The sequence below is a fragment of the Sciurus carolinensis genome, chromosome 3 (genome assembly GCF_902686445.1).
Source record: "Sciurus carolinensis chromosome 3, mSciCar1.2, whole genome shotgun sequence".
NCBI lineage: Eukaryota > Metazoa > Chordata > Mammalia > Rodentia > Sciuridae > Sciurus > Sciurus carolinensis.
In genome coordinates this window covers 86,407,221-87,476,817 of record NC_062215.1, presented here as the reverse complement: position 1 = coordinate 87,476,817, position 1,069,597 = coordinate 86,407,221, and the positions used below count along the sequence as shown (strand labels likewise).

Genomic DNA, 1,069,597 nt, shown 5'->3' with positions numbered 1-1,069,597 from the left:
AATGAGCATTTGTCACATAGCACATTGACTGGCTCACCCCATCCCTTCCTGACACATCTTAGAGCTGCCCTGCCTTCCTCTGATTTTATCTGCTTTATGGGGCACATTGAGATGAAGACTGGGACTGAAAATAAAGACAGAGATTGATCTAATAGCCAAGATCTCAGACACGTCTTAGGGAGGCTGTTCTTTTATCCTCACAGTCTGAAAGAGAAGCTGCCCTCCATGGATTGCAAATGGGAGGTTCTGAGGACAGATGCAGAAAGTGTCAGGGCAAGCAGCAGACCTTGTGTACAGAAAGAAGTGCATAGTGCCCCCTGGGGAAGAAGACAACTGTGACTACACAGGGATGGAGATGAAGTGAATACTGAGGGGGTTCCGGGAATGTAAAGGAGGATGGACCCAGCTCTGAAGAGACTCAGAGAAAAGGAAACAAAGACTCTGGACCCAGGGAACAGAACTGGGGGACATCATAGATAAGAAGTGAACCACTTTACAGTATGGAACCTTGTGAGACTGTGCCTATGCTGTACCTTTGCCTAGCTCAAGAGCACAGCCAATTTGGAGGTACTATGGGCTGTGGGGGGCTTCTTAAGCAAGGTGAGGGCACTCACTCTAACCATGCACCCCAGTATCACGCCTTCCTGTTCCTGTCACAGAGGTACATAAATTCCAGATACTCTCTGATGACTAATAAAGTTGCTTTTAGTAACCCCAGATCCCGGAAGAAATTCATAAGTTTTCAAAGAAGCCTACTTTCAGAGTTAATCACAGCCTAACATACATTTCTCTGGGAGATCTTCCTGTGACAAATGTATATCCTGGTACATTTTCTTAGCTATGGATTGGAAAAGGATTTTCTGCCCACCCGTCTTGCTAATAAATTGAATCTCTTCTTCAGACCCTTAAGTGAAACATTTAAAATATAGTTTTTTTACAAATAAAAGTATGATACACTTTAAATTATATGCCAAGTCAACATTCTTGAGATAAAAAGGAAAAATTCTCTTTACTTGCAAGGTTCAGAATCAAGGACCTCAAATATCAAATATAGATTGTGAAAATAATATCTCATTTTCTGTTGCATAATATTCACCTGTCTCATTTCCCCATTTATTCTTTTGAACTGGAAAATTGCAAGCTCCTTGTCCATCCACCAATCTGAATATCCACACCAGAAAAACATTTCATTTCAAAGTTGTTGTCAGTTGTTTCCTGTAGTTAAGGGTGTTTTGCCACTGCAGCTGTTTTTATTTACCATCGGGAAATGTCACTTTTGCTAAAATGCATTCTAGGTTTCAACCACCAGCCTTACCTCAACAGTTTCTCTTCCAGCTCTGTCAATTCATGGACCTAGGGTTTTTTCTATAGTGGAAAATACTATTTTCTAGAAACTGGCCTTTGAAACACCTTAAATTATTGTTAATTATTCTGCATTTGTTAAAATGTTCATATTTCACAGTCTCTCTGTTCTTACGTATCTATCTCTCCTACAACCAAATTTCTTCATTAGATTGCAGAACCTCTGAATACTATAGATGTGTGATAGCTGTGTTAGCTTTCTGACACTGTAAGAAAATACATGAGATAATCAGCTTATACGCAGAAAATGTTTATTATTATAAAAGGTTTTGGAGGTTCCAGTTCATGACTGGTTAGCTCTATTGCTTTGGGGCCTGTGTCAAGGCAGCATATAATGACAGGAGCATGTAACAGAGCAAAACAACTTACCTTATCCACCAAAAAGCAAAGGTGAAAGGGTCTCACAGTCCTCTTTGAGGACATCCCTACAGTGACCTAAGACCTCTGACAAGGTCCCACCTATCAAAGTTCCACAGCCTCCCAATAGTACCACCCTGGAGACCAAGCCTGTAAAATGCAAACCTTTGGAAGACATTCAATACCCAATAGCTGAAGTCTGTTTAAGAATGATTCCAACATAATTTTGACTTTACCTACAAAATGAGCTCAAGAAAGCCCCAGTGTGGTACCTAAAGCTAGCAAGTTTACACATAAATGTCACACTCATAGCTCAGTCTTCCTGGTTGTAACTCCAGATTGCTACACTTCAGCTCTAGAGCTACCTGAGCATTCTGTAAAATGTCTTACCTGCCTTCTCTGTAATATTCGCTTTACAGAACTATGACTTAATGCCTTAGCATTCATCAACCGGATGTTCTATAAAAGATATACATGACAATGTGCTGCTGCTGCTTTTCCTGTTTTAAAAACTGGCTATTAGGAGTTTTAGGGATGATAATTGCAAATAACTGAGGAATAGGTATTTCATATTTCATCACTGTATGCCTCTTTCCTTAGTGGCACAATGACAAAACTAGTTCCTAATTAAATAGCATTGCTTAAGTGTTACTCTGTCCCTGGCACTTGGAAGTGTGTTCACTAGTTTCTTAAATTCCCCATGGACATTAGGAGCCATCTTCCACCCTGACATTTGTCTACCCTAGTGTACATGCCTGTCCTTTGTCTAGCCTAATGCTTATCTCTGAGGCCCACTTGGTTCCCCATGCCTGGGGCAACTTGTAAGAATGATTTTCTGCCTTGGCGTTCTGTATTACAGTGTGGTTTCAAATCAGTAGGGTTAGTAGAGGTCAAGCACCTGAATTTGTTAAAATAAATCCTGCTGGTATCACAATACCAGACCTTAAACTCTACTATAGACAATAGTAACAAAAACGGCCTGGTATTGGCACCAAAATAGACAGGTAGACCAATGGTACAGAATAGAAGACACAGAGACAAACCCACATAAATACAGTTACCTCGGGCGGGAGGGGTTAGCGTTAGGGTTAGGGTTAGGTTTAGGGTTAGGGTTAGGGAGAGGGGCAAGAATGGAGGAAGGAAGGACTGTATAGAGGGAAAAGAGGAGTGGGTGTGGTGGGGGGGAAGGGGGAAAAATGGCAGAATGAATCAAACAACATGGCCCTGTATAAATTTATGATTACACGAATGGTATGCCTTTACTCCATGTACAGAGAATCAAAATGTATCCCATTTGTTTACAATTAAAAAAAAAAAGGAGATTTGACAAAATAACAACAACAACAACAAAAAATACAGTTACCTCATACTAGACAAAGTTGCCAAAACCATACAATGGAGAAAAGATAGCCTCTTCAACAAATGGTGCTGGCAAAACTGGAAATCCATATGCAGCAAAATGAAATTAAATCCCTATCTCTCACCCTGTACAAAACTCAAGATGGATCAATGATCTAGGAATTAGACCAGAGACATTGCACCAAATGGAAGAAAAAGTAGGCCCAAATCTTCATCGTGTTGGCTTAGGGCCAGACTTCCTTAACAAGACCCCTATATCGGAGCAAGAATCAATAAATGGGATGGATTCAAACTAAGAAAGCTTTTTATCAGCAACGGAAACAATCAACGTGAAGAGATAGCCTACAGAGTGGGAGAAAATCTTTTCCACACACACTCTTCAGACAGAGCACCAATCTCCAAAATTGATAAAGAACTTTAAACACTTTACACCAAAAATACAAAGAATCCAATCAATCAATGAACTAAGGAAATGGGTAGGCACGTCACAGAAGAATATATACAGGTGATCAACAAATATATGACAAGGTGCTCATCATCTCTAGTAATTAGAGAAATGCAAATTAAAATCACCCTAAGATTTCATCTAACTCCAATTAGAATAGCTATTATCAAGAACACAAGCAATAATAAGTGTTGGCATGAATGTGGGGAAAAAGGCACACTCATACATTTCTCGTGGAGTTGCAAATTAGTACAGTCACTCTGGAAAGCAGTATGGTGATTCCTCAGAAAGCTTGAATGGACCCACCATTTGACCCCTCTATCCCATTCCTCCGTCTGTTTCCAAAGGACTTAAAATCAGCATACTACAGTGATGCAGCCACATCAATGTACATAGCAGCTCAATTCACAATAGCTAGATTGTGGAACCAACCTAGATGCCCTTCAACTGATGAATGAATAAAGAAACTGTGGTATTTATATACAAGGAATATTCCTTAGCGATAAAAAAGAAAAAATTATGGCATTTGCTGGTAAATGGATGGAATTAAAGAATATCATGCTAAGTGAAAAAGCCAAGCCCAAAAAACCAAAGGCTGAATGTTTTATCTGATAAGTGAATGGTGATACATAATGGGATGGGGCAAGGAAAGAATGGAGGAACTTTGGATGGTGTAGAGAGGAATATGGGGTGGGAGAGTTTAGGGGAAGGAAAGATAATATACTGAGACAGATAGTATTATCCTATGTACATGTATGATTACATGAATGGTGTGAATCTACATTGTGTACAACCATGGAAATGAAAAGTTGTACTCCATTTGTGTACAATGAATCAAAATGCAGTCTGTAAAAATAAAAATTAAAAAAAATTTAAAAGTAAGAAACTAATGAATTGATGCAATTAACATATTGTATTAAACTAATATATGAAAATAATTTAAAAATTGGCATGAAATAAATATAAAACATTAATGATTTTTCTCCCCCTGAAAAATAAAATAAAATAAATCCTGCTGGAGTTTTGTTTGTTTTAAAGGTTTTTTTGTGAATTATGATCACTATTTATAATTAACTACAAAACATGTTGAGTTTCTAGACCAGTGCCATCCAACAGAAACATAAGTCACATATTTAATTTTTATTGTAGCAAAGTAAACATAAAATTTAACATTTTAACCATGTTTAAGAGTACAGTCCAGGGTCATTAAGTATATTACATTGTTGTGTAACTATCACCACTGTCCAGCTCCAGAACTTTTTGATCATCACATATTGAAATCCATTAAATAGTAACCTCTCATCACCCCATCTTCCTGTCCTTGGTAACCACCATTCTACTTTCTGTCACTATGTATTTGACTACTCCATGGCCTCTTGAAAGAGGAATCATACGGTATTTAAATATTTATTCTTTTGCATCTGACTAGTTTTGCCTTAGCATCATGTCCTCACAGTTTATTCATGTTATAATACATACAGGAATTTCCTTCCTTTTTCAGACTGACTAATATTCATAGACAACCGTAGTTTTTTATACCACATTTTGTTTTTCCATTTCTCTCTTCTTAAGCACTTGAGTTTTTTCCTACCTTTTAACTATTGTGATTAATATGAACATGAGTCTACAATTATTGTTTGGAATCTTGCTTAGAATTCTTCAGGATATATGAACAGCAGTGGAATTGCTGGAACAAATGATAATTCTATGTTTAATAATTTGAGAAACTACCATAGTGTTATCCATAGTGGCTGTAGCATTTTGCATTCCCACCAAAATTGCCTAAGAGTTCTCATTTTTCCACATCCTTACCAACACTTTTTGTTTTATGGTGGTTTGTTTGTGTTTTTGTATTTTTCTGAGATGAGGTTCTTCCTATCATGCCCGTACTGGCCTTGAATTTGTGCACTCAAGTAATCCTCCTGTCTCATCTTCCCAAGTAGCTACAGGCATACATCCTTGCGCCTGACCTGCCTTTTTTTTTTTTTTTTTTTTTTTTTTTGGGTGCTGGGGATCGAACCCAGGGCCTTGTGCATGCAAGGCAAGCACTCTACCGACTGAGCTATCTCCCCAGCCCCCCTTTTTTTTTTTTTTTATAATAGTCATCTTAAATGACTGTGAAGTAGTACTTCATTGTGGTTTTGATTTGCATTTCTGTAACGATTAGTGATGGCGAGCATCTTTTCAGTTGCCTGTTGGCTATTTGGATACTACTCATGTCCATTTTTGAATTGGGTTATTTGCTTTTGTTGTTTTAGGAGTTCTTTATTTGTTTCTGGATATTAATCCCTTACCAAATATGTGATTTGCAAATGTCTTCTCCCATTCTGTGTATTCTTGTGGTTTTGATTTGCATTTCTGTAACGATTAGTGATGGCGAGCATCTTTTCAGTTGCCTGTTGGCTATTTGAATACTACTCATGTCCATTTTTGAATTGGGTTATTTGCTTTTGTTGTTTTAGGGGTTCTTTATTTGTTTCTGGATATTAATCCCTTACCAAATATGTGATTTGCAAATGTCTTCTCCCATTCTGTGTATTCTTTTTACTCTGATAACTTCACACAAAATTTTCAGTTTTTGATAGGGTTTGGTTTTTCTTTTTTTCACTTTTTAAATGTTCATTCTTTTAGATGTACATGACAGTAAAGTATATTTTGACATATTATACATACATGGAGTATAACATTCTAATTAGGATTCCATTCTTGTGATTGTGCATGATATGGAGTTTCATATATGAACATAGGAAAGTTATGTCCAATTCATTCTACTGTTTTCCTATTCTCATCTCCTTTCCCTTCCCTTCTTTATTTTTTCTCTTTTGTTGCCTATGCCTTTGATGTCAGACCTATGAAATCCCTGCTAAGTTCAATGTCATGAAGCCTTTTATGTTTTCTTCTAAGCATTTTATAGTTTTAGCTTTTATGTTTCTACCTTTGATCCATTTCGGGTTAATTTATGTATATTGTATTAGCTAAGGGTTTTATTTCTTGTTTTTACATGTGGATATCTAACTTTTCACAGCGCCATTTGATGGTAAAACTCTCCTTACCCCACTGAATGATCTTGTCACCATTTTTGAAAGTCATTTGAACATATTAATAAAAATATATTTCTGGGCCGTACATCTGTTATTGTACATCTGTATAATGTTGTTTTGGTTACTGTCACTTTGTAATAAATTTTGAAATCAGAATATATGAGAGCCCCAACTTCTCTTCATGATTGTTTTGACTGTTCAGGGTCCCTTGAGATTCCATATGAATTTAAGAATTTTTCTGTTTCTTCAAAAACCACTTTTGGAATTTCAGTGGCATTGCATTGAACCTGTAGATTATTTTTGGTAATATTGACAAATTAACATTATTAAGTGTTCTAATCCATGAACATGTTTCCATTTATGTCTGTAATTTTTTAAGCAGTGTTTGTCATTTTTAGTCTACAGGTCTTCCCTTTTCCTGGCTAAGTTAGTTCCTAAATATTTTATTTTGTTGATTAAAAATGAAATTGTTTTCTTAATTTTCTTTTCAAGTTGTTCATTGTTAACATTAGAAATGCAACTAATTTTGCATGTTTTATATTTTGCAACTTTGCTGAGTTTATTAGTCCTGACGGTTTTGGGGAGGTGAATCTTTAGGATTTTCTACGTGTAAGATCATGTCATATGTAAACCAAGATAATTTACTTTATCTTTTCCAATTTGGATGTCTTTTATTTCTTTTTTCTTGCCTAATTGCTCTGGCTAAAAATTGTAAAATAGTGTTGAATAGAAGTCTTGAGAGCAGGTACGCTTTTTTTTTTTTTTTCCTTTATCTCAAAGGAAAGGCTTTCAGTCTTTCATTATTAAATGTATTAGCTGTGAGCTCTTTATATATGGCCTTTATTATGTTGGGGTTCTTTCCATTCATTCCCAGTTTGTTGCGTGTTCTTATCTTAAGAAGGTATTGAAGTTGGTCAAATTCTTTTCTGCATCAAATGAGATGATCATGTAGTTCTTGTTCCTCATTCTGTGGTGTTTTAGTCAGCTTTTTCACTGCTGTGACTAAAGAACTTGACCAGCACAACTGTAGAGGAGGAAGAGTTTATTTGAGAGCTCATGGTTTCAGAGGTCTTAGTCCACAGAAGGCAGGCTCCGCTCCTCAGGGCTGGAGGCAAGGCTGAACATCAGGGCAGGAGAGTGTGGCAGAGGAAAGCAGCTCACATGGTGATCAGGAAGCAGAGACAGAGACTCCACTGGCCAGATACAAATATATATATATATACCCTATGTCACACCCACAATTAACCACTTCCTCCAGCCGTATCCCACCTGCCTCCAGCTACCACTCAGTTAATTCCATAATGGATTAATTAACTGATTAGGTTAAGACTCTCAAAACCCAAACATTTCTCCTTTGAACCTTCTTGCATTGTCTCACACATGAGCTTTTGGTGGATATCTCACATCCAAACTATAATGTTGTGTATCATTACGCTGATCAATTTTTACATATTGAACTATCATTACATTACTGAGTGTATTCCAGGATAAACTCTCCTTGGTCATGGTATCTAATTCTATTAATATGCTGCTAAACTCAGTTTACTCGTATTTTCTTGTGCATTTTTACATCAGTGTTCGTAAGGGATATTAGTCTGTATTTTCTTTTTTCTTTTTCTAGCTTTGATATTAGAACAATACTGGCATCATAGAATGAGTTAGAAATTATTCTCTCTCCTTTGATTTTTCAGAAGAGTTTGAGAAGGGTTGGTACTAGTTTTTCTTAAAATATTTAGAAGGATTCACCAGTAAAACCATCAGATTTGAGCTTTGCTTTGTTGGGAGTTTTTTTTTTTTTTAACATTTCCTTTTTTTAAAATTTATTTTTATTGTAAACAAATGGGATACATCTTGTTTCTCTGTACATGAAGTAGAGGCATACCATTTGTGTAATTATACATTTACTTAGGGTAATAGTTTTTGAATCATTCCGTTATTTTTTTCCTTCCCCCCACCCCTCCCACCCCTCTTTTCCCTCTATACAGTCCCTCCTTCCTCCTTTCTTGCCCCACCACCCCCCATTATGTGTCATCATCCGCTTATCAGTGAGATCATTCATCCTTTGGTTTTTTGAGATTGGCTTATCTCACTTAGCATGATATTCTCCAATTTCATCCATTTGCCTGAAAATGCCATAATTTTATTATTCTTTATGTTTGAGTAATATTCCATTGTATATATATACCACAGTTTCTTCTTTTTTTTTATTATTGTATACAAATGGGATACATGTTGTTTCTCTATTTGTACATGGAGTCAAGGCATACCATTTGTGTAATCATAAATTTACATAGGGCAATGATGTTTGATTCATTATTTTTTCCCTTCCCCCACCCCTCCCACCCCTCTTTTCCCTCTATACAGTCCTTCTTTCCTTCATTCTTACCACCTCCTTATCCCTAACCCTAAACCTAACCCTAACCCTAACGCTAACCACTCCCACCCCCCATTATATGTCCTCATCCGCTTATCAGTGTGATCATTCGTCCTTTAGTTTTTTGAGATTGGCTTATCTCACTTAGCATGATATTCTCCAATTTCATCCATTTGCCTGAAAATGCCATAATTTTATCATTCTTCATTGCGGAGTAATATTCCATTGTATATATATGCCACAGTTTCTTTATCCATTCATCAACTGAAGGGCATCTAGGTTGGTTCCACAATCTGGCTATGGTGAATTGAGCAGCAATGAACATTGATGTGGCTGTATCTCTGTAGTATGCTGATTTTAAGTCCTTTGGGTATAGGCCAAGGAGTGGGATAGCTGGGTCAAATGGTGTTTCCATTCCAAGCTTTCTGAGGAATCTCCACACTGCTTTCCAGAGTGACTGCACTAATTTGCAACCCCACCAGCAATGTATGAGTGTACCTTTTTCCCCACATCCTCGCCAACACCTATTGTTGCTTGTGTTCTTGATAATCGCCATTCTAATTGGGGTGAGATGGAATCTTAGGGTGGTTTTGATATGCATTTCTCTTATTACTAGAGATGTTGAACATTTTTCCTTATGTTTGGCGATTGCTTGTAGATCTTCTTCTGTGAAGTGTCTATTCATTTCCTTAGCCCATTTGTCGATTGGATTATTTGCATTCTTGGTGTTGAGTTTTTTGAGTTCTTTATAGATTCTGGAGATTAGTGCTCTATCTGAAGTATGATTGGCAAAGATTTTCTCCCACTCTGTATGCTCTTTCTTTGCATTGCTGATAGTTTCCTTTGCTGAGAGAAAGGTTTTTAGTTTGAATCTATCCCAGTTGTTGATTCTTGCTTTTATTTCTTGTGCTATGGGAGTCCTGTTAAGGAAATCTGATCCTAAGCCAACAAGTTGAAGATTTGAACCTACTTTTTCTTCTATAATATGCAGGGTCTCTGGTCTGATTCCGAGTTCCTTGATCCATTTTGAGTTGAGTTTTGTGCAGGGTGAGAGATAGGGTTTAGTTTCATTCTGCTACATATGGATTTCCAGTTTTCCCAGCACTATTTGTTGAAGAGGCTATCTTTTCTCCATTGCATATTTTTGGCCCCTTTGTCTAGTATGAGAAAATTGTATTTATTTGGGTTTGTGTCCATGTCCTCTATTCTGTACCATTGATCTACCTGTCTATTTTGGTGCCAATACCATGCTGTTTTTGTTACTGTTGCTTTGTAGTATAGTTGAAGTTCTGGTATTGAGAAACCTGTTGGGAGTTTTTTATTACTGAATTAATCTCTTTCCTATGTATAGCTCAATTGAGGTTTTCTATTTTTCTTGATTCGGTCTTGGTAAATTTTGTTTCTCTTTGATTTTTTCCATTTCATCTAGTTAGTCCAACTTATTGGGGTAAAATTGTCCATAGTGCTCTCATAATCTTTTTTGTTTCTGTAGAATCTGCATCAATGACCCCACTTTCATTTCTGATTTTAGTAATCTGAGTTCTCTCTCCTTCTCCCTTTCCCTCCCTTCTTCCCTTTCTCCCTCATTTTATCTACCTAAAATTTTGTTAATTTTTTTTAAGAACTAAGTTTTATTTTCATTGATTTTTTCTCTTTTGGTGTTCTGTTTTCTATTTTTTTTTTTAATTTCTGCTCTTTATTATTCTAGCTTTAGGTTTAGTTCTTTTGTTTAAGGTGTTAAATTAGATTGTTTCTTTGAGATCTTTCTTCCTTTTGTATGTAAGCATATATAGCCGTAAGTTTCCCTTTTAGCATTACTTTCATTGTGTCTCATATATTTTGATATGTTATGGTACTTAATTTCCATAAAATATCCAGTTTTCCTTCCATTACTAATTTTTTACTTTATCCCATTTGGAGAAGATACTTGGTATGATATCTATCTTAAAATCTGATATTTGGTTTGTATTCGAACATATGGTGTGCCCTGGAGAATGTCCTATGTACTTTTGGGAAGAATGTGTATTCTGTTGTTGCATAGTGTTCTCTATAGTTGTGTTACATTTGCAGTTTATTGGGTTGTTTCAGCTCTCTATTTCTTTATTTGTCTGGTTATTCTGCCCATTGTTGATAATTGAATGTTGAAGTCTCCATCTATTACTTTATTTTAATTTCAACTAAAACAGCAAAAGAGATCATTTGTCATACATGCATTACACTCAGCCACAACTGAGAACAGAACTAGTCCAGAATGCCAAAGGTCCCAAACAAAGGACCAACATAGACTGTATGAGCAAGGTAGGTCTTCTCTTCGAGGTGGTCTTGGTGATCAGATGGTAATGGAAGTTCTAGAGTTACCAAGACAAATTCTGGACAGTATAGCATACAGTCCAACAACTTGTACTAGTGACCCTAGCCTCTGGCATTCCTAACTTCTGCTCCTTAGGCCTCCACAGTTTACTCAATAGTTTACTTGGACCTCTGCCTCATCTTTCTTCTTTGGCACTTCAGCCTGCACATTTGATTCTTCCCTCCACTTGGCTCTTGTGACACAGAGGTTTTCCAAGAGATATCACTAAGGCTGAGAAAACTCCACCTATTATTTTTAAAACTCTTTCTTCCTTAAATTCTGACAATTTTTGCTTCACATGTTTATGGTCTATTAGATACATACATGTTTATAATTGTTATATTTTATTGCTCTGTTGAACTTTTTGTTAATATGTAATGTCCTTCCTTGTCTCTTATTACCTTTTCTGATATAAAGTCTGTTTTGTCTGAAAATAATACAGCTGCCCTACTCTCTTTGGATTACAATTTGCCTTGAATATCCTTTTCTATTTTTTCAATCTAAAGAGACTCTAGCAGTTAGCAAATAATTGGATCTTTTAAAAAAATCTTCTACTAAGATGTCTTTTGATTGGACAATTTGATCCATTTACATTTACTAACAAGGAAGAACTATTTGTCTTTTTTTTTTTTTTTTTAATGCTGGGGATGCAACCCAGAGCTTTGTGCATACTAGACAAGCACTCTACCACATGAGGCTGAATATTCAAAATGTGGCTACTGAGAACAGGGAACTGAATTTTCAATTTTGGTCAAGTTTTATTTAGTCTCTTGTGGCCAGACAACTTGCATCTAGCTGGGAAATTGCTACTGAAACAGAAGCCTCCACTGGAAATGCCTCCACCACTCTTGAAGACTACATCTCACCATTGGGAGTGAGCACTTATGTCTTCCAGGTAAAATGATGCTCCAGTAAGGATAGGAGTACACTGTTCCTTGCTGCATGTTGTCCAGTGTGAGTGTTCATCCAGAATTAGTGGAACATGGTGATCAGGAAGCAGAGAGAGAGAGCCCCCCCTCAACAAGGACAAAATATATACCCCAAAGACACACCCCCAGGGACACACCTCTTCCCACCACACCCTGGAGATCAAACCCAGGGCCTCATACGTGCTAGGCCAACTCTTTACTATTGAGCTATATCCCCAGCCCTGGCCTACAGTTACAACCCAGTAATTTCTATCAGAAGATTAAAGCACCAATTAGTTTAAAGGTCTCATAACCCAATCATTTCAATTCTAAACTTTCTTGCATTGTCTCACACGTGAACCTTTGGGGGACACCACATATCTAAACCATAACAACATGCACTTCAATGTGGGTGCTATCACAAATAGAAAGTATAATATAAGTAAGCAAGGAAGAATAACATACCCTGATTCTTAAGGCCAAAAACATGCAAACCTTCATGCTGTATTGCTTAGGAATACATTCCTATGTGGTAGGACTACAAAAAAAAGGCACTGACTAGCAGAAAAGTGAGAATAGTTACATGTTTTGAGTTGGGGGAAGGGGCATGTTATCAAGGAAGGACCACCAGCTTCTTTAGAGATAATGTTCTAAAACTACTTTTCAAGTCACAGGAATCATTAGCATTCTTTAATACCTTTCAACATAACATCTTTGGAAATCTGAACTATGTCATTATAGAAATGGTATCCAGGGCTGGGGATATAGCTCAATAGTAAAGAGTTGGCCTAGCACGTATGAGGCCCTGGGTTTGATCTCCAGCACTGCAAAGAAGGAAAAGAAATAGAAATAGAGGTAACAGGAAAAAGAAGATTTTTAAATGCTGGGGGCAATGAAATGAAAACAAGATTGCAAAACTTAAATGGCAATGAAAACTTAAAATTTTCACAATATTTACCTCTGAGATTACAAACGACCAAGGCAAAGACTAATTTCTAAGAGGGTTAAATAGATCATACTGTCAGGCTATAGAAAGCATATTTGTACACTAGTAGTAGAATTTTTATTCCTGGCCCTGAGTTTTGAGAGGAGTCTTTGAGTTAATTTAAGGAATGGCATAGTCTGATGCTAATAAGAAATACACAGAGCGTCCCCACATTGCTAACTTCTGATTTTACATTTGCAATAAAGCCCAGGATGTAATGTAAGGGGTATGACTCTAAATGTAAGCCTCAGGGTTGGGAGTAAGGAGAGGATAGAGGGACCCATCCAGGCTTATAGTTTAGTGTCAACTGCCTTGATCCCATTCCTAAAGTCACTCTAGAGGTCCAAGCCCAAGGACATTGTCTGGTTTTACTGCACAACACAACTTGTTTGCTTTTGGGCTCTGCAAAACCATTTTTAGCACTGCTTCTAACTTAGTATTTCCAAGACACTCCTTTTGTCATTTCACCCCTCTGTTCAAAAATGTTTCACTGACTTGCAAGTTCCTTACAGTATGAAGTCTAAACTTATTAGCTTCCTGTTTAGAGCCTTATAACTAGACCGCTGCTGACTTTAATGTCCTAATCAACTTCTACTCTTCCAATGATTGTTCTTAAACTGTAAGATTCATACTGTAGGTTTGTGTGGAGGGATGGGTGGGAGAAATTTGAAACAACTGGGCAAAACAGTATATCTTACTTAAATGGCAATTTGCTAGACAACAATTAAATTATTTTTATGCTAAAACAAATGAAGATGGAGTTAGGATAGAATGCAACACTAACATGAATTTTCAAGTTAAAACTTCAAAGACCTTTTTCAAGATGTTGGTATGCCAAATTTCAAAACCTGAAGGGTATCAGTTCCTTGCTGTCTCCAAACTCTCCTAGTCAGTTGTTGGAAGCAGATGATGAAAACTGATGGTGGAATCACCTTTTGTAAATTTCCACCTCCAACCTTTTACACGGCCTGTAACTTGGGCTCCTCTCCCCAACAGCGTTTCTTTAGGTCCTACCAGTTTTTCCTAACATTCCTGACCCTGTTGGGAAGTCATGCCAATTACTAGTTATTCTGGATGATAGCTAGCATAAAATGTTCCTGGTTATCATTTAATGGTACCATACTGTAAGCACAAAAGTGACCAAGACGGGTGCAGAACTCACAAATTCAGCAAAGCCTTTATTCAGCAGCAGTCGGACATCAGATGGACACACTTTCTGGGTAGAAAATGGCACTGATTACAGGGGAGGTATGGATTTACATAGGTTACACTGGGGATGTCTTAGTCCTTGAAGACTAACAGGACATGGGCAAAAGGTTGCAAACATCTGGAACTTGTTCCTTCTAGGCACAGTTTTTAAATAAGTGTTTTTACGGGGCAGGGATGGAGGGTTCAGGGTTCAGAGTCCAGTGCTCATCTGACCTCCAGGGGCCATTGTATTGCCACAGGGACAGGATCAATGTGTAGTTTCACTGTCATGTCACTGAGAAATTATTTATTGGAAGGATTAAAGCTTTGACTTCCTCTCCCTCCCTCCTCCCAGGTCACACTGTCTTGGGTGGTTTATCAATTCCATATTCTTCACATACTTCCAGAAAAGTTGTCAAGGATCATCTAGTTCCATCCCCATCATATAACGGAGAAATGAAGCCCAGGGAGGGAAGGTGAACCCTCTGAAGACAGGGTTTGGTGTTCTCTTTTCTTTAACCCCTGCAGGTCATTCCTGGTACAGAGAGGGAATATTACCATTACCTCATAAAGAGCGCTTTCACATAGTCTCTCCATGTGGCAGATATTGCACAACCCTGTTGAGGTGAGCAGGACAGGTAGCCTCCATTCTGGAGCACAATATCTAAAGGCCAGTTATACTAAGGCCTACAAGAGCCAGGATCAAAATACAAATTTCCAGATACAGGCCTTCATTCCTCGGGTGTATGGTAAATAAGGGATGATTCAATCGAGTCAAGCAACTGCCCAGAGCTGCGTACATTTGGCACTAATTGGCAAAGGATCAAATACCCCTGCACCTGTCCAGAAAGTAAGTACCAAGCCCGGAGGCTGTGGACAGGTGATCACAGCCACTGATTCTGTCATTTCCAGCGTTCCTAGTGCAATAAAAAAAAAGGCAGGCCAGGGGGCCACAGTGCAAGCTTGGTGGGGAGGGCATGCAAACCCACACTCCTTCAAATCCTGTCAACCACGTGCAGGAGCGCATTTCAGAGTGCAAGGGTCAGGGGGTGGGGGGCATGGCAAAGCTGTGTGCTCCTCTGGAGACACAGAACCAGTCGAGTGCAACTGCTGTCCTGATGCTTCACTGGCCTGGACTCTGCAGAGGGGCCCAGCGGGGATCACAACCAGCTGGGTGCTGCACGGTGACAGAGCTGAGGACCAGGAAAAGCAAGATGAGAAAAGGCAAACTCTGGCGGAGATTCACACAGGGGAGGCCGTGTGTGGGAGTGGGACTTCTTTATGCAAGGGGTTGGGCAAGTCGAAGGCCAGGAGCAGCCTGTGCAAGGGTGGAGAGGCCAGAGTCCACTGTATAATTGACAGGTGGGAAACCAGTGTGAGGGGAAGGGCAGGCTAATGAGGGCAACACCTTCATTTGAACAAGAGAGTTGCTGAGGGTAATGATAATACATAACAAACATCAGGATCAAATTTGGCACAGCTATACTGGGTGTTTTACATAAATAATTTAGTATTCACTATACTATTAGTGTACTTACTCATCTTTTATAGATAAGGAAACTGAGGCTTAAAGATACTGGCTTAAGCAAGGAGACAGCTAGGATTCCCAAGTTGGCAATCTAACTTTAAGGCTCAAACTGTTAAGAACTCTGCCTTACTGCCTGCCCACTCAAGGTGGATCAGGGTTCAGGAAAGAAGACTAGAATAAATGTAATTAACCACATTGTTGGCACACACATAATAAAAAGTGGAAATAAATTCTGATAACTAGGTGGTTGGGTCCTCACAATACGAAAGCTCTGCAGATAGAAATGGGATGGGGAGAGGCTAGAGCAAGGTGACAATGTGCCATCTCTGCAGCTGTTGGAAGCTTGCAGCTCTAGATTAATAGTGAATGCAGAAAAGCTTTTCTCTTTGTGGTTGAGTGAAGTTGGAACATTTTAGAAGCACAACAATAATATAGTACATGGAACATGCACAGTTGCCTCCCACTGCCATAGAATACCATAGACAGGGGGCCTTAAACAACACATTTATTTTCTCACAGTTCTGGAGTCTGAGATGTTCAAGGTCAGTGTGCCAGGTGGTTCCTGATGAGGATTCTTCCTGGCCTGCAGATGGTCAGTCACCTCCTCTCTATGTCATTGCATGGTTAAGAGTGACCTTTTCCCTTTCTCTCTCCTTAAGAAGCTATTAATCCTATTAGACTGGAATCCCACTTATGACTTCATGTAATCTCAATTACCTTCTAAAAGTCTTATTTCTAAATATGTTCACATTGGAGACCAGGACCTCAACACATAAATTTGGAAGGGAGACACAATTCGGTCCATAGCAATAGTTTATACTCAACAAGAAAATAATGAGGAGGAGGTTCAAGATGGCGGACTAGAGGGCGGCTGCATTTCATGTTGCTCCAGGACTCAAGATTCAAAAGAGGAGATAGTGACTTGGGACCAACTCAAAGCCGCCGGGTGAGTTTCTCCCATAGGGGAGGCGTCCCGGATGGGGCAGTAGCCCCGGAACGCAGAGAACTTTGTGAAGTAGAGTGACTCGGCGGGAGGCCCCTCCCCCACCGGAGCGGTAAAAACGGACAGCGAAGCGGAGCGAAAAATGGCGGATTGAAGTTTCCAGGACCGCGGTCAGATTCTCTAACCTAAGGAGACTTGTCTGCGAAGGGTGAGGCTCCCAATCCCAGGAGGGAGGTCCGGGCCCCTGGGAACGTTGACTGCGAAGGCTGCCCTGCCCAGGCGGCAAGACACACCTCCCCCGCTGGAGCAGTGAAATCAGAAAGCGGGGAACTTTGCAAAGGAGGTTGTGCGACACACCGCTTGGTTTTGAAGCGATCTGCCAGGGCTCCAGCGGCTGCCAGAGAAAGAGTGGGGCGGCAAGTTGTTTGGATCCAGCAACCGCCTGAGCAACGGGGAGGGGGCTGCCCAGAGGAGGTAGAGGTACGCAGTGAGTGGCTTGGTCTCCAAGCGCCCACACAGAGCACCGGGTGGCTGCCTGGAGGAAGAGACGAGCGACGGGTCACTGGGGCTTGGAACATATGTACGAGGCTCCAAGTGACTGGTCAGAGGGCGGGTCGCATAGCCAGGCGATTAGGTGCATAGCAAGGTCCGGTCCAGGGACGTAGGCACCTTTTCTTGAATGAACTACACAGAGACAAGCTGAGGGGCGAAGTGAAGGTTCCAGGACTTCGGGAAGCTTCTCTAAGAAGGGACAACCTAAGGAGACTGGTCTGAGAAGGGTGAGGCTCCCAGGCCCAGGAGGTAGGTCTGGGCCCCTGGGAAGGCTGCCCTGCGCAGGCAGCAAGACACACCTACCCCCGTGGAACAGTGAGCTCGGAAAGTGGGGAACCTTGCAGAGGAGGCCGAGCAGCACACCGCTTGGTTTTTTGGTTTTTTGGAGCAATCTGCCAGGGCTCCGGGGGCTGCCAGAGAAAGAGTTGGGTGGCGAGTTATTTGGATTCAGCAACCGCCTGAACAACGGGGAGGGGACTGTCCTGAGGAGGTGGAGGTGCGCAGTGAGTGGCTTGGTCTCCAAGCGCCCACACAGAACACCGGGTGGCTGCCTGGAGGAAGAGACGAGTGACGGGTCACTGGGGCTTGGAGCATATGTACGAGGCTCCAAGTGACTCTTCAGAGGAGGGGTCGCATAGCTAGGCGATTAGGTGCAAAGCACGGTCCGAGCCGGGGATCTAAGCACCTTTTCTTGAAAGAGCTACACAGAGACCAGCTGAGGGGTGGAGCGAAGGTTCCAGGACTGCGGGCAGCTTCTCTGAGGAGGGGCCACCTAAGGAGACTCGTTTGCGAAGGGCAGGGCTCCCAAGCCCAGGAGGTAGGTCCAGGCCCCTGGAAACGTTGCTTGGGAAGGCTGCCCTGCCCAGGTGGTAGTTGTGGACTGAGGGGAACCTCTAGGAGGGGAACGCACTAGCGAGACCTCCCCACCGGGTGGGTCTTCCCTGCCGAGTGAGGTTTTCCCACAAAGACGGTAAAACCAGAGACACAGGCCCAAACAGGCATTGCCTCAGCCTGCAGTCTAGTTCCCCTTTGGATGACCATTGGTCAACAAGTAGAGGCACCTCTGCCCTCTAGCAGGGAATATACCCCACCTGAAGACCACCACCCCTAGAGAGGCAGCTACCTAGGGGAACACCGAAGTATCAACTTCCTCTAAGACTTCAGGCTACTGAAGGATAAGAGGGGATACACTAGCAATCTTCAGGGACATTATAACTCAATAGAGGAAATCTGCAACATCTCTGCAATCCACTGATACCTGAACAATATGAGAAAACAAGGGAAGAAAATGCCTCAAACAAATCTGGATGTTATATCAATAAAATCCAATGACAGCATGGCAGAAGAAATGTCAGAAAGGGAGTTCAGAATGTACATAATCAACATGATAAGGGAAGCAAATGATGAAATGAAAGAGCAAATGCAGGCATTGAATGAACGCACCAATAGACAGTTAAAAGAGCAAATACAGGAAGCAAAAGACCATTTCAATAAAGAGTTAGAGATACTGAAAAAAAAACAAACAGAAATCCTTGAAATGAAGGAAACAATAAACCAAATTAAGAACTCCATAGAAAGCACAACCAAAGGATAGAACACCTGGAAGACAGAACCTCAGATATTGAAGACAAAATATTTAACCTCGAAAACAAAGTCGAACAAACAGAGAAGATGGTAAGAAATCATGAACAGAATCTCCAAGAACTATGGGATATCATGAAAAGGCCAAATTTGAGAATTATTGGGATTGAGGAAGACTTAGAGAAACAAACCAAAGGAATGAACAACCTATTCAATGAGATAATTTCAGAAAATTTCCCAAATCTGAAGAACGAAATGGAAAATCAAGTTCAAGAGGCTTACAGGACTCCAAATACACAAAATTACAACAGACCCACACCAAGGCACATTATAATGAAAATACCTAACATACAAAATAAAGACAGAATCTTAAAGGCTGTGAGAGAAAAGAACCAAATTACATTCAGGGGGAAGCCAATACGGATATCAGCAGATTTTTCAATCCAGACCCTAAAAGCTAGAAGGGCCTGGAATAACATTTTTCAAGCCCTAAAAGAAAATGCATGCCAACCAAGAATCTTATACCCAGCAAAACTTACCTTCAGATTTGACGACGAAATAAAATCCTTCCATGATAAACAAAAGCTAAAAGAATATACAAAAAGAAAGCCAGCATTACAGAACATTCTCAGCAAAATATTCCATGAAGAAGATATGAAAAACAAAGAAGCAAATCAGCAAAGGGAGGAGATATCCTAAAGGAACTCTCAAATAAAGAGGAACCAAGTCGTGTCAAAAATAAGCAAATAAATGAATAAAATGAGTCAAATGACCGGGAATACAAATCATATCTCAATAATAACCCTGAATATTAACAGCCTGAATTCATCAATCAAAAGACATAGACTGGCAGATTGGATAAAAAAGAAAGATCCAACAATATGTTGCCTGCAAGAGACTCATCTCTTAGAAAGAGATACCCATAGACTAAAGGTGAAAGGATGGGAAAAAACTTACCATGCACATGGACCCAGCAAAATAGCTGGGGTATCCATCCTCATTTCAGATAAAGTGAACTTCAAGCCAAAGTTAATCAGAAGGGATAAAGAAGGACATTTCATAATGCTTAAGGGAACCATAAATCAGCAAGACATAACAATCATAAATATCTATGCCCCAAACAGTGGCTCCCCCATGTATGTCAAACAAATCCTTCTCAATCTCAGAAACCAAATAGACCACAATACAATAATACTAGGTGATTTTAACACGCCTCTCTCACCACTGGACAGATCTTCCAAACAAAAATTAAACAAAGAAACCATAGATCTCAATAACACAATCAATAATTTAGACTTAACAGACATTTATAGAATATACCATCCAACGAAGAGTGAATACACTTTCTTCTCAGCAGCACATGGATCCTTCTCTAAAATAGACCATATATTATGCCACAAAGCTAATGTTAGCAAATACAAGAAGATAGAGATGCTACCTTGTATTTTATCAGACCATAATGGATTGAAACTAGAAATAAATGAAAGAGCAAAAAACAGAAATTACTCCAACACCTGGAGATTAAACAATATGCTATTATATGAGGAATGGATAACAGAAGATATTTGGAAGGAAATTAAAAAATTCTTAGAGGTAAACCAGAACAAAGAAACATCGTATCAAAATCTCTGGGACACTATGAAAGCGGTACTTAGAGGAAGATTTATTTCATGGAGCGCATTTAATAAAAGAAGTAAAACTCAAAAAATAAATGACCTAACACTACAGCTCAAAGCCCTAGAAAAAGAAGAACAGACCAACACCAAAAGTAGTAGAAGACAGGAAATAGTTAAACTGAGAGCTGAAATCAACGAAATTGAAACAAAAGAAACAATACAAAAAATTGACAAAATAAATAGTTGGTTCTTCGAAAAAATAAACAAAATTGATAAACCTTTAGCCACACTAACAAAGAGAAGACGAGAGAAAACCCAAATCACCAAAATTCGGAATGAACAAGGAAATATCACAACAGACACAACTGAAATACAAAACATAATTAGAAGCTATTTTGAAAATCTATATTCCAACAAAATAGAAAATTTCGAAGATATCAACAAGTTTCTAGAGACCTATGAATTGCCTAAACTGAACGAGGAGGACATACACAATTTAAATAGACCAATTTCAAGTAATGAAATAGAAGAAGTCATCAAAAGCCTACCAACAAAGAAAAGTCCAGGACCTGATAGTTTCTCAGCCAAGTTCTACAAAACCTTTAAAGAAGAGCTCATTCCAATACTTTTCAAAGTATTCCATGAAATAGAAGAGGAGGGAACCCTCCCAAACTCATTCTACGAAGCCAATATCACCCTGATACCTAAACCAGACAGACACATCGAGGAAAGAAAATTTCAGACCAATATCCTTAATGAACATCGACGCAAAAATTCTCAACAAAATTTTAGCAAATCGCATACAAAAATGTATTTAAAAGATAGTGCATCATGATCAAGTGGGTTTCATCCCAGGGATGCAAGGTTGGTTCAACATCAGGAAATCAATAAATGTAATTCACCATATCAACAGACTTAAAGTCAAGAATCACATGATTATTTCAATAGATGCAGAAAAAGCATTTGATAAAATACAGCACCCCTTCATGCTCAAAACACTAGAAAAAATAGGGATAGTGGGAACGTTCCTTAACATTGTAAAGGCCATCTATGCTAAGCCCATGGCTAATATTATTCTTAATGGTGAAAAACTGAAAGCATTCCCCCTAAAATCTGGAACAAGGCAAGGATGCCCTCTCTCACCACTCCTATTCAATATCGTCCTTGAAACTCTAGCCAGAGCAATTACACAGACCAAAGAAATTAAAGGGATACGAATTGGAAAAGAAGAACTCAAACTATCCCTATTTGCTGATGATATGATTATATACTTAGAGGAACCAGGAAATTCCACCAGAAAACTCTTAGAACTCATAAGTGAATTCAGTAAAGTAGCAGGATACAAGATCAATGCTCATAAATCCAATGCATTTTTATACATAAGTGATGAATCTTCAGAAAGAGAAGTTAGGAAAACTACTCCATTCACAATAGCCTCGAAAAAAATAAAATACTTGGGAATCAATCTCACAAAAGAGGTGAAAGACCTCTACAATGAGAACTACAGAACACTAAAGAAAGAAATTAAAGAAAACCTTAGAAGATGGAAAGATCTCCCATGTTCCTGGATAGGCAGAATTAATATTGTCAAAATGGCCATACTACCAAAAGTGCTATACAGATTCAATGCAATTCCAATTAAAATCCCAATGACATACCTTACAGAAATAGAACAAGCAATCATGAAATTCATCTGGAAGAATAAGAAACCCAGAATTGCTAAAGCAATCCTTCGCAGGAAAAATGAAGCAGGGGGTATTGCAATACCTGAACTTCAACTGTACTACAAAGCAATAGTAACAAAAACGGCATGGTATTGGTACCAAAATAGACAGGTAGATCAATGGTACAGAATAGAGGACACGGACACAAACCCAAACAAATATAATTTCCTCATACTAGACAAAGGGGCCAAAAATATGCAATGGAGAAAAGATAGCCTTTTCAATAAATGGTGCTGGGACAATTGGAAATCCATATGCAACAAAATGAAAATAAACCCATATCTCTCACCGTGCACAAAACTAAACTCAAAATGGATTAAGGACCTCGGAATCAGACCAGAGACCCTGCATCTTATAGAAGAAAAAGTAGGTCCAGATCTTCAACATGTCGGCTTAGGACCAGACTTTCTCAACAGGACTCCCATAGCACAAGAAATAAAAGCAAGAATCAACAACTGGGATAGATTCAAACTAAAAAGCTTTCTCTCAGCAAAGGAAACTATCAGCAATGCGAAGAAAGAGCCTACAGAGTGGGAGAAAATCTTTGCCAATCATACTTCAGATAGAGCACTAATCTCCAGAATCTATAAAGAACCCAAAAAACTCAACACCAAGACTACAAATAATCCAATCGACAAATGGTCTAAGGAAATGAACAGACACTTCACAGAAGAAGACCTACAAACAATCAACAAACATATGGAAAAATGTTCAACATCTCTAGTAATAAAAGAAATGCAAATCAAAACCACCCTAAGATTCCATCTCACCCCAATCAGAATGGCGATTATCAAGAACACAAGCAACAACAGGTGTTGGCGAGGATGTGGGGAAAAAGGTACACTCATACATTGCTGGTGGGGTTGCAAATTAGTGCAACCACTCTGGAAGGCAGTATGGAGATTCCTTAAAAAACTTGGAATGGAACTACCATTTGACCCAGCTATCCTACTCCTTGGCCTATACCCAAAGGACTTAAAATCAGCATACTACAGAGATACAGCCACATCAATGTTCATTGCTGCTCAATTCACCATAGCCAGATTGTGGAACCAACCTAGATGCCCTTCAGTTGATGAATGGATAAAGAAACTGTGGCATATATATACAATGGAATATTTCTCAGCCATAAAGAATGATAAAATTATGGCATTTGCAAGCAAATGGACGAAATTGGAGAATATCATGCTAAGTGAGATAAGCCAATCTCAAAAAACCAAAGGAAGAATGATCTCGCTGATAAATGGATGATGATACATAATGGGGCGTGGGAGGGGTTAGTTTTAGGGTTAGAGTGAGGGTTAGGGAGGGGGGCAAGAATGGGGGAAGGAAGGACTGTATAGAGGGAAAAGAGGGATGGGAGGGGTGGGGGGAAGGGGAAAAAAATAACAGAATGAATCAACCAACATCACCCTATGTAAACGTATGATTACACAAATGGTATGCCTTTACTCTATGTACAAACAGAGAAAGAACATGTATCCCATTTGTTCACAATAACAAAAATAAATAAATAAATAAATAAAAAAAAAGAAAATAATGACTAGTAATTCAACACTGAAGAAAGTGAACACACATGTACCTGAATTAATATGTACCTGAAGTACTCACAGATCTTCCATCTCTTAATGAGCGTAAGATTTGCTGTGCTGCCATGTGCTTTGGCACTGGAGAGGAATTCTAAGGAGAACCTGGGCGGGAGGTCATGGTTGTACCTCACGCAGCCCACCTAAAGAAGTCTGGAAGAGTGACACCAGATGTCCCAGTTGTGCTTAGTAAATCTGTCATTTTCAGATTTATCTAAACTGTTCTTTAACTATGTTTTTTAACCTGTGCTACTCCTGAAATAATGCGATCCACAATTACCACCCACAGGCAAGTGAAATAATCATTTTTTGTCCTGTATTGTTTGGTGTTGTCATTCTAAAATTTGGTGACCCAGTCTTTCTCTTTCACCCTATGTACCCTGGTAGAAGGAAGAGTCATGAAATAAAAAGCTCAAGGTCTTGGGGTGTGGTAGAGAGAGAGAGTTCAAATCCCGTGTTCAGCCACCTGCTGAAGTGACCTTGGGCGAATTACTTAGCTTCTCTGAGTCTCAGTTTCTTTATCTACAAAATAAGACTGATAAAAAAATATTGCCCATGCAGGGTTATTGTGATGTTATATGAAAATAATTTGAAACCATTGGAGAACTGGCCCTCGGACTAGATATTTCAAATCAGGGGACCTCTCTACCCATTCCTCTGAAGAAGAGAAACCTCTGCCTACAGCCCCCATATCTGACTGGCTATTTATTCATTCCCTAGAATTTTACTGAATGCCTGTGAGATGCTGAAACCTCTGAGTCCTGAGGACAAGGAAGAGCAAGACAGGGAAGGTTCTTTCTTTTCTGTAACTTATATTCCAGTGGGAAATAGCAATAAATTAAATAAGTTCAGATAGTGCTGAAAGCTATGAAGAAATTAAATGCAAGGTAATGTGATAAAAGTAACTTAAAACAAGGCAGAGTATGTGTGCGAGGGCGGGTGGGGAGGTAACCAAGATAGGGTGACTAAATAGAGGGACAGGAAGTGATCTGAATCCTAAATACTGACTTGACATTTCTGAGGCAAGGGAAGCAGCAATTGCAAGACCCAAGCTGATTTAGGTCAGGCTGGGTGCCGACCAAACAAGCTATAGGCTGTCCAGTAATCTATTTTAAAAGGAGAGGTGATCCTAATCAGATTTTTTTCTTCCTTGAAATTTAGAACTAAGAAACAAAGGATTTTTCCTTGGCAGTAGAAGCTGATGTTAAGTGGTAGGGGGTGCTTAAGGAGCCCCATTCAGGCTAATGTTTTGGGTTAGCAGAACAATGAGTAAGCCAGGGAAGTCCATCTAGCATGAGGACTGAGGCTCCATCTGGCATCCACCTGAGCAGGAGAATGATGATCCATGGTGTTTACTTGTTGATGAGGTTCCTGGAGCTGTCTTGAAATCTGAGCTACCTTGCAGTTCTGCCTGCAACACATCCCACCCTCCCAATAGCCTGGGTCTCTGTTGTCCACAAAAAGTCTCAGTTCTTAGCCTCTCAATGTGCATCATGTTCATAAATCTCCATTTTGTTTATGCTTATTTACTTATTGCAACCAGGTAAACGTGACTAAAGCAGAGCCCAAGAGACCTGGTGTTGGGACTAATAACACGTTAACCAACTCAGGCTGACTCCTTACTTCCTGGTGGGTGAGCAGGATCAGGGCCTCAAAGGCGGTTTCAAGGGTTGGTGACGATGAATCGGACCACCATCAGGGATTGGTTAACAACAGTTCCGTGAACGTGATCAGCTCGTGCTTGCCATATAGTCCTGTGGAACTCTCGCCTGCGTGAACCCTGTGCCTTGCTGACCTTTAAGCTGATTGGTTCCTGCCTAGCCCCCACCCTATATAAAAGCTGTGTGACTTCCTCAATAAACTAGTTCCTGCTGTGACTGGTCTCCCTGACGCGTCTGATTGTCCTCCGCCCGGAGGGCAGGGAGCGGGCGGTCAGTTGGCCCTACCTATCCCGGTCTGACCTTGTTGGGGAGTGTCCCCTTCCCTTGTCGCTGATCGAGAAGAGCAGGGGGGCTTAAGACCCCGACAACCTGGGTTTGAATCCCTGGTTTTTCTTGTTACTGTGACTTTAAACAATTATTTAATTTCTTATTTTCTTTTTTCTGGTGCTGGAGATTGAAACTGGTGCTTCATGCATGCTAAGCAAGCACTCTATCACTGACCTGCATCCGCCAGCAATTATTCAATTTCTGTAAGCATCAGTGTCCGATAGCTGAATCCTTATGGTGTTATACAGATTAAATAAGATAATAAAAGGGCCTGTTGAATGTTTAACTTGTGGCAGGTACTCAAAATTTGTTAGGCTCCTTTCTTCATGTTCCTTTTCTTCATGTTTTAAAGTTTTTTTCTATTATGTGCCTCACTCTCAGTATTGAATTTGTCCTGTTTTTTCCTTTTTTCCCTTCCTTCCTTCCCTCCCTCCTCTTCTTCCTTTTCCTTCTCTTCTTCCTCTTCTTCGATTTCTTCTTAACCCTCTCCCTCTCCTTCCTCTTTTTTTTGTATCGCTCTTCTTATAATAATCATTCAATCTGGGTAGTCATTTTAACTGCCCCTCAAATGTAATTAGAAAAACATCCTGGAAACTGCCCTTTCCTTCATAAGTGTATTGACACTGTCCAGTCTAACTGAGGCCAGTGTAGCAAAGATGGATTTTAGATTTATTAATATTAATAAAATGAGTTTTAGACTTATTTATATTTGAACTTATTTGGAAGAGATGGACAAGCCAAATATCTTAGAGAAGTAATTCCCAAAAAGAAAAGTGTGGGAACCAGGGTGGAAGAGTCAGCCCTCCAAATGGTGACTGAAGGAAGAAAAGGTATGTAAAGACTACCTCAGAGAAAATTAGTTGCTGAAGAGAAAAAAGATAAAATAAACATGGAGAAAAGTTATTCTTAGACCTTGGCCTGGCAAAGACAGAGAAATGCTGTGGTCTTAGTATTGGGAATTTGCTGCAGCCAGAGCTCAGTGACTGTGAAGAGAGTTCTCTAGTCTGGAACCAAACAAAATCCTTCTTCCTTAGCTCCTTCTTCCTTCCTCCCTCCCTCCCCTGTTCCCTTCTTTCCTCCCAGGACCTCAGGCATGGTAGGCAAGAAAGTCCTCATTTCATAACTGCAAACCAATATCCCTGATGAACATAGATGCAACAACTCTCAATAAAATTCTGGAAAATCACATACAAAACATATTAAGAAGGTAGTGCACCATGATCAACTAGGGTTCCTCCCAGGAATGCAAGGTTGGAAATCAATAAATGTAAATCATCACATCAATAGACTTAAAGACAAGAATCATATGATCATCTCAATAGATGCAGAAAAAGCATTTGACAAAAATACAGCACCCCTTCATGTTCAAAACACTGGAAAAACTTAGTAGGCACATACCTCAACATTGTAAAAGTTATGTGCTAAACCCAAGGTCAACATCATTCTAAACAAAGAAAAATTGAAAACATTCCTCTAAGAACTGGAACGAGACAAAGAGGATGCCCTCCTTTACCACTTTTATTCAACATTGTCCTTGAAACTCTAGCCAGAGCAATTAGATAGAAGAAATAAATTAAAGGGATACAAAGAGGAAAATAGAACTCAAACTATCACTATTTGCTGATAACATGATTCTATAAGTAGAAGATCCAAAAAAATTGACAAGAAAACTTTTAGGACTAAAAAATGAATTCAGCAAAGTAACAGGTTATAAAATTAACACCTATAAATCAAATGTGTTCCTATATATCACTCATGAATCCACTGAAAGAGAAATTAGGAAAACTATTCCATTCACAATAGCCTAAAAAAAAAAATACTTGGGAATCAATCTAACAAAAGAGGTGAAAGACCTCTACAATGAAAACTACAGAAGAAAGAAAGAAAGAAATTGAAGACCTTAGAAGATGGAAAGATCTCCCATGTTCTTGGATTGGCAGAATTAACATTGTCAAAATGACCATGCTACAAAAGAGCTATACAGATTTAATGCAATTCCTATTAAAATCCCAATGACATTCTTCGTAGAAATAGCAAAAGCAATCATGAAATTCATTTGGAAAAATAAGAGACCCAGAATAATCAAAGCAATCCTTAATAAGAAAATTGAAGCAAGAGGCATCACAATATCAGACCTTAAATTATACTACAGAGCCATAGTAACAAAAATGGCCTGGTATTGGCACCAAAACAGACATATGTAGACCAAGGGTACAGAATAGAAGACACAGAGACAAATCCACTTAAATACAGTTATCATACTGGACAAAGGCACCAAAACATACGTTGGAGAAAAGATAGCCTCTTCAACAAATGGTGCTGGAAAACCTGGAAATCCCTATGTAGCAAAATGAAATTAAACCCCTATCTCTCACCCTGCACAAAACTCAACTCAAAGTGGATGAAATACTTGGGCACTAGACCAAGTACCTAACAGAAAAAAAAGTAGGCCTAAAATCCACTATATCGGATTAGGAACTGACTTTCTTAACAAGACTCCTAAAATGTACGAAGTAAAATCAAGAATCAATAAATAGGATAGAATCAAGCTAAAAAGCTTCTTCTCAGCAAAGGAAACAATCAAGAATGTGAAGAGAGAGCCTACAGAATGGGAGAAAAATCTTTACCACATGCACTTCAGATACAGCATTAATCTCCAGGATATATAAAGAACTCAAAAACTTAACACCAAAAAACAAATAACCCAATCAATAAATGAGCTAAGGAACTAAACAGATACTTCACAGAAGAAGAAATACCTCTTATTCCATGCACACAATATAACAATATCCCCCCCCCCCAGCACTTCCTCCAGTCTTTCCCCACCTCCCATCCCCTGGTCCCTTTCCTCTATTCTACTGATCTCCCTTTGGAAAGTTCTTATTTCTTGAGGTCAGAAAAATTACTAGGAGGCAACTCTGTTTGTACTGGAGAAGGAGACTAGGATGAAAGCTATCTGTAAAATAGGGCTGTGTATATTCATTGGTGCCTGTTTAACAAAGCTTGTAATTCTCTGCCCGTGTGCCTTGATTTTATAGGACTTCACGACAGGAAGCAGCTTTGGCAGTTGCCTGCTCCATTGCAAAGACTTGGGGGAAAGAATGCTGAAAAAGTGATCACAGGCAACAGCCCTGATCCCAGAGTTCCTGTCTTCAGGAGGAAAGCCCCCAGCCTTTCATACAGGCATTAGAAAGGTATCCAAGCAGCAGTTAAATAGCAGGGGAGATTCAGTTTGGGACTTTCTTGGGTGCATTCCGCTATTTCTGAGAAATGTCATTAAATAGATTGCATGATTCTGGTGTGGCATCATGTGAATATACAAATGATAGGGAGAACATAGTTCTCTGCTAACAGAAAAAAAAAAAAAAAGTGTAACACAAGGAGAAATTTTGTGACGAGCAGACAAGCACGAGATGGTTCTTAAGTTCCTCTGCAGATCCCAAGCCCTTTCTTGGCTCAAGAGAGAACCACCATTCTTCTATTTTGTTCTCCTAGGTTCATGGCTTATAAATCCCTGGAAGTTGGTGGCATCTATTTCCCTTCCCATCCTATTCCTTCCAGAAAGATTTCATGATAAAGCTATACCAAATTTTGGAGGCTGGCAAGATTGGGATATTTGAGAGTCCAGCTGGCACGATGAATGTGACTAAAGAGGGACTATGATTAAGACAAATTCAGGCAGCCCTACATGCTTTCGCTGCTTGCCTATGCAGATTTTCATGGTTCAAAGTTAAGCAAAGTAGTGCCTCAGTTTTTCATTCTAAGTAATAGTCACTACCTTTATTAAATAATTAAACACAGACCCAGGGTCCGAAAAAGAAAAGAAAAGAAAACAAAACAAAACAAAATTAGGGTAAAGGCAATCAAGAATTTAAATGGCAGTGGAAACCATTGCTGAACTTTCCAGATAAACTGAAACTTTCCAGATTTCTCCAGGCACACAACTGCTTTGATGTTGAGGAAAACAGAAACGACTTTGGCTTTTTCACATATTAAACATATTAAACCAGGAACTAGGTTACCAAGTGCCAGAGGGATCCAATCAAGGGCTGCTAAGTTTTCCCTTCCTGGCCAAGAAAGAGGGAGGGATTTTTTAGAGGTTAACTGTTGAACATAAATAGAGTTGTGGTGAGTGGTTCCAAGCTTCTTTCCTGCATTTTTTATAATACATTTTATTCCACATACAATGCGATAGTAAAATGTATATTGACAAAAAACACATGACATTCCCCTAACTAGGCCCACACCCCCTGTTGGATAAGGACCAGTGGTCCTCAACACTCTGTCTTTGTCATCTAACAGGGCATGACAAGGTTGGCCCATAGGAGGCTTTCTTTTTTCTTTTTCTTTTCTTTGTTTTTTCCAAGATGAGGTCTTACTATGTTGCCCAGGCTCTTGAACTTCTGGATCCAAGTGATCCTCCCACCTCAGTCTCCCAAGTAGTATATGCCTGGCCTCCATTTGTGGTGTTGAATCAATGAGTAAAAGAAAGTGACTCCCCCCTTTTCTCTCACTTGCTGAGGAAATGCATCTCCCTCTCTCCGGATGACACACAGATCTCCTGGGATAGGAAGATTGTCAACTGGGATCCTCTATTTTATTCCTTCAAATACAATGAGTGGGAGGGAATAAGTGCTAACAATGAACAGAGTTGTTTACGACTACAGTGTGTGTGGTTTTTTTGGATAGTATTCTTTTGTTTTTTGTTTTTTTTTTTCTTTTGGTAGAGGGGATTGAACCCAGGGGTGATTCACTACTGAGTTACCTCCTCGGCCTGGTTTTTAATATTTTTTTTAAATTTTGAGACAGGGTCTCACTAAGTTGCTAAGGCTGGCCTCGAATCTGCAATCCTCCCGCCTAAACCTCCTGAGTCACTGGGATTAGAAGCCTGTACCACTATGCCCAGCTGGCAATTTTACTTTCTAATTAAACCCAGCTCTGTATGACTTCTTCACCTACCAAAGCACTGAAGTATTTCTGGGGATCAGTAGTGATTCCTAATTAATAGATTTGGCTATTTCAAGTCTTTATTTGTCCACTCATAACATTTTATATTGTTGAACATATTCTCCTTTTTTGCTTACAGTAATTTTTAAAAATTTAAATCAGGCTGGGGTTGTGACTCAGAGGTAGAGCGCTGGCCTAGCATGTGTGAGGCACTGGGTTCAATTCTCAGCACCACATATAAATAAATGAATAAAATAAAGATCTATCAACATCTAAAAAAATTTAAATCAAATAATAATTTATGTCATCAAAGAAGTCAGACTTATCAAACAATTCCTTGGGTAGGCACTTTCGGTTCATTTAATGGTTTGCTTTCCTATATTTTTTATTGGTGCACATTGAATGGTTTCTTAAAGGAATAGACTCACATAGCCTACAACTAAGTTATGAGCTTTTGCTACCATATCTTGATTCATTGTTTTTTGTTGCTGGTGCCTTCTATTTTGATAGGTAAGACGTATTGTGGATTGAACTTAGGGGCACTTAATCACTGAGCCACATTCCCCAACCCTATTTTTTGTATTTTTATTTAGTGACAGGGTCTCACTGAGTTGCTTAGTGCCACACCATTGCTGAGGCTGGCTTTGAACTTATCATCTTCCTGCCTCAGCCTCCCGAGCCGCTGGGATTAGAGGTGCAGGCCACCACACGGGGCAGAACAACTTTCTTAACATCCCTTTTCCCTCCCTGGCCCCATTCTTCCAATATAGTTACGGGTTTGTAGTCTTTGCTAAGTTAAGTAATGTTTTAGTCAGTTTTTTCTCTTCTGTGACTAAAAGACCCAACCAGAACAATTGTAGAGGAGGAAAAGTTTATTTAGGGACTCGTGGTTTCAGAGGTCTCAGTTCATAGAAAGCAGGCTCCATTCCTTGGGGTTTGAGGTGAGGCTGGTGGAAGAGTGTGGTGGAGGGAAGAGGCTTCAGACATGGCACAGGATTCCCCTCACCACTGGACAAAATATATACCCCAAAGGCATGCCCCCAAGGACCCACCTCTTCTGGTCACACCCTTCAGTTTTCACTCAGTTAATCCCATCAGGGGGATTAATTCAACTGATTGGGTTAAGGCTCTCATAACCCATCATTTCTCCTTTAAACCTTCTTGTCTCACATCCAAACCATAGCAAGTAGTATGTTATGATGATTTTTTTTCTGCAAACAATATATTTTCTTTTCTAAAGTTAATAACTGACTTTTAAAAGTGTGTTTCATTTTTACCATACTTAAGCCAGTCTCTCCCATATCACCCAGTGGATCTCAGAAAATGACTACCTTATTCTCCTTAGGCTGCCATGACAAAATGCCATAGACTGGATGACGTAAACAACAGAGATTCGTTTCTCACAGTTCTGGAGTCTGGGAAGTCAAAGATCAAGGTTCTGGCAGGGTTCAGGTTCTGGGGAGGGCTGACTTCTTGACTTGTGGATGTTTGCCTTCTTCCTGTGTCCTCATGGGGAGGTGAAAGAGATCTGTGGGTCTCTTCCCTTTTACAAGGATGCCAATTCTGTGGGGCCAGGGTACCACACTTACAATCTCACTGCAATACAGTCACATGAGGGGTTAGGTTTCAGATGTGAATTTGGGGGAACATAGTTCAGGCACGGCTATCACAGCTCCAGTTTTACCCTGGAGACATCCTTCTAGAGGCTTCTGTCCTTCTCCTCTAATCTGAGTTAGTAGCTCCTAAGACCCACTTCACAGCTTTTCCTGGGGAAATCCTAGGATTTCCCATCCTCTTTTAAAAAAATCAACTTTGAGTATAATTGACATACAATAAAACTGTAACACTTTTTTGGGAAGTGGTGCTGTACTGGGTATCAAACTCAGCACTCTACCACTGAACTACACCCCAATCCAAAAAGCACTAATACTGAAATATATCATTTTTAAGTCCACACGTTCTGTGAGTTTTGACAGATATAAACACTCATACTACCATTATCACAATCAAGATCAACATATTTCTATCACTCCCAAAATTTCCTTTGCTCTTGGTCCTTGCTGTTCCTCCACTCCAAAAGCCTAGCACCCACTGCACCCTCCCTGAAACCCCAGAGAGTTATTAATCCACTTTCTGTCTCTGTAGATTAGTTTTATCTTTCTAGAATTTTATAAAACCAGGAATCATACAGTCTGTACTCTTTTGTGTGTAATTGTGTGACTATACTCTTTTGCTCAGCAAGCATGATATTTTGGGAATTCATCCATGTTGTTACATATGCTTTTCTTATTTTTTTTCTATCTGATTCCGTGTTTCCTGGATTCCATATATTCTTGTTGATTTCCTTGTTTTGGTAGAGCACATTCTTGAGAAGGGTTACATAGAAGGTAAGTGTTTGAGGGTTTGTTGTTCTGAAAATGTATTTTTTCTGCTTTCTCATTTGACTGATACTGATAGTTTGGTTGGGTATATAATTCTAGCTTGAAAATAATTTTCATGATTGTTGTTGAGAAATCCAGTGACAGTCAAATCTTAGTCCTTTGGGACCTGATCCTATCCTTCTCTAAATATTCTGGTCTTTTCTTTATCTTTTATGTTCTAAAATCTCATTTTAATGGACCTGATATGTATGTGTTTGATTGCTTGTGCTGAGAACTTGATGATCCCTTTCAATCTGGGGGTTGCTACCTTTCAGTTCTGAAAAATGTTCTTATATTTGATAATATTATTCCTGTGTTTGCTTTATGGTGCCTCCATTTATTGTGTCTCAGATCTCCTGGTTAATCCTATAATTATCTTTCTTCTAATTGCCCTTTTCTTAGGGAATGCTGATTTGTTTTTGTTTGGAGTTTGTTTTTGTTTTAAATTGTTTTTCTTTTTCTTTTTTCTTTAACTTGATTGACCAGTCTTTCTATTCAGGTTATTTCTGTTATCATATCTTTATTTTTTGTGAACTTGTCCTCATTCTCTGATTTTAAAATAGTACCCTGTTTATGTTTCATGGAAACATCTTTCTGAGGATGTCCATTATAGTAGCACTTTGAAGATTTTCCCCCTGCTTTGTCTCTGTGTGTTTTCTGTTTTTTCCTCAGTCTGGGTGAAAACTTGCCTTGCATGGGTGAACTTTGGTGGTCTCTTGTTGGTGTGTAATGACTGGAACTATCAGACTGTTCAAGGTGTCTGTGCCACAGGCTAGCCTGTGGGCTGGAGGTCTCAGGATATGATAAATCTATAGATTTTCCCCCTGAAGCCACTCAGTTTCTGTGGGGAAGTCCCCTCTAAACTCTTGCCTTGGAATTCCAGCCTGACAGGGTACCTGAAAGTGCTCTGGGAAGTGGCCTGAGCAGCGGGTTTGCCCTCAGTCTGCTCTCAGTCTGGACTTCTTCCTCCATCACACTGTATATTATTCTTGTGCCTGCAGGCATTATCTAGGGGATTCTACACCTCTGTATGCCCAGTCACAAGATCAGTGATTCTATAACCAGGCATTCAAAATGAATGAATTTACTTATCTTGGCATAAATTTCATAACTCTTTTATCTGATATGGTACTTCATGAAACAATAATACCCCAAACCAGATGTTCTGTGACTATTTTATTAAGCTTATTTTATGACAGAGGTGAATATTTCATTATACAGCTTTTGTGTGTGTGTGTCTAATCCCAGGAGCAGTTTGCCTTTGAGCTACACCCCCAACACTTTTATAAATTTTTGAGATAGGGCCTCGCTAACTTGCTGGGGTTGTCTTCAAACTTGCCATCCTCCTGCCTCAGCTTCCCAAATCACTGGCACTACAGGCATGCACTATATAGGTCCAAAATATACATTTTATTTTTTTAATTTTTTAATTTTTTAATTTTTTTATTATTTTATTGTAAACAAATGGGATACATGTTGTTTCTCTGTTTGTACATGGCGTAAAGGCATACCATTTGTGTAATCATAAATTTACATAGAGTAATGCTGTTTGATTCATTTAGTTATTTTTTTCCCTTCCCCCCCACCCCTCCCACCCCTCTTTTCCCTCTATACAGTCCTTCCTTCCTCCATTCTTGCCCCCCTCCCTAACCCTAACTCTAACCCTAACACTAACCCCTCCCACCCCCCATTATGTGTCATCATCCACTTATTAGCGATATCATTCGTCCTTTGTTTTTTTGAGATTGGCTTATCTCACTTAGCATGATATTCTCCAATTTCATCCATTTGCCTGCAAATGCCATAATTTTATCATTCTTTATGGCTGAGTAATATTCCATTGTGTATACATACCACAGTTTCTTTATCCATTCATCAATTGAAGGACATCTAGGTTGGTTCCACAATCTGGCTATTGTGAACTGAGCAGCTATGAACATTGATGTGGCTGTATCTCTGTAGTATGCTGATTTTAAGTCCTTTGGGTATAGGCCAAGGAGTGGGATAGCTGGGTCAAATGGTGTTTCCATTCCAAGTTTTCTAAGGAATCTCCACACTGCTTTCCAGAGTGGCTGCACTAATTTGCAACCCCACCTGCAATGTATGAGTGTACCTTTCTCCCCACATCCTCGCAACACCTGTTGTTGCTTGTATTCTTGATAATCGCCATTCTAATTGGGGTGAGATGGAATCTTAGGGTGGTTTTGATATGCATTTCTCTTATTACTAGAGATGTTGAACATTTTTCCTTATGTTTGGCGATTGCTTGTAGATCTTCTTCTGTGAAGTGTCTATTCATTTCCTTAGCCCATTTGTTGATTGGATTATTTGCATTCTTGGTGTAGAGTTTTTTGAGTTCTTTATAGATTCTGGAGATTAGCGCTCTATCTGAAGTATGATTGGCAAAGATTTTCTCCCACTCTGTAGGCTCTTTCTTTGCATTGCTGATAGTTTCCTTTGCTGAGAGAAAGGTTTTTAGTTTGAATCTACCCCAGTTATTGATTCTTGCTTTTATTTCTTAAGCTATGGGAGTCCTGTTGAGGAAGTCTGGTCCTAAGCCGACATGTTGAAGCTCTGGACCTACTTTTTCTTCTATAAGATGCAAGGTCTCTGGTCTGATTCCAAGATCCTTAATCCATTTTGAGTTTAGTTTTGTGCATGGTGAGAGATATGGGTTTAGTTTCATTCTGTTGCATATGGATTTCCAATTGTCCCAGCACCATTTGTTGAAGAGGCTATCTTTTCTCCATTGCATATTTTTGGCCCCTTTGTCTAGTATGAGAAAATTGTATTTATTTGGGTTTGTGTCCGTGTCCTCTATTCTGTACCATTGATCCACCTTTCTATTTTGGTACCAATACCATGTGGTTTTTGTTACTATTGCTTTGTAGTAGAGTTGAAGATCTGGTATTGCAATACCCCCTGCTTCACTCTTTCTACTGAGGATTGCTTTAGATATTCTGGGTTTTTTATTCTTCCAGATGAATTTCATAATTGCTTGCTCTATTTCTGTAAGGTACATCATTGGGATTTTAATTGGAATTGCATTGAATCTGTATAGCACTTTTGGTAGTATGGCCATTTTGACAATATTATTCTTCCTATCCAAGAACATGGTAGATCTTTGCATCTTCTGAGGTTTTCTTTAATTTCTTTCTTTAGTGTTCTGTAGTTCTCATTGTAGAGGTCTTTCACCTCTTTTGTGAGATTGATTCCCAAGTATTTTTTTTTTTCGATGCTATTGTGAATGGGGTAGTTTTCCTAATTTCTCTTTCTGAAGATTCATCACTTATGTATAAAAATGCCTTAGATTTATGTGCATTGATCTTATATCCGCTACTTTACTGAATTCACTTATGAGATCTAAAAGTTTTCTGGTGGAATTTCCTGGTTCCTCTAAGTATATAATCATATCATCAGCAAACAGGGATAGTTTGAGTTCTTCTTTTCCTATTCGTATCCCTTTAATTTCTTTGGACTGTCTAATTGCTCTGGCTAGAGTTTCAAGGACGATATTGAAAAGAAGTAGTGAAAGAGGGCATCCTTGCCTTGTTCCAGTTTTAAGGGGGAATGCTTTCAGTTTTTCACCATTTAGAATGATATTAGCCATGGGCTTAGCATAGATGGCCTTTACAATGTTAAGGAATGTTCCCACTATCCCTATTTTTTCTAGTGTTTTGAGCATGAAGGGGTGCTGTATTTTATCAAATGCTTTTTCTGCATCTATCGAAATAATCATGTGATTCTTGACTTTAAGTCTATTGATATGGTGAATTACATTTATTAATTTCCTGATGTTGAACCAACCTTGCATCCCTGGGATGAAACCCACTTGATCATGGTGCACTGTCTTTTTAATATGTTTTGTATGCGATTTGATAAAATTTTGTTGAGAATTTTTGTGGCGATGTTCATTAAGGATATTGGTCTGAAATTTTCTTTCCTTGATGTGTCTCTGTCTGGTTTAGGTATCAGGGTGATATTGGCTTCATAGAACGAGTTTGGGAGGGTTCCCTCCTCTTCTATTTTAAGGAATACTTTGAGAAGTATTGGAATGAGCTCTTCTTTAAAGGTGTTGTAGAACTCGGCTGAAAACCCATCTGGTACTGGACATTTCTTTGTTGGTAGGCTTTTGATGACTTCATCTATTTCATTACTTGAAATTGGTCTATTTAAATTGTGTATGTCCTCCTCGTTCAGTTTAGGCAATTCATATGTCTCTAGAAACCTGTTGATGTCTTCGAAATTTTCTATTTTGTTGGAGTATAGATTTTCAAAATAGCTTCTAATTATGTTTTGTATTTCAGTCGTGTCTGTTGTGATATTTCCTTGTTCATTCTGAATTTTAGTAATTTAGGTTTTCTCTCGTCTTCTCTTTGTTAGTGTGGCTAAAGGTTTATCTATTTTGTTTATTTTTTCGAAGAACCAACTATTTATTTTGTCAATTTTTTGTATTGTTTCTTTTGTTTCAATTTCGTTGATTTCAGCTCTCAGTTTAACTATTTCCTGTCTTCTACTACTTTTGGTGTTGGTTTGTTCTTCTTTTTCTAGGGCTTTGAGCTGTAGTGTTAGGTCGTTTATTTGTTGAGTTTTACTTCTTTTATTGAATGTGCTCCATGAAATAAATTTTCCTCTAAGTACTGCTTTCATAGTGTCCCAGAGATTTTGATATGATGTTTCTTTGTTCTCATTTACCTCTAAAAATTTTTTAATTTCCTTCCTAATATCTTCTGTTATCCATTCACCATATAATAGCATATTGTTTAATCTCCAGGTGTTGGAGCAGTTTCTGTTTTTTACTCTTTCATTTATTTCTAACTTCAATCCATTATGATCTGATAGAATACAAGGAAGTGTCTCTATCATCTTGTATTTGCTAACATTAGCTTTGTGGCATAATATAACGTCTATTTTAGAGAAGGATCCATGTGCTGCTGAGAAGAAAGTGTATTCGCTCTTGGTTGGATGGTATATTCTATAAATGTCTGTTAAGTCTAAATTATTGATTGTGTTATTGAGATCTATGGTTTCTTTGTTCAATTTTTGTTTGGAAGATCTGTCCAGTGGTGAGAGAGGCGTGTTAAAATCACCTAGTATTATTGTGTTACGGTCTATTTGGTTTCTAAAATTGAGAAGGATTTGTTTGACGTACATGGATGAGCCACTGTTTGGGGCATAGATGTTAATGATCGTTATGTCTTGCTGATTTATGCTTCCCTTAAGCAGTATGAAATGTCCTTCTTTATCCCTTCTGACTAACTTTGGCTTGAAGTCCACGTTATCAGAAATGAGGATGAATACTCCAGTTTTTTTGCTGAGTTCATGTGCATGGTATGTTTTTCCCCATCCTTTCACCTTTAGTCTATGGGTATCTCTTTCTATGAGGTGAGTCTCTTGCAGGCAACATATTGTTGGATCTTTCCTTTTAATCCAATCTGCCAGTCTATGTCTTTTGATTGATGAATTCAGGCCATTAACATTCAGGGTTATTATTGAGATATGATTTGTATTCCCGGTCATTTGGTTCATTTTTTAAATTTTATTTATTTATTTATTTATTTGACACAACTTGGTTCCTCCTTTATTTGACAGTTCCTTTAGGATAATTCCTCCCTTTGCTGATTTGCTTCTTTGTGTTTTATCTCTTCCTCATGGAATATTTTGCTGAGAATGTTCTGTAATACTGGCTTTCTTTTTGTAAATTCTTTTAGCTTTTGTTTATCATGGAATGATTTTATTTCGTCATCAAATTTGAAGGTAAGTTTTGCTGGGTATAAGATTCTTTGTTGGCATCCATTTTCTTTCAGAGCTTGAAAAATGTTGTTCCAGGCCCTTCTAGCTTTTAGGGTCTGGATTGAAAAATCTGCTGATATCCGTATTGGTTTCCCCCTCAATGTAATTTGGTTCTTTTCTCTCACAGCCTTTAAAATTCTGTCTTTATTTTGTTTGTTCGGTATTTTCATTATAATGTGCCTTGGTGTGGGTCTGTTGTAATTTTGTGTATTTGGAGTCCTATAAGCCTCTTGAACTTGATTTTCCATTTCATTCTTCAGATTTGGGAAATTTTCTGATATTTTTTCATTGAATAGATTGTTCATTCCTTTGGTTTGTTTCTCTAAGCCTTCCTCAATTCCAATAATTCTCAAATTTGGCTTTTTCATGATATCCCATAGTTCTTAGAGATTCTGTTCATGATTTCTCACCATCTTCTCTGTTTGTTCAACTTTGTTTTCAAGGTTAAATATTTTGTCTTCAATATCTGAGGTTCTGTCTTCCAGGTGTTCTATCCTATTGGTTGTGCTTTCTATGGAGTTCTTAATTTGGTTTATTGTTTCCTTCATTTCAAGGATTTCTGTTTGTTTTTTTTTTCATTATCTCTAACTCTTTATTGAAATGATCTTTTGCTTCCCGTATTTGCTCTTTTAACTGTCGATTGGTGCTATCATTCAATGCCTGCATTTGCTCTTTCATCTCATCATTCAATGCCTGCATTTGCTTTCATCTCATCATTCAATGCCTGCATTTGCTCTTTCATCTCATCGTTTGCTTCCCTGATCATTTTAATTATGTACATTCTGAACTCCCTTTCTGTCATTTCTTCTGTCATGCTGTCGTTGGATTTTATTGATGTAACATCTAGATTTGTTTGGGGCATTTTCTTCCCTTGTTTTCTCATATTGTTCAGGAATCAGTGGGTCCTTAAGATATTACATATTTCCTCTATTGACTTATAATGTCCCTGAAGATTGCTAGTATATCCCCTCTTATCCTTCAGTAGCCTGCAGTCTTGGAGGAAGTTGATAATGCGGTGCTCCACAAGGAAGCTGCCTCTCTAGGGATGGTGACCCTCAGGTTTGGTATATTCCCTGATGGTGGGTAGAGGTGCCTCCACTTGTTGACCAATGGTCATCCAAAGGGGAACTAGGCTGCAGGCTGAGGCAAGGCCTGTTTGTGACTGTGTCTCTGGTTTTACCATCCTTGTGGGAAAACCTCACCCGGCAGGGAAGACTCACCCAGTGGGGAGATCTCGCTGGTCAGTTCCCCTCCTAGAGGTTCCCCTCAATCTACAACTACCGCCTGGGCTGGGCTGTCTTCCTCTGCAATGTTCCCAGGGGCCCGGACCTACCTCCTGGGCCTGGGAGCCTCACCCTTTGCAGTCGAGTCTCCTTAGGCTGCTTCTCCTCAGATAATCTGCCCGCAGTCCTGGAAACTTCACTCTACCCCTAGGCATGTCTCTGTGCGGCTCTTCCAGCAAGAAGCCGGTCCTGGGACCCTGCTCTGCACCTAATCGCCTGGCTATGTGGCCCCTCCTCTGAACTGCCACCTGGAGCCCCATACAATAGCTCCGAGACCCAGAGACCCACCACACACCTCCTCCTCTGGACAGCCGCCCAGTTTCTAACGCAGTCACTAGGAGTCCAAGCAACTCACTTCCCGTCTCCTCCTCCCGCCAACTGCCCGTAGCCCTAGGCAGTCACTCCAAGTCCAAGTGACCCGCCCTGTTCCTCCTCCTCCTCGGGGTAGCCCTCCGGGTGTTCAGGAGTGGTCGCTTTGAGTCCAAACAACTCACCACTCGTCTCCTCTGGCAACCACCTGTGGCTCTGATGCAGTCACTCCTAGACCAAGCGACCTGCCGTGCTTCTCCTCTTCCTCCAGGCAACCCCCCGGTGTTCAGAAGCGGTCGCCAAAAATCTACATTTTAAAAAATATTTTTGCAGTACTGGGTACTGAACTGAGGGTCTCATACATGCTAGGCAAATTGTCTACTACTGAGATACATCCCCAGTCCCCTCCAACCTACAATTTTTGTTGTTTTGTTATAGGATATAGAACTATGGGGCCTCAGTTGTCCTTTCGTCTTTGTATTAGAGGGCATCCAGGATTGATTTTGGAAGATAACTTTAACCATTCCCTGAGAAACTTGCTCAGTTCACTTTCAAGAGGAGGGAAGAGGCTCTGTAACCAGAGCCACTGAAGCCTGTCCCAGCTCAGTGGCAGCTAAAGTTCAAGGCTACTCATGTCACAGGCAGCACAGAATGGTTGTCCCCAGTTTCTGCTGGGGAGTGCTGCCCAGAGTTTGGCCATAATTGTCTGCCCAAAGTTGAGAAAAATGGTATATTTGGGCTTTTCTATAGTTGTGATCCATCTACTTATAGGAAGTATCATTCTGGCACAGGGCCTTTTCAGATTTTGGCAAAAACTGAGAGATTCCATGTCTCAAAATAATGATAATTTTATTAGTATTACTACTTAATAATGGCAAGAATTATCTAACTCCAATTGCTCACTTATTACATACCAGGTGTTCATTTGATCCTGCTGTAGCTATTAAACTTTATGTGTATTAACTAAGTTAATGCTTGTATCAACTCTATGAGGAAGGTTTCTACTATTATCATTCTTGTGTTTGCATATGTGGAAATGAGCCTTGAGAGGTAGCCAAAGGACCACAGCTGACAAACAGAGGAGCCAGGATGTAACAGAGGCAGCTTGGCAGTGGCAACTGATGCTTACTCTCTATGTTGCCCATTTCCCCAACACTATGCTCGCAGGCTGTGCTCACAGTGCACCCAATCTGGAACAGGTTCAAAACTCTACTCTAGATACTCAGGGATGCCTCTGGGTTGAGCAGGTTCAGAGAGCAGGTTCAGAAGGTCTTGGCACTCCAGATACTTGCTTGAACCCAATCACCCTCTGGACCCCAGGAGCAGCAGCCTGTGGGACTCACTTCAGGCCCCTCTCTAGAAGAATTGTGTCAGTTTACAAGGGCTCCATTCCTAGTCCCACAGACTAGAGGGCTTAAAAACAGGAATCTATTACCCTGCAAATATGGAGGCTGGAAGTCTGAAATCAAGGTGTCAGCAGGGTTGGTTCCTTCTGAAGTCCTGACAGAAGGATCTGTCCAGACCCTTTCTCCCTCTGTCTCATTATTTCTCTTTCCTTCTATACATGTCTGCATCCAAATTTGCCCCTTTTTACAAGGATACTAGTCTTTATAAAGGATTAAGGTCCATCTTAATAGACTCAACTGATTACATCTGCAATGATCCTACTTCCAAATAAGGTCACATTCTGAGACACTGGGGTTAGAACTGCAGCATAGAGATTTTGAGTAGATATAATTCAACACATACCAAGGACCTACAGAGGAAATTTCTGATCTTTAAATCAATCATAAGGGTTTCCAGAGCAATTTTTTAAAAAATTTAAACACTAGGAGTCATATGACTGATCAAGATGTAGCTGTACTTTAGTGGCACTTTGAGTCAAGTGTGTCTCCCCCTTGGCAATCATATGGGATTTCATGCTATGTGGTTTTTGGCCTTCATTCTATCTATCTATCTATTTATTTATTTATTTATTTTTAGTTGTAGACGCACAGAATGCATTTATTTTAGTCACTTATTTTTATGTGGTGCTGAGGATAGAAACCAGTGCTTCACATGTGCTAGGCAAGTGCTCTACCACTGAACTACAACCCCCACCCCCTGGTCTTGATTCTCTGGGGAACTATTTATGCAATTTCTTACCACTGTCTAATTATGTTAATTTGCATTATTTATATAAAACCTGATAAACCATTTTAAATTCTTTTTAGAATGGCCAACTGTATAATTAAAAGGATTGTTTTCCTGCTTCTTGAGCCAATTTTTATTTCTTCCCTTTTCCTCCTTCTATTAGCTATTCTATTTCTAATTCCTTTTCCTCTTCTGGGTAGTCTTAGAGCATCCTCTAATTTTTAAAGCCAGAGCTTCTTTGAAGCCCTTGTTAACATGGGGAAGCCTTCCTTTTCTGAAGGTCATTTTTCCTCCTGAGGGGAAAGTTATTGAGTCTCATTTGTAGGGCTCATAACTTTCAACTGAAGAAACAGCAAGAAGAGACTTGACTCCTAGAACATAGGGCTAGTTCCTTAGATGGTGGGAAAGACCTGTCCATTTCCCTCTTCTCCCTGCCATGAAAGAGGCCCTGACACCCTGAGGCCTGATGGAGGATTGGACTGAGTCCCCCAATTTGTGAAGAAGAAAAAAGAAAGCCACTTGGTGGAGCAATAGAAGGTGAGACTTGGGCTGGGTATGGTGGTGCACGTCTGTAATCCCAGCATCTTGGGAAGCTGAGGCAGGAGGATCACAAGTTTAAAGCCAGCCTCAACAACTTAGTAAGACCCTGCTTAAAAAAAAAAAAGGTTAGGAATGCGGCTTGTTGGTTAAGGTCCCTGGGTTCAATTCCTAGTACAAAATAAAATTTAAAAGTTGAGATCTGGGGTGGGGTGACAAGAAATGAAAGTGATTAAGGAAACAGTTTCATTGATTATTTTGGATTGATTCTACAATTTAGGCATTCCATGTTCTCTGCTTTTGCAAAGCCTCGTAGCTCTTCTGTCAGTTTTCTTGAATGTATGGTGCTGTCCCTTTGCTGGCTTTTTAGAGTTACTGTCAACAGGCCTCCCTCAATCATTACTCACCTGGGTTCCCATTCTTTACTCATCTAAGAGCCTATGTGGCAATGTGGTTCAGGGGCTGCAAACTCAATTAAGGAATGAATTTGATGGAAAGGGAAGCTTTGGGAGGGAGAATACAAGTTTCTGTGCTGAGCAACAAGGCCAGAACCGCAGAGGCTGAGGGTCTGGGAAGGGGCTGCTACAGCAGGCAACCTGAAAAGTCCTGGTTTGAGTCTCCTTTCAGCAGCTTCACCTTCTAGGAGGAGCGGGCCAGAGGAGGAAGTGGGAAGAGTGCCTGCGGCAGATCTGCCACAAGCTGCAGCTGGAGTATGCAGCCACGCATATTCTTCTGGTTCGTGACATCGGAGAGGCCATCCATGGTCAGGTGCCAGCAGGGTCACTCTGCCTAGACTCTGGGGTCAGGCCAGGGCTGCAGACTCCTCTCCCATGTTCTGGTTATGGCCAAGTGCTGGTTAATAGGTAAAAGTGACTGCTCTGTCCTTGGCAGCAGTTAGCTGGAACCTGATTCCATCAGGGAAGTGGGGGCCCCAGTGCTGAGACTTCCTCCTCTTTCCCCGCTCCAGCCCTCCCACACACAGAGAGGAAGAAAAAGGAAGCCGAGTCTACTTCACCTTAGTAGGAGGATGCTAGGGCAGGCGCAAGGGTGAGCAACTAGAGCATGACTCACCCCATGACTCTTGCCCACCACAGCCATGCAGGGGCTCCCAAGAAGGCAGAGAGACTTGTGAAGCATCTGATGAAAGTGTGCAACAGTCATCTGCCCCTTTCTCTAAGCCAGAGTCCTTCTCAGGGTTCATAAATGTTGATAGCAATCGTGGCCAGCCTTTACTCTCTGCCAGTCCCTGGCCTCTCATGTATTGACTCAGTTTCCCTCACTACAGGTTAGCAGTGGCAGTAATGGAAGCTGCACCCCAGCCAGGTGCTGTGCCTTGGAGGAGGCCATAGGTAGGTAAGTGTAGGGACTAGGACTTGAACCCCGGCAGCCTGGCTGTGGATCCCATGCTCTCAACTGCCATACTGCACTGGGTGAAGTTTATGACCCAAACCATCAAGGAATCTCTGGTCCAGATGTGTAGGTTTCTACTTTACGAACTTCACCTGATGGGAGGTGAATAGCTTGCCACACCTGGGCCACATGACCCCTCCTGAGTTCCTCCTTTTAATCCCCAACCTTAATTATTACCTGTGTCCTTTGAGTGTCACTCTAGGTGTAGCCCTACAAGGAAAATGAAAAAGGGCGAAGTGGAGAGATTGTGGGGTTGTTCCTGCTGGGGGCGAGCTCATCCAGGAAAGGCCATCCAGGGAGCTGGCGTGTGAACTGAGAACTGAAGGGTAAGGAAGAGCCATAGGAAGGCCTGGAAGCAGAGGGTTCTAGTCAGAGACCTTTATGTGCAGTAGGCTGTAAAGCAGAACAGGTATGCGTGCTTGAGGAATAGAAAGAAGGCCCAGGTGCCAGAGCAGAGTAAATGAGGGAGAGAGAAAGAGAGAAGAGGAAGGGAGGGGAGGAGAGATCAGTGAAAGCAAGTAGCAGTTTCTGTAGAGCCCATAGACCTGGTTAGGAGCTGGGTGACACTCTCAGTAAAATAGAAATCTGGGGAGGGTTTAAGTAAAGGAGTGACCTGCTGACTCAAGCATTAGAAGAGTCTTTCTGACTTTGAAGTTCATGATTCTTCCCCAAAGGCATAAAGGTTACTAAAGATCCCTCATGGCCTCCCGCTTGGAAGAGGTCTGCCCTGATCCTGGATGGTCATGACAGATTTCATATATCCCATACTGTCAAGAGTATCCCCTGTGTCTGTCAAGAGTGTAACTCCAAAGCTGGGTGTGGTGGCTCACACCTGCCTATAATCCCAGCAACTCAGGAGGCTGAGACAAGAGGATCAGGAGGGTCCCAAGTTTGAGACCAACCTCAGCAACTTAGCAAGACTCTGTCTCAAAAAACAAAAAGGACAGAGATGTAGCTCAGCAATAAATCTCCCCTGGGTTAAATCCCCAGCACCAAAAAAAAAAAAAAAAAAAAAAGGGTAATTCCAAGGACTGAAATTACATGAACTTTGAGACATGAATCCAGCCCCTTCACGGTCCGGGTACAGTGCACCTTCTGGATTCAGCTCCAGCCACCCTTTTCCAGACACCAGTGTCCCACTACCCTGGCTCCTCAAATGTGTCACGTACTCCTCCCAGTTCTTCCTGAGGATTTGCAAGTGCTCTGCCCTCTGTCCAGGTGCTGACTGGCTCAGAACACCCCAGGCAAGCTCCAGTCCAAGCTTTCACTGCTGCTCTGTGGCACCTGGGAAAATGTGAAGAGAAAGTTCTCTCTGAATGGAGAAGGATGAGTGGAAGAGGAATGAGGATGACTCAGAAAAAGAAAATACAAGTAAGGTGAGATGCAGGCTCCTTGGGTACTTCTGTGTCTGGGCCTCCCCCGCCCCCCCCCCCAAGAGAATTTGACTGTCTCCATCTGCTTCCCAGCCTCCTGTTGATGAAGAGCTTTCAATCCATAGATTCCATGGCTCCCCAGGCCCAGAGCTTGACCTCTTGTTGCTAGCTTGGCTGGCTGGACCTGACCCCTGGGGAGGCCCATTGCCCCAGAGCACCAAGGAACAGCCATTCCAGGCCAAGGACTTCCATGGTTTCTGTCCCCAGAAGCCATGGTAGTGGAAGATGAGAGGTGGGCCAAGCTAGAGCACCCTGCCCTTCTACTCCTTCATAGTAGTTTCTTCTCTTCCTGATTATATTTTCATTTGCATGGAGTACAGTGAGGTATGTATGACTGACACTTCTCAGATTTAAAAATACTTGGTTTCATTCAAGACTTCTGATTTCTATTGAAAGTAGGTTTCATTCCCCCTATTTTTCTCTTTTTCCTCTCCTCATTCTCTAAATCCCACAATAGAGAGTATCCAGCTTAGCTGCCTCTCCCTTTGGGGGGATGTGTGTCCTCTGACATGCTCTCCCCTGGTAAGGGATCTTTGCCATGCCAAGATCAGCACTCGGGTAATAGCTTTTCTAGGGCTCCCAAGCCCTCCGAAGGGGTTGGATTAGAGGCTGAACCTGACTAATGGGAAGACTTTCATCTGTGGGTATTCCTTTGAACTTCTACAGTTGCGGTGGCTTGGGTAGTCCCTGGGCCCCTGGTCAGATGAGCGGTATGTGGGTTGATGTTACCTTGCCTCAGGTGTATGCATTTGCAGCCACTCCCTGTTTCCTCAGGCTCTTGGGCCGTGGTATGCCTTGATGTGCAGAAAATATTTCGGGATGTTAGAGTCCCCTCTTTGAAGTTCCCTACTTATGACCAGATTTATTATTGCATGGGTACACTCCCAGCTGACCCAATTTGTGCACAAAATACACAAAGAGGACCTTTGGCAGGGAAACCTGCTTGGCTCCCTCAGCTCCTGGCAGGTACTTAGAGGCAAGATGTCAGGCCAGGTGCCATCTTGCTCCTGTCCCTGTGCCTTTGTCTCTCTGGTTCAGGCACAGAAAGACATGGCTCTGAGGCAGGCTGAGCAGTGGGAGCATAGTCCCTTCCCTGGCCTTCTTGCTTCTTGGAAGGAAAGGAAGCAGGCTGGTGAGATCCATGAGTTGCTTGTGCATCATTTAACCAGCACAATTTCTTGGCTTCTTTCTTTCTCCTGTCTTTCTGAGAACAAATACATTAAAAAGCCAGGTTCCATACAGTTTATCAATGACCTCTGCCTGGAGATACAGAGAAGCAAACACTGCAGGCCTCTGGAACGTGTGTGGCTGGCTGGCTAGGCAGTGCTGGGGAAGTGGGCAGGGAGGAAGTGACAGAAACACTCTGGTGAGGTCAGGCCAGGGATGTGAAGATGAAGACTATAAGTATCTTAATGGAAATAATGGGAGAGCAGGCTTTGATTCCCTCCTTAGGCCCTCTCCTTGGCAAAGAGTATTTCTGCTTTCTGGACCAGTGTCAAGGCCCAGTCCCTGGCTTGGAGATGGTTTTACAGGTCTCTAGTGGACATATTATATAAAATACCAGGATGTTCTGATAAGACCGCAGTAAGAAGTGCTTGGACAAGTCTTGGATGTGAAGTGTCCCCCAAAAGCTCATGTGTAAGACAAGGCAAGAAGGTTTAGGGGAGAAACGATTGGGTAGTGAGAACCTTAACATAATCGGTGAATTAATCCCCTGATGGGATTAACTGAGTGGTAACGTAAGCGGGCAGGCTGTGACTGGAGGAGGTGGGTCATTGAGGGCATGCCTTTGGGGTATGTATTTTGTATTTGCCAGGTGGAGCCTGCTTCCCTCCACCACACTCTTCTGCCATAATGTTCTGCCTCACCTTGAGTCCTAAGGAATGGAGCCTGCTGTCTATGGACTGGGGCCTTTGAAACCATGAGTCCCAAATAAACTCTTCCTCCCCTAAAATTGTTCTTGTCAGGTCTTTTAGTCGCAGCAGTAAAAAAGCTGACTAAAACAGGTGTTATAGACAGTACCCTTTGGGAACAGATATAGATGTTACCAGATTCACTTTTGGCCCCAGAGACAGTTGTGGCCCTTCCTATCTTTGCTCCCTACACCTGTACCACCAACAGAGAAGAACAGAGCTGAGAAAAACAAACTGAAGAGAAGGAGTAGGAGACATGAGGTACCTTCCTCAAGCAGATGCTGCTCCTCTGGGTCAAGATCCTGGTGGTGATGGAGGACATGAAGCAGTTAGTGACTTTTGGGGAGGATGCACAAGCCTGTCCCAATTTGTAGAGCTGGCTTTCCATTCCCATAGTCCAGGTTAGCACTCTGGAGGTGTGGGAAGCAACTCTTGGCTCTTAAACTCATTCCCCTTTGTTGGGGGCTGTGCCAGCCAGAATGGCGCCTGATCACATCAGTGGTGGGGAAGTTAATTAACATAAGCACACTCAGGTGACTTATCACTGGCCATATTCAGTTAAGTCCACGCACACAAAGGTGTTCCTGAGCGCGCCTGCTCGGGCCTGCTTGTTTTAACCCTTGCCGTGATAGGGCAGCTGGCTCCCCGCCCTCCGCCTCCTGGAGGGAATATAAGCGGGCGGTAGGCGGGGTGCGACACGAAGGAGCAGCAGTAAGAGCAGCAGCTAGCAGAAAGGAAGAAGAAAAGGCAGCAAGCAGATAGAAGCAGCTTGCAGAGAGAAGCAGCAGGCAGCGGGGGAAGGCAGATCACAGAGCGGAGAATTGAGAACACACCTCTAGATCACAGATAGGTAGATCGCAGTATGCAGGACACATCACTAAGAAGCACCTCAGATAGATGCACCCTTAGTTCACAGGATGCAGGATGCACCTTTAAGAAGCAGCAGCAAAACTAAGAAGAAATAGATCTCTGATAAGCATAGAAGCCTCTCTTTATCTAAAACCTTCTCTCTAAGCAAAGTTTCTCTTCCTGATAAGCAAAGTTTCTCTTCCTCTAAGCAATTCTCTTCCTCTAAGCAAAGTTTCTCTTCCTCTAAGCAAAGTCTCTTTTCCTGATAAGCAAAGTTTCTCTTCCTCTAAGCAAAGCCTATCTTTCTCTCAAAGTCTCTCTTCCTCTATAAATTAGTGAATATAGGAAAAATAGTTTATTTCCAGGCCCCTCCAATAAATACCTGCACAATTGTTGCCACGGGCGGCAACACCCCTTTTGTTTGGAAGCAAGCCCCACCCCCCAAACATTGTAGCAGGCTGACAGTCACACTGCACAATAATGACACAAAGTCATTCTCTCCTAAAACACAGGGTCAGAGGAAGCCCAAGGTTCTTGGTTGCAGGGCCAGGTGGCATTATTGGGGACAGTAGATAGGAGCCAGGAAAGAGTGCATTCCTAGAGAAAGCACAGTAAGAAGATGCCAAGGCAATAACTGAGCATAAACACATTTCCAAATGACTTTTCAGAATGACTAGCCCAACTTACACACCTGCCTATAGCATATGACAATACTATCACCTTTAGACCTGCTATATCTTTAGACAGGAAAATCTGCTACTTTGGCAGGTCAAAACTGGTATCTTATGGGATTGGAGTGTAGCTCAGTGGTAGAGCACTTGCTTAGCATGCATGAGACTCTGGGTTCAATCCCCAGCTCTGAAAAAAAAAAGTATTATTATTTGGTACATATAACTTAACTATTTCCTTGCTGCTTCCTTTAATTTTAATTTGAGTGACCCTTGGAAATAAGATATTATTTGTGGAGAATTCAATGCAATCAAGAAAAGATTTAAGTGGATTTTAGAAGCTGTAGAGCAATCTGTTGGTAATCACATTAAACATAGTGAAATGCTCATTAGTGTGTCTCTGTGGTGCTCACAAATATAAAAAGACCTGAGTTGTTATGATCTTGAAGTTTTAATACATTTTTCACTTTATTTTTGCCTCTATGTATTTCATTTAAATAACCTCATTCTCCACACCAGGACACTGGAGCCCAGAAAGGTGAAGTGATTTATCTGTTTTCTCACTGCCAGTGAATAATAGAACCCTTACTAGAATCTGGGCTAAGTCAGGTTTCCAGTTTCCTGAATTTTCACTTTGTTTATCAGTATTATTTTCTTTTAAATTTTTATTGATGTATTAGCATGCATGAGACTATTATATATAATAGTGGGATTTACTCTGACATCTTCAAACACACACATAGCATAAATGGGTCTATTTCATTCCCTGGCACTTACCCTTTCCTTGTATTCCTCCCTCCCCGCATCCCCTTTCTCTATTCTACCAGTCCCTCTTCTTTCTTTCTTTCTTTCTTTTTTTAAAATATTTTTTAGTTGTTTATGGACCTTTTTGTTTTATTTATTTATTTATTTATTTATTTATATGCGATGCTGAGAATCAAACCCAGTGCCTCATGCATGCTAGGCAAGTGCTCTACCACTGAGCCAAAGCCCCAGTCCCCTCTTTTTTCTAGAGGTTCCTTTTCTTTCCTTTTTTTTCTCTCCAGCTCTTGCATGTGAAAAAGAAATTTTCAATACCTTTATTTTATTTATTTATTTTTACATGGTGCTAAGGATCAAACCCAGTGCCTCACATTCTACCAGCATTCTACCACTGAACCACAACTTTAGCCCCATGATGAAAATTTTTCACCCTTGTTTTCTGAGTCCGAATTATTGCAGCTATGCTCTCCAGGTCCATCCATTTTCCCTCAATGCTATAATTTCATTCTTCTTTATGACTGGCTAAAACTCCATTGCATACACACAACACATCTATTTTATCCATTTATCTGTTGACAGGCATCTGGGTTGGTTCCATATCTTGGCTTTTGTGAACTGTCCTGCTATAAACACAGATGTGCAAGTATCACTGTAGTACGTTGACTTTAATTCTTTAGGATAAATACTGAGGAGTGGTATATCTAGATATTGTAGTTCCACTCCTAGTCTGTTGAAGAACCTCCATACTGATCTCCATAGTGATTATACTAATTTATAATTCCACCAACAGGGTAAAAGTGTTTCTTTCCCCTGACATACTTGCCAGCATTTATTATCATTTGTATTTTTGATGGCTGCTATTCTAACTGGAGTGAGATGAAATCTTAGTATGGTTTTGATTTGTATTTCCCTGACAGTAAAAATGTTGAACTTTTAAAATATATTTACTGGCCATTTGTATTTCTTCTTTTGAGAAATGTCTTTTAGTTCATTTGCCCATTTACTTCTTTTTAATCTTATTTATTTAGGTATGGGGGATTGAACACAGTGGGACTTAACAACTGAACTACATCCCCAGCCCTTTTTTTAAAAAAAATTATTATTATTTTGAGACAGGGTCTTGCTAGGTTGTTTAGGGCCTTGCTAAGTTGCTGAGGCTGGCCTTGAACTTGGCAATCTTTCAGCCTCAGCCTCCTGAGTTGCTGGTATTATAGGCGTGCACCACCATGCCCAGCTCATTTGCCCATTTATTGATTGGGTTGTTATTCAGGTGGCAAGTTTTTGAGTTCTTCATATAATTTTGGATATTAATCCTCTGTCAGAAGAGTAGCTAGTGAAGATTTTCTCCCATTTGTAGTCTTTATTCATGCTCATAATTGTTTCCTTTGCTGTGCAGAAACTTTTTAATTTGATGCCATTCCATTTATTAATTCTCAGTTTTGTTTCCCAAACTTCTAGATCTTACTTATTGAGGAAGTCAATGCCTGAATATGTATATTGGAGCATTGCTCTTACTTTTTATTCTAGCAGTTGCAGCTTTTGGTCTTATTCCTAAGTCTTTGATTCACTTTGAGTTGACTGTTGTGCAGAGTGAGAGATAAGAATCAAGTTTCATTCTTCTACATATGGATATTCAGTTTTCCTAGCACCATTTGTTAAAAAGCCTATCTTTTCTCCAATGTATACTTTTGGCACCTTTGTCAAGAATCAGATAACTGTATCTGTGTGAGTTTGTATTTGTATATTCAATTCCATTGATCTACATGCAATTTTTGTTACATGAAGTTTTGGTTACTCTGGTTCTGTAGTATAATTTGAAGTCAGGTATTGTGATGCCTACTGCATCACTCTGATTGTTCAGAATTGCTTTGGTTATTCTGGGTCTTTTATTCTTCCATGTGAATTTTAGGATTTTTCCCCCTAATTCTGTGAAGAATGCCATTGGTATCTTGATGGGGATTACACTGAATCTGTATAGTCCTTTTGGCAGTATGGCCAATTTAACAATATTAATTCTGCCTATCCACAAGTATGACAGATCATTTCATCTGGAAATGACTCAAACAAATAAAAATTCAGTTGAAAATATCACCAATAGACTAGATCATGTAGAAGACAGAATTTTAGGCATTTAAAACAAGGTATATGAACTTGAAAACTTGGTCAGCAATAAAGAAAAGAAAAGAAGGAATCATGATTGACTACATGAGAAAGTTGGGATGACCCTAAGAGACTAAACTTAAGAATCATTGATATCAAAGAAAGATCCAAGATACAAGTTAAGGGCATGGATAATCCTTTCAGTGTAATAGTTTCAGAAAAATTTACCAAACCCAGGGAATGAAATGGACATCCAGATAAAGGTAGCAATCAGTACCCCAAATAGACAAGACTGAAAAAGGACCTCCCCACAACACATTATAATTAGAATATATAACACAGAGAACAAGGATAAGAATTTCCTTTTCTATTGGTGCATTATAATTATACATAATAGTGGGATTTTTATATATTCATACCTGATATAACAATATAATTTAGTCAATATTATACCCCAGGACTTCCCCTTTCTCTTCCCTCCTCTTTCCCCTTGGTCAAGGGTAGAAATTTAAATGAAAATGTTTTCAAGAGAAAAACATCAGGGCACACTTAAAGGTATGCCAATCAGAATTACTTCTTATTTCTCAACAGATACTCTATAAGCCAGAAAAATAATTGTCAATCAAGATTGCTGTATCTTGCAAAGCTCTTTCAGAATTGAAGTAGAAATAAAAATCTTCCAAGATAAATACAAACTCAGAATTCATGACTGCTAAACCAGCACTACAGAAAATGTTTATCAATATTCTTTTAACTGGAAAATCTTTTTTAACAACATATACCTAAGAATTTTCAGAGTGCCTTTTCATTTTACTAACCCCAGTACCACTCCTCAACCCTCACTTGGATAGAGTTGATCAAACCCATATGGCTGATAAGGAAACCAAAGGACAGAGAGGTCAGACAGCTTTTTCAGAGCCACACAGCTGGGAATAGCTAGGGCTGCCTTATAGTCCATCAGTGGTTTTCAGCATTTGAAGGAATCATGGAGGCCTTAGGGACTACCTTGGGTACTGAGATAGGACTTGGCAACAGGGGTTCCACTTTCCTCTCTTACCCCAACCTTGGTTCCTTCTGGAATCAGGCTAGCTCCAGTTTTATGTGTTTCATATATGAAACATCTTATATAAAACTCCTAAGAAAATTAGTGGTGCTATGCTGTACTTCTTCTCTTGAATATCCTTATGCCCAGTCCAAAAGGAAATAAACCAGTTCACATCAGGACATAGATGAACTGTGCAAATTTGCTACAGGACAAGCCCCAGGCCACCTCTTTCCCTCCAGCTGGTACTGCTCCCCTGCCCAATGCTGCTGTACATGGCCACCTGGCAGGCCACAGGTATCCAGCTGCAGGTCAATCATTGAGGAGGCGCACAATCAGATCAATACTGTCATGGACATCCATAGCCCAGAGGTCAGAGTTTCCAGGTGGGTAGACCTCTCCTTACCTGGGCCCACCATAGGATAGAGGTACATAGGTAATTCTTCTAAATACCTAGACCAGGTTGACAACACCAACCTGTTTGATGTAGAGGCCATTACCTTTTAGTATTAGCACATCAGCTTTCCTTCTTATCACCACCTGTGGGAGATACCATGTTTAGACTAAGGAAGGAACAAAAGGCAAATTCCTTCTGCCCTCAAGCAGTCCAAGGTCTGAGGATCTAAAATGTAGACATATGTAATGACTTAAATCAATATATCAGCAAGAACAAAGTGATCTTCAGTCTATGGCCAGGGGTTACAGGGCACCAAGCAACTCAGGCACAAATGGAGCCTCCAGTTCCTCCCCAGTCCTTTCTATCTCTCTTCTGGCACATCTTTCCTGTGGGATTTTGGACAGAGGAAGGTGATTTTGTGTTTGAGACTCAGGTTCTATGTTGGGGCTGAGCAGGGTGAACACATAGCTGGGTCTGCCTAACTCTCTGCCATCTTCCCACTGGAGCCTTGGGTTGGATGGCAGCCCCAGATTTTGCCTTCCTGGTTGTACATAACCAGCACTCCCCATGATGGGGTATGGCCCCTGTCACTTGAATCACAGCCTAGTAATTCTATTTTTTTTTTTTTTTTTTTTGGTGGTGCTGGGGATCGAACCCTGGGCCTTGTGCTTGCAAGGCAAGCACCCTACCGACTGAGCTATCTCCCCAGCCCAGTAATTCTAAATTGATAAATATAACTACCTCCATGGATGGAGTACTTACTATGGTCTGAGTGGAGTGCCATTTGCGAATAAGGAAAACAGACTCAGGGAGATTACTTGTGCTGACAGGCACAGGCTACCCACCAGTGCACCAGTAGTGAATGGCAGAGGAGCCCATGTTTGAACTCAAATGCACCAACTCAAGATTCTGCTTTCTCCCCTTCCTGCTTGCTTTATTTACTCAAACAAGTTTTTCTCAACTTACCCATTTTGGTCACTGTCACTGGCATTATCCCCTTAGACTGACTGGAAATGTGAGTCATCCTTGATAACTTTCTCCCTTTTGTATCCCACATCCAAACAGTTGCCAGACCCAGTGGCCTAAAATAGCTCTTGAGTGACCCAGCTATTCACTCCCACATCTACAACTTCTGTGCAGGATCTCTTTCTCAATCTCTGTCTCTCTCTCTCTTTCTCTCAATCTCTCTCTCTCTCCCTGCCCCCCACTTCCCCTGCTTCTTTCTGTCTGCTTTCTCTCCCCTTCTTTTAGTTTGCTTTACAAAGGACAAGAGAGTGAAACTTACCTGAAGACATCCTCTTTGTTTTTTTTTAAATTAAAATATTTTTATTTTTACAGACACATTTTGATTCATTGTACACAAATGGGGTACAACTTTTCATTTCTATGGTTGTACACAATGTATATTCACACCATTCATGTAATCATACAGATGTATAGGGCAATACTGTCTGTTTCATTCTACTGTTTTTCCATTCCCACCCCCTCCCACCCCTTTTTCATCTACACCATTCAAAGATCCTTCATTCTTCTCTTCCCCCCGCCACCCCCAATCATTATATATTGTCATGCACTTATCAGAGAAAACATTCAGCCTTTGTTTTTTTTTGGGCTTGGCCTATTTCACTTAGCATGGTATTTCCCAACTTCATCCATTTACCAGCAAATTCCATAATTTTACTATTCTTTATGGCTGAGTAATATTCCATTGTGTATATATACCATAGTTTCTTTATCTATTCGTCAATTGAAGGGCATCTAGGTTGGTTCCACAATCTGGCTATTGTGAATTGAGTTGCTATGAACATTGATGTGGCTGCATCACTGTAGTATGCTGATTTTAAGTCCTTTGGGTATAAACCGAGGAGTGGAATAGCTGGGTCAAATGGTGGGTCCATTCCAAGTTTTCTGAGGAATCTCCATACTACTTTCCAGAGTGGCTGTACCAATTTGCAATTCCACCAGCAATTTATGAGTGTGCCTTTTTCCCCACATCCACGCCAACATTTTATTATTGCTTGTGTTCTTGATAATAACCATTCTAATTGGAGTTAGATGAAATATTAGGGTAGTTTTAATTTGCATTTCTCTAATTACCAGGGATGATGAGCACTTTGTCATATATTTGTTGATCACCTGTATATCTTCTTCTGTGAAGTGTCTGCCCATTTCCTTAGCCCATTTATTGATTGGGTTCTTTGTATTTTGGGTATAAAGTTTTTAAAGTTCTTTATAAACTTTAGAGATGAGTGCTCTGTCTGAAGTGTGTGTGGAAAAGATTTTCTCCCACTCTGTAGGCTCTCTTTTCACATTATTGATTGTTTCCTGTGCTGAGAAAAAAACTTTTTAGTTTGAATCTATCCCATTTATTGATTCTTGCTTTTATTTCTTGCGCTATGTGCAGAGACATGTTTGGGTAGCCCTAGGATAGCGGCTGGCGTTGAGCCAAGAGGTGGCGCATAATTAATGTTAACACGGCGTGATCTACTTTTGCCTGATTAGTTAATGTCTCCTCTGCTAGTGGTCAACAGATATTCCTCATTCTTTCTTGATTGGTACCGAGGGGCGTGCTTCAATTGTGCTAATCCTAAGCTGATTGGCTGTCTTAGGGTATATAAGACACACACCTATAGGAAGCACCTCGGATAAGCAGCACCTCTGATAGATCACAGAACGCAGGTTGCAGATCACAGAACTGGGGACTAAGCCACACCTCTAGATCACAGGACGGAGAACTAAGAACACACCTCTGGGTCGCAGGTTGTAGGATGTATGGCCGCATGCTGCAGGCCGCACCTCCAAGAAGCGACCCACCTTTAAGAAGCAGTAGACCTTTGATAAGCGTAGCCTCTCTGAAAGAGTAGCATTCTCTAAAATTAAGCAAAGTCTCTTTTCCTTTAAGCAAAGTCTCTTTTCCTGAAAAGCAAAGTCTCTTTTCCTCTAAGCAAAGTCTTTCTTCCTCTCAAAGCCTCTCTTCCTCTAAAACTAAAAGTAAGCAAAGCCTTTCTTCCTCTATAAATTAGTAGAACAAGCAAACAAGCAAGGAAGCAGCTCAGTAATAGAAGTAGTTCAGTTCCAGTCCACCTCTGATAAATTACCGCGAGATTGTTGCTGCAGGCGGCAACAACTATGGGGGTCTTGTTAAGGAAGTCTGGTCCTAAGCCAACATGATGGAGATTCAGGCCTACTTTTTCTTCTATTTGGTGAAGGGTCTCAGGTCTAATTCCTAGATCCTTGATCCATTTTGAGTTGAGTTTTGTACAGGGTGAGAAATAGGGGATTAATTTCATTTTAGTGCATATGGATTTCCAGTTTTCCCAGCACCATTTGTTGAAGAGGCTATCTTTTCTCCATTTTAAGTTTTTGGCACCCTTGTCTAGTATGAGGTTACTGTACTTATGTGGGTATGTCTCTGTGTCTTCTTTCCTGTACCATTGATTTACCTGTCTATTTTGGTGCCAGTACCATGCTGTTTTTGTTACTATTGCCCTATAGTAGAGTTTAAGTTCTGGTATAGTGATACCTCCTGCATCACTCTTCATGCCCAGGATTGCTTTGGCTATTCTGGGTCTTTTGTTCTTCCAGATGAATTTCATGATTGCTTTTTCTGTTTCTATGAGAAATATCATAGGGATTTTAATTGGAATTGCATTAAATCTGTATAGTGCCTTTGGAAGTATGGCCATTTTGATAGTATTAATTCTGCCTATCCAAGAACATGGGAGATCTTTCCATCTTCTAAGGTCTTCCTCAATTTCTTTCTTCAATGTTCTGTAATTGGTTGGATTGATTCCCAAGTATTTTATTTTATTTTATAGGCTATTGCAAATGGAGTTGTTTTCCTCATTTCCCTTTGAGATGTTTCATCGCTTATGTATAAAATTGCTTTAGATTTATGCCTGTTGATTTTATAACCTGCTATTTTGCTGAATTCATTGATGAGGTCTAGAAGTTTTCTGGAGGAGTTTTTGGATCCTCTAAATAGAGAATCATGTCATCAACAAATAGTGACGGCTTAAGTTCCTCTTTTCTTATTTGTATTCCTAAGACATCCTCTTTGGACAAACATTTGTAGGCTCCAGTCTCGACATCTCGGCATTCATAGCTAAGACCAGGCACCAAGTTCCACGTGTTGTTCATGCCACTAAGTGCACTCCAACCTTCCCCTCAGCAAGCCCCAGACTTCAGTCACCTACTTTTTGCCTTTGCTTGTAGGATTTTTTTTTAATCTAGCAGTTAATTTTTCAAGGCCCAAGCTTAGATGCTGTCACATGGAAGGACAGCAAAGGGGATGTAATTTCCATTGCACAACCTCAGAGAGATCAGAGCCTTTGAGACACATTTGTGAGGAGGCCATGCCTGTGAGGCTTGCATGGTGGGGAAGCACTGTGTTGTGAGGAAGGTGGCAGAGATAAGGACATGGACAAGGCTGCGTGCTAGGAGGCTTTGGGCTCCTCTGCAGCAAACAGTGAGTCATTCTCCCTGGGTGATAGAAGGTGGCTCTTTTTCTAAAATTTAGCTTATAGTTGCTTCTTTTTCACATGTGCCTGCCACTGCCCTTGGGTTTGCAGTTACAGTGGTACCGTAAGAGTGCCCTGGAGGGAGCCAGCGTCACCCTGTCCTGCCTCCCTCACTGCTTCCCTGTCTTCTCTCCCTGGGCTAGGGAGGAAATGAATGTGGGCCATCTAGGGTCTCCTGCTCACAGCTCCATCTTATTCCTTTCCACTGCTCCTTCTCCTCCTGATTTAGCTTTTTGATTTTATAGATTGCTAGGGAACAATTTAAATGGACTCGATTTCAACACTTCCTGTACAACCTGCAACCCAGGTGACCAAGGGTGAGTCAGGAAAGAGGGAAGGAAGAACCTGTCCATGGGACCTGGGGAAGAACGTGGACCTGGTCTCAGGAAGCCTCCTCCCCATCCTGCTGTGCACAGTCCTGCAACCCCTGTGGAGGAGGGTCAGGTCAGGGCCCTGTGGCCTGCTCCCCTGCTAATGCGATTGAAGGCTTCCTGTCACTCTCACCACTGCCATTCCTTTCCTCCACCCACCAGAGAGGGATCAACCTTCTCTCATTTGTATAATTTTAAGTTGTAATATGTATTTTTTTAAAAAAGAATTACATTTTCATTGTAGGAAGTAGAGACAAGCAAAAGTGGGAAAATAGATTACAATTTTACTAACAGAAGATTCATGTTAGTATATATCACTATAATAATCTTTATATATAATTTTCATATATGTGCATGTGTGTTTAAAAAAAAACAAAAATGGAATTATCTCTGCATGCTGTTGTTATAATGTGCTTTTTTGCTCAGTTATAAAATATCGTAAATATTTTCCCCTGTCGGCAAGTATAGATTTATTTTACCATACTCTGTTCTTCTCTGTTCTAGAGAGTACTATGATAAATCTAACTGAATCTCTGCACATTGATTATTTTCTTAGTCTTCACATCTTGAAGTCTTCACTGGTTGACATAAGGTTGGAATTCTAAAAGCAGTAGTTTCCAGCTTCAGATGCTGCCTGGGATCATCCCTGTAGCTTTCCTATATTTCTGTTTTTCTATTTTGTATGTAATTCATGGATTCTTGTCCTTTCAGTGTGTTAAAGTTACTTATAGTCTTTATTGTTTTTGATGCTCAAATCATCCCAAACTTGGCCAATAGGAGGCCTCCCTACCCCCACCACTGGGGCCTCTGGTACTTTGCACAGGATCCCCACAGTCTTGATGCCTTATTACTCTCTGGAGCACCAGAATGTCCCAGATTGATATGCTTGCCTGGCTCCAGAGCTGAATCATTCATTTCTCCAAGTCCCTGGTCTTTCAGTGGGGGAATATACAGAGATCTGGGTGTTAGTGACCCTAGTGCTCCCAGATTGTCACTGTTTATGGGGCATTTCATAGACCAATCCAGGAAATGTGTTTTCAAAAGAATGAATCTGCAGGCTAATTCTAAACCAAAAAGAAAGGATTAATTTATTTGACCTTGTATTGTATCTCTTTTTCTCAGTGCAGTTGGAGTATGGTGGAATAAATCAACGTGTACTGACTGACAAGGAAAAAAGTTTATGATGTTTTGTTGCTGAACGAACATTTGACTTTTTATTAACATTAACATAACTACTGATTTGCTTTATCCTACAATATACTTCAAAATGATTTTGAAATTATAATACAATGTTGCTTCTTTAAAAGTAAGTATACTGATTGACACTGCATTTCTTTACCTTTATTTTTTGCCCTGTAAGAATAGAAAGTCATGAAATCAGGGATTTTTCTGTGTGTTTTTGTTGTTAATCAGGTAGCTGGGGTTTTGTTTTTGTTGTTTGATTTTGCTTTTGGTTTCAGTTTGTTTTCAACTTTAGAGTTTACGTTCTTCCTTTTTGACTTAATTCTTCTGTTTTTAAATATATAAACATTTATGTGACTCAAAAGTCATCAGAATACAAAAAAGATATATTCAGGGAAGTCTTACTGCTATCCCTTACCAACCTATTCCCCACTCCCATAGTTAATCATTTTTATTAGCTTGTGCTTTATCTTTCCAGTGATCTCCTCCTACAAAAAATAAGCAAGTATATACCCTTTCTTTTTAAATTGACACCAAAATTGTTGAGATTGGTTTTTCCTTATGTATGTCCCTATAGATCACTCACTCTTAGTGTGTAAGATGGCCCATGTGCTCTAGCTGGCTACCCTTTAGGGTGAATGTAGTATATAGATCATGCAGCAAGTCTTCTCTGATGACAGTCTCGCTATTAGAAATAACTCCCCAAGAAAAATTCTTGTGCATCTGTTAATTGGTATTTGCAGGCTATATCTTCAGGGTAGACTTCGAGATATGGAATTTCTGGGTTAAAAGAAATGAAACTACATCTAACTTGTTAAATACTGTCAAATTCCTCTCCTTTGGGGTTGTAGTTATTCTGTATTCCACCAGCACTGCCTAAGAATGTCTGATTCTTCACAGAGTGCTTAAACTTGAGGGTTTTGGCCAATTTGGTACGTAAACACCCCAGAGATTCTTATTTGGTGGTTTGGGCAAAGTTCTAGCTAAATGGATATTTAAAAGTCCTCACTGTGATTTGGATGTATAGCCAAGGTTAAGAATCTCTGCCAAATTTGCCAAATTTCTTTTTTGCTATTTCCACAAGCAGTTTAACAAGGCTTCCAGCATTGATGGTCATTAACATTTTTTCCCCAAATTTTCCTCAACCTTTTCTTTTAGATTTTTTTTTTTTCTGTTGTGTGTGTTTGCTGCCTTCCAGCCCAGACTTTTCTCTCCCCTCCTTACCTAGGCCCTCCCCTGGATCTCTAAGAGGTCACAAAGCCTTGATTGTGGCCTGCAGGGGTCTGACTTTGGGGAACAGTTGATGGCACATGCAAGGATGGAAGCTGAGTGAGTGGTGGAGTTTTCTTGAGGTGAGGATCCTGGTCTGGGGTGGGCGAGCACATACCTACACCCTGGCTGCTGTTGTCTTGGTTTAGCCACACAGTGGGTCCCAGGCTGAGGAGGCCACAGGATGGGACCCATCCAATTGTTGACTGACTTACCAGCTCACTCCCCTACTCTCATGCTTTGTGGCCAACTGTCTGCAATTCTGCATTGCCCACTTCTATTGTGGCAGCACGGAGTGAGTGTTGTAAGTTGCCATTTCTGACCTGGGGACCTGGGTGGGGAAATACCCTTCCTTGCAAAATAGTCTATGCCTACTGTTCTCAGCCTCTCCCTAGGTCTCACCAGGTCACATGATCCCTCCAGATGTCATCCTATCCCTCATCATCTGCAGTGGGCCCTCCAACCAGCAGCTAGAAAAGAGAGAGTTGGCAGGTGCCTATCAGGAACCTTCCCACAGCGCCTCTAAGGCAGGAGACAAAACTCTTGGGTACAGGGCTCGGGCCAGTCCTTGCATTGGGGAAATTGGTGAGTAGTATCTATGTGGATGTTTACGAGGGAAGGTCTGAGCTACCCCTACACCTTGGCTGCTGAAGAACTTCTTAAAACTTACAGGGGGGTAGAGTTGTAGCAACTCTGAATTTGGCCCCGTGGAACATGGGCAAAATTAGTCAGGCCATATGATGGCAGGGAGGGTGCCCTTCAGGACATTGGAGTTGGGGAAGGGAGGGTTCAGTAGCATGTTAGTAAGCTTCTGGGGTACTGGCATTGGAATGGACCTCATATACCTATTTTTTTAAATTTATTTTTATTGTAAACAAATGGGATACATGTTGTTTCTGTTTGTACAAGGAGTAACCGCATACCATTTGCGTAATCATACATTTACATAGGGTAATGATGTTTGATTCATTCTGTTATTTTTTCCTTCCCCCACCCCTCCCACCCCACTTTTCCCTCTATACAGTCCCTCCTTTCTCCATTCTTGCCCCCCTCCCACCCCCCATTATGTGTTATCATCTGCTTATCAGTGAGATCATTCGCCTTTTGGATTTTTGAGATTGGCTTATCTCACTTAGCATGATATTCTCCAATTTCATCCATTTGCCTGCAAATGCCATAATTTTATTTTTCTTTATAGCTAAGTAATATTCCATTGTATAAATATACCACAGTTTCTTTATCCATTCATCAATTGAAGGGCATCTAGGTTGGTTCCACAATCTGGCTATTGTGAATTGAGCAGCAATGAACATTGATGTGGCTGTATCTCTGTAGTATGCTGATTTTAAGTCCTTTGGGTATAGGCCAAGGAGTGGGATAGCTGGGTCAAATGGCGGTTCCATTGCAAGCTTTCTGAGGAATCTCCACACTGCTTTCCAGAGTGGCTGCACTAATTTGCAGCCTCACCAGCAATGTATGAGTGTACCTTTTTCTCCACATCCTCGCCAACACCTATTGTTGCGAGTATTCTTGATAATCGCCATTCTAATTGGGGTGAGATGGAATCTTAGGGTAGTTTTGATTTGCATTTCTCTTATTGCTAGAGATGTTGAACATTTTTTCATATATCTGTTGATTGCTTGTACATCTTCTTCTGTGAAGTGTCTGTTCATTTCCTTAGACCATTTGTTGATTGGATTATTTGTATTCTTCGTGTAGAGTTTTTTGAGTTCTTTATAGATTCTGGAGATTAGTGCTCTATCTGAAGTATGGGTGGCAAAGATTTTCTACCACTCTGTAGGTTCTCTCTTCACATTGCTGATAGTTTCCTTTGCTGAGAGAAAGGTTTTAGTTTGAATCTATTCCAGTTATTGATTCTTGCTTTTATTTCTTGTGCTATGGTAGTCCTGTTAAGGAAGTCTGATCCTGGGCTGACATGCTAAAGATTTGGACCTACTTTTTCTTCTATAAGATGCAGGGTCTCTGGTCTGATTCCGAGGTCCTTAATCCATTTTGAAATTGTTTTGTGCAGGGTGAGAGATATGGGTTTAATTTCATTCTGCTGCATATGGATTTCCAATTTTCCCAGCACCATTTGTTGAAGAGGCTATCTTTTCTCCATTGCATATTTTTGGCCCCTTTGTCTAGTATGAGAAAATTGTATTTATTTTGGTTTGTGTCCGTGTCCTCTATTCTGTACCATTGATCTACCTGTCTATCTTGGTACCAATACCATGCCATTTTTGTTGCTACTGCTTTGTAGTATAGTTGAAGATCTGGTATTGCGATACCCCCTGCTTCACTCTTTCTACTGAGGATTGCTTTAGATATTCTGGGTTTTTTATTCTTCCAGATGAATTTCATAATTTCTTGCTCTATTTCTGTAAGGTACATCATTGGGATTTTAATTGGAATTGCATTGAATCTGTATAGCACTTTTGGTAGTATGGCCATTTTGACAATATTAATTCTTCCTATCCAAGAACATGGTAGATCTTTGCATCTTCTGAGGTTTTCTTTAATTTCTTTCTTTAGTGTTCTGTAGTTCTCACTGTAGAGGTCTTTCACCTCTTTTGTGAGATTGATTCCCAAGTTTTTTTTTTTTTTTCGATGCTATTGTGAATGGGGTAGTTTTCCTAATTTCTCTTTCTGAAGATTCATCACTTATGTATAAAAATGCCTTAGATTTATGTGCATTGATCTTATATCCTGCTACTTTACTGAATTCACTTATGAGTTCTAAAAGTTTTCTGGTGGAATTTCCTGGTTCCTCTAAGTATATAATCATATCATCAGCAAACAGGGATAGTTTGAGTTCTTCTTTTCCTATTCGTATCCCTTTAATATCTTTGGTCTGTCTAATTGCTCTGACTAGAGTTTCAAGGACGATACTGAAAAGAAGTGGTAAAGAGGGCATCCCTGCCTTGTTCTAGTTTTAAGGGGAATGCTTTCAGTTTTTCACCATTTAGAATGATATTAGCCATGGGCTTAGCATAGATGGCCTTTACAATGTTAAGGAATGTTCCCACTATCCCTATTTTTTCTAGTGTTTTGAGCATGAAGGGGTGCTGTATTTTATCAAATGCTTTTTCTGCATCTATCGAAATAATCATGTGATTCTTGACTTTAAGTCTATTGATATGGTGAATTACATTTATTGATTTCCTGATGTTGAACCAACCTTGCATCCCTGGGATGAAACTCACTTGATCATGGTGCACTATCTTTTTAATATGTTTTTGTATGCGATTTGCTAAAATTTTATTGATAATTTTTACATCGATGTTCATTAAGGATATTGGTCTGAAATTTTCTTTCCTCGATGTGTCTCTGTCTGGTTTAGGTATCAGGGTGATATTGGTTTCATAGAACGAGTTTGGGAGGGTTCCCTCCTCTTCTATTTTATGGAATACTTTGAGAAGTATTGGAATGAGCTCTTCTTTAAAGGTTTTGTAGAACTCGGCTGAGAACCCATCTGGTCCTGGACATTTCTTTGTTGGTAGGCTTTTGATGACTTCTTCTATTTCATTACTTGAAATTGGTCTATTTAAATTGTGTATGTCCTCTTCGTTCAGTTTAGGCAATTCATATGTCTCTAGAAACCTGTTGATGTCTTTGAAATTTTCTATTTCTTTGGAGTATAGATTTTCAAAATAGCTTCTAATTATGTTTTGTATTTCAGTCGTGTCTGTTGTGATATTTCCTTGTTCATTCCGAATTTTAGTGATTTGGGTTTTCTCTCGTCTTCTCTTTGTTAGTGTGGCTAAAGGTTTATCAATTTTGTTTATTTTTTCGAAGAACCAACTATTTATTTTGTCAATTTTTTGTATTGTTTCTTTTGTTTCAATTTCATTGATTTCACCTCTGAGTTTAACTATTTCCTGTCTTCTACTACTTTTGGTGTTGGTCTGTTCTTCTTTTTCTAGGGCTTTGAGTTGTAGTGTTAGGTTGTTTATTTGTTGAGTTTTACTTCTTTTATTAAATGTGCTTCATGAAATAAATTTTCCTCTAAGTACTGCTTTCATAGTGTCCCAGAGATTTTGATATGATGTTTCTTTGTTCTCATTTACCTCTAAGAATTTTTTAATTTCCTTCCTAATATCTTCTGTTATCCATTCATCATATAATAGCATATTGTTTAATCTCCAGGTGTTGGAGTAGTTTCTGTTTTTTACTCTTTCATTTATTTCTAACTTCAATCCATTATGATCTGATAGAATACAAGGAAGTGTCTCTATCATCTTGTATTTGCTAACATTAGCTTTGTGGCATAATATAACGTCTATTTTAGAGAAGGATCCATGTACTGCTGAGAAGAAAGTGTATTCGCTCTTGGTTAGATGGTATATTCTATAAATGTCTGTTAAGTCTAAATTATTGATTGTGTTATTGAGATCTACGGTTTCTTTGTTCAATTTTTGTTTGAAAGATCTGTCCAGTGGTGAGAGAGGCGTGTTAAAATCACCTAGTATTATTGTGTTACAGTCTATTTGGTTTCTAAAATTGAGAAGGATTTGTTTGACGTACATGGATGAGCCACTGTTTGGGGCATAGATGTTAATGATCGTTATGTCTTGCTGATTTATGCTTCCCTTAAGCAGTATGAAATGTCCTTCTTTATCCCTTCTGACTAACTTTGGCTTGAAGTCCACATTATCTGAAATGAGGATGGATACCCCAGCTTTTTTGCTGAGCCCATGTGCATGGTATGTTTTTCCCCATCCTTTCACCTTTAGTCTATGGGTATCTCTTTCTATGAGGTGAGTCTCTTGCAGGCAACATATTGTTGGATCTTTCTTTTTAATCCAATCTGCCAGTCTATGTCTTTTGATTGATGAATTCAGGCCATTAACATTCAGGGTTATTATTGAGATATGATTTGTATTCCCGGTCATTTGGTTCATTTTTTAAATTTTATTTATTTATTTATTTATTTGACACAACTTGGTTCCTCCTTTATTTGACAGTTCCTTTAGGATAATTCCTCCCTTTGCTGATTTGCTTCTTTGTGTTTTATCTCTTCCTCATGGAATATTTTGCTGAGAATGTTCTGTAATGCTGGCTTTCTTTTTGTAAATTCTTTTAGCTTTTGTTTATCATGGAATGATTTTATTTCATCATCAAATTTGAAGGTAAGTTTTGCTGGGTATAAGATTCTTGGTTGGCATCCATTTTCTTTCAGAGCTTGAAAAATGTTATTCCAGGCCCTTCTAGCTTTTAAGGTCTGGATTGAAAAATCTGCTGATATCCATATTGGTTTCCCCCTGAATGTAATTTGGTTCTTTTCTCTCACAGCCTTTAAGATTCTGTCTTTATTTTGTTTGTTTGGTATTTTAATTATAATGTGCCTTGGTGTGGGTCTGTTGTAATTTTGTGTATTTGGAGTCCTGTAAGCCTCTTGAACTTGATTTTCCATTTCATTCTTCAGATTTGGGAAATTTTCTGATATTTTTTCATTGAGTAGATTGTTCATTCCTTTGGTTTGTTTCTCTAAGCCTTCCTCAATCCCAATAATTCTCAAATTTGGCCTTTTCATGATATCCCATAGTTCTTGGAGATTCTGTTCATGATTTCTTACCATCTTCTCTGTTTGTTCAACTTTGTTTTCAAGATTAAATATTTTGTCTTCAATATCTGAGGTTCTGTCTTCCAGGTGTTCTATCCTATTGGTTATGCTTTCTATGGAGTTCTTAATTTGGTTTATTGTTTCCTTCATTTCAAGGATTTCTGTTTGGTTTTTTTTCAATATCTCTAACTCTTTATTGAAATGATCTTTTGCTTCCTGTATTTGCTCTTTTAACTGTCGATTGGTGCTATCATTCAATGCCTGCATTTGCTCTTTCATCTCATCATTCAATGCCTGCATTTGCTCTTTCATCTCATCATTCAATGCCTCCATTTGCTCTTTCATCTCATCGTTTGCTTCCCTGAACATTTTAATTATGTACATTCTGAACTCCCTTTCTGTCATTTCTTCTGCCATGCTGTCATTGGATTTTATTGATGTAACATCTAGATTTGTTTGGGGCATTTTCTTCCCTTGTTTTCTCATATTGTTCAGGAATCAGTGGGTCCTTAAGATGTTGCAGATTTCCTCTACTGACTTATAATGTCTCTGAAGATTGCTAGTATATCCCCTCTTATCCTTCAGTAGCCTGCAGACTTGGAGGAAGTTGATAATGCGGTGCTCCACAAGGAAGCTGCCTCTCTAGGGATGGTGACCCTCAGGTGGGGTATATTCCCTGCTAGTGGGCAGAGGTGCCTCCACTTGTTGACCAATGGTCATCCAAAGGGGAACTAGGCTGCAGGCTGAGGCAAGGCCTGTTTGTGCCCGTGTCTCTGGTTTTACCGTCCTTGTGGGAAAACCTCACCTGGCAGGGAAGACTCACCCAGTGGGGAGGTCTCACTGGTCAGTTCCCCTCCTAGAGGTTCCCCTCAATCTACAACTACCGCCTGGGCTGGGCTGTCTTCCTCTGCAATGTTCCCAGGGGCCCGGACCTACCTCCTGGGCCTGGGAGCCTCACCCTTCACAGACGAGTCTCCTTAGGCTGCCTCTCCTCAGAGAATCTGCCTGCAGTCCTGGAAACTTTGCTCTGCCCCTAGGCGTGTCTCTGTGCGGCTCTTCCAGCAAGAAGCCGGTCCTGGGACCCTGCTCTGCACCTAATCACCTGGCTATGCGGTCCCTCCTCTGAGCCGCCACCTGGAGCCCCGTACAATAGCTCCAAGACCCAGAGACCCACCACACACCTCCTCCTCCAGACAGCCGCCCGGTTTCCAACGCAGTCACTAGGAGTTCAAGCAACTCACTTCGTGTCTCCTCCTCCCACCAACCGTCACTCCGAGTCCAAGTGACCCGCCTGTTCCTCCTCCTCCTCGGGGTAGCCTTCCGGGTGTTCAGGAGTGGTCGCTTTGAGTCCAAACAACTCACCACTCGCCTCCTCCTCTGGCAATCGCCTGAGGCTCTGATGCAGTCACTCCTAGACCAATCGACCCGTCGCACGTCTCCTCTTCCTCCGGGCAACCCCCCGGTGTTCAGAGTGGTCGTTCTGAGTCCAAACAACTCGCCACGCAGCTCCTCCTCTGGCAACCGCCTGTAGCTCTGATGCAGTCACTTCTAGACCATGCAACCCGCTGCGCTTCTCCTCTTCCTCCGGGCAACCCCCCGGTGTTCAGAAGCGATCGCTCTGAGTCTAAACAGTTCGCCACGCTACTCCTCCTTAGGCAGCCGCCTGGAGCCCCAGTGGTTGCTCCGAGTCCAAGTGCTGTGCTGAGCCGCCTCCTCTACGATGATCCCAGTTGTCCGTGTTTACCGCTCCTGTGGGGGGAGGGGCGTCTTGCCGAGCAACTCTACTTCACAAAGTTCCCTGCATTCTGGGGCTACCGCCCCATCCGGGACGCCTCCCCAACGGGAGAGACTCACCCGGCAGCTTTGAGTTGGTCCCAAGTCTCTCACTATCTCCTCTTTTGAATCCTGCGTCCTGGAGCAACATGAAATGCAGCCGCCCTCTAGTCCGCCATCTTGAAACCCCTCCAGATTTGGGAAATTTTCTGATATTATTTCATTAAATATATTGTTCATTCCTTTGGTTTGTTTCTCTGTGCCTTCCTCAATCCCAATAATTTTCAAATTTGGCCTTTTCATGATGTCCCATAATTCTTGTAGATTCTGTTCATGATTTCTTACCATCTTCTCTGTTTGGTCTACTTTCTTTTCAAGATTAAATATTTTGTCTTCAATGTCTGAGGTTCTGTATTCCAGGTGTTTTATCCTATTGGTTATGCTTTCTATGGAGTTTTTAACTTGGTTTATTGTTTCCTTCATTTCAAAGATTTCTGTTTGGTTATTTTTCAATATCTCTAACTCTTTATTGAAATGATCTTTTGCTTCCCATATTTGCTCTTTTAACTGTTGATTGGTGTGATCATTTAATGCCTGCATTTACTCTTTCATCTCATTCTTCAATGCCTGCATTTGCTCTTTCATCTCCTTGTTTGCTTCCCTGATTGTTTTAATTATGTGCATTCTGAACTCCCTTTCTGACATTTCTTCTGCTGTGCTGTCATTGGGTTTTATTGCTATAACATCTAGGTTTGTTTCGGACATTTTCTTCCCTTGTTTTGTCTTATTGGTCAGATATCAGTGGGACTCTGAGATATTGCAGATTTCCTCTATTGGCTTATAGTGTCCCTACAGATTTCCAATATATCACCTCCTAAACTTCAGTAGCCTGAAGTCTTGGAGGAACTTGATAATGCAGTGCTTCTGAAGAAAGCTGCCCCTGGCCTGCCACTGGGTGTGGGATTGGGGGACTGGTGTGCTCAGAAAGCCTCTCACTAGGCGGGTCTGCTTGGAGAAGCTGGCTGTGGATCGGGCCTGCCTCCAGGTGGAGCCAGGCTGCTTGGGAAAGCCTCTCGCAGCCCTGCTGGGGTGTGAGAAGTTGCCTGCAAACCGTACTGGGGCCCACAGCTTGGGGCTGGGTGTGCGCGGATCGCCTCTCACTGGGCGGGCCTGCTCCGAGAAGCTGGCTGTGGAACAGGCCTGCCGACAGATGGAGCCAGGCTGCTTGGGAAAGCCTCTGGCCGCCCTGCCCTGCTCTGAGAAGCTGCCCACTGTCCCAGCCTGCTGCCCGGGCCGAGCTTCACCTAGTGGGAGCGACTCACCCAGCGTCTCTGAGTTGGTCCGAGTCTCTCAATACCTCCCCCTCTTGAATCCTGAGTTCTGTAGTGACAGGAGATGCAGTCACCCTCTAGTCTGCCATCTTGAAGTCTCTGGGATAGGCTTTAATGTAGGATGGGTCTGCAAGCAGGGACAGAGATTGCAATGGTGTCTCAGGAGAGGGAATTCACACTGAAGAAGAGCAAAGATTGAAGTTCTAAAGGATGAGATGGACAGAAAATGGGGAGAACAGCTTGACTAGAGAGGTGGATTTGTGTGGCCAGTCATGGAAGACTGGAAGGGATGTGGCTCAGCTGCCAGCTGTATGCAAGTACCTGTTTTAGGCCACTTTTAAGTCTAGGTGGTTAATTTTAGGGTGCTTGGGAGGCAAAGTGATGGCTAAGAGGCCTCTGGAAACTCCATTTGGCCCTCATCTAGAATTCTTCCTGTCTGCTTATGTCTCCCTAAGCAGCAGAGGAGGAGGAAGAGGAAAATGACCTCCAGCTGCAAGTGCATGTTTTCTCTAGTGCCCTAGACAGATGAAACTGAAGAGTGAGGTGATGATTAGAAAGGCTGAATGTTGGGGCTGGGGAGATAGCTCAGTTGGTAGAGAGCTTGCTTTATAAGCACAAGGCCCTGGGTTCGATCCCCAGCACCCAAAAAAAAAAAAAAAAAAAAAGGCTGAATGTTGGCACTGGGAGGGCAGCTGCTTTCTTGACACCTTGAGATTGGGGGGGTGGGGAATGAGAAAGAGAGGTAGGGACCTCCCAGGCAAGCTGGTTCTGGCCTCAGACCCCTGCCCTTGGGGTATAGTGGAGGGTCTTTAAAACCTGAGAATTGAGAGTGAGCAGGTGCTTCCAGCCTTTTTCTGAACCTTTTCTGTGGGCAGCATTGTGGCGTCCCAAGAGAGGACATAGAGCTCTAAATGACACTAATTAAGCCCCCTGAGGACATATGTTTTGAGGGGAGAATAAACCTCCAATTTCATGTCTGGGGTGCGATCTGACTTACTGCATTTTTAACCAGCTCTGCTGCCAAGGTTGGCAGAGACGCCCGTCAGGAAGGAGCATTGCAGTGACTGGAGCAGGGGAGCAGAGGAGCAGAGGTTTGGAGTGGCAAATGGAGGATGATGATATCGTCCCAAAAAACAAAGGCCTAAATCCCCAGAAGGCTGATGGGGATGGTCCCTCAGTACTTGGAGGATTTACCTCTGGCTTTACCTTTGAAAGCCAGACCATAGGATTTTCCCTTGACCTGGATTCCTTCTGTCCCTGACACTCCTGCCAATTTTAATATCTCTAGGGACACAAAATGTTCAGCATTCCCAGCAGGATGATGGGAGTTGAAGTGGGTTGGAACCTCAGGACAAAGAACAGAAGTGGTCAGGTTCAGGTGGTCCAATATGGCCACAGGGTTCACAGAAGAGTCACACTGGACTTGAGTTGGGACATAGGAGTTCTCTTAACATGCTGTAGTCCTCTGTGTCCTCATCAGGAACATGAGGGGACCTGCTGGTTCCCTGAGAGCTTTCCATTCTTGCCATATGATGGTCTTTGCCCCAACAGGTGTAGATAGCCCCCCTAAGCTTCTTGAGACCTGGACAGCATGATTACTTGATCCTGTCCCAGGGAAACCTTTTTATTGACTACCTCATTTCACTCAGCCAGTCTGACCCCTCAGGGAGCAGGGCCCAAGGATGAGGGAGGGCACAGAGCAGGGAGCAAACTCTGGGGAGGCAGAAAGAGAAAGGGCAGGGTTAAGAGCAGCCGGGCAAGAAGAGGAGAGAGTGGCCACATGGTGGGTGGGCCTTGGGCATCTAATACCCTGATCAGTGAATGGTAAGGGGAGGCTTTCTGACAGAAGACTTGGCTAGCATTGGTTTTAACTTTTTCTTTTCTTACTTCAGAACGAAGAGGTATTCTGACTAATGTGCTTCAGAATCCTACAGATTCCTCTGATGGCTCCCATATCACTACCCTGACCCCAGACTGCCCTTCAGTCTTCCCCTTCCCTTCAGTCTAGCCCCTGGTTCCGTCTCTTTCATCCCTCTCCATCTCCATCTGTTCCTGCTCAGAGCTGGGGCTCCCTAGAAAGTAACTCAATGCAGCAAAGAAGGTCATTGGGTGGTAAGTCTGGAGTTTGAACCTCAATCCTTCTGCTGGTTTTAGCTGTAAAATCTTGAGTAAATTACTCTCTGTGCTGTACTTTCTCCTGTAATAAAGGGGAAGTTCATCTGCCCAGCATGCTACAGCATCCTCTGAGGATTCCTGGAGGCTCATAGGAGCTGACTTGGATCCCAGCCCAGCAGGGGCTGTCAGAGGGAGCACAGCTGTGGTTTACACTCCTTCCTGCGCTATAGCCAGTCACTCTCCCTCCCAGCCTGCTCGGTCTCCTGACTTTTAGCATTTTTCTTTTACTTCTAAAATGTTTTCCCGTGAAAGCAATTACAAGTCACACAATTCCAAATTTCAAGAATCCTCTGCATGTAATCACATTCTTCTTAGTGTAATTTTAATAAGGACTTTGGCTACATTTTACTGATGTGGGGCAGAGCTATATGAGTCCTTTGGAGAGAACATCCTATGCCAGATGCTGGACATGGAGCTATAGGACTTGTTTGCCCAGATGGATTTCAGTGTTTCTTTGGTCCCATCCCTTCTTAATATGCCCCTATTTCTCCCCTTTGGAATAGAAATGTTTACTCTGTGCCATTACATATTGGATGCATGTAACTTGCTTTTGATTTCTTATAGGAGCTCACAGCTAAGAGTTTGCCTTGAGTCTCAGATGAGATTTTGGACTTGGGCTTTTGGGCAATATTGAAATTATTAAGAATATGGGGACTCTTGGAAATGAACTAAATGCATTTTGCATTGTGAGATGAACATGAGCTTTTGGGGGCCAGAGGCAGAATGTCATGGTTTGGATATGAGGTGTCCCCTGAAAGTTCATGTGTAAGACAATGTAGGAATGTTCAGAGGAACATGATTACATTATGACACCTGTAACCTAATCAATGGAGTAATCTATTTGATGGATTAATAATTTGAAAGGACTACTGTATTGGGTGGTGACTACAGGCAGGGCAGATGTGGTTGGAGGAAGTAGGTCACTGGGGCATGACTTTGGGGTTTATATTTTGTCCTTGTTGAGCAGAGCTAGTGCTCTCTCTCCCTCTCTGTCATGAACTGAGCAGCTTTCCTCTGCCGTGCCCTTCAGCCATGGTGTCCACCTCAGGCCCAGAGCTATGGAGCTAGCTCATCATGAACTGAATCTCTGAAACCATGAGCCAAAATAAACTTTTCCTCCTCCAAGTTGTTCTTGTCAGGTCTTTTGGTCACAGCAAAGTAATGCTGGCTAACACGTGGAAATGACCCAGCTGCCATAGTTCAGTGTGGTAAATGCACTAACACAAAGTACAGTGGGATCTTAGAAGAGCAGTAGGTTCCCTTGGTCCCCACAAGTCATGGAAAGTGTGACAAGGGAGTGATGATTGAGGGCATTTTGGAGAACATGTTCAACAGGTAGAAAAGAGTAGGGAAGTCTAAATTTCAGCTCTTTCATTCCATGGGTTTGTTCTAATTTTCTTCCTTCTCTTTCTTTAGATCCTTTTGTCTTCCTCTGTTTGCTTCTCTTGTTTCTAATTTGCTTTCCCAGAAACCCTAAGAGTAAAGGAGTTGGGTTTAAGCTCCCGAAGGTTCAACTCAAGTGTAGACCAGCTGTGGAAGGAGAGCCCCCAGATCTTGGATGGTATGGGGTTGACTGAGAGAGTGGAATAATGGAGCTGGGATAGTGTGGGACAGACTCCAGAGGGGATGCAGTTCTGGGGTGTAGGATGAAACTTGCTTGCGTGAGGAGGGCTGGGACCAGCCTCTGTGGCCTGCTGGAATGCTACTTGGACAGGTGTGTTTGTTTGGATCATATTCTGCATAGAGCAGATTCTCAGTCCAAGTTCTGTGTTTGTAGAGTCCCAGAGAAACTGCCACCCCTTCTTCTGGGTGGAGGAACAGGGAAGACTGTGGGCTTTTAGACAGACCTGGGTTTACATCCTTTCTTTGACACTGACCAGCTGTGTGTTTTACCTTTGGAAAAGAACTCATCTCTTGGGACCTCAGGAAGGTGGGCTTGCAGTTATCCTACAGGACTGAGGTGGGATGACAGGATGGGCAGACAGCCTGGCACAGTGTTCCAGTGTTGCTTCTTCCTCCCTGACTGGGGTCTTTTTGTCTGGAGGGTCCCCATACTCTTGTCTTTTCCACATCACAATGAAAAGAGCCTGAATCAGAAGGCATAGGGAACAGGATGCTCCCGGTGAGCCCTCCCTGAGAGATACCTCACTCCATCCAAAGAGGCTCACTCTTCAGGGCCCTTGGGGAGGAGAGGCCCTGGGACTCATTGTTGAGGCCATGATAAAAGACTTCCCTGACCAATGGAACCTCTTTCTGGATGCCTGGGATGTCTGGTCCCTGCACCAGAGTTGCTGACTATTCTCTAGTCACCTTCCACTCCCTCCAGGCCCTGCCTGCAATGCAGAGTAAGGAAAGAGCCCTGGCTGTGTGCCCTTGGCAAGTGGTTTGCCTCCTAGTCCACCTCCTGTTCATCAGCAAACTCACAGAATTCAGTAGGGTACAGGAGGGGGCCTGGTAGACTGGAAAGGCCCTTCACACATGGAGTTGGCATGACCATTATTGTCCCTGTAGTGTCATTCTCTAGTCCTGACAACTTATATTCTTCAACTTATCCCCATTTCCCAAGCACTCTCCCTATTTCCAGACCATGTCCCCTGCCTCTCACTTCTTTTTAACCCCACTTCCTTGATGCAGAGAAGCCCATCTCCTGTTCCCTGTGGACCTCTCCTCCCTTCCTCTTCCTCAGTTTTCAAGTCAATCATTAGTGACCCTCGATGGTGACAACTGGCTGGGAGCAACTCACCATGGCCATCTTGGAGAGGATAGATTCTTTTAGTCATGAGGCAGAGGAGGGGTATCTATACTTGTGGTTGGAGTAGGGGCTGTGGGGGGCTAGAAGGTGGAGGGTGGGAAGGGCTGCAAAAGGACAGACCTGGGTGTGGGGGCAAGAGCAGACCTGTGTTCCAGGGTCATGAGGGTCTAAGGAATGGGGAGGGTCAATGTATTAATTAGCTTTCTGTCACTATAACAAAATAGCTGAGATAAATCAATTTAAAGAGGGAAAGGTATATTCTGGCTCACAGTTTCAGTCCATGGTCATTTGGGTCTGTCACTTTGGTCCTGTAATGAGGTAGAGCGTCATGGCAGCAGTGTGTGGTGGAGGAGGTTTGTTCACCTCATAGTACTGGGAAGCAAAGAGTGAGAGAAGAAGGAATATTGGGACTCCAGTATTTCAGGGCACACCCTCAGTGACCTAACTTCCTTAGGTCCCACCTAAAGGCTCCACCATCTCCCAGCGCATCATTGTTGGGGACCAAACCTTAACACATAAAGGTGTGGGGGACATTTAAGATCCAAACCAAAACAGTTACCCAGGAGCAGCAATAATGTCAGAGCATCTTCTATTTGCTTAGTATTTTAGGCTTTATGGTGTGCTTTGCTATCTGTGGTCTTAATTGAACTTCTCGGCTCTTCCTTAACAAAGTAAAGCTGGTAATTGCATATAGTAGAAGGATTATTGACCTGTGAGTCAAACAATATTCAAGGGCATAGTGTGGCTTGAGGACTGTGCTTGGCATTGGGGACCCAGAGGTGGGTAGGAAAGGGGAGCACCTTCCCTCCTGGTGGGAAAGGCTAGTGTCCCTGCCCTGGCTGTTCAGAGTGTTTCCCAGGCCAGGTGTCTCAACCTCTGTGACATCTTGGTTGCCTCACTTGGGAAGAGGCAAAAATAACCTCTGCCTCCCAGGAGGGTTGATGAGGATCAGAGGGTGCCAGGGAGGGTACTTTGTCAACCCAAAATGCTGAACAACCTGGTAACTGTTGTTCTCCCTATAAAGAAACAAAATCCAGGGGGATTTGGAGTCTTAAGCAGATTACTGATGTAACTGGCAGTTGGATTCAGCTTTTCTTTTCTTTTCTTTTTTTTTTTTTTTTTTAATTTCTAATCTTGTTTTTCTGTCTCTGAGCAACACTTATTTGGGCTCAGGGTCCCTAGACAAGGGAATTTGGTTCTAGGATCCTAATTATTAGCAAATATTTACAAAGCCCCAGTGATGCGCAGAGCTTTGTGGATGGCAGCTTATAGATCAGCATGATGCGAGCAGGCATTCTCGCCTTATGAATTCAGTTATTAGAAAGAGGTACTTAGTGCCCACAATGCCACAGGCCCCATGCTGGTCTCAGGGTCCTCGTGGGAAACACACAGTGCCCCCTGCTAGGGTGGAGGTCTCAGGGAGTGAGTTGAAACCAGGTAAGACTTCACTGAACAGCGAGCAGGTCTGTACACCTGCTGGTGGGGCCCTGTGCGGGCACTGGCGACCTGCAAGACAGAAAGTGCACCTGAGCTTTCTCTGGTCAGGAACAAATCAAACAAATACGCAAACAGGATCCCTAGTGACTGTGCTGAAGCTCTGAAAGAAAGAGGCAGGATGGTGCACCAGAGAGAAACTCAGGTGGTCAGGGCAGGCTCAAGAGCCATTGTCTGAAAGAGGAGAGTGAGACAGCCTTTTGAAGAAGCAGGGAAGAGTGGACCAGATGCAGAAAATAGGAGATGCAAAGACCCTGAGGTGGAAAGGGGACAGCATATACTAGTAAGCAAGGATAAAGATCACTGAGATGCAGAGGAGGGAGAGGGAAGATGATGTAATTGTGCTTTTTTCCATTATGCAGTTTTGATTTGAACATTATACAGATTTAAGGAACTGTTTTTATTTGACAGCTGGAAGTGGGAAATAGGTGGATCAGGGACAGTTTCTCAGGGTAGGATGATCCCTACACTAAGAGGCCGAGAAAGGAGATGTGCAGCTTTCCTTCTCTAGCTCAAGCCCCTGTGCTATCAGATTGCTGCCTTATCCAGACCTCTCCTCACCCTGGGATCAAGAGGACAGGTGGAGAGGAGGGGGACAGAGGGAGAGAGTGGTAGCTGGCAGTTCTATTCTCCAGAGGGCACATGACTGTTCCATCTGATGCCCTGACTTCATTCCAAGCTCTGATGACTTCCCTCCCACTTAGCCCAGGCTTTCCTGTGTGAATTCTTTGGCTTCACCCTGCAGACCTCAAGGAATCCCAAACCAGTGAACATTGTGCTCTTGTCTGTCTTAAACGCTGTTCATGAGGAATTGTGGGAGATGGTGGTGAGATGGAGGTCCCTTGCAAAGAGGGGTGCACTTTTCACTTTAGAGGCAGCATGGCTAAGTAGCTAAAAGCTCATATTTGGCAAGCCAGACCACCTGGGTTGGAATCCCAGCTCTGCCATTTACTAGCTGTGTGCCCTACACTAAGTTACTGAACCTCTCTGTGCTTCTGTAAAATGGCACTATGGTGCCTTCCACAAAGGATATGGATATCTATCAAAGGATATATTTTATATATATATAAAATAGACATATTATGTGTGTGTGTATATATATATATATAAAAGAAATATATATATATATATATATATATATAAAAATAACAGGGGATTGAGTCCATGGTACTTTACCAACTAGCTACATACCCAGTTCTTTTTATTTTATTTTATTTTTGGAGACAGGATCTTGCTACATTACTTGCTGAGGGCCTCACTCTCACTAATTTTCTGAGCTGGCATTGAACTTGCAATCCTCCTGCCTCAACCTTCCCTATCACTGAGATTACAGGCACGTACCATCATCCCCAGCCTCAAGGGATAATTTTTGAAAGACTTATTTTTAAATATTTTTCTACTTACAGAAGAAGTACAAAAGGAAAATAAGCAACGGTACAAAGAATTTCTGTATCCTCTTTTTCTAGATTCCCAGATTCACTCTTGTAACTCCCATAACTGGGAGACTGAGGCAGGATGAAGGCACATTTCAGGCCAGCCTTGGCAACTTGATAAGACACTGACTCAAAATTTAAAAAACAAAACAAAGAAAGTAGCTCAGTGTTAGAACACCCCTACATGTTTTATTTTATTTTGCGATGCTGGAGTATCACAAAATGAAATTTAACAGAAAGAACAAATTCCTCGACTCTTAACATTCTCCAACATTTGCATTATTGTTCCCCTGTCCCCTGTCTTCATATATACATACCTATTACTATTTCCTTTTATGAATCATTTCAGGAAATTGCAGCCAAGATGCTCATTTACCTCTAAATACTTTAGTAGGTATTACCTAAAACTAAAGGTTTTCTCTTAAATAATCATAGTATAATGATCAAAATCAGGAAACCAGCATTGCTCCAGTACCATCATTATCTAGCTTAAAGCCCTGATTCAAAAACTGCCAAGTGTCTCACCACTGTTCTTCAGAGCAAAAGAAAAAAATATATTGTTCTGGTCCAGGATCTAATTCAGAATCAAAAGTGGCATTTAGTTGGCATTTCTCTTTAATCTTCTTTAACCTAGAACAGTTCCTCAGTCTTTATTTCTTGTGGTTCTAACACTCCGAAAAAGCACAGACAATCTGTTTTGTAGAATGTCCCTCCTTTGTGCTCTGTCGCCTATTTCCTCATGATTAGATTCAGCTTCTGTATATTGAGTGGAAATTCCACTGAAGACACGTGTGTCCTAGGGTTTTGAGGGTTAAAGATGTGCAACAGCTGAGAACAGTGCCCACTGGGCACCCTCTAGGTGTTGGTTACTGGTGGCCTTGATGTTACTGTCCCCAGGGCTTTCCTCTCCAGTGGCCCTCCCTGCCAGGTTCTCAGAACATCCTCCCCCACAGTCCAGGCTATCATCAGATATTCACTGAGCCATGCCACAGGTAGTATCACTGGGGAGATGCGACACGTACAGGAAGAATAGCCAACTGCTCAGAGGAGATGTAGGAAAGACTGCGTGGTGGTCCCTGAGACTCTGGCTGCTTGGGCAGCTGGGACTAGTGTAGAAGGAGGGAAGCAAGCATTCCCACTTGACTGTTACATTCCCAGCTGAGAGTCAAGAGCACAAACTTCTGGGGTAGGTCTGGACAACCCTCAGCGGTCTGGTTGCACTGGAAAGCAGAGATCCTTGACAGGGAAGTAAACTGAACCCTTAGCTAGCACTTGGGTACAGATTGGATTTAGGGAATACAGATAAGAGGGAGGAAGATGCCCTGATGGTTCCTGGATTTCTGGTGTGCCCAACTGGAAAGATCATAGCGTTTTCCACCAAAGCATAGAATCCATGAGAAAAGGGGGAAGATGAAGAATTGGCACCCACTTTTTAATTTTTTATTTTTTTGGAGTACTAGGAATTGAACTCAGGGGCACTCGACCACTGAGCCTCAGCCCCAGCCCTATTTTGTATTTTATTTAGAGACAGCATCTCACTGAGTTGCTTAGCACCTTGCTGTTGCTGAGTCTGGCTTTGAACTCGTGATCCTCCTGCCTCAGCCTCCTGAGCTGCTGGAATTACAGGTGTGCACCACCATGCCCAATTTGCATCCAACTTTTGACAGACGGGATTGGGTGCCCATGGTACACCCAGGTGGGGATGTCCAATAGCCAGGGAGACCTGGAACTCTCATCTGGGCTGGACATCTGGATTTGGGAGCCATTATGTTTTCCTATGTAAGATGGGGATGGTACTATCTATCTTAAGGCCTTAGTGTACAAACCAATGAGATAATGTGCACATGGCTGGCACAAACTAAGTGCTGGTGTGGCTAAACAAGAATGACAATGATGACCAGGACGAGTGGAAGCCAGTTGCTAAAGGAGGACCTGAGAAGAGGGACTGAGGAGAAGCCCTTCAGGTGCTCAACTAGTCCCTGCTGGTCAACTAGACAGGAACATCCCTTTATCTACACGGAGGCAGCGGTCTATCAGTCCCACTAACACCTACCCCTTTCTTGAGGATCTGAGTTCTGGGGTGAGTGTTCCCAGCATCCCCCACAGTCTCCTCCATTCTGCCTCCTCTTACTTCAAGTCTTAATGGCAGCCCACCCACAGGAAGAATAGAAAATCTAGTTGGCCGGTGGACCACTGGCACCTGCAACTTTGTGTTGGGCCCTCTGGTAGCTCTGCATTTGTTGATCCATGTTGAGTGACCTCTCAGGAAAGGTTTGGATGACAAACACTCCAATCAAAAGAGCCTGGCATGAGGCAGAGGGCCTTGAGTTAAAGACTCTTCCTAGCAGGGGCTGGGGAATCCCCAGCCTGTTCTTTGTACTTATGGCTCCCATGAGCCCAGTCCCAACTTTTAGACCCCTCAGTCACTGACATTTTTTCTTCGTTGTCCCACCATTAAGTCACACACATCCAGAGCTCACTCTTTGCTCCCCTGTCCCAGATGGGCCCCCTTTTCCATCTGTCCATTTTGATCAGTTTCTCCTAGACTGAAACTCTTGGCATCATCTGTAAGTCTTTCCACTTTCATCTCTTCTCCTCTAATTAGCCATCAATCCTGTTGATAAGGTGCCTCGAATTTGTTCTTTCCCTCCACTCCTACCTCAGAACAACCCTTCTCTGAATTCCTAGTGTGTAAGAGTATTTCCTAATCTATAGTGTAGGATTTGGAATCTCAAGACTTTGCAAAACTATGATTTGAATTCTTATTATCTGGAATAATTTGCTTTTTGGGGGGGAACTGAGGAGATAGCTCAGTTGGTAGAGTGCTTGCCTTGCATACACAAGGACCTGGGTTCAATCCCCAGCACCACAAAAAAAAAAAAGATAGAATAATTTGCTTTTTAAATTGTATCTTGCCAGGTTCCTCAACTGGATTTTAAACAGTTCAAGCCTAGGGGACCATGTTTTCCCTCTCTTTCTTTTCTTTCCCTTTCCTCTCCCTCCCTCTAAACCCCTGGTCCTGGGGAAGCACAGCAGGCACTTGGCACACCCTAAGCTGTGGCATTGGCACTGTACCTGCCATAGGACGTTGCTCAGCATCATGCCCTGCAACACCTGAAGATAGCTCCAGACCAATTGCAAGTCGATGCTACCACACTCACCAACCAGGACACGTGGCCCAGCCTCAACCTGGTGATGGTGATGGCATTCCCAGGAACTCTGCCAGCATCTGCCATTGCTACAGCCTCCCCATTTCTCCCAGGCCTTGTGATCGCCTATAAAGCCTCCTCTCTGTCTGATCAACTTTGGGGAGGTTTCATCCTCCTTGTCCTTGTCCTCACTCCTCAAGCCCATGCTTCAGGCCCTGCTGTTGCCACCACCATCCCCACAACAAAAGTTCACCATTCCTCAGGCCCCATTTTCCCTTCAGGGCCTTCCTGGGACTCTGTTTCCACATCAGGCAAAGAGGATGAGGTAAGGAGAAGGTAAGTTCCCTGCTCTCCACTACAGGAACATCAGCAAAGGGAAGGGGGTCTGGTCTGTAGCAATATCTACTTAAGCAAGATTACTTAAGAGAAAAGGAACTGGCTTCCAGCATTTGGATGCCATCCTGACTTTTTTCCTATAGTGTTACTACAACTGCATTGTGGAAAAGGTCCTTCTTGCTTCCTCTACTTTACCTATTTCCTATCCTTACCTTTCTCTTCTCTTCCCTTCAAGTAATAGGTAATGCCTTCAAATGCACCTCAGGGGGCAGTGCTCTCAGTTACCTCCTTTTGCCTATTGCAGACTTTCCTCCTTTATCTGCTACTCCAAAACTGACTAGCCTGAGGAAAGTAGTCATTTAAGATCTGGTGAAGTGTCTCCTTGCCTGCTGACAGGGACAGCAGGGACATGCCCATGAACTCTTCAGTGCCCTCTCATTTGAAGGGAGGACATTCACAGAGGGAAGGACTCCAGGGAGACGGGGCAGGGGGTGGGGGCGGGCAAGCCACCTTTCTATCTTTACTGTTTGTCCAGAGCACATTCCTAGGTTAGGGAGGACAAGCTCTTCCCATTCCCTGTCCATCCACCACCCAACTGGATATCCTGAAGGTAAAAGCTAGCATTCAGTGGAAAGATAGTCTCTTGAGAGACATGATGCTAGACCTATTCTAATTTAAGAGTTTTATGAGGGGGAGCTTCTGCAGGGGACTGAGAGGGACTGACCTGCAAGGGTATCACAGGGGCCTACAAGGGTGTCAGAGGATTTGCCTCTCCTCAACTTCCCTCAGAGGGACGATGCAGGACCTCAGAGGCTCTGGGAAGCTTAGCTCCTCTTCCCCCAGATTGCAGGTGGAAATCCCTGGCCCAGGGTCATTTCTACCCCTTGGGGTCTCTGAGCATACTTTTTTGTTCAGGATAACAATCTGAAGCTGGATTACCTGAATGCCCTTACCCAGATGACACCCATCCTGAGCAACCAGCCCATCACCTTGCAATATAACACCCTATAGAGCTAAAAACTCTAGACTTCATGGTTTTAAGTAGCACTCAGGAAGTAGAAGGGAAGGAGGGGAAGATGGATTCCCTAGGAAACCATTTATGGGCTCTTAGGCTAGGCCTGAAGGAAAGAAACCCAGGTCTTCCAGTTTCTTTTTCCTACCTTAGTCTTTCCTCTCCTCTCCTCCAGGTGGGGGTGAGTACTGTGGGGCCAGTATGGTTGGGAGTGAGAGAGGAGCTGTCAGTCAGAGCCCAGTCACTGGAAGTCCCTGAAGGTTTTATGTCCCACCTTGTGTGAAGGAGGAGGGGGATAAAGAAAAGAAAATGTGTTATCATCCTCTTGGGCTCTGTGCATGGGGATGTAGGGGGTTGTCACAAGATCTAATAAGGGAGAAGCGAATGAACCTCTAACTCTATAAGGCCAAAGATCAGGAACATTCTCACTGACTTCAGGTAATAGTGTGCCATCCCCTCTACCTTTCTTGATTCCTTGACATTATCTTGGCTTGATTTCACTTCTTTATCTCCTAGTCCCTTCCCACCTCTCATGTTCTGCTTTGTTTTCTAGTATACTCATTCCCAGGTAGTAGTAGATATCTACTGGACAATGTTATTGCTAACATAAAGAAATTCAGTTGAATTTTGTGAGCTGAACTTATATTATCTTAGAATTTTTTGTATGCGTGTCTGTTCCTTGGGATTTCCTATGTAGAATAGGAACAATTTCTTCTTTCTAATCTTAAGCCTTTTATTTCACTTTTATACCTTACTGCACTGGTGAGGACTTCTGGTGTAATGTTGAATAGGAGTGATGAGAGTAGACTTCCTTGCTTTATTCCCAACCTCTGGCACCAATCAGAGGCACAGACCCTGGGGCAAAACTTTGAGGGCAATCTAATCAGGTGATCAAGGAGCCCAACTTCATTATGCAGGAAATTGGTCTCCATCTCCAAAAAATCAGCAACCTGGCAGAGCAGTCAGGACATGTAGGAATAGGGATCCAGTGTGAATCTTTCTGTTATTGTCTGGTAGGCTACAAGAATCTTTTTGCTTTCAATCATCTTCTCTGTTCAGTTTGGTTGATTTTTGTTGATCTGTCTTCAAGTTTATTTTTTTCTCTGATATCTCCATTTCTTCTAATATCTCTTCTGCTGAGCCCTATCCAATTTTGGATTTCTCAGTTCAAATTTTTCCTATATCTTCCATGATATATATGATATATATATGATATATATTTATATATATATGTTTATATATATCATATATATATTTATATATATATATATATATATATATATATAGTCATAGATGGACACAATACCTTTATTTTATTTGTTTATTTTTATGTGGTGCTGAGAATCAAACCCAGTTCCTCACACATACAAGGCAAGTACCTTATCCCAGAGCTACAACCCCAGCCCCAATATTTCTATTTCTTTGCAGAGATTTTCTGTTCCTGTATTCATTTCAACAGTGTTCACTGTTTCTTTTTGGAATGTTTGTATAACTGCTTTAAACTTTTTATCAGGTAATACCAACTTCTCTTTGCCCTTGACTTTGGCATGTCCTTTGTCTTTTCCCTTGTGATCTAACATGTTTATGGTACTTTGCATGATGAGTAACTTTGGATTGTATCATGGACATTATAATTATGAAACTGAGTTTCCTTTAAAAGAGTACTGATACTTCTGTTTTAGCTGGCAATGGACCTGTTTAACTTCAGGCTGCAATTCTGACTAGGCCTTTGTAGCTTGTTATTTGATGGCAGGTCTGAGTTCAAAGCCTTTGCTAATGAGTTTGTGCTACCAGTGGCCAGTCTGGGACCTGGGCGCTGGTCTATCCTGTAGTTCTGCCCTTGAAGTCTTTGGTGTGCTGTTTTAGGAGCTTTTAGTCAGCTCAGGAGTTCATGAACAACTTCACAGGATTACTGAGCTTTTCCTTCTCTGCAGCCTCATTGACACTTCACAGTTCCCTGGGACTCCCTTTTCCCAGTTCTCTGGCCAGAAAACTGAGGCTTTAGTTACCCAGTAATGCCAGATACTTCTGTGACTATACCTGTATCTGGTGCTAAGGAGAGTAGCGCAGAGAAAAAATAGAGCAATAGGAATCTCTTCATCCTGTGGGGGCCACAGTTACTCTGAATGGAGAATCATTTTTCCTTCCCTCAGAGTTGTGGCTACTCTAAGCTCCTTCTGGGAGCTTGTTTAGGGCCTGCTGCTTTAAAGACTGGAGAAAAGAAAGAAATGTGGGATTTCTCCCCTTTTTTCAAGCATTTTGAATTCTCTTCCAGGCCCCTTGAGCACTAAATGTAGGGCTTTTCTTGCATCTCTGTCCATGGCCCACCATTGCTGGCTGTCACCTACAGGTCTCTGGGTTAGTGAGACCAGTAATTCTCTCCTCCTTTTCGGCCTCTGTTTTGTTTTGTCTTCCTCTTAATTTCCTGAAAGCTCAACTATAAATTTTAAAAAATATTTTGGGTATGCTTTATGTGGTATTTATAGATGTCTGTAGTGGGAAGTTTGTTATCTTCTCTATTGCCAGACTTAGAAGTCAGGGTTTTTAGACTTATCAAGAAATATTACAGGGTCATGATCTGCACAGTGGCAGTCTGGAAGAGCACAGTGCAGAGTTCCTGGATCTGGGAGCCTGGCATTGCTTGACCACTTGCCAAGTCATTTGAACCGTGGCCACTCACTGAAGCAAAGCCCTCTAATTTTATCATCCATAAAATTTTCTTCTATTTTTAAATTTAATATGTCCTCTTTTCTCTTCTTTCTGTTATATTATGTGCAATGTTTTTGAACTTACTTTGCATGTTTCTTAACTTTTATATTTCCCATCTCTTTGTCCACTTTGGGAGAATTCCTGAGCTGACTATCCTCTTACAAATGCACCATTTTGGCTGTGGTTATTCTGCTATTCAATCCATCAAATGAAATTTTACTTATTCTTTTTTTTTTTTTTTTATGAAACAGGTGCTCTTTATTTTCTTCTTCTTGTTGGTATAATATCTCAATAGCTATTACTTTGTCTTATGGGAATCCTGCCTTTTCTTTGTCTATATTTATTTTTAATATCAATCTTTGAATTTCTGAGCACTTTAAAAATTAACTCAATATCTTTTTTAATAAACCTTTCTGGAGGTTTGATTATACTCTCTAAAGTTTTGTCCAGGTTGTATTATTAACTGTGTCTATGAATGCTAGGATTGTTTGTTCCTAGAATGTGGTTCTTTATTTTTGGTGTTAGCTTTCCCAGGTGTGTGCTGATTCTTGGTGGTGCTTTCTGGCATTTTTGTTCTAGAGAATTCTCTGAAAACAATGCTTATTACTGCAACCTGTCTTCAGTAATTGTGGGAGAACATACAGGGATATGTGAACAGTCAGATGTGTCGATAGCTCATTTTTTGAATAGGGGGCCCTCTGCTCTTCCTGGGTGCTCAATAAATATTTGTTTGGCTAATATGTAATTTCTTCCAAGAAGTGTGCAAAGCGTAGCTGTTTGTGATCATTGTTAATTAATACAAGCCAATGTATATCTAAACAATTTTATTCACAGCATAACTAGGATAACTATATGTATTTTGAAAAAATGTGACCTTCTTCAGCTATACTATTAGAAGGTGACAAAGTTAGAAGCTGTAGATCTTACATGGTAGAACTGAAAGGATGACCTTGGTCTCCCTAGCACTGTGTCATCCACTGGCCTGCTAGCTCTAGGAGTCTAAAGAGAATTATTCAGACACACAGCTCATGTCATCTTTACATGATGTAAACACAATGCAATCAGTGTACTTTGAATGCGCAGAATGAGATGTGGGAGGAGGGCGGTCAGGCAGGGCCAGGAAACCACTGCCTCCTCATCTCCATTTTGTGCCTCACAGCAGGAGAAAGGACCAGGTGAGGATCTCAGCCACCCCTGCCTTGGGCCACATGTTATGTCAAGTTTTCAAATTCAAGCCAGGAGCTTCCATCTGAAAAGAGGTCTACACTTTTCTAGTCCCACTTCTGCTCAGCATTGAGGATGATATCAAGGTGGTGAAGGTCCTGGTCACCTCAGTCCTGCCCACCCCAGGCCTGATTCATCCCCTTTTCTGCCAGAGCACGGTCATCTCCTTTGGCTCCCTCTTCATGAGCCCAGCCTTAGCTGTCCACTCTGCATCCACCTCTTTGGCATCATCCTCTGGGCTGTCCCAGGTACTTGGTGCCCTCTTCATGGTCTTCCAACCTGGAGAATCTCAGGAGTGGAGGTTGGGATTCCCTTCTCATTCCATAGGCCTGTGGAGGGGACCTGACTGAGTGCACTATTGTGATTGGTTGGTCATCAGTCACACAGGTGTTCCCACACACCACACTCAATGATCACATCCAGGAAGTAGAAGAGACATGCCAGTTCCTGGTGAGTGCATCTCTGAGAAAGCTTGGTCACAATAGTCACACTGGGGACTCAACAACAGGCTTGGTGACCAAAGAAGAGAGCATCCTTCAGCCCCTTGGTTTTCATTGTTAATCATCAGCATATTGTGAGAAGCCACAGTTGAAATGCCAGTCCCTGGTTCTCCATTGTTGATTGTCCAACTTTGCAGTCTTTGCTTCAGAGGCTAGGAGGTCCTGCCAGGTTACTGGATGATGAGGGGACTGAGTTTGGGTTAGAGTGGGAGGAAGAAATGTGGGCAGGAGTTGTCAGGACTTTAGGTCAGTTATCATGATGTTAAGGGTCTGTGGTTCTTACAAAATCAAACACAGACTAGAGATCAGGAATCCTTGAAAAGTAAGTGATTGACGGCTTTGTAAGTTGGTTAGGAGCTATCACAAGTAATCCTAAAATTGAGAATCACTTACCTACAAACAGCACTCTACAAAGCACTCTGACATCCATTACCCCATTGAAGTCTTACAGTTATGTGAAGGGAAAGTGGGAAGGTTTCATTTATTTTCTTTCTGTATTGTTTTTGGCTGCTTGGAATGGAGCCCAGGGCTTTGCATGTGCTAATCATGGCTTACCAGTGAGCTACACCCCCAGGTTGTGGTTTGTATTTCAGCCCTAAAGATAAGAACAATGAAGCCAGCAAGTGTCATGGCCAATGTCCAAACCTGGGTCTCCCTTACTCTCCTTGTGTGCACGAAGTTCCCACTGAGTCTGTGCTGTTGCTGGGGTGGGCAGAGCAGGCGCCTCTGAATCTGCTCATTTAAGCCCTTGAAACTGGCTGAAGACAGACTGCTGCTGCTGTGGACAGGGCGAGCAGCATGGCAGTGAGATCTCTGGTAGAGTCCCAGGACCACCCTCTCATGGTCAGCATTGTTCATCTTTAGCTCTACAGGTCTGCATAGGCAGACATCTGCTGATGGGAGAGTTCCTGTCCCAGAGCTTTGACTTCCTAAGAATCCCTCAGCCCTTCCTCAGAGCAGTCAATTTCATAGGTAAGGCAGTCACCCTGCAGATTCCCCTCTCCCTGCTTCTTGACCTGCTCACCTTCGAAGACACAGCCAAGGTGAGATGGAGGTGGTTGCCTCCTTTCCTGGCCTTCACCTGATTAGAAAAGTTGATTGGTTTATGAAGACTCAGGGGAGGCAGAGGAGGCTCTGCTCCTGTACCCCAGCTCTGGTGGGTCCCCCTCACTCTCTCAGCTCTGCTTTCTGGGGAGGAGAACTATATACATTTGAAGGGAGAAAACAACATGGCCTGGGCTGGGGTTGTGACTCAGTGTTAAAGCACTTGCCTCACATGTATGAGGCCCTGGGTCGATCCTTAGCACCACATAAAAATGAATAAATAAAGATATTGTGTCCATCTACAACTAAAACTATTTAAAAAAACATGGCTGCCACTGGAACACTATGGATTTTCCAAATTACTTTTGTTTCAGACGACAATAGTGGTATTCATTAATGTTAGAAAACCGAAATGATTCAGATCAGCAAAGAGAAGAAAACAAATAATTCCAAAATTCTGCCACTGGGATTTAACTACTACTAATATTCAGCTTGTCAGAGCAAAGGCTCATATGTAATTGGCCATTGGATTATAATGATTGGATATTAATAAAAGTGCCAGTGATAAGAAAATAAAATTTCCCAGGACAAAACTCCTTCTGCCCTATGTTCCTCAAAAGAGATGAACATTTTTTAAAAATCAGAAATCATGGTCAATAAGTTAATTAAAATACTTCATTTTTAATTTGGCTGCTTCTAGTAGAGCCCTTTGATTTGGATATTAGTTAGTTTGCATATTGGTCAACTGTGGATGAATTAAAAAGGAAAAAAATATTAATGAAAAGAATATACTACATAGCCACACAGGTGCATGCGTGCACAATACACACATACACAGTTACACGCACAGACACGGTCACATACACACACACACACACACACACACACACACATGCTTACATAAACACTTTCTAATATTGAAGTTTTGTATATTTTTTCTCTTGCTGTGGCATAAATGCATATGATTATATATCCTTTATTATTATTACTAATTATTATTATTATTATTTTGATATTGGGGATTCAATCAAGGGTGCTTTAACACTGAGCTACATTCCCAGCCCTTTTTATTTTTTATTTTGAGACAGGGACTTTCTAAATTACTTAGGACCTCTCTTAAGTTGCTGAGTCTGACTTTGAATTTGCCATCCTCCTGCCTCAGCCTCCCAAGCTGTTGGGATTATAGGTATGTGCCACTGCACCCAGCTCAATATTATTTTTAATGACTGCATAATATTAATTCTGTTGTATAGGTAGATTTATGAAACGATTTATCTATCTATCTATCTATCATCTATTTATCTATCTATCTATCTATCTATCTATCTATTTATTTATACATACCAGGGATTGAACCCAGGGGCACTTAACCACTGACCTACATCCTTAGTTCTTTTTATTTTTTTTATTTTGAGACAGGGTCTCGCTAAGCTGGGCCTCACTCAGTTGCTTAAGGCCTCACTAAGTTGCTGAGCTGGCTTTGAACTTGTGTTCTTCCTGCCCTAGGCTCCTGGGTGGCTAGGATTACAGGTGTGTGGCCTTAACACCCGGAGAAATAATTTAATCAGTCCATAGTTTTCAATATTGAGACTATGTCACTTTTATTGATTATCTTTAGTTATATATATAAAACATTAGGATACATTTTGGCATAACCACAAAAGCATGGAATATAATTTGCTCTAATTCAGTTCCAGCATTTTCCCCTGCATCCCTCCTTCTGTTCCTTGACTCTACTGATCTTTCTGCAATTTATTTACAGTTTTTTTTTTTTAAATTAGTGTTTTGTGGATATGCTTGATGTTGGGATTCACTGTGTATATTCATGTATGTACACATGAAAGTTTGGTCAGATTCATTCCACTGTTCTTCCCTTTTCCCATTTCTCTCTGCCCCCTCCATAATCCCTTTCATCTACTCTGCTGATCTTTATTTCGATGAAATCCCTCTCCTTTCTTTTTCCCCTTTCTGTCTCTCTCCACCCACCACCCCCCTATTTTGGATTAGCTTCTGCATATCAGAGAAAACATTAACCTTTGACCCTTGGGGACTGGTTTATTATGCTTAGCATGATGGTCTCCAGTTTCATCCATTTCCAGCAAATGCTACAATGTCCTTCTTCTTTATGGCTCCATTGTGCATATATACCACATTTTCTTTACCCATTTATCTGTTGAAGGGAACCTGGGCTGGTTCTATAGCTTGGCTATTGTGAATCGTGCTGCTATAAACATTGAGGTGGCTGTGTTACTGTAGTATGCTGTTTTTAGATCTTTTGGAAAAATACCAAGGAGTGGTGTAGCTGGGTCATATGGTGGTTCTATACCTAGTTTTTTGAGGAATCTTCATACTGTTTTCCAAAATGGTTGCACTAATTTGCAGTCCCCAAAAAGATGTAAGAGTATATCTTTTCCCCCACATCTTCACCAACATGTACTATTATTTGCATTCTTTTTTTAAAAAAATGTTTAGTTGTAGATGGACACAATACCTTTATTTTATTTATTTATATTTGGCTCTGAGGTTTGAACCCCATGCCTCACACATGTGAGGCAAGCGCTCTACCACTGAGCTACAACCCAGCCCTTATTATTTGCATTCTTGATAATTGCCATTTTGACTGAAGTGAGATGAAATCTTAATGTAGTTTTGATTTGCATTTCCCTAATTGCTAGAAATATTGAACATTCAGAAAAATTTTTTTGTTGACCATTTGTATTTCTTCTTTTGAGAAGTGTCTGTTTACTTCTTTTGCCCATTTATTGATTGTGTTATTTTTTTTTCTGGTGTTAAGTTTTTTCCGTTCTTTGTATATCCTGAAAATTAATGCCCTGTCTGAGGAGCAGGTAACAAAGATTTTCTCTGTAAACTCTTCCTTCATGTTCTGATGGTTTCCTTTGCTGTGAAGGAGTTTTTTAGTTTGATGCATCCTACTTATTGATTTTTTATTTTATTTCCTGCCCTTTAGAACTCTTGTTAAGGAAGTTGGTTCCTGGGCCAACATGCTGGAGTGATGAGCCTACATTTTCTTCTAGCAGTTGCAGAGTTTCTGGTCTAATTCCTAGGCCTTTGATCCACTTTGAGTTGACTTTTGTGCAAGGTTGCAGTCGTTAAACCTTCATGATTATTTCATTAAAATAAATTTCAAGTAGAATCACTAGACCCAAAAGGTATGCAAAATTTTAAGGACTTTAATGTTTATTGCTCTCTAAAAAGGTTGAATTATTTTCTACTCCCACCAGGACTGTTTGTGAGTATCATTTCTATAGACATTTAATGCTAATCTTGGGTAACACTTTAAGAATCATTACCAATTGCCTAAACTGAACGAGGAGGACATACACAATTTAAATAGACCAATTTCAAGTAATGAAATAGAAGAAGTCATCAAAAACCTTCCAACAAAGAAAAGTCCAGGACCAGATGGGTTCTCAGCCGAGTTCTACAAAACTTTTAAAGAAGAGCTCATTCCAATACTTCTCAAAGTATTCCAGAAAATAGAAGAGGAGGGAACTCTCCCAAACTCATTCTATGAAGCCAATATTACCCTGATTCCTAAACCAGACAGAGACACATCGAGGAAAGAAAATTTCAGACCAATATCCTTAATGAACATCGACCCAAAAATTCTCAACAAAATTTTATCAAATCGCATACAAAACATATTAAAAAGACAGTGCACCATGATCAAGTGGGTTTCATCCCAGGGATGCAAGGTTGGTTCAACATCAGGAAATTAATAAATGTAATTCACCATATCAATAGACTTAAAGTCAAGAATCACATGATTATTTCGATAGATGCAGAAAAAGCATTTGATAAAATACAGCACCCCTTCATGCTCAAAACACTAGAAAAAATAGGGATAGTGGGAACATTCCTTAACATTGTAAAGGCCATCTATGCTAAGCCCATGGCTAATATCATTCTAAATGGTGAAAAACTGAAAGCATTCCCCCTAAAAACTGGAACAAGGCAGGGATGCCTTCTTTCACCACTTCTATTCAATATCGTCCTTGAAACTCTAGCCAGAACAATTAGACAGACCAAAGAAATTAAAGGGATACGAATAGGAAAAGAAGAACTCAAACTATCCCTATTTGCTGATGATATGATGGTATACTTAGAGGAACCAGGAAATTCCACCAGAAAACTTTTAGATCTCATAAGTGAATTCAGTAAAGTAGCGGGATATAAGATCAATGCACATAAATCTAAGGCATTTTTATACATAAGTGATGAATCTTCAGAAAGAGAATTTAGGAAAACTACCCCATTCACAATAGCTTCGAAAAAAATAAAGTATTTGGGAATCAATCTCACAAAAGAGGTGAAAGACCTCTACAATGAGAACTACAGAACACTAAAGAAAGAAATTAAAGAAAACCTTAGAAGATGGAAAGATCTCCCATGTTCTTGGATAGGCAGAATTAATATTGTCAAAATGGCCATACTACCAAAAGTGCTATACAGATTCAATGCAATTCCAATGAAAATCCCAATGATGTACCTTACAGAAATAGAGCAAGCAATTATGAAATTCATCTGGAAGAATAAGAAACCCAGAATAGCTAAAGCAATCCTTGGCAGAAAGAGTGAAGCAGGGGCTATTGCAATACCAGATCTTCAACTCTACTACAAAGCAATAGTAACAAAAACGGCATGGTATTGGTACCAAAATAGAAAGGTGGATCAATGGTACAGAATAGAGGACACGGACACAAACCCAAATAAATACAATTTTCTCATACTAGACAAAGTTTCCAAAAATATGCAATGGAGAAAAGATAGCCTCTTCAACAAATGGTGCTGGGAGAATTGGAAATCCATATGCAACAGAATGAAACTAAACCCATATCTCTCACCATGCACGAAACTAAACTCAAAATGGATTAAGGACCTCGGAATCAGACCAGAGACCTTGCATCTTATAGAAGAAAAAGTAGGTCCAGAGCTTCAACATGTCGGCTTAGGACCAGACTTCCTCAACAGGACTCCCATAGCACAAGAAATAAAAGCAAGAATCAATAACTGGGATAGATTCAAACTAAAAAGCTTTCTCTCAGCAAAGGAAACTATCAGCAATGCGAAGAAAGAGCCTACGGAGTGGGAGAAAATCTTTGCCAATCATACTTCAGATAGAGCGCTAATCTCCAGAATCTATAAAGAACTCAAAAAACTCTACACCAAGAATGTAAATAATCCAATTGACAAATGGGCTAAAGAAATGAATAGACACTTCACAGAAGAAGATATACAAGCAATCAACAAACATATGGAAAAATGTTCAACATCTCTAGTAATAAGAGAAATGCAAATCAAAACCACCCTAAGATTCCATCTCACCCCAATTAGAATGGCGATTATCAAGAATACAAGCAACAACAGGTGTTGGCGAGGATGTGGGGAGAAAGGTACACTCATACATTGCTGGTGGGGCTGCAAATTAGTGCAGCCACTCTGGAAAGCAGTGTGGAGATTCCTTAGAAAACTTGGAATGGAACCATCATTTGACCCAGCTATCCCACTCCTTGGCCTATACCCAAAGGACTTAAAATCAGCATATTACAGAGATACAGCCACATCAATGTTCATAGCTGCTCAATTCACAATAGCCAGATTGTGGAACCAACCTAGATGTCCTTCAATTGATGAATGGATAAAGAAAATGTGGTATATATATACAATGGAATATTACTCAGCCATAAAGAATGATAAAATTATGGCATTTGCAGGCAAATGGATGAAACTGGAGAATATCATGCTAAGTGAGATAAGCCAATCTCAAAAACCAAAGGAAGAATGATATCGCTAATAAGTGGATGATGACACATAATGGGGGGTGGGAAGGGTTAGTGTTGGGGTTGGAGTTGGGTTTAGGGAGGGGGGCAGGAATGGAGGAAGGAAGGACTGTATAGATGGAGGGGAGGGGTGGGAGGGGTGGGGGGGAGGGAAAAATGGCAGAATGAATCAAACAAGATTACCCTATGTAAATTTATGATTACACAAATGGTATGCCTTTACGCCATGTACAGAGAAACAACATGTATCCCATTTGTTTACAATAAAAAAAAAAGAAAAAAAAAAAAAAAAGAATCATTACCAATTTGATATGTGAAAAATTCTCTCTTATAATTTTGATTGATAATATTTTTAAAAATCAGTAGCCAGGTTACATTTTTTTCTTATGTTGATTAGCAATGCATATTTCATTTTTGTAAAATTAATTGTCTTGTTTCCCTTGTCCATCTTTCCATTGGTGTAGGAACCCCCATGAAGTTTAATACACTGGGCTCATGCTCAGCTCTTTGCCTGCTGTCAATAGTTTTTGGGTCACAGACACTCTGAGGGTTGTTCTTTTATTAAGACACTGGCATCTAGGTTGCAAGGCATCTCTTAGATATAATCCTTGCTAACTTTGGTTTACAAATACTCTTATTCATTACTGAGCCTGCCAAAAGGGATAGCCCAAAGGTCCAGGAATTCTGGAAGGATTTTACATCTGTCTGATTTTTAGGATTAACAACTAAGAGCATAAACATGAATCACACACATGAGGATGGTGTGCAGCTGATACAGGATAGTGAATCTGGGCTTTGTATATCCGCTCTGGGTTATACAAGGGGTTGTAGCAAGATCAGAGGATGGGGGCATTTCTTAAGGACATGTTTCATTATTTTAAAGTTTTTTTTAACCATATAAATTTAATATAGAAAAACAGAAAACAGAGAAGTGGGGGAAGAAACAAATTATTTGTTGTCTTTCTAGTAAGGTACAAACACTGCTATCATTTTGGGTACATATCTTTCCAGTCACTAAACATTTACTGAGTGCTGCAGGTGCTTCTGCTGCAGCTGTGTTCAAGTCAGACATGGTCCTGCCCCTACACAACTTGCAGTGATGTGTTCTTTTTCATTGCATTGAAATATTTTAATATTAATTTATAAAAGAAATACATGAATATAGTGTTTTTACAAAAAAGGAGAAAAGGTTCATTTTGGCTTGTGGTTTCAGTCAATGGTTGTATGACCCTGTTGCTTTGGGCCTGTGGTGGTACAGTACATTGTGCAGGAGTGAATGGTCGAGAAGGCCTGTTCACCTCATGGTAGTCAGAATGCAGAGAGAGATGACAAGGGGCTAATGTCCCAGTATCCCCAGTATCCCTTTCCAGAGCTTACCTCCAATAACCAAACTTCCTTCCGCTAGGTTCCATGTCCTAAAGGTTTGTTATGGTTTGGATGTGAGGTGTCCCCCAAAGCTCACATGTGAGACAATGCAGGAAGGTTCAGAGGAGAAATTATTGGGTTGTAAGAGTCTTAACCAATCAGTTAATTAATCCCTGATGGGATTAACTGACATGGTAGGGTGTGGTTGAAGGAGGTGGGAATTAGGGTGTGGTTATTTGGTATATATATATATATTTTTTTTTTTTTTTGAGCTCCAAGTACAAACTTTATTTCTATTACAAGGAAGCTGATAATTATAACAGTAAAATAAGAAGGGAAGGGGGCTCTGACACTTGGTTTTCAGATCAAGTGTAAGACTGGGGCCTTAATCCTGATCAGGGCAGAGCCCAGTGTGGCCCTAGTGGGAACAGGAAACCCTCAGACCTCCCCATTAGAGGGCAGTGAGGACAAAGGAGTCACCATACCCATGAAGAGCAGAAGGCAGTGATGCCAAATGACAAGGAAGCAGCTTGAAACACAGACCCTAGTCCACATACCTCCAGCCAACTCTTCCAAAGGCCTTGAACCTAACAATGAAACTGGCCTGAGCACTTTCCCAGAGCTGCTCTATACACACACCACAGGCCCAGAATCTGGAGTGAGCAGGGACAGTACAGGGGAGAAGTTGCCCAAAAGCCCCCAACTTAGGACCCCACAGTTAAGAAAATCACTTCATGTTGGGAACCAGATTTCCAGAACCCTCTACTCCTTCCACCAGGACCACAAAGCACCAAGAAGCAGTGGTGATGGTATTTCAAAAGGTGGAGTTCTGGTGGGCCAAGAGGCCATTATCTGTACCAAAAAGTGGCAGCTAAGGCTGAAACAATTCCCAATAGCCTCCCTGCTAACCCTCCCTCAAACCCCCAAACTCCCACAGCACAATTTCAAAAGACACAAAATGGCGGCCGTAACCTAGAAAAAGAATAATCCGGAAAATCTCCCCTGCCTAAAGAGCCAGAGAGGTGGGGCCTGCACCAAGGCAAGGGCTGCTATGCATAGGTAGGAACCAAGGCGAGGGTCTCTGCAGACACCACTACTCCTCCTCTTCTTCCTCCTCTGCATCCCCAGCTCCCTGCTGCTTCGGGGGCTTTGCCTTTGCAGTTCTGTTGCGGTAGTTGGTGGCTACAGGGGTGATCCGTGAGCTTCTGCCACCTTCACTCCTACCACTTGCTCCATATCTCCCAGCAGGCCCAAGGGGGAAAGAGGACACAAGGTATTCTGGGCAGAGATTTCAAACTGGGCATGTGCCAGTGTCCATGGCCCCATTCTGGCTGCTTCTATTTCGCCCCCGTATGTCCTGGCTCTCTGAGTTGCTGAGTTTCAGAGGGTTGGGCTGGCTCCCCGCTGTAGGGTCTGATGTTGATTTTGATAGTCGGTTACAGGTAGTTGTAATATTATTAATGGGTCTGCTGGGGGGCAGAGGGTAGATGGGTCCTTTAGCTACTTCCTGCTTGATATCATCCATGTAGCCAGAAGACAGTTCTCCCTGGTGTCTGACACGCCTCCTGGGCAGCTCTGGTGAGGTCTCTTGAAGCTGGGAATGCTGTCTAGGAATCTCCTCGATCACATGGTTGTTTGCCATGGCTGGGCGTTGGTCACACTGGTCCTGGTGATAGAATAGCACCTCTTCTTCCAACTGTACCCCACAGAATTCACATGGGATGATAACACTATCTTCCACAGGGGGCGAATTGCTCAGCTCCATCAAAGAGTCTAACTGGTTATTTGTAGCCTGTTGCAGAAAGTTCTGGAAGATGACATCAGGATCCTCCACCCCACTGGAAGAAGAGCTGCTGGTATTGAGCGAAGGTAAGGCACGTGAAGGGTTACAGCTTGTCTGATGCTCAATCAGCAGTTCCTCTGGGTACAGCTCCTCACAAAATTCACAAGGCAACATGGTCTCATCAGCTGCACCCTTCATGTCACTCAGGGAAGTGGGCCCACCATGAGACTGGTCTGCCTCACAAACAGCCCTCCAGAAGTCCTGTTCTGCCACAGTGGAGGCCTGGACCTCATTTTGCAGACTCAGGGCCAACAAGTCCAAGTTTGCACTATCTTCACCACCCTCTTTGGGAGGCTGTCGGCTTCTATTCCTTTCCTGCCTTTCTTGTTCTTCAAATAGATTATTCTGAATTGGAAAGGGGGCTGTCATATTCCTTTGGTTGGTAGTCCTATTGCAGAAAAGGTCTGATTCAAAGGCTCTCAGAGGCCTTTGGGGTAGCCTCATGGGAGGGTCCAGAGCTTCAATTTGTCTCAGGAGCTGGGATGCAATCCAGATTCCGTCTTGACCCCAAGACTCATTGTATATATTAGGAGATACAGCAACCTCATTTCTCCTTTCCTCCTCCCCTCTCCCACAAACTTCAGGGTGAGACTTCAGGTCTTTCACAAGGACATTGCGTCCACAGTTGCCACATAACTCTGTCCGGGCACCACAGTAGTCTTCACGTTCCTTCAGTGTGAGAACAGAAAGTTCCAAATCAAGTGCTGGCAGACAGCAAGCCGCAGAGGGCACTCAGTCTCCTCATGCTTCTTTAATTGCCTCTTCTCCAACTTCTTATGACATTTGCAGGTCACCTGACAGTGTTCTGTAGCCATGTGAATCTCCATGTCAGATTTGGGAAATGGTTCCTTGCAGATAGGACACATACCAATGTTCCTTTGACAATGGATCTCATGGATGGTAAAGTTAAACACAGGAATTTCTTTTTTGCAGTTGTCACACAGTCGAGTATCCTGGTCATCTAGAAATTCAGCCATCTTTAGCTCTTCCTGGAAACTAGGAGGAGTACAGGAACGCCGAGCTATCGGGACAACCACAGGCACCGAGCCTCCTCAATCAGTCCCAGCCTTTGGTATATATTTGTATGGCAAGTGGAGTCTCTCTCTCTTTGCTTTCTGATCACCATGATGTAAGCTGCACCACCCTCTCCCGCCATGATGTTCAACCTCATCTTGAGCCCCAAGGAATGGATCTGGCCTTCTATGAACTAAGACCTCTGACACTATGAGCCCTCAAATGACCTTTTCTCCCTTACACTTGTGCTGGTCTGGTTATTCAGTCACAGCAGTAAAATTTCTGACTAAAACAAGGTTCCATCCCTCCCAATAGCACCACAGGCTGGAGACTAACCCTTTAACACAAGACCTTTGGGGAACATTGGAGACCTAAATTATAGCATTTAACTTACAGGCATTTGTTTTAGTTCTCTCTCTTTTTTAACCCAGAATTTATGTGCTATGATTGTTGTTATAAATCTTCAGATTTATACACATTCCTCACCACTCCTTTTTGCTTCTCTGACCATCCTTTGGGCACTAGTTTTCTTCATCCCAGAGCACATCTTCTAGAAATTTCCAAATTCCTTTGGTATTAATATCTAGATTTCCACCCCTCCCCCGCTTTTTTTTGGTACTAGAAATTGAATTCAGGGGAGCTCTACCTCTGAGTTACATCCCCAGTCCTATTTATTTATTATTGAGGCGGGGTCTTGCTAAGTTGCTGAGGCTAGCCTTGAACTTGTGATCCTCTTGCTTCAGCCTCTCAAGTTCCTGAGATTACAGGTGTGCATCATTGCACCTGGCAAATAGTGTGCTTTGTTTGTGCTTATTTGTTTTCAAATATTTCTTACTGCTATTCTTGAAAGATAGCTTTACTAGTGACACAGTTCTGTACTAACAGGGCTTTCTCTTGGTGCACTGGAGATATCATTATTATTATTAGTGTTTCCTGACTTGCTTTGTTGCAATCTGATAGTTTGTTCCCACTGCATCTGTCCCCTTTGGCTCGAACCCTTGGCATGGAGTAAGCAGAAGGAAGAACAGGAGATGAGAGTAGCAGTGGGACCAGAATCATTCTGGGTCTTCCAGTCATGGTAGAGATTTCAGATTTTACTCTGAATGTGAGAGCTCAACAGAGTACAGTCCTTCACCCCTGTAAGTGGTGGGAGTGGGCATTGGGGTGTCTGTGACAGTTGGTAGAGCAGTTTGAAATGGAAATGAACTTCAGTGATTTGCTCTTCACTGTGTTCCATGCCACAGCCTCTTTTCTTTGATGCAGAGACAAAATTAAAAGAATGTTTGCATTTATGAGTAATACTTCTAAATCCTTTTGTATATAAGAATGTATGTGTCTATTTGAGTATCCTGACGTGGATGTCACAGGCTTGCTGTCCTTGCTGTTCTAAGTATTGCAAGTGCTGATCTCCAGGGAGTTGACCTTCTGGTTTGAATGGGGCTAGAGTGCCCCAGTGCCTGCTGGGAGATGATGTTTTGGATGTGCTGTTTTGGGATTGATAGTTCAAAAGAAATACCTGGAAGACAACCAGGGATGAACAAGTCCTTGTTTCTTTTATGGTTTGTGCACATTTCTCTATCTAAAGAACAAAGTTTTGAATCAAATCATTTTTAAGGATCTTTTTTTCTCCAAGTCAGTGAAATAGTGAAAAACACAGGCACCAATTAGTCAGACCAAGCTCTATCAGGAACCAGCCACATGGACTTGGAAATGTCACTGTATCTCTGTGCCTCAGTTTCTTCATCTGCATCAAGAGGATGATGGTGCTGATCTCAACCCTAATTTAAAGACTAGTAAAATGCATGGAAAGCCCAGAGCTTTCCTCAGCACATAGATGCCCCACAATACTTTTTTGTTGAATAGACTACAGTTTCTGGGTTGGGGAGGGGACGGTATTGAGGGAAGCAGGAAGGGAATATACTTGGAGCTGTGGTCAAGGAAAAATGGATTTGTGGGTTGGCTCACAGAGAGCAACTGTGCTACGTCAAGGATACTAAAAACTAAAGAACAGTACCTGTCCCCTTTGGCTCTAACCCTCGCAGTTCTGACCCAACATGTCGTACTGCTGGTGCTCCTTCTTGATTTTACACATGAGGTCTCCACTGTGTAGTAAGCCCCTTTCCTGGACACCCCAGGAGCCTCAGGAAAGTATATTCAGTATTGAAACCCTCCTCCCCTCAGTCTACCAGAGACTTCGCCACCTTTCTTATCGCACCAGCCTCCAGCAATGACTGTCCACATCACCTAGAGAGCAGGATGCTGTTCCCCAAGAGGCAATCCTAGTTATGCTTATGTTCATATCTAGTGCTCTTAGGGTCAAGAAATGCTTTGCCATCTTTTCTGTTACAGCTTAAGCCCAGCTTTTTTTTTTCTGTTCCAAGTCTAAATGAAATCAACATGATGCTATAGACTGGTGGATCTGAAGACCTAACACCAAAACTTTTATTGAGCTAAGATTCTTCCTATTGTCCTTATCCTTCTAATCCTAGGAGATTTCCTGTCTCTATCCCTACAGTTTCCATCCTGAGGTTCCACTGTTCCCTAACTGCACCGCTTTATCAACCCAACACCTTCTTCTTCTCTATTCTATTCTCAGAGTCCCTTTAAAACATGTACAATGGATCATGTCATCTCCTTGCTTAAAACCCTTCAACAACCTGGTGCCTGCATGATCTGACCTCTGGCTGCCTCTCTCTACCCTTACCTACCTCACTTCTCTCCCCCAGGAGCTACAACCACCCTGGGACTTCTTGCAGTATGAAGAGTCCACCCTGTGTCCTGTTGGGAATACTTGTGCTTTGGGTCTTCCTGTGGTTGGCAAATCCTTCAGCTCTTAGCTCAAACATCATCTTCTCAGAGAGCATTCCCTAAATGGTCCATTTACAGGTTCCTTTCTGGTTATGTTATCTTATTAGTTTGATTTCCTTTTTTGTACTGAATTTGTATTTCCATTTGTCTTCCTCTAGTAGAATATTAACTTTTCGAAGTTGGGAAATTTGTCTGTTTTGTTCGCCACTGTATCCCCAGCACCTAGCATAGTGCCTGGTGATAGTAAGTATTCAATAAATAGTTGTCAAATGAATTAATGATTATTACTTTTAATAGGGAGAAACTATAAATAATCTATTCAGTAATGGGGGCTCAAAAATTATTATAGAATCACATGATTGGATATTCTATTGTATATAGAAATGTTTTATGGGAAAAAATGTTCATCCTATTTTATAACACAAAATTTTGTCTACATTAGGTATTTTGAAAATATTTCAAGGGTCAGCACCAAACTAATTAACTAACTAACTAACAAACTGTTAACAGTGAGTGATTTTTCTTCCTTTCCTTTTTCTTTTTGTTTTGAGATAGGGTCTCACTACATTGCCCAGGTTGGCTTGCTCAAGTGATCCTCCTGATTCAGTCTCCTGAGTAACTGGGACTACAAGTATGAGCTACCACGCCTGACTTTCTTTCCCTTTAAAATTTTTTCCTTCCTCCCTCTTTCTCTCTCTCTCTCTCTCTCTCTCTCTCTCTCTCTCTCTCTCTCTCTCTCTTTCTCTCTCTCTCTCTCTCTCTCTTTCTCTCTCTCTCTCTTTCTCTTTCTTTCTTTCACTGGAGATTGAACCCAGGGGCACTCTACCACATAGCTATATCCCCAATCCTTTTTTATTTTGATACACAGGGTCTAAGTGCTTAGGGCCTCATGAAGTTGCCAGGGCTGGCTTTGAACTTGCAACCCTCCTGCCTCAGCCTCCCAAGTTGCTGGGATTACAGGTGTGCACCACCATGCCAGCTAAAATAACAATTTTCTACAATGAAAGAAATATTACATTGACAGAAATGATTATGTGATAACAGTTTGGCATGTGGGATCGGAAACTGTGGAGTTTGGGTGCATGGTCCTTAGGAATCTGAAGTCTGATTTGACCTCCTTCTGGTTTTAGCCCTTGAATGTGTGAAGAGTGACCCCTTGGAACCTGCCCAGTTGATGGTATACCATGCTATACTGGCAAAAGCTGATGAAGATGTGAAGCCCTGGTTTTCCTGTACTTCCGTGCTGAGCCAAATGAGCAGCAACTACCTTAAAGATTCTGGCATCACGGCTCTGGAGAGAAAGAAATGCATTTTTAGGACTGTCAAACAGCAAGGCAATAATGGTGACAATCAGAAAAAGAAAATCTGGAATTGGTTTCAAGGTTTTCCAAATTCTTTATGCAGATGGCACAATGGATGTGTGGGAAACACTGATTATAATTTGCAACTTATACAGAAGGTCATTGGAGATACAAATACTAAATCTAAAAGTCCAACTAGTAAAGTTGAGTCTGTCTAAAATCCAGCCTTAGGAGTTCCTGGAATATTTACAGATGGGACCAAAGTTCTTGCCTGGTGTTTGTTCAGATATTCTGAGTTTTTCTCTAGAGTTGTCCCTCCTATCTTTTCTGTAGCTGGATGGTACTTTGGATTAACTTTACAGAGTCAGTTTGGGTCTTGGAAGACACATTATGCTTCTTGTCCTTTATCTCCCGAGAGGATTGTTGGACATTAGCATTTGTCAATGAAATTTATTCTCTCACTCTAAAACAAGCTGGTTTCCATCCTAGTTCTTAGGGATTAGAGTAAACCCGAGTGAAAGGAGCAGCTCTAGAAGCATGTCTTTCAATGTTCAAGAAAGGGTCCCACAACAAAATGGAGGAACAGGGTGACAGAACAGCATGGAACTTAGTTTTTGTTAATTTAATTTTTAAAATCTGTTTTGTACTTTCACATATGCTGGATGAAATTCCCATGCCTGACACACTTCCATGGGCATGTTCAGATTATAGGTTGGAGCATAAAAAGGAGAGCTGTGGTCATGAACAGTGGAATGTCAATAACCCAGCTCCCTGTCACTCAAGAAAGCAAATCCAATTACCACTGACATTATTATTGAGATAACTTGAGTCCTTTCTAATGTATTTCATTTTCTATTGACAACTTTCATCCAGTTTTTAACCACATCAGGGAGAATCGAATGTCAAATTTTCTAAATGGCAATTTTTCTACAGCAGAAGCTAGTTAGTAGTCATAACTCTCAAAGAATAAGCAATTTGAATTTTTCCTGCTTCCAAAATGTTTATCAAATCCTGTATATTTCACAGGCTTTGAAGCACATAGAAAATAAATAAGAAATATTCCAATGAGTGAAACATACCAAATGTCAGTGATAAGCAAGACATTCCTTTGGGGACATAGCTGTTAAAAAAAAAAATCAGTCTTCATTTTTTTCTTCTTTAAAAATTCATTACTCCTAAAATAGCACAAAACAGAGAGTGAATGACTAAAAGGTCAGGAGAGGAAGGGAGAAGGGAAGGGAGCACACACTATGAACACAAAAAGAAGTAAAATTGTACAAACTTAAGCAGTTTATAAGACTAGGGTTATCATATTCCAAGATAACAAGACTGGTTGAAGAAATTTACCATTCTGCAGAAGGTGGGGATTTTATGAAGATCAGTGAAGGCAATTCACTGCCTTGGAGCAATCCCTCTTCCCACTCCACATCCTGGTTTCTGCAGCGAGCCTCCATGGGGAGGGCCTCTTATTCCTCCACCCAGCCCACCTCCAGGGCCTCCAGGGCCTCACAGCGGTTATCTCCACAGTCCCCTTCCCTGGCAGCTTGAGTCTTCTTCTCTTCCACATTCAGACAGACTTCACCTCTGAACACAATGGGCCTACTGCTAAGGATCCTCTGAATGGGCTCAGGATCATCAAACACAGCAAAACCAAAATTAGGTAGTTTTCTACCACAATTTATGCACAGAGTCACCACATTCCCATAATTTTGTAATTAAGTTCTAATTTGTCCACCTTATGAGGCAGGTTGCCAAGGGGAGAGTTGTGACTACCAGGGTGTCTCACAGTTCTTTGGGGCTCAATATCATCTTGCTCACCAGCCTCACAGATTGGTCTGGGTTTCCCTCTGAGGAGGAATATTTATTAATTATTCTTATCCTCTTTGATCTCTCTGAGGCCTCTGTGGAAGAACTGAGATTTTCAGGCTTAGACTCTGGATGGGGCTGCGAAGCTGGTTCTTTAATAATGTGAGGTGGTATCCCAGTAACAGGAATAGCTCCTTTAGAAGGAAGGTTCTTACTGATCACAGATGCCCAAGAAAATGTCCTTAAGTCTTCCTGTACTGTCTGAGCCATATATGTAGGTGCTGGAGAATAACTCTTCTGAGCATCCTCAGGAGTAGCTTCTTCTAATACTAGCTCAGACTTTTCCTCTTGAATTTTAGGTTCTTACTCTGGTTCTGGTTCAGGATCAGGCTCTGGTTCAGAAACAGTCTCTGGTGTTCTTCCAAGTCGTTGCTGACAGTCTGATGTAGAAAGTTCTAGAACCATCAGGTACCACCTCAGATGTCTGCTGTCTTTTTGCAGTTCCTCTATTTCTTCCTCAGATTCTTCCTGAGGATCAGTGACAAAGCCACCAAGAACTCATATTGGTATCTGAGGTATTATGAACACAGAATTTATTTGCAACAGAACCCTCAGGGACAAGGACAAAGGTTTGCATGAATCTCCACAAAGCCTGGTTGTTGTTTGATAGCCTCCCCATCACCTGGACTACCACACCACCATTTAGAGTAGCATGGGCATCAACATGGCAAATCTCGGTGTGGCTGTTGATGTTTTGTGACATCACTTTCCTGTGAATTTGTTTCTGTCCAGAGACTGCGTCTGCTGGCTTTCCATTTGAATCCAATCCCTCATGGACACAGGAAGAGTTCTTTCCACAAAACCTATGTAGCATGTCTGGGGCCTGATTCAGCAGCATGTAATACTGTCTCATAAATTCTCACTCAACCAGCAGGGGACTAGGCTTCCCACAACCATTGTTTTGTACAATTCAACCTGTGCAGCTGAGCAGAAGAGAAACAAGCTTTGCTTCACAGTACAGAAGGTGGCAGAAATTCCTTACGCAAGTGTGTCTACCCATTTTTTATAATTTATTTTAAAAAATCATCCTTAAATTTTGTTTCTAATCCTGTTTGCTCTGTTATGTAGCAATTTAGGGTCCCTGGGGTCTCCCACTTTGTCTTGACCAAGGAACACATGGTACCTCAACTGCTCTGTGACCTGGCCTACTGCACAGTTTTGCAGCATACTTGAGCCAGCACTTGAGAAGAGAAACACAACCCCTAATTTAGACTCTGATTCAAAATAAAAAACAAGAAGGGCTGGAGATGTGACTCAGTGGTAGAGCACCTCTGGGTTCTGCAGAGAGCCCTAGGATGGCGGCTGGCATTGAGCCAAGAGGTGGCGCATAATTAGTGTTAACACAGCATGATCTACTTTTGCCTGATTAGTTAATGTCTCTTCTGCGCTAGTGGTCAACAGATGTTCCTCATTCTTTCTTAATTGGTACCGTGACGCATGCTCCAACCATGCTACTTAATCCTAAGATGATTGGCTGCCTTAGGGTATGTAAGACATTCTCTTTGCCTGGGAGGAGATCGCAGAATGAAGGATCGGCAGGACTAAGCAGACAACTCTAGATTGCAGGTCGCAGATCACAGAACGAAGGACACGGTATGCGGGATACACCACTAAGAAGCACCTCTGATAGCACGCACCTCTAGCACACACCTTTAGGACGAAGGATGCAGGATGCACCTGTAAGAAGAAGCAGCAGAACTCTAAGAAGAAGAAGCAGAACTCTAAGAAGTAGCACCTCTAAAATTAAGCAAAGTCTTTCTTCCTCTACGCAAAGTCTCTCTTCCTCTAAGCAAAGTCTCTCTTCCTCTAAGCAAAGTCTTTCTTCCTCTCAAAGCCTCTCTTCCTCTAAAACTAAAAGTAAGCAAAGCCTCTCTTCCTCTATAAACTAGCGAACAAGCATACAAGCAAGGAAGTAGTCCAGATAAAGTAATAGAAGTAGTTCAGTTCCAGTCCACCTCTGATAAATTATCACGAAATTGTTGCTGCGGGCGGCAACAGGATTTAATCCCCATGACCGGAAAAAAAAAAAAAGATATAAATCAATGGATGAATGGATAAACAAAATGTAGCATATACATACAATGGAAGATTTATTTAATCTTAAAAAGGAAGTAAGGAATGACACATGCTACAATGTGAATGAACTTTAAGGGTGAGTACATTAAATGTATTAGCCAGGGTTCTCAGTTAATCTCATTAAAAAAAAAAAAAAAAAACACCTTCACAGAATCATCTGGAATAATGTTTGGCCAAATATCTGTGACTCAGCTACATGGACACAGAATTAACAATCATAGTATGTTAAGTGAAATAAGTCAGTCACAAAAAGATACTGTCTGAATCCACTTATATGAGGTCCATAGTCAAATTCATGGTGACAGAAGGTGGAAGGACAGTTGCCAGGTGGGTGGGAGAAGTAGAGAGACAGGTAAGTGAGTAAGTTTTACCACAATTTAAAAGAGAGAGAGAAGAACAGGGAATGTTTACCTTTAAGAAATGCCCACATTTGGAGGCAGGGAAAGGAAGATGAGCAAGATTAATCAGAGAAGTGGAAAGTAAATTACCCCTGGGATCAAGCCCCAGAAGCATAAATTAAAAAATAAATAGGGCTTATTTGTGGTTTTGGGTTCTGGGGATTAGACTCAGAGGTGCTTGTCCACCGAGCCACATCCCCAGCCCTTTTAATTTGTATTTTGAATCAAAGTATTACTAGATTGCTTAGGACCTCTCTATGTTGCTGTGGCTGGCCTTAGCACCCAAGTAGCTGGGATTGGAAACAGTTCCTTTATAAATGAATAAATTGGGTGCAATGACTATGGAAAGTAGTATGGAGATTGCTCAGAAAACTTAGAATGAAACCACCATTTGACCCAGTCATCCCACTCCTGGGTTTATACCCAAAAGACTTAAAATCAGCATACATAGCCACATCAATATTTATAGCAACTCAATTCACAATAGCCAAACTATGGAACCAACCTAGGTGCCCTTCAACAGATGAATGGATAAAGAAATTTTGGTACATATACACAATTGAGTATTACTCAGTCTTAAAGAAGAATGAGTGGGCTGGGGATATAGCTCAGTGGGTAGAGTGCTTGCCTTGCAAGCACAAGGCCCTGGGTTCAAACCCCAGCACCGCAAAAAAAAAAAAAAAAAAAAAAAAAAGAAGAATGGAAGTATGGCATTTGCTGACAAATGGATGGAACTGGAGAATATCATGCTAAGCAAAATAAGCCAATCCCAAAGAACCAAAGATGGAATGTTTTCTCTATATTCAGATGCTAATTCATAATGGGTGTGGGGGGAGAATAGAGGTACTTTGGATTAGATAGAGGGGAGTGAAGGGAGGGGAGAGGGTATGGGGGTAGGAATGATAATAGAATAAATGGGAAATTATTACCCTATGTGTGTTATAATTACGTGACCTGTGTAACTCTATATCATGTACAACCAGAAGAATGAGAAGTTATACTCCATTTAGGTATGATGTGTCAAAATGCATTCTACTAATTAGAACAAATAAAAAAACTTAAAAAAATAAATGAAGCAATTGGCATAAGTGTAAATTTCATGATCATGCATTTGTAGTGAGCTTGACACTTTCTGAGTTTACTCAGATAGTTGAACTTCTGGTCTGATATGCCAGTCATGTTTGAATAAATGAATGTCAAAGTTAGGCTAGACCCTTAAACAAGATACCCTTGTGAGGTACTGGCTCCTTGCTTTTTTTTCCAGAAGAGCAAAATTACATTTTACTTTTTCTTTCTTTTAAAAAATTTGTTCTATTTAGTTATACATGACAGCAGAATGCATTTTGGTTCATTGTACACAAATGGAGCAAAACTTTTCATTTCTCTGGTTGTACACGATGTAGAGTCACACTATCCATGCAACCATACGTGTACCTAGAGTAATGATGTCCATCTCATTCCACCATCTTTCCAACCCCCTCCCCTCCCCTCATCCCCTCTGCCCAATCCAAAGTTCCTCCATTTTTCCCTACTCCCAGCCCCTGTTATGTGTCAGCATCCACTTACCAGAGAAAACATTTTGCCTTGTGGGGGATTGGCTTATCTCCCTTAGCATGATATTCTCAGCTCCACCCATCTATCTGCAAATCTGGCTCTGCTTCTAACATGAATCCCCTATGTGCTTCCACTAAAGTTTACCCACTGAACTGTATAACAGCTCAAAAATAGAATATTCACATTCCCCATCAAAACGCACCATCAGTCTTGACTTCTTTAATTTTGCTGTGCTAATTACTGAAGGGTTTTTTTGTGTGTGCGTGTGGTCCTGGGGATTGAATTCAGGGGTGCTCTATCACTAAGCTACATTCCCAGCCCTTTCGATTTTTTATTTTGAGACAGAGTCTCACTAACTTTTTCAGGCTGTCCTCAAACTTGAGATTCTCCTGCCTCAGCCTCCCAAATTGCTTGGGTTAGAGGCATGTGCTACCATGCCGGGCTTAGACCTAAATTTCAGTTTGATTCATTCAGTCAGGACTAACTTTTTATTAATTTTTGTTCATTTATTGTTAGATTTATATCACAGGTATTTCTAAAAAGAAAGCTAAAGGAATAAAGTGGGATAAAAGCAGATGGATGATAAAACAAATCCTGTTGATATTAGTAATAGCTAACATAATTGAGTTTTTACATCATGGCACACAAGATGTTAAGCCCTTTATGTTACCATGATTTCTCAGTTTATCTCTCAAGAATCCCATAATATGTCCTATTATTCCTATTCTACAAGTGAGAAAACTGAGGCTTATGGGCTTAAGGTCCCATCCTCCCACCAAATCCATAGACATTCTTAAAGCTTAACTCTGGGATCATTTGAACAAGTCAATTCTTGTTCCTTGTCTAGAATATTCCCACTTGGTGGGAGCTGGAAGCTACAATAGGGACAGATGGTTCTGTTCTGAGGGCCAGGAGGACCCTGGACTGCAGCATTCAGTCCCTTTGACTCTTCTGGGTCCCTTGCTTCTCATCTTGATCCTGAACTCAGATCTGTGTTCATGGACCTAACTTCTATTCTCTTCTGTCAAATGTGAGCCTTCTGTGAAATAGTGCCTGCCTGGCATTGCCCTGAGAAGCCTGCTGCCAGTCTAGCCCAGCCGCCAGGCCTGGCTCGTGTCACAGACACTGAGATCTGCCAACAGCCCAGATGGCAGGGTCTCTGACCACCCTCCTGACATTGAAAAAGTCTGCTCAGGAAGGTCTTTATGGGGAGGGCTCAAAAATCCTTCTCAGGGTGGTCAGCTCCAATCCTTGCATAAATACTTCCCTTGAATGTTGTACCTGAAGGAGAGACATAGCTCCACAGGACTGCAAAGTCCTTAGCTCCAAAAACCTTGAAACCCTTTTGCCTGACCCGTGCAGGTGTAACCTGAACAGCAAGCAACTCAACAACCACATGAATGCCAGAATTTCCCCCCAGCACTTACCTATCAGTGACTCTCAGAAACAGTAGCAGCCCCAGGTAATTTGCTCCCAGGGGCCACAGATCTGACCTTGCCTTCCTCTAAACCACCTTCCACACAGCCACGTGGGTGGTCATGATAAAACACCAAGTGAGCATGGCTCTGTTCTTCCATTATTAGTATCATTAGGATGCTCAGGACCAGCTGCCACATTGGGGAAATGCCAGTTCTCCATACCTTAAAATACAGGCTTGTTTCTCATTCCTGGAAAACCCTTCTCCATCTTCTACCTACAACGTATGGAAGGAATGTGATCCTCCAGGTTTGTCATGCAGGGAAACAGTGACTTTGACCACCTTGTCACTTTCACTTGCAGTCCATTGGTTTATAACGCCCTATAGCCAGGGGGCACTGGGAATGTTCTGTGGACTTCTCTACCCAAGTTCAGTACCTCTCGTGGCAGAGAAAAATGTGGGCAGTTTACCCCCAGAAAGTCTGCAGGACTGTCTCAGGGTGGAGTTCATCAAGTCCATACTTTCTTAAAAGGTATTCAACAGTTCAGACTTTGCACTCTGCTCCGTTACATCCATATTTGTTTCAGTATGAAAGTCTTCGTAACTTTCAGGAAATACCACCCAATCCTTTGGCTCTGGGGAAGATGCTCTAAGGTGCTCCCAGTTTCCGTGCATAGGGCTGGAAACACAGTTTCAGGCTGTTTTTTCTGCCTGGAGTCATAATGTGTGAAGGGCACAAACTTAAGCAAGTATATGGTTTCAGTTAGCAGGTTTTCTCCATGCTTGATGATCTATTTCAAATCAACTCCTGAGAGAAACCCCACATTTACTAAGAGGTGGTGGTATTACCTTTTGCTTCTGGGAGATGTTCCTATAAGTGGGTCTGATTGCTGAGAGACTAAATCTCCTCTGTCCTATGGCTGAATGACCTACTTACCTTCTCTCATCATTTTAGGGAAATATTTAAAAGTTTTTTTTTTTTTTAATAAAGGTAGATGACTTAGTGGATGATGATACGTAACAGAGGTGGGTGGCAGAGGGGGCAAGAGAAGAATGGCAGAACTTTGGATTGTGTAGAGGGAAAGGGGAGGGAGAGAGTGGGGGAAGAAAAGATAGTGGACTGAGACAGACATCATTACCCTATGTACATGTATGAATTCATGAATGGTGTGAATCTACATTGTGTACAACCATAGAAATGAAAAGTCATACCCCATTTGTGTACAATGAATCAAAATAGTCTGTTAAAAAAAAAAGACGGCTGACTTTCCTAAATGTCTCATGTTAATAAGTCTTTAAAAACTACTATTCACAACTATAAACATCCTTTCTTTCTTTGTTCTGATATATATGTGTACACATATATAAGACATCTTCAGTAAAACTCCACAATGAGGCATTGCACTGTTACAGGAGTTCCAATAACTTTACGCTCCACCCACACCAGGTGAAAACTCTTATCCTAGGTGGGAGAAGAGGAAACATGGAGGTGGGGGTGGGCAGGTGGCAAAATGGCAGACAGTGGGCTTTCATGGGGTGAGAGGCAGAAGGTAGGTCTCTGCTTTCCCCAGTCAGTCATAAGATCCAGAATTGTCCCAATCCATATCTCAGTTGGATCTCATGGCCAGAGCCCTGAGCTGGACTGGGCTGGGCTTGCTGAGCAGGTTTGCTGCGGTCATGGTGGTGTCGTGATGATGCCGTCCTACCTCTGCTGGGTTAGAAACTTCAGCTGAACTTAGTGTGTGAAAGTGTATTATTTTTTAAAAATATCAAAATCAACAGGAATATACCTACCACCTACCTTTAGGTCCTATCTAATTATATCTTCTTTCCTTCTCCATGAACAGGGTCAATTTCCTGAATTACATGTAAAGTTTCTCCTCAGGGCAGTACTGCATATGTACATATTCCTGTTAAATTATGTTTTGTAGGAGGTCATGAACTTAGACTGAGCACCCATACTGGTCACAACAGACCAAACCAATACAGTTTAATCGAAGTAACTGAGCTTTACTTGGTAAAACACTGACTAGTTAAACCAGAACCAGTTTGCTGGTTGATTGACTAGTCTGTAACCAATTAAGTTGTTATCAAAGTCTCGCCTTTTTCTATAATCTGTTCAGGGAGCTTTTCAATTCATGGATCATTTTTTGTTTTGCTCAGATAAATTCTAAATGTAATTGGTCCAAGAAATCTTCCCTCATCAGTTTTGATGTAATAAACACAATCCAAAGCAGAGTGGTAGCAACTCCCAGTAGCACCAGGGAACCAGGAGTAGATCCCTCTGGGTCCATAGCACTTTCTTCTTGCTGCATCTGGGAATGGTGGGTAAGTTCTCTCTCAGATTCATCTTCTGAGTTGTCTGAATTTGAGCAAACTTCTTGGTCTGGACTGGGTTAGGAATCTGTGACAGAGAAAGGGCTGGGTCCTGTAGAGAAGTCTCAGGTGTCTGCATCAGATAGGAAAGGAACTGGGTTCAGTAGGAACAGGTCCAGGTCTTGTGGCGAGGCCTCGGGTGTCTTACTGGGTTCAGTAGGTAGGAAAGTTTGCTAGGAAACAGGAATCATGATTCATCTGGATCCAGGGAGTTTAGAACCCTGCATTCTGGAGCTCCATCCAAGGGGAGTTCATGATGTGAGAGAGCACCTGACCTTGGGTGGTACCAAGGATTGGTTTGAGGATAAGAGGGCATGTGACCTTCCTGATGGTTGCAGGGTCAGAAACTGGATTCATCTAGGCCTGGGAGTGTTTCCATTTGGAACTCTACCCAGTTACATGTGTAAGAATTCTCAGAGGTGAGCGCAGTGGCCCATGCCTGTAATCCCAGTGACTCAGGAGGCTGAGGCAGGAGGATCACAATTGCAAAGACAGCTTCAGCAAGTTAGCAAAGCCCTGTCTCAAAATAAAAACATAAAAGGACTGGAATGTGACTCAGTGGTTAAGCACCCCAGTACCAAAAAAGAAAAAGAAAAATCCCAGAATCTGTACTATTTTAGAAAAATGGGTAAACCTTAACAGAAATAATTTGGAGGATTTTCTTTTTTTCTCTTTGGTGGTGCTGGGGATCAAACTTGGGGTCTTGCGCATGCTATTCAGAAATATTTGGGAATTACAGTGGCCACAATGAGTGTGTTTTTGCTTATTTTTAGAGTACATTAGAAAATCAAGGATCAAAAACTGTACAGAACCTGGGCATGGTGGCTTGTGCCTGTCATTCCAGTTACTGGGGAGGCTGAGGCAGGAGGATCACTTGAGCATACAAGTTCCACACTATCCACAGAAACAATGGTTTGAATTTTTTTTTCCTTGTGGTACTGGTGACTGAACCTAGGGGTGCTCTATAGCTGAACTACACCCCTAGTCCTTTTTATTTCTTATTTTGAGACAAAGTCTCACTAAGTTCCCTGGGCTGGCCTTGAACTTGTGATCCTCCTGCCTCAGCCTCCCGAGTAGCTGGGATTACAGGTGGGTGCCATGGGGCATTACTGGGATGCACTTTTAAATGATCACACCCAGGCTTTTGGAAGCCAGAGTGAGCAGCATTGAGGGGAAGAGTCACTTTTAGAAGGTCACTCCTAGGCCATTGGGTCTCCTTTAACCACCTTTATGCCCTGGTTAAGATCTTAAGCTTGATCTTATATCCCGCTACTTTACTGAATTCACTTTTGAGATCTAAAAGTTTTCTGGTGGAATTTCCTGGTTCCTCTAAGTATATAATCATATCATCAGCAAATAGGGATAGTTTGAGTTCTTCTTTTCCTATTCGTATCCCTTTAATTTCTTTGGTCTGTCTAATTGCTCTGGCTGGAGTTTCAAGGACAATATTGAAAAGAAGTGGTGAAAGAGGGCATCCCTGCCTTGTTCCAGTTTTTAGGGGGAATGCTTTCAGTTTTTCACCATTTAGAATGATATTAGCCATGGGCTTAGCATAGATGGCCTTTACAATGTTAAGGAACGTTCCCACTATCCCTATTTTTTCTAGTGTTTTGAGCATGAAGGAGTGCTGTATTTTATCAAATGCTTTTTCTGCATCTATCGAAATAATCATGTGATTCTTGACTTTAAGTCTATTGATATGGTGAATGACATTTATTGATTTCCTGATGTTGAACCAACCTTGCATCCCTGGGATGAAACTCACTTGATCATGGTGCACTATCTTTTTAATATGTTTTTGTATGCGATTTGCTAAAATTTTGTTGAGAATTTTTGCGTCGATGTTCATTAAGGATATTGGTCTGAAATTTTCTTTCCTCGATGTGTCTCTGTCTGGTTTAGGTATCAGGGTGATATTGGCTTCATAGAATGAGTTTGGGAGGGTTCCCTCCTCTTCTATTTTATGGAATACTTTGAGAAGTATTGGAATGAGCTCTTCTTTAAAGGTTTTGTAGAACTCGGCTGAGAACCCATCTGGTCCTGGACTTTTCTTTGTTGGTAGGCTTTTGATGACTTCTTCTATTTCATTACTTGAAATTGGTCTATTTAAATTGTGTATGTCCTCCTTGTTTAGTTTAGGCAATTCATATGTCTCTAGAAACTTGTTGATATCTTCAAAATTTTCTATTTCTTTGGAGTATAGATTTTCAAAATAGCTTCTAATTATGTTTTGTGTTTCAATCGTGTCTGTTGTGATATTTCCTTGTTCATTCCAAATTTTGGTGATTTGGGTTTTTTCTCGTCTTCTCTTTGTTAGTGTGGCTAAAGGTTTATCAATTTTGTTTATTTTTTTGAAGAATCAACTATTTATTTTGTCAATTTTTTGTATTGTTTCTTTTGTTTCAATTTCGTTGATTTCAGCCTGAGTTTAACTATACCCAAAGGACTTAAAATCAGCATATTACAGAGACACAGCCACATCACAGCTGGTCACTTCACAATAGCCAGATTGTGGAACCAACCTAGATGTCCTTCAATTGATGAATGGATAAAGAAACTGTGGTATATATATACAATGGAATATTACTCAGCCATAAAGAATGATAAAATTATGGTATTTGCAGGCAAATGGATGAAATTGGAGAATATCATGCTAAGTGAGATAAGCCAATCTCAAAAAAACAAAGGACGAATGATATAGCTAATAAGTGGATGATGACACATAATGGGGGGTGGGAGGGGTTAGTGTTAGGGTTAGAGTTAGGGTTAGGGAGGGGGGCAAAAATGGAGGAAGGAAGGACTGTATAGAGGGAAAAGAGGGGTGGGAGAGGTGGGGGGGAAGGGAAAAAATAACAGAATGAATCAAACATCATTACCCAATGTAAATTTATGATTACACAAATGTTATGCCTTTACGCCATGTACAAACAGAGAAACAACATGTATCCCATTTGTGTACAATAAAAAAAAAAATTCTATATTAAAAAAAAAAAAAAGATCTTAAGCTTGGAATGATAAGGAGAGGCACCTTCATTTGGCATTGGCTTTGACTGCCCTGTCATTGGCAGCCCCACCCTGAACTCGCTAAGTTGGGTAATACTGGGCAGCTGCCCGTTTTTGTCATCCTGAGGTGTATCTTTAGTGAAGTAAACTTTATCTGTGGAGAAAGTCTCCCTTTGTAAGGGTGTCTCCCTCTACACCTGGAGGAGAGGGAAGAGGAAGTCACCTAATGCCTCTAGAGTGAAGAGGCAGAGGCTCAGGTGTGCAAGGAGCCCCCTTTTGACCCTTCTGTACTGACCAGACTTCTTACCTGTGCTTTTCTGGTCTTGGCTGAAAATGGAGTTCAGGCCTCAAGTTCTGAGCAGCCATTAGGAAGGTCAGTCAAGAAAAGGCAAGGACTTTTGACTCAAACCTCTTGCTGAAATAGAATAAATGGTCAGAGGTAAAGAAAATATTCTCAGAATAAATGGTTCTGAGAAAGATGACCAGACCCTGAGGAAAAACAGATGGTTTGTAACAAGGTCTGCCTGGTGGTGGACTCACCACTCCTGTGAGAGCAGTTTGTCTTCAGAGGATTGACAATAGCTGAGTCCCTCTGCAAGGGAATGCAGGGGAACTCGAAGTCTTGTATTTTGGTGTTTTTCAAGAGCCCTTAATCTCAAGTAATCATACACTAATCCAATCTATTTTGGAGTGATATTTCCCTTCGTCCTTCAGTGTGTGTGTGTGTGTGTGTGTGCATGTGTGTGTGAGTACGCACGAGCACATGCGTGTTGGGAATCAAACCCAGGGCCTTGTGTGTGCTGAGCACATCTTCTACCTCTCAGCCACACCCCCAGCCCCTGTGGTTAATTTTTTAAATGTGCAATTCGAGCCTAATTAAGAACAAGTAAGTCAGGTGATTGAAAATTATGGAAATTTGTAGGTGAGTTTCTTATAGATCAGGAATCTCTTTCAGTAACTTGAACTTTAAAGTTTTGTTGAATTAAGTGGTAGATTTTTATGAAATGTCTGAGTCATTTTTAAGAAAATCAAAATACTAAAACTTGTAGAATAAACATGATTCTGACTAATGGTAGATTTCCTGATTCCCTTCGTTGATTGGGGTAATCAGGAAATTACTGAAATCTAGAAACTTCTGAGAAAAAAAGTTATCCACTATTTTTATTGAGAAAATATGGAATGTACCTTGACTAGTTACAAGACACTGAGTGACGACAAGTTGACTGAGGCTGAGAGCAATGCCGGGTACTTAGCAGATGTTTGGCCATCTTTGTGTAGGATGTTCTCCTAGAGCCAGGGATGTGACTATCTGAGCAGCTCTGGTTCCCTCCCCCATGGATTGTCATAGGAGAAACGGACACTTACCAACAATATAAGAAAACAGAAGCTAGTACTCTGTTGAGCACTACAAAGAGGCTCGCCCATCTCCACATAGCTGGATGACTGAGTTGAACTCAAGATAGTCATTTTTTTTGCATTCTTTTATTTGTTCTAATTGGTTATACATGACAGTAGGATGCATTTTGACACATTGTACACAAATGGAGCATAACTTCTCGTTCCTGTGGCTGTACATGGTGCTGAGTCACACCAGTAGTGTAATCATACATGTATACAGGGTGATAATGTCTGTCTGATTCTACTGTCCTTCCCATCCCCTCCGCCCCACCCCTCCTGTCCCTCCCCTCTGCACAATTCAAAGTTCCTTCATTCTTCCCTGTTCCCTCCCCACACTATGCATCAGCATCTACTTGTCAGAGAAAACATTCAGCCTTTGGTTTTTTGGGATTGACTTATTTCGCTTAGCATGATATTTTCTAGTTCCATCCATTTACTTGCAAATGCCATAATTTCATTCTTAAGGCTGAGTAACATTCCATTGTGTATATATACCAAAGTTTCTTTATCCATTCATCTGTTGAAGGGTGTCTAGGTTGGTTCCCTAATTTAGCTATTGTGAATTGAGCTGCTATAAACATTGATGTGGCTGTGTCACTATAGTATGCTGATTTAAATCCTTTGGGTATAGATCAAGGAGTGGTATAGCTGGATCAAATGTTGATTCCATTCCAAGTTTTCTGAGGAATCTCCTTACTGTCGTCCAGAGTGGTTGCACCAATTTGCAGTCCCACCAGTAATGTATGAGTGTAACTTTTCCCCCACATCCTTGCCAACACTTATTGTTGCTTGTATTTTTGATGATTGCTATTCTGACTGGAGTGAGATGAAATCTTAGTATAGTTTTGACTTGCATTTCTCTAATTGCTAAAGATGTTGAAAATTTTTTCATACATTTGTTGATCAATTGTATTTCTTCTTCTGTGAAGTGTCTTTTCAGTTCCTTGGCCCATTGATTGATTGGGTTTTTTTTTTTTTTTTTGGTGTTAAGTTTTTGAGTTCTTTATATATCCTGGAGATTAGTGCTCTATCTGAGGTACATGTGAAGATTTTCTCCCATTCTGTAGGCTCTCTCATCACATTCTTGATTGTTTCCTTTGCTGAGAAGTTTTTTGATTTGAATCCATCCCATGTATTGATTCTTAATTTTACTTACACTTTAGGAGTCAAGGAAGTCTGGTCCTAAGCCAACATGATGAAGATTTGGGCCTACTTTTTCTTCTGTTAGGCACAGGGTCTCTGGTCTAGTGCCTGAGTCTTTGATCCACTTTGAGTTGTTTTGTACAGGGTGAGGGATCGAGGATTAATTTCATTTCGTTATGTCTGGAGTTCCAGTTTTCCCAGCACCATTTGTTGAATAGGCTATCTTTTCTCCAATGTATGTTTTGGCACCTTGTGACAGTCATCTTTGTTGCTGTTTATTTAATGCCAAACATAGTGCTATTCTCAGTTGATAATAAATTCTGCAAGCAGAGAAGTTTGTGAGGAAACTTCGTTTCTAAGGGTTAGAAAATGTGGGACTTGGGCTGTGTAAGTAAGTGGCAGAGCACTTGCTTAGTTCTTGTGAGGCACTGGATTCAATCCTTAGTACTGCATAAAATAAATAAAATAAAGGCATTCTGCCCATTTACAACTACCAAAAAAAAATTACAAAATGGTTGTCTACTGTTGAGAGCAGAGTGGTATCTGTGCTGCTAACTGTCTCAAGGACAAACAGGACTGCTGGGCCCCTGTGCTTACCAAGGTTGTTAAGAGATATTTGTCCGAGGAATGTGCGGTTGCCTGGAGACCTTATCTGTCAAGGACGGGAGCGGGGCTTAGCCCCGACTCATCTCCTGCATAGTTCACCCCTTCCCTCCTCCCTTCTTCCACTAGGACCGTTCAGTTCTGGCAGGACCCAATGAGAATCAAATAGATTGGCAGGACCCAACCAGAGGAGGACTAACGTTTAGCTGTTCAAATGTTAACCAATTAAAAGAACACTGTAAAACTGCTTGCCTTTCATTATAAAAACCCTGCTAACGAGGGCTTGGGGCCTCTCTTAGCGTCACCGGTTAAGGACGCAGAGGACCAGGCTCGAGCTTGCTAATAAATGACTCTTTGCTGCTTGCATTGATCGTGGTCTCTGGTGGTCTTTGCGGGGTCTCGAGCCTTTGGGCACAACATCTACAACATCCTATCAGAAAGCAAGCAACTTTGAACTGTTTTGTTTTCCCTAGAAAATAAGGTTACTAAGAATTAAAATAATTATACAGTAATTAAAACTAGAAATAGTTCCTTATGAAAGCAAAGGAAGCTTTGTCATTCAGTTTAGCTTCTTTTCAAAAAGCGCTTAGTGAGCTACAGTCCAAGAAATTTTTTGTTGTTGTTATCTTTGAGAAGTTTAATGGGAAGGACTCTGACAAATATGGGTTATTGTTAACGTTGGAGTAGGTAAGAGGAGACTGATTGTTCATAAGACTGCTAATCCAACATCAGGCAGAACAGGATTGGATTGAATAACAGGAAAATGCATTCTCAGATTTTTGTGCAGGGTCAGTCAAGGCTAAAATAGGTAAGATGTACAAATCAGACTCCTTAAACTTGATCCAAATCAGATTGCCCCTGGTGACCTCTTTCATGGATAGTGCTTGGAGATGGCTCTTCTCCCCTTAGGAAGGGACTGTACCAAATTCTCCCCACTCACGCTGCAGAAGCTTTGTAGTCTTGAACGGTGGGTCAGTATCTTATAATATAAGGGAACTTCTCTGGATTCCTAGAACTGTACACCTGTTGGAGAATTTAAAGTAAAGTTTACTAAGGAAAAACTTCCTTAGAAGCAGATAGTATCTTAAGATGTGAACAGTTTTCCTAAGACATTGAAATTAGGCTACTCCTCATAATAAGACTTGTAGACCTTTTTTTTTTTTTTCTTTACAGGACTAGACTAGCAACAAGATACATTCTCACCCCATGCTTTAATTTAACCCAGTTATGGGATGCCAGATTACTTACTGGCTAAATAGAAGGACTCTGTGCCAATAATTTTTGTTGCATGTGGGTAAATTTATTAAGTACTGGGGACACTTGATTTTAAAAACTGGTTTAGTTTAAGCAGATCGACTCCTTATCTGGCTCATTCTTTGATAATTGGGTTTGGTTGGCTTGGTGCATAGGGACCCTGGCTAAGGAGCATGCTCCAGACTCTTGGTATTCTCCTCTTTGTAGTCCTGACAGCAGTCTGCCAAGTGTGCTGTATTCTCTGAGGCTTCAAAGTCAGGGCACATCCATCTGCTGAGTGCTAAGTGACCTCTCTTCAGCTAGGACAAGAACTCAAAGAAATGAGTCATGAAGACACAGTAACCTGTGGATGATGGGTCAGAACTGGAAAACCCGAATGGTGGTGCTAATGCCCTGGGTTTTGGTCAAACTCCCACTGGGTAAGAACATGACCAAAAAGTAGCAGGGGGTGTGGGTGGGGGATTGTTAAATAGTATTTTTAGAGGCCTTGGATTTGGATAGGGCACCTGTACTGGGCCCAACACACCAAACCAATGTAGAGCTTTGTCTCAGTAACTGAGCTTGCTTGGTTGCAGAAGGCCCTGCAGCCACTAAGCTGCAGCCAGTTAGGCTGTCACCAGTGGACAGGCCGGATGACTAGGCTATAGCCGATGAAGTTGCTCTTACCTGTTTTCTATTAATACTGTCTGATCATGTTGGAATTTCCAGAATCTGCTCTGGCTCTGGAAGTTGCCAGATTTGCTGTTTGGTTTTGTTTTGCTCAAATAACCTGATTGGTTGAAGGAATTTTCTCTTTTAATATCTCTAAACAATCTATTGTTGAGAGTTGCCTGTCACCCTTGAGGCAAATGAAATGACATGGCATGAATGTCCCTATGATGAGGTTATTCCACTCATGTTTATGTTTCACCTACTTTCATTGCTCCCTGGATTTTTCCATAATATAATCATCTCTTCTCATCAAGATTTCCAGTCTGGATTTTGTACAGTGTGCGTGAACAGAGATTTTTGTGTCTCCTGTGGTCACAAGTATGAATGTTTCTCTGAAGGAGTGGTTCTCAAACTTCACCTGGTGGGCTTGCTGAACAGATTACTGAACTCCACCCCAGGATTTCTAGCTCAGTGGGTCTGGGTGGCTGGAGAATTTCCATTTCTAACAAGTATCCAGGTGACTAATGCGCTGGTCTAGGGACAGCACTTTGAATATAACTGCCCTAAGGATACACCCAGGAACAGTTACTGCGATGTAGTGTATGTGCTTGATCAAACTCTATCAGGGAATGTACGATTATTTTCCAAAGTTACACCAATTTGTACTCCTGCCAGCAGTGAAGAACTCCTATTGCTTGAAATCCTTGCTAAGTCTAACATGGGCACCCATTTCATATGCGTGAAACTATATCTTGTTGTGACTTCGATTTGCATTCATCAGATCACCAATGAGGTTGAACATCTCAGTGTTTTGTTCGTTTCTGTATCCTCTTCTGTGATAGACCTGTTCAGATCCCTTTTGCTATTAGGTTTCTAGTCTTCCTGATTTGAGGAACGGATCCTGAGCACTGGTCAGTGTTGTCTGGGTGTGTACTTTCCTGTCTGTAGCTTGTCTCTTTATTCTGTATGGGGCTCATGAATATAAGTCCTCAATACTGATGCGATCAGTTTTATCAGCATTTCCTTTATGATTCATACTCTTTGTGTCTTATTGAAGACTTTCCCACTCTAAAGTTCTAAAGTGACTTTCCCACACAGTATTCTAAATGTTAACATACTTGACTTTTAAGAGATTGGTTTTTGAGTAGGAGTGATATCAAGATCCAATTTCATTTATTTTCTATCTTATGATACAAGGATGATACCAAGCACTATTGAATATTCCACTTGCTGTCTCTTTCAAAACTTAACTTTCCGTATTGGTATGAGTTTGTTCTATTAGACCAAACCATCCTACTAATTAGCATAGCATTATGCTGCCTGAGTGGCTCACAGAGCAACACCCTGGCTTACTGTTCTTTAGGATGAGCTTGACTGTTCATGAACTTTCGTTCCTCCATACATATTTCAGATTCTACTACTGTAGTTCCACGAAATACAAACACAGGCATGGCCTTTGGATTTGTTTGGATTATGCAGATCTTTGTGGGGAGAATGGGCATTCTCTTGATTCTGCGTCTATGTACGGACAATAGCCTATCAGCACATCTTTCAGTTGGTCTTAACTTTCAATAAAGTTTCATGCTGTTCTCCTTTGAAGACTCTTGCATATCTTTTGCCAAATTTACTTGTTTTGCTGTTATAAGTTTTTTAAAAATTAAAATATATGCAGTATCAGTATGCATTTTTAAAGCTTTAAAATATTTTATCCAGTATTTTAGTTACTAGGGGTTTGATTTATTTTCAATTTTTAATTTTTTTTTTTTTTGTATCTAGGACGCCTTTTTCTTTACTGCAAAGCTTTGATTGCATGACAAACATCAAGACAATTATCAGTAGGTCTCTACCATGCCAGTTCAAATTTGAAAACAAATTTCCTAAATCAGTTCCATGACCATTTTGACAAATTCTTTCCTGAGAAATGGCCCAATATAGCTTTCCCCTCCTCATCAGAACACAACAGAGGGAGCAAGAGTAGAATCATTCATTTTTTATTTAATGTGGATTTATTAAAATCTTGGCCTAGAAAACCCAATATCGATAATGGTTGAATCTGGGAAAAGAATGGACACAACTTTACAGAACTTCCTTGTACTATCCTTCACTCCAGATCTGAAATAACTCCCAAATAAAAAGCTCAGTCTCCAGGAGTGACACAAGTCGTGGACACGACAGGCCGAGGGCTGCCACTCCTCCTAAAGGGCTCTTTCCTGCTGGGGAGCGTGTCACACCCATGACCATCTCCCAGCCACAGCTGATGGATGACCCAAGAGAGGGAATGCGTTGGCCACCAGCAGCCCACAACTCGTGACCAACAGGCTGGACAAAAAACAGCAGAGGCTTGGGAGGTGGTGACGTGGGAAGCAGGAGGAGTGTAATAAACAAACCAAGACCAAGAGGAAGAAGCAGACTGGCACAGAAACTAGAACCCTGGAGCCAAGTCACACTTGCAGTTGTGTGCGGGGGTAGGACCTGTAGATTCCTGGAGCTCGGGTTCCCCTGAGCTGATCAAGTCCCAAACCACCTCCAGCCTCTAGATGCCGAGAGGCCAGGCCCCATGATAACTGTTTCCTTTCATGGTCCCCAATGTCCCCCATGAATCCTCTTCAAGCTAGTGGGGCTTCATTCCTTACAATCAAAAGTCATCAACTAAGCCAGGCCTGGCCTGGTTGTTCATGCGTACAGTTCCAGCTTCTTGGGAGACGAAGGCAGGAGGTTTGGAAGTTTAAGGCAACTTGAAAGGCAAGACTCTCTCAAAATAGGAATGAGGATGTAGCTCAGTGGTAGAGCGTTTGCCTAGCATGTGCAAAACCCTGTGTTCAGGCCCCAGTATTGTAAAAAAACAAAATAACTAGATTCCTATAAACCAATAGTTTTCTCATAAGGCTGGAGGCTATATATGACCTTTATGTAAATATATACCTAAAGTCATTCATAAAGTTCTGCCACTAGGTATATTAGTAGGGATATTCATTATATGTAACTATGTCACTAACCAACCAGTCTTTCACTTAAAACCATCCTTTTGTTAAATCTCTTCTTTCCCTTCTCTAGCTTTCTTTATAGGACCAAGTTTTCACAAAGAACCGAGAGCTCCCACCAGAGGCAGATGCTGGGCGGTCAGCTAGGTTCACTCCCACCTCCAGGCACGATCCACACTTGTGTCAGCCGGATGGCAAATGACTCCATGTCACAGCTACTATGTACTGCATCCCAGGCACACATGTGAACAGAAGCGTGGCCGTCCCTACATCTGCCCTGCTCTTCTGGGCTTGACCTTCTCAGGGGATTTAGTCTCTCAGTTGAGAGCATCTGAGAGGTCATTGCTTGCACCACCCCCACCCCAAAGAAACAGGAGGAGCATAGAAAGGCAGTGAAGCCTGGCTCAGGGGCGCGTGCCTGAAGGCTCAGCTGCTTGGGAGGCTGAGGCAGAGGGATCGCTTGGGCCCAGGAGCAGCAATACAGCTGGACCCCATTTCCTTGTTTGTTTTCAAGTATCTTTTAAGACCCTGTCTCTTAGGAGAGAGGGATAAAAAAGAGAAAAATATCCCTAGGCTCCGGAATCAGTCGCTGACACTGTGCGAGGTCCAGCAGAGGGGAGGCTCTCGCCACGGACAGGGCCTGCAGGGACGGGGCCAGCCCAGCCTGTGAGCCCCCAGGTCAGGGCTCAGCACAGCCGGAGCTCTGGGTCTCCTCACCCCCACCCCCGACCAGGCTGCTCTGCGAAGTTAGGACTTCAGTCCCCAGAATAGCTGGGAACGTTTGGGAAATTCACACTCTAAAAATATTTCCTTTTTTCACATAGGCAATGTAACGCAGGAGTGACGGTGGTTTGCTAAGAATGTGTTCCTGCCTTATGTAACAGGGGAAAAAGTATTCTCATCCCAAAATAGGGCTAAGAAAGGAATGTGAATAAATAGCTCCAACAAGTCATTATTTACTCAAAATGCCAAAGGCCTGGAGAACTTTTGTTCAGTGTCCTATCACTTATTCCTCTGGTCTGACTGGCCACTGGCAGGCCCATGTCCCTCTCCTGACAAAGGCTGACCATGAGCAGAGGTGTAGGGGCCAGGGATCAAGGGCAGGCGGGCAGCAGAGGGCTCCTCCTCTTGCCTGGCTGTGGCACCCCGGCCACACTGGATGGGTGTCACCGCCAGCTTGTGTGTCGTGCACTTGGACAGGGTGCAGTTCCCTTCAGAGTGCCGATGGGGTCACGGGGAACCACAGACACAGTGCGGGGGCTGCCCCTCACAGCTGGCTCCTTGAGGTCACAGCCGGGCACCCAGGGCATCGTTTCTCATTGCCCACATCCAGTCCTTCAGCAAGTCCTGCCCATGTCACTTGCTTACTTTGTGTCTCCCCAGCGTCACTAATAGGTTGAGACCACTGCCCCCTCTCACAGGGATGGCTGGTGGCTAATGGTCAGTCTAGTCTTGATCTTTTCCTCTGCTGAAAACCTTCCAAAGTGCCTCTGCTTTCTGAGAACAAGGTCCCTGCTCCCTCACCAGTGGGCAAGGCTTGCCTAGAGTTAGCGCCTCCGCAGCCTGGTGCCTGTCCTCCTCCCCTCCAGCTGCCGCTGCCCCAGCCCTGCAGGTAATTCCAGCCTGGAGCGCAGACACTCCTCCCGGAAACCCCACCTTCCCTCCACCTCTCCAAAGCCCCTTGCCTTGGATGTCACTTCTTTCCTGAAGCCTCTGTGACCCAAGGAGGAGAAAGGGAACAGGGGGCATGAAAGCAGCCCATTTGATGAGGTGGAGGAGGTTTGGGCCCCAGGTCTCTGAACACTGGATTGTTCTGTGTCCTCACATTAAATGGAGCATAGAGCTGACAACTAATCATTCATTTATAACTGCCACTTGGGACAGTTTAAGCAACTTGCTTTTTAAGCAATTAAATACCCTGCTAGGTACACCTTAAACATTATCTCCTTTAATTATAAAAAAAAATTTTTTTTGAGATGGGGTCTTGCTGTGTTGCCCAGGCTGACCTTGAGCCCCTGGGCTCTAAGTGATCCCCCTGCCTCAGTCTCCTGGGGAACAGGGGATACAGGCATATGTTGTTGTGTTTGACTTAATTTTTATAACAGCTTGTTGGGTACATATTGTTGTCCCCATTTGGCAGAGGAGGAAACAAAGGCCCAGAGAGGTGGGTAACAGCCTGGCACCTGTGGTTGATAAGGAGGCCTGAGGTTGAAGCTGAACTTCACAGAACCAGGACCCATGCTTTTATACAGCAGACTCATGGCTTACACCAGCCAAAGATGGGCACCTTTCAGGCCAGTGGCTGTTGGAGGTTGGTTTCTGCCCTCCCTACCCTGCATCCATTAAAAAAAAAAATCCTCACCCCTACTACTTTGGGATGTGACCTTGTTTGGAAATAGGGTCACTGCAGACTCAGTGGTTAAGGTGAGCTCATACTGGAGCAGGCTGGGTCCTGAGACAATACGACTGGTGTCCCAGGAGAAGAGGTCCTTGACAGAGCAGAGCCTGCAGCACCTGCAGCTCGGTGCTAATGGCCAGCAGGAGCTAAGAGGAGGCAGAGGGCTCTACCTCCAGCTGGGAGGGAGCGTGGCTGACACCTTCATCCCAGACTTGAAGCCTTGAGGACTGTGAGATGAGTGGGCCAGTTTGTGACACTTCATCATGGCAGCCCTAGGAAACTAATGCCACAGCTAAAAATTATTCTCTTAGGAGACACCGCAGACAAGCACCACAGACAAGGATCAGCTCACCCGGCTCCAGCCCAGCTGGCAGCTTCTCTGGTGTGATCTAGCTCAGCCCCGTCTCTGTCCCCCTCACCCACCGCCACCTTGTTCTGTGTCAAGATGAGGATAAATCTGGAAACAGAAACAAAACCAAAGTTCTATCTGGTTTTGCATAAAATAAATTCCATCTTGACCCAGCCTGACAGAAGAAATATTAAAAAAAAAAAAAAGTTTCCCTCAGAGAGGCTCATTTGACTGGCAGCAGCAGGGAGCCGCTGAGCTGAAGTGACATCTTGGCCAAGTGTGGCCCAAGGCCCTGTGCTGCTGGGCCCTGAGCCTGAGGAACCAGGGCCCAAGAATGGGTGTGCCTGTTGACTGACTGCCTTGGCTGAGGAGCCAGCCTGGGAACGCTCCCCGCAGCAGGTGCGACTGCTTGCTTGAGAGGGATTTTCCCTGAGCACCTGTTAGACCTCACAAGCTGCTGGGAAGAAGAGCTGCAAAAGGGTTTGTGATCACATGACCCAGATTTAGTTTGTGTTCCAAGAAGTGGCCAAGTCCAGCTTCACAGGCCAATGTCAAGTCCCATGCCCCAAAGCTGGAGAAGTGCCACAGCAGCTCTTTGGATTTAAGGAGATGATATTCTGAGGTGTTCCAGTTCCATGGTGCCCAGTGGTCAAAGATTCAACACAGCAGTGGCCTTCTTTCTCCACAGAGGCATCCATTACAGCGTGCCCAGAAAAAAGGAGCTGGTAGCCAGAGTAGGGGCCCTAGGCAGGATTAAATGTGAGTTTGAAACAGATTGGACAGTGGCTTCCCCTCTTCCATACCCTTCCCGCTGGTTCCTGGCAAGGAACAGTGCACAGCAAACAAAAGCAAGATGCTAGCTTCAAGTGCGCCTGCCAGAGCCAGGGAGGGCCTAGGGCATGCCAAACTTGCCCCTCAGCAGCCACTTCTCTATTCTTTCCAGTAAGAACTTCAGTTTATCGCTCTGAATGGATTTCTTACTTTGTCACACAGGTATGAAACTGTCATTGTTGGTCTCCATCTTGATGTCTCAGTGGCATTTGACACAGTTGATCTCCCACATTCCTGAAATATTTTCCTCTTGGCTTCCAGAACAGCACACTTAGGGTTTCCCACATTAGTGGCCACTTCCTCTGCTGGACCTCATCCTTGTCCCTGGCCCAAACCTCAGCACTCTTCCCTATGAGATCACTTCTCAGGTAATCTTAGACTGTCCCTTGCATAATTTATAACAAGTCATAACCTTTTCCTTAAACTCCAAACTTGAGACAACCAACCACTTGGGTAATAGTTATTTAGTGCTGAGCAACAAATTACTCCCATATTTAGCAGCTTGGAATTAATATTCCACAATTTCTGAGAGTTGGTAATCTGGGAACAGCTTAGCTGCATGGCTCTGGTCAGTAGACAGAGTCATCCAGAGACCAGAGAGGTGCCTCTTCCAAGTTCACAAATAGGGCTCTTGCAGGAGCCCTTGATCTCCCATCACATGGACCCCTCCCTAGGGTTGCTTGTGACAAGGCAGTTAACTCCTCACCAGGTGAGGGAGAAACTAAAACAGAAGTCTGTCTTTTCAACCTGATCTTGGAAGTGATATACCCACACTTAGTTACATATTCTGTTGGTCACAGACAACCCTGGGACAATGGAGTGTACAGGGGTACTGCAGAGGCAGGAGGAAGGGACCACTAAGTCACCATAGAGATCTAGTTGATAGCTCACAATTAACATGTCCTAGCTCACAATCTCCAACCAGCCCAATCCTGCTCCCTCTCCGCCCCCGCCCCCTTTTTTTTTCTTTTTTTATACCTGGGGATTGAACTCAGGGGCATTCAACCACTGAGCCACATCCCCAGCCCTATTTTGTATTTAATTTAGAGACCGGGTCTCACTGAGTTGCTTAGGGCCTCGCTGTTGCTGAGGTTGGCTTTGAACTGGAGATCTTCCTGTCTCAGCCTCTCAGTCACTGGGATTATAGGCATGCACCACCATGCCTGGCTCTTCCCTGTCTTTATCTCAGTAAATGACAGCAACTTCACAGTAACTTAGGACCCAAAGCTCTAAGTCATCTTTGACTTGTCTTTCTCGTGCTCTTGTTGAACCCATCAGCAAATTCTGTGCATTCTGCCTTCAAGACCCATCCCACATCCCAGCACCCTGACCCTCCCACTGCTACCACTCCAGCCGGAACTGTCGCCACTTCTAACTTGCTTCATTGCTTCCACCCCACCTCTGCAGCATATTCTCCACACAGTAGCCAAAGTGCAGGTTTTTAAAATGTCACATCATGACCCCACCTGCCCTATTCAGATCAATGTGTTGGCTGCCCCTTTTAGCCAAGAAAACAGACCCAAACTCCCAAGGTGTGATGTAATCTGGCCCTGTGCACCTGTCCAGCTTGCGTTCCTGTTCCCTTAGTGTGCTGCTGCTGCACTGGCCTTTGCTGTCCTGCAGCACACCACCTGAACTCCCCGCTCAGGGCTTTACGTTGCCTTCTGTCTGTCCTTTCACAAGGCCTGTTGCCTCACTTTGTTCAGGTCTCTGCTCAAATGTTTTCAGCGCACAAGCCAACCCTTCAATCTGCGAGTGCCCTCTCCTCCCTTCCACAGGGTTTAGCCTTGGCTTCCCTCACTGTCAGCCCCATGAGGGCGAGGCTTTTCATGTGTTCTACTCACGCCAGTCTCCCCAGTGCCTAGAGCAGTGTCTGGCACATAGCAGGCACTCGGTATCTATGGGTTAATGAATGAAAGAGAAACATAAAGGGCTAGGGTTTAGTAATTCCAGCCTGAAGAAAAATCTGAATTATTTGGTGGATTAGGGATGCTTGGGTGGAGAGTCCCAAAGTGAGGACATTCCATGTTGGTCCCAGAGCATTTGTGCACCTCTTTGGAGCACAGTACAAAGCATATAGGAAATTAACAAAATATATAATTACTATCCTCTTTCCAGGGAGCTTATAATTTAGTGTAAGATCTTAACCTTTCCACTCCATCTGCTTGCTAAATTGTTAAAACCCACCATGTTACTCCCCTGCTTGAAACCCTTCAGTGAACACTGCCCTGAAGATACGGCCTGAATTTCTTGCTAGAAATTTCTTTCATTTCTTGCCAATTCCTACTCTGGATAGTACTCCCCCCTGAAATGCTGGCTACTTCCCAAACATGCACTTTCTCTTGTTTTGGGGTTTCCTCTGCTTGTGACTCCCCTAGCACTCCTGTCAGTTCACTCTGCTGCACAATGCACCCCCTGGCTCTCATTTCTTCAGTGGGCTCTTTCGGCTGGTGGTCTTGGGGTTCTCAGTGGGAAGATGAGCCCCAAAGTGCAAGTCCTTTTTAAGTGACTGCATGCATCACACTTGCTAATGTCCCACTGACCTAAGAGAGACATGGCTAAGTCGAGATGGAAAGGGTGGAGACATAAACATCACTTCTGAAGGAAGCAGCAGCATAATCACAGGGAAGAGAGGCAAGCACAGCAGATGGGAGAATTACTGCAGTTCTCCGCAAGGCTTTCCTTGCTTCCCACTCCTTTGCAACTCCTACTTGTCTTCTGATTTTAATCCAGAAATCACATTCTCTGGGATGATTTTCCTGATCCTCAGAGCCTGAGTGAAAATGGTTTCTCAGAATAACTTATACTAATCATGGCACATCTCTAATGAACGCACAAATGGATTTATGATACACATCAGCCCTCCCAGTCAAACCCTCCTCTGTGTTCTCCATTGTATGGCAGCGTGTCTTCTCTATATGGCAGGAAGGTCATGGAAAAGGGGGTATTGTATAGTTTTTGCCTTATTGCTGAGTATGGTACCTAATACAAAGTAGGTACTTTAAAATGTCTATGAAATAGGGCACATAATAATAAAAATGGGGTAATCACCTTTAAAAAGGCATAATGTTCTGAGACCAGGGCTGTGTAACACTAAATACATTGCACTTTTTTGGGAGGGGGGAACTACTGGGGATTGAACTCGGGTGCTTTCCTGCTGAGCCATATCCCCAGCTCTTTTTATTTTAAGACAGGATCTAAGTTGCTTAGGGCCTCACTAAGTTGCTGAGGCTGGCCTCAAACTTCCGATCCTTCTGAGCTGCTGGGATTACAGGCATGTGCCACTGCGGCTAGCAATAGGATGCAAATCTTAATGAAGGACCTGACATAGCACAAAACTAAGGAAAATAACACTGAAGTGCTCCTCAGAAGAGAGAAAAGAAAGTTAGCGACAGAAGCACCATTCTCCTTTTATTAGATTCACAATACTCTTTTAAAGTCCATCCTCTACATTACAGTTTTTGTTATTAACACTCTTTGAAAGTAGACACTTTCTGTCCTAAAGAGAAACGTCATGTACTTGGTCCAGTCCTCAGGCCTGTGTCTGTGTCATTTAGTGGTAGCAACAAAACCCAGCATCTCAGAAAAGCACTACAAAGGTTGGGAGGTCACCCACCAGGCCTTTCCTCCTTCCTCTTCACATACAGACACGTGTGGAGACACACACTATATATATTCATATGTATAGACTTTTTTTTTACAAAAATAATGTTAACAGTTTACACAGCTCTATCAATCTTTTAAAATTATACAGGAACAATTTAGGCTTCAGTGTAATAATTTTTTACTTTGGATTAAAGTGGGAATTTTAGACCTAAAAATAATTTAAGATTGCTAAACAGAGGCCATATAGCATCAGAGACTGAATACATCCTAATCCTCACAAAACTAAAAATACAGTGGTGTTATCCTTACCCTGGGTGCTCTACATCCCCAGAGATTATTTTCATTTTAACTAAAATGCAAAAGCAAAATAGTGCATTAAAGTAATCCTCTACTCATTACATTAGCACACATATCAAATTATACTAACTGCATGATCGTCTCTATGTAACAAAGCTCTACTTTTAGCATGTGCTCATCTCTACTTCATTAAATACAGTACCCAGCAGCAACTGCCAAAGAGGACAGCATGCTGCACGGCAAGAGAAAGGAGAACTTTACAGGCTGGTAACTTAGGCAACCTAAAGGAGAACCAATGACAAAACAAATCTTACAAGATATATGCAGAACTAATGTACAGTGACATTTAATGTACAGTTTTATAAGAAGGAGTACATTTAGGTTAGTCACATGGAAAAACAAATTGAAATTTTAGGATTTTTCCTAGAATATTCTAAATGTTCATCAAAAGTTAGTTAGTGGGGCTGGGGATATAGTTCAGTTGGTAGGGTGCTTGCCTTGCATGCACAAGGCCCTAGGTTCAACCCTTAGCACCACACACACATACACAAAAAGTTAATCAGTATAATACAGATGACCACCAGATGATTGAATAAACAGAATATGGTCATGTATGTAGTAATTTAAAAACACAGATTCTGGGACTAGAAGCTACCACCAAAATACCAGAAATTTGAATTAACAGATACTATATTTTGCATACTTGATCCTAATAAATACAACCATTAAGTGTTTACACAGACTATGAATGCAAGTAATGGCCCAGAGGACAGTCACAGAGGAGAAAGAGATAAACTATCCCAGAAGAGTGAGGACAGAGCTCCTCCTGATTTCTGGTTTCCCCCATACACAAAGTCCATCTTTTGAGTCAGAAATCTTTCAACAACTCAAGTCCATTCCCTCTGCCCTACCAAGGTACAAGAGAGCCTAAGCTTGGTGGTGCAAAGTCCTTTGGATGCTGGTGTGCCTCCTGATCTCAGCTCAGTTGGGCAGGGCCATCTGCTGTAAGGCCTTTCAGATTTTCCCAGCATTCCTTCCCACGGAAGCAGGCGGCAGTGCCTCTGAAGCCCCCACTGAGGTAATGCTGGGAGACTCAAAAGAAGGAGGTATCAGATGAGAAGGCACCTGCAAGTCTAAAGTCCTCTTTGGTGAGAACGCTGTACATCCGCTGAGGCAGAGCTTTGGAGTAAGGTGCAGGGCGTGGCACGGTGGTGCGCAAGATGAGTTCCCGGCCAGCAGGAGCAGGGAAGTCGGACACCGAGTTGTGCCTTCTTTCCTCTGGGCAGCCCACTCTCTTCAGTTCCTCCTCTGGTGGAGCCATGGCTGCAGCCTTGAATAGAATCAAATGCTAAATTCAAAACAAGTCAAATGCTAGACTCAGGTACTTTTGAAGGACAGATGAAAAATGTGATATATACACAAAAATGTCCTACATTACTCAGTAATGTAGTCAGCTGTTATTATGATTGCTCAAAATAAATAATACAGAAAATGCCAGAAGCTTGAAACACTGAATGAGCCGGTATTAGTAATAGGCAGAAAGGAAATGATCGCCAGGCAATCTGCTTTGAAAAGTGAGGGCTATGCTCAGACATCTTATGAAAAGGAATTATGGAGCTGTGCTGGTTTCTATGTTTCTTCAAGCAATGACCCAAGTCCAAGTCAGAGTCCTGAGTCTGTAAGGAGCTATTTTCTCTCCAGAGTCTGGAAAGAAGATTTTTATCTACACTTTCCGTCAATTCTGTGTAAGCTTAACTCACCAAATGAAAACTGGGGGCACGGTTTTGTTTGCTGGGTAGTTAATGCAGTCAATACAGGAGTGATAGAGGTCCATATAGCAATGGCCACAAAAGAGTTGCTCTCAAAGGCATCAATTTTTTCATTGTCATTGCACAAAATATATTAGAGCCTTTGTTTTTAACTCTGGTTACTATACTTCCATGGTACCATTGCTTTGGAAAAAGAGTGATTGTTTTGTCAATGGAAACATGAATTATGTTAAGCTAAACACCAGCAAGAAAGCTATGCCAAATCCAGACTGTTAGGTGGTTAGTTTAAATGACCTTATGAAGTTAGAGGAATGGGAAGGAACAAGGAACTATGAGGGACAAAAGCTATTTTGTTACCTCATCAGAAGATTCAGTCAGCTTGAGAAAGAGTGAGAAAAGAAACAGTGATGAAAGGGAACAAGCAAGATGGTTTAAAAAGAGCTAGACAAGAGCTTTCCAAGATTATTTCAGAGACAGCATGCACTACATTAAGGAACATGATCCTATCAAAAGAATATTTAAGATGAATAAAGTCACACCACATACGACACACCTCGCTGTCAAATAGAGCAGACACATCTCACTACTCATGCATCTGATGGTTCAACAGATGACATAGGGTGTCATTTAATGAGGAAATGATTTAACAAAAACCTAGTTCTTTCTGAAGAATTAACTGCCTAAAAAAAGTATGCACAGCTTGAAAGATAGATGTTCCAGTGAATGTGAATGTTCCAGTCTTGGATTTAGCAAGACTGAAGCAAAAATCCTATCATTTTATGCTGAATTCCATTTAAATATGTACATACCTATAATTAAGTTTACTAAAATTTTAATTTTTTTTTTTTTTTTGCGGTGCTGGGGATTGAACCCAGGGCCTTGTGCTTGCAAGGCAAGCACTCTACCAACTGAGCTATCTCCCCAGCCCTAAAATTTTAATTTTAAAGAAAAATTTTAAATACATATTATAGGCTATAGAATTCTCAGTGAAATGTCATCACACCTTTTTTAAAAGTATAAAATCTTGATTTATTTGTAAAATTGATATGAAGTGTCAATTATGAGAATTTACATGAATAAACTTCAGCAGTTTAGTCAGATATTTAAGAGACAAGTTTAAAAATGTACCAACCAGATGCTTGTTATATGAATTATAGAAGTCTACAAATTCCTTAAACATATTCCTTGCAGGATCTGAAAAACTGAAATCTTTTAAAAAATTACATAATGTGGGATGAATTTACAAATTCAATGTCCATTAAAGGGGATTAGCTACACAAGCAGAACAATGAAAAATTGATACATTGCTTTATTTACTGATTTTGAAGTCCTATCAAGTGGAAAAGAAGAATATGTTAAATGTTGTTATCAGTGAGTAGGAAAATTGTTATTTTTTTCTTCATAATTTTGTGTTGTCAAAAATTTTATAAAAATGCAGCCTATGCATAGTTGAGGAGGGAGCAAGGAGGTTATTTTCATTTTGAGGAAAATAATTTTGCTTCACTGTCCAAAACAAGTAGTAATCTCAATACTAAAAGTATAAATACTTTAAAATTTAAAATCTCTTAACAAAACTTTTTTTTAAATGATCAAAGAGTTTTGCTATATGAGGAAAATTCATAGTAATGGTTAATAAGGACACATATGCCTGTAAAGTTCTGTATAGGCAGCTGATGAAGGATGTGAAAACCAACTCCACTGGTTTTCATGCCAGAGAGGAAAACAAAATAAAGCAAGCATCTATTGTTTTCTAGATGTTTAATTTAAAAGGAAACAGAATATTTGGTTTTTAACTTGAAATTATTAAATCTAGGGAGCAACTCCATAAATAATCTCAGTTGTTAGCTCTTGCTAACAATTCAGAGCAGAATATTTGACCATGATTTTGAATATTCTAACTAGATGTACTCCAGACCAACTCAGCAGGAATTATTCTGTGTGTAGACCAATGAAATCTTTGCTTATGAGAACTACATTCTCTAAACTGAACTGGTTTGGTTTCCAGTGCTATCTACACTCCCAGGTCAGGGGAACCTGTATTAGTGCACATCATAATACTTTAATAGTAGTATGCCCTGAGATAATAATCATTTTGGGAAGCCAGTACCTCTTAACAGTAACCAAGGCACTGTATAATTATAAAAACTTACTTTCACTAGCAGAGGTAATGATGATGATAATTTTTCAAACTGGGCTTCCTTTCTGTGCTGAAGCCTAAATTTCCATAGTCCTAAAAAATCTGAAATAATTGTCTTCCTTCCTAGGAAATCTCTAAAGTTAGATCTCTTCACCATTATTAGACTAGATTTACAATTCAGATTGAGTTATGAATCTGTTTTGAAGTACACAGGGTTTAAAGATGGTAAAACTGAACTGTAATTTGAAAGTAGGATGCTTTTGTTTCCCGTAGCATAGTTATGTCCAGTTTCTATAACAATGGATTTCAGACTTTTATTTTCTGAAATTTAGTTCCTAAGATGTACTTATCTTACTTAAATATGTAGGAAGCTTCTGAGTTCACTCAGAAGTCAGAATCATTGTCTCTTCAGCAACCAAACCCAATGCCCAGACTTCTCAGCAGCTGTGTCATCAGCCGCAGACAGGACTCAAAACGATGTCTTCCCAAGCAGAGGTCTGGTGAGATCACCATAGTCAGTAAGCAGTCTCACGTACCCTCTGAGCATTCACGAACAACTTGTGAATGATCCTGCCAGCATGTCCTCTTCCTGCCCCGGTGACTAACACTTCAGGCTGTTCCAACAGGCAACTCACAAACCTAGAAGAGAAAAGTGGTGAATGGATGGGGTGCAGCTGCTCAGGGCACTGTTTGCATTGTTTCAGATGAATTTTGTTGACAAATCTTTAAATTGATATTGGTTAAACTTATCGAGGCTAGAGTGGAAATTTCATAGGCTAGACAGGACATTTAGAATTAAAATTAATTGACAATCTTACTGCTCTTCTGTTTTCATACAAACTTTAAAAAGTTTACCTCTGTCAATGTAAGAAATATTATCTGTTTCATACCAGAAATTTAGAAAATGCTACATTAAAGATCAGTATAAAGATTTTTAGACAATAGAAACCAAATTTTATTTATCTAGCAAAGCAATGATTCTTATTATTTTTGTTTTTTTAAAGGAATGTGTGTGAGCTTAAAAATCTATGTTTTTAGTGGGCAGGGCTACAGTTGTAAGCTGTGTGATAATGTGCAGGAAACACTGAATTTCCAAGCATGTCACAGTATATGGTGGAACTAATAGTTGAAGGCACAGAGCCACCAAGCAGCACTAGCTGCTCACTAATTCATACTGCTATTTTAGGAATGATTTCCTTGATTAGAGCTTGTTCTGATCATTTAAAAGGAAGGATTTTCAAGATAAAGTAGGCTGAGAGAAATTTTCACTCAACAAAAGATAAGAAATTCAAACAAGAACTTGTTAAAAGCTATAGCAAACGCCTTGTCACATATTTAGCATCAATGACTTTTCTTATGAAAAAGCTGTTGAAAAATTTTAAATTTTGACAGGTTCAGACTTCTAGACAAGTTTATTTGGAAACACTGTCACATTAAAACAACAATGTGCTTTCAAGAAACATGGGCAAAACATGGACATGAGCTTACAGTGACAGACTCTGCTGGTAAACGTATTGAGTCTCATAAAACTGAGAGGCTGCCCCAATCATTTGCCTCATCTGGGACAAGCTCTCTTCACTATTTCAAAACATATTTGTAAGATACATAGGATATATGCCTTTGCTATGACAAGTATTGTTTAAAATAACTAGGAATAGAGAGCAGGTGTATAGTTCCAGAACACTGCATGATGGTTGAGGAACAGGAACTGCTGAGAGCCAAGTGTGGAGCACTATGAATAATGGAGTTAACAGTTCCACCACAGGAAACCTCAGGCACCACATCTCCAGAAGCAAAGGACCCTAGAAAAGAGAAGCTCTGCTAGACCAGTTCTGAAAGTGGGAGAAATGGAAACCCCTGGCAGAAACTCGGAGCGGAGTTCAAACCCTAGGATAATTATTTCTCTCTCTAGTGAATGCTTGTTTCAAATAAAGTATGAACACCACAAAAGAATCTCACTATTCTAAATTTTCGAAAGAGAATGGTGGCTAAAGGGACAAAACTGAGGTAAACAAATTGCAATTACCGTTCAAGATCTTCCTTTTCCTCCTCTTGTTCACATTTCTCAGTTCCAAATTTGGCTTTCAAGGACCGGGCTCTAGCAATTATAGCTTCCACATTAGTAATTTGATGGATGATCTCCTAACAGTGGAAAAGAGAGAGACATACATTGAAAAACAGCAAAAAGCAAAGTCATTTAAAAACATGTCTTTAAAATAATTATTGCCAAGTAAGATGAACATGTGGCAGGATTCTGAAACTACATTAAACTTACTTCCAATTTCTTGTCTTCTGGATTAGGGAAGTGCAAAACTTTACTGGAATGAGATATGATCTGCTTTATAATCTTCTTAACAGAAGAAATATTTTCCAGAGTTTCTGGTTTCAAAAAGATCAAAGTCATTGTTAAATAAATTAAGCCTAATATACTTCCATTTTAGAAAAGAAGTAACGACTCATCAAATAAGACATTTACCTTCTTCCTTTACCTTGAGTACAGCTGCATGAATCACACAAGGTAACAGGTGCCGAGTGAGGTCTGCAGGTTTCTGGAATGCTAGGTAGTGTAGCACCTGCAAGGCACAAAGTTACATGATGATCACTGCAGATGCCAAAGCATGAAGCAGCCACCTACCAAAGTACAGAATTCTCCACCTCAAACACATCCTGGCAGGAGAGAACAGCTCTCTTCTGTTGCTACCTACCACTACTCACCCATGTAAGTACCACTCCCAAAGGTAAGCATGTTGACACTGAAAACACTTAACTTCATCTATAATAATACCAAATATTCTCAATTTTTTCCTGCTTCCAAGTCATACATGTGAATTAGGAAAATACAAAGAGAATGGCACAGCATTTTCATTCTAGAATTTTTTTTTAAAGGAATATATAAAGGACACTAGTATTAAATATGTAAAATACTGTTTTGTAACCTGCTTTTCTCAGTATTTCTAAATATTAATGACCTTCCACAAATTGTTTTAGTTGTTTTGGTATTAAGTTTTTTCCCAAAATGAAAACTGCTTTATTTTTTTCTCATTATAAAAACACAGAGAAGTATGTGCAATACATGGACTCTACCTTTAAGCTACTTTTTACCAATAGTGGTAAAAACAAAGAAGTATAATTTTTTAAAGTAAGCCTAACTGATAAATGATCAGATTTCAAAAATAAATAAATACAGGAAGCATAATGTGGAAATTCTCCTTCCCAAGGAACAACACATCTTTGTTTCTCTTCCTAGACATGTTTCTATGCCCATTTAAACAGACATATGGATGCATATGGTATTTAGCACACTTATAGATTTATATGCTACATGTACATGGATATAGGTTTTCAGCATATTTTTAAGGTTAAATAATTATCACTATTATCTAATTCCAGATAGTTCCACTAGATAATTTCATCATCTAAGTTTGTTCTGGAAGTAGTAGCCATTCCCTCCACCCTATCCTACCCTCAAACCCTATCCCCATTCCCTGGCAACTACTTGTCTTAACTTTCTGTCTCTCTGATTTCATACAAATGGAATAATGTGGTATGTGACTTTTTTTCTGGCTTCTTTCACTTAGTATAATCTTTCTGAGGTTCTTCCATTGTTGCAACACATATCAGTACTTTGAGTTTATGGTTGAAGATTCCATTGTTTAGAGAGATCATTTTTCTTTCTCCATTCATCAGCTGATAGACACTTGTGTTTGTCTGATCTTTTGGTCATTATAAATAAAATTGTTAACATTCATATACTCAACTTTCTTAGACTTTATCTGTCCTTTTCCTGTTACAGGATCCCATCTAGGGTATCATGTTACATTTTATAGTCATTTTTCTGGGCTCCTTTTGGCTGTGACAGTTTTTCAGGCTTTCCTTGTTATCGACCTTGACAGTTTTGAGGAGATCAAGTTGGCTATTTTGTAAAAAGTCCCTCAGTTGGGCTTTATCTGATATTTCTCTCATGATGAGTTACGTGTTTTGGGGAGGAAGACCAAAGCAGTAAAGTGCCATTCTCTTCATATCACATCAAGAGTGTGATATATGGCTTATCCTTGTTGTTGATAACCTTCATTACCTGGCCAAGGTAGTGCTCTGTCAGGTTTATGCACTATAACTTTCTTCCTTTTGCACACTGCATTCCTTGGAAGAAGTCACTTTGTAAAGCTTGCACCTGGAGTAGTTACTCTCTACCTCCTTAAGATTGCTTAGAAATCTGCACAGACCTGTCTCTTCTAACTCATTTATTTATATCAGTATGAACTCAAGGATATTTATTTTCTACTTTGAGTTACAATGTAATTACCCCTGTATTTGTTGCTCAAATTGCTCATGTGATGGCCACTGGGAGCTCTGTCAATTGGCTCCTATGTCCCTTTAACATACCCTCAAAATTGTATGGAGTCTTTTTTTAAAGCTCTTTTAAAAACAGAATGTTTCTCATTTTGGGTTTATCTAATGTTCCCTCATAACTGGATTTATGTTATGCATTCCTGGACCAAACAGTACCCTAAGTAGTATTGGGTCTTTCAGAGCATTACAATTCTCATGTACATGATCTCCATCTGCTCTTTACTGGTGGTGATAGTGTGATCATCCTTTGAAAGTACTGTTCCATTTTGCCAGAGTATAGCCACTATTTATTTCCTTGCAAAGCAGAATCAATCTTTTTTTTTTATTTTTTTTTATTTTTTTACATTTACATAGGGTAATGATGTTTATTTTATTTTTCCCCTCCCCCCACCCCTCCCACCCCTCTTTTCCCTCTACACAGTCCTTCTTTCCTTCATTCTTGCCGTTGTCCTTAGCCTAACTCTAAACCTAACCCTAAACCTAATGCTAGCCCCTCCCACCCCCCCATTATATGTCCTCATCCGCTTATCAGCGAGATCATTCGACCTTTAGTTTTTGAGATTGGCTTATCTCACTTAGCATGATATTCTCCAATTTCGACCATTTGCCTACAAATGCCATAATTTTATCATTCTTTAGGGCTGAGTAATATTCCATTGTATAAATATGCCACAGTTTCTTTATCCATTCATCAACTGAAGGGCATCTAGGTTGGTTCCACAATCTGGCTATGGTGAATTGAGCAGCAATGAACATTGATGTGGCTGTATCTCTGTAGTATGCTGATTTTAAGTCCTTTGGGTATAGGCCAAGGAGTGGGATAGCTGGGTCAAATGGTGTTTCCATTCCAAGCTTTCTGAGGAATCTCCACACTGCTTTCCAGAGTGGCTGCACTAATTTGCAACCCCACCAGCAATGTATGAGTGTACCTTTCTCCCCACATCCTCGCCAACACCTATTGTTGCTTGTATTCTTGATAATCACCATTCTAATTGGGGTGAGATGAAATCTTAGGGTAGTTTTGATTTGCATTTCCCTTATTACTAGGGATGTTGAACATTTTTTTATATATCTGTTGATTACTTGTACATCTTCTTCTGTGAAGTGTCTGTTCATTTCCTTAGCCCATTTGTTGATTGGATTATTTGTATTCTTCGTGTAGAGTTTTTTGAGTTCTTTATAGATTCTGGAGATTAGTGCTCTATCTGAAGTATGATTGGCAAAGATATTCTCCCACTCTGTAGGCTCTCTCTTCACATTTCTGATAGTTTCCTTTGCTGAGAGAAAGCTTTTAAGTTTGAATCTATCCCAGTTGTTGATTCTTGCTTTTATTTCTTGTGCTATGGGTGTCCTGTTAAGGAAATCTGATCCTGAGCCAACAAGTTGAAGATTTGGACCTACTTTTTCTTCTATAAGATGCAGGGTCTCTGGTCTGATTCCAAGGTCCTTGATCCATTTTGAGTTGAGTTTTGTGTAGGGTGAGAGATAGGGGTTTAATTTCATTCTATTGCATATGGTTTTCCAGTTTCAGAATCAATCTTAAGAAAACACTTTAAGACCATGCAAGTATGGTGCTCTTTACCCAAACTTTCACTTAGACTTAAAAGTTAGTGATGTCTCTTGCCTAAACCAATCGTCACTATGCATATGGTTGTAAAACGAAGAGTTTCCAACTCCAACATATCCTCCACCTTTACCAGTTTTCTTTGTTCTACAAGAAATGCTCTCCCTTCTTCCCCATTTCTTTATATATCCAATGGTTTATAATTCATTATTGTCCTTTATTATTTGGCAAACTGCCCCAGATTAGCCAATAAGAGTCTCTTCAATCTAGCTCCTTATGAAATACCTCCCTCTTTTTTTTTTTTTTTTTTTGAGTACTTCCTTACTTTCTAGCAATATTCATATTCCAGGCTCATCTTATACCTTCCCTGCTCCAACCATAAAACCAGCAGTTTTCCCTAACCCCTACTTCATTACTGGAAATCGAACTCAAGGCCTCTTGCGTGCTAGGCAAGCACTCTTTCCATTAAGCAATATTAGCCCTTATATTTATTTTGAGACAGGGTCTTTATAAGTTGCCCAGGCTGGTCTCAGACTTGTAATCTTCCTGCTTCAGCCTGCGTAGCTGGGATTACAGGTGTGTGGCACTTTGCCTATTTAACCAGTCATTTCTCTGAGAAAAAGCATGGTAACTTTTAATAAACGGTGTTTTAGATATCAACATATATGTACCCACTGTTAATGTGGTGCCAGTGCTTTTAGAAAACCTGTGCTAGTATATCTAATATACCTAATTACATATTTGCATACACTCATATCTATCCTTATTTTAGAAACCTGTAAGTCTACATTAATACCTCCCAGTTCCAATTCATTGCCAATGGGTTCTTCCTTGCCTTTTTCAATCCCATACTTGCATCTCATTTTCACAGTGAGAATTGTGGCCCCCAATAGCACCAAGGTATTTAATTACTCATTTACTCTCTAATACATTGTTTCACTCATATCATTACCAAAAAATAAAAAAATAAAAAAAATAAACCAAACCTAGAAAAAGAAGGGTTCAAGATTTATTTGTGTCCTATCCCTATCTTGGATGTCCATAGCTCACATGGATTAGATTTTTTTCCTCCCACCTCAAGCCCCCTTCAGTGTGGTTACACTGTGCATGTGAAATACAGCTGAGTTAATTTGTCTCTGCTTGCTTTCAATTTTAGTATATTTCTCTTCTTCCTAACCTTATTATTTTAATATTTTAATACAAAGAACATTAACATTATTCTGTAAGTCAAAAGCATACAGAAAGTACATTCTTTTCTAAGTATCATTCCCTTTCATATTCCTTCTATTTTTTCTCCCTTCTAGGTAACTAACCTCAATATTTTTGTTTATCCCTACTGAGTTTCTTCTTGCAAAGAATATACATGATTTCTAACTGCTCCTTATTTTACACAAAATGTAGCATACTATATATGTTCTTTTGTTCACTTTTCTTTTAAAAACATATCCTAGAAACCATTTCCCATCAGTTAGTAGAGATCTCTGTGCCCCTGCCCTCCATTTTTTCACAGCTACATAGTATTCCATTATGTAGGTGAACTATGGTTTATTCAACAAAACAATGTGACGTTTAGGTGGTCTGATATTTTACACTTTACAAGTAATGCAGAAATGAACAACTTATAAATGAACCTAGTACATTTGTATTTTTGTACTTTTAAAAGTACTGGGGTGGGCTGAGGGTATAGTTTAGTGGTAGAGCGCTTGCTTATTAGCATGTGCTAGTACAGCCCCAGCAAAGGGGGAGGGAAAGGGGCTAAATTTGTAGGAGTGGCATTCCTAGGTAGATGAGTAGATTTTGTAAGATATGGCCAAATTCCCCGCTATGGGGGTTGTACCATTTTGCCGACTCATCAGCAATGTATGAGTGCCTGTTGCTGAATGGTCTAATAGAATTTGTTAAGCCTTAGAATTTTTGACAAACTGGTGTGTGAGAAATATTAATTTACTTAAGTTTTAATTTATATTTCTTTTATTATGAAGTAGAACATCTTTTGATAGGTAAGGGTAATTATTTTGGGTGAGTTATTTATTCATCTCTAGTATTCTGGCTCTTTGTGATATACAAATTTCTCCTAGTTTATAAATACCTGTTTGTCATTTGCCATTTAACTTGTTTGTCTTTGTCATGCAAGAGTTTTCTTGAGTGTGGTATGAGAGATATAATTTTACCTTTATTAACACCATTTATTAAGAAGGTAATTTTTGTCCCAGTGACTTGAGATGCCATCTTTATCACATACTAGATTTCCATAAGTATTTTTAGACTTTCTAAACTGTTTCATTGGGCTATTTTATGTACCATTAACACATAATTTAAATACCAAGTACACTTTAATATCTGGTAGGACTAGTACCTCCCCTACCCTCACATAGTTCTTCCTTTACAATCTGTTCTCAGTAGTCTTGCATGTTATTTTAATAATAATTCACCCATTTAAAGCAGAAAATTAAATGGTTTTAGGTATATTTACAGTTGTACAACCATAATTAACTTTAGAATATTTTCATTACTCCAAAAAGAAACTGATTAGCAGTCACTATTCATGTCTGTTTTTCCAAATGAACATTAGTATAAACTTCTCTAGCTCCATAATAAAGCCTCTTGACATTTTTTTTTATTAGGAATGCACTAAATTTATAACTTAATTTAAGGAGAGCTGACCTTAATGATGTTGAGGCTTCCTAACTAAGAACAACAGGTATCTATTTGTTCAGATATATTTGGGTAGTGTTTTATTTTTCCTTCCTTCAGATTTCAAACCTTTTATTCCCTCTTGTAAAAAAATCTTCTGAATGATGACTTATGCATATCAATCTAGTGAGTGCTGTATATTAGTTTTATATCCTGCTATCTTGCCAAATTCTTTTGTTAGATTTTTCTAGGTACGTACACTGTCACATCATCTACAGAGTTCCTCTAGATAATTTTAGGTCTCTGCCTTCTCTCTAATTACATTGGCTGCTACCTTTAGAATAATGTTTAATGGCAGTGGAGGTAATAGGCATCCTTGTTTCTTCCTTAGATCTCTGGGGTCTCCCCTATCAGAGGGTTAAGGACCAAAGTTCGTATATATTTTATCAAAGGGTTTTTTTTTAGCACCTATGAAGATAATGATATAAAGACCCATTAATGAAATGAATTATGTAAATAGACTTCCACATGATCACCCTTATATTCAGTCAACATGTATCATCTTCTAAACATTCTATTAAGAATCTGTTCACTTGGGATTTTTGAATCAATTTTCTTAAGTATTACTGGTCTATTCTTTTAATATGCTATCTGTATCAGTTGATTAGTTACCAGTGTTAACAATTAGTAAAAATTTGGAAATTTCCTCCAATTGCTATATTTAAACAATTTATGCAGTGTTGGGACTATATGTGGTTTTTCAGTATTTAGTTCAATTTCTTTTGGAAGCAATCTGGGCCTGATGCTGTTTTATGTGGTAGGTGATAACTGTTCTCTATTTCTTCTATGGAAACTGGTCTGTTTACATGCTGTTTGGTATACTCTGTTTTCCTAGGAAATCATGCAATTTGACTTGGTTTTCAAATTTTTTTATACACAGAGATGTACAAAGCAGCTTTTAAAAACAAATATTTCCTCTATCAGTTATTTGTCCCTTTTGTCATTTATTTTGTATGTGTGCTTTTCTTGATTCAAATAGCTAATGGTTCATCTTTTTTTTTTTTAATTTAGAAAGAACTAGGTTTGTTAAATCTGCTTTTCTGTTTTTGTTTTTTTTTTCTTTAGGTTTTACTTTGTTGTTTTCCTAGGTTTTTGAGTAAGGAATTCATTTGTTTTCATTCATTTCTTTTTAGTAATTACTATGTGGAGCAGGGGACCAAAACTTGACTTTTACATGCTAGGCCTCTGAGTTGTATCCCACTCTAAGTTATATCCCAGCTCTCTTTCTTTTGTTCTTATTGGTAAATATTTATTGTTTTTTTCTTTGCCGTCTAAAAAAATTTACTTTGATATTTGGAAGGATTTACATTTTTATTCTAATGGATATCCTTGCCTTAGTAACTTTTGCGATGCTCTTAATTCCTTTATACTTTTAACTCCTTTATAATATAGTCTAACAATTTTAAATGGCATCCTCTGATTACCATCTATTTTCTGTGTAAGAATCAATGATTTTTCTATTTATCTCCTCTTTTAGTACCATTTTTTTAAGTTGTATTCTATGTCCTCACCTTGAGTCTTAGCTCTAAATTAAATAAATAAATGACATGTTCACCATCAGTCCTTTGCCAAAGTTTTCTCAGTCATCTCTTAATTGCACAAGATTCATTCTTCTACACTATATTATTCAATAAGGTTGTCAATGGACACATGTAGCCATTTAAAAATTCAGTTACTTGTGATTTCAAGTATTCATGGAAGCCATGTGGCCAGAGGCTACCATTTTGGACATCACAGATACAGAACATTTCTAATACAGAAAGTTCTGTATGACTCTACAGCTCTAATGGATTCCTTAGGAAGGATTCAGTATGTAGTACTGAATACGCAAAAACTCAGGAAAATGTTTTTTATAGGTTTGGTAATAGCTAGATATTTTGGCTGGATATAAAATCCTTAATTCACTCTTTTCCCTTAAATTTCTTTGGAAAGGTTGCTCCACATTGCCTTTCTTTGTATGTTCCTTTTGAGAAATTTAATGTTCTTCTTTTATTTTTTTACCTGGAGGTCCTGAAGATTTTTTAAAAATACAATCTAGTAGTTTTATAATGCTGTCTTTTGGATTTATTGCTTCTGGTCAGTTTCTCCCTGTCCCTAGTGAACCCTTTCAATATGTAGATTCAAATTTTCTGGGAAAAAATTGTTTCTTAGGGTTGTGATTTTTCTTCAAGGAAACTAATAAAATGAACATAAGGACACTTACAAAAATTGTTATATTCTAGCCTTTCATTTCACTTCTACTTTCTCTCCAACTCCTTTATCTCACTTTGATTCTCTTGGGCTGTTTTCTAGCTTTTTCTTAATGCCTTTGATTAAATATGAATCTATTCTCTTTCTAGTCCCCTGTAATTGTCATTTTTGATATGGTTGTCTTTTTCTTTTATCCCAAGTAAAATTAGTGTAAGTTTCATTTCTTTGTGTTTTTTTTTTGGGTCCATTTCTGCTCTAAAAATACAGCATTCCTTCATGCTCAAAACACTAGAAAAAATTGGGGTAGTGGGGACATTCCTAAACATTATAAAGGCAATCTACGCTAAGCCCATGGCTAATATCATTCTAAATGGTGAAAAACTGAAAGCGTTCCCCCTAAAAACTGGAACAAGGCAGGGATGCCCTCTTTCACTGCTTCTATTCAACATCGTCCTTGAGACTCTAGCCAGAGCAATCAGACAAACCAAAGAAATTAAAGGGATATGAATAGGAAAAGAAGAACTCAAACTATCCCTGTTCGCTGATGACATGATTATATATTTAGAGGAACCTGGAAATTCCACCAGAAAACTTTTAGAACTCATAAGTGAATTCAGTAAAGTAGCAGGTTACAAGATCAATGCTCATAAATCCAATGCATTTTTATACATAAGTGATGAATCTTCAGAAAGAGAAATTAGGAAAACTACCCCATTCACAATAGCATCGAAAAAAATAAAATACTTGGGAATCAATCTCACAAAAGAGGTGAAAGACCTCTACAATGAGAACTACAGAACGCTAAAGAAAGAAATTAAAGAACACCTTAGAAGATGGAAAGATCTCCCATGTTCCTGGATAGGCAGAATTAATATTGTCAAAATGGCTATACTACCTAAAGTGCTATACAGATTCAATGCAATTCCAATTAAAATCCCAATGATGTACCTTGCAGAAATAGAGCAAGCAATTATGAAATTCATCTGGAAGAATAAAAAACCTAGAATAGCTAAAGCAATCCTCAGTAGCAAGAGCGAAGCAGGGGGTATTGCAATACCAGATCTTCAACTCTACTACAAAGCAATAGTAACAAAAACGGCATGGTATTGGTACCAAAATAGACAGGTAGATCAATGGTACAGAATAGAGGACATGGACACAAACCCAAATAAATACAATTTTCTCATACTAGACAAAGGTTCCAAAAATATGCAATGGAGAAAAGATAGCCTCTTCAACAAATGGTGCTGGGAAAACTGGAAAACCATATGCAATAGAATGGATTTAGTATTTCTTATTAAACATCCTCCTTACTTGTTTGGACTGTAATGGTATAATTTTCTTCTGCTTTGTGGCTGCTGAAATGATCTGCTTTGCATATTTTGTTTTTTAAAGTAGTTCTGTATGAACATGATCTGTTCTTTTCTTTTCTATTCCTGGCAATGTCAGTCAATTTAAAAGTGCCCCCTTTGGCATGGCTTCTTCAATGGAAAATGGGGTTGGGGAGGTTCATAGTCCTCTTTTTCTTTCATTTTTGCAGGATCCTTAATTTTTGCTTATTTTTTTATTTAATTTTTCAGTGGATGTCATTCCTTCTCTGTATACAGTCATGCATCTCTTAATGACAGAGATATGTTTTGAGAAATGCATCATTAGGCTCTTTCATTGTGTATGAACATCAGACTTGCACAAACCTAAATGGTATGTCAATCACTTGACAAGGCCTCTTGATGCAATCAAGAGACATGGTAAACATGAGACACATGAGGTTGCTACCTGTGTAACATGGCTATTTTACAGTAACTTTTATATTTTTTAAGCTAGGAGTATACTCGCAAAGTACATACATCTGCAACACAGTGATCTATTATAAAGTACTGTTTGTAATTTATGTGCTATACTTTTACACATGGGCAGCATAATTGGTTTGGTATTAACACCACAAACACGAGAATAATAAATGCCTTGCACTACAGTGTTCTCATGGCTATTAACACTAAGTAATAGGTGTTTTTTGACCCCATTATTATCTTATGGAACCATATTGGTATATGTGGTTCACTGATGACTAAAACATCATTATGCAGCATATGACTGATTCTCTCCAAGACTCCCCTTTCAGTCCTGTTTTTTTTTTTTTTTGGAGGGTGGTTCCAGGGATTGAACTCGGGACACTCAACCACTGAGCCACATCCCCAGTCGTTTTTTTTTTTTTTTTTTTGGTATTTTATGTAGAGACAGGGACTCACTGAGTTGCTGAACACCTCACTGGCTGAGGCTGGCTCTGAATTCGTGATCCTCCTATCTCAGCCTCCTGAGCCTCTGGGATTACAGGCATGCACCACTGCGCCTGGCTTAGTCCTGTTACTTTTAAACCTCTTCCTTGTAGCCAGTGCTATAAGCTACCAAGTCCTACCTGGTTTTAGTGTTTTGGCACCTGATTTAAAATTCTTTCCCTTTGGGAATGACATTTAATTTCTGTTTATTTCTTGGCTCTTCTTCTTAAGACTCCCTGTCCCCACTTGCTATGTTCACAGGCTTACAGCAGCAGGAGCTCCACTGGAATTTGGTTTATTGCACCACTATTAATTTGAATGTTACTGTAATTTTTACCCCCTAGTAAGGCTGAAGGCATAGATTTATTTAATTGCTGAATTCATGGATAGTGGAGGATGCAAGATGTGCAGGGCAAACTGTTATCAGGCAGGTGCCACTATTCTCCAGAACCCCAAATATGTTTTAATGGTTTGCAAAGCACTCTCCTACATGGAGAGACCATAACTTATTGAAGCCTCTATTTTTGGAAACTTTAGTTGTTTCATTAAAGAACTTTTTTTAAAAAAAATTATTTTAGTTGTTGATAGACCTTTATTTAATTTATTTATATGCAGTGCTGAGAATTGAACCCAATGTCTTACACATGCCAGGCAAATACTCTACCTCTGAACCACAATCCCAATGCAAGAACTTTGTTGAACAGCATCATACACATACATCTTTGTATGTTTCTCATTATATCCTTAATAATTTTTTGGTAGAAATGCTAGGTCAAAGGACATGCCCATATTTAATATTTGATATATATTTTAATACAATATAAAGGTAAGCATTTCATATAAACTCTGCCTTTTCATTGTTCCTCTTGCCACTAGTTCTAAATTTAAATGTGAATACTAGATATATGAAAAGGCTGATTGAATTTCAATGATTTGCTTGTCACATGTGTCTAAAGCTCTTGTGCCTATGATAAGTTTCTAAGATTCAAGAATAATAATGAGCATGCTAGTATTGGAGATCCAATACTTAGTTACCTTTTCTGCTTCACGTGTATCATCAAAGAGCCGTCTTTGCCTTCTAGCAGGAATTGGTTTAGCTGTTTCCCAGGCTTCTACCCACATATTGCTTGGAATCTTCATTCGGGCACTCAACTCTCCTTTTAGAATCACATCACCCTTTTCATCAATCACCTCCTCTTCAATGTAGTCCCGGGGTGAATACCATCTCACAAAATCTTCCAGAACACATCCTGGATTAGCTGCCTAAAATGAGGCAACAAATTCAGCAAAATCAAATAAAAATCAACATTTACTGATAAGCTTGTTTGCAAAATCATACTTTCATGTACACACACACTTCTAAGTTTTAAAATCTAATGAGTCTGGGTGTCACTTTTAAAGATTAGATGTTCAAGTGCCAAAGGCACTCTATTTTTTGCTATCTTGGTTTTATTGAGAAAGAAAATATTTTCAATTGATGTATTTGGAAAATCTTTATGTGAAGTGAAAATAATTTTATTAATCAGATTGTTTCATAACAGTTTAAAATTAGAACTGCTCCATACTTAGGTAAGAAGCAAACTGAAGTAAATTAAATAATACACATCATGATCAAAATAGCAATATAAAAGTTCTGTTTTCTTCAATAAATCAATACTGGTTCTGTAATAAATATCACCTAACTTCAAACTCATTCTATTCAGCTATCAAACTCTTGTGCCTTATATAGCGGATTATCATCATATAAATTGCTTTTGTGCTATTAAGGAATTGGAATTCAAACTATTTTTCAGGTTTCTGGAGCCAAATGTATTAAAAGTTTTATTTAGTGGACAATTCTATAGAATTAATGATGATGTGTGCCAAAAATCTTTCAGATTCTACTTTCAAGCAAAAAATAAATAAAAATAAAAAAGACTTCACAGTGCTGTTGGTAAGTTTTCAAAATTGTCAATATTGTACTAGAACACTAAGGAGAGGCATGAAAACCAACGTTATGAGAATGGTCTGGGCTAAATATGAAGAACAAAACTGTTGATTTTTTCTCACTGGGCTCAAGGGTTACCAGTCTGAGGATTCCTACGGCTTCAGGGAATCCTTCTGAGGAATCAGAGAAAGGTCAACTAACTCAACAATGTAAACTCCTAAGGGCTATATCATAGTCCAAGGCAGCAAAGAACTGCTGAGAAGTATAGTGGGTCAAGGTTACTTCATGATAGTGACTCAGGATTCACATACAAAGATCTGGATCTTAACCAGGCAACACCATAGCCATTTGATTGGAGAGAACAAGATTAATAAGAAAGTGATATTGAGTTCCTGCATTATAGATTGTTAAAGATATTTACCCAGAATTCTTCTTTCTGCTTGTCCTTACTATACCAGGCTGAAAATACAACTACTAAGAGAGGGTGGAGGCTTACTTTAGCTATGACTTGCTTCATAGATATGTTCTATAAGGGCAGGCTCCAAAATAGGTCCTGCCCTTGTGGAATTGTGAGGGGCCTTAGGTACAAATCAGTATTCATCTAATGCTCTGGAGAGTCTCCCAAGGGCCCCTAATACTAAGTCATTCCTATATGAAAAAGGCAACTCATTTATTTTAGATTGACTATGTATTTCCTTAAATACATTATCTGCTTTCTACATGGGGCACATTGGTAGGTTGGCTATTTGAAATACAATCTATTTTCTGATAAAAACAATGTTATGACAGATTTGCTGGTTCCCAGGTTAGTTCAAAGAGTTTAATGACCCATGGTTTTGGTCATAATCAGTGCTAAAGTGTCTGTACAGAATTTTAACATGAAGGACCAGTATGTTTGTAGGGGGAAAAATTCTTATGGTTCCAATACAGAATCTCTTCCTGTACTTACCTCTGCAAAAGACATAGTAGCAGCACAAGGACAGATAACTAGAAGGCAGTTAGTGATCAGATGGAAAACAAATAGCTGTGCAGGCTGGTATTTCCTGCTATGTGCACAAACCCTCAAGCAGTTCCACCCCCCACCTTTTTTTCCAGTACTGAGGATTTTTCCAGGGCCTTGAACATGCAAGATAAGTACTCTACCACTGAGCTACCCCCAGACCTTTTTGACACAGGCTCTTGCTAAGTTGCCCAGGCTGGCCTTGACCTTGTGATCCTCCTGCTTTAGCCTTCCAAGTAGCTGGGATTATAGGTGTGTGTCATCATACCTGGCCAATTTCCTTCTGTTACATTTCTGGTTTTCTATCTGCCCTGAGAGACAGTTGGCTTCTCTTTATCCATTGTATCAACCTTTTTTTTTCTTGTCTCATGGCAGAATAAAAGATTTTCTGTATCATTTAAGTCTCCAAAGAAAACATACAGCCCTTTAGAGGTTTATTAAAGATTTTTTTTCCTTTTAGTAAAGATGTAGAATTTTCCACTGTGTTGTCACGTCAGCACTGAAGAAGTTTTAGATTTTGGAACATTTCAGATTTTTAGATTGAGACTGTTCCATTTGTGAGGGGACCTGCTATTGCTTTCAAATAACAAATAACTAAAAAACTAAATTAAACTAAATTCATTCCTGGGATTTTATACTAGTAAGCCATATTTCACTATGACCTGAATCCTGTGTGTTCTACATACAGGCCTAAACCTAAAATATTCTTTTCCAAGTAGCAAATACATACTCATCAAAAATGTGTACTCCTCTGAGAAAACTTTCCTGACCCACTCAGCAGTCACCTTTTTGCCCTTGCCTTCTTATGAGAACTCATCACAATCATTTACACATCTCCCTTGACCTCAGACTGTTACTGAAGGTAAACACTATTTTCTTACTCATCTAATTACAGTGTGAAAAAAACACTAAGCACCCAAAGGTGTGTTGAGTGAAGTGACCCACATCAAATCCTAAGGGTTTCCTAAAGTCTTGTATTAAATTGGCTGAACATACACAAAGGAAGAAAACATCCCAATACACACAGAGAAATGATTGAATTCTCAACTTTCGACTATTAGTATCAGGTTGGTTATTTTCTTTTTTAAACTTAAGAAACAAGTTTGACTATGTCCTTGGGGGGATGGAGGTAGGGTGTTGTAACTATTAATGAAATCCAAACATTAAAAAAAAAAAGACATTAGGGTTTCACAATACTTTGTAAAGTGACTTTCACAGTTTCATCCCAGAATAGCTCAAAATAGACCCCAGAGCTTTGCAAATCTGCCTCACCTTAAAAGATTCCATATCTGAGAGCAGACAGGCACTCTGCATGCGTGCTCGAAGGTGAGCCCCTTCTGCCGATGTACCTAATTTAGCTAAGACCTCAGACTGCTCTTCTAGCAGATCTTCTGTCATAGGTGCTGGTTCCTGTGAAGTACAAAAGGACAAAGCTCACGAACAGCTCTTTTTAGACAAAGAGTAACTATAAAAATAGAATAAAGACAATTATTTCTGCCCTAGTAGTCACAAGACATGTATTTGAAAGAATTCAGAGAAATGCACAAAAATTTCAGAACCTACATAAAAAAGGTAAAAAGGATAAATATGACTTTCATGTCCCCACCCAAGATTATCAAGGTTTCCCTTAACCAAGTATTGGGAGCTAAAAGAGAAATTTGGGTCTATTGCACATTTTTATGACTATGATACAGAAATGAAGTTCTACTGATATATGTCATCGACTAGTTGCAACAAGGTTTTTAAGTAACAGAAAAAATGGAAGTGACTTGCTCTACAGTGATTCCTCTCTGGTTATGGAACGTGAGCTTTTATTTTCTTTGCTCTATGATGAATATGTATCACTTAATTACCTGACAAGTACTAAGCAAGAATCTTGTGCTGATACTCAGGGTAATGGATAATCATTAAGGACATGTTGGCAGTGTTAGAAGTTTGGGCTCCAGAGATAACATGCCCATGCCTGAATTCTAGCTCTATGACCTTGGGTAATACTTAATTTTTTGGAGACTGGTAGTGAATAATAAATCCTGGCACATGCTCAAGAAACACTAATAATTAAAATACTTACAAACTTCATCCCCTTTCTCTTTGACAAAGGTGAACTATGCTTATTAAAATACCCAGTTACTTTTTTTTAAAAAGTAACATACCTAGTTAAGTTCACAAATTACATGGATTTCTGCTGAAGCACTACACTTAAGAGCAGAGGTAGTCATTCCTTCTATTAGGAAGGTGATACTTTTAATTGTCTTATAGCCCTAAATTAGACGATGGGAAGGAAGAAAGCAGATGGTGAAAGGATACTGATTAACTCTTCCTACCTAGAAATCTCAGCCAAGTGAAACCAGAGAAGAACATGAAAAAGAGAATTAGCAGCATGAGGACCACATATTTTCATATATATTACTTGTGGATATGTTGAAAGTCTTCTCATATACATGATCTCATGTGATCAATGAGAGGGGATCAGGTTGTTTTACAGGTGATTGAGGTGTAGAGAAAAAGGCCTTGCCCAGTAGCAAACTGAAGAAAAGAATCCAATACATCTGTCTGACAATGACTTTAAGAACTAGCATGGTTCTGATTCACTGGTTTAAGACTCCTAACCAGATTCCTCTTCTAGCTCTGTCTCTAGAATATTAGGTAAAATCTTTAAGCTTTTCTAGCCATACATTTTAGGTCAATCTACGTCTACATGAATGGAACACAGGAGAATATTTGATTTCTTATGAAACAATAGAATATGAAGTCTATTATTATTTTGTGAACTGGGCAACTGACTAATAGTCATGGTTGTCCAGAAAATAAAAAAAGAGGAAATACAAAATAACAAGGATATTATAAGAAAACTTAAAGGCCAGTACCTCTCATATATGGGTATAAAAATCCTTCAAAAAAAAAAAAAAAATCAAATCGAGCCAGGCATGGTGGGACACACCTGTAAACCCAGTGACTAAGGAAGCTGAAGCAGGAGGATCTCAAGTTCAAGGTCAGTCTCAGTAATTCAGTGGGGACCCAAGCAACTTAGTGAGACCCTGCCTGAAAAAGGGATGTGGATCAGTGGTTAAGCACCCCTGGGTTCAATCCCTAGTACAAAAAAAAAAAAAAAGTCCAGCTATAAGAAAATGGGAAATGCCTAAGTGGGCCTTATTCCAGGAATGTATTATTATTATTATTTTTTGTATCGGGGGTTGAACTCAGGGGTACTTGACCACTGAGCTGCATCCTCAGCCCTATTTTATATTTTATTTAGAGACAGTCTCAATGAATTGCTTGGGGCCTTGCTTTTCTGAGGCTGGCTTCAAACTCGAGATCCTCCTGCCTCAGCCTCCTGAACTGCTGGAATTATAGGCATGCACCACCACACCCAGCTGTAAGGATGTTTTAATCATCAAAAACCAATTGCTGCAATTCACCACATTAACAGAATAAAGGAGAATAAAATATGGTTACCTTAATATACAGGAAAAGCATTAGATAAAATGAAATACTTATTCATGAATTCCTGGCAAATTAGGGATATAACTTTCAAAATATGATATCTACATCAGATAGATTATCCATGATTATCACACACTTTCCTTATAAGGTTGGAAGGAAGAAAAAGATATCTAGTATTCAACCCTAATACTGGAGGTCCTATTCACTGTAATAAGACAAGAATTAAAAATTAGAATTGAACTGTCTTCATTACTAGATAACATGATTTTGTATACAGAAAATCCCAAGTATCCTAAAACTACTAAAAATAATAAATGAATGTATCAAAATTGTTAGATTAAAGGTCAAAACTCAAAAGTCAACTATATATATAAAGAAAAAATTAGAAAATGAAAAAAAATTAAATACTACTAATAACAGTTAAAAAATACATCTACTGTAAAGATAGGCAAGACCTTTACATTGAAAACTAAAACAGATGAAATAAAAGTTACTTTAATAAGATCAAAGAGTATTTCAAGGCCTCAATATTGCTAAAATGCCAATTCTCTATAAATGGATCTATAAACTCAATGCAATAAGAAAATTTATACTAGAAACTGACATGTTGATTCTCAAATTAACATAAAAATACAAAGGATCTTGAATAACCAACATAGTCTTGAAGAACAAAGGGGACTCATACTATCAGATAGAAAGGCCTATTATCAAGCTGCAATGATAATGACAGTATACTATCAGCACAAGCGTAGAAAAACCAATGAAATATAATAATCTAGAAACAGATGAACACATATAGTCACTTGACTTACAAAAAAAAAAAAAAAAACACTACTAGCCACTCACTGGGAAAAGGTAGATCTTTTCGATAATGGTGATGGAGTAGTTTAAAACAATCTTAACCTCTTCCTCATACCAGATAGAGAATTAACTTGAAGTGAATCACAAATGTAAATGCAATAGGGGAAATTTTAAAGTTTCCAGAAGAAAACATGAGAGAATATCTTTAGGACCTTGAGGCAGGTGAAGATTTAAATGGAATCAAAAAAGTACTATTCACATATGAAAAACTTCATTAAAATTAAGAACATCTATTCCAACAAAAATCATCAAAAAAGTGAAAAGACAAGCAACAGACTAGGAGAAAATTTCTGTAATACAAATATCTAAGGACGCAGAACATATGAGAATTCCCACAAAGGAATAAGAAAAAATAAATAAAAACAAAACAAAAAGACTCAATAGAGGCCTTCGGCAGGTACTACATCAAGAAGACATCCAAAAAGGCAATAATACGAAAAATGTGTTCCATAATAATATTCATCAGGGAAGTGTAAAAACATGAAGTATTATTTCATTTCCACCAGAAAGACAAAATTAAAATGGTTGTAAATATCATATGTTCAGAAGAGAGTTAACAGGAGGACTGGGACTGCTATCCTTGGAAAGGGCTATTTGCAAAGTTGGCCCTTCACTAGCATCTGGGAACTTAGATTTTGGGAGGGTCCCCACCATTTCCAGAACTTGTAAAAATGGCTTACTATATCTAAATGGTTTGTGCAAACAAGATGGTTCATGCTGAACACCTGCTTTCCTTCCAAGAGTCTTGAATTTTGGTATGTAGTAGGTGAAGGGTGCCTACGTGACCAGCCCCTAATAAAAAGCCTGTCCACTGTACCTCTAACAAGCTTTTCTGGTAGACAACATTTCACACATGCAGTCACAACTCATTGTTGGAGGAAATAAGCACATCCTATGTGACTACACTGGCAAAAGATTCTTGGAACATGTGCTTGATTTCCTTCAATTTTAATCACATGAGACTTTTCCCTTCGATTTTGCTTTATATCCTTTTGCTACAGTCAATTATAGCCATGAGCAGGACTACATGCTGAGCCCTATGAGTCCCCCCAGCAAACTGCTGAATCTGAGAGTGGTCTTGAAACCTGATATATCAAGCAGAAAGGATTATATAGAATAACCACACAACTATACATTGTTGGTGGGCATATAAATTAATTCAGTCACTTTAAGAGACTGTTTATAAATATTTACTAACGCTAAAATACTTTAAAACATAAATAGGTAACTCAGAAAAAAGGATGGCCAAGAAATACAGTAAAAGATACTTAGTTTCATTAAAAATCAGGGAAATAAAATTTAAAATTTGGAATACTACTTTTGATCATCAAAACTGGCAAAAACTTATATTTATTTAAAAAATAAATTATAAGTAACATGAGAGTAAAATTGTATTGTAAAATTTGTTACTGAATTCCCAAGGTCTAGAATAGTGGTTGGTATACATTAGGTACTCCATACATATTTTGAAGGGAAGAAAGTGAGGAAGGAAAGTTGGGGAGAGAAGAGTTGTTTCCTTACTCATATACCACTGATGGAAGTGTAAAATGGGTACACCTTTTTAAAGAGCTTGATCTATTTAACTAGCAATTCTATTTCTCATTACCTTTCTTAGTGGAACTTATATGTGAAAACATAATATATAAAAACTACAAAGATTTGTATTATAGCACTGCTTGTAACAGTAAACACTTTCAAATAACATGTGCTGTGATCAAGAATGGAATAAATTATAGTTTTTCTATGCCATGGAATATTATGAAGCACCATGGAATACTGTGTGGCAACTAAAAAGAAATGAAGTAGATCTACATGTAAGGACATGGAAAAATCTTCAAGACATGTTAGGTTAAACAAAAATGTGCATACCAATGAGCACGTTTAAAAAAATCCATAAAATTATGCATCATGAATGCATAAAATAAATATAAGAAATAAACCCCAAATCAATAATAGCAGTTACTTTTATGGTTAGTTGAATTAGTGGTGGTTTGCACTTTTTCTAGACTGAATTTTTCACAATAAAATTTATTTCACATATTACTTATGCAAAAACAAACCAACAAAAACTATTGTTCTTCCTTAGATATTGCTATTCTAGGTCCTAATGGTATAAATGGCTTCAAATTACATGTTTGAATAGATTCAAAACTAACTGTATAATTGAAGAACTGTTTTTTTTCTACATTTTTGGATTTTGTTCTTTAAACACGAGTATCCAATAATCGATTTAACATACAGCCTGTGCATGATAAACTACTCTCTCCTTAAAATTCAAAATATCTTGCAATTTTAGAAATGGGAGACTTAAAATCCTCCAAAAGTTAATGTATATTTCAAACCTTACATCTTTAACATAGACTTTTTAAAGAATTTCCCCTACCCAAAACAATCACTTCCTTCTAGAATGAAGTTATAAAAATAACAACGAAAAGAAACTGAAAGAGCCAGCACATCCTACCTGAGTAACTGGAATGTAGAGAGGCTCTCCATTATGTAGCAGTGTAAGTTTCCCATGCTGATGAAGACGTCCTTCTGGCTTTAAATTTGCCATTTCCTTAGGTCCTCCTTTTTTGCCACTCTCTTGTCCATTTCCCTTCAGTTCTTCAGTGTCACTTAGGCACTCAAAAAATTCTTCATCACTGTCACTCCAGGAATCCCAAGATTTCCCCACCTCTCCCTTTTCCTTATCTGTATCTTTACGATGGTCTGGCCCCAACTGGTCTGCAGCTTTTCCAGCATTCCCTGGATATGTGTTAGTTACATTTTTCCCCTCATCACGGGCCTTCTTTCTTTCAATACAACAATTTAACATCTTAAGAAAACAAATAATATTTACAGTCGAATTAGTTACAGAAAAATTAAAATCTAACCACTGCTTGAATACTTCATTTTTCATTCTCTACTTCTCAGGACCTTTTTGTGAACTGCACTGACTACAAGCAACCTATAGCAGCATGATGAAGACAATCTATGACCTATTATTTTATTCAACATTAGAATAAACTCCAACTATAGCAAGACCACATTTATATACCATTACTGGGAAATCTTTACCTGTAGTTTCTGATGCAGTAAACAACATCTTAGATCTGGGGGTCCACTTGTTAACCTATCAAACAATGAGAAAAAAAAGTTTAATTTCAGGAAAATTGCTTCAGATATGTCTATTTTTATGTTATCATAAATTTTAGCTATATTGATAAGAAATCAAAATTAGATTCAAGTTCTAGAAGGCAAGCACATATGATTAAAAGATCAAAGTTATTTTATACTCAGTTCACCACACCAACAGCAAATATAATACTTGAATTGTAACAGCAAACTAGTAATAGTTTTCAGATTAATTAGAAACTTAAAATGAGAAAAAGTCTCTAAATCTACCCCCTGGACTAGCATACAGTGTTTCATACCATATAAAGTAAATCAGTCTGTGTAGTCAGTTTTCAATTATTATGGTGAATTCTCATAAAAAACCCTCCATTTTGCCAGTGTGATTCTAGACTCCCTCTGGTTCTAAACTACTAGGTTCTTGACAATCAGTCAAAGATACTCCCTTATATTCAGTATGCCTCTGGATCTGTAGTAAGTTCTAGAATGAAACAGAACCAAGAGAGAATCCAGAGAATGACAGATGACTTAATAGTCAACATTTCTGGATCAATCACCATTACATGTCACATCATTATTCCTCTTCCTTAGCATGGGTAAATAAACATTAACTTATGCAATACTGACATATATACTAAAATTTACTTGATTAAATGTCAGTATAAATTATATAAAATTATAGGTAATGTTTAATGTCTGAACTTATAATGAACTCTAAAGACATTTTCTGTTCAGTAATAAATATATGTTCATTATAGAAAACTTAGGAATTACCAAAGAAGTATGAAGAATAAAATAACAATAATTTCTCACCTGGGAAAACTACTATTAACATTTAGCAGTATTTCTTTCCAATTCTTTTTTTACACATGTATCAGCATAATCAAAAGCATTCTGTATATAGAATATTATACCTAATTACAAATATTATAATGCTTTGTTAGTAAAGATTCTTGAAGCAAAATTTGTATTGGAGCAATAACTTTCTATTTTTCTATTGTAGAAATAGAGAATTATTTATTCTTTATGTGGACATTTAGGTTGTATTGTTTTCTCCCTATAATAAATTTGCTGCAGTGAACACCTCTGATTGTAAGTCATGTCCTAGTTTCTTACAATTTTTTCTGGGCAGATTTCCTAAAAGGAGAAAACTTAACAGTCAAAAGTCAAGTGTTGGTTAACAAGCAAAAATTCTATGTAACAACTGGTAACTGAAATTATTACCCTGGAATCAAAAAGTTGTTTTCCCATCTGAAGCGCATTTCAAGAACAAATTCCTGCCAGAGGTGTGCCACTCCTTTTAAGCCTCCATGGTAGAAATTGATCATACAAAGACACAAAGCCAATTTGTATGTTAAACTGTCAGATGGTGCAGATTTGAACTGATTGTAGAGATTCTAAATTTAACAAAATGGAAACAAAGCAAAACTCATTAACAACATATTTATGTGCATAATCAAAAAGTAAGAGATTTTAATATTAAAATTAACTTTGCAAAAACTAGTTTTTATCAAAATATATCATGACTACTGCCTACATTGTTCCTATGCAGATCCATGTTTTCAAGATTTCCACTGCGATCCAAAAGTAAACCTATAGTTTAAGTGAAGTTAAAGTTACAACTTTCATTTTCTTCTCTGGAATCTTTAAGATGCATTTCAAATTTCATGCATTGTTCTAAAAATCTTTTAATTATAAAATGAGTACATACTTGTCAAAACAAAAACACAAAAGTAGAACTGTATAAACTGAAAATATAAAAGGCTCTGCTTTTCCACTCCATAAAAATCTACTTTTCAAGAACTATTTAAATAGTTTGATCTATGTCTATACCTATCATCTAAATGGTCTCATTTCTCAATTTCTCAGATAAAGAGAATATGAAAATTTTATTTCATTTGTTTCCAACTCACTGTCCAGTTTTGAAATATACACAATAATCTGTTGTAAAACTAATAATTTCACAAAAACGCTAAAATGATGGAAATCCCAGAATTAGGCACAGTATGTCTATGCTTTTTTCTCATTGTTTCTTGAAGTTCTTGCTACCAAATATGTACTTATGCCAATGTTCTACAAGAAACCACGCTCTCCACTTAATTTTCCAAAGATGATTTTTAAAATAAAAAGATACTTAGGTTATCAAACTAGAAATATATCTAATTCCTATAAATTCAATGCATTTAAAATATTTTAATATTGAACTCTAACTTACATAGTCTTCACTCTCTGACGGAGGATTACTGTTGTCTACTGAAGTAGTTCCATCTAATGGTTTCTCAGAAGCAGCATCTGGGAATAAGAACTGGGGGCCAGCGGGGAAGGAAGGGAGATAATCACATAAGACCACATTTCCCATTTTGTTGATTTTTATAACTCATATAGACACTATCTGACTTTTCAGAGGCTGTGCTATTTAAAAATGGGAATGTTTTCATTGTACTGATTACTTGGGTCTATGTTCTCAAAAATTTTAAATATTTTCCACAACAATGCACCAGATTTCTGTGACTAGCCAACATAAGAAATCAGGTATTTTTCCACAAAAGTAACCACCTGATTCTGTGGGAAGAACAATGCAAAAGCAAAATCTTTTTACTGTGATTTCATACTTACCCACTGCTATTAAAAATTTTAACAGTATTAATACTATTAAATGCAAACAAAAATATTAAAGATTTAAAAATACGTATCTATTCATGAGGAAATGTAATAGTATTATCCACTGGTTTTCCTATATGAGATACTAAAGTATATTAACGATCCATAACTATAGGACATATCCCTAGAAAATGAAAAGCAGCCACAATGGTAATGATCAATGTATTTTTTCCACATGGTTTTGTGTGTGTGTGTGTGTGCGCGCGTGCGTGTGTGTGCACGTGCAGTAGGTAGGTGATAAAATTCAGTGTAAAAGAAAACTGAGCTTTATAATTTGAATAAAACCTCTAAGAATATGTTGTTAAGGAAGCCTTTTCCTTTTCACTCCTTTTATTAGAGTTCATTTTTTAAAACTGACATTCAACAGAATTTTGAAAATTTGTGGAATGTGCTTAATACTAATACTAGGCATATTTATAAACATTATCCTATTCTCATACCACTGTGAACTAAATATCACTGCCTATATTTTATAATGTACAAGCTAAAAATTTGGCCAGGAGTCTTGTTCAGGTAAATGGCAAGATGTCTACCAAGATTAACATCATGTTTCAAAGTCCAGTATTCGCTCCGTTAAACTACTCTTAAAAGTTTTCCCCAAGGGTATCGCAATACCAGATCTTCAACTCTACTACAAAGCAATAGTAACAAAAATGGCATGGTATTGGTACCAAAATAGAAAGGTGGATCAATGGTACAGAATAGAGGACACGGACACAAACCCAAATAAATATAATTTTCTCATACTAAACAAAGGGGCCAAAAATATGCAATGGAGAAAAGATAGCCTCTTCAACAAATGGTGCTGGCAGAATTGGAAATCCATATGCAACAGAATGAAACTAAACCCGTATCTCTCACCATGCACGAAACTAAACTCAAAATGGATTAAGGACCTTGGAATCAGACCAGAGACCTCGCATCTTATAAAAGAAAAAGTAGGTCCAGAGCTTCAACATGTCGGCTTAGGACCAGACTTCCTCAACAGGACTCCCATAGCACAAGAAATAAAAGCAAGAATTAATAACTGGGATAGATTCAAACTAAAAACCTTTCTCTCAGCAAAGGAAACTATCAGCAATGCGAAGAAAGAGCCTACAGAGTGGGAGAAAATCTTTGCCAATCATACTTCAGATAGAGCGCTAATCTCCAGAATCTATAAAGAACTCAAAAAACTCTACACCAAGAATGCAAATAATCCAATCGACAAATGGGCTAAGGAAATGAATAGACACTTCACAGAAGAAGATATACACGCAATCACCAAACATAAGGAAAAATGTTCAACATCTCTAGTAATAAGAGAAATGCAGATCAAAACTACCCTAAGATCCCATCTCACCCCAATTAGAATGGCGATTATCAAGAATACAAGCAACAACAGGTGTTGGCGAGGATGTGGGGAGAAAGGTACACTCATACATTGCAGGTGGGGTTGCAAATTAGTGCAGCCACTCTGGAAAGCAGTGTGGAGACTCCTTAGAAAACTTGGAATGGAACCACCATTTGACCCAGCTATCCCACTCCTTGGCCTATACCCAAAGGATTTAAAATCAGCATACTACAAAGATGCAGCCACATCAATGTTCATAGCTGCTCAGTTCACAATAGCCAGATTGTGGAACCAACTTAGATGTCCTTCAATTGATGAATGGATAAAGAAACTGTGGTATATATATATACAATGGAATATTACTCAGCCCTAAAGAATGATAAAATTATGGCATTTGCAGGCAAATGGATGAAATTGGAGAATATCATGCTAAGTGAGATAAGCCAATCTCAAAAACCAAAGGACGAATGATATCGCTAATAAGTGGATGATGATACATAATGCGGGGTGGGAGGGGTTAGTGTTAGAGTTAGAGTTAGGGTTAGGGAGGGGTGCAAGAATGGAGGAAGGAAGGACTGTATAGAAGGAAAAGAGGGGTGGGAGGGGTGGGGGGGAAGGGAAAAAATAACAGACTGAATCAAACAACATTACCCTATGTAAATTTATGATTACACAAATGTTATGCCTTTACACCATGTACAAACAGAGAAACAACATGTATCCCATTTGTTTACAATAAAAAAAAAAAGTTTTCCCCAAGATTGTCTTAATGCATAAACTGCCAGAAGTATAATTATAATTACAATTACACTAAGACTAGCTATCATTTATCAAAGACCTATTAAATGCCAGGCAGTTGAAGGTCCTTTAATTTTCATGACAATCTCAGTTTTGCTAGCCTCATTTGATATGAGGAAACTAAAGTGATTATTAGAAGTTGTATGGTAAGTCAGAATTAACCTCTGCCTATGTAGCTCCCAGGCTGAGCCCACTCCAACCACACTATGTCTAGGAGCCATCCTAGCCCTCTACATTCCTTTAGTCCTCACTATAAAGATTTCCCTAGACTGTTGTCAAAGAAGCCTTTTGAAAACACATTTCTAATCATGTTGATCATCTGCTTAAAATAGTATTAAAATGTTAAGATAAAGTGCAGCACTTCAGCATGGCAGGTTACCTGCTACTCTCCAGCCTCATCCCTGATCACTCCCAAGGAAATAACCTACAAAAAACCAACTATTGAACATGCTATTCCTCTGCTTTAAAAGTCTTCTTTAATTCAAGACTCAGTTCAAGCATCCCTCTTCATGAAGCATTCCCTGATTCCCACTGCCCAGAGACAGATGTACCTCCTGTTATACTGTCACTGCCCCTTTGCCTGACTTTACACATACCAGATGGGATTGCAACTATTATTAACTTACTTTCTTCCCACTAATAAGTGAGAATTCTTCAGGGAGTTTGTTTTATTCATGTTACATTTCCAATCTAGTGCTTGCCACATAGAGGGGACTGAATATATAATGAACAAATGTTATACATAGAGACATACAAAAATAAAATAGTTACCAAGAGAATAGTATTGAGGACATCATTGTTTAATGGTGACTCTTCTATACCTCTGTGTTTTCGTATTTTCTTCTTTGCAGTGTGTACCATATTTGAAACTGATAATTTATGAATTGGAACTGGTGTTGGCTCTGTCAACTTTGACAACGCATGAGTTATATCTGCAATTTCTATAAAAAGAGTAGATATGAATACAAATTATGTTACCAACCTTAGCAGGTTAGAGTGATGAGCAAATCAATCAAGAGTATAGAATATTTCTTTTCTCTATAGTGTTATGTGGTCTCAGAATTACATTTAGTCCACATAGTCAGTTTTGTATGCAAGCATGAATTGCAAAAGTGTCATACAATTTATTTCTCCCTAGAAGACTTAATCTCTGAAACCCTGCTTTTCAAAATATCTTACATTTTTGGTGAATTTATTAAATGCCCTTAATGTATAACAGGCTCTAGATAGAGCCTAGAAAAAATGGCAGCTGTCTAGTTCATTGAAACTTACTTCTCCAACTTAATTCAAAGTAAGAAAAAATAGATGAAAAAAATCAGACAATGTGCCAAAGAAATTGGATAAGATGTTTGAAATTATGTTGAAAAAGAAAAGTAGGTCACCTCTTCCTTCTTCCTCAAATGTGGATCGTCCAAGAATCTCATCAGTTGATTCCTTTCGACGGCAAATTTTAAAAAATTCAGTGACAAAATCACCTATATAGAAAGAAAATGTTACTTATGTCTGCTACTTAACTGAAAGAGACCAGTCATATAAAGTACATATCCTCTCATAAAAGCTATTAACTAAAATATAGGAGAAAAAGAAATCAGTTTTTTCCCCCAAAGAAAATTAAAATTAATATTATTTCAAAACTAGTCTTATTCTTCCTTCCTGTCTCCCCACCAGGATATTGAAAAGTTTTTCCTTAGAATTCCTTCTAGAATGAAAGGGAAAAAAAAATTTTACCAAACAACATTAAGTATTTTTTATATGCTTCAACAAGACAAATACTGTCTACTTATCTTAATTGTATAAGTAACAATATACTACGTGTATGTAGTCTTCTTTCTTTGTATCTCATAGAACTCTGAATCCATTAAAAAATACAAATTAAAAAGAAACTTTTAAAAAGATATGTTTCTAGTAAGGCAAGGTAGTACATGCTTATAATCCCAGTGACTTGGGAGGCTAAGGTAGGAAAATCACAAATTCAAGGCCAGCCTCAGTAACTAAATGAGGTTCTAAACAATTTAGTGAGACCCTGACTCAAAATTAAAAATTAAAAAGGGCTGGGGATGTGGCTCAGTGGTAAAGGGACTCTGGGTTCAATCCCTAACCCCTCCCCCAAAACAAAAGATATTTCTAGAGGATTAAGAAATCATGTGGGATAAATATTTTAGCTTCTGTTACATATTAATGCTACGCTTTGTGTCCTTGATATGAGAAGGTAGAAAGAGGTTTGATAAATTCTAAAGAGGTTCGATGAATTATGTTTACACCAAAAATTGAAGTTTAATGAGAATCTTTAGTAATAAAATAAGGTATACATCTAAGTTTTAGAATTTACCAACTAGTTCTGAATAAATCTAGAACATTTTCCAGATATCTTCAGAAGGGCAGGAAAATTTTATTATCTAGTCATAAAAGTTAGTCAAAAAGGTAGGATGAAATCATGAAACAGTAATTTGAAATGAGAATACTTTCAATTCTAAGGTCATCTGAAATTATGCAAGTCAGAAGATGAGAAATACTAAAGTATAAGGAAATAATTTAGTAAGTAAATTTAATGAAATAATTCAATGATAAAACAACAGAAATCATTTATTGTACTGTTACTATATGACAGGCACTGTGTTAAGTGGGATACATATACCCATATGATTTGATTTGATCCTCCCAATAATCCTGTGAAGTCTGCACTCTTGTTACCTATTTTATTGATGAGGATGCTGAGGCTTAAAAAGATTAAGAAAGTTGGTCAAACTGGTAGGACCAGGATGTGAACCTGTCTAACTCTGAAACTCTTCATATCAACTATAAGGCCCCAAACTCACCAAGGGCAGGAAATTTTCTTCACTAATAGCACAAATGACAATTGCTAATTATCATCTGATGAATATCATATGATAAATGATAAAGAGCTCAACAAAGAATGCTTTAGAGAAATGCATTGTCATTAATAAATAAATATTTACTAACTCCATCAGTTGAATAGTAATACATAAGATGATATGCATGCAGTTAAGGCACCATGATCAAAAAGAATAGAATATTTTCATTTGTACAAATATAAGGTGGAAAACATGGAAAGGTACATGGAGGAGAGGGATTAAGAAGACTTCAAAAAAGAGATGCACCTATAAAAAGGGAGAGAGAGACAATTCCAAACATGGAACCTGAAGAACAATTACTACTTTTTGAAGTACTCCAACTTATTTTAATTCACTTAATTCTTCAAATAACCCTGTGAGATACAAAAGGTGTATTTACAACTCTTTTCTCATAAAAGAATATAGGTTTGCAGATATGATACAATTATACAGAATCACAGGGGCTGTTATCAATGCTTTATCATCACACACCACAGGTCCAGAGGGACAACAAAAGAAACAAAAGGATCTATTAACTAGGAGATACAGACTAAGCCACTGAAGGAAGATAAGGAAGTAATATGAAGGAATAAGAAAAATTAAAACAGCGATATAATACTGGAGAATTCTGAGGTATAGATGCATTAAAACAGAAGGATAATCAGAAATCCTGCTACTGCTATTTAAAAAGGATTCAGTACTGTCAGCAAAGATTTTTTTCTACATGGTGTTAACTGAGGAAGTCATAATGTTAAAAAAATTTTTTTTGATAAGTGAAATAAAGTATAAAGAATGTATTCAGTATTCCTAATTTGGAAAATAGGTAGATTGATGGCATTTCAGAAAAGGAACATATTACATCTTACCTAGCAAACACTGAGGATTATCAGCTTTTCGAACTCTAACAGACCAATGGGGTGCTTGAATAGGATCCAAATCACTAGAATGCGAAACAATAAATAAATTCTAATTATGACAATCTGCAAGAATCATGAAATTTTCAAAATACAGTCTAATGAAAACATTCTATAGAAGGAAAAGCAATTCGTTTTGCTTCTCTTAACCTACTGTTATTCAGACATGGCCATTTAAATAAACTTTTAAAAAGTAAAATTTTAATAAATCAAGTTCTTAGATCAAAACAAAAAATTTGGATAAATGGAATACCAAAAATCAAAATGTTAAAATACATAAAAATGATTCTGAATAAACAATTTACACTAATAACCTAATGAGATAAATGCATTTTTAAAAGAATAAAAAAGGAATGACAAAAAAAGTATGCACAATTGTCTCAACCTGTTTATCATATCACTGTTTCACAAAAAAAATAAAAAAAAGAAAAAGAAAAAAAAGACCAAAAAAAAAAAAAAAATCTGTACAAAATCAAAAAGTACCCTGTTTTCTCACATAGATCACAGTGGGTTCATCTAATGGGACACTATGCAGCCATAAAAAATAGGTTAATTGGCACAAAGGATATAAACTTTATAAAGATAAACCATCAAGATATTGTCTATTTTATTAAATAGGATTATAGTAGCTTTACTTTTTTTACACCTAAATAATCTAATTAAGAGTTTTCAACTTAATTTGACCATCAGCGAATACAACAAATGTACTTCATTAAAAGAAAAAGTATCCTATTTCTTACTATTTTGCATCAAATGAGAAGATATTAGATTGCCTTCTTCTTTGGCTACATTCTTCCTGGAGAATGTCTGCTATAATTTTGAAGTCATTGCACACACAGAAGTAAAGAGCATGGATGTTTTATTATTGACAACATTTAATGATCAAATATTATTCTCATACATTCTGATGATCACCATGTCTTCAAATTACTTATGAAATCCTTCTTATAAGAAAAATTCAAAAGAATTATACACTGAATCTTAGAGACATCTTTGCTAAAACACAGTGAGATTCAAGTTGTTCATTATTCTTAAACTAAGGAAAACCAGCAACCTAAAATGCTTCTCTAATCCATATTAACAAAAAATGGCTATTCATCATAAATTGGCTAAGGAACTGAACAAACACTTCACAGAAGATATACAATTGATCAACAAATATACGAAAAATGTTCAACATCTCTAGTAATTAGAGAAATGCAAATCAAAACTAGGATTTCATCTCACTCCAATCAGAATGGCAATTATCAAGAATACAGGCAAAAATACATTAAGTGTTGTTGAGGAATTGGGAGGAAAAGGTACACATTGCTGGTGGGACTGCAAATTGGTGCAATTTGCAGTAAGGAGACTCCTTAGAAAACTTGGAATAGAACCATCATTTGAACCAGCTATCCCACTCCTAAGTTCGTACTCAAAAGGACTTAAAATCAGCATACCACAGTAGTGATGCAGCCACATCAATGTTTACAGCAGTTCAATTCACAGTAGCAAAACTATGGAACCAACCTAGGTGCCCTTCTACAGATGAATGGATAAAGAAAATGTGTTACATATACACAATACTCAGCCTTAAAGAAGAATGATATTATGGCATTTGCAGTTAAATGGATGGAGCTGGAGAATATCATGCTAAGTGAAACAAGCCAATTCCAAAAAATCAAAGGCCAAATGTATTCTCTGATCTGTGGATGCTGATCCATAATGGGCGGGGGCTATTGAAGAATGGAGGAACTTTGAATTGGGCAGAGGGGAGTGAAGGAAGGAGAGGGGATGGGGGAAGGGGAAGGATGGTGGAGAGAGACAGACATTATCACTCTATGTATGATTACACTACTGGTGTGACTCTGCCTCATTTTACAAGCAGAGAAATGAGAAGTTGTGCTCCATTTGTGTACAGTGAGTTGAAGTGCATTCTGCTGTCATGTATAACTAATTAGAACAAATTTTTAAAAAGAATTTGAAAAAACTTAACCAACCTTATTAGAAATGAATATAAAAAAATGGGAAATGAGTATAAAAAATGGAAAATAAATAACCACTTGGTAGTTAATTTATTCTGAAAGTTTTTAAGTGTACTTACGAATAAACATCATTATCCACAATGATTCCTTCAGTCAGATGAGGCCATGTAGTTGCTAAATGGAGCTCACTTAAAATAAACAAAACATATCAAAACCTTTGATATTTATAGGTATATCCTCTGACTCAGTAATTCTACTTCTAGAAATATGTCCTTGGGAAATAACCAAGGATGTACATAGAAGTATGTTAAAAGTGATGTTATGTATAATAAACTGAAAACAACTGGTTTATTAGCAAATGGCAGCACATCCACATGAAGTTCATATTTTGCAGATATAAAAATCATCATATATATATATACATAACCAAAAAGTATAGATAACTCAAATGTCCATTAACTGATGAATGGATAAACAAAATGTGGTATACACTATATCCATACTATGGCATATTTATGGCTATACGAACAATCAAGTACTGATTCAAGCCACAAGATGGATGTACCTCAGAAAAACCATACTAAGTAAAAGAAGTCAGATACAAAAGGTCACATATTGTATGACACCATTTATATGAAATATTCAGAATAGGTAAATCCATAGAGACAGAGTAGATTAGTGTTTCCTTAGAGATGGAGTGGCTGAAATGATTGAGGAGCAGATGATGGCAAAAGTTTTTTTTTTCCTTTTTTAGATAACGAAAACATTCTGTCTGATTAATCAGTGATAATTGTTGCAAACTATAAATATCAGAGAACACTGAATTGTATACTCTGGTGAATTTTATGATAGGTGAATTCTATCTCAATTTTGAAAAATCACGTTATAGTCAGGAGTTGGAAAACCTTTTCTACGAAGGGCCAGAGATTAACTATTTTATGCTTTATAAGACAGGTACCATCTCCAATATATTCTTAGACTTTTTTTCTTTTATATTCCTTAAAAATACAAAAACCATTCTAAGCTCACTGGTCACACAAAACAAAACTACTGGTCAGATTTGGCCCATAGGCCAGTCTGCCAAACTTATGACAGAAAAATACTGAATTTCAGAACGTTTTCATGTAATATTATCAATTAAAGAAAATGGGTAGTTCCCTATTTCCAGTACTATATTCATTCCAGTAGCCTACTATATCAGAAAGCATGGTAAAATCAATATCAATATAAATTTTAAAAGTAAAGTAATCCTATAATTCAAATGACAGTATGAAATTCTCACCTAATAGGATCTTCACAGGCACCAAATGGTAACTTGCCAAACTCCAGGCCTCCAACTTCTCCTCCTACAAGGGCATCTATATCTAAACAAAATAAATATTTTTCCATTATTTGGCAAAAAATAGAGTAATAACAATCTAATCTAGTTAGGCTAAGCCCTTTGGAAGATAACAGCTTTAAAAGTACCTATAAAAGAGTACACAGAATAACATTGTTTGCAAGTTAAAGCATGTTACAACACAAAGGCAAATATTAAAGAAATCCCCTGAGAACAAGTAAAAAGATTTACTTATTTCCTTCTGTGTTTCAATTCATGCATTCTCAATTTTACCAACCTGAAATATTCCTTAACTATTACTCAAAAGAATATTATTACTATACTTTTTTACATATTCTGAGAAAGCTATTAACATAACCTAAAAAGAAAGATTATCTGAGTATTAAAAACTGTAATCACCAACCTACATTCATCAGTTTTGTTATCAATAATTTCAATAATTTCTGAAAAACAAATTAGCAGATCTGTCTTTATTAATAAAATATTTTGGTTGACAGTTGATGGAAATATCTGAAGTTCAGAAAAGAATCTCCTTTCCACTATGAATGCTCCCTGAGACCAGGGGAAAACTGAGGGTAAATCACCCTTCTCAGTTCCATTTCTCCTGAGGAACTAATAAATGCTTCTTTTTCTTTTGGTAGTTGTAGATGGACATCATGCCTTTATTTGTTTATTTTTTTATGTGGTGCTAAGGATAGAACCCAGTGCCTCGCACGTGCTACGCAAGCACTCTGCACTGAGCTATAGCCCCAGCCCCTAATGCTTCTTAAAAAGACATTAAAAGGATTTATTTCTCTGAAATAATACAGATGGTGGGTTTTAATTATTTATATTACAATACAGATTCCTAAAATTAAAGTCTTCCAAGATTTGCTTAATTTATCTTTGACAATTATCTATACCCTAAATTACTAAAATTAGTCATTAATATGGTTTAATTACTTGAGTCGTTAAGTTTTCTCCAGCCAATTCATTCCATTTTCCTAACTAAAGTATGCTTACAATACATATCACAATGATTGGTTTATTATAAGATGTGAATTTTTAAGAGCCTCAAAATTGCAAAAAAAATTACAAGAAGCATTTTTTATAAAATTAGTGTTAAAATATTACTAAAATATAACTGTACAAAAGTTTTAACTAAATTACAGATTGAGAATAAAAAATACAAGGGAATTTGAGTTTGACTAGGGTGTCAATGCAAAGTTGGTCAACTTGTGACCCCATGACATTAGGCCAGTAACTCACTGTTCTTTTTTTTTTTTTTTTGGTGGTGCTGAGGATTAAACCCAGGGCTTTGTGCATGCAAGGCAAGTACTCTACAACCTGAGATATCTCCCCAGCCCAACTCACTCTTCTTTAAGAGACATTTTCTAAGAAACATAATACCTACCTCATAGGTAAATGAGAATTACATAAAACATTATATTAAATGCCAAGCACAGCATCTAGCCACATTAAATGTCAGTCCCTTCCCCTTAGAAAAGAAATATGAAGAATTTACATGGCCTTCAATCCTCTGAGGTACTTATTATTTTTATTCCCAATTTTTAAAAATTGTCTTATTCATATTTGTGTCCTTGGTACAGACTGGCCTATACTGGCTAATATTTAACGATTATTGAAAGAATTAACTGCATCGAGTAAGCAAGTTGACTTTGAGTATATTTTTATAAAATGCAAGTTAAAGTAAAAATATTCTTTTATTTTCCCCTTAAATGTGTGTATATACATACATACTTTTCTTCTTTCCTTTACTTAGTACTCTTCAAACTATACTATGTAAGGTTTTCTGCCTGTTGGTTTATGAGGGTGGCTTCTCTCATTATACTCTTAAAACAGACATTTTTTTAACATTCACTACATAGTATTTTATAGCACTACATAGTAATTTATAGCACATGGGAGCTTTATAAAATAGCTTTTGAAGACAAACTGTCAAATAACGAGCAATGCTGTCTCTAGAAAATCTACAGAGTGTTAAAAGAAAAAAAATCATAAAGTAATAAAATCAGCAATATTTAAAATGAATTACAAGTCAGGTACAGTGGCACATTCTTATAATCTCGGCAACTCTGGAGGCTGAGGCAATAGGATTGCAAGTTCAAGGCCAGTCTTGGCAACTTAGCAAGGCCCAAAGCAACTTAGCAAGACCCTGTCTCAAAATAAAAATAAATAAAAAAAATAAAGAGGGCTGAAAATGTAGCTCAGTGGTAAAGTATCTCTGGGTTCAATCTCAAGTACAAAAAACCAATTACATATTTCCATGTAAAACACTGAAAGCATTGTTAAATGTTTTAAATTTCTCAATATATTTTCATTTCCATTTATATTCGACAATTTAAATACAGTTCTAAATGATCTCACCTGGAGGTTGCTGAGGCCAAAAGTACTGCTGCCAATCCTGAAGCACATAGGTAAATCGAATAGCAATACTAACTGGAGGCAATGGAGTTAAAGGACATCCCTAGGAGATACATGAAAAGACAATAATATGTGAATGATGAGACCCTTCAACATCAAAATTTCAAACTTACAGAAGGGCTAAAATACTGCCCTTATGAAACCTAGCATATAATATTAAACAATAGTATGCATAATCTTGCTGTTAAAAAGGAAAAATAAATCACTGAAATTATTAGGCCAAAGGTACAGAATTTAGGAAATCAAGAGGGAAACTGAGGAGTGGGATAACTGGGTCAAAAGGTGGGTCCATTCCAAGTTTTCTGAGGAACCTCTACACTGCTTTCCAGAGTGGCTGCACCAATTTGCAACTCCACCAGGAATGTACAAGTGTGCCTTTTTCCCCACATCCACGTCAACACCTATTATTGCTTGTGTTCTTAAAAACAGCCATTCTAATTAGAGTAAGATGAAATCTTAGAGTTGTTTTAATTGGCATTTATCTAATTACTAGAGAAGTTGAACACTTTTTCACATATTTGTTCATCATCTATTTATCTTCTTCTGTAAAGTGTCTGTCCAGTTCCTTGGTCAGTTTATTGACTGGGTTCTTTGTATTTTTGGTGTAAAGTTTTGTAAGTTCTTTATAAATTTTGGAGATTAATGTGCTATCTGAAGTGCATGTAGAAAAGATTTTCTCCCACTCTTTAGGCTCTCTTTTCACATTATTAATTGTATCCTTTGCTGAGAAAAAGCTTAAAATTAGCATACTACAGTAACGTAGCCACAAAAATGTTTACAGCAGCTCAATTCACAATAGCTAGATTGTGGAACCAACGTTGATGCCCTTCAACAGATGAATGGATAAAGAAACTGTGGTATATATACACAATGGAATATTATTCAGTCATAATGAAGAATAAATTATGGCATTTGCAGGTAAGTGGATAGAATTGGAGAATACCATGCTAAATGAAATAAGTCAATCCCAAAAAACCAAATGCCAAATGTTTTCCCTGATAAGTGAATGATGATACATAATGGGGGTGGGGTAAGAGAAGAATGGAGGAACTTTAGATTATGTAGAGAGAAATGAGAGGGGGGAGGGGGCAGGGGTATGAAAGATGGTGGAATGAGACAGACATCATTACCTTATGTATATGTATGATTACATGAATGGTGTGAATCTACATCGTCTACAACCATAGAAACGAAAAGTTGTACCCCATTTGTGTATAATGAATCAAAATGCAGTCTGTAAAATATAAAAAATAAAAAAAGAGGGAAGACCCTAACATAAGAACAGTACTGGCAAATGTTACACCTGATTTTAAAAAAAGGAAAAGTAAACTCTTCAAAGAATCACTGTATATTTGTTTACATATTTGTGTATACAAGGATTTCTACAATTTCTTCATATTGCTTCCACAAATGTTTTCATTTGATGAAAAGATTGTGTAGCTAAAGAAAAAAAGGGGTAAGGGGATAAAAATGATTTAATGTGGGTGCATACCTATAGTCTCAGCTATTCAGGATGCTGAGACAGGAAGATTGCTTGAATCTAGGAGTGGGAGGTCCACAGAGGCAACAGTGAGAACCATTTCAAAAAAAAAAAAAAAAAAAAAAAAAAAAAGCCAGGAAGCAAATTACTTTAAAATAAAGTTGCTTACACTTCTACCAGGAAATGAAATTAAGCAAAATGATCTTTCAAAATACCTTTTACAGTTTTTTACTATTGATTTCAGATACTGAATGTGAAAAAAAAAAAATAACCACCTTTTAAATAAGATAAAACTATTAAAAAGTGTATGACTAGCCAGGTACCGTGGCCTACAATCCCGGTGGCACAGGAGCTGAGGCAGGAGGATCACAAGTTCAAAGTCAGCCTCAGCAAAAGTGAGTAGCTAAGCAACTTAGTGAGACCCTGTCTCTACATAAGATACAAAAAAGGGCTGGGGATATGGCTTAGTGATTGAGTGCCTCTGAGTTCAATCCCAGTACCACCACCACTGTCGCACACACCCCCAGGAAAAAAAAAAAAAATGTAAGACCAGGTTTGGGGAGATAATGTCTTTTTTCTTTTTAAATGAGAATAAATACAAATTTAAGCTAGTCTGGAATATTTTGCTAGAATTTTAGATTAAAACAAACTAATGGTCACTTATGCAAAATTGATTATATTAATGAACCAGTTAACAAGACTTAGATTTATCTTTAAGTTCACTAAAAATCATAAAATTAATACCATCATCTAAATATCTTGCGATCTCAGCTTCTTTTCATAATGCTTAATATACATTAGTAGAACTGGACTAAAATGAATACAAGAATCACTGAGGGATCTCTTGAAAATGCAGATGGAATACCTTTCTCCATATGTAAGTATTTTATAGGTGTTGCTAATGCTACTGGTCTGGAGACTTTAAGTAGCAAAGTAAAAAGTGACATTTAGCTCAGCAGCAGCATCTATAAATGTCACAGGTAGCTTTAACTGAATTCAAACTCATACTGAAGTCACAATATAAGGTGTGTGCCCCCACAAAAAATGAATCTAATTTTAGGCTGCTGTGTCCTAGACAAGCAGGGTAAGATTTTGACTGGTCAGGATATATATCATCTTTTTAGTCAGGCCCGGATATCAAATGAACATTGACCCATAATAAAAAGTGTAAACTGTCAAAGAAGCCATAACAAGGTCAGTTTGACAACCTCTGCTCCAGTCACAAAACAATGTGGCTAAATACAGAGAGGCATCTACAAAGAAACAGCCAGGATCAGACATGACCTAAATATCTTTGTGGACCCTAGAAAAGGTACAAAAAGCCCAAGGGGATAAGTGGGGTTCAAGGCATAAGCCTAGTTAGCTACAGGTAAGAAAGAAGGTAGTGACAGCATAAGATACAGACTGCATTAAATGGAAGGCACCAAAGGATTCTACCCAGAATAAGGGATTGCATGCTTCTTTGCTTAAGTCAGACACTGGGTAGGGCACTCCTGCTTGGTACAATGGCTATGGTATTAGAAGCTATGGACCTGGTGGTGCAGGGGTGGGAAAGTGTACATTACTGTGTGAGAGGGGAAAAAGTCACTTTCATACATGAACAAACCACCCAGGATTCTTAGGCTAGATATGAAATGTACCCAACATTACCACAAAGCAAGAGGCTCCAAACACCACTTTATGACCTGGTTCTGAAATATCCTGTAGGTAGGCAGCAACCAATAAGATCATCAGATGGATATGAGTCAAAGTAAAAATAATTAAATAAAACTTACTCAGAATGAGTCTACAAACAAAATGTCTCCAGAAATGAAAAAAAAAAAAAGTAGTTTTAAAAGAGACAACTATCCAACTCAATAATCATGTTATAAAACCACGAAATGTAAGGAATCTGCAAGAACTAAGAATATTTAAATTGGAAAAGTTTACGAGTTTTTATATATCTAGAATATGGTATTAAAAGTTGCCTTTTATGTGACTACAAATAGAAAAACTGGGTCCCTCAAAAAGAAGCCTATTCTAAGAATCAGATCTCAGTGACATGAAATAAACCACCAGTGAAGATGTGGCACGTCTATGGCACGTAAATAGATGTTGTTTAACATCTGTTTAGTAATTTTTTTTTTATGGTGTTGAAGATCAAACCCAGGGCCTCATGCATGCCTACTAAGCAAGCATCTATCATTGATCTACATCCCCAACCTAAAAAAACAGTAAAGATTACTCTTTAGTTAAAAAAAAAAAAAAAAAAAGTCAGAGTAACTTTAACTATGTAGGAAACTTCAAAGTACTCAAACCAGGTATCAATTATTTTAAGTTCCATTCCTTTCAAATCAATTCTGAGAGAGGTTTCACATCAGAAGAGTGAATTTTGTTAAAATTCTGATAGACTAACAGCTGATGTGATAAGCTGATTAGGATCACTTTTGAAAGTAAAATCCGTAAATCTAAGTCAGGCTCCACAGATCAAGGTAGTCCCTATTAACATAGAGAAGCTGAACTACATCAAGGGGTGACAAAAAAAGATCTGAAAGTAACATTCATTAATGTTTTCTTAAGATGCAGGAATAAAGTAATATTTGCATCAGACCATAAATTTGACTTCAAAAGTTTAAAAATATTTAAAGATGTCTGATGAGAGAAAAGGAAAACTAATGGAGTTGAAATTAAGACATACTTGACTTTTCCAAAAAAATTTTCAAAAATATTCCATGTAAATTAAGCAGTATTTATATATTTCAGAACCCAGAGTGTTTTTGAAAATTACATACATACATGGCATGCTCCAAAATATATGCTGCTACAATTTTTATTTATTTATTTTTTTGGAGATAATCACAAGAAACTAACAGTAGTTATTTTGAGAAGAGAGAAGAGGACAAAGGAAGTTTTACTTAAATTTTCTAACCTGGTACATACATTTTTTAATGTCAAAGGGTTTATCTAGATGGTAGTCATCATACCACTACACTGAAAACACATTTTTCTTTTCTTTTTTTTAACTGGGGGGGAGGGGGGAGAGTGTGCTAGGGATAAAACCCAGGGCCTTGCGCATACTAGGCAAGTTCTGACACTAAGCCACATCTCCAGCTCAAATTCTAACCCTAAATGTTTTTATAACAAACAATATTTACTAAAAAGGAAATTTCAGTAATTATTTCATTAAAAATTTTTAAAACCTTCAGAAAGGTTGGTGAACTAATATAATGAACAACTATATAACTTTTACCAAGTTCATTATTTATTAACACACATGTGCCGCATCTATTTCCTACCACTCCAACACTTGACATGGTTCTGTTGGAGTAGAGGATCCGACACTTGACATGGTTCTGTTGAAAGATCATCCTCCCTCTTGGGGGACACAGGCGTGGCATGTTTCCATATGCAGTTGCTTTTAATACTAATAATATATCCTTAGATTCAGATTATAGAGAATACTGGGAGATTTCATGGTGCTGGGATACAAAATAATGTAAAGTTTAATATTAATACTTAGATGAAATCATAAATAAGCCATTATGATTTGCTCAAATTTGTAAGGAGCCTGTGATTTCTTTAGTATACAAATTCTCTAGAAGTTATATATGAGAATGTATTTGTCTGAGGCTTTGATGTGGTGTTTGGTCTTCATTGCTTTCTTAGTTAGTGTATATGATTAAGTTTAAGGATATTTTTCCCACTTAATAAAAAAAAATAAGTTAATCATAAGTACAATTTGTATTCTTCTTATGTCTAGTTCTTTAAAGATCAAAATAGAGTTTTAGTCCGCCATTGAGTATATGAAATAGAATAAATATTAACAATAAACTGATTCCTCTATTCTCTGTTAGTAATAACAAAAACTTTCCACTGTTAATAACTAACATTAGAGTTCTTGGAAAGGGTAACTTCTATAGAAACTTAATGATGTATTCTTTCAGGGAAATTAAAACTAAATGGAGCATGGTGCCCTCTACCTTGCTGGGAACTGTTTTTTTTTGTTTGTTTGTTTGTTTTTTAAATTTAAACTATCATGCAGTAATGCAGTAAGAACATGTTTCTTAAAAAAGATCATTAGTTATACTCTTAAACCATGAAATGATGCAATCAATACCAAAGAAAAAAAACATACAAAAAGATTCTGTGAATAATAAAGATTTAGATTCAGCCTCAGAACACTTGGTGTCTCTGTATGCTGTTTCTCCACCACGCCAATGCCTCCCATCCACCTAGGACCCCTAACCGCTGCTAGCGCTGGACCACGGCACACATGCATGAATGATTTTTTTTGGCTGAACTTTTTAAAGTTGTAAGAATCATGACAGTTCAGCTTTAGTAATACCTAAGGACAAGGACATTATCCTACACAACCATAACACAGTACACTCAAGTTTAACATTGATACTGTTTTCTAATAGACTGTTCATGTTAAAATTGTCTCAATTATCCCAAATCAGATTCTTAATGGCTTTGTTATTTTGCTCAAGTATTTAATCAAGAATCATGCATTGCATTTACCTATCATGCATCACTTATCTTTTAAACAGTTCCCACTTTTTATTTTGCCTATCACAGACATTTAGAAGATACTGACATTTTTAAGAACCCAGATCAGTTACTTTATAAAGTAGGACTCACTTTGAAATATGTCATGGTTTTCTCACATTTAATTAATGGTAAACATTTTGGCAAGAATGCTACACAGGTGATGATGTATCCTGTTCAGTGTTGTTATGTCAGAAAACACAGTTCGTTGTTTTAATATTTTTTTTTTTTGTGGTGCTGGGGATTGAACCCCCAAGGGCCTTGTGCATGCAACGCAAGCACTCTATCAACTGAGCTATATCCCCAGCCCTTAATTAACATACATAGACCATTATTTGATGTCAATTTGTTAACCAAATTTGATCACTTATGTGAGATGGTGTCAACTTTAACAAAACCCTAATTTTTCCTGAAGAGCAGCACAGGCAAGTCCTTCATATTTCTGTGATAGTGTTTTTATAGAACACCAAAGATATATTCAGCACATCCCAGCTAGCCTTGCAACTATCAGTCACAGAATATAAAAGAGAGTAAACCTAAAAATCAAATCAAGACTTGAAAAAAAAATTCAGAACCCAAAGGGAGAGCTCACAGTCAATGCCTCAAACAAGCAGCCACCTGAAGCCACTAAGCTGGGGAGACTGGCAATGACTCTCAGAGATCAAGGAATGGAACACAGGCAATAAACATTAACAGAATGAACAAACAAAATTAGTTCCTAATTGGGTGTTTTGTTTCTTTAAACATAGTAATTTGTTAGTCAATTATATTTTCTTATAATCAATTACATTATTGAGAGTACAGAGCATGTTTCTATAAGCTCAAATTGCTATTACTTTTATCTGGCTCTGAAGTAAGACCGACAATATCAATGCCAACTCACAATCTTTGATTTGAAGATATCCAATAGACCCGACAAGTGAGTGTACTGATTTGGCACTTTTCGAAGATGAACCATTTCAAAATCAGTTCGGACACCAGGACCTTGACATTCTCCAACATACATTCTTCGCCATTTGTGATGAATTTGCACAAAGAGTGGTACTTGACTGCAGGTGATTAGGAAGAAAATGCAAATCATTAAACACTGAATAATTCCGAAACCTTAAAATTTTCCTGTGTCATTTAAATCTCAAATGTTTAAAAGTAGATTCTGATTTACCACAAAGATACTTAAGGGTTTCTGTTCTCTTTATGCTAATAAACTGAAGAAACTATCTTCCAGTGGTACTTTAGTCAGAAACTTTTCTATTTAAACATGAGTAAAAGTCATAAAAAGCAGCATGAAAAATTTCTTGAGTGATTGTATATTAGTCTTTCCAAATTCATATTAAAACCTGATTCATGAATATTAAACAATACAAATTAAATCAACTTGGTGATAAAATATTTCTATCATGTGGTATTGATCCTTACCATTCAGATTTCCATAACTGCAAAGTTGCCTACTCACTAAATTTATTTGTAATTCCAAAATCAGTACTCACAAAACATTCATTGATAGACATGGGCTGAACATCAAAATTTTGAGTCATCTAACATGCATATTTCCAGCTGAATTCAACTAAGATAATGTTCTGCCTTCTTGTTTCACCCAAATGTAAATAAGTATCCTTTTCATGATCTATTTAAGTGCTACTTTTATGTGTGTGTGTGTGTGTGTGTGTGTGTGTGTGTGTGTGCGTGCGCGCGCGCGTGTGCACACCCTTTTTGTTGGTGATTTCACTCTTTAAAATGACCCCCAGGCATAGTTCTGAAGGTAGTGTTCCTGTGTACAAGAAAGCAGTGATGTATCTTTAAAAAAAATTTTTTAGTTGTATATGAACACTATACCTTTATTTTATTTACTTTTATGTGGTGCTGAGGATTGAATCCAGTGTCTCATACGTGCTAGGCAAGCACTCTACCACCAAGTTACAACCCCAGCCCTGTGATAAGTCTTACATACAAAATCATGTGTTAGGTGAGTTTCATTCTGGCAAAAGAATATAGGACTACTGGCTGAGAGTTCAATCCTCCTGAACCAATAATATGTATTATAGCAGAACAATTCACAATAGCTAAGCAATGGAGTCAATCCAGGTGCCCTTTAACAGATGAACAGATAAAGAAGTTGGGGTATATATACACAATGAAGTATGACTCACCCATAAAGAATGACTTTATGACATTTGCCAGTACATGGCTGGATCTGGAGACTATCATGCTAAGTGAAATAAGCCAATGCCCGCCAAAAACCAAAGGTCAAATGTTTTTGCTGATATGTGGAAGCTAAACCATAATAAAGGGCAGGGGCAGGGAGTTTAGTAGATTAGACAAAGGGAAATGATGGGAAGGAGGGATAGGAATAGGAAAGACAGTAGAATGAATTTGATCTAATTTTTCTATGTACATCTATGAAAATACCTAAATGAATCTCACCAAGAATGGGGTCCTAATTAGAATAAGATATAATCCATGCATGCATAATTTTATCAAAATGGAGTCTACTGTCATGTATAACTAAAAAGAATAAAAAATAAAAATAAACAGAAACAAACATAAAACAAGGTAATGTATTAACTGATGGACAAAAATGTTGTGACCAGAGGCTCACAAGAACCTAACTCTCTGTAATTTTCCTAGGAGCGATGGTTCAGGTTTTAATAATTCAGTGTGATGGTTTTATAAAACATAACTACCTTGAATAACAAGAACAGGCTATATAAATACATTCCCAAGTTAATACTGCTATGTTAGTAAATATTCTAGTCATTCTTTTCATTTAGAAAATGAAAGGGGGAATAATTATTCCCTTAGGCTATACTGTGAAGTATATACACTCTAATACATTAATTTTTTCTAGCAAGTTTACATTTAGAGTCTTTCAATGCAAATGAAATACAATTAAGCAAGTTTCATGTTCTTAAATACTTCCATTTTAAAGTAGGGTCTAAAATAACTTAAAAATAAGTTTCTGAAAAGTTACTCTAAAAATTGTATAAGTGTATCCTCAAAATTTAAAATTAGATACTGAGATACAATTTAATAAACTAAATTTGTGAAAGCAAAGCACAAAAATAATACAATTTAGTCTTTGTTTCAAGTATGCATTGAATATTTTAATATAATTCCCTTTAGAAATGACATTTTAAAAGGTTTTTATTAATTGTCCTTATATACCAAATTCCATTATAACAATATCCAAGTATATGTACTAATTTTCTACTTTTAGTAAAAAAGTATCATTTAATCATTTACCTTCATAAATTATGACTAAAAATAGTTTTCAGCTTATTGTCTAGGTTTATCAAAATGTCCACCTACCAGCCAGTGTTTCCCAAAGCAATAGAGACAGAACTCAGAAGAAGGTTGCACTTAGATTCACTGAGAACTGCATCACTGTGTGCAGCAGGGGCAATCACCACAAACTCACGTAGACCATACCTTAAAGAAACAATCACTGCATTAAGTAGGAAATATCAAGATACAAAAATCTATTAATTGAAAAACACAAAATTCTCCCTATAGGGAACTGAAGTCAGATTTGCACTACAGGTACCCACCCAGTTTCTACCCACCCACCCAGGGCAATTGAACCTACAACCTGAATTTTCTTTAAGAAGCACTTCCATCATCTATCTACTAATCCTCCTATATTCTTTACAAATTAGAAGCAATTTGCTGGAATCACAAAGATCATTAAATGACATTTTTGCCTTAGAAGTTTTCAACATAAAAAAAGCACTGAAATCTTGCTTTAAATAACTGACAGCATGTGTCCATCAATGTGGAAAGTAGTCTGATTACCTGTATGGCAGGAAAATATCAGTTATGATGTATGTATACTGTCTAAAAATGAGAACACAGTTACCAAGTATCCTAATTAAGGAATTCTTGTATTCTTTTACTTGGTAACACACATTTCCCAGGAGTCACAAAATGATCAGAAAATAGCTTATTCCTGCTATGGCATCCAAATTAATGAAAACATCTTAATTGCCAAGTCATTTAAAACCACAAAGTTGCTGCCAAACTTAAAAAAAAAAAAAAGAAAGTCAAGTTGGTGACTGTTCTTGCCTACTAAAAATTCATCTCCTAGCAATTCCTCATTTAATAATTTTTTAAAAATAAAATAATTGAGGAAATGCATTATTTTTTTGCCTAATTTACTTTAATCTCTGGACATGTAGGGTTATGAAGGCTTATTTTAATGAACATTTTCCTCAAGAAATACCCCAAAGGGCTGTATGTCAACATTTTTTAAAAGTCTAATTCATAATCTGTTCATTGTTTAGATGAGCCTATTGCTTTGAGATGATTTGAGAATATCCCTCAAGGGTTCTTTCATCAGGAGCTTGGTTCACAGTGTGGTAGTGTTGAAAGGTGGTGGGATCTTTGTTAAGTAGGGCCTATTGGAAGATCCCAAACTGATCCCTCCCTTCCACTCTGCTTCCTGTCTCTCCATATAATCTTTCCCTCTCCTATGTGCTCCTGCCATTGTGGTGCCATCCAACCATAAGGTGATATGGTCAGGGAACCCTCACTGAACTGGCACTATGCTGCTTGGACTTTCAGCCCCCAGACCCATGAGCTAAACAAACCTCTTTATAAGTACCTAGCCTCAGGTATTTCATTATAGCAAAGAAAAGCAGCAGACTTGGGCTGGGGCTGTAGCTCAATGACAGAGCTCTTCCCTAGCACGTGTGAGGCACTACGTTTGATCCTCAGGATCACATAAAAATAAATAAAATAAAGCCATATACAACTACAAAAAATAAAAAAAGAAAGAAAAATGGACTAATTCAGATGAAAAAACTTATTTTCATCTCCTCAGTTCACCTTTACCCTTCTACCCCTGAAATCAAAAGTATGTAGACATAGCAACAAATAATTGAAGGGAACCCAGAGCAGTGAATTATACAAGCTCTAAAGATCTTTAAAAATAGTTTTCTTCAAAGGTTCTTGGAGGAAAACATGAATATTCCCCCATGCCATTCCCCACGCTAGTGTGAAACCACTATTGATGGTTTCTTGGCATTTTTCCAGAAATGTTCCTTCTGTCCATGACCATCCTATTTCCAAGTAAGATCATACTATATACTTTTGTGCCTCTTTTTTAAAAAATTCATATTTATTGTAAACAAATGGGATACATCTTGTTTCTCTGTTTGTACATGAGGTAGAGGCATACCGTTTTTGTAATCATACATTTACCTAGGGTAATAGTTAATTCCCTCTTTATTAGTACTCTGTTTCTAGTTTTATGCTATTGCAATAACTATTCAATGAACTATTTCCACAAATATATTTGTGGAGTAAATTCTTAGAAGTTGATGGATATAAGGACATTTGCATTTTCAACAAACAAGTTATTACTGATATAATAACTGTTGCTATCCAAATCAAACTCCTTTTTAGTTTTTTTTTTTTTTTTTTTTTTTTTTTTTTTTTTTTTGGTAATATGCCTTCTATTCCCTGTGCTTTGTTTCCTCTGTTTGGAATGCCCCTCTGCCTCCACCAGTCATATACAGTCTCTATTGCCATCACTGAATATCCAAATCCTTTTTAAAAAATTTATCTCAAATACTACCCTCTCATCCTCATTATATATACTCTCTTCTCTGAATTTTAACATCTTTTTCCTGTTATTACAATCTTTAAAGTGTCAAGGTAAGTAATTGAGTAATTTTCTTTGTAGGTCTGTCTACTTGAGACCTAAGGTTAAACCCACATCAAATCAACAAACATTAGTGGAGATGTTTAAAAAAAAAAAAAAAAAAAAGGCAAAAGTATATAACTAGAATAGGCATTATTCCAAGGAAGATAAATGAATGGCAAATAAGCACATAAAAAGACGTTCAACATCACTAATCACTGGGGGAATGCAAATCAAAGCCATTGTAAGACCAAAAAAGTAAGTCTTTTCAATAAACGGTGCTGAAACACTCATTAGGATGACTATTGTCCAAAAGCAAAAAACAAAAAACAGAAAACAAGTGCTGACAATGATAAAGAGAATATGGAAAACTGGAACTTGTACTTCTGCTGGTAAAAATATAAAATGGTACAACTACTGTGGAAAACAGTATGACCATTATTTTAAAAATTAAACATGAATTATCATTTATTCTAGAAATTCCATTTCTGGGTATATATCCAAAAGATTCAAAAGTAGACACTCCCAGGCTTATAGCATGATTATTCACAATAGCTAAAACAGAAATGACCCAAATGTCCATAGACACATGAATGGATAAACAAAGTATAATATATTCATCCAATGAAATATTATTTAACCTTGAAACAGAATGAAATTCTGATACATGCTACAACATAAAAGAACCATGAAGACATTTTGTTAATGAAATTAGCCAATCACAAAAGGACAAATATTGTATGATTCTACTTATATGAAGTATCTAAAATAATCTAGTTCATGGAGATAGAAACAAACCAACATAACTATGTTAATGATATTTGACAAAGGTACAAAGGCAATACAAAGGAAAAAAGTAAGTCTTTTCAATAAATGGTGCTGAAACAACCGGGCATCCACATGCAAAAAAACAATAAAACTAGACATGGAACTTATATTCTACAAAAAAACTAACAAAATGGATCACAGATGAAAAAGCAACACAAAACTATAAAACTCCCAGAAGATATCAAGAAAATATCTAGATGACCTTGCTTTGTCAATGATTTTTCAGATGCAACACCAAAGGCACAATCCATGAAAGAATGAATCAATGACTTGAACTTCAGGAAAATTAAAATTTCTGCTCTGCAAAAGACACTGTCAAGAGAATGAAAAGGCAAGCACAGACTGGGAAAATGTTCACAAAAGACATACCAGAAAAGAACTATTGTCCAAAGTATATAATTTTTTAAAAAGATCTTCCTTAAAACTAAAAATAAGAATATAGCAGCTGAAGCTGGGCACAGTAGAGCACACCTGTAATCCCAGTGGCTCAGGAGGCTGAGACAGGAGAAACTAGAGTTCAAAGCCAGCCTCAACAAAAGACTGGCACTAAGCAACTCAAGGGAGACCCTGTCTCTAAATAAAATACAAAAATAGGGTTGGGGATGTGGCTCAGTGGTCGAGTGCCCCTGAGTTCAATCCCCAGTACCTCCCACCCCCCCAAAAAAGAATATAGCAACTCAATTCGTAATAGCCAAGCTATGGAACCAACCTAGGTGCCCTTCAACAGATGAATGGATAAATAAAATGTGGTATGTATACAAACGAAACATTGCTCGGCAAGAAGAACAAAATTACGGCATTTACTGGTAAATGTTTGGAACTGGAAAATATCATGCTAAGTGAAATAAGCCAGTTCCAAAAAATCAAAGGCAGAATGTTCTGGTATGTGGATACTAACCCACCACAAGGGAGGGGAAGATTAGAAGCTCATTGGATTAGATAAAGGGGAAAGAAGGGAAGGGAGGGGAAATGGGAATAGAAAAGACAATAGAATGAATTGGACCTATCTTTCCTACCCTCATACATAAATACACAAACAATATAAATCCACATCGTGTACAACCTCAGTAATGGAATCCTAACTGGAACATGTCATACTTATTTTATGTATGCATAATATTTCAAAACATACTCTACTGTCATGTAAAAAAAAAATTTTTTTAAAAGGGTTGGGGTTGTAGCCTAGTGGCAGAGCACTTGCCTAGAATGTGAGGCATTGGGTTTGATTCTTAGCACCACATAAAAGTAAATAAATAAAATAAAGGTACTCTACTCATCTACAACTAAAACATTTTAGTAAAAATAATGAATAATTCAATTAAAAAATAGATCAAAGACCTTAAACAGGCACCTCACCAAAGACATACAGATGGCAAATAAGCACATAGTAGGATGCTATATATCACATTGTGAGGAAAATGCAAATAGAAAGAGAAATCATTACACTCCTATCAGAATGTCCATAATCCAGAACTCCCAAACATCAGCAAATGTTGGTAAGGATGTAGAGCAACAGGAACTCACTGCTAATAGAAATGCAAAATGGTACAGCTGCTTCGGAAGACAGTTTGGCAGTTTCTTACAAAACTACACATTCTTACCAAAATGATCATGTTCCTTGGTATCTACCCAAAGGAGTTGAAAACTAACGTGTATACACACACACACACACACACACACACAAACTGCATCTCACTCCATGCAGTTTAAAGTAGCTGTGCAGCAGACTGGCTTTGCTGCTGAGAAATTTCTTCTACCAGATATACTTGTCACAAATTATGCCTTCCACAAAGTCCTAGGGCACAGAATTAATTCTGCAAACTTATTTTCAACTATATTACAAAGATGGCTTTTATTCCAGTTTCTAATACCTTATTCCTAATTTCCATCTGAGGCCTCAACATGATAGCCTTTGCTGTTCATATTTTTGTCAACACTCTGTTCATGATCACATAAGTAATCACTAAGAAACTCCAGGCTTTCTCTAGTCTTTTCTGGAGTCCTCATCAGAATCTTCATTAACATTCTGTTCACCACAATACAAGCTTTATAGTTGTTTTTCTAGATTTTTCCAGTTTCTTCCCTTATGTAATTCCAAAGTTACTTCCACATTTTCAGATTTTTTTTTAGTAGTTCAGATGTTTTTTTAATAGTAATATTCTACTTCACCAGAACCAGTTTTCTAAGTCCATTTTGTGTTATTAAACAGAATATCTGAGACTGGCACTTTATAAAGAACAGAGATTTATTTCTCACAATTCTGGATACTGTAAATTCCAAGATTAAGGTGCCAGCATCTGGCGAGGGTGTATTGCTGTGCCAGAATAGGTAGAGAGCATCCATATGATGAGAGTGAGAGAGCACGTTAAGTCCAGGTCTCTTTTCCTTTTTTAATAAAGCCACTAACGTCACCACAGAAGCCCTACCTTCATGATCTCATCTGACCTTAATTACTTCCCAAAGACCCTGGCTCCAAATAATGATCAATATATTAATCTGGGGATTGTTTCCAACACATGAATTTTGGGGGATACATTTGAACCACAGCACTAAGCAAAATAACTCAAACTAGGAGTTCAGATGTATTGATACAAGTAAAAATCTCTCTATGATACTTTTTAATGAAAGAACTGTTTTATCTAATATATTATACATGTATACTAAATTTAAATATAAATGTTCCTTAACATGTCATCTTTCTACAAAGAAAGGTAAGATAATAACCATTCATTTTTGGTGTTGTTTGAAAAAGCCTTTTTTCCTGCTCCAATAAAGATCAAAGCAACAACTAAAGATTAAACAACATTTGACATGCATGTTGTTAATCTCACATAGGCAATCATAGCACCATACCACCTACTTTGAATGCAACCATTTTACAACCTTCATGTATTACTTTAGAAATATATTCAAAGTCTCTTCAAATAGTACAAAGAATATATGCATAAAATACTATTATCACCAAAAATGGTGGTGAAAAACAATGAATAAAAAACTATTTCTTAGACATAAATACCTAGTACCTATAAAATTCCTGGGAAGTTGGAGTATTCAGTAAACAATTCCTATTTTTAACTGCATCTTGGGTGTTCTTTAGATATTGCAAAATGCATCTTTAACATAATCTACTCAGGTTAATTCTGGTAAAATCTAACAATTTACAGAATATAGCTCCATTCCCTCTCCTTTTTCTTTATGTAATATTTTCATATGCATTACATATACGTAACAAACCCAATACAGTGCCATAAGTATTGCTTAAGAAATCTTATTTTTTTAAATTAAGAGAATATATCTTTTGAATGTATATATTTCCAATGATTCAAGTTACCATCTTTTTCCTTTAGTATTACCTATAAGGCAGATCTGCCTGGAATAAATTCTTTTAGTGTTTATGTGACATCAATATTTGATCTTTATTTTTGAAAGTTTTTTTGCTGTATATTGAATTCTTGGTTGACAGTTTTTTCTTTTAGCACTCAGAATACTTCAATTCCCTCTAGCCTCCACTGTTTCTAATGGATGTCACTCAATATTATTGTCTTTTGGATGTAACAATTTTTCCAGTGCTGCTTAAGATTTTTGTCTTTCGGATTTAGAAGGGCCTACACCGTGCCTACATGTGGTTTTCTTCACGTTTATCCTACTTGGGATTTACTGAGATTTCTGAGGGAAAGTTTTCCATCAAATTTGGGAAGTTTTCAGCCATTATTTCTTTGAATTTGCTTTTTCTTCTGGAATTCTCATTACTTGTATACTTTAGGACACTTAACATCGACCCACAGATCTCTGAAGTTCTGTTCATTTTTCTCTATACTTTTTTCTATTTTTTTGGATTGAATAGTTTCTGTTAATCTTTCAAGTCTACCAACTTTTTCTCACTCGCTATCTCACATTTGCTTTTCAGCTCATCTGATGAAAGTTTATTGCAGTTATACTTTTCAAATCTAGAACTTCCATTTGGTTCTTCATTACAGTTTCTGCTTAATGAAATTTCCTATTTGACTCATTATTAGTATATTTTTAATTATCTGAGTACTTTTTCCTTTAATACTTTGAATCTACTTATCATAACTGCTTTAAAATTATTGCTAAATCTGGTATCTGGGATCACTATTGTGAAAATGTGTTCTAGGTGTGTTACCATAAAGTGATCTCATGAGGCTAAAAACCAAACTGTCAACAAGACTGCAGCAAATGGAGGACCAAGATAACTGCTGCTATCCAGATTATTCCTCCTTCTGCTTAGGAATGCTAACCAGACTACAGACTACAATCCTTTTATGCAGAGAATAAAATCTATGCAGAGAATAATTTGGTAGATTAAAACAGCAACCAGATGGTTTTAACACACCATCAGTGACTTTTTTCCTTTCTCTTATTTTCCCCTCATAGGATAGGAGACGGGACAGGTGGGCACTCTAAGTGGGGAGATCTACGTGCTTTTGCTACCACCTAAGCCTGCTTAAGTTTCCCTTGAATAAATATTTGATAACCTACCAACCTAGATTGGTCTGCCTCTTTTTCTGGTCTGTGCTTTCTCTCTGCTTATGGAGGGTGGTGTGTAGTTCTGAGAAGGAGTTTCCCCAAACCTACAGAGAGTCAGTTTCTATTGACTACTTTTTCCCCTGTGGATCACTCTTTCCTGTTTCACTGCATAGTTAGTAATTTGTAGTTGAAAACTGTACACTGAGATAATACTGTAGCAAAATCAGGTTCTATTTAACTTTTCCTAGTTTTTAAAAAATTTCTTTGTATTTAGTAACCTGTCTGGACCTGAATACAGACTGCTTCCCCAGCACTATACAGCCTCTGAGGTCTCTATTCCGTTGTTTTATTCTTACTTTTATTTGCTTGCCTGGGAACTATCCCTAGGAAGCATTCCTTGTCTTTCTAGTTTAGTGGTAAGCCAAAAATTGGGACAACACCTGAGCTCATTATGCTCTTACTTTCTGCTAATGGATCTGTGTGTGTGGGTTAGGGAAAGCATTCAAAGTCACAACCAGTTTTGATGTTTGGTCCTTTTGGGACTCTGATGCACATGTGTAGTTTCCCTGACATTTAAGGATGTGCAGAAAGTATATTTAAGCCCTTTTATGGCTCTCACACAGGATCTCCCCATTAAGTTTGTCACTAATGCTCCACTTGACTTGAATTGGGACGCAACCTTAGCCTAGCAAAGGTATAGGTCTTCCCTATTTGTTCCAACCCCCTTGGCCATTTTTAGTTGGCAAAGTCACAAGTTTCTTACTCCCCAGTTAGAATCAAGTTTGCCCACCTTGCAACAGTACCAGTGGTTTTCACGGCTAGCATCGATTAGAAAGCTAAAGTTCACTAACACAGATAACAAAGAAGAGGAGAAAGTGACAGAAAGAGTTCCAGGAAAAGGGGTTATAAATGGTCTATTTATTTATTTATTTATTTATTTGCAAGGAATAACCATCCACTTCATGACACCATTACGAGAAGTCCTCAGAATGGTAACCCTAAAAATAAATATTTTTAAAAAAGTTATAATTATTCAACTATACAGTTTACAAGACTGTGGATTGTTTCTTTACGTTGTTGCTATTATTTCTACGTGTAACCAAAGTGTGACTGAAGCTGAAGGTCGAAAGACAAGGCTGAACAAAGGCAAAATCATGGAGACAAAATCTGTACTGTTAAATCCAGCCATCCTTTCAATGTAGTTTTCGACTCTAATTAAAGCTTCCCCAGACATCTACAGCTTTCATGCTTCTACTTTCTGTATTATTTTATATTGCTACTATAACAAATTGCCACAGCCTTGGTAGTTTAAAACAACACAGATTTATTATCTTACAGTTCTACAGGTCAGAAATCTGACATAGATCTACCAGTCTAAAATCAGTCCTGGAAAAACGTTTCTTTCTGAAGGTAACAAAGAATTCATTCCTATATCTCTCCCTTTCTTTCTCTATACCCAGGGCTCCTATTATATATATGCTTTGGACACTTGACACTGACCCCACAGATCCCTCAAAAAATTTTTTTTTCTTTATTCTTTGGATTGGATGATTTCTGTTAATCTTTCAAATATGCTAACTCTGGTATATTTGATACCTGGATGAACTTGAGGTTCTCTAGGAAAGAATTCATTCCTTGTCTTTCCCAGGTTTTAGAGGCTACCCTCATTCCTGGGCTACTGAAGCTCTTCCAAGCCAGCAACACCAGGCTGAGTTCTCATATCACTCTTATACTGACTCTTCTGCCCCGCTTTCCCATTTTTAAGAATTCTCTGACTACATTGGGTCTTCTCATAATCCATGATAAATCTCCCTATTTCAAAGTCAGTTGGTTAACCCTAAATCCATCTGCTCCTTTGACTCCTTCTTCCCACTTAACCTATATTATTGGGTTCCGGGATTTAGGGTGTAGACATCTCTGGAAGTGGGAAAGGGAGAATTCACTGTCCTACCAAACTTCCTATTAAAACATTCCCTCAGAAGAGATCTCATAAATTTACATTTATGCATACATTTCTGCTATAGCTAAAGTGTTATTGCCCAGGTTACTTATGTTAATATTAGGAATACCAATCAAAAAAATAAATCTCATGATAGCTTTAGGAAACAAAACTTTAAAAGGTGTTTAAAGGGAGATGGAGAGGTATCCAAAAAATTACATCATTAAGATAAATTCCCTTATCTAGGCCATAAAACTAATGATGTCAACATATCTTTTAAAAACCCTTTTTAAAAATGTCCTTTAAAAAGTTAAACAAACTTAAAGCTAATATGGGAGGTCCCTGATATAAAAACTGAAACTGGAAGATATCAAAACAGGTATAGGTCAATACATAAATTTCAATTACCAAAACTGAACATTTGAAATAAATGTCAAAATTCTATTTTAAGTTTGATTTGAGATGGGGGTGTACCTTAGTGGAAAAACACTGGCTTAGAATGTGTGACACGCTGGGTTCAATCTCCTGTACGGTAGTGGGGGAGCAGTGGGAGGGATAATCTGAAAAATTTAAGTTCACTAAATACTTTCATTTTGACAGTCGACCTGATATAAATTAGTATTTTTTAAATAAAAACTATTCTATAGCAGTTTTCAAAATTTTACTGTTGTTACTATAATACTAACTTTAATTTAAAAAGAAAATATTTATAGGTGAAAACTTCTGTTGCTAAGAAGTATGATACAATTTGTATCCTTGAAAATGTTAAGAACTGAATTTTAACAAGTACAATAAAATATATATAATATATATAAATATATGTCTATATAAAACAGAATTATGAAATCTTTTTAAGATGCCAGTTTACATTAGGCCCAAATGCTGAAGTACAGTAAAGGGGTGTTATTCCCAACCCTCTCTGCTGTACTCAGGCTTACCAAACTACTTGCAAGTTTTAAGTGCACTCAGGTATCATCACCTCTACTAATGCTCTATTATTTAATGTTTAATAAATAATAAAAGGAAATACATATAATTTTAATATGCTTCATTTTCAAGTTATACTCAAATGCTTGTTGTCTTTCTAATCTTTATAAAAGATCAAATGAGAAAAACCTGGAAGAAACTACCAGCAATATGGCAGATTGACATGACAAAGACCCCTCTTCCTGATATTTTTAAATACACAACTTGAACCTCAAAGAATAAAAAGGAGATTATTGGGTGACAGAAACAAAGAAGGAACTGAATGGCAGAAGAAAGCATACAAGGTAACTGAAAAATCTCAAAGGATTATCAGTTCTAGATATAGGGCATGACAGCTAAGGACTGGGAACTGGAATTTTTATAGGATAACTCTTTTAGCTGTTGAATGTCTTTCTGTGACTCACAGAGGTGTCTACAAAACTGACTATGTTGTGTGATGAACAGGGGGACTAAGAATGATGGAAGAAAGGTCTGCTTATTTCTGCAAATACCATGTTTTAGCCTAGCAGTCATAATGTGAATCTATAACTCTAAAATTGATAAGGTGTACCCAGCCCAGGGAAGGGGGTCTCTAAACACATATCCAGGCTGAGTCATGTCCAAGAATGTCCCAGTCTAATAATAAATATAAGTAAGTGTGGGAAGCCATCCTTATCTAGCAGAATCAGACAGAAGAAGCTCCTCCCAGTCTTGCTCCCTTTACCTGTAAATAAAAGAGTTGGGTTACTCCCTGTTGTTGTTGTTAGAGGCCAGAGCTGGTATGGTCAGACCCGTCAGGTCCCCTCTCATTTAAAAAGAGTATTGGCTCTTGTGTGTTTATTGAGTAGATAAGTTTTTGGGCAATGGATTGATGGACAGTCAATATCATCCTCCAGCAGTTAATACTTTTCTCATCCTCGCGGGATGTGGCCCTCCACAAATAAGGCTAGGCCTAAAAACTATGCTTCCAGAAGCACAATATCAGTCAGATGTTATCATCCACGACTGTGCCCTCTTATGTGGCAGTGATATTAGAAAGCTGTATATCTTTTAGGTAGGTCAACAGTCTCTCCACTATGACCTAAACACACTGGCTTCCTTCTGAATCATTTAAATTTATTCAAGTGTTGTTTGTATATGGACTTCACACCAATTCAAATCAGTACAAATGTTGTAATGTTCTGAATGACCCCTCAGACAGATTAGTGTATATGAGGCAGTGAACACTGGAAGTGAGACTTCTGCTTAAAGAATCAAGAAAATGAAAACTTCAGGATCAGTTATTTTCAATGGCAAATTCTGGCAAACAATTTGTGCAATCAATTTTATACAATCTCTTTCAGAAAACAGAACACTTCCCAACTCACATTATAAGGCCAGAGTACTGATACCAAAAGCAAAGTATGAGAAAAGAATATAATAGATCAATATTCCTCATAAACAAAATTCTCAAAATTAATAGCATATCTAATCCAGCTCTGTGTATATATATATATATATATATATATATACACTAATACAAATTATACTATGAAGAAATAGGGTTCATCTTCAGAATGCAAAGCTGGTTAAATATATATAAAATCATTTTTAATTACTATATTAAAACAATCTAAGGAAAAGCTGGGCCCAGTGGTATAGATATGTAATCTCAGCTACTCAGAAGGCTGAGGTGGAAGGATCACAGGTTTGGGACTGGCGTGGGCAACTTTGTGAGATTCTGTCTCAAAACAAAAAATAAAAGGGCTAGAAATGTAGCTTAGTGGTAGAGCACCCATTGTTTCAATCCCCAGTACTGAAAAAAAACACAAACAAAACCAAAAAAACAAAAGAGAACAAAAACTAAAGGATAACAATTAATTGATATTAATTTAAACAGAAAAAGCATTTGATAAAAATTCAACATCCATTTAAAAAAAGAAATCAAAACCAAAGCCTCTCAGCAAAGTAGAACTAGAAGGAAACTATCTCAACCAGATAAAGAAAATTTATGAAAAGCCAACAACTAATATCACCATTGTAAAAGACTAATTGCTTTCTCCTGAAATCAAGAACAAGGCAAGACATTCAATATCACCACTCCTATTCAGTATTTTACTGGAGACTCTCTTCAGTGTTAAAAAAGCAGCGAGAAAGACACAAATGGAAAGTAAAAAATAGAACTATATGGATTCACAGATGACACAATTATTTACATAGAAAATCTCAAAGAAACCACAAAACTACTAGATTAATTGAGTTTAGCAAAGTCATAACCACACAAAGTAACACACAAAAATTGGTCACATTCTTACAAAATAGCAAAGAACAAATGGAAATGAAAAATTTTCAATACCACAAGTTTTATTTATTTTAGTTAATTAATCAATTTGGGGTGGGTACTGGAGATTTAATCTTGGGGCTCTTTACCACTAAGCCACATCCCCATCCCTTTTTATTTTTTGGTGTTTTGTTGTTGTTTTTCAATCTTGAGATAAGGTCTCATTAATTTGCTTAGGACTTTGCTAAGTTGCTGAGGCTGGCCCTGAACTTGTGATCGTCTTGTCTCAGCCTTCTGAGCCACTGCGATTACACATATGTAACCACTGAACCCAACTATAATAGCTCCTTTCAAAAAGAGAATAATTAAGTATAAATCTAACAAAACATTTACAGAATCTATATACTGAAAACTAAAATACACTGATGAAAAAATCAAGGAAAACGAATAGGAAAGACCTATTATGTTCATAAAATAAAACAATCAGCATAGCAGAGATGTCAATTCTCACCAATCTGATCTATAGATTTAAGGCTATCCCAATCAAAACTCCCAGCAGAATATTTTGTAGACAAACCAATTCCAAAATGTAGAAGGAAAAGCAAAGAAACTAGAATAGCCATGACAACTTTGAAATAGGAAGCATAAAGTTGGATGATCCAATTTTAAGATCCTACTATAAAACTACAGAAATCAAAAGTATCCAAACATGCTCACATAAAAATGGCCAAATGTTTTTTCAGAAGAGTTCAAAAGGAATTTAAGAGAAAGGGTACATTTTTTAACAAATACAGTTGGATCAACTTAACATCCATGTGCAAAAAAAAAAAAAAAAAGAACTTTGACCTGAATGCCATAGTTTGTACCAAAATTAACTTGAAAAGTATAATAGATCTAAATATAAAATGTTAAATTTCTACAAATAAAATAAGAAGAATCAGCCAGGTGACCAAAGTTAACAACACCAGGAATTAAGTCACTGATAACATGTACCCTCTGATATCGTGATTAAAAGAAACCCATTATCCCCAGTATAATCATAAGAAAAACATAAAATGAATCCAAATTGAGGAAGATTCTATGAAATGCATGACCAATACTTTAAAACTGACAAGAGATGAAAAATAAGAGTGAGAAACTTTCACAAAGCAGAGACTAAGGAGACCTAACCAGTAAGTTCAAAGAGGCATCGTGGATTGGGTTCAGTAATAGAATATGAACATTAGTGGGACATTAGTTAAATGGAAATTAGTTAAACAGAGCTTAGCAAATAACATACCAATGTTGGTCTCTCATTTTTGGCATATATATCAAGGTAACAAACTGTGAACAGTAGGGGAAATCAAATGAGTGGCATATAAGAATTATCTGTAGTATTTGCAACTTTTCTGTAAAACTAATATTATACCACAATTTTTTGTTTTAATTTTTAAAAACAGGAGAAAGCTTTGTGACCCTGAATAAAGAATTTAGACACACTGCCAAAAGCATAATCCATAACATTAAAAATTGAGGAACTAAACATAAAACTTAAAAAGCCTTTCTCTCTGGAAGATATCATTAAGAGAATGAAAAGAGCCGGGTCTAGGTCACACACCTGTTATTCCAGTGATTTGGGAGGCTAAGGCAGGAAGATTACAAGTTCTAAGCCAGCCTCAGCAATGTAGCAAGACCCTGTCTCAAAATAAAAAACAAGATGGGCTGGGGATGTAGCTCAGCAGTAAGCAAGCCTGGGTTCAATCCCCAGCTCCCCCTGACCAAAAGAGAGAGAGAGAGAATATGAAAATAATATGATCTGAGAAAAAAAATACTTGCAAATCACACGTTCTTAAAAAGGATTTATATACAGAATATATAAAGAACTTTCAAAACTCCACAGTAAGAAAACAAATAATCCAATTTTAAAGTGTGTAAGAAAACAATCCAATTAAAAAGTGTGCAAAAGACCTGGACATTTCATCATAGAGAGTACATATAATGGACAATAGACACATGAATGATGTTCAAAATTAAAGTTAGAATGAGATACTGCTATATACCTATTAGACCGGCTAAAATAAAAATATTGACAATATTAAGCACTGCTTAATGTAGAGCAACTGAACTGATACATTGTTAATGTGAATGCAAAGTGGTACAGGTAGTCTGGAAATTGGTTTGGCATTTTCTTATAAAGTTAAACATATATACTTAATGCATGACTTAGCAATCCCATTCTAGATATTTACTCAAGTGTAAAGTGTATTTGTATACACAAAAGCCTGTGTACAAATATTTATAGCAGCTCTATTCATACCTGCAACATCTAGAAACAATCCTAATATCTTTCAATGCATGAATCAGTGAGTTATCAATTGGGGTACACCCTTATAATAAAATACTACTCAGCAGTAAAAAGGAACAAACTGTTGATACAAAGAATTATTTCAAAAAGGATTTTACAATACCATGTTGAGTCAAACAGTCAATCTCAAATGTTTACACATTATAAAAAACTTAAGTACAGTGACCAAAAATAGATCTGTGATTCTAAGAATAACAAGAATGTGTGTAAGGTGTGACTATTAAGTAACAAGAGGTGTTTCTTAAGGGTTAGAGAACTACTCTATATCCTAGTTGTGGTAGTAGTTAAAAAGAAATCTAGCAGGTGTGATGCCTGTAATCCCAGCCACTCAGGAGGCCTCAGCAACTTAGCAAGACCCTGTCTCAAAAAAATAAATAAGAAGGGCTGGGGATGTGGCTCAGTGGTTAAGTGCCTCTGGGTTCAAACCCCAGGACACCTCACCAAAAAATAAATAAATAAATAAAACACCCTACATATGTTAAAATTCAGGAAATATTCACTGCCTTTCCAAAAAAAGGTCAGTTTTAATGTATTTAAAAAACAAAATTTAATAAAAGTACAAAGTTTAAGAAGAAACCTAATAAGTGGTTTTCATTAAAACATAGATTTATTCATTCACCAAAGACAATGAGTCAAAAATAGTTTTGGGAAATGTCTAATAAAACGTTAAACAGAAATTATATCTTAATGCTTACAACTACCCAAAAAGGTGTATATTTTTTATTATTCTGACATTAACAATGTGGAAACAAAGTCAAGAGAAATTAAGTAATGTCCCAAAGTTGCAAAGACAGTAAGTACCTTTAGCTAGAAATCAAACCTGTTCATCTAATTCAGACCTGCCCAACAGTAAGTGTTCAATTAAGGTGAATAAAGGCATGTGTACGTGGGTGCACAGCTCCTGCTGTCTTCTGATATATTTAGTCATGTTAAATGTACATATTCACATTTTAGAAGACCAGAAAAGAATCTGGAAGGATTAAATAAAATGGGTAAATAACTGTATTTAATTTCCTTCTTTTAGCTGTTTAAACTCACAATTATAAAAGATTGTACCAAAACAGGAATATTATCCAACTTATATGTACTTGCAAATAGTTTTCTTTTTTTTTAAAATATGTTACATAGTGCATTCCCTACAGTAATTACAATGAAAAGAAAAAAGAAGCAGATATAATTTCCCCTCCCTTAGAAATTACTCTTTAATTAAAAGGAAAAAAATCAAAGGACCAATTCACACCAAAAAGAAAAATGTTAAACCAGTATATAAACTTCCTTCAACTAGATTTCCTTTCTTGACCATATATTATGGTTTTGTGATACATTTTTAACCAATATTTTAAAGTTCAGAGACTCAATTAAAAAGATGAGAGACCTTGTAAATGTGATGTGTCTCTTAATGTATCACATTTATAGTTTAGACATAAGTTGACTTTATCACATAACTTATTTTAATTAAACTTCCAACAATACACATTAAATTTTCTATGATATTTAAGGGTTCTATGTTAGTCATCAGAAGTATAGTTTGGCACAACTTTAGATTATGAAACATATTGTGCAGAAAAGTTATCAGCAGGCCTGTAACTGCTATTCTTCTTATACAAAGCTGCTAACAAGGTTGGCTCTTGACTAGAATCTGGATTTGGCAAGGGTTCTCACCATTCCTAGAACTGATAAAAGTTATTCACTGTGCCTAAATTGTTTATGCAAACAATGTGGTTTATATTCAACACCTGCTTTCCTTCTGGGAATCTGAAATTTTGGCATATACCAGTCAGAGAGTGCATATATGATTAGTCTCTGATTTAAAATCTTGATAAAAGCCTCCAACAGGCTTCTCTGATAGACAAGGTTTCCTACAAGTTATCATGACTTATTGCTGAGGAAATTGAGCATAACCTGTATGACTCCATTAGTAAAGGACTCTAAAAAGTTTACATTTCCCACTGGACTTGGCCTCATGTCTTTTCCCTTTGTTGATTTTGCTTTGCACACTATTGCTGTAATATCAACTATAAGTAAAACTAGATGTTGAGTGTGTGAGTCCTCCTAATAAATCATTGAACCTGGAACATTCTTGGTGTCTCCCTGACACATACTAAAAGTCATCTGAATAAAATGTATACATACCATCTTACCAGGCAATGTGCTCTTGGAGGAAAGTCATTATTCATACATAGCAAATCTTGCATAGATTGTGGAATAGCATCTATAAAAATATTTGATAATGAAAAAGGATGTTCATGTTAAGGCAGATTTTATAATATTTTTTGAGGAAATATGTCTTATTAGCTTGTGTAGTTTTGCAATTGCTTGAAGATTTATATCTAGGGCTAGCTCTAAGATTTAAGGGGACGAAAATCTGTCTGTCCATCTGTCTCTCCCTTTCAAACAAAGCCAGCCCATAAAAAAGACATACCATTCTTTTGTTTGTACATTTTTTTGCTTCCAAATCATTGTCTCAAACAATTCCTCACCCTTTCTGATCTGACCTTGTCTCTCCTTTTCTTCGAAATTCTACTTAGAGATCTGTCAACTCCACATTACCACCCATAGGCAGCCTTTTCTATCACCCTGACCTCTTAATCTTTTTGTAAAACCTCTATTCAGTGTCTCACTCCTAAACCATGTATCTTCCAGCAGCTGAACTGTAATTCATAATACATCAATTATCATTTATATTCATAAATACATAATAAATTAAAAACAAAAATATCTATGTTCATATAGATACTTCCTTTTTTGGATAGCTATAATTGTTTAGCAAATTTATACATTGTTAATTGCTAAAAGAATAGGATAGCATTAATGACATGACACTATACCTAACCAAAAATAAGTAATTCCAAAACAACAAAAAATCAGTGTTCAAATTCTAACCTCTGATAACACAGTTTTAAGTGTGTAAATTAACTGAGTGATGATTTGCTTGTAACTTCCACATTATAGTTTTAATCACAACCAAAAAGAAAACTGTATAGAACACATACATAAACAACAATGCCTTAACTATCTTAAATTCATTCATCTCATATCATGGTACCCTTCATCTGTTTAGTATTCTCAGAAACACTGATTCTAAGTGTTCTTACTCTAACAGTTTTTCTCTTAATATATGATCTTTTCTCAATGGAATTTAAAATTTCTCTGTCTTGAACAGTTTCCTTCATTAATATGTGGAACACTGGACCCAAAATTCCACTGTTATTATCAGATCTCCTGCTAATCACAAACATTCCCCTCTCCCCTTACTCCTGTAATATACATATTTGTATTCTGATTTAATTATTTTATTTTGCTTTATAATTATCTTACATATATGTGATATGGTCAGTGTTCTTTGTCTTAGTTTATGAATCTAAATGCAGACCTTATCTAATTGTTCTGTTTGTAGGAATAAATAAAATAGAAAAGGTAACATAATGCTATTCCTACACAAGAAAAGGCACACACATATATATATATAATTTCCACCATTATTATAGTTTCAATCACAACCAAATAAAAAGAATACTGTATAGTACATACACAAATCAACAATGTCTTAACTATTCAAATTCATTCATCTTCTCTTATACCATACCATTCATCAGAAACACTGATTCAAATTAAATTAAATCTCCATACTAAACCTCCAGGTAGTATTACTTCATTGAAAAAAATGAGGTGACTTAAGTTTAGAAAGGTCAAATAACTAGCAAGTAGAAAAATCTAAATTTTAATCCACAGTCTGACTTCAAAATCCAGAATATAATCAAAATACAACACTATCTAATCAATAGACAAATTCTCCTTTATTTGTAATCCTTCAAAGGCCATCTTACTTGCCTAATTCTCTATAAAACTTCTGATCTTTCCTGACCAAGTGACCTTTTCTCCACTGAACTTTAGTAGAACTTCATCTATCCCTGGGATGTCATTTATCACTTTCTACCTCCTATTACTGTTACTTAAAGTTCTTATTTTTCCTACTGGGATGCACATTTCATTTAAGTTTGGGATTCAACAGGGTTCACATGTTAGGTACTCAATAAACAGGTGCTGATTCAGTTAGGATGAATGGCACTGTAATTCTTTCTCTACTTCAGATACAGTAACTCATACTGTACTCAAATGTGAAACAACTTTGCATATTGTAAATTATTTGAAAGTAGACTACTGCATTATGAGAACTAAATTAATGAAAAATTATAACTACTTTTTTAAAAGTTGATATTTTTAAAATATGTTGTAAAAACTTACCTTCTAATATTTCATCCTTTCCTTCTTTATCAGTGGTCTCTTGTACAAGATAATGGTGAGTGACTGAGAACTTGAAGTCAGCAAAGGAAATTTCATCTGATTTCTCTTCCCATGTGCCAGAAGTAAATACACCCTGTATTTAATAATAAAATAGGAAAACATCCACTTAAAGTATTCAATAATTTCTATTATATTTATTAATCACCACAGTGATTTTCCTTTTCCTATCCATTCATCTAAAAGTTCCATCATATGACTCTCCTTCACATAATAAAAGAAACAAAAAAAGCATAAATGATTTATGACAGTGGCTCTTTAAAAGCCTCCTAGGACCAATTTAGGTGCACTTCAACTGCTGAATGAATAAAGAAAATGTGGTATATAAACACAAGGGAATATTATTCAGCCATAAAGATATTTGCCAGTAAATGAATGGATCTGGAGACTTTTATATGAAGTTAAATAAGCCAATCCCAAAAGGCCAAAGGTTAAATGTTTTCACTGATATATGGAAGTTAACCCACTAGGTGGGGGATAGAAGCCTGGAGTAGACAAGAAGGGAAGGGAGGAGAGTTGGGAAAAGGAAAAGACAGTGGAATAAATCTGACATAACTTTCCTATGTACCTATATGGATGTGCCACAGTGAATCTCACCATCGTGTACATCCACAAAAAAATTAATTTAAAACATTAACTATGGAAAAAAATCTCCTAGGATATTAATTACCAAGTGACACATAAAAATTATATTTTTCAAATAATTTTCTTAAGATCCCCTATATAAAAGCATGAATACACAGTAAATTCCATGCCTGTTAACATGTAAATAAGAATCTATTTACCAATAGCAGCTTTTTTTTTTTTCATACCAATAGCAGAATTTCTACTGGTTACTTTTAAGTGAAAATGATTAAATTTTAAAAATCAGGAAAAATTACATGTTATTAAAATATATTTTAATAAAAATCTTATACCTGATAACATCTGTTTAGTGTTATTCAACACCAGAAATTGTTTCATAAAGCAGTTTATATGATCAATTCCCCAATCAATTTCTGAAGATGATCTATAAATTCAACATAACCATAATTAAAATTTCAGAAGACATTTTGTCAAAATTGACAAAATGATTCTAAAACTAATGTGAAAATTCAAAGGACCTAGAAGAACTAATTTTGATGAATAAGTACGCTACCTGATTTTAGTATTTATTTGGCTATAGTAATTAAGACAGTACATTACTGGCATAAATACTGACCAATAGATCAATGAAACTATTCCAGAAATACATTCATACTTTTACTTGATTTTACAACAGAGGTGTCACAGAATTCAGTGGGGGAAAGGATGGTCTTTACAACAAATGGTCCTTGAATAACTAGATATTCACAGGAAAGAAAGCATAAAATATTTTGGGATCCTGGGAACCTTGGGAACCCTGGGATAGACAAAGATTTCTTTAATAGGATTAAAAAGGACCAACAAGGAAATTTAAAATTGAGAAAATGAACTTCATCAAAATAAAACCTTTGTTTACCAAAAGACACTTAAAATTAGAGAAACCATGGATTGAAGAAAAAACTCAAAATACATATCTGAAAAAGGATTCACATGCAAGATATATGAGGATAATTTTTTTAAATTAACTAATTCAATTTTTAAATGAGCAAAAGACTTGGACACTTGGCAAAAGAAAGTATGGATGACCTATAAACATGTAATTTTGATGAATTATTAAATGATTATTCATTATCTGTAGTCATCAGTAAAATGCAAATTAAACCACAATGAGATAGCATTTCAGAGCCAATAAAATAACTAAAATAAAATCTGACAATGCCAAGTATCAGGAAGAATGTGGAGCAACTTGAAATCTCACGTTGCTAGGAGGATAAAATGATAAAACCACTTTAGAAAACAGTTTGGTACTTTCTAATAAAATTGAACATTTAAATACCCCAATAACCAGCAGTTCTACTTCTAAGAATAAACCCAAAATTATCAACGCATATGCTTACAAAATCATTCACAGAAGCTTTATTAATAGTTTAAAAATGCATATAATTTAAATATCAACTAACAGGAGAAAGGGTAAATATATTAAACTCATAAAGAGTTGATATGTGTAACAACACAAAGAGTATACACTGTATGATTCAATTTATACAAAACTTGAAAGGCAAAATTAATAAATAGTGGAAGAAATTTAAACTGTGGTTACCTCTGGGACTGACTGGAGAAAAAAGGAATCTTTCTGGATTTATTTTGATTTGGATGGTAGTAAACAAACCATATACTGGAGTTCTGTACAGTTTACTGGGTGTAAATTATAACCTAACAAAAAAAATCAGTAATACAGTCCTTTAAAAAGAGGTAAGGAAATAGAAGGGAAAAAAAAAAAAGGTTTTCATTTCCGAGAAAAATTTAAGAGGGAAAGAAAGATGCTCTTTTTCCATGAGAAAAGAAAGAAGATAATGGCAATTAAGAAGAACAACATAGTATTAAATGCCATCATAATTTGGACTTAACAATCCTTTATCTGTCAACCTACTATATAAACTTTAGGTAACTAAGATATATTCTAAACCAGGGCACAAGACCTCTGCAAGATGGAAGATCACTCACTGCCTTAGTTGAATCCTTCACAATATATGAACTAGACTAGTTTCCCAGCTTTCCATCCATTTCCACATGGTTAACATCCTAAAATTCAAATCTGATTTTGTTTCTCCCTCCATTTAAAATACTTCAATGTCTTTAAACTCAGAAAGTCAAAGGTCATGTGCTGTCTCTCAAATGTGGAAACTAGAGGGGAGAAAAGGGAAAAGAAAAGCTGGGAGATCTCATGAAAATTGAAGGAAGACTAGTAAATAAAGTGAATAGGGGAGGGAGCAGAGGAGGGAAAGGGGAATTACTGGGGAATGATACTGACTAAATTATATTGCTAAATTGTGTGCATGTACAAATATGTAATGATGAATACCACTATCACATATAATTATAATGCGCCAACCAAAAAAAAAATGGGGAAAAATACTTCAATGGCTTTGTATAACCTATGATAGGGGCTGCTCAGGTTTTTTAATCATGTATTCTATCAGTAAAATTTTTTGAGTTGCTGTTTGGTGGCACATGCCTGTCATCCCAGGAGCTCGAGAGGCTGAGGCAGGAGAACTGCAAGTTCCAAAGCCAACCTCAGCAATTTAGAGGCCCTAAGCAACTCAGCGACATCCTGTCTCTAAATAAAATACAAAAAAGGGCTGGGATGTGCCTCAGTGGTTGCGTGCCCCTGAGTTCAATCCTTGGTACAAAAAAAAATAGTTTTTGAGTACATACATGCATATTTTTATTTCTAAATTGTGTATCCCTGTGTTGGGAGAAATCCTAGTTCTTGGATAGCAGCAGTGAATGTCTCAAGTGTGTAAGGAAAACTTGCAGAGAGAGCACTCCTACCTTAGGAAAGTAAACAAATGCTCCAAGTTGACTCAGTGTTACCAAGGGAATCTGTATAGGAATTTGGTGGTCTGATCCCCGTGGCACATTGTGATTGGGCAAGAAACCTATAAAATGTATTGCTGTTCCCCCAATAAACGAGTTTGCAGGCTACTCCCCACAAGCCTGCTTCCGCCCAACTCCTGAAGTCTGGGCTCTTGACTCTGCGTCCTTACCAGCATCTGAGCTAGCCTGGCACAAACTACATCCTGTATTTAAACATTATGTATATTATACATAAAACAAATATTTAACCTTAAGAATTAAAGATGTAATATTACATTTGTGTAATAATACACAAACGTTCTATCACAAGCACTTCCAAGAAAGCCAGCTATTCAATAGTAGAATTACAAAGCCTACACCTTTCCAATTTTATTTCCTACAGCTATCTCCCATCTACTCTGTGCTACAATTATGCCTTAAGTCTTGTATTTCCCCAGCAGTATGATTTCTCTTTCATACCTGTGGATAGGCATTAGTACTGCTCTTCTCTACTTCCTTCTTTTACTCATTTTTCAAAATTCAATCTAAGGTTCACTCCTGTTTGATTATATCAAAACAGCTAGTGATTCCTTCTCAGTATCTTGTTCAAATCACAAAAATTGCACCTTATTCTAATTATTTTTGTCTATTTTTTATCATATGTTGAAAAGCAAAATCTATATTCTTTGTATCTTTGCAGCCCAGTACTCACAGTACCTGCACACTTAATAATAAGTACTTTAGGAATTATCATTTTTTTTCAGGATCCATAAAAACCTCCCTAAGTTCCAAAGATAATAGGAGGTAAACAGTACATTTCCAATATATTAATATATTTATGACCTAGTCTAACAATTTGAAATAGCACATGCTCTCATCTGGAAGGTATTCCCCTATACTTTGAATATCTGAAACAACTGGATATCCACGTGCAAAAGAATAAAGCTGGACCCTTTTCTTATACTAGACAGAGAAATTAACTCAAAAATGGATTGCAGGTGTAAAAGAGCTAAAACAACAGTTACTATCAAGAAAGTAAAAGGACATCTCAAAATGATACATACTATAACAGAGAATGGGAAAAGTATTTGCAAATTATATATCTCATAAGGGATTATATTCAAAATATATAAAGAATTCATAAAACTGAATAATAAACACCATTTAAAAACGGGCAAAGGATTTGAGTAGACATTTCTCCAAAGAAGATGTATATATAAATAAGAAATAAGAACAAGAAAAGGTGTTCAACATCACCAGCCATCAGGAAAATGCAAATCTGTGGAGAGTGGTGAAAGGATGGGAGAGCAGTGACTGAAAATAGGGGTTCTCTGATGACCTCATGGCTGTGGCATGTCTGGTGCCTGGAAATGTTTCTGTGCAAGGACACAGAATACTTAGCAGCTGTGGCAATACCCTGCATGAGGAGGCTCTGTGCAAGAGTCCTATCAGCTCTGACCTAGATCTCAGACACACAACTCCCGGGAAGGAACTCTTTCGCTAGACAACCACAATGTTTCAACAGCTCTGCTTCTCCAGTTCCTGCCTGTCTTATAGTAACTTTTTTTAAGTTAAAATGGACTTTCTTGAGAGCTACACAAAGCTCCTTACTGCACTTGGCAACTGTGGATTGCAACTACAGAAAAGCTACATGTCCTAGTTTCTATAACTTTCCTGAATACAAAGAATAATGGTTGCATAGTCTTTAACCTGATAATGAGACATATATAAATAAAGATTGCTGGTGTAACTTCAGATCTGCATCTCCATCAGAGAGCAGAGCTCCACCTGATTGAGCTGGCTCATTCTTCAAAATCTGAGTGAATCTTTATTTTCCAATCCCCCTCCACCCCTCACCAGACCCGGGAGTCTGGTTGCACTGGTGGTGACACGAATGAAAACCACAATGAGATACCACTTCATACCCATCACAATGGCTATAATAAAAAAGGTAAGAACAAGTGTTGGTGAGGATGTAGAGATTCAGACCTTTACATTTGTAGTAGAAATGTACTATATGAACCTAGAAATTCTACGACCACATAGACACTCAAATGAAATGAAAACATACATCCATATAAAAACTACCACATGAAAGTTAACAGCAGTATTATTCATAGTAACCAAAAGGTAGAAGCAACCTAAATTTCCCATAATAAACAAAAAAAAATTTTAAATGTGCTATATCCATACAATGAAATAATTTTTCAGCAACAAATAGGAATGAAGTATGGATAAATGCTACAATATGGACAAACTTTGAAAACATATGTTTAAAAAAAGCTAGACATAAAAGATCACATACCATATTATATGATTCCATTCATATGACCTCATCTGTATGTAGAACCTCATCTGTATGTGTGTGTATCTTACATGTGTGTATTTGAGGTAAAATATTAATCCAATTGCATATACCTGAAGTCATTACAAATATTTTTAAAAAGTAAGAATAGACTACAAATTCCTTGCCTCTCAAGATAGGAATGAAGTAAGTACTACTAAGCCAGATAATACAGGTGTGCATACACACATACACACAAAACCTTATAACACTATGATGTATTAACTCCATTTTATAGATTAAAAAAAAGATTAAGAGATTAAAAACCTTGCCTAACATTATGACACCACTAAGTGGTAAAGCTAGATTTTGATACACTATGACCCTGTTCTGTTCACTAGAGGCTAAAACATATATATTTACTATATAGTACTTAGATACTATAGATTCAATAGTTCATATAAGAACAAGATAAGCCCCGCACAGTGGTATACACCTATAATCCCAGAGACTAGAGAGGCTGAGGTAGGAGAATTCCAAGTTCAAGGTCAGCCTCAGCAACTTAGTGGGGCCCTAAGAAAGTTAACAAGACCTTTTCTCAAAAAAAGAAATGAAAGGGGTTGGGGATATAGCTCAGTGGAAAAGCACCCCTGGGTTCAATTCCCAGTATTGAAAAAAAAAAAAAAAAAAAAGAGCAGTCAGTGAGATCAATGGGTCAGAATTTAAGGAGACGGTTGGGTAAATGCCAAATAAGTCAGAAATGGGTCTGTACAGAAAATTGGATTTCAGTTTGCCTTAAGTATGGTAAAACTAATAAGGAAGAATAGACAAGGTGCTGGTGCAGGAAATTGGATACCAGATTTAGGGAACAAACAGCCTTATTTAGCTGAAGCTTCCTATAGGGGAGCAGAAAAACAGAGAAGAGAACTGACCATGAAGACTAGAATATCAATTTAGGGTTAACCTTATAAACAAGGAGATTCATTGAAATCTTCTATGAAGGTTTATAAAATGATGACAGCATTAGAATTCCCCTGAGCACACTGGAAGGAGAGAAAAAAGAACTGAAAAAGGCAGAGAAGGTGAAAGCAAGAGGAGGAAACTAAAAAGACAGTGAGAAAGTAGTATATCCCAGTGATCATAAAAAGAGAGCTTTATCTGAGAGCAGATTTCTTGGGTTCACAGAGTATTCTTTTTTTTTTTTTTTTTTTTCCCACTGCAAGATAGAACTGAGGGGCACTTAACCATTGAGCCACATTCCCCCATCCCTAGTATCTTTCATTTTGACACAGGCTCTTAACAAGTTGCTTAGGGCCTGGCTATTTTGCTGAGGCTGGCCTTGAACTTGTGATCCTCCTGCCTCAGCCTCCCAGCCACTGGGATTAATTGTGCTCCACTGCACCTGGAATTCACAGAGTAGTTCTTATCACCTACTAACTTATTAATATTGGGCATATTGATTTTCTCTATGTGCCTCAATTTTCCATCTATAAAATGGGAATAATAATAGTTCCTACTTCCTAGGATTGCTTTTGAGGATTGAGATGATACATATAAAGTGCTCACAAAGTGCCCTGTATATAGTAAGTACTCAGTAAATATTAGATTTTTTCATATCAAAAATTCAGAAGTAATATGATCCAACAAAACTGAGTAGTTATTAGAAGAAAAAAGCCAAGAACTTGGAAAAATATTGCCAGGAGATGTTTCTCTTTTATTAGGTAGTATTTTTTTTTTCCTGACATTTGATTAAATTTGTTAAAAAAAAAAAGTCACAATTTAAAACTAAATGAATGTAACTTAAGACAATCCTTGATTTACAAATATTCTGCATGTATGAGCAGTTTTTAATGGAGAGGAATCTATTTTAAAACTAATATAGCAAAAATAAAACTGCAAGAAAAACTTGGAAAAGAAAATAATGGGGTGATATTTGTTCTGTACGATTTATAGTAATTAAAATAAAATGCTAGAGCTGGGGAAGTACTTCAGTGGTATAGCATTTGCCTAGAATACATGAGGTCCTGGGTTTAATCCCCAGTACAGGAAAAAAAAAAAAAAAAGTATATTTACAGGAAGAGATAATATTCAGAATCCACAAATCCAGAAACAGACCCAAGTATATATGGAACTAATTAAATGATAAAGGGAAAATTTGGCTAACTATAGGAATAAAAGACCATTGTCTCACTTCAGTCACAAAAATTAATTCTAGGTAGATATGTAAATTTTAGAACAAAAATAAATCTCTTTAAAAGAATAAGTACTAAAAAAAAAGAAGAAATTTATAATCTTGAGGTACTAAGGTCCTTTCCTACATATAATATGAAATCTAGACTTCATAAAGTACCTAACTACTTAAAAATATAAACTTTGTTACTTTATACCATACACAAAAATTAAACTAAAGATCCACAGTTTAAACATACAACTTAAAACTGTAAATCTCTTAAAGGTACACATGGAGAGAAAGTTCACTGTCATTGGATTTCACAATGACTTATTGGACATGATACCAAAAACAGGCGACAAAAGAAAAAAGTAGATAAATTGAACCCTATTGAAAATAAGTTTTGTGCACCAAAGGATATTATGTATCTGCAGAGTGAAAAAGCAACCAATGGGATAGAAGAAAATCTTTGCAAATCACATATCAGATAAGGGATTAATATCCAATTCTTTATTCTTACATAAAGAATTCTTACAACTCATCAACAAAAACTAAATAAATAAATAAAAAATAAACAAAGGGCGGGGCACAGTAGGGTACATGCCTATAATCCCAGTGGCTTGGGAGGTGGAGGCAGGAGGATCACAAATTCAAAGTCAGCCTCAGGAAAAGCAAGCCACTAAGCAATTCAGTGAGACCTTGTCTCTAAAAAAAATAAAAGTATGGCTGGGGATGTGGCTCAGTGTTCAAGTGTCCATGAGTTCAATTTCCAATATCCCCACCAAAATAAATAAAGCACTTGAATAGACATTTCATTAAAGAAGATACACAGAAAAGCAATAAGCACAGGAAAAGATGCTCAACATTACTAATCAACTGGGAAATGCAAATCAAAACCACAATGGAATACTATTTGAAATCCATCAAGATGACTATTATTCGAAAACATCAGAAAATAAATGTGTTGTCCAAGATATGCATTGCCAGTAGGACTATAAAATAATGCCGCCACTATAGAAAACAACATAGCAGCTCCTCAAGAAGTGAAAAGTATAATTACCATATGATCCAGCAATTCCACTTCTGGTATATACCCCCAAAGAACTGAAAAAGGAACTCAAACAATATTTGTATACCCCTGTTCATAGCAGCATTATTTCAAATAGTCAAAAAGCAGAAGCAACTCATGTCCATCAACAGATGAATGACTAGATTAAAAAAATGTATATACATACCATGGAACATTATTCAGTCTTTAAAAGGAATGAAATTCTGATTATGCTGCAATATAGGTGAACCTTGAAAAATCATGCTTAACAAAACAAGCTAGTCACAAACAGGCAAATAGTGTATGATTCCTCTTACATGAGTTTGTTTTTCTTGACTTAGTAGAAAATTTTTGTTAGGGAATGATAAAAAGTTTTGGATATGGATGGTGATGATATTTGCACAACTGTGTATGAATGTATTTAATGTCACTGAACTATATACACTTAAAATGGTAACTCTTATGTGATGTATTTTGCCATAGTAAAAAATACATAAACTCATAGGAAGTAAAAACACATTCAAATTAAAAGAAAAATGACAGACGGAGAAAAATATTTGCAAGAGATAGCACTCATAAAGACATTAAGAGTCCTTCAACAATTCAACAAGATAGCAGAAAATTGGTGAGTGTACATGATAAGCCATCAGAAAAGGGAATTGTAATGTCTAATAAACACAAAAAAAGGCTCATAAGTGCTCAGGAAATATAAAGATTAGGTAGTTTTAGTTCAACTTACTGGTAAAAATATAACGAAAATAAACAATGTTGGAGGATCAGGGCTCTGTTTTCTCCCCACACATTTGTGTGAGTGTAAATACATTTAATTATTTTGACAGAAAACATGGCTGTATTTCTTACATATAAGAATCACATTCTCTCTGAACTGGTTCTTATAGAACTTTTTATTACAGAAATAATCATACAAACATGCAAGGGTATACACAGTCATGCTTACTACTCTACCATAATACCATAACTGCAAAAACTGAAAAGTAAATATTCTTCAATAGTACTATACACAAACATTAAGATATAGTCACTCAATGAACTATAGTGCAAGCATTAAAATAATGATAGATGTTTTTGTCCTATCTTGGAGAAGTGCCAACAAGATATAGTTTTTTTAAAGGCAGTTGTAATAAAAGAATATGATCATCTTTGTTAAAAATGTAATAAGTATCAATTGAAGGGCATCTAGGTTGGTTCCACAATCTGGCTATTGTGAACTGAGCAGCTATGAACATTGATGTGGCTGCATCTTTGTAGTATGCTGATTTTAAGTCCTTTGGGTATAGACCAAGGAGTGGGATAGCTGGGTTAAATGGTGGTTCCATTCCAAGCTTTCTGAGGAATCTCCACACTGCTTTCCAGATTGGCTGCACTAATTTACAACCCCACCAGTAATGTATGAGTGTACCTTTTTCCCCACATCCTCTCCAACACCTATTGTTGCTTGTACTCTTGATAATTGCCATTCTATATGGAGTGAGATGGAATCTTAGGGTAGTTTTGATTTGCATTTCTCTTATTACTAGACAAGTTGAACATTTTTTCATGTCTGTCGATTGCTTGTAGATCTTCTGTGAAGTGTCTGTTCATTTCCTTAGCCCATTTGTTGATTGGGTTATTTTTTTCTTGGTGTAGAGTTTTTTGAGTTCTTTATAGATTCTGGAGATTAGTGCTCTATCTGAAGTATGAGTGGCAAAGATTTTCTCCCACTCTGTAGGCTCTCTCTTCACATTGCTGATAGTTTCCTTTGCTGAGAGAAAGCTTTTTAGTTTGAATCTATCCCAGTTATTGATTCTTGCTTTTATTTCTTGTGCTATGGGAGTCCTGTTAAGGAAGTCTGATCCTAAACCAACGTGTTGAAGATTTGGACCTACTTTTTCTTCTATAAGATGCAGGGTCTCTGGTCTGATTCCAAGGTCCTTAATCCATTTTGAGTTGAGTTTTGTGCAGGGTGAGAGATAGGGGTTTAGTTTCATTCTGCTGCATATGGATTTCCAGTTTTCCCAGCACTATTTGTTGAAGAGGCTACCTTTTCTCCATTGCATATATTTGGCCCCTCTGTCTAGTATGAGAAAATTGTATTTATTTGGGTTTGTGTTTGTGTCCTCTATTCTGTACCATTGATCTACCTGTCTATTTTGGAAACTGTGGTATATTTATACAATGGAATATTACTCAGCCATAAAGAATAATAAATTATGGCATTTGCAGGCAAATGGAAGAAATTGGAGAATACCATGCTACGTGAGATAAGCCAATCTCAAAAAACCAAAAGAAGAATGATCTCACTGATAAGCAGATGATGACACATAATGGGGGGGGAGGGGGCAAGAATGGAGGAAGGAGGGACTGTACAGAGGGAAAAGAGGGGTGGGAGGGGTGGGGGGGAAGGGAAAAAATAACAGAATGAATCAAACGACATTACCCTACGTAAATGTATGATTACACAAATGGTATGCCTTTACTCCATGTACAGAGAAACAACATGTATCCCATTTGTTTACAATAAAAATAAATTTTAAAAAAATGTAATATGTATACCCAGAATAGAACAAACTGTTAAAAGTTGTTAACTGTGGGAAGTAGATGAGCAAAGAGGAAGTGATGATGCAGAGATTATCACTTTTTAAAAATATAAACATCCTTTAGTTTGGTGACATTATTTTACAATTAAAGGTATTTAAAATTTTTCAAGTAAAATATTTGAGATTCAAAAGTAAAAACTGAAATAACAACAAAGGACAAGAAGAACAAAGGACAAGAACAAAATTAACTTTAGGAAAGTTACTCCACAAGAAAACCTCCTAGACCTTTTAGACGGACAGATCCCTTGTCCAAAATATTTCTCCAAACTATATAAAAGTGTTTACTTTTCTTACATTTCTCTGAAATATCACAAGCATTCTTTTAAAAACTTGAGGACTAAATGGTGAAAAGGAATTCCAGTACAAGAGCCCAAAAGCAGTTTAGAGGATTAATTTTAGTCATTTAGATAAGGAACTCTGTGCTTAGGAGAATAACAATGTCAATTTCATTTTTCTTTTTCCTTTAGTATTTTAGTAAAATACAAAACCAAAAATAATTTGTAATTTTTGTGAGAATATTTATTATCCAATTTTTTTCCCCCAGTGCTGGGGGATGGAACACAGTACCTTATGCATGAGAGCAAATGCTGCATCCCTTGCCCGTCAAACCTTTTAAATAAATTAATAAAACGTTTTTTAATGATGGAGATTAGCATTACATTTGGCTATGGGAGTGAAGATGGGGTAGAAACCAGAAAAGAAGGAAAGAAGTAGGAAATTTTGGAGCATTTAACATTTAAGGGCTATCAAAATTTGAAGCTGTGGGCCTCAGGGCCAGGATAACAGAAACCAGTAAAAATGGCTAAAGACAAAAACAAATTTCATCAACTAAAAAATTACTACTTCTGTATATAAGAGTAAAACTATGGCTTCTACACAGTCTTTCAGTCTCCATCATGCAAACTGTACCAAAATTTCAAGTTCAAGTAAGACTTTGGATATGTATTCTTGCCAAAACTAAATACATTAATTTTAAAAATAATAAAAACATACAAAAACATTTTAAACAGTTTTTATTAATCTGTTTCTGGGTCACTTCTTTGGTTACCTAATAAATGCTATGAACCATTTCCCAAGAAATATGCATATTCACATTCAAAATTAAGTCTGCATACAACTTAATGATATAAAAATGTCTGGGTTAAGAGCTCCCTTTATATATGGTGGTGATTTTTCTAGCCCCCAAGGATTATAAATCCTTTAAACCAGCTGAACTCTAATTTTAATAGTACTATAAAACCTAACTTCTACTGTAATTTTCTTAGATATCTGGTATGGATTAACTGCCTGAACAGCTATGAGTCTCTAGTTAAAACTTTCCTGGAGAAAGGAACAGAAAGACTACTGACAACCAAGGGATGAATAAACGACCATAGAGCAAAAGCAAAAGGATTCAACAATCTGGAAGTGAGGAAATGCTAAGGGAGAATGTTGTTTTAAGAAACACCAAATAAGGAAACGATTTCTGATACACAATAGGCACTTTCTAAATGAATGAATGAAAAAATGAACAGAACAAATAAATGAAAAAAGGAAATAGCTGAAAAGAAGAAGAGAGTCTTATAGCCCCAGAAGTAGGGCAAAAACTTTAATATGTTATGCTAACCTAGAAACACATTTAAATATTACTCCATACAGAAAAATGCAACTGAATTTCTAAACAACCACTTAACAATTTTTTTAGAAAAGGACTCATCCATAAAATGTAACAATTGCAGTGCATATAAAATTAGAAAAAAATCAAGTTACTAAATCAAAGTCAGAAGGAAAAAAAGGAGAAAATTAACTAATTCAAAAAGGGAAAAACTAAAAACTAAAACCAAAACAAAGAAAATACTTACAAAACTAAAAACAGAAAAATTAAACTACACAATTTACTTACTTTAAAATGTACCAGACATAGAAAAAAAAGACTTTCTACCTTTTGCGTAATGCTTAAGAAAATGCCATCATCACTATATTTTAACAAAATCTCCAAGCAACCAAATATAATCTGTTAATGCTGTGTATCTTTTGCAAATGGAACATGACAAGTTCAAGGGGTTAATCATATATTCTGGGGAGACAATCAGCTGATGGTTGATTACTAATGACATACCAGGCAATGTGTCATATGTACTTAAATCAATCAGCAAATTAACTGTTATTACTAATGTTACTAGGTTATATCCTCTATAAGCCAGACACCCCCACTCAAAAAAAACGATAAAGAGTCAAAGCACTGGAGATGTAATTGCCAAAATCCCCCATAAAATGATTACAGCTTTATTTCTTGTAGCATTTGTAATAACAAAATGTGATCTATACTAAACCAAGTGGCAAAATTTAAGTTAGAATGTCATTTAATGAAATTAAATATTCATTAATAGCTCACATATAAAAACTGATGTTTGTTATTTAGAATTATGTTGCAGAGAGATTTCATTACATAAAATAAGTGAGTAAATGGTTTTGGCTAAGACTTTTAAAAAAAATATTTGCATAGTTCTATTTACTAGTTTTAATGGTATATGCCCCGTATCAAATTTAAGTTCAACATGAAATTCGTGATGTATATTAAGAACTTACCACACTGAAAATTTTACCAATCATATTTAGTTGTCGTGCTGTAACTAAACAACAAGCAAATCTTCCAAACAATGCCAAAGAAAAGAATTAGGAGATAGATCTAAAAATGTCTGCAGAGACCTCTCATCTGTCTTAAAACTAAACCCAAGCTTTCAGTCAGTATACTTTACATACATACATAAAGCACCCCGCTTCCCTCCAGCAAGGTGTTAGGTTTTTAATTGCTAGATGCTGTAAGGATCGATAATAATTTTTATTTGTAGGAGGTGTTAAGTAATTCTTCTTGTTTATATTCTTTTCTACAGCTTGTGGGCATATGTTAAGAGAGAGGGCTAAAACTAAGGGTTAACACTAATTGGGAGAGTACAATGGCACGAAGCAAATAAACAAGCTAAACATTCATCACTATGCTATGCTGCCTCTAGAAGATATCTCTTGTCATTTTATCTTAAAAAATAAAAATTCTGACAACACTAACATCAAAAACTCCCCAAACTTTAAAAGAAATAAAATCAAATGTCAATTATTTTCCTCTGTACAATATCCAAAGATGTTACAGACACCATAAATACTAAAGAAAAAATGGAGGAAAAACCAACATAAACTTATAATAGTCCTATTCCTTAAACACTGTGAACAGCTAAATGTTGCTTTCATTTTTATTCATTTCAGAAACACTGCCTTTCCATCAGTGACTGGCCCTGAACTTTCTGAAGTTTTCCCAAAAACTTCAGCATTAAAAAAAAAAAACTCATGGCTGGGGAGATAGCTCAGTCGGTAGAGTGCTTGCAAGCACAAGGCCCTGGGTTCGATCCCCAGCACCACAAAAAAAAAAAAAAAAAAAAAAAAAAAAAAAAAACTCTACTCCTCACTTTAATGATCATAATACACCCAAATGTTCTGAGAGAATGGAAATAAGGAGTCTCAACTATTTATAAGGTTTGTATCAATCCCAAGATTTGACTTATTGTTATAACTTGGTTTGAGAAGTTTTTCAAACTAGAGAAAACGTTTGGTTCAAATTTATTTTAAATGTATTGTATGAAGCCTAAGCACAGAAGTGTCATTTGAACGTGTGGAGTGAGTATGAAAAATATGAACTCATTTCTATACTTTTTTAAAGTTAATGATTCTTCCAAGAATTTTTCAGAGGGGAAAGAGCCAGTCACTGACTACATCATTCTATTACCACCACTTCATGACATACCTAAATTTAACATTTCATAAAAAGTACTTTTAATTTTTGCTAGCTGCATTGAACCATAAAATTACAAAGCTAAAAGGAATTTGAAAGTTTAATGCCCTTTCCTTCAAGCAGGATACTTATACCACCAAGATTTTTATTTATCTTATCAAGTCCAAGACACTAAATCTAAAATCTGCCTTAGAAATCTTCTTTATTACTTTTAAGTAGTGCTATGTTTACTTAAACTTCTGAAGTCAAAGACAATACAGAATTAAGAAATCTGTAGGTTCTGAAGGCAAGTGAGACTTAGGTTAAATTCTGTTTATACCAACTACTGGCACAATGGTTGGACAAATTGCTACATGAACTCAATGCTCATTTCTTATCCATAAAATTACTGAGGAAGCCGAAACTATAAGTTAAAAAGGAAGGGTCTTGCAGTGTAGTTCAGTGGTAGAGCATGTGTTTAGCATGTACCAAGAACTGGGTTCAAACCTGGCACCCCCCATAAATATTAATTTAAATATTAATTTAATATTAAATATTTAAATGATAATACACTTGTTATATGTTAACATAAAGTTCTAGTTTCCAGAAAAAAACGTTAACCAGTAGCCTTATTTTACATTTTTGCAAAACTTTTTACTGTATAGTTTTTAAAAAGACAACAGGATCCTCACATGTGCTTCTGCATTCAACATTTGCAATCCATTGTTTTAACTGAAATACTTACAGAAAGAAATTTTGGCCTGACAAACATAATGCAGTTGGAAAAGGCAGGGCCTTGACAACCCTTCAGAAGCTCTTAGGGACCAAGAGGAATTCTTTAGATCATACACTACAATTGCTGATCTAAGGGAACTCTAATCTGTGCACAACTCAGGTCAGCAGAATGATAAACTTCACTGGATTTAGTCAACAGATAATAGAACTCAAGGCAATTCTAAAATTGAGGTGAAAAAATCTTGAAGGAAAGAAGTCAATAAGGGAGTAAACCCCCAAATCTGATTGCATGTGCAGTGGAGACTAGTGGATATTTAAGTGCACTGCTGGCATCATTAAGAATGGGATGGAATTTTAAAGCAGCTAAAATAAGTGTTTGCTGAATCAAAAGAACAAAAACAAAAATTCTTCAGAGGAATCCAACAGAATGAGTCATATGCATGAAAATTTATGCTGATGTAATTCTCATAGGAACACAACAGAAATTTTATCAATGAAAATTTATGCTTCCATAATGAAATATAGATTATACTTGTTCTTTACATTTCATTCATAATGTAAGCATAAAATTTAAAAATTACTAGATACACAACCAAACACAAAAAGTCAAGCAAATAAAAAAACTGAAAAATGTGACTTACTTTGAAGGAAGAATAAAAAGTCAACAGAAACCAATTCCAAGATGATCTAGGTAATACAACTGGCTTTAGACTAGCCATAATAAATACATTAAAGGACTGAAGAATACTTCAAAACAAACTTGAATTGAAATAAGTAATCTTAAGAGAAGCAAATTATAAGAACCAAATGGAAATTATAGACCTAAAAGGCACAATAACCAAATTGAAAAATATACCACACAGGGACTTAACAGCAAGTTGAAGGTAGCAGAAGAAAGAGTAAATAAACTCAAAATCATAAGAAATTATCCAACCTAAAAAAGAGAGACAAAAAGACTGAGGTTAGCAGAACGGTAGAGACTACCTTTGGGGCAGTACTGAGGCCAAACATAAGTACAACTCAAGATGCAGAAAAAGAATAGAGGATGGGGCAAAAAAATAAACATTTGAATAAATAATTGCCTTAATATCTCCAATGTCATGAAACACACCCAAAGAAATCTTATCCAATATTAACCCCAAGCAGGAAAAACATGAAGAAAACACACCTACATATATCACTGTCAGAGAACATAAAGTTCTAATGATAAACTAATGAGAAAACCTGTAGAAGAAAACATAAGAGTAACTTTACAACCTGGCAAAACTACTATCTGATATATTCCATGCTTTTATAGTTCTGTCAAAATGAATTCTATTGCATGTGTAACTAAAAAGAACCAATTTAAAGAAAAAAAGTGAGAAAAAATTAAAAGTATAATATAAAAAAAGAACTGCCACTCAGTAAAAACACAGCTTAATTTTTAAATGAACAAAGAATTTGAACAGACATCTCACAAAGGAAGGTATATAACTGCTACTAAGCACATGAAGTATCAATATTCATCACAGAAAAATTAAAACCAATGAAAAATACAAATAAAATCACAAACTACTTATCAAGTAGGATGATCAAAATGTACAGAGCGAAAACAATGGTTGATGAGAAGGTAGAGCAACCTAAACTTTCGCGTATGACTCTTGGGTGAATAAATAGCACAAAAGCCTTTAGTGTTTTGTTTTGTTTTGTTTTGTTTTTACGGTACTGGGGATTGAACTCAGGGCCTTGTGTTTGCGAGGCAAGCACTCTACCAGCTGAGCTATCTCCCCAGCCCCTTTAGTGGTTTTTTATAAAGTATACACCAATCTTATGGCCCATTAATTCCACTTCTAAGTATTTACCCAAAAGAAACAAAAATGTAAATACACAAAAGACCTCCCATAAGAATTTTCTACTTTATTTATAACACTGTCAATAAGTAAAACAAAGGGCAGTAGATTCCTACAAAAGACTACTACATGGCAGTAAAATAAAATTAAATACTGATACATGGGACAATCTACATAAATCTCAAAACATTATGATGAGTAAAAGAAGCTAGGTACAAAAGCATATACTGCATGATAACCAAACATAGTAGGCCCTCCACAAGTACAGGTTCTGCATCTATAGATTCAACCAACTTTGGATCAAAAATATTTGAAAAAATTCATCTTTATTGAATGTGTACAGACATTTTCTTGGTCATTACTCCCTAAACAATACAGTGTAACAATTACTTACATTGTATCAGGTACTATATATTAAGTAATCTAGATATGATATAAAGTATATAGGAGAATGTTCATAGATTCTTGCAAATACTATACCATTTTACGTAAGAGACTTGGTCATCAGATTTTGGTATTGAAGAGGGTCATGAAATTGATCCCCCACAAAAACAGGACAACTGTATATGAAACTAGCACAAAGAAAAGTGATCTATGGTGCATATAAAATAAAATAAACAGTAGATGCCTGGGGACATGGGGATTAATTAGAAAGGGTCACTAGAGATCTTTCAAGAGTGACAAAATGTCCTTTATCTTGGTAGGAGTGTGAATACATCAGTACAAGTATTTGTTAAAACTAAGCAATTACATTTTGTTTATTACAATTGTAGGTAAGTTCTGTTTTTAAGAACTCTTTAAAAACCTTGTAGGAGTAAGGAATTGAGCAGAGGTACTACAGAATAAGAAATGGCAGAATATTATTGAAACTGAGTGATGGGACTTATGGGGTTCATAACACTATTTTGTAAACTTTATATATTATTTGAAATTTTCCATAAAGTTTTTAAAACTTTTTAATTCCTCCTCAGTGGGAAGAGGATTAGTAATTGCTGTTCTTCACATAAATTAAAGTCTCTTATTAAGGCCTTATCTAAACTATCTTTTCCAAGACAAATAATCCCTGCCATTTATGCTTTCTTTAATCTTATCTGTAATAGTTTCTATAGCTCACTTTGAAATGGCTTGTGATTTCCATGTATATCTATGTACTATCCAGTAGGAAGAAACCAGCTGCAACTAGTAACACTTCTTAAGTCTCTATGTGCTTAGTACTATGCTACCTACTGTAAATACATTAACAATTTAAATTCCAAATTGAATTTAGAATCTAGTATTTTAATCTGATCTATTTACTTCTTTATTACTTCTCTCCTTGACTAGAATTTACCTTTAACAACAGCATGGACCTGTTCACTCCTTCTCCCATCTGGCACATAGCAGTACAGTAAGTGCACATAAATCAAAGAATTAAAGAAGATAATATTAGAGCTCATAAGTACCTGGTTCAACTCTCTTTCTGATAATGCAAATCAAAAATAAGCTATATCCAGCTTATTCTGCCTTTAATTTTATTAGAATATATCGTTATGTATTTATTTCAACTGGAATAGAGTAAATCAGTTTGAGAGTTTCACATTTTCTCTTTATTAAAAAATTTAAACAAAAAAACACAATATAGTAAATCAATTTACATAATCAAAAAAATCTTTAAATGATGTGTGATTTCTATAGGTAGTGTTACTTTTTCTGCTCATATTCATATGGATAAAGAAAACACCCCAATGTGGTTTTTTTTTTTTTTTTGCTTAATAGCCTCAAGTTCTGTATCACAAGCTAAAAACCCCTACAAATAATGAGAATTGAGTTCTTTACATAGTGTAAATTGCAGTTAAACTATTACTGAGTTAATAAATAACAAAAAGAATGACTGATTTTACTTCAAATGAATTTAACATATTAAACACCTACATAAGTTAAGATCAAATTGTTAGATTTCTTCAGTAAATCCAACAAAAAACTAGGCTTGTTCTCAGGATACATTTTTAAAAATATTTTTTAGACATTGATAGACCTTTATCTCATTCATTTTTATATGTGGTGTTGAGAATTAAACCCAGCGCCTCACACATGCTAGACAAGTGCTCTACCACTGAGCCACAACCCCAGCCCCCAGAATACATTCTTTAGGAAACATTTGAGTGTGGTTTGTGAGTAAAACTATCAGTACTTTTGATTAGAATTAGAGTTCTACTTCGATATTGAATAATTTTTTCATTCTTTCGTAAAATTCTAAAAAACAATTAAAATAGGTAAGGAGGTGGTTATTGTTAGTGGTATCAAAATACAAAAATTTGGTAAAATTTCTGTTAACTAACAGTATATTATAAAACCAAAATTTTTCCTCATTAATTGGGAGGAAACTATGAGTGTTTCCTCGTAAAACACTCTACACAAGAAGTTGGTAAGTGCAATTTTTCTGTGACCAACTAAAAAACTTTGAAAAAAGAATTTCTAACATTCCAAGGGATAAGGCAAGTGAAAAGTCTCTGATGAAACAAATAAAATCACTCACAAAGAATGACATCATATTATATAAAGCTTTATTATTTAAAAATCACTTCATAAATGTCATATCATTTGCCACAAATTCTACAGATATCTATAGATTATACGTAACTTTAAAATCAAATGTTTAATTCAAATGTGCCAAGTACAACTGAGAACTTAAAAACAGAGGTTTCAGAGTAAATACTAATTCAATGACATCAGCAAATAAATCTGACCTTTTCAAGTGGCCTTCCCAAAGAGTTTCCAATCAGTTTCCAGTCATTCAAGACTTCTTCAACTTTAGAAATAAACCTAAGACAGAGGAAAAAAAGGGTTTCTCTAAATATGTAACTGCACATTTTTTTCCTATTATACAATTTTTTTAAAAGATAATTTCTATATTTTAACATTTTGATTATAAAAGGCTTATAAGTTTAATAGCCTGATTTATGAATACAGAATAAAAGCAGAAATAATCTTGTTTAGCTCAAGTTTTATAGAGCTTCAAAGTCTTAACATTTTTTCAGTTCTACTCTACGAACAAGAGCATAAAAGCCAAAAACCCAATTTCCTATTTTGTGATGATCCTCATAACAATTATTTCCATATGAAAAACTAAAGGATTTAATATTCAACTTCAGAATATTTTAATATTTAACTAGGGAAGTGATCATTTTTCCATTCAAAACACTGTTTTCTCACCCCACCCTCCAAAATTCAAATTGCTTTTTCTAACTACCTTCAAGATATTAATTTCAAATTCAACAAGTCCAAAACTGCTCTGTCACTCTGACACTTCTTTATCTTCATTCTTTTAGGCAAAAAACTGCAGTTCCATGTTTGATTCTCTCCACTCTCATACATATCAAATTCATTCATCTAAATCTCCTTTGAAATATCTTATAATTCTCCTTTCTAATTCTCCCTTAAAATCAAATCACCACCCTAACAATGAATCAAGGCAAGATGCTCGCTTTCATTTTGCCTCACCTGGCCACTCTAAAATCAAGAGTCTCGCATTACTTTTTTAAGCATTGGTTCTTTTCTAAGTGTGGTCTCCTCATCAGCAGGATCTGCCTTACCTGGGATCAAGTTATAAAAGCAAATTTTAGGGTTCCACCTCAGACCTACAGAATCAGGGATTCTGAAGTAGATCCAAGCAATCTATGATTCTAATGCACACTAAAGATTGAGAATCACTGGTCGAAAGTATAGAACCTAGATTCCTTCACTTAGCTCTGGAGGTTATCTACAACCTGGGCTCTCTCACCTTCCATATTAATCAATTGTTTCCTGTCAATAGGAGATACTTCTTCATGAAGTCAGAAAGGTTCATTCTCACCTGTTTGTCCTAGTCAGATGTCTATCCCTTCTCATGTCAAACCAACCCACTCCCTATCTGTCTTGTCTATTTTGAGTCAGGGTCTGCTATGTTGCCCAGCTGGTCTTAATCTCCTGAGTTTCCCAATTAGCTGGGAATATAAGCACCAGCACCCAGGTTCTACTTCCTATTTTCAAATCGGTTAATTTCCTATCTTTTCTACAAATATATCTCCAGCAATGTTGTAGTTCAAAACAATATCATCCCTATTTAAACTACTATTTTTATAGTTCAGTGCCAATTGGATTACATTTTAACTATTTGCAACTATTTTGGGTTTTTTGTTTTTAAACATAAGGATGAAGTGGGGAGGGGGTGGTTCCCTTTGTTGCCACTCAGGACTCTGGAAACACTACCAGCTCAGTATAGTTTTGTCAGTGTGGTTGTCTTACTGACTGAGAGGCAGGGGAACACTACAAGTCAAATCATTATTCCAGCAGGAACTTCTTTATATTTTCCTTTGCCATCTAATTACATATTCACAAATTTTACCTCCCAATCAGAAAGTATGTAGATTTCAACAATCTAAATACTGACCTCAACACTGACAAAACTGAAGGGTTTCTGTGACACCGAACAAAACCTCAAACTAAGCTATCACTCCCCCACAAACCTGGTTTTCCACTAATTTCAGTGGTACAACAGTTCCACTCACACAGCTGTTCCTCTGAGTTTGACAGGCACAGGAAGCCTGGGCACATTACCCACTAAAATGTTACAACCCAAATCAAAACGTTCCAAAGCCATATGCAGACTCTGTAAAAAGGTTATTCTAAAAGACAGGATGGAGATGGTGGGAGCGTAGCAGATGGACAACCATCAAACACTTGAGAAAGGCCTCATCCTGAAAATGGTATACCAATATCCACAGGAAGAAAAAAAGCAGCTGCGAAGTATATTGCTTATGATTAAATGAATTAAACAGAAATGAAAATAGGAATGGTAGTGGTAGTCTCGGAAATGATTTTTGCGTGTGGACAAATGTGTAGTAAAAGTGGTATAAAAGTAAACAAAACTTTTTCTAAAAGCCTGTCAAGTCAGGGTTCGGCCGACGGGGGCGGGCCGGGACTTGCCAGACTCGGGACGCGGAAAAGGTCTGTAGCTAACCAAAGAAGGGATGAGGCAACGACTTCGAGCCCACGGCTTTTACTTTTCTCACAGAAGCGACGTCACACGTATTATGTTTGGGGTAGGAAAGTGACGGGGGCAGGCCGGGGCCCAGGGTACTGGTGACCGGAGATGCGACTCACCTTTCCCATTCCGAGGCAGTGGTGAAGTCTGTGATTTCAAATACTTCGGACTCGGGCTGCGGGAAGGGGAAGAAAAGAAAGATACTGAGCTCCAGAGCGATGACGTGGAGACGCGAACTTAGTGACAGGATAGGTAGGAAAGAGAGAACTCACCTCACTGTCAGCCGCCATCTTGAGGCGCGCCGGGTCGGTCGCTGGGACTGCCGGGAAGAAGAGCGCAAGAGCGAGAGGCGGGGGGCGGTGAGCGACAGTGGGCGGAGCATCGTCTAGACCACGCCCCTGAGGCTCGGCCTTCTGCTGGTGAGTCCTCAGGCTGGAGAATGCTCTTTGTTCCCAGGGGAAGGAAGGCTTTAGCATTCTCTTCCTGTCTTGATGGGTTAATGATATTTGAAAATTTCTTGTACAGTAAGTGATTACAGGAAAGTACCAGAAGAAAGGTAGGGCAAGGTCCTAGATTCATGTGGATAAGATTGTCTTAAAAAACCGAAAGCACATTGGGATTATTTTCATTTAGACTGTTTTTTGATTGCCAGGCACTGAAGTAGGTGATAAAATCCCACCAATTTCTGTCACCACACCCCCTAAAGAACTTATCCAGTTTGGTTAAGTGATGAAAAATCATCTGGTTTGAGGAAAGAACAACATGCCGTTCAATGAATGCTTCATTTTAAGCCATTGAGGAACAGAAGGAATGCCAGCTATAAGAATTCTATCTCATACATACTGAAATATTGCAGGTGAAATGATACCTTGTCTGAGATTTGCTTCAAAGTAATGGAAAGGGGAAATGAGTGGGGATGGGCGTGAAAAGATGTGAGTCAAAAATTGTTTAAGTCAGTAATATGTACGTGGGTGTTTATTGTATTATTTTCTATACTTTGTTTTAGGTTTGAAGCTTTTCATAATTAAATTTTTTACAATTTAATCTTATTTAATGAAATTTGCAACCCACAGAAAATCTGGAGGTGGTTGACTAGGAAATACATCTTCAGTCATAAAAGACTTAAAGTTAGGGACATAAAAGATGTGGTGGTATAGACAGAGTAGATGAGAAAACTAAAGGTCAGAAGAATTTTGACAACAATTATTGCCAGTGCCAAATCTTGCACTCCTGTCTCTTGGTGCTCCTTCTAGTTTCTGTCCAGTACAAAAGTGAGGGACTGAATTACTACTGCAGTAATCTGTCCCAAGAGGTTTCAGTTTGCACTTTTATTCATTTACAAGCATTTATTAAACTATTACAAGTCAGTCTCTATGCTAGCTTCCAGGAATGTGAAGATATATTGTGACTACAACCTCTGGCTTCTAGGAACTCAGGGCCTATTAGGAAAGCTGGAAATTTGCTGCATGAACAGGAAGAGGTACAATCTGTATCAGTATCACTATCAGCAACATAAAGGTCAAGGTAATCTTGACAAGGAGCATCTTGGAGGAGAGCTGAAGGATAGAAAGGAGGCAGCCAGGTTAGGGGTGGGAAAGGCTTTGAGCATGTCTAGAGATTGGAAGGTAGGAAAATCTGCTCTGTCGAACTGAACAAGGGTCTTGTACCTAGAGCACAACCTCTGTGATGAAGTTGGAGAGAGAGGAATGGGCCAGAACAAATAGGGGCTTCTAGAACAGGGTTGAATTTTATTTGAAGTACAATGAAGGTCTAGAATATTTTAAGTAAGAGTGCAATGTGATCCAAATTACATTTTGCAAAAGTCTGGATACCTTGTGAATAATAGATGGGAAAGGGGCAAAAGAAGAAGTAGAAATAGCAGGAGAAAAAGAATTCAAGAGAGATGGTGCTTAGGCTTTGAGGAGGGTGATGAGGTAAGGTAGGAGTTTTGGAGATAGGATTAACAGGCCTTGCTGATGGATTGAATTCAGGAATGAGGGAAATGTAGGAATCAATAATTTTCAAATTTCTAGCCTAAGCAACCATATGAGGGAAGGTTGTAAGGAGCATGGAAAAAAAAAAAAAAGAGTGCAGTCTGGCAGATGTTAAGTTTGACAAGCTTGTAAGATACTCCAGGGCAGTTATGGAGAATCAGGTAAGGAATAGGACTCAGGCAAGACCTGGGGTGAAGGTATAAATTCATGAGCATTGGTATTTTCAATCACAAAAACAGGAGAGGTGATTTAAGAAAAGAATATAGAAAGTGAAGAAAAGATCCTTCACATTAAGCCCCGAAGAATTTTATATTTAGAGAATGGATAGCACCCAGCAAAAGATAAAGGAAATCAGAAAACTTGGAATGGAACCACCATTTGACCCAGCTATCCCACTCCTCAGTTTATAACCAAAGAACTTAAAATCAGCATACTGCAGTGATGCAGCCACATCAATGTTTATAGCAGCTCAATTCACAGTAACTCAACTATGGAACCAACCTAGATACCTTCAACAGATGAATGGATAAAGAAACTTTGGTATATATACACAACAGAATATTTCTCAGCCTTAAAGAAGAATAAAATTATGGTATTTGCAGGTCAATGGATGGAGCTGGAGAATATCATACTAAGCAAAATAATTCAATCCCAAAAAACCAAAGGCCAAATGTTTTCTCTGATAAGCAGATGCTGACCCATAATGATGTGGGGGTGGGGGTCTAGGGAAGAATGAAAGAATTTTGGATTGGGTAGAGGGGAGTGAGGGAAGGGGAGGGGTGTGGAGGTGACATGGGGGAATGAGATGGACATTTTTACCCTATGTACATGTATGACTACCCTACTAGTGTGACTCACCATGTACAGCCAGAGGAATGAGAAGTTTTGCTCCATTTGTGTACAATGTGTCAAAATACATTCTGCTATCATGTATAACTAGCACAAAATTTTTTAAAAGATAAAGGAAGGGAATGGCAAAAGAAATAGGAGAAGAACAAAGATGGCATAGAACCTGAGAGAGGAGACCATTCGTAAATGGTAAATAGGGACTGCTGCTGAAAAAGCAAGTGAGAGGAATGTAAAGTCACAGATGATTGGTTGGTTCTTGGCTTTTTGTTCGTTCACTTTTCAGGCAGAGAACAATATACATGTTTGTATGCTGATTGAAATGGTCCAGTACAGAGATTGATGTTGAAGGAGAGATGGGAGGGTTGAAGGAGACTGTTCTTAATAAAGTGAGAGGGAAGGAAGTCCACAGAAATGGTGATCACAGAACTCCAGGAAACACTACTCCCATGTGTCCTGAAATCTGACTATAGGCGCCCCCTACAGAGACCACCTTGTGAATAGCACCTCCTGGAGTTGTGCAGCAAGGGAACAGGAGGAATTCAGAGCATGTGCAATAGGAGGAAATGAAGTATATGTAGTAAGGTTGACTCTTTTGGAGAAGAGCAAGGAGGAGAAAAAAACCTGGATACAAACAGGGAGATTCCTATGTATAAAAGGAAGAGTTACTAGTTCACTTTTTAAGATTCTCACCAAATGAAATAAATTCATGGCTTTTAGGATCAAACAGTTCTGGGTTCAGACATTTATTAACTGTATGACTTTGGGTAAATTACTTAACTCCTGAATCTGATTCTCATTAGAATGAGCTTTGTACCACCTATACTAGATAGCAGACATTAAGTTCTATGTTCATATGTTCAACAGCACAATGTCTTGGCATTGAATAGATGATCAGTTATAGTAGTAGCATTATGATGACTGAACCATGAAAAACAAAGTGTTGCTCACTTGCAAGACATGACTTTTCTCCCTCCTTTAAGTACATACCAAAATCAAAAACTTAAAAAAAAAATCACGAAGATTTTGCTGCATAAAGTTAAATTTTAGAAACTTTAGGAAGCAGCTCTACCAGGTTGCTAGGTGAAATTTTCTTCCAGGATATTTTTGGCTTCTCATCTTCTCCCTGGAGAAATTTTTAAAATAAGTTATTTGTTAAATCGAAGTGTGAAGCCAGGATGCTAATGATGTAAAATACCCAGGGGAGACACACTTTTATTAGATTTCCACTGGTTCACAAAGCAGAAAGGATTCTGTTTCTTCAGTATTAAGAGCTATTTTGCTCCATATCCAAAGGCAAGAGCTTTTCCTTGCAAGTGCATTTCCTCTCTGGTATAATTCAGTTATTTCAAGGTGTTACCAATAATGGCCATGGGGAGATATTTTGACACATAGGCAATTTAAGAGATTAGAAGCCTGGAAAAATCACCCTCAGCTTAGTCCTCAGAGAAATGTGGGAGCGTAGCGGTTTAATTAGGTCACAGTGATAGAGCAAACATTGTTTGTGAAAGGAGCAACAGCTGTGGGACTACACCATCTTCCTCTGTCTTGATGCCCCGAGCAGAGAGAATCAGGAACTCTCTAAGATGCTGCCATGGAATAATTGCAATAGAAGGTACAGTTAGAAGAGGAAGACACTAAGAAAACAAGAAACTTTGAAGAGAAATTCTCTAAATAAAAATTATTAGCGTATTTTCATTCAGTCAGTCATATTTATCAAGAGTCGACTGTCATGGCACTGTGGTCAATCCTATGGAGGGATTCAAAGAATAATAATCCCTGCCTGCTGGGGTTTCACAGTCTGAGGACTGAGAGATAAGACGTAAGTAAGTATAATATGGTTTAGAAAGGGATGAGTGATGGTTATCCAATTTCTTAAAGCTCTTTATAAAAATCAATGGTAGAAAAATATTCTAGTGACTTTTCAGAATATACACGTAATATCTTACATTCTAAAAATTAAGTCCTCTATTTCTCAAATCAGAAAGCAGCCACTCAGGTAAGGGATCTCCAGAGAATTCCAAGAAAAATAATTCTGTCTACATACACTTACTATTCATCCAGTCATTCAGTAAACATTTGTTAAAAGCAGCTGCTATGTGCCAGCACCTTTCCAGAAACTGGGAAACAAAATTTAAAAAAAAAAAAAGTTCCTGCCTTCAGGAAATTTAAAATATAAAGTGATTGAATTCTTCTAGGTGATAATAAATCAAGAACAACCAGTTCCAGTCTTTATATCTGTAACTTGTCTGGCAGATTCACACAGGACAATGCTTGCTGACAGGTTGATTTAGTTTGCACAAGTTTTGTGTTTCTGTTTTTTAGATATTTTCATGAATCTTGAACCCAGAGATGGGAAATAAAATAACTGGAAAAAAAAAAAGTCTTAAGAACTGAGTACAAGTTTACAGAACATGGATTTTCTACTAAGCATTATGTTTGTGCACATATCTGTGTACAACTAGTGACTATTTTACATATGTGCATTCTTATTTAATCTCCAATCTTTCCTTGCTTGAGATGGTGAAGTATTCCCATTACAGATGGTTAATAAATGCAAAATCTTAGATCTAATCCTGGTCTTCTTTTGTGTCACACTGTTCTGAGTACCACCAACTACTTTCACAGCAATAACATCTCCCAGGGCGTGATGATCTTTTCCTTTGGATATTTTGAACATTCACTTTAGTCTAATATTCAAGAATTTCCATCTCTACAGCTTCTGCTATGTTTCTACGGTTAATCTTGTATCTTCCATTTATGTCTGTTCTTTGGAGATATTTATTATTGTATATCCCCAAAGATAGACCCTGGGAATCTGTGTTTTAACTTAGATTATTTAAGTATTATGCAAGTATGAGGAATGTCTTCTCATTGTAAGAGGTTTAAATAATATGCATTAGATAAGTGACCTCCTTTACTGACCTTTCAATTGCAGTATCCCCAAGATACAATCACTGGACACCAGTTGTGTGAATGCTTTCAGATCTTTCCATAAGTGTTTACATGCATATCTGTAAACAGAGAAATATTTTTAATCTCATTTTTAATCAATGTATCTACACAAATAAGATGGTATGTCACTCAATTCTCACAAGAACCCTATGAGATGGATACTGTTATCATACATCCCTAATTTACAGATGAGGAAACTGATGCAGAAGGAAGATAGCTTGTCAACTCACACAGCTGTTCAGTGGTAGGGCTGACTCCTGGGCATATTCTCCAAACCTCCTCATCATATCAGTATCACACTACATACATTACTTAGCAACTCACTTTTTTACTTAAATATATAAGTTGGAACCCATATATTTAAAAAATCTCTTTCTTCCTTTTTTATATTGCTGCATGGCATTCCAAAATTCAAAGTATGGATCTATTATTTTTTAACAGGTTCCTATGACTTGACACATAGACCATTTACTATTTATTGCTTCTACTAACAGTATTAGCTAGATGATGGGTGAATGGGACTTTATTATACTATATTGTTCACTTACCATTTTTATAATTTTCTCCATAGTAAAAGTTTTTTTAACCTACTAGTGTAAAATTTCGTTCTGCTGACACCTTCATGATCATGTATTAGAATAACTTGAGGATAACACTGAAATGGAAATGCTGGGTTAAAGAGTATGTGCATTTTTAAATGTAGCAGATACCAACAGATTGTAATATACAAAATGTGCTTTACTAATTTACATACTCACTAACAGCATTCTAGAGTATTTCCCCCACAGCATTTAATGTTAACAACTTTTTGTAATTTTACCAAATGTGAACCAAAAAACAGTGGTTTGATGTGTATTTCCCAAATTCCCAATGAGGTAAAACAATTTTACATGTGTGTTTTAGCCATTTGTATTCATTTCCTGTAAAGAGTTATTTCAAATATTTTGGTTGTTTTTCTGTGAAATTATAAGAACGTGTGTTTTTATAAATTCTTTCCAGATGAAGCTGATGACCAATCATATTTGGGAGCCGTGGCCTCCATGTCATAGAGTGGAAGTCCTTCCTCTTCATGATGGCTTTCTGAGTTGCAAAATATGTTCATTAATGAAACCAGTAGCCATTCATTCAGAATAGCAGGAAATCCCCTAACTCTTAGAACTCAATGATCTGCCTTTTCTCTCTTCTCAGCCCACTGAGATGTCCTATTTATCATGTCTCTTTTCTTCTATTGCTTTTTCCTTCCACTGACTTTCTAAGGATTTTGTTCTTTAAAAGCAATAGATTCCTGAAAAATCGTCCACCTTTTCCCACAACTCTTTTGGAAGGGACAAATAGGTCATACTTAACATGCCAAAGATGCAGCTCAAATTCAAACCACTGCTGCCTCAGCAGAAAAGCTCTTTTTAAAACTTTAAAATCCTTTAATCCTTCTCTACTCAATACACACTGGGGTGGCCCAAGCATTCCAAAATTACTCATAGTGTTCTCTTACAGCTATCATTGGATTTGAAACTATAATTGTCATCACTTTCAAGCTTTTCGTACAGCATCTCATATGACACTAATGTTTCCTGAAATTATTTCTCCTCCTCTCTACCCAACCAGAATGTAATAAAAATATAGCTCTGCTGAGAACCTGAGATTTTCCTTTAGTGAGCAAAATGCCCATGCATGAAATCCCACACTGTTTTAGAGCTCTCCTGGGCATATTTTCAGTTCTAGAAACATTTACTGAGAACCTTCTATATGTAAGACACAATGGAAGAAACATAATTAAAACACATTCTGGTCCTCCAGAAGCTAGAATCTAATGAAGAGATAAAATAACTCTAAAACAAGGATGGCTCTGTTAAGTGTCATAAGGGAAGTACAAAATGATCTAGGAATAGAGTGGATTGGAGGGAGTATATTGGCTCGCAGAGGCCATCCCTGGGAGTAAGGCTGTGTGAGGGTGGGCTTTTGAACATTTTGACTACTGGAGAGAAGATTTTCCCACTGTTTTATGCTTTATTTCTTAGTTTTTCTATATAAAAAAATTGTTTGTCTTATTTACTATTTTGGAATTCCAGGTTTTTAGAACCTGAGGGTATTTCTTAAGTACAGCTTTCATTTTATAAATGGAAAAACTAAGCCCAAATCACATAGCTAGATAACATTGAGGGGGAGAGCTCAGTGATCCTAACTCCCATTCTAAGGCCCCTTTCATCAAAAATATTATCTTTGTTGTCTTCAGTAATTTATTTTATCTTTTCTTCTTTCTCTTGAAGTTATTAGTATCTTATAATGGGTGGAGATTCAAAGGTATGTTTCAAAAGTAATTGCATTCAGTAGCCAAACAAATTGTGCATGAGAATATGAAGGATCATATCAAATCAGTCTTAAGTAATCAAAGTTGGACCTAGGATCAAGTTTTACTAGTAATTTCAGGAATATAGTCAGTCAACAGGCACAGGCAAGCAGTGAGAGATCTGAGACACAAAGGACAGCTTCCAGGTTCTTCCTTCCTTCCTTATAAGACATATACATGCTCTCTATAATGAAACATTTCACTTTATAGTCATATGTGAATACATGACATTTTTCTGGAAGCCATGCTTCTTAAATCCATAGATTTATCATAAGCCACCCTGCAATTGGGGGTATCCTGCAAAAAAGCATTCCATAGATAAGGACTAGCAAATAATGTATTTGCCAGGAGGTCCAGTTATCAAATGTTTACAATATTGAATCATTTACTTTTCTTTCTCTCTTTCTTTCTTTGAGCCCCCACCTCTATCCAGTAATGATAGAAAAATGGATCACAGACCAACTGCCTCTCCTGCCCAATATTTATATAGTTAATAAAAAGTGATTTATACTGGTGATGGAACTGTAAACTGGTACAATCATTGTGGAAATTGGCCTGGCGGTTCCTCAAAAGACTAGGCATGAAACCACCAAATCACCCAGCTATACCACTCCTCCATATTTATTCTGAAGAATTAAAGTCATCTTACTACAGTGATACATGCATACCCATGTTTATAGCAGCACAATTCACAATAGCCAAACTATGGAATCAGCCTAGGGGTCCATCAATGGATGAATGGATAAAGAAAATGAAGATACATAATCACAATGGAGTTTTATTCGGCCACAAAGAAAAATGAAATTAAGGCATTTGTTGGAAAATGAATGGAACAAGACCATCATGTTAAGAAAAGTAAGTCATACTCAGAAGGCCAAGGGCCATATGTTTTCTCACATGTGCAGAAACTAGAAAGGAAAAAGGAAAAGAAAGGTAGGATAGATCTAAAAATCAAATGGAGATCAGTAGAGGAAAGGGATGAAGGAATGAGAAACAGGGAGTGAAGGGAAAAGGGAGGGGGGATCATGCTGGGGAGTGATATTGGTCAAATCATATTGTGTTCATGTACAAATATGCAACAACAAATCCCATCAATATGTACAACTATAATGCATGAATAAAAAATGTGGAAAAAGAAGTGAATAGGTCCCATTTGTATGTATCTCCCATAACATTGCCAGATCATCATGGGAAAGAAGAAAAAAGCTTAAACCTGTAGTTTTCCATATTTAACTATAATCAAAATGAAGGAGAGATGAAAGTGTTAGAATTTCGGATCTAGATCACCTTTAATTATACTGTGTAAAAATGCTATCCATAATTGGTTTCTTTGAGCCAAGTAAGTGACAGAGACCCTCAGGCAAACAGTCATTTCCCAAGTCCCTTTATTTCATTTTGTTTTGGTTTCCATAAAAATGTACTAATAGGAATGTCCTTCAACTAAAAGCATTTTTACAGTTATTTACATTTTTTTGCCTAGAACACTTCCACTTATTGATAGGTACTTGTGACTTCAACAATTTCTCTCTCCCTCCTCATCCCTATCACCTAGTCTACCTCTAGCATCTCTCTCTGGATTATCATTGATGTCTTCCCCACAGTCCCCCTGTTTTTCCCATTGCTCTTAACCAATATGTTCTCTTGATTGTGGCTCTTGCCATGGGAAAATTTGTGTGTGTAGGGGGGGAAGGGTTGGCCTATTTTTGTTTCATTGGTTTATGCGCTTACTTTATTATTTCCTTGCTTCTACCCATTTGGGTTTATGTCATTCTTTTTTTAATAGTTTCTTGAGGTAGAATCTTTGAAGGCCAAAGGCTTCAACCCTTTATTCTTTTCCAATAAAATTATTGAAGGTATAAATTTCTTTCTAAGCATTGCTTTTACTATATCCCACAAAGTTTGTTATGTGCATTTTTATTGTTATTCATTTCAAAATATTATAAAATTTCTCTGGTGAATTCTTTGTTTCCTGGGTTTCCGTGAAGTGTTTGTATAATTTCCAAATATTTGGGATTTTACTAGATGTCATATTATATACTTTAAAAATTTCAACATTTTGAAATTTATTGAGACCTGATTATGACACAGAAAGTGATCTACCTTGATAACTATACCTAGTTCACTTGTAAATAATATATATTCTAGAGTTTGGGGGTCTAGAACTCTACATTTATATATTAGGTTAAAGTGATTGATAATGCTGTTTGGATATTCTTTGTCTCTATTTTTCCTTTATCTTTTGCTTGTTTATTTATTTATTATTCCCCAGAGGGGGTGTTAAAATGTTCAGAGATAGTTGTGGAATTTTCATGTTTTGTCTCTTAATTCTGTCAATTTTGTTCCACATTTATGATTTTTATGATTTTTTAATAAACTGAATCCTTTATCATTGTGAAACATTTTTCTTTATCTCTGGAAATACTCTTTGTCTTGAAATCTATTTTATTTAGTGTTAATATAACCACACCAACTTTCTTTTGGTTGATGTCTTTATGGTGTATTTTTTGCCCTCTGTTCACTTTCAATCTATCTGTATTTGTGTTGAAGATAGTCTCTTATATCCAGCATATATGAGGTTATATGTATAGATGGGTATTCTTCCTTATCCATTATGACAACCTTTACCTTTTAATTATAGTCAATATAATTATTCGTATGACTGAGTTGATGTTTAACATCTTACTATTTGTCTTCTATTTGCCCATCTATTCTTTGTTCCATTTTACTTCTTTACCTTTAGGGTTAATTAAAATTTTTTTAGAATTGCATTTTAATTTATCTCTTTTTGGTTTGCTAGTTTACCTCTGCATTAATTTTGTTAGTTATTCTAGAACTGAAACTATTCATTCTTCACTTTTCACTATTTATGTACATACACTGTATCACTTCTAATAAAATACAAGAACCTTCCAACTACTTAAGAACATTTACATCACTTTCCCTTTTATATTTACCCCCACATTTAGTGTTTTGGCTGTTCTTCACACATTCTTATCAGTTTGAATCTCCATCTGGTGTCATTTCCCTTCACTCTGAAGAACTTCCTGTGTACATTTTGTAGTGCAGATCTACTGGTGACAAATATTTCCTGGTTTTGTTTAGGTAAAAATGCTTCCTATTCAATGTCTTTCTTCTAAAAATTACTAGTAGACATTTTAAAATTTTTCAAAAAAATTGATATGAAAATACACAGTTTCCAAATTTCCCTCCCCTCAAAAACAATTTTCCCTATTACTTACATCTTCTATTGATGCAATATACATCCATTGATGAATCAGTATCAATATGTTATTATTAACTAATTGCTTAGATATTAAAATCCAAAGTTGACATTAGGACTCAATGTTAGTGTAGGCATTAATGGATTTTGACAAATGTATACCAACATGTACCTACCATTACTTTATCATTGAATAGTCTCACTGCCTTAAAGATCTGTGCTGTATTGTTTATTAGTTCCAAGAGGTGTTTTTTGTCAATTCTTTTAGATTTTCTGCATAGACAATCAAACAACCCTGCAAGGAAGGCACTATTATTTTAACTGTGCAACTGAGGGCTCTGGAGGTCAACAAGTAGGAGTGCCAGATTTTAAAAATAAAAACACAGGACACCTAGTTAAACTAAATTCCAGATGAAAAACAAATAATTCTTTAGGGCTGGGGATGTGGCAGAGCACTAGCCTAGCATGTACAAGACTCTGAATTCAAACTCAGTACTACAAATAATAATAACAATAACAATTATAATAATTATTATTACGTTTAATATTTTTTATTATTATTATTTTCTTAGAAGCATGTTCCAAATAAAAACTATTGATCATTTAATTTGACATCTCTTATTTATCAAGGTGATTTTTATCAACTATTTAACAGATTGATAAACCTATTAGGGAGGTTAAATAAACAACTGTGGAGCTAAGACTGAAACCCAAGTCTGTCTGTCTTGCAGGTTTGGGTTCTTTTATCTCATCAGCTCCTTCTCAGGATGGATATCAAAAAAAGAATATCTTGAAGTTAAAATGAGAAATTGACCAAATAATGAAAATACAAAAATTAGCATGGATAATCATAGAGAATGAAAACAAAATGGAAATAAGGTTTCATGTTTTTAATGTCATCCCAAGAATTATCGGATATAAATCTGTACCACCTTTAGTTGAGAATACATAATGATACAGTCTTTATTAGAAGAGAAACCACTGCATCTCTTAATAAGTGGCAGGAAAAAAAAATCTAGCAACACACAAATGTCAGCTGACCTTATGTTTTAGAGGGCCCTGGGTCTACTTCCTAATGAGTATGTTTTTGTAGTCATAGTCTTTTGCAGTGAGCTTATTGCCATTTATGAATCAGACAAAAATGCAATCAACTTACAAAAGATTTTGCTTCAGAATACCACAAGCTTGTCTAGCTTGTTCTAATGTAAGGATTTTCCATTCAGTGTTGCTTTTTCAAGCATGGATCCAAGAATACAATGAGTTCACAGGCAATCTATTGGATTCTTGCTCTGTGACCTATCCTCAGATTTGGAAGGGAACCCTTTTGGTACCTGACAAGGATTACAAAACTATACTTTTCCCAGATATACTCTCTGTAAGTCAAGTGATAATGGTAATTGTGTCAACCATGGAGGTACCCAAGGGCCCAACTTTTTTTTTTTTTTTAAGCACTCAAACAGCAACTCGAAAGGGTGTAGGACATTTGTTTTCCTTCCTAGAGGAGATTGTTCTGCTTTCAATTCTCTAAGCTCAACACACAGTGGATGGTTGCCTGGGTGACAGCCTGTAAACTAAGCAGTCACCTTGCAGCCAACTGAAGGGTTTGTGCACGCAAAACCAGTTTTATTAATTTTCTAAAAAAGTATTTGTGTTGTGCAAACTGGAAAAAAATCAGAGAAAAAAATCTAAATCTATGCTGTATTTAAATGGATTCCTAGTTGAAGTGGGGGTTGACAGCTGGCCTGGAAATCAGTGCCACAGTGAATTAGGATGATGTTGACTGCTATTAGACTTGGCAACTCTTCAACTGTGTACCAACTCCTTCAACAAAACAAACCGTAGGTAAGCCAGATCTCCACTTTTTCTCCCATTTTAGATAATACCATGTGTTGAAACTTTTTTCTCCCCAAAGGATGTCCTAGAGGAAGAATAACAGGTAAATTGATGGAGAAAACTGTGTCCTAATCTCAAATAATTATATCCTTTGAGTTGTAGTAAACTGTTTTTGACTTTTCAAGTATTGTGACTTTCCTACCAATAAATGCAAACACCTGTAGACCACGGGATAAACTACTAATGACAAGAAAAACATATAAAAAAGACTTGCTTCCATTGAATCATATGCACGATGACGTAATCCCCTAAATATTTGTAAATTTTATGTGGTATAAGTCTTGTAACTACTCAATATTATATTCATATATTCTTGAACACATTTTATTAACATAAAATGGAATTCTTGTTGCTTTAAGTCTTTATTACATAAAAGTCCAAGCCAAATATACAATATAATAAAACCTTTTGACTTTACAAGTAAATAAACAGGCATACAATTAAAACTAAGACTGGGCTTCAATAGAGACTAAACCAGAAAGTCCTGCGAAATGAAATATTATTAAAAATCACTGCTCAAAACAGTTCTAAATGGGAAATTGAAAAGTTTTCTTGTGAAGAAACTTAAACTGGAAATGTACAGATTGAAGGTCAGAGGAAGAAATGGAGCTCACTGAACAATGTGGGTCTGTGCATCATAATTGAAAGAGTAACTTGTGTGTAGGGATATTGCTGTGGGCCCATTTTATCCTCATTCTTTCACTGAGCTCATGAGAGAATGAATGACCAAATAATGACCTTGTTGCCTAGTATTATAGTAATTTGATTTGATAACTTTGGGATGGTGGTTTCAATAAATCTAAATTTTTTTTTTTGTTTTAGATGGTACATGCAACTTGTGAAATATCCTCAAAGATTATGTGAAAGAGTTAAACAACAAACTTCATAACATTTTCCCTAAGTAATAAACTTAAATATTTTTGAGGTTTTGTTTCTACTTTATTCATAAGCTAGTGATATAAATAACTATTCTTATCTAGTTGTTATTCAAATATGATTTTTAGCTTTATTGACAGACATGTTTTAATTACCCTTTGTTTCTGAAAGCATTTTTAAACTGAAATGATATTGCAAATACTTTTGCATTTTCAAAAACAACTATGTATATAAATCCAAGTTACAAAGCAATTTGTTAGAACAGATATTTATACTGGTTTGAAATTTTTCTGTAACCTGATTTTGAGTATATCACCAGGTCTTTCTGCCCTTAGTAAGGTTCCAAGTAATGACTGGAATGATGAGTAAGTGACAGCAATCAAACAAGGATCCTCTTCTCTTAGAAAAGCTTAAAGGAGGGACGGGGATGTGGCTCAGTGGTAGAACACTTGCCTAGCATGCACAAGACCCTGGGTTCAATCCTCAGTACTGCACCTGCCCCCCCCAAAAAAGACTTGATACAGAATTTGCTGGTAGAAGTGTAAATTGATAAAGCCATTCTGGAGAATAAGCTGCCAGTGTTTATTGAAATTAAATACCCTACCCATTCATAGCAGAGAAACTTTTGCCCAGTACACAAGAAGGCCCATTCAGTGTACTTATTACAGTGTTGCTTGCAAAGTAGGATGTCAGAGGCAACTTAGATGCCCATCATCAAGAGAGAAGATAATAAATATAGTGAATGCATAACAAACAAACAAAACCCCCAGAGACACATATAAGTACAAGGATAAGCTTAAAAACAAAGTTTAAAATAAAAAAGTAACAAGTTCTACAGTACAATATCATTTGTGTAAATTTAAAACCTGTGCACACATACGCTTAACAGCATCATAAACCTTATAAAGATACACATGTATCTGAGGATATGTCTCAGGTACATTAGATTGGATTCTTGTGAACCCTGGCAGAAGGGAGGGCCAGAGGGCAATAGAGCTGAAAGGGGAAAAAGAAAAACAAAACAAAAGGAAAGCCAGTCCAATGCTGCCTAATGAGTGTGATGAATTCACCCCATCTAAGCTCCAAATATGGAAAACAGGTCTATTCTGCAATTGCTCCTTTAAATACTAGTTCCATTAAACCCTTTTGGGCACTAGCACTCTCATCTCTCCAGTGTGAGATCCTACTTCACTAAGGCCTGCATCTGATTTTCCTCATATGTAAAACAGTGTGTGGCACATAGTAAGTCAATAAGCATTGAATATTAGTACTATTGTTATATTATTATTATGTAACATCCCTTTGAAAAAAGATCTAGGCTTGAGGAATTTATTCTCTATTTCAAATTATTCTTTGTTAGAAATTGGGAGAGAAAACTATATTGATCCTTAGACAGTTAAATGAAAAGTAATAACAGGTAGTAATGATAAACGTCAATTAGAAAATAAAGAGGTCTGCAAGAAAGAAAAACCATAGATTGATTTACGATCATAAGGTCAGTTGACTGTTGTTAGAAATTACCTTAATGCTTGATTTAAAGGGAAAAAAAGAAGAGCCCTTCGAGAAAATAATTCCTTCTGAGGGGTCCATTGGGAGGGATGAGGGATGAATAGGCAGAACACAGAGGAATTTTAGAGCTGTTAACTATTGTGTATGAAACTGCAATAGCAAATGCATGGATATATATCATTATACATTAGTCCAAATTCATAGAATGTACAACACCAAGAGCAGACACTAATGTAAACTATGGACTTCGGGTGATAATACCCAATGTATAGGTTAATCAATTGTTAACAAATACAGAACTTAGGGACAGGAAGGAGGAGCAGGACATAAACTTAAATGCTGCTCAATTTTGCTGTTAATCTAAAAGTGCTCTAAAGAATAAAGTCTATTTTTTAAAGTATATTATTTTTTTTTAAAGGAGAGTCCCTAGCTTCAACCCACCCCTACTAAAGGAACTTGGAAATCTTTCTTTATAACAAGGGGACAGGTAATTTTATGCTCAAGCAAATTTAGGAAACTGCACTGATGAAAGACCACCATTTCTTTGAAAACCAAGGAGACAAAACTACCCTGTTTACCTACTGGCTCTGTTGCTGACCTCATCTATTATTCTATATAAGAAAGACTTGCCTGCATCCCCCAGCATCGAGTCCTCCTCAGTTCCCAACCCTAAACTTCTTGAATTTATTTTTTATTTTCTATGGCCAATCAGTCAAAAATTCTGTTAACCATTTCTTTCAAATTTTTGTTTCTGCCTTTCCATTTTCTGTCACAACAATCTTCCTAAAGTGCCAGCAGTCCTAAAAGACACTGCTATAAACTCTCCATGGACTTCTCAACCTGTTGGGGAATATAGTATAGACTTTCATCTGGTTCCACTCTCCCTTCCCTGGCCCTGGGTAGGCCTTTGCTCAGGCTCATCTCCCTATCAGAACTGCCTTTTCTCCTTCACTCTGACTCTCCAAATATTGTTGATGCTTTCTTTCCAGGGTATTTCAGCCCACACTGTCATCCCCATTCTCTGGCATCTGTAAGATTCATGAGCAGTTGCTTGCATTGACAATCATGTATTTTGTTTCTTGTATTTTGTTTTAACTAATTTAATGTTCCTTGCAACAGGTCAATGAAAGCTCCTGAAGGGCATATAACATCTTCCTAATGAATGGATGAATTCACAAAATAGTACTATTTCTGGAATGAAATAATATTCTTTTTTGAGAAAGAGGGCTTTATGTAGTTGGCCTGTGAATTTGGAAAGCATTTGTGTGTTTAGAACATTGAAGACCAATTTTAGACTTTTTCTTGTTTATTTTTCTTATATTTTTTCCCCACAAAGCTATACTCTGAGATGAGCCTCTTATTCTTTGGCTTTCAACCTAATATCAGATTACTGTGATTAAACTTCCCCTTCGATGAAAAACACATGACCACATACAATGACTATGGAGTCAGAAGCAGAAATTGGACTGTGGAGTCTGATTAAGGATTTTATGTTGTTTCTAACAGCAATATGCTCTATGGAAAAGGGGCAGTTTTTGGAGATTGCAATTGTAATTTAAGAAATATTTCAAAGATTTGGGAAACTGAAATGGGATATTTAAAACTAAGACTTTCCTGGAAAACCTAGAATGATGGCCTCCATGTTGCTTAATGACGCACTGTGCTAGAATTATGAAAGATACAAAAGGGTAAAACATGGAATGTCCCTGCTGTAGAGGAGCTTACAGCATAATTGGGGAGATAAAGACGTCCATAAAGAAAATCATAGGGAGGTTAATAAATGACACTAAAGAAATTAAATTTTAACAAGAATTTTCACCTATAAAATGTGCCAACAGTTTGCATGTAGTATTTCAGATCCTCAATCTTTTTGAGAGGGATCTATCATTTGCATTTTAGAGATGAGAAATTAAAGCTCAGAGGTGAGCAATATGCCCAAGATCACACACTTGGTACTCTTTGGAGAAGTAATTTGTACCCATATTCAGTCAGGCTCCAAAGCCTGTGCTCTTTCCATTCTGGTGTTCATCTATCCTGTCTTCTCCTGTACCACAGTAGATCTTCCAAAGTAATGGTAAAGTTATTATTGTTCCTAACTTAAAATATGTGTGCAAAGAACCACACCTGTTGGAAATGTAGGGTTTTCTCCCTTTTAAAAAAATGTTGTGCCATGCACAGTGGTGCATGCCTGTAATCTCAGTGGCTCAGGAGGTGGAGGCAGGAGAATCACAAGTTCAAAACCAGCCTCAGCAATTTACAAGGCCCTAAACAACTGAGTGAGACCCTGTCTCTAAATAAAATACAAAAAAGGGTTGGGGATGTGGGTCAGTGGTTAAGTGCCCCTGGATTCAATCCCCAGTACCAAAAATAATTTGCTTTAAAATCTATTATAATGCTTTTAAGAGATGAAAGAAAGAAACAGGTGACAGTAAAAGCAGAATATATTACATTTGAACCACCCGCCATTTTGCTGGCTCTCATATAATTAAGTCATTTCTTTTCTCTTGAAGGCAATTATATGGAACAAGCAAGATGAATAAAAATAAACTGATTCATGATTTCCTGGAAGTTGTTTCAAGAGGTGATGTGGAACTCATCTGTGACCGTATTACTAAAGTCCATTCAATCCTGGGAAACCTTGACTTTCAGCACCCAAAGACTGGGAATACTCCTCTCATTACGGCAGCAGAAGAAAATCTAACAGAGGTACAGGGGGAGGGAGAGAGAAAATGGCACCCAATAAGCAAGGTGTATTTATGTTTAGTTTCCAGAATCATGCCTCCTTCTTATTGCTCAACCTAATGAACTTCCAATATCTAGAGTTCATCCAAAGCCCTGTATCATGAGGCAAGGTCATTACTACTAACTATCTTTTTTCAGCTTCCGGGACTGTTTAACTTAATGGCCAGAGTCACATTACTTTCTAACTGCATCAGTGAGATTTGCAGCCTTTGATTAACACAGGCTTGACCTGACATTTTAAAAAAGGAATCTACTTTACTCTAGGTCATTTGCTGCCCCATTATCATGACATCTTTTAAGTTTTCATCGAGTTTTAATGTAAGGGTTAGGGGAGTTTTCCAGGACAGTGGGACTAATCACAAGAATTTGAATTTCTTTGGGTCAGTTTCTCACTCTCTAGTGGGTCACCTGCAGGAATATTATGAACCTTAATCCAGGCCAGGAAGAGCCTGAACACTCACCAATGTCTCATCAATGGTTTCCCATGGGAATTTGTCTGTGTTAGGGAACTCTCCCCAAGAAGTCCAAATCTCCCTTACTTAGAGCAGGCAACACCTCCTAGGAAAAATTCTGAGACCTTTCCGTAATCTCCACATGGATACAAGGTTGTCCTTAGGAAGCACTGAGCTAGAAGACGGCTCATATCAATTTGATTTTCCTTAATGAGCACTATGTACCCCAGCACCCACCTCCTCAGTGAACCTGTCAAATTTGGAAGTTTGGATGGTTTCTGTTCATATTAGTCATGAATATTTCTCCTTTTTCACTTCTTGCAGTAAAGATGCTTATCTTCATAACTGTTGTCCGAAAGGGGGTAGAATCTTTTGCCCATGCACTAAGGATCTTGGCATTAATGTTACCATGGCATGAATAATGTGGATCTGAGACTAATTGCCAGATTGGTGAGGAGACAGCACCCACAGAAGAATTAGCGAAAACAGGGTACTGTTTGAACAGTACCCATTGAATTTATTTCCTGTTAATCAGCCTGCATCTACCTCTTAGTTTATCCTCATTAAGCCAATAAAGTGGAGAACACTTCTTGTTTAATTGGTCATACAATTTGGTCAACACATTTGATATTATTTCCCGTGAAGTTTCTTAAAATCCTGGTAATTAGCCCACAAAGCCTTCATTCTTCCACAGTCATTCCGGTCTCTCTCATCATCTCATCCTTTAAATTTTCATTCATTCTTTCTTCTTTTTAATCAGCTGTCAACTGTGAAGTATCTGAGTCTTTTTCTTACTTGGAAGCTAAGAAGTTAGCCTGCCAGAGAGTCATAGACTCTGACAGAAAACAAGAAATTCTTGGATCAGGGAAAAATCACAGTTCACTACTTTTATTACTAATAAGAGACTGGATATCAGCATTTCCTTCAGTTTCACAAGGTCCAATTTGCCCAGGGCAAATCGAAGAGGGCCAGGTGATACCAGTACATAAAATGGGTTGTTTTATAGAAGAATCCTGAGTTCAGGGAAACTTAATCTTTTACAGCGGATCTTTTAATCTTTTAAGCATATCTTTCTACTACTCCAGAAGGAGACCCTATTTCTATCTTCCAAGACTTTTCGCTATTCAAACATCTTTGAAAACTTAGTCTAGAACAAAGGTAGTTAGTACCTCTGCTCTGCTCATGAGACTGCAGAAACACAAACCATGGAGGATTGTCTTCCAACAGCCTCTCTAAAGAATGATCTACTGATTTACCCTCACTGCTCCACTTCCTCACCTATTTGAACTATGGTATTCTGGCATTTTCCTCTACTATATTATTGAAACTGTTTTTGTCAATGTCATCTACAACTTCCTTGTTTCACTTTCAGGTCTTAGTAGCATTGGACACCAATTTTTCTGAACTGTTTTCTTCCACTGGCTTCCTTCTGGTTTTTCACCCTGCTTCTGTGGCAACTTATACTCAAATCTCCTTTGTGCATTTTTTCATCCCTTGAATGTTAACATCCCTCAATAATATGGGATACATGTATGTATGTATACATATATATATATATACATATATACATATATATATATATACATATATAGCACCTGCTATAACTCAAGTCAACATCCCTCTCCTGAACTCCTGTATATATAGTAGATTCAGCTTCCAACTGAATCTCTGCACTTGGATGGCACAAACATTCCAAATACAATATGTCCAAAACTGTCTTCATTTTTTTCCTGTACCCAATCCATATAAGGAACACCCATATCAGTGTTAACCATCTCATTAAATAGCAAAACCATCTATAATCTTCACCCATTCAAAAAATATTAATTTATAAGATCTCTTGCCCATAATGAAAATGAAACACAACAAATAAGGAAATAGTCACTTAAATTACAAATTGTTATTAGTGCTTGGAACTAACCAATAGAACAACTTCTTTCTTGTTGATAAGGTGATCAGGAAAGTCCTTACCTTAGTGATGTGTTCACATTTATGGTAAGATATAAATAATGATAAAGGACGACATTTAAAGAGCAGTTGGGGGAGAGGGAATAAAAGGAAAAAGGTTTTAGGTTGGAAAAAGGAGTGTTTATTTGGGGTACAGAAGGAAGGTTAGACCTTGAAGAGGGAGAGTGAAGTACGGCACAGATGAGACTAGACAGATAGAGGACAGATCATGCAGGGCCATGAAGGTATGCAAAGGGCATTTAATTGAATTTTATTTATTTAGTACTAGGGAGTTTAATTTTATTTATTTAGTACTAAGCCCAAGGGTCCTTGACCACTGAGCCACATCTCTATCTCTTTTTATTTTGAGACAGGATCTTGCTAAGTGGCTTAGGGCCTCACTAAGTTGCTGAGACTGGCCTCAAATGTGCAATCCTCCTGCTCAGCCTCCCCTGAATCACCACACAAAGGCACAAAGACATTCTTAAAAAACATCTTTATTGAAATATAATTCATGTACCACACAATTTACCCATTTAAAGTATGTAATTCATTGGATTCTAATATTGGAATGTGCAATGGATTCTAATACATGAGTGTGCAATAATCACCATAGTAAAAATTTTAGAACATTTTCATCACCTCAAAAGAAACACCATCACCCCCAAGACAGTGACACAACCCCTGTGCCCTTTTGCTGTTCCCAATTATCCTTTCCCCAAACTACTCACCACATGCCTAAGCAATCATTAATCTAATTTTTGTCTCTGTAGCTTTTCCTATTCTGGGGTTTCATATAAATGGAATTAAATAGTATGTGGTCTTTGGTGATTGGCTTCTTTCACATAGCATAATATTTTCAACATTCATTCATGTTGTTAGTAAGTATCAATCTCTACTTTTTATAACCAAATAATATTCCATCCACATCTCCTTCCTTCCTTCTAGCCTGAGCTCCAATCGTATGCAATTCCTTCTAGAGTTTGAATGGTACTTTTCCTCTTGTTCACAGACCTTTATTCATATAGCTTCCCTTGCTTGAAATAATCTTTCTCCCAGTCTCTGTCTTGTTAAATGAGTCTAATTCCTGGGGTCTCAATTTAAACATCACTTCCTCCCAGTCTTTCTGGACTTCCTAAGACAGCTCTATTGGTTTCTTCTAAGTGTACTCCACTTCTGCCTCCTCTAGTCACTCTATCTTTACATTTATCCCACTGTGTTGTAAATGCCTTTTCCCCACATTTTTTAATGGGTACTACAGTTGTACATAATGGTGGGATTTGGGGATTTGTTGTTACATATTCATACATGTACACAATATAACAATATAATTTAGCCAATAACCCTCCCAAGCACTTGGAATTTCCTTTTTTATCTGCCTCTGTTCCACACTAAACTAAATTCACTGAAGGCTGGTACTTGTCATTTTTAGAGGCTCAGCACCAAGGAGAGTTCTCTATGCACACTGGGCACCTGATTCATATCTGTTGAATAAATTATCAATTAACTATTTGGAATTAGATTTTATTTCTCCTAGAAACACTTTCAGGGATATTTGTAGCATTAAAGAATATATAAATCTGAATATTTGGGTTTATATTCTAAATTATAGACTTATAAAACTTCAATATTGTGTGTGGTTTTAGCATAATACAATCACAGATCTCTAGTCTAGCAAAAAAAAGTAGTACGAAGAAAGCATCCATATGACAGAAATTTTTATTTCCAAAATTTAAGAAGGCAAGTGGCAGTCATCAACATCTAAATCAATCCTGTTTTTTTTTTTTTTCTTGTACCTCAGGTATTATGCATGCTATGCAAGCATTCTACCAATAAGCCACACCCACAATCTGTACTCCTCCATTTTTATTCCCTTCTAATTTTCCTTTCCTATTCCATGAATCAGAGTCACACCTGATTCAGATCAGTTTTCTACCCAGATCTGAAACTGCTTTAGTACACAAAAATATGAAATTAAAAATGTTGTTGTGCTGCAGGTTGTTGGATTTCTTCTGGAAAAGGGAGCAGATGTTACCCTTTGCAATTACAGCAACCAAACTGCGATCCATGTAGCCAACCGTGATATCCAAAGACAAATCTTGGTCAGTGGAATCCAGGATCCCCAAATGAAACTTCTACAAAGTTCATGGCAAGGTGATCTTGAAAAACTTCAACACTTACTGGTTAGTTAAACTGATGTTTATTTCAACCTTTGGATGGGTAGACAGGTGATAAAAAGAGCACAGACTATATATGATTCCTTTTAAAGAGAAACAAGTTATTTTCAAATGCAATTCCAAAAAGTTCCATGCAGGGAATACAAGAAAGAAACAGGATCAGACAGGAGGCTGAGGTGGAAAACAAGTTAATAAAAGAACATAGTCCTTCAGCAGAATGCTAGAAGAAGTCATGCAGCCCACTGGGAAATGATATGCTCCCAGGAAGCCTCCAGAGGACTACTGTCAACTTGCTCAGAGGAGTTCCCTTGACATCATTGCCATTTGTACAGTTGCTGTTTAGATCCCTTTGGACCAGTTGCAGTTATTACCTTTATTCTGAAAAAGGAATGAGACAGCCTAAGCCTTGCATAATATTTAGTTGTGACTAAAGGACTTAAGAGGACATATTTTTTAAATGTCGTCTTTGGGGGGGTACCGATCCTCTAGTTTAGATTTTCTACCTATAGATTCTTTTTCCCAGAGTGCACTATGAAATCATATGCATAACTAAGGACATTAATTATTGGTGACTGGCAACTGCCTGCTCTTGGCATTTACCTTCAAAGATACTGTCAGGCCCACGTGACCTTCCAACTGAAAGAAAATCAATTGCTGCTAGGAAACAGTTTCTTCTAATCCCTTATGATAAAGACACAAACAGATAAAGAAATAATGAAAGATATTCCAGTCATGTACAGTTCAAGGATAGCTAGAACAAAACCAAAGGATACTTTAAATTCGTTTGTTGTACTAAATGATAGTCTGAAATTGCCATGCATCATCAATGAGGCTTGGAAATTTTTTTTAAACACAATACATTTTATTTTAATGTTATTCTCAGCAGTTGTAATTATAATCCAATGTCTGTTTTCATAACCACATTTTTCACCCCTAAAGATTAGCAACCAAGCTTTAAGAAACTAGAGCCTATAACTGAATCTAGAGCTTAATCAACAGAAGCTAAATTAATGTGCTTCTGCAAGACTATTGTCAGCTTAAAACTTTCATGCTGGTTCTAACTAATAATAAACATTCATATAAGAGGCAATTTCTTTTCAGCGACAGAAAAAAAATATTAACTAATTAATTCCCACAGCACCCTGCTGAAGTAATATCATTATCTCTATTTTGTCCCTAGAGAAGCTGAGATAGAAACAGTGACTATACTGATGGCATAAAGTGAAATAGAGATGGAAATTAGTGAGTTACCTTGGTCTATAAAATGAGCAATTTGGATATTTTGGCATTCCAATAGCCAACTCAGTTCTGAACTGTGTCAATTAAATTTTACTTTCATGAAAGCAACTAACACTAAACCCATTGTGTTTGACTATATAAATACAGTTAAGTGAACTGCTTTATTATTGTAAATTATTCATTGATTCAGTAAGTGTTTATTGAATACTACTATGTGTCAGACACTCTGCTAAGTGCTTTTCATATTTTGTCTCTAATTATCAAAATAACTCTGCAAAAAAGTTGTTATTATTCCAGGTGTACAGCAGAAGACTCTGAAGGTCAGCAAGTATAGGGCTGGTAGATTTTGCAAATAAAGATACAGGAGATCCAGTTAAACTGAATAAACAGCAAATACTTTTTTAATATAAGTGTGTCCCAAATGAAAGTTATTCATCATTTAACTGGCATCCCTTATTTTATCAAGGGTTGATTTTATCAACCATACAACCAGGTGTCTGTGATATAATCTAGCAGGGAGGTTAAATAACCAGCTAACAGAGGGAAGGCTGAAACCCAGGTCTGTCTGTCTGTCAGGCTTGTATTCTTTCACCTTTTCAGCTCCCTCTCAGATAGATTTTGAGAAAGAATATATTGAAGCTAAGGCTGGGGTTGTAACTCAGTCACAGTGCATATGCTTATAAAAGAGGCCTTGGATTCAATCCTCAGCACAAAAATAAAATAAAAAAGAGAGAAAGGAAGGAAGGAAGTTAGTTAAAGTGAGAAGTTAGCCAAGTGCAAAGATTAGTATAAATAGGCATGCAGTAAAACAACAGAAATAAGACCTCTTATTTTTAAAGGCATCTGAAGAGTTCCTGGATATAAATTTTCCAAACCAACATGGCTTAACCCCTCTGATGCTGGCTGTGAGAGATGTGGACCTGTTTGAGAATCTTGACATGCTAACCGTCTATAGACCAGAGGAAGTTCTGTTGAAGCTCCTTAGGCATGGCGCGTGAGTATTAGTGGTCAGTCAGCACTAGTTGAAAGGCATCTATATCATTGTTATTTACAGAAATCACATGTGAACATAGACATACAGATTGTCTTCCCTTATATACATTAAATGCACATGCATCATCCAAAAACTGACAATTGCAAAGGAAAGGTATTACAACTGCTTATCTATTATTCTTAAGATATCCAACTCTTTGGTTTTGTTTGTTTGTTTTGAGAGGGTTGGGTACTGGGGATTGAACCCAGGAGCACTTTACCATTGAGCTATATCTCCAGTCCTTTTTATTTTTTATTTTGAGACATGGTCCCACTAAGTTGCTTAGGTCCTCACCAAGTTGCTGAGACTGGCCTCCAACTTGTGATCCTCCTGTCTCAACCTTCTGAGTAGTTGGGATAACAAGTATGTACCACTGCGCCCAGCCAGCTCTTCATTTGTTTAAATACTTACTATTTTGGTAGTTACTGGGAATGTCAAATAATTCTTGACCATGCAGCTGCCTACCTCCAAGATGTCATTAATTATTTCGAAAATCATTGTCAATCTATCAAAAGCAATTTATTGTGATTTTCAGTTATCTGAAAATAACTATATACCAAATGCTCTTCTAGAAGGTGGGAGTTTGGCAATTACCTTTTAAAAAGGGGAGGGTTAATTAAGAGTCTCTCATGTTAGAATTGCAGTTTCTATGGCTAGTACCTAGATATCTTGTCATCAGATAAGAACAGATGGCCCAGCTCTTTCTCAGTATTTCATATGAATTTTGTTTAAAAACAAAAAAGAGGAAGGAGCTTCAAGAAGAAAAGTATGGTCAATGACATGAATTATAATAAAAGTATCAGCACAATGAAATGAAAATGAAATTTTGAGGCTACCTCAAACTTTAGTGTTAATAAATTGAGTAATTCAGACAGTATTACCCTATATTTATATGTATGATTACATGAATGGTGTGAATCTACATTGTGTATGACCAGAGAAATGAAAAGTTACACCCCATTTGTGTATAATGAATCAAAATACAGTCTGTAAAAATAAAAATTTAAATAAAAAAAAAGAAATTGAGTGATTGTTAAAAATGCAGATTACTGGACACCCTACACACGATGGTATTCAACAGGTCATTGGGACCCAGAATACAGGAACTAGTGGAGAAACACTAGTTCAGACAGATGAGCAAACTGAGATTCCAAACAGAGTGACTTGCTTAGAGTTGCATATCAAAGCAGTGGCAGCCCCCAATTCTTGGTCCTATGCTATTTCTTTTGGAATTATGAACTTTGCCAAGAAAATACTGTGTTGCAACTCCTAACTTGTTACTGTATCCATGATGACAAAGAGACTCAAATTGGAAGGTTATAGGTTGGAGACCATGATCAATTTGCTCCTTGTCCTAGAATGCAAAGAATAAAGAGAGTTGTTTACCACACTATAATTTGTTTATAGACTCCCTTTGGATCTCTGTGAGCCAATATCAAAAGCTAGGATTCAGTACAGCATGGAGAGGATAAGAAGATATTTGTGTTATTTCAAAAAGCCCTAATACCAGCTGCTTTAGCCTAACAACTATGGGACAAGGGAAGGAGGAATGAAATGACCTTGTGCAAAGGGACCCTTTGGATATTATGACAAGATGGCTCCACTCAACCACAAGCCTGTGAAAAAAGCATAATTAATTTTCTTTTGTTTTGTTTTGTCATGTTGGGGATTGAACCCAGGGCCACGGATATGCTGAGGAAACACTCTACCACTGAGCTACACCCCCAGCCCTAGTTTGTTTGTGAATGTGTGTCCTAGTTTAATTTGAAAGGCAGATTCTGTGCAATTCCACTATTGTGAATGATGAAAGAGCTAGCTGTTAGCATTTAGAAAAAAGCCAGCAATTAACTAAAGCTTTGGAAAGAAAAAAAAAATGAATGTAACTATCTAGGATGATAAAACAGTTTTATCTTTTCTTAATTTATGCACCCTTGAATTATGAGAATTTTTGCCCAAAGCTGGAAATGTTCTACAAATCTTAGAATCTTAGAATCTTTAGAATGAGGGTGAGAGTAAGATAAAGAGAATATTCCTCCTATTTTAAATCTTGAAAAATCATCACCCTCTGTCTCACATATACATTTTGAAATCATTATTATTATTCTCACTTTGTAAGATTACCTTTTTTTTTTCTTGGTGGTGCTGGGGATTGAACCCAGGGCCTCACACTTTTGAGCAAGCACTCTACCACTGTGCTACTACTGTGTAACATCTCTAGCCCTGCAGGATTGCTTTTTATTTATTTGATCTTGATGTTTTTCCCTGCCATATTTGTTTTCTTTTTCAACAAAATATTTGACTAAATAAACTTTGATATTGATTCTATTCTTCCTAGAGATCCTAAACTCTGTGATTTTAGTGGAAAATCAGCAGTACATTATGTATCGCAAATAGAAAGTTTGAAGAAACAGCAGTTACTGGACATTCTAATGAATTCTATGCCAAAACCAGGTAAATATTTCTTTTCCACATGCATCATTCTCCAACTGAAAAATGCCTGTTCTGAGTCTTTCTTTTTCTACATCTTTTTGATGAACATATTTAAATAATGACTCTTTATTGAGCAGTTACTCTCCAAGGACCAGGACTTGTTGCTCTGAAGAGTGCTAAGAAACAATGTCAAATTGGGAAAGAGATTCCAGGGCAGACATGGGGAAGAAGTGAGAAGTCTCAGTAGCAACCTGGAGGAAGAAGATACATTACAAAGAATAAAGAAGGAAAATGTGGTGAAGAAATGGAAGGTCTAAGGGCAGGTCACATGTTCAATTTTGTTTCAGTATCAAGATAACTGGAAGAGCCACAGGAAAATGTTCATTTCATTGATAGAGCCCAGGCTTTTTTGAAGATGTCAGGATAGAAGAAGGGGGATGCATACAAGAGCAATGTCCCTCGGTAATAATTGGGAGTCTATGGTACTCAGAACTCTACCAATTCAATGTGACTTCAAGTGCTAGAAGGCAAGTGTGCTTGGAGTAGCTGAGTGCCTTTGTTCTTGGCAACTGTAGATCAAATGTGATTTTGTGCTCAGTGTTTAGGGTTTCACTTAGTTACTTTGCCTAAAACAAACCAGTGAACCCCAAATGTTTGAAGGGATAATAGTGGATCACTACTTAACCTCACAATGTCTCCCCTTCCACCCACTAAAGAAGAAAGTTGTGTCATCTAAGATTTTAAAATTACAGGATGCTCTGTAAATCCTTGTATTACTCATTTCAGTTGTTAGGTTGTGTTGAGATCATCCTTATTCTCCATGAATGCTACAGGGCAGTATGGAAATTCAGAGAAGGAAAAAACAGTATGTTCAGAGGCAGCATGAAGTCTTCACTATTCTGACCCATGCACAGAAGTGTCCCAGAATCACTGGAATAGATTTTTCTCCAACAACCTACCAGTGGAAGTTCAAGTGAGGGGTCATCCTTCTGAAAGGTGAAGAACAGATGTCCTTCCTCCATTCATGGCTCTCTGGAGAAGAGGACTTCCCAACACTGAGCCAAGAGCTGATGTTTGAATGGTTGAAAAGCTCTTTTTCATATCCTAACACCCCAGAGGGGTTGCAATGAGGATGTAGACATTATATATGAATTGATTTGGTTAATGTCGAACCAAAATCTGACTCTTGGTAACTTTAATTCTTCATAGAATTTAAGGGTCAATAGGTACTCAAATGTTGATTGAACTTTAACTTAAGTATTTCACTTGCTCAAAAACTCAAGATACTTGTTTATTTCTTTATCCTTGAATGATAGCAGTTACCACCAAGGCCTTTAAAAAAGTTTTAATCCATTCATTCTATGAATTCCTGTTGTTCCACATCTCTTCTTGTGAAAATTACTGCTGAAGTCTCATTGAGATCCTGTCCCAATGCTTCAGGAAAATTTGACAAGATGGAGCTGATTTTAAAAACTAGAACCATATCATCCTGTGAATTTTTTGGAGATTAATCTTATCAAAACACAGTATTATGTCTCTTTTTGACAGAAAAACATGCTGAATCATTGCTTGACATCTGTCATGATACAAACTCTTCTCCAACGGATATGATGACAATTACCAAAAATCAAAACATAATCTTGCAAAGCGTCAGCAGCAGTGAGGTAAGATGCTCCTTTTAAAGAAACAAACTGCCACTTCATTTGTGAGGCTCAGATACTTTGTAATAATCATATAATTGTATTTTAATGTAATCATTAAAAATGTAAAGCGCAATAAGTAAGACACTATTTCAAGTTTACTCTAGAGTAGTAATTAGTCAATTTTGAGTCTCATGTATAATGTGCGTGTGTGTGTGTGTGTGTGTGTGTGTGTGTGTGTTATCTTAAACTGCTATAACAAAGTGTCATAAACTGGGTGGCTTATAAACAACAGAAATTCATTTTTCACAGTTTTGGAGGCTGAAAGTTTAAGATCAGGGTGCCATCCTGGTTGGGTTCTGGTGAGGGCTGTCTTTCAGGTTGCGGACTGCCAGTTTCTTATGGTATCCTCACATGGCAGAGTCACAGCTAGCTAACTCTCGGCATCGCTTTTATAAGAGCACCATGAGGACTCCATTCTTATGATCTAATTACTTCCTCAAAGTCTCACTTCCTAATACCATCACTCTGGCAGTTAGGATTTCAAAAATACGAATCTTGGTAGGACACAATCATTCAGTCTATCCATAACTGTGTGTGTGTGTGTGTGTGTGTGTGTGTGTGTGTGTGTGTGTGTTTAATACCATAGAAGATTGTTGCAGCTGAATTCATACTAAATACTACATAATTCCATTTACTTTACATCTTCTTCAATTTTTCAACAATATTTTATATTTTCAGCATAGAGGTATTTCATTGTCCCATATTTTTGCAGCTTCCAATGATGTTTTTAAGGACTCTAATGGGTTTTAACTCAGAGGTAGAGTGCTTGCTTGACTTGCATGAGGCCCTGGGTTTGATCCCTAGCACTGCACCAAAAAAAAAAAAAAAAAAAAAAAAGAAAAAGAAAGAAAGAAATCTGGTGCCATTCTAGTTTCCTATCCTTTGTACATTCATTTTCTCTCTGTGTCTGTCTGTCTGTCTCTCTCTATCTCTCTCTCTCTACTTCCTCCGTTTCAGCTTTTAGGATCTTCTTACAACTCCTGTACTTTAAAATTTCATAATACTTTTGGGTGACTTTCTTAGTCATTATCCAGGAACTAGATGAGCCCTTTAAATTTGAAAATTCATATTCTTTGGTTCTGGGAAATTTTCATTTTTTTTCTTTATTACATTTAAAGTTATTTTTCCCAGCAGGGCACCTGCAGTCCCAGTACTTGGGGCTGAGATGGAAGAATCACTTAAGACCAGGAGTTCAAGATGAGCCTGGGTAACATAGCAAGACCCTGTCTCAAGATAGATAAATAAACAAACATATTTCTTCCCTTTCATTTGTGTTCTCTATTTTAAGTGCATTCCTTTTTTTTTTTTCCTTTCCTTTTTGTTATGTTAACTCTATCTTTCACATTGAAGATTTTCCTCAAATATCTGGAGATCTTTGACTATTGATTCGTATTAAAGGAGACACTAAAATCTGACTAGAAGTTCTCTATGTATGATGCAGTTTATCTATTGGTGGGCTTTATTGGGGTTGATTTGATAGTTGTCGCGTCCCCTCTGCCCGCAGAGAGAGACACGGCAAACGTCTGAAGCTTTGGAAGTTTATTGTGCACAGGTTCTTTCCTACGCTTCTCTTACCCCTAGCTTCTTCGCACTTTCAGCTTTCCTTTTCCCAGCTCCTTCCACTCCCGCGTACTTCCTCCTTCCAGCTCCGTTCTCGCTGCTGTCGCCGCCGCCGGTTCTTCCGCTTCTTCCATCCCTTCCTCAGCTTCCCCCTTCCTTCCTCAGCTTCTCCCCCTACTCTCCCACCCACCAGACTTATATACACTTCAATCAGGGGAGAGTACACGAGATAAACGTGGACAGCTGCAGGAACAGGATGGGTGCACGAGGGGGGGGCATGCCCTAGTCACATCATTAACTAGCCAATTATTGGAATTCACTGGTTGTTTACTGTATAGCTGGCCACCTCTGGCTCAGCGTCAGGCGCCATCTTGACCATGCCCGAGGCTGGGGTTCCCGGAAAACCCCACAGATCCCCCTTCTTTAATATTAAACTAAGGCTCGGGACCGTGTCTGTCTTAGGCTGAGTGGTCAGCATATGTCCTTACCCGTCATCAGAGCCTGCAGAGCATGCTGCAGCTCCTGTCTTAGGTCGGTACACAGCCACCTACTTCATTACCCGTCCTTGACTACCGATCCAGCATCAAGAGCCATACTAATGGGGGGCTGTCGGCCTTTAGGGCGGTCATGGCCTGATGAAAAATAATTTGATCTCTCTATTGGCTAGTTTGCAGATGCATGCCAAAACGAATGAGGAGAAGAAGGCCAAGGCAGAGGGGTACCACCATAGCTCCTAAGCTTGCCCACTGTTTGACAATTCTATAAACAGAAGAGGAACCTTATAGCCATATCAAATACAGAAACAATATACATCCCAATAGAGTTACAACATGGGTAACACAAAGCAGCTCTCAGGGAATAAACGCATCCCAGTCCCAAAAGTTCTTGCAAAGCATCCACTTGTTCTTATAATGAGTCCACTCTCTGATAGAGTCTCTATGGTCTGAAAGGCTGCAACTGCATTCTCGGCCGAATGATCGTTGTTGTGGTTATGTCAATGCTGCTACTGCAAGGACTGTGGTGGCAGTGATCACGGCTGTTGCAATGTCAAAGCTTCCCCTGCTTCTTGATAATAGCACTGGCAATTCTATATCTGCAACAGAAACTAGGACTAGTAGGAAGATAGAAATGTGCAAATTGCACAGGTAGCAAAAGAACCATTCCAGTATTGTGAGAGATAGGACACAGTTAGTGAACAGTTAAGAGGTGTTATTAGAAATGTTAGTTGGTAGAAACATAAAAAAGAGAAAATACACAAGCTGACGTAGGAGGAAAAGCAATATCACAGCTAGGGTCAGCAGAACGAGTTGCTCTACTCTGGGTCTGATCTGTAGCATGACTCCAACGGCAAAGTGCAGAATTTCTCCTGTTAAGGCAAAGAAAGGCTAGAAATATCCTTGTCACCAAAAACAGCATGACCTGAAAAATCATCAGTAGAAGTGATAGACTTGTAGAAGGATTGGTGAAAAACAAGAAAAGGAAGGATAAAAAATATGTTAGTCAGAAATGAAAAATATGGCCAGGCTAACAATGGCCCATAGGTTCCGGGTTTGCCTTTCCGTCTGAGTTTTCATTATTGGAGGAAGGCTCAGACTCGCCATTGTGAGGAGGAGCAGAATCACTTGCATGCTGTAAAACTCTGACCAGCCTTTCTGGAATCCAGACTGGAGTCTGTTGATCCTGTGGGAAAATACAAACAGACCCTCGGACCCAACGAAGGACTGGATCCGGTCCTTTCCAACAACCTGTCAGGACATCTTTCCATTTTGCCCATACTTGAGAAGTATTATGGGGATTATAATGTCGATCAGCTGCAGAATGGCCGTCCCTATCCAGAGTTAAGAAATTTAGAATGAAAAGAACTAAATTAAGTTTATCTTTAGGAGACTTGTAGGAGGCTCCTATTCCCCCTTTTTGTTTATTTATACATTTTTTTAAAGTAAGATGTGCTCTTTCCACAATGCCCTGTCCCTGAGGATTATAGGGGATGCCAGTGACTGATTGGATGTTAAATGTTTGTAAAAACAACTGGAAGCTTTTGGAAGTATAAGCAGGACCATTATCTGTTTTAATAACTTTAGGTATGCCCCAGCCAGCAAATGCTTGTAGGCAGTGTTGAATGACATCTTTTACCTTTTCTCCAGAATGAGCAGAAGCCATAATGACCCCTGAAGCAGTGTCTACTGACACATGTACATACTTAACAGTACCAAATTCAGAAATATGGGTTATATCCATCTGCCAAATATGGCCAGGCAGCAGTCCCCTAGGGTTAACTCCAAAGGATTGCACTGGGATTAAAGGAGCACAATGTTGACAATTTTTTACTATTTGTCGAGCCATACATTTAGATATAGGAAATTTTCTGCTCAAAGTAGTGGAATTTACATGAAATTTTTCATGAAAGAGTTTTGCTTGTTCCTCTATGGAAAAAACAAAAATTGATTTGGTGGCCATATCTACCAAGTCATTAGCATTGGTCAAAGGTCCTGGTAAATTAGAATGAGCTCTAATATGTCCTACATAGAATAGATGTTTACGCTGTAGGATAAGGTTTTGTAGTGTAGTAAAGTAAGAAGCTACCGTGGACATGGAAGAAATATGGGGTACCGTCTCAAGAACCTGTAAAGCGTTAACGATATATAAGCTATCAGATAGAAGATTGAATGGCTGATTATCTGCTAATTTAAAGGCTAATATTACAGCTGCAAGTTCAGTAACCTGTGCGGAGTTGGGTGGAACTATTATGGTGTGAAGTTGTTTACCGATAAGTACTGCACCTACTCCATTTTTGGAGCCATCAGTAAAAATGGTTACACAATCTTTAAGAGGCTGGACACTAGTCACTTTTGGAAAAACTATGGGAGTATTTTTACAGAATTGAATCCAGGGATGTTGGGGATAATGGTTATCGAACTGAGCTGAAGTGGTACAATATAATACTGACCAATCATCATCATTATTAATTAGCCATTTAATTTGCTGAGTGGAATAAGGAGTTACAATAATAGACGGATGGATTCCAAAAACAGTAATGCAAGATTCTATTCCCTTGAATATTACCTGAGCAATAGCTTGGGGATATGATTGCAATGTTTTAGCTGGAGAGCTAGGGAGATTTACACTTTGCAGAGGTCCTCCTTGCCAAACTATGCCAAAAGGGGTATGCTTTTCTGAGATTATGATTAAACTTAATGGTTGAGTAGGATCACAACAATCAACGTAACACTGCTGAAGTCTATTCTCTACTAGCTGTAAGGATATCCGTGCTTCAGGAGTAAGTTTCCTAGGGGAATTCAAGTCAGGATTACCTTTTAATATATCGAATAAAGGTTTTAATTCCCCTGTGGATAATTTTAAATAGGATCTGATCCAGTCAATGTCACCTAAGAGTTTCTGAAAATCGTTCAAGGTACTCAATTGATCTGTCCTGATGGTCAACCTTATTGGTCTGACTGTAGTAGCAGTGAGCCTTGTACCCAGATATTCTTGGATCTCCTCTAATTGTAATTTTTCAGGGGCTATCATTAGTCCTCTCTTTTCTAATGCTTGAGTCATAAATTGTAATGCTTCTAACAAAACTTCTTTTTCTGGATGGCAAATAAGTATGTCGTCCATATAGTGATAAATCAACAATCTCTTAAACTTTTGTCTAGTAGTTGTTAACGCTTTATCTACGTATACTTGACATATAGTAGGACTGTTAGCCATACCTTGAGGCAACACAGTCCATTCGAATCTCTGGTCAGGCTGAGTGTGATTAAGAGAGGGCAAAGTAAAGGCAAATCTCCAACAATCATTTTTGTGTAAGGGTATAGAGAAAAAGCAATCTTTTAAATCCAGAATAATAGTAGGCCAATTTTTTGGTAGTGCAGTAACAAGAGGGAGTCCACATTGGACGGGTCCCATAGGGTACATTTGTTCGTTTATGGCTCTTAAATCATGTAATAACCTCCATTTTCCTGATTTTTTCTTTGTTAAGAATATTGGAGTATTCCAAGGAGAGGTAGAATGTTGTAAATGACCTGCTTGTACCTGCTCTTGTACTAACTTATGAGCTGCCTCTAGCTTTTCTTTTGTTAGGGGCCACTGTGGAATCCAGCGAGGCTTATCATCTTTCCATATTATAGGGATTGATGGTTTATCAGTGGCCCCTAGGAAAAACCCAATCCATGAGAATCATTTTTTGGTGGGGGTAAAGGCAGTGGTTGGGTAGATCCTTGGCTATGTCTTCCTAATCCTTTTTTATCATCATAATCCATATTTTGTAACATATTTCTTACAGGAGTCCCTTGGTAAATCTGGTCAGTGGTGAGTTTCATATCCATTTGCTGCAGGACGTCTCGTCCCCATAGGCTAATAGGAACATTACAGACATATGGTTGAAATATACCTGTGTGTCCCTCTGTATCTTTCCATGATAATGAAGAAGCACTTTGATTGGGGCTTTCTGCTACTCCTAAGCCTCTCAAGCTCTGAGCTGCTGTGATCAATGGCCAGTGCTTTGGCCAGACCATTGCACTGATAATACTTTTGTCTGCTCCTGTATCTAACAAACCTGTAAATTCCACATTTCCCACTTTTAATTTTAGGAGGGGCCTCTGTTCCATATCCATAGTAAGGTTTATTAAAGTGGTTCCTGTTGATCCAAAACCTCCTTGTCTTTTATTTGTATTTTTACTGGGCCACAAAGAATGTCGACTGGGCAATATAAGCATTTGTGCAATGCGATCCCCTGGAGAGATGACCGTAATTCCTTTTGGTGAAGAGACCAAGGCTTTTATTTGTCCAGTGAAATCAGGATCAATAACCCCTGGGTGTACTATAAGTCCTTTTAGTGTTGAGGAACCTCTACCTAGTAATAGCCCTACACTGTTCTGTGGGATTTTTTCATGCCAGTCGGTATCAACCATCTGCACCCCCATATCTGGGGTTAATATGAGTCTGGAGGTGGCACAGATGTCCAATCCTGCACTCCCTGAGGTGGCCCTGCGCTCCCCTTCTCTGTGGGAGGATACCACCGTCGGGGAACTTGTTGAATTACCCCGTATATTTGTTGCGGGCCCCGGGGAGGGCCCTGTCTCCCGTTTTTTTGAAGTTTAGGATTTAAACCTAAAAAATTACCTTCCCTATCTCTAATAGACTGACAGGCACTGCTCCAATGACTTCCCTTTCTGCATCTTGGACATAACCCAGGTCCGGTTCCCGAACTATTCCCTGTATAGATGTTCCCACCTTGAGCAAGGAACAGCCTTTTGTTTGGACAAGTGGCTTTTAGATGTCCCATCTGTCCACACACAAAACACGATCCTGAGGACTCTTTATTAGTTCTTTGAGGGGGTCTCCCCTGGGCTTGTGCAAGTGCGGCAGATAACAAGGTGGTTTGTCTGTCTATGGCTGCTACAAAGGCACCGCTCTGCGCCGAAGTATCATTTACATCTCTACACACTTTTAAGTAGGCGGACAAGTCTTTGTTTCTCCATGGTCTTATGGCCTCCCTACACCACCTATTAGCTTGTTCGTAGGCCAGTTGCTTTACTAAGGGCATGGCTTGCTCTGCATCTCCAAAGATGCGTGATGCCGTCTGAATTAGCCTATCAACGAAATCCGCATAGGGCTCATTATTCCCTTGAGTTACCTTTGACAACTGGCCCTGCAAATCTCCTGCTCCTTGTAATGTTTTCCAGGCCTTGGTTGCAGCCACGGCAATTTGTGCATAGACTGCTGGATGATAATTAAGCTGTGCCTGAAGGGTTTCATACGGTCCTACACCCATAAGCATGTCCCTATCAACCTGGGGATTTCCCGCTGCCGCATTCCGGCGGGCGGTATCCGTAGATATTTCTTGCCATGATGTTTTCCACATGAGGTACTGTCCCCCAGACAGAGCGGCCCTAGCAAGATTAGTCCAGTCCTGGGGCACTAAGTTTAATGATGTCAAAGTATCTACCAAGGCTATAGTAAAGGCTGACTGAGGACCATATGTACAAACTGCCTCTTTTAACTGCTTGACTATTTTGAAGTCTAGGGGTTGGTGGAATCTTTGATTTTGAGCATCCTCAAAAACAGGATACGCTACAGATCCAAGATGACTCCATTCTGTGCGTAACCCGAAGCCGGACGCTTCATGAGGGAGTTCCCTATTTATGGGAGGTGCACTAGGCGACACGGACACTAGAGGGGGCTGTTTACCTAGTTTTAATCTTTGTACTCTTTTTTCCAATTCCTCTCCCGATAATTCTCCTTCCGATAGTTCTTCATCCGAGTTAGTTCCTTTTTCTGAATTTTGAGAAAGATATGAACGCTCCTCTTTTATTTCTTCCAAAACCTGTCTTCCCTCAGCTAAAGGCTCAATGAGTGAAGGTTTTTTGTTTTTATCTTGCAGACAGGATTTAACAAGAGACCAAATAGCCATAGTGCCTACTGGCAAAGGATTTTGCCTATCTGCTATACGAAGGTCTTTCCCCAGCCGTTCCCACTGTAGGGTATTCAAAAGGCCCTCCTCCAAAAACCAAGGGGAAATTCTTTCCACAGTATCAAGAAATACTTTAGCTGTCCTCTCCTTCAATGGGGTTCCATGGTTTTTCAATAACTCCCTAAGGGGTAACTGCATTCTGAATTTAGACGTTTCAGACCCCATTGTTACTAATTTGAATAGCTTTAGTTATGGTAATTACAATAACAGTGGCCTAGCTACCAGGAACAAGAAGATTGCTGGAGGGAAAACTATCAAGTGCACATTAAAATTTTTATAGCGGCTTTTCACGTAGGACCGCTTCAAACGTGTTTTTACTTTCACTTTAATTAGACCGCGTTCCACGCGCCAGGACCGCCGATGGCGTGTCCCGATACCGGACCACCTTCCGTGTGTCCTTATTTTTATTTTAATTGGACCGCATTCCGTGTATCCGGATAGTCGCTTTACCGCGAACGTCGAGGCGCCTCTCCTTTACCTGTTTACCTTTTTTGACTTCTTTACCTGTTTACCTTTTTTGACTTTTTTACCTGTTTACCTTTTTTGACTTTTTTACCTGTTTACCTTTTTTGACTTTTTTACCTGTTTACCTTTTTTGACTTTTTTATAACCGGTTTAGCTTGTTAAAAAAATTTTTTTTTTTAAGATATCTTACCTTGTCCCTTTTATAGTCCCGGGTTTCGGCACCAGCTGTCGCGTCCCCTCTGCCCGCAGAGAGAGACACGGCAAACGTCTGAAGCTTTGGAAGTTTATTGTGCACAGGTTCTTTCCTACGCTTCTCTTACCCCTAGCTTCTTCGCACTTTCAGCTTTCCTTTTCCCAGCTCCTTCCACTCCCGCGTACTTCCTCCTTCCAGCTCCGTTCTCGCTGCTGTCGCCGCCGCCGGTTCTTCCGCTTCTTCCGTCCCTTCCTCAGCTTCCCCCTTCCTTCCTCAGCTTCTCCCCCTACTCTCCCACCCACCAGACTTATATACACTTCAGTCAATCAGGGGAGAGTACACGAGATAAACGTGGACAGCTGCAGGAACAGGATGGGTGCACGAGGGGGGGGCATGCCCTAGTCACATCATTAACTAGCCAATTATTGGAATTCACTGGTTGTTTACTGTATAGCTGGCCACCTCTGGCTCAGCGTCAGGCGCCATCTTGACCATGCCCGAGGCTGGGGTTCCCGGAAAACCCCACAGATAGTGAAGTGATTTTGGGGGGACTTATAAATGTCAGTATCTGTAGATCTATTCTCCAGGGTCATTAAATATCTTCAGAAAAGGATCTTACAAACTTTTGACTCAGGAGTATAAATTGGCTGCAGGCTGGATAGGACCTGGGTCAGGAAGAAGGATGAATACAGTCTTTCTGCCAATATTCAGACTTAAAGCTTCTACTTTGACACCTTGTTCCCACTCTTCATCATGCATGTTGTCACTAAGTCTAGACCTTCCAGTTCAAATGATCCCTAACTAAGTCTTCCTGCCTTCTCTGGGGGTGGAGGTGGAGCAGTGGCATGATTACAAACAGTGAAGTAGAATGTTGGAGACCTCCCTGCTCCTTATACACACTTTCAAGCAAACCCTCTTTTTCTAACCTCCTGCTAACTCCCAACTTCTGTAGTACCCGGTGCTGCTAATTCCTGAGCTCTTCCGTAGTTCTTGTGGTACATGATCTTGCTTCTCATTGACAGCTCATTTGTGGACAATTTAAGTTTTACCTTTCTCCATGCTGTCGAATCATTTACCACTTCTGTGTTCACTTTCTGACATCTAATATGACCACTTGGGTTTAGCGATGTATTCCACCATGTTTCCTTTAATCTAAGAAACCACCTATTATAAAATAAAATATCATCAAATATACCATAGAAAATGACATAACAGTGTCATAGCATGTGACTATGACAGTTGTGGCTTTTTTTTTTCCTTCAGTCCTGAGTATGGAGCCAGGGCTTTGCAGATGCTAGACAAGGGCTTTACCACTAAGCTACACCCCCTACCCTGACTATGACAGTTGTTGTAAGATGTCTGATTTCAAAGATGTTAAAATGCAAAATATGCATCTTATATTAATAGAAGCTAATTTAAAGAAAGAAGTTCAACAAACTTTGTTTTACAAATGTGTGAAAGTAATTCAGTGGAGGAAAGAGCTTTTGAATGATGCAGAAATAATTGGATATCAATAGACAAAAATATATATCTCAATGTAAAACTCATACTTTATACAAATTAACTGAAAATGGTCATAAGTCTAAATGTAAAACATAATAACTATAAATGTTTTAGGACCTAGGGTTGGGCAAAGAATTTTTAGGTATAAGGCCAAATTTATGATCCATAAAAGAAAAAAAATGAATAAATTGCTCTTCATCACAATTTAAAATATGTTTGATACAAGATTAAAGGATTTAGAAATACATGTCAAGTCTTCTTATTGACTAAGAGAAAATATTTGTGAATCACATATCCAGAATATATAAAGAATTCTCTAAATCTAATAGGAAGAAATCAATCAATCCACTTAGAAAATGAGCAAGACTTGAACAATTTATACTAATGCTAAACAAACACATGAAGTGTTCAACATTGATTATGAGGGAGACACAAACTAAAGCCACAGCAGATACTACTACATACTTATTAGAATGGTTAAAATAAAAAATACTGACAGTAGGGGATAAACCAATAGAAAATGGGCAAAATTCTTGATCACACATGTAGCCAATAAAACACATCAACTTTTAGTCATTGGATAAATGTAATGTTTAACCACATTGTGATAATATTGCACACCCACCACAATGGTTAAAAATTTTAAAGTTGCAAATACCAAGTGTTGGCAAGGATATACAGCAACTGGAATGCTCATGCACTGCTTCTGAGAGAATGAATTGTTGGAATCATTTTGGAAAGCTGTTTGTTAGTGTCTGTTAAAACTGAATATACTCAAGCGAGTGGAGCACCAGTATATTAATATTTGCTTTCTTCCAAGACCCCTGGTTCCCACTGCTGCCCCTAAATTGTCAAATTTGAGAGGAATTTTTTAAAATTTCACAATTGTTTGAAGAAATGTATAAATAAAATCTACTTTGAGGATTTTACAAAAATAAAAACCCTGAATATATGCATACTCTATGAACCAGCAATTCCACCTGTATGTACATATCCAGTAGAAATATATACAAGTTTACAAAAGATACATACTAGAATGATGTAGCAGCACTATCATAATATGGAAACTACCGAATACTATCAACAATAGGATAAATAAATTATGGTGTATTGACACAGTGGGAAACTATACACAAATGAAAATGGATTATTTTAAATGGCATGCAACAATACAGATGAACCTCACAAACACATGCTTAACAAAAAAGTCAGACATAAAAGAGTAAATACTTCATATAGATTATTTCATCTATATAAAACACAAAGGAGGTGATGTTGATAGTGTTCTTTTACTTGATTGGGGTCCTGGTTACATAACTGTGTTTGGTTTATAAAAATTCATGAATCTATACCCTCATGATATGTGCACTATTCTGAGTAATGTTATACTTAAAAGTAGTGCCTTCAAATATCTGACAAACGAATATTATTTTCAAACTAGGATTTTTAAACCCAAACTCGTAAATGAATATTAGAAATGAATAAAGGCACTTTTTTCAGACACCTGAACTCTTGAGTTTTTTACTTCTTATACATCTTTTTTAAAATATTTTTTTAGTTTTAGGTGGATGCAATACCTTTATTTTTTTTTAAATGTGGTGCTGATGATAGAACCCAGTGCCTCACACATGCGAGGCAAGCACTCTACCACTAAGCTACATACATCTTTTAAGAAAATTACTTGGGCTGAGGTTGTAGCTCAGTGGTAGAGTGTTTGTCTAGCACAGGTGAGGTACTGAGATCTATCCTCACCACCACTTAAAAATCAAATAAATAAAATAAGTAAAGGTTAAATTCTTTTAAAAAAAGATAAAGGAAGAGTATCTTTGATCTTAAAAAAAAAAGAAAGCTACTAAATGCATTTAAAATCAATTAAATTAAATTAAGAAAGGAAAAATGGGATTTATCACTCAGTGGTTCTGGGATCTAAAACAAGATAGAAGAGGGAATCATTTGCATAATGGAGAATACAGTGAATTCTACAAGGACTTCAGCCCTGTAGCAGGTCTAGAGAACAAAGAGTTTAGATTATTGGCAGGGGTTGGAGAGGGGCAGATTAATGGAGAAAGGAAATAGAACTGATATATTATTTCATGTATTTGACAAAGTGGAGAGACCACTGGAGGTTGGGAAGATTTAGGCATTAAATAAAGATGTGCGAAAATGAACAAAATAGGTCAATTAGAAATTTTAAAAAGGAGATTAGGGGAAAGCAGGGTGAATAGGCAGAACACAGAGGATTTTGAGGGCTGTGCAACTGCTCTGTGTGATATTATAATGGTGGACAGAAATCCAAACCCACCGAATGCACAGCATCAAGAGTGAACCTTAGCCAGGTGCGTTTGCGCATGCCTGTAATCCCAGTGGCTCGGGAGGATAGTGAGTTTAAAGCCAAACTCAGTAAAAGTGAGGCGCTAAGCAATTCAGTGAGACCCTGTCCGGAAATAAAATACAGAACAGGGCTGGGGATGTGGCTCAGTGGTCGAGTGCCCGAGTTCAATCCATGGAGCCCACCTCCCCCAAAAACGTGAACCTTAGTGTAAACTGTGGACCCTGGGTGATACTGATGTTCCGGCAGACCTACCACTCTGGTGCGGATGCTGTTCATGGAGGAAACTGCACGCGTAGGGGCAGGGGTTTATGGGAAATCTCTGCACCTTTTCACATTTTCTTGTGAACATGAAATTGCTCTTAAAAACAACAACAACAACAACAACAACAACAACAACAACAACAAAAGTTCATTTGAAAAATAAGGTTTTGTCCAGGGAGAAAAAAAAGTTATACTACAACACCCACATATTCCTAATTGTGCTTTTAACTATTGATTTAACAACAAAAAGATTTATCCAGAGGACGGGAGCAGGGCACAAGAATGTTAAATCGTCAACTAGTCACATTACTTGTAATGTCGCACGTTGGTGACTCCAGAGCTACTATAATAATTATTTAGAAATATCAAAGAAAACAACGAAAGAAACAACTGAAAATCTAGAAAAGACAGGAAAGACTTTTTTTGTTTGTTTAATTCATTTACCCCTACTTGATTTTTTAAAATTTGCAGTTTGATTTTGATAAAAGTTAAGTAAAATTAAAAACACAAAAATGGTTACATCAAGACTTGTTCTGGGACATGAGGTAAGATGATTTAGAATAGGAACTTTTATTTTTTAATACTATTTAAATATTTTAACTTCACACATTTATCATTTTTCTAAGTAGGTTAATCTGCATCTTACCAAAGTGACTTTAGTATCCTGATTCTCATGGGAGGTGATTTTGCTCACCAGGGCATTGTTTACAGACATTTTTGGTGTCATAACTAGGGGAGAACAGAACGGGCATTTAGTGGGTAGAGACCAAGTTCACTGCTTAGCATCTTGGAAGGCACAGGACTGCCCCATATTGAGGAATTATCTAGCCCTAAATGTTAACAGCACTGTGGGGCTGGGGGGTAGTTCTGGTAGAGCACATGCTAACTCAAGGCCCTAAGTTCAATCCCCAAGACAAAAAACAAACAAACAAAGAAAAAAAAAAAAAAAAAACCGAAAAACAAAAAACACATCGCCAAACCCTGCTAAGTACTAGGTTTTGTCACAATATTGAAGGCTACATTGGTGTTTGTTTGTTTGTTGGGACTGGAGATTGAACCCAGGGGTTCTTAACCACTGAGCCACATCCCCAGCCCCCTTTTTAAAATATATTTTATTTAGAGACAGGGTCTCACTGAGTTGCTTAGGGCCTCCCTAACTTGCTTAGACTGGCTTTGAACTCACTATCCTCCTGCCTCAGCCTCCCGAGCAGCTGAGATTACAGGAGTGCACCACTGTGCGGGGCTCACATTGTTTTTTGTTACTAATACTAAATAATAATAGAAATAAAATACCTAGAGGTCAATCTCTAAAGTGAATGTTATGCATTAGAAACTAATAAACATGGATACTTTCAATTTTTAAAGGACTAAAAATCCCTTCATATTAGTACATTTTTTTCCTGTACTTTCAAAGACTTTTATTGAACTTACACTATATATTTTTTCTTATTGTGGTTGAAATAAACTCTGAACTCATTTTGAGGGTGAAATAGACTTTTTCACTGTTGGACTTGCCTTTTCTTCCCTAGTGCTTTCTCTAGGGTTTAAACAGAAAAACTCAAGATCATCCATCACTTCTTTTCGTTGAATAGATGCTTGCATCTCTTTTTGATTGTCTGAAATAGGTTTTTATAGTGTACAAATACAAGTGGCTGCCTTGCTCGTAAGACTGCTTGTGAGAGGCTCTGTACAGACTCTCCCAGCCTTTCTTCATCTGAAGAGACACTTTCCAAATTCGTTGCCTGTGATTCTGAGGACGCTTTTCTCTTCTGCTTGGTGATCCAGTATTTGCAGTTAGAATGCTATGCTCTATTTCTCATCCATCTTGAGCCTCCTGGGTTGTTGTCGGTGGGTTATGAAATCCATCTGTGTTTGGGAGTTGCTAATGTTTTCTCTTTTTCACTTACTACTAGATGTCATTATTTCATTTCTCTTCCTTGTGACCCCAAGCACCTCTTGAAACTCTTCATGATTAGCATTCTGTAAGAAATTAGAAATGGGTATATTGCTCAGTTCATAAGAGTACTTGCCTGTCAGGCATAAGGCCCTAGGTTCAATCCCCAGCACCACATGTACACACACAAATGTCTGACACCGTATATGTTAGTCATTTATATGTATTTTGTAGGTAGATAGGTATGCCTGCATTCTGCTGTCTTCCAACTCTTCTTAAAGGACCACATGCTAAATGAACTGAGCAGTTGAGACTGACCAGAGCTCATTAGTCAACATAGAAACTTGGCATGAGAACCAGTAGTATATTTAACACTTCCAAATGAGGTTTCTATTTCCCCAAAGTTTAGCGTAAAAATCTCATTGAATCACCACTTCAACTATATGAAATGGTAGAAATATGTTTTACGGTCTCATAGAGTATTCTAGACTAAGAATCTGAACACAAATTAGGTATACTAAAGAAAAAATTTGAGTGATCAGTAAGTGTCTAAAACTATCTCTAACTTTCCTATACATTTGAGTGTTTACATTCAAATAATAATAAGATAACCAATCTTATATATTACATTAATAAAAATGAAAAGTGATTATAATTGATAAGGGAGGAGATTTAGTCGAACACACACTGCTGATCGAGTATAGTAGGTGTAAGCTTTACTTTTAAAGTAGTATGTGTAAAAAAAGTTAAGATTTTTTTCATGCTCTTTGTATTAATAATTCCTTACCTAGGAGTCTACTCTAAAGAAATAATGTGAAATTGTGATTTTCATTGCAAAGATGTGCACAGCCCTATGTGTAATAATGAAGAATTAAAAATGTCCTAACAAGCATTATGGCTCTTATAGTGGTAGACTTGAGAGACTGATTACACAGAGACACTTATACAACCTTCTGATTGATACAAATTGAAGAAAAATACTTAATTCCATTAAAATGATGTTTGCTTAATAAATTGCTTATAAATGTATGCTAATCATTTTTAAGTTATAACAAGAAGGTTCAGAGTCCACATCTAAAGATGTCCTTCTTGCTGGCAGAGACCCAAGGCAATTCAGGGCATTACATGGTGAGAGACAGGGAGCACTTATGCTTCACTTAAGTGAAAACAAAAACAGATACAAAATGATATGATGTAACTCGATTTATAAATACTTAGGAGAAATATAAAGGAGAGATGTTTTCTATGTTAACAGGGTTTGCTTTTTAGTTGTCAGGTTACAGTTGATTTTCTTTTATCTTGCTCTTTAGAAAATATTTTTGGTATGTACATACATTGTGAAAGGAGTAGTCAAACCCTCCTCCTTTGCAAGTGAATGGGAAGGAGAGGAATTGGCTAGATTTGGTAGAATTTTTTGAAATCCAGAGAAATTGATAACAGTCTAGGAGAAAGATGAACCCATCTGCCACAGGTGGACAGTAGAGGCTGAGATAGGACACCACAACTGTGCCAGGAGGGAGACAATGCTTTAAAAAGTAGGAACTACAGCACAAAAGTAAGGAGAGATCGCTAAGTTATCATGATTGAATACCAAAAACTATTTTCAATGGCAGTATCAATGGAGAATTTTACTTTTATTATTTTCTGTGATAATTATAACAAGTAAAGCAAGAAAAAAAAAATTCCAAGCTGTCTTGGGAATGAAAATGAAATATCAAAGACTTCTGGGAATCCACCACTTGTCTGAACTGTCAGATGACAAGCACCTGAATTTAGGGAAAATACTTTTTATCCAGAGTCACCTGAAATAGGTGCTTACCCAGATCATAGGAACAAGAGAGCTAACTGGAAAATTCAGGTTGTGATGGGACGTTTTTACTACTATTTGCATCTGTTTAGTTCTAGAAATGTTGGTGGTAGTGGTGTGGACCGTCTACAGGGACTACTGGGGATTGAACCCAGGACTTCTCGCATACTAAGCACATGCTCCATCACTGAGCTGCATATACAACCTGGTTCCAGAAATTTAAAAGTACAAAAATCTACAAGAACAACTGACAACCTAAAAACAGCAATGAATTCCACTAAGAAAACATTTCCTCTTTAGAGAAAGCTTAGAGCACTTCTTATAAATCAAGTTTGTTTTCAACCCCGTTTTTCAATGTAATGATCATTTTCTAAAGGTCACAAAGGAAGTTTGAGAAGTCGTGCACCACGACTGGATTACAAAGCCATCAGAGTGAAAACTCTAATCAGCTTCGCTGCTTCCTTCAGTGTAGGGTCATATCTGTAGCTTCCACAAGGGGCAGGGATTTCCATCCTTGCCATTCGCAAACAATGCCCCAAGGAGGCATTATGGAAAAGATCATGTTCCTTTGGGTCTGTTCACTGTGACTGTGGCCGAAGGATTCTTTCCAGTTACCCATCCAAATGGAATTTGTGGCAGCTTTAGCAGCCTGAATGCTGAAATGAGAAAGTCTAAAATATTAAATTTCTTTGTGTCTATGTGATTTCTGCTTTGATCTTCATTTTTGATTATGCAATTAATAACATCTGCAACTATCTGAGCCTGGTGCTCCAGGGGCAGATACTTCCCTATTATTTTAGTACTAAATTCGTCATCCAATTTAAAAAGAATCCACAGTGTGAAACCCAGCCTTGAAAAATCAACATTCACCCTGCCAACAAAGTAGTTACATTGAATAACTGAATTTTTATTTTATGATGTTGCAGGAGTTTGACCTAGATGAAGACTGCAGTCATTCCATTTTGGTTAATGAAGAAGGAGATCTCAGGGGTGAAGGACAAGACTGGTCACCCAGGACAGAAGGTATCCAATTTTTGTCCTTACTGTGTTTACAAAAATAATATTGATTATTTGGGTTTCTCCCCCAATTTCCGTAGTGCTCAGTGAAACTTTGAAAATACAGAAAAGCACAAGGGGAAATAAAAACCACTCATCATTCTGTCCTTCAGTGAGTAAAGGCAAGTTACCCCTCCCTAAATGGGCAAATCTCTTCTGGTTCTCCACCACTTCTGGTACCAGGAATTTTAAGCCCAGCAGAAGTTAACTACCAAGCCACACCCCCTGTCCTTTTTATTTTTTATTTTGAGACAGGATCTTACTAAGTTGCTTAGTGCTTCACTGATTTGCTGAGACTGGCTTTGAACTTGTGAGATCCTCCTGCTTCCGCCTCCCAAGTCACTAAGTTTATAGGCCTGGCTTCCTGGATCTTCTTTTTAGTCCACTCTATTCCAGCTCAGTCTACCATTCTCTGTCCCTTTCCTTTTTGTATAATAACATCCTTTCCCCATTTCTTTGCTTGGAATCTTCCAACAGCTCCAGGAATCTGTTCTCTTCTAGAACCCAACATTTCTCTATCAGTGGTGGTCCCTGAGTTATTGTTCCCCTTGAGGGGAAGGTGGGAGAGTGAACCTGTGAGGCTTTAAAGCAGGAATTTCCCATAATAACACCTACTTCAAATATGATACCCTGCAACATTCCTAAGTGCCCTTTGTAGACCACAGGTATTTGCAGATTCTTGCTCCAGAAGAGCCACCACGTATTCCTCTATAACTTTCACAAATAAAATGATTATTTGAACTGCTCCAATTTCTCTCTGGCAATTTTCTGGTTTCTATGTCTAACACTCCAGGGAAGCTGCTCTCTTAGATACCTGTTTTTCTCACCCCTTTCCTTCTCCCTGAAGGCTGCAGCTTTATCCTTGCCTCCATCTCCTTCAATTCCTTGTGCCTGCTGCCCTCTGCTGGTTGACTTCCTGCCTTTCTCAAATTCATTGGCACTCTCCTCTTCCCAGGCTGAGGGAAGAGACTTAATTTAGGAACAATTTATATATGAACACTATTAAGCCTGGAAGAGCTCATTAAAATAAACAAATCCTGAACCCCTTCCAAACAGTCCTTGTGGTCTGCCTTTAATATCCATTGACTTCAAAACCAAGTCCTCAGAAGCTTAATGGGCACCTTCCAAGAGATAAAATCTTCTATTTATTCTGCTTAACTAGGAGCCAACTTGCCATTGAGGTAAAAGTCATTCTTTTCAAATTGATCTGTAATACTTTCCATTTCACATTGGAACCATAACACTTTGGCAACATCTCTACTGAATTCCTGCAGTTTTAAGCTTTAATAATTTGGGTTATACATTTCTAAGAAATGATGATCTTACAAAAATTCTCCTCAGAGTTGATAGATTTTAGTTGGATTGGTAACTTTTTTCTGTCACAAAGTCTGAAACAAAAGAGTCTTTGAGCATTATTGTGCATTTTTATCTTAAAAATCATGTATGACTCTTTAAATATCAATTTAATCTCTTTAAATACCAATTACATGTCATTTCTAGCATACCCCATTATTAATGTTCAATGTGCTCCCATACTTTATGAACACCTTACACATACACTATGTGACTGTTTATTCTGTTGTAGATATACATATTTAATCATTTAATTCACATCTGCTCATCATATTATCCAACAAAAGGAAACATCACTAATTAAAATACATATAAATTCCTAATGTTTAGATCACATCCATAGACCTCAACATTCATGAAGAACTTTAAAGATGCATTTGCTTTATTATGGGCTTTTACAGAGGATAACGTGTAAAATACAGTTTACAGACAAAAAATAATTCACCTTTTGCTTTATATGAGATCGTCTTGCCTTTCTCAATCATCTATTTTCCCAGAAGATATCATGCACAGACTTTGTAGACTATAAATTGAACCTGTAAACTTACTGTTTTCATGAGGGAGTAGGAGCCTGTTTCCTAAAATTACTGGGCTTAAAATCCTGATACAGGATTCAGGATTCTTAGTTTCAGAACAGAACCTACCTTTAATTGGGTTAAAAAGGAAGGAATTTTTAAAAAATACATGAGAAAGTTCATAAATCATTGAAAAATCAGAGAGGAAATGTCTGTCCTCTCTGGCTGCCATAACAAAGTACCACAGTCTAGGTGACTTAAATGACATTTATATTCTCATAGTTCTGGAAACTGGGAAATCTAAGTTCTGGCAGGGATCATCTTCTGGTAAGGGGCTCTCTTTTTGGTCTGCAGAAAGCTGCTTTTCTCTCAAGTGGTCTTTTCTTTGTCCACACGGAGTGAGAAAGTAGGAGAGAGTAGGAGGGAATGAGCTCTCTGGGATCCCTTCCTATGTAGACACTAATTCTATTGGATCAGGGTCCCATCCTTATGACCTCATGACATCTTAGTTTCTTCATTAGAGGACCTATATCCAAATCCAGCCACACTGGGATAAGGAAGTAAACATATGAATTTTGGGAGAACATGAACTGTCCATAACAGGAAGACTCTGGATTGGATTATCAGGAAGAATTTCCATAACTACAACTCAAACCTGGCTGCTACAGACCCCCAAGTCAACCATGCTGCCTCTGCCTTAGCCCCAGAGCTGCTCCCACTACTAACCAAAGACCCTCCTCCCTCTACTGACACTCACTTAGCACAGAGGATGTCCTGCACATGGTTGTTTTCATGCAATCCATGTGCCTTAGAATCTCAGGTAAGTGTTCTGAACTTACAGAATTGTGGAAGATAGATTTTTAAAATAATCTATGTTGAGAGTCACAATTTGGGAAATTATCAAAACGTGGAAAGACTATCAAAGTATGCCGAACCTCGATGTACACAACCCAAATGGATATGCCCATCAGTTTAAACAGAATAAAGAGGACATACAGGAAAGTAAGACATTTCTGTAGATAATGATTTTTCTGCATGAAATAAGTTAGACTGAGCTAGATTTTAAGTTCCCATTTTAATAAAAATGACTTTAACAATAATTTAATGATCATTTTCTGACTTTTTATGAATATCATTTTCCCCTCTTCTGTGAAGAAAATGTGTTTCTGGCTTTCTTGAAATGTTGCCTTTGAATTTCTTCCTAAGGTAACATTTTCTGGCAGGATTAATTTACACTTTTTTATGTGAAAAATGCCCTTGACCATGATAAAACACTCAAGTGCTCTATTTTAACCTGTGACAAGATATCATCTTTCCTGACCTACTGGGGAGGTTCAGAGGCCTTATTCACAGCTCCTTGGCCACTCACAATATTCAGGAGACAGAACAAAAAGAATGTTTATATGTTTCTAAAAGACTTCAGAGTCAGTACATTATGTAGTTCCCCTAATTCCCATTTTGAACCAATAATTAGGATGACAGCCATTCACGTAACAATTTCTAAAAATTCAGATTTTTTTAAACTTGCTTCTTGTGTTTTTGTTCCTTGATTTGAAAAATAAATCAGTCAACTGGACTTTTTGAGTACCTTAAATTTGCTTGAAAACATTCTGGGTTTATAAGTACATTTTGAAGTATGTGCTCACATGAACACACCGAGTTTTCTAACTTCCACAGTAAAGATCTAAATGCACCTAACCTTTGTCCCAGAACATCCTTTTCACTGACAGTTTAGATATTAGGAATGTATTCTGTGTGTTTTTCTCACTCTAACATGTCAGCTAGGTTTTCACACTCAAGGATGACTGCAAAACTGTTATGAAAGACATTCATCTTCCTTTCAAGTTGAAGAGTGACCTTCAGCATGTCATACAGACTCATGGTTATCAGTTTCTTTGTCTCTAAAATGAAGGGCATGGATCAGATAACCTCTAAATTCCTTCCAGTGCTATAATTCCAAATCCTTCATTCACCCTATGTAGTGTGGTACTAGGATCTTTGAAAAGTTAAAAAAATAATAATAATAATAACCATTCCAAGGAAACTTCATTTTTAAAGAGACATATCTTCCTATTGCATAAAATTAGAAAACATGCAGTCAAGTTGTTCTGTGTAATAAACATGAAGAAAACTAATGCCAGATACACTTTCGTGGTACCACAAAATATGTTGGATGATAAAGATCGTAAATACCATTATCATTTGCCTGATTGTAAGTAAAACTTTGCTCTTTGGAAACTTTTAATTTTTATATGCATTAGTCTCATTAAAGAGTATGAAACTAAACAATAAAAAATGCTGTCATGCGGGGTATGGTGTTCTACACCTATAATCCCAGCAACTCAGGAGACTGAGGCAGGAAAATGGCAAGTTTGAGGCCAGCCTCAGCAATTTAACAAGACTCTGTCTCAAAAAAAAAAAAAAAGAAAAGAAAACAAACAAACAAAAAAACCACTGAAAAACTACAAAGGTCTGGGGATGAAGTTCAGTAGTAAAGCTCCCCTGGATTCTATTCCACCCTAAGTACCCTCCCCCCTCAAAAAAAAATCTATCACCATGGTGGTTCCTATGTATTAGACAAAATATCCAAAGTCCTTTAAAAACAGTAAAAATATACTAAATGAGATGATGATGATGGTAGCTGTGAGCAACTTCAGGCCACCCAGGAAGTGGCAGAGGAGGCATGTCGACCCAGATCTTTCTTATTCACTCCCCTTCCCTTATTCCCCTTGTGATACTTCATTGTCAGTGGAACTTCTAAAATGAAATGCATGGATGGAAACAAATGCCAGGACAATCGCCGCATCCTCCCAGAAGGACACTCCTCTGTGCTCCCACGACCCTGCCCGCCTCTACCACAACACTGACTATCCCACTGCATTCTTTGCTTTCTTCTCATCTCTACTAGGGCCATAGCCCCATCTTGTTTATTTCTTTGTCTTCATTCCATAGCATTGGGTTTGGCATATGTTTAACAAAAGTTTTTCAAATGGGAAAAAGTGAATGACTGAACAAACCTTGGAGTACTGGCAATTTTAGAGTGTTCCACACTAGTTTTTTACATAAATCTGTGAACATGATATTATACTGGGAATCATTCTGTGGAATCAAACGGGAGGTAAACAAAATTATAAACACAAGCAAGTTGCTTTGGGGCTATATAAATTCTCTCAGTTAATCCTCACAATAGTCCTGGGAGGTGGGTATCATTGGTTACACGTTACTGAAAGTCTTGTTTTCTCCACCCAGGGAACAGTATGTTCATCATAAAACTATTTTACATCTGGAAATTTTTATTATACAGATTCTTTCCTGTTTTTTTTTTTTTTTTTTTGTACCGAAGATTTAACCTGGGGTAACTTTACTACTGTACTATATCCCCAGTCCTTTTACTTTTCATTTTGAGACAGGTCTTGCTAAGTTGCCCAGGCTGGTCTGGAACTTTTTAAAAAATGTATATATATATATGTATCTTTTTTTTTTAGTTGCCAATGGACCTTTATTTATTTTTATTTATTTGTATGTGGTGCTGAGAATCAAATCCACTGCCTCACACATGCTAGGCAAGCACTCTACCACTGAGCTACAACCCCAGCCCAATAGTGTGGAACCTTTGATCCTCCTGTCTCATCTTCCTGAGTCCCTGGAATTACAGGCATATGCCACTGAACCTGGCTCAGATATTTTGCTCTTTAAGTAAGCATTCGTTTAGGACCTATCATATGCTAGACAAGAAAGATACAAAAATGGCTAAACTCAGACCCTGGTTAAAGTCTGTTCTCCCAGTTACCACTGGAATTCAGTACTTTCTTTGTTCTTCTACTAATGTCATGCATTTTTATAGGTGTTGAGATTATTGTGACTTTTCCAAGAGATATCAGTCATCCCCAAGAAATCAGCCAAGAAGATTTGAAAGAATGCAAGTAAGGAATATTCTTTGAGGTGTTTGATTCAAATTTAAGTAGGAAGTGATGGTATTTATGTGGCAACCTACATTTTCAGTAATTCAATCCAATAAATGCTCTAAAGCAAGGGTCACAATAAATATTATGTGGCAGGGGTCAAATAATAAATATTTCAGATTTTGTGGGCAATGATTCAACTTTGCAACTGTTGCTTCAAGGCTGCCGTAGACAATATGTAAACAAATGAGTGTATCTGTGATCCAATTAAAGCTACAAGAACAGGCTGAAGGTCAGACCTGTCCCCAGGGCAATAATTTGCTGATCCTGATCCAGAAAAGTGCCATCTAAAATCTGGGTCTTAAATGTATGATCAGTTCGTGATAAGATCTGAAGTTGTATAGCAATTTGACAATATAATCTTATGTTCATTGATTAGATGATGAAAAAATTGGGGATGATTTTCTGCAAGTTTCTTATTTTTCTTTCACTTTTATAGTAATTTACTTTTACTATATATTATAGAAGTATCATTCCACAGTGGATTGGGAAATTTAAAAACTTGTTCTTCACCAAACAGTTTGAGAAGTACTGAGCTGGTTAATGCCTTTGGAGATTCAAGGCACAGCTCCTGCACCTGCACTCTGGCTCTGATATCTTGCTTCGTGAAATGAAGACTAGGAAAACTGAAATGGACTAAAACTGAGTCCATTCAGGTTTCTGTTCTGGGTACAGAGAGCAGAGGAGGTGGGGAGTGGGTCACAGTGTGGAGACCTTGTCCTCTCAGGATACATTCGACTCAGTCACACTATTTGGAAAAAGTTCTCCAAACTTTCCAGTAAGATCAGACTGGGAGATCTGAGAATGGGAGATCAGGGAGACATGGTGAACATAACAGTCAGCTGTCCATTCCTGTGACGAAACCTGAGATAATCAACGTAAAGGAAGGAAGATTTATTCTGGCTCACAGTTTTAGAGTTCTCAGTCCATGGTCACTTTCGCTCTGTTGCTTTTGGGCCTTTAGTGAGGTGGTCCATCATTGCAGGGAATGCATGGAGAAAAGGGCTGCTCACCGCAAGCAGGCCAGGAGGCAAAAATAAACACGACCCCCCAGCATTGGCCTAACTTCTTACCAAAAAGTCCCGCCTCTGAAAGATTCCACTAGCTCCCAGTCGCGCCACAGGCTAGTGACTAAGCCTTTAATACATGAGCCTTTGGGAGACATTCCAGACCTAAACTATAGCAGGAAATGGATTTTAAATCAAACTGTTTCTCCCCTTTTAGTCAGATAACCTCAGTGCATCAAGAATGGGCAAAAGCAAATTCTGTTTCTCTCCCAAATGAAATTGAGATGGTGGACCTTAGGACAAAGATGCTGACCATGGAGCCTTTACTTCCAAAGAAAGAAGAAAGTTCCAAGGATCTCTGTGATGTGAACTTGGACTTTTTATTACCCAGACCTTGCTTAGAACCAGACATCTCCAAGACTATAACCAAGAAAGAGGCTTCTCATTTTCTGAAGGGGCAGCAAAGAAAATTAGAAGGTAAGTTAAGCATTTAATTCCATACGATTGCTTTGTATTTGGAAAAAAAGTATTTATTTATTATACCAGAGATTATTCTAAATGCCAGAGTTATAGCAGTGAACAAGACACAATAACCCTGCCTTTGTGCACTCCACATTCCCAAGGGGAGTGTGGAGGAGGAGGGTAGACAATAAACTAATAAGTAAAATACATAGAACAGCAGATAATGATAAATGCTATGGAGAAAAGAAATGGGCAGGGGGAATGGGGTTATCATAACAAAATACTGTAGTCTGGGTAGCTTCTAAACTAACAGATTTATTATTCTCAGTTCTACAGACTGGGAAGTCCAAGATCAAGGTGTCAGCAAATTTGGTGTCTGGTGAGGTCTCATTTCCTGGTTTGTAGATAGTACCTTCTTGCTGTGCCCCCACATAATGGAAGTAGCAAACAAGCTCCCTTGGCCTATTTAATAAGGGCTAAAATCCCACTCCTGAGGGCTTCTCCTTCATGACCTAATTGAACCCCCAAAGCCCACCTCTTAATGCCATCACTTTGGGAGTTAGGAATTTTGGGGAAACACAGACATTTAGACCATAGCAAGTGGTTTGAAGTTTTTAAATAGGGTGAATGAGAGATCACATCATTAAGAAGGTGACTTGAACAAATAGCTGAAGAAAAGGAAAGACATGAGCTATGTTTATATTTCAGGGGAAAATATTCCAAGGAACAAGTAGAACAGTGTAACTAGAACAGAGTGAGAGGGGGTGAGTATGAGGACAGGAGATTTGAAGTGTAATGAGGTGGGTGTAGATTATACAGGGCCACGTAGTACATGAGAAGAATTGTAAGTGACCTCTGGAGACAGCTGAGGGTGATCTAAATTACAAGTTTAAATAACCTTTTAAAAGATGCTTTAAAAATAGGTACAAAATGACCAATTATTTTATAGTTCTATTTTTCCTGAATTATTCACAGTCTTGGTTAAGAATCTCCAGTTTAGATTATATATTAGTACTTATTTTTCTCTCTTCTGTATCTTGTATTCTGAATTTCAAATTTTCCATTTCCTTTTTTCTCTGGGTTCCATTTTGGGTAATTCTATTTTTATAAGTCCTCCAGTTCACTGATCATCTTCAGCATTACTTAATCTGCTGTTAAATCCACCCACTGAATTTTTTCCTCTATTATTTTATAATAATATTTTCCAAATATACAGCAAGTTGAAAAAAATGTTTTACAGTGAATACCTGTATATTTAATACTTAGATTCCTCATCTAACATTTTATTTTGCTTTATCATATATCTGATCCATCTTAATTTTTGTTGCATTTAAAAGTAAATTGTAGATATAAGTATACTTTTCCCCAAATTGTCAGGATGCCTATTACTAATTAGAGTTCCACATATGTTTGAAGATTTTTTTTCCAGTGGGAAAGGAAGTGTACATTGATGTACATTCATTATTTACAAATATATTTGCTTAAAACCCAAAGTCTTAGCAAGATAGAGAACATTAACATGAACCCCAAAATGTTCTCTCATGCTCCTTCCCATTCCATACTAAGTCAACTATGTTCTGAGTTTTTTCCACCATAGATTAGTTTTGCCTGTTGTAGAATTTCACATAAATGGAATTGCACAGCACATATTCTTTTATGTGATCCTTTTTTTTTTCTCACTTAGCTTGACATTTTTGAGATTCTTCTAGATGGTTGTATATACCACAGGTGATAGGGTAGCTGTATGTTGTTTTTAAGAAATGGCCAGAATGTTTCTGAAGTGGTTGTACCATTTTATGATGGCACAATGAAGCAACAATCAGTTGCTTCACATTTCCACAAACATTTGGTGTTGCCAATCTTCTTCACTTTAGCCAGTCTCATTATGGTAGTCATGATATATGGATATATGATGTTCATCCTTTTATCTTTTTTTTTTTTTTGGTATGGGGGATTGAACCCAGGGGCAAATAACCACTGAGCAACATTTCCAGCTCTTTTTTTTTTTTTTAATTTTATTTTAAGACAGAGCCTAGCTAAATTGTTTAGGGCCTCACTAAGTTGCTGAGGCTAGCTTTGAATTCACGATCCTCCTATCTCAACTTCTTGAGTCACTGGGATTACAAGTGTGTGCCACCGTGCCCAGCAGATCCATTCTTTTTTTTTTTTTTTTTTTTTTTTAGGGTTTTGCTTTCATTTTAATTGACAGTTTGCTCAAAAGTACAGAACAAAGATCATCTTAATGGCTCAATGTTATAAGGTTAAACAAAATTCTTAGGTCAAATTGTTACAGTATCCCTCAGTTATTTCAGATTAAGTGCAGGTTGTTGAAAAAAGAAAAATATCAGTGCTGTGCTAAGTAGACACAAGATAAACATTTCAACTTCATAACAAAATTAAATCTAGCACCTTTTAAAATAAATAGTAATAACCACTCTATAAATATGGAAGTGTCATTTCAATAGGGGGAAGAATACAGTTCACCAGCAGTGCAAACTAACAGCAGCATTTTTAAAAGCTGAGATTAAATCTGTGTAAACACACAGCAGCCCACAGTGGAAATACACCTCTTGGTTGAATAGGGCTCCTCCAGGGCTGAATAGGGTTCCTGCTGAGTCTCAAGTTCCCAGTCTGAAAAGTTACCACAAGCTTTAGGCCGTGGGCTAGAAAGACAAAGGAGATCAATGTGTCTGAACGTGATGGAGTTCTTTTTCTGAGGGACCAACAAGTTACATTTCCAGTCCGGTCCCAGAGCCTTTTATGCCAAGGGCACACATGGTAACAGGCCTACCTGATGTGACACTGACTTCCATGGGGACATCCATGTGCAAAACTGGATGCAGGTAAAGAGTCACAAGCCCAAGTTCCCCACAGTGGACACCGCTTTGCAACCAGGGCATTCTCAGTCAACTCAGTGTAATGAAAAATGTGATTTTTAATCTGTTGTGACCAGATGGCTCTAATGCAGGGGATGTCTACAGGTTAAGCCTTCCTCTTATTACTATTTCAAGCATTCATGGTTAGTCCTTCCCAGTGTGTTCTTGCAAACACAGGGTTACCATGTTTTCTTTTTTGTGAGCACTCCATCTTTGCATTGAAACTTGGAGCTCCTGGTCTTTTGACAAGTACAGTCAGACATAAAACAAAACATTGAGAAGCAGACCCAGCAGCCAATTATTTGCATTATGATATTGGGGGAAAAAAATCACTACTAATAGGTATTTTTTCTGATTAATTTAGCTTTTACCAAATGCCCAAAGGCCATTTCCAAGTAGAAAAGTTCTGATTCCAACTTCTCCATTGGCCCATGTGCAACAAAACTTACCCTGTTCCCAGAAACTTGTGGCAGAACTTGCTTGTTTGGGGGTTACCCAAGCTGAATGGGCTTGTAGACACAAAATGCCACAAGGATGATGGTCACCGGCAGGATGCTGAAAATGGTTCCCGTCAATACTAGGTTCTGCCGGCACAGCACTGCATACGGCCGGCTCCACTGGAGCAGGGTGCTGGCTTGGGTCCTCAGCCTGCCCAAGCAGGAGGCTGCACAGGCCTAGACACAGCCTCCGCCGCACCAGAGGCAGCATCTTCTGTGGCACTAGTCTCATTCACTTTTTAACTTAGTTTTAATTATAGTTTAACAATTATATTTCAATTTTTAAAGTTCCATTTTTTTCTTCAAATATGCTTTGTTCATTTTTGAAAATGTCTCATTTTGATTTTATCTTTAACTTCTTTAAACATTTAAGACATTGTAATTTTATATGCTGTATTTGATAATTCCCAAATCTGAAATCCCTGAGAGACCCAAATCTGTTGTTTCTGGTTTCCACTGATTTGAACTATGTTGGCTCTATTTTTTTTTTCTTTCTTTCTTTTTTTCTTAAAATATTTTTTATTTTTACAGACTGCATTTTGATTCATTGTACACAAATGGGGTACAATTTTCCATTTCTATGGTTGTACACAATGTAGATTCACACCATTTGTGTAATCATACATATAATAGGGTAATACTGTCTGTTTCACTCAACTATCTTTCTGTCCCCCATCCCCTCCCACTCCATTTTCCTCTACACCATCCAAAGTTCCTTCATTCTTCTCTTCCCCTGCCACACCCCCTTATTATATATTGTCATGCACTTGTCAGAGAAAATATTCGGCCTTTGGTTTTTTGGGCTTGGCCTATTTTGCTTAGCATGATATTTTCTAATTCTATCCATTTACCTGCAAATGCCATAATTTTATTCTTCTTTATGGCTGACTAATATTCCATACTACAGTTTCTTTATCCATTCTTCTGTTGAAGTACATCTCGGTTGGTTCCACAATCTGGCTATTGTGAATTGAGCTGCTATGAACATTGATGAGGCTGCATCAGTATAGTATGCTGATTTTAAGTCCTTTGGGTATAAACCGAGGAGTGGAATAGCTGGGTCAAATGGTGAGTCCATTCCAAGTTTTCTGAGGAATCTCCATACTACTTTCCAGAGTGGCTGCACCAATTTGCAACTCCACCAGCAACGTATGAGTGTGCCTTTTTCCTCAAATCCACACCAACACTTATTATTGTTTGTGTTCTTGATAATAGCCATTCTAATTAGAGTTAGATGAAATCTTAGGATGGTTTTAATTTGCATTTCTCTAATTAATTTTCTTTTTTTTTCCCCTAATACTTCAAAGTCTTTATTGTGAGCTCATGTTTCATTGGTGTTTATCTGTGGAAATCTTGGGTGCCTACACCGAGGATGCTTTCCAGCACAAGGATTTGAGTTTGTGTCTGCTAGCTATCAGGATCCTTACTGACTTAAGTCCACTTCAGCCTCATTCCTGGATCCCCAAATTAGCGTGAGAATCTAAGAACCAACTTCCAATTACATGGAGCCCCAAACTTAGTTACAGTAAGATAGCAGCTCTCATGTCAACCTTTCCTCATGATGGAACAGGTTGTTGTTGGTATTTGCTTACTGCTGCTGTCCTAAACCCTTCAGCTAAACCACCAGGAGACATCTACCATCCAACAAGTTGCATCAATTGACTCATTGAAATGAGGGAGATTGCACTCCAGAGGAACTGTGAGGCATCTTTCCAAGTGAAGGAAAAAAATATGAATTTTGGGAAAAGGGTACAGTTTAAGTAAATTTTAAATGAGTATTGCTTTAACTTTAAAAAATTATTCTGGTAAAATGTACATAACAAAATTCACCATTTTATCCATTTTCAAGTGCACAGTTCAGAGACATTAAGTACATTCCCATTGTTGTGCAAACACCACTGCTATTTACCCCCAGAATATCTTCATCTTGTGAAACTGCAACTCTGTACCTACTAAAAATTAACACCCCCCTCATTGCACTCCCTCAAAGCCCTTGGTAATCACCATTCTGTTTACCATCTCAATATAAATTTGACCATTTTAGGTTCTTTATTCAAGTGGAATTATATACTTTGTACCCTTTGGTGTTTAGTTTATTTCATTTAACAAATGTTGAAGCAGTGGTTTGAAAGACTGTGTTTAAAGGTATGAACATCAAGTCTGGACTACAAAGTGGATTCACAGTCTTGTTCCTTGAAATCTACAAAGTTGGCTCCCCAATCTGAGCAATCACTCATTAGTCTCATATCTTGCCATTTTCCCTCAGCATATAATAAACATTGGCACTACAAAATGCCTTCCATTCCCTGAACAAATACTGTTTTTTCTGTTGGAATATTATGCCATCTTTCAGGTCTCATCTTAGATATCACTTCCTCTGGGAAATCTCCCAAACCTCCCCATGAATGGACAAGTAGCCATTCATTTGAACTCCCATAGGGTCCTGATCTTACCAACAACATAGCACCCATCATGCTGAATTGTCACTATTTGTTTATGTGCCTGTCTTCTTCAAATTCTAAAGGCAAGAATCATCGTACCTCCAAGCACCTAGCATCATACCTGGCACATACCTGTGCATTTTCAAAAATGCATTGTTGTATAATAACCATTTATTGTGTACCTGTGATTGCAAGGCACAAATATCCACTAACATTATTAATATCCAATATTTTAGGAATAAGGAAACTGAGACCGAATGACATAAGTGTGTGTCCAGGATTCCTTGTTAGTGAGTTACAAAGGGTGGGTTCAGACTTTGGCTGCCTGTCTCTGAAGTCAGTGTGCTTAAGCACAGTGCCAGCTCTGTACAGAGTTCAGCTTCTACTTTAGTTATGATGGAAAAAAAAATAAGCTTATTTAGTCTCAGAGTGAATATGATGAATTCAGAGAAAAGAGGGTTAATTGGTGCAGGTGGAAACTAGAGGGGAAAGAGAAAACCTCTAATTTCCAGATGAAAGTTTATTTCCCAACCTTTTCTCTTTCACCATTACCCATCTCTACTCCCTTCTTTGCCAAATGGAAAGACATGTGTTCCTATATCCCATTTGTGTAATCTTTATCAGTCAGGACTCTTGGATGCTAGCAAAAGAAATCAACAATGGCTAGTTTAAGAAGAAAAAGAGTTCGTTGAAAGTATTTTAAGCCTGTCAAGAATTACAGAATATCTGGAGAACCAAGCTTATAAAATGTGCAAAAACTAAGAGAAGTTAGGCAATTGGAGTCACAGCTAAGGCCATATCATAGCAACTGCTGCCCCCAACTGGACACTGAACACTGCCACCACTGCCAATGGACATGACCACTAAGCTTAATAAATTCACTTACCCTGGCTTTTGTATCACTTGCTGTTGATTAAAAACCAAATGTTGAATAACCAAACTTGGGGTGGGGAGAGCAAGGGCTTAGGGGATTTTGTAGATGGAGGGTAGGCCCTGCCTCCACCAAGATTCCTACAGAAGATTTTTCAACCTAGAAACATACCTTACTCTTTGTTCTAAAGACATTTACTTATATTTCATAGTAAAAACCTCAGTCAAAAATAGGCCAACATGCCAACCTCTCTGTAATACCGCTGGAGTTTCATTTCAGGGTTCCCTCCTGTGGTGCACCCCCAATGCATAAATATTGGTAAAAATATGCCTCTCATCACATCACTTTGTGAGGAATTGGAATGTGGGGAACTGATATTTTGATGCTGTGTGAGTAATAAATGGTCTGATCTCTGATCCAGAGATATTGCATTTCAGTCAGAATATAGTTGTTACCCCTTATCTAAGGAGGATCCATTCCAGTAGCTGCCCGAAACTGTTGATTAGTATATATACTGTTTCTTCCTATACATACGTACCTATGATAAAGTTTAATTTATAAAAAAGGCACAGTAAGAGAGTAACAATAACTAATAGAAATATAGAATAATAACAGCAATATAGAGTAATAAAAGTTATGTGAATGTGGTCTTTCTCTCTCTCAGTATCTGACTGCACTGGGCTCACACTTCTTCCTGTGATGATGTGACATGATACCATGCTTATGTGATGAGATGAAGTGAGGTGAATGATGTAGGTGTTATGACAGAGCATTAGGCTACTACATCAGGGTTACTTGAACACAAGGACTGTGACAGTGGATCTGATAACTGAGATGGCTATGAGTGACTAATGTGTGGCAAGTGTATAGTGCATGGGTGCTGTCCTGGGCAGGACAGAGCAGAACCCCATGAGATCTCATCACATTACTCAGAATGGCATACATTTTAATGCTTATGAATTTTTTATTTCCAGAATTTTCCATTTAATGTTCTCAGACCTCAGTTGAGCAGAGATAGCTAAAACTGGGGAAAGTGAACCTACTGTATAAAATAAATCCTGGTGGCAGTTGTCTGAAGTTCTGTATAATCACTCCATACCCACCTCCATGTGGGTTACCCAGGGAAAACCTCTTAATTTCTAACCCTTTCCCTCAGACCTTAGGATCTAAATTACTCCATCTGTGAACTCTGACTTAAGACAGTGCTCCTTCTAGTACTAAGAATATCCAATTATATTTTTCCTTCTTGCAGATTTTTCTACCTCTGATATGAAATACAATAGCCGAAGAATCGAGGTAAGATTAGTTTTAGCATTTTTGACTTAATTAAAAATCAAAGAACTTTGGTTGTTAGGGACAAACTCTATCAAACAATTCAGAATCAAATTCTCAGCAATTATAGCTTGGAAAAATAAGAACTTATATAGATTAGATTATAGGGTGGCAAATCATTCCTGGGAAAATTATTTCTTTCCTTGTACCTTGCTTTCCAAGCTGTTTCCTGTCCTTAACATAATGAGTCAAGGATTTTTTTTTCAGAGATATGTAAGTTATTTTTATGAAAACATAAAGCATGAAACATAGTACAAAGTTAAGAAGGTAGAAGAGGATATACAGTAGAGTGAAGAATCTCTTATGTGGCAAGAATATTATACACATTTTCATCTGACATCATTTTATCTTGTGTAGAAACTAGGTAATTCTTTTTTACAGTGGTGAAAAGTTATTCTTAGTTGTCTAATTTATAAGTAAAGCTTTTGAAAAGATATTGGAATGATTTAGTTTTCTCAGGCTCCCTCACCTTTTTGTATCCTATGAGCTTTCCAGAAAATACTTACACATCAATACTACTTAGTGTCTGAAAAAGGATCCTGTTTGCTTATAAACTGAGTGGCTGTTACTAGGGAGATGTTTAAGTACCGGGAGAATCTGCCTGCATTTCCTAAGTTATTTTTGAGAAATGAAAAAAAAAAAAAATCATCCAGACAATAAAACTGGGAGGCCGAGCTGCATTTCACCTCCTAATGCCTGAATTTCTAGTCATGTTCCATTCCCTTCTTTCCTACACATAGGTGGCAATAGAATGAAAATTAAATCCATAGCTCTCAGATTTCACACATGACCCAGGCCTATAAATATCCTTATACAATTAGATGTAGAATCTATACATAGGAAAAGATCACAATGAGAAGTACTGAATAGTCTATAGCTTAAAGCCAAATGTTACATTGGGTAACACTGACCTCTAGAGGTTGGTAATAATAAAAAGATCTCAGTCTGAAAACAGTAAAAAGGAACAAAAAGATGTCCAGGTTGCTAACTTTCAAATGTAAAGTGTGGCACATTTACAAACCAGCCTCAGCAAAACAACTCAGCAAAAAAGTTTGAGTATTTGTGTTCCAGATACAAACTCTGAGCTAGTCAATAATGAAATGATTATTGTTAAAATAGTTGCAGCCTCAATTTCTGGTTATGCTTAGAAGAATTAAAAATATATTAATTCTTATGGAAAGAAAAAAGAGAACAGAAAATGTTTCTCATCTTAAAAACTTTAACATTTTACATTATTGATATAGCTTTCATTTAAAATACATGACATACTTTAATTTTGGTATCTTACTTTAGATCTTAAAAAAAATTGGAAAGGAGATTTTAGGTTTGTTTGTTTGCTTTGGTTCTGGGGATGGAATGCAGGCCTTCTACATGCTAAGCACATCCTCTGGCACACTTCTGGCCTGAGGTTTTAGTTTCAAAAATTGCAATCTCTAGAATGGATAGGTTTGTACTTTAAAGGCCTTCCTTAAGAGAATATTAGAATCTTTACTCAAGACTTTAAACCAGTTAACATATTATTTATTTATGTTTTTACAATCATTACTTTTTTTCCTCTTTCCTTTTAGTTACCTCTGCCTCCACTGTCACTCTTGCCTATGAGATCTGGTGTCCTCACTGTCCCCCAAAGTTACAAGTTTCCAAGGGAGAGAGAAAGAAATATTTCAAGCCTCACACCCTTCATCCCTAAGCTCTCAGAGTCTGTCAGTTCATCTGATGAGTTTAGTCCATCGAACCAGCAGCAGGAAGCCCCACTGAAAAAGTTGGCAGATCAGACGCTCAGGTTTTCTGATAGCTCCATTTGGTCAAGAAATATGTGCTCTTTTCGGAAGTCCGACCATCACAGGCAACACCTAGAGGTGGAGGTCAATTGCAAATCCAAGGAAAGAGAAGGATGGGACAAAATGGAAATCTCTTTCTTTGAAAAAGGGAAGTCTTTGGTGTGCTTTGAGAATTTTAAGGAAGGCAAACTTTCTACAGATAGGGAAAAGGATATTGAATGCCATGGTAATGAAGTGAAAAAAGCAGAGGAGAACCCTCAAGATCTTTCATCAAGAAAGAAAGAGAATTCAGCAGCCAGTACGTCTGATTCAGAAACTGTGTGTACCATTCCAAGCAAGCTTCAAGAAGCTCAGCATTCAGAAATAACGCCAAATGAAGACGAAGAGATTAGAAATGATAAAATTGATTCAAAAAACTCTTCAGTATATAAAGATGAAGCAATGAGACCAAACAATATTTTAGAAGAGTTTACAGAACTTCAAAGCTTGTCCAGTGTAGTCCCTGATGGCCCCTTTGGAAAGCTTCCAGAAGGTCATAGTGACATGGGGACAAACGAAAAAATATCAGTAGCAGAAGCAATCAAACCAGAGATGAATGGGCTGGTGCCGCTTATCCACATCACTTTCCCTGGAGAAGGTGTCCCCAAGGAAACAGTGATAACCAAGCCAAGCCTCCAAAAAAGGAAGAGCACCATTCATAACAATAGCTTCAATGTTCTTACACACCAAGAAAATGACAAACGTAAGATGAGAACCCATAGAAGTAAGTTGGATTCAAAGACCAAGGGAAACAGGACACCCCAGAATTTCATGATTTCCATTCAAGCTTCTATTAAGCCTAATATGCATAAAACTAGCATAAAAACCCAAATTTTCCCTGCATTGGAGCTTGTCGACTCCAGGCCTCAGCAATTACCCAAATTTCAAAGGAGAATGACACAGTTAGAAAAGAAGCAATCCACCTATTGGACTCAGAAAACTAAAAAGCAATCATTTCCTTGTATATGTAAAAATCCAGCAATAAAAAAGCCATGTGTTCCTCTCTCTGTTCAACCAACAGAGCCAAGACTACATTACCTAGATCTTAAGTATAGTGACATGTTCAAGGAAATCAATTCAACTGCTAATGGACCTGGAATCTACGAAATGTTTGGGACCCCTGTTTATTGTCACTTGCGAGCTGAACGACATGAAAACAAAGATTACCATGAGATATGCTCAGCTCCATCAGGCAGATGTATCTCCAATAAATGTCGATCTTCACACAGTGAGAGGAACAACAATAGCAAAGCAAGACTTTCTCAGAAAAGACCACATATTAAACCACCAAAGCCTTCACTTGGCCTTAAACAAAAGCATAAAAGTTTGAATACTAAGGAAAAGGGCTGCAAGGCTATAGGTAGCCACCTACAAGACACTGAAAATAGTAATGATATGTCAGAAGCAGACTGGCAGATACACTCTTCAGGAAATGTCTTTCTCTCTTCCAAAGATAAAGTTCAGTCTATGAACTTGGCCCAAACTCCTGAGCAGTCCCCTGAACAAAATGAGTTCCTTTCTGCCCTAGATTTATCCATAGTTGAAGAAATATCTATGGAAGAGTCTACGGATGAAGGTGACATTTCCTGTAATCAAATCCTTGCTACAAGTCTTAGAGACCTGCAAGAACTTGAAGAGCTACATCACCAGACCCCATTTGTCCCTTCAGAAAACAGCTGGGTCATGCCCAGTGAGAAGAGTTCTAATAAGCATGCATTTCAAGAAAAGAATAATATGGCACCTCTTCATAAAATAGATTCCAGCCAAATGCTAACAAATTATTTAGAGTTAGATAGTGTTTTGGATAAGCCCAAAACACTTGAGGATTTCTCTTTCCAAGAGGAACAAGAAAATGTGTCTTCCCAAATATATCAACACTGGGTACATTCTATGGATCATGATAGTTTAGCCAATAAGTCCATCACATATCAAACACTTGGAACAACTTTAAATGATGCAAATTCAATTTCCCAAGAAATTCTGGACTCAGTAAAAGATGAAGAATTGACAGATGAACTCTTAGGTTGTCTAGCTGCAGAACTGTTAGCTCTTGATGAAAAAGACAGTAACTCTTGCCAAATAATGGCAAATGAAACTGATCCTGAGAACCTAAATCTTGTCCTCAGTAGGAAAGGAAATACTACAAAAGAATTGGGCAGAGAGACAACGAATGTCAAAATACAGGTTGGTATAATTAAAGATTTATCAGGATTGGAAGGAACTTCAGAGACAATCTGGTTCAAACCCTTTATTTTCAAAAGAGGAATCATAAGCTCCGGATAATTTAATAGTTTCTTCAAGGTATCATTGTTTGGTTGCAAGGTTAGAGTCAAGGTCTAACCCTCCAGGCCAAGATTCCTTGCTTCTAGAATTGAGCTATCTTGTCACTACAATGAAATCACTTGGGATAAATTAATATAGCTAAACTATTTATATAAATAGGTCTATATTTTATCCAATAATGGCATTTTTCAAAGAGCAGATCCTTTTCTATGATCAGCAAAGAGATCATTACAGGCAAAACATTGCTTTAGATGGTGTTTAAGAAAGAAATAATCAGTACCAGTTAAACAGCTCACTGTTCCATTCACATGAAGACTTGAAATGTACATTTCTCAAAGAGTCCCTGCACCTGAGCATTTGCTTTCAGATGGTTAATTTATCACTGATACCTACTGTGTTTCTGGCACTAGGCTAAGAACTTGGGGGATAGTGTGTCTGAGATTCAGCTATTGTTCTCAAGGAGGCATAACAAAAATACTGAAAAAAATTTTGCTCAGCTTGGGAGTTAAGGGTGGTGGGAGGAGAAAAGAATCTCAACAGATGGTCAGGTCTTGTTTGTTCCAGTTTTAAAGGCAGAAACAGTAGATTAAATGTTATTTATTGAACAGTAAGCCAGGTTATATTACACTATATCCACACTATATCAGGATCAGGTATATTTATTTTAAAAAGTTGAATAAAGGAACAAGTAAGGTAAATAATTTTGTCATAGCTAGGTTTATTGAGAACTTACTACTTGAGAGTCAGGCACATTGTATTCTCTCATTTTATGCTTCATAATAGGTCTGTAAGTACTATAGGTACCAATATGTCTCCATATTGAGGAAACTGAGGTTCAGAAAATCATGGAGCTAGTAAATGGTGGGGTCAGGCTGTTTCCAACCCCAGGGGAGATAAGAAAAAAACATTTTGGGTGGGTCCCCATCAACCAAGTGAAAAAAGTAGTCTAAAGTACTGCAAAGGGATACTTGTTTCCTGACTTCAGGGGCAACTGCTCTCAAGGTGTACTGTGAACATAATCTCTTGGGGATCCTGTTAAAATGTGGATGTTGATTCAGTCTGTTTGGGGCCTAAGATTCTGCAGGTCTAGCAGGTTCCCTGTAGTACCAGTGCAGCTGGTCTATAGATCCTCCCTTGAGTGGTAGGAGTCTTCAGGATTATGGGTCTTCAGCCTCTTGTGGCTGGTCTTAACCACTTGAATTCCTTGTTATGACTGTGTGTGTGTCAGTGTGTATGAGAGACAGAAACAGACATAAACTACTGATATGTGTTTGTATGTAAATGTGTTTGTATATATATATATATATATATATATAAATGTATGCTTATATGCTTGTATATATATGAATGTGCTTGAGTGTATGTGTGTATAGTGGAAATAAATTAAGTATACAAAAAGGTTGTTTATTCAGAGTTTGCTGTAACAAGGGAGTCAGTCACTGGTACTTGCACTTTGGCACTTAGAACTCACAGGCAGGCAGAGGAGATGGAAAGATTTATAGTGGAAAAAGTGATGGCTGTAGGTGTGTCTTTCAGTACACATGTGTATGTGTATATGCGCTATCTATGCATGTCTACATGTTTACAGATTATGTAAGACCTCCTTCTACAAAATATATGAGACAAAATGTGTAGAGATGTGCAGTTAGTAAGCCTGAAGCCTACAACTAAGATATTCTATGTGGTTAGTTTTGTGAAATCTGTGTGTCTGGAGGTTACTCACAAACAATGAGAAGAGCCATGGACAGGTGCATTTGAAAGACAGACTTCATGGTACTCTGCACCCCTTCTCTCTATCCCAACCACTCAGAATTCAATGGTGATCTTTCTTTATGTCTCATTTTCTAGAAGTGTAGTAATGGATTCAGGATATATGACAGGGAGGAGAAATTTCTCAACTCAAATGAAAAGAAGACATTTTCTGAAAATAGTTTAAAGAATGAAGAATCTATCCTGTGGACTAAGGGTGAGATCCTTGGCAAGGGAGCCTATGGCACAGTAAGTTATCATGAAAACTTGAAATCTGAACTCCCTTCTCCTACTCCACCCCTCTCTTCCTAACTATCTTCCCCCACCCCTCCTGCTCACACTCTTACTTGAAACACTTTCAGTTGGAAGTAAGAGAAAACCCAACCCAAACTGACTGGAGGGAAAGGACATTTATTGCTTTATGTACTTGTAAGGTCGGGGGTTGGTCTGACCCTTGTCAGAGGTGATTTCAGGAGTCAAACCAGGTCATCAGGATCTGGTCACTGTCTCACTGTCCACCTCTCATTCTTAGGTCCATGTGGTGGTACAGTGGCCATTACATTTCTAGCTTCTCATCATTCTACATTTAAGCCCAGGGTAAAGACATGTCTTCCTTCAGTAGCCCCAGATGTTACCAGACGTTAGGATAACTCATTGCTGGGTGGCAAAACTAAAAGGTGTCCCTTGCATTTTGTGAATTTCATAAAAGAGCATCTAAAATCTTAGTAGTCTTGATAGTATTTACATAGATGGGTACAGACTGACCCCCAAATAAGACCTGCAGAGTCTCTGACTGCAGAGGTTTCAGGAATCAGTGAGAAGTGGGAGAAGACACAAAACCCCTGAGATCACATCAAGAGGGTGACTGCCAAGACCTGTGTCTTCTCCAGGGACCTTTAGATCTGAACTAATCTAATTGTATTTGTTCATTGAATAGCTTTCCCAAACAACCATAGGCTATAATCATCATAGACATCTTTGAGGCAAATAGTTTTACCTTAGTTTTACAGATGACAAAAAGTGAAGTCAGAAAGATTACACAACTTACTCAAAGTTATATGGCTGGAGAATGGTGAAGCCACGATTCTAATCAATCCAAGTCACTTGACTCCAAGTCATTATGGTGTCACTTTCAGAGCTGCTTGCTCATCCTGCTCTTGGCTCCACTGAAACAGCATTTGCTTAAGTATCTGCATTTGGGGACTGTAGCAACTTAGAGGAACACAAGATTTTGGAGGAGATGGGAAAGTCAAATGTCACATGAGGCATTTTGTAAACATGCCTTTTTGTTACTTTAATTTAATAATAAAGTATTGGTTTGCTTTTAGGTATACTGTGGTCTCACTAGCCAAGGGCAGCTAATAGCTGTGAAGCAGGTGACTTTGGATACGTCCGATAAATTGGCTACTGAAAAAGAATACCGGAAACTGCAGGAAGAAGTAGATTTACTTAAAGCACTGAAACATGTCAACATTGTGGCTTATTTGGGGACCTGCTTGGAAGAGAACATTGTAAGCATTTTCATGGAGTTTGTTCCTGGTGGCTCAATCTCTAGTATTATAAACCGTTTTGGGCCATTGCCTGAGATGGTATTCTGTAAATATACAAAACAAATTCTGCAAGGTGTTGCTTATCTCCATGAGAACTGTGTGGTCCATCGAGATATCAAAGGAAATAATGTTATGCTCATGCCAACTGGAATCATAAAGCTGATTGATTTTGGTTGTGCTAAGCGTTTGGCTTGGGCAGGCTTAAATGGCACTCACAGTGACATGCTGAAGTCCATGCATGGGACTCCATATTGGATGGCTCCAGAAGTCATCAATGAGTCTGGCTATGGAAGGAAATCAGACATCTGGAGCATTGGCTGCACTGTGTTTGAGATGGCCACAGGGAAGCCTCCACTGGCTTCCATGGACAGGATGGCAGCCATGTTTTACATTGGAGCCCACCGGGGCCTGATGCCTCCTTTACCAGACCGCTTCTCAGAAAATGCATCAGATTTTGTGCGCGTGTGCCTGACCAGGTAAGAAACTGAAAGTAGGAAGAGAAAAAAATGCCCAGAGATTCCAAGCAACTGTCACTGGCCTTGTATTTTCTGGTCCATTAAAAGCTGTTTCAGTTATGAAATTAAGCAGGGAATGATTTTGTGCTGAAAGTAAACATGACCATATTGGGTGACTGTCATTGTATCTAGGAATAGGGGGCGGTCCATATGCCAAGAAATGTGCCTTCCTTTCACAGCACACATTTATCAGCCTGTCCTGGTTGATTTTAGGATGATCACATGGGCCAGAGTGAGAACACATGCTCTAGAGGGTAGTTCTGGCACTGCTAGATGCAGACTCATCTTAGTTATCCCAGTGTAGATTTTGTGGACAGAGCCCAGGCATAGAACTGCCCACCTCCCTGAACACACACACACACACACACACACACACAATGGTGTTGAGAATATCATATGAACCAAAACTAGATGTAGAGATTGGTCTTCTACAAAACTCTAGTTGCTTTGCTTGAGTTTAACAATTACCTATTATTGACTCACAGTTAGAAATCTCATTTTCTTTCACTTTGTCATTGTGTCACACACACACACACACACACACACACATAGGGCTTTAAAGAGAGTAGAATCTTTTGTGGCTTTCCTTTTGAAACATTGCTTCATAAACTAAGCAAATACACAATTCACACCACTAATAATAAATTAACAGAGTTGTGAAGTGAAATGGTGTATATAAATTGTGTATGGGGCATACAATTAGAATCTCACAGTTAATAACCATTAGGGAGATCACTAACACACCTAATGAGCTTCATACATATACATATAATTACCTCCTGAAATTCTATAGCAAAGACCCTAAGGATTCCAGCATCTCACCTAGTGCTATAAGAATGTTCCTCAGAGGTGTGCATATAAAGGGTGAGATGTTCTTAAAAACTCAAGAAAAGAGGTGATCTGGTATAGACCAGGAGCAAGGCCTCAACAGGACAGAAGTGAACCTGGGAAATTGGTAAGAAATAAATGTGGATGGGTGTAATGCTCTTAGCATTAAAATATTTAAAAATTACAGTGGCTTGGGGCATCATTTTAGGGGTAGAGTGTGTGCTCAGCATGTTTAAGTCCCTGGGTTTAATCCCTGGCACCAAACAACATTAAAATCATTAAGTGTTGACAGTTATATCCAAGAAAAATTAGAGAGCTGAGGAAAATATTTTTGAAAATGCTCACTGGGGAAGCTAACAGAGTAAGCACAGCATCAAGTCTAGTGTGTAACTGGAGAAAGGAGGGGAGGAAGGGAAGGAGGGAAGGAATGGAGTTGTCTGAGTTGGGGAATCAAGAGAACAGAGTTCCTTGTAAGTATAAATGGAGACAGTTTCTGGTTGGAGGGAGTAGTGAGTACTTCAAATGCTGCAAAGATGACGAGGAGGATGAGCTTATTAAATCTGTTTAATATCAAGAGGATAAATACTACAGGGAAGGGGGTCAAATAACTAAGTATGTAGAGGAAAACAAGTGTTGGGGGAAAAACTCACTAAGCTTGGACATGTTAGGAACATTTGGAAGGGATAAAAGAAATAGGAGAGCAGTTAGGTGGCAAGGAAAGGATTTTTGAGGAGAGATTTCTATTTTGAAGGCAGGAGAAAGGATCTCTGATGGTGATTTTTATTTTGAAATGATATACTAAAAAAAAAAAAAAAAAAACTGCAAGTATTTTATTTCCATTTTCACCTGAAAAATGATGTGGTGGTCATTTTACTTTCAAAATTATCAAAAGTTAGAATGCCTTTGGAATAGCTCATTGGGGCTAATGATTGACTTTCAGTAGTTTGCCAATTTGCTTATTGACTGATGTTTCAAAAGCTTTTAATTTCTTGAAGGAAAAAAACCTAAATTGCTATAGTACTCAGCAATGGTTTCCTTTTATTTTATGTTCATTCAAGAATGCCCAAAGTGCTATTATTGTAATTTATTACCAAAGTACATTTAAGTGTCAACTTTCTAAAATCTTTTCAATTCTGGATTCTAATGCTCTAAATTTTAAAAGTAAATTTAATGCTAATTTAAAGTACTTATTGCACTATACCTATGAAAGTGTGAATTTTAATTGTGTAAAACATACTCCAAAGAAATTGAACAAGGGAACAATGGAAAAGTAGGGCTTAGTTTTAAACCAAAATAGCTACTTTTTTTTTTAACTACTACAGAGCTACCATTTAAAAGCTGGATCTATGTTATTTAATTTTCCCAATGAGTTAGGTATTATTGTTAACTCCCCTTTACTGATGAGGAAAATCTGAGTCACTTGTTTAAGATTACATAGTTGAAAACGAGTCTGGACTGAGCTCAGGTCTTTTGAACAGTTGGTGGTGGTTCTTCCATCTTCAAAGTCTGCACTGAATCAAGTGCATCTTATTGGCACATTACTGGGTGCTGCTTCTAATGTGTTTTCCCTTCTTAGGGACCAGCATGAGCGACCTTCAGCCCTCCAGCTCCTGAAGCACTCCTTCTTGAAGAGAAATCACTGAGTACACAAGACTTTCTCCCCAGGCCCATGTAGATGCTGTTGTTGCTTAATTGTGGGGAATGATGGTTAAGGGACCTTTGTTTTCCTCTTGAAAATTATCTACCCCAACTTAACCAGATCCTACAGTGTTACCAATGGCAAATGCTAGATACATATTAGCAACCTCAAGCTTCAGGCATGATTATTCATGTGTATAAGAAAGGTTTCTTAAACAATCTGTTCAGTGTTTACAGTTTTGATTGTCCAGAGAACTACAATCTCTATTGTTTTATGTATTTCCTTTTGGCCCCTCAGTTTTAATTTCATTAGTACACAATAAATTATAGACATATTGATCTTGTCTTGGTGAGTAAAGACTGTTACTTAATTCTTATAGTCTACAAGAAGGTGGGAAAGTTAAAAGAGATGACTAGATTGTTTACTTTGGCAGCAATGCTAACCTCAGATTCTGGGAGTCTTGAGGTCTACCAGGAGGGAAGGGCCTGGACATTCTATTATGAGAGGGTCCTGAACTCCTCAGAAATCTTCAAAAGTTTAACTTTTTAAGGTGGAATCATGAGGCTCTGGCTGCTTTCTCTGTAATTAATACATAATATGATTTGGCAGTTCTGCCTACCACACCTAGAACTAGCTAAGCCTAAACCAGGTGGTAGGACAAAAGGTATAAGAGAATGAATCAGCAGCATGAAATTTTAAAACTTTGGTCACTTAAGACCATCCTTCTTGAGGTCACTTTTCAAACACTTCTATTTTTGGGAAGAGTAGTTAGAATTATTACAAGTCCTTTTAAGTTGGTGGACTATTTTTGACAGTTTATTCCTGTGGGTTCACCCGCTAAATTTCATTACATTTACTGTATTAGGCTATATATCCACAGAATCTTTCAGGATGGCATAACTACAAACTAATTGCAGGTGCCTTCTAACAGTAGTGTCAGGCTTTGCCAAAATCAAGCTGCTGCTTTAGTTTTTGAGAAATGTGAAATGTAGCCCAGGTGAAGTAAAAACTGATTTTATTTTGACCAACATAACAGTCTTTATTTTCCTTCTCTCCAGTTTGCAGTTCCTTTTTCATATTTGGTATGAAGAGATGAACCTTCCTTAGTTTACTTACATATCAACATGATCAGAAACAATGTGATTCTGTAAAGGTAGGGCTTAATTCCCCATTTTGGTGAGAAATTCAGTCTTTTTTAAAAGTCCAGTTGTTGGGTCTGATAGTACAGCTCAGTGGTAGTTGGTCTAACCTCCTTAAGGCCCTGAATTGATCACCAGTATGGGGACAGAGATCTGGTTATTATACCAAATTTGGGAGCAGTTAGCTATTTATATTTCAACCCTACTATAAACCATATAAAGAGAGTATAGAGAATAAGATGTGTTTGTACTGTGTATACAAGGCCGTGATAATGGACATATTAAGTTGATAAAAGAATCTTCCCCTTTTCTGTTGATAAGGAAAACTGAACACAATTTTGAAATATTTCTGAAAAGAACCTTCAAAATAGGGTTCAGAGGTAAATTTTCTCAAGATTACTAAACTGGTAAATGCGAGTTGGGATTGACACCCAGATGTGTACAACCTGAAAGGTCTTTTCCTTGTACCTTTCCAGATTCATAGTTTATAAATACCAACCAGTATTTGCTCAGAATACCAGATATAAAGGCAGAAGTCCAGATTGTGATTCTGTATACTTTAATGGTGTGCAAAGCTTTCCATTTTACACTTAGCAGTTATACTGCCTTCCCATCCGTAAGCTTCACCATTTTCACCAAGAACTACCCAAGTTTTCAGACCATCACACTTTAAAAGTTCATTTTGTTTAAATCTTCTTTTATGTTCTAGGTCCAAATTCAACCAAAGAAACTTTAACTCCCAAGTAAAGCTCTAAAAAGCAGTTTATTGTGAGCCCTGATATTGTGGACCTTTCCCAGTGGTTGAATTAGGAAGTGACAAGGAGAACTCTAGTGTATGGGACAACAGGTACACCATTCCATGTACAGGCCTCATCCACTCTCTCTTGTAGGACCACTATGGCAGTCCTGGGCCTCCTGTAGAAAAAGCAGCTGCAAAACATAAAAGCCCAATCTGTTCAATGAGCAGCTCAAATACTCCAGCACTTGCAAGGTTCTTTTTTCCCCTTTTACTGTGTTCACAAATATTCAGTTTAGACAGGTGTGGTGGTGTACATCTAGCTCAGCTACTTGGGAGGCAGGAGAATACGAAGTTTGAGGTCAGCCTGGGCAATTTAGTAAGAACCCGTCCCAAAATTAAAAAGGGGATGGAGACACAGCTCAGCACTAACACTTACCTAGGTTCAAGCCCCAATTCAGGTGGTGTTGGTGGAGGTATACTGTTTAAAGCAGTAATTTAAAAGCAGAGAGCTTGTCTTAAAAAAAAAAAAAATTCTCAGGTGATTATGCCAACTTTAAAATCCAGATATAGGCACCTTTATCTTTATTGATATGAGTGCAGGGAAATTTGGAGAGCAGTAGTATTAAGAAACTGACACTTTATGTGGAACCAAATGAAGATACAAAATCAAGTAATTCACTTAACATCACTGTATTAAGTGGTGGGGCAGAGACTAGAATGCCGACCATCCAATCCTAGAGGTGGCATTTCTTCATGATGTATGTATAGTTACTTGGATGGTCAGTTGTAGCCAGGTTTAGTGGCACATGCCTGCAATCCCAGTGACTTGGGAGGCTGAGGCAGGAGGATTCCAAGTTCAAGGTCAACTTAAGCATGTTAGCGAGGCCCCACCTCAAACTAAAAAAAAAAAGGGGGGGGGTACTGGGGAAATAGCTCAGTGGTAAAGTGCTGGTGGTTTCAATCCCCAGTACCTCCCCAAAGTCAATTAGAGACCACATTTCCCAGGGACTAAAAATTATTTGATTCACATTAATTTAACAAGACATGTTAGAGCCTTGGATTTATGTTGTCAGTAAACAAATTTTATTAATTCCTTATATAGATACTGAGAAGCTGAAATTCAGTGATTAATTCATGCCAGTATACACATATTCCTGTTTTGAACTTTTCTATCAGCAAACATCCCAACTGTCCTTGGGGGCGGGGGTTAACTGTTCAGAAAATGAAATCCCCATGTTTACAATGAATTAGGTTCATTTTGTTTTTCTAACCAAGTGAAGCTGCTTGAAAAAACCTTAAAAACAGGAATATGCTCATTAACTAAACAAAAAGCAAATCAAACTAAACTACTAAGTGGAAGCATCAATAAGGAGAATTTAAGTGAGGCTTCCTCTTAAAATTTGGAAATAGAAATTAAACAGCTCTTAGAATGAGATTAATGGATAACAGTGAATGGGTCACTTTATGAGAACAAAATTGTTTCTAGCTGTGCAACCTTCAATACATCTTAGCAACTTACCTAAAAAATGTCAAGCAGAAATGTGGGTAAATTACAGAAAAGAGAAATCAAGAAGCAAAAGCTGGTGGGGCACAAATCAACACTGGAGTAAAAAGTGAAAGCACAGTATCAGAGCTAAATATTGAGCACTGGCAAATTCATCTTAACTGTAGAGATACATATTTCAAACTTCTTATAAAACAAGCCACCTTCTGGAGTGACTCTTACATCTGTTACAGCTTACATCTGTTAACTTGTAACAATCAAAATGTCCTTTGATTTTTAGATATAAATGTAGCCACAAATTCTCAAATTAACATACTAGTATCATAACTTAGTAGCCCTAGGAGGACTGTGATACAATGTGCTGCTTTTCCAGTGTTTGGAAATCAGTCTTCCTTAAATATATGGGAACATGAAACCTGAAACATAAATTCAAGTTGTCCCAGAGGGTGGAATTTGTTGATCTTTGTGTAAATGCAGTTAATGAATCCTATCATCTTCCATGGAAGTCAGTTAAGGGATAGACTGCTAAATGTAGAGAAATACTAAGTCAAGGATCCTTTATAACAAGAATTTCCAAATTTTTTTAGCAAAGAAATCCTAAAAATCACAGAGCAAGTTAAACACAATAGGTGAGAGACACTGCTTTTCATTTAGATAAAATTGGGAACAGTGAATCTTAGGAAAAGAACTGTCTTCCTTTATAGAAGTTACCATGTTTTAAAAAAATATGTATTTCCAAAAATGAAAAACACTAAATCTCTAATCAAGTATGTGTAGTGTATAATAATATTCATGACTTAAAAGCAATGGTTTATTTCTAAGGTTTGTTAAGGAATAAATAGCAGCAATTTAATTTCTCAAATATAAATGAAAATGTGCTTGAAACCTTTTAAGGCAAGGTATTTGTTAACTAACAAAAACATCTTACATTGGTTATCTGAAGTAGACCTCAACAAGTAATTTCTTTAGTTCAAAGAGGACAGAGGCCCCAAAGGTAAGGGATCCTATATAATTAAAATCTGTTGGTACAAAGTAATATAAACATCCCCTAGTTGACATTCAAGAAACCATATATCCTGGCAGAAATTTTCTTTAAATGACTGTGAATAACCTGAACAAATTCACATACATAGGGGTAAGATCACGATGCATGCATGTGCAACTGCTTTCAAAGAGAAACCTAGGACAAATGCCACTGCTTTTCAGGATTTAAATACAGGAGACTTTGCAAGTCTTAATCACTAATGGGTACTACCGGTGATTTTGTAAGGTAGGCCTCTGAGATGTTATCGACCTACCTAAAGAGTACGTCAGGCAACTCTTGAATATGAACAAACCCTCCTTTTTTTTGGTTCTGAAAATATAAAGTAGCTAAGGCAAATATTTAGGGGGCACAGCACAATATTGGAAAATTGAGTCAGAGGTAGAAGTAATGTTTTTGTTTGTAACGTGCTTCAGCATAAAGGTTAACAAATCTGTGATCTGGGGAAAACACAACTTAAAAATGAATCACTCTTTTGTAAGATGTTTGAAGATAATGCTTTTAATATTTCAAATATTTTTAAAAATTTCATAAAAAACGTATCACCTTAACAGTACTTTGCACATGTGGAATTTCATACCTAAATCTGATACTATTTTGGTTTATTTATGGCTACTTACAAGAAGACTCAAGGTAATAATGTCCATTTGTCTGAGTCTTTTTCTTTGGTAGAGCCTAACGGGACCAGGCAGATGAACTATTTTATGCAAACAATTTGGTTAAAGCAAATTCACGGTAATATGAATTATATGGTTTTTTGTTTAATGGAAATAAACTTAAAAGGATTTCCACATTTATCCCCATTGTGGTTTTGGAAGCTTAATATCCTGTTCAGAGGTTAAGGAGTTTGAATAGTTCACACGATCCTGTAAAAATCACAACTGGCTGCCCTTTAATAAATAAAGTCATTGTAAAGAATTACATTTACAGAGTGAAAAGTAAATACATAGCATTTCAAATTCAATTTTGGAAGTACTAATAAGTACTGACCCATAACAATATACACTAGCTATCTTTTTAACTGTCCATCATTAGCACCAATAAAGATTCAACAAAATTACCTTTATTCCCACATCTCAAAACAATTCTGCAATTCTTAGTGAAGTTTAACTACAGTCACAGACCTTAAATATTCACATTGTTTCCTATGCCATACTGAAAATAAATTCACTACTTTTCTGGATATTCTTTACAAAATCTTATTAAAATTCCTGGTTTTATCCCCAATTATACAGTAGCACAACCACCCAATGTCATTTCACATGATAGCTCTGTAGAGGTTTCACATCTAAAATTACCAAGAACAAAACCCTTCCCTCCCTCATCTTGCACTCAGCTTAATTCTATACTAGTCCTTGGATTATGTACCACTGTAAAAGTATAACTATCAAAATTACCATGTTTATGGATACAATATTATGCCATACAGAGCAACAAAGTTACATATAATGACAAAGATTACTAAAGTTATGCAAGACAAGAACAAATGTGGACATGCTAGCTAGGCAAAGTCCCTACAAAGAGGCTCCTAGTTTATCAAGTTCAAATAACATTGACAAAAATAATTAACAATTATCTTAAAAAAATTATAAGCTACTGGCAAATAAGGTAACTGCTAAATAAAAGTAGAGCACAAGATTAAACTCTAATATTTACAACCACAAGATTCTTGAGTAAAATTACAATTGTGCACATATCAGTGGCTTTGTAACAAAAATACTCATATACACAGAGGAAAAATTAAGACAGTTTTCAGTTCAACAGAAGTTGAATCCAACCCATCTCAAAGATACTCAACAGCTCGAAGTTATACCACAGAATAAATTCAAGATTAGCCAATAAACAAGAGCCATACTACTGGTGTTTAAGACAAAATTTAAACATGTTAAAGTCTACTATTCAATCAGGAGTCAGATGACTGTGCAAACTTTACCTCAAGAGGAATATACTGAGATGTGCAAACAAATGTAAAACCTCCACTAGTGGTTTGACTGGAGGCTGAACTTTTTTTTTTTTTTTTTTTTTTTAAACAGAACTTTCTGATAACAATCATGAAGTATGAGTACAGGTACAATGCACAGTCAGTGATCTTCTTATTGTTAGAATATAAAATAATTTAGAGAGCATAGGTTTCATTTCATTTTTATAAGGAAGACTGCATTTACCTGAAAAAAATATGGCATCACACACAACACACTTCAGGGGAGGAGTATATTTAAGAATATGGTGTCATTCTGAATGCTAAAGGAAAAGTGATCCTTGTTTACTGTTAAAATATGTAGTGTTAAAACTTCTTTAAGGAAAAACTTACTAATTCTTCACTATGTAAGTTTTTGTGAATTTAGTTTTCAAATCACAGTAATCCACATATCCATTATTAATAGCTGTTTTGTAGTACTGCAACAAGCCAACAAACACTTAAATGCACTTCACATCAAGAGTATGTAAACTTTATTTTTCCTCTTTAAGCCTTCAGAAAATTAGGGGTTATTTCAGCAGCCAATCTGGTCAGAACCTCTGAAGGCAAAAATGGAGTGCCTCACAGTGTAGACCATCTGTGGCACTGCATACCCATCTGGTAGTGAAGTGTCCCCCTCTAATGGCTTCCAGTAAGGCCTAGAGTTTAAGGTTAACATGAAAAAGTGCCACCTTTGTTTTAGATTAGTGATGGACTCTGACAAGAGAAAATAAAGTTATTCTGTATATTGTTATACTTACAAGCAGCTCCAATCCTGAGTATTTATGGTAATATCTAAACATACAAAAATGTATGTACATTTTTCTCCACTTTCTTGTAAACAGTTGTCAGTATACTGTTTTATCCCTTTATCATTTAAACATGCAAATCATACATACAAGTATAAATACACAAAAGAAAACAATTTACACTCATTCAAAAGCCAAGCAACAAAAAATAGCTACAGTATTCAAATTATAAATAATGGATGCTTGAGGCATCTTATATTCCTAGAAGCAGCCAGCCATTCATCCTAATGTTCTTAGCTGCAATTGTAGAAATACTGAGTTTTGCACCTTCCATGCTTTTACAGTATTTATAACACTATCATATGTGGAGATAAAGACTTGTTTACTATAATCTCTTCTTTTCAGAATGAAGAATAAAGCAGCACTTACAAATATTGAAGCAGTGGCAGCAATAGCAGGTGTTACCACTGCTAGATCAGGAGGAAGTTTTCCATTCTAACCATTTTTAAATTAAAAAAGTAAAGGAAAAATTGACCTAAACAAATGATTACATGTTCATTCCTTGGGCACTTAACAGCGAGTCCAGCATGTCGAATGTGTCTTTGTAGTCCATATGCTGGCTGTTTGTACTGTACTCGTGATTGGCATCAGGACCGTTGGTCTCCACTGGCTTCTTGTCCAGTTTCACGAGGGTGCTGAGATGTCCGTAGCCCACCTGGTATGTGACAGGGGGAGGAGGGGGTAAGGGATGGTTAAAAACAGAGTTGTGAGAGGATATATACTGCTTAACAGAGGAGGAAGAACTAGATGAACTACCTGAACTTTTGGAACTTTTGCTCATTTTGGAGTGATGGTTGTGAGAGGCATCATTGATATGCAGCTTCTTCCTTGAAGAACTGGAACTAGAGGAAATGCCGTCACTGCTCAGGCCAACAGGACTCCTCAAAACAGTGGGTGGTATTCCATCAGCACTGTGTTTACTGCCACTGCTGCTGCTGCCACTATGTGAATGGGAATGCTTGTGACTGCTGATGTGGTGACGGTTTGCAGGATGCTCCTTGTGCTTTTCCTTATGGTCTCTGCTAATATGTGGGCTTGAATGCTTGCTCTTCCCACTGCCTTCATCAGAAGAGCTGTGTCTTTCTGAGGATGAAACTTTTATCTTCATCTTCAGTTCTTCTTTACTGGCGCCTTTATCAGTGGGTGGTATTGGAATCCGTAATTTCAGTGATCCACTCTTTTCCTTTTTCTCTCCTATGTATTTTTCAGGTTTTTCAGTATTTGTGATGGGAATTTTCATTTTAATAGGAGAAGTTACAGAACTGCTGCTGGCTGCCTGTGACTGCATGTGTTTGTGTTGTTGTTCTACCTGGGCAGCTATATAATGATCCCTTACATCAAGATCTAGAGTTTCTAGCTTGCGTTTTTCTCTGTATTTATCTAAAGACATTTTCTGAGGAATTACTCCAGGAGTAGCAGAAATAGGCCCATGGTGTTTACTGCTCCCTGCTTTATGAGTATATTCTTGCTTAATAGAAGAATGATCAGAAATTTTGTCAGTTCTATGATGTAATCCTGAATGCAGTGATATAGAAGGTCCCTGCTGGAAGTTGATGTTGTACTGGCTACCAGACAAAGATGTCTCCTGTTTCTGTGAATATATTGGTTCTGTCCTTGTTGATTCTTGATGCTGAGGCCATTCTTGGTGTGATGACAAACCATATGAGGTACTGGGCATTCCTGCTGCTAGCACTGACAAATTATCAGATGTATGGCTGTCCTGAACAGATAAATTTCCTGAATTTAGAGGTACCGGTGCAGGGAATGCTGATGTAGATGGTTTCTGAAAACTTGGGTTTGTAGGCACACCTGTGACACTATCTACTAATATGGAATTCTGGACCAAAGATGAGCCAAGAAGTGGTGTCTCTGAAACTTGTCCATCTACTTTTGGTTTCTTAGCCGCCTGATTAGCCTATTTACATAAAACACAAAAGAAGTAATGACAACAACGGAATTCAATATAAAATTTCTTTGTTTATAAAAGACTGCTTCTATATGAGATACATGGAAATAAAATCACCTGTGGTTCAAGGTTTTATGTTGCCAGTAAATAAATGTTTTATTTGGAGACATACCAAAAAGCTATAAAATTGAAAATACTGGTTTTAGAGTAAGAATTAAATCTTAATCCAGCATGAGACAGTAATTTATCTAGGATTCAGTTTCAATTGAAAAATGAATATTTTCATCATGATCAGTGAGAATTAAAAATAAAAAGTATAATGTACTTAGAAAGGTCTACACCAAAGTAGTTGTATAAGCTATGAATGTATGATGAATATATGTAGCTTATGGTATGCTTTAATTATTTACAAATACTGGAAAGATGATTAGCCATATCATTTCAAATTGGTTAGCTATGTAATAGTTAAGGGACAAATTGATATTCTATTAAATCCTGCCAATTTTCTTACCCTCCAGTTTCGAATCCTCTTCAACCTACTAGGTGTTTTCTCCAATATTTGTAGAAATTCATGTGTTAGCTCTAAAAATAAAATTTAAATAAAAACTTAGAAGGTATCTTTAGGATTTAAACTACTCTGAAGTGAGCAATATTAAAAAGAGACCCTAAGAGTTAATCTCTTTCATTGTTAAACTCCTCTTCATTCTTCAACACATATAGAAGTAGATATAATTCTGAACTGGTATTTTCAAAGCCAAATTCTCTCTCTCTCTCATTTTAAAGGAATACTTCCATCCACTGCAGTCATTATTACTTGCTTAGAATCTCTGGAAAATTCTGTAGCACTTTATATAGTGTCCCTGCCCCCAAAGTAAAAAAATTTCATTAAATAAGAAATATAGTAATATTTGTTGAAGTAAAGATTCATCAATGGATCTTTCATCAAGAATTCATCAATGAATTGTTTTAAATTAGTGGGTAAAAGTTTTGAGGAAAAAGGATATTTATATAATCACAGATATCTTCTCCAGGGCATTTAATAATTACAAAGAGAAAAACAGTAAATTGATAGTGGAGAAATTCAACAATACCACCTAAATCAAATGCTCATCCCTAGTGATAAAGCTTACTTTTAGAGTTTTCTCGCCAAAATCAAATAATTTAAATCTAATTATGAAAAAATATTGGATGAACCCAACTAGGAAATGCTCTGTAAAACAACTGACCACTATTCTTCAAAGTATCAAAGTCATGAAAGAAAGATTGAAGAACACTCACAGACTGAAAGACTTAAAGCAACATGTAAACTAAATGGAACATGGACTCTGGGAAAATCTGGAAATAATCGGTGATTTAGCTTAAGAGTATTATACTAATGTTTAATTTTCTATTTTTGATATTCATATTGCTACATAAGATAATAATACCAAGAGACCCTGGGTGAAGGGTTATACAGAAAATTGTATATATTCTTTTGTAATTAAAGTTTTAAATCATTTCAAAGTTAAATGTTGAAAAAGTAAAAATATATAAATGGATAAATCCTCCACCTATACTCATACTTTCCAGCAATCAACACTATTAATATATATTAGCAAATTATATATTAGCAAATTATCCTGGCCATAATTTTATCCATTTTCTTAAATTTAGGGTGAGAGTGAGATGACCCACTTTCCAAAGTGGTATGATTACTTTTTAGTACAAACAGCATGCTTTTGTGTAAACTATTCTAGGCAAATGCTAAGACTGACAATGAAAACACATCACAGAATGTCTCAAAAAAAAAACAAACAAAAACACACACAAAAAAACATCAGAGTATAGCCAGGTGTTGGTGTACACCTGTAATCCTAGCAGCTTGGAAGGCTGAGGCAGGAGGATCAAGAGTTCAAAGCCAGCCTCAGCAACATAATGAGGCCCTAGCAACTCATTGAGACCCTGTCTCTAAATAAAATATAAAAAAGGGTTGGGAAATGGGTCAGTGGTTCAGTGCCTCCAGGTCCAATCCCCGGTACCAAAAAATCCCCAAACCTAAAAAACAAAACAAGCCACCAAAAGAGTATACAAAAAGTCTATACCACTGTTTACCAGCATGATGACTATACAAAACTAGCCTCTTAAAAGTAAATGCCAATAACTACCCCATGAATCAAAGTATCTATTAACTTTTCAAGATGTAACTTTCTTGACAATTTCATGACTGCTCTGTTATTCTCATGAGTTTTTGATCAACTTTGGATAAAAGTCAGTACTTTCACTTCTTTGGAAAAAAGATCACTTTTCTACATGACACTAGCAAATTCAAAGTAATTTTGGGTCCAATATTAATGAAAAATTGTTTTGACTTAGTTTAACAACTTGGTTGTCACACATTAAATACACACAATGTTTACCAGTCCAAAACCTGGGGCCCAGCAGACAAAAACATAAGCCTTGTTTTTTCTATGTATCCTACTCTATTAATTTTTTTTTTTTTTTTTTTTTTTTTTGGTATTGGGTATTAAACCCAGGGGCGCTTAACCACTGAGCCACATCCCCAGCCATTTTTTGTATTTTATTGAGAGACAGGGTCTCACTGAGTTGCTTAGGGCCCTGCTAAGTTGCTGAGGCTGGTTCTGAACTCATGATCCTCCTACCTCAGCCTCCAGAGCCGCTGGAACTGTAGGCATGTGCCACTGCACCTGGTTCCATTAAATTGTATCCAGAGAAAAATAGAATCTGTCAAATAATCTGTTAATATAAATAGTGGTTACATTCACAATAGCCACTGTACAATGCTTAAAAATAGAGGCCCTTCTTTCTCAAAGCCAACAAAAAGAATTTGTAATACAAAAACATGTTAAGGATGCTGGGTGCTGTGGTATATGCCTGTAATCTCAGTGACTAAGGAAGCTGAGGTAGGAGGATCACAAGTTCAAAGCCAGCCTTAGCAACTTAGTGGACACTGTCTCAAAATAGAAAATAAAAAGGGCTGGGATGTGGTTCAGTGGTTAAGTGCCCCTGGTTCAATCTCCAGTATCAAAAAAAGTAAGGGCTCAGATTGTAGCTCAACGATAGAGTGCTTTGCCTGGCATTCGCAAAGCCCTGAGCTCAATCCTTTAAACTGCAAAAAAAACACCACCACGCATGTAAGGGTTTATTAATCAGAAAATATATATAAACACCCCCAAAACCTTACAGTTAGGCTAAGTCTAAGCAAACGTGTTTCTGGAACACAGTCATTAAATGAACTATTTTAGTAAAAAATAAGAATACTTCAGACAGCAAGCTAAAATTCAGATACATATGAAATTTTAAGTACTTAAGATTTTATGGGTGACAAAACAGAAAAATAGCTGCTACATAATATGCTAAGAATCTTAATGTGTTAAATTTCTAAGATCCTTATTCAATCACTCTCCAAATCAATAATGAACCTGAACTTTTTCAGAACTGAAGTAGAGGAATATTTAGGTGGATCCTACTGTGTTAAAAACAAAACAAAACAACAAAACAAAAAAAGAGTAACAACTTACCTGTGACCTAAAAGCAGGATAAAAGGCAGATTATTTACTTGTTGTGAGTTTTATTTCCATAATATGTATATAAACCATTTTTATAAAAATCATGCCTACTTAATCTATTGACTGGTAAGGCAGGAATATATAGATAACCTTATTTTTAAGCTACGGAACAGATGAAACAGATACAAAACCATCCCCCATAGGTTTTTAGGTATTATTTCAACATACTGAAGATTTTCTTTCCTCTGTACAAACTCTGGAAACCTCTAACAGTTTAAGAAAAATAGCATAATCAGGGGTCAGTAAGCATGAGATATACACTCTAGGAGAAATTTTTCTCAAGGAAAAAAAAAAAAAAAAAGAAAAGAGAAGGCAAAGAAAGGGACCTAACAAAGAAGCCAAACCTTACAATAGAGATATGGCCCATCAGCCAAACACAGCCTTACTGTCTGTTTTGTAAAGTGTTTTACTGGAACACAGTCCCACGTATTTATTTACAAACTGTTTATAGCTGTTTTCTTGCTGTAACAGTCAAGTTGTATAGTTGTAACACAGACTATATGGCCAACAAACTCTTAAAATAACTACTCAGGTCTCTCATTTTATGAGATGTCCTCAACAGTAACAAAAATGAATCTTGTTTTCCCATTAGCCTCAATTTTGAAAAAAGGAGCTGAGAAAACTCCCAAAAAGAATAGGTAGGAAATCTGACATATCAGTTGTTTAATCTTCAAGGTAAAAATGTTATCTATTTGGTTAAAAATGTCCTAATCCTAATTCCAGGTTCGTAATTTATAGAACTTGTTTAACCAGTACTTAAGACTTCACTTTTGCCTGCAAATGTCCAATGGGTAACTAAAAGGATTAAAAAGTTAGAACTTTGCCTACATTTTGCATCTGTCACCTATGTTCAGCATCACCTTGAATTTCAAGAAAAATAGATCTCGATTTATAAACACCTTGATGACTCAAAACTAACTCCTAAGGAACAGCAATTTTCTGAACCTGCCTATCATTCCTGAGATAATCATGGACCAGACAATGCCTGATCAAGATCAATCAGCTGCTTTGGCAGCTGTATAAACCCTGCAGCTATGAAAACCTACAACTCTTGCCCTCATTTCTATAAAATCTCAAAGTGATTGTCAGCTCCTTGGAAAGAAAGGGTTGAGACACTTATCTCGCTTTGCCTCAAAATGGTCACACTAATTAAAGTTCCTTTCCTGATTTTCACCATTACTTTTTTCCCTTCAGTTTTTCTAGTCAGTGATGACCTAATTTGTTGGGCCTCAGAGGCAAGTTTCCTCTAGCCTAGGATTCTGCTAACACTCATATGCCCAATTTTTCCTTGTCTATTTATGTTCAATAATGCACACCAACAATGGCACTATAGAGCAAGGAATGTTACCCTGAAAAATGCCTCTAGCTTATTGCTTAATATCTTATACAAGCTCACACCCAGCTATGAGTTTACACCTTTTTTGGGTGGTGCTGGGGATTCAACTCCTGAACATATGTTAAATTGTTAAATACAAGTTAAATTAAGAACAATAGATCTGGATCTATAAACCCACTTTTATTCCCTTAGTCCCAGTTTACACATTGAAACAAAATTAGTGTACCTTATATAGGTATTCTTATCCCATCAACGTACAGCATTTAGCATTTAAAATCATAATTCTTAGAAAAGTTCTGAAATAGCTTTATATGTTCACTGATGGTTAATATACATTGCATTTTTCCATTAGGATAATGAATCCTTATTTTCAACCTGTTCATTTGATGATGTAATTATACCTTTAAATGCTATTATCCAATTACTAAAATGGAATTGTTTCTAAAGTCTTTAATGTCTGAAATACAAATATTAATAAATGAAATATTTGGGATTAGTATCAGGATAACTGTGGTTAAGTGTTGGATTGCCCAGAATCAATAAATGTTCAGGTGGCTAATGGGTATATAGAAATTTACTATTCTAAAAATCTACACAGAAATGGAATTTTTCCACAATAAAAAGGTGAAAAAATATTTTTAATGTAAAAAAGTTTTTTTCCCTCTACTTACCATCTAGTAATTCTAAAGTAACTGTAGGATCCACATATTCCCACCAATGCTTTCCATCAGTTGACACAGGAATCTCCCAATTGGACCATTTGCAAGCCAAATGAATGCATACACATGCTATCACTGTTGGTTTGTACTGAAGACAGAAGGTCGTAAGATGTAGACTGTTGTACAGCAGGTTTGCAAACGGAGAGCCATAGAAATTTACATATGTAAAACAAAGAAAAACATTTACCAGTAAGAGTAAAGCAAAAATAAAATTATAGAGGTTTTCTTCTGTAAATCTAGAATATATAACCTTATTTTATGAAATTAAAAGCTAATAGCAATAAAATTCTTATAAAAACCTATAGATTATGAAATGCTTCCCTCCTCACTCTCCATAGCATATTAATATTTTATCAATGCTAATAATTTTTTGAAATGTTTTTATATCTAAATTTGAAGTATTTTAAAAAAGAAGGGGAAGATAACATATTTGCAATAATCACTAGGCACAAATAACATTTTAAACCTTTGCAGCATTTTTCTTTTGTAATGTCATGGCAAAAATGTAAAGAAAAAAGATGACTAATTGTAAAAGCAAACTAAATAATTTCAATGTCATATTATAATCAAGGATTAATTATATCATTTGATGTAGCTTAAAAGACAATTGTCTAGTAAAGAGAATTTAACACTTAATCTTTGTAAATCTGTGCTCTTTTCAGCAAAGCCCCAAAGAGAACTTACCTTTTGTCAAACAATTTCATGACTCAATGTTAAACACTACAAAAATACTACCTTTCTCCTCCTATATACCAAAAATTGGGCATGTCACATGCTTTTCTGACCAAAGTTTTAAATTTAAGTCTACTTTTCCCTCAGATTTCCTAGGAATAGAGGTCAAATCCCAATAACATATATCTCAGAAAATTTTAAGTAAAATTTATCAGTGTCACAAGAAACTAAGAATCACATAGAGCTGATTTGGTCCCTTTTCCCCCAATAGCCCACTTAGAAGACAAATTCATATTTTTAATATCAATCCAGAACAGAATTATACATTACTCTTCCAGGTCAGTTTCAGAGTTTATGAAATGTTTACTGATTAGCCACAAACACCATTTATTGCTGTATATAAACTGAAAAGGAAGCTATATTTTTAATAAGTAAAAATTCTATTTATGTAAATCCAGGCACTGATAGGACTTGACCACTTCTAATTTACTATTTGTGAGTATTATCTGGAAAAAAAACCCCAAGTTATATAAATTTTATTTATTAAAAAAAACTTTAACAATTATTTTAAAATTAAGAGTGGATCAATGTGAAATTTAAAAAAAAATTGTCATTTAACTATAATTGTAAACTAGAAATAGCTTTATACTTACCAAGTTGCTCGAATTTCTACGTTAAGTTTAGCTCTTTGTAATCTTTAGCTGCTATTCAGGCTACCAATTTTAGACTTATGCACTCACAAATCGAGAATATGTCATCAGAAAGCACCACTACACTTCACATTGTGCATTTAACCCCTCTGTGCCCAAAGTCCCTTGTACAATACACCGCAAAGCAAACAGGAAGGTACCACCACAGTAGATGGTCCAGTCTCCTGTTGCAACAAGGGTAAGAGACACATTGAGGGGGCCCTGCATTAAAGGAAGCTATAGTGTGCTACAACAGTGCAACAAAGAGGGTCAGGATAACAACCTGTTGGTAGCCATGAAATAGGATGTCTGTGCCAAATCCTTGCTTGCTGTAAGAAAAGAAAAAAAGAAAAGACAATACTATCAGCTTTAACATGCTACCATCAAAAAGTTCTCAACACAACAAAACTTCAAAGATTTGTACACAAAAAGTAAATTTTACTTACTACTTACAAATATCACAAGAGCGCCATCATTTTCTATACTACTGAAAATCTTCAACAACATTCACTCAAATGTTTCTTGCTATCCCCCAAAGATCTGAGAAACAAGCCGATTTGCTTTTAGCTAGCCAGTTACAAGGGCTAAACTTGTTACTAAGTTAAGCATCTAGTCAGCTAAAAGTTGAAATAAAGCATTCTCCTGGATTTAAAAAAAAAAAAAGAAGAAGAAGAAGAAGAAAAGATTTTTGAAGTCTAATACAAAATACAAAGAGTTGCCTGCCAGACTTAATCCTCAGTCATCATATTTAAGTTGGCTTAAATACTTCCATCAAAACAAAACAAAACAAAACAAAACAAGCCCCCACCCCCCAAACTCAAGAGCATAAACTGCTCAGTTTTTTAATCATGCTATTAAGCATCGGCAGAATAAACAACCAAGAAATACCCTAAGGGTGTAGATACAGGAAGCTCCACTGTATTTATTTTTTTTAATTAAAAAATCCAATTAAAGGTAACACTTAGAAAAGATATGAGAACTCTGGGAGGAATCAGGATGCTTCACACTAATTCCCAACAGAAAAACAATTTTTAAACTAGCTTTTAAAGACACTGAAAACAGTTTACCCTCCCCTTCTGCCTGGTATTCTTCACAGCAGGAATGCCCTTGCTATAGTTTCCCTATTTCCCCCCAATTACATTCATAATCACTGCTCATTTAGGATCAGTTCACCTGAACTCCCCCCTCTCTAACAGGCCTCAAATTCCTTCCCCCCTCCTGTTTTTTATTCATGGCACCTGTAATCCCTGCTGCCCCATGTGGATCATCAACATAAGGGTTTTACAAAAGGGATTTGGGTTTGGCAGAGTTGTGCTAAGGAAGAGTGTCAAAGCATCAGATGTCTTGGAGGCAGTGTGACTTAAGTATGTCATTCTTTCCTGGTGGGGAGGGAAGGAGAAATCACAGAAGTGAAAGGTCCCTGTAAAATGACAATAGCCAATTTTGTAGCAAAGTAGTATAATATCAACTCTCTCATCTCCAGTGGGGAAGAAAAGGACTTTACAGAATCAAATTTATCTACCCCTCCCCCCAAAAGAATAAAAACATATGGAAATGGAAAAATAATTTTAAATTGCCATAGCAGTTTTCACCTAGGAATGTATGTAAATTAAATAATCTATAAACAGTCACTATGCAACAAATAAGAATGAAGGGGAAATGTTCTTGTTAGCTGAAAGTTGTAACAAAGCTTAGAAAAAGAGACACACCAAACGTGGAAAAACATTTTTTAAATGGAGCAAGAGATAACTAGGTTAGTCAGACAAAATGAAGTTGAACATATATGTATGGTTTATAAAATTTAAGGATGTCATGTTTTAACATTAACAACAAAAAAAATCAGATTTAAATGTCGTTTTAGATGATATATCAAATCTGTAGCTTTTAAGAATGATTTAAAACCCAGTTTTATTTTCTACTGAGTTATTACTATACATAATTTTTAAAAACATACCATAATATATTCCTTTAACTAGTATTTTTAAGGTAGTTTCATTAGGCTCTTGACTTAGAGCAGATTTTATAATTCTCTATTATTCTTATAAAGCTTACCTTACTCTTTCAAGGTTTCAGGAAAATAAAACTAAGCTTTTTTCCCCTTAATTCAACATCTCTACAATTATTTATTTATACAATTCTGTACTATACTCTAATATTGGGGATGAGAATATACTATAAAATGTATTTGTATAATCATGAAGAATAGGAACCTAATTAACTACATTCTAGTTTACAAAGTGGTCTAGTGATAACATATGCTATTAAGTTAAAAAAAAATGTGATTTTTTATAAGTCTACTTCCACAAGGACATATCAGATTACAGCCTTGTTTTTCTTTTTAATGCAGCCATTAACATAATGAAATGCTATCTAGGCATAAAATAAATTCAATTTAGAATGAATACGAGGTAAGACTATTTAGGTAGATACTAAAAACAAAAACAAGGCCTTCAAAAATCTTACTCATCGTGTTTAGAATAAACCTAAAAAAGGCTGTGGGTAAAATAATGAAATAGCAAAGTTTCCTTTTCAAAAAAAGAAGAGGAAAAAGCACACTAAAGGTCCCAAGTGGTTGCTGTGAGTATATAACAAACGGGACACAAGAAAGAAGAGGCAGCACAACATGCAACTGAGTAAAAAAGTATTTCTAAGACTACAAGAACAGATATATAGGATTTATTAACAGGAGTAGAAAAATGTTATACCACAAGCTTTACTCAGAGTAAAGCAAATAATATAAAAACTTCCTATTCCCATTTATAAAAGGTCTAACACGCATACCACAAACTGTATTTATGCATCATGCTTTATAACGATTTCCCCATTAGACACAAAGAAAACACTTTTAGTAATGCTAAAAAACTTCAACAAATGGACTAAATCAATTTGTTTAAACGAATATGGGCAAACCACCTCCAAAAATGACAAATCTGCTAACAGACAAAAATTTTATCAGAAGGATTTGAGATTGGTCTCAGAATTCTTAAACTTTAATCACTTCTCAAGAAGCCAATGAAAATTTGAAATGAATTAGACATTATTTTCTGCACCTAAGTACTAATAGCGTACATCTCGAATATTAACTGAAATGGCACTGGCAGAGCCGAAAGGGGGAGAGGATTCCTAATATTTGGAAGTCCTCTAATTTTTTAATGAACAAAAATTCATCTAAGTTTAAAGGAAGTTAATACTGAACCACAGTATTAAATTTCGTGGCTGAACCACGAAAGTGTAAATAGGTAGATGTAGAATGCTAAAAAATAATGCTTCAAAATGACTTTTACCTCATTTTAATAAAACACAACAGAAGGCTAGAAGAAGGAATTAACATTCAAACCAATTTATAGATGATAAAAAGCATTAATACTTAGCTTAAAAATTTCAAAGATCACTTACCTCTTACTAACTGGGTACATTTCACCACATCTGTGTGTGGGTGTTCAATGGTGATCTCAAAACCTGAAATGATAAGCACTTTTTTTCCCAACCACTTATACCACTACCAATACTTGCCTCAGAAATGGCATCATTACAACTGTAAATATATAATACATTTGTCCATGTTTAAAAGAAATCTAAAGACAAAATTAAAGTTTCTCATCACTGACATGCTCATTACAACTCCAAAAATGAGAAGTAATTAATTTCTTTCTCAATGTCTCAATAGATAAGTTATTTCAGGACTAAGGATAATTTTATTCAAAATTTTAAATTATCATTAACTTGGGATTATCCTCAAGTTAAAAACAAAATCATAGCGAGTGACAATTACTAAGATGGTAATTTAAGCAGGGAATTCAATTTAAGTATTGTCTTTGGATGCCAGGATCAGTGGTGCATGTCTGTAATCCCAGAGACTCTGTCAGGATGAGGCAGGAGGATCACAAGTTTTTGACTAGCCTCAGCAATTTAGCAAGACCCTGTCTCAAATAAAAAATAAAAGGCCAGGGATATGGCTCAGTGGTTAAGTGCCCCTAGACTCAATCCCCAGTACCACCCTCACCCCCAACAAAGTACGATATTTGTTTCAAAAGATGTGGAAAGATCACTTCTCATAAATGTAAATGTTGGGCAACAGTGGTAGAAATGAACTTTTAAATGATACAATCCTTAATCTTTACTATGTGTTACAGTGAAGGGTTTCAACCAGTTCACTTATAACACTTCACTAATAATTAAAATCACACAGCAAGCAAACCATGTAAGTCTCATAATTCTTTAAATCACAATTTCTAAAACTAAAGATAAAATGTTAAACAGCTTCCCATGTTCAATCCTTATGTATGGCAGGGTTTATACTTTTATAAAGAAGGAAGGTTAAATCTAGTATCTTCAAAGCTATGAGTGAATAAAAGTCTAACAAATGGATAATCTTGATTAAAATATTTTAAAGTTGTTTTAGGTTTTTATTTATATATTTACTATAACTAAAGTATGCAAAATAATACTTCATTCCCTTAAAATAATGCTTTTCATTCTCCATGCTTAAGAATGTGTCATGAATAATACATGTTACACAATGACTTTTACAATTTTTCTTTATGGGGGCTGGGGTTATAGCTCAGTGGTAGAGTGTTTGCCTAGTACATGTGAGGCACGGGTTTGATCACCAGTACCACATAAAAATAAATAAATAAAATAAAGGTATTGTGTTCATCTACAACTAAAAAAGATATTAAAAAAAATTTTTTTTTATGGTGCTGGGGATATAACACATGGCCTTGTGCATTCTGGGTAAGTACCCTACCACTGAGGTACACCCCTACACCCTATACGATACCTTCATATAATAAAGTAACATTATAGTAGCTTACAATGCTTTCTAATTTTTCATTTTAAATTTTATTGCATAAGTGTTTTATAACTACCCATAAATTTATGTAAATGTGTATAACACAGTAAGATGCCAAATCATTATATTTGAAGGTATCAACATCCAAACTTGTATCTTTTAATAACAAATATGAGTTATATGCCATTTCAAACAAATTTGTTTTATACTAAGAAGATTATGCCATGATGGATAGCTATGACTTATATTTCTATTCAATGTCTGGGAATTTATAAATAAAATAAAAATGACAAATTTGTAATGTAACACACAACCATAGAATGAAGGTGTAGCAGTTACAGGAACTTTGTCCAAGTTTACAAAGCAAGTCAAATGCCTACAGATTTAAACTTAAGATTATTCCCCCCCTTAAGTCCAAAAATTGCCCTACCACATTGCTACTAGGTTCTTCCATAAGAATACATGACTTTAAACAAGTCATAAACTTTTTGGTTTAATATATATTTTTTAGTTGGTGATGGGCACAATACCTTTAATTAATTAGCTAATTAATTAATTTTTATGTGGTGCTGAGGATTGAACCCAGTGCCTCATACATGCTAGGCAAGTCCTCTACCACTGAGTCACAACCCCAGATCAAGTCATAACCCTTTTAGAACTCAATTTCCTTAGTGAAGTAAAAAAAAAATTAGAGTAAATAAACCTAACAAAGATTTAACTTTTTAAAAAGAATGAACATTTAATTACTATATCATGTCACTTTTAATGTGATATAGTAATTAAATACTGACTATAAGCACTGGAAGAGTAAGGACTGCCATGTATGTTCGTATATATCACCATCATCAATTATCCTAGAGGACACTCCAGGGCAAATCCATAGTGAAGTATCATGCTTCACATATCTGAAAACCTAAGGAATACTATGGTTAGCTATGTTTACCATTTAATTAAAATTAGGTCAAATTGAATTAAAATTTTGAAAAACGTTTCCTTATTATCAGGCAATACTTTTGTGTCGTACTAGAGACTGAACTTAGGGCCTTGTGCATGCCAGGCAAGCACTTTACTACTAAGCTACGTCTCCAGTACTTTAAAAATTTCTGAGATCTTGCTACATTGCCCAGGCTGGCCTTAAATTTGCAATCCTCCTCCCTCAGACTCTTATTCTGGGATTATAGGTCCCTCCCCAAGCTGGGATGACAAGTGTGTGCCAGCACACCAGACTGGACAATACAGTTGTGTTTTAAAATAACTTTCTTCAATTAAATTATAGAAATCTTTAATTTAAAATATTGCACTGAAGAACACAAAACAACTAACATTAGTACATACCTAGTGTTTGTAGCATTATGGTTTCAAGTAAAACCAGTTCTTGAGTCTGCTGAAGGTAAGCCTGGCAGATAAAAATATTGAAATACTTAAGATAAAAAATACTATTAGACTAGTTAAATTTTACATCTCATGAGAATTATAGATCAATTACAAAAGAACAACTAACTGTAGTTTGCAAATATGGGAAAAATAAATCTCATGAGAATTATAGATCAATTACAAAAGAACAACTAACTGTAGTTTGCAAATATGGGAAAAATAAATCAAGGGTGACAGAGAATACCCATTTTTTTTTTGTAACAAGTCTAAACTGAATCACTTTCCAGTTTACAAAGTGTACAAGGCAAAACAACAACAACAACAAAAAAAAAAAACACCAAGAAAAAACAAAACAAAAAACATCCTTAATAATACACAGGTTAACAGAGGAGAGATCTATACAGTACCTTTAGTCAAACTTTTACCTAGGCATTACAGCTTCAAGACACATTTAGAACAGAAGCACCAAGCTAAATAAGAACATCAAACTCAAACCTGCATTTGAAGAAACTTAGGACACTTTATGTGATAATTCCTTTAAAGTCAAAGTAAGTCAATTTTTAGAACCGACATTTCCTCTCTAGGAAATGTAAAATCAAAACAAAATATCAAATCTCTAGATTAAAGGAGTTCAGATATAAAATATGAAAATAATGTATGTTATACCCATGGAGACATAATTGTCAGAGAACCTTCTCCCTAAATATCAAGAAAGCACTCTCCATTGCACAAAAAAAAAAAAAAAAAAAAAAAAAGAGTAAGAGAACTTTCTGCGACAGCATTCTTAGATCATGACAACTGACTTGGGTGATAAGAAAGTACACTTAAATTTATTTATGCCCCATTCTGAAAAGTCATTTGAGCTAATATTTAAAACACGAATTTCTAGTATTTGAGCAATACTATCAAGCATTCACTAGAAATAATTCTGAGTTTGTAAAGGTAATGGAAACTATACGAACTTTCTTTGAATAAACACAAATTCCTTACTATTTAATAGGTATATTAATATTTTATTCCATTAAAGTCAACATTTATGATAAAGTTTGTTAATAAAAATCAGATATACTTCTATCAGAGCTTAATCTGAACTTGAAATGATCTAAATTAAACTGAATTAATGTAATTCGTTAGTCATTCAGTGAGAAAGGTTTCTAATTAAATAACTCACCTATAATAAAAATGCTAGAAAAATTAAAGGCCCACAATCCCAGCTTCCATTTTATTATAAGGAACAGCTCTCTCTCTCTCTCTGGGTACTGGGGAATTGAACTCAGGGACACTTAACCATTAAGCAAGGTCCCGGACCTTTTTAATTTTGCGGGGGGAGGGGGGTGTATTGGGAATTGAATTTAGGGGCACTCAATCCAGTAAGTAACACCTCCAGCCCTGTTTTTTATTCATTAAGAAACAGGGTATCATTGAATTGCTTAGTGGCTCACTTTTTTTTCTTTCTTTTTTTTGCGGTACTGGGATTTGAACCCAGGGCCTTGTGCTTGCAAGGCAAGCACTCAACCAACTGAGCTATATTCCCAGCCCTGTGGCTCACTTTTGTTGAGGCTGGTTTTGAACTCAAGATTCTTCTGCCTTAGCCTCCCAAGCCACTGGAATTACCACTGCACCCAGCCTTTTAAAAAATATTCTGAGACACGGTCTCGGCTAAGTTGCTGAGGCTGGCTTTGAACTTATGATCCTCCTGCCTCTGTCTCCCAAGTCACTGGGATTACAGGCATGTGCCACACCTGGCAGGAACAATTCTTTAAAAAGACTAATTTCTGTTCTAAAGGTAAATCAGAGCTTTCCTCTATCTTCATCTGCTAACAACATAAGAGTTCTTTATCTTCTGGTCAAGGACACTTATCAATGACTTACCCTCTTACATAATTCACAGGTTTGCTGTGAGGATAGACAACATGTGAAACACTTGAAAGTACTTTGAATCAAAGCTTTATACAATTCAGAATGACATCCAAATTCAGGAACATATCTGAAATGTTTCTGTCAGATGGTTTCCTGGTATTATATTCCTCAGGGGCAATAAAAAATAAGCAGCATTTGGAAGTCTACGCTAACTTTATTTTTTTTAATACTAAAATATGAAAAAGTATCAAACTTCTTTTCATTATTTAAAACATTTTTTTTTTTTTTGGTGCTGGGGATTGAACCCAGGGCCTTGTGCTTGCAAGGCAAGCACTCTACCAACTGAGCTATCTCCCCAGCCCTAAAACAATTTTTTAAAAAGTCTCAAACTTCTAAAGAAAAGCCCCAAACACATTTTTTAACATACATCACATTTTGTATCCAGCAGTGGCTCAAGAGGATGAAGACAAGCATGTGCTACTTTGATAACATGTTCAAGTTTCCGAGCCTGTTCTTCCACTTTTGCAGCCAAAAATAATGCAGTAGGTGATATTATCTGCAGAAAAGAGAAAAATTTGATGATTTAAGATAGATTTTAGAAAAATCCTCTACTTTATAAGGGGGAAGGTATGCAAGGAAAGAATACATTGTTAATACTATGAATTGTACACTGGTCTATGAAAAGATTGATGAAAGAGGTTTTTTTTTGGTGCTGAGGACTAAATGTAGGGCCTTACACATGCTAAGCAGGAGCTCCACCACTGAGCTATATTTGCAGCTCCAATGTGAGAGCTTTAATCATGTTATTCATTAAACAGAATTAGTTATCCATTGATACAATGTGTTTTACTTGGTTTGCAGGTAGAACAGCAAAAGGCATAAGAGAAAAAGATTCTTGTTTAAAGGGCAGAAAAGGTACCCTCAGAAAAGATTTCCAAACTCAAACTGGCTACCTAGTATCTTTATTATTTCACTATAGTAAAAACAGCTAAAAAACCAGGGTATAAGCATGTAATATAAACCAACAGATTAGAAACTTTGCTAAGTGCAGATCCAGAAAGTAGCAATTTTTTTTGGATAACTTAAGGTCTTTGGGATATAAGTACAATAACACAGCACTAACAAGACAATGACTAAGAGAAATATAAATTTTTTTTTGGCTCTTGATAAAAATTAGATAAGGTATTTTATTTTTTAAATTAATCTTTAATCTTTCTTAATATTATTTTATAAAATTATCATATCATCTTTTAGTGCATATGAATCAGTTAACATAATTTAACATTATATCTGAAACATGAATTAAACAAGTCAAGAGAACTTTTAATCCTCTTTTGTGCAAAAATGGCAAAACGTGTTTACATCCCATATTATCAACCTTCAAATAAACTAGGCTATCCTTACTGTCTTTTAGAAATATATTTAACTCTCAGTGTAGAGTGTAACACAATTTTTTAAACTTTTGACAGATTATTTTATCTAATTATAAAATATTAAATCATATAAATAATTTATTAACTAAATGTGTTATTTTTAATAGACCATTGGTACAGAGAATACCAGTTTTTGTAAAATGTTCTCCTAAACCTTGTTTATTTATTTTAATTTATTTTTACTGTAAACAAATGGGATACATGTTGTTTCTGTTTGTACATGGAGTAACAGCATACCATTTACATAATCATACATTCACATAGGGTAATGATGTTTGATTCATTCTGTTATTTTTCCCTTCCCCCCACCCCTCCCACCCCTCTTTTCCCTCTATACAGTCCCTCCTTCCTCCATTCTTGCCCCCCTCCCACCCCCCATTATGTGTCATCATCCGCTTATCAGTGAGATCATTCGTCTTTTGGATTTTTGAGATTGGCTTATCTCACTTAGCATGCTATTCTCCAATTTCATCCATTTGCCTGCAAATGCCATAATTTTATTATTCTTTATAGCTAAGTAATATTCCATTGTATAAATATACCACAGTTTCTTTATCCATCCATCAATTGAAGGACATCTAGGTTGGTTCCACAGTCTGGCTATTGTGAATTGAGCAGCTATGAACATTGATGTGGCTGTATCTCTGTAGTATGCTGATTTTAAGTCCTTTGGGTATAGGCCAAGGAGTGGGATAGCTGGGTCAAATGGTGGTTCCATTCCAAGTTTTCTAAGGAATCTCCACACTGCTTTCTAGAGTGGTTGCACTAATTTGCAGCCCCACCAGCAATGTATGAGTGTACCTTACTCCCCACATCCTCGCCAACACCTGTTGTTGCTTGTATTCTTGATAATCGCCATTCTAATTGGGGTGAGATGGAATCTTAGTGTAGTTTTGATTTGCATTTAAGAGAAATATAAATTTTGAAAAAAAAATTTACCCAAAACATTGGCAATAAACCAAACACCAAGTAATTACTAACCCAGAAATTAGACATACTTTATGCTCGAAATATATTTTAAGACTACACACAAGAGCTGGGCGTGGTAGTACATGCCTGTAATCCCAGCAACCTGGAGAGGTGGGAACAAAAGAATTCCAGGTTCAAGGCCAGCCTCAGCAACTTTGCAAGACCCCGTGTCAAAATAAAAAATAAGAAAAACTAAGGATGTAGCTTAGTAATAAAATACCCCTGTGTTAAATCCCCAATACCTAAATAAATAAGATTATACACAAGAAAAGTATTTTCTAAATGTCAAGATTTAGGTCTATATTTTTCAAGAGATGAAGATCTGGGTCTCACTGTTACCTTGGGTGGGAGGGGTGTCAATCATTATATAGAAATAATGCCAAAGGGGAGGTAGGGAAATAGAGGTATAATTTTACCACATAATTTAGGTAATTAACAAAGAGATCCTTGTCTTTTGAGAGCTTTTTAAAAAACAGACATGGAATTTAACCACTGGATTCTGGATCTGAAAGGAACTTTCTATAGTTTTGCAGTAAGTAAATAAAAATGCCTTCAAAAAGCTCTTTTTCTGTAGTATTAATCTTTAAAACAGACCTAAAATAAAATGAATTTGGTTCCTGTTATATATTGAGTGCTACCCAAAAGTCCATGTAAGGTTTGGTCCTCAGAGTAGCACTACTGGGAGGTGCTATGTACTTTTAAGAGGTGGGGACCTAGTGGAAGCTTCTTTGGTCACTGGGAGGATTATGGGATCCTGGTCTCTTTCTCTTTGCTTTCTGTCATGAAGTGAACAGCTTACTTTGACTTCATGTGCGGCCTTCTACAGAATCCCAAAGCAATGAGATCACTTGATATTGGAATGAAGCCTCCAGAAATATGAGCCAAAACAAACCCTTTCTCCTTTTAAGTTAACTGCCTCAGAGATTTCACCACAGTGACGGAAAGCTGATTAATAACTACTCTCAATAACCAGAAATAATGTTACCTTAAATAGGCTTAATAATTTCAACATGGACTTTAAACTTATTTCCCCTTTCTAAATTAAAATTTTAACATGGAAAAGATAGGAAAAATTGAGAATGTTTATAAGATTAACAGTTTAGAAGCAGCTTAAACACGGACTGTTATTTGTGTTCCCATTTTCTAGCACTGTGACTGCTGTTCAACGTTTGCTGTGCATGAGATATATATAAGGCATTGATATTAAAGTATTCCAAATGCCAGAATAGCAAATTCAACCTTCAACATGCTAAAACTCTTTGCATCAAGAGTGAAGCAACAGAAGCCCAAGTTAAAAGTCAAATAAGAGTGAATTTAATACTTAAATTTCCTTAACTGCCAGATGATCCAGAATTTTAGTTTCCAAAAAGGTACTTATAAAAGTTTCCAATGAATTTTTCTTCATAAACTCCCACAAAATTCCTAATCATAGCTCCATCCCCTTCAAACATTTTGTAGCAGTGCTACTATAAGCCTCAACATCAACAAAACTTTGAAACTTTTTTCCCTTTAAAGATAGTCTCAAAGGACACAGAGTGAGTACTAGTGATTCTAAAGTTCTATACTATACATAAATTAAAATGTAAGTATCTAGGGAGCCAAGCAATGATCTTCAGGAAAGATTTCTGGTTTATTTATCCACACTGCTCACAGAAGTCTTTCTGTTCCCTTTAAATAGGGCTCAAGCCTCATCCTACTCCAGTGCAACACTAATACCCAACACTCCTCCAAAGTTCCTGGTGAAATCCACTAACTATTCACTTTCCTCCTTTACGGCCTGTACACATTTTACTCCATCAGGGCTGTAGAAACAAAACAAAACAAAACAAAACAAAACACCTTTTTAGATAAATACTTGGGTGAATGAATGTCCATGTGAGGCTTTAATTTTAAGGATGATCAAAGATGGTGATCAAACTAGATATTACTACCACCTTTTGTATGAAAGGCTGACTTTGTTGTGTGGCTTAAAGGAAGTCCTGAAGTTTTGAGTAACAGAAATATTACTAGTTGGTATGGTTTTTAAAGGTGAGCATACTCTTGAAGGCAACATTCACCAGCACATGTAAATCTGGTTTAAAGTCAAAGAATTCACACCAGCAGTACTGCAGTACAATCAAACAACTGAAAACTGAAATCCAGTTTACTAGGGACAGGGATCATGTACTGTCCATTTTTGTGTTCCAATACCTAGTTGATTTAACAAAAGGAACAGTAATAAAAATTTTGCAAATATCTCAAAAACAAAACAAAGCTGATTTTTAAAGTATTTAGTTTGTTAAGTTAGTAGATGTACAACTACTGTCAGGGAATGTTACAGTTTCAAAACAAAGACAAATTTGTACTGAAATATATATACAAATTATTGAGGGGTGAGGTAGAAGTGATGAAGCCAGTTGTAGCACGGTAGTCAGACTGAGTGGAATCTTGGCTTTTTTATCTGACAAGTCTAGGCAGTACTTATTCTCTCTGGCTCAGTTTCTGCATGTTTAAAACAGGAGAAATAATATCTGCTTATAAAGATGTGATAAGGATTACATGAACCAATATATGCAAAACAGAACGGTGCCCCACAGGTATATAACTTAAATATTATTATTACTATGTTGAAAAATTAAACAATTGTTAGTGTTGGCCTTAAAAAATGATTGAACAGTTTATTTTTTAAATTCCCTTTTTCTTGTTCACTTCTTTCCACAGTTAATTAAACTCAATTCTGCTAAGGTTCTGTTGCAGATCTAACTAAGCATATTCAAATACTGAAATTATGATACTCAAGATTACTACAATGATTTATACCCATATTCCTTTCTCCCCTTCTCCTTTTCTATTCTTTAGTGTTTCCATTCCTACCTCTTGATCTGACTACTATCCTTCTCCATCTTTTCTCCTCCTGCCCATTCTTGGTCTCTGTCTCCCCTCTCTGCCATAATGCCCTCACTGATGACATTCTTTATTCTCCAATGCTGGTTTCAACCTTACAGTTGGAGGCAAGGTCAGGTTGAATTAACAAAAAGCCTGGGTAATTGTTAAGACACCAAAAATGTTATTAGTCAGTTTCAAATGAATCATTCTGGTCCTTATCCTTTTAATAGTCTTGGTGAATATAATTTGGTATATATCTATACATACTAACTAGCCATGGCAGTTTTATCACTCTTTGACTTTAAACCTACTAATTGAAAAATCAAGCCTAAGACAAACACACAAAAGGCTTCCAAGTTTGCTAATACATTCCCAACAAGCTCATTCTAATCTCTTCTTGTGTTTTTATCTTTAGGTCTTGCATACTAGTCAGTCAATCTTTCCCTGTCCCTTAACTTTTCCCAAACACCTTCCCACTCCACCCCCAACTAAGACTATGATAATTATTTTCAGCACCTTCTAAAGAACTCCATTAATAAATATTTAGCTAGCTTCAACTGCCACAGCTCAAAATTTGAAAATTACTTGCCTAGGCTATAGTTTAGGAAAAGTATTAGTGGTATAAGGCTCACAACAAAAATGTAGAATAAGTCAAAATGCCCATTTGTTAATATGAATGATCACCAAGCTTCAACTAACTGAAACAAAATTCTAATACAACATTAAAAAGTGGTCCACATCTATAATTTTGCTGCACTGACATTATAGTGCTTCAGCAAATGTCATTAACTCAGGCTGACATTTTAGTTGTTTTCTCATTCATGAGAATTTACAATCTGGCACTTAAAAAATATCTACTGGTGAGTACCTCAGTATTATGAATCTGATTCTAAAATGGAAAATATGAACTTACAGTTTAAAGTACACCTATTTCATAGTTAACGTCTCTATTCTCTATACAGAGTTCCTACAGCCTACCATGAATACTTAAATACTTTTATATAGTATTGTAATAAAGACATTAACTTCACACAGATTCTCAAATATTCATCAGAAATCTAAAAAAAGGCCACTTTCCTTCAGATGGCTATGAATATAGCAGTCATTATTCCCCAAAGTCATCTACAGATTCAATCCCCATCAAAATCTGGTTTTTTTCCTTCTTTCTTTTTTTTTTTTCTTTCCTTTTCTTTTTTTGGCAGAAACTGACTTCTGGATCCTAAAACTAAGGACTCAGGAGAGTCAAAATAATCTTAAGGAAAAAACAAAATTGGAAAACTCATACTTACCGAATTCAAACTAACTAAAAAGTTACAGTAATCACGTAAGACTGTGGGATGGGTAAAAGGGCAGACATAAAGGATCACAGAACAGAAAAACCGAGAATCCAGAAATAAACCCTTATATGGTCAATGGATTTTCTACAAGACTATCAAAAAAATTCAACAAACGGTATTAGGGCAACTGTATAACTAGATTAACTCAAAATGGATCACAGACCTAAATTTAAGATCTTAGATTACATAAGTTTCTTAGATGACATCAAGAACACAGTAATAAAAGAAAAAAAAAGCATTAATACATTGGATGTTTGTGTTGCAAATACCACCAAGAAAGGTGGGGAAAAAGCCAAACCCACATTCAATGGGAGAAACCATCCACACCTACTAGGATACCCACCCCCACCCCCCAAACACAATTTTAAGTATGGAAAAGACAGGGAGTTATTGAACCCTCATTTATTTCTTGTGGGAAGACAAAATGGTGTGGCTACTTTGGAAAACAGTTTGGTATTTCCCTGAAATGTTTTTACAAAGCTCTCCATTATCGGAATCTATAGTTACCTTATAACCCAGCAATTCCACTCTGAAGAATTTAATATAAGTGAATGTTTACACAAAAACTTGTAATTGAATGTTTATAGCATTATGCATAACAGACAACAAGTGAAATCAACACAAATGTCCATCAACTGTCAAATGAATTGTAAAGGACAGCTACCCAAGGGATAGAATATTATTCAGCAACAAAAAGGAATGAAGTCCTAGTATGTGCTACACCGTGGTTGGATCTTAAAAACAATATGCCATGTGAAAGACCATATATTGCACGATTCCATTTATATGAAATGTCCAGAACTGGTAAATCAGTGGAAACAGAAAACTATTTAGTGGTTGCCCAAGGTTGGGAAGAGGAAAGGGATCGATGAACAAACTACTTATGTGTATGAGGCTTTTTGGGGGGGTTATGAAAATGATGGCTGTACAACTCCATTAACATACCCTTTGAATTATGCATTCTAAATGAATAAATTTTATGGTTTGTAAATGATACCTCAATAAAGATGTTTATGATAAGAGATATTTATTAGATCTCTTAAATAGTCATAGCATTACAAAATACCTATTAATACTCACCTGGGGATGAGGAACTTGGAAAATTATGGTATCTTTTCTGACATGACCATACCATTTGTTATTTTTGTTTGTACTAAGAATTTAACCCACAGGCACTTTACCACTGAGCTACATCCCGGTTCTTTTTGAGATAGGTCTTACCGAGTTACTGATGGTCTCCTTAAATTCCTGAGGCTGGCCTTGAACTTGTGATCCTCCTGCCTCAGCCTCAATTGCTGTGATTACAGACATGTATCACTGTGCTCAGCTCACTATACCATTTAGAGACTGCCCCCTCCAAATCCTCAGAATCTCCTCTCTGACCTTAAGTTTTTTTTAAAGCATTAAACCATACCAGCTTTTATTATCTTTAGATTCTTAACCACAAAAGTCATCTTTCCCACTTTTAACCCTCTAAACTGAATTGTATTAAAATTAGTTTGAACATGCACATCTACCCATAGAACAAAATATTGTAGTGTGAGATCCAATAATTATCTTATTTGTTGATGGGTATACTTATACCCCAAACTAGTTCTGCCATAAATATAAAACTAGGAACCAGTCAAAAAAAAAATAAACAATGGGGAAAAAACCAACCAACCAACCAAACGAACAACAACAAAAAACAATGGAGCCAGGTGTGGTGCCACATGCCTGCAATTCCAGCAGTTTGGAAGGCTGAGGCAGGAGAATTACAAGTTCAAAGAGAGCCTCAGGAACTTAGACCCTGTCTCAAAATAAAAAATAGAAAGGGCTGGGCATGTGGCTCAATGGTTAAGCACCCCTGGGTTCAATCCCTGGTATCAACAAAAACCAAACCAAACCAAACCAACCCAACCCAACCCAACCCAACCCAAACCAACCAACAAAGCAAAAAAAAAAAACAAAACAAAACAAAAACAAATAAACAAAAAAAAAAACCCCACAGTAAAACAAAATCTGGGAAATTAATGTATTTTATTTATTCCACTAAAATAGAAAAAGTATTAAACTGTGATATTTTATATTTCCACCACGTTAAGAATTCAAAATTTACTCTTAAGCTGACACATCATATCTTAATTCAGATGTTAATATTTCAACAAAGCAAAATGCAATTCTACCAAAACAAAAGTTGTGCTTAATAGGAAAATATTTTACATTACAGTTCCTTGTACTATCCACATTTTAAGTGCTCAACAGCCACTTCCACTTAGGGTCTATCATATTACACAGCTTCAAAACAAGAAGAGTGAAACAAATGGAAAACCTATTAAATGTTCACAGGTATACAAAGTATCTCAAATTGACTACTGTTTTTAGCCATTTCCACCATAGACAAGTTTAAAGTAAGCCACTAAGTAATTTGTTTTTTTCTCCCACTAGAATAATATGACCCTTGGGGAAAGCACTATTTATGTCTTATTTATAACGAAAAAAGAGGGGCTAGGGTTGTGGCTCAGTGGTGGAGTACTTGCCTAGCACGTTGTGAGACAGTGGGTTCGATTCTCAGCAGTACATATAAATAAATAAAATGAAGGCCCATCAACAACCAAAATATATTTAAAAATTTTTAAAAATCCCACGTTTGCCTGTCATGTAAATATATGACATACAAACCACTGAAGCCATTAACTTCACAGTTTTAAATTTTAACACTGATCAAGTAGGCAATTTTGTTGCCCTCATTTAGAGAAAACCTCCATAGCAGAAATATTTCCTTAAATATGGCCATACAGAGAACTTAACATGATGGCTTTATACTTAGAACTGAAATTTATTTAAATGTAAAATGTTAGGTGTCAACTGTTCCCAAATACTGTAGAAAAGTAAAGATCATCCCCAAATTTCCCCCATTCCCTAGAATATGTATATGTTTATAGAACTTATAATTATCTAATTGGTTTTCACCTAGAAACAACCATTCTATGTACTACTAAAAACAAAACTCCTGTTCTTCCAATTATGTATAATTATAAGACACTAATAAAATATTTTTAAAAAACTGTTCTAAAATGGCCTTGAAAGTTTAGTTGTAAACTGTAGCTTTAGCTAATGCAAACACTCAATACATATTTGTAAATATTAATACTCTGTAAATATTCCTTCTCTATTCTGGACACCTGAATTAGTTTAGAATCTCCTAATGATTTGGATATGTCCCAGAATGTAATTCTCCAAAGCAAGAGAGTTAGGAGGTGGGGTCTAATGGAAAGTGTTTTAAGTCATGAAGGCTTGAAAATTAGCCCTTACAAATAGATGTTAATACCATTATATAAAGGGCTGGGGATGTGGGTTTACTCTCTTGCCCTTTTACCATGTGATCTTCAGTAGGAAGGCCCTAGCTAGATGTTGAATCCTAGATCTTAGACTTTACAATTTCTGGAACTGCAAGGCAATAAATTTCTATTCATATGAATTACCTAACTCATTCTGCCACAGCATCACAAAATGGAAAATTATTTCTTAAACTGGGGCGTAGTTCAGTAGTAGAGCACTTGCCTAGCATGTGCAAGGCCCCGGATTTGGCCCCCAAAATGGAAAAAAAATTTTTTCTCAATTCTAGGTCAAATGGGAAATGGTCATTAAGACAAAAGAGTCACTACACTCCGTCTGTAATTAGGCAGACAAGAGCACTGTGGTACATGCCTGTAATGCGAATGGCTCAGGAGGCTGAGGCAGGAGGATCGCGTGTTCAAATACAGCCTTGGCAAAAGTGAGGTGCCAAGAAACTCAGTGTGACCCTGTCTCTAAATAAAATACAAAAAAGGGTTGGGGATGTGGCTCAGTAGTTGGGAGTCCTTGAGTTCGATCACTGGTTCCCCTGTGCCAAAAAAAACAAAAACCACAACAACAACAACAAAAACTTTTGGGAAATTTTCTCAGTTGTTTTCAGAATCAGTTTGAGAAAAAACTGATTTGTGCTTTGTAATATCTTATCTATGAATAAGTGAACTCTCCCAGACAGATCACCTTCCTTATTTAATGGAAAAACTTCAAGTGACTTAGAAATTCCTTAAAAAAGCCCAAAAAAGGAAAATCAACTTCACTTTCCTAGAAGGATTTACACCTATTAAGTACATTTCTTTTAATACAAATATTTATTGACAGCAGAATAACTAAAATTGAGATAGTTATACAATAGAACATTACACAATAATGAAAAAAGAATGAACAGTTGCTACACTAAAAACATAGGTTCCTGAAGCCCTTAAAAAAACAAAACCAAAACCAAAACAAAACAAAACTATATGAATGTATTTGGTCCAAACAGCAAAATTAGTATATATGACAGATACTGGAATAGTAGTTTCCTTTGGAAGGATATGAAATGGAAGGGACATGACAGTTTTCTGTGGTATTATAAATGTTCTATATTTTAATCTGTGTGAAAATTGTGTGTTGTGTGAATGTGGTTCATAAGCTGTACATTTATGATTTGTGCAATTTACTGTATATAAAATTTACCTCAGAAAGAAAGAAAGAGAGGAAGGAGTGGAAGGAAATATAATCAAAGTGCATGGATTTTAGAGCCAGGCAGAACCAGTTCAGTTCAGACGATTAGCTAGATGTGTGATACTGGACATGTAATCACCTCTGAATTGCAGTATCTGCAGATGAGAAATGGGAATTTTTAATACTTCAGACTTGAAAGAGATTGTATATGTAAAAGCACCAAGCCCTTCCTAAGTGTTCAATAGGTACTAGGCACCCCCTTCTAAGTTTTTCTTTCTTAAAAAATTTTATTTGTTCTAATTAGTTATACATGACAGTAGAATGCATTTATGCATTTTGATGAACCATATATAATGGAGTATAATTTCTCATTTTTCTGATTGTACATACTGTAGGATCACATCAGTCATGCAGTCTTATTTAGGTACATTGAAATGATAGCCTACTGTAGTGTCACCAGAAATTAGTTTATCACTGAACATGACTGAAGCTGGGTCACACCTGTATTTCCAGTGACTCAGGAGGCTGAGGAAGGAGGATTGCAAGGATTGCCAGGCTCAGCTACTTAGTGAGAGCTTGTCTCAAGAGAAAAGTAAAAAGGGCTGGGGATATAGCTCAATGGTAAAACATCCCTGGGTTCACTCTCTACTACCACACACACAGAAGACAATAATGAAGATAGCTGACCAAGCATAAACCTTTAATAAATCTTCTAAAGGTGGTGGCAAAGGCAATTCTAAATTCCCACAGAAAAACAGAGCAACAAGATAACAAAATCAAAATTCCCACAAATACTTACAACCCAATCACATTACAGGGCATTCCTAGGAAATCCAAAATCCAAAATACAAATGGGTAAGGACAAAAATAGGGTACTATAGAGTCACAATACCTAGCACCTGTGTAGCAAGAAGCAAAGAGTGATAAAAGGGCATATGTTGAACCCAATGACAGAAGAACCTCAAGGGTCAAAGGTGTTCACATGAAATCATGGCAGGCCAATATAAGAGACTAAATTGAGAGAAATTTTGCCAGTCCAAGAAGTGGGTGGATGAAAGAGACCTACAGTAAAGCTTAAATGGTTTAAATTAACATCTATTAAGTTTTGAAAATGATCTCCCAAGGTTGTTTTCCAGGACTTGCACTGAAGAGAAACTTGTGGGAGCAAAAGCACAACTGGCAGGATAAGCACAACAGAAGATAAAAATGGGAAAAAGCAAATCTTCACATTTTAAAATAGTACATGAAAATAAAAAAAGGAGGCTGTGAGATTAGAAAGACAGGAGCACATCTTATTAAAGTCCAGGAAAGCTAATTACAAAAATGTATAACAGAAGAATATTTAGCTCATACAAGGATAGTATAAAGATAAATTAGCAGTGATGTGCCTTCTATTTAAAGCAACAAAATCACTAGAATTATTTTCAAAAAAGAAATGGTGGTGGGAAAATTGGATATTCACATGCAAAAGAATGAGCTGGAACCTTACCAACCTTACATATACAAAAACTAACTAAAAGCAAACCAAAAAGATAAACATAAGAATTAAAACTATAAACTCTTCTAAGAAAACAGAGAAAAATGACATTGACATTGGATTTGGGAATGGTATCATGAATAAAACCACATGCATAGGTAACAATAAGAAAAAATAAATTGCTTTCATCAAAATTAAAGCCTTCTGTGCATAAAAAAGGGCAAAAAGTCCACGGAATGGGAGAAAATATATGCAAATCATATACCTGAAAAGAAATGTATATATAAATAACAACTCAACAACAAACAACTCAACTAAAAGATGGACAAAGGACCTTGATTAACATTTCTCCAAAGAAGATACAAATGTTAGTACACTGCTGGTGGAAATGTAAAATGCTACAATATGGTAAATTTCTAAAAAAATTAAAAGTAGAATTCTATAATCCAGCAAGTTCACTTCTGGCTATATATTCAAAAGAATCAAAAGCAAGTCCCTGAATAGCTAATTGTCTACCCATACTCACAGCAGCATTATTTGCAGAAAAAAGGAAATTCTAACATTAAGACATGGATGAACAAACATGCTAAGTAAAGTAAAGACACAAAAGGACAATTACTTGATTCTGCTTAAAATAGTCAATTCACGGATAGCCACTTATAAAAGATAAATTCATGGTTACAGAGGGCTGAGGGCAGGAAGAGATGGGAAGCTGTTTAACAGGCACAGCTCCAGTTTGTGAAGAAAAAGTTGTGCAGATGATAGTGGTGGTGGTTACACAGCAGGTGAATATATTTAGTACCAATGAATTGTACACTTAAAAATGGTTAAAATGGTTATTTATGTGCACTTTGCCACATTAAAAAATTTAGAATTACAATGTACTTCCAAACTAGTAGATGATTAAACAACAATTAAAGCACAAAATAACAGGAGTTAGATTTGAAATCACGTAGTGAAAAAAATACACAATGCACCTGAGTAGAACCACCATCAAGATATATTATGGTAAATTTACTGATTTTAAATCCTTTGACTGCTTAGGGAAAAACAATTTAAAGAGAATTAGATCACCAAACTGTTGGCAATGCTTTATGTGAGGGGGAAAAAACAGCAGTAACATATTTAAAATATCCAAGGAAAGAATGTATAGTCAAGAATTTTATAAACACAAATCTAATCTTCAGTATGAAGAACACAAACTATTATCAATATGCAAATTTAAGAGAAAACTGTTTCCATGAACTTCAAAAAGAGAAAAAATCAAAATAGAGACTTCAGCATAAGAACTGGTAACAGTCACAAAAACACTGAATTGTACTCAGTAATTATAATGGTGGTGGTAGGTACTACTATTGTTCTGAGACTTAGTTGGGCCCTGTGGGATGATTTAAGTTATTAATGATTGATTATAGAATACTCAAGTTCTATTTGAGAAACAGGATTTCTGATGTGAAAGAAAGGTGACTGAGATATAATACAAAAAATGTTATGTATAAAAAGTCCGCTGCCTTGAAACAGAATGAACTTATGAGATACTTCATTTTTATGGAAACTGAACCTAGAAATCTCACACACAGGCACTCTACCACTTAGCTATGGCCCAGGCAAATACAACATCACTCTCCCCCACCCTCAATAAGGTATTTTAAATACTTCATTCTAGTATACTCTCCCCCACATAACCACATCCACAGATGCTCAAGTCCCTTACAAATAAAATAATGTAGTAACCGAACATAACCTATGCATACCTTTCTGCATACTTTAAATCACCTCTAGATTACTTATAATACATAGTACAATGTACATGTCATAATACACTTAAATGTGTAAATGAATAGTATTTATCAACAAGGTGAACAAACATATACATATCTTTACTCTATATGGATGTATGTGTATATGTGTGTACACCACAGTATGTATTTCCTAGCTATGTCCATTGAAAATGGCTAAAACCAGTGACTAACAAGTAACGATAAAGATCACTAGTGCCTGGGTTGTAGTCTTCTTCTATTCTACTGATAGCAGATTTTCATAAAGAAATGGCTAATTTTGGCTTTGAAATTTTTTGGAGCAGAAAAAATTAACAAGGACCTGGAATATCCTCTAATAATAGATAATGAGGAAGTTATTCAAGATTACTGGGGTCTAGTATATGATCCAGCAATTCTCCTGGGTATGAACCCAAGAGAAAGCAAAACATATGTATCAATATTCAGAGTTACAATATTCCTAACAGCCAAAGTCTAGTAACAACACAAATGTCCGCCAACTGATGAACAGATATATAAAATGTTGTCCATTCAGACTGTGGAATGAGTGGTTCAGCAAGAAAAATATGTGATGTACTGATACATGCTACAATACAGGTGAACTTTGAAAAGCATTATATTAAGTGAAAAAAGTCACAAGGGACTACATATTGTATGATTCCATTTATATGAAATGTCCAAATAGGCTAAGGGAAAGAATGGACAGAGATGGACAGAGATGGTGAGTGGGTGTGGGGTTTCTTTCTGAGGTGATAACAACTTCTGAAATTGAGGTACAAGTCCAAATATATTAAAAAAGCCCAGAGTCACAAATTTTCAACAGGTGAAACATAAGCTATGTGAATTATATCTTTAAGAGGTATTAAATATAGAGCAAGAAGCAAATATTTATTGTAGATGATATGTGCACCACTGGGTTTCAATACAGTAGATGAATCAAAGCGTTTCAATATAAACATTTTCAAATTTACACCTGTAACCCAGCAGCTCTGGAGGCTGAGGCAGGGATCACAAGTTCAAACTTAGGAACTTAGGCCCTAAGCAACTTTGCGAAAACCTGTCTCACAAAAAAAATAAAAGAGGGCTGGGATATGGTTCAGTGGTTAAGCACCACTGAGTTCAATCTCTGGTACCAAATACAAAAACAAAACAAAAACTACCCCAAAAGCAGCTACACCTAATCCCCTTTCTACTGTTTTCATTTGCCATATGCCTATAATAATTTTCAATTAAAAAAACATTCTAAATGCATCTATGTGGAAAAGGTGTATTAGGAAAATGCAGACTATTTTCTCTATGTGAGGTAGCCTTCTAGGCAGCAGTAATGTAAGCGAGTAAAAGAAAAACTAACAAACAAAAACCCTGCCCTTACATTCTATCAAGTAGCTTCTATCAGACAGAACAGGAGGTACACACTTCTCTTGATAGATTTTTTTAAAAATCCTTCCTCAGATATCACTGAAGTCTTTATAGGGAAAGAAAAGAATGCCAGATTATCTTTAAATTTCCAATGATATTCACTACTCAAGAGCCAAGTTAACTGAGAAACAAAAATTGTGAGCAAAAAGTGAAAATCAAATATTTGCACAAATACAAATCTACCTATGTGCAACAAGGGACCAAACTAATTTACATGCATAAAATGAAACTCATATATGACACAGATCACATGCATTCTCACTAACCATTATAGTCATTTCTTAATATCATTAACCCCAAATGCTGTCCTTTACTCATCATGTACTCTTGGGCTCTTAAACAGAACCATAATACATTTAAAATGTGCATATTATCTGTAGTGCTAATTGCTCAACTCAAGAAATAGGCAATCCTTTTAAGGAAAATAAAGTACATCAAATGGAGAAGTGCTATGACAGCAGAAAAACATAAATACTTAGAAATACTTAAGAGAATTCACTGGACTTATCTGAACATAGTGGTGCATACATTTTAATTCCAGTGGTTTAGGAGGCTGAGGCAGGATGATCACAAGTTCAAGGTCAGCGTCAACAACTTAGAGAGGCCCTAAGCAACTTAGTGAGATCTTGTCTTAAAATTAAATATAGAAAAAGGGTTGGGGACGTAGCTCAGTGGTAAAGTGCCTCTGGGTTCAAGCCCCAGTATCTCCCCGTGCCCCGCCAAAAAAAAAATTTTTTTAAGGAAAATTTACTGGGTGTAGTGGTACATGACTGAAATTCCAGTTATTCAAGAGGCGTAGACAGGAAGATGGCAAGTCAAAGGCCAGCCCAGCAACTTGGCAAGACAGTCTCAAAATAAAAGTTTTGAGGATTAGCTCAGAGTGCTTGCCTAGCACATGTGAGACCTTGGGTTCAACCCCCAATAATACAAAAAAGAAAAAAAGAAACAAATACCATCATAAACTTGACTAACCAAATTAACTAAGAGTCTGTAAGAGAGACTGAGTCAATATCTACTACTAAGAGTGATGCTGGAGGGGACTGGGGATGTAGCTCAGCGGGCATCACATTTGTCTAGCATGTGCAAGCTCTGAGTTCAATCCTCAGCACCACCAAAAAAACAAAACCTGCTGAGGATGCTCAACCCTCAGTTTATACCTTGGAGGCACTATCAGTCCCAGGGCCTTTATACTTTCCTAGACCTATCTTAAGTATGATCTAGAAAATCTGCTCTTTAATTATTAATTGCAATTACATAAGCCTCTCTGCACTCAGTAAACAAAGGGTAGATTTACCCAATCAGGCTACTGATGAAAAGCCATTTACTTTTGATAGTGACTCAATTCTATAAGAGAACTAACAAAAAAACAAAATGATAAAAAAGACAGTGGGTCAGCAACACAGGCTGATAATGATTTTATTCTTAAATACAATAGCACTTCACTTACAGGGTTCTTTTACAAATTTGTTTATGTGGGAAAATAAAATGAAGCGACAATTATATTTAACACTTGACAGTTTGTTCTAGCATCTTAAAATCTAAGCTTGTTATTCCACAAGTCCAATTTACTAAATGGTGTTCAGTATGCTATGTGAAAATTCATGCTTCTGTAAATCCACTGACATTTGATTATAACCCTCTAAAAAAAAAATCTTCCCAATGATGTGGGTGAATATGAATTTAAGCCCAACTCATATTCAGTTTGAGACACCTCTTTTACCCTAAAGGATGGGGGAGAGGGGTGCACAAAAGAGTAAGGTTGTGAAATTGATTCAAATACACAAACACTAACATTAAAATCACTTTTGAGACTATAATAATGAAGGTAAAAAGAACAAGTATTATATGAAGGATGCAATGATACTTTGCAAAACAAATTAACCTAAGATTTCAATCTTGCTGATGACAATTAAATATAAAATGCTGAATTTATCATCATATACACATAAGACATGAATAAGAATAAAAAAAATGTTTTGGCTATTTACTGAATAATGTCATTTAAATAAAACAGTGAAAGCTAGAATAAAAATGACGTAGGCCTTACCAATCAATTTAAAGTTGTGAATTTTGGCCTGGCCTTCAGCAAGATATCTGTTTGAAAGCACACCAACCAGGTCATAAAGACAAATTGTTAATAAGGAAAAGCTTAAAAAAAAAGTGAAGACGTGATGAGATGATCATTTACTGGAAGCAGAAAAGTAAACCCAATTCACCAAATGGGACATCTATAACTGTATGAAGAATTTCCAGAACTTACTTTGACTTTTAATTTTTACCAGCATTATCCATGACTACTTAAGAATAGCAAAATTTATGTTAGTATTCATTAGTTCCCTACTGCCTTTGTTGGAGATAATTTAAATAAAAATGTAATTCCTTTAATCTAAGTGTTATTCCTAATCTCCTTTTTCCTCCTCAACATTATTCACTAACTTAAGAGTCATACCTAAAAAAATAATCAGGAAACGGGAATCAACAAAGCAAGAATCACAGATTTAAGAGGAAGCATAGAAATAAAGGGAACTGCAAGAGACCCAAGTCTACACGTACTATTCAAGATAAATCAATTTGATAAACCAAATTAGATTTCTGATCAGAAGAGCAAGAAGCAGGAATCAATTTAAACTATCTTTCTAAAATAACATTCTCAAGGACCCTAAGACTGTTTTCTTAGCAAAAGAGGTCCTAATGACTCCAAAATAGTGGTTAAGGTCTCCGACACACATTTTTCAAGACTAGTATTCAGAAAATAATAGGAAAGAGAGTAAAAAATAAACATAGTGGGGCTTGGGAGATAGCTCAGTCGATAGAGTGCTTGCCTTGCAAGCACAAGGCCCTGGGTTTGATCCCCAGCACCACAAAAACAAACAAACAAACAACAAAAAAAAAACAGTGAAAATTAAGCCAGGGTTAAACATTCTAAACAATATGCATTTTTTCCCTTGACTAACAAGTGCAACACACGTTATTCTGAAAAGAAATAAGTACCTTAGTATTCCAGTGCCAAGTTTTCCATCAAAATTAACCTATATGAACATACTCCTGACACAGAATACTTGAAGCAAGAATTTGACATTTCAGTCAACTTAATGCTTAATTAAGGAGACAACTATTACTAATGTACGATAAACAGAAATTGTGACATCTTAAGAAATCATTGGTAAATGAAGAATTTTCCTTAACAGCTAGCTTTCAGTGTCACTTCAAAGGAGTAACTAAATTAATCCCAGTTTCCAATATTTGCAAGAGTCCAATAAAATTAAGATTTATCACTGAATGAACAGTCTACACAATGATTACTCAACGTATTCAAATGTAAAATATAAAATTTAAATAAAGAAAGTCGAAGTATTAACCCCGAGACAAATGTTTCTTATTTTTCAGCTTAAAAGGCCTCGCAGGGCCTATCACAGTGCCTTTAATTCATTATAAAATTTTAAAACACAAAGAAACCTAATTTGAAGCAAAACGTTCACCACGTTATTTACTTTTACCGTTAATTCGGAACACTAAGTTCAACAGTAAAATCAATGACCAACTAACTTTTTGTTTCTGTTCGATTTAAATTTTGATAGCAGTAAAAACAGACAATAAAATAGTACTTACATTTCTACTGAATTTGGTGAAAGAATGGTGCATATAAAACCTGTGCATATAAACAATCGCAGTGTTTATTGTAAGTTGAGAGCTGGAATGTTACATTTAGGAAATAATCTGAGAAAAACAACATCTCATTTCCAAAACAATTTTGATGGAAAAATCACTATCTAAAATCCTTTTCTAGTGCTTCCAATTCACTCAAAACCAAACCCAAAACAGGAAATAAATAAAAGCCTGAGGGGGGGAGGGGAAAGGGAATAGGCTTGATGCCAAATAAATACCAAAAATAATACCTGCTGAGCACTTCACCCTAATTTTACTATTACGAGAGCGCTCAACTATTTATTAGTGGCTACAACAAAAAAATTAAGCAGTTGAAATGCGCGCGCACACACACTCCTACAAAACCACGCCAAGAACATAAAGACCTCCAGTAGTGCGCTTCCAAGGCACAAGAGAACCGCCATCGAGCCGGAGAGGAGCGCGAAGTAAGGCCTCCGAGAATGTTCAAGCCTTCCTATCGCTCAGCCTTCCCACCTCTCAACCCCTTCTGGCAACGGGAGACGTCGAAGGAGCCGCCCCTTTCCTTCGATAAACCTCAGACTCCGCTCCCGCCAGAGAGGCACTCCCATTCCCTGCCGCCACCACGCGCTGCCCCAAACAGATTACACAACGCAACCTGCCGGCCTGCGTTCCTCTGCTTCTCTCTATCCCTCCCCTCGTCCACTGCCTTCTCGCGACTGCCCGAGCCTTAAGCTTCCCCTCACTCACGGCACAGCCAAGGCCCACAGAAGGCCAAGGCGGCGGCGCCATGTTCGCGGGACACCAGGCCCGGCAACCCGGCGAGGGAGACAGGGCGTGAGGGGCGAAAAGGCCAAGAACAGGAAAGGATACACATTGAGACGCTGTCCCATGTCCTGGATGAGGTTGGCCGCCTGCTGGCGGTACGAGAGCTCTTTATCAGCCTCCACTCCGCAGCGGCGGCTCGGCGTGTTCTCCAGCTGTTCCCGAGTAAAGAACCAGCGAGAAGAACCTCCACGGCCCGACGCCATGACACTTCCTCCTCCGCCCGCTCCCTCACCCACCCCCCTCCCCTCCCGGCTCGCGGACTCCCCGCCAAGGCCGCGCGACCCCGCCCCACTCCGCTCGCCGTAGGCCACGCACCGCCCCCTTTTCCACCCCCCGCCTCCGCCCGTGCGCGTGCGCGGGGACCGCCCTACCGGCTCGCCCAAGTCTTTTGCTTTCTTTTTCCTGCCCCCGACCTCGCTCCTGCGCGCGGGACCACAATGCTCTGCGCCACTTGTCATTGGGAGGCGCCGAAGGTGGGGGTCACTAGGAAGGAAAAGGTCGGCGTGATGCATGCCGGGTTAGGGATTGGCGGAGCGGAGGGCAGTGGGTGGAAGTGGCTGAACTCCGGTTGGGTGAAAAGAGAGGCGGGCGGGCGGCTGCGCGGTGAGCCCTGGGCGTGGACTCCGAAGGCCGGGAGGTTTCTTCCTGGAATCTGACCCTCCTCCTTTAAGAGCAGAAAAGCTTTTTCTGTCGCTATCGCATGCCGTATCCTCCATTTTCCTTTCGGGTTGGTCTGTTTATTTTCGTAGCCGAGTGACTCCAGTGTCCACGGAGAGCCTTCGCCCAAGGGACGGCTCTGGGAAAAAGCTAGGTAGAAATGAGTGCAGAGGAAATAATGTTCTACGTTTGTTCGCGCTTGAGTACCCCCACCGCCCAAAACCCACGCCGCATACCTTGTGTTTTTTAAAATACTTGCCAAATACGCAGTTAACTGGAGGTGCTGACTCTCTAAATTAGGTCTTGAGGTCAGAAATGGGAGTGTGTTTTTAAACTGCGCTGTGGTTTCTGCGAGAAAAGGGTGGGGAAAGTGAATGATGCAAGAGGAATTGAGTGAAAATGTTACCCAAAGGTTGGTCTTCAGTATCTGAAAAAGAAACATCTCACACACCTGTTGATTAATCCACTTCTGTCTCTATGAGAAAATGCCATAGAACTTGTGAGCTCCTGATTAAAGCTCCAGGCTTTTGTTTGTCATTGTTTTGGGGCTTCTATGCTCAGCCGAGGGCAGTATCTGCCTCCATTGTGCTATAACACTGATTTGATTATAGTAGGCGGTTATTAGGGACAGTTGGCTAAATAACTTAATTTCTTACTGGCCTTAGATCTTATGTTACTTAGAAGTTCCTAGATTTATTTAAAGCAACGTCTTAAAAGTGCCTGCCTTCATCACCCATTTATAATTAATAAGCAGGAATACAGAACTTGGTTAAGAGCATCTAAAAAAAAAAAAAAAAAAAACCACCTACAGCCACACATAATACTTTATGATGAGAAAATAGATTCTTTCCCCCAGAGATCCAGGAGAAGGCAAGAATGTCCCTTCTCTGGACTACTCTCATGATTGTACTGAATGTCTTAGCTAATACAATAAGACATGGAAATAATGTGGAGATTGAAAAATAAGTCAGTCTTTACACAGATGACATAACTGCTGATTTAGAATATTTCAAAGAAATAATAATCACTTTTGCAATTAATCTTGCAATGATAGCGAGATTTTAGGATATCAGGATATTTTAGGATATCAGCTTAATATGCAAAAGGTCAATTGCATTCCTGTATACCAGCAATAAATAATTGAAATTTGAAATTACAGGCAGTGGTGCATGTCTAATCCAGTGGGTTGGGAGGCTGAAGTGGGAGGATCAGAAGTTCAAAGCCAGTCTCACCAACTTAATGAGCCCTGTTTCAAAATTAAAAAAAAAGGCTGGGGATGTGGCTGAGGTTAAGTGCCCCTGGTTTCAATCCCTGGCACCAACACAAAACTTAATAAACAAAATAAAAAGCACTATGCCATTTACAAATGTACTCCCTCCCCCAAAGTATAAGTAGGTTATGAATCTAAAATATGTATAAGATTTATATGCAGAAAACTACAAAACTGATGATAGAAATCAAATATCTAAAAACTGGAAGGATGTACTGGCTCATGGATTACAAAACTCAAATTTAGATGTCTATTCCCAACTTGATATTTACATATGTAAATTCAGTGCAATCCCAATCAAAATTCCAGGAAGTACTTTTGCAGATATTGACAAAAATGATTTTAAAGTTTATATGGAAAGTCAAAAGACACAATAGCCAAGGCAGTATTGAAGAGCACATTGGACTGACACTGCCTGCCTGACTTCAAAGTTAGACTAATAATTGAGGTGGTGATGGTAAAAGAATAGCCACACAAATAGTCAACCAATGTATGACAAAGGAATTAAGGTAATTCAAGGGAGTAAGGAATCTTTTAAACAAATAGTGCTGGAACAACTGGACATCCATTAAAAAAAAAAATCTAATACACCTTTTATAAGAGTTAACTCAAAGTGGATCATAGAACTAAATGTAAAATGCAAAACTTCTAGAAGATAACAGGGAAAATGTAGGCGACTCCACATTTGTCAATGAAGTTTAAGGTACGATACAAAAAGCACAATCTATGAAAGAAAAAATTGATAAGTTGTTCTTCATTCAAATAAAGGCTCTATTCTGTGAAAGAAAAAACTTTTAAGATGAAAATACCAGGAGGAAATATTTTCAGAACACCTGATAAAGAATTTGTATCTAAAATATGCAAAGATCTCTTAAAACTCAACCCACTATTATGTATAATTAAAATGCACCCCCAAAAAAAATCTTAACAATAAGAAAACAACCCAATTTAAAAATGGGTGAAAGATCCGAATGGACACTTCAGAAAAAAGACACAGCAAAATAGCATATGAAAAGATGCTCAACATATGTCATAGTATATTCTTAGCAGCAGTTTGAAATTGTAAAAGACTTGAAACACGGATGTTCATTAATTGAGAATTGGATTATCATGGTGCATCTATGTAATTTTCATTCATAGTATTCCCTCATTAAAAGAAAGGAGGCAGTTTCCAGCCAGAATGGTGGCACACATCTGCAATCCCAGCTACTTGGGAGGCTAAAGCAGGAAGATCACAAGTCCGAGGCCAACCTCATCAATTTAGTGAGAACTTGGCTCAAAATAAAAAGAACTGGGGGTATGACCAGTAATAGGGGGCTTCTGGGTTTAGTCCCTAATACTGTGTCCTTCCTCCTCAAATAAATAAATAAATAAATATGTATATATATCATATAAGTATTTTAGTGTAACAAACATGCTTTTACTGTGATGTTTTAAATGGATAAAATGCTTATCACAGTCCTTGACTATTACTGAACTTTGAATAAATGGCAGTTATTAATAATTCATTAAAAGTAGAAATTATAAACAATCTTTTATAAACTAGTTTCTCTTTGTTTTTAATAAACTTTATTGAATGTATTTTTTAAAAAAGGAGACATCTTATATGTGAAATGACTACCAAAAAGCAAGAATCTACTGTGGGTAAAATAAAAACAGGAATATATATATAAATAAGATGTATATTTTATATATATTTATAATATATAAAATGACTATATATTATAGTGTATGTTGTATGCTAGTATATATAATATATATTGCATAATATATACATTATTATATGTATTTGTATAATCAGACTAGGAAAAACAAAACAACAAAAAAGTAAAATTGGTTTCTTTTGGGGGTGGAGACTGGGAGACAAGGTACAATTTGAACTGTTTGGACTTTGTCATATTTTTGTGTTGACTTCAAAAATGAACTAATTTTTTAATTAAGTTGTGAACTTTTGTGTGTCAGAAATGGAAACTTCAACTTAATGCTTTCAGTTTTGATTGGAAAAAATCTTTAGAATTGTCTCTAAGTTAAATTTAAAGATGGTATTTATCTTAATCAGTTCATCTTAAGTGACTATCTTGAATATAAGTTTAGGTTTTCTGAATGGGTGATATGAATTGGGTTGAGCCAAAGCTGGCTTCCTTTTAGGCGTGATAGGGAAATGTATTGTGCAAGGAAAATAAAGGAATGCTTGGATAATGGTTGCCTCCTTTGGAATCTGATGGTGGTGTAATTTTTTTTCAAGGTATATTTTGGAAAAGTGCAGTAGATAAGGAAGGAGAGAAAAGGATGAAAAGGTAATTTTCTTGGGAGACTCTTCTAGATTCTTGTGTGAGCTCTGTTTTCTGTGGCCAGGTAATCAAAATGGTACTGAGAAGGCTATTCTCTTTACCTTTGCTCAGAACCCTGTGCTGTCAGTGGCATCTGAGAAGAATGTCTGCTATCACTGATTAGTATCCTTGGCATGGAGGTTGCCAGGTTTGAGTGAATACATATAAAGCATCTGTTATAGGCTGAATTTTGTCTCTCAAAAATTCATATGTTATACTACAGAGATACAGCCACATCAATGTTCATTGCTGCTCAATTCACCATAGCCAGATTGTGGAACCAACCTAGATGCCCTTTAGTTGATGAATGGATAAAGAAACTGTGGCATATATATACAATGGAATATTACTCCGCAATGAAGAATGATAAAATTATGGCATTTGCAGGCAAATGGATGAAATTGGAGAATATCATGCTAAGTGAGATAAGCCAATCTCAAAAAACTAAAGGACAAATGATCTCGCTGATAAGCAGATGAGGACATATAATGGGGGGTGGGAGTGGTTAGTGTTAGGGTTAGGTTTAGGGTTAGGGATAAGGAGGGTGGTAAGAATGGAGGAAAGAAGGACTGTATAGAGGGAAAAGAGGGGTGGGAGGGGTGGGGGGAAGGGAAAAAAATAATGAATCAAACATCATTGCCCTATGTAAATTTATGATTACACAAATGGTATGCCTTGACTCCATGTACAAATAGAGAAACAACATATATCCCATTTGTATACAATAATAAAAAAAATTCATATGTTGAAGCCTTATTCTAGCACCTCAAAATGTTACTCTATTTGAATATAAGGTGTTTCAAGAGTTAAAATGAGGTAAATGGGGTGGGCTCTAATCTAATATGGCCAGCATCATTGGAAGAAATTAGAATGAAGACAAAGGGAAGACCATGTGAAGATAGAAGAAGATGTCCATTTATTAGCCAAGGAGAGAGGCCTTAGAAAAGTTAACCCTACTGCTTCCTTGATCTCATACTTTCAGCCTCCAGAATTGTGAGAAAATAAGTTTCTATTTAAGCTGTCCAGTTTGTGGTACTCTGTTATGGCAGCCCTAACAGACAAATACAGCCTTTATTTGGGGATCCCCAGAAGTAATTGGAGTGGAAAACATTCTGCCAAGGAGTTACCACTAGGATAGTGAAGATTCAAACCATTACAATAGTTATAAATTCATGAGGCCTAGCCATTTGGATTATACTCAGAATGTATGAATTCCCAGCATAGGAATTTCAACAGTAATTAGAAGAATTGACTTCTAACTCCTGTCTTTGCTCATCTTAGGAAAATCTATTTTTAAAAATTAGGTTTATTGTTTTTTTGTTCAAGAAATGTTTATGGAGACATTACTATGTGCTAGCAAATTAAAATTGTATAATCAACTACTCAACTTCACTGTTTGTATGTCTTAAAAGATTTAAAATTCAGCATGTGTAAGCTGGGCATGATGACATACAACATATAATCCCAGCAGCTCAGAAGACTGAGGCAGGAGGATCTCAAGTTCAAGGCCAGTCTCAGCAACTTAGCAAAACCCTGTCTAAAAAACAATTAAAAGGGGTGGGGATATAGGTTAGTGGTAAATTGTCCATGAGTTCAATCCCCAGTACAAAAAAAAAAAAAAAAGAGGAAAAGAAAAAAAAATCAGTGTGTCCGAAAACCAAATGTGCACTCCTGCCCTTCAAATCTTTGTCTTTACTCTCTGCCTTTTGCAGTGAATGGCAATTTACTTTCATTTACACAAGTCAGAAAACCAGGGGTCATCTTTGATACCTCTAATCCTCACCTATATCTAGCCCATCATGAAGGCCTTTGAACTGACTCTCCTTAAAATCTCTGGACTCGGGCTGGGGAGATGGCTCAGTCAGTAGAGTGCTCGCCTCGAAAGCACAAGGTCCTGGGTTTGATCCCCAGCACCAAAAAAAAAAAAAAAAAAAAAAAAAAAAAAAAAAAAAAAATCTCTGGACTCTACCTCTGGTTCTACCATCACCTCCATCCAAGTTATCCTACTTAAGCTCTCCTGCAAGCCAGGTGGGTCTTTTCAAAATTCAACTCTTGTTAATGTCATCCCCTACTTAAAAACATTCTTACTACTTTTGGATACACAAAATTCCTCAGATAACCTACAGCCTTACATGATCTTGCCAATTTAGATTAAGAATATATTCCCAAGGGCTGGGGAGATAGCTCAGCTGGTAGAGTGCTTGCCTCCAAAGCACAAGGCCCTGAGTTCGATCCCCAGTACTGCAACAACAACAACAACAAAAAATATATATATATATAAAACATATATATATATATACACATATATATATTCCTTTCTCATTTTCATCCCTAGTGGCTCATTTTTCTTGCCACAAGGCTTTAATTTATAATATTCTCTCTACCTGGAATACTCTTTCCTCTCCTCTACTTTTAACTCTTGTGTGTCTAAGGAACACTTTTGAAAAGTCTTTCCCTGACACTCTTATAGGACAAAACCCTTATTTTAAACTTTCTACACAGTGCTGTTACACACTGGCTTTCTGAGAAACTGAGGCAGTCCCAAAGCCTCCCCCCACCCTTCCCTCTGATTCTTGTGATCTTGCCATAAATGTTTTGGATGTCATTCAGAGTAACCAACATGCGTCTTTTATGAGCAATAGGAATAGGGAAAAGGGAATATTCTCAAGAGAGACGGGGTCCTCTCAGAGAGAAGGTGTTAGGGTCCAATATTGACTGGTCCCCAATATCAAATGATCCCCAAAGAGTCAAAGTGCACACACGGTAATGCAAGACACACGAGGTTTTATTGCAAGTTCGAGCCTGGACTGCAACCAGCCTCTCAGACCACTGCGATGGCTGAGTGGGGAGCGGCCCGAGGGGTGAGAAAGCCCTCTATTTAAGAGATTTCCAAGCATTCACACACAAAGACCTGTACGTTATTGGTTAACATTTGAGCAACTAAACATTAGTCCTCCTCTGGTTGGGTCCTGCTAATCTATTTGATTCTCATTGGGTCCCGCCAGAACTAAACGGTCCTAGAGGAAGAAGGGAGGAGGGAAGGGGCGAACTATGCAGGAGATGATTTGGGGTTAGGCCCCCCTGTCCTTGATAGATAAGATTTCTAGGCAGCTGTATATTCCTCAGATAAATATCTCTTAACAACCTCCATAAGCACTGGGGCCCAGCAGTCCTGTTTGTGCTGTATTGGCTCTTGAGGGTGCAGTTGCAACTGCCTGCATCCTGGTGATTAAGACAGTTAGCTGCACAGACATCACCCTGTTCTCAACAAAGGATGGCACACCCTTCTTGCCCTCCAGTTTTATGGGAGTCCCAGGGAAGTTTCTAGAGTCCTGCCTAAATTTAACTTCTGACTTTTGACAGTGTAGGAACTGCATGGACCACTTCCAAAAGAGAATGTTATGATGCTCAGAGTTTGAGTTTTTAAGGCTTTGGGGTTCCCCTGTTTTTGTCTCAATTTTCCTGCCTCCTTAATTGATTCATTACCCTTTGAATAGCCCTCGTCATGTATTCTTTGTAAGGGTCTTGATGTTTTGGCTGTCAGGGTGATGGGAGTTGTGACATAATTTGATGATCAGGGAGGGTCCTGAAGACTTGGTTACAAGAGTTAATGATGACATGGTCCAGAAATAGTTTTTCTTAATGAATACTGGGGGAGAGGTTTTGACATATAAGCCCCAACTTCCAGGTGCTTATTGTTAGGGGCTCTGGTTTTCAGTTGCCCCCTTATTGTCTTTCCCCTGCTCACTCATTCATGGCTGACTATATACCTAACACCTCTTCCTTACATTCAATTCCTCATTAAGTGCTGTTTGTTCTACCTACAAACACAGCTCACCATCCTTGTTCTATTCTTCTTACCTGAGTTACCATCAATTCTTTTCTTTCATTCTTGACCTTCTTTAAGTAATTCTCTGTGTAGTTAATACATTTTTTATTTTTATTTATTTATTTATTTATTTATTTTTATTTTTTTGCGGTGCTGGGTATTTGAACCCAAGGCCTTGTGCTTGCAAGGCAAGCACTCTACCAACTGAGCTATATCCCCAGCCCCTAGTTAATATATTTTTATTAAACATGTCAGAACTTGTCACAGATGTATTAAAAATTTTCTACAGCTTCCTGTGAAACAATATAAAAATGTAAACTCTTGACTATCATCTGCTAAACTGGCCAGATTTTTGGTTTCATCTCCTACCTCTTTCTTCCTTGCTCACAAACTCTAATCACAAGTACTTTGCTGCCTCAGTGCCTTGGCACTTTTTGCCTAGAAGGAAGGCTCCTCCCCTTCTAGCATTCAAGTCTTAGTTCAAAGTCCTCTTTATTATTATTATTTTTTAACTTTTATTTTAATCAAACCCTTGTGTGGAAGGTCACTTCAATAGATTTCAGCCAGGGAGCTGCTCTGCTACATACAATCCCCCTTCCTAGAAGCATGTCCTCTATGAATGGTGTAGTGCCACCCAAAAGTGGATTGCGTGATGACAAGAGGGCACTCCCCTTTACAGCTACATCCTGATCGAAATCCTGTTTAAAGAGGCTTTCTCTGACCCTACAATTTAATATTTTATCTCCCATTTCCCAGTCACTCTTTATCACATTTTCCTGTTTTAATTTCATTATCAATAAAGAAAAATTTCCTTCTTTTTTCCTTTATTCATCCATTCTTTTTCCTCCCTTCTATGTTTGTTTATGTTTCTCACCCCCAGACTGAAGGCTTTGTCAGAGAAATAATTTTATCCTCTTTGTTTACTTCCATATCCCCAGTGAAGGATATGAAAAATAACAATCCCCAAGGAAAGGGGGAATAACAACCCCCAGGGAGAAAGGAGGACAATATGTGGGGAGAAGAAGCGGGGCAAACAGTGGACTCTGGGCTCTGGACTTTCACCCTCTCCCAGCAACAATGGGTTTTGGACTTTTGCAACTGTTTACCCTGATTTAAGCTTTGAACTTGCACAACGATCCCTCTGACTACCCAACTGATGCATGACTTTGCCATGATTCCAATCTCACTTGTTATAATTCCAATCTCACTTGTTATAATTCCAATCTCACTTAAGCCCTATAAAAATCAGACCCTAGTTGTAATTAGTCGCCATTTTCTCCCCTGAAAATGTGCCATACCGCTGCTTAATAAAGAAAGCTTGCTGACCCATTCAGGTCTGTTCCCAGTTTCAGTTATTTTTGCTTTCACCCAGTGCCTGGAGCATGCCTACAGTACTGGCACATTAGAAAACACTCTTGTGAATATACTGGACCCCTTCACTATATTGTACATGATACTGAATAAAGTTACCAAGTTCCTTTTTATATAAGTCACTAAATACTGTATTCAAAGGGTTGAAATATGAAATTTCTCCCAAAGATTTGGGGATGAAAAAAAACAATAACATGCTTCATGCTGTTATGTTTCAGAGCATGAGCCCTCTGTGAAATCTAGGCAGCATGAAGGACCCCACTTCAAACCCTGATACTTTTGATCAGGCCAGAAAGATTTCAGATATGTTGCTCAGAGTTTATAAAGGGATAGGAAAGGGAAAGGGACACTCAAGGTAGAAGGAAGGTCCTCACCAGCCCTCCTGTTCTGTTGGAAGTCCTGAGGAAGTTTCCAGAGTCCCACCTAAGTCCACCTTCTGACTTTTGACTGACAGCTTGGGAACTGCTTGGACCACCTCCAAGAAAGGTATTGTACTCAGAGTTCAAGTGTTTTAGGACATTGAATTCCCCTGTTTTGTCCCAATTTCTTGTCCGCTTAGTGGGTTTTTTACTGACCCAGTTTTTGCCTCAATTTCCTGCCCCCTTAATCAGTTTATTACCTTTCGAATAGCCCCCATCAACTTTCTTCATGAGGGTCTTAATGTTTTAGTTGTGGTGAGGTGAGGCGAGGGAGGCATTGGGGTTTGTGATAAGAGTTCAGACACCTGGTATGGAGTGACATGAACTTGAAACAATAGTTTTTATTAAAGAAATGTAGCTATGACTGGGGGAAGTTTTAACATACCAAGCCCCCATCTTCCAGCTGTTTATCTGTCAGATAAGGCTCCCTGTGGTTTTTAGTCACCCTTCATTGTCTTTTCTCTGCTTATCCATTTGTGACTGACTAGCTGCCTAACATTACCTTGTCTAATTTTATTTTTCTCTTTAGGCAGATTGAAGTAATAAGAGTGGTCAGTTGGCAAAATCCTAGAAAGCTATAGGAGGCTGGGGCAGAGAGAGGGAGCGGGAGATGGATAAACTATATAAAGTGAAAATAATGAAATGGGACTAGTTAGTAAGAATTAGATCTCTTCTTTACACTGAAGAGTGGTCAACACAAACTATGTGTCAATACTTTTGATTTTCTGTACTATGAAAGGGAAAGAAGTATGAATGAACCTAAAGCCAGAGGATTGTTTAGAAAATTTTCATTTGATTTTGGAATTCAGCCAGATTTATATGAACTACAGTTGTTCATCACCCTTCCCAGGACCAAGTCCCTTTACAGTAGCCCAGGTGGGACTATAAATAAAGTGAGTAGAACAAGGATACCCTGGTATTGGCCAGCTCACTCTTGATGGCTAGTTTTAAATTAAAAGATAGCCAGGTATGGTGAATCCCAGTTACATAGAGGCTAGAGCAGAAGGATTTCATTCCAAGTTCAAGGTGAATCTGGCAATTTAGCAAGACCCTCAAAATAAAAATAAAATAAAAATGTAGAGGTGTAGCTCCATGATAGAGTGCTTGCCTAGCATGTGTGGGGTTGTGAGTTCAATCCCTAGTTCTTGGGGTATGGGGATTTGAAAAGGACTTCTGGTAAATTTATAGGCTGGAACTTTTCTCCAGAATGGATAAGTTTCATCCAGTCTGAAATCATATGTATTTTCCTGTTGTTTGCCTTTCTACCTGTTTTCTATCCTCTCAACCTAGAATAAGCCTTATCCATCCTCCTATCCCAAACCTAAGTTCCAACTTCTATGAAGATCTACCCAACCATTTAAGACCAAAATGTTTTCTTTTTACTGAAACCTTTTTGAACTTTGTGTTGTATGACTCAGGAATTATTCTGTGAACATGCATCTTGCTTCTTTAATTGGGCTGTAAACTCTTTGATGTTTTGGATATTCTGTATAAACATCAGTTGTTTTGTGGAGGCATTTCCAGACAAATTATGGGCAAATGAAAAGAGATAAAAAGTGAATACAACAGGTTATTTGGACTCAATTTACATATATCCTTGATCAAAATGAAGACCCTGCCTGAGCCCTTTAAAATAAATCTGGTGTTAGTCTTTCTCTATATAAATCATTAATGACATTTATTTTTTTTATCTCCTCCAGAATAATTTAAAAAGGCATTGGAAATATAACTTCTGATTTGCATGTGAGATAATGTACTACTTTTCAGAATGAAAGCACTTGTGAATCATTTTTGTTATGAATAATTTAGGGTGTTTGGGGATATTCTATTTCTGGGTTAAATAATTCAAAATAGAATTTTAGTAACGCATCTGTGATACATATTTTAAAACGTGAAATATCTTCTTGAAAATTTGTTTTTGTAGTGAATTCAGTCATTCAAACTGTTTTCTCTCAAGATTCAGAAATGCCAGGGCATTACCAACTTTGAGTTTATCCTAAAAAAAGAAAAGAAAAATTCTTATATTAAAGCATTATTGATTGTTTTTAAAGTACTTTTTAAATATTGTCACTGGGTTTTAAAAATATCAACTCTCCAGTAGGACAGAAAATTATTTGCAAGTTATACAGTGAGTCTCTTACCAAAATCCTCTGACCATGTTTTGACCCATTAGATGAAATCTAAATCTGAAACTTAATGGATAAAGACAATGTGGTATATATACACAATGGAATATTACTCAGTCAAAAAGAAGAATGAAATTATGGCATTTGCTGGTAAATGGATGGAACTGGAGACTATCATGCTAAGTGAAATAAGCCAATTCTAAAAAACAAAAGGCCAAATGTTCTCTCTGATATGTGGTTGCTAGGGAAGGGAAGGGAATAGGGAAGACAGTAGAATAATTGAACATAACTTTCCTATGTTCATATATAAATACACGACCAGTGTATCCACATCATGTACAAACTCAAGAATAAGAAGTTATACTTCATGTATATATAATATGTCAAAATACACTCTACTGTCATGTATATCTAAAAAGAACAAATAAAAAAAATTTAAAAATTTGAAACTTGATTGTAGGAGTAGAGGAAAAGACTTACAAGGGGGGAAAGCCCTTCTAGGGAAGTGCCCTTCTTTAGAAATCCTTAGTGGACACTCCAATAGGTTTGAAGGATTATTTGGAGGTAAATACAGAGAAAAATGTACAGTTTAGGTCTATGGGACAAGATGGTTAGAAAAATAGTGTTGAGAAGTAAACTAGCCATTCCCTAGCTTCTAGGCATATGCCTTGTCCTTTCATATTGTCCTAAATAGAAGGTGAGGTCTTTCAGAACAAGAAAAGGGATATAGATGAAGGGTCTCAGAGGGGAGTACAAATTTGTATATCTTTAAAATTTTATATGAGGAAATAATTCTGTCATTTTTCTCCACTTCCTTCCTGGTCATAGACTATCAACTCTGTAGAAAGAAATGATTTGAAGAAAAACTTGCTTTGTGATACCCTAAGTGATTTGTGTCTAGCTTGCAAAGAACAGGCATGTAGCTGAGGGTAGAAGGAAACATGTATGACAGTTATATAACATCCATACTGCTAATATATGGATGTCACACAACTTTCCATATCATGATTACCTTGGGGCTCCTGCACAGCCTTGATGAATGGGTGATTTGGGGTAGTGACCTCTTACTCAGGGTTCTTCCTTGATTCACACTTGGGCTAGCTTCCTTAGAGGTACATTTTAGAAGTGACTTGTCACATAGAGAAACCATCTCTTTACCTTTTAAAATATGCTGGTTCAAAGTATGTTTCCACATCATTACTCTTTTGTGTATTAGAGTCGAGGGATTTGGGGTTACCTCCATGTGCTATAACCCAAGTTACATCACTTTTGGCAGATCACTGAACAACTGAGTTTTGTTTTCCTCTTCCACATCTTCATGGTGGCACATATCTGCCTGAATACCTCCTAGTGTTGTTGAACTCATCAAATGGATTTATTTATTATACTTTAAATTTGCCTTAAATTTAAGGTATTTACCTGCTCATAGTTCAAAAATCAAAAGGTAAAAAGTGGAAACATCTTTCCACTACCATCACTCAACTACCACTTTTTCTTTCTAGAGTTACCAGTTTATTATTCTATCAGAATATTTTTTATGCATATGCAAATATTTTATTTAGGTATATAGGTATTCTTTTCATTAAAGGGATAGTATAGTATCTATAAGTGGAAATACAAATCATTTTGCATCTTACTTTTAAAAACAATCTATATTGGATATTGATTTCTAATATTTTTATGACTATAGATTTTATCATATATATATATTACTTATTTTAACCATTCCCCTAAAGCTTGTTTTCAATATTTTATTACAGCATTGCAATGAATAATCTTATACAGAATGTCATTGTGAATTTGTGATAGTATAAAATTTTTATGAAAATTTAAAAAGCAATAAAAACAAAAGAATAAACTAGAAGAGGCATAAAATAATAATCATTCTATTAAAGTCTTAATCAGGATACTTGTAGTAATATGATTTCTGTTTAATTTTAGTTAACATTATAAAAAGTTTTTCAATTGTAAACTGAGTTGTAAAAAAACCCCAAAACTAAAAACAACAAAAAAGTCTTCCAAAAACATACAATGGAGAAAACATAGCCTCTTCAACATATGGTGTTGGGAAAACTGGAAATCCGTATGTAGCAAAATGAAATCAAACCCCTGTCTCTCACCCTGCACAAAACTCAACTCAAAATGGATCAAGGACCTAGGAATTAGACCAAAGACCCTGCACCAAATAGAAGAAAAAGTAGGCCCAAATCTTCATCATGTCAGCTTAGGATCAGACTTCCTTAACAAGACTCCTAAAGCTCAAGAAATAAAATCAAGAATCAATAAATGGGATGGATTCAAACTAAAAAGCTTCTTCTCAGCGAAGGAAACAATCAATAACATGAAGAGGGAGCCTACAGGGTGGGAGAACATCTTTACCACACACACTTCAGATAGAGCACTTATCTCCAGGATTTATAGGGAACTCAAAAAACTTAATACCAAAAATACAAATAGCCCAATCAATAAATGGGCTCAGGAGTTTAGCAGACACGTCACAGAAGATATACAATCGATCAACAAATATAAGAAAAAATGTTCATCTCTTGCAATTAGAAAAATGCAAATCAAAACTACTCATCAAAACTAAGATTTCATCTCATTTTAATTAGAATGGCTATTATCAAGAATATAAGCAACAATAGGTGTTGGTGAGGGTGTGGGGAAAAAGGTACACTCATACATTGCTGGTGGAGTTGCAAATTGGTGCAACCACTCTGGAAAGCAGTATGGAGATTTCTTAGAAAACTTGGAATGGAACCACATTTGACTTGGCTATCCCATTCCTCAGCCTATACCCAAAGGACTTAAAATCAGCATACTACAGTGACACAGACAGCCACATCAATGTTTGCAGCAACTCAACTCACAGTAGCTAAACAATGGAACCAACCTAGGTACCCTTCAACAGATGAATGGATAAAGAAAATGTGGTATATATATTTATATGCTGGAATATTACTCAGCCACAAAGAAGAATGAAATCATGGCATTTGCTGGTAAATGGATGGAGCTGGAGAATATCATGCTAAGCGAAGTAAACCAATCCTCAAAAACCAAAGGCCAAATGTTTTCTCTGATAAGTGGATGCTGATACACAATGGGGGGAGGGTAAGGGAAGAATGGAGGAACTTTGGATTGGGCAAAGGGGAATGGGGGGGTAAGGGGGTTGGGAATAATAGTGGAATGAGATGGATATCATTATCCTATGTACATGTATGATTGCACGAGTGGTGTGACTACATCATGTACAACCAGAGATATGAAAATTTGTGCTCCATTTGTGTACAATGAGTCAAAGTGCATTCTGCTGTCATGTATAACTAAATAGGACAAATTAAAAAAAGTGAAAATGGCAACAATTATATAAAAATATTCTACCTCTTTAGCTATCAGGGAAATACAAGTCAAAACTCCCCAGAGATTCCACCTTTTTCTAGTTAGAATGGCAATCATCAGGAATACAATTAACAATGATTCTGGTGAGGTTGCAGAAAAGGAAACGTTATACACTGTTGATGGGAATATAAATTAGGGTAGCCATGTGTAAATCAGTATGCGGATTCCTCAACAAACAGAAATGGGACTACCATAGGACCCAGTCATACCATTCCTGCATATTTATCTAAAATAATTAAAGACAATATACTTTAATATTTTAGCTAGGAAGGTGTCTCAGTGGTAGAGCTGTTGCCTGATATACATGAGGCCCTGGGTTTGGCCCCCAGCACCACCAAAAGAAAAAAAAATTATCTATTTCTGAAGATAAGTAGTAGTTCTGGGAATATTAAGTTCAGTGGTTTCTCTGTTCTTTGTTATTGTGTGTCAAAGTGCTCTGACACCAAATTCAATTAGAACAGGAAAACTCAGGAAGAAGACCACGAAATGAAAGACATATACCTTTGTTTCTTCATCAAATTCTTCAATGGACTCTATTAATTTCCCGGGTTCCAGTTCACCTAGTGGAAAGGGGTAGTCAGTTCCCAAAATAACTTTGTCCTGAAAAGAGAAGGTATATTTTCATTTGTAAATTTGTAAAACTTGATAAAATAGCCCCCTATAAACGATTTTGTATTAATTATTATAAACACTCTCATGGTAAAATAACAAATGTCTTCCTGATCAACAGAAGCATGAAACTAGTCTAAAACTTTGAAGATTTTTATTGTTCAGTTTTTAACATTTTTCCAGCAGGTGTCGCTATTAGGTCTCCTAAAGTTGCAAATCAACCCCATCCTTCCTTCTTTTTTAAAAAATTAACTGAAATGCACCTACTTTCTAAAAAAAGTAACTGAAATGCAGAATACTGAAATTTAAGACATTTACTAGAATAGATACATATTTGGATGAAATTAAGGATTCTTTCTTTGAATGATACATTGTGATGGATCCCACAATTACTGAAAACATACTAGAGTTAAAAGCAAAAATGAAAAACAACTGTATAAAAAGATTCTTAAAGACTGGAAACACAAAGCAAAAATAGACAAGTGCGATTACATCAAACTTAAAAAATTCTGCTCAGCAGGGAAAAGAATAACAGAGTGAAGAGAGAACCTACAGAATGGGAGAAAATATTTGCAAATTACACACACATCTGATAAAGAGTTAATATCCAGAATATATAAGGAACCCCATAATTCAATTGCAAAAAAAGTCTAATTGTACATTTGTATTTTTATGTATTGATTAAAAATAAATTTAAATTTAAGACTACCATGACTATCTATCATGTAATGTCTGTTTCCAATTCTAGATGTTAAGTAGTAACTCTGATGGTTTTGAATAACATTTTTGCCACTGTTAATTAGAAATTGTATCTTGAGTTAATTAGGTAGTCCCACAAATTCTAATTTCTGATGCACTGAAGTTCTGGTATGCTATTACCTAAAAGGATGACTATAGAACCCGGTAAAGAACTATATATTTCAAAAAGCTAGAGTAAAGGATTTTGAATGTTTTCACCACAAAGAAATGGTATATGTTTGAGAAGATACATTAACCTAAACCTGTTTTGCTTTTTGCCCTAACACAGCCCTGGAATCATGTTGAACTCATCCTGCTTTCTCACTTTTGGCATTTCATGAGTCACTAAACTCTTTGGATCCTATTTTGATATCATTTCTTGTTTCCATCAACTTCTCTCTAATTCCCCAATTCCTCTGTTAACTCAGAGTCAGACCTTCACCATCTCTTAGCTTAGCCAAGCATGACCTCTGTGGTACTGAAACATCTTACATGTATTTTATTCAGAGCACCTATTATATTGCTATGAGACAATGTCTAAAAATAATAACAATATCTAACATTTATTGATTGCTTGGTATGTACAAAGTGCTATTCTAAGTCCTTTGCATTTATTAATTCATTGAATCTTCACAACCTTGTTATGAGATGGGTTCCATTATTATTACCATTCAATAGATAGGGTACTAAAGATGATAATGAACTTTTATAGATTGTGCAGCTGGTTTGCAATGCAGCCAGGTTTGTGTCTTCATCTCCACACTCAGCTAAGAACTGGGACAGAAACTCTGTCCCTGGCTGTAAGCACAAAGCCTGCCATAGATGAGATGTTTATTGAATTAGACTGGGCTGCTACTATCATTTTCTAATTGATCTTCCTGATTTCAAACTCATTCACTTCAAGCAATATTAATCACTGGAGAGAATCATCATTTTTGTTTGTTTGCAGTACTGGGGATTGAAATGAGGGGTGCTTTACTATTGAGTTGCATCCGTAATCCCTTTAAAGAATTTAACTTCGAGAGAGGGTCTTGCTAAGTTGTTTAGGGTCTCACTAAATTGCTGAGACTGGCCTTGAACTTGGGATCCTCCTGCCTCAGCCTCCCAAGTCGCTGAGATTACAGGTGTGGGCCATTGTGCCTGACTCTTTAAAATACAAATTTGATCATGACTTATCCTTGTTTGAAGTTCATCAATAATTTCCTTAGCATGAAATAAGTGGCCCACAACAAATGCAGAAAAAGAAAGTGGTCCTAAGTCTGAGCTGGCACAAGACCTATGATCCAGTCTAACAATAATTATCTGTCTTTCCTTATAAAATACCTCTTCTAAGAATGATTCTTTTAATTGGACTTTTGAGAAGGCCTCTTCTTTTGTGATGTTTGGAATGTAACTCTGACTCATGCTTGTAATCAATTTGAAAGTTGCTTAACGTGTGTATTGAAGGAATAAATGTTTGAATGTACAAAAGAGGGAAGTATAACTTTAAATAGACCTAGAATATCAAATATATTTGAAATAATCTAAACAGCTTTTGTGAGGGCAAATAACCCTTTGATTTTTACAAAAAAAGATTTTCTTAGGTTTTATGACTATATTCATATGAAATAATATGGGAAAGCACATAATACAGTTCAGGAATAAAGTCATGATAGACTAACAAATCTATATTTAGATTTCTGTAATCATTACTATGTGAAACCAAGCAAATACACCTGCTGACTGAAGCCCTAAAGACCCTAAGTTATGTCTATTCGCATCTGTGCCAACAGCTGATCTCGTTCTGAATAGTCTGCTTGGTATTCGCTGGAGGTTCATTTGTCCTCATTTCTACCTCCTCTCACTAAAGCTGTTTACAATTCCAAAACACAACATAATTCTTGAAAGTCCCATGCTTATAGTACATTTGTCAGGTACATTAACAGGAAAGTGAAATCTAGAAATTAATTTTGCTTTCTATTCAGGAATTCTTCACCTCCCAGTATTATGGCCTTCTCAGTAATAAATACATTTTAAGAGGGGTCTGTTCTGTTTTAATGTGGAGAAAGCAAATGATTCTAAAACAGGAATGAAAATCACTCCTCTGCAATTCATCCTCCTGATGAAGATATATCTCTGGTCCCCCCACCCCCAGTTTGCTTTTGGATACTTACTGCAGACAATCAAATTCATGGTTTGGCAACATTTAATTATTATTACTCACAACTCCTCTACATAGGAGTTTAATTATCCACTTGTGATTATCTGATGGATGAATTTTTCTTACCTGCTCTCTATACACCTTTTATTGAATTCTGATAAACTTTTGAACATTTCTAGCTTGCTAGTAATTTCATATTCTAGTTTGTTAGTAATTTCATAAGGGAGAGGGAAATAGGGATAAAAGGACTGGAAATGAAATTATTGTTAATAGTGTTTCTTGTTCTGAGGGAGAAGAGAGCAGCAAAAAGGAGAGTGCTTGAGTTGTATGGTTCTGTAGAATGAAGCTCACACACTTCTGTGCTTAATACCAGTCTCTACTTGATGGATGCTTAATAAATACTTGAGTTAAAAATACTTTTTCTGGAACCAACCTAGATGTCCTTTAAGTGATGAATGGATAAAGAAACTGTGGCATATATATACAATGGAATATTACTCCGCCATAAAGAATGATAAAATTATGGCATTTGCAGGCAAATAGATGAAATTGGAGAATATCATGCTAAGAGAGATAAGCCAATCTCAAAAAACCAAAGGACGAATGATCTCGCTGATAAGCGGATAATGACATATAATGGGTGGTGGGAAGGGTTAGCGTTAGGGTTAGGGTTAAGGAACGGGGCAAGAATGGAGGAAGGAAGGACTGTGTAGAGGGAAAAGAGGGGTGGGGGGAAGGAAAAAAATAACAGAATGAATCAAACAACATTACCCTATGTAAATTTATGATTACACAAATGGTATGCCTTGACTCCATGTACAGAGAAACAACATGTATCCCATTTGGTTACAATTAAAAAAATACTTTTTCTAATGCTGTATCTATTACCTATTATCTCATTGCAAATTGGTTTTGTTTTAAATGAATTACATGAAGGATTCTGTGTTAAGAAAACATACAATATGACCTTAAATGACCTTAGATGACTGTGGCTCCATTTTTCATGGGCCTGGGCTCTCTGGGATATTCAAGGCTCTCATGAAATCTCAGGTTCCCAAGTCACATAACTGACCCTGACTTCCCCAAAGCTGAACCTTCTTATCTTCTTGATGGTGACCCAAGATTCTATTCCTTTGGGATCCTCCATGATCATGAGGATCTAATGTGCTAATGTACCACTTCATAGCATCACATTTTAGTAGGTCATTTTGAAAAATTCTATTAAAACCAAAGGAATAATTCTAATAGTGGACATTTTAGGTACCATGCTGCCTCTTCTGGGATCCCCAAATTATACCTTCTAGACAAATACTGGCTTTCCTTATTAGGCAGTAAAGCAGTGGATAATCCTGATGAATTATCAGTACCAACTCTGTGTTCTAACATACATTTCCCTATCCAAAGCCTGCAGCAGTGCACATCTCCCTATGAGGTCAAAGACTTACTGAGCTGATAATAATTGTGATTAATATTCCTGCCAGGGAAAAGGTATAAACTACTCACCTGCTGGGAGTCATTCACTTTTTCACATTTTCAGAGAGTGCTACAAACACTGAAAGATGTGGCTTACTAAGTAAGTTCCAATTGTGGAAGAGAGTTTCATTTTTCTTCTGGAAAAGGAACAATTAACTATCTTCTCATTAGCATATTTCTTTAGTAACATTTGCAGCACATGCAACATGTAACAACATATCTTAGAAATTCAGGTATATCAGGGATTTGGTTTGATCCTTGACACATTTTCCTAGAGAAAAGAGCCTGGTTTAATTTAACCAGTGTAAAATAAGATAAACCTTATATCCCCCAAGATCATTGCACAATTCAGTTAAATAAACATTAACTTAACACCTACTATTTGTAAAGTGCTAGAATAGATGATATAAATCTCTGACATTTGTATAGTCCACTGGCATGGTATTATACTAACTCTTTACATCAACTCTGCCTGGTTATCAGCAACATTTGACAGTAATGGAAACTGGGGCAAGATAGATAATTGACTTGATATTAAAGATCACTCAGCTAAAAAGTGGTAGGACCAGGACTTGAACTCTCACTGAACACAAGTTCTTGAGAAGATAGTAAGTTAAATTCTTGTCCTCAGGAAGTGTAAAGGCATCAGAGAAGGGTTCTGTTCTACCATAGACTGCGCTGCAAAGGAAGACGTTACTTAACCAAAACATTTGGAGACTGACATATTAAACGTCAATGTCAAGTTAGGTGAGAAACTCTCTTTGTTTTAAGGAATGTTGGAAGTATTTCTAATACATGTGGCATACTCTACCTTCTGCCATACCTCTGGAAATAGTGAATTTTTTTGATGATAAAAAAATTTTTCAGTGCTTCCGGACCATTCTTTTAGAACCTCTTAAATGAGTGTTAAACATATGGAAAGCACAGAAGAGGGATGGAGAAGCATTGGTCATTGGCCTTGACTGGTCTCCAGCTTGGGTTCACATTCTGACCTATAGATTCAGTGCCTAAAACAAGATTACATTTGTGTCTACTCAGTTCCTTAACCCACTTATTGACTGTGTTATTTGGATTCTTGGTGTAAAGTGTTTTTAGTTCTTTATGGATTCTGGAGATTAGTGCTCTATCTGAAGTGTGTGTGGCAAAGATTTTCTCCCACTCTATAGGCTCTCTCTTCACATTGTTGATAGTTTCCTTTGCTGAGAAAAAACTTGTTAATTAGAATCTATCCAAATTATTGATTCCTGCTTTTATTTCTTGTGCTTTGGGAGTCATGTTAAGGAAGTCAGGTCCTAAGTTGACATGATGAAGATTTGGACCTACTTTTTCTTCTATTAGGTGCAGAGTCTCCGGTCTAATTTCTAGGTCCTTGATCCATTTTGAGTTGTTTTGTGCAGGGTGAGAGATAGGGGTTTAGTTTCATTTTGCCGTATATGGACTTCCAGTTTTCCTAGCACCATTTGTTGAAGAGGCTATCTTTTCTCCATTGTATGTTTTTGGCATCTTTGTCTAGTATGAGATAACTGTATTTATGTGGGTTTGTCTCTCTGTCCTCTATTCTGAATCATTGGTTTACCTGTCTATTTTGGTGCCAATACCTTGCAGAAGATTTACAAGCAATCAGCAGATATATGAAAAAATGTTCAACATCTCTAGTAATAAGAGAAATGCAAATAAAAACTATCCTAAGACTTCATCTCAACCCAATTAGAATGTCAATTATCAAGAATACAAGCAACAATAGTTGTTGGCAAGGATGTGGGGAAAAAGGTAAACTCATACATTGCTGGTGGAGTTGCAAATTGGTGCAACCACTCTGGAAAGCAGTATGGAGTTTCCTTAGAAAACTTGGATTGGAACCACCATTTGACCCAGCTATCCCACTCCTTGGCCTATACGCAAAGGACTTAAAATCAGCATACTACAGTGACGCAGCCACATCAAAGTTTATAGCAGCTCAATTCATAATAACTAGATTGTGGAACCAACCTAGATGCCCTTCAATAGATGAATAGATAAAGAAACTGTGGTATATATACATGATGGAATATTACTCAGCCACAAAGAAGAATAAAATTATGGCATTTGCCGGTAAATGGATGGAGTTGGAGAATATCATGCTAAGTGAAATAAGCCAATCCCAAAAAACCAAAGGCTGAATGATTTCTCTGATAAGTGAATGATGATACATAATGCGGGGGGAGGAGGTAAGGGAAGAATGGAGGAAGGATGGATTGTGTAAAGGGAAATGAGGGGTGGGGGGAAGGAAAGATAATAGAATGAGACAAACATCATTACCATATGTACATGTATGATCACACAAACAGTGGTGACTCTACTTCGTGTACAACCAGAAAAATGAAAGTTGTACCCCATTTGTGTACAAAGAATTAAAATTAAAAAAAAGAAAAAACGATTAAAAGATTTGTGCCTATTGTAAAAAAAATGATACTTTTACTCCTAAAACATTTACTGTAAGATAAAACACTTTTACAGTGAGATCAAGTGTTTTCTATTTTGCAAAACAGAAATTTCTGGTTTCTCCTTTAAAAGAAGAACACACTAATGGATGTTTTTTTAGAGTAGCTGAAAGTCTAATTTGCAGAGAGAGGCCTCTTTACCTTTTGAAACGAGGTGAAGTTCATATAACATAAAATTAAACAATGAGAAGTGTACACTTCAGTGGCATAAAACACATTCACAGTGTTGTGAAACCATACCTCTGCCTTGTTCTAACCATATAAAATTATCTAAAAAGATCAACAACCCAAGACTTAGACACTAAAGCATTTCACATACCTGAAGTATAGACATGTGAGGAAAGTTTAATATTTAATATGAAAGATTAGACTTGGAAAAAAGAAAATCCACTTGGAGGAAGACTTGCAAGGATAAGTAAATTTCCAAAAATTTTTAGTACATTCAGAGAGATAAAAAAGTATCACATCCACCTAACAAGAACAGTATGTTAAAAAAAAAAAAACAGAGGTACATTTAGAAGAAAAATAAAATTAAGCTCTTGGATTTAAAAAAAGGTCAAAACTAAATAGAAGGCTTTATCAATAAAGTTGAAGAAAGTGCTGTCTGGTTTCTTATTGTTGCTTACAGTAAAATGCAGGAGAAGTGCTTTAAAGAAAGGACTATTAAATGTAAGGAGACAGGAATTGTTGGCAAAGATTAAAACCAGTGCACAATCAGAAAAACAGTGTATAAGTGAAGACAAGATGTGACTATGTCTTTGTTATGACCTGAAATGACTTAGGCAGCAAAGAATCAGTTAAACAATAAGAGCTTCTAGGGAACTGAGGCTCAGCAGCTTTACAGAAACCTAAGGTAGAAAAGGACTTTTCTCAGAGATTAGAGGGTAAAGTTTTTGCCCCAAAGTGTGAAACTTAATAAGATTCATAAAAGACCCCACAAAGTTTTAAAGAGAATTGTAGTAACAGCTTGGACTCAAAGGAAATGAAAATGAAAAGAAACATTTGCACTCCAAAGCTTGTACAGGCATGAAGCAGTCTATAAAAACTACTCCTTTATAAACACAGCCTAACTTTTATGGAAAAAGATGACTCAGTTTGTAGAATCAGGAACCATGGTGAATCATTCCTATCCTTTGGGTTCTAATCAAGGAGATGCCAATATGTTCCTGATGGATTTCAGATTTACTAGTGGCTAGAGACTCTGCTGAACCTCCCATTTTTCCCCTTTTGAAACTGGAGGGTATGTAGCAACTATCCTATGCCTGTCCTACCATTTTATATTAAGTATAGGGAGAGCAAAGGGATTTGTCTCTTTAGTTTGCAGTTTTTTATATTGAGAGAAATTGTACAGGATGAACTTCATCCACAAGTTCATTTAAACAATGAGATTCTGAACTTCAAGGTGATACCATAAACCATCAGACTTTTGGGGCAAGCTTAGCAGGGGTGAGGATATTTTCATTTTTGAGGAATATAAGTAATATGTGGCCAGAGGGTAGAATATGAGTTTTAAAATAATTCTATGTAGCTTCTGAGTCTAGGTCATAAATGGATAGATTTGTCTGGTGGACTCTCTTTCTATTTTTCCCTATCTACAAACCCCTATTTTTCTCTCTCATTCTTGGGTGAACCACCTGACACTTGTTAGGGTGATCAAACAGGCCTCTAGAGAGACCCACCTGGAAAGACTCTGAGGATTCCCACCATGAGTAAAATCCATCTTGGAAATAAATCTTTCAGTCCTAGTCAAGCCTTGGGTGACAGTAGTTGTGATTGACACTGCTTGCAAACTTTTGACAGACCTTGAGGCAGTTAAGCTGCTTCTAAATTGCTTGCACACAGAGACCATGAGAAATAATAATTGTTGTTTCAAGCTGCTAAGTTTTGGAGTGATTACTTATACAACTGTAGATTACCAATTGGGTGTAGCTAACATTATGATATAACCATAATGGGTAGATGAGTGACCTCTAAAAATCTATCATACCCACCCACACACACACACATGATCATAGAATACATACTTTATATATACATATGTATTTAGGTACTAAAATGTTTTTTTTAATATATGATATATATATATATTTAGTTTTATAATACAGTTTAAAATTGTGATTTATCAAAGTAACACCTATACAAAGTTAAGCAAATATTACTAAAATGTATTATCAAAAATAGTCCTGTGCCACTTTCTTAACTCTTATCCTCCAAAGCAGTCACTTTTACCTTTTTAACTTGCAACTTCGAATAACTACTTTCATATTCCCTGATAATAAGCTTATGCTATCATTTCTTGATTCATTAACTTTGGAGAATATTTACTGGTTTCCCACTTGGTCATTGAGAATCTCTTCCTTATACTCACCTTCTCTATTTTCTTGATAGACTTACAATTTTCAGTAAAACTAATATTAATATTTATACTTGTATGATAATAACTATAGTGCTGATTGTTTAGTGCTGAGTCAAATAATGTACAATGATTATCTGCCCCATAAAGATTTTTGTTTTCTTGGAGTTATTTCCTTTTCTTTCATTGGTTTAATTATCTATGTATGTACTGTTTGTTCCTAATATACCAACAGCTCTATTTAATGTCTGGAAATAATCATTTACAACTCTCAAATGCATCAAACAATCCACCAATTTCATTTTTTTCCTTCCTGGGGACCTCCCTCCTCAGCAAACTGTTTTCTTTCTCCAATCTGGATATGTTACTCTATAACCCAGATATACTGTTAGGACTTTCCTTAGCCATTCTTGATTTGGAGTTTGTTTTAGAAAGAGAATTTGCTAACACGAATATAACTTGAGAGGGGAATCTTTAATATTTTAAAGAGAATCCTAAATCATACACACACACACACACACACACACACACACACACACAGAGATTCATCAGCCTGTGAGGTCACACAAAATGAGGCTACATTTACTTTTTTAAAAAAAAGATTTTTAGTTGTAGATGGACCTTTATTGTTTTATTTATTTTTATGCAGTGCTGAGGATCAAACCCAGTGCACCACACATGCTAGGCAAGTGCTTTACCACTGAGATACAGCTCCAGTTCCAAGGATACACTTATTTACTTTTGATGCTCAAATTTCAGTAGTTCAAGCATTCACAGTTTGAATGCAAAACCTCAGTATAATTATCTTTGCAAAATGCCTTCTGAGTTTTACTAGGGAGCACTGTTAGAGGTGTACTGCCACATGCTCACCTAGTTAACCCTCTGGTTATCCTAAGGTGCTTGCCATTTTCTTCTGCTTTGGCTTCCTGGTTAATGTGTATTGCACTCAGTACGGTTTGAAGGTGCTAATAGTATTCCTCACTGCTTATGGTATTACTTAGAAGATGGGCTTTGAATGTGCCAATGGTATTTTCTCCTGATGTTTTCATTTCCAGGAATACTAGACTTGGAGGGATATGAGAATGAAACTTTCCCCAAATTCTTACCACTTTTCCTCCCCTCCTCCATTGCTGAAAACTAGAGCCCACAAAGTCTCTTTTAGCTTCTCCTCTGTGTAACTTCCTGCTTACATACTTCTCTGTCATCCTCCATCCAAACCAAAAAACAATCAATAATCACAATCAACTGCTGGTCACCCATCTCTACAGGGACAACACAGAAGTTAGATAATTCAGAGGCACAGTTTAACTACGTACAGTAGTATTCCTCACTTGGTATTTTGCTTTCCATGGTTCAGGTACCCTTGGTTAATTACAGTAAAGTAATATGAAATGGAAAATTCCAGAACTAAAGTTTATAAGTTTGAAATTGTATGTCATTATGAGTCAAATTATAAAATCTTGCACTGTCCCACTTTGTCCAGCCTAGGATGAATTATCCCTTTGTTCAGAGTATCCACACTGTTTGGACTACCCTCCTAATACTCACTTGGTAACCATCCTGTTATCAGATGGACTGCTGCAGTATCTCAGTGTTTGTAGATAGGAGTTGTTATTATCTGTGGTTTCAGACATTCACTGTGGGTATTTGAATGTATCCCTCTTGGATAAGGAGAAATTAATGTAATTTATTGGCAAACTAGAATTTTTAACATTTATATTTTGGTGATTTTCTTAAACTAGAAAAACAGCATTAAAGTAGATGGAGTGAAATATCTATTCCAGAGATAGAACACTACTTGCAACTTTCAAATGATGGGCCTCTTTTTACTAGAGAGCAAGATTTTTAAAAGTATTTTTTTTAGTTGTAGGTGGACACAAGACCTTTATTTTATTTATTTATTTTTATGTGGTGCTTTGGACAGAACCCAGTGTCTCACAGTGAGTGCTAGGTGAATGCGCTACTGCTAAGCTACAACCCCAGGTCCGAGAGCAAGATTTTAAAAGACTTAGAGTTTGATCTCAATTGAAGTACTATATTGCAAATCTTTCAAATATGTCCATGTACTTTTTAAAAAGTGCCGCCTCATTTTTTTCATGGGAAAATTGGGAAACCATCTATAGAGAGCTGTAAATAATAAAATGGAACTGAAATATGGTTGGTTGGTCCTCTGTATCCGCAGGTCCTATATTCCAGGATTCAACCAAGCATAGATTAAAAATATTTTGGAAAAAAAATGCTTTTGCACTGAACATGTACAGACTTTTCCCCTTGTCACTATTCCCTCAACAGTACAGTATAACAACTATTTACTATACTAGTATAGTATAACTATATTGTTTATTTAGTATTTACATTGTATTAGGTATTATAAGTCATCTAGAGAAGATTTTAAAGCATACAGGAAGATGCGTGTAGGTAATATGCAAATACTGGGCCATTTTACAAAGGGTCTTGAGCATCTGAGAATTTTGGTACCTCTGGGGATCCTGGAACCAATTACTTTTGGACATCAAGGGACAACTATATTAAATAGTTCAGTTTTTTTTTTAATAAACTAATTCACATTGGCCTTTTCCCTGAAAATTATCTAACTTGCCAAGTAACTGGTTGCTGATTCAAATTTGTGCTCTGCATATACTATCTAAATAGCAAATCCAGCTTACCTTTCCCATGACATCTATTAACAGCTTGAGGGATCGAGGATCATGAACCAAGGAATCTGTGTAAAAGGAGCCCAGGTATTTCTTTGGATCAGTTGGATTGTCCAGGGCACATAGATCTGGACGCATGTTGAATCCATGGGAAATTCTTCCCACTGTGAAAGGGAAAGCACCACCTGCAAGTAAAACTCATTACTGAGGAGCTAGTGTTGATTAAAAAGGATTCCTTTTGTTGGGTGCAGTGGTGCACACCTGTAATACCAGTGACTCCAGCGGCTGAGGCAGGAGGATCCTAAGCAACTTAACAAGACCCTGTCTCAAAATTAAAAAATAAATAAATAAAATAAAAAGGAGTAGGTATATAGCTCAGTGGCAAAACACCCCTGGGTTCAACTCCCAGTATTGAAAAGGATTCCTTTAAATCCTGATGTTCTAAGGAGAAGTTCCCATAGCCCAGCTGGTTAAGTATTTCTAAAGGACCTGCTAGGTTCCAAACGCTGGAAGATGAGCATGGAAAAATGGCATGAAGGCATCTAGAAATTTAGACTTGAGAAGTTATGCCAAAGAGAGTAGAAAAGTATGTAAGGAAATGTAGTGTTGTTATCATAGTAAAATACTGAGGTGACTATCAGCTGAGTGATATCAAAATCATGGGGGCATATCCACAAAATGTAATGCCATGCATGAAGCTATCAAAAATGAAGCTATCAAAAATGATGGTGCCCTGTATTTATTGACATGGAAAGATATCTTCTCTATGCAGTTGTGAACGAAAAGTTGGTCAGTGAACTAGATGTAGAGTTTGATATTATGTGTGTATATGTGTGAATGTGTACAGAGTCACAATCTCAATTACATACAGAGACCAGGCAGACAATGAAATGGAATGAAATAGGTCTATTTGTAAATAGTGGAGAGTAGTAGGGACTGGAGAGCTCATAGTCTGATAGAGTGATTTATTTATATTTAACATTATTTTATTAGTGCATTATATTTATACATAATAATGGGGTTCATTTTGACATAATCATACGTGGAATATAATTTGCTCCATTTCAGTCTCCAGTGCTTCCTCTTTCCCACCTCTCCTCCCTCCCCATTCCTTTTTCTCCACTCTATTGGTTTCCCTTCTATTTATGTATGATTTTTTAAATTGGTGCTTTATAGATATACATAAAGGTGTAACTCACTGTGGTGCATTCATATATGTACATAATATAATTTTGTCAAATTCATTCTACCTTTCCTCTCTTTTCCTATTCCTCCTCTCTCCTTCTCAATCTCATTGCTCTACTCCACTGGTCTTCCCTCTATTTTCATGGATTCTGCCCCTGCTTTTCTCCCTATTTTGCTTGACTAGAGGGATTTAAATAAATTAAAAAAATGAAATGAAAACTGTGCCAACCAAACTAAATTTGCTTACAGAAATGGAATCAGGTCCTCCTACCATCATATGACTAGAATGATGACTGGAAGGATGTTAGAACTGAACTGTATCCCTCCAGGATTCCTGTGTTGAGGCTCTAACCGCCAATGTGAGTGTATTTGGAGACAGGACTTTAAGGAGGTAATTAAGGTTACATGAGGTCAGAAGGTGGGACCCTTAATCCAATAGGACTGATGTCCTTATAGGAAAAGGAAGAAATATTAGAACTCTCTTTCCTTCCCCAATCGCCCCACCCCACTCCCTGACCCAAGCATGCACAGGAAAAGGGTCATGTGAGGACATTGTGAGAAGGTAGCCATCAGTAATCAGGAAGGAAACTCTCACTAGAAGCCAACCCACTGACTCTTTGATCTTGGACTTTCAGCCTTCGGAACTGTGAGAAAATAAATGTCTGTTGGTTAAGTCACCCCATCTGTGGCATTTTATTATCACAATCTGAGTTGACTAATATAAACAAGGTCTTACCTCCATGTGCAAAACACACTTTTAGTTTAGGAAACTTCTCAAACACCCCACCCATGATCATGGAACAAATAGCCATGGTGGTCTCTGCTGGCATTCCTGAAAGAGGAAATAGTCACAAGGTTCAGGCTTGTCACCTTGAGCAGGAAGAAGCTCAGTGATTTTAATGGCTGGGGAATAATAGCTAATAGCCAGGGAATTGTCAGTGCCAAGAAACATAGGGTCCCTGAGTCCTAGCATGATTCAGCTGTATACAGGCCATTGCTTTAGCAAGAAGAATCATTTGAAGTTTCCCATTTACCCCTTACAGAGAGAGTTGTCTAGTGACTAGAGCTGTTGAGGAACCAGAGGACCTAGCTCTTGTCTTGATTCTCCTGACTTCAGTTTCAGATGCAGTGGGGCAAGCAGAGTGTAAGGAATCTGGGCTGAATACTAGCTCCTGCAATTTTTTACCTCCTGGTCTGTGATAAGTTACCTTACGTCCCTGGACCTGTGATTCTTACCTGTAAAAATGAAGACCTTGCTGCCTATCTCGCAAGGCTTTTGTGGCGTTTTGCAAATATGATGTCAGCAAAGTTCCTGGACAGAATGTCACATTCTGTCACTGGGCTCAACAAATATTAGTTACCTTTCTGTGCCTTAATTTCCTCATTTGTTAAACAAGGATAATAATGGCCAGTTCCTGTGATAGGCTGTTTTGAGGATTTAGTCGATAGCACCTGGCATTCAGTTATTGCTCTCTAAATATTAACTATTATTGTTAGTCCCACCAAATATCTGCTGCCGTTTGGAACTAATGTTGAAAATTACAGGATTAACATGAGTTATTTCAAGTGCTTTGTGCTTCTAGAAGAAGCAACTGGTCCATGTCTGATGCCTTCACCCCTAAGGAACCAGTTTAGGCTACATTGCCAGATGACTGCTTTTCCAACTGTGACTCAAAGATCTCTGAATTCTCCACAGTTGTGCCCTGCACCTTCTGGGGAAGCCTGACTTTGGGCTACTGACTGGGATTTCCCTGGATGCTTGTTCTGCCCATCGATGCTCCACACGCAGAGATACCTCTAGCTCCCCGGCCTCCTGGGAATTCTGAAAAAATGATGGATTCACATCCATCTGGGATTGAGATAAGGGCCGAGTTTCCTGAAAGCTGGGAAATGAACAGCACTGTTTCCTTCTGGTCTTGTGATTCTGCTTTCCATTACTTACTTGAACCACAGTCTCACAAGACATCCTCTATTCAGGAGCTAAAGTTACATTTACAATAAGAATCAGACTGTAACCCTTCCCTTCTGGAAATTGTCCAATCCACTAACATCATTTTTGCTTTTACAATAACATTCTGAAATTGACCTGTTTGTATGTTTATGATTGGTATACTTGTTTATCATTTCTTTCCTCTAGCCAGAATATAAACTCCACGAGGGCAGAGGTTTTGTTCGTACCTACAATCCAAGTGCCTTGTACAAAGCTTGACACTTTGGAGGGGATCAATACATACATGTGTTGCATAAATGAAGGATGAAATGACTATATGCGAATTCTGTTTTTCATGTGGAAAGTTGCGACATAAGTAAGTTTCTGGGACTTGTCAAAGTTTTTGAATCAGGATGAGATTACCTTGGAAGCTGGATAGAGCTGAGCCTCTTAGATTATCCCTTCTTATTGTTGTTCGAGAACTTGGTAGGGGTGGGTAGGAAGCTGTCTTATTAAATACTTGGGTCTCTACCAGGAATCACAGGACCATATAAAGTGTCAGAGCAGAAAGATAACTTTGAAGGAATCTAGATCAGTTTTGTAATTTTACAGATGAGGAACTGGAGCCCAAGGTGATGAAGTGGTTTGCCTGGGATTACACAGTGAAATAGAAATTAAGATGCAACTGAAATTCTGGTTTTGGCTTCCAATATATTGTACTTCATTTAATTCTTCATGGTGGTTGCCATTTGATTACTTCATAATTACTAATTGTACTAATTAGGCTGGGGAGAGAATGGATAATCCCTCTCCAATAAAGTCCAATATTTTTCATTGAGTTTTTGATTAGCTGCACTTTTCAATTGTAGCTCCAGAATTTTACATCTGTTCTCTATCTTTCCTTCCTATTGGGACAAATAATGAGAGATTGGATAGGACAAAGGGAGGTTTCTTCTCTTTCTGTTTCCCTCACTCTCCTGTGGAACCATGAATAACTGGTACCGGGGGAATAAAACAGAGCAAAAGAGAGAGCAAATAACAGGATCATTGACAACACAGGTCTTCTACAGTCTAATGTTTCAGATTCTCGTGTGGAAGAAATTAACTTTCTACCTATAATTCCAGGTCCTCACTTATAACAGCTGATGCTATTACCAGCTTCTAAAAAACTTACTTTTTAAAGTCCTCTTTGGAAGTTTGTGTAGCAAGGTAACTATGCAAACAGATATGTGCAAATTCCATTTTTTCTTATTAACTATATGATGTGGACAAATTACCTAACCACCCCAAGACTTAGTTCTCCATCTGTAAAGTGGTCATTTTAAAATCAACCTTGTAGAGTAAATATATTATTTATATATGATGTGACTTATTTATGATCATACCGGGTATGATTCAAATCAAACAGTAATATAAACAACACTTATCAACTCAGTAAAGGGTAGTTACTATTATTTTCAGTTATGTTAATTATTCATACTTCCTTGACAAGAGGGTTCCAGAGATGATTGGAAAAACCCAAGAGTTGGGGTCTGGAACTGACACAAACCTACGAGCCAAGGAAGCCAGTATTTGGCCATCCGCCCATCCATCTGCATGTCCCAAGGGTGCACAAACAGGGAGCAGTTCAGCCGTTCGGCCGCCTTCAAAGAAGCAATGAGAAAGAGAGAGGTTATTTGGAGGAGCCAGCAAATACAAGGAACTTTTTTGGGGAAGTTGTTTTTCTCTGATCTGAGTAAATAAACTAAATTATTGTCGAAGTGGTTTCTTGATCTTTATAAAAGAATTATAGACAAACTCGGCTACTGCTTGGGAAAATAAAAGGACCTTTAGAATTAACAAAAGGAATTGGTGGATTTGCCACTGAGGTTGATGAATTTAATATATTGTTTGGCAGAATAAGTCACAGGAAATAGCCATCACTCAAAATGTTTAAGAACTAATCCCACACTTCCAATGTGGGGGCAAATTTCCCTGCTGACACCTACATGGTCCTCTCTTTGGGATGGACAGTTGAGATGTGGTATTCTTTCTTTTTTTTTTTTAATTTTTTGGTTGTTGATAGGCCTTTATTTTATTCATTTATTTATATATGGTGCTGAGAATTGAACCCAGTGCCTCACACATGCTAGGCAAGTGCTCTACTGATGAGCCGCAACTCCAGCCAGAGATGTGGTATTCTTGAAGTCAGGGCAGGAGTGCTCCCTTCTTTTTCCCACTTGGAAACTTGAGGCTATAGAAAGTGAGGAAATGATGGTTAGGGACCAGCATCTCAGGGCTGGGCTGAAGTAGGCTGACATGAACCACCGAGCCATTGAGAATCTAACTGTGGATGGGAATTTCTGGGGTCTGTAGGCACTCACACAGTCCCCAGATCCCAGCTGAATCCCTGAACAGTCTGCTGTGAATGAGATCACCTCAGAGAGGTAAGAGCTCTCAATGTCTGAGCCTGGCAGGTTTTAGATAAATGTCATGGACGAATGTGCTCCAGGGCCTTCTGGGAAATGGAAATACGATCTGGATAGAATGACCTTTATTCAACAGAATGTTTAATTAAGATAAGTTCTCTCAACAAGCATTGAATATTAGTGCTTACCAAGGTTCAAAACAGATTTTCTTTCCAAATGTATTGGGGTACTGGAGTGACTCATCCCACCTTCACCCATAAATATTTGTGCTAACTGGGCTGATGCAATGTGACTTGTGTACATAAGCATTTTAAAAATGGAAAAAACAATTTTGGACAAAAGGGAATTCTGGAAAAGCCTGACAAAGGGTAAACTGAAGAAGATTTATAACTCAACAGATTCTGGGGAGCAGAGAAATACAAGCCTTTTGAAGGGAGAGGAGCTAATTGATTTCTGATAATGGATGCAGTTTTGAAAGAATATCATCTTAGGGATAGTTTGGGTTTGGCAAAGGTACATCTCAGTAGTATTTGAGTCCTCATTAAGATAAAATTTTATGTGCCTATTATGGTTTACTTAAATTTAATTTATTTTTTAATTTTTAAAGAAAAATGTTAATTTGTTCTATTTGGTTATACATGATAGTAGAATGCATTTTGATACATTGTACACAAATGGAGCATAACTTCTCATTCCTTTGGCTGTACATGATGCTGCTTCAATTCAATTTAAATTAACATTTAAAAGGTCTCCTTATATACATAAGGCATTGTAGAGAACAAAGTCACTTACACTCTCAAAAACACAGCTAACATTCACTGAGAACTTACCATGTGCTGAAGTTGTTTTAAGAATTTTACAATTATTGACTAGTTTAATCCTTTATGAGATAAACACTCTTATTCCCTTCATTTGACAAAGAAGGAAATTGAGGCAGATAGAGCCTAAGTAACTTACTCAGCCCTCCTGGCAGATAAATGGTAGAGCCAGGCAATCTAGTACTCTCATTCCTCTGCCTTGTAGCAATAACATGTCATTTTTGTACCTGAAAACTGACCTAAGCATGTATATCTGATCTACTCACTAACAACAGAGGTCTCAGAGTAAAATTAGGGGGATAGTTAGATGCTCTGGAGCACGAGGCTTACCTTAAAATGACAAATCCAGTTTGGCTCTCAGAAATTCCTCATTTGTTTGAGCATGCTACTGACGCAAACTGGAGAGCAGTGAGGCAGGCATGCCTTGCTAACCAAACAAATGTGCTGTCAAACCCAGGACATTACAAGTTCACTGGGGTCAGGATGTGCTCCTGAATCCCTCAGAGACTGGCAGTCTCTCACTATTGTTAGAATGATTGATGGGCTGAGCTAGTCACACAAGTGAAAATATCAATGTGGACTCCAATTTGCTGCTGTTACTTTCTAAGCCTCTTATTAATTCATGTATTTGATTCCAATGAATAATAAAATGACTTGCAGCTGAAGTCTCACTCACACTGTGCTGAAACAACTTGGATGCACAAGTAAATAAATCCTTTTTCAAAGCTCATTAAAGTTTCCAGAAAACACTACTGCATCAACTAAACCACTGCAGCCAATAAGCTTCAGGGAGTTCAGTATTTAGAGGAACATGAAATGTTTCAAGTCATTAGGAGGCAATTTAACAGGTAATACCCCAACTGGTGAGCAGTTGCCATAGATACAAGGATGAAAGAATTTTTGCATGTAATTAGAGCTCAATAAATATTAAATAAATTAAAAATAATAAATAAGTAACAGTGAGTATGGTGCCTGGTGAGTCCACAAACATCTATTTAATACATTATTAAAGATTTTGCATTTACAATGAAAAAATTACAAAGCGATATCAGCCATTGTAATTCTAGGAGGGAAGTAACAAATTTAAAAATGCAATCGAGTAAAGAATCATGAATCTTGAGTTCTGAATATTCAGGATAGCAGGTTTAGTTACAGAAGGAACAGAAAGAAGAGAAAGGCTGGTGATAGGATTGTGGAATGATACACGCTTGAAGTTAGGTTCTTCAAAAATGGATAGCACTGGATTTTTGAAAATTATTTTATTGTGAAGTATTTAAAATATAGAAATAATAAACAATAGTTCAACAGACATTCATATTCTCACCATCTAATTTCATCGAATGTTAACAATTTCATGGCATTATTTTTCACTTAGGATTTTTACTAATACATTTTCAAAATATGTGGCTCTGTAAGTTTCTTAATTGAGGATAGGTTAAATAAATAAAAATAAATCTATGTATTGGAATATTCTGCAGTTAAAAATCACGCTTTAAGATAATTTTAATTTAGTCTGGAAGTTCTCAATTAACATACAAAAACATGTGTAAAAAAATCCCAGTTTTGTTAAAGTATGAATATATGCAGTTTTTTTTTTCATATTAGGGATTGAACTCAGGGGCACTTAACCACTGAGCCATATCTACAACCCTTTCTTGTATCTTATTTAGAGACAGGGTCTCACTGAGTTGATACTGCTGTTGTTGTGGGAGGGGGAGGCTTGGCCCATTTGTTGGGGAGCTGGACAGGAGCCTTCCCCACCAAGGTGATGGTCTGAAGTTTTGCACTCACCCAGTAGCTAAACATGATGGGGACGGTGGAAAGAGCTTACACTGATACTCGCTAAGTTGCTGAGGCTGGCTTTGGGGTATATGTGGTCTTAAAAAAATGAAATGTACTACAGCGGTGGTTACTGTGAGTGGCAGGATTAAGGGTGATGTTTATTTTTTTCTTTATATTTTTTCTGTATTTTTCATAGTTTCTTCAAATTTATTTCATATTTTTGAAATATATTAAGTATTTTTCCTAAACAAAGAACAAAAATTTTTTTTGGCACGTCATTGACATAGTTCCATACACAGTGCTTGTGATGAGGTTGATATTTAGGCTTCCAAATAAAAGATTAAAAGGAGAACAAGAGAGATAGAAAGAAGAGATATGTCCTCACTGAGTTAACTCAGAACTGGCTTTAGGAGTATTTACATTGTCCTTCTTCTGTAGAATGGCCCATTCTTTTTTGGGAGGAGTTTTGGTAGGAGGTTTCCACACCTCTTGTTTACATCTAAGTCATCGACATTTCTGTCTCCTACCTCAGTGGAATGGCACCTGAATATTCCCACCAGCACCTGGCAAGGTGCCTAGCCCCAGCTAGGTGTTCTGGGGCTATGCCTTGGTTGAGTGACAGTTGTGTACTCACCTCATAGACTGGGAAGAATTTCTGCTCATTCAGGTTCCACTTGTTGATGTGGGAGCCAATTTGGACCCCCGGAAAGCCCAGCTCCTGCACACAGCGCTCCATCTCCTTGATGGCCAGTTCTGGAGCTTGCATGGGCAATGTTCCCAGACCCACAAACCTCCTGGGGTGGCTGGCAACAGTGGCAGCTATGTCATTGTTTAATAGTTGGCACAGGTCCAAAGTGTCTTGAGGTTTGGCCTGGTAGAAACAGGAGGGGAAATAAACAGGCCATTCAAAACCTACTTCTTTGGTCATTTACTCTAAACAATACTTTCTCTTAGCTAAACTATTTATCCTTCTCAAAGGCTTCACCCATCAGAAAGCTGAGGTACAAATTGAGAAAGGCACTTCCCACAGAAGATCTAATCTTTGCAAAAATCAAAGAAAACTGCCAGTGTATACTGATCACTTAGAAAAATTGAGGCTAGAATAGATTGCTGAACCTAGCATCCTAATTACTGGGCCATTCCACACTAGAGATGAAATGAGAATGGGCCATCACCAACTGTAGACAGATCTTGATGGCCTTCTCAGTTAGAAGCCTGGATTTGACCCAGTGCCTGAAACCATCATCAGGTCACTTTCTTGTCACTCTTCTTTGAGGGATGCTAGTCTTGCTCACAGACCTTTACCATTCCTGCCTGTCCTCTACCTATCCTTCCTATTGGCTATGACACTCAGGGCTGGCCTCAGCAAAAGGCTAAGGCAGATAAAGTTTGGTTTTGGTTTCCTTAACTCTCCCTTCTGCACTATTTTCTTCCTTTTGACATCACCCCACTACCAGGAATTTGGTACTCTACTGCTATTCCAGTTGTCTGATAAGAGTGATGCCCACTTTGATAAGTTCAGGCATACTGAAGTTTTAAGGCATTTCATTTTAAGTAGTGAATCTAAACACAAGAGTGAAGAAGGACTAAACCACTAATACTGGACTTATGAGCACAGGTGGGGGAAGTATGTAGAGTGGGTGGTATTTCCATTGCTTCTTAAATCCTAACAGGAGTGAATATTTACTTGGTTGGGCAGGTACTTAGTCCAAATTCAGCTCTACACAGAAATTTCCATCTGTAGGCTCCAAATCATGCCTGAAACTTTCAGTGCTTGAGATTTATTAACTTAAGGAAAGGTACCCACATCCAGGACTTACACTTTGACTTGTGTATTTCCCTGGGAGAAACAACATATTAGGCTGTGATCATCTTTTTTCAAAATCATTCTCACCTCAGAATAAATTGACTTGTCAGTTCCCCAGCAAGGTATTGTAGGAATGAGTCACCAGACAGGTACATTCTGGTGGAGATGAAGGCTGAGTTCTAGTGGAACTTTAATGTGAGTCATATAGCATCATACTGGCTACTGGACTGGAGCAAGGACATGGCTAAGAAAACAGCCTGGAAGAGGATACTGCTGTTGCTGTGGGAGGGGGAGGCTTGGCGCATTTGTTGGGGAGCTGGACAGGAGCCTTCCCCACCAAGGTGATGGTCTGAAGTTTTGCACTCACCCAGTAGCTAAACATGATGGGGACGGTGGAAAGAGCTTGCACTGATACTCCTAGACACAGACACAAAAAAGGCAGAGCTGGTGAGAAGAATAACCCAGGAACTACTGTCTTTCCCAGATTTAAGAGGCCAGCAAACCTCTACCCCAACCTCCTCCTGCCCTCCCTCCGTCAGTGCTCCTCTCTGTGCACCTTCTCTAAGGCCTACCTCATCCATCAGCCTAAGATCTCAGGAGAGAGGTAAAGGTTGGACAAAAATTAGGTCATTCAAGGAAAAACAAGCTGGTTCCATTTTCCAAAAGTTTCTTCCACCCTCCTTCCTGTGAAGTTTTATTTTAGCAAGACATTTTCCTCTGTCCCCGACCCCCCAGGATTTTTCATCTTAGGTCACACATGACAATGTAGCTCTTAATGCTTTCTCCTATCTCCTTAATTTAGTTCCTAAAACAGCCTAGGTGGAGTTTCATTGTCTGAAATATCCAGAATGGGATCTTGAATTTGGCTCTAGAATCTAGGATGCTAAGAATCTCTTGTCTTCAAGAGAGCCTACCTCCTGGAGCTGTTGTAGGAATTAAATAAATCAGAACAGTGTGTGACACAAAGTAAATGCTCAGTAAGGATTAGTCATGATTATTTTCTCAAGGATGGTCATGGATTGGAACAACAACAGCAAAGAAATGTGTACTTCATCTACACTGCAGCCATAAATGATTTTTGATACTAGTTAGCCAAGTCTCATTCCCACTAGTTTTCTCCTTCAAAGGGTGGGCTGTTTTTCTCTATTTACATTTATAGCAAAGCCTTGCTCTTTTTAAAAAATTTATTTATTTTGATTCGTTGTAAACAAATGGGGTACAACTTGTTTCTCTGGTTGTACATGAAGTAGAGTCATACCATTAAAGCCTTGCTCTTTGTTGTAGATCTATGAAGTACGTTCTTCTCCAGCTCCCCTCCCATTCCAGTACACTCTTAGAACAGGGGTTTATATACTGTTCTGTGAAATGGTCTACATAAATGCTTCAGGCTTTCTGAAAAGTTTCATTTGAATGCTACCTAGTAATTGAGATATATATATATATATATATATATATATATATATGTTTTTGTGTATGTGTAAGTATATATTATATATATATATTATATATATATATATATTAATTTTTTGGTACCAGGGATTGGTACACTGGTACCAATTAAATCCAGGGCATTTAACCCCTAAACCACATCCCTAGCCCTTTTTATTTTTTATTTTGAGACATTTAAAATTTTATTTTATACTTAAAATACTTAAATTTAAAAATATTAAAAATATATAAAATATTTATATAAAATATTTTATTTTAGTTTGAGTTGCTGGGATTAGAGGCATGTGCCACCATGCTGGGCCATCTAGATATATTTTAAATTATTAAAAAATATAGAAAGTGGGGCTGGGATTGTGACTTAGTGGTAGAGCACTTGCCTAGCATGTGTGAGGCACTGAGTTTGATTCTCAGCACCACATACAAATAAATAAAGGTTCATCAACAACTAAAAAAATATTTAAAAAATACAGAAAGCAGCTGGGCGTGGTGGCATACATCTGTAATCCCAGTGACTTGGAAAACTGAGGCAGGAGGATTGCAAATCTGTGATTTCTTATTCTAATTGATTCTATAATAATTTGAACTAAAAGTTTTAAATAATAAAATGCAACTATTATCTTTTTGATGATATAGTATTCTATTTTAAACAGAACACAGCTAATTGTAAAGCATTTTAAAGCCACACTCTAAAAGCATTGTAGTAGAAGCCCCTCTCTTTCCCTACAGAAGTTGAAACAGCATGGCCTGGCAAAGAAAAGATCAGAGTTGTTATTGGGTAGGTCATGCCAAAAGGTCAACAAACTTTAAAGGCAGACATTGCTTTTATATCAGATACAAACACTGGTAGCATTTCTCATTTTAAGTACCTTTCTGATCCATTTCTCTAATACGAACTTCTGGATCCCAACAGTTCTCTTGGACCACTCTGAAGACCTTCCCATCTTTCATCATCTTTGCTTCTCCCTGGAACAGAAAGCTCACATTAGTAAAAGGTACCCTAAGTCTATTTGGATTAATTTTTCTTTTTTAGGCTTTCAAATATGTTATTCTTCTAACGTTTTTAGAGATTTTTACTTAATTCATATGGAAATAGAAATCATTCACGTAACAGGATTCAGTTTTTCTTCCTCATGCCTTTCTTTGGCCTGGATTTGAAGGGGTGTGTTCTGTGGGTGTCAGTGACAGGACACAGAGAGGGCAAGGTCATGGTCATGGCCTTTCTGACCTGCATGACTGAGGAGAGATGATTCTCTTGCTGATCTGAGCTACTGGCTACAAGACCCGAGAGGATGGCCCAGTATCTGGAAAATGTTCAATTTAGAACATTTTAAAATTGGAAAGGACCTTTGAGATAGACCATTAGTCCAACCCTTTTGCTTTATTGAGAGCAACATATGGATAGTGAAAGTAAGTGATTTGTTCAACAGAGCAGGTCACACTGATGTCAACACCTGTAGAAGGATGGAACGATGAAGTGAATCCACCTAGAAGAAGGTACAAACTTTTATGTTGAGCTGCTCACTTCCACTATGCATCATGCCTGACTGTGTACACTACCTTTTAAAATATTATCTATTTTAGCCAGGGGTGGTACACACCTGTAATCACAGATGCTTGGGAGGCTGAAACTGGAGGATTGTGGGTTCAAAGTCAGCCTCAGCAACTTAGCAAGGCCCTAAGCAACTTGGTGAGATTCTGTCTCTAAATAAAAAATAAAAAGCCTGGGGATGTGACTCAATGGTTAAGCACCCCTGGGTTCAATCCCTGGTACCAAAAACAAAACAAAACAAAACAAAAAAACCATATATGTATATATAGTAGATAAATCTTTAATATATTTATGGCATATAATATGATGTTGTAATGTAAGTATACATTATAAAATGGTTAAATCAAATTAATATATCAACTACTTCACAAATTTAATTTTTGTGATGAGAACATTTAAAATCTATTCTCTTTGCACTTTTCAGGTATATAATACATTATGATTAACTATAGGCACCATATAATGCAATGAGTCTTTTGAATTTATTTCTTGTAACCAAAATTTGGTATCTTTTGATCTTTCCAGTCCCTTCCTATTCCCCCACCCCCAGCCCCAGGTAACCACCATTTTGTTACCTATTTCTATGATTTTGACTGTTTTAGATCAACGTGTATGATCATGCAATATTCATCTTTCTGTGCCTGGATTATTTCACTTAACATAATGATCTCCATGTTCATTCAGGTTGTTGCAAAAAATGGGATTTTCTTTATTTTTCATTTTAAAGAATGAATAGCTGGGTGTGGTTGCACAGATCTATAATCCCAGCAACTCAGTAGGTAGGATGATCTCAACTTCAAGGCCAATCTCATAAACTTAGCAAGGCCCTAAGACCTTCCCCATCTCCCATCTGGAGAAGCCAGCCACTTTTCACCTTCAAGTGCTGCAGTCCATTTCCATCTGGCTTACATGAGGAAGACCCAGATATTCACGTTCTCATTTTTCAGGGGCTGGGGAACAGGTTAGTGAGCAAGTGACTTGTGTAATTGGGATAAGTGTCCATATCCCTGAAGAGCTGGATCTCTGACATCCAAACATCAGAACTGATATGCCTCTTTTCAAATTCTCTGTTGACCATGCCAGCATCTGAACCACCTTCCTAGGTTGGGCAATCTTCTATAGGAATCTTGGTCAAGGCAGGGCCTACCCTCCATCTACAAAATTCCCTAAGCCCTTACTCTCCCCATCCCAAATTTAGCCATTCAGTGTTTGTTTTTTAATCAAGCAAGTGATACAGAAGTCAGGGCAAGTGAATTTATTCTACTTAGTGGTCATGTCCATTGGCAGTGGTGGCAGCGTCCAGTGTCCAGCTGGTGGCAGCAGTTCCTATGATATGGCCTTAGTTGTGACTTCAATTGCTGACTTCCCTTAGTTTCTGCACATTTTATGAGTTTCGTTCTCCAGATATTCTTTAATTCTTGACAGGTTTAAAATACTTTCAACAAACTCCTTTTCTTCTTAAACTAACCATTTTTGATTTCTTTTGTTAGCAGTCAAGAGTCCTGACTGATATAGATTACACAAATGGGATACAGGAACACATGTCTTTCCATTTGGCAAAGAAGGGAGAAAAGATGGGTAATGGTGAAAGAGAAAAAGTTGGGAAATAAACTTCCATCTGGAAATTAGAGGTTTTATTTTTCTCTTGCTTTTTACTAGAAAAGCTTAATCACCATAAAGTACCGATATAGCAGAGTGTCAAAGAGCATGGTCTTTGCAATCAGGCAGACTTAGGTATAAATCTTATTTATTTAGAAGCAGTATAATTAGTTAATCTATGGGTCCTTTGAGTTTCAGTTTCACTTTTTCTATCTCTAAAATATGAATAAAAAATTTCATTTTATGATTCTTCCTTCCTGAGGTAGAATCCAAACATTTGTTTCCCAGTCTCCTTTTGTAGCTGGACTACCGGCAACTACCCTAGGTGCTGCTGATTAGAAGCATCTGTCTTGGACTGGTTTAAAAGTGAGCAGTGTGAGGCAGCAGGTATGTGCAGGGTCCACTAGTAGATAAGGGTGTTGTCTGAAGTGTCACATATGATTCAGCAGTGGCAAAGCGTCTGGTTTCTAGACTCGGCGGCATCAGCGTGAATGTCCTGTCTAACTGGGACTGGTGACACTCACATCTCTGCAGGACCAGCTCATCAGGTGTGATGTGGGCATTGTTCAGGTAAGCACAGCCTCTGAGCTTGATCTTTGGCTTTCCCAGGAAGTCTGTAAGCTGGTTTTCCAAACTAGCTCTGTTGTTTGCAAATAAGAACAATGAGTGATACAGAAGATTCATTAATACAATGTTTGTAAAGAACTTAGCACCAGGCTAGATCACATACTCAATAAATGGCAGCCGGATTTTACCACATATTTAATTTTAAGGGAAGAAATTGCTTTCCTCTGGGAGATGCTAAAGGATGGATGTCAGACAAAGCAAAGCATGTTAAACCTAGAATGGATGAGTTAGTTCAACTCTTGGTTTTACCAATGATTCCATATGTATCAGTGACTTCTTCAAGGTTATATACTTGGTATAGAGCTAAGAATCCAAGTATATAAAGCCATTTTCCACCCCACAGGGCTGATATTTGGCAATTGATGTCTATCTAGAAGGCAAAAGTTATTAGCATAATTTCTCAAAGAGTTTGATCTTTTTCAGGGAGAGGCTGCTCTCTTTACATGGCAAATATTTACATGGTAGAAAAATCTGATTCACTAAATTTCTTTTTCTACATTTCTCTTTCTACTTTTCTAAATTTCTCTCTCTAGATTTTTCATATTGAATCCATGGTAAGAAATGAGGGGTGGTTAGGTCCTTTTTTTTTTTTTTTAAATACTAACCTCTATATCAACTAAGATCTTAAACTAAACTAATAACCCAGTAATTTGAGCAAGCCACTCTAATTAATTAATCAGAATCTAGGCCCATTTTTTCTAAACTCTCAAAAGAAAACCAAGTATATTTAAAGAATTTTCCCAAGCCACCATTACTATCCAGATACCCATTTTAAATTTACTTCTAATATTTTTTAAGCTAAAGTAGTGTGGTATAGTGCAAAGTGTGATACTGTGGGGGTAAGGAGCCCTGGATCCTATGTGTGAGCTACTTACCATTTGGGGACCTCAGGTTCTAATGCTTTAAAATAAGAGCTTAGGGTAAGCAAAGTTTAAGGTCTTTCTCCAGGCAGATGCTATGCTGTATCTCTCACATGCCTCTTCAGAAATAAAGGACTTAATTTTCCCAGCTGCTGGGAGTATTCACAGCATATATGTCGCTCTTGATCCCCATGGGGACTGCCTTGGTTGAAGAAACTGCTACTCTCACGGTCCTGCTCCATGTCCAGGGCAGTTCACTTCCACTGACTGATTTCTGTAGAGGTCTAAAGACCCCTCTCTTTTGCCCTCTTCCTCCACCAACTTGGAACAACTCTGAATGTTAGCTTTAGGTTCAGTTGAGGCCTCTTTCAGAACTATAACCCAGCTTAACATTGCTCTCTGGTTGAACCTTCCTCCTAAAATATTAGAAGTACATTTAAAATTGTTATCTGGATAGTAATGGTGGCTTGGGAAAATTCTTTAACTAAATATATTTGGTTTTCTTTTGAGAGTTTAGAAAAAATGGGACTGGATTCTGGTTAATTAATTAGAGTGACTAGCTCAAATTACTGGGGATATTAATTTAGTTTAAGATCTTAATTGATATAGAGGTTGGTGTTTAAAAAAAAAAAAAAAAGGACCTAACCAAGAGTAATTGCTGATACACTTCTGGCATGCTAATCTCAGTTCCAGAGTCTGATTCCTAGAGAGTCTAACCTGTGGAGTTACTGATTTTTAAGTTCAAGTCCTATTATTATCCCCAAATAAGTCCAAATAATGCACTTTCAATATCTGGTACTACAAGTGTCATCAGAAATGTATTCTCAAATTTAGTATTTCACCATCATGTTTCCATTCCCCTCCCCTACCTCTAATGTCCATTCAGGCTACCCCTCTGGACTATGCAAGCTGTCACGCTGGTGGGGTTTGAGGTGTAGAGCTGGCAGGAATGGCCCAGACCCTGTCAATAATGAGCAAACTCTGTAATCACTCTACCTCCCAGACACTACAGTTCTGAAGGACAACTTCATGGGAAGACACTACTGCAACCACCTCAAACTCAGCACATTTAACCTGTTCATCTCTCTCAATGATCTGCTTGTCTTCTTGGTGTGGCCACTTCTATCCTTGATGCCTGCATTATCTTTCTCAGTATTGAGACTATTTCAATTCCCTTTGAAATATGCCACCATCCAATCCATTTCCCAATGCCATTGATTCTGTCTCTAAAATATAGCCTGCAGTGGTCCACATTTGTCCACTTCTACTACTCAGTCATTGTCTAAGTCCCCATTCTCTCTCCCTGAACAACTGCTCAGCCTCCACCTGGATCTTTTGGCTTCCTCTTTTGACCCCTTCTAACCATCTTCCACAAAGCAGTCAGAATAAGTTTTTAGATCCCTAGCTTGCTACTAACCCACTTAAAACTCTTGAATAGATTTCCATTGCCCTGAAGATAGAGTCTAAACTCCTTAACTTGGTTGGTAAGACCCTGCATGAACTAACCTCTGTAATTTCCTCACATACCTACACCTTTATAAATAGTCTCTTAACTCTTTTCAAAGTATTCTAATTTAATTGCCTCATTTGTTTTCTGTTTTGAACTTGATTGAGATAGTTTTAAAAAGAATCTAAAACATATTAAATAATACTATGTCATTTCTACAGGTGCCTGTGCATGTAAATAAAGTCATAGGAAAATACCTGGAAAGATAATCACCAAATTGTTAGTAAGGATTACTTTTGAGGATGCAGAGTACTGGTCCAAAGGAATTGTAGCTTTATCTCTAAATACTCAAATTTATTTATTTATTTATTTATTTTTTACAGTTGCATTTTAAAATTTATTTGCTTTTTATTTATACAGACTGCATTTTGATTCATTGTACACAAATGGGGTACAACTTTTTGTTTCTATGCTTGTGCACAATGTAGATTCATACCATTCATGTAATCATACATGTACATAGGGTAATGATGTTTGTCTCATTCCACCAACTTAAATGCTCAAATTTAAAAAGGAGAATTTACACAAAAAGTCATTATATAATTAATTAATATTAACAGCAAATATATGAGATAAGAGAATTGTGCTAGATCAATGGCTTTCAGTCAATGTTGACTGTGAGCTCACATAAAGAAATGTATTTTTCAAATACTTGGGAATCAATCTCACAAAAGAGGTGAAAGACCTCTACAATGAGAACTACAGAACACTAAAGAAAGAAATTAAAGAAAACCTTAGAAGATGGAAAGATCTCCCATGTTCTTGGATAGGAAGAATTAATATTGTCAAAATGGCCATACTACCAAAAGTGCTATACAGATTCAATGCAATTCCAATTAAAATCCCAATGATGTACCTTACAGACATAGAGCAAGCAATTATGAAATTCATCTGGAAGAATAAAAAACCCAGAATAGCTAAAGCAATCCTTGGCAGAAAGAGTGAAGCAGGGGGTATCGCAATACCAGATCTTCAACTCTACTACAAAGCAATAGTAACAAAAACGGCATGGTATTGGTACCAAAATAGAAAGGTGGATCAATGGTACAGAATAGAGGACATGGACACAAACCCAAAAAATACAATTTTCTCATACTAGACAAAGGGGCCAAAAATATGCAATGGAGAAAAGATAGCCTCTTCAACAAATGGTGCTGGGACAATTGGAAATCCATATGCAACAGAATGAAACTAAACCCATATCTCTCACCATGCACGAAACTAAACTCAAAATGGATTAAGGATCTTGGAATCAGACCAGAGACCTTGCATCTTATAGAAGAAAAAGTAGGTCCAGAGCTTCAACATGTCGGCTTAGGATCAGACTTCCTCAACAGGACTCCCATAGCACAAGAAATAAAAGCAAGAATTAATAACTGGGATAGATTCAAACTAAAAAGTTTTCTCTCAGCAAAGGAAACTATCAGCAATGCGAAGAAAGAGCCTACGGAGTGGGAGAAAATCTTTGCCAATCATACTTCAGATAGAGCACTAATCTCCAGAATCTATAAAGAACTCAAAAAACTCTACACCAAGAATGCAAATAATCCAATCGACAAATGGGCTAAGGAAATGAATAGACACTTCACAGAAGAAGATCTACAAGCAATCAACAAACATATGGAAAAATGTTCAACATCTCTAGTAATAAGAGAAATGCATATCAAAACCACCCTAAGATTCCATCTCACCCCAATTAGAATGGCGATTATCAAGAATACAAGCAACAACAGGTGTTGGCGAGGATGTGGGGAGAAAGGTACACTCTTACATTGCTGGTGGGGCTGCAAATTAGTGCAGCCACTCTGGAAAGCAGTATGGAGACTCCTTAGAAAACTTGGAATGGAACCACCATTTGACCCAGCTATCCCACTCCTTGGCCTATACCCAAAGGACTTAAAATCAGCATATTACAGAGATACAGCCACATCAATGTTCATAGCTGCTCAGTTCACAATAGCCAGATTGTGGAACCAACCTAGATGTCCTTCAATTGATGAATGGATACAGAAAATGTGGTATATATATACAATGGAATATTACTCAGCCCTAAAGAATGATAAAATTATGGCATTTGCAGGCAAATGGATGAAACTGGAGAATATCATGCTAAGTGAGATAAGTCAATCTCAAAAAACCAAAGGACGAATGATATCGCTAATAAGTGGATGATGACACATAATGGGGGGTGGGAGGGGTTAGTGTTGGGGTTGGAGTTGGGTTTAGGGGCGGGGGGCAGGAATGGAGGAAGGAAGGACTGTATAGAGGGAGGGGAGGGGTGGGAGGGGTGGGGGAGAAGGGAAAAAAATGGCAGAATGAATCAAACAACATTACCCTATGTAAATTTATGATTACACAAATGGTATGCCTTTACACCATGTACAGGCAGAGAAACAGCATGTATCCCATTTGTTTACAATAAAAAAAAAAAAGAAATGTATTTTTCATTATGACCCAGAATACTCATCCATATATATTTATACAGATACAAATTGAGACAAAAATTTCATGAAACAATGTTTACTCTTACCATGAGCAATGCATTTTGCTATTTTGTTTTATGATCTATTTTCCTTTTTCCCTTTTTAAGCTTGCCTAACCCATTACACTGGTATTATGATTCACTGTTGTGTTGTAACCCATGTTTTCAAACACTAGACTGGATGATCATTAACACGACAGTTATTTAATTCTTTATCTTCCTGAAAATTGCTCCCTGCCTTGAGCTCTCCACCTTCACTGAACTCTCTTACTATTTACTATCTATTTTTCTCATTTGGTACAAAATTGCTGCTGACTGTATATTCTTCATTCATGTGGGTGAAGAGAAAAATCTTCTGAGTAGGCCCCCTGTGAGTGGGTGTCTTAGCTTGGGCTGCTATAACAAAATACCAAAGACTGGGTGGCTTAAATAAAATTTATTTCTCACAGTTCAGGAAGCTGTGGAGTTCAAGATCAATGTGCCCACTGACTCAGTTCCTGGTGGGCCCTCTTCCTGGCTTGTAGTTGGCTATCTTCATGCTGTGTCCTCATATGGTGGTGAGAATACAGGTTCTCTGGTGTGTCTTATAAGTCACTAATCCCATCATGAGGGCAGCCCCATCATGAGGGCAACCCTCATGAACTTATCTAACCAAATTACTTTTCAAAAACCCCATCCCCAAATACATCTGTTGGGGTTTGGGGCTTCAACATGTGAATTTTTATGAGATGCAAGTATTTGGTTCATAACAGTTGGGAATCAGGCAGAAGTATGTGTTTAAAAATACTAAGTATAATGTAAATTTTTATGTGATGTGAGAGGGGTGTTTACATGTGTATATTTGTGGCTCCAAGGTCCTGTGAAACGCTCAGTGGATTTTTTTAGATATTGCTGACCTACAGATTTGAAATGGATCTTATGTCTACCTTCCTGAGTTATATCCTTTAAAATACTTTCAGGTGTTCTAACCACCTCCATCCTACGTAGCTCCTGACAGGTCATCATACTAATCAAACGTTGACTTGCTACTTATATTTTTGTAAATATTCAACTAAAAGGCAGGTGATATTTTACAATTCTGAGCAAGGCTTTACCATGGGAAGCAATTACCCCCGAATTTATTCTAGGAGCACCGAAAAACTAAAGGTTAAAAAGAAAAATAGGGCAAAACAGAGAATGTTTTGGAAAGATCTTTCAGACAACAGAAATCTCTAAGGTAAATCAATCATGTGGGCAGAATATATTTGTTCACCAAAGGAATGTAGGAGAATCAAAAGAATTTTGAAATCCTAAACACTGGATTGTCTCATTGCTCTTGTCTAATTTACATAATGGTATACATTTACTTGTCATTTTCTAGTGACTGTAATCCCTCACCACTGTAATTACGAAAAATATAGATTTGGTTGTGTTTTGCTTTGCTTTGTTTCTGAGAGAGAGGAAAAGGGAATGTTCCTGTTTGGTTCTATTAGGCAATGACTGTAATCAGTTTTGCTAGAGGTTAAGTAGGTCAGTAGAATGTGACAGGAAAATATTATCTGTCTTGTTTTCTTTTGGAGATCTGCTGCTAAGTTTATGAAATCTCTTGACATTAAAACAAAATGAAATGAAAGTCATTCAGATCTAGTATTGAGGACAAACTGCAACCTGGGACATGGAGTAAGGAAAAAAAATTCACAGGCTGCCTGTCCTCCAGTGGGGGTTTCCTTGTAGCCTTGTAGTCAGCTCTACTCATATTAAACCTTCTCTCAGAGAGACTTAAGGCTAGCAGAGAGAACCAGCTCTCCAGCTAGAAACTAGTATTGGGAATGGTGGAGCGTGGCGGTGTTGAAATTGTCACTTAGTAGACACTCTTTGGAGAAGAATCTCAGGGATTTTGGGGTTTAAAACTCTTTCATGACTTCCCACTGCCTTCAGGATCAAGTACAAAGGCTTAAAACCATTTCAGGACCTAGACACCTAAGTCCTTCAAGGCCTGTCGGATGAGGCTTCTACCTTCACTTCTCCAGTTTCTTCCCACCACTTTGTTCCCCAAACTCTTGCCTGCCTCTGTCTCTTCTCCATAAAGCAGCCCAAGTTGTCTTTTAAAGTCATTAAGAATTTTCAAAGAATTTGCATTGCTCTGAGGATGAATTCTAGGCTCCTAGCATGTCTTTAAGTCCCTATACAATGGATCCATTCCTACCATCTCTTCCTTTGGCCACATTCCAGCCACATCGCCCTCCTTTCTAGTTCCTAGACTCTCCCCCACTTAAGACCTTTGCTGTTCCTTCAGCCAGGAACATTTTTCAGGTTTTACTTTCCTTTCCTCCAAGTCTTTACCAGCTCACTGACCAGCCAGCCAGACTGTTACTCTCTATTGCAGCATCATTTTTTATTCCATTCTCTGAATTGGTGGTATTGAGCACCATCAGGGCAGGAAATATCTCTGTCTTGTTCATCAGCATATTCCTAGTTCCTAGGTGAATAGGCCTGGCACAAAACAGGTTTCAATAAAAATTAGTTGATGAATATATGAGTCAGGGGTTCTTAAACTTGAGTGTGCAACAGAATCACTAGGAAGCTCTTAAAATGGACAGCTCCTCCTCCTATTCCCCTGACAAAGTTCCTGATTTGGCAGGTTAGTGGTATGGCCCCCTAATTTGTATTTCTCCCAGGTTACCAGGTGATGCTGTTCCTGCTAGTCTGGGGACTACAATTTGAGAAATAACTGTGCCAGCTATAGCTAAGTGCTTGAGTTCTGGGTTCACATGTTTAATATTTCCATGACTTTGGTACCTGAGTTCTTTTTCTGGAAAATTGTTTCCTTTAGTCATTGAACAAGACTGTACCCCTGCTTCAAGACTTAGAATGGGTATCATTTTCTTCAGGAGGCCTTTTCCAGTCCTTGGTGTTCAAATCTGTGCCCTTTAGCAAAGGCATCTTAACCTTATCATACTGCATTGGGTCGACCCTGTGCATACTGTTTTTCCAGACCATGAATACACCAGGGCCTGTTAGTCATGTCAATATTGTAACTAGAAGCTTAAGAATGTTTCCTTTGAACTCAGAGAGAGCATCTGATGCCTCTGAAAATGAACTCTGTGCAGGTCTGGATTCCCAGTTCACTCTCAGGCCTCATTATTTGCAGAATGCTTGTCCTGTACCTTCCTCTTTTTGTATCATCCTCATCCCTTAATAACAGTGGCTTCTCCCTTTTGTCTCCAGTGTTTAATTTCTCTAGCTTGTGTTCAAACCTAATTGTTCCATTTATTTGGTCAACCTTAATATACTGTAATAACCTGTGCAGAGGGTCAAGTCACTTCCTTGAGGAATAGCAATAAATGCCAAAATTGGTTCCAGGCCAAAAGAGAGAGGGCAGGGGAGATATTTCTCAATGGGTTCTCAAATTCCAATTTTATCTTCCTAAATGCCACTATTTGAAGTCACCCCCATTTTTCTTAAAAATTTTGAGAAATCATGGTAGTGTTTCCTTTCTTACTACAAAGTTAATTCAAGGGCAGAAAAACTGAGTTCCCTGCAATAAGGTATCTTAAGGCTCAGGATGTCTCTGGGTCCTGCTCAAGCTCACACTTTGGGAAAAACTCACCTTGCTGTGGTGTTGGAGCTGCACCCAGCCTCCATAGCCGAATCTCTGTAGGGGGGAGAAGCATAGTTAGACTTGAAAAGCAAAGAAGAGAAGACTGCAATAAAGTGGGCATCCTCAGGGCAAAGGATCCTAAGCTCCATTCTTTCAGGCATAATTTTTCCACTTGTCCCTCCATCCCCATTTACCACTTATTCAATATTTATATTTCAATGTACATTTTCCTTTAAATATATTTATATAGAAAGAAAATTCTGCATCTCAATGGTGTTATCTTTTAATGCAGTTTGAAATTTTAAAGCAAAGATTAACATTGAGAATATTTGGTTATGTATTACCTAAAATCATCTCATGGAGTACCAGGAGTACATGGACCCTAAGGATTACACTTTAGGAAATACACTGCTCTTCAGACTGTGGGTTGCAATCCATGAATAGATCATGAAATAAATTCAGTGACTAGGCCTAGACATTTTAAAATCATGGGATAGTATGTGTTGCAGATGCTAATAGTATGTAACTCATATTCCCTCCCCTTAATGCTCCTGGGTACAACAGCCCAACTCCAAATGTGAGTATCTGTATTTCTTTAAGAACTTCCCTTCTTCCCCTGGAAACTTCTTTGATCAAACCCTTCTAACAGGTATGAAGTACCACCTGGAAATTAGTCCACCCTTGCCATCGGCCCAGCAGATCTCAGCCAATGACTGAGAAAATTTGAATATAATTATACTGAATACACTAGTACTCCAGTCCTGGGCAGGATAATTCTGAGGCAAGGCACACATTCTACAACGAATAACAAACCATTTATTGACTGCCTTGCGTTTCCCTATCTTACCTCCCCACTATACTGGTGTTTTCCTGGGGTCACCTCCAAAGTAAAGTACTTGCATTTGAATCCTTGATTCAAAGACTGCTTCTTTGAAAACACAAAATAAGATAGTAAAAGAATGGAACAGAATGAAATAGAATAGAATAATATCTCCCATGTAGTAATAGTTTCATAAAAAATTTCTCATTATGTATGGAAATGTTTGCACTGAGTCATAATATATAAAATATATCTCTTCCTGGGAGTCATAAATTAAAAAATTTGAAAGCTTAAGAATATATCACTTATTCAATATTTATTGAATACCTAAGAATGTTGGTATATATGACTCGTAAAATATTTCTTTTGTTCGTTCATTCATTCTCCAACCCCTCATAGAGTCTCATGACCAACCTTACTAGAGTAGAGAAAATAAAAGAGGACAATTCCTGCCTATATGGAGCAGAGCGTTGAGAGGGAAGGGCCAAGTGAACAAGCAATGGAAGAGCTGTACAAGTGTACAAGATGCACTGTGATAGTGCTGCACATGCTCTCTGGGATCCTAGAGGAGGATGCTGATCCACACCTTGAGTCAGGTGGTATCAGGGGAGGGAGGTTGGAAAGCTGACTGGTATCAGATTGGAGAGAAATTTCTCATTCAGGATTTCTGTGCTCCAAAGCCTGATGCGTAATATGTGAATTAAGGAAGGAAGGGGTAGAAGCAAGAGACAGCTAGATGAAGGAGGTCATCACCAACTCCTTAGACTATCAGCAACAATATGTAGATGAATAAAGCAAGCTGAATCTCATTTACATTTTTCACTTATATTTGGGTAAGGCCAGGTAACAGTGGTTGGCTTTCATGTCATGACCTAGGAATGTTACTTAGAGGGAGTCAGGTCTTGGTGGATCCCTCTTCCTAGATTCCTTATTACCTCCAGACTGATTAGAAAGGTCTGGGCCTGGATCATAGTATAGCACAGGAGTGTTCATCTGTGACTGGGATCTGCCTCAACAGGCTTCTGTTCTTGAATTTAGCTCCAAATAATCATGTTATCTCTGGAGAGTTGTGTGCCCCCTCCCTAGTGACCTGCTGTTTAGCAGGCTGGCATGCAAGGGAACTGGTTGACCAGGCCCCAGCTTCTCCTCCCTGCACCAGATTGCTCCTTTGCCTGTGCCCCCAACCCCTCACTTTCCTCTCTTTGTATATTCAATACCTTTATACCCTTCTCTTCCCTTGGAAAAAGCTTCCAAGAGATGTATGTTGGAGGAGGAAGTAGAATATGACTTCCATCAGTTACACTTTAGAGTAAATTTGAGACTAACAATGTGCTCTTGAACTGAACATTTGTCATTGAAATCTTATCTTTGGTATAGAAGAAAAGGTTGCATTTCCTTATTCCATCCTTCCCACTTTCTTTCCTTCCTTCTTCCCTTACTGTTACTGTTTCTTAATTCTCTAGAGAACCTTAATCTGTGTGTTAACAGGTTAGAGGCATATTCCATTTAGAGAAGAACAGGGAGGCAAAGCAAAGGGATGAATCTGGCTACATGCAACAAATCACATCCACTTGACTTTGTTGAAGTAATTTAATGTCTCTAAGTTTCTATTTCCTTGCGTGTAAAATGGAGTATAATAACCATAGCAGAAACATAGGGTGTTATGGGAATTAACTGAGATAATGCACATAAAGCTATTGACATAATGTCTGACTTACAAAAAGGGCTTTATCAAAGCTAATTATGCTGGTAGTGATCATGGAGACGGTGGAAGGGAAGCGGTGTTGTTAGAGTTGGCAGTGGTTGTAATGGCAGTGGGGGAGAGAGTAAGCTGGTAGTGGTAGTGGTTGTGGTAGTCAGTGTGGTGGCAGTGGTGGTGATGGTGGTGGTCATAGCAACAGTAAAGGCAGCAGCAATGGTAGTAGAGGGGGAGGTGAGGTGTGGCAGTTGGCGAGGGTGATGGGGATGGCAGTCATGATGAAGCCTTATTCTACCTGTAGGTAGAATACCTTGGGCTCAGACACTAAGGAAAGCTATGAAAGAAGGAGGCTTTGTCACTCTGTGTTCCTTCCTTACTTTCCTAAAAGGCATAAAGTATTCAAGTTACTCCACGAGCCCCTCACAGACCTAAACTATTTAGGGCAACTCTATTCTGCCAAAGATCTGGGCTCCACACAGTTCGCCACCTCTCATCCTGGATTGTGTCAAATTTTGGGTCTCAAGTATGACTCTGGAAGTGGCTTAGTCAGAACATATGCCAGGAGACATTTACAGTCTGAAAGTGTTTGGCTGACACTGGCCAGTGTCCCATAGGTATTTATAGCATGACAAATTAAAAAGAAAGTTTTTATAAATTAAGAGAATTTAGTTTTATATACAAGAGGTATATTTCTGATTAGGTATATGTGAATCAGAGTGAACGGACTGAATGACTTTTTTTTTGAGACGGGGTCTCATTGTATTGCCCAGACTCCTGGGCTCAAGCAGTCCTCCTGCCTCAGTCTCCAGAGTAGCTGGGACTACAGTTGTACACCACTGAGTCTGGTTCCTGAATGACATTTTCAATGTCCTTGAGACCTCATGTCTTCACATGGTAAATAATGAACCTCCTGGGTAATCAGTTATCTACTTCTGAGAGCAGTTGTTTAAAAGTCAAATTATGCCTGGGATTTTGTCTCTGAAAACCTTACCTTGAACAAGTGTAGTTAAATCACTGCTAATGAAAAGAGATACAAATATATGCTTTTAAATTAAAGGCTAGATTTTTTTTTTACCCCATTTAAAATTAGAAGAATCTTTGCAATTTCTACTATTGCACACATAGTAGGGGGTCAACAAAGCCCAGCTGAAGAAAAAGTCAAAACCTTACCATCATCATTGTTGTTATGAATAATCTCATTGTAGATCAACCTGAAACATCTTTCACTATGGCTTCATGGGCCAGGATCCTTCTTTGTGACAGTAGAGAATGTGGGTCCTGATTCATCAGAAACCATTTAATTAAGTTCCCCCGAATCTATTGATTTCCCATCTCAGATTTTTTAAAAGGATCCCGACTGTAACTCTGACTAAAATCATCATTAGCAAGTGAAAATGAAAGATTTCCCCAATCCTGGTTCTTTGTAACCATTAGTTAACCATCAGCCAGAGTGTGTTGATTCACTTTTTAGTTCCTTCATTGCATAAGGTCAAAGTCATGGAGGTGTGTCTATTAATATTTAAAAAAGAAAGGTAGGTTTGAAAAGAGACATTACTTCTTCCAAAGGGACTTCATCTTCTCAAGTAAAAATGTACTGGCTTTTTCTTTTCATTCTTTTATTGAAAAAATAGTGAGAAAAGATCAGAGATTGATTTTTAAAATAATATTTTCCCACTAAGAAACAATTTTAAATTTTTTATTTTATTTGTTCTAATTAGTTGTACATGACAGTAGAATACATTTTGATAGATAATACAATTTGAAGATGAAATTCTGCTACAGTTAATATCACATTACTACACATTCTCCTCTGACCATATAGACTAGAAATGAGGGGGCAGAGAGAAGGATCCCAGTCCCATTTAGATGTGTCACTGATCTTAGTTGGCCAACGTGGCTGTTTGGGACTAGTTGTTTCATCACTAGCTTTCCAGCATTCAAAGGGAAACCTCTAATACATAACAGATTTGATTCCTGTGGGCTGAAATGCAGGTTCCAATGACCCTGTGACAAAGCCGCCCTCCGCTGGTTCATGTGAATGTGAGGAGTTGGGGGGCAGTCTGATGTCAAGGGGAGAAGCGGAGAACAGAGGGAAGAGTGGACATCCTTTACAATAGGAATATGCTCCCTTGCCAGCTTTCTCAAGTTGGATGGAATGATGATGCTCTGGAAGGACTATTGTGTTTCCATGCAGCTCTGGGTTCATTCCTGAATATCAAGCCTTTCATCTCTATTGAAAAGGGTTAATGACATAAATGTAATCTGCACATGTCACAAGGTTTTATATGAATCAAATATTTATCTCTGGTCTCTCTCCCTGGAAGAACAAAGTATTATGACCATTATTATCATTATTATTCTGATGAAGCATGTCATCCATGTGTTTGCAGCATATGAGACCGCCGGATAAGAGAAAACCTGCATATTGGGACAAAATACCTCTCTCTCTTTCAAGAAAATGTCTGAGAGTAGGAGGGGAGGCAGCGTCAAGAGTCAAGAGGACAAGTGCTTGGGAAGTTTCCAGTGACAACTTGTGTACCCCATGCTCTTTATCCCATTGTTTAAAGCAGTTTAAACAAGGGCTTTAGGGCCTTGCATAAGGCAGGATACCTAGAAACTGTCAGCCCTAAGTGCTTGGGTCTCTGCGTAAATGGAGGAAGGCTTGGGAGTAGGAGGTAGGTAACGGGAGGTTAGGTTGTGACCCAGACTACTGATAGAGAACTGTCTCTACTCTGCAAAGAGGAGGCAACATTCTAGGCCCCTGTGGGTCTTCTGCTGGGGAAGAAGGCTGGGGCCTTTATACTTGTGGCTTATTTAGGAACAGCTTCCAGTACTCAGAGGGAATGTCTCATTGGGACCTAGTTTAATAGGAAGACAACCATTCTTCCCAAGACGGAAGGGTATGTTTCCCAGAAATAATGAGCAATGGATTAAATCAGTTTAGGGGTTTCTGAAGCTTGTTTTTAAGTTCAAATTTCACGCTATGAATGAACAAAAACAGATAGACTAGACTGGTTTCTCTTTTTACACCTGTCTGTGAAAGAAATGGAAATTTTTTTCCTTAGTGATGAAAATATTTTAGCTGTGACTGGCTACCCCTCTGTTGTCCATTTGGGCTGCTATAACAAAATGCCACCAACTGGTGGCTGATAAAAAACTGATATTTATTTCTCACATTTCTGGAAGCTGGAAACCCAAGATAAGTCTCTGGCAGATTTGGTGTCTGCTGAGGGCTCATTCCTGGTTCCTAGATGTTTGAGTCCTCACAATAGAAAGAGCAAGCAAGCTTCCTTGGGCCTATTTTTAAAAGGCACTGTATCATTCACAAGGGCTCTGCTCATATGACCTAATCACTTCCCAAAGGCCTCATCTCCTAGTACTATTGCCTTTGGAGTTAGGATTTCAACATATGAGCTTTGAGGGGACACAAATATTTAGCCCATGACACTCTCTGAGCCTCAAAATCCTTGTCAGGACAAGGAGGTGGATGCCATGGAGCTTGGAGTCCCTGTTGTAGTGACTTCTCTAGTGGATGGGTCATGATGGCTAGCTCTCTCAGGTATAGTGGGCATTGTCCTCTGGAGACTGCCACAGTAGTTCCCAAAGCATTTCATGTGGAGTTAATACTCTGCTGGGGATAGATCAAGAGCTATTATATAAAATATCACCTTCTAAATATTTTTTCTAAAACTATCAGATTAGGAAGTATAACCTATTCCTTTCATTAGCTGTATCATAAATTAATTGTGCCATTCCTGGTAACTACTCATAAGTGAAGGGCAGAAAATGGTGAGTACCCCATTTGACCAGCTGTCCCCCTCCTCAGTCTATACCTGAAGGACTTAAAATCAGCGTACTACAGTGATGCAGCCAATCAATGTTTATAGAAGCTTAATTCACAATAGTTAAACTGCAGAACCAACCTAGATGTTCTTCAAAAATGAATGGATAAATAAACTGTGGTATATATACACAATGGAATATTACTCAGCCTTAAAGGAGAATAAAATTGTGGCATTTGCAGGTAAATGGATGAAGTTGGAGAATATAATACTAAGTGAAATAAGCCAATCCCAAAACACAAAAGTCCAAATGTTTTCTCTGATATGTGGATGCTGACCCATAATAGGGTGGGGAACAAGGGAAGAATGGAGGAATTTTGGATTGGACAGAGGGGAGCTGAGGGGAAGGGAGGGGGCATGGGTGTGGGAAAGATGGTGGAATAAGATGGACGTTATTATCCTAGGTACATGTATGATCACACAAATGGTGTTACTGAACATTATGTGCAACCAGAGAAATGAAAAGTTGTGCTCCATTTATGCGCAATGAATTGAAATGCATTCTGCTATCATGTATAACTAATTAGAACAAAAAAAAAACCCAAAAACCAAACAATAACAACAACAGCAAAAAGAAAATGGTGAGTAGCATAAGAAATAAGAAACTGCATCACAACTTCCAAATGAGCCAGTGCTCCTGTGAAGTAGCTGGGGTGTTCACTTCATAAAATCATTAGCATCCTGAAGTGGTGTTTGTACTTTAATAAGATAGGAGGATGATGACAGACAGCATGGAGAACATCATGTTCCCATGTAAGCATTTAGACTCTCTTGGTGGGGGGAAGATTGGTAGGGTTTGTTTTTACTACTAGCTGTAATAGCTCAGTATCATTTGTATTTTTTGGTCTGTGTGTCATCACCCATTTTACCTAAGATATCAATGAACAAAGGAACACGTAAGACCAGCAATTGTGTAGGAGATAACTATGGGACGATTACTTGTACAACAGATCACCCATTTTAATTAGAATTTGGTTAACTCATTTTTCCTCATTTGGGATTAAAAAAAAGATAAAATGTTATCAGGGATATGAAAATACTTGCAAATGCTTAAGATTGACTAACACCTAGGTCTAAGCCTGAGTAAACTTCTAGCCAATTTAAAGTTTTCCTTATGTTCCCTGCCTTTTTCTCTTTTAATATGCACTCAAAAGTTCTTAATCACAAAAGGAAATTTCCATGTTTGGAGAAGCCTAGAGAATACTCTTTAGAGACACCCTTGTGCAAAGATTTCATGTCATTTATTCTAGGGTTTTTGATGTACCTACTTCCTAGTTCTTCATAACAAGGATTTACAGCTTAAAGATCAAAAAAGAAAGGTTTCAGACAGTGTCCTAAAATAGAGTAAAATTTTTTCACAAAGCTATCTCCCGGTGCTTCTAAAGCTTATTTTAAACATTTTGGAAAGGAGAGATAGATTTTAGAAGTCCTCAAAACTTATCACATTCCATTTTTTAATAGTCTTTAGTTGAAATTGTAACTTTAGATTCTATAGTCAGCATGTATCTTTCCAGAAGCTGAATATGTGATTTAAAAGGAAGTAAATCTGCTTGGCTTAAATTTTCCAGAAATTTAAAAGAATACTTCATTTGAGGGGAAAAAGAGATTTTGAGAAGATAGTTATTTCATTGCTCTGAGGTCTTTTTCAAAACACATGAAAGTCATTTTTAAAAACTAGGAAATTAGAGCTGCCAAGACATTTAAAATCATCCCCAGAGCAAAGAAACAAAACATCTAATTCCCCAAAGAAAAGAAAGGTCTATAAATAGAGACATTGAGAAACCTTGGAGAAGTTCCAGAAATAATTCAGCAAATTGATTATCATTACCTTTTCCAGATCTGGCCATTCTTTTGGTAGAATATGACTATGGATGTCAATTTTCATCTTCACAGGATCAGAGGGAACACATGTAAAAGAAAGTTTGCTATCAAGAGATCTCCACAAAAGAGAGGTTGATTGGTTCACTCAGTCCCTTTATGGCTACCTTCAGGTACCAGTCAAGAGGCCTGGCCAGCCCTGTCTTGGTCTATTGGAACTGCCCTATTAAAGTTCAAAATTCTGTTTATCAAGCTGGCTTTGTGTCAATACTCTTTGGTAATCAGAACTCAGCACAAAATTAAAAGAAAAAAAAAAAAAAGAATCGTACTCAACCTCTGAGTTTAAAAATACTGCAGGCTTCTTTGGGTTATAGTACGTCAATAGCAAGACTAGTCTTATACTTAAATTATTTCAATTTTATCAAGGTATATGTAGTCCAAACTCACATAGTACATGGTTAAAAATAATACAGAAGTTTTTGGTTTTTGTTTAGTTATTTCCATTCTTTAAATAATATTTTATAATTGGTTTGTTTATGAAAACTTAGTGTGTTGAAAGGAAGTTTCATCTTTATTTTTCTAGTTTTTCTTTTTTTTTAAATGGTGCTGGGGATTGAACCCAGGGCCTTGTGCATGGGAGACAGGCACTCTACCAATTGAGCTATATCCCCAGCCCTCATCTTTGTTTTTAAACTGTAAAAAGTATCCACTCTTCATATACACTTTCCCTCTAGTCTCTTTGTCTCTTCACTCACTTGTTCATTCATTCATTCATTCTTGCATAAATTTAACAAACTTATTGAGAACTAATATATGCTGAGGATATAAGATTGAAAGACAGATAAGATAATGCATATACTATAGTAGATAATTGCACACAGCCAAAGCATAGGGGAAAGAAAACAGTAGTCATTTCCATGGGGATTTATCTGGTCTGCTGGGGAGAGCTTCCACTGGAGCATAATGTAGGAGTCATGGCCATGTCTCTAAAGAGAATCTGTAATACAGCTGTCCTTTTGTTCTGTGTTTACCCTTTCCTCTTCCTGGAAAACTTAACATGTTTAAGGGACCCTAGGGTTCCTGGCAAAGCCTTAAACCTGCTTGGAGATGTTCTCCTCAACTCAGTCTCTATAATATAGGACGAAGTAGTCAAGAAGTCTTCCTGCTATAAATCAACTAGATTCTGTATAAATTATAACTGATGTACTTGTAAATGATTCTCAGCTTGAAGGAAAATTTTTTAAAAGTTCAATGATTTAAAACCCAATGAGTGATCCTTTAACATAGAGGCAAATGAGTAAATGCCAGAACTTTTAGAGTACTTCCTATGGGACAGGCACCATTACAAGCAGTTCATTTAGTGCCGGTAACATTATTATGAACAATATCTACTTATAGAAGGGAAAACTGAAGTACAGAGTAGTTAAACAGCTTGCTCATGGTCACACAATAGTAAGTGTTAGAGCACGAATTTGAACCCAGCGTGGCTCCAAAATTTATATCCTTAAGAATTTATAAAGATTAAAAAATTAATTTCTAAAAACTTTGTAATGAAACTACAGAATACCAGTAATAAAGATAAGATCCTAGACAGAAAGAGAATGCCTTCAAAACTCAGCATTTGATAGCAGATTCTTACAGCAATGATGGGAGCCATAGAACAATAGGCTAATATACTCAAAAGGCCAAGAGACATTAACTGTCAAGTTAGATTGTACACCTTGTAAAATTTTATTTTAACAATGTGGAAGTAGTAAAGACATTTTCAGATTAGAACTGAGTTTGCTACCAAAAGATCCTCACATAAGGAATTTCTAAAACTATGTTCCAGAATTAAGGAAAATAACTCCAGAAAGATGATCTGAAATGCAGGATTGAATGGGGAACAAAAAGATCCCATATAATCATATATGCCAGTCTAGATATGTTAAATACTAAAAATAATAATAGTACTACTAATAATGTTTACTTTAGGGAACTGAGGCACTAGCAAAATATTGTCCAGTCATAGCTTTGGCTTTTCTTTCCAGGGCATGCTCTATTGACAGTGAATCTTAATAATATCATCTTTTACAATCTGAATAAGCTGAATATTTCTTAGATCATTAAGTCCTGTTTCCTTTGTGCATACCAGTTTTTCAGTTAATCCCTTCACTCTTACATTTACCATAAACAGCAAGAAAAACCAGGAACTACCTTTAATACCGTGCTTGGAAATCTCCTCGGGTAAACATCCAATTTCATCCTTTATAAGTTCTGATTTCCACACAACTGTAGGGCACACAATTAAGTTTTCTGCCACTGTATAACAAGGATTCCCTCTCTTCTAGTTTCTTATGCATCTCCATTCCCTTCTGAGCCCTCACTCCTGTTGCTTTATATATATATATATATATATATATAAAATAAAATACAATCATATTTTATATATAAACATATATAAATATATTTATACATAAACATATTTATGTATACATGTTTATATTTAAGTATATATATTTTTAACCAAATATATGTTATGATTTAAGTATTATCTAAGACAGTACTTTCCCCTGTATCATACTCTGTACTACCCTTTGAGACCTCACCGGAGGAACCTTTAACATCCACCTTTGTATTTCTACTAACAGTCTGTTCAAGGCAATCTAGGATTTTAAATAAACTTATTTGCACATATTTTATACTAAATTTATTCTCATGCCATAAGTTTTTGTTTCTTCGATTTCTTCAGAGATTTTTTTTTTTTTTTCCTTTCATGCAGTCTCCTCCTCTGGTTTAGGAACAGTTTGTTCCTTTTCAGTGAGGATCATCTCAATTTGGCTGGGGAAATTCAAGTGTGGGTTCATCTGACAATGAACTCTGTAAGTGTGTCAGTCATCTGGGCACTTTGTTCAGCAGGATATGTTCAATGACGAGAAAAATCTCCATCTAAACCCTCAAGTTCAGCATTACTTTGCATGTTCAAGAATGTGTAGCAAAAATTCAGCACTGCTTTTGGGTCACTGACCCTGCGTTCAGCTACACTGTTTGGCCTAGGTGTACTTCCCAACTTCCCTGTTAAAGAAGCAGCTGGAATCACATGCTGCTTCTTTAAGTGACAACTTTCAGATATTTGGTGGCTTTTCAGATATATGTGCCCTCAATGGATTGGGAAGTTTCACAGGTGTTCTTTTTTTTTTTTTTTCATATGTTTTTAGTTGTCAATGGACTTTTATTTTATTTATTTATTTATTTATATGTGGTGCTAAGAATCAAATCCAGTGCCTCACACATGCCAAGCAAGTGCTCTACCACTGAGCCACAACCTCAGCCCTTCATTGGTATTCTTAAAGTGAAGATTTGAATTTCTCAATCTGCATGATTTTGTGGGATTTTCTGGGTCAAGAGTGTAATGAACCATTTTCACAGATTACCTTAGGCCACCTATAGGAAAAAATGCAGTCTAGGATTTTTATATCGGTCACTCAATATTCTTCCACTTTCTGCCCAACTCCAAAGCTGATAGCACATTTTTGTGTATTTGTTACAGCAGCACCTCACTTTCAGGTATCAAAACTTTTATCTGTATCTGCATAACAAGGATCCTCTCTCCTCCAGTTTCTAATTGTCCTCATTCCCTTCTAAACCCTCACCACTGTTGCCTTTAACACACACACACACACACACACACACATTTTAACCAATGATATCCTCATTATGATTTAGGTATTCTCCAAGATAATACTTCAACCTCTATCGTATTCTGCCAGGGTCCAGCCCTAGCAGGGGTCGTAGTGGTCACAGGTGATGGAGTAGGCGTCGGCGAGGTGGAGAACAAAGCAACACAAACTCAAGGAATGGATGCTAAGTTCTAAATTTTATTTTTCCCAGTCAGCTTTTTATACATTAAAAGGTAGGCAGTTACACATGTTTTTTCAGAACAGGAAAAAGTCACAAGGAGAAAAACAAAAATATTTTGTATGATCATTACTAGACTAGACAAGGAAGTATTCTAATTATTCTAGTAATTGTTTACTTGTGATAACCTATAACTAAACAATAAGACATGTTAATATTTAACTGATCATAAAGGTTAAAGCAAGTTCAGTAGGGTTGAATAAACGTCAGTCGTGTGACTACTGCTGTAGTTAATAAATACTAGACATTTTAAGCTAACAAATATATGATATCATCTTATACTGTGTGAACTTAACATTGAGGAACACTTTATTTCTTCTGTTCCTGTTATTCCTTCCTGATGGGGTTGGAATTATTTGCCTACGTGTTTCAGGTCATCTGAGAGTAGTCAACAGGGGATTGGCAGTTAGAATCTGTTTTTGTATTTTCTCATAACATTCTTGGTTACTCAAACTTTCATAGCAAATGAGTATATCTGAAATCACTGTTCCATAAGAAGTCTGATTTTTATGTTCTAACACTGGTTCTGTTAAGACCCCTATTTTCAGGGAAAACACATAAAACATCAATAGTAAACCTACACATATTAAGCAAGCAAGGAAGGAAAACCCGCAACCCAAATTCCCAATGAGAAGAGACTTTGCAAACATCTTTTTTACTCAGTGGAATCCTTGTCAAGCACTGAGGGGAATTGCAGGTGGCGTAACAGTATTCCTTATTGCCTTTTGAGTCCTCACTGGTCGAAACTTTAACATCTACATTTACTTTTCTATTAGCAATTCATTCAAGGCACTTGTTGCTCTAACAAATTGCCACAAACTTAGTGATTTAAAACAACACAAATTTATTCTCACATAGATCTGGAGGTCAGAAATCTAAAATAGGTGAGCAGGGCTGTGTTCTTACTGAAGTCTCTCTCTCTCTCTCTCTTTTTAGTACTAGGAATTTAAGTCAGGGGTGCTTAACCACTTAACCACACCTCCAGCTCTTTCTCTTTTTAAAGTTTGAGACAGGATCTCACTAAATTGCTTAGGCCCTTGCTAAGTAGCTGAGGTGGGCTTTGAAGTCACGATCCTTCTGCCTCAGTCTCCTGAGCTGCTGGGATTACAGGCATGCTCCACCACACTTGGTGCCTGCTGAAATCTCTAGAAAAGAATTCCTTGCTTCTAGAGACTATTCGTACCCCTGGTTTGTATCTCTTTCTTCATTATCAAAGCCTAAGTGTAGTATCTTCTAGTCCTTCTCTTTGCTTCTGTCAACATACTACCTTTAAAAAAATTTATAACCCTACTGCCGCCCTCTTATAAGGACCCATGTAATTATATTGGACCCTCCCTATATAACCCATAATTTTCTCATTTCAAAATCCTTACTTAATTACATTTTTAAAAGTCCCTTTTACCATGCAAAGTAACATATTCACAGGTTCTGGGGATTATGATGTGGACATTTTTGAGCAGGACACAGGAGAACATTATTTAACTTACAATTAGGCATGATGAATTTCCAGAGTAGCTACTAAAAGAACTTAAATGTGGTACCTAACTTTAAAGTCAGTTAGGTAAGAAGTGGAATAAGAAATAATAATCAATTCAAAAGAAGGCAATAAAAGAAGAAATAAGAAAAATATTAAAAAGTCGGCCTCAAGAGATCCATGATGGCAGATTAGAGGGAGGGTGTATTCCTCGTCACTTCATAACTTTGGGATTAAAGCAGAGGAAATATTGTTTCTCTGTGAGGCAGTTGTTGCTGCCCACTGGTCTCCTGATGTTTTCATCCTTCATAATTGCCTGCCATCTGCCAGCATATCACCTGCCTTTGAGTGAAGATCGCTCACTGACCGCCACCTATCAACTGCCTTTTGCCTGTTTGTCAGCCTCTTGCCTGCCCATTGCCAGCCTTTCACCTACCCATCACCCACAGTCTGACATCCATTTGCTGATTGTCCCCTGTTAGCCTGCAGACTCCATGCAGACAGCCAGCAGATTGCCTGCTGCCCGCTGTTGCCTTGGAAGTTCATTGTCACAGTATCCACAGGTTTGCTTACACGCTGCTGCCATCTTGGGACACCTGCCAGGGTCTGCAGGTTTGCCACTGCCATTGCTGCCATCTTGGGGCATGGTCACCTTGGTCTGGGGACACAGGCCAGGGCCTGGAGATATATTGGGGTACCTGCAAGTCTGGTTGCACCTGAGGTCTTTCTGCTTGGTGTGGTAGTGGTCACCATCTGGCTGCCTCTTTGCAGCTTTGCTCCTTTGTGTGAGCACATCCCTGATGGTGTCTCTGCAAGTTGAAAGGGCATTGAGATCTTGGGACTGCAGCAAGACAGGGCCTAGGGAAGCTGAAGTGTAGGTCCATCAGATTGTAGCTGGGCTTTTGTGGGCCAGTCTGGGTCTGACAAGCCTGTGGAAAACTGGAGACTAGGGGCAGTTCTCTGGGGAGAGCATGGGTTGAAGAAGCTGGAGAAAACTGGGCTCTGTTCAGCTCAGTTAGTCCTGAAGTGTGCAGAGATGGAAGAGGCCAGCTACAATGGGTGGGAAGACTGTAAGAGGGTGTGAAGGCATCTTGCTATCGGCTCACCCACCCAACCAGTTTGGCACCCACTGCACCGAATCTAACATTAAACTTCAGACAACCCCACCTACTGGTGGAGAAGGAAGCTAAGAAAAAAGTTGAAAACCAAGGGAAGAAATCATTCAATTTTCTGTTGAGACTTCCCTTCTTTTTTTTTTTTTTTTTTTTTTCTTTTTTCACCCTCTCTCTCACACCTCTACCATCTTTGAGTCCAAATATTTTTCATGCATAAATTTATTGAGGAATGGGATGTCTGAATAGTATATGACACTTTTGTTGCATATTCTTATATTTTTACTTTTTAAAAAAAATTGGTCACTTTAATTAAATGTCACCTCAGTTGGGTCCATACTTCCTATATATGAAAAATTTAAAGCACCTCTCCTTCCCATCCCCCTTAAAATGTCTTACTTTTTTGTCATTACAAAACCATATTTTTCTTACTATAACATAACTATATGATAAAATTGCTTTATCACCATTATTTATTTGTGTGTTGTTTACTTCTGCTCATAAGAATGCATACTCTATGAGTATAGTGTACTTCATTTTGTTCATGAATGTACCCCAAATGTCCAGAACAGTACATAGTAGATGGCACATAGTAGATGTTTGACAAACATTTTTCTCAATGAATAAATACATTTTAAACCAAAAAAAAAAAAAATTGGTATATATTTTTTTCTCTCATCTATCTGTCTCCCTGGATTCTCTTACTCACTTCTTTCATACTAACAGCCAAGTTCTATGAGTTCATCCCTCAGTCTTACTATAACATTTTACCTCTATCTTCTCTCCCTCTCCCTCATAAACATCACATCTTACATTACTTCTGTTCCCTCATTGTCCATCATTTGAAATGATAAGCCCTTTTAGTAAACTTACAGTTTATATTGTAGATAATAATTGAATACTTCATTTTTGTTTATTGTGACAAAACTGTAAATGCCTTAATTGTAGTCATTTGATTTAAGGTGATATACTGTTTGCATTGGATGCTGTTAATATTGGTCTCCCCCTTAAAGGTGAGGTACTGGCAGCCTTCAGGGACACTATAAGACTACAGGGTAGAATCTGTACTGCCTCAGCTCCATACCGCTAGATGACAAGACACACAAGCAACATGAAAAAAAAAAAAAAAAAAAAAAAAAAAAACCAAGGGAACAAAGTGCCTCAAACAAACAAAGGTGTTCCAATAATAGAATCTATATGCAACACAGTAGAAGAAATGTCAGATAAGGAGTTTAGAAAATACATAGTTATATTGATCTTTGAAATAAAGGATGGTATTGGAGAAAAAAACAGGAAGTGAAAGATCACTTCAATAGAGGCAAAGATTATAAAAAGGAATCAAGCAGGAACCCTCAAAATGAAGGAAACAATAAAAGAAATTAAAATTTTAATGGAAAGTATCACCAACAGACTAGATCACTTGGAAGACAGAACCTCAGACAATGAAGACAAAATATGTGTTTTTGAAAATAAAATTGACTGTACAGAGAAGATGGTAAGAAACCATGAACAGAACTTCCAAGAATATGGGTAATATGAAAAGACCAAATTTAAGATTTATTGGCATAGAAGAAGGTGTAGAGATACAAACCAATCTTTTCAATTACATATATTAGAAAACTTCCCAAATCTAAAAAATGAAATGGAAACTCAACTACAAGAGGCTTTCAGGACCTCACATGTACAAAATTACAGCAGACCCACACCAAGGCACATTATAATGAGAATGACTAACATACATAATAAAGATAGAATTTTAAAGACTGCAAGAGGAAAAAACCAAATTACATATAGGGGGAAACCAATTGGGATCACAGCTGATTATTCAACCCAGGAGATCCTGGAAAAACATATATCAAGCTCCAAAAGAAAATGGATGCCAACCAAGAATTTTATATCCAGCAAAATTAAACTTCAGATTTGAAGATGAAATAAAAACCTTTCATGATAAACAAAAGTTAAAAGAATTCCCAACTAGAAAGCCTGTACTACAGAACATTAACAGCAAAATATTCCATGAGGAGAAAAAAAAAAAAAAAAAGTCACAGGAGAAACTATGTCAAGTTAAAAACCAAAAATAAACCAAAATGACTGGGTATACAAATCATATGCCAATAATAACCCTGAATGTTAATAGCCTAAACTCATCAATCAAAAGACATAGACTGACAGAATGGTTTTTAAAAAAAGACTCAACAATATACTGTCTTCAAGAGACTCAACTCCTAGGAAAAGATGTCCACAGACTAAAGGTGAAAAGTTGGGAAAAAACATATCATTCACATGGACGGTGTAAACAAGCAGGGGTTTCCTTCTTCATATCAGACAAAGTGGACTTCAAACCAAAGTTAGTCAGAAGGGATAAAGAAGGACATTGCTTACTACTTAAGGGAATCATAAAACCAACAAGACATAACAATCACAAATATATATGCCCCAAACAATAGAGCATCTACATACATCAAACAAACCCTTCTCAATTTCAAGAATAAAATAGACTACAACACAATAATACTGGTGACTTTAACACAACTCTCTCACCACTGCATAGATCCTCCAAACAAAAAATAAACAAAGAAACTATAGAATTAAATAATACAATCAATAATTTAGACTTAACAGACGTATATAGAGTATTTCATCCATCATTGAGCGAATATACTTTCTTCTCAGCAGCTCATGGATCCTTCTCTAAAATAGACCATATGTTATGCCAAAAAGCAACTCTCAGCAAATACAAAAAAGTAGAAATCCTACCCTGCCTTCTATCAGATCATAATGGAATGAAAATAGAAATTAATGACAAAATAAAAAATAGAAGCTACTTCAACACCTGGAGACTAAATAGCATGCTATAGAATGGATAAAAGAAGAAATCAGGGAGGAAATAAAAAATACTTAGAGGTAAATGAGAACACCAATACAATATGTCAAAATCTCTGGAATGCTATGAAGGCAGTGCTAAGAGGAAAGTTCATTGCATTGTAATCAAACATTAAAAGAATAAAAAGTCAACAAATAAATGACCTAACATTATATTTCAAAGCACTAGAAAAAGAAGAACAAATCAAAACCCAAAGCAGCAGAAGAAAGGAAATAATTAAAATCAGAGCTGAAATCAATGAAATTAGAACAAAAGAAACAATTGAAAAAATTGACAAAACAGAAAGTTGGTTCTTTGAAAAAATAAGTAAAATTGATAAACCCTTAGCCACACCAACAAAAAGAGAGAAAACTCAAATTACTAAAATTCATGATGAAAAAAGGAAATATCATGATGGACACTACTGAAATACAGAAGATAATAAGTAACTATTTTGAAAATTTATACTCCAATAAAATAGAAAAACTTGAAGACATTGACAAATTTCTAGAGACATAATGATCTACCCAAACTGATGCAGGAGGGCATACACAATTTAAACAGATCAATTTCAGGCAATGAAATAGAAGATGCCATCAAAAGTCTACCAATCAAGAAAAACCCAGGACCAGACAGATTCTCAACTGAGTTCTTCTATATGATCTTCAAAGAAGAACTAATACCATACCCCTCAAAATATTCCTTGAAATAGAAAAGGAGGGAATCCTTCCAAACTATGAGGCTAGTATCACCTGATACCAAAGCCAGACAAATACACATTAAGGAAAGAAAACTTCAGACCAATATCCCTGGCGGACATAGACACAAAAGTTCTCAATAAAATTCTGGCAAACTGTATACAAAACATATTAAAAAGATAGTGCACCATGATCAAATGGGGTTCATCTCAGGGATGCAAGGTTGGTTCAACATACAGAAATCAATAAACATAACATATCACATCAATAGACTTAGAGACAAGAATCATATGATTATCTCAATAGATGCAGAAAAAGCACTTGACAAAATATAGCACCTCTTCATGTTCAAAACACTAGAAAAACTAGGGATAGTAGAAATATACTTCAACATTGTAAAAGGCCAACATCATTCTAAATGGAGAAAAATTGAAAGTATTCCTTTTAAAAACTAGAACAAGACAGGGGCACTCTCTTTCACCACTTCTATTCAACATCATCCTTGAATCTCTAGCCAGAGAAATCAGACAGACAAAAGAAATTAAAAGAATATGAACAGGAAAAAAGAACTCATACTATCACTATTTGCCAACGGCATGATTCTATATTTAGAAGATCCAAAATATTCCACCAGAAAACTTCTAGAGCTCATAAATGAATTCAGTAAAGTAGCAGGATATAAAACCAATACCCATAAATCAAAAGCATTTCTATACATAAGTGATGAATCTACTGCAAGAGAAATTAGGAAAACTACCTCATTGACAATAGCCTCCAAAAAATAAAATACTTGGGAATCAATCTAACAAAGAGGTGAAAGACCTCCACAATGGAAACTATAGAACAGTAAGAAAAAAATTGAAGGTCTTAGAAGATGGAAAGATCTCCCATGTTCTTGGATAGAGAGAATTTTATTGTCAAAATGGCCATACTACCATAAGTGTTATACAGATTCAATGCAAATCCTATTAAAATCCCAATGACATTCTTCATGGAACTAGAAAAGGCAATCATGAAATTCATTGGAAAAATAAGAGACCCAGAATAGTCAAAGCAATCCTTAGCAAGAAGAGTGGAGCCAAAGGCATCACACTACCAGACCTTAATCTATACCACAGAACAATAGTAACAAAAATGGCATGGTATTGACACCTAAATACACATGTAGACCAATGGTACCAAATAGAAGACACACAGACAATCCCTCATAAATACAGTTATCTCATATTAGACAAAGGAGCCCAGGATATACATTGGAGAAAAGATAGCCTATTCAACAAATTGTGCTGGGAAAACTGTGCTGGAAATCCATAAGTAACAAAATGAAATTAAACCTGTCTCTTACCCTGCACAAAAATCAACTCAAAGTGGATCAGACTTAGGCACTAGAACAGAGATCCTGCACCTAATAGAAGAAAAAGTAGGCCCAAATCTTCACTATGTTGACTTAGGAACTGATTTCCTTAACAAGACTCCTAAAGCACAAGAAGTAAAATTAAGGATCCATAAATGGGATGGATTCAAACTAAAAAGTTTCTTCTCAGTGAAGGAAACGATAACATAAAGAGGGAGACCACAGAATGGGAGAAAATCTTTACCACATGCACCTCAGATAGAGCACTAATCTCCAGGATATATAAAGAACTCAAAAAACTTAACACCAAAAATACAAGTAACCCAATTAATAAATGGGCTAAGGAACTGAACATACACTTCACAGAAGAAATACAATCGATCAACAAACATATGAAAAAATGTTCATCATCTCTTGCAAGTACAGAAATGTAAATCAAAACTACTCTAAGATTTCATCTCACTCCAGTCAGAATGGCAATTATCAAGAACACAAGCAACAATAAGTAAAAAAGAAAAATAAGAAACAGGTACACTCATACATTGCTGGTGGGACTGCAGATTGGTGCAACCATTCTGGAAAACAGTATGGAGATTCCTCAGAAAACTTGGCATGGAACCACCTTTTGACCCAGTTATTCCACTCCTCGGTTTATACCCAAAGGAGTTAAAATCAGTACATCATTGTTTATAGATGCTCAATTCACAATAGCTAAGCTATGGAACCAATATAGGTGCCCCTCAACAGATTAATGGATTTTCAAAAACATGTGATATATACACAATGGAATATTACTCAGCCTTAAGAATAAATTATGGCATTTACTGGTAAATGGAACCACAGACTATCATGCTAAGCAAAATAAGTCAATCCCCCAAAACCAAAGCCGAATACTCTGTCCAATATGTGGATGCTAACCCACAACAAGGGAGGGTGAAGAGGGGAAGAATAGAAGTCCATTGGATTAGACAAAGGGGAACGAAGGGAAGAAGGGGAATGGGAATAGGAAAGATGGTAGAATGGACAGGACATAACTTTACTGTGTTCGTATATGTATACATGACTAGTGTAACTCCACATCATGTACAACCACGAGAATGGGAAATTGTTTTCCATGTATGTATAATATGTCAAAATACATCTGCTTTCATGTATATCTAAAAAGTACAAATAAAAAAAGAAATTATAAAAAAAGAAAGCTATGATAGTTGTTTATCTTAAACACCTCGGGGTAGTAAGAACATATCAGACAAATGAAACTAGCAGAAAAGCATTTTTAGGGTAAAAGTGTATCACTACATAATAATAAAAGGTTAACTAAATAAAAAGCTATAATAATTCTAAATTTGGTAGAACAAATTACCTCAAAATATATAACGCAGAAATATATGTATGTGTGTGTAACAAATCTTCCAACATGTGCCTCTTAGTTATTGATAAGTCAATCAAGTAAATTATCTAGAGGGAGCTGCAGAGGAGAGTCTCAGTGCTGGGGAACCAGCAAAGAGCTTCAAAAGCATTCCATGAGCCCAAAGGGAGAGCCTTGTCAGTTCCAACCTGGCACATAGAGCTCTGAGCCATCTTACCATGGGTCAGTCAAGTGAAGACTTTCCTATATCCCTAACAATTCCTCCCCTTGCTTTGACCTTGAAGGAAAAAGAGATCAAGATCAGGGAGAGGAAATGCCAGCAGGGGAAGGAATAAGGATAAAGTGCCCATTTTTAAGGAGAAAAGCTTTACCCTCCTGTTATGGTCTAAGCTATAAGGGCAATGACCAAACAGGCTCCATTTTATCCTAAAACTCCATGTCATGTAAGAAATGCTTCTCCCATGAGAAAACTCCACATCTGTACCTACCAACAGTTGCTTAGCATATGGTAGTTCCTATACAATGTAAAATTGTTCTCTTCTTGGTTCCCGTTTTTCTTGGGCAATGTACTCTAACCACATAGAATGTTAATGTTTGTCTAGACATTCTGTAAATTGTACTCAACTGTGTCATTTTGATCCATTTCCCCTTCTGCTTATGATTTTAGATCTCAAGATTTTTGTTTATGTTTTGGAATCATAGCAACAGTCACTTAGGATTAATGTACTGACATGGTTTACTTGTGGTATAAAAGGTGTGCTCTAACCCCTGGAGGTGGTCAGAGAATATAGACTGCCTTCCATCCTGACAGCTGGTGAATCTGAACTGCCTACTGGTGAATAAAGATGGTTCCATCTCCTGCTTCAGGATTGACTCAGTGTTGTATTGCAATCTTGCCATAACACTTTCGAGGCTCCAGTGAGATGCTGGTGCACTGGAGTCCTGAATCCTCTGAAGCACAGAGAGGTGCCCTCCCTCTCTAGTTGTGAGAGCTCGCTGCTTTGGGAGAGTCTGGACCTCCTGTGGTGACCAATTCGAGTCTGCCCATAGAAGAAGCTCTGATGCGACTCACATCTGTAAATCTAGAAGCTTTGAAGGAGGATATGGAACTGCGTGTGTTTGAAGGTAACTCATTTGTTCTCAACATTTGATTTGACTGTAAAGACTTACAGGTGTTCTGAGTGCCTGATTGTAAATCTTTCGAAGTGTATTAGGGGCTCTCCTCTGGGGGTGTATCAAGTGCTTGATTGTAAAGCCCAAAGGTGTATCAAGTGACAAGGAGTCTAACCAGACCCTGGGGTCAATGCCCAGAAGCTTTGGTAAATAGACCATGATGACGGTCTGGAGGCTGGTATTAAGTGAAGGAAAGAGTGTCTTGTGTTTTTATCTTGTCCTGTTGTTGTTTGTTCCCCTTTGTTTATGTTAATCTTCATCTCAGTTTGTTTCTGATGTTCTTTTCTACTGTTTGCCCTAGTGAGACTCTTTCCTTTTTTGACAGAACGAACTCATCAGTGAATCGCCAACCCACCATCCTTGGACTCAAGTCACACTCAGTGTCTTGTTAAATTCTTGACTTTTACCCTCCTTTTACTTCTGCCTATTATTACTTAATTGTTAGCCTTATCATGAAAAACCTAATCCAAACCTGGCCTGATTATCAAATGGAAAAAAATGTTTAAAAATTCCTATCTCACTAAGTCTTACATTGTAATGTAAATGGCTGCGCACAGGACTGGATTAAAAATGTTGGTTTAACTTCTCCCTGTTTGCAGCACAAAGAGAATAATTATTTCAGGACTCTCTTTCTTTTCCTCTCTTTCTCTCTTTCTCTTTTTCAGTCAGCCCCAGATAGCACATCCAGCTGATAAAGCTACAAAACGCCAGGCTAAAATTTTGAAGGCCACTATTGGAGGTGGCCCAAAAGGTTTTTAACCATGACAGATCCAAGAGACCAGAAAAACTGATTTAGAACAGGACCCCAACCTAAAGAAGACTGCTGTCCCATAGAGACCGTTGAAAGCAGACTCCCTTGCTGCCTTTGTCTATATTCCCTTAAAATTCTGTATTTTTTGAATCCATAATTTTGATCCAGCATGCCTAGGTTAATGTGTTTTTCAGATCAGACCTATTTTATCCAACTATAAAGGGTTTTTTTTAGCATTCTGCTTTGTTCAGAAGCCAATTTACAAGGGTTGACTCTAAATCTATAGGTTTTAAAAAGGCCTTTGTCTGTTTGTTTTGTATGTGTATGTAAACTGGTGTATTGAGATGTCTACATATGTTTGGCATCAAAATTGGCATATGAGTTCATAAATTAAAATTTAAAAAATGGATCCAAATACCTTTGGTTCACATGACTTGAAGGGTTCAATTTAAATCAGGTATAAACAAATAAAAGTAAAGATGTTTATAAAATGTCTAATGCCCATTGTTTCTAGGATTTTTTTCTTCAATAAGAAAGAGGTGGCTAATGCTGTTCAATACTCTTGCCTGATACCTTGGTGTTTAAAAATAAGTAAATTGGAATTTGACATATTTGAGATTAATTATAAATGTGTTTGTTAAAAACATCTGATTAATTTATAAAGTTAAAATGCTAATTATTAACTCTTAACTCTTTAAATTCCATAGGATAACATACTTAAACATTATTGGTGTTTTCATAAATTGGTAAATTTAAAAAGGCATCTAAAATTGCTTTGTGTCATCACTAAAAATAAGGTAACTCAGAATTAAAAGTTCCATAGGTATAGTTCTATATACCAAGGGTCCAAAATTTCAACTGTGTTTCAAAAAGAGTACTGTAAAGAATATATTTCATCTTATTAAAATGAAGTTATTTGTCTAAATTCAAAAATTTATAAAGGTTGTTTCAAAATGTAAATTAAAAAATTAAAGGTTCTAGATATAACAATATGTTTAGTAAAAGGAAAAGAGAAATGTTTCTAGGTAAGAAACATTTTATGTGGTAAAGTAGAGTTGTAACACATTACAGTAAACAACAAGAGGGTCTAATTAAGTGATTAAAAATCTGTGTAAATAAAGGGTTAATTTTAAAAAGTTTGTGTGTACTAAGTTGATTACATAAAAGTAACCCAAACAGTTAAAGCTATTCAAGGTTGTTCTGTAAAGTCAAATATTAATGTACTGATATAAACCAAAGTTTAATCTATGAGTTAAAATAACAAAGATTTCTTAAGACATTAATTTGCTCTTAATATTGTGTCTGTTAAGTTTTATTCTCCAGAACAACTAGTCTTAAAGACATTAAGGTTCGTACAACTCTGGTTAAACAACAACTGTTATTTTAGAGTACTGTACTACATTACAAAGTCTAAATTTTCTTTAAAAACTAAACTTTCTTAATATATGAACATCAATGTAGTTGTGGTGCTATTACTCTTTTTTGTATATTAAGTGTTTTCATGTCTTCCAAGTATACAAGTCTTTAAAGTAAAAGGTTTAAAAGATCATTTTGTCAAGCTGGCATTCTCCAAACTAAGGTTGTCTGTAATTGTAATTTTTGACTTACAAGGATAACAAATTTTATTAAAAATTTATTTATATCATTTAATATTCTGGAACCAAACCTAAACCTTATGTTACCTTTTACATAGAGATAAAAATGTAAATATATTTCTAAAAGATAATAAGAGCCTGATATGTTTAAAGGTTAATAATGTAAAACATAAAAACATTTTGCCACTTTTCCATGCAAAAGGAAAGTTAAAAGCTCTCTCAGTCTTTCTTTGATTCATGTTTTAGATATAATGTCATAGTATGTTAGCTAACCTTCATATACCTCAGAAAACAAAATATGTAAACTTTATAAAGTGGTATTTAGAAAAAGACAAAGATCAGTTTCAGAACTAGAACACCTTACCTAGGATTTATAAAGAGGCCCAACTTACCTGAGCTAAGGCTCTGCCACCCACCTTACTACATGTTAGAATGGCTCCAAAGTAGGCCAAACTTCAACTCATCTAAAGTTGTATTCAAAAGATTAATTTTTATTGTAAAAATTACTGTGACCTAAACAGGGGATATAATGTGTAACTCAGCCAAGGTTCAAGATTATGTACAAAGTAAATATGTTTTACTCATATTAAGTTAATTTAAAATATTAGGCCATCATATGTAGACAGATAGTAAAAAAAGGATAAAAATAACTATAAAGTTACAAACATTAAAGCTAAAGTCCAGTATTCTTACTTTAAGACTAGTAAGACTGACTTGCAGGATGTTTAAGACCAAGACTTAAAGATTAAGGTTAAAATAATAGGGCCAAGAAAACCAATATATGATTCTTGCCCTCTGAGTCAGCTTGAACCCAGGGAACAAGGGGAAGATCTTTACAACTCTGGGTCACATGACCTCCCAATCAGGGAGATTACTGGGACCCTAAAAAGAAAGCAATCAGTGCATATACTGCAAAAAAAGGAGAGTCATTGGAAAAGAGAGAGATCTCTGATGCTTCCAAGGGAAGCCACATGGTCAGTGAGACCTTGACCCATCCTAGTGCAGATGGCACTAGTGGAGCTAAAAGGCTGCTCACAAGTTCCCTAAGAGCGAACCCCAAGAGAACTAAGCTGACCCTTAACATTAGATAGGAAGAAGGTCAATTTGACCAGCTTGATCTTAAACACCAAGCAAAAACAGTTAAGACCAAAACACAGCCATTCCTGGACATTTAAAAAAACAATAGTTATTTTAATGTAACTTAAGATGTGCACTGTGTTAGCCCCCCAAGAATAAGTAAGATTGGAGGCAACAAAGGAGAGATTCTTAGGCATGAGTGCCTGATAACTATCAGGAGAAACTGCCAGAGTCAGAAGTTTTTAGTCAGTTTTAAGGCCTACAGATCTTCCTAACCTCCCACACAGGTAGGTTTAATCAATGTTTGCTGGTATGATTATCTAGCTTGAAGTAACAAAAATAAAGGGATCTCTAATAAACACAGAGGTCATGCCAATAAAAAGATATTTTACAAAAATCAGATGACATTAAGTAACTTAACTAAATGTTGTGTTTACATTCTTTATAACTCTGACAATGTTAAAGATTTACATTCCCGATAAAGGCCTGACCTCTCTGGCCTTGTTAGGCTTTGTTAGGCCTTGTTATGGGGACAACTTCTCAGTTCTTATACCTCCTGGTGAGAGATTATCAATTCATTGACATGTTTCAGATACTGCAATATTTATTTTGTATTAATTTCATTTCAGTACTCATGTCTTTTTGTTTCTCTCTCCCAGAAGCACCCACCCCCTGAAGACTTTAAAACCTGTTCTTCCCGAACCAGACTTTTATCATGGACCCTTTGACTGACCTGATTTCTAAAAGGGTACTCCAAACTGCTTTTCCCACCCCACATCACCCGCTCTCAGTTTGAGGCAGCAACAACGGTCATCACCTTTTCCCCTACAGCAGTAAGGAGTCACTGAAATTAGAAGGGGAAATGAAGCAAGAATTACAGGTAATTGGTAATTGGGTCAGAAAGTTGACTGGCTTGGGTCTGTATGTCAGTATATTAAACCAAAAATGGAGGCTGGCTTGAGTCCAGAAAGTTGGAGACTTCCTCTGGGGGATTAAATCTGCTTCTCTTCCAACCTATTGCTAGGTCTCTCCAACAGGTTTGACTTAAAGCTCATAAATTCCTTGGAGAGAACCAGCCCCAAGAGACTATTGATTTCCAACACCATCCAATCAAGAGACCAAGTCTATGTCAAACGGTTCCAGAAAAAATGACTGACACCCAGCTGGAGGGGACCTTACTCATAGTGTGGATTCATCACATTCAAGTCAAGACAACAAAAGTGACTCTTACAGAAAGAATGGACAGCTCTCAGAGACCACAACCACCCTCTAAAGATAAGACTGAAAAAATTTAATCATGTTTTTTTCTCTTGTTTGGACAATATTATAAGGCCCAAACTGCTAAAACAACCTGTTTCATCAGTCAAGTAAATATATATGCATGGTAATTACAACACCTTACCTATTTCAAAAGATAAATCAAGGGTTTGATTGTTTCTAGAAAAAGGGGGAATGTTATGGGTCAGGCTATGTGGGCAATGACCAAACAGGCTCCATTTTATCCTAAAACTCCATGTCATGTAAGAACCCGTGAGAAAACTCCACATCTGTACCTACCAACAGTTGCTTAGCATAGCTTGTTTGGCAACACAAATGGCAGTTCTTATATAATGTAAAATTGTTTTCTCTTTGGTTCCCATTTTTCTTGGGCAATGTACCCTAACTGCATAGAATGTTAATATTTGTCCCTCTAGATCTCATGATTTTTTGTTTATGTTTTGGAATCATAGCAACAGCCACTTACAATTAATGTACTGACATGGTTTACTTGTGGTATAAAAGATGTGCTCTAACCTCTGGAGGGGGTCAGAGAATACAGAATTGCAGTCTGCCTTCCATCCTGCCAGCTGGTGAATCTGGACCACCTACTGGTGAATAAAGATGGTTCCATTTTCTGCTTCAAGATTGACTTGGTGATTTATTGCAATCTCGCCATAACATTCCAAAGAGAATTAAAGAGATTAACATTGTATGAGGCATTTTTACTTTCTGATTTGAGAATGGGCTTGAAGTTTAAAGCTACCTTAGGAATTTTTATTACCTAAAAGTGAGTTGAGATGTTTTGGAGACTGTGAAGTTTTTCCAACCCCATTCATTGCATCTCAGAACCTTGCTTCCTCCTCTCTCACTTTCAGGACCTCATTATCTCTCTTTGGGGTTCTTTAATTGCCTACTAATGGCCTCTAGCTCCAGGCATGGCTCACTGTACTCCATCCCTAAGATGCCACTCTTGGGTGTGGCAATTTCTCCAGAACACAAAATGATCACTTCTCCTTCCAGCTAAACACTTGTGTGATTTTTCACTGCCAAGTCCAACTACCCAAGAGAAACAAGGCCCCGATGTAGTTGGTCTCTCGTGTCTATGTTTTGCCACTATGTCCCATGCCCCAACCACAATGAGCCCTTCATGACTCCCCACATGTAATGCATTCCCTTTTCTCTACGTAGGGCTCCCTTGCTCTGTAATATCTGAAATGACCTTTCTTTTCCCTTTCTTTTTTTCTGCCAACAATACTCCTAAAAAAGACTCAACATTTAGCTTCACTTCTTCTGTAAAGCCTCTCTTGATGGCTCCCATACTCCTGTGTTAAAGGAACCACTTCCCACTGGAGCACTCAGCTTGGGGAATGAATAATAGAAATGACCCTGTAAAAGCTATAGATGAGTTTTGGTTTGCCTTCAAAGATACCAGAGTCCTTTTCTGCTACCTTTTCCCTGGCCCCTTGTTCTTAGCATCTAGAAATCTCTTGTTTTGTTGTTGTTGGTTTGTTTCTAGGATGGGGATTGCATCTAGGGGTGCTTTACCTCTGAGTTACATTCCTAGTCCTTTTAGAAATATATTATTTTGAGACAAGATCTTGCTTAGTTGCTTAGTTGCCTCAGACTTATGATCCTCCTGCCTTAGCCTCCCAAGTTGCTGGGATTACAGGCATGGGCCACCTCACCCAGGTATCCAGAGACCTCTTGGTCTTTCTCCTCCTTATCAATCCTTATTATTTGAAGAGGAATTGGTTCCAGTGTTTTGCACTTGAATTTGTCTACATTCAGGCGCTTTTGATTTAATGACGTTTTGAGTAAGCACCACAGAAACAGGGACTATGTTTAACTTATTATCTATTACATTATCAGTGAAAAGCCATCAAGTAAGTAGGTACTTGTGGTTAATTTTTTATGTCAACTTGGGTGGTGCATAAAACTCAAATATTTCATCAAACACTATTCTGGAGGTTTTTCTGTGAAGGTATTTTAAAAGTGGAATTATCATTTAAATTAGTAGACTTTGAGTGACGTGGTTTATTGTCTATAATGTGGGTGAGCCTTATCCAATCAGTTTAAGGCTTCATAAAAATAGACTGACTTTTCTCAATTGGAGGAAATTATGCCAATAGACTACCTTCAGACTCAAATTGAACTATCAACTCCTCCCTGAGTGTGAAATCTGCTGGTCCACCCTGCAGGGTTTGGACATTCCAACCTCTATATTCATCAGAGTTAGATTCTTAAAATAAATCTGTGTCTGTATCTGTTCGTGTATCAACCTACCTACCTATTTATTATGCTTAACAATAGAGAAGTGTTCTGGGAAATGTGTTGTTAGGTGATTTTGTCACTGTGTGAACATCATAGAGTATATGTACATAAACCTGGATGATATGGGTCAATCAAAAGACTTGGTAATCACAAGATGTATGAGGCCCCTGTAACATGGCATACTATTTTGTGATAAACTTTTTTTTTCATAAGTAGGAGTACACTCTAAAATAATGATGAAAAACTATAGTATACTACATATGTAGACCAGTAGCATGGTAGTTTATTACTACAGTCAAGTATTATGTACTCTACATCATTGTATTTGCTGTACCTTTATACAACTGGTAGCATACAAGGTTCATTTCCATCAGTATCACCACAAACATGTGAGAAATATATTGTACTTTGACCTTAGGACAGCTACTACCAGCCAATAAGAATTTCTCATTATAGTATGATGGGCCACAATTACATATGTGATTCCTCGTTGACTCAAAGGTTCTTATGCAATGTGTGGCTGTACAGCCTATTGGATGTGATTCTCTGAAGATTCCTGACTAATACGGTATTTTACAAATGTTTCACAAACATTGGATGAAGTAGTTAAAAATAAAGTGAACATGAATAAATGGACACAATGTCTTTTTCAGGAGCATTTGTCTAATCCTGGTGTGGAAACATTACATGAAAGTCTTTAGTCCTTAGTCAATGCTAAGGAGCAATAGGTGCCATTCCTAGTATTTTTTTTTAATCCTTTGGCCCTTTTTATATTTGAATAATTAGATATTCAAAGATAAAAAAGAGAAAACAGCTCTAGGATTTTAGTTTTAGAAGCCTCAACCTCAATGGTGCATGGAGATTTTGAATTATAGATGAGGAAGAATCCAGGGTTGAACCTGTTTTTACCTACCCAATTGAATAAAAGCCTCCCAGACCAGGTGGAGGGGGGTCAGAAAAGAAGCAGGACTGTGTGGCTACTGTGGGTCCCTGAGAAGGGGATCCCTGAACGCTGCTGTCCAGGGCCAGAGTGGGGTGGAAGAATCCCTGGATGGATGGGGAATCTCCATCTGGTAATGGAGGGGAGCTGTGTCTTGATGCCCAGGCAGAGCGGGGAAAGGTAGCAAGAAAAAGTGATTGAATGTTGTACTGGACCCAGATGGCTTTGGATGGGTAAACAGAGTGTCCAAAGCTCAGCAAGGCAAGAGAGCTATACGGTGATCCCAAAGGCAGATGAAAGTAGCTGAAGCCAAGTTAGCTGTCAAGGGGCCTTGGGATGGACCGGGATGAGGCATAAGCCAGCAGGTACTTGTGTGTGTTGATAATTAGAAGACACATCAGCAGACCCAACTTCCACAGTGACTCAAACAAAATACTACCTCTTCCTGCTAATGCCTTAGGCTACGAAGGAGAGTAAGAGGGTCTAGGGTAATGGTTTAGAGTATGAACTCTAGCATGAACATATGAATTTCATTTTTTGGGGCAAATTTACTTAATTCTCTCTCTATCATTTCCCTGCATGTAAAATAGGACAGTGATGGTAGAACCTACCTTGGGTTGTTGTAAGGATTAGATTAGTTAAGACACAGGAGGCATACAAACAATGGAAGCGTAGAGTAAGTGGTACATATTTTTCATATTATTATTGGCAGTTTAGCCTGCCAGAATTTAGATAGAACCTCCAGGAAAATGTATACTGGGATAAAAGAAATCCTGAAATAACTAAGATTAAGTTTTTGCCATCTGCTGTCAGAGAGTTTGATTAAAAATTGAGCAGAATTACAGGAAAGTAGAGAAAGTTACATTTTGTATTCATTGGTACACCTACAAGGTTTGCTTTTTCACCTAGGAATTCTAGACATCATTATGCATAGGGAGGTTTTAGGGGGGAGGTTGGGATTAAAAATCAGAGGCCATGTTATCAACAGATGTAAACTTTCTGAGGAGGCATGGAGCTATGGGAGACTAGGGAACAAGTAGAAGTTCAATTCAGAAGAAAAAGGGGTGAGGGTCCCCAGGTGGAGGCTTAGCTTTGAAGAGGAAGGAGCCTGGTTTTTTTTTTTTTTTTTTTTTTTTTTGGTAGCAGGGATTGAACCCAGGGCTCCTTGACCACTGAGCCCTTCTTTATTTTTCATTTTGAGATAGGGTTACCTAAGTTGCTTTGGGCCTTGCTAAGTTGCTGAGGCTTATTTTGAATTTACATCCTTTTGCCTCAGCCTCCCAAGTCACTGAGACTATAGATGTGGGCCATCACACGTGACTCACCTGTTCTTTTGAGGGTGAAGGAAAAGATAAAAGGATTTGAAAGGACCATGATGTATTGAACTGAAGGCAAGCAACAATGGAGAGTTGCAATTATTTATGGTCCCTCTGGGATAGGAGGCAAGGTCATCCACTGAAACAGAGATTAAAAAGAAAGGAACAGATTTAAAATGGAATTTGGGTTGCTTACTAGGTGACAAACAGCAGCATCAGGGGTACGGTGTAGCTAGATTTTAAGAATGTTTAATGAACCACCACTTGGAAACATGCAAAAGAACTCTTTTTCAAAGTCTAGAAGAAAGTACAGCCAAATATACACCACGGTTCTATTCAAACAGCAAGATTATGAAAGACTTTCTCTCTCTGTATTTTCTAAGTATTTTATAACAAAGTTATAATAGTCTAATTATTCAAAATATTTATAGATTATATTTAAAGAGAATTTAGGATGTGTCACATTTTCAATGTTCTCAAAAGTCACTATCACTAGTGCCATCCTAGGAACACAATGATTTATCTCTGAATGGTTTAGTCATCATTTAATCCAATTTTCTCATGCACTCTGATATCCTACACATGATATAACTTACCTATTTGCCTCGATAAGTGAATCAGTAACCCCACAGTCCTGTTCTTTCCACTCTAATTGCCTCTGAACTCCTTTCAATCAATTGCAGTAACCAAGAATGGAGATTCAGTCCAGGGTCTCCTCTGATTGCTTTAGCTTTTGCTGATCAGTGTATCCTAATAAGGCTCTGTACTTATAGAAAGAGCTATACTCAGGAAGAATGATTGGCTCATTTTAAGTCAGAAACATGAGTGGCACCTAAAACTAGTGGTACACTGAAATTTTATTCATCTTTTTCCACTGTGACTTTGACTCAGTTGTCAGCTTTCTTCTAAGCCTCTTCATTCACTATAATTGATGATTAATTCATAAAAGGAGTTGTGGGCATTTACAGAATGGGAGATTATGTACTATTCACTCAAATGACAATGCTAGGGTTGTCAATCATTATATCCTTTTATAATACTATAAAGGAGAGGCATAAAAAATAAGTGAGTTGAAATCTACCACCTCATATGTATTCAGAAAGAATGAATACCACTCTATACTTAGAGCTCTCATGACAGAAAATAATACCTATTTTTCCTGTGGGGTTGAGGATGGATTGGCAAAATTAGAGTTTCTTGATATTAAATCTCAAATGGGTGATTAAAAAAATTTAAATTTGTTCTCATTAGTTATACATGACAGCAGAATGCATTTTGATACATCATACATAAATGGAGTATAACTTCTCCTTTTTCTGGTTGTATGTGTTATAGATTCACACTAGTCATGTTATCATATCTGTACACAGGGTAATAATGTCCGATTCATTCTACTGTCCTTTCTACCCCCGTGCCGCCTCTCCACCCTTCACTCCTCTCTGCCTAATCCAAAGTACCTTTATTCTTCCCTAGCCCTCCCACCCCAATTGTAAGTTAGTATCTGCATATCAGAGAAAACATTTGACCTTTGTTTGTTGGGGATTGGTTTACTTTTCTTAGTATGATGTTCTCCAACTCCATCCATGTATTGGCTATTGCCATAATTTCATTCTTCTTTTAGGCTGAGTAACATTTCATCGTGTATATATAACATATTTTTTAAATCCATTCATCTGTTGAGGGACACCTAAGTTGGTTCCATAGTTCAGCTATTGTGAGTTGAGCTGCTATAAACATTGATGTGGCTGCATCACTGTAGTATGCTAATTTTAAGTTCTTTGGGTATAAACAGGGATAACTGGGTCAAATGGTGGTTCCATGCCAAGTTTTCTGAGGCATCTCCATACCACTTTTCATAATGGTTATACCAGTTTGCAGTCCCACCAGCAACATATGAGTGTACCTTTTCCCCCACATCCTGGCCAATTCTTATTATTGCCTATATTCTTGATAATTGCCATTCTGACTGGAGTAAGATGAAATCTTAGAGTAGTTTTGACTTGCATTTCTCTAATTGCTGAGATGTTGAACCTTTAATCATGTATTTGTTGATTGGTCACATTTCTTCTTCTGTGAAGTGTCTATTCTTTCCTTAGCTCATTTATCAATTGGATTGGTTTTTTTTTTGGTGTTACCTTTTTTGAGTTCTTTATATATCCTGGAGATTAGTGCTCTATCTGAGGTGCATGTGGTAAAGATTTCCTCCCACCCTGTAGGCTCCATCTTCACGTTCTTGATTGTTTCCTTTGTTGTGAAGAAATTTTTTGTTTGAATCCATCTCATTTATTGTTTCTTGATTTTACTTCTTGTGCTTTAGGAGTCTTATTAAGGAAGTTAGGTCCTAAGCCAACATAATGAAGATTTGGGCCTACTTTGTCTTCTATTAGGTGCAGGGTCTCTGTTCTAGTGCCTGTCTTTGAGTTGAGTTTCATGCAGGGTGAGAGATAGAGGCTTATTTTCATTTTGTTACACATGGATTTCCAGTTTCCCCAGCACCATTTGTTGAAGAGGCTATCTTTTCTCCAATGAATTTTTTTGGCACCTTTGTCTAGTATGAGATAACTGTATTTATGAGGGTTTGTCTGTGTCTTCTATTCTGAACCACTGGTCTATGCGTTTGTTTTTGTGCCAATACCAAGCTGTTTTTGTTACTATGGCTCTGTAGTACAGTTTAGGGTCTGGTAGTGTGATGCCTCCTGCTTCACTCTTCTTGCTAAGGATTGCTTTGGCTATTCTGGGTCTCTTATTTTTCCAAATGAATTTCATGGTTGCCTTTTCTAGTTCCATGAAGCATATCATTGGGATTTTAGTAGGAATTGCATTGAATCTGTATAACAATTTTGGTAGTATGGCCATTTTGACAATATTAATTCTGCCTGTTCAAGATCATGGGAGATCTTTCCATCTTCTAAGGTCTTCAATTTATTTCTTTAGTGTTCTGTAGTTTTCATCATAGAGGCCTTTCACCTCTTTTTTTTATTAATTTTTTTTTTATTTTTACAGATTGTATTTTGATTCATCGTACACAAATGGGGTACAACTTTTCATTTCTATGGTTGTACACAATGTAGATTCACACTATTCTTGTAATCATACATATACATAGGGTAATACTGTCTGCTTCATTCTACTATCTTTCCATCCCCCACCCCCTCCCACCCCATTTTCCTCTACACCTTCCAAAGTTCCTTCATTTTTTCTTCCCCCCTGCCACCCACCTTCATTATGTATCATCATCCACTTATCAGAGAAAACATTTGGACTTTGGGTTTTTGGGCTTGGCCTATTTCACTTAATATGATATTTTCCAACTTCATCCATTTACCAGCAAATGCCATAATTTTATTCTTCTTTATGCCTGAGTAATATTCCATTGTGTATATATACCACAGTTTCTTTATCCATTCATCTGTAGAAGGGCATCTTGGTTGGTTCCACAATCTAACTATTGTGAATTGAGCTGCTATGAACATTGGTGTGACTGAATCACTGTAGTATGCTGATTTTAAGACCTTTGGGTATAAACTGAGAAGTGGGATAACTGGGTCAAAAGGTGGGTCCATTCCAAGTTTTCTGAGGAATCTCCATACTGCTTTCCAGAATGGCTGCACCAATTTGCAACTCCACCAGCAATGTATGAGTGTGCCTTTTTCCCCACATTCATACCACCACTTATTATTGCTGTATTCTTCATAATAGCCATTCTAATTGAAGTTAGATGAAATCTTAGGGTAGTTTTAATTTGCATTTCTCTAATTACTAAGGATGAGGAGCACTTTTTCATATATTTGTTGATTACCTGCATATCTTCTTCTGTGAAGTGTCTGCCCAGTTCTTTCAGCTCTTTTGTTGAGTCCCAAGTATTCTGTTTTTTTTTTTTTTCTTGAGACTATTGTGAATGGGGTAGTATTCCTAATTTCTCTTGCAGTAGATTCATCACTGATGTATAGGAATGTGTTTGATTTATGGATGTTGACCTTAAATCCTGCTACATTACTGAATTCATTTATTAGTTCTAGAAGTTTTGTGGTGGGATTTTTTGGATCTTCTAAATATAGAATCATGTCATCTACAAATAGTAATAGTTTTAGTTCTTCTTTTCCTGTTTGTATCCTTTTAGTTTCTTTCTTCTGTCTGATTGCTCTGGTTACAGTTTCAAGGACTATGCTGAATAGAAGTGGTAAAAGAGAGCATCCTTGTCTTGTTCCAGTTTTTAGAGGGAATGTTTTCAATTTTCTCCATTTAGAATGATGTTGGCCTTGGGTTTAGCATATACAACTTTTACAATGTTAAAATATGTTTCTATTATCCCTTGTTTTTCTAGTTTTCAAATGGGGGAATTTTAAAAAAATACTGATATCTGTCTCCCCTGGCTCAGCCCCCTCCCTATCTTCTCACAGTTGCCCAGTAATGCCTAGTTAAACTTGAACCTTAAATAAACAATGAATAGTATTTTCAGTATATTTCAAATATTTCATGGAACATATTTATTCTAAAATATTTTATAATGTATTTAATAATATTTTCATCAAAATGTAAGATTTATAATATATTTATAAAGATATAAGATTTTAAGAATTTATTTTTATTTGCTTTATTTGTCATATATACACCCCCAAATCAGATTTAGAATTAACAGGTCTGATTTTTTTTTAAGTTCCTCAGATGGTTCTAATGCGCACCAAGATTCAGAAAGATGGCTAAACCTTGAAAGGTCTCCTCTGTAAGCTGAGGTTGGCAGAGGGCAAACTAAAATAGGAATGAGAAGGATAGGAAATAATTTTTAAGATGGACCAGTAGAATCCATCCCAGCTCCTTTAAAGTCTTCTCTTTTATTATCCTATATTCTCTATGTTACTCTGTATTTATTATAACCTACTAAGGAGAACAATCATGGTGTCTGCTACCTCCACAGCCCTCCTTGACTGCCAGAACCTGAGCCCCTGCCCAGTGGGCAATTCCAGGTGCTTATTATGAGACCATGTGTGACCAGGTTCCATATAACCCTCCTCTCCTTTCCAAATGTTGGCCACTGAGGTAGGAGCTCCCTTAGGACAGAACCTAAGGGAGACACACAGCCTCAGACAGTTCACAGTTTGGACGTGGCCTATGAGGGGGGATGGTATAAGAGCTCTGCCTGATAGGGTGATGATGATTAAATTAGACCAGATCCTCTGTGTGCATTTTATTTCTGGATATAGAGAATCAGATGATAGATAATGAAGAAGAATCAGAGGGGTGGATCAGATCAGAGACTCAAAATTTAATGACCATTAGAATAATTTGCAGGACTTAATAAAACACAGATTGCTAGGCTCTACCCTCAGAACTTCTGACTTAAGTAATTCTGGAACCAAGAGTTTGTATTTCTTACAATTTTTCAGGTGTTGCTACTGCTGCTACTTTTTAATTTGGGGACCACAGTTTAAAAATTATTGGAATTATAAGCTCCAAATCTCAGTGGCTTAACAAAACAAAATAGATTCCTTATTTGTGTCTTGTGTCTATCATGTGTTGACTGAGTTCTCTCATTCAAAATATTTATTTCTGGGTTGGGGAGATAGCTCAGTCGGTAAAGTGCTTGCCTTGCAAGCACAAGGCTGTGGGTTCGATTCCCAGCACCACAAAAAAAAAAAAAAAAAAAAAAAAAAAAAAAAAAAAATTTCTTCACTCTGGAACACAGGTTATAGAGAACTATCTAGAATATTTTGGCCACCAAAATAGAGGAAAAGAAGAAATCTTGGTGAAGCATACCTTGGCTCCTTAAGATTCCCTCTGGGGGTGACATGGTGTCTTCTACTCTATTTCATTGGTCAAAGAAAATCATACAGTCACGCCTAGTTTCTAGTGGAGCAGTTACGTATGACATTACCATTAGCTCGGAAGGAGAGAGAGCCAGAAGATTTGGGAACTGCTCCAATGACCACACAGGGGCTGAAATTAGAAATGACAGACAGAAAGAGAGCAGCATGCTGGCCACGAGAATACAGGAGTCACAAACTGAGGAAGATGCTAGCAAGTTGATGGGTAGTAGAGGCAGAGGCATAGATGAACAGAGTCATATAATGGTAGGAGGTGTGTGTGTGTGTGTGTGTGTGTGTGTGTGCATTGACCAGATAGTGCTGAGGGGTTATGATATGTTGGTTGTTGAAACAAACACATCTAAGTTTGTTGCACTAAATTCTGGTCACCATGGCATGTATTCATTTGACTGTTCCCTTGTTCTTAGAGATTTCAAGCATCATTATTTCTATATACACCTGGAAGTTGGTGAAGCCTTCATCCATTGGGTCTAGTCACACTACCAAGTCACCACCAACAGAGTGTATCCCAGCAATTAAATGTCACTTCAGTGTAGCAGGTCTCCAACATAAACCAAAACAAAACATCATATATTTTCTTTAAATACATTTCTTCCAGATAAAGCCTCATGTCCCCACTTCTTCCCCAGCCTCAGGCTTTGGATTTCTAGTATTTTTTTCCCTTTCTCTCTTTTTTTTTCCTCTCAATTTTTCATTTTAAAATCTCTAAGGTCTGATTTAGAAAACAGAGGTAGGCCCAGTCAGCATCCTCTTTGGTGAGCAGGGAGAAGAAAAAGTCTGGGGATATACCTAGGTAGGTAATGGGACCTCTCACAGCCTTACAAATTCCATTACTTTAGGTGCCTGGGGGACATTGAGTTCCTTGTAATCAAGGGAGCATAAGCAACCCATAAAAAGACACAGGAAAGAGCAAATAAATTCTAAGGGGGAAAATGCAGTGAGGATAGGGAAGTTCAACTATTCTGACACAATAACAACAAAGGAGAATGGTAATTTTCATCATTATTCACCTGCCAATTATTTAAGTTTGAGCTTAGACATAGCTAAAGAACCACCACTGTGTTGGTTCTGATCTAGTTGCTTCCCTCACTATTTGCCTATCTGACACTTGAGTTCACCATGATTCTTTTTTGGGTACTGGGGATTGAATTAAGGGGCACCACTCAACCATTGAGCCACATTCCCAGCCCTATTTTGCATTTTATTTAGAGACAGGGTCTCACTGAGTTGCTTAGCACCTCACCATTGCTGAGGCTGACTTCGAACTCACGATCCTCCTGCCTCAGCCTCCCGAGCCACTGGGATTATAAGCATGCGACACTGCACCTGACTCGCCATGATTCTTTTTTTCTCACTATTCTTTTCTGTTCATTAAATGATTGATTGAGCTGGAACTCTGCATTATCCATTTCCCAGGATCCCTTTTGTGAACACTTCTGGGGAAGGCAATATTATTTTGGAATGGAGAAAAGGGAATTCCTTCTCTAGGCCTCATGCATTAGTAGATTTTGGCTCTGGCTCTCTTTTGACCTCACCCCTCCCCCTAGGTCAAGGAGTTCCAGAGGCCAAGAGGTCATGCTCACTTATAACCATCCCTCTTCCCATGTGAACTATGGTCCTGGAATTCTCAATGGCCTTGAAACTGCTGCTAGAATCTGCCTGGACCTCTGGGTTCATCCTCCTGCAGGCAGGATATGGCACTCCATGCAAACCCCTAGACCCACAGGGTGGCCAAGAATGTCTATTCATGGGTTTATAGATGGAGATTGCACATGTGAGCTGAAATTTTTGAGGCCCATTATGGCATGAAGGGGACTTGGGGTGGGAAGAGAAGGAACATAGTTCTTGGGCCAGAGACTGGACCTCTCTGCAATTTCGTGTTTGGCTCAGAACTTTTGGGGATGAAGAATTTTAACTTTAGCCAGGCACGGTGGCATATACCTGTAATCCCAGCAGCTCAGGAGACTGAGGCAGGAGGATCACGAGTTCATAGCCAGCCTCAGCAACTTAGCAAGACCCTAAACAACTTAGTGAGACCCTGTCTCAAAAAATAAGAAGGGCTTGGAACGTGGCTCAATGGTTGAGCAACCCTGGGTTCAATCCCTAGTACCAAAAAATAAAATAAAATAAATAAAATAAAATAAAATAAAATAAACATGGCACATTCACATTGTTAAAAGTCAGATATAAAAGTATGTACTTTGAAAAATCTTTCTTACCTCCCTATTCCTATCCACCTCATTCCACCTACTTTTGGTGGTTTTTGGTATACCCTTCTAGTACTTCTTTCCTCAAATGTAAGAAAATATGAATGTACTTATTTAATCCCTTTTTATATACAAAAGGTAGCACATTCTTTGTATAATGTTTTAGACTATGCATTTTTCACTTAAAAGTATATCTTTGTGTGTGCGTGTGTGTGTGGGATTGAATCCAGGGGTGCTTAACCACTGAGACATATCTCCAGCCTTTTTTTTTTTTTTTTTTTTGGTGAGACAAGGTCTCACAAAGTTGCTTAGGGCTTTGCTAAATTGCTGAGACTGGCCTCAAACTTGTGATCCTCCTGCCTCAGCCTTCCAAGTTGCTGGGATTACAGGCATGCAGCACTATGTCTGGTTTAACAGTGTATCTTGAGATTTTTACTCTCTCAGTAGATAGATTCCTCATTCTTTTTTATAGCTGCATCTTGTTCACTGCGAAGTTTCTTTCACTACTCCACCAGAGATAAACAATCGGATTGTTCTGGTATTTAATGAACAAGACTGCTGTGAATGAACTTGAACATAAGCCATTTCATGCAAAGCAGGCCTATCTGTAGGATAGAGGTTAGTGGAGTATGTACATTGACAATTTTGATAGATAATGCCAAAGTGTCCATAGTGGTTGCACCATCTTGCATTTCCTTCAGAAATGTATGAGATTTAATTCTTGTGAACTTTTCACTCAAATTATTTGTCTGCTATGTGGGTCCAATAATGGTGCCCAGTTGTATTAGCTTCCTTCTTCTCTATACCGTGTTACCACAGACTCGTCTGTTTTAAACAACACGATTTTTTAAATTTCATAATTTTGGAGGTCAGAAGTCCAAGATCAGTGGGTTAAAATAAAAGTGTTGATAGATGTGCATTCCTTTTGGATACTCTAGGGGAGAATGGGCATCCTTGCTTTTCCCAGCATTCCTTGGTCCATGGCTCCCTATCAACCTGATTTCTGCTTCTGTTGTCACATCTTGCTCTGATTCTCCTGACTCCCTCTTATGAGACTATTGTGATTTCACGGAACCCACTCAGATAATTCAGGATGTCCTTGTCTCAAGATCCTTAACTTGATGACATCTGCAAATCTCTTCTGCTGTATAAGAACATAATCACAGGTTTAGGCTGTAGATGTCTTTGGGGAGCCACTGTTCTGCCTACTACAACTGCCTGCTGCAAAGAATGTTATGAAAATCAAGACTGAGAAATTACCAAGGAAAGGTATACACTTTTCTGTGTCCTTGTGTCTCCCAAGGAGTGTGCTGCGTTTGGTTCAGCTCATTGGTCTTTGTCTATGACTGATACCACGTAGTAGACCCCTATATATTTAAAACTTTTGATGTTTGAAGGAATTAATTAAATTCTTAGAAAAATATAAAACATTATGCAAAAAGGCCATTATTATTTATTTTTTAAAGGGAGAGCTATATCCTTGTTGGAAAGAAAGCTTATCTCATTAGACAGAAACAGAGATTAAGACAACCATACATTCTTGAGCCATTAACTTGTCAACTTTGGGGAATCAGTAATACAATCTGTTCTTACTCAAAATGTATGCTTTATATCTCAATGAAGCAAAATGCATCTGCTTGCAGCTCATAAATATATATATTTTTTCAATTTCAAATTAACATGGAAATAGTCCATCTCACTTTTACCAGGCTCATGTCACTGAGTCACATGTCCAAGGACCCAAGGAACAGACAGGAATAAAGCTAAGAATGCATAAGCAGGGAAGAACTCAGTATCTGTGCACTGAAGGGAAGCAAGAAAAATTGGTGGTGACAGCTATGAAAAAAAGCCACGTGCTCCCACTTCTCACCTGTCTATCTGGGTCTTTACTGCAGGGCTTTCTTCCTTTTTGTCACCTCACTAATACAAACTTTCTTGCACCTGACCAAGCCTGACTCCATGTGCCCTGGTTTTGTGAGGTATAGGAAAATACTACAAAAAAATTAAAAAAGATGGGCTCTGTATAGACCTGGGTTTGAAATTCAATTCCAATACAAAGTGATCTGGAGTACAGTATTTAACTTTCCTAAAACTGTCCCCATTTTTTGTCATAACATAATAATAGTATCGCTCTTATAGAACTGATTAACTGATACACCGTTAGGTGTTCAGATAGTATCTCAATGAAATTATAACAAGTCACTTTTATTATCTGTCCCAGAGTCAAACCCGGGGTTTGAAATCATTAACAACCACAATGTCTTTGTCATCTCCATCGTACCATCCCACTTGGACCTTCACCTTCCTCCTTCCACTAAGCGTACCACTTTCTCACCATCCATTGCCCTCTATTTTCACTTTCCTTCTTTCCCAATTTAGATTCCCAAACACAAACTGTACAATCCCTTAACACCTTTGACTTTCTTGGTATTGCCTCTTATATCTGCCTGGAAGAACCCTAGCCTTTGTTACACCCAGCTACTTGTTTATCCCAGAACTTAAGTTGTTCACAGCAAATGGAGAAAGTCACACATCGGTGCATATCAAAACTATTTAAATACCAGGCTACTATTTGCCTTTTTCATTATATTGACATTTGCACTTATAGTATAAAAGTAATGACTGGTTAAACTAATTTTTTTATGGTAGTAGAAGCAGGATTTTAATACAATATTGAATTCTAGTATTTTCCATTTACAAACAATTATTAGCCCCACTCCATCAGTAAACATGGTTTTGATTTCCATACAAATATTCAGTTGCCCTTCTCATACCCTAAATACTCCTTCCCCCAAAAGCCCCTATCTCCTAAAGCCCAGGATACAGTGGTGAATGGGACTTTTCAATGGCTTGAGATTCCACACCAATGGGGCTGTCCTCAAGGCCAAGTGAGGAGTGTGGTCCTGAGAGCACTTCTCTCTCTGCTCCTAGTGAGGGCTGGATACATTGTGGGCAAGATGGCCCCACTCTCAGTTCTATGATAAACGTAGAAAACAGAACTTTTTGAGACCAAGTTGAAGATTTAGAAACTCAACCAGATCTTAGTAATATCATCATTTCCTTCATCAACAAGTTTTGATTTGAGTTCTTCAATTTCCCCAATTTTGTACACCTTGATTTAGCTTTCTGTATTTTTCTTAGTGCCTCTGAAATTGTATTAGCTTTGGGCTTCAGAAACCCTGGATTTGCCTCAACCTCACCCTCCCTTGAGGGTGAAATGAAAACGTGCAATCTCTATCCTCAAGAGATTTCGGTCTAGTGAGGGGACACAGGTGGGCAAACAGAGGCAGCCTCCCCACAGTCCCTACACAGTAGCATCCTGAGTCCTGCACCACCTCATGCATGTGTTCTCCATCATAGTCCTTGTAGTATTTGTCCTGTCAGCATCTGACTTCCTCCTCACCAGGAGGAAACTCAGTCATTTAGGAGCTCCTGGGGTCAGGATGTAGTGTCTTTGATCACAGGATCCCTCACCCCAAGCAAAGAGGAAGAGAGGAACGACTGCCTGAGAGTGGGGAAGGCTGTAATTGATCCCCACAGATGGTGCAGAGGCAGCAGGAGGAAGGCGCTCTGAAGTAGTTAAGCTTTCTCTGTAGTATTTTATCTTTCTTTGGATTCATGGGAATGGGATTAAAAGCCTGGAAGTATGTATGACATGCATGTCACCTTTGTCAAATATAAGATAAAAATAGAACAGAAAAGAGCACTTGTGGGGGCTGGGGAGATAGCTCAGTTGGTAGAGCGCTTGCCTTATAAGCACAAGGCCCTGGGTTCGATCCCCAGCACCAAAAAAAAAAAAAAAGAGCACTTATGTATTTTTCACATTACACATTACACATTATATCAGGCTTGCCTGGGAAGTTGTCTTAAAAATGCAGATAGCTAGACCTTGCTCTAGGACTACTTGATCAGACTTTCTATAGTTGGGACCTATATCTGAAATTGTAACACTCCATAAATAATTCTAATGTCCACTGCTAATTAAAACCCACAGATTTATTCTATGTAACATGTTTACAAATAACTAGAAGAGATATTGCATCACCTAGCTGTTGGTTTTTGCCTGCCTATCATCTCTTCCCCTTTTTCTAGTGATAACACCTGTCTTCCCTTTGGGGACAGCCCTGTTCCATTCTAAGTTGATGTGGTTTAAGTAAGACTGACCCCATGTCTGGCCACATATCCTGTGGCCAGTACTGGCCCCAGCAGTGGAACTGATAGCCCATTCTGGCCCTTCTATGTGCCCCATCCCCAAGCACATGATATTGGTTGGCTCAGAGATGGGCACATGATATCCATTAGTCCAATGTGATGCCATCCTAAACTCCTTGTGGGATGTTTTGGGAAAGAGAAGTCCTCTTTCCATTGGCATGGCCAGATGAAAAGAGGTCAGTCTGGGACTGTAAGAGAAACTGTTGGGGGTGAAGCTGACAGGGAAAATCAAATCCAAAAAACGGTGAGACAGGGCAAGTTCTGTGACTTTCTTTAAACCCTCAGGACCAACTTTGCTCACAGATGACTCTACTTAGAACCAGTATAATGGGTTTGCAGAAGCCAACTTATAACTGCAATTGTGTGACAATTTACATTTTTTTCTGTAAATTTGTTAAAAAAAAACAAATGGAATAATTCTTATAGTGATAATAAGAGTTAATATTTATTGAATACCTGTTATGTGCCAGTCACTGTTCTAAAAGCTTTATATACATTCAGACATTTAATCCTCATAATAACCTACAAGTATCTCCCTATTTTACAAACGGAGAAACTGAGGCACTTAGCTGCATTTCCATCAATCCCAGGTTCAACATACTTCCTGCTATTAGATCAGGATAATATTATAAAGATCATGCCTGCTATTTGAGAAACCATCACTTAAGTGAGTTATTGTATTTTTACAGGTTCACAGATTTATTCTATGTAACATTGCAGAAGTGTCTCGAGGAGGACTTCAGAGGATAAGAATGACGGTGGCTGCAGTTCAAGGTCACTGGTAACGTCTCTTTGTGCAGGAGGAAGGTTGGAAGGGTTCTTTTCTCTCTGCAAGATTAACTAGATAATCAAGAGTAGCATACTACTCTCAGAAATCTAGACTCCCACAGAAAGAAGACGAATGAGGAAATAGCAGCACGTTGCCATGGCAGAGAAGATGGGGAGTTGCCTTCTGGGCTATCTCCTGGCAACCATTTGACAAGGAGCTGCTCTTGACTTTGAATTACAGGCTAGGAAGGGACCACTTGGGGATCATTTGCAAGAGAACTTTAATCAAGCTTACCTGGGTGTCTCAGGAGCAGCCCGGATTTATTAATAGAAAATAAATATAACTTCAGGCACCCCTCAGTGGACCATTTCCTCAGTCTGACTAGTCATGAAAGCAAGAAAGGTTTTGCTCATACAAGAGCCTTCTACTTCAATTTTCTGAAAGCAGCATGTCCAATGCCAAGGAAAGATGAGCCCTGATTTGCAAATGTCTCTACCCTGGGGGTCAAACCATGAAAATGGTAGAATCTGGGATACATTCTGGAAGCAGTTGCCAAAAATTTTGCCCTTGTCCAATGAGAGGAAGACATTCTCATTTAGAACAAGGAACACTGTATGTAGTGAATCAGGTAAGTCATTCATCCTGGCTTACTTGGAACTTTCCTTGTTTTAGCACTGAAAGTCCAGGTCCCAGGAAACCTGGAATGGTTTGCCAGGATTGCCTCCTCTTAAAAGGGAAAATTCCACATCTCAGTTATCTCAGGCTATTGGGGCCGCTGTCACAAAATTCCATACACTGGGTAGCTTAATTAATAGTCCAGTATCAGGAGATCTGGAACCATTGTGGTCAGGCTCCGGTGAGGTGAGTCTTGGCTTGTAGATGGCTGCTTTCATGATGTTTTCTACATAAGAGTGCGAGAGAGAGAGAGAGAGAGAGAGAGAGAGAGAGAGAGAGAGAATGATTTTGAGATCACTCTCTGGTTTCTTCTTAAAAGAATATTAAGCTCATCATGAGGACCCTACACTCAAGATCCCATCTGATTACCTCCCAAAGGGGGCCTCAACATATGAATTTTGGGGAGCACCTTCAGTTCACAATATGAGGCACACTGGGACAGTTGGTCATCTCTGGGTGACCCATCTTCTCCAATGGTCACCTTTGTAATGCTTTCTTAGAAATAAGAGTATACCTCTCCAACATGTAGATGTATTTCCTTTCTCCTTTTGACTTTCCCATTGGCTCAGCCCATTTGGACTAAGCATCAAATGGACAATTGTCTGCTTGCATCTGAGGTAATTAACCAATAAATTAAACAATAACCTGTCCACCTTGTAAACACAGTCTCAAACACACCTCAAACTTCACCTGCTTTGAGAAGCCTTTCTTGACCCTCTCGCCAGCAGTCTGCATTCTGTTCTAAAGGATCCAGAGCACAGCTGGTGCTAAACAAATAACTAGAAGGATAGTCTCTCTAATTATGTTTGTCTTCCAAGGTCTTTCCTTGCCTGTGTATATTTTTACAGTCTGGTCCTGTACCTTCTCAACTCTGAGGTCAACATGTATGTCTGCTACCTCTGACAATAACTTGTTGTTGCATGATGGTGGCTTCGTCAATACCCTTTCCAGATACCAGCCTTTGCAAGGGATTAGTGGTTCTGAGGTGGTTAAAGTCTCTCAGTCAGGGTTTGACTTTAGAGACCCAGGGGATACAGACACAAAGAGCAGAGGTTCTCAACCATGACTGCACATTGGAATCACCCTGAAAAATTAACTCAATCTCTAGATATGGGACCTGAGCATCAACATTTAAAAAATCTCCCTGGGTTTTTCCTACATTCAGTCAAGGTTGAAAACCACTGGCCTGAAGATCTTTGAGGACTATCAAGAGCTACAGGACATAATTATTCTAGGAAAATTTATCTTTTCCAGAATAAAACCCATAGATGCTAGCAGTGCTTTAGCAAAAATCTTGTCTTCTGTTTTTAAACATATACTGTACTTATTTTTAATTACAATAATTACAAATTACCTGTGCAAAGTTTCTAAAGTTTAAAAGTCCATAGGTTGATTTTTTTAAAGCAAAAAAGTCATTTTTTTCTAGCTCCTATTCCAGAAGTAACTTTCTTATTAGTATGGGTATATCCATTCAGACCTTTTCCATTGCTAATATATTTGCATTTCTCTGTGTATACACACAGATTTTTAAAAAATATATTTTTAGATGTTGATGCACCTTTATCTTATTCATTTATTTATAGGTGGTGCTGAGAATCAAACCTAGTACCTCACACATGCTAGTAAGGGCTCTACCACTGAGCCACAACCACAGCCCCAGAATGTTTTTTATATAAATGCAATCATGCTTTTTACATTGGTTTCAAATTTTCTTTCTCATTAAGACATCGAGTCTTCTAGATATTTCTAAGCTACCCTATCTATGTTCACTTCATTCCTTTTGATTGCTTAATCTCTTAAATTGGACAACCCATAGTTCATTTCACCATTCCTAGTTAATGGGCACAAGCTGTTTCCAGAGTTTTGTTGAAACAGACACTGCAGCTGTTACCAAATGAGGTGCTTTTGCCCCTGCATAGTATGCCAAGCTCTGAAATGATGTTTTGCAAAAGGCAAAGAGTTTACTTACAAGGCAGCCAAACATGAGGAAACAGGGATGCTAGAATCAAACCTGCCTTCCTAAGGATAGGCTTTGGGGTGTTTATAGGATAAAGAAGCAGGTGGTCTAAGGCATGGGGGAAGGAGATTGGAGGTAAGAAAAAGTAAAAGGGGTGTTCTGCACATGTGTAACCAAACCTCATGACACTTCCTAGAATAAGTGTCAGAAAATGGCAGCATTAGCGGCTCTGAGGGTGGAGTTGGCCTGCTGATGTCTAAAGGTCATCCCTCCGACACTTGCTCAGGCCCAAGGGAAGGGTCAGTGGCTTTGACCAGTTGCAGAGACACAAAAGCTGCCACCAGGTTCCTGAAAACCAACTGAGGCAACTGTTACCATTGTGACCTCCATGACAAAGGTGTGGAACATTCTGGAAGGCATGCCAGAATGTGAGTGATGCTATTATAGAAAGTACAATGGATTTCATTTAATAATTTGGAAAAACACACACACAAACTCCAGTACTTAATTATAGAACCCATATGTTAACCCGTCATACCTTAGAAGTCTTGCAACAGAGAACTTTGAGAACTAGGATAAGGTCATGGAATAAGAGCTACCAAACTGACACCAAATAACTCTTTCAGATCCAGGTGATTCCTGCTATTATCACTAGTCATATTCAATTAAGCTGCAGCTGACAGAATTGGCAAATCCTAAACAATTAATTCTCCCGAGAATAATACAGGCTAGGCTCCTCTCGACTCCGGTCACATTTTTTTTTTTGTCAGCCAATCAATTCATAACCTTGTTCTGTGTGTGTTTCTGTTCGAAGGCACCACATTTAATATATATTGTTGTTTCATGAACTTTGAACTCATGGCTACTAGTACCATGACTCACACCTACGTGAGGTTTACCTAGCACGTGTGTTTTCTCAGTAAGGCAGATCCCTGCCTTCTTAGGCTTAGGAACACTAAAGAGTGCTTCAACCCTATGCTTTGGGTCTGTTTTAAGCAGTAAAATTATCATCCAAAACATGAAAATGTGGTAATAGATAGATCATGGAACGGATACTTGTTTACAGTATGAAACAAGAAGGCAGAGTGTCGGCTTGGTTGACCACAGCTGGGGACTGTGTCAAGGGGAAGACTCAGAATTTTTAACTGCTCTGTGAATGTCTATGAGTGAACCAGAAGTAGTCAAGTATTGATTTTGGGGTTGCAAATACATTTTGGCAAGTAGGCAAATTCACAAGTACAGAACCTGCAAACAACGAGAATTGCCTGCATTTTGTTTGACTAGCATGGTGATGCCAAAAAAAGAAAGAAAGAAAGAAAAAAGAAAAGAAAAGAAAGAAATTTGAGTTGATCTGAATGAGATTGCCACGTGCCTTCTCCAGCTCCACACATTGCCCACCACTCCGTTATTTACCGCTGACTGCTTCACACTTTTATCCCCACCCCACCCCACCCCCACCCGGCCGAGGGGCTCCTGGGAGGTGAAAGGCCTCTTCTTCATAGATGCATCGGATACACTGTCTTCTGTGTTACTTGGTCCCGGTGAAAGGGTGAGGGTAAGATCAAGGGCAGATTTGGAGGGGAAGGAAGTTAGAAAACAGCCCAGCAGGGGAAGGGGCGAGGACCCCATTCCCACCTTCTACTCACAGCAATTAAGTAGCCCTTTTCTAGACTCCTGAACTGTGTCCATGGAGACAGTTTAACACAAGTTTACATTTCTAGCCATCTGGGAGGAAAATCTTTTGATAAATATTTTGCTTCATTGCTGGATAAAATGATGATAAAATAATATAGCATCACCTGGAACATGAGATAATTCCTGCTGCGGTGACTTCCTCACTGAATGCCCCCAGCCATTTTCCTTTCATGTATCTTTTGTTAGGTTTTTGTATCTTCTAACTGGTTGGTATGTGGTTGCTCTTTGCTACTCACAGGGTAGACTTAGCACAATGAACCTGAGCTATTTAAGCCTATGGAGGCTGAAGGGAGATGTTTGGAAACCCTGGAGTGGATACTGCTTGGGTCTGCTTGTCAACCAAGTCCCAGAGGTCTTGCTCTGAGTTCCAGAGGGTTAGCTCTTTAGCCTCTTCCCTGGGTCTAGTCCAACCTGTGTCATGGTCAGGACTTTCAGTGCTAAGACAGAGACTGATACTCCTTCCACTTTGTCCTGGATTTGGCCCCCCAGGGACAGACTCACATGCTTTTGCCAAGCTAGGGTCTTTATAAGCTAAATGACTTCACTCCCATAGCTCTCAGCCAAGAAGAGGTTTGTGGCCACTCTTGTCTCCATGGCTCACTTACCTGATGGTGCAGTCGTTGAGGGCAGTGCTGCTGGCCAGAGATGAGTTAGAGTTATGCAGTTGCAAAGTCATATCCTAGAACTAGGTTTATCTCTCAGATGTGGATAAATTGAATGGAAAGGTGAGGAGGATCACAGGTGGCAGACTTTTCCCCTGAGAGACTAGAGAATGAAGGTAAAGGAAAATAACTGTCCTAGTCCATTTGGGCTGCTATGACAAAATATCATAGGTGGCATCAACAACAGACATTTATTTCTTACAGTTCTGGAGGCTGCAAGTCCAAGATCAAAGCAGATTTAATGTCCGGCAAGGGCCCTCTTCTTGGTTCATACATAGCACCTGCTTGCTGTGTCCTTACATGGTGGAAGGAGTGAGCTAACTTTCTCGGGTCCCTTTTACAAGGGTAGTAATCCCCATTCATGAGAAACCCACCTCCGTGATCTTGTCACCTCCCCAAAGCCCTGCCTCCTGATACCAATCTTGAGGATTAGGATTTCAACGCATGCATTTTTGGGGGATATAATCGCTCAGTCCATTGTGGTAACCTCAGAGTACCTGAACCACCTGCAGCAGTTTCTGGAATGCCTAATGAGGTGCTACCTCCAGGAAAGCGAAATTTCTAGCAATGTCACAATCAGTAAAATAAACACGAAAATTTTCCTGCCCTGGAACCAATGTCAAAATTCTACCATGCATCAGCTTCCTGCCACAAGCAAACTCCTTGTGAATAAACTATGTCCTCCTTACCACTGAGGATAGCACCAGTGCTCTCTCTTCCTCCCGTCACTCAAGCCAGAAGCCAGGGACCCACAGTAGACATGTCCTTCTCCCTCACTCCCACAACAGACCTGTCACCAAACTCCACCACTCTGCCTTGCCCCTCTGATATCACTAGTATTTGTCCATCCTTACACTGCCTTGTTCCAGGTTCCAGCTTCTGACATTCCTCCCCAAAGCTGTCACCAGAGAGACTTTCCTAAAAGGCCCATGGGATCATGTTCCCCTTGCGCTCCTTCTTGATCTTGCCCACAATGCATTTGCCAGTTGTCCGCTAGGGGCCCTCTACCAAACTCCCTGTTTGGTAGTTTCTGTAGGGTTAGAGGTAGAAAGATCTGGTTCTGAATCCCAGTTTTACCACCTACCAACTCTGTGACCCCAGGTGAGTCACTTGACATTTCTGAGACTCAATTTCCCATATGTGAAATGGGAATAATAATATTTAGCTTTAATACTTACCAAACTGTTAATACTGGTTCCTTTTGGGAAATAGAATCAGGTAAAGTATGAGGAGGGAACTTATGTTTTAGACATTTAAGTTATTCACTCGTTTCCTAAGACCGTACATTACTTTTGCCAATAAAAGTGTTCAGGGATTGAAAAAAAAAAAAGTGTCTGATGACATGGCATAGGATGGCGGGTAGAAGCATAGACTCTGGAGCCAGAATATGTGGCTTAAATTCAACTCATCCACTTGCTGTGTGATTGTGGGCAAGTTGCTTAACCTTTCTGTGCCTGTTGTACTAATTTGTAAAATAGTGCTTACCTTGCAGCACTATTGTTGTAACAAACAAATAACATACATGAAGAATCTAAGATGGTGCTCCCACATAAATAGTACTTGAGAGTTTGTTGTTGTTAGTAGTGAGTGGTGAAACACAGTATGAATTGAAATGCCTGGTGTCCTCTGCCCTTGCTGCGTATTTCATAGGGTGGCTGTAAGTGTTAAGAAACAGACATTGTGATCCCATATACATGTATGACTACATGACCGATGTGATCCTGCAATATGTATAATCAGAAAAATGAGAGATCATACTCTATGTATGTATGAACTCTGAAAATGTATAAATGCATTCTACTGTCATATGCAACTAATTAGAACACACAAAATTTAAAAAATTTAAAAATTTTTTAAAAAGGCAGCATTTAAATATTCTAACCTCTTCTGCTAATGTAATAAAGGCCAAAATTGATGCCAAAAAAAAAAAAGGCACTTGGTTCATGCTGAGCACTTCATACCTGCTGACTAGAAGTGAGTTCCCCTCCCTTCTGCCTTCCCTTTCTTTCAAAGCTCAGTTCAAGGACTTTTTCTTTGGAAAGGTTTTCCCATCCGGGCCACCCCCACATTTTCCTATATTAGGACACTTTCCATTCTGCAGTGCGGTTACTGGTTTGCTTCCCTGTTCTGCCCCAGACTCCAAGAACTTTGGTGGTAAGGATTGTATTGGTTTGTCCTTGTAGCTAGTGCTCAGCACGCTGCCTGACAAATAGCAAGAGCTCACTGTGTGTTTGCTGTACTTTGCATGAATAAATATGTCTCTACCTTCTAGCAGTTTACAGTGTGGCTAGGGTGAAAAGACAGAAACATCCAAAAGTCATTCGTGTAACATGTGAGACCTGTTTTTGATAATATCATGGGCATGTGGGGCAGGGTGTTCCTGGGCAGCCCTGATGCTGAGGTTTCAGAGACTCAGGGACAGTGGCCTAACCTCTTTAAGATGGGGCTCCCTTTGCTGTAAAAGATGCAGAAAATACTGCTGTGCCCCATGAAAATGCTCCATAAACACATTGGTGATGAAGTGTCAGTCTTTCCATTTCAGACCTTCAGTTTCTGAAGATTCTCATAGAGGAAATAAATCCATTTTGGCCTTTGTGTTCCCCTTGGTAACTTGGAAGAGGCAGAATCTGAGTTGTGTGGTGAGAGGGTGGGCAGGGACCCGGAAAGTGGAGGGGAAAGCAGCCAGGCCCCGACAGAATATTGAAGAAGAAAAGGCTTAAAGGAAATGAAGAGGCAGAAAAGAATCAAATTTCTTTACTATCTTGTCCCAAAAAGAATTAAAAGGAAAGGCTGATTGACTGGTACATACTGGCATTTTATTTCCTTTTTCTACTTTAAAGGAAGGAAGGGCAAACACTTCTCCTAGATTATAAAAGACAAAGGTGGGGACGGGGCAGGGGACTGTCCAAACCTGGAGACAACTGCGACTCCAAAATCCAATGACAGTGAAATTTGCTTTTTAAAGAAATAGCACACTGTTGAATTGAAAAGAAGCCAAAAACGACGGATGCAAAGCTACGTAAGCTGATAACAAGTGTTCTTATTGCTTCAAAATTTAATTTTGTTTAGGTGCATTTTAATTTTCTAAATCCGTAACTCAGTATTTTTTAAAAGAAGGTTTTTTAAAAGTAAAACACTGACATTTAGTTGTTTCGTATTGAGCTTTTAGGAATTGAAAGTGACTTACAAACTCTTTTGATCACTTACCTGTATTTCTAGTTTTTCTACAATGTGACATTATCTTAGTAATTTTAAAAGTTCCAAAATACAAACAAAGGTAAGTTACCATAAGCTCCAAATTTCTTGAACCCATCATCTCCTTTCTGTGGTTAATTTGTCTCCTACATAGAAATAACCAGAAATAGAACAATTGCAATGGCAGGGCCTCCAGCATCCGTGTGTGATTGTTTCTGCACCTTGTCTACATTGTTCGTGATAGAGTTGCACAGTAACAGTGAACTTAGATACCATCTCTTTTTCGTTCAACTTTTATTTAAGTCAGGGCCAGTGCTGAGTAACAGAGATCCGGTTATTAATGGATATTGCCCCCTAGTGGAAAATCCACAGGCCCAGACACATTTGGGACAGCTAACTGGGCACAGTGCAATTTTCAAACCACTCTGGAATGCAAGAGAGGGGAACCTCTCCAGTTTCAAGCTATTCTGTCAAACTGGTTGTAGTAGACAGAATGGTGGCCCCTACAGATGCCCATGTCCTTATCCTCAGAGCCCCGTGAAAGTGTTACCCAATAAGGGAAGGAACCTTGCAGATGTCATTCAGTTAAGGATATGGAGATGCAAAGTTACCCTGGATTATCTGGACGGTCCCCATGGAATCATAAGGGTCCGTATTAAGAAGGAGGTAGGAGGGTCAGAGTCAGAGGAGGAGACCTGATGGAAGCAGTGTGGAGGTGGAAGGCACCATGAGCCAAGGGAACAGAGACAGCTTCTTTGAGCTGGAAAAGAGAAGGGAAGGAATTCCCCAGAGCCTCTGGTGGGAACCAGGCTGGCTGACACCTTAATTGTAGCTCAGTGAGACCCATTTCAGAGTTTCAGACTTTGAAACGTAAGATAATAAACCTGTGTTGTTTTAAGCCACCAGGTCAGTGGCAACTTGTTAGAGTGCAATGGGAAATGATGGACTGGTCTGGAGAGAAGGAAGCACATACAGGCATGCAGCTGGGGGGCCTGAACCCTGACCCCCGCACTGCCGCTTCTGTGACCATCACCCAGGAAGAATGTGAAATGGATCCTTGGCAATCATTACACTATGAAGAAATGATATTTTACTGGTCTTGCCCAACAGGAGAGTCAAGTGATAAAGAGCACACCACTGTTGTCTGTTGACTCGAACACAATGTTTCTGGGAGGAAAGACATTTTTTTTCCTCTAGACTATGGATACATTATGCATACACTGTAGAAAACCTGGAAAATACAGACAAGTGCTCTATTGCTCATAACTCAACCACTCAGAAAATCGCTATGTTGGCATTTTTCTTCTAACCAGTTTTTGCGATTGTTAAAATGATACAGTTTGAACAATTTGGAATTCTTTCTTATTTAATATTGTATTTTGAGCATTTCCCACATCATTATAAGTTCTCTGAAAATACTGCTTTTAATGAAAACACAATACAAGTTTATGTTCTGAAATTGACTTAAAGTTGCCTTGTTGTTGAGCATTTAAGCCGTTTGTGGCTTCCAGAATATTGAATAACAGTGCAGTGAACATTTTAGCAAAAATCTTTGTCTGATCTTAACTTAGTCCATTTTGGGTTGCTGTAATAAAATACCTGAGGTCTGGTAATTTGTAAATAAAAGAGGTTTACTTAGCTCACAGTTCTGTTGGTTGGAAAGTCTAAACAGCACAGCGTCTGATAAAGTTCCCCTTGACTATGTCACAACACAGTGGAGAAGCATGTTGGGTAGTTTGCTTTATAACAACCCATTCTCTTGAGAACTAACCCAGTCTTGTGAGAACTACATTAATCCTTTCCAAGTGTGAATCCCCCTGTGTCCTAGTCACCTTCAACCAAGCCCTATCTCTTAAAGACAAATGACCTTTCAACATTGCCATACTGAGGACCAAGCTTCCAGCACATGGACCTTTGGGGGACAAACCACATCTGAACATAGCATCTGAGTTTTGGATTATTTTCTTAAGATAAATACCCAAAGAGGGAATAACTGGTTTAAAGGTGTGAATAATATCAAGGTTTATGAAACTTACTGAAGAAGTATTTTCCATTAGGTTTGTACTAATTTCCTCTCCTATAGTAGTATATATTGGCTTGGAATTCTGCATATAATGATCTTAGATCAGTGATTTTCAAATACATCTAAGTGTAGTGAAGCCTAGAAAATACATTTGGTATTACAACACAACACATACACACAACCCAATTGAAACACAGTTTTCTTTTTCAACATATAATAGATTACTTTGATGTTGTGTTTTCTAGCATCTCCTATTTTAAAATGCTGTTTTTAAAAATATTTTTGGTTGTAGACGGACGCGATACCTTTATTTATTTATATTTATGTGGTGCTAAGGATTGAACCCAGTGCCTCACACATGCTAGGTAAGTGCTCTACCACTAAACTACAACCCCAGCCCCCAAAATGCTGGTTTTGATTCACAAGTTTATTTCAGGGTCTACAAAAAGGTCATGAACCAGTTTCAAAAAATGCTGCTATAGATCATGGGAGTGGACAGAATTGAGTGTAATACATGTGTGTATTTAGGAGGATCACAGGAACTACCCTTTCTAAAAATAACTCAAACCCCCAGTTTCCTGCCACTTCAAGGAACACACTTGTCTGATGAAAAGATCACAGCACTAGATTAAAAACAACATCTGCATTGAACAGCTGACCAACCTTTTAAAATCTGCATTTAGCTCTACCTCGAAGTCTAAATGTCAGCCCCATTAGTTCTACATTTTGGATGTTTGTTAATTCAAGCAATTCTCACAGGTACACATCTTGTGATTTCCGTGCATTTAATAATGGGAGACAAAGTGGCGACCGCATATTCTTAAAATTCTGAATTCTGTGAGATGTTGATGCAAGTTGCACCTTTGGTGCTATTGACACTTCTGTGTATCTGTGAGTTCTTCCAGCCAGGCTTTAAAAAAAGGTTCCGATTTCCTCGCTAACATCTGGGAAAGGGGAAAGAAAAGCAATGGGTTTTTAAAAATAGCAAAAAGGACATAGAAGAAAGAAACTAACTCTATTTTTAGATAGATGTTAGATTAATTTTCTGGATTCGGGTAGAAGAGAAATTCTCATATGTTAAATGCTACCATTGTGATGAATTAAAAAAAAAAAATCTGCCGGCAAATATATTAAACACTGTAGACCACTCAGATGTAAGTTTTATGAGAGATTAATAATGATGGCCTGGCACGGTGGTGCATGCCTGTAATCCTAGCGACAGGGGAGGTTGAGGGAGGAGGATCTCAAGTTCAAAGGCAGCCTCAGCAAAAGAAAGCTGCTAAGTAACTCAGTGAGACCCTTTCTAAATAAAATACAAAATAAGGCTGGGGATGTGGCTCAGTGGTCCAGTGCCCCTGTGTTCAATCCCCAGTTACCCACCACCCCCACAAAAAAAGATAAACATTTCATGTAAGATTCCTTTTTCTTTTTCTTTCTTTCTTTCTTTTTTTTCAATTAGCAAATAAATGGAGAACACCAGAAGACAGACAACAATAGTCAAACTTTACAGATTGTGGGAAAATTGCCTCAAAATTATATTGTCTTTTATTTATAATACACATTTTCTTCAAGTAATTCAAAAAGCTTCATTAGACATCTTCCCCATTTCTTTCCATAGTCATTAACATAAAACAACCAACCAAAGAATTTTCTATCTACAGTATAGACAGACAGATTTAAGGGAACAGAAGTTCGTAGCCCAAGGGCCTGCCCTGATTCAGAAGTCTGGAAAGAAAACTTGTTTTTAAATTCTAAATCATCATTTCACACATGTCCTGTGCTTTGATCCCAAAACCCTCAGGAGCTTGAGGCTTTGAGAGCAAAGTGTGTTAAGAACTTACACAGCACCAATTGCATGCCAGGTACCCTTCCAAGTTTTTTCCAAATATCAGCTCACTGAATATTCATAACAATGCTATGAAGTGGGGATTATTATTTCCATTTTATGGAGGAGGAAACGGAGGCACTGAGGTATCAGCAACTTGTCCAAAGTCACAACCTCTCAGTGATGGAACCAAGGTTTAAAGACTACAAGTCTGGCTTTTTGGGCCTAATGATTATACTCATTGCTCCCATGCAATAAAGCAAATGAACCCTTGTCCTTTTATTTGAAAAGTAACATTCTCTAGGATTTTGTTGTCTGGTATTTTGGAGCATATTGTGACATGGTAATTTTTGTCTGAGAGAAAATTCAAAAGTCAGTGTGTGTGTGTGTGTGTGTGTGTGTGTGTGTGTGAGAGAGAGAGAGAGAGAGAGAGAGAGAGAGAGAGAGAACACACACCTATGTACCCTTCATATATAAAGCAGGTTAGAGGTTTACACACTATAATTCAGGTGCTCCCCCCACCAAAAAAAATGTAACTTTATATTCACTGAGCCCATTCTCCTCTACCTTCTTGTATCTGCTGAGGAAAAAAACTTAAACCTTGTTATTATACTTAACTCAGTCTCTTCCAGTTTAAAGCTGTCAATTGGGGGTAAACTGTAGATCTGTAGATTCAAACTCATATTTTCTCTTCTCCAGGCTATATCTCTGCTCTCTGTGGGCCCCTGGTTAGAGGCATATGTCCTCTGGAGTCCTCCTGCTGTCCACTAGATGGCCCTCATCCTGCAAGTTCTGTGGGGCATTGAGGAGTAAGGGGTCCTCATTGGAATTTTGGAAGTTACCACAAAAGTTGAGGGTCCTTTCAGTCATGAAACCCTGTGCTCTGTGGCCTCCTCTTGGGTACCCAGGCTTCCTCTGGTCTACCAGTCCTCGTAGCATTTCTACATCCCCTGGGGTACTTGTAGCCCTGTATGTGCCATACAGACTACGGTCCACTGGGACCTCTAACTCCACTTGAATGAAGTCCCTCCACTCTCCTGTATCATTGAATGAGGACCACTGACTCATGTGGGACACCTTTGAGTGTCCTGAGGTGTACTCCAGCATAGACCGCCAGTGTTCTCAAGTATCTCAAAACATGAGAGTGGTTCCTTACACCTGCCTCTTCTGGAAGTTTCTACTCCACAGGACTAATTGAGATATTTGCATGTTATCATTTGACCCTCCTTCTTTCCCCTTTCAAATGTTCCTCCTTATCCAAGTCTTCCCTTCTCTATGGTCTAAGTTTTGCTTCTTCTTATTTGAAGGGAAGGGTTCAGAATTTAGAAAATACTTTTGTCTTTCAAGTCTTGCTTTCAAGATTATTGTCTTCACCATGGACTTCAAATCTATTTGAAGCTTCAAGGTGGGCGCTAATTTCTTTGATCTCAGTGGGATCTTCCTTTCTCAGAAGCAAAGAAAGCCTCTGCTTCAACAGGTGGGGAGTACTCAGCACCATGATTTACCAGGAAGATGAATAGCATTCCTCGATTCAAGTCCTAGTATGAGAGGATAATGAGCCTTCAGTTTAAAAAAACATCTTAATTATAGATGACTTATGGAGGAGACTGATGTTACAGGTAAATAAACCTGCATATACCTTGCTTTTAAAAAAATGACCTCATAAACCTAGCTTTGCTTCTGGTTGAATGATTTTTACAAAAATATGCTTGTAAAAGTTCCTTCTCTATTTTAAATCCTTTGATTTCCTATCACCTTCAGAATCAAGTTCAATATCCTCTGTGCCTGGGCTCTGCCTGAAGCCTCAGCTTTGTCAGGTGTAGCCCTATCCTCCACCCTGCATCCCCTGGGTCATCCTGTGCCCTGCTGCCAAAAAGCCCAATCACCTGCAGACCCCTGGGCTCCTGCAGACACAATAGCAGTTCCCCACACATGCTGCCAACCTATCTCAACACCCTTCATCCTGTTCCTTCACCCTGGCCTGGTGGGTTGGCCTTTACGATCCAGTTCAGTGGCATCTCCCCAGGGAGTCAGCCTTGCAGCCTCTGCATATTTTGATGCTTCTCCTCTAAGCTGGCTGATGACTCTGTATCCTAGTAGTTAGTAAGATGTGTTTTAATTGTCTGTTTATCTCTAAAATATTTTATCCAGTCCACATATCTTAAATACCATTTATTATGGTTTGAATATAAGGTTTCCCTGGAAAAGCTCAAGCGTTAAGTCATGCAGGAATATTCAGAGGTGAAATGATTAGATTATGAGAACTGTAACCTCATCAGTGGATTAGGCTTGATGGATTAATAATTCAAATGGACTACTAGGTGGTAACTATAGGCAAGTGGAACTTGGCTGGAGAAAGTAGGTCACTGGGGTGTAACCTTGGACTTTATCTTGTCCCTGATGCCTCTCTCTCTCCTTGTGAGGCAGGCCCAAGATGGCTATAGTTAGGCTCACTCTGACTTAGTATGTAATCAAGGTACTAAATATCCTGATTCAGCACATATATTAAAAGTCATACTTATCTGCTTCTGAGTACATTCTCACTTATGTAACCTTTCCCCAGGGTCTGAACCCCTGCCGGGCACTCTCTCTGCTTCCTAGCTTCCATAAGCTAAGCAGCTTTGCTTTACAATGCATTTTTTGCTGTGAAGCTCCACCATACCTCAGATCCAGAGCATGAAGTCAGTCAGTGAAGGACTGAAACCTCTGAAATTATGAACTCAAAATAAACCATTCTTCCTCTAAATTGTTCTTGTCAAAAAGCTGACTAACACACCATTTCTACCAAAGGGAATGTATTTCTAACCACAAATCATGTTGATTGACACGTCACTAATTTCATCATTAAGAAGCAATTTCTGATATTCACTATTCTAATTAGCAAGGTGTTGATGAAAACATGGATATCAGAAGCGCCTGTCATGGCCTATGTGATGTAAAGCCAAGCCGATCACCCCTGGATCACACATATTCTTGATTAGGACAATGGACATGCTTAGAGATGCCATTTGAACCAAAGGGCACATATGTAATCACTCCAATTTATGACAAAATGTGTAAAGCTCAGGAGAATGTGCTTCAAGGTCTTAAGAACATCTATTCCTAGGAGCTTTCTTGCTATTGTCAAAGTCCCTGCTTCTGGAATGGACTTTAGAACAGCCTTGAGCTGTATGTGGAGATAGGACCCTGATCTCTATGCCACACGTTGTGGCCTGGCTATTTTAGTCCGCTTTTTTACTGCTGTGACTAAATGATTTGATCAGTACAATTATAGAGGAGGAAGGTTTATTTGAGAACTCATAGTTTCAGAGGTCTTAGTCCATAGAAGTCAGCTCTATTTCTCGGGACTGAAGGTGAGGCAGAACATCATGGTGGAAGAGTGTGGCAGAGGGAAGCAGCTCACATCATCAGGAATCAGAGAGAGAGGGACAGAGAGTCTCCACTTTCCAGGTACAAAATATACATCCCATAGGCACGCCCCAATTCCCACCTCCTCCAGCCACACCCTACCACTTCAATTAATCCCACCAGGGATTAATTCACTGCTTGGGTTAAGACTCTTAACAACCCAATCATTTTTGCCTCTGAACCTTCCTGCATAGTCTCACACGTGAGCTTTTGGGGGAAACCTCACATTCAAACCATAACACTGGCCTTGAAGCAACATTGCCCATAAGAATACTACTAACCTTTATAGGATCTTTGTGCACCTTAGATCTTTCCTCTAGGTAGGTGTAGCCAGTGCCCAGCACTTCACTCAGTGAGTAGCAGGTGGGCTATGTGTTAGTTCCCACTCACTCCCCTGGCCAGGTGCCCTGTGGGGCAAAAGAAAGGCCCCAACTGTTTATATATAGACTTCTATAAAACCTCTCATAAAAACAGTTCCTTCAATTTTTCCTTCAGATTCCCATCTTTTGCAAACAATCTTCAAGTGCATTCTCTCCTCCAAAATATACAACACACACACACACACACACACACACACACACAAGTAAAGAAGCAATCACCCATATGCAGAAACAATCATTGAGGAGCATGCTGGTTTCTCTTTATGGACAGCCAAGGAAGATTGTTCTTCTCCTCCCTATACCCCCAATTTTTCCCACTCTCTTGAAAAGCAAAATAGAAAATTCAGAGTAAGACAGGCTTGTCTTATGACTTGTTATATGATTGGATTTGAACATAAAAAAAATCAAGTCCATGAGGCCCTGTATCAATTAGGATGCGTTTAGTGGCAATGAACAGAAAACACATCCCAAAATGGGATAGCTAGAATGAGAATGTATTACCTTACTTAGCAAGAGGGCCTGAGGTAGGGCAACCGTGGGGCTCTAACAATATTATCAAAAACCCAGATTCTAGGGTTGGAGTCAGCTCAGTCATAGAGTAATTGCCCAGCATGTGTAGGGCCCTGGGTTTGTTCTCCAGCATCAGAAAACAAAAGCAAAAGCAAAACCAGATTCTTTCCACCTTTCCACTTTGCCATCCTGTCATATCAATTTAGCTCCCTCCCTGTTACAAAATGGCTGCCAGGGTTCCAGGCTTCGCATACAGACATGACAATGCCTAGCAGAATAAGAGGAAATTTTTGTTTAATGTGCTTTTTAGTTCCCCTTTCCTCTCTTATTCCCCTACCCCCCTTTCCCTTCTGTTTATTTTTTAAAATTTATTTATTTATTTATTTTGCCAGAACTCTATTCCATGCCCATGCTCAGACTCACCCACAAGGGAATCCGGACCACCGTAATTGGCTTTAGGTGATATCACCGTTCACCCCTGGAGCTGGGATGTGGAAGAAGGAAGGGTCTCTCTGGCCGCCTGAGAGGTAGGCGGCTGGTGTGGAGCATGCAGAAGAGGGACAGGGGCACCCATGCTTTGTTGAGGAGTTGGCCTTCATTTCACCTGTCGCACTGTTAGCACTTAGAACCCATTTGTGGAAATAGTCTTGAACTAGAATCTGTACTTTAAAAGGAAACTTTTTCATCCACCACTGCTTTCTACTGTGTATCGCCTAAGGATGCCTAAGTGAAAAGGGAGAAGATCCCTTATCTCACCCCATTTCCTCTGGGAAAGACTGCGGGGTGTCAGTGAGATCGTCTAATGGAGCCATTCATAACCGCAGGGCTCAGGCACTCCTCAGGGACCCACATACAGGCTTCTTCAGGAAGCCACAACTAGACCTGAGCAGGGTCCTGATCCAAGAAACCCTCCAACCAGGGGGTGGGGACTACCCTTCTTATCTCCAGGCCACCTGCAGGTGCCATCCTCACTGAGTGTACCTGACTGTCTGGGCAGCTTCACGAGGCACCTACATCTTCCCCAAAAGAGAGTTACTCACATTTTCCCAAATTAATCTTGCCCTGGTAATTTTTATTTTGAAAAATTTTTAGATACCTGGACTGTGACTTTTGGTCTTTGCGCTTCACATCACTTTCTATTTTAGTATGGACTGTAAATTCCAAGGTAATGACGTGGAATTTCTTTTCTGGTGCACAGTTGAAGATGCTAAAGGAGAAGTGTATCACCAGCTGACCTTCTGAGGTCCCAAGAGGAACACATACTGAGAGGGTATCTGCAAGGACCAGGCTGGTTGCCCTGCACAGGGGAGGGAAATAACATTTGCTGTGACCCTACTGCAGTCCAGGGACTTCGCAGCCATATCTTTAGTCTGCCCCACAGAATTGACACTTGGGTTCATATCATCCCCCATTTGCAGCATAGAAACTGAGTCTCAAAGAAGGCTGAGGAACTTGCTCTAGGTGGGATTTGAGCCCATGCATGCTGCTTCTAAAAATCTGAGCTTTTACCAGTGCATCATGCCAAGATCTCACAGAGTGAATAAGGCTAATTGTACTAACGTCATTGTGCTGAAAGGTGACTGACCTCCATGGTAATGAAACCCCTGAGCCTGGGGTCTCTGTGGCCGGCTCATAGTCTTACCTCATCCTGGCAGGAGCAGCTGGGAGGGTAGGGCAGTGTGTGCCTACGTAGCTGTGGTGTGGAGGGTGTTGGGACTAGTAGGTTTTGCTCCACACCCTTGATCTCCTTGCTAATCAGTATTTGGAGCAGCTGCTCCCGGGGGGACTCTCCCTTTGGGCTTCACATTTGCAAAGAAATTCAGGCTAAAGGCAGGCAGGCTGTGAGTCCTGAGCTTCCAACTAGATCAGGAATAGAAAGACAACAGCTCCCCTCTGAATGAGATGTTCTGGGAGCTGAAAAGACACAATGAATTCCCGGAGATTTTTTTTCTCTCTTTTGTCTGAGATGATTTTCTCTTTCCACTGTGAAACCACTGCAGAATAACCTTTCCTGAACCTTACAGTTTGGGTGAGGAAGCAAGTTACTTGCTGCCACAGCAACGCCTCTCACTTACCCAATAAGGGGCAGGGTGGAAACTCCAGCTGGAGGTCTGTGAGGATGAGGCAGGCACACTAGCCAAGAGCCTGTTACTTGTTTAGGCACCAGGTGCCCGAGGTGCATGCGCAAATCAGAAACCCGGCATCTACTCACCAGTTGGCATAGCTACGTGGACACACAGCCCAGGACCAAGCACTGACCATCCTTGGGCAAAACAGAGTGTCCCTGGGCAGAATCCCTGCATTTGGAATGGTGACAGGACAGTGATTCTCCACCCTTTCGCCAGGCAAGCAGGGGGCTGCCTTCTCACATTCCTTCATAAAGTAGAAAAGCAACATCAACTAATGATTTTTGAACATTGGACAACGTAACAAATAGGTACTCTACCTTGGCAAGAGTCTAAAAGTAAATATGTCAAAGGGTTACAGTGATTAGTGCTTAGTTTCTTTCTTCCTTCTCTCTCTCTCTCTCTCTCTCTCTCTTTCTCTCTCTCCCTCTTTCTTTCTTTCACCAGAACTCAGGGGCACTCAACCACTGAGCCACATCCCCAGCCCTATTTTGTATTTTATTTAGAGATAGGGTCTCACTGAGTTGCTTAGCACCTTGCCTTTGCTGAGGCTGGCTTTGAACTTGCAATCCTCCTGCCTCAGCCTCCCGAGCCTCTGGGATTACGGGTGTGTGCCATGGGGCATAAGTGATTATTTTTGATGAAGGAAATTTTTATTTTTGATGTTTATTTTCTCAAAGTTCTCTAAAATGAATGTGAAATAAGTTAATCTTTTTTCCATGATTTTTATTGGTGAATTTTACTTAATTTTTTAAATAAACAAATGAATGCATGCACTTGGTAAATAGAACTAAACAAAGAATAAATTATGCAGTCAGTTGTCCAGTGCAAATCACCAAGGTAGATGTGCAAGAGTGAGATCTGGCTTTGTCAGTGAGTGACCATGTTCAAGCTCACGTTTTGTTTTGTTTTTGAACCCAGAGTCACTCTACCACTAAGGTACATTCGCAGCACTTTTCATTGTATTTTGAGACAGGGTCTCGCTAAATTGCCCCAGCTGGCCTTAAATTTGTGATCCTCCTGCCTCAGCCTCCAAGTTGCTGCAATTACAGGTATGAGCCGCTATGCCAACTTAAAGCTCATGTTTTAAATGACATTTCTCTGATTTCCAATTTTAATCTCTGGTTGGTCCCCTCTCTTGAACTCAAGATTTAGATTTATAACTATATACTCATCTCCACTTGACTGTCTTACAGATTCTCAAAGTTAACATGCCCCCAACATAATTCCTAATCATCTCTACCACCCCCAGGCCAAATCTGCTTCTTTTGAAGCTCTCCCCCTTCTCCAATGGAGGCAGCTGCATCTTTCCAGCTGGTCAGACCAAAGCCTTTGGAGTTATTCTTAACTTACCACTTTCTCTCACATGTTACACTCAACATGTCTGTAAATCTGGCTGGCATATGTATCATAGCCTGTCATCTCATTAAATCCAATATTTCTCTTCACCTCCACTGCTACTATGAACCGTGCAATTCCCTTCTACTGCCTGGATTTCTGCAGCTACTTCCCAGCTTCCTCCCTGGCATTTTAACAGAATTCTAGTAAATACAGATCTTGCTCAAAGTTTGTCTAGAGGCTCCAGCAGGTTTACATGGCCTACAAGATCCTCCACCAGGTGCCCCTTCCCAGCTTTCTCCAACCTCATCTCCTACCATATCCCTTCCTCTTTTCCAGTCACACATCATCCTAGTCTCCAGGAATACCCTTACCTCTTCCAGCTCTTCTCACCAATGCCCCCTTCCCAATGAGAGCTTCCTGACTTAAAATCCCCTCACCCCAAATCCAGCTCTCTTTTACCCCCTTTCCAGGTGTCTCTCTGTAGCACCGATCACTATCTGACATTTTTGACTCGATTGATATAAGTCGTTTGTTATCTTTCCCTCTAGCTGGTTGGGACATTTATGAGTGAGGCTTTGTGTGTCTGTTGCCACTGCTGTATCTTCAGCGTCAGTGGGACATTTATGAGTGAGGGTTTGTGTGTCTGTTGCCACTGCTGTATTTTCAGTGTCTGGGTCAGAGTAGGCACCAGCACAGGGAAGGTACTTGTGGTAGGCAGGATGATGATCCCCCAGAATGTCTGCATTCTAATCCCCAAACCTGGGATTGTTACCTTACATGGCGAAAGGGACTTTGCAGATGTGATTAAAATAAGGATTTGGGGATTGGAAGATTTTCTGGATAGATCCAACATAATCAAAATGTCCTTATAAGAGGGTTGGACAGAGCAGAGAAGGAGAGAGAAGGAGATGTGAGGATAGAAGCAAGGTTGGAATTGTGCGATTGTTGGAAGAGGCCATGAGCCAAGCAATGCAGGCAAACTTTTTTTTTTTTCAGTACCAGCTTCTAACCCAAGGCCTCTGCATGCAAGGCCAGTGCTCCACCACTGAGCAACAGCTCCAATGCAGTAGGCAACCTTTTGAAGCTAAAAAGTAAAGGAAATGGATTAGAGCCTTCAGAAAAAGGCAGCCTTGCTGTGGCAGTTGAGACCTCTGACCTTCAGAACTGCAACAAATTTGTGCTGTTTTAAGCCACTGGGTTGGTGGTAATTTGTTACTGAAGCAATAGGAAACCAATGTAGCACCCAAACACATCTGTTAGGTGCTGGGGGTGTAGCTCAGTGGTAAAGTGCTTGGTTAGCACCCAAGAGGCCCTGGGTTTGAACCCTAAACTGCCCTTGCTCCCCACATACACATAAATTCACATTCCCTTGTTTGTAAAATGGAAGATTTGGGCTCCGTGAATGATCTTTTATGCTGAATCTTAATAAAGTTTGTTTGCTTCACTGAAAAATGAATGCATAGGGTACAGTGGCTCACGCCTGACATTCCAGGAGGCTGAGGCAGGAAAATGGCAAGTTCACGGTGCCTCGGCAACTTAAAAGAGACCCTGTTCCAAAATAAAAATTAAAATTAAGAAGGAAAAAGGACTGGGGATGTGGCTCAGAGGTAAAGTGGACCCCCCAGTACTTCTGGATGTGGTGGCATGGACCTGTAATCACAGTGACTTGGGAAGCTGAGGCAGGAAGTTCACAAGTTTGAGGCCAGCCTCAGAAACTTAGCAAGGCCCTAAGCAACTCAGAAAGACCCTGTCTCAAAAAAAAAAGCGGGGGGGAGGGCGGTGCTGGGACTACAGCTCAGTGGTAAAGCACCCCTGTGTTCAATGTCTGATAAAAAAAAAATGCATGTACTTGGTAAACAATTCATAGTCTGAATAAAGTGTATGATAAAGTAAGTTTCTCTTCTACCTCAAACTTACTGTCCTTGATCTCCCTGCTCAGCTGCAGGCAGGTGCCAGTTTATTGGCATGCTTTCAGAGATTCAATGAATATACACATTGGCACCCTCTTTGCCCACAAATTACAGTTTAATACACACATTGCTTTGCTCATTGCTTTTGTCAATAAAAGATATAATGTGAAGATTGCTCTTTTTTTAACTATTTTTTTTTTTGTTTTAGTTGTAGGTGGACACAATACCTTTATTTTATTTTTATGTGATGCTGAGGATCGAACCCAGGGCCTCCTCACACATGCTAGGCAAGCACTTTACCACTGAGCCATAACCTCAACCCTGAAGATTGATCTTTATCAGCACACAGAAGGAGCAATCATTCTTTTTCATAGCTGTAAAATGTTCCATTCCTGATACAGTAGTGCCTTGATCTGTTTATTCACTTCCCTAGTAAAAGAAGTTAGGTTGTATCTAGTCTTTAGTTCTACAGTCTTTGAATGTATATGCATGCACTCATGGACGCACATCTAAAGGGTGAACTCCTAGAAGTGGAAGCCAGGGTCAAGGGATAGATGTACATTTTATTATAATATTGCTAAATTCTCTTCCAAAGAGCATGCACTTACTAGTACCAACAAGTAGGAGTCTGTTATCTCACAGTCTTACCAAAATTTTATTATTAAATTTTTATTATTTGTCAAGCTAATAGATGCAAAATGATATTGTATAGTTGTTAGGATCACCACCTTTTCTGTAGTCACAAGTCCTTTGTATTTATATTTATTTTCCCCACATTTTTATGGGTGTGTTATAATTATAAGATGAAATTTGTTGTTACTATTGGTACATATACATAATATAATGATATAATTTGGCCAATATCTGTCCCCAGTATACCCCCCTCACTTCCCTGGTCCCTTTCCTCTACTGATCCTCTTCAATTTTTATGAGTCTGCCCACACACTATATTTATATTTATATGGATTTTCTATTCATGGTATTGCTTCTCTTTGTTGTTGTTGGTTCCTTGACCTTTTCTTAAGATTGACTTAGAAGCACTCTCTACATTAAGAAAGTTAATATTCTGAGAGTTATTATATAGATATATTTTTCAGTCTGCAGTTTGTTTTATTTTACTCATGATATTTGTAACTGTGTAAAACATTTTAATTTTATCAAGTCAAATATATCAATTCCTTTATGGCTTCCAGCCTTTGATATTACTTAGAAAAGCACTCTACATTTGTGTATTACAAAATTCTCACATTTTGTTATTCTTTGTTCTAATGCTTTTATTATTATTATCTTGTATGTTTAAATCCATGCCCACCTGGAATTTATTAGGTGGAGGGATCACTTGAGGGATTCAGTTCTTTTTCCCCGACATTGGTGCCCAGTTGTCCCCTAACTTCTTTTACTAGGGAAGTGAAAGATTTGTCTTCTCCTTCCCCAGTTTGAGGTGCCATCTTTATTCAAAAACAAGTTTTCAGAAGCCTTTGTGTCTACTTTAGGGCTCTTTTCTGTTAAATTGAATTGAACTGTCTGAGTCACTACTCAGGTAATTTTGTTAATTATTATGGTTTTGACAGTACATTTTAATACCTGCTAGGGTTTGCCTTCTCTCATTCCGTTTCCTTTTTGGAAAATTATTGTTTATTTTAGGATGTTTATTTTTCCATATGAACTTTAGAATCAGCTTGTTATATTAAAAAAAAAGCCCCTGTTGGTATTTTCACAGGGAAACATTGTATTTATAGATTTTATGGCACACGAATGTATTTACAATGCCCAATATCCTTTTAAATTGGTTTTAAATGTCATTTTTATTATAGATATAATACATGTTCATTGCAAAAAACAAAAATTCTGGCAATTCTGTAATGTGTGAGATCAAGTACAAAAGTCCCATTTCTTTCCCTCTAACCCTTCCCTTAGAGGCAACCACTGTTGTTTTCTGGGTTTTTTTTGGGGGGTGGGTATGGGGGATTAAACCCAGGCGTGCTTAACCACTGAGCCACACCCACACTCCTTTTTTTGTCTTTTATTTAGAGACCAGGTCCTGCTGAGTCGCTTAGGGCCTTACTAAGTTGCTGAGGCTGGCTTTGAACTCACAATCCTCCTGCCTCAGCCTCCTGAGCTACTGGGATCACAGGTGTACGCCCACACACCTGTGACTTAATAAACACATGCATACATATACATTCTAGCATGCATATCATTTGTTATACTGCTATGTCTAACTTTATATCACAATACCATTTCTAACCCACTTAGTTCATCAATTGTGTACCATGTCAACACCTATCGATCTACCTTATTCTTTTAAAGATGACACGATGGCCCACTGTACGGGAAAACAGGGATACCATAACTAATTTACCCGTTCCCCCTTGATGAATATTTTCTTCATTTCCAGTTTTTCTTAATTATAAATAATGCTGTTGTGAATAACCTGTATGCACATATCTCAACTACATAAATTCCTGGACATAGGACCCCTGGGTTAAAGTCCAAAGACCCTTTCAATGATGAACTGTCATGACATAGAAATGACCTCTCCATTGTCTGAGAATGTCCCCCTCCCAAATTCTGTGTTCCCCAGTCCCAAATGGTGGCCACTGCCATTTATCTAGAACTCAGAATTCCAGGGGGAGTGCTCTGTCCATTTAGAAATGCTTATAGGTCCAGTTGTTGGATGAATGAATGGAATTAACAAGTTCTGGTCACAGGGAGTCTTGGTCCCACATATGGGGCTGACATCGAAAACTAGGACTACCTTGGAATACATTTTCCCATATGAAGATCATAATAATAATGATAATGGGAGGTGACATTCATCGTACGTATTGATATGGCATTAATGCATGACTTCAGGGATTTTAAAAAACAAAAAGGCTTTGACAATGGAACCACTGTAAACAACAATTCTGATAAAACAGTATTATTTTATTTTATTTTTTTGCCAGTACTGGGATCAAACCCAGGGCCTCGTGCATGCTAGGCAAGCGCTCTACCACTGAGCTATATCCACAGCCCTAAGACAATGCTAAGTTCAAACAACTAACTAAAATATGAGTTTTGTGGGCTGGGGAGATAGCTCAGTCGGTAGAGTGCTTGCATTGCAAGCACAAATCCCTGGGTTCGATTCCCCAGCACTGCAAAAAAAAAAAAAAAAAAAAAAAAAAAATGAATTTTGTGGTTTGGGGGTATAGCTTAGTGGTAGAGTGTTTGCCTAACGTGTGAGGCCCTGGGTTTGATCCCCAGCATGAAACTCATGCACACAAGAAAACAATAATAATACTTAAAAAATGAAAGAGTTCTGTAGCCACTCATGAGTTGGAGGCTGTGAATGGAAGACATCCTTCCTGCTTCACCACTTCCCCCCTTCATTTCCAGCCTCACTTCCTTTCCCTTTGAAGATTCTCAGTCTCCCAGACCCTGTTTGTGGTCCCTAGGACAGTCCATGTAATTTAATTATATCCTTTTATTTATTTCTAGTCAACTCTTTTTCCCCTTCAAATCCTCCTCGCATTTCTTATGCCCTTCACACAGCCCAGCCCTATTGTGACTGGATGGCTTCATCTCCTATATGACCAAAAAATCAGACCATTGGGCTGAAACTGCCCTAATTTCCTGTCTTCCACCATAACCCTAATACCTCCCTCTGTACAGCCTCAAAGGACGACCACTGCGACAGGCGAACCTGCGCTCTGGGTGGAGCCCTCTCTTCCTCTCCACCGGTAGTTGCTCCATTCTTGGTTGCATGGGAGTTACGGCATCGTACAGCTGCAGGAGTGCCACTCACAATACTAGTGCTGTGTGAATGACCTGGGGATGGCCCTGGACAGTGCTGGTCTGAAAATCCTACTTCTCTACTATCCCTTTCCCCCAGTCTATCATATTAACAATAACAACAAGCTCCTTTCCTTCTGTGCCCTTTAACTAATTTAACTAATACTCTTGCTCTCTCTTCTCAGCCATAACGCTAATAGCTTACCTTTTCAGATCTCAGCCTGAACCTTGCCTTTCTAAAGGGGATGTATTCAATCCATCACTCTGTCTCATCACCCTATTTTAATTCTCTGCATCACACTAAATCATATCCTGGAGTTTTTCTTGTTGGTTAACTATCTCTTTTCACTTGAATATAAGCTTCTGATGAGCAAGAACCTTATGTTTTCTCTTGCCAAGGCCCTCCCACGACCAGAAATAGTGTTGATGTGGAGTAAGCAATTGATAAACAGTGATTGAACAAATCAACATCATTAACAACAATAATAGCAGCTCTTTGAGAGCAGGCAGACTTAAAGGCACTGATTTAAGAACCAGCTACTGATTGAAGTGTTTACAAATACCATTTTAGTTCTCTAAAATAACCCTAAATTCGGATATTATTTCCCCTATTAACTGAGAAGGAAACGAAGTTTAGAGATGTGAAATATGTTCCCTGCCACATGGCCATCGGGGTGCAGAGCAGGGCAGGCCCCGGGCTCATCTGATGTCAGCACTGCAGCTAATCTGTATCTGGACACGTATCTCTTCACCTTTGGTTGACAGGCAGGAAAAACTGATCCACCAAGTTGAAGGTAGTGACCTCAGGCTAAAAAATCTTTGTGGAAGCCCAGGGCAAGGCCCCTTTGTTCCAAGTAGAGATCCGTGAGGGCTTGAGGGGCTGCCACCAAGCAAAGGCTCCACACACCATCTTGATGAATCAGATCCATCTTCAGAGGTTGAGTTTTCACATCCTCTTTTTGAAACTGAATTTGCTTCCTTAAACACAGTTGGCTTAATCTTTTACATAATGCAAATCCTTATTCTTGTCTTTTATGAAACCAGTGTGCCCATGACCTCCACGTGTATGTCAGCTAAAGCACTGACTGCTTTAGACAGTTCAACCACAGAAGCTAATAATAACCCAGAATCACTTAAGTACTTCCTTTTTTCCAAGCACTGCCCCATCTCGTGTCTTCCTTGCAACAGTGCCAGGATGATATTTTGGTTAGTAGTCCATTTTATGAATGAGAATCCTAAGGCTCAAAGGAGTTAAATTATGCACCCCAAATGACATAACTTGTCAAAGGCGGGACTGGCATAGGGGATGAATGTAGCTGTTGACTCCTAATGCCTGTGCATGCCTATGCAGCATGCGGCCAGAATCATGCATTATATGATGCTTGCTATTACTTCTGCTACTGGCACAAAATCTTGATGCTGACAATAATAACTACAGGCATTGTGATTGGCATGAAATGTATTACATCATAATAGCCTTGCAGGGGGCATTGTTGGACCCCACCCATATCCCTTTTAATACAAACACCCATCCTCCAGCTACTGTGCATATTGGCTGCTTGCAGCTTAGCTGCTTCCTTCTTCTGAACTCTGAGCTAATAAGTGTCACCTTGTCTAGGAATGTCTGCTTTCCCTGTGAGAGTGGCCCCAGCCAAAACCCGACAGATAAGCATGCAAAAGGCTGGTCCCTCGTCTCAAGTTTGTGTAACTCTGCCCTCTGTTTGGCAGAGCTCCTGGTGGGATCAGACTGAGCTTAGAATTCAACTGACTCTACATTTTTTCTTGTTTTGTTTTTTGTTTTTCCTCTGTTCTATCACTTTCCTCATTCCCCATCTCCTGAGGTCACTCACACCAAGAATCTCTGCCTTGGGTCCTGCTTTTGTAGAACCTCCAACAGCCCTCAGTTCAGAACTACTCTCTGGTTTTATAGAGAGGAATCTGAAGGGCGAGGTGCTTGTCTCCACATAGGCACACCCTCCTTCTAATGGAGGTGTGGCATGCCTCTGGGCTCCCTGCTCATGTAGGCAGTGTTCTTCCTTAGCTTCCCTCATTGAAGCCCCTGCCTCCCAAGGATCAGAGGAGCAATTTCACAGGCAATCCATCTCTGGATTCGCATTTTCTTGTTCTCATCACTTCCCAGGCTTCTGTCTTATCATTATCTATCACCTACCATGGACAATTAGATACTCACAGAGAAGCTGGAGGCTGAGGTAACTATAGAGTGTTTTTTTGGCCAGAACAAGTTTCCTCCTGTCCCTTCTTCTGATAGCACATCCTGTTCCCCCTTTCCCCACTAGCCATGGGTGAACACATGTCCCAGGCTAGACCAAGGACCATTCCCTACTGATTACAGAGATTGGACCCTGGATGATCTTGGTCAGCCCAGCTCTTTACTTTCTTTCTAACAATTTCTGGGCAGAACATACCACAAATGCAATATCCTGAGATAAGAAGGACATGTCCGGAGCAACCTGGGCTGAGTTCTCATTCTTCCTAGATCAGAGTGTTCTATAACCCTTGCTTACAGTGATTTCACCAGAACCCAGGGTGGAGCACTTTAAGGGCCACTCAACTATAACAGCTGTGGGGCACCTGCACAAGAGATTCTGTTTACTCTGAACTTTGAAAGACTGGCTTGGCACATACCCTGGGCTTCTTTTGATTCTTACTGTCTCTCTGTTGTGATAAAGTTGTCTTTCCTGTCTTGTACAAGTGTTTTATCTCACTGGACTAGACCCAAGAATACCTAAAAATGTTAGAGGGTTAGAGTTATAGCTGTTCTCATGGTGTTGGGCCTGCTGTAGCAGCTGGGGCTGCCTTGAATCTCTGACAGAATAAAACTCTGGAAGAACTCTGGAAGCTGGGTTTGTGCAAAACATCCTGCCAGACATGGAAACATTTGTGTACATGACCAACCCAGGATGATCAGAGCCCTTCAAGAGTAAAGATGGCCTCCTGCCTCTGAGATGCTAAAAGTATTCAAATCTGGGGCTGTTGGGGCCATCTTCCCTTCCCCCGTGGAAAAAACTCTCCTGGAGTAATAGAACATTAAAACCAACATACAGGGAGCAAAGTGCCAAGAAGTGGAGAGAGAGAACACAGCTGTTTCAACAATAGGTAGACAAACCTGGTCCACCACGTCTACCCAACCTGTCCTTCCAATTCACACAAGCCAAGGAAGACTTTCCTTATCCTCTTTCTTCATTGAGTTAGATGTTGCCTCCACCTGAAAGAATTCCAGGAGAAAGGCTATCTTCTCCAAAGGGTTAGCAGCACCTTCATGGTTGGAAGGTGAGAATTAGGAGGAGAAAGCAGGTATCCTGATTTAGGGGTCTTATTCTTCCAGCTTTTCCAGGGAATAATTACCAGACCTTGCACCTGGGTGGTAAATAACTAGGATTCCAGATCAGCTAAAAGGCAGAACCATCTCATCTAGGTCTACTCAGCAGCAAAAGTCAGGAGCTGATAAAAGGCATGTCTCAGGGATATTTTTGATCTTTGTACCTCATCCAGGAACAGTATCCTTTTGGGGCTTTCTGTGCTATTTTGGTTTTCCTTCTATGTTTATATCTCTGGAGAAAATTTAATAGTCTGCTCAGGGTGAGGTTCTGATCAGTGAGTCTGTGCTGATGGGAGATTGCTATGGTGCTGGTCCAGGGTGAAATAGAGATTGCCAGTTTTCTTTCTGTGCTCACCTTCCTCCACATTGTGTAGCCTGCGTGTTGTGTGCTCATGCCTTCCCTACATTAAAGTTCCTTCTCAGGAGAGAATATGAGAACTATCAGTCAACAACAGCTTTATGCAAATTTGAGGTATTGCAGATTTTCTCTAAGAGAATTGGAAACCAGATCTTTAATTGTGTAACAAAAATATTGTTCCTCACTGAAAAATTTCAGGGAGTGTCTTAGTCCTATCAGGCTACTATGAGTAATTACTATAATCTTAGTGATTTATAAACTATAGACACTTGTTTCTTCCAGTTCTGGATATCAGGAAAGCCAGGATCAAGGCACAGGTGGATCTGGTCTCAGGTGAGGGTCTGTTTTTTGGTTCATGGTTGGCATCTTCTCACTGTGTCCTCACATAGTCGAAGGGGTGAGGGAGCTCTCTTGGGCCTAATCTTTAGCAGTGGCCCCACCTGCTAATGCCATCACCTTAGGGGTTAGAACTTCAACATATGAATTTCAGGGCAGGGGGCCACAAACATTCAGTCCATGGGAAGGAGTAATGGGCATAGGGGGTATTTCTTGGTGGGACTCGGGGAAGTACCTATTTTTATACATAAGGATATGGTTGGCTAAACGTGCTGTGGAGGTCTTTGTCCTCTTCCTGAAAGTACAAATCTATGATCACAGGTGCCTTTTGGAGACTATCCTCACTGATACTGTCAGTTCTGATGGACTGATTCTGTCTTGATCTGAGTTGCCCCAGAGGCAGATCCTGATAAGGATCTGAGGGCAATTAATTTATTTGAGAAGTGATGTCAGGAAACAGATTGAGTAGGAAAATGAGACAGAGAAGGGATGGAAACAATTGTGTAGCACTTTAGCAAGTCAGCTACCTTGTGGGCAACTTGGAGAACTCTGAATGAGTGAATGAATAAGCTTATGCATAAATTAAAGCAATGACTTCTGAATAATTGAGGTAGATCATGGAAAGAGCTGAGTTCAATGCCTAGATCTGTGCAGGACAGGAGAGGATAGAAGCAAAGAGAAGAGAACTGCTGTAGGAGCTGAGAAGTCAATAAAATTAGCAGTTTCATGGTGGTAGAGACTCGGGGGCATAGGAGAGAGGTGGCCTGAGAGGCATATGGGACATTAGCTGAATCTTGCATAGCATATAAACTTCTCATAGAACCTGGGATGGGTACTCATTTTCATTTTACTTAGTCTCAACAAAGAGGCTTCAACTGACATCCAGGCAATAGGAAGAGAAGAATAGTTGAGAGACCTTGGTCCTAGGTTCCAAGACCTGGCCCCTCATATGGTATCAATTTATGTAAATCTCTTTATCCATGTGGTAAGCCAGATAACAGCCCCCAAAGAAATCCACATCAAATCTCCAGAACCTTTGAATGTAACCTTACATGGCAAAAGGCACTTTGCAGGTATGATTAAATTAAGGGTCTTGAGATAGGGCAATTATCCTGGTGGTTTTTTTTTTAATTTGTTTTTATTGTAAACAAATGGGATACATGTTGTTTCTGTTTGCACATGGAGTAACAGCATACCATTTGCGTAATCATACATTTACATAGGGTAATGCTGTTTGATTCATTCTGTTATTTTTCCTTCCCCCCCACCCCTCCCACCCCTCTTTTCCCTCTATACAGTCCCTCCTTCCTCCATTCTTGCCCCCCTCACACCCCCCATTATGTGTCATCATTCGCTTATCAGCGAGATTGTTCGTCCTTTGGTTTTTTGAGATTGGCTTATCTCACTTAGCATGATATTCTCCAATTTCATCCATTTGCCTACAAATACCATAATTTATTATTCTTTATGGCTGAGTAATATTCCATTGTATATATATACCACAGTTTCTTTATCCATTCATCAATTGAAGGGCATCTAGGTTGGCTCCACAGTCTGGCTATTGTGAATTGAGCAGCTATGAACATTGATGTGGCTGTATCTCTGTAGTATGCTGATTTTAAGTCCTTTGGGTATAGGCTGAGGAGTGGGATAGCTGGGTCAAATGGTGGTTCCATTCCAAGTTTTCTAAGGAATCTCCACACTGCTTTCCATAGTGGCTGCACTAATTTGCAGCCCCAATCCTGGTGATTTTAATAGTACAGATCCTTATAATAGGGAGGCAGGAGAATCAGAGAGAAGAAGGTGATGGAAGCAGAGACTGGAGAGATGCAACTGGTGGCCAAGGAATGCTGGCTGCCTCTACAAGCTGGAAGAGACAAGAAAGTGGCTCTCCCCCTAGAGTCTCTTCAGCCCCTTGGAGACCTCACTTTTAGCCCCACAAGACTCATTTCAGACTTCTGACTCCTGAAATTGTAAGGAAATAGATCTGCATTGTTTTAAGCCACCAAGTTTGTGGTAATCTGTTATGGTGACCAAAGGAAACTGTTACATCCCGATATGACTTGAGTTCCTTGTCTGTAAAGTAGAGCTTCTGAGACCCCATTTAGCTCCTTTTCTCATGTTCGTATTCAATAGTTATTCTCTTGGTTTTCTTTTGGGCTAGGAAGAATAGGTATCTATGAATTGATTTTTTTTCAGACATTAAGAAATTGAGGTCCAGTGAGGTTTAATATGGACTCCCAGCTGTGACCAGGGCAAACTAGAATCCAGCACTCAACTCTCCACCTCCATTAGTTTAGAAAGCCATAGAAGAGATCTTTCTTATGTTTTGTTTGAAAATAGAGCATTTTGAACCTATTCCAGTGTCGGCATCATAAGAGAAGAACTTCAATTCAGTCTCAGAGAGGACTTGAAATTAAGGTAATGAGCAACAGCTCCCCTAATGAGCAGTTATGAATTAGAAGCAATTTTTGAGTTTATAAACAGCTACAAAACCTCACAGCCTCCGGAGCTGGTATCACCCAGGATTACTATTTTAGAATTAAAGTATGATCAGAACATTTTTTAAAATCTATTAAGGGGCTTTTCATTTAAAGATTTTGCTGTGCACATCTACATAATGAATACTTATAATTTCCAGTCTCCACATGAGAAAAGGGGAAGAACCCATTACAGAGGAGAGGGAAGAATAAAATGTTCAGCCCTTATGAATAGGCTCCTTGGAGAATTGGGTTCTAAATCTTTCTGGTAGGGAGAAGATTACACTGAATTCTTTAAGTAGAATAATTGTTAATTTACTGTTTATTTCATTAAACCAACAAATATTTTTCTACTTTGTAAATGTTTATCTACTTATTACAAGCACAGTTCTAGGCACTTATGATACACTAAACTGGCCAATCCCCTTGTCGCTGTGCATTACCCATTCAAAGATATTTGACGGAATGTGGCATTGTGAACAGGTCATTGGAATACAACGTGACCAATGCTGGAAACACCGATGACTGTGGAATTTCTGGGATTTCTTCCTGGAAACTGAGTCACTTTGTCAGCTTGACTTTCCAGTGGCCTGAAGCTCCTTCCCCACAGTCTTGTAAATACATTTAAAATTTTTCTATATATTATGTCTTGAACTCTTTAAAAACCTTTCTGGCTGGAGAGAGACAGCCTTCCAGGGATTCGTCAATTCTTAGATGACAAAGGGTCCAGCTCCAGGGACCTGTCTTTGGTATTCTAACTAATTAATCCAGAGTTCTAGCTCCTCTATCTAACCCCTACACCCCAGGAGGCATTATTCTTGGGTCTTAATCATTGTAGGACCAAGTGTCAAGCAACTAGGGACCAACACTATAGCCCAGCGCCCACCAGAATAATTCAAACTACTCAGCTGTAACTTATTTACCCTGCCCTGCCTTGCCTTCTGAGGAAATCCCAGTAAAAGCAGCCTAAACCTTCCCTGGCTCCTATCTTCTGCTTTCCAGCCATCCTGGTGTCTTCCGCACGTGGCCCTTCGTGGTGAGCCTCCTGTCTCCAGGACCTATGTGTAATACGTTTGTTTTCCTGAGCCTGTCTGGTGTCCCTACTTGACTGACCATCATGTAGAAGAACACAGAACATCCTCCTGACCCTCCCTGTCACTCAGCCCCAACTTCTTTCAATGGATGAGTACAAGGCTGAGCAGGAAAGGCTGCCGCTTGTGGATCCAGATTCTATGGTTGCAGTTTGGGCTCAGGTGCTCCCTGGCAGTGTGACCTCCAGAAAGTTACTTTCATCCTCTCTGAAACCTCAGTTTTTTCCTGCAATCAAATGGAGGTGATTATTACTTTGTATTGCTATTTGGGGTGTTAAAGAATGGGAAATGATTGGCCCAGAGTAGCCGTGAGTCTCACCTGTTCTGATCCCTAATTATAGACTGGATAAGCTCTGGTATAAACAATTACTCTGGGATTTAAATAGACGTGGAAGACAGTGCTAAGGGAATTTCAGAACTGGGAGAGCTAAGCCCATTTGTGGGTGATAAGCAGACAGCAGGCACTGGGCATTGGGCATGGTAGGAAGAGGGTATGGTATCCATTCATGCATTGAACAAATTGTTCACCAAGCCTTGCTGTAGGCAAGTCAGTCATTGCTCTGGGTCCCAAGTAGGCTGAGAGAAAAGACTGGCACAGCCAGGAAAAGGAGACAGGTATAAAGCAATCACAATGCAGTGAGACACACACTCTGAGAGAGATGTGTACTGATGGGCTTCTGGAAAGGAGGGAGTCTGTCTCCCAGCCTGGGCATGCAGAGTGTCAGAGAAGGTTTCCCAGAACATCCCTGCACAGAAGGCATTAGCTCAGTGGAAGGGTGTTCAGACAGGTGGGAAGGCAAGGATGAAGGCTTGGTGGAATTGGGGAACTAGGATGTGAGTGACCAGAGTTTAAGGTCAAGGTAGAAGATATAAAGGTGAAGAGATTCTCAGAGGCCAGAATGTGAATGACTTTGGATGTCAGGCTAATGAGCTTATAAATACAAACTTGATATGATGAGGAGATATTGGGGGTTTTTAGCAGGGAAAAGACAAGACTGAAGTCATTTTTAGCAATGTCAGCCTTACTTCAATGTGGAGGATGAGAGGGACTGGAAGAGCACTAAAGGCGGAGACAGAGTGAGCCAGTAGGAGGCACTTTCCCACTCTGCTTGAGACACCTTGGCTGCCCATCTCAGGAAAAATGGTGAGGGGGCTGGGCCTGATGCCCAGGGTCCATACCATATTAATCCATGCAGACATCTAGGGAGGCCTGACCATGAATAATGATTGGTTGATAATTGGTATAATACTTGTATATATTTATGCACAATATATATATATATATATAAAGCACAATGTAATGCTTTGATAGATGTATACATTGTATAATGATCAGATGAGGATAACTGGCATATTCTTCACCTGAAACATTTCTCACTTCTTTGTGAGGAGAACATTCAAAACTTCTCTTCTAGCTCTTTAGAAATATACCATATTTTACCATTGACTGCAGTTACCCTCCTGTGCAACCATAACTTATTTTTATTAACTATAACTTGATACTTGTTGATTATCTTCTTCCCTTACATTCCTTCATACCTCCCCCAGCCTCTGGTAGCCACTATTTCTTTTTATTGACTTTTCTACTTCTATGAGTCAACTTTTTAATATTCCACACAGAAGTAAGATGATACAGTATTTGTCTTTCTGTGACTGGCATATTTCACTTAACATGATCACCAGTTCCATCCATGTTATTGCAAATATCAAGATTTCATTCTGTTTGTGAATAAATACTATTCATTGTGAGTTATGTACCATATTTCTTTATCCATTCGTCACTTGATGGACACTGAGTTTCCAATTCTTAGCTATTGTGACTAGTGCTACAATAAATGTTGGAGTGCAGATGTCTCTTCTACATACTGATTTCATTTCCTTTGGATATATACCCAGTAGTGGGACTGAAGGATCATATGGCAGTTTTATTTTTAGTTTTTTAAAAGAACTTTCCACACAATAGCCAGACTGTGGAACCAACCTAGATGCCCTTCAATTGATGAATGGATAAAGAAACTGTGATATATATATATATATATATATATATATATATATATATATATACATACATACATTGGAATATTACTCAGCCATAAAGAATAATAAAATTATGACATTTGCAGGCAAATGGATAAAATTGGAGAATAGCATGCTAAGTGAGATAAGCAATCTCAAAAAACCAAAGGACAAATGATCTCGCTGATAAGCGGATGATGACACATAATGGGGGGTGGGAGGGGGGCAAGAATGGAGGAAGGAGGGACTGTATAGAGGGAAAAGAGGGGTGGGAGGGGTGGGGGGGGAAATAACAGAATGAATCAAACATCATTACCCTATGTAAATATATGATTACGCAAATGGTATGCTGTTACTTCATGTACAAACAGAAACAACATGCATCCCATTTGTTTACAATAAAAATAAATTTAAAAAAAAGAGAACTTTCCATAGAGTTTCCCATAATGGCTATTCTAATTTATAAATCCATGAACAGTGTAAGGGTTCCTTTTTCCCAACATTCTTGCCAACACTTCTTCTTTTTTTTTTTGAACAATAGCCATATAGCAATCCTAATAGAAGTGAGGTGATATCTCATTATGGTTTTCATTTGCATTGCCCTAAGGACTCATGTTGTTTATTTTTTCATATAGGTGTTGGCCATTTGTATGTCTTCCTTTGAGAAATGTCTACTTAGATCTCTCTCTCTCTCTCTTTTTTTTTTTTTTTTACAGGGGACAGGGTATGCAAGGGATTGAACCCAGTGAGCTACATTACCAGCCCCTTTTCAAATTTTGAGACAGGCTCTTGCTTAGGGCCTGGCTAAGTTGCTGAGGCTGGTCCAAATTTATGATCCTCTCACCTCAACCCAGGTTCAGGTATGTGACACCACACTTGGGTTTTTGCCCATTTTTTTTAGTTGGGTTCTTTTTATTACTATTATTACTATTGAGTTGTTTGATTTCCTTAAATATTTTAGGTATTAATTACATATCCTTATTGGATGTACAGTTTGTAAATGTATTTTCCCATTCTGTAGATTTTTTCTTCACTCTGTTGATTATTTCCTTTGCTGGGCAGACTTTCTTTTTTAGTTGAATGAAGTCCTATTTGTCTATTTTTACTTTTGAGGTGCTATTAAAATTATTTTTGAGGGACATGGGCATTTATATAAAACTCCCCAGGTAACTTCAAGGTGCAGTCAAGGTGGAAGACACTAAGTTACAGAGACCGGAAAGAGGAAATGTCTTTAATGGTGTTTCTCAAAGTGTGGCAATTTCCCTTGGTATTACTTGGAAATGTTTGGTAAAATGTATGCTCCCCAACCCCATCACTGAATCTATCTCTGAACCCTGGTCTTAGAATCCGTGTTCACAAGTTAATGATTCTTAAACTCCCCAAGATTGGGAAGTATTTATCTACATGCACAAAACAAGGGAAGTAGCGATCTATCAGAAGCAAGCAGGCAGATGGGAAGAATCTAGGAGGAGCCACACTGGAGAGCTGTCCATCAAAGGTACAGGAGGACACAGGGAAGACATGGCCCAGGAGTCACCCAGATAGACATGGAAAGTCAAGGAGGCTCCATCTGGACCATTCAGGACTTCCCATCACATACTTGGGATTAGGCATTGTATTAATCATCTAGGGCTGCTGAAGCAATGTACTACAGATTGAGGGGTTTCTCCCAGTTCTGAAGGCTAGAAGTTGGAGAAAACATCTATAGAAATGGTTCCTTCTGAGGTATCTTTTCCTGTCTCATCTGGGATTTTCACCTGATTTTCCCTCTGTGTGGCTCTGTATCTCGATCTCTTCTTTTTATGAAAACACCAGTCAGATTGGGTAAAGGCCCACCTATTAACCTTGTTTCACTGAGTTTCCCTCTTTAAAGACCCTATTTTCACATATATTGTGAGGTGCTGAGGGTTAGGATGTTAACACATGAATTTTAGGGGGACACAATTCAGCTATAACAGACACCTCAGAATTGGAAGGGGAGAGTCAGATATATAGGCTCTGGAACAGGGGACAGGGGAGGAGGCAAGGAAGAAAGGTGAATGGACATGATCAATGCACGATGTGTGCATATATGGAAATATCACAGTGGATCTCCTCAATCTGTACAATTAGTATGTGTTCATAATTGTTCAAGAAAAGACGTACAGGCTCTGTCCACCACAAGAAAAGAAAGTACATAAATAGATTATTTCCACCAAGGACAGGTGAGGGACACAGGCCTGAAGGGGGTTTTAGATAATATTTCAGAAAGCCTCAAACAGGAAAGAACAGGATGTTGGAACACCTTCTTCAGGGACTGAGTAACCTATTAGGAAGATGAGTAAAGGAGACAAAAGTTATGATAAAAACTAGGAGCAATATTATACAGAGAAAATAAAGAATTGTATTTAGGTTGAATGCAGTAGTTGGGTTATTTAATGGAAAATTCCACATATCAATATTCTGTGGTAGGAGTCTAGATCACTCCCAGGTGACTTTCTAGCTAAGAGTCTACATGTGTTTGAATGATTTTGGGCTTGAAGGCAGGGGAATAGGCTGGGGGACTCCTGGGCTTCATTTCAGTCCTGTGATTCCATCAATTTCACATATCTCCTTGACCAGATAACATTTCACATCTCCCAATCTGAATTCTGTTACTGCAACTGACTCTTATTTCCTTTCAATCTAAAGCGACAATGAAATATTTACTACTTTCTTGACAGAGGCAGTGTAACTCATACCTATATTAAATGAAATGATAAAGGAAAAGGACATTCTTTTTTAAACATATTTTAAGTTGTCAAAGAATTTTTATTTTTTATTTATTTATATGCAGTGCTAAGAATTGAACTCAGATCCTCACACACGTGAAGCAGCCTGAAAAGGACGTTCTTTATATAGATACTGGATAGAATTGTATCAAGACAACTTTTTGTTTGTATTGAGCATTGAACCCAGAGGCATTTTATCAATGAGCTACAGTCCCAGTCCTTCATTTTATTATTTTTTTTAATTTTGGATCTAACTAAGTTGCTGAGGTTCTTGCTAATTTGCTGAGGCTGGCCTGGAACTTGTGATCCTTCTGCCTCAGCCTCCCAAGTCCATGGCATTACAGGCATGAGCTACCATACCTGGCTCTCTAGTCTGCTTTTAAAGAAAATTGTGTGCTCTTGTATTCATGAACTTTAGGTACAGGAAAATCATTTAAAAATATCTCTTCACAAAACTACTTTACGGGCTGGGGAGATAGCTCAGCTGGTAGAGTGCTTGCCTCGTAAGCACAAGGCCCTGAGTTCGTTCCCCAGTACCGCAAAAAAAAAAAAAACAAAAAAAAACTACTTTACATTTTCTGTTTAAGGTATTGTTCAGTGGCTGGGGATGTAGTTCAGTGGTAGAGTACTTGCCTAGCAAGTGTGAGGCCCTAGGTTGTATCCTCAGTACCTCAAAGATATTGTTCAAAATGAAATGGTCAACATAGAATTTTTGTGGAAGTAATTTTAAAATAACCTAAAAATTCATCCTTTATGAAAATAGATCAATTATTGCTTACTAATGCAATAGGATACCTTGCAAAACCTGAGATTTATATGTACATAAAATGGTAGAATAATGTGATTCTATTTTAGTTAAAATTAAATGTATATGTTCATGTATATGTGAATGTGTGCTTCAACCAAAAAAATACACCCTCAAAGGATATTCAGAGTAATGCATAACATGGTGGCTTTCCCAGCATTCATTCCAACTGTACGTCATTGTGTAGCAGCCATTTATGTGTTGTAGGTGGAGTTGACCCCACATCCAGCTCCAGAGGTTGACACTATTCATGGGGTCAGCTAGGATAGTCACATCCTTTCTGCTACAGAGATTGATTTGAGAATGGAAACTAACACAATCCATACTTACCACTTGCCAGACTTTTATGCTGGCTCTAGGGTACATGGCCAAAGCTGGACCACTCAGAATGAAGACTAGAATGTTCACTACACAGTGGTTGTGTTTCTTTCTTTCTCTTTCCCTATTTCCTTTTCTTTCCCTCCCTACTCCTCTCTGATGAAATATATTATCCTGTTGGCAGCTATTTTACAACCATGAGCGAAGCCAGTCTTAGGTTGAAACTGATACCTCAGAAGGCAGAGCAAAGAGCTAGAAAGAAACTGAGTCTTGGATGACATTGTTGTGTGATTTAATTAAACAAATCCCAAAGCCAACCCTGCCTCTGGACTTTCAGCATCTCTTCATGCTTTCTGTTTTAGAAAGTTCAAAATAAAGTGATCAGTGTGACATTGCTTATAAGAGCAAAACACTGGAAACAACTTAAATATTCATTCAGAAAGTAAGCCAATAACTAATGTGAGTCAATATATTCTCTTATTGTTTTGTCCACTTTGAGCTAGTTTCCCCTTACTTGTTATGTAGTCTTAATTTACACATGTACCAAATTGTTATGTGTTTAACCTTGGGAATGATGTGTGTGTGTGTGTGTGTGTGTGTGTGTGTGTGTGTGTGTGTGTTGGAAAGTGGTGGTCAGAGTTGGATGGGGGAAACTCTTTCGCCTTCTGTACTTTAGTGCTTCTGTTTGTTTGTTTGTTAGTTTATCTTTGTGGTCCTGGAGATCAAACTCAGGTGGATCAAACCCAGAGTCTCATACATGCCAGGCAAGTGGTCTTCTACTGAATTATATCCCCAGGCCTTTTTAATTTTATTTTCAGACAGGGTCTAAATTGCCCAGACTGGCCTCAAATTATGATCCTCCTGCCTCAGCATCCTGTGTAGCTAGGATTATAGTTTTAACTCTTTACAATGAGCACATGTTGCTTTCCTTTATGATTAAAAAATGACTTTTAAATAAATTGAGTTGGAAAACACAGAAATATTAGAATAATTTGTGTCAAAGTCATGTTGAAAATATTTCAGCCTCCTTTTTGGGAGGTGTTAGTGACTGGAGGAATAAAGGAGAAGCTTTTGAGGATACTGGTAACATTCTATTGATTGAAATGGTTTCATGTGTGTATTCACTTTGTGAAAATTTATTGCACTGTAACCTTAGCATTTGTGCATTGTCCTACAAGTATGTTAAACTTCAATAAAACATTTACATAAAAATATTGTAACCTTTGAGAAGGAGCTAAAGGAACTGTCAAGTTTAAAGTCATTCAGTCTCAACAGCATCTACCATGTACATACTGTGTGGAAAGAGAGGTGGTCTCTCATTTCTAATAGGGTGGTAAGAGTTACATGGTTTTTCAGAAAGGTTCCCCTTCTTAGCATTTCATAAGCTTTCTCTTTCTTTTCTGACTGAAAGAGGAACTGAACTGCTTCAGTGATTGACTGTGCAGTCAGTCACAAATGATCTCATTGGTTCAAATATCTAAGGATCAATATGGGAGCAAGCAAGAGTTTATCCATTTATTTCTTCCATCATCTTTTCTTTCTTCTTCTTCTTTTTTTTCAGGGCACTTACTTTCTGCCTTAATTGTGGTAAATGCCTGAAACACTAGGATGAATAAACTGTGCTCTTGCCTCAAGAAATTTTCCATCAGACAGAAAGAAATTGGCATGTTAACAAAATTACAGAAATAAAATGTTATAGGGGCTGTAACAGAAATATGCATAGAGTATAAATTATGAGTAAGAAACAGAGGGAAAGATCATGGTCCCTTAGTGGGTGGTATATAGGAAAGATGTGTAGAGAATGGAACTCTTGAAAGAGCAGAAGGGACCAGGGTTGCATTTGGCTAGGATTGAGGGACAACCTAGAAGGTCTTCCAGGATGAGAGAATATCAAGGGCAAAAGGCACAGAGGTATGAGTGAATCATTCAGGCAAGTTTGGGAAACCAAAGATACGTTGTCCAGTTGGAGAGATGGGGGCTGGAAGACATGGATAATGAGGGTTTCTCCCAGCAACATAGAAGATTTAAGGCTTTATTCTAGAAACAATGGTGAATAGAGGAACATCATGGTTAGAGTGATTTCTTAGAGAAAGCACTATAACAGGAATCTTCACAGTGTTGGAGGGAACTGAACTGGGGAACACAGACTGGCCAGGAGACGGCTGTAAAAATATACACAAGTGGGTGGTGGGGGTCTGCAGTGAAGCAATGGGAACTTGATTAAAATCAAGGACTGTTAAGATGATGGAATCAACAGAGATTGGTGCTATGGTTTGGCAATAAAATGTAGCCCACAGGCTGATGTGTTAGTCTTGGTTTCCAGCCTGTGGTGTTGTGGGGAGGTGATGAAACGTTTAGGAGGTAGGGTCTAGTGGAAGAAAGGCCACTATGGGCATGTCCTTGAGGGGGAACCCCAGTCCCTTTCTCTCTCTCTCTCTGCTTCTGGCCACCGAGAGGTGAACAGATCTCCTCTGCCCTGTGTTCCTACCATAATGTACTGTTGTTGGGCAGGTCCAAAATGGCTGTGGTTTGGCTCCCTTGCCAAGGTTTCTACTGGGCTGTGCTAAGTTTATAGCATGTAGCCAGGACTGGGAATCGGCTATGTTATGGTTATTCAAGGCCAGAAACACTGATCCAGCATGTAAATACAAGGTCATGCACAGTAAGCTGTGAGCATGCAACCCTTATGTAACCTGTTGGCAGTGTGCCTTCTTTATTTGGCTTGCATATAAAAAGGGCCTATGCAAAAAACTTGGGGGTTAATTGGGGACTTAATGGAACTGACTTGAGGCTAAAGTTGAAGCTGGAGGTTAAAGGCTGTTAACACCTTTGAATAAAGTATGTCTACTATCCTAACTGTGCCTTGCATTGTTCTCTACCTGCTGAGCCCTGAACCTTTTTTCCTGGGTCAGAGCCCCTGCACAACTGTGCTGCCACAGACCCAAAGCAGTAAGGCCAAGTGTCCATGAACCCAAAACTTTTCTTCTTATAATTTGATTATCTCAGGTATTTTGTCACAGTGATAGAAAGTTAACTAACAAGGATGATCACCTGCTGCATATAGGGGTGAAGAAGAGGTATTTCTAGGATTTTAACACTGGATGGATGGCTTTGCAATTTGTTAACCAAAGGAAGTTGAATATGCATAGATTTTGGGTCTGATTTTGGACATATTGAGTTTGTGGGGGCAGATTCAGCTGTAGATGTTTAAAGACAGTTGAACTTCTGGGTCTGGGGTTTTGGGGAGAGACCAGATGGGTAGGAAAAGGATTGGGGAAAGTTGAAGCCATAAACTTTTTTTTTGCATGAACAGAAGAAAATGAAATATTTTTGAGCTTATGTAATTCCCTTTTCATATAGCAGATTCAGGTACTAACTTTGACTTTATTCTTTTTAATACCCTATTCCTCCATATCTGATATTCTCCAATGAGCTGAATGAGTCCTGCACAGGCAGTGACCCCTAGCAAGGTTAGTGACTGGGCTCAGAACAAACTGCATTAGCTAGAGAAGACCCATCCCTCTCTAGATATCTGGTTATTCTGCATACAATTTTTAAAAATTATTTTGATTCAGACACGAATGGGGTACAACTTTCATTTCTCTGGTTGTACATGAAGTAGAATCCTACCAGTTGTGTAATCATACATGTACATAGGGTAATGATGTTTGTCTCATTCCATTATCTTTCCTTCCCCCAGTCTCAGAAGTCCTTTTAATATGCTGAATCCCAATCCTCCTTTCCCTTAAAAGTTATTGTTACACAGAGAAAACTATGGATATGTACATTTACATAAAGTTTTAGATAATTTTATCACAAATGCCCACCATCACCCTTTCCTGAGATACCCTCCCATCCTTGCAAACGTCTATTAGCACTCATCCTACAAGCATACCTGGGCTAACCTTAGCTAGGTTATGAATGTCCATTCTCTGCAACCTATGTGCTATATTGAGGAGTCCAAGAGAATAATGTGTACTAGAATTTGCCCCCTCTCTGTACTGCATTGCTGGCTATATTTATTTGATTTTCTGTCTTTTGTAATTTTGTCCCCACATCTACTGCCCCTTACTGTACTGACTCTATTGTAGACTATCAGAACAGAAACAAAACCTTCTGCTCATACTTTCAGACCCTTGCCACTTAGAGGATGGTCCATTTCCCAAAAGTACTAGTATCAACAGGGAGCTTGTTAGAACTTCAGAAAATTGGGCCTCGACCAGACCTGAATTAAAATCTGCATTTTTACCATGATCGTGAGGTGATTCTTGTGCACAGTCAATACTTTTTCATGGTTGGTTGTACATTGGAATCATCTGGGGATCTTCCCTAAACACTTAAGTCTGGGTCCCCACTCCCAGGGATTCTGATACAATTTGTCAGGGGAAGTGGGGGTTGGGTATCAAGATTTTAAAAAGTATCCACATAGGGTGACTGAGATTGGGGGAGACTTCCAAGACACTGAAACTTCAATGCTAAAACAAACATCTCTAGTGAAGGAGAATGAGACTTTTGCTCTATCCCTGGCAGTGATAAAGTGTAGACAAAGTTGAGACCTCCTGCTCCAGAGAGTGCCTGGAAAAGGCAGGCAAGACATAATTATACCATCTAGTTTAGACTGTAAGTCCCTTAAAGGCAGAAATGGCATTTAAACATTGTTTTGGGGCAAGGTGCAGTGGGACAGGCCTGTAGTCCCACCTATTTAGGAGGCCGAGGCAGGAGGATTGCAAGTTTGAGGCCAGCCTGGGCAACTCAGTAAGACTTGTCTAAAAATTAAAAAAAAAAAAAAAAAAAAAAAGGCAGGGAGATGTGACTTAGTGATAGAGCACCTCTGGGTTCAGTCCCCAGTACTATAAAAAAGTTCTTTTGGGATGTTATATATTATAGTTGTCCCTTGGCATCCTAGAGGGATTGATTCTATGACCCCCTTGTGGATACTAGAATCCATGGTTGCTCAAGTTTCTTAAAATGGTATAGTATAGGGCTGGGGATATAGCTCAGATGGTAGAGTGCTTGCCTCACATGCATAAGGCCCTGGGTTCAATCCCCAGCACCACAAAAAAAAAAAAAAAAAAAAAAGGTATAGTATAGTATTTACATATAACTGGTACACTTCTTTCTGTATGCTTCAACCATCTTTAGTTTTCAATGATACCCCATACAATGTGTTATGTGAATAGTTGTTATTCTGTACTGTTTAGGGAATATGACAAGAAAAAAGTCTACATATGTTCAGTTTAGATGTAAGTTTTAAAATATATATTTGTGCTTTGTGGTTAGTTGAAACACAGATGCAGAGCCCATGAGGACTGACTATACAATATTTTGCTCACCAAACCTCTAAATAATGCTTATCACCAATATGGGTGTTTCTCCAAATGTTCTGTAGCCATATCCTCGTTTACATTTTTTTTAATGGGAAAGGGAGTTTATAAATTTAACACTTATACCTGCAGGCACAAGTACATACACACAACTCACTCTCCAAAAGACCTTAGGGCCCTTCCTATAAATAATGCTGAGGTTGATTTTGTCAGCCAGCTGAGACACTCTACTACTGGACAGCTTCAAGTACCCAGCTCAGCCCTGAAGCTCATGTCCGCCATGGGCACACTAGCTCTTAAGTGTTACTTGTGTTTCTTCAAGACTTGGAAAAGATGATTAATGTGCTTATATTTGGTTTCCCAAAGCCCACACAGTGCAAAGTAAAAGCAAGTATACCTTAGTCTGAAAACTGATGTAGCAGTATCATGTGCAGAAGTCTGATACTTCCAAAGACAACATGTGGTGCAGTCATTAAAAGTAAGCCTCAAGTCTCAACTTCTTAGTTCATTACCAATGTTATTTAATCTTGGCCTCAGTTTTCTTATCTTTAAAATGGGGATACTAAAAATACCATACCTGCTTTATAGGTTTGTGAGAACCAAGTGGATTCTTGTGTATATTGTCTTTAGAATACTCCTAGGCCTGAGCAGGTGGCTCCACCAGAGGTAGCTGTGACTTTAATTCCCATCTGGAGCTCTACCTGTCTACTTTGTTTCCTTTGACCTCTTGGTCTGTCTTCCTTTCCTATGTGTATCTCTGGGATTGGAGCTTTGGGACATTACTGAAAACGAAAGAAGAAATAGTTGAGAACAAAAGAAGAAACCACTCATCTTTAAATAGTCAGGTTTTTTGTCCACCTGCTCCTACCTACATAAGACTTTCTAAAATGTCCTGATAGAAGCCCACAATTTTAAGAATTTTAGAGTTCATGAAATTAACAAAATTCTGAAATCCTTAAATACACAAAATTGAGACCTAAAAAAAGTCAGTGGAATTGGTTTGAAACTATGAATTCTTGACTGACAAGTTTGTCATATTCCATCTTTCTCACCAATGTTGATGAATGTCTTACTCCCCACAACCATATTAAAGTTTCCATTGTGTCTATTCTCCAATGGGAAAAGTTCAAGGTTGGAATGTCTATCTCATTCGAAAGTCAACCTAGCATCTTCCCCCATTTTAATTTTTTTACTTTTTAAAAGTAGACTTTATTTTTTTAGAATGGTTTCAGATTCTTATAAAATTGAGAAGGCAGTACAGAGTTCAGTATTCACCACATCCAGTTTCTCCTATTAATAGTATCTTATATTAATTTGTATTTATTATAATCAATGAACCACAGTTGAAAAATTATTAGCTGAAACCATACTTTATTCAGTGTTCCTTAATTTTTACCTAAGGTCTTTTTTCTGTTCCAGGATCTCATTCAGATTTTGGGTCTCCTTGGAATCTTCTTGCTATAATGATTATCTCCCTTTTTGTAATAATTCCTTTGGATTATTCACTATTGTAATTATGAAATGAATTCATGGATAATACATACATTCAATTTAAAAATCAATATGATGATCTAAATTACAACAGAGGAGGAATAGAATCATGCTATACATAATTAAACGGGCATTTGGCTTTTATAAATGTTCACTCAGAACTGTACTAGAAGTTATAAAGAAGTAGTTAGGTATTTGGACCTACTTATAACTTCACAAAGAAGACAAGATTCTGGAATGTTATTGATACTTTCCTTCATTTTTGACATTTTGAAACAAGAACTGAACAAATATATTCAAGTACACATGGAATTACTAGGCCTGTGGTAGTTGTACATGTGACAGGCACAGATGTGTTGACTGCTTGCTCAGATGCCATGAGTGGAAGTGACTTCAGTGTCCTGATTTTCCTAAATGGAAAGCAGTACCATCTTTTCTAGACTTTCATAATAGATGTATTTCCAGAAAATTCTGTGTATATTCAAAAGGTACAAACATATTTCACATTTATATGTAAAGAGTTAAAGTCCTAATGTAATTAGAAACATATTTTACCAGAACCAAAGGTCCAATGTAACATATGAGAACCATGTGGAATACAGACAATGGTCCTAGTCCTAATCCTGGGCCACCTCCCACTAAATGCCAGCAGTCCCCTCCTCCCATCATTGTTATAACCAATGAAAGCACCTGCAGTTTTCCAAAGTTCCCTCTAGGGGGCGGTACTGCTGTGGATTGTGGTGCTAGACAGCTTAACAGGAAGCCTTGGTTTCTTTGTAATAAGAGTTCAGCAGTTGCTGAGTGCCAGAGACAAGGCATATAAAAACACTTACCAAGGTTCGTACTTGGAAAGTCTTCCAAGAATGTAAGTTAATATCTTCCAGTTAATCAGCAGGGTTTTTTCGGGGAACACAGTATCCTTGGCATCCAGGTAGTTGTGTGTGAGTGGGGAATGCAGCTCAGGCAAGCACTGCCATCCCTGCCTCACACATGAAATAAGCAGTGAATTATTAATCACTTACATTTGGAAAAGGGAGCTCCCAGGAGTGAGCCAGAGTCAGAGAAAAATTTCTGGAGAGGACAGTAGTAGTTATTGAATCAGAGCAGCTGGATCATGAAGGCAATATACATTTACCCTATGAATAAAAAATAACTTCTCAAAGTGTGATCTTCAGACCAGTAGCAATGACAGCATCTGTGTGTGTGTGGGGGGTTGTTAGAAATGCAAAATCTCCACCTCTATCCCGTCCTACTGATTCAGACTCAGCAAGAATCCCAGGTGTTCACAGGAGCAGAAAGGGTGTGGTCCATTTTCCCACCCATCATAAGGGTCATGGATGACACCCCCATAACAAAAGACAGGTTAATAGAAGAAAAGCACAACAAATTTATTTAATCAACATTTTACACGACACAGAAGCCTTCAGAAATGTAGACCCCCAATCTTAGGGGAATTGTTGATTTTTATGTTTAGATTTAATGAAGAATGGACAGTCATGTAGGAATGTGATTGGACAAAAGGGCATGCCTTAATGGTAACCGACTGGGAAACCCAGCAAGTCCTTTCTGTTTGGATTCTTCTTGGCTTCTTTCCGTTATTTTTTCCTCTTGGGTACAGAAAGGACTCATTCTGGAATGGGGTCTTATGATATAGCAGACAAGGTAGAGCAGGGAATTTCTATTTGGTCAGCTCTTACCCAGAAGGGCTGAAAAGTCAGAATGACATTTCTAGGTTTTATGACTGGTTTTGAAAGATTGAAGAGGTGTTCCAGTTTCTCTGGACCACCTGGGGGAAGAGGAATTCTATTGTCTCTGGACTGCCTTGGGGGGGGCGTGGGCAGACTGGGAAGGAAACCAGGAGAAAGTGGGGAGAAGCTCAGAAAGATCTTACTTCTGAATGCTTCTTCTTTAGTTCACAGTACTAAGCATGCAAAGATTTTGGGGTATTGTATTCTGAACTCCAACATGTTCATCTGCAAATTCAAGTTTGAGATTCACTGGACTATAAAACCAACTGAGGAACCAGAAGAATGAACAATAATACTGTTTCCTTTTTGTGAGATCCTACTGTAGACCTAGTGTGTGTGTGTGTGTGTGTGTGTGTGTGTGTATGCATGAATGCAGTAGAGCTACATTGTGGAGAATAGTTAAGTAGTAAGAATGACGATAATAGTCCCAGAACACTCTACCTCATAATATGTCTCTCTCTCTGTCTCTCTGTCTCTGTCTCTGTCTCTGTCTCTCTGTCTCTCTCTCACTCTGTGTGTGTGTGTGTGTGTGTGTGTGTGTGTGTGTGAGAGAGAGAGAGAGAGAGAGAGAGAGAGAGAGAGAGAGAGAGAGATTCAAAGATTCCTGGTCAGACTTCATCTACTGAACCAGAATTTCCAAGAGTCAGAGAGGAATGGGTATTGAAACAAACAAACAATAAACCCCCAAGCACATGAAGACAGGGGAATGTTGGCCGGTGGAAAAGCCTGTGCTTAGTACGCTACAGGGTACTGGGTTCCATCCTTGAACAGAACAAAAAAACAGATGTCTCAGAATGGGGAGAGGAGCCTTACAAAATAACCATGTCAAGACCTCAGCCCAAATCTATCACATCAAATATGATATCAGAATCTCTGGCAGTCGTGGAGGCCTGGGCATTTTTGTTGTTAGTTCCCAAGCAATTCTTTGAGAGTCATTGACTAGAGGATCAAATGAATCCTCCCGATAACCCCAAGAAATAAAATAGATGTGTGTATGTGGGGGGCGGGTAGGGGGTGTCTACAAATATATCTGAAAGACTGTCTACTTAGAGGACAGAAGCAGGATTCGTGGGTAGAAATTTTCAACGTTTTTCATTCAAAGAATCATAGCGTTTTTCTTTTTCTTTTGAGGCAAGAAGAGACATGCGAAATGACCTAGTTCATCTCTTTTAGTTTGTAGTTGAAGAAATTAGTGGTCAAAAGATAAAGGAAACCAAAGTCAACTCCTATCTGATTCCCATCAGCAACAACGACAAAATAAAATGAGTCCCTCTTTCTCATTTCTGCGATCTTTCCACTGTGTCACAAAGGCATTTAAATTCCACCCTGATTTCTATCACAAGTAAAGCGGAAATGAGAAAGGAAACTGGTTACTCTTCAAAAAACAGGGTGGATTCCTTTAAAAGAGGATTTGGCAATTTAGAGTACTCAGATTAAATTTAGAGACTGATACCAACCTAAAGATGAAATCTAGATTCTAGAGCTTGGATGTTGATACCATTAAACGCAAGCTCAATCTGTTCAACCGCCGGGTCTTCTCTGCGCCTCTCCGGTTCCAAGAGAGCAGGTGTCGGCGGGGCGTGGACTAGGCTGCGGCCTCGCTGGGAAGACCAGTCCGACTGCTCAGGGGTACAAGCTCCGGGTGGTCAGAGGTGGGGAACGACAATCGGACTGGGGCAGGCGGGAGAGGCTTTTATGGGGAGGCTTCGACTCGAGTACTGCAGAACCGATTCTGGATTCTCGGAGGAAGAAATGAGCTGGTGAGGGAACAGGTTGGGAAAGACACAGTGATAAGTCGCAATGGGGGAGCCGTGGGGTCCCAGCGTTTTCTGGAGCGCCTCTGGTCCATCAGACACTCCACCTCTTGGCTAAGTTGGTGCTCGAGAGAAACTGCGAGGGACGTTAAAGCTCTTAGAAGGCACGAGACAAACAGGCTTTGGGGCAGGTGAACCCCGTTTTCCCGGGATGGACGGCGAGTGTGGCGGCCCAGGCAGGCAGGGACCCGGTACAGCCTCTGAAGCCTGTGCGGCTCCAGAAAAGAGGGATGCCAAATGAGGGGCGCTGCTTGCTCTCCTGTCCCCGAGTTGCAGCTGGCTTTGAGGACCGCAGAGGAATCGGGTCCGAGGGATCCCTTTGCGGCACCAGTCCGTGGCGCGGGTGGGTCGCGTCCCCCGTCACGCCCTCGCCAAATACTACCCGAGCCGCCTGCCTCTCCCAAAGATACCAACAGTCCCCCTAGCTTCCACGCGTCTGACCAGAATCCGTCCCTCGCTTTCAGCCGGCCTCTGTGCACCGACCTCTGTGCACCAGCTCAGGCTCAGCGCCTTGAGGCGGGTCCCAGTCACCCACACCTGCCCCCAGGGGCGGAGCGCGGCGGCGACAGCGCGGCCCCAGCCTCCGCCACCGGTAGCGCTAGCCCTGCTGCTTGCGGACCTGCCCCCCATCCCCGCCCCCGTGCACCTCCACTCCGCGGTTCCTGCCCTCCCTTCCTCTCCACGCGGTCCGTCCGTCCCTCCGCCCGCCAGAGCCGCGGCGCCTCGCACTTCTGACTCTAGTCTCCGCTGCGCTCGCCGTTGCCGCCGAGATCTGGAGCCCCGCGCCATGGAGCCGGTCTCGGGCAGCGAGCGCCGCAGCCCCTCGGGCCCCGCAGTCCCGCCGCCTCCGCGGGGCCATGCGCCCTTGGTTGCCGCCCCCAGCCCTGGCCAGCTAAGCAACCCAGCGCGCGAGCCGCCGCAACCCGAGGAGGAGCGACAGCCGCGAATCAGCGAAAGCGGCCAGTTCAGCGACGGGCTGGAGGATCGAGGTGAGCGGGCACCGCCCAGGGCCTCCCGGGCCCCTTCCCCGCGCCGGGCTTGCTCTAGATGGGAAGCAAGCTCAGGGCCTGTCTCTCCCTACTCGCGGGTTGAGCCGGGGCGGGCGCCACGGAGCGTGCGGGGGCGCGGAGCCGGGACTTCCCTGGGAAGGCGCGGAGAGCTGAGGGCTGCAGCCCCACCTCCGCGGCCCGCACTGCCTCGGCAGCGGCTCCTTCTTGCAACCCTGAGAAGCCGGCCCGCCTGGGCTAGCTCTCTCCTCTCGGCCAACCCCAGCCCCTCCGACGCCCGCTGGAAAAGTTTGTTGGAGCCGGTTTCTTTCTTTTTCTCTTTCTTTTTGCCTTCGTTGTTGAGCTCTCCCGGGGGACTGCGGGATCCGCTCAGCTCGGAGGGACTTGGGTTCCTTACGCCCTCTTTCCGAATCCTCATCCGGTCCCCGCCCGCTACCCAGGAAAACTTCGCCCTGCGGGTTCGGCCTCGAGGTGTTTTCTCGGTGACCGCTGGGACCAGGGAGGCGAGCCTGGGTCAGGACTGCTCTTGGACCCCGCGCCCTCACCGGGGACCGGGGTTACCGTAGTGACTGCCCCGTTGTGTGTGATGGGGCAGCAGCCTGGGATATTTGCGGGGTTTGGGTCACTAACCTCATTTGAATGGATGCCACCGAAACCTGGTAGTTCCCGTAGAGCGCATCTCCAGCCCTTTCAGAATCCCTCCCAGGACACTGGCCTCCTACTCCTCACCCTGAGAGGCCAAACTCTACCTCTGACCTACAGCCAATGTCCTCTTTGAGTTGCCCGCATGGAACGCGAGGACTTCTGTTCATTCCCGCGTTTCTTTCCTCTTCCTCCATCCCTCCCTCGTTTCCTCCCACTTGGATTCTTGTGGAGAAAACCCAGCTTTTGGCCGCGTCTACACCTTTTCTGTTTCTTGCTTCTTCCAAATTGGACCCTTCGAAAAGAATCAATGGTTCCGCTAAAACCGCTAGTGGCCGAAATTGGATCCTTGCAACCAGGCCCTTCCTGGGGAGCCGGCTCTTTGCACCTCCACCCCCTTTTCTTGGAAGCTTTATTTTGTCGACTGTGGAGGGTTTATATATTTTAGTCTTAGCAGGTTTCTGTCCTATTCTTAGTATCTCCTGTACATTTTTATTCCGTTTCGTGTTGGGATGCACGATCTCTTTCTCCGTTAGAAATTCTAAACTATAGCATGTGAAATAGAGTGACATGGAAACAGTGATTCCCGTGGAATCGCTAGAGATGCTCTGCAGGAACTGGAGCTGCTCAGGTTGCAATGAGTCCTGCACCTAGATTGCGGTTTCTCCCCGCTCTTCTCACATAACTAGATATCCTTTGAGACCTGACGACTGGTGACATTACCAGTGCCCAGCAAAACTTGACATTTTATCACAGGGTGTGTTAAATTACCTTTGCCCCACTGTAATTAATATTGTAGGATTTAAATTTTTTACTTTGAAGAAACAGAAACGTGTGTTGAGCTTAATTTTGTAGCATTGCAGGTCATCAGCAAGAATTGGCTTGTTTCTCCCCACCCCACAAAATGATAGGAGGGGGAAAAAGTGCTAGGGTGTGTTAATATTTAGCATAATTTTGCAGCACATGCTCAAGTGTAAAAAGCCCTTCTGAATTCATTCTTAAGATTATTTGCCAATGGTCAACTGAATTTTATTTGCTATTATATTGTAGCCTGAAAGCATTCACTGTTCATAAGCTATCACTGTGTGAAAGCATTGCATATCACACACAGCCTCTCTGTTAGGATGAATCCTGTCCCCCAAAGAACCCAGTGCCGTGTGCCATTGAGAGCTGACTGAAAGTCAATGTGACATTCTTTTGTTTGAAACACTCCTGACAGCAAAGAGTTAATTATAAATGAGTCATTTCAGTTAAATAAATCAGAAGGTTACCTGGGAGGAGGATTGTGATATTTTGCGTTTGTGTTACTTTTTTCATGTGGGGTTTCATCTTTCCAATATCGATTTGTATTATCCCTGGGGAATGGCTCCAGTGCTGCTACTTCTTTCCTAATGGTGAGAGGATTGGGGAAGAGGAAGCCTGGGCAGTTGGCAGCTATGTAGCTCTCAGCCCTGCCAGGCTGGCTTTCTTCTGGGCCTAGATACCTATAGTATCTGGGGGGATGAATACTCTTGGTGTATACCTATATTGGGCACTCTCTTTTGTCCTAACTTTCTTCTGAGTATTTGGACTCTGTTGTGGACTACTTAAAACTCCAATGAAAGGGTTGCTTTATAATCTCTGTGTTGGGATTTTGGAGACATTCTCCCCTTAGAAGTGACATGGACTGGTTCCCAGACACCTTGCCATCTCAGAATGTCTGTAACTGTGGTGCCATTTGGTTGAGCCTGTAGTTGAAGGAGCAAGAGCTCTGTGGTTTAAGACCTTTAGGAGCTAAACACACAAAAAATAGGCCAAGTTTGTTCTAGATATTTCTCCCTCCCACTTTTAATATTCCCTTTTCGCCCCATAAGTGTTTTCCCATCTATTTCCCAAACTCTATGGTGTGGTTTAACCAAAGAGTTATATATTTCAGTATTTCTCACTAGCTTCCTATTTAATAAAAATTCCTTTTCCTGCAGATAATTAAAGTTTGACAGACTCTTAGGAGAAAGCAATTGGAACTAATTCATACCAGTATGGCATAAACCTCCCACAGATATTTGTACCCCCGCCCCCCGCAAAGGAATCAGTTCTTCATTAATAAAGACCTATGATTAACATTAAGAGAGGACCCAATTGCAAATATGTGAAATGTGAATGAAATTAGAAATTCAGATGTGGAGGCCAAGCATGAGTAGGGAGGATATAGCCCTGCTTGCTCTGCTGGCCCATTCTGCTCCACACTAGCCTTCTACTTCTATACAAGTTACCTTGCAAATTGTGAGTGTGCATACACCCAACTTGGTGTTCAGGTACCTGATTGGACCATTCACTTATGAGTCAAGTCTTTAAGGTCTTCATGTTCCACTTCTCTTTGAGAAGTGGAAAGTTTTCCATTCTTGGTTTTGGCTACATTTTTAGAAGGAAAATTAAACAGGAAATAAGCAAAAGTTGGCTGGAAATGGGGAAGTCTTTCCTCTTTTGGTTAGTGTTCCCATTGTAATTATTTTAATTAAAAAATTTTAAAAATCTTGTCAGGAAGGCACACCAAGAATCAGATGTGGGGGAGAATCTCCAGACCTACTGATGAGAACACCTAAAGTGCCACCTTAGCAGGCAGTACTGCCCGTGTTGCTGCCATCTGTAATTCCTTTCAGGGATGCACTGGCCTGGTGGGTGAGGTGTGTAGATGGGTTTACATGTGTGGTCCAATCAGGTATATTATTGAGATGAGCTTGCTTTGAAAGAAAAAAATGTTATATGGTAGAATGGAAAATCCAGATCATGATTGTGCCTCTTGGAAAACTAAATTTACTTGGAAAAGGAACCTTGTTTTTGCCTCCAGTGGATCAGCATCTTGAAATTGTTCCTGTCCATATACCTACCAAATGAACTGCTTAAATCAGTACTTAAACGTTATAGCTTCACTTCTGAAAATCAATTGACTTTCTATCATTTGAGAAAAGGAAAATAAATTATTGGGATGTGTGGCATCTGTTACTTTAGGTTATGAATTCACCTGAAGATCATTATGTTTGTAGTTAAAAATTAGAATGGGGTGTTTTTCCAGTAGCTAAGGAAGAAGCAGACAAAGGGACATGCTATCTTTTCATTTACAATCACCTGTACCTAGGGTGGAATTTGACAAGGGTGGAGGTTTGTCTTTTTCCCATCCAAGTGCATTTGTGAAGGAGGATTTGGGGAGACTTTTACAGTGAGATGATGGCAATGGGGATTATACTTACCGTTTGCATTCTCATCTACCTTTGATCCTACATAAGCCCACAGGTTTCAGTCATTTAAACATCCTCTGGGCTGTCACTGAGCAGCCTTTGCAACACTGCTGCTTGCTTTGCTGAGTGCTTGATACTTGGGTCTGGGAAATAAATGGAACCAAGAATTGTTAGCCGGGTCCTTGATATAATTTTTGAACATGATGTGGTTTCTGGCCATGTTGGGGCTCAGAAAAATGATACCCCAGATATGACACTTTGGCTTGCTGAATCCTGGGCACTGAAGGACACTGGAGGGCCCTTAAATAAAGCAAAATGTCTTCTGCCCTTCTCCTGCCCTTCTTCTTTCTGTTTCCCCTTCTCTTCCAAGGCAGAATTCCTTTTCCCCAAGGCAGGTTATAGAAACTAAAGTCTTCTCCCCTAAAACCAACCATAACACCTAGCAATATTATTCTGATTTCTGCCCACCACCTTTCTGTGTTACAGCTGATCATACAGAAATTCTCTATCTTGCCTTATGATAGCAAATCATAAGATCTTCATTCCAGAATGGGTCCTGCCTCACACCCAAGAGGAAGGAATGCCATGCAGAGATACCAAGAAGAATCTGGACAGTTCTTGCTGAGTTTCCATCCTCAGTTTACTACCATTAGCTCATACCACATTGTGCAATCACATTTCTTCATGGTTGTTTTTCACCCAATCTAAGCATAAAAACAGATAGTTTTCCCCCAGTCTTTGGGTCTTCATTTTTGAAGGTTTCTTGAACCTTCAGAATTCTGATCAGATAAGTTTGTTATGCTTTTTTCTCCTGTTAACCTGTCTTGTGGGCAAGTAGGCCGTGCCCTTTATTATAGGTGAGGAAAGGTACTACATCCTTCCTGCCCCCATAGCAACTAGAGGCTTCATGTGGTGGCCAGTCAGACATATGAGGCGATGTGTAGGAGTGATATGTCTCACACTGTGATATTTTACAAATGGGCCTGAGCTTTGACTACCAACTCCTTCATTATTTGGAGCTGGTGTGATAAGGCTGCTCAATCTCTAAAAGGAATATTGTGGGTTGTTTAACCAAGGATGGTATAATAAGCTTCTGCTTACATATAACACATGACTAAAAGTTTGATTGTAACCAGGAGATGCCATTTATGATTTATTTCAAAGAAGAAGAAAGAAATATAAATCAAGATCATACTGAGGATGTTTTAGTCTTTGACCCAAGGCAGGTGAAGCTTGGGTATTGCCTGAGATTTGTCACAGATTTCTGTTGTCAAGGACTCTCGAAGTGCAAAACAGGAGACAAAAATAAAATCTTACACATGGCCTACCTAAGAAGCTCCCTCCTTAAGTGGAGCAGTTTTACTCCACTTAAATATTCTGAGAATTTTTTGGTGTGTGCTTGGTCCAAAGGGAGGAGGAAAGAAAACATGGCATATAATGTGGGTTGTTGTTGGTTGTAGTTAAAGAAAAATGGTGCATTTCCTTCTGTTAGAGGGTATGGTGAGGGCTTTTGTAGTACGTGATTCTTTGCTTTGGGTAAAACCAGGCCTCTCGTTGGGACTGTGTTGTTGGATCAGGGCAAATTAGTGCCCACAGCTAAGGAGCCTGAATGCTTGACTGAATGTCATACTGTTTTTCTAACAGAAGGACCTTGTTGGATGGAGCAGCATCTACCTGAGACATACAAGTTGGTGCAGGGGCAAGGGAAAGATCTGGTGTGATGTCAGGGAGTGATGGGGTCTGTGGAGTTTTTACTGAAGAGGACAGCTGCTATCACCTTGTAGAAAATACACGCCCCATATTGCCAGTGCCTGTGATTTCTCAAGGGATGCCAGAAAGCTTGATTTTCATGTGAAATCTCCTAATTGTGAAAACACAGTGTGGGCCAAACAAAACACATCTTGGCCCACGGGCTGTCAGTTTGCAATCTTTGGATAAGAAATTGTAGCTCTGGCTGTGGGTTTCTTAATAAGGAAACGCCTAACTTCCTTTTCTCCTTGTTTTGTCAGGCTTACTAGAAAGCAGCACCCGGCTGAAACCTCACGAAGCCCAGAACTACAGAAAGAAGGCATTGTGGGTATCCTGGTTCTCCATTATTGTCACACTGGCCCTTGCGGTGGCTGCCTTCAGTGAGTATCAGGAGTCTGCTGATCAATACGTGCTGGTGTTGCCTGTCTTATTGTCTAACCCTGTGGGATGCACTTTTGCTTTTACTTGACTGTTATTGATGAGTAAATTTTTTTTTTAGATGGTTGGATAGTCAGGGTACTTATAAATTAGTAAAATGGCTTCTCTCCTCTGCAGAGGGATGAGGTATTATGAAAAAGAAATGGAAAGCAATGCTGAGAGCCTTGGCTTTCATCAGTATGCGGGTTTGTGGAAGTAGATTCTGGCTGCCTGCTGGATAGTGAAAATATTCTCTTGGATGCCTTTAGCATGGCCTGACATGTGACAAATATATATCCTTGAGCTTTTGAGTCTAATGTAACAAGATGAGTGCAATATTGCAGCAAGCCCCCTCCCTGCTCCTGCCAATTATATCTTGTACAAGATTTGGAATAAGATCATATTACATTTTAACGAAAGAAAAATGGGAGGGTCTTCTCTCAAGTTTTCAGTATCCACAGAAATGCAATCCTGTGTTAAAATCAAGGAAAACTATGAAAATGGAACAATTTCTGCCTACAGATAATCCCATTTGGGGTTTAGGGAAGCCCTGTGGCATGTGTTTTCTTAGTCAACATTTGCAACCTATGGAAATGTGCATATGCTATTTATTCTTATTAATCGTGCGATGATTCATAAGCCTAAGTAGTGACAGCTACAGCTAAACCTTAGTAGAATCCATGCTTTTGTTGTTGTTGTGTTTTTTAATGATGGGGGAAAGGAAAATGTATTTCGTGTATTTTATGATAAATTTATTACCTAATAGAAAGATCTGTATCCCAAGTGATGAGCATCATACAATGTGCCTCAGAGTAAGAGAAAAAAAGTATTGTGTCCATCAGAAGCTATAGCTCTGTGTCTGTTGTTTAAAATTCTATTCTGCCAGGTTGGATCTGCTGCTGGAAGGTGGGATTGACTCCCAGGAGGGAATATTAGAATTTGACCAAATGCTTCCTGCAAAACTAGGCATATATTACTTGAAACAATTTATACTGAAAACATTGTACCATATCTTGGCTGTAGAAAAGTCAAACATTTAGAAGCAGAGAGTAGTGCATTTCAGGAAATTTTAGTGAGCCAGAAATTTAATCAAGAGGAATTCTGATTCTTGAAAATAGCCACTCCTTCCCTTTTCCTCCCCTTTAAAAAAATACTGAAACAAGAATAACAAACCTATTGATGTCCCTGGAGGGTAATTTGGTTGTGGTGGCTGGTAGGGAGCTCTGGATCAGACACCGTAATTTGCATATGTAAAGGAAGAGGAATGGAACGAAGGGAGGTGATTTACAGATGGAATAATAGTTACTCAGACTTGTGCATGAACCCAATAAAGCTGTTATTACTTTATCATGTGGGTGTTTGAATAAGGACCTGAGTGTGAAGAAATCATGAGCAAGTCTTTCCTTTGGGTGAATAATGTTACATTTGATGTATTTAAATTTCACAATAGAGAAAAATTATGAGGAAATTTTGTTTTCACTTGATATACTTGATCAGTTGTGTTATCTTAAAAATGTTTGTCCATTTCCTTTAGGAAAAACTTGCATAATGCATACAGAGTTAGGATGTTGCTTTGGGCAAAGGGTTTCCTTTTTCTTTTAAAAATGATTTCACCCCTTAGTTGCAGCAAGTATTTAAATACTTGCTAACCTCTTGCCTACAAAATGTGGGCATTGGCATATAATATCAAAATCTGTGTTGTTTTCTATAGTGCATTCAAGTTGTTTTCAAGCTGCTTTCAACTTGTTCTGATTTAGTTAAACCAAAAAATTTAGAAGATGAAGTTTTCTCCACTTGAACTACAAAGTAGCTTCGGTGTATGTGTGTGTGTGTATGATCTCTGATTGTGTTGTTAGAGTTGTTGGTTTCACTCTTTAGTTTCCTAAATGTATTTATAATGTGAAATATTTAAAATCCTTTGTTGATAGTTTTTTTGGTAATCCTTTTCATAGTTTAGAATGGAAAGAAAATAAATAGGGATTAAGCAATAGAAATAACTTTTGAAGTTATATTTGAGTTAGTGTTTAAAGGAAAATTGTACATTTCAGAAATGACTATATATCTATAATTTTAAAGTGTCACAGGGAGCCCCCCAATCTTGTTCTTCAAGGGGATGGTTGACAGAGAGGGATGAAATGGAAAACTGGCTTGGTGAACTCCTGTCCTAGCCAGTAAAATTATCAGGTTGAACCAATTAGCATTATTAATAGAATTACTACAGATTACTGTAGGTGATGCATTTTTGTGTCAGAAAAGTCTTTGGAGTGTGTGCTATTGTATACGCACACATGAGTATATATGTCATGTGTGTTAGTGTGTGGCTTGCTGGGGGGTGTTAATCAGGGTGAAGAGAAGTGGGCTGTATTTATGTTCATGGCTTTTTTTCCACTGTTGGGTGGTAAAAATTTGGGGGCATGCCAGGCATTCATCCTTGCTTAGAATCTGTAGTTCAGACTGTCAAATGAATGGAGAGAGATGTTAAAAATCTTTTTTTTTGTAAATGTTGATCAGAAAGAAAATATTTCTTGTTAAATGATAAATTTTACCTAAATGTTCATTTCAGTACCAGGATTAGGTCTTAGTTACAGTTTTTGGAGACATTCATGTCATCCTTGTGGACATTATCTTGCTCAGGGCAGTGTCTGGCAATTGCATCTATTGGGATCAGTGGGAATTCTTCACCTACTTGATTGCCATTTTCTATTTATTTGTAAATTTTTCCAATATGTTGTGAATCCTCAAATTAGTAGTTTCTAAAATACCGATTGCTAGTTATTTGTGATAAATCATTTGAAAAATTAGGAGGACTTTCAAAGTTTGTGACTTAAAAGTGCATTGAATGATAATATGCACTATTTTTTGATAAGACTTTTGGTAATACAGTGATTTTGGCCTGTTCAAATGCTGATATGAAACCAGATGGTAACACATCTTGGAATCAGACAGAACCCTAGTTTGGTTTTAAAATTGATTCTGTTTATAATCAGCAGGCAGCATGGAAAATGGCAATCCTGTTATGAACAACTGTGGAAAAATATCTGTTTTAATAATGAGGCTAGAGAGGGAACAGAAGTTCGGTTTCAAAACTCAGGGTTTTGACATTATTGATGTCTTTATTAGAATGATTGAGGAAAATATATTCTGATTCCATTTTTGAGGTTTGAATACAAGTTAATTTTTAGGCACTCAGTGCTTGTTCTGTGGGAAATGAAGATATATTTGAAATATTCTCAGGGGAATGCTTTTCTAAGATACATAACTCCATTAAAGAAAAGTACTCTAGACCAAAAATCTTCCCAGAAAAATCCACTCAAAAATTTAGTGCATCAGCAGATTTAAGAATTAGAAAAAAAAAATCTTTGAAGGATGCGATTTTCTTTTTATATGTGGGGATATAAAATAATTTATTCAACTTTAGTATAAACTCTTAACCTTTAAAAATGGTAGAATAATGCGTACTTATCCTTTTTGTTTCTAAACTGTGAGGCCAAGAGTTGAGAGATGGATAAAATGAAATTATATGACTTGTTCATACACTCAGCAAAAAAATGTCTGGCAATTTTCTAGGGAGTTCTCTCACCTGGCAAACACATTGTCAGGTAGAAAAAGGCCTGAGACTTCCCGGGGACTTTCTGGGACCCCGAGAGTAACATCTAAATTGTTATAGTGGCCTTAAAGGTCCAACCTGACCTGAAATTTGACTCTCTTTCTTGGGGATCCTTTACTTCTTGTCAGAACTGGAGCCCATGTTCTTTGGTTCAGCTCTGCTTCTCAGGGGTCTCACATAATGAACTCCTCCTCAGAGAGGCCTCCCTCACCACGTGGCCTCATCCCTCGGAGTGGTCTTATCTATTACATTGCCTGTTTTTTTTTTTTTTTTTTTTTTTCCTTCACCATTCTTCCCTTTGTGCTCCCTCCTCTGTTTGGTAATGAGGTTTGTGAAGCCCTCCTGGTCTCTTTTGCCTGAGAGCTTCTACCTCTGAAATATTGCCATGAACCAAAGACTTAAGCAGCATACTTTCTGCTTGTAGAATGATCCTTTGTGTTGTTTGCTGGTCTCATATTTACTAGTTTTTTAAAAAAGCAGTGTATGAGCATGATAAAAACTTTGTGAGACCATGGATACATGATGCACATCTCTGACCATCTTGCAGTTTCTGTCTCCTTCCTGCTCCCCACAGACAGCCTTTCTCATCAGTGCCTTGTGGGGTCTGTAAGACATTTTTTGCAAACACAGAAGCCCAGGTGTGGTGCCCACACACATTTTCCAGTTGTTACTACTGTTAGCTGTAGTATATATATATTTTAAATCTTTTTTAGTTGTACATGGACACAATACCTTTATTTTATTTGTTTTTATGTGGTGCTGAGGATCGAACCCAGTGCTTCACACATGCTAGGCAAGCGCTATACCACTGAGCTATGACCTCAGCACTGGATGTAGTATCTTATCCTTGCTGGTCTTTTATACAGCCTGAGCTTTGTCACAAGCAACTGCTTTTGCTGTTTTGTGTGAAGTGGAATGCAAGCAGAGAATCTTCAGGAATAACCTCCTGATGAGTGTCTGCCTGCTGCTGCTGACCCGCGTGATGAGGCAGTGGGTTGGGGGATGTGGCCAGGAAGCTATAAACCACATCCTGATCATGTTTAGTGGGATAACTTGCTCCCTGTAAGTATGTTCTTCAGATGATAACTATGGAGGCTGCTTCTGAGAGGTGGAAACCAGAGGGAGGACCAGGCAGAAATGAAGTTTGAGAACCTCACCATGAAAACTCTCTCTGCTTCTGGGTTCCTCCTTTATACCTTTGTGGTCAAGTCATCAAAGATACTGTGCTGGTCACTCCCTGTGCTGCTAGCTACTGACAGCATATCATAGAATGCCGAACAGTGTTTTAGTCTGGCCCTTTGCTTCCTGTGAGGTCCCTCATCATCTTGCCCCCTTCTCCCTGGTTGGACTCATCTACTCCCATCCCCTAGCTTATGGCTACTCCAGCTCACAAAGGCATCTTATGGTCCCCAAAGGTATATAACTCTGCTCTTTGCCCTCTTATTTATACCTTTTCTTTCCTTGGTCTCAGACGTCTGTGTCTCCTGATCCCACCATCTTTTTCTAGCTAAATTTTACATATTCCTCAAAACTAAGATGAAAGATCACCTCTTCCAGGAAGCCTTCTGTGGTCCTCCAGGCTGATTTAAATGCCCCCTTTCCCTCATGGCCCCATGGACACCATAGATTAGACACTTGATACACAGTACTTGATCTTCTCAGTATTGCTTCTGCTCTAACATGCACTCCTTAGTGCTGAAGCCTCTGCCTTCTGTCTGTGTTCTCAGTCCTAATACAGTTGGTCTGCAGATATTAGCCGAATGGAGTCAATTTTGATGAATTCCTCTGGAGGCCACTGTGGGTGCAGCAGGTTGAGGATGGATGTTTACAAAGAGATCTCAGACAAAGGAATAGCAGCTTTCTCATGTGAATGGAAGCAAGGAGGGAAACTGCAAGTTGGCATCTTCAACTTTGTAAATGGCTGGGTTGCAGGAGCTCATTCTCTCTCTTTCCTGCTCCCTGCCTGGCTCCCTGATTTTCCTTCTCCCTCCACTGCCTCCTGAACTGAAAGATCCAGGCTTCCATTAACAGGGACTCGCCGCCTGACTCTGTTGGAGCACATCTTCCCTAGTCTCCAAGCTCACAAAGAGCTGCTGTTTCTAGTCAGGAGTGGAGGCGTGGTCTCAGCAGCTGCCCGCCTGTTCTGTCTCCCTTCTCCTTGCATTCTGCATACAGCATCTAATTAAAAGTGTGACCAGAGCACATTAGCAGGAGGGTATCCTTGCCTCACAGCCAAGACAGGGGCACAGGGTTGCTGGGTGACAAACCCAGCTAGACTCCTCATCAGGCCACGTGGGCACACTGCCTTCTTGTTTGGGTCCAGAGGGGTGGCGGCCTCTTGGGAGCTCTGTGAGGTCTTTCCCTTTTGCCTCTCTGTCTCTTTCTGATCATATTTGTTAGCCAGTTGGACAAAAAGGGGTTTTCTGGTCTGCTCATATTCTGGGCTGTGATTTGATCCTCTGAAAACTGCCCTTTTAAGGTGAATATCTGTGGGAAGTCCTCCTGGATAGGAAGTGACTTTACAGGTCCTGTGCCTTGTTCTGAGATATAGGAATGCTGAGATTTGGAAGGCACAGATGAAGCCAGAAGGGAGGAGAGAACCTTCTTTCACTCCAGTAAAATAAGCTGTTTCTCATTTCCACCATCCTCCATGCCTGACACCCATCCCTCCTTCTGGCTGGGGAGGGTATTCATCCAGTCCTTAGTGATTGTCACTGCCTGTCAGTGAAGAACACTCTGCTGTGCGAGGCACCACACAGGATGTCAAGAAGCCAAACTGTCTGTCCCCTTGAAGAACTTGGGTCTTAGTGGGCAGGTGGTGACCAGGCACTGGGGTAGTGAACCCAAACCTCCAACATTGGTTGCACAGGGATGCTCAGGAGAGGGCATCACTGACTTATTAAAGATGGTCTGCAGCACCCAAAAGGATGACGTGTGTGTTGGAGCTGTCTGTGTAGAAGCCAAGGATGCCCTGGGGTGGGAGGAGTGGGGAAAGGTGGCTGGCCTCGGTAAGAGGAGCTTGGGTTGTGATGTCCACGTGGCTGCATTAGTGTGTCCAGACTGCTACAGCAGAGTACCACAAACTCAGTGACTTAAACAACATAATTTCTCATACTGGAGGCCAGAAGTTTAAGGTCAAGGTGTCCGAGACTCTTTGCTTGGCTCATAGCCCTTTGTCTTGTGCCCTGTCTTCACACAGTCTTCCCTGTGTGTCTGTGCCCTAATTTCTTTTTCCTATAAGGGCACCAGTCATGTTGGATTAGGGCCCACTGTAATGACTTCATGTTAACTTTTTCAGCTCCTTAAAGACCGTGTCTCCAAATACAGACAATATTCTGCAGTATAGGAGTTTTAGAGTTTCAGCACATAAATTTTGGGGAAGATACAGTTTAGCATATAACAATAAACTTACCCAGTATCAGGCCTTTGGAGGAAGCTAAGATCCCAGAGTAGAGTAAATTCCTCAAAAGAGCATCACCTTAATGAAAGGGAAGACTGAAATAAATACATGCATCATCCCAGGAGGACAATGAGGAAGCTCTCTGTTTAGTAGCTCTGCATGGGGTGAGAATGGGGTAGGGGTGTGGAGTCTTTCACTAGGATTTATAACCATGAGGCACACCTCATATACATTTATGTTTGGAAGTTTCCAAGGTCAATTCTTTGGGAAATAGACCCTGAGACTCTGAGATGTACTGGAGGAGGTTTATTGAGGGTGGGATCTAAGGGTTGAAAGGAGCTCTTAATAATAATGCTTGGAAGGGAACCAGGGGAGCAGGAGGACAGAGGGAAAAGTGGAATTGCCTGTTGCCTTGGAGGCTCATCCTGTAGAGACTTGGAAGCTGGGATGGTCCTCTAGAGATGTCCAGTGGATGTCAGGAGGTCAGACTAGTCCTTGGAGTAGGCTGCTTCAGGGACCAGTGGTGTTAAGGAGTATGTGAGAATTACGAACCACCACGCATATTGAGGGAAAAAAGGATCCTTTAATGAGCATGCCAGGTAAGCCGTGAGGGAGGAGGCTAACACCTCAGAGAACTCCCAGAACCTGAATTTTGGAAGTACAGAGTTTATAAAGGCAAAAACCACGAAAACTGCAAGAACAATTGAGGCACATGTAGGTCAGAAAGACCCTGTTTAGACAGATTTTTGATTACATGAGAGAATCGTTTTGATTATACATTTCAGAGTTATTTTGTTATTTTGTCAGGGACAAGTTGGAAGGTCCTACTGTACTGTCAACATAGATACAGCTTCAGGAAATTGAAAGGAAAACATTACAAGCGAGCATACAATGGAGTCAGGTCAGAACAAAATGGCATTACTTTGGTTCTTTTCCAGACTTTGGGAAGCAACTTCCTTTGGTGTAGGACTGTTCTGGATTCCAGGAGAGGAATGCAGTCATCACAGCACTGGCTCCTGGCAGCTAGGGGAATGTGCCTAGGCCTTGAAGAAGGGTCAGGGAGTGTGCCATGGCATCCACTCCAGGGTTTTTTTTTTTTTTTTTAAGACCCCCACCCCCACCAACCCCCCTTGCTGGGGATGGAACCCAGGGTCTCACCCATGCTATGCCAGTGCTCTACCCGCAGCCCATTCTAGGTTTATATTCTCTATTTCACCTGGAAACCCTCAGTCTTATCTCAGTTAATGCTGAGCTATTACCATGAATGTGGTCCCAGGTTGTAAATACCACTGGAGCATCTGCAAGAAGCCGGTGAAGAACATTGATCAAAGGCCTGCAGATGTCCTACAGATGTCACCATACCAAAGATAAGCTCACGGTCCAATATTAGAGAGTTCCCAAGAAAAGGGTCCCTTATGATTGAGAGCCATACAAGCAGCATGATGAGAAATGAATTCCAGATGAGAGAATTATCTGACAAAATCTGTAAAATACATATGTTTACTATGATAGATATAAATCATGTTAATTAATATCAATAAATCAAGCACACTAAAGATGACAATGAACAGAGCAACTGGAAAGTAATCAATGTATTTTTGATATTTTTATTGAAGTTTTAACCTGAGTGTAGTTATAAAAAAAATAAGAACTACAAAAATCTCCATTCTCCTGTTTCCCTCTTGTCCTCTTAGTAGAAACCACTTTACTTATGTAGTTGATTCTTTATTTACCTATATGTGTATAAATAACAAGCTGCTAATGCTAATTCTTGATTTTTTTTTTCAAGTTTAGTTATTATTTGTTGACTTCCTAAGATGAAAGAAGGCAATTTATTCTTTTATCCTCCTGGCCCCACATAAACCTGCTGATTTCCTGAAGTTCCCTCCATGCACAGTAACTATGGTTTTAATTATTATGACTATGCACATCCTATTCAGTGAGTCTTCAGTGAAGCTTGATTACTTCTTTGTTGCACAATTTTTGATTTTTCTCAGGGTTTAATATATTTTATTCCTGTGTTTACTTTTCTGTGAATTTATTTCTTATTAAGCTCTTAATTCATTTTCTATTTCAATCTCTATTTCTCTGAGATACTTTCAGATGCACAGATAATTCCATTCATGGAATGGATCCAATTGGATCATTTGGATCCATTTGAGTACCACTAATCCATTCTGGTTGCCCTTTGTAGTGCACAGCTATATCCTAGCATCACTATGCTTTTTTGAGGATGACCTTATTTTTCTTCCTTGTTGGGCTGCCTTTTTTGCTGGATACCTGGTTTTTCTGTTTGGTTCACTCTCTATTGGGGGGGGGGGTTCTCCTACCTCCCTAGTAGGTGTAACTTTCAAGTTGTATAAGGCCTGAAATATCTTTAATATAGCCTGACATTTGATTGATGGGTGGATAGAAAATTCCTGGGTAGGAAATAATATTCTTTAAGAGTTCTGAAGGTTTTATTCTATTTTCCTATACTTTCTAGTGTTGCTTTTAAGTCCTAAATTACTCCAAATCCTAATCCTTTTCATGACCTTGCTGTGGTGGGGGTCTCATTTATCTATCATGCCCCTATGTTCTCTTTTTTTCTTCCTGAGAAATTTCCTCAACTTTTCCTGTCTTTCTATTGAGAACCATTTTCACTATCAAATTTTGTTTTCTAATTGTTGAGTTTGTTTATTTTAAAAATTGTATATGTCTTATTTTAAGGATTTAAAAAATAGATCCTTTCTTATATTCTGGAAATGCTTCTGTTAGTTTATTTTTATTTTTATTTTTTCCTTTAAAGAAAGTTTTCTGTTTCTTGCACTGGTATTCTGCTTAAATTAAGAATGGGTACCCAGTATGGTGGTGCACACCTGTAATTCTAGCAACTCAGGAGGCTGAGACAGGAGGATCTCGAGTTCAAAGCCAACCTCAGCAACTTAGTGAGGCACTTAAAAACTCAGAGACACCCTGCTTCTAAATAAAATATAAAAGGGGCTAGGGATGTGCCTCAGTGGTTAAGTGCCCCTGGGTTCTCCCCCTGGTGCCAAAAAAGAAACAACAACAACAACAACAACAAAAACGTAATTAAAAGACTGACTGGATATCTGAGTATGTGGTTGCTGAGTATGTAGGGTGATGTGATTGGTCTGTTTTGTTGGTAAATTCCATTTGGTACTTCCAGACCCTTCTTCTTGTATCCCTTCTCTCAGTATCTGGTAGGGGAATTGTGGCTGAGTAGGTACTGCCCTTCTGTGGAAAGGTGGGGAAGGAATCTGGAAAGCTGCTTTTTTTTAATTTTTAAAACTAGAGCATTTAAATTGTACATAGTATTTGGGTTCATTTTGACAAAATTATACATGCAAGGAATTTGATTTCAATCCCCATTCCCCCCCACTTTCCTCCCCTTCTCCCTTCCCCTTTTCTTCCTCATCTACTCTACTATTCTTCCTTTCTTCCTTCTTTATTTATTTTCAATTGGTACTTTTTACATACACATAAAGGTGAAATTCCCCTTGTGTTATGGTTTGGATGTGAGTTGTCCCCCAAAAGCTCATATATGAGACAATGCAAGAAGGTTCAGAGGAAAAATGATTGGGTTGTGAGAGTTTTAGCCTAATCAGTTAATTAATCCCTGATGGGATTAACTGAGTGGTAACTTGAGGCAGGTGGGGTGTGGCTGGAGGAAGTGGGTAATAGGGGGCTTGGTGATGGGGTATATATTTGTATCTGGCGAGTGGAGTCTCTCTGTCTGCTTTCTGATCATGATGTGAGACACTTCCTTCCACCATGATGTTCTGCCTCACCTTCAGCCCTGAGGAATGGAGCCTGCAGTGTATGGATTGAAACCTCTGAAACTGAGCCCTCAAATAAACTTTTCCTCCTCTTTATAATTGTTCTGGTTGGGTTCTTTTAGTCACAGCAGTGAAAAAGCTGACTAAAAGACCTTGGTACAGTTATATATGCCTACGACTTGATTTTGTTAAATTCATTCCATATTTTGCCCTTTCCCTTCCTTCCTCCCTCCCCCTTGATTTCCCTCTACTCCACTGATCTTCCCTATATATTTATGATATCTGATTCCCTCCCCCACTGCCTTCTTTCCCTTATTTTGCTCTTGCTTCATATGAGAAAATTTTCAACCCTTGATTTTCTGAGTCTGGCTCATTTCACTTAGCATATTTTCTCCATTTCCATCCATTTACTAGCAAATGCCATTATTTCATTCTTCTTTATGATTGAGTACAACTCTTTTTTTTGGTGTGTGTGTGTGTGTGTGTGTGTGTGTGTGTATCTATATCTATATCTGTATCTATATCTATATATTACATTTTCTTGATCCATTCATCTATTGATGGGTATCTGGGTTGATACCATAATTTGGCTATTGTGAATTGTGCTGCTATAGACATTGAAGTGGATATATCACTATAGTATGCTGATTTTAGTTCCCTTAGGTAAATACCAAGGAGTGGGTCCTATGGTGGTTCCATTCCTAGTTTTTTGAGGAATCAGCACACTGCTTTCCAGAGTGGTTGTACAACTTTGCATCCCACCAACAATGTATGAGTGTACTTTTCCCCCACAGCCCCTCGAGCATTTGTTATTATTCATGTTCTTGATCTTTGCCATTCTGACTGGAGTGAGATGAATTCTTAGTGTAGTTTTGATTTGCATTTCCCTATTGCTAGAGTCGTTGAACATTTTTTCATGTATTTGTTGGTCATTTGCATTTCTTCTTTTGAGAAATTTCTGTTTAATTCTTTTGCCCATTTATTGATTCAGTTATTTGTTTTTTTTTTTTTTTGGTATAATGTTTTTTGAGTTCTTTATATATTCTGTATATTAATCCCCTGTAGGAAGAGTAGCTGGCAAAGATTTTTTGTCCCATTCTGTAGGCTCTCTCTTTACTCTCTTAATGCTTTCCTTTGCTTTTCAGAAGCTTTTTAATTTGATGGCATCCCACTTATTGATTCTTGGTTTTATTTTTGGAGCTTTAGGGTTCTTGTTAAGGAAGTTGGTGCCAGCACCAACATGATGCAGTGTTGACCCTATGTTTTCTTACAGCAGTTGCAAGGTTTCTGGCCTAATTCCTAAGACTTTGCTCCATTATGATTTGACTTTTGTGCATGGTGGGAGAGAGGGATCTAGTTTCATTCTTTTACATATGGGTTTTCAGTTTGGAAAACTGCTTTTTAAAAAAGACTTTGAACACTCTCATCTTCTCTTTATTTTATGTCTTACCAATTCCCCCCTTCTTTTTTGGGTGTCCTGAGGTATAAATTGGGTTGCTTTTTTTTGTTTTCATGCTGCTGTGTTAGGAATTTGCTTTCTGGAGCCTGTTAAATCAATTACCACTTGCCCATATGTTTTGTAGCTTCTAAAAATTGTTTTTGTTGCCTCTTTCCTTTTTTCCTAATGGGTTTGTCTTCTTAAAAAATTCCTCATCTCCTAGTTTAGTGGGATGTTTAGAAGAAGCAAAAGTAAATGTGAGGAACCATCTTGCCATATTTCCCTGGAAGTGTCAGAGAACACTTTGTAATGAAAAATATGCTAAGCGAACCAAAAACCAGACGTAGCTAGTGAACCAAAATATAGAACGTACAACAAAGTGATTCTTCTCTCTCTTGTTTACTAGGAGACATGGAAGACAGGATAAGTTCCAACATGAACAATTAAGAATTCCAAGAGCACAAAGAGAGGGAATGGAAAATAGTCAATGTTTTAGAGGCATCTGAGACTGGATGGAGACTGATGGAAAGGATTGAGGACATACCATTCAAATCATGGAAGGAAAAAAGAGTTAGAGCACTTACCTCATTAGGTAGATGACAAAAGTGAAGTAAATGACACAGAAAAAAAGTATATACTCTGCACAGTAAAACGTAGGGAAAAAACCAAACATTTCTTCAATTACAGAAAGTATAAATGGATTATATAAACCAGGTAAAAGAGAAGGGGGCTTAAGGGTGTAACTCAGTGGTAGAGTGCTTGCCTAACATGCATGACGTCTTGAATTTGAAGCCTTGGGTTTAGTGCCAGCACTACCCCCCGCCAAAAAAAAGTCAGAAATAAATACTAGTAAACATTTTTGTAGCTATACCAATCAGAGAAAAAAGACATGAAGACTAAAAGCATTATTAGGCATAAAGGGTGTTACTATAGAAATAAAAGATTCATTTTACCCAGAACATAAAAACACTTGCAAATATTAAACAACAAAGCCTCAGAGCACCCAATCAAAAATGGATGGAATTAAGCCGGGTGTGGTGGGGTAGCCTATAATCCCAGGGGCTTGGGAGGCTGAGGCAGGAGAATCGAGAGCAAAGGGAGGCACTAAGCAACTCAGTGAGACCCTGTCTCTAAATAAAATACAAAATAGACCTGGGGATGTGGTTCAGTGGTCGAGTGCCCCTGAGTTCAATCCCTGGTAACCCCCGCCAACCGAAAAAAAGGATGGAATTATAGGTATAAATGAATAGATCATAATTTTAACTGTAGACTTTCATAGACCTCTTCTACTACTAGATAGAAAAGACCAAAAAATTAGTGAAGACATGAAAGGTTTGACTTATATAGTTCAGTGTGTTTCAACGTTTTTGACTGCTATCTATGGTAAGAAATGCATATGTGACTTAGAAAACTTATGTGTATACTTACTCTATGTCATCATATCTAAGACACTTTTGGTTATGATGTGATATGATTTTTTGGTGTTACTAGGAAATAAAAATGCTGCCATTAAATGATATCATGCTGCTCATTGTGTGAGCTACTCAATATCAGAGTTGTTAAAATGTGAAAAAATATGTTCACTTTGATAATTTCTATCCTCTCTCATTTTAAAAACTGCTAGTCATAACCTATCAAATTGACTTTATGCCCCAATAGTGATTGGTAACTGTCAGTTTAAAGAACAGTGACCCAATGGGTCAATTTGGAACCATGCATCCAACAAATATGCTTCAACATCACGAACGTGTATATGGTGTCACACCTTCCATCATCAGGAAGTCTCATTAAATTTTCTAGGAATCTTTATTTTGCAATGTTCCTTGATCATGATACAATGGTAATTTGAAGTTGAATTTAGCTAAAATACTCTTATATAACTATATATGATGGGAAATAAAACAGCACATTTCTGAGTAGTGAAGGATGAAAATTATTTTAAACATTAAGAATTATTTAGAAATTAAAATGAGAAATTGAAAGTTGATAAACAAAACTATCTAAAACAAGAAGCTAAGAAACAGTAAAGATGTCATGAATGTAACAGCTACAAAGAAATGATACATTTAAGAATACACTTAAATGATACATTTAAGGAAGCAAAAATGAAAGAAAATCAGTAAAACCTTGGGCTGGGGTTGTGGCTCAGTGGTAGAGACTTGCCTAGCATGTGTGATGCACTGGGTTCGATTCTCAGCACTGCCTATAAGCAAATGAATAAATAAAGGTCCATCAACAACTAGAAAAAAGTAAGAAAAGAGAAAAAAAAAAGAAATTCAGTAAAACCAAAGCCATTGTTTTAAGTCTAGTAAAACAGCCTTAATTCTGATAAGAGTAATTTAAAAAGAAAATGAATGACTGAAAGGTAATTAGAAATGAAATGAGAGGTATAATACATAATGAAGAAAAAAAATTAGGAACTGAGATTATTTTGTATAATTTTATGCCATAAATTTGACAGCTTAGGTGAAATGCATAGTTTCCTAGAATAATAACCTGCTCTGATTGGCTCAAGGGAAAAGAAAATTGACCTGAGTGGTCTGTGACCACTAAAGAAAAATCACTGCAGTGGTCACAGACCATTAAAGACTTTCCTCCCAGCCAGTGGTTCTCCATCAAGGGTGCCTCCGTACTTCCCTCCCTTCCCAGGCAGCTTCTTTCTTCCTCATGAGACATTTTGGTTGTCACATTTGGGAGTGGAGGGACTCCTGGTATCTCATGGGTAGAGGGCTGAACATCTTACAATGCACAGGACAGCCTCTATCAGAACAGAGTAACCTGACTCCAAAAGTCATTAGTGCGGTGGTCGAGAAACTCTACCCTCATGCTCACAATTAGGAAGGCAATGTAATAAAAGCAACATTTCTCCTTAGATTAACCTGTAATTTTACTAAGAATTCTAATAGTTTTTTTTTTAATGAAGTTGGTGAGCTCTACAATAAATATATGAAGGAATAAAAGACTAAGAATAGATAAGGTAATTTTTCAGAACATGGTACATGCTCTTGTCAGAACTTCTAAAACTAGAGCAGTGGAGATTGTGATATTTTTAGGGACATATAGACCAAGGAAGTTGACTAGGGAGTCCAGAAATAGTACCACTCAGTTATGGAAATTGGGTAGATATGAGGCTGCATCATACATTAGGGAGGGAATAATGGTACCAGGACAATATACTGGCTATCTAGAAATAAAGAAAATAAATTCAGCCTCCCATGTATACAAATATAAAATCCATGTGAATTAAGAAACCAAACTTGGCTGGGTTTGGTGGCACATGCCTGTAATTCCAGCTACTCAGGAGTTCAACCTGGGCATCTTAGGGAGACTTACCTCAAGGTAAAAATAAAGAGGCCACACACAGAAGCTGAACCTGAACAGTAAGGATTTAGAACTTAAGTAGATGAAAATAAGAGACTATCCATACAACCTGAAGGTAAAGAAAGATTTCTTAAGATGCTGAGAGCTCTTATGTATGAAAGAAAACATGGATACATTTTATTAAGCATACCAACAATTTTGTGCATTGGAAAGCACCATGTAAAATATTGGGCTGGAGTTGTGGCTCAGTGGTAGAGCACTTACCTGGCATGTGTAAGGCCTTGGGTTTGATTCTCAGCTCTGCATATAAATAAATAAATAAATGATTCACTGACAACTAAAAAAGAAATTTAAAAAATAGTGCACAAGATATTTACAAAGTATTAACTTTTGTGTGGGTGAGGAAATAGACAAGATTGTGGTAGCACTTTTGTTTGTAACAGAAAAAAAAAAAAACTAGGAGGGAGACAGAGGTCTGTTAATAGGAAATTTGAAAGACATACTGCATTGTCTTAATACAGCGACTCTATCTTTAGCAGCGTTGTTCTGCTCTCTCAGACCTAATGTACCTTTTTTACAACCAATATTTTATCATACCTTTTTACAATCTTGAACTACTATCTATACACACCACTTATAAAAATAGTATCGTATCCTAAATGTAATATAATGGAAAAATAAAGCAAGGTAATTTTGGTAAAAAGCATATTTAAATATATAAAAGATGGTATGACAATATTGATAGATATAGCTTACCTGCTGACACATGCATAAAATGAATGGATTTTGGATTTGAGAGGCAGGAAGAGTCATACTGTTGACAATTTCCTCTGCATGACATTTTGAAACAGGGCTAAGTAGAAGTATTGGTAGGCGTACATAGAATCATCATGAATGCAACAGCTACAAGAATAGGCTAATATGAATGTTTTGTGGTGTGTTTTCATTACCTTGTGTGGAGTGACCATTGATGACCTAATTTTTTGAATTGGTTTATAACTGTAGAGGTTTGAATAAAACTAAATGTACTTTTCTCATGATTTATGTGGTAGTTAAATTCCTGGAAAAATTGATGATCCTTTAAAACTAGGCAGAATGAAGCAAAAACTCAACAGTATAGAGTTCTATGCTCAGATAATTTTTTTCATATAAATTAGTATCTTTTGAGTTATCTGAGTTGAGTTATGGAACAAGGGAAGGATCTTCACTGTGCATGACTATCTTGAATATTTCAGGATACTAAGATCCCTGGCTCCCTCCCACCAACTAAGTGCTGTGATATCCTCCGTCTGAAGTTGTAACAAAGAGTGTCAACCCTACAAATGTCCAACATGCACCTAAGGACAGTAGTGCCTAGCTGAGAGCTGGAGAAGTAGAACAATTAACATGGATGAATATGAAAACCAATGCTAAGGAATGAAATAAGTTGTAAGACTAACAATTGTATAATCTTAAACAATACAGTATATTGGTTGTGGATGGGAATGATGAATTGAACTCAAAAGAGTGACTATCTTGGGATGGTCAGAGACAAAGGATCAAGGAAGAATGTGCAGGAAGCTTCAACCATAATTGTAATAAGGTGTTAGGATTGTCAAAACTGGTGGTAATTTATTGATTTTTTAAAAAAATTATCCTATAGCTCCTTGTATGCTTAAAAACCTTACTCAGTAACCTTAGGTGAGACAACAAAAGATGAGGCTGAATAAGATAAGTTCATTTGGGTATATACTGAGGAGTGGGGGATAACTGGGTCAAATGGTGTTTCCATCCCAAGTTTTCTGAGGAATCTCCATACTGCTTTCCAGAATGGCTGCACCAATTTGCAGTCCCACCAGCAATGTGTGAGTGTATTTTTTCCTCTACCAGCATACTATAGTGATGCAGCCACATCAATGTTTGTAGCAGCTCAATTCACAATAGCTAAGTTATGGAAGCATCCTAGGTACCCTTCAACGAATGAATGGATAAAGAAAATGTGGTACATATACACAAAGGAATATTGCTTAGCATAAAGAAGAAGGAAATTATGGTATTTGCCAGTAAATGGGTGGAACTGAAGACTATCATGCTAAGTGAAATAAGCCAATCACAAAACCCTGAAGGCTGAATGTTCTCTTTGATATGTAGATGCTAATTCACAATGGGGTGAGGGAGGGAAGAATAGAAGTTCACTGGATTAGGCAAACGGGAATGAAGGGAAGGGAATAGGAAAAACAGCAGAATGAATTGGACATTACTTTCCTATGTTCATATATGAATATATAAGTGGATTTTATTTTTCATATACTTCCTATGAATTTTTCACATACTTTCAGATATTATTTGTCATTTTCTATATTTTTTCTACTACTTCTTACCTTTTAAAATATTACAGAGTATCTACATTGTCAGATCAAGTTGACATGACATTCTACTGTTTTTCTTAGGAATGGCCAGGTGTAGACACAGCAGGCAGAGAGCCCTCAAACACACCTCATTATCCTTAATGATATACCTTGATCTTGAACTTCATACTCCAGAACTGTAAGAAATAAATTCCTATTGTTTAAGCCATGCAGTCTGACATTTTGTTATGACAACCTGAGCAGACTAAGACAGGAGGGGAGAGGGCAGAGGACAGAATTTGGAGACTCATTTTGGAGTGGGAAGGTGACAAGGAACTAGTAGAAGACTAAGAGGGTAGAAGAATTGGAGAGACAGCATTACTTTTTTGTGACTACTGTACAAATTACTACAACAGTTCTTTGGTAGAAATTAGAATTTATTTTCTCATGGTTCTGGAGACTGGAAGTACAAAATCAGTATCACTGGGCTGAGGTCCATCATCACAGGTTGTACCATTTCCTCAGAGGCTGTAGCGAAGAATCTGTTGTTTGCTTCCATCAGTTTCTGGTGGTTTCCAGGATTCCTTGGCTTGTTGCATTGCTGAAGTCTTCAAAGCCAGCACCTGCAAATCTCTGCTGCCATTTTTTAATTTTTTTTAAATTTGTTCTATTTAGTTATACATGATAGCAGAATGCATTTTAATTCATTGTAGATAGAGTACAACTTTTCATTTGTCTGGTTGTATACCATTCATGCAATAATACATGTACATAGGGTAATGATGTCCATCTCATTCCACTCTTTCCTACCCCCTGCTCCTCCCCTTTCCTCATTCCCCTCTGCCCAATCCAAAGTTCCTCCATTCTTCCCTTAAACTCCTACCCCTCCCCATTATGTATTAACATCTACTTATAGAGAAAACATTTGACCTTTGGTTTTTTGGAATTGGCTTATCTCACTTAGCACAATATTCTCCATCCCCATTCATTTACTTGCTTATGCCACAATTTTATTCTTATTTAAGGCTGAGTAATATTCCATTTTGTGTATTTACCACAGTTTCTTTATCCATTCATCTACTGAAGGACACCTAGGTTGGTTCCACAATTTAGCTATTGTGAATTAAGTTGCTATAAACATTGCTGTGGCTGCATCACTATAGTATGCTGATTTTAAGTCTTTTGGGTATATACCAAGGAATGGGATAGCTGGATCAAATGGTGGCTCCATTTCGAGTTTTCTGAGGAATCTCCATACACTTTCCATAGTGGTTGCATCAATCTGCAGTCCTACCAGCAATGTATGAGTGTACCTTTTTCCCCACATCCTCGCCAACACTTATTGTTGCTTGTATTCTTGATAATAGCCATTCTAATTAGAGTGAGATGAAATCTTAGGATAGTTTTGATTTGCTTTCTCTAATTACTAGAGAGAGAGAGAGAGAGATATCAAACAGAAAACAAAATATTAGCTTTATTGATGATAAACCCAGATTGGAGAATGGGCATTTGATGCAGAACACAGAATTCTTCACCTTTGGTACCTAAATTCAAAAACCTAGCAACTTGGTAGCTTCCCACTTCTTGGGATGCAGGGTCTGTCCTGCTCAGCTCATGGAGTGACAGAAACTGGCCTGAGGGACCCCTTTTCTTCTAAGGTCTGACTGTGGAGGATGAGGAGGGACCTTTGGTCCACTTGTGTTTGGAACCACCAGGCATTTCGGTTGCTATTCTGCTGTCCCTGAAGTCTGACTCTGGAGGAGGTGGAAGTTCCCTGCTTGGGTCCCTCATCACCTTCATGTCTTCCCCTTGGTTACAAGTATCTCCCCTTTATCACTTCCCTACCCCCGACCCCAGCCCACCAGCCACACTGTGATCCCATCAGGAGCAGGGACTGTCTCTTATGTTTTGTGTCACCAGCACTCAGGACCCTGCCTGCCTGGAGCAGATAGATGGGCAGTCAAGGTTTATGAATAAAGTAATGAGTACATTGCCTCCCGGTACATTGTTATTCAGGGCTCCATCTTTATTTTGGTAGTGTATTTGAGTTTCATTGGTATTTGCATTTTACCAGTATTAGTCTTTACACTGGTGGAAGCAGCCATGATTTTGATTGTACAAGGTCTAATTAGCTATAGCCTTGAGAAAACAGTGTAAAGAGAGCCAAGGTCATAATGTTTTTAATTGTGTTGAGGTAAAGTCAGAGGGTTTTCTCATAGTTTGCTCAAGGCTCTGAAGAATTCAGTGATTTTTTTCCTGTGATGAATTAAATCCATCCTTAAAAACTGATTATTGACTTCTGTTTTAGAAATTACTGATGTAACTTAAATTTGGCAAATCAATGGATATCCGGTGTATGCAAAAACAGAGGGCCAGGGTGAACTTTACTTCTGGGCTATCCATGCAGTGATTTGGAGAAACCACACTTTGGAGGAAGGTCTATATTTGCTTGGACATTCATTTGAAATAATCTTAACTCTATGGTACATGTGGCTGTTGAGAGCTAGAAAGCCAAAATATTTGGTCATTAAAGGCAAACTGTTAGATTTTCTAGCTGTATCTTTCCTTCTGAACTTGTTCATTTGTATCAGGAAAGAGGAATCGCAGACTTTCCCCTAACCTCTCTTTGATTGCTTTCCTTCTGGGTTTCAGCCCTGGAGCAGAACTCTCTGGGGGTTTCCAAGCCCTGTAGTTTCCTTGAGTGGCCGCAGCCTTCTTGGGAGGGAGCAGGTCATTGTGGGTGTTACTTGGCTAATCATTTAGGAGGAGTGAACCGGATGAATCCTGGGTCTTTAGACCAGGGCTATCCAATAGAAATGAAATATAATTCTAGGTACACATGTGAGCGACATGTATAATTAAAAACTTTCTAGAAACTACATTAAAAAAGAAACTGCATTAATTTTATTGATATATTTTATTTACCCTAATATATCCAAAATGTTCTATCAACATTTGGTAATGAAATATAAGAGTTATTGAGATATTTCACATTCTATTTTTTTATGTGCAATCTTTGAAATCCACTGTGTACTTTACACTTATAAGACATTTCAGTTTGGACTAGCCACCTTTCAGTCCTGGGTAGTGATATGTGGCCAGTAGCTACTGTACGCATAGTACAGTTCTAGAGAGAGGGAGCGTGTGTTTATGTCCTGAGAGGAGTCTTCCATTGTTCAGCATTAGTGAGATATTTGAATAGCTTTAATATTTTGGTGAAAATTGAAGGTCATTTTTTTCCACTGCTGCTAAATGTCTATTGCTTCCTTGGAAATAAGTAAAGAAGAGACTCTGAATTCTTCTAGTGGAGAAATAGTTATAGCTGAGGATTTTGGGTGATGAGAGAACTAAAATTGTTTCTTTTTCAAACTGACTGTTACATGACCTCATTATTCTTACCTGTTTAAAAATGATTTCAAGGATTAATACACTTGTATATAGGAGGACTGAAAGAATCTAGGAATTCAGGTAGAAGGGAAATTTATAAGGAATAGAGATTTGGTACTGGGAATTGAACTCAGGGGCGCTCAACTACTGAGCCACATCCCCAGCCCTATTCTGTATTTTATTTAGAGACAGGGTCTCACTGAGTTGCTTGGTGCCTTGCCAAGCAACTGGACTGATTTTGAACTCACCATCTTCCTGCCTCAGCCTCCTGAGCCTCTGGGATTATAGGCATGCGCCACTGCACCTGGCAAGAATAGAGATTTTTCATTTAAAAGTTTTTCATTTGTCAGAGGTTGTTGCTGACTTTTCATGTGTATTCTATATTCCCACCATGGTGACATTCATTTTGTTTTATTTTCTGGTTTCCAAGATTTGAACCCATTTCATGTTTGGAGACACCCGTGCCATTTGCATCTTGGTGGGAGTGGAGTTCAAGCTTTGTAAGGCTGGAGGAAATTGGATATTTGCAGCCAGGGCTAAGGCACATAACTGAAGCAAAATCAATTTGCAATTCTTGCTTGGGGCTTTGAGTCTGTCAGGAGTGCATTTTGAGGTTCTCCTTGGCGTTGGAGATGACAGCTGCATCTGGTTAGGTGCTCAGTCAGGAGTCGGATGACTTGGTTTTGGGCAGTCAGTGGTGGCCTTGTAACTGGATTGAGCTGGCCTTTGCCTTCAGTTCTGTTCTCAGCATTCAGCCTCACTTGATTCTGCTGGCTTCTGAAGCTTGTTTGGCCAATCTTTCCACCAGTTCAGAGAACCCTCAACTCCTATGTGAATCCCTTCTCTGCTAATCAGAGTTGGTGGGCATTGTTGGCAATGAAGAACTGAGTTCCTTGAGTTTGGGAATTGTTTTGACAACTTCTTTGTTTTACCCTCTGGTACTTTGTACATAGTTTTCTGTTATTAGGTTAAACTAGTTTGTTTTTTTTTTTTTTTAACCAGTGATTCATCCTTTTTTCTGATAAAAATAGCACAGGATATATAAATGGGATGTTGATCACGGAGTGTGTGTTTTATAAAAAATAGACCTCCACTTATAATAGCGTTACTTGATGGTTACCTGGGTCATGCTTCTCACAGTTGAATGCCATTTAAACATAAGTATTGTCATCTGTGCTGCATGCATGTTGTCTTAGCCATAGTACATTGCTTTTAGAGAGATTTCTAATGTTGGGCATCTCCATGACCTTGCTGAAACTGTATCTAGAGATGAACACACATTAGTTGTATTTTGTTGTTAAATTTGCATGCGTTTTAAGATGAATTTTGTTTATCAAAATAATATATGATCATGATCTAAGTCAAATAGTGCTAAAGTTTTAAGTAGCAAACAGTGTCCTCTGTGGGTCCCTTTCCCTTCCTCCATCTTGTGTAGCTATTTCTTACCCTAGAGATAACCCTTCCCAATGTTCCATCTGTGGTTATCCATTGACTCTGTTCCTGTTAACATGAAATGCTGAGGAAACAGGTGGAAGAATAGGACTGAGGTAACAGGGCTCCACACCTAATTAAGCTATTGCTTGGACCTCACAGTGGCTTACTGAAAAACTCCTTACTTTATAACTCGGATAGGTGTAACATGATGCTAAGTTATGATTTATTACTCATAAATAATTCATTTTACACAATTTGACATTCCTCACGTTCTGAGCTGCTACTCTTAGCAAAGAGAAACTTTGCTCCCCCAAATTGCTGAAGATAAAAGACTTAGTAAGTGGATTATTGGTCCATTGTTTCCTATATATTCACAGCTCTTTCTGGATTAGAATTGATCTGTTATTCAGGATATTTTGATGATGTGGAAACCTAGGGCAATTAAATGGGAACTTTGAAAATAGTTGTGTTTGAGGGTCAAACATCTTTAAAATGCAGCTTTAGGAGCAGATTTAGCCAGGATCTTTAGATGTAATTCTGTTGACCCTAGAAAAGACACAACTCAGCACCCAAGCGGGTTTGAAGAAGCAGCTCCTGTTGTATTTTAGTTTTGACATCAGCCAGGTGAGGACATGAAGGTTGAGAGGTAGGTAGAAGAGAGTGTATGTTTGTGGAGTGCTGTGGTTTTTGTTTTGTCTTGTTTTTGCAGAGCTGGGGATGGAACCCAGGGCCTCTAGCATGCTAGGCAAGCACTCTACCACTGAGCTATACTGCTAGTCCGTAAGTGCCATGCTTTGTGTGGGCCTTGTTTTGGGGACCTGATTCATTCTGCTTATAAAGTTTTTTTCTGTTTCCAGAATTCTGAAGTTCAAGGGCTCTATCTTGCTATCATACCATTTTGTTTGGTTCCTCTGGAGTCCAGCATCACCAACTGGCTCTGTCCCTAGGGTGTCCCATGCTTATGGACTTCCCTCAGAAGAAATTGCTGTTCCCACTGTCCTTGGCCTTGGGAGAAGGATAAGCTCCTTCAGGGTCCCAACTAAGCCTTCTCTCATGCTTATAGAATTAATCACTTCCCTCCAGCACTACTGCTTATGCTTTTAGTTGGGCCTTATTTCATTCTGCCTTGTGGTTGGTAGTTGGATGCATGTATAACTCTGTGCTAAAAAAACTTTTGATGGTAAAGCTGGTGCTTGATGAATCTTTTCAATTACTAGTAGATAGAAGCTGTCAAGGGAATGAATGAATGGCAGTATACATCATAAGGTAGAGACCAAGTGCTACTGCTTTTCTCTGTGATCTTGAAGAAGTTACTTTTTATGATTTTGCTTTCCTCATCTGTAAAGCAAGATAATAGTACTTACCTCAGGGATGTGGTCAACTTGGGAACCAACACACACAACTACTGAAGTCATTATGGTACAAACAAATGGCAATGATTATCCTCAACCATTGACACTTTGCTGGTTTGAAATGACTATAAGTTAAACTATATCCTTTGGAGATGACTAGAAGTCACCAGTGTCTGAAAACACCAGTGTGTTCCCCACTGGTGATGGTCTTGATGTGAAGATTAGGGGACTGCTGAGACAAGTCGCACTAAAGCCTTCATCATCCTTTTGTCGTGACTGGCTATCTTTATTTTCATAGCAAAATCTAATAAACTTCCTCCTCCCCTCCCCCCTGTGCTTACCAAATACCTGCTGTTAAACCAGGAGCTGTGCTGGGGACATAGGAATGAGTATGACATGCTACCTGTCATTCAGCATGCCCAGAAATTAGCATGACTTGTTAACAGATTTAACCAGTAGACTCACAGAATCTTGAACAATTTAGGCTCAAGGGTCAAGTTATTCATACTTTCTAATTGCTACCCCTGTTGTTTACTCTGTGATCAGAAAAGTTTTTCTGGTTGTTTATGGCTTAACAAATGAGTTTGGTTTCAAATTAAGAAATTGTGTACAGTGCAGCAGTCAGGTGATTTGAGTTCCCAGCTTCGGTGCCCTGGAAGTAATTTCAGATCCTTGAGATTTGGATTCCAAATTCTTTTTTTTTTTTTTTAAATTTTATTGTTTTAGAGAAGTTTAGGTTCACAAGAAAATTGAATGGTAGTTACAGAGAATTTTCATATGCTCCCTGCCCTCACACATGCAATTGCCTGCCCTGTTCTCACCATCCTCCACCAGAGGAGTACTGTTAGAATTAATAACCCATATTGATACTTCATTATCACCCAAAGTCCATAGTTTACCTTAGGGCCCATTCTTGGTGGTGTTCATTCTGTGGGTTTGGACAAATACACAATGACATGTATCCACATTATAATATACAGGGTAGTTTCACTGCCCTAAAAATCCTCTGATTCTACCATTTATCCCTTTCTCTCCCCAAACCCTTCATAATCACCAGTCTTTTTTGCTGATAGTTTTGCCTTTCCCCAGAACATCATCTAATTGAAGTCGTATAGAATGTAGTTTTCAGATTGGCTTCATTCACTTTGAAATATGCATTTAAGTTTCCTCCATGTCATTTCATAGCTTGATGGGTTATTTCTTTTTAGTGCTGAAAAATATCCTGTTGTCTGGATATACCAGTTTAATTATCTATTCACCAACTGAAGGAAATCTTGGTTTCTTCCAAGTCTTTGCAGTTATGGATAAAGCTGCAAAAACATCCCTGTGCAGGTTTTTGTGTGGACATAAATTTTCAGCTCCTTTGGGTAGATAACCAAGGAGCGTGATTGCTGGTAAAGTGGCTGTACCAGTTTGCATTCCCATCAGTAATGAATGAGAGTTCCTGTTCCTCCATATCCTCACCAGCCTTTGGTGTTGTCTGTGTTCTGGATTTTGGTTTTTCTAACAGGTATGTTAGAATGAAAGAGTGTAGCACGTTGTATTCTGTGTTTTTTTGTAAATATGATAATGAAGAACTCTGAAGCTCGTCTAGCTTTTCTGTGGGTCTAAGGACTTGAACCTACTTTCTCATTAATTTTCTTCCTTTATGCTTCACATTTAAAGATGAGCACTGTTCATCTTGGCTTGCTGCTGCTGCTGCTGAGGCACAAAATGGGCAGCTGCCTAAGACATATTTTAATGTCTCAAAATAAAAACTCACAAGAAGTCGCAATGTCCATGCAGAGCCAAAGGATGAGAACAAAGAAGCAAAACCTCGCTCCCTGTGCTTCACCTGGAGCATGAAAACCACTAGCTCCATGGATCCCAGCGACATGATTCGGGAAATCCGCAAAGTGCTGGATGCCAATAACTGTGACTACCAGCCCAGGGAGCGCTTCCTGCTCTTCTGTGTCCAGGGCGACGGGCATGTGGAGAACATGGTGCAGTGGGAGATGGAGGTGTGTAAGCTGCCAAGACTCTCTCTGAACGGGGTCCGGTTCAAGCGGCTATCAGGGACATCCATAGCTTTCAAAAATATTGCTTCCAAAATTGCCAATGAGCTAAAGCTGTAACCCAGTCATTATGGTGTAAATTAAGTAGCAATTTCAAGTGTTTTCCTGAACACTGATGGAAATGTATAGAATAATATTTAGGCAATAACGTCTGCATCTAAATCATGACATTAAAATCTGAGGACAAGCGCACGCCTGGGAGCGGAAGCTGGCCTTTTCTACGAATGCACTACATTAAAGTCGTGTGGCCCTGTGCCTCTGTCTTGTTTCCATTGCCCTGGAGTCAGCGTGTGACCCCACCTGCACGTGTCTCCTTGTTGGTGTGAGTGGAAGGTGTGTGTGCAAGGAGTGTGTGTAGAAACATCTCCTTACACTGGCAGCCAGCTTGTGACTAGTACCTCTGTGGGAGATCATTTGGTGCTAAAACATTACAATTGTCAAGGAGGAAAATACTGAATTACTGCTAAGAGTTAACCTTGAAACTAGTTGATGATTAATACAGGTTTACAGTTCATGCCTGTGGTTTTGTGTTTGTTGTTTGTGTGTGTGTGTGTTTTTTTTTTTTTTTAGTGCAAAAGGTTTAAATTTATAGTTGTGAACATTGCTTGTGTGTGTTTTTCTAAGTAGATTCACAAGATAATTAAAAATTCACTTTTTCTCAGTAAAAACAAAACAAAACAATAAGCTGGTCATAAACTAGCATGTGTTCCTGACCTCTCTCCACTCTGGAAGAGGTGTTTTAGTGAAATGTTGAAGGAAGGTGAATTTAAAAATTTCAAGAACCTCTCCTTCTAGCCTTTTTCATCCTGGATTCTGCAAGAGAATTGAAAATTAAGCTGTACTGCCCTGAGCAGAGTGTTGTATGCAACGAAAGAACTTCTTTCTCATGTATCTAGACTGGTAGTAGCCATGAACCACATTTGGGATGCTCCTATTATTTTCTACATTCTGTGGTTCAAATGAGAAATCCTCGTTGAGAAAAGTTATAAGACAGTAGAATCCTTTGTATTAATTGCATAGATATTCTACATTTGTTTTCTTAAGTATTTCTTAAATAAGTATTTGATGAACTACGGTTATTTTCCATGTATAATGTGTGCCCTTCCCCCACACCAGTAGTTTCAAAAGTTTTCTTTGTATCTGGTTTCTGAATTTTCACTTGTGAAAATATGCCTACTGCTGTGGTGTTTGGGGCATGTGAAAACCAAATTGATGATATATGGACATTGGGTTGTTTTGCTCCTAGAAGAAGAAGGTGTTCATTAGTTACTTGTCATCCATGCCACACACTCCAAGTGAGGTCTCTGTGTGCTGGAAGCCAGGGTTTGTTAGGGGTAATGTAGGGTCAGATGATCTGTAAACCAGCAGAGTCCTGTGTACTGTGGATGATGCTCAGCTAAGAGAGGCATGATGACTGCCCATATTGTGGAAGGTTAATAGAAGGACTTACAGATGGTGTCTTTTACTTCTGTGTGTATGGGAGAGAGGGGCAAAGAAAGCAAGAGAGAAGGAGAGAGAGAGAGAGAGAGAGAGAGAGAGAGAGAGAGAGAGAGAGAGAGAGAGAGAGGTGGATGATTGGTAATGATTATGTATGTGTCAAGGGAGTCAAGGAGTCAGGGTTCTCCAAAGCCTGGTACCTTTGAGGAATTGCAGGTGATTAGTTCAGTTTGGCAGGGACATGGTGGGTGTGTGTGGGAGGAGCTTCAAGGGGTTAAGCTGCAGAAAAGTCTGGGGACCAGGAGATGAAGGGCCAGACTGCTTGGTGTGGAGTTGGGGCTTTACCCAGTACTGAGCATGGTCACCAAAGGAAGTTGCACTAAATTGTGGCATAAGCTGTGTGCATGTCAGGGGTTGTTAGGGTGACCCTCTGGAAAATGGAGCAAAGCACCCTGCTGGATGGCTGTGTCCGGCATTTGCAGAAAATGTGGTTTCAGTGCAAGCGTGGTAAAAGTTGGCTGGAGAGAAGAGGATGACTTAGGAAATGAAGGTAACTATCATGGTGCCTTATGACCCAAGCACCTTAGGCAGTTGATTCAAATGGTCCTAAAGATGGGCAAAGGCATACAGTTACTATATTATCTTTCCATTTAGGGTTATCAAATGTGCTATGTTGAACCATTTTATTCAGATAGTCTATAAGGGTTGTAAAGCTAATTTTTTTTTAGTTGTCAATGAATCTTTTATTTTATTTATTTATATGTGGTGCTGAGTATTAAAACCCAGGGTCTCACACATGCCAGGCAAGTGCTCTACCACTGAGCTACAACTTCAGCCACAAAGCTAATCTTTATTGGGCATTTACTGGGTGCTATTATACCCTTTGTATGTTTTGTCTAAAACTCATGACAACTTCATGAAGAAATGGAAGCATAGTAGGCAGTCCATCCCTCAAGGTCACATAACTGACATGTGGTGGAACTGGGTTTGAACCCAGACTCCTGGTTCCAGAGCATGGTCCGTCCTCCTTCACATGCACTAGGGATAAGCCCTGCCTGCCCCAAATTTTCCTGGACCCTCTGAGCAAGATCCAGGAGGCTGTCCCCTCTTTCTTTGACCTGGATAGGGCTTGGGCATGAGCTTTGGGAATGTAACACCAGAGGAGAATTGTAAAGTTTTGGTGATTTATTTAAAAAAAGTGGAAGATTTGTAGAGGATAGTGTTTAGCTAAATTTGACCAGTGACTCTACAGATTAGTTTTTATAATTTCATTGTTACAGGTTAAATCCTTTTGTTGATTTTTGTTTTTAAAAATTTGATCCTTTTATTTATCCCCTGAGGGTAAGTATCCATTCCACAAAAAGAAAATAGTAATTATCTGTTTATAAAATGATGAAAATTATTTTAAGACCTTGTTTTTAAATCTTTTACTCTAGAATATTAAGAAAAACTTATTTTCTCATGCAACCATTTACATAGTTAAGAGACATCTGAACAGTCAGGAGTTTGCCTCAATCACCTGCTTTGTGGCCCAGAGCAATATAACATGGTGGTAACTGACTCCCAGTTGTAGGGACTTGGGGGCAAGGGAGTAGGGATTAGGAAGTTTGTTTTTAGGCAGCCCCCAACTTACTACCTTTGTGATTTTGTGCAGGACATTGAGTCTCTGCAAGCCTCTCTGATCATTTTTAGAAGGGATGTAATGATTCTTACCTTAAGGACCTTAACTTAGGTCCTTTCCAAGATTGGTATAAAAATCACTGAAAATGTGTTGAAAGCCCCTGGTAGACCTTAAATCAGTCTGCAGTTTTTCATTTCTTTCCAACCCTCGTATCATTCCTTTGTGTCACGCCAGTGAAATTGCTGTAAGTGCAGATTTTCACAGGGGCCAAGCAGGTATGAAAACAATTGGAATGAATGGAGTAGGCCCGGCACCTGCCTGTCACCTACTTGAAGGCCAGTCACGCTCTCATTGAAGAAAATATCTCTCCTCGTGTTATGATATGAATGAGTTTGACCTAAAGTCAATGGAAAGAGACAATGAGGCTGGGCATGTGTGTATAGTCATACGTGCATACCCAGTAATCACAGGGCTGGCATTCAGTATGGGCCTGCCAGGGTGGCTCTGGGTTGTTAAAACACCACTTGGGAATCAGCCACTGTCCATGTGCCCCATCTCGACCCTTTTGCCCACCTCATCCCTGGGGACCTCTGGATATATCCACTAGCCAGTAACTGAAAGGGCTAATGCCTGGTGTGGGCTTCAGGTCCTGCCCCAGCTAAGGAGCAGACACTGTCTCGTACAGCTAATGGAAGCCAGAGCTCTGTTAGCTATTAAATGTGTTGCTTGTCACCTCTGTGTATGAATCCCTTATTTTCATGTACATAGGTGGATATTGGGAGAGGTTTTTTTGCTTGGTGAAAGACTGACATTTCAACAGTTGAAGTAATAGTTGTTCTCAAATACAGTAGCCTTGTTAAGATGTAGCTTAACTACTTGAAGTTGGAACAAAACAGTTCAATAAAAATTCATATTAAAGCAATTAAATAGCAGCAACTTGAAATGATTAATTTATTCAGCAGACATTTATTGATCACCTGTTCTGTGCTTGGAAAAATAATAACTAATCCCAAACTTTGTATCAGTGTGCCAGAGCGTGCTATTTTGCTTCTGGTACTCGTGGCACCTAGTTTGTGCTTTGGTTCCTGTTTCACAGGTTTTGGGATGTGAAAGAGGTCCCTACCGTGACACAGTTTGTGAGTAGTAGAGGTTGGGCTTGAATCCAGGTCTGAGATTCCAGAGCATCTGCTCTGACCTTCCTCTCTGCTCCCACTGGATATGTTCAAGGAAAAGGAGAGGGGACCAGGCTATTACTGTCCTTCCCTTATTTTAGTCGGGAGGAAATACTCAAATAGAAATAGTCCTGGCAATCCCATGCTACTTTAAAAAGACAAAACCCTTAACCTTTTTTTCTCTGGAACCATTTGCAACTCATAAAGTCTGACAAAGGGAGCCAAAGAGTAACAATTCCTGTGTCAATGTGAGCATGAGATTGAGGCAGGGCAGGACTTTTGCTACTGCTTGACCTTCAGCTTCCACTGACATCTCCCTGGATTTAACAGTGAGATTCTTCCTGACCTGACACAGTTTTGGATGTTAAGGTCTGAGCTTCTAGAGTCACTCTGCGGTTCCCTTGATCCATGGGTATTTATTACTGTACTGGCGTAAAGAAACATAATATTCAATAATACTGGCTAAAGCACTGTAAGGAAGAATTTATTCAGGACCTTGGAGATAGGTATGGTGTGACCATGCAGCAGGATCTTGTAGTGGGGAAGAGAGACTGGGCTCGACTCTGAATAGAGTGTGGACAAGTGGGCATTGATAGCCAAGGAGCAGGTGGGGGTCAATGGATGGAAAATTAGCAAGAGAAAACACAGGGTTATGGGGTCTCTTGACTAACTTGACTTACCATGGTTCTTGCTATAAACAGGGCCTAGTGATCAGGTGTCACCTGGGGGATAGTGGAGGGTGAAGAACCTGATCAGATATTGATGAGGATCAGATATTGACAGTGGAGGTTCTTAGCTGACCTATAAGTCCTATAAGGACTGTGCTGGAACTGGGCTTCACAAGAAAGTACACAGAAGGGACTAAGAAAAGGTTTGGAAGCTAGATTAAAGTTTGGCCAAGCAAAGAATCTTGTCACGGGGGAAGGGGCAAGTGTGTTAAAAACGATTTTGGACAACCTAGGATGGTTTTAGGGAATGAACATTCTGGAACTGAACCTCCCCCGCAGGATCAATTAGTCAGGTTTGAGCTGCTTTCCTGAGATGAGAAAAAAATCATAACAAAGAGGGTTGGGGAACCTCTGGCTGCCTTTTTTTTTTTTCTGTACCTGGCTGCAGATGATATTACTGGAAGGGGAGGGCCTCTCATGGCCAGAATCTCTTCTGTCTTAAACTGTACATGGATAATGAATGGCCTCATGAGTTCCTTCCTTCCTACCTGTCCAGTGATAGTGGGAGAACTGCTATTCATTTCATGATGAACTGGTAACACAGTTGCACCTAGTTAAAAAGGTAAAGATTACTTGGGTACTCATCACAAAATTATATTATGAAAGTAATATATCATTTAAAAATAAGAGGGACAATAATCCTTCCATTTTCCATATCCCAGCAATAAACATGTTAATATTTTTTGTTCATCAGTACATATTTTCTAATCTATGTTAAGAAACATAAAGCTGTGGTCATGGTCATATTATATAGTTTTGTATTCCACTGGTTTTGGGTGACTTTATTACAAAGTGGTCTTTCAGAAATTTAAGCTACTTCTCCATCCCCAAGATGAAATTGGCTTTTTCCTTTTTTTGGTACTGGGGATTGAACCCAGGGGTGCTTAACCACTGAGCCATATCCCCAGCCCTTTTTCATATTTTATTTAGAGACAGGGTCTCACTGAGTTGTTTAGGGCCTCACTAAGTTGCTGAACTGGCTTTGAACTTAAGATCCTTCTGCCTCAGCCTCCTAAACCAGTGGGGCTTTTTCCTTTTGCTTGTGAAAGTTATACATGGTGTTGCTTAAAAAAAAAAAAAAAAAAAAAAAAACTATATTGAAAGCCAGTAGTTTATTTTCAATTCAAAAAGCCACTGCCACTTTTCTTTTTGTCTCTCCCATACCTTTTTGTCCGTGATGTGTGTCTCTTAAGAGTGAGATTTTGTGTTGAGAGTGGGGAGATGGCAAGCTCTGTTGCTGACACTTCAGAGACACCTTAAAAATAGCCCCATCATCATAGTCCCCAGGGCCTCACTCTTGTCCTGCATCCTGTCCCACTGTGGATCTGGATCACCTTCAAAGCCTTGTTCTCTATGCAGTCAAAGCATCACTATCTATAGGAGGACGAGAGAGGAGCAGGGTCACTGGAAGCTGGTCTGCTTTGATTTTGAAGTGTCACAAGTTACACTAGTGAAATGTGGACATTTTAATGACATTTTATATCTCTTTCTCCTGGGCCAGCTGCTTTCTTCAGAGAACTTGAAGAAGAAAAATTACTAGCAGAAACCAGACATGCGTTAGACTCTTGTGCATTTTTTCCAATTCTGTTGATGGAGTTTTATCAGTTAGCTCTGTAAAATGTCAAGGAGAATAGATAATTCTGTGAGTTAGCACTGCCTCATACAGCACCAATTCATTATGATTTACTCATCTCAAGTGTTTTTATATTTAAAAATAAATGTATAATATTGTATGATTCCAAGTATGTGAACTATCCACAATAGGTAAATATATAGAGACAAAAAGTAGATTAATGGTTGGGTAGGACTTGGGTGTTGGTAGAAATGAGAGTTCACTTCTAAGGAGTAGGAGTTTCTTTTTAGGTCAGTGACAGTGTTCTAAAATTAAATGTGATGGTTGTGCAACTCTGAATACACAATAAGTCATTGAATTATACACTTTAAATCTGTGAATTGATGGTATGTAAGTGATATCTGAAGCCTTTAGAACAAGGTCTATGTGAATATGTGTATATCCACTACAGTACTGAACAGTGCAGTTAATCTATAATCCATGGCAAGGGCATGTCCCTTAAAGAGAGAACACAAAACCACAATGCTTTACCCATAAGAATGAGTGTAGATTCAGGCATCAGAAGTTATTTATTTTTGAGCAAAATAGAGGGCTACAAGTAGAGAGGTTTGACTCACAAAAACTGATTGTTAAATTTTTCTGGATTTTTACAAGCTAGTTGACATCTAGTCAGTGGCTTTAAATTAGCGATGAAGTGGTGCATTTTTACCATGGAAACTGGCAAATGTTGCAAGTTGGCCCCCCACCCCTTTTTTCTTCCTGAAGAGCCAGGAGGTAATTTACCTTCATATCCCTGTCTTCCGCTCCATTGTATGCTGTATCACAGAAAGTGGGCTTTCCTCCTGGCTATTGTTTTAACAACTGAATTTAGGAGACTTGTCTCAATGTGGGTGAGGAGAATTGATGGGGAGGGACTCTGTTAGGTTCTCATGTTATTTCTGTCAGAAAGCATCCAACTACTATATCTTTTCAGGGTCTGGGGGCTAACCTGAGAGGTCTTCTCTTTTTGTGGGAGCTATGCTCTGTGGAATTTCTGCCAGTAGTCAGTGATTGCTTTTGTATGGCCATTCTGCTTTTCAGAAAGAAAAAATTGATTCCCAGATCCTGGGTCTAGATTTGTTAATTAGTACTGCTCTTTCACTTAAAGTCTTGCCCTGTTGTGAATTCTGGATGAAATTTGCAATGGTAACTTGTGACGCTAAGCAACAGAATCCATTTTACTTCTTATTCATCTTCTTTAATTAATTCAATCTGATTTAGGTTTGGATATCTAAAAGTCATTTTTTTCCCAGACAGGAAATATCTGAATTATTCATATCCTTCCCATCATGAGCCAGGCATATTGGTCCCTTGAGAAATCACTGCTACACATCTTACTGCTGTTCCTGGGTGTTAGTTTGTCAACATCTCTCAGTTGAGATTAGTAAATTAGATGGCCACCCTGGAAGTTGTAGACACAATAGAAGTTTTGAGAAAATCTCAGATGATACAGTGGCTAAAGTGTAAACCCAAATATAATTCTCTTTATGCCTACATGGTTCAAATTTCTTTCATTGATTGATTATTTTTAATTAAAAAGAAAATAGCTGCATGGTCTGTTTTATTAAATTTTTACTAGTATTTGGCCTGACATTTTTCTTTGTAATGGTCAAAATGAAATTTTGACATGGAAGTTTTTTGAAAATGGGTCTTTCCCTCTGAAAGGAAATGTATCCATGTATTTGTTTTTGAGAACTTGTATTGTGAAATTCAATTAAGTGCATAGAAAGTGAAAGTCAATGCTCAATCCTATCCTCTAGGGATAATAAGAGATACTTTTATACTAATTTGGGGTGGTACCTGTGATATAATGTATTAACTGCAAAAGGTCAGTTAGAGAGCAGTATAGCATGTTCCAATTTATGTACTGAAAGTATATCTTCAAATATGGAAGAATGTAGCCCTTGACAAAAGTGTGAATTAATGTGCGCATATCAATGAGCAAAAGACAAACAGCGACCTTTTCCTTCCTAATGGATGCATTGTGTATGTGCACCATAATTTATTTAACTAGTCCCCTATTGATAGATGCTCAGGATATTATACTTTTAGAATTTTAAACAGTTATGTAATGAGGATATAAACAATGTGGTTATGTATAATAATTTATATTAGCTTCCTATTGCTGCTCTGATAGTTGACCACAAACTTAAAACAACACAAAGTTATTACCTTACAGTTCTGGAGGTCAGAAGTCCACAGTCTCAGGGGCTAAAATCAAGGTGTCAATGTCAGCAGGGTTGTGTTCCTTCTGGAGGCTCCAGGGAGAATCTGTCTCTCTCCTTTTCCAGCCTCTGGAGGCTACCTTTGTTCCTTGGCTGGTGTCCTCCATTCATCCAGCAATTATGTCACCCCAGCCTTTGCTTCCCTTGCCCCTACCTCTCCTACTTCCTGTTTCCTTTGTAAAGAACTCTAAAATTCCAAGCCCCCTCTCCTCAATAATCCAGGATAGTTTCCCCAACTCAAAATCCTTAACATCTGCAAAATTCCTTTAGCCATACAAGACAGCATATTCACAGGTTCTGGAGGTTAGGAAGTGGACATCTTTGGGGAGCATTATTTTGTCAACTGCATGATTAAGCAAACTGCTATCTTATAGTAAACCTTATTTTGTTTAACCTATGTCTCTGTCTGAGCAGTAGGTTTTAGGGAAACAAATATGAATGTCACAGTTCCTGTTTTTCAGAGGGCTGTAGCCTTGAAGGGGAGGGGGAGTCATGAAAGAATGTGGGGGTCAGAGGCTCTGCAGGTCATTCATAATGGTTGAGCCTCAGGTACAAGGTACAAAGTGGCTGGAAATGAAGGTGGCGGACAAGTCAAGCCAGATCCGTAAGTCCTTATTGTTAGTTATTAAATGGTACTGTCTATTGTGAACTGGGGCTTCTTTTCCTAGGGTAAGGGGTTCCTGCATCACCTCACTTTGTATGTACAACTTTAGGCATATGTGCGTTTCCTGTGGTCCACAATGTTCATCATATCTTTGGCAGGATTTGTGATCCAAAAATTAAATACCACAGCCATGGTTGAGGGGAATTCTTTAAGGACTGTACATAGGGAAATGACATGATTACATGTGCACTTAGAACATTGACCCTGGATGGGGTTAAGGGTATTAGTAGAGGTAGAGACATCCTTAGGAGGCCCCTAGTAATGAGAACCAAGAAGATGAGGGTTGGGCAGGTAATAGGAGCAAGCAGTGGAACCAAGTCTGAGATAAGTGAGCAGAACTTATCTTGAATGACTTCGTGAATAAGCAGGGTAGAGGACAATTGACCAGAGTTCTGGAGTATGAGGGCCCTATTAGTGGACTTAGGCATATAGGAGAGTGAGTAAGTTTGAGGTTACAATGGGAATGAGGAAGATGATAAATTCAGTATTGTGCATATTCATGCTATTGGGTCTCAGGGACATTCAAATGGGGCCAAATAGTGTACAGTATATGGCATAACAGTTTCTAGAGTCCTGAGAGATAGAAGAGATCCACTAGCCATGTTTCTATGTTTTTCTTTACCCTTACCTCGTACCCTGCACTACATTTCTCTGCAATAATGCTAAGCTCTTCAATTGTGCAGGATGTGAATTGGAGTTTTTTTTTTTTTTTTGACAGAGTAGTAATAGCTAATGAATTTTTCCTACTTTTAACTTTTATGGGACACTTTTCACAAATCAAATCCTCTTTTATCCTTACAGTATTCTGGTGAGGGGTGGTGGATGAACTGTAATTGACATGAGGAGGATGATACTAAGTATATAACACACAGTGAACATTTATCATGGCACACTAGGTTCTGAGCACTTTGTACTTATGCAAATCTCAATTCTTCCTCTCAGTGCCCTGTGAGAGAGTTTTATAGCTAAGGCAGCCAGGTTCCAGAGAGGTTGAGTAGGGTGTCCTAAGTCACATAGCCAGTGAGAGGTGGTGTGAGCCTTGGAACTCAGTTGGGCTCTTGAGCCTGTGTCAGCCCTGTCGGAGTGGGTCTTGGCTCATATTCACACTTATCAATCCCAGTTCTGTGTTTCTTCCATTTTGCCTTGCTGTCCCTCCAGGGAGGTGGGGAATTGAGTGGACCACATGGAAGTGGATGACAATGCATTTCTGTTTCAAATCCAATGGTGGGAAGAAATGGATCCCAGAAGAGGGTGGCTGGGAGTAGTGTCAGCAACAAACAGAGGGCTATGGCATCACCATGATGGAAGATGCCTGGGTCATCAGCCTTGGGCACAGGAGTCTGTGTGGGGCTTTAACTCAGGGAGTTTGCTATTCTTGCACAGCCAGATTGAAGAGAGGGATGCTGGATCTGGTAAAGTGAGTGTGTTTCCTTGAACATTTCTGAATGGATCCACATAGTTTGGTAAGAAGTCAGTGACTGGTGCTAGAGACTTCAGGAGCCAGGAGTTGGGGATTAGGTTGGGCCTGCCTCAGAGGGACAGTTGTGCCCTAAGAATCAACTTGTTACCATTGGACACACTGTGTTGCTAATACTAATGATGAGGATTCTGAAATGTAGGCATGGATTCACAGCCTCTGGGAACCTGAGCACTGTAGGTCAAATGCTAAGTTCTGCATTATTTTCTTGCATTAGACTTAGTGGAGGGCCAGCATTGCTAGTGAGGAAGGAGAAGGGTCACAGTCTTCACTGCTGGGCTGCAGATGTGGCTGTCCAGGAGCAAGTAGACCATTTCTCAGGGGGAAGCTTTTGAAAGCAGCATGGTGTGCAGAGGGCAGGCCTTCCACAGGATAGGGACTGAGTTCCTAGGGTCCTGTGAAGACATACCATCTAATAGGAAGAAGGAGCAGTGGTGGAAAAAAATGAGCCAGAATATCACAGACAGATATTTTGTTTATTCAAGCACTTATGTGGTATTGGTTTCAAAGTCCTTTAAAATCGGGGACTTTAATGTTAAATAATTGGCTCTTTATGGAAAGGTTTCCAGTTACAAATGGGGAGCAGGTGATCTCAGATTCCAGCTGAACTCAGTTAAAAGGCCAAGCCTTCAGCTTTCTGAAATAGAAGCTCCCACTCCCAGGACATGCTCTCACTGTAGCTCATTACTCCACCTTTACACTTTCCTCTTCCCCAGGGTCTTGCATGCCAGCCACTCTCCAGCCAATTCATGGGATATTATTAGTCCTGCTTTGCTTATTAGTAAGTGTGCCTGATTCTGTGCTTTCAGAGGCCTGCTCTGCGGTGTGGCTGTCAAGGCCAAGGATGGCAGAGGTGTGGACTAGAATGCTCAAGGAGTGGGCAGCCCAGATTTCACTCAGCTCACTGGCCACCCACCCTGGGCCTGTTCTTTTTGACACTCCCAGGGTCATATACTTCTAGCTGTACTGATTGGCAAACCCTGCATGAGATGCTGCAAGGCCGCTTGTGTGACCTTGAAAGTGATATTGTGACATTCTCAAGATCTTGAAGTAGAAATTTAAACTCTCATTTTTTTTAAGGGTGCCATTTGCTCTACCAGGAGGTAGAGTTTTGACATTAAATGCTGACAAGATGTTTCAAACCTACCCAGAGGTGAGAAATTGCAATCTTGGGAGCACGGCATGTCTATTAAAGATCCTGGGATCTGGTCACTGTGGCTCTGTAGCAAATCACCCCCACATAGTGGGTTAAAACAATAATAATCACTATTATGAGGAATTTGGGAACACTCAGCTGGGTGTTCTGGCTCAGGGTCCCTGGGGAGGTTGCTGTCAGAGGCCAGCTATGACTGGTGTCATTTCACAGGCTTCTTCACTCCATGTCTGGTGTTTGGTAGGACAATATGGACAACTGGGGACTGGAACAGGCAGAGCTCTTAGCACATCCTCCATCTCTGTGTAGTCTCACCACATTATGTCTCCAGCATGGTAACTTCTTTAAGGATGGCTCAGGCAGGACTCTGAAGTCATGTGTCCCCAGAGAGAACCAGGCACAAGCTGACTTACCTTGTGGAACCTGGCCTTAGAAGCTGTGCTGCATCATTTGATCACATTTTCTGGTCAAATAAGTCACAAATGTCAGCCCAGGTTCAAAGGAAGGGAACTAGACCCCCCTCTCAATGGGAGAACATCATTGTCACATTGTGAAACATGCACGTGGGTTGGGAAAGATATTGGTGTAGACATTTTCAAAAAAACAAATCTGCCCGCTGGGATGGGAAATTTCATTGCAATGCACTTGTTAAGGCTGATGAGCTTTGGAACTAGAGGGTTAGGGTTTGCTCCATTTGGAGGTGATCAGAAATGAAAGTGTAAAGAAAGTGGGGAGGCATCCAGGGCTCTTGACTCTTTAATTTTTTTATTTATTGGTTCTTTTTAGTTATACATGACAGCAGAATCCATTTTGATTTTACAGTTTTTTAATTTTCCATGTGCCTGGAGTGTGGTACTAGTCCTAGAGAGAAACAGTAGGCCATTGACCAAGGTAGGAAGGAGTTGCCCAGGGGAAAAAGGTTAGGGACACTTTCCTGTTTGGAGCAGGCTTCCAAAGGGATAGGTATTTGCCTAGGGAAGGAACTTTTGTCTTTATAGTGCTGGTATATCCTAGAAGTGATCAAAAAACTTTCCATTCACCTTCCCCTTCATCAGAAGCAAAGGGGAGCAGCCCCAGGCTCTGCTCTCACTGATGTTATTCTGGTAAGGAAGTGGCCATGGGGTGCCGGCCTCCTGTTTGATTCACTCCTTGGTGGTGGTCCCTTTCATGTAGCACGAGTTGGAAGCTGTGGGCCAGCTCATCTTTCCTGTGAGAGTTCCTTTAGGAAATGTGGTTGTTCAGTAACTGAAGTGGAGAATGGCCACACCTGAGCACAGGCCCATCTTGTCTCCAAAGGAAAGTGCTCTGTACACTTAGCCCCTATTTTAACTTTTTCATGGTTGGGTTCTTAGGGGATCAGACATTTGTTGCAAACTCTACTCAATTAACGATGTGCTTACTGTGTGTTAGCCCACATGATGGTGTGGAGAGGAGCAAGGCACCAGAGAGCTCATTGTTTACAAGACCTGTGTTCATAAGCAAGTGGAAGACAAATGAGAAATAGTAGAGAAGAACGCCCCAACCATGAGGGCCGGATCTCTAGGCCTCAGGAACTTGCATTTGGTGTCTGAATATTTGGAGGAATATTAAGGCCATTGGGCAAGAAACAGGACTCTGTTGACCCAACCCCACCCTCAGTCCTTCCCCTTCTAGCTCCTTGACACCAATTTGGTCACCTTGGATGGAAGAGGTGAACACAGACTCATCTTATTCCAGCAGAAGACTGTGTGCTTATTGAGAACAAGGGGGCAGTAATGTGCCAGTGACTTATAGGTTAGATGGGTAGAACTTTTGATTTCAGGTTTTTCATGTTTGTCTTTAGTAGTTTTTGTTTTCTTCAAGTTACTACTTTTGGGGCATTTCTTTCTCTGGTTTGTCATGTTTTGATCTATGACCCCTTCTAAATCCCAGAGTCTTCATATTTACAGAAATAAATGAGGCCCCGCTGGTCTTGCTGGCCTTTGCCAGCCTAGGTTCACAGATCAGATCTCCCAGCAACTGGCTCAGAGCTTTATCTGGTAAAATGGCCTGTAAAATAGTTCCAACTATGGTGTTCAAAAATTTGCTAGAAGAAAACATTATAAATTTCACAGAATGTGTTTAGGTGATATTGGTGGATTTAGATCATTAGATTGTTTTTTCCTCCCATTTCAGGAGATGTAACAATTACCATGGACTGTGTGACTCATTAGACAAAAAACAATGGGTACCCTGGCTCAATGAGTGCTCTTGTCCAAGAGTCACCTTGGGAAACTTTACATAATGTTATCCCAGTCTAAAATATATTTTAAACTTTTCTTTTGCTGGTACTTTGAGAAGCTGTTGTATGTTTGAATTAGTTGGAACATAGATTCAGTTGTTGTAAGAGTCCATAAATAATCATGTTATACATTGATTATTCCACATTCTCTGTCCACCATATCACATGCCAATCAGTATTAAGGGAAAAGAGGAAGGAGAAACGCGCCCTTTCTCTACACAGGGATCGGATCACTTGAAAGATTCAGTCCACATCCACTTCCTATCAACTAGATCTTTATCAGATGGCTATCCCTAACCACTTAAAAGGCTAAAAATCAAGTGACTATTCTAGATACCATGTGCCCAGCCCAAAACTTGGGGGTTCTGTTACTATAGAAGAAAGGAGAAATGTGTTAGTAAGCTTTATGTTATTGTAACAAATACCCAAGATAAACTTATAAAGAGAGAAAGTTTATTTTGGCTTATAGCTTTGGAGGTTGCAGTTCCTGATCAGTTGATTCTGTTGTTTTGGGCCTGTGTTGAAGTAGCACATCATGGCAGGAGCATGTAGGGGAGGAAGGTCAAGGGTCCTATTATCTTCTTCAAGAGCATGCTGTGATGACCAACTTCCTCCCACTAGGCCCCACCTCCTTAAAGTCCCACCACATCCCAGTAGTGCTACAGGCTGGGAAAAAAACCTTCAACATGTGGGCCTTTGGGGAACATTCAAGATCCAAACTACAGCAAGGACTCCATATCAGAGGATAAGCAAGAGCTTCTGCCAAAATATTGCCTTTGACCTTTCCTGGAAGGATCACTGAGTTGGGTGTGGGTTTGACTTGAGCATCGTTGGATCATTTGAACCAATTGGGACTGGTGAACAGGATGTTCAAGCAGTAGGTCACATTCCTGCCAGGATAAACAAGTGGCTATCATGAGTGATGAATGGGTGTTTCTAGTGTGGCTCACACACTGGTTCTGAAAGCTACAGCATCACAGAGGGGCTTTCATGATGTTCCAAGGAGTGGAAACTTGGATGGGGAAGAAGTCATCTCCTAGGATGATGTCTTTCAAGGGAAGCAATCCGTTTGCAGTTTGTTGAACAGTTACTGAATGCTAGACATCATTTATTATGTAGGTTATGTCACTTAATTCACAGAAAATCCTTGTATGGCAGATAGATACTATTATGATCTCTTTTTTGTAGATAAAGAAATTGGAGTAAATTGCCCAAAGTCATAAAATGAGGAATTGGTGGAACTAGGTTTTGAACTTCAGCAGTCCTGCTTTTCGCATTAAGTGAAAATCTATCCCCTGAATGGTGAAGCTCCCAATCCCCCAAGTCACCTTCTCCCACTTTGTTCCAGAGCAGGGATAGCTAGGCTAATCCCCTGACTCTCCCCACATGCAGAAACATGGAGGATTCCTCTGTGGAGAAGTTCAGGCCATCATGATTGTGCCAAAAGTGGAGATGGTGAGGAAGGGCTTTAAAGGTAGAGGAAGTGGCATATGTGGAGGCAGAAACAAGAATGGGTCCTAAGGAACTAAAAGGCATCTAGTAATCTTGGAGTAGCTGGTCTCTGTGGGTGAGGGAACGTCATAGAAATTAGACTGGAGACATGGGCAGGTGCCTGGTGGTGGAGGTATTTCTAGGCTCTGCCAGGGAACTTGGTTTATTGTGTAGGCAGTTGAGTGCTATGGAAAAAATATGATCAGCAATGTGGCATCAGGTGGAGAATGGGATGGGAGAGATGAGATGAAGGCAATGGGCAGACGGAAGTTGACCCTTGTGATCTTCTTTCTGGTGGATGGTGATGGTGATGGTGGCTTGGATTTAGTCTTATTAACTGTGTGTGTTGTTAAGGGTAGAGGATATGATTTCTTTTAAATTTCCTACTTTTTTTTTTTTTTTTTTTTTTATTGGTGCTGGGATTAAACTCAGGGCTGATCAGCCTACTTCATACATGTTTTGTTAACTTTTCTCTTCCTGTTGATCTACGGGGCATGTGCATTCAGTTACTTTAAAAGTAGTTTCTAGTCAACAAAATAAAAACACTCATTATAGTAACAGACATTTGGAGAGTGCTTTCAATGAGCCAGGCAGAACTTAGACACACTATCACATTTGATGCTCTTGATGGTACTTTGAGGCTGGCAGTATTATATCTGAGTTACAGATGCTGAAACTGAGGATAGAGAGATTCAGTGAGCAGTGGAGCCAGGTTTTGAAATCATCTCTAACCCCTGTATGAGTTAAAGGGAGGGGTGAGGTGTGTGGTGTGTACCCAGCTTGTAGTACACCATCAGGAATCACCATCAGTCCTTCCAGAGAACCAACCCCACAGACTTTGGTGGTGTTAGGTGTGGCCAGAGGCAGACACAGTGCAGTGGTTCTCAAAGTTTGGACCCCATTGAGCAATATCAGCACCATCACCTGTTGTTCTAGTTGCCTGTGACTGTTGTTACAAACTACCACAAATTTAATGGCTTAAGACTACTTATTCTCTTAACATTCAGGAAGTGAGAAGCCTGAGATGAGTCTTATGGGGTGAAAATCAAGATGTTAGCAGAGTTGGTTCCTGGTACAAGCTCCATCTGAGAATTCATTCCTTGTTCCTTCCAGCTTCTGATGCTTGTTAGCATTCCTTGGTTTTGACTGTTTCATTTCAGTTTATACTCCTTCTTTTTAAAAAGTATTTTTAGTTATAGATGGACACAATGCCTTTATTTATTTTTGTGGTGGTAGGAATCAAACCCAGTGACTGACACATGCTAGGCAAGTGCTCTACCACTGAGCCACGACCCCATCCTGAGGTTCTACTTCTTAATGTCACATTGCCCTCTCATCTTTTTTCATCTAATGTTCTTGCCTTTTTCTCATGAAGACCCTTCCTATTACATTTATGGCCCAACCAATAATTCACGGTCATCTCCCTATCTCAAGATTCTTAACCAAATCACATCTGAAAATTCCCTTTTGATATACAAAATAACATTTGCACGTTCTAAGAATTAAAACCTAGATAGAATAGTCTTTGGGGGCTATAATTCAGCCTACCACACCTGGGGATTTGTTAGAAATGTAAATTCTTAGACTCTACCCTAGATCTACAAAATCAGAGATTATAGGGGTAGGGCCAGAATTCTTTGTTTTTGTGTTAGTCATCTTTCAGTCACCATAATGAAATATTTGAGATAATCAACCTATGAAGAAAAAGAAAATTTTGGGGGGCTCATAGTTTGGAGATTTCAGTCTGTGATCAGCTGACCCTGCTTCTTTGGATCTGTGGCAAGGCAGCACATCATGGCCAGTGTGTGGCAGAGCAAAATTGATCGTTGCATAGCCAGCAAACAAAAGAGGAGAGGAAGGACTTGGGTCCCCCAATTCCCTTTGAGGGGATCCCCCCAATGACCTAAAGACCTGCCACAAGGCCCCACCTCTTGAGGGTTCTCCTACCTCCCAACAGTGCCAATACTGAGACCAAGCTTGTAACATATGGGCTTTTGGGTGACATTCAGGTCTAAACTATAGCAGTTTTAATAAGCCCCCAGGTGATTCTGATGTACTCTGAAGTTGACATTGAGCTCACAAAGCTCAACCTATAATTAAACCATTCACTGGGCCAGGGGCTGGAGAAAGAGTTGTCAAGGCTACGGGCATCTTAATCTTTCTACAAGGATATAAAGTAGTAACAAGAACCCAGTGCACTAGCCATGATGGAAGCTTGCTTTTGCTCCTTATGAGGAAAACTGGTCTGAGAAATCCAGACCTAGAATTTATGAAGGAGTAAAGGGGCACTTGGTCCAGTAAAAATGCCATGATACAGATGGGACAAGAGGAGAACCATGGAACAAAAATGGAAGACATGACATTTTGTTTGTATCCTCTGGATGAGCCCATTCCTATAGGGTTATTGAGAATCAACAGGCTGACCAGGTAGAGTGGTCACCTGTCAGAGAGTCTTTGAGGTGTTGGGGAGAAATGAAATCTTCACTAGCAGGTTTGGGAGCATCTGAGAGGAGGCAGGTATGGTGGAATGGGCAGAAGTTGGATGTGTAGAGTCCTGGTTTTTCCACCTCATGGTTGGGCATCCTGGGTGTGTTACCTCACTCATAGCATCTCCCTGTCTTCACCTGAGGTGATGCCTTCCTTGCAGGTGGTCAGAAGATGCAGGAGGATGCATTCAAGAACATCTAGCATATGTGTCCAACGTGGAGACCAACACAGACCTGGTGATGCATCAAAAGGAGGCTGTAGCAGGTTCACCAGGCAGATGGGGACCTGTGGAATGTACACCTAGAGCACTTGACCATGGTTCATAGGATGTCATTTTACACACTTGTCCCAGAACCAAATACAGTACTGGTGCACAACTGCCAATGTATGGGTCTCCCACAGAGAATTTATTAACTTTGACATTTTTTAGAAGTAGTATAAGTTGATGAGGAATTTTGAATTTGACGATGGGCCTCTGGGCTTTTGCTGAATTCTATCCTGCGTGTTGCCTCACTGACTGGGCCTAGGACCTTGGGGCCACCTGACAAACTTTGAAATATCAGATCTAACAGAATATGACTGGCCTGATCTGCCTTAAACCACAATCAAGACTTAGTCATAGGGTTATTCTTACAGGCAGGGGATTCCAGCCATTGTCTTCCACATCTGTGCCTCTCTGCAGGTCTGTTTAGTTCTTCATTCTTTGCAGCCAGGCTTCCTTCCTCAGGCCCATAGTGAAGAATGACTGCCTGTGGGTTACACAAAGAGAGCCAACTGGGTCCTATAGACCCAATTCAACTCTGTCCCGGGCCAGAGTGTGATTGACCTGGTGGTGGGTGCCTGATTCAAGACATACTCTCAGAATGTGTCCTGGGGAAATGGGGACCTAGGGATACCATCATACGAGCTACCTGCTGGAGTGTGCTTGGCAAACAGCTCATTCCCAGAGAAATGGTTTTCTCAGTAGAGCAGACAGTCCCAAGCCTGCCAGGCATGACACAGAGAAACTGTCATTTGGTTATGAGGTGCCCAGTGATTTGAAAGCCAATTGAAAGCTTCTTATTATTTCTCTCTCTTTTGAAGCCCATGATCTGATAAGTCTTGGGAATACTCGTGGGTTTCATGTCAGTGATGTCAAGAGGTTACAGCAAATAATTCCCACTCTCCCTTCTTTTCTTCCCCTCTAGAAGAAAAAATACAAATCTAATTAACATTTCAGTCATATTTATAGCTATTTTCTCCTGTAGAACATACTTTGATATTATGTGAATATCTTAAAAATAGAGCATTACAGATAAGGCTAGACTTTATTTTATTTTTTATTTTTTTTATTGGAGATTTAACCTAGAGGCAATTTGCCACTGAGTCACATCCCCAGCCCTTTTTGTTTTTTATTTTGAGACAGGATCTTGCTAAGTTGCTTAGGACCTCACTAAGTTTCTGAGGTTGGCCTTGAACTTGCAGTTTTCCTGTGTCAGCCTTCCAAACTTCTGGGATACAGGCATGTACCACCATACCCAGCAAGGCTAGACTTTTTTTTTTTTTTAAACCAACAGCCCATTCTGGTCTTGCCTCTACCAGGTCTAAAGGTATCTGTGTATAAGAGTTTGGCATATATTATTTCTTGGCCTTTTAATATATCTTTCCTTACATCTTTGTGTATAAAGAGATCACTGTTTACCCAGTTCAAAATATTTCTCTTAAGGAGAAACCATATATATATATATATATATATATATATATCCCAAGATTGGAAATTGAAATACCTAATTGGAATTGAAATACCTAATTGGAATTGAAATACCTAATACCCATGAATACCTAATTTTAAGACTGTATAATTTCATTATTTCCAACTCTGATTCCATTAAAACTCCCCTTTTCAAAATCTTTCAAGTCTCCAGAAAATATGCAGAGCCAGAGCCTTCAGTTTCCTAACTTTGGATCAGCAAAATGTCTTCTCAAGAATGTGTATGTATGAATTTTGAGTACATTTGCTTAATTCTTAACACATGAATGAAAAAGTTGAAATAATCTTTACAGAATTTAAATGGACTGTATATTGTGATTGCCATCCTGACGTCATCATGAACTCTTTGAAATTTAACAAATGTTGCCATGTCCCACCTGAAAGGGAGCCATAAAGTTTCAAAGTCTTTGAATAGGGTGGCATGATTTAGATCTGCTGCAAAAGAATACTTAGATACAGTGCTGAACTGGGCCTTGAGCTAGTGTCTTAAAACATGATTATGGGTGCAGATTTCATTTGCTTAATCATATAAGTTCTCCTTATTAGTACTTGGTGAGAATTCTGCATTTGTATGTGTGTATTAGTCTGTTTCATGATGCTATAATAGAACACTTAAGTCAGGTTAATTTACAAAGAACAGAAGTTTATTTCCTTACAGTTTTGGAGACTGGGATGGCCAAGATCAAGGCATTGGCATCTGGTGAAGGACTTTTTGCTGTATGGTAACATCATGGAAGAGAGGGATCAGAGAGGGGAAGAGAGAGAGAGAGAGCATGCATATGCACACAGGAGAAAACACAAGTGTGAGGGGACTGAACTCATTCTTTTGTAAGTAACCCACTCTTGTGATAGTGACAATCTGTTCATGTGGGTGATGATCCAATTACTTCTTAAAAGTCCTACCTCCCAACACTGCTGCAATGGGAAGTCAAGTTTCCAGCACATGAACTCTTGGTGACACTTTCAAACCATAGCATTGTGAAAGTGCTTTGTTTCCAGGGCCTCCTTTTATTTCTGAACTATCCAAAAAATACTCTCCACTCCATTTTTTTTTAAAGTGACTGAGCACTTTTTTTTGAGATCTTTAGTAATACCACGGGGTATGCATGTGACTGCTTTTATGCACCTGTTTAATCTTCAGGAGAGTCTGATTTGAATTTGTCTGATCACCTCGTTTCTCTTCCTTCTCTCAGTCAAGGACTGACTTCATTGTGGTGAATCTAGATGGCAGACTTTCAAAAACCAGCTGTGGGTTACCAGGTGGACATGTTTAGAAGATGAGAAAAATCTGTACCCATCACAGAGGGACATCTTGAAGCATTCACTACTGATGTTTGGATCAGGAAAGTAATTGTTTTTATTTAAAAATAATTCCTTTCAAAGTAATCTCTGAGTTTCTACGTATCACCCATTTTTCTTATCATTATATCTAGTCATTTGTGAATATTATTAGCAAAAATCTAAATGTGTCCCTAATCAACCCTTCCTCTCCATCTCTGCTGCTTTGGGCTACCATCATTGCTCGCCTGCACCATTCCAGGGGTCTCCTACGCACTGTGCTTCCAGGTGCCTCCTGGCTGGTTTAGTCCTACCTGCTCCCGTAATGGAGTCATCTTATTCTGTTAGAAATTAATCTTCCCATCTCTTACTTTAAAATCCTCCACTGGTTCTCTATAGCACTTCAGCAAAAGCCTAAACTTTTTATCATGGCCACCAGGTCCTGAATGGTTCAGCTAATCTACCTTTCTGACCTCATAGGAACACTTCCCCTATTCCTGGCTACCCATAACCACCTTCCATGGTCCTATACAACTCCCACATCTGAGCTTCTTCCATCTCCACTCAAATATCCCCTCTTCTCAGATGCCTTCCCCCATCATGCCATGTAAAATAGTTTTGGTATCACCTGATCAAATCTCCTTTTTTTTAATAAACTAAACATTGTTTGAAGTTTTTTTTTGTTTTTTGTTTTTGCACTGTTTGAGGATGGGGGGCAGAGACTTGTCTCGCTTTTTTTGCCATGGCATCCTCAAAGCTTATAACAAATAGTGGTCACTTGGTAAATATTTGTAGAATGAATAAGCTACCTATCAGCAGGAATTGGTGCCTTCCATCCCAGGGGTGAGAAGTCTCTGCCCATTCCCACGTGTTTCTGGGTGACATGGGTGGCGGCACACCAGGGCTGCTCTCAGGGTCATCCCTGAGATATTGTTACAGTGTCTGTGGGCAATGTGCAGGGGAGGCAGGGACTTTAATGTAGTCCTGGACTCTTGGACTTCAAAGCTTGTTATCCTCATTAAATCTTTGTTATTCTTTTTGAAGTATTTTGAATTTCTTTGCAAAGCAGAGCTTCCTTTTTAAAAAATGATTTTTATGTTATCTACTGCCTTTGAATATACATTTCACTTTTCCTCCATTAGAATGACAATTAGGTATTAGGCTGTTTTGCTTGTATCGATACTCAGAATAAGGCCAGGATATTTGTTCTGAAAATTCATATTCTTTTCTGATTTATATATTGACCACTATAGTGCTGGTGGAAGAACTTGTCATTTAAACAAAATCTCACAATCACTTTGCATGTTGCTTTTGTTCTCCAAAACAAATAAAATCCTGAGTTGAAAATTGGATTTTTGATGTATGACTTTGGAGCTAAGTTGGAACAATATACATTACTGAATTTTTTTTTTAATTATTTTTTTTTAGTTGCTTTCTTTCTGCCTTTTTCTGCTGATGTTTTGGGATCCTGCTTTGTGTTCTCATAGGCTTTTACATACAGAGTAGAAACTTCCCTAAGGTCATAGGAATCTGCAGGTGGATAGCTGTGACTAGCCTGCCACTCAATAAGAGTAACAGTACATTATTTGATTTCCATTCCTACCTGTTATAGTTATGTTCCACATAATAACATCCTTTTGGTCAATAATGGACCACATATTTGCATGTACAACAATGGTCCTGAAAGGTTATATCACTTGGTGAAGTAGTAGCCATTTTGGTTTGTGTATGTACACTCTATGTTCTTCACACCATGAAATCACCTAAGGACACATTTCTCAGAATGTAATGTCTCCTGGTCATTAAGCAATGCTTGATTGTCCCCATTTCTAAAAGAAACTTTTACTTAGTAATAAACCTTTCAAGCTTTACTTATATTATGTAAATTCAGGTTGTTAAAATATGACAGAAAAGGGTATAAAGTTAAAATTAAAGCTTATAAGTTCCTATTTAATGTATTGGCAATTTGAAATATGTAATTCTAGATTAAAAAAAACATACGTATACATAATCAATCATATAGTGCAGTTGTTTTCTACATAAAAATTTGGTTATAATGTGCATATTACTCTGAATCTTCTTTTGTATGACTCAACAATATGTTGTGGACATTTTTACATGGTTGAACATGCAGAACTCCTTTATCATGGTACAAAGTTTTCTTTAGGAAGGTCTTATATTAATTCACCCTTTCCAATACTGGTTGACATTTACGTGGTTTCAAATTTTTTGGTTATTAAGGTATGGATACATATTTTAATGTAATTTCAGTCTATTTGAAAGTTTTAAATCATTATAAACATTTATCCTTATTTCTCTTTCAAGTTGTTTAAGACAGACATCTTTCAGCCTATAAAGTACTTAAATCATAGTCCAACTATTATGCTTCTGAATTCCTCCTTGTCACTACTATAGAGAATGCTTCATTCTTAAAAAGCAAACAGTGTTATGGAGATGTAATTCCTATATATACTGGGCTGTATTACACTTTGCAAAAGGGATAGTAGATGTTTCCAATACAGCTAGCCCTCAGAGTGTGGGTCACTGACATTGGTCAATGACACTGGTCATGGGCACAGTGTTTGTGTCCTACCAAGCATGAGGAGGCCTCAGATTTTGTTTGTTACTTGAGATCAAATGTTTTTAGTGTTTATTTCCTTTTCTGTGAATTGTGTATATTTACTTTGTTCATCTCCCGAAACCTTGTTTTTAGGGAGTTTGAAAATTTTACATATTATAAATATATTTAGTTATATTTCATATAAATGTTTTCTTCAACCTTTTTATTATTTTGTTGCACAGACTTTTTTACTTTGATAGACTCAACTGTATTAAACTTCTCTTTTGGTACATCACAGATCAGAGAATGGTGTCTCCAGAGTTCTGAAGTTCAGTTTTTTCTCCTAGTTCACTTCCCCCAACTCCAAATAAATGGATACTTAATGACTGCTGACTTGTTGAAATGATACTTAAGCACCTTGGAAGTTTTTAGCCATCAGCCATCAGAGGTAGTAATACCCTGAGGAAGTGTTTACTTCTGGTTGAAGTGAATCATTTTCCTCATGTATCAGCAAGGCCTAAATGGATATGAGAAATATTACAATTTAATACTGTTGGCAGGAAGCCAGTTCTTAGCATTGTGAATCATGCCACCCAGCTCAGAAAGCCTCATAATTAGAGGCAGCAGTGCTTATACAGATTGACTATTATAAGTCTATGTGGGGCTGTTGTCTTTTCCCTTTAGGTCTTTGTGTATACAATTCAAATGGAAATATAAATACAATAATTTTTCATTGTAGCCAGCTGGATGGTGATTCTTTATATCTTTAGTGTGTGTCTACTTACCAGCAAGGTTTTCCAGATGCTCAGAACTGGTGATTAATAATGTGTTTTTGATCTGTTGGCTATTTCCTTAATATCTGTAAGGTGCAGAGAATGTAAATCTATCAGTTGTGCTAGAAGACCAAGTCTATAATCTTCACATTTTATGGTGAACTTGATTGACTAATGTGTAGAACAGACAGAATGAATGTCCAGACACAGTATGTGAGTGCTCAGGAATTGAGGGGAAATGTTATGGTTTAGATATGAGTTGTCCCTAAAAGCTCATGTGTGAGACAGTGCAGGAATGTTCAGGGGCGAAATGGTTGTATTGTGAGAGTTGTAACACAATCTTAGAGTGGATTAATCCACTGATATGGATTAACTGGGTGGTACCTGGTCAGGTGCAGTGTGACTGGAGTAGGTGGGTCACTAGGGGTAACTGTGTGCCTGGTGACAAAATTGTGACAGGTGGAGGTCTTTCTACTTTCTGGTGGCCATGTCCTCAACTTTCCTCTGCTGTGCTCTTCTGCCAAGATGTTCTGCCTCACGTTGGACCCAGAGCTTTGGAGTCAGCTGACCATGGACTGAACCTCTGAAACCGTGAACCAAAATAAACTTTTCCTTCTTCAGGTTGTTCTTTCTTGTCAGGTCTTTTTGTCACAGCAAAGCAAAACTGATTAAAACAAGAATCTTCCATAAGTGATTTTAGAGGTTGTTAGGACATTCAGAGACTTAGTTTTCAGTTTCTTCTGAGAAGGGAGGGATACTGGGAGGAACTAAGGCTTTCTGTTTACATTTCATAAAAAGGCTGAGAATATTCTTTTTCTCATTTCCTGTTGGGCATAAATGCTTCCTCCATATCAGTTTTCTTCTTAATGTTTAATAAATGTAGTTCATCGATATTAAGAGGTTGGTAGATTAATAATAACATATACTCAATTTGAGATTGAAGGGAATCTGAGGGATATTGGGGATCTCTCTCTTTTATGAGTAAGGGAATTGTGGTAGGTAGAAGTTGAATTATTTGGCCAAGATCACTCAATTGATGATTGGCAGGTATGACTCTCTGGAGCAAAGTTTTTCTTTGAGAACCAGAAAGATACTAAATATATTTGGGTTTGCTGGCAGCTGTTTAATTATACTGTTGAACAAGGGAGCAGCCATAAACACTATGTAAATGAATGGGCACTGGGCATATTTGGACTGCTGCTGGATTTGACCTGGGAACATAAAAGTGCTGAACCCTACGCAAGGTAGATACTTTGTAGTAGCTGGGCCATATGTCAAGGATATATTTAATTTATAAGAAATTGTCAAACTGTTTTCCAGAGTGATTGTACCATTTTGTATTCCTACTAATAATGTTTGAGAGCTCTAGTGTCTCCACAGTCTTGTAAGCACTTGATATAAGTGAAACTTTTTATTTATACCATACTAATAGGTGTGTAGTTATATCTCATCACAGTTTTGCTGTATTTTCTCAGTGGATAATGATGTTTAGCACATTTTCTTGTGCTTATTTGCCATCTGTATGTCTTCCTCAGTGAAGTGGGTTTTCAAGTCTTTTGTCCACATCTAAAAAATTGGATTGTTGTTTACTTAGAATTGAGTTCTGACAGGTTATGAAATATTTTCTGGGTGCAATTCCTTTGTCAGATATGTGGCTTGAAAATATTACTTCCCAGCATGCTCTTTGTAGTATCTTTTACAGAAAAATGTTTTTAATTTTGATAAACTCTTTTTATAATTGTTTTTCTTTTGGGGAGCATGTCTTTGGTGTTTTGTCTAAGAACTCTTTGCCCAACTTCAGGTCCTAACGGACTTCTCCTTTGTTTTTTTACCCCCTAAAACTTTGAGAGTTTAATTTTTTTGGATGGTGCTGGGGATTGAATCCATGACCTTGAGCATGCAAGGAAAGCACTCTACCAACTGAGCTATATCCCCAGCCTTTTTGTATAATGTGTGAGTATATACAAGAGCTCTCCTTTTTGCTTATGAATGTCCAATTATTGTAACATCATTTGTTGAAGAGATCACCTTTTCGTTACCGAATTGCTTTTGTACATTTGTAAGAGGTCATATGACCATATTTGGGTTGTTTCATTTCTGGACTCTCTTTTCTGTTCCACTGACACACTTGTTCACCCTTTTGCCTTTTGTCTTAATTACTATTGTTTTATAGTAAATCTGCAAATGGGGTAGTGTATTTCTTTAACAATATTTTTCTTTTTCAAATGCTTTAGCTATTCTAGTTTCCTTGCCTTTTTATATAAATTTTAGAATCAGTTTGTCTGTATCTAGAAAAATCTTATTAGAATTTGATTGGAATTAAGTCTTGGATTTATTTGGGGGACTGGCAGCTTTACTACGTTTGGTCTTTCAGTTCTTCAACACAGTATGTCTTGCCATCTATTAGACCTTTGACTTCGTTAATCAGCTTTTTAGAGTTTTTAGCATACTGTTGCTATGCATATTTTATTAAATTTACCTGTATTTGATTTTTAGGACTATTTCAAATGTTTTTAATTTTTTCCCTGTATTTGATTTTTAGGACTATTTCAAATGTTTTTAATTTTTTCCATTTATATACTGTTAATGTATAACATTATGGTTGATTTTTGTGTGTTGATTTTATATTCTGAACACTTGCTAATAATTGTACATACTAGTTCTAGTATTTTTTTGTAGATTTCTTGAGATTTTTCTATATAAATTATGTCCTCTGAAATAGGAACAGTGTTATTTCTTCATTTCCAAGCTATATATAGCCTTTTTTAAAAAAAAATTGTTCTAGTTAGTTATACATGACAGCACAATACATTTTAAAACTTTGTATACAAATGGAGCACAACTTCTCATTCCTCTGACTGTACATGATGCAGAGTCACACCGGTTGTGTAGTCATACATGTATCTAGGGTTATAATGTCTGTCTCATTCCACTATCCTTCCCAACCCTACAACCCTTATCTTCCCCTCTGCCCAATCCAAAGTACCTCAATTCTTCCCTTCCCCCTCCCCCATTTTGGATCAGCATCAGCTTATCAGAGAAAACATTTTGCCTGTTTTTTTTTTTTTGCATTGGTTTATTTCACATGGCATGATATTCTCCAGCTTCATCCATTTACCTGAAAATGCCATAATTTCATTCTTCTTTAAGTCTGAGTAATATTCCATTGTGTATATATACTACATTTTCTTTATTCATTCATCTATTGAAGGGCATCTAGGTTGGTTCCATAGTTCAGCTATTGTGAATTGAGCTGCTATAAACATTGATATGGCTATGTCACTGTAGTACGCTCATTTTAAGTTTTTTGGGTATAAATTCAAAGGAGGTAGATGGATCAAATGGTGGTTCCATTCCAGGTTTTCTTAGGAATCTCCATACTACTTTCCAGAGTGGTTGCACCAATTCGCAGTTCCACCAGCAATGTGTGAGTATACCTTTCTCCCCACATCCTTGCTAACATTTATTGTTGCTTGTATTCTTGATAATTGCCATTCTGACTGAAGTAAGATGAAATCTTAGAGTAGTTTTGATTTGCATTTCTCTAATTGCTAGAGATGTTGAACATTTTTTCATATATTTGTTGGTCAGTTGTATTTCTTCTTCTGTGAAGTGTCTGTACAGTTCCTTAACCCATTTTTGATTGGATTATTTGTTTTTTTGGTGTTTAATTTTTTGAGTTCTTTGTACATCCTGGAGCTTAGTGCTCTATTTGAGGTGCAGGTGGCGAAGATTTTCTCCCATTCCGTAGGCTTTGTTCGTGTTCTTGATTATTTCCTTTGCTGAGAAGTAGCTTTTTAGTTTTCGTTCATCCCATTTATTGATTCTTGATTTTACTTCTTGCACTTTAAGAGTCTTGTCAAAGAAGTCAGGTCCTAAGCTGACATGATGAAGATTTGGACCTACTTTTTCTTTTATTAGGTGCAGGATCTCTGTTCTAGTGTGTAGGTCTTTGATCCACTTTGAGTTGAATTTTGTGCAGGGTGAGAGATAGGGGTTTAATTTCATTTTGCTGTATATGGATTTCCAGTTTTCCCAGCACCATTGTTTGAAGAGGCTATCTTTTTTCCAATGTATGTTTTTGGCTCCTTTGTCTAGTATGAGATAACTGTATTTATGTGGGTTTGTTTCTGTGTCTTCTATTCTGTACCATTGGTCTACCTGTCTATTTTGGTGCCAATACCATGACATTTTTGTTACTATTGCTCTGTAGTATAGCTTAAGGTCTGGTATTGTGATGCCTTCTACTTCACTCTTCTTGCTGAAGATTACTTTGACTATTCTGGGTCTCTTATTTTTCCAAATGAATTTCATGATTGTTTTTTCTACTTCTATGTCATTGGAATTTTAATAGGAATTGCATTGAATGTGTATAATGCTTTTGGTAGTATGACCATTTTGATGATGTTAATTCTGCCTATCCAAGAACATGGGAGATCTTTCCATCTTCTAAGGTCTTCTTCAATTTCTTTTTCTTATCTTACTGCATCAGTTAAAATTTCTAGTATAATGTTGAATAGGAGTTATGACAGAAAACATCCATTTCAGTGGCAAGGTCCCTTTCTTTTTGTAGTTTGTTAAGAGTTTTTAACATGAATGGATGTTGAGTTTTGAGAATTGTTAATTGATGCAATTGTGTTTTTAAAATTTTTTTACACTGTTAATATGTTGGATTACAGTGGTTGATTTTTGAATATTGAACCAGCTTTACATTCCTGGGATAAACTCCACTTGTTTATGGTATTTTATTCTTGTATATGTAGTTGGATTCCTTTTACTAATATTTGTGGAGTACTTTGCATCTATGTTCATAAAGAATACTGGTTCACAGTTTTCTTTTTTTATACTTTCACTGGTTTTGGTTTATCAGGATATGGTTGACTTCATAAAATAATTTGAGATATGTTCCCCTTTTTTATTTTTCATAAGACATTGTGTGGAGCTGGAGTTTTTTCTTTATTAAATGTGTGGCATTTAATAAATATGTGGCAAAATTTGCTAGTAAAAAAATCTGGAACTGGAGATTTACGTTTCAGAAGGATTATTATGGATTCTGTTTCTATGATATATTAGTATTCAGTTTATCTTTTTTCATTTTTGAGTTTCATTTTGAGTGAGATTTGGTAGTTTATGATTTTGGGGGAAAATCAGTCAATTTCGTCTAAATCAAAAGATTCATGTCCATAGAATTTTTGGATCATATTACTTATTGTTTTTAATGTCTATGGGATCTGTAATGATATCCCCTCCTTTATTGCTGATAGTGGTAATTCATATCTTCTCTTCTCTGTCTCTGTCTCTGTATCTCTCTCTCTTTCCCTTTCTCTCTGTCAACCTTGCTAGAGGTTTATATATCAATTTATTTTTCAAAGAACCAACTTTTCGTTGCACTTTTCTTTTTAATGTTTTTAATTTCATTTTTTTATCTTTATTATTTCTTTTCTTCTGCTTACCTCTCATTTTAATCATCTCTTTTCATTTTTGTAAGGTAGACACTAATGTCATTTATTTGAGATCTGCCTTCTTCTCTCAGCATTTGACAATGTAAATGTCCCTTGAAGCACTGCTCTGTCTGCATCTCACAAATTTTAAAATATTTTCATTTTTGTTTCTTTCAAAATATTTTTCAGTTTCTCTTAACGTATCCTCTATTAAGTCTTGCAATTTTTAGAATTTTAAGTCTTTAAAAGTTTTCTTATTATCATTCTATTATTGGTTGTCCATTCAATCCAATTCTTGTCATATAACATACTTCCTATAATTTCAATTATTTTATATTAAGATTTGTTTTATGTTTCTGGAAGTGGCTGGCGCTGATAGGATATGATCTATCTTGGTGGACGTGTCATGTACTTTTGTGTTTTCTTGCTGTGGGTTAGAGTATTCTAGAAATGTCACTTAGTTCTAGCTGGATACTGGTGTTATTATTCTCTTTCTGATTTTCTTACTGGTTCTATTACAGAGAGTAGTATTGAAATTTTCAGCTCTAATGATGGATTGATTTATTTTTCTTATCAGTCCTTCTTTCAGTTTTGAAGCTCTCCCACAAGGTGCATAGGTTTTAGAATGTTATGTTTTCTTGAGGAATTGACTGTTAACCATTATGTAATGTCCCTATGTAAGCTTGGTAGTTATTTTTGCACTAAAGTCTGGTTTGTTTGATATTAATTAGTCACTTCAATGTTCTTTTGATTCATGAAGATATGGTTTATCTTTTTTACATTTTATTATTAACCTATTGATATGTTTACATTTGAAGTGAGTTTTCTGTAGATATCACAAAGTTGGGTTATTTTGGAAATCAATTTTGATAATCTCAGTTTTTTATTTGATGTATTTAAAGCATTCATATCTAATGTAATTATTTATGTGCTATGCCATTTTGTTATGTTTTTGTTCTTCTGTTTGTCCTTTCTTGCCCTTTTGTAGTTATTTGAACATATTTTAATATCTCATTTTTAATTTAACTTTTGTATTTTTGACTGTCTTTGTGCGTGTGCCTGTGCTTGGTGGTTCCTGTCAGATGTATGTGTTGTACGTATTTACTGGCTCAGTCTGTTCCTTGACATTTTGTTTCTTAATAATGATTTTTTATTCTGAGAAGTTTTAAAGTTTCATTTTTGAATGGCATGCTTTCTGCATTGTACTTAAGAAATCATTGTCTATTCTCATTTTCTTAAGCTATTTTCTATCAGAAGTTTTATAGATTTAGCTTTTATGTTTATGCCTACAGTATATTTTAAGGTAATTTTTGTGTATGACGTGGGTTTTTTTCTTCCAGTGCAATATTCAGTTCTTCCACCAGCATTTGTTTAAAAGATTTTTCTTTTACCCTTGAAATACTTTGGCACCTTCATTGGCAATCAGTTGACCATATACGTGTACTTAATATTCTTTGCCATTATTTACTTCACTATCCTTACATTAATTTTGATTATGACTGAAATCTTGCACTCAGGGGCAATTTCCTTTTGTTTTTCTAGTTATGTTTTATTTCTGACTGCATCCTTCATTCATTTCTTAAGCAGTTATGAAAATTTCTTTTCCTCTTTTGTGGTATATTTGTACATTTACTTGCTGTTTATCACATTGATTACGTTATTCAGCATGGACAGTGCTCTCTACATCTATCCTTTATTTTAATAAAGAGAAACTGATTTCTGCATGATACCCTGTATGGCTTAATTGAGACCTGCTTGCCTTCCTCACTGAGCTGCAGTTTGAGGACATCGAGCATTGCATTTATTTAAGTTTTCTGTGACCTGAAGGTACATAGTAGATGAAAGGGGTATGGAGAAGGGAGCCTGGCTGAGCCGGGTTACAGCCTGTTTTGAATAAACTGAGCAGTGCTTTGTGTTCTGAGATTTGGATGAAGGTCTTAAACCAGGGTTTGCTTCTCTTAGGGTTAGGAGTGTATCTGTTCCCACTGAGTAGGGAGCTATTCCTGGGCCTAAAGCATTTCCCCAACTCCCATGGAACTGTCTAAGTAACATGCTTTAGCAGTTTCCCTAGTATCCCGGAGGTCTAGAGATACTGCAGAGATGATTAAAACTCGTTTCCACCAATGCCACTTTGCTTGACTTTTCTAGGCTTTATCCATTTCCTCATCATGCTGCTCTCTAAACTGAAGTGTGTTGGTGAGAATGTTCAGTATGTTTTCATCTTCTGCAGGTAGGCACACTACAAAGACCATTTCTTTTCATTTTGAGGTTCCTTTTATTATTTGTGGGGGAGTACTTTATTTTTCATCATTTGGTTATATAATACTGGAGGGAACCTGTTCCTTGATCTCTGCTGTCTTTAACCCACATGTCTCATAGAATGGCTCATCATATCCACCCCCACCCCCACTACCTTGGGACTATTTATAATTTTACCCCTGATTTTGTATTTCATGTCACGTTTTATTGAATTTTAATCTTTGCTCAAGTATATGTAGATTGCAGAACTAGTACTTTCAAAATTAGTGCTTTGTAACTGGTAAATAGAAGTGGCAGTGCAGAGAATCAAAATCTTAGATAAACTACAATCTGGGGAAACCAGGTTTTTTTTTTTTTTTTTTTTTTTGTTGTACTGGGATTGAACCCAGGGGTACTCTACCACTGAGCTACAACCCCAGCCTTTTTTCTTTTCTTTTTAAATTTTGAGACATGGTCTTGCTAAGTTGCCAAGGCTGTCCTTGAACTTGTAATCCTTCTGCCTCAGCCTCCTCAGTAGCTGGGATTACAGGTGTACTCCACAGCACCTGGTAGAAACTAGACTTATTAAGATTTATAAGTACTCATTGTGTCTGGGAAAGATGATAATAGTAGAAAATTTAATATTTAAAAGAAGTAACTTGTTCCCAGGCATGGTGGCACATACCTGTAATCCCAGCAATTTGGGAGACTGAGGATCACAAGTTCAAAGCCAGCCTCAACAATACAATAAGGCCCTAAGCAACTTAGTGAGACCCTGTCTCAAAACAAAAAATAAAAAAGGACTGGGGATGTGGCTCAGTGGTAAAATGCCCATAGGTTTAATTCTTGATTTAAAAAAAAAATTAACTTGTTTGCTTTATGCCATTACTGATCTGACAATAAAGGAATGAGCCCAAGAGACTTTAATGTCTTTCTTCTCTGGGAGAAATGACTTTTTTTCTGACAAAAATACTTCCATTTTCAGCGGTGTCTTGAAAAGTATATAATTCCTAAACCTTGGGAAGAGTTGTATGTCATCTTTTACATTGCCACTTGCTTTTGTGGTATTTTCTAGATCTTTCTTTCTGATTTAGCAGACATTTGCTATATAACTAGACAACAATCTTCCATAGATAAGATCACACAGATACTGCGCATTTTGATGGCAGCTCCCACTGGTGACGTTTTGCAGTGAGCCCCTTGGTGAGAAGCCCCTTACTGAAGAAACACCATTGAGATTTCTAGCTCACAATACCGTCAGTGGAAGTAACAGCTACCAGAAAACTGGAAAATTGGAGTTGGGAACAGAGACCACAATAAAATAAACCATGGCAGTATCTAAGCCGTGACAGTGGATTGATTTTCAGATGATCGAAATCTCATCAGTCGTAATAATGAGGCACTTGGGGCCAGTTGTTCCGGGATTTTGCTCTGTCAGCTGCATCCTTGAACTTTTCTTCAGCTTTCTGCTTTCTCCACTTCAGCCTTCTTCTCAGCTTCTGCACTCTGACTAGTTGAAAAAACCCACTCTGACATTTCTGTTCTTCTTCTCCTGTGATTCTGCTCTGTGCCAGGTCTGTGTATACAGCTCCAGTCTTACTTCCTTTCATTCCTTTGGGATCTTTTCAGGTTATATTGAAAGACAACTGTGGGGCCAGGCTGTCTGATCATCAATTCTTTCCTCTATAGTGTGCTTATATCTTCCTTCTGGCCACCTCTGCCTAACATTCTGCTCTGTTGGCTTCCATGACACACTCCTCTCCCTTTTCATGACACTACTGTTCCTTTTTCTTGCCCAGGCTGGCTGCTTGCCTAGTCCTGCCTCCCTTAATGTTAGTGATTGAGAGAGGTGACACATATGCTCTGCACCCTTCTCTCTCCCTGGCTCCCATCCCAGGCTATCGCCATCACCTCTGTGGGTGGTATCTAAATCCCCATTTCCATTCCCATCCATTCCCCTGGGCATTCTGTAGACATCTTAAGGTCACCACATGCAACACGGACCTCTCCTTCATTCAGGCCAGCATCCCCCATGGTGAGTGTTTCATCTTCCTGCCACGTCAGGCATGAAAGTGCTATAAGCCTTTGGCTCTTCCCCTTCCTTTCTGCTGACCTACATGCTCTGTACTTTGTTCCTGTCCCTATATCACTAGTCACGAGCTCACTTAGTTCTTTTCTGTTTCTCCTGCATGGTTCCTGAGTCCCTTACCCTCTATTCTTCGTGTGACCCCTCATTCAGGTTCTCTTCTCTGCACATTGCTTGAGCCTCCTAAGTGGTCTTTTCCATCATCTTTCTTCCTTTAATCCTCTTTACTATTCTGTCCAGATTTCCCACCTTGACACAGATGTCTCTTTTTCATGCCTTTCCCATTTGTTGAAGAAACCTCAATTTCCTCATGTTCTTAGAACATTTCCACTTCTACTAGGATTTATCTTGTAGATTAATGGAGATGTGTGCGCACAGACCAAGAAGCAGGAGTGTTTGCTGTCATGTGGTTTGTTACAGCAAAAGTGGGTAATAATCTCTGTCTATCAGTAGGTCACTGGGTAAAGGCAGAGTTATTTAATGACTAGAATATTCTGTGGTTATTAATGACAATGAGACACACATATTACTGATATGGAGCAATCTCCAAGGTACGTAAGTTGAAAAAAGTTAAAGGAGCACAATAGTATACATACTGTTATGTTTCTATTTGTGTTGACAAAAAGCAGGGTGAATTTATACACATCCTTAAATATTCATCAGATATTTGTGGAAGGTTTCTTGAAACTGTTTATACGTTTTATTTTTAAAAACCATGATATAGTTTAGATATGAGGCATCCCCCAAAAGCTCATGTATGAAACAATGCAAGAACATTCAGAGATGGAACAATTGGGTTATGGAGCCTTAACCTAATCCACTTAAATGGATTAACTGGGTGGTAGACTGTAGGATGTGCTGGAGAAGGTAGGTCAATGGGGCCATGCTTTTGGGGTATGTAGTTTGTGATCTGAGCTTAGTCTGTCTCTCTCTGCTTCCTGATTGTCAAGTCCTGAGCTGCTTTCCTCTGCCACACCCTTCCGCCTTGTTATTCTGCCTCAACTCAGGCCCTGAAGAATGGAACTGGCAGTCTATGGACTGAAAGCCCTGAAACTGTGGTCACCAAATAAACTTTTCCCTCTTTAAAATAATTATTGTCAGGTCCTTCGGTCTCAGTCCATAGATAGCCAACTCTATGGTTGAAGAGGAAAGCAACTTGGGACAGAGCCACAGGGAGGGGGGAGAGAGAGGTGGGGGAGAGAGAGGGAGAGACAGGAAGAGAGGGGTGGAGGAGGGAGAGAGAGAGGGGGCGGGGGAGAGAGGGAGAGAGGTGGGGGAGGGAGAGAGAGGAAGGAAGAGAGAGATCTTCTTACCACAGACAAAATATCTACCCCAAAGGCACACCCCCATGACCTACCTCCTCCAACCACACCCTACCTGCCTTTGGTGACCACCCGGTTAACTCATTCAACTGGATTAATGTATTAATTAAGACTCTCATCTAAGTGTTCTTGCATTGTGTAGCTTTTGGGGGACATCATATCTAAACCATAATATTTATGTGTTACATTTTTTCCTAAAGAATCATAATTCATAAATAAAACCTTGCAGGATCTTCTCATGGACTATAGGAAAATTCTGGATTTCTGAACTAGCACTTTTGGATTTGGTGCTTGTGGACATGCTCACCTTGTTTTCATTTCTTTTCTTTGCCTGACTACATAGCCACCTGGAGCCCAGTGAAGAAAGTCACAGACCTCTAACCATTGGTATGGTGTAGTCTGGGCAATAGCCCCAAGAGGTTGTGCATTAGATTTAGTGTTGGACCAGATCCTGGTGGATCCTGGTATACTGTGTGCTGTCACTTTAGTTATTGGGCTGTAGACTTGTGGAAAGTTCCATTGAGGTATGTAGATAGAGGTTGCCCAGGGTGACGGTCACCAATTGTGAAAAGCAAGAGAGTAAGGGTCAGGCTGGCAGCCACATACCTTCTGATGGGGAGATTATGGAGATTTATCAACATGGCCGTTCTATTTCCCCTTTGAATGTCAATTTAGATGAGCTTTTTGGTGCCACTGCTTGCTGACTCGAGTTTGTGCCCATGCCCATATGGTCTTTTCTAACTGTAGTACCATTTCCTAGTCCCTGCTTTCCTGGATTTTGCTATCCCTTCAAAGGTGGTCGAGGTATTCATCTTTCCTTGCTCTTGGCCTCCAACTATAGCAGTACCACAGTCCCCCCATATCTACAAGAGATATATTCTAAGACTCGCAAATGGATAGATTAAATCTTGGCTAGTTCTGAACACTATGATTTAAAGCATTTTCCATTTTAACTGAACACATCACAAATGGTGGCTCTAACTTTTACAGTTTGAGGTGTGACAGCAAAACTAGCATGAATTTCTTTTTCCTTCTTCACAATTTTACAGATAGAAGACGAGTTCTTACAATAGTTCTTAGCAATCTTGGCACATGTTTTTCTTTTTTTCTTTCCTTATTAAGTTAAGAAGTTTTACCTTTTCACTTAAAGGAAGCACTTTACACATTATCTGGCTTATCTGAGAAGCCAGCATCACTACTCTTGTGCTTTGGGGCTACTATTAAGTAAAATGAGTACAACAATACTGTGACAGTCCATTTGATAACCAAGAGGGCTACTAAGTGACTAATGGCTAGGGTAGCATATACAGCACGGATACACTGGATGGTTTCCATCCCTGGCAGGATGGAGTGGGGGTTGAATCATCACACTACTCAGAAGGAGTAGTAAGGTTGCATCATGCCACTTGGAATAGCATTCAATTTAAAATGAATTGCTTATGAATAGCTTATTTCTGAAAATCTCCATTTAATATTTTTGACTGTGGTTGACCACAGGTAACTGAAACTGTAGAAAGCAAAACCACAGAAAAGGGAGGAACACTGTAATCACCATTTACTCCTGGGAGCTCTTTATCTGTATCTGGGTTTCACCATTTATCTTTTTCTACATGGGCTTATTATGTTTTTCCTCATCTTATCTCCTCTGCTAAAGACTTTAATGACATGCTGATAAGACCAGAGTCATTCATCTTTGTATTTCCTCTACTACAATGAAAGGATTTTCCAGGATTCCGGTAGTGTTGAATGTTTGGTCTGGTCTCTCTGAGTACAGCCAGTACAGTGATCTGAGATTTTGTGTCTCTGAGATATTTAAAATGGTAGCTCAACTAATGATTTGTTTTAGTCAGCTTTTTCACTGCTATGACCAAAGACCTGACAAGAACTACTTTGGAGGAGGAAAAGTTTATTTGGAGGGCTCCTGGTTTCAGAGGTCTCAGTCCACTGACAGCTGGCTCCATTCCTTGGGGATCCAGATGAGGCAGAACAACATGGCAGAGGAGTGTGGTAGAGGGAAGCAGCTCACATAATTATCAGAAAACAAAGATTCCACTGGCCAGATACAAAATATATTACCCCAAAGGCATGCCCCCAGTGCCCCACCTCTTCCAGCCACACCCTACCTGCCTTCAGTTACCACTCAGTTAATCCCTATCAGGGGAGTAATTCACTGATGGAGTTAAGACTTTCAATCATTTCACTGCTAACCCTTCCTGCATTGTCTCACACGTGAGCTTTTGGGGGCCACCTATCATCTAAATCATAACACGATTGACAGAAAACCACTAGAGAAGGATGAATTTCTGTTCTTTTAGCAAAGGAAGTAGGAGGCATTTTAAGGTTCACTTTTGGGGTGTGGTGAGGGAGGGGGACGCTTAGGGATTAATAGAACTAAAGGATGGAAAGCCCTCCAATGGGCATTGGATACAAGTCTCTATCACTAAGAAATGAGAATTCTTGTTTTCCAGATTAGCACTGGAAGCTGAGCAAGGAATCAGAGACTAGTTCACTTAATTTGCAATGTAGAAATATTGTCATAAATATTTTTGCTTATACATTTCTCTGCCTTGCTTAATACTTCCCATGAGAAGTTTCCATGTTTTCCAACTAAGCTCTTTGTCTTTCTTCTTCCCTTCTTCCCCATCAACAACAATGAAATATTAAACATGTAAAACCAGATGTCACACTTGGGAGTCTTCTGGTTGGGATTCTTTAATATCCGATCTTGCTTATATCAGTGTGACTCTCTCATATCTCCATTACCCCTTTCTCTAAACTTAATAGCTCTTCTAAAGTTAGGGGTTTAAGAACTTTGGCCTTTGTTTTAGTAAGGTTTTGTGTCACTGTTAACCAAATACATGACAAGAACCATTTAGAGGAAAAGTTTATTTGATATTCAGTTAGGTTTATTGGGCTTCAAAAGTTTCAGTCCCTAGATGTTAACTCCATTGCTCTGGGCCCAAGATGAAGCACCACATCATGATGGAAAGGTCCAGTGGAGAAAAGCTGCTCAGAGCATGGTGGGGTCAGGACAGCAGAGCAAGAGGGAAGAGGAAGGGAATTCAGGGAAGATTCACTTTTTCAGGGAACACCTCCTGTGACCCATCTCCTCTAGCTATACCCCACCTGCCTACGTTTACCACCCAGTCAGTTCATTCAAACTAGGATGGACTGATGAGGTTGCAGCTCTTACAATCCAATCATTCTACCTCTGAACATTCCTGCATTAACACAGGAGTTTTTCATATTTAAGCTAAACAGTCTTGTTTGGCCTTATTCTATCTTTTATTTCAGGGGTCATCAAACTATGACCTATAGGCCAACTACTGCCTGGTTTTGGAAAAAAAAAAAGTTTTGTTGGCACACAATCATGTTCATTCACTTATATAGCTGTGACTAGGGTGGAGTTGCTTAGTTTTAACAAAAACTTTGTGGCCTGCAAGGCTAAAAGTATTCACTGCCTGGCCCTTTTCAGGAAAGGGTCCCTGCCATGTTGTGTTAAGATGTCACCTCGTATTTTCTCCCACCCCTCACCATGACATGTTTTCCTCTTGGTTCATTCTTCTCTAGCGTTTATGTCATGACATGCTCAGTCACTCAGCACATCCCAGCAGCTGCAGGTGTGCAGCCGTGCCCTTCTCAGTGCTTCCCTTGCCTGGCTTTCAGTGCAGATGATCACCGAGTTTCCACCTTTACTCCTCCAGGGGAGGGGGAGCTGGTGTTGACCAGGTGATCTTGTTATCATGACCAGGTACCAAGAAAGAGTGTAATGCGCAGTAGCAAAAATGGGACAAAAGTGACTGAGATTGGGGTCTCTGATGACCTCATGGCTGTGGCATGCCTGGTGCCTGGGAGTGCTCCTGTACAGGGGCACAAGATGACTAACTGCTGTGGCAGTACATTGATCTCAGGCACACAGCTCTTGGGCAGAAGGAATTCTTTTGCTAGATAACCAGTGTTTCATCAGCTCCCTTCTCTGGTTCCTGCCCACCTTACAGTAACTTTGGAACCTAACATTGCACATATATAAAGATTGCTGACATAACTCTTTAGATCCGCATTTCCATCAGAGAACAGAGCTCCATCTGATCTCAGCTTAATCTTCAAAATCTGTGTTTTTAACCCTTTATTTTCTAATACTGTTTTGCCCCTCATTGAACTTGAGAATTTGGTCATGCTGGTCATGGCAAAAAGGAAAAATTAGCTTCAGGATTAGAACATTTTACCTAAGATTTGTGAAAAGCACTGCCTTACCTGAGATAAGGCTCTGCCTCACAACCCTGCTACATGTCAGAGTGGCTCCAAAGTAAGCCAGACCTTAACTCATTTAAAGTCGTGTTCAAAAGTTTGATGTTTGTTGTAAGGATTACTGTGATCTCAAACAGGAACTCAGCCAAAATTCCAGATAGTTATTGCACAAACTATTGTTATTGTTGGTGATTCCATTTTGTATTTTCCTTGTAAACTCTAATTGTTGCCTGATCAATGTTTTGCAGAAGTACTGCTTCAAGAGCAAACACTGTAAATTAACTTGGAATAGTAAACCATCACCTATAGGACAGATAATGTAAACCCCAATTAGATAAAAGATAAAAGGGGGTAAATAACTGTAAAGTCATAGACATTGAAGTTAAAGCCCAGTACTCTTGCTTTATGACTGGTGGGACTGACTTGCTTGATGGTTAGGATCAAACTTAGAGATTGAGATTGAATACAGAGGTCAAGAAACTCCATATTTGGGTCTTGCCCTCAAAGTCAGCCTGAACCCAGGGAACAAGAGGACTTCTCCAAGAAGCTTTGCAACTCTGGGTCACACCACCTCCTGACCAAGGAGATTGATAAGACCCCTAGAGGATGAAAAATCACTCAGTGCATCTGCTGCAGAGGAGGATCATGAAAAAAGGGAGACATCCCTGGTGCTTTCAAGGAAAGCCACATCATGGAAGAGACCCTGCCTAACCAATGGCACAGGTAGAGCTAAGAAATTGCTCTTAAGTTCTCTATGAGTGACCCCTGTGGGAACTCAGCTGACTCTTTAACAGATAGGAACAGGTCAATTTGACCAGCTTGATCTTAAACACCTAGCAAAACAGTTAAAACCAAAATATAGCCATTCTTGGGCATTTAAAAGAAATAATACTTAAATGTAACTTAAGATGTACACTTGTGTTAGCCCACTAGAATAAAGACTAAAAGCTACAAAAGAGATTCTTAGGCAAATGTGCCTGATAACTATCAAGAGAAACTGCCAGAGCCAGAAGTTTTAGTCAGTTTAAAGTCTACAGACACAGGTAGGCTTAATCTATGTTTGCTAGTAACGGAAGTATAGAGATCTCTACTAAATGTTGTGTTTACATTCCTGATAACCTGGACAATGTTAAAGTTCCCAAATAAAGGCCTTGTCCTCTCCAGCCTTTGCTAGGCCTTATTACGGGAACAACTTCTCGGTTCTTCCACCCCCTGGTGAGGAATTATTGACTTCCGTCATCTTTATGATATGCATTGGCATGTTCCAGATTCTGCAACTTTTATATTGTATCAGTCTCATTTCTTCGGTACTCATGTCTTTTTGTTCTTCTCTCATAGAAGCACCCATCCCCAGATGCCTTTACAACTTGCTCTTCCCCAACCGGACTTCTACCTTGGACCCCTCAATTGACCCGATTTCTAAAAAGGGAACTCCAAACTGCTTGCCCCATGCTGCCCCCTTCCAGCTCAAAGAAGCCAGAGTGGTCATCGACCCCCTTTCCCTATAGTGAAGGAGTTCCTAAAATTAGAGGGGTGAATGGAGTCAGAATTGGGGACAGGCAGTTAGTGTAGAAATAGGGGATCAGTCAAATTGAGGAAATGAAGTCCATGAAAACCATCTGCCTTTGGAAGTCTGGAAGGAGAATGGACTTTTTGACATCTCACCTGCAAAACTAGCCCCAGTCACTTAGGCAGGAAGGAGAGAGAAGGCTTTGGAAAGAACTGGAGAGCAAAAGATTTTCTTATAAAAACAGAAATGGGGGAATGTAATGTATAAAGCTGCTCCCCTGCCCTTTCTGTTGCAGCCATTTTCCCCGCCTCCCAACCACTTGTCAATCTGTGAACATCCTAGCTAGCTATTGGTTCATCAGTCAGCTTGTAAGTATCCTTCTCCGATACTGGTCCCCTGTTAGCCCGGCGAAATTCAACTGCCATCTTTCCTTTCTTGCTTCTCTTTCCTACACACTTGCTTTTCCTTCTCCTCACTTTCTACTCTCTCTAGCGCGAGCCCTTTCTCTTTCCTTTCTCTTTTCCTCTCATTTTCTCTCTTACCCTGCAGGGAGATACTTTGTTTGCTTAATAAATTCCCTTATGTGAAAAAAAAAAAAAAAAGACTCTTCTTATTCACTCATCTCTTCTGAAGACATCTTAACCATGATTCAACCTTGAAGAACCAACTGTATGCAGAAGACTATGAATCTATAACCTTCTTTTCTTTGTGAACTAAATCATGGGACTGATCCTTTGCCAGAGTGCCACCCAGTCTTTCTAATTGCTCATTGTGCTTTTCTCAGGTATCCCTCTGAGATCCCATTTTATGCCCTAGGATCAGTTTTCCCCTGATCTCAGGGTTTCTGTTTAGGGCACCTTGTTCTTCCCTGTGCTAAGATTCAGAAAAGAATGGTCTTGCATCCCTTTTCCTCCTCTGTCACCTCTCAGCAATTCATAACTGCAACACCTTGAGTGTTTGTCACATTTTGTCCCACTCTGGCCACTTCATCCTGGCAATCTTCACAATGCCTTTTGCTTAGCTCAGTATAATAGCTTCTTTCTAACTGTCCTTATTGCTCCAGACTGGGAATGACAGACTCTTGGGATAGTCTCTCCTTTTGACTAGACTGCCTCAGAGACCTTCTGTTATGTCTTAAAGTGTCCCTCCAAAATTAATTTGGAATCTAATACCCATTGTGGAGTTATTAAGAACTGGGAACTTTGGAGAGTGATAAAGACATGAGGGTCTGCTTCCATGAACAAGATTAGTATGCTTATTAAAGTGATTGAAAGGAGCTACCCTCCATTTCTGCCACATAAGGATGCAGAGAGACAACCCTCAGCAAACACCAGATCTGCTGGCACCTTGATCTTGGATTTCCCAACTTCCAGGGTTGTGAAAAATAAGTTTACTAAAATGAAATACCTGAGTCAATTAGGTTTATAAGGACAAAGGGTTTATTTTGGCACATGGGTCTGGAGGTTACAGTCCAAGATGGGGTGGCCCTGTTCTTTGGACCTTTGACAAGGGCAGCACATCATAGCAGGAGTGTGTACTTCACCAATGCCTTACAGACATCCCACTCCACAGCACCTCCCAAAAACGCCACCTGAGGGACCAAGCCTTTGATCACAATAGACCCATGGGGGACACTACCCATATTCAAACCCTAGCAATTACCCACTCTCAAGTAGTTTGTTTTAACATCAGGAAAGGATTAAGATGCCTTCTCAACAGTCAGCACAGGCATGCCCATACATTCCTTCTCTTATTTCATGCAGTTACATTGAAATAATTCCTTTTAATCATTTATCTGCTTAGAAACTCTATGATTCCTTATTGACTAACACATTAAATGTTGGTGTCTATTAATGTCTAGATAAGCGTACAAAACTGGCCTGTATGTGGTCTCCTTTTTTCTCTGGCTAGCATCATTGCCTACACTACGTTCCTTAAGTTTCAGGCAATTAGGCACTTCGGTGTTCCCAATAAGCTGTCTTAATAGCACCTCCATGCTATTACGTCTTTCTAGACTGGGTTTTCAATCCTGCCAGCTTGCTTCAGTATCACTGATTTCAAGGCAATGTGAATTTTCTCCCTTCGAGACACTACATTACTTGGGTGGGACTTTTCTTGTGGCATTTGGCCTAGACAAAGCTGTGGTGACTGGTGAGCTTGCTGTGCTTCTTTGTTCATTGCACCGCTAATGCACCAGAGCAGGAACTCTTCTCTGCTTAACTAATCTGATGTTGAAGATGCCTGGGAAATGCTTAATAAGTATTTGCTGAAATCTTTGGAATGGGATTTGCCATTTAGTGGTTAGCCATAAAATTTAACAGTTGTCTCATTCCAGTGTCCCCAGCATATGGTTGGTCAAGTGGTTCTTTAGTGACATTTATTTATTTATTTATTTATTTATTTATTTATTTATTTTTTGGTGCTGGGGGATTTGAACCCAGAGCCTCATGCATGCCAGGCAAGCGCTTTACCACTGAGCCACATTCCATCCCTACTAACACTTATTTTAAGTTTAAATATCATCTTCATCCAAAGTCCTGGCTCATACTGTCTCAGTGTGTTGGAACATAAAGAATCCAGGAATAGCAGATGTGGCATGGGGTGCCCTGTCTGGGTCACTAACTCAACTCTATGGCATTGAGTTTGGCTCTTGGTGTTTCCGGGCTTTACTTTGCTTATCTCTAAAGGAGGAAATGTTGTTTTTAAGTACAGCAGCAGCACTAGGGAGTGATTTTGCACCTCCTTATCAGGGAACATTTGGCAGTGTCTAGAGACATTTTTGTTAGTCCTTACTTGGGTAGGTATGTACTACTAGGCTAGAAATGCTGCTAAATATCCTTATCACATAGAATGGCCCCCACAACAAATAATTACTGGTGCTAAATGTCATTAGTATTTGATTGAGAAACTGTAAAATCAGCATATATGACTTAAAATCTTATTTTAATTGAGTGACTATTATAAGCCTGATTTTTTTTTTTTTTTTTTTTTTTTTTGCAGTGCTGGGGATCGAACCCAGGGCCTTGTGCTTGCAAGGCAAGCACTCTACCAACTGAGCTATCTCCCCAGCCCTATAAGCCTGATTTTAAATTACAATTAATTTAGCAAAGACAAATTCTTTATCAAGAGGTATTCTGAGATTCAAAATTTTTTTTCATTTTATTAGTGTGTAAGAAAAGTGGAAAATGAACATTATTATGGGAACCTTAAAAATGTATAATTTAAAATCATATCCATCTTCATCTTATAGGATCAGTCACTTCCCAGAGTCCTATCTTAATGTTAGTACATCTAAAGGAATTTGCAGGCAGGGAGTTCAGAAGAAATGAAAATCATGTATATGTAGGATAAACATGGACTTTAAATAACTGGGGGAATTAAAAGTAAAGCTCCCCACTTTTAATTCCTTAAGGACCAAAATTATAGGTGTTTTTTGGGGAAGTTCCTATAGCTTGGCAAGGCTAGAACCTGGAAGGTTTGAAGGTAAGAATATTTGCCATTCCTTGGAACAAGCAGATGTACTTAGTACATTATAGTTTAGAGAGTTTGTCTTGTTAAAAACACCAGAACCAAACAGGAAAGCTGGGGTAGAAATAGCATGAGTGGTTTAGTACACAAAATGGATCATATGGCAGGTACAGCACTTGTTTCCTTAGGATGCCAACAATGCTAATGGCAGACACCAAAAGGAACTTTTACCTTGAGTACATTTGAAGCAATTTGGGAAAACAAGATCATTTACTCTTGATTCTTCCCTTCCTTCATCCTTCTGTACACAGGAAAGCTTGGGAAATACTACCTGTAAAGAAATGTTTAATTTACAGGGAATTATTGTTTCGAAATGAACTCAGAACTGCATTTTAAGAACCAAGTATGAAACTGACAGAATTGCAATGATTAGCAAAAATTATAAAAATTTCTGAAATATATTGGAGCAGTGGGAAATACTTTCTCATTAAAAGAATTAGATAATTTGGTGTCTACACTGCCATTAGCTGATGATGAAAGAGAGCTCCCAAACTCTGATTCCTTGACAGAATCCCTACAGTGTTTTCCTCTGCTGGTCTTGAGTTAGAGATGACCTGGAGCTGCAGGGGGGCAGAAAACTTAATGAGGGGAACGTGGTCAACTGGAAGGTTATTATCCTTATGTGAATCCAGAGGAAGGCATTCTACAGTCCTTTCAGGGACCCACACCCTCTGGCTTTTGCCTTTCCATCCTGAGTAGTATGTGAATTTCATTTTCATGCTCCTGGGATAATTGTTTCAATATCTCACTTGCCTGGAAAAGGAGAGAGAAGGTTGTGTACTCAAGGGAGCACATGCAGCTGACATCTTTGTGGTCAGCTCCAGTTCACCTGTCCTCCTCTAGTTGCAAGGGAGTCTGGGAATCAGGCAGCCTCAACAGGGCATCCTGCTGCACTGTCAGAACTGGAGTTCTAATGGCAAGAGGTCAGGGGAGCGGATATAGGGCAGGCAACAGGATATAGGGCAGGCAACCAAGCCTTTAGCTTGGTGCTCTTGCCTGTCACCTCACAGACCTTCTCAGCGATCATAAATGCACTTCTTTGTTGGTTTAAGAGAAGTAGATCAGAAAAACCAAAGTCATCTAAGTACAGTTGTGTTTTCCTATTGTCTTTTTTTTTTTTTTCTTTCACTGACTGGCTATAATTTAACGTCTTAGATTGCGATTCCTTTTTGTTGCCAGGAAGACATTAAAACTGACTTTTGGTTGTCCATTGTACTGCAAATGGGTTGAACATTTCTAATCTAAACAATTGGAAATCTGAAGTGCTCCAAAATCAGAATCTTTTGAGAACTGAGACGATGCCATAAATAGAAAATTCCACACCATGAAACATTGTTTCATGCACAGAATTATTTAAAATATTAAATATAATTACTTTCTGACTGTGTATTGTATATGAAACATGAATTTCATGCTTAGTCTTGGGTCCCATTCCCAAGATATCTCCTTATGTACATTAAAATGATCCCAAATGTAAACATATCCAAATCCAAAACACTTCCTGGGCATTTGGGATAAGGGATACTGAACCTCCATTTGATTGCCCTGCCAGGACTGAGGTCTTTACTTCCTATTCTGGTTCATAAATCTAGCTGGGCCCTTCAATGCTGCTGCACTTGAGAAAGGCCAAAGAACAAGGGCATTTTTTTCCACATTTTTAATTGGTGCATTATAGTTGTACATAATGTTGGGATTTGTTGTCACATAATTTGTACATATAAATAATACAACAATATGTGGGGGCAATTTTTAATCTAGAGCAAGGAATACAAATCCTTCCCTATTTTCAGGTTGTTGAGTGTATGAAGAAATGCTCTGTTGGGGAGAGATGATCTGGTCATCTAGATTGCCTGTGTTTCTGGAATGTTCTGCTCCCCAATGGATGGAGCTTGGTGACAGTTCTGTGGAAACTGGTAATTGGTGACAGCCACACAGGTGTTGGCTTCATGCTGCATACTGTGCCTGCAAGGGTGTACACGCAAACCTGCCCACACTTATACACGCTTTATTGTTCTTTGTTGTTTGCTCTGAGTACTGAGAGTTTACTAGCAATGTAGAAGGAGGTTAACAAGTTGTTTGTCTTCAACCCTTTTCAACTGCCTGTGAAAATGAGAACTCCAGTGGCCCCCTTGCTATGCCTCTAGCCCACCCCAGTCCAAGTTCTGCTAAACTTCTTTTGGGCCATCTTTTTCCTTTTTAGCAGAAGGTCCTTTTCAGTGCCTTGAAGAGGGTGTGGGCTGCTTTCAATCCATTGCTTTTAGGCTCCCATTGTACTGGGTTGCTGATTTTCTTTTAAAGCCAGTTTTTCTTTTACTAAAGTGTTTGATGCTTAGCTGAGTGAAACTGTCAAAATGTTTTCCTTCCATCATTAGCATAGTCTGTCTTCAACTCCATGTCTTGTGCTGTTTTTTTTTTTTTTTTTTTTTTTTTTGTTTAATCTGCTGAGCCACAGATTAACAGCCAGAACACCCCCTCCCCTCACACACCTCCTGGGTTCAAAAAAGCATCCTAGACATTTCACAGTGCTGAAGAGGACAGGCTGTCTGCTCCACAGACTGGAGGTGCTGTGCCTTCTGATGGAACGTTACCATGGCAACGGGTGAAGGATAACTAAACCTGGGTAGAGAGGGAGGCGGTCTGGGGAGAGGACTTAGCTGGCAGACCCCTGTACAGCCCCTCAGCGGCATCTTATTTCTTAATACACTCTTGGGAATGACATTTTTCTGTCCAAGAGTACACTGTGTGCCTGTGTAGAGACGGCTTTGTTGTCTGTGCCCATACCAAAGCTGTTTTCTCACGCCTTTCTTTCCCATGCCAGTATCAGGGGCTCTCCCCTCTCTTCCTGCTTCCCTTATTTTCTGCTCAGTGCTGCTTTGGAGACAAGGGGCCAGCTAGAGGACATTCAGATATATGAAAACATCATGATTGGAAGACACTAGAAATAGGAGTATTATGAAGAGTTGTCTTTTACTCTTTGGAAATGAGCTATAACTTTGATACAGGCTGATTGTGCGGCAGGACACAATCTTCAGGATTGAAGAAGGTGCCTTCCATTCCTTAGGTGCTTGTCACGTCCTGGAAACTTACCATGAACTAATTTGATCCTCATGGGAATCCCCAAAAGTGGATAATTATTCCCATTTTACAGATGAGTAAAATGAAGGCACAGGAGGTTAGGTAGCTTATCTAAGATCACATAACTTCTAAGTGACAGGCATTAAACCCAGAGTGTTACTTAGTCAAGCACTGTGAACAGTCTTGACATATCACAGGCACTCAGGAAGTGTGTTATGGGAATGAATTCAGTTGCTACTGGTCAGGTCTTCAATAAATACTGATATTAAATTCAGCATGTTCTCTAATTAGAAAAGCAGACTGTAGATTTCACATGTAACTACTCCCACTAGTGTATATATCTACCAGCAATGCTTTGTCAACACTGGTCAGTTGGGCTATCAGATCCGTTCTTCACAAACAGTAATGTGAACTTTAAGCCTTGGAATCACAAATCCTGAATTGGCATTCTTTTTATTAATGAGGTTGTACTTCTCAGTGAAACCCATGCATATTGCTCCAGTTGATAATACAAATGAAACTTTATTGGAGAACTCGATAGAATGATGCCGAAGTTTATTTAGAAAAGCAAATATATAAAAATAACCTAGAGTTTGGACAAAGATTGGTCAGGAAAAAACTAGTATAATCAGAATTACAAGAAGTTAAAATTGAAGAGGTTAGAATAAAATAAAATAGTAATTGATCAGTGAAAGAAAATAAACCAAAAACAGCCCCTGTTAATATAGCTATAAAAGCTGAGCATGTGGTAAGACAGGTCTCCTAATCTGTAAAAAAAAAAAAAAATCATTATATCATTAATGTATTATTCTTTTTTTATATCAGAAATATATATATATATATATATATTTATATGCACACATTCCTACTAAAGTTCACGTCTTTCTATAATTTCTCTCCCAAGATGAAACGACTATTAATATTTTTGAGTTATATTACAAATATACCTACAGAATTGCACACCTGTGGAGGGAGGCACCGTGGGGTGTTGGTTAAGAGAGCTACCCAGCCTCTGGCTGGGTGCAGTGGGGCATGCTTGTAATCCCTGCGACTCAGGAAGCTGAGGCAGGAAGATTGCAAGTTCAAAACCAGCTTCAGCAAAAAGTGAGGAGCTGAGCAACTCAGTGAGACCCTGTCTCTAAATAAAATACAAAATAGGACTGGGGATGTGGCTCAGTGGTTGAGTGTCCCTGAGTTCAATCACTGATTTAAAAAAAGAATGCTGCTTTAGTCTAACAACCTGGGTTCGAGTTCAAGTCAAGTCCTGGCTGTGGGACATTGTGAACTTTCTGGTCCTTCTCATGTTCAACGCTAGAATTCTTAACTGAATCTAGTCCTTAAGTGTAAGTGATGATTGGCAAAGTGTAAATGGAAGTTGTGAGATGGATTAAGTATAGTATTATGTACATAGTCTTTGTTGAGGGACTACTCAGAATTATACCCCCCATACGCTCAAAGCCAGGATTGATGAGAAAATGGTTCTTGTCCTTTTCTGTCCCCTTTTATTTCTTTTTTTGTACTATCATTAGAAACCTCATAAGAGAGATAGAAAATATCATGAAAGGGAAGAACTGGTGCTGTACCCTGAGAATCCTTAGGAAATTGATGGTGTGTTGAATAGAATTAGAGAACGTTGCTTGCTCATTTGTGTTTGACACCTTCTCTCTGCTTTTTTTAAAAAATATTTTTATTAGTTATTGCTGAGCCTTTATTTTATTTACTTATATATATGTGGTGCTGAGAATCGAACCCAGTGCCTCACACATGCAAGGCAAATGCTCTACACTGAGCCACAACCTCAGCCCCTTTCTCTCTGCTTTTGCCTTCTTCTCTCTTCCTACTTTTTTCCTAGGGTGAGAAGTAGATATTTTATTTACTTCTAGGCAGGTGAATTCACCTAAAAGATCCCAAGGGTTGGTTCTCTGCTTCCATGTGACAAGACCCCATTTAACAAGCAGGCCAACAGTTTCTAGGGACTTCAGAAAACAACTTGATTTAATATGATGGAAATCAACATACACCCTAATTTAAATGCACCAGTCTGTGCTGCATTTGTAGTTTTCTTCTCATGATGTTTTCCTCTGGGAAGTCAAATGACTGCGATTAGGAGAAACCAGTATCATTTGGTTCAGGACAGAATGTTCAGACTACATTCTCTTGGTGTCCTTTGCATTTTGAAGCCAAATGCTTCAGTACCACTCAATTTCACTGCAGTATATTTGTTGGTGATGCAAAGATAGAACCTTTACTGTAATTTAGCAAAAAGGTCTTGGCATGTTTCATTGCAGCAATCAGACTCTTCCCTGAATGGAAGAGAAGCCATGTGGAGTTGTAATGAGTCAGTGTAGGGATGGGAAGCAAACATATTTGCTGTATTCATCCAAATCATGATTTTTATTGAGATACAACTTACATATCATGAAATTTATCAGTTGTAAAGTTCACAATCCAGTTGTAAAGCATTTTCATCACCCCCCAAAAGTTCTCTAATGCCCATTTGCATTCAATCCCTGCTCCTAAGCCCAAGTAGCCATAGATCTGCATTCTGTTCCTATGGATTTACCTCTTATGGAAATTTTCCTTAAATGGAATCATGTAATATGTAGTATTTTGTGTTTTTTCTTCTTTTAATCAGCATTAAGTTTTGAGTTTTACCTGTGTTGTAGCAAGTATCAGTAGCTGGGTCCTTTCGATTATTGAATGGTATGCCATTGTACAGATAGACTACATTTGTTGATGGACATGGCATTGCTTCCAGTTTAGGGCTGTTGTGAATAACATGAATATTTGTATACAGGACTTCGTGTGGGTGTATATTTTCATTTCTCTTGGGTATATATTAGGAGTGGAATTGCTGGATCTAATGGTAATTCTTAATACTTAATCTTTTAAGGATCTATCAAACAGGTTTCCAAAGTGACTGTACTATTCTGCATTCCCACCAGTGGTGCATGAGGGTTCCAGTTTTTCTGTACCATACGTCAACAATTGTTATTGTCTAACTTTTGATTACAGCTATTCTTATGGGTATATAGTAGTATCTCATTTTAATCCCATGTGGAACTCTCAATTCTTTCATTCATACATATTTCTGTATTAACACCAATGCTATACTGTTTTGATTATTGTAGTTTCATAGTATTAAAATCAGGTTCTCCAAACTTTTGGTTCTTCTTATAACTGTTTTAATGGATCAAGGATCTAGGAATTAGGCCCAAGGCCCTTCACAAAATAGAAAAAAAAGTAGGCCCAAATCTCCATCATGTTGGCTTAGGAACAGACTTCCTTAACAAGACTCCCATAGTGCAAGAAATGAAAGCAAGAATTGATAAATGGGATAGATTCAAACCAAAATTTTTTTTCTCAGCACAGGAAACAATCAATAATGTGAAAAGAGAGCCTACAGAATGGGAGAAAATCTTTTCTACACACATTTCAGACAGAGCACTAATCTCCAAAGTTTATAAAGAACTTAAAAAACTTTACACCCCAAATACAAAGAACCCAATCAATAAATGGGCTAAGGAACTGGGCAGACACTTCACAGAAGATATACAGGTGATCAACAAATATATGAAAAAGTGCTTACCATCCCTAGTAATTAGAGAAATGCAAATTAAAACCACCCTAAGATTTCATCTAACCCCAATTAGAATGGCTATTATCAAGAACACAAGCAATAATAAGTGTTGGTGTGGATGTGGGGAAAAAGGCACACTCATACATTGCTGGTGGAGTTGCAAATTGGTGCAGCCACTCTGGAAAGCAGTATGGAGATTCCTCAGAAAGCTTGGAATGTTTTGGCTATTTTAGATTCTTTGAATTTCATATACATTATAGAATCATTCTGTCAGTTTACTACAAAAAATTAAATAAGATAAAATAAACTCAATAATGTATGTATTGAATCTATAGGTCAATTGGCACTAACATGGAAATTCTCTCCTTTTGTTTAGATCTCTATTTTTCAGTTATGTTTGTAGTTTTTAGTGTATAAGTCTTGTACTTATTTTGTTAATTGTTTCTAGGCATTTTATCCTTTTTGGAGCTATAGTGAGTTGTCTTCTTAGTTTCATTGTTGGATTATTCTTTATATATAACTAATATTTGTATATGATCTTGTGTTCTACAACCCCACTAAACTTGTTTTTTAATTTAGTAGTTTTTGAAAATTTATTAGAATCTTATTTTCTGTATATAAAGACAGTTTTATCCCTTTTTCAATGTAGGTGTCTTGTTTTTTCCTTGTCTTATTATATTGGATAGACCTTTCAATAGAGTGTTGGATTGGCTTGACAAAAATTTTTATCCTAGTTCCTGCTCTTGAGGAAAATAGTCTTTCACTATTATACATATATTTTAGCTGTGTTCTTTTTCATAGTTGCCCTTTATAAAAGTTTAGAAAGGTACTTTTTATTCCTCTTTTGTTGAGAACTTTTTGTTTCATGAGTGGGTATTGAATGTTTTTTTCTGCATCTACTGATATGCCTATATGGTTTTCATTCTTATTAGTGCAGTGATATGCTACATTGATTTTTGGACATTAAACCAACCTTGCATTTCTGTGCTAAATCTCACTTGGTGATCATGCATCTTCCTGTTTATATGTCGGTGGGTTTGATTTGCTATTATTTCATTTGGGTCTGTATGCATGGAGAACATTGAATAGCACATCTCTTGTGTTGTCTGTCTCTATTTGGTAGCAGAGTAATATTGGCTTCATAAAATGAATTGAAAAGTGTTCCTTTCCTTTCTGTTTTTAAGAAGAGATTTCTACAATTGGTGTTATTTCTATACCACTTTAATTCTTCTGAGTTTCAAATTTCTCTAGGTGGTGGTGGTGGTGATGATGGTGATGGTGTGTATACGTGTGAGAGTGAGAGAAAGAGAGGGGGAGGGAGATTGCTCTAGGGATTACAATATGCATTTTAATGCATGATAATCCACCTTATTACTAACTTAATTCTAGTAAACATAGAAACTGCTTCAAATAGCAGTTCCTTTTTTTCATTATGCAGTTGTGTTATATCTATATGGGTAACAAACCCCAAAATATGCTTATACAACTTATGCCATTGAAAGAAATTAAAAGACTAATAAAAGGGAAAATATATAATCATTTGGTCTTTTATTTTTGCCTTCATCATTACTATTTCTATTGATTTTTCTTTCTTGCTGTTCAATCATGCTACCATTTCCTTTCAACTTCCATTGCTATTTTTATAAGGCAGGTCTACTACCTAACAACAAATTATTTCAGTTTTCCTTTTTTTTGCCTTACTTAAAAAATATTTTGAAATAATTATAAATTCACAAGAAATTGTAACATATTATACAGGGAGGTCTCATGTACCTTCCCGCCCACCAAGGAAGCAGGGAGCCTGATGAGTTTTCTGTGGTTGTACATGCTGAAGATCCACACCATTCATGTAATCATACATGTACATAGGTGATGATGTCTGTCTCATTCCACTATCTTTCCTTCCTCCGCCCCTCCCCTCTTATTTCCCTCTACACAATCCAGTGTTCCTCCATTCTTCTCTTACCCCTTCCCCTCCTGCCCCCCATTATGTATTAGCATCTACTTACCAGAGAAAACATTCAGCCTTTGGTTTTTTTGGGATTGGTTTATTTCACTTAACATGATATTCTCCAATACAGGGAAGTCTCACATAATTTTTGACCCAACCTCCCCCAGTGCTAATGTCTTATATGACTTAATGCAATATCAGACTCAGGCAGTTGACACTGGCACAATCCACAGAACTCATTCAGATTTTGCCAGTTGTACATGCTGTCATTTGTATATATGTATGCTTGTGTGGGTGTACATGAAAGAGTTTTGCTATCTTCTGAATTGGATTGTTTTTTAATGTTGAGTTTTGATAGTTCCTTAAATATTCTGGACATAAGTTCTTTTGTCAGGTATGCAGTTTGCAGTTACTTTCTCCCAGTTTGTAATTTGTCTTTTCATCCTTTTAGCAGAGTCTTTCAAAGAACAAATATTTTTAATTTTGATGAGGTTCAATATATCAGTCTTTTCCTGAGTATGCTTTTGATCTCAAGCCTAAGAATATGTGTTCTAGCCACAGATCCTGAATATTTTCACCCATTTTTATTTTTAAAAGATTTATAGCTTTATATTTTGCATTAAAGATCACTGTCCGTTTTGGTGAAGTTTTGTGTAAGGTTTGAGGCTGCTGTCTCTATTCTTTCCTGTTGCCTGTTTTACCCTGTGGTGCTCTGACCTTTCTACCATCACATGTTGAAAAGGCTGTCCCTTTTCCACTGAGGGATATTTCTCAAAAATAACTGAACATATTTGTTTGGGTCTATTTCTAGGTTTTCTGTTCTGTTTCGTTGTTCTATTGGTCTGTCTTTTCTGCCAGTCTCTTTCATTGCTCTCTTTGTCTGTCTTGCTGTCTTGATTATGAAAGCCCTAGAATAAGCCTTAGACCATCAATTCAATTGTAGCTGAACTTTTGTATCAATATCCTTTACCTACATAATAAAAACCATATGGTTCTAATTTATCCACACTTGGTGGACTTAAGAAAGTTTAATACAGACTTAGGCAGAAGTGCATACATACAAACGCATGCATGTGTACATGTGCATATACATGGGTGCACGTTTGCAGAGGGAAAGCAGTTCATCCTCTTTACTCCTCTTTCTTCACTGTCTTGACAATGAGAAATTTTCCTTTCATCTAAGTTTTAGGAGAACCTTTTCTATGTCTACAAAAGAATCTTACTGGGATCTTGATCAGAGTTAAACCTACAAATAAATTTTGGAAAATTTTTATCTTGACTGTAATCATCCTTCTAAACCAGGAACATGGTAGTCTCTACAGTTAGACCCTTTTGATTTCTTTATCAGACACTTATAACCTTCAGCTTATAGACCTTGTAAGTGATTTGTTAATTTTATATTTAGTTACTCATTTTTTGCAAAGTATTGTGTTGTTGCATTTCTGCTTTTTTACCCTGAGTCTTGGACCCAGGTCCTTGTACATGCAAGGCAAGCATTCTACCCCTGAGCTTAGGTTAATGCTTTTAATTAAATTTTGGAAGTTTGGAACCATTATTCCTTTTTTTTTTTTTTTTAATCTCTTTACTCATTTCTTCCTGTGGGACTTATATTGCACATATATTGATATTTTTGATGTTTGATCCTTGATGAACTCTGTTCATTTTTCTTCAGCTTCATTCTTTCTTTTCTGTAAAGTGGATAATCTTGAATAACCAATCCTCAAATGTGCTCATTCTTTCTTTGCCAGCTCAGATCTGGTATTAATTACCTATTGTGAATTTTTCATTTCAGTTATCATATTTTCCTACTCTGAAATTTCTGTTTGTTTCTTTGAAATCATTTATATCTCTTTACTGATATTCTATATTTGTTTAGACATTGTTGTGATCCTTTAGTTTTTTGAACATATGTATAAAAAAGCTGACAAATTATTTGCTTAGCCTATAAAACCAACACGTGGCTTCCTCAGTTTTTATTAATTGCTTTTCCTTTCTACGTATGAGGCAAATTTTACTGTTTCTTCTTGTCTCATCATTATTTTTTTTTGTTGTTGAAGTCTAGGCATTTAAAATAGTTGACTTTGGCAACTCTGAAAATAAGATTCTCTCCCCTTCCCAGGATTTGTTTTTGCTGCTGATTCTTTTTCAGTGACCTTCAATGTCTAATTCTGTAGTGGCTCTATTTCCTGTAGTGTGTGATTGCTTAGGTCTCTGCCAGCTTAGTTGTCAGATGATGATTGGTCAGAGATTTCCTTAAACACCTATAACTAATAAGTCTTCCACCTTTGCCAAGGAGCTCTGTGTGGGTTTGGAGTACACCTTTAATGTTCTAGCAGTTTATAATCCTGCTTCACCTTCACTTCCTGCTTTAGTAGGGTCTTAAGATCAGCTGTTGGTGAGAGATTGGGGCTCTTTTAGATCTTAGCTGTGCACATATATAACCCTGCCCCTATGTGCAGCCTTTTATTTTTCTAGAAATATGTTAGAACTTTCTAAAGTTCCCTATGGACCTCTCATTTCCTACTTCTTCTTTTCAGATCTTTTATACCTTAACTGGTGTTGTAGCCTCTAACGTTATGGTATTAAACAACTGTTGCTGATTGTTTTCAACAGCTGGGGATAGGACTTTTCTTGGGAAAAGATTACTAAGTCAACTCAAATGTCCTCAGTATCTTTCAAATAGGGTTTTATTTTTGGGTGCTATGAGGCAGGTCAGATAGTGACAACACTTTGGGGATGGGGGGTTAAGGAGCTCCAGAACCAATCTGCCCTTTGGTGGCTGCAAGGGTGCTGGTTGTTAAACTACCTACCCCTAGCTGGCATCTGGGGAAGGTCCTGCCTCTACACCTAACCAAGGGCACTGGATTAGGTTTCTGGTGTTTCTTTACTTCCCCCATTGGGAAGAGGGGAGTAGGAACTGGTGTGTGAGTATTTTCAAGCAAACTCCTAGGCCTATGTACAAATCTGTCATTGTAGGACTGTTGCTTTCCTGAAAGGGTCTGTCATTTATACCTCTTCACTCTAACATGGTGCTAAGCTCTTTACTACTTGCTCTGGAAGTCAAGAAATCTGCCTGTGGTTTCTGGTGGATTGGCATTTCTTTTTCTGGAAAATCTTGAAGTAAATTGAAAGTGAAGAGTCTACTGTCCAGGTCACCTTCAGGAAAAAAAAAAAAAGTGTTATATAGGTTGAAACCAGCATGATTTTCAGGTAAATAATGTAATTCCCATTATTTTAGCCTATGTATCTTTGGTCTTGTGCACTTTTCACTCTGAAACACCATTTCTTGCCACCCTCCCTATCTTCACCCCAAGAGAACACCTCTGAATATTTCAAGATTACATCAATTGTCTGTGCCTTTGTGGACACACTCTTTAACATTCCCTATTCTCCTAGATAAATAGGACATCTTTTCTTTCATGGCTGCACTGTACACTGGGGTAATAGCAGTCATAGCACTTTTAACCCATCATTATCCTTTCTGTTTGTTGCTTAGATATTTGTCTCTTCTTTCTAGCCTATGAATCCATTAGTGGTAGGGACCATATTTCTGTTTCATTAATTTTGTATCACTAGCACCATGCCTGAGGATTGAGTAGTTTTTCAGTGTTGAATGAATGAGTGAGAAAATTAGGTGGGTTCTTGCATGGGTCCTTGACATTGTGGAATAGCTGGGATTTTGTTAGCTTTAATGGAGAGAGAGAGAAAGTAACTGGCTTTTAGTTACATTTTTTGGGTAGCTGTCCCTTAAATTTTACTTTCATTCGTTTGTTTTGCTTTTTCACAATGCTTGAGTGAAAAGCATCTGCTTTTCTATCTTATTTGTCGACTGGTGCGCAGCATCCTATGTGCTAGGTATTCAAACTAATGCTGCTGACTTCTCTTTTTGAAAAGATACAGTTTTTTAGTAGAAATTACAGTCAATATAGAAGTTCTTTGGTCCAATGATTTCCCCTAGCCTGTGGTAATTACCCCAAGCTCCAGGGCACCACACACATTCACATTTCCCATGGATCCCTATGCTGTGTTCTGTACCCTGGCTTGTTTTTAGATTCACTGGGAAGCTGGTGAATGTTCCCAGGGCAGGATTTGTTTTCTTTTGCTTGATCAAGTCTATCAGGTGTCTTGAACAGTGTATAGCATATAGTAGGCACTAGATCTGAATCATTAAGACCAGAAAATCTTGGAACCAGTTTAGGAGGTAGGAGGCCAGGATGGATGCGGTTGGTGGTCAAGCCTGGTAGAGTTGCGGGGGCAGTTGCCTAGCATCTGTCTCCTAGCCATCATCATTAAGTGACGGCTAGGCTGCCAGGTTGATTTCTGCCTTACTGGCCTCCAGGGTTCCAGGCTTGCCTTCTCCTGCCTCTCTTGCACATGCTGTTGAATGGGACTTCCTGCAGTGCCACTCTGATCCTGTGACCGTGTTCTGTGAAAACAACTCTTACGCATTGTCTGGTTTGAGAAGGAGGGAGGCTGGTGTTTTTGTATCACAAGGTAGGTTTAGACCGTGACCCAGGGATGACTTGTTCTTAAGCTATGACAGACAGTGCTTTTGACCTACCAAACTATTGCAAAGCACCCATGAAAATATTTAATTTTGTTAATCAGAAGGAAAGTGCTTTTAGGTCGAAGAGCATGGTTTAGCACATAATATAGATATACTAATTTTTATACAAGTACAGTTATAAAATATAATTTTTAATATTTTCAGTGGATATTTCAATATTTTCAAGTGGACATTGCCATGAAGGCAAAAGTGCCCAGGACTCAGAGGAATCATGATGCAATTATGAATTGCCTGGTATCATCCAGCATATGGTGGGCTTAGACTTAAAATTGTCTTTGAGTTCATATAGTCCCTTCTCTCACAGAGGAAGGAGCAGCTCACAGAAAGCAGGAGTGTAGCTGGAAACCACCTGACTGAGCTGTTGTGGTCATAGCTGGGTCTTCTGAACACCTGCTGGTGCTCTTGCCACATGCCAAGTTCTTTTTCCTGAAAGGTCTTCTGAAGAAGTAAGTTGGATGAGTACAGATTCTAAGTTTATCTTAGTTACATGCACGATTCAGTAGGTGCCTACTGATGCTCCATTCCCTGGTCACTAGTAAAGTGGTCACTTCTGAGTAACTGTGACACTTTCATCCCATTTTTCAGTCATACTGTATACTGGTTAATTGTTGGTTACTAACAAACCAAGTCTTAGGCAAATAGATAAAGCTTAAGATGGGTAGGACTTGTTTTGCTGATTTTTGTGTTTTAAAATGATTCATTTAAAAATATGGTACTTCATAGGCCCTCAGGTATTAATTTATTCCCTTCCTTTCATTGGACAACATTTTTAGCCCTCTGCACAAATATCTTGTGCCATTAATTACTAATTACCCTGTTGGATCAGATGCAGTGGAGAACTCACTACTGAACAGTTAACCCACATAAAAACCACATCTGCCTTCATGACCTGTGAGGATTAAGAAATCTTTCAAATTTCATAAGCTGTTTTGCTTTTATAGACCTCATTTCACTGAACCAGTGTCATGGTTGTACATAATTCTTGTTCATTCAGTTATATAGTCATTCTAATAAAATTACTGGTTGATTGCTTTTTATATGGTGGACCTTTTCTGAGGTCTGGGGATTCAGAAGTGAATAAAGAAGACAAAACCCAGGAACATTGAGGGCAACACTAAAGTTATTTAATTAGTATTTTCTTTCTTTTTTTTTTTTTGTGTGGTGCTAGGGATTAGAACCCAGAACTTTATGCTTGTGATGTGAGCATTCTACCAACTGAGCTATATCCCCAGCCCTTAATTAGTACTTTCTATGTTGAGAGTCTCAGTCATTATAGTATATGTGTGTGTGTGTGTGTGTGTGTGTGTGTGTGTGTGTGAGAGAGAGAGAGAGAGAGACAGAGAGCGAGCGAGAGAGAGAGCCAAACTTTTCGCATGAGGTCATTGCTTGATTAATAAAGAAGTAAAGTAAAGCTGGGAACATAGAGATCCTTAATGTTGTATTTTAACTTTGTCTTACTTCAGGCTGCTATAATCATAGACTGAGTGACTTAGAAATTTATTTCTAACAGTTCTAGAATCTGGAGGCCCCAGAAGAAGGTTCATGATCAGGTTCTGGTGAGGGCCTCTTCCAGGAGACACACTACCATCTTCTTGTTATATCCTTACATGACCGATAGTGGGTGAGAAAGCTCTCTGGGGTGCCCTTATGAGGACACTAATCCCATTCATGAAGGCTCTCTACCCTCATGACCTGTCCACCTCCCAAAGACCCTTTCTCTTAGTATCACAATAGGACGTGTGTGTCAGAATTTCAAGATGAATTTTGGGGGAAGGACATAAACATTCAGTGGAAACACTTTATATGCTTAAAGTTTATATGTCTACACCTAAATCTTGTGACCCCTTTCTTGGAATGTGGATTCAGTGACAGGAGTTCAGAATTGAGCTTCTTATTATGAACCATAGTCAGAGCATGTTGCCTGAGGTTTACAGTTTGCTTGAGGCTAAAGCAGAATAAGCTCTTAAATACTGGTAATGTCATATGAGCCAAGTTAAAATTTTTTTTCAAGATTTATTTATTTTTATTTTGAGACAGGGTCTCCCTAAGTTGCCAAGGCTAGCCTTGAACTTGGGATCCTCTAGACGCAGCCTCCCAAGTCCCTGGGATTTCAAGTGTGTGACATTGTGCCCAGCTAAGGATTATCCTAAAGTTATTTTGTTTTTGGGGATGGGGGAGGATACCAGGGATTGAACTCACTTGACCACTAAGCCCCATTCCCAGCCCTTTTTTGTATTTTATTTACAGTCAGGGTCTCACTGAGTTGCTTAGTGCTTCACTTTTGCTGAGGCTAACGTTGAACTCAAGATCCTCCTGCCTCAGCCTCTGGAGCCTCTGGGATTACAGATGTGTGCCATCATGCCTGGTTTATTCTAAAGTTTTAAATTTTTTTTCCCCCTTCCACTGTTCCACAATTATCTTGCTCACACCTGGTTGAATGCCACTATTTTTCAACATAATATTTTTCATGAGTCTTCCCAAAGCTTTAAATCTAAGTAATAGAAGTTGACCCCCAGTTTTGTTTTTGTAATATCCTCAGGGATATTAGTTTGTATAATATTTAGTCAGCAGAGTTCAGTAGTTAAAAGTATGTATGGGCCACGGAGCCAGACTGCCTGGGCTGTCATCTGATGTGTGCTTCTTGCTGGCTTGAAACTGGGCTTTGGTCTTTGTATTTTCATTGCTAAAATGAGAAAATGATTGTGCACACCTCATAGCAGTGCTACAAGAATCATATCAATTACAAATAAAGTCCTTAGAACAATGTCTGGTGCATAGTCAAGGACAGCTGTTATTATTACTGTAGATATGTAATATTATATAACTAGCTCAACAAATCTAGCTGGCATAGCAGATTTGAGAGCAGACAATATCATTTCTTGACTAAAAACTAGTGAAAGCTGGTTCTACTACTGAGTGAACTCCCTGAGACGTGGCCTAGACCAATCAGGCATTTTACAGAGGAAGTAGAATGTTCACTGCTCTGGCAAGTGTGTAAGTGGAGGTCGGTAAAGGGAGTTTGTATTTTGTGTGTAATTGATCATAGCCTTTGCTATAATTGAGAATGTACATCAATCTGCCTAGAAATAGATTTTCTAGCTTGCTGTTGTTGGTGGTGTTGTTTAGTGAAACCAATTAACTTGCTAGTTTGCTAAGACCTTTGTCATTCTTGCTTTCCTGAGAAAGAGAGAAGGGGTTGGGGCAGGGAGAAAGGAGAGGAGGGAGAAACCTAGAATCTATGCAGCACTTCGTGCTTTAATTTATATTCTGCAGATTCTATGAGATTCAGAGAATTGGCCACCATGCTTTCTTCTGAATGCTATTTATGTGCTAGATGAAATGATATTTACTTACTGATCATCTAAACTAATAGATGGAAATGGCCTTAAATTAACAAACTCAGCAGGTAGGATTTCTGCCAATTGGTGAACCTCCCCAATTTACAGTTCTGCCGCATCCTGGGCTCTCGGGGAACAGGAGAGTAGCTTTTGTGCCCCATATGTCTTTGTTTTTATCCCGCTGTGTGTGTGAGAGGGCATGGTGACAGGCAGCATATAAATAGCTAGCTCCCACTTTTATTTTTAGTGGTAATGACTTTCTTGGTTTTGAAATGGGATTTCTTATTTAATAAGTTATGGGATGTAATTACCACCTAGCAGAGACAGACTGCATCACATTGGCTAAACTCTCAGTAAAGTTAAGGTCCACCTATCGTGAAATAAAAGAAGCCTGGTGATGAAGTAGGTAACCTTTAGCCTGCCTGAGTGTTCCTCCCCATCCTCTCTTCCCCTCCCTCCTTCCTTCTCCCCTCCTTCCCCTTCTGTTTCATAAACTGGATGACGCAGATTAAAAGTGTTTCTGGAGTGAGTCAGATGCCCCGTTTTCTACTGCTAGGTGAGGATGGGAAAGTTGGTCATGGTAGTTCTCAGACTGTTCAAGGGTCGTCGGTGTAATTGGATTTTTCTCTTTATTTGCCTCTTTATTTAAGTCATTGCTTGCAATCTATAATTCTCCATCCAGAGAACCTGATGAGTTAATTCAGGGACCCTCCTGCCCCGTGTGGCATGGGGACATTTTTGCCTCTCCTGCAGGAATGCTCCAGGAAAGCTGCCTGTTAGCCTAACTGCCTTCTAGGGGTTAATTGCTACCAGGCGGCCAGGATCTTACTGAGTTAAACCTGCGTGTAAAAAAAAAAATCCCAGAGTCAGAGTCATCTTCAATTTTTTATGAATCAAGCTTTTAGGCACTAAAAAAGATTAACCCTGAAGTAACCCATGTTCTGAGTGACCTGGATCCACTCAGACCTACTGAAGAAACAATAAGTAAAATTTGGGGGCTCAACCCTGCCCCCCGGCACTGTCCCCACCCTACTAGTACTCACTGTTCTGTCCTTCCTTGGCCCCCCTGTCCTGCCCAGCACAGCATACGTGGTTCCTCATCACAGTTGTCCTTGGGAGGTCTGCTCCAAATAGAACTGCTGATAGTATCAGGTGTGTGAGTTTTTCGGAGTGCTGTCATGACCCATCCTGTTTAGTTTCCGCCCGATGTTAATGGCTGAGGGAGAGGGAACTGTCTGCTTGGGCTGCTCTTTTCTCCCATCAGCCACAGGGGATGGTGTGCTGTTATGTCTGGTTTCCTGTCAACTGTCAGGCTCTGTGCTACGACAGGGGGCTCCTAATACAATCTTAAGTGAATGCAATTGGAATCACTCTTAGGAGATTTGGAACTTTTAGGGAATTTGTGTGTTTTCTGAGAGACTGCAAGTGCTGATCTTCTGCCTCCAGGTTCAATTCCTTCACTTTTCAAGGCCAGCTCAGGTTCTAATCCACCGCTGATGCTGTGTCCTGTCAGTTCCCATGATTTCTCTCTCCTCTAAACTTGTGGAAGCTTACTGTGTTCCACATAACCCAGGTATTGCTCGCTTTCTTTCTTGTCTTCCTAAAAATTTCATATCCTGTACTCACAATAGCACAAAAGCTTCTGGGACCTGAGGATGCTAAGTAGCTTTGTAAAAAATGGAGTAGAGCAGTATATGAGAATAGATGAAATAAATGATGATGCTTGTCCAATTCTCTCACTTCCAAGGATGTATGACATATATGTATATGTTTATACATCTGTGATTTATGTGTGTATATATTCGTATTTGTACATGCATCTATGTTTATATCTGTATTTTATATTTATGTATCTCAATATAGAGTTCTGTCTAAATGACTGTCTTATACTTGCACATTATGTGCTGTGAAGTTGCAGGAAAAGAAACTGACTTTTTCTTCTGAGAGCTAAATGGGAGGCAGCAGCATATGTAAGTGGTGGCATTTGACCAGTGGTTGGAGTCCCTGGATGTCAGGCCATGGAATTTGAGCCATGAACATTTGCAAGTAGAAGAGTGGCATGATGCAAACCTGACATTGGGCAAATTTATCTGGAAGTGTTGGGTGGAAACTGAGAGAAACCAGACGAGAGGAGTATGATTAGGAGCAGTCATAGCAGCTCAATTACTGAATGATAGTGTGTCAGGCTGGGCTGGGGGCTCTGGGAGTGGGAAGAAGGGTTGAGTGAAAGATTTCAGGGAGGACAGGTAGGTAAGATCCCTGGGTTAGAGACAGACAAGCTGTTTGGCCACTGACTGGGTGGGCGACCTTGGGCAAGTTACTCAGCTTTTCTCTATCTCCACTTGAAAATGGGGACCTCAACCTTAAACTTCATAGGATTCGCATGTGTACAGCTTGTCAACAACTCTTAGGATAAAAAAACTAAAAACAACAACAACAAAAAACGAAAATCAGTGGGGCTTGAGTCTGGTGGATGGAAAAAAGCCTGAAAGAGGATGGCAATTTTAAGTTCCTAATGAATAAGACCAAGTGTATTTATCCTCAAAGCCCAAATCCAGTAGCTATTGTCATTAGTACTGTGACTGTTGATTCTTTATCTCCCTCTGGTTTCTTGATGATTTAGAACCAAAAAAAACTCACACATGAATGTGAAGACTGTTGGATGTCTTATTCATATTTGTATTACTATGTGTTATAAACAGTAGGCACTCAATAAGTACTGGCCTCTTCTTTGGGTGTTGCCTTCTCTTATTCCCTTTCAGTGCCGCGGTCCTGTGTATTCTGTCTGTATCTCAGGGCTCACCTGAATTCCTGTGGTCTTTCTGCTGCCTCTCACTTCTAGGTGTCCTGACCTTGTGCATGAACTATGGTAGCGGCCTCATTATTACACTCTCTGCCTTAAGCTTTTGCCTCTTCCTGTTTGTCCTGGGGATTGCTGGGTAACAGAGCTTTAAAGGCATGTCTCTTATTCTCTCTAACATGAAACGGCCCCCATTGCCTACTGAATAAAGTCTGTAATCTTCAGTCTGCTATTTAAGACCCTTCATGAACCCCATGCTTCAGTCTACCTGGTTCTCTTCTCTCCACTGAAATGGGTCTTCCTCTCCCAATGTTTGCATATCTTCTTGTCACTCTTCCAAACCAGCTCAAGTGTCATCTCTTCCACACAGCCCTTCTTGATTCTTACGTCATCAAGGAATAAATCCTATGGTCCTGTGCTCCCAGGGGAGGCAAACATTTCACTGTAGTGCATTAAGAACCAGCATATGTTCTTTATACACAGCAGGTACCTAATGAATGTGTGAATGGAAGACTCTCCATTTGGGCAGGGGAGTTGTGGTGTTTCCTTGACTGATGGCACATGTTAGTTCAGTACCGTTTCCTATCCTCAAAGTAAGCATCTTGTTCCTTCTCAGATGCAATGTCACCCCACTTTCATCTGATTTTTCATCTGAAGATTGGACTCCAAGGTGATAATTGTCTCTTTTGTTTGGTTTTGTTTCTCTGGCCTGAATGATGAATTGACAAGGCGTGATTGTGTACAGTAGTGGTGGAAGGTGCCTCCAACACAGAATCACCTATCATTTCCCCTCCTATCGTATTCTCAGTAATCACGCTTTTTGTTTGGAATTGCCAGAGAATGTTTTTTGTTTTTTTTTTTTTTAATTTGATTAACAAGAAACACAACAGTTTTCCAGGCATGTGTCCTGGCTGATTTTCCAGGTCTTCTCAGAGCTTGATATTGAGTAGAAGTTTTGGAAAGACACTAACTTTTATTCACATAGTGAGTCCTCTTGGTTCCAGAAATGCCAATTCCAGGACTAGAAGATAAGTGCACCTTGGTTTATGGAGATGTTACAAGTTGAAGAGGAATCTGGCTGATGTTGCAGTACTCATATTCAGATTTTCCTGGGCTTCGGTAACATTTCACTTCCCTTTGGATGTGGTGATTTACTGAGAGATTATAACCGACAGGGTTATTTTTCACACCACACAATAGGGAACACTATGAAGTTGCTTTCCTTCTAAAAGTAAATTAAATATAAACACTCTGCAGTAATTGCATTTGAAGTATACCCCGTCTTGTTATTTGTTTGAATGCCCCTTCATCAGTGCCCAGGAGGATATCTCTGGAGCTTCCCAGGTTTTTGACATCTTGTGGTTAAACTGAATTACCAGTGAAAGAAATCCCTTCAGGCAGGAACCCTGGGGTGACTTTGGTTCTGATTGGTTCAGGAATTACTTTCTTATTTAGTCTTAGTATTCCATTTTTAGAACACTTGGTAGATAGAGTTCCTTGATGCCTGACTGTGTGATTTAGTCATATATCCCATTTCTTTTGGGTCTTCCTTGGCCTTTGGCATGACCTGTACACCTGGCCATGTACAAGGCTGGCACTGGGGACTATAAGCCCTTCAGTAGTTCAGGATTTATGTGAATGGTGTCCTCAGTCCAGCTGCCCAGATGGGAGTGATGCATTGGTTCAAAGTCAAAGGTAGACCATTTTTAGGTCCTTGTTTTTTTGTTTTGTTTCATTTTTCTTTTTTAGGACTTTAAAGGTCGTGGTTTCTAAGGATGCAGAGACGTTGATCTTAAGTCAATGATTGGACCTTGTCTCTCACCTCCTTATTTTGGGCAGGTCTCACGGGAAGAGAATGCCATTGTTTTTACTGTTTATGGGTGGGGAGAGGATCATATACTTAAGATGGCTTGCTATAATAACCCTTGCTACCATTTCCATGATTAATTAATATCCATGGGAAGCCAGCACTGGTGCTTAGGATCATCTTGTGACTGGGCCAGAAGTTCTTGTTGCTGAACTATTCCCAATGGTGGCTCCAGTAGACCAGCCCTATACTCTGTTACAGGTTCTACATATTGAAGTCCCAGTACTTCAGAATGTGACCTTATTTGGAAATAAGGGTTGCAGATTATTATCTGCACCAATCAGATTGGTGTCCTTACAAAAACCCCTGTTTCTAGGGAAATAGAAATTTAATGCATAAATTTAATAAACACCTCTACATAGGATATGATGATAATAGAATGTAAATGTTTGCCAGTGAGCTCACAGTTTTGGGGCCTATCTCTCAAGTTCTAGTTAAAGAATATCCAAGTGTCATGAAGTATCTTGACTGTCAAGTGTTTGTGGGTGGTTTAGATATTAGATGTCCCTCCAAAAACTCATGTGTGAAAAAAATGCAGGAAAGTTTAGAGGTGAAATGATTGGGTTATGAGAACCTAATCAGTGCATTGGTCCTCTGATGAGGGATTAACTGGGTGGTAACTGGAGGCAGGTAGGGTGTGGCTGAAGGAGCTGAGTCATTGGGGTTGTACCTTTGGGGTATTTATTTTTTTCATGGTGAGGAGAGTTTCTCTCTGCTTCTTCTGCCATGTCCTGAGCTGCTTTCCTCTGCTACACCCTTCTGCCATGGTGTTCCACCTTCTCTTGAGCCTGGAGAAATGGAGCTATCTGTCTGTGTACTGAAACCTCTGAAACTATGAACCCCCAAATAAACTTTTCCTCCTCTAATTGTTCTTGTAAGTTTTTTTTTTTTTTTTTTTTTTTTTTTTTTTTTGTCACAGTGGCAAAAAAGCTGACTAATGTAGTGGGGTAGTTGGTGATCACTGTGGTCAGTGAGAGTCCAAAGCTGGATAGACTCTGCTGCCTCCCAGTTCTGTGATTCTGACTAGTCATTGTCTTGGGGGCCTAAGTTTCCTTAGCTATAAGTGGAATACTACTCTGTGTTTAGGTGCCAATCTCAGTGCCCAGCACCTTGGAAATTACTTTCACATCATGAATAATTTTGTTTGGATCCAGTAAAAGTTCCCACCCCAATTCTTATTTCTTAGCAAGAATCTTGGGTCTTCATCCTGTGTCTTTGGACTACTTTTTACAAGTAATTTCAGAGAGGTCTTCTAAAATGAAATGATAAACAAATCCATGATTCTGGGTACTTTACCTTCCAAATAAACTTTTGAGGATTATGTCTTGCCTGAAACTTAGTTTGCAGGGAGGGATTTCACCTTTGCTTTTTCACGTGGGTGACAGTAAGGAGTTATATAGGCCACTGACAATCCTACTTAATGCTCTCTGGACATTATTCCATGACCCCTGCCTTGTGGGAGCTCAATGGACACCTGCTATTGTGGATGTAGCAGTGAGTTTGAGGTTTCTGTTTAAAACTGATGGCCTTCCCTGATCCAGCCCTCTCTTGCCAGTATAATATATTTATGTTTTCATTTCAAGGGTTTGCATTGTTCCTTAGTTCTGTTCCTGGCATCCATTAAGAAGTTTTACTTGGATATCAATAGTGGTATCCAGAATATGACTTCATCCTAGGAAAAGGAAAAGGAGAGTTTAGTGATGTGCTTGCTTTATCATTTACCCTTTATTTCTACCAAGCAGTAATGTGCATGCCCTGTGTAGAAATCTTGTAGCTGGTCTGTTAAGCACCTTCTGTGTGTCAGGTGCTGGGAATAGAGCAGTGAACAAGACTTTATGGAGCTTGAGAGAAAAAAAAAAAAAAAAGTGTTAGGCTGTGAGGAATGCTATGGAGAAAAATGAAGCCAGAAGGACAGAAATAGCAGTTATACATTAAATAATGTGGTCATAGAAAACCTCACTGAGAAAGTTACAAAGATGGGGATGATGAGGGAATGGTGTACAGATGTCTGGGAGGAAAGCATTCCCCACAGGTGGAAGAGAAAGGTCACGAGAGGAGGCTTCTCCCAGCAGCCTGGTGCCCAGGCCGGTGCTGCTCCAGCAGAGACAGGGGATGGGAGGAGGCCATGAGGTCATGGGAGGTGATTGAGTTTCTGAGGCTGGGCTGTGTGATATTAAATGTTAAAATATTTTAAAACTTGCCCTGAAGGGATCTCCATGGATATGGTGAGACCTTTTTCCCAGAATTCCATTGGCTTTGACTTCCATTTTGGCCCCTAAGTTCTGCCTGGATGGTAGATCAAGCAGCCTCTCATTTCTGGGGACCATGCCTTCTCCATAGGGTTTTGACCAAGAGACCTCATTAGCTCTGGACTTGGCTTAATTGCCTTTTATTCTTCAAACTCTGTGAGTCTCTTTTTAGTTTGTTGTCTTCTGAAAGTTTTATCACCATAAGTGACAAATATGAGCCAGGAGGGTAATAATGGGATCTACTTAGTGAAGCTTAGATGCCAGCAAACTCTTGCCAGGTGCTCCAAATGCTCCACACTGTAGGAATAAAGAAAATGGGGGGAGGGTCCTAGGGGTATAGCTCAGTGGTATACCTCTTGTCTAGCATGCATAGGGTCCTGAATTCAGTGCTCAGCAACACACACACACACACACACACACACACACACACAATCAAAGCACAAAGATGTTAAATAAATTGTCCAGTTTTACATGGCTCAGGAGGGTGGGATGAAGACTCAAACTGGGCAGTGGGGCTCCAAAGTCAGTGACAACACTGGTAACTGCTATACTGATAGTAACTTTCTACTGATGCTCCACAGCTCTCTTCCCATAGGAGTAAACAGGAACGAAATTATCCTAGGTCATTTTTTATCCAAATATTCATTGCACAGAGATATCTCTTAAAATAGAGAAATATATTTTAGTGCCATTTTTTAAAATCAAGGATTAATTTAATTTTAAAAACATACAAGCTATCAATTCACTCTTCTCAACTTGATAGTATACCCGTGGTACAACTGTCAGGTAAAAACATCTTTACAACTTGGTGGTCCCAAGTTTAAAAAACAAACAAACAAAAACAAAACAAACAAACAAAAAACCCAAAAGAACAAAAACCATTTCACAGAAAGGAAAGGAATAATATGAAAACAGCTCAAGAAATACACTACCAAGCAAAAATATATGGGGAAGGAAGAACATGTAATTTTGAATTAACTGTAGAAATCAAGAGGAGACTGGTCTACATAGAAAAATGTGCATCCTGCAAAGTAAGGTGTGAAGATTTTAGAGTAGGAATCTACATGATTTGAATCTCCCCTAATTCTTGAATAAAAATGACATCTTGCTGTATTTATACTTCATGACTCAGACACCTACCTCACTTGGCTCTATTCCTTACTCGTTCTAGCTTTTACTTAAATGAGTCTGAAAACTTGGGGATACAGCTTAAGAAGAAAAATAACCACACATAATATTCCCCTTTCTGTAGCTACTTTATACCTGGGTTTGTTACTAGAAAATTCCTGAAGAAAATTTAAATAAGTCTGGCTTTGCTGAATAAAGTACCCCAGTTAATATTTAGAAAACACCCACTGTTTGGGCTAATAGCAATCATTGGTAGTAGCTATAATAGAGGGATAACTGAACAAAGTCTGTATCTCAAAAACAGTGTTAAATCAATCTCAGGGGGAAAAGGGGAGTCTAAAAATCACAAGTGCAGACATCTAGGATCCTTGTCCTTCAGGATCCACACTTTCTTCAGGTTCTTCATCATTATAGATGTTCTCTGCCATCTGCCACACTTGCATGATATTGTCTTCTGATACAGAACAAATCACCCAAGGTTCTTTGGGATTCCAGGAGAAATCAGATATCTTGGCAGTGTGACCACCATGAATAAACAATAACTCTTGTGGGCCATCTTCTGTATCTTCTGGGGATTGTTCTTCTCCAATTTTACTTAAATCCCAGACATTCAGTCTGTGATCAGTACCTCTAGAAGCCAAAATAGTCTCATGGTGAGGTGACCACTGAACCTGGAATATTTCATCCTTATGTGATTCAAAGGAATGCAACTTAAGTTTCAGATTTCTCTGATCTCACAAGGCAACAGTCTTATTAGCTGATCCTGTGGCAAGTATAAACTCACTATAAGGATTGAAAGAGAGGCAGTTCACTTCAGCAGTGTGAGCATCTACTGAGTGGCTTGGTTTGGAAGTATTGTTTGAACGAGTATCCCAAATCATAAGTTTCTGATCATCAGCAACTGATCCAAACAGGGACTCATGGAGCAGATGCCAGGAAACATCTTCTACTACTGCTGTATGCCCTGTAAAGATGGTCTTTGCATCGACCACTTTTCCTTCCTTTGGGACGGCACTGATATCCCATAGGCAGATGGTATGGTCATGTGAAGCACTAAGTAAGTGCCCACTGAGGTTTGGGTTCCAAGAAAGCCCATACCCTTCCTTCTGATGTCCACGGAGACGCAAATTTGGATTGTACTCTCCAGAAGGATCTGGTTTAGAAGGATGCTTCGTATAGTCAAAAACAAGAACATTACTGGATGGAGTCTTTGTTGCAATGATGCAAGGGTTCTGGGGCATATAATGAGCCTTCATGGTTGATCTTGATTTCTATTTCAATTTTCCCACTAACTGAGCCCAAACCTCCAAATTCTCCTTTCTCACTGTCGTAATGTGATGCATCAAACTGAGCATCATCATTAGGAATCTGTACACTGGCTATCACAAGGTGGTTTTGCTCATCTGATGTGTGTGTTCCCAGGACAAGTTGATGAATGCTGAAATATTTTCCTTCTGGTTTGGTTACATCTGGAATCCACTGTGCTGTTAGGCTAGGCCACTCCAGAGCATGGGTCATCACCAAATCATAAAGAAAAGGGGTATTCTTTTTCCGTATTTTGTACTCCTTGTTGATCACTTGTTCTTCCACTGCATCATCAAAGGCTGCTTCCTTGTCGGCCATGGCGGCAGGCGAGCTGGGGGTATCCCATAGTGCCATTTTTATAGGAGAAAATGGTCCCAGAAGTCAAGATAGCTTAGGAGATATGTGGAATGTGTTTCCATTTGGTGGATTATTTTCTGCTCCTTGTAGGTATGAGGGTTTATAGTTCCCTTGAGCCCCAGAAGTTGTTCCTTTGCCCCCTGTTTCCCCTCTCTCAGGGTGGATGTTGTCCCACACCCTTACTTGAGACATTACCCCCATTTCTTCTTCAGATCAGTAACTTCATATTACCTATAAAATGGGGTTGACTTGATACAAGAGTAGTTTTTTTTTTCCTTTCCTTCTCAAAGAGACTGAGCTTTTATTATGACTAATTGGTTATATGCAAATGTTTGTGATCACAACAGATCCAATCTGGGGCCTGCCTTTACCACCTTGGATTGGGGTTTCTGATTAGGCAGGGTGAATCTTTGACATGCATTTGCAAAACCTAACCTTCTTTGCCCCAACCTTTGCCCTCTCTTTAGTTCCTTTCTTTCTCATCAGGTACATGACCATCTTTTGCCCCTTTTGAAATGATCATACTTTCTAGGAAACTTTCTCAAGCTCTTGTGTGTTTAATGCTCTCTCATGGTCCTCTACTGTGTGTTTGACACTGATTACAGTGTCTCTTGATACTCCTACCTGCACCTGTGGTGACAGAGACACTCCTCAGCTTCATGACACCATGAGAAGCAGTCTTCAATTATAGGTAGATACAATTTGAGTGATTGAGTATTTAAAATGAATGATCAGTGGCCCAAAAGCAAGAGGGAGCTGCCTTTTTGGTTCTCCTGCATTTTGCAAAGTTTTGTTCTTCAGTATCCTTTGGCTAATATGGTATGATCAGTGCACACGTATATTTGTTTGTGCTGCCATGTACCATGGGAAAACTAAAAGCAGCATGGTCTCTCAAAATGAGCTGATCTGGCTCCCAGACCTGTTTTCTCACCTAGTTCATGAAACCGCTCCCCATGAGAGAGTGTGAAAAATATTCAGGCGGGGAGGGGCGGGTCAAGTTAACTGTGCAGCCAGAGTGGGATGGCAGCTGCTCTGAGATATTTGGAAGGAAAAGGACCCAGTTTTAGATTAAATGAGAAGGCTGACATTCAATTTCTCTCAGCAAAGTGAAATGGGGAATTTGATACATTCTGAAAGAGACAAGCATGATGTGTTGTTGAGGCTATTTGCATATAGACACTTAGGAAGAAGGTGTGAAAGTTTTTTTCTGTAGTATGTATTTTCTAGTTAATTTAAAAATATTAATTGGCTTTTTTAAGAAGAAGGAGACCTGAGTGTGTTTTCCAAATAATTACTTTTTGGGGATAGAAGTTTGGCTTAAAAACATTTAAAAAAAGAAAGAAAGAAAGAAGTAAGGAAGGAAGGAAGGAAGGAAGGAAGGAAGGAAGGAAGGATGGAAGGAAGGAAGGAAGGGAAAAGAAAAGAAAAGAAAAGAAAAGAAAAGAAAAGAAAAGAAAAGAAAGAAAGAAAAGACGAAGGAGGGGAAAATTAGGATTATCCAGAAATGGTGTCTCAGGATACTAATGGTACATAATAGATTTCAAATTCTTTTCCTCCACTATCTCTCTTTACCCTTAATCCACAATCTTCCTGTCCTGAGCCTGTTCTTGCTGGCACCAGAGGCTCTGATGGGTCAGGAAACTTAAGTTTTCGTACAGGATCTTGGAACTGGATCCAGCCTCAGAGGTTATCTCATGGAGCCTTTTATTCAACTGAAGCTGGATAGAGCCCAAACCTGCATCCACGTCTTGCCCATGACTTGACTTATAAATATGTTGGTCTTGGATCCAATTCCAAATTAATTTTTGTTTCCAAGACTGACATTCATTACACAATAAATGAATGAGTTTTATTACATATTTACTTCTATATATATATATATAGATGAACTCCTGAACAAGGACTTTATGTTTCTGTTGTTACATGCACACTTTATAAAACACCATATAGTACGTTCCATCAACCTGCTTAATTGGGCTTGACAGTTGGGTTTTCATTCTTAAACACTTCTGTCACCCTCCTAATTAAAATCCAGTATATGGTGCTATATCTCTTAAATTGATGACCGTGACTCACAGGGTTGAGATGGCCTAATTAATTTTCAACCCTTAATGAATTCTAACTCTCTTCACCTTTGTTTCTGTCACTATAAAAGTCTTTGTGGTGTAGCAGCAAGCATTTAATATGTCCTGAAAATGTATCTTCTTGATTTAAGAAAATTCTTTTTTTACCATGTAATTGGGCAGGTAAAATATTTTTGCTTTGTTTAATAAAGTGCTTGATGAAAGCCTGGGATTGGGATTTTATTTAAATACCAAATTTTACCCAGTACCCTGGTTTGATAACTGGTCTTTGATACATAGGATAATATAAGTTTGTTTTTTGTCATCATTTTATTTTTATAAGACCAAATCTCTCAGTTTGGTATCTTGTGAGGTTTTTCATGCCATGTACGAGAGAAGAAATCATTACTTTTAGTACAAGGGTCAAGTTGTTAGCAAGAAATACTCTTGTAGTAAGCAGTAAATTGTTTATTACATAACTGATATTTTAAATATATTCTTTCAGTTTTTATCACAACTTGGGGTGTTAGTATCTTTTCAGATGAGACAGCTAGGGTTTCAAGATATAAGTAATTTTCCCCATCTGTATGCTGGTTGGTATAGGGCATTTGGATTCAGATTCAGGTAATTCTGTTCCAAAGCCCTGTGTAACCACTAACTTGATTTACTGCCCCAAGAGAGAGCTTGTATTTTCCCCATCAGCTCCCTTGTTAAAGGGCAATTAGGAAAAGAAAGGGTTGGATGTGGTTCAGGTGATAATAGCAAGATCATTTAGAACCTGGATGATTCCAGAACTTTTAATTCAGTGAATATGTCCATTTTATTTTGAAACCCAAAGAGCTTCTTAGTGTTAGACACTTCAAATTAAAAAAATATATATATATGGAGTGATTATCCTGAAAAATTTCCAGAGTCAGTTATAGCTTTAGAGTCATATTTGTGTGAACTTTTAAATTAACTTTATTTTTTAGGGTGAAAAAAAACAGATGAGTTTGTGAAAGAATTTCATATCCCATGCTACATATACTTTGATAAACTAGAAAGTTTGTCAGCAATCCTTGTATTGAAAGCTCTTATCATAATAGTTGTGCCTTTGTAATATATTATAGTACCACCTCAAATGGACTTAAATTGAGTTGGAAGTTTGGCAAAAGCTAGTCACAGGACAGCAAGGGCTGCTGTGGAAATTTGGGATGGGACATGATAGTCCTGACTTGCCTGCACAGCCAGGAGGCTTGATGTCCTTCTATTATTATTATTATTATTATTATTATTATTATTATTATTATTATTTTGTTCCTTTCAAGTTCTATACCTGATGGAAACTTCTTTTGATCTCCTGTAGGAATAACAGAACCATCTATTTCCTTTCGTGGTTGTCTTTCCATTTGCATATTAGATATATCCAGGATGGAGATAGGGAATCTGGGGACAGAGGGGATAAATTAGATTATTGGGGAATAGAGCAATGACTTTTACTTCCCTTTCAGATAATATAGTCAGGCTCCAGTTGGCTGAGCTGTAGAATTCTTGCTTTATATTCACGTGCATGTACACATATGCACACATATTATTTATCCAATTAGGCTGTGACATTTTATATGATCAAAATTACTGAGTCTCGGCTGTGTGTCAGATTACAGGACAAGTTGAAAGGGGAGTAATCACAGCTGCATGTTAGTATTATTTTGTTTGTGCACAGTATTCTTCGTATTAACTATGCCACGGGGAGGTGTTGTCTGATGCCTTTTACAATTCGTTATCAAATTAATCTTTTCCAAATGGCTTCATGCAACATTACACATGCAAAATCTAACCACTGTGTAACGCTTCACTTCACTATTCACATGGATAGCAAACTGGAAATATAGCTGGTAACAAGAATGTCATGCCTTTCATTTCTAGTTCTAGAAAGGCTCCAGCAGCACAGTGGTGGTATTAACATAAGTAAAATGTTCCCTTCCATAGGTGCATATGTCTGGGTGCTTCTGTTTGGCTTTGGTAAGAGTCATCCTTTTGAAATAGGGCAAATCCAGAACAGGAAATAATGAGAACAGAATCTATTGGTGGAGTTTTTTTTTGGAGTTAACCAAATTTGTGATTCAAAACTTTTCACTAAAAACCTGCCAGAATCTTGCATAGCTAATCAGAGAACTTTGCTCTTTCTTTTATTTTTAAATTATAAAAAGAATATAATCAAATTATCAAAAGTGGGAAAATTGGAGGGTTAAAGGGTCATTTGGTTGTAATTTCCTTTTCTTTAATGATAGAAGTAAACATTCCATGGGCACAAGGCTCCACTGGCATGGGCAGGTAGTGGAGGCTGGGGATGGAGAGGGGTGTGGACCGAGGAACAGGGACTCCTGCTGGGATTTAGTGGTGAAAGGAGTTGTGGAGCGTCCTCTACTAGGCCCTGCACCTCTGAGCACAGCAGCTCCTCTATAACTTCATTCCCAGGCAGCATCCCTTGCAGGATGCCAACTCCTGCTGGGCCCAGGGGCCACTGATTCCTTCCTGTGTCACTCCAGTCTGACTTATGTGCGTTTCTGGTGCCTCAACATCCCAGTTTTGCTCTCTTCACCCCACAAATCGAAGGTAAAGTGTCTTCATTTTTGCCATTGAGGGTGATTTCTGTTTCCTGCTGGGACCTTGGCTGGCACAGAGGTGTGCCACAAAGAGAGAGAAAGGTAGATTTGGGCTCCAGAGAGGAGTTGAATTAGAGTCCATGTCATACATCTTCACGTGTGTGTGTGTGTGTGTGTGTGTGTGTGCATATATATGTGTCAGTGTACCAAAATGCTCAAAAGTGGCAGCAACCTTCATTAAGTTCAGGAAAAATCTTTTGCATTTTGTGCTGTCCTCTTAGCTTAGTGCTGGGGCGAAGTCCAAGCAGAGATTCACAAATGGGACTAAGATGGGTGTGGCCTATGGAGAACTTCCGGGACAGGGAATTGAGACATTCACATGGTCTCTTGGATGGGATAGGATAATACGTAGATAAAAATATTTTCAGGGTTTAGGAAGAGTTGGTTCTGTAACCTATTAGCAGGGAGTAAATAATGCTGTGTTTGTGAGTTTGATTCAGGAGGTTTAACATGATTTTCCCCACCTGCCCTCCTGAGACAGTGGTGATAGCAGGAGCAGGAAGGCAGTTCCGCCTCAGAGGAATGGAGGTGGGCCAGTTTGCAGGTGCCAAGTCTGCCCTTTCTCTTTGGGACTTGAAAATACTTGCCAATGCATTAGATCCTGAGAAAGGTGTGACCCCTGCTGGCCCTAGAGCCTTCAACTTTGTAAGCAGAGAGACTCAGGAGAGACCAGGCCATTATCTGTCTCCCGCAGGTTCCTTTTTGTGCTGAGGGAGACCTTTCTCTCTGAAAAAGAAAGCCTTGGCCTCCCAGAGGCATTGGTCTGATTGGTAAGGAATCCTGCTGGGCCATTTGCTCAAGGTTAAAATTCTTACTGCCACTTAATGGGTGGCCCTTTTGTGTTGGAGAAGCTTATTTTGCAACTTAAAATTAGGCCATGTGGGACGAAACCCTTGTAACTGGGGATGCAGCTTTTTCCCAGTCGTGGCTGCAACAGGCCCTATTGGCATTTTTATTTTCCTTATTTAGGGTGTAGTGAGAAATACAGCAGGATCAGACTTTTCTGAGGACTAAAACCACACTGTAGAATTTCACAGGCAGGTCACAATCCATAGCCTAGTTTTTAGCACCTTTTCCCCTAAGAGCTTCAGGAGTTTTTAGAATCCTCATATGCCCTCTATTCTTCCTCTGTGTCCTCTGTGCCTCCCCTCTGTACTCCTACCCTTTCCTCAGGGGCTTGTTCTTGGAGACCATCTATGGCCCACCCTCCAGCCTGAAGCTCCTACCTTGACCATCAGCACTGTCCCTTAAGTTCTCACCTCACTGTGACCACTGAGGTTTTGGTTTCCTATGCTGGCTTTCCTCAATTAGCCCACTTCTTGAGCACAAGCATGCCCCAGGGCCTCCTTCATCCTCCTCTGGAAAACTCCCCCATTCCCCACCCAACACTCTGTGGATGGTCCCAGGGGGCCCCCCTGTGAATCTGGAGACTCTCCTGGAAGTCAGACCTACTTGGAGACCTGTCTCCCTTAAATGTGCCTTGTGCTGAGATAGGTTGTTTTCTGGAATGCCTCCCTCTCCCACTCACCTTTGGGAATCCTGCCTGTCTGAAATTGTTCATATTGTCCCCAACCGAACTGGACCCTCTAGCTATGGTAGTGGAGTTATTCTGCCTTCCTAGGGAGCTAGGCAATCACTTTGTGTGATGATCCACACACTCACGTCATGGGAGTATGAGACAGAGGGAAGGCATGGAGCTAGGAAAAGCACCCAGTACACGCGCGCACGTGTATGTGTGTGTGTGAATGCAAGTGCACACCTCCAAACCATGAACTGACGGGCAGAGATACTTCTAACCTCTAGAGTGCTTGCAACACTGCACACAGTATGTCCTCAGAAGTGGAGGTATTGTCTCTCAGCAGAGGGGGATTCTCAGCAGCTGGAGTGGAGGGAGGAGTCTTAACCATGGTTCAGGTGGCCATGTTTCTAGACGTTTTGTAAGTGAAAAATCAAGGAAAGGCAACTGTCAGTTCCATTTACCCTCTTGCCATTCTTTCACCTCGATCTATGCTGAATAAGAATCCAACAGGACCAAGAAGGTCTCCACTTTACTATTCCCTCCCCACGAACTGGGCTCCCATTCTGCATGCTTAGACCCACCATGTTGCCCCCCACCTCCCTTTAGCCTCTACAGATCCCTGTACCTGGGCTGACTTTTCTTGGCAAATGGAACCTGTATGTTCCTCTACCCTGTAGTCAAAACCTGGTTATGCCATGGGGGCACCTGTGCGCATCTCTTTTCTTTGCATGGATACAGTCCTATGCCAGTTACTCAGCTTGGTGAGCAGAATTTCCTGCATTTCAGCCCTACTCACCTCTCAACTGGGAACTCTTGGGCAAAAAACAGCCTGCACAACTGTAAGCAGTGGCTTTTCATCTAACAGAGCCATCCTGCAATTGGTTCCTTTTTGGCAGCTGGGAAATTATAAGCTCAATGGATCCTGTTAATGAATTACCCTCTCATTTGGCCTTCGAGTAATTTCTTAATTCAAATAGGTGGGTTTTTGTTGTTGTTTTTTGTGGTGTTTTTTTGGTGCAAGAAAGGACACCAGAAGATCCCGACAAGAACTAAATAAGAGAAATTGATACATCGTCCTAGATTTTTGGCTTAATGCCAGGGCCCTGTTTTACTCTTAATGCTTGACCATTTTATTTTTCTATAAATACATGATTTGCAGATATTTTATGGTATTCCCCTACTCTTCTCCTAGAAGAAAAGTTATCAGGATCTGCTGCATCACTAGCAATACAGGTTTCATTTCTTCCTGATTACTGTCTTGATTTACCAGTGTTTTCTAAAATTTTACTCTAAACTCTTAGAAACATAATTAAAAAATACAAACTGCTGAGTAGAAGCCAGAGGCTCTGGAACATTGGCCACATGAGCAGCCTGGGCAAGCTCTGCCTTGTGGGTTCCAGGACCCACCCTGGGGCCCTTCACTTCTTGAGCCCCAGTAATGGAGGTAGAGCTGCAGCTGGCATCTCAAGAATAATGACCAAATTAGAGCTAAAAGACATTTGAAATTTTGCAGAATGAAAGGACACAGGTCTTAAAACAGTGAAATATGAAAAAGAAGGGAGACTAATAGAGTAGGGGGCAGGAGGACCTGAAGTACTAGAGAATGAAATCTACCAAATTATGCCATGTCCATGTATGAATATATCACAATGAATGTACCAACTAAGATAGTAACTACAGAAGGGAGGTCATTGTAGGAGGGCAAGTGAACCAGAGGGAGGGTAGAGGTCATGGGAAGGTACTGGGGAATGAGATTGATCAATTATGTGCATGTATGAATATGGAATAATGATTTTCACTACTGTGTATAATTGTAATGCATGCGTGAAAAATTTAACAACTCAGTAAAATATTCCAACTGAAACTCAATCTAAAATGTTTTGGGAAATGGAATTCTCTGATTATTTGAGTTATGTTTTTGATTCCATTAACATTGTATTCAACACGAGAACAATACAGACCTCTGGGCATCACATCCACCCACATACCATCAAGAGCTGTGAATTGGTCTTTATCTGTTCAGAGCAGGGTGTCAACCTTAGTGCTGTTGATATTTTGAGCTGGATAATTCTTTGTTGGAGGCTGTCATGAGCCTTGCAGGAGATTTACCAGGAAAACTGGCCTCTACTCATTAAATATTAGTTGTAATCTTCTATCCCCATGACAACCAACAATGTCTCAGACTTTGCCAAGTGTGCCCTCGGGGGCAAAAGTGCCCCCAGTAGAGAAACACTGATTTATACCTTTCTAGTATACCTTAAATGACACTTTCTATCCATCAGCTTTTTTGATTTGACATGTATTTCATATTAGATTATGGAAACATCCTCCTCATTTAGGTTTTTCTTGTTGCTGGATTACACACACAATGAGAATCTGTTCTGTAGAGAAATGACTAGTCCTCTGTATTCGTGTGCTTCTGTGGCTTTCTGTGCCTCGTGTCATAATGATGATGTCCCAGGAAGACTGAATCTCTGTCTCCTTGGGCCATGTAAATAAGCTCCTTAATTTTATTTCAGGTTGATTGAGCCTGAAGGAATCACAAATTTCTTAGAAGCTAGACAGGGTGTGAAAGGTCCCTTGGTGGCCAGTCCAGCAGCTTTACTTGTGGGGCCTGGATGTCTGGGGCATGTTGCATCTTTGCAGATTCAGCACTGCATTGTGCTTCTGGGTAACCATGTATATTTAAAAAGGATGCATATAAATAGCATCTAAATGTCATATAAAATCTCCTCCCTGATAACAATCATTTTTCTCTCTAATTTGAAGAATATTGGCTCTTTGCAGGGAAGTACAAGCTTCCTTGCAGAGAATTCATTTTAGATCATTAAGCTCTTAAGGGTCTATAATAAGCTTATAGTCTTCTGTCCTCAGACAGCCTGGCCTGGGGGACAAGAAGATGTGCTAGGAGGGGGATATGACTAGAAGTCAGGACAGGAGGATTCTCATCCTGACTTTTGGACACATTGATGACCAGGCTTCCATCGAGTGACTTCCCTCTCTGAACCGGTGCTTTTTCTGTTACATAAGGCTGTTGGACTAGATAGACCATCTCTAAGGACTCTTCTAGCTTAAGTGAAAAATGTATGATTTTAATTAAAGTGATAATTAACTGGGTATTTTAAAATACATAGAGTTGGAGAGGTATTTTTTTCCCTAAAAGGATGGAAAGTGGAGAATATTAAAAATTATATTTATTCTGTCAGTGAAACATTCAAGCAATGGATGTGATTAATGTTGCCATGGAGATTTGTGGACTGAGAAGAGTCGTCTTTGCATCCCCATTCCTTGCAGTCTACGCTTCTGAGGTGGATTAACGTCTCTGGAAGATGTGTATGTCTGGGGGTGATATGTTGTCTTCTCTGTGAATTTGGAGACCTGAGTGCCATTTCTTGCTGTACTATGTGACTTTGAATATGTTGCTTTCTGTCTCACGGTTCCATTTTCTTTTTAATGAGAGGAGTTAACTGTGGTCCTGTGTAGAAAAAGCTAATGGAACAGACTGGAGATTGCCTATCCTAAAAGTGCTTGCTTACAATATTGGCCTTGGTAGTGTTTGGGAATTTGGCTAGAAAACAGTTCCCTACACAGAAAGTAAACTTTCTCCAAATAAGAGCAGCTCACTGTGCCTAAACTGTTTGTTCAAACCATGTGGTTTATGTTCAACACCTGCTTTCCTTCTGGGAGTCTGGAGTTCTGGCAGGTACTAGGTAGAGGTTACCTATGTAAAGAACCCCTAAAATCCCCGAGTACTAAAGTTTTGAACAAGCCTCCTGGTAGACAGCACTTTGCACCTGTCACCACAACTTGTTGTAGAGGAATTAAGCCTGTCGTCTGTAACTCTGCTGGGAGAGGACTCTTGGAAGCTTCCATTTGGTTTCCTCCAGCCTTTATTCCATGTACCTTTCCTTTTTGCTCATTTTGCTTTATATGTTTTTGCTATGATGAATCTTAGCCATGGATATGATTATGTGCCAAGTCCTGGGAGTCTTTCTGGTGACTCACAAAACTGACATAGATACTCTAGAACTTGCTGAAAATAGATTTTGTAAGTAGAATTATTTGGATATTTTTCCCAAAGAAGAAATTATTTCAGAATCTTGGACTTTTGTCCCCCTGATAGTGGTAGGAAAGAAAGGTCATGGCAGGGGTAGATGGGGGTGAGAGAGCAGAAATACTCCTGTGCTATGGTCAGACCAGAGCCTACTTGGCCATTAGGTATGTACTTTTGATTGTGAGAAAGGGTCAAAACAAAGTGAGGCAGTAACTAGGCAATACCATTTCAACCACCGTCCTGTTAGCTTGGATTTTACATATTGGTGGTGTGTCTGTGCCTTGGAATTGGATTTTTAAGACTAAGGCTATGTCTGTAATTTGAAGGGAGCTTATTTGAAGAAACCCTCAAGTGAATTGGTTCTTAATTTATCTTTGACGTGATGCCAAGATGAGAGGAGAGTAGTGTGAGTCTGAGCATCAAGTATTCTGATTGAAAGAGGCATATGTATGTTGTAGCACTTGAGAGTCCTAGGATAAGCCGTGAAAATCCCTCATCTTAGTCTAAGCAAAATAAATGAGAATGTATTACAGAATAGAATTGGCCAGATCCATGAGCTCAAATGATGTCAGAATCCTGTTTTCAGTCCCTCCTTCCTTTCCTCTCCTCTCTTCTTTCTTCTGTGTCAGCTTCATTCTTGAACTGGCTTTCTACATGGGTGGCCTTGAATTATCCCCCCAAAGATTTAAGCCCTTGTATCAGGAGAAAAAAAAACAAAAAACAAAAAAACAAAAAAAACCTTCCCTGTTCCATCGTTTTTCTTATTCTCTCAAAAAAAGGTTCTGATTGTGCAATCACTGTGTCCAGAGGGAGGGATATGCTGCAGTCACATCATAGATTTTCCTCTAATAGAGGAGAAAGGGGCCGTCTTAGTTAACTACTGGGAAGGACCAGTCCCTACTTGAGAGAAAAAGAATTTTAAAAAAAGGAGAGGGGAACATCCTTTTATCAGAAGAAGGAAGGCAGAATGAACAAAAAAGCTGCCCAGGGTTTCCTGGTGTTGAAGTTGAGGGTCATGGTGCCCACTGCATGATAGATGTCTCCGAGAACTATTTCTGAGATTAGAAACAGATCCAGCCTTATTTTCCTATTGGATAGTAATTGTAGCAGAGGTTTTGATCTGGACCAGGGATTGGGGTTCTGATTGTGGCTGGGTTGTGAAGTTTAATGAATTTTCACAAAGTGAGCTTAACTGTGTAACCACCCCTCACACTCACTCATCTTCCCACCTGAAAAGTTCTTCTCATGTCCCCTCCCGGTCGCTGTCTCTTTCCTGAGGTAACCACTGTCCCGATTCCTACCACCATATTTCTACCACATAAATATTTTCTACCCAAACATTTCATAGATTTTCTGTCGAATGAATGCTTTTGTGTTTCTTTTTGTTTCTGTCTCATCATTATTCATTCTTCTTACAAGGATGGTATATGATATGTTCTTTTTGTTAAATTTCTGCAGGTAAATCTTTGACAGAATTCTAATTCTTAAGGAAGTTGCTGTGCCTGAAATGAAGTGGGGTCAGGATGGGAAGTCCCTAAAGGCTTTAATCTACAGGGTCTAAGGAATTCCTTTGGAAAAGCCCTGAGGCAGATGCTCCAAACATGGCAAAAGTTTGGAGACTTTCAATTCTCTGTCCTGATACCTAGTTATGAGTTATTTATTAGCACTGAGTGGAAATAAAACTGGTGCTATCAGGGAAGAATTATTGTCTTTGGATCAAAAAAAAAACAAAAAAACCCATGACTCTTTTTATTTTCCTTTGGAGCATCAGTACTGATTCATCTTTGATTTATAACTTAATATCATTGGGAAATTGTCCTGGCTCATGTAAAATGCCCCCAACATAGCTTTTGATCTATAAAATTCTTTAGAATTCAGTCTGGGTTATTTGTGTCCAGGTTTTTGACAAAGTGACATCATAGAGTATTTATTATTTCACTTTAATGAATTTCCTGCTTGCTCTTGTAACTGATTCCCCAGACTTCTCTTGTAAAGTTGTGTTGGTCATTTGATGGATCTGGTGATTTCTTTCTTGTTGTGTTCTTCTCAGTTTTAGAATGCACAGAGGGTATATGTATAGGTAATGCACTTGTTGATCTGGAAACCAGACTTCAGATTTCTTTCTTTTATTATATATATATAATATATAATATATAATAATATTATATATAATATATAATAAATTTAAAATATTATTAAAATAAATATTAAATATAATATTTATTATATATATATAAAATAGGTAGATACATTGCCTTTATTTTATTTTTTTATGTGGTGCTGAGGATCAAACCTTGTGTGTGCTAGGTGAGCACTCTACCACTGAGCTACAATTCCAGCCCCAGATTTCTTTCTTTTATTCCTGTTTTCACTTCTGTATAACCTATGAAGACTCATGCTCAAGTTAATGAAAGCTGACGGTACTTTGTTGAAATACAATAAATCTGGGCCACCCTAAAATACACAAATTGACATATGATTTCAAATAAATTAAGGCATATTTATTGAGAAAATTACCTTATTCTAATATATATTTTGAGTCTAGTTTTTAAAAAAAAATTTTAAATGTTGATAGACCTTTGTTTTATTCATTTATTTATATGTGATGCTGAGAATCAAACCCAGTGCCTCACATACTAGGCACAGGCTCCACCACTGAGCCACAACCCCAACCCCTGAGCCTAGTTTTTATATTTTTAGTTAGAATAATGCTAAGGTTATGCAGTTAACTGCTTATATATGATGGCACTCTTTAAAAAAGAGACCACATAGGTTTTCAACTCCTATTGGAAGAGAAAATATAGCCAAGTGGAGACCTGACCTTCCTATCCACTGCAGAACATTATCTGGCCCTTATATCTACCCAGAAAATGTCCAGAATAGTAATATCATTGAAAATATTTGCGGTTTGTCCCTCTTCTTTCTCCTCCTTGATTCTCACTAAAATTGTCCTCGACTAGGAAGGAAAGGTTTTCTTGCAAAAGGAAAAAGGTGATGTCCTATGGCTTTTAATTTTGGAAAATTCCTGACTATTTTAATTTTACTTTGTGGATATTGAATAATCTATTTGACTTATAATTTTATAAATCAAGAGCAGATCTAGGTAATCTAAGATGTCAGCCACTTAAATCTCCATCTGCACAAGCTATTTTTGGCCAAATTAAGTTTGTCTATGAAGGCAAGCAACTACATAGAAGCTAATTGCTAGTGCCCTGACCCGTGTTTTGGCTGCTTTATTTGGTTGCGGTGCATGGACTTGTGTTTTCACCTTGGAAGTCCATGTAGTACATGCACAACATACACAGGAAGAGAATCCAAAACATGCAATAGGATAAGTAGTGGAATGAGAGCACCTTTCAACCTTGTGCTCTTGGTCCCTTTCCTTCAAAGTAATCATCATCCCCAGTTTGTTGTGTAGCTTCTCTAAAATTTTATTTATATAATTTTATTACCATGCACACTCATGTACCCACACATGTGAGCTTTGACAATTACTAATGACCTTGCTTTGTTCACTTACTACATTTTGCAGCATTATACATCTATCTTTTTCAAGAGCTTAATACCCTCTTGTGGCATGGATATATAATACTTCATTAAATAACTCCCTTATTAATGGAGTGATTTAATATTTTGCTGTTATGTATCTGTAATAAACACACTTGATTGTGTTCTTTTGGCATCTGCGCCAGCACAAGTACAGAAAACATTTCTCAAAGTATAATTGCTGAGTTCAAAGAATGTGTATGTTACAATTCGATTAGTATTTCTAATTTGTCCTATAAAGACGACAGAAAAAAGACTGTGTCCTGATACCTTCAACACTCAGTATTTAAAAATTTCTTTTATTTCCATCATTGTAATAGGTAGAATTAGGACTAATCTTCATCTTTTCTTTATTCAATTTTGCCATCTATGTTTCTTGGCTCTTTTAATGAAATTGCCAAAAAAATGTCTAAGAGCTTTTTTAAAAAAATAATTTGCAAATGTCATTTAAAAAAATTAAGAGACAGACAAGAGTCACAGATCAAAATTGTGAACCTTAATACATTTTCATTAAGTGAAAATAGCTGTGTAACCATCTCTCAAACTCACTCATCTTCCTACCTGAGAAACTCTTCTCATGTCCCCTCCTGGTCACTGACCCCAGGTGTAACCACTATTATGTATTAAACCACCATAGATCTTTGTCTGATTTTTCAAGTTTATCCAAATAGGATCAAAAATAGATAATCTTCAATGCTTTTGTGTTTGCCTTTTTTGGTCTTATTATTCGGTGAGGTTCACATTTATAGTTGTGATTAACTGTGATTCATTTATTTTCATTGTTGTATAATATCCAGTGGATGGATATTCTACCAATTTATCCATTTAACTATGGAAACAGGGTTGTTTCCAGTTTGGGCAACTATGAATAATGCTGGTGTGGGCATTTGTGAAAGTATCTTTTGGCATGCATATGTGTGTATGGAGTGTATATCTAGAAGTACAATGGTTGAGTCAATACGATCAGCTTTTATAGATGCTGGTATTACATTTTAAAAAGTTTACACCAGTTTATACTTTCATCCCCAGTTTTGAGAGTTCCAATTCATCATTTTAAAAGATCATCCTTTTTAGTCTTTCTTTGGCTATATAGTGTTATTTCTTTGTTACTTTAATTGTATTTTCCCTGGTTACTGGTTACTAATGAAATTAAACTTGCTTTCCTGTTTATTGGTCATTTGTGTATAATCTTTCATGAAGAACCTGTTAAGTCTTTTATCCATTTTCCTATTGTTTTTCTCTTATTAATTTGTAAAACTTCTTTATAGTTCTAGATACAAGCCCCCTGGTAGTTATAAGTATTATAAATATCTTCTCCCACTCTATAGCTTGCTATTTACTCTTTTATTGCAGTTCTATTTGCTACCTTTTCTTCAGATGAATACATTTACGTCTTGTTTATAACTTTTTCTTCCCCTAGGATTATTAAAATACTCCCCAATATTTCGAGATGTGTCCATTGTTATCCTTTGCCTTACATAATTAAATCTATAGCTCAAATTAGTATATTTTTATATATGGTGTGAAGTAGGGTCAAGATTCAACCATTTCATGGCAATGTCCTATTGGCCCAACACCTTTAAGTGAATACAACTCTTTCCCAGTGTCCATTATGTGTACTTTTCTTGTGTGTGGATCTTGTGTTCTATGGTCTTTTTTTATCCTTGTGCCAATACCATTCTGCCTTTTTTATTATAACTTGGAAATATTAAATCTTGATACTGATACTATCTTCCAGGTTTTGTTGTTGTTTAGGATTATCATGACTATTCTTGACTCTTTACTTTTCAAATAAACTTTAGAATTATCTTATTTTCTTCCAAGAAAATTAACTGGAATTTTGATTGACAACATTGAGTCTTCCAGTCTATAAACATGTTGTATCTGTCCCTATATTTATTCTCATTTTGCCAAGTGCTGTTGCTTTTCTTGGTGAGGTCTTGTACATTTTGGTTTTAGTTTCATTACTTTATTACTCAGTATTTGATTTTCATGATTTTAAATAGTATCTTTTAAAAATTGCGCTTTCTTAATGTTTATGGCTATATAGAAGTAACTGGTATTTGTGTATTGGCTTAGTGTCTGGTGGCCTTGCTGAGTTCACTTCTTAATTCTCTTTGGTTCCCTAGTTCTGTCTGCTAGGTTTTTAGAACCTCACTGTTCTAATAATTGTGATTTTAGGGAGAGCTGGGCATGAAGGGAGCAGCAGGCAGTTCTGAGTATTTTTTTCCTCAGGGCACTTTACATCCCATCTGTCTGCCTTGGATAACATCTCCCTGCCTTTTGAGCAATAGACTGCCTGGCTAACAGGGGCGCCTTGCCTCCCCTCGCTGACAAGGCCATCAACATTCTAACTGCCAGATTCTTGCACCTGTGGCTGGCTGAGCAGTTACTCCTTTGGGTTCCCTGTGTAGTGTGTGGAATAAGGGAAAGGGTTTCAGGAGTGGATGCTGTAGTTCACCACGACTCTAGCTGTTGAATGAGCGGGTAATTGTTTGGGCTATTGACGACCATGCCACCTAATTGTGGAAAACTCTGAGCAATACTTGAGGTATGTTGTCAGCTTTCAGCATCTTCCCTCAGTCCAGTTTACACTTTAGTTAGAGGATGTCTTTTGTAAGCAAGTACTTTGGGGGTTGACTGTATTTTCCATGCTGCTTATTACTTTGGTAAGCTTTTTTTCAGGAGGCTGGCAGGAGGGAAGAGAGAAAAAGGCTTTATTCTACCATGTTTAACTTTTATTCCCAGAGTGGTAATGTTAATGATCTTCTAATGACTTTGATTCAGCTCACATGAGTAAATATTTATTCAGCACCGTTTCGTTAAGCCAAGTCTTTAAAGCCTAATTCACTGTATTCCTCTTCCTCACAATATGTTGTGTTGTGTTCTTCAATGTTCACTTAGCAGCTTTCAACCAAAGAGGTTCAATGTGCAGGATGGTACCAGCAGGACCAGGCCAGGGAGGATGACCTTGGTGACGATATCCTTGCCGTTGCTCTAGTACCTATAACATTAGCTGTAAGTTCTGGACGAGTTCTTGCATGTTAAAAATTAGATGTTGTTATTGGTGTTCAGAGGTCTCTCAAGCCTTGTCCATTTAAATTTCACAAACATTCGTTGAGCATCAGCAATGTACTTGTGCTTTCATAGCCCCTGGGGCTAGAGATGAATATGCTTTAACCCTTGACTTTCAGCTTGTTGGGAGAAGACAAGGATCCTTTTTGTGTGTGCCAAAAGATCAAGGCAATAGGGTCAGGGGGCTTTGGGTGCCAGAGGAGCGATACTGGGCCAAGTTGGAAATAACAGACTGAGATTGAGAGTTTACCTAGAATCTTCAAATTCCTAGCAGCCACACAAGGCCAGAGCAAAATGTGAAGGTTCTGTTCTGTAATTTCCCCCCTTTATCTCTGTTTTTCTCTCCAGTGAATGCTTATTTTACTAGCATAACATAGCAGTGTTCTGTGATTAAGGGAAAGACAGGATTTTAAAAGGCGTGTTTCATCAAATCATTGGGAAGTAACTGCTGAATCCTCATCTCATTGGAACAGTGTTTGGCATGTAGTAGGTACTCAATTAGTGTTTGTTTATTGAATGAAAGAATGATTGGGGAGCGTAGGCTTGCTACTCATGCTTGCTGGACAGGGTAGTTGTAGGGCAGGGCTGAGTGTTGTCTTGAGGATACCTGGCCAAGCCTGCCTCCCACAGGCATTGGGCTCCTTGCTTGATAGCTGTACTGGCATCATGGGAAGCACAGATCAGGGCTGTGCAAAATTATGTGTAAGAGCAAGTGTTAGAAATGTGCAAATATGGCCGGGTACCATGGCACACTCCTGTAATCCCAGTGGCTCCGGAGGCTGAGGCACGAGTTCAAAGCCAGCCACAGCAAAAGCAAGGTGTAACATAACACAGTGAGACTCTGTCTCGAGAAAGAAAAGGAAGGAAAGAAAGAAAGAAAGAAAAGGTGCAAATATGGGGCTGAGGTATAACTTGGTGGTAGAGAGCTTGCCTTGCATGCATGAGGCCTTGGATTCCATTTCTACTGCTACAACCTCCACCTCAAAACCCAAAACACCAAAAAGAAATGTGTGAATGACATTCAGCAAGAACCTTGCTCCAGCTGCTAGTTCTTTAGGATGAGTGTAGCACCAGGAGGGTGGATTATTGACTTCACTGAGGATAGTTCATAAACATTCATAAAAATTGAGTAACTGGCTTCAAGGGCTCTTCCTCCTTTTTATTCCTGTCCTGTAGAAGAAGCAAAGTGCAAGTGTGTTGTGATGTTGAAGAATTTATGTTTTCTCTAATATGTGAATGCTAATTCACAATAAGGGGGGCGCTAGGGAAGAATAGAGTTACTTTGTGTTAGGTAGAAGGAAGTGAAGGGAGGGGAAGGGGTATGGGGGTAGGAAGGATAGTAGAGTGAAACAGACATTAATTAACTCATTAAGTATATGACTGCATAACTGGTGTGATTCTATAATATATGTACAATCAGAAAAATGAGAAATTATACTCCATTTATGTGTGTGATTTATCAAAATGTATAAATTCATTCTGTCATGTACAAATAAAACAAGGAAAAAAAAGCTGGAATCCTGGCTTTTTGTCCCTGGGCTGGTGCCTTCTGTGTGAGATCTCCGTACTCCAGGTCTCTCCCTGTGAAGTGGCAGCCATCCTGCCCGTGGTCCAGAGACGCAGATTTCCACTGTCACATGGGGGTCATGTGCTTTCCATGTGATGCTAACTGAGCAGAGCTAACCAGGGGTGTGCAGTTGGGGAACCAGGGTGCTCTGGCCCACCCTGCAGATTGTCCTGTGTTGTTCTCATTCCCATTTTGTTCTCTTGTGCTGTTCTGTTCTTGCTGTTTCCACAGGCCTTTGCCATTTGCAGATGCTTCGAGGCTCTCCTTAAAAGAATGGTCTGTAGAGAGGATAGCTTCTGCTCCTTTGGCTGAGGGAATGATTGCTTGGTAGTACAGTTGGGCATCTTGGTGTTTTGAACTCTTAGTCCTGTCTGCTTTCTCCTTGAAGACTCTTTCCTGGCAAGCTGGAGCTAAGAGGGAATGTGTTATTCTAATCAAGGAAGCAAGCAATTGATCAACCAAAGGCATTGATCTAGACATGTGGGAGGTGATAGGGAGCAAAAATTCTAAGTTTATGTCTTTGTACTGCTATTTTTTTTTTTTAAGGGGTGATGGGTGGATACATGATACACCAGGTTTTCATGCATAAACACATTGAATAGTGTGGTAGAGGATATGTGCTCCAGATAAAGGAGGTTAAGGCATCTAAGATGGAGAGCTGGGCAGGTTTCACTATTAAATAGGGCAGCCAGGACAGGTCTGAAGACCTAAAGGAGGTGAGGGGTGGGTCAGTTTGTTTGAGCCCTAGTAAGTTTGTTCCAGGTAGAAGGTCTAAGCCCAAGCCAGACAGTGGGGAGGTTGGCAGGGAGACCCTTGTGGTTGGGGTGGTTGAGCAGGTGCAACTGTAGGGGAGGAGGACAGCACAAGGGTGTCTTATCCATTATCAGGACTCTGATCTTCACATGGAGCGTGACCTGTATAAAAGCAACCTGGCTGTGTGCTGAGAATGGGCCAGGGCAGAGGTGGGCATTTTGTAACCTCTTCGAGCCACTCTTGCTGGGAATTACACAGGTTATTGTGTGTACGGGGTTGGGCAAAGAACCCTGTGGCACTTCCTTGGATATGACCAGTTTTTGACTATGTGAGAGGCGAGGCCCATGGTTTGACTGTCTGCAGGTATGCAGAGCCCCAAGGTAAAGTGGGTAGTTCTGATAGCCTGTCTGGGGCTAATGAGTGGTTCTCAGGGTTGTCTGGGGAAGACAGAGCTCTCGAAGACTATTTTGGGCTTTGAGAAATTGCCTGTGATACCACATTTTGTGATTTGCCGAGAGACCCTGTAGGAAGAAACACTGGAGGCTGCTGTTCTTGCAGCACTGTGTATGTTTGGTAGATACTTTGCTGGAACTTGCTGATAGCGAGGCAAAACTGCTGTTCTTTCTCTCCAGTTACTGTGGGCTATATCTGAAGTTCATGTTCAAACCTGTGGGCTCAGCTGGCTAAAAACAGGGTCTGGGCTATGAAGGAACTTTGAGGCAGATTGGCTTTTAAAAAAATTATTTATTCTTTTTAGATAAACATGACAGTAGAGTGTATTTTGACCTATTGTACATACGTGGAGTATAACTTCCCATTCTTGTGGTTGAACATGATGTGGAGTTTCACTGTTCGTGTATTCATATATAAACATAGGAAAGTTATGTCTGATTTGTTCTACTGTCTTATTTCCATACCCGCTCCCTTCCTTTCATTCCCCTTTCTCTAATACAATGAACTTCTATTCTCCCCCGCCTCCCTTATTGTGTGTTAGCACCCATATATCAGAGAGAACATTTGACCTTTGGTTATTTGGGACTGGCTTATTTTAGTTAGCATGATAGTCTCCACTTCCATCCATTTACCTGCAAATGCCATAATTTCATTCTTCTGAGTAATATTCCATTGTGTATATATACATTTTCTTTATCCATTTATCTGTTGATGGGCACCTAGGATGGTTCCATAGCTTCAGAATGGTAATTATCAAGAGTACAAGTCACAATAAATGTTGGTGAGGATATAGGGGAAATGGTTCACTCATCATTGCTGGTGAGACTGCAAATTGGTACAACCATTCTGGAAAGCACAATGGAGATTCCTCAGAAAACTTGGAATGGAAGGAACCACCAATTGACCCATTTATCCCACTCCTTGGCATATACCCTAAGAACTTAAGATTAGCACACTACAGTGATGTAGCCACATCAGTGTTTACAGCAGCTCAATTCACACTGGCAGATTGCTTTAATGCTGCACGAGAGGGAGGCACCTGAGACCTCAAGTCCCGTCAAGCACCATGCTGGCACTGCTGGGAGAGACAGACCGGTGGGTAGATCTCAGTTTTTTAGAAGCAAAAATCGAGGTTTTTCAACATTTTGTTTTTGTTAAATGTGAAGTCTTTAGTTTTAAAAACGTTACTACCCAATTCTGATATTCAAATAATACTGTGTAGGGCAACTTCTGAATTTTACCCTGAGGCAGCCCTTTTGAGAATTCTAGACTACACAGACAAAGGTTAAGTCACTGTGTTGCAGCTGAAGATGGACTAATCAGTTTTGTTGATTTGTTTTTTTAAACCGCTTTTCCCTCTTTACCAAATTCAACAACCTCTGTTACTAATTTTCGTAGTACTTGATAACCTTCTTTGAGTGGGACAGAGAGTCTGGAAGCTATTGGAAGTTCTGTCGAAGTGAGTTAGAACATAGATGAATACATTATTGACCTCTGTTAGTTCCTCCTCTTCTGTAACCCAGGAGAACCTCTGACGGAAGGTGGTTGAGGGAAAGCTGGCCTCCAGTTGGGTTAGTTCCACGGCTGCTGGTGAGGTGGTTGCCAGGCAAATGAGTGATAGGGGCGGTCTAATTAAAGTGGGATTGATTTATTAGCAGAGCTTTACTGGTCATATAATTTAACAACTTGGAGGTGTTATGGGGCCTGGGGTATTGCTAAAGAGTGCTAAGGCTCAGGATAATTATTGCCTGACTTTGGAGAGAATGACAGATGGGTCCTCATTGTTGCTGTAAATCTAGCCAGCAGTTGAACCAGCCTTCTTTGTTTAGTGTTGTTGAGGGGCTGTCCACTGATCCTTGGTTGTCTTGCTGGCACACTCCCCTCTGCATTTCCAAGGCTCTTTGTCTCAACCTTCCGCCACCCTCCTTTAAAGACTGCTGCTTATTCAGCTGAGGGATTTGCATTTGGTTTTGCCTTCACAATGGGTTGCCTGGGTCCCCCTCATTTTCCAGCTGTCTTTCTGTTTGAATTTGAGTTTCCAGCCAATGTGCTTTTTGGCCTGGTGTGACTTAGTTATAAAAAGCTCTGGTCTTTTAACCAGACCTGTATAAATATTTATTTAAGACGTCTGTTGTGTGCTTCTGGGAGTATAGCTGTTGTTACCCCCTCCCCGACCCCCTGATGGGTAAATGAAAGTAGAATGGAGGACAAGCAAATCCTAGGAGGCAGGAGGTCTCACAGACTGGGAGTGACATTTTGCTCATGTTCCACATCCTGGCTTGCCTGACCTTCTACCACACTCCCTGAACTGTTCAGGTCATTATTGTGGAAGTAGATGGATTTCAGAAACTTAGATGGAGCAAAGTTGTGTATGGTAGTGTACTTTGCTATTAGCCAGAAGCATTCATGAGCTCACAGTACACCTACTCCTGGATGCACATCAAAATTCTGATTTCTGCTCTTTTATTTTAGACCTTGGGTTATATTGTTATGAGTTGGATAATTTTTTTCTTCAAACAAAAGTGATTTTTTTTCTGATTTGAATGGTCAAATATGATGGCTGTAGAAAATGTGGAAAATATAAAAAGTAGAAAAGAATAGCATTTATTCAAATATTCCTATCTAAGATTATCCACTGTTATCATTTCAGGAAATTCCTGCCTCCCCCCACCCCCGCCTGATTTTCAATGCATTCTTAAGGCACAGTTGTACTGTAGAGCTAATTATATCACATCATTTTGTATGTTATCCTAATTATCTCCCATAACTGTCTTCCCATTTTCTTTCATCTTAGAGCATCTGGCAAATCAGAGGCCATGAAGACTATCTCAGGGCTTATGCACTGTCTTTTCATTATCTGCAAGGTTCTTTCTCTAGGTAACTGCATGGCTTACTCCCTTACCTCCTTTGTCTTTGCTTCAATTTCAGCAGAGCTTCTTCTGACCTTTCCACTCAGTTTGTACCTGGACTAGCTGGAATTTCCTGTCCCAAAGACCCATCCTTTCCCATGACACCCAGTAGCTGTGGCACCCAACATACCACCTCTTATCAATTTCATTATTCTGCTGAATATGCCACTAGAAGCACTAAGTTTTGTATACATTTCAAAATAACTATATATAGCCCATTCGTTATAGAACATACATGACCATTGTCCTACTGCTGGACATTTACATTACATCCAGTGTTTTGCTATTGTAAATCACATGAACCTGCTGTGAACATTTTGTATATGATGCGTTTTCCCATTTTTTAGGCATTAAAATAAATTCTTGGACATGGGATTATTAGGTCAAAGTATATTGTATTAAGACTCATTTGGCTACAAGTCATAGAAACATAACAACAGGCTTAAGAAAATTAAAGAATCATTGGGTGATGTATTTGAGGAATTACTGAGTGAGGCTATTTGAGGAATAGAGGGATAGATTTTAGACAAGGCTGATTTCAGAGGTTCAGTTGATGTCCTCAGGGCTTTGATCTGTCTCTCATCTTTAATGTCCCTTTCCTCTGTGTTGGCATCATTCTGAGGCAGTCTCTAACCATTCATGTCAAACTCACCACATGTAGCTCCTGGTTTTGTCCTATAAGCTGTGTAATTGCCTCTTAGACATCCCCTTCCCAATATTTTTGACAAACTTGGGAAAGGTTCTCATTACCTCAAATCAAATTGTGATGTCTTTGAGTCATTCACTTTGGACATGGGACATATTAGTGGAATTTACTAGAGTGGGCATAATGTTATCCTACCCATATTAGTCTGAGGGTAAGGCAGGTGCAGGTCCCCAGAGGAGAATCAGTGTGCTTCCACCAGAAGAGGGAATGGATATTGGGCAGGGCACCAAAAAAATACAACTATGACCATTTAAAGGACTCTGTGTCTTTGTAAAAAGGAAAAGCCAGATGACTGGGCATGGTGGTGTAAGTCCAGCCTAACAATGGCAAAGCCATGGAGGAGGAAGAGGTAGAAAGCCCAGGCCACAGCTCCTGGGGAATCAAATGAGGTTTCCCAACCTGTAATTGCATGCCTTGCAGGCTTTTGGTGGTAACCAACCTAAGTGCATGTTGAAATTATGAGGGCTAGAGACAGGTTCTACTGTGAAGATCAAAAATATTCTTTGAGATTCCTCTAAGGAATTCTGGCAACAGTACTATCCAGATGAAGCTGGGTTGCTGACATCAGGGGCTCCATTCCAGAGCAGCTGCAGGGTGCATTAAACAGGCCCTGGACCTACTGACAGTCTTGGTGATCTCATTACCTTCAACTCTGTGGTCCCTGTCCTGACAAGAGCAGTCTTCATGGGAGAACTCTGCTTCACCACTTACTGGTTCCCCTTCTCTGTTGATGTTGCCAGTTTGCAGCATAATTGTTTGATGTTGACAAATCCTATGTCTATTGTCCACTCTTGAACCTAACACCTGCCTTGTGGGCAGTGTTGAACTTCGTTGGCTCCATGGTAGCTTTGGCTATGCTTAGTCATGTGTGCATGGAGTTCCAGGGGCCCTACCACATCATCTCTACCTTGAGTGGTCATCCTGGTCCAGGTGGAACTCATTCTTAGCTTGTGGAAAACTGGAAGTATCTCAACACCCCATGGGGTTGGAGTATAGTTCAGTGGTAGAGCACTTGACTAGCATATAAGAGGCCCTGGATATGAATCCCCAGCACTGCTCCCCACTCCAACAACAAAAACATAATACCCCATGGATTGTCCTGCAGTCTCACAGAACAGGGACTGTTTAAACCAGTCTGACCTTGTCTGTTGAGATTATTCATAACTTAGAATTAGGATATATTGTGATGAATTATGGGCCAAAGAAAATGAAGTTATTACTTGATGCTTCTTCATAAATTCCTCAAAGGCCATCCGAACTCTTCCATTTGAGTCCTGTGCTAATGATTATTTGCTGTTATTTAACAGCAAACCTGGGGAGCTGGCCACAGGGGGAAGCTGTCAGAGCCAAGGCTATGTGGAGGGCCCTTCAGTGTACTCTTGATTCCCCATGCAATTTTTGGCATTTCTCCTTCTCCATGTCATTAAGGAAATTAGATGGAGGCAATTTGTAAGTAAATGATACATCTCTGTTAAGGACTCTTGCATTTTCCTTGGTGCATGGGGGACAGAATGATATTAATATTCCACTTGTGCTTCAGGTTTTCCATCTACTGGGCTGGTGTAACTCTCACAGCAGGACTTTTCAGAATCATGGACATTGGACTCCCACAGAGTCAGGGAGTTGGCTGTTTAGTGGTCGTCTCCTTTGTTTTCTGATCTATGAAATGAGTTTCTTGCATGTTTCACTATAATTGATTAGTAAATTTCCACTTTTTTGGAATCTGTGGACCACTATACAAATGTCTAGTATAACCAAATAATTCACATGCAGATATTTTAAAATCATGCTTTACCACTTGTAAAATGGGTGATCGATGATGACAGGTAGAGAGGAGCTCGGTTTTATTTGTACATCGTCCTTGGTGCCCAGGCTGGAGAGCACAAGTGGAGACAGAATGGGAGCTCTGGCCTGACATCTCTCCTGGAATCCCTTTTCGATAATGTCTGTGCAAGATCTTAGTGGGATATTTCTCATCATTTGTGCTGACAGAAAGTATGTTCTAAAACATACTTTTTTTTAGAACATAATGTTCTAAAAACAGGTCATAAAGGGATACCCTCTATGACTTCTATGAAATTTTATTCAGTTCCGTTGACAATGACTGAGCACTTACTCTAAGCCAGTTTTATCAGGCATCTCCGCTGTGCTCAGGACAATGCTGCCAGGGATCAGTGCCTCTTTTGCACATGTCAACAGGGTTCTTGAGTTAATGCTCTTTGGAAAGAGCATTAACCCACCTGTGTTACACCACCCACCTGCGTTGTTGAGAAAGCTACAGCCAAGCACTGCACAGCTGGCTCTGGACCTTCCCTGGGCCAGTAAGAGCAACAGCAGGAATACCAGAAGCTGCTCCTGACAAGGCCAGAAAGGGAAGGGGTTTAGTTGGCAGTTGTCTGCCCAACAACCTGAACCCTGGAGTGTGGTTGACTTGCAGGGAGGACTAAGAAATGCTAGGTGTCCTGGTTTTAGTCTCTAGTACTAAGTGTACCCCATACTTCCCTTTCTGCTCCTCGGCCTCTTTATAGCAAACGGATTAAGGAAAGCTCCAGTGTTCACAGTAGTTACAAGTTGTAACTACATAAATTGACCAACAAGTCTCTCTTGTAGTACCAATGATTAAATCACAGAAAATTAACTGTGCTCCACTTTGGATCAGGTGACCCCTTTGGGACTGGGAGCAGGGACACACAACACAGTGCTTAAGCAGTTGACTTTCTGGAGACTTTTCTTGGGAATGGAATGGCAAATAGATTCCCAAAAAGGGACATTAGGGTGAATGGAGGTCCATATAGGTGCTGACCTTTGTACTTGCCACCCACCCCTCTCCACCTCCACAAGTGCTCACTTGCAACACCTGGGCTCAAGATCCAGCTGCTTCCAAGCTTTACTGACCCAGGGATAGGGTTGCTTTCCTTGAAGGGTGGATGTTCTTGATAAATATGCCTTTTGATTGGTGATCTGCCTTTATTGAGTCAAACTGAGGACAGTTTTTGAAGCTGGCCTTTGCTTTGGCACAAAATATAATTAGCCAAAGTGCCACCCAATTGACTTGCACCTCTAATTTTTGAATATTGATAAGATGTTTTAAGTAACTGTAGACATCTATTGTTTAATCTGAGATCACTCATCATTTTTTTCCTTTAAACAGCTGTGATGATATCTATTAAACTCCAGTGTGCAAAAAAAATATTTTTTTGTATGTTAGCAATAATGTGCACATTAGATATCATTAGATTATTAGATAATAATTACCTTATTATGGGAAGAGTTTGGATGGTTGAAGTTTCACTTTGAAAGTTTAACAATTTCCCAGTTCCCCATTCCTACTTTCTAAATTCTCAAAGTCTCCAAAGTCATTTGATTGACAACTACTTATGCTTATTCTGAAGTTGGCCCTTGGGTGCTTCTGAACATGCTGGGGAGGGAAGTTGTTGCAGGTGGAGTTTGGAAATCTTTTACGCTCTAGTTTTTTTAGCGCTCAGATTTTTACAAGGACAGTTAATTTTTAATTTTATTCTCTTGGAGCTTTTTCACTGTTTAAAAGGCTATATCAAATGTATTGATATATGCACAAGTGAGAGAAATTGTCCATGAGGTTTTAAAATATTCTGAATAATATTTTCTTTCTTTTTAGCTGTCTCCGTTATGAGGTACAGCGCCTCTGCTTTTGGGTTTGCAGTAAGTAATCTGAAATGTACTTTCATGAAATTTTGCACGATTTTCCTGAGCTCATGCGTCTCACCCTGAGCCTTCAAAATAAGAGGGTGGCTAGCATAGGAAACACACCTTTTATGGAAACAGCTTCTATAAAAATTATAATTTAGTAGAATTAAACTGCATTGAGACTATTTTTTAAGCACAGATGGGGGGGGGGACCACATTTTTTTACAAAGTGGTTAGTTGAGAGGATGTTTTAGGAATTTCAACCCTTTTTTCCCTTTCCAGTTTGTGTGTAGACCTGACCTGTACTAGAGTGATACATTTGCTGGTGTAGACAGAAGCATTTGAGAGTTAAGATCGGTGCTGCTCACATTGGAATAAGCCAGTCTTTAGCCCAGCTAGAACTGCCTGGATTCCCAGCCTGCCTCGTGGGGGAAGTTGGTCAGAGAAAGCAGGTCTCTTATAGGGTTAGGGTTTATGTTGAAATGCTGGGTGATGTTTCCCCATACCCCTTCAGGAAAGTGCCAGTGCTTGTAGTTTTCTGGATGAGAAGTGTGACATGGTGTGATGACTCACAAGAGAGCTCATTTCACATCCCTCCTATGTAGAGGCAAGGTTTCCTGAGGGTATGTGTGCATGTTCCCAAACCAACTTCGGCCCTTCGTTGTAAGAATTAAGTGTTTAGGGGGCATTGCATATTCTTTTCAGAATCTTAAGAAGGATGTGGATTGTCAGGAATAATGCACATCACTGCACACACACTACATATGTACCACACACATGCACATACACATTTTCTTCCTCCTCTCTAGCAAGACCTCCCCTTCCCTCTGATCACCCTTTCCTTCCATCCATTTCTCTCTCTTTCTTTCTCTGCATTTCTCTTATTCAAACAAAAGCGCTGAATTTTGTATGCAATATGGAAGTGTTGATGTACTTTCTGGAGCCTCTGGGTGACTCGCATCCTTACCCTGAAGACAGGTAGAGCAGTTCCATTGGCAGTCAGAAAAAGCATCTTCACCCCAGATCTTTGACTTGGGATACTTAGGAAAATGCTGAAATTATCTTGCTGGCCACGGGGAAACCAGGATCACATATTTTAGAACAGTGTACCCCTACCCCACATTTTCAGAGTGCTGAGAGCCAGAGGCTGAGGCACCAGAGCCCACAAATAACAGAGGGGCTCTGATGCTGCTACCAGGCCAGCACTCAGGTAGGCTCCAGACTCCCCAAACTCCACCATGAGGATCTTGAATGGCTGCATCAAAACATCCAGAAAATTGTGCTTCAGATCACTCATTCAGATATTCTGAGTCACAGCCCAGTTCTGTGTCTTCATAGTCATGCCCCATTAACTCTGAAAAACCACTAAAGTCATGTCTCCTTCTTCTAGTTTGATGCCATCCTGGATGTCCTGTCATCGGCGATTGTCCTGTGGCGTTATAGCAACGCGGCTGCGGTACACTCTGCACATAGAGAGTACATGTAAGTGGATTCTTATCTTTTTCCAGGCTACAGAACTCTTGCAAGTGACGGTTTGCAATGGGAAGGCCCCCAGACTTCCTCTGAAGGCACTTGAAGTGATATTAACAATGTGGGATGGTCAAAAAGATGGGGTATACCTGTTTAATTCTCTGTTCCCTGCTATTCAGTCTGGAGTGAATATTTGCTTGTCTTTCCTTCCTTCCTTTCTTCCCTCCCTCCCTCCTTTCCTCCCTTCCTCCCTTCAATCTTCCTTCTTTTCTTTCTTCCTTCTCTTTCTTTCCTAGGACCAGATACATACTAGGTAAGTACTCACCACTGAGCTACACCCCCAAACCCCCAGAGTCAGATTTCTGGGTTTTGAGGATCAGTACTTGCTGGCTTTGTACTGCATTCCCTCATCTGGAAAAGCAGGAAAACAATTCCTCTTTCACGCATTGTGATGAATACACACACATACTTGCACATAAATATATTAATTTGTGTGTGTGTATATGTGTGTGTGTGTGCATGTATCAGGGCAAGAGTTTTGCCCTGCCTCTGCAGCTTTTGAATGGTTCAACACAAATGAACAAATGTCTTCCTACTGAGGTTTATGATGGTGCCCTGAGAAAAGGTATTCTCGTTTTAAAAAAAATTAATTTATTTTTATTGTTGCATTATAATTATAAATAACAATGGGTTTCATTATGCCATTTTTGTACATGCACATGACCTAATTTGATTGATTTCATTCCCAAGTACCTTTTCTTTCCTTCCCCTCCTCCCTGTCCCAATCTGCTTGCTCTACTCATCTGCCTTCTATTGTTGTTATTATCTTAACTAACTAGGATTATATTTAAAAGCCGAATCCATTGTGGTATATTTGTACATAGACATGATAGAATTTGGTAGATTTCATTCTCAGTATTTCTTTATGCCCTGCCCTCTTCCCTTCCTCTCAATCCTCTCTCTCTACTCTGTTGGTTGCAGAAGGTACTCTTTAATGGAATTGTAAGCTGTACTTTAACATTCAAACATTGAGATATCTCTTTGATGCCAGGAGATGCAGACAGTAATGTATCTGAGATTGAATGTGCCTAATGGAAAACTCAAAGGTGACACCATAATGAATCCACTAATGAGAGCAAATTTTAGTTTACTTTATTGTTGGTTTTAGGTGGTACACAGAAACTTCTTTTATGTGTTAAATAATTTTTTATGTCATTAGCTCTTTTAACAAATATTAAGCATTGAACTTGTGATATCATAGATCATTTGGGGGAAAGTTAATTTTAAAAAGTGCATTAATTTGTGACTGAAAAACTAAGAAAACAGTAGTAAGTACCATATTAATTTTGTAAAACTTTAAGCAATGGTTCTGAAATGATCAAATTTGGGTTAACACTGGTCTAAGTGAAGGAGCAGTTGAGGAATTCAGTAAAAGCAATCTCATAGCATTATCTAGAGGAATGCTTGGATTTCAAGAGCTAGCCTATATCTTGTCTGAAGAACATGTAATCTTTGATTTTGTAGTTGCACTATCCAGTATTCTTGCCACTAATGCAATATTTTAGCACCTGATATGAGATGTGTTGTAAATGTAAAATGCCTACCAGATTCCAAAGACTCAGTAAGAAGAAAGAATGTGAAAGTTTTATTAATGTTAAAAATATTGGTTGCATTACATGTTGGTATCAGAATATTTTAGCTTTATTGGGCTACACTATTAGAACAACTTTTTCTCCTGTTTATTTTTTAAATGTGGTTTCTAAATGTTGAGAATTATGTCTTACATTCTTTTTAAAAATTTATTTTATTTTTTATTTATTTTGATTCATTGTACACAAATGGGGTACAACTGTTGTTTCTTTGGTTGTACATGAAGTAGTTGTACCATTTGTGTAATCATACATGTATATAAGGTAATGATGTTTGTCTCATTCTGTTTTTTCCTTCCCCCCACCCCCACCCCATCCCTCTTTATCCTCTATAGAATGCATCCTTCCTCCATTCTTGCCTCCCTCCTACCCCCCATTTTATATCATCATCTGCTTATCACAGAGATCATTCGGCCTTTGGTTATGTGTCTTGCATTGTATTTCCATATATAGGAGAAATGAGAAGGATTATAAGTAGAGAACTCTTCTCTCTGCCTTTTCTTTCTTATTTTAGAGTTAATCAAGAATTTGATCTGCAGTTCCAGAAGGAATTGGAATCAGAGTGTCCCAATTTCTCTTTTCTAATTTGCCTTTTTATCTGATTTTCTTTCAACCAAAATGATTTTCATGTATATTAGTCACAGAGACACAAATTATTGTAGATTTTTCCTCCCCCAACCCCCTGTGTTGGGGGTGGAAATGTTCCATCTCTGGACTACACCCCCAACCCTTTTAAATTTTATTTTTGAGAAAGGGTCTCACAAAATTGTAATCTTCCTGCCTAGGCTCCTGAGTAAGTGGGATTATAGGCATGTACCACTGCACCCAGCTATTGTGATTTTTCTCTAAGAGTCAGTTTCTTGGAGAATGAATATTGACCTGGTAATGTGGAGGTTTGCCCAGATCAAATTTCATGACAAGAAATATCTTTGCAAAAAACTCTACACGAAGAATACAAATAATCCAATCAACAAATGGGCTAAGGAAATGAACAGACACTTCACAGAAGAAGATGTACAAGTAATCACCAGATATATGAAAAAATGTTCAACATCCCTAGTAATAAGGGAAATGCAAATCAAAACTACCCTAAGATTTCATCTCACCCCAATTAGAATGGCGATTATCAAGAATACAAGCAACAATAGGTGTTGGCGAGGATGTGGTGAAAAAGGAACACTCATACATTGCTGGTGGGGTTGCAAATTAGTGCAACCACTCTGGAAAGCAGTGTGGAGATTCCTCAGAAAGCTTGGAATGGAAACACCATTTGACCCAGCTATCCCACTCCTTGGCCTATACCCAAAGGACTTAAAATCAGCATACTACAGAGATACAGCCACATCAATGTTCATTGCTGCTCAATTCACCATAGCCAGATTGTGGAACCAACCTAGATGTCCTTCAGTTGATGAATGGATAAAGAAACTGTGGCATATTTATACAATGGAATATTACTCCGCAATGAAGAATGATAAAATTATGGCATTTGTAGGCAAATGGTCGAAATTGGAGAATATCATGCTAAGTGAGATAAGCCAATCTCATAAAACTAAAGGACGAATGATCTCGCTGATAAGCGGATGAGGACATATAATGGGGGGTGGGAGGGGCTAGCATTAGGTTTAGGGTTAGGTTTAGAGTTAGGCTAAGGAGAGCAGTAAGAATGAAGGAAAGAAGGACTGTGTAGAGGGAAAAGAGGGGTGGGAGGGGTGGGAGGGGTGGGAGGGGTGGGGGGGAGGGGAAAAATATAATAAACATCATTACCCTATGTAAACGTAAAAAAAAATAAATAAATAAAAAAAAAAAAAAAAAAAGAAATATCTTTGGTTTCAAACAAATTCCATTTCAAAAAGTCTATATTATTATCCTAAAGGCAAGAACTCAGAGATGATGCTTTGATAATTCCTAGGTAGTTGTTCATAAGAACATACCAATGAATGAACTTGGAGAGTTCTGATCTAGGGATTAAAATGATATTCACAATCTTCTGTATTGTTGGCTGTAAAGTTTTAATCTCTAGCTTATCCTATGTAAGTTAAAAATTCATGAAATTGCTGCCTGCTGAGAAACTGATGTTTGCATATTAATGAGCATAAATGAGTTATGAGCAGCATAACTAGAAAAACCAGTGGTTTCCAATAGTTGCTGGAGAAGATTATGAGATGGAAATAGAAATATCCAAGTGGCCCTTGATTAAGCTTTCTTATTTTTCTGTACTGGACTTGAAACCACCTAATGAGTTTGAAATTGCCAATGCAAAGAGAATAGAAACTTTTTTTGGTCTTGTCTTCTGAAGACTGTCCTGACTGTGGATGTGCTGGGGTCTTTGATACTCAGAGAAAGAGAGATACCACTTCTGCACCACCACAGAAGGGTAACCCCAATTGTTTTGTTGCATTAAAATTTTTCTTTTGGTTACAAAAAAACACATAGCATAAAATTTATCCTTTTAACTATTTTAAAGTGTGCAGTTCAGTAGTGTTAAGTATATTCCCTATTGTAAAACAGATACCCAGAATTGTTTTATCTTGCAAAACTGAAATTCTACACCCATTGAACGCTTCTGCATTTCCTTCTCACCCCAGCTTCTGGTAACACCAGCCTACTTTCTGGTTCTATGAATTTGACTACACTAGATGACTCATAAAGGAATCATTCAGTCTTTGTCTTTTTGTGACTAACTTATTTCACTTTGCACACTTATTTTCAAGGCCCATCCATCTTTCATTGTGTGATATAATTTCCTTCTCTAAAGACTGAATAATATTCCACTGTATGTATAGCATAGTTTGTGTATCCATTCATTTATTTATGTTGCTTCTGCTTCTTGTTTATTGGGAACAATGCTGCCTTGAATGGGTGTGCAAATACCTCTTTGAGAACCTGCTTTCAGTTCGTTTGAATACGTATCCAGAAGTGGGATTGCTGGATCACATGGAAGTTCTGTCTTAAAATTTTTGAGGAACCTCCATTCTACTTTCCATAGCAATTGCACCATTTTTTAATCCCATTGACCAGTTATTCAGGCTCCAAATTTTGTTAGTCACTTTTCTCTAAATAATGGATATGGGAAAGATGAAGAATCAGGTTTTTTCATGGTCTGAGTTTTCAACATGAGTATTATAGACAGAAGGACAATGGAGTCAAGTAGATTTGCAAGGAAGGGAGTCATCAGATAGACAAGAATATCCAAACTGGGCCAGGAGGGATGGGATGACAATGACAAGGTTAATGAACAGTTTTCATAAATTAGAAGTATTGATGAGGTCAAGAATGGTTGGTATGGGGGCTGGGGTTGTAGCTCAGCGGCAGAGCGCTTGCCTACCACATGTGAGGCACTGGGTTCCATCCTCAGCACCACATAAAAATAAATAAATAAAATAAAGGTCCATCTACAATTGAAAAAAAAAAAGAAAGAATGGTTGGTGTGGAACCAGGTGCAGTGCATGCCTGTAATCTCAATGACTTGGGAGGCTGAGGCAGGAGGATTGCAGGTTCAAAGTCAGTCTTGGGAACATTTTGAGGTCCCAAGGAACCTGGAGAGACCCTGTCTCTAAATACATTTTTTTTAAAAAATGGGGGTTGGGGATGTGGCTAAGTGGTTGAGTGTCCCTGGGTTCAATTCCAGATACAAAAAAAAAAAAAAAAAAAAAAAAAGGAAAAAAGAAAAGAAAAGAAAAGAATGGTTGGTGTGAGGGTGAGATGTTAAAAGCTAAGAATTCATTGGTGTTTCATTGGTGTAGATTCAGGTTGAGAGTAGGTGACTGGGTTAGGGTGGTCATAAAAGGTCAGAGGTTTGAGAGAGGCCAGGAATTGGCTAGATGCTCCATCTGGAATTGAAGTTAACAGGAGTATTTGCAGAATTTGGGGAGCAGATAAAGTAGTAATACCATTGCCATCAGTCAATGAAGGTGGCCAGGAGTTTGGAGGTAATGAAATGAAGGCGGTACAGTGCGTGGTCGAGTCTGATGGCAACGGTCTGTGTTGAGGGAGGAAGCTGGAGAAATGGTTTGAGATTGGTTTCTGAGAAGAAAGAGACTTTGAAAGCGGGCAAGAGAGAAACTACCTTTTCTTTGAATATAGGAACAGCAGTTTCCTCCGGGAAAACTAGGTTATCATCAGGGAGCAATTGGAACAGAGCTGGAGTCTGGGGAATGAGGAGAGTGCTTGTGGGAAGGCTCAGGGCCTTGCTGGGGGAGGGGGTACAGAGGAGCTGGGGATGGGGACAGGGTGGTAGCCTTGGCCCTATGCCAGTGGATTGCTATGCAGCCTCTCAAAAGAATGAAGTGCTATTTGTACACTTATATTGTGAGCTACAAGGTTCATTAAGTGAAGAAAGCATGGTGAAAAGTAGTGTCTGTGGTCTTTTCTCATTGGTTTTAACAAAAAGGGTTCATATTCATGCATACTTGCTTAGGCATATAAAAGATCTCTGCAGGAATACAAAGGAGACTGGCAGCAGGATCGCCTTCCCTCTAGCAGAGGGACTGGGGACAGGGGCAGGAGGGAGATGTTTTCTTTATGTCCTTTAGACCAGAGCTATCCAATAGACTGATGTAGACATGCTCTATATCTGTGCTGTACTGTCTTGAGAGCCACTAGCCACATGTGGCTACAGTCACAGGGGAACTGGATCTGTAACTTTAAAGAATTTAAATAGTCCTGTGTGGTTAGATGCTACTGTACTGGACAATGAATGCCTCTTTAGTTAGAACACTTTCTATTTTTTTTTTAAACGGAGTTTTTAATAAATTGAAGACATGGGGCTGGGGGTGTAGCTCTGTGGTAGGGCACTTTCTTAGCATGCCTGAGGTCCTGGGTTCCAGCACTGAAGAAAAAATAAATTAAAGCACAGAAAACTTGGAAATGAGAAGATATTGAGGGAAGCAGGGAGGTGCTGCAGGTGGAGGGTGTGGGGGAAATTAGTGTACAAGGAACTTGGCAAGATTGAATGACATGGGGAATTTTGTGCCTGTCTTCTTAGCCATTCTCAGCCCCGTGTACCGTGTAAGGCCACAGGAAGGACAGCCTCCTGCTGCTGTCAGCTGCCAGAGCCATCGGGATGCTTGCCACAGATGGTACAGTTTGGTGCTCTTTGGGAGCCTCTGACATTCTGCATATGGTTGCAGCACAGGTGGGGTCCCATGAAGATGCCGTAGCCCCAGCTGTCTCTTTGGGCGATCTGTCAGCTCATTGAGACAGAGGGGTGGAGGCAGATGGGAGGCGTTGCTCACCTTTCCAGGCTTCTCATTCTGCATCACAGTCAGCCACACAGCCAGAGAGGTTGATCTTCTGTTCCAAATGTACCTGCAGATGGCATTTCTAGCATGTTGGAAAGCGAGTTTGAGAGCTCTGGAATGGATGCTCTTAGAGTCGCATAAATCCTTTGTGTGTCTTCTCATGTGAAATAAATGGGGCACCCTGGTTCTCACCTGGGGAGCTTGCTCTGCCTCTTTTCCAATTTGCTGAGCCAAACTCCTTGGCCTCAAAACTACCAGTTGACAGGATTGCTTGATGATAGCCTTTTGATGACTGACTTCAGCAGCGCCCTTGCTGCTTTTGGAAACAAGTCCAAAAATTTAAGAAGAAAAGTAACCGATTCAGTCAAGAGAGGATGGATTGGTATTTTGCTTCTGGTGCCTGATCTAAATGAACTGCAAAGGCAATGAGTTATACCAAGAACATATTAAAATAGTACAGTCTCCCCTACTTCTCATGGGGTGTTTGATCTGGCCTTAACTCAAAGACTCTGGGGAAGCGAATCCCATTTACTCTCCATCTCTCTAGTGCTCTTAACTTTACAAAGCTGTTCGATGTGTTTTAGCTCAAGAGCAGAACCTGAACTAGAAGAATAAATAACTTCAGAGATGCCCTCAATGACTGGTGAGATCTGAGGCAGAAGGTGGAGTCTTTATGGCAGGACACATGAGCTCATCTACCTTAAATAGTTTGAATTTTATCTTACCTGAAGGCAGAAGGGAATGGTCTCCAACAGGCAAAAGTCTTTGATCCATCAAAGGACATATGAAACCTGCTAGGACACAGACGTGTCAGTTACAGGTTGTGCATCATGGGCAGGGTGTATTAGAGGAAGAAGTGTAGACTTGGTCCCATTAAGAATTGAACTGTGTTCCCCAAAAAAGATATGTTGAAGTTCTAACCCGCAGTACTACAGAATGTGATCATATTTAGTAAAGTGAAGATAAGTTCATGCTCCATTATGGTGCCACTAATCCAGTGTGACTAATACCCTTAAGAGAAGCCATAAGAGAGACACATGGAGTGGACAGCTATGTGAGATGCAGGTAGAGATTGGAGTAGTATATTTATGAGCCAAGGAACCAGGAAGGATAGGTTTAAAAGGAGTGTGACTCAGATGACAACTTGATTTTAAACTTCCAGCTTCCAGAACGGTAAGACAGTGCATATCTGTTTAAGCCACCAACTTGTGGTGCTGTTAAGACTGCCCTGGGAAACAGATACAGTCCTCAAGAAGAGTCCTCCATTAGGACTACACTGTCTCTCACCAACTCTGTCCTGAAGTGACTTATTAATCTTTTAAAACCTCAGCTCTCCCTTCTGTGAAAGTGAAGGAGAGTTAATGGCAACTGCTACATGCTTTGTGGTTAAGACGAAGTCTGGCATTGAATGCGACTTCAATATATGCTCAAAAATGTTGGATGAATAATTTTACATCCTTAGGGTTTTGGAAATGTTTTCATTTGTTGTACTAAAATGGTTTGATGTTATCTGCCCCCATTGTTATTATTTTGCTTTTCAAGAGCATGGAATAAAAAAAAATAAAGAAAAAACTTAAGTCTGAAGTACTTTTACATATTTAGAAAGTTGCTTTGACTTGGGAACATTGTGGGGGGAATAAGTAGTGAAGGGCATACAAAATTGTTCCTTGATTTCTTAATCTCATTCCCCTCCAAAGAAATGTGATTTGTGTGGGGTGTTTCAAAGTAATACATGATATTATAAAAAGTTGAGGCAATTCATAAAGGTACAAAGACTGTATTAAAACTCACTAGTTAAAGAACATCCCAGGGAAATCAAGAGCTAAGATTTTTTATGTGTGACGTGAGCACACACATGCAAGCATATAGTTATGCATCTTTAAATATGTATATATATGTATGTATATACACACACATGCATGTGTATATGTATATATATATGTGTGTGTGTTTATGTACATATATTTTAAAATAGAGATGTTCTTCAAAGTGGTTTTTCATCTTAGGATAAATAGAGGGTTTTTTAATTTTAAATTTTTTTATTTTTAAATAATTGAGGTTTATTTTTTATTTTCAATTTTTTGAGGGGTACTGTGGATTGAACTCAGGGGCACTCAACCACTGAGCTGCATCCCCAGCCCTACTTTGTATTTTTTAATTTAGAGACAAGGTCTCACTGAGTTGCTTTGTACCTATTTTTTTTTTTTAATTTTTAAAATTTGTTCTAATTAGTTATACATGACAGTAGAATGCATTTATACATTTTGATAAATCATACATATAAGGGGTATAATTTCTCATTTTTCTATTTGTACATATTGTAGGATCACATTGGTCATGCAGTCGTATTTGATAGCTATGCAGTGTCTATGGATTTAGTCTATTTTGTTTAAGCAAATTTCTCCTGAAGAAATGGGTTATTTCCAATATCTTGGGGTGTATACATTTGTATTTTACATGTCTTTGCTATTTCTTTAGGATCTATTACTAGAAGTTGAGGTCAAAGTCTAGGCTACCATAATTTTGACAAGCAGAGTCAAAATGTGCTCCCAAAAGATCATTCTAACTTCTGTTCTCACTTGCAGGAGTTGAGGGTGTCTGTTTACTCACCTTTGCCAGCAACAAGTGTAATTCTTTTTGAATTTGCCAGTTGTCCAGGTGGAAATTTGAATTCTTGCATTTCTTTAGTTACCAATCTAGTTGGATAAATTCCCATATGCTTCTTGAACATTTGTATTTCTTTGGGAATTGTATTGCCAGAATTTTGAATGGGAATGAGAAGATTCTAATTCTGTTTTGGAACTGAACCCAGATCCAGGCTCCTAGAACTCAGGTGACTAAGAAATATAGCATAATAATTAATCAGCTAGTTCTTGCCTTACTTCCCACCACCTATATTCTTTTTTTTATTTTTTCTTTTTTGCAATACTGTGCTTTTTTCTGCCACAAATCTAATTGCCTGTACTTATGCATTGGTAAATTTGTTTGTCCAACTCCCTCATTAGACTTTAAACTTACAGGGCAAATGTCTTCCTTTATCTATCTTATCCCCAGGCCCTAAACTAATACCTAGCATGTAGTAGGTGCTTATTTAATAATTATGGGATGAACCTAACTACTATATATAACTATATAAAAGGCTCTAATAAAATAAAATTGCAGGATGAAAGATTGAGCTATAGGATCCCTTGAACTTATGTAAAATTTTGGTAACCCTTATTAAGATGCTGTGCACCTGATTTGTGCCATGTATCATGCTGGGCTCTGGCTTAAAGGTATGAATTTAACACCTAATAGAGAAGGTAAATATTGTTCCTGAAGGTTCATGGCTAGTAATGGATAGAACTGGGGTTTAAACCCAGATCTTGCCCTGAAGTTTGCTTCTTACCACTATGTAACACTAACTCACCAAGTGATTATTTTCAGGTGTTGGTTTTACCAGTTTGTTGTTCTGCCCTCTTGCAATGGCCTTTCCTGCTGGCATGGTGGTGCATGCCTGTAATTGCAGTGACTCAGGAGTCTGAGGCAGGAGAATCTCCAGTTCTAGACCAGACTCAGCAACTTATCCAGGCCCTAAGCAGCTTGTGAAACCCTGCCTCAAAAAAAAAAAAAAAAAAGAACTGGGGACAGTGGTAGAGCACTTCTGGATTCAATTCCCAGTATACCCCCATTCCTGGAAAAAAGAATAAACTTTCCTAGCAATTAGCTGAACCCACAATTATTTAGAAGGATTAAATTCAGAATAACTAAGAACTATAACATTATTCATTGAAATGCAGCTCTGGGCTTTGGTCCTACACTGTAAGGTGAAAAAATGGTTGGCAATTGGCCAGACAGAGACAAATTGCCACTACAGGGCAGTCTAGGTGCCTGATAGACTTTACCAGGAGTTGGCATTCATGTCCTGGGTCCCCTGGCAAATAGCTGCCATGGCAAGCACTGTACCCCTCCCATGTCTCAGAGGCCTTGCAAATGAGGAAAATGAGGATCATTAGTTTCATCTGCGACCTGGAATTCTTCCATGGTCTTTGAAACAGCCGGGTTTTCATGACACAGTCCTGAGGCTCAGCTCTCTAGCTTTGCCATCAAGGAAAAGGAGCCAACCTTTGTCTACAGCTGTAGCTTCTCCTCTGGCATCTGCTCTTAGGACGGGTATTTATTGAATGTGAAGTGCTCTATTCCTGAGGGTGCCAGTGCCCAGCACCGTGGGCTCTCACCTTGAGGGCCTCCACCCTTTTGGAAAGGTTGGCTGTGTCATTGCTTGTCGTCTTTCCTTCCTCTGCTCTGTGCTTCCCTGGTGGGAACTGCTGCTGGTTTGGAGAGGTGAGGGGCTCAGTTCAGGGACCTTCCCAGAAGAGATCAGATTTCCCGAAGACTTGAGAATGAGACCCCTCCCTACTGTGACCACCTTTGTCAATGGGGGGTTTGGGCAGGCTCTTTCCCTTCTCTGAGCTATCCCGTTTCCACCCCAAACTTTTTGGGCCTTCTTAATCCACAGCTGTATGTGAAATTTTAGAATCAGTTTTTATGCTGTGTAATTTTTTTTTCTCACTTGTCTCCATATTTTTTTGCTATTGGACGTTTTAATTCAATCTGACTTAGCACAGCACTTGACATTGACTGTTGATGAATACCTAAATGCTGATACGGGTTATAGTTGTCTTCTAATTTATACTTTTTGAATTTCCTGAAAACAATTTTTACAAGGTACATATGTTAGTTTTATAATTGTATCAATCATACTTTTGAGGTATAAAAGCAAGCAAGCCACCAGTCTGGGGACAAAGAATAAAGCTTTCATCTCCTCCATGTTGAGACTGCCTTCCTCTGGTTATCCTCTATTGTGCAATTGGATTTAAGCTATCAGCACTGCTGGGTGTTTTCACATATGACTACTTCTTTTAGGAACGAAGTCCTCACTGTGCAATGAGCCCTCCTTTGGGGTCTGTTAAGTTGCATGGGATTCTCGGGACCATTTTTCTCCCATCTCTTCTGGTTTTCTTTAAGTGTTGTACATTTTCAGTGTGGAGTCAGCCTGGGTTTTTTTTTAAATTAACTTTTTAATTTGATCTAATTAGTTGTATATGACAGTAGAATGCATTTATACATTTTGATAAATCATACATAAATGGAGTATAATCTCATATTTTTCTGGTTGTACATATTGTAGGATCACATCAGTCATGCAGTCATGTATGTACATGAGGTAATATTGTCTGTTTCACTCTACTATCCTTCCTACTCCCATGTCCCTTCCCTTCCCTTTACTCTCCTCTACCTAATATAAAGTAACTCTGTTCCTCCCTAGTGCCCCCCTATCATTGTATTAGCACCTACATGTCAGAGAAAACATTCAGCTTTGGTTTTTTGGGTTCGGCTTGTTTTGCTTAGCATGAGTTTTATCAGTGTCTCTCTGTATCATGAGTCAGCTTATTCATATCACTAAGTTGTGAGTTAGTGATACCGCCATTTACCGGTGATGAGTTCTGCTCCTTTTAATGTTGAAGATTGAACACTAGAGAAGCACGCCAAGACAGGCATATTAAGCAGGTTTTATTTAAAGATAATAATACAAACTTCTCCTGGCAGGAAGACGGAGGCCATGGCTGATGTCCTAAAGTCCCAAGAAGTGAGCGCACCCTATATCTTTTATAGGTTAAAGTCTCTTTTGTTCTCCAGTTCTCTCCCCCCTTATCTCTCCTTCCTGTCTATGTGACTAGGCCTGGTTTTGCATTAAGTGAGAAGCCATGGGCAGGGGGAGGGCCAAGGTGATTCAGGCAGGTAAGGACCCAGGGGGCATTAATTAGCAGCTCCATGTTTGCAGTCCTTGATAAAGGCAGGTAAATTTGGTAATCAATGGGCTCTGGAGATCCTCGACATTCCATTCTTCCAGGGGCAGTCTCCAACTTCCAGAGGCAGATGGCTTCATGGCTTCATTTCCTTGAATTGACCCGATTTCCTATTTCTACACTAACTACCTGTCCTTAATTCTGGCTTCAATAGGAGGCATTTAAAAGAATACTTGGGTGGTTTTTAATTGTTACTATTTACCTCATAAAACTGTTGTGAGAAACAAATGAGGTAATATAGGAAAGTGGCTTGGTACAGTATTTGACTTATGCCAGGGACCTGATAAATTGGTGTTATTTTAACAGTAGGTTTTCCAGGCAAAATAGGAGATAGGTTTTTTAAAAATTAGCTTTATTAAAATATAGTTCACATATGGGCACAGTGGTGTGTGCTTGTATTATAGCCCCAGCTACTTGAGAGACTGGGGCAGGAGGATTGCTTAAGGCTAGTGTGGGCAATGTGTCAGACTGTTTCTTAAAAAAATTATCTGTGTATATATGTGTGTGTGTGTGTGTGTGTGTGTGTGTATATGTGTATATGTGTTTTTTCATATATATATATAACATTCACATAGTGCATCATTCACCCATTTAAAGTGTACAATTTGGTGGCTGTTAGCATTTTCAGAGTTATGTATCCATCATCACAATCAATTTAGAACATTGTCATTACCACAAAAAGTAGCCCCAAGTTCCTTTACCTTTCATTAGTTAAACCCTCCCCCCTGCCCCGCCCCCAGCTTAGGCAACCACAAATCTACTTTCTTTCTGGAGAGCATGGGCTCTTTTGAAAATTTCACATAAATGGATTTACACCGTGTGGTCTTTGGTGGCTAGCGTATGCCTTCGTCCTTCACTTAGTCATTCACTTAGCATGATGTCTTCAGTGTTAACCTATGTCATGAAGTCAGTTCTTCATGTCTTTCTATTATGTGGACAGTCACATTTTATTTATCCATTCATCATTTGATGGGCATTTGGTTGTTTCCACTTGGGCTTTTATGAAGAGTGCTACTCCAAACATTTGTATACAAGCCTTTTTGTGGAAATATGGCCTTTGGGTGGGTATAGAACTAGGAGTGGAATTGCTGAAATTGTTAATCCATTCAGGCTACTATAACAAAATGCTGTAGTCTGGACAACTCATAAACAACAGTAATTTATTTCTTACAGTTCTGGGGGTTGGGAAGTCCAAGGTCAAGATAGATTCAATGTCTCATGAGGGCCCATTTCCTGGTTCATAGATGGCATTTTCTTGCTGTGTCCTCCCATGGCAGAAAGAGCAAGGAGCTCCCTGGGGCTCCTTTTGTAAGGGCACTAATCTCATTCACCAGGGCTCTTCCTGTGATCTAATAACCTCCCAAAGGCTCCATCTTGTAGCCTTTGAGGACTGGAATTTCAATTGTATAAGGGGCACTGACATTCAGACCATAGCTGTGGGGTATGTGGTAACTGTATGTTTACCATTTGAGGAATTGTCAAAATGTTTTTCAAAGTGGCTAGACCATTTTGTATTCCTACCAGCAGAGTATGAGAGTTCCGATTTCTTCACATCCTTGCCAACATTTGTTATCTGTCTCTTAATTCTAACTGATCTAGTGGGTGAAATTGGCATCTCATTGTGGTTTTGATTTACACTTGAGGATTTTTATGCCTTTGGAAAAAAGCACCTTTCTCTTCCTTGTCTGACTTTGGCTTCTACCACCTTTTAGAAGATCTGTTACCCAGCTCAGTGTGGTGATCCATGCCTGTAATCCCAGGGACTCGGGAGGCTAAGGCCACAAGATGTTCAAAGACAGCCTCAGCAATTTAGTGAGACCCTGTCTCAAAGTAAAAAGGTCTGGGGATGTGACTTAGTGGTTGAGTGCCCCTGGGTTCAATTCACAGTACCAGAAATAAAAAAAGAAAGAAAGAAAAAAAAAGTTCTGTTACCTGTGCTGTTAAAGGATCATGTCACTGCTGGAGAAGCTTTCTTCAAGAGTCCTTCATCTCACTTAAGTTTGTCCTCCTGGCTACTTGGGGTCTGTAGGCTGAAGCTTGATTTTAGTGCTACAAAATTCAGGGACTCAGAATAAAGTCACAGAACTGATGTGTAAGAACAGGATGCCCATTTATTAGTGACAAAATACCCTTTATAAGACATTGTCTGGGTATATTTTAGCCTGTATGCTATGTCCGCCTGACACCCCAAATTTGTATGTTGAAGCCCTAACTTCTAGTGTGATTGTGTTAGAAGTATCAGGACTTAGAGAGGTAATTAGGTTTAGATGAAGCCATGAGGGCCCTTCTAAGAGGACAAAGAGGTGAGGAAGAAGAAGAGCTCTCTTCTCACCCCATGTGAGGACATAGTGAGAAGGTAGATGTCTGCAATCTGGGAAGAGAGCCCTCACCACAACCTGACCATGCTGGATCCTCATCTGACTATCTCCAGAGCTGTGAGAAAACATCTGTCCTTCAATCCCCTCAGATTGTGGTATTTTGCTATGGCTGCCCCAGTTAATAAAGTCTGTTTGTTTTATTCCACTTTTTTCCCTGTAGACTGACCCACTTAGGAATCCTGGCCATTGGAACAAGCCGGGGTTGGAGGAATACAATATCTGGTGACATGGGGCTGTATGTTAGCTATACTGTTTGAGTCTGAAAGGAGCCACCTTTGAGATAGGCTAAGGTTCCATCTTTGGGCAACACACTTTGGAGTTTATTTGCCTTTATCACCACCCTTTTTGTTTCTGTGGTTTCCCAATACTTTTTCTGTTCTATGAGCTTTTTCTTCAGTTATGTTGATATTATCACCATCTGCTGACAACTAAGGCTTCTATTCTTTTTCTTTTTAATTCATATTTTTTGAGAGCCTATCGGCTTTAGACAGAGAGCCATGGTGCTTACAGTTTGGCAGAGAACTATGGCCCGGGGGCTGAGGGGTTTTTATATAGTTCCTGCTCTGATCTGTGAGATTTCCATCTAAGTGATTAACTCCGAGGGTTGTCTTAACTACCGATTTTCTTACTACACTTTGGGCACTCTGCCGAGTAATCTCTGTGTTTTGTCTCCTTTAAGCCTCAGAACCATCCTATAAGATGAAGGTTTCACCGTTTGGGTTTTACAGGAGAGGAAATGCAGGCCCAGGGTGTAGAGCTGGGGTTCTGCTGGTGGAGCCAGGATGGGCTCCATGCCCTGCACGACCCAAGGCCCCATGTAGCCTTCATCTCTATGTGGTACTGTGCCCAGCCTGCTCAGGAGGGATTTGTTGTGTGCTGAGGACAGGTGTGACTGTGGACATGGAAAGCAGAGGGAGAGAAGAGCTGTGAGCCACCCCAGACCTCAGCCAACCCCACAGGAGCATCACACAGCCTTATGGCCAACTAGAAGGGGAGCCCAGGTGGGCTGCTGAAGGCACCCTCCTTTCATTTTCCTTGTAACCAGAGAGGAGTTGTTTTTCCAGTTTGAAAGGTGACCCCCCCACACCAAAAAAACACTTCTGTCTTTTCAGTTTTTTTCTGATATACATAATGTCACTACCCTTTGTTTTCATTTCTCCATCTGTTAGGTTAAGACTGAAACTTCTCATCCTTCTTGCCTTGGAGGTATCTTAGAAAAAGCATTAAAATAGAATATGTTCTAAAGACTTGGAATGTGGGCTTGTGAACTCTTTCTCTCTCTCGCTCCATAATTATAAATATATGCATATACATGTGCATATATTTATATATTTTAAGTAAATATTTAAAATAAATATATATATTCAGCCAAGAAAATACACATGCATTCACACACTATAACATATAAATAGGCATGTGAAGTATACCTATAAAATTATCATGTTTTAAAATGCAATTAAATTCTTATTTTTTAAGAAGGTTTTTTTTTTTTACTTTATTTATTTATTTATGTGGTGCTGAGGATCAAACCCAGTGCCTCACACGTGCAAGGCAAGCGCTCTATCACTGAGCTATAACCCCGGCCATAAATGCAATTAAATTCTTTTTAAACATATCATTTTATCGTTGTGTGAACACTTAACAGTAGAGCTACACTCTTAAAAGACAATGCAGTATTATTAACTGAGGCATATTGTTGTACAGGAGATCCCAGAGCTTCTTCATCTTTTAGAACTGACTTTATGCCCTTTAATCAGTACTGCTGTTTGCCCCACTTCCTTGCCAGACATTCTTAAATATAAAACCCAAGGGGGAGACCTCTGAAAGGACTTCAGGATTTCCATAGGAAGACTGCTCCAAGCTTTGAGTGGAAGAGTACAGCACTCTCCCTTTCCATAGCTTTCCTAGGACAACAGAACAGGCCTTCTTGCTGTTTGTTGCTACAAAGGGATCGTTTAGTTTGGATGTTATCACTCGCTAAAATTTGCTCTGTGGTATCTTGAGCCATGAAAATCTCTTTCTCGTTTTGCACATGTTGTTTTTAATGAGATAACTCGAGTGCATGATATATCAGTGTTGTGGAAGTTGCCTGTAAACAGTGTGCTGATCTTGCCTGCTCTTTAAATCTAACTTCAGATTTTCTTCCTCTCCCAAGGTGACAGAGTCTGAGATCATAGGTGATTTAGGTTATTCTAGCTGTAGTTCTTCCAGAATAGAAAAACATGTGTTGGAGTCTGAAATTGATGACCTTTCAAAAATTGTAGCTGTATGCACTGTCTTTTGTCTCAGTTCTGACTGAGAGAAAGGATAGATATTTGGGAAACGACACATTTCAGCCCTTGATCTCAATATCTTATTACCCGCTAATTTTGAGCAAGATATTTTGTTGTCTTCAGTTAAGACCAATCTGGCTAACTATCTGCTTCTCCTTCAGGGTGGGTTTGAATGTTTCAGTTGACACCCCAGGAAATGTGGCCATAGAATCCTCATGCCTTTGCCAGTCATAGTGAGGACTTGTGACTAATCAATCTGAGGGGCTTCTGTAGCAGATAGTGAATTGAAGCTTCAGCCTTACTTTGAATTTCTAGGGTTTCTTCCTCATTTCAGGAGTGGTGAGTGATGATCTTGTCATTGGTTTCTGTTTGGATCGATGTCTTCAGTAAGTGTGCATTTTGTGTTATACATGAGAGGGTAAAATTTGTTTTGAAAAAGTTCAGTTTTACTCATTAGTTTCCTATCAAGAGACACATTTTCTGATACCCTACTCTGAGGTATGTTCATTCATTCAGTGAGTTATTTAGAGCCTACTATATGCTAGGTACTTTGTGAGGTACCAAAAAGAGACAAGATAAACCAGCTCTGTCTTAGATACCTAAATGGAGAAAATGGACAAAAAAGTAATTGCAGAGGTAGTAAGAGCTGTGAAGAAAATAAAATTAACCAGAATACTGAGACAGAGTGCAAGAGGAGGGCTTCTCTGAAGTTGGGGGTCGAGGGAGGTCACTCTGCAGAGGTGATACTTAAATTGATCCTTTTTTCTCCAGGCAGAAAAAGCCCTGGAAAAGAATCCCTGGACAGAGGGATCACTACAAACAAAGGCTCTAAGGTGGGACCAGCTTGATGTATTTGAGAGTCAGAAAAATGGGTTGCTGTGTCTGGACCCAGGTAGTGAGGGGCAAAGGGGAGACACAGCTGGGGCCTCGGGAGCCTTGGGAGGAAGTTTTGATTATCAGAGCAGTGGGAAGCCATAGCCGAGTTATTAAGCCTTGGGGTGAAGTGACCTGGTTGCATAATTAAAATAGGGGAACTCAGCTGGTTTGCTGTAAGAGAAATCCACTATTCTTATGAATATGTGAGGCCCTCCATTGTTTGTTTTTTTTTTTTTAATTTTTGTTTGTTCTAACTTGTTGAAAATTCTTTAAAAATAAAAATACTTTATTCATTTTACTGATTGTAATTAATATTTTTGAAAGTGAAAGTTTGTCCTCAATCACTCTAATTTTCATCCCTTTTTCCCTTCTCCATAAAAAAAAAAAAAAAAAAAAAAAAAAAAAAACACAGTGAACAGCTTGGTGCCTTTGCTTCCAGAATATTTTCTTTGAAATTAAATAGGATACACACATGTATGCTACACACACACACACACACACACACACACACACACTCAACTAGGTGTGAAAGTGAAAATAGGATCTTTCTATACATATTGTTCTGGAACATGCTTCTTTCTTCTAACATAAAACCAAGGACATTTAAAAATACTCTGCCCTATATCTAACCTATTCTTTTTAATGACCTTGTGGAATTGTACTGTTGTCTATAACATAATTTATTTAACAATCTATTAACAAAGCTGAGTTGTTCCAGCTTTTGCTGTTTCAGCTTGTCTGTGAATCTGTGCATGCCTCTTTGTTTATTCCTTTAGGTTTGGGGAGATATGGGGTACTTTTTCCTTTGATAGGAGACAACTAAATTGTGAGTTTTAAAATCCCTTAGTGTGTCCTAGACCAGTTTGTTTCTGAATGAGAGCAAAAACTGGTTTGTTGGCAAGAGTGTGCATTATACCAGAGACCTGTCATTCCCTAAGTATGGTGGGGTCTTGTTTGCCACTAATCTGTAATCTTGATTGTTCATGGAGTGACTGCTCTGGTTGGAATTGCTGCCAGCCACAAATGCACCAAAGAATGAGGAACATATGTAGGGAATCGTAAGCTCACCTATTTTATATGCATATGAAGCCTGGAGTTTCAATGTGTGGGCACAGCTGCAGGTCTGTATTAGGTTGCTTTGCCTAATATCATGAGTAACTAAAGCCAGGGACAGGCTCACAAACAAAAGACTACATAACACTGGGTCTTCCCTTTGCATAATTAACCCATGATGCTGCCTTTCCAGAACTGTGATTGTTTGAGGCATTAGCAAGCACATTCAGCATCAAATACACATTCCCTTATTTTCAAATCTACATTTTGCAAATATCACATCTATAAAGGAGTTTAGGATAGAAGATTTGGCTAGTAAAAGATCTTTAGAGAAAGAAATGACTATGAGTAATTTTTTTGCATCTGTTGTTATACCCAATCCCTGGAACAGTTCAAGAAGACTGGCCTCACTGAGATGTTTGGGGAGGAACTGACAGCACTTGGGGCTGTTGTGTATTGTCTGGACATGAACCCGTGGAGCAGATTTTGGGGAACGATGTTTTTGTTTATGGTGCATTCATCTCTAATCACTGAGCTAGGATTTAGGCCAGATTGGTATCTTTATGAGTTTGGCTGACTCAGAGAGATAGAAGAACTGAACTTTTCAATTTGGGTTCCTCTAGGATACAGGATCATGGACTTGTGCTGACTGTGCATATCTGAACTTTGATTTGAAACCAGCTGTGTCCATCCCACCTCATTATTTAACCCCTGCACAGTCACCAGCAAAAAGGGTAGACACCAGCCTCAGGAACTCTTTGGGGGCAGATTTAGGGTATTAGATAAAGTACATGTTTCAGTGACCTTTATTTTTTTTTTTTTGTGGTGCTGGGGATTGAACCCAGGGCCTTGTGCTTGCGAGGCAAACACTCTACCAACTGAGCTATCTCCCCAGCTCAGTGACCTTTTAAGAGGTGGATTTTTTTTTTTTAATGGCAAAGTAGAACAAATGTAAACCCCCTTACTCCCTTTTCTACATCAAAATTGGACTGTAATAGAAGCTGGTGATAAAAGTGATTAGAGCGCAGGCCAGAAGGAAAACGTCATTGAAGAAATGTATAAAAGTATGTAAACCACTTACTTCTCCTCAGAGCCTAAGCTTTATAACATTGGATTGGAATGCCTCAAAGGAAGAGTGTGTATTGTGTGTGTTGGTGTGTGCACATTTGGGTGTGTTGGTGAATCTTATTGAGGGACCCAATAAATTTGCACATTACCTACTTTTCAGAAATAATTACTTTATTTATTTCCCCTACCCTAACCCCCGAGGGAAGCCCAGATTATTAGATTTAGTTCCAAAGAAGGCATATGTTACTGAGTTAATGAAAAAACCTTAAACTAGTCATTCAGGCTTTTTTATTGTTCTGTGGAATGTAAATGGTTTTGGTAGATGTATTGGAAGATCTTTGAATTTCTCTGAGGTCCATTTTATATTGGAGAGTCAGTCATGGAACAGTTTTTCTTTACCAGTTGCCTTTTGAAGAGAAATTTTTGAGAATCCACACTGAAGAATGGTTGTATCTGAAAAAATAGAGCATTTGTAGTGTGAATTTTAAGGGGGCTGGGCTTGGGGAAGTAGCTGATGCTACCCCGTGTTTCTCATGTTTCTTGCTGTTGGTTTGAGACTCAAAAAGGAACACAGGGTCTCCTCACCTGCATGACTGATTATCTTGTGAAGGCTCAGACTGGCTGCCAGATTGGAAATGGCCTTCATGAGCACCCAGGGTCACCACTGTCCCTGCTGTGCTTCTGTCACCTGAATGGTTACCCTGCAGCCCCTGTTTGGATACCCATGGTGACTTTCCTTTCTGTGGGTTTTGAAAAGTAATTGTAAAAAATATACATCATGATTTTTAAATTAATATGTATTCTCTATTTAAAAACTAAAGTATCATCATTCTGCCAGCCAGACAAAATGGTTAACTTTGGGTGATTTTTTTTCTTCACTTTTATAAAAACCAGGTTAATGTTGTATGTTCTGTTATGACTTCTGTTTTCATTCATACTAATTTTCTAGAGAGAGTATTTGTTTGTTGTTTAAAAATCTTGGTGTACTTTAAGTGTGTCATCTTGTGAAGGCACCATTATTAATCATTCCCTTTTCATTAAATGTTTTTCTATTACAGCACAGTAGTAAAGAGCCTCATAGGTTGTTCTTTCATCTTTGATTATTTCCTTAGGAAGACAATTCCTTGAAATGGAATCTCTAGTCAGAGGTGTGGTACATATTACCAAATAGTTTTCTAAAAAGATCCTGACCATTTATATTCCACTAGCACTGGGTGTTTTCATTTTAGAGAATTGATAATGCAAGAGGCAAAATGGTGTTGTTACAACTTTCTTTACTTTTAAGATGGTATTTTAAGACATGACCCTATAGACTGGCTCCAAATTAATTGACTAATCAAGGTTTTCCAGAATATTTGTCTAACCAGAGTTCAGTTCACCTAGGTGTTCCCTTACTGTCTTATTCTCTTATTCATTAGAATGTTATGAGAAACTCTTGGCAAATGACTATAAAATAAAAATAAATCATCCAATGCAACATCCTGAATTACTAGGCTGGGAAGCCATTGATAAAGAAAATGAAATTAAGATAGTTCCATTTATTTCTCTTAAACCTGGGTTAGCCGGACAAAATCTTTATCATTTTGGAATGTTTGTAATCTTTTGAATAAGTCACACAAGAAATTGACGTAAGCCTTTTATCAGTCTTTGGTTTTCAAGATGTACTTAAAAATAGAAAGACCTGTTTCTCAACTTTGAGAATAGTATCCTGTTGGCCTTGACTCTTTTTCAAAGATGACTGGTAGTTTTTCGACCCTAACCAGAGTTATGGTTCAGTATTTCATCTGATGGGGTTTGGGATTTGGGTTCCTCCAGGTTATAGTGACTAGGAGTTTCTTACCAAAAATTGCGTGTTGAACTTTTATATCTTCTTAAGAATTTGATTTTCTTTTTTTAAAATTGGTGCATTATAATAATTCATAATAGTAGGATTCATTGTGATGTATTTGTACATGTGCATAACATAATTCGGTCAATTTCATTCCCCTTTCCCTCCACTCCTTCCTACCTCTCACCCCCTTCTTCCACTCTACTGGTCTCCGTTCTGTTTTCATGAGATCCCCCACCCATGCTTCTTTTCCTTTTTTTCTCTCTAGCTTCCAAATATGAGAGAAAGCGTATGGCCCTTGACTTTGAGTCCGGCCTATTTTCACTTAACATAATGCTGTCAAATTCCATTCATTTTCTTGCAAATGACATGGTTTTGTTCTTCATGGCTGTGTAAAACTTCATTTTGTATATATACTGTATTTTCTTTATCCATTCTTCTGTTGATGGGCACCTAGGCTGACTCCAGTGTATAGCCAACTTTGAGAACCATTGTTTCAGAGCGTTCGGCTCAAAATTTAATGCACTTACAAATCACTGTAGGCTGTTGGAATGCAGATTCTGGTTCAGGAGATTTGAGGAAGACCCTGAGATTCTAATGAGATTTCAGGTTATATCACTGCTGGTCCAAGAACCACACTTTGGGTGACAAGCCTCTGAAGTACTGGAGTAGAACAGGGTATCCCTATCTCAGCTCTATGGGAATTTGGGGCTGAATAATTCTTTGTTGGGTCTGCCTTGTGCATTGTAGAATATTCAAAAGCATCCCTAGCCTCTACCCATTAGATGCTACCAACACCCCATCCACCCAGTTGTGACTGCCAAGAATGTTTACAGACAGTGCCAAATATCTCCTGGGGATGGAGGTGGGGACCGTTGGAGTATTGTTACCTACTGAGGCTGGATTTTAGGACCTTTCCCCCTCTTCACATTCCTCTGTCTAATGGAAACTTTATTTCTTTGATCAAGAGAAAAACCATTTGTACACCTCTAGACTTGTCCTAAATGCCTGAAAGAGGCCTCCAGATGAGTAGAGACATTCATACCAACATGAATTAAATAGCAACTCCTTTGTCTAAAGCAGAGAAAGGAGCAAGATGTTGATGTAGTAGTAGAGGCCTGAGAAGATGGAGAGAGAGTGCCTTTCTAGGTTTTTTCAACAATGGATATTGAAAGCCATCAATAATAGCTTTATATATATAATAAATATAAAATATATAATAAAAATTAATAATATAAATATAAGATAAATATATTTATATATATTTACACATATGTATGTGTGTATATATGTATGTGTGTATATTATATATATATAATAACTGAATACAATCAGATTTGGAAATGGCTTTACCCCATTTCTAATCACCTTTGGGTTAAAAAGATAAGTAATTGAGCACTGTACCTCACCCCTTTTCTGTTACATGAAGTTTTTGGCATGTGACCTTTTAACAAGCCCATGAATAATTCCCTTAATTGACTGGCTCGAGATGTTTTTATTCTGTGGTGTCGTTGCAGTTCAATGGTAGCACACACACTCCAACCCCCACCTGCTCCCCCACTGACAAGCTATTAAATCAGTGGTGGTTGTAAATTGCATATCTCTTTCACGCTTTTGAACTGGAAGGCATTTTTCCACAAAGCATGTTAATGGTTAATAAAATTACTGTGTACACACACATCAGTCTTATCCACAAGACCCTAATTCTCTCATTCGGTTGAACCACCTCTGGCATTAATGGGGCAGATTGAATGTGAAGTTGTGATTATGCAGCGCCTCATTATGTAAGCTCTGTAAGGGGTGGGTCTTTCTTTTCCATCTGTCTGAAAGCCAGTGGGCTGGTAATTAGGAAGGGAATGGGCATCCCAAGGGCTGCTCCAAGCCACATGGCATTTTTCTTTCAGCATGCATGGCATCCTATCTCCCCCTACCTTGTTGAAAAAAAGCAAATAGTAGATTACTTTAATTCAAAATCATTGGGCAGACAAATTAGAACAAAATGGGGTACTTGCAACAGTAGGGAAAATTGGAATGATTCGGAGATAAGCCGGTAGAATAATTATAGTGAATAATAAATGACTTTCTTTTTTCTTATAATCATTTGCCCCATGTGGCTGGCAGCCTGTCCTTACAAGGCTGTTTGTCTTGTTGGCAAAATAAAGACTGTGGTTGGTAAAGTTACTATCAAGTCTGTGACTCCAATACCAGCACAGTGTATTCCCTGTAAATTTGCCCTCATGGTTTTTGGTTTGGGGATTTCAGGAGGCGAGGGGAATCATGCAGACCATACACATACCAGGTCCCAGGGTACAGGAACCTCTGTCACTGTTTGTGCCAAATTAGCCTAGTTCACCTTTTAGGAGCTGCGTAGGAGCTGGCTTCTCCTCCATAAAGCACGTTTTGTTTTAAGGAGAATCTATAGTGGTCTTTATGTCACAGAGCCAGTCTCTCCTCTCTGGAGGAATCAGCCCCCAGCAGTCACTCTGGCATTAGTGTTCCTAAACAAAAGCTGCCACAGTGGGCTGCCTGGTTGGTTCTCAGGAATCACCAGTGGAGTTGATAAAGACTCCAGTATCTGAGCCTGCTTCCCCCTAAACGTTTTCTACAGATATGGGGCGGGGCCAGTGGAATGAACAGTATGAGAGTACTTTAGAGCATACTTCAGAGAAATAAATCCCAGGATGAGATGGGAAGCAGGTTGGCCCCCCAGCTGTAGGGGCTGGTGGATCCACAGCCTAGCATGGAGGCCTTAGGCATGTTTCTTATTTCTTTCCATCTCGTGTTTCCTCAACTGCCAAAATATCTGCCTTATCTTATAATTGTGAGGAATAAATGGAAGAGTGTAGGCAAGGCTTCTACCCCCTTCTCTACCACCTACTGAACACCTAAGTGGATCCCCTGCCTGTCACTTAGTCAGGGTTCAGCAGGTGCTCCTGGTATTCATTGGTCCAGTGGAGAAGCTCTGCCTCTGACCTGTCTCTGATGTCAGAATTTTTGGTGTACCCTTTAAAAATTAAGTTTATGTTCATCTTGTGTGCACACAGATTTTGTTGGTCTTTCCCTGAATTCATCATGGTTCCCTTCAAAGCTGTTCCCCAGGCACCAGTCCATGCGTTACCCAATTCAACTCTTTGGGCTTTGTGGGATGACCCCAGTTGATGAACTTGGGAACCTAATGGCCATTTCCTGGCACTGACCCGTAGAGAGCCATACCCTCTAATGACTTAGAGCAGGATTTCTGAACATTGGCATGGTTAGTACAGTGGACTAGATAATCCTTTGTCACAGGGGCTGTCCTGTGCAGTGTTGGATGTTTGTCAGCATTGCTGGCCTCTAAGCATTAGATGTCATTAGGTCCCTTCCCCAAATTGTGACAGTAAAAAATGTCTCCAGATACTGCCAAATGTCCCCTTATTCTATAGGCAGAATCACCTCTGGTTGAGAACCACTGATTTTGGCCATTCCTATACTTTAGATCAGAGTTCCCAAGCATGAGAAAATACCAGGGGTACTTTGAAAAATAAAAGCAAAGCAAGAAATAACAAACAACATCTTCCCAGACCCTCTTGCAGTCTGTGAAACTACCAAAGGGGAGCCCACTAATGGGAAATTTTTAAACCCCCAAAGATGGTTCTGAAGAGTAACCAGTTTGGGAATCAAGGGACTCTCCTTGTCACAGTCCTTTTCCCAGTGGCTCTGGGTGAACTTGCCCCTTACAATATCCTTCTAAAGATGAGTTGCTATCTGCCTGTGTGGAGTCACAGGGTTAGTAACTGGGAAGGAAGTTTGATGAAGAAAGCATTTTGGACTTCTAGGGGTGAGTTAGATCGTGTTGTAGGAAGACAGGAATGTGGTCCAAGAGAACAGGGGGTGTTTGGGTCAGTTATATTTGTGTGTCATCCAAATAGGTCACTTTTTTTTTTCAAACTCTGTGCCAGGCACTATGCCAATAACCTCTGTACATGAACTAACAATGTTGCACCACTGTCCCCATTAAAGAGATGACAAACCACGGCAGAGCAGGGTTAAACAGCTTTCCTGAGGTCACTGGTGAGTGTTGCTGCTGGACTGTAACCAGACTGTGGTTCCAGAGCCTATCCTTTGAGTAGCTAGTTTCTGCCTCTTTTCCTAGCAAGAAAGAACAGTCACCCAGTGCTTCCACTGTTACTAAAAAAATTAGGGCATTGTGATGAATTTCATAGAATTTATTGTGCATGATAATCCCTTACTAGAGTTATCCTCATCTGTAATTAATGAATTGACAAATGAGTTCTTTTTAGGACATTGATTCTGTTCTTTGGGGATGTGTGGGTATATCAAATATAAAGTGACAAGTTTGTTATAAAATGTTCTGTCCTTCCTTTGCTTCTCTAAGGTGGTAGTATGTTGATTTAGGCAAATGGTAGCAAGGTTCTCTTTCTCCCATACCCCTTTGCCTTTATTATGGCCCAAGAGCTTGGTTTCTGGATGAATATCTTGAGAGCGGGACTGGAGAGCTGAGCCATCTTTGCCCCTCCTTTGGTACATGGTTGTCCACTCTGCCCTTCTCCTTCACATCCACCCCACTTACCTCCAGAGAGCATCTCTGTTTTAACGCTTGCTCGTCTCTCTCTCCTTTTCTGTCTTTCTGATTGAATTGAAACAGATGACAGAACACTCAGGCTCTCTCCTCCATTCTGGACTGTGCCAGGCCTAAGAAGGACTAATGACCAAAAACCTTTCTGAGTTCATGTGGCTCCAAGAAAAGCTCATGTTTTTTTCTGCTCCAAACTTGTCCCTGCCTCCTAGGTCACACCCAGATGTGACCTGTGTTAAGTGCACTCATTTGAGGTAGTCACAAACCTTGGAAGTGACTCATTCTATATATCGCAGAAGTCTTTATAGACTACCTCCAAAGGAAGGTAATATCAATGGTTTTCAGAAAAGATGTAATAATTGGAAGAGGAAGAATCTTATTTTGTTTAGTTCTTTCACATGATTCATTTGGTTTGGTTTAGTCATGTTCTTGCTTTTGAATCTGTAAGTATCTTAAATGGCAATATGAAATCATAGGCTATTACAACAATTATGGCAAGGACTGTTACATACGTTTGGATTTTTGAGTCCAGAAGAATGCCCTAATCCTGGGATCCTGTAAAGATTTAATTTGCAAAACCAGGAGAGTGTTGAAGGTGCTGTCCTGGAACTATATTTGGTTTGTTCACATAGGTGTTTGTGGTTAGACTGAGTTTATATATTTTATTTTCCAAAGTACTTCTGGAACTTTTCCTGCCTGGGATTGGGGTCTGAGGCAAAGACCTGACTGTGAGAAGCTGATTAGATGATGCTAATTCCAGGAACAATTCAAAGGAAGCCCAATCAGGGAGTGGAGGGAATAGAGAGAGATGGAGGAAGAGCCAATTAAGGTGTGAGGCATTGTCATGGTCCTTTCTGCATACAGAGGTCCTGGATTCTGTCTCTGAGAAATGGGTGCTGAGATGGAACTGTGTTAAAGAACACAGGGATGTGTCTCCTAAGCCTTAAAGGAAATCTGGACAGACCAAGGATATGTTGTGGCACCAAAAGCACTTTCTATACCTTATTGTCCCCTGCAGTTTTTTAGGTGATCCCTAGTGGTTAAACAATATTTTTCCTACTACCTTCATTCTAGAATATCTTTGTATTAATTCAACACTATAGCAAGTTTCAGTTAGGTTCCTTAATTTTTTCCATTCCTGGAAAGTTTGATAGTGGCAATATGATAGTGGTCACGTAAACCCCAGCGTTTACCTTTTGAGATGATGTGATCCACGGTGTTCTTAACAGCCTGTTTATGGGCAGATCTGCATCTTTTGGGATAAGTTTTAGTATTTTGTGACTCTGGTAATAGATTTCAATGTAACTTCTTTAAGTTCCAGAATTTTCAGGAACTTGCCCCCTCCAGGTAAAAGCTTTAGGTTTAATCATTTATGTGCTTTTCCCAAATTACAACATGTTGGGACTCCAAGGTGTTGATAATTTTTCAAATAATTTCAAATCATTGTTCTGTTTAGAAAACCAGTGTCCCAACTCAATGGATGAATAACATTTTCTTCTAAAATGCTCCCTTTCTGTGTTATCTATTTTTTCCTCTCTTATGCTAGAAAATGTCAGCCCTTCAAAATAGTAGAGTGTGTAGGTCACAGAGAAGTTTCAGAAATGGTAAGATCTGGCCAAAAACATGGTGCACTTTTTTTCCATCTGACAAGCCTGTAGTGGTATATGAAAAGAAACCTATAGTTTGCAGACCACTCATTGGGAAACTCATATTTTCTACCCTAACTTGCCAATGGGTAAATAATGCCTACCGTTCAATTCTTAGGTTTTGGTTATGTAAATAAATCTGTTCCCCAAACATGTTGATTTAAAATAAAAATCTTTAATGAGCAGGAATTCCCATTGCTACATCTACACTGGAATTTTAGAGTCTCAAAACCTTGGTAGTTAAGTGAAAATTGCTAATTTTCAACCTGAGGAGAACCAGGGTCTAGAGATGTTTTCCTGTGTTTCCCCAAGTTGATGACAAGGATAGATCCTGAACGTTAGACTCCTGGGTCTCGCCCCTAAGCTTAGTGACTCCAGAAACACTGCTGTTTAGGTTTAAAAAATTTGTGCACAAAACTGTATGCAAAAATTGTGTGTGTTTGTTTAGATTGACGGAACACCCAGGTAAAGAAAATCCAGTGTTTCCAAGACACAGATTGTCTATGTTGCAAGCTTCAGATTTGGATTCAAGTTATTGGCTAGTTTTATAACAGGGTGTTGGCCCCAAGGAATTTTTTTCACTAGGACTTAGCCTCAAAAAGGGCAGGCTGTGGTGGGTTTACCAGTAGTCCCAGTGATGGAAGAAGGAGTAAATTAGAATGTTACCGTTGGTTGATATGTGCTCAATATCATCTTAATGGCATATTCTCAGCAATCCTGAGAGGGAAAACATTCTCTCTTTTAATCACTCCTATTTTCCTTATAAGGAGACTGGGAAAGGAAACATGAACAGCTGAGCTTGGGAGAATGCTTGCTACACTTGATCTTCCCTACCCACAGGTTCTGCATTTACTGACCTAACTGGAAATTGAAAATGTTTGGTAAAGAAAGTGTACTGAACAGGTATAGACATTTTTATTGTCATTATTCCCTAAACAATACAATAAACAACTTTTACTGTACATAGCATTTATATCATATTAGGTATTACAAATAATCTAGAGATGATATAAAGTACACAGTAAGATGTATGTTGAATCCACACAAACACTATACTAAAACTTAAGGGATTTGAGCATCCACAGATTTTGGTGTCTGATGGGCTTCTGCAGTTCTCTGAACTAAAGGACAACTGTGTATTGCCCCAGAAACAGTGTGACAATCCACCAAAACCATACCTTACACACTTGAGCCGCTTACACTAGAGGACAATTCATAGATGCTCACAAGAACCTGGTTAATTTACACCTTCAACTTTGAGACTTGATAGAGACCAACATTTCCTATCATGTGAGGGTACAAATAAAGAGAAATGTTAAAAGAGACTTAGCTAGAGAAGGCATTTCTAGAAATTTTTATCATAAAAATTCAGCATTCAGGCACATACCTGTAATTCCAACCCCTTGGGAGTCTGAGTCAGGAGGATTGCAGATTCAAGGCCAGGCTTGGCAATTTAGCAAGGTATTGTCTTATAAAAAATGTAAAAAGAACTGGGGAAGTAGTTCAGTGATAGAGCACCCTGAGTTTAATCTCCAGTACTGGGATGGAGGCGAGGAAGAAAGCAAAAAAAAAATTCAGAAAAGTAGAAGGGAGTAAGTTCATTTCTCACCATTCTTAAAGTGTATTTCTTTCCCCAAATTTACCCCCTGGATTTAGATTTATTTGTACATATTTTTAATCTGTAGACATATATTTTACATCCTGTTTTTTCACTTTTTAATTTTATCTTTTGAACAGTTATTTCAGTGATCTAAAAATTTAAATGTTACCTAATTGTCAACCGAATTAATATATCACAGTTACTTAAACGCTCCTTTTTTGGCACATTTAAAATTCCCACTTTTAAGTGTAAATAATGCTGCTGTGAACATTCTTCTGCAAAAAAGCTTTTTCTTTAGGGTTAGATTCCCAGAAGTGGATCAAAGCAAATGAATAATTTAAGTCAGTTACTTTAAATGTATTATCAAGTAGGTTTAAACTCTGGATGATAGGTTACTAAGGAAATGCCAGAGTATATTTGTAGGGATAAAAATGAACAATAGATTAAATTAACCAAGTCATGTCAGGAAGTCTGTGTGGAAGGTGCTGAACCCATTGTTTGCCATAGAGAACTGGAGCTGGTGCTGGTGCCCAGTGTGGCAGTCCCAGAGATCACAATGGGGTTTCAGTTATTGTATGTCTTTCATTCCATGGCCTGCCCGGAAGTGTCCTCCTTGTTTTCTTCTGACATCTGTCCATCCGCTTGTCTACTGCAACACAGAAGCCTCAGCATCAGCCTGGGCATAAGCTGCTTTGACCCTTGTAGGAAAGAATGTCTGGAAACAAAGGATTTACCGAGCTAGTGCGTGACTGAGGCAGTGTGGGGCCTCTCCATTGCTGTGGCAGATGGTGCTTTCTGAGGATGACCACAGCGATATCACCCCTTCCTCTCACATGCTCTTCTACAAGTTTACCCTGTCACTCACTCATCAAGAGTGATACCTCATTCCTCTCCCCTTTCATCTCAGTAAGCTTGTGACTCCCAGACAGTAGAATACTCTGGAAGGATGCTGCATGACTTCCAAGACCTTGCAGCTTCTGCCTAATTCTTGGGGAATACTTGCTCAGGAGGAAATCAGCTACTGTGTGGTAAGCCCAGCGTTCCCAAGGAACATTGGTTAAGCAATCTGGATAACAGACTTGGCCAAGCTCGGCCTTACCCCCATCCTTGTGGTGGGATGAATTATCTTGGTTTTCAGCCCTTACTGTCATTCATCTTGGACCCAAAGTCCATGGAATGGATCTGATCAGCTCAGTTGGGTCAGGTGCCTTGGTTCAAGGAAGTGTACAGTGACTGTCAATCCTACCCTCAGGGGAGTGGAGCCTGAAAGGAGAATGGGGAGGGAAAGGGGGGCATGTCAGGCCCAGCAATTGCTCACAAAAGATATTTTTTGCCTGAGACAGCTTTTAAAAATGCAAATCTAATCATCTTCATCATTTTCAAAGCTGTCTGGAGCTCCAAATGGTTTTTGTAAGAAAGCCAGTACAGCTCAGCTTAGCACATAAGGCTCCTCAGGGATGGCCCGCTCTCACCCCACTACTCAGCCTTCCAGCCAGGACCCCTTATGGAACCTTCCCTCTAGCCTTACTAGGGTATTTGTGATTTCTTGGCAGGGGGGAATGATCTCAACCACTTCCGAGACTTAAATGTAGTCTTTGTGCTGATGACTCCCAATTTAGGTCCCCACTTAAACTTTTCTCTGAATCTAAGCTCCTGTCTCCAATTGTCTTTCCAACACTTCCACTTGGATGTTGTTTTATCAGTTTTTTTCATTCCTGTGATGAAGAAGACCTGACAAGAACAATAAGAGGAGAAAAAAGTTTGTTTGGGGGCTCATGTTTCTAGAAGTTTAGTCCATAGATAGCTAACTTCATTCCTCCGGGGCTGAAGTGAGGCAGAACATCATGGTGGAAGAGTGTGGTGGAGGAGAAAAGCAACATGGCACCAGGAAGCAGAGAGAGAGAGAGAGAGAGACTGACTCTATTCTCTAGTGACCCACCTTCTCCAGGATTGGATTAAGGTTCCCATAACCCAATCACTTCACCTCTAAACTTTCTTGCATTGTCTCACACGTGAACTTTTGAGAAACATCTCACATCTAAACCATGACAGATGTCTAACAGACATCGCAAACCTAGCATGTCCAAAACTGAACTCCTAGTCTTTCCCCCTCAATATTTGCTTTCTCTGAATTCTTCCCATCTCAGGAAATGGCAGCTCCATCTTTTCCTTCTCTTAGGTCCCAAGCCTTGCAACATTCTAGACTCTTGTTTGTTGAATACCATGTATTAATAGAACAGAATATATCTCTGAGCAGATCAAGACTCAGACTCAGAGTATCTCCAAAACCTCATCCCTTCAATATTATTATCCTAACCTAAGACATCCTTTGTCATGCTCTCACCTGACCTGAATACCATAACAGCCTCTTCTCTTCATTTCTGCTGTTGCCAAGCAGCAGTGATCTGGTTAAAATATGCTACACAGTGTCATTTCCAAGTTCCAGCCCCATGTGGCTTTCCATCTTTGTAAATGCCTAAATCCTTGTAATGGCTCCAGGACTTTTTAGGATCCTCACCCTTTGAGTCACTTCCACCACTTCCCCTCTTTCTTATTTCCCTTGTGGTTGCCTTGATGTGTCTTCCTCATGTTGAGCAGACCTTCTGCCTCAGAGTCTTACTATTTTTTTTTTTTTTTTGGTGTGAGGCAAGCACTCTACCAACTGAGCCATATTCCCAGCCCCGAGAATCTTACTCTTTTCTCTGCCTGGAAGGTTCTTCCACCAGATAGCTGCATGGCCCAATCCCTAGAACGGTGCCTGGCATAAATTAGTTGTATAGTATAAATGTTGTGGAATGAAGGAATCCTATATGCCTTTGAATCTACTTTCCCCAGAACACCCTTTTACTCCTCATTACCAATGAGGACTTTTGACTTCATTCAAAGTCAATTCAGAGCTCATCTGGGTAGATTTCTGTGTTATTTAAGAGTTTCCTTTCCCTGCTTCTTGAGGAAAAGACCATGTCTTTTTTTGTCACTATGTCTAGTGCATAGCAGGCTTCTTGGCATATGGTGGACCCTCATAGGTCTCTCTCTGTCTCTGCCTTGGCATGGGTGTGTTCATGGTTGATGGGCAAATATGCAGTAAAGGCTTACAGGGTGTATAGGCACAGCAAGGTACTGTCCTCCATGTCAGCAGAGGTTGTCATCACTCTGTGAGTATATGCTGGATATGTTCCATGCATGGACAGGCAGTTATAAATTCAGTAAGTATTTAAGAAAAAATTGAAATTTATGTACAGATAATTGATCTTGAGTATTGAGAATACATAAGTGATTCACTTTAAATCCCACTGCTTTGCTTAAGTAGTAAGATTTTTGATGTTGGTTGAGAGGTTGCCCTGAGTTTACTTTTCAAATCTAAGACCTGCTGGCTTATTTCTTACTGTACTAGATGAAGTATCTTAGCTAATCTGCCTTGCATTTCACAGAAACATGCGGAGCCCAGACCCCTGTTGCCACCTCCAGCCACTCTCCTCTCACTTCTCTTACCCTGTTGTAACCTCAGTTTTTTTTCTTTCTGGGATCATTTCTGTTACTTACTCGTCCCCCCCCTCCCCCTTCCCAGTCTCTGTGCTTCTACTTATGTTCCTCTTTGGTACCCATGTCCCTCTTTGGTTCTCAAAAGAGCTACCAGAGTGATTCTTTTTGAGTATGAGTCGGATCACGTTATTTCTATGTTCAATCCTGTTGGTTTCCTGTCTTGCTAAGAGTAAAAGCCCAGTTTCTTTCTATCTTTCTTTTTCTTTTTTTTTTTTTTTGGCGGTACTGGGTATTGAACCCAGGGCCTTGTGCTTGCGAGGGAAGCACTCTACCAACTAAACTATATCCCCAGCCTCCAGTTTCTTATTATGACATTAAGGCCCTACATAGCCTCTGAGTCGAGCTCATTTCTTCCCGTTCTTGGAACATGCCAGCTTCCCTCATGCTAGGGAGTCTCTGCCTAGGATGTCTTTCCACATGTGGCTGCAGAGCTTTCTTTCCCATCTTTTAGATATTTTGGTCTAAGTCATATTAAAAGTAAGACAACTTAATATAAAATAACACTTCCACTATGTTCCCCCTTTATTCAGTTTTGTGTTTCTTGTGCTTACTAGTTCACATGTTAATTGTCAGTGTCACCCCATGTGAGCTCCACGAGAGGCAATTGTTCTTTCTTGCTCACGGATGCATTCTTGCTCTAGGGCACAGTAATCAGTAGCATTTTGTTGATAGATTGAAAGACTTTGAGCCTTGAGTCTCAGCATGCATTCCCCTTGCAGTGTGTGTTGGAAGTGGAAATCCTGGGTACAGTCTGGCAACCTGTAGATGGGCTGTTTCCTGTTTCCATCTCTACGTCCATCTTCCTACACCCTAGAAACAGCAATGGGAGACCTGGGGCCTCAGGAAAGTGGTCCTGGGAACTGAGACTCAGGAGATGCTTGTGCAGCTCAGGCCAGCTATCTGGACCTTCTTCCACCAGCTTAGCAAGTCTCATACTAGACTCACTACCTGCTTTTCACTCCAGCCTCACCATGTGGCCAGTCTTGAAATGGAGGTTGTCCGTGTACCCTTATCCTCTGCTTATGTCCACTTGGTCATAAGCAAGGTCAATTCTCCCTTCTCCATGCCTTTCCACACTGACTCTTCTCAGCTGCGCAGGGAGTCATCCCTTTGTTGTCTTGACTATTTACGTTGTCTAGAACTGATTCCCTTGTTTCTGGTTTCTGTTCCTTAAACCCTTTCAACCACTAGCCACAATCAGAGAGGTCTTTGCAAAGTCTAGATCAAATCATGGGTCTCCCTTGCTTAAAATCCTTCAGCAACTTCTTATCACTACCCAACCTCAGACATCATGATTTTTGCCCTGAGTAGCACCTATTCTATTATTTACTTAATAGTTATATATAAGTAGTTGAAATTTTCCTTAATAATATCCTTGAAGTCATGGGATGATTTATTTTTTTCTTGTGTACATTATAATTTGTTGGTTCATGTACCATCGTTAAGAGCCATTGCGCATATTGAGGGTGATGTGCCCACCATCTTGGGGGAACTTCCCTTCTCCATGTGGCCCTTGCATGGCTGTTCCCCTGGGGTTAAATGCTCTAGAATGGCATCTACACTCTGAGCTTCCACTGAAACAGGGGCCCCATAATTCATGTTTTTGTTTATGAAGTTCCTTTGCCTGGAGCCATCTCCACAGCCTTCTAGCATTTTTACTTCATTGCTTGCTCACCCAGCTTAGACACCACACTGCAGGATTCCCAGGTTGTGTTTCATCATTTTGAGTCCTTTCTTCATGTTGTTCCTTGTCCCTCATCTGTTTTCATGTTCACAAGGGATGACTGTAGTAATGATTTCTGGGTTCTCCACCCACAAGATCTGTGCTGTCTGGAGGCTGGGTATGAAGGCCTTGTTTGTCTTCGCTTCAGGGTTTGGCATGTAGAAGTTAAATGTGAATGAAGTTTCACATCTACTTCTAAAATGCTGTTACCTCTGCTAGAGCAGCAGCTGTGGCTGGATTTTGGTTGACATAGATGAGAACAAGAATGAGACTTGGCAAGTTAACCTTGGGGTCCAGGGGACTCACAGAGGGAGGAAAATGAGGAAATTGATTGGTGGGAGGTACCAAAGGAAGTATGCCAATTTACAAAGCTCCCTTGAACAGACACTGTTAGTCTACATGAATACATTCAATCTCGAGGAGTGGTTTCTGGGCCAAGATCCCTTTAAAGAGCCTTTCTATCTGTTGCCCAGCACCTGGAGCCACACTGTTCATTACAGGAGTCACCATCCATATGGCCATTTCAATTTTTTAAAAAATATTTTAGTTATAGATGGACATAATACCTTTAATTTATTTTATTTATTTTTATGTGGTGCTGAGGATCAAACCTAGTGCCTCACACATGCTAGGCAAGCCCTCTACCACTGAGCTACAACCCCAGCCCTCCATTTTAATTTTAATTAGTTAAAAGTAATAAAAATAAAAATTTCATTTCTTCATTGCTACATTTGAAGTGCTTAGTGGCCACACGACAAGCTGCTACCATATTAAATAATACAGAATAGAACACTTTCATCATAGAAAGTTCGGTTGAATTGCCCTGCTCTAGAGTCTTAATTATTAGATTTCTCATGTTGAATCTTGTCCCTCAAGTTGAAGCCAAGAATAAAATCTATCTAAATGGGATTTGGAATACACCTCAATGGTAGAGTTGCCTAGTAGGTAAGAGACCCTAGTTTCTATCCCTGGAGATGGGGGGTGGGGAGTGGGATTTCAGTTGGGTCAGTTCAGCTTGTGTAGTATTATAGATAAAAGCAAAGGGCCGTTTGTTGAGAAAGGAGAGGTCTTTAGTGGTTGCATGTTGAGGATATGGATGGTCTAACTATGAACAGGAGAATGGACCTCTTTCCTGGAGAGCTCTGTTCTGAGGGATGGTACCCAATCCAGTTCAACCTTACCTTAGCTGCAACCCATTCACAAAACAGCAGGTGGATAAGTTGAAGAGAGAGAGAGATGAGAACATGGATACAGAAAGGAAATGGGACCTGGAACCCAGGAGAGTCAAGAAAAGAAATGGAGATGGTTAAATATATTAGGAGAAGGAAGGGAGCTCCTAAAGTAAGAGTCTAGAAGGTGGGTGCTGGTAATGATGGAGTGAGAGGAGGGGCAGAATCTCAAGCAACGTGGCGCTTGCTGGGCATAGCTATCCTGGAGGAGGGGAGTTGTCTTACAATCATTCATTACTCACTTTCTCCTTCCTTTTTACATTGCCTCCAAACCAATTTTGGTTTGTGGCTTTCTTTGAAATGGCAGAACACATGGAGAGAAAGAACCATGAATAAATGATCATTAGAAATGGTGAAGCCAGGGCTGGGATATAGCTCAGTTGGTAGGGTGCTTGCCTTGCATGCACAAGGCCCTAAGTTCAATCCCCAGCCCCCCCCCCCCCCCAAAATGACAAATCCATAAATGCTATGAATGCTCATACCACTTGACTGCCTTTTATTTTTCATTATTAGTTTTACATTTGAACAATGGCCCAGATTACAAGTGCTTTGGAGACTATAATAAAACATGATAAATAAAACAATTATATTTTAAACTGTGACCTGAATTGGTGAATTGCCAGGGCTACACTGTGTTTTAGGTCTGTCATAAATTAGAGTGATGGGAGAAGTTCCTGGTACGTGGCTCTTTTGATCTGAGGGCAAGTCATTTAGAATTTGCATGACAGGACTTAGGCCTCATGAGTAGCACCTTTACACCTGCAATTGACAGGGGACCAAATTTTCAATCTGACCTCATTTTGGATGTGAATACCTGTCAGGTTTTTGCCTTTAGAATTTCAGACGCAAAAATTAATGATCCTAGATTATTCATACATTTACAATGTTAACACAATGAGCAATTCACAGCTTCTAGCAGAAAAAAAGGTGGGTTTAACCCCCTTTAATAATTTCTTTGGAGTGGCTTTAATCATCTCTTTGAATTCCACAAGGTTTCTTTCAGGCTTTGTGTCTTAACACAGTGGTCCTTAAATTTGAACACACATTATAATCACCTGAGGGTCCTATCCTAGAGTTTCTGCTTCAGTAGGGCTGGGGAGGACTTGCTCAGAATTTGTTTCTCTATCAAGTTCCTAGGTGATGTGGATGCTACTCATCTGTGGCCCACATTGTGACAACCACTGATCCAGTGGGAATTTTTTGTATTTGTCCTAATTAGTTATACATGACCGTAGAATGCATTTTTACACATCATACTTTAGTATAACTTCTCATTCTTCTGGTTGTACATGATGTAGTATTATAATGGTTGTGTAATCACATATGCATGTAGGGTCATACTGTCTGATTCATTCTGTTATCTTTCTTACCCCTATATCCCCTCTCCTCCCTTCACTCCCCTCTGTCTATTCCAAAGTACCTCTATTCTTCTCTAACCTTCTGCCCGCTTATTGTGAATTAGTATTCACATTTCAGAGAAAATATTTGACCTTTGATTCTTTGTGATTGACTTATTTCCCTTAGCATGATATTCTCCAGCTCCATCCATTTACTGGCAAATACTATAATTTCATTCTTCTTTAAGGCTGAGTAATATTCCATTGTGTGTGTATATATATATATCACATTTTCTTTCTTTTTTTGAATATTTTTTTAGTTGTTGATGGACCTTCATTTTATTCATTTATTTATACGTGATGCTGGAAATCAAACCCAGTGCCTCACACATGCGAGGCAAACACTCTACCACTTAGCCACAACCTCAGCCCCTATACCACATTTTCTTTATCCACTCATCTGTTAAAGGGCACCTGGGTTGGTCCCATAGTTTAGCTATTATGAATTGAGCTGTTGTAAACATTGATGTGGTCCAGTGGGAATTCAAGATCAGTTTTAGTCTGGGTTCATCAGGGGACTATGTTGAAGGGCTTGTTGTTTCATTTGACTCATAAAATTCTCTAGGTTTAGGGCAGGAGGAGAAGTAGAGTCTGTGCTTTCTGGAGACCTGGCTCCTCAATGCCCTCTTTCCTTTCTAGGCCATCCTGTCCAGGTGAAGGCCACATGTGCTACAGGAGTAGGTATCCTTTTCCACTCTCTGTCACCCTCTGTTCTCAAGTCTGGAAGTAGCTCACACAGATACAGAAGCAACCATGTTTGCAGTGTTTGTTCCTGACCTAAATTGTTATTGCATCTTGGAGATTGCTGTAGTCCCAGGGCGGTGCTATTGGTTTGAGCATGTGATTTGGACATCCAGTCTTGAGTGACTGGATGATTGACTGGGAGTGGCCACTGGGAGGGCATTAGTTAAATTGGGTTCTGTTTCTGAGTAGACTTCGAACTCCTTGAGTGACCTTGGGCAAGCCTCTCAGTCCTCAACATGCAATTTTGACTCTTTGTGTTTATGAAACATACCTTTCCCCCTCCTCATTTATAAAATAGCAGAAAAACAAAAACCTAGGTCTGGTGAGTGGCCTCCAGGGGATTTATGAGCTGATGTGCAGAACTCTGAGTGCCCGAGGAGAAAGCTGCTGTGTAAACACAATATATTATTAATAAGGCATAAAAAATAGCATCACACCCTCTGCTATTAATAGCTGCTTCGGGCTGTCAGAGTGGCTGGGTCCTGAGACACAGGCTCCAGCAGTGTTGAAGGAGGAGTGACTGTGGTTTTTGAATTTGGAACACTTAAAGAAATTGAAATAAGTTTTTAAAAACATTTTTGGGCATTTTTATAGATATCTTGGTGAAGGAGATGATGACTAAAGTTCTGTGAAACTCAGGTTTAATAAACCAAATCATACACTTTCTTTTAACTTTTGTTATGTTTCAGAATTACTTCACAGTGTGGGCTAGTCCATGTGCATTTGACTGAAGTGGTAAAAGTCTCTTTCCTCCTAATAGTTGATGCCCCTTAGAATCTACAGGGAGTTTCTTACAGATCACTTGGTGATGAATTAATCAGCTGATGATTATAGCCACTCTCCAGATATATTTGAGACATCCTGCTACTGTAGACCCTAGGAAATGAAAAATGCTTTTTTAAAGTCTATATTATTTTATTTTATTTAAAATGTTTTTTTGACCTAAGGGTTTATAATGTAATTTTGATTAAAGATAAGTAAGCAAGAAATTATTTATTGAGGCTCTTGCGGTATTTATACTTGTCTTCTTAAGTAATGTAACAAAATCAAAACCCACTTTCTGTGCATGATTAGACCGTGCCTGCAGTGATCTCACAGAAGGTAGATTTCCTGTGCATCACTATTCCCTGTCCGGAAGAAGCAGTCGCTCTTTGTTCCCTTTTCCCCCCAGGAGGGTGGAGAAGAGAATGTAGTGACAAATTGCCTGGAGAAGTTCTAGCCGCCCCACTTATTTCTCAGGGAGAAGAAGCTAATCAGTAAACATGCACAGTGGGGCCTGGGACCTGGAAAGGACCGTGAGTTCAGACCAGTCTTTCCCTCGTTGCCAGCTGGAGTGACCACTCTCCCCAGCACCAAAACACCCCTGAGTGGAAGCTCCCTAGGGACAGGACCTCACTTGGGTCTGGGCCTCATATTAGAGTTAGATTAAAATTAAACTAGGCCAATATACATTAGAATTGCCTGCATTATAAAAATGCAGAGGCCTGGGTTTATCCTAGAGATTCTGATAAAATCCAACTGGGGTATTAATCAGGCAGGAAAAAAGAAGTTCCCTGGAAGAGTGCAGCGTCTGGGAGGTGCTTAGTTTGTGATGAAATTTACCTAAAAAGGAGAGTCTTTTCCAGTCACTCAGGAGTTTTGTGAATGGAGGGGAAAAAAAAGCCACATTGCAAAACTTACCTGGGCAGGGCAACCCCTATCAGGGGTCCCCTCTTGCTCTTGCAAGACTTCAATTTCTATTTTTCACACTTGAATAAATCCTACTTTTTTCACTCTTGGAAAAACAAAGAAACAAAATTTTGCAGGCTGGTGATGTAACTCAGTGGTGCAGCACTAGCTTACGTGTGCAAAGCCCTGGGTTCTATCCCTAGCACCAAAAAACCCCCCAAAACAAAAAGCAACCCCCAAACAAAACCCCTTATGTTGGAGGCCTACTGGACTTCAGGCCTTTTTCCTGTGTTGGGACCCCTTACAGCGCTTTGCTCACAGGTAGAAATGGTTATTTCAAGCGCTGAGCACAGCTGGCCATCTTCCAAAGGGGTGCTTGGTATTTGCTTCACAATGATCCTGAAACTCTGGGATTCCCTGCCTCTGTTCCAGTCCCTAGTTACTAAAGGGCCCTCCAGTAAGGGCACCCAACTCCTCCATGAATCTTCTTTGCCTGAGAGCACTTGCTTACCTGCCCTAGGTGCACCATCTCGACGGAACTGGTTAGCCATGGCAATGTGTTTTTACTGCCCACGTTCTCTTTTCTCCCTCTTGAGTGTATGTTTTTCCTTTGGGGCTCATTATGCAAATGCACGGCACCCACGGTGACTCATCCATTTGCTCAAGTCTCCACCGAGATCCCTAGCCCGTTCATTACTTTTTCCTCCATGTATGTGTTCATTTTGTGTATGTTTTGCTCCAGCCTGCAATGATTCTTTCTGTCTGTGTCTTTGAAAGAATAAAACCTACAACTAGAGAATGGGAAAGAAGACTCCCGAGTGAACTCCATGCAGTGTGTTCACTGGCTTGTATTCCTGACTTCTAAATTAGGGGGATTGTGTTTGTCCATGGATTCATTAGGATTGGAAGTAGGTTCCACTTCATAGGTGAACAGTTTGGGACCGTGCTGTTAGTCTAGATGAGGGAATCCAAGAAGGATAATGAACAATGGGTTATTTGCTAGCTGGTGGAGGAGGCTTCCGAATGATGGAGGTTTCATGTTGGGATGGGAACGATCCAAAGCTAATTTTTGTTATCTTTGTATTTTCCTCTCCATTTTGGTAGTTTGACCCTTGTATTAGGATTAGCATTTCCTCCTGTTTACTTTATTTCCTATCTCCTGAGATTTGTTGTATCTGGATGGTCAGAATCTGTCATGAACCCCACAGATGTCCTTGTCAGCCTCCCACCTTCCTGGTTGTATATCATCTACCTTTATCATTGGCCTCATCCCTAACTTGTTCCTGCCTCCTGTGCTGGGTATTTTGGCTGACCTCATCCTTTCTCTCTTTTTTCTTTCTTGTCATCCTCTCTGTCCTCTCCTTCCTCTCCTTCTTTCTTTCCTCTCTCTTACATTAAACACTCTGTTTTGTAATAGTCAAATCATTTCTCCTTCTTTTGACTGGGAAAATCCAAAGATGTTTATGTCATATCCAGAAGAGGCATTGAGAGTTCACTTCCTTTGTTTAAGGTATCATCAGTAGGTTACTTTTTTTTTTTTTGGTGTCTGCCCTTGTATAATAATAATATATATATATTTTTTTATATTAATTTTTATTTTTACAGACTGCATTTTGATTCATTGTACATAAATGGGGTACACACCAGTCATATAATCATACATGTACATAGGTTAATGATGTCTGTCTCAGTCTACTCTCTTTCCTTCCCCCATCTCCTCCCTCCCCATTTTCCTCTATGCAATCCAAAGTTCCTCCATTCTTCTCTTGCCTGCTCCTGCCACTCCCACCTCATGATGTATCATCATCCACTTATCAGAGAAAACATTCACCTTTGGTATTTTGGGGTTGGCTTATTTCACTTAATATGATATTCTCTAACTCCATCCATTTACCAGCAAATGCCATAATTTTATTCTTCTTTATGACTGAGTAATATTCCATTGGGTATATATACCACAGTTTCTTTATCCATTCATCAATTGAAGGGCATCTAGGTTGGTTCCACAATCTAACTATTGTGAATTTGTGTGTTGATGGGGTATAAACTGAGGCGTGGATTAGCTGGGTCAAATGGTGGTTCCATTCCAAGTTTTCTGAAGAATCTCCATACTGCTTTCCAGAGTGGCTGCACCAATTTGCAACTCCACCAGCAATGTGTGAGTGTGCCTTTTCCCCTACACCCTCACCAACACTTATTATTGCTTGCGTTCTTGATAATAGCCATTCTAATTGGAGTTAGATGAAATCTTAGGGTGGTTTTAATTTGCATTTCTCTAATTACTAGGGATGAGGAGCACTTTTTCATATATTTATTGATCACCTGTATATCTTCTTCTGTGAAGTGTCTGCCCAGTTCCTTAACCCATTTATTGATTGGGTTCTTTGTATTTTGGGTGTAAAGTTTTTAAATTTTTTTATAAATTTTCGAGATTAGTGCTCTGTCTGAAGTATAGGTTACTTTTATTTATTTATTTTTTTGCGGTGCTAGGGATCAAACCCAGGGCCTTATGCTTGCAAGGCAAGCACTCTACCAACTGCGCTATCTCCCCAGCCCCTGAAGTAAGTTACTTTTTTATGCTTTATGCATCATCTTATTTCATCTTCAGGTAGGAAATATTGTTCCCATCTGAAAGGTGAAGAAATAGAAGCTAAAAGAGTTTCAGAGCCTTGACCAAGATCATGCAACAAGTCAAGAGGCAGAGCTTGGGATGTCCCATGCCAGTCTCCACTCTGCTATTAAACTCTTCACCCTTCAGCCTGAGGAGGATTGAGGCATCAAATTTGCCAGGCCAGGGAGATGGCTTTCAGGGCAAGACCCTTCCATGCAGCATTCATGGAGGACTGTAAGGAGATGTAGGATGGTGAACCCCTTACCTGAGAGTTGTCTTTGGTGGTAAAATCCTGAGCTGTATTCCCCTAGAGTGACTTGGTGTCCATCCTGGGCCTGGGTGGTTGCCCGGGGGGGTGGTGAATTATGGCTAAATTCACTTTTCAGATTGAGTCGTCATCGTGGTCAACCGTGCCAACTCTTCAACAGTGTGGAGTTCAACCAGTTAAGACTCTCGATGTTTTGTGTTTTGCAGAGCCTGTGTCATCTTGGGGGTGATATTCCTTCTGTCCTCCATATGTATAGTGGTCAAAGCCATCCATGACCTCTCAACGAGGCTGCTCCCAGAAGTGGTAAGGTCCTTCTTCCTACTTAACACTCTTTCCCAGCAGTACCGACCCCTGCGCTGCCTCTCACCACAGCTTGACAGGTGGGAGTTGGCAGGTTTGGAGAATATGTACAAATCTGGGGGGTCTGGAAGAACGCATTGCAGGGATGCAAATGACTTGGCAGAGCAAAGCACTGGGCAGGAGGAAGGGACTCCAAATAATTGAGCTGGTACTGAGTCTATGTCCTTATTAGGTCTTATGACTAGTTTTAAAATAAGATGTCTTTGTTTTGATAAAGAGAAATTGGGTTATTTTTGTGTAGCAGAGTGATCCAATCTGTGTTATTTGTATCTGGTCTGTATTCATTCATTGATTTCTGTAATAAGAATTATTTGTTTTTTCCTTTGCACCTCGATTCAACACATAAATCTACTCACATTAGTTTTTCTAGCACTGCTGACATTCGAATATAGAAACTGGAGGACACAATTTCATATTTAAATGTGTCTTGACTGCTTTGTCCTCTAGGTGAGAGTCATTACCCAACTTTTGATATTTTATTCCTCCTCCCCTTTTGAATACCAATAAAAGAAATATTTTTAGAGTCTTCTATCAGGCAATCTTCATAGAAGGCAACTGGTTTGGTTACCCGGAGATGAAGATGCTGCCATTACAATAATTCTCTGTGTACAGGTTCAAAGCAATTTGAATGCAAAATATGGCTCTTCTCTCAGGATGTGATTTGATTTGAACTTGACCACATGTCCCCTCTTATATAAGGTTAGACATTCATTTCACTTTTAGAAGAACATGCTGATCCTTTGGTGGTGATCTGGTGCATTTGTGTGTGTGTGCATGTGTGTTGATGGGGCTGTTGAAAATGAAGCAGGACATTCTGCTGCATTCAGTAGAGAGGATGATGTGGCTATGTTCAGTTATTGTCTCCTCCCTCTCAGGCTGAGGTCACGGCCATCCGTTTCATAATTCACCACCATCTTAACTGTTTTTTATCACCACAATTGGCCCAAGGCTTATTCTCTAATAACTCAATGACAGGGAGGAAAGATGGATGCCAGGGTAGGAACACCTTAGGGTAGTTAGTCTTTTTCTGAAGCAGAGCTGGCTCAAGCAGATATTAGTGTTTATTACATGCCTGTGTTCTTCATCTCCATATAGTAATTTCTCTCACTCTGGTCTTCTGGTTGCCCAGGGCCTTGGACTCTTCCATCTTTTTCTTCTATCATGCTATCCCACTTTCTGGTCCTTCTGAATCTGGATCTGTTGAAGTTATGAAGTCACTAAGGGTAATTTTACATGTTGGATGACAGTCAGATACACCTTTGCATTTTTCAGGGGTGGGAAATATGCTTTAACTTTAAGAAATGTTAATAGGTGGGAATTTTCAGCATTAACCAGTCGACACATTCATTTAATTAGACATTAAAAGTTAATTTCCAGCAGGACTAACTTGTGGGATGGATGACCATGTTCACAGCTCTTCTAGAGGGCCTCCTTGTGTTTCCCTTGGTAACTGAACCACTTTTAGCAAGGAACAATCTCTCATTATCCCATGTGTATACTCTTAAGCAAAACTCACCAACTTAAATTCCATGCTGTGGTAGAAATATCTATAGTGATGCCCTGCTCTAGGTAGGAGTCACGGGGGTGAAGAGCCCATGGTTGTGCCCAAGATAAGTCCTTCCTTGGAGAACCCACACCTACTGCAATGTTTTATTTGTATGGACATCTTATATATGTATGTATATATATGTATATATATATATATATATATATATATGTATATATATATTTAACCCTTCAGCATTATGAAAGGTTAAGAAAGGGGTGGGATTTTCAAACTGCACAAGCTCCCTTCTGCAGAGGGGGAGACCTCCTATTGGCTGAATGGCACACAGGGACCAGGTAAAATGCCATCAGGTCATAGCCAAAGGTTTTTCAATCCTGGGTCTTCTGATTCCCTTGCTCTGTGCTCAAAGTTTCTGGAAGCCAGCAGGCTATCAACAGGTCCCCAACCCCTGACCTCCAGTAAATCAGAGTGAGCATTTATCCATAATGCTTCATGTAAATTAGGAGTCATACACTCAGATGCTGCAGAAGCCAGCCCTGTAACAAGAATAGGAGAAGCCAGCCAGATCTGTGGCTGCAGGAGAAATGAAGTTCCTGTCCTCCCCCTGAGTTTTTATATCAGAATGTGGGCCAGTGTTGTCAGGTCTAGCAGCAAGGTTTTAGGAAAAAATAGAAACCTGTGTCTACTGTGAAATAAATTGGCAACTAATTATAAAAAAAATGAAAACCCTGCCTGGGAGTGGGAGGATAATTTCTTGCAGGTCAAATAAAACATGGCTCTTGCCTGCATGCAGGGAGTTTGCTACTTCTGGTGGAAGCCAGGCTGTGAGTAGGATCTGGGTGAAACCAGGCTCCTGGGTCTTAGGGCATTGATGTCATGAACGTCCCTCCCAGACACACCTGTGCCCTTTGCCCCAACTGTGGAGTTGCAGTTTTACATTTGATTTCTATTCAGTCTGAAGCCACGTTTTCCTTCCCACAACCCTGTTCCCCGAGCTGCTTCTTTTTAATTCAGCTGCACAGTTTTCTGAGAGTAAATGGAAGAGTGGGTCAGTTTTGAATAAGAGAGCTGTGCAGTTGGGAATTACCCGACCATGAAGTCAGCTGGCTCTGAGCCTCTGTGGTGTTGACAGCCATGCCAGCCCCTCGGGGCTTTGCTGGGGGAGGAATCAGGTCAGCCTGGCTCTCTGGGGCACCCCAAACCAGACTCTGGGGAATCTGCTGCAAGGCTTCATAAGCAAGTGGGATAAGCCTGTTCCCTTACCGCCTGCAGTCAGTGCCTTGTTTGGTTAATGGAACAGATTCCAAGAGCCACTTCTGAAACTGCACAGACTGCAGTTCTTTTGGCAGTCGGAAATTGGTCAGTGCTGGGATAGAGTAGTCAATACTTGCCTATGTTAATGGATTGCTATTTATTTATTTATAACATGAAAGAGAACAACTTCTAAACAAAAATGAGCAGGTTCCAGAAATCCATGACTCTACTTACCCTCTGACTGCCTTACCCCCTGCATCTTATTTATCTTTTTAGTTGACAAGTAAAACTTGTATAGATATTTATGTTATAGAGCATGCTATTTTGATATATGTCTAGGTCGTGGATATCTAATATGGGTTGCTTTAACAGGAGCATAGTGCTCTTCCTGTTTTTACCTCTATACCACCTTTCTTTGGTAAGAACTGGCAGGTGGTGCACTTCTCCTTTTTGCTAGGACATGGGGCTCTGAAAGCTGAAGTGATCTTTCTGAAGTCATTAGCTGACTGGTGGCATCCTGAATTTGAAACCTTCTCCAGGGCTATTTTGGCTCCTGGTGCTTTGGGGGCCTGGTCCTCCTGTCTGTTCTCTTCCTACTAATACTCCCAGAGAGCCATTCTACAGGGAGGGTTCTCAGGCCCCCAGCTGTCCCTTCCCTGTCTTTCTGGCTATTCCTGCCATCCCTGCCCCTTACCCCACAACCTCCCCCTGCACTCTGAGCCACTTACCAGGGTGCCCCAGCTACCTTGTCTCTTAAAAGACCCATATGGGATGAACCAAGAAGCCCTGGAACATACAGCAGGATGAGTATGGAACAGGGGGCCATAGGAAGCCTGGATTCCATGGAAGGCAGAGCCAGCAGGGCTACTGAGACCTTGTCCAGGTGTAACTCTCCTGTATGCCCCTGGGTGACCACTGGCATGTCATGTGCCCTCCCTGAACCTTGGTTTCCTTATGTGTAAGATGGAGATAATACTTAGGTTAGAGATTTATAAGAATCAGATGAGCAATTTAAAATAACTGGCATTGGAAGACAGTTCTTCTGTAATTGACTCCTTAGGTTCTGCTTTTTGAGGTTTCTGAATTACTAATCAAAGTTACCCCAACTTGAGATCTGTGGTAATTTAGGCTCCTCCACCCCTTTTCCTTATCTCCCTCTGACTGAGGACCCCACACTGTCCAGTGGCAGCTATCTGATGCTTGATTTTGGAGAACCCCTGACCCCTGGGGATCCTGCTCTGGTTTCCTGGATGGGCTGGAAGTGCTGTCCTGCAGTCTTCAGGTGGCCTTAGCTAACTTCGGGCCACACTCATAGAACACAGAAGGCACTATCAAAAGACCTGACCACTAAACCTAACTAACCACTCGTTGGCCAGTGACTTTTAGGAAACCATTTCTCCTCTGTTAGAATCATTTCCTCATTTGTAAAATGGGCATAGTACCACCTCCTTCACAGCAGAGATTGTAGAAAGCAAATGACATAGTGAATGTGGAGTTGCCTTATAAACCGTCACATGCTTTGCAAGGGAAGGAGATGGTAGTGTTTGATTCCAAGACTCTAGAATCCCAAATGTCACTTAGGAACCCTCTGTCCTGATCTGTGACCAGCCTGTTAACTTCTTCTGCCCTCAGAGGACCATGACTTCTTTGCCTTGAGTTCTTGCCATGTCTGGGCCCAACCTCCTTAAGTGGTCATGTTGTCAATTATGCTGATTCCCATGATGGTTGCAATAGTCATACATTGATAATAAATAATACGTGGCCACATGTTGCTACTAATAATAATTGCTACCATTTGAATATCACCTCATCTCTAGGCACTCAGGATACAGGGTCAAATAGCAGTAATGGCTAAAGATTTTACATTGCTCTGTGCAGCTCTTCACTTCTCAGAGGACTTGGCTTTTGCTCGCAAGGAGCTCACAGCTGGGGAGGGCCCCATAAGCTGATAGTCTGCATGAAGTAACAAGGGTTATGATAGAGGCTGTCACATGAGAGCAGAGAGAAGGCTTTGTATCAGCTGGGATGCGGGGAGCCGTGCTGGGAACTTCCTGGAGGGCAGAACCTTCATGCATCTGAAGGACAAATGGGCGTTGGCAAGACCAGTGATAGCAGGACCGGAGAAGGGCCAAGGACCAGGAGAAAGGGGAGGTGGTGGCCATTCCAGGTAGAATGGCTGCAGGAGCCACAGGTTCCTGGTAAACCTCTTGTCTCTCCCATATCTTTGTTCCCTATTTACACAAGAGCCTCAGAGTATGAGGAAGAAGGGCAGAGAGAAGAAAAAAAAAAAAAAAAAAGCAAAAAAAGAGGAGGCAAGAGGAAAAATAACTGTGTTGTAAATCAGGAACAATTCCTTAGCAAAATTTTGTTTCTTCTCCCTTGAATACCAAGGTGGCCCTGTAAGCTGCCCCTTTTCTATCTCACCACTGTTTTGGTCTAATATTCTATCCCACCCACCAGAGCAAAGCAGCTTCACTCCAGCAATTACAGGGAGCGCCTTGATTACTCATTTTCTTACAGGCAGCTGACATTAGCTTCATACTGTGTCCAGGCCTGTAGACGGTAAGGGTGGTGTCTAGCAGGGCAGTCATCTCCATCAGGGGCGATCTGCCCAACGAGTCTTGCTGAGGTGTCCCACTCTTGAAGGCTGGGGGTTCTCCACACCCTGTGGGGATTAATGTGCCTTGTTGGACCCTGGGATTGGATTACACTCTCATGAACAAAGGGGAAAATGAAACTCTTATAAAGATGTTTTAGGTTTGGGTTTGCAAGTTGACAACTAAGAACTTTCCCTAAGGATCTTCCTGCCTGCAGAAGTGGCAGTGAATCTTAGATTTATAGGCTCTTGTGTTTGCAGGTGTTTAACATTTGGGCCTTTGGCTCGGGGTGGTAGGAGTTATTTTTATGTTCTTCAGTCATTATTATGTTGGCTATAAGTGACTCTTTAGCTTGTAGGAGGATAGCAATGGCTTGTCCTGCCTCTTTTCCATGACACTGTCTTTAGTGCAAGGTTTCACTTGCCCTCTCCCTCTGGTTTGTCCCTTGCACACAGGGTCTCTCCCCTCCCCACAGTCAACCTTCTGAGGTTTCTCCTTGCCCAAGTCCTTGGCAGTCTCCCCTCTCTAATGATTCATTCTCTTCCTGCTATCTTCAGTCACTTCCTGCCTGCTACTTCCTAGGTGTTGACTTTCAAGCTCTCGCCTCCTTGGCTTGATCATTCTTAAAGTGGTCTATCTGAAGACACCTCTGTATTCACATTCTTTTCTAGTTCAGTCTCGGCCTCCCCTCAGTCTGCCCCTGCCAGTAGATTCTTCATGGCCTCCCTTTGGAGAGAGGAAACATTTAGCAGAAAGAAGGAAATGAGGGAGAATGCTGGGGTGAGGGCAATAAAGATTTGGTCAAAGCGAGTGTTTTCCCAGCCTTACTTTCTACTCAGTCAACTTGTCAACCCTGGGTTTTCTGAAGTGAGTGCCTCATCTATGGATTGAGTTTCTGAAGGCTCTCTCTACACTGAGTGAATGCTCTGGGATTAAGAATATGGGAGCTGAAGGCAGAGAGACAGACGCCATCTTGGCCCTTTCTCCCTGGAGGAACCTGGGCAGGGCGTATGATTTTTCTCTGCCTCAGTTTGTTTGTTTGTAAAATGCAAATAATGGCACATTCATGGTATGGTCATTAACAAAATTGAAAAGATGTAGGGATTTTCTCAGCATGTAACTATCGAATGAATGTTGGTTAATATTATTGTTGCACAGAGAAGAGTCTGTAAAGAAGCTGGCTGACTTTTTGATGCCTTTAGTGCTCTAAGATTAGGCTGTATTGAACCATCCGGGAAATGCCTCCAATGATGCTCTTTTCAGCTCAGGTTGGTGATGTTACAGGCTCTTTCTTGTGCAATAACCTGTAATTCCTGGATCCTCCATCAGCAATAGAGACTTATTTTTCAGTATGATATGTTATCACATATAACTCTAAATTGAATTTGGGAGTTGTATTGATTAATACTTATTAAAAATATTATACATGGTCAAGTTCCTCAGCATGCCTACCTCTGTATTCCCCCCACTGCATAAAGAAAGGCAGCAATTTGTGGTATCAGAATGTCAGTAGCATCCCATTCTTGTTACTTCACACAGAATGATTCTATCACCTCAGCAAGAGTGACCTCTTCATTTGTCCTAGAGCCAAGAATCAACAAGCTTCTAAGAGAAGAGAACTGAGCACTGATGACAGTAGATTATTATTGACTTGAGTGAATTCATGGAGAACACAAAGTCCAGAAATAGACCCATACATATCTGGTCAACTGTTTTTCGACAAGGTGCCAAGGTAACTCAATGGGGGAAAGGAAAGTCTCTTTGACACATGGTCCTGGACCAACTGGATAGCCATATGGACAAAAAAGGACATTAACCCTTAAACAAAAATGTAAACCTTGTTGTAAAACCTGCAGCTATAATATATCTAGAAGAAACAAAAGAGAAAATTGGTGCAACCTTGTGCTGGGCAAAAGTTTCTTAGATATGGCCCCTAAAGCATGAACATAAACAAAACAATGAAAATTGGACTTCATCAAAATCAGAAATCTTTGTTCTTCCAAAATACCATTAAGAAGATAACAAGATAGTACAGACAACACATATGTATCCAGAATATATGAAGAACCACTTTATAAAAAGACAACTAATCAGTAAGAAAATTGGGAAAATATGTGTACAAACAGTTCATAAGAATAGACAATAAAATAAGAATAGCCATAAAAAGATGTTCAACATTATTAGTCTTCATGGAATTACAAATTAAAAAGTACTATGTACTCAGAATGTCTAAAACAAAACAAAACAAAAACCCCCAAAGACCAAAAATGTGTGGGGCATCTAGACTTCTCATAAACTGATGGTAAAAGATTAAAATGGTACAACCAGTTTGGAAAACAATTGAGAACTTTCTTAAAAAGCTTAACATTCACTTACCACCTGGTCTACTCATCCCATCATTAAGTATTTACACAAGTGAAATGAAAGTATATGTCTGCACAAAAAGACTCTTACACAAATGTGTATTGTAGTTTTATTTAAGTCAAAAGTTGGAAACATCCCAGATGTATATCAACAGCTTAATGGAAGGGCTGATTGCAATATATCTGTACCATGGGTTACTTGGCAATAAAAAGGCACTCCTGTTGCATGCAGCAGCAGGGCGAATCTCAAATTAACATGGGTACCTATGTGTGCAAAAGAAGTATATACTATGTGACTCCATTTATTTAAAACAATTCTCAGTAATCTCAAAAATATTTGGGAATAAATCTAAAGAGGTAAAAGACCTCTACAATGAAAATTATAGAACACTGAAGAAAGAAATTGAAGAAGACATTAGAGGATGTAAAGACTTTGCACATTTTGGATAGACAGAATTAATATCATCAAAATGGCCGTATTAACAGAGGTAAGCTACAGAGTCAATGCAACCCTATCAGAATGCCAACGACAATGACATTCTTCACAAAACTAGCATAAACAGTCATAAAATTCATATGGAAGAATAAAAAATCCAGAATAACCAAAGCAAGCCTGAGTAATAAGAACTATGTTGGAGACACCACAATACCTAATTGCAAATTAAACTACAGAGCTATGGTAACAAAAATAGTGTGGTACTGGCATAAAAACAGACCTGAAGAACAATGGCACAAAATAGAAGACACAGAGACAAATCCATGTTAGTACAGTCATCTAATCCTTGACAAAGATGCCAAAAACCTATGTTGGAGAAGATAGCCTTTTTAACAAATGTGCTGGGCAAACTGGATAGTCATATGTAGAAGAATGAAACTAGATCTTTCTTTCCTGCCTAAAAGTCCACTCAGTGGATCAAAGACCTAGGAATTAGACCAAAAGCACTGCAACTGCTAGAAGAAAATAAAGGGTCAACATTCCAACATATTGGTGCAACCACCAACTTCCTTGGTAAAATCCCTAAAGCTCGAGAAGTAAAACCAAGAATTAGAGATGGCATCAAATTGAAAAGCTTCTGAACATCAAAGGAAACGATTAGTAAATGAAAAAAAAAAAAAGCCCATAGAATGAGAGAAAATCTTTGCCTGCTACTTTTCCTACAGGGGATTAATATCCATAATATGTAAACAACTCAAAAAACAACACCAAAAAACAAACAAAAAATTCAATCAATAAATGGACAAATTAGCAAAACAGACCTTTCTTAAAAGAAGAAATACAACTGACCAAAAAAATGAAAAAATGTTTAACTCCGTTAGCAATCAGGGAAATGCAAATCAAAGCTATATTATTTCATCTCCATTTAGAATGGCAGTCATCAAGAATACAAATAATAATAAATGCTGGCGAGGGTATAGGGAAAAAAGATACACTTATACATTGGTGGTGAGACCAGTTAGTATAACCACTTTGGAAAACACTATGAAGATTCCTCAAACGACTAGGAGTAGAACACCATATATGTTCCAGCCATTCCACTCCTTGGTATTTATTACCAATGAGCAAAAATCGGCATACTGTAATGATACCTGCATACCCCATGCTTATAGCAGCACAATTCTCAATAGCCAAGTTATGGAACCAATCCAGGTGCCCTTCAACAGATGAATGGATAAAGAAAATGTGGTACATATACACAATGGAATTTTACTCAGTCATAAAAATAGAATGAAATTGAATCATTTTCTGGTAAATAGATGGAAATAGAGAACATCATGCTGAGTGAAATAAGCCAGACTCAGAAAGTCAAGGGTGGAATATTTTCTCTCATATGTGGAAGCTAGAGAGAGAGAAAAAAATGAATAAGAAAAAGGGGGTATCTCATGAAAATAGAAGGGCAACCAATCGAGTAAAGGAAGGGGATTGAGAGGGAGGAGGGGAGGGAATGAGGAAGTACTAGGGAACAAAATCTATCAAATTATGCTGTCTATGTACAAATAGACCAAAATGGATCACATACACACACATACACAAACACGCACACACGCATAAGTAATGCACTAATTAAAACGATAACAATAGAAGGAAATCAGTAGAGTAGAGCAAGTGGATGGGGGAGGAAGAGTCACTGGGAGCGTGAACAAGTTATGTGTGTTATGAATATGGCATAATGAATCCCACTATTATGGATAAACATGCACCAGCAAAACATTTTAGATACAAGTTTATATTGACAGAAAGCAGATAGCAGTTGTCAGAGGATATAGGCAAAGTGAAGGAGGAATTGTTAAGAAATCACATGGATACTTTTGGGGCGATGGAAATACTTGGGTTTGGTCATAATTTTACAGGTATAAAATATGTTAATGTTGATCAAAGTATACACTTTAAATACATGCAGTTCAAGTGCATCTGGGGGCTGTTCCTGGCCCCAAAGAACTGCAGGTTGCTAAGCCAGATAGGAATCCTGCAGAGCGTCCTATATTTGCTGTGAAGGAAGGTTTTATTTTCCTGAGTGTGATCTGCACATTTAGTGTCCAGGATGTTGACAGCACTGTTAAAAGTTATAGTATAAATAGATAATATAAGAAGATAAAGTGTATGATTAGAGGGGCAAATGTAAATAGCAGGTTAAATATAGTAGCTGTCACCAGAAGCAAATACTAAGAGGAGCTTTTGTGGAAACTTGACTGATCCATGCGGTTGCCAGAAACACCCATGAAGTGCCTGTGGGTGGTTCAGGCTCCTGAGACCATCAACCCGGAAGCATGGGCAGTATCTCTTGTGTACAGTATATTCGTCAGTTTAAGTGTTACCTAGGAAATGACTGTATAGGAGTCTGATTGGCTCTTTTCTTTCCTCTAGAAAGCTTGAATTCTAATCTGTAAAAAGTCTGCTATGCTGCTTTATTCAGTGTATTACACCTCTTTGTGTTTTCTACCTCAAAAAAGTGCCTTAATTTTTTTTTTTTTTTGCTTGCTGTCCAATTAGACCTTCATGATGTTTCCACAGTAGGCAGAGGAATTAGACTCACCACCATTTTATATCAAGGAAACAAATCCTCAGATAAAGAAAGAAAACATCTCATTCCAGACTACCTAATATCAGTGTCAGAGATATTTGACAAGTGGAATTGGGCCTCTTGACAACTAGTTGAGGGTTCTTTTTTTTTTTTTTTTTATTGTATACAAATGGGATACATGTTGTTTCTCTATTTGTACATAGAGTCAAGGCATACCATTTGTGTAATCATACATTTACATAGGGCAATGATGTTTATTTTTTTTTCCCTTCCCCCCACCCCTCCCTGAGGGTTCTTTCTGATCCATGGATTTCCTCCTGTGGTACCACAGAATTTGAGCCTTTGTGAAAAGCTTTTACAACTGTTTCCCTATAGAGGAAACATGACCCAGACACTCAGTTTCACAGAAGATTCTGAATACACTACAAGTCTAGGAATTTCCCATGTTCTACTCTGTGGGAGTAAGCCCCTGGACCCCCATCTTTACAGCAGCTATGGAGGTTCTGCCTGGACTGGTCCCATGAAGATCCATCTTAGGGGGCTGCTGGATTAGGGGAACAAAATGCAGGAGGGAGGGGAAGGAGACGTGCTCATTCCCCTCCACCCTCAGCCTACACTAGGGGTATCTGTGTATTTAAGGACATGAGTGTTTATCAAAGATGGGTGTTGCTGTATGAAGGTTGAATACTTTGCTATTCAAATACCTCAGTGCTTGACCTTGGGAAACTTCTTTAATCTCTTGGTACTTCCTATTGGAATGTGAGAACAAACTAACGTAGTACTTTGTTCTCTGTATGAGGTTTTGAGAGTGCTTTCTTATATTTTGGAGAAGAAAAGGAAATTATTTCAAAGGGTGTTAACAGTTTAAGGTAAATTTTTCTTTCCATTCACTTCTCTAAATATAATGAACAACACCATCCTCATAATAGTTGGGTTTTTTGTTTATTGTTTGGTTAGTGGATAAATCATACTGAATGCTTTTTTTTTATTTCCCAGATTAAAATATGCCTGAGTATATGGTGCATACAGTACATCCTAGTACAGCAAAGTGGTGGAGAATAGGTTCTTCTAGTGACAAGGGCTCCCCTGTAAGTGACTTGCATTCCATCCTCCTTTCTTGTTATTTTGAAATGTTCTTCCTGGTGATCAAAATGTGAATATTTGCTAACAAAACCACCCATGTTACTCAGTTGATAGGGAAACATTGAATACTTTTCTGAGATACCATTTGGGGGCACTCAGTAGAATTTCTTAAGCCTTGAATAATCCTGTTAAAGTGAGCTTTTTGATCATCCCAGTTCCTTAGGGGAGTAAAGAAATTCTGAGACCAAGATGGCTAAAGACAGGACCTTTTCCCCAAAGAACTTTCCAAGTACAGGTTGAACATGAAACCCTGGTGGCCGTGGGTGCTTGTGAAGGTGAGCTGTGTGAGGAGGGCCTGCGATCCTCTTTATTATCTGTAAGGTTGACTGTCTGCAGGGAGGGTTATAAGAGGAAACAGCTGTGAGGAGCTGGGCACTTGACAGTTCTCCTTCCTGCTGGGTGAAGCAAGCAGCCCTGGTGAAGTTAGCCTTGCCCTCCTGGTTCTGCCTGTAGCTGTCTGATTGGGCCAACCCATCCCGTCTCCCTTTGTAATTCCCCAAACACCACCCAGGCCCAGTTTAGATGTGTGTCCTGTGTGTCCCTGACACTTCGTGCAGGCCACAGAGGCTCTTAGCACACTGCAGTGACACTCTTTTCCTTTGTCTCTAACTTTACACAAAGAGATAAGTAGAGTGTAAACTCTTTGAGGTGCAGAACTGGTAAGTCTTTGAAGACTTGCTGTTTTCCCAGCATCTGTAACGGCTTGACTTGGAGGAGGAACTCAGTGTTTGTTGATGGGATGGGTTCAAGCATGCACCAGGTTGCTGGATGTACCAGGCAGTAGGTCAATACCATTCTAAGGAAGGGGGATTGTCACAGGAACGTGTCTTTCAGGAAGCTCCAAAGAGCCTTCCCAGGGCCTTGCTGTGGAGGCTTGTCCAATTCTGTGGGAGAAAGACAAAGGGGCTCGTCCCAGACTATTTGCCCACATTTATGGCCTTGACTTCCCTGAACTGTGATGCTCATAAAGACTGTGAGCAGGTTTAGGGCTGGGTAAATGAGTTTTATGTTTATTTTTCCTTTTTTTCCTTTAGCTGCTGGTATTTAATTTTTTCCTATTTTGTTTCCAAGCTGTAAGAGAGATGAAATGTTCATTTATGTGAGGAGCTGGCAGAGGTAATAGATGTGTGTTCTGCCTGGCACTTTTCCACAGCTTGTTTTTCAGGTGTCAGGTGGTTTTCAGGTTCTGAGCCGACCTACACTCTGCCATGCACGTACTTCTGAGGGAGCCCTGATATTTACAAGTCTTAGGAACAGTTCAGGTTCATTTCTGACTGACCACTGATGAATGCTTTCGGTGTAACTAGTTCACAGTGCAGACCAGGAGTTTAAATGTAAATGTGTTGTGCAGTATCATGATCGGATGTCCTCAGCTTTTCAATCAAACACTAATCTAGGTGTGGCTTTGATGTGATCAGCATCTGCAATTAGTTTGACCTTTGAATAGATGAGTTTATCTTTGGTAATCTTAATGAGCCTGATCCAGGCTCATTGAAAGGCCCTGAAAGGCTGTAAAGACAGAACTGAGGTTTCCCTGAGGAAGAGAAATTCCACCTGTGGACAGCAGCTTTGTTAGGGCCTGAGCATTCCAGCATTTGGCCCTGTGGACTTGGACTTGCACTTGCCTAGAGAGCCCTGTGATCACATTAACCAGTTTCTTGCATAAATATATATCTCCCATGATTTTTTTTTCTCTGCTTGAACTCTGAGTGACTTATCAGAAATTATTGCCCTGAAATATTTTGTTTATTTTTAATTTTTATCCATGTTTGACATGTATGTAATTTAAACAGCCAATTGTTCTACAAAGCTCATATAAAAAATAACCCCCTCTTTAGGGACAGCCACTTCTAACTTTTCAATCTCCACGTCTCTTGTTTTAAATTTTAAGTTATTTTTATTTTTGCCATACTGGGGATGGAACTTCGGGCTTCACCTGTGCTAGGCAAGCTGTTTACCACTAACCCTTTACCCCTAGCTCATCAACCTCTGCATTTCTCAGTAACATGCAGATGCTGCTGCTTCTTGACTTTCCAGTTATAAGCATGATTTATTGACTACCTACTCTGGTTGGCCCTTTAACCAACCACCTATTCTCTAATTATTCCATTCTCCTGGCATATTTAGATTATTTTGGTTATATCAGCATTTAACATTGTTATTGTGACTGTAAATATTATTGATAGCTGAGCTCTGTAGTCTTTTCTTCCTTTCTTGTGTTGTGTTTTGTGTTCCCTGGTACTAATAACTGAATACATAATAGAAATTAACCACACACCCATCTCCTGTCTGAGCTGGGCATGTTTCAGTCAGCTCCCTGGTTGTCATCTTGGGATCCCATCCACTCCAATCCTGGGGATTCATTTTACTTTTCTCTTGGGATGTGTCTCCCTCAATCCTGTGTTCTTGTCTTTCATGATTTATTCCTTTGTTTTGGAGGAGTACATCCTCTGGTAGCTTCCTGAGAACAGATACAAGGAAAACAATTTTTTTTTCAACTTTGAAAATGTTCTGTTCTCATACTTTATGTAGTAGTTTGGATGGAAATGGATTTACTCTTAAAATTTTGTTTTGTTCTGTTTTGATACCAGGGAGTGAACCCAGGGGGCTTAACCACATCCCCTTGCTTAGGGCTTTGCTAAGTTGCTGAGGCTGTCTTTGAATTTGCAATCCTCCTGCCTCAGTCTCCCAAGCAGCTGGGATTACAGGAGTGTGCCACCGTGCTTGGCTATTCTTAGAATTTTGAAAGCTTTCTTATGTTGTTTTCTAATTTCCACTGGGGCTTTAGATATGTCTAATGCTATTCCAATAACTAATACTTTATTTAAACAAAACCCAACTTTTTTGATACTTTTATTGAATTGTTTATTTCTGTTATGTTTTTAAATTTAGAATAATATTTTCTTGTCTGAGATTTAGAATATTAATTATATCTTGGATAATATAAATGATAATGTTTTTAAACATTTTCTTCTTCTGGATACACTTTTTCCCAATGACATTTTTCTATTTGTTTTGATCTTTTTTTTCTTCATATTAGATGACTTCCCAAATTCTAGGAATTATTGGGAAAAAAATATATATATATGAGATCATGTATGAGTGATGCTTACTAAACGTGATCTTAATTCTATGGCAGGGTTTTTAACTTGGCATTTGGGTTTGGATGGAATTTAAGAGATCTGTGAATTTGAATAGAGAAGAAACTGTCTTTATTTTCATTTAACCTGTATTAGAAATTTAGCATTTTCTTCAGTCTTAAAACATAGTAATACACTAAAGTATTGTTATTTGTCACTAACAAATTACATATCTTCATCTTAGGGTTTTGGCAGATATCTAAAATATTTGTGCTGATCATAAAATTACCAACTTATTAGATGTGCTATTAGATTTTGTAATTTAATACGTTTAGAAATAATTACTAGGGCACAACTTTTTACGTTTTATCAACTGTATGTTAATATAATGGGTTTCCTTTGAGAGTCTATGTACTTTATACTCTCAAAGTTATTTTCTCTGTTCTCTTGAGCTAGATGAATCTGCAGGGCAGCAGATAAAGTCCCCTAGTCCCCCCTATTCCAGGCAGCAACCCCACCCGCTGCTGAACCTCACGTGCCCTTTGTGGGGGTGGGGGACTGGGCTGGGGGCGGTGGGGGTGGGAGCCTAGGGAGGGGGTTGGGTGGCTTCTTTTCCCCGCTGTGGTGAGTGTGCTGTTTCCCCTGCTGAGGCCAGCATAAATACATTCTGAGTAGTGGTGAGCAGGTCTGGGCTTCGAAAGGATGTCATCAATAAATCCTTTGGCTTTTAGTGCCACCTCTTTCACCCCCATTCAGGGAATGGCTGGTGGCGTCCTTCCTGGCCTCGGGGAGTTTGGGGTGTGCTCTGACATGGTGCTTCTCGACCTCTCCTCTGCCCTAGAGTCAACCCTGCCCCACTTCATGAAGGCAGCTATCACTCTTGCTGTCTACCTTCCTACCTCTTATATTTTGTGACTGTTGTTCTTTTCTTGTTTTCTTTGTCCTTGTGGGTTCATCAAAAAACAAATTAAAAAAAGAAACCCTGCTATCATTTAGTAGACTTGCAAAAGCTGAATGCATGTGTCCATTCCACCATCTATAACTGAAGCCCTTTCTGATTTTTAAGGCACTTTCAAATGTTCTAACATTGTGGATTGAGTTATTTTCCTTTTATTTGGCTAAAACTGAAATTCAGGGCCTGCTGGCCACATTAGAGCAAAAAAAAAAAAAAAAAAATTTTTTTTTTTTTTAAGTTTTGAAGGGCAGTGGATTTTAGGTTGGGAAGATGGGGCTTTGAATGCCTTCAACATCCCTGACTCGCTGTGTGACCTGACCCTGGAGAGGGTTACTGAACCTCTCTGTTTAGGGTCATCATTTCCACCTAGCAGGGATCTTGCAATGGGTAGATCTAAAACAAAATTGAATTGTGCATTGAGTATTTGGAAAAGAGCCCCATCTGTGATGGGAATTAACAGATGGCATCAGCTTGTCATAACTGTTACTTAAGGAATTCTCCAGTCTGATACTGGGGCATCTGCGTGGTGTTCATACCAACACAGAGAGCAAAAGCAAGCAGCCAGGAAGTTCTTCTTATCTCAGAGCAGTTATTCAGGGATGGCGGTGCCTCTGTGTTAATGAGGAGTTTGCTGAGGGGATGTCTTGGTTTTAGGGAACCAAAGAGGTATCACTTCCTTTCAATGCCTGTGGTCACCGGGCGAGGAAGGTGGGATCACCAGGATGACTCATCTCAGATTCCATGGTCACATTCAGGAATTGGAGGACTTGCTTCTGAGACTCTTGCAGTCCTTATCTTGCATTAGAAAACAGCAATCTGATGAATACCTCATTTGACAGAAGCCAGGCTGCATCTTGGAGTGGCAGCCACATGACTCAAGGTGCCCTCCTTGTCCCTGGGCTGACGGGTGCCGCACTGTTCTTTGCTTCCTGTGACCCTGCCGTCAGCCTCAGCTTTGTGTGCCCAGGGAGGTGACATCTGCTCCTTTCCTGACACTTCAGGGCCTCACCTCTCAGGTTGGCCAGCTGGCCAGGAGGTGTCAGACTGGGGCTCCCCAGTCTGCCTGTGAGCCCCCGTGTCCATTGCCTGTGTACCCGCTTGCCTAAACATCAGTGTTCGCCAGCCCCTGCATCCAGATGGTCTGATACTAATTCAAAAATCGTGAAGCCATTGAATATAAGTCCATGGCAATTTGTCAAAATAATTTAATAACCAGGGGAAATTGGGGGCTGGTGCTTGGGGTAATTTCCTCCACATCTGCCAGCTTTTTTCATGGATGGGGGTGGGGCAGGGTGGTGATGAAAAGTTGCGGGGATGAGAGTGACTGTTTTAATTTCACCTGGGGCCATAAATCAATATTCATTTATTATTCAGCCAGCACTAGCATTTCCCTGGATGATACTCAAGCACATGTAGTGTCAGGATGGTTTGAAATTTGTCCTCATTAGGACGGTAAAGGATGCCTTTTTGCAGGCATAAGCAAGTGAGCCTGTGAACTCCCCCATGCTGCCTCACGGCTCATGAAAAGGATCATGTGGGTGTGTGGGTGAAGGGTGGGTTGGGTTTTCATTCTTGCTCTCTGTCTGGTGTCAGTGGCCACAGTCCATTGTGACCTGGAATTGCAACTCCAGTTCAGCATAGGAGTTGACAAATGGTACTGCTAGGAAAAAAAAAACCAAAAATTCTATCCAAAGTTTTCCTGTGAGCAGTACCATGAATACGAATGTTTTGAGATCAGCCTGCATAGGAAGATGGGCGTGGAGGCAGGAAGGACAGGAACACTCAGTGTCACTGTGTTAGAAACTGTTTCAGACTGACAACTGCTAGAAACAAAGACTCTACATGCGGGTGATAATGGATGAGAGGAGCAATTGACTTTACAGATAATAACTCACACCCCCACCTCTGTGCGGGTGGAGAGGGTACTGGGTGGGAGTGACGGGGAGAGCAGGTTGGAAGGGAAGCAGGATTGCATCCTGAGACATCCTGAGAGCCAAGGTCTTACTCAGTGATTGGACTGGCCCTTTTTGAGACTGCTATAGAGCTGGATGGGAGATGGTTCTAGCAGATTCTTCACCTCTATTCATTTCACTCTGATCTTTTGACCTGAAGTTACCTCTCTCCTGATAGTCTCCCAAATCAGGGGAATAGATTAGACCCTATCAGCCTCCCTCCCATTTCTTTGCCTACCCCTAACATCGACAATTGCCCATCTCCATTGGGAACCTAAATAATAAAGGCCTGGTGTCAGCAGGAGGCACTTAGATTGAATTTTGAGAAGCTTTTTATGAGGAGGACTGAGAAACAAATTACTAGAGTTAGACCTCAGGACCACACAGAACAAACCTTTGATACCTGCACCATTGTGGATCAATCTCAGAACATGTTCACACAGAAGCCAGATTAAAAAATACATACCATGTGATTCCCTTTGTTTAAAATTCAAGAACAGAAGAAGTTAACCTATGGTTATTGAAGTCAGAAAGTGGTTACAGAAGGCTGAGAAGGGGAAAGAGGGGACTTTCTGTGGTGCTGTTCTATCAGGATGAATTTTAGTCCTGTAGTTTGCTAAATTCAAGGTCCTATCTTGTCTGCTACTTTTTGGCCATTTGCCAGGTCACAGTCACTAACTGCTCCTGTCCTGCTCTTGTCTGCACCACTCTCTAGCTACTTATTGCTTTATGTCAAGGGAAGCCCAACTCGTTTCTGAATCAGCACTATCCAATATGACCTTCAGTGATGATAGAAATAGTCTAGATCTGCACTCTGACATGATAGCCAAGAGCCATGGTAAGTACTTGAATGTGATTAGTTAAGTGAGGAACTAAATTTTCAGTTGCATTAGTTTTTAATTCTAGTTAATTTTAAATTTAAGCACATGCATTTGAATAAAAGAAGTACATTTTTAAAAATCAGGCTATGAAGGGGGATTTTGCTTAGAGACATCTCCCTGAGAAGTTGACATTTGAGCAGAGAGTTACCGGAGTAAGCCATGTAGATGTGTAGAACCTCCAGGCACAGGGAATGTAGCACATGCAAAGGCCCTGAGGTAGGAGCATACCAGTCATGTTTGAGAAACAGGCAGAGGCCAGGTTAGCTGTAGCAGAATGAAAGAGGGATATAGTGATAAGACATAAAGGACATCCTCTCAATTTGGGTGGGTTTGACTATTCTGTGGAGGACTGGAAAAGACATCATCCTATTGCTGTACAACAGGTCATGGGAACTCTTCACCCCCTTACTAGACTATATATGGGAGAGGGCATGAGTCCCGTATCTTCCAGGAGAAAAGCTGACAGAGGCCCTGGTCTGGCTGACCAAGGTCTCCTGAGCTAGCTTACAACAACAAATTCCACACGTCAGCACAGAGTCCTCATGCAGATCAGGTTTTGTCAGCTCTCCCCTAATTGCCTTTGAGTCCTAAAATTAGCCTGTGGTTCTCACCACATTCCTGCCTGGGCGCAGAGAATTGGAAAGGAAGGATAATGTCAGCTTCAGGGCAGAGCTGGAGGGGGACCGGAGCCTGGAGCTTGGCATACAGCTCTGCCATCGTGTATCTCTTTGCTTTCTGGGGAGTCATGGGCTCTTTCACAGCCTTCGTTTCCTAATTGAAACATGAGTTAGATGCTTCTGAAACCTTTTTCCCTTTTCAGTCCTGTGTGATTTTAAGATCGCCTTGTGGTTACATAGAAGCTAGGGCTCTCCCTTGTTTGGTGGTGGTCAGATTCAGAGTCCCAGTGCGTGTGTCTGTGACTTGCTCTCCAAGGTAAGACAGGAATATTCTCGACAGACCAAAGACTTTGGAATGTGCAACGTTTGGTACCCCTGGGGTCTGTCAGGTTCTTGGTATTCCTTTCTAAGCAATTGGTTCCATCAGGATAGGGTGTTGTTTTTCACATAGACCAATGAAGTTGAGAAATTGGAGTCCAATCATTTTTAGTTCACATGTGGACTCATGAGTGGCCCCTGTCACTTGCTGTCTGAAAGGTAGAAAGCAGGTTGGGAGGAGGCGAGGTGTTTGCTTCTAATGTCCTCACATTTGTGTTGGAGGACCACTTAGAGCATTTGAGGTGTAACTGAGTCCCATAGACTGAGTGGCTCATAACTAACAGGCATTCTCACCTTTCTGGAGGCGGGGAAGTCCAAGATCAGCTGATTTGGTGTTGGTGAGGGTCAACTCCTGGTTCATAAATGGCCATCTTCTTGCTGTGTCCTCACACGGTGAAGAAGACCTTATAAGGAAGGTCTCTAATCACATTCATTAAGGTTCCATCCACATGACCTAGTCACCTCCCAGATACTTTTCCTCCTTGTACCATTGCCTTGGGGATTAGACTTCAACATAGGAAATTTTTTCTTCCTTCCTTCCTTCCTTTCTTTTCTTTTGTGGTGCTGCGGATTAAACCCAGGTCCTTGCACGTGCTAGGCAAACACTCCACCACTGAGCCATACCCCTAGCCCTTTTGAAAATTTAATTTTGAGACAAGAACTTACTGACTTGTCCATGCTGGTCTCAACTTATCATGATCCTCCTGCCTCAGTCTCCCGAGTAGCTGGGATTACAGATGTGTACCACTGAGTCTGGCTTAACATGTGAACTTTGGCTGGACACAAGTATTGACTCTAGCAGGGACCCTGGGCTGCTATCCAGGAAGGGCACGTGGAGCTCAGCAGCCCTGTGATGGGCATGGAGAGGGCTGCTGCATTCAAGCCTTGCTTGCCATGTCCTGGCTGGCAGGGTGAGTGGGGAGGGACATGTTCATACCCAGCTCATGTCTTGGGGTGCAAGTGAGGCCTCTTCTCTCCCTGTTCCCATGAGCCCAAAATACCTTTCCTGAGTTAGATATGCAACCCTAGGCTCCTAATACCTACTGAGCATTCGATGCTCTGAATGCTTGTGTCCCCCAAATTCATAAGTTGAAATCCTAACCTTCAGCATGATGGCATTAGGAGGTAGAACCTTTGGGAAATGATTAGGTTATGAGGGCAGAGCCCTTGTGAGTGGAACAGTGCTCCCTGCCCTTTCTACCACACTAGAAGTTACATCTCTGAGCAGAAGGAGGGCTTTATGGGACACTGAATCTGCCACCACCTTGATCTTAGACAATCCAGCTTCCAGAACTTGAGCAATAAATTTCTGTTGTTGATAAGCTACCTACTTTGTTATAGCCACCCAATGGACTAAGATAAGGATCAAGGTGACAAATTGCTATATGAATAAACATTTCTACATCTTCCCCAAAACTGCTTGTAAAAGATCTTGTTCATTGTGTTTCTACTGTCCCTTCTGTGCAGTGTGGTAGTTAACACCATAAGCATTTTTACAGCAATAGGGATGAACGCTGAGGTGGAAAGGAGGGAAAGGATCGCTGCTCTTGGTGAGCTCATAGGCAAGGGGATGATAGAGGAAACAAGGGCAAGGGTTGAACACAGGCCCCAGAAGAACACAATGTGTTCTCCCAGGATGGGCTGCCAGGAAGTGCTTACAGAGGAGGCAACACCTGAACTGAGTCTAGACAAAGGACTGGAGATACATCTGTAGACGGTCATGAGACTGAAGTCAGCCATCTGGGGCCATGTTCCAGTACTGACCTCTTTGAGCCTCTGATTTACTTGTTGTAGTGACTGTGGTTTGGTCTCTGATCTCTACCTCACATTAGGATAATGGACATTACATATGTTTTGATAATGTGCATAAACTGAATCATATATATATCAGTAATTGTCACCTAAGGATCCCTGAGATAAGTTGCTTTTTTAAGAAATTAGTTTTACTGAGATATAATGTGCATACAATAAAGTTCGTATTTTAAGTACATAAACTGATGGATTTTTACAGGTCTGTTGTCACAGAACCACCTCCACAATAAAGACAGAGTATTTCTGTCATCTCCTAAAGTTCCTGCATGCCTTTTTGCAGTCATTAATTACCTCCTCTCCTTAACTGATCTGCTGTCACTATAGTTTACCTTTTCTACAATCCTGTAAGCAAAATAGTAGTCTCTGTGTCTGTCTTCCTCCACCTAGAATAATGCTTTTGAAATGGAGCCCTATTCCTGCTAACATATCTGTAGTTCATTCTTTTTAATTGTGGAATAATATTCCATTGTATGGATAGACTCCGGTTTCTTTTTTTCACCAGGTGTTGGACATTTCAGTTATTTCTAGTTTTTGACTATCATGAAATTAGCTAAGAACATTGATGTGCAAGTCTGTGTGGACATAGGATTTTATTTGTTTTTGGTAAATATCAAGGAGTACTCCTATGGTAAGTCTAAATTTAGCGTAATGAAGAATGGCTGATCTGCTTTGTAAAATGGTAGTCACTTTTCATTCTCTTCAGCAGTATGTGAGAGTTCCACTTGCATCACATTCTCATGACACTTGGTATCAGCTGTCTTTTTCATTTTAGTGATTCTAGTGGGTATATACTAGTATCTCACAGTACTTTCTATTTACATTTTCCTGTTTCACTAGTGATGCTAGTTCTTTCCATATGCTTGCTATTCTTATCTTCTTAGGTAAAGTGTTCAGATCTTTTGCCCTTCCGTAACAATTCTGATTGACATGACTATGGTCATCTTGGTCATAACCATGCTTTGACCCACTAATTGATCCTGGCTTGCATTCTAACCCTATTGGACAAAATTGTTATGCTAACTGAACATATTATGCTGGCTACTGATGCCTGGATAGTTTCTCCATTGAAATTGGACACATTAATAGTTTTTGAGAGAGGCTAGGTACATTCCCATTGGCTGTAGCCTACCTTTGTCTAGTTCAGCATATAAACCCCTTCCTTCTTCCTCAAGGTGTGTGGGACCCTCCTGCTGTTGCCCAACATGCTTCTGTCCATAAGTCCCCAACAAATTATACTTTACACAGTCCTGGATCTGTCTGCCTCTTTCTGTAGTGTCAGGTCCCCTCCTGTCTTCGAAGGCTGTTTCTCACATGCAGGGACCAGGTTTTCCCTTCCATTTTTTTTTGGACTTATAGAAATCCTAAATATATTCTGGATACAATTCCTTTATCAGATATGTTTTGCAAATATTTTTCTCCTATCTGTGACTTGCTTTCATTTTCTTAATAGTATTTAAAGGAGTAAAAGTTTATTATTAATTTTTTTTCTTTTGTGATGCTGGGAATTGAATCCAAAGCTTCATTCATGCTAGGCAAGCATTCTACCACTGAGCCACATCCCTAGTTCCAAGTTTTAATTTTGATAAAATCAAATTTATCAAGTCTATCTTTAATATTATTAATATTGTTTTGTTTTTAAGAAATCTTTACCCTATCCAAGATTGTAAATGATCTAGATTTTTATGGTTTTACCTCTTACTTTGAGATCTATAATCTATCTCAAATTACTCAGGATTCATTTCTTTCCATATATACATCCTGTCTCTCTAGCACCATTGGTTGTAAATTATTATTTGTTGGATTGCTTCTGTGCCTTTGTGGAAAACTGAATGACTGTATATGTAAATGGATCTATTTTGTCCTGTTGATCTATCTGTCCTTATGGTGATATCATGTGTCTTGATCATAGTATTTTTATAATAAGTTCTGAAATCAGGCCAAGTGTAAGCTTTCAAACTTTGTTCTTTTTCCAAAGTGCTTTGCCTATCATTTCTTTCCATTTACATATACATTTTAGAATCAGCTTACCCATTTTTATTTTTTTAAAAACAAGCCCTGCTGGGATTTGAGTTCGTATGACTTGGTATCCAAATCATCTTGGGGAGAATTAACATTTTAATGATACTGAATACGGTATATCTTCCTGTATATTTAAATCATCTTTAGCTCAGTAATATTTTGCAGTTTTGAGTGTACAGGTTTTACATATATTTTGTTAAATTTGTCCCTGAGTATTTTGGTTTTGTAATGTCATATTAAATAGTATTTTTAAAATCTATTTTATAGAAAAATGATTTTTACTTAGCCTTGTATCCCATAATCTTATTAAACTCACTTATAATTCTAGTAAGTGGTGTATCTGTGTGTATGTGTATTATCAATTACTGAGAATTTTCTAAACACCAAATCATGTTGTTTGCAAATAAAGGCAGTTTTCTTTTTCCCCCCTGCTATATGTAACTGGCTAGTCCCTCACATTCACTTGGTTTTAAATAGAAGTAATGTAAGTGAATGTCTTTGGCTTTTTCTCTGATCTTAGTGAGAATAATCACCATGGGTTGATATTAACTGTAGGTTTTTCCTGGATACCATTTATCAGGTATCTAGGAAGTTCCTATTCTCAAATAGTGGAGAAATCGTTTCCTTCTTTCCTACCCTCCTTCCCTTTCCTGCTTCCCTTTCCATAAATGGATGTTGAACTGTGTCAAATGCTTTTTATACATCTATTGAAATGGTTTCATGGGTTTCTTTTTGGTTTAATCAGTGTTGTTTTCCCAGGATGAAACCTGATTGGTTATGATATATTGCCATTTTTATATATTGCTAGATTTGTTTCACTAATATTGTGTTTAGGTGTTTTAAGGCTGAGTTCATCTGTAATTTTCTTGTCATGTTTTGGTAGTGTCATGGTAATGCTAGCCCAAGAATTGAATTGGGAATTGTTTCTTCTTCCTTGATTTCCTGGAAGAATTTTTTTTAGAACTGGCATTATTCCCTCCTTAAATGGTTAAATATTTGGTAGAATTTACCAGTAAAACCATCTGGACCTGAAGTTTTGTGAGAAGGTTTTTAATGATGAATTTAATGTCTTAAACTAATGTATGGCTCTTCGGGTTATCTACGTCTTGAATGAGCTTTGGTTTGTCTATTTAATCTAAATTGTCAAATTTCTTGCATAATGTTGGTTACATTATTTTTTTATCCTCTTAATAGGTCCTGTTGGATCTGTAATGATGTGCCTTTTCTTATTCCTGATACTGATAATTTGTGTCCTGTGTTGTTGGTCTTTACAAAGCATCACATTTTGTATTATTGATTTTTTTCCTATTGTTTATCCATTTTCTGTGACATTGATTTTTTTTTTCTCCTTCCTCATTTCCTGGGATCAAATCTGGAGCCTTGTTCATGCTAAGCACATGTCTACCACTGAGCTATACCTTCATCTCTGTTTCATTGATTTCTGCTCCTTATTTTGGGATTCAGTTGACTTTCTTTTAATTCTTTCTTAAAGGGAAAGCTTAGATCATTTATTTGAGGCTTTTGAATATTTTCTTAAAACCTATTTACTATAAACTTCCCTCTAAGCCAACTGGTTTTGCTTTATCCCATGAATTTTAATATGCTTCTTTTTTCTTTTACTCTAAAATATTTTATAACTTTCTAGTAAGTTGGTGTTTCCTTCTTTGAATTATGAACTTTTAGAAAGTATGTTGTTTTGCTCTTTAATTTCTGAATATGATGATGTTCTATATATCATTCTGTTGATTTCTAGCTTAATTCCATTGTCAGAGAATATACTTCATATGATTTCAATTTTTTTTATTGATTGCAGTCTGTTTTCTGTCACAGAATGTGGTCTCCATTTATGATATTCCATGTGCTATTAAAATGAATGTGTATTTTGCTCTTGTCGGGAAGATATGTCCTTTGTCGGGTCAAGTTGGTTGATAGTGTTGTTGAAATATTCTATAAGTTACCGATTTTCTGTTGATTTACTTCATTAATTACTCAGAGTGAAGCATTAGAATCTTCATCTTCATCTAGAGGCAAGTGCCCTACCACTGATATGGCTCAGTGTTAAAGGGCTTAATTAATTTTGAAGTTTTCCATTTTCTTTTTAGTTCTGTCAGTGAATACTACTGTATATGCTGTCATTTTCATACATGTGTGGGTATAGTAGTAAGATAAATTCACTTATGTGGATGGCTTGGCCAAAAGGTAGATATACTTGTACTTTTCAGAGAAATTGCCGAATTGTTCTCTCGATAGATTTGACCATTTTGCACTGATATCAGAATTGTATGACAGCTTGTCTTCTCAGCCTTGCAATAGTTTTGTTAAGGTATAAAATAATATCTTATTGTAGTGTTGATTTTTTTCATAGTACTTTTATAAGTGAGTTTGAGCATCTTTCATATGTTTAAAATTCATATTATTTTAAATTGTCTTTTGACCATGTCTTTTTTCTGCTTCGTGTTATTTCATTGGTCTTTTTCTTATGAACTACTGTGAATGCTTTATATGTTAAGATTAACCCTATGTGATGTTTCTCAGTTTGTGTTTGAATATGACATTTTCCTACATGTTTTAATTCTCATATAGTCAAGTCAAGTAGATCCATGTTTTATGGTATTGAATTGGTTATTTAAAAAAGTCTGTCACCAATCCAAGGTCAAAAAGGAGCTTGCCATCGTGAACACAATTTATGCAGGGTTTTACTTTAATGGACACTTATCCTTGGCTCTAAATGAGTGGCTAATTTCCATTTACATTTTTGCCCTAATCTTCCATTGGTAGGTGAAGATTCAAGTGTGAGATATTATAGCAGTGAGGCACTGGTAACAGTGGAAACGAATGCGTATGAGGAAATGGGTGTCCCAGTTTTCATGAAGTCCACAGTTCAGGGACAGGCAAGAGATGATTATGAGGCTATGGATGAAGGATGGATGCACTTCCAGGTCCTACCGCTAGCTGAGTGATCCTGGGCAAGTGATTTACCTCCTTGTGTCTGTTTCTGCATCTGCCAGATGCCCAGCGGCACAGCTGTGAGAATAGAAATGACAGGCATGACCGTCCATTGCAAGAACCACTAGTAGCGCATTCCTGCACAGGCCACAGCTCCCCAACATTCATCATGCCTGCTCTGGCTTCCTGACACTCAGGAGGGAATCGTCTCAGAAATGCCTTCTTTTTTAAAATTTGAAGACTGTCTTAACTTGTGTTTCTATAACAAAATGTCATAGACTGGGTAGCTTAAACAGAGAAATTTATTCCTCACAATTCTGGAAACTCAAAGTTCCAGATCAAGATGGCAAGTGGTCAGTAACAGGTGAGGGATCTTTGGGTTACACTTGATCTTTCCTTGGTGTGGGGGAATGGAAGATCTCATCTGTTTTCTTTTTATAAGGACACTAATCCCATTATTTGGGGCCAACCCTCATGCTCTAATTTAACCCTAATTACCTTCTAAATGGCCCCTTCTCCAACAACCACCACAGCAAGAATTAGGATTTGGACATATGAATCCCTTGTGGGCTGGGGTCTGGATCAGGCTGATGGCTCTGTCTCCTTGGCATTATGCTCATGCTTATACTCAGTGAGGCAGCAGGGTGGAGAAAAGAGCACTTTCCCCTGAGGAGAGCCCTTGGGCTATGGGTGGGGAAATCACAACTCGTGAGAGCAGGGGTCTGAACCTGGAAACAGATTTGAGGTTTGGCAGATGGAAGATGCAAGATGCAGTTAGGATAGAGGACATGCTTTATTCAGTGGTGGTTACAGTCATTCACCAGCCTCCACCTTCAGCTCCAATACCCACCCAGTTCCATTTTAGCCCCTCCCCGCCCCAGTCTTTTCCATAGGCCCTTTTTATATGCAGGCCAAACAGAGAAGGCACACTGCCAACAGGTTACATAAGGGGCCCATGTTCACAGGTTAAGGTTTATGACCTTGAGTCTATAGACAATCACAGTGTTTCTGGCCTTGACTAACTATAACATAGTGGGTTCCCAGCCCTGGGTACAGACTAAAAACAACATAGCCCGTTGAAAGTCTTGACGAGGGAACCTAACTACAGACATTTTTGGCCTGTCCCAACACCACAGAACTGCTAGAACTTTGAAAGCTGGTTTGGGGAGAGGGACTTTGGCAGGTGTGCACTGATCAGGCCTCCCTGGGTTCTACTGCAGGGCTTATTTTTTTCTAAGACATATCAGTTCAGCAATGGTGAGCTATACTCTGTAGCTATTGATGAAACTCAAAGATGGCCAGGGTCTCTCCGGAGGGGAAAGTAATTGTTCCTTCAGGACCATCCTGGGAGCAGAGAGTTGTTGGTAGAAATAATCTACAGATAGGAAAACCTGCCCTTTTCATGTTGTTGTGCCACAGTTTTAGCTTTCAAATACTTAGATGATACTCATTCTGTGCTAGGCATGAAGTCCTTTGAAATAGCCTTTTGAAGGGTATGTCAGGGTTCAAGCAGAGAAGGAGGACTGCTAAAAATGATCCAGAATAAAGCACTTGCAGCAGGAATGAGACATGGTGGCGATTGCTGGTGAGTAGTCCTTGTAGGGCTGCTGACTCTTCTGAGGCGAAGTTGTGCCTGAAATCAGCAGGCTGGTGGTCAGGAAGGACCTGGGTGTGCAGTGAGTTGGCAAGCACAAACTGGAGCTGGAACCGCACCTGACCTTCACTGTCTCAGCCTCTAAACACAGATGACCTCAGAGGAAGCTGGGCTTGGCTTAGACCTTGGGAGAGCTGCAGAAGGTCTCCCATGAAAGTGGTAAAGGGCAGTGGGCTGCCTGCTGCCCTCCCTAAGGTGAGCCTGCCATCAGCACACACCTGAACCCCCTCATGACCTTCAGGGATTGAAGCTGCCATTCTCCTTCTACTGCCCTCACATCACACAGATGTCCCTGGGACCAACTTGAACTTGGAAACATTTAAGAAGAAAATTCTGAGAAATGTAGTCAAGCTCTGTGAACATGGTGTGTTTGTGCTGTCACAGGGGATACTAGGTTTTGTCCCTTTTTCTAGAGGGGAACATAGAGGCAGGAAAAGTGGGGGCATCAAGTTGCCCAGAATCACACAGGTAATAAGTGGGACTCACTTTGGTGCCTGGAACTACTGCCCAAACTCCCATTTTATGACATCAGGAATCCACCCCCTGTCCTCCAGGAGTGTACCTCAGAGTTGCCCTGACCATGGAGGGCTTTTCTAAAAAGTTGTTTATCTGGAGTAGGAAGGACCCCAAATCCCCATTCCCCTTGATAAGCCACTGTGGGTCCTAATTCTAGTCTCTCTGACAGGTCTTTGTGTTCCATCCTGTGTAGATTTTTCTAGGTAATAAATTGCCTATGTTCCTTTTATAGGAATGCTCACTGTACTTTGTCCAGGACTTAATTTAGCCATTTGGTGGAAGAAGTGTGTGGATAATGTGTTTGGGTCTTTGACAAGAATCAGTACCTTTCATTGCATGTCAGCTGCCTTGTAGGGGCTGCAGATATATTGCTGCCCCTTACGGAAGAAAGAACTGGGAGTCCAGAGCTAGAGTCTGAAATCCTAGTAAGGGGAAGACTGAAACTGAGTAGAAGTCTCCTGGTCACATCCCTGTGCTATGGGTGTCCAGGCCTCTTGTTTGGCAGTGAGCTGTCTGAGTTGACAGCCCCAAGAGAGGACCAGAGCCACGGGTGACTCTTCTTGAAATGTGTCTGGGGGGAAGGGAGGGTGCCCCAAGCCCGAGTTCCCAGAGCTTACATGGGGTGAGCAGACTTTGTCCACCTCTGGAAACGCAGGGATGAGTCAGGCTGTGCTTGGGGAGGGACTGAATAGACCCCAAAAGGCTTCCAGCCCAGGTAGTGAAGTGAGAACTCAGTCTCTGAATTTCTGGCCTCAAAGTCCTTACTTAATTGATGACCTCAGTCTCCCAACTTTCTAAGTCCTGTCAACACCCAGGATTATGTCGGTGGGGGAGGCCTTAATGATGCACCAGTCTGCTTGGGCTGCTTTAACTAAATACCATAAAATACCTAAAAACAATGGTAATTTATTTCTCAGTTTTGGAGGCAGGAAAGTCCAAGATCAAGGCACCAGCAGATTCAGTGTCTGGTGAGCATAAGCTTCCTTCCTAGTTCATAGATGGTCATCTTCTTGCTGTGTCCTCACATGGGGAAGGGAAGGGAGTTCTCTGGAGTCTCTTTGATAAGGAAGATCACCACTCTCACTGATGAGGGCTCTACCTGTGTGATGGAGTCCCCTCCTAAAGTTCGCACCTCCAAATGCCATCACCTCGGGATTAGGATTCAACATGGGAGTTTTAGGGGGGCACAGGCTTTCAGGCCACAGCATTGTACTTGCATTATTTTATTTCTGTGGGCACTGCCTCCTATAATTAAGCTGAATGCCTTCACAAAGAGAGCTTTGATTTTGGGGTTCTTAGTACCCCCCACCTCATTATGGTGGCCCCTGCTATGTAGCTTCCTACTCAGGAGGGACTCAGCAATCGTTAAGAGGACAATTGGGAGAGGCAAAACTTCAGATAGATGATTATTTTTAAAGGCTTATAAAGCTGAAATAATTTTAAATTTATAGTAGAGTTTTGAAGATAGTATAGAAGGGTTTCCAAACTGTAGTTTCATCTAGCCTACCCTACTATTATTGTCTTGTATGGCCACAGTGCATTTATCCACAATGCTATTGACAAAGCTGGGGACTTGATTGTAATTTCTTCTGTGTTTCCACTGAAGGTCTTTTTCTGAATCTCATCTAGGATACCATGTTGTGTTTGGTTGTTACATCTCCCCACACTCTAATCTAGGACAGTTTCTTGGTTCTTCCGCATCTTCATGACCTTGACATCTGGTCAGCTGTTACATAAACTGTGCCTCAGTTTGGCTTGCTTTCATGTTTTCTCACAATTAAACTAGAGGCTGTAGGTTTTGGGTAGAACATCATGAATGTGAAGGGCCCCTCCTGTCACATCACTTTGAAGGGCACATATCAACATGACTTATAAATGGTGACATTAGCCTTGGTCACTTGGTGAGGTGGTATCCTGGGCTTCTCCACTGTAAAGGTGCTAATGATTTTCCCTTTCCAACCCTATTTGTTAGATTTGAGTCACCATGTCCAGTCCATGCTCAAGGGAAGATAGTGGGGTAGGGACATTGATTTCTATGACCTGGAAGGGAAGGAGTAGCACAGAATTCATGAACATACATGGTTAAAACTACTACTGCAATGCCATTGATCTGTATTTGGGGAGAAGTATCATGATGTTACACTGGTATTTTTTTCAAATGATCTATTCAGTTTTGAGCCTAGGCTGTCACCCTTTTCTCAGCTCCTGTCACTAAGTTAGTGAATTTATTAATAAAATGCTTAAGGAGAATCCTATTTCTTTGTGAATGTAGGACGCCGTATCCCATTTCTTCTGGCAGTTGCATTTTAATGCTGGAGAATCTGGAGGATGTGTCTCAGGGGAGTGAGGCGCAGGAGCTCAAAGCTGAACTCAGTGGGTCTGATGTCAGGAGATGGTGGTACGTGGGTGACTCACTCATTTGCTTGCAAACGTAAGGTAACAACTCATAGGAAGTGTTAAGGTAACGTCAGTAGCAGACTGTATTTTTAGATGCCATTTTCCTCACCTTGAAAGCTTTATTTGAAATCTCAGTTGTGTGAATTTAAGAAGAAAATAAGGTTTTAAGGAGCTCTGATTATAATTAACCCTGTGGTTATTTCAGGTGGCTGTGTGTTAAAAGGTTCTTAGGCCTGTGTTCCAAAATTTTCAATCAACTGCTTTTGGAATTTTCTGTGGAAAACTCTACTTAGATGCCATTAGCATTGTAACCAACTCTCATTGGTCAATGCTTGCCACTCATTTTAGCAGAATAGTGACCAGGTGAATCTCCTATGGGAAAAGAAATACATAATGAATTTCTAAGTAAATATACATCTGAATATCTGTGTTTGGTCATCTTTTCTAAATTCCAGTGAAATAGGTAACTGAAAGAGGAAAGCATACTGTACACCCCCACTTGGTGGCAGCATAACTGTCTGATTATTTGTACTCAGAACAAAGCAGATCTTCAAGACAAGTGGTTTGCAGATGAACTGCTCTAGCAGGGGGTGAACTATTGAAATCTGGAATTTTCTCTTCTAGGATGATTTCCTGTTCAGTGTCTCCATTTTAAGTGGGATCCTTTGCAGCATCCTGGCTGTGTTGAAGTTTATGCTGGGAAAAGTTCTGACCAGCAGAGCGCTTATAACAGATGGTGAGTAAGGCCAGTGTGCTCTGATCTCTGGGGGCTGAGCTCACAGCAAGGGAAGGTGCTCTTTGGGTTACCTTTAGATGCTTGTCTTGCAGGGGAGCTCAATAATTTGAAATCCATTTGTCCCCATCCCTTTCTCCCCACGCTGTTTAATGATTCTCACAGCCCTTATATCAGTACAGATGTCTTATGCCCTGAAAATTTAATAAACTCTTTGTGAATACCCTCCTGACCCCCTAACAGGGAGACTTGGGGCTCTCAGTCTCTAAATCAGAAAGCATGAAGGTTTCCTGGAGTCTTAGGTTTGATGCACTGTTTCAGGTAAAAAGGAAATGTATTTTCTGCATTCTACAAGCATTTCTTCTCTGAACTTGCCATGTTTCTTTTTTCCTCCAGCTAGTGAACCTGAATTCAGGAGTTCAGGTCAAAGTCACCAGGTGCTTGCCCTGAGGAAGCCATCCATGACTTCCCTGCTTAAAAGCCAGAGCAGCTAGAAATGTCCATGTGTATCCTCCTGGGTCAGGAGGAGCTTCCTGTGTGGACTTCTGAGATGCAGAGAATCCGGTGTGTGAATGCAGGAAAAGTGCATTTCAGGTCCCAAACTAGTGTTAACATATAAATAAGGTTTGACGTGCAGTTCCACGTAGCCATTTTATTTTTATTCACTCCTGAGCATGTGCAGAGTCTAGGTCAGGGTAAAGCAAGCGGAAGACAAAGGGCAAAAACTTGGTGTGTATCTGTACAAAATAGAGCAGAAATAACTGGATTTTTTTTCCCTTAAGGAATATTCCATCTTCTAAAACTCTCATGGTTATAATTGAAATGCATTAATGCAGAGGGACGTGGGTGGTTGGCTGCATTGTGGTTTTAGACTGGGAGGATGGCACTGCAGAGGGTCCTTCTTGCCCAAGTGATGGAGCATGGTGACACAGTGTGGGCTGTGACTCCTCCTCCTGTTCCACATTGATGCTTTGTTCCATGTGGAACTGGGCTTTGAATGAGGCGGGGCACAGGAACATGAAACTGAGTGCTGTTTCCACCCAGGGACTCAGTTCAAGTTCAGGAATCTGGTCCCAGTCCCCACCATTGGCTCCTCACGCCCCATTCTTGCATCTGCAGCACTGTCACTCAGGAAGGCAAGAGAAGGCCCAGGCTGTGCAGCCACAGCTCCCCTGGAGAGAGCATCACCTGTATGGATGGATGCAGGTGGGGTTCCTTCCAATGGGCCGGAGGAAGTTGGGGGCTATGGGATCTGAGATTCTGACTTCAAAACCTGAGGACCGCAGATGAGATGCAAGTCAGCTGACTCCACTAGGCTGGTGGCATCAAACTTTCTTGGGGGTATTTGTTAAAATCAGGTTCCTGAAGTTTCTGATTCTAGGGCCTTGAGTGGGACCAAGGAATGGGCATCTCACAGTAGTGCCCCAACCCATGTGGGCACCCAAGGGGCCAGGTACAGTGTCACCCCAGGAAAGGTGGACCCTGCAGTGCCCACTGCTCCTGTGTGCCATTGGGTCATCATTTCTGAAGGGACCACTCCAGCTGGGCATATTGTTAGTTTCTGCCCTTATAAAACCTGGGCTGAGGAGGCCTTTTGCCTGTGTGCGGCCAAAGCTTTTTAAACCATGAAAACTGTTTAAATGGGAAAAGGATTGACTACCTGGGCTGAGCCCTGCTCTTCCCTGCTCTTCTTTGAAGGCCCTGTCTGTGGAGCAGGGAGGGGAACCTCAGGTTCTCTCTGTACCCGGATGAGCCCCTACGCTGCCTTCCTCAGCCAGGCTGGGGGAGAAGTGAGGATTCTGAGGATTGATGCCAATGGAGCGAGATGCTGAGGAACCCCGAATCAGTGGTTTTACAGTACTGTCTTGTATCTGGAGCTCTGCTAGGTGCCGTGTGAGCTGGGGAAACCAGCTCCCCATGCAGGGTCATCCCTTTCAGGCATCTGCTCTTCAGGCATCCTTCCCTGGACTCCAAAAATGGGGTCACAACTTAAATAACCCATAGTATCAATGGATAGCTCTTTTCTCCAGAGCCGATGGTTCCATCTCTTATGAATGACAGAAGCAGACCAAGCAGGTCTCTCATCCACCAAGACTTCATGGAATTAGCGGTATCAAATTGACCCTAATACAGTGTCCTATAAGACCTGGACTGATCTGTGTTCTTTCCTACCTGGGGCATACCCAGAACGCAAGGGTGATTTTTGTGGTCTGGTGTTTTATAATGTGAAAAAGAAAATGCCTCCCTCTGCTGCAGAGTCCTGCTTTTCTTAGGCATGAATAGCACAGGGATGCTTGTGCATCAGCTGAAGAATGAGTGGGTGTGGCCATATGTCTGGGTTTGGATTTTCCAGCCATTGTTGCAGTTCCTTTATGTCTTTCTGAAGGACATAGTGCTGGCCCAGGTCTTTAGGGCACAGGGGGTGACATCACTGGCATGTTCTAAAGAGCCCTCTGGATGTCTGTGGTGGGGAACAATGGAAAGAGATGAGAAAGAAGTAGGGAACAGTCTCTGGGGAGATGAGAGAGTGGTCCTTGAACCCTGTGAGGGTGGATGTGTAGAGAAAAGTGGTTTAATGGGTAGGGCTTGGGGACAAATGTCCATTGGGGTTTAACAAGAGACTGACACAGAGAGATGAGTGCTATTCCAGGGACAGAGGCTCTCTAAGCCTGTTAACCAGAAGGGGCCCTTGCTTGGTGGGAGTAGGTGTCTTTGGCAAAATATGTAGGGGTAATTACAGCCTCTGGCTAATTGTATTGTCTGGGATCTGAGCTTTACTCATTTGTTGATTAGCAGAAACTAGAGTGCAATCTGTAATTATCTCCTCTGTTTTTCTCTCCCTTTGGGAGGTGGGCAGGGTCGGGGTGGGGAGCCATGGCCTTCATTAATATTAGGTCTTCTCTGAAGGATGGCTCTGGAACACATACCCTATGACTACTACCCTGCCAGAGCTGAGCCCAGTTCCTTCTCTCTAGAGGGAGCAAGTTGGCAAACTGCTTTCCCTGAGGAGGGAGGGCAGCCCTTACCTGTCACCTGATGGGTGTCTGGATCTTGTGCTGAAGCTGTGTAAACTGGGTCAGACTGACCCTGCCAGGTCTTTTGTGGCAGGGCATGTTCTTATGCCTGGAAGTGGGTCTTCAGGGAGAGAGGATGCAGGGTGTGGATGACAGAGACCATAGTAAACTCCAGACTTGCCCACTTTATGCTGCCTGATCTTGTCTAATTTGGTTTTGTTGCTTGATATATTTAGTCAACATGCATAGGGTGCTTATTAGGACTAGGAGTAAAATGAGTTTGCAGCCAAATCAGATGGAGGAAGACTATGAGAGGGCACCTGGGGGAAAGCTCTGAACTCAGGCCCCAGCTTTGGTCCTGTCCATAGGAGTAGCTGCAGCAAGATGGAAAACCCCTTTGACCCGCGGGACCTGCAGTGACTGCTCTTTTCCAACTCTTAAAATAACAAGACTCTCTGATAATTTTTCAAGCATATAAAAAGCTATCAGAATATTCTACATCAAATTAATGCACCTAATTACAGATTCTGATCTTGTCATTAAAGCCTCTAATCAAGATGGTCCCCGCCATTATTTTGTGCCATTCTGCACTGTTAGCAGAATGCTTTAAAACAGTTCTGAGGGGACAGGGCCAAGCTCATGTGAACGACTGCTCAGCTTGGTGTGCTGCCGTTGGTGAGAGGGTGGTACCCAGGCTTTTCCTGCGGGCATTGAAATTGGGGAAAGGCTCCAAAATTGAGGGATGTGGCAGCAGACGTGGACTCTGTCCCCAGCCCCTGTATGGCTGTTCTAGTGTTCTCTTGCAGGATCACAACATGTGAGACTTCGTTATCATAAAACAGTGGGCCAAACAGAGCGGAGAGCAGCCCCCTCCTAGAAGATGTGGGTGAAGGAGGTGAAATCCTCAGTATGAATTAGACAGGGCACCTGCTGTCACACACTGGCCCCTGGGCTCTTCTTGATGCTGGTGGGCAGAGCAGGGCTGACTTGGTGGAGCTGAGCGGACATCTAGTGGCTGTCTGGGGAACCTCACACCTCTGCATCTTTTCTAAGCATCATTGGGGTTCAAATTGTTAGGACCATAGGGAAAGCAAAACTACAGACATGCTCCACACCGTCCCTCCATCTGGTAACTCATTAATTCATGCAGCTATCATTTACACCCCTCATAAATGCCGGACCCTATTGGAATACAGCAAGGTTGAAGGACAGAGTTCCTATCCTTAAGCTCAGTTTCTAGCAGGAGAAAGATGGTAAAGGAAAAATAGCAAAAATAGCAGGTGGAAAAAAATTATGGGAAAAAATGAGGCATGGATGAAGGGGTTAAGTGGGCATAGGGGGTAGAGGAAGCACTTGAGGGGCTCTGAGTGGCTTAGCTGGGAAGGAGGCAGGAATCATGGGAAGTTCCAAGGAGGAGGGGTCTCAGTAAGTTTGGAGACATTGTGGGAGCCAGTGTGGCTGCAGTGAAGTGAGAGAGGAGCAGGTAAGAGGTGGCATGGACAGGCAGGAGGGGGCTGGTGGTATCAACTGTGAAAAGTTTAGGTGAGATTTGAGATAGGTAATGGTTGGCTTTTCTAAGAAAGTTTTAGCTTTGTCCACTTGCAGAGGTTCACTTGGGGACTCGGTTGCTGGCAGGAGCATGGCTTATGGGAACTGGGCAGGGAGAGAATGGGTGCAGATAAATTTGGGAGTGGCAAGAAGAAGGGAGATTTGAAAAATGCACTGAGGGAGGTAACAGCAAGACCCACCTGATGGTTGGACTTTGGGTGTGGGAGAAATCAAGGATGGCTCTTGGATTTCTGGCCTCTGCAACTGGGAAGATGGTGGCACTGTACATAGAGAAGGCAGTGGTTGGAGGGTGAGATGTTTAGGGGCAAGAACTGAGATTTGAGCATTTTCAGTTTGTGAAGCATGAGTATCTGCAGCTGAAGGGAAGGGTCAGCACAAAAATAGAAATTTTGGAGACATTGTCTTATGAGATGGGAGGAGAGTTTAGATGGAGGGAAGAGTTCAGAGGAAGAGCCCAGGTGACCAGAGTGGGCATGTGGAGGAGGGACCAGAAAAGGAGGCTGAGAAGGAATTGCTGGAGAGGAAGCAGGAGAACCAGGAAAGTGAGGCTGAAGAAGGGGGCTTACAGAGGTGGGGGGGACTTACCCATCTATGTGGCAACATGGGGGCATGGATAACCTCAGCAAGGGTTTTATGAGGGGACCTGAGCAGAATAAGGAGGTACAAAATGAAGCTGGCTTAGGAAGGCAACTTTGAGCAGGTTTCATAAAGGGCAATAGTTCCTGGAGGTTGAGGAAGGGGCATAAATGGGAGTCAAGGAAGAGGTTGGGTGGCAGCATGGAGAGGGTTCACCCCAGCCACAGTAATCCAGGTGAAAGGGGTGGGCCTTACACAGAGAAGCCACTGTCACAGGTGAGTGTCGGGCTTGGTGCTGTGGAGATGAGGTGTTCTTGTCTAAGTCTGTGTGCTCAACTGTCACCAGCTAAGACTTGGAGTGATGGTAAGGTCACTGCAGTGTGTCCCAGGCCAGTCCTTGAGAGGCCCTGGCAGGCCTCAGGTTTTACCTGTCTTGTTCTCATGAGTGGGAACAGTCCATTCTCGGGTCCTCTGAAGTAGGACTGACTCAGGCTTTCCTCAAATCATCCCCCACCAGCCTCCTCTCTCCTAGGAGTATAGCCAGCATGAATGTATTATCTCTGTGTTCCTGTTTGTAGCTAGAATGAGGGCTTTTGAGTTGAGAAGCATGGCATTATTACACGGGGGGTGGAGGAGGCTGCCCAGGAAGGAGGCCGAGCTTGGAGCTCCTCTCAGGGACATCATGATGCTGAAACAGGTGAGGAACCTTGTGGCTTATGTCACGGGGAAACTCCAGAAGCCACCCTAAGTCATTCCCTTCTTGCTTGGCTTTTGAACACTCACAGGTAAAACGGAAGGATGATATTCAAGTTGTGAAAGGAGGTGATGATCAACTTTGTTCCAGTTCTAGTTTTTACGGAAATTTCTTCAGTCAATTCAAAATTTTGCATTGCTCTTCTGGAATGTTGGTGCAGACTCTGGAAGTAACAGATGCAGGCTCTGGTAGAATCCAGCCCTGCCTTTCTTACTCTGAATAACTTTGGTTGATTTATTTAACCTCACTTACTTAGTTATCTCATCAGTGAATGATATACCCTCAAATTGGGAAAGTATCTATAACACCCAGCTGGGAACCTGGCTCAGCATATACTCAACAGATGTGAGTCAGCCAGGAGTTGAATTTCTACCGTCTACTGTGTGCCAGACACTGTCCTGGGCTTTGTGGATTCAACAGGGAACTGAGCTCCTGCTTCTCCTGAGGTCTGCACTCTAGTAGGTACCAATGCTGAGCACCCCCCACTCTCTCACATGGGCGTAAGTGCTTAGAGATGAAAGAGGGTTAAAGGTGGAGACAGAGGGGGACGGCTCTCTCCAAGGAGGTCCCTGGTGACATTTGAGCAGGGACTTGATGAGCCATGTTGGTGTCCTAGGTGATGAGAGCACTCTGGGTAGCATCGTTCCTGCAGGTGCTCCAAGATGTTGAGGCACGCTGGTGGCTGAGACAGATCTCTGAGCACCACCGTCCAGCGTCTCTCCTCCTTTTGCAGGGTTTAACTCCCTCGTGGGTGGTGTGATGGGCTTCTCCATTCTTCTGAGTGCGGAGGTGTTCAAGCACAATGCGGCGGTCTGGTACCTGGATGGCAGCATAGGCGTGCTCATCGGCCTCACCATATTTGCCTACGGGGTCAAGTATGTTCCTTCTTTCATATTTGTTTTCCTGGTGGCCAGGAGTGCCACCCTTGCCACCTGCTTCTTTAGCCAGAAAATGACAGATCAGGTTCCTGAGCCTGACCTGTCAAGTGGTTGGAGAAGCCCCTACCAGGGGTCGGCTGTCCTTGGGGCTGGCACAGAAGGCAGCGATCCCAACAAGAGTATTAAGGCATTTAAAACACAAAGGGACTCCTTTACTTTTGTCTGATGCCTTTATGATCCGTTAAATAATCCTCCCTTTAGCCCTTCATGACCTGGAAATAGAGACTGACTTTCTCTATACTGGTGACCTTCAGGATGCCCAGGCTGACATCTTGGGGTGGCTTCCTTACCCCTGCAGCCCTCCTGCCACCCACAGGTGATGCTATAATGAGTTGGGAGAGGCAGGTAGCATCATTGGGCCAGAGGCTGGGCCCCAGACTTGGAGAACCCTTTGTAAAAGGGACTGGTCAGTGCAGAAAGACCACGCTGAGGCAATGCCCACACTGAGGGCACTCACTGAAGAAGCGGTGTGCTGGCATTGCCAGCTCTGGATCCAGCATCCATTTTTGAAAGGCACTGTGCTTTTAAATGTTAAAACCCTTCCTGTCTCCCACTAGGACTTCTATACTCAAAACCAGGGGCAGTTACCAGTGTTGGTGGGGACGGGGGTGTGGGGGGATGGGAACACACATGGTGAGTCTGCTTTGAAAAGTAATTTGGCAGTTACTCAAAATGTTAAACATGGAGGTACCATTTGACCCAGCAGTTCTGCTCCTGGGTATGTACTCTGGAAGACTGAAGACTCATCAATGCCAGAACTTGTACCCAAATGTTCATGACAATATTTTTCATAATGGGCACAAGTAGAAACCACCCATTACCTGATAAATAAATATAGCAGGTCCATTATTTAGCCCTAAAAAGGAATGGAGAACTAATACACAGTACAATTTGGAGGAACTTTAAACATACCAAATGAAAGAAGCCAGATAAAGGTGGCCGCATACTGTATAATATCTTCGGATTTGCTTTTTCTGGGTATTTCATATCATACAGGCAGAAGTGGACTATTGGTAATGGGTAGAAGGACTGCTAGTGGAAATGGGGTTTCTTTGGGGGATAAAAATATTCTGGAATTAAGGTAATGGGAATGATTACATGAATTCATGAACATATCAGAAACCACTGGATGGAACTCCAAGGGGTGAATTTTATGGTACGTGAATGACCTCAGAACGTGTTTCCTCTGTGCTTCCCTGAGCTCTGCAGAGGGCCTGGTGTCGTGGTGACAGTGTCTCGCTTCCTCTTTGCAGGCTCCTCATTGACATGGTGCCCAGGGTGAGGCAGACACGTCACTACGAGATGTTTGAGTGAAGGTGGCCCCAAGGGCCAGTGTGGGCTGCTGCTCATGAAGACTGTCAGGACGACGAGAAGTTTCCACGTAGGCAGACGGTGCCAATATTTCACTGAACATCAGTTTCTTTTTTGGAAGTTTTCTTTCATACAGTGTGTCGTCACAGGACAAGGTCTGCCCAGTGGGTGGACCTGCCCTGCACCCTCACTCCGCTGCCCCAGTCAAACACATTAGGACAATGCCTGCAGGAGGGGACGCACTTTCCCATCTCAACTCGGAACTGACATTTTCTGTTTTCTGGAGTAAAACAGTTCCTGGGGTAGGATAAGATCTCTGCTTGGCAGCATGCCCGTCTGTGGTGCTCTAAGCCTGAAACAGCGAGCAGGTTCCTCTCCTCTGGACTGTGGGTGGCCCCAGCCACCTCCTAGTTCCAAGGTTTCTTCTCTCCTGGCAGATTTTAAGGGAAGACTGGGTCCTTTAGTCCCTCATCCCCTTACGTAACCGGAACCATCAGTATCTCACTAATTTCTATCAGTGTGTTTCATTAGTTTCATACTGTTTTACTAATCCTAAATCTAAACAGATTTGTTCTAAAGGAGACCATTCTATTTTTTAAAGTACTTAGTGACTTGACATATGTATGAGCTTTGCATGGACGAGCTAAATAAGCACATGACCCTTTCTCATACACTCAGAACCTGCACATCCATGTGAAAACAGGATCCATTTTTGAGAGATGTGAAACTAGTTTATTTGTAATAAATAATTATATAATCTATCCGTATATGCATATATCTATATGCTGTGTCAAGTGGTAATGGTACATTACAGTCTGTGAGAGATGGTTTACTCCTCTGTAAGGAACAAGGTGTTCTCTGTTTATGTAACGTTAGGTATAGGTTCTGTAGACTCGTTCCCCTCGCCCTGCAGCGTTCTGTACCTCTCACAGTACTGTCTGCCCAATAAAGACCTTTACCTGTTTTGTATGGCACAGTGAGGCAATCTTTGAGAGTCATCATGCAACACCAACAAAATTGGGGCTCGCCATCATGGGCAGGTTTTCCATTGTAGCTGAAGGATGATGCGGGAGTGGTAGCTTTCTCTTCTGGGGGGTGGGGAGCAGAGACCTTGAATTTTTGTTTTGGCCTCTCTAGGGCAGAGCCACCTGGACCACTGCATAATCACTTGCCTGGACCAGAGGGATGGCTAGTTCCTGGGTCCTCCACCTCAGCCTTCAGTGCCCTTTCTCCCATTGGGCTGGTAAAGGGAAGGTACAGGTTAAGTATCCCTAATCCATGAAGCCTGGAATCCTGAATGCTCTGAAATTCACAACACTTTGAGAGCCAGCACGATGCCACAAGTAGAAAACTTCATATCTGACCTCATGTGATGGACTACAGTCAAAACATAAGTACACTGAATGTACTGTGCAAAATTACCTTCAGGCTGTGGCTAAGATGTGTAGGAAACATTAAATGAATTTCATGTTTAGACTTGAGTCCCACCCCAGTAGTGTCTCATTGTGTACATGTAAATATCCCACAATCTGAAATCTGAAAGACTTGTCCCAAGCATTTCAGTTAAGGGACACTTAACCTGTAGCTTGTTCAGCGACGTCACATGGCACTCAGAGGACCTTCGCGAGATGTTCACATATTGCACAGAAGATGTCCCAGTGTGTGATCAAGTGTGATAGATGCAGCATTCATAGTTTTTCTTTTCTGTAGGTTTTCTTAGTGTATCTAATATACAATGTGGAAGTTCAGGGAAGGTGAATGAGGAGATAGCAGTCTCCAAACTGAGGTTCTCAGCATCTCCTTGGCACCTTTTTCAGGATTTGTGTAGCATCTCTGTTGCAGGCATTCACCAGGCAGTGCCTGGGTTTCAAAGTACAGGCTAGGTCAGCTGTAGACAAGCTCCTTGATGTGGCCTTATGCTTCTAAGACCTCTGCCTGACCAAGCACTCGAGGCCCACTGATTCCTGTTCAAACAATGCTCTTTTTGAAGGGAGGAATGTGCTACAGTACAGTAAGTTCTTATACTCAAGTAGTCTTTTTAGGGCCATTTTACAAGCCCATTCTAAAAGATTTTTAAATGTTTGGTGCAGTGATTGATAGTTATCTCAAAAAAAAAAAAAAAAACAAGAAAAAAGTCTAGCAGTTCACTAATTCAGCTCCTTGCTCAGTGGGTATGGGGCAGGGAGTGCTCTGACCTGACTGGTGGATGTGCTGTTAAGGCAGAGAATGCTCAGTACTAAGACTATTCCCTCCACAAACTTATCAGCTTTTTTTTTTTTTTTTTTTTTGTAAACCATGAGGTGCATCTGGACAGCAGCCCAGCTGTGTTCTGTGGCTGACCCTGCACCCAGCCAGCCCTCACAAAAACCACTCCCACCTGTCACACAAGAAAAGTTTATTGAAAAATAAAGTTCTCCCTAGTTTTCTCTACAACAGTGGAAAACAAAGCAGAGCTCTCTATGCCAGTACAGTAACGATTGGACAGCAACACCTTATTTGCAGAATCCTGCACGACTTAACCCTAGAAGTGAACAGTAGAAAACAGTTGTACCAGGATTTGTTCGAAGACACAGACGCTAACGGCCATTTGCTAACAACATTAAGGTTGTGACAGCAACTACAGTAGAAGGGACACACCATCTCCTTTGGCATCAATGTTATGCTGTGGTCCTGTTAATACTTGGGCAGGACGGTGAGCAAGATGCATCTCACGTTTGTTGCCATCTCAGCTTTGGCAGACATGACAGATGAGAGGTTCCTGACCCACCACTTCATCTGAGTGCCCACTACCGCCCCCCCACAATCCTCCACGGACAGTGACCCTGCCTGCCAAATAGGCACATGCCTTTCCTGCTGGGGGCGGGGGGCAGGGTAGGGATGAGGGACAGTCTTAAGGCGCCACAGAATCTTGGTTAGAGAGTGAGGCTTTGAAGAAGGCAATCCCAATCCTTGCATCCACAGAACTCTAAGACTGCCGATCAGCTGAAGAGAAACCAAAGGAATTTGAAAAAGATACCAAACTCCAGAAAATTCCCGCATATTCCATAACCATAATCTGTCCAAAGTTGAGTCAACATGGGCAGGAGATAAAACTTTAAATTCATCAGGGAAATAAGAGGCTAAATCCCACTCCCACCCCCAACACCGAAACAAACAGCAAACTGATATTTAAGTGAGTTGGGAAAACATCATTAAACCAAGAGTAGCCTCTTGGGGAATGTTCTGTAAGGGGCAAAAATCTCTGCCCTGGGCATCAGGTGCCCTCCCTGGGGAGGTGAGTTTTCTCTGGGAACAGGCCCTGGAATTAACCTTTATTTGGTGGAAACATGGGGTCATCAGCCCGTTAGGGGCCACCCTGGCCAGCAGGGGGCAGCAAAGGGATTTCCTGGGGAAGGAATAAGTTTAATTGGTCATTCCTTCCCCTTAAATAACACAGGGAAGTCTCCATTATTGTATTGCAGAGGAATAGTGCTCACTTTAATTCAAAGGGTACAATCTATCAAAGAACTCAAATTTCTAACTCAAAAATTTTCTCAAAGAAACCCTCTGGAATGTTCCAGAAGACATCAGTAGGGTGAAGTCCAGTATGTGGCCAAAGGTGACCTTTACCTTTTTCGATTCCAGTTAATAAGTTCTTGCAGCCTTGTTTCATTGGGAGCTGAAGTCTGGCATATTTTCAAATCAGTGCATTCAATAATACAGTAAAATTTCAACTACCAGGGTAGGCACAGAACTTGGACACTCTAAACCAGTAATTCCTACAATACTTGTTCAACTTGGAATAATATTTTCATGTAGGTATTATTTTGAATCAACAGATAGGGAGTGAGCTCAGCTCTTTATTTCTCAGGCTTTATGAAATGCTAATAACAATATTTAACATTTACTAGGGCTTACTACGTGCCAGGCACTGTGCTAAACATTGAATCCTCACAAAACCCTAAGTGCTAAGAAAGCTAGGGTAATTTTTTTTTCTGCATCCAAGACTATACAGCTAATTTGGTCTTTTGCTATATGTAAAAACTTGGTGTTCCACTTTTTGTTGAAGCCAACAAGAATGAAAGGAACTCACCCTCAGCTCTAGAAAACTGTCAGCTTCCTAAATGAGTATGGATCTATTTATGTTCACCCACTTAGTTACATGAAGGTGCTCTGCAACCTCATAGGGATGGGTGGGATTAGAATAAAGCCAATATGGAAATTAAAATATTTTAAAATAAATAAAACAATCCAGGCTTGGGATAGTAACACATACAACAGAGCCTGTCGTTAACAAAATACTTTTCTTTTAATCAAGAATTTTTGAAGCTGGGTGTGGTGGTGCATGCCTGTAATCCCAGCTATTTGGGAGGCTGAGGCAGGAGGATCGCAAGTTCAAGGCCAGCCTGGGCAACTTATCGAGACCCTGTCTCAAAAAATAATTAAGAAGGTAGGGGAGACTGGGGATGGAGCTCAGTGGTAGAGCACTTGCCTAGCGTGTGCAAGGTCTTAGGTTCAATCCCCAGTACTTCAACTAAAAAAAGAAAAAAATTGAGGAGAGGGTAGCAGTATCTAACTATATACACAGTCTAGGTAAACCACCTTGGTCTGATCTAAAAAGCACATACCCACCTATAAACTAGAGTTTCAGTCCAATCCATTTTATTGACACCTTCACTTCCAGTGAGTTGTACTGCAGCTCTACTCCCAAAGGAGTAATTATTCACCTTCATTAAATCCTGCATTCATCCACCAAAGAAATAACAAAGAGGGGCACAGAGTCTTCCCCTTTCATGATGCTTGCCAGCAGAAGTATTTCTGGGCTACTGTTTCTGGTGAGTTCAATGCAGCCCCTCCCTGAGCTGGCTTCCTGCCTCAGCTGCATCTCAGCAAGCTACAGGGTGACAGGGAGCTCTGGTCCACAAGTAGCTTGGTAACCAGCAGTCCTAAGACAGACCCACACTGTGGCCCAGTCTGGAGGAAGCCAGCCTTTTCCTTGGCCTTCTCATGGCTTCAAGTCCTCCTCTGGGAGTGAAAGCACCCAACACACAGAATGGACTAGGGGCCATTTTGAGTGCCCGGCTGGAACATCTGAATTCACTCAAGGACCTACCACCCTTCAACAGCACCCAGATTCCAAAAACCAACCCCAAAGCAAAGTGAAAAGGCACATCAGGAAAACAAACCTCACCAAGAGACAGACTCTAACATTCCAAACACACAGCAAACACAAAAAGCAAACTAATAAGCACTGACAAAAACCCAATCAAAGCAAAAACGCAAAAAGCATCTCCATTTGTACATGTGCAAATCAAATTGCATACACAAAATAAATGAGGTGGTTACTGGCATTCAAAGAAGTGTTTTCCCTTTCTAGAGTATTTACTCTAGAAAGTGTTTACCTTATGAAGGAAAGGTTTCTCTTAATAAATTAGATAAATGTTTTTCCCTCAAGTTTTTGTCTCAAGATCACAATGGGGAAAATAACTCAAAAGCCCAGGCAAGATATGATTATAGCACAGGAAAACATTAATCCTGATTTCGGATCTCTCTCCCTGTGGATTGGTTATCAATTACTAATCAATTTAGGTTTCTATATAAAAATAGCAATGGTAAAACTGCTGCAGGAGCCAGGCCACATTGCCACACACTTTCCTCCCACACTAGGCTGATGAAAGCCCCTCCCCAGTTTCCCCTGGGGAACCAAACTTGGAATAAGTCCTAGGAGGCCTCAGAGCTGGTACACATTCAGGTTCACCAACTCCATCAATAATGCCCTTAGCCACAGGAGTGTGAGTTAGTTTTCCCCAAGAGCAACAGCCCTAGCCAGGGAACTCAGGCTTACTTCCAGCTGAGACTGGACTGAGGAAGTTAGAGGAATTTTTAAATGGTAGAAAGTGCTCTTATAGGCTGCCTAACAAGAGAAGAACAGGAAGGTGAAGAGGCCCCGAGTCCAGGGACAGACAGGGAATGATGCTTGAAACTTCTGCAGGGAGACAACCTTGCTTTCCCAGGTTCTTTGCTTTCTGAACTGTGCTTCTTGAAACAGTTCTCTGCTAAGCAGGTCGACCTAGCCCTGCCTGGGAAATCAATCTCAGCCTGCAGGTGCCCCCTGCTGGTAGGTTTCCCACACAGTCATCAGCAGCCTGGGAAGCTCCCTGAAGAGCCCAGCAGAGGGCGGAACTGGCCTAGGAATTAACAGGTCTGGTAACCCAAGCAAACTCCCACTTACTAGAGGGCAGCCAAGAGGCCCACTCACTGGAAAAATGCCCTTCCTCACAATGAGGATGCCAGCTTTCTTCCTTCCTACTGCAGAAATTGTCCTTTCAAAGCTTACAGAAATGAACACACGCACGCGTGCACACACACACATGCTATCATAACAAACTAGGTTTCATCTGGACTTCCAACCTTGGTGCTGGGCCAAGGCAAAGGTTATTCCCAGTCAAGTCCCCTGTATCAATGCTCTGGGCAGAGGTGTCCCCACTGGTACTTTCCCTGGCAGATGTGTTCAGGGAACACCTGAGGAGAGGAGACACTGGTGGCCCCTCCCCACCCTCTCTTCAGCTCTGGAACTGGAGGTGAAATTCAGATCACTGAGCAGTGATCTGAAAGTTGGTATTATTTATGCACCACAGCAGAAATCGAGAAGCAGGCAGTTCAACTTCCCAGATGTAGAGGCTCCCTGCTCCCCATGAAGCAGAATTTTTCCCTTCCCTCATTTCCTGAAGGACTGTTCATCATTAGCCTTGCCCAGCTGTTCTACCTGGCAGAGGCTCCACCTGGCTGCACCCCCACAGGCAGGGTGCTAGGAAACGGTTTCCAGCTGCTCAGACACCAAACTGCCAGTCAAAGCTGGGTGGATGATGCTGGCAACTCCTATCCAGAGGAAGAAGACAGCTTACTCTCACCAGCACAGACGTGTCAGGGGCCTCATGAGAAACCCACAAACATATATGCAGAGCATGGAAGCAGTGCTTTAGCATGTGTGGGAACTTACACAAAAGCAGAGTACGGGGCTCCAGGGTGTGGAAGGTGGGTTCAACATGTCTGCTCAGCCCGCTGGTGAGCTCGTTCAGTGGGACTGCTCAGCCCTCTCAGAATAACTCTGCCTGGAATAAAGGCAGCCCAATACTTTGGCCCTTTGCAAACCACACCAACAGGAAAGTGGTCAGGGAAGTGCAGGACATTCATCCTGAGCTATCCCTGCTCCCCCAGCAAACATCAAGTGTTCACTGAGTGCCCCATTCCCTGGACTTTGGTGATAACAGGCTTCAGAAGGGATATAACTCAAGAACACCTGTCAGTAGCCCAGCTCTGATCATACCACTAATTCTGAAGAACTGAATTCATTCCTGTCTGAAGCTCAGCTGTTGGGGGCTAAAAAGCCATCCCCCTTCAAGTCTGAGGGTGACTCTCTGAGTCTCACCTCTATCTCCAGTTACCACAAACTAGCTAACAAAAATCCCACAATCCTGCATTTCTTTTCTAAAGGAATTCTAGCCTGAAATTAGGGCCAAGGTGGGTAGGCTGGTGGGGACACACAGGAAAGGCATCTCTCTTGACTACAAGGCAGATGTCCCTGTGTGTCTTCTGTCCCTGGCTGGGGCTCTCTGGACATGAAAGCCATGTCCCCCCTGCCCAAGGGTCACATATCCTTTAGCTGCCAGTTGCGAAGTACACATGGGATGCCTCCACTCTGTGACAATGCCCTGGACCGTTTGCTTGTGTTTCCAAAGCAAAAGTTTCTTTTGCTCTGCTGCCACCTGCAGCCAGAAGTCAGGTCCCCATAGCTGCCCTTGAGCATACCATTGGTCCCACTACACCCACCTGAAGCAGACGGAACAGCAGTATCATGAATGACTAACAGTGGGAAATTAAAGAAGAAATGTGTGATCGATCCCCTTCCTCCCTCCCTGTTCCCCTCCCTCCCTCCCAAATAAATAAGTTAATGGGTTTAGGAATGTTCCCAAAGTTCTTTCCAATCAGCTCATTTCTCCTCTTTTGTTTGAAATGAATCGCAAGATTTCTTTTTTTCCTCACCCTGGAGCACCTGCATTGACAGTCTCCCTACAGCTGCTCCTCACACAATAGGAAGTATGTTCCTTGTACCACAAGAAGCCAGGGTCCTGGCCTGACAACTGCTCTTGTTTTGTTTTGGCGAAAACTCCCTGGGGGAGGCACTGACCTCAGTGGGAGCAATACCAAATCCAAACCTTAGACCAAAAAGTTCAGGCTCTGGCCAGAGTCCCTGAATGGTTTCTGCCCCATGGAGCCAAGAAATTCCCCAGCAGACTGAGTGTGGGGCCAAGCTGGCGGCTGCTATAGGCAGTCTTTACAGAGGGCCACCTGGCCCTTGATGAAGTCCCGGCAGGGGCAGATCCTCCGGTGCCTGGGGTGGGCGCCTGCACAGCTGAAGAGCAGGAGGTCCCCTTGGAACACACAGTGCTTGCTCTTGGGGTCAAAGGAGGGCACCAGGATGTCCTTGGCCAGCTCTGAGCTTTGGCAGATCACTTCATACCTGAAGAGGAAGAGAAAGGCACATGGATTGTTAATGCAGGGGTCAGGGCTCATCCTTGTCACTGGTCACACCGGCCTACTTGCTGAGGTGTGGAGGACACATTCAGTTCTCCTGCTGCAAAAATGAAATGGTGCCCCTCTGACCCCGCAATTCTTCACCTCTAGGAATCTAGCTCTGGACAGACATGTGTGCCCAGGTGTACCTACAGTGTGTCTTTGAGGGGGTTCAGTGAACTGTAATGGAGGCAAATTGGAACCTGCCGTATACTCACCAAGTGGGGAATGGTTAAATAAACCATGGCCATTCTGTGCTTATGGAATTCTAAACAGAACTCCAAACATGAAAAGTGTGCCCCAGCATGAGAGCTGTTCCAGAGGAAGACAGATTATGAAATAGGACATACAACGTGGTCAACCTCGCGTGTGTGAGTGTGACTGTCCAAGCCAAGATGGCTGCACACAAAAGCGCTGGCAGTGAGCTGAGGAATAGGCCTGGGGCTAAGCTCCGTGTTAAGTATTTTTCAGAAGTCTGTTAAACTTTTGATTAAATGCTTATAAAGATTCCTGTGATATGGCTTTAGTTTCCCACTGGTGAACAAGCGGGTGCTCTCCCAGGGGCTTCCCTTCCTGTAGAATCTTATAGGTTCACATGACCCTTCAACCACGGGAGATCATAACCCAGACTACAGACAAGGGAGTGGAGACTTCAGGACATGCAAAGCCAGGGCCTGCTCCTGGGGCTTGTGCTCCTCTGCCATCTTCCCCAACAGCAGAGCAGTCTGAGGGCTGCATACCAAGCGGCTTTGTCCCTCAGTCTGGGTTCACTGCTTGGGAGGCAAAGATACTCCATTTTTTGTTTCCAAGGTACTGGCCACTTATCTCAGAGAGCTACAGATCTGCCCACCTCACACGGGATGCACTGATTCACCCCACCATGGCTTCTCCAGAACAAGACTTTACCTGGTGTCCTGGGTGGAAGCCAGGTAGGACCTAGTGCTGCACCCAAGTTCCAAGAACGAGGTGTGGGGGGGCCGGGCAGACCTGGGTTTCAGTCCTGGCTTTGTCTCTTAAGAGCTGTGTAACCCTGGACAAATGACTGAGCCTTCTGTGTGGCTCAATATATTCTCTTACGTAAAATGGGATAAATAATCCTTCCCTGCCAGAATTAGAGTGGTGTCTCTAGAGCACTTGGCAGAATCTAGTTCTGAGTAGTGATCAGTAAACATTAACTATTATCATTATGATAATAACTGCCATTGCCTTCATGACCCTGGCAGGCACCGGACGGGTTATGTCACCTCCTCCCTTGCAGATGGTGTGAATCTACACAGATCGGCCTTTTCCATTTTGCTTTGTTCACAGTAGTCTCACTTCTTGCTGGGAGGGAGGAGATTAGAACAGTCAACTCGAGATTTCCCACTGCCTTGGAGGCTTCCAGGCAGGAGGAAGACGCACCGCCCTCTCTCTTCTTTCTTTGGGCAACCAGCTGCTGGGCGCTACCTCCTCTTGCCAACGTTAATCCGGGGATCACCAGCACATCTGGGGGGTTCTGGAGCTCGCTTCCAGGCTGCCAGCCTGGCTCTGCTCATTCAAGGCTGAAGCCCCACTGCTCAGGAACCAGCTCTCCCCGAGGCTCTGGTCTCCTTCTGCAGGGCTCAGCATCCCCGCACATGCCCATGACACCAGCTCTGAGGCCTGCTCAGGAGGCCAGCACCCCTTTTGCCTTGTCCCTACAGTCACTAGTGTTCTACATTTTTCCAAGTGCCTGACATCTCTGGCCTTGATGCCACCTGGGAGATGGTGATGACCGGGGTTTTAGGTCATGGGGACCATGAAGAGAGAAGGCCAAAGTGAACATTTCATAGATTTCCTGAAAAGAAAAATGAGTCAGGGATTTTGTCCTTCTCAGGGTACCAAACTGGCTATCAAAGAGAAAGGGGCATCTGGAGCCGAGCTGGGAATGAAAAGTTTACATGTGGAATGTGGCCTCGGGACACAGATTTACGCTTATGCTATTTATTCATGTGGGTGGATTACAGTAGCTGCTACGCCCTCATTCAGACCAGCTGCCTGGCACGCTGCTAACCAGGAGTGTAGAAATCTCTACCACCACTCTCAGACCCTGTGGTTGGGGGTGGAATTGCTGGGAGCCATGAAAAGCCCTCCTATGCCCTCCCAGGTCACCTGGCCTCAGGCTTCTGGGAAGTCTGCTTGTGTACACATACCTGTGAGTGCACATCTGTGAATGTGTCTAAACTGGGTTTGTAGCAGGAGACACCTACTGGGGAGACGAAGAGACTCCTACAAAGGGCTCCAGCAACTGACACTTCCTGGGGGCCACAGTGAAGACCCATCACAGGCAACTCCCCAAAGGTTCATTGATGTGTGTTGGGGGCACATACCACTTTAGTCCCTCTCGAACACCACACAACCCCCTGGTCTGAGCATCTCCTAGGCCCCAAGAGGACTCTCCCTTTTGTTGGTGTGCAGATGCCTGTTCCACAGCCCTGGGTAGGTAGGAAGGCTATTCCATCATCCTCCTGTAACTAGTGAGCAAATGTCATCAGAGAGGCACATATCACTGGAGAGCATCCTGTGATCAGACAGCCTTGCTAGCCCAGGAGTCCTCCCTTGGTCCCTAAGAGATCCCCTACCTTTTCATGGTGCACACAAGGCTGTGTGTGCCTCTCTGTCCCTGTGATTCTGTCTTGCTCAGATACACCCTCCTGCTCAGAGACTCCAAGCACCACGTGTATCTTCTTGTCCTCTCTCCGACGGTGCTGCCTTCTCTACAATTGGTCCATGACACTTTTCTTACAGGTTGACTGTGGAGATTCTGGGGCTCCTCAGCCTTTAGTGTACAAGTTACAGTTCTTGAAGAAGAATAAGAGAACGAAGTCTCTTCCCACGGGGCTGCCTGCTTCTCCTCACCACAGGAGTTAGGCTGGGAACCCCAGCACCAGGAAGAGGACAGAAACTACCTGCCCCACCCTGACAGGACACAGGCCTGTCCTACCTGCTGCTCCTGTTCCTCCCACTGGCCCCTGCCCGAGTGTCTTCCTTCCCTCCAAGACCTGGAGACCACCCTGGTTCAGGGCTTTCTCCCTTCTCAGTGCCAAGGCACAGATGGTCAGAATTCATAGCTTGGAATCCCAGGGGCCAATGCAGGTGCTCCTCTGCTTAATACAGTGTTAGGTTTCCATCAATCCATCCTAAGCTGAAAATATAGAGTCTAAATATGCACTGAATACCCAACCTACTGAGCACACTGGCTTACAACATAGCATCCTGGCACATTGGTGGGTCCCCCTGGTGACCACGTGGCTGACTGGAGTCACAGCTCACTGCCACTGCCCAACATCATGAGATGATATCAAACCACCTTATCAAACCATATCTTATGTTGAGGGTCACCTACAAGGTAAAATTTTGGAAGATACACCATTAAGAGGTAGCCAAGAGCAAGGGACGTGGTTCAGCCGTGGAACACTTGTCTAGCATGTGTGAGGCCCTGGGTTCAATCCCCAGAAAAACAGAGGTAACCAAAACACAAAGTGGGCTTCAATGTTAACACATGTTCCTTTTTATGGAGCTGAGTCCTCCCCACTGAGCCATGCTGCAATAGTCTCTGGCACTTCCAGGGGCTTTTTGCCTTCTGGTTCCTTCCACCCCGCATCTACGTGAAATCTTGTCCAGAGAAGGAATCACATCTGAATCATGAATGCTCTGAGGTGGCCTCTCTAGCATTTAATTGTTCCCTGCACATACAGGAATTCAAAGACCTCGGCCCCGTCTTCCGTGATTCAAGATGCTCCAAAGGACTTGATTTACGGGATATATTAAATTCATACTATACAGTAAGGACAGGTAGCTCTTAAAGGTTGTGGACGCCCTAAGACAGAAAAGAGCTTAAGCTTGTCTGAGAACCAGGCCCCAAGTTGGAGAAGCAAAAGCAGCCCTGGCTTGTTGAGCTGCTAATTGCTAATTGGCCATGAATATGGATGGGCCAGGATTACCTCCACGCTGAGGAGGCACTCAATAGACTGCCAGATAGCTAGGGTTTTTACAACATTATCTGTATTTACAAATGCATGAACAAGTTATTCAGTAGGGCTCTTATGTTCACAGAATTAATTTTAGACGGCTTTATTGCAAAATTACCATTCATTCCCGCCTCCTGGTAAGAAAACCCAAATACTACTGTGGGGAGGGGTGAAGGAGAGAGCGATCGCATAGTCCAGGGTCTGACTGCAGGAGTGTCCCTCACCATGCCCCTCTACTCTGTGGACTCTGCATGGGGCATGGAGGAGGAGGAAAAGGCAGCAGTCTGACCGGGGGACTGGCTTTTGTAATCTCAGCCTGGCCACCTCTAGCCTACTTCACTGTCAGAGCAACCTGGAAAGAGGGGCCCTTCTTTTCTTCAGCAAGTGCTATATATTATTCTGTTGTCACACAGGATGTCTCCATTCTATAGCTGAGAAACTGATGGAACAGAGGGAACTGGTCCCTTTCCCAGCTGTTGATTGCCCTTAATGTCCCCACTGACCCAGACCCTTGCCCTGGAGGCAGGTCTCCTGTGTGGGCTCCATACTAGCTCTGAACCAACCTCAGACACCATTACTGAGACCCAGAAACCCAACTCCTTCCCAGACTGGGAACAAAGACCCGCTGCTCAGGGGTCCCATGCAGGTCCCATTCCCAGCTTCTTGTCCTTCCTCTTCCAGAAGTGGCTTCCCACGGGCAGAACTCGGAATACAGTGCCACGTCGGGACCGAGCAATTTTGGACTTCTAGTAGAGTGCTCAGGATTCTCAAAAAGCCATCTCACCCTGGGAGATATCTGCAAAAGGAGCCAGTGGAAAGCCAACCCAAGAATTGGCATCTCTGCTCTAGAGTTGGAGGCTCCCATTGGCTTTCCATACATGTCAAACACCAGCCCTCTCAGAAAGTTCCCTGGCCTCCCTCTTCTGGCCTGTGCTTTTATGTTGACGGTGGAATCAAGGTAGCCTCTGGTTATCCCATAAAAAGGCCGGTTTCCCCATAAAAAGAAAATACGGCATCCCTCACAGTTCCGCTCAGGAAAGTATTGCTGCCAGTGATGCTGGAGACCACACATTCTAAAGGGAGTTTTATACCACGTTTCAGGATAGTAAGACTCATAGGAGGGACCAGGCCAGCTCAGACCTCCACAACAGTGGCCAGATATGAAGCCAGAATGGGACAGCTGAGTCCTGACCCCCAAGCACCCTCTATACCTTAAACATCCTCTTCAAGCCTAGGATACCACAACCATTGGACTGAATATTTACAATTGAGATAGCAGTCCCTTAATGTTTATAGGCATGTATCTTGGAGAAAATCTCTTATCAGGGATATTAAAGTGGTGGGGGACTAGATTGTTAGGCAATATTGGACCAAGGCAGGGATGATAAAAGTTGGGAGAACAGAATTAGCACTGAGAGGGATCAGTAGGCAGAAGAAACCTCATATGGAAATTTAGGAACTGCAGATGCCAAACTCAAACACTGATGCAAAGGGAAATGAATGGCGTCACCAAACAAACTGCAAGTATGAGGCAGGAAATTCCAGGAACATGAAGGGCCCCAGGTACAGCCCTGGCCAGCATTCCTGGGCCTGCAACTGTCTGCTGCCGAGGGACCTGATGCACCATGCACCAAAGATGCCTGAGGAACATCGAAGAAGGGAGGGGACCAGAAGAGGGAACGGTGGCACTTGCAATCTATTGTGGGCAGTTTTGTGCCAGGTGCTCCTCCCCATTTCTCACTCCTTTCTGACTCCAAGGTTGAAGATGTCACCTGCCCCCTGCACTGCTCGGACTCTGCTGGGGGCCATCTAGGAATCTGGCTATTACCAGAGGTCTCAGGGGCAGGTCCATCCATGGCTGTGATTCTGAGCCACCTCCACTCCCTCCCTGTTCATAGGTGCGGCATTAGCAAAATGAACACCTTTCACAATCTCCAAGGCCAGATGTGGCATTATTTATGCAAATACAATATCCCCATTGAGATCCCAAGTATACCACATGCCAGGTGACTTCATCTTACTGAATACTGAAAATGCTGAGCTAAGCCTCGCTAGGGGGTCAAGCTGCAAACTGCTGCCTTTACCCCATCTTTCCCCTAAAGTCCACAGCCTGGAAACTGAGACCAAGCACCTTTAACCTGACTCTAACCCAGAAAGCCCACAGAGGCTGAGTTGCCCCCCTCCCCACCCCAAGGCACTTACTTCAGCATGTCCTTGTCCTTGTTGAGGTGCTGGAAGAACGATGGCTCACAGATGAGCTGGTTCTCCTGGCACACCTGCTTGCAGGACTGCCCAGGCTCAGCAAGCTTCACCTGGAGGGCACTGAGGGGTGGCCACATCACCTGCCCATGGCAGAAGTCCTAAAATGAAAACACAGTCATCAGCCAAGAGACCAAGGATGCAACTGGGCAGCTCCACCTCTGCGAAGCCATCTGGAAGACGAGAGGGACCAACTATGCTATGAGAGAAGAGTGAACAGGAGAGTTGGGAGCCAGACACTTTCAGGCTGGACACCTCTGAGCCAGGTCTTGACCTGTCTCATTACCAGCTTCCTCAACCACAGAGGGGGATGACAGCAACGTCTCCCTTGCAGGGCTGGAGGGTGAGGCGATATCTGCAATGAGCACAGCATCTACTATGGCGTGGACATGAGGTCTCCCTCAAAAGTGCCTGTGTTAATGAAGGAGTATTCAGAGGCAAAATGATCAACCTCATCAGTCCACCCTAGTTTAAATGGACTGACTGGGTGGTAACTGTAGGCAGGTGGGGCACAGCTGGAGGAGGTGGGTCACTGTGGGCATGCCCTGGAAGGGCACACCTTCCCTTTTGCCCCTGTTCCTTTCTCTCTTTGCTTCCCAGCCAGCATGAGATGAACCCTTTCCTCTACCACTGCCCTTCTGCCACGTTCTGCCTCACCTCAGACCCAAAGCAAAGGAGTTAGCCAACCATGGACTGAATTTCTGAAACTATGAGCCCAAAATAAACCTTTCCTCCTCTATGTTCTTTTGGTCAGGTATTTTGGTCACAACGAGAAAAAGCTTACTAACACAGCACCAAGCTGACCCACAGGGGTGGCTATTCACTATGCTCACATCAGTAATCCCCCAAGGGCTATTTCAATCTGCCCTTAAAGGCACATCTTCACCTGCCTGTACCAGCTGGTCTGCTCACCTTTCTCTGATTCCAAAGACTTGGTAAGAATTTACCAGAATTTTGCAGCTACCTAGTACGACATTGTTTTAAGTCAAGGGCAACATGCTGAGGCTTTGAGGTGAAGGACCACACCAAGGATCTGCAGGCATCCCAAGTATCACCTGACATGGTTCCATGTCCTTGGTGGGGACTCACTACTTATTGGTTGAAAATAGTCATTATGTCATAGGAACTTAACAAGTACAGACAGATGTGAGGGACATGACACCCTTAACAACAGGGTCAGTATGGGGCAGAGCCAGTCACTCCGGGATGGAGAGGGAGTGAGGAAGCAGCACACTGGAGGAAGATGAAGGGGTAAGTAGAGGGTCAGAGGACCAGGGGCATCACAAACAATGATGAGAAGTTGGGGAAGGGAGGGACAGCCACTCTCTGACAGGGGAGCCTTCTGGTCAGCTGTGCAGGAAGCAACCTTACGTAAGCGCCAGTGCTGGTATGCATGACCCTGGTGCTCAGAGCTGGCTCTGCTTGCCCGTGCTCAATGGAACCAAGGCAGAATGGCTCCGAGTCCCCAGATGCCTGACCTGCTGTAGTTGCCACCTGCACAGGAGCATGGAGGACCTGTGTTTGATAACTCCTTCAGGGGAAGGCCAGTCCTCAGGTGTGACGATTAGGATACTGGGTGCATGGGTGCCTTCTGATAATGCACCCCACGGACAGAGGGGACACATGCAAAGAAACTGATTTGAAACAGCACAGCAGCATTGGAAAGATGAAGCAAAGGGCTCCGTATCATCCAAAGGTTGTATTTAAACAGACACCTATTTAAACACAAATAATACACCACATGAAGAGGTTTCCATGCACTGACATGGGAACATCTCTGAGGCATAATGAGCAGTGAGGGGAACGGGGTTAAGGGGGTGCAGAGTGTGTTTCCATTTGTGGCAGGTGCTGGGGAAGGAGGTACAGACACGCAGAAACGTGTGCTATTCCAAGAACACCTCCTGCTGGTCATGCTGCTGCTGAGAAGTGTAGGGAAGGACTGGGCCCAGGAGACTGACTTCCCAGTGCGTGTCTTCTGGAAGATTTTACTTCTCCTCAGGTTTCCTTTGCCCTTCTGTGTGGATGAGGAAATTAGTCATCTCGGAGCTCCTGGCACCAGGGCACACAGAGGAAATGTGCTGTCCCACCCTTGTTTGTTGTAGGGAGCATTGCATGAGGGGCCTCACACTGCCCACAGGTCCCCTAGCAACGAGGAGGGTGTGGCACCCCAACGAGCTGCATCCAGCAGGGACCTCTGGCACTTCTTGTGTTTTTCTTTTTCTAAAAAACAAACTTGTGCCTGTATTACTTTTAATGAGCCAAGAGTCAGCAAAATTAGCAAAGAAACCCTGCTTCTCCCCGATTCTGTAGCCAGCCAGTCGAGATCCACTCTGCCTCTCCCGTTTACTAGCTATGTGAACCTTTGGGCAAAATACATAACATTTGGAGTCTCAGTTTCTTCCTTAGAAAAACAGAGATGAAGATAGTGATAATTCCCTATGCTGCTGGCTTCTTTCTGCCTCCTTCTTAAAGGAGGTTAAGCTGACGAGAAAGGCTGCCTGCAGGTAGCAAGCCCCTGGCACGGCCTTCTCTTTCAGTCTCTGCAAAGTACTGATCCTGACTGGACTGTGTCAGGCAGGCCCACTGCTGTCCTCCACGTCACTCTCTCCTGATGAGGGACTCAACTCCACCAGCCTGAATTCGTGGTGAGCAAACAGAAATACTTCACCCAACAGTGGGCAGGAAACCTAAAGCTGGATTTCTACTGGCTGAAAACACAGACTCCAGAATAATAATTCAGAGATAGAAATACACTGGATTATTTAGGAATGTTGGGATCTAATCTTCTGAAAGTGAGGCATGGTGGCAGGTGAGCCACCATGTGTCCTGAGACCCACACAGCCCTGGGCACCAACAGGCAAGAAGACCCATCTGACTTCTCATGTTCTCAGTGGTTTTGAGCACAATCTAAGCCCCTGCTCAGCCACAGGCAGCACAGTAATGTGGGCCTGCATGGGGTCACTAAGGGCGACAGCATGACTGCACAGACCCATTACCCATTACTGTTCACTGAAGGCCACTGCTCCTTCATATGACAGCATGGGAAGCCTTGCATTTTACACCCTGCCCATTTCACCAGGATGACAGTCATCAGACAGGAAGAACACACACACACAATGACCCGGAGTTGTTGGTTATGAAAACTAAGGGCCACATGGGCATTTGGAAAAGGTCCAGCGTTGCTTGCCTGGCTGGCTAATGTACGTATCTTTGCTTACAATTCCTTAGGAGCAAATGGTAACATCAACAGCCTTTAACTACAATAATAAAGAGACATGAAATCCAGCACACACCAAAGCCTACAGGACAGGTAAACCAGCAAAACTACATCAGATCACCTGCCCCAGATGAGGCCAAGTGGGCCTTTCTTCTTGGATGTAGGTCTTGCTGTAGTTCAGATCCTGCATGTTCCCCAAAGGCGTGTGTTAAAAGCCTGATCCCTATTGTAAGCACTACTGGGAGGGGTGGAACCTGTGGGAAGGGACCTAGTGGGAAGTCTTTAGGTAACTGGGAGTGTGACATGAAGGTGATATTAAGACTCCCACCCCAACTTGTCTCTTTTTGCTTCCTGGCCACGAGGAGAGCAGTTTTGCTTGGCCACATACTCCCAGAATGATGTAATGCCATGGGCCAAAAGCAATGGGGACGACCAATCATGGACAGAAACCTCTGAAACTCAAGCCAAAAGAAACCTTTTCTATTTATAAGTTGATTATCACAGGTATTTGTTATGGTAATAGCAAGCCAACTCACACACCTGGATTAGGCTAAAGTTGAGAATGGATTTTATGACTTTTAGGAAAACCAACATCACTCTCCATAAGCCCCTCGGAGCTGAGGCCAGCTTCTCTGTACCTGTTGAGTTTGAGGAAGATTAAGAAACTTCATTCCTTATTCATGCTCAGCTTGTACAAGGCCAAAACTAAAGTTAGAACACAGATCCTGCTGTGCCGGGGAGGAGATGATGTGGCAAAGGACTGAAAGGACCAGAATTGAGGCCAAGGCCCCAGCACATGGTGCTGTGGGCACATTACTCAGTCTGGTCTGACCTCCCTTAGAATGATGCTAACAGGATGTGAGAATGGAGCCCAGCGCAATGCCAGCAAAAGGCAGGTGCTCCATGAACACTCATCTCCATCCTTGGACTCCTCCTGGGAAGAGCTGCCTCCACCCTGTGCAGCTTTCAGGGCCACCTCCTCGGAGGCCCAGGCTGGGGCAGCCCCGGATGAACGGACATCCTGTACCTGGTCTGGGAAAGGCAGGGCAGGACAGGACAGGGCTGCAGGGTCTGGACAATGGGAGTCGACCTTAAAGCCACCCTGCAGGCTGCCTGCCTGCTTCTTAAACCTCAGCAGCCACCCTTCCTGGGTCCCTGGCAACTGGCCTGCTCGGCTCGCTCCTGCACGGGAGTGCGTGGGCTCCAGGCGCCCTGCTGCTGCTCACCAGGAAGATGGTCTGGCGTGCTCCCAGTAGTCTGTTTGGGGGCCGAGAAGATCAGGAATAGTAAAAATAGCAGCGGGACCTTCATAAAGCTTGGGGAACCATCTGGAAAGCCTGAGGGTGATACAATCGAACAGAGGGAGCCTGAAGGTGTCATCAGAAAGCCCAACAGGGTAAGGCAGGAGGGGGCGGGGCCTGGGCCCAGATCCTGGCCCAGCCGGGGAGCTTGTCTCCCAAGCTCTCTCTGCCTGTCCTCACACATAAGGTGGGGATGGTACCATCTGTCCTTCTTCCCTGGATAATTCCTGTGGGAAGAAAGTGAGATGACTAAGAGAAGGTCCCCAAGATGTCAAACGTAAAGCTCCAAAGGTGGATCACTCCTTGCTGCCCTGGGCCACAGGCCGAAGCTGAGCTGGATGGGTCACATGTGACAATTCATCCAGGAGAGCCACCCCTGGGCCCAGATGCTTGCAGATGGAAATGGAAGTCCCTGCCAGAAGCCTCCCCTCCCCTCACTGAAGGTGCAATCCCTACTGGGTGCTCACGGGAGGCGGGAGCTCTTCTGTCTCTGTTAGCCTGGGCTTACGTGGCAACATCAAGTCGCCATGTCTCCTCATTGTAGGCACATATTCACTCATCTGCTCATTCAACAAATATTTGCTAAGAGGCAGAAAAGCATTAATTCATTCACAACTTTACAAATGACCATTAAAGCCTTATGCTTTAGAGGTGTTAGAAATATGAACATGAAGGAGACACAGTCCCTGGACTCAGGTTCAGTGCATGGGCTAAAGAGGCTGATATTTTAAAAATTACAAAATAGAATAAAGCACATAACCAAGAATGATACAAAGGTCACCTGGAGGAGTGAACGAGTGATGGTGGTAGCAATTAGAGAAGGCTTCCAGAAGAGGATTTTCTCGGATGGGTTTTGCAGGCTGAATAGGAGTTGGTGGCTTACCACTAACATGGTGTTTTGTGTATAACTGGTGCTCAATAAAGAGATGTTGAACGGAACTAAATGGTCTTGGCATTCTGGGACTTTGATAGTAGCAGAAATAGAAAAGGAGACTATTCCAACCTAATGAGGCATGTATGCAGCCAGAATGAGATATACACAGCAATTTCCAATCTGGTTAACAAGCCCACTTAGAACACACACCATCTGCATTCCTCTCTAGCAATTATTTCAACTAGTTACCAAATTTCTACTGAATGTGCTTGACTATCTAGAGATTTCCAGGCACTAAGTATAAACCACAGTGAGAAAGGTTTATTCACCAACATATTTATGAGAAAAAGCAACATCCTAAACATAAATACAAGCTCCATGAGGAAAGGTAGGGGTGCCACCTCTGTCACAGAGGCTAAGTGGTGACTTGGAGAAAATGTGACTCACAAAACACCCCAAGAGGCAGAGCAGATGGGGTTGGGCTGCCCCAGGGGAGAAGCACCAGGTGGAGGGGCGGGTTGTGCCTGGTGGGGAGGGTCGCCTGCTTGCTGCAAAGCAGAGGTTCTGGAACAGCGGAGTCATAGAAAACACCTCGAGTAGCCCGTGGGGGCTTCTGCACAAACCCTCTTCCCACCCGCCTTGGCCAGATCCTTCATGGAGTTACTAAGGCCCTGGCTTGTTAGGTGCATGTGGATCTCTGTGGAGCCCACATTGTCTGGAACCGAGAAGACAGGTTCAGATGTGCAGGTCTGGAGGCAGGAGCTAGAGGGAGTAAGGTCGGGAATTTGTAAAAAAAAAAAAAAAAATGAAAAAAAGGGGGTTGATGGGATAGCTTCCAGACCATGAGAGCGGGGTTCAGCTCACGTTCAGCTACTCGAGGGCCAAGGCACACACTGGTTACAGTGGGGAAACCCACGGGCTGGCACAGGATGTTCAAAACAAACTGATGATTGATTGGGTTAAGTCAGCTCAGTTGCCTGCACTGCCCCTCAAAGGAAGCGGACACTGTCTCCAGGCAGCCCCAGAGTGCTTCCCTGAAGGAGCTGTCAATTTGTGTTTTCATAAAGGCAACCAAGAATGTGACTGTGAAGCTGAGCAACATGGACTAATGTCCACGGACCATCCTTACACTTATCAATCAACTGAGCCAAAATCACACCTTGATAGGGAAGCATAAATCTATCATATTTCCTCCTCCCGGAACACTGGGAGTCTACCTAGGAGAAATGAAAAAAAACACATCCCATGGACAGTGGACATTACAGCAGTACTCATCACAGTCAAAATAACCTGATGTCCATCAACAGGTGGAGGGACAGCACATTGTGGTCCATCCACACTATGGAATAATATTCAGCCATAAAAAGAAAGAAATTCTGATACACACTATAACCTGGAGGAGCCCCAACAACATATGCTAAGTGAGAGAGGCCAGAAATCTCCAGAAAAGGCAAAGCTGCTGAGATAGGAAACATCAGTAGTTCCTGGGGCTGAGGCAGAAACAGAACTGATTGCAGACAGATATCATTTTGGGGTGATAGAAATGTTGCTAAACTAGACTGAGGTAGTTACTATACATCTTGATCAATTTGCTAAATAAACACTGATTGTATCCTTACATGGAATGAATTTTATGGTCTGTAAATTACACCTCAGTGAGGCTGTTAGAAAAAGAAACCTTGGTTGGTTTCTGGGCTCCGGCAGCAGCAAGCAGCTAAGGCTTTCAGAGTACTTATGTGGGCCAGCTACAGCCTAATCAGGTATTAATCTATTGATTCCTCCACCAACTCCATGAGGTAGAAGCATTAACCCCACTTTACAGAAGAGGAGAGAGTGCAAAGAGGGTACACAACTTGCCCAAGGTTGAAGTCAGTGGCAGCAGAGCAGATGTGAAGCTTCTGGGGTCCAACACTCTGTCACTGTCCATCCAGACTCCAGAAGCAGGTAAGAACAGCCCCAGATTTCAAGAGTAAAGGTTTCCCAAGCCAGTGCCCTCCTCCTTCCCCTGCTAATTCCTTTTCCTCTTTTTGGGCAACCTCTGTCATCTCCACCATCCCCCTGCCCTGGGACTACCCAGACTTGCTATAAGGTTTCCCTTGCACCTAGAACACATCCCAGTAAGTTCCACATGGACTCAGAGGAGGAAGCCACTCTAGGAGCTTCATCAGTTTCCACTGCTGTTTCTGGACTTGACTGTGTCCCTCCATATCTCCAGCATGCTTTGTACACGAATTCCACAGCTCTTTATAAACCAGGAGTGTGACTGACCATCCTGCACATTTACAGTCTTTATAGGGAGTAGAAAATAGGGTTGAAGAGTGTATGTGTGGTTTCCAGAAACCCATGGGAATGCTGCCTTTCCTTTCTATGATATCTGGCTGGAGGCAAATACATAAATTTCCCAAGAAATGCACAAGGAAAACCTTACAAGCCTGGACACACTCAGGGAATAATCATGCTTGATCTTTGATTACAAGGAATTTCCACCTTGGCACTCACTGCTGCTGGAGACAGAGTCTTTTAGAGTGCTCACCTCAAAGATACTCAATGTTTGTAGTACAGTAAAGGGTCAGGGTGGGTGCATCGAGGGAAAAGAGCAAGCATTCCTCCTAGAGCCAGCTCCCCCCCCCCCCCCCCGTGCCTGCACCCCCGGGCTGGCTGAATCTGAGGAAGGTTTCTTGCTGGTGGCTGTTCAATTGTGCACTGAAGCCTGGGGTGCTCTCGATTGCTGTCAACTGGCTTCCTCTAGCACCTGCCACCTTGGGTGAGCATGACAGACGACCTTGAAAGTGTTCTGGGATAAAAGCCCCCGTGTTTCCCTTGCAGATCACAGAGAGGGCTCCGAGGCCGAGATCAGCCTAAGGAACACTGTAGCTTCTACAGTTCACGCACAGGAAGCTCCTGCTCAAGGCAGACACATTCTCTCCATCCTCACTGCTCTTTGAAGATACTCTGCTGGGGTAAAAATAACCAATGCCCCAAGCTCTACAAGATTGGAACCTGGAGTTAATAGTGAGAGGTAGGAGACCCAGTCTAAGCCAATGGGGTCTATCTGGCATTGGGGGAATATTCTGGGTCTGATAGAATTCCTGGCATAAACTCAAACTAGGCTCCTTTATTGCCCATTTAGCAGCACTGGGAGAATGTTTTACAAGAAATGCCCCAAAGACAAGATTCCTAGAAAGATTTTTCTTGAGCACCCAATAGTACCATTGCTGGTCACCCTGTGATAAATCCTTTCTTTTGCTTGTCCCAGAATCAAAGCTGAACTCCCCAGGTGAGCCTCAGTCTTTTCACACTGACTCCTCCTCCAGCTCTGACTCCTGTGCCACCCCACTCTTCAGCCATACCTGTGTCCTGAAATTCACATCATTTCTTTCTTTCCAGGCCCTGGCATCTAGACTTGATTGGCTCTTCCCAGGTTTCCAACTTTCTTCCAGGACTTACCTCCTATAAGAAGCTTTCGAATACTCTCTCCATCTCTCTCCTTCTCTTTTCTAGGGTCTAGGCCACCTGATCCCAAAGCATCCTGGTTCCATCACTAGTATAGGGCTTAACCTGGGGTGGCACACTGGTTCTCCGAAACCTCACACACTCAAGGGTGGGGGGCCTCTGACTTCTCTTCCCTGACTGCCTGCACAGCCCATGGCATGCTGTCACTAATGAGAGTCACAGAGTTGATGAGAGAGTCAAGAAGGCAGGTAAAAAAGAGAGCTCTGGATTTCTGTGAAGAGAACATCCCTGTAGAAGAGTCCCCATCTAGGGAACGATGGGAAAGGACAGTTTCATTAGCATGTTTTCCAGAAGAGAATTTTTGTACCATGTTTTAGAATTTCAGTACCAGGCTGGTGCTGGGCACATGGGATTGTAAGGTGAGCAAGTCGTGGGGAGCCGGTGGTAAGGAGCACTTAGCAAGGTCTGTTTGGGAAATGGAACCTTCCTGCTTAAAAGGAAATCTAGCAATAGATTCATGGAGGAGCTGAGACCTCGTAAGGACTGGCTGAATTCACAAGCCTCCGGGAGGAAAGAAGTAAAGACCTTAAAATAAACCTGACCAAGAGGCATTTGTGTGGGCTGATGACTTTCTTCTGAGAGGAAGTGGAACCAGGAAAAAAGGAAGATGGGTTCAGATGCAGCTGCAGAGATGGGGTAAGATCTCAAGAGAGCCTCTGAGGGGTACGGCAGCCAGAGCTGGGAGGAATCAACACCCACTATCAGAGGCAGCCAGTGGCTCCTCTCCATGCCTTCAGGGTGGTCCAGCCGGTAGAATGTGAGAAGCTGAGCTTGGGGACACATGCTACCTACTGAGTCCCTGGCAAATGCTACCAGTGCAGATTTGGCCCCAGACCAAACTGCATCAAATACTGATTGCTCCACCTGTGTGCCCCATGCCTGTGAGTCTCAGTTCCAATTTGCAGAGAATGGGGTTATTATTGCCACCTCCTGGCACTACTGTGAGGATTAAATGAGATGTTATACAGTAGTTCCCCCTCCCCTCAGGAACACGTTCTGAACCCCCACTGGATGCCTAAAACTGTAGGTTAGTGCCAAACCCTAAACATCTTTTCTCCTATTTGTATGTACTTATGATAAAGTTTAGTTTATAAATTAGGCACAGTAAGAGATTAACTAAAAATAAAATAAAACAATAATAACTATACCCTTTAAAAAAGTTCTATGAATATGGTCTTTTTCTGTCTTGAAAATATCTCACTGCACTGGTATTTTCCACTTGGTATTTTTGAATTGTGGTTGACCATGGGTAATCAAAACCTTGAAAAGTGAAACCACAGATGAGGCGGGTGTAGGGTACTGTGGCGTTTTTCATACACGTTGGCACAGAATCTGTGTGTTCATGGCAGTTAGTTATGACAATGCCGCTGTTCTGTAGTCATGTACAGACTGAATGAGACAATGATTCAAACGCTAAGCTCTCCTGGGAAATTCTGATAAGTAGTGTATGAGATACATAATTATGAATGTATTATCACATAATTTAATATACTATAATATAGCATAAAATATCAAACAACAGTACTAGGTTGCATTTATTGAACACTATGTGCCAGGCCCTGTTCCAAGCCTTTCCCGTATTAGCTTGTGTGATCTTCACATTAGCCCACGAAGTAGGTCCTTTTATTATTCTTATTTTACAGAGGGAAAAAGGCACAGAGAAGCTGAGTAATGTACGCTCAACTTGTATAACCACAAACCCATGGTGCTGAGAGTTGAACCCCGTGGCTGGGCTAGAGGCCACATTCTTTTGCTGCTCTCAAAACTATGATGATCAGACAGGCCACCCCGAAGTCCATGCACCATAGCACTCTTGCCAACAGCAGCACCAGGCTGCTGGCTGCTGGTTACCATCTTGCTTTCCTCAAATCACCAACTCTTCCTTTTGAAACTCCCACTGGGCCTTCAATCAATTGCCTACTTACATTTTCAATTCACCATTTCTATTTTCAGCAGGATCTGTTGGTGCCCCACTATGTAAAGATCCTTGATGGCCTAGACCACTCTGCCCTGCCCTTTAAGAGGAGCCCTTTATTTTTGAAATCTGGTCAGGAGTTCAGATTCTCCTACCCACAGGGGTTCCAAGTTTGTCCATTTCTAGCTCTGTGTTGCTTTTGAAGCCCAAGGAATTAAAACATTATAAAAGGATGGTAATGACACTTGTGGCCTTCACTTCTAAGGGTACAAGCTGTAGTTTCTAGCCCTGTTGGGGGTGGTGGGAGTGTGTGCTCTCCCCTGCTTTGGAGTTGAAGTCCTGCTTTTATCTGTTTTATGTACCTAGGATTCATTTGAGGGTCTGGTATGAAGAGATATTTGAAAACCACTAAAAAGTCCTAAAATGCTTAGAATTACTGAGCACATACTATTAAAAGAAAGCTTAGAAACCAGTTTCAGTCCTTGCCTTTCTTGGGGGTGGGAAATGAAAGCAGGACAGACAGCAATCTATGTGTCCCCTGCCTCTCCAAAGTACTCAAGATGCCCCCAAAGCCCACTCAACACACAGGCCCTGCTGGTCAAGGAAGACTCTGACCTGATCACCTGATCTCCCCTGTTGTCAGTGTCCATGTGACCTTCCACTGTCACCAGGAACACTGCCCCAATGAAAGACTGGCTCTCTTGGGTGACCATGATGATGCTGCATTTACAATTGCAACGAGCCATTATCCAGCTTCTGGAGACCTCCAAAGCAGGTGAACACCTGCAGAAACATGGTAAGCTCATAACTGTTGACGAGAACCCTCTGGGGGAACGGGAAGCAGGACGTAGCAAAGGAAGAAGGACTGCCGATGAGACTTACTTGTTTTTCGATGAATGCATTGATTCTCTGCAGCATCCCCTCGCATGTGAATTCATACGGCATATACGGCTCAATCTGCGGAAATAGAACACGGCTCTGTGAGAGAGGAGAACACACCACATGCACCACTTATCAGTCCTCCGAGAACCTGCTCAACTGCAGGAGTGCCAGCACCTGCAGGTAGCCTTGGGAGGAGCTGGAAGTCAACAGTCTCCCAAAGTCACCTTGTCTTCTCTAGGTGCAGGGCCTGAGCAGACTATCTACCATCCCCATCTCAGATAACTCAGGTGAAACAGTGGCAAGAAAAGCCACCTCTTTAAGCTGCAGAGAGGGCTATATGAGGGAAAAAACACTAAGATCAGTGTTTAGCATAGAGTAGGCCCTCAACAGAAGGTGGCGATTACCACTTACTAGCAGGTAAGGCCCTTAGGTTAAAGTCCATGGCTGTGAGTTACCTGCAACCCAGTGTGTGCCCAGTGCGGGACACATAGGATCTTAGCACACATCTGTTGAATGAAGACAAGGTCACACCACTCTGAGGAAAACACACAATGAGCAGTTTATGGAACCATGATGGTGACCAGAGAACTGGGCTACCCTCTTAGGTGAGGTTAGCATGTATGCCAAAAACTTATGGTATAAAACTGAGCCATACAGGGCCATGCGGAGTCCAACTAGAGGACTCCAGGAGGTCAGAGGGGCGAAGCAGGACTATGTCTATGAATCCAGAGTCCAGACTGGGGAGTGAAGAAAGATGGAAGCTGTTCCAGGTAGAGTAGCGTGAGATTTGATCTGAAAAGGCAGAGGAAGTTAGAGCTCAGGTTTGTGGACGCTGGTAAGAGGAGGCAGGGAAAGACCTACTGATGTCTCCAAAAGCCTTGAGATTTCTAAACTGAGTTGCTTGACTTTGAGAGGAGGGGCAAAAAACCCTGGAAGGTGCTCATTGTTGTGGGGGAAGCATTCTGATCAACACCGTGACCTGGGAGGGAAGGGGAGAAATGTGCATCTGATCTCTGCTGCACAACACCCACTAGCACTATGAGGCCTGTGTCTTCGGTGGCACACCAATCTGAGATGGAAATTTCACTTGGAAGAGAGTTACCAGCAATCCTGTCTGTTACAGCGTCACAGAGCCCAACAGCCCCTGGGGCTCTCTGGGTGGTGAGGGGCACCTTCACCAGTTCCCTCTTGAGTCTACACTTATCTACCTCAAATCTCCAGGGTGGAGAATGGGACAAAGCACCTATGAGCCGAGGTGTGCTAAACATGGGACAATGGACAGAGGACATTCCTCAGTGAGCAGCCATGTAGCTGGTCTTGGGGCATCCCCTCTCCTTTTCTATGCATTAAGTCTATGCTCTACTTGAACTCCTAAGACAAGATTTATAAAAAAATGATAACATATCTTTATTTATACACAACTAAATGCCAGTAGTGTGTTCATGTACAACTAGATGCCAGTTTCATCAGGCTGGAGCTCAGTCATATCTGTCCACATCTGTCTGGATAGACAGGAGAGTGTGAGCTGCACATCCTGTAAGAGCGCGGACACTCTTCTACAAGAACAAAGGGGTCACCTTCCTCACCTCAGAAGAGCTCAACATACGTTGAAGACCATATTCTCAGCTTGTTCCTGCCCATTTCAAGCTTTTGCACTTCTGGGGGCCCATCTCTGACCCAGATATAGCTCTTCATACCAAATTTGTAAAATTTTCATTTCTTTAAAAGGATATTTATTTACTCAACCCATGGGGGACTCCAGACACTTTCTGTAACAGGCCTAGAGAAATGTCTCCTCTCAAAGGGTTATAGAAGGAACAAAAAGAAATCATCTAAGGCAGAGGACATGGCATATCTGGATTCATTTACAAGTGGACAAGTAGAATTCAGAATTAAACATACATTGGTGGTCTTCTGTCACCAGACCAAGAGATCTACTTCCGCGGCAGGAAACAGGCTAAATACCCAATGGCCATTCTGACAACAACATTCCAAAGGACATCCATTAGAACACAGAAGTTAACTAATTCAAAGGATTCAATGCAGTAAATACAGAAAAATGGCTCTTCCTGTGTTCTCCCAACCACACCCAGTTTAACCAAAGGGATGCTGACTCATTCATTGCTCTGGGGCCAATTCACTGTTTTAAAGGATATGAAACCAGACAGTTTTCCTATAAAGGAAAAGCAAAAAAAGGAAACTGCATTCCTAGGTCACTGCACTGCCAGTGAGTTCCACTCACCATTCCACTGTGGATGGGAGCAGGGCTTCTCTGCATGGGAAAGCTCTCCAGACCCTTAGCTTTTGGGTCAGAGAGTACCAGCATGTCCCAGAAGTGGAAGCGGTTTCAGGGACTGAGAAGAAGGGAGTGGACAGCTTTCTGCCTAACAGACCTTCAGGAACAAGTCAAGGCCTCTTTGGGGTATGGAATGAAAGAGAATGCTGAAACCACATCCAGTCCCTGAGAAGCCTAAAGAGGGCCTGAAACAGAAAAGCAAGGGCACATTCATGGTCATCCTGCTTTGTGGAAAAAGGCTTATTACTCATCCAACTAAGGCCATAGGAAGGATGTCTGCAGGCTACTGACCTGCTGGCCTTGGAAACTTTCCATGAACTTCCAACTTCTTCTCTTGACCTCCCTTCCTGTGAGATGTCCTGTGTCCACTGGTACCCATTCACATTTGTAATTCTTATTGGGAACTGGTTTCAGAAATTAGCTAAAGCCTGAATGGTCCCACCTAACAGGTGGCTTAACATCATTTGATGAAGAGATGGTCTTAGTAGGCACCAGAAAACTAGGGTTTGAGTCTAGGCTCCTCTCTTTACTAACCATATGATTTTTAAGTTAGGTAGATCTTACATTTTCTCTTACATTCCAAATGTAAACTAGATCATGTCACTCAAAACTTCCCACCATACTTAAAAATCCAGTATTACCAAAAGTGCCTATTTAAAAGCCCTATACATTTTTTAGCTCCTAGGAACTGTTTTATGGTTTCCATTGTTTTTGATGAGTAGTTGGCTGTCTTTAGTATCATCATTCCTCTGAATGTAATGTTTTGCTCCAGCTGCTTTTGAGATTTTTTTCCCTCTTTGTTCCTGGCACTTTGACTGTAATGTATCTGGGTGTGTTTTTCTTTGTGTTCTTCCTTTTTGGGGTCCATTGTGCTCTTAGCATCTGTAAACTGATGTCATTGATTAATTGGGAAATGCTGAGTCACTGCCTTTTCAAAAATTTCTTCTGTGCCAGTCTCCCTCTTCTCAGATTCCAACTACACCTAACTTATGCTGCTTGATTTGGTCCCACAGATACCATGTGCCCTTTTCCATTTCATTCTTTCTCTTTGTGTTTCAGTTTGAATAATTTCTACTGACAAGTCTCCAACTTCACTGATCTTTCCCCCTCTGCTGTGTACAGTCTGCTCAGAAGCCCACTGAAGGAATTCATTTCTGAATTGTATTTTTCTTTTCTAGCATTTTTCATTTAGCTTAGAAAATACTTTCACCTCTCTGCTGAAATTCCCCATCTGTTTAAATATGTTGTCCACTTTCTTCACCAGATTGTTCAATACATTTACCATGGTACTTTTTTTTCTTTTTTGTGGGTGCTGGGGATTGAACTTGACAGTGCTTTACCACTGAGTTACATCCCACCCTTTTTATTTTTTATTTGGAGCATTAAAGGTCTTGTCAAGTTTCCTAGGCTGATCTTGAACTTGTGATACTCCTGCCTTAGCCACCTGAGTCAATGTAACTATAGGAATGCACCACCTTGCCTGGTTTATTGTAAAATTTTAAAGTTGTTATCTCATAATTCCAATAACTCAGTCATCTCAAGTTCTGGTTTTGTTGATTGTTACTTCTCTTAATGATAGGTCATTTTTTCTTTTTATTTTGAGTGTCAAATAATTTAAAAATCTTGGAATTACATATGAGAAAACAGTACCAAATTTCTGACCCATTTCTAACAAGAATTTTTACAATAATAATTTTTATATTAATCTCTTCCTTTATTCCATACTCCATTTCTCTTTCACAGTTTCTTTCCCTTTATTCCATTTTGTGTTTTTTTTTTTTAATTATTATTTTAACAAACTAGTCAAAAGACTTGAGTTTGATTCTAGGCTTTACTAGTTACTAGTATGACTTGTAAATTATCTTCTTTAAGCCTTAATTTTTTCATCTATAGAACAGAAAATAGTCCCACTCAACATGTAAATGTAACTTTATTTGGAAATAGGGTCTTTGTAGATGTAATCAAGATGAGGTCACACTTATTTAGCGTTAGTCCTAATCTAGCAAAAGAAGAGGAGAAGCAGAGGTACACACACGGAGAAGCCACATTGTCATGGCGGCAGAGAATAAAGCTCTGAGGCTTCAAGTCAAGTAATGCTTGAGGTTGACAGAAGCTTGGAGGGGCAAGGAGAAATACAGTAGTCCTCTTCACCAAATGGAGGATACATTCCAAGACTCCTAGTTTGCAGATGCCTGATAGTACCAAAGGATAGTACCAAACCTTCTATACAAGCACTGCAATAGCACAATAGCCAAGCTGATAACAGATGGCTACTAAGTGACTAAACCAGGGTGGGTAGTGTATATAGCATGGATACACTGGACAAAAGGCTGGTTCATGTCCTGGGTGGGATGGAGCAAGATGGCATGAGATCTAATCATATTACTCAGAATGGTATGCAGTTTAAAATATATGACTTATTCATTTCTGGAAATTTCCATTTAATATTTTTGTAACATGTTTGACTGCAGGTCATGATACTACAGAAAGTAAAATCTCAGATATAAGGAACTACTATATACTCCAGTGAAACTTTAGATGTGGGGCAGGTATTTTCAGGCAGCCCAGTGGGATCACACTTTACTAGGAACTTCTATCAGCTAGATCACTTGAGGTTGGGGGACTTCTGCCCTAAAGTGTTGAGACTAGGTTTGGGACTGCACATGTGATCACTGGGAAGCTGTCAGTTGTACCAAAGCCTGACACCCAGACCATCTTTAGGGGACAGAGCATGGATAACACATCAGAGTGCTCTTGCTTCCCTGGAGATGCTCTGAATTAACTGATATTGGCCGTTTAGTGGGTCACCAACTTGTTATCCCATTCTATTTCCCAAAGGGGAATGATGTTCCTTCAAAAAGGTAAACTGGCCATTCATCCAAGAGACATGCCCTTTTAGGCTCTTCCCCTTTTACTGAACCCATGCCTTAACCCATGCCCTTCACAGTTATGCTTTGAAATATTCCTACTCATAAGACAACTCAAAATGCAGCATTCACCGGAAAGCACCCCTACTCCCATTCCTAGGTCTTCTGTATGTTGATTCTGGCACTGAACATCATCTGTGCCACTAAGCACATTAAGATGTGTTTGTTAACATCAACTCCTCACTCCCATCCAGGTAAATCATAATAATGAACACTGGGAATATAGCAGGGAGACATATATGTGCTGCCTTCATGTTGCTTATATTCTAGCAGAAACTCAGATGGTCTATTATAAGAAATAACAGGTACTTAAAAGGGCTGTTATGGTTTGGATGTGAGGTGTCCCCCAAAAGTTCACATGTGAAACAATGCTAGAAGGTTTGGAGGAGAAATGATTGGGTCATAGCCTTAACCTAATCAGTGAATTAATCCCTGATGTGACCAAATGAGTGGTAACTGGAGGCAGGTGGGGTGTGGCCGGAGGAAGTGGTTCATTGGGGGTGTGGCTATGGGGTATATATTTTGTATCTGGAGGGTGGAGTCTCTCTCTGCTTCCTGATCACCACGTGAGCTGCTTCCCTCTGCCACACTCTTCTACCATTTGTTCCTGCCTCATCTGGAGCCCTGAGGAATGGAGCCAGCTTTCTATGGATTGAGACCCTCAAATAAACTCTTCCTCCTTTACAGTTGTGTTGGTCAGGTCATTTAATCACGGCAGTGAAAAAACTGACTAAAACAATGGCTAAACACTTTCTGAGTGGTAGACAATGTATTCAAGCACTTTTTATATAAGATCTCCTTTAGTCTACTCAGGTTACCAGTCAAGTATGTAATATCAACTCTACATTACAGAGGAGGGAACTCTGCTAGTCACTAGAAGACAGATCCAAAGTGTGTAAGTCCAGTCTGCCCTCAGAGAACACCTGTATGTTTCTCTTAAAACATTACAACCAAGTGTGAAAAGTGCTCTGATAGAAGAAGCACAAGGGCAGTGTGTACCTGAGAAAGTCAATGGTGGATCACGACAACTGAACTCATCCTAGCTGGAGAGTAAACTCCTACTGGTGACAAGCCTGTGGTTATGGAAGGAAGCACCCATCCCCCTCCCAGAGTGGCTCAGAGGGTGCTCAGTGCAGTAGGTGCTAAATAAATGCCTATTGATTAGAAGAGTTCAGCAAAGTAAGTTACTTTACAAAAGCCTACCAAATATTTTGGTAGATAAACCCAATAAACAGGTACTCTGTAAAAACATTTCCCAGCATTTTCTTCACTATTCCTACCCCATCTCCCCTCCCCTCCCCTCTTTTGTGGGTAAGGTAAAAGGAGCAGGCCCATCTTTTCAGATCTCTATGTGTGCCATAAGTAGATCCTGGAAGCAAGTATAGTTCAAGTCCCTCCTCCTGTGCCTGGGACACAGGAGCCATGACATCAGCAGGGTCTATAGAATCCATGGCCACATTTTTTTAAAAAATATTTTTTAGTTGTCAATGGATTTTTATTTTATTTATTTATATGTGGTGCTGAGAATTGAACCCAGTTCCTCACACATGCCAGGCAAGCACTCGGCCACTGAGCCACAACCCCAGCCCCCATGGCCACATTTGAACACCAGCTCTGCTTTCCATTTCACACAACATCCGTGAAATCCCTGGGCCAAGTCCTAAGGCTGGCTCTGTTCTAACTCCAGCTGCTGAGGGAAAGTGCCATTGACTGAAACCAAGGGTCTGTGATGCTACACATCAGGTCACAACCCAAATGGGGGAAATGGAATTAAAGGAACAACCTTCTGATTTAAAATTGCTTTCACTGCATCCTCGACTTCCTCCTGATTGTTGAGATCGACAGTCCAAACGTGCGGCCGGCCGATGAAAACTTCAGCATAAGGATGTTGGGATGTCAGCTAGAAAAGAGGGAACGAAACACCTCAGTTTCACACTGTTTTAAAAAAAAATCTTCTGGGCTAGATGAAGCATTATACTTTTTACCGTACTAAGTTGTACTTGTGCAGGTAACAAGACACTCTCATCCTCCCCCTTGACAATCAAAACCTCCTATGCAAACATAGCAGTTCAGCACATCTTGAATCCCTCTTGGAAATAAGACAATATCACAATTTGGTGACAAGGTGGCTGTTTTAGGTGGGGTGTGCATGTTGCAGGGGGTGCTGGGGATTGAACCCAGGACCTTGTGCAAGCTAGGTAGGTGGTTTACCACCAAGCTTCACTCCCAGTCCTTACAGGTAGCTTTAATTCCTAATGAACATTTATGCTTAACCATAATGAGCATAGCTCACCCATACCCACTCCTGAAAATCACCTCTGTCAAACCAGTATCTACTTTCCTGGCTAGGATAGACAGGTAAGCATAAAAAATTGCAATAAAAGTCAAGGCTGCAACAGTCAGAGGAGGATGAGTAATGGTGCATACGAAAGGTGACAAAACCAGAAGTGATCCTATCAGAAAAAAACCAGAATCTTCAGGGTTTCAGGAATAATCATCAGCATAACATTGGGGCCTGAAATTTATAGGAGCAATTTGTAATTGGAAAAGCAAGGAATGGCAGTTTTATCCAAAAAGGAGCTTTTATTTTAAGAACAAGTGTGGTCAAAGAATCCAAGTATACATATTGGTAATTCTGGGTTCCTTAGAAGTCCATTCTTCAGCACAGCTAAATTTATCCCTCAATCATGCTGCCACCTCTATTCTTGTATCCCTTTAAGGTAGTGGTGTAAAGGAGTGCTCTAGACATTTGTGAGAATATTTTTAGTTACCACAAGAGCTTGTGCTGCTCATAGCCTGTGGGTGGGGACCATCACATCTAATGATGGCCAGGACAGTCCAGCACAAGGAGGAATTGTCCATTTACTGAACCACTTTCTTCATCTTCATCATCATCATCGTCATCATCATCATTTTTGATGATGGGGATTGAACCAGGGCCTTGTTCATGCCAAGCATGCTCTTCACCACTGAGCTCCACCCCCAGTTCAAACAACTTTCAAATGCCCTGCTGGGCTTTTATGTAGATTTATAGCATCTAACTCTTTGATACAGTTTTAATATACATTGAATTTCCCAGGAGTATAATTACCATGTAAATCAAGAAATGTTTGTACTCTGTTTTATTTGGAACTTCACCCATGAGCTGTCACCATTTGGAAAAATCATGGCAGTGAAGTCAATGCCACTGAAGATATCAGAGACACCAGCAAAATGTCCCCAAATTGGTCTATATTTGTAGCTATCACATCAATGGCAATTATGTATATATGTGTGATATGTGTACACACTCTTATATTTAGTTCCTCTTTCATAATGTCAATTACAAGCAAAAAGGCTGACAATGCTTGGTTGAATGTTTTATTCCTTTTAAATACAAGTATTCATGGTAAGGAGGAATGAAAAATCAAATCTGCTAGGATAGGTCTTGGCTACATAATATTGAAATATGTATTACTTTATTATAAATCTTTTTTTAATTTCTTCTTCATATTAGAGTTAGGAAGCAATAATTATTTTTTTAATTACCTAGGCAGACAGGTTATATTATTTAAGGATTTTTTTCAGGAGAAAAAAGATGTCATAACATATTTATCATAAAAGGAAGTGTTAGCTCAGGTGGTATTGAGATCTTTGCTCTGGACGTAAAAGGTCTGGCTCTTGTTTTTCCTTTTTTCTTTAGATTCTGATATAGAGATATACTTGGAGGAGTGGAGGATCCAATTAGCACTGTTCCCTCTTGCTCTCAGTCACTGGTCTTGGTAGCCTGCCACATCAGTGGTGTGTAAGCATGATTAAGGGCAGGAAAAATGGGCCACAAGTCACTGGGCTCCAGCTGCAGCTTTCACTACCAATCACTCAGGGAAATCACTCGAGAAAAGTCCATGTAGGTTATCCCCCTCTGCTCCTGCTTCTCCGGCCAGGGTCAGGTCCTGTACTAGCCTCTTCAGCTCTCCACCATCTGACATGTGCCCTCCTCTTTTGCTCAATGAGCTCTATGGTCAATGAGAGGCTACAGATGATTTGCAGGTCCACAGAATTGGGGCAACCTGTTTTTTCCTCTGCACATATTTGAATTCAGTCCCTATGAATGAAATCCCACATTGGGTCAGGCATTGCATAATCACCTTCACATATATAATTTACTGGGTTTCTTACATAGTCATAAGGATTCTGAGGTATAGAGGCCCAACAACCAGAAAAGTTCAAATCTAGATCCTTCAACAACTTATTAGCTTTGTAAAGGAAAGAAGATGACTATTTAGAGGGTGCCAATGACTTAAGACAAACAAAAGCCTTTTAATCTTAAAACTCGCCAACATAAAAAATTCCCAGGACTGAATTTATGTCCCTATTAGACCTTTTGTAAAGATGAGCAAAAATGTCGCATTATTTTCATTTTGTAACCTAGAGAACAAACTAATTTGCCCTTCTGCTGGAATCAGAGTAAATTAGAGTTGCCATCAATGTCACTATTTAGCAATTTATACATCAGAAGCTGTCTCTCACCCCTCCCCCCTTTAAGATCCCTGCGCATATTTACAAGGTTGCTCTAAGCACTAAGAAAATACAAAATGCTAAGCCATTATCATTTTATTCATCTGCATTTATTGAGGGTTGCTTAATTTTATGAGGGAGGCATTTTGTGATTCATTAGGCCCCTCTGAATGTTATGTTCTTCCTTGCTAATTTATTGAGAACCGTCTGATCTCAGCTACTTCATTGTGTATCAATCAGGAAATTTACTGGAGTATAGTTTGTAAAAGTAATGAAAATCTTATTAAATATGAGACATTACTTCAGAGTAGCTATTAAATCTCCAAGGAGAACATGGGTTTTCTTTATGAAAAGAAAACAAAAAAACCCAAAAAAACCCAAAACAAAAAAATCCTGAAGTCAGAGAATTTCTAAGTTTACAAAATGACAGAATAATGACTGGGAACCTAACTAATATGTTCCCAAATATGAAGATGAAAATCCAATTTATATTAAAGTATAACTTGAACCAAGTATAACTTAAGGCACTGTAGAATGTTTTCCCCTCTGAGTACACATTGTATTTTTAAAAATAGGCCCAATGCAAAAACAAAAACAAAGTTAAACTCACATTTAGAACTCTAGACTTTCTCTTCTCTTCAAGTGAAGGTAAAAAAAAGAGACCTATATTGATATGGACCAGTTTATGTTGGATGAATTGTTGCTGGATATAAAAGATATTAACATGGGCAAAAAGAGATTTGTAATTATATATACTTAGGTTAAAATTTCCTTTTCCTGAGGGGGGAAAAAAAAATCTAATTTCTAAGGGGTTTTGATCCTTAGAAGTCTGTGACCTATTGACAGATTTTTCCTCATTAAAAGCGTCTTTGGTTAGGGGGGTCTGGCAGCTTCTGAGAGCTGAAAGGGCAGAGGAGGCAGCCCCTCTCAGAGCTGTCTGGTGTTGCTGGAGGGAGCTACCCATGGAACCTGTCCTCCTGGCAAACTGACCTTCTTGGGGTTCCCCCAGTTCATCAACATTCATGCCTCTCAGGCTTGAAGTGCTCTCTCCTCTTTAAGGCCCAGCCCCATCTGCCAATCCTTTTCAGTTAACCCTGCACATTCTCCTTCCGTCTGGCACAACGCCAAGCTAACTTCCCTCCTTAAACCGCTTTGTTATTTCTTATGCACTCCCACTGATTATGCAGCTGTCTTATCATTCTTCCAGATCAGATTTGGAGCTGAAAACAGAAAATGTGTCTTGTTGAATTCCCTCAATGCAGCCACTAGTACCACAGACCCTGTAGGGATGCATTAAACATCTGTCAACTGCCCTTCTACCTCTCAGCCCTCCTGTGGGAGCCCAGGACTGATGGAGTCATCTGTCTGAGGTCACTTGCTGAGCAACTGTTGAAAGAAGTCCACACTGTCTTTCTACGGGAATCTCATTTCGGGGCTGGTGGCATCATCCCGGGCAGCAGTTCCAATGTCTGTTCTCTCTTTATTGCATAAAGAATGAAAACCTTCCATGACCTCATCAGAAAGCAAATTACTAAATGATGGCAACTGACAGAAAACAATGAACATACTTTTCTTGATAACTTTGTACTGGCTGATCTGAGCCATGTAACATTACATTGTTGACTCAGCGATGCTTGGAGTGTCCTCAATGTTTGTCAGGAAACATTCAGTGTACAAACAACTGACCTGTACTCTTTAAAAGCACTGGGGGTCATGAGCGACAATGAGACTGACTTTTTACAGATTGGGAGGCTAAGGAGACATGACAATTAAATGCAATGTGGGATTCTGAATTGGATCCAGGAACAGAAAAATGATTTTAGTGGAAAAAATGGCAAAGTGCAAATAAACTCTGTAGTTCAGATAATACTAGGGCATTAGTGTTTTTTTTTTTTTTTTGATAATTGTACTGGGGTTCTGTAAAATGTTACCACTAGATGAAGCTGGATGAAGAGTATACCAGAATGCTATACTATTTTTGCAACTTTTCTGTATGACTGAAACTATTTTAAAATCAGTAAAAACTACAAAACTCTACTTGGAGGCTTATGACCAAAAGAGTCATTCATAAGCAGGAACTCAAACAGATAGGGGTATACCAATGTTCATGGTAACATTAATCCACAATAGAAAAAAAAGTGGAAACAGCCCAAATGTCCATCAGCAGATGAATGGGTAAGTTCGACATGGTAAATACATGCAATAGAATATTTACCCTTAAAAAAAGAGTGAGATTTGGACACGTGCTACAACATGATGAATCCTGACAACATTACATTAAAGTGAATAAGCCAAACCCAAGAACAAATAGCAAGCACATGATTCCACTCACATCAAGCACCTAGAGTAGACAAACTCATAGAGACAGAAAGTTGGAGAGAGGGCTGGGAAAGTTGGTTCTCCAGGGCTGGGAGGAGGGGAGAATGGGGAGTTACTGTTTAAAAGAGATAGGGTTTCTGCTCCGGATGATGAACAAGGCTGCAGATGGATAATAGTGATTGTTGCACAACACTGAATTTACTAAATGCCAGTGAATCACACTTATGAATGGCTAAAATATTTTATATTATGTATAATTTATCACACAGTTTTAAAATAGGGGAAATTATAAAAAAAAAAATATGTGCAATTTAGGCAGAAGGAACTTCTGAGATTTTCTACATCCAAAGGAAAACCTATGAATGATACGCAATGGGAAAGAACAGTCTCATCAATGAATAGTGACAGATATGTTAGCTTGATTGTGGTGATCACTTCACAATGTGCATCATTTCAAACATCAAGTTGTAAACCTTAAATATATAGTTTTTATTTGTGAAAAACGAGCAAAAACCACTAGGGTTGACTGAACTCTATTTTCCACCCAAACTCCAGTGTTTCAAAGTCAGTCACATACTAAAGTAAAGCTTTCTAAATTGAGAAGTTCTCCCTGCTGGGGAAAGTCTTTTAAGACCTTTCAACAAATAAGCTCTTCAGTGGCAGGCTGTTCCTGATCTCTGTGCCCTAGTGCCTTTCATGGCACCTGGCACTCAGATGAGCTAAGTACTAGTGAAAGAACAGACCTCTCAAAATGAAACCACTCCCCAAAATGAAGAGTTCAAGTTATACTAGCAGAAGGGAAAAAGTAAGCAAACATACAGTTAACCCTTGTCAAAGGTTATCTGGGTCATAGTTAACATTTTTGAGATAATCTATGGTTCTTCTTGATTTTCCATCTCCTTTGTCCATTTCACTAATGACAGAGGAGGTTGAAGAAAAGAAGTCTTGAAATAATCAGTTCTATGAACTGATAGGATTCCTGATTCATTAATAAAGATCACTAAAAAAATGTATTTTATGTACTACATTAACAGTTGTTATACAGTTATGATAGGTTTAGAGAAAATGACCCAGAAGGGTTTCAAAGCAGCAGCACTGAAAACATAAATGCTTTAAAAGGTCATGGTTACATCACGGGAGGGCTGTCCATCAGCGTAATTCCCCTGCTGAAGGCACTGAAGGACTAGGGTGTTGTTTTAACTTCACTGATGGGGAGCAATCTGCAGTGCCACCTACTAACTACATAGAAATAATAAGAAAATCATTCTTATGATTTCTTGCACACACCTATTTCTGACCAGATACAGAAGCACCCAGCTCGATCACTCACACTTAGCTGCAAATGACCTGTTTATTGCCCCAAATCAAATCCAGCTTTCCTCAATGGTGATTCATCACCCATTGTGAATTTACAAGCTGATCTCTGAAGGCAACTGAAGCAAAGCTTCTGCAAATGGTCCTAGCAATGGCAGGACCACTTCATAGGGTGGTGCTTGCTGATGGTGGGCTATAAAAACAGGCATATCACTTGAGTCCCCAGCGACATGTCTTGAGGTTGAGGTTCTGGAGAACATCCATGGCCCAATTATTTTTCTCTCAACAGCTCATCATGGAGAGTTGATTCTCCACAAATATGTTACTCAGTTGATCTCCTCCTAAGCTCCCAACACACAGATAAGAAGAGTTCAGCTGCCATCAGAAGGCTAGAATGTCTATGTTAGACAGTTGGCATAGAGGGAAGACAGTCCTTATTTTATGGAAGCAGATGCAGATTCCAATCCTGGAATCTGATGGGACTGAATCATTCATCTCTGTAAGCTCCAGGATCAGCTCTCCAAACCTTTCCCTTCCCACACAACCATGCTGGATGATGCTAATAACACTGTCAGTTTTCTGCTCTCCCTGTCCCTGGTTCAGCGTCTTTGGATTCAGAAATATTCAAAAACATTTGAAAAAACTGAATCTACACTGAACATGGGCAGATTTTTTCTTCTTAACATTATCCTTTAAACAACACTGTAAAACAACTGTTTATGTAGCACTTACACTGTAATTATAAGTAATCCAGAGATGATTTGAAATATGTAAGAGGATGTTCTATGCAAATATTATGCCATTTTACATAAGGGACTTGAGCATCCAGAGATTTTGGTGTCTCTGTGTGTGTGTGTGTGGTGGTGGTGGTGGGGTCCTGGCACCAAATCTCCATAGATACGAAGAAGACTACCTACGATAGCACTTAGTAAACAGTTATTCTCTTTTTCTTTCTTCTTCTCCCCCTCCCCCCATGTTTCTGGGGATTGATCCCAGGACCTTGAACTTGCTAGGTAAGTGCTCTATCACTGAGCTACGCCCTACCCCCTATTATCCTTGTAATTGAAAGTAGAATTCATTCTCAGAGGTGCTTACCTCTCTCAGTGTTGGCTTGCCGATGAAAAAGTCTGTGTTTTTGCTGCTTTTGGGTGGGTTGAACTTGGGATTCAGGAAAGCACATCCATTTGCAATAGCCTCCAGGGGAGCTGGGCCTTCATAAGGGAACCCAAGTCCAACAAACAACTGGAAGAGAGAAAAACATGCATCATATAAACACATCAGTCAGGACTGGACTCCCTGGCTCACAGGGGGTTGCACTGTGGTCCCATTCCTGTGGATGCCTCAGACACTCTGGAAGGGTCCCAGGTCCTGGGGTGTGGGGTGGGGCGAAGAGAAGGGGCTTGTTCCAAGATCTGAAAAACATCAGCATGGACTTTTAAAGCCCTCATGAAGTGGCTCAGCTCACTATATATACTACTTCTCTGCTAAAAAAGTAAGGAAATACATGTTGGTGGAGTATAGGGTGGTGGGGTATTAAAAGAAAAAGAACAACAACAAAAACCAAGGCCCTACAATCATCTTTCTGTAACTCACCAGGAGACATGACTGGAAAAAAACTTGCTTAACTAAACAGAAGGTTTCTTCATTGAAGCAGCGAACAACAGGCCCTTTCAGGGACACTGGGCAGAGGGACAGAAAGGTCACTTGGCGGTTTGATTACAGTTCAAATGGAACTGCTTTAAAACGATGGTAGGTCAGTAAACACAGGTTTTCATAATGGGGTTTTCACTGGGGGACACCAACATCTCAGTTTTTATTTTCCTCTGGGTGGGGGGAGAAGGTACCCAGTTGCTAAATCTGTAAGGCAATGCTTCCTTCTCCAGCAAGCAAGCCACATGTTTCCCCAAAGACAGACAATAGATGGCAGCAGAAACACATTCTTTCAAAGTCTTAGGAGCAACCACAGCAGCAGGGAGCCCCTGGGAGAAAGGGGACATGCCACTGCAGTTCAGTGGATCTGATTTCTGGGTCCAAAAATGAAATAACATCACAGAGAAATGCCTCACTGTATACTGTCTATGCAGGGATTCTGCGCACTGCTGGAGGGCAGAAGGTAGGTGATGGGTAGGGTCCAAGCCTGAGCTTGGTGAGGCCTGTGTTCTTCCTATCCACATCACAGAGTCAATTATGAAATCTCTCCAGTCCCAAGAGGCACATCAAGTGACAAAGGCTGGGAGGCCCCAGGACAGTGCTTCCTTCTATCTTCATGATGAAGAGCATCCACAGAAGGTCCTGAGAGTGCAGGAGTCTGCTGAACTGGATTTGTCTGCATGCTTGATTCTACTGCAACCAGGCCCTCTCCCCAGCTCCCCTGTGCAGCTGCTTTAAATAAGCCATCACTGAGAAGGTTCTGCTGGAAAGCACAGGGTCCAAGTTGCTGGGTTCCTCCTGCAATCCCCGAAGACAAAAGATGCAAGTGTCTGGCATTCAACACAAGGGCCACACAGAGCGTGGTCCACATGTGACATTGGGGAATCATGCAGCTCCTGAAGGAACTCTGGAGCAAAAGACTAAAATTTCAGGTTTTCTGAAGAAACTCTCTATCCTATTAACTTTTGTATATATAAAAAGTTTTTTGATGAAAAAATAACCTTTCATTTCCTGCAAACCTTGAGTTCACATAGCCAGGAACATCCAAAGGAGAGGGAAGTTGGGCAAACAAAGTATGGGAGACCTGCTGAGGCTCCTACTGCTGGCAGGGTCATTTCCCCTTGGACGGAAGAGCCACTGGGGATCACAGGGTGGGGGTGAGGGTATGGAAGCTGCAGGATAGAGAGAAATCTCTATACCACTCTCCTGCTCTGGATCTCTTGAGGCACAGTGAACCGAAGTGAGGTTGTCAGAGAGAATTGATAAATACAGGGTGTGGTCTGGCCCTGTGGCTCAGAGGTGGGAGAGGCCTGACGGCAGAAGAAATGCAAGAAAATAGTGGGATATACTAGTGTTCCAGGACATTCCAGCTTTATTCAGCATGAAGAATTCAGGGTTTCCATCCTTAAGGCTCTGCTCTCCCTATCACACTTTGGGAGGGATAAGCCTGATAGATGACCTCTATCAGGTCATTACTGGGCAGCACAGAGTATCCAGGCCTTTTTGACTAAAAAGATGCAGACTAGGTTTCCATGGGTTTAGTCAGAGATCCAGCACCCTTTGGAAATCAGGGCCTGTCAGGAAGTGTCAACTCTAAACTGTCAATAACAACTTTGGAGGAAATGGAAGAAGCACAATGCTTGCCTATTTCAATGGAAAATCTTGGGGAAAAAATTTAATTATCTCCTCAGATCAACCAATCTGAACCTATTAATTAAAAGGATTGGAAGCAGTTGCTTAATGGACTTGAATATGACCTAGGTTTAATTATATCTGAATAACAATTTGCACCAACTCTTCTGCCCTGCTGGCATCAGAATATCTCAGTACAAAGAAAATAAACACTTTGGGCTACCCCTCCCAAGCCTATTTTAGAAGGAAGCTTGAGCAAATACCACACAATTTCTTGTCAATGGGTTTTCTCGTCACACTAATTAGGATTGTAGGAAATGCATGACTTGGAAACACCAAATAATAGTTTTCTGTCACTTCTGTCAATAAGCAAGTATTTCCTTACTTCCTGTCTACTCATTACCTGTGACATTAAGATGGAGCAGATATATTAAGGTCAAATAGCACATTTGAGGGTTGAATGACAACAAGGTAGGCACAGAAAATTCATCACCTCCAGCTGGAAACCTGTGCATGCTTAAGGCCTTACCACAAACTGGTACCTTAACACTACCAAATTGTTTTGGCCCTGATCTCCACTCCTCTGTCATTGTACCTACTTGAAAACTTCCTTAGCATAGATGCAAGAGATAGCAGCAGGACAGCATTCAAGTACCAGGGATAACTTCCTCAGGGGAAAACAGGCCATGTTTTATTTAAATTGTACTGGTCCTCAGAAGCCCAGAATCTAACAAGAATATTCCAGATGACAGAACATCTCCACAGCTGCAACTCCAACCCCATCAGTGAGTCTTCCTGAACAGAGGGATGACATGCTCTAAAATTACATTGTGAACTAATGCTGAGAGAAAGAGGGCACATGAAGCACCATACGCTTTATTCACAGCATAGGGTAGAGACATTCCAACACAGAGACCAGCAAAAGCACTCGGAATTTTTCTGTGTGTGAAAGGTGAAATGGAACTGTTTCAAACCCATAAGTGGGGCACTTAACAAAGATTCCTTCAAACATGGACAAAGGTAGTTCTTATGATGACTGCATGGGTTTGATGAGTTGTAGTTACTTTCTTTTTTTGGTGGTGGTACTGGGGATGAAAGTTAGGGTGTCAGCGTCCTAGGTAAGGGCTCTACCACTGTGCTATACCTGCAACCCAGTTTTAGTCACTTTTGATGAGGAACATCAAGAAAAATTCAAAATATGGTAAATTCAAATACACTTTACTGATTATTATTAGTTAACTGAGTTGAGATGTCTCAGGAGGGAGTTTGAACAATGAATTAACCTTGATTTACCCAATAAATTGATTACTGACACAAAGTAGTGATTAACGGCCTGAGCTTGGGAGTCAGGAGGCCAGGATTCAAGTCCTGCCACCATCGTTTCCTACTTCCATAACAGTGACAGGTTGCCTGTCTGTGGATTCTCGGAAGTTCATGTATAATCTATTCTCTCTAGAGTTGGAACCTTCACCAAGGTAATGCTAGCTCTCAATACCTCAGTCTTCTCAAGTGTAAAATAGGGACAACAACGGTGTTTTACCTCATGGGGTTGCTGTGAGGATTACATGAGATATTTCACAGAAACATTCAATATTCCAAAGGTTGGTACTTCACAAACATTTACTAAGTAGTTGCCCAAGTTCAAATCCAGCTACAATGTCACAGAATCGCATAGCATGGCCTTGCATCAGTTTAGCTGTTTGGAAGTTGTGTTGGTGGCATCATGTCAGCACCCAAAAAGTTTTGGATTTTGCAACATTTTGGAATTCTGATTTTTGAATTGGGAATATTTAACTGGTATCCAAGTACCTTCGACAAGACAAGTGCTCTTCTAGGCACTGGGAATATACCTCAAACAGAACAAGCAAAGCCCCTTTAAGCTCATGGTGCTGCATGTTTGTCTGGTTCCAGTGGTGGTGGAACCTCACGTCCTGGTTCTGAGAGAGGTTTCAAAACCCATCCAAACCTAGTAAGAAAAGTCAGAGCTGAATGAAAGTCTGTTTAGCAGGGGGTGAGGAGTTAAGCATGAAGACAGGATAGGATGGGGCAGCTCATTTGCCAAATCTGTCCAGGCCTCTATGTAAACTGGCATGGTGGGGAACCAGGAGCACCATGGTCCACCCAAGGCTTGGAGGGGGAACGGAGTGAGGTAGAAAAAGGTACAGCCATAGCATGAGCACTAGCAGCAGCTCTGCCTGACTGACCACAGTCAGAGTTGTTCTCAACTGTAGAAAGGAAGGTACCTGGTCTGGCTCAAATATCAGAACCATAGACACCCTTCCATCCCAGTGTCGAATGTGAACGCCCTATTCAATATCACAAACATGATAAGCAGCTTCCCAAAGTAAGACGGGGGAAGGTGGACATGAAGAGGTTAAGACAGGAAGGTGAAGAAAGAAACCGCATTACAAGAAATGGAGATTTAAGTCAAAATTAAACACACGCCACTCTAGTGAATCCTGATTTGCTGACCTCAACGGATCTTTTGGAGTTTGCTGGACTGAATGACTTGTCTCTGGTCCTTTGATAAATAATTCATTCATCCAAATTTTTATTGTCTTCCCTAGATTCCAGCAAATTCTCAGCTCTTTCAGTGTTACATTAATTCCTCCTGTCTTTCCAGGTTCCCTGAAGCAAGAGTCTTCTGGATGCCTGGGCCCCTAATGGCAAGCCAGGACAAAATTCTGCTGAGCAGAGGTTTTCCTAGGCTTGGTGCAGAGATTCAAAGATGGCTCATAAAGAAAAATAATGAGTTTGGAGCTGATTAAACATCAATCATTTCTCCATGCCTCTAAACCTCTTGAGGAGATCAGGCTTGTTCCCTCTCCAGTAACAAATCCGAGGAGCTTGTGAATCTCACTCATTCTGCAGTCCTCAGCAGCTCCACGTCTCCACTTCCAACATGAATTGGAATAAATCGCTTTTAAATTGCTCAGAGACACAGAGGAAGGAGTTAGAAGCAGAAAGGGTTATTAATGCAAAGGCTGACTGGCTTTGCGTGTCATTATTGCAAAGGCCAAGATCCATTCATTTCAGTGGGTGCTGCTGTGTTGTGGGTGTGAGGAGAACCTTGGTGATACAGGGCCTCAGCCTCACTGTATTTGCTAACCGTTTGAGCCATAATTCCATTTGGAGTATTTTAATATATTCTTGTCAGATAAGCAGGCACTACACAATGGGCTTGAGGACATGCTCAGAGATACTTTTTTTCAAGGATGAATACGTGCCCCTTGTGCTAAAATTCAAGCTGCCTTCTTTGGCTGTAGGCCACCTCTGACATTGTAACTGGAGTGTTAGGGGCCTCTTCTTGTCCTCCCCTGGACATTAGGGACCTTAGTTTTGGCCTATTTCCTGTTCTCTGACAGGGTAGGTGGATGGTAAGTAAGGAAGGGTTCTTTTAAAATTTGCAGGGCTGAGCAAGACACTCACGAGGCTGGGTTAATAGAAGTGTGCGAGACAGTAATGACATGCTGCTGAAAACCAGCTCTGCCAAATGTTATTTTAAAGGAGCTTGAACTTTTTCCACAACCTGATGTGGAGAAAAGTAAAATGAGGCAAATAGCAAAAATAGCATTGCTGTTAAAGGGCCCGGACATCCTGATGATTCTAAAATATCAACCTAAGACAGGAGGTGATGGGAAGCAAATGGTAAAACTGGGGACACACGTCACTCCTGGAGGGCTTCAAATAATTGTCAGACTACAGGTGACCTTATAAGGAAATAAAATCTTAATTAAAACAAAATAGGTCTTTGGTCAAGTAGTTCAAGAATTCATCAGACTCTTTTGTTCATGCTATCGCACAAATAACTTGGAGGTAGAAAGGATCAAATGTATTTACAGATGGAAAAACTTAAGCAGAAGAGACAGATATTCTTTCAATGGGTGGGTTTCCATTGAGTTTGGGTGCTTATGAGAGTGGTATATCAATAGCTCAGCAAAGATTCAATTTGCAATTAAAACAATCATGAGTTAGAGAGACCTCTACAACTTGACCTCAGGTTTACTATAGGCAAGTCCAACTCTCTAGAGTTAACAATAACACTAACACTGTCTCTCTTTTAAGAATGTCTTGAGATTCAAAAAGGATAGCACATACAAATGTATCTTCTAAAAATGAAGTATCACATAAGGATCAGCAATTGTTAACATGCTACAAAAGTTCACCTGTTCAACATCCCTGCCCTATCTTGAACATAAAAACAAAGTGAGCCAGGGATCTGGGTTAAGAAATCCACCAGGGATAATAAACTTCCCTATGATGTAGGCAACACTAGGAGAGAGATTCACTTGTTTTGTTCACTGCTTCATCCCTTGCACACTGACTCTAACAGTTGCTCAATAAGCATTTGCAGATTTCATAAAAAAGAACTTATTAATAAATACAAGGAAGCATATCAAACACATTAAAGGGCTTTCAAGACCAACTCTGGTTTATTCACAAGCCACCTAACTTCTTGTGTTACTTTAATGCAGGACATAGCCCATTGGGTGGACTTCTCCATGGTGTCAAAGCACCAGGCCACTATGTTCCAGTGCAGCAAAACAATCCTTAGTGGCCCCCCAACTACTATGCACAGTGTCTGAACTGTGCCTATCTCTACGACAATTGGCCCTCATTGCCTATCACATTTAATCTTCCACTATTTTCCAATACTTCATCTAGATATGTTGCTTTCTAGTTCTCTCCTGAATATGCCATTGGCACCTTGACCACCCGATTATGACTCTTATCTGGTCTGAATATCAGGTGCATCTGTACCCCAGCAATCTCTCATATCTGTCAAGATGATTTTTCTGCTCCCTGAGTGGGGGTGGGGGTGGGGGGTTGGGGAATTTTCTCTCATTTGAACCTGTGTGGTGTCCAGTATGTACTTGCTGAATGAGGAGGTGTGAGGAAAAGCTGGTTAGGGATCCAACTCGATTCCTTGAACAGAGGTGCCAGGGTGAAGAGTTTATCACCCCTGGCTTACTATGAAGGCTACTATTCTAGCAGAAGGCTGTCCTTCCAGGCAGAACCTTACCTTTCCCATGTTTGGCTCTACTCCCAGACCCTGGCTTGTTGCCTAGCATAGAAAAGATCTATAAATCCTCTGCAAATTTTTTTTTTAATCATAAATATATCTGACCTCCCCCCATTTTTTTTATTTATTTATTTTTTTTTGGTGGTGCTGGGGATTGAACTCAGGGCCTTAGTGCTTGCAAGGCAAGCACTCTACCAACTGAGCTATCTCCCCAGCACCCCCCCAATTATTTTTAATTAATTCAAGTATTGTGCAAATAGGATTTTGAAAAAAGATTTAATTGTACAAATGTTTTTTGACTAAATCAATCAACAAACTTGTAGCAACCTCCTTCCTGATTCACTCATTTTTTAGCAACAGTTGGTCTAGAAAACTACTGTCCGATCAAGGCCTAAAGAGCTATTACACTGTTAAAAAGAAAACACAAAAGATTCTGATCCCATTTTTAATGCCAAGTAAAACAAACCTGTAAACATCATCCATGGTCAATGTTGAGAAATCTACTGAAAACTCACCTTGGTTTCTCGGAGAAGAAACTGCAGGTCCCGTCCACTGAGAATACCATGGTTTTTCACATAACTGGGAATATTCTTTGTGCTGGAGCCATAAACCGTCGCATGTACTTCCATATATGTGTGGATGATGTCCAAGTAGATCTTTCTATTCTAAAGAGAGGGCACAAACAGAAAGCATTTCTTGTTTCTTTTCATTTGCTTAATCACCTGTCTGGAAGGACTGAGCTTTTAAGAGCTAGAGGTCCCAGAGGCGGGCATTCTTATCATGGAGGGGCAGAAGTTTGGCAATCCAAATACTGGACTTTCTTTTAAAAGTAACCTGGCTGGATTTTGAGGCAAAAACAGTTATATTGCTACTGTAAAATTTTGCAAGAAAATACATTATATTACAACACATTACTGAGTACCAATGACAGCTTAGAGCCAACTCTTTTGAAGTATCATCCTCACTTTGTAAATTACCAGGGACCCACAATTTGCTTTTGGCTCATACTCTTTACGGGGGAGGGAGTTTGGAGAGGGAAGACCCAGAGAAGGCAGTAGATTGGACTGGAATGTTTATCCAGAGATGCTCAGCCATCCCCAAGGAATACAAACATCCCCAGCTCTTGCCAATATTGCTAGTGATGATTAACTCATGTTGTCGGAACTGGATCCCTCTTAATTCTCATCATGGGCAGAGGAGAGTTTCCCACAATGTGTATTGATTGACTCAGTAGCTGGAGAGACGAGTAAGGTAGACAAAAGTAGAAAAAGGGATTAAATGGAAACTCTGGTGAGACCTGAAACATTCAAGAGTAGTTTTACTTTTTATTCTAGAAACAAAACCTAACCCCTTTCCTGTATTTGTAGGAACTAGATTTTGCGGCATATTTTTTGAATCAAAACCACCTGTGAAATGGAAGTCAGCTCTCTCTCTTCTTCATGTTTCTGTGTGACTAAGTTGTGCAAGCTGGATTTTGTATAGCTTGGCTGTTTGGTGTTTTATTTATTTATTTGAAAATTGAAAGATTCAAGTTCTGTAATGTTTTCCAGTTGTATAAAAGTGGGACAAGGCTTTCCCATTCTAAGCCTGTTTCAGACACTTGAGGCAAATCTATTAATAGCCAGTTCTGTGACTCAAGACCATAAGGGACACAGGGTGTGGCAACAACAGCCATGGAGCGTGGGGAAGAGGAGGCAGGCTCTAAATGTGGCCGGTCACAATCTGCTCCCACTGCTATTCACTGCCCTGGTGACTATAACATAGGACTTTCAATCTGGGGGAAAACTTTTTAAATCTTGTATCAGAAGTCTTCATGAAGAATTCAACAGCAAGTTCACATTCTCTATTTAACACATCAGGATGACTGTTGGCATCAAGCAAGCTGCTCCCTGCAGCCTAACATGAATAAAATGAACACTCAAGTGGCAAGTCTAATTCCATGTGATGTTTGCTGAGGCTGATGGGCATAGCGAAGAGGAACTGTTTATAAATCACAACTTCCCACTTGGGAGTTTAAGTCATGCTTAGGGTTGCCTACCTGGAAAGGTTAATTGAAGGGGTTCTGGGATATGGTTCTTGTGGTGGGCATGTCTGGTAATTCTTGCCCCACACAGCCTCTCCTCAGGGACTTTGTCCCCATCATAGCCTGCACTGGCAGTGGGCTTCTCTGACCCTGCCTCCTTCCCTGCTAAGGGACCTGGAGGCCCAGGAACGGTGTGGTAGGCTGAAGCAGACGAAGGCAGTCAGAATTCTGACTCAGAGGGGTTACAGCAAACAGGTCATTCTGTGTTGGAATCAGTGTAGTCAGGGGCCAGGGAACAGGTCCTGAGGAAGCCAGATGCCAGTTGTGGGGGCGGGGGGAGAATCAAGTAAGAGCTGAAGGGAAGGAGTGGGAGGCACAGACAGGAGGTGATGAGAGGGACCTAGACAGGGGCTATACTGAGACATCCCTGTGAGCTTGGAGAGAGAAAGGAGAAAGAGGAGGAAGAGAGGGAAGTAGGGAGGAAGAAGGCAGAAAGAAGAATGGGGGAGATGAATGAGAAGGAGGAGGAGAAGATAAAAGAAAGAGACTGAGAAAAAACTAGGGCCCACCCACCTGCAGCCACTCCCTATTCTACATGCCCCAGGTCTTTATGGATCCTTTCAACAGCAGCAACTACCCAAACTCTTCCTGCACCCCACCCCACATTTTTTAGCCAGTCAGGGCTGATTTCAATCACACAAAAGGAGGCCGCTTAGGACAACTTGCTGGCCTTGGGGCAGAGATTGGGGATGGGGACAGGCATCTGTCCCTATACAAAAGGAGACACTTTCCCATGAAAAGCTAACTGCTAAGTAGTGAGAGTGAACCACAGGCCCCAGTAAGATCTGCAGTGAGATACAGGCAAAACAGGGTATGATCCCTCTGTTTCCTGCCCTGCAGAAAATCATTCACTGCAGACTCAAGAGTAGGATTCTCTGGGAAAGAAATGATGCACTGGGTTACACATGTACTGTCATTGAATCCCAGGAAAGGTCGGGCACCTTGAAGCAAAATAAGGTGGCAAGTTTGGGCAAACAGAAAAAAGTCTGTATAAATGCTAATAAAGTCTATGAACTCTTTAACATTAAGGTATGATACAATCAGAAAGCAGAAATTACCTTCAGAGAGGATTTATACAACCTCACAAATGAGAAAATTTCTACAGATGATCAGAAGGAAAATGTTCCAAGCATAACTCTAACCTTTGAAGCTGACATGGCAATTTGTTAACTCAGCCTTGGCTCTCTTGCTGACACTTGTCAAGAGTTTGGTAGAAATCCGGCGAGTCTGACCCACACTACTTATTCCAGGTAAAGATGCCAGTGAAGTTTCTTAAACCAAGCTATTTTAACTCCTGAAGTGAATGCTCATGAGATGCTAAAAGAACCCAACAGGGCATTTCCAGCTCAGGTCTCTTTCCTGAATTTTGAGTCCAAATATTTCATTGCATCCTGAAATTTTCTGTCTGGTATGCTGTACAGCTGCTTCCAACTCAACAGGTCTAAAAGAGGATCCATCACCTAACCTGAGCAGCATCCCTGCATCTGCCCCTGAGCTCAGTGACCAGCATCAATCTCCCTCCAGTACCTGGACTAGAATCATACTTATTATTCCTTCACTGTAACTCCTGCCAATATATGCATCAAATCAGTCTCAAAGGCTTGCTGATATTGCCTCTAGAATATCAAGCTGGTCTTTTTCCAGGCCCTGATTGTTCATCTGGATTGTGCCACGAGTAATACAAGCAGCACCTTAACACACACTTCCCTGTACCTCAAAAGGTGATATAACTTATCTGTGGTTTCTGCAAGGGAGCATCAGTGTTAGGACCAACTGTGAAACTATTCACATGGCTGAATGCTACTTTTGTACATTTCTTAACCATTAAAAGTGATATTAGGCATGTGGATGATGTTTACGCATATGGACATTTATATTTGAAATATAAAAACATGCTCCTGCATGACTTGAACTAACTTCCAGGTACTAATTACAGAGGAGAGATGATCTACAGAAGTAGATGGAGCTTTAGTGATATTTGTAATGGATCATTTCCATGTTTAAAAATATTGCAAGATACTAACATTAACAAATCTGGGTGGTACCTGGATGTCTGCTATGATTTGAATGTGTTTCCCAAAGGTGATATGTTAGAAATTCATATATTAATCAGATTTGGAGGCGGGCCTTTGGGAGGTAATTAGGATTAGATGAGGTCATGAGGATGCAGCCCCGGGGATGGCATTAGTGTCTTCTAAGAATCGAGGCTGGAGTTGGCACACTTGCTCTGTCTCCCCATGGGATGCCCTCCTCCATATTATAATGCAGCATGAGGCCCTTACCAAGCCCCAGCAGATGCCAGCATCATGCTCTTAGACTTCTCAGCCTCCAGAATCATGAGCCAAATAAACGTCTGTTCTTTATAAATTACCCAGGCTAAAGTATTTTGTTATGGCAACAGAAAATGAACTAAGACAATGCCTCAGTTTTTAAAGACTTCTGTATATTTCACAATGAAATTTTATTCAGCCATAAAGAAAAATGAAATTATGGCATTTGCAGGAAAATGGATGGAACTAGTGACCATCATGTTAAGTGAAATAAGTCAAAATCAGAAGGTTAAGGGCCCTAAGTTTTCTCTCATATGTGAAAGTTAGAGAGGAAAAGGAAAAGAAAGGTAATGGGTGGATCTCATGAGAATCAAAGGGAGATCAGTGGAGAAAAGGAACCAGGGGGTGGGAGGAAAGGAGAAGGGGAGGGAGGAAGTGCTATGATGTGATATTGGCCAAATTATATTATTATCCTGTGTGCATGTACAAATATGTAAATCCCATCAATATGTACAACTAGAGTGCACCAATAAAAATGTAGAAAAGACTTCTGTATATTTGATATATTTCACATGTAAAATATAAAAATATAAAACAGATATGATTGTGAATAAACAAAACCCAGTATGTCCAAGACTCCAAGGCTTCACCGCTACCACTGTCACCATACTGTAAGGCTCAGTTCCTGGCATGAAGGAGTTCAAGGGATCCCCTTCTATCTTCAGTGTATGATGTATATGCTATCCTTTGTGTTGAAGGGCTGAGGTTTCTTAAATTAAACATGTCCCTGCTTGTCTTGCCCCAACTTATGGGAAGGTCCAAGGTGGGGGGGGTGGTGCACAGCGGTGGAGACATCTTCTAGCACCTACCCCCTTCCTTTCCCTTATTTTAGTCATCCAGGCCTAGGGGGAAGGTAACACCACAGACCTGTGAGTCCCACTGATCAAAGAACTTGGTCAAAATCAATCTAGAAAACTTTTATTCTCTGACTTAAGGGGCCAAAGTCAAAGAAAATTACCTATTCCCAAAGCGCTGTCACCTACTAATTTCTGAGATGCAGTCAGAAGGGGCTTGCACTGAGGATTACACCACAGCAAACCACCACCCATCTTGGAGCCAGGGGAAATGCTTTAGTAGGTCCTAGCTGAGTGACTTGCAGCCCCCCTAAATGCTTTCGGTCTCTAGTTCAATTTAAATTCCCATTAAAAACAACGGATCTAACTGATTAAAATTTAAATCTACCTAACCTCATCTGTGGGGCGGGAGATGCAAAGGGAATGGAGAGCCCTACTGGAGTCAATGAGCATTGTCTTAAGCGTGTCTCTGGCTGTTTATAGCTATAGCTAGAGGCAAGTACATTTGCAGAACTCATAGGAAGATAGAGCTGGGATGGAGAGATTCAGGAAAACAATTGAATCTAAGCAACACTGGTATGCACTGTAGCAGGGAAGGCAGGATGCAGAACTGGAGCGGCAGAAGCTCTGTGTCTAACTTCTTTTTCAGCTGGGGAACCAGGGTATAGGCACATCCTCTGGAAACAGCAGTATTCTGAGCTTTAGATTGGAGTGGATGACATGTCATTTTCCTCAGCAATACCCCTATTCCCCGCTGCAGACACACAGCCCCTCTCTTACACACTATTTCCCCTCATCCATGTGGCACCTGGTTACCTCCTATATAAAAAAAAAAAAATCTACAGCCTAGCCCCAAGTTGGTTTGTCCAGTGGTAAGTATCTGGTAAGTCTGAGCCAGGGGAATCCTCCCTGGGAAGTGTCAGGCAGGTGTGGCGAGTCAACACCTCTTCAGGTAACAGAAATTGGGCTGCAAAACTAGGCTGTGGAGGCAAGTGCAGATCCAACCCTATGAAGATCAGGCTCTATGCAAAGAAAAATGAAGCCCTCACACACCCAAGGCCAAGTGGGAGAGAGTGTGTGGCTCTGGAAGGCTTGGTCCACTGCATACTTGCCTTCCCTCGAGGTCCCAAGAGTCAGCACATCCCTGCTATTATGGTCCAGGCCAAGAGGGTTGGGCTGCCATTTGCAGCACAAAGAATCCGAGAAGGATATTTGTGATCAGGTGCTTCCTGAATTTTCCATCACTTTTAAAGTAGTAGCTTCTACCTCCTTCCCCACAAATTAAGAAATTGACCCATTACATGGTTTTACAACTACAGATGCTCCTTGACTTACAATGGGGCTACATCCAGGTAAGCACATCTTCAGTGACAATATTGTAAGTCACAAGTGCATTTAATACCCCAATAAACCCATTGTAAAATTGAGTTCATAAAGCAAACTGTAAGTCAGGGGCCATGTGTGGACAATAACACATTATGTTTTCCTTAAGAAACACAAGGCTATAAGGTACAAATGGACAGAAAGGCAACACACAAGTCCTTTACTATTGCTGCAACATTCTTCCTTGAAAGGCTGTAGGTATACTTGTTGACTGTACTGAGTGGCCATCTCATGCATCTTCCACTGCTCCCAACCTCCTCCTTTCACTGTACCCGTCCCTCCTGTTGTCACAGTCTGTAAGCTGAGCTCCCTTGTGAATGACAGCACATGCATTATGAGCCTTCTCTGATTCTCCCGGTTGCCTGCTCCTTCTCTCTCTTAGTTGGTGCTCACACCAGCCAGACTGGGAAAAAGTTGCAATGTGGAATGGGGGACATATAGGGTAGGTAGGCTCCCTACCCTATAGCTATGGGGGCTTAGTATCCTGTGAGATAAACCAAGGCCAATGACACAACTGGTGGAGCAGGGCAAGTAAGCCCACCCCTTTTTTCTCTCCTGGATGATGCTAAGGCAGAGCTCCTCCTTGTAAACCTCCAGGAGTCCAGTGTACATTGTACCCCAAGTCTGTATGGTTCCTGGTAAAATGGGGAGTCCGCTTGGTTACACGCTCTGTCACATCATCTCACACTTTCCTTTGCCACAGTAAAATACAGTAGTCTCTCCTTATCCATGGGGGATAGTTCCAAGAACCCTAGCAGATGCCTGAAACTACAGATAGTAAGGGATCCTGCATATACTACTGTGTTCTTCCCTGTATAGGTAGCTATGATAAAGTTTAATTTATAAGTAGGCACAATGAGAGACAGACAATAACTTACAATAAAAGAAAATCATGGTAACAACATACTGTGATGAAAGTTATTCAAACACTTAGAAACTGGTTATTTGTAGAATTTTCCACTTAATATTTTAAGAACACAGTGTGCCAGTTAAATGAATCTATGGATGGCGATCCTAGAGAGGAGGGCTACTGTATGTGACTCCTCTGTGACTCAAACCCTACTTCCTAGAAGTTAAGACATTTCCAAGCTCTCAATCCTTCAATTCACCCTTTGTCTTGCCACTAGTTTCCCAAACTGAAGATTTTGTTCTCCTATAGAAAGGGCTCCAAAGGATCTCATGGGCAATGGGATAAAAGACCCCTTTTTGAACTCTATACACAAGGCCCCTCACAATCTGGGCTTCTTTCCTGCAACTCTCCAGCTTTTCCTTCTTCTACTTTCCTTCTGGTTATTCCCAGACCTCTCCTGCACCCGATGCCATTGTCTTTGCCTTCAATGCCCCTCCTTCCTCTCTACTTTTCTACTGAATGGATTCCTTTCTTCTCCTCATCCTTGACAAGCCTGATTTCCTGGATTCACCCAAGTGAATTTCATTGTACCACCTCTGTATCTTTAAGATCTTCCTGTTTGAACTCTTGGCAACACTGCCCTGGGGGTTTCCACCCAGGTGGAACTGTGAACTTCTAAAAAGCAGGACACACACTCAGCAGAGACCTGTTCCTGAGCAAGCTTTCAGTCAATACACGATGATTAAGAGGGACAAAGAGGGCACCCAGATCACAAAGCATTTATGGATTTGTGGAAAAGACAGTCTGAAGCACTGCCTAGTTCCTCTGACATGCACCAAGGATCTACCCATCTTCCCAGGTGGGTTCAGAAGCCAAGTTCTTCTACTTGCTCCTAGCAAATGAGTTTCAAGTCCAGGACCATCTTAGTGGGGTATTTTAATCAAAAATAAGAGAATAGTTATAAACCTTAGAAGGTATATTGTACAGTTGATTCATTTTCCTTTTAACATAGCTTCCAAGAATAAGGTTCTCTCTTAGGAATTGTGAGGTAAAAAGAAAGAAGAAAAGAGAAACAAAAGGAAACAACCTCATTTGCCTGCTCCTGAAGGCTAAAATTCAACAAGGATGAAAAAGTGTTTTATTCCAAGATTAGAGGTAAGCTCTAAAATGCAAATCTCTGTGAATTTCAGCACTGAAGCAGAAATAATTTACATTACAGAATAATTTAAAGTCTCTGCAGTTCTTGGCTCATTTATCTCAAGTAACTCCCTGAGAGAAAGGTGTGTATGTATGGGGGAGGGGCAGCAGTCCTTGCCATATCTCACTCAAGTCTCCTAGGGTTCAAGAAGACCCTCAGAAGCTAAGGATCTTGAAGGCTGTCCATACCACCCTCCTCCCCACATTCTTTCTTCTCTAGGAGGAAAAATGGTCCTCAGTTCTGACAGTGGAGTAACAAGAGGAACCCTGCCCTCTTGCCTCTGGCCTGGTCTGTGGTCTACTTGTGGGCCATGTGCAGTAAAATGAAAGAACTCTGCTTCTTGTGATACACGTGTTGAGCATTTTTAATCCCCAAATCCAAAATTTGTAATGCTCAAAAAATTTAAGATTTTGGAGTATTTCAAGTTTCAGATTTTCATATTAGGATGCTCAGTCAGGAAAGCCTATGCAAATATTCCAAAATCCCCAAATCTCTGAAATCTGAAACATTTCTGGTCCTAAGCATTTCAGATAAGAGATACCCAACCTGTACTGGATTCTACACTTATTCTTGGCTTGATTTCCTCTGGCAGAATTATAACTCATTTAGGGTTAAGTAGCTGTATGTAATGCTGTATTGGAGTATGCTTAGAAGTGGTTCCAGAACCGACCTGTCTGGGGAGTTAGGGATGGGAAAGAACATTCATAAGCACTTATTATTCTCACTGTGATGAGGTAAGAAGTTCAGTCTCTGGTCTAAAGAAAGAAGTTGGGAAAATTCTCTGGTTAACAGGTGGTATGGAAAGAGCAACCAGTCCTGTTTTTGCAACTTGCTGGCACATTTCTCATCTATAAATAGGGAATAATGTCACTTCACAGTTCTATTAGACAACTACTAAAAGTGCAGTGAAGGATTAGGAATAATGAAATGCATGTAAATGCTGCTTAAAATTTTACCCTTATTTAAAATTATATGGTGTTGATACTGCCCTCCAAAGCATAAAATGGAACCAGCTAGAAATGGGACTCCTTAGATGCTATACCCTCCACCTCCTGGCCTGGCTGAAACCAGTGCTCGTGCCCCCTACAGATCTTTCATTCTGAACCAGCTAGTTAGTATGTTTCCCCATTTTCCAGCACTTTTGTTTCTCAGGGCTCTCTCTGCCTTAGTACTAGAGCTTTCTGCCATTTAAGGGTTGCCTCTTAAAGGACCCTGGGGAACTGCCAGCCAGTTAGTGAAAACAAGAATCCCTTTGACATGACCTCCTTTCTGCTTGAGGAGGGCAGGAGGTCTTCAAATTGTAAAGCTGGTTTCTCTTTTCCCCAATGCAAATGCAGTCACTTATGGATAATGATGCCCTTAATCAACTCTGATTGACACAGTCCAAAAGCAACAAAGCCCACCAGCTATGCCATTGTGCCCAGAAAAGGGGATGGAAGTTGAAAACAGACCACTGTGGCCCAAATGTGTCAACAGACTCCTCCATGAGCTTCCTGTTATCAGCTCTATCTGGGCAGTAATCACAGAAAACAGACTCTTGTGTGACAAAGAGAAAGCTGTCACAAAGGGAGTTTAGAAAGATTAAGAGGCTGTCTTGGTAAAACTTAAATTGTCATTTTTTTTTTTTTTTTTAACAGAATCCCAGAAGGATCAGTGAATCTGGGTAAAATGGACTTATCCTGAGAGCCTCCTCCTTTCTTTAAACTGAGGATAGATGGTGGTTTTTGGACAGAGCCTGATAATCAGATGCTGTTTAATCAAAAGGGAACTGGCTTCTGTTCAGGACCATCCCTTGAGAGTCTCCAGGGCATTTTGGGCCTTGGGATTGGGTGCTGCCTCTGTGGAGAACAGCAAGGTTACACTGGTGGTGGGTGTGATGGTTGAGATTAGGATCCTCCTGACAATTAAACTGAGGCCCCAAAGTCAGGAGTCAGACAACAAGGGTCATGCACCTGCCCCCCCCCCCCCAAAGTGAGCAATGAGGCGCCCCCTCTATAGAGACAAGGGTATACCAGGCATGTGGAGATGATGTGGCCAGCCTTCACCTAATACCCACCCTGAGAGTAGGAGGAAGGATGTCCTTGGAGGGCTGTTGGCTTGGCCTCCAATTCTACCTAACCAGGTAAGTGGGGCCTCTAGGAGAAATTCACTGCATTCTTGGGCATTTCTAGCCACAGATGAATTCCAAATCCAAACTTAGAGGGACCTCATGGTCACAGATGGGCTGGCTGATGTTCTGAAAGAGGACTCCAGAGCAGGATCAGCTTCTAGAATGACCAGCACTTCCAGTGAAGGTTGGTCTGGGTGTGGACGGCAAAGAAATGTACTTGACTGAGTGGCAACCTACTGGGCAGGGCTCTGCCCACAAGGGCCACAGGGAGAGTGGGCAGGCAGCTAGAAACCAAGAATCAAGAGGAAGTTGTACTTCCAACCTAAGAAAATAAAATCCAAGGGGCTGGGGGGAATAACAAAGATCCATAACAGTCCCTACAGGAAAAAAATCAACATTAGACACTCGTGGAGCCCAGGTGGCACAGATATTAGACAACTCCACTCCTATGCAGGCAAGAGTCCCCCACCCCCGCTGGGTCTTTCCCCACTTTATCCCTGGAGGAAGAAGCTTCCCAGGTGAAGCAGCATCTGGCAGCCTTGGGAAGGAGCTTAACATGAAATGATATTCAGAGTTTCCATTATTAAACTAAAGTGCATACTTTAATTATTGCACTGGGATTGTTCTTGGAACTAAAATTAATGAGGATTTTTATTTTTATTTTTAGTGTTTATGAGTTTCAGAGCCTGCCCAAAATTGTATCCAAGGCTTAGAGAATTATTCCACAATTTAAGGGTTTAGACAGTTGTTTTTTTCTTGTATTCTATGAAATTCCACCCTTTCAACTTAGTTATACAAGGTACTTTTGGTAGTAGATGGAGGACTATGTTATGTTACATTTCAGGTTATACAAATCTATTCCTAGGTGGTTTAGAAAAACAGCACAGACATGTGATTTAATGAATATTAATTACTTAAGATAAACCTAAACTAGTTACTTTTTTAAATGAGTCCATTAAAAATAGCAGCCAACAGTCCAGGCAGGTAGGTATGGACTGGGATGCAATATGTGAGGGCTGGAAGCTGATGCCTAAAAGTAGCAAGTGGTGGACAATCATATCTCATGGGTGAGAACACAGAGGGGAGGAAGGGCCACACTCTGTCATTCCACCAAGCTGGTGAAGACAAGGCCATGCAGGGCCTGGGGATCACTCCTCTTTGCCACTAGGTCTTAATCAGGATGGTAACTAGAGAGAGGTGGGAGACCCAGGGAAAATGCTTCCTTAGCACAAGTGCTCGCTCACAGGTTGGAGGAGGGAGGTGGGTCACAGTCAAAGGGAAAGAAAGGAGTCAACCATTCCACCTGATGCCCACTCTGCAAATGTCCAGGTGTGAAACTTTCTTATAAACCACTTCCACCTCTTGGTATCTGTCAACTGCCAATGACTCCTGGGCAAATAGCCTGTATGCAGTTTTTCCCCCCAGTCTGACTCTGGGTGACATTCTTCCCTGTGACTTTCTCAGGCTATGTCCTCTTTTTGTTTGAGGAGAGCTAGAGAAACTCTTCAGAGTGCTGTCGGGGAGCTGGTATGAGTGTTAGCTCTCCTGGAACTGACTGGATGAACCCAGGCCACCTATTTTATCTTTTGAACTTCAAGTTCCTTAGCTGTCAAATGAGAGGCTTGATGATTTGAAGGTCCTTTAGGCCACAAAGTTCATGACTTTTAGTTTATGATGCAAGCAGCCCCCTCTCTGCTTTCTCTGGGTCTCATCCTATTAGTCTGTAGAGGCAAGCAGGTGGTCTGGCAGCCACTGGCATCCAGGCCCCTGTACTACCAGTTTCCCATCACAGGCTGGTACCCTCATTGGGGTCCTCACTCCAAAGAACTTCTCCCTGAAGAGGACCAAGGACTGTTGAGTGGGCACAAAGGGCAGACCCCTTATCTCAAGGTGGGGACAACCTGGAGTATTTCATTCTCCAGAGCTTTCCCAAAGAATAAGGCCTACACCTGAAGATCTTCAATGTACCGGGAGCATTCAACATCTAAAGGAGGTCATTTTTAATAACCTCTTCCTTAAATCAAAGATTATTCCCAGGAATAAGCATAAAAAAAAAATCATAGCCAGAAAAGAAACAGTGAACATTTTCTTTTCTGAACTTTGCATATATCACCATATCAGAAAAGAATAAATTAAAACTAATACCATATAAAATAAAAAATAGATTAATACTTTTAAATCATTTTAATGTATTTTTGTGAAAGGGGACCAAAAAAGGTCCTTGTCTCATCTATGTTAATTTCTCTCAGTAGAGAAAATTATTACATTTTGTTTTCCAGCATTAACTGCTATACATTTGGCAGTGAATACATCAAAATTAATACCCTTCATATATTTGTATTAATGGACAGCACTGACAGATTTGTCAACATGTCTTTACTTACAGAGGAGCGCTTTTTTAAAAATTAATTTCAGAATTTCTTCCCAATGAAGCAAAGTATACAAATGCCACAAAGTGACTGACAGAACACACATCAGCCTGTTTATTTCTGCCTGCTAGGATGAAAGTAATGACTTTCTTGCAATTTCCAACTTTGCCACATGTAATTATCTTACAAGGGGCGGGGGGCGGGTAACATCTGTCTCAAAAATCACATTTGGCAGTGCCAGAGAGCACGTTTCACATGTAGTGATTATACAAAAACCTGTGAGGTGGGATCAATAAAGAAGACCCTATTTTGTTGGGAAACCAGAAGAGGAACAGCCAGACCCACTTCTAGAGAACAGTGCACATCTTTATCCTTTATTGTAAGGAGAAGAAGGTGTCCCCTGGGGCTCACCCTCCTGCTAGCCTCTCACAGTTACCAGCAAAAAGAACACACCTCAGGCAGGTGGCCACCCTCCACAGAGTGTGCTTGTACCTTGGGGCTCCTTCAAAGGCAGCAGGCGGAGTGGGCCACCACACTGGCCCCATTCCTTTGATGGTGAATTAGATAAAACATAGGCCAGGCCATCGTGATGAGAAGGAAGAGCAACATGCAGTCTGGGGCTGAAAAATTTCATTAAGTGCTTAATTTACTGTAACAGAATTAATCTTATGATTCTATGGCAGTGTTTAGAGGTGTTCCTCTTTTTGGAGTCCTAATTAATAATAAACAGCAGCTCTCTGGGGACATCAGGATGGCTAAAGAGAGTAAGGCAGGTCACAAATGAGTCCTCTGGTGCTGTTGCAGACCATAACCACAAAGTCTACACAGGAGGAACACAGACTTCAAATGAGACACAATTTCATGTGCCAGGAAGCATTCACTATTATGACGATTATAACAGGCTAAACAACACTGCTTCAAAAAGACCTAGGACTTTCTGAAGATCCTTATACTTGGTGGCTTTTACCAGAAGCCTCAGAATGGACAGCATTAATTACTCCAAGTGAGAAGAGGTGAGAATCTGTCTCTGTCTATAAACAGCCTTTGCACAGGTAGGCTGGTCCCCACTCCCACACACAGATCTGAAATAATTCGTTTTTTCTGGCGCCCCCTTCACATTTGTGTAAAGCTTAGCAGGCAGCTGGGGTCAAAAATGAAGTCATCTGGGTTTTTATGCCAGCTCTGTGAGTAACTTCTTGTGGGATCTTGGACATGTTCTCAAGCTTCAGTTTTCTTATCTATAAAAACAGGACTATTAAAACTGCCCAGTTATCTCATGGGGTTGTTCACAGAAACAAATGAAATTTTTTAAAGTGCCCTGATACACAGGGACCCTAAGTCCCACCACCACATCTTCCCTCCCTTCCCTATGGCCCTTCCTGACGTGGATTTAGGACTCCACCCAGCGCATCATTACTGCTAAGCCCAGAGGGTAGATGCCTCCAGTGGGTGTAGGGTGGGCCCTTCCCTCACAGAGGGAGCTCACTGACCCCAGAGGCTCCACACCTGTAGGTGGGGGAATAGCATAGTCTCTCTTACCCAGCACCACAAGGCTGTATGTACCAAATTTCCAGATTTAAGCGTGAGCGAGTCAGTGTTGTGTTTGTTAAATCTGCTATCTGAGGCACTCTGCCCAGTGCCATGTGCATTAATTCCCACAGCTTTGAGATGATGGATGTGGCCGTGGTAATAATGTGCACAATCTCTCCCCTCAGAATACCAGTGTCAACATGTCTTTCTTGTAGGCTGGGACCTGACATGTGACAGATCATGCCATTTAAAACACAAGACTCTCTCTCTGGCTCTTTCCTTTCCTACTCCAATCAAACTAAAAACTATCTTCTAAATCCCAGGCACAATCTCTCTGTATCACTGAGGTGTTCAGATTGAGGTTCTGATTCGAGCACAGCAGTGAGTTTCCTTCAAAGGACAGCTGACGACCATGCTTTAATGGAAGGGCTGATTTTTAAGAGGGAAGCTAAAAATACCTCCCCTTTCCTTCCCTCAAAATAAATCACAAGCCTCTTGAAATTTCTTCGCTTCATTCCTGATTTCTTGAAAACATGAAGATAGCAAAATAAAAGTGATCAGCCTAATTAGAGTGCATTCGAATCCAAAATGCTGCCAATAAATATATTTAGAAAGGAAGAGCAGCTAAAGTGTCTGATTTAGAAGCAGCAGTTTGAAAACAGGAACAATTAAAATACATTGGGAAAGAAAGCCGAGGTCTCACCCTTGTCAGTCATTTTGGAAAATTTCTATCGTGCTTTCTATATCTTTCTCTCCCAACTCAATCCATACGCTGCCTGTCCCTCCATCTCTCAGGCACCAAGTGAGTTCCAAAGTTCTGTTCCAATACCAAGGCCAACAAAAACCCCTGGGCAGGACAGGGAAATGAGCGGGTGAAGTACCTGTAGCCAGGAAAGGGGTTTCAGACAAGGTGCTGCCCTTGGGAAGTGGTTTCAAATCACCTGATCCCAGATTCTTCAGAAAAAAACCATCCTCCCTTCTGGAGAGGTCCAAAAGATCACAAGAGATGACACAATCAAGTAACTCAAGTTACAAAGCAACCTGTTCACATGACTTCCCAAATTTTATTCCATGTTCATGGCTGTTATGGACAGAATGCTTGTGCTGCCCTAAAATTCATGTTAAAATCCTAATCCCCAGTATGGGGCTCTTGGGGGGTGACTGAGAGGAGGATCCTCACAGATGGGACTGGTGCCCTTCTAAAATGGTATCATAGATCTAACTTGCCCTCTTCCTGCCATATAAAGATCCAGTGAGAAGTAGGTTGTCTATACCCAAAAGAGAGGGCCCTCATCTCGGACCTGGCCTCCAGAACTGTGAGAAATAAATGTCTTATAATTAATGGTATAAGCCACCCAGTCTATGGTACTTTGTGACAGCAGCTGGAACAACTAACAACTAAGTCAATGGCAAACTAATAATGGCTTCCAGTTTGGGTTCAAGATATGCTCACCTACTTTCACACGCCATCCTATCACCCACCACCCCAGGCAGTCCCTTTTGGAAGCACTATAAATTGCCCCTCCTCGAGGTTTTCCTCCAGTAAACCCTCCCAGCACTAACTGCCCCCCTCCCCCTCAGTAGATAGACCGCTACAAATCTACTCACTGCTGTGTTCTACCTTGGTTAACACTGCTTGAGGGTTCAGTCTGTCCCCTTCTCTTACTTGATTATAAACTTCAGCCAGGGAGGACCCAGTCAGATCCATCTGTGATCATTAGTCCAGATCATGAGCATCAGAAGCTACACAATATACACCCACTGAATGACAGTTGGGAGCCCAAGAAACAAAGATGTTTAGGGTCTGAAACCAGACAAAAGGTTCTAAAAGTTTGGGAGTTGACATAATAGTGATATTTATCCAGTGAAAGAAACCTACAGAAGGGTGTGAAGTGGCCCACTCCAATGGCGAATCGTGCTCCATTGATTTTTTTAAGGGAACTCTGCAGTTAACACAGCAAAAAACCCAAGACCACTACATTTTACTTAGATTTTCCTAGTGGGGAGGAGGTTGAGTTTTTACATATAAGAATACATGTCATGTGACTTAAATTTGTGTTCATTGTTAGAAACAGGGCCAGGTTGAAGTCCTTTGAGGAGTCTTATACTTAAAATAGTTATGGTGCGCTGTCATGCGATGTAAATAAAATGTAGTTTCTGAAAACAAACATACTTGGAAATAAAAATAAATGTCTTTCTACATTTTCTGATTTTAAGAAGTAACTGATATTGAATTTTGCTTTTGGTGTTTGATTTGGTTGGAGGGTACAACTATTTTGTTGAAACATCAAACAGTGCCCAGGCTAAGACATGAACTCCAAAATGGAATAAACAAGCTAATTCCTGGGATGTAAGAAAAAAATGTGAAAATGTTCATTTGAAGTCTTAAACATTTTTATAATGTACATAACATTATTATAGTGTGTATTTTCTTCAATAAATTAATATCCATATATTGGGAGGTTATATCCTCAACACTTTTTCATTGATATGGCTGCCAAAAACAAACTGAAGACCATGTGGCAATTTGGAGCCCTGAATAGAAGCTTACAAATAACCACTGGCCCAGAGTTAAGTGAAATGGACAAGTCAAATTCTGTGAGCATTTTCTCCTTGCAGGAAGCACTGGGAAAAACTGATGGAAATGTCCCGATAGCTTATCTGTCCTGGTCATTCGCTCTTCTTATTTTAGAACGAGTATTTATGAAAGCTGAACAAAGGTGGCCTTCTCAATTCCAGCAGAAAGTGGGAAAGCAAGAGTGAACAGGTTCACTACAAAGATTCAAAAGAGGTGGTGTTGCATCTCCTGTGTCCTTGATGGAATTTCTGTGCTCATGACTACAAAGCTTCTCTCCAAGAGTCACCTAACACCTACTTAGACAAAAACACGAGTGCTCCAAATTTATTACAGGAGCAGCTTGCCATAACCCACATTAGTTCTGATGCCAGATCTGTTCAGGTCACCTTCACACACCATTAGCTCAGTCACCCACCAAGCCATTAGATACCATATGTGCACGACTGCAGGCGTTAGGGTCTCCAGGAAAAAATTAATCACCGGGAACCTATCTAGCTGGTTGGTCTGATGGTTCAGCTGGTAAAACATATGGAGGCAGTACAGAGACTGAGGCTAAACTCTACTTAGAAAAATGAAATTGAGGAAGTCCTCCTTTAAAAAAAGGAGCCACACTGGAAAAGGCAGGGGGTGCTAGCTCACTACAGATGTGGTCCTGGTTGGCTTCCTGGGATGACTTCTTAGATGGTCCCAAACTTAGCATTTATGGGCTAAATTTACTACTTAATATAGCATGAATAAGAAGAACTGCAATGGACTAGGAAACGTCAGATATATTTAAATTGAGTTCATAAAGACACTTAATTAGAATATCACCAGCAGGTACTAATGAACAAATGGGTCTAGGCAATGATTCCTAATGACTGTTACCATTAAGGAAAGCAAGATACCGACACATTAAGTTCCTCCAGATGTTACTATCCCCATGTACAATGTATGAGGTAGTCTTGCAAAATCAAACCTGAATTTGATCAAGCTGCCATATCTCATCTACCGATTTTAGAAAATAGAGCAGGGAGAGAAAGATGGTAAAACACATCAGGGGTATGCAATTAGGAAAATTCAGACTCCACAGTGTGCAATGGTACAGGATGAATAACCTAGTTTCTTTAACAAATAAACTTCCATTAAGGGAGGCTTAAGGAATATACTCAATCACAACATGTGGGCCTCATTTGCATACTGATTTGAATAAAATAAAAAAACTGAGACAATCTAAGAAATCTTTATAGTGACCATGTATTTTAATATTAAGAACGTAATTCAATTGTAATAGTGGTATTGTGGGATTTTCTTTCTAAATACCCTTATATTTTAGAGATACATCCTAATATATGGATAAAAGAATTAAATGTCTTGGATTTGCTTCAGAGTAACCTATGGAAGGGGAGGAGGTAGTTGAAAAGAGATGAACTCTGACTGGCTGTGAGTTGGTGACTGGTACATGGGGACCCAGTGTACTATTATTCTATTAGAATTTTTCCATGACAACATTTAAAGAAAAGAGTCACTATAGCTGATTTTGAGAAAAGCTTTCAAACACTTAAAAGTGGAGAGAATCAATCTTTTTTTGTTGTCCTTGACTTATGGGAAAAAGCAACTTTTGAGCTTCAGATGCCTCCAGCCTTACATTTTACTTTGGTGCCTTCCCTTATTCATCTTTTGTGATTCCTTCCAAGGCTCCGATCCCCATGAAGTTGAGTTGGTGACATTGGAGTCTCCTGCTTTCTCATGGTGGGGACTGCTGTGATCACAGAACTGTGGGTGGAATATGTCCTGATTCTTCAAAATGACCTCACAGCCACCTCCCACTGGGAGTTTCCATTCCTAGCCTTCCATTCAGAGGCACACGTCCTTCACCTGCCTTTGGAGCTCTTGGGAACACCTTTGGATAGTTAACCCTCTGTAGCTACAACTGCAGCATTCTCTCAATATTCCTGACTTTTCTTGCTATATTTCATCAAATGACTCTCTTGGGTTGTCCAGGACCAGGTCACAGGGTGAGGAAAATTTTTCTACTTCTCTCCAGAGTGAGGTGGCACAAGGCAAGAGACAGATCAGAATGTCTAGGAGAGGTGGCCCTACCATGCTGGTGGGACCTCCTGAGTGCTCAGCTCTGTACCAAGACCTCCCAAGCGGCATTGCAGGCCACCCTTGTGACTACCTTAGGGAAATGGTCTGCTGTTTCCACTTTACTCATGGACAAACTGAGGCTCAGAGATAGCAAGAAATCTGCCTAATTTCATCTAGTAAGTTAGTTGGCAGAACTGGGATTAGAACATGGCTCTCAACCAACAAGACATGAAATCTAGTTTCTGAGCCAGTTTGGTAAAGAGAATCATCACATATATCTTTTATCTGGCCAACCATCCTCTGGCATACTATTATTGTGATAACATGTTTGGTGTTGTCTCGTTTCCTTCACCCCAACTTGTCCTTACCTGAAGATGTCTCACACAAGTGTATTTCCTGCGCATATAGCCCACCCTTTCACCTAATACAAAAGTTAGCTTAGCATGTATCTCTCTTTTTTTTTCCTCATGAAAATATAATCTTCTATATTTCTTTCTCCTCCTGAGCACGCTCAGTGTTCTTCATCTTTGGGGGCAGACTTTCATTTGGAGGAGCAATAGTCTAGTTAAAAGACCACATTTCCTGTTTCCCTAGCAACCAGGGGTAGCTGCAGACGGGATATGTTTTCTGAGAGAGCTCTTTAGAGTGGGCTGCCATAGCAGGGATGTATATACTCCTTTTTATCCTTTCCTTCTTTTGCACTGAAGTGAACTGAGCACCTAAAGGTTAGAGTGCCGGCAAACATTTTGGATTAAAAGGTAACTTTGAGGATGAGTGATAGGCCACTAAATCAGCTCTGTTTTGCCTTCATGAGTAAGAAAAAAAGGTAACCTTTGACTTATTTAAGACATTCTTACTGTGTATGTGTATAATCCAACATTCATATTTGAATGCAGTCCTAATTTAAGTGACTAACCCCACACACTGCCGCATTTTGACTTAATGTCAATAGTTTATGCTCTTCATGTATTCACTTATTTGAATGGTCTTCCATTTAACACCTCTGAGGTCATTTCCTATCTAATTTTACATGTTTAAAAATGGCCTATTAATTTTCTCTGCATCAAATTATTTGCCCTGGTGCCTTTAAAAAACTTTTTTTTATTTGTTATATTTTGGTGTACATGACAGTAGAATCCATTTATACATTTTGATAGATAATATATAAATGGAGTGTAATTTCTCATTTTTCTGGTTATACATATTGTAGGATCACGTGGTCATGCAGTCATATGTGTACATGAGGTAATAATGTCTCTTTCACTCTACAATACTTCCTACCCCTATGCCTCTTCCCCTCTTGGTGCCTTTTGATGATTTCAGTCACCATACCACAATATTCCTAGTGTTTATTGTAATGTGATTCTGGCAAATAACAAGATGTTACTTACATTTTATCTTACCTTCCATAAGACTTTGCTGCTGATTGGCATAGCTTCTGCTTACCTGCTTCACATTCTCTCCATCTATTACAACCATCATGAACCCATTTTATATGCCTGGGTAGAGGATTATCATCCTTTTGGTCAGCACTTCTCAAAGTCTAATCAATATTTTTTCCTCCTAAGAATGCTCAATATTCTCCATCTTTGATAGCTTTGTGATCTTTCTGTACTGTCAACTGCCAATAATTGTTTTTCTTGACCTCCTATATTTATGGATAGGCAGAATTAATAAGTTAAAATGGCCATGTTAGCAAAAGTGATCTACAGATTCAATGCAATCCCCATAAAAATACTAATGACATAATACTAGAAAAAAAAAATTCTAAAATTCAAATGGAAGAACAAAACATCCAGAATAGCCAAATCAACCCTGAGAGCAAAAACAAAGCTGGAGGTATCACTACATCTGAGTTCAAATTATACTACAGAGCCACAGTAACTAAAAACAGCACAGATGGTGCTAGTAGAAAAACAGATATTTGGACCAATAGATCAGAGTAGTAGATACAGAGACAAACCCACACAACTACAGTCATCTGATTCCTAACAAAGCCACGAAAAACAAACGATGGAGAAAAGACAGCTTCTTTAACAAGTGGTGCTAGGAAAACTGGATATCTATATGTAGAAGAATGAAGCTAGATACTTCTCTCTTACCGCGTACAAAGTGAACCAAAGACCTAAATAGAAGACTAGAAACTTTGCCACTGTTCAAAGAAAAATAGGGGAAACATTTCAACATATAGGTGCATGCAAAGACTTAGAATAACATCCCTATAGCTCATGGAAGAATCATTAAATGGGACAGCATCAAATTAAAAAGCTTCTACACAGCAAAGTAATCAACAAAGGAAGAAGACAACCTATGGAATGGGAAAAAATCTTTGCCAGCTACTCCTCTGTTAGAGGAATAATATTCAGAATGTATAAAGAACTTTAAAAAACTCATTATAAAAACAAATAATCCAATCAACAAATGGGCAATTGAACGAAATAGATACTTCTCAAAAGAAGAAGTACAAATGACCGACAATTATATGAAAAAATATTCAACATCTTCAGCCATCAGGGAAATGCAAATCAAAACTAAAATGAGATTCCATCTCACTACAGTTAAAATGGCAATTATCAAGAATATAAATAACAGTAAATGCTGGTAAGGACACCTGGGGTGGATGACTCTTTCACACTGTTGGTGGGTAAATAAATTAATAAGCTTCTATGGAACTCAGTAAGGAGGTTCCTCCAAAAGCTTAAAATAGGTCTACTATATAATCCAGCTAGACCATTCCTTGGTGATTATCTAAAAGAATTAAAGCCAGCACACTTTAGAGACATATGCATATCCATGTTTATCACAGCACAATTCACAATCGTCAAGCTAGGGAACCAGTCCAGGTATCCATCAATAGATGATGGATAGAGAAAATGTGGTATAAGAACACAGTGGAGTTTTATTTGGTTATAAAGCAGAATGAAATTATGACAGTTGTAGGAAAATGGATGGAATTTGAGGCCATAACTTTGGGCAAAATAAGTCAGATTCAGAGAGAAAAGTAGTATGTGTTTTCTCTCATATGTGGAAGTCAGAGGAAAACATCAAGAAAAGAGACTATGAAATTAAAAGGGACAACAGTAGGGTAGAGGAAGGGAATCAGCAGGAGGCAGAAGAGGTATTGGTGAATGAAACTGATCAAATTATGTTTTATATATAAATATGCCACAAGGAAGGCCACCATTCTGTATAATAGACACCAATAAAATTTTCATTTTCTTATTGTCATTTCCTATAATGCATTGATATGTTTATAAATAACCAACCTTATGTGTATATTTCAAACATACACATAGGCATAGCAGCTCATTTTTGAGGCTTAACTTGCCTCAAAGACCAGGCAAACTGAAATTTGCCAAATTTCCACTGGTCTCGAATACTGGTTGCATTAACAACATTGCCTTCTACTCCCAGCTTGTTGACAGTGGTGATGTGCCTTTGAGCATGACAGAGCCCCACCTATGTGAACACACTGGGTATCCTCAATCAGTAGCCGAGAGTTTTTCAGCAATGTGAGACTGTGGTGGTTCTGGAAGGATTAGTGATTAAAAACATTCCAGTCATACATTTATTCTTCCTTTCCTTTGGGTTTGATACACATCGTACCATATGTACTTTGTCTTAAAATAAATGCTGACCTGGAATTCTTAATGCTTATTTGATACCAGCTTGGTTTTTGTGTAGCTAGTGGATGCAGGTTCTCCTCTCAATACTGCTATTTAAAGCACAATATTATTTGAGGGGAGACAGCAAGCTTAAAGATGGAAGTAGAGCAGGACTTACTGAAACATGCTTGTTTCCCTAAAATCAGTATGTTCACTCATGAAGGCTGAGTAGGGAATGATGTCAGTAGAACAGAGATGTTACCTTGGTCCCTATGCCACAGAATGTAGAATACACTCTCCCAGATGCATGCTACGAGCTCGAGGGAGGCAGTACTGCACCCCGCAGGTCTCCCTCCTGCTGCAGCATGGCCACAAGCTCTGGTGTGCTTCCACAGGAAGGGCCAGGGATGTTACCGGTGTGGTCCTGACCTAAGAGGGGCATTAAACTGTCCTGGTACCATCCCTGGCATGCATATCTAACTCTTTCAAAGATAAAGTTGATTTCTTACAGTGTTTACATTTTGGGCTTCAAATGTCTTTTTAATTCTCTACTATTTTTATCAGGATTATTATTTTTTTAAAAATTACTATCATTCAAAGTCATTTAGATTGGCAGACATCTGGCCCCAGCCTACCTTTCTCATAACTTTTGTTATTTTTAGCTCTGATTTAATAGATTTCTTAAAATCTTTTAAGATTTAAGAAATCTATAAAATCAGAAACTACCCTAAGAGTCCATCTCACCCCAATCAGAATGGCGATTATCAAGAATACAAGCAGGGGGGCAAGAATGGGGGAAGGAAGGACTGTATAGAGGGAAAAGAGGGATGGGAGGGGTGGGGGGAAGGGGAAAAATAACAGAATGAATCAACCAACATCACCCTATGTAAACGTATGATTACACAAATGGTATGCCTTTACTCTATGTACAAACAGAGAAAGAACATGTATCCCATTTGTTCACAATAAAAAAAAAAAAAAAAAGAATACAAGCAACAACAGGTTTTGGCGAGGATGTGGGGAAAAAGGTACTCTCATACATTGCTGGTGGGGTTGCAAATTAGTGCAGCAAATCTGGAAAGCAGTGTGGAAATTCCTCAAAAAGCTTGGAATGGAACCACCATTTGACCCAGCTATCCCACTCCTCGGCCTATACCCAAAGGACTTAAAATCAGCATACTACAAAGATGCAGCCACATCAATGTTCATAGCTGCTCAATTCACAATAGCCAGATTGTGGAACCAACCTAGATGCCCTTCAATTGATGAATGGATAAAGAAACTGTGGTATATTTATACAATGGAATATTACTCAGCCATAAAGAATAATAAAATTATGGCATTTGCAGGCAAATGGATGAAATTGGAGAATATCATGCCAAGTGAGATAAGCCAATCTCAAAAAACCAAAGGAAGAATGATCTCACTGATAAGCAGATGATGACACATAATGGGGGGGAGGGGGCAAGAATGGAGAAGGAGGGACTGTATAGAGGGAAAAGAGGGGTGGGAGGGGTGGGGAGGAAAGGAAAAAAATAACAGTGCATCAAACAACATTACCATATGTAAATGTATGATTACACAAATGGTATGCCTTTACTCCATGTATAAACAGAGAAACAACATGTATCCCATTTGTTTACAATAAAAATAAATTTAAAAAAAAAGAAATGTAGATACCAGGATAGCAGAAGTGCTTATTCATCCATGTGTGTCCAACTCCCAGGAGGTAACAGTGGGGGCTGGGGTGTAGCTCAGTGGGCTTGATCCCCAGAACCACAGAAGACAAAAACAAAGTAATGGGAGGCACCATAGGTAAATTTGGGGAATTTAAAGTCAATTTTGTATGTGTAAAAGCCAAATAGTTACAAAGAACCAGTTTACTATTTTATCAACTGAAATTTGACTTCATTAGCGTTTTATGGTTTAGAAGAACTAGAAGTCTGGTTCTTAAACACCACAGGATTGGAGGCAACTAAGTGGGCAAAGAAGAAAGGCTCCCTGAAATGCTAACCCCATTACAGTCAACACATTTCTTACAAAAGGCAGGTTGTAAGAAAACCCCTAATAAGAGTAGTAGGAAGGGAAGAATAAGGTAGGGTTAGGAGCAGCAGGTGTCCAGAGGGAGAGCTTGCATTTGGGTCAGGGGTTCACAATTTTCTTCTTAAAAGGCCAGATGATAGCCAGGCACAGTGGTGCTTGCCTGTAATCCCAACATAGGAGGCTGAGACAGGAGGATTGCAAGTTCAAGGCCAATCTCAGCAACTTTGCAAGACCCTCAGCAACTTAGTGAGGGATTAATTAAAAATAAAAAGGGCTGGGGATGTAGCACAGTGGTAAAGTACCCCTGGGTCTGACTTCCCAGTACCAAAGGAGGGGAAAAAGTCAGACCCCCTGGAAGTCTCTGTTATACTCAATTTTGTATTAGCCATAGACGTTAGCAAACAAGCAAGAATGTGTCAATCAAATCCTTATGGGACAAGGAAAATGTGAATTTCATATAGTTTTCACATGTCCCAATGTATTATTCTCTTGATCTTTCTCCTTAATCATTTAAAATGTACAAACCAGGGTGGGGTTGTAGCTCAGTGGTAGAACGCTTACCTAGCATGTGTGAGGCACTGGGTTCCATCCTCAGCACCATATAAAAATAAATAAACCAAAGAAAGGCATTGTGTTCATCTACAACTAAAAAAATTTAAAGAAATTATAAAATGTACAAACCATGTTTTGGTCACAGGTCATACAAAAACAGGTGACAGGCATATGGGTGGGAGTTTGTGAACCCCTGATTTAGAGCTCTGAGATGTTACAGGTGAGATTAACCCAGGTATTACAGAGAAAGAAGGGATACCAGATGCTTTTCACCAACAGGCAAAAGGGATGACAGTGGTATTTTAAAAAGCCTGGGGTGGACAGCAGGAGGAAGATAATTTCAAAAGGAAATCTTTTAATGAAGTACAGCTCAATAGCTAGATAAGTAATGAGATACTTGACAAAATTTTTCCTTTCTCTGCTGGATTTAAATTGGAGGCATTCTGTGTTTTATAAGAAAAATGGAAAGTTCATTAAATTGTGTATCACTGTTTAAATAACAAGCAGGTAGAAATTAAATGCTCAGGTGGGTATGTTTGTGGCTGATTGTGGCTATTCTTATCTATCCATAGCAGACATCATTACTCTTTATTTTTTATTCTAAGAGGGAGAAGTTGATCTACTAATAGAATCCTTTCATGCAGGTGGAAATGAATTAATAATAACTATATGGGGAACATTTTATTTCAACCTAAAACTAAAGCAATCTCTAACATTTCTTTAAAGTGTCACATAAATGTACAAATATTTGCAGAGTAAGGTCAATGCAAACTCAGCATTTTTGTGAATTTCCCCACTATTTTACTGTTGTCTCAACTACCCATAATTTAACACCATTTTTTTTTTAAGGCTCACCTTTATTAATCCTTTGAAAACTACAACCTCAGTCTGTATAGTGACTGCTCTTACTTTGGACATGCATATTTCATCAGCCTAAGTAATGGTTAATGTAATTATGTTATTACAACACAGGTATGTGGCATAAACAGGTTTGGTAAGGAACACACCCAGATACTTGTAAGTACCTGGGACTTTGAGAAGAAGGCCATTGAGGCATCCTTTAATCTGCTCTCAACCTCCCAGTGCAGTGATTTTCAACCTCAGGACACCTCAGGCTCACCCATCCACGGAAGTAGAGGCTGGGAAGCTCCATCTTTGTTGGATACCCCACTAACCTGTATGAAAATCACTCCAATGCTTAAGATCCTTAGACTCTACCCACCCTCAATGCCTCCTTTTGATGGGTTTCCAAGTGATTCTTACAAACTATTCTAAAGTAACATACCTGTCAGCCTTAATCTTTCCATTTAGACACAATAGAAATTTCCAGAACAGTGGTTATTAGTCTTTGTCACATGCACACTTAATCGCCTTGAGGAGCTTTTACTACACTGTTGGAGGTTTTGATCTAACTGGTCTGGAGGGGGCTGGGTATTGGGATTTTAAGGGCCCTCCAGGTGATTCTAAAGAGCAGCAGCTGGGGCCAAGCACTGGGGCAGCATGCCCCCACTAGCATTGATGGGGCCAGCTCCTAAAGATTCTTCTAAATTCCTGAAAGTACACTTGCATAACCAGGGTTTATAAGGCAAATAATTACTTTTATTAAAAATACACATTTAAATGTGGTTTCACCATAAAAGACTTCTGTTCATGCTTATGTAGGGTCCACAAAGCAGTCAAAATTCAACTTTCAAAGAACTGCAAGTTGAAGTGACTAAGAGAATAAACCTCATCCAGGACAAGTCCACAAAAGCTGACTTCAAGATCTGAGGAAGGTGAGACTAGGAAGCGCATGAGAGCCTGGAAGGACTTTAGAAAACTGCATGTCCATGGAAAGTAGGAGACTATCCTCTTTCCTGGCATTTATGAGTATTCTTCTAAGCAATTGTTATAATTAGGCTAATGCCATGAATTCAACCACTTCTTCTCAACTACCTACTGCCACAGCAAAGTCAGGAAGGGTGCATCTGCACGTAAATGACATAAAGCTAAGCCCAGATGTAGAAGACTATTTTTCTTTAAAAGGCTAAATCAATCATGAATGATGACTATTTGGCATTAATTATAATATGATAATAACTACCCATTATTGAGGATTTACTACATCTCAGAAATTACACAACACACCCATTTCTAATTTATTCCTCTCTATAAGCCTGTGAGGTATTATTATTATGCCTACTTAGTCTGTTTATAAATATGCCTATTTTAGCACATGAAATTCAAAAGTTGGCAGGTAAAGGGCAGGGGTGGGAGAGATTGGATCAGAAAATGATCTCCTAATCTTTCCTTAATGCTAAACATCTCAATTCTGAATGACCCTGCTATGGTTTAAACATGGTTTGCCCCATTGGTTCACATGCTGGAAGCTTGGCTCCCAGAAATGGCAGAACCTTTAAGAGGTAGGGCCTAGTAGGAGGTGGGAAGTTCACTAGGGATGCTGCCCTAGAAAGCGGTTACTGCAGTGCTCATGGGACTCTGATTGGTTCCCATGAGAGTAGGCTGTTATAAAAGAGTGAGTCTGACCCCCAAGTCTGCCTTCCTGTCTTTCCCTGTGTGCTTCCACCCTTGTGATGTCATCCATTACAAGGTCCTCCCAAGAGAGGAGCAGAAGCTGGTGCCATGTTCTTAAATATCCAGAACTAAATAAACCTATTTTCTTTCCAAATCAGGTATTTTACTATGGTAACAGAAAATGGGCTGATATGACACCATCTTTGTCTTAGAGAAGAGAAGCTCCCAGCAGACCTTTCCTGAGGGCTGACTATATGCCAGACACTGGACTAAGTACCTTACCTTCCTCACCTCTCCAGTCCTATAACATAGGCATTGCTAATGTCATTTTTTTTTCTTTACACTGAGAAAGCTGGGCTGACAAAGATTAAAATGTGTCCAAGACCACAGGGCAAGTGCTGGAGTCAAGAACCAATGCAGAGCCATAGCCCGATCCCCTCACCAGAAGAACACAGCGCTAGATGCAAACCATGTGTTTTTTACTTGCTCCTTTCAAGGTAAAGTGCTGAGTTTTTAACTCAGGTTGAAAGAGAATTAGCAGTCCTAGAATTGGCCCACTTCCATACACATGTTCACATTTTATTCTCTTGAAATATTTATTTGGTTCTCCAGGGCTGGGATGCAAACATGAACAAGAGCAGTGGGCGCCTGCCCTCAGGAAGCACGGCTGCAGCCCAGGGCTGCTTGCTGGCTAGGATTCTAATCCCAACACAGACAGAACTTCCCTACAGAACAACTTTCTCTGGGCTTCCAGGTGCTGGCAGGCTGCCCCTGTCTGCTGGTGTGCCTGAAGGAAACTTAATCTTTGAACTCCTTTTCCAGCTGGCAAAGGGAAGCCCTTGAAAGTTACAGATGTTTCCTCGCAAGGACAAGAAAGCGCTTACACCGAGATCTCTGTCTGTTGCTAAGCTGTGACTCATCTGACTTTTGGGTCACAGCCACAGTAACACTTCCTTCTTATTTTGTTCCTGAAAGAACAAATCTGGAAAGGAATACCTGATCCTGGAGATGAGAAATATGGGCAAGTCATTGCAAGATCATAAAATATTCTGAACAAACACATGTGTTTCTGAAAGGCTCTGGCAAATTGTTCACAACCATTTCATTAGACCACTGCTAATTCATTACAGCAAAAGTCTCAATAGAGGGATAAAGAATTGAGGGAAGGAAAAGAAAAAGGTGGGGAAGAGCAGGGGAGAAAGGAAAGAGCAGCGAAGAGCAAGTGGAAGGAGGAGAAAGCCAGAAGGCAGGACACAATGCATGATCATGAAGAAATTATCCAGTCCAGTCAGCTTGGAGAACCTCAACATAACAAGGACTAGGTGCCAGGCACTGTACCCAATTTTCTCATTCATGATCAATCCAGATAACTGTGAACTGTATACTATTATTATCCCCTTTCTATATCTGAGACTACTGGGGCTGAAGTGCCAGGTAAAAGAACATACAGCAAGTCAGTGGCAGAGTCCAGCAACATATCCTATCATGTAGTCTGGCTCTAGTGTTCACTAGATACTTCCATGGCTGACACTGATGGACGTAATGAGATTATGGAAGACGAGAACCTTGCCACAGGTTCTGCTTCCCAGGTGCGAAGCTGTGAACTCACACCCTCTGCTCTGGCCACACGATCCCTACCTCCCCTCTCTAGCACTTGAGTGGTAGGATCCTGATGCTGCAGAAGCTACTGGGAATCAGATACAAAATCATTCTGCTCCTGCAGTGTCTTTTCAGCACCCTCTGATGACAACGTTCTAGTTCAGTAACAACAGGAAAATGTCTCCAGGGCTTAGATGCACTTTCACAGGGCAATTAGAAAGGGTGAGCTTAGGGCAGAGGGCATGCTTGTTTACTCTCCAGGTCTACTGGCCTTCTAAGCAGGTTGAGAGTAGAGGGTTAAAAGAAGTTGGGTATGTGCTGGGTGAGGATGCCATGTGGATTTTGTCAAGAGATTGTGTCATAACTGAGCCTGAGGTACTACTGGGACACATCTGGTGATCTGGCAGTGTGAGCATTAGCCAGTTTTTTCTAGAAGAGGAGTTGGAGACCTCCTTCATCCAGAAAATAGGAGTGCAGGGACAGGTAGAGGGAAAGGACAAAATTGTGAAAAAGATTAACAGTTTTGGTGGCAGGAGTCTTTGAATGACGAAGTCACAGCAGTTGGGAAAAGAAGGACCTTGGGAGGACTGAAACATTTTTATTATTTCTCTATCAATATTGCCTATGTTGCTTTTGTCCATGTAAGTGTTGTGTGACTTTGAGAGAAACAGGAAAGTGAATGCGCCCCAGCCACAAAAGTCCCTTGTTATAAGAACCCCATACTCTTCAGAACACAGTGAGTGAACCCTGATTGATAAGCCAATCACAGTTGCTCCATCCCCCACCTTTCTGGCCTCCCTTGCCCCAAAGGATGCCCAGGACTCTCAGGGGAGATGATCTAGGAAGCTCCTATTTCTTGATAAAAGCAACAGGCAGGCTGGCTCCAGTTCCTTAACTCTTCTGCTTTGACCACAGACAGGATGCTTGGAGCTGAAGGATGTCTCATGACCCTATGGCAACAAGCCAAACATACTAAAGATGACAAAGCAGAAAGCCTGCAGTCACCTGGGTTTTCAACAACATTAAGTGGAAAAGCAAACCCACCCTGGGTTGTCACCACCAGATTTTGTTCCATGAGAAAAGTTGACCCTTGCCTCATTCACTGTTGGTGTGAATAGATGAAGGAACTTCTAATTGATCCAATAAAGTCCCCAGACAGGGTGGTCTAGCTTGTGATAGTTTATGAAGTATTTTCACAACTGTTCTTATTTGATTCCTGTGTCAACTCTATAAGCTAGGCTGCAAACCCATCATGAGGAAGATGTGACTCAGACAGGGAAAGGGATCTGGTCAGAGCAAAGAGGCAGTCAGTACCGACAGGGATCTGTCTGGGCCTCCCCAGCTCTGACCACCTTGAATGATGCTGGCAGAAAGACCTAACTTGGCTGCCAAGGGAATTTCAACTTTAGGGGGCCCTTATACTGGGATTACAGTTCAACAAGAGCCACCATATTCTCATAGAATATAAGAAAGCAAAGTGAGTTTAATAGTATAAAATAGTTCAAAAGTTTGTACTCTGGTCTCAGCTGAGGGATACAGGAAGGCCTGCTAGCTCCAGCTGCAGTCAGTGAGTTACTGGATGAGGACCAGGAATAATTTCTTCCTAGGCCACTAACAAGACTCTTCCAGACCAGGAGATGTGCTGTGCTTAGAAGTCATTGAGAGGAATGAATATCTGGTTCACATGGTGAGGGATTTGTCCACAAAAGCAGCTATAACCCTGCTTCTTTAAGTTGGTACCCATCATCACTAGTTTAAATGACCACATAAACATCCCTCAGTTAAGAGTTCATCCCATATAAACTTCATCACATTAAGAATAAGAAAATAAAAAGACAATGATTTAGGGTGAATTCTCTCTATATAAACTCCACTAAATGATCTACGTGAACTCTAATAAATAATCCAAATGTTTTAAAAAAGAGGAAAAGGATGGAAGGAAAAGGAGAAGAGATAGAGGGGAAAGAAATGGGAAAGAACAAGAAGACTTTGAACTGACATAACCTCTCCCTGGCTGCAGGTTCAAATTCTGTTTTCTCAGAGCCTAGTTTTCTCCCAGTAAAATGCTACCCTATGGGGCCATTGGGAAGCTCTGCCTTTCTGACAGGATTCACTGTAAGCACGGAGGCCCCATCTGGAGGCCTGGCCAAACCAGCAGGTTTTGAGGATCTGAAACAATCACCGTTGGCCTTGATCAATAGGACTATGCATTGCTCTATTCTATTTCCTGCAGTGGTGCCTTCTGAGTGCCAGGGTCAGCCTGCAGGACCCTCTGGGGCTGCCTCTGAGTCCCACCTCTGTTGACATGACATGGCATGTACCCCTCCTCCCAGCAGTTAGACAAAGGAGGAAAATACCCCAAACCAGCACTGTTAGTTTTCTAGGTCACTTCCCTGCCACCTCCACTCGCTCTACTCTCTCTGCCTCTACTGTCTGTATGAACTGTGACAGAGATAGGGAAATGAGATGGGATTCCCCAGCCACATGATCCTACAATTCATGTCCCCAAACATTTGCTCTCCTTCATCAAAGCCCATTTGGGCTATGTGATGTGCCCTACCACTCAGTTTTAAACTTCCTTTTAAAAATTTCCCCGTTTTTCACTCATCCAGGTCAGTATTTCTAGCTCTCCAAGCTCCCTGAGGGCAGAGATATATTTGCAAATCCCAATATGCAAAGAGACTCCTTATCAATGACAAGTCATGATGTATATAATGAAAATAGAAAATCTTTAGAATAAGGTTTTATTTTCACTTATTTTGGAATAAAGGCAAGTTAGGTGTAACCCATCTTAGTTACACTAGTTTGACATGAAGGATCTTAAATCTTCCTATTGAATCCTAGAGGACTTCTCCTTGAAATCTGTCCCATGCCATCAGGGATGTATTCATGCTCTTGGGACCTGAGAGGCTGGGACAGGACAAAGAGGAAGAAGCTGCTAGAGAGAATCTACTGTTGTAGTGCAGTGGAGTGGCTTCAGCACATATTTCAATTCAAATCTTGACTACCTGAAGGAACTTAACCCCTAACTTGCCTCAGTTCTTCCACTCAAACCTGGAATTAACAATGGTATTCACTGTAATAGTGAGGGCCTCATATGGCAGGTGGAAAAGTACTGAAATGTAAGCCTTTATCATCATCTCCAAAGGAACTTGATTTAGTCAAAAATGGAATCGAAGGGAGAAGTAAAGACCAGTTAGTTGTAAAAGTGCCAACTGATCAGGGATAACTCCAGGGTCCCCTGGAACTCTACTGTCCCTTGAGGCAGACTAGGACTCTCAATTTATCTAGTCATGGTGTACCTAGAGGACAAACAGACTCATTCAGTAGTCAGGGCTGCACAGCCACAACCAGATTTTATAAGCATATGCTCTGTGTATGTGTGTGTATTATTATTATTATTATTATTATTTTTGGTACCAGCGATTGAACTCAAGGGCACTTAACCACACAGTTGCATTCTCAGACACGCCCCCCACCTTCTTCTTTTTGGTGGTGCTGGGGATTGAACCCAGGGCCTTGTGCATGTAAGGCAAGCACTCTACCAGCTGAGTTATATCCCAACCCCCCTAGTCCTTTTTTTATATTTTATTTAGAGACAGAGTCTTGCTAAGTTAGCTAGGACCTTGCTAAGTTGCTTTGAGACTAGCTTTGAACCTGTGATCCTCTTGCCTTAGCCTCCTGGCATGCACCACCACACTCAGCAACAATTTTTAATTAAGTATAAAATCATACATAGAGGCCAAACATGATTTTAGAAGCACACATACTATTACATTTAAAAATATCTTCTAAATTGGTTCATTATTTCTCGTGATAATACTTCTTATAATTAAATGATGGAATCTGATTCCAACAAATAGCCTTTATTGTAAAGTCCTCTTCTAATTTGTATTTTTTTTTATAAAACTCTATCAACAAGCTCTGTGTTGCAGGACTCATTTAAGGTTCCAATGGCTCTGCATTGCTGCAGCAGGTTCCACAAAGGCAAATCTCATGATTTTAGTTTCTACCAAAAATCACTCCTCAAGTACTTACTAGAGCTGGCCTGGGAAGCCCCCTGGGTACCCATTCATATTAACATAATACTTTGACTTAGCTTTTCTTTCCAAGTAATGGGTAAAACTCCATGCTTTTATTTCCTTCTACTGCCATGACTTTGCTGTATTGGCTGAGTTTCTGAGCATGACTTATGTAGGGACTGTAGGGAACTCGTTTCAAGGCATCCTTTTTAGGTTTGTCTCACCCTCTAGCAGTGCTGATGGGGAAGGAGCATTAGTCACTGGGGAGGAAAGCTAGAGAGCCTCAGGGATTTTTATTCATCAACCAAATGAAGACATTCAAGTCCCTTATACCCCAGGAAGCCTTCCTTGAGTAGAGAGGGTGGTTGTGCCCTTGGCAGTCTCCACGCCTGGTGTCAGGCAGCCTCAGCAGGGCAGAACTGCTGCTGGGAGCTGTCTGGGAATACTGAAGGGAACTCCCTGGCTTCACCACAGTGACCAGCATCTCTGTATCAAACAGTGAGACCACCTCCTGCCTGGAAGACCAACTGCTGCCTGGAAGGGACAAGTACAAGTTGTCACTCTACTTTCAGAAGAATTTGGACAACACCTAGAATGCTTATCCCAAACAGTGTGCTTTAATAATGTTATGTCTAGGGGAAAATACCATAATCAACATGAATTATCTCAGCATTATGATTTGTGCCTGATCACTTTCAGGAGGCCACACCTATCAGATCACAGTAAACTGAGGATTCTCATGGATCCGAGAACGATCTTAACCCTTTCAGAAACAATCTTGCAAGACATTTATGACAACTTTTTCATGAGTCCTCTGGCTTCTTGCAATAGCACTCGTCATCTGGACACCAAGGACCCTTTGGACACTGTTATGGTTTGAATGGGAAATGTCCCCATGTGTTGATGGCTTGGTCTCAAGGCAACAATGTCCAGAGGTGGTACTTTTGGAAAGTAATTGGATCAAAGGGGTTCTGACCTTATCAGTGAATTAATTCACTGATAGCCGAATAGACTACTGGGAGGTGCTATAAACTATAAGCAGGTTGGGCAGGACTGGAGGAAGCACTTCATAAGGAATATGCCCTTGGGGATTATATCTTGTCCCTGACCCCTTATTTCTATATTTCACCATGAGGTGAGTAGCTTTCCTCTACCACACCCTTCTGCAATGATATTTTTGCCTCACCTGTGGGCCCCAAGAAATGAAGCCAGCTATCATGGACTACCCCTGAAGCCAGGAGCCAAAATAAATTTTCCTTCGTTTTTCTCAGGCATTGGTCACAGCAACGAAAAGCTCACACAATCACTGTGTAAGATGCTGTTGCCTCCTCCTCCTTGGAGTATGGCTCTGGACACCTGGATTCAGTCAATGACTTCTGTCCATGGGCGGCCGCTGCTCCTCTCAATCCTTGCTCTGAGCAGCTTCTTTCCCCATCCCTCAACACCATTGTTCCCATAATCAGCTGCCAAACTGTTAGGGTTGGAGTAATAGTAAAAAGCCTGCAGGCAAATTACAACCACAACAGCTGTGTTTACTAAGAGCTATGCATGAACTTGTCCCAGCACCACTAGAGCAGGGGACGGCAATTCGGAACCTTCCAAAAGCACCCCACCTTCAGGATGCTTGCTGGCTGCGTGAGCATCCTGCTTCCTAAGCCAATTCTGGGCATTTGGAAGAGATTCTCTGCTGAACCAGGGGCCGCTTTTCACCCACAACACTTTGGTGTTTCTTCTCACAGCTGCAGGAATTTGCACTTGGCTATTTATGCCGCTGTGAGGGCTGGCAGTCAAGGCTGCCAGTCAGGCATAGAGCAGGCAACTGCTTGCGGACTGTTGGTTCTCATGAGGGGAGAACCAAGATGACTAATCTCTACCCCCAGGCCTGAACTGCCCCACTAACCACCTGCAACAAAGCCTAAAAGTCTACCATTCACCATTCAAAGCTTTGGACCACACACGACCTTTCCTTTTGTCACAGCAAAAGGAATGACATCGAGAAGACTAACACCTATCCACGCCTCGAGGTGGACTGTTTCTTCTAAATATCTCTGAGGCTTCATTTTATCACCTGTAAAACTGACATATGCTTCATGAGACTACTAGGAAGTACTCTGTACCCTCATAAACTGTTTTCTGAGTTCTTAGGTTAAAAGGCAGGCATTCTTGAGAGATTTCACTTGAATCTGTATCAGCTCTTTGCACCCTTACAGAGATTACTTAGGTGATGGGCTGTTGCCATGGCAACAAGGGCACAAGTCCTAGAATAGGCCAGGCAGCTGGTCAGTTGTTCTGGACAACAAAGTCCAGGAGCACAGGGTATAGTCTTGGTCAAATAGGGGCATAGGGCATAGCAGTGTCTCCCACAGCATGGGACACATCACACAAGAAGAGGACATGATTAAGGTTTCTCTGATCAAATAATTGGTGGCTACCTAGTACAGTGATTCCCAGATTTGCCTATGGAGCATCTGTTGAACACAGGCTCCCAGGTCCCCTCTGAGGAGATTCTACTAGAGGATGCTGAGCAGGTGACCTGGTGTCTAGATTTCTAAGTTATTCCTAAGTGATACTAGGGATCAGTTTTTTTTTTTTTCCCCCCAAACACTGGCTAAGTTTCTAAGAATGAACTTAAGCTTTCCTGTCTTTCCCTGGCACATAGGCTAGAAACCTCAGCAAAAGCTCCTAAGGGCCATGTGGGGTTCCTGCCTGGACCTATGACTGGGCTACTGCTTCAAGTTGGAACCTTGGGGACTCCATCTGTTGGGTTCTAAGGAGGGAATTTCACTCACAGGTGGCAAGGTCTGAAGACTTCATTACATTAGAAAAGAATAGTGAGCCAATAGGCTCCAAGTCCCAGAAGGCGTGTAGAATGCCAGGCATTCCTCTCATATGTCCTAAGTTCCATCCCAAAGAAGGAAAGTGAGTCCCTTTCACAGCCCAGTTTAGCAGCAGAAGTCAGCACAGCCCTGTCCTGTCCACAGAGCTGTCCTGTCCACTGGATCGTGCTCATGGGCTGGTTCTGACAAGAAGAAAACACTTATTGTCTATCACATAGAGTTCAAGAATCTGGGGTTTCTACTGGAGCTCCACATTGAAAGAAGGGCCCTGTTTTTCCTCCCTACACAAGCTCAGTCCTCAAAACTGGACAGATTTCTAAACAATTCATCAAAAGGAAGACTTGGTGGTGATGAATCATGGGATTCATCACTCCACAGCCTGGGTGGTTCTGCCAACACGGCAGCCAGATACCACACAAGGAAAGGAAGGAATCAAGGTTTTTCTGATCTAGGAAACTTGGTAGCCACCTAGCACCAATTCAAATTTCCTCCTGTAACTTCACCCTCTTCAGAGGAAACCTACTCCCTCTCAGTGGACTGAATTAAAAGGTGGTTCTTCTAGGCCTCCCCAGCACAAATCTCACAAATACTTCTGGGGATCAAATGGGTCCTGCACAGAGGTGGCCTCAGAAGGACCATCATCCTTGGGAGGAACAAACCGCCACCCACATGTGGGAACAGTCACCACTCATTCCAAACCATGGGCATATAAGGCATACAAGTTCAATTTGCCACATCAACTAAAATTTCAAAAGAAGCAGGGAATTCTAACGGTTCAGATGAACTGCCCAAATGGAAAATTTACCATTTAAAAAATATCGTGCTTGCTGAACAAAAATATCTGTGAGCAGGATTCAGCCCAGCACTCCCAAGTTTCCTCTGCTGCTTCAGGCACACAGCAGTGTCCTGATGAAGTACAGTGCAGGCAATATGATTTTCTTGACTCTGTCAGCCTGTGGTCAAGCTTCCTCTGGGATTGTTCCCTCCTATTTTCTGCCCTTACTCCCCACCCCCACATTCTACAGAGACCTTATAAGATATATACCACGGCATCCCTTGGCATTAATGGTACTTCTCAGAAGCCCTGCCAGTGCTCCTTCAGGCAACAGAAGCAGGGGCTTACTGGCCTCCCAGGTGACCCACCTTATCATGGATGGCACTGATAGTTGAGTTATGCCTTGTCTGATACTCCTAGAAAGTTCATCAAGTTCACTTGCACCCTATTTCTGTCCCTTTGCAGGTCAGATGGAGCATATCCGATTCCTTACAATTCACCACCCTTTCAGATCCCATCTACTCCATCCAAGTTCTTTTTCTTCTAGGCAAAACAGCAAACTTCAATCTATCTTCATACAGCAGGGTTATGAGTCTCTCTACATTTAACTTCTTCCAATTATAAGTGCTCTAATTTACCAAATCATATTGCTAGCAGAAAAAAAACTAATAGACATTAATGAATACAAGGCATTGTTATAAAAACTTCAGACAATCATGAGCCACATAACAACAATTGGTCAATGAGAGACCACACACACAACCAGAGGCCCAAGATTATATCCCCAGTGACGTTGGCATTGCCTTAGTTTGTGTAACTATGATGTTCACATGACAAAAAAATCACCCAATGATCTATTCTCAGAGCATATTCCTGAGGTTAAGGGATATACAACTGTATTTATTAACTCATGATCTTTCTGAGAACTCTCAAGTGGGTTCTATCATTACCACCCATTCTATAGGCGAGAGAAGAGAAAGAGAATAAAGGACCTGTCTAATCAGTGTAATGCCAGCACTGAATCTGACCAGTCTGGCTTCACAATCCCAGTTGGTAGCACACCAAGTCTCCAGGTGGGCTCAACAGTGCAGAGACAGGCAGGAGATCAATACCCTAAGAGTTAGCAGGGATGGGCACCATGGTTAATGCTCTCAGATGGATAGGGAATAAAGATCCCCTTCATTCTGTCACAGCTCAACTAACAGCCCATGATCAATTCTTGGCAGGCCCCACCCTGTTGACCCACAGGAGCTTACGGTCAATGAATCCGTTAAGTCTCTTTTACACTCCTGGATGCTAAGTCACAGCAAGCCCATCCTTTCCTCTGACTCTGGGACTGGCCTGAAATTATCCTCCCCTTGCCCCCTCCCCCAGGTGCTTGTCTGGCTCTGCCCTATTTCTGATGGCCCATGAAGTTTTCTTGTAGGCTACCTCCTCCTTGCCCTTGCTGTTGAAAGAATGAGAGAAGGCCAAGGAGGAGTTTAGATTATAGAAACATGGAACTCTGGGGATCTGAACAAGAACATCTAGTGCTCTAACTTATTTTACAGATAAGGAAAGTGAGATCTAGAGGGCAAATGACTGCCAAGGTTTGCCAGCCAGTGAGTGGTACAGCTGAAATTAGAACCAGGGAGTCTGTTCCCACCTGCGGCTCCTCCCACCACTCAGACTGTCTGCGATTAGCACCTCCAGGCTGAAATAGGGGTACCACGGGGAGAACATTCTCTCTGACAGCCAACAAGGAAACCTCTGAGAGTTTAATATGATAGCAGAAAGCTTGCTGAAACAGGGAATCAACCATAGGAAAGTGAGACAGAAAAAGCTGGTCTGGGTCCTCTGAGCTCCATTCATTCCTGCATGAGAAGGATCTTCAAACAGTCACATGCCTATGATGGAAGCCTCACGGGGTTAAGTTACAATCAGCACACAGCCAATACTATTTGAAAAATCTGTACGCCTCCCGGGCTGCAGCCTTGGAACCTTAAAAGCTAACAATTCATTTTCGACGTTCCCTACACATTTGATCTCTCCTTAGTTCCTCCCCCACCTACAAACTGGAATTTGAATTTTGGGAAAAGGCTCAACATTTCTGTACTTTATCAAGTGTCAGGCACAAAAGGGGCATAAGTGACTGCTGTCCTTGAAGAGATACCTTCTCCACTGACACCTTGAACTCCTTCCAGTGTCTTCCAAGTACAGTCATCCAGGGACCGTGACTGGGTCTTTCTGATTGACTTGTCCCCCAAGGGAAATAAAATGGAGATGATGCTTGATCTTCTAAAGTTCTGGTTGCAACCAGAACCAGGATCTATGATGATGTTATACTCTTTAGCAAGTCCAACAAAACCAATTCCTACTTAGTTCTTTCAAAATAATAGGTCAAAATGACGTAAGGAGGGTTTAAACTTATCTGGTGTATCTCCACATTATCTTGCAAAAATAAATCTGGCTGAAGACATTAAAGAGCAAACAGGATGATGAGGTTTAACCTACTTACAAAGAAGTGTTCTTTTCAAGGATTTCAGTATGTTCTTTAATTACGAAGGTCTTTGGCAGTTCATTAAAACAATGCACTAAGAGCAGTTAATTCCTACTATGAAATCAGACTGCATTTCTCCAAACAACTCCCATTTCCAATTTTGCATTAATTTAAACTAAGCCCAAGTCAACCAAATTAGTGAGCTAGATAATTACATAGTTTTCAGAATGGGATTCTATCTCAGACTCAGAGGTCACCTCATCTAGAGACTTAATTTTGGATGTTTAAAGCAGTAAAATCCTTTCCCCAATGAAGTCTTTTTTAAAATTAAAAAAAAATTTTTTGGTACTGGGGATTGAACCCAGGGGTGCTTTGCCACTGAGCTCCATTCCCAGCCCTTCTTAATTTTTATTCTGAGACAAGGTCTCAGTAAGTTGCCCAGGCTAGTCCTGAACTTGGGATCCTCCTGCCTCATCCTCCTGTTGCTGGGATTACAGGCATGCGCCACCACACCCAGCTCCCCACTAAAATCTTCTGGTAAATCCAAATCTATGCAATAGATAATCAGTTTCTCTGATAGGTTGGATCTGTACTAGGAGGTTGCCCTGGACTTCCTGAAGTAGCTGGATCCCAGGGCTCCAAAGAGCAAGGTAAATAATTACTCATCTGAGCCAGGGGTCAGCAAACTTTTTCTGCATAGGGCCAAATAACAAATAATTTAGGCTCTGTGGGAACACATGAGTTCTCTGTCACATATTATGTTGTTTATTTATTTATTTATTTTTTTAACAATCTTCAAAATGTAGAAAACATTCTTAGCTCTTGCATGTTGTACAAAAACAGGCCACATACAGAATTTGGTCCATAGGCTACTATTTGCTAACTTTCATTATTTTTAATAGCTTTACTGAGGTAATTGACATATAATAGGCTGCACATGTAGTGTACAATGTCATAAATGTTGATATACATACACCATGAAACCATACCTAAGACAATGAACATACCCATCTCTCCCTCTTGCTCCATCACCAGCAACCACTGATCTGTTTTCTGTCACTGTGGATTGGTTTGCATTTTCTAGAGTTTTACATGAATAAAATCATACAGCATGAATATGTGCTTTTAATTATTTTGAAATTAAAATACTGTTGCATATGTCAATAATTCAAGTCCTTTTGTTTGTTTATTTATATTTTTACCAATACCTTAATTTGTACAAGGGAGGAAACTGAGGCTGGAGTTGCCTGCTCCAAATCACACTTGACAGGAGAATTGGCCCAGAGCCCAGCCTCCAACCTCCCTGTTGAGCATCCTTTTCCCATGCTGCCTCACTGTCAACCTCTCCCTCTGATCCTCAAGGTTCTACAAGCCTCTATCCATAGAATTTGCATGAATATAGCTCCCCTCCTTCCTTCAAACCCCCTCTCCTGCTCTCCCTTGGGCCACCAAAAAATACAGGGAAATGCCTAATACAAAAAGCATTTCAAGTCATATCCGAGGTTTCCCAGATAAATCAATATTTCAGTTAAATCAAAGGGAGAGTCATTTGGTTCTCAAGCAGTTACTGAATGCCTATCACTTTCAGGTGGTACTAGGTGAGCAAAACAGATTCCTGTCCTCATAGAACTTATATTCTAATAAGGAAGGAGAGATCAACAATGAAAGATAAATGCTTCAACATATACATAGAAATGAAAGGGTGCTGTGATATGGAGGGAAGGAGTGACATCTGATGACAGTACATGTGGGGCAGGGAAGTCCCAGAGATAAGGCTGGGGTGAGCCAGGGCAGGTAGCACCTATCAGAGGGCTCAACAGGCCCCCTTGGTGGAGGGAGAGGTGTGTGGGGTGCACAAGGCCACAGGCAGGGAGCAGGGGGAGCAGTAGGTGCAGAGCAGGTGTGGCCAGCTACTTAATGCCATGCAGGGAGCCTTGCCAAACCCACTGAGACTGGATTTCAGTGTAAAAGCAATGTGTTCGAAGTTTAAAATGAAGCCTTTGGAGTCTAGGCAGAGGAGTAACATGATCCAATTTACATTTTTAAAAAGATCACTTTGGCTGCTGTGTATGAAGAATGGATTAGAAAAGGGCAGAAGGGAGAGACAAGTTGTGTCACATTTCTGAAAGCTCTTCTGCCCCATTTCAGAGGCCAGGAGGGAAAGGAAGTGCCACTGGAGGGGAAGCTTTATAACCACAAAATATAGATTTTTTAAAAAAAAATTCTCCAAATTCAGGTGAGACTTGGTGGCTTTGGTTATTACAGGGCAGGCTAGGACAAGCCACGCCCTGGGATCTGCAGTCAGCAAAGATTTGAATTTTTCAAATTAAGGTGTATTTATTCTGCAGAATTGGCTGCAAGGCTATTTTGACTTGACCACCCCCATGGTGAGCAACCAGGAACAATTATGTTTTATGTCAATATTTGCCATGACCTCCTACTGTACACTTAGATCATGCATGGAGACTTCCTTCCAGTCCGGGAATCTTGCTCTAAACACAGAATCACCACTCTGCAGGGCAGGGTAGAAGAGTAGCTCCATCCAGTCAGTAGCAACAAGGAGTCACATCTTCAAGGAGGAGGGCAGGACCTGGCCCTGGCTTTGCCCCAGTGTGTGCTATGGAATGGTAGCAATGTCACCCCATCTACTTGAGTCAGTTTCTTGTCCATAAACAGAATGTTTAAGTTTAACCAGCTGCTCTGGTTTCCTCAAAAGGCATCAGTGTGTATACCAAAGTAATGCATGTTGAAGGACTCAAGATACCCCACAATTTTTTTTCCATTGTTGGGGACTGAACCCAGAGCCTTGCTCATGCTAAGCACATGCTCCACCATTGAGCTACACCCCCATTTCAAAGCCCTCTTGTACTATCAATGCCTTCCAGCTTGTGCTGAATGCCTAGGAAGAGGGGCCAAGGTTCAGTGCCTGGGGCTGTGTCTTTAGAATAACCTGACTTTTCATAAAGTCACACTTCATTTTTGCATATACTTCTTAACCATCAACATGGTCAAGAATTCTGAAAAAGCTAAAGGAACCTCTGCATTCCATGCCAGGGATTGTTGGCCAAATGTGTCCCCTGAGAATTTAGGTTAACTTGGGACATGGCCTAGCTCAGAGGTTAGCAAACTGTTGTGGAAAGGGTCAGACAATAAATACTGTTGGTTCTGTAGGTCACACAGGCTTTGTCACAATTACTCAACTCTACAATTTTTGTGCAAAATCAGCCTTAGACAAAATGGCTGTGGCTGTGTTTCAAAAAATGTTATTTACAAAAACAGATTATGGGCTAGATTTGGCTCATGGGTTAGAGTTTGCCAACCACTGACATAGTGTAAAAATTGGAATCTGAATATCTTTGGGCAGGCTTATATTTGCAAGTTCTTTGCAGGCTTGATTCCCATAGTAGTGTTTCCTATGTGGCCTCCAAATGACATTAACAATAGCAGTATTTGTTTAGACTATGTGCACTGAGCCCTATTCTAAGAAACTGATATATATTAACTCATTTAATGATCATGGAAACCCTATGATGATCAGCATGAAAAATGAGGCCAAGAGTGGTTAAGTAACTTGTCTAAAATCAGGCAGCTGGTGGCAGAGCCAGGAACCCAGTCCTCCTCTCTAGCTTTCAGTCTGTGTTCTTGATCACCATGCTACACTATCATGCACATGATTATACAAACTAGGACAGCAGAGCACAGTGGACACAGTGTGCCTTTCACCTCTGAGAGTCCACCACCTACCACAGGCTCACCCCATTCTAAGGGTCAGGCAGCAGGGACTAGAAGTAGCAAGGTTTGGAAATGTGCTTATGAGAAGTGAGATTGGGGATAACTGGAATCAGTCATGCTGTGTTAAGAGCAGTCAAAAAATGACATAAGTGATGGTAGCCTGATTAGCATAGCAGAAAGGTACTGGTAAGGCAAAAAGAGGAAGTATGTATTCATTGATTGGTCAGCTACTTAAGGCCAAGCACTCTACAGGATCCCAAGCACTCCAGACCTTCCTACTCAAAGTGGGCTTTGACAACAGCACATCCATGTCACCTGTGTGTTCCTGAGAACGCAGGGTCTTGGTCTTACTCTGAAGGTCTGTTAATCAGAACCTGAATTTCATCAAGATTCCAGGTGATCTATGTACTATTAGATGGAGAAGCCCTCCTCTGCATTATAGTTGTTACTGACCCATTTTACAGATCAAAAAGGTTAAGAACTTCACATACTGATAAGTTGTTTGAGTCTGAACACCATCTTGTGACTTGGAGGCTGTGCTGGTTCTCCCTACATGGTCAAAGCAAGGCCTCCAGAATGTTTGCTTTAGCAGCAATCACGTATTAGTAAGTAATAAGAACATCATGATGGGATAATGAATATGTAAAACACTGACCCTGCCTCATGGTCTGAAGGCTCAGTTAAGCTCAGAATACTATTTTTAAAGAAAAATAGAAATTAAAGTAATACATTTAAGCAAGACTTCAATTAATATTAATTCCTGTATCCTGAAAATCATGTATTTTCAAAAATTTTTGACTAATTTTTCATCAGGTGACTAAAATTACCTGATGACTTCAGGTAACAGAATGTTGGAGGTCTTTGAATATGGCCAGCTGGACAGAAAATGCTTGTTCTAGGCACATTTCTGGGCTAGCCAGAGTTACTGCTCAGACTGTCCCAGAAGAAGAGACCCAGAACCCAGAGCTGTGTGTTCACTAGTTAAGAAGAGACTTGCACTTTGGATTAGGTGTAATTACTCTCATTTGATGCTCAGTGTCTTAAGAAGAGATGCTTCCCATGTTGGTGCCTCTAGGATTCTAGTCTGATAACAAGTTATCTTCTTTTCTCCTACCCACCTTTCTATCAAGTACATAACATCAGGACAAGATCACTGGGAACCTCAGTTATGACAGGGACAGGAGTGTGTGTGTCTGTGGAGGGAGGTTGCTCCTTGGCCTTGGTATTTAATATACTGGGCTTCTGCATAGGCATTTGGAATATAGGAAGACCTATATAATTTAATAGTTATCTTTGATATGACTAAAAAGAACAGAAAGTGCTTGGCTACTGAAAGAGAACAAAACATTAGAAAGGCATACATCATGTGGAAAAAGAAAGTTGCCAGAAACTCTGGCAGCTACCTCCTCTTATCATAGGCTTCAGGGGTCGTATCTGTCTGCCTGCCTCTCCAAAGCACCCTATTCTCCCACAGTGGAGACTTTCCTCCCGAGGGTGGTCTCGTCACCCTCTTGGCAGCACCCTCTCCTTTCAGAGTTGGTCATTTCTTCCTCATCTGGAGTCCTGGAAGGTGTTTCTGCCTTGGTCTCACAACTTCAGCCAGGTACATCCTTTAGATTTCTGTTCCCATGACCTCCTGTCACTGTTGTTCTGATTCTAACACCAACCAAAGAATCTCATTGGCTTGGCTCAGTTTTCTGAGGCAGAATCACGATTCCAAACACCAGTGAGCTGGACTTCCTGGGTTACAGGATAACTGGCAGGTGCAATCAGACTCAGCTGGAAGGGAGTCGCGTGGTGGCATTTCACTCCCAAGTGCCTGGGTGGATGTGGAGATGCCCTCAAAAGAGAGGGTGGTGTGAGAGTGAGGCAGGTATCTTCAGAATTCAGAGTTCTAGAAGGGTATTTAAAAAATCATCTGGTCCACACTGTGTCCTCCCCCACCTCAAATCCTAAACCTTCCAGGACTGACAGAAGTCACTTCCTTTCTAGAAGATCTCTGAGGCAAAGCGGGTGCAGGACGGAGAAAAACATTTACAAAGCCTCCCACTCACTAAAACTGGGGTTGAACGCCGCTTTGGCAATGTGGTTGGAATAACATCTTGCTTAAAAGGCACATCTGTTTTCTGTGTATATTCACGAAATACTTTGGAATGGGGATATCTTGAGAAAAAAACGAAAGTCTCACATGTTTATTCTGTGTTCAAAAATTGAAGAGGATGTCTTGAATGCATATGAAGATTTCAAAGTATTTTCATCTTTTGGGGGCTTTTCTTGGAACAGAATGCTGGAATGATGTCATAAAATTGAAACATCATCTGGATTTGGGGTATTCAGGAAAAGGTGAATGTAGACACAGTGTCACTAAACCATTTGTAATCCTTGGGTGGCAATGGTATGTAGAAGATTGGGTCACCTGCATAGTTTTAACACATTAAAACACAGAGGAATTTCTAAATTACATCTCTAATAACTTAAGCAACATAGTTAACACTTCTGGGATTCTGACTGGCATCAAAGACATTGTGGTTTTAGTGGTCGTATTAGTTTATCCAAAACAGGCAACCAAAAAGCTTTCACTACCAAACTATTGTCTTGCTTTTCTAGGAAATAGACAACGCTGCCAGAGGCACCCAGAAGGGGGCTGCATTTGGTTCCAAAACAGAAGTGATATAATTTCAAGGTCAAGCCCGCTCAGACATGCAAGCTATTTTCTCCGAGCAGCTGCAGAGGGGAGAAGAGAGTTGCACCCTTTAAGAGCCTAGGAGTTCCTAAAGTCAGTGCTGTGATCCATCCATACCACAACCATGCTGCAAATGAGAACACCCAACATGCCTTTTTAACCCAAGTTAATCTGAAAATCACCCCAAAAATGCATCATCAACATGGGGCACATTTTGATACAGGAGACACAAAGATGTATAAATGAATGGGAACATCTCAGCCAACTGAAACCTAGATTGATTTTGATTTTATTCTACTTGAGAGGAGAAAGTGTGGAATATGGGTTGAGTATCTCTCATCTGAAAGACTTGAAATTGAAAGTGTTTGAATTTAGATTTTTTTGTTTTTTTCAGATTTTGGAATATCTGCACATACATGATGAAGCATCTTGAAGATGGACCCAAATCTAAACAACAAATTCATTTTTGTTTCATATACACCTCGTACATGCAGCTTGAAGGTAATTTTATAAATGTTTTTAGTGCACATGAGTTTTGACGGTGACCCAATCACAGGAGGTCAGGTATAGAATCTTTAACACCTTGTAGCATCATGTCAGAACTCAAAAAGCATTCTGGATTCCAAATTTTTGGATTGGGGATGTTCAACTTATAATTTACATTGAAAATAATTCTTATTTACTAGTCAGGGCCCTGCAGTCCTGGAACTACAGCTATTTTATGCTAGATAATTCTCTGTACATTGCAGGATGTTTACAGCTCCCTGGCCTCCATCCACTAGATTCTATAGAACTGCAGCCCAGATGTGACAATCAAAATTATCTCCAAATATTGCCAAATATCCCCCTGGTGGGGGCCTGGGGGGAGAGGTGGAAAAAAAACTGTCCCCATTTAGGAACTACTATACTAAACAAAGACACAATATTGTTGTTTATAACAAATACCCTTATCTGGAATTAAATCAGCATCCCTCAAAACAGGCCAAGCTCATTGTCCCTTTGCAGTAGTTAACGCTGCAGAGCTGAGGGGTGGGACACTGCCTTTCCTTTTCTGAACATGAGTCAGAAAAGCAGTTACAAGCAACTTGTCATCCTGCATACCAGCTGTGTTCCCTCAGCTGCAGGATTTCTGACTTCCTCGATAGCAGAGACATGATAACATGAAATCACAATTTATGATCATTCAGTAAAGGGCTTTACTCTGACATCTAAGAAGAATCATGTTTTAAAGTTCTGGAGATTTCTGCCCTATACAAACATTCCTCAAAATTATGACATTTGTCTTCTGAGGCTAATTTGCCATATAAAAGAATCCGCACTGCCTGTCATCGGGTCACTCCCCGTCTGGTTCCTCTATTGTACCTGCCTCAGGTGTACACTGGAAATCATCTCAGAAGGGCAGGGATGCCCTCTGGGGCCCAACAACTGGTTGCTTTTGGGACACCTGGTTCAGCATGTGCAGAGCTCTGTTTCATCCCACCTCCCTGAGCAAGCTGCCTACCATCAGCCCCAGGAGGTATTCCTTTCCAGGGTAGGTGTGAACTGACTATAATCAAAGATCGTGAGGCTGCCTCATTCCCCAGGAAAGGGAGCTGCCTCCCTTTACTGTTTCTCATATATAGAGGCAAAGACTCACTTGGCAAAGGGTCTCTGTGCAGACCCTTTCAGAAAGACTTCTGAACCCCACGGTGCCCTTGTTCTCAGAAATAAGTATCATTTTCCCTCCAGATCCATAGGAGACTGGTGACGGGATACCCAAGAATACCAAAATCTGAGGACGCTTAAGTACCTTATATAAAATAGCACAGTATTTGCATAGAATCTACATACTTCCTTCCATACACTATAAATCATCTTCACACTACTTAAAATACCTAATAATATGTAAATGCTATGTAAATACTTGTTGTTCTGTATTGTTAAGAGAAGAATGACAAGAAAAATGTCTATGTTCAGTACAGACACATTTTTTTTTTTTTCCAGAATACACTCAATCTGTAGTTGGTTGAGTGTGTGGATGTGGAAACCTTGGATACTGACTGGCTGTGAAAGAAGGCACGAGGTGTCACTTTGGACATGTAGAGTTAAAGGGTCTGCTGTACAGCTGCTATAAGGATGGACGATCAACTGAAGCCTTGGTTAGATGCCCAAATGCTCCAGCAACCAACCCCCTGAACATTCTTGTTTACGTCTAAGCAGATCCCTTTAAGCCCTGGGCACTTGGCTTGATTACTCCCTGGATCAAAGTTAAATTAAATTACCCAACAAGCTGCTCTTCAGAGAGAGTGACACGCACACAGGCTGACTCACCTTCCAGAAGCTATCCACTTTGCCATACACAAGGGACTGGTTCTGCCTTTTGATTTCGTTAATGTGGTGGATGTCGCTGGAGTTCAGGTGCTGCTCGACCACAAACCCCAGAAAGCTGTTGTCTGGGGTGTGAGCTGATGTGGAAAGCAAAGGACAGGGCTGTTAGGGTTTGATCAGCAGCAGCAATAGCAGCAGCAGCAGCAGCAGCAGCAATTACAGCTTTAACATAAGCCCTCTCCCCCTTACGCAGATGCTTCCATTTCACCCTGTTCTTCCTCACCTAGGAGGGTGAGGGATTGTCTGTTCCCACATATCCTGGGCAAAACCTTCACTTAGCAATGATTCTCTCCAGGATGGATTAATATGAACCAAATCCTGCTCTTTTTAGGAGAAAATCCATCTGTCTAAAAATCATTAAGCTGTGTTCTCTCCTCATTTTCCCAGCACCAGGCTAGTCTCCCGGCAGACAGGTCCTCCTCCTGGTTTCACCTCTTAATAACCAGAGATCTGTACGGGACAGGGCTGAATTGGGGCTTCTGTTTTCATTTATTTATTTTTCTTGGCAGGGGAGGTATACTGCTTATTAAACCCTGGGGCACATTACCACTGAGCTATCTGCTCAGTCCCTTTTATTGTTTGAGACAGGGTCTCACTAAGTGGCTGAGGCTGGTTTTGAACTTGCAATCCTCATGCCTCAGTCTCCCAAGTTGCTGGGATTATAGGCGTGTGCCACCATGCTCAGGGAATAGGTGGTTCTAAATAGGGTAGGACCTTTACAAAATCTGATCTGACTCCAGCTGACCATCCAGTTGCATAACTGGGGGCAAAAATCAAGCAGTATCACCCAAAACTTTCACCTCCTCTTAGAATTACTGATCAATGTACAGTTCTGTGCTGTACAATGACATTTGGGTCAATAACACACCCCACATATGATGTTGGTCCCATAAGATTATAAGACATAGTGACATCACTGCTATCTTGGTTTTTACATAGTACACCCTGTGATTTTTGCATTAACACCAATTAACCATGATGACACGATAACCTAACAAGGGTACATTTTTCAGAATATACCTCATTAAATGATGAATGACTGTAATTAAGGGGCTACATTGAACAAGTGTATAGACTATACACAGAATATAAGGTAGGGGATAAACCAGTTCAAAAAGTCAACCACCACAAATGTGGAGTGTCCACAGGGTAGACTGTTTCAGAAGTCAGAGAAAAAGGGTTTTCCTGTGGATCTCTCTCTTACCATGGACTCTACAACTTCTTATTTATTTTTGTTTACTTTTTTGCAGTACTGGGGATTGAACCCAGATCCTCCCACACGTTAAGACAACAATCTACCACTGAGCTACATCCTATTTTAATAGCTTTCCTATTTTAACATTTCACCAAGCAGGAAATGGAACCATAGCCTCCCTCCATGTTTGCAACTCATGCCTATAATATTAAAAGGAGTTCCACCAGAAGGCAACAATCAGAAAACAATTCTGCCATGATTAAATAGAGACCCTTCTCCTCTCCTCTACCTCTGTCCTGTTCAGAGACATCTGTTTTTCTGGAGTTGGACCGGCAGAGGCCACACACAGCTATTAAGTGAAGCAACTGCTGTTTGATCTGACCTGAATAGAATGGCTATAAATAACACAAAACCAAATTCCTCCTGGTAATTGAGATGTATCAGAGATTCCCTGCAGATCCCACCACGTCCATTTACAGGTGGGCGGTTAGCAAGTGGGAGAGGTGGACCCCTTTGTGTTGCTCTGGTTTTCTCAGGATGAAGAGCCCTTTCCCAGACAGGAAGGCAGCTCAGAGCCCTTGAAGAAACACAGAGGTAGCCTGCAGCACAGGCCTAGGGATCAGCTGCCCCAAACCCATTCTCAGTGGTCCTGCACGGGGAGGAACAAGGCGCAAGAGGAACACTGGCAGAAAGCCTAGAGCAGTGGAGATGCGCGAGCTGCATAAATACGCGCTGTCACCATCCGGTCTCCCAGGCCTTTGCCTAATGGGGGTGACAGAACGAGGAGATAATAGGGTTGTGACTGGGGAGTTGTGCTCGGTCTGGCCAATCTGTTATTTCATTTCTGTGTTTTTGAACAAGTGCCCAGAGGCAAGGGCAACGACTGCAGTTGGCTGAAAAGTAAATTACTGAATAAATTCTACTGCCAACAAGAGGCAAAGGTTGCCTTTTTTTTTTTTTTTTTTTTTTCTTTTTCCTTCTGAGGAGCTGGGAGGGAAGAGGATTTGAAACAGTATGGGGGAAGGAAAGAAAGCCTGTGTGCATCCTAAATATCATTAAGGCAGTTTATAAAGTTTCTTCCTAGAACTTCTGTTATCCTAGAAGTTTTGAATTAGAATCTGACACTCTGAACTTTGGAACTGTACTCTTTATTTCTAGAAAAAAATATATGGTAAGTAAACTCTATTCTTGAGATACTTCAGTTATCCAGTCCCTATGTAGGCACTTCAAAAAACAAAGAATCTAGTGTGCAAAATACTTAGTAGGTCTTTTTTCATGTTACATTGCAGTAAGGTATAGTCAAAAATGAAAAGAACGTTAAACCACCATATTTACATACATATTATATATGCATACATGTATTTACATATGTATTATATATACATAGTATATAGTACACATACATATATAGTATATGTATAGTACATAGTATATGTATGTATGTATATGTGTGTGTATATGTACATACACATATGGGTGTGCAATACGTGTGTGTATATATGTGTGTGTGTGTACATATGTATAATTTTTTTGTCTAAGTTTTCCCTAGATTATAGGATGGATAGTGGCAGGGAAGGAAAGTAGTAAGTAATCTATTCCAAAGAGGTGTCAGGATGGCAGGCTTTTGCTTTATTGTGACTGTCATCATTTGGTACTAAACCGACTTGAACCCTGCAGGAAAAACAAATGACACACATGAGCTCTCTATATCTTCATCCAAACATTTTCTATCTCAACTCTCCTCTCCCACTGTGAGACATCAACCCGAGGAGCAGCAACCTGCACGCACGGGTGGTTCAGGACCCAGAGGTTTATAAGGGCACCACACACACAATCAGCCAGGCCCTCAGTCTCTTTACAGGGAACACTGAACTTGTTACTGGACACTCAGCCTTGTCAGCATGAGGGTTTGTTAGCTTGGACTCTCCCAGGCAGAGATTCCATGGAACCACAGGCCAGGTGTGGCCTGGTTTTTTTTTTTTTAAGGGAGCTGACCAGCAACTGGGACCTGCTGGTATCATCTGAGGAGTGGACCCCAGCCTCAACACTAGCCTTGCTCACCCTACTTATAATCTACTAAAAGCCACAAGTCCAGGCTGATGCTATCAAGAATGACCTTTCCCTAGAGATCCAACCTCAGTCCAACCTTTTTCTTTTGCTCTGCCGAAAGATGAACACAGAATTTAGTTGTGTTGGGAAGGTTTCAGAGAGTACATATTTACATTTCAAGATAAATCAAAGAAATCCCATCATAAATGAGATGCAGGAAATCCTGTACTTTCAGTAATCAGTACATCCCAGAAGATAAACAAATGGGATTTAAAAACAAAGTTGATATTTGAGTTCTCACTACATCTGAGTTCTGTGCTAAGCATGTTACAGTGAGTCTTTTATTTTATCAAAGAATCCTATAACAGGTTTGTTTAGGTGAGAAAACAGAGAGATACTTAAACTACTCAAGGCTTCAAAGGCTACATGCTAGCAGGGGCAATGCTGGGATTCATAACCAGAATGGCTGGTTCCAACATTCTGAGGCCACTTTCATATAAAGTCTTGTAGTCAAAATATTTTATTTTTTGAACCCTGTGAACTATAGTAGTAAAACATGATCTAAAGGAAAATAATTTGATAAGGTAGAACAAAATACACACAAGACACACATTAAAAAATGCATATATATATATCTATATATAAGTAGATAAATACTTAAGTATATATGTAAATTTATAATGTATATAAGTATGTATGTGTATGTGTATATATGTATATGTACACATGTTGTAATATAGAGCATTATAATTTTGTGAGCAACCTCTGCCATATGTATGTGGGACTAGTATGCTCAACTTTTTACAAACTGGAGGCTAAACATTTATGCGGACTTTAAAATGATTTAAGATAATTTTCTTATTAAGTTTCAGGAGGGCAAATAAGGTTGACAATAATAAATTGTGTATTTCAAAAATGGCTAGCAGAGGGGATTTAAGTTCTTCCAACACAAAGACATAGCAAATGTTTGAGATGATGGACATGCCAGTTCCTCTCATCTGATCGTTATACACACACACCACCCACGTCTCATGTGTGTACCGTTTAAAATATTTAATAAACATGCATACATAAATGTGCACACATGTAAAAAATTTCTATTAGATGAGCTTCACTACCTCACTCAATGACAATCATTATAGAGTGCTCATTCTACAAACCAGGTTATATGTTAGGAATTGAGTGATTACAGAGTTTCTGCCCTTCTGCAGCTTCCTAAGTACTTAATAAATGAAGTACATACCATATCAAGCAGTAATGCTCTTCTTTTAAAATATAATTCCAAATTTTTATTGTCAATTTTATCAAGTTATATTGACCTTTCAAATCCATAAATCTGCAAGTTCTGTTTTTGTCTAACACTAAGTCCCAAACACCTCTAAGAATGTTGCCTTACACCCACACCGCCCAGCTGCTAAGGGCAGAAACCCCACATCACCCTGGGCTCCTTCCTCCACCCTCACAGTCAGTCACCAAGTCCCAGGAATGTTAGCTTCTCAAAATCTATCAACTCATTCTCCTCTCTTAATCTTTTTTAGTTCAGGGCCTCATTGATTTCTGCCAAGACTTCTGCAATAAACAAGCTTTTCTTTCCCCTAAATACAAATGCTTTTATTGACTTTCCTGATTATAACTGAAATATGTCCTCCATGTAAAAACTTTTTTCAGATAACAGAGAAAGTAAAAAGTTACTTATCATCTCACCACCTAGAAATTACCACTGTAAAAGGGCTTTTTTTTTTTCTCTAGGCTTATGGATCTTTCTCATCCTCAAACTAAAATTGGATCCTATTACATCTACTCTTTTCACTTACACAAGGTGCCACAGATAGTGTTCTAGGTAATAATCACAGCTCATCACTGCTGTTGAAGCAGCACAGTATTTGATGCTTGATGTGCCTGAGCTGATCCTGTCACATAAGGGTGCCCTATGGCTCTGGCCTGCCTGCATCCCATGTGGGACTGAACCCATGGGATTCTATTCCTGCAGGTGGCATGGTGCCAGTCCTGACCCCTTCACTCCTGTCACTCTGCATGACTAGTTGGAGCTACTTTTGAAGTCAAGGTCTTTCTGCTATAGTCACAAAGCTGGCAGGGTGGAGGTCTAGAGCTACAGGTGGTCCCCTGTGTGCCCATGTGAGGACAGCCTGCCTGAGAAGGATACCAACCTAAAGAAAGGCAACTCTGAGATACAGAAAGAATAAGAACATGCTCCGAGCCCTGAATTCTGCTCTGCCACAATTCCCTGTGACAAGAACTGACACACCCTTGTGACCAAGCCAGTTTGACAGACAGGCTATCTAATCTACCCTACCATAAGACATTTAGGGTGGTTCCAACTCTTGGCTACTTAAATCAATGGATAGCATATATCCCTGTACCCTCCTGAACTCTGCAGTACATTTTCAAGCGGCTTCTGTATCTGTGACTGTGCCCCTTTCTCAAAGATCTCTACAGCCAATCTACCGTCTTTGTGGCTGGACAGGACTTGTTAAAACATTGTTCAGAAATTTGTGGCAATAGTGTTTCCTGCTGAATATCTTCACATCCCTCAGGATGACACAGGGCCCAGCGTAGCTGTCTTTGCAGTTTTGTTTCTGGCCAGGCTCCCAGTGAAAACTCGGCTCCACGCTGACCCACTTGGGTCATATCTTTCTATCTTATCTCATACTGGCATGTGTCTCACATGCCTATGGTTTCCTCCTCCCTGTAGGTCTCAGCTCACATCACCTCCCAGTGGAGGGACTTCCTGACTCCCCAAGCCAGACTAAGCCCCCTCCTCAGCTCTCTGACACCCTGAAGAGTTAGAGCTCTTATCACTCACTGCTGTCTCCCCTAACGAACTGTATGCTTCCGGAGGACTGTGCTGTGCTTAACATGCTTGACTTCCTAGAGCACAGAGCATAACAGCTATCCAGTAAATATTTTTGTCCAAGTCAATGATGAATGCTTGATTAACTGGTGTGACTTAGCCTCCAGTATCATGCTCTCTGCACACATGCTTCAAAGCCAAGGCCCATTCTGGAGATTAATAATTAGTCATGGTAGCTTGTCACTCTATCCCAGAACCAAGTCCATACTTATATTATAGTTACTTAATAAATATTAACTGATTTATTGACCTATCTATTTATCTAGGCCACAAAGTAGATGTTAGAAAGAAAATAAATCCGAGATACAGACTTAAAATTCTAGCATCATAGGATTCTAAACACTATCCCTTCATTCAAATTCAGCACATTTACCAAGCAATATCAGTAGGTAACAACTTAGGAACTAAAGATACATTAGTGAACAGAAGGCCTGGGTGTCCCTTTGTTGAGCTGGAGAGAGAGACAGTAATAAACAAAGAAAACAACTCAGCTCTGTACAGAAAAGAATATAAACACAATAGACGTTCTGACCAAAACTGAACTCTCATTAAGATGTCATGTTGAGCATCTAAAGGTTCTTTTTTAATGAATGGAGAGAGGATTAACATATAGATTGATGTCAGAATGATGAAAGCAAAGTGTTAACTGTAGGGTGGTAGGTTTCTGGTACACGTTTCTTCTACTTTTTCTTATATATAAAAAATGCTGGGAAGAATACTGGCTGCCATCATGTGCTTAACACTTTGGCCAATTTACAGAAAAAATTTTACATCACAGAAAAAGCTTCCTTGCAAAAAGAAGTTGCATGACACAAGAAATAATCTGGTTTTTAAAGTCACATATAGTGATATTATGCTTCAAATTTAATCCAAACTGATTTTGTTCAAATGGTGATGAGGAAGAAGGCTGGGATGCAGGCGAGGAAAACTATAATGTACGGTTCAGTTGAAAAGATGAGTGCCTGAACTGTTGACAGAAGGCACACCAGAGTGAATTCTTCAAGTGTCAAAAAGCAATTTAGGAGGGAATGGACTCCTTAGAAGAACATCACTCCTGAAGGCTGAGAGTCAGACAGGAGGAGCCGCAAGGTGGATTCTATTACTCACTGATCTGCAGAAGTAAAAGGCAAGAGTCCTCCTGATCTAAGCAAAAGGCCGAAAAGGCGGTTTGAATCACAAATAGCTCCTTTGCTCGTCAAGCCTGAAAGTAAAATTGTGCAAGGAAGCAACTGATGCTTAGCTATGGCCAACAGGTTTACCATTTGCAGGGAAGGGAACCAGCTCATTCTAAAATTCCTGTTTTGCTAGGCAAAATTTTTGTTCCTTAAGTCACCATTCTGATCTAATTATGCAAATAAAAATAGCTATGAGCCCCAAATCCTGACAGGAATTCAGAGTTAGCATGCTATTTAATGACAATGACAATGACAACCACTTTCTACAAAGAAGAGAGTAAGATGAGGTCACTGGCTTCATGAAACCACTGTAATCTTAAATTTGCACAACACTTCTTACCCTTCCCTGCATTATTACATGGACTAAAAATAGGACAGGCATTATCCTTCACTTTAATTTAATTTGATACATAAATGCATTCTGAATGCCTACCACATGCCAGGCAATACTGAGTTTTGGCAATGAATAAAACAGACAAAACCTCAACCATCATATACCTCAGGTGCCAGGGGAGGAGAAAAAAATAATAGTAGGTGAAACGAAAATGCTAGGAGGTAAATAAAGTTATGGAGGAAAATAAAAAGGGGAATGGCGTAGGAAGTTGAAGGAAAAAGGAGTCCCATTTTAAAAGGAGGATCAAGGTAAGTCTCAGCAAAGTGACATCCAAGTTAAAGATGTGAAGAAGAGATGGGGAAGTCTAAGGGAAGAATGTTCCAGAAGATTTAACAGTCATAGCAAAAGTCCTGGAGTAGACTGTGTCTGGCCCACCTAAGAAACTTTAAGGAGCCTAGAGAGAAGGGAGAAGAAGCGTAGTTAGAGGTGAGGTCACACCATCCAGGGCCTTGAGGCCAGAGGATGACCTGCCTTTCCCAACAGTGAGATGCCACAGGAGCTACAGCATTTTGTGTAGAACAGAGATATCCTCTGACTTGTGTTTTAATTAACTTCATTGGGGAAAACTGAGTCTATTGGTTCTTCATCCATTAACTCAACAAATATTCACTTAACATCAATGATGTAAAAGGGACCACTTCAGGAGCTCAGGACTCAGCAGGGATCATACCTGTGGGGCTTCTTCCGAAGTGGGACTTGGGTTGGAACATGGACTGTGTGAGAGGCACAGAGAAGAAGCACCTGGCTCTGGGAAGGTTTTCAGAGGATGTGACGACTCCCTGAAGGATGAGCAGACCTGGGGTGTATGTGTGTATATGTTGGCAGAGGTGGGGGGTGGGGCTTCCCGGCAAAGCATCAGCACAAGCCGCTGCTTGGATGTGGCAAGAACCTGGCATCCCAGAAGGAACTCAAAAACCAAGAGGAGTCAGGTGGTGTAGGAATCGGGACAGGAGTTTAGACCTGGGAAGTATATAGATGAGTACACACAAAGCCTCCTTGGAGGTTCCCATGCTGCCCCTAGACACTCATCTGAGAAATGAGAAGATGAGAGAGGAGTCTTCCCATTCCTGTCAAGGTTCCCCAGGGAAGGCAACTGGATTGCTCTGTGTTAATAGGGCTTCGGCGAGTTCCAGCTCTGGTCATGCGTTCACAGTTGTAGGTGAGCTGTAGTTTTGGGAGGCTCTTATCTCTCATCTGTAACTAGGAGCAAAGGTCCTAGCACACCCTTGCTCACAGGGACACTGGGAGGGACCAGTAAGAGAACAGGAAGCCTTCACAGCTTTATGCACTAAAACATTTGCCACTATATTATGTTGCTCACTCCAGGCTGAACAACCACATGTGCTTAATCTCACTAGGGACAATTTGGTTATTTTATAATTGTGACTTTAATCCTGTTTTGCTCATCCAAAGAAACTGAAACAATAGACTAGGTCTACCTGCTGATTTTGAAGAACCAGGAGTGGTTGCTGGGCAATGAAATGGAGAGCTAGGAAGAACCCTGCTGTCTGGAGCCAGAGAGAGTTCACTTCCATCCAGAGAGGGGAAAAAATGGTGCAGAGATATCTCCAGAGAAAGAGACAGCCTTTTTCTAAATGGCTAATCCTGATAGATTGGGACATGTGAGGCAGCACAGCAAGTTCAAAGAGACACCAAAGTCTGTGTCCATCACCTCATCTCTGTTACTTGATTCTCAGTGTGGAACAGGGCAGTGATTCTCTAAGTGTGGTCCCAGGACCAGCAGCATCAACATCACCTGGGACTTGTTAGAAATTCAAGTGACCTATTTTAATAAGCTCTTTGGGTAATTTTAATGTATGCTCAAAATTTGGAGCCCCTAGCAGAGGGGAAAGAGGATGAGTGACCTGTGAGTAAGACAGTGCTAGGTTCAAGATGGCAGGCAGTAACAAGTGATGTGACCTTCCTATGGCTCCTCTCTGCTACCAGTCCTGATCCCTGGCACCTACTGAATTAGCTCCTCACCTACAGATGTTGAATAAGAACAGTACAGACATTTCCTTCAACACCTGATCCTAGAATCCTTAAAGGAGAGAGAACACTAGAAATAAACAAGCTGATGCAACACAGCTTGAGTAAGTGGATGGCATTAGTCTGTGAACTTCAGGGGGATCACCCCATAAGGCATTCACTCCTCTGCCCTGCCTACTTTTCTAGTAATTTCGTCTAATGTATAGGTTTATGTCAGCTGTTCTTGTTTCTTCTTCTCCTCTACATACGTTTCTGCTCTAGTCTACATCATCTTCCTGTGAACTAGGGTCCTCTTGCTGTCCTGTTGTCCAATGAGATGTGGGGGGTGAGAAGGTCATTCCCCATCATGCAGGCCATTGAGCTGGAAAGCTGGATGAGCTGGTCACCCTCAATGGGAAACACTCCCAGGATTGAGTGACAGGACAGGTGGGATGCACCTCTCACCTCCACGCTCAAGTTTTCTCTGCTGCACTCAGCTGTGTCTGTAACTTCTGAATTGGAGGCATGACAGGCCATCTGTTTGTGTATACCCTGACTGCTCTCAAAGTAGGCTTCTAGAGAGCAGAGACATAGGGATCCCTTGCATGTCAAGTGACACATGTATTGAACTGGGCAAAGTCAAGAGTCAAATAAAGATTCAAATGTAACTTACATTCAGTATCATAAGGAAAATAAAATACTTAGGCTTAGTCACGTCTTAAGCCTTCAAAGAAGCACCTAATTGGGAAGGGTGGAGTGGTTAAAAAAAATTCAAAGGAGCTGGGGCTGAAACGGGAAGGTTCTAAATTATATGCTCCAGACTCCACAATGTGTTCTTCATTCAGCTTCCTGTCTTTCCTGCCTCAGATTTCCCCATGCACCAAGAAATGGTGACCGTTCCCCAGCCTGGACTACAGCACAAAATATGAGAACCCAGGAGGCAAATTTTCCAGTGTCTTCACAACATGAATGACGTTCAAAGCACTGCAGTTACTCCACCAATAAATCAAATGGTCTTACTCAGTTTTGCTTAGGGAATGAGGAAGTGCTGCCAGGCAGCCATATAAACACTGAAGAGGTGAGCAGCCTCAGTTTCAAAGAGCACTGAAACTTGTGCAGGCTATACAAATAAGGTCTGAGCTGAAGCTTGCCTGAGAGCAGGGCAGTGCAATCTCATTACAGCTGCTTTTGCTACTTTCAGCCAGTCTCCAGGGAAAGACAGGATTTTCACCCTGGATGGTGTTTTCACATAAGCCAGATGAGGTTGTGAAAGTGGGTGTCATGCAGATAATTAGAGCTATCCAAATATAGGGTAATGCATAGTGTAAGTCATCAATTTTAGTGTTTTATTTTTCTCTTTTAAGTGGTATGGGCAAATGCCTTCTCTTTTATTTTTCTGTGTGGTACAGGCAGATTATGTTTTCATTGTTTATTAAGGTAGAACAGACCTTTTTGAGACTGTAAAAAAAAAAAAAAAGATACTTCCTTCAAAAGTTTTAAACAAATAGTATTCTCAGTAGATAAAGGCAGAGACAGAAGTAATGTCTAGATATAGAGCCAACCCATGTACTTGGCAAGCACAGAAAAAGCCACATTAATTCTCTACTAGAGATAACACAATATCCCCAAATAAATACAAATTAGGAGACAGCCACTTGATGGACTTTAAAACAGTGCTAGAAATGGTTTTCAGATCTGAGTAGAATTTTAAAAGAGATCATGATACATAAGTGGAAAAACAGACACAAAATTTTAGTATGTGTATTATAACTAAAATAAAATACAAAATGTCAAAAATATAAGCTCAAAAATAAACACATGGAAAAGATGACAACAGTTACACTATGTTGGGGAGCTGTTTTCAGGAGGGGACAGCTTTCCCTGTTTTTATGAGATGACCGCTCTTATTTCATATTTGATTGGAAAGATGGAGGAAGTCAGTGAAATTGCCTTTACACCAATAAAATTTTGCTAAACATATGCTTGGAAGGAGCAGGGGTGGAGAGGAATTTGGGCAGCACCTTCAGAGGGGCCAGGACCCAGGGAGGTGTGTGATGGGGCAGGGAAGGGAAGGCAGGCTGAAGGCCAAAGAGCCTAGGGTGGTCAGTACTTGGCTATGAGGTCTGGACGCGGACAAAGGGAAGGCACTGTTGGCTGTGAGGAGAAATAGCTGGGGCCTAGAACTGGCTCTGGAGCCATAGGAAGACCTTAGAGCCAGATGTCAAAGCCATGGACAAGAGATGAAAGCAGCAACCAGGGCTACAAAGAGGAACAACAGGATTTACCAGGCTCCTGGAAAAAAACACCACTTAACAGATCTAGTCAAAAGGCCTTAATATTGTCTGACCACCCAGTCTTTCTAGAAGCTGCTCAGGAATAGATCAGGCCTAGTCAGCTAACACATACTAAAATGCCCAGCTGCAAGCAGAATACACAGAGACGATCATTCCAGTGACTTGGGATGTTGGTAAGACAATACAGAAAAACAAGACTTTTTGACAACAGAACCCCACCAGCTTAGCAAGAAATTAGAAGAAATAGAAGAAATAGAAGAAATTTTAGCAGAAATAGAAGACTTCAAGTAAGAAATGCATATTTTTAAGAGGCAAACATATTTCAGTCCAGTGTGTTTCACTTCACTGCTCCTAAAGATGTGGCAGGATTGTATGTTTTTCTCTTTCTCTTGTGCTAGACTCCCTGCAGTGAACACATGTCACAACATGGCTGAACTCCTAAGACAGAAGGACTTGAAGACTTGATTCTCCAGTATAACACTTTGTCTGCAGTCTAATTTTTTCATCATGCATCCCAACAGTAGAAAAAAATAAAGATACGAGAGTCTCAATACATTGCAATATATTTGCATATTTATACATCAATTATATGATTACTATTAACCACATAAGAAGTCAAGGCAAATGTTTAAAAAAACTAACAAGGCTCATGAATACTAACTTCTGACCTCTTTTTTTTATATTTAGATGAACAGTTTTTCTTTCTGACCAATAGAATAGCTACATTTACCCAGTCAGTGGGACTGGACCCAACTCCTTTGTCATGTAGGAAGCAAGGAGTCTCTGGTAATGATGCATCCAAGTTCACTGTGGGGAAGCCCTGGATTATGGCGTGTAGGAGATACTGTTTTCTACTGCAAATTCTCCTGCCCAGACACAGCTCAACATGATGAATGTCTGGAACTGCTTCATTTCCCTACTCATTTGCATATTTCCTCTAGTCAAGACAGCCTCATTCTTGAAAGTTTTCCATCAACCTGTTACTTGATGGATTTAGCAGCCACTGATGATGACTTGCTCCACCGTCTCATTAAGAGTTTCAAAACGTTGATTTTCTAATTCTCTATTTCTTTTACATTTATTAGCTCTGATTTACCCATGATTAACAACTTTTTCTCATCAACCATTTGATTACCTTCAAATATAATTTGTGCAAGAGGATCAAAGCTGAATTTTTCCTCCCTTTTTCAGAGTAATGAGTTGGTATCCTAGCAACTTGCAAAGGTGACCAACTACATTTTGTGGGGTTTTCTTCCTTGGCACATCGTTCTAACTCCATTATTTTTTAAGGGTTTGATTTCAATCCGGTTCGGTCAGTTTTCTTTTGATGCTCAGACTACTCCACCTGGGGATACTGTGTCCTTCTAATCCCACCCTAGTGATCCTTAGCTTCTTTCCCTTTTGGCATAAAACATCCCATCTCAAACATTCCTGGCCTCAGACCTGAAACCAGCTATTTATTCTAGGTGGCAGCAGAAGGTATTTAGGAAATCCCAATCAGAGCACTAGAATAGCCACTGCCCCTCACTCAGCTACCTTTACTCTTGGTTCTTTCCAAACTACATAATTAGATAACATTTTCTTTTTAAAGAAAAAAAGATATTCATATTGATATTTCTTATTCAAACTGAAGAATAAGTGTTTTTTACTTCAATTCTTTAAGTACCCCCCTTTCTTATATACTGAAAATCTTTTTCTCTACACTGTAACAGTTTCAAATAATAGCACAGATATTTTTTACTATGAATGCACGGTCAAAACACTGCTTACGGTGTTATGAGTGATTGTTGATGTTTTGGCAAGCAGGTTCTTTTTTCTGGAGGCAGTGAAATGTGTCAAACTTCCCCCTGATTTCTGCTGAATTCCAAGTTACAGTTAAGAAATTAATCCCTCTCCTAGCCTAAGAGAAATTACTCCATTTTTCCAGCTTTAGTTGCATTTTAAACAGTGAATGTCTTTCAACTCATTCAACTAATAACTCTAAACCCTCCATCTATGGAAAACAAGAATAGGTTGGCCAGGTTCTGCATTCTACCATTCTAAAAGAAAACCCTACCCTTTCTGAAGCACCTCTCCTTCTATACCCTGGAGACAGGGAAACGCCATCTGTTGGCAGGCACATGCCTACCACATCATTCAGGCAGTTTGAGCCATTTTGGACACAGGTAACATCTTATTTCACTTAACACTTTTAGGTTGCTGTGTGACTCATACCAATCTCCCAAAGTTTCATGTCAAAGTCAGACTGCAGGCTGAATCTAATGTCTCACCATGCTGACAGTCATCAGTCACCTAATGTGCCAAACATGGGTTTGTTCCCTGAACTGCCCCAAGGGCAGGTTCCAAGCAGGACAGTATAACTCTAGGAATAATAATAATAATAACTGTGACACATACAACATGTTCTCATCAATCTCTCTGAGTTAAAACAGAACATTTAAACATGAACTGATTGTTGAAGTCATTCCCTTCCACAGCTGTTTCCCATCTTAATTCTCCCTTCTCAGGCCTAAGATCTAAGGGTTAGTCCAAGGTGTTCACGGTTATGTTCAGCAAGTCTAAGTAAAGTGCCATCTTTGGGTGGTTATGTACAAAGGGAAGGGGCATCACTCAGGGAAAAGACTGGCCAGGGATTTCCTAGTCCTTGACTCAATAAACCAAACAGACTGACAAATCAGAAATGGGCATCTCTGGATTAAAATTGTACTGACACTTTCAGAATATGGGCATTCTCTACTCTCTGCATCCAAATTAACTGCTTAACTCATGTGGCTTTTTATTTCTAGAAGAGAACTTCACCTTGTTGCTATAGTGGTGCTGACTTAAATAAGAAATTTATTTTGGGCACAAACACTGTCCAATTTGGTACTTGGCTTCACAGTCTTCAGCTAACAGTGACCTGAGGCTAGAGGCAGGTAAGAAATGGAGACTACAGGAAAAGAACACCATAAAAGAGAAAACTTCCAAGAGCCTTGCAGTGGGGCCAGTCAGTTCACCCTGGTCAGCATGTGCACTCCACTCTCACTGCATCACTGCACAAAATAATCACTGCAGTTGACAATGATAACACAAAGTCACCAAGAGAAGGCATTTCATTCCGGGTAGACAACTTAACAAGGCAGTAAAGAATGAAAGAGTTTAAAATAGTTCCAATTAGAAAAGGCTAGATTATTTTTTCTTTAAAAAGTTTGATGCTTGTATAGCTAAGATTGAATTACTTGTAAAATGGATTGACATTTCTCATTAATGATGAAGCAGACCTTCACTAGCATCTGCATGGCACTTGGCATGCTTAGTGCCTGCCAAGCTGAGGCCATTGAAGTCTTCCCTGACATGGTTTCTCAACATCATTTGTATTGAACATTTCCCCCCAGAATATTTCTTTTTTCTTTGCAGGGGTGGGTACTGGGGTTTGAACTCAGGGGCACTTGGCTACTGAGCCACATCCCCAGCCCTATTTTGTATTTTATTTAGAGACAGGGTCTGAGTTGCTTAGCACCTCACTTTTTTTGCTGAGGCTGGCTTTGAACTTGCGATCCTCCTGCCTCAGTCTCCCAAGCTGCTGGGATTACAGGCACGCACCATTGCGCCCAGCTCCACAGAACATTTCTGAGGTTTTTTACAAAATTCTCATATGGGCTTTCAATTACAATTAAAGAAAAAAAAATCAATTATTCCTAAGGCAAAAGTTTCACATTTCTACAGCAAAGTGTCCCAAGAATCACAACCCAAAAGTGATGCTTATTTAACTAATTTTTCACTCTACCTTTGGTGGCATTCTGGAAAACAAAAAACATGGATACTCACGGAACATGGTATAAAACTGTTGAGGGTTCAGATTCCATTTTCCCCAGGGAGTCTTGTGGCCTTTAGACTGGGCATAATTCGCATGATTAAACTCTGGTTCAGTTCCAAAGGAATCAAGGACTCGGAGCATGCACCTGAAAGAAAAAGGGTGTCCATAAGCTTATAACCTTGACCCCAAAATTCAAAAGGGAAAAGCTCTAATTCTTTCTTCAAGGACTACCAAAAACAGACAAATACAGTACATTAAAAAAGCTATCAGATGAGAATTGAGAGGTTATTTTTTTTGGTTGCTGAGAAGTGAACCCAGGTTCTTGCATAGGCTAGGCAAACACTCTACCCCGAGTTCCATCTCCAGCCTGAAAAGCTTTAAAACAGTCAGCATACAAACATCCCCACATGTGACTTGAGAGCCTAAGCCATCACATGGCAGATGGCATATGTTGCAGACTGGATGACTGATCACAGAGGTGGCTCCAATACCAGTGAAATGGCCGCAATGCTCACTGCCGTACACCTAGCACCCAATCAGAGTCAAGGATAGAGTAGGCGCCTAGTCAGCAGATACTAAAGAAACCACGAACTACCATCTCTTATTCAGGTTAAGCACAGGACATACGTTACCTCTTTCAGCCCTTGTTCAACATTTATGTCAATTACCTAGGCTATTTGATTTGAGGTAAAGTTTATGTTACAGTTTGAGGTATTCCCTCAAATTTACTATTTTGGAAACTTAATTCTCAAATGCACGTGCTTATGGTATTTAGAGGTGGGGCCTTTGGGAGGAAATTAGGGTAGAGGAGATCCTGAGGGTGGGGCCCTGTCCTGGCATTAGTGACTTTATGAGAAAAAAGATAGAGACCAGAACTTGCAGACTCCTCCTTTCATATGGTGTCCTCTGCCATGTGACACAGTGAGATGGCCTTTACCAGACCTGGCCTTGTAGGGCACAAAAGCCTATCTATCTTGGACTTTCAGTCTCAAGAATGGTGAGAAAAAAAATTTCTTTTCATTATACATAACTCAGGTTCAGCACAAAACAGAGATGCTTAGAATCTCATTTAATAAAATCTCTGGTTAACTGATGTAAATGTTGAACAACTGCTAAAAGAGATAAAGAGATTGGATGTCTCCAGAAACTTACAAAACGGACTATGTGCAGAGTCTCATTTCAAAGGTAGTGCTGGTTTTTATGTATTTAATAACAACAGAACTTTACTGCTTTCTCCTAAGGCCTGAAAAAATACACCTGAAGATGTTTCCTTTGACTATTCCACCAAGGCCTAAAACAGGGCCAAATCTAGTCTACCACCTATTTTGGGGGACATGAACTGGGAAGGGCCTTTACATTCTTGAATGATTTTAAAAAAGACAATATTTTTGTGACACTTGAAAATCATATTTCCATATTAAAAAAATAAAGTTTTATTTGAACACAGTCACACCCTATTGTTCCTATATTTTCTGTGACCGTCTTCACTCTATAACAGTGGAGCTGAGAAGCTGCAACAGAGAATGTACACATGGGTCAAAACCTATGACATTTACTGGCTGGGCTTTATAGAAGTTTTCTGACCACAGCTTTGAAGGGCACTAAGGATGACCTGCTAAAGAAAGCAATTAAGGAACTGATACTGAAACAAAATTGCCTGATTTTGGTTGTACTGATTTCATCATTGATTCTCAAACTTTCTTGTAAACGAAGCTCAGGAATGGCTAATAAAATCTCTGTTTTCTGTTTTTACATAGTAATACCATCTCTGAATTAACTTCTACTGGCCCAATAAGCATAAAAGTAAACAAAGATTAAAGCCCACATTTTAAAATCAGATGATGGCAGTGACTTTTAAGAATTGGATTTGGTTTCTTTCTTCTGTTTCCCACTATTAGGGAGCCATTATTTCAATTTTTAATTTTTACTTCAATGTCAAAATTGAATTTTCCAGGAAACCTGTCTATAAAGTGTAATTTTTAAATGCTGATTTCCTTCCACTATTTGTCTAGACAAGGAAAATAAGAAAAGAAAGAGGAAAGCCATAACTACAAAGACAAATGCAAGAGAATTTCCTTGTTTTGTTCTTCTTATTATTTTTTTGTACTAAGGTGTTAGGAATTGAACCCATCGGTGTTTTACCACCGAGTATCCCCTGTCCTTTAAAAAAATTTTTTTATTATTATTTTAAGAAGGCTCTCCCTAAATTGTTGAGGTTGGCCTCCAACTTGCAATACTCCTTCTGGACACCTATGTTATTTAGTGTCAGTCTCCCAAATTGCTGGGGATTACAGGTGCATGCCACCAAGCCTGGCTCTTGTTCTGGATTTTTGTGTGGCTTTCATGGAACATGCTCTGATCACAGTGGCAATTTTCACAATATCATCAAGGACCTATCTTCAGCCTGGCAGACAGTAGGTAGACAGAAATAGAAGCCTGTAGTATAGGAAAAAGAAAACAAGAGATCCAAAGAATTCACTGATTCTTATATTCTTAAGACACCTCCATTTGTTATGTATATTTTTTCCTTTTAAAATAAGATGCAGAAGGAACTGGTTGGACCAGTGTATTTTCTTCTAAATGAGATGGCAGTGTTCAGAACATGGCAGGGTGATGGTGGTGGCTCTGGAAAAGGTTACTTTCAGAGGAGCAGCAGCGGCAGGACACATGCGATAGGTGGAGCTGGGGAAGTCTCAGCTTCAGCAGGCAACCAGAGTTGAACTCATTAGAAAGCAGCACTGGTGGTAAGGAACACCTTGAAGGTTCAGCTTCTTCCACTTGCTTGCAAGTACTCTTACTGTCTACACTCCTTTCTAGCATGGGCTGGTAACCGCTATTTTTAATTTGGCATTCATTACTGTTACTTTTATATTTGGACAATTAAAACAAATACTGATGAGCAAAGTTGTCTTGTAGGGGCCTAACTCCTGAAAGCCTGAATTTGGTACAGAGCCGAGTTGTAAGTGATGTGATGCTGGATTTGCAGCAATTGAAGGCAGTGATCATCTGATGTCTCCTGGAAACTTACAATTCTGCATCCTTTCACCTGAGGCTTTAGCTTAGGTATTGTGCATTTTCTGGCTTACAGATGTTTATTTTATAAACCAGATTGACCTTTGCCCATGATATGGGGGATTTAACATTATAGTTTTCCTTCTTCAATCACTCTCTACCTCTGTTTTGGAATTGTTTGTGTTGTTAATATTTATGCCACCTCTCTAATGCCTTTTTTGTGTGTGAAGCATCAGGAACAGACTAATGACTTGAAAAGATATGGATGCCTGAAGCAGCTGGCCTTCCTCTAACGTGTGCCTCTGAAGCGATGCCAAATGACTCCTGGAATACCCTTTTCTCTCAGCAACACTGCTTTAAGATGGATGCTCATGACCTCTGTGCCAGGACCTACCCTACAGTATGGAGTTTGAGGTTAAAACATGGCATGTTTTGGAATATTTGCACCTTACTTTCTTTTATGTCCTTGATTCTTAGACAAAGCCTCATGAAGCAACAGGGGTGTGTGTTTTGAAATACCGAGTGGAATATTAGTCACATACAAGTATGTAACCCATAAGGTCCCATTGTTTCACTTATGGAACACCTGAAAAACTTAAATTGAGCAACAAATATACCACTTACGGTAATTCTGAATTAAATATTTATTTTTAGAGTTCTATTCTTAAGAAAATAGATGAATGATTAGTGACAATATTCATTATTATTGATACCATTAACATTAATAAATTATATAATAAGCTCTAGGTTATGATTTCAAACCTATTTTGATGTACCTGTGTCGATTTCCTTGAAATTCAAAACTGAAGACTTGGGACTTAATGGATTAATAAATGTTTGATTGAATTTCTTAGGTCCTCGTGTTAATTGGATAGAATTTACAAGTATTCTCCCAAGATCAACAGGCTTAAAGGGCTTATTCCCAATTGGAAGGTCAGATGATAACATTACATGTAATGTAATTCATACCTTCTTCCATCAACCAAAATGAATACAGACAGCCCTGACAACTTCTAATTTGAAAGGGGAAAGAACGGGTAAGAAACTTCCTAGAAAACCCACTTGGCATTTTGATGGGATCTTTGCCCTGTCACACCAGAAAGTCTGCAGGGCTAAAGCACTAACAGACCTTCAGTTGGCTCATATTGCTCACGCAGACCAGTTATTAAAGGAAGGCAAATGAGCATTACACTCTTCCATAACCCCTGAGATGGTGCCTGTTCAACCAACAAGAACCAAATACCAAGCAATGGCCACCATTTTAATAACAGCATCACCCTTCTTAATTGACCTAAACACCACCACTGAGAATACTTTTCTAGCAAACAGCCCTTCTTGATGGTAAGGGAAGAAAGTTCTGGGAGGTCCCAGTTACCGAGTTTTCATTACCCATTTTTCCAGATGTCTGCCATTCACAAAATGCTAGAAAATAACAGCCCTGCCTTTCTTTCTTCAAGGTCATAGCTTAAAAAAAAAAAAAAAAAAAAAAAAGTGTTCACTTCGTGGCTTATTAACTGAGAAGAAAGATGGTTATTTCCACATAACTGAGAACAAATGTGACGGCCCGTGATTCATGATGACTTCAAAACAGGAAAAACATGATATAAAAGGCAGAATGCTATCCCAATTCAAACAAAGTTTTGAGTTTTCTCTTCTTATGAGACTACATCCATAGGAAATGAAAAGAGTAGTCTATATTCCATCAATTCCTTTCCTAAGAGTATATCACTGCCTAATGAGAAAATCATGGCTGCTGAAAAATAATGTAAATTTCAAGGATATTTTATGGACTACAGTTATCTCTATCTCTCCCCTCCATATTTTTGAGACAATTCATAGTATTTTCAGTTGGGTTTCTGTATGACTTCTACAGGACTTCCAATCTGACATCACCTTGAAGATTCAAGTTATAACTTAACTACCCTGAAAGAGATTGAGTTCAGTTGAAATTCATTCAAATTCATTTATTTGGTTAAGTTGGAAGCTCACATCAAAATATCTCTCTACCCAAGAGCAATGGAAAAGAAACAGAGAGATTTCCATCTTGTACTAAATGAAAGATCTTCAGAGTATTTTCTTAGGAAACTGGTTCAAACTGCATGTCAGCGTTCACTATCATTGGTACAGCATTTACCTAGCCTTCTTGATTCCCACCCAGATTTACCTACCATTTATGCTATTGAATATAATGTGATCTTTATTTAAATTTAGTCACATTTTAGAATATTTTAAAGGAAACCTTTACGGATCATAAATAAAAGCCAGTATCAATGGCAATAGGAGATAACAAAAACACTTCCTTAAAAAAGCATTCCTAGGGACTGGGGATGTAGCTCAGTGGTAGAGCACTTGCCTAGCATGCACAAGGCCCCGGGTTCCATCTTTAGCACTGAAAAAAAAAAAAATAGTACTAAATTCAAAACAGTTGCTTTTTCCTGCTTAAAGCTGGTATGCAGAGCTACTTGCACTTTGTTAAAAATACATGCAAGTGCTAAAAGAAGAGTTGGAGATAATAGCCTCAAACTACACCTCTTAGACTGAGAGAAAATTGAAAAAATAACAAATCTCATTATATATTTAATGTTATTTACTGTCATGTTTGTAGACCAGGTAAAATTATTTTGAATACTAAATTATGGTCCCAAACCCACACCCAGGGAAACATTGAGATGGTCTATTGAATAATAAACACTTCCTTGGAGCACTCACGTGCCTTGGCCACACTAAGCACAGGCTTATGTTAAAAGTTCAAGTCCTCAGTAATTATACAAGGCATTTGGTTTTCCCTCCTGAGAATGATAAGAATGCCAATGAGGGGAAAGGCAAAAGAAATAAGTTATCATCTCAAACTTCAGGACCACAAGAAATGACATTATTCATATTTGATCAAAATCCTTATTTGATTAACAGATGAGACTGCCGTAGTCACACTGAGCAAGGAATGCTAGGTATTAGGGAAGGTATGAAGGAGGATGAACACTTGTTTTTTTCTTTTCAGGACATCAATGAAAATAATTAATAGCCCTTGGGGGGAGAAAGTCACTTCTGGAACTCACAGTCTGAATTTCAATTAGGAATAAGAAACACATACCATACAGTTCAAAAGATAATATTTAATCATCTTTTTCTACTGAAACCATGAAATCCTTGTTAGAGGTAAAACACACTAAAAACTTAAGTAAGAACAGTATGTACCACTTACTGGTAATGAACCCAGGATGGTCCTAGGGTTTTCTTGAACTGAGCGAGTCCTACAATATCAATGTAAATGAGCTCGACGATTCTGTCTCCTACAGTAGGGCAGCCAGATCGGTTCCCTACTACCTTCTTCATAATTCTGGAAAAGGACAGAAGAGAGAGATATTAAATTTGGCAAATACCATCCCAAAAGTTCTTAGTAGAGATGATGGCATGGCTCTTCCAAACTAGTAACCTATTTCAATACTTCCCTACCCCTCAAGGGCCACCAGAGCTCCAATTCTGCCTCTTACAAAAGCAAACAGCCTTTGAAATCAAGGCAGACACAGGTCTGACTACATCTCACTGTACAGCAGTTACGAGACTTCAGACAAATTACTTAACCTTTCTGAATCTTCCTTACATCACCCACCAGAAAAAAAGGACTGAAAGATGCTTACTTACCAGTCCTTTCTCTAAACATTGTCAGTGTTTGGCCACTACAGTACTAGTACTTGCCCTGTTCTCTATTGTTTTCTCCTAACCAGACTGCATTACAGAACTCACATCATGACTTAGACTTTTTCATTAAGTTTCTTTTCACCCACCTGCCCACCCTCCCCCCCACCATACAAAGCCACCCTTGCTCCAGGGAATGACTAAGTACTCCATTGGAACACCAACTTCCCATGCAGGAATGAATATGAAACTTCCTGCCATTTATTCAGAAAACAGTTGTCACTGCCCCTTGAGCCCTGCTCACACCACACAGTAATCCTTTACCACTTTATGAAAATCCTACTTCAAAGGACAAGAGTCACACACAGGTTCTGCTCTACAGTTCCCTGCTGCTCTAGGCACCCTGCTCCCTCTTCTGTGGATTTCTGAAAAAGCCAGGTTTTCTATAATCAATTTTGCATCCTAAGAGTTGGAAAACTTTTTTTTAGTAAAGGGTCACATAATAAATACTTTCATCTTTGCAGGACATTCATTCTCTGCCACAATTATTCAATTATTCACTGAATAAAAATACAATCACCTCATAGCAGACAAAGGTGCCCAAAACATACATTCCAGACAAGATAGCCTCTTCAACTCTTCAACAGATGGTGCCAGGAAAACTGGAAATCCATATACTCCTGTCTCTCACCCTGCACAAAACTCAACTCAAAGTGGATCAAAGACCTAAAAATTAGACCAGAAACACTGCACGTACTAGAGAAGAAAATGTAGACCCAACACTCCACTGGCTCAGGAACTGACTTTCTTAACAAGACTCCTAAAGCACAAGAAGTAAAATCAAAAATCAATAAATGGGATGGTATCAAACTAAAAAACTCCTTCACAGCAAAGGAAACAATCATGAACATGGAGAGAGAGCCTACAGAATGGGGGAAAATCTTTGCCACCTGCATCTGAGAAATAACATTAATCTTCAGGATATATAAAGAACTCAAAAAACTAAACACCGAAGCTAACAAATAACCCAGTCAATAAAGGGGTAAAGGAACAGAACAGATACTTCACAGAAGAGGAAATATGATCGGTCAACAAATACATGAAAAAATGTCCAACATCTCCAGCAATTAGAGAAATTAAAATTATAACTACACTGAGATTTCATCTCACTCCAGTCAGAATGGCAATTATCAAGAATACAAGTAACAATAAACATTGGTGGGGTACGAGGGGAAAGGTACACTCATACATTGCTGCAACTGTGAAGTAGTGCAACCACTCTGGAAAACAGATATGGAGACTCCTCCAAAAACTAGGATAGAACCACCATTTGACCCAAGTATCCTACTCCTTAGTATATATCCAAAGGATTCAAAATCACCATACTACGTAACACAGCCACATCAATGTCTATAGCAGCTCAATTCACAATAGCTAAGCTATAGAGCCAATCTAGATGCCCTTTGAAAGATGAATGGATGAAGAAAAGGTGGTACATATGCAAAATGGAGTATTAATCAGTCATTAAGAAGAATTACTTTATGACATTTGCCCATAAATGGATGGATGGAGACATCATGCTAAGGGAAATAAGCCAATCCTAAAAAACCATAGGTCAAATGTTTTCACGGACATGTGGAAGCAAACACACAATAAGGGTGGAAAGAGGAAGAATAGAAATTTAGTGGGCTAGACAAATGGGAATGAAGGGAAGGGAGGGGAATAGGAAAAGGAAAGAATCTGAAATAACTTTCCTGTGTACACATATGAATACACCACAGTGAATCCCACGCTTGTATAATCATATCAAAATGGATTCTACTGTCATGTATAAATAAAAAGAACCAATAAAAAATTATTCACTGTAGGATTAAAGCAGCCAAATGATTCCTAACAGTGGTTGTGTTTGGGCTCCCCTGAAATGTTACAAAAACATGCAAAGGACTAAGCCTGCAGAGCCATGGTTTGCCACCCCCATCCTCACTATGTTCAGTTCTTTAAAACTGTACAATGCAATTACCTGGTTGTGTCCTACCCACAAAAGTTGTGACTGAATTAGCCTGAGAATGGATTTTAAAGAGATCCCCTGTTATGGTTTAGATGTAGTGTCCCCCAGATCTCATGTGTGAGACAATGCAAGAACGCTTAGAGGTGAAATGATTGGGTTATGAGATCCTTAACCTAGTCAGTGCATTAATCTTCTGGTATGGATTAACTGGGTGTTGACTACAAGCAGATAGGGTATGGCTGGAGGAGGTGGGTCAATGGGGTGTGCAGTTACGGTTTATATTCTGTGGTGAGGGCTTCTCTCTCTGTCACTCTCTTTGCTTCCCGGTGTGAAGTCCTGGGCTGCTTTCCTCTGCCATGCCCTTTCACCATGGTGTTCTGCCTCACCTCTGGCCCAAAGCAAAGGAGTCAACTGTGACCCCAAAATAAACTTTTCCTCTAAAATTTTTCATATCAAGTCTTTTGGTCACAGTGGCAAAAAAAGGTAAAACATCCCCAAAATTTAAAATTATAAAAAATAAATATCCCTAGGTGATTCTAATGTGCAGGCAGATTTGGGAACTACTGTTCTAGGTAGGCTTCACAATTATCCTCTTAACTAAGACCCATCTAACCTTGACCCCAATGAGCATAAAGATAACTACAGACTCTCCCTTGACCATCAAGGAAGTCTCTGCCTGAGAAATTCTTACTCTGCCTTTCCTGAGCTCCCTGGTAGCTCTCGTCTCTCGTACTTCCACAGCACTCCATTTGTTCAACCACCCATCCACTCACTGGCTCTCTCGCTCCTTCAATAGCTGCACAGGCACCCACTGTGTGCTAGGGACCAAGCATGAATACACTGGTGAAAAACAGTCATAGTTTTCTGCATGCCCTGTGCTTACCTTCTAGCATCAACACTTCAATTAGCACTAATAGAACAGTAATTATTGTAATTATTATTTGATGTATTAGTTGTAATTATCAAAAGACTGGCAGCTGCTTAACCACACACTGGTCATCTCTGTAGGCCCAGTACCAAAAACCAGCCCACAGAAGGGACAGAATGAGTGGCTGTGAAGTCCATGAACACATCCACTTTATAGCTTGAGCACCCGATGTGTTTTAAAGCAAGCAGGGAGAAGGCAAGACGAGGAGCCTGCCGAGGAAACAGGAGAGATGAGGAGGGGCTCAGAGGCCTAGGTTTGCACAGCTCTGAAGGAGTCCTGTGGGTAAGGGCGCTGGCTTTGAAGTCAGAGAGACACAGAGCCCAGATCCTGGCTCAGCCATGTGTTGTCCCTGGAACCTCAGAACTCATTTCTGGTTTGAACCTCAGTTTCCTCATTTTTAAAAAGCGGGTAGTAACAACGCCTATTTTCTGGTGTGAAGGGCTAGACAAGTAAGACACACAGTGATGAGTCCCTGGCACACCGTTAGGGGTCCACAAAGGTGAGTGGTTAACAGTCATCATCAACATTATGGCTGTTGTAAATGTTGATATGAATGTTGTAATTAAACTTTTATCACAGCACCAGGCATCTGGAAATAACTAACAAATGATAGCTGATATGATATAACTCATATTATTGCTTTTATCTCAATATAACAGGTGTGGATCTCGAATCTAATACAAGTGACCTCCCTGGGTGTCAATGTCCTGCTCAATAAAGTGGGAACACCTTCAAATGTCTAGAATGTTCACCACAGGTGTTTCTTCTTGGAATTACTTGACATTAGCAAAGTGAAGGTTGGCTGCTGGGTAGGAAAGTCTCTAGAGGCAGTTATCCAAGATTGAGGGGGTCTGAGGGTCCCTTCATGGCCAGCTGTGTCAATCTAGAAGGTGTTAAGAGAGGCTTAGAGCTAGATGCAAATTTCAGTGAAAGAGAAGACTCAGGAAGAGTTAACAGACTGAGTTGAAAGTTGGCTAATTGAAAAAGGATTGGTTTGAGGCTTTCAGGAAATTCATTTCATGCAAATTAAATTATAAACAGGAACCTGCCCTGTTTTAAGATTTAGAAAGCTTGACGCTGAGTAGGGAATGGTATGAATTTCAGCAAGAGACAGGGAATTAGGAAAGTCAATAATGTTTTGTGCTGCAGATGTTGGAAGCACCTGTAATAGCAAAGAATAAGCTCCTTAGTTTGAATTTTCCAGCATTCATTTATGAAGCCTCAGGAGCCTACAGCTACAATGAAAACATATTATCCTTCTCACAGTGTATGTATTTAGCTCCTGAAAATAATCTTCTTATCTCCTGTTTAGTGAATTATCACTTTCATTTTCCTCCACAAGAAATTACACACTAATAGAGGGCTTTACGAGTTTACAATTTCTTTTTTGTATTCTGATTTTAAAATTGAAAAGTAATCTCCTTACTCCTTGAGCTCAGCCAGTGAGGCTGAAATCCGAATGTCATGGCCCAGTAAGTACAGAGATGTAATTAAATCACTCCACTGAACTAATTCACCAAGAGGGCCACCACTGAATGCCGTCTCCGCGATCTTAAATCCAGATTCCTTGGTCAGGAGTCCCAGGTGAACAAGGACCTGAAAAACAGAGGCACATGCCGATTTGCACTGAACCAAGAAAAAAGTCCACAGAAACACACCCCAGAGCCACCAACCAGTTCCAAAGTCATGTCCTGTGAGATCTCAGTGTGGGTGTGCCATTTTTTCTAAAAGGTACAAAGAAAGGAAAGAAATAATTTTTCATTGTTTTAGAAAAATAAAACCATCACTATCCTGTGATATGGCTGTGAGTATAGGTCTGGATGACTTTTCTGCTTTTAAAAATGGACACGTTTGTAAAGTCAAAATTTAAGGAAAGTTACTCAGGACAAGAGAGTATCTTTTAACAACATTGGGCTTTTTGTCCCCATATCTGGGATATTTTTAACCTTTTAACTGTGGAAAATTTCAAACACCCAGAAAAGTTGGCATGACTACAGAGTCGACCCAATACGCTCAGCCACGTAGCTTCGACATTATCACTTCAGGATAGATCTTAGTCTACACCTCTTTTCTTCCAATCCCTTCTAGATAATCTTGAAGCAAATTCTAGACATCTTCTTCTGTCAGTAAACATTTCAGTATGTAACTCTAAATGAAACAAACCATTTAAAACAACAGTTAAAACATCACTGCGTTTTCAAACAAGCTAATAATTCCTTGATATCATCCAACATCCAGTTAAAGTTTATACTTTCCCAACTGACCCTTCGTTAACTGTGGTTGTGTGATTCAGAAGCCAAAGTACACGTGCTCTCATTGTCTCCTCTCATCTCTACAATTCCCTAGTACTTTTTTTTTTTTTTGGCAGGGGAGGGGAGTATTATAATTTACTCACCAAAGACACTGGGTTGTATTTTCAATAGTCTCTCATATTCTGGATTTTACTTATTACAATCCCAAAATATTGTATAATAGATTATTCTTTCCCTTGTATTTATGGTAAAGGAGTAGTTAGATCTTCAGGTCAGATGAAATTCAGGTTCAATTTATTATTATTATTATTATTATTATTATTATTATTGGCAATACTAGTTCACAGGTGTCTCTGTGCACTTCCATTGGTGGGAACTATATCTCAGTCTCTGTTTGGGGATGTTAGTAGCCATGGACAATTACTAACTAGACCATTAATAAATTTGGACTACAAAATAGTGTTACAAAGTCGTTCCTTCATTTATTAGCTAGAATGTTTGTATAAAGACAAACTACCTCCCATTAACTATTTGGTCACCATGAAGTACAGCTTGCATAGAGTCTAGTGAATACTTGATTCTTGCTCTTTACTTACCTGCTTTTAGAATACAAGTCTGTTAATTTAGCCTACTCAAATTCTGATCCATGAGGTTTCATTTTTAAAATATGATAAAATCATGGACATAAGCATATTTAATTTGTTTCGAGAAATTCTGGTCATTATTCTACTATCAAACTGTCCCACATTGGCGAGTGAGAGGCTATTCAAATTAGCTGCTCTGCTCTTGGGTATGATAAGATGTTCTAAGCTCATCCTTTACAATTTCTGTCTCAGAACTTAATAAGCCATTTTCCCAAGAACCTCTTATACCACCTAGTGGAAACAGCATTTAGAGATCAAAGTCTAGGGCTTAAGAGACTCTAGTTAATCACTGTTTGGAGGACTTTTCAGTGGCCCTAACTCGGAAATATATTTGTCCACTAAGATAAAACAAATCATAAGTTCTTACTGATATTTCCAAATCAAACACAGAATTGTAATATTTTTACATAATATTATTCACCTTACACGTTATTTCCTGTCTCTTACAATGAAAACCCACCTCTCAAAGACACCAACATAGTCGATTACAGTGTCCCAACATTCAGAATGAATTCAGAATGAGAATACCATTACTCCCAAATACATGATTTGTAAAAATTGTTTAAAAATATTTTTGCAGTTCCTTTTGGCTTCTGTGACAGTGCATCAGTGTGTTCAATTTATCGTGTTCTAAAGGGATCGAGAATAATCTTTCTCTCTGTGTACTGTATCAAAACTGAATGGATATATAGTCAGTTGATTATTTTATGATTTTTTTAGGTGTGGTTTCTTTTGTAATTACATTTTCACGCTTACATAAAATGGTTCCAGTGTCAAATCTACAAAGTAAGATATATTCAGAGAAGTCTACTTTCTATTCCTGTTACTTCTGACAGTCCCTCTATCAGCCACTGGTTTCTTATTGTGGTAAAAATAAAGGAACTATGCATGATATCAAATTCACTGTTTTAATATTCACAGTTGAGCAGCATTAAGAACATTCACACTATTGTGCAACCACCACCCCATCCATCTCCTATATATTCAGTATTATTGTAAAACAAATTGAGCAATAAACATATGCACATTATGTATATGTTGCACATGTGTGTATGTGTAGATCTACATTTAAAGGTGAAAAACTCCCTCTCTCTTCAAAAAATAATGTACACTATTCTCCGCTTTTCTTCTTCACCCCACAGTATGTCCTGGGGATTGCTACACAGGACTACATAAAAGCATTGTGCAGTCCCACCAGCAGTGTATGAGTGTACCCTTTTCTCCACATCCTCGCCAACATTTATTGTTACCTGTGTTCTTGATAATTGCCAATCTGACTGGAGTGAGGTAAAATATCAGTGTAGTTTTGATTTGCATTTCTCTAACTGCTAGAGATGTTGAACCTGTTTTCATGTATTTGTTGACCATTTGTATTCTTCTTTTGAGAAGTGTCTGTTCAGTTCCTTTGCCCAATTATTGATTGGGTTATTTGTTTTATTTGGTATTAAGCTTTCTGTGGGGAAAAGGGTACACTTGTACATCACTATTGGGACTGAAAATTGGTGCAAACACTCTTGAAAGCAGTGTGGAGATTTCTCAAAAAACTAGGAATGGAACCATCATTTGACCCAGTTATACCACTTCTCAATATATAGCCAAAGGATTGTAAAATCAGCTACTACAGTGACGCAGCCAGATCAATGTTTACTGAAGCTCAATTCACAATAGCTGAACCACAGAACCAACCTGAGTCATTCAACAGATAAAAGGATAAAGGAAATGTGGTATATATATACACAATGGAATATTACATGCCATAAAGAATGACTTTGTGACATTTGCCAGTAAATGGACACTATCATGCTAAGTGAAATTAGCCAATACCCAAAACCCAAAAGTTGAATGTTCTCTCTGACATGTGGATACTAACATACAACAAGAGAGGGGAGAAGAAGAACAGATGTACAGTGGATTAGATAAACGGGAATAGAACTAGTAAAGACATTGGAATGAATCTGACATAACTTTCATATGTACACATATGAAGGCACCACAGTGAATCTTCACATTGTGTACATCCACAACACTGGGATCCTAATTAGAATAAGATATACTCCATGTTTGTATAAATATGTCAAAATTGACTCTATGTTATGTATAACTAAAAAGAGTAAATTGAAACAAACAAAAAACCAAAACAACAAAAAAATCATTCTGTATTTCTTTTTATAGCACACCTTCCGCACCTGACCATTTGTTCTTCCATTCACAACTGTCTGGTGCCAGAATGCTGGAACTTGCCATCTTAATGAATTCGAACAAAACTGACCTATCAAACTGTGATTTGGGGGGGGCTTACAAAGTAAATCTGTATTTTCTTTTTCAAAGATATTCAATTAGTCAGGTTAGGAATACAAAACTCATTTTGAAGTTCTTTTTAGATGTGGGAACAAACCATTCATAATTTGCTCAGTTCTGAACTCAGAACAGTTAATCCAAAGTCATGTTACTTATTTTATAGCCAAAAAGGCATAAGAGCTTCTAAGCCCAGGGGCATTCTAGAAGGTTTCCAAGCATCTCTCAGGGATATAGCTCTGTCTTCCAGGAACATATGCCAATGAAACAGCACAGCAGTGGAACTCACCAGTTGCCCAAACAACAAAAATGTGACGTTTCATGATGATGTCATAGAAAGTTCTCAAAGGCTGGATTCAGATAAAGAAATAGGAGAATTTCCTGATACCCTGAGAGAGTCAGTAGGTGGTTCATAGGAAATTCTGACAGGCAGATATTTTGCTTAGCTTCATCCAAGAATTTTGTGCTAGTCTTTGCTAAATGAGAGTATTGTGGGAAAGAAAACCCCAAAAAGGACTATACAAGAGGCTGAGCTGATCTGCTCTAAGGGAAGATCATTTGAGACATGACATTTCTCTTAGTCTTGTTTCCAAGCAAAACCAAGTTATAAAAGAAAACTGGCATCTAACTGAAGTGAATTCAAAAGAAACTCACTTTCTTCCGTTTTCTCTTTTCAAGATTTTGCTTTTCTGCCAGGGACTTGATTGCTTGAATCCACGCATCAGCCATTCGCCGGATCCTGAGTCTCATCCACCGGAATTCTTCATGCTTTTTCATCATACTGTAGAGAATATTAAAATCCGTACGAATTTCTGCCTAGAAATGGAAATTTAATAATATGAATAGAAGATAAAAAGTCAGAAAGCATAATGATTTTCATGATGTGACATTTGAAAACTTGAAAGAGATAGTCAATTAAATTCGGCGCTTCGAAAGTGAGCCTTCTTTTGCTGCACAGCTTTTTACTTGTAGGTCCCAGCACTGCAAATTGAAGTGAAGGCCCCTGACTGCTGATCGGTTATAAGGGACATCATTAAAAAATTAGAAATTGTGAAAGGCGGCACCGTCGCTGCAAAGCCCTGGGCTATGTTAAAATTCAGTTTTTACAATGAATATGTGTGATGTACTTTGAAATTCTCTGTGCTGAAATTTATTGTGCCACTCAGATCTGTTGCAAGGCAGCAGACTGGTGGGATAGTCAGTCCTGAACAGGTTAATCAATATCCTGTTGGCTGCCAAAGAGCCTCTTTCTGTCCATAGTTAAATGGTGAAATAAATGCTCATCTCCGAGTTTCATCCCAGCTCAAATCAATAAAAATTTATTATTTTCTAGGGAATTTAAAAGTCAGGGATACTGTTTTTTTCCTCTAACAGAGCTGAATACAATTTGAAGTTCATACCAGAAAAACTGAAACACACGAAGAATATTTTCCCTCATATTCTACATAATATAGTTGGATAAAACTCATGAATGGAACAACAGAGAAACCTGATGATACCAGTATTTCTTTCATAGGAAACCTCGAATTTGCTGAATCCATCTCTCAGCAGTTGCCAGAGTTCATTGTAAACACTTACAATATCCCAAGGACTCCATGGTCTACAGAATAGGTCAACGAACTACGGCCCTAGAACCAATGCTCTTCACTACCTGTTTCTGTGCATAAAGTTTTATTGGCATAAAGCCACAGCCCATGATTTATATGCTGTCAAATGGCCACTCTGTCCTAAAATAGCAAAACTGTGTAGTTGCAACAGAGACTGTATGGCTTGCAAGGATGAAAATATTTACTATCCAGTCTCTTTGAGAAAAAGTTTGCTGATCCCTGGTCTAAATAATAAAGGCCTGATCTTTCAAGGTAGTACCATTGTTCATGGTCCATTTCTCCCTTTCAAATCTCATTTTCCACCCAGCTCATGCACTCTTTGGCCTTGTGCCACAAAGCCATGTTCAACAATATCAAGTGTTCACTTCCACATATCAGAGATATCACATCCTTCTCTCCCTGACCTCACAAAAACACATCATTTTAAATCAGCTCCAATGTCATCTTCTCTATGCAATCTACCCTGACCTCTGCAGGCTGACATTGCTTCCACATCATTAATACCCACAGGCCTGCATTAAAGCACAGTGACAGATATGGTCATTATTTACAACCATCCCCCTCATTAGATCACCCAGGGTCTCCCCATCTGGCACCTGATCTTATTCTAATCACTAACCCATCACTCAGGGACCCTTGGAGAATTGCTTAGTAAGTAAATCTATGCAAACTGGTTGACTGATTTGGTCACCCAGACTCCCACAGAACAGTGAGAGAAGTTCTTCAGTTGAACACCATTTCAGATTACAGCTGGCATTTCTAAAAGACTCCACATCTATCAATTAGCATCTGACCTAAATGCACTAGTCTAGGAAGAGTTTTCCAAAATCATTTACCAATGAATTATGATCAGCTTCTTCGTAGGGATTTTTTGCTCTCCAAGGTAAATGAGGACACCAATTTTCAACCTGAAAAACATAAATCATCAACACTAAGTATGTTGGTTCATCTTCAAATGGATTACTATATGCACAAAGCACGGAGAACAGTTCCTGGAACAGTGAACACTGTAGCAATGTGGGGTATTATGAGCCAACTCCCATGATTTTAGCTAGCCATAGCAATACATATGCAGGGATAATGAGCAAAGGTCAGAAGGAGCAGGTGATGACCCTTTACATCTGTCCTGCAAAGTACCCTACGGGGACTGATTTGTTACTCCTTTAATCCTTATACTTCTGTAAGAGACAGAGAGGGGATCTGATAAGCAGAAGGTTGAAAGACTCAAGCACTGCTACTGGGGAATGTGAATGTAGTGTGCCTCTGTGACCATTTAGCAAATGGACAGGAATGATCTGGGTATTTGCTGTGGCATGTATGCAAAGGAAATAGGTTGGCATTTGAGTCACAGAACTCACTCCTTCATGGGAGAATTAGGAATGCAACTGATAGCTTAAGGTTTATTGGTCAGAGCTTTCTCTCATTTTCTGGTTGTTCACTTCGCACTGTCTCAAGAAATTAGGTAAGGAAGAGAAGGAAGGAAAAGCAGGGGCAAGAAAACTCCTGGTGATCTTGTAAGAGCCATTCTAGAAGGTGAACTATGTTTGTCAATGGACAAGGGTTAGAGTCGGGGAGAGGAGGAAAAGAGAAAAGAAAGAAGCGCCCAATCTTATAGGAATTACTTCAATAAAGGTTTCCAAAGAAAATTCTGCAAATTCATCATTTCGAATGCATTGAGGAATGTTGATGTCTGGCCTCTGCCTAAAACAGATACAAAATTTCCAGATGTTCTTACCCATTTACTAATAAATAATGACACTGAAATAATTTTTTTTATGAATGGTGGACCTACAAAATTTAAGAGTGAGAAGTGACCTTGGAGAGGACACTGAGCTAACAGGACTGTGGGGACTGGAGCCTCATGGGTGAGCAGAGCAGTCAAACAAGATGTTTTGCCCTCTAGGTCCGGATGAGTTTTCAAAGAAACACGTCAGTTTCACTAATCCAGAACTCACTCATAATGCAAGGTGATTTTTACTATGACCAAAAATAATCAGTCTGATTTGCATAAAGCCACCTGCCACTGCAAATGATCTGAAAGCAGTGAGCAGAGGGCAGCGAGGCTCAGGGGAGGGCAGAACCCTGGAAAGGTGAAGAGCAATGTTCTCTTCTCCTTCTCACGGAGTAAAATGAGACTTTATATTTGTGAATGACCTCAGAGACTCAAAAATACTACTGGTAAGAAAAGCTGAAATTATTTTTACTTTTTTAAAAATGCTAACTTGCTTTGGAGGCCCATGGTCTAATTACTGGTACCTTTCAGTACTATGACCATGAAAGGTCATCTGTGGGGTTCCACCAATGAGGAAAATGAAGAAAAATGGCAGAAAAGAGGCGTCCAAGAGGTGAGGCCGAGCTGGTCCCAGCAGTGTTTCACATCTGTACCTCATACTCTTAGGTTGGGTTGAATTATTTAGCTCCAATTAAATTTCTGTAAATGGACTCGATTAAACATCCCTATAAAGCATATTCATAATAGAAGGGCTTCAGACAAATTACAGACCTGGCTGTGAGACCTTCAACCACACACACAAACAACAACAAGTAAGCAGGGTCAGATTTGAAATAAACCTCACAACTGCATAAATAACCAAGTTTATAAAGCAGTCTGTCAGGATAAAACATTTCCCCTTGAAGAGCATGCTGGGGAAAGATGAAACAAGACTATGAATAAAGAAAATCAACTCAAAGGAGACACATTAGTGGGACCGATATTGAGAGAGGACACTCCCCCTCACTCCTCCGTACCCAGAATTTTCCAAGATTTGCTCTATGAAAATACGTTCCAAGGTGATCTAAAATGCGTCTTCCCTACAGAATCCTCCAGACTAATTCCTCTTTGAAGCAGATCATTTATCTTAGTTTTTCTTACTCTAAATCACTGCATACTACTTTGCATGGCTCCAAGGGCATTTCGTACAAACACAGAAAAGAGAGTCGGTGGAACCAAGCTTTGAGGGAGAAATTTCACCATTATACATGTGCTTTTAGCACAGTGGAAAAATCGATCCTGAACATTCCAGCACAGAATGGAGGGGGGATTTTTAAGGTTGCTTTTGTGCTCAGTGACAGGACAACCAGTTAATGAAATAATTAAATTATACGTAAACCAATTACCCCACAGGAGAGAGGAAAAACAAAACAGAATCTTTCTTTCTTTCTGAAACCTCAGAGGATTGATTACCAGGATTGGAAGAAAGCCAGCACTGGCAGTAACTCCAAGTAATGAAGCAAACAGCCCTCCAATGAACAACATTTTCCTAAATAAGAGCACCACTAAGAACATTCAGGAAAAATCTTGCTCTTGGCTAATAACTCAAACTCCGATACCTAACTTTGTTTACTGTCTGATCTGCCCAGGATCCTTTAATGAGCTTAAGTCACCAGTAGAGCATCCTTCCAATAAAGGTAGACCCCAGGAGGTCACCTGGATGCGGCCTTTTTTCAGATCATTCTGAAGAGCTCCTCTCCTGGCTAACAGGACTCCAATGTCCTACACTTGATTGTGGCAACCTTCCAATACTGCCTGGAACATACTTTTTTTAAGCTGTGACTCTGTGTAGTTACCCTCTGTGCAGGGCTTCCTACTGTCTACCCCCAACTCTGTTCAACTCTAATGGCCTGAGAAAGCTCTGCCTGAAGCCCTCTTCCGGGGAAGGGACTGGACATCTTTAACAATAGCCTGTAATGCACTCGAGTAAATTCAAAATGGAAAACCATCTGAATTCACAATAACACACACACAACAATCAATAGAGGAGCAGAACCATTACTGTAATAACCTTCGATTTGAAGGCAAAACTCCTTGGACATGAGCTAATCCTTTTAGTGCATTCATCTCAGGACACAAAATGAGGAGGCAGCAAAGCAGACAAAGACCAGCCAGGCTAGAACTTTGGAACATTAATGCGTATTCCAGAGAGGGCCCTATCAATCACTTTTCTTGAGCAAGGAGATATAAAATAAGACAATTTGGTTTTTGACATTCCAATTCCTGGTGATTTAACCTTCTTTGAACTAAGAAGGTTTTGAAGCTTAATCATGAGGATTGTGAATCAAAGCGTTTTCCAAGTCCCTAAAAAATTCTAACTAGGTCAGGCTTATTTTCAAGGTCCACAGGATGGACAATTCATTATGTTTAAAAGAAACTGCTGGTAGATGCACATATAGCTCAAGTTGGAGTTTAAAAGGGAACAAAGAAGTAATAAAGTTGTTGCAAAAATGAATACGAGACTCCAGAGCTATGTACACGTCTTACACATATATGGCATATGCTATAGTAATATTAAAAAAAAAAAAAACAGAACAATAGCCTGTGTTGTAGCCACTTCTTTCATTATTAATGTGAAGTGTTTTGTTTTAGTGGATCACTGACTTACAGGATTTCATGCTGTATTTTTCACATGGAAAGTATAATCAGAACTAATTGGAAAAAATGTGCAAGAAAAACCAGATTATCTCTGGATGATTGTGTTATGGGTGCTTTTAATTTTTTCTTTTTTTAATCTGCATATTGTAATTTTTATGGTAGACATTAATGAATAGAATACACATGAGTGACATTATTATACAAATATGTAATCATTTACTTTAGGCTGAGAATATGTCAGGCTCCCTGAAAAATACCAACACAAAAATTTTGTGTGTACAACATCACTTGATACCTGGAGGATCCTATGATGTAATACTGTCACCATGCTACATGGGGGGAAATCAAGGCACACAGGAAAGTTGCCAAGGAAACTCTATGAGTGAGTAGCAGGACCTGGGTGACCACTCCACTTTAAGTCCAAAGTTTATGAGGGAAAAGAGAGTTGCTGAATGGGGAAGGAGGATGGAATCCAGGATTAGTCAAAATGGATTACATGTGCAACTCTGCAAAGAACTAGGCATGTAACAAAACATGCTTTGCACATTTTCTTGCCTACAAAGTAAAGGAGCTGAATAGAGTGACCCTTTCCATTCTATTATCCTTTAACATCAGAAAGAGAATTTCATATCATTCTGTTAGACCAATTGTATTCTAATGAATAAAACTGTCATTTACACACACACAAATAATCTGTTATACTAATGACATAATAAATGAAGTTACTTATTAATAAATATGCTAAAAAAATCTAATAAGGGCTTCTCCCTATCACATGCTGCTGGCTGTTCACCATACCTTCTAATGTTTCAGCATTAGACTTGCACACCTGGTGAGTGGTTCAACTATCTAGACATCTCTGCACTAAACACCTGCGTTCATAAATTTGTCACAGCAGCTTGCTGAATGGTTATGCAAAGAAGACAAGGTTATGCAAAGAGACAAAGGAGAGGAAAATGTTGGAAAGCAGCAGGAACCAAGGGTGAGGATCAGCCCTCAACATGCATCACCTCACTTGGTGGTTCAAGTAATTTTGGGGGAAAGGTAGAGTGTAATGGAGATGAAGACACCAAGACAGAGACTAGACATGGCCAGGCCCAAAATAACACCTATCCCTCCCACACCTGAGTCGTACTTGATAAGCACACAAACCAGACGATAGTTCCTACAGCCCCATAAACATAGTCTAGGCCATATTAGGATACTATAGTGTAAAACTTCTATATAACATCCTTTAAAAATCATCTAGTGTGTTCCTTCCATGCAGCCGTACTAAGGTCAATGAAAGCAATTACTGTTCCCTGAATCCAGCTGTTGCTCTAGCATCTATCCAAAGCAGCAAGAGCGACTGTTTTAAAGCCTACACTGTCCCACACTCTGCACATATTTGAACACTCCAACGGCTTCTCATCATACTCAGAACACAACCTGGAATTAATACAAAGATTCTGCAGAATCTGACCTCTACCCTTACAGTATCAGCCTCGTTGACTCTGCTCTATACAAACAGAACTCCTTGCAAGTCCAAAAACATACCAAGCCCATTCCCAAATGGTCAAGATAGTGATCTGGGAAAAGAAAAGAGAACAAGGAAACCTGCTTAAATGTGAATCTCAGATAAACATTTGATCCTAGTGTATGTCCCTTACACTAAAAAAAATTGTTGTTTACCTGAATGCAAATGACACTGGGTACCCTGTATTCTACCTGGTAACCCCATACTTCAGGCCATCTGTGTTTGCTGTTTTTCCTACTGGAAACATGCTTCCTTCCAGTGTTCCATGCCGTCCTTCCTCCTGCCCCTCCATAAACTTCTCAGAGAAGCCTTCCTAGACCTACTTACCTGTTTACTCTAAAGGCTCACCCCATTTTTTCTCAGAGGATTTGCCACTTGTGGAAATTATTGAATGTGTTGATTTACTATTTGTAGTTTGCTGCCCCGAGTGTAAGTTCCCTGAGGGCAGGAAATTCATCTGGCTGGTCATCAAATCCCCACCCCTGCCAACAGTGCCCAAAGCATGGTAGGTACCTGATCAACATCCACTGAGTAGTTAATGAACAAAGAGATGATGTGTGCAGTAAAGATGCTCAGGGTAACTCAGGTGCACTTGGCCATTTTCATTTTATTAGAACCTGCCAACACCACAGTGAGTTAGGCAAGGCGTTTTCGTTTTGACCGCCATAGGGAGAATTAAGACTGAAAACCCAAGCAAAAGCTTAAAGCCATGCAGCTAGGTGGTGGGATCCAGACAGGCAATCACACCTCTTGTGTTCTTCCATGTTAATCCCTCCTTATCTGTAAGAGATGTGTTCCAAGACCTTCCATGGATAGTGCCAAACTCCACATATGCTGTGTTTTCCTATATATACATTCCTATGATAGAGTTTAATTTATAAATAAAACATAGTAAAAGATGAACAATTCTAATAATAAAGTAGGACAATTAAAACAGTACACTACAGTAAAAGTTATTTAAAACTGATGAACTGCAGGCACAGTGGTGCATGCCTGTAATCCCAGTGACTCAGGAGGCTGAGGCAGGAGAATCACAAGTTCAAAGTCAGCCGCAGCAGTTTAGTAAGGCCTTAGGCAACTTAGGGAAACTATCTCAAAATAAAAAAATACAAAGGGCTGGGGATGCGGACAAATGATAAAGCACCCCTGGGTTCAATCCCCAGTACCAAAACAAAATAAAAACCGAAAACAAAAAACCTGATGAAGTGTTTATTTCTGGAAGTTTCCATTTAATACTTTAAATTTGTACTTAATTCTGGGTTACTGAAACCACATGAAGCAAGGCTGAAGGGGAGGGGGAACTATCATAATACTGTACTGCTGCCCCAACACAGAAATACTATGAACACAAAACTGGTTACATGTAGCAGAGAGCCAAGGGCTACAGTGATTCCAAAGAGATCTGTTCAGGATATGAGAAAGGAGAAGAACCCAAAGAGAAGCTGCAGTGAGCCTTCAATGTGCCACAAAACCAGTGGGATTCTAATGAGATGATGACACAGAGTTCCCAGCATCCATCCCAAATCACGGTAGGAGAAAAGTCAATTTTCCTTCACACAGGAGGGGTGGCAAATGAATTCCTTTGTAGTCAATCACACAGGTTACACATGCAGACACACTTCAAGATATGCCACCTCGTGCTAGGTACACTTATTGGTGCACACTGGCAGATCTGGCCCCATCGGGCCTGCATCCACAAGGGGGCACATCAAAAGCCAGGGTCACCCAAGTTTGGGAGGTGGTCACATTGTCAAGACTGAGGATAGAGTGCTTTGGTGTTCAATGTGCAATTCTTCCTGGAGTCCAGAGGTAGGCAAACAATGCTAAGTGATAATGAGAAAAGATTGGCAAGAAAGCTGTGCCTTCTAATTGGGTCATTCCATTTTAATAGTCTAATTTGATCCCTTACACTGTCTCATAGATATATTAGAGAGCATTATACTAAACTTGTTAATACATGCTCTAAATGCCCCTGCTTCCTGTTTCAACCTGAATGTCTTAGCAGATTTTAATGTTACAAATTTTGCAGTGACTTTTTTTTTCAAGAAAAGAAGGTTATAGCTGAAAGAAGTTAGTCACTCAGAATAATAACAATGGGCTATTGTCAATTTAAAAAATGCTTCCAATACAATCATTCTCTTAATCAACATATGCCAGGCATCACTGTACAGGAGACAAAATGGAAATCTCTTAGGAGATGACTGTTTTTGTACTTGAAACTAATCTTGGATGTGGATGATCCTCAGGGCCTTTGCATTTGCCATCTCCACTGTCAGATGTCTGCACTTCTTTCTCTCTTACCTCCTTCAACCACCGTTCCCTCACCTTTTTAGTAGGCTCTTTTCTGCCCACTGTCCAAAATGACCCCATCAGTTCTCATGAGCATGTCTTATATTATTTATTTTTCTCTATGGCACTTACAGTCTAGGAGGTTATATACTTTATGTTGCTATCTCCTTTGATAAAGCATAAGCTTTTTAAAAAAATTATTTTATTTCTGACAATTAGTTGTACATGACAGTAGGATACATTTATACATTTTGATAGATCATACATAAATGGAGTATAATCTCATTTTTCTGATTACACATATTGTAGGATCACATCAGTCATGCAGTCATACATGAGGTAATAATGTCTGTTTCACTCTACTATCATTCCTTCCCCAATCCCCCTTCCCCTCCCTTCACTCCCCTCTACCTAATATAAAGTAACTCTATTCTTCCCTATACCCACACCCTTAATTGTGAATTAGCATTCACATATCAGAGAAAACATTTGGCCTTTGGTTTTTTGGGTTTGGCTTATTCACTTTGCATATTCTCTAACTCCACCCATTTACCAGCAAATGCCAGAATTTCATTCTTCTTTAAAGCTGAGTAATATTCTATTGCTGTGTACATACACACTATGTATGTGTGTATGTATTATGCTTTTCATGAAGTATAAAGTTAATGAGGAATATGTTCATTGTCATATTCCTAGTACCCAGAAAAACCCAATGGCAGAGAATGTGCCCGGTGGCCCGACTATGCATTACTTCCCACTAAAATGAACAGGAGTCCTAAAGAAATGACTGGTTCCCAGGTCTGGCAGCAAAAGTATAAGAGGAACCTAGAAGACCTTATCGAACCAGGGAACAAGAAAACTATTAAGGGTTGGTGATAGAGTTCAGTGCGAGTGTTTGCCTTGGGTTCGATCTGTAGTACTGCAAAAAATAAAAAGGGAAAAAAATATTGAAAACTACCAGGTCAAAAAGGTCAGAAGACATATGAATATGTTCCCACTGGCCAGTGCAGGGACAATTTGACAATCAGTAAGAAAATAATAGCAATGAATCAAATGTATCAAATGTTTCTTCAATGACTTTGTAATGATAACAACGACAACAAAAGCATGATAACAAGCAAAAGAACCAAAGTTCAAAAAGTTCTGGTCACCAGTGCAAGATGCTAGTAAACCAACTTAGAAATAAAGGTTTTTGCTGGGCATGGTGGCACACACCTGTAATCCCAGCAGCTTGGGAGGCTGAGACAGGAGGATCACAAGTTCAAAGCCAGTCTCAGCAACTTAGCAAGATCCTGTCTCAAAATAAAAAAATAAGGGCTGGGGATGTGGTTCAGTGGTTGAACACCTCTGAGTTCTATCCTTGGCACCCTTACCCCAAAATAAATAAATAAAACAAAAATTTAAAAAGAACTTTGGGGCATGCACTAGAAATGACAATAGACAATATTTACAAGTGTGTAAAAAAACAAATTGGATATACTATTTGAAGTTATTGCTAGTCACATGTATTTCAAGAAGGAAAGAAGTAGTAGTTTCAGGCTTGGCAAGTCTTGTTCTTTCCCCTTCTGATTTTTAGGAGGGGGAGGGCAGAAGTTGTCTAACTATAAATGCTATAGTACCTGAAACTCACAGACAACTCAGGGACAACGTGGAGAAGAACTTGAGAGAAGTTGGGAACAGAGTAGAGAAACCAGGCAGAAAAACACTGTTCTATAAACTCAGGGCTGTTTTGTAAAAAAAAAAAAAAAAAAAAAAAAAAAAAAAACTTCACTTGCTAAGAATGTCTTCAAACTCAGGTAATAAGAGCAATGAATACACACAGATGAAAAAGATACAAATAAAGGCAGAACTCAGGAAACGGAAAGAACATGATCACATATTTCTCACAACAGCTCTACTGCCATGAAATCATAGCTGGCAGAGGGGAATTTCCCATTTCACACAGCTCACCATGCACAAGGTGTGTGTTGAAATTCTCAGACAACATCCTGGTGGTATTATTCAAGTACTTCCTGACCCATCCCCAAATATTAGGTTTCTCTCATTCAGGTTTGCTCCTGCTACCTAAACAGTCAATTCTTTATCGCTGTCCACTTTGACAAATTAGTCTGTGAGACACCATTTCCAAGTTATCTTTAGCAGCCAACACAGCCCATAAATCCAAATCATTGTACTGGTTATTAGGATTTCATTTCATGCTCGCATTCACAAACATTTAAGCTCTCAACCTTTCCTGTTGGGCATTAATCTTGGCATTAATCAAAGGATTAAGTATGCTGAATTTAAACTCAAGGTTAATAGCATGCTCAGCCAATATTAGTTTTACATATTGCCAAGGGAAAATAGAAAGAGGCAAAGACCTTTATGCATGTTGTTCATGAAATATAAGAAATGGATTGACGGATAAGGCATGAAATTACTTCTTTTGTTCTGTTATAAAGGAGACACACATGTATGCACACGTATATACATGTGCACATGTACCAGTCTCGATTGGCATTTGAAGCAATAGTTTGTACACATCTAAAGATCTGTCAATCAATCACTGGATAATTTCATTATTTCAGACCAACTATACTTGCAATGGCAATGCAAGTGCTTAAAAAAATAGCACAAACAAATTAAGAAACCTGGAGAAGTATGCTGCTTGCTAGCTTCTGAAACAACAATATGAAAAAAAAAAAGAGTGTGGGTGTCAAGTACATCAGCATCATCCATCAATATAATATCAATAGGGGTGAAGAAATTCATACTAAATTTTATAAAAGCTGATAGCAATAAAAGGCTCTGCAGACAGCCAAGTTAATATACCTGAAACAATGACATTCAGAGTAATTACTTTATGGGGCCCTGTCTCTATAACGGGAGTAGTTACATGGCTCACAAAAACAGATATAGAAAATGATCTGCCTGATGTTCTGGAAATACAAGACTGCCTAATGAATCACTCACTCCTACCACTTGGGATGACTGACACCTGATTTTCATGAGTTAACATCCTCAAGAGAAGATAGTGGGGTTTCTTTTGTTTTAGCAGAGGGGTATCAAAGTTATGGAGTATTAGAAAACTAGCAATAAAGATCAGTTAATTGAACCTAGCTAAATAGAGCCATATTTCAAACACAAGAGGACTTAAGCATAAGGCTGAATAAAAGTCAAGTACTACAAGTTACTTGCTCAGTTGAGTTTCCTTGGGACCAAGGAGCAGCTAAGAGACCTCTGAGCTATCTATGACTTGGGTCTCTGTTAACCATCAGAGTTGGTGGGTGGTTTAAATGAGATTGGGCATTTGAGGTGTCTGGCTTGCAGTGGGGGCTCAATGATGCTTCATTCTTCTCTTACTGTCTGCCACTGGAGGCCCCCCAAAACAAGGGCAACTCCATAATGGTCCTGCACATTCCAGACCATACTGCAGTGTCAGACACAGAACAAGCAGCCACGAGGGATATTATAAGGGGTCATTCTCATGACTTCACTTCCTAAATGAGTAACTAAAAATGATCTGTATATCACACATTATGAAGGCAAAAGAAGACGTTTCTAATTCTGTGATTCAGTGGGATCTGTCTGGCCCACTGAGACAACCATGGGAAGAAGGAAGAGTACCACTATCTAAGATGGGATTGCACCTGAAGCTGAAACTCACCTGGCAACTGACTAGAGATATTTTATTTCCTTTTGAGATCTGTCAAATTTCTAATGTTGAACATAGATAGAAACAAGAATTGGCTCTTTCAATAAGGATTAAGAATAGAACAAAAGTCACTTGTGCATGTGTTGATCAAGTTCAGAAGCCAAATAAGGATGTCCCTCTGGGTCATCTTACCACTTGGCATACAATACAGGAAATTATCAATCTTCAGGGTTCAATGAAGTAACAACAAGGAGAGGAGGGAGGAAGAGGGAGGAAGAAAGAGAGAGAGAGAGAAAGAGAGAAAGAGAGAAAGAGAGAGAGAGAGAGAGAGAGAGAGAGAGAGAAAATAAACTAAAACCAGACCAGCAAACCCCAACAAAGACTTGGGTATTAACTAGGATTTAAAATACTAGAAAGGAATTAATTGAAGGGATTAATAGGCTTTGGAAACCATCTTTGCCAGTTTCACATTAACAATCATAGTGGGTGTATTGACTCCATACCACACCAGCTCCCAATTCAAAAGCAAACACAAGCATCATATCCAGAGATAAGCAGGCAAGGGGAAATGTACTTTCCACAAAAAAATATGTGAGGTAAATAAAGCGAATGCTAACTAGTTTGACTTGGTCTTCTACAATATATATGTTTATCAAAATATCATGTTGCATGAACACAGACAAAATTTATTTTTCAATTTAAAAAAAAGCATCAAAGGAACAGCTGAATTTCTAAATTACCAGATGTCAAAGGCTCTAAAGTTAAATCAGATTTGGTGAGTGAGAACCATAAATTGATTTTAATTCTAAAATGGAACTAAAAGCCCACTTATAATGTCTGAGTCTATGTGAGAGTCCACAACTGTCTTCAAATAACGATGACATTGAAAATCATAAAAGTATAGGTTCTGTTGATTGAGTATCTTCCATTTCTAGGCTCTACTCTAACTACTTTCCTGTAGAAACAGAAATACTCACAACATCCTCAAGGTAGGAGCCTTCAAAAACAGACAAGTGTAAGCTAATAGTTACTAAAGGAACTTTCCCCGAATCACAAAACTTAGAAAACAGGAGAAATGGATGCTGAAGTTCAGTTATGAGGCTCTTAAGGCAGTAATCCTATTAAAGTGACCATACCAGTGAAACTCTTGAACTCTCTCATCTGGTACTTTTATGATGATCTGATTAAAAAATAAAAATTAAAGTCCTGGTTCAGTGATATTTTCAGAGTAAAATTTTAAAAAGAGGTCCGTAGTTCTCCCCCAAGAGAAACCATCTCCACCCTTCCCGGATCATTATTTACATCTTCTTCCTTGCCCATTTGACTCTTAGGACGAGCATACAGCATGGAGGCCAGAAAATGAGTTCTCTGTAGCCGACAATAGATGAGTAAGGACAAATGTTCCATAAGTGTTCACTCAGCGGAATTTGGTTGAACCCAAGGAAAAACCTGATCATCTGCAGAAAAGAGTGGAATTGAGTAATGAATTCCCATTCCACACCTTGTGACTACAAGAGTCAGGTCCTGAAAGGAAACACTTCATCTTCATAGTAAGTATAAGTGACCCACGCAGAGCCCAGTCTGTCCAGCCTTTCTCTCAGTTTTGCTTCCTGAGAACCTTGCTTTTCTTTCCTTTCAGCTATATCCTTCTTCCACTGGGAATGGGGATGGGGCATTGGTCACAAAGTAAAGGAACAGGTTATGAATAATTGCAGTCCCTTTCTAGCAGGTTTTTTAAAATTTTATTTTGGCACTGTGGATTGACCCCAGGGGCACTAAACCACTGAGCCACATCCCCATAATTTTTTATTATTAGACAGGGTCTCATAGGGCCTCACTAAATTTCTGAGGCTGGCTTTGAACTTGCAACCCTCCTGCCTCAGCCTCCTGAATTGCTGGGATTACAGGCGTGCAACACTGCACCCACCTTCTAGTGGTCCTAACTGCTACCCCACACCTGCCCAGCTCCTGCCCAGGAGATGGAGAGGAAGCCGATGTGGGAATGTAAAATCCTCTATTCTCTCCTCAGTCCACTCCATGGTACAAACTCTTGGGAAGGCATGAAATTGGCTCAGTTGGTCAATCATAGTGCACAGTTGGATTCTGGCTACATTCTATCACAGGGAAAGAGGAAGAAAACTTGAAAATTAAACTGGATGAAGAGCCTTTCCCTCAGAGCAGGAAAGGTACTTCTAATTGACTTCTCACTGGAATGAAGGCTCACTTGTAGCCCCAAACCTTACCCCCCACCCCCACAGGAGGAAACGAGTGGCCACAGGCCACCCAAGACAGAAATAAGAAATGCACACAGATAACCAGGCAGGTGCATGACACATGCCTGTAATCCCAGAGACTCAGGAGGCTGAGGCAGGAGGATCGCAAGTTCTAGGCCAGCTTCAGCAATTGTTTCAACATTTAAAAAGGGTGTGGGGGCGGGCCTGGGGATGTAGCTCAGTGGTAGAGATTCAGTTCCTAGTAAAATAAAAATAAAAATAAAATAAAAATAAAATAAAAATGCATTTGATAGCAGCCTGCTAATGAGGAACACCACAAGCTCAACTCTTGAACTTTTAATTTTCAAGAGGTTTTTAACTCTTTGGCTCTGAGCTTCTCATGATGGCTATGGAGTGGCCACTGAACAACTTGTTAAAAAACATTTTTTAAAAAAAGTTTGTGGGGATGAAAGTGTAGCTCAGTGGTAGAGTGATTGCCACGCATATAAGAAGCCCTGGGTTTGATTCCCTGCACTGTGCCAAAAAAAGAAAAAGAAAAGTCTGATTTGAATGTACTAAAGAAAGAGGGAGATCTAAAAGAGGAGTAAACTCCACAGAATCCAGGGACACATGGTTGATACCAATACTGGCCTGGTTTCTATACTCAAAAGAGGTTTGTCCCTGTTACTTTATGACACAGGAAAGAGAGGCACCTGAATCCTACTGACAGGGAATATGGTGGCAATAGAGGTTAAGGGGTCATTCTTATAAACTGGTCCTACCGAGCTGACCTTCCTGTGTTTTATTTTAAAAAGTAATTCACCCGCAGCCCTTCTTGGCTTACGTCAATAAGATATTTTACATTACTCAGCAAACAACTGGTTATTTGCAGAAGAAATGTGGACCCAAAATGCTTAAAAGAAGAACACCAGTTAACCTGAAGGGAGGACCTTTGTGACCGTTACACAGACCAGGTTCCAGAACCCAGGGAGGTAATGATAATTCACCTTAACCACAAAATCTATAACAAAAGGGTCCAAATAGAACTGGTCAACATGGACCAAAGGGACCTAACATTACCCTGGACCTTTACCATGCACAATGGGGACTTAGAAGTCTGATATCATCCTGCTGTCAGTCAAAAGTCAAGAGGTACACAAGGGTGGGACTCTCAGAAACTTCCCTGGGACCCCCAATGAAACTGCAGGGCATAAGGGGTGTTTTGTCCCTCTCCTCTACAGGACCCACTCTCTCCCTTGAGTGTCCCCTTTTCCTATCCCTTCAACGAATGCATGCCTGCTACTCCGAGAGACACGTCTGAAATCTTTCTGATGTGATCGTTAAGAACCAGCGAGAAAGGACCACTGTGGTGGCCTTGGCTCTGTGATGGGAACTTGCCCCATAACACCACAAAGAAAACTATGGTAAAAGCATTTAATTTAGCCTCAAAATTGGAGTCATTCTCCATGGATCACCAGGGAGCTGTTAACGATGGCTAAAGGGCAATATCAACAGCACATGATAACAGGAAAGAACAAAAAAGAAATGGCAGCAGAGAGCCCACTGAGCTGCATCCTCTGAAACTGGCCTACACCTGTTTCATCAGCCCCTAGGGCTGGCCTGTCCATCAGTGGGAGAAGGAGAAACAGCAGGGTTTGGCTCCCTAGGAGGCTCTTCCCCTGCAGCTCCTTCTGGATAAACCTAACACCTTTCTACTCCTTGACTTTCCTAAAGGTGAAATGGAGATCACTGAAGCCTACGGCAAATTCCATGTGCTCTGGAAAATGCTCTGCAACCCTTATTTAATAATAATAAGAAAAGCTGCTATTTAAATTCAAGGGTGCAAATAAGAGGAAGTAAAAGAAGGCAAAAGTAACTAATCCAATCTATAAGAAAACAGCCAACTCTGGCCATCGCACATGACAAGAAGCTCAGTATCACTAATCAAGGAAATGCAAAACAAAACCACAATGAATTACCACTCACATCCATTAAGATGGCTGCTATCAAAAACACAGAGAGCAACAAGGACTGGTGAACATATGGAGAAACTGGAACCCTTGTTCTTGGTGGCAATGTAAAGTGGTACAACTGTCATGGAAAACAGTATGGTAGGTCCTCAAGTTTAAAACAGAATTATTGAATGATCCCATAATTCCACTTCTGGGTCTATACCTGCCAAAGAACTGAAAGCAAGGTATTGAAGAGAAATGTGTACACCCATGCTTAGAGCAGCGTTATTCACAATCACCAAGTGTTCACGGATAGGTGAATAAAGAAACAAGTGGTAGTATATGCACACAATGAAGTATTATTTGGTCTTAAAATGGAAGGAAACCCTAACACATGCTATGATTTGGATGAACCCTGAAGATAAGTGAAATGAGCTGGATGCAAAAGGCCAAATTGTATGATTCTGTTGTTCGAATAGTTAGGTTCAAAGAGACAGAAAATAGAACGGTGGCTAGGTGCTAGGGGACAGGGGTGTGGGGTGAGTGCTTAATAGGTACAGAGTTTCAGTTGTGCAAGATGAAAGCGATTCTGGAGATGAATGGCTGCATAGCAATGTGAAAGTGCTTGATGCCACTGAATTGGTCTTAAAAATGGTTCAGATGGCAGATCTCACAATACCTGTTTTGCACCACAATAGGAAAAAGTGGAAGAAAAAAGTGAACAGCTAACTCAAGCCTATTTTCCATTAAGGGGGAAAAAAATCTTCTTGGAGAGGTGGGGAGAATAATGAGAAGGGGCCACAGGTCCTCTATAAAAACGACATGCATTTTGAAACTTTTCAAATTCCAGGCTTAGGCATTAAACAGCTTAACCACATGCACCCCCAGGAGCCACAGGAAGCTAGCTACTCACCTCACTGAGGTAAATAAAAAAAGAGCAGGTGGACCCATCCACTCCATAGTCTGCGTAGCAGGGATCCGAGCGCCACATATCTTTCATCCACTGAAATGACAAGGGCAGAGAACACCTTTCAGCTCTCCATTCCCTGAGTTCCCTACCCATCTGCTCAGAAAAGGTGGGGGTGTGAAGGGTGGTAGCAGGGGGAATGGTTCAAACTGTGGCCAAGAGACAGAGCAAGGGGGTTGCTGAGCCAAGATGACCAGACATTCAGCTCCTGGGATACCAACAAGTAGACACTGGCTTGAACTGGGCCAGAGCCGGGTGCTTAGGGTAGAGCAAGGCCAGGAGAAGCCATGTTTAGGTGAGTTTTATCAGGGCCAAGTGCACATCCTCTGGAAACTAGGATTTCACCAGTGCCTGGAATGCAGAGTGTGTGCAGGTGGGCCGAGTGCAATGTGGGCATGGGTGAGCAACTACCGATGTCCCCAAAGGAGACCAGCAAGTGTGTCCCAGGTTGGTCTCACAGTCCTAACTGCAGACCTAAACTGAAACTTCTCCCTAAAAGCTACTGGGCAGGACAAACAAATATAATTTCCTTTTTTAAAGTAGACTTTATTTTTTAGAGCAGTTTTAGGTTCACAGCAAGTGAGTGGATGGTACAGAGGTCCTATGTACCTCTCTCCCCATCCCCCACCATCAACATCCTGCACCAGAATGTTATATTTACTGTAATCAATGACCTACATCAACACATCCTTATCAACACAAGACCATCATCTACATTAGAGTTCACCCTTGGTGTTGTACATTCTTTAGCCTTAGATAATGTATAATAACATGCCTCCACCATGAAATTACCATATGGGATAGTTCACTGCCCTAAAAATACCTTCTGCTTTACCTGATCACCTCTCCCATCCCCCAATCCCCTAGTGACCACTGATCTCTTTACTGTCTCTACAGATTTTTTAAAAAATATAAAATGTTGGGCTGGGGCTACAGCTCAGTATTAGAGCATACATGAGGTATGGGTTTGATCTATAGCAGTAAAAAGTTTTAAAAAATGACCAAAAAGTAACCAAGTATCTCTGTGCAAATTCCATGTGCTCTGGCAAATGCTCTGCAACCCTTATTTAATAATAATAAGAAAAGCTGCTATTTAAATTCAAGGGTGCAAATAATAGAAAGTAAAAGAAGGCAAAAGTAACTAATCCAATCTATAAGAAAACAGCTAACCCTGGCCATTTGTGGATACTCACCACAAATGCAAATGTGTCATTGAAACTGCAGCCTGAGCAGGGGGTTAGGCAGAGGGCAGTTGGTCTCTAAGTAACACTCACAGGAGGACCCCCACATTAGAGACTGGGAAAGAGAGCAGCTTCAAAGATGGTATGGCACCTGAAGTAGCCCAGGCTCTTCCAGTTGACCAGTGAGAGCCAATGTTGACTAACTCCATGGGTTGGCATAAGCAGAGAAGGGTCATTATGGTCACAGTGCAATACTAAAGGATGGAGGCACCCCTTAAATGACTCACTTCAAGGGCTCACGTGTCCATTTGTACCTCTAGGAGGGAAAAAGATGGAGGATGATGGAAATGAGTAGGTGTGGCTTCAGTCTTACCTTGATCTTCCCCTCGCAGTGGGGGTAGCCATCCATAGGAGGCAATACACATTTTTCTTGAGCTCCATTAATGATATCTAAAAAGAATGGAAAACAACAAAGTATACCATGAAGTCCATAAAATACAAATACCTAACATCCCTGTCCACAGAGAGACCAAAATAAGAGATGCCCATCATGGCAGCCAAGTTCTGACCCATAGAGCCTCTCCAGCTCCAAACATGTTTGATTGGTCTATGGCGAAGATCTGACTCCAGGAGAGCCCACCTACAAGATGACCTCGACTGGTGTGCCTTCGCTTCAAAGGGTGAGTAGGCTAACTGGGGTGCTTGCTTGGAAATTTGCAAATAAGAAACAGAATCTAATGAATGAGGAGCAAGAAATAAAGCCATAAGATTAGAAGGGCCCACCAGGGGTGTGGGGCCATTGGAGGCCACACAGGCAAGGTGAGGTCATACACGAACTTCACGCAGTCATGTGCATGAGCTCAAGAAACCAACAGGAGAAAGAAGGTGAAGAGAACTCGGGTACAGAGGAGCAGAGAGTCACAAAACACCTGTGCCATCTTGAGGAATCCCACTGTGGTTCCAATAGGGACAGTTCCTTACAGATCTTAGATTTCCACCAAGATTTCCTTATTGCTTTATATATTTTCTCATCATGAATCCCTTTTATAGTAACTAGTTAAAGTAGATTCCTCTCCCTGGTAACTATAGAATCAAAACTAAAAAGAGCAGCATTCTCACAAGAAGCTTACAATCTAAGGATGAACAGTGAACAAGCAACTGAGCAGTGTAGCTGACACGATTCAGGACTGGGCAAGGCAGGAGATGCAACTCAGTCTCCAAAGGCCCAGGAGGCTGCTGAGATCCAGCACTACCTCAGCTGAGATGTGAGGATGAAGTGGCAATGAGCCAGACAGACAATTTAAAGATGTCTTTCAAAGTACTGAGGTGGGTCCAAAAGGAGCGACCCACTTAGGCTGGAATGAAGACATGTGAGGTACTGAGAGGTGAGGCAGATGAGACAGGCCATGCCCACACAGGAAGGACCTCAAATGCCATGGTAAGGACTTTGGTCTTTTCCTAAAGGAATGGTGGAGCAATGAATGGTGAAAGATTTAGGAAGTGGATGGTTATAAACAAATTTTTCTGTAACAATGATAGTGCTGACTGGAAATCTAGACAATTCTACATCTACATGCTTCTTTCTCATTTTGGATCTCTATTTTCCAGAAAAGTTTGGAAAATGTCACCCTTATTTACTGCCAGTGGTTTTCTATATAATGGACTAATCAGAAATTAGATCCCAAATTGCAAAATTATTTGATAAATAATACCTTGGTGGTTTACTGGGAATACAAGAAGTTAGCATTACAGAGGATCTTAGCTATACCTAATCCTCAAAAGCCACATCTTTTGAAAGCCTGCAACAGAAATTCATGACTTCTTGATCCAGTGTTTCATTGAGACATCTCCAAAGGATGAAATATCCACCTCATCAGGGATGAGAGACAGTGTCTACAGTAGTCAAAATGAAGTTACCTAGCTTATCAGAGTCTCTGCTTTGTGATCTATAAAATGAGAGGTGAATGACTATGGCTTATTTTATCCAGCTCTTACTAAGGAAATTAATACTGGTCAAGAGTTTGGCCTGGTTCAGCCACTGTGGAAATGCATTCTTTATGTTTCTTCATGCTTGAGGTAGCGGCTCTGCCTATAGCTCCTCTGTCCTACTTGCTTGGGCACAGAAATCACTAATGCACAGACTGCTTCACCAAAGAATACAGAAAGCTTCCCAATGACTATGACCCCATCACTGTTGTAAATCCTGGTTTTGCTGGGCAACATTTAACAAGCCAATAAGCAGCAGCAGAGGTCCTGAGAAAATAAGAAGAGTCTACAACAGTCCCAGGATGGGGTGATCAGACATTTTAGAGGATATTGACAAGGGGAAATGCCCCCGACCCCAACATAGATACCATCCTACTTGCAGAGTGTTTGGGTCAGGAGTTCAGAGACCAGAGGTTACTGGTTACTGGTTACTCTTGGCAGTTTATCAATGAATCTAACAGGTTCTCCTCTGTGATTCTACTCCTTTGTAGACGAATTTCCTACTATTATTGAGTGACACAGTGATGGTTCTGAATAGACAATGGGTTTCCAAAGGCTCCAGTGTGCTCCAGGCTGTGGGGTAGGAATTTGAGAGTGGGAAAAACAGAAGTCCCAACCCACCAACATGGGCAGAGCTGCTCCCTGAATCCAACCAAGGATCACATGGGCAGGACCCTCCATCACTGCACAGCTCCTGAGGATCCTGAGCTTCTTTTCAGAGAACAGCTCTCCATTTTGTTTCCATCACAAGGACAAAAACTCAGTAAATATTTTCATTAGTTTGTACTCATGGAGAACTTTCCAACCTGTGGAAGAGTCTGTGATCTGAGTGTGGTTAAGAAACAAAATCTGAGGCCAAAAAAGTTTAATGCTACTGCTTTTCAGGGGCCACCTGTGTTTTCTATAGACAAGGTCCCTTCAAAAGAGAGTGACAGATCCTGCTAAGATAAGTTACTAGAATTTTCTCCCTGCCATTCACCCAAGCTCTCCCTCCTGCCATTTTTCTTTCCATACCATGAAAGGGCAAAGAAATACAAAGAGATGTTAACATAAGCAACAAGACTCAGTTCTTAACTGTTGTTGAGGATTCAGTTTCATCCCTCACCTTCATGAGGGCCAAGCTACATCATTGTGGTTCACCCAAAACTTCACCTCTGTACTGATTCTACAGAACTGTCAACCAGGTATCAACAGAACAGGCAGATTACATAGGTGTGAAAATTCTGCTGTTTTATCAGTCACTGGTACCCACAAAGTGCTTGGGTACTTGGTTTAATCTAAGAGAACATGCTTAGAGTTGGGAAGAACACACAACACAGAGGTAGTGGTAGCAAAAGACATGGTTCACACACACAGATGGGTGCTCGTATAAGGGGTGGGCAGCATCTCCTGACTGCCACACAAATGCAGCTACATTGGGAGATGTGTGCACAGGGCAAGAGCAGCATTTTAAACACACAACTGAGAGGAAACAACGATACAGAACCAGATAGATTTTTTTTTTCCACTCATGCTTTCCTCCCCATCTGAGGACGGAAGGGAGAAAAGTAAGGGCAGGAATAAAGAATAAAGATGGTCTCAAAGGGATGGAGGAAATGGAAATAGGATGATGCAAAACAGGAAGCCAAGGTGGATGGAGGATACCAACAGGCTAATGCAGACCTTGTCTTTCCGGAGTGCTGTCGCATACATTACCACACGTAAAAGAAGGGAGATGGTGACCTCATCTTATAGATGGGAAAGGAGAACCTTTAAAATGCTCAGCACCAACCTCCAAACTCAGTCAAGTCAATGCAATCCTGCTGCCTGCTGTGTGCTGAAATGTCAATGCTGGGTCCTCATTAGACACAGTCTGCACCCTCTAGGAGGTGACCACGTTGTGTGGAGGAAGGGACCTCATGTGGGAGGAGGGGTCCAATGTGTGAGGTGGGGACCCTGTGTAACAGTGAAGGAGGGACCTGTCAGCCTCCTGCGGAGAGGGGACAGGATTTTTGTCAGGGTCCAAACTCCACAGGTTTTTTTCAAAATGAACAAATGTAAAAAGAAGAGACGTGATCAATTTCCAATGAAGTGGAGAGGAGAGAAAGTATCACAGACAAACGGGCCAGGCGAGCCTCACTCCTAATCACTGGCCCAGCAACTCTGAGTTGTGGGCCACATGCTGCACCCAGCCTAGGGAACCTGGGCTGGATATGGGGCAAACAGCAGGAAGGGCAGCAGTGGGAGAAGACCCTTTTCTGCTGGGAGAGGAGATGTAGATTGCTGATAAGTAAAGCTTCTTGGAATTTAAAAAGAGAGGCTTGTGGTTCTTGGTATCTTAATGACTCATTTGTTAACAGTCCTGATACTTTCACAAGTCAAATGCAAGGTTCACCAAGTACCATACGACTGATCTTCTAACTGCCAAGTTCAACATACACACATATGTATTTTTAAGGCATTAACTGCTGACTGTGCAGTGTTATAAAGCATCTACTACACACGTATGTTAGTGATAACCAGTCCTCCTGCTGAATCAAAGAGATCTGGAAATAAGGTCACAAAAAGAATCTCCAAAACAAAGAGCTTGGGATGTCAGCCTCAATCCTGATTTCAATGGTGCTTATAGATGGGATGGTACATAAGAAACTCGATCAGCTGAGGGCGATGATAAAGTGATGAAGAAATGGAAGACAGCAGGTGGTAGGGAGGGGACAGGTATCTGAAAGTCAGCACCACACAAAGGCAGGTATTCAAAGTGAAAGTTGCTCTACCATGAAGAGAGCCTGCTCTGCCAAGGCTCACTTTTCTGTACATCAATAATAGTAAAGATGACAAATATTTGAAGTGACACTTTTTACAGAACATAGTGTCATTGACTTTTTATCTAGAACCCGACAGGCGTCTCAGAGGTGGAAAGTGTCTGATTCCCTCACTGTGACTATTTTAGAGGGAGAGAAAAATGAGGGTGGAAGGGGAAGATAGAAGAATGAGTTAAAAAAAAAAAAAACTCTCAAACTTCAAAAATGACGATGGCTGAAGTGTGAGGAAATCAAGTTTGACCTTCTCACCCAATTCCTGTGCCAACAGCTGGGATCACCAACCACATGAGCAAAGACTCCATTCAGCCCAATGGCACCTCACTCATAGTTCCTGCTCCAAGGATAAAAGGTCTCCAGAGATTCTGTCCTGTGTGTAGGACAAGGTGGCATTTCTCCAGGCATGTCTTATATGTCATGCAGCCACACTTATCAGAAGGCCCTAGCAAAGTGCACCCATGTGAACCCGTACTGCCCCAGCTGCTCAGCAATAACCAGGAGCTGACTGGATCTCCACGCTTGAGACTCAGTTCTCGCCAGCATCTCCATCAGTTGGCTTGGCAGCAGGAGCAAAGAGCAATAAAGCCGACAGAAATCAGTCACGGTAAAATACAGTTGCCCATTAAAGTGACCTCACCGGTCATTCTCAGCTTGCAAATACTCTTTTAGGGCTGCTTCACAGTTGCACTATGATAAAAGTGATTTAATTTCTAAAACTGAGTCATGTATACATATCAAGCAGAAGACACTACGGTAGTGGGAATGTCCTTGATCACCAAAGGAACTGGGTAGCCAAGATGTGGTTAATAGGCAAGACTCTATCCCAGAGAGTACACGGCTTGAGTGTCCCTTCTCCAAAATGCCTGGAAGTATTTAAAATTTCAGAGATTTTCGGACTTTGGAATACTGCACAAACTTCTGGTTAAGCATTCCTCATGAGAAAATCTCAAATCCAAAATATTTCAAAATCTGAAATTTTGGGGACATCATGGCAATAATGAAAAAACAGGATTTTCAAGCATTGTGGACTTCAGATTAGGGATGCTCAGCTGGTACTGGATACTTTGAAAACACTTATTATATTTTCTTATATTTTTTATTCTCAAAAGCTGGGAATGCAATTGTCATCGCAAGGAGTAATTCTGGAGCTGCAAGAGACTTCTGAAACCATACTTGCTAGACCTTCCCTTACTTTAACTCTTGATTCATGAAACTGCAGCCTTGAGAAATGAAGTGCCATCCTCATTTACTGATGTAACAAAATTCGTCAAGCACCTTCCCTGTGCAAGACACTGTGAATGGTCAACCTGGGACTTTGCCTTCTGATTCAAGATCATTTCTACCATTGTGTTTCTAGGTATTTAAAAGGCACAGAATCACCAATAGTACCACATTTGTGTTCTGCATAGGAAATCCCATGAGTCAACACTGAGGAATAAAATAACAAATTATTTTTCCCCTCTGAAAAAGCACTTCCACAGGCCTCAAGGACTTACTAAATGGAAACCTGGCACTACATTATTGCTCATGTATAAATACTATGGAAGTAATGGAAGTTAACAAGAAAAGCATATAAAAGTACGTTGCCAAGTACAAACAATGTCATAAAATTTCCTGTCACAATTTGGCCAAATAACTTCAGATTATTTAGACTACACTTCTTCACATATTCTTTCTTTTATTTTTTTCAGGATTACCTGCCTAAGTAAGTTTCCAAGAATTAATAAGGTTTTTCCTTTTCTTGGTAAGTCAGTATTAAGAACAGGACCTTGGACCAAGATCCTCGTGTGAGAGAGAGGGCATATACAAATGAGACATGTTCACACCCTACATGCACACAACAACCCTCCATTCTGACAACCCCAAGTCACTGCTTCTGGAAATGTCCACCCAGAGAAAAGGGTGGTTATCACACACCCATGAACACATCACACAGTAGGCAGAAAACAGCTGGGGTTAAATAACTTCCACTGACATGAAGAAAAAAAGAGATTATCATTAAGCATCAGGGAAAAGTAAATCAAAAACACAATGAAATAGGAGTTCACATCAACTAAAATTACTATAATAACAAGAGTTGACATGGATATGGAAACATTAGCACCCTGAAGCAACCCAAAAAAACTGCCCTTGATTCACTCAACAAACACTGGACCTAAATAAGCATCTGTAGTGACTTTACTATCTTCCTAAGAAGTAAATAGAGCCATACAAAACAATCTCTATCTTGACAGAATATAAAATGGTATAACTGCTTTGGAAAATACTCTAGCAGTTCCCTAACTGCTAGAGTGATCATTTGACCTAGTATTTCCACTTCTTGGTTTGTGCTAAAGAATAACAGCATTTGTTCACACAAAAATTTGTACACAAATGTTCACAGAGTCTTATTCCTAACAGCCAAAAGTTAAACAACTCAAATGCCCATCAACCAATGATTAGATCAAATGTGATACATTCATAAGGTGGGGTACCATTCAGCCATAAAATGGAATGAAATGCTAACACGGATGAATCTTAAAAAAATTCATGCTACATGAAAGCTAGTCACAAAGGCCATAATTAGTATGATTTCACTTATAAGAAATGTCCAGAATAGGAAAATCTATAGAGAGAGGAAGTAAATAAGTGTTTGAGGGAGGGGAGGTAGAAAGAGAGATGAAGAGGTAGAGGGAGGATGATGGCTAAGGGGCACAAAGTTTATTTTGAGGTGATGAAAATACTTAAAATTCATTGTGCTATGAATTTTAGAACTCCATGAATATACTAAGACTTTCTGAATAGGACATTTCAGGTGGGTAATTTACATGGTATATGAATTCTACCTCAATAAAGCTGTTATAAAACGCCCAATACTCTGCTGCCCATTCATTCAATGCACACTGTACCTAAATGAGTTATCTGCAATAATTTTAATAACTTTATTAGAAATAAACAGAGCAACATAAAATAATCTAAATCTTAAGGGAATCTCAAACACACTTTGGAAGTTGCTCCAGAAAAAGTAGTTGACAGTCCCATGCCATATCTAGCGAGGGACTGACATAAAGATCAAGGATGAATGACAGGAGGAGGAAGCCCACTGCTGGCACCCAGGGGGATCAGCAGGCCTCCAGGACTTTGCATGCCATTTGTGAACCTCCAAATTTATACTTATAGTTATGATTTATATCTCCCAGATATAAATACAGATAAGTAGATATAAAAAATCAATTCTGATCGCCCCTCATCCCACAGTAGCAGAGTATTTAACTGAGTACCTGGGTACAAAGTCCAGGTCTCTTTTGCAGCTAGATGTGAAGCTAAGACTGTTTAGACCGAGGGCATATGAGAACAAATGCCAAGTGACCTCTAATTTCAGGACAATCTACATGGCTGACCCATTGTTTTGACCCCCACCCCCAATCTTGGCACTTCTCATGGCTGAAAGATGGGTATGCAATGACCCAACAAAAGGGAGGGATCCGCTGGGAGTGGTGGCACATGCCTATAATCCCAGCGAGTTGGGAAGCTGCAGTTGGAGGATCGCAAATTCAAGGTGAGCCTCAGTAACTTAGTGAGACCCTCACTCACTTAGACCCCATCTTGAAATAAAACAGTAACAATAATAATAAAGACTAGGGGTGTAGCTTCATGGTAAAACACCCCTGAGTTCAATCCTCAGAACACAGAAAGAAAAAAGGGGGTATCTGGAATCCCAGTGGCGGTGTGGACAATAGCTCCTCTGGTGGACTGCTCCTACTGGACAGCATCCTGTCAGAGAGAAACACTGCTTCATTTAAACACTGTATTTCTGGGTCTCTTTGCCTTAAGTTATCACCAGACAAGTGGGTGCTCTAGAGGACAAGTAGAGGTAGCTGAGAGATGAAAAGCACCATGATGTGCAGAACAGGAACAATAATAATGGCAGTCAACATGGACTGTCTACCTCGTGCACCTACTATGATTTCTGCTCATGGATCATCTTGGTTAATCCTCGTGATAGCACTCAGAGGTAAATACTACTATCTCCATTCAACAGTAGACCCTGAGGCTAGGAGAGATTAATGTAGCTAAGGTCAAAGGATACTTTAGCCATTCTTAACTCTGTTTTACACTTTAAAATTAACTGAGGAGATTTTAAAAAGTACCTCACCCACCACATATATTTTACAAGGCTGAGGGAATGGTTCAGCCATTGCCCCTTTTAATGTTCTTCCTGCCCCCAACTCAGGTGACTTTAATGGTCACAGAGCTGGAAAGCAACAAAGTAAATGATGAAATATGGTAACACCGAAGAGATACAAATATGGATATCTAGATACAGAGAACAGATTTTATCTATGTTCCAATAATTGTAGTGTTTTTAAGAGAGCAAATCTACCCCCAGAGGGTAAGGGTAACCAATCAACCATCTATGACCTTGAATGTCCCCCCAGAAGCTCATGTATTATAAGCATGGTCCCCAACCTTATAAGCAAGGTTCAGAGGTGGGGGATGATTGGATCATAAGGGCTCTGACCTCATTAGTGAATTAATTCATCGAGACCTAAAGGGACTGCTGGGAGGTGGGTCCAGATGGAGATGTAGGTCACTGGGGGAAGCATACCCTGCCCCCTGTCCGCTCTCTGGCTGCTCTAAGCCAAGTAGTTTTCCTCCACTACACCCTTCCACCATGATGTTTCTGTAATGGAGTGGGCTGACCATGCACTGAACCCTCTGAAACCATGAGCCAAAATAAGTCTTTCCTCTTTTAAGTTGTTCTTGTCAGGTATTCTAGTCACCATGATGACAAGCTGGCTAAAAACAATGCCTAAGGGTACAGGGAAGGGGGATGGAGGGTGTCCATGTGAAAGGTAGGGAAGACTCACAAGAAATAACAGTTGGACAGGTAAGCAGCCACCATATGCTACAGAATCATGAGTCTCAGGCTCAGAACTCTATTTATCACAGTTATCACTGCAGGCACCTGGAATGTCACTGCTTATGCTAGTGCAATTTGATATAATCACCACGGGGAAGCAACCAAGTCTGGGTAGAATAATAACATGCTGAAAAAAAGGTGAAATCTCAGCAAAAAAGGAAGTGAAAGCCACATTCTGAGGATAAAGACATAGACATACCATACTTTAAAAGATACTACTGCATAAAAATCTTTACAGCTGAGTAGAGTTTATATAGAATACAAATCACACAGGGGTAGAAAACTGTGTTTTACTGGTAAAGAAGTCAGGAATTTCTCTGATACAGGATTTACAGATGATTATGAAAACTCAACCCTGTCTTTGATTAACAGCAACTTCTAACATGGCTCTTTAATAGTCTCTTGATCACCCACTTTCATTTAATTAAATTCCCATTGGTGCCCACATTGCAGATAATTGGTAAATCCTTTTCAAGCTTTCAAATGTATTTCCAAAGTGACATCACATTAGCCTCTGAAGTTATTAAGTTATAAAAATCTCTCTAATCTCTAAATAGATCAATACTCTCACAGAGCATCATCTTCCCTTACTGGTAACCAACAAGAAGTCTCATTATGAAGCATCCAGCTCCTGCAAGTGATACCGAAATGCACCGGGGGAGTTGCACTTTGTGTCCTGGTCCTTACAAGTCCTTGACCTCATCCGTGCTCTGCAGGAGAAGGTGGAAAATGTGGATAAAGACTTTCCTGGAAAAGGCAAGGGCTCTGTTACCTGAGAGAACCTCTCAGCTTCTTCCCAGCTGTACAACCTGGACAAGTTACTTAACCTTGGGAGATTGTTTCCTTGCTCAAAAATAGAGTCTGCAAAGCTTCCAACATCAGAGTTCCTTTTTTTTTTTTTTGCCAGGTACTGCGTCTGGTGTTAACATATGGCCTTACTCCCCGTCAGAACAACCTCCATAGTAGAATAGGGGATGCTGAAAGATAAGCCACAAGAGAGCTTGCCTACACCACATTGAAACAGCACATACTCGCACATCTCATCTACTGATGCAACACGCTTACCCGACGTCTATGTCCTTTGTGCCTTTGTTGCCATCCCTGATTAGTTCTATGTTACAATGCTTGGTTGGGTGCAAAGTACAAGCAGTGATTAAGATGCTCTGGATTTTTGGAAGGAAAAAGTTTGTGTTTTAAAATGAATATAACGGCACAACAGCATATACTTGTGCATATGTATTCACTAGCTCTGGGAATGGAAGATAAAACTGAGCTAGTAATATGACTTGGATAATCAGAGTTCTTTTTATGCATAAATCTGCATGTATTCATCTCTATGTAAATGGCATTTTCTGTAAGTATATACTTAATTTCTGCTATCATTTCTTTTGCAACAAAACGTTCTTCAGTATTTTAAGTAACAATGCAAGAACATAAACTAGTCCACATGGGCATCATCTTTGTATCCAGTTACAATATATGGGCATAAGAGTCACTAAATTAGGAGAATGCTAGGTTTGCATTTCAAAAACAAAAGCCAAAAAAGGTGTATTGGTATCATATTTCCAGAAAAATGTTTCTCTACATAATATTTTTGAAAAATAAGATATAAACTGACATATTTTGAGACATCCTCAGCTGCCAATTTTGATTTAAGGAAATGTAACTGAGAAGTAGGTGGTAGATATTAAAAATTCAAGATTATACTTGCAAAACTACATCATAGTCTCAAGTTGGGGGCTCAAGGCAATTTTTATAACTATTCTCCTTTTCCAATAAGTGAGCTAGGGCAGAGCCTTTCATAAATTCTCCTCTCCTCAAAAGCCAGAGGAGGTAAGAAAGCTAAATACAGCAATCTTACTGGAACAGTGACATGCCTCTGAAACATGGAGCATGCACATCTTTCTTCATCCCTGAAAACAATTGGCTCAAATTTTCTTGAGTTGAAGCACAACTCACACATTCCTAACTATTCTTATCAAAACTGTCAAAGGTGTTTTGGGTTTAGATTTTGTTAAGCAAAAAAAAAAAAAAAAAAAAAAAGAAAGAAAGAAAAATATATAATCTATGTGTATACTATTATTTCTTTCTCGCAACCAAAGAAGTACAGAAGGCTGGCTGTAGCCATAGGTTATTTTGATTTTACTTATACATTGTTCTTTTCACATCACACAACATTCTCTTTTGCTACTGCTAGCAAAGCACAGGATTCTAACTGGCCTCGAAGACATCTCCAAAGAGGATATCCTTTGACTATTCTCTTAACAGGAGATCAAGACAAATTTTCATTTTCACTCTCTTACCTAAACTGAGTTTTTCATTTTGTTTAGACTGCTTGGTTGTAGTCCTCTGCCTTGGTTTTTAAGCACGAAAAAATACACTGGAAGACTGAGATGACACCATGTTAATAATCTTAGGTACTATAAAAAGCAGTACAGAAAGAACATAAGAAGCCACCAAAGGGCAGAATATTGCAAATACCCACAAGCTCAGCAAAACCTTGGGTACAAGTTTAAAGGAAAACTTGCATTTAATTTATGGGTCATTTGTGATTTATTCAGAGGTGCATGAAAGACAAATGCTAAGCCAGCTAGATAATGGCCTTGGCTGGGGATCCCTCTCAAAAACCAGGTTGTTTTAGAACTTAATTTCTTATAATTTCCCCCTAGCCCTTAGCAGGAGGTTCTTCATATAGAAAGGGAACATACCTGGTATTAAGACCATGTAAATTTGGACAGCAATATTCAGTTGAAGTTGAGAGTAATGTGCATATTCACGTTCTTGACCACATCACAGAAAAGAATTTAAGGACATGTTAGGAATGAGTAGCAGAGCAAGAGACTTATTATAAAGGGAGGTACAGACTCTCAGAGCAATGCTGGCAATCTCAAGAGTGAGACATATCGCCAGGACTTGAGGGCAAGCTTTTACTTTGCTACATAACTAGGTGGAATATATATGATCCAAAGGGGCTTGACTTCCCATGGGATTGGAAAAATATTGAGCAACATCTTGGTTCCCCTTTAGGGGGTCTGGTTTGATATACAGGTTTCAGTGGACATCAACATCACAGTGCTCACATGATTGGGCCCGAGGGTCATGGTCCAATCAAATGTTAGCTACTACCCTCACAAGGTTAATGGTCTCTTTCTTTTGAGGTCTTATTCTTACTTTGCTACATTTCAGAAAATGTATAAGAAACTGCTAAATTACAAAGTAATTTAGGGGCTCTTTACTGCAACCTTACATTCAAGTCCTTTTCTATTCCTTAGGTTTCGTCATCTGGCTCACAAGTTGTTTATGAGTTATCTGTTCTATATTTTAACAGGGATATTTTCCCTTTAGTGACTTAGGGTTCTCTCTATATCCCTAAATTTGTATTTCAGTCTTGTCAAGTCCAGGATTTACAAAATCCTAAGGTCAAGGAGAAACTGAAACAGACACTTCCTAACAAACCATAAACATCAAGTCTTCAGAAGTTCAAAGTGGTAAGTCAGTAATTTAAATTTCTCTTTAGAGGAAGATAACAGAATCCAGTACTCTACAATGTAACATTATATTGTCCAATATGCAAAAAGAATTACTGAACATGGGGGAAAACAGAAAAACCAAAATTTAAAAAAGCACTCAAGAAAAACATACCCAAGATGATACAAATGCAGGAGAGAGCTCACAATGAATTAAAGCATCTACCATAACTCAGGTTAAAGACAAAAGAAAAATAATATCATCAGTGAATAAAAGAATTCTCAACAAAGTAGACACTTGAAAGAAAAAAACTATTCCAGAACTGAAAAATACATTATCTAAAATGAAAAATCACAGAGTAGAAATAATAGAAGACTAGAGATGCCAAAAGAAAAGATTGGTGGACTTGGGGAAAAAAATGGAAATCATTCATTCTTAAGAAAAAATAAAGGAAAATAAAATAAGCAGAACCTCAGTGACCTGAAGAAGAGCATGGTGTTGGCAGCTTTTTTGTAAACGGATGTTGAGAACCAGGAGAGGAAAAAAAATGGGAAAGAAAAATATTTGAAGAAATAATAGCCAACAACCTTCCAAATTTGTTAAAAAACATTAACTTCAGATCCAGTAGCTCAGTGAAGTGAACCATACACAAGATAAATAGACAATCACATTTATCATAATCAAACTGCTAAAAGCCAAAGATAAAATGTTGAAAGCATCAGAGAAAAACAAGACACAGTACACAAAAGAGAACAAAGACAGAAATGTCACCTGACTTCTCATCAGAAAAGGATGGAGACTGCAAAACAAAGAAACAGCATTTTTTAAGTGCTGAGAGAAAACTTACTGTCAGCCCAGAATTCTTTATCTATGTCCTTGAAAAATGCTGGTCAGAAAAAAAAGCCATTTTCAGATAAATGAATGAAGAGAGAATTCACCACCAGCAGACCTGAACAGCAAGAAATAATAAAAAGAGGTTCTCTGATTGAAAAGGAAATGGCATTGGATGGAAACTTGGAACTCAAAAGGGAATGAAGAGCATCAGAAATGTTAATATACGGGTAAATATCAGACTACAGTGTTTCCCTTCTCTTCATTTATCAGGTAATTGTTTAATGCAACAATCATATTAGAGTACAGTAAGGTTTAAGATGTTTCTAGATGTATAAAACACAAAAGATGATGGACCAATATGAATTAAACATAAAGTCTGTAATACTGTAATCTCCCCCCTTATCTTCAGGGAACACATTCCAAGACCCCCAGTGGATGCCTGAAATCATCTATACATAATACTTACTGAACCCTATATGCTAAGTTTTTCACTATACATACAAACTTATGATTAAATTTAATGTATAAATTGGGTAGAGTAAGAGATTAACAATAATAATAGAACAATTACGATACACTCTAAAAACATCTTACTAGGGTATATAAAAGAAGTTATAGAAGATTCATTTCTAGTGTGGATCTTAGCAACTTAAGCACACGACTTTTTTTTCTTTCCTTAAGCCAAGAACTTTCACCTTTTCACTTAAAGGAAGCACTTTACAGCTTCTCTTTGGCTGTCGGAATTGCCAACATTACTACTCTTAAGCTTTGGGATCATTATTAATTAAAATAAGGGTTATTTGAACACGATTTATGATGCCACAAGAGTCAATCTGACAACTGAGATGGCCTCTGAGTTAACTTACAGGTAGCATATACAACATGGAAACCATGGGTAGAGACAATTCATGTCCCAGGAGAGAATGATGTGAAATTTCATCACACTACACACACAGCAAATAATTTAAAACTTATGTACTATTTCTGGCATTTTCCATTTAATATTTCTGGATCACAGTTGACCTTGAGTACCTGTAAGCATGGAAAGTAAAACTGTTGAGAAGTACTGTATTAACTCCAAATAAAATGGTAAGTTAAATTACATTGCAGTTTCCACCAAGAGGAATGGTAAACTATTGGCCTGCTTTTGTAAATAAAGTTTTTTTTTTTAATATGGCCACACCATTCATTCCCATATTGTTTAAAGCATCTTTTCCATTACAATGGTAGAGTTAAATAGCTGCAGCACAGATCAAGCACAGTACGACTCAGAAGGCTAAAATATTTACTATCTGGCCCTTTAGAGAAAAAGTTCATTGACCTGTATCCTACAGATTCTTGGCTAGTCTTACTATGTAGAGAACTTTTATTCTGGTGTCTAAGAGGAAGAGTAGTAATAACTGGATTCCTTCCCAAAGTCTCTTTCATTTTGAGATAAAGCGCCCCAACTTCTGCAGAACACTCCCACCCCAAGGTTGGAGGCAAAAAACATACACAAAACATAAAACAAAACCAAACTGATATGAGTGCCACTCTGTCTTCATGGGCTCCAATCCAGCTCATACTTGTGAGTTCTAGCACGTTCTTGCTCTCTTCCACTTAACATGTTTTTCCTTCTGGGCTGTCTTCCCTGTAGGTGTCAAGCTCCATCACCAGACAGAGAGACAACAGCCATTACAGAAACTGTAAGACCAGCTCCCACAGCTGTGTAAGGCCAAATCCCTTTAACAAATCCCTTAATGTACACACACCCCTACCAGTGGTTTCTGCTTCCCTATTTTAATCCTATTACTAACAGAAGAATTGCAAAAGCCACCTTGGTTCTTTGAAAAGATGAACAAAATGTATAAACCCATAGCAAGGGTGATGAAGAAAAACAAACTACAAATCAGCAACATGAAGAATGAAAGAGGCTGGGCGAGGTGGCACAGACCTGTAATCCCACCAGTTCAGGAGGCTGAGACAGGAGGATCTCGAGTTCAAAGTCAGCCTTAGCAAAAGCAAGGTGCTAAGCAATTCAGTGAGTGAGTCTCTACATAAAATATAAAATAGGGCTGGGGATGCAATTCAGTGGTCAAGTGCCCCTAAATTCAATCCCTGGTACCATCCCTGCAGATGCTGAAGGAATAATTAGGGTATGATGAAGAACTTCATAGCAATATAGTCTATTACTTACAAAAATGATGAGCTCATGTGTTTCTGGCAACATTCTTTGTAATAGCTCAGCACTGAAAATGATGTGCATGCTCCTTATTGGGAAAATGGATAAGTCAATTATGGTATTTTCATACAACCAAGTTTTACTCTGGGACTTTTTTTTTTTTAAGAATGAACTAGTAACATATGCTACATCATGGTAAATCTGAAGAACGTTATGCTGAGATAAAGAACCCAGAACCTCTAAAAATGTTCCTACTGTATGATTTCATTTTTATGAAGCTTAAGAACAGGCAAAATGGATCTGTGGTGATAGAAATCAGAACAATGATTGCCTATAGGGAAATGGAAGGAGGCATGAGGGAACATTCCGGGGTGGTAAACATATTCTTTATCTTGCCTGCGGTGCTGGTTTTATAGATGTATACATTTATCAGAACTCATCAAACTGTAAACTTCAGATCTGTGCCTTGCATGCCTGGTAGATGCAATTTTGCTCTCATTTAGAAATTAAGATAAGTTGTTTAAAAACTAAATGCTTTCTGTATGACTTAAGGAAACAGATTTTTAAAAATTTCCTTTGCGAATCTCCATTTATTAACCCCTGCTAACTACCTTTGGGGAAGGACTCATTCTACAAGCTCATATGAATCCTTATGCATTTCAAATATAACACCCTCGATGACCTCCAGTATCACATATGTCACTGTGATGTCAGTGCTACAGGCTCCATCAGTTTAGGGCAGATAACAAAAGTATATAGGGATCTGAAATGAAATTTTTATTCTAAAAATCACAATCTTAAGACTAAGCACAATCTCTAGGTAGGGTGTTCTCTGTCACTGATTGCACTGAGGTGTCTCAGATTGGAGTGGACTGGCTACTTGTGTATTTATAGTGCTCAGCCAATATTGAAGACAGGTTTCATTAAAAGCCCTTGTTCCAAAAGGTAACAGTGCAAGTGTACAATATATAACAGTGCAATTGCACAGAATATAACTCACCCTCCAACAGTCAGCAGAAAAAAAGGCTGTGATTTCACTCCTACTCTCATCGGCAGGCTTTGACAGAAATCACCCGGCTTCCATTGACAATATACAACCCAGATTTCTCAGCCTATTTGCAGTACCTGGCTTTCTGCCTCATACACTAAGCTCCAACATAGGTCTTGGAAAGGGAAGATAGTGTAAATGAGAGAAATATGAGAGGCAATTAAAAGTTTTTTATTTTCCAGAACCATGCAGAGCTAATAAGCCAAATAGTCAGGAAATGGCTGCTTCTTCCAATCCTACCCAACAACTGGTAGTATTAAGGAATTAATTTTCACTTTACTTCTCTCCTGCTCAGTAGCTCACAGAAGTGAATTTAATAGCAACTTGTGCAACAGAGTTGCAGATCAAAGAGTAATCACTAATGATTTCCATAACCATATAAAGAAATTTAAAATTATGAGCTGAAAGGTTATCAGAGTTACATCCAAAGTCAGTGCGAGAAAGTGGGAAAGCCAGGGAAGGACTGGTTTGGAAGCAAGACCTATCAGTTCCAGAGTAGTTACAGGGGCAAGAGTTTGTTGAAGGAAAGGGGATACCTCAGGATGCCTTTGGACATTGAATACAGGATGAAAGAATGCTAGCTTTGAAATGAGAATTTTGTTTTTGTTTTGGATGGAATCTGAACATGCCCATCTGGAGAAGTCTTAAGGAATCAAAGAGCAGACAAGGGATAAATATTAGATATTGAGTTATGTATTACCTAAATACTAGGTAAGAAAGGGAGAGAACTCCTAGGTTTTTTTTTTGTTTTTTTTTTTTAAAGGTACTCTTCCTGTTCGGCTTTGCTCTGTCACTATGGAATCAGACTATGGAATCAGAAGAGAGAATATAAATTCCTCAGCAAGACTTGTAGCTTATCCTGCTGAAATAAAGAAGATCCTGATGTGGATATACACCATTTAAAAAAAAAATCAAAGAACTACAAAATCTTAAACACAAATCTTATTTCCATTTATCCAATTTAATGAAGGTCCTGTAAATAATGTCCCAAATCCTACACAACCTGCAGGTCAACTTCAAACTCATGCCTACCCGAGAAAATTTCCAAGAGTACTCCAGTTCAACCAGACAATTTCAACCTGCCTGTGAATATCTATAAATTTTCTAGTCTTCACTGAACAAGCTACGCTTTTGTGTGGTATTCAATTATAATGGGGATGCCTTTGTGTATATACATTCATGTACATAACCCAAAATGGGTTAAATGTAATGGGCAAAGCCTGTGAGACTGACTTCTTCAAGGTCAGTGGCCATGTATCAATCTTTTTACCCAGAGCAACAGAACAACATTGGCTCACACAATTGATACAATTTTTATGAATTAAAAATGGCTGGGAATACTTGGACGGATCTGATTTGAACTCCAGGGGAAAAGAAATGATGGGCTCATGTGTTTCTGGACAAGATGGAAAACAGCTGTTGGGAAGAACCAGTAAGAATATTATTCTCAAATGGGCCCATCTCTTTCACAGCAAAGGGGAAGAATCATTACTTTAAAAAGTCACTTCTTTCTTCTATTCTTTTGCCTTCCTTATTCTGAGAAAAAGCAGTTTTAAACTGCTTTCATGGTTCTTGCTTTGAAACTATCTCAACTTTTATACATAACAGTCAACTAATCTCCTCTTTCATTCATGATTTTGATAATTTGTGTTTACTTTTTTTTTTCTTTCCTTCATCAATCTGGCTAGTATTTGTCAATTTTCTTAGTATTTCCAAAGACCCGATTTTTGGTATAACTCATTTCTCATTTTCTCTATTGTTATGTTCTCTATTTGCACTCTAATCTTCATTTTTTCCTGATTTCTGTTGGGTTTGCCTTTTAATTAATGCTTTTTTTAGTTTCTTAGTGTAGAAGCCTGAGCGAACTGTAACTTCTCTAATAAAATTGCTTATGCCTATAAATTAATGTTGTAAAAACCAACACTATAATTGTTTTTATGGAATACTGAAGGAAAAAACATACCTATGTTACCTACCGTCTTATATTTCCCCACATATTTACCTTCTCTGCTGTTTTCTTTTTTTTTTTTTTCTTTTTTTTTTTGGTACCAGGGATTGAACCAAGGATGGTTAACCACTGAGTCATAGCACCAGCTTATTATTTTATTCTATTCTATTCTATTCTATTCTATTTTGATACAGGGTCTCAGGGCTCACTAAGTTGCATAGGGACTCACTAAGTTGCTGAAGCTCCTTTGCATTTGAGATCATCCTGCCTCAGCCTCCAAGCAGCTGGGACTGTAGGCATGAGCCACTGTGCCCAGCTCCTACGGTGTTCTTCACGTATTTGTGGGGATTCAAGTTACTACCTGATGTCATTTACTTTTGACCTAAAGAACAAACACCCTTTAGTTTTTCTTATCAGGCAAAAATGCTTAGCAATGAATTTTCTGAGTCTGCATGTGCCTGGGAATGTCTCCACTTTGCCTTTACTACTAAAGAATAGATTTCTGGAAAAAGAATGAAATGCCTCTTTTCCCTTTATTTCAGCTCTTTGTATAAACACTATGATCTGGTGTCTATTATTTCTGATGTGATACATTACTCTAGTTGTTTAAAGTTTTTCTTTTGCCTTTTAAGAGCTGTACTGTGATGTGCCCTGCGGCTGTTTTGTGTTTATATTAATTTTAACTCATTGAGTTGCTTGATCAGTAGATTGATGTTCTTTATGAAATCTCGAAAGTTTTCAACCATTATTTCTTCAATTTTTTTTATGTCCCCATTTCTCTCTTCTTCTTTAGCTACCATTACAGATATATTAGCATGCTTGAAGTCATATAGGTCTCTTGAATTGACAGGTCCCTTTTTCATCATTTGTATGTACACTGTTCTTCAAATTGAATAATTTCTATTTGTTTCTCTTTGGATGCACTAATTAATTTTGTTGACATCTTAAATATTGTCATGAGTGTCCTTGGTGAATTTTGCATGTCAGTTATTTTACTTTCAAATTCCAGAATATCTAGAATAGTGTTTCTTTTTTTTTTTTTTGCGGTGCTGGGAATTGAACCCAGGGCCTTGTGCTTGTGAGGCAAGCACTCTACCAGCTGACTTTAGGTCTTTTTTAAAAAAGTATTTTTAGTTGTAGATGGATACAATACTTTTATTTATTTTTATGCGGTGTCAAGATCGAACCCAGTGCCTCACATGTGCAAGGCAAGCACTCCACCACCAAGCTATGACTGCAGCCAGTCCTTTAGTTCTTATAACAGCTGCTTTGAAATTTCTAAGTTCAAGACCAACTGACAGTTTTCTCTTCATTGCTTTTTTTCTTTTCCTCCTGACTATAGATTATACATTCTCTTCTCTTCTTTTTATTTCTCAATTTCTGGCTTAAAGTAGACATTTTAGAATATACTATAGCAGCTCTAGATTTTGATTCTTTCCTGAGAGCTGTCATTGCCATTTTGTTTACATAGCAACTGCCTAGACAGACTGTGGAATCTGTTTCCTCCACAGTATTTGGCTACTGCTCTCCCTGCTCCAGTTTTCAGTTTTTATTTTCTAATTCTTATTTTTTATTTTTAAATTAGGAGAGCCACTGTATTGGCACAACTTACTGGCCAGTCAGTGCTTGGTCAGGACTCGTACATAAACATCTCTTCAATAAAACTTCCAGCCTCAGTCAACAGATCTGTATGTCTATTCATGGCCCCTTCAATGTGCAAGAGTATTTAAATCTATATAGGCTTTTATCTTCTATTGGTTTCTCTTGTTTTTCCTCCATTTGCACACAGGTTCATGGTAAGCTAAGGATGAGTGGACAGGGCCCACTCAGTTCTCTCCTGAACAGATTTGTAGAGGGCTTATTTAAACCCCTTATGACAGCCTTTATTGTCATACTAAATCTCTGGCTTATCTTCTGGCTTGTGGCTTGCCCCAAACCAGTAGGCACTCTCAGTCTAGCTGCTCAGTGGTATTCTCATTCACTTGCCACCAACTACTATTTGCTGATCATGCTGCTGGATGTGGGATTTTTCTGTGCTCCACTCTGAGTCAGGTCAACCCCCTCTATTAATGAAGCTATGGTTTTCCCAGCTTGTAGTACCCTGTGCCAGAGCTGGCATAGGGAAGGACAGCAACCCCAGGCAAAAGAGCTATCGTTGACTGGTTGCATATGACAATTGTGTTCAGTTTTATCACTGCGTTTTTTTTTTTTTTGAGAAGATTTACCAAGCTACTCTTTTCACCGTATTGAAAGTCTTGCCTCTAAAGTACATTGAGTTTGCAGAAAGAACTAAAAATATTATGAAATATAAAAGTATAATTGCTTCATGTTAACTAGTTTGGGAAATCATAATTTTCATTTATCTTTCTTGTCTGGTTCTACAGCTCTTACCATTTGAATACTGATTTTTTTCTTGTCGTAATCAAATGTTGAGTCTATTTTAGTAGAGTAAAATAAATAACAGAAGACAGAGAGGTTAAGTGAAATAGATTATAATATCTGGCAAAATAAGGTTGGTTGTATAAATATTCTCTATTTTTACTCTCATATACTCTATTAAAGAATAAGGAAAGTGATTTTTCTCTTTCAAGTTTTAAAATTTATTCCCTGGGGTAAAGGAGAAAAACAAAGGGTGGGGGGAAGCAGAAGCAAAACAACCATAAAGTTTAGTCATATGCTGCAAAGTGAAAAAGAATATTTACCCTTCTATCAATAAAAACATGAAGCCAAAGATATTAAGAACGGGAAACTCATAAGAACTGAATGCACCAGGCAGCCACTCCCTCAATACCAAAGCAAGTAATTTAATATTTGGTGTTGATTTAGTGCTCATGAACTCCAGAAACTGACTCCCAGGATCAAGTTAGCTAGGTATGTTCATAATGACTTTTTAAATTTTGTGTTACTTTTTGAAATACCAGGTGCCCATCCTCAATTCCCTGCAGCACAGCCCATAGAAAATATAGTAACTCAAATACAGTAGACATGGTCTACTTGGCTACACAAAATTTAATCAATTTAGTTTCTTCCCCACCCTCATCTCTCTCTACCACACCTTTTGGCCCAAATGGCCAAGATCACAGTGTTTCTCTTACAAAAAAGAGTCAAAATTCAAATAAAAACAAACATGTATACATGAGACTGCCAACTATTATTAGATAAATTCCCCTGCCCCTCTGAGGAATTTCACCTCTACTTTCTACCTCCCAAATAAAAGCTGTAGTCATTTTGGGGTCCCACTACAAATAATAAAAGCATAGATTCTTCTGGCTTGGAAGGAATGTTGTGAAACTACCTAACCCATTCCTCTATCCTAAAGCACAGATTAAGACAGGAGGTATCTGTTGTGTTAAAAGGCAGAACTGAAACAGACTATAACCTGGCATAATTCAAGCTTCTTGAAACGTTCTTGTTGGGTATTAAAGTTTCCCAAACCGTACTCCTGATGGTTCCAACAGAAACTCTCAGCAGCCCTTTCCTGTTTGGTTGAAGCCAATAACAGCACTGCAAGCCAGGAGCCTACCATGGCTGTTGCTGTTATAATCCTCGGGAGGGGCTGGTGAAAAACCAAGATGGAATGAATCCCCTTAGGAAAGTGGTAATGAGCCAACCTACTAAAATTACAACAGAGAAAGAGTGAGAATCAAAGAGAAAGCCACTTGAGGGTATGGGGAGGACTGTCAACACTAGAAAGACTTCTTCCCAATTATAACTTATTTGGTAGCTCCAATGTTTGGAAATGACTGCAAGAAGACCCCCAAATATCTATTTCCCTGCCTGAGTGAAGAAAGTCATGTGGGTGTTTGGGTCCACTGAATTCCCAACAGTACTGCTAAACTTACTAGGTATTTGTAGCACAATCTGGGTATACCATGACTGTATTCAACTCATAAGTTTATAGTTTCTACATTTTCTGGCCATTCCGACTGTTGTTTTCTGGTGTCTTCAAACTGCTGAAGAGCTAACACATATCAATCAACATATGGGGTAGCCAAAACTATATTATCTAGACCTACCTTTCATAAAATCACAGCCCTAAACAAAAAATGAGGACAACAGATCCCCTTATCTAGAACTTGACTTACAGTGAGACAACTGGGATTAAAACTTTTTGTTAGGTTGTAAGTTTCTAAGTTTGTTTCAGAAACATGAATGTTATACTTTGGTTGAGTAACCAGAATTAGTGGTTTCTGAGGCAAATAAAATCCCTCTGTTGTGATCCTATGCTAGGGCTTATAAACATGAAAATAAAAATGAAAACACTGAAAATGAAGTTAATTACTTTGCTACCAGCATGGGGATTTTCCCACAATGTATAAGGTACATGGGGCTAGACCCCAAAGGACCATGAGAGTGTGAGCACTGGTCAGTACCTGAAGTAGTAAAGACTTCTTGCCCTGACAGTAGGTAAGATACTACTCCTCACACCTCCAGGCTTGTGCATTTCCCTCCCATTCTTATACTAGAGTCACAGCATGAATAACCAGCCTAGTGCTTGGAACCAAGTGCCCACTGATAATGTATTCATTTGCAATTTAATGAATCTTCCACCCATTTTCAATTTTCATATTTTCCACTCAATGAATAGTAACACTCATTACCATATACATGTTATGAAAACAGGCGAGAGGGGCTAGGGTGCACAGCGGTACCCAAAATGAATTATAACAAAATGAAAACAGGCTACCTGTCATGTGTGAAGGTCTATTAAGGACCCATACTCCCGCAGAGGCTTGCCTCCTGCTTATTTTATTTTTTTTACCAGTGACAACAATGGATTTACCCCAAGCCAGGTGCACATCAGCAGAGGCCCAGTACCTCCTTCATCTAAAAGCTATTTGGAGACCCCACCTCACTAATGGACTCCCAGGTACCTGCCAGTTCTGTCAACTTAGGGATCTGGCTCAACTACACAGGGCTTCAGGGAGCAGCAGGAGCAGAAAGTCCCATAACGTGCTTTGACAAGGACTTCCTGAAAGTTGGGAAGGGTCTACAGCACAATCTCTGGTTTTAAGAGCTGCCCATGGAACACAGACTTCCTGACAAAGTCAATTCTGCCACCAGTTGTGGCCTAAGGTAATAAATATAGCCAAAGATGGACCCTAAGTCCAGTGGTATCTAGGACCCTGGACTGGCGAGGGCAGAGGTGAGGACAAAATTGAAGTCTGTTAAGGGTATAGAAGCTGGAGTTGGAGGACTTCAGAGAGAACAAAAATGCCCTAAATTTAAAAATATAGAAACTAGAACCTGCCTTTATCTCCAAGGTAAAACTGTCAATCAGTTGCAGAGTTGGCAACAGAAACAAGCTCTTACCCAGCGTATAGCTGAAGAGTCTATTGCTCTATCTAACAACTGGGTGACTTCAAGCAAATGACACTCCTCTTTGAGCTTCATTGATCTCTGGGAGAGGAGAGAACTTGTAAGGACTGAGATGATGCACAAGAGTCCACTCTGGTGCTGAATTAAAAGTCGGTGAGTCTCAGGATATGATTTTGTGTTTCTTAATTCCAGTTCCTGTACGTGATCCATGAACAGTGAGGGGAGCAGGAAAAGGACATTCTATAACTGCTTCCCATTCTACCTTTCCTGAAGAACTTGGAGGACTGAAACACAATCTGAAAACCATATGCTACTGCTATGGTATTCACCACATCAATATTCACTAAATGAGGCAACATGTACCTGTCAAGGTCAAGTTTCTTTCTGTTTTACTCCTTCAATCTCAGTGGGCCTTTCACAAATCAGAAATATCAAACTCCTAACAAAAAAAAGTAACATGATCATGTATGGCAGCTTGGCCTGGCTTGACATAGCCACCAAGTAAATGATTTGAAAGGGAAACCTTGTAGAGAAATGGTCATGGAAATTTCCAGAATGAACCAGACTTTGCTGATATAAAAGGAGAGATGAAGCACCATGCTTCATGCCACCCGAGACACTGCCAAATGCAAAACATTAAAAGAAGATTCTAACAGGGTCCAAACTTTATCAGTTTCTAGGACAAAATGACAAAACAAGTAATGATAGCAGCTTCTACCACACTTGGCATAACTATTTTCTCACAGTATCAAATGAGTGACCCTAATGTGACCTACAGAGCTCACAACCTCAGCTTACACAGCTCTCTCCCTTGATCCCTGAACTTGTCAACCCTTGACTCACTGAGGCCAATAACATGCTAAGAAATGCCTTATGTCCTGGACTCTCTCCCTGCTGTTCCCTCTGTCTTGAATGATTTTCTTAAGTGGTAGCTCACTTCATTCAGATTTCAGTTCAAACAGCATTCCCTTAGAGGCCTTCTCTATCCATCTTACAAGCCACTTGTCTTAGTTTACATTGGTATAACAAGTAACCACACACTGGGTAGCTTTAAGAACAGGAATTTATTTCTTACAGGTCTGGCGACTGGAAGTCAAGTGCTAAGCACAGATCTAGGATCTAGTGAGGGTACTCTCCTGGTTTGCTTATGGCCATCTTCCCCTTGTAGCTTCACATGACCAAGAATAAAGAGAAAAAGCAAGTTCTGGTCTGCATTCCTATGAAGTCACTAATCCTATTCATGGGGGCTCCAGCCTCAAGAGATATTCCCCTCCCTAAAACCTCATCCCTCAGCATCCTCGCCTTGGTGGTTAGGATCTCAGCATATCTGTTAGGAGGACAAACAAGCCTTCAGTTGATAACATGCTTTCAACCTCTCCCAGGCAATTTTCTCACTTAACCTTTATGTTTTTGTTTTTTAAATCATATTTACCACTATTCAACATTAGTACTTCTATATGTAAACTTGTTTATCTATTACCAGTCTCCCTTCCTAGAATGTAAGCTCCATAAAGTGAGGTTCTTATCTATTTTGTTTTGCAGTACATCCCTACAAGAGGCTCACTCATGCTTACTGACTTATGCAATTTTCAGATTCCACACACCTGATCTGTTCCTCAAGCGGGCTCATTTGCAGGGCTCTGCTGACAGGCATATTCTTTGCTATACTTTTTTCTTTTTTCTAACAGCACAATTGTACAGTGCTTTAGAAATAGGTTTTATTCTGTAGTTCAGTCCTTCCAGAAGGTGTTTCACTACAGAGCAGACACCAAATAGCAAGAAAGCCCAGAATCAAAAAGACCCTCTGTCACAGTGGTCAACTCTGCTTGAACATCCTGCCAGTGCCTGTTTTCAGGGGTCCACCCCTTTCAAGCAAAACCAGTCATGGAAACTACATGTTCACCAAACCGAAAGATGATCCAGAGAGATTTAAGAACAATTTATACAACCAAAAATCACTATAAACTAAACTGTATGACATGACCCGAGGCAGGAAGCGGTGCTTTGAGCGTGTTGCAGAGAGGATGCAGAAAAGCAGAGTGTAAAGGAGGAAGAGGAAAAGCAAACCACCAACCCCAGTTTACTGCCCTGCAAGTACAACTGGCCTCCACCTATCACCTACTTTAATTCCCCACAAAACCCCCAGGAACTGCTGAGTGGCTCTTACTAGGCCACACCAACAGAGACACAGAATGGAAACAGTTCTGCCAGAAATGGTGAAATGGTTCAAAGCTCACAATTTGGGTGTTGCTCTTCTCCAAATAATTTCACTGGCTTCAAGCCCATGCTTTTTGAAAGAGAGAAGGCACAGAAGAATATGTGTGAGGGCTATCAGACACCTTGTAGTCTGCCTTGAGTCTTCCTGGTCTGGAGAACTCAGGACATTTGAAAGCCAGGTCTGAGAACAAGCCCCAGTGTCAGGGGTTGCCCTCCCACAGGCAGAGGGGGTGAAGTAGGTCCACAGAGCAGAAGGGTGACCCCAACCAGCAAGGCCAAGTAAAGGGAAGAGGCAAGATAGCTACACTACATAGCTCAGCCCCAAGGCAAGCACAGCCCTTGAGAGATGAGTTGGACCCTGAAGGGGGACAGAGCATATGGCCACAAGAATAGATGTGGAGAAGCAACAAGAGGAAAACTGGGGCCTTATCGGTAACAGAGAGATGAAGGACACCCCCAAAAGATTGGCAGCTTAAACGCAAGCAGTCTTTCAGCTTCCTCACGTTCATCACAGCCTTCCATCTGCTAGTTTTGTTTTATTTTGTTAATGTGACTTGTTTTGCAAAGTGTGAAAATCATAACCGTGAGAGGTTCAAACAGGTAAAGCCCTTGTGGTACCTCTGATACTCCCAGAAGGTATGAGAGTCAGGGAGCGAGAGAAGAGAGGGCAGTGGAGTGGGGTGACTCTGTGGGGTGAATGTGGCTACACAGAAATGTTCCTGGAAACCAGCTATCCGGGGAATTCACAGGAGGATGGGCTGACAGGTGATCACATGCACATGCATCCTTCAAAGGAAGATGCTGCCACGGTCATCAAGTGTACTGTTTTTTGCAGAAGGCATGACAACCATGCTTCTTAAGTTTACATTCATAAAAACAAGAACCACCCATTTTCATGAGCTTTGGCAAATATTCATATGATGTTAAGTTCATGGGTTGTTGAACATTTTAAAAAGAGCCAGGTGGTAAATAGCCTAGACTTGGAAGCTAAGTCTCTATGCCAACTATTCAACTTCTGCCATTGTGGTGTGAAAGCAGTCAAAGGTGGAACGTGAACACAGAACCATCCTATGTTCCTGTTGTACTTTATCTACAGGCTGTGGACTAACCACTGGTCAATTCTTACATGGAACTGGAAGATACAGAAACAGGTTTAGGTGGTCTTTTTTGTTTTCAGTGGATGTGATTTGACCCATTCAATAAGCAATGTCTATCATGTTCCAGAGAAAACCTTTCAGGAGCTTTCCTCTTCTAAGGAGTGTAGCATTATCATGCCAGGAAGACAGAATCACCGCCAACCAGCAAAACTAAAGAAGACCTTCACTTCCAGACACCAGCAACAAAAATAGGATTTTCAAACTTCAGTGAGTACTTAGGAATGTACAAAAAGGACAAGAACAGGAAATTCACCCACTATTCAAATTTCATAAAACATATGGAAAACATCCAACTCCTCTAGTAAGCAAAAAAAACACATGTAAGACATCATTTTCTATTTCTCATACTGGCAAAGTTCTTTTTAAAGAAACACTAAGTATTTAAACCGAGAATGTACTACAGGAATATTCACACACTATTGTTCAGTGCTACTTGTAATGTCTATTGAGTCTTAAGATGCTTATACCAGGGCCTTACAGTCACAAACAGCAAAGGTTTATTCTCTTGAAAGATTGAACAAAGGGGGGGAAAAAAGGTTTCAAACAATGGAAAGTAGAGAAGTGGAAGTGAGGTCCATATTCCAAATTTTAAAAGGCCTCAGGGTGTAGTTGTGCAGCAGAGTTTTAGTAGTGAGGTGTCTGGTTCCTTGGCAGGAGGCTGAAGGATCCATGTCTCTAAGGTGACTAACCAGAATATGAAAAGACTAATACGGACAATTGGTGTCCTCCAATGTCATCTACAGTTCCCTTTAAGGTGACTCAGTTGTTGATCCTCACTCACAGCCAACCTCACCCTCGGATACAAAATAGTACCTAAAGATTACCAGATTTCTGAAAAAACACTGGAACATGAACACAATAAAAAAAAAAAAAAAAGGAGAGCAAGAAAGAAAAAGAACAAAACTCAAAGGAAATAGAGGATATGGATGTCAGAAAACAACCTAACAATATTTAAAAATAATTAATAGCTGATAAGTAAAGAAATATACTGATGGATGACAAGAAGGATGCTGTTTAGTTTCTTTATCTGGTACTGGGTATCAAACTCAGGGCCTGGCACATGCTTTAACTCTGAGCTATATCTCCTGAAGTACCCCCACCCCTGCCTCTTTTTCTTTTTCTTTTTAAGAGAATATTGAGAGAGCAAGAACTCTTGGAAATGAAGATTAAAAGAGAAGAATTAACAAAATCAGTAGAGGAGCTGAATATAAAGTCAGGGAAATCTTCCAGGAAGCAGAACAAAGAAAGTAATGGAAGGAGAATACGAAAGAAGAGTTTGGTGTGAGGAGAGGGGGGAGTCAATCCTGATGTGCACAATCCAACTAGTGCTTTCTAGAAGAAATGAGCAGGGTGGGCTGGGGTTGTGGGGAGAAGACACTCCCAAATAAAGAACTCAAGAAAAATTTCCAGCAAAGAGAGATATAAGTATCCCAATGGGAAAAGTCCATTGAAGGATCAGAGTAAGGCTGAAATGTGGCTCACCCAGGCACCAGAAAGGTCAAGGCACAGGGTGGAAAAGCAAATCCCACAAGTTTCTAGAAGGCCACATATCACATCCAGGTATGCCACTGGACTTCACATAAAACACTGAAAAACAGAGCTCAAAGGAATGTGATCTGCAAATTTTTAAGGAAAAAAAATGTTCAAACCTAGAATTTTGTGTGCAACAAATATGTTATTCAAGTGTGAAGGGAGAATGAAGACATTTTCCAACATTCAAGAAGCCTCACAAAAATTTTCCCCATAGACATCTCTCAGGAAACTTCTACAGGATGAGACAACAAACCAATGGAGAAAAACATGCAGAAACGGGAGACCCAGCATGGCAGAGGGGGTGAAAGGGCACTGGAAATTGGCAGGCCCAGGAAAAAACCAGGCAGAGTGCAGCAGGAGGGGTTGGGGCTCCAGCAGAAAACAACTAAATACAAAATGTACCCACTGCATTACCTGCCTTGATGGCCAGGGGTTCTGATGGAAGGTTTAGGATTCAATTTTGGCCAAAGGCAAGATGTCTATTCTGTTCATGGACATGTTCCCAGCATCCAGAATGGTGTCTGGTACACAAAACAGACTTACTCAATACAGCAGCACCCCCTACCTGAGGATATCTCCCCAGAGTCCCAGTGGATACATGAACCATGGACAGTACCAAACTCTGTATATACTGTTTTGTCCTATACATGTGCATCTATGATAAAGTTTATCAATTAGGCACAGTAAGAGATTAACAAAAATAACTAAGGATACAAAATAGTCATAACAATATGCCACAGTGCAAATTATTTAACTCATCAATTGCTTATTTATAGAAATTTCCATGTAGTACTTTCGAACCTCAGTTGACTATGGGTAACTGAAACCATGAAAACTCAAACTGAAGATAGAAGAGGACTAATGTATTTATTATAGTAATCAAAACTTAGCAAATACGAAAGGTACATTATAGCTCTGGGAAAATGTAGATCAAAAAGATATATCAGAAAGGCAATTCAGTATTTTCCTACTTTGCCAGATGACTAAACAGGGTCTTAATAAACACTGACTGAAAAAAAAATTCAGGATATTATGACCTTGAAGAATGGAGGGAGGATGTGTGTGGAGGAGGGGTGCTGACTATGGTGGATACAGCAGAAGTCCCACCTTCCCTAACAAAAATCAGAAGGTAATTTTCAAAAATGCAAGATAAGAAAACCACCATAAACATGTTATTAATAAATATAAAGATATACATTGAAAGAAACAACTAAAGAGTTGAAAGTATTTGCATTTGAGGAATGTAACTTGTGGGCAGCAAGACTAGAAAAATACAGAGAAACTATGATATTGTTACAAACCTTTTATATTTCACTTAAAATTATGTAAATATACTAATTTGATAAAAGTAAACATTCAACTATAAAAGTGCTTACAGTCTTCAACTTAGTCATTCTGTATCTAAAAAACTCTCCCAAGAGAATGATTGGAAATACAAGATTTATGTTCACTAAAATGACCTTTATAATAGAAAAAAAGGGAAAAAGTTTAAATAAGGATCTTGTTGATAAAGGAATACTATGCTCTTATTTTTAAAGTAAAACTATTGAAGAATAAATAATAAAGACACAAGAGACTTCTCCTTAAAAATCAGGTTTCAAGATTAGAGTACAATTATAATTTGTGTGCAATATTATATACCACAGGAAAAAAGCCTGGCAACCACCAGATGTTAACAGTCATGTGTTCTAGGTAACAGTATTACAAGTCACTTGACTTCTTATTTATTCTTTCCAAATTTCCTACAATGAATACACATTGTTTTGTCAAGCATATAAAAGTGTCTAAATTTTTAAAGCAAAATAAATTGAAAACAATTCTTGGTTCATCCTTAGAAAAAAATGATCTCATCTGAAATACATATAAAGGGTCCCTCACTTGTGATCATTCAACTGAAAGTGATCTGTGTGTGTGTGTGTCTCTGTGTGGGGTGCTAAGAAATGAACCCAGAACCTCAGGCATGCTCTCCTACTGAGTTACACTCCCAGTCATAAAATGATCTTTTTCGTGTGTGTGTTCATTTTTAAAATTAGTGCATTTTTAAGTGTAGAGAATGGTGGCATGTTGGTACATAAGACTGACTTGATTTTCTGATACCCCAAAAGCAATGCTCCGTCAGTAGAAACTATACTTCAGATTTTGAACTTGGATTCCTTCCTGGACTAGTGATATGTGGCATGATTCTCCCTTGTACTGCTGAGCATAGTCAGTGAGTCACAGCTCCCAGTCAGCCACATGATCAGGAAATCAGGAGAACAACCAATACAGTGCATGAGTGTTGCTAAGCTAGGATGTTTCACAGGTTAGATCTTCCACACATTTGACTTACAATATTCTCAGCCCATGATAGGTTCATAAGGAGGTGACCACATTATAAACCAGGAGTATCTCTAATGGGTAACAAGAAAATCAGAGGGCGATCACTACACAATGGAGAAAAGACCAAAAACATCAAAATTCACAAAATCAACTAAACTTGGCACTCAAAATACTTCCTATTATATCCACACCACCCAAAAGGGTCCAGACTTCCAATTGTTTTCTATCCTTGAGCCTTCAACTATTCTCTTCATTGATACCCCACATGTGATCTTTTGGTATGATCTCAGAGTTGCTGAATGTGGATTTGAGAGATATACCAACCAGGATCTGAATCTCAGCTTAAGTTTCCATTGTCTTGGGCATTATCTTCTATCCCGATATTCCTGTCTATTAAAATGAGGGAACTGTTTTTCAGGTTTGCTTTCAGGAAAGAACTAGTTGAGTATTTTAAAGTGATGATTTGTGCCTGAGACAGTAATCTTGCATAAAACAGTAGACCCTCCCCCCTCAATTTATGAACCTTCCACAAAACCAGTATGTTTAGCACATGGAGTCACAGGTTGGGTACTGAAATTGAGACAGCACCATTCATTTAGATCAGTGTCAGCAATTTTTTTTTCTGGAAGAGCTAGATAGAGAGTAAATATTTTTAGTTTGGTGAACCAAATGGTCTCCTTCACGATGACTCAGTTCTGTAGTTGTGGCATATAAATAGTCATAGACAATAACAAATAGACAAAGTCACAGTCCAATAAAACTATAAACTCGGGTGGTAGGCTGGATTTGATTCACAGGCCACAGTTTGCTGACCCCTTACATAGGATGTGTGAATGTGACCCACTGAAGTTGTGTGAGATGGTGGCAAGCCACCACCAGAATTGTTCAGATAACACTGGAGGACCACCCACTAAGGTTTTGGAAAGGTGCAGTTCCTCGATTTAGGGGAAATGTTAGAATATCTAAATCACATCAATTAAAAGTCCATGATTCTCTAGCTACAAAATGAGAAAGACTGGGTGACTTGAAGAAGATTTCACTGTAGGTTCTGACTGTGGTAGGCTACCATCTCAGGTCTCCTGGGTTCTGGTCCTGCCCACCTCACTGGGGCTCCCAGTTCCCAGGCTGACATTCCTCAACCTATGACCAGTTTACAGTAGGAATGCCTGTCCCTTTACTAGACAGCCACAAATTTCTCAGAGACCCCACTACAGTGATAGTCATGGTCTTTGTACCACTGACATTACACAGAGAACCCTGTTTATAGGGAACTTGTGGGACCCCACTCTGTGGAGACTGTTTAAGAACAGAGTGAATAGAGACTGAAGTTAACTACAGAAGGGAGACAGAACAGACCTCCATTCCGTAAGTCCATGTATTCAAGATTTTATCCTGGGTCAAGGGAAACAGAGAGATGACAAACAGAAAGTCCAGATTTTGGGTCAAGGCAGACCATGGTGACTGACTCACCTAAGTACCAGCTTCTGTGAAGCATCAGGTTTTAAAAGCAAGGACCCTGTTTAGGTTTATGCCTCACAAATACCACTAGAACACATGATGACTCCCTAGAGGTCTTCTGAAGCCTTGAAGTCACACCTCGCATCTCTGAAACTAAGAGTTTCTAAAAAATGCAAACATACAGTTTTCAACAGTGGCTTTAAGTCTCAATAGGCAGGTCCCTGCACGCAAGAAGCTAAACTCTGTGAACTCTGTATCCACTTCATGACTGAAGGCCCAAACCCTATCCAACATTTGTAATTCTTCTGTTAAAGTCTTGATTTTACTTAACCCATTCTTTTGTAAATGAATAGAACTTGCCCCTAATATAACTTTTGAAGCTCCTTTGTCTTGGTGGAAGAGGGCTGTGGTATAGCTCAGAGGTAGAGTATGTTCATGGCACAGTGAGGTGCAGGGTTTGATGCCCAGCACCACGAAGCAAAAATAAAGGCAAAGCAAAGGCACACAAAGAGTCTTTTAAAGACATTGTTGAACACACATTTGGACAAGTAAATAATGACCAGTACTTACTGAGCACATACAATGGTCCAGACCCCTTCAAATGCCCCACTAGGTTCCCCGTGAGCTAGTTTCTGCTGTACAGAAGAGGGAACTGAGACTTGACTTCTCTCAACAACTTGCCAAAGCCTCCCTGCTGGTGGAACTCAGATGGAATCTGGAAGCCTGAGGTGGAGCAGTCTGTGCCCTTCACGGCTCACACTCCAGTCTCACTGCACACACAAGCATTGTATGAATGCAGCATTCCAAAACTATTCTCTCACATGTCCTATTGGAGCCTAGCATAAGTGAGAGATGATACAATTTGGTAGTAAATGGTCTCTTTGTTTTTAGCTTTGATTTTATGAAGCCACCTCCCCGCCATATCAGGATTAAAAGGGCACAACAGTGTTCCTTAAATACACCCCGGAAGAATGTGCCTTGGGGCTCTTGTGCAGCCTGATCCTTCTGGCAGGACAACCTTCCCAGACTATCCCCAGGCTCTCTCCTCCCTCAGCTGGTCTGCTCAGTGTCTCTTTCCCTGACAGTCCACCCAAGGAGTCCCTCATATCACCATGGGACCCAGGACATGTTTATGTGCTTGTTTACTACCTAACTTCGCTGTTAGAATGCAATAATCTCCAATGAAAGAAGGGACCTGACTGTGCTCGTTACTCTGTCTCCAGTGCCTTTAAAGTGCCTGGCACAGAACAGGTGCTTACAGTATCTGCTAGGAATGAACCGAAATCATTCAGTCTCTGGGTGGTAGAACAGCTGTTTTCTATTTCCTCTTTTGGTTTAGCAGTAATTTCCAAATTTCCAGCAGTAAAATTGCGTCCCTCTGTATAACAGAGAAGACAAGTTGGTTTTCAAACCTTTTCCTTTTGAAAACACACCATGCTATTCACTTACACACATTAAGTAGAGATCCAGCAGCTTTGGTCACTGTTAGCCTGGAGGCATGAAAATCACTGCTAGATTAATCCCCAGGTATTCTCAGATGACAGCTCAGTATGCCCAGGCCCAGAACTTGGCCATGGCATGCACGCACTGTGGACATTCTTGCCACCTCAGCAGTCACTTGGCCCTTTGCCCTCAGGGAACAACTGTCCTTCTGACTTGCCACAGCCATGGGCCATCGGCCATTTCCTTAATCCTCTCTCATTCCTGGGTAGTACAGGAAAGGCTGTTTATCTTCATCACCATGTCACTCATGTCTGAATGGAGGCCAGAAATGTAAAAAGACCTCATAACCGTCTCCCAGGGACACCCACCTTCCCCCCCAGAGTTAGGGTTCACACAGCCACTGGAGAGAAACAACTGGAACTTCAGCCCTATGGCTCACCGAATTTCTATGTTAGATACCAACAGATACATAATCTTCCCTTTGCTCCAACCTAATTGCACCCTAAAATAAAGTCTTAAATATTTACTTTGTTCTTCTGCAAATCTTGCTATAACTTGTACTGCTCACATTAACCATACTAAATGAAAGCAATTATCGAGAAGGTTCTATTAGCATAGAGTTTAGACAGGTTAATGACTGTCTTCCCTTGAGAGCTGAACACTCCTGCAAAGGAACTCCCCTCCCTGTTTTGGAGTGAGAAGGTACAGTGAGGGGTCAGGCAGTTTCCAGATCTGCTTGAGTTTGCTTTGACAAGGGCTGTATGACTTCCACCACATGACAGGGGAAGTGTTCTTCTCAGTCAGTTTCTGTAGTTCATTCCTATCTTCATCTCCAGGTGATTGCAGAGCTTGAAGGTCATTCCCAAGGGTAAAAAGTCAGGCAAAATCAATAGGTTCACTTGCACTGTGGTGAAAGCAGCTCTAGGCTGAGGGTCAAGAAAGGTACCAAGAGCACCAGCAATACCCATAGTCCTCCTAGTCCACTAAACAGTGAACCCTCCATTCCCAGAAAGAGCCCTGGTTTCCACCCAGCTGCATTTCCACTTCCTAACACAGGCCTGGCATCATTCAGTCATGTTAGTTGCTTAAAAGATCCAGCAGTGTTCACCCCATTATATCAGTGATGGCTCCTTCCTAAAAGGTTTTAATCACAGAAGGCAGAGTCATTTGGTCAAGGGGATAAGGCACTATACCAGGATCTCAGTTTGAATTATCTCACTCCATCCTCACCATGAGGACAGCATTGGCTTCACTATCTCTATTGCATAGAGAACAAAGCTGAGGTTCAGCAATGGTTAAGCACAGAGCCAACAGGGGGTACATAAGGGGACCTGGAGAATTGCTCAAGAACGTCTGGTACCAAAGACCAGGACCAGGCTGTGATCACCAACCTCTGGAAAGACTTTCCCAGGCCCAGTTTTCTCTATAAAATGCAGTTTCAGACCTGGGGATTTTATACACCCATTTAGTACTGACCATCTGTGATATGCCTGGCCCAGGGGTAAGAAACTGAAATGGGTGAAGAAGTATATGAATCAAAGGCCAATACTTACTGAGCTCTCCTTTTGTGCCTGGCACCTTGAGTGTTTTACATGTGTTGACTCTATCCTAACAACCATGGCACAGGAGCTTCATAACAACTTTATAGATGTGGAAACTGATCTAAGTTTACCGGGCTGGGGGGTAGCTGAGCTAAGATTTGAATCCATGCAGTCAGGGTCCAGAGTCAGTGAACTATAATACTATAGCCCCTGTTCAATCAAGAACCCCAGTGGGAGAAGTATTAACACAAATCCTTCACAGGATGTTGTTGGTTTGTGGCTCCTGCACAGTGACTCCGGTTCAAGAGCCTATCTCCAGTTGCACTTAGGTAAAGAGAAAGTTTCCACTGCAAACATTGACTTGAAAAGCCCACCAACATAAATATCAAGACAGCTTAATGCCAGCTAATAGTGTAGCTGTCCTGCTCTAAGAAGGCAAATCAAAATTAGTTTAAAACCCTCCATCAATCCCAGACATGGAAGCCCTGTGCTTGCCCGGTTCATGCTATGGATCTGCAGTTTTGTACTTGAAACTTGCTGAATGTTCAAGGGTAAAAGAGGGACGGAGAATAGAAATTCAAAAATGAAAATATTTGTGCAACCCCAAACCATGGGTCAGTTCAGCTTCTCATAATCACATACCTAACTGGATCCCTTGCTCCCTAATTTCTAAACTCAGACCACCTATGCCCCATATGCTTTCTTTTCCTGGAGTACAAGTGAGAAGGGAAAAACAAAAACACAAAGTAAGGCTGAGACTACAGTTCAGTGGTAGAGCACTTGTCTAGCATGTATGAGGTCTGGGTTTGCTCCCCACCATTGCAGAAAAAAACACAAACTAGCAATTGATTTCATGTAGGCCACCTAATTTAAGAAGTTGTGGGTACGCAAAATCAAAAGCGAAGCTTACTGGAAAATCTCTAAAAACCCCACAAATCTCCAAACCCAAAAAATCCTTTTCAAAAACATTTCCTCGACCCCACTAAAACACTTTTATCCTAATTTTATTTTTATTTTTTTCGTATTTTTAAATCCCAGACTCTAAAACAAGTCTACTGAAACATGTGTCAATGAAAACAGGTAAAGAATAAAAGAGCAAAACCAATATTCATAAACAAATGGCTTGAGGCAAGGCACTTTACACTCTGAATTCCCATGAGCACCTGGCTAAGGAATCACCCATTCATCATCAGTAAAGCCTCACCCGTAGGAGTCATCATAATGACATCTTCCTTGCTTTCTCTCAGGGCCCACCAATGACCCCATCAAGCAAGTTTTTCACCCTGTCTCAAAGTTTTTCTCTCCTTGAGGATTCAGAGGTCAAAGCTTCTGGATTTCTAACTTGTCTGCAAGCATTTTTTCCTTTTGCAGGGCTGGAGAATGAAGTCCAGGGCCTCATGCTGCTAGGCAAGGGCTCTACCACTGAGGGACACCTGTGGACCCTCTGCTACATTTTAAATGCTGCCGTAGCTGAGCACATCCCAGGCCCAATTGGAACTAGCTCAGACCAGAGCATGCTGCTTATTCATGTCTTTATACACTGACATTTTTTGGACAGCCTAGAAGTCTTTCTATTGTTCTGGTTAATTCTTATTTATAATTTTTTTTTTTTCAAAACTCATCAGAAGCTCTGTGTCCTAAGTAGCCTTCCCTGGCTCTCCTAAGACCCTAAAGATTTTCGGTGTTCTTGCTTTGTGTTCCCCATGACCTCTGTGTGTATCCTTAGACTTTACCACTTGTCTTCACATTCAGTCTCTAAACTCCTCAAAGGTGTGAGTGGTAACCTATTCTTTTAAATCCAAAGCCTATTTGGCAGGCTGGCAAGTTTTCAGTTATTGTTTGTCCACTAGACCACACCCACTTCTGAACATACGCCACATCAGCCACTGTGACCTGGACCTTTCGTCATCACAATGGTGCCCATGCCTTTGCTTCTAGATCTCTCTTTCGGCCACTCATCTGCTTTGGCAGATCCCTGACTACTCTGGTTCCTGAAATCATGTGGCAATTTGACTGTTGTATTGTTATAGGAAGAAAGGCTTCACTACACTTTCTGAAAACTCAGATTTTGTAAGAATGTATTTTGTTATTTCTTGGTGGCTCGTTATAAAAACGTAGAGTTCTAGCCACTATGATACATTAAAGGTTGCTCTGAATGAACAGGTCTTGCAAAAGAGATTCAGAAACCCAGCAACCCTAAGACTTATGGACTCATCACTGACCCTTCAATCGTGCATGGCTTTTTTTTTTTTTTTCCTTTTTCCATTTCAAAAGGCATATCCCTGCAGGGAATGCCATTCTTCCCTGGCCATTTGATGGGGGGAACAGCAGGAATACCAGCAGCCCTCAGTAATGAGCACTGCAGGGCTGGCCTGGGGAACTTCTGTGGGCTTCGCTGTTGTTTGGGAAAATGCCTCCGCCCAGGGTTGTTCTTCAAATGAGACAGGACAAGCTGAAATTAGAGTTGTTTGTTTTAATCAGAAGGCAAGACATCCCACTTGCTCTAATTTGGCTTAATGAGATATCTGTATACAGTTATGATATCAGCTTACATATGGTATTGATTCAGTAGACGTTCCACAGCTACAGAACAACATATGCTTTCTCTCACATATTCCCTGGCCTTTTGCTGTTTTATTCTTTACCTGTTTTCATTGATACATATTTAATAGACTCATTTTAGAGGCTGGGATCTAAAAATACAAAAAAAATTTTTTTTGGAGTAAAGGTATTTTAGTGGAGTGAGGAAGATGTATCTCTCCATGGCCCCTCTCCCCTGGTCCCCTATACTTGTCTGGGTTCAGGTTTTCTCTTCCTACCTGGGGCAGTTGAGCTCTCACCTGGTTTCTTATTGAACCTTCAAATGTACCTCACTTTCTAATGGTCATTATTCATTCCCTGAAAATGCAATCCCATCTATTCATCTTCTTCCTTTAAACCTGTCCTTAACTACCACTGCTTAGAAAACAAGCTTCACACCAATAATTCCTCATGTGTACCCCAACCTACGTATCCAGTCACGTCTTCTTCTCTTTTGCTCCAAATATGCTGTGGGAGGTATTTTATGCTGTACAGTCAATCTCTGGGGACCTATTTTGTTTCCTTAACTTCTTTAATTCTCCTACATTGATAATTATATATACCCTGCTTCAAATTAATAACATTGGAATTTCTTCTAACATTCTGCAATTTAAATCCACTCTCTCAGACTACTTGGTGCCATCATTATTCTGAATTAGTGGCTCTTTCCTGAAAAGAAATAATTACCTTCTATATAAGCAGAAGTACAATGCACATTGCCAAAAATTGCATTGGTTGTAGGCCAAGAGAGGAGTTTCTTTAGGATAGGATTCCAAAACAGTCTTCTGGAAGTTTATAAAATCTCTTTCCTTGGAGGTCTCAAAGACCAGTTGCAAAGGTTGCAAACAAGTGAGGAAGAGGTGAAGACTATAGGCCCCAGTGCCCAAGCAGAAAACTTCAACATTTAACTCCAATAGGCATACCCGCTACCACCAGATTCCAAAATACCTTGGAGATCAGGGTTTCTCAGTCACAGTATGACTGACATTTGGGGCTGGATACTTCTCAGTTATGGAAGCTGTCCTGAGGATATTTAGAGGCAGCAGCATCCCTGGCCTCTATTAGATATAAAAATTATCTCCCCAGTCATGACAATCAAAAACTTCTCCAGACATTGCCAAGTTTCTCCGGGTTATGTGTGTGTATGTGGCTGGGGGGGGGGCAGTTGTCCATAGTTGAGAATCACTGCCGTAGGTATATAGCCTCCAAGGTCAGCATCATTTCTCTGAAACCGTATTTCTCTTCTTAATGATAAAAATCAAAATGTCCTTGACTACATAAAGTGAAAACTACACCAACAATGACATGTACTTTCTGTGAAGACACTAAAAGGACAGTTTCTGACAAGTATCCAAATATTTATTGCTGCCTTTGCAAAGAATGAAACAGGAAGTGACATGTAGACAGACAGAACACATTTGTTTCTCGCTCCAATAAACAGGAAAGCGCCCTGCAATTACACATCTCTCCTGCCCTCTACAACATCCAGGCTCCCAATGACTAGTCAATACTTAACCCTAGGATAGCCACTTGCTGAGCCACTACCTGGGATGGGTGCTGGGGACAAAGGATGCTGGGTGCTACTTTCACACAGGGAAACTCCAGAAATACAAACAAGGTCACGAAACAGGTGCAATTTAATTTCAAGGTCCATTAGCAACAGAAAGGGGGAAATTACACTTTCTGAGGCAAGCACCCGAACTCAGCAGGAGCATTTTTCATTTTTAAGTTCCAAGTGGTAAGAATAATAATTATGGTTGTTTTTAAGAACAGTATCCAAGTTCAAATACACTGTGCTTCGATCCCAAACACTGGAAACATGACGTGTAGCAAATGACTATGAAAAATGCAGGGCTGCCTGACATTCAGTTTGGACTAAATACCATACAACAGTGACTTGAATTGCATCTGTACATTCGATTTTATGATCTTGTTTCCCAACTGACCTTGTAATCCTAAGTGGTCACACATGGAAGATGCTATCATCGAGTTTTGGTTTTTAGCAAATAGTGAATGCTGGTCAGTAATTCAGCTGTTAAATGACAGCAACCAGTTATTATAGCATAAATGTAAATAAATACACATGCCCCTGAAGAAGACCACATGACATCCCTGTCCTCCAAAATCTTGCAACCTAATAATGTTGTAACTCTCACATTCTATGAGGGCTCTTCCCCACAGAATCATCTGTGCAACACACCATCACGACCAAGGAGACAGTCACACTTCTTAGGTCTGAGATGCCAAGTCCCACTTCCACAAGGATCCTCAGAAATACAAACAGAAAGGAGAACGATAGGGAAAAACTCCTCTGGCATAATCCAGTCCATGTGAGCAGCATCTGCTGAAAACCTTCAATAGGTAAGGCTTTGGACACATCAGCATGGGCAGAACTAAGATCACCCAGACACGCTCCTGTCCTCAAAAGGTGAGCATTTTTATTAGCAGGTATCTATGTGCTTTGTCTTTATGTCCTATTAGGTGCGTGGCAAAGAACTATAGACCCTATTCTGTTCACTCCAATTCATCATTAAAGATCACAAAATGGAGGGCAGAATAGGTCTTTCTAGAAACCAAAGCATTACTCTGCAAATAGTAGTTTTTTTTGTTTGTTTTTAATTTGTGATGCTGGAGATTGAACCCAGAGCACTAGGCAAGAGCACTGCCACTGAGTCACACTCCCTCCCCCATGGAAGTAGATAATTTTGAGAAGGGTGTATTCAAGCCCTTCCAGAGAGTAAATATGGGTAAATTAATTTACCATAAGATGGGCAGAATAGGTTTTTTTAAAAATCTGCCTTTTCATTTCTTTGATTCCCCTTTGCCTTCAACAAAATCAACTGAGCTAACAAATGCAGTTTCAATTTGATTCTTGATTTTAATAAAGTTCATTTCTACCTAACTTCCTCTAGGGGCACATTGACTTTTACATAATAAAAAAGCCCAAGGGTGATATATTTGGAAAGAAAACTCATCCTGGATAAAAGCCACGTAGAAGACAGCTAAACAGAACAAGGACACACACACACACACACACACACACACACACACACTGCTGTCCCTTTAAAGGAAATAAATTTAGGGAGCCCTTCTTCAACTGCTATGGTACCCAATTTAGAAATGGTTTATAGTCAACCAGAAGATATATCAGCGAGCAATAAGACACAACAGTAAGCAATCAGCAACATCAGTGAGCAATAAGACACCAGAGTAAGCAGTAAAGACACACCAGAGAGAACATTTCTGAGCAATTACCACATGTCTTCATGTGGGAGAGGAGAAAGAAAAACTTCACTCAACTCGGATTGGAACCTAATAAAAATGAACTTCCTCACAGCTCAGAAGCTATTCCTGGGATGACAAGAGGGCTTTGAGGACCCACAGTATGGCCATGACCAGAGAAAAGGCAGAAAAGCAACAAGAAACTGCTCACAAACGAGGACTATCGACTTCAGTCCTCGTCCTTCTTTTTGGAAGCCTGATCTCTAGGCATGGCTGACAAAAAAAAAAAAAAAATTGTATTGGTTAACTGACAAGATATAAAGGATTCTCCAGTCTCTGGGGAAATGGGGGAGGATGCCTAACACATTCTCTGGCCTAATGAACCAATAAAAATTGCCAAGGTATGCACTGTATCCCAGGCACATGTGAAAGATGCAAAGCATGAGAATGAGGTTAATTATTAAAGGCACAACCCTAACTTTGCTCCTATTTCTCAAAAAGGAAATGGTAACAAAATAGAACACTCCGGTTCTTTAAATATCAAAACTGATGGCACAATCAGAGGCACTCCACTCGGAGCCAACGGCTTAGTGAACGTGCTCAAGAGATAGTTGTTCACTGAATTATACTCAGTTCAACACAAAGGACTCATAACCCATCCTAAAGAAGTGGCCACGAAGGCCCCCCCAAATCATTCCTGGAGGTCACCTATGATTCAATGCCCTGAGACTAGAAGCCCTGGTAGGAAACTCTCTCTCTGAGCCTGGCACTCAGACTCAGAGCCCACAGCTGGAGAGAGAATTACAGCAGACATGTTTACATGAGCCCTGATGCTGCAGGGCAGAGGCAGAAGGGATGGAGGCAGCAAAGTTAAAGGCAAACACGCGCCCCCCACCTCCAAAATCAGACCATGCAGAACTGTGGTGAAATGAGATAGGCCCTTCCCAACAGCATCGTCCACTAGGCACGAGCATGAGGGAGTGAGACTGGAGAGGCATGGCTCCCATTTATTAAGAAGCAGCTCAACACAGTGGGAGGTTTTCTTGTCTAATTACAGAAACTGTGGGAAACTGCAGGGAAGACGGGATTTATGGCTTAGATGACACCGCCTCTGTGTTGTAATTAAAAGTTATTTTTAATACTTTGGTTGGATACTTTGGATTATTAGAAATATATTTGCCAATTTAAAATTTGCTTAGGGGCAAAGAATATAACAAAAAGGTAATACAATCAACCCGTATAACAAAACCATTAAATGTTTTGACAATGGGAGGTAGAAAAGAAAAGAATCTCTCCTAGTTCGGACTGAATTTTTATAGGAAATAAGCTACAGTGTATGAAACTAGGTTTTTTACATTTCAAAAATAACATGGCTACTTACTTTATCTCTTAACCAGAGTTGGTGGATCATCCACCAGAAGTATAGATAGCCCTTTTCACAATCAATCGTCTAAATCACCTAACCCTAATCCTCAAGCTCTTCCCTTTCTTTCCCAGGTCCCCAGGAAATAGTGATCTCCCCAGTGAGCAGTTCTGACTCAGGTATGAAGACGAAGACGGGGGACCACCCTCAGGGCAGGGTTGTAGAAGGGTAGGTCCAACATGGCATGACATGCTATGTATGCCACATACGAACTGGGTTTCCTTTTTAAACCACCTCCCTTCTCTTGTCCAAGATTTCAGTTTTGAGAAGGAACCAGACAAAATTCATCTGGTTAGAAATGCATTGTAGTGTCCATGAGTGACTATAGAACCTGGTCAGAATTACGCCATCTGTCTCATGAAGGTCACTTTCAGAATTTCTATTGTTCCATATATAAATAGGAGGCATTTTTTGCAATGGCAGCTCTACGTGAACAACAGGGAGGAGAAAGTGTATTATATGTAACAGACTTTTGAAATTATCTGACGAGAGTGGGGAACAGGAAGGAACACTGACTGGCATGAGCTTCTCAGATAACCTCTCTATTTCATTTAATCTGTGCTATGAATCTTCTCATTAGAAGTCAATTCCAGGAGCTCATTATGTGCAAATGTGTCAGAGAAGCCACCGGATATTACACATGACAATGAGGTCATAAAAGCATTCTGGCATCTGTTATTAAGAAATAAATTTCAGCTTATCTTCACAATAGTCATACCAAGTTTGAGGAATTCATATAATACCAACAGGAATCAAGGTCCTCCTTTATTCTTCCCCTAGTCCAAAGCAGGGTTCAACTCCAAGTTGGGGCATGGGACTGACATTCCTACCTGCCACATTAATTTTCTCAAGTGCTACCAAGCTGGGAACAGCTGTGGTGGAGTTGGTCGAGTTTGTTCCTGTGCCATTGATAACAAGATTGTCCACCTTCGACTCCAGCTTGCCAATGCGCTGCAAAATGTTATCCAATAACACAGCAAGAGTTTTCTTCAGGTCTGAAAAAAGAAAACACAGAAAAAAATTTTAAAATTCTGTACCTAATTCTCTCACACACAACAGAGGACAAAACTTTGTAAATGTTGGCTAGAGATGTAGCTCAGTGGTAGAGCATTTGCCCAGGATGTGTAAGTCCCTGAGTTTGACCCCTAGCACCAAAAAAAAAAAAAAAGAAAGAAAGAAAGAAAGAAACAAAACTCTCAAATATTTCTGAAGTGGTACAAAAACCTGTCCTAATAACCCACATCTTAAAGATGACAACAGCCCACATCAACCAGCCCAGATCTATGAAACAAACCAGTCTGCTACAGAATGCATTTGGTAAACAATAACATATAATATTATTTCTAGCTACTAGATCCAAAGAGAAAAATCTATACTGGGGACATTCTCTCATGGCGTTTACATTTTATTTAAGAGTCAAGTCTGTTTTTTATCCATTTGACTGTTAAAAAGCAGTGCCCTTCCTTCTGGATGAACTGTAGGAACACTGTCTTCATCCCTATACAAATGTTACCAAGTTTGTATGCAACATACTCCACAGAGAAACAAAGAGATGAACTTAGACCCTGTCTTCTGGAAACTCACCAAAGAAAGATATACTGACTTGTATGTGTCTGAAAGGCAGATGGACAAGAAGAGTCATCCATGTGAACAGAATCCAGACCCGCTAATGAACTGGGAGTGGGCCAGGGGAAAAGTGCCCAGTGTGGGCAGCAGGACACAGAAGGGCCCTGAATTAAGACAAATGGGAAATGTCACCTTCCATTCTTCTGAGAACAGAGCAAGCTTGCCTCTGAGCAGGTGCTCTGATCTGCCAGGAGCTGAACCCACACCTGGTCCATTCCCCCACCCAAACCACAGCCAACATTTCTCAGCCAGCTGCATGCAGGCCAAGAAAGGAACTCATTAGAATAGAAACCCAGACGTGTAATTAACGTGGAAGTTTGTGTTGTTAATGGTTTAAAGATAGGATTGCTTGAACAGGCTAAAAAATATAAACAGAAACAAAATCTGTATCTTTATCCTGAAAGTCATTCTCTCTATCCTCAAAGTCTGGGTCTTGACCTAATTTCATCCCAAGGTTAAACATTAAACTTCTTTATAGTGATAAGGCCCATAGCAATTTGTTTGCTCATTCATTCCAATAAATATTTGAAAACCATTTTACTACTGTTCAATGGATACTGTACCTACAGGTATTACAAATTATTTTTCCTGTATGTTATAATATTTTGACATCTTAAAAAACCTTTCTGGCTGTCCCTGCAACCTAGCCAATTAGCAAAGGGTCCAGTCTGGAGCAAGCCTTTGACAGTTCAGATGAACCAACCCAGAAGCAGCTTCACTATCTGGCACAAACATATTCAGGAAATAATCAGTACTCTGCCTTGATGGCCCCAGGGCAGGTAACAGGCAACTAAGGATCTCTGCTGCACCCCAGAGCCCACCAAAATTATTAAAATCAGTCGAACCTAACCTCTTCACCCTGCATCGCCAAAGGCAGGGGACTAACCCTCCCCTCACTCCTGTCTCCTGCCTCCTAACTACCCCAGTGTCTTTCCCTCACAACCTTGAATGGTGTGCCCTGCAGTCAGTCTCCAGAACCTCTGAGTATGATATACTTTGTTTCCTGAGGTTCCCGAGTCCCCTTCCTATGGTTGCACCTACCATCTAACTTTGGGAACAATTATGCAACACACAACAGCCATTCCCAGCAAGAGGGAACAATGGTGACTGCAACACCGAAGGTTGGAGGGCAATTAATGCTAATGATATGCCATGCACAGAGGTAAGCAACCTTCCAAAGACCCTCAGAGCCTTCCCTGAGGTAAGCGCAACTTCACAGTATAGATGAGAAAACAGACGTTTGGAGACAGTTCAAGTAGGATGTTCTGTCTTTTCCTCATCATATAGTGGTTAAGGGCCCAGAATTCCTGGACTCAAGTTTTGGCTCTCCATTCCTGTTCCCTTATCATTGTTTGGGCAGGTTTGGTTTTGTAAAGAGCACTCGAGGAGGGCTGGAGGTGTAGCTCAGTGGTAGGTCCTGAGTTTGATCCCAGCAAAAGAAGGTGAAGAAAAAAAAAAGCATGAATTTGTTAATGTTTATAAAATGTTGCGAGTACTGCCTGGCACATAATTAGCCAGGCATAACTATCTGTTACATATATAAATAAAATAAAACCTCCCTCTGAAAAATGCTCTCATCCTTCCTATAGAAGCCTCTCCTTGGGTGATACAAAGTTTTGTTACTTTATCCAAAGGGTCATGAGATCATGTTCCTCCTGGGCTACTGTATGACTCAGTGCATCCCTGGCACATCATTAGCTGGCATGAACAGCAGGAGTCAGTCACCCGCTCTGCTCTGTGGCTGTGCTGAATGCATTAACTGGCTCTTCCGAGTTCTGAAGATTACTGGAGGCCAGCCACTCAGACAGGGACAATTGTGCTACTGAGAGGTGGCTAAACTCAGTAGAAGCAAATACTTCTCAGATGCAAGACATCAATCTCCCCATCTCCAACTTGTGCCTGGAGCCCGTATCACCAGTCAACTAGAACCTGTGTTAAAACAGCATTTAATTGTTACTAGCAACTGTAGTTAACCAGACACTGAAGCCCTGGCCCTCCCTCTGGCTCTGACTAACCCAGAGTCTCTCAACCACAGCATGACTGACACTGTGAGCCACATCAGTCTTTGATGTGGGGACTGTCCTATGCATTGTAGGAGCTTCAGCAGCTTCACTGACTTCTACCTACCAAACGACAGCAGCAATTCCCCAGATATGACAACCAAAGGACCTCCAGACATTGCCAAATAACTTCTGGTATGGGGAGCAAAATGGTCCCCATTTGAGAATTGCTGAACTATATACATTCCCCAACCCTTGTTTTCGCCATTGTCCTCTGTGGTGTTATCAAGAGAATTGTGTGTGTGTGTGTGTGTGTGTGTGTGTGTGTGTGGTGTTGGTGGGGGTAGGTTAAGCACCAGAGATGCAAGAGTGAGAAGCTACTCAGGAACTTGCATGAGGTGTCACTTCCAGGCACCGGAGGCACCACTGCAAAACAGCAGGGGAAGCAGCAAGGAGGGAGGTCTGCCTCCCCCAGAGAGTCGGCTGAAGATGAGCCAGTGCAGATGGGCTCTCAAGAGCTGGTGACCTTTTGGAACCATGTTAAAAGACAACAGGACTACTGGACAGTCCCCGACCAATAGTTATAGGCAAGAGTCACTGGACGAACACAGTCTCATTAACACTCAGCAAGATATTCTTCCTCCATTCTCAAACTGCAGTCCCCTGGGAAATGTGACCTACTATCTTACTGATCACTGCCTGCCATTGATTGACTTTCTGTGACTGTGACATGGTGTAATAAAGAAATTAATGATGAGGAAGCTGTTGATGCTCATCCTCACAACTACCGCCCCAACACCACCATAACTTAAGAGAGTTCTGTGAGCCAGTCTCTGTGCTAAGCACTGTACATGAATAAACTCATTTAATTCTATTGAGACCTAGGAGGAACTTGTGGTTGTTCCCATTCCTATTAGACAAGTCAGTCACAGCACAGAGAGGCTAAGTATCTTGCCCCAGGTTACTGGGGATATAGGATGGAAACAGTCTGGTTCTTGAACCAATGGCTTTTGTCCATCAGCCTGCCTCTTAAGGATCACCATGAACCTGTCAGTCAGCAGGAGTCTCTGAATCTATCCTCTGGGAATCTGTCACTTGTTACCACCCCCAAAACTTGGTGATACCAATGTCCTATGGCAATTCTGTCCTCCTGACCAGTGTCTCTGATGTTCCATTCAGAATATCAAGAGAGCTAAGACAAAAAACAAACCAACCAACCATAAGTGTGTATATATATATATATATATATATATGTAATATATATATATAAATAAAATCTGCCTTTCTACATCCACTGCCTTAAAATGAAAATGGACTATTGGGTGACCAAAAACCTTGGACTCTCTAGGGCACTTTCCCTAGGTAGGGACATTTCCTCCACAATGTGAGAGAAAAAAAAGAGTTCATTTTCAACTCAAGTAGCAATCTGAGTTACCATTTGAAAGCAGTCCAAGATTAAAGACACTGTTAATGAGAAACCCAAAGATAAAGATGACACAAAGCCTATGTGGCATCTCTATCCACTAAGAACAGTGCCAGGTACATTATTGTACCCAATAAGAATGTTTTATAAAAGTGAAATGAAGGAAACAAGATGAACTATGTCTCCCACAAATAAGGACAAAAATATATCTTTCTAGATGACAAAATTATATCTCACCTTTGTATTTTACAGTTCAACCTGCAAAAACTGTTAACAGTTTTAATGCAGTTTTAAACAGAATATTTTTGTGTTTGATCTTGATGATAACCTATTTATACAATAAGACTATACACCAAAAAATAATTTCTACAGAGACAACGAGGATGAAAATATTCCTCCAGATTCTAGTATAATATTTTATATTTATCACTGTATTTTACAGTTATTACAGCAGTAAAATGTGCCCTCAGCAGGATTATAATTTTCAGTCACTAATGAGCTTTTAAAATTTTGTTTGTGTTTCAAAGCCTTAGCAATAAAAATTTAATCCCAACATTACTACCACAATTCTATGTTCCTAAAACTCACTATACATGATAAAGATGAGATCAAAGTAGTTGAACCCATTTAAAATGCCCCTTTGGGGAAAGGAGGCTTTAGTTCCCATCATGCCTTAAGTTCCTTGATAACTGGTGAGATCAATTAGACTGCATTAGAACAGGTGCTCTGTCAGCGTAAGTTTTCATTCCCAGGAAACCACGACACTTACAAAGGGCTGTAAGGCACTGGCTCAGCCTTGACCAGGAGAGTCATGAAGATACCACTAGCAGCCATACCTAGAATCCACGGAGACAGAATCTCAGAAGAAATGGGGACCCTGCTGGTAGACTGGGGTTACAGACCTGTCAGCTAAAGCTGTGAGATTGGGTGGTAAACCTTGATTTCCTCCACCGTCAAGTCCATCAGTACACGAGAAATCACCAAGAAAAGCTTGGTGTCCTCCACCCCATTTGCCCTGGGACATGCTTCTACAGGAGTGGTCCTCGGTCTTGCCAAGTTCCATCTTCAATGCACTACATCACAATCTACAGAAGCCACCTGTCAAGGGTTGTAGGGAAAGGCTAGGTTGATGTGTACTTCCAAGGTGTGGCCACCATGATTCTACGGCACAAAACCAACTATGCAGTGAGCGAGGACTCAATATCTGAGCTGACAAAAATAATTTACATCCATGCTTGCTGCTAACTCAAATCCCTCTTCACCAGGGCTGCCCCAGGAGACAGAGTGAACAACAGAACCACAGAGCAGCTTCACTTGCTGCTCGGGAGAAACTGGCAAAGACAGGGCGTTAATGAGAAAGGAAGGTGCTAATGAAAAAAGAATTAACCTCAACCTCTTATTTCCATTGACTGCCAGGAATGTCAAGTTTCATCAATTATATGTTTTTAAATTAATTTTAAAGTGACCTTTCCACAGAAATACTGTTACAGTAATGCCCAAAAATACAGTCCATTCATTATGTACGAGGACAGTCAAAGCAATGCCATTTACAAATGAAAACAGTGTTATTTATTACAATAAATATTTACTGAGTAGATGGACAAAACAGGAAAAATGAACAGCCATCAAATTACCTACTTGCATGAGGATATATAACAAAGATGAGAGCATTAAAAAGTATATATACAATATGTACAATCAGAAAAATTAGAACTTACACTCCATTTATATATTTTGACTTATCAAAATAAGTGCATTCTACTGTCATGTGTAACCAATTAGAACAAATAAAATTTTTTAAAGTGTATGTAAAATATGACTTTTTAATAGTGCCCAAATGTGTACATACAAATGCATATGCACACATAGATACTATCTGTATTAAAAAAAAAAAGGCGGGTTACTGGAGAGAAATCAAAATTTTATTAGCAATAAGATCTGGGTTTGGGGCTAAGGAATATTTGTTTATATGTTCTTCTTTACACTTCCTCACATGCTCTCAATTTATATAAAAACTCTACTTTCAAAGTGACAAATGTTAGGAAATGCTATTTGTTTGTTTATTTATTTGTTGGGTACTAGGGATCGAATTCAGAGGCACTAGACCACCAAGCCACATCCCCAGCCCTATTTTGTATCTTATTTAGAGACAGGGTCTCACTGAGTTGCTTAGCACTTTGCTTTTGCTGAGGCTGGCTTTGAATTTGCGATCCTCCTGCCTCAGCCTCCAGAGTTGCTGGGATTACAGATGTCCTTGCCCAGCAGGAAATGCTATTTTAAACATAAAGATGGTGTAGTGAATTCTACTCTGAGAATTCAAAGATGCTGGCCACAAGGATCCTAATGCCAGGAAAGACCACACCCCCAGAAACAGCTCAGTGACACTCACTGACTTCTCTCATGTGAATTTTAAAGCCACATGGGGAAGAAAGGCTGCTCTGAATTGAAAATGTGCCAGTCACCCTGCTGGGGGCACAGGGTGGAGCCTGAACATGGAAGGTATAGAGCCATCATCACTAAAGTGCTCAAAATCCTTGACCCTTGCTCCAGATGTGAACACTATTCCTGAGATGCCATGGGGGCGGGGCGTCAAAAGGTGTTTCAGGGAACTTTCTAAACGGCAGAATCTAAGAAAAAGAGCAAACAGGCCTGTTGGTGCTTATGGCATCTGTAAATAACCAGAATGGCATTCCTGGGCTCTTCTCTGCATTTTCCCAACACCTCACCAGCTGCATGGGATAGGACCCATATATTTTGGTGCTTGTTTTGTAAGAGATGAGGGCTCACAAATCCTCTGAAGTCAAGGTCATCATCACCCAAGGGGCCAAATGTGACTGCATGACCACATTGTCCCTTGGACTCTGCTCTTTTCTCATACTCCATATCAGACACAGTAACACCAACACTGTCCTCTAAGATCCAAAGGTGAGCTTGGCCACACCCAGGTTGGGATGTGGGCAGCAAACCTGCCTTCCTCTGCAGCAGAGTATGATTCCTCTCATTCTGGTCCCTCCCATCCCTGCAAATGCTAAGGACAGCTACATACAAAGGTCTCTGAAGGCCTAAGTTTAAACCATACCCACTGGCAGCTTAGGTTGGATGTTAACAGATGCAGGTACCTCCAGGCTGGGGGTGGCAACAACTAATAGCAACAAATGCTCTTTGCTGATCTAAGTGCTTTCTTTGACACTGCCAGCTGTGATCACTACAAGTCCTATGAGGGAAGTGATTACATCCTCCACTTCACAGAAGGGGAAGGAGGCTTGAGAAAGATGAGGGACTTGCTCAAGGTCACACATCTAGAGTGGCCTACCCTACCACACAAGGAAACAGCCTCTAGCCACCTTCCAGAAAAAACAGTGGTTCCCATGTCAGGATCACACATAATTACTACTTGGAGCCTCCTGGATACAGAGTCTGCAGGGAATTTCTTCCATTTCTTGCTTCACTAAAAACATTACTGTAATTCTCAAATCAGTTCCAGCTATAACTATAACACACAGATAGGGTCCTGGGGTGGGGACAGTGACCCTATTTATCATCGTCCCTACTATGTGCCAGGCATAATGCGCAAAGCCCCCGGACGCAGTGGGGAATAACACAGACCAAAGTCCCTGCTCCTCGGGGGCTTGAGTCCTCCACAGGGGAGAGAGATGATGGCACATCCACTATGTGCTGCTCGAGGCTTGGGGGTCAGGCAGAGACATGAGAGTGGGATGGGCCTCCTGTGAAAGAAGTCAGGAGGCCTTCTCTGTAACAGAGAATAAGAGAAGAAAATGAAAGTTGGAGGGAAGAAAATGTAGAGCCCAGGACATGGGGAAAATGCTTAGCCACACCCAGATTGCCCTGTGACACCGAGGCTGATGTGAGAAGGGCCAAAGTTCCCTAAGGTGCCCAGAGCGGCAGGAGGTCTACCCAGTTAGTTCTAACAGATAAAGGGACCCTGACTCATGAGAGAAGAAAGAGCAGAAGGTAAAGCTGAGCTATGGTCACCAGGTAAGGGGAGGACTTTCTGAGCCTGAGATGCAAATGACACACACATGCTCTCCCTCCTCAACCCAGACTTGAAGCAGTGGCATGGCATCAAAGAAGGGTGGGTCCCATCTTCCGACCTCACTCCTGTCTTAAACACTTTCCAGTTTTCCTCAGACCTCCAGCTGGGCCAGGCATGCCTGTGAGCTTGGCCTGGCTTGGATGGGAAAGTGGAGTTAGCCGGAAAAGCCTCAGCCCCAAGACACCCATTTTTAGGTCACAAGTTCTCTAAAGCATAAAGTCTTTTCTATGATCACACCAACCACCTCAAGGAGGCCTCCTCAGACAATACCAAGCAGCTTGGCTAATTTTCTCCCTAACCAGTTTCACTCCCAGAACAGTGTTATTTTCCCTCAAGGGAGGGAATTTCTGCCTTTGGCAATGATGGTTTTCCATAATACCCAACAAAAGCCCCAGACTTCCCAGAACAATGCCTTGATCCTATTGGTAGCAACAGAGACAACAGAGACAAAAGAAAAAAGTAAATTAAAACAAAATCTTTTCAAGGCTTGCATCTCTAATGAAGTGAAACCCAACTTTTTTCTTCCCTCCCTCCTTCTTCATAGGAAACACTGGTTAAAGCTCTTGTCAGTCTCAGAACATCATCTCGGTCTGCAACTCAGAGCAGCTGTGACCCTTTCAGAGCAACCTCTGGCAGCCCTAAATGGGACCACCACCTTAGACATAAGCTCCCAGGCTACTGAGGGCCGCTGCAAGCCCAAAGCAGTTACCTCTCCACTGCTCCCTATAACCAAAGCCCTTTGCTGGCTCTCCCTGCCCCCACCCCATGTGCCTCCTTAGAAAAACAGAGAAATTTCTTTCTCATTATCTTTCTTCCTCCCACAGAGATGGCTGTTGTTACAACTTAGATATGAAGTGTCCCCCAAAAGCTCATGTGATAAAATGCAAGAAAATTTAGAGATGAAGTGATTGGGTTAAGAGAGCCTTAACCTAATCAGTGCATTCATCCACAGATAGGGATTAACTGGGCAGTAACTGTAAACAGGTAGGGTGTGGCTGGAGGAGGTGGGTCACCAGGGCGTTCCTTTGGGGTTTATATTTTATCTCTGGGGAGCAGAGCTCTCTCTCTCTCTGCTTCCTTGTTCTAAGCTGCTTTCCTCTGCCATGCCCTTGCGCCTTGAGGTTCTGCCTCATCTTGGGTCCAGAGCAAGAGAGTCAGCACTTTATGGACTGAGACCTCTGAAACCCTGAAAACCAAGTAAACGTTTCCTCTCCTAATTGTTTAAAAGCTAAATGAAAAAGCTAATTAAACAGTAGTGGTAAGAGGGTGAGGCCAAGGCCAGCTCCACCCTTGAGAACTTCCATCTCCACTGCTCCTCTTACTCTCCTGCCCATCACACTAGGACCCACACTGCCCACTTCTCAGACCTCACACTGTCCATACTGCTCCTTGTTCACTTTGACGGGACGCCATAACTTCTATTTCTCCCTTGAATGCACATGCCAGCCTCAGGGCCTGGTATACACTGCGCCTTCTGCCCCATAGGCTCTGCCTCAATCTCCCTCTTCCTTACCCCACCTGGCTGTTCCTTTTGTCATTCAGGTTAAAGGACACCTCTCAGAGGGGTTTTCTCTGACCTTCCAAGTCCCTTAGATACTTTTTATTTTTTTAAATCACATTCCTTCTTTATTATTTTCTTCTAGGAATTTACTACTATCTGACATTCTCTTATTTTGTTTTTCCCTCCAAAGAGAACGCAACATCCAGGAGAGCAGGGACATCATCCCTATTTTTCCACTGCAGGAGCAGAAACTAGACAGCACTTGGAGTACACCAGCCAACAGATATGTTACCCCAGGCACCCGGCTCAAAGGATAAGAGCCAGTGGAAGGAAAGTCTAGGCCTAAGAAGCTCAGGAAATGAGGAGAAAGGCAGAGGGCAAGAAAGGGCAGGCCAAAGAGTCTGGAGAGCAAGGAGGAGCCAGACAAGCGTGATTTGCGGTGGGAGAGGCAGAGAGAAGCTGAATGGTTACAGCTGTTAGCCAGAGCTGATGACCCAGGAGAGCGCCCCAGTGCCCAGAGAGGCAAGCAGGTGAGACATGGCAGGGTAACGAAGTGTAGATGAACTACAAGGGGAATCTCACCTGGCCTTGGGTTTCCATTACGGTTCCTAGGAGAAGAGAAGTGGACCAGCCTGCCCTTTTAGATAAGAATTTGGGTCAGGTCATTAGAGACCGACATCAATTCACCTCCTGAACAAAAACAGCATTGACTGAGGCGAGTGGCACCATTTGTGACACAATTCCCAGTATGTCCTGATAGGCATGGCCCTTGCTATGCTGGCCAAAGAGATGCAGATGAGGCTGCACAGCAGAGAGCTCTGGCTTCACATGTGACTGGGAGACAAGAGCCGACACACTTCTTTCTGTACTGACAGAGAAACACACAGAAATGCCCTCCGTATCCCAGGAATGAATGCTCTTGGCTATGCCACACAGGCTGCCAGGAGAACCTCCAGATGGCACTTATGGATTCCTAAGTCCCAATGGAAGTCCGTAAGTTTCTTTACAAATTAGCAGAATCAGAAAAGGTAGAGGGCAGGTTAGGAGCTACTCTTTGACACTTCTACTGACGTTCCTCCACCTGTAATGGGATGACATCCAAATAAACCCGTAGGTTGAGAATAACATTAGTTGAAAATGCATTTAATAAACCAACCTACCAAACATTGTGGCTTAGTCTAGCCTCACTTAAACTATCTCAGAACACTCCCATTAGCCTGCAGTTGGGCAAAATCATTGAATAGAGCCTATTTTACAACAAAGTGTTGAATATTTCATGCAGTTTATTCAATACTGCACTGAATGTAAAAGAATAGTTTATGTGAATGGTTTTGCATTGTCAGAAAGTGGGACAATTTTTAAGTTGGAGGCCATCTGTGTTACTGTTTGAGTACTAGTCAAACTAACAGCAGCAGCAGACACATGCCAGGTGCTGACATGCCACACCTTGTTCAAGCAACAGTCCCTGGTGAGAGAGGGACTGGTGCTCCACTTCAGAAGTCCCTCTAAGGCCCAGACCCTGCAGACAGGATGTGACAAAGCCACACTGTCTAGCGCCCATCTCACCATAATAACCACTGTGACTCTTGACCTGCCACTCTCTAGAGGTAGTGTTTCCAGAGGACAGAGGAATGCTGGGTTTGGATGTGCTCCTAATGAGGGGGATCCAAACACAGGGATGAGAGACACTTAGAAAACACACACACACATGCACACATACACAAAATAAAAATAAAACCCTACAAGATAAAAAGACTCACCCAAAGACTATCTAGGTCAGAACTGACAAGTAGTTTTGGTAAAGGATCAATCAGTATTTAGGTTTTGCAGTCTCAGTGGCAACTAATACATAAATAAAGGGGCATGGCTGTATTCTAATAAATTTTATTTACAAAAATAGTGGCAAGGAGGATTTGGGCTACAGGTCATAGGTTGCTGACTCTGCCTTAAACCACCAGAGTCCTGGGAAATCATTGGATCTATGAGCAACATGATCAGATGAATGTTAAGAATGACCTACAGTGACTGCTGAATGATGGACTCAGAATTTTTGAGATGTTTTGTGAAATAAATATTGGTATTAGTGTGTTTCTCTTTTGTTGCATTTGTTATAAACAAAAGCTAGCGGCTATGTTTCCAATAAAACTTTATTTGTACAAATAAGCAGCAGTCTGAATTTGGTCCACAGGTTAAACTTGATGGCCAAACTGAAATAATAGTTATCTGTTTGAGAACATCTGTAAGAAGATGGTGTTAGATTCTATTTGCTGTTTCTACTCAGAGCAGTGGTTCTCTAATGTAGCAGAGAAGAGAGCCATTATCCCCTCACACCAAATCATGTTTTACTGCTAAAACCAGGGAGGTGCTACTGGCATCTATTGCTAAAATCTTATCATGCGTGAACAATCTCCCACAACAAAGACACACTCAGCCCTAAGGGCTAATAAGACCAGATGAGAAGTCTTATTTTAGTAGGATCTCACCACCAGGTGATCCCAAATACCTCAAGCACATACACACTTCAGTCCAATTAAATTCCAGAAACTCAGTTGCAAAGACCACTTTGATATATCAGGTTCATCTGATGAAAGAACACAAGCAATGTGAGTTAGACTTGCTGATGAGGCCTATCTGACTCTGACTCCTCTGTTTTTGAGAACAAGATGAATAACTTCACTAAGGTTCATCTATAAAAGGAGCAGGTTGGAATAAATAATTCCTTTAGTTTCTGTGAGATACAAATTCCTATGATTGCAAGCATGCAAGGTGGTTGAAATTCTAATAAACTACTTTGCCTTTTTTGGTAACTTTATAGAAAGGATAACCTCCCTGTAGGGCTGAAAAGCTAAGACCAGATCATTGTCCTTTTACAATGGAGGGAGGAAGCCTTCACTCTGAGATGTTTAGCAATACTCAAGAAACAAACCAAAAATGTCAAGACAACCAGTGAAATTGAAAGTCTGTAAACATACCACTCACGTGGCTTCTTCCTGTCCATGTAAAAGGTTTGTCAGACTGAGATAAACAGAAGAAATTGCTACCAGTTGTTCTCCTTTCCTCCCAAAGGTGGAACAAGGACCCTAAAAGCCCAGAAGCTTTACAACAGCAACTGCCACCTGTTACATCATCTGTAGTGGCAATACCAATGGTGGCTGTCTGCTTAATATAAGTTGAGTAATTTTAAAAATGCACACCCTGAAAACTACCTAGTTTTTCAGTGTGGGCTCTCAAAATGGAGCCTTGTTGTTTAAAACCCAACACACACACACACACACACACACACACACACACACACCATACACTGAAATGTTAATTTTGGATATTGCCTGGAGAGGTAGACTGATGTGTGATCTTTTTTTCTCTATTTTTTGTTTTTTTACAGTTCCCACCTTAGTCTATATTAAGCATAATTTTTGTTGAAAGAAAGGATAGATCCTATATTTGCATTTTTTTTACTCTATATCAAAAAGTATCTGAGGCACCTAAAAATAAGCAACAGGTATAAAAAAAGATTTCTCTCAAAGCGAGAGCTAGTGGAGACAAAAGCAAGAAACATGAGCAGTCAAATCTGAAAAGGACAAAAAGAAAAAGCTATTAGTCAGCATGTGAGTTCCCATGTCACTGCACACTGGACAGACACACATTTGTCTCTAAGCTTGGTGACTTTCAAAAAAAAAAAAAACACTCCTCCTCTCCCTCCTCACCTCAACTCACCCCCACCATCCCTAATTAAGTTTTGTTTAAAACAGATAATAAAGGCTTTTCAGAATTCCATGAACACACTCCCATTTGAGATCATGCAGTCCAGAAATGTGTTGAGGGAGGAGAAACCAACTGTGAACATGACCCACAGAGTGCTGACTGTACTGACCATGGCTCCTGGGGAAGGTATCCGTGTGCACAGGAGTTCACCATTTCCCAAAGGGTATTACTTTACCTATCTAAAAGTGCTCCTGTGTAATTCATTGCTTAAGAAGCAGTGGTAAGGGATAACCATGGCAAGTTTGAGCCTGGGAGCCTCCAGGATTCTTTCAACAGGTCCCCATCAAACTCCACCCCCTCCCAGTATAGCACTTACCATAAGCTGTCATGACACCAGCGTACGGCCCATCTACCACATTCCTGTTTTCTTCTGCCAGTGCCTTGATGTACCTTTTGCTGAGGTCCAGGATTTGCTCCCGCAGCACAGAGCTGCTTTCAGGCTGAGTTCGCTGTTGGATGGTAAAATGCAGAAGCATCATACCCCAAATGAAGCCGAAAGTCACCAGGAAAAAGCCCAGCTTCTGAGAGGACAACTTCCAGGGAGTAAAGAGAGCCATTGCTCTCTGGCAACTTCACCTGCCCTTGGCTCTCAATACATGGAAGGTGGACTCAAGTTCATGGTGTAGGCTGGGTCTGCAAGTCTGCGGGTCTCACTCGGGCTCCTGGGTCAGCCGGTTTCCTTTCCTTGCTTCCATTCTGCTGCGAAGGAGGAGGAAAGTTAGCAAAGTGGCAGTGGCAAAACACAACAAAAGAAGCCAGAAGCCATAATTTCACCGGGACAGCTGAACATCAAATGTCAACTTCCTTTTTTTCTTTATTTGTTGGTTCGGCACCTTAGTTTATGATTCGGGATGTGTAAGCTGAGAGGGGAAATCTGGTGAGGCAACAAGAAGCTGTACAAACACGGAGGGGGAAGTGTGTGTCTGAGTGAGTTAACAGGTGTAGTGGGGCTGCTCCTATCTGGACTAAGGTCAAAACAGGAAGCTTGTTTTGCAAGGTGGGGAGGAGATGGACGGATATTTTACTGCATGTCAGCAAAAACCTAAGCAAAGGGTAGAGTCATACCATGGGGTACTTTATGCGTCTGTAACTTGAGCTCACAAAGTCATTATTATGTGCTTTGGACAAGGATTTGAGCATGCAGCTGGACATGTTGGCAAGAAAGCAGATGCCCCCTCAAGGGTGGGTGACAAGGAAGTGAGAGAGGGCCCCCATCTTATTTAACCATGGCTGGCTTTCATTATCAGTACTCTCAGCATGGAGAGAGCTTTTTTTTTTTGCCGGGCTGGGGATCGAACCCAGGAACTCCAGCATTTGAGGCATGTGCACCAACACTGAGCTCCACCCCCACCCTAGTTTTAGTTATCTTGAACAAAAGCAGCTTCTCGTTGCTTACTGGCACACTGTAACACAGGAAACACAAAGCACCAGGCTGTCTGCTTTTCTGTGGTTCTCACTTTCACTCCCATCATGCAGCAAAGTGAAAAGCTAAAGGGCAGAGTTTCAAAATGAAGGTGGTCAGATTCCATGTAATACCAGCAGAGGATGAGCCAAAGTTCTCAATCAGGGCTTCTCAGCAAGGGATCCTGACCATAGACTGCAAAGAGTTTACCAGTATTCTGATTTATCTGCACTTTCTTCTAGAGACCCAGGTTATGGAACCAGTCAGTTGACAAAAGTGCCACTCAGGGAGAGGATGAGCAATGATCCCCTACAAGGGACTACCCAGGATGTATTTCAGAGCGCACATGTTTTGGGTCAACGGGTTCGTCTTTGTGAGCAACCTAAGAAGAAATGGTAGCAGGATCTTGGAGCAATTAGCTTACAGAATCTGCAATTCAGTGGATCTATTGGTCTCTCTCACTGCCTTCCCTTCACCTGTCAACAGAGCAATCCATAGTTGGTACTTCTATTAATAACATTAAAAGATAAATAAATTCTAGACACATCCCAGATATTGGATAAAGGCTTCTTTGTACCTTAGTTCACTGGATCCTCATAAAAGTTCTATATGCTAGTAAGTGTTAATATTATCATCTCTCACTTATGAGAAACAAATTAGATGAGAAAATAACGTTACAGGGAAGTTGCTTAGTAATAATCAGTCAGCTAGATGGCAGAGGAGAGATAACCTAGGATCAGTAAACTTGCACTCAGTCTTCCCCTCACCATCCCCACTCCCCTAACAGCCTATCTGTGTAAGGTTAAGAATGGTACGTACATGCTTACAGGGGTACTGAAATTAACAAAGAAGAATATGTGACAGAGACCCTATGTAGCACAAAGTCTAAAATATTTGCTTTTTCGCCCTTAACAGAAAAGGTGTGCTAACCTCTGAATTCTAGGCTAATGGTTCTCAAAGTGTGGTCTCTAAACTCACCAGTAGTTTTAGCACCAGTGAGAAATGCATATTCTCTGGCCTTACCCCAGATCTACTGAATCAGCAACTCTGGAGACCTGGAGCCTTGCATCAACAAACACACAAGGTGATTCTAATGCATGCTCAATTTCAGGATCCCTGATTCACACAGCCAGAATCCAGGTACATGTTTCCCATCACCACAATGCCACCACCAAGTCAATGTGATGAGGCTCAAATTCTATCTTGAGCTACTTTAAAACGTAAGTTCCTACACCCTGCACACCTGCTGCTCTGCTCATTGTCATGAGCCCTATGCATCCTCCAGGCAGCTCCCCATCTTCACTCAAGCTTCTCCTTCCACCTGGTCAGCTTGCTTCACTGTGTCACACTGCCAATCCAAATCCAGCCAGCTCTCCAAGCCCCACCTGTCTCAGCCCACATTCTACACTGCTCTAGCCTACAGTGTTCCCTTATTAGTCTGAAGTCATAAAACACTAATCTGTCTACCTTGGATTGTTTACCAGTTTCTGAGTGGCTACTGTAGCTTGGAACTTTAATGCACCCCAAAGGTTCATAGGTCGAAGGTTTGGTCCCCAGTCAGTGGCACTATTGAGAGGTGGTGGAACCTTCAGTAAGTGGGATCTGGTGAAAGGAAACTGGATCATTGGGAGTGTGCCCTTGAAGGGGATATTGGGACCTTGGCCACTTCCTCTCTCCCCTTTTGCCCCCTGGCCATCATGAGATGAACAGACCTCCTTGGCCACATGCTTGCCATGATGTTTTGCTGTAGGGGAAAAAAGTAAGGGACCCATCAACTGTGGACTCAAACCTCCTCAACTGTAAGCAAAAACAAATCTTTCCTCCATACAAGTTGACCATCTGAGGTATTTTTTCACAGTGATGCAAAGCTAACACAGTGAAATGCCATGACATTGTTTGGAAGACCGCACATGTGTGCATGCACACACACACACACACACACACACACACACACACACACAGATGCTTCTCCACTTATGCTGGGGTTACATCCTAATAAACACATCCTACATTGAAAATATTAAAAACGTATTTAGTACACCTAACCTACTGAACATCAGATTGATCTGGCCTATCTTAATTATGCTTGGAACACTTACATGAGCATCCAGTTGGGCACAAGCATTTAATGCAAAGCCTACCTGATAATAAAGTGTTCCACAAATCCTAAGTCAAACTATTCTAATTAAGGAACCATCTGTGCATACCTTCTCGAAGAAAGACAAAGCACAATAAAATACCTGTTGACTAAATGTCATCAGGCACCATGGTACTGTATTTTGTCCTTCTCAACAGCCACCAGCTGAACGGCAGCTTCGCTCTTTCTGTCATGTGTTCTACAAGTATACACAATGGAGTACCTGCTGCCCTCAGGCCCTGGAGACTGAATAGGGAGCAAGTTAGAACTTCTGCCCTTAGGAGGCTAGAACATTTAAAGCACTCCACTAACTAGGCATTGCCCTGACTTCCTCAGGAAGTGGCAGTGCTTCCTTTTTGATAACCCAAACTCATTAGTCACCCAAGGCCTGAAGGGATTGTTCCAGGCCAAGTAATGAGATGCTCTACCAAGGAGGACAGTTTGCGGGTGATTTTTGTTGAATATTTTAGGACAGGAACCCAACTGCTGACAGAAATTACCTGTCAACTTTCAGACAGAAAGCCCCACTCCTCAGTGAACCCACTGAAGAGGCTGCTCAAGTCTACACAGTTTAAGCCACAGAAAGACCAAGGACAAGGTCTTGATCTTGGACAAGGGCTTCATTAGAAGGGGGAAGGGTACTAAACCTTTGCCTTGGGAGGGTCAGATCTACCAAGACAGTGCATTCAAGGGGTAAGAAGATGGCCAAGAAACCTAGCCTGCATGAAATTATTCTAGTTCAGGCAGATGCAAATTTGCTGCAAAAATCCCTAGCTATAAGGGGTTCAGAGTACTTGAGGGCCCAGATTTTAAGTGACTATAGAACTGCCAGGGATGTTCTTTCCTCTGGTGGAATGCAGAGTGTGAAATAACAGAAACCATCAGCATACTCACAGCACACACAAAGAGTCACATTAGAATTCATCTCTACGATTCCTATTAAGGAGACAGAATTTAAGACTTTTCAAAAGCATTATTCAGGAGACACCTCTATCTCCCACAGTAATAGGAAAATAATGAGGAGGATCCAGTACAGCCATCTTCACTGAGAGTCTTGGTGCCATAAAAGGACTAATGATGATCATCAGTAATGGGCATAATTAATGGAGAGGCCTTGAACTAACAGCAATCAAAAAGTAGTCTTTCAAGCTAAGAATGTGCCTGCCTCCAAACTTACCAGTTGGGTCCTCTAGCTAAGTGAATCCAAGGGACAGAATAAAGGACTATATAGTAAATCTCAGAAGATCCTGTTGCCAACCAAAATGATGACATTCCAGAGCCAAGATTTCATCAATCCTCAAGACAGAAGTTTATGCCAGGTCTGTTTGTGATGTTAAGTGCCCCTACATGCACCCCCTGTACCCCCTACTTCCTAAAAGAGTACCATTTATTTCCTTATTTCCCACTCATTTCTCAACACAGTAAAATCTGGCTTTTGCCTTTTCAAATGTCGTCAAAGATCTTTGGAAAGGAAATACATCAGTTCTCTTAATTGGGAAAAAAAAAAAAAAAACAAAGATGTTCAGTATCATTAATCATTAATGGAAATCAAAACCATAATAAGATACGACTTTACACTCATTTGGAGAGCCAAAAATCAATAAATATGGATAAGAACAAGTGTTGGTGAGGATGTGGAGAAATGAAACATTCTCATACTGCTGGTGAAATGTAAAATGGAACAGTCAGTGTTGGATACTGTTGTGGAAAAATGCTGTGGTTCCTCAAATACTTAAACAGGGAGCTACCATGTAATCCAAACAATATACTCCCAGGAATTCTCCCAAGAGAAACGAAAACTTTGGTCCACACAAAAACTTACAAATTATCATAGCAGCATTATTAAAGAAACAACCCAAATGTCCATCAACAGAGAAATGGGTAAATAAAACTAACATAAACATAATAGGATAATATTTAGCCATAAAAGGAATGAAGAACTGATTATATTATAATATGGGTGATCCTTGAGAACATTATGCTAAGTGAAAAAATACAATTATTAAAAATCACATATGGTTCCATTTACATGAAAGGTCTAAAATAGACAAATCCATGGAGACATAAGGTACAGTAAAACTTGCTAAGGGCTACAGAACAGATAAATTGGGAAATGATATCATAGGTGTACAGAGTTTCTTTTCAGGGTAACAAAAATGCTCTGAAACTGACTGTACTGATAGAAGAGAATTCTGTGGATATATTAAAAGCCACTGAGCTATATGTAGGGGTACATGCCTGTAATCCCAGCGACTCAGTGAGACCCTGACTCAAAATTTTAAAAAGCCAGGGGTGGGTACTGGGGATGTGGCTGAGTGACAAAGCACCTCTGGTTTCAATTCCCCAGTACCAAAATAAATAAATACCACTGAGCTCTCCATATTCAATCGGCAGCATAGTATGGTGTGTGAATCATATCTCAATAAAGTTGTTAGAAGAAAAAACAAGTTCCACTATGAAGTTGAGGGTAGGAAGAGGAGGCCCATGGACCCACTGCAGCCTCTTTCCTTATACCGTGCAGCTCAGCCAAGACCAGATTGTGCCATCCCTAAGGGCTGATCACAAGAGTGGCAACAAATGGAAATCACAAGGAGCAATCTGCCTCCAGTTCACCAGAGCTGGCAGCTCTTACAACCTCCAGATCAATCTCACAGGCCTTCTGATGGTTCCTGGCCCACCTCACCTGAATGGTGAGAATATTCTAAAGAAGAATTCAGTTCCAATGAAGTTAGAACAAGACAAATGAAGCAAGTCCTTCAGGTGACCATCCAAAGTCCTTGGCAGCCCCATGTACTTCCTCCAAGACCTGCCTCTTCAGAGGATGGATGAAGGTAGAGATGCCCACTCCTTCAGAAGTGATGCCAACCTTAACCACAGAGATTGGTCTTGTCCAAAAGTCCCAAAAGACAATGCCATCACAGCTCATGGTGCCATACTCACCTTGGGGCGCACTGCTTTGTCATTCCATACCTCTTCCGTCCTCCACCACAAACCACCTGCACTACTTCATCTGTCTTTAAAAGGTGGTTATGGGGTCTAACTTTATCCTGACTCTGTGCGATAACATTCAAGAAACTCTAAATCAGTTTTTTCTCACCCATTCAACCTTGGGAAATCCCATTCATATTTCTAGTCTGCCAATCAACCGTGCCTTCTACATGAGGCTTCCCCAGCCTCCCTAGATTACAAGAGCTCATCCTCCTTGGAATAACCACGGCAGTTCCTGCTCCTCCTGAATAGTTTCTTACCCACTGCTCAATAGGACAGTCCTGCCTCATCTCTTCTATGGCTCTATGAAGTGCCCCCAAAATAAGGAATGCCAGCAATGGCAATGCCTTGCACACAGTGATGTTCATTAAGTGAGATTCATTAAATGTTTTATAGATGAAAAGCTAGGGAGGGGGAATGAGTGAAGATACACAAATGAGCAATGACTTCCAAGACAGTCTTCTGATGTGAGCCACAAAGAACCCAGGCACCCTGAGAACACATTTACTCTTTACCTCTCAGAAGATTTTACCCTAAGGTTTTGTCTCATGGCAGTGAAACATTACAGTGTCCTTGAATAGGCAGGGTTAAACTAAAGGGAGCTTGATAGTGATACATACCCAAAGAAGAAAATGAGACCAAAGTTCCAGAGCAACAGATCTAGAAGGGGCAAGGCAGTGAGGTTATGAGAACAATAAGATGTTTAAGACAGGGGAGGAGATGGGAAACTTGTCCAGGAAGCAGCAAAACCTTTCACAGAGGTTTCTCACTTCATTCTTATGCTAAGACAATCACAGAAAAGGACAGGAAAAAGAGTGGAAAGGGAAGATGAAGGAGCCCAACAGCAAAAGCCTGGAAATCTTTAATCTATAGCTTGCTTTACTCATTGGCACCACTTCATAGGTCTCCTTATCTCAATTTCTGCATGCATAAAATGAGGAAAATTCTGGAAAAACACAACACTTTTAGAGCTGGAAGACTATGACTGACTGATCAGATTTAATGATGCTCAAACTATGTTTCAAGGCCTCAAAAGTTCCCCGAGATATTCCCGAGATTCCACGTTTCAGTTTAATTTTTAGTTTCTTCATTTAAAATGTGATTTTCAAATTTTTTTATATGTCAAATCTTAAGGCACTGGACATAATTAATATACATATCAATTAATACTGTAGAGACTCAGAACGAAACTTCCCCACTACCTCTGTACATGGAATTTGAACTTTGAAGTTCTATGTTATTGGTTAGTAAATTAATGCTGGGCAGTGGCCTTGTCCCCCTGCCTTCTTTTTTTCTTTAAAAATTTTTTTCTGTTGTTGAGATTGAACCCATGGCCTCACTCATGCTAGGCAAGTGCTCAACGACTGAGTTAGCTCCTAGCCCTTCTTTGCTTGTTTTCTTCTTAAAATTTAAGCCCACATATCTATGCATATAAAAATGGTATGAAAAAGAATTCTGCCTTAATCAATTCTAGGTGAGGAACAGTCATACATACAGACACACAGTCAGAAACTTCCTGCCTGACTCCCATTCCAAACGAAGTGACAGTCGTCTTCAGATGTTGATGATCCAACATTAAAACAATTTCTACTTTTCTAGAATCTAAATCAACTTACACTAAGAGATGCTTTAGAGTACTTGGCAGGCTATTTCTAAAAATAGTAGCCATTTTCCTTCAAAATCAACTGAATCTGGGCTTCCACACTTCTGTACCCAAACATGGCACAGAAATCTGTGTATGCTAACTCGGTCAACTTAAAAGGAAATATGATAGATTAAAATGTATAAAATACCTTTATAGAGATTGGGGAAACCATAATCAATTTTGTAATAACCAAGTGAAAACCCTCAACTTACAGAGGAAGACTGAGGTCCACAAGTAACGTGTTTTCCAGTTAGAGTCTGAACAAACTAGTACCCACATCCTGTCACCTCTATGGTGGTCTCTGCCAAACCAGGTTGAATCTACAAGCCACCTACCGAAAATCAGAAAGGAAGAGACCTATTGATAGGAAACACAAACCAGAGCCCACAGTGCAGTGGTATTAAGAAGCTAAGTCAAATGCAACATCCCACCAACCTGAGGGGGTTGGGAGATTCGAAAGACTATAGAAAGAAAAACACATATTTGCAGGATTATTGGTATAAGAGAGAAAGAGGGCATGGGGAGTGAGGTAGATTCTTGCTCTAAATGTGATCATCTTCTGTTCTTGTTAAAAGGAAAAGTGGAAGAAGGAGGAGCTTTATCCCGCAAACAAGTCCAAATTCGTAGGAAGATGAACTGTGGCTGTCTACTCCTCTGAATGACACAGATGAACAGGGCCAGTGCCATAAACATGAACCCAATCCCAGAGCCCAGCCTGCAGCCACACCTTGAGAGTTATGATAAACTGTGCTCTCCTCCATCTATTTATTTTTTTTTTCATTTGTTCTCATTAGTTACACATGACAGTTGAATGCATTTTAACACGTCATATATAAATGGAGTATAACTTCTTTTTCCGGTTGTATATGATGTAGATTCACAATGGTCATGTAGTCATATATGAACACAGGGTAATAATGTCCAATTCGTTTTACTGCCCTTCCTACCCCCTCAACCCCTCCCCTCCCTTCACTCAGAAAACAGCTCATTTCCAAGTTCATGACCTTGATCCCTTTCTTTATAAACATTCCAAGTGCAAGCAGCCTGCTCCCTTGAGGACTGGCTACACTGGTCTTCTGTTGAGTAACTAATTGAAAAATACGAACTCAAACAACACACCTGGGTATTCTTGGAGAGGTTCTTGTCATGGTGAAATTTTAAACAGTCCAATCCCCTTTACAGCTGAAGTGATCGAAGCAGACCCATCCTGTGCCAGGGTTTCCTACACTGAGCCACAGCACGTTCTTAATGTGAGCAGGAAGAGGAAAACCTTCGTCCCCACCCATCCAAAGCGGTTATTTGCCTTGTAGTTACACTGTAAACTGAGTGGGCTTCAGGGCTCCATTTGTAGCATCAATAGCAAAATATATTTCCAACACTGTAACAGGGCTGATGATTCTGTATCCAGCTTGTGCGCTCCTTCCTGCCTTAGTGCTTCCCACCCCACCCCTATTGTGCTCCCCCATTCCCATGGGCTGTCTCCACTAGAGGGCATGGTGGGGAAGGGATCAGAAATGAACATCTGATAATATAATTGATTTAGCCCCCTAGGTATGTACAAAACTAGCTGGTGGACAAAGAAAGAGGACAAGAGTGAGGAGGAAGTTGTCACAGCTGGATCAGATAAGAGCATCCCATGTTCTTCAAATCTCATTCACCAGGCTCATAGATTATTCATAATTGGCAAAATTTTCCATTAACACAAAACGAAACCCCAGTAACCCCAAGAATTCTGAAAACATACACTAAACCAAGACAAACAGCATGGCTTCATGAAAAATCAAATCCCCATAATCCAAGGATTCCCCATCTTGGCACAACTGACACTTGAATTTGGGAGGTTTTGTCTTGGAGGAGCTTCTTGCACACTGTTAGATGTCAGGCAGCAACCCCGGCCTCTCTCCACTAGATGAAGTTAGGATACTACAAAACCCTCCAAAACTGGGAGCTCTGACAATCAAAAACAATTCTGTAACAAAAAAATCCTACCATTATGTACAACTATAATGTACCAATAACAAAAAGTGCTCAATGTCCCCTAAGGGATAATACCACCCTCACTGAGACATGCTGCCTTAAACAATCAGCAAGACCTTCCCTACTCTAGGAAGCCACTCAGAAGTCAGCCCTTCTGCGACACGGCAAGGCGAGACCACCAAGGTGAACTCAGGAGCCCCCACCAGCCAGTTCTGAGACCTCTGCTAAAGCCATGGAGGGAAGAGAAGACTGACCCCTGCGCAGTCCCAAGCCGACCAATACGCGAGCCTCCTTTTCCTCTACGTCCTCCAGGGTCACCACTGTGTTGGCACCAGCCCAGCAGCTCACTCCTAGGCTGTGTCACTGGTTACTAATTAGTATATGGCACTGGGGCCCCTCCAGAGATCCTAGTCCATGAATTAAGAAGCACAGGAAGGCAGACTGTAAGAAGATCAAATGTAAATGGTGCTTCATCAGACAGTTAAAAAAAGAAAAAAACAAATTAAGATTTTCATCTAGTTTCTGGCCCAGGAAACCAGGAACTGGCATTAGGAGAGGCTGATGACACTCTGAGAAGAAATCAAAACACTGTGTGAGGAGATCACATTGCACAGTTATCATGTAGGTCCAACACTGAATGAAAGCTCTGAAAGACTTGCTTCCCCTCTGAGCCAAAGGACAGTAAAGCCACAAAGGAATTTTATAAGCATAAAAAGTAGCCTTTTTGTGAAAATCAACTTCTGGCTATTCCGTACATCCGGAAAAACCACTGATGATAGCAGACCCAAAGGACCTCCATATAAAGAAAATCACAAAAAACACCAAAATTGTTTTAAAAACATAAGACAATGCTCTCAAAAGAACAAATATTATTCAGCAAACCCTGAGCCCCACGGGGTTAACCACCCATGCTGGCCCACCCATTCCTAGCATGTTCTAGCTGCCCAGTCTGCAGAAAAGGGTCAGCCCTCCAAATACTTGATTTGATCAAGACTATGGGATTAAAAATATTAACAAAACAGCTGATGCTCAAGGATATACACACACATGCACACACATGGGTAACTCTGACATAGCCTTTCAGAGGCTCAACAGATATAAAATGTGAGGCCTGGCACGGTGGTGCATGACTGTAATCCCAGTGACTTGGGAGGCTGAGACAGGAGGATAGCAAGTTCAAGGTCTGCCTGGACAGTTTAGCAAGACCTTGTCTCAAAATAAATAAAACTGAAAAAAGAGGGGCAGGCTATGGATGTAGTTCAGTGGTAGAGTCAAATCCTACTACAGGGGGAAAAATTTTTTTAAAGCTTAGAAAGAACTTCTCAAGGATATAGTCAATCTGTGTGGAGTACACAACCCCAAACTTTGGCAGACCCTGTGTAATAAATATCCCAGGTCTGAATTTTCTTAGGGAAGATACTCGTTGGTAAGTTTACCTCTTACTCTTTTTTTTTTTAACCAGAGGTGTTTAACCACTGAACCACATTTCCAGAACTTTTTATTTTTAGACAGGGTCTCACTAAGTTGCTGAGGCTGGTTTTGAACTTGTGATCCTCCTGCCTCAGCCTCCCAAGTCACTGTGATTACAGATGTATGCCACCATACCTTTCTGCTTTTTAAAAAGTAAGGTGCCCAGTTTTTACACATGAAGATGCTGATTTACTTCATTTAAGCAGCGGCCTGATCAGAGGTATTTTCATGTTTATGCTGCCTATGAGACTTCAATAGACAGCCAGGTATGAGAACTACTTGAAGACATTCCTTTTATCAGCCCTATAGGTCCTATCTAATGGGACCCAAAATGTGAATCATTCCAGTATTTCCAGGGATGACCTCTTTGCTCCCTACAAAAGTAGGTCCACTGGCTCATATGATAGTCCATCTGCAAGACAGGCTGGCATTCTCTGTAGAGAATCATAAGCTGCATGCTGTGGTCCCAGCTACTTGGGAGGCTGAGTTGGGAGGATCACTTGAGTCTGGGAGTGGGAGGTAGAGGCCAGCCTGGGCAACACGAGGAGACTCCTGACTTAAGGGGGAAAAAAAAGGATCAAAAGCCTGTTTTCTCAGGCCAATACCCCACCAAGCAGCCAGATTTTTAAGTTAATCCAATGCAGAGAACCCTGTTAGGTCATCCCACAATGTGGAAGAACTTGCAAAGAATAATGCTGGACTCATGGCTTTCATCACCCTGTCCTGAGTAACTGTCTCTAAACATGAAAAATCATTTGAGGTTAACCTAACAGCCTCAGCAACTCCCAATTGCTTCTATTAACCTGTACCACTAAGACCATACTATTCAAGTTCTGATCTATAACTTGCTTATTACAAATGCAGACCCTGGGGCCCAAGTCCAAACCAACAGATCAACTACAGTTTTTAACATGATCACAAGATTATTTGCACCTTACAATTTGAGAAGAATTATTTCTTATATCATTCAGGAGAGTAGGAATGGAGACAATCAGATACTAAGTTCTGATGGGGGATGACAAAGAATACTGCACAATTTTCCTTTTTAGGAGCTACATAGCAGAGCACTTATTGATTTGGTATAAACTTTGAGTAAGTTAAATGTATATCCTGCTGCCATCCAGCTGAGATGAGAATCATACACAAAGAGAACATGGTTTTAACATCATGAACTAGAAGTGCCCATAGGAAAACTGGTCCTACTTTCTAATTGCTGACTAACATTAAGGGCTTTGACTCATGAGGCTAAAATCAATGATACAGCAGGGTGTACTGGCACATGCCTGTAATCCCAGCAACTCAGGAGACTGAGGCAGGAGGATCACAAGTTTAAGGCTAGCCTCCTCAACGTAGCAAGACTCTGTCTCAAAAAATGCAAAGGTCTGGGGATGTAGCTCAGGGGTAAAGCACCCTTGGGTTTGATCCTTAGTACCTGCCCCCAAATTAAGATACAATTTGGATACATTCTTTCTAAATTTAATTGATATAACAAATAACTACAAACAGCAAAGCAATTTAATACAGCTACTGAACAATATTTTGCACAAGTCCAAGTTAAGACAGTTGTTTCCTAATTGCTGAAGTACTCATTTTAGAACACCTGCCTAACAATCACAAATACTTCCCCAGTTAACTTCAAAGAAGAACAGACTTCAATGGAGGTAAGCATACTCATCATGTGCCCTAATTTCATATACAAGGATGTCAAACAATAGTTAAACCTTCTAGAAATGGCTCTAATTCAGACATTTTCCAAGGCACACGATAGTGAGTTCCTGGTCACTGATAGCCTTTCAAAATTTTGCTGAAAGATGACTTAAGGTATACACAATTCACCCATTTTTCTAGACCAGCTTTGCCCAGTATTTTGTGCAAATGAAATATCTCCCACTGACACACACAGCCACACCTCTCATCCCTTAGGATTTTTTAAATCATTTCTAATATTTAATCCATATGTGATAGAATATTAAAGTAAAATCTTAACTCATTTTTGAAACAAGGTATTAAAGTTTATGCAGTTCATTTTGATACCACCTTTGCTAATGTTCCAAATGATTGATAAATTACCTTTTACCCATTTAATCTGTAACACACAGCAATTATATAAGAAAAAAAGTATGATTTGTTTGTAAAATTCCATTTCAAACTTATATTCTTATTAGTATGCACTTGGTGTGGGGACCAAATGCATATTCAAAACCAGACAGCAAACTAATTACAGGCCCTGACATGAAAACTAGACAAGAAACTGCCCAATGTTTGGAATTTCTTATATCTGGATTTCAAAACAAATCAAATGGTTTATATAGGGAGGACTTTCTACTTCCTTTGGACATATTTTTATGCAAAACATTTGCTCCATTTTCCAGGAAGAAACCAGAGAGAAGAAGCAGGCCTACACCTGCTTTGGAGTGTTCACAGCCTTCTGGGGGAGAGAGGCTAACACCTCAGCTCTAGGAGACTGAATACTGCCTCTCTTCCTGCTCCTGTGGGTTAAATTCACACTGCATCCTTACCCGCCTCTGGCTATAGGACATCATCTGGATGGGTATGTGAGACTCATCTAAAGTAGATCAGCAAGTCCTGCACCCAAGCCAAGTGTTCCAGCTCTGCTTTATGCAAATAAAGCTGGTATTATAATTGATTTTTATTTATTTGTTCAGGTGCTGAGGATTAAACCCAGGACCTCACACATGTGGTACTGCATTTTAATCTTCATCTGGTTATTTCTTTTTCCTTTAGTTCAGAACTCAGAAAGGAGGGAGGGTACAATTAATTGGTATCTCCAAATCACCATGTTTACTTTTTTTTTTCTGTTGTTTCTAAATATCAGGATAAGACAGGTGGTTTCCAGCAGTTATTTGAAAGCACTTCTTACAATAACACATTGCAGGTGTGTGAATCTTTAATTCTAATAAATTAAAAGCAAAATGACTATAACAGTCATAATATTTCCTCTTTCTAAAAACTGATTTTTTGAAATACTGAAAGATATGCCAAAAGAATTTTGATCAGATGAATGTAACTTTTGGCTAGATGCATGATAATATGTGGGGATACCAGAATTCTCAGTATAATCCTCAATAATTACACTTTGGCCTTTTTTTCCTAACACATCCTATCTTTAACCAACTGTACGTTAAGGATATAAATTCTTTCCATTATAACACATAATGGCAAAAAGCCTCATGGTTTGCTAGTGCAGAAATGTCTTCCAAATGTCACTAACAGCCTGACAACCTTGGTAGGCTTTCAAATGCTTCCAGCTTACAGGGAGATATGGAATCATCTATGTAAATATGTATTTGATTTAATGACCTTCAAAAATAGAAATGGTAAAAGAAACATCAGTACCATTCAAAATGAAAGCTCAGCACATCCCCGTGGGAATACTGCTTTAGATATTTCAAATCCCTGGATTTGGCCTGCCCTTACACCACATCTTGGAAGAAGTCTTCAAAGAAATGCACTTTTGATCTAATAGCGGAATAGTAGCATTAATAATGGCCAGGTGAAACAGTGGTTGGATTCACCACAAACATGTCAAAGGTTTCACTCATTACACTTCATATATCCAGGAGGACCTAGAGAAGAAAGTGTTCCTTCATGTTAATATCAAAAGCATTCATCAGAGCATCTGAACAACTGGCTGGATTCCACTCCATCACCAAAATAAAGCCAGAAACGATATTTGTGTCTCTGAAAGAGATGGCAAAAGCTCAGAACCAAAATCACAGTCTACTTCCAGGCAGTAAGCTGGACTCTAGTACTGATTTTGTGTATGTATAAACTTCACTCCTGACTCTTACTTTTCTTCTCTCATTTTCTCCACTTCTTATTTATTTTACTATTTTAAACTATCTTCCTGCATTATATGTTTTCAATCTTTTGGGAATATATAATGATAAGTAATTAAATAAAAAGGTACAGGGTAGCTGTGGCAGCCAGAATAATGGCTCCTGAGTCCATTCATGGCCCGATCCCCAGAACCTGTTGCAGACATGGTGGTTTGTCCCTATGAAAACTCATGCTGAGATTTAACTGCTAACATGGTAGCGTTGGGAGGTGGGGCCTCTGGGAGATGCCTGGGTCTTGGGAGCACTGCCCTCATAAGAGGAGAACATCTGTCTCAAGAGACTGGGTTAGTTCTTCAGGGATGGATTAGTTCTCCCAAGAGTGAGTTGTTATAAAATGTCTGGTCCTATCAGCCCCTCCTCTTCCATATGTACCCACTCACTCCTGCAATGTGAAGCCATCTACCAAGTGATAACGAAGCACTTGCTAGATGTGGCTCCCTGGTCTTGAACTTCCCAGACTCCAGAATAGTGAGAATTCTTTTATTTATTTCCCAGTCTCAGGGGTTTCATTACAGCAACAGAAAACAGATTAAGACACATGGCAAAGAGGAATGTAGTGTCAAATTAAGGCTGCTAATCAGTCGACTTTAAAAAGATGATCTTGGAGTATCCTGGTGGGCTCAGTGTTACTACCTTAATATACATCCTCTCATAGAAAGTTCATTCTAAGCCTATGAGGAAAGTACTATAATTGTTTCCATCTAGAGTAGGGAAAACCGAGGTAGGAAAAACTACTAAATAATCCTTTTGAGGTCACATTGCAACCAGGTAGTGTCAGTAAATACTGGCCATCTGGTTTTTTAACCAATGCACGAGGATACCTAAGCTCGTATCAGAGAGTTTGACTCTTGGAAGGCCTCCAGGTTTAGGAGATGAATAAATGGAACTAGCCAAAAAGGAGGGGGGGTGAATCATCTGACCTGGCACATAAAAATTATCTGATTTAATAAATAGAAGTTGCTTTCCTACCAGTCATCAAGAGACTAGCCTCCCCCTCCAAATCTGCTTTTGTCACTCTCAGTTGTTGTTCTGCTGGGATTAAAAACGAGAACTTCTCAGGTCATCCTGTAGATACCAACTGCAATCTCTTCCCTGGACTAGTCAGTGCAACATCTCTGCTAGGAGGTGTGCTGGCACCCAGGGCAGGGAGTAGAATCTAGAATGGATGAGTGTGGAGTCTCACAGTGGGGGACTGATTTCAAAGATACCAGGAGGGACAGTTAAAATTTAGGCAGCTACAAAACAGTTCTGCTATTAGAGCCTAGCAGATAGGAACAGAACAAAAAAGGTCAACACATAAGCACTTAAACTTCAGAGGCTTATCCTGAGGAACAGGAGAGATTACTAACATGTATCATAAGTTTAGAGAGATGAGTCTTTCTATTACTGTCTTGCAACTCTACCAAAGTGACATTAGGGAATTTTCTACAGAATGAAAACTAGATATATGGACACAAATAGAGAGCGGTGACCCATCAAAACAATTTTCATGGAAAGAGCTTGCTAAGGTGGCCCCTAAGGGGCTAAGTAGAAGAGAGAACACAAGGTTTAAGAGATGGTCCCTACCCTTGGAAATACCTACCCATCCCACACCCCCATAGAGCAGCGAGGACATGGCTAAGTCGGGGGCTCCATCATTGGATCCAAAGACTCTTTCTGATTAGAGAGAATTGGATCTCACATAGTCCTAGTAAGATAAAGCCCCAGTCTAGTTGTCATGGCATGAAAGATGAATCAAAGAAAGTTCCTGAAGCCACTGATTGCCAGCTCCAAGCTTTTTATACAGTCCAGGAGCCTTAGAAGAACAGCCCTAAACTGGGATGATTGGCCTGCAATCTTTGGACTAAAGGTTCCAGGACTAAGAGAAGCTTTAAACCAGTCACGTCACGTCTCAAAGCCTTCCTTCTGCAGGTACATAAAATTAAGCAGCAGAAATAGGTGGTGTCAGAGCCCTCCTTTCAATGAGAATAACAGGCTTTTATTTGCTGGCTACTTGATTTTTTTTTTTTTTAATAATTGAGAATGACAACACTCATAGACTAGAAAGTGATCCTAATGGGAAAGGGAGGGGAAGATCAGCAACAGATGATAGAAACCAATTTACAGTGAGAGAATTATAGTTGAACAAAGTCATTATACAAAAGAGAAAACCCCCAAAGTTAATTTTAACTATGCCCCCTCCCTTTTATCCCTTGCCTCAAATACAAATTCATGTCACTTGCTCCTTACAACCACTAGATTTATAAGTCCATTAAAAATACTTTTATGATCACCCCATGCAAAAAAAAAAAAAAAAAAAAAAAAAAAGCTATGGCCATTACTATAATGATTTAAATGCCTAGAGTAGTGTAGCAGGATCTGGGGGAAGTTTATTAATACCTTAGCAAAACGTGCCATGCATAGATCATTTGGATATTTCCTTTTGAAAAGTACTCTGATTTTTGCCAAGAGAGTTAACACAGGCTGTGTCAGCCCTCATCAATTGGATGAGGTAAACCATTTCTTTGGTTTCTCTGTTCCATGGTTCTCCATCAAATCTGGTCTCGGGATCAAGTTGAAGCACTGGATTTTCAATCTTCACTGTGTATCAAAATCACCTTGGGAGACTTTTCAAACACAAATCCTAGCCCTCTCCCCTCCCCAAGATTAAGAAGCAGCTGGTCTGAGTAGGGACAGGAAAGCCACGTCATTTTGAGCATACCAAGGGATTCTAGGTGATTATTAATAAGTGAGTGGGAGGACAGAGAGATAGGTCTGAGCAGAGTGGGTGGCAGAAGAGAGAGGAGCAGGGATGTGGCAAACCAGGGACAATGTGCCCCATCTAGAGAGGGTAGCCACAGGACAACTTGAGTAAAGAGAGCCTGGGTTAGCCAGATCTCCCAATCTTTCCAGAGATGCAAGAACTGCAGTGTTTTGGTCAAATCTCTATTTTTCAATATTGCATTAATTTAGAATCTTTTTAAAAAAGATTCTCAGTGGGTCAAACAAGTCACAACTGCAGCCTTCTGATATCAACAATACCATCAATCACCTTATCAAGCATTTGATGGTGAAGCTGTAGAGCCTGTTACAAAGAAAGCAGCAAAACACAAGACCTGAAGTTCAAAGGATTTACAGTCTTGCTCACTTGCTTCAGTGGCTCCTGTTAAAGTGTTTGATACTATATCCTTATTGCTCAGCTCTTCTCAACTACTAAACCATCACTGGTAATATCCTCAATCAAACATCATTTCCTGATCATCACTTTCAAAGCACTCTGAAAAGTACTAACTTCTAGCCCTAGCTTGTAAAGGAGTCACACTTAAATGCTAATGCTAAGAAACCAGAGGAAATTTAAATGCCATCTAATAAGAGAAAAGCAGACCACAAGATACACACTCAATGTGGTTTTCTGAGGGTCACAAAAACTGTTAAAGACAGGATGAACCACTTGTCCTGGTATCAGAACTGAAGGCCCTTGTCCTGGAAAACCTTCAGGCAAAGTCGGATGGTTGGTCACCCTACTTGACAAGAGTCATATTTCTGTCTCTTGCATGTACACCATAATCTTGTGATTCTTGACACGCATACACCCACACATATTTGACTTTTAGCTTTGTAGTTTACTTTCTGTTAAGAGTCAGACTTCAGAAGGAAGAGATTTAAGTCCTTCTGTACACTTAGTACTTTAAGAAAAGTCTTTGTAGCCTCCTTAGTCAATAAAGACAACTGCTGGTGTTGTCTTAAAAAATATGGCCATCATGCTCTCTCTCTGAAGATCCTGAAGTCCCAACTCTTCACCCCCAAAACCTACTTCTCATTCCCCCAGAACTGCTTCCCCAATTCAATAACCTGGAATATAAGAAACACAGAGAAATCAATCAGGCAAGCAGCTTCTAGCTGGATGCCTCCTCCTCTCTTTGGACCACAAAGTCTTCTCATGGGGTACATCATCAAAGGACGCCAGCAACAAGTGAGCATGGTCTGGCTCCTCCGCTGAGACACACCTCAAAAGGCAGCTTCTTGACCATGAAACAAGACGGTCTTTGCACTCCTCTCTCAGGAGGCTGCTCTGAAATTATTCAGGAGGGCCAGAGCGGAAGCTGAAGTGTTTTGCATGAATAGAGAGGGAAGCTGGTATGGTGGAAAGTTTTGGGAATTAAAATCAGATTAAATCTCAGCACTAACAAAATCCAGTCCTGTCTGCTTTTGAAAGTTCTAGAAATGGAGTTCCAGGTTCCTCATCTGTAAAAGGGGTTCTAATTTGAAAAGAGACCATTTTGGTGCCTGATCCTTGATGAGAGGTGGTGTTACAGAGGAAGGTTCATGACTCTTCTCTTAATAAGGGACACAGAGGTCTATGCGAGTCAGGTGCAGACCCTACTCTGATGCCTGATCTGAAAGCATAGGTTGGCTTTTGCTGACCTAGTTTTATTCTGAAGCAAATAGTGGTTTGCTTTCTGCTTTTCAGTTCATTGTCTCAAAAGATGTAAGCACATCTGTGTGAAACACAGAAAACACAGGCAAGTGTCAGCAAACTGTCACTGCAACTGATAGAAAGCATTTTCCCACCCTGTCCATCAATTCTGATGTGGAAGCCAAGCAGTCCTCAATGACCTTATTTCCAGGACTGGTCAAGACTGCTACTTCAAGGAATTTCCTGGGTCAGCACCTCAAAGTCTGAAATTTATTCCACTGAATTTGTTATGACCTATAATGATATTCACTTCTCAAAGCAAAACCATACTTTATGATTTTCTGTATAAAGACATTCCCTAGTAGACACTACTTTAAAATCACAATCAAAACAAGACCACCACCAACAAAAGAAGTCATGCACCCTTATGTTTTAGAACCCATTAGACAATAAAGCAAAGCAAGATGTACACATGCTGGGAAATGATTTACACTGACATAATTTTAAGCTAACTGAATCTGAGATTCAAGAAGAATAAACATCAGCGCTATCCTTCCAGCATAAAACCTGTTGTGGCAGTTTTGACTTCTTACATAAGAAAGTTATGACCCTAGGTCACTAGATAGAATTACACTGCTCAAATTTATTCTTGGCAAGATCTCTGGAGTATAATCCACTTTACAAAGATAAACAAGTGGTTGTAATCAAAATCTCACACACTTTCTTACAACATGCACCATAAGCACCACCAGTCACAGAATCAATTATGTCTAAACCATTCCTATATTAACATATGTCCCCAGGAGATTAAGCGATAATCCAATACTCCTGTAATGGAAGTGCTACCTTCCATGCTGGCAAGAGAAATGGGTGTTAGGAATGGTCATATATCCTAGATCTGTCAAGTACTTGTCAGTAACCGTCAATGTCAATTTCATGTCAATGTAAAACATCGAAGTTTTTTATTATTGAGTACACAATAGTCCCCTCCTTACCATCAGTATTGCTTTCTAGTTTCAGTTACTCACAGTCACTCACGGTCTGAAAATATTAAATATTCAAAAAAAAAATCAAAGTTTTAAATTGTGCATCATTTGCGTGGCATCTCACACCATCCCACTCTGGACGTAAATATCTCTTTTCTTCACTGTATTCAGGCTGTATACACTACCTGCCCAGTGGTCACTTAGTAGCTATCTTGGTTATTAGATCAATTGTCACAGTATCACAGTGCTTATGCTCTAGTAATCCTTATTTTACTTGATACTGGCCCCAGAGTTCAAAAGTAGTGATTCTAACAATTCAATTAGTTCAAAGGGAAGTCATAAAGTGCTGGCTTTAAGTGAAAGGTACAATATGATATTGAGAAAGATCACATTGATACATTTAGAACAATTGTAATTATTCTACATTATCAGTTATTAATCAGTTGTTAATCTTACTGTGCCTAATACTTTGTATGTTTGTATGTGTATTTATATTTATATGCTTAATATCGTTATGAATATGACATACTCTTAAAACACACTGTGTTCATACACTGCATGTGTGTGTGTGTGTGTATGTGTGTGTGTGTGTGTGTGTGTGTGTATGTGTGTGGTTATGAAAAAGCACAGTACAGAGGGGACAGGGCTCAGTATGAGTACTCTGCAGTTTCAGACATCCAGTGGAATATATCCCCTGTAGATAAAGAGGGCTACTATATAAAATGGCACTACTGAGGAGCTGGGTTCATGGGACTCTGTATTATTTTTACAACTTCCTGGGATAAACATTTCAAAATAAAGTTATCATTTTAAGCATTATTTATTACCTTCCTGTTTATCTGGGAAGAGTTTTCAAATACAGAAGCCCTTTCCAGGACCCTACTTCAGCTTGTGGGTACAGGCTGGGACCCACATCTGAAAGTTTTGAAAAAGATTCTCAGGTGATTCCAAAAATCCTCCCCTGTTCATTGAGAACCACAAGTTACATAAATCATGGAAGACATCAAAGAGTGGTGACACTGTCACATTTGCACTCTGCTGCTGTGCTGGGGATGATGTGAAGAAGGGAAGGTGGAGCGCAGGAGCCCTGTGGGGTGGGCGAACGCGGGTGAGAAATGAGTCCCAGGAAGGCCTGAATGGGGCACCTGTGGTCATGGTAGGTAGAACCCAGGAGCTATCAGAGGTCAAGTCACAGGATAATGGCTAATTGGAGGGAAGCAAAGGGGAGGAGGAGTCTCAGAGAAGCACTGGGTTTCCAGCTTAGGTGGTTGAGAAAATGGTGGAGTATCATTCAAAACAGGAGGACACAGGAGCTGGTTCATGAAGAAGGACGAAGGTGGCTGCCTGAACGCGCCATAGTACGCATTGCTGACAGGACTGTCTTCTTTCCCCAGAGAGGAAATGCCTTCTTCCTCAACTGGCTGGGCATCAAGCACCAGGAAATAGACAACCTTGCCCAGCAGAAGACTGATCACTGCTCACAAACATCAGTCACTCAGCACTGCCCCGCTCAGCTCATTTATACCTCCAACCAAACCCATATATCCCCACTCAGTAAAAAGCTGCTAACTGAGTTGTGCCCCACAGAATCCAGAGGGTCTGGGCTTCTAGCATTCCTACAATAACAACTCAGCTCTAGAGGGTGGAGAAAGGTAACACCCTCTGAGAAACCAGGCAGTTAATCATTTCACTTCACAATAATCTCTTTGAGAAAAAGGTGTTGTGGGCTGGAGGTGTAGCTCAAGGATACAGCACTGGCCGGCATGTGCGGGGTCCTGGGTTCAATTCCCAGGAGGAGGAAGAAGAGAAAGAAGAGATATTAAAAAGCAAAAAGAAAAATCCTATGTGAAAGGACATCAAGAAAGTCTATGTAGCTCTTGTGTGTGAGTATGAACTACTGATTGGTAGACACACTGTCACGAGGAATGTGGTTTAATCTGATTATTTGGTTAGATTGGGACTTTTTTTGGTAACAGCTTTACTGAGATATGATTCACATACCATATAATTCACCCAAATAAGGTGCAAAATGCAGTAGTTTTTAGGATATTCACAAGTTGTGCAAACCTGACAACTTCAGAACACATCATTCCAAAAGAAGCAATCATTTCCTGTCCCCCACTCACGCTCCAGCCCCAGACAACCAACAATCCTCTCTCTCTACAGACTTGCCTATTCTGGGTGTTTCATATAAATGCAGTGATAAAATATGTGGTCTTCTATGATGTACTTCTTTTACTTAGGTTTCAAGGCTAACCCATGTTGTAGCAAACATCAGGACTTCATTTTGCTTATGGCCACATGATAATCCATGCTATGGGTATATCACATTTTGTGGCTCAATTCATTAATTGATGAGTACTAAGAATAAAGTTGCAATCAACATTCACATACAACTTTTTGTGTGTATGTATGTATGTTTTTATTCTTCAGAGGTATATACTGAGGAGTGGAATTACTGAGCCATAAGGCAACTCTGTTTAACATTCTGAGCAATTGCTAAAATGTTTTTCACAGTGATTACACCATTTTGCACTTACCCCCATCAGTGAAGGAAGGTTCCAATTTCTCACATCCCTGTCAACACTCGTTATCTGTCTCTTGGAGTACGGCCATTCTACTAGGTAAAAAGTGTATTTTCCTGTGGTTTTGATTTGCACTTTGCTGCTCACCATTGATGGTGAACATTTTCTCATGTATCAATTTGCTATTTGAGTTCTTTTGCAGGAAATGCCTAAAAAGATGCTTTGCCAACCGAGCTGTCTTTTGTTACTGAATTGTAAGAATTATTTACATATTCTAAATCAGAATCTTTTATCAGCTGTATGACTTATAAATATTTGCTTCCATTCTGTGGGTACAATATTTCAAAACATATTTGTAATATCTTCTGTTCCTGAGAAAATAAAAAGACTACTTCTCTACATTTGTTCAGTTATAAAGTATTAAAATGTATTTAAGTCATTTGTCTATCTCTGTGGTTTTTCAAATGTAGGTGGCATATCCCCTGAACTCCTAAATATATATTCTCGCATATTTATTTTAAAAGATAAAACAATGAGACTTTTATAAATATAAAATGAACACACATTAAAGATGGTATTTAACTTATTAATAAAAACAACAAGAAAGATACTACACCAGTTCTAAAAGAGAATGATTCCAAAGAACACATACATATAGGTAGGCAATCAGGAATACAGAAAACATTTGTTCAGATACAAAACTTTTATTGGTAGGGACCAAAAGAACCTCCACAGGATATAGAAGTTCATTTGTATTTCTATGAACAGGAATCACTTCCATTAATATCCCTCTTCAGTTAGTGCCAAATTGTAAAAGAGGTCATAGAAGATAAAAGACACAGAATATCAAGAAGGGTACACTAGACCCTAGGTAATATTTTTTGGGGGGTGCTGTTTCAGTCTCCCTCAATTATTCCTGATATTAACTTTTTAAAAAAGGGATGTCTTATCAGTCAGGGTCCAATGAGGAGAAAAAAATCACATAGTAATTTGAATAGGGAAATCAAAATATAAATAATTCTTAGCTGCAACCCAGGATCACACTAATAAGATATTGACTAATAAAAAGTAATACAAGGTACTCTAAAGCATACACACAAACCAGCTATCAGGAGCAGCCACTATCCCTAAGACTGAGAAGAGCAAGCAAGAAAAATCCGCCCACCCAGGGTGGAGATCCTAACTTTGTTCAAGAGACCGTAGCTACTATTCACTGAAGGGCAGAAGCCACTGTGGTAGCCACTGTGGTGCCAGCATTTGTGTTCACAGGGACATAAGTCCCTGGAGGCACTCTGCTACAAGACTGCACAAAATGGTACCGGGGTAGCTGCTGGCCATCAGACACCATAAAAACAGGGCCATGGACAAGACATACATTCTGTTAGAACCGACTGAGGCCTTGAACCGCACTGGAACCAGGAAGCAAAATTCTTTCCTGTGCAACGTCTCTCTAGTGCCCCCTACTGACAGAGCTTAACAGTGGGCCAGCTGCAGAGGAAAAACATTCAAGGGGCCCAGATCCACCCTCACAGAGCAGACAAAAGGGATGGAGTTGACAGGCTAGAAATCAGTAAATGGTATGTGAGCTATGGTCAAACTTGGTGGGAACTGCCAGATATGTAAGAAACTTGTGTAATATCCCATGGCAAGAGGACTTTAGGCAACGTGGTATTGAAAGTGAAATCAATTCTCATCGGTGTTTTTTTTAATTCTGTTATTTGCCAAAGGTTGATCCTCAGTGTTTATACGCCTGCAAGAATAAAATCCTTTTCTGCTTCCCTGTGAATTATCACCTTCCCCTTCAGAGGAGCCCCCCCCCTTGAACTTCACCCTTGCTCTTCCAAATATGCACACACACCCCCATCACTAACATACATTATGTTAACAACAGGTGACACTGCTGTGACTGATCCCCACAATGCTGTGACCTTCTGATAACTATGCCCTGAAGCATCCAAGAACAGCACAGTTTTTCCCCTTCCATGAGAAGGAATATCCCTCTGCATGAATCCTTCTCATTTTGTGCTAATATATTTTCCCTTGGAAGTTACCATCATGAACCTAGTATTTTCTGGATCCAATTTTTCCCTGTCTCAAGCCTTTAAATCAGGCTGTCTTTTGTCAATCAAACTCCTGGCAGGTGAGCAAAAAGCTTTTATTGGGCCCTAGTCTAGGTAAAGGAAGTGTGTCTCATTTCCACCTATTATATCCACAGCCACAGGCAAAATAACCCTGTTAGCACCAGCCACAGCTGCTCCAAAGACCTAGGAACTGAAGAATACAAGGGCCAAGAACCAGGACCATGGAAAGTCATTTAAGATGCTAAGGAAAATTCCAGCAAGAGTAAATGGAGACCTACTCCTCCAAGATGCCTCTCCTGCAGAGTTTACCCCCAGGAACTGTACAACACAACAATTCAAAGATAGGTAGCTATGTTTTATGTCAAGTTCTGCTTTCACAGAATGCAACATATAAAAAAGCCACACTAACCAGGAGATGGGTGCCAATATGCCTTTTGAGATGTACTATTTTCTGTTTGTTTGGGGCAGTAATTTGTAGCTCAGTATTCCAGGGCTTGTAAATGCTAAACCCTACAGAGAATGTTTATAAATGCAGTCTCTAAAACTTACCACTTTAGGTTTTCATCTTTGACTTCAAGTGGAAGTGGGTTCGAAGAGAGCAGTAAAGACATTAGACTGGGAGTTTATCCAGTGTGGATCTTTTACACTGGTTTGTTTCATAAACAAGCAGCTATCCCAGAGTAAATTCCTCACTTCACAAGGACAGCAGAGGCAAGGCCCTGGGATATACACTGTGCACATGTACTGCTGGTGGGAGGGTGGATAGGACCATGTTTTGCACAACCATTGGCAGGTCAGAGAGGGCAGGACATCAAAGTTATATTTGTTCATAAAGACACAGTCTAATTTATTTGATGCTAGACCAGAAAGCAAATGTCAAGAAATTTTTGTTTTCATTTTTTTAACCAGTTACTGACATTTGAAAAACAGGGAAATTTCAAATAAAAGCCTGAGTTTGTTCCCCCCTGATAAATGAGACTGTCTGGTAATCTTGACCCCTTTCTTATGAGGGGGTCATGTGAGGAATACAGTATCAGGACTTGACTCTCCAATTTGCCACACAGGCTGCATGTGAATCTGTGACCCACTTAACACTGCTGGCAAGTTGAGTCCTATGAAGAAGGATCCGAAGCCCCATGAAGGTAGGTCATGACTTTTTATTTGTAGCATATTTCAAACATAGTGACAACAAGATGGTTTCCAGAAACTGTACCTGTTACATGCTAGGAGCTAAATATCAAATAAAGAACCCAGACCCTCCAAACTCATATTTGAAATGTTTGGGACCACAGTTTCAGATGCTGGACTTTTACAGATTTTGGAATATTTACATATAATGAGACATTTTAGGGATGAATCTCCAGTCTGAACACAAAATTCACTTATGCTTCATATGGACCTGCACATCTTGTCTGAAGATCATTCTGCACAATACTTTTACTGTACCTGAATTCTGACTACAACCCATTATATGAGGTTATTAGGCATGGAATTTTCCACTTGGGGTGTCATGTCAGAATTCAAAAAGTTCTGGATTTCGGTGTATTTCAGATTTTGGATTAAGAATGCTCAATCTGTTTCTAATTTCATTCTAACATTTTGAAAAATTTGCTTCTCACCTCACACATGAGGGTCAGAGAAGGAACTAACTGCACTTCCAAAACTCACCCAGCTAATTGATTGTAGGATTTGATCCCAAGTTTAACTCTAAAGCAAAACACTGTGAAAAAGCAAGTCAGAATGTAGAAAGTTTATAGTTTAAAAGAAAGAAAGAAAGAAAGAAAGGAAGAAAAGAAAGAAAGAAAGAAAGAGCAATAAATAGGTTAATGGTTGCTAACACTCTGGTTGCTTGGATAGTTTTGTTCCACACTTATAAAAACAAAGTACATAAGCAATAGGGCTATTGCTTCTCTCTTCTGCAAAATTCTTAAAAATCTTACACTAAAAGAGCCAGAAAACCACTTCCTAAATATTCAAATAGAGTTAATTCAGCTGTAGGAATTAGTGATCCTGCCTTGACCAGGCAATGTAGGAGGAGAAGCATTAAGTTTAAAGATAATGTGCTTTCCATGTGAGTTCACAAAGACAATGTCGCAGCAAGAGTATCCCACTTGATGGGAAGAGCAGTGGAGCACCACGTCACAGTCAACGCCCAGGCATCACCAGCAGGTTGGTGATGACACAAATGACTAAAACTTCTTGCTTTAAAACAAAAGATGCTACCCATTCACAGTTTGAAGAATCAGGACAGCTCTCTGGGAAGATCAGAAGTCTAGTAAAGCTCTACAAATGTCTTTATTGCATAGGGTTGTCCATCTGTCCATGTACCCTGATGTCCGTGACAACCCACCAGAGGAACAAAGACCTACCCATTTTTTTGGCCTGTTCTCTTATGCTGCCACAAGATAAAGTCCACTGAGACAAAATTCCCCTTTTACATATTCATCTCCCTGGTCCAGGCTTATTTTCTTCAAGATGGAACCAGCACCTTAATTGTTTGAATTTCCTACATCTTTTATGGTTGCAGCATCTGCTGGCATTATAGTATTTCCCCATCCCCAGTCCTTAATACCACTGTCAGCAAAGAATGTTTTTCTGATCTATACATTTGCAGGCAAATGTATAAAAGCACAAAACCAAATTGCAGGGCAATATACAGATATGTATCTAGGTCATTCTGAATTCAAATTTATCATATAAATCATAGAACATAATCTAAAACACAGAGGAGCCATGGCCAGGATATGTCTCTCAGAGAACAGGTTGCCATTGGCCATTGGTAGAATTCCTAAGCAATGATCATTCTCTTTAATTCACTCATTATGTAACAATTGAGCTGTAGACAACCCTAAGAGTTAAGAATAAGCACCAGAGGGGAAATTCAAAAACAAAATCCCAGCGGGCTGGGGAGATAGCTCAGTCGGTAGAGTGCTTGCCTTACAAGCACAAGGCCCTGGGTTTGATCCCCAGCACTGCAAAAAAAAAAAAAAAAAAAAAAAAAAAAAAAAATCCCAAGTTCCTTTATTACCACTATTGCTTTTGTAAGTGTCATAGTCAAGGGAGACTCAAACTTGTGTACCTCCAGATGCCCAATAAATAAGGACTTTGTGGTCATTAGAAACAGGTGTCTGTGCTCCTCCAGTCTCTATTCTTTTCTTTTGGATCACTCATTATAATTTCAAATCTCTTTAGATTTTCTAATAACCCAGGAAGGGGAATCCTAGTATTTGGAGGCCAGAGGCACCAAAGCTAAACACTTCAGGGGTTTTACAGACTGTACCTGAATCTCACCTAGGAAGCCAGCCACCTTCAGGTTTTGAAGAAGTCTTACTTGAAAGACACAGATTAATACTGAGAATATTTGATTTTTAAAATAAGAATCCTTTCTAACAAACACCCCATAGAAGATACCAAATCTCTGCTCCAAAAAACTTGTTGTAGATCATGAAATGCCTGCATACACGACACATACCTTATTAAAGAGCAAGATGACAAAAGAACAAACTCGAAAATTTCAAGACAGAGCCATAGTCCTGTGAAGAATGATAGCCATAACTGGCATTGCTGTGACCCACATTTTCTTAAAATCATGCCCAAAATTGTGGAACTTATGAGGTGGTTATCCACAGAAGAACTGCAGGACAAGGTAGGATGGAGAAGCAGAAGAGGAGAACTAATTAAAAAGCAAATGGGAAAAAAAATCAGCTTGGAAAGGGCTCACTGACCTGCCAACAGCACAGAGGGCTGAGGTAAAAAACAAATGCAAAAGAGATTTGGCAGAATCCAAAGGAACATGATCAGAATGAGCAATGAGGCCACAGCCAACTCCTAGCAACAATTCAGAGACAGAAGCAAGTGACACTTGTGGGGATGAAAAAAGAAAAAAGTTCCCAAGACAAAAGGGGAGCAAACTAGACTAAAAGAGGGGGAGGACAGAGAAAGAAGTGGGCAGACACCTGCTCCAGAACGCAAAACAAGCTAGCAGCATGCACACACATGTGCACACACATGTGCATTCAAAGGCAAGCAGAGAATCTAACCCAGCGTAAGCCGAGGCCCTCATAAGAAAAAAGAGGAGACCAGCTGGAGATTGGACAATGAGCTGCCTAAGCCATCTCGAGTCAGCTCATAATTACAAACTGACGCCTTGCTGGTGGGTAAGGAGGACTCACTAGTACTTGTAGGAACCACACCCTTCTTCCCATTAACAAGCTTCCCTGCTGCTTTCCATTAGTGCTGAAGACAAGCAGCTGATCTTGTGTTCCTTTTATCTGCACCATTTATGCTACAGACAGGTCATTTCACTGGGTGGGGAGGGGATACACAGGAAAGGGACAGAATATGAATGAATGTGCCTGAGCACATCCTCTTGAAACCAGAGCTGCAATGGGAAATTAGTTTCCTGAAACAAGAAGGGAAGAACTAGGATTCTACAGAAGAGCATCAAGCTGCATGACACTGTCTGCTTTGGGGTGTAATTTCATATAATAAAGAATATTCACAGACGAGTTCACAGACTATAAAGTCCTACTTACCATTCAGAGGCTCATGGACTACTTAGTAATAGGTGACCTCTGTTATGTTTCTGTTGCCTCCACGAAAAGATACCTTGCACCAGCCCAAATACTGTGGTGTTACTCAATTAATAATAATGCAACTATCATTTATTAGTATGTGTGTGGTGCCCTGCTCTATTGAAAACCCTTTACCCATTTGGACTGTTACTCTTCTCTGTAAGGTGCAGGAGGGAAGTTAGGAAGTGGTACCATCTCCCTTTCATGAGGGGGAAAACAAGTCAAGAAAGCGACTTACATGCTCAAGGGCACACCACTAATCAGGGGCAGAGGCAGGATTCCAACCCGGAATTCAGAACAACTTCACTGGAAGCTGCCGAACTCAAAATATTCCCACTTTACCAAGCTGGTAGTCATTCGGTAATTTTTTTCATGGGGCCCTTAGGCCAAAAGCAATAGTGAATAAAAGCTCCATTTACTAAGAAGTGAGGCCCAAACAACTTCATAGTGGTTAAGTGGTGTCTGACAGATGTCCTTATGTTTTCCTCAAATGTTTAAAATATTCCATGGCAGCCTCGAGACTTTGTTGTGTTGCCCTGGAGTGCCTCAGGATGGCATTCAAAGAACTATACTCTGGTGTCTTCCTCATTCTGATGAGAGGAGGGCTTAGGGTTTAACAGTCACCCTGTTTGTTCCTTAAAGTGGATAATTCCCTAGCAAGGCAAAGAGGAAAAAAAGAAAGAAAAGTCTGCTAAGGACTTCCTTTTAGCAATCAACAATGTCTGAGCCCTTTGCAACACCTCCGTCCCCACAGGCTTTCCCACCCTGCCCAAGTAGACTCTGGGTCACCTCCTCTGCTACAAGTAAACTATGCATTCCAGATGGAGCTGCCCAGGCCCTTTTGCCCTCTGGGATACCTCTGCACCTGCTGCAGGTGCTTTTTTTGTTGCCCTCTTTTCAGAACACCTCCTGCTTCTAGCTCCTGTGTGACCAAGCGCCTCTCTGCCAAGCTGCTCCACCAGCAGACTTGGGTCACTCCTTCCTCCCAGTTCACAGCCCACTTTCCACACAAACTTTCCCAGTCTTACTCAAAGTCTCTTATTATTGGCCACCTACAAATCCACCTCCTCTGGCCCTTGCTTTATACATTTCTGCAAGGCAGAGCTGGCATGTTACTTATCCTGGTGGCTTCCTTGGATTCTAGACAGTAAACAGCACATTAGTCTTTTAGGAGCTTTTCACTACTAAAGAATGGGAAGAGAGAATGAGGAATTGCTTAAGCGACTACATGATGATCAGCAGTGAGAAGAATGGGTGTGAGGTACTGGCTTTCATTGATGGTCCCTATTAAGAGTCTCCAAGTATTCACACTCCTCACATTGAGACTACAGTAACTCCCACCAGGAAGAGTTAGGACTGGCCTTGCACTTGCTTCGGCTGGTAAGATGCTACACAAATCACAGTATGGCAGTTACCAACCTGGTCTCAAAAGCTGTCGCATGTTTCTTTATCCTCTTGCAAACACACAAATAGCCTGTGGCAGTTGGCCACAAGCGTGGCTACCTGTGTGGCAAGGGGCCCAGCTAAAGCCAGGTTAGGCCAGGTTTAGCCAGTCAAGCCCTCATACAGGTGAGAAAGCCCAGCTAGGACCAGTGAATTGTCCATCTACCCACCCACCCAGTCACATGAGTAAAAGCAGTTAACATCCGAAGAACCACCCAACTGACCTGTAGCCTCAAAGACACCACTAAACCTAACTATTTAAAGTCACTAAATGTTGGGACAGCACATCACATGGCAATGGTGAAATGATGAGATGACTAGATAAAGTCTCATTTATGACAGTGGAAGTCCTAGAAGGCCAAGACAGCAAGCCTTTGCCCTGTACCACCCTGAGATCACCAGTTCTTAAACATGGTGGTGTAACAAGTTATGAGCTGCTTCGTGGTCTGTTCTGAGGAACTGGAACCCAGTAATTCTGGATTTTGCAAGTCATTTACCTTAGGTCAGTATGGCTTCATCATTACCCTCATCTATAGCACTGTGACTCAATCCTCCAGGAGGAAAAAAAGCAGCCGAGCAGGACCAAGAATCTGCTACCCCATGTACCTCCTGACCACCAACAAGTGGGTCAGCATTCATTATCACCCTGCATGCACATCATCTGTCCTGCAAACCAGCTCTCAAGGAATCTCATCAATTAGGCAATGATGTGAAATCCCCGGGCAAAGGGCAAGGCAGAAAAACATCACTGAACGTAATAATCCATTTTTCCCCCTTCAACTTTCCCTAGTCTTCCCCCTTCAGCCAACAAAAATGCTTAGTACTGTGCTTAACATTCAGGACAAAAAACATGTCTTCAGTCCTCAGGGAACTCAGTCAGGTGGATGTAAAAGGCCCTGCTCCCTCCAAGGAGGACAGATAAAAGCCCCAGTCTGATTCCCACTATCAAAGTCAAAAATCTGCAGAAGGTGAGCCCCAGGGCTTGCGTTCCAAAATGAAAAGTCCAGGTCTCCAGCCATGTTTACAGTCTCAGTATTTTAGTAAACACCCAATTTCAATCCTATTTCTTCAGTGAAAGATTTTAACAAATGTTTTCGCTGAGGGTCCCTGTCCATGGGTGGCAGGGGCAGCATCTTAGCATGACACATTTCTTCTCCAGGGTGGCTTCCATTTCAGTTTCCTGCTACCCACACCTACTTCCGGAGGTATCTCTACTATAGCAAATTAAGCTCTGGGAGCCTCGTGTGTGTGTGTGTGTGTGTGTGTGTGTGTGTGTGTGTGTGTGTAGTAGAGGATTAAATGAGACTGAATGAGACAATATGGGAGTCCACAGGTTTGGCACATCCTAGCACCTGTAAGTGCTCAAAACAGATTTCTTTCCTTCCTTTCAGCTACAAAAATATGCCTGTTAAACACACAAATGGCCCTTCAGACCACAGTCAACCCCTTCTGCTCAATACAGATGTCACATCTGTAGAAACAGCAATAGCATCAAGGTCTGAAAGTCATATTAAAAAACGCATGCATTCATTCAACTAACTTCTACTCAACACTTTGCAGGGTATGGCCAACAGGGGGCCCCAAGGGTGCTTCCAATCTCCCAGGTTTTACTCTGCTTAGAAAGGACAGAGAAAACCTCCGACACAACCCACAGAGGTAGCCAATGAGAAACAAGCCCCTGGGGTCCTAGAGAACAGCATCCATTACATTATCCTACTGAAGACAGTGTTCTGACAAATGCATCATGGCTTTATTTTCTGGCAGAAAGATCACTATGCTAAGTGAGACTCCTCTCATGTACAGAGCAGAGCTCTAGTCTATTTATATGGCCCTCCGGTCAAGTATAGCAGTGGTCACATCTTCTTCCAACTACAGATCTCACTTACCCATTCCCACCTCCTTCATGGACTGAGTATCTGAAAAACCACAAGGATCACCCCTAGATGCAGAGCAAAAAATGGCAAAAGTGACAGCATAATAAATGATACCAAATCTGTCTTCATTAATCACCTTCCTATGTCAAGTGTGAACTGTCTCAGGAACATAGCAAGAGAATGAATCACATTTCCCACTTACATAAGGAGACCTGTGTCTCTTTTGCAAGTTTCCTATGCCAGCACTATTTATTTCATAGTTAAGATTTAATTTTCTCTCAGGATTTTCACAGAAAATTCTTTAGATAACTAAATTTCCTCAACTAACAAAAAGACTTAGACGCCATGTTCAGGACGAAACTCAATGGTGGTGCTTTCAGTTGTTAAGTGGTGTTAGACTACCTCACCTTCCTTCTTTGATGCAATCCCTCTATCTTGGACCTGCACTGGATTGCAACATGGGAATTCCCATTTAGAACCTGAAAATCGAGTTTGGTCTCACAAACCACATCTCAAACAGGCTTCAGACTTACCATCTTTCACCTGCCTGGTATAGAACTACCAAAGTTCAGTTTTAATACTTACAGACTAAATTCACTCAACCTAATTGTCCTGGTTTGGACCTTGTTCTTATTTCTGCTGATCTCATTGCAACAAACTGAACATATGGTGAGAACAGAATATGATTCAGTACAACTTCACCAACTTCTCCCATCAGCCTTTTTGAAAACTGAAAATAATAACACCTTTCTAAGGTCAACATCTAAAAACAGTGCAGATTACAGAGACCATTATAAGCACAAAGCAAAGCACATAACCAAGGCTTTCAGAATGGACCATATTGAGGAGCATGAAAACTACAACATAATATCACTACACACCCACAAGCAGCTAAGGGGAAAAAGACAAGAAACACCAAATGTGGGGAGAATTTCTACACTGCTGGTGAAAGAATAAACTGGTACAAGCACCTCGGAAAACTGGCAGTAGGTGCTAAACATGTGTCCCCAGGCTTCCAAAATTCTACTTCTAAGTATGTGCACCTATGTTCACCATTCAACTGTAGTATGCACCCATGTTCACACATATGGGATGTTTTCAGGTGCACTGTTCACAATAATAAAAAAAAAAAAAACCTACCTAGATGTCCACCAATGAAAGAAGTGGTCATAAGTTACGGTATATGCACACAATGGAACCCTATACAGCAATGAGAAAGATTGACAACTATAAGCAACAATATGGATGAAGTTCATAAGCATAATATCAAGCAAAAGATGCCAAATGCAGGGTTGGGGATAAAGCTCAGTTTGTAGAGTGCTTGCCTGTCAAGCACAAGGCCCTGGGTTCAATTTCCAGCACCACAAAAAAAAAAAAAAAAAAAAAAAAAAAGATTCCAAATGCAGAATCGTCCCCACTGTACAAGTTCATTTAAAGGGAGTATAAAGACAGACAACAGGAACTGTATTGTTGAAAGTTAGGATTCGGGTGGGTTGTAAGGATGAGGGCTGGAAGGGAAACCATGAGGGTGGTTCTGAAGGGCTAGCAATGAACCTTTTGCTTATCTGGGTGGCTTGGTGGGTGTGTGCGCTTTATAGAAATTCAGGGAGCTGTACACATGTTAAGATGTACTTTTCTACATGTGTAATACTTCAATAAAAAGTTAAAAATAAGCTGGGTGGGGCGGTACACCTGTAATCTGAGAGACTCAGGAGACTGGGGCAGGAGGAATACAAGTTTGAGGCCAGCCTCAGCTACTTAGGTCTTCTCTCAGGAAGGAAGGAAGGAAGGAAGGAAGGAAGGGAAAAAAAGTAGCAAGGGAGGGCCTGAAAATATAGGTCATTGTTAAGCAAAATAATAATAATAATAATAATAAAAAGGAAAAAGTTAAAAATAAAATCAAGAGAACTGGTTGAAATCACAATGATCATCAAAATATTGGTATAAGAAATAGATATTCAGTCCACCCTATCCTTACCCCTTGGCACCTCTCTTAAAATCCTAGTAATTTCCTAAATGAAAAGCAACAACTTTTGTTACAATATTTTAATTCCTAGTTCCTAACACAAAGACCCTCTAAGACCCTTACAATCTCCAGAGAAGTAAGAATATCTTTTATATGTTAATGAGATGACCAGTAGCCAAGGTCCCTAGATAGCCTCCCAGGGGGCTAATGGCCAGAAAGACCAATGCATGATTAGAAGGTTGGAACTTTCAGTCTTATCCCCCAATCTCTGGGGAGGGAAAAGGGGCTGGAGATAGACTTCATCATCAGCAGTCAAAGATTTAATCAATCTTGGTGACATATGCACCTTCATAAAAATCCTATTTAAGAGACTTCAAGGAACTTTGGAGTTAGTGAGCATACCCATGTGCTGGGTGGGTGACATACCGTAATCCACAGGGACAGAAGTTCCCTTAGAATCCTTTCAGACCTCAACTTAAGTACCTCTTCATCCCCTAGGTATTTGCAGTATCTTCAAAATAAACTGGTAAATTGCAAGTAAATGCTGCCCTGAGTTTTATGAACCATTACAGCAAATTACTAAACCTCAGGCGAGGTTTGTAGAAACCCCCAATTTATAGTGAATCTGAAGTCATGTGACAAGATCAGATGTGTGACTGGTGTCTGAAATGGGCACAGTCTTCTGACTGAGCCCTTGTGGTGTCTGTACTAATTCCAGGTAGCTAATACCAGAATTGAATTGTATCCCTGTGGTATCTGGGCAGTGGGAGAAATGGTTAGTGTCTTAGTCCATTTTCTGTTGTGATCACAACAGAGAATTAGAACTGCTTTTGCTGAGAGCAATAACTCTTCACTTGGGCCTAAAGATGCCCAATGGGTAACTAAAAACAGGGTAAAGCTTGGCATCTCTACCTTCATTTTGTGTCTGTCTCCTTTATTACCTTAAGCTTTGGCTCTTCATGTAAGCGTGTTAATCACTCAAGGAGTGTAAGCCAGGGTTGATGAGCCCTGAATTTACCTAACCTATCTTGCCCCTTCAAGACTGAGGACACGAAGATAAGAAAAACTAAGATACTTGCAAGATTTGCAGGGACATTCAACTGCCAGTTTTTACAATGTTTTGTTCCAGATCCTTGGCATGGTGCCTAGAAGTCTTCAGTCATTGTTCTACACCTTCCAGGGACATTGAAGCCTCGTAGACAAATCACTCCATGATGAGATTGTCCCCCTGAGCAGGAGCAATCACCTCAGAGGAACTGAACCGCCACCTTCCAGGTCTGATAAACATCCTGAGCAGCAAATAGAGATCACACCTCAAGGGACAAGAACTTCTCTGGGGGTACTGCACAGACCCAGACTGAGATAATGACCAACCCAACCACAGTTTGACCAAGACTACTTATGCATGCCTCTTGCCGCCTGCCCCAGTTCTTCCTCTTTAAACCTAAAGTTCCTCTCAGTGTCCTGAAGGCAGCTGAGATGGTTGATCTCACTCATCTTCTCAACATGGTTTATTGATTAAAGATCCTGTCCTGCTTTTCATCATCACTTTTTCCATTCGTTTTTGGGGTTCGGTGGCCAGACCTAATTTGTTGGGACACCCGAGTTAAACCCTGGCCTAGGACTCTGATAACATGATAAATGAATACCCAAGACTGGACAATTTAGAAAATAAAGAAGTTTGTCTCAGTTCTAGAGGCTGGAAGTCCAAGAATGGGTGGCTGCATGGGGCCAGAGCCTACTCCTGCATCATGATGTGACAAAAAAGCAGAAGATCAAGGAGGCCCATGTAGAGGGGCAAAACACTAGGGGCAACCTCAGTTTTGAACAACTGCTCTCACAGTAACTAATCCAGTCCCTCAAGAACAACTCATTCCTAGGAGAACAATACCCACATTAATCCATTCAGGAGGGTGTAGCCTCCCTGACCTAATCACCTTTTAGGGATGCCAACACCTCTCAACACTGTTACAATGGCAATTAAATTTCAACGTCAGTTTTGGAGGGGACAAGCAGTTGGTGTGGGGAACCCACATTTATGGGTGTCAGAAGTATGGTGATAGGGAAACATTTTACTAGATAGATCTAGGTTCTTGGGGATAGTTGTTGCTCATGAAAAGGTAACTGGTTACCTAGTGACTTGACACAAATTCTTTGTCCCTTTGTGCCTTGTCTCATTCATTTAAACAAAAGAAGTGGACAAAATGTTGGCCCAGGGTTTCCTCAGCTCTAATTCTAGAAGATTCTAAAATCACACTCCTCATTCCTTTCCCATCCTTGACCTTCATAGTGCAGATAAGAATCACAAGTGGATGCTGGCCAGGAGTAGGTTGAAGGCCCAGATGGGATATAAGAACTGGAATCAACCCTTTTCATCCTAGAATGCAAGGCTGTAGGGGGCTAGAGGGAGGTGCTCCTAGGTCTTACTCACCTGGATGTGTTTAATGTTTCCCTAGTTTGCCCAACATCTGATTAGACAAAATGGAACTCCACCACCAGAGCCACCTATTTATGGACTGGCAAGTTCAGGCCAATGATCCAGTTTGTTTCCACTCTGTTATCTAGCCACCTGTAGGGAATTAGGAGAGGGTATATGTAGAGTGATGCTTTTACCCAAGTCAGCAGCATGGACCCCCTGCAAATAAAATGCAAATGTTACCCAAAAGGCCTGTCCAGACAAGGCTCTTCAAGAAGTATATCGAGGTCAAAGAGAAGAAGAGACTAATATTTTCACACAGGCATCAACTTCAGCAAATGAGTATTGCATGTCCAGTGGAGCTCAGCGTCCAAGCTGGCTCAGTTACTGCTACCTCAGGACACTTGCAAGTCTCAAGGTCTTATGGACACTTTCCCTCTGTCTGGAAAATAACTGTTTGACTGGAATTGAATAATGAAAGGAGAATTTCTGGAGAAGCAAGAAAACACAATAGAATACAGGCAAGAAGCATGGGGGAGACCCAAGTCTTTCCAGTACTGTTTAGGTAAAATTAGGTCCTTAATTTTTGAGGAAGTTGGAGATGCTCCAAATTTCCAGAGAGCTCTGATTTCATATTCTCCCAAGGCTGGGAAAAAAGTGGCTCAGAAATCAAGTTCATCATTTTAAGGTGTTTTATGTTGCTATACAAATAATTCAATCCCCATACACAGTCCCTCTGTCTTCCCCACCCAACCCAATACACAAAAAAACTGAGAGACCGAGGAAACCAAGTGACTGCTGGTAACTCAGGATAGCAGGACAGGTCTGTGTCTTTTCAGGTACTTCCTTCATGTGGATGAAGCAGAGGGCCCCAGTCAGCCCTGCTGTCAGGTCACTTGGAAAAACTAATGCTGAGCACAACACTGAGACCTTCCTATATTGATCCCTTTTGTCCTTTTTGGCATTTATTTTTAAATCTTCCCCAGAAGCTAAAAGATAAGGTTTTACTAAAACTAAAGAATATGGTAGTGTATAATTTTTTTTTTTTTTTTTAATACTAGGGATTGAACCCAGGGGCACTTAACCACTGAGCCACATCCCCAGTCCTAGTTTATATTTTATTAGAGACAGGGTCTTGCTGAGTTGCTTAGGACCACACTAAGTTATTGAGACTGGGTTTGAACTTGCAATCCTCCTGCCCTAGCATCCAGTCACTGGGATTACAGGTATGCACCACTGCACCCAGTTGTATAAAGATTTTTTAAAAGCCAACTTTTCAAGAGTCTAGCCAAGGAAGACCACATAAATATATATAGGGTAGGGTTGTATTTGTTAAATTTTTGCTTTCCTTAGATACTGAGTTTCATGACTTGCCTAGGCTCTGGCGAAGGCCTGTTTCAAGCATATTTCCTTAGATATTTCATATAAAGGTAATGCAAGTTCTTATCTTTTTAATAGGATAACAACTAAGATTTGGGGGGCTGGAGGTATAGCTCAGGGGCAGAGTGTTTACCTAGTATGAGGTCCTGGTTTTGATCCTCAGCACCCCACCCCACCAACACACATAAAACAAAGGTTTTTGGTGTATTTATCTGTTATTTATATTGCAAATACTAGAGTATATAAGATCTGTTCCCTTTTGCAGGCTAGGAAAAAAACATATTCTATCCCTGGTTTTCAGATAGCATACTTAAAATATTCCTAAATAGCTAACCAGCCACTCTCTTACTGGTTGAAGCTAAAAGAAGCCTGGCCAATGAACATCAAAGACTCTACTTCTCAAGTACCAATGCTGGCTTCTCAGCAGGTGTCAAGCCTAGTATATACTGTTAATTACAATGAAACAAAATTAAAATAAATGGATTTGTAATAAACTTGAAGACAGGTATATTAAGTACAGGTGGCAACATGGATTTGTTATAAAAGAAAAGTGTCTAATGTTTGGAAAACACTGAACTGTCAAAAAAAATATAATCTGCCAAGAGTTAGAAAGCTCTGGTACAAAGAGCTGTCTTGCTGTGTCCTTGAGACCCCCTCAGCTTTCTTCCCTACGGAAGAATCATGGGATGACAGTGACAAAACTGATAGGGTTAGGACAGCGTGGCAAACGTGGAATCTTTTAGAAAAAGAACATAAGATCTTTTTACCTTCGGATAAGGTGTGCCCACCGGCCGGCTGAGATTCACAAATTTTATTGAACTACAACACAGAAACCAGTAAGGAAACAGAATAAATGCTACCCCCTCTCCTTATGACCTATCTGAGCTCTGGAAAGTCACTTGGCCAAAGCCCATAGGCACAGACCTCCTGAAGTTCAGCATAGGACCACAACATGGCCTCCAGCCCACCTACACGGCTCTGCAGCTTGTGGTCTGAGCTCAGTAACAGCTGTGCACAAGCCTCCCAGGAAGGCCAGGCTGTGCAAGGCTGGGACTCCTAGCAAGGCTCTTAAAATCTCCCCAGAATGCAGCAGAAGCAAATGGCTCATATCTGTCATTCCTGCTACTTGCAAGTCTGAGGCAGGGGGATCCCAAGCTCTAGGCCAGCCTGGGTAACTTGATTTGACCCTGTTTCAAAAGATAAATAGAAAGGGCTAGGGGTGTAGTTCTATGGTAGAGTACTCCTGGATTTAATCTCCAGTACCAAGGGGAGAAAAATAAAATGAGTGGTATCTCTGGGAAGGAACCTTTGCTTATCATCATACGGCTGGCCACATATCTTGAGAAAGTCCAGTCTGAGGACTTAAACACGAGAGTCTGGCTGGCTCAGGTCACTGGGGGAGGAAAGCACATATGCATTGATGAGTTAGGCTTCCCAGAGAGAAAACCCTATTTATCATCTGGTAATTTTTTTTTTAAAGTTCTAGGGACAGAACCCAAGACCTGGCACATGCTAGGCAAGCATTCTACCACAGATCTACACCCCCAGTCCTTATTACTTTTAAAAAATTGCCTTTTGTGGCAGGCCAAATAAGGGCCTCCTAAAGATGTCCCTATTATAATCCCAAAATATGACTATGTTACCTCACAGAGCAAAGAGGAAAAAGGTTGCAGGTGGAGTTAAGGTAACTAATAAGCTGACCTTAAAAGTTATTTTGGATTGTCCAGGTGGGTCCCCTGTAATTCTAAGGTCCTTAAATATAAAAGAGGGGAGCAGAAGAGTTAATATTTTAAAAAGGGCTGGGTAAGACCAGCTTGCTAAGGGAAGGGGTCAACGAGTTAGGGAACATGGGCAAATAATACTGAAGCTGAGGAAACGAGGGAATGGATTCTTCCCGAAAGCCTCCAGGAACGAACGCAGTCCTGCTAGCACTTGATGGGTCCAGTGAGACTCTGGATTCATTCCGTGAAGCTCCTGTAACTAATTGCCATCAATGTAGTGGCTGAAAACAACAGCAATACTCTCTCACAGTTTCAGAGTCTGCGAGTCTAAAAAGTCAGTATCACTAGGGGGAAATCAAGGTATTCAGGGTCATGCTCCCTCCCAAGGATCTAAGGGACAATTCACGCCTGGTCTCATCCAACTGCTGGTGGCAGCCTATATTCTATGGCTAATGGTCACATCTCTTCAATTCCTATATCCATAGTCACTTGCCTTCTCTTTTGTCTCTGTCATCTTCATCTATCTTTCCATTAGAAAGAGATTTGTGGTGGCATTTGGGGCCTATGTTGATAATCTAAAATAATCTCCCCATTTTAAGATGATTAACTTAATCACACCTGCAAAGATCCATGTAAGGTAACATTGACAGGTTGTAGGGGTTGGACCCTGGTATCTCTGGAGAACATTATTCAACATAATACAGAACCATTTCACATTTCTAACCTACAGAATTATTTGACAATACATTTGTGTTTTAAGCCACCAAGTGTGATCATTTGTTACGGCAGCTATAGGAAACTAATACATGCCCTATCTCCCAAGTGTGTGATTTAGATGAAGCGAAAACCTAATGAAAGGATGGAGCTAGTTCATTTCTGCTATTCACATCAACATCCTGGGGATCTTCTGAATCTAAAGGGGCCCCTCACTGCAAATTGATTCAACCACTCTGGAAAGCAGTATGGAGATGCCTCAGAAAACTTAGAATGGAACCACCAACTGACCCAGTTATATCACTCTTCAGCATATACCCTAAGGACTTAAAATCAGAATACTATGACACAGTCACATCAATGTTTAAAGTAGCTGAATTCATAATAGCAAAGCTATGGAACCAACCTAGGTGCCCTGCAACAGATGAGTGGTTAGAGAAAATGTGGTCTATGTACACAATGGAATATTGCTCAGCCATAAAGAAGAATGAAATTATGGTATTTGCCAGTAAATGGATGGAACTGTAGACTATCAAGCTAAGGAAATAAACCAGTCCCCAAAAAAACAAAGGCCAAATGTTCTCTCTTATATGTAGATAACACACAATAAGGTGGGGGAGGAGAGAATAGAAGTTCATCAGATTAGTCATAGGGGAATGAAGGGAAAGGATGGGGTGGAAATAAGAAAGATAGTATAATGAATCGGATACTTTCCTATGTTCATATATGAATACACAACCAGTGTAACTCACATCAGTACAACCACAAGAATGGGAGGTTATACTCCATATGTGCAATATGTCACAATACACTCTGCTATCATGTATATCTAAAAAAATTAAAAAAAAAAGCAAATAAAATTTTAAAATATTTTAAAATAAAGGGGTCCCTCTTCCCCAACTGGAATGCCTGACATGACAGGAGACTAAGATTCTTCTGCAGGAAGTGGCCATTGGAGGCTTCAAAAATCAACTTTCTCCCTTTATCCTCACCATTCACAAGATTCTTGTAAAGACTGTAGAGTAATTCATAAATCAGAGCCAAAGAACAAAAAGGTACTGACATTCTTTTCAGAGAATTTCTCTTAATAATAATGAGTACCCTCCATCCACAAAGGTCAAAGAGCTTTGCTCACAAAGCCAATAATCCCAAGCACAAATACAAGACAATGGAAGAATTTAGGGACCATACTCAATTAAGAATATTCCCTTCAGGTAGCTTTTCTAGCATTCCAGGGGAAGAACATACATTTTTAAGCACCTATTAATCACTGTTCTTTCTCTGGGCATGCTACACTGGCTTTCCTTCACCCCTGTAAGGATTTCTATTTATAGAACTGCTCTTTTTCACTGATCTGTCTCAGGACACTGCAGCAATTCTTGGGCTGACTTCTAACACAGAGCTCACCAGGTTATAACACCCTGGGCTCTGTCCTGGGCTATCTACTCTACCTGTATTCTCTCCCTTAGAGAGTGCAACCTGCCCCATGACCTCAAACACCACCTATTTGCCAAGGTTCTCAAATTCCTGTGTCATGTCTGACCCCTCCTGAGGGGTCCACATCCAAATGCCTATTCACTAGCTCTACTTGAATGTTTAGTATAGATTCCCAATTTCAAGGCTCAAAACACAGCTAGCTGTTTAATATCAACACACACAAATGGCCCTTCTATCCACCAAGCTGCTCCCACAAAACCTTAGCCCTCGTGTGCACATTCTCTCCATCCCTCCCACCCCTCCTATCTGGTATATTGGTATCTATCAGCTCTGCCCCCAAATGAATCCCAAATCTGTTTTCACCATCTCTACTTCTTCAACTCCAATCCAAGCTACCCTCATATCCCATCTAGATTATGGTGAGAGGTTCCTGTTCTACCTTTCTGTCTTGTTCATCCTTGCCCCCAACCAGTCTTAACCCTCCACAGGACCATCCGCCATCTTTCTAATGTGTAAATTAGATATCACTCCCAAATGCAAGTCCATTCAGGACCAAATTGGACAATGACCCATAGGGTCTGGTCACTACCCACCTTTTCACTCCCTTACTAACATGCACACACACTGGCCTCTGCCCTCTCCTGGAAGATGCAGAGGCCTGTTTCTGCCTCAGGGCCTTTGCATTCACCACCCCATCTGCTATGAATGTTCTTCCTCCAGCTCTATGCATGACAGCACCACCCCACCCCAAGCCTCACCTCCAATGTTTAAGTCATCATCCAGTGCCATAATCTTTCCTCCTTCCCATCTTCAACTTTTTAGAACACTTAGGAATACCTAAGAGAGTCTTAATTTTCTGCTATTGCAGCATGTGATTTCCTCTCAGCAGAATATACACTAAAGACAGGGCTCTTATAACAGTGCCCCAGGTACCGGCCACATACCAGGAGCTCAATAAACATGCCTGTATGCAAGTTGACTGAGTGGTTTCACAATCCAAAACCAGCCTCCAGTCATCTTGTTCCAGTCAGTCTCTAGTCTGAAGGGTCAGTGTTTTCCTGGTTCCCAAAGGAAAGGCTCTGAGCCTGGCCCGCTGGGGTCCTACACTTCATTCTTACTTCTTCGCTTTTTGAGGTCCTAAGTCTCCCCTCCCCATGAGTGGCTGGCTCCCTTGCCTTCCCTTATACCCTTTATCTGTTCCATCACAGTTCTGCCTTGCAAAGACCTCCCTTAACCCCAGGGTATCACACCTTGTGCTAACCATCCATTTTCTTCTGAGTCTCATAATCCAACTTCCTGAAAACATAATCTCACTGGCCCAGGAAGCAGGGAACACAGTAGAGAACAAGGGCCCTCAGGTAGAAATTAGGATTTCTAGTAGTGAGATGAAGAAATTCTCCCCACAATAGTGAGGCCCACTGCGTCTCCATTCATCCTCCTGAAAAGATGAGTACGTGACTACTTGATCCTCCCAGAGGGTGGGAGGCTGTGAAGCCCAACAGATGGTGGGAATCACAGGATGCGTAAAATGAGTGCTGGCATGAATGAGAGTGAAGATTGGGAGGGAAAGAACTTCCACGTAAACAGCATGATTAATTAAGAAAAGTTATGCAGTAAAAGGACAAATCCGATCCTTTTATAAATGTCTATGCAAAGGCTCGCTGCTAAACAGAACGGTTCCTCTTAGTTTAGGTATGAAAAGCCCAGGGGAGCCAGGGAGCAAGTACACTCAAGAGTTTTCCGTCCATCAGATAAAGTCCCCACAACATAACCCACAAAGCAACTGCTATTGCAATTTTGAGATGAAGAAACAGATGTTCAGAGTGGTTCAAGACAGACTTCTGCACATGACTACTGGCCCACAAAACATAGGGGTCCACAAGAATGCTTTCATTTCTTTCAAAGTCCAGACGGAAAAAAAAAAAAAAGAATTATGATCTACTCCAGATGCAGTTGTGAGATTTTTGATATTTTTTAATGGAAGAAAGGGGTCTACTAAACTCAGTCTTGGACCCTTGAGAGTCATAATGTGTCTCTGTAGAGGTGGTGGGACTTGTCCAGGACCACAAGTCACAAAGACCTGCATATGGAGTCCAGATTGGCTCCTGTTCTCTTTCAGAACAAGAGTCCACCTCAACCTCTTATGATGCCTCATAAATCTCTGGGTAGCTCTAGGGTTTTGGAATACCCATTTTATGGGTTTTTTAAAAATGCATTTGTCTTAGCTAGGGGTATGGGTGCATACATGCAATCCCAGCTACTTGGGAGGCTGAGGCAAGAGGATCACAAGTTGAAGGCAAGCTTCAGCAAATTAGGGAGACTGTCTCAAAAGAGTAAAAAGGGCTTGGAGTATAATTCAGTGGTAGAGTACTTTCCTAGTATGTAGAAGGCTCTTGGTTTGATCCCCAACACACACACACACACACACACACACACACACACACACAGTTGCAGGGATGTGAGGGGAAGGGCCTAGAGGTGAGCAGTGCGAGCCTGACTCCTACTGCAGCATTCCCTGCCTGGGCCCTGGGCCAGTGTCCAACTTTGTCCAGGTTCCTGTGATAAAATGACTTAGACTGGTAATTTTTAAAGCCCTGGAAATTTATCACTCCCAGTTCTGGAGGCTGCAAAGGCCAATATCAAGGCATTAGCAGATCTGGCACATACCGAGAGCTGCTCTCTGCTTCAGCAGTGGCACCTTCTCCAGTCGTGTCTTACGTGGTGGCAGAGAAGCACTAGGCTGCTTTTCTAAGGGCACGAATCCCATTCCTGAGGGATCCGCCCTCATGGCTTAATCACCCCTCCAAGCCCTGCCTCTTAATACTGTCACCTTAGGGATTCATTCTCAACACCTGAACCTGGACACAAGTACCCAGACCACAGCAGCCAGCAGCAGGTAAAAATCTTTCTTTTGCTGCTGAACGTAAATTTTTGGATCGTAGTAACTGGCGTAGGAGGCAAAGCCAGGAGGTGGGAAAGGAGAGGAGCTCCTGGTGAACTACTGGTAAGCTCGATCTTGTGGTGGGTGGTTTCAAGGGCATTCAGTAATAATTCTAACTATGCTATGACATGTGTTTCATGTATTCATTAGTTATTAGCTGACTATTAAATAAGAAATCACAGAAAGGAAAATAAGTTAGTGACCATGCCAAACACTGGCAGCATACGCTACAGAGAGCCAGCTGCACAACAGCACGGAGCCTTCCAAGCCTGAGAGCTTATCAGCAGCCTGGGGAGGGACATGTAATCATGGTTCTCATAAAAAGGAAAAGAAAATATTTTTTTAAAGCTGCACTTAGTATGGAGAGTATGGCCTTCTCAGCAGCATGTCAAGGCTGATAAAGATGCTGGTGCCTGGCGGCCACCAAGGCCACCTAAGCCACTATTCTGCATTCTCATTAGCATTGTGCAACTGTTACCTCACTTGACAATAACACCTGCCTGGGGTAGCTGACAAGCACAGGTCACCCTGAAGGCAAAAGGAGAAAAGGCTCTGAAGACAAATCATAAAACCTGTTCCCTCCTGTCTGGAGCTGTTGCAGGGTGACCCCACACCACAGAAGATGCTGATTTCGGAGGGGCCTCTGTCACTGCCAAGGGGGCACCTGACTGCTCACCCCTATCCCAGTCCACCATAGCATTTCAGCTTGTTTTTTCATCTGCTGGTTCCCCAGTGTAAAAAAACGTAGAAAGAAGGAGGCTTTTCAAACAGAAGGGAAAAAGAAAAATAATCTGCTTATTATAGCCAAAGTATAAGAGAGGATTACAATATTCTACCCCTGACCCCACCAGCTCCAGGAAAGCAGACAACCCCTTTTTGTGCTCTCAGAAGACAGTTTTTTTGTGTGTTCCCACTGACCCATGAATCTACTTTCACATTATCATTTTAACACATGATTGTATATACTGGCTCACAGGCCAATTTGTCTCAACTAGACTTACGAAGAAACCCATAGATCCCAAAGACCACATATTTTCCATTTTTAGCAAACAGCCCTAGGAGCAAGATCAAGCACATGAAGGGCCCTTAACAGAGGTAGCCAGGTGCATCAACACATGATCATAAGCTCTCCAACACGGAAATGTGAACCCATTTTTGTGTGTATGTGTTCAAAATCAAAAGTGCCTTTTAGGCAGGAACAGTGGTGCACGCCTATAATCCCACTGACTTGGGAGACTGAGGCAGGAGGATTTCAAGTTTGAGGTTAGCCTGGGCAACTTAGCAAGGCCCTAAGCAACTTAGGGAGACCCTGACTCAAAAAATAAAAAGAACTTGGGTAAAGTTTAGTGCCAAAGTGCCCCAGGGTTCAATCCCCAGTACAAAAAAAAAAAAAAGGTAGGGGGTGCCTTTTCGAGAATCCAGGCACTGCCATAACTTAAAGTTCACAAGTTTGCATTTTATTATGCTACAGACCTTTAAGTCTTTATGAACCCTGGTAATGATTTACAATAGCAGAGGAGATGATAGAAAACTCTAGGCACAGCCCTAAATGGGGACGAAGAAGGAAAGAGAGAGAGAAAGAGGGTCAGAGTCCCGGGCATAAGGAGAACCAATGATTTGCTCCAGGGATGCCTCACTCAATTTTCCTCTCATCGCACCAGCAAGGATTAAGAAGGGGCACTCAGCAATAGTAACACAGGGAGAGACAGTGGAGGGACCTTCCTTCCACCCCACCACCGCCACTCAAGATAATCCTGCATACAACTTCTGTCCTGGAAGATAGAGGTCTTGGCCCTGTGGGATTAATCTACTCAGGCACTGAAGATGACAGAACATGTCATTTCTAGGGAGAAAATATGATTTACAGCCTGGTACTTGGAGCCCTGATGTTCACATACCAGTAGGGAAACTCAGAACACCATCAATGACAGAAATGTGAGGACATTTACACAGCCTGACTAGGCCTTCCTCTGTATTCCAGCAATTCCCCAGCACAATGCAGGGACAGTCACAGCTTCTGACATTAGCCAAGTAGAGCTGTCATGATCTGACCTTCAGCTTTCTCACCAAGCTCATCATATCCCACACTTGCCTCACCCCATGCTTCCTCCTGTGCCTGGCAAGTCCTTTCCATCGCTGTGTCCTCCTTCCCAAGTCACAACACATGTGCCGGAGACCAGCCCGTCAGCCATCACCTCATGGAACGTAAGAGCCCTCACTTCCTTCACAGCCTAACAATTGTCTGAATCTATTCTGCTCATTTTGTTTAACAGAATAGAAGCTCTATGAAGGCAGAGAACTCATCAGTTTCATTCGGTACATCCTTGGTGATTACAACAGGGCCTACAGCACAGTACGGCTCAATAAGTCCTTGAATAAATAAACAGAGAAAAGCTAATGCTAAGTGAGTTCATGTCGAAAGACACTAACCGTGCCCCACATAGGGTTTATCTGATCACATTTGGTGAGTGGAGGTTACTTGGAGGCTGAATAGAGAAAAGAAGACGACGAGACCAGTAGGCGACTTACTGGCAATGACTGCCATTATCCAGGAAGAATAGCTGTGTCCCTGTGAACAGCGTGACAGCAGAGACAAGAGAAATGTCTATTAGAACACATAAAGGAAGGGAAAAGTCAGGAGAGCTCTAGACAGCTCTGTCAGAAACATCTGGGTTGAAGGCCACTTTCCCTTGGCAGAAGAACTGGTTAAGTCCCTCAAGCACGACTATTACATTGTCCTTATCAAGGTCAGTCAGCCACATACTTCTGGAATACTTTCCCAACATTGACTTTCTCAGTCTTTATGGGGAAAGGGAGAGCATCATCTGAAACAGTCATCAGAGCCCAAATAGTACTTTGCAAATAATAAGTTTTGTAAGTCATTAATCAAAAAAGTGGGCCTGAGAAAGAAAAATGAGTCCTCAAAATGTACTTCTAATTAATGGTTTCAGGACTCCCGTTGTTCATGGCTGGTTTTTTTGTGAACCACTGAAGCTCCTCTCAGGCAGCAGCACTTCATTTAGACCATCTGCACCAGCTCCACACACAGAGCACCCAGTTGGTAACCAATGGATACCTGCTTCCCTCACAGTGCCAGCAGAACTAAAGAGCAACAGTGGATACTAGCCAGTGGGCAGACGCATTTCCCAAGCAAAGGATTTTGGGAGAACCTCACCCAAATTCAAGTCTCAAATAATAAGAGAAGAAAATGCAAAGGATTTGGGGCAAACCCTAAAAAGAAAATTACCAAGTGGAGGAATAAAACCACAAACGGAGTATTTGAACGATCACTTGGGAAAAGTTGCCTAACATTGACATTAGAGATGATAAACAGGGCAAAAATCATTACTTCTCTGAACAGGGATTTAATGCTCCATCCCCATAACCAATGGCAGAATAAGGTATAATCTACTGTTTTTAGAAAAAAAAAAAATTAGCAAGTAAGCAAAGTGTAGTTATAGCCAGCCCTGAAACACCAGTCCCCACCGGAAAACTTACCAACAGTCTGAGGGTGGCACAAAAAGGAGAGCAGCTTCCAGTTACCAAAGCAGTCGCAAAGCTTTTACTACTCTGAACAGACTCCCTCCAAGGCTCCAGTCCAATCCCAGGAGATCTTATCTCCTGGGCTATGCATGCTTCTGAGTCATATCAGTCCACAGGAAACACACTGGGCCTCTTACAAGGGGTGGAAGAGGCAAAGGTGAAGATGAGCAATCAAGAAAGGAAGGGAAGATAATACTCCAAAGATTTAATCAAATTATACAGAATGGATCTCCCCAAGAAATAGCAGCTTAGCATAAGAACTCCACAATGGAGTTTCATGTTTACTTTTAAATCTATCACCCGTTTTGGAAGATATGAAAGTATTTAATTTTTCTGAAATGGTACACATGTAACATTTCCTAGTGTGCTAATTTTTACCTTCTGTTAACCAAAATGTTTTAAGACAACTTAATATGCCACAAGAAAATGTTTCAAAGGAGCTGTGGAGCTGCACACAAATGCCATTCACTCAGAAAATAAATTTGTGTCTCTAATACTTGCTGAGTGTCAGAAAAAAGCCCAATACCTAACATTTACAAGATAAGCTGTCATATAAACCCCGGAATGGAAGACAAACCATGATGAGGTGGCCAAGTTTTAAGTTACGAGGAAGTTCTACAAGCAGTGGTTCCCAAACCTGGCCCATCTTTTAACCCTAATGCTACCCCATTCCTGGCACCCCTCTGACTACCTGCTTTAGTTGGTCTACTATGGTGGATCACAGGAACCCACAAATTTAACCTGCCTGTTTTCCAAGTAATTTTGACCAGTAGGCAGGCCTGAAAGCCACAGTAAAAAGGAACATGGCAAGCGTGGGTTGAGTGTGCTTCACTAACACCAAGGGAACTCCAAGTTGACAAGTTGCTTTGTACTGAAATGCCCCAAAGATCTTATTAACTCAGCCACCTTGGATGGGGTCCAGATGGTCCAAGACAGCCAAGCTTCAGATCCAGCGGGGCTCCAGAGCAAAAGGTGTCATCCAGCCAACTTTCTGGGTATGGCTGTCAGTTGCTTGGTAGTTCTGAAAAATGCTGGGTCAGAATGCTGGCAATCTGCAGAGCTGGGCAGAACTTGAGAGCAAGTGTGCACATTCCACAGTACGTGTGAATCGTCAAGTTCACTGAAGGCAGCTGGGGCCAGTGATGGGCCAGGGAGTCAGGAGAAAAGGACAGAACTTAGGAAATTTATTTCATTCTTCAATATGAAGAACCCTAAGAATATGGGCTGTGATTGTCCTTTTTGGCTACTCAGGGCTCTAGGAACCTTATACTTCCAGTTACCAATAGCTTCTACTTCCGTTGATAAGGCCCAAATGAGTTTGTGTTAGACTGCTACTGTTCCCCAATGCCATTCTATCCTTCTCCCATGGAATCAGGAACTCAGCAGAGAAACAGGCTACATAGAATATAAGCATCTCTTGCAGTCAGGTGACAATGGGAACAAACTATGTCCAATCAATCACGGCAGATGTAGAAGAAATATGTGCAACTTCTAGGTCCTCATCTCTGCCCTTCCCCCCTTTCTTCTTCCTTATCTTAGGCCACACAAAAGAGGAAGATGACAACAGTGAAGAATGTCAGAGCAACAGCTGGAATGAGCCTGAACCCCTAAACATTTTAGCAGAATGGAAGTGCCATTCTAGCTGACATTAACAGAACAGGAAACTAAACTCTACCTCCTTAGTCCCCATTGTTTGGGGTTTCTCTTAGATCAGAGAGCTGCAATCCTAACACAGGCTCTGAACTATCAGTAAGAAGTGATCCTTTCCTACCTTCCTTCTCCTCCTCAGCCAATCACAGGGCAGAATCGTCACCTTTCACTATGAAGGGCAGAAAGTTTTACCAGGAGACTCAACTATCCCTGCCTAGGCCAGGCACAGTGGTACAGGCCTGTAATCTCAGCAACTTGGGAGACTGAGGCAGGAAGGTCATGAGTTCAAGGTCAGTTTCAGCATCTTAGTGAAGACCTAAGCAACTCAGTGAGAACCCTATCTCCAAATAGGGTTTAGATGTGGTTCAATTCCCAATACCAAAAAAAAAAAAAAAAAAATTCTCCTTACCAATCCTCAAATTTTAAATCCTAGACACAAAAAGATGAGCTTCACTCTTATGGCTAAGCAATGACTCATTCACTTTACAAGTAAATTTTCTACCAGTCTTTTCAAATAGATTATTTGCAGTTTCTGGAACAAATCTAGCATCACCAAACTAATATGCCAAAGCTGTTCCTTCTGCCTAGAAGGCCTGAGACAGAAGAATCCTTCAATATCATGGTCAAATTCAAATACAAAAATGTTCCAATTCCTAAGGGCTTGGAACACTTTGAAGAAAAAAGGTGGGAAGGGGGTTGAAGCATATTGTGGTATACATGCCTGTTAACCTACTAGTCTGCAAGATTTGTGGGATGTGTGTGTGTGTGTGTGTGTGTGTGTGTGTGTGTGTGTGTGGTGCTGGAGCTCAAACCCAGGGCCTCATGCATGCTAGGCAAGAGCTTTACCATTGAACTACATCCACAGCCCACTTCTGAAAAGGTTTTCTGTGTATGTGTATGTGTGTGTGTGTGTGTGTGTGTGTGTGAGAGAGAGAGAGAGAGAGAGAGAGAGAGAGAGACAGAGGATCAAACCAAGAGACAGTCTACCATTAACTCACATGCCCAGCCCTTTGTATTTTTTGAAACGGGGTCTTGCTAAATTGCTGAGGCCTTAAACTTGCAATCTTCCTGGCCTCCCGAGTTGTTGTGATTATAGGCATGCACCCTGGTCACCAGCAAAGTTCTTAATGGCAAGAACTGCTTACTCATTTTTGTATCACAGATCCCAACCCCCACCTAACCATATGAATTGCAATACCTACACCACAGTAAGATTTCAATAAACATTTAATGAACTAATAACTAATGAATGAAATTGAACTGTGTTAAATTTTTTTTTTTTTTTTTTTTTTTTTTTTTGGTGGCAGGGAGGACTGGGGATTGAAACCAGTGGTACTTTACCACTAGGCTACATTCCAAGCCCTATTTTTTATTTTGAGACAGTCTAGTTAAGTTGCTGAAGTTCGCACTACATTGCTAAGGCTGGCTCCTAACTTGTAATCCTCCAGCCTCAGTCTCTCGTGTGGCTGGGATAATAGATGTGGGCCACCATATCAGGTTATTAATGTTGTCTAAGGGTCATTTTTTAAATAGTCAAATATTCAAAGGCAGACCCTAAAACTTCAAGAAATCTTAAAAACCACTTAAACACACACATTGCTCTGAAACTATTACAACTTAGTCTATTAAAATAGGAGACAAAGTCTTCGAAGTATAAAGCTGGCACTTCAGATCCATGACATGAGCATCAACTATCATCTATTACAAGTTGTACCTAATGGAAAAACAATTTTGCATCTATCAGAAAAATAATTAACTAGCTCGCTAAGAAATCTGAGCTGTCATATTTTAAATGATCATTTTGCTTTGAAAGCATATCCTACATTGAATAGAATGTTAAACAGACATATTAAACAATATCATTAAAGTTCCCCTGGATGCCATATAGATTTATTTTACCCTTAAGCTCTGAAGATGAAAAACAAATTCTGCACACATATACACATACTGTGTTAGAACCTGAGTACAAGAAGCTTAAAATCTTTTCAATGGTAAGTGGAAAAAATGTTCTTTTGTATATGAAGAATTCTATGCCCAGCAGAAATTTCTACCTGTTTACTTGCTTATAGACTGGCACAGGGACTAAAGAAATGTTTATCAAAAAAGTGAAATAAGCAATAATAAAGGCAGTGAGAAAATTCAACCTCCCAAAATCCATGAACAGGAGGCTACCTCAAATGATAAATTGGGAAAAAGTTACCTTAATTCAGTGAGGATCATGTAAACTTTTCCCCTAGAATTCCCCAAATACAGTGGCATACCTATATAATTCTTAGACTCACAGCATTTTAAAAGTGAAGGGAGCTTTAAGGCCATTTGTTCCAGGTGCTCAGATAAATTAAGTGATCTGCTGGAGAACACAAGCTGGTTATGGGCACAGCAAAGCATAGACTCACTGGTCATCCTGGTTTTTGCAGCCCAAGACCCAGAATAAAGTCTATTTCCTTCCATAATCATCACAGTTAAATAATAACGAATGGAAATGAGATCATCCAGCCATCAAAACTTTCTCCCAAAACTCACGTACACAAACATGTGTAAACATGCAAACACAGCAGGTACCAAACACAGAAATCATGCCCACAAAAGCTTTAGGCAAACCTTACCGTGGGATCTTAACACAGAAGGCAGCAAAAATTCAAACCCAAGTGAGGCTAAAGGAAACCCATTCCACAAGTAGTTTGGTGAAAAAAACAGAACTACATAAATTATAAAGCCACATGCTACCTCCCCTTAGGGAGATAAAAACAGGGTATTATTGGGACATTTTTTACTCTAGGATTAAACATTTTAGGTCTTTCTTCCCTCTATAATTTCTAGGGTAACTTCTAGCAAATTATACTCCAACTTAAGAGGATAAAAATGTAAGAACTGACTGAGTTTGGTAGTGCATGCCTATAATCAGCTACTCAGGAGGTTGAGGCAGGAGAATCCCAAGGTCAAGGTCACCTTGATCAACTTAGGATACTCTGACTTTAAAAAAAAAAAAAAAAAACAGGGTTGGAAAGTAGCTCAATGGTAGACCACTTACCTAGCACATCAGAAGCCCTGGTTTAATCCCCAGTTATCACTGAGAAAAAAAAAAAGAGTAAGAACTGTGACACAGATTAAAATCAAAGAACCTTGGAAAAGATAAATTATTCTCCCAAACAAAATTTGTACTTAAAACTTCTTTCAAATTCAAGTGTAAAAACGTAGAAGGATTTTAAATTTGTGGATGACTAACAAGGAGTCAAGTCTAGCACAGTAGCTGCTAATTCAGATTCAAGTCAGCCTCTTGGGTAGGAGAGAGATGAGTGATGCGTTAGGAACCCTGAAGAAATCCAAAGTGTTTAAAACGATATTCCAAAGGGTGTTTCATAATTGAGGGCTAATAACCTCAATTATGCATGATCCAACTGTGTTCTGGTGAACAACCAAGATTGGAGGCCATGAAAATGAAACAGAAGTGACCCTCACACTACTGTTAATACTGCTGGACATCAAGAGCTTGAGCAACCCACTCAGCCCACTGACAAGAGACTGTATATAAGTTAAGCATCTCTAATCTCAAAATCCAAAATGTTCCAAAGTCTGAAATGCTTAGAAGATTGAAGTGATGCAAGAGGAAAATTCTACACATGACAGGTTGCAGCCAAAGAACAGGCGCACCAAAAATATTGTATAAAACTACCTTCAGGCTATGTGTATAGGCGTAGATGAAACAAAAATGAACTTCATGTTCAGAGTTGGGTCCCAGCCACAAGATATCTCATTTATGCATATGCCAATATTCCCAAATCTGTAACATTTCTGGTCCCAAGCATTTAGAATAAAGAACATTCCCACCTATACCAGTAAACAATGCCCAACTTCAACTTCTTTACTGGTTTCCAGGAGTGAGGTTCTTGTGGTGGCATGGCCATCTGAATGACAAAATTCTAGAGATCATGAATTAGAAGTATAAACATACATGAAAGATAGTCTACCTGGGTCTTCACAGTGTACAAAGTGAGGGAAGATCTAAAGAACTGATCCCTAATCTTACTATCTATCCAGGAGGCCTGGTAAGGGATGCAAATTCAGAATTCACCCCAAAGGCTGGGGCAGGACTGTACTCTCCCCTCTGTATCCTGAGGTACATAGGTCTCCTGAGGGTGAGAGACAATGTACACTGACAGGATCAAAACTCTTGGATTCTAAACATTCCCCCCTCATTATTTCATGGCAAGTTTCTTAGCTTTTTCACAGCTGTAACTAAAAGACCTGACCAGAACAACTGTAGAGGAGGAAAAGTTTATCAATCCATAGATAGCAGATTCTACTCCTCAGGGCTTGAGTTGAGGCAGAACATCATGGTGGAAGAGTATGGCAGAGGGAAGCAGCTCACATGATGATCAGAAAGCAGAGAGACACTCCACTCACCAGATCCGAATATATACCCCAAAATATAAGCCACGCCCCCAATGCCCACCTCCTCCAGGCACACCCTACCACTTCAGTTACCACTCAGGGAATCCCATAAGGGAATTAATTCACTGATTGGGTTAAGGCTCTCATAACCCAATCATTTCTCCTCTAAACCTTCTTGCATTGTCTCATGAGTTTTTAGGGGACACCTCACATCCAAACCATAACATCATTAATGTAAAAAAATCGGATTGAGTCAAACCTTTATTATCCTGCCCAGTGCAAGAACAGACACCTTATTTCCAAGCCACTGCTGGTTTAGTGAATGGACTTAAATGTAACAACTGCTACCACCCGCCTCCTTGTCTCTGCCTGAGGTTGTACCCACAATTGAAAATGCACATGGAACACCATAAAATAAGTGGTGAACCATTTTCTTCTTGCCTCCCTCAAGATAGTACCTATCAGCATCCTGCTATACCTAACACAGAGGCAGAAATGGGTTTTCAAGCTACCCTTGTGGACAACTTTGAGACAAAATTTACTCTTCTCAGAAGTTCCCACAACACAGTTATTTAGGGTCACATATTTATAACACCAACAATAAAACCAATTCAACTCATAGATGATTATTCCAAAAAGTGTCACTTATTTCTCCTTCTTACAATCAAAAGATGGAAAGAAAAAGAAACAAATACGAATTGCATGGCACAGTTTTGTATTGAAGGTGCACGGAAAGATTCAAGAACAATTCAAGGTGTTTTGGGCCAAAGCCAGTTCTTCAGCCCAGCAGGAGGTGCAACACCATCTGGTGCCCATGTCCAGCGGAAGATGTATTACTCAGGATCAATTCTGAACAGCAAGCAAGTTTATTTTTACCCTTCGAAAATTTTATGCATAAAACTACAAGGACATAAATGTCTGCGTTAGGCATGCCAGGGACATTTCACGAGACGGGAAAGTGGGATCCAAAAATGGGATCCAGCAGAAGCCGGCTTTCATCACGACTCATTAAACACTCTCTGAACACCCTGCAGGGCCGCAGCCAGGAAGTCTTCCAGAAACCACAAGAACTGAGGCACGTAAGAGAGAAGCCTGTCCTGGGTTCCCTGATGCCATACTCAGAAGGGTTCCCTGTCATCAGGCTGGGACTCTGCAGAGGGCTCCTGAGGCATGTCCACCACAGCCTGGGCACAAGGCCAGCCCCAGTGGGAGATGAGAGCCCATCCCTGGGTGTTGGAAACCTCTGTAAGACAGGCCCCTCTGCCAGGTTCTCCCTGGAAGACTGCTGTCTTGGAACCTCAGATAACCAGACCGCATCTTCTTTTTGCAAGTGAAAATACTGCCTTTTTTCCCCCTCTCTGACAGAAACATACTTGTTCAATGCCAAAATTTGATAAATACTGGAAAAGCACAAAGAGATTTTAGAAATCAGTCATCATTCCACCACCTGCAGCTATCCACTGGCAGGATTTTAGTATGAACTATCTCTCTTCACAGATATGAAATATGTACCTCCATATATAGCAAAAGATGATGTGTGTGTTACACACAAACATGCCCTCTTACAGTATATTATCAATACATATATATCACAAAAATATTACACTTGATTTCTTGCAGCCTGCTTTTATATCTTAATACATTTAAAACACTTTATCATAATCTATTTTGACCATAGTTGAAAAGCCAAGGAGTACTCCATTGCACACACATCATGTTTTACTTAAATAACCCCACACTGCTAGGCATTTAGTTTCAATTTTTCTATTTTATAAAAATGACACAATAAGCTGTGTTCCACTCCTACCTTTATAACTTAAACCTATTTCCTTAGAATAAAGAAATACCTGAAAAAACAAGAATGTTTTTAGGCTTTTGGAGTAATAACATTCCCACATTTCTTTCAGAAAAGTTGAACCACCTTAGATTCCCTAATAGTAACATAAAAGAATGCATACATACCTCATGTTCCCAAAGTGTCTACAATCTACATTCTATTGTTAATTTTAAAAATGATTTCAAATCAGATATCAACAACTACTAATATTGAAAACTACATTTACTGTGCATCTACTATTAACCAGGCACTGTTGTGAGTGGCTTACATGTCTAAAGGAGGACTATCCTCCTATCCCCATCGTACAAATAGGGAAACTGAGAAGTGACAAGGTAAGTAATTTCTCCGGCCGGTGATTAGAGGACCTGGGGTGTAGAACCAGGTAATCTAATCTCAGAGTCCAGGCTCTTAACAAATACGTCAGCAAATAGACTACCTCAATGAAGGAGGTCAGGTATCAGATTAATGAAGAGCAAAGGGATGGCCGGAAATATAACCGGCAGATCACACCTGAGCCTTCATTTACATGCTTAGTGTCACCATTAGTGGAGTGGTCCCTTAAGTGATGAATCAGTCCTGTGTTCCAGCAACCCATACTGATAGTGCACTCCCAACATCCCATCCTCTCACTCATCAGAAAGTGACCTGGGTTTATTATTACTTTGACAAGGAACTATTTGCCTTGTCAGACTAGTCACACAAAAATAAGTAGATTTTTTTCATTTTCTTGTGTAAAAAAATTATATGGAACCCAGAAATTCCTCTTCTGGGCATAGACCACCCCCCCGCCCAAACAACTCAAAGTAAGGACCTGAATAGATACTTACACACCAACGTTCACAGGTGCGCTATCCGCCATATCCAAAAGGTGGGAGAAATCCAAGTGCACATCCAAAGATGAGTGGGTGAACAGAAAGTGGTATGAGCTGGACACTGTGGCGCAGGCCTGTAGTCCCAGCTACTTGGGAGGCTGAGGCGGGAGGATGGAGTGAGCCCAGGAGTTCGAGGGCAGCCTCGGTGATATAGTGAGACCCTGTCTCAAAAAACAAACAGAAACCAAGATGCAGTATTTACATACAAGGAAATGTTATTCAAACTTAAAATGGAGGAAATTTCTGACACATTCTACAACATGGATGAAGCTTGAAGAGATGATGCCAGGTGAAAGAAGCCAAACGCAAAAGGACTCCACTTACATGAGGGGCTTCGAGTCATCAAATTCATAGAAACTCAAAGTAGAACAAAAGTAGCAAGGCTGAGGGTAGGGAGGATGAGGAACTGTGCAATGTGTATGGAGTTTAAATGTGGGAAGAGGAAAAAGATCTGGAGGTAGACAATGGTGATCAATGGTTGCACAGCAATGTGAATGGACTTAATGCCGCTGTACATTTGAAAATAGCTATTAAAGTTTACACATTTCACCATAATTTCACACACACACATGACCTTCTGCAAGCTTTATATCAAGTTCAGGTGCTTCAGTCTCTTAGGCCCTAACCAAATGTTCTTACACTTTTCCGGGTAATACTAAATGACAAAAGTTGGGGATAGGGAGTTGGCAGGGGCAGGGACCACAAATTCTTAAAATAAAATGAAATGTCTCTGAAAATACTCAGTGTGTAATTGCAGGGGCCAAGATGTACTGTGAAATTCACCTAAGTGGGCAGTCTGGAGTAGCAGAGAAAGACAAGACTCTGAGAGATGAACTACAGAAATCACACTTGCTACAGTCATCTAAGAGCAAATAGAATCAAGAATTACTGAGGTCACAGGGAGGAGGATCATAGAAAAGATCTAAGCCCAAGTCTGAAGATTGTCTGACCTCAGGCCATCAGTGGGCAAGAATGCAGGACATAGAAAGCAGAGAGGTTGTCTGTCCATCCCCAAGGCAGCACTCCATGTCATCCAGATCTGGGATTCACTTCCTGAGAAGGGCACCGCTGGGAGCCAGAAAGATAGCTCTGGCTGGCTAGCAACTTGCTCTAATCACATGGCACAGCAAAGAAGTTTCTTCAAAAACACATTACGAAAGACTCGTGCTCAGAACTGCATCTTTGTGGCTTATTTAATAGATGGTCACTACAAAATCCCAAAGACAGTTTAATTACCATGCAACTAAATAAAGTTGTTCTAAAGAAAGGCTAGCTAGAACCAATGACATGTTACTACTGCCTGACATTGAGAAAGAACAATAGCACCAAGACCCATTCCTAGGAAGGCCACCATCTTGAATCTTGCTATCTTGTAAGTAACATGCATATTGTACAGTAAAGAATTTAACTGGCCTTTGTTGCTGGTTCCTGTGAGGAAGACTACACTACTGGAATTTCCTAAGTAATAGGAGTGTCTGTTATTCATAAGTGCCATGGATCAAACCTGAGTTTACACTAAAAGATGAGCTGACTCAGGTGGGTGATGGTCACCAGAAGGAACAACGATGTAATCAGAGGGTAAAGGCTCTGAGTCACCCCAACTGGGACCACAGGGGGATCTCAAGCATCATTGGTTACAACACCATACTCAATCACTCCTACATAATGACACCCCAATAAAGGCTATGAACACCAAATCAGTGGAGCTTCTGGTCAGAGAACACAAGGATGTGACAGGAAGGTGACATACTCTAAGCCCCAGGGACAAGGCAAAAGAGCCCTAAAATTGAAACCCTCCCAGACCTCATCCTGTGTGTCCCCTTATTTGGCTGATCTTGACTTACATCATCCATCCAACTATCTATTACCAGGGATTGAACCCAGGGGTGCTCAACCACTGAGCCACACTCCCAGCCCTTTTTATATTTTTGAGACAAGACATTGCTAAGTTGCTAAGGCTGGCTTTGACCTCATGATTCTCCTGCCTCTGCCTCCTGAAATGCTGAGATTACAGGCTTGTACCACTCCCCTGGTTTGACTTACATCCTTTAAAGATAATTATAAGTAGAGTATTTTCTCAAGTCATTATAGTGAATTATCCAACCTGAGGAGTCACAAGAGGCCCCAGATTTGTAGCCAGTCAGTCAGAAGTGTGAATGACCTGGGACCCAACTTGTAGCTGGCATCTGAAGAAGAGAAGCCTGGTTGGGAACCGTACCCTTTAATTCACAGGGTATGCACTAGCATAGCTGTAGTGCACTATGCCTGTGGTTGTCAGAACATGCCCCTCCCATCTTCAGGCAATTCAAATGCTCTGCACACACATCTTTCATCTGCTACAACTGATGGCAACTGTTAACCACTAGACATCTTCTCCCACTTAATAACAGCTACAATGTTTGGAGGACTTGTGTATACTAGACAAGGTTCTAAGACCTTCTACATGTGTTTCCTCAATCCTCATGGAAACTTCATAGGATGGATGCTATTATTATTTCTGCTTTACAAAGGAGAACACTGAGGTATAGAGAGGTTAGGAGACTTTCCCAAAGCCACGTGGTACAGGCAAAAGAAGCTCCTCTGTCTCTAGAAGTGGCCCTAGGACAGGTTGTGGCTGCTGCTGGCTCCCCACCATCCCCATGTGCTCCCTCCCCCCATCCTCATGTGGCCACATGCCAACGTCCTTGGGAAAGAAGGTGAGCCTTCTAATGACAGAATTATCCAGCTTTGATTGCAGTTCAGGAAAACAAATTTTGAGAACATAGCACTGAGGTTGGTTAACTATTTCTCTGAAAGTCTTTTCCAACAAAAACACAAATTAACAGCTGCATGGTGCCGAATGTAAATGAAAGTCACAAATTTCACTGCAGTAAATGCACAGGTGGAGGCTGTTCCTTATCATCACCATCATCTCCCTCATCGCAGGCTCAAACTCTTCTCCACTGACAAGAATCTCCTCTCCCCTATTTTTTTTTTTTTTTTGTTAAACTCCAAATTGTTAAACATTCTCACTTTTATTAAAGTGATATCATGGTTTGATGCTTTCAGTGTACTGAGAGTACCAATTAAAACCTCAGGCAGTCATGGTGGTTTAAATTCTCAAATAAAATTATATAATGAGGACATCGCTTGGTCATTCATCCATTTTATTCACTCATGAATGTTTTGAGTACCCATGACATTCAGAGCAATATCCTAGGCAGCTGAGACACAGTAATACATCTGACAAGGTTCATGTCTGCAGGGGAGAGATTCAAGGATGAAAGAGCAAACTGTGTGTGTGTGTGCGTTATGTATGTATGTATGTGTGTTTGTATGAGAGAAAGAGAGAGAGCATGCATGCAGACATGTATGTGTGTAATTTCAGGAAGTTGGTGGTATTAAAACAGAGCAAGTAAAAATCTGGAAGAAATACAGGACAGCACATATGGTTGGAGTGAAAAAGATATTGGAAATTCAGCAGCACACAAAGTCAGAGAGGGGCCTGTTCATTCTGAATGGAGGTAGCCAGGCCTGCAGCACCAATCTCCTTGCTTCACGTCTGGGTGCAGTTCCTGTTGGAAGACATTGCCCTCTGAGCTTACATCTGACAGAGCTAACTGTACCAACAAACTTACCCTCTGATTCTGAGTCTGTCAGGATAAGATCTCCCTACAAAATGATGACAACCCCAAAATTCACATGGAAAGGCCAACGTGCACTTCTTGGTGGATGAGTTTATCTATAAATTGTGAAGTGGAGTCACCCTCTCAAATCCTGTTAGAAAGTGGGTGGACAGAATTTTGTAGGAAGTAGAAATGTCTTAGTGCCGCTTTTCTCACAGGGATTCCACCCCTACCTATAACACTTAACTGAGTTCCTCTCATGTGGTGACTTCAGGCTTGGCCCTAGGAACATGCTGACACCCAACAGGCAGTCCCTGAGCTGGGGAGCTTCTTGCAGGAGGGACAACTGCCTTTCCATCTTCTATCTCACTACTCATAAGCCTCAGTGCTTGGTCTTTTCAAAAACTGCTAAGGAATCAGAGACTGAGGACTGTATGGGCCTGCCAAAGGGGAGTACTCAGCCCCTGAGATGGAATGCAGGCCTGGGTCAGAGGTGGGATTTCCTTATTGATTGCAGAAGTAGACAACATGGCCGGGCTGGTCGTGTAGCTCAATGGCACAGTGTATGCTTAGCATGCACAAGGACTTGGGTTCAACCCTGGCACCAGAGAGAAAAAAGAACCTTACCTTCTCCTGCCTTTTCCACCCTGAAGTCACCTTCAGCCAGTCCTGGTGGTCAAAGGCAACCTTTCTCCTATTTTCTGGGCAAGGGTGGTAACACTGAGAATGAGCTCTGGGTGACTAACTGGGAAATGTAATGTCCTTCTGATGTGTTACTGTCACAGAACAACAACTGGCAGGTTCTTTAAACACAACACCGAGCCTGGGGAGACCTTCCTCAGGATGTTGTTCTTATGACTATTCAGTCTCCACACATCTCCTTTGTGCTGGTTAGATTTAGCAAATGTTCCCTGTCACAAGGTGCCATCATTTGGATCTTTAGCATCCCCCAAAGGCTCATGAGGTAAACGTATGGTCCCTGGTATGGCGCTGTTGAGAGGTGGTGGGACCTTTAAGAAAGGGTCACAGAGGGAGGTTTCTGGGTCATTGGAGGTGTGCCTGAGAAGGGGAGAGGAGGACCCCAGGCCCCTGCACTTCCTCCCTTTTGAGTGCCAGCTATGGTGCAAGCGGCTTCAGGATCTTCCCAGGATCTCCCCTGCCATGATTTACAAATATAGGCCCAAAAGCAATGAGGTCAACCAACCATGGACTGTCACTTCCAAAACCGTGAGCTCAAATAGCTTTTTCTCCTAAGTCGATTATCTCAGGTAACAAATGTTACAGTAACAGAAAGCTAACACACTTGGACAGCAGAGGGTGTTCTCTCAGAGTAACTCCTATACCAAAGGTCAACACGTTCCAGGCTAAAATGGCAACTGGGCTTTGATTGGACCATTCACATTGATGAGTTCTACTTTCCCATTTGGGGAGACAAAACAGAATCGAGGAAGGCTTGAGGATCAATCTTCTCTTTTTTTTTTCCCCAACCTGAGAGCATGGGCCATGCTGTGAAGCCATGGGCCCCACACAATATGTCTCTGTGTAAAATTCTGCCCTCCTCAACCCTGTGAATACAGCAGAACCTTTGACCAACACAGGCCCTCAACAGAGCACCAGGGATCCCTGCAACGTGGACCCCTCCTTCTGAACCAGGAACGGCTGGGGGTGAAACAGTACTGTGCTGCAGATAGCAACCTCTCATCAAAGGATGCAGGAGATATTAAATGGCATCTCTCCACTCCCCTGAAGGATAAGGTTCTTCCCTTAGTTATTCATGTTGCCACCCGCCGGCACTCATAGGCAGATAAGTGATTGTCAAAGATCTGAGCAGCTTAGCAAAGAAAGATTCAAAACTGGGAAAGCTCTATTACACCACTTATAATTTCTTTTTCTGGGAAAAGAGAAAACATGATTAGGATGTGATTGCTATGATGTGATTCTAGGAGCTGAGTACCTGAATCAGTTACACACTCACATCAAAATTACTACAGAAATGGAACAAGATCTGTGACACACAGGACCTTTGTTGAGCTGCACAGTAATCATGTAAAAATGGCAATTAGTTCCTTTTTAAGGAATCCTCCTTTAGGATGATAATTAATATTGCCTTTACATAACACCTTTTTTAAAGTTCTTCTTTACTGATGTTTTCCTATCTCAGCAATCAGCCAAGTAATCAACATTGATGTCAAGCATTTTCCCTGAGACATGAACACTATCACCTTCACATACACAGAATCATTCCCAGTTGCAAAACAAAGGGCTGGGAATGGGAACTGCTAAAGGCAGAATTCTGACCCCACAGCATCTTGGAGTTCCCCCACTGCTGACCTGTGGGGTCATAGGAGGAGGTCCTGTGCATACACTTAAGACTTAATGCAAACAACTGCTGAGCAGAGTCTCTCTTGCCTCTGAAATGCTCTCCCCACAAATCAGACTTGCCTGCTGTCCATGCAGGTATTTTCAAATAATTTTGGCACTGAGCACAAGACAATGAACAGACACTATGTCTACCCTCGAACGGTGGTGAGGAGATAGACATACCAATAAATTATCATAAGATGAGACAAAAGTGCAGTTATCCATAGGTTCAACACCTGTCTCTTGAGACCTACTAAGTGCCAGGTACCATTCTGGATGCTGGGCACAAAGTGGTATACTAACACAATAGCGCATGATAGTGGCACAATATGATAAGAACTCAGCAGAAATCTCTCTCATTGGATCAAAGAAAACCAAAGAATGCTTCTGTGAAAAGGAAGACTGTGGAGACACTGAAAGGACCCTGGAAGGTTGAAAGATGGTGGGGAGGGCCTCCCCAAGAGGGAAAAGAAGACGTGACAGAACAGAGTGACACCAACCAGTCATTCTCCAGGGCACCTTCTCCTGCAGCCCTGGGACATAAGGGGAGGCAGGGGTGACCAAGGCAGGTCTATAGAGGCCCATGGTGGTCAGGGCCAGGAATGCCTCTGCAGGACTTGGCACTCTCCTGTAGGTGACGTTGAACAGCGACACCCAGCAAGGACATGATCCAATGCCCATCTCAGACAGAACTAGAATTTATTTGCCACTTCTGCCTCTCCTTCCTCAGAGGCTTGAAAATAAATACACACACACAAAAACAAAAGGGTAGCAGATTTGACAACTGGATACAAATACATGTCAAAGAATTAGGCCTGTAGGATTCTTCCCAGTTTTAATTGCAGAAGATGGATAGAAACCACAGAAGGGGATGAGGAAAAAAAGAGAAAACCTTTCACAGACAAGAAAAATTGAGTTAAAGGCAGCTTCCCAGAGACAACACCCCTGACTTAGCAATTTTGCTAGAGCTATTCTTTTTCATCTCTGCTGGGACCAACTGAAGCCTCTTGGCAAATGCTTCCCACATCACGTGTGGCTTGCTGCCCACATAACACCCCAACGGGAGCCACGGCAAGCTTCAAACTTGGCTGCCTCGGCTCTCCGGGAATGAGCCAGCCTCTGACAGATCCAGGAAGCAGTGAGAATCATATTCTCACCATGCATGACGGCCACAGAGAAAGCTATTTTTTAAATAATAGTCTTAAGTTAATTTAACACTTCAACATTTCTGAGAGCCTTCAAACTGAGTACTGAATTTCCCCATCAACTGAAGGGCAATTTGGGAGCTCCTTGGCCCAAACTTCAACTATTAAACATCCCATCCATTTCATTTCTTACAGACAAGACAAACTTTCTACTCAGAAAACAGTATTCTGAAAATAAACTGATGTAATAAGACTGCTGCAATGCTACAGTTTTCAAGTTAAATCCAATCATAAGCTTCTCCATGGTGTATTCAGCTTACCAACTACACCTTAACCCTGTAAGTCTCTCTAGATTTCTTTCTTGATTGCTTCCGTGCATAAACTCATATTTAATTTCTATATAATTGTCTGCCTTCCAAATAAAATTCCACAGTTAAACAAGTGTTGTGGCAATGAGGTTGGTTGTTTTCTTCATTATAGAAGCAGCATATTAAATTTTACTGCCTTGTAGACCAATGTGTCTATTAGTGAAGCCATACCTGAAGCAGGGAATTTTTGTTAATCTGAAAATAGCCATTGATATTTAATTGCCACTTTTTGAAATATTTTAAATGCCTCCAGTTAGAATCAAAATAAAAAGGTGGGTTAAAAGTTAGGCTTATCTTTCTGTACTATGCAATTCTGCTTATATAACATACAAAAACACGTGAACTAATCTGGGTTGTTATAAGTCAGGGTAGGAGGAGGAGGTTCGGGATGGGAATAATGGTCAGAGAGCCTAGGGGGGACATGTGAGAAGCTTCCAGGAACTGCACATATTTTGCTCCTTGCTCTGGAACCGACAATATTTTGACAATTCACCATATTGTATGTTAAGGATGTGTGCACCGATCTTTATGTGTAAGTCAATACCAAGTCTTCAAACATCGAGGGTGAAGGGCACAGAGTAACATCTACACTCACAAAGACCATAATGGGTCAGAAATTCAATTCTATCCTTCAAAGAATACCAGATCAAGAGAAATAACTAATTGCTTTACTGAGCCTACTTTCATTTATTTTTCTTTAAAGAAAAACAAATAAAACAAAAACTCCTCCATCATAACAGAGGCATACCTAGCACCGGATTTGACATCTCCTCTACCACACAAAATTATTTCCAGCAAAAACCATGCAAAAATCAATAATAATTATTCTCAAATCATTCTTTGGCTTTAAAACTACTTTTCAAAAATGTCAATTTTAAAGTCATTTTGAAAATTAAGTAAAACATTTTTCCTCCTAAATACAATATGCACTTAACATTAAATTCAGAATTCTCATTTCTTCACTATTTCAAAATTTTAATCACATATTAAAAACTCCCAATGGTCACAAAGAATAACAGAAGTGAAGAAACTTCTATATCCTCATCTTCAGCAGTGGTACCATTATTGCTTATTTTGCAAATCTCCATTTAAAGGTAGGAACACATGGTCTCATAAGGGACGGAGACATGAACTGTGCCTACAGGGAGCTCCAACAGTTCTGAACTGTTGGGAATTACTTGCAAAACAGTGTGTGGAGCCAAGTATACACATGTCAAGGCTGGCTGTGTAGCATGGAGTTCTCCATGTTAACTTCTATGTAGAAAACAATCCATTATTGAAAGTCTTAAAAAAATGTGTGCTGATCTGAAGTTTGTATACAGAGAGATGTGCCTTATCTAACAATGAGATTATGTCCTGATAAAGTCATTTTAAGTTGAAAAGGTAGTGAATACACCTCACCTATGTAACAGCACAGTTTACAGTATACAGTATATAGCATTTCCTGCTTCTGGTGGTGACATGGCTGATTGGGAATGGTGGCCTGTTGCCACTGCCCACCACCAGCAGAAAGTATACTTCTGCATCTCACTCACTAGCCCAGGAAAAATTCAAAATGTGGTTTCTACTGAATGCACATAGTTTTTGCTCCATCTTAAGTGGGGGATCTCTGGCATTACATATGTGCATGCATATACAGACACACAATTAATAAATAGCAGCAATTATTTAGAACTAAGACCAACAAAAGATTTTTCTTTTTAAGTATTTGGTCATTGGCTTTGTTCAGAATTGCCCACACATTTCAACAGTAAAAAGGCAAACTAGTTGAAGACAGTTTGATTGTTTTTAGTCTTTGGAGACAAAGAGTCCCTCAAAGCTGCACCTGGAGAAGATCATTCCCACGGCCCCACCCTCAGGAGGCAGCTGTAGTACAGTTAGAAGCAAAAGAACCACACAAACAAAAACCTTCTGAAAACACAAAATAAAGTCAAATTCAGACACAAAAGCTAGTGGGCTGGATCATTCTTTGTCGTGGGGCTGTCCTGTGCACTGTAGATATTTAGCAATCTTCCTGGCCTCCACCCATTCTAGGCCAAACCTCCATCATGATGGGACAAACATCTCACAAGGAACAACACTGCTGGCTCCTACTAGAGAATCACTGGTAGAACTTCTTTTTTTTTTTTTTTTTTTTTTTTTTACAGTGCTGGGGATTGAACCCAGGGCCTTGTGCTTGCATAGTGAGCACTCTACCAACTGAGCTATCTCCCCAGCCCTGTTAGAACTTCTTGCAAAGGCTACACAAGAACTCAGACACTGCTGGCTTCTGGGAAGTGGGGCCATTTTTTTTTTTTTTTTTTTTTTTTAATGGTGCCTTCTGAATTCTTTTTTATTTTTTTGGTGGGGTTCTTTTTTTGGTCTTTTTTGGAACTGGGGGTCAAACCCAGGGTTTTGTGAATGCAAGGCAGAAGCTTTCCCACTGAGCTACAACCCAGTCCCTGCCTTCTGAATTCTTTATATGTATTTCTTATTCAACGAATACATTTACATACACAAAGGAAACTCCAGAAAGAAACAAAGCAGGAAGCAATGTTTAGGAGAGAGAGTATGCCTCTGAGAAAGAGCCAGCAGCCCTCTCAACTTATCTTTCCTTTCTCTTCAGATTTCCCTAATGAACAAGAAAAAAATTAAAATTAACATTTTTCTAAAGAGGTCATCCCATGCAAGATTTTCTATACACATGGAAATGAATGTCTTCAATATTCCTGGTCCTTCCTTGGAATATCTTCCCTTATATACAATTCCCACTCTGTTATGTGGTTTGCCTAGGTCAGAATAGAACAGAAGCACGAGACCTAAACATCAGGGCAGGGACCCTATTCCTGCAGAAACTAAAGGACAGCCAGTCTTGGAATGGTCAAAAGAGCAAGGATTGGGAGCCAGCAGACCTGGCTTGAGTCTCTGTTCTGCCGCCCTGTAACCTTGACCACATCACAGGCTCTTGATGGAGGTGACATGTGAATCAATCCAAAACACATGGAGTTTCTCCTATAAGTATCAAGAATTATTACCTTTACTGATGGATTACACACATCATGGTCCTCACCCCAGGGTAACTGTTGGCTTCACCAATGGTCTCAGTAAAAGCCCTAGTGTTAGTTCCAGCAGCACTGACAGTAGGTTCAGAAGGGTAGAAAAGAGCAGGAAACAGACCTAAGAGGCAGTAGGAGGAGGAGGTAAAGAAAAAAGGGCCTGGGGCCCAGTCAGCCAGGGTTCTGATGTCAGTAAGTGACCTTGGGCAATTTTGTTGCCTTCTTCACTCATATTTGCCCCAGTCTCTTATTGATAAGCCAGGGATAACAATTAGGAGTCAGGAATCAATCCATTGGTGATACACACAGTAATTCTGTTCTATAAAGTCACTGCAGATACTGAACTAGCAAATCCTGAACTATTACACCTAGACAGTATATAAGGCTAGGTTTCTACAAGCCTCTGGCCATGACACATAGCCTTGTTTTATGTGTTTCTGTTTAAATATACCTTAAGTCACTGTCTCATTACCACGGAACTCATGGCCAACAGTCCTGCCTATAACCCACTCCTGAACAAAACTGTCCTAGCACGTTACCTCTGGAAGGTACTCGGCAGCCTTCTTGTGCTTCAGCATATGCTTGTGGGCCACATTAAGCAGCAGAATCACCCGAAACAGAACAATACAAAAATGGGGAAAACATGGCACCAACCAGATGAAAGAAAGAACACTTGTGTACAGGTGAGCAGAAGGAAATAGAGTAGCCCCTTCACTCAACCTCACCTGGGATTGTGGGTGCCAGGCAACTAAAATTGCCCCACTCCATGCATGTCCACAAAATGCTGTATTGTTTTGGGGATTATAGGTAGGTTCTAGTGAGTATGTAATTTTGCAAATACACTAATCTACAAATAATAAAGATGGACTATACCTACCAACTCAGTGTGGCTTCACTGATTCAATGACTTAATACAGATAGAACACACAGTGAGCACTGGACAGATGTTAATTATTTGGGGGAGCCAAATATGTAAATAAAATAACATATGACAGAAACAGGAAGAAAGGTATTTCCACATAGGTGGTAACAGAGAAACCAGAGGAAGGAATGGGCATAGGGAAAAGGAATCAGGAATCAAATACCCTTTCCTAAAGCAATCTCTTGCTCAGTCTTCTCAGCAAGAGTTGTATTCCCATGCCAGCCATCTCTCTTTTTGCTCTCAGATGCATTCTCTACATACCAGTTCCCTTGAGCGTATCCCAGAAAATATTTCCCAAGCTCCCTTGCCACTTGGCTCTTCCTAGGGTTGGCCTGTGTGAGGGCAGGAGCAAGGAGCCAGGTTCCCTCTCCCCTTACCCTGTGCCTGGGGTATCTTCTCCAAAAGAGGCAGCTCTCTCCAGAGGGTCCTCCTGCCTGTTTCCAGTAACACCCTTGACTTTTCCTCTGCAGTCCTAGAGGTGGACATTTCCTTCAGTTACAAATCTCTGGATTGCCACAACATACTGTTTGGTAGCTCACCTCTTCTATTACCTAAGTGCTCAATTGTTTTGTTAGGTTCTCTGTTTGAAATGCCCAACTGACTAATGGCTTGCTAATAAATACTATCTCTAGAAGATGCTATGCCGGGCTGGGGAGATAGCTCAGTTGGTAGAGTGCTTGCCTGTCAAGCATGAGGCCCTGGGTTCGATCCTCTGCACCACAAAAAAAAAAAAAAAAAAGAAGATGCTATGCCCTAAAACTTCTGCCAAGAACATCCCCCCATACTCCTCACAAGCTCCTGTCCCTTCCACAATCTCAACTCTCTTTGCGACTCTCAGATCTCACTGAATTGAGAGAAAATAAAAGGTTTTCTTCGTGTTTAATTCACTACTGCAGGAAGAGAAAAACACACTTATAAAGATATTACCGCTCTGTCAGCTTTTTATCAAGTTGCATTACCTCCGCCACCTTTCAACATGCTACTCACTGGCTGCCTGTGCACTGATGCAGCCATGGTTTCCCTCTACTTAAGTGCTATTTACTTTCTAAAGGCCAAGCATTACGCTCAACTCATAAATACCTTGATTAAAAAAAAAAAAAAAATCCAAATGTAGCCTTTGGCATGCAGCCAATTCACTCTCACAGTCAGCATTGCCTTTCCGGACACTGCTGACAGCAGGCCTATGTGAAAGCCGGCCATTAATTCAGAGGCAACTTCCATTCTCTTTGCTTTCCATTGTTTCTTGCCCCAGTGCATAAAAATGTTACACCTGACTGTAGCCCTCCTCAGGCATAACAGATGAATAAATGAGTTCATTTGGATAAAGGAATTCAACAGTGAATAAGATTCTAATCAGTGAATCAGAAAAGAAATGGAAAGGGAGATAAGAGAAATGCTAACTACTCGTCAAAATCTATGTTCCCTCCTTGGGCACACAGTGGACTACATTTCCCAGCCAGGAGTGGCCAATAGAATGTGAGTAGAAAGTGACACAAACCACTGCCAGGCCTGGACATAAAGCCCTCCCAGATGGGCTCCACCATCTAATCTCCCATCCCATAGGCTAGAATGAATTATAGTGGGGTGACCCTGGAGGGCCTATGTTTTAAAAAAAAAAAAAAAAAAAAAAAAAAGGGCCTAAAAGCCTGGGTCATTAAAAGACTCCTTAAAAGAAGTCATTGCTCTCCCTAACTCCGAGCAAACTGTTCATCAGGCTACAATTATAGGAAGAAAAAAACTCATATTAGGTACAAATGACTATAAATATCTACACACAAGCACATGGGGGTCTATTTGTTACAGCAGGACACATTCCTTTGAAATGAACTCAAAGGCATGTCAGTCGTCGGGTCAAGGTAACTGAGGAGGTATAGGAGAGACTCTCCTGCATGTCCCTTTCGAAAGGAAGCCACCAGAGCAAGTGACTGAGGAACAAGCACCTGCTCCAGGTTTCAGAGAAGTCAAAATTGGCCTTCCAGAAAGCAAGGGCAGAAACAGAGCTGAAATGCACATGTCCAATATCAGTGCTACTCAAAAGGGGAGAATTTGTAGAGTGGTGCCTATTCACAAAGTATTTCTCGCTGGTCTGAAAAGGTAAGTACTAAAATGTTCTAGAAACTTGAGTAAGAATTTCCTAGAGTAATGTCAGGTCTTTGAATCTAATAATGAAACTGGAGGCTTTTATTTTGAACTTCCTAATTTTTTTAAATTTCATTTTTCCAGTTATTTATTTATTTATTTAGGTTCCATGGATTGAACCCAGGGGCACTTAAACATTGAACCCCATCCTGCCCCATCCCCAACCCTTTTTTATTTTTTATTTTGAAACTGGGTCTAAGTTGCTTAGGGTCTTGCTAAGTTGCTGAGGCTGGCTTTGAATGTGGAATCCCCCTTTCTCAGCCTCCTGAGTCTCTGGGATTAAAGCATGTGCCATCACACCTGGCTCCAATACTTTTGTTTTTATTGTGCTAGTTCATGATGAACTTTTAAAAACAGTTCTAACTCTCCAGCCACAGAGTGCCCAGCTCTTCTGTCAAATTCCCAAGATTACCATACCCTCTTCCCAGTCCCTGTGCCTGTCCTCATCCTCTGGCTCAGCAACCTCTTTTGCCCTTCCTTTCAAGATGGTAGCTCTCTCAGAACATGGGAGCTGGTAAATTCTCCACAAGCCCCTTGAATATGTTAGCTGTGGGCAGTGATTCCTGTCAGCCACCTCAAAGCTCTGACTAAAAGAGTTAAGTGAATGACTAGTCATCCCACAACACAGTTGAGGGGCGATATGAGCTCAATACAGGACTCTACACCCAGGAAATAGCCAGCTAAAAGGAGCAGTAACTAGAAGCCTCTCAATGCATCTTACCCAGGCTAACTAACCTGAGTGAGGTGCTCTGCCTGTCCAACACAGACCATCTGTCCCTCATTTGAAACCTGAAAGGCAAAGCGAAATAGCCTCCATTGCTCTCCTGCAAAGAAGTTTACACTCAAGAAAAAATCCCATACCCAGCTTGAGGAGAAACCAGAGGTTATTGATAAAATGAGTCATCTGAGGCATCAAGCATGATGAAATATTCTGGAAAAGGAACAAGATGTGGAGACGGCATTAGCTCTCCTAAGCAGTGCTGACAGAATTACCCATTCTGAAGGAGTCCTGAACTAGCTGGAGAAGTAGGGAGGGGAGAGGGAGAGGATTACCACACACCTGCACTCACAGTCCTTGAAACTGAACGAAGAGGCAAACAGAAAGACACCAAAGACATGACAACAGAATGAGCAAAGGAAAGCATTGGTGGAACAGACCTAGGTAGTGCCATCCTCCCTCGGATCACGGCACTCTGGGGTTTGGCATAGATCTGGTCCCAGGAGGACTATGTTCCGTGCAATACAGGCAATAATCTTAACATAAGCCAAAATAAGTACCTTTTGAAGTTAATAAAACACACATCATCAGTGAGATCAGAAAGGAAAGAAATATGGAGTAAGTACATGAGTGACTATCCTATGATGTCCCCATTCTTCTTGGATCTTTGAAATATTTAATACTTTTTTATAATTTTAAGTAAAGTTGAAGAACAAATATGTGATGCTCTTTGGAAACCCCCTGCCATGAACAGGGACTGGACTTTGATACAGTCATCAGCAGGTACTCCTTGTGAAGAAACCCTCTCCACTGCTCCATACTTGGCAAGAAGGCGTGTGGCCTTTCCAACCCCCACCTTACCCTTGGGCCCTGAGGGACGCAGGGCTGAACCCACTATGCCACTCTAACAATGGGCAGTGGCCACTGAGAGTGAAGTCTCACAGTCTGAGGCACCCTGGGGACTCAGAGAGGCTGGGATGGAATACCCATGTGCACCACAGGCAGGGACCAGGAAGAGGTGACAAACATTGCTTTGCTGACAGTCTTGCCAAAGTCTGTGTCCAACATCAAAATTGCTCAAGAGGCCTATTCCTGCCCAACTCCACACAGCTAAGGCCAGGCACTGGCAATTCATAAAATGGGACCAAAGTCCTTGGAACCACAGAAAACTCTGAGCATAATCATGGAGGGCCTGAAATTACATCTAAGACCTGTTATCTAAGTCCTTATTTCTTGTCTCTTTGTCTTCAATGCCAATAGGAAAACTTCATGCTATAATCTGGATTTGCTGATGAATATATTTCAATGTCTGTGCTACCTGAATAAAAACAGAAACTTTTTCTACCTAAAAATAAGATTGCCTTATGTTCCATTGTTCAGTTCACACAGTGTCACATGCTAGTCACAGGAGGCACGAAGAGGAAGAGCCCTGAAGGAATTTACAGTCTAGACAGCGCGATGACTACAATGCATTCTAATGTCCTTCCACCCTTTCTCTACTTTCTTCAGCGGTGTGTATTCCCATGATCTATGGGGTGGTTTTTATCTTCACCAGGAACATGGCATCTTTATCTTCCAGTCATGTCTCAAAAAATGAGGCTTAGAAGCAGGTTCTTTGAGAAATGAGAGCATCACAGAGCAGGTACATGATGCACCGACCCAACTGCGAAACATTTCCCAGGAATTCCCTCGCTTTCCATAGGCTCCATAGCTGTCAGATGTAGAGACTCATTTAACCTTAGAAGCTAATATTCCTCCTGATCTTTATACACATAAATCTAGGCATAATGCCAGGACAACTTCTTCTACCTCTATAGTCCAGATCTGGGATGTCCCCTAAGGGTTCATGTATTGAATGCTTAGTCCCAGCCCATGGCACAATCAGGAGGTGGTAGAACCTTGTGTTCGCCATCTTTTCATCACTGTGACCAAGATACCCAACAAGAACAACTTAGAGGAGGAAAAGTTTACTTTGGCTCATTGTTTCAGAGGTTAAGCCCATGGTCAGCCGATTCCATTTCTCCCGGCCTGAGGTGAGAGAAAACATCATGGCAGAAGGGAGTGGTGGAGGAACTCTGATCACCTCATGGTGGCTGGGAAGCAGAGAGAGAGGGCAGGGGTTGCACAGGCTTCAGGGAAGATAACCGCTCCAGGCCATGTGCTCAGTGACTCACCTCTACTAGCCACATCCTACGTGCCTACAGTCACCACCCAGTTAGTCCATTCAAACTAGCATGAACTGATTAACTTACATCTCTCACTAATCTAATCATTTCTCCTCTGACTATCCCTGCATTAACACAGAAGCTTTAATGGGACACTTACTATCCAAACCATAACAAACCTCTAAGAGTGGGGTCTAGTGGCGGTCTTCAGGACACTGGGGTGTACCCTTGAAGGGAATAGTAGGACCCCATCCTTTCCTCTTCCTCTCTTGGTGTCTTGGCCATGAGGTGAATGGGGCTTCTCTACTATGTTCTTCTGCCATGCCACTGACTCAAAACAACAGGGCCAGTCATGGAATGAAACCTCCAAAACTGGGAGCCAAAATAAGCCTTTTCTCTTCATAAGTTAATTTTTGTCTTAAGTATCTGTTACAATGATGAAAAGCTAACTAGCCTACCAAGTCAGAAGAGACGCTATTGTATAATGTGGTGGAGGGAAATGGAGAGGCCACTTCATCACTTTTAGGAAGGCCCAGCTATTCTCCCATTTGGGGTAGGGATTGCCTTCATTTGTACAGGCCACATGCTTTATATGCTGAAGTCTACTTAAATGATACTAAGAAATATAAAGTCATCTGTGATGTGGCTTTCAAGTTATAAATGTCAGTGATAGTGAAGTCTGCTGCTTCGGGAACCCTTCCAACAACAGGCAGACAACAGCCCAAACCGACCGCTCTGGGGGAGGCTGACAGACAGCTGCTCTTTCGGTAATCATTCCCAAAGGAGCCAAGAGGCCCGTCCAAAGGCAGTTAGGTATGGCATGCTGAAGGGGGAAAGTGACAACATATTTGGTAGTAGAAAGACACAGCCCAGGAGTCCCACAGACGCCAACACGTCTGCCTGCTCCATGAAGGCTGTCAAACCCACACAGTGCACAGCCGAGAGCAGGAGGGAGGTGCAGATACTTCCAGAAAAAAAAACTGCAGCACAGTAAACACAAAGATACTCATCTTTCCCCAAGCATAAAGCACAGAGACTGAATAGCAGGGACCAGAGAACCAGCTCCTGCCTCCTGGACCAGCCTGATTCCCCAGTCGCCACACCTGGCAACCACTGGAGAGCAGTGTACAGATGCCCAGCAGCAGCTGTTGAGCCAACTTCAGGGGGAACAGAGCCTTGAAGGTACCGTTCAGTTGTCCAGTGTCTGAAATAAAGTCACATTCCCATTAAGCAGGGTATGAGGTGTACACATAGGGACAGAGAAGAATGGATTAAACAAACTTATTTTAGACAAAATCCCACATCCTTAGAGATTCAAAATCCCTTTAAGTTTCCAAAGGAGACACTTCCTGTTTCTCTCAGAAGGACAAACCCTCAAGGTGACAGCTAGAAAAGCCACAGATAAAAGTCACGTGGTTGCATAATCTTTTTACTCTAACATTAATGCTTTTATTCACATCAAGGCATTCATCTGCTTGTGGGTTGCTGGGTTGTTCTTTTCTCCTGTGATGTGGTTAGTGATGAAGTATATTCAAAGACCCACATACATAAAAGGAACAAGAATTAGAAATATTTAATGTTTCATTGTGCTGGTCCCATAACCTTGACACCCAAATCCTGTCAGCCTGCTAAATGTGTTGCTCCAGGTTTACCAAGGTAACTCTCAAGGGTAGCCTTGGCTGTGGTTTTAAGTGGGACAGCCAATCCAGACAGCTGAAATAAGGAAGTACTTAGGAAATTATTTCCTTCATAAAATATGTTCGTAACTGGAGATGGAAAATGTACTCCTTGAGCAATGGTTCCTCAATATAGCCAATATGCAGCAATTGTGCAATCTTTACACACTTCCCAGTTCAGTAGCTTTACTTATATTCACATCATGACCCTGGGTGTGCCAGGCCTGGGTTGGGCTGCTCTGCCCTTCATAAGGGTAAATAGTTATAATAAAACAATAAATTTGCATTTGATAGTGATTGAAGTAATAAATAGCCTTCTGCTCCAGTCACTTTGCTAATTCTATACAGATAAAATATTCTTGTGCAATTAACTTGAAAGATCATTTTCACCCTATACCCTTAACCAGACAGCCAGAGGACCACAGGTGGCACTGAGAAAGCCACCAACCTGGGACCAAAGTGTCTTTTTTGATGGCTCCTTGACTTCTTGGCCCTCCCTTTTCCAAGGGTACATATCCTGACTTTGTGCTTAGACAAGGTGAATACTTACATGGCCTAATGGATTCTTGTCTAGTGTCCTCTTTAGAATAGGAATCACTTCTGAAACCAGAAGGACATTTTTAAGTCCCTCTCTTTTAAGGACATGATACATTGCAAACAGACTGTGAAAGGGCTCATCTCAAAGCTGTTTCTCACTTTTTGGAACCCAACTACTTAAAAGGCAGACAGTCTCCTCCCAAAACATATCTAAAGACAGCTAGTGGGGGACCCTTATCATTTAACATCCAGTGGCATTTATTTAAAATATTATCTTGCCTGTTAGGAACCAAATTCATCTATTATTAGTTTGTAGGAGTAAGGCTATGGTTGGCAAGGGTGGAACATCTGCACAAAACTGCTCTCTGTTCCAAGGAGGCTTTAATCCAAAGCTCTTACCAATCCTAATGCTTTCTGGACCAGACAATGTTAATACATATACACAGTTCCAATTATATTGTAGACACAATTTTTAAAATACATAGCTCTATTTAAAAAATTAGAGTTTGAAATAGAAGATAAAGCCAATCCAATTATAGGTCTGTTCATTCAAATACAACAAATTGCTTGTAGCTGCTTCACCTTGAAGAATAACACCAAAAAGAAATGGTAAAGATCCATTTTAGAAATATATCTACTATGTGCTTCTGATTTGGTTAACCTTTTCCCTCTGGAAATTCCTATATACCCAAAAAGGCCGGGGGGTAAGGAAAGGAGGGAGACATGTCCTCTAACACATATGTTATAAAGTCCTTGGGAAGAAGGGGAAAAAAATAAAGACCACACTGCAAAGACTCATCTTCAAACTGACAAGTAAGTATTCTAAAACTAACCAACTGGTTTACCTTATTAGTAAGTTGTAACGTGCTGTACAAATTTCGTCTGCAAAAGTCTGGTTATATTTAATCTGAATGGAGCCAATGCCTTCTTTTTATTGTTTGTGGCATGTAACTACATTCACAGTATTAAGATCTGTGTCAACCAACTCTGAGCAATACCAGAGAGTTATATGCTGGGGCTGGGCGTGCAGGCTGACCCTGCAGTCATTCCACTGTCTCCAGCAAAGTCTGGTCTCAATAAACTTACTGAAGGATAGGGTTGAAAGGAACTGAATCAATGCTGGTAAGTGTGTGGCCCCTTTCTTATACTGGCTTATGTCTGAGATAGCTTTGAGATGAAGGAATGGGTTTTGAAAATGGATTATCATGACACAAAAAAAAATTACTCCAATCACTCCAATAATCAAGATTTCTAGAAAACAATCCTCAGCGTCTTGGTCATCATCAAAAATACCTCATTTATAAGTGGTGATGTAAGCTAATGAAATCAATATGCATGGGCCTAAGGACTAAATAACATCAATTTATTCTCCACTCTTAGGTTTTCATAAATATTTGGTACATTAGAAAATAATTTTTCTTGTGAATAATGGGATCAAGTTCCCCTGGGCTGTAGGTGACATGAATCATACCAGCAGTAAGATTATCAGATTTAAAAAATGTTCAATTATCCCATTTCTTTCAAATCTGGATTTTTTTTTATTGTAAACAAATGGGGTACATCTTGTTTCTCTGTTTGTACATGAAGTAGAGGCATACCATTTGTGTAATCATACATTTACAAAGGGTAATGGTGTTTGATTCATTCTGTTATTTTTCCCTTTCCCCCACCCCTGGATTATTTTTTTCTAATGACAGCCACATAATTAAGGGTTCAACCTTGATTTTAAGAATCAGACAAGTTGTTTCCTAAGTCACATGGGAACTACTGTATTGCCCCTGAATCTGTATCATTTGTAAAATTCATGGTCACAGAAAAACCAAGAAGTCATTTACTTTTATCCTTGGCAAAGCTTTAATGTTCAAGTCATCTTAAATATCATTTCCTGCAGAGCCAAGTATATGTAACATTAATGAAAATTTATAGCCACTTCTACCTGTGTCTATAGGTAAAGAAAATGCTGAAGAGGTTCTTTCTCCTTCCTAAATTTCAAAATAGCACACCGCCATAGCTTTCATGGAGATTGTATCCAAAAGTATCTTTTCTGGGGATTAATAGACTCCCTCAATTTCTTCTTGGGTTTATGCTTTGGTTTTTCTCCCTTTCTTAATTATACCTAAACTATGAAAGCATTTGTAGATAGAGTTCATTGTAGTACAATTCAATCTCAAAATATTAATAGGACAGTGACAGAATAGCCAGGAAAAAAAAATCATCTCATTTTCAACATTTACCCCTTTCATTTTATATTTTGGATAAAAAACATTATCCAAAATCCAGACAGCCTACAAACAAAATAGCCTAGTTGATAAGTTCTGCACCTTAGGAGAACATCCTTCAGAAACTGCATTTGAGTTTCTTTCTTTTTTTAAATTTTTAAAAATCATTTTATTATTGTTGTTTATTTTTTATGTGGTGATAGGGATTGAACCCAGGGCCTCAGTTACCCTGGGCAAGTGCTTTACCACTGACCTATCTCCCTAGCCCACATTTGAGTTTCTTGTCCTCCTCCCTACCCTCAGAACCAGAGCATTTCTAAAAGTAAGCCATGGTAAACAGATGCATATACAAGGCCTGCTTGTGCAGTCCCCATTCAGGATCTGAAGACACAGGATGACAGCAGGGGATTCCAGACTTCTGGGCCATACACCTTCCCACTCCCTCACGCCCTTCAGCTCTCAGACCTCTGGTTGATCCCTTCTCAATTTTTATACCCACATTTTTCTTCCTCTTATTGCCTATGGATAATGTCTCTCCAGATACAGAATCTCAGAATGGTGACTGCAAAACCACCATGGACAAATGTAACACAAAATAGGCTTTCTCCTTCTTTTCCTTGCCTAGGTCAAAGGTGGTTAATTGAAAACACAAGCCAGGTGCAGTGGAGTGTAGTGGCACACACTTGTAATCCCAGCTATTCAGGAAGGAAGGAGGATCACAAGTTCTAAGCCAACCTGGGCAACTTAGCTAGACCCTGTCTCAAAATTTAAAAAAAAAAAAAAAATTTTTTTTTTTTTTTTTTAAGGACTGGGACTATAACTCAGTAATTACTATGTGCAATTCCCAAAAACTGAAGGAAAGGAAAAGAAAACAAAAGAAGGAAAGAGAAGAAAAAAAAGGAAAAAAAAAAAAAACCCACCACTAAAGACACCTTGTACCTTTATTCCTTTAAGTGGTAAAGGGAGCATTCTACCCAAAACACCTTCATACCTAGAGAGAACACTTCAAGTAGTAAGACCACCAGGTGGCACTCACTAGAAACAAACAATGACAGGGCTGGGGAGATAGCTCAGTTGGTAGAGTCCCTGCCTTGCAAGCACAAGGCCCTGGGTTCAATCCCCAGCACCGCAAAAAAAAAAAAAAAAAGGAAACAAACAATGACCATATCTATAATCTTCCTTTTCCAAACATCAGATGGTCATGTAGGGAATGACTCGGCTTCCATCTTAAATTAGCCAGAGTAACTAATAAGTTGGCCAGAGAAGCTAAAATCCCACCTAGTTACATTTTATCCAGTAACAGAACTACAGTAGTCCTTGACACCAGAACTTACACAATATTAACCTTAAATAGGTTTGGTTTCCTTACACTTCATAACTTTGTAGCATCTTTCCATTTCAAAGCAGGCTCTCATCAAGTCTCCATGGAAAGTTTTCTGATACAATAAAAATCTAACCCAACTTGCTCAGATGGCCTTGGCTCAAATACAGAACTCCAACTCTACAAACCGTGTGACAGCAACCAAGTGACTTTCCAAGCCTGTTTCCTTGTGTCTCCCACAGTGGTCATCACGGTGCCTATTCAGAGAATGAAGATTCATGAGCTAAGGCGCAGGAGCTCAGCCAATGGCTTCAAAGAGTTCTCAAGCCCACTACAAACACTAGCAGTTATTATGACTGTGGTTGCAGTTGCTCTAATAGAGTAATAATTACCAGGATAATAAAAGGGTAGTTCTAGATCCAGTGTGCAGTCTGGAACCAAGCAGCAGGTGGGGCCCGGTGCATTACACTTGGCTGACAGCTACATTGTTAGGCAGGTGTGACAAGGATGGTGATTTAGTGGCTGAGAACCTGCAAAACCCTGTTATCCTTCAAACGGTCCCCAGATAAAGCATGTTTGATTTACAGATAAGAAAAAAGTATCCAAACTTCTGAATTCATCAATAACTTGGACTAGAGAGATAATAGAGCTAACAAAGTTTATCCAAGATCTGAGACTATTAAACCATTTTTAATGTTCATTTACAAGGTCACAAAGAGCAGATCCCCTTGATGTAACTTGCACACTATCCCAAGTGAAATTTGGTATTTTCATCAAATTAATTTTAACAGGCACTAGAATTAAGTAATCCTAAAATTCCATTACTGGAACTACCGCCAAGTCATACCTGTTTCTTTCCCAGTGGTTCTCACAGTGCAGGCCTTGAACCAGCAATACCAACAACATCTGGGAAGTTGAGAATGAACAATCTCAGACCTCATCCCATACCTTACTCAATCAGAAACTCAGGTGGAGCCCAGCAGTCAGTGATTTGGAAACAGGCTGAAGTCTGAGAACCAGTGGGCTGGGCCATTAATTCAGATAGCTCTTTTCCTTAAACTATCTGGTATTTTCCTGCTCCTTACAAACTTGCTTATAGGATGATGTCAACTGTTCCTATTTTTAATTCCTCATGATGAGACCGAGGATGATTCATTCAGCACCTTATGTGATTGCTTAAATAGTAAGGATCCTTCTCTCACACCCTAATGGAAGGTGAGTGCTGCCTGTTATTTCTGATGTAATTACAGGAACACTTTAGGAACAAAAACTTGTCCTTTATTGCCCTCAGTAAAAGCTGTAATAAAGAGTTACAATTCTGATACTCCATTCTCTTCCGTAATGTGTTCATCATAATGTATCCTTTGAAACCAATCTTACTGCATGTCATAACCAGGAAACAGAACCTGGGATCCAATTTGGTTTATTTTAAAAAGAGATCAAAACTGCATGTCTCTGGGAAAACCTTTTTCAATTGACGAGAAGTATGCATCCGCTATGTGGCTTTCTCATTTATCTAAGAGAAATATGCATGAAGGGAAAAAAGTTGATTTAACATTTTCTATGGGTACTAAGGTGACCTTGCAACATTAAATCGTCTTCCCAGACACCACCCATCATCTAACTTAAGTAATTATCAAAGCAGGAAACATAAAGGGGCATTTCCTAAACAATAAATAAAACTTTTTCTATACCTTTAATTTGTTGAGGTGTATATTAATTCAGAGGAGGTAATTTCATACCTGCTGTGAGATCTCCTGATGAATTGTGAACACCGACATGTTATTAATTTCCTTTCCTTTGTGATTAATTTCACACGTAGGCTGGACAAGAAAGGCGAGATTAATGATGTCTGGGAGACAATGCTCAGTTCTTGTAAGATACTAAATCAACCTCAAGTGTTCAAGTAAATAGAGAGCCCAGATAAGGAAATGATAATGGAATCAGCTCTAAGAAGTGTCCAAAATGCCATGTAAATATTAATGCCCAGAAAGTGTTTAAACTGTAAACTCTATTTAATATTCTTTTGAGAGGAGGAGGAGAATAGAAGTTGGAATTCTGAAGATTACACTATGCATCATAAACTTACTCTTTTACCATTGACTAAAGACATAGATTTATTCATCATGCTGCAATTCCCAGTGTCCAAGGGTCCCTCTGCATATCACTCAGCCTCCCCACACCCTTCTCCTTGTCTTGTCTTGACTCTCCTAATGATCATATCAGGACTCCTAGTCCAATACATGTGAAGAGATAGGTTGCCCTCATCAGGAGATAGGAAGAAAAGGATGAGAATTCAGTCTCTCCCTGCAGTGATCATTTTTCATATACATGGAAATCCTATTCATGATAATGACTACATTGAGAATCTGCCATGTGCAAGGGAACTTGTGACCTTCCTGTCTCAGCCTCCTGAGTAGCTAGGATTACAGATCTGTGCCATCATGCCCAACTTTTCTATTAAATCATTCAGTGTCCATTAGAAAATCCTGTGTCTTCAAACTCTTCACACAAATAATCCTGACCATCCAGGATCTCTACCCAACTCCTACTGCTACATGCAGTAATTGGTCACCTCTGGCTATCAGTTACAGTGGTGCTATCCAACATGGTAGCCACTTAACCACGTGGCTACTTAAAATGAAAGAAAATTTAAAATTCCATGTCTCAGATGCATTAGCTACATTTCAAGAGCTCAATGGCCACATGTGACCAGCAGCTACCATCTTGAATAGTGCAGTCACAGAAAATTCCCAATCATCATGGAAAGTTCTGCTAGACAGTGTTAGTAATAGAGATATTTCAGGACTACATCTTCTCATCTTATGTCTTTACCAATACCTTGAAGGACAGATTATCTGCACCACAGAACTAATTAAGGGCCTCGTTAGGTTAGTTGTGGCCATGCCCATCTGTCTTTAAGTTGCATCCTTTAAGGAATAGCATTCCTTGAGCAGTTAGGTCATTTGGCAAACTTATCAATGAAGCAGGCAGACTGACTTCATAGGACAGAAAGCATCAGAACTGAGAGGCACTAAAAAATAATCATAAGACGTTCTGCTCAGGAAGAATGCAACCTATGCAACTAAACCTCTGGAGATACCAAACACAAACCACAGACACACACATGACCACCCATACAGATGCATTCCTGAGGCACACTCTCCAGGTGAGAAGTTAATCTCTACACAGCCTCTGCAAGAAAAGGTCCCTAAATTTGTTCTCTTGTTTCTAATTATTATAGAAAATAATGTTGGAGGACACTCTCAAATCACTATTTCCTCCCAATCACTCTCACTAAATTGCTTCACTTAAGCTGAAACAAGAGACCAGCTTTTGTTGATGATGGTCTGACAAGCAGGCTATGTGAAGAGAATTATTTAAAAGATTTCCAGGCCACAGCAAAAACCTGTATCAAAACTCACATTGCACACAATTAGTATCAACTAAAAATGAAATAAAATTTACAAGCATTATAATAAAATATTTTTACAAATTAAAAACCTAAGAAACTCTGGAGATAGTTCCAATTTGAGAAAGAATCCTAAAAATGAAATAAAATTTAAAAGCATTATAATGAAACTTTTCTACAAATTAAAAACCTAAGAAACTCTGGAGATAGCTCCAATTTGAGAAAGGATCCTAAAATAGTGTTGGTTACTGTTGGACTATAACAGCGGGAGTGAGCAACAGATGCACAGAAGCAAGATCACTGAGCTGACCTTCCAATGTTACGACCTCCAAGTTTTCTGCACTTGGCATTATCTTCTCTCCCTGACAGTTTTTCATTGCTTTACCCCTCCCTCCATCCTCCCCATTGTCTGTTTATAGTCCACTAGGACTGACCTCCACACCAAGAACCAGTCTTCATGGCTGCCAACACTGGTCTATAAAATTGTGGCCCTAAGCCAGCAAGACATCTCCATTGCCAACTCCTTTAGGTTATCTTCATATTCCCCTTGAGTCCCAGACTAAAAGTGGTACACAGGTCAGACCTGGGCCTCTCGCTAAGATAATGAATGGAAACTTTGGGGGGCAAGGACAAAAAACCAAGCTGGAGAGTTTTCTAATAAAGTCAAATCAATTAATTCAGTGTGGTGGTGGCTAACATGTTCTTCCTAGAGTCTATGAAAGTCCTCTAATCCTGGAGCAAAAACGCTCCAGTCTCCTCTCTCTCAACAGTCAACTCAGTCACATCCAGTGACTCCTGCCTCTCTTCTCAGCATTACTCACCTTTGTGTAAGGGCAAAAGCCAACTGCATTACTAACCCTGTCGAGGGTTCCTGTCATAACCATTTCCTACCCAGGAGCTCACAGCAGTTTTCTAACTGGATGGGCCTTTTCCCCACCCCACCCACCAGTCCATTCCTCAACACTTGCTAGATGAACCCATAGGAGCAGTCCCAACTGATCCTTTCCACGTGGATAAGGTAACTTAGGTACCACCATCTCCAAGGTCAAATGTGGCCTTCCTCAATCAGGAAGGGCTTAAAATAGACTCTCCCTATCATTGTCAGATTCTTTTCTCTACCACAATACATCTCTCTACCCTCTATGAACCCAAAATTTCCCTTCTGGGTGTGGGAACTTCCCTAATTAGACTGTCAGCTCCCCTACAGCAGGGCATGTCTTACACCTCTCAGTATTTCTGAAGAGCATTTCAGGCATAATTTTACACAAAACCAATGCTCAACAAATATTTGATAATCCATTGAAACTATAGCTTCTATTCATGCTTCTATGTTCGTTATTCTGACAGTACATACTTGGACCACTAAGGCCATCCCACTTCAATACACAGTTTGCGAGGCACTTAACATCTTGAAACCTCAGTTTCATTCTCTATGCAACAGCAGTAATATCATTATTAGTACCTTCTCCACAAGGTTGAAGGGTAGAAGAGATAATGGTAAGGCACTTAGCAGGGTACTTCCCGCCCACCAAGCATTCAATGAATGTTGCCTCTCTTCCTCCTGCTCTCCCATTAAGTCTCCTTAAGGGCACAATAATGCAGCAAAGAAATCTTGTTTGAGACCAATGTTCAAATTCCAACTGAGTTCAAATCCTAGCTGAGGGACCTTAGGGAAATTATTCAATCACCCAGCTTCAATACATTTGTATGTCACTTAATGACAGGAATGCATTCTGAATAAGGTACTATCAGTCTACTTCATCATTGTGTGAACATCACAGTGTGTACTGACATGAACTGAGATGGCTATGACACAGGTGACACAGTCTCTTTTTCCTCCAGGTACTGGGGATGGAGCCCAGGTGCACTCTACCACTGAGCTACTAAGAAACAATCATAAGTCCTTTTTATTTTTGATTTTGAGACAAAGTCTTGCTAAGTTGCCCAGGCTGGCCTTGAACTTGTATTCCTCCTGCCTTAGCTTCCCGGAGAGTTGTTATTACAGGCGTTGCTATTACAGGGTGCCTGGCAAGTGGTATAATCCTACAGAACTACCAATGTATTATTCAGACCACTGTTGACCCGATCTTAAGGTCATTATGTGGCACATAACAGTATCTTCAACTATAATGGGAAATAATCTTAAAGGATTAATCTAAGGATTAAATAGGGAAATACAGAGTTTCCAGAGCACAATAAGCAACTCGATTAGTGGCACTGATTTAAATATGATTTTAAATCATGTGATGCCCTAACAACTAGAATGACTCCTTCACTCTCCTTGTGTCCCTACCATCTCTTTCCAGTCACATTCTTAAGGCAAGTCCCCAAATCGGTTTAGCTGACAATTCCCCTGGCTGACAGGGAAAGGTCCTAAATCTGTGAGTGAAAGAAAATTACATCAGCAGCTGTGGGGAGACCCATTCTTCATAATATACTCATTGTTACCACTTCACCAAACTCCAAATAGTATTACACATATTTTATTCATGGTACTAGTGAGTTCTCTCCTGAAAGGAGGATACACTGGTACTACTGGGTTTTCTTTTGATTGTATGTGTGTGTGTGTGTGTGTAGTGCTAAGAATGGAACCCAGGACCTCACATGTGCCAGGTGAGAACTCTGCTAAGGTTCATCCCTGCCCCTTTTAATTTTACTTTGAAACAGGGTCTAAGTCACCAAAGTTGCCTTGAACTTGTCATCCTCCTACGTCAGCCTCCCGGGTTGCTCGGATCACAAGCACGCCCCACCATGCCTGACAGTATTGCTTCTTTAAAAATCTATGATTAAAATAAGTCTAACAAAGAACCCAAAGCACGAAACAATATTCAAACAAGTAGATGAAATGTGACCACTCCATGAAAGGCAGCCCCAGCCAGATCACACTCAAACTGGGAAGAAAAATAAACCTTACTCTTTCAGACCAATTTGCAAGTTTTTGAATATTCTCAGGGGAAGTTAGAACAGAAGAGAGTCCTGAGGATCCTACCCGCCCCCCCAAGGTCCCCAGGCTTCCACCTCCGCCATGCAGGAGTTCAGAGGCCCAGGGGCCTCCTTGGCTCAAGTTCTTCATTGCAAGCAGAGGCTGGAGGGCAAGAGGCCAGCATTCAGAAGTTAAATGAGTTACCAGGTAACAAAGTTCCCACCAGAAAAATGCATCTTCTAGGCCACAGTCCGACTACACAAAGCCAAAAATGACTTCACTTCCTTCCCAGAGCTCCCAAGCCCAGACCGGCCTAGCCCCCAGGGCCCCAGCAGTCCAGGCAAGGCACTGAGCAGGCTCTGGCCAAGCAGACAGGACCTTACCCCAGCATCACTCAGGGCCAGAAGCAGCATGAGGAAAGCTAGTTAGAATCCATCCTTCACTAGGGTCTAAAAAACTCTAAATAGCTGGGAACCCACTGACCATCCCAAACCCTGCATGCAGCTCCAAGTTTCCTCACCAACTGTCCTTACTCCTTCCTCCCCAGAGCGGCCTCCGGGCTTGCAGATGTTCTTTGCTAAAACTATTAAGTCAGTTCTGATCCTCTACAAGCTCCTTGCCTGAAATTCACCAGCAGTGTCAGATGACACTAATGATCACAGCAGAGCAGCATTTTGCATTACTGAATTCTCACCACCAGCCTCTGATGTCCATGAGACTTCCCACATCCCCTCTGGGAACTCTATTAACCCCATACGCAGTGAGGGAACCGAAGTATGCAGGGTGTTAAAGTAACCTGCTCGAAGTCACAGCTGATGGGTGGGGAAGCCAGGATGCAAACTCTGACTACTGTTTAACTGCAGCTTCGCCAGCTAGCCTCTTTACCACCTGTCCTTCTGCTGATCACTCTGGGGGTCAGAATGCTCTCAGAAGCCTTGGGTGCTAGGGGAGACGAGGAGACCCAGCTGTGTCTACACAAGGCTGGGGTCCCATCCTTCCCATCCCTCAACCTACCCTGCACCTGCACCTGCCTCCTCATCACCATCCCACACACCTGGCTGGAGCAGGCAGAACTGTATTTCACAGACATGGAAACTGAGGCCTCCCTTTACCCCTCTGTTGTGCTAGTCAGGCAAATGTGTTTATCGTAAATCCACTCCCTTCCTAGGGGGAGGGGAAAAAAAAAAACTGCAGCATGTGCCTCAGGCATCTGCATTTTCTCTCTCCAGATAACTCTAAAGCAGTTTGGGAACCAGGAAACCAACACTTCTCTGGAGCAGTCATTTTGAAGGGCAGTGGGAAGAAGGATGTTAGAATCCCTTAAGGAGCTTTTAAAAGATATGTCACCCTGTTTTAGTCAGTTTTTTGCCACTGTGACCAGAAGACGTGACAGGAACTATTTTAGAGGAGGAAAAATTCATCTAGGGCTCACGGTTTCAGAGGTCTCAGTCCACAGATGACCAACTCCACTCCTGGGGGCTGAGGTGAAGCAGGACATCATAGCAGAAGCATGTGGCAGAGGGAAGCAGGTCAGGATTTGGCAATCAGAAAGCAGAGACTAAGTTTGGCTCACCTGGGACAAAACATATTACCTGCAAAGACACCTCCCCAGGAACCCAACCCTCCAGCCACACCCTACCCACCTATAGTTACCACCCAGTTAATCCCTATCAGGCGATCAACACACTGATTGAATTAAGGCTATCATAACTCAATCACTTCACCTCTAAACTTTCTTGCATTGTCTCTCACATGAGCTTTGGGGACACCTCATGTCTAAATCATAAGACACCCCACAAACAAAACAATTTTCTAGGGACACAGAGTGAGGCAAGGAGAGGAGCTACAAGCAGTGCTCAATTTGAATCTTTTATTTTTTTTCCCCTGGTGCTGGGGATTGAACCCAGGGCCTTAGTGGCTTGTGAGGCAGGCACCCTATGAACTGAGCTATATCCCCAGCCAATTTGAATCTTTATCCTGCCCCCAGGATAAGAGCAGTGTCTTTCCAGTAGCAGAACCAACTGGTTCATTATGCAGCTAAATTAGATCATGTAAATGTGCTCTGTAAAAACTCCAAAGCCCTCTACAAATGTTTGCTGTTCACCTGTTATTAGAAGGAACGTGACTGTCTAACTTTGTGAGCTGGTAAAAAGCACTATCCACCTTTTTTGTCTAAGCAACCTTGTCATGCTTCCAGTGATTTAACATTCCCGCCTCCAGAGATTCCTTTAGCAGGCAAGAGAAAAGAGGGGAAGGGAAGAGGGGAAGGGAGGAAGGGAAGAAGGAACCCTAGGACCTTTTAACAGGAAACTATGTGGGAAAATGGTCTTTCCTAACTTTAATGTTTTAGATAACCATGATGCATGTATGAAAACCAAGAAATTAACTGCAGACTTCATTTGGATTCTGCCAGTTCCCACAGGTATATTATCTTCTGGAGTACTCTATGTGGTAGGTACCATTTGAATACCCACAAAATAAAGGAGGATGCTAAAGCCTAATGATTCAATTACTTGCTCACAGACAGTGAAGACTAGCAGGTCTTGGGTCTGAGCTTGATTCCTCTCTACCTGGAGGTTCTGCTTAACCCCTACAGAGTAAGCCTCCCTAGATGTCATCATTTCCATTTTATAGAACAAGGAAAGCTTCAAAAAGCTACTTACCTGATGGCACAGTGCCGGGAGCAGCATTAAACCCAGGTGTATCTCATTCCACAGTCAGCTATGCTGCAGCAATACCATCTCCCTCCACAGCACAGAGGGATGAAGAGCCCCGTGGAGCCCAAGAAAAGTCTGACAGTGAAGACTATGGTGGTGGCTGACAGGAGGGAGCAGGCTGTATCCCCCTGCAACTTCAGGGTCACTGGCAAGTCTAAGAGCTCTTGTATGGCTCTCAGTCTGCAAAGGACATAGAGCACTAATAAAAGAGTCTTTGAAGAGGGGCATATCTAGAGAAAGGAGTCATCAATGACAGTGCTAAATTAAGCTTCAATGGAACCACCACAATTCTTGCTTTGGGTTTTACCACATGGTTACAAGGAACTCCATTAAAGCAGTATCCTCCTGGAGGATTCTGCAGTTCAATCCTTTGTAGTTCACCAACAGAAGAAGTAGGAAGAAGTTTTTCCACTCTGGGGTCAGTAAGGATGGCACAAAGCCAGCTCACATGGAGGGCCCACAACAAGCCAATGCCCCTCTTTTTTCTAGCCTTTACTTTCTTGTTAGCATTGCATGAGGGGTCAGCAGACAGCCTTGGACATCATGAGAATAACTGTTCTCTCATTCAGTTTTTTGTTTTTTTTTTTTTTGGTCACGGGGGGAGGTACCAGGGACTCAGGGGCACTCAACCACTGAGCCACATCCCCAGCCCTATTTTGTATTTTGGAGACAAGTTCTCACTGAGTTGCTTAGCGCCTCACTGTAGCTGAGGCTGGCTTTGAACTCTCAATAGTGGTTTTCAAAATGTGGTCCCCAGACTAGCAGCACTGGAATCACCTGGGAAATGCAACTCTCAGGCTCCACCCAAGCCTTCAGAATCAAGAACTCTGGGGGTGATTGACAAGTCCTCCAGGTGTTGCTGATGTCTTCTAGATTGGAGAACCCCCTCTTCCATGAATGATCTGTGATCTAGGAATATATACAGAATGATGTTTCTGCAATAAACACTTCACAGTATAGAGAAGACTGACCCAGGCAGGAAGTTGACAAGCCCAGGTAGGGGAATGGAATTCATTCCTTACATAGGAAGCCTCGTAGGCCTGACATGTGCTAAGTGCTATGGCCCAAGCTGGGCTTCAAGGAGCTTACAGCAAGGAGAGCTAACAGGTGCCAATCCAGGAAACCTAACAAATGAAAATACAATCACGAACTGTGGGGGACAGCATAGCGGAGAATGATAGGGGTTGGCTTTACCCTGGGGTTCAAGGGGGCCTTCCTGAGGAAGGGAGAATTCAGTCGAGATATAAAGGAGGAGCAGGAGTTAGCCAGGCAAAGAGTAAAGGAAGTAAACATTCTCAGCCCAGGGAAAGCTTGTGCAAAGGCCCTGCATCAGGAGAGAGCTTGGTGCTTCAGAGACAGAAATGCTGAAAGAAGCCAGAATAGCTAAGAAACAGAGGGAAGGCAGGAGGAGATGCAAAACAAGTTGGAAACAGCCTCTGGTGTTGGGATATGTGGGCCTCACAGGTGTGATTAAGATGTTGTGTTAGACTCAAAGTGGATCAAGGGTTTAGGCATTAGACCAGGGACGCTTCACCTACTAGAAAAAAAAGTAGGCCCAAATTTCCATCATATCAGCTTAGGAATCAAATTTCTCAACAAGACCCCAAAAGCACAAGAAGTAAAATCAAGAATCAATAAATGGGATTGTATTAAACTAAAAAGCTTCTTCACAGCAAAGGAAACAATCAAGAGAAAGTCCTCCAGGTATTTCTGGAGAACCCCCTCTTTGATGAATGATCTGTGATCAAGGAATATATTCAGAATGGTGTCTGCAATAAACCCTCCACAGTATAAAGAAGACTGACCCATTTGAGCAGAGAGCCGACAGAATCAGAGAAAATCTTTACCACCTGAACCTCAGAGCATTAATCTCTAGGATATATAAAGAACTCAAAAACTTAACACCGAATAAACAACCCAATCAATAAATTGGTAAAGGAACTAAACAAATACTTCACAGAAGAAGAAATATAATCGGTCAACAAATACATGAAAAAAATGTTCAACATCACTAGCAATTATAGAAATGCAAATCAAGACTACACTGAGATTTCATCTCACTCTAGTCAGAATGCCAATTATCAAGAATACAAACAACAATAAATGTTGAAGAGGATGTGGGGGAAAAGGTACACTCATCCATTGCTGGTGGGAATGCAAATTGGTGCAACCATTATGGAAAGCAGTATGGAGATTCTTCAGAAAACCTGCAATGGAACCACCATTTGACCCAGTCATCCCACTCCTCAGCATATACCCAAAGGACTTAAAATCAGCATACTATAGTGAAGCAGCCACATCAATGTTCATAGTGGCTCAATTCACAATAGCTAAATTATGGAAACAACCAAGGTACCCTTCGACATATGAATGGACAAAGAAAATGTGGTATATATAAACCATGGACTATTACTCAGCCATAAAGAATAAAATTATAGCATATGCTGGTAAATGAATGAAAGCAGAGACTATCATGCTAAGTGAAATAAGCCAATCCCCCAAAAAACAAAGGCCAAATGTTCTCTGTGATATGTGGATGCTAACCTACAAAAGGCACGGGGGGGAGGTGGGGGACCGGGGGTGTTAGGGGGGGTGGAATGGAGGTTTACCAGATTAGATGGGGGGAAAAGAGGAGAAGTGGGGATGGGAATGGGAAAGACAGTAGAATGAACTGGACATAACTTTCCTATGTTCATGTATGAATACATGACCAGTATAACTCCACATCATGTACAATCACAAGAATGGGAAGTTATATTCCATATACGATATGTCAAAATACATTCTACTCTCCTGCATAACTAAAACGGGCAAATTTTTTAAAAAAGCAACAAAAAAAGCTATGTTGAAGACTGAGCTTACTAAGTTTATTCAGGCAGTATATTCTAGCAATAAATATAACAACTAGGGATTGGAGGTGTAGCTCAGTAGTACACCACTTATCTAGCAAGCTCAAGGCCTAAGTTCATTTCCCAGCATTGGGGGGAAAAACAATGTATTTTTTCAGCATTTACTATGTGCCAGGCATTATCCTACATAGTCCACATTAAAAAAAAAAAAAGTTATCCTTACAACAACCCGTATAGGTTCCCTTATCATCATCCTTCCATGTTATGGATAAGGACAGAGTCAATTAAGCTGCCCAAGTTAGTGAGTTAGGAAAACACTGGAACTCAGTCAGGACAAATTCAGAACCCAAGTTCTGAGCTGCCTCCCCATTCTGCAGAAGAGTGAAGAAGCACACAGATGGCAAGGATCTGGTTTGCATTTTCAAACGCTCACTTTGGATGCTGTATAGATAGGGAAGAGGGAACAGACACAGAGGCCACTGCATCTTCCAGGCAAGAAACCGTGAGAGTGATGGCAGCAGACATGAGCAAACAGAAATGCCTATGTGACAGAGAGAGGGCAGACTATCCCAGGGGTCACTTAACACATTCTGAAACTTCCGACTCTGGAAACGGACAGCTCATCCTAACCCCCACCTCACCTTCTATTAGAGAACAGGACTAACAACTGAAAAAGTTCTGATCCTGTAGAGCTAACCCAAAACACAGGGTTGTAACTGTGACAGAAACATCAGCTCTTAGGCTCATCACTCAGAGCCATGTTCAAACTCAGATGCAACCAGATGCTTCTTGCTGACATTTTAACATGCAGGATTTCTCCTAAATTACCGAGGATGGCAGCCACCTATCAGAAAAGCTTGCATTTCTAGAAAAATCCTACCTTTGGTAAAATGTTCTTGGGAAGGTCGGAAAGACAACCATTTCCTTGGGTTGGACATTGAGTCTGAAAGGCATGGTCCCTGCCACCGGTTTCAGTCAAAAGGGTGTATGCATGCATGTGCTGTGTCAAGGGGAAACAAAGGTTACAGAACCTAGGAATCCCAGCCACTGGTAAATGCACTGGCAGTGGGGACCCACCAACTGACCAGCAGGGACACTGTGCCTAACCAGGTTATGGGTCTAACTAGGGCTGGACTTCCTCCTCCCCAGGATGACCCTTTCTTGGACCCTCTGATCTCCATGTCTAGTCACTACAGGGACAGGCCAGGTGTGGCGTCCAGCAGGTCCCAGAAGAGAACATAAAATACAGGGGTGGCCAGTGGGGGGGAAGGACTGCTTCCTTATATAAATCAGTCACAGCCCCCACTTAGCACTATGGTTGTGAAAAGGCCACCTGGATTTCCAAGTTTTGAAAGCTTCGTGGTAAAAGACCACAAAAGTGGCAAGGTGACCCCTGAAACACCTGTGGAATGTGGGTCCATTCCCCACCATTCATTCCTTCCATGTCCTTCTTCCTTGCACTGGCTGCCTTAATAGGCCACAAAGTCTCCATATTGTAAATCAAAATTATAAAATCTGGTGAGTGAAAAATGCTGTCCTTCTCCTTTTTACCTCAGTATTAAGTTAAATACCTCTTGTTAAGTAAGGTGCTGGGTCTCCGCCCCCCTCCATAGGATAATGAGCCTTAAAGAAAGGGAGCTACAGCTCTGCCCTTGCCCTTGCCCTACTCAAAGGGGCCATGAAGCTTCTAAGGGTGTAAGGGAAGGTGATGGGATAGGATGGAATGGGATGGGATGGGCAAAGCAAACCTAGCCTCTCTGGACCTTGACCCCCAGAGCCACAGGGCCTTCTCTTCCCCAAGAGCCATAAGCAACAGTTAATGCACCACTCGGCAAAGGCTCCAAGAAATACAGCCGTCTGCTATAAGCAAATAGTCCTCCAGTGGCCTGTAAGATGCTGAGTGAGTGGCTTAATCACCCAGCAGGGTCTAGCAGGCAATACAGAAAACTCCTCTGAGACAGGAAGCCAGTAAATGGAAAGCATTATCATTCATAACAGGATTAATAACAACACAGGCTAGAAACAAACACACCACTGGATTACTTCTCCAACAACCTCTTCAGGGAGACCACCGGGTTCAATGGAGGGTTTTATTTCTTTGTTTTTAAACAAGACAGCATCTCCCACCACATGTCATCAGGAACCCTCCCACGGAAATAATTTCTTGTGCACCAGCCTGTCTTGCTGGTGACAGGCTGCCTAAAGCACAGAGGTCAAAACAGTTAGTTGAGAAGACGATCCAGAGGAATTTTACAGCACTGATTTAAGAGGGGGAGAAAAAGAAAAGAAAAAGACCAAAGGTCTCCGGATCAAGCCTCAGCATCTTAAAAAAAGTTTAAGGGGATCAATATTCCCATGTTGCAGGGCTTCCTAAGCTGTGTGTCTTGAATCATTTGGGGGATTGATTAAAAGTGAGGACTTCAAGCCTGGAGGGTGAGTGCCCAGAGATCTACCTTTTTAACAAACTTCTTTGGTCCTCTTTTGGTCATCTGAGGTTGACAAAGTGCTGCCCTATTTTATTAATGACTACTGATATACTGCTCAAGTCAGAGAATTATTCAGACATTTAAAACAAAGAAGATAGACTCAATCATATCTGTGTGTATCTTGGAAAAAAGCACATGTCACCATCTTTATCAGTTAAGTCTCAAATTTTTCAACAAGCAGCTCATTATTTTTAAAATACTAAAAAGACATTAATTGTATGTTTACCTCCTGATATGGTTTGGATCTTAAATGTCACCTCAAAGCCACAGCTAAAGGTTTGGTTCCCCAGCTAGAGGCACAATTGGGAGCTGGTAGAATCTTTAGGATGTGGAGACTTATAGAAGGAAGTTAGTTCACTAGAGGTATGCCCTTGAAAGTGATATTGGGACCCCTGTCTCTTCCTTTCTTTGCTTTCTGCTGCCATGAGGTAAGTAGCTTTGCTTCACTGCATGGTTCTTGCCATGATGTTCTGCCCGGCCACAGGTCCAAAAGCAATGAAGTCTACTGACCATGAACTGAAACCTCTGAAACTATGAGCCAAGAAAAACCTTTCCTCCTTTTTAGTTAATTTTCTCAGATATTTTGTCACAGCAACAAAAAGCTAACTGATATACTTCCTTTCTTTTCCTTTGGTGACGTCTATAATGACTAACAGTGACCTAAAAGGATCAACATTTGGTGACAGTGTCACTTGAGGAGTGAGCCAGACACTTTACTCAACAACAGGTCCCCAAAAAGTGTAACCTTTCATACCTGACTGGCCTCATAACTATGCAAAATGCAGAAATATCCCAACCTTGAATCTTCCCAAACCTGGGTCTGAGAAAGCGGAGTCAACAGGAAACGAAGTTTACAGGTGTGATGCACCTTATCCAAAATGCTAAGGACTAGAATTATCTAAGACTTTGGATTTTTCTGGATTTCATATCTTTAGGATAAAAACCACATCTAAACAAAATTCATTTAGGCTTCATATATACCTCCTACACATATCCTGAAGGTAATTTTAAACAATATTTTTAGCATGCCTGCATTCTGACTGTGACCTGTCCCATGAGATCAGGTATGTAATTTTCCAGTGATGGCATCATGTTGACACTCAAAAAGTTTCAGATTTTGGAGCATTTTTCATTTTGAATTTTCAGACCAGAGATACTCAACCTGTATTCAGAACATGAAGAGATGAGGTATAGATTTGGCAAAAGTCCATCTCAAACTGCCTCAGATTCAGACTTCTGAGACTTTCTCCCAGTGGAGTTACAGAACTGCTCAGAGATACACAAAATCATGGAATTGAAAGCAGAAAATGTCTGTCAAATAAATTTGAAGGTATATCCCATTACCAGGTCATAGCACCTCAAGTGTCCTATGGCTCTCTATGTGTATAATTCCTATAGCTATATTGTGTATGTTGTGAAAAGCATGATTACATTGTATTATGTTTCTTTGTGTTGAAAAATACTCAGTTCTTACATGTAACCATTGAAAATTCTCTATGGTGTTGCTAATCCTGAATTATGCATTTTCTCACTCTGAAAAACACTCTAAGACTCAAATTATAGGGATGACCCACTTGTCCCTCAAGCTCTCAAAAGCCCAACCTGTAGAGAAGCCAATGAAGAGAATCCAGCATCAGTGTGGTCTACGATCTAGCTTCTGGGTGAAGGGTGAGGAAACCAGATGACCATCCACATGGAGAACTTCTCTACTGGGAACCCGGAGTCAGAGCCTGGGAAAACTCATATCAGGATGTGGAGGTTTACGCTTTTTGATACCTGATAAAAATTCCTCCTTCTTTACCTCAAGTCTTGCTCATGCTTCTTTAAGATTGAGTGAACAGTGACCATCCAAATCCTAGGAGGCAAGCTAGAGGAAATGGAAGCCATCCAACTCAGCCCTTGCCAGGCACCTCTCACAGTCCTGACAGTTGACAGTCTCTCTGCCAACTACCTGGTTATTCTGTTTAGTCTCCATCACCTGGGCTCCTCTGCCTGCTAGCTTCCCATTAGTTCAGCCAACCAGAGACCCAGTGGGGAACTGGAGGAAGGAAGAACAAGGTCAAGGCATTACTTGCCAGGTCTTTCTTTTTCCCTGGGAGTCACATCTCTGGGCACCATGCTTCCCTGACTCCTACAGAGCAGCCCCTCCTTCCTGTTTCTGGATCTCATAGGCTTTAGCTATTGGACTTCCTTCCTTTGCCCCTCAGCCCTAGAGCTGCTATAAGTTTCCCACAGTGGTGAGTCAGGGTGTGTTGGCCAATTCCTCATTGGGCCAGCACCCCTGTAAACTAGGTTTTTCATTAGTCACCATTCAAACTGTCAGGATGAATTCTGCTTCTGACTGAAAGCTCTGACATTGACTCTCATTTTTATCATTATTGCTTTTGCAAGTGAGATTAAATGCACAAATGTGAATCTATAAGCAAGGGAGGCATGTCTAAGTTTATTAACCTGTATAAGTACTGGGCTGAGAAGAGTCAAAAGGCTAAAATCCATGAGGACTTCAACTCAAATTCAAATTCAGGGAGATGAGGATAGCAATTCCAAGGCATGGATTTAGGACCTCTAAACTCTGCTTATAGTAGGTGCACAGAGGAACACATCATTTCTCTTTCTTTGCTTTCCATTGCTTCCTACCACCTGGTTACTAATAGGAAGGGAAAAAAGAAAAACAACAATAACAACAAAAAAACCTCTGAGGGGCCCATGGGATATTTCAAGATCCTTTAGGGAATACAATCATCAAGGAGGATAAAGATAATGACTACCTGTCGGTGACCTTGGATACACTGCACAACCACCCCAAGGAAGCATTCCTTAACTCTACCTGACAGATCAGCACACAAATTCAAAGAAGTTTACTTGGATGACCAATTGCTAGAGTCCCACACCCCAGACTGATATGACTCCAAGGTTCTTCTGACTCCTCCATGGCGCCTTTCCTTCAAAGAGAGAAATAAAGATCCATGTTTTGCAAGTTACTTCTGAACCGAGCCTAGAGGAATTAGGATCCCCAGTATTAGACAAATCAAAAACATCAAAGAGAATTTTAATCTTAAGGGTCAACTTGATCATAAATCATTCATGAAAGCTCTCTAGGCTATAAATAAAAAAATATATATGCAGTGTGCCCACATGGTACAACCTGCACAGAATAATCCCATCATGGATAGATGTATGCATGTATATGCCCACAAGGAATGTGTATGCACAAAATCTGTCAGCAAGAGTTACCTCTAGAAAGGTGGCAGAGCTGTCCTTTTCTCTCAGTTTGAATATTCTGTTGTGAGCATGAAACTTAATTTCTTATCTGAAGAATCAGAAACTAGAAAGAGACAACAGTAGAGTGATTTAACTGAGTATTTAGACCAAGGGTTCTCAATAGCAGCTGCACACAAAGAGCACCCAGGACCACCCCAGAGAATCACATTTACAATTACACCCCTTGTAAGGGCATTTCCATCAAAGAGGGACTGCATATACAAGAGTGGTCTCCTAAGATCATAATGGAGCTGGAAAGTAAGTATAGTAGAACACATCACTTGGTACTGGTATAAACAAACATCATCCTGCCAGTGATATAAAAGTATAGCAATACAACTATGGAAGTATGTAGTGCATCATTGTGATAAATGACTTACTGTTACACTATACCTTGTATCATTATTTTAGTGTACTCCTAATTTTATATATATATATATATATATATATATATATATATATATATATATATATATATAAAAGCTGCTGGAAAGGAATATGACATGTTTTGCTGGTAGCAACCTCAACCATCTCTTGATTACAAGCGTCTGTGGATCATAACAAGAGGCCCCATGAAGTGCTGACCTACACCAACTAGGTTTATGTTTTTGTTTTGTTTTGTGCAGTCTAAGGATGGAATGCATGGCCTTATGCACTCGAGGCAAGTGCTCTACCACTGAGCCACATCCCCAGCCCCCTCAGGTTTGTGGAAACACACTCTATCATGTTCACACAACAATACAATCTCTTAATGGCTGGCACACTTCTCAGATCACATCCCTGTGTTTAAGTGACTGATGACTGTAATTGGTCTGGGTGTGACCTGGGTACTGGAATTCCTGAAACTCTCTCAGATGATCCTAGAGGGCAGATATGATTGAGAACCAAGACAATATCAGAATAAAATTTGGATCACAGGTGACAGAGTAGGGTCTTAACCTTTTGCATGCCCTGAACCCCACTGGCAATCTGGTGAAGCCCGTGGATATTTCCTGCAAATAATGCAAGAATGAATAAAACAAAATGCATAAAATAAAACACAAAATATTACAAGGGAAATAAATTAGACTTGTTATCATAATACTTAAAGTCATGATATGAATACACCAAGTTATAAGATTTACACCATCATTTTGAAATAGTGATGACTGAAAAAGATATTAGAAATCTCTGCAACAATGGTAATGTGATATGGATTCACTGATGACAAGGGTAAAGGTACTTCTAATACAGCTAGCTGTCTCTCTGTATCAGTGTGTACTACATCCTCAGATTCAACCAAGCATAAATTGAAAATATTCCCCTCAGGATATTACTTCGGTACTTTTTTCTTATCATTATTCCCAAAACAATACTATATAACAATTATTTGCATTGTGCTTATATGTCATCTAGAGATGATTTAAAGTACATAGGAGGATGCATCTAGGTTATATACAAATGCTATGCTATTGTGTATAAGGGACTTGAGTGGTTGCAGATTTTGGCATCTACAGGGTTCCTGGAACCAATTCCCCTCAGATCCCAAGGTACAACTGTTCTACTTTAGTTTTGCCTGTACCCATTACTGAATAAAAGGCCCAATTTTAGTTAGTTTAGTTCACATCTTTCAGGTATAGAAGAGGAGAGGTGAAAACAGAGTTATAGGACTTACTCATCCCTGCATCGATTCAACCATCAGGTGCAAGACCTTCAATAGAAGGGAAGGAAAAAACCTAATAACTTCATCTTCATCATGTGCTAATTTCCAGTAGACTGCCCCCCTTTTTTCTTAAATAACTCTGTAAAATTTTTTTCAAGACATGAAAAATGTACAATTCCTGAAAATTAACTACACTGTATGTTTTAATTACAGTAAGATTTTTCAAGGGCCATGTCATGTGAAAAGATTCCTGTTTCTTCCACTAAAAAGACTCAACTGCTTTATCTGCCTGGAGACATCCATCACACAAATGCCGATATCTTAGGATTTAAAAGGGAGCTTTTTGAAACTTTCTAAGTGTTTAATCAATAGACTCCTTTTCATATAGTGCTATGCTGCCTGAATAGATCCTGAATGCTTTACCACCCCCCCTTAATCTGAATTTAAAATAGCACGTACCATGTACTGAACGGCAATTCTACTTTGGGTACAGCACTGGGCTCTTTTCTCAAATGATTCTAATGCTCACATTCATCATCCCATCTTACTAATGAAGAAATAAAATGATTAAGAATTTCAAAACAGTTGACATTACAAAATCATTTTCTTAGGAAAACAGAGTGTGTGTGGAAAGAGAAAGAGAACCCAGCTACACGAACTTTGTGTTGAAATTCCAGCTATAAATTGAAAGTTATTATTTTTAAGTAAATAATAATATATTTCCCTGGGGTGGGGAAGAACCACTGCATTCACTTATCTAGAAACAGACAGAATTAAGTGACTCAAAAGTCTATCTTTCTTCATAGCCAAACTTTCCTAGTGACTGCAGAATGACTTCTCAAATTTCTTTCACTCATGATTAAGACAACATTCTAATAAAATGCAAGAGAGAATGGCATTGTCAGACCCAAAAGGCAGATATATGGCAGTCAAAACAGCAGTCACCACTCCACAGAGGCCAAAGAAGTTCAGCGGTACCCAACAAACCAGGAGGCACTGGCCCTCATAGTGTCTCGGACAAGTTAGGAAGGTTCCCAATGTTGCATGTCCATCAGAAACAACAGGAAGGTTCTTACTCATAACTACTAAGAGACTTTTGAAAGATCCTGTTCAAACATGTTCATTCTAAAAGCTCTCAGAAGTCACTCCCTTTGTCGTGATAAAAGAAACAGGACAGGATGGAGGGAAGTGGCGTTAGTTTTACTTTCTGCCCGCTATGAAATCAGTTCCTTATTTAATCATGTAATGGAGTGGGGGAGGCTCATCATTAATGATTGTTTCAACATTAACCAAAACCATAACATAACTAAGATTGCCCCAAACCCTCCTCAAAGCAGGATAAAGAGTTGGGAAAGGAACCCAGGGAAAAAAGATCACATGAAAAAGAACAGACCCATCAAGAACATGGACACCTTGAAAACAGTCCGCACAGAAGTCACAGTACCTACCTTATATTCTCAAACCACCTTAACCACCAGGGTGAAATGTACAAGAGGTTGGAGCATAAACGGAAATGCAGGCATGGTATGTCATGAAGGAAAAAGAACTGACATTATTAGGGCCTAGTAAGTTTAAGGGACTTTCACGAGCAGAATTCCTTTATTTTTTCCACAACCTTATCAGATCAATAATCACCTCTCCAATTTATAAATGAAACTGAATGTCAGAGCAGTTAAGCAACTCTCCCAGAAGCACACAGCCAGTAACAGCATTCAGAATTGAAAAGGGCTCTCTTGGCTCAGGGATAGGCTCCTTTTCCGGCCCCTAACTCCCTTCAGACCTTGTTAGTTACTTTGAGGTCAAATTTCAAGACTCAGGAAAATTCTATCTCAAATTCTTATGGGTGGGAGGGATGAGGGAGAACTTTCCTAGGTCATTATCTCTTTGAGGGTAGGGGGAAATATCAATCCATATTCAAGAAGTGAGAAGGGGTGGGGGAAGCAAACTGCTTAATTTAAAAACAATAAGGGAGGTTGGAGTAGATTCCAGATATTATGCATCAATTTCTGAACAGGAGTATTCAGCAAATCATCTGTGAATGTTGAAAACCATGGTCCAACACAGAATGGTTGGGAAAGAGCTAAGCATGCCAGGGTAAACCCAAGTTCTTTCTGGAAGGGACACTTAACCTGGTCAACCAAGAGGTGGTGCAGACTCATGGCTTCTGTTTCAACAAGCCATTGGACCTGGTCTCCCATGTGAAATCACTCTCAAGGGCCCAAGGATATCAAAAGCCCTCCCACCCTCCCAAACCAGTAGCCATCAAAACCATTTTGATCATATACCCCATCAGCCCAAAATAAGCATTACCCTAATACATTTTAATTTAATTTTAAAATAAAAAACATGTATTACTATTAGAGTAAAATTTAAGACTTTACTTTTTAGGGGGAAAAAAATCCAAGTTTTCTTCTCACCCAAGCACTAAATTTTGGAACTCACTGTCCTAGACATGCAACAATGCAGTTACTTAGGCACAGTGACTTCTATCTTCCCTCCACCTGAGCGGCCTCCACTGCCAATGCTAGTGGCCTGCTCTTCACCTGTGAGGGTCAGGAATCACTCCTTTCCATTTTATCATCGTCCATGCCTCTCCCCTCCAGATTCTCTCAGCCACCTGGACCATTTACTATTGGTGGATTCTCCTCCTCCACATCCTTGTCTTACCACTCTGGTCACCCCACCAAAGTTCCCACTTTTAGCAATAAATTGTGGCTTTGCTTCACAGTCTACCTTCCCTTCTGCATTCAGGCAGTACAATAGTATCAGAAAAAATAAATAAAATGAAAATTATGAATGAATATAGAGTAACCACATAAACAATGTGACCAGGTTATGAGGCCTGGTCTTCCCCAGGTGTTTAAGCATAATAATTCAGAACTTTTCTTGTCCTCAGTCAGTTACATTTCCTTTTCTCCTCAGCCAAGATTTGGAACCAGCACCATCTTCGTCCCACCTGCTAATGGATCTTTCTCACTGCTACCCCATCCCCATTCTCTCCTGCATTCCAACCTTCTCTGAGCATAGCAGATAGGACCAAATCTCACATGGCTTCCTCTCCAGTAAGCCAAAAATACCAGGGGCTAGGCAATGGTGAAAATACAGCTCTTTACATAATAGGGAGCAAGGAGGGGCAGAGGTAGGACCCACTTCAGTCCCTGCTCACCTCTGCTTCCTCCAAATTTTTTTCTAAATTGCAGTGAAATTCAAATAACATATAATTACAAGTGTACAATGGGGCGGGGGCAGGGTACAACCCAATGGTAGAGCATGTGCCTAGCATGCATAAAGCTCTTGATTCCATCCTCAACACCAAAAAAAAAAAAAAAAGGTGTACAATTCAGTAGCATGTACGTTCACCGTGTTGAACAACCATCCTCTCTATTTAGTTCTAAAACATTTCTATCACTCTAAACAGAAACCCTGAACCTAATAGGCAGTCTTCCTCCCCAGGCCCAGGAATGACACTCATCTGCTTCCTGTCTGTGGATTTACCTTTCCTGGGCATTTTATATCAGTGAAGTCAGCAATGCCCTCTCCAATTCTGAAACAGCTCTGCCCTTCCTACTTTGTTCCTCCAGTCTCTCTCTCTCTTCAATGCTTTTAGTCCATGTGTCACATCTGTCTGGAAATACCCAGCCTGCTCCTGCCTATTGCCTTTAAAATCTCCCTCTGAACTGGTCTTGCCTATGAGTAATTCTCTGATCACTTAAAAAACAAACCCATACTTCCTCTGACCCTTCTTCCTCTTATCAGTACAGGTCCAACACCTTCCTTCCCTTCTCAGCCTCTGATTCATTGAATAGAATCTGTGAAGGTCCTCAAAGATTTCCAGATGGATAAAAGCAATAAAAACTTGAAGGCCTGTACGTTAATCAGCTTTTCATCATTGTGACCAAAATACCTGACCAGAAAGAGATTCAGAAGTTCATTTAGAGCTCCTCGTTTCAGAGATTCAGTGCCTGGTCAGCCAAATTCATTCATTGCTCTGGGCCCAAAGTGAGATAGAACATCATGGCATGGTAGAAAAAGCTCCTTCTTACATAACAGCCTGGGAGCAGAGAGTGTGAGGAGCCAGGGACAAAATATAACCCCCAAGTTACACCCCTAATAACCCATTGCCTCCAGTCATGCCCCACCAAATTATTCACCTATCAAAAGAATCAATCCACTGCTTAGATTACAGCTCCTCATGATATAATCATTCACCTCTGTACAGTCCTGCATTAACACAAAAGTTTTGGGGGAACACCTCATATTCAAACAATAACCCCATATCTCCCCAGTGCCTCTGGTCAAATGATGTATGTGACCTTGGTTAATTGGTGACTTAGCCTCTCTGTGCCTTCTCAATTTCCATATTTGTAAAATGGGAATCAGAACACCACTTACCTCAAAGGGTCTTAATGAAGAGCAAATGAGAATTCTAAGTACCTGAAGTGCTCAAAATGTGTGAGGCATACAGTCAGGATACAAAAATGTTATCACCATGATCACGATTACCTGTCCCATAAAACCCATAGCCCTGCTTGCTGGGGAATGGCTGCTTTGGCCATGCCTCCAGAACTTCTTTTCAACTCAGCCTGTAAGTGCAGCAATTTTTCAAAGGACTAGCTCTTCCAGGGTAACACTTTTTCAAGGTGATATCATCTACTCTCCTGGCTTTCACTGCTACCTGACATTGGCAAGGCGTAAACCCCATGTTTATTCTGGTCTTTACCTCCCTGAGCTCAGTCCTGCACCTACATAGGAAACCTATGCACACATTAGCTCCCTGAGGGTGCCTTGAACAAAGCGTGCCCTGAATTAAGAGTCATCCTGCCCTTGCACTTCTCACCACCTCCCTGCCTGCCACCCCTGCCCCTCCCGGCTTGAGTTTTCCATGACCTCTCACCAAGACATCAGCCTGCCCTCTGCTCCATCTTATTCACTGCCCTCTTTTTCATATGGTAGCTAGATTACCCATCAGAAATCCAAATCTGCCCAAGCCACACTCCTCCTTAAACTCTTGCAGGTGCCTGCCATTCACTGTTCATTTGGATCAAGCCCAAACGCCTTCCTAGGGAAAGCTGTCCCTAACATGTCCCATCTACAAGGTGCTCTGGAAATGCTGAGCACCCAAAGCAGTGCTGGAATCAGCCCACACAACCCCCTCTGTGGGCAATGCCTTTCTGCTGAAACTGCCAAATTCTGCACACATCTCACAGCTCAGTTGAAGGATCGGGCTGAGCACCCTTTTTGCATGTAACTCATGGACACTGGCATTTAATGGGTGTGTGTTCCTGTTTAGACTGAAAGCTCTTTGAAGACCCTGTTTATCTTCTCCATCCATCCATCTACTCGTCCATCCACCCACTCACCCATCCATTCATCCATCTATTCAACAAAAACATCCTGAGGGTTTTGTTGAACTCGGCTCTCAGAATAAAATAGCTAACAAGACAGACATGCTCACAGTCCTCAGCTAATAGTCCAGCAGCGTAGGCAAAAAGAAACATGTGACCACCACATGCCTCCCCTAGCAACTGCACAGGTGCCCTGAGTTGAAATCCTGGCTTCATCACTTGTTAGCTATGAAACCTGGGGTAAATTAGTTCACCTCTATGCCTCAGTTTCCTCACCTGTAAAATTAGAACGGCAGGGCCTATCTATGACTTTGGGTTTTTGGTAAGATTGAGAGCTAACAGATGTAAACTGACAGAAAGGATCCATAAAACTGTCTGGTACATCATTCCTACTGTCTAAGAGTTAGTTATTCTTCCATAATGGGAGCAATGGGAAGCATTTACGGTGGGTCCCACCCTGGATGTGGAGTCAGGAGCTATAGTCGCCTTTGTGCCAGTGCCTGATGTACAAGCCCTTGGTAAATGTTTATGGAGTCAGCCATGCTGGAGAGCCCTTCAAGAAAAGTTCATTGGTTTGGCACCAAAGACTTTCATAGCTTAAAGTCACACTGGATAACATCTGACCCAATCCATCCACTTTGGCAAAAGAGACAGAGGCTTACCAGCTAGTTAGTCACAGGGATCATCCCCCAGGTCTCTTGACTTCCTGGTGGGTGTCTTGTGGCCTAATCCAAGCAGCCTCCTGTCACCCTCAGCAGCCAGCTGTTCTGCATCTGCAGTCTCCCTTTTTCATGGCTGCGGCTCACCACCCAGGCCATCTCTTTTCCCCCCTTCCTTCCCTTTCTCACGCCTCTCCTCCAGTCCAGCTTTGTTTTTCTTCCTATTTTGTGGCTGTGGGTTCTCATTTTTCCAGAGAAATGCCTACCCCTTCACAAAGTGAAGCAGACATGCATATGCTCAAACAAAGCATGGGGGCAGATGCAATCCCTGAGCCACCCAGTCTCCCTTCAGTTCCCCCTGTTCACTCCCGAGGGGAAGGTCTTTTTTTTTTTTTTTTTTTTTTTTCATCACCAGAAAGTTGCATTTTGCTACTCTGGGATTCAGACATTTTAGATACTCCAAGATTCAAAAGGCAGATCCCACATTAATCTAGGTACACAATGAAAGGCAAGTAACAGCTCTTAGTTCAAAGCTGGATCCCAAAGGTCCAACCAAGTACGTAACTCTCACACATCCACCTATTTGCTCTAGCTTTTCAGCAGTGGCCTCTAAATGGCCTGTCACTTTGGCACTGCAGACTGATGACAAGTGGCATTCCAACAGGACTTTTATTTTTACAGGCTGTGGTATTTACAGAATTGCTCTGCTCTGAAACTTCTGCTTGAACACTTCCATAGACTTAGAATGCAGTCAGTGAACATAACACTGTGAACAAATAAATCCCGGTGTGATGCAAAAGGCTCTTGATTACTCTCCATGGTTGGGTTCTAATGGCATTTATATGAGTCTTACACTTCATAAATATTTGAGTCTGAGCCTCTGCTGTGTTCGCATGCACATGTCACATTCACAGGAGCACCAGGCTCATCACAAGCTTGAGTGGGGCAAGACTGGGAAAGAAGTTATTTGAGGGATAGGACTGTTTAGACTAACATCTCATAGAAATAATTACACCACACAAATCTGCCTTGACGATAACAGCCATGGACACAGTGCTAAAAATGGGTGGTAAATTTGTATGTACACATCTTACTATTGAAGAATTCACTACAATCCAAATCCTTGGGTTCCACATCTATGGATTCAACCAACCACCATCGAAAATATTTGGAAAAAGGGCTGGAGGTATAGCTCAGTAGTAAAGCATGTGCTTAGTATCCATGAAGTCATGGGTTCAAGTCTCAGCCCCTCAAAAAAATTTTTTTTGAAAAAAAAAAAAGTTTCTGTCCTGAATACATAGACTTTTTCCTTGTTGGTATTCCCCAAACAATACCATGTAAGAACTATTTATATAACATTACATGGCATTAGGTTTTATAAGTAATCTAGAAATGATTTCAAGCATGGAGAGGATGTGTGTAGGACAGCTGCAGATACTATGCTATTTTACAGAAGAAACTTGAGCCTCAGCAGATTTTGGGTCCTGGAACCAATGCCCTCTGGACATCAAGGGACAACCATCACTATCTTAGCTACTGGCTGTGAAGATGTTTGCCCTGAATATGAGACGTCAGGAGTCTTACTTTGTTTTTCTTCTAAACACTAAGCCAGATTCATTCCTTTAAAAAACTAATGGAATATAACGGGGTGGGAATGGGGTCAGGGAAGAATGGACAAAGGATGGATTGTATAGAGGGGAGATGTAGGGGGAAGGAAAGATAATAGAAAGAGACAAACATCATTATCCTACATACATGTATGATCACACAAATGGTGTGACTACTTTGTGTACAACCAGAGAAATGAAAGTTGTACCCCATTTGTGTATAATGAATCAAAAAATAATAATAATAAAAAATTAAAAAATAAAAAATAATCTTAACCGGTCACTATAAAAAAAATGAATGGAAAAGCATTTCAACATGAAAGACCTCTAACAAATGTTTCTCTTGCCAAAAAACTTTTACCTAGCACTAGAGGAGTTTTTCTTGGCTCAACACTTAGCACAGGACTCATCCTCAGAAGGGCATTTGACATATACCTCATGAATTCATTTGTAGATGGGGTTGCTTGAGCCAACAGCCTGCGATGGAGAATAGGCAGGCTTTGGAATCAGAGACCTGCATTGAACCCCCAATCTGCACCTCATTTGCAGAGAATCCTACATCACTTTTTATGCTTGTTATCCTAGCATAAACATTAACAGTACCACTTTTCCCTCTCAAAGTATCCAAGTTTGGATCATAAATTATGTGGTCACCTTGCTTATTACAGGAGTCACTGCAGACAAGACTCTTCACACAGTCTCAAGTTTACTCAATGAAAATAAGGGAATCTAGCTTACAAGACAGTCCCAAGCATGAAATTAGTATGCACAAAGCTTGATCCCAGCATACCTAGTGTTCCCCAGAACACCCGCTTCCATGCCCGTCAACTCTCGGGAAAAAGTGTTTATCCATATACATCATGGACTCATCTTTTCCTGTCAAGTTGAATAAAGGGCCTATATTTCCCATTTTTTATTGTGATAATGTCTAAAAAATAGGAATGAGATCTACCTGTGTCCAGCAGCTGCACATTAGTTTCATTATCCACCTGACCTGGAGATGACTCCTTCATGGATATTTAAATTCCTACATTCTAGATCTTCTGGAATTATTTACTCAATCCACAAAGGGTGGGGTTCAGATCAAAATTCAACCTGAATCAAACCTCTATAGGCCAAGTGAATATGGTTCAGAATACACAGGGTGAAAAGGTCCTTTGAGTGAGTGCCATCACCACCTCTTAATCAACTGTGGTAAGTTTCTTACTTTCTCAAGCCAGAAAGTTAGCCATATAGATCCCATGATAGGACAGCTTGTTTTAAAAAAAAAAATCAGATACCTCACTTTAAAAGTGAGGCCTAATCATATTCACAATCTTGTACATGAATCTGTACTATCAATCAGTGGTTCAGGAAACAATAGAATTTTGTTATTACCACTTATCAAAAAGAGAGAGAGAGAAAGAGAAAGAGAGAGAGATGAGATGCTGTCACTCCCTTGCTAAGCTTGTTCAATACACATATGTTCTCTTTGTCTCAAAGGAACAGGAACAATATAAAGCAAAATGAGACTGTTCCAACTTTTTAAGGGGTGACTTGTACTCAAGGAGAAATGTGAGCAATAACCAGGTCCATAGAAAAATGAAGGAAAAAACATGAGACTGCTTCATCTCAATCTTCAGCATAATATTTTTAGAAACAAAGAATGAAAAGTTATTCTTCCCATTATCATCTCACACGGTTGTCCAAGCTATTAGTGTTGAATATGTGAAGGTCCCTGCCTACTATAACTTCTAAAGAATTAGAAAGGAAATGTTCAGCATTTTCATGCTCTAAACACAGACTTAGAAGGTATGAGAAGAAAAACATGCTTCTGGCATTACAACAATGGCTTCGTGTCAGAAGGGCAGCAAGGAATAGTGGCAAAGTTACTTCCTATCAGCAGACGTTTCTAGAAACAGAAATGGGCTGACACCACTCCAGAAATCCAGTTATAGCTGCAGCACAGCACCTTGCAAGTTGGACTCACTGGGTAGAAAATTAGCAACCAAGATAAGTACATACCTATAGAACTGTCTACCTCCACCCCAAGTCCTAATCTTTAGAGACCATTCCTCCCCCACATAAGCCATATATACACATAACCCCCTACACACACTCACACACTCACACACAGGGGGCCATTTGTAAAACATTTCTTGGACAAGAGAAATGTTTACCCTTGTGTTGGTTATTATGTAACTCTGAAGCGTATGAAGAGATAAATAAATAGGGTTGGTCTGTATACAGGGAATTTTCCTGTACAATGTCTGGTCTTTCTCCCCTTGAAAAACTGAAGCAGAAATCATGCTTCTGGTTAGGATTCAGATAATCGGTATGTTTTTAGGAAAATGCTACATTGCCGGGGAAATGTTCTAACAAACTTGCTTCCTCAAAATATGATAGAAGAGTGAGTCACAGATAGAGCTCAACTGGTTGACCAAGTCTAAGAAGAAAAGGAGCCAGCTGGAGATAAGCCCATACCCACTCCAAACCCTTACCTGACAGCCTTGGGGAAAGCCAAGAAAGACATGGACTCCTGATGACAGGGAGAGACAGGGGAGCAGTGGGTTGTGTGTATCCTGAATGCTTCACAATGCTCTACAATTTCTATACCGCAACCTCCCTGGCAGACCAAAGAGGCATATGGATCCCTTCACAGAATGATTTTTTTCAATGCATAAAATACATAGGATCACAGAGGAAATCAATTATATTTAAATAGTTACCAAAATATTTTTTAATTGTGATACAGTAATACATGTACTTGTTTACTTAGCACATTAAATAACACTGTCTAGCGGCAGGTTTAACAACCACCATAATTTCCAAGTGGCAATGAGTATTGGTATTTTAAAATATCTCCTAACCATGTAGAGTGTGAAATCAAAATATTGGATACCTACTGGTGAAAAAGTCACAAATAACACTCATACTGCAGTAATTTGAGGCCAATATTTAAAAGTGAAAGAATTGCAGCAGGGTATAGTGGTGTATGCCTGTAATCCCAGTGACTTGGGAGGTTGAGGTAGGAGGATTACAAATTCAAGGCCAGCCTCAGCAACTTGATGAGACCCAGTCTTAATAAAAGAACTGGGGATGTAGCTCAGTGGTAAAGTGTCCCTGGGTTCAAAAAACAATAATTGAAGGACCTGCTAAATTCTGCTAGAAGTTAGTAAACACCAAAGTATAATAACTTGCCATGAAAGCTCACGGATCCCCTGGAAGCTTGCACAGTGGGCTACAGCAGCTCATATGAAACTCATGTGATAACCTGATTTCATCCTTGCTATGATTTCACAATGGTTTGTCCCCCCAGTGTCCAAGTGGTAGAAATGGACAGTGCAGGAAGGGCCCAGTTTAAGGTAATCAGTGGAGGAGGCTCCACCCTAGAGAATGGATTAATGCTGTCTTAAAAGAGTGGTCAGGTCTCATAGGACTGGATTCGTTCCCATGAGAATAGGTTGTGTGAGTCTGGCTCATAAAGTGAGTTTGGCTTTCTCAGCTCACGCTCTCTTGCTTCCTTTTTCATCATGTGAGCTCTCTCACACACTCTCACCATGTGCTCTTGCTATGCGATGCCATCTGCCATGTTCTGATGCATTCAGGGGATCCTCACCAGATGCTGGCACCATGCTATTTGGACTTCCCAGCCGCCAGAAATGTGAGTCAAATAAACCTCTTTATACATTACCAATCAGCAGGTATTTTGTTGTAGTAGCACAAAGTGGACTAATATAGCCTCCTGCTCCTATGGTTTTTCCAGAATGATGAAGATACCCACAAGAAAGTCTTTGTCCAAAAAGAACAATTAAACCCATATGTGGGAGAGCAGAAGGTTTGCACCCAGGAGAGTCTACCACAGGCAGGTGTGACTGGGAGAGGAGCAGTGTGACTGGGACCAACATCTATATTCCTTCTTACTGATGCATCCAATGTATGGGTCACAGGTTGTTTTTTTAAAATGCTTGATGTCAGGAGTAGTAATTCAGCTGAAGAATTGGACTAGGAGGGAAAAGTTATTCTACAAACCATCTCCCCCTAGCACTGTGTCTGAAGTCTCTAGCTTATAGCATACTTCCAATGGTCTTTTACTATCAAAAGTCAAATTATTACATAAACTACCTAGACAGTTTCAAACATATTTACTGAATGCTATAAGAATAACTTAAATGGAAATAAAAGTAACCTATGACAAACCTGATGTATTTCAATATGCAATTAGTTGGGCAGGATCACTCTAGCAGACATAACAGCATTGTTAGATGCTGGTACTTTAATATAAAAAAAAAAATCAGCTGCAGCTGCAAATGTAAATATGAACTGTGACAGGTGAGGGAATGCTATATGGGTGGTATGAATCTCCAACGGTAACTTCCCCAACAAAACAGAGAGCAATCTTTTTCTTCATTGACTGGAAAAGTCAATGCCTATTTAAAATGTGCAAAAATGATGTTTATTTGGAAGTTAGTATAGATTGAGGTTTGCTTGCCCATGATAATCTAGTTGTAGCATACAGCTTGTGGTACAAAACTATTCTTCCCATAAAGATGTTTAACATCTATAATGGTTTGGATCTGAAATGTACCCCAAAAGCTCATGTGTTAAAAGTATGGTGCAGAAAGATTCAAGGCTTTTAGGCAATGACTAGATAAAGAGGGCTCTGACTTCATCAGTGGTTAATCCATTTGATCAGTAGAGTAATCCATCAAATGGATAGAAATAGGTCACTGGGGTCATGTCCTGGGTTTATTCTATCCTTGTTCCCATCATCTTCCTCTCCCTCCACCCATCCCCCTTTCCCCTCTCTGCTTTCCAGCTGCCATGAATTGAGCAGCAATCCTCCACCATTCCCTTCTGCCATGATGTTTCTGTCTTGGAGCTAACTGACAAAGACTGAGGCCTCTGAAGCCATGTGCTCCAAATCAACTTCTCCTTCTCTAAGTTGTTCTTGTCAGATATTTTGGTCAGAGTGATGAAAAGCTATATAAAACAGCATTCCTGGTCTTCACCCAATAAATGCTATAGCAACTCTCAATGAATGACAATGAAAATTGCCCTCACATATTTCTGAAATGCCTACAATACTGTAGGGTCTGAGGCTAGAATCATATCTTCAGGTCCTACCCGTGCCTACCTCTGGGTGATTCCAAATTGGCACAAACAGGACACTCCCTAGGTAACTGGAGCAGGCACAACAAGAGAAAGCTTAGACTTGTCTAGCAGGTACCTTTACCCAGAATTCTGCCCTTGGGACAAGGAAAGCAGAATATGGTGGGGAGGGAAAATAAGCAGCCAGGCAGAAAGAAGTAAGAGTAGTCAAAAGGATTCTGGGGTTCCCAGAGCCTGGATTCCAGGATACAGATGGCTCCTGGACCCTCTCCCAGTCCCTGATGTGAATTCTCCCTTTGGTTGCAACAAGTTCCAACAGGTTTCTCCTGCTGGTGCCCAGAAGAATTCTTATTAATTACCCACACCCAACCACATGGAGGGAAGGCCACCCACCTGAACTAAGCGGGCAGCAGCAACATCAAAAATGCTCAAGGGGCCTAGCATAGTGGTGCATGCCTGTAATTCCAGTGGCTGGGGTGGCTGAGGCAGGAGGATAGTGAGTTCAAAGTCAGCCTCAGCAAAAGCAAGGCACTAAGCAACTCAGTGAGACTCTATCTCTAAATAAAAATATAAGATAGAGCTGGGGATGTGGCCCAGTGGTCAAGTGCCCCTGACTTCAATCCCTGATACCCACCAAAAAAGAAATGCTCAACGAAACTTACTCTACTGTCAAAGAAGCTATGTTCCTTGGGGAAGGTCTGTCAGATCTTACCTAAGCTCTTCATGCTATAGTCAAAGCTCATTTATTTTGATTCTACCCTCAATGCCAATACAGAAATGGGTCAGTGGCCATTCTTCATTTGGCATTTCAGATTCTAAAAAGACCTATCCAGATCATTCTGAAGTCAGCTCTTGGTCATCAATCCCATGAGCCTCACAACATAAATAACCATGTTGCCCTTCCTTAACAGGCTTGGAAAATATAGGTATTGAGGAAAGTTGGCCTTTAAGGACCCAATTAGGTCTGAGTGAAAAGAAAATTTTTTCCAAAGTCTGTTCAACTGCAAAAGTTCATAATTTAATGTCTCTAAATTGTATTATGCTCAGAAATAATACCACCCTAATTCAGAAATGTGGCAATAAGGACCACTTGCCAAAGAGATGTTCTTAAAAGAAGCCAGGATCACTATTTCTCTACCTCTTCCACTAATGGACTCCATTATATCACAAAAAAAAAAGGCCCTGCTGGAATCTAATGAATAAATAACTAGCACTTGAATAGAATTTGTGTCCATTTTAATTCCAATTAGTTTCCACTAGAAAGCCTTATTTAAATTAAAAGGGGGGAGGCATAACACTACTTATAATCAAACACTTTAGAAATGCTTGAAAAGTTTCCTAAGCAAGCCAATCAGGTATAACGTTAAATAGCAAAAGCTTAACTGCTGGGTCTAAGTAAATAGAAGAAGTTTGAGTTTGGCATGGGAGAAGGGTTAGTTTTCCGCATCTGCATTATATCAGAACTACTCAGGGTCACTTCCAAATGGAGAGTCACATAAAATCATCCCAGTACAAGAGTCTGAAAAGTTTTCCTTTAAGGGTCAGAGAATAAATCAGGCACTTCTTGGTCACCATGACTCATCTCTGCAAATGTAATGTGAAAGCAGTCATAAGTAATACAAGAACAAGTGGGAGGGCCGCATTCCAATAAAGCTTTATTTACAACAGGGGCAACTGGTCATATAGTCTGCTGATCCCTCATCTGCATTTTGTAAGCCAATAAAAAGAGAATAGAATATATTGGGGGACATCACAGTAATAAAGGTAAGTACTGTTTCATAAAACTTTACTTGTTGTTACATATGTGAATTCTGAGTCAATATATTTTGTTACTGTAGATTCAAGTCAAAAGCTACCATAATAGAAGAGTTAAAAAAAAAATCGTTGGGGCTGGGGTTGTGGCTCAGTGGTAGATTGCTCACCCAACATATGTGAGGCACTGGGTTTGATCCTCAGCACCATATTAAAAAAAAAAAAAAAAAAAAAAAAAGCAGATGAAGTAAAAATAAAATAAATAAATAAAATTTAGTTGTTTGAGAACAGAGAATAAGTCTGCTTCTGAGTGAAACTAGTGAGAATTTAATGAACTTCAATGTGCTAAAAAGGGGGAAAGGGCAGATATCATAAGACATTCCTAGAGCTAAAAGTACAATCTTCAAAGAATATTAATTAGTTACAATACAAAATGATCTTCCAAAGGACATTAAAATTACTTCTTAAGTTATTCAAATATCTAATATGAGCTGTGTATCAACTACTGCAAATTTCTCCATAACTCAGTGACTTAAAACAATCATGTACTGTGTGTTCACAAAGGTACAGGTCAGACTGGTGGTTCTACTGACCTAGGCCAGGCTGAGCTGATCTAGGCCAGACATGCTCAGGAGACTGTGAGCAGTTGATGGGTCAGGAGGAGGCTGGATGGTCTAGGATGGAATCAGCCTGCAGATCCTGGCTTACCCCTCTGGGCTAGTCTGGGCATATTCTCATGGTGGGGGCAGAGATCTGAGAACAATCACAGAATTGACAGAGGCAATCAAAAACACATAGGAACTCTTAGAACTGTTAATACACAGCATTTACTAACATTCTACGGGTCACATAACCAATCCCAGTGGTGGGGAACCGGAAGGAGGAAGAACCGCAAAGCTACTAGGCAATGAATGTGGCCATAGGCAGGCCTTTAACCATTAGTGCAAACAATCTACCACCCGCAATATTTATTGTTTATTATCACCTTGGCACAAACAGAGAGATTTAACATTATTTCAAGTTTTTCCATTACCATTGCTCATTTTCACTGTCCGTAATCACTTGTAAGGCAGAAAAGCAGAATGAAAAGAAAGAAGAATTTTGAAAAGCAGGCTTTTGTACCCTGGCTTTGCTACTTCTGGTTATGTGACCCTGAACAAGTTTGCTACACACATCAGTTTCCTCATTGTAATAACAGGGTGGGGGACAATTACATAATATGGAACATGTAGGAGTACTTGGCTCACTGTCTGGCCTTAGCAGAACTCAAAACTTATTTAGATACTAGTGTGCTTTGCAAACAGTTGATGTGACTATATTCAAAAAGACAGGAACAAGGAAATGGGTAAATTTCCTGTAACAGTTAAACTCCTTCATAAAAAAAAAAAGAATAGCTAGTTTTCATAAAGGGTAAAGAACCATTTCCTTTCAAAGAATTTTTGAGGACTGTGGTAAGTAGAAAAATGGTCCCTGAAGATATTCATAGCAGAATCCCTGGAACCTATGATCATATTGCCTTACAGGACAGATGTGATTAAATTAAGGACCTTCAGATGGGGTGATTACCGTGGATTATCCCAATTGGTCTAATCTAATCACTTGGATCCATAAAAGCAAAGAACCTTTCCCAGCTTTCTTCATAGAACCAGCCTGGGAGTAGAGTACAGGTCTTACCTCAGGGTTGGTGCTGCTGAAGAAGGGGACACAAACCTGGGAATTCAGGCAACCCCTAGGAGTTGGAAAAGGCAGGAAATGGATTTCCCATAGAGTCAACACACCCTGATGCTAGCTGGTGAGACTCCTATTAGATCTTTCACTTACAGAATTAAAAGTGAGTGGGTATTGCTTTAAGCCACTGGGTTTGTTGTTGTTACAGCAGCAACAGAAAGATGACTTAATCTAACAATAAGGAAGCAGTAAAGTTCCCCTTAGCTGGGTACGGTGGTGCACGTCTGTGATCCCAGAGGCAGAGGAGGCTGAGGCAGGAGGATCACAAGTTCAAGGCCAGCCTCAGCAACTTAGTGAGGGCCTAAGCAACTCAGTGAGACTCTATCTCTAAATAAAATATAAATAAAAGGGCTGGGGATATGGCTCAGTGGTAAAGTGCCCCTATGTTCAATCCCTGGTACCAAAAAGAAAAAAAAAAATCCCTCTGAAGCCACAGAACTGAGCAGAATAATTTCTGGAACTGGGAGATTATTAACCAGACATAGCATCAAAAATGGAAAGCTGTATCTGATTCTGGTTATAGGGGCAGTTACAGAAAAGGCAATACGATAGAAATAGCAACACAAATCATGGAAAAACTCTGAGTACACTTTATAGAAAAGAACAATAAAAAGCATCATCCTCAGTATCTCTAAGCACCCCTACTTATGACTAGTGGAAAGGTCTTACTAAAGAAGTCCACAGAAACTCTGGGAACTTCATTGATACGATGCTACTCCAGACCTGAACTACAATACTTACTGCTCTCACCATTTTTTTGTAGATGACAATAAGGTAAAACCCTGGTTATGTATGAACATACACACATACAGAGTTTCAATTTGTTGATCTTCTTGAGCCCATGTATATTACACACACTGTGAAGGAAAAAATATCTACAAAAAGTCCACAAATGACTTGAAAAACTGAACTTTATAAAGGCACAAAGATCACACAGGACCTCAAAATTAGGAACTCGCCCAAGAATATCTGTAAGGCTAGATTAAAGAAGCTAGAGTCTGCTGAGCCAGCTAGGAAGGAACACTAGTAGAACCCCCCACATCCCCGGTGCAGGAGAAGCTGAGTGATACATCATCTGACGTATGAGAAGCCAGTCTGGGAACACAGAGCCAGCCCACGGGGAGATGGCAGGACAGCTCAGAGGCCTCACCTGCCAGAGTCCTCATTCACTCACGGGCCATACCAGCAGGCTTGTCTCGTGACTCCAGCATGCCAGGCCCTGTGCCAGGCAATGAGCTCCCAGTCTGTGCCTACTAGAGTTCCAAACTCCTTTCTGTGGATTTCTTAGGGCCAGATGTATTTTTTTTTTAACAAGCCTAGAGGGGGAAATTTGCTCTTGTGGGAGTTCTTGAACATTTGAATTACAATTAAGGCCTGAGAAGAGAGGTGACTACATTTACCCAAGAGAATGATATTTGCACATACAAAATAAATAATGTGCAGTGTAGACTACCCACTTAACAATGAATGTCACCTTTAAATCTGGCAAGCATAATAGTTAAAAATCAAAGAAAAGAGGGGAGGATGTATCATTCTTAGAGGAGACTAGAATTGCATTAAAGGGAGAAAACAATCCAGATAGAGGAGATTGATGCTGTGCTTGCAAGGGTCTTCACAGGACTGCAGAGACCTCATGATGTACATCACTGGGACAGGGGATGGAGGAAAGCTCCCCTTCCCCTATACCACCCCACACACACATTTTTCTGCCTCTACCCCTGCTAGCTCTAAAAATTACAGTAGAGGGAGCTGGGTATGTTGGCATAGCCTGTAATTCCAGTGAGCTGGGAGGCTGACACAGGAGGATCACAAGTTCAAGGCCAGCCTCAGCAATTTAGTCAGACCCTGACTCAAAATTTAAAAGCAAAAAACAAAAAACAGGTGATGTAGATCAGTGGTAAAGTGCCCCTGGGTTCAATCCCCAGTACCTAAAGAAAAAAAAAATCATAGGAGAGGGAATGACAGAAAGATATCAAACAGAAATACTAAGAAAGGCGCCAAAGGAAAATAGAAAGACGAGATTAATGGGCACCAGAGAGTGCTTCCCTGAACAAGATGCGTAACAGAATCCATTTAGGAAACTCCTCATCTGTATGAATACTAGTTAAAAAAAAAAAAAAAAAAAAAATCAGAGTTGAAAATAACAGATGGCTTAAAAAAGAAAAAAAAGCAGCTGCAAGGAGATTGACATAAAACCCTTATCCTTTAAATGTAGTTGCTTCACAGGGAAGCACAGAAGTCATGTAAACAGGATTTGGCCTGGCTCGTGGTAGTGTTAACACCAAGTCACATTTCCCAGGATGCTGTGGCACAGACCACAGAATTTTGTGAGCCTGGTCACCTTCTGGTCTTTGGCCTTCAATTTCCTAAGTGTGTGTGGGGGGGAACAGCTTCACTAGAGGAAGACAGGTTATTTCTAAGCTGAGTCAGGACCAAGACTTTTCATTTCTAAACATATAAAAGTAAACATCCCAAAAGATAGTGATAATAAAGGGTTGGTTCTATGGTAAAAATTTCACTGTCTGCTCAAGGGAGTTTACTCAAGGGCAAAACCAACTTAAATGTTCTCTCAATCTTTTTTTATTGTCATTCAATATGGGAATTGTTTTATTCTATACCTCTTTTGCCACATGTATAGGGATCAGACAACAGCAGGACTGAACAGATATTTGGAGTTCATTCAACCCCCTTACTTTTCAACCTGAGGCTCAAAGTGGTCACACAGGCTGATTCAATGTATTCGACATTTGCATTTGTCTTCATAACTGAACTTAACTCTTTGGAGTAGGCCCTAACCACAAAGCTGCTCAAGGGAATCCAAACCCCTTGAGCAGCTAAGTTCTACTTATTGAGCAGAAACATTTTGAAGTCAGGAGCAGGTGAAAGCACTGATGCCTGCTGCAATCCTGAGCACAAGAAGGGACTAGAAGGAAAGGAAGTGGAGCCCACTGGTATGCCCAGCAGCAAAACTCCACCAAGTGGGTAACCTCAGGTGTCGGGGAACATCTCTCAGGGCCTCTACTCTCTTTCTAGGGTTCCCCACAATGTCGGGATGCCTTCACAGGCAACATTTACTAGTCAGTTAAGGAACAGTTTTGACACCACTGCCCCATCACCCTGTGCTCCTAAAAATCAATGCCTAGAGGATCTAGGAGCCCAAAGATACATGGAGAGACTTAATTAATAAGAGTGAAACATAAAATTCAGCCCAGACAGTATTCCTTAAAATGTCAGACTGCCAGGGTGGAGCACACCTGTAACCCCAGCAACTCACCTGTAATCCCAGCTGTGTTGGGGCTGAGGCAGGAGGATTGCAAAACAAGGTCAGCCTGAGCAACTTAAGCAAGATCCTGCCTCAAAATAAAATTTAAGGGTGTGCATTTGAAAAGGGGTTTTGGGGGGATGTAGCTCAGTGGTACAGGGCCACATGCCTAGTATATGGGAGGCCCTGGGCTCAATCCCCAGGAAAAAAAATAAAAAAGATGTCAAATTTAATAGGGACAGGAAGAAAGTACACATCACTCAGAGGGACAAAATTCACTTACATAGTCCCAGCCCAGGATGGGGAGGGAATTCTGCTACTCCCATCTACTCCCCCACCATATTCCAAAATGAAGCTGGATGTGAGCCCACCTGGGACTCTAGGAAGACCCAAAGTCCAGCACATTCTCTTCCTGGAACATCTCTATAAACAAAGCAGGCACACATTGTTATCAATTGTTCCCATGGGACTCAGGGTCAGGGCTAAGGCTCAGATTTGCCACTTCTGCCGGCTGGTGAGCAAATCTTTCAAACTCTCTGCAACTCTGTGTCCTCAGCTGGACAGAAAGGGGATCCAGAAGGACCTTACTGCTATCCCTTCCAAACCCCAAATGTCTTAAGACTTCTTGGTTCGGGTTGTAAAGGAGGCCCTGATGAGTTCAGGACATCCTTGACAGCCTTAGTAATTAGACGTGGCCCAGCAAGCATGGGCTCTGGGTTCAAATCCTCACTCTGCCTCCTGAAGCTGTTCAAGGCTTTGGCCAGATTTCATGACCTTGCAATGTATGTATAAAAACTGGGAGCAACAACAGTCTCTGCCTCAGAGTTGTAGTGAGGATTAAATGAAATAATACAAAGGAAGCATATAGAATAATGTCAAGTATGGAAGACGAACCTTTTTCATCACCATTATTCTTATTTTCTTGACCACCTGTTCTTGACATTTTTCTACCAAGACATATAATCTCAGTGACAATCACTAATACAACATACTTTCACGGCAGAGAGAGAGATGTAGAAAAGAACCAGAACTGTCAGAGTAGAAAACTTTTCTTATGTGGGATGCTTACAAAAAGCATTTTATACCGGCATGACAGGACCTGTAGGGAGTTCATGTGCAGAACTACAACTCTAAGGAGTTCAAAACGATAGGAGTAGGGGCAGGTACATGCCCCTGCAGGGCCAGCCACAACCACAGAAGAAACAAAAAAGTGAGCTGTTGTTATTCTAGGGATAACACTGCAAGGCTAACTTCTTAAATCTATTGCAAACAGCAATACTAAACTCTTACTAGTAACAAAGTATTTGGGCTATACCTCACCCCTGAGCTCACGGACAATGGGATGGAGAAGTGTTCCTTAGCCATCCTCAGCAGGACCAAGGTCCAGCTGGCATTAACACAGGTCTGACAGTGGAGATGACAAAGAGTCAGTGCCAATTTACAAGGAAAACTGCTCCCTCCAAACCTGACACAATAGCTTATACCCCTTGCCTCTCTGCACTTTTGAGACTAGACAAGGAGCCCCAAGAGGAAAACCCTGCTCTCATTCCAGAAGGCTGTGTGTGTAGACAAGAGAGCAGATTCCTTCAACTCTTCCTATGCATGGATACAACATACAGAACTGACAAAGTCAGTGAAGGGTGCATTTAATTCTGACAATGGAAAAAATAAAACAGCCTAAATGGGCAAACACAGTTTAACTCCCCACTCTAACAGCTGAGAGTATGGTCACAGTACTAAAGTCTCCTGGGACTCACCTTGGCGGCTTTCCAAGAGCTATTAGCTATTAGTTTGCATTAACACACTGAAAGAGAAGGTCAGATAAATTAAAAGTGAGAAAGTAATTCAAAGAAAGGACATCTTCATCCTGAGCGACAGAATGCATGACGCATGGTAAAGGCTGGATAAATACTGAATGCACCTGCAGCCAGCATCTTGGTCACAAATGTGTTTGGGTTAGTGATATGGACGCTGGATGTAAAGTGCATATAGGAAAATAGCTTAGTTGAGAAATTTTAGAAAACTTTAAGGACTGAGAAGATCTTTACTCAATTTCAAAAAGAAATTTCAAAGTATAGCCACATTCTTACTATTAAGAGTGACTCTGTACTTCAAAAAAGCAATTATTAACTTTAAAGGCAGCCTAGTAAAACCTGTACTGACAAGTTTCAAATGCTCAACTGTCACTTACAAAGCAATTCTGCCCCTTCCCAATATAAAATTATTTCCTCCCTTTTTTAAGTACCTGTATTCTGGAACATACATACTTGCCTTTGGTCAAAACTATCCATCACCTGTTCTGGCACAAGGATCCCTCTACAAACTGACAGTCACCATAGCAACCCTCCAGAGACAAAACTGAAGGAACCACTTTCCTGAGACTTACTATAATAGCATCAACACAGAATGCCACCCCACCCAGCCCGCCACCCCTCCTAGAGTCAAGAGGATAGGACAAACAGGAGGACAGGGAAAAAAAAAATTAGTCCCTGATACTCTTTAAGCCTTTTGGAAAGGGGTAAAATCCCAGGCAGGATGACCACAGAGTGAAAAAGGGTACAAATTTCCCAGCCCAGATTGTACGGATGACTATTCTCTGTGATTTTCCAGGCATCTCTGCAGGGTACACATGTCACTGCCTGTTACCTGCCAAAATTTATTCTGTGGTGACCCTGCAGTGACTTGGATCCCCAAACCTGTGGAACATTGGGAAAAGTCAGTGTTATCTGGGACAAGTCCTGAGCAGCTATACTTTTCAGGGGAGAAGCCAAAGCCTCCCCCCACCACACCCCACAGCTGAGACCACAGGGGGGACTCTGGCATTTCAATGCCTTTGGAGGCCAGGTAGGCAGAAGGGTGGTTGGTTATTTTTAAACTGAGAAAACTGAATGGGAATGGAGAAAATCTGAATTCATGTGATCTCTTAAGGCCCATTCCAGCTTCCAGATTCTCCCAGAGAACACTGCATATGCACACACATATGCACACACTCCTTTATAAAAATCTATACGGTTGTGTGTATGTATATAAATGAATACAGTATTCACACTTCCCAACACAAAGCACTTGAAATGCACACTGCTTAGGAGATCAAAAGGCCAGTGAGCTGCTTTGCAGCAGCTGGGACAGAAACACAGATACCCCTGATAGATCTGGGCAGAGACTAGCAGCTCTCCTGCCATTGCAGTTCACCTTAAAACAAACACTGCCATTTGGGTGGTTGCAAATCCTGCAAAACTCCATAGACTCTTTCTCCTAGTGACTCCAGTCACAAGCGTCCCAGAGCCAGGAAGTTCAGGCAGGAACAAGGAAGGAGAGGAAAGAAAATGTCCAAGCCCTATCCCCAGACACCTAGTTCCACTGCAAACAGTAGACTGGCAGAGCAACTTCCTTCCCCTAGTTCAGTCCCTAAAAAGGGCAAAAAGGTCATTCTCTTCCCACCTCGATTTTCAGGGGTCCCCCTCAACAAGTTGATCGCATGCACATTAAGTTGAAAACTGCAGAAAACTATCAAGTCCTCTAAAAGGAGGAGCTTTACTCTGATCCTAACACTGTCAAACAAATTTAAGGATGCCCATCTCAGCCCTGGACAATCAGTACAAAAATAATTTATAGTAAAGAAGAAAGGGGTGAAAATCCATTCGGATGAATGAATTGAGATGGTTTGCCCTTCAGGAAAAACTGTTTTGTTATTTTCTTAGATCAGACAAGAGTTCTGATCCAGCGTCAAGACTCAAAATGTGGGTGACACAGAGGCCAGTATCAGGGAGAGGATAGGAGTAAAAATCAACCAAGTTGCTCAGGTCCTGACAAAGAGCTGAGGAGTATTGAGTTTAATTAACTTGCTCTCCACTTGCAGACCATTAGAACAAGATCTTATTCTTAACACTTTGAATATTTACAGATGTAGTGTTGCCATCCAACCAGAATACCATACTAACCTCAGTTTGCCTCCCCACTAATTCTACAGCCCCAGTAATGCCCAATCTTTCCTAACTGGTCCAGCAGGGCCGGGTGCAAACGGTGGCGACCTGTCTTTGCTGGGCCTGGCGGGCAGCGCCAGAAGTACCGGGCCTTAGACCTCCACTCGGGCATCTCAGAAAACCATACGCATCACCTGATCCAGTGCAGCCCAGAGGCGTTCGACTGTTGTTCTTAATGCTGCTGGACAATGCAAGCGCCACCCCTTCCCTCTTCGACACGGTGGCTACGAAAGCGCGGCTTTGTGTGTGACAGCGAGTGTGCGCGCGCGAACGTCCCCAGGCTCACACACCCCCTTCCACCTAGCCTGCTTGCCGCGCCGGGTCCGTGCGCGCGAGGGGCGCATAAAGAGAGAGGATCCACCTGGCAGACAACCACGCTACCAGGCCTCTGGCCACACGGCCGCGGGCAGTGGGGAATGACATCCACGCCCCGGTGCCCAGCCGCAGGGAAGGTCGGGGAGAGCAGAACCCGCGTCCGGCAGAGGCAAGGCAGGGGCCAGGGACACAGAAGGGCGACAGACGGGCGCAGCGCTCTCCACTCACGCACCCCCCGCCCCCAACTTTTGGAGCTGGGGGCCAGGGCTGCTAGCGACTCGGCAGGAAGTTCACAGGACCGCACTGAGCATGCTCTCCGGGAGTGTGTGCGCGGGTGTGGGCTCTTTGCTCCTGCAGCCTCTGCGACCCAGCAGCCGAGCTCAGAGCTCTGGCCGGATCGCGGTCCAACCCGTAGTCCCCGAGGGGCCCCCGGACCCGAAGGGCCTCCCCTATCTCCTGGCTCAGAGCGCCTGCCCGCCTCTTCCCTCCTCCGCAGGAGCCCGGAGCCAGTCCCCCTCATTCTTCTCCCCGACTGGCCCATGGCCGAACCCACCCTGCATGCCTGAGTCCACGGGACCCCAGCACGGCCCACGCCCGCAGCATGACCCCATCGGGCTCCTCCACGGTTCGAGCGCCCGGTCTGCCATTCCCGGCCGCTCGCCTCCAGCCCGTGCCACCCGAGCCTCCTCTGGACAGTTCCTTGTAAAGCTTACAAGCCTCCTTGACCCGGGGCCTGAAGGGCTTCATCTTCCCCTTGGGATGGGCTGCCTGGGGCAGGTGGGAGCCTCAAGGCGCGCCCCCCGGCTGCACTGCCGGGACCCGCAAGCGGCTGCGGCCAGGGAAACCACGCAGCCCCGGAGGGGCTGCAGGCAAGCCTGGGGCTGTGCCGCCCCCAGTGCAGGTTCTCCAGCCCACCCGTGCGCAGCTCTCCGCGCCCCCCGTGGTCCCCTCAGTGTGCATCTCCCAGCAGGGATGGCGAGCTCCGACACGATCGTCCGACCCAGCAGCTCTTACCTCTTGTGGGGCAGGAGCAGCAGCAGCAGCAGTAGCCGAGATCACCCGCCAGCCGCCGTGCCCACGGGGCCCGAGGCGCAGCCGGGCGCCAGGTCTCGGCGCCCGGAGCCTGCGGCGCGGCTACCTGGGCTGGATCGCGCCCGGGGCCGCCGCTGCCGCCGCCGCTGCCGCCGAGCCGCAGGGCCGCCGCCGAGCGGGCCGCGGCAGGGACGATCTGCAAACTCCTAGCCCTGGCGGGGCCGCGCACAGCGCGTCCACACTCGGCCGACGCGCGGTAGAGACAATCCTATGGGGTACAGCGGACCAGGGCAGCGGCTCTGCCCACAATTTCTTGAAACGCTCTCCCACCCGACCTCTCCAACTTCTCTCTGCTTCTGAGCTCGCGGCTCGCAGAGGCAGGGATTCCGGCCAGGGACGTTCGGCAAACTCCCCGCCCTCCCCGGAGGAGCGCTCAGCCAATTCGGAACGCCCCAGCTTTTCAGGGGCTGTCTGCAAACTCTCAACCCTGTGGAGGAGGACTTCCAGCCTCTCAATTCCGCAGCCCAAGGGGAGACATGAGAGAGCTAAACCGATCATGACCATAAATAATATTCTAGCAAGGTCAGGGGCAGTGTGCAAATGCTGATATGACCACGCATCCTCCAGAGTGGTGCAAACCAAGCCTGTAAGGGCCTGTGATCTTTCAGTGGTGAAATCCAATGAGGAGGATATTATGGGCTCAACTAGATAGTAGTGTAAGCAACTTTAATAAACGTCCTGAGGCTCAGTTACCTCCTTTGTAAAATGGATTAAATGAGGCAGTAAGAGTTTCTGCCACTTGGTTTTTGTGACCTTGTGCAAGCCGCTTACCCATTTGGATTCAGCTGTTTTATCTATGAACATAATAAATACTGCTTCGTGAGTTTATTGTGAAGATGAAATAAATGTAAAGTATTTAGCAATACCTGGCACATAGTAGGCACATAGATAATGCATTTGATTCCTTTTTCTCTGCCCTGCTTCCTGCCCCTGATTTTATGAATGCTGTGTACATATAGCTGACCATTGTACTGTTGTAAATTCAAAAAGAAATAAAACACATCCCATGCCCTGAAAGTCCACAAAGAACACTGATGGCATGAAATATTAAATCTGAACATCCAGAGAAAGTGCCTTACATTCACATAGCTAAGCGTTATAGAATCTTATTAAGTAATATCTGTAATGGAGGGAGAGTGGGCTGATGAATTACCAAGGAGTGAAAATGACAAGGTTCATAACCCCAGCAAGTTCCAGGTGTTTTAACCTGTCACACTACTTCAAGCAACACTAAGAGCATTTATATTTAAATTTCTCTGACCTTCTCTGCAGGATTTCTCCATCCCATTTCCCTGTCCTCCTGGGTGTCTTCATTCTTGGACTAAGATCACCCTACCCTGGTGCTCACTATTTGCAGCAGAAGCACTTAGAAAAGAGGATTGTGGAAATTTTAAACTCTAGAAGCAATTCAATTCATCTTCATATTGTAAGTGATCTCTCAGGACCACACAGCTGGTTAGGGATGTCTCCTGACTCCAGGACCTTAACACATCCTGTGACCTCTCTTGCATAGAGAACTTGAGGATCTAGGCACCTGAGGTTAGTCCTCCCTTTAACTTCAACCTGGAGGAAATAACTGGAATACTTCCCCATCCGATGAGCCACAAAATATCAGCCATGTGGGTCCTCAGCTGTAAGGGACTGTCCAGGTGGTGTTCAAGGACTGCAAGGAAATCTGCATGGGCAGGACAATTCCTCTTCATAAGAAATGACCTTTTGTTGAAATCCCAGGAATCCCAAGGCACGTATTTCCCTCAATCCCTTGGAAGAAAATGTCTCAAGCCCTCTTCAGGCACCAGGAGGGAAATAGAAGAATGGTGACATCTGGTGGCCAGATCTTTCTGTGCTGGATATGGATCGTACAGATTCTCATCATTATAGATTCGCTTGGAAGCCAAGTTCCCACAGGGTGGTAAATTGTACCACCTGGTTGCCTAAAGATTTCTAAAAGACATTAATCATTTAAACTTTATGAATATTACAGATGATTTTCTCAGAAAGTCTTTTACAAAAAATATATGTATATATAGGGAGAGAGAATAAAATTTGTAAATTCATATGTATCCACATGAATTTTCTATATTTATATTATAAAGTCCACCTATTTATATAAATAATATATTTTCAACACCTATGAAGAAATTAATACTTTCTCAATTGTGATTTCCCACAGTTAGGATTGCAATTTATTATACTACTAACTGCCAAAGGACACATAAAGATGCTCACTAGGATGGAGTTATCTGTTTCATCATGTCTTCTCAAGAGAGGTTTTGTTACAAACCTAGGAAGAAAATAACACAGTGGAATTTCAATAGTAAAAGCCTTTACAGGTGATGGTCAAGGTCGCACATACCTAGTGAACAGAGATTCCTTTCTAGCAGTATACCATTTGTGAGCAAAAAGTGTTAGGTTAAAAGAAGAGGAATGTCAGGGATTATTTCACAACAATGCCACAGTGTCTGTTGGTATTGCTAAATCTTCTGTTTTGCTCCATGTTTTCCCATATACTTGTCACAGGTACCATATGTTAGATAATTGTCCAATTATAATTATAGAAAACATCTCTGTCCATACAATCAAGTCCATTGTTTTTCAGCATCTCTATGTGTTACCTTTATCCTCATAATAATTTATGTGTAGATTTTACAATACACATTTGATACAAACAGCATCCAAGAATTAGAAAAGTTAAATAAGATATTCATCGATAGGCACAATTGATAAAGATCAAAACAGAATTGAAACCAAAGTTTGTGTGACTCCAAACCCAGAATCTTCTACACCATGCTGCCACTCTAGACAACCTATAAGAAATGAAAATCAGGGAAGAAACTATTCTAAAGCAGTTTTTCTAAACCACATTTCTTGACCTATTCAAATTGTATGAAAATTATAAGTAACAATTTATGTTTGTAAATCTTAAAAATTTGAGTCCCATGTGGTTCAGTCTTGGAACAGTTCTCTTTAAATTAAAAAAAATATATATATTTTTTTCCTGCCTGGGACTTTAGCTGTCTTTAATGGATGGAAGAATTGTCTATTACATAATCTCAGTGGAAGGTAAAGCCTCTGAGCAAGTTTTTAGGGAGCATTGCTAGCAGTGGTACCCAGGGACCGATCCAAGGCATCCAAGGAAAGCTGTGATGTTTGGCACTTAGTGGTGGAGGTGGCAGCAACTTCAACTTACCTGTTCTGTGATGTGGTTTAAGGAGTTGTTTCTAGATGCATGCCTTTGAGCCTTACTCTCCACTTTCCTTTAAATAAATTCCTTGTCTCCCAATAATAGTAAGTTTGGTTGTTAGTACTAAAGTAACCACAGGGATGCAGACATTAGAATCAAGAAACACAGGACCTCATTCCGGGGGGGAAAAAAAATCAAGGATGGGTTATCTAGTCTGATTAAAGTCAGGATTGAAAACCCAGTGGGGAAAGATATTGACCAAATTATATTGTTTTATTGTGTGCATGTACAAATATGTAGCAACAAATCCCACCATCATCCATAAGTATAATGCACCAATAAAAATATGAAAAAAATAATAATGAAAAAGAAAACCCAGAGGGTTTAAAGGATTTTGATGCAGGCAGCTTATGGCACCCAGTGGCAAAAGTTTATTAAATTCAGCTCTGGAGATGTAGCTTAGGGGTAAGGTTGGTGCAAGGCCCTGGGTTCAATCCCCAGAGATCAATCCCCAGCATCATCTCTCTCAGACACACACACACACACACACACACACACAGAGTTTATTAAAATGTCAACTGTACTTCCCAAAATCAAGTACTTGTTGAAATCAAGTTTTAGGGAGCTAAGGAATGCAAGGACTGGGAGAGAAAAGTGGTTGGTTTTTATGCAGTCGGACAACTTAAAGAAAAGAATAATAAACTCAAAGTCCTGAACTTTCAGGTACATATAGAATAGGGATTTTCTATGACTTCTAAAACAGACAAACAAAAACCCAACAACGATAAACAATAAAACTTATTTTAACAACTAGAGAGCAAGACAGGCAAAAAGTAAAAAAGAAATTGATATCGTGGGATATTGAATTACAATTTACTTGTATTTACAGTCACTAATTTGAAACCAAGGAAGCTTATTTTCTAGTCAATAGAACTTGAGTAGAACTTGGAGGAGAGACTGGAGACACATAGGAGAATTCCGAAGACTGAATGTATTCCAATCCCCTCAAACCCTACACTGGCTTCCCTTGCCAAATGAAGGCAATAATGAGGTCCTTGCTGTGTTGATTGAGACCCCCCAGAGGGTGTGTCCTTGAAACCTCAGATCCCAGCTTGTCTCAAGAGGTCAATTGAAAAGGTAAGCTCTGAAGGGAAAAACTTACCCATCCCATTAGTTGTGAGATCCTGCTAATTTGTAAAAGCAACAATCTGGGGAATACACATAGAGACTGACTCTGAAAAAAATAGACCAAGGAAGAAGAACACAGCATTAGATCAGGCTGAAATGATTGAAGCGGAGGAGTTGCCAGATTCTAGACTCAATGTGCTCACTGAGCAGTTGGAAGTAGTGTTCATCATCTGCTCAGATGCCTGCTAAAATCTAGACTCATGGGGGCTGGTGTCAGTAACAATGCTGGCACACACGTAGCTCATACTAAGTGCTGAGCACTATTTTAAGTACTTTCCTACATTATTTAATCTTAATTTAAAAAAAAAAACTTGAGATATGTACTATCACTCCTTTTTATCAAAGATGACATTAAAGCATAAAGTTCAAGAGTCCCTGCACACAGCCTATGAATGTGATAGCTGAGATTCAATTCAAATGACTTAGTTCTAGTTTCTAAGCTTTTAAGGTCTATGCTAATGTTCTTTTTATGAAGATGAGAGGCCACAAATACCTTAATATTTTGTAGGGGGGAGGAACCCAAGGATTTAGGGAAATGTTCTAATAGATGTATCAAGTGCCATCTACTTATCCATCTTGATACCATGTTCTTTAAGATACCTCAACAGACACATACTCACTGCAGCAGTAAGTCCAGCTATTGATGAGAGGAATGCCAATGTTTTTGAAGAGCACTGCAGTGGCTTTTCTCTGAACTCCAAACCTCATAAAAAAGTCTAGCCTTCATTCAATTCACAAATCCACTGCATACCAAACCTGAGCCCCCAGAACAAAAGGGAGACTGGACTGTCACAGCAGACATCATAAGATAGGCATCCATCCAAAAGCCATTTCCCTATCCAATTCATTTTCCTTTGCGGCATTCCACTGGAAAGCCTGCAAAGCCAGATGCTTGCTTTCTCAGCCCCACTCTGCTAATGCCAAGGATCAGGGCTGCATGTGACCAGTTCTGACCAATGAGATTGAAGGGATCTGAGGATTTCTGGGAAAGATATTTGGTTTCTTTTTAAATGAGATGTGGGAGGAGCTGGATTCTTACCCTGACCATCCCCGGACTTCCTGCCTTTGAAGGAGATCACAGCAAAGCCTGGAGCTGCAGGTAACATCTTTCAAACATAAGGCAGAAACCGAAACAGAAAAGTCACTTGGATGATGCAGTTCAGAAAGGTGAGAAAAGCCTGATCTTTGAAGAACTATTCTCAGCACTGTACCTCCAGCCTTCTTGTTATACCAGGGAAACAAATCCCACCTGTTAAGGTATTGTTGTTCCACTTTTCTAACACCTATAGCCTAAAACATTTCCAAATGATCAAGTAATCCTAGAGGAAGGGCCCAAGATAATATCATCAATATGTACTGGGTATCTTCCAATCATGAGAAGAAATCTCACACAGTCCATATTCTTACCTGTATTTCTTAAAAACTTAGAAGAGGATCCAAATGCACTTATATAATTTATGGCAATGCATCTTTTAAAAGTCCCTTTTCTCCTTGTATCAACTTTGATCACATGGCGCAGCTCTGCAGAGTATCTTGCTCCTCAACCTTCTGAGTCACTGGGATTACAGGTGTGTACCACTGCTCCTGGCCCATATGCTGCTTTTAACCGATATTCAGTCTCCCCCCTTATAAGGATCCTTGTGGTTATGTTGGGTGCATGCAGAAAATCCAGGAAAAACTCTCCATCTCAAGATTCTTAATTTAATCACATCTGCAAAGTCCCTTTTGCCAGACAAGGAAATAGAGATCCCAGAGAGTCGGATGTGGCTATCTTTTCATTATTCAGCCTACAAGAGGCTACAACTCTTTACCCCTCTGGGAACCATGCCCTTTTTCTCCCTCTCTGTGCTCTCCCTTTCTCTGGGTGTGGTGTCTTCCCACCCTCGATTTCTGGTTAGCCATGTGACTTATTTTTCCTAATAGAGACAAAAAAATGATGCCTCTCAAGGGGTCTTTCAAATTTCCTTCTGTTCTCTTGAATTATTGCCATTTTCAGGAGAAAGGATGCTTCCATTATTCTATCCCAATGGTTCTAAGAGATGGATGAAGGCACAGAGAGCGAAACTGCCCCTGTGGAGGTTCCAGTCATTCTGCATACAGAAAGTTGAGCCCAATTAGGAGAAGATGGTCCTGGCAGTTCACCCTCAATATGTGAGAAATAAATACATATTTTTGAATGCCTTTGGCTGTTAGGGTGTTTTGTCATGCAACAATCTAATTCTCGTATCTCACAATAACTCTATGGTCTAATGGAAAACTACCAATGCCCATTCAATTGTTCAGAATACCTAAAGTGACGTGAATTTAAACACATATACACGCGTACCTTTCATTTTACAGTGTATCAATCAGACTTAATTTTTCAGTGCTCTGTAAAGATTACTTCCAAAGAAAATGTCATCTGGGTTGAAGCAAAATTTTCTTGAACTACAGAAAAATCAGGAAAGGCAGTGATTTAAAATACAGGGACCACCTTTCTTGGAATAGTACCAACAGAAGATTAAATTATGACAGAGGATGTTTGCTGAAATAGGCTTCCAAAAGACCTTAAGATTCTGCAAAGAAAAACTCCAGGTATTGCTCATTGACTCTTTTCCCCTGATGTGCAAATTATGCAATTTAGAGAGGGTCTCCCAAAGTGTATTCTTTGCAACTCTAGTTCAGCAGTTTCCTAATTGTCGTTGTTGATGATGTGTGCGTATAGCAGTTGTGTGCTGAGTGCTGATGGTGCACATTTCTTCCCAACTCATGTTCAGTTGCTTAGTGACATCAGGTTGAAGGCTGGTAATGAGCCATGGGGGGAATATTTACACCTCAGAAGTTTTGCTCCCTGTTATGGATGTGTGCAGTGGGTCAGAATAAAAAGAATATTTCTTATCCTGGGTCATGGTCAGAATCTGTAAGCCCTGGCTCTCAGAGTGATTGAGTGAATGTCGACTCCCTGCTGTACTAACAATCTGTTGTATAAAGCCTTTCTGCCCCTGGAAGCAAGGTTTGGTACAGTGGTAAAGTAAATGATGACTCTGCCCAAATTAGTTTTGAGACAGAGGCATTTTTTTTCTGTGGATGTTTCTACCATGGTGTTTTTTTTTTTTTTTTTTTTGGTCCCCTTATCCTTAGCTTGGGGTGATATTTCATTCTAATGTTTCAGGGTATGAATTGAAATTCATGTCAATCAGGGGAAAGAATGGGTATTTTGCTTGCTGACTTTAAAAGATGGAGGTGGTTCCTGCCACTGTTTTCAAACCATGACACATGGCCCAGCAATGCCATTTTTGAGTGAAGTAGTGGGACAGATATTGGCTCTGAACCATGCTGGTAGCCCTTATCTGCAACCAGCAGACACTTGCATAGCAATTTGAGAGATCTTATGCTCTAGAAAAATTTACCAGCTCAGCTGGGTTGGGAACTAGAAGCAAATCAAGCTGGCATTACTAATGAAGGTAGAATAATCTCTGAGCCAAAAAGGAGTCTTAAAATCTCCTGTGTCCATCCTTATGGGGGCTGAGATGTTGCTCTTTGAATTTCCCATATTTTGATGAAAGACAGCATACATTTTGACAAATACACTCAATCTTTTCCTTGGCATTATGACTTTCTCTACATTCTAAGCCTTGGGCATATTTAAGTCCTTTTTACTTGATTTCACTGTAACAAAAGTTTAAGCAGGGATCCTGGTTGGACAATGATGTGAAAGGAAACTTTGTGGAACCCTAAATCCTGGAGCTGTAAATCATTCCCATAGCCCAAAGTCAAGTCTCATGTTTTGCCCCTCCCCATGATAGGGGTGATATTGGCAGGACTTCAACCACATTCTCACCTCTAGAACTGCATGATTTGATTTGATTTGAATGACCTCTCATTGCTTTTAGCTTTGCTGATGCAGTATGCAATGGAGCCCTTCCCCACCCCCACAACTTCCAACCTGATTGGTGTCACTGAGCCTCTCCTACATGGGAAGAATTGAGGCCCACTGCTATTAGTGTTCCCAAAGGAAGCAACCAGTACGCCAAGGAAAATATCAAAAAGTAACAGCAACCACTGGTATTCTAGTAGTAGTCACAGATAATTCCACATGCCAGGCATATTTCTGGGCACTTATATCAAATCACAAAACTCTCCTGAAATAGATGCTGTTAGTATCATTTTTGCAACTGAAGGAAAATGAGATAAACGAACTTTTTAAAGACAGCCAAGCCAGCAATAAGTGGCAAAATCTGGATCCAAACCCAGAGAGTCTGGCCCCATAGCTCAGGTCCCTACCAAGATGGCATCATGCTTCTAACTCCAGAACCTCCCCATTTCCTTGCAGATTGGGTTCTAACTTGTGAGAGAGGTCCCCCTTCATCTGTTCCTGGCAGTTTCCCAGCCTCACCTTTCCCTGGGCTCACCTCAGTCCACATCTCCCCTGCTGAGTCTTAGTGCCAGGAAAGTGAAGCACATTTCCAGGTTCTTTAAGACCAAGTGCTTCCCTGCCACATGGCCTATCAAGTAAAAATGCCACCAGTTCTGTCTGAAGTCATAGTTTAAAAGATAAGCCACATTTAAGTTTTATCGTTTGACTTATGTGTAGCAAAAAACTAAGAAGTAAATAAAATTATAATGATGCATCTTACAATGGATTATAATAATAATTATGGTATGATGTCAAATTCAAAGGCCACTAAAATAAATGATAAAAAATCATAACTTCCATTTAGTTCCTTGAAGAACCCTCAAAAGGGTTTTATCTAAGCCCTGTAATCCAGGAAAACAGCAACAGTTAAGAAGTCTTCCCATTCCTGTTTTCCAAAATCCCTCTGTCCTTTGTTTTCCAACCCCCACACCATTTTGTGTACCAGAAAACAGCTAAGACCTGCCTCCACTTTTCCTGACATTTCCTCTGTTTACTTTATTCTATACAACTCCCTTCCTTTACTTTGAGATTCCTCATTAAAGGATACTTTTCCTATTGCAGTAGGCTGAATAAAGGCATCTCCTTAACTGTCCACTGCATTTTGTCTTTGAGAGTTTGGTGCCAGTAGGACTGGACCTCTCCCCAGGTCCCTCTGTATTCCACCCAAGTTATAAATTCTTTGTCTTTGATGTTCCTTTCCTGACTGCCCATGGTGGGGGCCAGTGGCAAGTCTGAATCCTGGTCACCTGTTCCAGATTCTTGATCACTGGTGGCATGGTAAGAATTTGATTTTGATTCTTTTTGAGCACTTGCTTGATTTCTAGTACCAGTTTCTTTTGGTTTTATGCTGTAACCATTTGTGATCTCTGTAAATGGATTCATGATTTATTGAGATGACAATCTGGTTTATTATTCTTTTCTATTTATTTGTATGTTTTATCTATTTTGAGCTAAAATCAATTAAGAATTCATATCCAAAGGAAAGGGATATAGACCAAAGAGTTTGTATTTGTTTATGTTTTACCCATGACTGAAATTTTATAGTTGAAGCTTAAATCTCTTTGTTGCAGTATGTATATGAGTCTGTTAGTTTGTAATAATTTCTTACCCCTGAATGTTATTACCAATTTAGATTATAAGATCTTTTGCTCTTTATTTGTGCGTGTTGCTGAGGTTAAATCCAGTGATTTGCTAAGCAAGTGCTCTACCACTGAGCAACACCCCAGCCAAGATTATAAAATCTCTTAAAGGAACTCTTAGAATTGGCTTAGAGATAGATAAGTACTTTCATAAACTGAATATTCCTCAAGTTTTCATGTATGATATGGAAAGGCTGCATTTTTTGATCTGTATGTAAAAATGTTCCTTTTTCCTACTACTTTGAGAAATTGTACTAATAAAAGAAAGGAAGTGGTCTGTTTTTTCATAATGAGAAGAAGGAAAGTTTAGGTCAAAAAAATGAACAGACATAGAGAGTCATGGAAAGTTTGGTGAAATAAAAATTTATATGTCATGGTCAAAGCTAGCTAAGGTTTATGATTTGTTTATATAATATTTAAAACTACTACTTTAGCATCAAGTATTATACTGATGCAAAACTAGATTTTGGTTTTCTCTCTGTTGAAGTGACAAATTTTTCTTAGATCGTTGGTTTGCTCTTGATAAGAAGTTGTAAAAAGTTATTCTTCCCTTCTCTGTATTCTACCTACATAACAAAGATTTTGTGTATATTAAGATAATTTGTGGGCTTTATGTTGACCTTGTTTTTGCCTGTGATAATTTACAAGAAAGGCTGAGAAATAACTAAATTAAGCCTTTATTTACTTTTAAAATCTGTTATTGTCAACTGGGCACCATGGCATACACCTGGAATCCCAGCTGAGGCAGGAGGATTGCAAGTTCAGTCAGCTTCAGCAATTTGATGAGGCCTTGAGCAACTTAGTGAGACCCTGTCTCAAAATTAAACAGAAAAAAAAAAAAAAAAAAAAAAGAAGGTCTGGGGGGGATGTGGCTCAGTGGTACAGTGCCTCTGGTTTCAAACTCTGGTACAAAAAAAAAATAAAATCTATTACTGTCACTTTAATGAAACTGGTAACCAAGTATTGTTCTTAGTAATCCCTGATCCTGTTGACCAATCTTCAAATCTGACCTGACTTGTAAAAAAGAGAGGGTATAGAAATAAATAGATCTTCTTTTTCTTTTTCTATGACATGTTGCTATATATTCATGAGTTCCAGGGAAAGCATTATCAAATCATAAAAGATATTTACCTTTCCCTAGGATAAATTTGTATGAGTAAATGTCATTAACAGATATCATTTTGAAGTGATACTGATTATGAGCAGTTCCCAGAGAACTGTCAATGCCCTCATTGTCCATGATCTCTATTTATCAGAGCACTGGTGCTTCTTTGCCTGGATATTAGAGAATGGCATAGTGTCATCAGTCATCGTTTCATTAATTTTTTAAATGCTAACTTGTCCACAACTTTACTTCTTTAATTGGAATCTAACATCTTTCAAGTCAGTGAATTTCAAGTTGGGATTTATATCACTTACCTGTGGAGTTTATTAGCATACAGACATTTAGGACCTACTCCAGACTTACTCTCTTCACTTGATGTGTTCAATATATTCTTGGTATATTCCAACCAAGTGCTTAATATTTATAGTCTATTATGTCTCAGAATTATTATATACTATATCTAAAGATATTTTGTCTGTAGAGATATTTATCCATTTTTATAAACTAGATACACTATCTACTCTTCTTTGAAAATAGGATTGATCATTACATATATAGATACTTTATTTACAACCTGTTTTGAATTGACTTTATTTTGTTTTGCACACTATAGAAACCAAAGTTCTTTGTCAGTTATGTTACTTATTTTTATTTTTATTTTATTTTTTTGGTGCCAGTGATTGAACTCAGAGGTACTTAACCACTGAGCCACATTCCCAGGCCTTTATATTTTTTTATTTCAAGACAGGATCTTTCTAAGATACCTAGGACCTCACTGAGTTTCTGAGGCTGGCTTTGAATGTGCGATCCTCCTGTCTCAACCTCCCAAGCACTGGGATTATAGGTGTGTGCTACTGCTCCTGGCTACATTTTTCCTATAGTAAATTTCATCTGATTTTTCACTTTTGAAAATGATCAGTAGTAAATTTAACCACAATCATTTTAAGTTTTTTGACATCTAAAGATAAATTTTGCTTTACTCTGATGTTTCTCTGACAGGTCTTACCTATGTGGTTTTTCTTCAATAAAGGACTATCTCAGAGCCCCATTGAAAAGGACTTTGTGAGAAACTTTTGGGCACTGGCTTCTGAAGACTTTGCTTAAATAACTTAGAGACCATACCCATGTCAATGAATTGAGTCAGGATTTCCAGGACTGTAGTCAAAAAAAAAATGATAGGTTCATAAGGTTGCTAACCCTAGATGGAAAGGAACAAAAAAATTAATTACATATAACTGAATGAACTGATGGGAGATGATTGTGACTGTTGTTAGCAATGTTACTGATATTTTAATGCTCTTTTCTCTGGATATGAGGAACTACTTAAGCTGTCTTTTTTCTTAAGCTATTTATAATTCACAACAATTTAGTAGATTATGTTGTTATGAACAGAAAAGAAACTCTTATCTTTTTATCCCTGCCTGATTTCTCCAGAATTAAGGAAATATTAAGTACTGTATTTTTCTTTCCATGGCAATACAGTTATTTGAGTAGGCTCAATAATGATCTGTCTTCCTTGTTAGCAGACATAATTGGAAACATTGCTGTATCACTGTGGACTTGACTGGAATGTCATCTTTGAGGATGATGCTTATTTAATTAGCTATGACCACACACTTTGAGGAAACAAGGACTAACTTCTTAGAGCCAATGTTTATGAAACCCTCTTGGGGAAAATGCCCTTTACCTGGCTTAAAGTCCTAGCACTACAGGTGAGAAGAGAAGTCACTTCCTGGGAGGTATGAGGAACTTAGAATATCTTGAGAACCTCAGAAGGTATAATTCACCCAAATCTCTAGGAATTGAAGGGGAGATCTGCTACTTGGCATGGTTCCCTTGCTTTGAGAGGTTTTTAAAAGTCTAATTTGAGATTTCTTATAAAAACTTCCTTATGAAAGCAAACTTAAGGAGAACTATATATGGTAAATGACCATTTTTGTTGCACCTGTGTAAATAATCAGGTTAAATCTAATGATTCCACCTTATTTTGTGCTCAAGAATAACCTTTCTTTGAGATTGTTCTGACCAAGAGGAAGGTGACCACAGAGAGAAATTTCGTGTTAGTAGAAAACTAGACATTGTCTCAAGCGTACCTTTTCCTGTTAGCAGAGTCTGTCCCTTTATGTTGCCTTTGAGCTATTTTGTAACTCTGTGTAAATTGCAAATGGTGGAAATGCAATCTCTTATCTGGCAAGACTTAGTTGACCTTCTCCCCTTCCCATCCCTAGGAAAAATCATTTGGCAGTATTTCCTGCAAATGGAACTAAATCCTGTTACCTAGTCCAAATTGTTAATCCATACAAAATTTTCACTTTTTTACCCAGTTTCCTTCAATATCTGGCTATAACACTCCACTCTAACTTCTCCAGTTTTTTTTTTCTTTCCACCTAACCTGATGTCCTAGGAAACTAAAATCTCACCAGCCTGATTTCTGTTGGTTGAGAATCCAACTTTCCTTTCACTGGCCCTTTTCTATAGGATCTGAAGAAACCCTGAGAGTTAAAGTTCAAGACTTGATGTAAACCTCAAATGAGTTGTCACTGTGTCAGACATTGCAGAGGCTGTATTTTTTTTTTTTCCTGTCTAGGTCACTAAGGAAGGAAGTCCAGTGAAAAGGCCAGGCCATTCATGCCCTTGAGGAACAGCAACCAACACTATGGACATCAACAGAGCGTCAGCATCCTAACTTCAAGAAACTCAATGTGCAATGATGTGTCACCAAAAGATTCTCCTCTACAAACTTCCTGGAATGCACCAGACTGGTTACCTCCAAGTTTCAACCCCTGGCTTAGTTATTATTTCTCCTTTTTAATATAAGATGCCCAATACCCAGGACTTTAAAATGACAAATTTTTGCCACCACCTCTCAACAGATGATTCTTTTTGGTATTGTTCCTCCAATACCAAAAAGAATCCCTAACAGACTATTTCTTAGACCCTGCTTCCCCTCACTCAAGAGATTTAACATCAGTTGTTCTGGGATGAATAATATTAACTTGTTTTGAACAAAAGGGAGAACTGGCACAGTGGAACTTTACCGGAGCACTATGCCCCTGGAAAACAGTGACATTGAAAAATCCCCCCTATGTGTTCCAGGAAATGATTAACCACAAATAATTATCTTTCCACAGATGATGCAGAAGACTCACCCCCACTTGTCCTCTTGACTTGCCCCTATAAAACTCCAGAGCCCCTGTTCGTTCTTTGACCATCCTTCTCTAATGAGTGTGATCTCTGTTGCAACCCCCTCACCCCCATCATATCTTTAGTTGTCTGGTGCATTTTGTCATACATACCCCATAGAATAGATAGATTTCAGCTGCTAAGAAGGATGATGTAAGCTTTGCCTGGATGTGAAGGGAAAGGCCAAGAGGAATAGAGAATGCTGTGATATGATAGAGGAGAGTCTCCACCATAAGCAACTCTCTTATGGCCAGCAACACAATCAACAAAGTCAGTAATATGTTGCTAGGTGTGTCCCAGTGTCCCTCCAGATCTATTGATCTTTATGGGTAATGTTGATGGGCTCTGGTGTCTTGCTGAGTTGGGCCTATGGAGCAATTTTGCAGACGACTAGAGGGAGAGGAGACATGGAAGTCAAGGACTTTATTGTCCTGATTGCTTCCTACTGCACAACCCTCTTCTACACAATTTTCTCCTTTGAGTCCCTGAAATTCCTTCCTTTCCCCATCCTTTCAGCCTGGTGGTGATACCTGCTGCTCTGTCTCTGGCCCCTCATCACTGCAGTTTCCCTGTGACTTTCTTAAAGCTGTACCTCTATTAACTGTCCCTTTGTAAATAAACACATCCTTGAATTATCCTAATGTGGGTGTGTGCTGTTCTCTATTGAGAACATAGTCATTAAAATTCGTTTTAGGACCTCGAGGTGTTTTGGCCTTTGGAAATCTATTCTCTGAACATCCTGTGAAAGACTAAAGCTTATATTATTTTCAGAGAGGAAAGTCAAGAATGATCTAGCCCCTTCTTACCTCCTCATCTCTTCTTATTTGTTTCATAATGAAGTCAACTAAAAATATTTGAGGTTCCCCAAGCATGGAATGTTATTATATCCTGTTGTGCTTGGGTCCATACTGGGCTGGGATACCCTTGTTCTCCCTCCTTTCACTACCAACTACATCTCTTAAACCCTTACCTATCTTTATGCCCCCAAATCAAGTGTCCTTTTCCAGAAGTCTCCCAGTGAGCCTCTTGAGTAGTGTTGTCCACACCCACCTACATCCCCTTCTGTACATACCTCAAGTTCTAAATATGCTACATTCCCCTGGAGTGGTTTGTCTACATGTCTGTCTTCCCAGAACTTTCCTCACCCAAGTAGACAGGGCATGGGGTCTTATTCAATTCGCAAGATCATATAGCTTACATATAATAAACATTCAAGAAATATTGGCTGATCAAATTAAATTGAGAGTCCAGTTCATGCTGGGAAAGTGAAGAAAGAGAGGAGCACTGGAAAGAAGAAGAGTGAGAGGTTGGATCTTGACCTTTTGCTAGCATGGGCCCCAAATACCTTTTACTGGCATAATAAGTGTAAAAAGAGAAAGGCTTCAGGGTACAATATCTTGGCTGCAAACTGGGTCATCCTGAAGCTGGGATATTCAAATTTGTCTCCTGTTTAGGGAGGCAAACTGAATAAATTAATACACTGAACCTTGGTCTAAAGAGCCTGAGGCTTTAATAAATAAAGAGTTGCACCCAGCCAAACAAGAACCTAACACTGCCAAAATGTCCCTGTGTCTCAGTTACAATAACAATGTTTGCTGGGCCCAAGCCCAGGCCTGAGAGCAACTCAGAGAACATTAAAGAATATTTGTGCTTCTCTTAACATCCTCTTTGATTGAAGAGACAACTTTGGCATCTCTCAAAAGCAAAGGGGACGTCTCCAGTCTGCTTAAGGCTCCTGTTTGACTCTGACTGGAAATTAAAGGCTATTTCTGGATCCATTCTCTTGCACTATTCTCTACTCTGTGGCTTCTGCATTTATTTAGGACCAAAATGAAACTTGAGCTGGTGTTACAAGGATAATTCTACAGTGTTTGATGGGGCCTTGGGCCTTGGTTAACAGGATCGTTTTTATAGAGAAAGAGAAGGTCATTCTTGGGATGAATGCCCCTACACCACCATAGACTAATAGAGTATTTCAATTAGAAGGGACCTTAGAAATTATATTGCCCACTCTCTTATTTTCACAAAGGAGAAATCTAAGGCCTAGAGGAGTGACCAAATTGGCACAAGGTCAGAGGGTAAAAACAAAACTGGTTTAGAATTCCAACCTAGTGCTTTATTCATTCAACACTCCCTGTTCTTTGAAATAATACTAACTTTTCAATCCATTCAAAAGTTATTTTAAGCATCTATGAGGTGTGCAATACCTTTTATACCACTATTAGAAATAAAGCCTAGTTTTTCCAATCTCATGCTGTGGTAGAGGCATCTAGGGCTCACCCACATCTGCTTTTCCTTTTCTTCTGGGTCACATGAGATGAGTAAACTTCTCTGCCCCTTTGCAGTTGGGAAGGACCACATAACTAGTTCTAACCATGCACCTGTAACTTGTGTCACTTCTGGGTCCAGACGTGGCAGTTCCAAAATGAGATCTCTAGCACTCCTTTCTGGAGCTGCTGCAACTGAGGAGGCCATTGGTCAAGTCAGCATGCATCTAGGTCTTGAGTGACAGTGAGGAGCAGAGCCCTTTCATGATGTAGGTGAGATACAGAACACAAGTTAGAAACATGTATTGGGTTAAGTTATTGAGATTTGGTGGCTCTTATAGAAGTATAAGCCTAATCTGTTCAGGCTAACATGACATGGGCACTCGTTCATTTATATTAAGGTTTAAGTGATTATAGTAGTTCTTTCTCTGGCACCAATTTTAATATAAATTATAGGACTGAATAATCCCTTAGAACTTTCCTTTATAATATTGTCATCTAGGTGTTTTAGTCATCTAGGTCCATTGTGACCAAAAGACCTGACAAGAACAGTATAGCGGAGGAAAAGTTTATTTGGTGTTCATGGTTTCAGAGGTCTCATACATACAAAGGTGACTGACTCCATAGCTCTGGGCCCACAGTGAGGCAGAACACCAAGGCGGAAGTGTGTGGTGGAGGAAAGCAGCTTAGGATGTGGCAATCAGGAAGCAGAGAGAGCTCCACTTACAGGGACAAAATATAAATCCCAATGGTATGCCCCTAGTGACCTACCTCCTCCAGCCACACCCTACCTGCCTACAGTTAACATCCAGTTAATCCATTTCAGTGGATTAATTCACTGATTAGATTAAGGATTTCATAACCACATCATTTCCCCTTGAAATTTTCTTGCATTGTTTCACACATGAGCTTTTGGGGGACACCTTATATCTAAACAGTAATACTAGGAGTGAAAAGAAAATATTTATAAGCAGTTATAATGTAAAAACTGCTGTTGAACAGTGCAGACAATGTGTTATGGGATATGGAGAGGGGGATGATCTTCCTTTGACAGGAGGAATCAGAGATGAATATCATTTGAGCTTCTCTCATGCTAAGCATTGAAGAAAGGGGACTTGAGGGATAGGTTGACTTTAGAACTTGAGAGAGAGAAGGAGGTTGTTCAATAGCTGAATGGAAAGGGGATGAAATCACTTCTCTTCTATTTTTTTTTTTCCTACAAACTTTGTTTTGAATTTTCTAGAGATTCTGGAATTTGAATTTGGAAACTAGTTTGGAACTAAATCATAAGGCTCAGGCCTCTCTTTTCTGAGAATTTGGAAAAAGTAGAATTAGTAGGGTAGCTTTGAAAAAGTTTTGAACCAAAACTTCCATTGTAGTGTCATTTGGGACAAGTCATTTAGTTTCTTCAAGTCTCACTTACAATGTCTCTTAATAGGAGAGATGATCTGGACCAGTTTTCTACTGTGCATTTCTAAAGTTTGTGCCATGGAATGCTTGTCTCTGGAAAGGGGTTCTGAAGGTGGTATCTTTGGGAAATTCTGAGCCCTAGATGCCGCTGAGGTCCCCCTCTTGGAGATTCATGACACATAATCACTTACTAAACACTCTGAAAAGTTCTACCACAAAAAAGCTTACTTAGATTTATTTACCCCAGTATTTTCCAAATTTATTTGACTATAGATGACCCCTCTCTCCCACAAGTACTTGTTACATTCCCTGTTGTCTGAAATGCATGTTGGAAAATGCTGGTAGTTATCTGCACGATTCTGTATCACTGAAGATGTTCCCTCCTGATTTAGGACATTATCACTTTCCATGTGGATTACTTACTATAGGAGCTTCTTAAAAGGACTTTTTGTTGACAAGGTCATTCCTTGAGAATGGACAGGAACTCTCTGAGTGTGTTACTTGTTACTTGTTAAAAACTGTCAGTGCTTCCCCTCTCCACCCAGTGCCTATATGAGAAAACCTCGGACTGTCAACTTTGCTGACAGCCTCGGAAAAATTATTTCTCACTGAATATTTCCCCCAACTCTTCTGTGACAAGCACTAGGCAAATAGTTATAGGTCAGATTAGTGACCCTTGTTTCACAGTCATAAAAACACCCCAAACCTCAGAATGGGTTAGAAAAAGAAATCTCTTACCTTGATGATTGTTCAATACTTTCTATAAATTACTTTTCTCATGGAAGCTTCACAACATTGTGACGACAGAAGAGGTGACAGACAATATTATCCTTACTTGATGTGCAAATTCCCAAAGAATTTGGCCATAACTCCAGTTTCTAACTCTCAGTTAAGTGCTCCATGCACTGTATTTTACTCCCAGAAGCCAAGTACACAGATAATAAATCTCATTTATAAGATGCTCAGTAATGTTTGTTGAATGAATACATGGAGTCAGGCAGACATGAAGAAAGGAAGAAAAGAAGGAAAGGAGAGAGAGAGGGGGAAAGAGGAAAGAAAAGAAATACATCGATCTGTCTTGGCTTCTACCTGTACTGGGAGTCCACAGTCCAATTTACATTTATCGAGTGCCTACTATGAACCAAAGGTAAACAGAAATCAAAGATAAGGTGCAAATCGTCACAGAGTTTATAACTGAGTGAGGTAGAAACCAGTAAATAATAATCATGGCATAGTCCTGTTCTAAGTATTTTATGTGTATATTAGCTCTTTTGATTCTCAGAACTTAATGGGGTAGGCATCATATCAGCCCCATTTTGCAGATAAAGAAACGGAAGCACATTTGACTCAGTAGATTATGTAAGGTCACATAGCAAGTAGGCATTAGAACTTGAGTTTCAATTTAGAGTTTTCGTGTTTAGCACTATGCTCCCTGCCCCTCTGTGTGACAAATACTAGGATAGATAAGGACAGACATAAGAACAAGCTGCTGTGGGAACCAAAGCTGATGCAGTCACTGAGCAAGTGAGAAGGGTCTGGGAAGGCTCCTTGGAGGAGGTGGCAGTTCAGCTGAGTCTTAAAAACTGGAACTGAATAGCAGGACAGAGATTAAGACGGGACTTAGGGGGCTGGGTTGTAGCTTAGTGGTAGAGCACTTACCTAGCATGTTTGATCCTCAGTACCACATATAAATAAATAAATACATAAAAATAAAGGTCCATCAACAACTAAAAAAAAGAAAAAGGACTTTCTAGATTGAGGGAGCAGGTGGCACCTTTGGGCCATTGTAAGTAGCTTTGGATGGCAGAAGCATGGGTCTGGGGGGAAGTAGTTTAGGAGAGACTGGTGAGTCCAGCAAATGTCCTCTGCCCATGGCTTATGTGACTCAAACATCTGAGGTCTCTTCATACAGGCACTGGGTGGAGAAGGGAAGCACTGATAGCTTTAATAAGAGAAACCACATACTCAGAGTTCATGTCTATTTGGAGGAGATGACCTTGTCATTAAAAAGTCCATTTAAGAACCTCTTGTAGTAAGTAATCCACACGGGAAGTGATGATGTCTGAAATAAGGAGGGATGGTGGAAATGAAAGTGAGGATGGGTGAAACCTATATAGGAAGTGAAGTCAAAAGGCCACAAGGATCCATTAGACAAGTGGAGACAGAGAATCAGAACCAGCCAATGGAGGAGTCATTAGAGAAAGTTTTCTCAAACTCAGCACCATTGATATTGTGTCCTGGACAATGGCTTGTGGGGAGGGCTGGGTTAAGTCCATATATGGTAGGATGTTTAAAGCAACCCTGCCTCAACTCACTGGACTTCAGTAGCATCTCCTCCACCCCTTCCCTTAGTTGTGACAGCCAAAAAATGTCTTGAGTCATTGTTATATGTTCAGGGGGACCGTGGTAGAAAATTATTCCCAGCTATATTTTTTGACATGTGGTCTGCAGACCAGCACCATCAGGAAACCTGTTAGAATGTACCTGCTAGGGCCCCAAACCAGACTTATTAAGTCAGAAACTCCAAAAAGGAGCCCAGCAGTCTTGATGGAACAAACAAACCTTCCCTGGTGATTTCAAGAACCATGAACTCCAGAGAGGAGGGAGGGATCGTGGAAGTCAGATGCTGTGGTCAGGGCCAGGCATGTTCAAGAGGCAAGAGCCACCTGTCTTAGGTTGGAGGTTGGTTGAACGGAAACTCTGAAACCACTCCTTCCTGAAGCTTGGGTATAAGGGAGTGAGAGCTAGAAGATCATTCAGGGTCCAAGGAAGGTGAGTTAGTTTTAGGGCAAAGCTTGAATATGTGTATAAGTTCCAGCAAAAAGTCAGTTGGAACAGGGCTTAAAAGCTACAAAAGAGAGAAGGGGATGTTCTATAGAGAAAAGTCATGCAGATGAAAGAAAAATTGGTAGCTAAACCATCCAAAACATCAAAAAACTCAGTGGCAGAGGCCATGGTGTTGTTGATACCACAGATTCCTGGGAGAAGTAGGGAAAAATTCTTTATTTGGGGTTCAAACTCAGTCTTGGGAATAATTTGAATCTTAAGAGTGTTTCACTGAAGATTTAGGTCTGTCCTACATGCTTGCAAAACACCCACTGATTTAGGTCAAGGACAAAGTACTTAGTCCTTGATTATCTGGACATACCAATTTAAAGTTTTTTTTATTTTTTTATTTTAATGAGTTTCATTGATCAAATTAAAGAAGTTCTCTTTTTCCACCTCATTCATTCATTTATCATGCACATTGATCCTGATTCTGTGGTCTGGAAACTCTTAACTTTGTAAATCACTGTAGAATCCTGGATTCTTTATGGCAGAGGGTACCTTAGGCAGTGATCTGGTCCCTCCTATCTCTGGGCAAGTAAGGCACATTTGTGCTCACCTTCACAGGCAATTCAACTGAGTTTGCAAGAGATAAGGAAACTTGCTCAAGGAAAGAGAGTTAATATGTTAAACAGAAAGAGTTGTTAATATGTTAAACAATGAGCTTGATATCAATGGTTCCATAACTGGGTGTTTGAATATATCAGAGCATAAAACAAAATTGCCATTTCAGGATGGTAAATAGGAATTCTGAAATAGAACAAGGATTACTACTGAGAAAACATCTAGTTAGTGCCACACGACAGGAAAGAACACATGGACAAGAGAGGCAAATTCTCAGGGTGTTTGCTGTACTTACAGCTCTCTTACAGGGAGTTTCTTTGGAGTTGTCCTACAATGGCCCTTTGAGCCCCTCTCCTAACCTCAGCTGATCTGGCAAGAAGCAGACACCTTTTCCAAGCACAGTCAGGCTATAGGCTAAGAGGAAATTGTGAAAGGGGTAATGGGAGAGAAACCCTAGAGAAGGGAGGAAGAGACCTTACCATGCTAACAACAATGCTGTGGGGTGAGGTTCACTGTGACCTGGGCACTAGTATTGCTTTGGATTTAGAGCAAGCTCTGAGCCCTTACTAGAGTCCCAAGATCTGTGAAGCCCCTTTCCCTGGAATTCTAGTGCTGATGCTGTTCCTGGGTCAGCAGAAGAATAGGCATAAGACTATGATTCCAACAAAACTAAAACACAACATAATACAACAAAACAAAATCTTCATAACCTACTTTAGAGTCTCTTTTGCTCACAACCAAATGTTTCTGGCATGGCACCCTACTTTAGAACCCCCATACCAGGTCCAGCCCCAACATATACCTTTCCTGAAACAAATCCAGAGTATCCCCAACAAAATCTCCAGGTCCTAGTCCAAAAAGAACCTTCTGTCAAAGGAATGCTCTGAGGAGGAAGGAAGCCCGCTTGATCTGTGGTTGGTTTCTACCTTCAGTATAGATGATGCAACTGAGGTTAGGGGTAACAGCAGAGTCTGTGGAGGGCAGGGTAGGAGGCAGCCTAAAGCCAGGAGGATTCTAGATGAAGCATCTAGTACCACATATAATCTTTTTTCTTTGATGCTGGGTACACAGAGGTGAGCAAGATCTGTTTCCTATTCTCAAGAAGCTCACAGTTTAGTCTAAGAACAAATCTGTAAGTAAATGTATCATTCAAGGGTACCCAGGTTATCTGGGAGCCATATTGAGGAGAGGACAGGGAAGACTTTTCCTAACAGATAAGCACATGTGAAGCCCTAGGGGTGAGGAAGTATGACGATTTTGGTGAACAGAACCCAATGTGCTGTGGAAAGGCATAGAAAGAGTGTCATAGATGAGTGGGGTGGGATTGGATCACAACAGGTCACAACGTAAGTTCCCAAACTTTCTCAGTCCTTTGTTTTCTTAATGTGACAGTTCTTTTTTCACAGAGCCCTGAGGCCAACAGAAATATTTAACGGTTCCATTTATTGAGTAGTTGGGTCTGAACAGCTTAAAAGGCATTTGGAGCTGATAATTATAGTCTTTTGGGAAAATGCACATAAATTAAAGGAAAAACTAATATTATTATTATTCCATTTTTAATTAATCACAATTACTGGTGGCACAAGTCCATAATCCCAGAGACTCACGAGGCTGAGGAAGGAGGATCAAAAGTTCAAGACCAGCCTTAGCAACTTTGCATGCCCCTATCTCAAAATAAAATATAAAAAGGGCTGGGGATGTAGCTTAGTGATAAAGTACCCCAGGGTTCAAGGATGCCCCCCACACGGCCCCTAATCACAATGACTTACTAACAGAGTATGTGAATTGTTGGGTGTATATAAAGTATCAAATTTGAAATAATATTGGACACTACCACACTCTTTTTCTGTCCCACATTGAATCTTGGCTGACACTTCCTTTCTGTCAGTCTTATAGCTTGGATTTGGAATGTTCCCCAAAAGCTTATGTGTGGAAGAGTTGGTCCCTAATGTAGCAATGTCTGAGTTATCCTATCCTGGGGCTTTTGGGTGGTAAATTGGATCACAAGGGCTGTAATATCATGAGTGCATTAATCCATTTGATGGATTAATAATTTGAATGGATTATTAGGAGGTAGTAGAAACTATAGGGAGGTAGGACATAGTTGGAGGAAATAGATCACTGGTGGTATGCTCTTGGGGACTGTATCTTGTTCCTGGCCCTTTCCTCCTTCCCTCTCTTTCTTTCTCCTTCTGAGGTGCTATGAACTGAGCAGCTTTCCTCCACTATGCCCTTCCACCGTGTTGTTCTGCCTTACTTCAGACTCAGAGCAATGGAGTCAATGACGCCAAACTAAAATCTCTGAAACCATGAGTCAAACTTTTCTTCTAGTTGTTTATGTCATATATTTGTCAGAGCAATGAAAAGAATACAATTGAGTCAATGCTGAACTCTGAGCTACCTCAGGTTAGTAGTTCATGTGGTAACCCTCTAAGTTAAATATTGCTGCATTTCCCTTAAAAATGTAAAACATCTTAGGTGTTCCTGTGAGTTTCTTATGATGATCTGACATACTCCAGAGTCCAATTTGGGAAATGGGGCCATGTTGTAGCTCATAGTTTCTAGAAGAGATGCAACAATAAAATCAAGAAACTCACAACTTGGATTTCATAACTGGGATTACAAAGCAATTGTTTACATTTTTAATTTTTAGTGAAGGACAGAGAACATATGCAAAACAGATGGAGAAAGGAAAATATTATAGAAAAGGAGATATTATATGCTTGAGAGATTATTTTAATCCATTGCAAATGGTTTTGGTTTCTGTACCTATTAATAACTTCCAGCCCTGGTGGGAGGAGTCACCTCTGGTTAGTCAAATCACCCCTCTCCTTCCCAGGCATGTGGATAGTGAGGCTGACCCTGGTTAGCTATTACATTCACCTTTTTGTTGCTTTGGTAGTGGTGTGTTTTGTGTGTGTGTGTGTGTGTGTGTGTGTGTGTGTGTGAAGGTGCACACACATGCATTTTCTTTGTTAATTTCAGCCAAGCATAAAACACCCTGAAGTGATTGCTTAGACTCTAGCACTCTTAAATGCCAATGCGCAGCTTTCAGTAAATTCTTAGGAGAATTCCAGGATTTCCAAAGGTCTGTAGCGGCAACAAATGTCAAAGGAAAGAGAAGAAATGAAAAAAGAGAAAAAGTCAGCAGGCAGTAAAGACATAACTTACCCAGAATGGAAAGACCCCCTCAGTGAAAGAGAAAGGAGAAAGCAACTGACCTTTATTCGTGGGAGACCAGATAGAGTAAAAGGAGCTGGTGCCATGAAAAGAAAGGAGAATAAGAGCCTAGTGAGAAAGGAGCAATTTCCTGTCACTCAGATGGTGGTGACATTATCGAGTCCCTTCCCATGTTGCCTCTGACAGGAATTGTCTCTGAGGGCCTCCTGAGGACTGGGTAGGGGCACACTCTATGAAGAGCAGGCAGCTGGCTGCATAGTGTGATTAAAAAGCCACAGAAACTCCCCAGTACTGGGCCAAAAATAACCTCCCTATATGCCTGTCCCCAAGCCTGAAATGCTTACCACTGTCTTGGTGGTTTTGAAATGGGGCACCATGTCTCCAGGGTTGCTTTGTTAAAATAGAAAGGTGTTATTTTGGAAGGATGAAGTATTAGCCCACCAGTGTTTGTCCAAACTTTAGTTTAGATTGGCTGCTTTTAAGTAGTAAAATCTAATGGATTATTGTTTAATAATGCATTCTTCTGTATCTAATGTTGTCTATTGCTGCATAACATGTTACTCCAAAACTTGTTGTCTTAAGGCAATCAACATTTATTGGGTTAGGAATTTGAGAGCAGTTAAACTGGTGGTTCTGGTTCAGGGTCTCTCATGAGGATGTGATTTAGATGTCAGCCAGGGCTGCAATTATCTGAAAGCTTGGCTAGGACTGGTGAGTCTGATTCTAGATGGTGCACAGGGGTGGCTCTTGGGAGGAGGTCTCAGTTCCTTTGCCACATATGTCTCTTCACTAGGCTGTCTGGGTGTCCTCACAACATGGCTGCTACCTTCCCTCTAGAGTGAGTAATCCAAGGAAGAGAAGCAAGAATAAGGTATACTGCCTTTTATGACTTCTGATTAAAAGTTATACTCTCTCACTTCTACCTCATGCAATTTGTTAGGACAAAGTCACAAAGTCACAAAGTCCAGCCTAAACTCAAAGGGAGTATAATTTAACTTCATCTCTTCAATGAAAGAGTATCAAAGAATTTATAGACATATTCAAAACTCGCCATAGCTAATCACTCAATAGCCATGAAAAAATGGGAAATGAGAATGTAATGATTTTTGCTTCTTAACTGTTTTACTGAGGTTTAATTGACATGCTATACAACACACTGATTTAAGGTATACAATTGGGTCGTTTTTAATATATTCGCAGTGCTGCACAATTATCACCACTATCTAATTTACAACATTTTCACACTCCCAGAATAAACCCTACATCTCTTAATGGTCACACCCCATTGCCCTACCTCTAGCCACTAATCTATCTTTGGAATAGGTAATTTTTGAGAGAAAGTTACTAAAGAAGAATGAATCAGAATGAATTTCTACCCTGGTCTTCTATCTTGCTAAGGCTGATCAGTGGAGGGTAGACAGAGGGACACCCATGTGAGACAGAAAGGGAGCTAGTGCCAGGCCTACCTGCATGCTACAAAGTGGCAGACAGAGGTTACTGTGGAATGTCTCACCCTCAGTAGCCAGAACACAGACACTGCTTAGAGTTTGCTGGGTGGTTTTTAGTGGGGTCTCTGAGTAGCCACACAAGGTCCCTGAGACAAGCAACCTGAGGATTTTGGTGCCTTGTGAGTGGAAATGGGGGCACAAGTGGAGTGTTACAGGTTGAGAGGTGTTGGATCTGGAATCAGACGCACCGATGTTGGGATCCCAGTTCTGCTACTGACTCGCTTGTTTTTTTGGTCAAGCTGTATAACTTTACATGGAGGCTTCCTCTGAGGATAGTATAAATTTTCCCTTTGGTTTTTCCCCCTGCAAATCAGTCCCAGAGACTTTGGGAATACCAAATAGGCAGTGCTGTCATGAGAATGAGAGAAATATGGAATATCCTTAACTTGTTTTTCTTTTTTTCCCTTCAGTAAAGGATAATTACTATAGCAATTATTCACTAGGTAGCCTGAAAACACATTGGATTTAGACTGGAAGCCTGTCAGACTCTTCTGGAGCATTTGGGATTGAAGCTCTGCTTAGCTTTCTATGGCTGGAGACATCCCAGGCCTGAACAGCTCCAGTCTTTTTTTTTTTTTAATGCAGGGTGAACTTGAAGAACTGTTTCACTATCACTGCACTTAGAAGTACAGGGAAAATTTAAAGACACTGCTTTATTCTTTCATATATTTATAGGAGTGTTGATTTCTTCCATTTTAAATGCACATCATTTTATACACACACACACACAGATGCACTGCTTTGTAATGTTAGTAGGGGAAGAACACTCTACAATGCAAACAGACAAGCTTTGGCCTGGCTGAAGAAGCAGTGTGGAAGGGTGAAGCTGGCTCTTCTCCTACCTCTGGCCTCTTTCAGGCTTATGTTCCAGATCCCTGTACAGACAAGAGTAGCATTACATTGGTCCACAGCCTACAAGCTTGGTGCCACCAGCCCCAGACAAGACTCCCGGCAGAGGAAAGATCAGAGGGAGGAACTCTGGTTTGAAAAAGAAGAAAACAACCATCCCTTCACTGACCTTCCTCCTGCAGACTGCCATTTCCCTAGCACTGGACAGACAGAGTTTACATAGGGTCTCAACACCCTTCCTTCCATGCATGGGTTTGGGGAGAGGGGCTCTATAGGTACCCCTTAAGCAGGTCGTTTTTCCAACCCACTATCTCTCCTGAGCACCCTATCCAACTTGCATGTGTCTGTGTTATTTCCTTCAGAGAATTACATCTCAAAATCTCTTGCTTGCTTATCTGTTTATTTATTCTTCTGCACCCCTAGAATATAAACTCCATGGGGTGAGGAAAGTTGCCATCTCTGTATCCAGCATTCCAGTTCCTGGAACTCTGTGGTGCACAGCAGGCATTTGGCAAATATTCTTTGGAGAATGAAGATGGGATTTCAAGGCATATTGTTATGTGAAAAGACTGCATGCTGTTTGGTTCCAACTTATAACAGCCAGGAAAAGGCAGACCTGAGACAGTGAAAAGATCAGTGGTTGTGGGCTGTGCAGCCACTCATGGCAGAGCACTTGCCTGGCACGTGCAAGGCCCTGGGTTCAATCCCCAGCGCCTGATGCCACCGAAAAATAAATAAATAAATGAAATAAGGAAAAGAGGCATAAGTGGTTTCCATGCTCTGGGGAGAGGGAGGTATGAATATGTAGAGCATAGAGGATTTTTAGGGCAATAAAACTATTCCATATGATATAATGGTGGATATGTTGAGATATACAATGTCATTTTACATTTGTCCAAATCCATAGAATGTCTACCATCTAGTGACCCCTAAAGTCAACTATGGGTTTTTGGTAGTAAGGATGTGTCAATGTAGGTTCATCAGTTGTTACAAATACAGCACTTTGCTGTGGGGATGCTGGTGGTGGGAAAGGCTATGTGTATGTGGAAACGGGGGTAGATGAAAAATCTAAATACCTTTTGATCCGTTTTGTTGTGAACCTAAAACTGTTCCAAACCATAAAGTCTATTAAAATAAATAATAAAATAATAGAGGGGAGAGAATACTTACGTGTTTGCTTATATTAAGTATTATTAGATATTTCTGATAGAGTATGTAAGAAATTAGCTAACAGTTGTTTCCAGCAAAGGAATTAGGCACCTGGAGTCAAGAGTGGGAGGAATACTTTTCACTGCATACCCCTCTGTTCCTTTTCAATTTTGTACCATGTGAATGTGTTAACTACTCAGAAATAAAATGGCTCCCTGTTAGAAACCATGACCGCACTCAGTATCTGCTTTTTGTTTACTGATACAGGTGAGCTCTGAATATCTGGTTAGGTCTCCTGTGGTTTCCCACTACACAATGGCAGGTCAGCAGGATCCAGACAGAGATCGAGTCAGCTCCTGGACACACCCAGACAGATGTGGGTCTCTGCAGAAAGTGTGGCTTCTGTCATGCAACATGATGTTTCCTGGAGACCACCAGGATCCATGCTCAGACTCCTGCTTTCCCCCAAGTCCTGTAAGTGGAGAGTGGGCCTGGACAAACACTTGGGGAGCAGCTGCTTTCCTTGAGCACATTCTCTAAGAAGAAAACTTTTTCAATATTCTTTTTTGACAGGTAATTTGTCACTAGGTAGTTGTTAGGATCAGGATGTAAAAAATCTTGGCAAGCCCGTGTGACATCAGACAAGGTTGGCAATAGAAGCTGTTTCTCTCTCTCCCTCTCTCTGAACCAGATACGCAGCCTACAAAATTCTCATGTCCTCTCTGCTCCCTGATCTCCTCCTTTCTCCCTGTCCCCAGTGTTGGAACCTGCCCTTTCTTCTGCTTGGCTTCCTCCACCAGCATCTTTTCTCTTTGAGAACAACGTGGTGGGAATTACCTACACTCGACTTAAGATCTCTTTCCTCCATCTCCTCTAGACCACAGGAAACCCTTCCATCTTCTCCTGAATTATAAAGCCATACAGCTTGCTCAAGATTTTCAGAATTGACTTCCTCTTGACTTTAACACCTTCCTCCAGGTGGTAAGAGCAGGCTAGTGGTCCCCTCACTGCCACTCAAGGACTGAACATCCCTTAACTCCCCAATGCTGTTTTAGTTAGCTTTATCACTGCAGTGACTGAAATATCTGACCAAAGCAATTGTAGAGGAGGAAAAGTTTATTTGAGGGCTCATGGTTTTAGACGTCTTAGTCCATAGAAGGCCTGCTCCATTCCTTGGGGCTCAAGGTGAGGCAGAACATCATGGTAGAAGAGTATGGCAGAGAGAAGCAGCTCACATGATGATCAGGAAGGAGAGAGAGACAGAGACAGAGAGAGAAAAGGGACTCCACTTTCCAGATACAAAAAATATACCCCATAGCCATGCCCCCAGTGTACCACTTCCTCCAGCCATATCCCACTTGCCTCCAGTTACCACTCAGTTAATCCCATCAGGAATTAATTCACTGATTAGGTTGAGGCTATAGCCCAGTCATTTCTCCTCAAAACTTCCTCGCATTTTCTCACATTTGAGTTTTTTGGGGACACCTCATCCAAACAGTAAGAAATGCCGTATCCACTTGAGTGGCCACTAAGCAAAACACCCTCTCTCAGGCGCCCAAAATATGTACCATTCTTAAGGAACTCCAGATTCCAATAAGGGAGGCATCCATCATACTTTAAAAAAAACCAAACATAATAACAGTGCAACAGCAGCAGAACCATGAGCGTGCCACTAATTACAGATAGGGAAGCAGATGGCCTCATCCTCGCAGAATATTCAAGGAGAAACTCTGCAGAAAGAGGTTAAGTGACGGCTCTGATAGGCCCATGGCAGATGGAAGAAAGGCAGGCTTTATCTCCGCCTCATCTCTCCTCCCTTCTCTTTCACTGCTAGAGAAGTTCTCTGTCATTAGTGTGTCATTGATGTGTCAGTGTAACGGCCGTAAACAAAGGGAAAGGCCCCAACCTTTTCAACAACTGGAAATACTGGGAGGAGGAAAGAATTTGAATGACGGAAATGAACTGCTTCCTTACAGTATTTCCTCTCCCTTCCTGTTTGGAAGCCTCACATCAACCTCACACCAGGGGCTTTCTCCAGTTGTGTGTGTCTGTCCCCTACGCAAGCTGGGGAAATGATGTGTGTGCGTGTGTGTGTGTTTGTGCGTGCGTATGCATGTGCCTGTAGTGTATTCCCCCACACCTCCTTCACCTCGATGATTGTGGCAGGCAGAATTGTGGTGCCTCAAACGTGTCACTCACTGTCCTAGTCCCAACGCCCTGTGAATATCTATGTCATTGGCAAGAGAGAACTAAAGGAGCAGATGGAATTACGGTTGTTCACAAGTTGACTTTAAGAAAAAGAGGTAATCCTGGATGATCAGGGTGTGCCCAATATGATTTTGGGGTCAATGTCACAATACTGTGATGTGCGAAAGAGTCAGTCAGCCACTGCTGACAAAAAGATGGGAAGAGCAGAGGACTGTGGGTGACCTCCAGAGACTGGGAAAGGCTGGAAAAATTCTCCCATGGGTGCCCAGAAGGAATGCAGCCCTGCTGATATCTCAATATTAAGCCAGTGAGACCCGTTTCCGACTTCTGAACTTTAGAACACCAAGACGATCATCTTGGGTTGTTTTCAACCACCAGGTTTGTGATGCATTGGTACAGCTGCCGATGGATTGAATAGAGGTATTAACTGGGTCTTGCTTGACTCAGATAAGGCAGAGCTGCCTACAGAGTTTTCCTGGAGGAGGTCAGCTCCATCATTATCATTATTCACAAACAAAGGTAGATTCCGCCCACTGGCTCTGAGATGGGGCTGCAGGGAGGTCTGAGAAGGAGTCTCTGGTCTTTGGTTCCCAGTGTCTTGGGGAGAGAGGAAATGGCACCCAATCCTCAGAAGAGGAGAGGAGAGGAGAGGAGAGGAGCATTTGTCTAGAGGTCGAAGATTCAGTGTTAGAGTTGGTAGTGGTGAAAAAAAGTTGCGAGACAGCAGCAGAAGTTTGGAAGCATCTGGAGATGTGGAGAGGTGGAATCCAGGGAGAGGACACTGCCTCACTAGGGCCCCAGGAGGTTAAATGCCTAGACTGGGGTGGGGGATTTGTTATCCACATGTTAGAAAGGACCCCTCGGTCTGAGGGATTCTCTAGCACACAGAATCTCTCCTGAAACTACATCTCTTGCAAATCACAAAACTAAACCATGTGAATTCATCAAAAAGGGGTAATGACCACTGAACGGTATGACAAGTACAACTTTGAAAAATTCAGCAGAAACTCATTACTAATTCATTCCTAGAATCAGCTTTTTAAAATTCCTCTCTTCAATGCTCGTGAGCTACAGAATTGGACTTCACAAGCTGTTTAATTTTGTCCCCATAGGAGAGGCGACACACTGAGTCCAAGCCTGCTTTCACACTCCACCCTCCTCCGCAGAGTCCATCTTCTTTCCTACGGAAAATAGTGGGGTATGCCGGAGAGGAGGAGGGCCGGCACCCAGTGAAACCAGCACAAGTCCATCCAGCTCAGTGAAGGTGACTCTGCTTACTGATGTAGGAAGCCTAAATTGAAAAGGGGAATGGCCCAAGGTGGGGCGTTTGGAGTTGAGGTCACTTGAGTCACCACAGAGGCAATTCTACTGCATGCAATTTGCCCTTAGGCTGGAGCTTCTAGAAACAGAGATAAGCTCTATTCACCTTTCACTTCACCCCAGTCCTCCATCCCAAGTGCTAAGTAGTGTCCTAGGAACAGAAAGAAGTCCTATTAAGCTTTGCTGCATTGCTTGGGATAGAAAGTGCACCCAAGGTCCTCTCTCCTCCCAGCAGACTCCAGACTTCTCTGTGTACCAGGTCCCGGGAGTTTAAATGAGACAATGTAGCATTACTATAGATTGGAGCTGATACCACTATATGAATGATTCCAGTTTGGACATATAATGGCTTTTAGATATAATTCGTTTCCTTAGTAAAGCATACTGAAATTGTCTCCTGCCCTATCACTCCCTTCTAGCGTATCTCCTCCCTTCCCTTACCCACTCAATGACTCCGTCCTGTGCATACACCAGATTCTTTTTGGTTGTTCATCTGCCTGAAATGTCCTCCTTGCATCTACATCTTCACTTATTTGGAGAATTCTCATTCATTTCTCAACACTGTATTTATTTGTCATCTCTACTAGTGCACTATTCCTGATGCTCTGGGTTAGGGACCTCATTCCCATACCCTCTCTGTTTCAGTAATATATCTTTATATCATTATGACCTGACAAAGTGCCTGACATGTCATAAATTCCCACCAAATGTCTATTAAATAACTGCTATTGACAGCTATCAACAACTGTTTATTGTATGTTAAGCTATGCTGAGATCCATAAGTATACCTTTCATTTAGTCATCCCAGCCATCCTGTAAGATAGATTTCTTTCTCCCATTTTATGGATTTAGGAACTGAGACCTGGGAACCATCTGCCTTAGATTACCCAGGAAGTTAGTGGAGGAGCTGGCCTTCAAATCCAGAGCTTTTTCAACTTCTCTGTGGGTTCTTGAAGGTGCTTCAAAGGGTTATGAACTACAAGTTGGGTTTAAAATAGAAAAAAATGGAGTGATGGGTTACAGTATTTTTTCATACTCACCTTCCAATCACACCATTTGTTACATAAACTTGTGGTTCCTACCATGAGAGGCAGGGTTTATTTTTTTGGCTCCACTGATGTTGGGTTTGGCCATGGGATTTATATTGACTCCATTGCTGAGTGGATGTGAACCTGAGTGCACGTGAAGCAAACAGTTTGCCAATCTGTCAGGGGGGTTGGGCTTGTTCTTTGTGGCTCTGTTTTTCCCCACAGGAAGAGCAGCCTTAGGAAACCACTGACTGAGGGACAGTGGAGTTGGCCTAGTCCCCACCCACAGCTTGAATGCTAACCTACCTGAGGCCAACTTTGTCAGTCAAACAAAGAATAAATACTTTTGTTAAATTGTTGACTTTTGGTATTGTTTCTTATGCAGCATATTTTTAGCAATAGCCAAAGAATAGAGTTAAGAAAACAATGTTAGAAACACAAAATGTAATACTATAGGAACAGTCTGTTCTTTCCGGTGAGGGTTGTTAGAAAGACCTCTATCTTTTAGATATAAAGAAGAAAAAGTTTGTTGTTGATAACGGGGAAACACTGGAATTTTTTTTCCTGGATAGTTTAATAGTCATTTTTCTGGAATCTCTTCTTGCAAAGAGTTGGATGTTCTCAAAGAATAAACTACAGGTCCTTTAAAAATCTCATAAAATCCCACAAATTTTGTTGGCTCATCATAATTTAGAGAAGAAGCCTAAGAGTTTTTGAAGTTATAAGTACATAATTTTAAAAAATTTAAACTGGCAGCATTTTGGTTAAGTGGTAAATAATATTGCTTACTTTCTGGCAAGGTTGCTGTTGAGATTAGCTGTACTACTCCATGGTTAAGGTAGGACTATATATATATATATATATATTTTTTTTTTGGCGGTACTGGAGATCGAACTCAGGGCCTGTGCTTGCAAGGTAAGCACTCTACCAGCTGAGCTGAGCTATCTCCCCAGCCCACACTATATGTTTAATCAGTCTTTTTGCTGCTATAACTAAAAAACCTGACAAGAACAATTTTGGAGGAGGAAAGGTTTATTTGGCACTCACGATTTCAGAGGTCTCAATCCATAAATGGCTAACTCCATTGCTCTGGGCCTGAGGTAAGACAGAATATCATGGCAAAAGAGTGTGGTGGAAGAAAGCAGCTTGGAACATCTCACGAGGAAGCAGAAAGAGAGTTATGCCCAACAACTACAGAATGTATACTCCAAAGGCATGACTCCAGGGACCAACCTCCTCCAGCCATACACTACTTGCCTACAGTTACCACCTAGTTAATCTCTATCAAAGGATTAATGCACTGATTAGGTTAATATTCTCATAACCCAATCATTTCACCTCTAAACCTTCTTGCATTGTCTTACACATGTGCTTTTAGGGGATACCTCATATCTAAACCATAACAGATACAAAAGAAAAGAAAGCATTTGGATTGAGAAGCAATGTGTACACACAGATTTAGAATATGAAAACTTTCAGTGTTTGTATCACTTATACACACCTCCTTCCAAATCTATATCTTCTAGGAAGTCCTTGCTAAATTCTAGATATGAAGAGTCCTTGCCTGAGCTTCCTGGGGTGAGATGTCAATTTTAGGGTGGTGAGGGTCATTCCAGGTTTCTCTTTTTGCAGTTTAGTCTTGGCTTCTCCCAGAGCTTTGTCAGCCTCCTCCTCAGACTCCAGGAGGGAGAACAAATATTTGTGGTCAATCAGGGCAGGCTACTGAAGCATCTGTTGTGTAATAATCACCTCACCACTAGTAATTCTTTAGATATAATTTTTCTGTTGATTAACTCCTTGGGGGTAGACATGGAACTCATCTGCGCTTCGGGAATCCTTTTTATCTCTACTGCACTTTTTCTTTAATTAATTGTACATATTTTCTTTCTTTGCACCCTCCATGTATAGCCAGTGAAAAATTAAAGAGAATTGTTAAGATTGTAACAACACAGTCTGACCTACTTTAGAGCAAGCATTTTCTGGGGAGGAAAGGAGTTCAGATTTCAACTGTTCTCTTTATTTCTAAATCTTCTTTCCCTGAGTTAAGTAGGGCCAAAAATGTACATTGTTTCATCGAGACTTAGAGGAGTTCATTTTCTGTAGCTGATGGTTGACTAATAAGCTTGATTCTTACACTGGTGAAGACCATTATGCAAAGGAAGTGCTTCTGTTGTTGGGTCAAAAGAGTAGTGTTAATTTTAGCTTCATTTAAAAAAAAATCAAAACTCAGGGTAATAATATTGGCATTTACTAAAGCAGATCAAATTGAAAGAATAAATGTTTAACTTTTTCTGAGAGTCTTAAAAATGGAGGGTAGAACTTTAAATGAATAAATATTACTTGATAGTATTGGTTGGAGTCTTTAAGGGCTTTCTCTTAAAAAATAGCTATTCAAAACAAACAACAAAATGTTCAGAAAGTTTTCAATCCAGGCAATTAATCAAATATTAGGGAAGAACATTAACATCCTTGACATTTTTCAGTTAATGAGCAAGAAGACAAAGAGTCATACTTAACCTCTTTGAATCAACAAATATCTGAATATATGACTTCATATTATGTGTTTGTTAGTGTTGTGTAACTATCACCGCAGTTCCTGACAAGAATAAGGGGATGAAAGATTTATTTTGGCTCACAGTTTTAGAAGTTCGGTCCATGGTCAGTTGGCTCCATTGCTCTGAGTCTGAGGTGAGGCAGAACATCATGGTAGAAGGGCATGGTAGAGGCAAGTTACTCAGCTCATGGCAGCTGGGGAGCAACGGGGAGGGGAGAAAGGAAGAAAGGGATCAGAAAGAAGATGAACCCTTCCAGGCCATGCTCCTAGTCATCTACTTCCTCCAAGTTGTTCCTGCCTCCTGGAAGTCCATTCAGTTATCATGGATTAATCCACTAAAGACATGAGAGTCCTCATGATCTAATCACTTCCCCAAAGCTACATCTCTGAGTACATGAGACTTTTGGGACTATTCTAGATCCAAACCATAACATATCTCCTGTAGGCCTCAGAGGTATCAAGGGGAGGAGTTTGGGAAATAACCATGGGGGAAGTTAAGGACATGGTTTCCCCAAGAATTTCCTTTTTACTATTCCAGATGGGAGTTTTCCTACATGTGTTTCCACCTGCCAAATTGTTCTGGGTCCAACTTGTTTATTCCAATATGGCTCTGCTACCCTCCCATTCTCTGCAGGATAGTACAACACAAAGTTAGTAACAACAGAACTGTACAGAGCGGTGTGCGACTAGGACCTACTCATATGTGGGGAGCAGTAAGCTATCATAGACAACTTAGTTCAGTGGGCAAAATTCAGGAAATACCAGGGCAATATTTCTGTGTAAGAACATTCACTGCTGTGTCACTGTCATGATGAAAAAGTCCCAAATGTTCACAACTCTGACAATAGGTAAATATGAAATATTCATAGCATAGAACACTCTAGATGTAAATGAAAAAACCTATTGGGGAAAAAATTAAGTGGTGGAAGGGTCCCAAAAAAACAAGTATACAAAGTTTGAAATATGCAAAAAAATACCACTTACTATATAATATGTAGTAAAGACATGAAAAACCTTGGTGGCATGAAAGATAGCAAATTCACGACGGAGGTCACCACTTGGGGTTGAGGGCAGGAGGAAGGAGAACTTAGGAAGTTTCATTCATATTTTTATTTCTGAAGCTGGATTGTGGGCATGAAGCATTTGGTTTAATTTGTTAGACTTTTTTTCTTAATATCTGAAAAACGTTCTTCATTATACTAAAAAAGGAGAAAGGAAGCAAGAACTAGAGTTGGACCCCGGTTCTCATCTGAGTGCTGGCCCTCTTAGACTCTCAACCTCAGTTCTTTTGGCTTCAATTTCCTCTTCCATGAGATAGGAAGACTTGGACTCAGTGACTTAGATTTCAGGTACCAGTCTGCAGGAAAAAGACAGGTTTGCTTATTAGAGTCCTTCCAAGCTAGGTCTGGCAGGGAGGATGAGGGAGAGTGAAAAACTCAAGTGATTGACTGTGACCCCAAACGACCTGGAGTGTGGGTGTTTATTTTTGTTGTTTGGTTTTGCAGTTGCTCTGACACACCATTTTAGTACCTACTGAAACCACCCCAGCTGGATGGGACTCTTCTGCTCTCAAATTCTTCAAGAGAAAAAAGATTCCACAGTTTCTCTGCATAGCTCACCTTAGTATCTGGCAATCACCAGCAAGGGGTGCAGAACAGGAGGAAATCAAGCTACAATCAGCCTCTATCTCTTAACCCCGTGCCATTTTTACAAGATTCAAGGATCTGCGTAAAAATCTTACATTAAAAATGCCACTAAAATAATGTTTTATGAGTTTTTGGACAACAATGACTTCACAAAATGTCAGTGATATACAATGGTAAGTGAAAGCCGGATACGTAAGTGCAATTTGTGTGGTCTGATTCCAATTCTCTACACACAACACAAATGCACATGAATAAAAGACTGGGAGAAAGTGCATTGGGGCAGTATGAATTTTTCTGTGATGAGCATATATTACTGTGGTAACCAGATTATCGATGTAGATTCTCAGAACCACAAGAAAGAAAAAGAGAAGAAAGAAAGAAAGAAAAGAGAAAAAACCTTAGATATTTCAAAATGTGAACTTGTTTTGATCTGGAAGCCACATTTCTCCACACCCCTCCCCAGTCCCTCCTGACATTGGTCCTTGCCTTGTGGAGAAGCCTGCTGCTGGCTCTGAGCAGGGATGGAGAGGGAGCCCTTATGAGAAGTCATATACTCAGCCTTGTTTTTTGAAAGCTCAGTCTCACAAAGACTCCATTTTCCACATTGCAAAAGAGCAAACACATCACCAGAGAGGATTCAAAAACTCCCAAAAAGTTATGCAGTGGAGGAGTTAGATGTGATTGCCAGCATTTAGTCTCTACCTAGTGGCAGATAGACTGTCCCATACATTTCCTTAGCAGCCCAAAGCCTGATGTGAGACATCCCTTTAACCAAACAAATGTCTCTGTGTTAGTCATCTTGGGCTGCCGTGACAGTTTATTTCCCCACTGTTCTGGAGGCTGGGAAGTCTGAAATCAAGGTGTGGGCAGGGTTTGCTTTCTGGGGAGGACTCTTCTGGCTCATATGGCTGCCTTCTTGCTGGTCCTCACTTGGCCTTTCCCCAGCACGTGTGTGGGAGGAAAGCCAGCTCTTTGGTGTCTCTTTTTTTCTTTTTTTTTTTGGAGTGGGATTGGGGGCGGTAATCTGGGATTGAACTCAGGAGCACAAGACCACTGAGTCACATCCCAAGCCCTAATTTGTGTTTTATTTAGAGACAGGGTCTCCCTGAGTTGCTTAGCACCTTGCTGTTGCTGAAGTTGACATTGACTCTTGATCCTCCTGTCTCAGCCTCCTCAGGTGCTGGGATTATAGGTGTGCGCCACCATGCCTGGCTGGTGTCTCTTCTTATAAGGACACTAATCCTATTGGTCCCACCCTTATCACTTCATTTAACCTCAGTTACTGATTCCAAGCTCCATTTCCAAATACAGTTGCATTAGGGCTTAGGGTTCAACATATGAATTTTGAGGAGGACACAGTTCAGTCTGCTGCAATCCCTAGAGTGTGTCTTCAGAGAGCCCAGTCTGCTTTTCTCTGTCTTTGGAGTCACACTGCCAGTGCCCTCACCTTGCCTGCCTCTGTATGGACTATTCTTTGAAGAACAGCAACGAAAAGGCCCAGACTGATGTAGAGTAGGTGGAGAGTAGACAGCAGTTAGGATGAGTACATAGGGCTACCTTCTGTGGGAGCAGCACCTGTGTGAGAATCTCATTGGCTTCCTTAACAAACCACCACCCAATCCTACATGGTTGGAAGTGAAGGGAGAAACTCCAAGCATCTGGGGTGTCTGGAAATTGGTACCCAATTTATCTTACTTTCCAGAAATCTCTCCCCTTACTACTGACAACCACCACGATGGCCCAGGGGTTTTCTGCTCCATCTTGACAACAAAAGAGTCCTTGATTTTCTCTTCTTGGTTTCCTGAAGTATACAAACACTTCGTTTACCTAGGAGGGTGCTATTTCTTGATGCTAGGGCTGACTTATTCTCAGACTGATTCATCTAGGAGCTCCTTGGTTGGCTGGTTGATAGTTCTCTTTTATCCACAGTTTTGCTTCCTGAGATTTACCACAGTCCAAAAATATTAAAGA

The 1,069,597-nt window shown here is 40.0% G+C and overlaps 7 protein-coding genes, 1 long non-coding RNA gene, 2 other non-coding genes and 3 pseudogenes across 30 annotated transcripts; 4 read left to right on the top strand and 9 right to left on the bottom strand.

Moving 5' to 3' along the window:
* Nucleotides 1-95,159: 95,159 nt before the first annotated feature.
* LOC124980302 (TRAF-type zinc finger domain-containing protein 1-like) lies at nt 95,160-97,793 on the bottom strand. The gene is given in 2 exon segments (XM_047545726.1): nt 95,160-97,433; nt 97,436-97,793. Coding segments are annotated over 2 exon segments (1,725 nt in total). The 5' UTR covers nt 97,710-97,793; the 3' UTR covers nt 95,160-95,982.
* Nucleotides 97,794-103,321: 5,528 nt separating this feature from the next.
* Nucleotides 103,322-103,931, bottom strand: LOC124979450 (ras GTPase-activating protein-binding protein 1-like; annotated as a pseudogene).
* A 25,989-nt stretch (nt 103,932-129,920) lies between these two features.
* Rab3gap1 (RAB3 GTPase activating protein catalytic subunit 1) lies at nt 129,921-223,579 on the bottom strand. 2 transcript variants are annotated; one of them, XM_047545086.1, is made up of 25 exons: nt 223,536-223,579; nt 223,383-223,438; nt 220,988-221,063; nt 200,380-200,512; nt 198,268-198,346; nt 180,978-181,097; nt 178,555-178,720; nt 171,608-171,707; nt 169,184-169,265; nt 168,021-168,089; nt 165,890-165,963; nt 163,554-163,646; nt 162,943-163,112; nt 159,595-159,684; nt 158,604-158,776; nt 157,326-157,380; nt 156,730-157,083; nt 151,236-151,373; nt 148,072-148,299; nt 136,439-136,535; nt 136,238-136,341; nt 135,989-136,104; nt 134,499-134,601; nt 132,183-132,203; nt 129,921-131,386 (listed from the first exon to the last, which is right to left on the bottom strand). In XM_047545086.1, the coding sequence occupies exons 1-25, from the start codon at nt 223,551-223,553 to the stop codon at nt 131,150-131,152; spliced, it is 2,952 nt and encodes a 983-aa protein (XP_047401042.1). In that variant the 5' UTR covers nt 223,554-223,579; the 3' UTR covers nt 129,921-131,149. The 2 variants fall into 2 exon arrangements, with proteins under 2 accessions (XP_047401042.1, XP_047401043.1); XM_047545087.1 differs by lacking the exon at nt 132,183-132,203.
* Nucleotides 223,580-236,205: 12,626 nt separating this feature from the next.
* Nucleotides 236,206-296,274, top strand: Map3k19 (mitogen-activated protein kinase kinase kinase 19). 3 transcript variants are annotated; one of them, XM_047545618.1, is made up of 14 exons: nt 236,206-236,467; nt 241,414-241,609; nt 246,042-246,227; nt 248,300-248,454; nt 250,829-250,944; nt 252,472-252,587; nt 270,043-270,139; nt 275,885-275,963; nt 277,227-277,486; nt 285,409-285,452; nt 287,057-289,492; nt 291,443-291,589; nt 292,669-293,366; nt 295,810-296,274. In XM_047545618.1, exons 2-14 carry the CDS (start codon nt 241,436-241,438, stop codon nt 295,874-295,876), a joined length of 4,575 nt encoding a protein of 1,524 aa, XP_047401574.1. In that variant the 5' UTR covers nt 236,206-236,467; nt 241,414-241,435; the 3' UTR covers nt 295,877-296,274. The 3 variants fall into 3 exon arrangements, with proteins under 3 accessions (XP_047401574.1, XP_047401575.1, XP_047401573.1); XM_047545619.1 differs by having other exon boundaries at nt 291,440-291,589; nt 292,669-292,851; XM_047545617.1 differs by having other exon boundaries at nt 291,440-291,589.
* Nucleotides 296,275-301,160: 4,886 nt separating this feature from the next.
* On the bottom strand, nt 301,161-340,418 carry Ccnt2 (cyclin T2). 7 transcript variants are annotated; one of them, XM_047544335.1, is made up of 10 exons: nt 340,249-340,418; nt 339,361-339,442; nt 320,404-320,532; nt 318,078-318,138; nt 315,347-315,409; nt 312,234-312,279; nt 310,542-310,705; nt 305,480-305,550; nt 303,819-304,977; nt 301,161-303,717 (listed from the first exon to the last, which is right to left on the bottom strand). In XM_047544335.1, exons 1-10 carry the CDS (start codon nt 340,404-340,406, stop codon nt 303,650-303,652), a joined length of 2,001 nt encoding a protein of 666 aa, XP_047400291.1. In that variant the 5' UTR covers nt 340,407-340,418; the 3' UTR covers nt 301,161-303,649. The 7 variants fall into 7 exon arrangements, 6 of the variants coding, with proteins under 6 accessions (XP_047400291.1, XP_047400290.1, XP_047400292.1 ...); XM_047544334.1 differs by having other exon boundaries at nt 301,161-304,977; XM_047544336.1 differs by lacking the exon at nt 340,249-340,418 and adding an exon at nt 339,783-339,940 and having other exon boundaries at nt 301,161-304,977; nt 339,361-339,400.
* Nucleotides 340,419-350,405: 9,987 nt separating this feature from the next.
* On the bottom strand, nt 350,406-399,999 carry Acmsd (aminocarboxymuconate semialdehyde decarboxylase). 5 transcript variants are annotated; one of them, XM_047547082.1, is made up of 10 exons: nt 399,824-399,999; nt 391,644-391,688; nt 380,297-380,393; nt 378,349-378,398; nt 376,809-377,045; nt 372,716-372,809; nt 369,973-370,068; nt 368,064-368,236; nt 356,106-356,204; nt 350,406-352,075 (listed from the first exon to the last, which is right to left on the bottom strand). In XM_047547082.1, exons 1-10 carry the CDS (start codon nt 399,878-399,880, stop codon nt 352,013-352,015), a joined length of 1,011 nt encoding a protein of 336 aa, XP_047403038.1. In that variant the 5' UTR covers nt 399,881-399,999; the 3' UTR covers nt 350,406-352,012. The 5 variants fall into 5 exon arrangements, with proteins under 5 accessions (XP_047403038.1, XP_047403039.1, XP_047403040.1 ...); XM_047547083.1 differs by having other exon boundaries at nt 368,064-368,215; XM_047547084.1 differs by lacking the exon at nt 399,824-399,999 and adding an exon at nt 395,324-395,523.
* Nucleotides 400,000-402,557: 2,558 nt separating this feature from the next.
* LOC124978901 (60S ribosomal protein L17-like) lies at nt 402,558-403,213 on the bottom strand (annotated as a pseudogene).
* Nucleotides 403,214-413,368: 10,155 nt separating this feature from the next.
* LOC124980808 (uncharacterized) lies at nt 413,369-419,072 on the top strand. Of its 2 annotated transcripts, none has more exons than XR_007107875.1 (3): nt 413,369-413,705; nt 417,836-418,056; nt 418,214-419,072. It is a non-coding gene; the product is annotated as an uncharacterized LOC124980808 (long non-coding RNA). The 2 variants fall into 2 exon arrangements; XR_007107876.1 differs by having other exon boundaries at nt 418,201-419,072.
* Nucleotides 419,073-434,715: 15,643 nt separating this feature from the next.
* Trnai-uau (transfer RNA isoleucine (anticodon UAU)) lies at nt 434,716-434,780 on the top strand. Its single transcript has one exon. It is a non-coding gene; the product is annotated as a tRNA-Ile (tRNA).
* A 51,003-nt stretch (nt 434,781-485,783) lies between these two features.
* On the top strand, nt 485,784-703,217 carry Tmem163 (transmembrane protein 163). The gene is made up of 8 exons (XM_047546919.1): nt 485,784-486,314; nt 492,199-492,318; nt 616,660-616,703; nt 618,079-618,170; nt 661,587-661,683; nt 693,456-693,567; nt 700,211-700,352; nt 701,669-703,217. The coding sequence occupies exons 1-8, from the start codon at nt 486,113-486,115 to the stop codon at nt 701,727-701,729; spliced, it is 870 nt and encodes a 289-aa protein (XP_047402875.1). The 5' UTR covers nt 485,784-486,112; the 3' UTR covers nt 701,730-703,217.
* Nucleotides 515,752-515,823, bottom strand: Trnaa-agc (transfer RNA alanine (anticodon AGC)). The gene has a single exon. It is a non-coding gene; the product is annotated as a tRNA-Ala (tRNA).
* Nucleotides 588,406-589,693, bottom strand: LOC124980882 (histone-binding protein RBBP4-like; annotated as a pseudogene).
* A 6,418-nt stretch (nt 703,218-709,635) lies between the features above and the next one.
* Mgat5 (alpha-1,6-mannosylglycoprotein 6-beta-N-acetylglucosaminyltransferase) lies at nt 709,636-1,031,247 on the bottom strand. Of its 7 annotated transcripts, XM_047544029.1 has the most exons (19): nt 1,030,845-1,031,247; nt 1,021,136-1,021,295; nt 964,543-964,748; nt 906,677-907,059; nt 892,825-892,989; nt 849,010-849,086; nt 847,402-847,491; nt 831,352-831,423; nt 829,563-829,724; nt 825,144-825,313; nt 820,348-820,482; nt 814,145-814,278; nt 798,334-798,467; nt 750,403-750,552; nt 742,678-742,824; nt 735,236-735,352; nt 728,230-728,304; nt 716,471-716,628; nt 709,636-710,226 (listed from the first exon to the last, which is right to left on the bottom strand). In XM_047544029.1, exons 4-19 carry the CDS (start codon nt 906,915-906,917, stop codon nt 710,028-710,030), a joined length of 2,226 nt encoding a protein of 741 aa, XP_047399985.1. In that variant the 5' UTR covers nt 906,918-907,059; nt 964,543-964,748; nt 1,021,136-1,021,295; nt 1,030,845-1,031,247; the 3' UTR covers nt 709,636-710,027. The 7 variants fall into 7 exon arrangements, with proteins under 7 accessions (XP_047399985.1, XP_047399986.1, XP_047399984.1 ...); XM_047544030.1 differs by lacking the exon at nt 1,021,136-1,021,295 and having other exon boundaries at nt 964,543-964,752; XM_047544028.1 differs by lacking the exon at nt 1,021,136-1,021,295.
* Nucleotides 1,031,248-1,069,597: the final 38,350 nt, after the last annotated feature.

What these genes read in the sequence shown, in the direction of transcription:
- Rab3gap1 (XM_047545086.1), bottom strand. An exon ending in TGGGAAGGCCACTTGAAAAG is followed by an intron (nt 200,513 to 220,987) that starts GTCAGATTTATT and finishes TATTAAATACAG; the next exon opens with GGTGTATTTACTTCTGGCAC. An exon ending in ATATCTTCAAATCAAAGATT is followed by an intron (nt 171,708 to 178,554) that starts GTGAGTTGGCAT and finishes TGTATCTCCTAG; the next exon opens with GGATGTCCTTTAACTCCATT.
- Map3k19 (XM_047545617.1), top strand. Translation starts at nt 241,436, where the DNA reads ATGAATAAAAATAAACTGATTCATGATTTCCTGGAAGTTGTTTCAAGA. An exon ending in AAAGCGTCAGCAGCAGTGAG is followed by an intron (nt 252,588 to 270,042) that starts GTAAGATGCTCC and finishes ATGATGTTGCAG; the next exon opens with GAGTTTGACCTAGATGAAGA. An exon ending in CAACGAATGTCAAAATACAG is followed by an intron (nt 289,493 to 291,439) that starts GTTGGTATAATT and finishes CTCATTTTCTAG; the next exon opens with AAGTGTAGTAATGGATTCAG.
- Ccnt2 (XM_047544334.1), bottom strand. Translation starts at nt 340,406, where the DNA reads ATGGCGTCGGGCCGTGGAGGTTCTTCTCGCTGGTTCTTTACTCGGGAA. An exon ending in TCACCAAATTCAGTAGAAAT is followed by an intron (nt 320,533 to 339,360) that starts GTAAGTACTATT and finishes TCTTTTCTGCAG; the next exon opens with ATAATATCACCTACTGCATT. An exon ending in CATAATGCTACAAACACTAG is followed by an intron (nt 315,410 to 318,077) that starts GTATGTACTAAT and finishes TTATCATTTCAG; the next exon opens with GTTTTGAGATCACCATTGAA.
- Acmsd (XM_047547082.1), bottom strand. Translation starts at nt 399,880, where the DNA reads ATGAAAATTGACATCCATAGTCATATTCTACCAAAAGAATGGCCAGAT. An exon ending in AATTCTTCCCAGTCTATGAG is followed by an intron (nt 372,810 to 376,808) that starts GTGAGTACACAA and finishes GCTTCTTTGAAG; the next exon opens with GCGGCCGAACGGCTGAACTG. An exon ending in CTGGCTTCCTTGGCTCGTAG is followed by an intron (nt 370,069 to 372,715) that starts GTTTGTGTCAGT and finishes TTCCTCTTTCAG; the next exon opens with GAATGCCAGCAGAGACCACC.
- Tmem163 (XM_047546919.1), top strand. Translation starts at nt 486,113, where the DNA reads ATGGAGCCGGTCTCGGGCAGCGAGCGCCGCAGCCCCTCGGGCCCCGCA. An exon ending in TCTGCACATAGAGAGTACAT is followed by an intron (nt 618,171 to 661,586) that starts GTAAGTGGATTC and finishes TGTGTTTTGCAG; the next exon opens with AGCCTGTGTCATCTTGGGGG. An exon ending in CAGAGCGCTTATAACAGATG is followed by an intron (nt 693,568 to 700,210) that starts GTGAGTAAGGCC and finishes CTCCTTTTGCAG; the next exon opens with GGTTTAACTCCCTCGTGGGT.
- Mgat5 (XM_047544029.1), bottom strand. Translation starts at nt 906,917, where the DNA reads ATGGCTCTCTTTACTCCCTGGAAGTTGTCCTCTCAGAAGCTGGGCTTT. An exon ending in TGGTGTCATGACAGCTTATG is followed by an intron (nt 892,990 to 906,676) that starts GTAAGTGCTATA and finishes TTCTTTTTTCAG; the next exon opens with ACCTGAAGAAAACTCTTGCT. An exon ending in ACAGTTTTATACCATGTTCC is followed by an intron (nt 798,468 to 814,144) that starts GTGAGTATCCAT and finishes TTTCCACATCAG; the next exon opens with CTCACACCCCAGACAACAGC.